A 1,153,433-nucleotide genomic window follows, 5' to 3' on the forward strand; every position below is an offset into this window, starting at 1 on the left:
CAACTCTACTAAGTGTATAATGCTCACATAGGCATTCTGATAGCAGGGATAAGTAATATATCTCCCACCCTTTACTATGGAAACAAAAATATCCTTCTCAATACTATCATCTTATATTAAATTGGCAGTAGATATAGCTATTCATTTCTTCATCAAAAAAGTTAAAGCAGAATCTATCTCATATCTAAACAAAAATCACATGACACTATTTTGAGGACAGATTTTGATGGTGGCAATGAAGAAGAAAGTATTTGAAGGACACCAGGGGAATAAAAAGTGATATAGAGTTTAAAAATTAAAAAGTAGAGGAGGGGTTGGGATTATTATATTTAAAAAATAAAAAATAGCAACAAAAATATATTTCTCCACCTCAAAGTGTGCTGCATCATTAAATAGAGATTGTTTTCATTATTAGTATAGGATTGCAAGGTGGGTTTCCCCCCAATGGTCTTAATTTTTGTTAACCATATTTTTTAGGTGTTTTAATAGTTTACTGTCTCTTTATTATGTATTTTAAAGTGGAAAGGATATGTGTCTTTGCATGATAAGTTTATTTCTCACTAATATCACAGTGAAAGTAGGTAGGTCAGCTCTCCCAGGCATTTTCTCAGGGAGGTGAGTTCCTCCTGTTACGTGTCTCTGTCACAGGAGTCCTTTGCTCCAGTTCAAAGATTGTAGGAGACAGAACATACGGTAGGCACGCAGGCTCTAACTGCCTAGGCCTATTAGTGAACCAAGTCCCTCTGTTCACATTCTTTTACGCAGTCTCATTATATGGATCCTCTAAAGTACAAGAGAGACTGCAGAATAATTATTTCTGTTAGCTTGAAGAGAAAAATGAGAGTTTAACACTTAACCATGTCTCTTTCACTCAGTGTTTAACAATGGCCTATGTATAAGCCTTTACCCATATAGTACCATAAATTTGCATATTATTGAAATACAAGTGGAGTTAACATTGTGAAGGACTCCAGCATAAAACAATCTGATACTTTCATCTTTACAACCTGTCTGAGATATCTTCTGCTATATTCCCTGTCTGGGCCTTCAGTGTGTGAGGATATTCAGAACCTACTTAACACTCCATACCTCTAAATTCACCAGATCTCGAATTTTTGCATTACATCTAGCATGGAGAGTATAGAAGATACATCTTGAGAAAGTAGTAGATGCTATGTATCAGGTGGAGAAGGAACATAAAAATAAAAAGCATTCAAATGCAGTGAAATCAGAGGTTATTCTCAAGTTACTAAGTGTAAAAAGACAGAAAAGCAAAGCAAGATGACCAGAATTGCCATGTATGGAAAAAGTGCTTAGCTTTAGAGCAACTTTACTTTAGACTCGTTATAACTAAGTAAGGTGTCTAACACATCTTTCCACATGAGAGATCTCTAGAACATTAGAAATGTGTTTTGGCCCTTAATTTTTAAAGTGATTGTTATAATACTTCTGCCTGTATTTGTACATGCAGACTTTCCCTTTTTTGATTGTTATCACTTTCATGGCAGCATTCTGTCTGAACTGTTATTAAATTTCAAGAGGATAAGGGCACTCATTCTGAAATGTGTAACTGAGAACAAATCTATGAGGATTGCATTTTATGATTTGTAAAATAATAGACACTGAGATTAGTCCCACCTTCTGATTTAGGTCAAAGCTTAGAAGAATAAGTCTCATCATGGTTAAACAAATTATCCAAGGTCATGGAAAATAAATAATATCCAGGATAGTCCTAGAACATATTTCTTCACAATCCAAGTCCAGTGATTTCCCTTCCATATCCTGTTGTTCTATAGATATATTTTATGTGAAATCTTTTAAAACTGCATTTAATTTTACTAATGAACACACATATGTATGTGTGTGCATTCAATATAACTATTAACTTCTAAAAAGATTTCAAAGTTTATGAAATAAACAGGAGGCTCATGACAACTGAAACAGTGTCATTTCCAGAGCAACATAAATTTCTATGATCCATTACTATTACTTAGTGTAACTGAGAATCCCTCTCTTCAGTATTTTGTAAGCACACATAAATGTAAATGATCTGGAAATTAGCAATAATATCAAAATATTAGGTATAAACAAAGGTGAAGTTACTAGTCAGCCTATTCGTAAATTTTTACAGTAAATCCATGAGGTGAATATGTATAAGCATAAAAGAATAAGAGAGGAAAAACAAAAGACTAAAAGAAGAATGTTTAATTGAAAATATAGTGAAAATAAATGAGTAAATAGCATATATGTATGGTTTTCACTATTTATGACTTCAACTTTACTATTTATGACTCCTATTTATTTGCAATATTTTGTTTACTAGTTATTTCTCAAGGATTTTCATTTTTGTATTTAGAATTGACATGGAACTTCTGATACTTAAATTTTAATAATTTCAGAATATTTCAAAATACAAGAGCTTTGTTTTCATTTCCGAATTTTCCTGAGACCTGTGTTTGGAGGGATTTTGAAGAGGAAAAATAGCAATGGGATCATGTTTTCCTTCAAATATGCCAGTAAGACCTAAAATTAAATCTGTGCTTTTTCTCATTATGAATCAACATTCTGTATTTGGATATTTCCTTTTCACATCACAGGGAAATCCCTTAAAAAGAAATATCTAGAATTTAGTGATTCTGTCACCTAATCTGATATAACCTGTACATGAGCATTCCAAGTTAAAGTCTTCTGTCTTATTGCAGCTTTTTAAATGTTTCCCTGATCAAGACATAATTTGGGAGCAAAAATAGATTAAAAATATGCATCTGTCCCCAATTCCTTTCCTTTCTATACTTTATGCAAACTTCTGTATATTTTCTTTTCAGGTTAATTTTTTTCACCTTTTGTTTCTTCCTTGCTTTTCCCTATGTTCTCAATTATAGTAAGGCTATACTATTATGGAATTATCGAAATGTTGTAGAAAGAATTTTGTAAGTAGGTTTGTTCTGAATTTAATTTAAAACAGAGTTTATAATCTGACTTGACCCTTAATAATTAGATAGCCTAATCCAATTAGTTAGCTAATCTGAGGTTATATACTTTAACTGAATATTGTCAACATGGAATGTAATACTATATTTATTATTCAGTTGGCACTAATAGACAGTGATGTACAAACAGCCAAGGCCCTTATTATCCATGTGATTATAGTCTAATATTAAGCATATAATAACCTTAGCAAACATAATCATCACAAGCATAGATTGTGTTGATTGATCTAAGGAGATTTGCAGAATTATGAAAAAATGAAATGAAAAGAATAAGAAAGTTAATTGAGTAGAGGCCCAATTAGAGAAGTAAAACTATGAGATCAAGAAGTCCTGAAAGCCAAAAAGAGAGGTTTTCATGAAGGATAAGTAATAATTGTTACAAATAGTAGTGAACTGTCAAACTTCATGAGAATTAAAAAATGGCCTTTGGAGTGAAAAATTGGAGGTCCCTGGTGACAAGAGAGAGGGAATATTTTACTGGAATAGTAGACCACAGTTGAAGACTGAAGAGAGATGGGAAGAGAATTCCAGTTTCCCATATGTGTGGATTTAAAGAAATGAAAATAGTAGATAAATTATAAATCAGTTACAAAAATAAATCATCTTAAAAACGCTGATGAACAGAAATGAGGGTCAAAAAGATAATTTTTAATGAGATTCTATAAATAGAAAGTTACTCACTGTATCAGATTGAAGCACTAATTTAGAGAACTGAAAACAGATGGAAAAAAATGTAATGTACCATGAAACTAACCAAAAGCAAGCTGGTAGCGGCTATAGTAAAGTAATATGGTTACCAGACAGGTTTGCCTGACATGCAGCAAGCCGAAGGCTGAGGCACTGAGGTTTGTAACAGAGAAAAGGTTTGTCCATAAGGTAGCTGAGAAAGGAAACCAGGGAACAGATCTTCAGATCCTGAAGGCGAGGGGCTTGGGATATTTATGGGTGAAGAGTATAGGGTGGTCAGAGGTGCAGGCGAAGGTGACTGAAGGCAGGAAAAGAGTGAGGTCATTGCTGCTCTGCGTGGGCGTTTCTGAGTTACAGGCTTCTTCATGGGACACTTGTTCAGAAAATAGTAGCATTAGCATGATCTGAGGGTGGAATTTTGGCCCTCTGATGTCAAAACATCACCTATCTAATAAGCGAGTCTATTCTATGCAGGCTCTGGTCAGCCACATTGGTTCTAGCAGGTTTCAGCCAGTTTTGTTGTGTTACAGACAGAGAGGTTTTTAACAAGCTGTTTCCTTTTCTGCTGTTCTGTAAGGCAAGCTCAATAATTTCTCTTAGTCACAAGTTTCTATTAACCCCATGGCTACGTTTTCAGCATGGGTTTTTTTCACCTTATGGGGCACAGTTTCAATATCTAAAATAATGTATACCTTAAAGCAACAAGCTGTAAGAGATGAAATGGACATTTTGTACTAATCAAAAATGCAATCCAACAAAAAGACATAATTCTAAAAATGTATGCACTTGTTAACATACCTAACTATAGAAAGAAAAACTAAGAGAACTAGAAGAAAAACAAATGCACACAAACCACTATGAAACTGTAATACATCACACTCAATAAGTATGCTACATGGAAACCGATAAAAAACATATAGATTTGGCAAACACAATTAACACAATCGAACTCAAGGGTGTATGTTAAACATTACATCCAAAGAGCATGACACATATTCACTGAAGTTCATATGGAACAGTCCACAAATTGATCATATTCTCTGGCCCATAAAATAAGCCTTAACAAATACCAAAGGACAGGCTGAAATAATTAAAATATGTTCTCTCACCAGACTGGATTTAAGTGAGAAATCAAGACTAAATAGATAATTATTATCCCCATTTAAACTCCCAGATGAGTATTTCCTGAACAACTTTATGACAATAAGCTCCCGTAGCAATATTTCATGAACAACATATGATAATAAATTGGAATTTTAGATAAAATGGAAAAGTCACTGAAAAAAAACTAGTAAAAATAGAAAATACAGCCCCATATTTATTAAAGAAACTAAAATTTTAAATGAAATTATTTCCACACAGGAAACCCCAGTCCCTGTTGAATTTACCAGTGAACTATCACATGCATTTAAGAAAGAAATAGCAACATGATTACACAAAATTTACCAGGACATAAAAAATTAACAGCAACTTTGTTTTACAAGGCCAACATGTTCATAATAGTAATATTTAATAAGGTCATTTCAAGAAAAAGCAATTTTAGGTCAAGTCACATCATTTTCGGGTCCCTGCTATTTATTTCTAGAAACACAGTGCTATCAGTACAGTTTTCTTGTTAGCTATAACTTTTTAACTGTTCATAATGCCAGCATATGCATAGTAGTTAATGGCCCAATTACAATGATTTTTGCCATCATATACCTTTCAGTGAAATATGGACAAACAAGAAACTATCTGGACAAAATATGATTGTTTTTCTGTTATTTGCTAAAAGTGAATCATGTTGAACATGGGGTTACAAAAAATATTCTGGTAACTTATCAATATTGACAATTTTATGAAATTCAATTATCCCTGAAATTTAGTTGCAATTATATTATAAATGAAGAAAGTTTTTTTTTTTTTTTTTTTTTCCTGACAGGACTCTTTAAGTACAAATTAGTTACAGCAGGGATTCTGTTTTACAGCTCATTACAATCTGCTCAACTCACTTCCTGGAGAAGTGCCTAAGCTGTTGCTTAAGAATTACCCACTTGGAAAATTCTTGTTTGCTATAATAGATACACAAAAGTGTCATAAACCAACAGTGCTGAAAATTATTACTGTGTATGATCTGGTGCTTTAGTCATCTATAATAAAATTGATGCCTATCATTTGTTTAATTACTGCATTTAAAACATATTTGTAGTGGGCTCTGATCTCCATATCATTCCATCCTTTCACTTTTCTGATTTCATGTAATAATAATGCTACCAGTAATAAGCTGTCTATTCAGTGTGGGTATTTTTAGAAAGAAAAATTGAAATATAGGTAGATTTATATATTCATTAGAGTTGATCTTAAAGCAATGACTAAGCATAAATATAAAAGTCTCATATATAGATTTTAAATAATTATATCAAATATCTGTTTAGGTTAATTTCAAGAATATGTCAAACTCTTGTCTGCACATTTACCAAATAAATGAATAAATAAAATAACAAACAAAATTACACTAATTTAAAAGACTAGGATATTTTTTAAAATAAGCAAAATGAATTAACCAGTTTGATGTTATGAATCCATTTTTATACTGCTCTCATAACTGCATTTGGAGTTGCAAGCAGTAATAGTAGTAGCATATGATTTTATGCAACTTTATATTTTCTAAGAGAATAATTTCATATACCCTATCATTCCCTTATCATTAAAAAAAGACAAGAAATAAACCTCATAATCTATAGAGCTAAAGTTTTCTAATTTACATTCCTTTTGAGTACCCCACTATAGTATATTAGAGTAATATAAATCATACTATATATATCAGTAAAGTAATAAATATGGATTTTTAACTTATGCAATAATTATCATTCCTAAAAGGGGATAAATCAAAACTGAAGGTCATATACAGCACATGTTTTAAAACTCAAGTCTGAGATAAAAGTAGAAGAAAAATATGTAACCATGTGTGTACACACACACACAGGGTACGGCATTTAATTTCAGTTTTGTTGTGAGAATCCTTCACTGCTCAGAAGGTATGGGGAGGACTTAACTTTATATTAATCATGGGACAGAGTAGTATGAGCAACAGAGCTAGAGTCGCAGTTTAGCAAACTTTGTTTAGAAAATTAGGATGTAGTAAGAGGGTGGGGAAAATGATTTGGGGATAAGATCTGGAAAGATCACCATGCAGAATACTTAGTACTTAATGGTCTTTTATGAAAGAGTATGCCCTGACTTTTGTCTATGTGTGATGAGGTTGTGCTTTAAGAAATTTTAATTAGATAAAGCCTCATCTTTTCTCTTCCTGTCTTTAAGTTCTATTATATAAAAATATATTATCATGTTTATATTATATATCTATGTAGGTATTCATATCTATATTCCAATAAATTTCCTACTCCTCTGTTAAACTGAATGAACAAAATTTCTCTACCCAATAGAGTTTCCTAATGAGTGACTAAGACTTTGCAGCCCCTGATAAAGCACTGTCTATTTGTTTTCTTAAGTCTCAAACCCAGATACTTCTGGAAAAATATCTATGGAAACAAAGATATATTGGCATCTGTGTCTCCCCTCTTTGACTTCAATATGCAGATAATATTAGACTTATTCATTCAAGCTGGCAGCACAGCTTGGTCAGTCTGAATAAAGCCAAGCTTCTTTAAAAAATACCCAAATATATTTCAGGTGTGATAGCGTAAGAAAACGTTACTAGAAAAGATATCTATAAATAATTTTTAAATTGCTGAACTAATCTTGTTTGCCAAGAATTAACCAAAACTGTAATTGGTTATGATTTTAATATTCTACTGGATTTCATTTTCTAATATTTAAGATTTTAGGATCTATGTTCTTAAGTGAGATTTTTAACTTCCGTGATATTCTTGCCCAAATGTAGTTTTAGGTTATGCTAGCATTGTAGAATGTTACAAAATTTTACATTGCATTCTTTGAAATATAATATTTTATATAATTAATTAGCTGTTGCTTGTTGGTTTATTAGAATTCACCCATAGAACCCTTGTGACCTAATTATAGCTTGGGTGTAGAATTTTTTCCAATTAACTGTAATTTTTCTCTTTAATTCCTGGTTGACTCATTTTTCTCAATATCTAGTAGAAACATTTGCTAATCTCTATTATATTAGACCAGAGGTCAGCAATTATTTTCTATAAAGGTTCAGACAATAAATATTTTAGGTTTTCTGGGCCATAATGTCTCTGTTGTAACTACTCAACTCTGTGCTTATAGCACAAAAAGTAGCCGTAGGTGAATAATCACAGCTGTGTTGCAATATAACTTGATTGACAAAAATATGCAGTAAGACAGATTTTGCCTGAGTGCCATAATATACCTACTCCTGTGCTAGATATGTATGCATTCATAGTTTTTCATTTGTGCTGCTCTAATGTTCAAATTAATTCAGTTTTAAATATCCTTCATTTTCTCTTTCTACCACTGCTAGTGCTTTATATTTCAGACTCCACACATTTTTAAAAGATTATACCTACTAGAAATGTGTCTACGTTATACATATGTATATCTGGAAGTGATTCTCATGAAATCACTTGGATGGATGCCAAATTAATGTTGTTGAAGGAGGGATACATGAAAGGGATGTCTTATTTAGCCATTTTGCTGAAGTCACTCTCAAAAGGTTTTTCTCTTATAGAGAAAAGACTATAAGGTTAGAGAGCACCAAGTGTGAAGAAGTGGGATGAAAGGATTGTGTGAACACATAGTATATCTGAGATGTTTTACCCTGAGGCCCCCTTACTTTTCAGGAAGACTCCTTAAGGAAGAACTGCCTACTGGCTTAGGCTGAGTGCACCAAAGTTCAGGGCTGAGGAGAAAGACAGAATCCAAATTGAAGTTTGGTTACCAAGGATTTTGTCCCAACTGATCAGTGGTAACAAGCGGTTGAGCTAATTATTTATGAGGCAAAAAATGAAAATAGGGAAAGCCTGTGTTTGGCATTGTAAAAAACTAATAGAAACCTCAATTAAATAGAGCTGGAGGGCTTCCCTGGTAGGGCAGTGGTTGAGAGTCCACCTGCCGATGCAGGGGACACGGGTTCGTGCCCGGTCTGGGAAGATCCCACATGCCGCGGAGCGGCTGCGCCCGTGAGGCATGGCCGCTGAGTCTGCGCGTCCGGAGCCTGTGCTTCGCAACGGGAGAGGCCACAACAGTGAGAGGCCCGCATACCAAAAAAAAAAAAAAAAAAAAAAAAAGTCAGTTATACACATGGAATGTGCTAGGTATTTAAGAGTTACATGACTGAACGAGATTATGTCTCTGTGTATTGGCAGTTCATGAGCTAGCAAGAGAAACTGAAGAGTATAAGGCAATTTTAGTACAGGAAGATATTTATTATAAAGCTGACATAAACAAAATGTATGGAACAGTCTGTATCCATTATGTTAGTTGAGCCAGAGTAGAAAAAGTGGGCATAAACTTTTACTATTTTAAATTTATATGTTAAGACACCACTTCTCAGAATCTTAAAATTAACTGCCTGAGTTTATACAGTTAACAGAGTGTGTAGGGATCACTCAAATCCATCTTGCCTGTTGCAAAATTCCAGTGCTCTCTAAATGTTGAATTGTCACCTTGCACAGATTCTTAGGATCTGACAATCATTTCTCCATCATCATGCTCACCTAGGGATGTGGGTTACTCATCTTACATAGAGCTAGTAACTGAAATTATACATTTGATATTCATCATTTAGAACTTTAGAACTATAGGAAATTGTTACCATTGTTTTAAAATGTTTCCATACTAGAAACTTGATTTAATTTCTTAAAGTTAGCAGTGTATTTTTGTTTGAATATTTAAACAATGTTTTTTAAACCTCATTAGGCTACTGTTTTAATATTTTTTAAAATAACTTTAATTAACACTACTATATTTATCACTTAGCAAAAAGTCTTATTTTCAGTAACTCAGTTCTAGGCCAAACTCTTGGGAGCTCTTTTGTATGAATATATTTGACATTACTGCTCTGTTTATTCTAGTGTAAAAACAATAAATGCCACAACTCTATGCACTAAAGAGACTCTTCTATATGGGTTCAATTGAAGGAAAGCTTTCATTTAAAAGCCATTCAGTAATTTCAGGTATTTGACTTAATACAGTTAGTTCCTAACCTATTCCCAATAAATGATATGATGCCTCACAGTCCAAACACTTTTGACTTTCTGTATTTTCCCTCAAACACTTACTATATACATACTTACACAGCCATTACGTCCATTATCCTCATAATTAACACTAAAAAATCCTTGTAAATGAATCATCTTTTTTGATTACCTTAGGTGATTTATTTTAAAGAATTGTTAAGACTTTTTTTGGATTATAAAAAAACCTTCAAACTAAATAATAATTTTCTCTATTGTGATGGCATAGTCAGGTTTGTTTCTTGGCCAGGGACATGGATATATACCAGAAATACTTTGAAAAGATAGGCTATATGAGATTTTATCTTACTTTGAAGTTAACAAGTGATCCTGTCACAATTTCATAGATGCTGATGGAAGACAGAAGACTCCTGGTTCAGAGACAAAGGATTTTATCACTCACAGCACAAGAAATCTGAGGTACCTGTGTACAACAATTGTCCCTGCCCTCCTTAAAATCCCTTGGGTTGTGATATAGAGGTAGACCCAGTTGGATATTGTGAATATAGTGAGTTTCTTTTGTCACAATGAGGAAGCCTGATATTAGGAAACATCAGTCTTACAAAGGGCTGCTAGCAATCTTAACCTTTGTTTAGGAAGAAGACATTACCTTTATTATACTGGTCAGGAAAAAAATCTATAGTCCCGTTCATACATGGCCCTAAAAGATTTTGTTTTGCTTTGAGCACCATATATGGTCATACATTTTGTGTTTAAAGAATCTTCAAAGTAAAGATATACATGGAGTAGGGTGTATCCAAGTGGTTTGGCTTATGGCCAATAATCAGGAATGAGAGAAATTGGGAAATAAATCGTTTTTTCAGAGGCCCAGGAAAGAGTTATATGGGGTCAGGGTAATGCAGGGTTTTGAATCACATATCAATGCCCCAAAAGCACTTACTGCAGATGAAAACTAGTGAACTACCTGGCCAAGATGACTTTACCACTTACCATCCTTGACACTGAAGATCTTATGGATTAGACCTATGAATGTAATAGTCATGGTGGCAGAGGTGGTGGCTATGTTGGTGGGCCTAATATTAAAGACTGTTATTCTTTAAGTCAAATATCCTAGCAAATAATGATTACTTATCTTTTTGGTCATCCTATAATTCATTCTGGCATAGCAAAAATCCTGCTTGCATAATTCCCAGTAAGCTTTCCTATTAGTGCTTTCTTAAATATGAATCAATCACCAACATTGAAGACATACTTGAAGAAACATGAAAATAATAATTAAGAAAAGGTTTAGAGGGACATATAAATGGTATTTCTATATTTTAAAATAACATATAGACTAAAATATTTTAATAAACTCTAATTTGCATCTCAGAAATATTTTGTAATAATACAAATCTATAAATGAGGAAAGTGAGCTAAAAGGAAAAAAAAAACTCAACAGTATCAGAAAGTAAACCATGATTGTTTAAAAAAACTCCATGTAAGTTTGAAAGACACAATGCTATTTCGTAAATGGAGGTGAATCCCCCAAAAGAGAAAGAAGCAAACAGAGAAACATGTAAGAGAAAGGGGAAATTCCAAAAGGGTTGGGTTGTCTATCTTCTAACTAATAGGAGATGCAAGTAGATAGAAAAGAGAAATTAGGTGAGAAGAAATTAGTAAAGCAATTAAAAGGGAAGATAATAAAATTTCTTTAAAATACACACCCACATACACATAAACTATTAAGTGTAAGCCATTGGCTCCACATGAGGAAAGGTTTGTTTTACATTCAATAAAGTGATTAATTGTATAAAACAACCAGCCAAACTACTAAGAAAATTGTCCAAAGAAGGCAAAATACTCAAAATAGTGAAGTCAGTGAACTATAGATCAGGTACTGTGAGTGAATTCTTAATTCATACTAACTACAAGTAGATTTAAGCAAAGGTTTGTGTATTACAATACATGGAAAGGGCAAAAATGCTTCAAAAAGCCAAAGCTGTCCTGTTACTTAAGAATCATTAAATCTGGTGAATGTGAATTTGCCAAATAGGTACTTAGAAATAGTCTTCATTAAGTGATTCATCTTTGATGTCAGCTTTAGAGGATATTGATTTTAAATTATATTTTCTTCCAATCATCCCATTTATATATGAACTGATCGTGTTATTGACTTTACTGCTGCCACTCAAAGCAGAAAGAAAACAGCTGAATAAACCACATTTTAATTAAGAATGAACAATGAATATATTACATGATTACTGGGACAACTCTGGACATAATGATAACAATACTTAATTATTTTTTACATTGACTATTTGTTAAGAATATTGTGGTATATTATTTCTAAATACTTCCGTGATATTTCCGCCTTCACTCATATATTTAAACAGGTAAAAATATTATTGCCAGAGTTGAATAGTCACTGGTGTTTCTTCTCTCTACCTTGGAGTCATCTGCAAAGTAAATACTGCTAATGAAAATTTGAAGGACATATACTTTTATGGCCCATTTAAAACAATATGAAACAAGAACTCTTTAACTTAATCTAACCTTTCTATGCACAAAACATCGAATTTATTGATTTTTTTAAGGGTGCAGCATTTTATTTTGAAAATTGCTATTGAGAAATATAGTTGGCTATATTCTTACCCAAAATTATTTTAGAGAGCCTGATAATGCATGCTCCCTAAGTGATTTTTATATGTATAAAGGAAAAATAAATTTTAATGACTAACAAACAGTATGAAATGCTGACACAAATGGGAAAGAAACCTGCTTTGGAAGCTAGCACAGTTTATCAAGTAGGAGTAACAATAAATATAGAATTGTTGTAGGAGGAAGGCTGGGAACAGTTAAAGAAAAATCAGTTAGGATTTAGGATTTTCAACATAAAAAAGAATAACATGTATTTGAAATATTTAAATTACCAAATATGGATAAACCTATTTAGTTTTACTTTTTTTTTTTTTTTTGGAATGAGGACAAAATGTTGCTAACATCTGTTCTTATTTAGCCCACTAAGATTCTGACATTAGCAGGTTTTTAAATTTTCTTCTCTAATATGCAAAGAAACTTATTTGGTGTCGTGAGTCAGTGATATTAAAGAAATGCTTGAAATTGTATCTGCTTCCTTCTCTGTTGCTCCTTTTATTCCTGTCTCTCTCCTCTCTCTCCCTCATTCTCCCTCTCTATCATCTCTATGGTATAAAATACTTTGCTTTTGTATACTAAGCATTATTCTGAAATTTGGAGGTTATTAAATATTTCTTAGGAATTTATATATTAACTATTAACTATATATTAACTATATTTCTTAGGAATTTATATATTAACTATTCTGATTATCGTTAGATTACTGAAATACTATAATAAAACTAAGAAGGACAATTTGGGTTTTCAGTGTGTATTTTGACTAAAAGATAAACTGATGAATTAGTCTTGTAAAAAACACATTGAAAATCAAAAGAGACCTGTTTCTTTAATTGTGCAAATTTATAGGCTTTATTTTTTTCATTTTTACTTGAATATTTACAGAATTATAACTTGTGATTTTTACTAGTAGTTTTACAAACACTAATTTAATAAATTATACCTTGAATAATAAATATACCTTGACCCATTATACCTAATAATATACCTTGAATAAATTGTACCTTGAATCATTTTCAAACAACAGAATGTATGGCAACCGTGCCAATTAACCAAACACATTGGTTAAACCTTTATTGTTTTCTTCTTAATGTCTTTGATTTTTAAATTCAATAATGAGGCTCTCTAGGGAGAGCAGGAAAGGCACCTACATAGGTCCAAATATGACTTCAGACAGCAGAAGTAGCAACTAGGATGGCACTTTATGGTGGATAAGGGTGGACCTGGGATGAGGGTTCCATGGGTTATATAGTTGAAACTAGACCATGGGTTTGATCTCAGGTGACCTTGGCCTCCAGTGGCTTAAAGCAGGATTTCTGTTCACAGCCAGAGATTGAGTGCTGAATCCTAGCCACTAGACCACCAGGAACCTGTGGCCAGTGACAAGGCCCCTGGCCCTTCGGCTTTGTAGAAATGAATTCCCACAAAGAAAGTAGTGAAACAAGTATAGTGTTTATTAGGAGGAAAAAGAGTACATGTGGATAGAGACATGGGCTGACTCACAGAGAGAGTCGCACCCTTGTGGTAGTTTGAATCTCTTATATGGGGCATTTCTTCTGGGTTTCCTTTGGCCAATCATCTTGCTTTGCCTGGTTCTGAGTCCGTATTTGGTTTATTTCAGGGTCCTTCCCTGTGTGCATGCACATCTCTTAGCCAAGATGGATTCTAGTGAAGAGGCCTATGGGTAGGTTGACATCACTCCCTTTTTGACCTCCAAGGAGCCTCTATGTGCATGTATAGTTGGGAAGGGCTCCTAGACCTCGAGAATGAGAAATACGTGGTCTCTGTCTTTTATCTGGGAAGGGCTCAGCTCCTCTCTCCCTCCTGCTATTTTGGAGTATCTGTCCATAGGCGACTAACTCCAGCTGCTCAGCCTGGGGCCCATCTATCTCCTGCCTCAGGGTGTGACTTGCGTGGCTTCAACTTTCCACCAGTGCCAAAAAACGGAACACCTGGTTTCTTAATAGATTACCTAGATGTGGGGCAGAAGGGGAAGAAAGTGGGGTTTGAACACTGTCAGAAATGAAATATTTTTTAAAAAATGGAGTCAGACTCTATTATGCCTAAAAAAAATACATTTAGCACACATTTAATTATTCATGTTCCTCATATAGAAATAGATGTTTTGTCTTGTTTTTAAATAACATTTTGAAAATATTTATAAAGACATTGATTTTATATCATTATTTTAAAATATGTATTTTTTCCCGCCTTTAATAGAATGACCTTTTTTGTTGTTTAAGGTAAATAACATTTTTAATACTAGTAATGATAAAACAAAAATAACACCAGGTCCCAGGCCTCTTATTAAAGTTCTTGGAATTCTTAGAATTTTAGCTTAACTTTTCTTACTATTCCACTATTTTTCATATTATAACTAGGTTTTTTCCCCCCCATAAATGTATAACCTCACTATCTTAAGCACATATCAATAGCTCTTTAAAATTTGGGGAAAAATGTAGTTTTCATTAAAAATGTTATCTTAAAAATCAATACAAGATTAATATACAGAAATCTGTTGCTTTCTATACACTAAAAATGTATTAATATACAGAAATCTGTTGCTTTCTATACACCAAAAATGTAAAAAAAAAAAAAAAAAACCATTTAAAACTGCATCAAAAACAAATTTCAAAATACTTCTATCATAGAATATATGTTCTCTAACCATAGTGAGACTGAGCTAGAAATCAATACCAAAAAATAAAATGGGTAAATAAATTCTCTGGAGAATAATCAATACACCTAAAATAGTCCTAGATAAAAAATAATTCTCACTTGAATTCAAAAATATTTTAACTGAATAATAATTAAGAAATGCCATATAAAACTTGTAGGAAACACCTAAACCGTACCCTGAGAGGAATTTTAATATTAAAATGCAAAATTTTTTTTAAAAGCCTGAAAATCAGTGATCTAAAAATCTAGTCTGGAAGTTAAAAAAAATATTAAATCCAAAGAAAAAAATAGTAAATTAATAAATAGTAATTTATTTAAGAAATTAATGTGTATAACACACATATATAGAGAAAAAGCCTAAAAGTTGTTTTTCTGAAAAGACAAATGTGATTAATAAGCCAGGGTGAAATCAAGGACAAAAGATAGAAGGTACAAAAATCAATATCAGGAATAAAAAGTTGATATCCCTACATATTAATAAAAGTAAATTTGAAAATTAATGAAACATACAAATTATTATAAATTATCAGAAAATACAACCAGTGAAACAGTCATAAGAAATATATAAACAGTCCTGGAATTATTAAAGAAGAAATCTACTATAACAAGTGGAAACTCCATGTCTACATGCTTTACTAGTTCGTTCTTCCATCTAATTATGGAAAAAAATTTATCAATATTTATAAATACTTCATTACTTGTTTCATGAGGTCACATGACTTACATATCAAAACCTGACAGGACCATTACAGGAAAAGGGAATTGCAGGTGAATATCATTTTGAATATTAATGCAAATAACCTAAAGAAAATATGTGCAATATATCTAGTAATTCACTTTTAAAAAGGGATATCAATATACCCATGTGTATATATTTCAGGACTAAAATTTCAGTTCAAATTTATATCAGTGTTATCTATGAAGCTGATTAATATAGAACTTATAATGTTGTTTATCTTTTTATAATTATTGGTTTATCAGAGGTTTCAATATACTCATGATACATGTTCTTTTTTTTTGGCTGCACTTGGGCTCAGTAGTTGTGGCACGTGGGCTCAGTAGTTGCGCTCTAGAGTGCAGGCTTCAGTAGTTGTGGTGCACGGGCTTAGTTGCTCCACGGCATGTGGGATCTTCCCGGACCAGGGATCAAACCCGTGTCACCTGCATTTTCAGGCAGATTCTTAACCACTGCACCACCGGGGAAGTCCCAATATAGAACTTATGTGTATTAGGTACAAGAGGTGCTAAGAACCCTTAGTGAGCTGGGAAAAGGTAATTACTTTACATGATAAAGGTATTAACAAATGATCTCTAGCAAACCTCATGCTGAAGGGTGAAATATTGAAAGCTTGAGGTTCAGAATAAGAAGTCAGTGCCTACTATCACAACTTGTATTCAGCACTGTACTAGACAACTGGACCAGTGCAATAATATATGAAAAACAAAGGAAAGTTATAAGAATTTAAATACGATTAAGTAAAATTCACTTTATTCATAGATAAAATAAGACTGTGCATTAACACAAAGATCTGGATTTAGCAAAGCCACAGGAATATCAGGTTAACATGAAAAAATAATTTATATTACTATATTCCAGCCCCAAAGAAATAGGAATTAAAGAATATCATTTATTATAGCATTATCAAAGACATTGAATGCATAGGAATTATTTTATGATAGCAGTACAAATTAGTTAACACTAAACCACAAAGCATCACTGAGAAAAATGAAGGAAAATCTAATTTAATGGAACAATATACATGCTCATGGATCAGAAGACATTAACATTTAAAGATGTCAATTAAGTTGATCTGGAGATTCAATACATTCCTAATAAAAATGCTAGCTGTTTGGAGAGTTGGGGGAGGGTGTCAAAATGTATTCCTAGAAATTATAAGAAAATGCAGATGGTCAGAAATAACCAAGACACACTTATAGAAGGAAAACAAACTGGGAAGTCTTGACTAATGCATATTAAGTCTTACTAAGCCGTTAATCGAAGATAATGTTTAGCAAGAAATCTGATGCAAAATTTTACATATTCTGTGATACCTTAATATATAAAGTTCAAGGTTGGGAAAAATTAATCTAGTGTGTCACAGCCATGATAATGACTGCATTTTGGGAATTAGGGGTTAGTGGCTTGTTAGAGGTCTAAGGTAGCTACTAGCAATATTACTAGGTGCTAATATTCTATTTCTCCATCTGAATCATGGTTGTATGAATGAGTTCACATTGCGAATATGTGATAAGCCAAACACTTATGATTTAAACATTTTTCTATAGGTATATTATACTTCAATAAACATTTATTTAAAAATGTATATTAGGTACATACGACTGCACTCACTTTACGCGTGAAATAAAACTTAGTCAAACAATTTTGCAAGTTTACAGTTAATCACTGTCAAGATCAGTATTCATTGACTTTGATTTCATTCAAGGTCCCTGTTCGTACACAATAATTATACTATCTCTGATGAAAACCTGAAGTGTTATCAATGGGAAAACAAAATTGTATTACTCATTTAGTTGGAGTAGAGTAGAAGAGTTAGCGTGATTAGAATCACTGATTAATATAAGCACTAAACTAAATTTAAGAAAGAAAAAGTGACATAGATTGAGGGTGTGTCCTTCATTGATCCTACATGTTATGTCTTTCACTGTAAAGGCTGAGGAAATACACATATAGAAAAGTTTTCAAGGTTAATGATTGATGGATTTAACATTGCCCTGATCTCAGAGCAGGTTGTTACAGAAGCTGAAATTCTTTTGATTTTTCATATAAGGATATCATCATTTTCCCAGGCTTCTCAGTTTAACTCTTTTTGTGAAGATAGTTTATCAACCACTGAATATAGCTGTCAGTTTTACATTTGCTTATGATTATCTGTATTCTTGATGACTACCTGTCTAGATTGATAGGAATATTTTATGCAACAGTTCATTAGAAATAGTCTAAGTCCTTTGCTTTGGTCAATAATTTTATTAGAATAAAGTTTCATTACAATGTTTTCTTCAAGGAAAATATAAGGACCTTGTTTTTATACCATGTAAATATAAAGAGAAACACATCCTAAGAGTATATATGTTTATAATTGACTGAATTTCAAAAACTTAAGTACATAAGATCATGTTGAAAAACTGATGTAGTGACCCAATTTGCTCTGTTTAACTACTAGTAGAAAAACTTTCTCAGAGGGTGGATATTAAGATCAGGAGGCACTTTATACAAATTGCTACTTCTGATTCCTCCTACGCCAGTGTGACTAAGTGGAGTTACCTTCCATGGTTCTAAAAGAGTATAATGAACTAGTATACTCAGTTAGTGAGATGGTGTCCCCATTCCTCTCCCCTTAAAGTTTTCCTCAGAAACTTAAGAAAAGAGAAATAAATCTAATGATACCATGTATGTGAATCTGTGTATTTAAATTTCAGTCATGAGACAGAAAAAAAAAGATTTTGAGGACATTTAAACCTAAATATTGACCAATATTTTCATAATAGAAAGAACACTGTAATGAATATTAGAGAGTCTCAGTTCAAGAGCAGTCGATAATTATTTGTTTGATTTTGGACAGAATATATTAATAATGATAATGACATAAATGGCATATGAGTTGATATGCTTTTTAATGTAGTGATTATTTGTTTTAAAATGTAATGTAGCATCTATTGGAAATTTAGTTTTATCTTACTGCCTTCTCCAGATATGGATTAATTGAGAAGGAATAAAAGATATTACTCTCCCTTCTAAGGAGATAAGCCTAGGAAGCCTTTGTTAAGGTCTAGTCTCTCTTTTTTCTCATGATATCAGGGCTTCAAAAGAAAAGATGGCACCTGATGAAGGCTGAAATTTAGACAATTTCTGAACAGGGTTTTCTATTTCAAAAATCTAGGCCAATGCAGACAATTTAGCATATTGCCCCAGTGGGTTTAGGATGGTGTAAATGGATGATTAGGTAATGAAACTGATCTATAGATAAGAATTAGAAAGATAATCAGGGACTTCTGGATGGAATTTGCAGTAGTGCTTTGGAGCCACAAGGGAAGCACCATACCCAGCCTACCGATTTCGTCAGAAAATTAAACCCTTACCTCAAATAACTCAGAAATGCCAGATGTGTTTTTTCTTGCTAAATGACACTTCAATAATTGGATGTGATTCTAGCCTATAAATTACCAATATATTGTCCGTTTATTTAATATTTGTTGAGTACTTACATTTCCTTTTCATTCCATGGTATAGGTAGATAAATAGATAGATAGATAGATAGATAGGTAGACAGAGTTAATTGACATCTTTATACATACTGTGTGAGTAGAATTATTTGATTCGATAATCCAATAATGTAGTAAGTTCTTTAACATTTTAAAATCTCTAATTTCTACTAAAGATATATAACGCATTAGGGAAATCATAAATGTTTTGAGAAATGTCAGAAGTAGAATTTGAATCTAAATACAGTAATTAGAGTAGCAGATGAGAATAGTTTAGATTGGCTTGAAAACAAACTCAATATCAGTAAGTGATAGTTTTCACAATTGTAGAATAAGTAATTTTACTGAAAACAAATATGCAAAGATTGTCGATCATTATTTTATCCTTCATAGCACTTATTGCAGGTCCTGTGGTAATTTGCCTAAAAAAAATGTCGCCAACAATTTTTCACATTTCTGAATATTCTTTCCTAAAAATTAATATCAAATATTCCAAAATGTATTAACATAACAATTTTACTAACCTTTCTCAGGCAAGTAAAATTCAGAATGTCTCCCAAATACTAAAAAGCTGAGATAATGTATTTTTCTCATTTAAAGTAAACATGATCCATAGTCTTACTTTTTCATAATGTTGCCAATGCTATTTGTTTAATAATCAGACATTGAAAATGTGCTTAAAGTTTTAGGATAACATACAATCCAGTTGTAGAAAAGAAATGAAAATTGGTTATAACAAAAGGGTGAAGTATAAATATGTCCGTTAACATAACTTGATGTTGTTGAACTCCTTTCTATGTTATCTAATGGCTAAGTTTGAATAAAATGTGCACTATGGAGACAAGTCTTTACCTAAAAACAAATCTATGAATCTTTAGCATTTTAAGTTTTAAAATGAGCAGAATTGTTATCTTTAAACATTTGTTGTATCATTCAGTTCTAGAATTCTACATTTCTGAAGTTCTTTAATTTAGAAGTGTGTCCAAAGAATGACTGATCCAGTTGAAATTCATTTGCATAGACATTTCCTTTCCCTTATGCCTCCATGACAATTATGTCTCATTTGTTCTGCTAACTCCCTTTTCTCTTTCTATTGAATTTATAGCGGCTACCACCTTCTCATCACAATATCTAGGTTTTGTCATCTCTAATTCTGTTGATCTACTCTGCTATGGTTTCTGTTTGTTTGTTTTTTTTTTTTTTTTTGCGTTATGCGGTCCTCTCACTGTTGTGGCCTCTCACGTTGTGGAGCACAGTCTCCGGATGCACAGGCTCAGCGGCCATGGCTCACGGGCCCAGCCGCTCCGCGGCATGTGGGATCTTCCCGGACCGGGGCACGAACCCGTGTCCCCTGCATCGGCAGGCGGACTCTCAACCACTGCGCCACCAGGGAAGCCCTGCTATGGTTTCTTTTACCCTATTCCTGGCTGGTGAAGTCAAAACTATTAATCTGAGCTGGCTGGATATTTGCATTCATCACCTTTAACAAGGATTGTCATTACCCTGTGATTAAATTTAATTCTCACCTCCTATTAGGAATGAGAGCATATGTAGCCTAAAGTTATTATCACCTACCCTGTGTCAGGCTTTGGTTTAAATCTCAGCTAAATCGTTTGCCGGTCTTGTGATTTGGGGCATTTTATTTAACCTCTAAAATTTTTCTATTTCCTTATCTCTTAAAGGGCAATCTTCTATATTCCAAACACTAGACTCATTATCATTAATTTAATCAAGGTTAAAATTTCTAACAACCATGTATTCCTTGTCCTCTTCTTATCTTGACATTCTCCTCCACCCTTTTAAAATGATAAAATAAATAACCAAGTTAGTGCATCTTTTGTTTATAAAACACATTGTTAGGTTTATCAATTAGAATTGATAAGATCTGCTGTGAGTTATTGAAAGCCAAAAATAGCAGTGAATTAAGTAAGAGAGGGGTTCTTTCCCTAAAATTTCAAACATAAGCAATCAGGGCTGATATGGCACCTCTAAGGTCGTCAGAAATCCTGGCAGCCATCATTACTAATCCAACCCGGAAAACAAAATCCTCGTTATAGCCATCAGGAAGGACTGAGTGAAGAAGGAAAGAGGCAAGGAATAAATAAGAGCCATCTTTTTCTAATAGCTCCTAGAAGCTAGTAGCTGGCACTTTTACATGCATCTAATTGATTAGAAGTGTAGTCACATGGCCATACCTCGTTGCAAGAAATTTTTTTTTTTTTCCCAAATGAGAATACACCAACTAAAAACCTGGGATTTTATTACCATGTAAGAATGAAGGGAAGAATATTGGAGCCCCATAAGCATTTCTATAATCTCAACCTTTCGCCATTAAATGATCTATGCACACCATTCCTCTTGAACAAAGAACATATGCAACCTACCTGAAGAAAGACAACCCCACTACATCCACTTCAACTTCCAAGACCTCTTGCTTACATATGAGCCTCTCCATCTGGTTCAGAAAAAAAGAAAGTAAATAAATAGTTATATACATAAGCACATATATACATAAATACATACGTTCACACATTCATATATTCACACATACATGCATAAAGGGCTTTTACAGGGCAATATAGATAATATGCCATGAACTGAATTGTATAATTAAAGCAAACCTCAGCATATGAGATCCATTGAAAAGAAATCTAGGCAAGTTGATTGCCTACAAAATACCTGTTATACAATAGAATAATAGGCATAGAATAACCACAAAACTATACATTTTTTCAAAAAAGGAAAATGTGAAACATATAATGGAAGTTATTAAATTCTATTGGCTTGGAAGCGTAAAGAATTTCTTTTCCAGCCGTAAAATAAATTCCGTGGTCATCCTGTATTCCCTCTGTCAGCATCCAGTTCTTTTTATGAATTCCTCCTCCCATCCCCACATTTTCCTTTGAGACCCCCGGCTCTTTGGGCATTCTTTCTTAGGTATTATCAGAAAATAATTACATTACAAAATGCAAAATATTTTGGAGTGAGTATAAGAAAGGTTGTATTTTGTCTAATTTGCCTATGGAAAAAAAAGTTTTTATCATTTGAAAAATTACTTAATCATTTAATATTGGTTTGCTCACCTGTGGAAATGAAGAATTTGATTTGGAATTGTTTTTAAAATCCCTTAGAGAATTTTTTTAATCAAAAATACTTTGTAAATTCAACAATTGTGCATTTGTCATATTATTTTTCACATACTCTAAATATTCAATAAATATCTCTCCCTATAAACATCTGAGCAGAGACTGTGCCAGCAAAAATATTAAGAATGGGCTATTATCTAGATTGCATAGACCATCTTTTAAAAACTATGTTAAAGTGTTAGATAGAATACATAAACTTATGTATAAAATGTCCTCAACATATAGGAGGGATAAAAACAGAAGAGAACTCAACCCCATTGTCACTTTCCAAAAATAACATGCGGTATATACACAATTTAGGAAAGGATGTATGTGTATTATGGTGATGATTTCACAGGTATATGCATATATCAAAACACATTAGGGGCTTCCCTGGTGGCGCAGTGGTTGAGAGTCTGCCTGCCGATGCAGGGGACACAGGTTGGTGCCCCGGTCCGTGAAGATCCCACATGCCATGGAGCAGCTGGGCCCGTGAGCCACGGCCGCTGGGCCTTCGTGTCTGGAGCCTGTGCTGCGCAACGGGAGAGGCCACAACAGTGAGAGGCCCGTATACCGCAAAAAAAAATAAAAAAATAAAAAATATGTATTATTAGTTACTTCAAAAATTATGTCTGTTATAGAATTATACTTCAAAAAAAGTGATGCAGAAGAAATTTAGTAACACTTGGGAAAAAGTTTACACAAGGAAAATGATTAATCTGGAAAAATGTGTAGAGTCATATTTTTACAATGTGTCTTTTTTGATTAAACACACAAAACAATTACTCTAATTTTGACTCAATAATACACATGTGATTTTTTAATATAAACTTTTGAAAATAAATCCCACACTGCTTTTCTCACTAGTGATCATGCCTCTTTTTTTTCTTTTAATAATTAAACAAGTGAGAGCTGATTAACTTATTGGAAATCACAGCAAAATATAATCAAGACAATAGATATGCTGCAAAAATATGTATTGGGATTTAAAATAAAAATGTACATCGTTTAGAATACACTCACCCATAGTTTTCCCATCAACAGTACAGATGACTGAGTTGACTGTTCATGTAGGTGAATGAATGAATATTTTTTTCATATTATGAAAATCACTATGATTTATATTCATTCAGCTTTGATTTATATTCATCTTACTTTTTCCAGATAAATGTTAAGTATGATAGTTATTATTTATATGGAAATGTCTATAGTAAACATTCATTTTTTAATTTATAAAATATTTTTCAATGTGAAATTATATTTATAAAAATATCAGCGAAAAACATAAAATGACTCAGTCATGGGAAATTTTGCTTTTGGTGTATAGAAAATGGACCCAGATTTTGGGATCCTTCCAGGGAGTAACAAATAAGCAAAAATCTGGTCAAATAAGTAAGAAAAATAAACTTTACTTTCAGGTACATGTTTAGACATATTAATTTCGATGGGAAGATATTCAAGGACTATTTCACAGAAACTGTATCATATAGAGAAGATATATAGGATATTTTAAATGACAATGACCTGTATGAAAAATATGTAATGTAATGAAACAATTTACTTTTTCCATCCATATACTGAAGATTACTTTTATTTGTCCTATATGTCATTTTGGTTGGATGTGATGTAGCAGACGTTCAGTTAATATCATGAAATTAGGTGTGTTAATGGATCAATAGTTACTTTCAGACAAATATGTGTACATATAGGTTATTTCCATAGCTTAGACCTGAGTAAAATATTTGAGAAGAATTTAAGAATACATTCTCAGTTATTTTTAACAAAGGTCCAAACTGTGAAGGAAAAGTGTAGTATTGTAATGTTTGAGATACACCAATGTGATTATATCATAGTTGTCAACAAGGAGTTTGGAAATTAGCTTGGTAGGATTGCAAAGACATGTTTAAAATGATATAAAGGTATATGATATATACAAAAGATTAGTTAACCTATGCATGATATTGAAGACACTCAGTGAATTAAAAGAAGAAAGATAATGTGAAATTTTTATTCAGTTAGATATTGCAAAAATTACCGCACTTTAATTCCACTTCCCAAATGACTCATTTTCAACAATTAAAGAGATCATGAAAGGAGAGAGATCAGATTAACAACAATCTGTCTTCAATAACACAGTACTTTTTTTTTTAATGAGAAAAAGATCATCCAGGGAGATGATAACTATGCTTCAGGCTGTTTGGGCAATACAAATGAGAGGTTAGTGATCATTAGAAAGTTAGAAAGTTCTCCAAAAACAAATTGTCCCCCAGTTAAAAATTTAGTTACTTGTTACATTTGGTTTTGACTAGGGGAAACTGGCCTTGACATCTGCTATCTTACTGAGCTTATTATTACTCCAGATGGCAACTTCAAACTGTTCTCCAATGTTTCACTTCTTTTTTTTTTTTTGCTGTACGAGGGCCTCTCACTGTTGTGGCCTCTCACGTTGCGCAGCACAGGCTCCGGACGCGCAGGCTCAGCGGCCATGGCTCACGGGCCGAGCCGCTCCACGGCATGTGGGATCTTCCCGGACCCAGGCACGAACCCGTGTCCCCTGCATCGGCAGGTGGACTCTCAACCACTGCACCACCAGGGAAGCCCACCAATGTTTCACTTTTGAAGAATAATAATTTTGTGTTCTCAGAACATGAGACCCTTATCTTCATGCCATTGTTACCATTTCATTTTGTTTATTAAAATATTTTATCAATAAGATTTAAAGACACAAATAAAACGGGTATTGATACAGCTTTTGTTGAGCTATACAAATAATCTCAGAAAACAGCTATTGTTTAAGTACTAAGAAAAAATGTTTGGCTGAAAATGTAATAAGATCACTTCTTACCTCTTCTAATTAGATAAATAACTCTACCATCTCAGACCAAAGGAAAGGAAATAAAACATAGATTTCAGGAAATGTCTAAGACACAAGCCATAAGTATGAAGAACAGTCCTAAATTCAGCAGAAGTCACAGAATATCAGAAAGATAATCCCTGTCCAAGATAAAAGCAAGCCCATACCTAATAGATCATTTAATCTGTTAATCACAATTTTCTAATTTGTTTCATTAACTAATTCTCTTGATTCTTCCAACAAAATTATGGGGTGCAGCTCTTGCATATGGGCTTTGTTTGGGAAGGAAGGCAATGACGGAATGAGGATTAAATGAAAGATATTACAGATAAGGCACATAACCTGAAGTAGCCTGTTGGGGAGTTGGGATAAGGAACCAGAGACTGCAAAATGAGTTGGCTGGTGTTAAGTAAATTTAAGTGAGTAAAGTTCAAAGAAGGAGGAGGGGAGGAGAGGAAAAAGAAGGAAATCTCTGACATTTGCACCTAAGTGCACTGATATGGTAATCATTGAATAAAAAAATATGTGTATATGCAAGGGGAAAACCCACAAGGCTAGGAAAATTGCTACTGGAGCAATGTAAGGTGAACAGTCCCGCAGCTCACAGAGGGGCTTGAGACATTCAAGGTTCAAACAGCCAAGTGGAGAGACTTAATTGAATATCTGTGATATTCAGTAAAGACCTTAGAAAGGTCATACATAAATCGTAAGTCTAAGCTAGCTCTAGAATTAAAACAACTCTGAATAGACCATAATATACCTGAAAATGAAGATGTAAAAGGATAACACTAATCCATAGCTTAACGGCATGCAAACAAGTATCAACAATCTTTTATCTAAAGAAAGAGAACAAGGGCTTCCCTGGTGGCACAGTGGTTGAGAGTCCGCCTGCTGATGCAGGGGACACGGGAGACAGACACACAGACAGAAAGAGACAGAGATAACACTAAAAGAGGAGTTTCAAATGGCAGAAAATGTTTCAAAAGACACTATACATTCTGAGAAAAGATATGCAAATACGCTTTCAAAATTATCATTTGTCTTTATAATCCAAGATGCGAAGAAAGCATAATATATAGTCTTAAGGAATTTATCTTCAGATATGAAAGAAAATAGGCTTATTATGTAATCTCTGATGAACAGTAAGGCATCCATTCTCTTAATTTACATCATGGGTTTTGTAAGAATCCTTTCAAGTTAATTAAACAAAAAATATGGATATTTTCATAGGGCCTAGTTTGCATTTAACAAGCAAACAAATGGGACATGAAATGGGAGAGTTCAGTATCATGCTGCCACCTCAAAAAAAAAAATCCAAAAACTTACTGTCTCAAACTCACAATATTTCATGCAAAAAATTCAATGGGTGAACAATTCAGTCTGTTCCCAACTTGATGCTTCTTTGGTTGGCCCTCAGAGTGCCTTTGTCTGCTGGCTTAACCGAGGCTGGATGGTCTAAGCTAGCCTCACTCTCATGTCTGTGGGTTGCATGTGGCTGCCACATGTATCTCCAGCACTCTTCACTGATTTGTATCCACCATTAGTAGACTGTCTGTGAACCAAAGATCTCTTTATTCCAATCTTGATAAGAAGATGAATTAAATAATGAGACATTGTTCGAAAATATTGCTTTCTCAAATATTTAATTTAATTTAGCTATCTCACATGGCCATTAAGAAACCTGTCCCATGAGATAGCTTCCATTTCTATTTCCCTAAATCTTAAGGGAAATACAACCTTCCTCATGCAAAGCAAGATTCAGAGATCAGACATCTGAAATAAATTTCCTGAACTATGTGTAATCCCCAGCGCATTCACGCATGTAACCCGAAGGATGCTCTCTGCTGCTTTTCCTCGAGTGATGGCAACTTAGATCTGGAGAACGGCTGTCTGGTCCCAAAACAAGATTTTAATTTCACTCTAACTTTAATCATGCTAATATTAAAAATGAGAAAAATATATAAGCAGGATGTTTCTGAACATGTATAAAACCATCATTTTCCTTATTTTTCATTGTCCTCTTTGAGCATTTTTTTAAAACTCTACAAATTCTTAATACACCTTCCCCATACTTACTCCAGAGTTGAAATACATAGGTCAGTGGTCTCCAAATGTTTCATCATAAAATCCCTGTATAGCCTTAACGTTATTAATAACCCCAGAGTATTATTATAGTTATTAAAACTTACCATATTAGAAATTAAAACTGAGAAAAATTGTAAAATAATTATTTTTCATTTAGAAATAATAAACATTACTTATTAACATAACGGTATTTTTATGAAAAAGAATGATTATGAATAAAAATAACTATTTTTCCTATTTTTCTTGCAAGTCTTTTCAATGTCTAAGTACCAAATAAGTTGGTTCTTATGTCTGCTTTTATATTAAATCTGTTGCAATATGCTGTTTGGGTTTAATATGTGAAGAAAGCCATGCCTCACATACATGCATAGTTGGGACTAAGAAGAATATTTAATAATATTTAATAGTGTTTTTAAGTATGTGTGTACATTCTTCTCTAATACTAACTGAGAATGTGACAAGTTGAAGTTTAATAAAGAGTAACTGCAATGTAGAACCTGAAACAATATCAAACATTTTTTCGTACTCTGTTGCATTAAGCCTCACTGGCTATCTTCCAACTTGAATGTATTTTCAACACATACGTGATTGGATAACATTATGTTTTCATCACCTGGTAAATAATTTTGAATTTAAAATCCATAATGTCCCAAATTCTATTATTTGTGAAAGTGTACCTCATATGTAAAATCAAGGAAACTAAAAAGGAAGATAGTCTTTAATAGAAGTTACACACACAGACACACACACACATACACAGAGTCCTGAAATATTTTGATGGATAAGGAAAAATCATTTCAATTCCACATCCTCCTCCTAATTTTCTCAGTTCCTAATTTCATATGCAGACCTGGCCTTAAACTATATAATCCAAACTCATTACATAAATACACAACTGAAGAGAACAAGGGCTCGGCTTTATTTTCCCAATTTTTTTCCTTACCCTCATTTTTTCTGTTACTGTTCATTAAGTAATTGATTAATATCCATTATGCTACTTGACTATAAGGTATGTGAATCATACTTTCATAACAGTGAAAGGTTCTCCCATGTAGTGACAGGGGGTAGGGACAGGGGAATGGAGGCTGTAACAGCAAACAAATTATCATTTTTTAGTTGAAATATAGTTGACATACAATATTATGTTAGTTTCAGGTGTACTACATTGTGATTTGACATTTACATACATTATGAAGTGATTACCACGGTAAGTGTAATAACCATCTGTCCTCATATAAGGTTATTTATAATATTAGTAACTATATTCCTTAGCTGTATACCATGGCTTATTTATTTTATAACTGAAAGTTTGTACCTCTTAATCCCCTTCACATATTTCATCCAATCCCTCACTCTCCTTCTCTCAGGCAACCACCCATTTGGTCTCTGTATTTATGAGTCTGTTTTCGTTTTCTTTTGTTTGTTTTGTCCTTTAGATTCCACATATATGTGAGATTAAATAGTATTTGTCTTTCTTTGTCTGACATATTTCACTTAGCATCATACCCTCTAGGTCCATCCACGGTTTTTTTTTAAATCATGGTGCACAGGTGCTCCCGAGAATCTTTTGTCAGAGATGTATTGGTAAGCACTGCTAAGTCAGGGTAACATGGCTCTAATCACAAGATTTCTAGCCAGTACTCCCAAGGAGCAAAACGTTAAGAACTCAGTTGAAACTTGTGAAAACTCAATATTCACTAAAGGAGAAAGAACTTGAGGAATGAATTGACCAAAGCTTTCAGAACATTCTTTTCTGATTTTATTTTCCCATTTTGATGGCAGCTGATGCCAGGAATTATCATGGTTAGTCCTTTTCTATTTTATCTCTCTAGATTTTCTTATATTAATTTAGGTTGAAATTATCTCAATATGGTTCATAACTATAACATGTAACTTTAAAGTTTATTTTCCCTATTTTTTTCCCTTTTACGAGTGTCGACTGGTAGCAGGGAAGAGAAACTTTTATGAAGAAGGGTGGGAGACAGGCATGGCTGCAATCTTCCTTTCAAATTCCAATCGTTATCAATGGAATATAGGCCTAAACCTTGAAACTGAACAGATAAACAGAACTGTTTGTGGTTTATAAGATGTTATCTGATACAAGTTTGCCTTTCTCCAGCACTTCATATATAATAAGACTTTCCCTCTATCTTGAAAGAAAACCAGTAAGGCCTGCTGGGCCCTTAATAGCTTAGGAGCTCAAGCACATGCCACAGTTGTTCTTTTGACAATCCTCATTTAACTAAAGCCAAAGCATTCAAAATACTTGTGGCATAAATGCAGTCACAGTTCTTTTTTTTTTTTTTAACATTGAAAATGTATGATCAACTTTTATTATTTTGTTAAACATCCAGCAAGCACACTTGTTTACAACATACCAGATACTGGAGTTACACAGATGAAAACACATTTCATACCCTTGAAATGTTCAAAGTCTGACAGGGACACACATACAAAAACAGAAGAGTTCAATAAAACGAGGGACGCAAAGGTGAGGCTGTGAAGCTTGAAGAGGGTAGATTAAAGGAGGTGGCACTGAGCTGAGAAGGAAGGAAGATAGCCCAGCAAAGAGGGAGGGGAAAAGTCATGATCAGAAGTTGGAATCGGAAAAGAGCATGGTGTCTGCCAGTAGCTTATTCACAGCTCCCTGCACCTCTACAGAGGGGGATTGTCTCAAACTCCTTTACTGCAGTGGTTCTCAACTAGGGGAAATTTCAACTCCTGGGGAACATTTGGCAATGTCTGGAAACATTTTTTGGTTATCCCAACAGTGAAGGTGCTACTGGCATCTAGTGGGTAGAGGCCAGGGATGCTGCTACACATTCCGCAACGCATAGTACAGCCCCCTGCAACAAAGAACAAAGAAATGTCAACACTTGCTGAGCTTGAAAAACCTTATTTGACTGACAACAGACACAAAGATTAGTAAACTGAGTCACAGTGGTTTCCATAAGGACATTTATTTTTTTTTTATTTACATGATTTAGACAAATTACTTTTTTTTATGCTTTTTTTTTTTTTGGATTATAATTGCTTTACAATGGTGTGTTAGTTTCTGCTTTACAACAAAATGAATCAGTTATATATATACATATGTTCCCATATCTCTTCCCTCTTGCATCTCCCTCCCTCCAACCCTCCCTATCCCACCCCTTCAGGTGATCACAAAGCACCGAGCTGATCTCCCTGTGCTATGTGGCTGATTCCCACTAGCTATCTACCTTACGTTTGGTAGTGTATATATGTCCATGCCTCTCTCTCGTTTTGTCACAGCTTACCCTTCCCACTCCCCATATCCTCAAGTCCATTCTCTAGTAGGTCTGTGTCTTTATTCCTGTCTTACCCCTAGGTTCTTCATGACATTTTTTTTCTTAAATTCCATATATATGTGTTAGCATACGGTATTTGTCTTTCTCTTTCTGCCTTACTCCACTCTGTATGACAGACTCTAGGTCTATCCACCTCATTACAAATAGCTCAATTTTGTTTCTTTTTATGGCTGAGTAATATTCCATTGTATATATGTGCCACATCTTCTTTATCCATTCATCCGATGATGTGCACTTAGGTTGTTTCCATCTCCGGGCTATTGTAAATAGAGCTGCAATGAATATTTTGGTACATGACTCTTTTTGAACTATGGTTTTCTCAGGGTATATGGCCAGTAGTGGGATTGCTGGGTCATATGGTAGTTCTATTTGTAGTTTTTTAAGGAACCTCCATATTGTTCTCCACAGTGGTTGTATCAATTTACATTCCCACCAACAGTGCAAGAGGGTTCCCTTTTCTCCACACCCTCTCCAGCATTTATTGTTTCTAGATTTTTTGATGATGGCCATTCTGACTGGTGTGAGATGATATCTCATTGTAGTTTTCATTTGCATTTCTCTAATGATTAAAAATGTTGAGCATTCTTTCATGTGTTTGTTGGCAGTCTGTATATCTTCTTTGGAGAAATGTCTATGTATGTCTTCTGCCCATTTTTGGATTGGGTTGTTTGTTTTTTTTGTTATTGAGCTACATGAGCTGCTTGTAAATTTTGGAAATTAATCCTTTGTCAGTTGCTTCATTTGCAAATATTTTCTCCCATTCTAAGGGTTGTCTTTTTGTCTTGTTTATGGTTTCGTTTGCTGTGCAAAAGCTTTGAAGTTTCATTAGGTCCCATTTGTTTATTTTTGTTTTTATTTCCATTTCTCTAGGAGGTGGGTCAAAAAGGATCTTGCTGTGATTTATGTCATAGAGTGTCTTGCCTATGTTTTCCTCTAAGAGTTTGATAGTTTCTGGCCTTACATTTAGGTCTTTAATCCATTTTGAGCTTATTTTTATGTATGGTGTTAGGGAGTGATCTAATCTCATACTTTTACATGTACCTGTTCAGTTTTCCCAGCACAACTTATTGAAGAGGCTGTTCTTTCTCCACTGTACATTCCTGCCTCCTTTATCAAAGATAAGGTGACCAAATGTGCATGAGTTTATCTCTGGGCTTTCTATCCTGTTCCATTGATCTATCTGTTTTTGTGCCAGTACCGTACTGTCTTGCTTACTGTAGCTTTGTAGTATAGTCTGAAGTCAGGGACCCTGATTCCTCCAGCTCCGTTTTTCGTTCTCAAGATTGCTTTGGCTATTTGGGGTCTTTTGTGTTTCCATACAAATTGTGGATTTTTTTGTTCTAGTTCTGTGAAAAATGCCAGTGGTAGTTTGATAGGGATTGCATTGAATCTGTAGATTGCTTTGGGTAGTAGAGTCATTTTCACAATGTTGAGTCTTCCAATCCAAGAACATGGTATATCTCTCCATATATTGGTATCATCTTTAATTTCTTTCATCATTGTATTATAATTTTCTGCATACAGGTGTTTTGTCTTCTTAGGTAGGTTTATTCCTAGATATTTTATTCTTCTTGTTGAAATGGTAAATGGGAGTGTTTTCTTGATTTCAGTGACAGCTTTACTTCTTCTTTTCCGATTTGGATTCCTTTTATTTCCTTTTCTTCTCTGATTGCTGTGGCTAAAACTTCCAAAACTATGTTGAATAAGAGTGGTGAGAGTGGGCAACCTTGTCTTGTTCCTGATCTTAGTGGAAATGCTTTCAGTTTTTCACCATTGAGGATGATGTTGGCTGTGGGCTTGTCATATATGGCCTTTATTATGTTGAGGAAAGTTCCCTCTATGCCTACTTTCTGCCGGGTTTTTATCATAAATTGGTGTTGAATTTTGTCGAAAGCTTTGTCTGCATCTATTGAGACGATCATATGGTTTCTCTCCTTCAGTTTGTTAATATGGTGTATCACGTTGATTGATTTGCGTATACTGAAGAATCCTTGCATTCCTGGAATAAACCCCACTTGATCGTGGTGTGTGATCCTTTTAATGTGCTGTTGGATTCTGCTTGCTAGTATTTTGTTGAGGATTTTTGCATCTATGTTCATCAGTGATATTGGCCTGTAGTTTTCTTTCTTTGTGACATCCTTGTCTGGTTTTGGTATCAGGGTGATGGTGGCCTCGTAGAACGAGTTTGGGAGTGTTCCTCCCTCTGCTATATTTTGGAAGAGTTTGAGAAGGATAGGTGTTAGCTGTTCTCTAAATGCTTGATAGAATTCACCTGTGAAGCCATCTGGTACTTGGCTTTTCTTGGAAGATTTTTAATCACAGTTTCAATGTCAGTGTTTGTGATTGGTCTGTTCATATTTTCCATTTCTTCCTGATTCAGTCTCGGCAGGTTGTGCATTTCTAAGAATTTGTCCATTTCTTCCAGGTTGTCCATTTTATTGGCATAGAGTTGCTTGTAGTAATCTCTCATGATCTTTTGTATTTCTGCAGTGTCAGTTGTTATTTCTCCTTTATCATTTCTAATTCTATGGATTTGAGTCTTCTCCCTTTTTTTCTTGATGAGTCTGACTAATGGTTTATCAATTTTGTTTACCTTCTCAAAGAACCAGCTTTTAGTTTTATTGATCTTTGCTATTGTTTCCTTCATTTGTTTTTCATTTATTTCTGATCTGATTTTTATGATTTCGTTCCTTCTGCTAACTTTGGGGGTTTTTTGTTCTTTCTCTAATTGTTTGAGGTGCAAGGTTAGGTTGTTTATTCAAGATGTTTTCTGTTTCATAAGGTAGGATTGTATTGCTATAAACTTCCCTCTTACAACTGCTTTTGCTGCATCCCATAGATTTTGGGTCATCGTATCTCCATTGTCATTTGTTTCTAGGTATTTTTTAATTTCCTGTTTGATTTCTTCAGTGATCACTTCGTTATTAAGTAGTGTATTGTTTAGCCTCCATGTGTTTGTATTTTTTACAGATCTTTTCCTGTAATTGATATCTAGTCTCATAGTATTGTGGTCAGAAAAGATACTTGATACAATTTCGATTTTCTTAAATTTACCAAGGCTTGATTTGTGACCCAAGATATGATCTATCCTGGAGAACGTTCCATGAGCACTTGAGAAAAATGTGTATTCTGTTGTTTTTGGATGCAATGTCCTATAAATATCAATTAAGTCCATCTTGTTTAATGTATCATTTAAAGCTGGTGTTTCCTTATTTATTTTCATTTTGGATGATCTCTCCATAGGTGAAAGTGGGGTGTTAAAGTCCCCTACTATGAATATGTTACTGTCGATTTCCCCTTTTATGGCTGTTAGTATTTGCCTTATGTATTGAGGTGCTCCTATGTTGGGTGCATAAATATTTACAATTGTTATATCTTCTTCTTGGATCGATCCCTTGATCATTATGTAGTGTCCTTCTTTGACTCTTCTAATAGTCTTTATTTTAAAGTGTATTTTGTCTGATATGAGAATTGCTACTCCAGCTTTCTTTTGATTTCCATTTGCATGAAATATCTTTTTCCATCCCTTTACTTTCAGTCTGTATGTGTCTCTAGGTCTGAAGTGGGTCTCTTGTAGACAGCACATATATGGGTCTTGTTTTTCTGTCCATTCAGCCAATCTGTGTCTTTTGGTGGGAGCATTTAGTTCATTTACATTTAGGTAATTATCGATATGTACATTCCTATTACCATTTTCTTAATTGTTTTGGGTTTGTTATTTTAGGTCTTTTCCTTCTCTTGTGTTTCTTGCCTAGAAAAGTTCCTTTACCAGTTGTTGTAGAGCTGGTTTGGTAGTGCTGAACTCTCTCAGCTTTTGCTTGTCTGTAAAGGTTTTAATTTCTCCATTAAATCTGAATGAGATCCTTGCTGGGTAGAGTAATCTTTGTTGCAGGTTTTTCTCCTTCATCACTTTCAGTATGTCCTGCCACTCCCTTCTGGTTTGCAGAGTTTCTGCAGAAAGATCAGCTGTTAACCTTATGGGGATTCCCTTGTGTGTTATTTGTTGTTTTTCCCTTTCTGCTTTTAATATGTTTTCTTTGTATTTAATTTTTGACAGTTTGATTAATATGTGTCTTGCGTATTTCTCCTTGGATGTATCCTGTATGGGACTCTCTGTGCTTCCTGGACTTGATTAACTATTTCCTTTCCCATATTAGGGAAGTTTTCAACTATAATCTCTTCAAATATTTTCTCAATCCCTTTCTTTTTCTCTTCTTCTTCTGGAACCCCTATAATTCGAATTTTGGTGCATTTAATGTTGTCCCAGAGGTCTCTGAGACTGTCCTCAGGTCTTTTCATTATTTTTTCTTTATCCTGCTCTGCAGTAGTTATTTCCACTATTTTATTTCCCAGGTCACTTATCCGTTCTTCTGCCTCAGTTATTCTGCTATTGATCCCATCTAGAGTATTTTTCATTTCATTTATTGTGTTGTTCATCATTGTTTGTTTCATCTTTAGTTCTTCTAGGTCCTTGAAAAATGTTTCCTGCATCTTGTCTATTCTATTTCCAAGATTTTGGATCATCTTTACTATCATTATTCTGAATTCTTTTTCAGGTAGACTTCCTATTTCCTCTTCATTTGTTAGGTCTGGTTGGTTTTTATCTTGTTCCTTCATCTGCTGTGTGTTTTTCTGTGCTCTCATTTTGCTTATCTTACTGTGTTTGGGGTCTCCTTTTTGCAGGCTGCAGGTTCGTAGTTCCTGTTGTTTTTGGTGTCTGTCCCCAGTGGCTAAGTTTGGTTCAGTGGGCTGTGTAGGCTTCCTGGTGGAGAAAACTAGTGCCCATGTTCTGATGGATGAAGCTGGATCTTGTCTTTCTGGTGGGCAGGTCCACGTCTGGTGGTGTGTTTTGGGGTGTCTGTGGACTTATTATGGTTTTAGGCAGCCTCTCTGCTAATGGCTGGGGGTGTGTTCTTGCCTTGCTAGTTGTTTGGCATAGGATGTCGTGCACTGTAGGTTGCTGATCGTTGAGTGAAGCTGGGTACTGGTGTTGAGATGGAGATCTCTGGGAGATTTTCGCCATTTGGTATTATGTGGAGCTGGGAAGTCTCTTGTGGACCAGTGTCCTGAAGTTGGCTCTCCCACCTCAGAGGCACAGCACTGACACCTGGCTGCAGCAGCAAGAGCCTTTCATCCACACGGCTGAGAATAAAAGGGAGAAAAAGTAGAAAGAATTAGTAGCTGGGAGGGGAAGATGGCGGAAGCGTAAGATGTGGAGATCACCTTCCTCCCCACAGATACACCAGAAATACATCTACACATGGAACAACTCCTACAGAACACCTACTGAATGGTGGCAGAAGGCCTCAGACCTCCCAAAAGGCAAGAAACCCCCCACGTACCTGTGTAGGGCAAAAGAAAAAGCAGAGACAAAAGAATAGGGATGGCACCTGCACCAATGGGAGGGAACTGTGAAGGAGGAAAGGTTTCCACACACTAGGAAGCCCCTTCACGGGCGGAGACTGCGGGAGGCAGACGGGGAAGCTTCGGAGCCAAGGAGGAGAGCACAGCAACAGGGGTGCAGAGGGCAAAGCAGGGAGATTCCCGCACAGAGGATCGGTGCCGACCGGCACTCACCAGCCCAAGAGGCTTGTCTTCTCACCCGCCAGGGAGGGTGGGGCTGCGAGCTGAGACTCGGGCTTTGGTCGGAGCTAGGGAGAGGACTGGTATTGGCTGCATGAACACAGCCTGAAGGGCTTAGTGCACCACGGCTAGCCGGGAGGGAGTCCGGGAAAAGGTCTGGACCTGCCGAAGAGGCAGGAGACTTTTTCTTCCCTCTTTGTTTCCTGGGTTTAAGAGTGCTGCTTAAAGGAACTCCAGAGACGGGCGCGAGCCGCAGCTAAAAACGCGGATACCAGAGATGGGCGTGAGCCGCGGCTAAAAGCGCGAACCCCAGAGACGGGCGCGAGCCGCAGCTAAAAGCGCGGACCCCAGAGACGGGCAGGAGATGCTAAGGCTGCTTCTGCCACCACCAAGAGGCCTGTGTGCGAGCACAGGTCACTATCCACACCGCTCTTCTGGTGAGCCTGTGCAGCCCGCCACTGCCAGGTTCCCGGGATCCAGGGACAACTTCCCCGGGAGAACGTATGGCGGGCCACAGGCTGCTGCAACGTCATGCTGGCCTCTGCCGCCACAGGCCCGCCCCGCACGCCGTGCCCCTCCCTCTCCCCGGCCTGAGTGCGCCAGAGCCCCCGAATCAGCGGCTCCTTTAACCCCGTCCTGTCTGAGCAAAAAACAGACGCCCTCCAGCGACCTACACGAAGAGGTGGGGCCAAATCCCAAGCTGAACCCCTGTGAGCTGTGAGAACAAAGAAGACAAAGGGAAATCTCTCCCAGCAGCCTCAGAAGCAGCAGATTAAAGCTCCACAATCAACTTGATGTGCCCTGCATCTGTGGAATACATGAATAGACAACGAATCATCCCAAATTGAGGAGGTGGACTTTGAGAGCAAGATTTATGATTTTTTCCCCTTTTCCTCTTTTTGTGAGTGTGTATGTGTATGCTTCTGTGTGAGATTTTGTCTGTATAGCTTTGCTTCCACCATTTGTCCTAGGGTTCTAGCCGTCCGTTTTTTTTTTAATTTTTTTCTTAATAATTTTAATAACTTTATTATACTTTACCTTCTTTCTTTCTTTCTCCTTCCTTCTTTCCTCCCTTCCTCCCTCCCTTCCTTCCTTCCCTCCTTTAGACAACGAATCATCCCAAATTGAGGAGGTGGACTTTGAGAGCAAGATTTATGATTTTTTTCCCCTTTACCTCTTTTTGTGAGGGTGTATGTGTATGCTTCTGCGTAAAATTTTGTCTGTATAGCTTTGCTTCCACCATTTGTCCTAAGGTTCTATCCGTCCCTTTTTTTTCTAAATAATTACTTTTTAATTTAATAACTTTATTACACTTTATTTTATTTTACTGTATCTTCTTTCTTTCTTTCTTTTTTGCTTCCTTCCTTGCTTCTTCCCTCCCTCCCTCCGTCCCTCCTTTCTTTCCTTTCCTTCTTTTCTTCTTTCTTTCTTCCTTCCTTCCATCCTTCCTTCCTTCCCTCCTTCCTTCCCTCCTTTCTTTCTTTCTTTCTTCCTACTTCTACTAATACTTTCTCTCTACCTTTTCTCCCTTTTATTCTGAGCCGTGTGGATGAAAGGCTCTTGCTGCTGCAGCCAGGAGTCAGTGCTGTGCCTCTGAGGTGGGAGAGCCAACTTCAGTACCCTGGTCAACAAGAGACCTCCCAGCTCCACATAATATCAAATGGCGAAAATCTCCCAGAGATCTCCATCTCAACACCAGCACCCAGCTTCACTCAACGACCAGCAAGCTACAGTGCTGGACAACCTATGCCAAACAACTAGCAAAACAGGAACACAACCCCAGCCATTAGCAGAGAGGCTGCCTAAAACCATAATAAGTCCACAGACACCCCAAAACACACCACCAGACGTGAACCTGCCCACTAGTGAGACAAGATCCAGCCTCATCCACCAGAACACAGGCAATAGTCCCCTCCACCAGGAAGCCTACACAACCCACTGAACCAAACTTAGCCACTGGGGACAGACACCAAAGACAATGGGAACTACGAACCTGCAGCCTGCGAAAAGTAGACTCCAAACACAGTAAGATAAGCAAAATGAGAAGACAGAAAAACACACAGCAGATGAAGGAACAAGATAAAAACCAACCAGACCTAACAAATGAAGAGGAAATAGGAAGTCTACCTGAAAAAGAATTCAGAATAATGATAGTAAAGATGATCCAAAATCTTGGAAATAGAATGGACAAGATGCAAGAAACATTTAACAAGGACCTAGAAGAACTAAAGATGAAAAAAACAATGATGAACAACACAATAAATGAAATGAAAAAGACTCTAGGTAGGATCAATAGCAGAATAACTGAGGCAGAAGAACGGATAAGTGACCTGGAAGATAAAATAGTGGAAATAACTACTGCAGAGCAGGATAAAGAAAAAAGAATGAAAAGACCTGAGGACAGTCTCAGAGACCTCTGGGACAACATTAAACGCACCAACATTCGAATTATAGGGGTTCCAGAAGAAGAAGAGAAAAAGAAAGGGACTGAGAAAATATTTGAAGAGATTATAGTTGAAAACTTCCCTGAAAAAGCTTTTGACAAAATCCAAAACAATTTATGATAAAATCCCTCCAGAAAGTAGGCATAGAGGGAACTTACCTCAACATAATAAAGGCCATATATGACAAACCCACAGCCAACATCAGTCTCAATGGTGAAAAACTGAAACCATTTCCACTAACATTAGGAATAAGACAAGGTGGCCCATTCTCACCACTATTATTCAACATAGTTCTGGAAGTTTTAGCCACAACAATCAGAGAAGAAAAAGAAATAAAAGGAATCCAAATTGGAAAAGAGAAAGTAAAGCTGTCACTGTTTGCAGGTGACATGATACTTTACATAGAGAATCCTAAAGATGCTACCAGAAAACTGCTAGAGCTAATCAATGAATTTGGTAAAGTAGCAGGATAGAAAATTAATGCACAGAAATCTCTGGCATTCTTATACACTAATGATGAAAAATCTGAAAGTGAAATCAAGAAAACACTCCCATTTACCATTTCAACAAGAAGAATAAAATATCTAGGAATAAACCTACTGAAAAGGACAAAAGACCTCTATGCAGAAAATTATAAGACACTGATGAAAGAAATTAAAGATGATACCAATATATGGAGAGATATAGCATGTTCTTGGATTGGAAGACTCAACATTGTGAAAATGACTCTACTACCCAAAGCAATCTATAGATTCAATGTAATCCCTATCAAACTACCACTGGCATTTTTCACAGAACTAGAACAAAAAATTTCACATTTTGTATGGAAACACAAAAGACCCTGAATAGCCAAAGCAATCTTGAGAACAAAAAACGGAGCTGGAGGAATCAGGGTCCCTGACTTCAGACTATACTACAAAGCTACAGTAAGCAAGACAGTATGGTACTGGCACAAAAACAGAAAGATAGATCAATCAAACAGGATAGAAAGCCCAGAGATAAACCCATGCACATATGGTCACCTTATCTTTGATAAAGGAGGCAGGAATGTACAGTGGAGAAAGAACAGCCTCTTCAATAAGTTGTGCTGGGAAAACTGAACAGGTACATGTAAAAGTATGAGATTAGATCACTCCCTAACACCATACATAAAAATAAGCTCAAAATGGATTAAAGACCTAAATGTAAGGCCAGAAACTATCAAACTCTTAGAGGAAAACATAGGCAAGACACTCTATGACATAAATCACAGCAAGATCCTTTTTGACCCACCTCCTAGAGAAATGGAAATAAAAATAAAAATAAACAAATGGGACCTAATGAAACTTCAAAGCTTTTGCACAGCAAAGGAAACCATAAACAAGACAAAAAGACAACCCTTAGAATGGGAGAAAATATTTGCAAATGAAGCAACTGACAAAGGATTAATTTCCAAAATTTACAAGCTCATGTACTCAATAACAAAAAAACAAACAACCCAATCCAAAATGGGCAGAAGACCTAAATAGACATTTCTCCAAAGAAAATATACAGACTGCCAACAAACACATGAAAGAATGCTCAACATTTTTAATCATTAGAGAAATGCAAATGAAAACTACAATGAGATATCATCTCACACCAGTCAGAATGGCCATCATCAAAAAAATCTAGAAACAATAAATGCTGGAGAGGGTGTGGAGAAAAGGGAACCCTCTTGCACTGCTGGTGGGAATGTGAATTGGTTCAGCCACTATGGAGAACAATATGGAGGTTCCTTAAAAAACTACAAATAGAACTACCATATGACCCAGCAATCCCACTATTGGGCATATACCCTGAGAAAACCGTAGTTCAAAAAGAGTCATGTACCAAAATGTTCATTGTAGCTCTATTTACAATAGCCTGGAGATGGAAACAACCTAAGTGCCCATCATCGGATGAATGGATAAAGAAGATGTGGCACATATATACAATGGAATATTACTCAGCCATAAAAAGAAACGAAATTGAGCTATTTGTAGTGAGGTGGACAGACCTGGAGTCTGTCATACAGAGTGGAGTAAGGCAGAAAGAGAAAGACAAATACCGTATGCTAACACATATATATGGAATTTAAGAAAAAAAATGTCATGAAGAACCTAGGGGTAAGACAGGAATAAAGACACAGACCTACTGGAGAACGGACTTGAGGATATGGGGAGGGGGAAGGGTGAGCTGTGACAGGGCGAGAGAGAGGCATGGACATATATGCACTACCAAATGTAAGGTAGATAGCTAGTGGGAAGCTGCCCCGTGGCACAGGGATATCGGCTCGGTGCTTTGTAACCGCCTGGAGGGGTGGGATAGGGAGGGTGGGAGGGAGGGAGACGCAAGAGGGAAGAGATATGTGAACATATGTATATGTATAACTGATTCACTTTGTTATAAAGCAGAAACTAACACACCATTGTAAAGAAATTATACCCCAATAAAGATGTTAAAAAAAGAAGAATTAGTAGAAGTATAAAGAAAGAAAGAAAGGAAGGAAGAAAGAAAGAAAGAATGGAGGGAGAGGAGGAGGGAGGGAGGGAGGAAGGAAGGAAGGAGGGAAGGAAGAGAAAAAGAAAGAAAGAGGATAAAGTAAAATAAAATAAAGTAAGATAAAATATAAAGTTATTAAAATAAAAAAATAATTATTAAGAGAAAAAAAAAAACACGGACTGATAGAGCCCTAGGACAAATGGTGGAAGCAAAGCTATACAGACAAAATCTCACATAGAAGCATACACATACACACTCACAAAAAGAGGAAAAGGGGAAAAAATGATAAATCTTGCTCTCAAAGTCCACCTCCTCAATTTGGGATGATTCGTTGTCTAAAGGAGGGAAGGAAGGAAAGAAAGAATGAAGATAAAATAAAAGTTATTAAAATAAAAAGTAATTATTAAGAAAAAAATTTTAAACAAAAAAACAAAAACAAAAAACGGACGGCTAGAACCCTAGGACAAATGGTGGAAGCAAAGCTATACAGACAAAATCTCACACAGAAGCATACACATATACACTCACAAAAAAAGGAAAAGGGGAAAAAATCATAAATCTTGCTCTCAAGGTACCCTCCTTAATTTGGGATGATTCGTTGTCTATTCATGTATTCCACAGATGCTGGGTACATCAAATTGATTGTGGAGGTTTAATCCGCTGCTCCTGAGGCTGCTGGGAGAGATTTCCCTTTCTCTTCTCACAGCTCACAGGGGCTCAGCTTTGGATTTGGCCCCGCCTCTGCGTGTAGGTCACTGGAGGGCGTCTGTTCTTCTCTCACACAGGACGGGGTTAAAGGAGCAGCTGATTCGGGGGCTCTGGCGCACTCAGGCCGGCGGGGAGGGAGGGGCACGGAGTGTGGGGCGGGCCTGCGGCGGCAGAGGCCGGCGTGACGTTGCACCAGTCTGAGGCGCCGTGCGTTCTTCCGGGGAAGTTGTCCGTGGATCCCGAGAACCTGGCAGTGGCGGGCCGCACAGGCTCTCCGGGAGGGGAGTGTGGATAGTGACCTGTGTTTGCACACAGGCTTCTTGGTGGCGGCAGCAGCAGCCTTAGCGTCCCATGCTCGTCTCTGGGGTCCACGCTTTGAGCCGCGGCTCGCGCCCGTCTCTTGGGCTCCTTTAAGCAGCGCTCTTAATCCGCTCTCCTCGCGCATCAGGAAACAAAGAGGGAAGAAAAAGTCTGTTGCCTCTTCAGCAGGTCCAGACTTTTCCCCGGAGTCCCTCCCGGCCAGCCGTGGCGCACTATTCCCCTTCAGGCTGTGTGCACGCCGCCAGCCCCAGTCCTCTCCCGGCGCTCCGACCGAAGCCCGAGCCTCAGCTCCCAGCCCCGCCCGCCCCGGCGAGTGAGCAGACAAGCCTCTCGGCAGGTGAGTGCCGGTCGGCCCTGATCCTCTGTGCGGGAATCTCGCCGCTTTACCCGCCGCACCCCTGTGCTGTGCTCTCCTCCGCGGCTCTGAAGCTTTCCCCCTCCGCCACCCACAGTCTCCGCCCGCAAAGGGGCTTCCTAGTGTGTGGAAACTTTTCCTCCTTGACGGCTCTCTCCCACTGGTGCAGGTCCCGGCCCTATCCTTTTGTCTCTGTTCATTCTTTTTTTTTTGCCCTACCCAGGTACGTGTGTGTGTGTGTGGGGGGCGTTTCTTGCCTTTTGGGAGGTCTGAGGTCTTCTGCCAGTGTTCAGTAGGTGTTCTATAGGAGTTGTTACACGTGTAGATGTATTTCTGGTGTATCTGTGGGGAGGAAGGTGATCTCCACGTCTTATTCTTCCGCCATCTTCCCGGAACTCGCAGTCATAGTTCTTAACATGACCGTTAGTCATACTCATGGATACAAACTTATCTACAGAACTAGCACACTGAATAAAGCATTGTTTTGTACTTTTCAGAAATTTACCATCTGTGTCATCAACAGTACACTTTTTAGAGGATTCTTCAGATGACACATTGAAGGAATGACTTGCATGCAGTTTTCATACAGTCAGGATACTGCTATATTTGTGTATGAAATTATGGACTCAGACTCCAAGAAAAGGAAAATAATTAACATTTTTCAGCATCTGTTTAGTCCACTGTGCTATGCTAATTGCTACATCAATTAAACTACTGATGTAAGTAATAATGTATAGAAATTAAGTTACTTTTGCAACTTATATAGGTAAGATAACATTTAAGACCTACTAAATGACAGTTAACTTCATAACTAACACGTTTAGGTATCGTGCATACTTTTCTCCAATTCCAGGTGAAAAGTACAGATTCAGGGAGTAAACACCTCATTAGAGTTCAAGCTATTAACAAATGTGACACACCTGTTTGGGAGATTGAAGACGTGTGATATCCATTACAAAACACTTGCTTTGAGTAGGTGTGAGAGGTCATTAAAGAAATATCAAAGCCAAATTGTACAAGTCCAGTCACTCTTGTTAGATAATAAAACTTTTCATGATAGTTAGAAAAAAAAGAATATTATTGCAGAACTCAGGAAATAAGAAGAAACCACATATTCATATGTTCTACAAAGAGTAATAAATGCTGTATCATTTGAAAAAATATATATATTTCTTGTGTCCAATTTTTATTAATTTATATTTGTATGGAAAATGATGACAAAATCGGGTAATATATACTTTATGCAGAACTATTCAGGATATTCCACTTTACATGCTTCAGAATTTTATAGATGGCCACATTTATACAGATTGTTGATGACAAGAAGTCTATTTTGACATGTCCAATAGGCATTACTGAATCATGTGATATACTTTGGTGTTTTTGTATACAATATCATAATTAATCATTTCATCGTGACACTAACATCATGAAGAAATATTACAACTTCTTAATAGCTATGAAACCAAGTAAATTAGAAGAAAATTTTCAGACTTTTAAAATTATCATACAGCTATTACGTGTTGATAGCAAAACTAGATTTCTATACCCAATTTGCTTTTTCCATAATCAGTGCATATGCCACTGCACGTGAATTATTTTCTACTACAGTATCATTCAGGCAAAAATCACTTGTTTACTGTCCACTTCATACCAGATACAGGACGAGGTTATGAATGGGTTGCAAAAAAGAATGAATTTCTTTGCCCTGAAAATACTTGAGAGAAGAGAAAAAGTAGATTGTTTAAAAAGAATTGTGTTGAACTATAGTTTTAGTTGTGAAATAAAATGTATCCTTGTATATAGTATTTCCTAAATAATGTATAAAGGTTGAGCTCAGATTTTAGCAGTTGATAATGCTATATAATTGTAGTTTGTTCATAAATTATCAATGTAGTATCAGAGCCTGTTCTCCTTTTGCTTCCCGACAGAACTCTGATTCTTTTCACTACTAGTTAAGAAAGAGAACTTATCCTCTGACCTTGCCCATTTTTCTTCCCAAATAAGCTTGAACTTATTTGAACCATGGCCAAGCGTTAAGTTTAAGATCGGTATTGTCCAGAGGGGGCATGTTCTTTTCCTAGGGATGGTTTGTATAAATATTTCCCCATCAGTCCATTCAGCAAGCATTCAGTGCCAGGTCTTGTGCTAAGTGTAAAGGAGACAGAACATAGTAGTCCCAGTCCCAGTTGTAAATGTTCTCAAATCATTTAAAATATAGAAAATGAGTCAGATAATGAAGTGATTTGAAAATTATTGTAAATGATTCTGTAGATTAGTATAGGACACAAAAGAGAAATTAATCAATTGCAACAATAGTTTAGAAAGGCTTTATGACGGAGTTAATTTTGAGTTGTCCCTTGAAGAGCAGGTATTGGGGGAAGGACATTTCAGACAATAGAAGCGTTGTGAACACAGAGACGAGCACACGCTTTAGCCAGACACTTGAGAACTGAGTATGGTTCTATGCGCTGAAGAATAGGAGAGAAGGAAGTTGTTGCATAATGTAAAATCACAAGACTAAAAAACTGAAAGATGTCTATTATTCACTGTTGCCTGTGTTTAGGCAAGCAATACCAGATATTGTTTGTAGGTGAGTAAATCAATATATGTTGTAGAAGAATTTATCAGTCACTATTAAAATTAGTAATATATATGACTTTGGCTAGGGAAATTCTGCTTTAAGTAATCTATCTGAAAGAAATACATAAAATTTTCACTGTGGCATTATTTGTATGTTAAAATGGAAAACAATTATTATAAGTGAGTATTATTATGGAAATCCATAAATATATATGGAATATAAATGCAACCCAACACTAAGGATTTAAAAAGCTAAGCTATATTATTGCATGTATCGTAACATGTTTGCCATAACATGTATTTAATTGTAGAATGATATGTGCATGAATCTTATTGCTATCAAAGTGGCTCTCACCATAGTTTATTCCTATGCAATTAAAGACAGTGAGGGATTTATTTTCTAGAATATTATTATTTCTTTGGGTTTCTAGGAACCCTGTCTCTGTTTGAGAAGGGCAGTGACAAAGGTGCAGTACGTAATGGATATTCATGGATATGTCCATCCGAAGCGTAAGGATTGGCTCATTCAGGTTTTGGGGCATCGAATGAGTGAGCATAAGTTCTGCTAGGTCACACAGTCACAACATTTAGGCTGCTGTCACAGGAAAGAGTTCAGCAGATACGGGGTATCTGCTCTGCACTGGTGATGTACACTTTTAGCTTAAAGATAAGAATCGCCTTGGATTAGCTCCCACGTGGTTTCTAGAAGGCAGCAAAGGACAGGAGCAAACGAGCTGCATCAGCAACTCTCTAAGGTCTCCCTACATGGCTGCTCCTTTTTCCCAAACATCTATGATCTCCCCAAAGTCATAAACTCCTTTAGACTTTAAAGATAATTTTTTTCTTACCTGGTTTTCCCCCTCAGGACAACACAGGCTCCGTTTTCTCTTTGCAATCTTGTAAATCTTACCACAAAGATTTATTTCCTGCTCTGACTATATGTCCACTGTGCATCAGCTGAGGTTTTGCTCTGTATCGTCTTTACTCTGCAACAAAAGAAGATGGAATAGCCTTCATCTGGGTCATGCCCAATTGTCCTGGCAGATTAAAGAGAAAAAAGGAAAAGGAAATAAAAAGAACCATGGTGGCTCTCACTCTGGCATTAATTATTTAAAGATGCTAGCCTCCAAGTGATATATATTATTAGCACTTTCAGTTCATTGCCCAAAATTTGCCAGAAGGTCCCACGAACCTACAAGGGAAATAAGAAGTGCACACTTGCCATTTGCTTCAAAGAGAACAAGATAGAATATTTTGTTAAATAGCATATTAAATACCATAAATCTATCATTATTATGAGATGGCTTTAATCCCATGCCTTACTTCTTGCCTGATTCTCAGCAGGGTCCTCCTCTCCCCACCGGCCAACTGCCAAAAAATAAAAAAATCTGCCTCTTTTAAGTTAAAAGATTGGATTTCCTGCTATAATTGATATGGCTGGAAGAGTATATATATAAGGAAGTATGGAAAATAAATGACTACAATTAATATTTTCAGTATTAATTTCAAGATATTGTCTCACTGCATATGCAAAGGCAATATTCTCAAAGAAGATATAACAAATTCACAGTATTGAGCTCCTAGGGCAAGCAGCAGTGAGGGTACGAAAGGAAAGAAGGTGTCAGAAAGCTGCTTTTCAGCATTGTCTTTGTTTACATCCTTTACATAAGTTCAGATATATTTAAGTTCAAAAGAATTAGGAAAAGAAAAATTAGAGAAAAAAAGAAAGGAAGGAACAGGTAAGGGAAAGAATGAGTAAATACAAGACAGAAATAAGACTAAATAAAATTGTATGGGCCAAAGAACAAAGGATGGCACTTAAATTCAAGCACTTGGATTTTATTCCATAGGCGACAGAAAACTTTTTAGGCTTCTCAGAAGGTTAGCAACATGATCAGATGTATATGCCTCAAGAGGAATATAATAAATATTATATATATATATTATTTATTATATGTCATAGCATGTATAGTATAATTTTGATATAATTACATTATATCATATTAATTCTATATAAAATTCTGATATAATTATATCATGTATCAATTATATATTACCATGTGCTTACAATAAAATATTATATATTGTCACATATTAATATAAGTATATTGTTATATTATGTATTATTTATTTTAATAAATAACAATAATAAAATAGTAGTTTTCATTCACCTACTCTATGAACAAAGAATTATTCATCTGTCTATGAATCTCTGGATCAATAATTCTAATTATTTTTCAATATATTGAAATTAGGCAATAAGAAAAGTCTCAAAACCTGTTATCTACCATTACCTAAGTGCCTGTCATGTTCCAGGTATTAAACTATGCATATAGTAACAATGGAATATCACTCATGTTAAGTAGCATTTATTTCTTTTTGCCAAGAAAGTCCTTTACCTACTTAACATATTTAACCTTCACAACAGTTCTAAGATGAAGATATTATTAGTAGCCATATTTAGTGGATGAGAAAACTAAAATTCAAAGAGGTTAAATAACTTGCTCAAGGTGGAGGCAGTAATCAAACTCAAGTCCAAATACATGATTTTCCCACTATGTGTCTGTTTTTTCACTTTTTATGTTATAATAAGAGCAAGTGTCTTTTCTCACATAAACTAATACAATGGGAAAAATGTAATCACAAAAGACTAATCATAATGAACAAGATGCACATAGAAGGCACACAAGGCCATTAGAATGTGTATACTTTCTTTATACTCAGTTTGATTCCAGCACCTGAATGAATAAACCAATAACTTCTACTTTATTTTCATTTTGAATATAGAGCAGAAAACTCTTATTTTCTGATGCTAATATTTTTGTTTTCTTTTCAAAGATTTCTAATAGTACAGATAATACTGGGTTTTTTTTTAAACAAACTCACTTTTGTTTGCAGAACCTGAATCTGAGATGTAAGGACTGAAGCTGCTGCAACACCTTGCCAGTAAAAGGGGAGAGCCTAATGTTGCTGGGAGCCATGACCAGACACCAAATCTGCCAGTGCCTTGATCTTGGACTTTCCAGCCTCCAGAACTGTGAGAAATAAACGATATATCCATCCATGTTGTTGTAAATGGTAAGGTTTCAATTTTCTTTTATTGGTTAAATAATATTCCGTGTGTATAAACGTATATCACAGTTTCTTTATCCACTCATCCATCGATGAACGTTTAGATTGTTTCCATATCTTGGCTTTTGTAGATAGTGCTGCAGTGAACAGGGGGGGTGCATGTATACTTTTGAGTTAATGTTTTCAATTTCCTTGGATAAATATCCAGAAATGGAATTGCTGGATTATATGGTAGTTCTATTTTTAAATTTTTGAAGAGCCTCTACGCTGTTTTCCATAGTGGCTTCACCAATTTACATTCCCACCAACAGGGCACAAGGGTTCCCTTTTCTCCACATCCTTGTCAACACTTGTTGTTTCTTGTCTTTTTGATAATTAGCCATTGTAACAGGTATGAGGTGATATCTCACGGTAGTTTTGACTTGCATTTCCCTGATGATTAACAATGTTGAACATCTTTTCATGTATCTGTTGGCCATCTGTGTGTCATCTTTGAAAAAATGTCTCTTGGCGCTTCTGTCCATTTTTTAATCAGATTGGGGTTTTTTTGCTATTAAGTGGTGTGTTATTTATATATTTGTATATTAACCCTTTATCAGATATATTTAATTAACTTTAAACCCTAAAATGAACAATAAGCCGGTATGTCATGTGTAAAGAAAAAAAAATATCTAGGAAATTCCAATACCCACTAGGTATATGACAAAGTCTTCTAACATGTTTAGTGTTCACCATATGCCAGTTACCATGATAAATATTTTTACATGCATTGTCTCACAACATTTCTGTGATAAGTAGAATTTGGGGGCCAATTTTATAAATGAGAAAACTGAAGCTCAAGAGGTAGTAACTTGCCAAAAGTCACACAACAGCAAAAGAGTGGCAGGGCCAGATTTGGGACCCACTTGTTTGACTCCAGCGTCTGACTACTTTCTACTGCATTAGATGGATTTCAAATGTGAAAGGGCTAGAAAAATGGAGGCAGGAGGATGGGATGTAGGGACTAGGTAAGTTAGCCTGTTACTAGATCATCACTTGTTCATTTGTTCACTCAGTAATTACTTACTTTCTTCCTAATATGTGCTGCCTCTAATACAATGATGATTGAGAGAGAAAAACTCACTGCACTAAAGTAGGTGTTCCTTAATCTGTTGTTACCTTTTTAATTAAGCCTCTAAACTCATGACTATTTCATTAGCAACAATAAACATTTTTAAGTGAAGTCTAGCACACCTGTTAAGCGTAGATAAATAAAAGGAGCTGTGGAATGACTAGTACAAGGAGGTATACAATTTTAACAAATATTAAAGGGGAACAAAATAGAAACACAAAAGATTTAACATAGACCAGGACCAGAATTTCAACTTCTGAAAGAAAGCTACTTTGAAGGAATCTTTAAGGGGACAAAATTGAACCAGATTTCTTGAACAATGGATGCATTTTGTAGAACTGAAACCCAACAAATTCCCAGCTCTCAGTAAGAAGACAACACAAATCTGGAGGCATATACCAGGACAATAAATGAATAGGCTAGGTAACAAATAGGAAGGCATTAGAAGCAGGATGTCTGGTACAGTAAAGAGATCCACGTTATAAAGCAGGTTATAAATATTGGCAATGTAGAAAGCCCAAGTTCACGGGATTTGATTAATGTTGCCTGAATTAACTATAGGGTAAACTGCTCACAGGAGAAAAGAATGGTAGTCACATGCAGAACCCACAGTCATTTCAGTTTTTTTTTTTTCTTTTGTACCAGAAATGCAGAAGTCAAAGGTAAAATATAGATTACAGTAGGTAAATATATTAGATGCACAGTAACAGTCAAAGAAGAACTAAGGACCTAAGAAATCATTACTACAAATTTCCAAATTTTACGAGGATACACTTTTGTTATAAGTGTGGATTCCCAATATTCGTCTATCTCATCCTCTGTATTCTTCCCACTGGTAAAGGTAGCAATGCCAGAATTAAACATGAGGATATAATCATTCCCCCAAATGATGGCAATCTCTTTCAGTTGTTGTCCCAGAATAACCTTAGTGAATTGATTGTGTGAATAATGTTGAAAATGAAATTTTGAAGTGTTTTTCTTAACCTTTTCTTCTTTCTTATTAATCTCATACATCAATAACAATGTAAAGACATGTTTTTACTTAAGATAAGTTAAAAGGGATGGTAGAGTGGTCCTATTAAATCCTGTTGAATCTTTGGGCTTTTGGAAAAGTGGGATACATAAAAGTCTTGGATTATTCAGATAATCTGTATTTAGAAGTGGTAAAAGAGCTATATCTGTTTAATTGGCAAATGGTGCAGGCTATAGTGCTAAAGAGGGAAGCCTAGCTATGATTAGTCAAAATAGTAATACCCGCTGACAAAAAATAATTTTAAATTCCTGTACTGCATTGCTTTATGTTCTACAGCAATAACAGCAATGATATTATTTAACTGGAACAATGCATAGTAGTTTCCCTATCAAGCTGCATAGGAAAATCACCTGGGTCATCTAAAAATAATATTGTATCTGCCCAGACATACCAAATCAGACAGGGAAAGGGTACATAGGTAGAAACATGTGTTTTCAGAAGCACCTTAGGTGATTTTTATGTAGTCAGCCTACTATATTTATTCAGATTAGCTCTTGAGGAAAATTTCTTTGTGGCTAACAAGAAGGAATTTCCCTTTAAATATCATAATTATATGTTCTAATAGGAATTTAATAATAAATTTGAGCTCGTAGTTGTCTAATACACAGCATTGCGTAACATTTGCAGTGGGTTATTTGAGCAGTGTTACTGTGTCATATCAGCACATTATCTTTATTGGTGAGTTTGATTGGAAGATTTAGCTAGACATAATTCAATACAGAGACAGACTAGGGGATAAAGTTTTGGCCTAGCTTATAATATGCCTTTGGTCTTATTATTATCTTGACCTATTTCAGAAATACCTTTGTACACATGAAAAAATAATTATTCTGTTGTCTCATCTACACAAATTCCTGGTCTAAGGAATATATATTTGACCTTGGGAAGCAAGAATAGGTCATTTAGCAGTGGAATTTCCAATACTCCCTTGATTTTCTCTCCCTGAGTGTGCGATTAGCACTTACACAGTGGACCACAAGCTAGGTAATTAAGTGGAAATTTTTATTAACAGAAAGAACAAAAAGCATGTGAGTACAGACCTCAAGTTCTCTAACTCACTGGGGGTTGAGTGTCTAATCTGTTTATATTTTATAACACTTATTGGGGGATATTTATTAGAGAAACCACAGTGTGGTTTCACTGTACTATCAAGAAGGGCATATTTTTTTAAAAATTAGAATAAAATTAATCAAAGATATACAAGTTCTCTATATAAGAAACTACAAAATATTACTACCAAAGAAATCATATATATCTAAAGAAATGGGTAGATACTTATTTCATGTTTGTATATTGACCATGGCATTATAAACATGGCATTTCTCCTCAAATTATTCTTTACCTTTAATGAAATATAAATCAAATTCCAGCTGGATTTTTGAAGAAATTGACAAGTAAATTAATTCTAAAATTCATATAGAAATGGAACTAACCAGGATCTTTAGGGCAGCTTAAAGAAAAAGAAAAACGGGGGGCGGGGGGATTTATATCACCAGAGACCAAGATCTATAAAGAAGCTATAGCAATTGAGACAGTATGATAATTAAAAAGCTCACTAAGGGAACAGTTTGCACAGTCCAGAAACGTACACAGTGGAATTTTTCTAATGGACACCTTGCGCTTGGACTGGACAAAACGTTTGGAGACTTGTAGTACTGTAATTGAGGGCACTGACTACCATTTCTTTCTTTCCTCTTCTTTTAGAGTTCAGAGATGAATTATGGTTTGAAGCCTTCTTCTTTGTCTTTACCTGCACCCTTTACCTTTATCCTTTTTATATTTATCCCTTTATCTTTATCAGATTTTTCCTCAATAATCTCTTGTACTTCTTATCATGGCTTTCGAGTCTCAAATGACCTGAATTGACGCTGGGAGCTAAAAAAATATATTGTGTGTGTGTGTTCACATAAAAAATTATCATTGAAGCATACTACTTGTAATATAATATGTTCCAAGTCTGTATATTAAGTTGCACTATATTGAGGCAGATCAGGCATTCTTTTTTGTCTCAATCATTAACATTAAATTTCATTAAAGATCATTAAAGTTCATCAACAGGTGTGTAATATCAGAATGATAATTATTATGTTTGAAATGGATGTAATTAATGAAATTTTAACTTGTGTTTAAAAAGCTCTAAAGGGATTCCCTGGCGGTCCAGTGGTTAGGACTCGGTGCTTTCACTGCCCATTGCCATAGCTCGGGTTCAATCCCTGGTCAGGGAACTAAGATCCCACAAGCCATGCGGTGTGGCCAAAAATAGAAAGACAAAAGCACTATAAAACAGCCTTTCATAGAAATATATTATTCTATCCTTTAATTTTCAATATTATCATAATCTCATTTCCAGTATCTTTCACATCATTACCTGACATTAAGAGAATTACCCTGCTCCATGCTATGGTAGAGGGGACAGAAAACAAAGGTATACATCTCGTCAATGGCATTCTGTAAGTCCCATTGATAGGAATGGAATGTTTTGGTAATTCAGTGGTGATAATGGATTTGCATTTGCTTGTTAATATTCTCAAGTACTTCATGCTTTTAATAAGAAAGATAAAATAAACTGGAAAACTTCTCAAAGTATTTAGGAATACTATATTTGGTTATGGAACAAAGCTTATTTACCTGCAGAGAGTTCAAAGAGAGAATCTAATGCATTCTGTGTTCCAATTATAATGCCTACGATTTATAAAACATTTTATAGGTTACAAGATATTCTCTCATGGTGTGTTAGTCTTCTATGTGTACTGTAATAATTTTACCACAAATTTAGTGGCTTAAGACAATACCAATTTATTATCTCATAGTTCTATAAATCAGAAGTCTGGCATGGCTCACCAGATTACCTGTTCAGGGTCTCATCAGACCAAGATCAAGGTGTCAGTGCACTGAGGAGCTTCTGGGAAGAATTTGCTTCCAGGGACATTCAGGCTGTTGACAAAATTCAGTTGCTTGCAGAAGTAGGACCTACTCCCCATTTCCTTGGTGGCTGTCAGTAGAGTGTCTTCCTCAGCACCGCAAGGCCACCTGCATCCCTTCTCAAATGACCACCTCCTTTTTCAAAGCAGCAAGAGCTCATAGAATCGTTCTCTTTCTTTGACTCTATCTGACTTATTTTGCTGGTGCCAGGAGAAAGAAAATCTTGGCTTTTAAACTCTCACATGATTAGGTCAGGTCTATCAGATAATCTCCCTATCTTAAGGTCAACTATGCTATATAACAAAACATAATCATAGGAGTGACTTACCATACTCATAGGTTCCAGAGATCAGAACATGTTTTCCTGGGGGTTGGGGGGAGGTTAGGATTCTGCCTACCATGCATAGATTATCTGTGAAGTCGTTATTATAATTATGACTTTATACTTATTACAAATCAGTTTTTCTGAGACTCAGAGACTGAAGTAACTTATATAAATTCTAGTCATTTGTATTGGAATTAACTAGTTCTTGAATCAAAGACCTTTGAATAAATTTATTTCCCAAATAAAATTTATCCTTCCAACAGCTTAGCTAACAAAACATTAAAGTGTAAACAAACACTGCCAATTGTTGATTCCATGCTTTTGTGTTTTGTTTTTGTTAACAAAAACAAAACAGTAGGAAATAAAGATGCTGTCATATAACCCAGCTGGTAGATGCTCAATATTATTTTGGTCAGGGGGATTTCATGGCATAGCAGTCAATGAATATATACTAAATCAGTGGTCCCCAACCTTTTTGGCACCAGGGACTGGTTTAATGGAAGAAAATTTTTCCATGGATCAGGGGTGGGGGATGGTTTTGACATGATTCTAGCACATTACATTTACTGCGCACTTTATTTCTATTATTATTACACTGTAATATATGATGAAATAATTATACAACTCACCATAATGCTGACAGAAGGCGGAGCTCAGGTGGTAATGCGACCGATGGGCAGCGGCTGTAAATACAAAGGAAGCTTCACTCGCTCACCCGCCGCTCACCTGCTGCTTTGCAGCCCGGAGGTTGGGGACCCCTGTACTAAATGATTGAACATATGAATGATTATCCAAAGAATATCCAAAAGATTATCTTTTGTCATCATTGGAATGATCTATTTTTCTAGAGCTGCACTATCCAATACAATAGCCCCTTACTGCTTATGACTATTGAGCACTTGAAGTATGACTAGTCCAAATTGAAATGTGCCATCAATAAAACATGTATCCAATTTAAAAGGTTTAGCATGAAAAGATGTAATATTTCCCATTAATAATTTTATAATAATTACCTTTAAAATAATATTTTGGATATTTTGGGTTAAATTATAGTAATAAAACTAACTTCACCTGCTTCTTTTAAGTTTTTTTTAATGATGTTTTATTTATTTATTTATTTAGGCTGCGTTGGGTCTTCCTTGCTGCACACGAGCTTTCTCTAGTGGCGGCGAGCTATTACATACATGTCTCACATTATGTATCTACTGAACTGTGCTGCTTTAAAACAATGTAGCAAGAAATATTTTCTTTAGGATCAACATTCACATATGAGGAAAGGTTTCTTTTATTATTATCTGCAGATCACTTAAGAAGTTATGAATAGATAAATATTTTATCCTTCACATATGTTCAGTCAGATTAAATTGTTAAAAACAAATGAAAATGAACAAAAAATCAAGATTTACAACTAGAAAAGCTATTTATTTGACTATTAGAATCAAAAGAGCAAATGGGGCACTGCGTCTGGTGTAAATCTGATTTTGCTGTTGTCCTTGTTTGTACTCCAGATTGCTCCTCTGCTTGTTGAGCTCATTTCTTCTCTCCTTCCAGGTCTTATAAAGTGACCCAGGTGTTGATCTTCTATTAATTCAAAAGAAGCTTAGTGCTTGGATCAGCTCTGCCTGGCACAGGGAAAATGAGAGATGGGGCCATTGATATGCAAAGAAGGGAAATGTGCCTAGACAAAAGGGGAAGGCTCTTGGCCAGCTCTTTCCAACAGGGCTCATTTAAAATTCCCACTTGTTTAACTAAAACAAAATATTAATAAGCCTGCTTAAGAGAGCTTATAAATGCTGGAGAATTAAAAAGGATGAAGTCTGAAGGGCATAAGAATAATTCTCTCTGACTACTGATGCTCAGGTGTGATATGTAACTTCTTATTTTTTTGAATCCTTCTATTGTAAATGGACTCAGTATGACCCTTCCCATAAGGAAAGAATAAAGTGATTTTGATAAAATATCTTGGAAAGTTGCCTGTGCTTTTAAAAAGTAATAAAAAGTGACCAAATGACTAAGCAAGTTTGAGTAACGTAGAGATTGGAGGAAAGACTACATTGGTAGACAAACTGTTTGGTTTGAAAGTAAATTAACTCTAAACTGAATGTAGGTAGCTAAGTCTAAAAAGGCTAATACTTTTTTTATTTTTAATATCAAAATTTATATTGCATAGGTAAGAACATAGTTGGTTGTCTTAATTTGCAAAATAATTAGTTTAGTGTCTTGGTAGTTATATGTACCACCAGCATAACTGAATAGGATTTTATTTGCTATCTATGCTTCTCAAGTGTACATTTTTTTCATATGAATATTATTTGGGATATGTTTGCATGTGTAAAAAAGGAGTAAAAATGTAAATTAATAATAATTATATATCTTACATACAGATAGTATGTAAGTAAGTAACTTACTATCTTACATACAGATAGTAAGTAAGATATACTGTTTACAGACAGTAAACCTGTATTTGCACTAACTATGCATGGTTTCCTTGAAAACAAGATAATTTACAATACAATGTTCATGCCTCAAAAGTTATATGCAGTAAGCCCCTCAGAAGATTTGTAATGCAACAGATTTATGAAGAAAGAAAAATGCATCATTTTAAATACTTGCGTTAATAAGCAAGTAACATTTAAAATGAATAATAAAACATTCAACTAAAATTTCTGCAAATAACATGGTACATAATAATAAAGATAATAAATACAAAACCGGAGACATTATTTTAAAAAGAAAAAAGTAGTACATTTGATACAAATCCAGATTTGGTTCTTGAAAGAATAACAAGCTTGATATAGTACTTGTTAGTCAAATTATAAAAAAGGAAACACATACTACAATCAGAATTTACAGAAGGAATAAATTCACAGATATAAAATTAAAATTGTAGGGGCTTCCCTGGTGGCGCAGTGGTTGGGAGTCCGCCTGCCGATGCGGGGGACGCGGGTTCGTGCCCCGGTCTGGGAGGATCCCACGTGCCGCAGAGCGGCTGGGCCCGTGAGCCATGGCTGCTGAGCCTTCACGTCCAGAGCCTGTGCTCCGCAACGGGACAGGCCACAATGGTGAGAGGCCCGCGTACAGCAGGAAAAAAAAAAAAAAAAAAAAAATTGTAGACAAGCTCTGTGTTAATAAATGTGAATATTTCATTACTATGTTGGATTTTCTAGAAAAATCGAATAATTCAAATTGAGTTAAAGTAAAGCATTTAAATAAACAATTTGTGAAAAAAGAAATTTAGTAACTGTTCAAAAACCAAACTTTAGAAAATGGCTCACCTCATAAATGCTTTAAAATCTTAAGGATATATGATTATTTTGAAATTTGCAACCTTCAATAACATAAAAGAAGCAGTAAACTTTTTCAATTACTTTAAAAGAAAATGTAAACTTTATGCAAAAACAAAAAAAACTCACAAAATAAAAACAAATAGAAATCACATGTATGCCTATAGTAGCCAAAATTACATTATTATTAAGTAGAATCCAGTGAAATATTTAAAACATAAATACACTGTATCTTACTCCAACCTCCTTCATATCTTGGCCAAATGACTATGTATCAGTGAAGGAGATGTCAGTCAGTTGCACATACATGGAAATTATATATGTGTGTGTGTGTGTGTATGTGTGTGTGTGTGTGTGTGTGTGTGTGTGTGTGTGTGTGTGTGTTTAAGGAGAGAGAAGTCTTTAGCCTTCCTCCCTTCTTCCTTCCTGCTGTCTGGCAAGCACATGTAATGGCTGGTGCTCCAGCAGCCACCTTGGACCATGAAATGACTTGAAATATGGAAAATCACATGGCTGGGACTGATAGCAAAAACTTGGGCCAACACTCCCTCAGTAGAGCTGAAACACTAATCTATTCTCTGCAACTTTGTGCCTGCTTAGTTGAGAAAATTAATTTCTGTTTAAGCCATTATTACTTAATATTGAAACTAATTCTACAGATAAGTTATTCTGACTTCTCAAACTTACTTTCTCCTTTGAGCATGATATGAAGATATAATAAGGGTAATGGAGGGGGTTAAGAAATTTAAAATAGGTCTCAATACAAAAGACATAAAATGTAAAGAGACTGAGTAATTTAAGACCAGATTATGTAGATATTCGATTTATTTTCTATAAACATAAAAATATTTGGAAATATGACTTTAAATGTAGTAAAAATGTAGTAGAGAAAAGCATGAGGTCCTGAACTATGATTTTTTAAAAAATGAAACTTTAAAAATACAGCTATTGAGTGACCCAACTTGGGTAGAGCTATTGGGCACAAAAGCAAGGGCTTCAGTTGACAGAGTTGAGCACAATCAATGGTATGAGTGCTTCCAAAATCTCATACAAATTTAGCCAATAAAGGTAAAATTATTCAAACACTGTTAAATATTATTTAATAGTATTATTAAAATACTACAATTATAACCCTGCTTTATTACTTTATTGCCTTATCCTAAATTTATAAAGCACGTAAAAATATTGGGTATAATCTATACTACCACAATTCTCAATTCTTTATGTACTATATATTGAATTAGTGGATATACAACGATAACATATGCATTAAGTTATCACATAGTGCTAGTCATTCACTAGCACGATAATGCTAGTGTTCTGTAGATGTAGCATTAGTTCATAACCAATTTTTACAATATATTAATATTATGAAACATTCAAGAACAACTTTCATACAATTAAAAAAAAGTCTTAGCAATATATGAAAATCTTAAGAGAAAAAACTGAAATTTCTGCATAAACTGCAGTCTTTGTGTAAGTAATGGGCTTCAAGATTATAATTTCCCCAAACGTTTGTGTAAATGTCATTGACAGCGCAGAGGATGAAGTTATGAAGCCATTTATCTTCCATGTTAAAATACTGATTGGTGATAAAGACTACACAAAATATCAGATTCTAAATTTTGATGGAACTGGTTTTTATTGAAAGAAAATGCCTCTGAACGGCCTACAAATCCAAAGAAGCTGTAGCTCCCTAGCTGAAAATTCAGGAGATTGAATGACAGTGATGCCAGACACAATTGTCAATGGAGATTTAACTGGGCTATATAAAATTAAGATTATTTACTGCTTTTATAAGTGCTTTAGCTAAAATTCACATCAGTTTACTTGTTTGTTCGTTGAGTAATTGATTGATTGGTTGAATTTAGTTGTATAAGCTTCGTGTCATATGATCCTAATCCTATTATTTCCATAAGTGTTTGTTGTATTTATTTGGTGATTTTTTCATAACAGGACTTTTTTAGATACTTGTAATATATTTTCTTCTAAGCACCAAATATGGATATTTAGGGGCACAGCAATCTTTAAACACATATATAAAATAAATAATAAAATTGTGAGAGAAATAAAATGATTCATTTATTTCAAAGGAATAACTAAAGCAATTTACAGCAAGAAGTGTCAACTGTAGGTCCAGAGAGAGAGATGCACTAGTTTTCTTCAAATAAGAAGCCTTGTCAAATGGAGGAAGTAGTCTCCCTTGTTCACAAAATGTCAAATTAAGACCTATGTTTAATCCTAATGCAGGAAAATTTGGGGCTCAACATAATAAAGGAATTTTCTGACAGGTCTTTCTGGATTACTAACTGCATTTCTTCACAAAGTTATATTTCATTCAAGTCTTTGTTATATTAGGGCAGACATATTTTGGAGGGCACTCAAAACAACCAACATCAGCAGGACTGGGGCACATTCAATTCACCTGATTCTTTAAGATTAAACAAGAATCTTGGATGTCCCTGGTGCCGCAGTGGTTAAGAATCTGCCTGCCAATGCAGGGAACACGGGTTCGAGCCCTGGTCCGGAAAGATCCCACATGACACGGAGCAACTAAGCCCGTGTGCCACAACTACTGAGCCTGCGCTCTGGAGCCCGTGAACCATAACTATCGAAGCCCATGTGCCTAGAGCCCGTGCTCTGCAACAAGAAGAGCCACCGCAATGAGAAGACCGTGCACCACAACGAAGAGTAGCCCCCGCTCACCGCAACTAGAGAAAGCCTGCACCCAGCAACGAAGACCCAACACAGCCAAAAAAAAACACCAACAAACAAAAAAAACATGGTGTGTTCTGAGAGAAAAGTAGTTGTGTGTGTGTACACTTAGACAAAGATGCTGATTGGCAATTTCAGTAATAGGCAGAAATTTTATCTCTATATCACATGTGTATTATTGAAACAATTCCAATGCCTAAAAAATAGACAAAAGTTATTTAACATTAATCACTCCAGTAATGCACAAAAAAGTAACCACTATTTACTATACTGCTTTTTCATGTCTAATCATTTTATCAATATTTTTTTTACTTCTATGAAATTTTTTTGGTTAAAAAATTAAAGTAACTTTTTTATTTTTGTTTGAAAACACAAAACATTATTCATCTCAACACCTTTTACAGATTAAACTAGAATACAAAATTTTGATGCTCTTCTAAAACTACGACAGGGAATGGAAGTTATACACAGACTCAAACTAATCTTTGATATTTAATTTCTCAAGTACTGGTAGTGAATTATACATGATTTTCCATTTACAAATGTGATTCTTGGCAATCAAATCAAATATGGTATTAAAATAGTTTTTATTAAGCTATTTGTCTTACATTAATAAAAAATTCAGATACTGTTTATTTATGTAATATATTTCCTAGCTCATTTCTCACAGTATCTAATATCATCCATGTTTTGTATGTTTTACTAACAGAAACATGAAAACCAGAATGCAGTATTTATCAAAGCTTAATATAATAGTGACCACATTCTCCAGGGCATATGTCTATTTTATCAGTTCTCATATCATTATAACTTAAGCAATGGATTTATACTAACAATTTGTTTTCCAATTTAATCTTAGAAATTTCTGAAGACAGGGACCTTCATTTTTGTAAGTTGTTAAAGCCTTTAGGCTTTTTTTCCTATCAGGGATTAGAGTTCACATTACATCAAGTAAGGGAGTGTTTATAAAAACCCTGAGGATTAAAGCAATGAGTATCTATGTCAGGACTGCAGAACTATCTCACTGGAGAATGGATTATAATCATATTTTAGTGAAATAGAAAATATAAATATATATATTTAAATGTAATAAGCTTTATCTTTGACAACAGTTTTCATCTACATAAAAAATATAAAGATTTTACAAAGAGCTTCCTATGCCCCACATCCAGTTTCCTTTAGTATTAATTTCTTACAGTAGTATTGTACACTTCTTATAATTAATTAATCAATATTAGCACATTATTATTAACTAAAGTTCATATAATATTCAGATTTGCTTATTTTTTTCTCTAGGGCCTTTTTTTCTATACCAAAATCTTTTCCAGGATACTACATTATACTTAATCTTCTGTTTTCTTAAGCTCCTCTTGGCTATGATAGGTTTTTTTCGCATGATTAAACTGGAGTTCTGGGGTGTAAGGATTAAGATCACAGAGGTTAAGTGTCATTTTCATGAAATTATATTAAAGATACATTATATCAGTATGATTCACCTCTGTTGAACTTGACTTTGACTACTTGGCTGACTACTTTGACTACTTGACTACTTTGACTACTTGGCTACTTTGTCATGTTTCTCCAATTTAAAGTTACTCCCTCTCTCCCCACCTACTTCTGTCCTTTTCATACTGTACTCTTTGGGAGGAGGTTGCTATGTGCAGCTCATGCTTAAGAAATGAGAGCTTACACTCAACCTGGAGAGCAAAATATCTACAAAAATTAATTGGGATTCTACACTGGAGATTTATCTCTTCTCCCATTAATTTGTTTGTTTTTATAATTTATTAAAGTAAATATGGATTAACAGATGTTTATTTTATAATTTGGGTTATTATCAAGTACTACTGTATTTTGTTACTTAAACTCTTCCAGCCTTGGTCATTTGGCTTTTTCAATTGGCCTCTGTGTCTCTTTGATATTCTTCACTGTTTTGTTTGTTTTTTGAGCATTTTTTTTCTGGTCACTACAGATACTCCAGGCTCAACTTCCATATTTTTTTTCCTCAGTCCTAGACCAGTCATTTGTCCAAGGAGTCTTTTCACAGCCATTTCTCCTGGATCCTTTTGTTAATGAATACTGTTAGAAATTAAAGTCTGATGCTAGGTGTGTTCTTTGTTACTGGGGTATTATTGCTTCCAGGTCCTCTCAGAGACAATGCAATTACATATATTTGTATATACTAACCTATGTATATATAGATATCTGCAAATATCTCCATAAGTTAACCATCTGTATCTCTCTTAAGTTATAGGAATTTATGCTGATGTATCCACCTTTAATATATTACCACATGAATATTACCAGAGAGTTTACCCTCTTGCTAATTTATATCCCCTCACTCTGACAGTGAAGAACTTGGTCCCCACCATCTGCCATCCATTTATTTGTTTAATTTCAGAAGCTTGCAAAGCAATATCAGAATTCTTATACCATACCCAGATAGGATATTTTAAAACTAGAGTGCAGTGCTTGTGTACAGTTCCTTTTCCCTTAGTCTTACAGACCATCCTCCTTTCTAAAGTTACTTAGGTTACCATATTATTCTTCCACAGCTTCAGTGAGGTTTTATCATGTATTTGCAATACAGTTCATTTGTTCTGTTATATTCTGCCTTCCATCCTCGGATCCCTCCTACTCCTAAGGATTTCAAGAAATGTTAAGTATATTATTAGAAAATGTCTTGTTTCCGTAGAAAACACTTGTTGAAACATGTCTTCAAGGATGCCTACACAGAGGCATAGTATTTGTGAATCTACCTGTGATGGTCAATTTTATGTGTCAACTTGGCTTGGCTATAGTCCCCAGTTATTCAATCAAAAACTAGTTGTGTGGATTTATCTCTGGGCTTTCTATCCTGTTCCATTGATCTATATTTCTGTTTTTGTGCCAATACCGTACTGTCTTGATTACTATAGCTTTGTAGTATAGTTTGAAGTCTGGGAGCCTGATTCCTCCAGCTCCGTTTTTCTTTCTCAAGATTGCTTTGGCTATTCAGACTCTTTTGTGTTTCCATACAAATTGTGAAATTTTTTGTTCTAGTTCTGTGAAAAATGCCATGGAAGCAACCTAAGTGTCCATCGACTGATGAATGGATAAAGAAGATGTGGCATATATATACAGTGGAATATTGCTCAGCTATAAAAAGAAACAAAATTGAGTTATTTGTAGTGAGGTGGTTAGTCCTAGAGTCTGTCATACAGAGTAAGTCAGAAAGAGAAAAACAAATACCGTATGCTAACACATATATATGGAATCTAAAAAAAAAAAAAAAAAATGTTCTGAAGAACCTAGGGGCAGGACAGGAATAAATATGCAGATGTAGAGAATGGACTTGAGGACACGGGCAGGGAAAGGGTAAGCTGGGACGAAGTGAGAGAGTGGCAAGGACTTATATATATTACCAAATGTAAAATAGATAGCTAGTGGGAAGCAGCTGAATCACACAGGGAGATCAGCTCCATGCTATGTGACCACGTAGAGGGTTGGGATAGGGAAGGTGGGAGGGAGATGCAAGAGGGAGGGGATATGGGGATGTATGTATATGTATGGCTGATTCACTTTGTTATAAAGCAGAAACTAACACACCATTGTAGAGCAATTATACTCCAATACAGATGTTAAAAAGAAAAAAAACAACTAGTTGTGCTTAAAGTCAATAATCATTTAAGAAAGGGCCTGATTCAGGGTGGACCTGATTAAATCATTTGAAAGACTCTAAGAGCAGAATAAATTCCGAGGAGAAGAAATGTCCACTGTGGCTTGTGCCTGAGACTTCCAGCCTTCCTTTCCTGATGGTGGGCCCTATAGATTTGATACTTGTCTAGCCACTCTCAAAATTGTCTGACCCAATTCCTTGCAATTAATATTCTACAGGTTCTACTTCTCTGGTCAAATAGGCTAATATAAATTTTGGTTAGAGAAGAAGATCTAGAGAGAAAGAGAATCTTTAGAATGTGTTCTCTCAATTGGTTCTGGGTTTTCTGGAATTGTTCCTCAAATGTGAGTAGGAAGTAAACATTCTATTTTGAGTGGTAAAGAAAGCACTAGCAGTCTTTGGCATGATTTGACAATAGAAACATGTAAAATGCTGCCATTGGATACCACAAACTAAATACTTTCAGAAAGTGAAGCTCAAGGTGACAATGTCAAACACTAATTTTGACAAATCTTTTTGCCAGTAGAAACAGCCCTTCATTCCCTGCTTGAGGATGTTAGCTCTCTACTCTCTGGAGAATATGTAATTACCTCCACTGAGACAGTTACATAGCAAGTCACTGGTGATTCTCCTCAAGACCTGTGGCAACACCCCTTTTTGTTCTAGATTTATAAATAGACTCAGATCCCAAGTACAAATTGTGACCCAAAAGGTAGTGAGTGCACTGTACACCAAAAGAACTGCACAGTTTTTCTAATTTATATCGACAGAGATATGGGGATATTTGTGGAAATGGATCTTAAGGGTGTGCGATCATGGTGAAACAAACTAAAGTTAGAGTAGGCCAAATGTATTGCTATGTGCCCTCTAAGCAGAGCTTCTAGATTCCACGTTGTAGCTCAAGGTGTCGAAAGGGCCCTAACACTTGGTTTGGTTTGTTGGATTATACACAGATCCAAAGGTGATCTGCCCCAAATGAAGTTGAAATGCCATAACTGCCTTGGTATACTATAGAGGAAGGTATCCCAAGACTTAGGGAGATTGGAATAATAGAGTGGATTAGGTGTGTAAGACCTGCTTATCTAGCATGGGTTAAGAGGACACACATTTCATTAAGACTGTGAAAAATAAATTTTGAGGAGAGTCCCAGTATCCTTGAAGAGCCTTGTGTTCACACTTTCAATAGGTCAGAAGTTACAGTGCAAACCCTTCTCACTGAACTGGGAGATAATGGAGATAATGGACCTCAGGGTGGCAGGGGCCAAGGGCAACATGTAATTATCAGAGACAAGGTGGATGTGGTTACAGTAATGGATAGTAGAGTCAAAGTAGTAATATGAATAGTCTGATTTGCAGAGACCTATGCATTGATCATGGTATCCCTAGAAAGAAAAAAGTAGATTGGTAGTGTATTGGTTTCCTAGGGCTGCCATAAAAAACTGCAATGAACAAGTTGGCTGAAACAGCAGAAATATCTTTAACAGTTCTGGAGGCTAGAAAACTGGAATCAAAGTGTTTGCAAGGCCAGGCGCTCTCCAAGTGAGAATACTTCTTGGCCTTTTCTAGTATCTAATGATTGCTGGAAATTCTTAGTGTTCTTTGACCTGTAGACACATCTCAGCAATCCTCACCTCCATTATCACATGACATTTTCCCTGTATGTCTGTGTTCTGTGTCCAAATTTCTTCTTTTTCTATTGACATGAAGTCAGTTGATGAGGGCCTCTGGCCATTTACCATTGTGACTGCATTGAGGAAAGAGAAACAGTCATATTTTTCAGGGATTACTGTACACTGATTCTGAACTGACTCTAATTCCTGGACATCCAAGGCATCACTGTGGTCCACTAGTCAGAGCAGGGGCTTATGGAAGTCAAGCAATCACTGGAGTTTTATCTCAGGTCTATCTCATGGTGGGCCCAGGGAGTCCCTGTCCCCAACCTGTAGTTATTTCACCAATTCCAGAATATGTACTTTGAAGAAATAATCTTCGCAACTGGCAAAATCCTTACATTGGTTTCCTGATAGGTGGTGTGAGGGCTGTTATGGCAGGAAAGGCCAAGTGATTTCCGCCACATCCCATTCAACTTGTCATTTTGGCCTATGCAGAAAACAATCCTGAAGAATGGCAGTGGATTACAGGAAGTTTAATCACTTATTGATTTGTATCACAATTACTGTTCCAGATGTGGTTATGCTGCGTGGGAAAATTAACACATCCTCTGGTGCTTGCTACACAGCTATTGATCTGGCAAATGCTTTTTTCTCTGGACACGTGTTGGTAATGATCATCAGAAGCCATACGTCTATAGCTAGCTAGGCCAGCAATACACATTCACTGTCCTACCTCAGAGGTATAACTACTCTCTAGCCCTATGCCATAATTTAGTTCGTAGGAAGCTTGGTCACCTTTCCTTTCCACAAGACATCACACTGGTCCGTGACATTGATAACATTAAGCTGACTGAACCTGGTGAGCATGAAATATCAACTACTCGGTATATATCAGTAAGACATTTCCATGCCAGAGGGTAGGAAATAAATCCAACAAAAAATCAGAGACCTTCCACTTCAATGATATTTCTAAGTGTCTGGTGGTGTGGAGCATGTCGAGATATCCCCTCTATGCTGAAGGGTAAATTGTTGCAGCTGGACCTCCTATCAAGAAACAGGAGACATGGTGCCCAGTGTGCCTCCTTGGAATTTGGATGCAAAGTATCATTCATTTGGGTGTGCTATTTCAGCCCATTACTGAGTGATCCGAAAAGCTGCTACTTTCGAGTGAGCACCAGAACAAGGGAGTCTCTGCAACAAGTCTAGCTGGTTGTGCAAAATGCTCTGCCATTTGGGCCGTATGATCCAAAAGATCTAGTTGTGCTTGAAGTGTCAGTAGCAGATAGAGGAGATGCTATTTAGAACTTCTGGCAGTTCCTTATAGATGAATCATAGCTCAAACCTTTAGGAAAACTCTGCTCCTTTTAAAAACAAAAAAAGCACAAAACAGCTCTTGGCTTGCTATTGGTCTTTATTAGAGACTGAACACTTAACAATGAACTCCTAAGTTACCACGTGACCTGAGCTGCCCATCATGGGTGGGGTGTTTTCTGGCTCACTACACCGTGAAGCTGAGCGTGCACAGCAGTACAGCATTATCAAGCACAAGTAGTCAGTGTGATCAGAATACGATAGGCACAAGTAAGTTGCATGAAGTGGTCTGATTCTCCATGATTCCTACTTTATTATCTCTTTCCCAGCTCACACTTATGGCTACATGAGGCTGCCTATGACTAACTGACTAAGGAAGAGAAAACTCAGGACTGATGTATAGACAGTTCTCTATGATATACAGATACCATCCTAGAAGTGCGCAGCCACAGCACTACAGCTTCTGTGACATCTCTGACAGAAAGTGGTGAAGGGAAATCCTATCAATAGGCAAAAGTTTGGGCAGTGCACTTGGTTGTTTGGGAGGAGAAAGGGACAGAGGAGAGGTACAAGTCCACAATGACTCATGAGCTTTGACTTCCAGTTTGTCTAGATGGTCAGGACTTGGAAGGAATTCAATTGGCAAATTGATGACAAGGTCTGAGAATGGGGTATGTGGATAGACCTGTCTGAATGGCAAAGAATAAAAAGCATTTTGTTCCATCTGAATACTCACCTAAAAATCCTCTGTGCTCTGTCTGTTCCTCCCTCTCTGCCCTCTAGCTTCTGGCAAACACTGATCCTCTTATTGTGTCCGTAGTTTTGTCTTTTCCAGAAGGCCATATATATATATATATATATAATATATATATTTATTTATTTATTTATTAATATTTACATATATAAGCTGAATACATATTTTGATATTTTCTAATTTTACTTTGAGTAAAACTTTGTTTTCAAACTTCATGTAAGTGAATTGCAGTATGGTAACATTAATATAGACTTACCAATCTAACCTTTTGAAATTCCACATGAACTTTTAAAATCTGAAACAATAAAAAAAAATTTAGGCAACACAGGAATAAAATTGAATGTGAGATCTAAAATAAATCTTATATGATTCAATTACTTACACCCAGTAAGATCTTATTTTCATATTTTATCTTCCACTGTTTTAATCTCATTTGCCAAGAATGAGTTTTATTCACTTAATAACAGTGGCTATAGTAAGTGGCTATTATATTTAACTCATTTTACCTGTATTCAGATCTCTTTGTTTCTTTGTGTAAATCCAAGCTTCTGATATCATAAATCTTCCTAAAGAATTACCTTTATCATTTTTGTGGCACAATTATTCAGGCAATGAGTTTACTCAACACTTATTTGTCAAAAAATGCTTTGCTTTAGTTTTTTGAAAAATAAATTCCTTGGGTATAGATTCCTCACTTGATGTTTTTCACCTTTCAGTGCTTTCAAAATATTGCTCTATTGCCTAGTTTGCATAGTTTGTGCTATAATTTCTGTCTTTTTCTCTGTATATAATGTATCATTTCCCCCCCACTATTACCTTCAAGATTTTTCTCTTTATCCTCAGTTTTCACTAGTTTAGTGTGATGGTTTGAACATGATGTGTTGATGTGTGTGTTTACATGTATGTTTTGCTTTGTTTTTGCATTTCTTTTAGATGCATTTGGGATTCTTTAAATTTTAGGGATCTGTGGCTAATATCTTTCTATATTTTCAGAAAATTGTTGATTACCCAACGTCTTTTTAAATATATATTTTTCCTTATTCAGTTTATTTTTATTCTGAGGCTTCAATTACATGTATATTAAATCTTTTAATTTTGTCCCACAATCCTAAGATGTTCTGTTTTTGTTTCACTTGTTTTTTTCTTTATGAGTTTTCATTTTGGTAATTTTTTACTAACCTATCATTCACTAATTTTCTCCTTAGATGCGTGTTTCTTCAATTGATGAGTCCATTGAAAGAATTCTTCATATCTGATATGTGTATTTTTAAATTTATAGTCTTTTGTTTTGGCTCTCTTACAGTTTCCATCTCTGTGCTGAAATCCTCCATCTATTTATGCATGTTGTCTCTGTTTTCCATTACATTGTGCTTATTTGACAGCTCTTTTTTGCTTCAGTGCTCTACCACATTTTGTCTCACCTTGGAGACATCTGTCCCCTCTTGAATATCAGGCCTCCTAATTGCCCTGAAACCTCAGGTCTCTGATTACTTGCAAAAAAAAAAAACAAAAAAAACAGTTTGTGAAAGTTACATTTTTTGCTCATTGTTGTAGTAGGGCAGCATTTCTCAGATTTCAACATCCTGGGTGGAAATAGAATCCCACTTGACTGTTATATTAAATAGCAGGTATTTTCTTGCCCTTAATAAATTATTTATAACTATGAATATTATACATATGAAATTTGAATTTATTTTAGTATATAATGAAATTAAATATACTCATTTAACCATTTTAAAATTGTAACTATTTATAGTCATGACCTTCAATGTATCTGTCCTTGATTTACTTTTATGTTGTCCTATAAATGAAGTATATTTTAAGAAAGGCTGCAGTTCATTCTGATTATTCTTCTGCCAGAGCATAGATATACTGATGAAAAGCTGAGACAAAAACTATTTGTCTTTCAGACAAACATTTCAAGTAATGAATAGTAGGAAATCAGACTCAAAAGAGACTTATTGCGTAAAAATCTTGGAAAATTTTACAGAATCTACAATACTAAGCTGTGGCAAAATTATCTGACTCAGCATTCAATACCCGTTATTTTCCAAATCTCAAATAATGACTGCTTGAAAAATTTCACTACACTTTGATTTCCTTTTCTTTTCTTTTTTTAAAACATCTTTATTGGAGTATAATTGCTTTACAATGGTGTGTTAGTTTCTGCTTTATAACAAAGTGAATAAGCTATACATAGACATATATCCCCATATCTCCTCCCTCTTACGTCTGCCTCCCACCCTCCATATCCCACCCCTCTAGGTGGACACAAAGCACGGAGCTGATCTCCCTGTGCTATGCGGCTGCTTCCCACTAGCTATCTATTTTACATTTGATAGTGTATATAAGTCCATGCCACTCTCTCACTTCATCCCACCTTACCCTCACACCTCCCTGTGTCCTCAGGTCCATTCTCTACATCTGCATCTTTTTTCCTGTCCTGCCCTTAGGTTCTTCAGAACCATTTTTTAAATTAGATTCCATATATATGTGTTAGCATATGGTATTTATTTTTCTCTTTCAGATTTAATTCACTCTGTATGACAGACTCTACGTCCATCCACTTCACTATAAATAATTCAATTTCGTTTCTTTTTTATGGCTGAGTAATATTCCATTGTATATATGTGCCACATCTTCTTTCTCCACTCATCTGTCAATGGACACTTAGGTTTGCTTCCATGTCCTGGCTATTGTAAATAGAGATTCAGTGAACATTGTGGTACATGACTCTTTTTGAATTATGGGTTTCTCAGGGTATATGCTCAGTAGTGGGATTGCTGGGTCATATGGTAGTTCTATTTTTAGTTTTTTAAGGAGCCTCCATACAGTTCTCCATAGTGGCTTATCAATTTACGTTCCCACCAACAGTGCAAGAGGGTTGCCTTTTCTCCACACCCTCTCCAGCATTTATTGTTTGTAGATTTCAGATGATGGCCATTCTGACTGGTGTGAGGTGATACCTCATTGTAGTTTTGATTTGCATTTCTCTAATAATTAGTGATGTTGAGCATTCTTTCATGTGTTTGTGGGCAATCTGTATGTCTTCTTTGGCGAAATGTCTATTTAGGTCTTCTGCCCATTTTTGGATTGGGTTTTTTTTTTTGATATTGAGCTCCATGAGCTGCTTGTAAATTTTGGAGATTAATGCTTTGTCATTTGCTTCATTTGCAAATATTTTCTCCCATTCTGAGGGTTGTCTTTTCATCTTGTTTATGGTTTCCTTTGCTGTGCAAAAGCTTTTAAATTTCATTAGGTCCCATTTTTAAATTTTTATTTCTATTTCTCTAGGAGCTGAGTCAAAAAGGATCTTGCTGTGATTGATGTCATAGAGTGTTCTGTCTATGTTTTCCTCTAAGAGTTTTATAGTGTCTGGCCTTACATTGAGGTCTTTAATCCATTTTTAGTTTATTTTTGTGTATGGTGTTAGGGAGTGTTCTAATTTCATTCTTTTACATGTAGCGGTCCAGTTTTCCCAGCACCACTTATTAAAGAGGCTATCTTTTCTCCATTGTATATTCTTGCCTCCTTTATCAAAGATAAGGTGACCATATGTGCATGGGTTTACGTCTGGGCCTTCTATCCTGTTCCATTGATCTGTATTTCTTTTTTTGTGCCACTACCATACTGTCTTGATTACTGTAGCTTTGTAGTATAGTATGAAGTCAGGGAGCCTGATTCCTCCAGCTCCATTTTTCTTTCTCAAGTTTGCCTTGGCTATTCAAGGTCTTTTGTCTCTCCCTACAAATTGTAAAATTTTTTGTTCTAGTTCTGTGAAAAATGCCACTGGTAGTTTGATAAGAATTGCATTGAATGTGTAGATTGCTTTGGGTAGTATAGTCATTTTCACAATATTGATTCTTCCAATCCAAAAACATGGTATACCTCTCCATCTGTTTGTATAATCTTTAATTTCTTTCATCAGTGTCTTATAGTGTCTGCATACAGGTCTTTTGTCTCCTTAGGTAGGTTTATTCCTAGGCATTTTATTCTTTTTGTTGCAATGGTAAATGGGAGTGTTTCCTTAATTTCTCTTTCAGCTTTTTCATCATTAGTGTATAGGAAGGCAAGAGATTTCTGTGCATTAATTTTGTATCCTTCTACTTTACCAAATACATTGATTAGCTCTAATAGTTTTCTGGTACCATCTTTAGGATTCTGTGTATATAGTATCATGTCTTCTGCAAACAGTGACAGCTTTACTTCTTTTCGGATTTGGATTCCTTTTATTTCCTTTTCTTCTCTGATTGCTGTGGGTAAAACTTCCAAAACTGTGTTGAATAATAGTGGTGAGAGGGGGCAGCCTTGTCTTGTTCCTGATCTTAGTGGAAATGGTTTCAGTTTTTCATCATTGAGAACTATGTTGGTTGTGCGTTTGTCATATATGGCCTTTATTATGCTGAGGTCAGCTCCCTCTGTGCCTACTTTCTGGAGGGTTTTTATCATAAATCGGTGCTGAATTTTGTCAAAAGCTTTTTCTGGATCTATTGAGAAGATCATATGGTTTTTCTACTTCAGTTTGTTAATATGGTGTATCACATTGATTGATTTGCATATATTGAAGAATCCTTGCATCCCTGGGATAAACTCCACTTGATCATGGTGTATGATCGTTTTAATGTGCTGTGGATTCTGTTTTCTAGTATTTTGTTGAGGATTTTTGCATCTATGTTCATCAGTGATATGGTTTTCTTTCTGTAATTTTCTTTCTTTGTGTCATCTTTGTCTGGTTTTGGTATCAGGGTGATGGTGGCCGTGTAGAATGAGTTTGGGAGTGTTCCTCCCTCTGCCATGTTTTGGAAGAGTTTGAGAAGGATAGGTGTTAGCTGTTCTCTAAATGTTTGATAGAATTCACCTGTGAAGCCATCTGGTCCTGGACTTTTGTTTGTTGGAAGATTTTTAATCACAGTCTCAATTTCAGTGCTTGTGATTGGTCTGTTTATATTTTCTATTTCTTCCTGGTTCAGTCTCAGAAGGTTGTGCTTTCCTAAGAATTGTCCATTTCTTCCAGGTTGTCCATTTATTGGCATATAGTTGCTTGTAGTAATCTCTCATGATCTTTTGTATTTCTGCAGTGCCAGTTGTTACTTCTTTTTCATTTGTAAATCTATTGATTTCAGAGTTCTCCCTTTTTTTCTTGATGAGTCTAGCTAATGGTTTATCAATTTTGCTTATCTTCGCAAAGAACAAGCTTTTAGTTTTATTGATCTTTACTATTCTTTCCTTCATTTCTTTTCCATTTATTTCTGATCAGATCTTTATGATTTCTTTCCTTCTACTAACTTTGGGATTTTTTTGTTCTTCTTTCTCTAATTGCTTTAGGTGTAAGGTTAAGTTGTTTATTTGAGATATTTGTTGTTTCTTGAAGTAGGATTGTATTGCTATAAACTTTCCTCTTAGAACTGCTTTTGCTGCATCCCATAGGTTTTGGGTCATCATGTTTTCATTGTCATTTGTTTCTATTTTTTTTTTTGATTTCCTCTTTGATTTCTTCAGTGATCTCTTAGTTATTGAGTAGTGTATTGTTTAGCCTCCATGTGTTTGTAATTTTTATAGATTTTTTTCCTGTAATTGATATCTAGTCTCATAGTGTTGTGGTCTGAAGAGATACAAGTACAATTTCAATTTTGTTAAGTTTACCAAGGCTTGATTTGTGACCCAAGATAGGATCTATCCTGGAGAATGTGCCATGGGCACTTGAGAATAAACTGTATTCTGTTGGTTTTGGATGGAATGTCCTATAAATATCAATTAAGTCCATTTTGTTTAATGTATCATTTAAAGCTTATGTTTCCTTGTTTATTTTCATTTTGGATGATCTGTCCATTGGTGAGAGTGGGGTGTTAAAATCCCCAACTATGATTGTGTTACTGTCGATTTCCACTTTTATAGCTGTTAGCAATTGCCTTATGTATTGTGGTGCTCCTATATTGGGTGCATAAATATTTACCAGTTATATCTTCTTCTTGGATTGCTCCCTTGATCATTCTGTCATGTCCTTGTCTCTTGTAATAGTCTTTATTTTAAACTCTATGTTGTCTGATATGAGAATTGCTCCTCCAGTTTACTTTTGATTTCCATTTGCATGGAATATCTTTTTCCATCCCCTCACTTTCAGTCTGTATGTGTCTCTTGGTCTGAAGTAGGTCTTGTAGACAGCATATATACGGGTCTTGTTTTTGTATCCATTCAGCCAGTCTGTTTCTTTGGTTGGAGCATTTAATCCATTCACATTTAAGGTAATTATCAATATGTATGTTCCTATTACCATTTTCTTAATTGTTTTGGGTTTGTTATTGTAGGTCTTTTCCTTCTCTTGTGTTTCCTGCCTAGAGAAGTTCCTTTAGCATTGTTTGTAGTTTGTTTGGTGGTGATGAATTCTCTTAGGTTTTGCTTGTCTGTAAAGGTTTTGATTTCTATGTCGAATCTGAATGAGATCCTTGCTAGGTAGAGTAATCTTGGTTGTAAATTTTTCCCTTTCCTCACTTTAAATATGTCCTGCCATCCCTTATAGCTTGCAGAGTTTCTGCTGAAAGTTAAGCTGTTAATCTATGGGGATTCCCTTGTATGTTATTTGTTGTTTTTCCCTTGCTGCTTTTAATATTTTTTCATAGTATTTAATTTTTGATAGTTTGATTAATATGTGTCTTGGCTTGTTTCTCCTTGGATTTAACCTGTATGGGACTCTCTGCACTTCCTGGACTTGATAAACTATATCCTTTCTCATATTAGGGAAGTGTTCAACTATAATCTCTTCAAATATTTTCTCAATCCCTTTCTTTTTCTCTTCTTCTTCTGGGACCCCTGTCATTCGAATGTTGGTGCATTTAACGTTGTCCTAGAGGTCTCTGTGACTGTCCTTAATTCGTTTCATTCTTTTTTCTTTATTCTGCTCTTTGGTTATTATTTCCACTATTTTATCTTCCAGGTCACTATCCATCCTTCTGCCTCAGTTATTCTGCTATTGATTCCTTCTAAAGAATTTTGAGTTTCATTTATTGTTTTGTTCATCATTGTTTATTTGCTCTTTAGTTCTTCCAGGTCCTTTTGAAACGTTTCTTCTGTTTTCTCCATTCTATTTCCAAGATTTTGGATCATCGTTACTCATTACTCTGAATTCTTTTTCAGGTAGACTGCCTATTTCCTCTTCATTTGTTTGGTCTGGTGGGTTTTTACTTTGCTCCTTCATCTGCTGTGTGTTTCTCTGTTTTGTCGTTTTGCTTAACTTAACATGTTTGGAGTCTCCTTTTTGCAGGCTTCAGATTCGTAGTTCCCATTGTTTTTGGTGTCTATCCCCAGTGGCTAAGGTTGTTTCAGTGGGTTGTGTAGGCTTCCTGGTGGAGGGGACTAGTGCCTGTGTTTTGGTGGATGAGGCTGGATTTTGTCCTTCTGGTGGGCTGGACCGTGTCTGGTGATGTCTTTTGGGGTGTCAGTGACTTTATTATGATTTTAGGCAGCCTCTCTGCTAATGGGTGGGGTTGTGTCCCTGTCTTGCTAGTTTTTTGGCGTAGGGTGTCCAGCACTATAACTTGCTGGTCATTGAGTGGAGCTGGGTCTTTGTATTGAGATGAAGCTCTCTGGGAGAGCTCTAGCTGATTGATACTATGTGGGGCCTGGAGGTCGCTGGTGGACCAATGTCCTGAATTTGGCTCTCCCACTGCAGAGGCTCAGGCCTGACAGCTGGCCAGAACACCAAGACCCTGTCAACCACATGGCTTAGAAGTAAAGGGAGAAAAAAAGAAAGAAAGAAAGAATTAAATAAATAGTAAAAAAATAATTATTAAATATAAAAATATTAAAAAGTAATAAGAAGGAGAAAAAAAAAGAAAGAAGAGAGCATCCAAACCAAAAAACAAATCCACGAATGATAACAAGCGCTAAAAACTATACTAAAAACGAAAAGCGACAGACAGAACCCTAGGACAAATGGTAAAATCAAAGCAATACAGACAAAATCACACAAAGAAGCATACAGATACACGCTCACAAAAAGACAAAAAGGAAACATATATACATATCATTGCTCCCAAAGTCCACCACCTCAATTTTGAAATGATTCTTTTCCTATTCGGGTATTCCACAGATGCAGGGTACATCGAGTTGATGGTGGAGAGTTAATCTGCTGCTCCTGAGGCTGCTGGGAGAGATTTCTCTTTCTCTTCTTTGTTCGCACAGCTCCTAGGGTGCAGCTTTGGATTTGGCCCCACCTCTGTGTGTAGGTCACCTGAGGTCGTCTGTTCTTCGCTCAGACAGGACAGGGTTAAAGGAGCAGCTGCTTTGGGCCCACTCAGGCCGGGGGGAGGGAGGGGCACGGAGTGTGGGGCGACCCTACGGTGGCAGAGGCCGGCGTGACGTTGCAGCAGCCTGAGGAGCGCCGTGCGTTCTCCTGGGGAAGTTGTCCCTGGATCACGGGACACTGGTAGTGGTGGGCTGCACAGGCTCCCAGGAGGGCAGGTGTGGAGAGTGACCTGTGCTTGCACACAGGCTTCTTGGTGGCTGCAGCAGCAGCCTTAGCGTTTCATGCCCGTCTGTGGTGTCCTCTCTGACAGCCGCGCCTCGCACCCATCTCTGGAGCTCGTTTAGGCAGTGCTCTGAATCTCCTCTCTTCGGGTACCCCAAAACAATGGTCTCTCGCCTCTTCGGCAGCTCCAGACCTTTCCCCAGACTCCCTCCCGGCTAGCTGTGGCGCACTAGCCCCTTCAGGCTGTGTTCATGCAGCCAACCCCAGTTCTCTCCCTGGGATCCGACCTCCGAAGCCCGAGCCTCAGCTCCCAGACCCGCCTGCCCCGGCAGGTGAGCAGACAAGTCTCTCAGTCTGGTGAGTGCCGGTTGGCCCGATCCTCTGTGCGGGAATCTCTCCACTTTGCCCCCCGCACCCCTGTTGATGTGCTCTCCTCCGCGGCTCTGAAGCTTCCCCCTCCGCCACCCGCAGTCTCCACCTGCGAAGGGGCTTCTAGTGTGTGGAAACCTTTCCTCCTTCACAGCTCCCTCCCACTGCTGCAGGTCCAGTCCCTATTCTTTTGTCTGTGTTTATTCTTTTTTCTTTTGCCCTACCCAGGTACGTGGGGGCGGGGGGTTTCTTGCCTTTTGGGAGGTCTGAGGTCTTCTGCCAGCGTTAAGTAGGTGTTCTGTAGGAGTTGTTCCACGTGTAGATGTATTTCTGATGTATTTGTGGGGAGCAAGGTGATCTCCACATCTTACTCTTCTGCCATCTTGAAGGTCTCCCACTGTGTTTTTCAATTTGCAAAATTGATAACATCCGAAACCCCTATAGATTAACAAGTAAATCACTTCGAAATAGACAAACATCTCTGAGAAGAACTTAATAGCTAATAGTAGCTCATATTTAATCCTCCCCACCCCATAGTAACATGACATTAACTGCACTGGGGAATTGGTAGTGAAGATGGGAAGTCAGGTAGATAAATAGTACTATGAAATAACAAAACTATAGGGCAGATCTTTAAAGATTTAGAATTACTTATCACAGCATAATAGTACTGGAGATCTAATCCATTTGAAGCAAAAGGGAAAATGGAACAGAAATATTAAATATAAAACATGCCCATAGCAAAAGTTAGCTTAGAGTAGATTTTAATCCCAGGAAACAAGAAGGAAAGTTAAAAATACTTAGGAATAGAATTAATTTTTTTAAGTTCCCTTCTCTTCTAAACATATATTTTATTGAACTTTGATTTAAATAAATACCAACCTGGTAAAACAATCAATCTTTCTGGTGTTGTTATTACATCTGGAATATTTGTAAAGCAGCAGGCAAGTAAACAATACAGAGTAAAATTGATGTCTGTCATTTAATCAGTGTTACATACAAGTTTTGTAAATAGTTGGCTAGGTCATTCAGTCATTTTTCAGTATAAATTAATTTGATTAGGTGTTCCTACATTACTGTAATTAATCGGATGATTTTAAGATGAACATATTTACTTTGATTGTGAACCTAACCAAAATACTAAATCATTTCTCTTCTCCAAAGTGAGTTACAGAAAGAATATTGATTAGAAAAGTACTCAACTTTTAGTTCTCTTTCAAAAACTGTGAATAAAGAAAATTTTCCTCCTGAATAAAGAGCTACTCTGTTTCCAATGCAGAAATAATGCCCCTAGAGATAAAAGTATTATAAATTTGCTTTACTGGATAGTTATCGAATCAAACGGAAAAACTTAAACAAAATGAGAGTCTTCTGACAGTAGGTTTGTTTGAAGCCATAGACTGTAAAAATTGTCTGCAGTCAGGTCATCGCATTTCAGATTTAAACTTTTTCTCATTATAGGCTACTCTACTTCTGTAGAATGTAATTATATTAAACAGAATTATTCTAGCCACAGAATTATTAATATCCACATCTTAGGCTAGACAAAATTGTATTTTTAGGAAAATAATAGAAAATCATTGAGCACTAACTCAAAAGTTTTAGCTGTATACCTACCTGTGTGAAATATTGACGTTACACGCAATAAAGGAATTCTTCTATTCAAATAAAACGATTATTGCTTATTATTTTAATATAAACTTGATATATCATGTCTGTAAGACTTAGCAAAAGGTTTAGATTATACAATATTTTAATAGTCTAAGATGTTTAATAATCTATAATTAGAAAATATTTTAGTGAAACTTATATACATATTGCTGAGTGAAAACCAGTATAAAAATGCTACATAATGTATGATTTCAACTATATGACATGCTGGAAAAGGCAAAACTTTAGAGATAGTGAAAAGATACGTGGTTCCCAGGATTTGTAGGGAAGAGGTTGAGCACCGATCATTTTTAGAGCACTGAATTTATTCTGTATGACATTGATGTATTTTATATATGATATTAGGTATTTGGCAAAATCCATAGAATTTTACAGGACAGAGTGTACTCTAATGTAAATGGTATACTTAATAATAATACATCAGTATTGATTCATTAATTGTGATAGATGCATCACACTAGGAGAGGAATCTGTGTGTGGGTAGAGAGGGGTATACGAAAACTTCTGTACCTCCTATGCAATACTTTATTAACCTAAAACTGCTTTCAAAAATGAAGAGTATTAAAGTTTTTTAAAATGATCTTCCAAAAGATATCCATCTTAAAATCTTAGAGCCTGTGAATATTATCTTATTTGGAAAAAGGGTGTTTATGTAGATGTGAAACAGTTAAGGATCTTGAGATAAGGAGACAGTCCTAGCATATTTATGTGAGTCCCAAATTAAATGATACTTCCTTATAAGAGAAGGGCAAAGGGAGGTCTGGGACAGACGGAAGAGGAGGACACAGAAAAGAAGTGTAGAAAATGTGACCCTGGAAGCTTGAGGTTGAGTGATGCATCCACAAGTCAAGGAATGCTGGCAGCCATCAAAAACTGAAAGAGGCAAGGAATGGATTCTCCCCTAAAAGCATCCAGAGGAAGAACAGCCCTGATGACACCTTGATTTTGGACTTCTGGCCTCTGGAACTATGATAAAATAAATTTCTCTTGTTTTATTTTACCAAGTTTGTGGTAATTTGACAGACAGAGACTAATATAGGTATTTAGTCAACTAGGTTTGCTATGTCTTTTTAGAGAATAGATAACTTTATCATGAAGTAATGCCTCTCCTTACTCCTGACAATCTTCCTTATTCTGAAGTCACCTTTGTTAGAAATTAATTCTCTTACTTTCTTTGGGTTAGTGTTTACATGGTATACCTTTATCCATCCTTTATTTTCAACCTATTTTATTTAAATTTGATTTCCTGTAAACAACATATAGTTGGGTCTTGATATTTACTCAGTCTGACAATGTCTATCTTTTAATTGGTGTATTTAGACGATTACAGTGAAAGTGATTATTGATATATTTGGATTAATGTCAACCATATTTGTAGCTGTTTTCTACATATGCAGTGTTTTTTCTGTTTTATCTGGCTTTAATTGAGAATTTTATATTAATTTCATCGCCTCTTTTAGCATATCAACCTTAGTTCCTTTAGTACATTTTAGTAGTTAACATAGAGTATATCGTATATATTTCTCACAACTCTAAGTCCATTTTCTAATAATTGTTTTCTGCCTCAAATGTAGTGCAGATACCTTATAGCAGAGTATTCACAATTACTTCCCCTCATCTCCTATGAAATTTTCTGTCATTTATTTCACCATTTGCTGTAAGAATCCAAAGCAGTATTGCTATTAGTATTACTTTAAACAGTTATATTTTACATTATTTGTGAATAAGAAAAAATGAATTTATTTTACCTTAATTTATTTATTCTCTGATGTCTTTGCTTTCTTATATAGATACAAATTCCTAACCTATATTATAACCCTTCTACCTGAATATAATATTTTACTGTTTCTGGCAAGGCAGACCTCCTAGCAATGAATTAACTCAGTTTTTGTTTGTCTGATAAAGTCTTCATTTCTCTTTCACTTTGAAGAAAGAGGAATAAAGTTGTGGCATGCTAGATTAGTGTTTTTCTTTTTGTCAACACTTTAAATATTTCATTCCATTTTCTTGTTGCTTTCATGGCTTCTAATGAGAAGTAGGCTATTGGTCTTACCATGTTCATCTATAGTTAAGATTTTTTTTCCCTCTAATTTTTTTTTTTAAAGATTTCCTTTGTATTTGATTTTCTGTAGCTTGAAACCTATGTCTAGGTGTAGTCTTACAGTTATTGTTGTTTTTTGGTATTTATTCTTTATGTTTACTGAGCATCCTGGATCTGTGGCTTGGTACCTGTCATTAATGTTGGAAAGCACCTGGTCGATATTATGGCAATGTTGCTGTTGTACCTTTCTCTTTTTTTCCTTTCTTGTATTCCAGTTATGCATTTGTTACATGTTTTGAAGCTGTCTCCAAGTTATTTGCTGTTCTGTTCTTTTTGAAAAACTATTCTTTTTCTCTTTGCATTTCAGTTTGGGAAGTTTCTACTGACTTTGACTTCAAGTGTACTGATACTTTCCTCAGCCTTGTGAAGTCTGCTAATGAGCCCTTCAAAGACATTTTTCATTTCAATTACAGTATTTTTGAATTTGAACGCATTCTTTTGAATCTTTATTAGAATGTCGTTTCTCAGCTTACAATACTTATTTGCATATTATCTACTTTATAGAGGTTTATAGAGGTTTCTATAAGGTTTATAGAGGTTTCTATAAGGTTTATAGAAACCTTAGCATATTTATTGTAATTATTTTAAATTCCCTGTCTGATAATTACAACATCTGTGTCACATCTGAGGCTGGTTCTGATGCTTGCTTTGCATCTAAAGACTGTGTTTGTGTTTCATATTGCCTTTTAGTATGCATTGTAACTTTTTTTTCTTAAAAGCCAGACATGCTGTGTCAGGGAATAGGAACTGTGGTAAATAGAACTCTAGTGTTGGGATTTATGTTAATCTGGCTAGGAGTTGAGTTTTGTTCTTTTTGTACTTGCTGTAGTGATAAGTGTCAGAGACTTCAAATTTCTCTAGTGTCCTCATTTTTGTCTCCACTCTTGACTTTGGCCTATCCTAAGTACTCCTTCTCACTTTGAGTCTGCCTCCTGGAACTCTTCCAGCTATAATTCACTATGATTATCCTGGAGTCCTGTTGGTATATTGGTAAGTGTTTGGAAGAAGAGGATTATTTTAGTATCTTCCAATTAAATCAGTCTTTGGTGGGCATGTGTCTCTGGGCTTCACACATTTTTCTTATTGGATAGCTTTCCCCCTTTCCCACCTCTTGGTGATATATGAAGACTAGACTAACTGGGATTGCAGTGGGAGAAATACCCTTATACATCTGTTGGAAAAGTCTCTGGTAAAGAGCTTCCCTCCTGAAGAGTAGGCTTTTGTTATTTAGAAGGACGTGGACATGCATGACAAGGATCACTCTTTTACTCCCCTGCCAGACAGAACCATGAGTGGCTCGTTCTCAGTTCTTCACTATGAATTGCAAGAGGCAAAGCCCAAGGAAGTGTGAGCTCCTTCCCCACCAAGACCGAGTCCTCATACCTTTCTCGTTTTCATACTAGTCCACACTCAGCCTCCAGCAGTTCATCAACATTACCATTTCAGTGTTTCTACCAGTTTATGGCTCCAGTGGCTTCTGTTCTACCTGAGCATAACTCATCTGTGACTCTCTGTATTCATCTGTCTCTCCAAATTTCAGAGTGGACAGTTTGCTCTGTGACCTATGTGGGAATAATGACTTCCAAGCTCTTTACATACTGGAACTGAAAATGGAAGCAATTTTATAATTTGTATAACCTTGCATAGGCAAAAGAAAACATATTTGGAGGTGTTCTCTTTGAAGCCAGTGTGTCAACTCTGCTATTAATCTTTATATATTATAAGCACTGTTGTTTACAAAGTTAACTTGATGCTCACTTTAGTGATAAAAACTGATATGTGCATTAATTTTCACTAGATGAAATTAAAGTAAGTTCCAGCAGGTAAAATGACTTTCTTATAACCATACTGCTAGTGAATGACAGGAGTACGTCCTTAAGTCTTCATATTAAAAATTAAATGAATATATTTTCTTATTTTTACATTACCTACCTCCAAAGAAGAAAACAAATAAAATTTTGGAGGCTTATGTATAATCCTGTAACCTCAAAAAAAGAAAAAATAAACTTTATATGACAGAGCTTCTTTGCACATTCTAACAAGTAACTCAAATGTGAAAATATCTTGAGAAACAGTACTGGCTCCCTCCTAGACTTTTTTGAATCTTGGGTTAATGGAACAGCTACTAAAGTCACATTCATTTTGGGGTCCGTTTCTTATACACTCCCAACAATTGTTACATATAAATCATCACTAAAATAGGTCTGTATCTTTCTACTGTTGATCTACTACTCATAGATTCCTCTTTCCATGGAAAGAGAAAAGCTCACTAGTTGCTTTTTAATTGGCTTCTCTGAAAATGTTAAGCTGGGGCTTGGCAAGGATCCCTGACAGTAAAGGATATAAAGGAAGGAGGGACACCGGAGATCCAGCTGAATATGTCTATTGTGATCATGAAAATAAGCCCAGTGTTTCAGCAATCTTTATTTTTCCTCCCTCCCACGTAGGTGACAAATTAAAAATGAAAATTTCCAAGTCATACAAAATAAGAGAGAAAACCAAAAACATAATTTAAAGCATTGTTGTATCCAGTTGAGACTCACTAGGTTATGTCAATGATTTCATTTCCTTTGTAAGGCTCTGACAGGGAAGTCATATATCTTTACTAAACAAGAGAGAGAAGGTGGAATATACTTTATCCCATTAGACCATTTTGAAGTAAAGGCACAGTGGGACAACTTAGAAGATTGGACCCTGCTGCTGATTTCATCTTTTACGTCACTGAACTGACAACAAAGTAGTCAAGTGATCTTTAACTCAGTGTGCATAAAAAAAGTAGCAAAACAAACTCACTGTGGAACGTATAAACTGTGTTGAAACCCTGTACCCATCTCTCATACTAGAAATCATAAATGGTGAAAATGAAGATGTATGTTTAATCACAAATTAACACTTTTATGTTAAAAGCCTATAAAATTGTCTCTGATACATCATAAGGTGTTTGATATCTTCAGTATTTTTTGGTTCAAGACATTCATCCTGTATTACCCTATGTGTATATACCAGTTTTTTGTTTTCCTCATTAACTCAAAGGCACACACATAATACAATGAGAGTGCTATTCATTTGAAATAGGGGCTTCCTCCCATTTCAAAGTTTCGTCCAAATATTTTGAGATGTCCTCAGGGTGTGTTTCATATAAGCCCCAAAATATATATTACCAGCTACTGTATCATGTCCACTAGCTACTACTGCTGTGTTTTCCCTCTCTTCCCAAGTCCTTCACCCTCACACATGCCAGTGTCACTGTTTTCCATCATCACCCATGGCTACCACCGTCCGTGAACTGGAATCTTGAAGTCCACAAAGAATGACTTTGTTCTGACTCTTTTTGCCTAATATTCTTTAATTATAGAAATACTGAAACAAGTTCTCATCTAACCAGTGTATTTGAGAGCTTTAGGAAAATGGCTGTTCCTGATTTAATTAATGGTCCTTTCTCTAGGATCTGTTCCCTTGTTTTGGAGCTAGGCTGGTTGTATTTCTGTGGGACAGATAACACTTCATAAGACTCTTGTGTCCTCTGTGAGGTCTGAAGCATTGTTACTGGATCAAATTGTATGTGTTCAGGCTTTCCTCTAGCATAATTTCTTTCCTACGAAGCTTGTCAGTAAATCCCATACACATGTTGTGAGGTAAGCCCTGCAGTGTTACCAGACAGGCACAGGTGGGAATGTGCCACAGTAATGACTCGGTTAAGCTTAATCATTAGTTCCCAAGATACGTAAATATCCTATATCCCTCAGCAAATGGGAGGTTCAGAAGTAATATAAAATAGCTGCATGTGAAGTTCTGGTGATGTAAATTTTATAAACTACTGAATTACAGCAGTTTAATAAACTACTGAATTACTCCATTTACTTAAATATATGGAAATAATGGTAACATTAATTTTAGACCCAATTGCTCTATGGTAATGGATACTACAACAGTGTGTATTCTTGGAATTATTAAGAAGCTGTTGTGTGACAGTGTGAAAATCTGTGAAACAAAATAAGAAATTTCAGGAATTATTCTTATAGAAAATTTTATTGCAGATGGGTCATAGTTTAAAGGAGCAGGTTATTACTACCAATGATATTTTAATGGGGAATGCTATATTTCCTAGAGTAGCAAAATTACTTTTTTCATTAAATTCATTTTAAATTTAAAGATTCTTCTGATTTACACAGATTTAGATGTATAGTAAATAAATCTATAAACTTCTGCAGTGTTTTTTTCCCACACTTCTTTGTTTTTATTCCTGTCTTAACGGTGAAAATAGATTTTCCTCCCAAGAATAGATATTCAGAAGAAATGGGAGCTCTGGGTTTCAATTACACTAGAAATATGATATCCAGACTGTATGTATTAAAGACGCCTCTGGCCATTTGTGTTTATGTTATGTATGGTTCAAGATTTTACTTCAAGATGATATAGGAAATGTGTTTCTATAATAAACATGGTGAACACTATTGTAGTCAAGGTAAAAATGTTTTACAGAATCTGCTGGATGAAGATTTGCAGTTCTGTGCCAATGAGCAAAATCCCAGAGGGTTCATAACCTTTGGAAAAGTACAATATTTACCAGATTCCTGAGAGACCAATGGAAAGATAATTAAATGGATTTGGGGATCATTCCTTCATAATATTTGCTGTACATCAAATAACTTTTTTAAAACTCTTGGGACAGTAATTACAAGACCAGACGCTTCAAACTTTTAAATAAGACTATTAAATGTGAATATCTGAAATGTGGAGAGAGCAACAGAAGACACCAGGCATATGTCTTCTGGTATTTTCACCCCTAGATCTAGAACTTCAAACCTTAGTGTGGAGGCTGGGTTAGTGAAAAGAGGGAAGAAATAAGCTGAAAAATGGCTCAGAAGAAGACTGCCCAAAAGACTTTGTACAACTGTGCAATGAAGGCTGTGTTCTCTATCTGTGCCGTCCAATAAAATACATGTGGATACTGAGCATGTAAATTACAGTTATTATGACTGAGGAACTGAAATATTAATTGCATTTTAATTTAAAATAAACTTTTAATTTCAGAATAATTTTAGATTTTCAGAAAAAAATGCAAAGATGGTCCAGAGTTTCCATATACCTCACCCATTTTCCTTAGTATTAACATCTTATATCAGTAAGGTACATTTGTTATAATTAATGAACTAATATTGATGCATTAAGTGAAGTTTGCAATTTATCCAGATTTCCTTAGTCTTTACCTAATGTCCTTTTCCAGGTCCAGGATTCCACACAGGGTACCACACTGTATCATCATGTCCCCTTAGGTTTCAGTTGGCTGTGACAGTTTCTCAGACTTTTCTTGTTTTTGGTAACCTGGACAGTTTGCAGAGTACTAGTCAGGTATTTTGTAGGACAACCTCTAATTAGGATTTGTCTGATGTTTCACTCATGATTCGACTGGGGCTGGAAGTATGGGGGAAAAAACCACTGAGGTAAAGCACCATTCCGATCACATCATACCAGGGGTACATACATCAACATAACTTTATCACTCTTCATGTTAAACTTGATCACCTGGCTGAGATAGTGCTTGTCAAAGAGTAACTGTAAAGTTACTCTTTTCCTCCCTGTGTCAGTACCATCCTCTTTGGAAGGACATCACGATGTGCAACCTTCGTTTAGAGTGTGGATTTATACTCGATGTCTGTGAAGGTGAAGTATCTACATAAATTATTTGGAATTTTTCTGCATAGTCAATTTGTCTATTACTCTCCATTAATACATTTATTCAATCATTTATTTACATCAGTATGGACCGATGGACATGTATTTTATACTCTGGGTTATAATCCAGTAATACTTTACTTATTTGTTGCTAATTTTTTTTCTGACTTTGGACATTGGAATCTCTTTCAGTTAACTTCTGTGTCCCTTTGACATAATCCCATCATTTGTTTAACACTTCCCTTGTTTCCAGCACCAGATAATGTTCATGGCTCGTCTTTAATATTTCTTGCCCAGTTCTAGATTCACCTCTTTCTCAAAGGAGCCTGGTTCCTTTTATTGGATAATAGTATTCACATTTGTTAGCTAAACATTTAAAATAGTTTAGCCTAGGGGATGGGGGGATTATTGAAGGAATCTCAGATTCCCTATAAAAGTAAAAAGAATTCATTCTTTTTGCATTTGCTGATTGAACTTTATTTGCTATTTCAGTTTTTAAAAAGGATGAAAAATATAAAACTTTGGTGCATTGTAGGAGGATATCTTTTCTTCCTTGATCAGAGATAGACCATGGATCAGCCTTAAATGCTTTTATATTTGGTTCTCAAATCCAGCCTCAAATAACTTTTTTTTTTTTTGGCAGGTTCTACTATATATTAGAATGAATTATTAATGTTGTTACAAAACTCATTAAACATTTATACTCTCACATGATTTCAGGAAGAAAGAAATATATATTCTTTTGTTTTTTTCATAAGCAACCTGCCTTTCTAAATGTGATTTATGAGAATTTGTAATTCAGAAGAAAGTGTAAAATAGAAAATACATATTTCAGTAACATACTGTGCCTGCTCTGGAATGAAGTAGGGTTAATACATCAATCCAGGAACACAGCACAAATCTCAACGTCAGCAACATTCCCCACGTGAAATGAATGCGGGAGGGCCAGAGCTATGGTTTTTACCTAGCTTCCCGGGAACAGGAACAGCTCTGTAATGTCTAGTTAACCTCCTTTTCTTTCTTCCCCGTCCCTTTTCTTTAACACCTCTTCAGCATTCTATCACTTCCCACCTTTGCCATACGTGATAAACTGCTTTATCCTATGCTATGCCTGAGGTCAGGGGCAGAAGCAAGAGTGACGGGAGGCTGAAAGACAGACACTGATGCCAGCTCAGTGTTTAACCTACCTGCTTCTACAGCCTAAGTCAGTGTTTAACCTACCTGCTTCTAAAGCCTAAGTCTTTTAAACTAAACAGAACCTTTTATTTTATAACTACAAATAAGGTTAAAAACCGTTATACTTAGAGAACTAACACAGTGATTTCCAATTGTGCACATTTGTAAACAGAGCATTTCAAAGCTTTTCTACCAAGAGGAATTTGATAGGTGGCTAGGTGAGAACTGCTAAAACAGACTTTTAATGTGCATTTCTGCCTGGAGCCATCCTAAAGACCACAAGGAATGTGAATCAGACAGTTATTTACTTACCCATTAGTGAAAATCTTAGATTTTCTGAATTGCCAAAATCATCTCTGTCATGCTAAAGCTTAATGTTGGCTCGTAACATTGGTCCAATTAAGTGAAGTACTCCACAGCCACCTGTATTCTGTCAGTGTATGTGTCTCCAGGGTGCAGTCGGGAGCATATAATAATTCAGGAATGATTGCCTCAGAGGTTTTATTGGACTCACTCAGTTAACTCAGATAAAATACAGAGAAAAAGAAAATCTTGCTGGCGTTCTGACTTTCAGCTCTTGTGTTTGTTTTCTGCCTAGATATGTGTTACGCAGTTAATAGAGAGAAATATATATTAAGTCGCATAGCACAGGGAGATCAGCTCGGTGCTTTGTGACCAGCTAGAAGGGTGGGATAGGGAAGAGATATGGGGATATATGCATATGTATAACTGATTCACTTTGTTATAAAGCAGAAACTAACACACCATTGTAAAGCAAGTATACTCCAATAAAAACGTTTAAAAAATAGCCTTATAATTTGTCTAATTATCAAAGTTCCATAGTTTATTATTTTTTTTCAGGGGAGAGAAATCTGGCCCTCTAGATAAGGGCTCTTTTAAATACTTAACTGTAGCTGGTTGCTCTGTGTAAGAAACAAGTAACCTGCGTATTCATTTGGGGTGTAGGAGAGCTCATTCAAACTCATATTTTGCACTACTTAGAAAAAACAGGGAAGGAAAGTTTTATTTTATGTATTTACATTATATTGTAAAAATTAATAAACGGAAACTTCAATTAAAATAGAGTGGGGAAGCCAAAGGGGAAGATTTCACACTTTACCACTAATAGTCGAGCCAAACAGGAAGAAGACTTTCTCTCCTTGCCTGGCAAAAGCTCAGCCAACGAGAGCCTGTCACAACTTGGCCAGTGAAAAAGCTGCTATTCTTCAAACTCTCAGTTCCTCCAATGGATTCTGTTTACCATAACCCTCCCAATGTCTTTTTCTTCTCTTTAAAAGAGTTCCCCTTTCGCTGTGTAGGGATCTGCATATGGTTTGCCGTGGTTGAAAATCCGCAAATTGCAATTCTTTGTTCATCTCAAATAAACCCATCTTTTGCTAGAGAAGTAACTGGCAGTTTATTTGTTTTAGGTCAACAATATGTTACTTGCATGGTTTAGAAACTGTCTGGAAGGATATCAGTGAAGACAATTACATATATTGTTAACTTTCTGAATTTATCCCTGCTTTTGAGGAAGTGAAACAGAATATAAATATGGCCTCTTTGAATCCAGAAACCATGTTGGAATACGAGGAATAAATTACATGATATATTGTTGAATAAGGAAGAGTTGCTGTGCCCCCAGTATTTCTCTTTATCATATCCCCTTGTTTGTTGTTCCTTCTGCCTAAACTGTCCTTTCTTAATTCTACAATTAGCAACCTGTACCCATTGTTATCATCTCTTGCCTAGTCTACAGCAATAGGACTTTTCATTCAGTCTCCAGCCTCTGTCTGTCTGGTTATACTCCATACTATCAAAAAAAAAAAACAAAACCAAAAAAACCCTTTTCTTCAAACCAATAAACTCATGAACAAACATATATAATCTGATACCGGCATCCCCCATTTTGACAAACAGCACATGAAAAATGGCAACCATGTAATAATCTTGTTAGCTCATTTTTCCTTCTGGGTTAAGTTGAAATGTCTCAGTTCATTATACAAGGCCTTGAGTAGTCTGACACCAGCCTTTCTCTCCAACCTCTTCTTTATCCTACATCACCTATCACTTGCTTTATTAGCCATGATTCTCCGGAGAGGGAGAGAGATTTTAAAAGTTTATTACAAGGAATTGGCTCGCATGATTGTGTGATTATGACTGGAGACCCAGGCGAGCCTGTGTACATAGTACCAGTCTGAATCTGAATGTCTGAGAACCAAGAGAGCTGATGATATAAATTCCAACCCACAAGCCAGCAAGCTTAAGATACAAGAAAAGCCAATGTTTCAGTAGGAGTTTGAAGGCCAGAAAAGAGCAATATCCTATCTCAAGCAATCAGGTAGAAGTTTCCTATGACTCAGCCTTTTTGTTCTATTCAGGTCTTCAGTTGATTGGTTGAGGCCCACCCCCATTAGGGAGTGGGACTTTACTCAGTCTGCCGATTCAAATGTTAATCTTATCCAGAAATATCCTCAGCGACACACCAAGAATAATATTTGGCCAAATGTCTGAGTACCCTGTGGTCCAGTCAACTTGACACATGAAATTAACCATCACACCTGCTCTCACCCCATTGAGGAGCCACATGAACATGTCCTCACTTCCTGCACTTGCTACATACATTTTTCCATCCTCTGCTATGACTTTGTACAGTCTTCTCCCATTGAATCAAATGACTTCTCTTTTTCTCTATGACTGGTGTTTTTTTTTTATCCTTAAAACCCCCTTCATAGTCACATCATAGTGAAGACTCTGTGAATTGACCTAGGCAACATTAATTTCCTGCTGCCCTCTCTCCCTCTGTTTTAGCTATATGAACTATCATGACTATCTGGAAAGGCTATTTCTGTCTTCCTCACTTGACTGTGAGCTAATTACTCCAGGGCATGGCTGTCAAGCAGGGGTGTTAGCTGCTCATCCATCAGGGGATATTTGTTCATGTCTGCAGACATTTTTATTGTCATAACTGGAGGAGGGAATGTCAGTGCATTCTACTGTATAAAGGCCTGGGTGTGGCTAACCAAATTACATACAAGACAGCCTTCTGCAACAAAGAATTACCTAGCTAAAATCTCCTTGGCACTCTTGATATTTTGGGCAGGATAATTTTTCGTTGTAGGGAGCCATCCTGGACAGTGTACGATGATCGGCAGCATCTCTGGCCTCTACCCACCAGAAGCCAGTAATGGCATCGCCTCCAGTCATCGCAGATGTCCCCTCACTTGCAAAATTTGTCTACTAATGTTGAGAAATATTTTTTAAAATACTGAAAAAGACGAACTCACAGAAACAGAGACTAAAGTGGTGATTACCAGGGACTGATGCGGGGGAAATGGGAAGATGTTGGTGAAAGGGTACAGAAGTCCAGTTGTAAGTTCTGGGGACCTAATGCACAGCATTGGGAGCTTAGATAGCAATACTGTACTGTATAATTGAAAGTTGCTGAGAGTAGGTCTTAAATGTTCTCAATACAGAAAACAAACGATAATTATGTGACTTGATGGATGTGTTAGCTAACACTAATCATACTGCAATATATGTGTATCAAATCATCACGTTGTACACCTTAAAGTTACACAATGTTGAATATCAATTATATCTCAATAAAGCTGGGGAAAAATACTGTGCATACTAGGACCTAATTAGGCAGGATGGTGAAAGGCTTAAGAAAATGAACTCCAGAATCATAGAATCCTGCAGTTGAATCCTGTCTGCACTTCGTGAAGGGAATAATGAGACATATTTAACCTCCCCCAAATCTGTATTTTCGTCTGTGACCTGATGGTCTAAAATACAAAATGGCTCACACAGTAGTTAGGACAATTACATTAGTTAATGTTAGCAATGGTAGATGGTAAGTGCTTAATAATTGTAGCTATTGTGATTGGCTAAGAGAATGCCACCATAAGGGCGGGGGAATTTACCTTATAAATATCCTTAGTTACATCATTTTAGAACATATATAAAAGTTAAAGTTTGCACCAAACATCTTAGCACAGAATTACTGTCTGAATTATATTTAAATGTTTCATGTGTAATTTTTGTCTCCTTGAATACAGGGATTACATTTTTGCTTTTGCCCACAATGCAGGCTGTGATAAATATTTATCAAATTGAAACTAACCAGAAAAAATATTGCCACTTATAACACTGAGTGTGGCAGCTGTACTTCCAAATAATTCTTATTTGCCTGTCCTATCCATTACTGTTATGAATATTTTTCTTTTTATCAGTATTAAATGCATACAGAGGCAGCATGTAAAATATCAATTTACAGTGCTATGCTATACTGCTACAATACTAAGATGTAATGCAATGAAAGATGAAATTTGGGACATAGATGCCTGTAGGAGGTCCAAAAGTTATGGGAAAATGATTCAAATTGTACAGAACACAATCACAGGATTAAGGAAACCAATTGTCACTTGCACTGTGTGGTGATAACAAGAGTCGGAATGTGCCAGGGGCAGTTTGTTTGCAGCTGTTGTCATTTGAATCTTTTGTACAACATCCATTTTCTTTCTCAACTGTGTGGGATTTATAAGTGCAGAGAGTTGATCAGAATTACTTTTGTGTAGAGACTACTTGTATGATAGCTCTTAGATTTAAACCATGCATAAGAAAATATAACCCAGAAATAATTCCACAAATACTGCCTAAGCTAGCACAAATGCCTATGTTGATGGATTTAGCTGGATATTACTTTAAAGTGCTAATTAGGTCAGGTTATGGACATCACCAACTAGAGCAGGAAACTTATCAGTTGCTCAAATGCCATCTTTAGGATAAACAGCTTGAGAGAATTTTTATAAACAGGAACTTGTAATTTGACCAGCCTTGATAGACTCTTTGTCTAACTAAAGCCAACTCCATATCTTTGTCCAGATTAGTTTACTTTTGTTTTCACATTCTGTGCAGCTTTTATTTTAATCGGGAACTAATCAAATCTACATACAGTCTAAAAACAGTAGAAAACATGAGTAAAATGGCCAGCAGTCCATTTGGGGTAGAGATAGAGAGTGGACTGGGCACCCAGAGAGAGAGAACTCGCATTGTTCTGGCAGCAACCAGGATGGGGCCAAGCATTTCCTGGCTGACTGAGTTGTTTGCCTGTGCTCACAGGGTAGGCAGAGACCCTGAGACCACCTGAGTGGCCAGCCAGGAGAGAAAGCCAAGACCCAGCCTGGATTCTCTGTTAGCAAATCCAGACCTTCACAGTACTACCCACAGCCCCTAAAAGTTGGTCCCGGGACACAACCAGTACAGTCACCCTGCCCTGTTGATACAGCAGGATCTGCATGTAGATGATGTTGTCCCTATTCCAAACCTTGAGGGACTGGTAGTAGCATGTGCTGAAGACTTTGATCTGGTCTGACATCAAGATAACCACCAGGGCATACACGGTGCCCATGTGGCCTGCCAGTCAAGGTCCATACATGCTTCTTGGACTCAATATCCCACACATGCATGAGATTCTCATAGGTGCCACACACGATGAAGTGATTCATCATGTTAATAGAGTAGATACTGCCACCAGATGTCTGTAGGACATGGATGCAGTTGAACTTCCAAATGTCCCAGATCTTGCTTGTCTGGTAGAAGCTGCTTGAACAGCCACCACTGCTCACACCCACTTGTTGAGGCCTGTGAGATCCTTCTTCAACTGCAGTTTGGTACCCATAATGTCCCAGGTCTTTATGGCCTTCAGGAAACCACTCAAGAGCATGTTATGCAAACAGACCAGCATGTACATTGGGCTGTTGTGGGCCTGGATTATGTTGGTCTTCTGCAGGTTCCGGACACCCTACCTGGTGATGGTGCAGTCTTCTGAGCACTGTAGAGATTGTACCCCTGAATGCAAGGTGGTACATGTGTCCCATGTATTGGTGGTCTGGTCAGAGGAGCCCCTAAGGGCAGGTCATCCATGGAATAGAACAGAGACAGCAGATGGGGCACTGATGGACCAGAAAGTTTCCTTTGAAGTTGAAAATCTGCTGAGGGTCTTAGGATCCTAGGATGCCCGTGTTCAGCCATGCACTGACGTGGGACAGCTTGTCTTTCAACATTAGATACCTCCCTCTGGAACTCCATGAGGTCATAGCTGAGCTGGCTCTATTTTTTGTCCATGACATCAAACTTGAGCTCAAGGCTCTTCATCAGCTTGTCAGTATTCTCTGAGACTTTGCCCAGCATGGAAGAAAGAGAGTGATTTTCCTGGGCCTTCCAGGCCAGCACTACGTGTATCTCATGGAAGCATTTGTCCCTTGACTGCAGGAATCCATGTAAGCTCTTGAAGTGGCATGTCCCCAGGTGTGTCTCATACATGTCCTGGTTCCCATTGAACATGTGTCAGTACTTGGAATGAGGATACTTGATGTGTTCACACTCTTTGAGATGAGCCTCCAGGTTCATCTTGAGGAAGAGCAGGTAGCTGGGGTTGTTGGGGGCACATTGGGGCTGTAGTCACAGATCCCCTTTTGGTTCTTCTAAGCACTAAGCTTGATGGTGAAAGGCACCATGGAGGTCCACATCCAAGAAGATGGCTTCTGATCCCTGCCATGGTGCAGACAGGCTTTCAGTGAATGAAGAGCTCCCAGATCTGCTCAGCCACCGCACTGGTGTTCTCTACCACCGTCAGCTTGGCATTGTCCACAGGACCCTTCTGTGGCTTCAAGGAGCATCTTTGACAGAATGTGTGTATACACATGGTGATCTCAAGGTCCTTGAACAAACGGCAGCAAAGCTGGAAGCAGAGCTTTCTGAGGGCTGCTAGGCAAACCCCGGTGTCTTTGGCTCCTTCTCCCCATAGGACAGGGAGAATGTGGGGAACAGGGACACACTGGGCTCAGAGTGGAGGAAGCAGATGGAGATGGAGGAGTCAAGCAGCATCTGAGTGGCAGGGAGGGTGCTGATGGGGGTGGGGACATGCTGTGTCCTCTTCATCCCTGGAACAGTTAGACGAGGGTACTGTTTGTACTTGCTGGTACCCCCCGCCCCAAAGAAAAGCAGTTGCAGCTGGTGCTCATGCCCAAGCTCATGCTCTAGAAAGGCATCTAGGGTCCCCGGGTGGCCCCACCCTCCCACTTCATCGCCCCCACCTTCCCCCACTGCTGGAAAGGGCTTAAGTGTACTTCTAAAACTTTAGAGTCTTCTAACTGGTATCTTCCTCCATATTCTTATATGCTGTTAGGTTCCCAGTTTCCTTTGATAATTACCTGTCATAGATATAGTCCAAAAAAACTGTCTGTTGCTATTTGATTCTTGTTGATAGAATTGCTCGATTTATGAGCATGAACTTTCTTCTCTGTTCCAGTAGACTTACAACTAAAGTCACGTTGTGTTCTCAGATTCATAGAGCAACTCCAGTAATACAATCAGATATCTATAATGAAAAGCTGTAAATTCATTTTATCCAGGTAGTCCCTTCTTTCTTGGCTGAGATAGCATACGAGGGTGAGGATGTTGGTAGGAGAGTACAGAGAAGGAAATCTTGAGGGTAATAATGGTTTAATGAACAGTCATTGTTTTCTGATGCATAAGAGCTTGTAATTTGAAATGTGATGGACTATATAAAAGTGTACATCTTCAATTCCATTTATTTTTCTAAGTGACTTAAGTGAGTTAACTTTTAAAGATGACTGTCCCAGTGTACACTGGTCTGAAGAAAAGCTAGTAATTTTCTGAATTCCAAACAATATTCTATGAAAAAGAAAGTATTTGAAACATTCAAAATAGATTTTAATCTACAAAATGTAAAAACACTCTCTCTATCATGTATCTCATCATATGTTTTTTGCGTCACATGCTCAGCTGAAAGGACCCCTAGGTAACTTTGAGGTTTTTGTCTTTACTGTGTAAGATACCAGTCGAACTCAGGTTTGCTTGCCCAACATGCAGCAAAGCCAGTCTGCTGATACCTGGTTATGGTGAAGGAAATTATGGCATTTGCAGGGCACCAAGCAAGGAAACTATGCATCTAATGCTCAAAAGACCTGAACTGCTTGATGGCTTTTAGGGAAGGGTTTTTAAAGCCAACATTAGGTTTTTAAAGCCAACATCCATGTACCCAACAGGGTACATGGATGACAGCACATCTGTTTACAACATGGTTTCTTAAATCTTTTAATCATCTGACCTACTGCTCAGAATAAAGATGCCTTTCAAAATATTACTGCTCATTGACAGTGGCAACCGGTCACCCAAGGGCTGTAATGGAGATGAACAATGAGGATAATGTTGGTTTTTGTGCCTGCAAACACGACATCCATTCTTCAGCCCATGGATCAAGTGAAAATTTTGACTTTCAAGTCATATTATTGAAGTAATACATTTCCTAAGGGTATAACTGCCAGGAATAGTGATTCCTCTGATGGATTTGGGCAAAGTCAATCAAAAACCTCCTGGAAAGTATTCACCATCTTAGATGCCATTAAGAACATTTGTAACTCATGGGCAGAGGTCAAAATATCAACATTAACAGAAGTTTGGGAGAAGCTGTTTCTAACCCTCAGGGATGACTTGGAGGAGTTCAAGACTTCAGTATAGGAAGTAACTGCAGATGTACAGATGTAGTGGAAATAGCAGGAGAACTTGAATTAGAAGTGAAACCTGAAGTTGTTACTGAATTGCTGCAGCAAGTTCTGAGAGGACTGACTTCAATTTTTAAAGAATTTCTACTGTAGGTAAAATGTGACCAAGCCATACAGCGTGCTACAGAGAAATTGTTCTCGAACAGAAGAGTCAATCAGTGTAGCAGACTTAATTGTTGTCTTATTTTAAGAAACTGCCACAGCCACCCCAGCCTTCAGCAGCCACCACCCTGATCAGTCAGCTGCCATCAACATCAAGGCGAGACCCTCCACCAGCAAAGAGATTATGCCTTGCCGAAGGTTCAGATGATGATTACCATTTCTTTTAGCAATAAAGTATTTTTTAATTGAAGTATGTACATTGTTTTTTAAACATAATGCTATTGCACACTTAATAGACTACAGTATAGTGTAAACATAATTTCTATATGCACTGGGAACCCCCAAATTCGTGCAACTTGCTATATTGCAATATTTGCCTTATGGCAATGGTTTAGTACTGAACCTTCAATATCTCCAAGGTGTGCCTGTGTATTATTTTCATTGTCAGCACATTGGAATATATTTGACTGATAAATGTAAGGATTTTTATGATCAAAGAGATTAACAGTATGAAATTTGACAGCTCTGTTGTGGAGCTTGAACACTGATTATGTTGATAGTTGGTGGCAGTAACTAATGTTAGAGTAGGACCTGAGCCCAGAGACAAGAGATTGGTGGTCTCAGGAATAAAAAAGAGAAGTAGTCAATTGTTTTCTGTGTATCCTTCCAATCAGAGTGATTCCAAGAAGAGTGAATCTGTTGATCATATTTCTAAACTACTGCACTTTTCAATGAAAATAACTCCTTTTAAAATAACGTCCCATTATATACATATATTTAAATAAAGTATTCCTCCCTGGAAGATGATCAGATTTCAAAGTTACCACCATTACATTCCAGGCACATCTCTATCTATCTATCTATTGGTAGCCAGATAGATATACCAGAGAATGCGAACTGTGAAACTCTGGTTTGAGGATCAGGCTCCAAAATTACTTACCTCATATTTATAACAATTTCAAATTTTTTACAGTTTCTTGGTACAAACTCATATTGTGAAGAAGAAAGCATACAACTCACTCAGTCACTCTTGCAAACAGCTACAATACACTGTGAATAAGAGGTAAAATATTATGATAATATAAAATTGTGAACAAAAGTTTTACTTTTTATTTAAATAGCCACATATCCCTTTAAAAAGACATTAAATTGCTTAGTAATTATAGTTAAAAATAATGTGATCTTAATTTTCAGTGCTTATTAAAAATCCTTATAATCCAATAATCATGGGCTAAATTATAAAAAAGTAAGAATTTGTTATTTAATAATTATTCTCATTTTGAATGTGTGAAATCTCAATAGTCCTTTAGATATAGAGTAATGTTTTATAAAACAGTTGTCTAAATTAGATGTATTCTGGGATCAATATTTAATTATATATTAGAGAAATGTATTTTATAAGAAAATTATACTACCTGTATATATATATATTTTTCTAATTTATTTATTTTATTTATTTATTTTCGGCTGTGTTGAGTCTTCATTGCTGCGCGCGGGCTTTCTCTAGTTGGAGCGAGCGGGGGCTACTCTTCGTTGAGGTGTGCAGGCTTCTCATTGTGGTGGCTTCTCTTGTTGTGGAGCACAGGGTCTAGGCACACGGGCTTCAATAGTTGTGGCATGCGGGTCCAGTAGTTGTGGCTTGTGGGCTTAGTTGTTGTGCCGCATGTGGGATCTTCCCGGACCAGGGTTCGAACCCGTGTCCCCTGCATTGTCAGGCAGATTCTTAACCACTGCACCACCAGGGAAGCCCCTGTGTATATATTTTAATAAAATAAAATTACTTAGATTTTCTAAATATAAAATATAATTTAAAATACTAATGAAAATTTACATTTCAATATACAGGCCTTATAAGTATTTCAGTACATTTGTTTAAAGATATATTTTGGTGCCAGAGTGTTTTCATACATAGAATCGTAATATATTCATCCAAAAAAGAATTTACAGATAATTTGATCCAGCCTCTTTATTTAACAGGTGAAGAAACTGATATTCAGAAAGGTCATGAGATATTTACAAATAGAAGCCAGATGTTTTGACTTTCTGTCAAATACCCTTCTGTTATACATGTTGCAACTTCATGAATCATCAGTTTTCATCAAAATGAAATGTCATAAAGGCCCAATATTAAACATATTTAACCACTGTATTATATTAGATTGATGAAAAATTAAACGTTTTTCAGTATCCCTAGATCATTACTTAAATATTAATGTGTGTGTTTTTGTAATTCTATAGATAAACAGCTATTGGCTTTCTACTTTGAAATGCCAGTAGATCAATAATTTATTTCATCAAGACAATTGTAACATTTTTTCCTTCTCGTTTCTGTAGTTTTTTCATACTTTACAGTATACAGTATTTGAAACAGAATCTATGTTTCTTTTTATACCTTTATCGTACTTCTGCATGGTTTTTAGATCTCTTGCAATTGCTTTCAAAGAGGTGAAAGAGATGACTTATCCTTACTTACCTAGCTTGAAAGATTCATCTTCATATCAGCCCATAGTGCCCATGCTCTCATACAAATCATAGGACAAGAATAGTAATTTTTCTATTTTGTAATGTATGTTTCTCTTAAAGGACGCCCTTGTTTTAAATAACAGAGATAAAAATAACCTTTCTCCAGGGATTATTATGAGGATTGCACAAAATCACACTTGTAAAGTATTACTTGTCTTGAAAAAGTAACAATATTTGACATCTCTCTTTGTCACTGGGTGTAGTGAAAACAAACCAGAGTAGCACGAGGAAATGTGTAAGATTCTGTTACCCCGAATGTTAAACAGCAATGAATTTCTCACACATATCTCATTTAGGTCACAACAAATAGAGTTTTCTCATTTAGTAATTCAAACTCACATCCCAAATTAAAATCTCCACACACTAAGACAAAATCTTTGAATGAAAAGGAAGTCTGACAACTTCAGCATAAGTGAAGGGCATCTTCAGTGACCTTCACCACTGTTTAAGGAATTTGTCTGCTGGACATCCATTAATTTTTTGCCCATAGAATGTTTTGCATCTTATAATCTTCAGCACCCTGAAAAACACTAAAGGACTGTTCCCTATGACAAACATAATTAAAGCAGTGTATTGGCATTTTGAATTTATGTGCCAACAGGTGTCCTAGTATAAGAAAATATAAAAGAATATTTAATTTGGACAAAAGATTGCCTAAGTTCTTAAAAAAGGAAATAACTTTTAATGAAACAGAATTATTGTACCTTAAAGAGGGAGTCAGTTATTATTCCTTAATTTCTGTTTCTGTTTCTTTATAAAGACTCACCAACACCTGCTAGGGTGCCAAACTTTTAAAGAAAGCTTGAAAAGCAGAATTCTCTTATGGTTACTATTGTTGGTTATTTTGTTTTTAAAGTGGAAGAAAAGTCAAAGAAGGCTATATTAAGCACCAATTTAAAGAGAGTGCTAAAAGCCACAAAACTGAAGTACTTAGTATGAAATTTAAATATTTATATACTACAAGATTCTTTTGAATAATAATTATCACAACCTTGGGTGCAATGCTAATGTATCTGAAATGTTTTCATTGCTAGAACTTACTGCAGGGAATGTGTGAGGAAAAAATATAATCAGGCATTATCTAGAATCTCTAGGCAAATAATAAAGATGAATCAGTCACCTTTCTAATTAGAAATGCTTTACAAATTATAAAGTATAAAAATTTATGTCAATTAAATATGTATGTTTCATATTCCATATCTGTTACAGTGGAACTATATATACATGTTTGTGTGTACATGAGTACATGTGTGTGCTTATGGGTGAATTTGACACATGTGTGTTTGTTAAGGCTACTTATATAATAAATTTCTAAGGCAACTTAAGATTACTTTATTTGAAGCCTAATTATGTTATATAAAGCCATTATACTATGTAGTAAACGCGGTTTGGTACCCTGCCCATATCACCTTTATTGGGCTGGAGTGCCCATGTTTCAGCTACTATGGCTGTTGTCTGACAATAGTTGAACTCTGTTCCCTTATCCTGAAAAATGGTCTTGGCAAAATTGAGTTTTCTGAAACAACCAGAAGTAGCTCACAGTTTTGCACTCACCCTAGGCATGGGTAAAGCCAAAGACTAACAGATACGGGAGTACAGAAAACTAGCAACCTTCCCTCAAGGTTGACAACTTTGTACTGCCATTTATGCTCTCTGTTGGTTCAGGCTGAAGCTAGAGATCAGCTGAAATCAAATCTTTATCTAGCTTTTTTTTTTTCATGCTTAATCTTGCTTCCTCACACTTTCATAGGTTTTAATGACAGAATTTCATTACTATATCATTTGCACAATAATCCTTCTTTTAGTCTCTGCTCCTAGGGAACCCGAACCTGAAAACAAGAATCCAGCTACCACTGGATTCTTGTGTACAATGAGGTTACAGCCAAAATTGGATGTTTTGAGAAGTCATTTGCACAGTTCTATTTAGTTATTACCTAATGGTTTGAAGAGGTCCTAATGAACCTCAAGATTCTAGAAAACTTGGGAGACCATTTCCCATAGATCTCTCATGTTTCTGCACATCTTGAATCCACTTTTGTTCTGGAATGTTTTTGTTATTATTATTGACTTATTTTTAGAACAGTTTTAGGTTCACAGCAGAATTGAGAGGAAGATACAGAGATTTCCCATATACTTCCTATACCCAAACAGCCTCCCCCATTATCAGTATCCCCCACTGGAATCATACAATATGGAGGCTTTTCAGACTGGCTTCTTTCATTTAGTAAGATGCATTTAAGGTCCCTCTGTATCTTTTCATAACTTGATAGTTCATTGTTTTTGGTGTTGAATAATATTCTATTGTCTGGGTGTACCACAGTTTATCCATTTACCTACTGAAAGATATCTTGGTTGCTTCCATGCTGAGGCAGTTATGAATAAAACTGCCATGAACATCTGTTTGCAGGATTTCTATGGATATAAATGTTTGAATCCTTTGGTTATATAAAATAATAATAATAATAAATAGAAATCTCAGTTAAATAGAGTAGGAAGACCAAAGTGGGGAGCTCTCACACCCTGTGATGATAACAGAGCCCAACAGGACGAAGAAAGACTCCATTTCTTTCCTGGCAAGGACTCAGCCAATGAAAAGCCATGGAATTTTTGTTTACTAGAGCCTACCCAACCTCCTTTTCATCTCTATAAAAGCATTCTCCTTCCTTTGCTATGCAGGATTTGCATATGGCTTGCCATGGTTGCAGACCCTGAATTGCAATTCCCTGCTGACCCCAAATAAAACTATCTTTGCTGGAGAAATATCTGATAGTCTCTTTGTTTCAAGTCAACAGGTAGATACCAAGGAGCATGAGTGTTGGATCATATAGAAAGAATGTGTCTAGTTTTGTAAGAAATTGCCAAACTATCTTCCGAAGTGGCTGTACCATTTTGCACTCACTCCAGAAATGACTGAGAGTTCCTGTTGCTCCACATTTTCTTCAGAAGTTGGTGTTGTCAGTGTTTTGGATTTTGCCCATTCTACTAGGTGTGTAGTAGTGTCTCATCTTCATATGCATGTCTCTGATGATTTATGATGTGGAACACCTTTTCTAATGCTTACCATTTGTATATCTTCTTTGGTGAGGTGTCAGTAAGGGTCCTTGGCCTAGTTTTTTTGTTGGTTTGTTTGGTTGTTTTTTTTTGCGGTACACGGGCCTCTCACTGTTGTGGCCTCTCCCGTTGCAGGGCACAGGCTCCGGACGTGCAGGCTCAGCGGCCATGGCCTAGCCGCTCCGCAGCATGTGGGATCTTCCCGGACCGGGGCACGAACCTGTGTCCCCTGCATCGGCAGGCGGACTCTCAACCACTGCGCCACCAGGGAAGCCCTTGCCTAGTTTTTAATTGGGTTGTTTTCTTATTGTAGAGTTTTAAGAGTTCTTTTGTTAATATTTTGGGTAACAGTCTTTATCTGATGTGTCTTTTCAAATATTTCTTTCCCAGTTTCTGGTTTGTCTTCTCATTCTCTGAACATTGACTTTCATAAAGCAGTTTTTAATTTTAATTAAGTCCAGCTTATCAATTTATTTCATGGATCTTGCTTTTTGTGTTGTACCTAAAAAGTCATCACCATACCCAAGGTCATGTAGGTTTTCGCCTATGTTATTTTTTAGGAATTTTATAGTTCTGCATTTTACATTTAAGTCTGTGTTACATTTTGGTAATTTTTGTAAAGGATATAAGTCTGTACCTAGATTGTTTTTTGTGTTTTTTTTTTTTTGCATATCGGTATCCAGTTGTTCTAGCGCCATTTCTTGAAGAGACTGTCTTTGTACCATTGCATTGCCTTTGCTCCTTTGTCAAAGGTTGGTTGACTATATTTATGTAGTTCTGTTTTGGGGCTTCCGTTCTGTTCATCTGATCTATTTATTTGTTCTTTTGCCAACACTCTACTTTCTTAATTAGTGTAGCCTTATAGTGAGTCTTGAAATTGGGTAATATTTGTTTTTCAACTTTGTTCTTTACCTTCAGTATCATTTTGGCTATTGTCAGGCTTTTGCCTCTCTATTTAAACTTTAGAAGCAGTTTGTTGCTATCTATAAATAACTTTCTAGGATTTTGATTGTGACTGAATCTATATATCAAGTTGGGAAGAACTGACATCTTGACAGTATTGTGTATTCCTATCCATGACATGGACTATCTCTTCATTTCTTTAGTTGATTTCATTTATCAGAATTTTGTAGCTTTCCTCATATAGATCTTTTACACATTTTATTAGATGTATACTTAAGTAATTTATCAGAGGCTAATATATAAATGGGATTGTGTTTTTTATTTCAAATTCCACGTGTTCATTACTGGTATATAGAAAAATGATTGACATATATTAACCTTGTATTCTTTAACCTTGCTATAATTGTTTATTACTTCCAGGAGTTTATTTGTTGATACTTTTGGATTTTCTACAGATAATCATGTCACCTGTGAATAAAACGAGTTTTATGTGTTCCTTTCCTACATGTATAAATTTATTCCCTTTTCTTATCTTGTCCCATTAACTAGAACTTCAAGTAGGATGTTGAGAGGGAGTGGTGAGAGTAAACTTTCTTGCCTTGTACCTGATCTGAGTAGGAAAACTTCAAGTTTCTCAGCATTAAGTATGTTAGCTGTAGACTTCTTGTAGATATTCATTATCAAGCTGAGGAAGTTCTCCTCTATTCCTATTTACTAAGAATTTCTATCATTAATAGATGTTGGATTTTGCCAAATGCTTTTTCTGTAACTATTGATATGATCATGTGAGTTTTCTTTTTTTAGCTTATTGATGTCATGGATTACATTAATTGATTTTCAAATGTTGAACCACCTTTTTATGTTTGCAATAAACCCCACTTGGTTGTGGTATATAATTATTTTTATACACTGTTGGATTCTATTTGATAATATATTGGTAAGGATTTTTACGTATATTTTCATGAGAGATATTGATCTGTAGTTTTCTTTTCTTGTAATGTATTTTTCTGATGTGATTTTAGGGTAATGCTGGTCTCATAGAATGAGTTAAGAAGTGTTCTCTCCACTTCTATCCTCTGAAAGAGGTTATAGAGAATTGGTAGAATACCTTCGTTAAGTGGTACAATTTACCAGTGAACCCATCTGGGGCTGGTGCTCTCTGTTTTTAGAAAGTATTCATTCTGGAGTAATCTTTCCAAGGAGGTTTGTATAGGGGACAACTTTAATGATAACACTAATGGCTCTCTCCATGCCAGAGTGCTGATTTGTTTACTGTCCAAGATAATAAATATAGTATCTCCATCTGGGACAAAGATGGGTAGGTTCGCTAGCAGCTTCCTTATGTAATTGGGATTCCCTAAACTTTTGGTTTCCTTACCTGTGATGCAAACCCTCTGCATGTGCAGCATCCATCAGGGCTGCTCTGTATCACTCTATGGGACATGGGAGGGGGTGCTGAGGGAAAGCAGTGCAACCATGTAGCCTGTGGTGCCGTTGTGCTACAAGTAATAAAATCTTGTATCTCTGACCAGGGAGTTTCTTGTATTCTGCCAGCATCTATAAAATAAAGATACTTATGGGAATATTCCCCTATGTTTTCTATAATATTAAGCTTCTTTAGAACCTCTTTACACCATGAGGTAATAACTAAAAAATGAAACAAGGTAAAATATCATATCCATCACAGTTCTTCACAAGAAACCTCCCTAGAAATATACATATATCTTATCTAGCAAAGATAAGTGAACAGAGATGCAGAAATTATTCTAACACCACATCTACAGAAACAGATTTAATTAAAGACAATATAGAGTAAACATAATGTCCTGAGATACTTTAGAACTTCGATGATCAGATTCTGTTGTTTACTGAGATCTTCCAAATAGATGTGATCCATCACAGACTTTATTAACAAATGATGTGAAAAGGAATTTGAAATGTATTAATAAATACCCAGCTTGGAGTGAATGGTTCTTGTTTGACATTTTGAATTCCAGAGACTTCTCCTCCTTATTCCTGGCAGGGTATGAAATAATCAGTATATTCTCAGCCGCATGAATTTAGACATTGCTTTTTGTATATTTTTACAAGTCTGTTGACCAAGCTGATAATTATTCAGTGCATACAATTGTGACATTAGGTTCTACCTACATTTCTCACTGACTTTCATGCTCCATTTGAATTTGAGGCTTTTTTTGTTTTTGGAAATTTGGGACAACCAGGAATTTTTTAAGTAGATACAAACAAGTCTTACCTTAGAACAGGACTTCTTTTTTTTAACATTTAATAGATTTTCATTAAAGTCAGATAAAACATAAATAAGAGCAGAATATTTTAACTTTTATCTATTTTATGTCAGGAGGTTAAGGTGAGGCTTCTCACAGATGACTTCAAATTAAGATTTAATCATTCTATTTTCCTAACATTTGGAAACAGCAGTGATCTTAGAAGAAAAATGAATCAAGACATTTAAACATCTGGGAGAGTTCAGCTCTGAGATTCACTCCCAAACGACCTCATGCAGTGTATTCATACTCATGCAGTGTATTCATGCTCACTGTGTTTAACAGAAAGAAGCTATGTTAAAATGAATCTAAGGACATGTTTAGCTGTAGCATTCTATGATGAATCTAAGATCTTAATTACCAATTATAAAATTGTTTTAATGAAGAATCATGATGCATTTATAGCTATTTGGGGAACAAATACAAGGAAATACTGATACTATTATGTACTAAATTAAATTTAATATAGTTGGTGATTTATGTATGAGCTGTTCATGATAGAAGATTTAGAAATTAAAATAGAGGTGAGACTTGAATGATAGCCAAACATATGCTTGAAGACCAACAAGGTAAAAGCATCCCAGGCAGTATTTATGTAGACATAAGGGTATGAGAGTCTGGTATGTTTGAGAACTACAAGTGTATAGTTTAGAGTTCCTAGAACATAAAGTTTGAGTCAGGAAAGAGCTGAGAAGGGTTTTAACGTGAGCAGAGGGCAGCCCATGAGCATTCAGTGAAAAGGAGTTTAATTTGTATTATATCAGCTGTATATAGCTATTGAAGTTTTTGAGGAGGTTTGGGATATAATTAGATTTCTCATTTTCAATTTTTGCTAGCAGAAGGCTGTGTAGGAAGTAAGAGAAGTAGGAAGGAGGAACGGATCTCTAGTGCAGACAATGACCGCAGCCAGCCGAGTGTAATTTGAAGATTAGCACAAGGCTACAATCTTTCTTCAAAGTCAATCTTAGACTCTTGCTATTTGGGAACTTGGATACCATCTCTTAGCATGTGGTCAGTCCAGGGTGCTGTTTTCTATTAACTCTCCATATCTAGGGTATATGGACAACCTATGACCTATTTTTGCTCTATTTCTTACACTTGATAGAAACTACATTTTCAGATCAAAAGTGGAAGAACTTATATGAATGAATGGTTTTGCATGCTTTTTAGGATTCTCTAAAGACAAAGACACTAAACATGAATATTCTACCCAGAATTGAGTATACTTTGTTAGTAACTTTGAAACAGCCTTTAAATCATTTGCCAGAAAACTCTGTGATAGATAACACCTAGGACTGAGGCTCTCACTTTATATCAGAATGTAACTAATGCCAACCCTTTGAAGCTATATTAAGAGTTTGTTTTGTTTTGTTTTTTTAATGTGTAACTTTGATGATAATGTAGTGCTCTTATGTAAATATTCCTTGAAAGTTCTGTTTTACTCATCATATCTCAGATGCAGATCATTTTTAAATAGAATTTTAACTACTTTAGTGAAAGGAATCAGTAAAGCATCAAATGCTAATCCTATATCCCATCTCTATTTGCTTGTTGATTTGAAAACTTGAAGGGCATGTTTGATTATATTTAAATAAGTGTTTGCCAAACATACCTAGTTTAGGATACTAGTGGAAAGTATGGAATCCCAGGTTCCAATTCAAACTCAATGAATCGGTAACTCCTGGAAAGGAGTCTTGAAAGCTGAATTGTAAATATAACCCATGTAAGTCTTCAGAACAGAGATTTTTGGAAATCAATTGCATTATCTCATTCATGACCTGCAAACTGAAAAATATGACATTGTAGCACTTCAAATAAATTAATGAATAACAGTATTTCCTTATGTTCTTCACTTATGATTTAAAAGGGGGTAAATAATGGAGTTAAGAATGGCTGTAAAAGGAAAGAGAATGATATATGTGCAGGTTGAATGAGGTATGGACAGCGAAGATGAAATGGTGAATGGCAGATTGGATAATACCTGTCCCCAGATTCCCAAGTAACAAGGACATTTTTTTTCTGAAAGTATCAATCTAGGTTATGGATGGTGGTAATAAATATCACTGAGTCAAGAAGCAATCACTAAAGGCATCTTTAATCCCCCCAACTCAGTCGACAGAATCCACTAAAAACCAACAACCAGTTGTTCAGCTTCGTCAATAATTTTGTAGTCAAGGTCATATTTTCCCAGAGTGTTTAATGTTATGGTTTGCAGGACAGAATCAGGAGCCTTTCTAAAGTTGAGATAGATTATGTGTACTGCACTTCTTGATCACTCATATCTGTCACCCTGTCCTAGGGAAAAGAGACTATTTGACAGGATTTCTTCTTTTAAATTCTGCCTGAATGGGCCCAGGAACATGTTTCATGCAATTTTAGGTGAACAGTTTACTGTGTGTTTCTAAATAGAAAGATGCTCTTAATCTTCTAGATTCATGCTCTTCAGGTGATCTTTTGTTAGGCTGTACTTTTACTTTTTGGTGTTATAAATTATGACTATGAGTCCCTAACTCTAGTGACTTGAAATAATCATTTTCAGGGTTGTAGGCTATTTGTAAATAATTTTTTTAACTCTTGAAGTCCACATTTTATTTTGTTCATATTGTGCAAATATGACTTTGTTATTCTTTCTGGTTTTAGGTTAAGAGTTGTCACAGCAAACATTGTAAAAACACAAAATCATGAGAAATCTCTCATTTAAATTTCATTTTGGCATGGGAAAAGGGAAAGAAGACCAGAATATGTATTTGGAAGATAAATTTATATAGGGAATGATTCCTCATTGTTTGATAGAATTGAAATTTTACTAATTCAATAATTAGTAAAAGTGTAGTGGTAAGGTGTTTTGCATCTATCAACTCTCCAACAGATAGATGGAGAGCCAGGATCTGTGAAAAATGCCTGGAGTAGTTTGCAGGTGATAAGTAATAAAAATAATGTTTAGAGAAAGAGAAATCAAGGCTTTAAACTGATAGTGATATTCATTATGAGCCATAAGTTTCTTTCTTTGAAAATTCGCTCTATAGATTATGGATTTTAGTTTTTTTAAAAAGAGCAAGTAAAATTACTCTTTTAGGTTTTGACTGTAAGTTAATTCATTTGGTAAAAAACTTTAGTACTGCAACCCTTCTTGAATACAGCCACCTTTATCACCAACCAGGAGGCAGTCCCCAGAGGTGGAGCAAATCATTTGAGAATTTTAAAGCCTTCCTAGTGCTATCTCAGAAACACAGACTTTACAAGACATGGAAATATTATGCCTTTCTACTCATCCTCAAGGTTATTTGTATTTCCGTGCTAATGTGTTGCCCACTAAAGTTATAATTATCATCTTTTGGCTTAATAAAAATGCAACCTTGTTTTCAGCTAAATCCTATAATTTCTCTCCCTTTCTTCAAAACCAAGCAAACGGTTTTAGTTTGATCAGGTAGGGTGTTACAAAGAACTAAGTTTAACAAAATGAAATTAAATCTCAGAAATACCTCTGAAGCTAAGTGTGCTGGGTCAGTCCTCATCTCATCATAGATAGGCAAAATTACGAGAAAAGTAAGTAAAAGAAAAGTGTTTAAGTGAGTGCTTCTCTTTTCTTTTTTCTTTCTTTTTTTTGGGGGGGGTGGATGAGAGATTTATTTCTGTAAAGTGGCAGAAGTGGGGGGAAAATGTTGGCTTTACTGGGGAATATGCAAGTAACTGTCTTATTCTTCTAATCTGTGTGAGAAATAGATCAAGTGCCTGCCTTTTTTTTTTTTCAGTTAGAGGAGGGAAGTGGGTAGTTCTGTTCACCATATTCTACCACCAGCCGTTGTCCCTCTTATGTGATGATTTGAAATCTGTTGTCTCTGCTAGATGCATGTATGCAACTGTGTATTTTGTCTTTATTATTTTTATTGTGCTTTTCAAAGTTATTCATCTACATAATCAATGCAAAAGTAAGAAAATAATAGGTGTAGCACAAGTCATGGTCAAAAGGAAGTACTAAACTAGAGGATCAGTTGATCAGTGAACTTCCTTTGCAATTGATACAGGTTAGCTCAACAGATACTTCACCTGGCCCTCAAAGACCTTAAGGCAATGCCGCTAATTTGCAGGTAGAAGTATTATAGAAGTTACTGTCACTTTCAGGAATTTATGGCCCTGCCTAGCATGGATAGCCTCTTAGTGGGCCCACTGCTTTGACACAGGGTTGTTTCTTGTCTCAGAGCTGAGGGTGTTCACTGTTTCTTTTCTTGGCAATTGACACAACCTTGAGGAAGCACAGTAGCTTGATTGTCCTTCATTATGACCAAATTCTGCAACACTTGAGCTAGTCTTTCCACCTATTCACTCTGTGTAATTCTGATTCTCTGTCCCAAGCATGCCTCCCCTTCCTGATCTTTGGATTCCCATCCTCATATTTCATCACCTGATTCTGTCACTATAGTCTCCTCCCTTTGGGGCCCTTATTCCTTGAAAGTTTAGAAAGCCAAAAAACAATACAAAACAGAAGGACAACAACAACAAAAAAAACCCGGCAGTAACCTCTATCTCATCTTAGCAGCTGTATTTTTTTAGACTAATTATTTCTAAATACATTATAAATGCAGTAGAATATATGCAATTATATTTTTCTTCAGTTTAGCCACAGATTCAAATTCCTTCAGTCTTTTTAATAGTTTAATACTTGCATATATTATCCCTTTATTATTGGTTGTTTCCATACTTCAGTGTTTCCACACACAATGTTGAACATTGTGCATACTCTGCAATAAAAATTTTCATGCATATAGCTTTTTTATTATGCTGGATACTTTCCTTAAGGCAAATTCTCAGTTGTGCATCCAAGTTTGTAGAAATCTTTATAATTTTGCTGGTGTTAAAATCCTTTCCCTTGTATTTAATAATGCTTAAACATTGTAAAAAATAAAATAGTACAAATAGTTTATTACAGAAAAACAGTATTGCCATCTTCAGTTTCATTTTCAAGAAGTAATAATTCTTAACATTGTGTTTTAAGATATGTCCGTTTCCTCTATTTAACTAAATGATATATTTATACAGTGAACTTTTAATTTGCTATTTACTATTTTATATAATCAGTGAATTGCTTGCTATCAAAAGTGAGGATTTTTTTAATTGATACAATCCTCATCTGTCCTTTCAACATTGTCATTTCTCTAATTTCGTTAGTTGTTTTAAATAAAAATTATATAAACATCAATTTCTATTTCATCCACTTTAAACTATGCTTCATGGATTCCCACTACATAGAATAAATGTATTAAGCACCCATCCCCATCACCACCTTTTTTCCTTCTTTGTTACCGCTCTCAAATTACGTCAAATTTAACTATAATTTTACATTACCAAGCTGGCAATATTTTAATTTTAGCTTAGTAACATTAATTAAAATATCAGTTATATCCAAGCTTTGTCCACAAGTTTATTCCAATCATTGAAAAATAATTAGCAAATATTCAGTAAAATGTATATGAGTATATTTTCACTTTAAAATCACATAATACTAGGATTACACTTTCTCTACAGATCAATGTGACTTATTGTTTTACATGCATTCTCTTGTTGAAAAGCATGATGTAGTACATTCGGATCCATCCAAATGTACTACATATCTGTATATATCTATTCTATATATATCTAGAATATATAGATATATATATTAAGGCAAATTCTCAATTGTGCATCAAAGTTTTTTCTAAATAGTTAATAGTTTCTAAACTATTAGTTTCTAAATAGTTTTAGTTCTAGTTTAGTAATAGTTCTATATAGTTTCTAAATAGTTAATAGTTTCTAAAGTTATTTCTAAATACATTATAAATGCATTATTTCTAAATACATTATAAATACATTATAAATATATATAGATATATAGATATATATAGAATATATAGGTATATATCTATAGAATAGATATATATCCATCTGTGTATTCTATATATATCTATCTATTCTTTGTAGGTTGTCTGGTTAGTTCATATATCCTGGAGTTCATCTTTGCATACGCATTTGTTGCTGAGAGCAAAATAATATTCTTATGGTCCTAATGATTTACACTTTTACTTCTTCTTCTGTGTAATGGTGTAGTTCATCCCACTTAAAGTACATCTCCTATTTCTTTTCTGAAGATGATGCAGAAACATCATTTGAAATTTAAGGATAATCATGAAGCAAGATAGTCTTTTGGGAACATATAAAGAACTTCTAATTCCCTATTGCTGGAGGATAGTAAAAGATAAGAATTAGGACCAGATATAATTGTAAAGGTGACATAGAATGTCATTAAGATGTATCTACTTTTTATCTGCAAAAAGAAAGGAGAGGTAGGTGAATAGGAGACATGTCAAAATTGTATGTTTTTCTTAAAAACTAACAGATAAAAATGTTTTCCCCAATCATTGCTCAATTCTTAACTGGGTTCATTAATCCTGTAACTCTATACTATTTAATATATCTTATTATTTTAAACAGAAAAAAATCATGAAAAACTTAGGTTTGTAAAATAACTTAATTATTTGGGCTGTATTGCTCAGTTATATGGACCAAGCAGTCAATCACAGCCTTTCCCCTGCCAAACTGAAGTTTCTTGAATAGATCAGCTTAACTGCTTTCTAGCATTCTATTACCTTCAGTGTAGGTGTTCTACTCTGATGATTTCCTCCTGAATGACTTTCTAAAATATTAATGACAGCTGTTGTATATTAATTAATTAATTCCACGATTGTATTTTGAGTAAATACACTGTACCAGATACTATGGTAAGTGTTTTATGTGTGTGACCTCATTAAGTCCATAAATCAGTATGAATTGGACCTGAACCTGGGAGATCAGAACTTAACGGAGCCTCTATTTAAATCAAAATTGTCTGACTCCTCGTCTTTTGTGCTTAAACACAATTCATATTGTTTCTGAATCACAGCTATTTTAGAGTATCTGGCAAGACCACCAGGAGATTTTAACAAACAGAGCTATTAAGATAGTTGTCTAAATGGGTTGAATTAATCAATCAGCTCACATATTTAAAGGCTGCTTATTTGGCTCTTTATTCTCTCTTTTTCTCTGGCTTCCTGTCTATGGCCATTTCATTGCTCTTTAGCACTTCCATTAGAGACTTGGCATGAAAAGAGAAAAAAGATGAAAACTAAATGAGGCTATTTGAATTTCCCAATAGGCTTAGCAATTTTTAAATATTCCTTCAGGGGAGTATGATGTAGTGTAGGTAAGCTCACCTACTCATCCGGAAGGTCATATACCATATTTAAGCATTATCCTTTTTGTCCATTGGAAAGTAGGCATGTGTAAATCCACGTGAACTTATTTGAAAATACTGCAAAATCTGCCTTTTCGAAATGTTTGCAAATTTCAGTGATACAGTAGGTTTATTGATTTTCCAATTAATTTTGATTAGTGTATTTTATTTCATTATGTTTTTATTTCATTTTTTCATTAAATCGTTTTATTGAGAAGTCGTTCACACATCATAAAATCTGCCAATTTACATTGAGTCATTTCATATGATTTTTAGTAGCTATCCTGAGTGGGGCAACTATTAACATAAATCAATTTTAAAACAATCTTATCCCTACAATAAGATCTCATATGCCCATTTACTGTAAATATCCAATCTTATCCCCGCCCTAGGCACCCACTAATCTGCATTCTGTCTCTATAAATTTGCCTTTCCTGATTGTGTAATATAAATGGAATCATGCAATACATTGTCTCTTGGGTCTGGTTTCTTTAAATTAACAATATAGATTGACATTCATCCAGGATGTAGCCCGTGTCAGTAGCTTGTTCCTTTTCAATGCTAAATAGTATGCCATTTTATTAATATACCACATTGTGTATATCTGTTTACCAGTTGATAGATACTTGGATTGTTTAATTTGGGCTATTATGAATAATGATGCTGTGAATATTCACATATGTTTCTTTGTATGGGCCTATGTTTTCATTTCTCTTGGATACTTACCTATAAGTGGAATTTCTAGGTCATATACTAGTTTTATTTTTATCTTTTTGAGAAACTACCAAATTGTTTTCTAAAGTGACCTGTAATATATATTTACACACTAACATAATTTATCAACTTGAGTTAAAATAATTATGTTAATATTATCTTGAAGTATGAATTTTTCTGCAGTGGTTTCTGATAAAATTAAATATAATATATTGCTAATTATTTGAGAGAATATCAAATCTAATTTTATAGAACTAAGAGATGCATTTTACAAATAATGTATTATGTTTCTGTAGAAAACTTGATAAAATTTTAATAATTAACTTTATTTGAAAGGAATATAAAACTAAAGGAGAAAGTTTACATATGTACTCAACCTACACCTGGGATATCTTTAAGGGAGTCTCTGTATTGCATATGTGTGATGTTAAAAGACAACAGGCCCAAAAGAATTCATCTGTGCTAAACCCTCATCACCAAACGGAGATGCAACACCTAATCTAGTTGCAGTTTCAGCCTCTCCCAGTAATGTAACCAGTCAGTCTGGAATTACCAGGTCAGCACTAGTGAGGTAATCCACCTGATAGACTCCTGCCATCCCCCAAAGGAAGGCGACTTTGCCTGAACAATCTACTCTTTGCTAATAACTTCCCTGTCCCACCTCCTCTGCCCTATAAAAGTCTTCCCTTTTGTACAGCTCCTCAGAGCTCTTTTTTTCTGCTAGATGGGATGCTGCCTAATTCATGAATGGTTGAATAAAGTCAATAAGATCTTTAAATTTTACTCTGTTCAATTTTGTTATTTAATGATGACATTAGAAACAGTAATAAGTAATATTCCAAGTGGAGTACTTCACTACTAAAAGACAGAAATTTAGAAAGTTTTTGATCTGCTAATGGCAAAGTAACTTGTGTAAGACTTAACATTTTACATAAAAAGATTACAAACTTTGCTGAGGGAAATCTTGTTTGAAGACACTGGAGAGAAAACCAAAACATCTAGAAACTGGAGGATGTATAGCATTTAAAGATGCACTGGATAAGACTCATGTTTATATGAAGGCACTCTCTAGTCTCCTCTAGAGGGAAACAGCTATATTCTTTTTATAATAGACGCACTATAAATATAAAGACAGGTTGAAAGTTAAAGAGTAGAAAATGGCCTAACCTGCTAACTCTAAGCACAAGAAAGCCAATGTGGCAATACCAAAAACAAATAATGTAAATCTTAGGATACAGAGTATTAACATAGAAAAAATAATTATTCATAATAAAAGCGTAATTTCATCAGGAGAACATAGTAAACAAAACTTTATGTACAGATTTTAAAAATCCACAGTCATAGGTAGGGAAATGAATACCCATCTCTCAGTTAATGATAAGCAGCAATAAATTTTTAAAAATTAGTATAGCAAGACCCTTTTTGATCCACCTCCTAAACTAATGAAAATAAAAACAAAAATAAACAAATGGGACCTAATTAAACTTAAAAAGCTTTTGCATAGCAAAGGAAACTATAAACAAGACAAAAAGACAACCCTCAGAATGGGAAAAAATATTTGCAAATGAAGCAAGGGACATGCAGCTCAATATCAAAAGAACAAACAACCCAGTCAAAAAATGGGCAGAAGACCTGAATAGACATCTCTCCAAAGAAGACATACAGATGCCCAAGAGGCACATGAAAAGATGCTCAACATCACTAATTATTAGAGAAATGCAAATCAAAACTACACTGCCAAACGTAAGGTAGATAGCTAGTGGGAAGCAGCCGCATAGCACAGGGAGATCAGCTCGGTGCTTTGTGACCACCTAGGGGGGTGGGATAGAGGGGGTGGGAGGGAGGGAGATGCAAGAGGGAAGAGATATGGGAACATATGTATATGTATAACTGATTCACTTTGTTATAAAGCAGAAACTAACACACCATTGTAAAGCAATTATACTCCAATAAAGATGTAAATAAAAATAAATAAAAAGCAAACAAACAAAAACACATGCACACAAAAAAAACTACAGTGAGGTATCACCTCACACCAGTCAGAATGGCCATCATCAAAAAATCTACAAACAATAAATGTTGGAGAGGATGTGAAGAAAAGGGACCCCTCTTGCACTGTTGGTGGGAATGTAAATTGATACAGCCACTGTGGAGAACAGTATGGAGGTTCCTTAAAAAACTAAAAAATAGAACTACCAAATGACCCAGCAGTCCCACTCCTGGGCATATACCCTGAGAAAACCATAATTCAAAAAGAGTCATGTACCACAATGTTCATTGCAGCTCTATTTACAATAGCCAGGACATGGAAGCAACCTAAGTGCCCATAGACAGATGAATGGATAAAGAAGATGTGGTATATATATACAATGGAATATTACTCAGTCATAAAAAGGAACAAAATTGGGTCATTTGTAGAAATGTGGATGCACCTATAGTCTGTCATATAGAGTGAAGTAAGTCAGAAAGAGAAAAATATCGTATATTAATGCATATATGTGGAATCTAGAAAAATGGTACAGATGAACTTATGTCCAGGGCAGGAATAGAGACACAGATGTAGAGAACAGACATGTGGACATGGCAGGGGGAAGGGGAGGGTGGGATGAATTGAGAGATTAGGATCAACATATATGCACTACCATGTGTGAAATAGATAGCTAGTGGGAACCTGCTATAAAGCACAGGAAGCTCAGCTTGGTGCTCTGTGATGACCTAGATGGGTGGGATGTGGGGGTGGGAGGGAGGTCCAAGAGGGAGGGGGTATATGTACACATATAGCTGATTCATTTCATTGTACAGCAGAAACTAACACAACATTTTAAAGCAATTATACTCCAATTAAAAAAAATTAGTATGGATATAGATGACTTGAATAATTCTATCAACGAACTTGAGCTCATTGATGTTTCTAGGATACTCTATCAAACATCTGTGGAATACACGTTATTTTCAAGCGCACGTAGCTAGACCATTAACTAAATCTTAAAAACTAAAAAAAAGCAAACTAGGGTCATGCTGAATATATTATTTGGACAAAAGTTAATTAAATTGAAGATAATCAAAAAAGTTTACCCCAAACTATTACTAAATAATGAAAATTAATACAATACACCTTTAAATAAATCATGCATTTAAACAAAAATTAAAAGGGAAATTAGAAAATATGTCAAACAGAATAATAATAAAACACCATGAAAATTTCCACACTCCAATGAACTGAAGTGGACTGTTGCATGCCATCTTTGCATCTCACTCCTACACTCCCTCATTAATCTTTATTTATGTGTAATTGAGAACAGTATCACTCACACAACTGGAACTGACACTTTCAGACAGTCTCTTATGGGGAAAATCATAAAATGCTAGAAATAGATATTGGTCACCAGATCATTACCAGAAGTGGCTCGTAAAATAAAAGTCAAAAAGAATCAAATAACTGGAGAGATATCCATGTTCATGGATAGGAAAACTCAATATTGTTGAACGTCAGTTCTTCCCAAATTTATCGATAGATTCAATGCAATCCCAATCAAGATTCCATCAAGTTATTTTTTGGATATCAGCAAATTGATTCTAAAGCTTAAAGACTTGCTGGACACAGGGTTGCCACAAATATTCAATTATAAAATTGCGAAGCACAATAAAGCAAAGTGCAATAAAAATAGGTATGCCTGTACTTGGCTTCACAACTTACTCTGAAGCTACAGTAATCAAGACAATGTAGTATTGGTATTGGCTAGGAATACATCAATGGAACAGAATAGAGAGCCCAGAAATTGACTGAAATAAATATAATCAACTGATCTTTGACCGAGGAAGAAATGCAATGCAGTGGAGCAAAAATATCTTCAAGACATGGTGCTGGAACAAATAGACATCCACATTCAAAAAAAATGTATTTAAGCACAGGCCTTACAACCTTCACAAAAATTAACTCAAAATGGATCACTGACCTAAACATAAAACAGAAAACTATAAAACTCCTAGAAGATAACATTGGAGAAGACCTTGGTGACTTTGGGTATGGTGAAGCCTTTTTAGATATGGCACCAAAAGTAAAAATCATGAAATAAATAAGCTAGACTTTATTAAAATTAAAAACTTCTGCTCATAAGATACAGTGTCAAGAGAATAGGAAGACAAACCACAGACTGGGAAAAAAGATTTCCAAAGGACAAATCTGATAAAGGACTGTTACCCAAAATACACAAAGAACTCAAAATACTCAACAATAAGAAAACAAACAACCCAATTAAAAAGTGGGCCAAAAACCTTAACAGATACCTCACCAAAGAAGATACACAGATGGCATATGAGAAGATGTTCTTCATTATATGTCATCAGAGAATGCAAATTAAAACAATAATGAGATACCACTATGCACCTGATAGAATGGCCAAAATCTGGAGCACTGACAACACTAAATGCTGGTAAGGATATGATGCAATCAGAACTCTCATTCACTGCTGCTGGGAATGCAAAATGCTACAGATACTTTGGAAAAGTTTGGTGTATTTTTTTTTTATACAAAACTAAACATACTCTTTATCATACAATCCAGCAATTGCACTACTTAATATTTACCCAAAGGAGTTGAAAACTTAAGTCCACAATGCACCTGCACACAGATGTTTATAGCAGGTTATTTATAACTGTCAAAACTTTGGAGCAACCAACATATGCTTTAGTAGGTAAACAAATAAACTATGGTCTATCTAGACAATGGAATATTATTTAGTGCTGAAAAGAAATGAGCTATCAAGCCACGAAGACATGGAGAAACCTTAAATGCACATTACAAAGTGAAAAGTCTACATTATATATAATTTCAACTATATGACATTCTGGAGAAGGTATGGAGACAATAAAAGATCATTGGTTTCCAGTGGTGAGGGCAGAGAGAGATGACTAGGCAGAGCACAGAGGGGTTTTTTTAAAATATTTTTTTATACAGCATGTTCTTATTAGTTATCCATTTTATACATATTAGTGTATATATGTCAATCCCAGTCTCCCAGTTCATCCCACCAACACCCTCCCCCTCCCCCCACTTTCTCCCCTTGGTGTCCATACATTTGTTCTCTACATCTCTGTCTCTATTTCTGCCTTGCAAACCAGTTCATCTGTACCATTTTTTCTAGATTCCACATATATGTGTTAATATATGATATTTGTTTTCCTCTTTCTGACTTACTCCACTCTGTATGACAGTCTCTAGGTCCATCCACATCTCTACAAATGACCCAATTTTGTTCCTTTTTATGACTGAGTAATATTCCATTGTATATATGTGCCACATCTTCTTTATGCATTCATCCGTTGATGGGCATTTAGGTTGCTTCCATGACCTGGCTATTGTAAATAGTGCTGCAATGAACATTGGGGTGCATGTGTCTTTTTGAATTATGGTTTTCTCACGGTATATGCCCAGGAGTGGGACTGCTGGGTCATATGGTAATTCTGTTTTTAGTCTTCTAAGGAACCTCCATACTGTTCTCCAGAGTGGCTGTATCAATTTACATTCCCACCAACAGTGCAAGAGGGTTCCCTTTCTCCTTACCCTCTCCAGCATTTGCTGTTTGTAGATTTTCTGATGTTGCCCATTCAAACTGGTGTGAGGTGATACCTCACTGTAGTTTTGACTTGCATTTCTCTAATAATTAGTGATGTTGAACATCTTTTCATGTGCCTCTTGGCCATCTGTATGTCTTCTTTGGAGAAAGGTCTATTTAGGTCTTCTGCCCATTTTTGGATTGGGTTGTTTGTTTCTTTAATATTGAGCTGCATGAGCTGTTTATATATTTTGGAGATTAATCCCTTGTCCGTTGATTCGTTTGCAAATATTTTCTGCCATTCTGAGGGTTGTCTTTTTGTCTTCTTTATAGTTTCCTTTGCTGTGCAAAAGCTTTTAAGTTTCATTAGGTCCCAGCACAGAGGGTTTTAAAGGCAGTGAAAATACTCTGTATGAAATTGCAATAATGTATATATATATTATACTTTTGTCGAAACCCATAGAATGTACACCACCAGGAATGAGCCCTTAGGTAAACTATGGACTTTGTCTGATTATGATGTGTCAATGAAGGTTCATCCTTGGAAAAAAATGTACCATTCTGGTGAGTGATGTTGATAATGTGAGAGGCTATTCATGTGTGAGGACAGGTGTACCTGGGAAATCTCTCCACCCCCTTAATTTTAATGTGACTCTAAAACTGCTCTAAAAATAAAGTCTCTATAGAAAAAATGTGAAGTGGTGCTTTTCACATATTGGAAAATAAAGGTTGCCTTTTTGCTTCCTTTTTTGGAAAATGTGGTTTAAATATTTTTATTTTAAGAAGGTAAAAAACTTTCTCTTTTTTTGACCCATGAAATATTTATAGTCATGTTCCTTCTTTTGACTTGTGAGGTCACATGTCAGCTTTCTCTCATTCGTGGTCACCCCACCTTTTCATCCTTAAGCACTTGCTTCGTAAGGCATGGAGTATTTCTATCAGCTGCTTCCCTATTGATATCTACTGTTTATAAAGTCAACATCCTAGAAACACTAATTTAAAGCAGCTGTATAAAATATGTATAGGGCTTCCCTGATGACACAGTGGTTAGGAGTCCACCTGCCAATGCAGGGGACATGGGTTCGATCCCTGGTCCGGGAGGATCCTACATGCCGCAGGGCAACTAAGCCCGTGCGCCACAACTGCTGAGCCTGCACTCTGGAGCCCAAGAGCCATGACTACAGAGCTCACACGCCTGGAGCCCTTGCTCCTCAGTGGGAGAGGCCACCGCAGTGAGAGGCCTACATGCTGCAACGAGGAGTGGCCCCTGCTCACCACAGCTGGAGAGAGCCTGCTCGCAGCAGCAAAGACCCAATGCAGCCAAAAGTTAATTAATTAATTAATTTAAGTTTTTTTTAAAAAAGAAAAAATTCCTTTAAAAAATGTTTTAAAATATATAAATAAAATACATATAAACTATGCTTAATTGAAGTACTTTTCTTTCTGAACAAATGATGCCTGTTTCCCCCTCCCCCCCAAAAAAGTTTTATAACAATATGCATTTCACTTAAAAATGCGGATAGCTATTTCTACAATGTCTGCACAATATTGGTTTCCGTGGGCCAATTATTTAGTTTTTGCCTGTAATTTCCAAAGATATGGCTGTTTCAGCTGGTGATAATCACATAAATGTGTCACTTTTTTTCAGATACTCATCAGTATCAAGAGAATTTATCTAGCCTATATCTAGCTGTTATTTCTCATTTTTCTAACACTTTTATATACACTGACTTGCATGTATTACAGTGAATCATATAACTTTGAGCTACTCTTACAGCTCATAAAGGCACTAATCAATAATTTGCTGCTGAATGGAAGTTGCTAAGATGAGACATTAAGGGGAAGGGAAATTCTTGCCAGACTGACCAAACAGTATTCTTGCTGAGGGCAGGCCAGGGTGATTAGAACTAACCACTGAATAAGGCGGCGGGGGCGGGGGGGGGCGGTTTGCGGGTGGAGCAAATAAGACATAAGATTAAAGACTTGAAATTAAATAAGCAGTCTTTTGTAATTCACAAAAGACATAATTCCCTAAATAGGAAAAAAAATTAACTACAAATTATCTAATAAGATTGTTTAGCAAGATCCCAAATAAGGATTAATGTATCACAAGCATGAAAGTAATGTTGTTTGCCTTCTTAACATTACTGTTTAAGATAACCCAAATAATCTGCATGACAGCTGATGCACTTTAAAAATAATTGTTTAAATATAAAGATGAAATTTAAAAGAAATTGAAAAATTCTGTCTTTACTCAATTTCCCCTCAAATAACTCAAAATAAATGTTCATGAGAGCTACTCTCTTTTAATGTTTGAAAAATAATTTTGTTTTTGGGCTTCCCTGGTGGCGCAGTGGTTGAGAGTCTGCCTGCCGATGCAGGGTACACGGGTTTGTGCCCCGGTCTGGGAAGATCCCACATGCCACGGAGCGGCTGGGCCCGTGAGCCATGGCCGCTGAGCCTGCGCGTCCGGAGCCTGTGCTCCGCAATGGGAGAGGCCACAACAGTGAGAGGCCTGCGTACCGCAAAAAAAAAAAAAAAAAATTTTGTTTTGTAAAATATCTATTAGTGAACTTACAAATAATCAGAAAAAATGTTCCCATATAAATTGAAATGCATATGAGTGTTGATTAAAATTAAACTCTGTACCAATATACTATTGACATCATCTTTAAAAAAATACTTAAACATGATCAGAACCATCATTCCCTTAAACATTCCAAACACAAGTCCCCAAATTTAAATACATGGAGCTCAGTTTGCCTAATGCGCCCTAAGTGTGATGTAAGTCATTAACAGATTGAGATCAAACATCAAATTAATGTGCTTGACAGAAAATCTCTGCTGGCAGTTACAAAATTTAGAAGCTTAAACATGTGTGGTATTGAAAAGATAAGAGTTTTTCCCTGCAGATGCGTCTTTCAGGATGAATAAAAATATTTGAATAATCTGTTAGAAATATATTGCTATAGCTTTAAGCAAGTAGTCCCAAGCTTTGGTATTTCGATATACCAAAAGGGTGCCAGGTAAAATAAATTATTATTTAAAAATGATAAATATAGAAAGCATGAACCCTTGCCAGTTATGGGTGTGTATATGAATGCCCATTCACATACATGTACATTTATGTAAATATATGTTTATATATGAGTGTGTGTATATCTTTGTGTGTCTGTGTACATGTATAAATGTATAAACAAAATTTATGTTGAAGAACTTAATGTATGTATACATTGACTATTTCTATATCTCCTTCCCCTTCCCCAAGGTTAGTTTCTAAGGAAAACTTCAGGGAAATGATATGTACATCCTTAAAATCAACAGTCTTTTACCAATTACAGTGATGCTACTCTGTTCTTAAAATAGCTGAGTTTGGTATTTGACCCCTGCCAAGACATACATGCCCCATCTTGGCAAATGATGTAATCAGCAATAAATGTTCCAAAAAAAAAAAGAAAGAAAAATAATTCAAGACTAGCTTGAGGGAAAAGAAATACATCACATGGGATGACTGACAGATCAAAGACAAAAAGTGAACACAGAATAGCCATAGGCAATGCTTTGATTTTTTAATAGTCCCTTCGCGAATGTCTAACTTCCCTGTAGACAGGAAACCAAATTCCTATGAGACTCAGATTTCTAAGAATTGAGCACCTGAGGAGATTCTACATCACTTTAGAAGATGAAGAGGATTTTGTTGAGTGGTAAACCAAATCAATCTGCACCAATGGGTACTTAATAGCCATGCATTTATAAATATATATAAGAACCTATAATGATCAGGCACTGAGCTTGGCAGTAGAGATACAAGGGTAAGAAATCAAAATGAGGTCCAGAATCTCATGAAGCTTACGTAAAGAAAAAGGAAGTCATTATTAATGGGTAAAGGCCCTGAACATATTTGAGGACTAGAGAGAAAGCTCAAGAGTGTGATTAGAGTATGGTCAACTGACACTTCAACTAATTTGTGTGACTTCAGCATTAATGTGTTCACATTTCATCAAATAAATTTTCCTTTCTGTAGTAAGGAAGATGGGCAGCTGTGTAAATAGCATCAGATACAAATTATAAGAAAAGTAAAAATTGTTGCACAGACATGATCATGTAATATAAACAGAAATAGCAAGAATGAGTGGCTTACATTATTTGACTATTTTCTCCACTGTTTTATGTATTTCAACTCAGTATAGAACATGCCATCATATAGTAATACTATGTGTAAGGATGAAAACTACATATTAATTTATCTTATATAAGATTTTGTTTGTAAGAACACTGAGAATTGTATGAAAAGATGCACAGCAAATTGATGAGTTAAAATAGCAAATATAATTGGGAGAGTAGAAGAGGGAATTATTTTCCTTTATATAATTTCTTTATTTTTGTTAAGTAAATAGTAATTTGAGATTGACAGTATTTTAATAAATCTATGTGTTTCAACTCATAATTACTTCTAGTTTTATGAACTGAATGATTGTATACCCCCCTCCATTCATATGTTGAAGCCCTAATCCCCAGTGTGGTGGTGTTTGGAGGTGGGACCTTTAGGAGGAAACTGAGTTTGGATGAGGTCATGTTGGGTGGATTTCCCATGATATCACTGGTACCCATATAAGGAAATGAAGAGACCAGGGTTCTCTCTAGGCCATGTGATGATACAGTGAAACTGTCCTGTCTACAAACCAGGAAGCAGGCCCTCACCAGAACTCAACCATGCTGGTACTCTGATCTCAGACTTCCTGCTAGTCCACAGTATTTTGATACAGTAGCCAAGCCAACTAAGACATGTACCAAAAATAGAATTTAAAATATATCCTTCAGGTTTTGCAATACAGATAGAGGAAAATCAGGTATAAAATGGAAGAGATTTCATGTATAATTTAAATTATCTAGATTCCTACTTTTAATTGAAGTCAAAGTATTAGAAGAGGGCTTTCCTGGTGGCGCAGTGGTTGAGAGTCCACCTGCCGGTGCAGGGGACACGGGTTCGTGCCCCGGTCGGGGAAGATCCCACATGCTGCAGAGAAGCTGGGCCTGTGAGCCATGGCCGCTGAGCCTGCATGTCCGGAGCCTGTGCTCCGCAGCAGGAGAGGCCACAACAGTGAGAGGCCCGCGTACTGCAAAAAAAAAAAAAAAAAAGTATTAGAAGAATACTTTTAAAGAATAGTAAACAAATTTTTTTTTATTTTATTGGAAACTAATTTACTGCAAATGTCATTGCTGCAAAGTTTATTGGAAAGTGCATTGTTATTGAATTTATATGGCATTTTAGTTCAATATCTAAGAAGTGCCTATTGAGTGTGAATTTTAAATAACAAATTCATGTGAGTAAGTCAGTTTATTATACCAGCTTAATATACCTGCCACTCTGTTACTCTGTTATAGTAAAATTAAAACAGGTTTTCAGAACATCATCATCTAATCCTTTCTCACTTAGACTCCCATAATAACATCCATCTTCTTGCTTCCCTTTCTTAAGCTGTCCTTCTCTAAGCCAGTTTCCACACTGTGGTAAATGATCGTTTTTAAATAGTCATCTGATCAAAATGCCTCCCTGCACAGAACTCTCAAATAGATTACCATTTTACACGGCAAAATCCATTCTTCTTTGAGCAGGCAATTAAGTCAGTGACAAAGGTTGCCTATTTATCTTTCATCTCTTCTGTTTAACTCCCAGAAAAATATAAATATAAGTAATATATACCCACATATATTTATGTACATACACATATTATGCATGTACATACATGTGTAGACCATCCCTCCATTACAGCCATGTAAAATAATTCAATAGCCCTCCTACTATCTCTTATGAATTTTTTAAATCCTTTTTCTTTTCACGGGTTTTCCTGGATTTTTTCAATCTTCCTATCCACTCTAATTTGACTGATTGCTTAAATATTGCTCCCAGATAAAATTTATTTCACTTTCCCTTTTGGACAAATGTAAAAGGTCACTTTTAAGTTGCTACTATAATTATTGATTTGATTTTAGTTCTAACATACTATGAAATTCTGAAAGAAAACATTCTTAGTCATGTTTGAAATATTGATTTTAACAGTGAGCTTAGTAACTATAGATGGATTTCAGGTTCTAAGTACTAACTAAAGACATGCTATTTAAAGGACCTAAACAAGGAAAATATTCCATTTTACTTAAATCAAGTAAAAATAAAATATCTAAAATGAGTCATTTTTAAAATGTAAATCTATAGTACAGGACTCTTCTTTTTCAATTGTAATCGTTGGTACCAAGTATTTCCTAAACACTGAATGAAGAAATACACAAGTTTAATAGAAGACAATTTGGCCATACATCAAATGTTTTTCAAATTGCTATCAAAATTAAATCAACCTGCATGTAAAGTGGCTTGACTGCTAATGCATTTTCTCCCTTTGTATTGAAAAAAAATTATGATGTTCTTTCCTAAAACACTGAATTACTATGTGTTTGATTAAATTTTCTATTCAGTTAAATGAAAGCTAAATAGTTATCAAGGGTTTCTTAATGGTGCCATGCCAGTAATATCACCCTACATTTCTGGCAGAATATGAATGATTTCTAGTAAACTGGATTTTTTTACCAAATTCATATGTAAGGGAGTCAGTTATTCTGTAGAATGGAATATTATTATGCTTTGAGAGGTTTGGGTAAAAGTTAGTAATATTTTAGAATGCAAAACTAGGCTTAAATACAACAATATAAATGTAATAAGATTATAAGAAAGCCGTATTCATAGTATTTATATACAAACATATAAACTATCAAAGGACAAAGGCCATTTGATGTAATATAATAGCAATTTTTAAAATTTTACAGAGTGAACCTTAAGTAAAACAAGTGGTTGCAACTTAATGGTTGACTTGAGGTAGACTTCAAGGCTGGATGTGAGTTAAATTAATAACACAATCACCAGGTGATTAATAAAGTAACTAAACTAGAATGATTGCCACTAAGTCAGTGACCTGAATCTTAGTTTCTTGCCTAGTAATAACTGGTTAGCAACTAAAGATTACTTAAAAATAAAAATAAATATTTTACTTCACAAGATCTGCTGAGATTTGAAAATATGATTCTGATAGCATTCAGACTAATGTGATTAGTTGAATGACTCACTCAGGTACTCCAAGGAAGCAGCACTGTGTTTAAGAGGATGATTTTTTTTTTTTAACCCCCCACCTGCACATCAGAGAGTTGACATTGAAGGTAAGAAAAAAGAAAGCAACTTTATAAGGTAGGGCTTTTGGGAAATGAAGCAGAGTCTTCCAAGCAACACTGATTAAAAAATAGTCCTTTTACCTCTTAATCGATGTAGCCTGCGAAATACTTTACAGGTACATCTTGGTCTTCGTAAGCAAAGGGCATTTGCTTTTTCTCCTTCTAAGAAAACCAATAGAGGCTTGATTCTAAGAAGTTCTGCTTTGCACAGATTTTTTAAAATGCCTGGGTTAGGGAGAGTGGAGGATGATTTGCTTTGTACTTCAAGGATTGGACTTAATAATTTCCATTAGAGAAGAAATCAGCTGACTCTAGTCAACATATACATTTTATTATTCCAAAGCATTATCAAACTGGCTTAAAGTAAACAAAGCCTAAATCCAGACAACAAAGCAGAAAATATTGCACAAACAAAATAGCAAAGGAAGATGAGAATTGTTGTCCAGGTATAAACATAAAACAAGTTCCAGTGATTTGGGAATTAAAAGCTTATTAATGCTGATCTTTTTATGAGTCAGTCTGTCCTGGGGAAGGCAACCAGAAATATTTTACAGGATGAAAAAGCACTTGAATTAGTCTTTGAATTAAGTCTAGGGTTTCAAATGTTAGAAATGAGGGAGGAGCAAATAAAAATCAGAATCGAACACAGGGAAGTACAGATATTTCTATAAAAAGAGCTTAGATCCAGAAGCGTCTTGCATTCTATACCCACACTTGATCTAAATTCAATAAGTGAACAGGAGTTAGTGACAGTACAGTGCAACTGACTTGTATGATCAGATCTCAAGTAAAGAAAACATATTTGAGCAACAACTTCAAAAATCCATGACAAGTGGACAAAAGATGGTGCAGAGTCATTTAGGTGAGACCTGTTTAAGAGTTGAACTAGGGCAGTGGAAGAGGAAATGAAGAAAAGACAGATGTACGAAAAGAAGAGCAGGCCAGAATTCATAGTATTTGGCTACCTAATGAATATGTGCAAAAGAAGGGGACTTGGATATAAAGAGTGATAAAGATGATTTTGAATTTTGAGTCCAGTTGCTTGGGCACTAGGATAGAGAAGCAAGTTGGTTTGGGGTGCAGGTTGATGAATTTTATGGTTAAGAAATACTGGTTCTTATTTGTAACTGTATGCTCAGTATATACTAGAATATACCTATAAATAAGTATAGCATAAAGTAATATCTAGTTACAAAATAGTATAGCATTGAAAGTGTTAATAACATTATAGTTATTTTTTATTTAGTTGTTTTCATTGTTTTGCTTTATTTTAGTTACAAACTCTCATTATACATAATAAATAATGTATAATATTTGGAATTGACATTAATATCTCCACCCCTCTTCCTGCATGCCATCCCTAGGAGTAAAATGAAAATTAACTTGGAAGTGCTGATATAGCAGCTCTACTAAGTAAATGAATAGAATAACATTATTCTCTGGAGTGCATTTGATAAGTAAGCAAAGCTGGATACTTTGGTTTCAAGATTCTACCAGATTAATATCTGGCACCTGGAAAGCACACAATAATTGTTCAGCTCTTATCTGGTCTATAAGGCAAATGTGGTTTGGCAGATAATCAAATCTATCTTAATTTGTATAAAATTTGCTTTCTGGAATATTTGAATCAACTTTCTATTCAATGCCTGTAAATATGTAAGTATTTAAAATATCATTTCAGTTTTGCTAAATAGCATGGCTTCAATTAATAACCAACAGTAGTTGAATATAGCAAATATCAATAATATTTATCTTTTATAATAAGCTGTTTTTGCAGAGCAACAGTTTTGTTGATTTAGGTGTTTTGTTAATATTCAGAATTATGTAACTACTACCAGACTTAATGTTCTCATGCCATAAATATAAGTAATATGAAAAAGGAAATTCATTTCATAATGGTATTAGATTTTTTTTTGTTCCCTATCATTTGAAACCCTATAATTCTTGGATCATCTACAGAAATAGACTAGGAAATTATCGAGATCATCTACCTCAAACACTCAAATGCAAATTGATACCACTCGTTAGTTGGTAAATTATATAATGAATCACTGAAACAATAAAAGCATTGTGATTATTCCAAAGAACCGTATTAGTAGACAAATCTGAAACACATTCCTGAGTCTTATTATATATTTGTTGTACACTGTATATGAGGTACAAAGTGGAAAACCATATCAATGCAAACGGATTTTTTATATGTTGGTTAATGTGTTTTAAACTAATATTAAGTGTAAAATAAATGTAAGAAGTTATAATGAAAAAAATCCAAAAGACATAGATCTGCTTTCCTCTCTGACAATGAGATAAAATGGATACTACCATGTAGATGATTATGTAAAAGTATACGTATCTATAAATTATGTCTATTACTTGACAAACTAATAAGCTCTAAGATATAATTATAAACAATATATAATGGAAATATGGAAAAGCTAAAGACTGATTTTAGGTGACAGCTTTATTTTAAAAGCATTTTGAATAAGTTAAGATTTGACCTGTTTTGAAAAATATGTATATTTATATAAGAAAGGCATTGTGTGTGCAGGAACCAGGAGAGTTCAGAAGGATTTCAGCAACTGATCTTGTCTAAAACAGCCAATTCCAAAACTCAGATTATGAAAATCACTTGGCACTAAGTCAGCTCTACTGAGTAATATCCCCAGTGTTGGGTAGAAGGGGATCGATAGTGGATAAATGGGTTAGTTGACTTTGAATAATGACTGGGAACATTTTTTTTTTTTTAATTTCATGAGTAAACTAGAAAATGGGTAAGAAAATTATAATATGCAAGTTTTATTTTATAAGCACAATTCTAATTAAAATGTGTACAATTTCGGAGACATGAAAGGGATATAATTGACCAATTATAAGACTATTATAATTGTACAATTGAATGGTAGTGAATAATTTACTTTTCACAATACACTTAGTTACTGAAATAAGGAAATGGCAAATATTTTGATGTTAAAATAGCAGAGCAGGGACTTCCCTGGTGGTACGGTGGCTAAGAATCCACCTGCCAATGCAGGGGACACGGTTTCGAGCCCTGGTCCAGGAAGATCCCACATGCCACGGAGCAACTAACCCCACGTGCCACAACTACTGAAGCCCATGCGCCTAGAGCCCGTGCTCTGCAGCAAAGAGTAGCCCCTGCTCACTGCAACTAGAGAAAGCCTGTGTGCGGCAAAAAAGACCCAACACAGCCAAAAATAAATAAATAAATAAATAGCAGAGCATGGTTTCCAGTTAGTTCAAAAGGAAGAGAAAAATTTTAAATATGACTTCCAGGTAAAATGTTAATTCCATTCTATTGGAAAAAGCAGTCCACGACTGTAGTCTTTCAGCCTCCACTTTGCCATGTAGGAATGGGCCTTGAGCCTGGAACACATCCTAACCAAGAGATGAAGAACCCAAACAGACTGTGTCAGGCTTATTGCCTTATTGCCTTATATAGGAATATCTTTTCCTTTTCCAGGGGTAATGAGTGTTCTTTTGTCTCTGCAGCATGCACATCACATGACACCTGACGAACCCCACTGCTGGTTTCTTCCATTACTGCACGAGAAGGTGCACTAGGCAAATTTCCCTACTGTTGTCATCCAGGAGAGACCTGCTGTCCATGGAGGATTGACACTCACAACTGAAGCGGATCTTGCTGTGTCTCTTGTCCATGTAAGTAAAATATTGCTCCATCCAGAGCTTGACTGCTCTGTGTTTTTTGTTTTTGTTTTGTTTTTGGCAACTTCAATAGCAAGATGCAATGGACAAAAATGTTTCCTCCCTTGTGATTGATAACCAGTGCACAGTACTTTACTCCATTGGCATTGATAATTGGTGCATGGTACTCTGCTTGACACATTCTGTGACAACAGCAATGGACAGAAATTATATTTGAAGTTTGCAGTAATATAATGAGTAATGATCTGAATATGCTTATTGCAGAATACCTGCCCAAATACTTATGAAAATTTGGTTTGGTCTTCAAAGAGTTATCAGAAGCTCAGGGAGAGGTCAGGGCCAATGACAAAGAGTTTGGAACAGCTTAGCTAAAAGACGCAGAAGGTAAAGGGGTATGTAAAATAAGAATGATAGTTTCATAAAGAAAATGAAATGATTTTAGGATTATCTCCTTTTTACTTTATAAAGCTGTCTCATAAGAAATGTTCCCATTAAACATATGTTATAAGGATGGAAATAAGTAATAAACAATTTTAAAAATGAATAATCTAAGTAAACATATAAATAAATGCTATATAGAAAGTGAATAGGATGAAAAATAATAACTATAATTAGAATTATCAGTAGAGGATTTTCTTTAGAGCAGATATTTTACCTGAAATATGTAGGTTGTGAAGTTCTTGGGGAAAAGCTTGCATCTAAAAGCAAATAACAGGTGCAAGTGCCTAAAATGAAGCCTTCCTATAACAAACAATGGAAGAGCATGACTATACTCACAGGAGAATAAAAGAAATTACCAGCAGCCAAAAAGAGATGAAGCTAAGAACCTGACTATTAAGCAGACCTTAAAATTAATGGCTCTCTAGGCATCTGACATTTAATGTCCTGCCACTGTTGTCTTCAGATAATAGAATCATCAGACTTCAGAATATAAAATAATACTTATTCTCAAAACCTTGTGACATACAATTGTAGATGTCCAGTAGAGAGTGAATTAGGTTAATTTGGATATCAGGGAAGGGGTGTGTGTGTGTGTGTGTGTGTGTGTGTGTGTGTGTGTGTGTGTACCCAGTTGTTTCTTAAAGTTCTGGGTTCACATGTTGCCTTGTTATCACTCAAAGAGAAAGTAAAGACAGAGCAAGGAACAGAACAGAACTTAGAGTTATTACAAAATTATGGAAACCAGTAAGATAAGGAGACAAGCAATAGGGCAGATTAAGAGCCAGTTGAGACGTAAGTTAAATTAGAAAAGTATGTTTTAAGAAAGGAACCTTCAAATAGCTTACCAAAAAGTCCATTCTCATTAAGAATTTGAAAAGATCTGTTTTATTTGAGGATGACAGAAGATTGATGAGATAATCGGGGGATGAGAGGGTGGACGATAAAACTATGGAAATGTTTTTTGATCATATTTTCCATTAAAAGAAACAGAAAATTTAGGTGGTGGCTGTAGTGGTTGAATGGGACCAGGAGAAGGTATTTTCAAAGATGGGAGGTGGGAAGATTTGTGTACATGGGTATGAATTATATAATAGTTTAGATGAGTTGTTTAATATAAGGTATAGACATAATATTTAAGGAATTAATCCTTGAGAAGATGACATGGGAGCCGATTCCCAGAGCATAAAGAGAACAGACTGTACTTTGATAAAGACAGGAACTATTTATGTCACCAAACCAAACCAAACTTGGGTCCACTTGTCCATGCACAGTAAAACCAACCTACTGACACTGGGTTGTGGAGAAGGAAAGTGCAGAGTTTATTGCAGGGCACGAAGCAAGGAGTCCAAGTAGCTAATGCTTACAAGGCCCCCCAACTCCTGAAGGCTTTCAGGGAAAGGTTTTTAAAGATAGAGTGAGGGAGGGGGTTTGTAGGGTATATGATCAGCTCATGGACATTCTTCTGATTGGTTGGTTGTACAGTAATTGGGAGTCAACATCATCAACCTTCTGGTTCCAACCTGTCTGAGGTCTACGTGCTTGTGGGCAGCATAGAGTTAACCTCATCCACCTCGTGGAGATTTCAGTATCTGCAAAACAGTACAAAGGATATGGCTCAGATATTATCTATGGCCCTTGAGGAGGAACTAAAGGTCCTTGACTTTGTTTAATGGCTAACTTATTATTTTGTCTTGCTTGACTGTTCTCCTTTCTTTCTGTATTCTCACTTCACTGATTAAATTTACTCTTTGGAACTCGGGGAAAGCCTCGTAGGCTAAAGTTTTTCTATGGACAAGAGGCAGGCAGAGTACAGGACATCTATTCTGGGAAGGCCCCATAGGGTCCTGCTCAGTTGCATTTATCTATTTAGAGAACTGAGAGAAAAGGAAGACACATTCAAATCTTATAAATTAAAAGTTGTAAATTGAATGTAAATTTTAAATTAAATTGGAAATTGGAAAACTGAGGGCAGTTTCCTCTATTATCTACTATATTTTCCAAATATTTAAAAGCTGAAGAGTGGTATCATACAGGCAATATTAAGGTCAATGTGGAGCTATACAATAGTAAATTTTGGTATGATGCCCTGATTTGCAAGGGAAGTAATATAGAATTTTTGCTGGGAAGCTTTAAATGCACATATGAGGCTTGAGGTCATAATTTTTTGGTAAAGTAAATTAATTTGGGGTGATTTTTCTCCAGCAATATTGAGCTATTCAGGTGAGCTATTTATTTAGTTTTGTTTTGTTATGTTAGTAGACAGTAGTCATCTTTTCTAGTGAGATGCTGTTTCCCCTCCCCCCTCAGGTGTATATAATAAAAATGAGAAAGATGTGTATTTTTTACAGTGACTATAGGGTATTGTTATTGCCAAATTATGTGATCTAATTTGGAGAAAAGAGAGACTTTCTGTAAAGTAGAAAAAATTTCAGTGAACTGGAAATTCCATATGGTTAAAAATAGTTTTTTAGAGCAAGTGAGGAAGAAAGATAGGAAGTGGTAGGAAAAGGTTTTTTTGACTGGGGTAAAAAATTAACAGATGTATCTGTTAAATGAGTCATCTGAAATGGTGGTAACAGACACCGTGATAAAATACATCACAAGAAAACATGATAAAAGACATTAATCCAGGTGGTGAAGACTTCAGTAAGTTAAGGAATATGATTGAAAAGTCAGTAATGAAAGCAGGGAGGAATGGTAGAAGTTAGTGTAGCCAAATGGTATCCTTTAATGGAACTCAAGTTTGTGAACTAAGAAGGAGGTCTAGTGTTCTGCTTGCAGCAAAGGAGAGCGAGAGAGTCCCACTTCTTGGACTTCAGGTATCGGGAGTGGGAAAGAAAAATATACTCTGCTTTATAAGTTATAGGTGATACAGTGTTTTCATGGACAACATGGTTAAAGATAAGGCAGAAATTGAAGGGACATTAGGGAAATAGTTTAAGACATAAGGAATACTGTTAATAATAACTATGGTGTTATTACAGAGCTGAGAGGGATGGGGGAATTCGGTTGGATTAGGAATTACACACTACTATTAGCATGAATATCTTAGTCATAAGAGGTGGTAGGGGAAGATTGGATTTTTTGTTTTTAAGTGTACAAAACAGTGTTGTTAATTCTAGGCACAATATTGTACATCAGAAATCTAGAACTTATTTATTTTGCATAACTGAAACTTTAAGTTGAATATCATCTCCCATTTCTCCCTCCCCCATCCACTATTCTACTCTCTTTCTATGAGTTTGACTATTTTAGACACCTCATATAAATGAAGTCACACAGTTTTGTCCTTCTGTGACTGGCTTATTTCCCTTAGTATAAAGTCCTCCATGTTAATCTATCAATATGTTGTCATATGTGGCAGGATTTTCTTCTTTTTTAAGGCTAAATAATATTCAATTGTATGTACTTATCATATTTTCTTTATCCATTCATCTGATGGATGTTTAGTCAGTTTCCACATTCTAGCTATTGTGAACAATGTTGCAGTGAACATGGAACATTATTCTTTGAGATCCTGACTTCATTTTTTTTTTTTTTTTACTACATATCCAGAAGTATGATTGCTGAATCATATTGAAGCTTTTTCTTTTTTTTTTAAGATCTTTAAGGAACCTCCATACTGTTTTCCATAGGAACTGCACCATTTTGCATTCCCACCAACAGTTTCCCAAAGTTCCAATTTCTCTACATCCTTGCCAGCACTTGTCATCTTTTGCTTTTTTGATAAGAACCATCCTAACAGGTGTGAGTTAATATATCATTATGGTGTTGACTTTCATTTCCCTAATGATTAATGATGTTGAGCATCCTTTTGTATACCTGTTGGCCATTTGTATGTCTTCTTTGGAGAAATGTATTTTTGAGTCCTTTTCACATTTTAAAAGTTGGGTTATTTGTGTCTTTGCTATTAAGTTGAAGATGTTCTTTATATATTTTGAATATTAGCTCTTATCGGATATATGATTTGCAAATATTTTCTCTCATTCCATAAATTGCCTTTTCCTGTGTTGTTTCCTTTGCTGTGTGGAACCTTTGCTTTGATAGTCCCCCTTACCTATTTTTGCTTTTGTTGCCTGTGCTTTTGGTGTCATCTTTGAGCGAATTGGGTTTTTAAGGTGCCTGAAATAAACAGAGATGTCATACCTGATGGGAATAATGTAGTTATCCTCTAAGAAGAAGCACCATAATGCATTCAAATTATGAAATTGGGAACATGGCCTGGGGTGAAGGGTTGTCTGCAACTATTTGTGGGAAAATGGTGAAAAGAGCATATATGTGTGTGTTTGTGTGTAAGGTGTGTGATTCTCTGCATGTTTGGACAAATTATTAACCTCTCTGGCTCTAACAAGTAATGTGATAGAACCAGAAAAATGTGAAGATCAAAGTTCTACCAATTTAATTTTCTAAATTAAATTTTAAAAGGAATATTAACTAGTAGCCCATCTCTTTCCTTACATAAACTGAGCAAGGAAAGATTACAAAAAATCCTATCTGAAAATTAATCATTAAGACCTGTAATTGCAAAAAGGCTTAAATGTTAATGAATTTGATAAAATATTTATGAATCAGATTCAAAAGGCATACAGATTAAGATTAGAGGTCACACAAGTCAATTAACTGATTAAGAAATATCACTGTAGAATAAATTTTATAATGTGCCAAATGTTTTTAATATCAAAATGATCCAACACAGGAAGTATGTGATGTGGGTTATAAATATTAACTATTATCTTTATATATCTTTTATAATAAAAAAGTAGGAGGAAAACTGGTTTACCTTTTTAATAGTAACAATATTCAACTTGAAGCAAATTCAGAGATTTTTTTAAAAGAAACAAGAGTTAGGGCTTATTGAGGAAAGGGTAGATGCAGTTCCTTAGTCAAATATGTCCAGAAACATAACTTAAAAATTAAGTTCATTGAGGCAGAAATATATCTTCCTTTCTTATCCTTTCTCCATGTTCCTTTTTAGAATATAAATTTGGGGCTTTTATTTATATATTCAGCTTTATTTTCTGAGTTTTTTTGCCCCATGTCCATAGCACATTCAAGAATTGCCAGGCCCTTCCAATTTTAATCCTCAAAATGTGTACAAAATCAAGTTTGTGTTCTAATTGTGTTATTTTTTATGCCCCTGGAAAAATTAAAGATGAATTAGACATTGGGCATACAACACATATATATTTAATGGATAATACAATAGTGAACAAATTTGAATTTGGTTTAGAAAATATGATTGCTCCATATCTACAACTATTAATTTAACAGTAACCTTTTTTCTTCAGTAAGTCACATGATTCTTGCAAATTAAAGTCTTTCTAAATAAGGGGCCTCAAATCATTGTTTCCCCAATTCTACTTCATAGGTTTAGTAATTCCTCAAGAAATTAACTTATGATTTTTTATCTAGTAGTCTATAACATTTTATGGATAATTTATCATTGAGAAGTTTCAAAGATGTTTATTTAAATTTTCTATTTCTTTAGTTTTTATACATTGTATGTTTTGTATGCTGATTCAGTTATACATTGCTCATTTATAGTTATTTGCCTTTTTTATTTCTCAGTATAAGCCATGCATGCCTGGATACAGATTAGATACTTAAACACCACCACAGCAGTAGGCTCATTCAGCCACACATGGTTATATCAGATACAATTGTAAAGAGTAAAAACTACTTAAAACCAACTAAAAAAGTAGCTTACCCAATAAAACGGTCATTATCTCAAATAACAAGTTGTATGGAAATAGGGTCAGTTCAAGGTGGGATAATTTAGAGGCATATCAACATATTTGGAACTCATTTCTTCATCATTTTGCTGTGCAGTCCTCAGCATGTTGATAGATTCTGGTTTTAGGATTGTAGCATGTCTATTATGGGCATAAACAGTAAAAATATGAAAATATCCAAGAGCGAGAAGAGGGATATTCCTGTTTAACACTTTTTATTAGCAAGGAAATAAATAATTTTCTAGAAACTTCCCCAAAGACTTTCAGTTCTCATTAACTAGAATTGGGTCACTTCTGCAGGAATAAACAAATAATAGCAAGGGAATAAGATAATCACTGTTGTCCTGAACAAATTATTTTGTACCCTTGAAGCTAGAGAGGGTCTCATTCCCTGAACACATTGCCACTGATGATGAACTTTCAGACAAAATTGGAGCTATGTCATCAAAGAGAGAATGGAGGGATAGAATAGGAAAGCAACTGCACTGGGTCATTAAAAAATAAATTTTATATATATATATTTTTAAGGGAACTATTTTGGTTTGTGTGATCTCAGTTTGGCAGTATAGCAGTTAACTTATTTTACAGTGCAGGAGACTTTTTCCAATTACTGTTCATGGAGGTTCAGTGTGACATTTGTTGCCCAATTTTTCACATCTTTATGCCTATTGAGTTCTAAATTGGAATAAATGGCATATCTTCCAACGTTTTTATCAAACCTAGGAAGAGTAAGGCAAGGTAAGGTGAAGTAAGGTAAGGAAAGGTAAGGTAAGAATCTGATCATAATCACATTCACCTCCCAGCTGTTCATGTTTGAAAAGTTCAAAAAGTGAAGGGTCTTCTGCAAAGGTGAGAGCCTTGTTGAAGTTATCTCGCTACTTGGGGCAGAAAATGAATAGAAAAATCCTTTACTTTCATCATCATCAAGTACCATTAGTGATTATATCATGCAGGTAAGAGAAGCTATTGGTGTTAAGAAGAAGAGCAACGCATAAGAAATATTCTTTGTCTTAAAAAAAAATAACAGCTTGTTTTAGAAATATGGACAAATTGATATCCATCAGATCTATCACTTCCCTTTTGTGAAGACTCTGTGAGTGAACAAATTGGTGAGTGGTACCAAAAAACATTACGAGGGTATTATTCCATCCTAGGTAGTAAAGTGGAAGGTCTTATGTGAACATGAGAACAAGGTAGTATGATTCATCATTATAAATCATCTTAGTTTTGAATTGCCATTGTCAACCAGCTACTTGAAATTAATTTCATCTTGCTTCTGATACCTCCCCAATCTTGCCACTTGTTCTTCTACTTTCCTCTTTGACTTATGATTACTTTTTATAAAGTGTTAATGAACTATAAAGTATACAGTTTTATATGGTTTGACATACGTGTACAACTGCAAAATTATCTCCACAATCAAGGTAATGTACATGTCCATTATTCCCCCAAACTAGGATTTATGTTTGATTTTTTTCAATTTTCTTATCTCAACAATGTCATTTGTTCTCTACCCTAAATATAGCAACTGAATCCATTAATGGTAAATGTTTCTTCAAGCTTTATGGAATCTCAGACCTCTTCTACAAGGGATAACGTATGCAGCAGTCATACATTCACTACTCATGTATCAAACAAAGACAGGTGATTCTTGTTATTTGCAGCAATTATGTTCTATAAAATTATCATGGACACTGATCTATTGCTACTGGGAAATATGTATATGTATGTAATCTGCATATCTCACATAGCTTATAATCTTAAATCATAAAAACAACTCATCCTTGTAGAGTCTATTTTCTTTATTTTAAACAGGGAAATAAGGTTCAGAAGTAAGTGACTTGCTTGAGACCATCCCACTAACAGGCACCAGAGCTGTTTTTCACACCCTGTCCAACTGCCCGAGAGCCAGAGCTTCTTGCACTAACTACACTGCACTGCCCCATACCGTCTCCATTTTTTTGGTCATCTGTATATGAAAGCTGAAACAAGAAGGCAGAGTTTAATCCTGTTTGACCTCAGCTAGGAACATATGAATCAAGTGATTCAAATTTTTCATGCTCTGTGCATGTCTGCAATGATTACCAAAGTATAACGAATATTGATTTTGGGGTCACAGATATATATTATAGTGAGGAGGTAAATACGTAAAAGTGGAATTTATAAACAATGAGGATAGATTATATTTAGTGAGAGGTCTGTTGCATGGCCACCAAGAAAGCCATGTTTCAAAAGAAACAACCACAATCCATGACATCAGCACTCTTTAGATACATCTGTTCTTTTTTCTTTATCTCCAGGATGATTACATAGAATCCCTTAGTATATTATAGTTATCCATACTGAATATGAATTTGTCACACCCCCTTACATATTGTGATTGACTTCACTGAGAACAAACCCATGGCTAAGCATGGTCTCTAGCCTAGACTCCTAGACAGGAGTCTCTGCCCACTGTCATAACTACAGATTAAATCCATGGATTATGCAAGATGATGCTCAAGATGATGATGATGTTGAGGATGATGATGATGATGATGACATTGTTTTTAAAGTTAAGCAAATAAATATTCATTGCTTCCTAGAATAGAAGCAAATGTCTCAGAGGTGACTTTTAAATTAAGAAATGATTTGACATTAAACTAATTATATATGGCCACAAGCAAATTAACACAGGTACTTTTTTAGTCAACACCTTTTATTCAATGTACACAAGCAAAAATAAACAGAACTAATGTGTCCATGTCACCAAATTGACGGAAATTTTGCTATAGATTTCAGATGTAATTTATAGCTATGAGATAGAATATTTACTGATACGAAGCCATGTTTTTCACATAAATTGTTCTAATCACTGATATGTAATCTCATTTTTATATAAATTGACCTAATTGCTTATATGAAATCTGGTTTTGATATAAATTCATCATAAGATTTTTTTTTTACTTCATTAAAAAGTCTTGGGATAACTTTATTTCAAAATAGAGAATAGGAGAAAACAACCGTATTTAACACAGTATATTTCAATGTGAACATTTTTGTCAAATGGCAACCCTAGTTATTAGGCCAAGAAAAACAACAGCAAAGGAATAAATGCCTTCTTATATATTCAAGTGCTCCCTGGGGACTGTAGCCTTCAGTTGAGAAATACTGATCCAGATAAATGTATGCTTTACTTCTCTATTCTTATAGTTCTTGATCTCTCATCAGTATTTTTTAATCTTTTAGGAAATTATGTTTATTCTTTCTTTTATTATCTAACTCTGAATAAGGTAAAAACCAAGGGCCCTGTTGTGATCCTTCTATTTTTCTCCATCTAAACACTGTCTTTATTTAACTTCACTCTAGCACATTTTGAGTTACAATTACATACTGATGAATCTTTATGAACCTTGAATTATTTAGTGTATAGCATAAGACACCTTAACAAAGAGACCCCAAAATAAAATAGTTTCAATGAGGTAAAATTTTATTTTTCACTCATATTACAGTAGAAGAGAGTTGAAACTGGTAAGAGAACTCTAGTGCATAAGATATTTTATGTGCCAAGCAGGCAGAAGAGAACACTTCCTAACTAATTCTATGTGGCCAGCATTACCCTATCAAAGCCAGACAAAGACACCAGTGAAAAAGAAAACTACAGATTAATAGCTTATGAATATAGATACAAAACTCCTGAACAAAATATTAGCAAACCCAATCCAACAGCGTATTAAAAATATTATACACTATGAACAGGTTAGATTCATTTCAGGAATGTAAGGATGGTTAAAAATCAATCAATCAATATAATATACCACATTACTGAAATGATGGGAAAAAGAAAAACACATAATTATCTCAATTAACACAGAAAAGAAGCATTTGACAAAATCCAACACCCTATCATGATTAAAAACAATCAGAAAACTAGGAATAGAGGTAACTTCTTCAACATGATAAAGGGTATTTGAAAAACCCAAAGCTAACAGCATATTCAGGCAAATGACTGTAAACTTTCCCACAAAGGTTAAGAAAAAGACACGAATAATATTTCACCACTGCTATTCAAATTGTACTGGAAGTACTAAAATTCAAAAATTCTTAGAGAAAACGTAGGAGTAAATCTTCATGACTTTGCATTTGCCAATGTAATTTTACATATAATACAAAAAACAAAGGAAACAAGAGAAAAAGAAAATTTTGGCTGGATCACAATGAAAAGCTTTTGTGCATCAAGGACATTATCAAGAAATTAAAAAAAAAACACTACAGAATGGGAGAAAATATTACAAACTATATATCTGATAAGACTTTAGTATCCAGAATATATAACAAACTTTCACAAGTCAACGATGAAAGAGCTAAACAACTCAAGTGAAAAATGAGGGAAGAGTTGAAAAAACACTTCTCCAAAGAAGATATACAAATGTTGAACTAGAAATGGGAAGAAGCTCAATCTCATGAATAATTAAGCAAATGTAAATTGAGATACCACTTCACACCCACTAGGATGGTATAATAAAAAAAAAGAAAACAACAGGAAAGCAATATGTTAGTGAGGACATGGAGAAATTGGAACCCTCCTGCATTGCTAGTAGGAATGTAAAATGTTTCAGTCACTGTAGAAACATTTTGGCATTTCCTCAAAAAGTTAAACATAGAATCATCATATGACTCAATGATGCTACTCTTAGGAATATACCCAAATGAATACAGTTACATACAAGTGCTATTAAAAATAGCCATGCAGTATTACAGGTGATAATCGCCTAGTCTCACACACACTTCTCAGTTGAGGAAACTGAGTCCCAGAGACTTGAAGTGACTTAAGTGACTTCCTAAAACGCTCACAATCAGTGAAAATGAAAAAAAAAAAAAAAAAAGCCAATTTAGTCTCTATATTACTGCTGAACACACAGTAAGTGAATTGCAGTTAAGGTCCAATATTTACAAAAAGATACCAAACACTCCTCATGTTCTTATGATAACCAGCAGTCCACCAAGATACCTTTAGTAGGGCTTTTGAAAATAGAGCGGAACAGGTCTTTATAATAAAGCCACTAAGTCCCTACCAACTTCAGAAGGGGAAGGGGGAAGAGGCATTGTCAACAGTATTTTAGGGACACTATATTTGCTGAAAGGTTACTCTCTCCCTCTTTGTAATTATGTTCCTGTAAACATAGATCCTGGGATCCTCCAGGAAAAAAATATTTGGGAAAATTAAGCATGCCTATAAGAACCATAAACAGGCATTTCCTTCCCCATTTTATATCAGTGTGGGTACAAGATTTAAAAATCTACTCTTGTTCATTTTAGAGCAGGGTGATAGGAAATTGCAGAGAGAGGGAAGATCAGAAAGAACGGTTGACCCAGGAGTTGCCACCACTCCTATCATATTGTGAGAGAGTACATGATTTTTTGATGGATCAAATGGACACTGTGGAAAGAAGCTGTAGTTGATTAGCGCTGTAGTATCTTAACAAAGGATCTTCTCAACAGGTGAGAGTTTGTAGCAAGAAAAAAAGGCTAGGACTGAGAACCACTGGTGGTGGGAGCTGAGGTTGGAAAGGAGGAGAGGGAGAAGATGCTGGGTCAACACCAAGTCTTCCACATCAGCTAATTGGGTGGTTGGGTAGCTTTGCAGGTACCCATCATGAACCTATACATGCACCCTACAAGAAGGACAAAAATGGGATGTTTATCATTCAGAAAATATTGACAGCCAGTCAACATAAGTCAGAAAAGCAGTAACCACCAACAAGAGGGAAACTGCATATTCACAAGCCTGATAATTAAAAAGATGTGTGTCCAGAGGAACTAGTGTCAAGAAGATCAGAGAAGGAGGAATCCCAAATTCCTTGAGCCTGAATTTAATCTGCGTTGGAAAAAAGCAAAACTTTAAATGTGCTATATAGTTGGAGATTTATACTGTCTTAGAATTACTTTTAACAGCCATAAGTAGCTGGAGAAAAACATAATATGCCCCAAACATATCATAGCTTAAGTAGAGTATATTAGTTACCTATTGTTGCATAACAAACTGTCTCTCAGAACAAAGATTTATCATCTCAGTTTCTGTGGATTAGGAATTAAGGAGCTGTTTGTGTAACTCTGGCTATGTCCTTATGAAGACTCAGTGAAGAAGCTGGTTGGAGCTTCTCTCATCTGAAATCTTGGCAGGGGCTACAAGATATGCTAAGATTATGGATAGGGTACTTAAACAATTTTGAGTAGAATAGAGAAAACTCTTAGGCATATGGAGAAATGAGATTGATTGAATATTTATATTGTGTTATAAAATTACGTTAATTTTGAAAAATAGAGGAGGAATAAGAAAGAAAATTCTTTCAGTTCTCTGACTCAGCATTATCTTTTGCAGTTTCTATTTCTTGAATTACCTTTTCAGCTACCAAAGCTATTCAAATTACCATGGTAATATATGGTAATTATTTTATTTTATTTTATAAATTATTAGAAAAATACACATTAAATGGTCAGAGAAATGTTCCAGGGGATCCTTTCAAAAGAATTCTGAATAGAATATGCAAAATATAAGGTGGACTATTTTGATTAGTATGCATCCCATTATTCTTAAGCTATAAAAATAACAGCTATAACTCTACTGACAGTGCTTAGCTTAATGTCCCATAAAACTTTCCTTTCATATTTTGACAAATATTCTAGATATGTATCCTTTGCATAAATTCTTACCAATTAGGTTCTCTTTTTCAAACCTCTAAACACTAAATGGATAAAAATTATGCATTACCTTAGCTTTGGCTTAGTCAAGTGAAGTGTTTTGCTTCTTTAGTGCTGCCAAAAACATACTGCTAAATACTTAGACTACTCATCTTTATTCAATTTTCCACAAAAAAGCTAGCATTTTACCAAAAATTCAAAAAAATGTTAACTTACATCTGGTAATATATCTTAGAAATATGGTTATGACCCAACAGGATAACATGGAAAAGTATAAATCTTAAAATATATTATATCTTTTTTTTAAAATTGCAGTAAGAACACTTAGCATGAGATTACCCTCTTAAATTTTTCAGTGCAAAATATGGTGTTAACTAGAGGCACAGTGTCATACAGCAGATCTCTAGAATTTATTCATCTTGCATAATTGGAACTTTAAGTTGAATAGCATCTCCCCATTTTCCCCTCCTCCCAGCCTCTGGCAACCACCATTCAACTCTCTGTTTCTATGAATTTGACTACTCATATAAGTGAAATCACACAGTGTTTGTGCTTCTGTGATTGGCTTGATTTACTTAGTATAATGTCCTCTGTGTTAATCCATATTATTGCATATGGCAGAATTTTCTTCTTTTTTAAGCCTGAGCAATATTCCATCACATTTTCTTTATAGTTTTGTTGAGATATAATTGACATATAACATTGTATTAGTTCAAGGTGTACAACGTAATGATTTAATATAGGTATAAACTGCGAAATGATTACCAGAGTAAGTTTGGTTTACATCCCAGCAGCTCATATAGTTAATTTTTTTTCTTGTGATGACAACTTTCAAGATTTACTCTCTAAGCAGCGTTCAAATGTACAGTATAGTATTTTAAGTTATAGTCACTGTGCTGTACATTACATCTCAGAACTTATGATTGGAAATTAGTACCTTTGACAACCTTGATTCCCTTTCCCGACCCTCATCTCTGGCAATGCCAGTCTATTCTGTTTCTATGAGTTCAGCTTATTTAGATACCACATGTAAGTGAAATCATACAGTGTTTGTCTTTCTCTGACTTAACGTCAGTCAGCATAATGCCTTCGAGGTCCATCCACGTTATCAAAAATGGCAAGATTTCCTTCCACTTTATTGCTAAATAATATTCCTCTGTGTGTGTGTGTGTGTGTGTGTGTGTGTGTGTGTGTGTGTGTGTGAGAGAGAGAGAGAGAGAGAGAGAGAGAGATGTTTTTATCCAGTCATTTATTGATGGAAATTTAGGTTTTTTCCATGTCTTGGTGCAATGAACATGAGAGTACAGATAGCTTTCTGAGAACCTGATTTCAATTCCTTTGGATATATACCCGATATGGAATTACTGGATTATATGGTAGTTTCTTTTGAAAATTTTTGGTGAAACGTCGTACTATTTTCCACCGATTCACATTCCCACCAACAGTGCACAAGGGTTCCCTTTTCTCCATACACTTGTTGTTTTTTGTTTTTTTATAATAGCCATCCTAACAGGTGTGAGGTGATATCTCATGGTGGTTTGACTTACATTGCCCTGAGGTTTATTGATGTTGAGCATCTTTTCATGTGCCTGTTGGCCATTTGTCTGTCTTCTTTGGAGAAATGTCTATTCAAGTTATCATTTAATGGGCACATATACCATGTTCTTAGTTTACAGAGAATAATAATTAAATAAAAATCTTGCTTGGTTAGAAGACTAACTGCTGGGGAAAATTTTTTCTAAAATATTGTCATGAGAAATATTAACTTAAAAATGATTTTAACATGAAGAAGTCTTGAATAAGAGATTTTTATATTATTATTTTGTCCTGAATCATATGACAGACCAAATAAATTATAAGACACATTTTATGGAATAAACTCCTTTAAGATCCATTAGCATTTAAATTGCCAGAAAGGGAGGTGAAAATGAGGCAGAATGTCTGAAGACATAATAGCTAATAATACTCCTGAACTGATGAAGATATAACTTCACAAATTAAAAGAAAAAGTCATAAACATTGAGCAAAAAAATTCAAAATGAAAGCACAGCTACTCAGATTCATCATTTTAAAATTGCTAGAAAGCATAGATGAGAAAATCTTAAGGAATCTAGAGAAATACTACAGGTTACTTACTTTGATCTCATATTTCTCCAAAAAATTGTTGCTAGAAATCAATGAAATAGTATATTTGTAATCCTACATGGAAATAATTCCAACCTTACATTCTCTATCAAGTGAAAATATTCATCAAAGATAAGATAAGATCGGGCTTCCCTGGTGGCGCAGTGGTTGAGAATCTGCCTGCTAATGCAGGGGACACGGGTTCAAGCCCTGGTCTGGGAAGAGCCCACATTCCGTGGAGCAACTAGGCCCGTGAGCCACAACTACTGAGCCTGCGCGTCTGGAGCCTGTGCTCTGCAACAAGAGAGGCCGCGATAGTGAGAGGCCCGTGCACTGCGATGAAGAATGGCCCCCGCTTGCCACAACTAGAGAAAGCCCTCGCACAGAAACGAAGACCCAACACAGCAAAAAAAAAATTAATTAATTAATTAATAAACTCCTACCCCCAACATCTTCTTTAAAAAAAAAAAAAGATAAAGACATTGTCAAATAAATAAAATATGAGAGAACTTGTTTCTAGTAGGCCTGGTTTTTAAAACTAATAAGATGATTTTTCAAACAGAAGAATTAGACAATATGGAAATTTGGAGATACTGAGAAGAAGGAGACTATTGAAAAGAGTAAATCTAATAGAAAATTGCCTGTGTAAAATCACAATATAACAGAATTAAAATATAGGTCAAAGTCACATAAATCAGGAGGAATGAATAAAGTTAATATTTTCTAATCTCTTTGATTTTTTATGAAGGATATGGAAGTATTGGGTGATATTAACCTTGGATAAGTCAGAGCACATGCTGTTATCAGTAGAATAACAAACAAGAAAATAGTAAAAGATAGAAGGATACGTATTAATAGTGGGTGTTCCAGGAAGAAAGAAAGAAAGAGAGAGACAGAGAGAGAAACAGAGACAAAGACAGAAAGAAGGTAGAAAACACAAAATCTCTATTCAGAGACTTGATGTTATCCTAATTTAACTCAAACATCAAGGTCTTTGATTATTCATGTAGAATTCATTTTGGATTTGTGAGAGCCTCAGGTCACAAATTTTAGCATGCAACTATTATAGTTTATTTTTTTGGTAATACTTTTTGGAATATCATTGTTTTACTAAACAGTTCTCTCCTCTTGTAGGTACTCAATGTAATATTCTAGGAAAAATTTTAAGTTTAGATATTAATAACTAATAATAAGTATATATCAAAGCCCCCAAATTTCAGTTTTATATTAGAATTGATTCTATATTGAACATTTATTTGTGGAATAAATGTATGTGTTCATTGGACACTTTTTTCTTAGTAGTCCCAATGGATTAAAAAAAAAAGACACCCCTATCAGTGTTGTAATGATACATGCAAATCCTTCCCTTGTTTATAATACATGTATCTTGTAGTAAATCTTGTCGGAGAGCATAGTTTCTATAATGTATTAGCTATGGTGATAACAGACAATTTAAACAACTTCTCTGTTTTCATAAAAGGATTATAAAATAGTGCCTAGTTCATAGAATTTTAAAGATTTATTAGATTATGCATGTGCAGTGCCTAAGTACCCAGCAAAGTGCCTGTCATATGGTAAATCCTCAAGAATTGCTAATTTATTTTATTTTAATTCTTAAAAACACCAGCCTCTCCTCACATCAGGCAGTCATTGGGTTATTAACTTACCATCTCAATATGGTTTTTTTTCCCGTTTTGATTTCTACTTATTATTGTATTAATCTTAGGAATGGTGAGACAATTCTTCACTGCTTATATGCCTCTATCTCATTTACCAATAAATTGAGAGAATGTATTAAGAAATAAGAAAGGTAGAATGAGATTAAAACATGAATTTACATTGAGCAGTCACAGAAGAATTCTGACTAGTTTTCCTGAAAACTCTTCTTTCATTGAGGTATCAATTTTGAGATATCAAAATTGACAGTCTTATTTTTATGTGGCATATAGTCCTATTATCTCATCCAAGATCTTTGGTCTACTTGAATGCTAAAACTGGATATGATTCTACCAAAGCCTCAAACAAATTTCACACAGAAAATAAGTTTCAGAGCCATAATTACAGATATAAAGTCTTTGGTCCTGTTTTCCACTCCAGGGGACTTAACTGCACTTTTTAACGATGGCCATTCTGACTGGTGTGAGGTGGTACCTTGTTGCAGTTTTGATTTGCATTTCTGTAATAATTTAGAGATGTTGAGCACCTTTTCATGTGCCTTTTGGCCATCTGTATTTCTTCTTTGCAGAAATGTCTATTTAGGTCTTCTGTCCATTTTTTGATTGGGTTGTTTGTTTTTTTGTTGTTGAGTTGTGTGAACTGTTTGTATACTTTAGAAATTAAGCCCTTGTTGGTCACATCATTTGCAAATATTTTCTCCCAGTCTGTAGGTTGTCTTCTCATTTTGTTTATCGTTTCCTTTGCTGTACAAAAGCTTGTAAGTTTGATTGGATCCCATTTGTTTATTTTAGTTTTTATTTCTGTTGCTTTGGGAGACTGACCTAAGAAAACATTGGTACAATTTATGTCAGAGAATGTTTTGCCTATGTTCTCTTCTAGGAGTTTTATGGTGTCATGTCTTATACTTGAGTCTTTAAGTCATGTTGAGTTAATTTTTGTGTATGATGTGAGGGTGTGTTCTAAGTTCATTGATTTATGTGTGGCTGTCCAGCTTTCCCAGCACTGCTTGCTGAAGAGACTGTCTTTTCTCCATTGTATATTCTTGCCTCCTTTGTTGAAGATTAATTGGCCATCGGTGTGTGGGTTTATTTCTGGGGTTTCTATTCTGTTCCATTGGTCCGTATGTCTGTTTTTGTGCCATTTCCACTCTGTTTTGATTACTGTAACTTTGTAGTATTATCTGAAGCCTGGTGGGGTGGAGTGGTTATGCCTCATGCTTTGTTCTTTTTCCTCAGAATTGCTTTGGCAATTCTGAGTCTTTTAGGGTTCCATATAAAATTTAGGGTTGTTTGTTCTAGTTCTGTGAAAAATGTCATGGGTAATTTGATAGGGATCACATTAAATCCGCAAATTGCTTTGGATAGTGTGGCCATTTTAACAATATTAATTATTCCAGTAAAAGAGCATGGTATATCTTTCCGTTTCTTTCAAGAATATTCATTTTTAATTGCTGAGACTTGGAGGTAAACATCAGGTTTTAATAATAATTTTTTCTTAGAAAACTTAAAAACAGTGCACTACATATTGATGAAGGCATTACAATGAATATGAATACAAATACGTCAAATTTTGGTTTACCATATGATCTTCACATATAAAGGCTCAACAGGAGTAAGTCTTTGAAACAAAGTCACTCTCATTTTTTCCTTTAATGGACTACTTATTCAACTTTATTTTATCCTTAGTTAGTCATGTTTACATTTCCAGTAGTATTCAAAGTCTCAGATATTGGGTACATGTACATATTAAGTCATTGCAAGGACCACCAAAGCTTTTATTCCAACCGCTCTACTGAAACTGTTCTCAGCAATAGTTTTCACATTCTTAAATCAAATAGGTAGTTTAAAATCTTTATTAAAATTACATAGCTACTAAGAGACTCAGAATGTCTGCAATATCGCTAAACCTCTAAATAATTATGCTGTAGATTTGCTCTAATAAAGATTTTTCTATGTTGTGGAAGTGTGATTAGATATCATTCTTAGAGTGATAAAGGAAAAATCAAAGTTTAAAAGCTGTGATGATGTGTGGCTAGGGTCAGTTAGACTTGTAAAGACTATATTTAAATAATGTGGATCTTTGCTGTTAGAATTGTGTATGTAATGTAAAGATCAAAGGACATGGGTTTTTTTGGAAATTAATTAGTATTGATTCAAAATGTTAAGGAAAATAGAAGCCTTTGAGATTCAAGCATCTGACTGTAAATATGAGGGCCGTGGTGTCACATATCCTCTAAGGGGATTTTGAAGAGAGGACAGGTTTGCAGAAAGTGAAGGACAAAGTAGATTATGAGGATGATTTAATGTTATCTACTCAGAGATAGAATGACAGCATTGTTTATTATACAAGGCTGGGCACTTAGAAAGTGACAAGAAATTCTAAAATAATTAGAATTACATTAGACTAAAACAGTTTTTTTTTTTTTACTTGATGAACATAGAAATCATCCTTTTTGCATAAAGAAAATTTTTTCAAAAACATATACATTTTATTAAAGAGCAACATCAACAACAAATCTTTTTATATTGTGTACCTAGACAGGTAAACAAAATAATTATTCTTGGAACACATCACCTACCTTAATCAATTTCTTACCCATATCTGTCTCTAATAATGTGTTGCTATTTTTTGAAGAGTGTTTTTTTTTGTAATTTGTTCTTTTACATATATATATATATATATATTTTTTCTTTTTCATAAAAATGCCAACCGGTTTCTTTCAAGTTACATTTTGTGGTTAGTGAACAAATTGTTGACACTTTACATTGACTTTTCTCCTTAGACGATAATATTTTAGTCACTTTTTTTTTTTTTTTTTTTGCGGTACGCGGGCCTCTCACTCTTGTGGCCTCTCCCGTTGTGGAGCACAGGCTCCGGACGCGCAAGCTCAGCGGCCATGGCTCACGGGCCCAGCCGCTCCGCGGCATGTGGGATCTTCCCAGACCGGGGCATGAACCCGTGTACCCTGCATCGGCAGGCGGACTCTCAACCACTGCACCACCAGGGAAGCCCTTTAGTCATATTTTTGAGCTATAAGTTCTGTATGATAAAATACAAATGCTTTAGTATATAGTTCATTGAGTTTTGACAAAATATGCCATATATAAAAAATAAGCCAGTTTATGGCTATTATGAATAAATTATAATTTGAAATTAAACATTTAATATTTATATACAGCATAATCTTCCACTTTTAGCCAAATGATTGTAGAATGTAGTATGTTCAGTTTTCCAAATAGTCACTATAATATTACAATGGAACTTTCAAAGAAAACCTAACTCTAGTATAAGCTAAACAAAGCAATGCACATATGACAGGTAGTCTATTATTTATCATAATGTAGATTTTATTCAGCAGCACAATTCTGAACATAGCATACCTTCCAGATACATAACACATTGAATATGTATCAGCCTGTAATGGGAGTTTCTAACAAAAAAACAAATGTTTGACCTACATGTCATATCAACTAAATATCCAAGTCAAATATACAAAATTTTGCCTGTGACAACTTTTGTTTCTTCACTGAATGGTAACTTCAACAGCATCTGCATTATAAAAATCCATGAAAATTGATTTGTCACATTAAAGAAAACTGAAGCAAATTATGGAAATTATTCTAAGCCTACTACTGCTTGATATCTTAATTAAGACAGTATTGTATAATTAATGTCACAGATATATTTTCAAGTTTATGAATTTGTGACTAAGTGAATCTATTCCTAAAACAGAAATTATGACCTTTATGTGGCTTATTCCCAAATTTGACCTCTAGCATGCCACTTTTGCACATACTACATGGACCTTCTGCACCAAGTGTTTTTCTTATTCACTCATGCATTCTGCTCCTTCTGCCAGAAACACCTTTCTTCCTCCCTCACCTCTCCCATGCTCCTGGGCCACTCCCAAACCACTGTTCATATCTGACCACTCTCACTAGATGAGTTCCTCTGGCTTTTAAATGCATATTTAATAGTTTAATTATATCAGAAAGCCTTTCCTGCTTTCTTAAACTGAAATGCCTTCACGGATGCTATAGTCCTTGTCTGTATCATTCACCATTATTTGTTAATTAATTGCTGACATATTGGAGATAATCAATCATTATTGTAAAGGAATTGATCCACAATTTACACTAAAATAATATTTAATGTAGTTTTCCTTGAAAGAATTATCAGGGAAGGTAGTGTTCTTTTTGTACACTGATTCATTCCTTTAACATTTCATTTTATCACTTTTATTAAATCATCATCAATAAGAGCACAGTGGTAAAGAAATACATGTGCATTATGGTCCAGATAGGAAAATACACATTCCAAGACCCCCAGTGAACACCTGAAACTGAGGATAGTACCAAACTTTATATATACTATGTCTTTTTTTTTTCCTGTACTAATGGGTAGGTAGAGTATGCAGCATGGATATACCAAACAAAGGACTGATTCATGTCCAAGGCAGGATGGAGCAGGGCAGCACAAATTTGATCATGCTACTCATAAGGGTGCTCAATTTAAAGCTTACTCATTGTTTATTTCTGGAATTTTTCATTCAATATTTTCTGACCATGGATGACCACGGGTAACTGAAACTATGTAAAGTGAAACCATGGATAAAGAGGAACTACTGTAGACATAAAAATATTATTAAAATTGTTGTTTCAAAATGCATTGTGATAAAATTTACCACAATGACATTTAAACTATAAACTTGTATTAGTTGTATGAAATTATAACTGAACTAATAATTTTAGTTTCTTGAAGGATGAGAATATATCTTATCATCAATAGCGATGGCCCCAAGATTGGGATTTTAATAGCCAGAAATATTTTTTAAAAGACTACATGTAGGGCTTCCCTGGTGGCGTAGTGGTTGAGAGTCCGCCTGCCGATGCAGGGGACACGGGTTCGTGCCCCGGTCCGGGAAGATCCCACATGCCGCGAAGCGGCTGGGCCCGTGAGCCATGGCCGCTGAGCCTGCGCGTCCGGAGCCTGTGCTCCGCAATGGGAGAGGACACAACAGTGAGAGGCCCGCGTACTGCAAAAAAAAAAAAAAAGAAAGAAAAAAAAAGACTACATGTAAAAGGATGGCAATTTTGTTTTACTAAGGAATGAAAGACATAAACAAAATCCTTATTTTATCTCGTTATAAATGGTAGTGTGTGTGTGTAAAATTTATCTCAGAAAGTAATATATAATATATGAATATATATGTATACAGATTCATATGTATATTTATCTATATTCATAATTTGTCAGTGATACATGATGTTTACTCTCAACATAAGCAAATCAGAAAGAAATACCATTTTTCTTGAACTCTAATGCTTTTTGTTGATCGATCTGTCTCAGTAAGACAAATGTATCATTTGAATTATAATTTTACGTGAATGTATGTGTGAAAAAGAGATACATAGAGAGAGAGATGCAGAGAGAGAGAGTGCACACTTCAGCTCCTCCCAGTGGACTCCTGATGTAACTTTCTTCACTCCAGATTAACTGTTAAAATATTCCTATAGAAAAAAGTGTTTTTTATTCTATCTCAAAAAAATAAATAATAAGGCAAATTATTCAGTCTTTCTGTCTTTCCATCTAAATTCATATGGTCACTAGGGATAGTAGAGGACATGTGAAACACACACACACACACACACACACACACACACACACACACTGGTACATGCCACCCACCAGCACACTTAGTAAAGTTTCAAAGTCATTTTCCTTTCTCTTTGTTGGCAGGGGCATTATCCATGGTGGTTCACAGTTGAATTTCCAGTGCTAAATCCTGACACCATTCTACCTATTAATATGGTTGATATTACAATTATATTAGGTTTATCTGACCAATCCTGTTTATCTGAGCAATACTGGTCTTGTTGAGAGTAAAATATGAGACCATAGTATTTTACTAGCTAATGATGGAATTATGTCTTATGAACAAAACAGATAAACCCTTTCTGTCTTTATTCTGTACAGTTCAAAGAATTTCTACTATTATTTTGTTCTGTTGCCACATATAAGGAATTTAATTCAACATCTATGTCTAATTTTGTAAATAAATATAAAATGTATAAAAATAATATACTCTAAGGGCCAAACAAGTATCTATTATCTCTTTTTTAATGAAAACAACTTCTTTTGACATAATTTTTGAAGAGTTTTTGTTCTTAAAATATTGGCTGCTAAATAATCAGCTAGGTTAATAATTCTCTTATGAAATTAAACTCTTTTTGATCCACAAGTTTGAGACAAAAATATTCTGCCAGATAAGGAACAGTCTGTCACCTCATTAATTCCTCACATCCTTTAGTGAACCAAGCCACACATCCTTGATGTCTAATATTTCTCAGGGAGATGTGCTGAATTTAACCTAGACCATGTACTGTATTCCGCTTTAATCTCACTCATCCTTCTTTATTATTAGCACAAACCATAGTAAAGAGTACTCTTTTATTTGCTATCATTAACACTTTCACTAAATACGTCTGAACTTTGCCTTACAAGCAAATAGTAAGTTTGCACTTCTTCGTCCCCTGACAGAAGTTATGTTGTGACATTCCCAGTGCATTATATCAGATGATACATGATGTTAGTTTGTTCCATTATTAATGACGTAATCTTTGATCCCTTGGTTATTATGGCCTCAGCCAGATTTCTCTTCTGTAAATTTATTATTATAATAAGTAATTTTTAAGAGATATTTTGAACTATAAAACTGTCTTGTTCAGCATAAAGCTTTTACCCCCATCTTTAGCATTCACTGATGATTCTTCGCTCAGTCAACCTCGATGGCAGCAAAGTGATGATTTTGTAATTCCATCATTGCTTCTACGTGATTGCTTATTACACTTATGGTATTCATCTGTAAGGAAGGCATTTTCCCCCACACTCCCCATCCATTTTACATAGTGATATTGGAAAAAGTTGCACTGATTCTATACCAAAATTTGGATAGAATTGGCATCATTTTTTTTTTTTTGGCCGCACTGTACTGCTTGTGGGATCTTAGTTCCCCAACCAGGGATTGAACCCATGTCCCCTGCAGTGGAAGCATGGAGTCTTAACCACTGGACTGCCTGGAAGTCCCGAATTGGTGTCATGAATACACTAACTACGTCATACATAAAATTTTATTTTTCCATTTATTTTGCTTTGCTGTGGCTACTCTAAGCAAAATTAGAAATAATCTTGCATTTAAAAATTTTTATTTGCTACATAGTACATTTTTATGTTGCTATGATATATTTTGACCAATAATTACTGAGCGTAATAAAATGTGTTTTTAAAACTCCAGTGGGTTCTTTTTTTTTTTTTTTTTTCCCCCAGTACGCAGGCCTCTCACTGTTGTGGCCTCTCCCGTTACGGAGCACAGGCTCCGACGCGCAGGCTCAGTGGCCATGGCTCACGGGCCCAGCCGCTCCGTGGCATGTGGGATCTTCCCGGACCGGGGCACGAACCCGTGTCCCCTGCATCGGCAGGCGGACTCTCAACCACTGCACCACCAGGGAAGCCCTCCAGTGGGTTCTTTATTTAATCTTATATAGTTTAGAAGTTATTTGTAAAACACTTTTTACTGGTATGTATGGGTAAAAGCTCTTAAGTTTATCTTGGATAAATAGCATTTTATGTTTCATGAAAAATATTTTTTCTCACTTTTCTGTATGCTTTGAGAGTTATTACATTGTGTTTCACTGATAAAATTTTCAGCAACAAGATTATCACCACAATTTCACTATGTCTTTATCTTAATTTTTTACAAAATATTTTAGTAATGGCCCTCCAAAGATGTCTACAAACACTGGAACTTGTGAATATGTTACCTTACAGGGAAAACAAGGATGTTGAAGATGTGACTAAGGTTAAGGACCTTGAGATAGGGAGATTATCAATGTGTGCCTTCACTAAACACATAAGTCTGTAAAAGCAGAGAACCTCTCCCTGCTGAGGTGAGACTAAGAGGAAGATATGATTACAGAAGAAGCAGAGAGAGTCAACTTTGCTGTCATTAGAGATAGAGGAAGGGGCTGTGAGCCAGGGAATGCAGATATCCTTTAGAAGAATGAAATTCTTCAGGCAGAGGAAAGATTTAGGTCAGAAACATGATCTACATAAACAAAGGAAAAGTGTCAGAGAAGGAAAAAATGAAAGCAAAATAAAATCCTTCATTATTCTTACTCTAAATTGGTCTAAAATATAACTGTTTAAATTAAAAAATAGTAACTGCTGTTTTCTGAATGCTTATGTTCTCCTCAAATTAATACGCTGAAGCTGTAGTCCCCATTTCAAGGTGGGGCTTTTTCAAGGTAATCAGGCTTAGATTAGGTCACGCGAGTAGGGCCTTCTTGATGGGATTATTGCCCTTATAAAAAGAGGAGACAAGAGATCTCTCAGCCATGTGAAGCTATGGCAAGAAGATGGTTACAAACCAGGAAGAGGGCTCTCACCAGACATCTAATCTGCTGGCGCTTTGATCTTGAACTTCCCACCCTCCAGAAATGTGAGCAATAAATGTTTGTTGCTAAAGCTAATCAATCTATAGTATTCTACTGTAGCAGCCTGAACTGACAAAGCTAGTAACAATGCCTTAGATGATTATACTATATATATAGTTGAAATGAATGACCAAAATTCTAGAAGGGATGGAAGGGAGGTATTTGAATACTCTATTATAATGTATGTGCACAATATATGAAGCAATATAGTGTTATTTTAATGTAGTTTTAGAATAGTTAAAATTATGTATTAGAAACTCTAAGGCAATCACTAAATTTTTTTATAGAAACACAGTCGACATGCTAATGGAGGAGATAGAATTGAATCATAAAAAATAATCCATTAAAACCAGACAAGGCAAGAAAATGTTGGTGGTGGAGGAGAAGAAATGGAATCTATAGAAAACAGTTACAAACATGGCAGATACTAATCCAACTACATAAATAACCTCTTTAAATGAGAATGGAGTAAATGAACCAACTAAAAAACAGCTTGTCGAAAAGGATAAAACATATTCAACTATATTTTCTACAAGAAATAAGCATTAAATATACAGAGAAAGGAAAATTAAAAGTAAATGAATAAAGAAATATATACCATTCTCACATTAATCAAAAGAAAGCTAGAGTAGTTATATTACTTCAGACAAAGCCAAATTCAGAGCAAGGAAAATTATCAGATATAATTATCAGGGACAGAGATATTATAGAAGATAAATACATCAATTCTCAAAAAAAAATCCTCCTAAATGTGTATGCACCTAACAAGAGACTGTCAAAAAGCTTTAGTCAAAGACTAATAGAACTGGAAAGAGAAATAAACAATTCTACTATCATAGTTAAGGACTTTAATACTCCTTTTTCAGTAATTAACAAATCAAGCAGGGAGAAAATCAGTAAAGATATAGTTGACCCAAATAGCACTGTCAGTGAAATTGATCTACTTGACATGTAAGGAATATTACAATCACCAACCAGCAGATTACAGATACTTCTCAAGGTCAAATGGAACATTTACCAAGTTAAACCATATTCTAAGATATAAAACACAACTTAACTTAAAAGGAATAGAGATTATATAAAGTATATCCTCAGATCACAATGGAATTTAACTAGAAATCAATACCAGAAAGATAGCTGGAAAAGTGTCAAATATTCAAAAATTACACAACAAATTTCTAAATAACACATTGGTAATTTAGCACCAATTAGCCCAAGAGGAATTTAAACTATTTATAACTAAAAAAAAAATAATATAAACCTAGTCAAATTTGCTAGGTCCTGCGACAGCAATGGTAAGACTAAAATTTATGGCATTAAGTGCATATGTTATAAAATAAGAAATTTCTAAAATCAATAACCTAAGCCTTTACCTTAGGAAACTAGATAAAGAATAACAATTCAGGTCTAAAACAAGCAGAAGAAAATTAGAGCAAAAATAAATTAGAGCAAAACTCAATGAAATTGGAAACAGAAGACAATATGGAAAACAATGAACTCAAATGCTTGTGTTTTGAAAAGATCGATAAAACTGATAAAACTCTATATAATTAATCAAGAAAAGTAGGGAAGAAGCAAATTGCCGGTATAAAAAATGAAAGCAGGTTCATTAGTAATGATCTCATGGACATTAAATGGATAATGAATACTACAAATGACTCTGTCTACAGATTTGGTAACTTAGATGAATTGAACCAATTAGACCAAGTGTGGGCTAATTAATTTAAGCAAAATGGGGTAGATAGAGATGAACAAAATGATAATCTGGTAAATGTCTGATTCTTCAAAGCTAAATCAAATTGACTGGGCCAGAATGCTAGTCAACTTGCTGCTTCTAGGAGCTTGTATTTTGAAAGTCTTGAATAGATTTGTGATTGCTTGCCTCAGTTAGCCAAAAGAAGCAGGCAAGTTAGAGGCAATAAGATTCAAATTCTGGAAAGATGGTTGAAAAATTCCAAGTTGATAAAATTATATTCAAGGATTTTAGAGCAGTGGTCCCCAACCTTTCTGGCACCAGGGACCGGTTTCGTGGAAGACAATTTTTCTGTGGACTGGGAAGTGGAGGTGAGTGGTTCAGGCAGTAATGTGGCAGATGGGGGGTGGGGGGGAGGGTTCAGGTGGTAAGCTTCGCTCACCTGCCTGCCTCTCACCTCCTGCTGTGCGGCCTGGTTCCTAGCAGGCCGCAGACCCGGGGTTAGGGACCCCTGTTTTAGAGCATCAGAGAAAGAGGTATGTGTCAAACTAGAAACAAAAATTTGAGTCGGAAGAAATACCAAGAACCAGTGAGCTGTGAGCGTTTAAGCAGCTGGAGAGTTATTATATGTAGTCAGATATAGTTGTCTTACAGAATCTGGCTGATGGTAGATCAAAACAGACCCAGATTCACATGCCACAAGGAAGTTCATTTTGCAGAAAGCGTGGTAATCTAATAGAGCAACTGCTGCAATGTATTTTGAATGGGATAATAGATTCTGAAGTGATTCAAATGGAATAGCAGATGAGGAAATACTCACAATCAGGCTATTGCACCTTCAAGTTTGAGAGGAGGTGACATGCTAGAAAGGAGATTAACAGAAGCAAAGCAGAGCCATTACCTCAGTTCAATTAATACAACAGGCAAATTACCAAGACAAACTCCCAGCCTCATGGGGATAATCAGAATATCAGTTATCCAAACTAGTACACAAAATCCAAACCAGGGTACTAACAGAATTGTATAGTAGTGAATAACAGAGTGATAAGTTAAATTTCCTTAAATTTCCCAGTAACCAATGCAAAAATGTGTTCTAAAGACAAAGATGGAATTAAACCTGCAGATTGCACTCAATGAATTACAGCTGTGTGAATCAGTATACTGTAGAGACTAGAAAATACCTAGAATAAGAAAATAATACTGCTGTTGTTTCACATTCTTTTACCTGGCCCTGCTATTCTAATGTTTTTTTTAAGTGTGATATTATACACTCTACACTGAATCCTTTGTGGCAGAATTTGGAAATAACTGAATAAAGGTGCTGTCATTATATTGTACTTATCTTTACTGGCAAATAAGTTAATACGTGTGATGAAGTAGTATAAATTATATTCTACTTATTCTACTTATATTCTACTGACTTATTCTACTTATACTCTACTTATGTAGAATGTTTCAGATTCCCATTTTATCTGTTCCCATAATCTTAACTCTACATATCCAGACACAGTAGGCCATGATCATTAATAAATAGACCATAGACAGCATAGCAATAAATTAAAAATGGAATGAAACTTTATCAAGTGAGGTTACTATTGGATGAATTCCAAAAAGCCCATTAGTTAGCCACAACTTTTCTAATACGCCAAGAAACAAGGAAAAAATTTCGCTTTTTCAGTGTTTAATTACAGTTATAAAACACTCTTTTTCACTTGTGCACAAATCTTGGTAAAATGTTGCTGCTAGTCAGGAGGAACAGATATCTTAGTTAATTTTAGTGATTTTAGTGCTTTTAGTGCTCTTCTAAGTATGGGACAATGCAAGAATCCAAGTTCATAAAAAATTTCTCCTGAACATATCTCACTATCTGAAGGCTTGTTCTGCCAGTTTTCCCAGAGCACAGAGTGCCTCATTGCCGATCTCTGCCATGAACTCTTTCGGGATGGTTTTAAAAGTCAGCAACTATAGTGGCTAATGACTCAGTCCTCGTAGAGCCTGATGGCTAGTGACATTCTTTAGTTGGCAGACTGCAGGAAGATTATCTTTACAATAGTACAGAAACCAGAATTATGTGGGTCGAATTAACATGACACCTTTTGGAACAACGTGAAGCAGCCAGAATTGAGACATGATTAACCATCTGTATATTCTGACAGATAGATAATGAAGGGAAAGAAAGGGAGATTAAATCAAGATTAGATACATGTTTTGCACTTGGGCAACAGGGTTTTCATGGCACTCTGGTGCCATTGATCGAGAAATGGTTTTGAGTTGAAACGGGTTTGTAGGGAAGGAAAACAACAATTATCTTTAGAAACGCTAAATTTGAGGTTTTTGTAGTGATTACTTTTAGTAGACTATAGGGGAAAAGTACATGTATATATTCTCTAGTTTATGTCTCTCTCTATCTACATCTATATCCAAATCTACATCTCTACTTTTATTTGTTTGAAATTGTACTTCTGTTCAGGTTTTATTTACACGACATTTTGTGTAAATAGAACATATGTAATTCCAATGGTGCAAGAGATAATTACCTTCTCTCCTTATGTCAGATAGATCACCCAATGTTTTGCTGATAACTTTGAAATCCATGATTACATATAAGATTCAAATTAAGTGCTCCTAGATGAATGAAAATGACTGAAAACTGAGTAATTAAATGATTTAATATGGGTAGAGAATGGGCATAGGTGAAAGTCGGAAATTTGCCTAAGATCAGTCCTCCAGAAAAATTTGGGGAAGAGAAAACATCTCAAGGACTATTTGAAGCCATAGTTGACTGATACATTTTTCAGTGCATCTTCCCTGATAAAATATAAGGACCAGACATTTTATTCAGCAAATCTATCCTCATAAAACCGTTTAGAAGTAGAAATAAAAGTTACCCAAGTTCTACTGATTTCTAGACTGGTTAAATTTTTTTTTTCAATTTTTTGACTCTGATTTAAACATTGTTCTTTTTGTAGATTTATAGCCAGCTATATTTAACATACAGTGTCTTATCTAGAAAACAACATGAATGGTGATGGCTACACTTTTCCTTGGTTTTTAAGGCTTGAATCTTATTATTTTTGATAAGAATTTTGTAAGTCTACCAACAACAACAACATACAAGATACCAAGAAATATTTTAGAGAAATTAAACCAAGCTTAACGAAGCTTCCAGCATGTGATTCTGATCTCAATCAATATATATTATGTAGCTCTTTTTTGCATGTTATCACGTCACATAAACAAACAAAACAAATACACCACAAAGCAAAAATTCTGCTTAAATGGCCAAACATGCTGGGAGCTTTATTTGCAGGAAAATGTAAGTAGGAACTATATTGCATATTGTACACAACAAATACTAACACCAACCTCAAAACATTTCCATTTATACTTAGAGTAGGTCCCTAATATCTCTACTCTCTCTAGCATTTAATTTTCACAAAACCACAGGTCTAATTACAGGCATATGCATCAAGATTCTTATGTAAAACAACCGCACCCATTTTCTATTTTCACAATTTTTAACTCTACGTATTATCCCAATTTAACAAATTCTAAGAGACCAACTTCACTTGAAGGCTTGGGCTGGAAAATTCATAAATATTTTTAACTTCAAGGTTTCTTTTCCAAGTCAGTTTATAAATCCATTGAATTGGGGAAGTCATAGATTTAATTAAGCTATTTAAGTTTAATAATTTTTTTCATTTTTTGCCTTATGTTACTTATATATTCAGACGAAAGGTACTGATTCAGCACATAACACAAGTTTGCATAATGCACTATGCACATGAGGGGATAATGATGGACAAAACAGATATTGTACCCTCACTGATCTTAAATTCCAATGAAGGCTGACAATTATTCATATTAAGTTTGAAGAGCGCTTTGATAAAGGAAGAATGGAGTATATAGGAGTAAGCAATAGTAAGAAACACTATAGTCTGAAGGATGAAAAAAGACCAGAGGAAGTAATATTTCAATTGTAATTGACAACTTGAATAGGTGTTGATAAGAAAAGCTGATGTTGTTGTGTCTGATTTGAGATGTTAGGAAATTGAAAATGTTCCAGGAGAAGGAAGTTAATCCCTAGAGAAAAGATATAACATGACACATATTCCTGATAATATGGCTGCATGACAAATTACTGGAAAATTTAGTGGCATAAACAAGCATTTATTACGCTCAGATTTTGTGGGTCAGGAAAATTTGACTTACATGTATGACCTTTGATGCTGGCTGTTGGCTTTGGACTCCAGTTTCTCTCTATGTGGGACATTCCATGTGGTTTCTCTATATGGACACTTTTGGGTCTTCTTACAGCATGGTGGCTAGATCCTTAAGGTGAGTAGCCTAAGAGAGACAGACTCAGAGAGAGAGAGAGAGAGAGAGTGAGAACTAGAGGGAGATATATAGAGAGAAAGGTGAAAGCCGTATTCTTTTCAAGGCTAAGCCTTGGAAGACATCTAGGATTGTTTCCACTATACTCTACTGGCTAAAGGAGTTGCAGGCTCCCACTTAGATGCAAATGGAGATAACATAAATGCTGTGTCTTAATGGGAGGATTGCCAGTCATGTGTATAACAGTCATCTCAGACAATGCATTCTTCCATAGTCCACTTGAGCAATTTAACATGTTTAGAATTGCTGAAGCACCGTGTGTAAGAGGAAGGGAATGCTTTATGAGATACGTGGAAACATATTGACTTTATTCTAAGGGTTATGGAAAGATACTAATGACTTTCATGTAGGAGAAATTTTTCATCAGATTAATATGTTGCAAAGATCTCTTTGGATGATTACTTTGTAAGAATGGAACAAGTTTAACTATTCAGAATATTGTAGGAGTGTATTTGAAAAACTTGTAGAGGTTAAGACAAAATCAGAGTGCTGAGGAAAAAATAGATAAAACATATTTTTAACATTTAAAATGGGAAGGATATGTGGTTAATTGGCTGTGAGGAGTTAGGAAAAAAATGGAGTCAAAATAACAAGCAGATTTCTGGCGTAACCAACTTGATGAATCTTGGTACCATATAAACAGGCAGAAGAGTAGGAGTATATTTAAAGGAAAAATTATGGGTCAGTGACTTAAATGCTGTGTTTTAGGTAAAGATTTTGAGTAAGAAACAATGTTTTGGGCTGGAACACAGATTAGTTGGAAATGAAAATAAATGTAGATTTAAGGAGTTCTCAGCATACAGAGAATAATTGAAACCATGGGGGCATAAGAGATGGTTTTGGAGGAGTACATAGAAATGGAAAGAAAAAGGAGTCTACGGAAGAGTCTTATAACACACCAACGTTTAAGGGCTGATGAAAGCTAAAATGTATTGGCATTAGCATTATTATGTTCCAGCATTCTAACTACTTAACACATATTGTCTTGTTTAATCTTACAGCTATCACATGAAGTAGGTGTCATTCTTATTCCCATTTAATAAATAAGAGCAGAATCAAGAAAGGCTAAGATATGGTGCATGGATTCTGACTCGGACATTTAAGTCCTCAGTCTGTGCTGTTCTTGGCCATTGCTATTCCCTGCTAAGAGAAGGAATTGAGATGAGGTGAGAGAATGAATAAGACAGATGTCAGAGAGACAGAAAGAGTACCTGTACCAAATGGTGTCATCAACAACACGGAGAAAGAGCATTTCAAAACAGAATAATGTGTTAGTAGTTTTGTATAACTTTAAAACTCTCACGATAATTTGGTGAATGGAGAGCTAGTGGAGTTGTGGGGCAGATATAGCATATGTGAGAAAAATAAAATCTCATTTTGTCAAAAAATCTTAAAATTAATTTCATTATTAATATTTAAATGTTAAATATTAATATTATTCTTGAGACATAGATAAATTTATTTGAAGTTACCCAACCACAAATTTAACTCTCAAAATTTGAAGGAGTTAGTTATATCACAATAGAAATTGATAACTTTCAAAAATATAATTTCTTTGAAATTATAGATGGGTTCTACCCATCTGTAATCAGATTTCTGAAACTAGGACTGGAATTCCACAAAGTATGTGTTATAGATTCTTCTTGTCAGCTTGCTTCTTTTTAGATTTTATCCATAGCAGATACTAGAGAAATATTGGAAGTCAGAAGGGAATACTTCTTTCTTGTCATTCCTGTGAGCTTCTCCCCAGCATCAGCACTTCATACTAGCAGTGGTTCCGGCCTCCAACTCTTTCCGTTACTCCTAAAACCAACCCTTTTACACCTGCTTTGAGGTTCCTAAAGCAAATGGGCCACACATGCTTCTCAAAGCCTGTCTCAGTCCATTTAGGGCTGCTGTGACAGAGTGACTGTGATCATAGACTGTGTGAATCATAAACAACAGAAATTTATTTCTCACAGTTCTGAAGGTGGGAAAGGCCAAGAGCAAAATGCAGGCAGATTCTGTGTCTGGTGAGGGCCCACTCTTTGGTTCATAGACAGGATTTTCTTGTGGTGTTCTCATGTGTTGGAAGGAGCAAGGGAGCTCTCTTGTGTTTCTTTTATAAGGGCACTAATCCCACTTATGAGGGCTCTGCTCTCATGACCTAATCACCTCCCAAAGGCACCACCTCCAAATACCATCATATTGGGGGTTAGGTTTCAACATGAATTTTGAGGGGACACAAACATTAAGGCTACAGCAAAGCCCAAATCCTAGCTCCATAGTTTTTTTTTTTCCCTGGCATTCCTGATACTTTTAATTCCCATTTCTTCTTTTTCATTCTTTCTACCAACCATAAGGGTAGTAGTTTCTTCCCATAGTAGTTTCTTAGTCCCTCATATTTCCGTTTTTGCTTGTTTCAACTCTTGTGTAACCAATTATACCACATATTCTCTTTTCTAATACCTAATGTGTCTGTGTTACTTACTGGACCCTAGTAGTAAGTATTAATAATGATTGCCGATAAGAGTTTCTGTTGTCTCTTCAAGTATTCCTGAAAATACAACAATAAAGACAATGTTTCCCCAAATTGTGCAGTTATTAGCTTTAGGATAAACAAAAAAGTAAAGGAAACATAATTTCACTAGATTGAAATGCTCAGGTATGGAATAGGCATATAACCTAAATACAGATCTTTGATTTAACAAAAATTGTAATATTGAGTGTATGGGGAAGGAAGAGCAGAGGGGATGGTAAGGTTTGAGAACTAAATCCTCATCTTCCATTAAAGGAAGTCAATAAACAAAGTCTACAATTAAAAAAAAAAAGTTAATGATTCCTAAGTATTCTAAAAGTAATGTCTATATATAATAATTTTTCAGTCAGGATTTAGATAAATAAATGTTATAATATCTAAAGATATTATTAGCATTCATTATCAGAAATGGAGAATTAAGTTTTAATTTAAGATTAACTTATTTATTCCCTGGATATACCTTACTGGTTTATAGTTGCAACCTAGTTCTTTCCTGATTACTGACTTAAATAAGTCAGCCTAATTGAATGTATACATGACAAATGACAGTAAATCCTATGATGGTCTTACTATTTAAAGAAACAAAATATTCTGCATCATCTTATTGAAACTTCTAAGTCACTGTTTTGTTGAAGATTATTTGAAGGGCTTTTTGCACTTTACTAACTGACATTATACCAAGTTCAAAACACTATATAGAAGATATATAAGAGTATATGCTAAACTGTAAATTGCTTATATACACTTATAATTTGCTCATTTAACTACATTGTGATAACCAAATTCTGTATCATTTTATAGTAAAGTTTAATCTCTCAGTTAGGTCAATAAAGATTCACATTGCTTCTTTGTGACCACCAATGTATCATTTAGTAATATTCATGGCAATGGTGGAGCCTTTGGGAGAGAGAACTAATTAAAGAACACTTCTTGAAGACAAGGTACTTCTGATATAATGTATTGCAGAATTACTGAAGGAATCCTTAGAACTGAGAAGTTATATTGAGATACTATTCTGATACGATATTATATAAAATATATTAAATTCACTTTGACATTTTAAAGAAGAATGAAACAAAAGAGCTTCCTATTATGTGTACTGAAAATCTTTTATGACATAATACTCTTATTTCTAAAATTATGATTAAAACTGCACGTCAAAAGTCAAATCTTTTCAAAGAAACTAAATTACTGAGTAAAGAATTTGGAAATCTTATCTGATATTCTTATGGAAAATTCTTCTGACCTTTGGTTTGACATTGAAGAGCTTTCTCATTTTCTAAAAGCCTCTTTTGCTATATTCTTTTCATGAAAATGGAATGATAGGGAAAACATCCAACAGAAAATATATGTTCAATGTGCTATGAGAGTAAAGTTTCATATGTTTGTGTGTGTATAGTTTTATTTTATGTGTGTCTATATATATTCACATAATACAATTCAGAATAAACTTATAAAATTAGAATCTAAAATACTTAAAATATTATCCTAGTTTTCTTTGCTCTGTACAATGCATCACATGGAAATTTTCCAGGTCATAGTTTTCTTTAAATGAGTAAATTAGATATACTTGCAGCTGCAAATAGAAGAATTAGTCTTATTACTTTTAGGTTAAAAGGATAATATTACAGAAAACAAAATATGAGCTCTGTAACTATCTTAAGAGAAAGAACTTTAAAAATTGGTAAAACCTCTGCAAAAGAGGTTTAATGTACTGGCTGTGCATTAGAATCTCAATGTCTCTGATCTGGTGGCAAAGAATTAAGGCTTGGAAGTACGTATTTCTATTTAGGTATGCAGGCTTGTCCATGCTAATTTATCTTCTTCTTTCCCACCCTTACTGAAATGAAGTAAAATAATCAAAACAAAGACAAAAGACAACATGGGGGAGACATCACCAGAGGAGAGCTTTAAAAAGACATTTTGGATGCAGAAAATTGAAGAGGGAGAGTTATTTTATGTAACACAAAATATTAATGAGAATAGCAATCACTGCTTCATATAGTCCTTGGGATTCTCAGAATTTAGATAAATTTAGAATGATGCACGTAGCCAAAAACTGGTGAACTGCTGAAAATAGGAATTGCCCTTTGTCCTCTGCCAGATGGGAAGCAGCTTATTTATTTCATGAAAAATGTTATAAAAGGTGCTCTGGGTTCTAGAACCCAAGCACAGTAAAAGAAGCCTTTACTTGTACTTCAAGTACAAGTACTCCAAGCTTTACTTGTACTTTCTCTTCCAACTCATTGTCATGCACAGGTTCGGTAAAAGAGGAAAGATTGCCATGTAACCACAGAGTGTATGTCAAGTCTTCTCAAAACAAGGAAGGATTGCAAGAAACCACTGTACAGGGGGAATTGCACAAAAGAATTCTCTAGAGATAGGATATTAAAAGCAGCAGGAAAGACTTATGTCTGCCACTTTCTATTACTGAAAATTGTGATTTACACCATAGCTTGCTGTTTTATACTTTTAATCATGAAAACAGCCAGTCCAATTCAGTTTTAGGAAGATTGGTTTAGATGAGAATATAGCCGTAATTAGTTTTGGTAAGGAGTAGGTAGGGCATTAACAATTAATAATGGTCACAGACAGCCTTTTAGTGCGTCACTCCCTGAGAACTAAGTGATCAAAACTAAGGGAGACAGTTCTTTAAAAGAATATATATCATCAGGGGAAATACAGAGAGTATAACGCTAGATCAATCTCCATCAACTCTGTCCCCTGTACTTCCTTAAAAACATCTGCAGATTATACTCCAATAAAGATGTTTAAAAAAAAAATCTGCAGAAGTACTATCTTGTGTGCTTGCATTATCCTTGTTCCATGGTTGTACCTGCTGATGAATTTTGCCCGGGGATCCAGAATGCGCAGAGAAAATTAAATGCATATTATTTCAATCAATGAAAAGGAAAAATAATAAAATGAAAAACATGCTGACTACTCTCTACCAATCCCCCATATCTTCTCTGCTACTTTCTGCTCTGTCCTCTAAAAAATGGAGACCCTAGCCTGCATCACCTCCATCTCCTCCCTTTGTTTAGAGTTAGGTTCTGCTGTGAGAGACAGATTTGCTTACTCTGCAGTAGAATAAAAACAGTCTCCTCTGGGGCAAAAGTCAGGCGGGTTTACTTCCCACTGTAAGTGTTTCTGGCTCCCTAAAGCCAAGACCCTTCTTCTTCAATACAACCTACTTTGTGGGGTGCTGGGTGCTGTCTAGCAGATCCTTTGTGATGACCTGATTTTGTATAGGTGAGTACAATTGATCACTTGTTACTGACTAGGCTAAAAGTCTGCAGGGAGAGAAAGTTATTGATGATTTACGATACTTTAGCTAACCCTCCTTGCATCATCCTGTGGGATTGGGTCTGAGGGAACCAGAATAAAAGTGATAACGTTCCAGCTACTGCTATTGCCATGAGTGATATCAGTAGCTGGAACACCCACCCAGGGTCTTTGTGTTTTCTGCAAACATCTGAAGTTTTTAGTTTGGCAGGCAATATTTTAGTTTTTAAGTATAAATAAAATCTCATACCTGTTATAGTTCCTGACAAAAAGATCAAAAACATATCTATACAACAGTAGGGCATTATTTGCCCTTTTATCTTGGGTTGTTATTTACACAAATGGTGTAAATTTCTTTTTGAAGTAAAATTCTTGCATCTTGGCACAAACCACAGTGGTGGATCAAAGCGCTGAATGATCATTGTATTCTTCACCATGTGCTTACAATTAAAACAGATAAATAAAACAATATCAATTCTGCCAAAACTCCCCTTAACGATACTATTACTAAACCATTTATGCACATATATGTACATGGCTATCGTTGTGTGTTTTTGTCTATAGATTATTTCTTGCTCGAGATGGATAGTCAAATTACTGTGTGTTAAAATCACTTGGGGGACTTCCCTGGTGGCGCAGTGGTTAAGAATCTGCCTGCCAGTGCCGGGGATACGGGTTTGAGCCCTGGTCCGGGAAAATCCCACATGCCGCAGAGCAACTAAGCCCATGCGCCACAACTACTGAGCCTGTGATCTAGAGCCCGCGAGCCACAACTACTGAAGCCCGCACACCTAGAGCCCTTGCTCCACAATAAGAGAAGCTACCGAAATGAGAAGCCCGAGCCCCGCAACTAAGAGTAGCCCTTCTTGCCGCAGCTAGAGAAAGCCTGCGCACAGCAATGAAGACCCAACGCAGCCAAAAATAAATAAATAAATAAATGAATTAATTATTTTAAAAATCACTTGGAATAGTTCATATATAATGTACTATTTTATATTATTAAGGATCGTTTTAATTTTATGTTAATCTGACAAATTATTTTTATGGATTTAGAATCAAAACAAGAAAAGAAGACTAGATTGAATCCATGGCTTTTTTACCCTGTTCTCTCTTCAGAGATAACCTTTTAAACACTACACACATACATAAATACATATAGATGTATATGTATAGTAGGTATGTGTGTACCCCCATTTTCTTAGGTTAAACTAAAACTACTATACGCGTTTTCTAGAGATTACTCATTAGTAATATACAAAATTTTACTTCCTCTTTTTTTTTTTTTTTTTGCGGTACGCGGGCCTCTCACTGCTGTGGCCTCTCCCGTCGCGGATCCTCCCAGACCGGGGCACAAACCCGCGTCCCCTGCATCGGCAGGCGGCCTCTCAACCACTGCGCCACTAGGGAAGCCCTTCCTTCCTCTTTACAGCAGTTTATTTTTCCATTTTGTTGAGAACTGGCTGTTGTCTGTTTTGTTGATTTATCATAGTTTATTTAATCAGTATGCCCTTGATGGCATTTCATGTGTCCAGTTATTTGTTATTATGTTTTGTTTTTGCTATTACAAGTAATAGTTCAATTAAAGTTCTTATGCATTTAGTTTTATATATTTTTCAATGAGTTTTGGGAATAGATTCTTAAAATTGGGATTGCTACATGAATTTTATAGATTTTGCCATATCCCCTTCCATGAAGGTTACATTTCCATCAATAATAACTAAATTATCTGCTTCCCCTCAGCCATGTAACAGAATATGTTATTAAACCATTAGATTTTTACCAATCTGAAAAATGATATTTCAGTGTAATTTTAATGTGGGTTTCTCTAATTATGAGAATTCACTTCACTTAAAACATTGTTATATTAAACCCCACTCAATATAATTATTTCAGCTTTTGAGAAATGTTCCTACCTTTTCCTTCACATTTTAAACTTTTCTTTTTATTCTCTGATTTCAGTTGCAGCCATAGATCAGTTTGGACATGCTAAGGTTATTTAATTTGTTTTTCTTTTTTAATCACAGACAATTCTTCCATGTAGTTTTCATGTGAAGGTTGAAAATTTTGTAAAACAATAAAGATGATTTAAATAATTATGGATTTATAAATTTCACTGCCAAACCAAGCTGTGACAGGCTTACACTTATTTCTTACAAATGCATTGGAGCCATTGTTTCTAAATTCACATGTTTACCTTTTTGTTTAATTAATACCTTGTTTTATCTGAATAAGTTCTCAAGAAATCTCAGCTCTTATATGTCTGAATGGTATGTTGTAAAACACAATTGAAAGTTAGATTGGCTAAAAATAATATTTTTAGTTCAAAAATAATTTTTTAATACTTAGAAAATGTTCTATTTCTTTTCATCATTCAGTAGCACTGATAAAATTTATTATATTAGTTATGTATATACAGTTTTTGTGTGTATATATGTAACATTTTATGCCTTTATGCATTTCATAAAATTCAATAGGAAACAAATTTAAACTGTGAATCTATAGTATCCAAAAATGAAAATTATACAGAAAAATTGTCCAAGGTTTGGAAATTGGTGTAAAAAAAAAGAGATTACTGGGTATTCTTTCAGTGGAGGTCTGGGTATTGTCTAGCAGACTCCTCACAATTATCTAGTTTTGTATAGAAGTGTACAACTGATTGCCTTTGTTATTAACTAGGCTATTTTCAATTCTGTAGAGGGAGAAATAAAATTATGGAAAATGGAAGGTATACAAATGTTTTCTGACCATTACAATGCAAAGAATCATTCTTCATAACAATGCACATGATTTTTTCCTATAGAAAATAAATATATGGTCAATTTCTCTTAAACCAGTTTTAATGTATTATTGGGATCCTCATTAACTCATGAATTTAATGAAGTCTTTGACACATGTCCTGTCTGTATTTGCATGAAAGCCAAAGTTTTTACTTTTGAAAAATTATATTTTAATAATAACCATATATGTAAATTAGAAACTATTTCTTAGAATATTGCCTATATGATATGGCAGAGAATTTCGCCATGATTGCATTACTCATTGTGATTAAAATATGGTTTATGATGTATTGAATACAACTTGAATTCAAACAAATAAGAAACACTTTTCCCAACTGTTACTAGTTCCTCATGAACAAATACTAAGTAAAAAAGTTGCTCTAAACACGTGCACTTTAGGCGCTATATTTTCTCTTGGTAATATTACATGAAATAAAAACAATTTTTTAAAAAATAGCAGCAGTAACCAACACTTTTTATTACTCAGAGAGTGTATTTTTTTATGTCTTGATAAGTAAAGTTTAGAGTGAGTCAGGAATTGTGTTCTAGGATAAAAATGGCTCAGTAGCTACATATCCAATATCTGTTATTGTTGTTTAGGGAATTGTCATAAATAAGCTGAGAAGTGGTAAGGGGCTTACCTATATGATTTACATTTTTATGCTGACTGTATAATATACTTAATATCATCTCATTTACTTAAAAGTCCTGATTTACAAAATTTTTTTCAAGAAGGATGTCAATAACTAGGCTTTCAAGAATTTATTTTAAGGCCCTTAAATTATGAAATTTACATATAATCTCTGGTAGTTTTTTTTCTTTCCATTATACATTTAAATACAATGCCCATGTGAACAGTAGCAATAAATAGAGTCCTATGTTTCTGGCAGATTCTCGTATTTGCCCTGGATCAAGTTAATTCACTGTAGCAGAAAATTTCACCTAGAGGATGGTAACCACAAAATGCTTCTGTGGCTTAGATCAAGAAAATTTAGAACTAGTATATGATATTTCAGCTAGTAGTGAATTCTCTCTGTATGTGACTTTCTCAATTTATAATATTTAATGGTGTAATTATGTAATGGTGTAATGGGTTTAGTATCCTATTTTATAATAAGGTACTGTATAATATAATCATACAATTGTCTACAATTAAAATATATTAGAGTGATGTAATCATATATGTAAAAATGTATGTCAGTTATCTATGTTTAATGATTGCATGGTTATATATGAAATGATGCCAGAGATGAAATAGTTGAAGAACACTGGCCTATTTTAATGGAATCTGTATAGAATACTGTTTTTATTGTCTTCTCTGGAGGCAGGTTGTAGAAACTGACAAGGAACAGTAATTTGGAAAGGCTTAATAAAGAAAATGACAAAATTGTTAATGAAAAGTAGATCATACTAGAGGTTGATTAAGATCCAAAAATAAATGTGTTTGGCCTAATTAGAATAAATCACACAGATTAAGAAAACTCTAAATGTTAAAGTTAATATAATATAATACTGAGATTTCTTTCAGATTCCTTGCATGAAATGAAAATTAGAGTAAGAAGTGGTTAAAATGTTAATAGGAAAAAATAAAAAAAATATTAATATTTGGGAGAATCATTACTATTTTGTACACTTATTTATCACAAGCATGTTATAAGATCCTAATCAGGAGGATAAGGCCTGTAGTAAGAAATTCACTTTACCATGTAGCTACCTGCCCTTTGGTGCACAAGTCTGATTAATGGGCTCTAGACTTTCTCTTCCATCTTCTTTACTATCTTACTACAACTCAGAAAAGGTAAATAGATATCATTTTTTGTTTTGAAGATGAGAATTAAGAAGTTCAAAAGATTATATAACTTGTGTAGAACCAATCAGGTAATAAATGACCAATTTAATGGCAAAATCCAGAGTGTTTTGTTTTGTTCTTAGTATCAAGTCATTTTCCCATGTGCCCTTTGTCTATTAAAGTAACCTGCATTTAGTGGGCACTCAACACAATTTGAATGATCACATTTTAACAAAGTATAACAAATATTTCTTTCTTTTTCAATAAGTTTACCTAATGAATATATAATTCAATCATGTAGTAATATTTGAGAATTGTTATGCAGCTACTTTTAATAGCAAAATATAAAATAAGTATAATAAAAATGTTAGTAATAATTGGAACTGATATTGAGATTAGAGTGAAAAAAATTCAAAATTCTTTGAACTCAATCAAAAAGAAACATCAAGAGGCAGATATAAATGAAAATATTTTCCTTTTTTCTTGGGTATGATGTTATATATTGATTTTGGAGGGTTAGATATGTAGACTTTTCTCTCTCTCCCCGTCTTTCTCTTTCTTCTGCTTCTCTCTCTCTTTTTAGTAATAATAATCAGTAATAATAAGCAATATATGCTTGATGTTTCTTATGTAACAGAGCATTTTTTAAAAATAGAGAATTTTTTATTTCAGTGAGAATGAAACAATCTCATAAAAAATTGATAGCTGATTTTTCAAAGGCTTTACAACTGCCTGCTCAGATTTTAGTAATTCGTTGTAGAGCTCACATAGAGCAGAAGGATGAAGTTTCTAAATGCAATAATTTTACTGATAGAATTGCAAAAGCTGCTGTCAGAGCCTGACAGACTACAAATATAGAGGCTTCACTTTTAATACAATAAAAAACATTTATTCATTTTCAAAAATATGCTTAATGAAAGAAAGTGGGCACATGGATTATAAAAGAGACATAAAAATTTGACTGGATGATGGGAATTAGCTAACAAAATATTTCCTATACCACCTATTTTCTTGGTTAGTGTTGTGTCATCAACAAAATCATCTGAATAAAAGATAAATTTTAAAGACGCCAGACTCTTACTATGCCTACCAAGAAGATAAAAGCATTCAAAACATATTAAAGATGCGCTATTTGTCAGCATAGGTTTTTGCAAGCCACTCTCAAGGTAAGCACAGGAGGTTTTTCCTGACCAATGTTACTAGGAACTTGCTAGCAGTTGGATTTCATAGAACTAATGCTTGTAAAAGTAAAAGATTTTTGTCTCTAGACATACATACATATGGTATATATGATGTCTTGATGGCCTGAAGTCTTTCCTTCTTCAAAAAGCGATATTCAGTCAGTGTTGAAGTCTCTCTTAATACACATAGTTCCTACTTTGGGGATACCAGAGCACCCTGCATAGGACTGAGAAAGTCACTTTATTTCTACTGCTGTCAAGGATTACACAAATGTTTGCAGATTGCTAGACAACCTCAGTGCTCTGGAAAAGTTTAGTATAGCAAATGAATCCAATTCTAAAAACACATCAGCTAAGATTCTGCAACTACTATACTAAGATGTCTTAGAGCTTTACCACTGGCCTTGTTAAAATTTAGAGTGGTACCTGCAAGCAAGCATGGAGTTTCTCCCTTGAAATTTATGTTAGGCAGACCTATAAATTTGGGTCTGAGACCATGTCCTAATCCTCTTATATTATATACTTTAAAAAAGCTTCTCTCATTCCTAGGAACCCTTTCAAGTGTTGCTGATTATCTATCTGGCAAGCAAAGTGAAAAAAATCAAAACTGGATTCATATTTACTATGTGAAGCTAGCACTTCAGGAGGACTGTTCTGTGCTTCCTACAAAGGACTTCAAATGTAAGTTTTCTACATTAACTGATAGTGGTAGGGAACTAAACTGAAAGGAGGAATTCTAGCAAACTGATCGCTATTGTCATAGACTACCTTGGTGTCCTATTCACAGTAGGTTGTTTTCAGTTACTTTACTGAACAATCAGTTTATTAGAAAATAAACATCATTTGTCACATTACTGTTTTCTTCCTGTACTTCCAATAACAGTTCCCACAGTCTCATTTCTGATCAGCTCTAACTTGTCCACCCAGTTAAGCAGCACCTGGACTTATAAGTCCAACAGTCTAATTACTGAGACAATAAAAGTGAGACTGTATTCATCAGTAATTTTTCATAATAACAAAGTAAAAGTGATTAATATGCATCTAGGTATCAGATCCTAAATTTGACACAGAAATGTTTTGGTAACTGGTTTGATTGGAAGGACAGTGTAGAAAAGAAATACTTATAATAATAATAATAATAAAGCAGAAATCTGGCAATTATAGATGGAGTCTGCAAAAGACAGTTCTAATCACTTTATGAATTTGGGGATGCAAGTTCACTCCAGTTGCAATATAGATAGATAAACAAAGGTGAAAGTCTGTTATTCATGGAGATATTTTTAACTGTTGTAATAGTATAATTATTGATTTATATTCAATGCAAAAAATAAATAAAATCCAAACATGAGGTTGTCACCTAGACTTAAAACCATTAGTCCTATACATTGAACATGGGAAGTTCAAGCTGTACTTTTCTGTTGTTACCTCATTATAAGACTGTGATACTAGGTGATGGCCATGAATGTCTTCACATTTCATATCTAGGAAAAAATATTTGGAAAGATAGAATAATGGCTAGAGGACCTAAATAAAAGTCATATGGGCCTAGATAAAAGCTATATAAATGTGATGGCATGTGACTGACTGAAACTCAGGAGATATTTATTGGACCTTGCAAAGACTTAATTATAAAAATTAGATCATCAGGCTTCAAAGTTAAGCTACTCTTGAGGCTTGTATTAGATAAGACTTCATAAGGAACTATCAAATAATAGATTGTTAATCATTTGAACATGAAAGCAATGAAAACATTACAACAATGTGAAAAGTTAATGTATGACAAAGAAATATTTTTGTACATTTTGAACCAAAAATCTGATTTACCTGTTCATCAGTGGTGTGGTATATTCAAAGGTTATTCCCAAAGGCAAATAATGTGCTGACTTTTTAAAAAATTCAGTAGTTCAGTTATTCTGTCACTACTCTGATAATTGGTTTGATTTCTATTTTACTATGAGCTTGCTGGATATTTAGATGGTGCACATTGCCCAAAAAAGGGCAATATAATATAAATTATCTGGGATTTCTATTACTATAAACTGCATAATTTTATTAAAATAATTTAGGAGAAATTATAAAGATTCCTCAAGGTCTTAACCTGTATAGGAAATACAGAGCATATGTTAAATTTGAGAAATGACAATTCTGCTATGTTAAAGCTGTTGTCCACATCTTCTGGCATATAGGGTTGTGAAAATCAGTATATGATATGACTCAGAAGTATTACTTCTGAGTTGAATCATGTATAAATCCAGGACCAGAAGACATAGTACTTAAGTACTGATATATTCATTTAAAAACTGTTGTATTCCTTCTATGTATGTGGCATTCTGCTGTTTACTGGGGACTCAGGGTTGAGTGAGATATGTTTTGTTTCTATTCTCAGATGCTAATGGTCCACTAGTAGCTGCTGACAGGTATTGCAATTCCTCATTCAGTGGTAGTAGAAAACTTTATTTTTCCCTACGTTTATTAAGATATTTAACTGTAACATAGGAAAATTAAAGAATTTAAAACAAAAAACAACACATTAGAAAGATGGTAAATTTTCTGTTTTTAACCACAATTAAAAAAAAAAAGAATAGTCAATCTTTTTTGGAGAAAAGCTTTCTAAGAGCTAAACACACACACACACACACACACACACACACACACACACACACACACATATATTAGAATTTATAGGGCTTGTTTGCTTTTTTCCCATAGTGATAGTGGTAGTTTTGTTTTGTTTTGGTTGTTGTTGTGTTGTTTTTATTTTTGCCTAAAATGGCTGTTTGTCCTTTCTCTGGAACAAAAAATATTATGAAGACATAGACTTCCCTGTTATTTTGTTAAAACATCATTTCTGGGTCAAGAATTTATATTGGCCTCTATGTTACATAATACCAAGAATGAACAATAATTTAATTATATGTAACAAAAATACTTGCTTCTGGAAAATAGGTCTGTGAGTTAATTAAGTTGCTTTTGTATCACGATCACAGGTTACTCATCAAGGCTTGCAAAACTCACTCTGCTCTCCAATCCCAAGCTATTATTTAATAAACATCCTGAGCCATAAAACCCTATAAATATCTTCCTTCAGTTTCCACATTTTGAGATACTATAAGAATATGTTAAGATTTGTTTTCCCTTATTGCAGTAGACCCAATAAACTTAGCTTTCCTTGATTAGTAGGTTTTCTTGGTGGTCTTCTAAGAGATTTATGGTCCCTTGCTTTCCATAAACTATTATTCTTAGAACCAGAAATCAGATACTGTAATAATCAATTAAGTAAGGCATTATAATCAGACATATCCTATTGTGGCAGGCATGCACACATACACACACACACACAATCACAGTTGCCTGAGTTTTATCAACCATGAGTTTATTGCTTCAATTTGCTCAAATGAGGGGAAACATTCTGAGACTTCGTAATCAGAGGAATTATTGCAGTTAACTTTTATTTCTGAGTATGTGATTATTTCCCACCAAATGGAACCATAACTTTATAGATTCTACCAAATATTAAATGTTCGGCTTGGGAGATTAAGATCCACTTTAACAAAAAGAAAGCCAGGACAAGTTTTTTTGGTATAGGCCTTATAATTACACCAGGAAAAATACAGTTGGTTTACTCTATGTTGAAAGCGCCAGCTACTTTTTTTTTTTTTTTTTTCCTCCTAAAGGGTATTAAAGCGTGAAACTGATAGGGCTACTAGATTTATGTTTTTTTTTTTTAACATCTTTATTGGAGTATAATTGCTTTACAATGGTGTGTTAGTTTCTGCTTTATAACAAAGTGAATCAGTTATACATATACATATGTTCCCAAATCTCTTCCCTCTTGTGTCTCCTTCCCTCCCACCCTCCCTATCCCACCCCTCTAGGTGGTCACAGAGCACCCAGCTGATCTCCCTGTGCTATGTGGCTCTTCCCACTAGCTACCTATTTTACGTTTGGTAGTGTATATATGTCCATGCCACTCTCTTTGTCACGGCTTACCCTTCCCCCTCCCCATATCCTCAAGTCCATTCTCTAGTAGGTCTGTGTCTTTATTCCCATCTTGCCCCTAGGTTCTTTGCCCCTAGGTTCTTCATGACCTTTTTTTTTTTTCTTTTCCTTAGATTCCATATATATGTGTTAGCATACAGTATTTGTTTTTCTCTTTCTGACTTACTTCACTCTGTATGACAGACTCTAGGTCCATCCATCTCATTACACATAACTCAATTTCGTTTTACGCCAGCTACTTTTAATCTTCCTTTTGTACTTAATGACATTTAAAGGGTTTGAGGAGATCCCTATTAATATATAGTTGAGCTAGAGAGATGGAAGAAATGATAGCTGTTAATTAACCACTGGGACAATTCATAATAACATGAACATGCTAGCCTACTTTTAACACAGCTGAATGTCTTCCAACTTCTTTCCCACTTCCCCCTCCTCAAGAATAAATGAAGAAAGAAAAGAAAAGAGAACAAAACAAAATATGTTTATTTTGTTTATTTGTTTGTTTGCGGTACGCGGGCCTCTCACTGCTGCGGCCTCTCCCATTGCAGAGCACAGGCTCCGGACGCGCAGGCTCAGCGGCCGTGGCTCACGGGCCCAGCCGCTCCGCGGCATGTGGGATCCTCCCGGACCGGGGCACGAACCTGTGTCCCCTGAATAGGCAGGCGGACTCTCAACCATTGCGCCACCAGTGAAGCCCCAAAATATGTTTTTAGGACAAAATCTTTGTTATAATTTCTCCCCCCAGATTGCTGGCCCTAAAAAACAAAAACAGTTTCCTACTAGTGTCTGAAAGAGAGGAGCACTAGTGGCCAAAACCTGGAGAAAATGGCAACGAAAATCTTATAGGTAGAAGAAATAGACATTTACTGTAATTAAAGGAATAAAGAGATTGTAAGAGCAGTGGGCACAAGGAGAGAGAGCCTGCACTGCTACAGGCAGTGGCTCTGTTTATACCTGAGTATCAAGGAATGTTCTAAAGAGAATAATTGGAAATAAGTAAAAATGTCCTAAGGATATGTCAATGTTTTATTCTCTTTTTGATTAATGTAATAACTCTCATTTCTAATTCATGATATAACTAGAGGTCTGATTCTGTTCCACAGTGTTTCAGTGGCACTAATTATTTCTGGAATTTCCCGGTGAGAAATCACAAATGAAACATCATGTGGTGCTCATTAAACCTGTGCTTAAAGAGATTCTTTAGCATCTTCAATGAATCAAGATGCATAGCATACTGGTTAGAAAACTGTAACGCATAATAGGTGAGCCTCATAAAACTACATAATTTCATCGCCTGATCTTTTTATTGTGGGAAAATGAAAATAAAATAAGTAAACCAATATACAACATATAAAACATACAAAATAATAACTCCTCTCAAAAACAAACTTTAAAGATCTTTTCATATTCTAGTAATAAAACCTTTTTTGCTTGATATCCTGTTTTGCTGAACAGATAGGGAATTTTGATATTGAAAGGCTTCTGTGAATTCTGTTCAGAAAGATCTGAACAAAGATCACATTTGTATTCATCCTACAAATGTGTGGTATAGTTATTTATTTGAATAGATGTTTGTTAATAAATAATATCACCAAACATCAACCTATACTTGAAATGTAATTAAGGGAATTCTTTTTGACTTCTAGCTTCTAAATAATGCTAAGTATTTTCATAAATAATTTCAATTCTATCTCTCTTATTGCAGGTTTAAATGCATATATTTTAAGATATAATGATCTTTAACCATCTTAAGTGACTAAGATACAGTATAAGCATAGTTTACATTATTAAAAATACTTGATTTGGGGATTTTCCATATTGTTTCATGCAATTCCTGATTTGAGCAGATATATTTATACTTAACTAGATCATTCTCCTCATTGTTATTATAGAAATGCAAGATAAGTTGAAGAAAATTCTAAAGGACACAATTATCACTTCAGTGGTGATATAGCCCTCTTGGATGAGTGACTTGAACACTTTAACGCCTTTAGTGTGATTAACAATGCCCATATGTGATACCATTTTTATAAGTATTATTTCTTTCTTTAAAAACTGACGACCTCATCTTTAAATACAGTAGTCTTGTGTTCTTGGTCTTTCAATGCATTTTAAAATGTTCTACACTGATAATTCACCTAATTGCTTACACTCAAATTTAAAATTTCAGATATGTCATATGATAGAAACCAATATTATTACTGATTTCAGAAGGAATCAGGAAAGTATCAGATACTTTGTTTTTCTTCTGCCCTTAATATAATATTTATAAAGGTAAATTGAGAAGTAGGATATAAGAATGTAAAATTTCTTTTCTTTCTTCCTTTCTTTCTTTATTTCTTCCTTCCTTCCTTTCTTTCTTTCTCTTTCATCTAGCTATCATCTATCCACAGAGAATTCATTGGACATTTTTTAATTTTAGTAATATAATTTGAGATCTCTTTATTGAAAAGGCACGGTGTAACTGAAAAAGAATTTCCATATAAGAATATTTTTGGATGCATACTGAGACTATTATGCTATTAGAGTCTATAATAGGTAAGAACATATAATAATATGATGGAATAGTAAAAATATATACTGTATAGTATTTAATATGATATATCCAATGTGAATTTTGACATGAGGCATTGCAACAGAGTCTAGTATACATACACTACAAAAATATTTGATGTTAAAATAAATCCTAACTTTCCAATTTTACACTCTCCTGTCACAATAGATCATTATAAAGATTCTTTTAAGTAGAGTCCTTCTAAGCTGTTTTGAAAACACTATCAGATTTTTGAAATAATTTTCTGCTTGTCACATGTATCTGTGATGATAAGCCATTTCTAGTTCATATATGGTATATTAAATAATAGTATTAACCATGAAGTAATAATAGCTAACATTTATTGAAGGTTTACTGATGGTGGTGGTTAAGCACTGTTCAAAGTGAATTAGGAACATTAATTCATTCATGTCTCACAAAACTCTGTGGAGTACGTACTGTTTTTACCACTCGAGTGTACAGGCAAGGAAACAACAGAAAGTAGTGAAACCACATAGTTCTACTGCAGAGGCTTTGTTCTTAACCAAAATATTCTCACGACTTTTCAAGTTTAAATTCAAAAACTTAGTACAGTTTCAAATGTGAGAGCTATGGACAAATTGCATCAAAATAACCTCAGCAACAGATTAAAATACCATTTTGTGGCCCGAAACACAGTTGTAATGAATCAAAGTCTTTGAGGTTGGCACCTGGTGATCTTTGTTTTAAACTAAGCTCCCATGTATTGAGGTACCTTAAAATTTGAAAACATTACTTTCTTCTATCATTTGAGAATCCTCTCATTGTGGTACCCAAATCTACCTTCAACTAAGTCACTCCCATGAACCCTTGACTCCAGTTCATATTTCCTGTATGTATTTTTGTTTTGGCATTTTTTGGTCACATCTGAAATTTCCCCTTTATCACTGTGTAAATTTCCTCTTTATAACTATTTAAATTTAAATTTTAAAATATTCTAAATGTATTTATAATTTAAATAGGATTACATAGAACAATGTTATCAAATATATCTGATTCAATAAGAAAATGTCAGAAATGATATTTTTTTCTGCTGCCACTGAAATAGCATGATTCAATGACTGAGAAAAGTTGAGGGTTTAGAGGCTAGTATGAAAAGTGATAAATTTACTCTCAAAGTGTCCATAGTGGCCAGGTTTGGAAACATCATCAATTAATTCAGTACAAGAATCTTGAGGGGAATTTTCCAAGTAATGCAAATGTTAGGGCATGAGAAAAGACAGTTACTAGAGTCAGAGTATTAAATGCTAAAGAATACCAGAGCAAGGGACTACAGTGAATGGCGAGGATAATAAACTGTTATTGCTTGGAGCTTTGCTGGGGATAGAGAAACCAAATGGAAACACAGATTAGGATTTCAGAAAAGGTGTCCCATGAATTTTACCCCAAATATTTACTCTGAAATTTGGAGCTCAGTTTTCTTTTAACTAAGTAGAGCCCTCACTATATTCAATATGTAAGGGACTCAAAATGGAAATACAATTAAAGTTATGAAAATGTGTATTGAAGACAGTTGAAGAAAGAACTCTCAAAGAAAACCTGGAAGCTAGGATTGCCAATATTGAAATTTTCTGCAGTTTTCAAGATGTCAGGCTCATTTCACACAAAGATTACTAGCATCCATAGGCATATTTTCCCTTCAAAATATGTAATTATGTTGCCACAATTCCTCACTTGCTACGGTTGAATGTTTGTGTCCTTCCAAAATTCATGTATTGAAATCCTTTCAGAGGTGATTAGGTCATGAGAGCAGCGCCCTCATGAATAAGAATAATGTTCTTACAAAAGAGGAGAGAGCTCTCTTACACCTCCCACCATGTGAGGTCACAGTAAGAAGTCAGCAGTGTGCAACCCAGAAGAAGGCCTTCTCCAGAACCGGCCCATGCTGGCACTTTGATCTTGGACTTCCAGTCTCCAGAATATGAGAAATAAATTTCTGTTGTTTATAAGCTACCCAGTCTGTAGTATTTTGTTATAGCAGCTTAAATAGATTAAGATACCCCTTGATGAGATATTGCTCTTTCTTGAGCTTATGTTACAAAACATAAACCTCAGCAAAATCCAGATGTTCCCTATGTATGTAAAATTAACAAAATCCAGATGTTCCCTATGTATATAAAATTAAGACAAATTTTCTTTTCCATGTCCTTTTTTGAAATTTATTCCATTTCCACCCCTTACTCAACACCAAATGCTGCCATCTCTGCCATGTTTTTTTTTTTTTTTTTTTTGGTTTTTTTTTTGTCTGCTTTTAGCAGCAATATGGGTCTATATTGTACCATCTCTTTGCTTCTGAGAACATTTTACTTGGGATCACTACTATAGAGGCTGTGAATCTGCTTGTGATACATATGTAGGTAGGATGCTGGTTCTGTGATTTTATTTTTTCTGGCCTTTCTGGTAAGATGTGCTTCTGTGAAGTGTTATTTTTTAAAAATAAGACACATATGTGGTTGTATTCCAGGTAAAATTATTTTAAAAATCCAATTAAATTTGAATATCAGATAAACAACAAATAATTTTTAGTATAATTATGTCTCACACAATTGCAATTTTTAGACTAAAAGTAATTTTGTTGTTTATCTGAAATTTAAGGTTAACTGGGCTTTCGTACCTCTGTTTGCTAAATCTGGCAACTCTAGTCACATTTGAAAAATGACTTGGTTTCAGTTCAACTGTGGTGATTATACTGCAGCAATACTGTTTCCAGCAGGAGAGGTCTAAGTTGAAGGTTAGTAATTAATGTGTATTTTTAAATTTCCCATTGAAAAGTCAACTGGCATATATTTTTTTCTCTGGAAATTTAATAGCTGGAGGTACACATGCTATTGCCTTTTTTTTTTTTTTTCAATTTGGATCTTTCTGTTTTAAGAAGACTATATAATTTGGGCAATTTTTATTCTAGTATATGAGGCTCATTGCACAACTAGATTGTACTCTGTTGCAAAGAAGGTCAGTCAGAGACTTCATCTATTAATATGGTAAGAAGCTCTACCAACTTGTCCATTCAAACTGTGCAAATACTAACAATAGTATATTACCTAATTATCTTCTAGTTTCTGTGTATGGTCTCAGTATTTCAAGTATTTGAAAGAGAAAAAGAAGGAACAACACCCTCTCCACTATGTGAAGAAAGTAAACGGAAAATGAAACAGAAATAGGATAGGGTATAGGAAAGGTCTTAAAAGGAATAGGAAATACTATATTTTATTTAAGTGATATAATAAACAAAAATGTAGTTAGATGTGAAGAAAGAAGAATCCCTCTGATATCTTCTATTTCTTCTGTAGAGTGGGAAATGAGATGGTTTAAGGAAGTTTTGAGGAACACGAAGGTTTAGAAAAGAAACTGTAGAGAGATGAAGAGCTGCCAATTTGGAAAAACATTTTGATTTTCAGTTAAACATTAAAGTGCAAATGAAGTAAGGACCATGAATTTATTGTAATCTCATTCTATAAATTTATGAAATTATTTTCAGCAATTAGTAGAGGTAGAGAGAAGATTAATTGAAATAATTTGAGACGAACCTAAATGTCAGTGAGCAAGCATGAGGATTAATATCATTGCCATGGAAAACATCAACTGACTGAGCATGGATATAAACTAGGTAGACATATGTAAAGCCTGCAGGAAGTTGAAGGATAAATATCAAGTAAAACAATAATTGTATCTGAGGCATCTTTATGAAGACTAATAAGCATAATCATAATAAATTGATGTAAATGAAATGTTGAAGATATGTAAATAAAGAGTGAAATACCTGAATATGAAATAGTTTGTGTGATTACAATTGCTAGACTATTACTAGGAGTAGGTGACCTTGGTGGAGAAGTATTACAAAATAATTAGACACCTGCTTAGGATTTATAGAATTATTTTATCCCAACATTTTCCCCAGAAATGAATGAAAAGTTTAGAGTTATCTGGGCTTTTTTTTTTTTTTTAACATCTTTATTGGAGTATAATTGCTTTACAATGGTGTGTTAGTTTCTGCTTTATAACAAAGTGAATCAGTTAGACATATACATATGTACCCATATCTCTTCCGTCTTGCATCTCCCTCCCTCCTACCCTCTCTATCCCACCCCTCTAGGTGGTCACAAAGCACCCAGCTGATCTCCCTGTGCTTTGTGGCTGCTTCCCACTAGCTATCTATTTTACATTTGGTGGTGTTTTATGTCCATGCCACTGTCTCACTTTGTCCCAGCTTCCCTTTCCCCTTCCCCATATCCTCAAGTCCATTCTCTAGTAGGTCTGCATCTTTATTCCCGTCTTGCCCCAGGTTCTTCTGACCATTTTTTTCTTTTTTTTTTTTTTAGATTCCATACATATGTGTTAGCATACGTTATTTGTTTTTCTCTTTCTGACTTACTTCACTCTGTATAACAGTCTCTAGGTCCATCCACCTCACTACAAATAACTCAGTTTCGTTCCTTTTTATGGCTGAGTAATATTCCATTGTATATATACAATGGAATATCTGGGCTTTTAAAGCCTCAATTTTTATAGTATTTTTATTTCATTTTTTTACTTCAATTTTTGTAGGCAAAACTTTTACTATGATGTATACGTTTTGTACTTTGGTTGCTGTTTGAACTGTCTTCCATGTAGGTAGATGCAATTGACGATTCCAGATATATTTTCCGCCAATTGGCAAGTACCTGTTTTCTTGTTGGCCTTTAGTCTTGTATAACCATATGTTGAGTCGAATAGTTTTCTATAACATGGTTTGCATAGATGCCTTTAATTGCCACTCTTTGCCCTGTAATTAAGAGAATTAAGGGTAATTCTGCCAGAGTCATCTCCACTTAGTTTAATTGTCAATATATATTTTATGAGAATGACTTTGGGTCATTCCTCAGTGATTTATTAAATCTGGTCTCATTTTTATAGGTGGAAGATTCCACATCCTAGTGTGGAATTATTATTAATAGTAATAATAATAATTGAACTCAGATATAGAGAGTAGAATGGTCATTGCCAGGGGCAGGGAATGGGGGAAGTAGGCAGGTGATGGTCAAAGGATACAGAATATCATTTATAAAATGATAAATTCTGGGATCTATATGTATATCAAGGACTTCCCTGGTTGCTCAGTAGTTAAGAATCCACCTGCCAATGCAGGGGACATGGGTTCAATGCCTGGTCTGGGAAGATCCCACATACCATGGAGCAACTAAGCCCGTGCACCACAACTACTGAGCCTGCGCTCTAGAGCCCACGAGCCACAACTACTGAGCCTGTGTGCCACAACTACTGAAGCCCATGCACCTAGAGCCCGTGCTCTGCAACAAGAGAAGCCACCACAATGAGAAGCCTGTGCACCGCAATGAAGAGTAGCCTCTGCTCGCTGCAACTAGAGAAAGCCCATGCGCAGTAGCAAAGACCCAACACAGACAAAATTAATTAATTAATTACAAAAATAATAATAAAGTAAATGTAAAAATATATGTATATCAAAATGCTGTGTATCTTAAATAGTTACAATTTTGTCAGTTATACCTCAATAAACCTGGGAAAAATACAAATAAAGTATCTGCCCAAGAAATTCTCATTTTGAAAGAACAAGGAAATTATAATTGATCTCATTGTCAGATGTAGCCTCCTTATCAATTTTAAATATCATTCTCTCATCTGTTTTATATGTATTAACTGATTTCCTCAGACTTGTGCTTTATGTTTTCTCGGATGTACAAGACTTATCTACTTGATTTCTGATACTAAAACTATAGGATGATGTGTTTCTTTTCTTTTCATGTTTTTCTTTTTATTTCTTTCCTGAGGCCAATAAGGGTCATGGTGTGTGATGTTCCTCCTTTACTTATTGCATAACTACTCAGTATCAGACAAGTTTTTAAAGTAGTTTAAAATCTGCCTATATTCCATAATATAATTATCTTAAATCATGAAATATCTCTTCAGGCTCAAAATTCACAATAAAATTCATGATAAGATTTTATATACAAGAGTTTCATTTCCCATTTTACTTTTTACCTATAAGAGGTAATTAATCAGAATTGTAGTTTCCCCTTCTTCTTTATTCCTGGGGGTGGGAATAAGGAAGAGGTGATGAAATTTGTTCTAAAAAGATTAATGATTGACTAACATTCTCTTTCTGACACAATATGTGTGTGTGAATGTGTGTATTTCTTGAGAGCTCTTTATTAATCTCAGTTCTTTTAAAAAAACATTTATATATTGATTCTCCTAAGTGTTACATCACTTTCCCCAAAAGGATAGAAAATTGACCAAAATACTTGAAGCACCTTTGTCATCTTAAAAGTGTGTGCTGCACCCAGATAATCTTATCACCTCCAACTATTTTATTTTCTCCTACTTCCTCTTGCTTATCTGTTTCCTTTTCTAACAGTAGATTCACTAGTCACAAAAGAAGTGCCATTTTCATCAAGGTGGATTTTAAAGCAGCTGAATCAGTTCTTATTTGTCAAACTTTTTATTTTTTAAGTAGGTTTTTCTGCCCCAAGTCTCTTTTGAGCAAAAACTACATTTCTTGTAAACTATATTTACATGTGCTCAGAAGGTAATATATACACCTTGCAAAGTAAAGAAATGCATTATTTACTTACCAAGCATCAGGAGAATGAGACATACACATGCCTAACTTTTATCCAGATTAATAAAGCCTTTTCTCTATTAAGAGCAAGCCATTCTTTGTCAAGCAAGTATACATAGTATGCTTTGCTAGCTTTTGAGTACAAAGGTTTCATTTTATAATACTTTCTGCAAATTTTTATACTATTAATAATGTCTTCATATATAGTAGATGAAATATTTTATGATATTCATGGGGAAAATGCTTTTCTATGCTCCGTATTGTGAGTGTATTATAATAAAATCCATAATTCAGAATTATATGTGATTGTGTGGATTTACTTCAAACTCTTGTTGATATAGGGAAATTCTAATGATGCTTCTATAACTAGGCCAGAAACTGAATGATTTGTTGTTAAACTTAGTTTAATCAAAAGTTTTCTAAATATAAATAAAATAGAAAATATTCCCAAATAACATTTTGTAATTTTATAAAAGTTCTGCAAAACCCTTTGAGAAACTAAATGGAATTACACGTTTTATCTTTATGTCTACAAGTATTAAATAAAGAATCTTTTTTATTTAAAAAAAGGCAAAGGGCTTCCCTGGTGGCACAGTGGTTAAGAATCCACCTGCCAATGCAGGGGACATGGCTTAGAGCCCTGGTCCGGGAGAATCCCACATGCCATGGAGCAACTAAGCCCGTGCACCACAACTGCTGAGCCTGCGCTCTAGAATCCATGAGCCACAACTACTGAGCCCGAGCACCACAACTACTGAAGCCCACACTCCTAGAGCCCGTGCTCCGCAACAAAAGAAGCCACCGCAATGAGAAGCCTGCGCACTGCAACAAAGAGTAGCCCCCACTCGCCGCAACTAGAGAAAGCCCACGAGCAGCAACGAAGACCCAATGCAGCCAAAATAAAAAATAAATAAATTTATAAAAAAAAAATTTTAAAGGCAAAAATGAGAAAAGGGAAAAGTGAAGAAGGTCTATACCAGATATATTTGTAAGTGATACTTGTACATACAAATACATATGTGCATATTCACATATATACATTTATATAAATGTTTAAATATCTATCTAAAGCTAAAAATCTTAAGGTAATTAGAATAATATGTACAGATTATTAAAACTGTGTTTGTGCAAAAGTTTGATTATGATGTTGGTTGTATAGACATAAGCTTTAACCAGGTAGCAAACACTGTGAATTTCTAATTATTTTTTATTCATTTTTAAATGAATTTATTTTTTAAAACGTCAATTTTATTAAAAAAATTCCTCAACCATCTCTTTATATTTACAGTCATTTTAGTAATATAAATGTATCTACCCAATGAAGTCTAGATAAAATAGCACAAAATGCATTACGTTTTACTTTTTCCCTTTAAAACTATTTATCAAATGTACTAGAAGGTGTTTTCATTGTAGGTTTCAGTGGTTTGACTACTCAATTAAATAGATGACTTCTGTAGTCCACTTTATTACTTTAGGATTGTTTTTATCTTTATAGCAAGGTCCTTTTTCAATTATTTTCTAATAGAGCTATATTCTGTGTAAGAAGAGCCTCATAGAGATATTGGTATACAAAACCCGTTCTAAGTTCTAGTATGCATAACTCATTACCAAAAAAAAGTTTATTTAGGAAAATAAATGATAAATGGTATAAGATGGGAGGAATTAGAAGTTAGAAATAAAAGGCTATGACCTAATTAATTTTATTTTGAAAGTTACTACTCCTTAAAGAAAAGAACGATTTTTGGAGAACATGTATAATATTGAAACATTTTATGATTACATTGATATCATAAAATTATAAAATAAATTAGGGTCACAAAGGAGCTTCTAAGGTTAATCTTATTTTTAAAGTTTAATTTACTAATATAGAAGATATTTCTTCATTTTGAGTCATAGACTTAAAACTCAGAAAACTTTTTATTCTTCATTATATAAACTGTTCTTGGTAATATAAACTACTGTATACAGAGACTAATAACAATGATTATACTTTTAAATACTATTTTTTAAAATACCTGATTGGGTTAATAATTTTGGATTTGGTTGTTTCATTAAACATTTGTTAATGGTAAGGGCTGGTGTGTGTGTGTGTGTGTGTGCATGTGTGTGTATGTATTTTTTGAAAACAAGTAATATATGTAGGGAACAATTATGTGGGTGTCACAGCAATTTAAATTGAAATAAATACTTGTTGGTACAAGTGAACTTATGCTTTGAATAAAGTAAAGACAAAATAGTGAAAATGGAGTTATTAGGAAAAATAAGGGATCATGATAAATCTATGTCGTTACCAATATTCTTCAATAATGCTGGTCACCATTATTAATAAATGCTGTTTGAAGCAATGACTTTTAAAAAATACCACCTATAATTATTACTGAAGGATATAGATCAACAATTAAGCGAAAAACTTTTTGGCTAAAATTGTACACAAAAAAATAGAGTAAGCAAACAATACTAATTTACTTATATGTTGGCCAGCATTCCAACATAATGCTTCAAAAGTTGTTACATTCTTAATAAAAGTGTATTGAAGTCATGAAGTTAAAAGATTGCTATTATTAAACGAGTAGAATCTATACTTAATTCTAGCTCCAAATATAATTCAAGGACTTCCATCTTCTGGTCTGCATGGGAGAAGCTTAGAAGTTGCCACTCTGTCCTAACAAGTGAAAGGCTTTTATCCATGTTTTAGATCTTTCAGTGTACAGATCTTTCACCTTATTGGCTAAATTTATTCCTAAGTATTTTAGTGTTTTTGATACTATAGCACATGGAATTGTTTTCTTTATTTCTCTTTCTGTTAAGTTTGTTGTTGTTTGTGTATAGAAAAGCAATTGATTTTTTTTTTTTTTACTGATTTTGTATCCTGCATCTTTACTGTTTCCATTTATTAGTTCTAAATGGTTTTAGGTGGAATATTAGGATTTTCTGTATGTAAGAGCATGTCATCTGCACACATAAATTTTACTTCTTCCTTTCTGATCTGTATGACATTTATTTATTTAGTTAGTTTTCCTGGTTGTTTTGGCTAGGATATCCAGTATTATGTTGAATAAGAGTGGTGAGAGTGGGCATCTTTGTCTTTTTCCCGATCTTACAGGAAAAGCTTTCAAACTTTCACCATTGCGTATAATCTCTTTCGATGAATGTTCCTAGGAAAATTGGATATTCACATGCATAAGAATGAAACTGTAACCCTATTTTACACCACTAACAAAAATTAACTCAAAATGGATTAAACAAACCATAAAACTCCTAGAAGAAAACATAGGGAAAAAGCTTCTTGACATTGGTCTTAATAAGTTTATGGTTATGACACCCAAAGTACAAGCAACATAAGCCAATAAAAACAAGCAGGACTACATCAAACTAAAAAGCTTTTACACAGACAGTAAAATAATCAACAAATCAAAAAGGCAACCTACAGAATGAGAGAAAATATTTGCAAACCACATATATGATAAGGGGTTAATATCCAAAATATATAAGGCACTTATACAAGTCAATAAGAACAACAACAAAAACAATCCAATTAAAAATGGATTTAAAGGCTCGGTTTTTAAAGGCTGCTTTCCTTGGAGTGTTTTCTTGGCTAGCAGCTGAGGTTTTGTAGAAAGAAAACTGAGCCAGAAGGGCTGGATTCAATCTAAACTCTGCTGATTTCTAGATGTGTGATCTGTGAAAAAGTCACAAACTTTCCATGTCTTAGTCGTCACATTTTCAAAACAGAGTTAGTAATATCTCACAGAGTTTTCATGAAGAAAAACGGCATAATTTATATTAAATTCAAAGATTACTATTACTATTTTGCTATTGTTATTATTACTAAAACAACACCTTGGATGACTGATGACTGGTACTTACCCAAATATAATTCATCATACCAGTTCTCTGGATTACATTTTTAATTTAAAAAGCAAAAAATATCAAGCCACAGTGGAGTATTTGGAACACATTAGAGAAATCAAAAAGGAAATGGCACTTTAACTATTAATTAGATCATTACAGATAATAATATGGCATATGATGGGAAAGGGTTTGCTAAGGCTAAGAAGAGCTTTTAGAGCTGGAGCAAAAAAGAGCCAACATTAATTCATGCCAAAAAAGCAAAAGGAACAAAAGGAATTAAACTAAACTAAACTAAAAGCTACCATTTAAAGAAGCATGTGCAATTGTGGGGCTAGGAAGCACTTGCCCCATGAACAATTATGATTTTTGAGACAATGGTTATTTCCCAGCTAATATTCTTTAATGCCACACTCCAGGGAGTTTAAGGCATTATAATTCTAACACTGATTCACATTTAAATTCTGGTTTTTGATATTCGGGAATGTCTATAAATATACAGTGAACATTTAAGTACCCCAATTCTTCACTTAATCTTCAGACTTAAGGAATAGTATCTTTTAATAACACACTCAAAGATTCAGTGGATCCCCAGAATTAATCTAAATCTTTCTCCATAATCCTTATAATGTCAGAACATCATAGAAAATATATTAATCCTAAGACTTTTTACTAAAAAGGAAAATGAACTTTAAAAAATTGACAGAATAGGGCTTCCCTGGTGGCGCAGTGGTTGAGAGTCTGCCTGCTGATGCGAGGCACACGGGTTCGTGCCCCAGTCCAGGAAGATCCCACATGCCTCAGAGTAGCTGGGCCCGTGAGCCATGGCCGCTGAGCCTGCGCGTCTGGAGCCTGTGCTGCGCAAGGGGAGAGGCCACAACAGTGAGAGGCCCGAGTACCGCAAAAAAAAAAAAAAAAAAAAAAATTCACAGAATAGCAAATAAATGTGTATTTTAACATAGATATGGATTTTAGAGTAACTATGCAAAGCCTATTTAGATATTTAAACATTAATGTTCGTGAAAAACAAAAGTTAGAAACAAAAAAGTAACTTTTTGATTTTTTTTTTTTAAGATTTAATTTTATTTATTTTTGGCTGTGTTGAGTCTTTGTTGCTGCACGCGGGCTTTCTCTAGTTGCAGCGAGCGGGGGCTACTCTTTGTTGAAGTGCACGGGTTTCTCCTTGCAGTGGCTTCTCTTGTTGCGGAACACGGGATCTAGGTGCGCGGGCTCAGTAGTTGTGGCTCACGTGTTTAGTTGCTCCGCAGCATGTGGGATCTTCCCGGGCCAGGGATCGAACCCGTGTCCCCTGCATTGGCAGGTGGATTCTTATCCACTGAGCCACCAGGGAAGTCCCTTGATTGTTAATAAGCAAAGATTTCAGTGTTTTATGCACTTGTGTTCAATTTTATGAAATTAAATTAGAAGTTAATGCTCTGGCACAAGGGTAAATTATAGTAACATATGATGAGGTATTTGATCCTGGTATTCCAAGATGTCTTCTTCCTTTATTCTTTCCTGGTGTTTTCTTTTTCATCTCTGATTTTTAAAAAAATATTTTAGTGTCCCAAATAGGGGATATCAATAATTTCAAGATTTATTTCTGACTATAAATGAATGCTTTGTTGGATTTCTAATGGCTTGCAAACCCAGATCCCTAATGTAGACAATACTTGCTATTAGAATGAAATAGTAAGCATGAGAAACAGTAATGGAAGTGCTTTGGGCTTTGCCAGTTTGAAAATCATTAAAGCATCATTTCAAGCTATAATCCCCAAGTGAAAAATCTTAAAAAAATTAAAAGTTATAAATAATTCATATTCCTCGGGAATTTGTAACATTGACTAGACTTTATAATGCTTTGGATAGTAAACAGTAATAAAGATAAATTCATTTCCCATTATTTATTATAGTATATCCCACTATACATTATAGGTCTTAAAAATCTGGAGACAAATCCAAAGGTGAAGAGATAACAAATGATGCTACATACATGCTTTTATCATTATGATTTGATAACATAAGTTGCTGAACTGTGGAGTGGTTTGTTAATTGCTTCTCATGTTAATAATATAACAGGGTCCTGGAGAACAAAATCCTTTCATCATTTTAGAAAAATAAATCCAGTAATTGACTTTTTACAGAATGATTCTCCAACAAAGACAGACAAGATCAGTTTAGAGGCAGTGATCCGCACCAGGATTGTAACAGCCAGAGCTCTTGTAGCTAAGCTACCATTTGTCCCCCTCAAAAACTGTTGAAGTTGTCTTCTATTTTTTAAATGCGTTTATTTAACACTATACTGTGAGCCTCATAAGCACAGGAGTAGAGGGGAAAAATACACACAAGAAAAGCAAAGAAAAATGCCTTTTGTTCATTAACCTTCTCCGTGTTTTCCTTGACAACTTTATTTTCCCCTTTGAGTCTTGTTGCAGATTAATACATTTAGCTGCTACTTTCCAACATTAATACTTCCGTCTATGAGAAGAACACAGTCCCATTAATTCTCTGGATTTTGCTTCTACTAACCTTCCTTCCTTCCTTCCTTCCTTCCTTCCTTCCTTCCTTCCTTCCTCCCTTCCTTCCTTCCTTCCTTTCTTCCTTCCTTTCTTCCTTCCTCTGTCTCTCTTATAGTAATGTACTCTCTTACCATTTTATCTTATGCGCTGTGTCCTCATTTATGACTTTTTCATTTCTCTTTTCTCGCATAATTCTGAATTAAATACAGTAGTTTTTATGGGTGGAAAGAATTTTTTTTCATTTTTTATTGAAATATAGTTGATGTACAGTATTACATAAGTTACAGGTGTACAACATAGTGATTCACAATTTTTAAAGGTTGTATTCCATTTACAGTTACCACAAAATACTGACTATAGTCTCCATGTTGTACAATACATCCTTGTAGCTTATATATTTTATACATAATAGTTTGTGCCTCTTAATCTTCTACCCCTCTCTTGCCTCTCCCACCAGGGGCAAAGTAGTTGTTAATTCTCCATTTTTCAAGGCTCTAAAGTATTGAATCGTTTAATATTTTAGACTTTAAACCATATAGCATGTGTCCTCAATTTGTACTTAAACTCTAGATTTAAGTTATCTCTTCAATGAATTTGAGCAGTCTAAATTCAATCATTCTTTTCCTTATGAATTCTTGAAAATCTTAGGTAGCTTGTATATTCATTCCCAGATTTTATATATTTTTATAAAGTCAAATTGAACTCATCTTTAATCATAATTTTACTATTCTATTTTTAAAGATTCCTTCTTGGACTTCAGACCTTCCTTCTGAGATTTTCTTCTTCCTAAATACTATATTTAGTATTTGGTTTAGAAATTCCTCTCTATTTTCTATTTGTGTCCCATTCTAGATTGATAGCTAACTAAGAGTACAATTCAAGGCCAGTATGATTTTTTAAACCTTTTTAAACACAATATTTCATTGTCTTACCAATTCTGTTAACATATGAAGACCCTATGATTGAACTCATCATCATGTAGGTCTTCAACTTTTCCTTTCATTTATTTTAAATCTCTCCTCCTTCATCCCTGTGGCATCTGTTTTACACATAGACAGACAGATAGATAGATAGATAGATAGATAGATAGATAGATAGATAGATAGATAGATAGATAGATAGATGTAGGTATAGATATAGATATATATTATTCTTGAGTAAATTGTGTTTCCTGAATCTAAGGATGCCTTTCTTAAACATTCCTATCGTGCTCCTAGTCATTATCTCTTTCAACATTGCCTCTCACGTTAGATGTATTTAGATGTTCTCATTCCATTTTTCAGTCTCTTACTGTCCTTTACATTTTTTTGCCTTTATTTCCCTGAGATATATTTCATAGGATTAGTTCATGTATATCTTTCAATTCACTTTTGTGTCCTGCAGCACTGGAATAACACAGCCGAAGTTTCACTTTGTAAATTAGATACTACAAAGGACAATATTTCTTTGTACACCCTGAGACTGCCAGATTTAGCAAATAAAAATACAGGACAAGTTAATTTAGAATTTCAGATTCACCAGGAATATTTCTTTTAGTATGAGTATGTCCTGTGCAATAGTTGGCATATATACTAAAACGTACATTTTTTATCTGAAATTCAAATTTAATTGGGCGTGCCTTACGTTATCTGGCAACCCTGAGGATGTTGGCAGGCTTCTGTGCTTCAGCACAATTGGTCCCAAGCAACTTCCTTTCAGTCAACAGAATTCCTTTACTTCAGTAGGTATATTAAAAGAGCATTCAAATGAACTGAAATTTCCCATAAAGATATTTGAAAAACAAGGATACCCATAAATATAAAGCACCAACGAGGTTTAAAGCATTGGAATGAGACAGAATGGGCAGCTGTGCCCACCTCACTGGTGTGTATAGGTGTGTTAGTTCCTGTGGGGAATGAGGATGGGAAGGCCTCAAGGACTAACATGCTGGGAACATTTGGGAACAAATTCATCGCATTATACTAGTTATACTTTAGCAACACAAAACGACAAGGCATATAAACAAAAACTGAAAAAAATTAAGCCCATTCAAATAAAGAACTCAACCTTTAAAAAAATAAATGGAGGAATTTATAAAGTTGGAAGAGGAAACAGAGTTAGTTTGAAAAAATAGATATCAAAAAGGGAGAGCATGCCAAGACCTAAAGGGTGTTCAACAGCTTCACTGCAAATATGGAAGTGAAAATTAACCTCAGAAAGGTCTTCTTCACTATAGGTTGTAGAACAAGAAGCAACTGCTGTCCCAAGTTAAAAATATATAGAAGAGGGGCTTCCCTGGTGGCGCAGTGGTTGAGAGTCTGCCTGCTAATGCAGGGGACACGGGTTCGAGCCCTGGTCTGGGAAGATCCCACATGCCGTGGAGTAACTAGGCCCGTGAGCCACAACTACTGAGCCTGCACGGCTGGAGCCTGTGCTCCGCAACAAGAGAGGCCACGATAGTGAGAGGCCCGCGCACCGCGATCAAGAGTGGCCCTCGCTTGCCACAACTAGAGAAAGCCCTCACACAGAAACGAAGACTCATAATAAATAAATAAATAAGCCAAAAATAAATAAATTAATTAATAAAACTCCTACCCCCAACATCAAAAAAATAAAATAAAATATATAGAAGAGTCAAATGCTGTAGTTAAGGAAGATATAGTTTCCATCTTAGCACTCCTAGTTATTATAAACCACTACTGATAACAAAATTAAATGCATGTAATTCCAATTTTATAACATGAAGTGACACAGATATTTTATTTCTAAAGTACTTAACAAATACAAAACCTCCCAAAAGATAAAAATCTAACTGTTTCTGTAGTCTACTCAAATAATAACTTATTTTAGCTGTCCTAATATGACTCATTGTTTACACCACTGCCTACAGACCTAAAAACACTAAAAATAGATTATAGGGGAAGTCACCATGTGAATCTTTGAATTAAAAGCATATGTATATACATTACATATATGTATGATTAATGCTTTCATATTATGTTACTGTTGTTGTTACAGTCCTTTTACTAGGATTATTTCAGCATTGGAAAAGTGTATATCTAAAATTATAATGTGTGTGAGTATGTGTAGGTGTGAGTGGCATGTATGTAGGATGTTAATGAGGGGGTATGTTAACAATATATAGAGAAAAATAATATGGAAAATAGGTCTCAGCTACTTGCTGAATCATTGTGAAAAAATAGTAACAGAAAACTTTTAATTATTTATGCAGTGAATTCCAAACATCTTATTCTATAATAGCACATATATTCTAAAATTTACCAGATATTTAATTGATAGGGAATTCTCTAATAATTTCTTCAATTTTGTTTGCTACTGAAAAGAGATGTCTAAATACAATAGATTTTATTTGGAGAGGAGGGTATCTGGAATTAATGTGTCATCTCATTATTAAGAGTATTTTGTCATTTCTCATTATAGAAAGGCTCAAAATTGATTATGAAATTCAAATTTGCATAGAGGTTGTAAAATTATCCATTTATATTGAGTAAAATCCATGATTGTGAGTTATATTTGCAAATTATAACGTAACCTTTTAAGACATTTTCTGTCAATGTTTACTGAGTACCTATGCAATTTTTTAATGTGACCATAATTCATATATATCCCAGATAATTTGCTCCTCAGGAGGGTATATCATAGGAAAATAGACCCAATTTAATGAACTGTTTTGGAGATGGGATAGCATAATGATTGAAAACCCAGACTGTCTTGTCAAGCTGCATGGATTCAAATCCTGCTTTCATCAGTAACTATTTGACAGTAGGGGATTTTCTTAATCTTCTTTTTGCTTCCCTTTCATTGTCTAAAATATGGAAGAAAGAGGAGGATTTATTTCCATGGTTTTGAGTCTAAAATCTCAGAAGGCCAACATGGTATCATAGTTAAGAGTACAGAGTTTGGAGCCAGATAATTTGGATTCAAGTCTCAATTCTCCAATTTACTAGTTGTTTAGCTTTGGCGAAAAAGTAATTAACTTTCTCTGCATCAGTTTTCACCTTTGTAAAAGTAGAATAATAGTATTAATTAGCTCATACACTTATTTCGAAGATTATGTGAGTTTATTCATGTGAAATGCTTAGAACAATACCCGCTTTAGATAAATCATGTAGACTATTCCTTAATCTTATAAAGATTAAGACTAAAGGAAAGTAAAGAAAGCTCTTATCTATACCTACAAAAAAAAATCAATGCTTAATTGTTATTACCTATTGTATTAGTTCCTATTAGCTGTGGTAAAAAAAAAAAAAAATGACCACAAATTTGTGGCTTATAATACCAGAAATTTATTATCTCACAGTTCTAGAGTCCCAAAGTCTGAAAACAAGTTTTAGCAGGGCCACTCTCTCTGTGGAGATTTAGGGGATAATCTGTTCCTTGCTTCTTTTAGCTTCTGGTGGCTGTTAGCATGCCTTGGCACCTGGCCACATCTCTTTCTGCTGGTCTCCATATTGCTTCTCCTCTGGATGTATGGGTGTTTATCTCCCTCTGCCTCTTTCTTGTAAGGATATTGTGATAGACATTTAGAGTTCACCCAAATAATCCAGGATGATATACTCATTTCAAGGTCCTTATCTTAATCACATCTGCACAGACCATTTTTTCAAATAAGGTAATATTTACATATTCTAGGGATTAAAACATAAATACAACTTTGGGAGCTGATATCAGCCTACCATGGTTAAGAAATTTACTTGCCCTTAGTTAATATTTTTCAATATATTGTATATCAAATTTTGTATAACACTACCTTTAAAAGCATTTTTGGAGAATTAGCACAAGGTGATATAACATATGCATGAGTTTAGGATATGAACTTTGAAAATAACTAAAAATGTTGAGACACTGCATCATATATACGTTTCATCATTGTATTTAAAACATAGATATTCCAGTAATGGGAAATGTATAGTATGCTAAAGCATTGGTGGTTTTTTCAGTCCTTGAATCTTTATAAATTAAAATAATACATATGGAATAATAGTGAAAATGAGTCATTTGCTTACCATTGGGTCTTAATATGCCAGTTTTACTCAGCTATAACATTTGCTTAATATTTAATTTTTCCAGTCACTTACCTTCTACTGAATTATAAAGTAACTCATGAGACTTAATGCAGTTTTAAATGTAAAAGATATAGTGAATGCTCAATGTTATATAGAAATTAATTTGTAGGTTGACTTGAACTTCAATTTAAATCTTTTCTAACGAGCGATTATTAAACTGGAGCCCGTGAACCTCTGTAGTTGTATGACTAATTTTATTCAGAAGTATGTATTTTCTGAGGAAAAACTCCAAAATATTTACCAGTCCTTCAATGGTGTCAGTGGTCCAAAAATTTTAAAACCATAGCTCTAAGGCCATCAAATGAATGAACACTTCAAATTTTATGGTGGCATCATCTAAACATAATTATTTCATTCATTCAACAAATTCTATTCCTTGTTAGATAAAGACCTATGCCAGCTGTCTGGATTATAGGAAATCAATAAATAATAACCCTCTTTCCACCCCTGAATTGAACAGGTGAGAGAGAGGGGCAAGAGTCAAGAAGATGCATCTGAACGCATCATTCATATTTTTCATAAAGCTATTTGGAGAAGGTGGCCTTACTCTGTGCCCAAGTGAGTTTGCTGGTAACCCCCCTGAATATAACTATTCACCCCAAAACCTCATGTCTCTCCTATGGCCACAGAGTCAAGCATACATAACCTCAAGCCAAGAGGACCACTGCCAAAGGCTAACATCTTCAGCTCCCTCTCCCCTTCTCACCAATTGGATAACTCACGCCTCCAGGGTGTAGATTATATCAGAAGAGCCTCTTCAGGTGGGATAGGAAGGGTGGGAGGGAGATGCAAGAGGGAGGAGATATGGGGATATATGTATATGTATAGCTAATTCACTTTGTCATACAGCAGAAACTAACACACCATTGTAAAGCAATTATACTCCAATAAAGATGTTAAAAAAAAAAAAGAAGAGCCTCTTCAAGGATGTTCTTACACATAGCAGCCTGAGGAGAGGAATTTAAGTGCTCTTTTTCACCATTCTCCACCTTTTTTTCTCCTATTGTGTTTGACTTTAAACCTTAAATCTATGAGAAGATTATCAATGCATGGGAACATTTCCACTTTTACTTTCTTAAGTCTCCTCTCATAGCCTTCAATTCTCAAAGCTTCCTGGATGCTTTTATAGGACCACCAATGGATCATTTTCCTTCTGCCCCAACAATACTACAAAGTGGGCCATAACAATTAATTAATTAAACTAACTTAGCCATTCTGTATCTAAGACAGAAAATTAACTTGCTATTTTACATTATAAAGAAAATTTTTCTAATCATTTTATCCCATAAAACCCATCAGAGGTGTTTCAACAAATTTAAATAACATTGTAAACGAACGCCAATAATAAAACTGTGATAACGTACAGAAGCCATAAATGTGAATATAATGTTTTTCATATATTAAAATTCTTACTAGATATTGAAGTTTAAATATTAAATTTGTTTTCAATTCCTAAGAATTAAAACCCTAGAAATTACAATCAAAATCAATTTTTACTGCATTAATAAATAAAAATTCAAAGAAATGAAAACCTAAAATTCAGATATCCTGATTTTTTTTTTCTGATCATTGTAAGGCAAATGTTTTTTCCAGTGCCTTGATAAAGGTGGGAATTCTTTTGACTGCTAGGGGGTGCTACTTCACACTATGATGGAAGCAGTGTCCTCAGGATCTCAACAAGAGAATTTGTTTTTTCTGTGTATCACATTTAAAGAGTCCAAATAAAGAAAAGACACACAAAAGATTTTTACAACACACCTTCATACTCCAACACACAGACATACACATTCACATACATGCGTACACTCACAAAAATTAGAAAATACAGAAATGCCTTGCCCGTAGGACAGTTATACCAAGAAAAATTATGTCCACAGAACATAAGGTTGTAGAAGACTCAGTTACATTTGAGAAGATCCATGAATACCGAGTTCAGCTTTACCAGTCATTCTAAGAGAGCATAGTATACAATCTGAGACTTTAAATGATATTGAAAGAAATCTTCCAGTGTGCAGTTAATTAAGATATTCTGTTTATTATGCAGGGGGAAATTTCAACTGTGAATACTGTCTGTTTTCCCAAGGAGTGGCACTTGTACTAAAATTAGAATTTGTTTTTCATATTCAGCATATTTAATTCCTTTCAACTTAGGTTTAGCCTTGAGTGACTTGTCCCTAGTGTTGGAGTTCTGAATTAGTACTATTTAGTGACATCCAAACCATCAACTCTTGTAAGCAGGCCTTCAATACTTGGCCATTTGTCTTTTTCCGCTGCCCTTTGCTGTGAAAACTCATAAACGTATACACACTACTATATATAAAGAAATGTATCTCTTAAAGAAGCTTTCTCCTTCCTCCCAATTTTATTTACTATTTATTTATTTATCAGAAGACTCATCCTCAGGACATTTCTGAACCAAGACTTATGCTAATATTTCTGAGTCTTAGATTTCTAGTGAGATATGCTTAGTGTTTCATTTTCACTTGCTGTTACTCCTTTCAAGAGCCTCAATTTGTGTTAGTTCAACCTGTAGCTTAAGTAGAAACTTTTCATTATCTATATCATGAAGTCTACCACTGTTTGCTGGATTTGAGTTAATATATTCCTTCCCTTTCTCATTCACTTTCTGGCCCATACATACATGTGTTCATTCAATAATTTCTAATGTCCTTTTTTCCTGTTAGGTTTCTTTGTGCCTCAGTCACACTTTTAGATCTAATAACAAATAAAATACCTAGTTGTTTTCTAATGTCCTCTGTAAGAACAGTTAAGACATGATTTTTTAAAATTTTTAAAAATTTTTATTGGAGAACAGTTGATTTACAATGTTGTGTTAGTTTTTGCTGTACAGCAAAGTGAACCAGTTATACGTATATCGACTCTTTTTTAGATTCTTTTCCCATATAGGTCATAACAAAGTATTGAGTAGAGTTCCTTGTGCTATACAGTAGGTCCTTATTATATATTATCTATTTTATATATAGCTATCTATTTTATGTATAGTAGTGTATATATGTCAATCCCAATCTCCCAATTTTTCCGTCCACCCTTTTCCCCCTGGTAACCATAAGTTAGTTTTCGACATCTGTGACTCTATTCCTGTTTTGTAAATAAGTTCCTTTGTATAATTTTTTAAGATTCCACATATAAGCGATATCATATGGTATTTGTCTTTCTCTGACTTTACTTCACTTAGTATGATAATCTCTAGGTCCATCCATGTTGGTGCAAATGACATTATTTCAAAAACCGTGATTTTTTAAAATGCATATCCTATCCCTCAAAATCCCACTTTCCTTTTCACGTCACTTTAGTCTATTATCTAATATCCTGCCTTTCTCCTGAAGAAATCACCCTCTTCTTTTGGGCTAAACAGGTATGCCACAGTTTCTGTTCTGAGAGACTACAGCATGATATGTTGAGTGCCTCTGTTATTGCTGCTTTTCATTCTTGTTGTTGTAGTGTCATTTTTGCTGCTATTTGTTTGCTTAATGAATTTTCAGGACTAATTCCTTTCTTTTAAAGACTTTTATTTAAAAGAGCAGTTTTCGGTTTACAGTAAAACTGAGTAGAAGGTACAGAGATTTCCTGTGTACCCCCTGCCCTACAATATACATAGCCTTCCCCGTTATCAACATCACTCATCAGAATGGTACAGGTTTTTACCAGGGATGAACGTACATTGACAAGTCATAATCACCCAACATCCAAAATTTATCTCAGGTTTTGCTACTGATATTGTACATTGACTCTTGGTACTTTACATTGGGTGTGGACAAAACATAATGATGTGTTCATCACTGTAATATCATACAGAGTATTTTCACTACCCTAAAAATCCTCTGTGCTCTGCCTATCCATCTCTCCCCACCTCCGCACCTTTGGCAACCACTGATCTTTTTATTTATTGTCTCTATAGTTTTGCCTTTTGGGACTAATTCTTTAAATTCTGCATTCGTTGTCACATATGGCCACTGATGTCTCTGCTCAGTTAGCTTGCAGGGCTACTAATGATCAGTTTTTAATGTCTTGAACCATAAATCTTCTGCTTATTGCCAGAGGGCCTGTGTCTATGTTTGGGCATGACTTTAATGCTCATGCAGTTTATAATTCTGCTTCCTGCTCACATAGGACCTCAAGGTCAACCACAAGTGAGAATTTGGGCTATCTCCCATCTGTAGGGGTCTGGATACATCTTTACCCTTACACTGTCTTTAGGTGTCCTGTGATATTTCAGAGTTTTTCAAAGCTCCTTATGGATATCTCATTCCCTAGATATTCCTTTAAAAGTTTTGACCAGCCTCTTATTTGCCCCAACATGTATCACAGCTTTAGGGAGCTGTGCTTTTAAAATGTTTTTCAATCATTATTTTCAACAAAGACCCTGGAGATAGGGCTACTCCCTTGATGTAAACTCCTAAATAGGTCAAATCATGACATCATTCTGCAACTGAGACTTTTCTAGGGAGCTGCCAGACAAGTCAGATAGTGGATTTGCTCCAGGTAAGGAACTTTTTGAGGAACCCCAAATCTGATCTGCCCCTACCTGTGGTTACAAGGCTGCTTATTTTCTCAGTTACTATGGTTATGCTCCTTGAAAGTTTTCAAGGCTGCTGCAGAGCTGGAGAAATGGCAATGGGATTAGGCCAAGCTATATTGCCACAAATCCTATTGTTCTTAATAAAGTTCAGCAGATGTTCTCAAAGAAACATGCCTGTTTGTTTCAATACTTTTGTTAATTTCCAGAGTTCTGAAAGTCTTGACTTTGACAATTTGTTGCCAATGCCTTTGTTGTTTTTATGAGGAAGCACATGTTTATAGTCCTTCACTCTGCCATTCTGGAAATCCCACCCCTCCCTTTCTTTATTTCTCTCCAGTGAAGTTCAATATATTCTTTATAACAAAGAAGACAACTTTTCCTAACTCGTCAGTTAGTTGTATCTTCTTATGTGTAGTTGAATATTTTCCCACTAAAATCCTATATTAGATCTATCAGGAATCCTAAATAAAAGGAAATAATTATCCAGATATTTATGTGTATTTTATACACATTTTATCAACTAATCTTCATTAATATTGTTTGTGTAAGGCATTTCCATCCCCATTTTACAGATTAACATGGGAATAAACCTTGATTCTATCTATTGTTACACACTTTGAGCAGGTTATGTAAACTTCCTGATCCTCAACTAACCTGAAATATAAACATAAATACTGACTACCTAGAGTTCTGAAGAGGATTCCATGAGATATTGAAAGTATACAACTTAACTGAGTGATTGGCAAATGACAAGCACTTAAGAAAAAGCCTATATATTTCTGTGTGTATGTGATGTGTGATGTGAATTTATATTTTATCTTTGTGTGGTGTGTGTGTTTAATATGTTATATTTTAGCTCCCTTTTAGTGGCTGTGGAAATTTGTGATGGGATAAACCCAGAGTAAATTTCTGCTTATATTAAATGCCTTTGATATAGGCTGCCGTAAGTCTTTCTTATGTACTTATTCACTGATACAGCACAAATTCTAATGCATCTCACAGATAGCCATGGTTGACAATTCAGGGTATTTTTATAATCAGAATACATAATAACACAGCTTAATGCTGTTATTTCTTTGATTTTGGACTTGGCCCGCTGTGTTCCTTCTCTGTTTCCCTAACCTCTATCTAATCTTCAAAGCCCAGATTGAGTCACGTACTTAATGCCTTGCTTGGTATTCTTCTGCCAAAATTAATTGTTTTAAAAGTTTTTGTACTCTCACAAGTACCATTTAAATATTAATTATTTAAATTATATATTCTTATAATAATGGAATGGTTCATATATCTGTTTTAATTGGAGTAAATGATCCTTATGGCAAGAAAAGGGTCCTACTGATTTTCTACCACTATCAGCCCCAAATCCTTAATATCATGATCATTTACATTAAGTAAATACTTGATCGATATCTGTCTGTTAAAATATAGATTGAAGCCAAATTGCAAAGGACTTGCAATTGTCTGTTAAAATACAGGTTGAAACCAGATTGCAAGAAGTTGAAGCATATAATTTTTATACGCAGTATCCCTTTAAGAAAATTACTTCTTTTGTTTTTTGATATCTTGTATGTCGGAAAATGACAGAATACTGGAGGGGAAAATCATATTGCACAAAGACTGCTTTAAGCATTTCTAATACCTAACTTATTGCCCTGCATAGAGTTATGCATGTGCATATTTGTGAGGAGATGTTTATAAATCTTTGTGCTGACAGTAAAATAGAAAGTTTTAAGTACATTTTGGTGCACACCTGGTATTTTCTTTCTGAACTCAATAAGAAGGTAAATGAAATTGCACAGCCTGTGTGTGAATATCCTATATACATAGACTTGGAATACCTATATTGAAGTTGTCAAAAAGAAAGAGAAGGAAATAAAGAAAGAAAGAAGCAAAGAAAGAAAGAAACAAGGAAAGAAACCTAGTAAATAAATTTACTTTTGACTCTTAGACCTGTGGAAATGTTTTGCAGTGCAAAATGTCATCTTTAATGTGGTCTTATTCCGACTCTGTTTTATCCACAGTTGAATGTAAAGTCGTGGGCGAATGGAAGTGGCACTGAAAAGAAGGATAATAGCTTTACTCAAACATACTTATATTCCAGTTATGACTGAAAATGGAACTCTGCTGAAAAGATTGAAAAAAATAACATAGTGTGAATATAATACAACTTTTGTCTTCTTATTACTATGAAATGCCAAGTTCCTACTGTTACTTTTACATACAATTTCCACATATTTATAAAAAATAACATAGGAACAGAAATGGTATCAAAGTGAAAGAGAAACAAAAGAGCATTTTTTTCAAGTCCAGCCTAATTTAACTGTGCGCAACTTTTCGATCTCAGAGTGGATTACTCTTTATGCTTCACCAGATATTCCAGGAAGAGCTTCTGTAAAATTTAGCTACATCTAACTTCTCAAAATCCACAGAGTCCACATCTATTTTAAGTAAATATTTTATTCAACTATTTGAATTGTATTTCTTTTCAAAGTGTTGTAATGTGGGATAATGTTATAAGTTGAATAGCTGTTTGATATAACAAGGACAGAAATGTTGGCCTTAAACTCTTAAAGATTTATAAAAATTAAAGAGAAGGGCCTCTATGCCATCTTCCTGTCATTCGAGCTAGAACATCACACCAGCACAGTCACTCATTTGGAATAAATTATGCCTTTTCTTTTTTAAAATTTATTTTATTTATTTATTTTGGCTGTATTGGGTCTTCATCGCTGGATGCAGGCTTTCTCTAGTTGCGGCGAGCTGGGTCTACTCTTGGTCCGGTGAGCATGCTTCTCTTGCAGTGGCTTCTCTTGTTGCGGACCACAGGCTCTAGGCACCCGGGCTTCAGTAGTTGTGGCACATGGGCTTCAGTAGTTGTGGCGCACAGGCTTTAGAGTGCAGGCTCAGTATTTGTGGCGCACGGGCTTAGTTGCTCCAAGGCATGTGGGATCTTCACGGACCAGGGATCGAACCTGTGTCCCCTGCATTGGCAGGAAGATTCTTAACCACTGTGCCACCAGGGAAGTCCCTAAATTATGCCTTTTCAAGTCTAACAGAAAAAAATAGAGACTAGACTAAAGACTTGTTCTTTTTAATTAATCTCAAATTTATCCACTCTTTAAAATTTGATTTAAACCACATTCAACATAAATGTTTTTCTCTCTGACTTTCCTACACTTTACCAAGTTATTTGCCTCAAAATCTTAGAAGAAACTAAAAAAATGTTTTCTTCTTCATTTAGAGAATCAGCTGATGTTTCACATTATGAAAATATCAGTACAGAGACTATGTTCCTATAATTGTCTACAGGGTACATAAAAAAATCATAATTATGTTTCATTGTTTAATTTTAATACATTGTAAGGCCTTGAAACAAATTAATATATCTAAGTAGTTAGTAATTTTGTCAGTTGCTTTCATATATTGTTAAGCGTTCAAAGGAAGATTTAGTATTTTGAATGGATTGGGGTGAGGGGTCAATTGAGGTAGGATAAATCATCACTTTATCTGTATTCCTAATAGTCATTAGCCATTTTCCTATGTTGTTATTTTCATTACTGACTCAATGTTCTCTCCAATTTTTTTTTTCCTATAAAAGAGTCCAAACATTTCATACTCATCTAGCAGTGCTGTATTTGGAGGGTCAGTGGTAAAAAATTAAAATTTATACCAGTGAAAATGAGGTTTTCTTTTTCAGAAAATAAAAATGCTTCTTCTCCATGCTGGGAGAAAGGAAGCTTTATAAACTATAATATGCTTAGGGACCTGATCATCATATCATCATAGTCTTAAATATTCAGAGTTAAGAAGGCAAATAAATGTAGATATGTGTATATATACGTATCTTATTTTGGAAGGTACAACTATTTACTCTTGTTTGTAAAAGACTGCTGTTTTAAAGTCAGCAATGCTGCAATCTGAACAGATTATATGTGGTTTGAGAACACGATGTAGAGAAACTGGATTCAGCATTATTTCCAAAATGGAAGTCAGATCTTCATCTATTCATTTGCTATCGAATAAAGTTGAAGACAGTGAGTCCAAGTACACAAGGAGTAAGTGTATTTATATTTTTTACATATCTATGGGAGGTTTATGTTCATAGGAATTTAGGAATTTGTGATATAGTAGAAAGGGGAAAGAAATTAGTAAGATTTGTGACTAGGTCATCACAAAATCCTTAGACATCCTATACCTCAACTTGACTTGATAAATATTAATACTTCTCACCCATGGAAACAGAGAATATTTAATTAAATATTTATTGTGTTTTATTTATTTTCATTTTTCTCTAAATTTAAAAAAAAATCTCTCAGGTTTCAGCTATGACATATAAAGGAAAGTTGTCACTCATGCCCCTACTACAGCAAGAAAAAAGGTTTTGAACAAACTGAAAATGAATGATTTTCCTTGGATCCATCAGGGAAGTAAGGTCAGAGTGTCAACCACTACCATGAAATCTGGAGATACAGGTGAATCCAGAGAGTCACAGCTAAGATACGCTTATATGAAACAAAGCTCCTAGAGTCATAAACTTGCAGCCACACTAAACAGTAATTTTGATGAATTGCTGGAAGATGAGTGTGGACTACCACAAGAGTGAGGAGGACCTGGGCGCTGCAGTGTTACGGGAGCATAGTCTCATGGGATGTGTATCCAAGAGCATCACCAGGTTCCACAGGTGAAGAGCCAAGAAAGATTCTCCCATGGTTCTAACAGGGTGCATAAAGAGTAATCATTGACAAATATTCCCAAATCATTCTCTGTTACACTTTTCTGTTTTACTTAAGGAGGGGGAAAAAGCTTAGAAGCACTATGAATGTCACAGCCCAGGGAGACAGGCCCAATAAAAAACTGAGATTTAATCATAAGATTACAGACTGCTTCCCCTTCCCACACCTTACCACCACAGCAACACTGCTCCAATAGAGTAACAGTGCATTGAAGGTGAGAGAATTTCAAGACAGACACTATCTGAAGAGGAGTTTTTTGTTTGTTTGTTTGCTTGCTTTTTAATTATATTGGAGTATAATATTTGAAGAGTTTTTACAGAAGAACAAAGGAAAAGAAGAGACAAAAACAATGACATTAGAGGAATTTGACACTCATTGTTTGGCACTTTGGCACTCATTGTTGCAGCAGACCTTAAACACAACCCAGCTCCTAGCTAGATTAACAGGAAACCTATTGTTAAAGACCTATTTACCATTGTTTCTATTATCAGATACTTCATGTTTGGCTTCAATTAAAAATTGCAAAGCATGCTAAAATACAAGTAAAATGCTGTCTGAAGAGACAAAGCAAGTATTAGAACCAGACTCATATTTGACCCATATGCAATTATCAGACAGGGAATTTAAAATTACTATAAATAATATGCTAAGGGCTCTAGTGGATGAAGTGGACAACATGCAAGAATAGATGGGTAAAGTAAGCAAAAAAAAAAAAAATTAAGAATCAAAAGGTTATGATAAAAATGGAATACTCAGTAATATAAATGAAGAATGCTATCAGTGGACTCATTAATGGGTTAGACACAGCCAGGAAAAAAAATCAATGAAGTTGAAAATAGGCCAATAAAAATTTCCAAACTAAATTGCAAAGAGAAAAAAAATATGATAAGAAAATATCAGAATATCCAAAACTGTTATCCCATTTCAAATGGTGCAACATGGGCATGATTGGAATATCAGAAGGAAAAGAAAGATGGAATGGACTGGAAGGAATGTTTGAAGTAACAGTGGCCAAGAACTTTTCCAAATTAAGGACAAACACCAACCAGAGATTTAGAAAAAATGAAAGAACATTTTTGAGGATAAATACTAAAAACTACATCTAAGAATATTATAGTCAAACTGCATAAAAACAATGACAAAGAGAAAATCTTGAAAGAAACTAGAGAAAAAACACGAAGGCAAAACACCTTGACAATAGAAGAACAAGGATATGAATCACAGGAAACATTTAATCACAAACCATGTACGTAAAAAGAAGTGTAGTGGGATATGTAGTGGAGTATTTAAAGAGTTGAAAGAAAAAAGAACACCAAACTAGAATTCTATATCCAGCAGAAGTTCCATTCATGAACAAAGGAGAGGGGCCTTCCCTGGTGGCACAGTGGTTAAGAATCTGCCTGCCAATGCAGGGGACACGGGTTCAAGCCCTGGTCCGGGAAGATCCCACACGCCGTGGAACAGCTAAGCCTGTGTGCCACAGCTACTGAGCCTGCACTCTAGAGCCCATGAAGCCTGTGCACCACAACTACTGAGCCTGCGCTCTAGAGCCAGCAAGCCACAACTACTGAGCCTGCGAGCCACAACTACTAAGACTGCATGCCACAACTACTGAAGCCCACACGCCTAGAGCCCAAGCTCCACAAGAGAAGACACCGCAATGAGAAGCCCGTGCACCGCAACGAAGAGTAGCCCCCGCTCACCACAAGTAGAGAAAGCCTGCATGCAGCAAAGAAGACCAAATGCAGCCAAAAATAAAAATTTTTTTTAAATTAAAAAAAAAAAAGAGAAAGAAACACATTCAAGACACTGCCGGCAGACCTGTGCTGGAAGAAATATTAAAATAAATCCATCCTATAGCAGACCAATGATATAAGTCAGACACCTGGTTCTAACATACAAAAAGAAAGAGGATAAAAAAAAGAATAAAAGAAATTAAGATAAATCTTTTATCTTTCTTATTCTTAATTGATTTAAAGGTTAAATCTTTTTTAGAATAAGAAGAGTAACAATGCATTGAGTGATTATAGCTTATGAATAATTGAAATGAATTAGAGCAACATCAAAGGGGCTGGAGGAAGGAATTGAGAATACTATGTTATTAGGTTATAATCCTAGGGCAACCACACACACACGTGCACAACTAAAAAGAAAATTGTAATGCGTATGTCAAGAGAGAATACAAAATTGAAGCATATAAAACAATTAAAACCAGAGAAGGCAGGAAAAGTGGAAGATAATCAAATGTAACAAATAAAAAACAGTTGCAATTGTGGTGATACTAATGCAACTATGTAAGTAATCACCTTAAATGTGAATGGTCTAAATATACTAATTAAACATAGAAATTGTAAGAGTGGATACAAAACCAAGACCCACTGTGTGTTGTGTATGAGAAACTAACTTTTAATATAAATAGATAGCTAAGAAGCAAGGACTTCTTGAAGATATGACTTATTCTAGAACAGTGGTGGGAAATATACAAGATGAACCTGAAAAATCTTTCAGTGCCAGAAAGTAAGGAAAGCTTCCAAAAAACTACAATGCTCTGCAGGTTTCCATGTATAAACAGCCAACTGCCTACAGTAGATATTAGCATAAGTTCTGGAGCTAACCTGACTATCCTTCAGTCTTAGTCTCTTTCTCTACCTAAATTGTGAGGTTGGGAAGTTTACTCAGCTGCTCCGTGCTTCATTTTATTTGCATAATTTAAATAATATTTTTTACCTCATAGGATTAATATTGATAATTTTTATTCTTAGTGCAATGTCTTTCTCAAAATTATGTCTTAATTAAATTGTCTAAGTACAATCTATAATATGTACTATAGTACTATATGTACTATATGTACTATAATATGTACTATAGTACTATATGTACTATAATATGTGTTTTATAATTTTGGATCATACTATCTAGTGTTCTGTAATCTGATTTTCAATTTAATATTATGATATGAACAGTAGGTTATTTGTAATATATTAAATGTCAAGGGGAGTCTACAAGAACTTTTGTCTTTCAATAATTCTTATATAGTACCTTCAGTATATAAGATGAAAGCATTGTTTTCCAAATTTTTCAACCAACAAATCCAGTACTGTAAAATATAAGAACAGGAGAATAAAATCTCATTTTATGTCAGTCCTAATAGCTACATTTAATAAACATGGAATACTAAGTTTATTATTTCAAAGTATCTTGGTCCAAAGCCTATTTAATCTCTGTAGAATTATGTTACTATCCTTGTGCTGAGACTAACAGAATAGCTTGGAGGAAACTGCCAAGAGGTTAATTATCAACTTCTCTTGAAAGCCAATAGAGTTTTTCAGCAGCCTTTTCCCATTAAGGAAGTCCCAAGGGTATTTATTGCCTGAAGAACATTCCTATTAGCAAGTTTTTTACTTTCTCTTGAAAAGCTCCACATTCCAAATGAAATTTACTACTTAAAAGAGAAAGTCAAACATATTTGTAAATCATAGTGAAGAACTTCTAAAATAATGCTATCAATTCAGGTACACTTATATACCTAAAAATGTGATTTAGCACTAAAGTTATCATTCTTTGTTTCAAATACAACATTGCATGCTTTAAATATAATCTCTATGTTTTCATCTTGGTGTAATAACCAGTTTTGAAATATAGTATGTAGATCAATTTAGAGTCAACAAGAAAGTTTAATTACTTTTGCAGTAACTCCTGACAGCTTTTCAAGTCTGTGTTCAGGTATATTGCTCTTATTTAAATAGTGATATATTCAATGAGCAATAATATTACAAATAACTTGTAATAACTCATTCCCGTGATGAATCAGCATTTTGAATATTTTTAAGTTGTATAGAGAGATTACTTACTATTAAGATTAAGTTGTATAAGAGATTACTTACTATAATTATAGAATTTGAATTAGATCTAAAGGCCATTTAAATGTGCTGTCACTCACTACTTTTTTCTTTCCCAAGAAGATTATTGGCTACGGGTCATAGCATTCCTGCTGTGAACGTCATGGTCTTGGCTTCCCAGTGTGCAGCACTCTCAACGAATCGTGCTTAGAAGTTAAGATGAACTCTATTTTTCATTCTATATTTCATCCAGTTCTTTCTCTGTCCCATATACCTCTGAGGACATCATCCTGATTCTGCTTGAACACTTCCAGGAATGAAGATCTTATTACATGATAAGACAACACCATTCAGTTTGGGAAAGTTACAGATATTGAAGTGTCACTTGTTAGTTTAAACCAAAGTGGACTGAACCACTATTTCCAGACATTGACTCAAATTCACTCTCTTCACACCATTTTAAAAAAAAGTTGAATTTCTTTCTGACTAGAAGAATCTTGAAATAAATTGGTGGCAAAAGAAACTTGGAGATTTTGCAGCAGTGTATACATAGGAAGTAAATGGAAATTGCTCAATAAGCTTACCAATACTGGCAAATATGGCTTTCTCTTGACAGATAATGGTGGACTATATAATCAAGTAATTCATCCCACAAAGTTACACAACCAACAACATTGAAATAGGAATAGGATTATTGCAATGACAATGCCATTCAGAAGGGTTTAGAAGAACAGAAAGAACATGAAAATCAGCGGTCCATGGTAATTCTGAATCTCAGGCAAACAAATTGTTGTCAGTTCTTCCTCCTCTTAGGAGAGAAAATATTCCTTGATGAGCACTTAGTTTTGTTTCATGAAAGTGGCTCCCAAGTTCATCATTATATATTGTACTTTAAGTTTTCCTTGATCCAAGTTCTTTCCACTGAGATACAATTCCTTTTTTTAATAAGAACTTGCCCATATTTGATTTCTCAGTCTGCTTCTGAACAATAGAAAGTTAGAAATGCAAAGTTCTTTTTTCTTGTTTTTCCTTTTTTTTTTTTTAATGTTTAATTGTCTTCTTTTAGCTCGAAGCCAGTAGTACTTTTGTCAGTACAACTTTATTAAAAGTTTATGGGTTTCTTGTACATCTGATGTGAGTCCACTCCATGTGTCAAAAGCCACATCCATAATATATCTCTCTACTTTGGTCTTTATGTCAGGCTACTGAGAGACAACAACCTTAAAATTCTTAGAAGCCCTTTTTATCAAGCTGAGAATGACTACTAGGGACTTCTTTAAATCCTTCAGAGGTCTTAATAGGGATTCTTAGAGCTAAAGCACTGATTTGATTTTTGATACCAGATCTCATTTCACTTTATGAATCTTCATCAACAGAGGAGACTAAAGATGAGAACAGTATTTAGCAAGAGCTGGATCTTAAAGGCTACTTACAAACTAAATTTTTTTTTTTTTCATTTTTCATTACATCATCTCTCTTATCACAGACTCTAGGTCCAACCAACTGACATTTATAACATCTTGCCTGATTACATTAGTCAGATGCTCAAGTACTTTAAATGTATTTTCTATTTTCGACATTACTGCAGACCACCATTTTGCTAATTGTTCTGCCACTACTCCAGTAGTTCTAGTTTCTCCAACCTGGCCAAAAAAATCACTGTTTATCCAGGACTATTAAAAATTAGAGCATCATGTTTCCACCCTTTTCTGTTTTCTTTCCATATTTCCAGCCTCGACACAGTTCTAGCCAATGCCAAATAGTTTATATTTTTGTTAAGGCAGAACCTCTCTCTTCACATCAAATTTTGTGCCAGTTTTTTCTTGCTGAATGGCAAATCATCTCAAAATATACTGGCTTAAGACAAGAATTTGGTATTAATTCTTACAGTGCTATGGGTTGACAAGACAGATTTTCTGATTTGGGCAGTCTCATCTGGGTCTGGCCAGTCTCAAGTGGTCTCACTCCACTCTCTGGGGGATAGCAGGCTGGTGGTGTAGGTGGAAAACATTATTGCAGTATCCTCTGAATAGCTGTGTCAATTGGAGCAATGTCTAAATGTGTCCCATCACCCAGCAGGCTATCGTGGACTTTCTCACTGGCTGGAAGGAAACATTGCCAGCAGCACAACAAAAGCAGCTCTCTCAATAACACAAAGCTGCTGCTTTCCAGCCTCTGATGTCAGCTTCCTCTCCAAATGCTAAACAACTACTAAGTGAACAGTATATATTTTGGGGTATTTTGGTTTTTGTTTGGTAACACCCAGTTTTATGTATTATATTTGTTAAGGTAAATGCTGTAACAATCAAATTCAAAATCTTAGGGGCTTTTACAGAATAATGATTATTTTTCCCTCAAATCGCCTTCCAGGTGGGGCAAATGGAAAAGGAACTAAGGATCTTTGCTCCAAACTGTGTTTCAGAGGGAAAATTTTCTATCAATTCTAGTGCTTAAATATTGGAGACTTGGGAGCTGTATCTGACAGCAAGAGAGAACCTGTGAAGAAGGCACACACACTGTTAACCATTTCAGTCAGTGGGGGGAACATGCATCATTTGTACTCGTTTTCCCGTGGTGAAAACCAGGTACATGACTCCAAATAGATGCAATAGGGTGAGAAAATACAGTCTAATAGTGTTCTAGGGAAGATGTGGTTCTTATTATTGATGAATAATCACCTAGTATTTTCCATAGCACTCTATTAATGACCCGTACTTGTTTTTACTAAATGCATTTATTACTATATCTATTAAAAAGTATCTCATGTAAAGTTTGTGTATAAGTATTTTATATATATTTTAGAAGTATTCATCCTCCTATTTATATACATAACTATTTTGAAAGGAAGATGCCAGATACAACATAAAAATTCAAGCTTAGTCATAGTGAAGCACTGAACACTCTGCTTTATTCAAGCAATTACATTTTTGCTCTTTATCTGAAGACTCCAGAAGTTGTCAGGATATTGACAGGAAGAGAGAGAGAGCATTTCCTGATGTGTGCATTATGTAATCATAGTGCCCATGTGAGCTGACTATAGGGAAAGGAAGTAGTCTGATAATCCAGGGGTTATTCTGAAAGCTAGTGACACAAGGGATCGCAGAGGACCATGGCAGAGCCATTTAAGTATACAGGACCTTCAGTTCATCTCCTCAGAGAGGGTGGTTTAATCTGTGGGCTTTTTTCTTCTCCAGCCAATGTGAATGATAAAGCTCTACCCTACCCCATGGATATGTCAGATTCCTAATCTTGCTGAAACAGACTTGATTCTGTTTTCTCCTATTCCTGATTCCCCTTCGTGTGATTGTGATGGCACTTTTAAAGGACCTGTATATTTCTTGTTTGCAACCATTATTAATTTTCAGACCCACAATTATGGTTGCTTTCTTTATCAGACAATTAGTCTTGGCATTCTTGCACTATTGAAACTGCATTTTAAGCTTGACTTTTTCTGCTAAACTGTTTCAGTAGAAAGGAGTTTTAGCTTTACTGTAAAGAAACATATGATAGATGAGACTAATAGAGAAATTTGGCTCCAGAAATTCATAAGAATTGTTGATGTAACTAAACATTTTCTTTAACTGCAGGTGAAGATGTTGTTTTACAATTCTGAATTAACATCTTCACTTCAAATGGATATCTCTATTTGAGATGAGATGAAAAGTTTAGTACTGTGATCAAATTCTTCATGCTCTGGAGAGCGTTGAAACTAATGATTATGATGTTGAAAAGGCACAGTTATCACATATCAGAAAATAGGGTTTGTTTGTTCAAGTTTAAATGCTGCATGTACTCACAGAGAGCTGAGTTTTTGCAAATTTTAAAATAAAGGAATATTGAGCTCAGGGGTTCTATGTTTACAAGTATTGCAAATTATACAATTTTATAAATAAGATTTCAAGATCAATCAGAAAATAATTAGGACAGACTCTATTTTTCAAAAATTAAAGTATGAGACATTCAGTAATGTTACCTGATCAATAATTTTGGATCATTGATATTCTGCAAGCACATGTCTAGATTTCAGTTTGCTTGAACTTAATTTAAAAGGCATTTATTTGAGAAAATATCAATTCTTCTATTGTATTAAACTTGTTGCTAGATTTTGGGAAATACTTACTGCAATAAAACACAATGTAATTATTATGGAGCTTAAAAAAAAAGTCTCATGTATTAAGAAAGTATACCTAAAAAGCAAAAATTAAATGTTCTAGCTTTTAATATGTAGCTAAATGTGGTAATATACAATTGTGCATAGAAATAGGAACAGGGGCTGATCTTAGGGGTTTGAAACTGTCTCACTTGTATCAATAAACAGACATATGTTCCACTAAATTATACCCCGCCCATTGTTTATTTCTTACTCACTAATAACATCGCAGGAGAAGAACGGAGCTATTAAAAGATGAACAGTGAATGTGATATAAGGGACTGTAAAACTTTGGTACAATTCATACACATTACTCATCCATAGGCTTTTCTACATCCAAATCACATATATTTTTATATCTCCCACATTTGTAAATTCTTATTTTTGAAAGTGCATTCACACTGAATATGTCTACCTGAAAGAAAACCACTAGGTATATAAAGGATTTGATTTTAAAATGCTATGTCTCAAACACAACATGACAAATATATTTTTTTTCTTTTTTTTAACAAATTTATTTATTTATTTTTGGCTGAGTTGTGTCTTAGTTGTGGTGTGCAGGCTTCTCACTGCAGTGGCTTCTCTTGTTGCAGAGCACGGGCTCTAGGCACGCGGACTTCAGTAGTTGTAGCACACGGGCTTAGTTGCTCTGCGGCATGTGGGATCTTCCCGGACCAGGGCTCGAACCCGTGTCCCCTGCATTGGCAGGCGGATTCTCAACCACTGCGCCACCAGGTAAGCCCATGACAAATATTTTTATACCCCTTTAACTTTAGTAATAAAAGAGGGTAGTAAAACAGAATGCAAAGGAGTTAATTTTCTCATCTGATCTTTAATATTTATGAATGATGTAAAATAAAATCTGGTGATTTTTTAAATATATACATTTTTCCCTAATAGTTAACACAAAATTATGAATAATTTGGTTTTATGAATTGAACCATTATAACAAATTGGTGTAAGAATTACACTCATACACACACACATACACACACACACACACACACACACACACACACACACACAAGGACAAACTGACCACTTTTCAGTCTGGCTTATAATAAAACTTGTGGTTACTCTGTTTTTGACCTGGGTAAGGTTTGCCTAGTTTCCCTTACCAGACGTTAGCTTGCTGTGGTAAATATTTTGTGTCTGAAACTACTGAAGTGAGTCCATGTCTAACTAATCAAGCATTTCCAACTGTACAATTGTTTTTGTTCCAAAATGTTGATTCAAATATCTAATTGCTAATGTAGATGCAATTCATCTGAGTCATTAGATGATTAATTTTTATAACAGTTATGTGCAGTCTACGTGGTGGTGTACTAACAATCTGTTTCATTCATTTCGTAATTACCATCTGTTAGTATTAATGTGGTAGAATCTGCCACTGTCATATAAAATTACAACTAGGAGATGCTTATAGTAAGCAATACTCTAAGTAGTAGATCATTATTACTGACATACTAAACACATATGCAGGATGGCTCTTAAATTTTGGAAATTTCACTATTGAACATTATAAATATTTCAGTTGAAAATTATGTTTAATATTAGCATCTTTTCTCTTTAAATCTTGTATAATTTTGTTCTTTCACGGATTCCATTTATAAGAAACTAATGCACTTTCAGTACAAACATATCATGTCTTAAAAATTGTATCATTTTCTAAATGAATTTTTGTGGATTAAGTAGGTATTTGGTCCTATGTTATGCACTGTGGATAAAAAAATGAAAATATTAAGCACCTACTATCAAGGAGTTGGTATTTTTGTAGAGTGCAGATTATAAGGACATAAATTTAATTATAATACAACTATAAGGTACAAAATACAGGAAAATTTGTTCTGCATAGGATTGTATTCAGGTACATATTCTTAAAGAGGTTGATAAGTAATAATCTTGATTCTTGTCAATGGTTAATGTTATGTTTCAGCTTGGCTAGGTTATGGTACCCAGTTATTTGGTCAAACAGTAGTCTAGATGTTGCTGTGAAGGTATTTTGTAGGTGTGATTAATATTTATAATCTATAGATGTTATATATATATTATATATAGTATATTAGAGAGATTTCTAATATATATATTAGCAAGAGATTTATGTTGAGGAATTGACTCACATGATTGTCTGAACTCTTGTAGGTCAAAGCAGCAGTATGGAAATTCAGGCAGGATTTTTATAGTCTTGAGGCAGAATTTCTTTCTTCTAAAGGAAAATGCAGTTTTTGCTCTTAAAGACTTCAACTGATTGGATGAATCCTACCCATATTATGGAGGGTCATCTCTGTTTTTAAACATTTATATATGTGTGCATGTGTATTTATAGAGAGAGAGAACAGAGGAACAGAACCAATAGGTTCCATGACAAATACATATATAGGAGATATAGATATCAGTTATGTATTGTATTTATATATTATATATAAATCATATATATATATATCATATATATGAGGTATATATGTTATATATGTATAAATCACTTGGTGATGACCCTGCAGGGTGATTACAGATTCTAAATTTACACCATCACTAACCATAGAAGCAGTTTATAAAGAGAGATTATGAAGAATGAAATATTTTGGCTGTTAGAGGTAGAACATCTGGTTTAGCAACTGAGGAGAGAGCAGGAAAGAATAAGGGAATAATTCAATGAAATAGCATTAATTATTAGGGTGTACATAATAAGGTATAAAAAAGGTGCTCTATGTCTTAGTTTTAATACGTTTTGAACAGTAAGCATGGAAAATGGTATATTTCATGTAATTTGATCTGAAAGACCTAAGTCCATTTCTAATTATTTGGACTTTAAAACATTCACTACTATTATTCTAATTCCTATGACATTGCAATACAGATGACTTGTAACTTCTTACAAAGCCAGAAAATCTATAAGAAGCAATTTTTAGGTTCATAAAGTGTTTTTTTTTTTTTTTACTTTTAAACTTGAACACAACTACTATGACCTTTCTTGATACTTCGTCTTTAGCTCTTTGGATTCTATCTTATTCTATTTACTCCTCTTTTCCAAAGGCCTAAAATTTAAGTCATATTGCCACTAAGGAATATCACATTGACCATGTTTTCTGAATAATTAGGTTAAGCTTTAGGCAATTTACACCCAAAAACCTCTGATAAGTTGTCATACAATTAAACTGGATATAACCATTCATTTCATACTTCAGAGGAAGTATTCTCGTGTGGAGAAAATGAAGGGATAGAATATTGATTCGGAGGCTTTAGTTTGCTGACCTCTGTCTCAAAGCTTCAAATTCTTCAAGTGTGAATTGAAGTTATAAGGATTAAATTGTATTCATTCAAAAAAGATTTCTTGAGAGCCTAAAAGATGATTGGTACTTTACCTCCTTAAGATATTTAACAGATATCCAGTTATATATTGTTGCATAGTGAACTTCTCCCAAATTTAGTGACTTAAAACAACACGCATTTGATAATATCTCACAATTTTGTGGATCAGTAGATAGGGCAAGGCTGGATTCCAGGCAAAGCTCAGCTGGACAGTTGTAAATTGGTGATATTCAGCTGAAAGCTGAGCTGGCTTGAAGTGTTCTTAATGGCTTCACTCACATGCATGGACTGTGCCAAGAAGGTTGAAAGGCTGGAAATGGCTGGTCCTTTCTCTCCCTCCATGTAGTCCGAGTTTCTCATTGTGGCTTCTCCAGGTGGGTGGGTGGGATTCTTACACAGCAACTAAAAGCTCCAAAAACGACTAATGCGGAAGTCGGCATCTTTCCTAGAGACACAGCCAGAAACTGTCATAATATCACTTTTCCATACTAACGGTAGAACAACTCACAGGCCAGCAGAGATGGAAGGGGAGGGGTGGATTAGACAACAGTTCAATAAGAGAATGTTGAAGAATTTGTGGTCATTTTAAATCTAACAATAGCCTGCTGGCAGGTCACAAATGCTTTACATGTTTCACCCCCCTTTCATGACCTACGAAGTCTCCTCTTAGTATTATTATATTCTCCTGTTTCAGGACATTACATCTAAATCAAATCCAAGTGTGGATGAGGTTCCTTCAGTGTAGTTCCACATGTATAGTTTCTCTCAATCTAAAAACTTGTGAATTCAATCAAGAAACAAGTTATTTATCTTTTGCATACCCAACATACAATGGTGAGTCAGTCAGGATAATTGTAATAGACACTTCTATTAGCAAGTCATTGGGGCTGAGGGAGTTTAGGCAAATAGTACTCGTTGGTGGATTGCAATGCTGAAATCCAGCTGGGCATGTGTTGTCAATTCCTTGTTTAAGGCTTCTCTTCCCAGAAAAAGATTCTCTGCAGATCTTGGCTCCACCCTCTGAACCTTGTTTCTGCCTCATGAGTCATCCTTTATTTTTCCATGAGAAATAGCTTATGTTTACAGGTGAGTATATTTGGATCTGCTTCTGCTTGCAGTACATGATAGGGCCAAAGGCTTCTTTTTATATTGTGCTGCCTTTCTGTCTTTTGGTTCAAGATGTTATAATACCTTTAAAAATGTCATAGCTTCCTCTTCCTTAAATTATACTTTATTTCAGTAGTCAAAAGCCACACCTGCAATCCTTTCTGAGACAGTTATTCTGTTCATTGAGGTGACAGACGAGGTGTTCTGTGAAAATACTAAGATCTTAAATTTTTTTGTCTTGTTTTTATAATGTTAGAGGTCCTTTTGTACAGAAGAGAGGTTCTAAGAGTTATGCCTTAAGACTCTCAAGGCAAGAATCATGAAAATGCCTCTGTACCTCCGACTTCTGGGGACACAAGACAAGAATACTTTCATTTGGTTAGGGGGGAGTATGAGGTTTCCCATAGAAAATGGAGGACATTAATGCAGTATTCTCAATACCACAATTTTCCCTAAAAATATTTTTTCATATAAATCTCTAGGCGGTTTATATGCAACTGGTGAATGTAATGAGTATTTACTGTCAAATAGCTGTGTGACCAGTCCTATACTAAGGAGTCTAAGGGTGCTACTTGCATCAATATTGAGACTATGATGGTGTTTTTTAATTTATTTTGCTTGGCTTTGAGACTTTATCTTACGTGACTTTCTAGGATAACTAAAAATTCTTCCTTCTGCACCCTGGTACATACTTTAATATATCCTTTTATTTCATCAAATATTATATTATCATAAATGTGATTATTCCAATAACAAAATATAGATTGTGATATATTTATCTTCTTCCAATTGCAGAGGGAAGCTATCATTTATTGAACTAATGTACTATGATATGAAATTATATCATGAACTGTTCCAGGGTCATGCATATACACAATTATAAAAACATACTTTCAAAAGTCTTATTAGATATGTACTTGTATTTCCACTTTATAGACAAAAAAACTGAATATTTGAAGATGTTAATTAATTACTCAAGGTCATATAACTCCTAATTATCAGAGCTAAGTTTTTCTCTGTTTATTAGCTAGCTCACATGATGTTAAATGAGAAAAAATAGGTTTAAAATACGTAGATTTTATGTGATTAAATGTGGCTTGGAAACTTAGGTCTTTTATTTCCAAAGCAAAAATCCTCTGCATTACACCATATGCATGTGTTTTTGCATTTTCAGATGTGTGAATAGCTATGCAACTGGAAATTAGTTTCAGGGCATAGCAATGTCAGAGATAGTAGCCAATTGTGCAAGAAATTAAAGATAATGGCACAAAAGTGATGGCAGTTGCAGGACACTGGTTAAAGGATATTGGTTCTCTCCTGTTGCTGAATGTGAGCTCAATCCTTGGGACATACACAAAGAGAGAACAAATGTTTGCTAAGAATTCACAAAGACACAGTTTGCTAAAGGATTCACTGTACTGAAAATAGGAATTTCTTCATTCCTCTCTTAGAGAATATGTAATTATTAAACATGAAGGAATATATGTTTTTTAAGCATGACTCAAATTATTTCTATGAAGATTCCATGTGCTAGTTGAAAGGCCATGTTACGAAACATATCTTGCTGACTTCACATTAAAATAGCAGAAAACACATGTTGAGAATTAGAATTATTATTCATTGAACATTTCAATAAGAGTCCAATACAAGAAGATACAGAATTCAATGGTTTCGTTTTTGTATATTTCATATCAATATTTTGATATGATATATTCTAGTGTGTCACTGACATGTGGGAAGCAAAGCATAGAAAATAATGTTAGAGGTATTCAGTTCGAAAAATGTGAATCAAGATATAGTTGAAAATTTTTTTTAAAATATATGTTTAATTGCGGGGAAGGGATAAATTAGGAACTTGGGATTAACAGAGACGTACCACTATATATAAAATAGATAAACAACAAGGACCTACTGTATAGCACAGGGAACTATATTCAATACCTTATAATAACTTATAATGGAAAAGAATATGAAGAAGTATATATATATATATACACATACATATAGGTATAACTGAATCACTTTGTCGTATGTCTGAAACATTATAAATTAACTAAAGCCAATGGCACATTTATTTATATATATTTATGTTTAATTAAAATATATAAGAGCAGCTAGCAGGAAGAAAACAAAATGAAAGCCTAAATGTATTCCATTAAGTAAGAAAAAGAAAAAAAAATGTTGCTGAAAGCTCATTCATAGAGAGCTTTAGAAGCTAAGAGTGTCACTTTAGCAATAAGTCTGCCACTACACCAGGCACCTCAAGCACTGTGTATGGAAAGGGAATATCAGTCCATAGAAACTCTATCTGACTGGGCAGGTGAACGCTATACTTGTAGATAGCAGCAGAGCCCTGCTGGAGGTGTTTCTAAGAAGTACTTATAGTGAATTATTCTATTCAAAAGATAAACAGAATGTCCTACACTGTCTTGCAAATCAAAATAAAGTGAGATCTCTTCTCTTTAATGCTGTAGAGGACTCTCTCTCTAGATATTTGAGCTTGCAACCTATGCTGTAAAAATTTGACAAAAATAAGCTCTTAATTTTGCTTCGGACTGAGATGAAGCACTGTCTGTCAGGAAATAAAGAATATTTTGCAAAAGTGTTATCATTCAAGCAATGGAAAAATGCCAGTTCAGCTTAAAAATGGGAATGATGGTAGGCAATTTAGGTGGTAGTAGATAGTAACACTAGACTTTGCCAGTGGCCAAATAGTATAATAAATGATGCAGGAGTATCTATTTAATAGTGATGGTGAAACGAGAAGGACATATTTAAGGATTCTGATTGCAATATTTCTGAAACAGACTGGACTTAGGAATTAAAAATTGATAAAAAAAAAGTAAATTACCAACATTTGTAATTATTTCCTTAAACCTTGATTTAAAACTTGTAGAGTGATACAGATCTTTAATGGTCATGTATTGTAGGATCAATACTTTTTGGTAAAAGGAAAGCATATGTTGGAAAATCTAGGATTATATTCTGGCAGATAAGTAAATTGGGGAAGTATTCCTTATTTGGCCTTACCTTTATTACAAAATCATTTACTAATTGCTTGCTCTGTTCCAAGCATTTCATTGTGAAGGATAATAATCATGCTGTCCAGTGTAGGTTTAAAAAAAGCCATTTATAGCACTTTTCAATTAAGGAGTTTCTTGAAGAATGTTTTTATTATGTTTTGATTTCAGTTTATAAATTAACCAAATATTGATCTTTTTAAGTGATGTAAGACACAAAGTAAAATAAGTCATTTTAATCAAAGGATTACGTGCATTAAATATCTAGAAAAAGTATTTCAACTATTATTTGTATGTATGTATGTCTCAAGAAAATATTACTAAATTAGCACAAACGTGTTTCATGTATTTAACAGATTATGCCTCAACTATTTTCAGTCCCTTGTAGATGCCATTTGCCGCTGAATAGAATCTGAAGAAAAGCTAATTAAACTGTTCCATTTTAAGCAATTTATGAATTCTATGAATTCTTAAATTCATAGAATTCTTAAATTCTTAAATTCATAGAATTCTTAAATTCATTCTATGAATTTATGAATTCTAAGAATTTATGAATTCTATCATTTCAAACATGACTTTTAGGTACATTTATTTTTATGGAAACACTTTCCCTTCCCTTCTTCCTCCTCCTTCTCTCTCTCTCTCTCTCTCTCTCTCTCTCTCTCTGGCATAATAATCCCTCACAACACAAGATACCCATATTCTAATGTTCATGAACCCGTGACTATGTTACCTGACCAACATAAGGTAAAAAGTATGTGCAGAGATGATTACACATCTTGAGGTGGGGAGATTATTCTCCTTTACTCAAGTAAACCCAGTCAAATCATATGAGACATTAAAGCTGAGATGCTTTGCTCGCTGAGGTCAGAGAGAGAGAGATGTGATGAAGGAAGAGAGTCAGAAAGATGCAACATTGTTGACTTTGAAAATTGAGTAAGAGGGACAAGAGCCAAGGAATGCATGAGGGTCTCCAGAAGCTCCTGCTGTGCCTCCAGAAAGGAACACAGATCTGGCAACACCTTGATGTTAGCCCAGTGAGAGCCATGTCAGACCTTCTGACCTCCAGAACTATAAGACAATACATTTGTGTTGTTTAAGTCACTAAATTTGAGGTAATTTGTTACAGGAACAATAGAAAACTAATGGATTATTCCTCTCTTCATTTCATTAAAAAGTGGTAAGGCACAATATGTAGCTCTTGTTTAGGAGAGAGGGCATATGTCTGTAGATATTATATTTAATAATCGTTGTAAAAGAAAAAAATAGTTGTTTGTTTTCAGATAATTTTAGTGTTTGTTTCATAGCACATTGGATCTATAAGAAACTAAAAATTTTACTTTGACTCCGTAAAGATGAGCATTCAAGTAACTTGCTCCCATCTTGTGTTGCACATCTGATCTAGAACATGCGTAAGTATTCTATTAGGGAATGTTTACACTGTTTATATCACATTGTTGCTCATTTAAAAGAGACTATGGTGCCAGACATGACTTTGTCAAAGTACTCTTTTAATGAAATAAGAGCTAATATTACAAATAAATCCTATGGAGAAAAAAAAGGAGCATTGATTTAATCAATTATCATACAAGGCAGGACAATAACTTAGTATTAGATAATTAGTCACAGTTGTGAAATTCATTAAATGTTACAGAGAAATGCATGCAATTAAATGGAATTTTTTGGCATATCCTGACTCCCAGTTTAATTTCCCCACGTTTCTCCTCTCATGAATTATTCATATTTTCTTTGTAATGAACGTAATATTCTATAATGTATATTTTGAAATATATAATGTATATTTTGAAATATATAGGTTTATTAATTTAAAATGTCTAATACAGTATTTAGGTGCAGAAATTTCAGGTTTTTTGAGGTTATATACATATCTACCTGTACAAATTCTTAACAGATGTCCCTTGAAGGTCTTTTATATGTCAATCTAATTAATTTTGCAAAAATGTATCATAAATTTTAACTGAAATGCAAACAAGGATTTATAATTTTAGATGATTAATTATGACTGTTCACAGCATTTTAGAGAAGTTAGAATTCTCTTTCATCTAAGTTCCCCCTTCCATCACTTTGCTTCTTGTGATCAAGGGTAATAATTTATCTCTCCCACCACCACCATGTGTTTTTTCCCGTCCTAACACCAAATACGTGGCTGTATCTTTTCCAACACCAATTCTCCAATTCCCTGACACCAACTGGATGTCCAGTAATTAAATTCAGTTCTGACACTAACTACCTAGCATTAACATCATCTCCACAGGTAAGGGTTCAGACCCACAAGACTGCCCCTGCTTCAGATGCCAGCGGCAATGGGGTGCCCAGGCTACCTGCACTTCTGTCTGACTTGGCTACAAATTCAGGGTTCCCACAACCCACTTCTCAGGTTCAATAATTGACTAGAAAGACTCACAGAATTTGGGAAAGTGCTTTACTTACTATTCCTGGTTTATTATAAAGGATGCAACCCAGAACAGCTAAGTGGAAGAGATACATAGCACAAGTTCTGGAGGGAGAGGCACAGAGCTGCCATGCTCTCTCCAGGGCACAATACCCTCCAAGCACTCCCTTGTATTCACCAACCTGGAAGCTCTCCGAACTTCATTGTTTAGAGGTTTTTATGGAAGTTTCTTTACTTATGCTTGCTTCATTAAATCCTTGTCCATTGGTGATTGAACTCTTTTCCCAGCCTCTCTCCTTTCCTTGGAGTTGGGAGAATGTGTATGGGAGTGAAGTTCCACGCCTTTAATCATGGCTTAGTCTTTCTGGTGACCCGACCCATCCTGATGCTATCTAGGGGCCCAGAGCCACCAGTCATTCATTAGCATACAAAAGGCATTCTTATGACTTGAGATTCTAAGGGTTTCTGGATCTCATGTCAGGACCCTGGGACAGAGACCAAATATATAGCTGTTGTTACATCACATCTTCACTGTGATTTTATAGCCCTTTTACAACTTTCAATATGGACCCAAACATTTCTGGTTCCAGAATAGGAGGAAGCTGATTATACTTTAATCCATGGGGGGGTTGAAGTTCATTCCTTGCCATAGGTTTATGAACACATTTTTTTGGTTAGTTGTTATTAGAGTCATACATATCCAGTAAGGAAAAACCTACCAATCTCTGAGGGTTGGTCTAGCTTGATAGCTTCAATAAGCTCATTACAAAATAATCCAGTATTTGTTGGAAAAACCAGTTTGGTTAGTGTATGTGGTGGTATGAAATGTTATAAACAATGCAGACAAACAGATGAATGAAATGTGATCCCTGATCCTAAAGCATCTATAATGTAATAAAATAGTTATTCTGTTTATTGAAGAACTAAATCTTAAGAAGATGTCGGTTTTTCTTCTGAAAATTTACCATGGCACCTGGAAGTCAGGCTGATTTCTTTCTCCATCAATATCCTCTCTATCAACCCTCTGACACATTGCAGTGCCTCTCCTTTTTATTTTTGACTTGTGCTTTGGTAGTAAGAAAAGTCTTACTTGTTCTAAATATTTTCTTTGTTTTATTGTTATATCTCTTGTATAGTCAACACTGTAAGAGCTGCAGTTAGATAACAATCTTTTTTATGTAATTGATCATTACTTTCAACTGACCAAATTTCCATTTAATGGACTCCCACATAGTAAACCTTAAAGTGGAAGATATGTGTGCCACATTAGAAATAAAATTTAGAGTTTTTCAGTTGCTCAAAATTTAAAAGGTCAACTTCTGTACAGTCCAGAAAATCTGATGAATGTGAATTCAGTAAAACCCCTTATTAGTAGAATAGAAGAAGCACGAAAAGAAACAAGTGTATATAACTGAAGATTGTAAATTTATATTTAAGTACAGTTTAAGTAAATGGCATCCTTGTTCAATGACTGCTTTTCTCAATCCATTAAGACTCTCTTCTTGCTACAAAAATAGATCAGCCATTAAATGTCTGAAATGCTGGCTTACTGTCTATTAACATAAGGACAAGAGAAAAAATTAAAGACAATTGTTGACAAATATTGTTAAAGAGAAAACTTTCTACTGACTGGGTGGAAAATATTTAGAAAAAGATAACTGAAAATAATGTTTATACAGTAGCTAATATACAGTTAGGGTATAGAATGGGTCAATTATTTTGTTTCAAAAATTCTGAGGTTCAAACTTTCTTATATCAAATTAGTTATTTTATTAAATTTTAGTAGATTATGATTTTTCAGCCTTACTATGAAAAATAAGAACAAATTAAGCAATAAATTGTAAATATGTTCTTAAAACTAGTTATAGTCATTTTGACTAAATTTCCTTTTAAGATTGAGAATGTCTTCCAGTGTATGAGGATTTAATTGTTTATGTAGAATTTTTCATTGGTGAGTGAACAGCAGTTTTGGCATGAAGATTATTTTAAGCTGAGACATTTGAGATTCAAAAGATGTAGAAAGAAGTCTTTTGCAAGCTTCCCTTACTTGATTAAAGGCAGAACCTTCTGAGGGGAGGCAACTATAATCTCCCCTTCAAGGCAGCTTCACTCCTAGAGAGTGTAATTGCTGTAAATCCCCTTTCTGGGAGAGTTTCACCACTAGAAAGAAGAAAGATCTGAGGAGATATTGCATGAGCAAACATTATCACAAACTTCGTAACTTACATTTGTTTACCCAAAAGCTCATTGGCTTCTCCTGCACCACACAATAAGCCCATTTGTTCTTCCCATGTAAGTCTTTTCTCCCCTCTCCCTTTCTCCTAGCTAAGTGGGGATATAAACCCATTTCTCTAGTTACTCAGAGAGCCAGTTCTTTTGTGCACCTTCAAATACACCTGCATATGCATACACTTAACTCCTTTAATCACCTTTAATCAGACTTTTGTTTGTTAACTCCCAGGCCCCTAATCAGTCAAATCTAATGGGGTAGAGGCAAAGTTTTCCTCCCAGCATGGATCAAACTTCTCTCTTATTTTTTAAACTGAACTTCCTCAATTTATAATATAATATTGTCTTAATGTGTTGAAGGTCAATACACAATTTTCAGATGCATATTTTCTTTTCAATCAAGAATAAAGTTTGCAATTTTTAGCACAAATTGATCTAGGAAAAGCATCTTCATAATTATCAAAGCAATAGTGGAATAATATATAGCCCTGATGAAGTGGTTCTCAAAGTATGGTTAGTTAGCAACACGCCATCAACTAAGAACTGTTAGCAACATTGCCGTCAACTAAGAACTGTTTAGTAATGTCTCACCCCAGACCTATGGAATCAGAAACTCTAAGTTGGGTCAAGCAATCTGTATTTTAATAGGCTTTCCAAGTGATTCGGATGCATGTCTTCCTCTCTGTCAAGATCTCTTCCCTTTCTCTGTCTCATTAGTTTACAAATCAGGATATGTCAACATTCTTTTAGTTTCTTTAGCTTGGTCAGCAATACGCTAATGTCTTTTTCTTGTTTTAAATGGAATTATATTTTTCCATAAAAAACATAAAGTGAAAAAGATTTGCCAAAGATTGCCTTTCTTGTTCACAAGCCCAAATTCCTAAGAGAGAAAGGCAGTTGTCCAAATATCAATATTTTTTTAAATTATAAATTTAAAAAATGTATATGGGGAATCCCTGGTGGCACAGTGGTTGAGAGTCCGCCTGCCGATGCAGGGGACACGGGTTCGTGCCCCGGTCCGGGAAGATCCCACATGCCGCGGAGCGGCTGGGCCCGTGAGCCATGGCCGCTGAGCGGGCGCGTCCGGAGCCTGTGCTCCACAACGGGAGAGGCCACAACAGTGAGAGGTCCACGTACCGCAAAAAAAAAAAATAAATAAATAAAATAAAAATTAAAAATGTATATGCTTTAATCAAACAAGTTTTAAAACCTGCTGCTGACTAAATGGCAGAATTTTGGCAATTTCTGAATTAATGATGTTACAAAAATGTTAGTATCATGGCAGAATTATTGGCAAGTCAGTCTCATCTTGTGCTTTCCTATATTGATCTATAAAATCTGATGTCTTAAAGTTTAAAACTAAATTATAATAAATCATTTTGTACACATTCATTTCAGCCTGTATTCTGAAAATTAATTACATAAGCAGATTTTCCTTTACAGGTGAAATAATCCCCCAATTAAAAATTGCTCAGTTGTGAGCTTAAATTTATAAAGGTATGATTTGTAGTATCTTAGCAAATAAAATTGTAAAGAAGCTAAACTTTGTTTAAAATATTTCTTATACAACAGGAAAAAATAAAACACTTTGAGCAAATATTTTCTGCCTATAACCAACTTTTCCATAGGAAAATATTTTTAAGGACTAAAAAGAGATAATAAAAGTTCTTATTTGCCTTTTCTAAATCACTAAATGATGTTTCAAGAAATTTATGAATACTAAAATTCATCTCACTTTTCTTTAGACTTCTAGTTGCCAATAAATCATTACAGTATATCAGTGTATCTCTTGTCCCTGTTTTACTCATTGTCTTTTCTGTGTAATGTTCTATTTACCATAGAAAGAAAAAATATTACATCAAAAGAGAAACTGGGGCTTCCCTGATGGTCCAGTGGCTAAGACTCTGCACTCCCAATGCAGGGGGCCCGGGTTCGATCCCTGGTCAGGGAACTAGATCCCATATGCCACAACTAAAGATCCCGCATGCCAAAACTAAGACCTGGCGCAGCCAAATAAATAAATAAATATTAAAAGAGAAACTGTATTTAATTAGAAAATACTGCTGAGGTGTGACCTTAACTTAGTTTCTTTTTTAAGAAACAAAGGTTCAGTGTTTTATATGTGACTTGTTTAATTTTCATTCATACCCATGGTAATATTCAAATTAAATATAATTATTTCCCTGTCTTCTGAATTTACTGTAGACTTCTAACACCAAGACTGTTGCCCTTCAGGGACCTAAAGTGAATTGTCACTGCTGATCTTCAGCTTTGCTACAGACATTGCGATTCATATGTCAAGTGATAAATATGCCTATGACCAATAGACATAGTGTTCTGATACAGTTATGCACTCAAATCTGACAGAGATGAGAAATGTTTGCCATTAGAGCAAAATAAAGATGTAGGATTGTTCCCTTTGTGAAGACCACATGTAGCTTGTGAAGTTTTGACGTTTATGAGAAATAAAAGTAGGAACTTTTGAAGGTTTTTAATCACTCTTACAAGGTTTCTTGCTGTTTTCAAACCCTTCAGAATTCGAAATGATCAGATCATACAGGGAATTGATGCTGTAAATCAATGAAAGAAAACAGAAGTTAAAAACCCAGAAGACATGAAATACTTCTGCCTAATACCACCCACACAATTCCTCAATTCCAAACTAGTTCATTACACTATATTTTATTGTAGGAATACTATGACCTGGTGTGATAAAACTAGAAGATTGAGCCACAGTGACACACCAGTTTTGGGAAAAGTAAGAAAATACTCTAAGTGTGCATTCAACATATTATCTCTGCCTCTAATATTCCTTGCCTTCTTTAATCCATATTTTTCATGGTCCACCTCTACTTTTTGTGTGTGTACAAACATTCTTTCTCTCAGAAACTTAATATAATGTATAAAATAACTAGGTTTAATCGTTCCTGTCTGTGGTTACTAAACTACTAGTAGTAAATAAAATTCAATATGACACTACCAAATAAAGTTTTTAAACATGTGGAAAAAAAGAATCCTTAATGTCTATTAGGTCACTCATACATATTTTCTTAAAAACTAGAAGTTTATGTTTTGCCTCAAAATATGTAATTTCCCCTCCTTCCCAAAAGTAATGTCAATACCAGATAATATTTGACAATTATGACCAAAATATTGTCTTTCAACCAATAGTAAGAATTTAGTTTTCAAGATTGTCATCTGTAGAGCAATATGATAATATTTCCTCATGTATTCAAAATTTAATTTAAAAATGAAATTCCAGCTTAGAAATAATATACAACCCAAATATACAGAACATAAAGTTATACAAAATTGGATTAAGTTACTTTCATAATGTATCCAGAACATTATTAGATCATTGTTGTATAGTTTGTTACAGAGCAAAATTGATGAAATAAATTTAAATATACCACATATTTGTTTAATAAAAATACAAATCAAGACATTTTCTACTTGTATAATATTACTTTTAAAATCTATATTATTCAAAGAAAACTGCTTTCTTCAACTGTATGAATTTTTCATTATTTTTACGTCTCTATAATGCAACCATTTGACTTAAAGCCTCTTACTAAAGTAGATGAAAAATTAAACAAAAATATCCCAAAGCTGTAAATTATATTAAGATTTATTTTGTTCACCTACTTCTTCCTGAAAAAAAAAAAAGAGAAAAACTACATATGCATGCATAATGATTAAATCAAAATATGACTGATAGGGAAGATGACCCATGTGTTTTCCTTTCTGTAAGAGAGTACTGTTAAAGAATAAGCCAAGTGTGATCAGATATCTATATAAAATAAGTATTATTACCATCATTATTATCAACATAGTTATATTTATATGGGAGTTATCTGGTGGGATGGACACACAACTAATGAGGTGGTTATATCCCTTTGGGATTGTAGTGTGGTAATAATGTAAAGGAATTATATTTTCTAAAACATTTACTGTTTTGTTTGTAAGAAACTGCATTAAATTTACAATAGGAAAAAACACATTAAATTTACAATAGGAAAAAACACATAAAACAAATAAAAGATGAATTGTCTTATGTGTAGCTATAGTTAATTAATCTAATTAATTTCTGAAGAGCATTCTCTTTTATCATTTTGCAAATATCAAATTTCCACATACAAGTACTAAAACAAATTCTACTGCTATAAAATGGTTAGAAATTACTTCAGATAATATTTAGATAAAATATTTTATTTTATTTTTTGTTATTTCTTGAACACTCTTCCAAATACAATGTGATTATTATTTTTCAAGTTTTACATGATGTTCACTTTAAGTATGTGTATATGTATAAGTGCATGCATGTAATATTTTCATTTCTTTCTTTTTTTTCTTTTATTCCATGATCCACATAACTGTAGCATAATGTTTCATTACATTGCAGTGAAAAGAAATAGTCAAATGAATATGTTATCAAAATGTACTATACTAACATTTTATATCATGTATAGTATTTAAGAATTTAGAAAATTCTTTTAAATATTTTCTGTCTCCTCTCAAATCAATGGTTTATATTTTACCTATCTCTGCAACTTTTTTGTAAATCCATGCTTATATCTTTAAATCTTCTCTACCTGACTGCCATTGCATTCATTATCTGCAATATAATAAAAAATACATAGCTTATGTAGTAAAGTTTTTAATCTAATAGACCTTGCAGTGGAGGAAAGGACTCCAGTGAATGCCTAGCATATATACTAATATAATTACAAATGTGATTTTTTTAAAAATTAAATTCAAGACTAGGAGAACTCCAAAACTTTAAGCTGAATGTTCTTTCAAAGATGGAACAGAGGTCTGAAAAATGAATGAATGTAACTTAGGGTTGAAAACACAGATTATTTTAAATCTGAGTAAAGTTATGGACATCAGCGCTATCTATTTACTTGCAAATGTGTCAATTATTTATATACCTTTTTTTTTTTTTTTTACTTTTTTTTCATCTTATCCAGTACATGAATGTGTTGTATATTTTCAGTTCGTACTTCTGTGACTGGAAAAATATGCAAGTGCCAAAGTTGGTATACCATATAAAATTTACATTTCCCATTGAGCAAAATTATCAGAAGTTCATAATTTTTTAAGAACATAGATTATTAGGGGAAAACTTTAAAAAAGAAAGTTTTTTCTTCCAAATTTTATGGTTGCACAGTGCATTTATTTTTAATTTGTTGAAACAATCTTGTGAGGCAAGAGTATGTCCAGTATCTTCATTACATGTTATTTCTCAAACTTTATGTGAGTATATGGTGTGGGGTTTTCTTTTTATGTGCCTCTATTTTGTTTGCTTTTGTGGTTAAAAACACGTAACATAAGATCTGCCTTCTTAATTTTTAAGTGTATCAAACAGTATTGTTATCTGTAGTCACAATGTACCTATAATCCTGTATTCATTGTACAGCAGATCTCTAGAAGTTATTCACCTGCACAACTGAAACTTATTGAGCAGCAATTTCTTGTTTCCACCTTCCCCCAATGACAGGCAACCACCATCTTACTCTCTGTTTCTATTAGTGTGACTATTTTAGATACCTCATATAATTGAAACCATGCAATATTTGTCCTCCTGTGACTAGTTTATTTCACTTAGCATAATGTCCTACAAGTTCATCGATGCTGTTGCATATGGCAGGATTTCTTTCCATTTTAAGGCTGAATAATATTTTATTTTTTTCTATATACTATAGTTTCTTTATCCATTTATCCATCTACAGACCTGTTTCCATATCTTGAATCATGTGAAAATGCTGCAGTAAACATAGGAGTGCATATATCTCTTCAAGTCCCTGATTTCAGTTCTTTTAAATGTATACCCAGAAATGGGATTGCTGGATTATATGGCAATTGTATTTTTAATTATTTTAGGAACTCCCATACTGTTTTCCATAGTAGCCACAACATTTTACATTCCTACCAACAATGCACAGGATTCTCATTTCTCCACATCCTCAGCAACACTTATCTCTTGTTTTTTTGATAATAGCTATCCTAACAAGTGTGAAATGATATCTCACTGTGGCTTTGATTTGTGTTTCTGTGATGATTAGTAATGTTAAATATCTTTTCATATACCTGTTGGCCATTTGTATATCTTTTTTTGCAGAAATGTTTATTCAAGTCCTTTGCTCATGTTTTAATTGGATTATTTCTTATTTTGCAATTGAGTTGTAGGAGTTCCTTACATATTTTGCATATTAGCCCCTTATCAGATATATATTTTGCAAATGTTTTCTTCCATTCCTTTGGTTGCCTTTTCAGTCTGTTGATTGTTTCCTTTGCTCTGCAGAATCTTTTCAGTTTTGGTATAGTCTTACTTGTCTAATTTTTGTTGTCGCTGTTGTTGCCTTTGATTTTGGTGTCATATCCAAGAAATCATTGCCACAACCAACATCATGAAGATTTTCCCTACTTGTCTTCTAGGGGTTTTAGAGTTTCAGGTTCTATGTTTAAATCTTTAAAACATTTGGAGTTGATTTTTGTGTATGGTGTAAGATCAGGTTCCAATTTCATTTTTTGCCTGTAGGTATCCAGTTTTCCCAGCATCATTTATTGAAGAGACTGTACTTTCTCCATTGTGTATTTTTGGCACCCTTGTTGAAGATCATTTGACTGTGTATGCATGCGATTATATCTGAGGTCTTTATTATGTTACATTGGTCTATACGTCTATCTTTATGCCAGTATCATACTTTTCAGTTACTGTATCTTTGTAATATAATTTGAAATCAGGAATGGTGATCCCTCTCAGTTTTGTTCGTCTTTCTCAAGGTTGCTTTGGCTAAGAGAAGTCTTTTGGGGTTCCGTATGAATTTTAGGATTATTTTCTTTTACTTCTGTAAAAAGTACCATTGGGATTTTAATAAGTATTGCATTAAATCTGTAGATCATTTGGGTAGTATGGACATTTTAACAATATTAAGTCTTCTAACCCATGAACATGAGATGTTTTTCCAATTATTTGCTTCTTCTTTAATTTCTTTCATCTATGATTTGTAAATAGGATTGTCTTCTCAATTTCCTTTTTGGATCATTTGTTTTCAGTGTATAGAAGTGCAACTGATTTTTGTATGTTGATGTTGTGTACTGCAACTTTACTGAATTCACTCATTAATTCTAATAGTGTTTGTGTGTGTGTGTGTGTGTGTGTAATCTTTAGGATTTTCTACAAGTATGATGATTTATATGTCCCAAAACAATTTAATATCAGATAATCATTTGAATAGGATAAACATTATTTTATACATATTTCTTCTTTGTGAATTGTCCAATCATAATCATGTCATTTGCACAATTTAATGTATATTTCATAGCATTTATTTGTTATAGTGTATTACTTAGGTTGAATATTATTTCTTTATCTTACACTAAAAAAAAACCTTTCTCTAATTTTTATCTGCCTCATGTTTTGCTTTATGGTGTTATTAAATATATCAGATCATTAAAATGCTAGTCTTCTTAAAATTACTTATATATTATATTATGGTTTCTTTCTTTGAAAACATTCTCATAAAAACTGTTTCTATTCCCATGTGATAGTCTTTAAGTAAGGTTTCCAATAATTCATTTTTTCTCTATATGCATGCCACTGTTCACACCAAAAGGTAGTCTTTCTCCTCCTCTTAAACCTTGGTTGGCCTTGTGACTTCCTTTGAAGTGCAGTGCTGAAGGGATAATCTGGACCTCTCAAGACTAGGCCTATTATGTACCATTAGTTGTGTTACCTTTGCTGGTGGCCAGAACTACAGGCAGGAGACTTTCAGTCAAAACTAGTTAGGCAGAGAGGAAATTATTTTGGACGTTGAAGAAAGAGGAAAATATTATGAATTGGTGGAGCAGTTAGAGGAGATATAGAATGTGTCAATACTTGACAAACTTGTAAATTTGGTATAGATGATTTCTGGTAAGAAATTTAAAACTGCAGATTAACTTTTTGTACCTACCTGTGTGAAGGTGATAGTGGTATAGGTATTCCTGTGGACTAGACTTCCCAGCTGGCCTTCCTCTTGATAATGCAGTCAGTAACTCTATCCTATGACACATGGAAGGCAGGTAGACAGCCAGCTCCATGGGATCCATGTCATGTGCAATCAGTACCTTCTGAGTCTTCTTGTTCTCCACCAAATTGGTAGCACTGTTAACCTCTGCTCGAAAAACAGGTGGCCACTGAGAGGGGAAATTCCCTTTGCTTGCAGTTTTCTTCTCAGCCTTGGCAAACAGTCTCTGCTCCTTCTCTTGCTTTATCTCTGATATGTATTTATCGGCCAGCCCAAGCAGTTGAGAAGCTATTTGGTGGCACAAGGCCTGGGTGAACTGGTTAATCATGGGAGGCACTTTTAGCTGCTTATGGTGGATAGCCCTTTGCCACCACAACTGGATGGAGCAGGGGCATTTTACAAAGCAGGTGAGGGCCCTTTGGGGCTAGATGTCCTGTCAAATGCCAAATTATCGGGTCTTTTCTCAAACAGGGGATTTACCACCTTCTTGGCCTCCTGCTTCTTCACGACAGCAGGCACCAGGGCCACTTTCTTCCCCGTGGCCTTCTATCCCTTTGGTATCTTGGGCAGCTGGAAGAAAAGTTGTATTCTAATATATAGATGATTTATTTGGAAATTTGAAAAATAACTCTGAATTTTTAAACTTCCCTGTTTGTATAATTTAACATCAATATTTTGATTCATTTTGGATTTATTGATCTTATTTTTCCTAATATTTTGTTTCTTATATTTAAAAAATTCTACATATTTTTTTCCAAATTCTATATATTAAATTTTCCAAAGGTAATAAATTATAAGTTAGTGATCTGGCTCAACATTGCAATCCTCTTTCTCTCTCTCTTTACACACACTGTATATGTATATTATAATTAATAAATAACATTTTAATTTTTATTTAAATATTGCTCGTAGAATTATTTATGGCCTTGATGCCTGCTGTTGCATTGAACCAGTCTTGCATAATTTTTTTTTTGTTACATACTTGAAATGACTTAAGGTAGATTGTTCATATTTACATATGTTCAGTAAAATTAAAAACACAACTCTATGCAACATTTTACTAAAGTAAATCACAATCTTTTGTCAATGCCTGCATATTTTCTACACAATGCCTGCAAGTTTTCAACAAGGGAAACTTTCTGATGTATTTGAATTTTCTCCTTTAGGTAATGGTCAGTATGTTACAGTGTCAATTTCAAACCAAAATCAGTACGTCTGTGGTCCATAGATAATTTATATATCAATTTATCAGTCACTTGGAGTGAAAAGAGAATATCTTCTTGGAATGAAAGATAAATACTGATGATAATTGATATATACTATAGACATAGAATTTTAAACCATGCTATCTTGAACAATGCTATTGCATTACAATATAGATTTACTATGGTTCTGGGGAGACCATTAATGACACAAGACTGATGGATAATTTTTGAGAACTAACTGAAAACACTGGATCAGGGATATTTTGACTGTCTAAAAATGCTAAAGGAAAGAGTAATTTGGGGAATTGGTTGAAGATGGGACTTAGGAAGACACAGGTCTCACCTATTCCCAGGGACACACCAAAGTTACAGCTACCTGTGGAATAATTCTCTGTGAAGATAATCAGAGGACCAGCAGAACAGCTCTTCCACAACAAACAATAAAAAGGCCACATTGAGTAAGGTAGGAGAGGCAGAGAGGCAGTCTCCACAGGGCCCCTACCAGTAGAGTAGCGACCCACAAGCAGGAGGGATATCACAAAATATCACAAAAAAGGAGCTTCTTCCTGAAGAATGAGGTGTTTGAGTCTCACATCAAGTACCCCAACCCTTGGGAACTGTGCTGGAAAGATGAACCCCAAAATAATTGGCTTTGAAAAACAATGGGGCTTATGTCCAGGAACTCAAAAGGCTATAGGAAACTGAGACTCCACTTTTAAAGGGCTCTTCACAGACTCACCCTGGGACCCAGCTCAAAAGCAGCAATTTGGAAATCACCTAGACCATACATCACCTAGACCATACATGAAGAAGATTCATTAACTAAACTAAAGTGTCTGTCAGAGGGACAGATGTCTCTTGAAATGCTTTCTGGGGATGTAATTGCTTGCAGGTGCCATTTTTTTTCAATCTCCTACTCTGCTAGCTTGAGGCTGGCAGGTGCCATTTATTGATAGTCTCTCTCTACCTTGCTAAGGCTGCTTGCCCTGCCCCAGTGTTACACTATTCCAAAAAATTAAACTGGAGAGAACATTTCCAAACTCATTTAATGGAGGCCTGCATTACCCTGATACCAAACCAGACAAGGATATCACAAAAAATGAAAATTACAGGCCAATATCTCTGATGAACAAAGATGGAAAAATCCTCAAGAAAATATTAGCAAACTGAATTCAAAAATATATTAAAAAGAACATACACCATGATCAAGTGGGATTTATTCCAGAGATGCACGGATGGCTCAACATCTGCAAATCAATCAATATGATACACCATGTTAACAAAGTGAAGGATAAAAATTGTATGATCATTCCAGTAGATTCAGGAAAAAAATTGACAAAATTCAACATCCTTTCATGATATAAACTCTCAAACAACTGGTTACAGAAGGAATGTACTTCAACATAATAAAGGCCATATATGACAAACCCACAGCTAACATTATACTCAACAAGGAAAAACAAAGTTTTTCTTCTATGGTCAGTAACGAGACAAGGATACCACTCTCACCACTTTTATTCAACAGAGTATTGGAAGTCCTAGCCAGAGCAATTAGGCAAGAAAAAGTAATTAAAGTTATCCAAATAAGAAAGAAAGAAGTACAACTGTCACCATTTGTGGATAGAAAACCCTAAAGACTCCACCAAAAATCTGTTAGAACTAATAAGTGAACTCAATACATTTGCAGGATACAAAATCAATATACAGAAATCTATGGCATTTTTATACACTAGTAATGAATTATCAGAAAGAGAAATTAAGAAAACTATTTCATTTACAACTACGTAAAAAAGAAGAAAATACCTAGGAATAAATTTAATCAAGGTTAAAAATTGCACTGAAAACTATAAGACATTGATGAAAGAAACTAAAGAAGTAACAAATAAGTGGAAAGATGTTCCATGGATTGGAAGAATTATTAAAATGTTCAAACTACCCAAAACAATCTACAGATTCAGTGTACTCCCTATCAAAATTCCAATGGCATATTTCACAGAACTAGAACAAATAATTCTAAAATTTGTGTGGTTTATAAAAGATCCCAAATAGCCAAAACAATCTTGAGAAAGAAGAACAAAGATGAGGTATCAAGTTCCTGATTTCAAACTATACTACAAAGTTATAGTAATCAAAAGTATGGTATTGGCATGACAACAGAAACACAGATCAGTGGAACAGAACAAAGACCCCAGACATATATGGACAGTTAATTTCCAACAAAGGATCCAGGCATGGACAATGGGGAAAGGACAGTCTCTTCAATAAATGGTGTTGGGAAAACTTTACATGCAAAAGAATGAATCTAGACTACTTTCTTACACCCTACAGAAAAATTAACTTAAAAAGGATTGAATACTTGAATATAAGACCTGAAACCATAAATTCTTAGAAGAAAACTTATGTGGTAAACTCCTTGACATTGGTCTTAGTGATTATTTTGGGAGGTATGAATCTAAAGGCAAGGGAAACAAAAATAAACATAAGCTGCTACATCAAACTAAAGGGCTTCTGTACATTGAAGGAAATCATCAACAAAATGAAAAGGCAACCCACTGAATGGAAGAAAATAATTACAAATCATAACCTTGATAAGGGGTTAATATCCAAAATATATTTAAGAAAACAAAACAGTCAGGCATCTCAACAACAAAAAAAGAAACAGCCCATTGAACATATGGGCAGAGGATCTAAATAGAAATTTTTTCAAAGAATACATACAAATGGCCAACAGGCACATGAAAAGATGTTCAACATCACTAAATACCAGGGAAATACAAATCGAAACCACAATGAGATAACATCTCACACCTGTTAGAGTGGCTGTTATCAAAAAGATAAGAAATAACAAATGTTGAAGAGGATGTGGAAAATAGAGAAATCTCATATACTATTTGTTGGAATGTAAACTTGTATAGCCACCATTGAAAATGATTCGGAAATTTCTCAAAATTTAAAAATAGAACTACCATATGATCAAACTTTTCCATTTCTGGAAAATGTGAAAACACTAATTTGAAAAAATATATACATCCATGTTCATTGCAGCATTATTTACAATAACCAAGATAAGGAAACAAGCTAAATGTTCATAAATGGATGCATAGATAAAAAAGATGTGAGCCATATATATATATATATATACATACACACACATATACATGTAATGGAATACTACATAACCATAAAAAGAAGGAAGTCTTGTCATTTGCAACAAAATGGAAGGACTTTGAGGGTATTATACAATGTGAAATAACTCAGACGGAGAAAGACAAATACCATATGTTTTCACTTATATGTGGAATCTGAAAACAAACAGACGAAACAAATCAAAAACAAACTCATTCATAGAGAGACTGGTGGTTACCAAAGGAGAAGGAGGTTGAGGGGTAGCAAAAGCATAGGGAGTCAGTTGTATGGTGATGGATGATAACTAGTAGACTTTTGGTGGTGATCAATTTGAGGTGTATCCAAATATCAAACTATAATATTATACACCTGAAACTAATATAAGGTTATATACCAATTTTAACTCAATTTTTTTTAAAAAGTAATTTGGCAAAGGATTATCAAAATAGAAAGACAACCTAAAGGATTTAAGGTAAATCCCAAAGTGACAAACATATAGCTACAGTTTTATTTCTGCCTATATGCCAAACTGAAAATGGAAATGTATACTGATTAAACTACTGAAGAGCTTACACACTAAAATTTCTTCAGGCTGTTGTTATACTACAATGAATGCCCACAGTTCAAAACACATTATAATGTACTTGGAAAATTCTTCCTATCACAGAATATATTGAGAGTGATATATATATATATATATATATATATTTGTATTTTATTTATTTCTATGCCAAAGATTTGGATATAGCTAAAAATGACAAAATTAGTATTAGGATTCAAATATATAAAAAATAAAATGAACAGAAGTTACCTTTCTTGCCCTTTCAAATGATATCTTATTGTAAGAGGATGTGAATACATTCAGAGGTAATCTAATATGCATTTCATTATTCACAAAATTCCAATAAATTATGTATCTTTCCTCTAGTGTGACATTAGCTTCTTAATGAAATGAAGCACATCTTTCTGTGCAAATATGTAGAACAAATATCTGATACTTGTTAGGTTTTATATTTTTTATTAACTAATTTAAATGAGTAATTTTTATGGTTAAATAGTGACTTTTATACATACATAATCAAGAAATTCCAACATTCACAGGACTGGATTTCAGAATTTTAGGATCAATGACTACTTCTCTCCATTTCCCCCTGTTTAATGTAGATGTTCCCACGTGACTGTTCAACTGCTGCATGTTGATTTGTTGGGGAGGGGCTGGAAAACTTGTCTCTATATTTTACAGTTAACTGGTTTCTTTCATTACAGAGAACTACACACAAAGAGCCTCATCCATATCTAGATCCAATCTTGTTAGGTGATAAGATTATAGACTTAGAGCAAAATCTTGAATGGGATCAGTGTCTCGTGAATGTCTCATTAGAAGGAGAATCAATGTATTTTGCATGTGGGAAGGATATAAACAACTAGAGTCCAGAGGGTGATCTGTGGGGAACAGATGCTAGGGTTGCACACATGATCTCTAGCTCTTGGTGTTCACATCCTTGTGTGATCCTCTTCTGAGTATGGACAGGGCCTATGACTTGCTGGTAACGAGTAGAATAAGGCAAGATGATGGGTGCATGTTTTTACATGTTCACGATTAGGTTATGTAAGGCTGTAAACTGTGTTGCTACAATAATTTCTCTTCCTTGCTGGTTTTGCAGAAGGAAGCTGCCATGTTGTGTGTGAGTTGCATGGCAAGTTGCTAGAAGTGGCTTCCAAGGAACACCCAGCAAGAAAATGGGGTTTTTAGTTCCACAGCCTTCTAAGTAACTGAATCCTGCCCACATGAAAGCTTAGAAGTGGATCATTTCAGAGTAAAGTGTCAGATGAGACCACAGCGTCAGCCAACACAGTAATTGCATCCTTATGAGAATTTGAATTAACTAAGTCATGCCCAAACTCTTAAAGCTTTAGACACTATGATATAATAACAATAATGTGTTGTCATAAACACTAAGTCTGTGTTAATATTGTTATGTCACAATAGATAACTAATACAGAGGAATTTTATAATGATTCAGAAATCATTCTTAATCTCCAGATTGCCATCATGGAGAAAAAACACAATTATTTCAATCAAACCTCTTCTTTCTCTTCTTAGAAAATTATACTGAAAGGCAAATGATCCTCATTAAAATACTATATTTCATGTCTCAAAACAATTACTCCAGCCATTTTTGATATGGGTACTTCTTGATTGGAAAAACAAAAATAATCAGTTATACTGGGGAAGATATTTGACTGACATGTAAAAATTGAATAGGCGGAAGGGAAATGGTATATAATGTTCCATTATATGCAAGCAGGAATATTCTTATGGAGAAGTGATTGAAAGGGATGAGCGTCGTGGTGAAGATGCTGTACTAATAGGCTGTTTACACCCTCTGTTTTGATATATAGTCATACTAATGTTTACAAAATATAGGCTATAACTTCTCTTTCCTCAATAACCCAAAGATCTTCCCAAGTTGTATTTTCAATGGTCATGTGACACAAGTTATAGAGGTATGTGATCAATGGAGGCTGATTCTTTAAAGATTTAAGACCAATTCCCATAATTCAATCCAAGTTCAAAAGGGAGGGAGAGGATCATAAATAATCAATTAAGTGACTACTAGAAATAGCCCTTAAAGATACATCAACACAAAAATACCTTTCACAATGTGGCATGGGGAAATAAATACACTACATTAGGTGGAAGTAGTTTGAAGTAATTTATGGTTTTTGAAGTCTAGACCAGTTAGATACCAAATTGCAGGATCCTCCACTTTGCTGTGTGAAACTTGGGCAACTTTTTCAACACATTGTGAGAATTTTATCTTTATGTATAAAATGAGGATATAATCCATCATATAGGGTGATTGTGGTTCCTTGAGTAAATGAATGAGAATGCACTGTGTGCCATAAAATAACATCACTAATTAAAACCATTATTGTTATCATTAGTTCTGCTTCTGCCACTAATCAGTGGTGAGAAACTAAGAGTGTGATTTTCTGAAATTCATTTATGTGTAGGAGAAATGATGATGTTGTAATTAATACTGCTAATAATCTGTACCAACTATTGATTATTTTAACGAATGATGTCTTTCTGGTCGTGGAAAATAAATGACCAACATTCAGTTTTTCCCTTAAAGTTATACTAAAAGTTTCTTCTATAAGGAAATATAACATGTTAAAAGTCTAATTTACAAAGGCATTAACTTACAAAATGCTTTTTTATTTGATATTATTTTAACTATTACATGGCTTTATGCCATTTCATGGTTTTGATTAAATCCTGAATCAACAATTTTTAATAGCCTTTGATAAGACTACAAGTTTCCTTAATCCTTGTGAACATTGGAAGATGGGAAAATGTATCCAGCTGGACCTTGCCTCAATGAATTATCTTCTATATAATCAAGCATTAAGTAATCATAATAAAAATATTTAAAGACTTATATATGTTTGGGGAAAAATGTTTTTTTATACCCATCTTGTAAAGTGAAACTGGAGGGACATTTTCCCCTATCTTGCAGTAGCAAAATAAATAAAATTATGCACAATAATACAAAAACAATGTGGGCAATTTGTGTGTGTATATAACAATTATATTTTTACATTTAAAATTTTTTTGAAACAATCTCAAAGTTAATAAGTGTGGCAAGTACATCACAAATAACTTTTTTCTGAATCATCTAAGAGTAAGCTGCTGACATGATGCCCAATCACTCACAAAAAATTTTTGTGTATATTTCTTCCAATCATGCTCTAGAAAACCACAATGTAAACATGAAGATAATTGATATTAATATATTACTACCATCTACTCCTGAGACCATTCAAATTTCTCCAGTTATTCTAGTAATATCCATTAAAATAAAGGGGTGAAGTCCAGAATTACACACATGCATTTATTTTCTACGTCATTTTGATTTTATTCATTTGGAACAGTTCTCAGTTTTTCCTTGACTTTCATGACCTTGACACATGGGCATATTAAAAACCAGTTGTTTTTGATAATGCCCTTCTATTTGGGATTCTCAAATATCTCATCATAATTCAATTCAGATTAAGTATTTTGGGCAGGTTTAACAAAGAAGTGATGCCGTGTCCTTCCCATCCAATCCTGTAATGGCACACCATTTTAATTTGTTTCATTACTTGTTTACTTATTTTGACTTTGAGCACTTGATTAAGATGACACATACTAGTGTTATCCATTCTAAAGTTTCTCTTTTTTTTTCTCTCTTTTATTTTTTTTCCCTTTCTTTATATATATATATATATAAGTACTGGGATGGAGATAGTCTGAGACTTCATGAAACATCTATTCACTAATTTATATTAGTGTAGACTCATGAGTTCTTATTTTAGTTAATCAGGTGTAATCCATTAATATCATCATTTTGACATTTAAGTTTTTTACAGTGAGCGTCTCTTTAAATGGACTTACATATCCTTTGGCATGCACTCATCATTCTTTGAACTCTTCTTTATTTTCTGGCCTAGAAAATACCCCATTGGGATCTCATTTTGTATTTTCCTCACCCCACTACTAAAATGAGTCATTTCTCAATGGAATTGTAGGTTATTTTAATGGAGAATAGAGTACAGAAAAGATTTTAGTGCTAGGTGTGTTCATTGTTATTGGTATGTCACTTCTCATAGGACCATTGTAGTAGATAGAGCCAGAAACACACACACACACACACACACACACACATAAACACACACACACATTTATTTCTATATCCATCTCAATAGGTTAAAATCTCTGAGTTTACAATATCTCTAATTTAAATCCAATAACATAGGGTTGATTTTCATTTTCTCCATTTCTACGCAGTCTCCTCTTGCATGCCCTTCTCATACTTAGGTATTATATACTAAGCCAGGCTTCAGCCTCCCCAAGAAGATACCCTTCTTACACTGCTCTAAATCCAATACTCTAGCCTGGGCAGCTGCTGTCACCTCTGCCCCCCTGCCCAAGATTGAGTTCTAATCCTGTTCTGGTACCAATAGCCCTTGCTGGGCTGTCTGTTTCCTTTGAACACCATCCTCACTCTACTTACTTAGCCTCTGACTCTGGATTGTGGAGCACCTTGATCCCTTATCAACACAACAGACACACACATAAGCACCTGTCTTGCTCATCCCCCCTACTGTTTGTGACTGGAGTAATCAGGAAGGGAAATAGGTGTGGAAAAGGAAGAATAACTACAGTTTATTTCAATATGTTGCATCACATGTTAGAATAACAAAATCCCAGAATGAGCCAAATTTCAAACCTCACAAAAACAAACTCTTGTACATAGCACAAACTCTGTGACATACTGTCTATGACTATTGAACATTTTGAAGAATGGTATCCTAAAAAAGTATCTATTTTAAACTCATTACATGTTCATATTATTGGGTTAAATGTGTATTGTTATCTTAAATAAGTTTCTTGTGTCATAAGATTAAAAACTCAAATTGTTGTTTGATATAAGAAATTTAAAGAGTGTTACAGTAGTGCTCGCTTCAGCAGCACATATACTAAAATTGGAACGATACAGAGAAGATTGGCACTAGCACGGCCCCTGCGTGAGGATGACATGCAAATTCGTGAAGCGTTCCATATTTTTTCCCAATAGCATTTTTCACAGAACTAGAACAAAAAATTTCAAAATTTGTATGGAAACACAAAAGACCCCGAATAACCAAAGCAATCTTGAGAAAGAAAAACGGAGCTGGAGGAGTCAGGCTCCCAGACTTCAGACTATACTACAAAGCTACATTAATCAAGACAGTATGGTAGTGGCACAAAAACAGAAATATAGATCAATGGAACAGGATAGAAAGCCCAGAGATAAACCCATGCACCTATGGTCAACTAATCTATGACAAAGGAGGCAAGGATATACAATGGAGAAAAGACAGCCTTGTCAATAAGTGGTGCTGGGAAAACTGGACAGCTACATGTAAAAGAATGAAATTAGAACACCGTCTAGGACCATACACAAAAATAAACTCAAAATGGATAAAAGACCTAAATGTAAGGTCAGACACTATAAAACTCTGAGAGGAAAACATAGGCAGAACACTCTGTGACATAAATCACAGCAAGATCCTTTTTGACTCAGCTCCTAGAGGAATGGAAATAAAAACAAAAATTAAAAAATGGGACCTAATGAAACTTAAAAGCTTTTGCACAGCAAAGGAAACCATAAACAAGATGAGAAGACAACCCTCAGAATGGGAGAAAATATTTGCAAATGAAGCAAATGACAAAGCATTAATCTCCAAAATTTACAAGCAGCTCATGGAGCTCAATATCAAAAAACCAAACAACCCAATACAAAAATGGGCAGAAAACCTAAACAGACATTTCTCCAAAGAAGATATACAGATTGCCCACAAACACATGAAAGAATGCTCAACATCACTAATTATTAGAGAAATGCAAATCAAAACTACAATGAGGTATCACCTCACACCAGTCAGAATGGCCATCATCTGAAATCTACAAACAATAAATGCTGGAGAGGGTGTGGAGAAAAGGGAACCCTCTTGCACTGTTGGTGGGAATGTAAATTGATAAGCCACTATGGAGAACTGTATGGAGGTTCCTTAAAAAACTAAAAATAGAATTACCATACAACCCAGCAATCCCACTACTGGGCATATACCCTGAGAAAACTGTAATTCAAAAAGAGTTATGTACCACAATGTTCACTGCAGCTCTATTTACAATAGCGAGGACGTGGAAGCAAACCTAAGTGTCCATTGACAGGTGAATGGATAAAAAAGATGTGGCACATATATACAGTCGAATATTACTCAGCCATAGAAAAAAAACGAAATTGAGTTATTTGTAGTGAAGTGGATGGATGTAGAGTCTGTCATACAGAGTGAAGTAAGTCAGAAAGAGAAAAACAATTACCATATGCTAACACATATGTATGGAATCTAAAAAAAAAAAAAAAAAGGTTCTGAAGAACCTAGGGGCAGGACAGGAATAAATACACAGACATAGAGAATGGACTTGAGGACACAGGAAGGGGGAAGGGTAAGCTGGGACAAAGTGAGAGAGTGGCATGGACATATGTATACACTACCAAATGTAAAATTGAAAGCTATTGGGATGCAGCCACATAGCACAGGGAGATCAGCTCGGTGCTTTGTGTCCACCTAGAGGGGTGGGATAGGGAGGATGGGAGGGAGATACAAGAGGGAGGAGATATGGGGATATATGTATATGTATGCCTGATTCACTTTGTTATAAAGCAGAAACTAACACACCATTGTAAAGCAATTATACTCCAATAGAGATGTTAAAAAAAAGAGTGTTACAGTAAATCATAAGTTATGTACTAAAGTTATATTTTAATTAATTCACATAAGTTTAATGCTAAAATATTAGTATGAGATATAATCATATGTAAACATATTCTGCTATAAAATATCAAATTAAGAAATAGAGTAAAAAAATCAGTATTATATATATACTGTCAGTGCAGATTGAGTCAAAGTCTTTCATGACCGTGTAACAATATTAGTGAATTTATTTCTGAGCTTTATATTCTCTTATACTGGTGTATATGTCTATATCAGAACTAGTCTATATGATGTTAAATCGGGTAGACTTGTAAAATAGCTGTTTATACCACAAAACCATTACAATATGCTAAGAATTTTTAAATGGGTAAAGATAATGTGTGGATTACTAATCGTGGTAGAATAACAATAATGTTGACCAGTGATAAAGATAATTTAAGAAATTGTAATTGACAACAAAATGTTTAGGTTAAATCAAACCACATCCAACCACACTCAGAATAAGCAGTTTTATACTAGGCTTGTATCTACTATAAGATGAGAAAATACAGAAGGCAAAATTGAAAATTTTAAATAGCAACAGTATATAATAGAAAGATACAACACTCAATACAGACATCTTCTGGGGAAACAATTAAGATTCCAAAACTGAAGTACATAAGAAGGGGACCTGTCCACCTGGATGGTGGATATAAAAATTGCCAAGGAGGGGAAGGGAAGCTGAGACGAAGTGAGAGAGTAGCATTTGATAAATTTTACATTTACCAAATGTAAAATTGATGGCTAGTGGGAAGCTGCTGCATAGCACAGGGAGATCAGCTCGATGCTTTGTGATGACCTAGAGGGATCGAATAGGGAGTTTGGGAGGGAGGCTCAAGAGGGAGGGGATATGGGGATATATGTATACATATAGCTGATTCACTTTGTTCTACAGCAGAAACTAACACAACATTGTAAATTAATTATACTCCAATAAAGATGTAAAAAAAATAAAATTGCCAAGAAAGACGTGAAAGTTTTGGCTTTGGTGCTATGGTTCATTAAACATATCTGAAGTCTCAGCTGATTTAATATGAAAACCCTAGCTCTCTATGTCTTATGGTAAAATCATACCTGCAGTGGGGGAAACTAAGAATTATGAACTTCAAGTTATGAATAAAATTATACAAAATATTGCACACCCATTAATTAATATAAATAATAAAATATGACAGAATTAAGTGTTAGAATCTGACTCCAGATGCTACATAACTGGTAGGATTTTAAGTGGCTTCTATTTCTGAAGGTTGAAAATGCCACATACCCTACAACCCAGAAATTCTGTTTGCCAGTATATACCAAGGGGAAACTTTGCCATATGTACTCTGGGATACATTTCCAAGAATGCTCAGAGCACTGCTTTTCATAACAAATTTCAGAAAACAAACTTGATTTCACTGGTGGGAAAATGGATGTATGAGCAAGACAGAATATTATGTGGCTGAAAATGATTGAATTAGGGTAAACACAATAATATAGATAAATCATAGAAATGTAATAGTAACTGGAAAAACAAATGACCCAGGAATGTGCATAAAGAGTGACATCCACTTTCTAAGTTAAAAAAAATAATAATGTGTGAGTGTGGGTGTGTATCTGTGTGTGTGTGTGCATATGTCGTTTTTAATAACACAATAGACGCTTTAAAACTGTATAACAATGATTGTGAGATTCAGGATGGTTTCTCAGATGAAATGCTGGGGGATAATGGTGCCCATGGAGCAAACAGGTCAAATTTCCCAGTAGATTTACTGGCATTTATTAACTAATGAAAACAAGATAACCAATGTGAGAAAATAAATATAAAAAGACCATGCAAGAATTTAAAATATTGCAATAATTCTAATTCTATGTAACTATGTTTAAAAAAAAAGTATACCCATTTGTGTTAGAACATTTGTAACAAATGCAGTCTCAGAGTACTAATCAGGTTTTTAATAGTAGCTTTGTTTTTATCTTCAGTGTTTAAAAATTAAAAGTTTTTAAGAAAATCTGAAGTATCTTAATGTGAAGAATGTTTAACTAAGTCATCAATCAATTTTAAATTTTGGAGGAAATGTAATTTCTGAAACTAAAGCACATGCTTTAATAATTATTTAAGCAGAATGGGTGTTGGGTTTGAGTGGAGTTAGTAGGGCATCCATGCAGAGATAAGTGGCAGTGACTGCAGTGTGAAGTGTGAGGGGGAGAGAAGTGAATCAGTGCAGGGGTGCAAACTGGCCTGAGGTTATTGCTGAATTGGTGATTCCACATAGGAAGTTAGGGGTACAAGTTCAGCAATGGGGTGTTAGTGTCCAGTTAGTTTGAAGAAGGAGGCTTCCATGCATTTTCCAAGCTGGAGTTGATGAGGAGAGAATTTGCATGGTAGAAGACGTGACTTCTTGTGGGATGTCACAGTTCAAGGAGAGTCAGGTGTTTAGATAGTGGTGGTGGAGTGGCAGAATCCCAACAAGAACCCAAATACATTGAGCAGGGTGTCCACACACAGTGCCAGCGCTTGCTTACATACTGAGAAACTAATCAAATAAGTAAACACACTGAGAAAAGCAGGAGACTGGTTACTCCTTGTCTGAAAAGGGAGATACTTACAAACATGGAATTTGAGAAATCAGTGTGCTCCTTGATTTTGATAGATGATAGAGGTAGAGAGATAGACAGATGATAGGTGATAGGTAGATAGATAGCTCTGTGGGTGTGTGCACGCGCATGTGCGCACATGCACTTATACATGTGTGGGAAGCTTGCTCTGTCCACTGTCAGGGCATGAGTGCAGCAACATTCAAATAACAATGAAAACATCAAGGTCTAGATCTTTGTTTCCAAATATAATCCTCCACAGTTGTCTAGAAACGAGGATTCCTTGAGGAAATTACAGGTTTCTGTGCTAGGGGAGGGAAAGTACAAGGTGAGACTGGAATATGTTTTGTACCAGACAGTAAGAACTCAAAGAATGATTGGGACATGATAAAAATCACAAAAGCCAGCTTAAAGAATTTTCATGGACAAATATGGGGCACTTTGAGCATCAAAATAATAATGCGAATGGATTAAAACTCACTAAATACAAAAGGAATCTATGAGTCCATCGCAATATGAATAAGTGAACTCTGCTTCAGTAATATGGCTGATTGTCTGAGTACCTGGAGTACAAGAAATTACATAGGGTGAGTTAGCTGCTTCCTCAGACCTGAAAACATAACATTGGGTCAAAATATAAGTGCACTACAGATATGAATTAAGATATTTCTGTTTTAATAATGCTGTAATGGAGACAGAATTAGGAGTTATCTACAGTCTTGTGAAGTTCTCAGGGCTATTTTAATTTACAGAACCATTAAGTTTTGTTACACACCAGAAATATCTTGAAGGGAAAGAAATGTTACTATGTGTCACTGTTACCTTTCAAAGTGACCAGCCTTATGTGAAAATTGTTACATTAATGTGGTTGACTTGCTTTGGTGACCATGAAACAGGCCTCCTAATATTAGCACTCTTATGTGGTCCCTTCTCAAATTAATTCTAGACTGGCCTGTGAGTACTTTAAATATAAGTATAAAATATACTGAAGTATTTATAAATAGATTGTGGTATATAATACCTGCAAATTTCTATTACATGATTAAAAACCAAAAAAATGTGTGTGTGTTTGGGGAGGGTGATATAGATAAACAAATGACCAAAATGTGAGTGTGGGTAACAGGAGTTCTGTGTTCTATTCTGCAATTTGTCTATAATTATGAAAACATACTAAGATAAAAAATAATGAAATCAATGTTTATTTAATAATTTTTATTGAGTGGAAGATTTTTCAGAGACAGTTTACACAAATTAAAGGCATTAAGTAATGGACAGGTGTATACAATTAAGCTCTTTTGGCAGAAAGCATCACTTCTAGATTGTAGCTGAGCTGAAAATAAACCTCTGCTGAGCATTTCCTGAATTATGGGTCTAAAACATTCTCCTTAGCTCTGGCAACTTGGTGTTTTACTCATGCTGTCTTATAACTTGTGCAGACTGAAAAATGATATTTCATATCATTACTCCCCTGCTTCATCCAGCCACTGAGAAGAGAATGTTGAGTTTGATAGGTGTTCAAATAAATGCAAATTGGCCCTCAAACAATCACTCGCCTACCTGATTTTTAAAAACTCATACATATTTGAAAGATCCAAAATGATGCAACTGAGCTTCTTGGTATTATATAAAGTAAAACTCATGTGAAAACTGAACACAAGCTCTCAGAATTATAAATGATGTACTTTATCCATCCAAGCTAATATGTGGATAACCATTCATTGTCAGATAATCCCTTTTCCTCAATATTGAGTTTTCTATTGCTTGTTGAACTTTTCACCTCCATTACTCACTTAAGGGTTTCATTAATATTAGTTCATCTCATTTTGTTTTTATTCCCGTATTAAACACAGAGATGGAAAAATAAAGCCTTATATTAAGCACTGACAAAAAAAAGGTATTTAATTGCCTCCGGTTCTTTCTCAGCCTCAACAAGGCCATTTTCAAATACAGAAATATTGTTTATCATTTTTAATGCTGACTTGAGATTTGCAAATAGAAAAGAATTTATGCATCTGCTATCCTTGCAGTGGAAAAAATGAGAACAGTACACATTTACACAGATAGGCAATTGGAAAATATAATAATAAAAGTTTGTGTGTATTTTTAGAATCAGAAGTCAAACTTTAAAGTTTTAAGGAGTCATTGCCTAAAAAGTGATAAGCCAAATATTTTACAGGATATGTTTAATAGAGCTATGAAACCTATTGTTATACTGTGCCATGTTTGTGTACCTGAAAGGAGTTTCAATGAAACATGCCAAATGTTACTTTTAGTCAGCATGATCAGAATAGTCTGTTTAATAATGGTACTGGTGAGTCATATACTTCCAGGTTTCTATTAAATTGAGCCATCATAGACTTTGCTATTATAACAATAGCCAGTACCTCGGGATTTAGACAATTTAAAACAGGAAGAGTTATACAACAAGAAATACCAAACCTTGAAATTGAAAGTCAGCATCTTGTAGCGATAAGTTTTACTTGGAGAGTGCATACTAGAACAAAACTATTTTAAAACATAGTAATTATCTATGTGAGGATTTTATTTTATATTACTTTTTTGTGTTAAGATATTAACATGATTCCAGAATTTTAAAATTATATATTAAAAATATTTTTAAGGATGTACCTCACCCTCAATCTTTTCAACTCTCTTCCCACTTACCCTGGAGGTAACCAATTTAATAAGTTTCTGGTTTATCCTTCCTGTATTTCTTTTTGCAAAAACATGAAGATAAATGAATGTTTTCTTATTTCACTTTTCTTTTAACATAAAATGCAGGACACTATGCTCTTTTCTTGCACTCTTTTACAAATAATGTTGCAAAAAATAACCTTGTGCAGATGTATTTTTCAATTGTTGGAGATTATTGGATTGAATGTTGAAGCATGTACAATTTTGTTAGATGTAGTCAAATTCATATTCATGAGGTTAAAACATTTTGCATTTCCAAAGCAATGAATGAGAGTGCTTGGTTCCAAACTTAACATATTATCAAGCTTTTATTTTTGGTCATTATAACTGATGAGAAATAGTTGCTCAGGATTCTTTTAATTTTTATTTTACTTATGATGTGTGAGGTTGAATATCTTTTCAAAGTTTACAGGCAATTTTCACACCTTTTAAAATAATTATTTGTTTATGTCTTTCCATTTTTTCTGTAAAGTTTTGTGTTGTTCTATTTATACATATTTATACAAGTATGCTATTATTGACATTGACTCTTTATTTGTATTAAAGTTGCAAGTGTGTATTTACTGTTTGTCATTTTTCTTTTGACTTTTCTTCTTACATTTTTTTCATACCAAAATTTCAAAAATCTAATTCCACTGTAGAAAAAAGTGTATTCTCTATTACCATGTGGCAAAGTTTTACCTGTTTCCATATGATCTAAAAATTGATTACACTCTAGCATTTTTTCTATATTCTACTTTTTAAAAAAATATTTATTTATTTATTTGGCTGTGCTGGGTCTTAGTTGTGGCACAAGGGATCTTCGTTTCTGTGTGCAGGGTCTTTTTTAGTTGCAGCATGTGAGATCTTCAGTTGTGGCATACGGGATCCAGTTCCCTGACCAGGGATTGAACCCAGGCCCCCTGCATTGGGAGCTTCGAGTCTTAACTTCTGGACCACCAGGGAAGTCCCTATTTCTAAGTTTTTTGGTCCATTTTTTTTACCTTACTTTTACTGAGAGTAGTGTGTTGACCCTTCTGATATTTTTATGCTTCTGTCTCTTTTGTCCCCTCTTTCTGCTCTAGTAAGTTTATTGCAGTATTATTTGGTGCATATGTATTCATATGTTTGGTACTATATTGTGGATTGTGGCTTTTAGCATTCAAAAACACACATCTTAGAATAGTTAATCCTATTTATTATATTTTGCCTGATATTCTAATAGCAATGCCTATTTTTCTCCTTGTTTTTACTTGTGTTTTTTTATTTATTCAGTTTTAAAAACACTTTGTTTTAAGTGAGTCCCTGGGAAACAGCATTTAGTATGTTCTTTCTCTGTAAGGCAATTTGAATTTTTTAAATAGGTGATTTGACCCTCATGTTTATTCACAAAACTGATATATTTGATCTCATATCTGTCAAATTACTCCTCAATATAATACTATGTTTCCAAATGCTATATTTCCTGTGTTTTCTTCTTCACAAGATATTTTTTTCCTTTGTTAAAATTTCCTTTAAGTTTATGAATGCTTGTATGTTAAGTATATCAGTTGACTTTGAATGTATGCCATTTTAACATCTGTAAGTCACCTGTTTCTTATTAATCTTTTTATTAGCTTGTTTCTCAGGTTTTTATTTACATACTTTGCCTTATATTTTGTCTATATTAGAATCAATAAACTAGTGTTCTTTCCTCTTTCATCACTTATCTTCTCATATTTGAGTTACATTATTTCTACTTTGTTAGTAAATATAACTTGTAAATGGTTATTATTCTATCCTCATTCCCACCTTCAATTACAACTTGGATTTACAATTAAATATTTTAAATTCTATTCATTGTTCATTTTCCTAAAATTTTATCATTCTTTAATAAAGCTCACCATTTCTAGAATCTTCAAAAAGTACAGTATTGGCTGCTATCTTGCATGTTAAAAAACTTTTTCTCTGGCCTTGATACTGGAAGAGCAGCTTATATAGGCAAAAAATTCTTTGTTCATAATTTAATTCCTTGATTTTCTTGAAGCTGCCCATACACTTTTGTTTCACTATGTATGTGGCTCTAGAGATGTTTGATGCAAGTCCAATTTTCAGGTATTTGCAAGTAACTTGTTTTTTCTTTACATGAGGCCCTATGGACTTTGTTTTTCTAAATGTTATTCTATATGCAGATATATCTTGAAATTGCTTTCTAAACCAATTTTCTTAGATATCCTAAAAATCCTTCAATATTAAGATTCAGGTTGTTTTTACATTTGGACTTTTTTTCTTGTAATTTTAAATACTAGTTTAGTTCAGTTTTTGTTTTTCCTTCAGAGCCTCCAATTATATATATATATATATATATATATATATATATATATATATATATATATATATATACTAGATGTCCTTTGCCTTACTGACACCTCAACCATTTTCTCTAGCACCTTTTTTACTTCTTCTTTTATAGTCTATTTTTTATTCTATTGTTGGTTTGACTAACTTTCTTCAGTAATCATTGTTAAATTTCCATTTGATATTAATGCACTTGTGTATCTTGCAATTAAATGTTAATTTCTGTGATGGTTTTTACTTCCTCCATTTCTTTCCTCAATTCAATAATCTTCTTTTTTCTCCTCTTTTATTTTGAACATTTGTGTTTTCTGGTTTTGGATTTGTGATTCAAGATGGTTTTACATAATTCTAAATGTTTTGTAGAAAATAATCAGGAACGTTTTTATTAATTTTCTTCTTTGTACTTTCTGGTGCATTTTATTTGGGTGGGGGGAAGAGCATTTCATTAAGCCATGTTTTTATTCTCATTTTCTGTTTGTTTGTTTGGTTTCCCTTTCTAATAGAAAATTTTAAAATATTTAGACTGGGATTTCCCTTGCGGTCCAGTGGTTAAGTCTCCATGCTTCCACTGCAGGGGGCATGGTTTATCTCTGGTCGGGGAACTAAGATCCCACATGCCGCATGGTGTGGCCAAAAAAAAAAAATTAGGCTGCTTTTTTCTATTTATTTCATATGTATTTATTTCACAAATTTGGAGTGAATTCCTAGTTCAAGAATGATTTTTCTGCCAGTGTAGTAAAGAATAATTTCTTTAATGGATGCCTTTATTCTTCTGGGGGTTTAGGAGAAGGATTATGTGGCTTCAGTGTCTTTTGCTGTTGTCCTTTTTTGTTTTGCACAACATAAATTTGCAACGCTTGCTTTATTTTGTTATATCACCCTATATCTAAAGAGTACCTGTCCCTTCCTTTTCACATTCTTTTTCCCCAGAGCAATGTCTTGAAAAGCTGCCACCTCAGGTCACACATTTTAACTTCTCTCCCTGTAGTCTCTGCTCTGATATGCCCAAATTCTTTTTAAATGTTTTCAAACTTAGTATTGACATTTCTCTCTAAAAGTGATTTTAGAACAATCTTAGGCTCCCTGCTAATTCCTATTTTCTTTATTTCACATTTTTTTTCTAGATTTCTCATAGTCTCCTTAAAAGTGTAATGACAGGTGACTCTGCTGTACTTGGTTTTCTGGAATATTTAAATATAAGTATTTTGAAATTTGCAACCATCTCTGTCATCTGTCTTTATTGTGGGCATTTGTGTGTGTGTGTGCATCTTTATTTATCTTTCTTTTAAAGTTTTTTTTCTTTTTTTGAAGAAACCTTCAGATTACCATTGGTTATCAAAACTCCCCTCATTCCATTAATGATTTTGAGAAAAATTATGATGGACTTCATTCCAATTCAAGATACACAATTTTCAAAGATAGAAAATTATGTATAAGTTTTAAAATTCTGAAATAATTGTATGTAGGGATAAACAATAACTGGTGCTGTGTGATTTAATTTTTTACATAATGTAACGTTGTGGAGGTTTTCATAATTATTATTTTTTTTTCATTTTTCCTGTACCAATTTGTCAGTGTTTCATACATTTTTGCTTTTTATGGTTATCTCGCATTAAAACTGCATGAAAATACAAAATTTAAGCACAAAATCTGTTTTAGGGTCAAATAAAACCTAAATACAAGCTCCAAGAGTTTAAAATGTTAAGCATATTTGCCCAACATATTGAATTGTTCTAAAGATGCCAAATCTTCACCCTTTCTGCATGAAATACATACATGAATTAAATGTTCTCTGTTTACCAATAGATGTTGAATATGGCTTTGATACGCTTTTTTCTTTTAGTGTTTTGATGTAATGATAAGTCATTATATCAAAACACACAAAGCTACAAAACCCTGTTGTCTAAAAAAGGTGGATGATAATTCAAGAGCTATTTTGAAAATTTTTTACGAAATTAGACACATCAAATAATTATTGAAATACAACTATGTTCCTGTATTAAACAGGAAGAAATAGAACTGAAAGAAACCAGGAAACTCATCTGTCAGGTAACAGTAAAGAAAGAGAGCCTAGAAAAATATGGAAAGAACAAGACAAAAAAGCAGGAGGAGTGGGAAGAGGAGAGGAGGAACAACAACGATAACAACAAGAAACAACCACATATAAATAGAGAAACCATACTGCAGAGACTGAAATCAGGCTAGGAAAGCTTGGGACAAAATGTAACATTATCTGGAAAACCTACCATACTAGATGAGATACTGTTGCATTACTTTTACATGGTTAATCATTTTTACCAAATCTTCAGTTAGGAGTGATTGAAATTAATATTAATATTAGGTAACGATAGTTACACATAAGCCAAGAAATGAGCTCCCAATGGCCAAATCTGAAACAACTAAATAAATAAAGTAGTATTGGATTATAAGGTAAAGTGGAACTAGATATTTATATGTCCATATAGGTGTAACATATTATTGAATAAATAAATAAGGGATGCTATGGATTGAATTGTGTCCCTCCCTAAAGTCATATATTTAAAGCCCTAACCTCCATTGTGATTGTAGTTGGAGATTGGACTTTTGGGAGGTAAAGATTAAGTGGGATAAAAAAAAATGGCCTCTAATCCAATAGGATTGGTGGTCTTAAAGGAACAGGAAGAAAGAGAGATCCCCCCACTCTTCCAGCACGCAAAAAGGAAATGCTGGGGCTTCCCTGGTGGCGCAGTGGTTGAGAGTCCGCCTGCCGATTCAGGGGACACGGGTTCGTGCCCCGGTCCGGGAAGATCCCACATGCCGCGGAGCGGCTGGGCCTGTGAGCCATGGCCGATGAGCCTGCACGTCCGGAGCCTGTGCTCCGCAACGGGAGAAGCCACAACAGTGAGAGGCCTACGTACCGCAAAAAAAAAAAAAGAGGAAATGCCACATTAATAGAATAATAAGAAGGTGGTCACTATAAGCCAGGAAAAGAGTCTTCCTTCACTAGGAATTGAATCCTAGAACTGTGAGAAATAAATGTCTGCTGTTTAAGCCACCCAGTCTATGGCATTTTGTTATGGCAACCCAAACAGACTAAAACACGCACTGAATAAAATCCCTGTCCTTACGTCAAGTGGGGGAAACTAATGTTTTAAAAAATTTCAATCTTTCTGTCACTCTCCCTCTCTCAAGATACATAATCTCACTCACAATACATAATTCCAGTCTAATAATGAGAATAATATCAAATTCCACTAGAGAGCATCCTACAAAATACTTGACAAAAACTCCTCAAAATTCTCCACGTTATGGAACAAGGAATGTCTGAAAAGCTGTCATAACCAAGCGGAATGTAAGGAGATATTAGAACAAATGTAATGTGGTATCCTGGTTAATATCCTGGGCAGAAAAAGGACATCAGATAAAACTGAAGGAAATCTGAATAAAGTATGAAATGTTTTAATAATAATGTATCAATATGGTTTACTAATTGTAACAAATGTCCCATACTATATTAAGATATTTATTATAGGGGAAATGATATGTATGGGAACTCCCTGTAAAATCTTCACAATATTTCTAAAGTCTAAAGCTGTTTTCATAAATAAAGCTTATTTTTTTTAAGTAAACTACTGTTCAGTAATATTTGGTATTCAGTTAAGTTCCTAAACACAGTTACTTTGTTTTCCAGTGGGCACACACCAAAGAAAAAAAATGCTCACCATAGGAGTATAAAATACTTTTTCAGGTATCTGTCTTGCCTTGGTCTTGCAAGATGTTTCTGCTTTTCAGTGTATAGTGTCATTTTGATGTCGACATTAAACAATCATCATATCTGGAGTAGCTGTGAAAAAGGAATTTAACAAAGAGTGAATAAGTATGTGGTATGTGTGTGTTTGTGTGTGTGTTTGTGTGTGTGTATGTGTAAGTGTAAGGGGGGATATTAGTAGTATGAGGCATAGATGAGAAATCCATGGATCCATGACATAGATCTTATGGGGTACATCTCTCAAAAGAAGGTGCTCATAGTATAAATGTAATTAACTTTCAGATCCTTGAATTAAAAAGAGATAGGTCAAGATGAGAGAAAAGAGTAATATTGTAGGGCAGAAAACTTTAAAAGATGTATTTCAGAAAGCTGTAACAGGAAAAAAAAATCTTAAGAACCAATGGAAAGTGCTGCCATTGTCATATGGTTTCACAATTTCTATTTGTGGAAAGTTGGGATGAAAAATCAGTTGAAACTAAAGAAGAAATATGAACCTTAAATGGTTCTGAACCTGCTTGTCTCCACAGTGTCAGCCCTCCAACATCTATGTGTTTCTGGATAGTAATACTTTCTAGATAATGACTATTGTAAAATCATTAGTTATCTTCCCTGAGCCGTCTTTATGGCATAGATGTAATGGTCTACAGACCATGAAGTCAAAGTGTCTATGGGATCATCCAGGAATACTTGGAATAAAACATGCACTAGATAAGGATTCTCATTAAGAATACAGATGGAATTGGTGAAGTACACATTGAACATAAACCAGTTTTTCACTCAAAATAAAATTATCGAAGTTTCCAAAAAATTTGTTCCAAGTAATATTATCTACAGGTTTTAAAACATTTAAAGATACTTAAAACACACACACAATGAACTTTTACCTGGAAAAATTAAAGGAGGTAAAACCCATAGCAACACCATAAATATTCAGTTATACTGTTTAAGTTATACAATGCTTACACACATTTCAATCCAAAAAATATTCTAAAACAAGAATCCAATTTTTACTGCCCTGGTGTATACCATTATAAAAAATGGGTCTTTTAATAATGAAAACATAAAATCATCACACTAGATACTAAAATTCTATGGCTAGAATGGCCCTAGACATAACATTTCCTGAGTATAAGTTTGAAAAAATGAAGTGATTGAAAGTCATTAACTGTTAAAAATATATATAAACAATTTGTGGATGTGATAATTTGGCCAGTCCTTGTCTCCTTTCTGAAACTTAAGGTGTATTTTAAAACATTATCCAAATTTAATTTTCTTGTACTTACTTTACTTATAAACATGTTTCCAGGACCCCAAAAATACTTTAATTATATTTAAAGAAGTCAGAATCTGATATTAATACTATATTAACTTGAATTTTTGCAACAGAAGAGCCAAGTAAGACGAGGGGTAGAAAGCACTATCCATACAATCTGTGCACTGTAGGTGGTGATCACGGGCTAAGTAGAGTGGAGGAGAAATGTCCTGCTTATAAGAATGCAAAGCTGGACTCAACTGGCTGTAGACAATGCCACGCCACAGTGCTGCTATCCAAGATGTACAACGCCATAGCCTTCCGTATGGAAACTGGTCTTTGGGTGGGTTTAATCATGGAAGTGGGAACAATTGCCTTTTGTTTTATTGTATAGGATGAACACTATTCTAAGAGGAAAAGAAATCTAAAGTTTGACAAAGAAATGATGTACCCTTCTTATAAAAGAAGGCACCTCATGAGGAGAAGCTACATATAAAGCTACGACTTTAGCACTAGTTTTAAAAACACTCCAGCTTTTATTAGCCTCAAGCTTAAGTGTTATCCAGGCAGCAGTCAACTGCAGCCTCCACTTTCCCTTGTGGGTTTTTTTTTTTTCCTCAAATGCTTTCCTTCTCTTGTCATCCTGGTAGGCTAGAGAATAAGATAAATGGATAAAAAACAAAGAATGCTAATTTGGTGTGAATGCAGAGTCTGCACTTTAGAGATCAGGGCATCACAACTTTGAACACTAAGTGTGCCATGCTGAACCTGATTTTCTTTCAGGATACGTCCTTATAAGTTAACTGATTTTTTTAAATGAGATAGCTTTGCAAAGCCCATTATGTGTATCAGCTTAGGAGGTATTTTGAATTTCAAATAAGTGGTTTTTTGTTAGTCCACATTTGCAAGGAGTCTTTGGAAACAAAATCCATATTTGAGTTGGGAACTGCTTATAATACTATTTCCTTAGTAAAGACAAGGGCTTTGATAAAGATATGTGGAGTGAATAAATGTATATACATTGAATTGGTAAACGTGCATTTGTAACTTTGATTTCACTCTATAAAATGCAATTCAAATAAAGCTGGAGGAGGTTCGACCATTTTGTTGCCCTCTATGAAATTGATAACAATTTAGATTAGACAATTTGCTTTTGTTTGTAGACCAGCAAATGCACACTTACCATTACAATAAAAATTTTAAAATAATGAATCTGGAAAACAAAGAAAATAGCACTTCCTAAGAGCTAGGAGATTATTCTGTTGTTTTCATCATTTAATTTGCATAGTAGCTAGCAAAATGAAAACTATTGCTTCAATGAAATTTACAGTAAGTAAATTAGAATGCAAAATAAGGGAAATAGAATCTTTTAAGAAAACTTCAGAAATACATTGTCAAAATCAAGGAGTTATGCACAATAACGCTGAGGTTTGTGATGCAATATCTTACCTCGCAGTAGGTCTCAATTTCAATTTAACAATTCTCATTCTTCTCATCCTTTTTCTATTAAAACAGGAAACTGCAAAAAGATGGGCTATGTTTTCTTTTGAATATTTCTTATTCCTAAATAGATGCAATGTTTACCTGAATTCAAACTTAGAAATACCTAGTGTTCACACTTGGTCCTGATGCTAATCCCTTTTTGTGACTATTTAAAGTTTATTTTTAGGGACTTCCTGGGAGGTCCAGTGGTTAAGACTCCACACTTCCACTGCAGGGGGCATGGGTTTGATTCCTCGTTGGGGACTAGATCCCACATGCCACACGGTGCAGCCAAATAAATAAATAAATAAATAAATAATTTATTTCTATACATGTAAGTCCACATAATATAATAAGACAGAAATATTTGTACTTAGGCATGAAAAAAGGGCTGAAAATTGAATGAGTCCAAATACATAAAGCTAGTTAACTGTTGGATTTGTGATGATGTTGGTGATCCTGCAGTTCTTTCTGCCCATCACAGACTTCTCTCTGATTTCTAATACCTCAGTTTCTCTTGAGCAGGCTCACTGGATAAACACTTCTGGGGAAGTAGAGACACAGGTACATGAAATACATAGACAGGCCTACTGGCTGAAAGAGGAACATTTCTTGACTTATTTGATTCTAACTGGTTTGGGTCACGGGGTCTCTTGGCTCAGGAGTGCTCCCCAAACCATGAGTGTTTTTTTTGTTTTGTTTTGTTTTTTTGCGGTACGCGGGCCTCTCACTGTTGTGGCCTCTCCTGTTGCGGAGCACAGGCTCCGGACGCGCAGGCTCGGTGGCCATGGCTCACGGGCCTAGGCGCCCTGCGGCATGTGGGATCTTCCTGGACCAGGGCACGAACCCGTGTCCCCTGCATCGGCAGGCAGACTCTCAACCACTGCGCCACCAGGGAAGCCCATGAGTGTTGTTTTGTTGTTAATAATTGTCTCCCTAATACACTGTATTCTCTTAAAAGTTATAAATGCATGTGGGCAGTCATTGACCAGCTGACAAATGGTCTATCTCCAACTGGGACGACAAAAGAAAACAGAAAAATGTAACCTGCTCCAAGAATATGAGCCTGACATTGTCTCTTGTGGATACAATGCTGAGACCCAAAGAGGCAATGGTAACTAAGACCAGGTATCTTTGATCAAGCATCTTGAATGGTCAAGAGGATGATCAAAGGGGGGACATTTGAAATAGATTTCTAGATCCCCAAAAGAGCCACTCCTGCCCAGGATGCCACATCACCAAACTGAAAGTTGGATATCTTTCCTATCCCTATAAATGCTCTGCTTGTCCAGAAACACTGTATATCCAGTCAGCGAATCCCTAAACTCCAAGCCAGCTCTGGGCCTTCTCATCCCAAACAAGGCTGGCTATGTAGTCCCAGCCAATCAGCTATTTTCTATTTGTCTCTTTCTTGCTTTTTATTCTTTATCCTATAGAAGCTTCCTGCTTTGTGCCATTTACTGTTCTCTGAAAAGACACTCTCCACTTCATAAAGTAATTAAAGTTTGTTTGTATAACCTAAATTGTCTTCTTTAATCATTTTTAACATTAGGCATGATAATCAGAAGAAAATGCAAATTCAAGAAGGGGAAAATCTCTTCTATGTATTAAAGAGCTAAACCTGGGAGGGAGGGAAAGGGCTATAATCATAGAAGAAAAATATTTGAATGCGTAGGTGGTTTCATTTTGGTATAAATAACTTGAAGGCAGCATACTAGGTTCGGAGTTTTAATTTACAGTTTTGACCTTTCTGACTAGCTAAGCTCCTCTTGTTATATATCTCAAGTTCTTCATGATGCACTGAGGAAAATGTTATCACTTCACTGTTTTCATAATTTTTTTTTTGTTCGGTGTCTGTCTCCAGCATAAAAATTTAACTTCCAGGAGGGCAGTGAACGTGTCTTTATAGTTCATTACTATAATCCTAGTACTAGAGGAAGTGTCTAGAACATAAGAGAAAAAAAAAAAAAAAAGCTCAACAAATAGTCATTGAATACTAAATGAATTAATTTCTGAATGAATACAATAGTAGTTATAGCACATCACTGGGCAGTGGAATTGCAGGTATTAGCTCAAAATACTGCTCAGCCCAAACCAACCAATACAAATTAGGGATCAATAATATCAGAAAATGCAAATATCAAAGAGATACCACTACATACCTATAAGAATGGCTAAAATCCAGAACACTGACAACACCAAATGCTGAGGAGGATTGAAGCAACAGGAACTCTCATTTATTGCTGGTGGGAACACAAAATGGTACATCCCCTTTGAAAGACAGTTTGGTAGTTTCTTATAAAGCTAAACATACTCTTATCATACGAATCAGCAATCATGCACCTTGGTATTTATCCAACAGTGTTAAAAACTTCTGTCTAAACAAAAACCTGCACATAGATGTTTATTGCAGCTTTATTCATAATTGCCAAAACTTGGAAGCAACCAAGATGTCCTTCAGTCAGTAAATGGATAAATAGTGGCACATCTAGACAATGGAATATTATTTAGCACTTAAATGAATTGAGCTACCAAACCACGAAAGGACATGGGGAAACTTAAAAGCATTTACCAAGTGAAAGAGGCCAATATGAAAAGGCTGCAAGTGTATGATTCCATATATATATATATATCTTTGAGCTATAAGAAATACCTTAAAATTTGAAGTAGATTATCCTTTGGCCTAGATTCATTTATTATTCTTAATCATTAATATACGGAGTTCCAAAGCTCCATATTTTAGGATTTTCTTTCAATAAAATTATAGTATGCAAAATTTTATTTGAGATAAGAACAATCCATTATTTTGTTGGTAGGGAAGGAAATGTGTTTTGTCCCCTGATGTACTAGAGCATTATATATTCAATAAATATGACACAGCTTTTAAAAGCTTTGGGAAACACTATAGTATTCTTTAATTGTTTCATTTTTTTACATTGCACATTGTAATAGTACCTAAAACAATAGATTTGTTCTAGTACTGAGAAAAATATGTATTTTCATAAACTGTTCAAATTCACATAATTATATAAGTATCATACGATGTTTTTTAAGTGACTACATTTGAAATTGTTTGACAGTTCACAACTCTATCAACTACAATTAAAATAACTTCTGTTTTTATTTGAGCAAGTGTTGACTGACCTCTCCAGTATCTCTCCCTGTTATTTCCACCCACAAAGAAATTTCAAAGCTCCATCTTCTCTTCTCTTTTCTCAACTGGTATCTACCTCCAAAGTTCTGGTTTAGAGCATTCTATTCAACAATTCTTCATTAAATCCTTAAATCCAAACATTCTTTCCTGTTTCAAAATTCTGAGGTTCTAATTTCAGGCAGGTAGGAGAATACTTTCACGAATGACAACTACAAAATCCAAGAGTAAAACAATTTCAGGAATTCCTTGGACCTGCCTATCTTAGTAACATCAACAACAAAACAAATGGGAAGGATGATAACAGAGTGTAGAGATGGCTGAGCAAATTCTAGCTGTCAGCTCAGTGTTGGGAGCTAGTCTCCACTGATTTTTAGTGTGTCTGCACTTTGCTTACCCTGAAGCTGATTAAGAGAAAGCAGTGGTCTTTTTTAGTTTTTGTATTAAGACACCAGAATTTGATTCATTAAGATATATCCCAAGATATATGAAACAGAAGGGGAAAAAGTCCAGACATGAGAAAATGTTGATATTTCTGGGCATTCAGGCCAACTATTACGTGATATGTAATGTATGTATACATAAAGACTAGTAGAATTTCATGAAACATATAAAACTGTGAGAATTATAGAGATATTTTACAATTTAAATCAGGCATTAATTTAATTTTGAAGACTATACAAGTCAGGATAGACTCTCCTATTTGCCCAAATACTGTATGTGAAAAGATACTTTAAATGATCTATTTTATAGCTTCTTATTGTACATTGACATTTAAAATATTTTAACATTATCAAATAAAAATATTTTAAAGAATATCAATTATTTGTTTTCATTTTTGATACAATATTCTTGCATTTAGGATTTTCAGGGTTTAATTTTTTTCTCTCAATATGATGCAAGATGTTATGAGATAAATTAAATTTTACAATTCATATTTCTTTTGTTCTACTTGTTTTCTCATTTGTTAAGTGTTACAGATGTGTTTTTCTGTGGCACTAAATTAATTTGCATAAAGTTGCTATATCAAATTACATCTACATGCTACAATAAAAATTTTGCATCTACATGCTACAATAAAAATTGCAGTTAATTTGTTCTTTGTTGATACACTTAAAGAAAACATTAGTTATGAACAAAGCAAAAATGTGTTTACCTCATTAACACACAAAGAAAAAAAGGTTTGACCATTTGAAGTTATCTTGTCATTGTAAAAAGTGTGTTTAGTAAAGATATGTCCATTTCTTTCTCTTTTAAAAAAATGTTCCATGCCTGTTTTCCTCAAATTGCTTAATTTAAGATTTCAGTTTGCTCTATCCTAAAAATATAAACTCTGGGTACCATCTTAGGCCTATTGAATATAATTTCCACAGGAATAGTCTGAAAATCTGACCATACAAACTTACATTAAGCAAATTTGATACAAACGCTAACTTATAACATTTTAAGTGTTGCCCCCCCTGCAACATGCACACACTCACATAGAAACATATATATGATGTATGAAAATAATATCTGAAGGAGAAAATTAAACTAATTGCACAACAAAAGAAATCAGGACTATTTCATCTTTATGTATCATTGTACCTGAAAATATTTATTTACTACTATTTTAGTCTTATCTTTGTGAAGACCATTAAAGCCAAGAATAGAAGAAATAAAAAAGGAAAGAAAGAAAGAATGAGAGAGAGAGAGAGAAAGAGAAATAAAGGGAAAGGAAGGAAGGAGTAGAGAGGGAGAGAGAGAAAGAAGAAAAGTAGGTAAAGCTGAGGAAGCCAATACTGAGAGACAATTCTTTATGGGTACCTGAGGTTTCCTGACATTTTGCAGAGACTTTGACTGCCTTTGTTCCAGACTGTTTTCAAAGGTATTTGTTTAGCAATCAGCCTAAGAAGACAGAAACAATGTCTCCCTTTGTAGCAGGCATGCTTACCTCCCTTATAAAAGATTTCAGTTTCCTAAAGTCAGGATGCCTTTCATAAAATGCAAACTATTGCATTCTCAGGCATCTATTTGGACCTATTTGGGTTATTCCCATGAGCCTTAGTTGCAAAGTGGACTGAGGAAATACTCTGATGTTCATGCTGCTTATATTGCCATTAGCCATAAAGTTCTATGACTCATGTCTCTTGTATTCTGCCAGCATTTCTAAAATTGTGGCAAATTATGTGCCAGCTTTTAAGTAGAGCAAAGTCACAGATCTCTCATAGTTCTTGACAATTTTAGAATGAGGATAGCATGTTGACATAGATTTACTTCTGGAAAAGGAAGAATATAGGCTTTCTGTATATTGATTAATGGGATGTGAAGAAATTTCATGGGAACGGATAGTGAACATGTTGTCCAAAATGTTATGATCTACTGGGTAATAAATGATCTTCTGCTCTATCTGGTTAATGGGGAAGAATTTGGGATAGTACTGCATGCTGTATACCTGATAATAGGTTCAAAGACAGGTGACCAAATGGTGTCCTAATTGTTGGTAACACTTCTCTGAGATTAGTTCTTGCTAATCTGGCCTCAGGTCTGCCCTATTGTAGGAAGTTGTATTTATTTCCATTCTGAGTAGCCAGAAGGTTCTAACCCATTTCAGACAGCAATTATCCATTCATCCATGTCATGGAATTGCTGAGTGATAACTATGGGGGTGGTTGTGGGAGGATATCTAGAAGCTTTCACACGTGTTTTCCATGAGAGGCACAGGGGCTAGGGAGGGCCATCTCCTATTGTTTTTAATAGAGTTATCATTAAGGTTATATAAAAGGAAAATCACATCATGGTCTAAACTGACTCATGGTAGATGACAAACCGTATATTTAAATGTAAGGTTCTTGCAAAACTTTTGGAGAACTGTGACACATAATTTTGTTTTGAGAGAAAAGATATAGGAGTGTTTCTCTAAGATAGAGTGTCATGAGTGCCTTCCTTCTCTAGTACCTAATGGGCTCTTGTATAATTGTAACTTTATACCCATTGCATACTTCATATAATACACTACTTCATATAATACTTATAATACTACACTATACTATACTTACTATACTTACTACTATACTATACTTATACATATAATACTTATAATACTACACTATACTTATAATACTACACTATACTATACTTACTTACTATACTTACTACTATACTATACTTATAATACTACACTACTTCATATAATACACTCAACCTCTCATATTTTAGTAGAGAGCTTAAAGAGAAACTTAAGGTAGAATTCTATCATGTTACTACTTTAATTATATTAACAAATGTTAGATTAAGAGGAAAAGTGAAGGAGAAAGAGAGAGAATGATCACTGTCATACAACTCTGTCCATTGTAGTCAAGGACAGATTTTCTTGAAAATAAGTTATGTGAGAGATGTGAACTTAAAGTTTTTTGCTTGTTTGTTTTGTCAAAAGCCACTCTCTTTTAACTTTCGTACAGAACCAATTATTACTTCAGTGTATAAAGACATATATTTACAATGTAGTCCATCAAAAAGGCAGCAGTAATCAGGCCAAAAAGGTGATCTATTTCATAAATTAATTAAAAATTGCTTGCCTTAAAATACTTTAGAGATGTTCTGAATGCAGTGTATTTTTTCCTAAGAATTCTAAAGGAAAATTTAAATGATTTTCACTGTTAGTGCTGATTTTACATTTCAACACATAATAGGCAACTCAATTGTATATACAACAGATGAGGAATAAACTTAACTAAGAAAGCAAAAGACTTGTATACCAAAAGCTATAAAATATTGATAAAAGAAATTAAAGACACATAAAAATGGAAAAATATTTATATTCATGGACTAGAAGACTTACTATTGTTAAAATATCAATACTGCCCAAAGACAACTACAGTTTTAATGCTGGAGGCATCATGCTACCTGATTTCAAAGTATAGTCTACAGTAATCAAAACAGTATTAGCACTGGCATGAAAACAGGTACATAAAACAATGGGACTGGACCATTATCTTACACCACACTCACACACACACACAAACACACACATACACACACACACACAAAACAATACAAAATGGATTAAAGACTTAAATGTAGACCCGAAACTGTATAACTACAAGAAGAAAACAAATCCAACAGTGTATAAAAATAATTATACACCAAGACATTGTGGGATTTATACCAGGTATGCAAGACTGGCTCAATATTCAAAATACAACTAATGTAATGTTTCACATCAACACACTGAAAAGAAAAATCATATGATCATATCAATAGATGCAGAAACAGCATTTGACAAAATCCGCCACTAAATGTGACAAAAACTTCTGGTAAAATAGCAATAGAGAGAAATTTCCTCAACTTAATGAAAAATATCAACAAAAACACTTATTACCTAGCATCATACTTAATTATGAGAAACTTGAAGCTTTCCTATTAAGAGCAGGTAAAAGAAAAGAAAGTCTCCTCTCACCACCCCCTTTCAACATCATATAGGAAGTTCAAGCTAATCCAATAAGACAAGAAAAAGAAATAAAATGTATAGCGATTGGGAAGGAAGACATAAAAGTGTCTTCTTTGTCTATGCAAAAAATTCAAAAGAATTGACAAAAACATCCTAGAACTAATAAGAAATTATAGTAGTTGCAGTATACACGGTTAATATACAAAGTTTGTCACTTTCCTATGTACCAATAATGAACAAGTGAAATTTAAAATTAAAAATGCAATACCATTTATAGTAGCACCTGCAAAAATGAAATACTTAGGTAAAAATCTAGCAAAATATATACAAGATGTATATGAGGAAAACTATAAAACTGGGATGAAAGGAGTCGAAGAACTAAATAAGTGGAGAGAAATTCCATGCTCATGAATAGTTAAGATTCATGTCAATATTGTCAAAATATCAGTTCTTCCTAACTTGATCTATAGATTTAATACAATTAAAATCAAAATCCCAATAAGTTATTTGTGGATAGAAACAAATTGTTTCTTACATTGAAGTGGAGAGGCAAAAAACCCCAGAATAGCTAACATAATATTGAAGGAGAAGAACAAAGTTGGAGGACTGACACTAGCTGACTTCTTCATGACTTACTATAAAGCTACAGTAATCAGAACAGTGTAGTTTGGTAAGAGAATAGATCAGTGGAACATAATAGAGAACTCAGAAATAGACTCATGTAAATATAGTCAACTGATCTTTGACAGAGGGGCAATGACAAATACAATGGAGCAAAGACAGTCTTTTTACCCAAAGTGCTGGAACAACCAGTACATGCACCATTGGTGTGACTGCAAAATGGTAGAGCTTCTACAGAAAACATTTTTAAAAATTTCTCAAAAAATTAGAAACATAGGGCTTCCCTGGTGGCGCAGTGGTTGAGAGTCCGCCTGCCGATGCAGGGGACGCGGGTTCGTGCCCCGGCCAGGGAGGCTCCCACATGCCGCGGAGCGGCTGGGCCCGTGAGCCATGGCCACTGAGCCTGCGCGTCCGGAGCCTGTGTTCCGCAATGGGAGAGGCCACAACAGTGAGAGGCCCGCGTAACGCAAAAAAAAAAAAAAAAAAAAAAAAAATTAGAAACAGAACTACTATATGATCCAGTAATCACACCTCTGGGTAATTTAAATCAGGTTCTCAAGGAGATACTAGTACTCCCATGTTCACTGCAGCACTATTCATAATTGCCAAGGTAAGAAAGGAACGTGAATGTCCATTAGTAGATGAATGGATAAAGAAAATATAATGTGTATGTATGTGTGTATATATATATATATACACACACACATACACACACAAACACAATGGAATATTATTCAGCTTTAAAAACAAAGGAACTTCTGAGATACATGACAACATGGATGAAACTTGAAGACATTATGCTAAGTGAAATAAATTAGACACAGAAAGACAAAAAACTGCATGATTCCACATATATGAGGTATCTTAAATAGTCAAATTCATAGAATCAAAGAATGTTAGAGCGGTTGCCAGGGGTTAGAGGAAGGAGGAAATGAGGAGTTACTAGTCAATGAGTAGAAAGTTTCAGTTAAATAAGATGAATAAATTCTAGAGATCTGCTGTACAACATTATACCTGTCATCAACAATACTGTATTGTACACTTAAACATTTGTTAAGGCAGTAGATTTCATGTTAAGTGTTTTCACTAAAATTAAAAAAAAAAACAAACAGATGAGAGTGTAACTGTCCTTCTCTAGGACACTTCTTTCTCTCACAGTAGTCAGAGAAGCAGTACTTCACACTTACAGGATTTGGTGGAACACAATTTATAAAACACTGTTCTAAGGCCAGTTGTGATTATCGATGATGATTTTTGTAATCATTAGTTCAGATGAGTGCTTCTCACCATTTAATATGCATTCAAATCACTTGGGGATCCTGATAAAATGTACATTTAGATTAAGTAAGTCTGGGTGGGTACTGAGATTCTACATATAATGAGCTCTCAGGGTACTAATGTTGACCACACTGAGAGAAACAAGGGTCTTTATCATTTAAATCAAAATTCCTTTGTTTTACATAAACATTATAACATTTTTTGGGCCAACCCCCATATATATCACTAAATTACAATAGATTGTATTTTTACTTAAGTTACTTTTATACTTATCATTCCTTAAGCACATTAAGAACTGAATATTGGGGTAAGGCAGTCTGGTGTGTATGTGCTGGCAATCATTAGAGAACACTGTCTATAATACAAAGAAAGCTCTAGATAATATCTATAAAGAAGATTCATGATGGCCTACAAAGAATATGCTGTAATTATCACACATTAGTTGATTTATATGAGAATACACTTAAATACTGACTTGTATTACTAATTTTCAAAAAAAGGGAAAAAATGATAACATTAAGTCAATATAAATATTTCTCATCGCTTGAAGGTTGAAAATATGGTACTGCCACCTCTTGGTAAGAGGTATAGTAGCAAGATAAGGGCTGTTTAAATGATTAAAAATTTTTAAAGTAATACATTTTCATTGTTTTATGTACTCATAGTTGATGACATCAGATTTAAGTCAGTTCTCTAGAGATAAATCAAGAATTTAGACTCACTTGTGAATATCTTTCCTTGCGTTGACGTATTTTGGTAAACACTTATTTATTCAGTAAAAAGTAGTATCAGTACTCATTTTCATTATGAGCAAATTGAGACTATTTTCTTCTTTTCCCTTCATATAAAATTGAGTCATTTGGGGTCAATCTGGATAGCAAATGAAAGAAGAAAGCAATAACCAGTCACATTATTCTTAAAAGAGATGAGACTTTACTATTTGGTAACATCCCAGGACTTAATAAACTTTTAATAAACTTAATAAACTTTTAATATGATATTCATATGACTTCATGGACTAATTCATCAATTTCATTAGGCAAAACAAAACAAAAATCAGTTAAGTTTTTTTTGTCTTTTTCAGAACATGAATTGCAATTAAAACTGTTTACCAAAGGTGGAAAAGCCAAAGCACTGGCTAAGGTAGGAATGTTGAGTCTCTGATACTCAAAACATATTTGTTTAAATAGTGGATGAGAAATAAAATGGAAAGATTATACCCTTGGTACAAACTGATACCATATGCAAATTTAGGGGAGAGTTGCCAGATCTTATTTTTTTAGAGAAGTACAGCCATTTAATTTTTATGTAAAATTTTCTGTTTTGTAAATGATATGTTCCTGTTTTCTTTTTTTTAAACCTATAGGCTACTGGTTTGCGACCTACCATATAAAATACAGAATCTTAAAACAGGATGTTTTGTTAGAGATCATGTCTTTCTTCTAACAATTTTACAAATGAATATCTTAAAATCAAACTGATTTGACCATGGTGTTGGTCAAAGTTCCTGGATTAGAAGGTAAATCTAATGAATGATCTTTAGTATGATATCCATTGATAAAGTATACTGAAAAACACTTCAAGGCTACCCTGACAGTACAAACTTTAAAATAAAATCTAATTAGATTATATCAGTTTTCTTCCTTTATCATATCCCATAATACTGTACCTAGTATACATTATAGAACACAAGTTATATACACATCTATTCATGAATTCCTCAAAAGATTTTACAAACTTTCTTCTTTTCCTTAGATGTTTTTCATTATTCATGTCATATAGTGAATGATGGTCTTTGCTGAATATATTAAAATACTATAACATATTGATAAGATTAACATGTCAATTCTTTATTTCTTATGAGGAACTCAATGTATATTATGAAACTAGCACATTAATCTTGCATTATCTCTTTGAAGTAATGGAAAACCAGTATTATTTGACACATAATTTGACTTACAGATTCAAGAGAGAAGCTGACGTATATTTTCCAAGTAACAAATAGAAAGCTAGTGATAAAGTTATTACACTTGGTGATAGTTAATTTAATGCAGCAACTTCACTGGACCATGCGGTGCCCAGATGTTTGGTCAAATATTATTCAGGGGTTTGTTATTCTGTGTTTTGGGATGTGATTAATGTTTAAATAGGTAGACTGAGTAAAACAGATTGCTCTCTTTAATGTGGATGGGCCTCATTCAATCAGGTGAAGGCCAGAATAGGATAGTCCCCTGACCCTCCGCCCCAGTAACAGTGAATTCTGCCCCAATGGCCTTATACTTTTGGTTCTGTTTCTCTGGAGAACACTGAACAAGATCTACTTCTTAAAAACTGTGCCTTCTAACGGAATGAATGATGTCTCATGTAATTTTAATTGTATTTTTTATAAGGTTGTTGTTAATACCACCTCAACCATTTATTCTTCCAATAAAAATATGGTGAGTGGTTATAATCACTGAAATATACTGTTACCTGATTAATATTCTTCAACTTTCCAAGTAAATATTAATGAACAGTCAAAAGGGGTGTAAAATTCAAATAATTGTAGGGAATTTGGAATATGATCAGAAACACTGAGAAATTTCTACCTTTCTTACATTACAGCAAATTCTCTGGTAAAACATTGGACCACAGTGGGAAAGACAGTAGATTAACATCTAGTCACTCCTTTGAATTTTGCTCAATTTAAACAATTGTTTCCTCAATTTAAACAATTGTTTAAACAATTGTTTAAATTCCTTAAGAAGTTTTCAAGTATCCTTTAAACTTCTTAAGGAATTTAAACAATTGTTTCTCAATATACTCCCTTGTCTCTCTACCTGTAACCTATTGCTCTTACTGAATTGAGCACTCATAACGAGGTACTTTAAATATAATGCTTTTTCTTTAAAAAGAGATGTATTCATCAGATGTCATGAACTTAGAAGGCAAAAGAGGAAGTGCTTGCATCATCAGCTGGCCACCTACTCTATATTACAATGCATTTACAACCAGAGATTTTCCCTCTGGACAGGTTTGGCTAGTGACAGATAAGATGGCAGTGACCGATTTAGTCAATAATCCTTGCTTGATATCTGTTTTCAGTTTTTTATTCTTAGGTGGGCAGTTATTGTAATAGAATTGGACAACAAAAGACCATACATGCAGGAAATATGCATTTTCCCAACATTTTCATATCCTTGCTAGAGCTTAGTCATGTCCATATCAACTGATACAAAATATATTATTGAATAATCTCTTTTATATGTTAAACCAAAACATACTTAGTACTTGTACTATAGTTGACTTTATTTTCTGAGAAGTATTAATCATAATTATATTAATAATATTGTGTAGGAAATTTTCCATTATGTGATTGCTTTCCCTTTATTTCTAAGGTGATTATAATCAGAATTCACACACGATAGACCATATTTATGAATTGAATATCTTCTGAGAAGGGTCAGGGGAGGTTGCTACCTTGCTATCACTCTACCTTCATGCTTTTAGTCCTGAGTTTCTTTCTAAAATAGCTAGAATCACTTTACCTCCATCTTTATTCCATAGCTGTTTCCTACTGTACATTCACTATAGATTATTACTACCTATGACATGATATGGTGGGAGACAGAAGTGGAAAGCAGTGGGTCTACATAAATGAATAGGTGCACATATTACAAGAAAGTTAATAAACTCAGTATACTCTGAAGGTTATTATATTTTGTTCATTCTCAGGAGAGAGAAAACCACAAATACCATTAGAATATTTAAAATAAACTACATGCTTCCATGTAAGAAGACCATGCATCAGGATCAAAGATCCTTACAGAGACTTGCACAGCTACAGATGTATATTAGTAAATATTCAAATTTAAGAAAAAGTTTGTGTACATCAATGTCCTACAGCTTACGGTTTAAAAGGAGGAATTAATATTAAACAGTTAGAAAATGTGGGGAAGCAAAAGCAATCTGTAGATGTTCACAAGATAAAACATATCTCTAATCATTCAAAAATATATCAACAGATAATCAAAAACAACAGTCTATGAAAAATGTATTCGACTTCAAAAAATGCCAGTTGAACATGTAAGACATAGAAGATAAACGTTCTTCAAAAAGCCCCACTACAGACTGTGATCCAAATAGCAAACTGAACTTAGATAACACTTGCCTCATTCCAAAAGCCAATTTTAAATATTCAATGCAACAATAAAAATAGTAAAAAAATCTAACAAGATCCACATTGCAGAGCCTTTTGCCATTTGCATACTCAGTCATTTGTGGAAAATTTTTGATATAAGCAAGAAAAGACAAGATGAGAATAAAAACACACTAATAAAACAGGGAAAGAGAAGCCCACATGGAAGAAAAATGCTCAAAGGGCAACACATGGAAAGCACTAGGATCCCCCCACCCCCGAAGATAAATAAACATGAGCAAGAAGAAAAGGTGGGTTGTTGGTATTGATAACATATCTCAATCCTATGTTAGTGCAATAGAGTAACTGGCCATAGTAGTCCGCCCCAGGGTATGCCATAGTAACAATCTTAAAATCTCATGGCTTAGCACTGCAAAAGTTTATTTCTCACTCAGACTAGGAGTAGTATCATGTTGGCAGCATGTTTAGCTCATTATGGTGATTCTGGGATCCCAGCTGATATAGCTTCATCTTAATATTTGCTTTCAAGATCACCTTGGCAGAAGAAAAAGAATATAATTTATTTTCAGGCTTTGAAAAATTCCAGTGGAAATGACACATGTCACTTCTGTTAACATTTCATTGAACAAAGTAATCATACTATTGTGCTCTATTTTATATCCTAAGCTATTCTGTTTTTCTGTATTCCACCTTAGTTTGGAGTTAAGTTTCCAAATACACTTGTAGAACAGACATTATAGCAGTGGTCAGAGTGTTTGTTTTACATAAGAATTGTCTCAGAGTATTTTAAGGCATATTTTAGAACCTGTTTTAGTAAGTCTGAGTGTTGCCTGCAGACTGCACGTTTAAAAAGCACCACAGGTGGTATTTATGTAGGTGGTCTGGGTATCAAACTTTGAGTGAATGAAAAAAACAAGTGACTAACCTTTAATGATATCTCAGAGATCCCATCCTCTTTGTCTCTCCTCACTTGCTCTACTTGCAGGGAGAAAGCCAGATAGGAATCAAGACAGAAAATTTCTGCATGGTAATGTTAATTGCAGCTTTTAAACAAAAGGGCTAAGGAGAGAAAACTTTTTGTTAATGGGACTCCTAAAACCCCTGTGAGTATTGCTAGATGACTTTCTCCCTTTCTAAAAATTCTTTTCTCTCTTTGCTCTGAAAAGCTTTCAAGAAAATGGAATCTTATCCATCAAAAGTAGTTTCCTCGGGCTTCCCTGGTGGCGCAGTGGTTGAGAGTCCGCCTGCTGATGCAGGGGACATGGGTTCGTGCCCCAGTCCGGGAAGATCCCACATGCCGCGGAGTGGCTGGGCCCGTGAGCCATGGCCGCTGAGCCTGCGCGTCCGGAGCCTGTGCTCCGCAACGGGAGAGGCCACAACAGTGAGAGGCCTGTGTAACGCAAAAGAAAAAAAAAAAAAGTAGTTTCCTCTCCTACTTGTGAAGACTCAATGTTAGCAGGATGGAACAGGAGATGAAGGAACTACTAGGAAGGTCAGTTAGCATGATTCTATAATAGGCAAAATATGTTTTTCAAACTTCTTGACATTCTACATTATCTCAAAAGACACTGGTAAGGGATTAGGATCAAACTGCAAGCTCAGTATAAATAGTATCCATTCACTGATTTTTTTTTTTTTTCTCATAACAAATAATGCAAATAACCTCAGAAGCTTAAACTGGTATGTTTGTCTGTTCAGGATGGTATGATAAAACTCTATAGACTTGGTGGCTTATAAATAACAGAAATTTATTTCTCACAGTTCTAGAGCCTGGAAGTCCAAGATCAAGGCACTGGCAGATCTACTGTTTGGTGGGAGCCCACTTCCTGGTTCACAGACTGCTCTCTTTTCACTATATCTTCACACTGAGGAAGGGACAAGGGAGCTCTCTGTGATCTCTTTTATAAGGGCACTAATTTCACTCTTAAGAGTTCTACCCTCATGACCTATCACTTCCCAAAGTCCCCACCTTCTAATACCATCACACTGGGTTTAGGAATTAACATGGATTTGGGGGGAACAGAAACATTCCATCCATAGCAACTGGTAGAAGTCTGACCATGCCAGATTTGTGAATGAGAATTCTCGGCTTTGAGATTCTAGTCATATTCATCTTAACTAAAATGCCTTCTTATTGATTTATAATTTAAGGGGCTCCACTATATTTTTATTCTTGTTTTCCTTCTCTCCTTAAAAAAAAAAATCACCTATTTTAATTTCTCTGCAAGAGGGTGATCTTTCTGTCCATTCTCCAGCTAGTTATCTAGCTTTCCACCACATTATTAAATCGACTGTCTTTACATATTTTCTTTCCACTTCTTTCTATAGCAATCTATAGTCCTACCTCTCCTGGGCTTTTATCAAGCTCTTTGTGCTTAGTTGGTTAATTTTTTCCTACTGAACTGTTTATTTTCTCATATTTTTAGGTGTTTAAAGCATTCTCATTGTGCTACTATCTTAATGAGTACTTTTGGATATTTACATAGGCATATTTTACACTAAACTTATATAAAATTATATTTACATCAGTATCATGTTCCATACTGAATACATCTTTGATGCATATTTTACTCTACAATACTGTAAGAAATTAGTCATCTCCAAATATCAAGTATGAGTTTTTTCACACAACTGAATGACAAGAAACTGTTGGTCTATTTGCTCCTTCATCCATGCTTCTCTAACCCACTTTATTCATATATTTACTTGTTTGTCTAACAGTCATTCATTGACCACTCACAATGCTAGGTGCTGAGTAGATAGAGTAAAATAATATGAGTTATGCAAGCAGTTCAGAACTACTGAAGTTTAACTTTCTTTTTTAAAATTTTTTATTGAAGTATAGTTGATTTAAAACATCATGTTAGTTTCAGGTGTACAACATAGCTACTCAACATTTTTATAGCTTATCCTCCATTTAAAATCACCACAAAATAATGGCTATATTTCACTGTACTCCTCCCCCTGTAGCCTGTCCATTTTATGCACAGTAGTTTGTACCTCTCAATTAAATTTAAACACTATTTGGAGAATAGTTCTGCTTAAGTATGAAGAGCACATAGGGTTTAGGAGATGAAATGATAAGTGACTGAAAAGTAGTTACAGCCTAGAATAGAAATGTTCTTAATTTCTCAGTAATGAGCTTGATTATTATCCCCGAAGTATTTTAACATTGAACTACTTCAAAGGGACACCATAATCATATCTGAATTTTAATAAAAATCACCCTAGTAACTCTATGAAAAATAGGTTCAAAAGGATCAAATCAAGATAGAAAATAAATTGAGAAAAATATTAATTAACCATGACAGAAATTATGAGGTCCTGAACAAAGAAGTAGAAATGATTCACGTAAGTTTATAAATACAAAGGGAGCAAGAAATGACCCAGATTGGTAACAAATTGGATGAGGAATGAAGAAAGAATAAGGACTTTTAGTGGCATGCCTCCCAATTCTCTAGTTCCTCAGACTGCATAACTTAAGTCATAAGTGTGAAATGAAGAAAGAGAACTGAATACACACATTTCAGGCTGTGTGAGATAATGTACTAAGAATTCTGTGTGTACGTGTATGTAGGTATATACATGTTATCATATCTGTTACTCATAGAGCTGCAACAGCTACCTAAAGAGCCTCTCTTCCCCCCCTTACCAAAGGTGGCATGGGGCGGAGGGACGGGAAGGCACGTTTATGGATCACTGTATGGTGAAAAATGGTACTAAGATGTTTCTGAAAATATATTCTCTGTGGTGTTGGGGGAAGCCATCCACAGAGAGGACTGTCACCTCGGAATGCACAACAGTCACCTGAGAGCCAGGTGAGGAGCCTCACTTGTGGCAATCTTTTGTGAAGCCATTAAAGAAGGTGTTGGGGGGACTGCAGAAAATCAACTGCTTTTGGAACTAGGAGCTGGCAAATCTATCTGCTGTCAACAGCTGGGACTGGAAGAAGTCACACCGTACCTTAGCCCATAACTGAAGAAACATCCACAAGCAGGAGCTTAGCACAGAATGAACTGTACTATGGTGGATTCTAGCATTGGAGGAAGCTTTGCCCTTGAGGAGACTGGCAACTGAGACAAAATGGAGAGCAGACAAGAAAAGCCTTTTTCCCCTCCAGTGTCCTTCCAGTACCCTCTACCGACAATATTAACATTGTGCCAGCGTCCATATGAAAAATACTGACAAAGGGTGACCCTGACTGAGGATGCAGTGCTGGAGCTGTACACATTTAGGCAGTACCAACAGGTCAGGCAAACATATATGTAAACCAGGCTTGAGGGTCTTTTTAATCCTTAGTCAATTAGTCATAAGAAACACTCCAGGAAGCCACAGACATGGATTGTGGGAGAGGAGACTATACAACAGCAATTGGTATTGAAAATGTCTGAGTTATGTGCTCGTGCAACTTGTAACTTCTGGACCTGCTCGAGCTTTGTCATAATTTGTTTTACTTTATTTGTTTATTACAATAATAAACAAATAATAAATTACAAATTTATTATAAATGTGTAATAAATTACAATTTTTAATAAATAATAAATTACAAATAATAAAAAATAAATATTTATTATTTAGTCTAACCACCTTTTAGCAGCTTGTTGCATAGGAAGCTTTCAAGTCGGTTTTTCAAGAGCTCCAGAAGGAGGCTTTCCAGCAAGTTTCCACAGCACCCCCATGCTGGTTTCCCAGTGAGTTCCAACTCTCACCTCAGCCAGCTTTTCAGTAAGTGTTTTTGACATTATGTGCTTATTTACTACTTGCCAGCTCCTGGCCTACAACATTATAGATAACTTCTTTGCCATCCAGTAAAAGATGTTCTCCTATTCTCTTATGAGATCCAAATTTCGGACTTGGGGGTAGAGGTCTTCCAAATTTGTTCCTTCCTTTGTACTCATCCTCAGTCATGGAGACAGTGTTTTTTCTCAATGACTACTACTCTTGTATATTTAAGAGCTTCTTTATTTCTTAATATTAAACCTGTTTTAAAGTAGATAATACATATTTAGATTAAACTTTCAGTGCTCAAATTATTATGTGGTTTTTATTTCATGATTGTACCCTAAATGATACATCATCTTCTCCCTTGAGGTCCTTTATCCTCTCTAGAATTTCCTGTAACATACCAGATTGTTACTGAATACCAAATATATAGCAGGAACTGTGTCCAGTGTTGTTGAGAGATCAGTAATAAACCAAAATTACATAGTTTTCCTCCTCTTTTTGTGTTAAGTATAGTGATAGTGGTGGTGGTGGTAAAGGAGGAGGAGAAGGAGGAAAAGAAAATAACATTGTGTGACAAGAGGAACTACTATACACTTTATAGTGAGGAGATAAACTCCTAAGGTGTTAATATTAACTAGACTTGGAAACTCTATTATCATATAGATATCTGGAAGGAAAGCTACTACGAATCACTCCTTAACCAAAAAAACAAAAACCTTCTGAGTTTACTGCTTTTTTAAATCTGAAATCAGAAAGACTTCTGTCTAAACCAATGAGCTATGTAAGATTCAAGAGTATTGTTTAATCTTATTTAGAATTGTGTCCCAGCAGCTGCACATCTAGGTGTAGACCATTCTTATCCAACAAGACATTGCTTTTGGTTTGCCATAATTTGGAGAAATTTTGATCCATTAGAAACCCTTCTGTGCTCCCTGTAGATAATATATATTTTTACCTCTACACCTTTCCCAGACATCAGAGTATATTTCCCCCCATCTGATTGTCTGGAGAAGTTCAATAATAACTAGCAAATATGCTCTTTCATATTATTGAATAAGATAAAGTATACACTAACTGGGGCTAATTGATGGGAGGAGATACATGAGGGAAAGTCATTATTTGGTCATGGAACCAAAACATCAGTTTTTTCAGATCGCAGTGGTTAAAGAGCAGATGGTCAACCAGTGCCTGAGATGATCACGGACAATGGATAGCAACTGAAGGTATTAGCAGGGGCTTCTGTCTGATACTCTGCTCTGGCCCACCTTCACTGACATAGTCTACTGAAACTGGTTTACCCACCATAAACCAGCTTAATGAGAGATGCTACACATTCCATTAATTTAGGTGAATTCTCCATATATATTTACATTCATTAAGCTAAACTAGAATCCTAGAGAGTTTGGAGTTCACTAATTTAACCCACCTAAAAGTATTACTGTAGCTATCATTTAGAATTTGGGCTACAACCCAGGTTTCATTGATTCCAAGGTCTATACCCTTTCTACTGCATTTCATTTGTAAACTAAGATTTGCAAGTATAATAATGGGGATGGAATTAACAAATGCATGAATACCTTCATCCAAGAAGGGGCAGAAAGGAGGAAGGAGAGTATACAGATGACTTGGAAGTAGAGAGACTCTATCATGTGTACTTGTAAAGTACTTGAAAGCTCAAGATTAATCAGACAGATTTAGAGCGCACAAGATTCTCTAGCCATGGGATCTAGAGAATGTTACTTAACTTCTTTAAATAGAATTACTAAACTTCTTTCAGCTTAAATTTATGTAAAGTGAGGATAATAACAGTAACTATTTAATAAGGCCATTGTAAGAATTATGTCATTGCTTCCTAACCTTTACTTTACTGCACACAGAGAAGATGATAATATGTTTATGTCCCAATGGGTAAAACACAGAAGCCTGCTCAGGCTCCTTCAGGTTCCTACCTGTTAACTCAAAGGCTGAAAATAACATTAACATAGGATACCTAGAACTTTCTATGACACCTTAATTGAGAAGGCATTATTTAGATAATGAATGCATAGGCATATTACTGTGTTTTAACACAGTAGGTTATCAGTGAATAATAGCTACTATTTTAGAAGATTTTTCGCTGTGATTAAGTGGGTCAAAATTTTCTGCTTCATGTTAATATTCAGGATACTATAAAGTGTATTCAGTAAAGTGAGGAATTCCTCTCTCTTTGGAAGATCACATCAAACACCATATTTACTGAGTTTAACTTAGGACAAACACATCCCTCAGGTACATTCAATTTTCAGTGACAATCTAAGTCCCAGTAATTTAGGTATTGGCATGATACCTGAATTCATCTTTGGGATATGTGGTCCTAGAAAAAAAATTTTTCCGTAATCATTTTCTTATCTTATTTCTTCATTTTGACTCCTATAATGATTTTTGATGATGAAACAACTAGAGCAGCATTGTCTTCCCTCCTTTTTTTTTTAACCTTTTTAATATATTTTCTATATATTTCTTTTCTTTTTTCCTGCAGGAGTTCAGGATTTCTCCATGTTTTTAAAGAATTCTGACACTCTCAATGCATCTAATGAAAGCTGTGTGTGTGTATTCTCTTCAGTTTTTTTTCTTTATAAAATGTTGAATGCATTAAGCAGACACCATGGTAACATAGTTGTCTAAAACTTCTTGTTCTGACAATTTAACAAGCTTTAATACTTCTCTTAGTAAATCTTCTCATCTTGATGTTTATCATTTATTTTAAAATGATGTTAAATATGATTCTATGATTCTCACATATTACACATTGGGATGATTATAGTAGATAAAATTGGTAAGGCAGATAAGGAAACAGGGTCATATAAGTATTGAGTAATATGCTTTTCGTTAGATCAATAAATGTTTATTATAACATACAGGGTTAATCCTTGGATGGATAACCTTTCAATTCACACACAGCCCCCCCAAATTAAATGTTCTACTTAATTCAAGTTCATCTCAATACTGTATTGAGATGAATACTGTAATCTCATGTAATTCTCACAACTACTTTGTATGGCTTGAATTTATCTCATATGTTACTTGTCTACTTGTTTGCAACATAAATTTAATATTCTATTTCCTCCACAAACGACACTTAAATAATGCCAGTCTAAAACAGCATCACTCAATTTATTATACCACTTATAAAAACTCACATTTCATTTATCTTCAACTATAATGACTAATGAATCCATGAATCTCTTTTCCTTCCTCAATAAAAATAAGAAATTTTTAATTTTTAAGATTGCTATTTATTCATTTTCCCAGTAGTGGCAGGCTCCCTCCTGGGCATTTGATAACACACTTTTGTGAAATACAAAAACCTTCATGTCATGAAAAAAATCTATAGAGACTTCATATTATCAGCATTTTAAAAGCAATTCCATAATAACCAGCAGCTATTTCTGTTTAAAAAAGAAGGAAGATAGAAATACAGTAAATTAAAAGATTGATTGAAAGGTAAATCCCTGTTTTGGAGAAATTAGTAGAGCAAATGCTTAAACTTGCTTTCAAAAGAAGATAAGGAAATGGAATGTTGGCACATGAATATAGACTTCTGCAACAAAAAGCTAATTGGTGTATCTTGAAAGCATCAGAAAACAGAAAACTCTACAAGTTAGGACTACTGACTAAATAATGCTTCTAGTTCTCTTTCCTAGAAAATAACAGACTTTTTCTTCCATGTGATGCTCTGATATCTGAATAATTTCTATAAGGAAATCTCTCTACAAAATGATTATCTGAGTGTTAATTTTTTTTTCTTAACTTGAATGTTTCCATATTTTCTTCAAAAAGGTATATGTACTTGCCTTAGTAAAATCAAATAGTTTGAAGCTTGTAAAAATCCAGAAGCACTGAATTTCTCTTTATGATTGTAATTCAGTCCTAAATATAAATATCAAATCCTTTTTTATTAATCAGACTTTGTAGGCATTGGCTGTTTTGAAATCTGGAGAGAATGGGCCTTATCTAGGGAATGTCTGAAAAAAGCTCCCTTTGCAGTTGATGTGCACATTTGGTTTAGCAAATGTTCTTTGTTGAGTCACAAATGACTTAAATCCTAGCACTGCCTAACATTCTTCTTTCTTTCAGTCACTCTTTTCACAGCCTCGGTTAATACTAATAGATGCTTCAGAAGAAGTAAATAGATGGAGAGAAACTGATTAATATTTAAAAATAAGACTGCTTGGGACCTCATAATTTTATGTACAAACTAAAAATATTAGCAAATGTACTTAAAATAAAGTATAAATCCAAACAGTTTAAGATTAAAGATTTAAAAACAATTAATTCAAATCATTTTTTGTTATTTAGATATGAGACTTTAGTTATATAATTTTTTGACACAAATTGATAAGAAGGTATTAAGTCATTTCCAAATGACACAGTTATAAAAATTTCAAATATTCAAAACAAAGAATGAAAAAACAGTAACAATAAATGTAAACTCCATATAGAGTAAACACACAGTAAGGGCCAATATATTATTATTTAGGTAGTAACTACTCAATAATAACTACTATGAACTGAATTGTATCTCCTCATATTCATATGTTGAAGTCCTACCTCTCCACCCATGTGACTATATCTAGAGGTATGACTTTTAGGAGGTAATTACATAAGGTAAAATGAGGTAATAAGAGGGAACCCTAATCTGATAGGAGTGTGTCCTCTTATAAGAAGAGAACAAGAGCCATCTCTCCCTCCCTGTGCCATGGGAGGCCACAGTGAAAAGTTAGCCTTCTGCAAACCAGGAAAAGAGCCCGAACCAGAACCCAACCATGCTGACCCTAGATCTCAGACTTAACAGCCTCTGTAACTGAGAAAAAATAAATTTCTATTGATTAAGCCATCTAATCTGTGGTATTTTTTATGGCAATCAGAGCTGACTAACATAATGACAAATAAATTATTTAAATACTCATCAAGTACAGTACATAGTTATTAAAATCTTGTATAAAATAAATATTACCATATTCAGATTGATATTTTTAATATACCATGTCATGTGAAAAAGAAAAGAAATATCACTTTTAAAAATAATTCCTGCATATTATCTTCAAAGTTTTATTTAAATGATGGCTTTTCTGAAACATATATAAACATTGTTATTTATCTATAGGTATCAAGAAAAAGTTGCTAATGCAATATCAATGATTTGTCATGAAATATGGGAAAGGAATAAAGGAAGGTGAATTTCTCTACAGAATGAAAGAATAAAATCTGAAACCCCAAGAGGGAAATTAAACAAGGATTCACAATGGAACTAACCTGAGAAGCCAAGAGAGACCAAGGTACTGGCAAGATAAATGGCAGATATGTGTTCTCTATATAGTGGTCAAGGAATTAGCTAAGCTTCTTGTTTGATTTTAAAGAAAGTGAGGATTATGATAGTAGGTCAAGAAGAAATAGTCACATAACTCACCAATGACAGTACTATTGGGGAACATGAGAAATTAAGTTCCTGTGAATATTTAAGAAAAAAATCATTGAAGACAGTCTTGACTTTCATAATCCCCAGAATTTTGGGTGTAATACAAAGTTATATTCATCTCCAAAAAATTGGAAAGCCCAAATGCTATCTAAGATACATGTTAAGTTATCCATTAAACATTCAAAATATATTTATTTTTTGAATCCAATAAAAAATTCTGTCTTTGCTGCTGAGTATATAAAGCATATACACATACAGGCATTGAATCGTATGGTCTTGACTATCAACAGAACCTATATCTTCTCAACAGTGTGCCTTGAATAATTTATATAACCTAAGAAGATCAGAGAAATCACGTAAATAAATAAATTATATGGTTCTCTTTTATACTGGTGAAGGGATTGGAAGAAGATTAATATAGTGGCTGTAGTAGCTCATGTCAGTCAGTAAGCAGAAAATTCTCATCAGAATACCACCTCAATTTCCTCCACATTACTAAAGCCCCAGAAGTGAACACTAGTAAAAAATCACAGTAATATGTGCTGGGGGGCTAGGATTCAATTGGGAAGCATTAAATAGAACAATGATGTCATGAATATGTTCTATAAGTCATAAATGAACAACTCAAAATTGATAGTTCTAGTGCCTTAAACATAACATTATAATAAATTAACACATTTTTCACCCAGAGTACTCATTTCAAGATCTAATCTATATTAAAATATATGACTTTATGTATACATATATAATGAGAATCCCATTTTCAAACGTATTGAATCGAGGAAACATTTATCAAGCACTAACTATAACAACTGCCTTTGATCCAAACCTTAACACTTATTAAACCAATTTAATTTAACATCATACACATAACGGCAAGAAAGCAATGAAGTTGTACAAACCTTCCCTTCCTACAGACAGCAATTATAAAAACTGAATACAATATGAAAAATAATTAAATACACCATACAATATCTAAATAAGACAGAAATTGGAGCTTCTAACAAAATTGCCAAATCTACATAGAATTCAATATTTAATATATACCTCATATTTAAAAAAAATTATTTTATATTGGAGTATAGTTGATTTACAATGTTGTGTTAGTTTCAGGTGTACAGCAAAGTGATTCAGTTATACATATACATGTATCTATTCTTTTCCAGGTTCTCTTATACCTCATATTAATTTATAGGGTGACTAGACCAAAAAAAATGATATGCAAGATATGAATGACAATGTCAGCATCATAACCTAATTGATATATGTGAGACATTATACTTAACAACTACAGGTTAAACATTATTTCCAGCACATATGGAGTGTTCCCAAAAACAGACCACATATTGATTCATAAAACAAATCTCAATAGATATTAAAAAAGGGTTTCTTTCAAACTATGTTCCCTGATCAGAACACAAACTAGAAATAAAAAAATACACATAGAAGAGCCCCAAATATATACATATTAGATAGCTCATTTCTAAACAACACATGTATCAACATATAACACAAAACGGAATTACACACTATTTTGAGTCAAATGATATTATAAGGCTAGCATATCAAACTATATGTGAAACTGCTAAAGAAATGTTTAAAGGGAAATTTTTATGTTAAATGTAAATATCAGAAAAGCAGAAATGTCTGAAATCAATGCTGTAAACCTACAACCATAGGAGAGTAGTAAAAGAACAGCAAACAAAAAATATCCTAAGTAGAAGAAAGGGTATTATAAAGATAAAGAGCAGAAACCAACAAAATAGAAAACAGGCAAAAATACAGAATATAGAGCTGCCCCATATAATTCAGAACACTCAGTTAAATTTGGATTTCAGATAAAGTACATTTTTAAGTATGTCGCAAATATTACATGGAACATAATTATGCATGCAAAATATTCATTATCTGATTTCAAATTTAATTGGGTTCTTGTATTTTTATTTGTTAAATCTGATAACCTTAACATAAAAATCAATAACACTAAAAGTGTTTTTTGAAAAACAATCAATAAAATTGATAAACCTCATAATCTATTGATCAAGAAAAAAGGAGACAGGGGCTTCCCTGGTGGCGCAGTGGTTGAGAGTCTGCCTGCTGATTCAGGGGACACGGGTTCGTGCCCCAGTCCGGGAGGATCCCACATGCCGCTGAGCGGCTGGGCCCGTGAGCCATGGCCGCTGAGCCTGTGCGTCTGGAGCCGGTGCTCCGTCACGCGAGAGGCCGCGGCAGTGACAGGCCCGCATACCACAAAAAAAAAAAAAAAGAAAGAAAAAAGGAGACAGGTGACAAATCGCCATTACTAGCAATTATAGAGGGTATACTACTCAAGATCTTTCAGATATTAAGATAATAAAAAGGGGTCATTATAAATAACACCAATTACATGAAATGAAAAAGTTACTTGGAAGTTGCATATTACTGAAAGTGACAAAATAAAATATAGATACTCTTATAAGAAGAGGCCAGAAAGCGTGCTAACTCTCTGCCGTATGAGGACACAGAGAGAAGGCTGCCATCTATAAACCAGGAAGAGGGCCCTCACCAAGAACCTGACCACAGTGGCCAGATCTTGGATTTCTAGCCTCTTAAGACTGTGAGAAATAAAGATTTCTTGTTTAAGCTGCCCAGTCTGTGGTAATTTGTTACAGCTGCCTGAACTGACTAAGATACTTACCATTTCCATCATGATTGTCTAAACTTGTGGCTTCAGGGACTTGGAGTGTGGAGAGCAAAATAATCAATTCCTTTTTATCCCTGTAGCCCCTTCCTGTTAAAATTAAACTCTGTCCAGGCACTGCTGACTTATGTGGTTCTAGGTGTGAGTCCTTCACGGTCTCTCCTGTGGCTCTTTTGCTGCAAGGCTCCAGGAAGTGAGATTTCCCTTCTGGCTCAAATTCTTCCATAGCTGCTAAGGTTTCCTCCAAATTAGAAGCCCTTTTTGGTAGGGTAACTACAAAACAGTTCAGGTCTTGCTAGCATTTTCTCTTTGACCCAAAATAAACTCACAGAAAATATGCACTGGACTTGAAAACAGAAATTCAGGCTGCCACATTTGTACCTCTCTCTAAATCTATCCATCTATCTGCCTATCCATCTCTCTTATCTGTCTACTGCTGGCGTAGCAGGAGGAACAGCCTAGTCATTCACTATTTCAGCCATCATTCCTATCAGGGTCTGAATGGTCTTTTCCCATCTTAAAGGCATCTTCGACCTCACTCAGATCTCTGGAGACCATTTCATTTAATTTAGGCAAGGAAAAGGGTTTGGGCGTAGCATGCTGGATATACCATTCCTTTGCTTATGGCATGGGAAGAAATGACTTCATACCATGGCTACTAAACTTCCGCCAGGTAGAAAACTCTAATGCTTCTGTGTCTCACTTCCTGGGTGGAGAATAAGCTTAAGGGGTAATAATTCATGCTCTTGTACCAGTTCAATATTATTCTCCAATTTATACATATATAGACATACTTGTGCATCTTCATCTGATTATAGTAAACAACACAAAATATGCGTCAAGTTGCAGAGTCTTAAATGTTTAACTGCATGAGTAGTGCATTATAATGTTTTTGTTTTGTATTTTTTCATATTTTCTTTTCATTTTCAGAATTTTACAAATTCTCTACAATTATCACATAATAGTTTAGAATCAGAAAAACAGTAAATAAAATGCAAGCACAATTTATTTACCCATTGTTAAATAAATTATTTAGCATATTGCCTCCCAATTATGATTTTAAGATATATTGGATTATATAATTAAATTTATATTATAATTGTATGTAATTAATTATAATAATATCATATTTACTTTTTACTCTCCAAATGGATACAAATAATATATGGTGGTCTTAAATCATGTAATTAGAAAGAATATGTCCACTAGTTTTATCAGAAAGACTTTCACAGTCTAAGTGGCTTTTAGAGTAATTTACAGATGAAATTTTTACTTAAAAAAAATACATTTCACAATTTAATCACAGATTAATACTTAGCAAAATGTCTTGTATACACATCATGTTAAACTAATTTTTATTCCATGACTAAAAAAGTTAAAGTGTTTTGTTAATAAACATAGTAATAATGAGTAATGCTAGTTGTTCAGTGGTTCAAAGTATTCCCGAAAATTTACAATCAAAAATGAAAGAACATCAAGAAAATGATGGCAAACTTAGTTTCGGTGGCACAATAAAATAATATTCTCTTTGTCTAATTAACGATCACATGTCAAAATTATATATAACTCTACTCATTTTCTTACTCATAATAAAATTTGCGGCATTGATGAATACAGAATTCAACCATTAAGATCTGACAGTTCCCAGGACAGATTATTCAGACTGCTTTTGTAACACATTAACTTTGATCTTTTGTTATTATTCTTTTTTTATGCATTTTTTTCAAGGATTTTTCTTCCTGCAAATTTCTTCTGCTGCATTTCTCTCAGCTGAATATCTAAGTTTTTCCTCCCTTTAACCTAGTACAACCCATTGTTTTCAAAATGTCATGTACAATTAAAATTACCAAGAAGCATAATCCAGGCAGTAAAAGGAATTGAATGCTCAGGAACATTGAAAAGATGGACAAAAGTCCAAAAATCTGGTAGCATATATCCTGCTTAGTTTAATGGTCTTTGGTTTTCCTTTGTTTTTCCTTAACGATACAGGCTTTATGCCAAACATATATATTGTTAACTTCATGAAAATAATTTCAACTTTATTCTACTGGTAACATCAATATCAATAAATGCTTTAAATAAAATGGTAACTCCTTTAGAGGTATATTATAAAGTTTCTATTAATTTATAATTGTGATTATGTTTCCTATTGGACAAAACAATGTCCAAAGAAATCCAAAAGAAAATTAACAATACATGTTAATAAATAATAAAATATATGGGTATTGATTCATAAGAATATTTTAAGGAAAATAATAATGTAAAATATAAAAATAGTGTCAAGATGCTCTTCTATACAAAAATCTAAATGCCATTGGTTTTTTTCCTTTTTCCAAAGTAGTGTAATTGTATCCAAGTATATAATCTAATTATTGAGGAAAATATATTTTGATGCCCCTTTCTGATAAAGCCAAGATGGTTGATAAGTCTCACTGCCATGAGTAACTAAATGGAGGTGAATTTTTCCACATAATGATAATGAAGTTTGACTTACTGAGGCACCTATGAATTCAGAAAGAAAATGAAGTACCTACAAATATATGGTGAAAAAAAAAGCAGTATTTAGTGGTAATCTGAGACCAAAGAGGTATGACCATCAACAAAGTCTTAACTTTATTTTGCTGAAAGTCTTATCATACTATGTATTTCTCCTCCATACTCAACATCTTGAGACAAATATGACATAGAAGATTTTTGCTGATGTGATTTGAGAAGATTTTTGCTGATGTGATTTGTTTAGGGAAATGGAGAAACTGAGTATCTTCGTGGCTCTGGAAGATGAAAGCAGCTGTAAAAGACTTCAACTAGAGATTGGTAATTTAATGAAAAGAGCAAATTAGAGCTAGATGTGACAGATTAAATGTAAACATTCTCAGAGATTTTGATATGCAGGAGATATATATTTTCCAACAAGAGTGGAATTTAGGCTGAAGTCAAGATATTCGAGAAACACTGAGGTTATCTGTGTTGCAGGCTCAAACATTCAGTGACCATAAAATAAGTAACAAAGAATAGAGGCAATACAATGAAATGATAATAATGAAACTAGAATTTAAATGCATACTTTCAGAGTGAACAATTCCAGTATATGTGAAAAGGAAAATTAAAAGCACCCTATGTATATATACATATACACAGACACACACACACACACACACACACACACATACACCTCTTTCACTTTCTTAGTACAGTACAATATGCCAAAAACAGTAGCTTGATAATGGTCTATTTCTTCCATAAAATTTTAATTTGGCTGTTACCCAGATTGATCTTCTCAAGGACAACTGGTCTATGTATACTAAATTTGAAAGAGTACCATTTAGATTCATAACCAAAACATCCCTTTCTGAGAGACCATTAAGTATATTTTTAATATTTCTAATCCATACTAGCCAAGAGAGATCTGGACAACATCCACCATTTAGTAAATGCAAAAGAACAGTCTGGATTGACCCTTAAATATCTGTTGTCCAGGTTACATGGCCAACAATGTTACCAAAATGAGAAATAATGCTTCTTTCAGTTCAGAATTGGTTATATTTCAAGTTTACTTCAATATTAAATTGAGGGAGGTTATGTTAAAAGTCTGTCCTATTTGGGGCATTTGTTCCATTGTTATTTTCCATAAATCTTGAAGTCATATTGACCTTATTCAGTGTCTAAGAAGGAACTCTCCAAGAGTCATCTTTGAATAGCTTTCTCTCTTTTTTTGAGTATTTAGTGTTACATATTAGGTTTTAGAAAACTCTTCTTGTTTGCAAATATCCTTTCCTTTCTTTTGTGGATAATACTTTAACTTCTTTTTATTCTCCTCTATCTGATATTAAGTATTAGTGTGAAGCCAAAAAAATTGAGTGATTAACTTTCATCAGAAATTAAAGTAGGCTTCAACATTAAGTTCCACATGTGAACTGAAAAATATCTCCAGTGAGTTCTAACAAATAACTAAGCCTTGTGCCCACAATGTGCCTTGAATGATTTGTTTTCCAAAGTAGCTGTGAAAATTTTATTTCTGAGTCTAAGCTTTTCTGGCTCTATTTTAAATTGTATTTTCTATTTTATTATTTATATTGGAAATACTTTTGATTTAGTTCATAATCTTCCTGCAAAAGATACATTGTACATTTGTACTTCTTCATACATTATACATAACAATAAGCAAAATTTACAGCAGTGTAAGCAAAAGAATAGTTAGCTTTACTACAATATACAAAATTCAGGCAATTCAGCAAAAGCCTTGAAACTCTAGTGGAAACATTTTTACAGGATGCATATGTGTTAAAATGAGATCTTCAAATATTTGTGCATATACATTTTTTTCCTTCAGAGAAAATTGAATGGTTTAATAAATTGAAAGTGGCAAGTAGAAACACAGTGCTTCTGTTTTGCAGTAATGGTATGTAGTATGGCAGCTCCAAGTCTAAGCTTCCACAGCATTTGCTAAAGGAAACCACTACTAATTTCATGGTTCCATATAAGGACTGGAGCTATTTCAGTTGAGTGTATAGTTGTCATATAAGGAAATTACTGAACCACAGACGAGTCTAAGAAAGCCTTATGTGTCCCTCAGCTTGTCTAAACTTTAGATAGGCTTCTTCCTGACTATAGTCCCCCGACCTTCCTTTCTTAAAGCATATATTTTAGAAAACTTGCAATTGTAAATTATTTGTCCACTCTTTATAGGTGTAAATCTTCTCATATCCTCTTGCCAGATTTATAAACCCAGGCATATCTTTCTCAAGGATTTGGGAACCATCTCTTTGAAATCTAATCATCAAGAAAGCCCGTCCATCACCCAGTTTCTAAGGGAGGGTAGGAGTCAAATTTAGATAAGTACCAGTTAGTGAACACAGACGGCATAAGCACAGTGACCAACCTCCCTCTCCCCTAACATCCTCCTGTACTTTTCCATGAGCTCATCCCAGTGTAAAAATCCTCCTGCCTTTGTGTTAGAGTTGAGTTCAATCCCTCTGCCCTACTGCCACAGTATCAAATAAATTCTTCACTGCCTGTTTAACTCCATGCAGTGAAATTTTTCTTTAACAAGTCTTTGTCTAAAATCTCCTTGTATAATAATCTGTGAGGAGTCTATTTCTATAAAACCTTAACTTCAGGAATGGTCTAGTTAGACTATATTTGAGTGTGATAATTTGGGACTTTCCTAATTGCCTAGGCAATTAGTAATGATTAGGAACATTTTTTTCATTTAAATATTTTATTTTCATCAGCCCTTGCCAGTCATTCCTTGGTTTGATTCTCTGACCAGAACAACAACAAAAGACATCTACAGTATAGTCAGCACTTGTATTCTGAAATATCGTTCCACATGTAACAACTGTCTTGGGCTCCCTCCTTGGCAAATTTATGATAAGGGCTAGACTTCTGTCAGTTCTCAGCACAAAAGCCCCATTCAGATGTCCTTGGTCCTCTTTGCTCTTAAAGGGAGAGAGAGTCTCTAAAAAAGCGTAATTTAGTTTCAACAGGTCTTATACTTATTTGGGGTCATATATGTTGATGAGAATTTTATGTAAGCTCTAAAAATTATTCTCCGAAAAATGAACCTATACATAGACAACTGAAATTCTGTTTGAATTTCAGGAAGCCCCTGGGCTGGGAAATACATGTTAGCTAACACAATTCCACTTCCAATAGCAACTCCTCTCCATCCCGAATTAATGGAATAGTGTAGCTGCTCTCTGCCCCAACATTGGCTCCTATTCTCTCTGCTGTTACTGCTTCATATTCCTCAACTTCTTATGTAACCAAAGATGTTACTTCTATACTAATCTGCTTAAAACCTCTCCTATAAATTCAGAGATAGTTTATCTGTAATCTTATATTCCCAAGTCAATGACAGTTTCAACCCAAAGTGAGTTAAATTATACTAGCAATTACTAGAACTGTTGCTTTAAAAAATCTTCACCAGGTTTTTATCTCTACTTTAACTGAGTTCATTCTTAAATGGTCATTAAGTATTTTCTAATATGTCTTCTATGATTATCTTCTCTATTGCACCGTTTTTCCTCATATTCACTACCTCTTAAAGAATCTGCCAAGAGTTGCTTTATTCACATAGCTAGAATACTATAATTCCATAAAAAACCCTGCTATTTTGTCTTTACCTTCTGCATTTAGTAAATCACTATCAACATTACCAAAAGATCCTCACCAAATTCCCACAAATTGTGTGGCCCGACAGTTTCTTTCCTCTTATCATGAAACCTGTCAGAGAGTTTGCTAAGTTCCTGCCTAAGTATTATATTTCAACCTCGTTAATCTTCAGCCAAGTGGTCACCTTTTATCCACAGATTCATTCTAGGGATTTAAGACAGAGTGCTAGAGAAATGACTGACGAAACTGATTATGAGCATTGTGATAATGGTCATCTTATCCCTGGACTCAGGAAGAGAAAATATGTTCAGTGAATCCATTGGTTCAGAACTGACATCTATCTTTGCTTCCTTGCTCTTGTTTTATGTTAGTACGTATCTTTGCAATTTAAAAATGTCTCTAGTCATTTTTCCTGAAAAGTATTTTTAAAACTCCACAGTCCCAACTGATCTAAATGGGAAAATTTCTCTCCTTACTTGCATCATACTGGAAAATCAACTTATATTTTTCCAAAATAGAGAGATTGACATCAAGTTCTGTTTTCTTTTATATTCCAGAAATTTAATAGAAAGTGTAAACAGGTATTAAAATGCCATTTATATATTTTATATTGGTAGCCTTAAATAATCATAAATCATGCTGCATTTTCTACTGCATTCTTTGTTTTTTGTTTTTTGTTTTTCTACTGCATTCTTGACAGAGACACACTAAAGATTCACAAATCCCGAACAACTTTTGCTTTCTCTACTATGGAGGACAAACTTCAAGGTGATCCACATGGTCCCTGTCTCCTGGTCTTCACACTACTGTATAAATCTTCCCCTTGAGTGTGGGAAGACATATGACTTGCTTTAACCAATGGCAAAGGTGATAAGATGCATATGATTACATTTACACGATTACAGATGATTGCTAGGATTGTGGTACCCATCTGGTTAGCATCTCTCTCTCTCTTTCTCTCTCTCCCTTTCACTCTTTCACTTGCTTCCTATCTCCCTTTTTCTCTTTCTTTCTCTTACTGGTTTTGAACTAGGAAGCTGCCATGTGTCTTATAGCTATATCCTGGTTTATCACAGGATATTAAATATAGTTCCCTGTGCTATACTAGCCAAATACATTCATTCATGGTCCAACCACACATTCTATACATGATTTCAATATTTGGTTTTATTATGTCTTTGATTGATTTATTTTCTTTCCATATGATTGCCTAATTCCTCATCTTCCTGTCAAATGCAAATGAATGATCAAATAGCAAGTCCATGTCTCTTGGGAATTCTTCCTTTGTTGACCAAATAAAAATAAATAACTCCATCAAATCCTTAAAGCAGTAATTTTTAAAGTATCATACCAAGATCCACAGCATAAGCATAACTTGAGACCATGTTAGAAATTCAAATTGAGAACTCTGAGGGTGGGGCCAATCAATCTAATTTAAACAGTTCCTCCAGATAATTCCAATGCTCGTTAAAGTTTGACAGCCTTTTTCCTTTTTTTATAAAATTACTACCTGATATTTTGTATGGAAGTTTATGAATCTGTTTTATTCAATAGACAATGAGCTTATTAAAAGTAGGGACTACAATTATTCATTTTTGTACCTCTCATAACACCAAGGACGAAGCTTTGTACAGCATAGAAAATCAATGATTGCCTGCTGAATTAAATCATACTGAAAGGTGAAACAAATTATTTTTTTTCTCTTTATCGAGTACTGAATAAATGAAGTTTGTTTTAAAATCGATGTCCCTTGCTTCAACTTTATTCTTAGTTAGTCCCTCAAAATAAATGTAATCAGGAATATCAAAAGACATATGTTTACTTTTGATATTTAACTGAGACATTTTAAAATGAGAAATTTCCTCTCTTTTTTATCTTTACTAAGTCTGACTCTTTCGGAAGGGGAGGTATCTATATTCAGAGACAGTAAATATTAAAAAAAAAAAGAATTTTACTTTCTAAAAAGCAATTTTATGTCCTTTTCTTTTGAAGGCAATTGATGTCCCCTCCTTGGAATAATTCTTTTAGTTAATCAGGGTTGTGGTGTTATTATATTCATCCTCTTCATTGTTGATTAGCTGGTTGGTTTTCAGAAGGAATGCAATTTATCTGATTATTTACATAGGAGGAATAATTGGTATACCCTGACCCCACTGAAAGCTCAAGTGTATACTCTTTAACAATTTTCTTAGCCATAAAAAAGAATGAAATAATGCCATTTGCAGCAATATGGATGGACTTAGAGATTATCATACTAAGTGAAGTACGTCAGACAGAGAAAGACAAATACCACATGGTATCACTTATAGGTGGAATCTAAAATATGACACAAATGAACCTATCTATGAAACAGAAACAGACTCACAGACATAGAGAACAGACTTATGGTTGCCAAAAGGGGGAGGTATGGGGGAGGGATGGATTGGGAGTCTGGGGTTAGCAGATGCAAACTATTATATATAGGATGAATAAACAACAAGGTCCTACTGTATAGCACAGGGGACTATATATAATATCCTGTGATAAACCATAGTGGAAAAGAATATGAAAAAGAATGTATATATATGTATGACTGAGTCACTTTGCTGTACAACAGAAATTAACACACCATTGTAAATCAATGATGCTTCAATAAAAAAAAAAAAACCTCCTTCTTTCCCATTACTATTTGAAGACCACTTTTAAAGGTGCGTCATCTTGCCAGAGTTCTGAATTATTACAGTTATGATTCTACTGACATCTCCCATCACAGGAAACTGTCACACTCAAAATAACAAGGTCTTCTATTTTTTATGTACATGCTGTAGACAAGCAGTAATCAAAACACCTTTTAAGTTAATTTAATTTTTTTCTCATCACACCCCATTTTAGTTCAGATGTTATAGCACTATGTTAGTAAGCATATTGTTCCTATTAGATTTAAGTATTTCTGCACAGAAACTCATATAATGTAAATTTGTTGACTCTTTCAGTGGATTCTTCCAGATGAGGCTAATTTTTTAAAGTGAAAATTAGAAAAAATGTTTAGTTTAGTAACAGACTGCATGTATGCACTGCTGTGATGAATCTCATTTACTTCTGAGGAATTTTTTTTTATCATTAAAAAATCTACGTAAGTGATTCATTTTATTCAAGTTCTTATTCTGGCCAAGAAGAAAAAAATGAGGCTAAATTTGGCATCTCACTAAAGGTTGAAGTAAACCAACCATGGTTAATGATGCCACAATTGGCACTAAAATTCGGTATGCATCAGAAGCCCAGGGCTACAAGATGACCCGACTTACTGAGTCAATACCTAAGTAGATAATACTGCTACAAACAAGATAACTGATAATGAAATCAATATGTTCTGTAACAAAAAATACTGATCCAAATCAATATATCAACAAAGCATTTGTTTGTGCTGCATTTGGCACTGTTGCAATTAGAGTACTTATGATATATTAGAACTACTGTATTACTGTGATGGACTAATTTTTTTTAAAGTTTCACATTATCTACGTTTTACATGTATATAAAAATATTATATATAGACACACACACACACACACACACACACACATATATATATATATATATATATATATATATATATATATTTGTTGATACACTCTTTACCTTAATCCTAATGTTAATAAGCCACTGGTTAAATAAATCTGAAATAAGTTTCTTTGTAACCAGTACCCACCAAACATGATAGGCAGTATTTCAACAGTAAGTTCACAAGTCAATCATTCAATAGTTTGCAAATCAATCAAAAACGTTTGGTCATTTGATTATTTTATTTTTAAAGTACTACTCCATAACTACCTCTTATGGGTGCTCTAGATGGCACTAGGGAAGCATTATTTGTTGTCCTAGACCTCAAGTATGTACACCTTGTCTTGGAAGTCCTAATGAACAGAAACAAAGTAATAAAAGTGAATATATTTTCAATTCCTAAGGCAACTGATTCAGAATTGAAAATGTGATGACAATAGATAAGTTAGACTTAGTTTCTAATCTTCAATAAAACCTTAAACATGTCTTATACTTTAATAAATATGTATCTTATTTTGGAAGTTTTTCTCTTCATCAATCAGTGTAATGTTAAACACAGGAGTGTCAATGTTTCAGAAAAAACCTGGAAATTTTAATTTTTAAAAAAGTACTTTTTAAGCTTCTGTCTGTCTCAAGCTATCCTTCAACAGTGAAGCACGAAACAAGGTGAGTGAGCTTTTTGCATGTCCCCAGTTCATATTTTCTAGCATGTGTTTAGAACATACACAGTGATAATTATAGCCAGTTACCTGGTTTCCTACCTACACTGACTTGATTGAAGTAAGAGAAGCAACAGCTCTCAAACTTGTAGGCTTCACGTAATGTGGTTACCAAATAAATGAACTCATACAGATATAAAACTTCTTTCCTTTGTTCACATCCTTGGCCCAACCCAGCTTAGTACCCAGTGACCCCTCAAGCCCTGTGCTTTGGCTCTCGCCATCATCAGACCATTCAAATGTGGTGAACTGCATGGGCTTTTTTATTATAGCTTAGTGAAGAAAGTTGCTGTCTGGCATTAGTTTCTGGCTTTACTATCCATGAACCCTTGGTTGGTTCTGTTGTTTCTATTTTTTGTTGTTGTTTGTTTTTAACAGGCACCCTTTTAAAAATAAATATAATTATTTCTAAAACTCCCTTAGTCCAATTTTTATATTATACTTTATTCTGTCAAATATATAATTATCAAGGCTTTAAGGAGCTGTCAGGGTCTTGGGGAAGACAGACACCTGATTCTGTGCTACGAGGTGGTTAAAATTATATGGAAGATCAAAAAAGGGACTATTAAATCCACTTACTGACATAGAAAAGTCAATATTTTCTTCTAAGGAAAGTATTTTTAAACAGCTGAGCTTTGCAAGTTTGTGTGTATGTGTTATAGTTGCCAATGTTGGGTTTGTGAAACAGTTACCAATGTTGTGACTTGAAGAAATAATTTTAATCCCATTCAAATATATATTACCCTCTACATCACAAGGAATTTGTATGTATTGATTACATAACATAGATATGCCCTTTGTGAATGTGAACATTTTCATAGTATTTTGTTTAGAATATTGTAACTATCTAGAGTTTTAAAACATTTAAATGTATAGAATTTTTAGAAACTATTATAAAATATTTGTAGAGTATATTAGTGTTATTCTTACATGTGTAATTTATATTCATTCTTTAAACATATATTTATTGAGCAGGTACTTGTGTGAAGCACTATTTTATTTGTCTTGTGGACATTAGATTTGGATATTGGGGTTTTGTGGGAGAAATACAGATAATGAATTTATGAATGCATTTCCATTTACGATCATCATAACTATTTAAAAGAAAATAAATCAGTAAGAAGTAATAAAGAGTGGAGGGAATGTGTATTTATTCTAAATGTGATGCTGAGACAAGGACAACGGAAAGTAGTTATACAGAAACTTTGATATTATGCAAATTTAAAGCCTTGAGTCAGGGGAAAGCTTGATATGTACAAGAAACTGAACATGGACCATATGAGTAAGGAACACACAGACCAGGTGGCAGTAAAAAACAAGGCTGAACAAAGTCATCTAAGCAATGAAAAAATGGTCAAATTTTCTTCTAACTGCAACAGGAACCTTTCTGAGGGCTTAAGGAAGTGGGTGATATTACTCAATTTGTATTATAAAAAGACAACTTACTGGGCCATATGAATAAACTCAGCCTGATAAACCTTTATGTCCTTCTGCCATTATCTCTCTCTTAATATCCATTCTCACACATATTCCACAGCTAAATGTCTGCATAAATTAGAAAACTCATGCAGTTGTTTTGGATTGTGGGCACCTCTTCATGAGTCAATGTTTGTAGTTCACTTTTCGAGACCTGCTTGGGCTTGAGTCTCCTTACAGGTAGAAGCACAGAAGGGTGGTGAGAGTTGGTCCTGAAGAAAATCTGCAGTGTCTTGTTAGGCAGCTACCTCAGGGAAGGTCATTACAGAGTTTTCAGGCAAAAGTGAGTTAACAGGGTTGAAAGAGCTGTTTCTACTGGCAAAGGAGACGCAGCAGAATTTAGGGGTCCGATGGCCCCAGCTTCATCAGAATCTGCCCATGTCTCTATTCTGACTTTCAGGATCCCATTTCTTACCAATCAATGCCCTCAACTTAACAGAAGATACCCTGTATGGTTGGGAGATTCAAATTAGATTGTAATTCAGTCACTTGTATGATGAGACTCTAGATTTGGTTTTGAGAAACTTCAGCTCTGTGGCTACGGGAGATAAAGGTGTCTTTCGGGACAGATATAAAACCTTTCAGGTCATATATGTTGAGCTTGAACTGGGAATTTTAAACCTTGAGTTCATTCTTTTCTTTCCCAACTTATCCCCGTACAATTATGAGCAACCAGCCAATCTCATTATACTAGGTAGTTTGACAAAATTGTTCTAAGATATCAGATATACGGTCAACCAGAACCTCACTTTCGTAAGTATTGATATTTAATTAAGAGTATTCAATGATGATACAACACAAAACAGAAAACACACACACATACACACACACACACACCACAAAAACTCTCTTTTAAATACATAATGCTGGGTCAATTGAATATCCACACTGGACAGAAAAAAAAAAGAGAAAAAATCTGAGATGAGTGTTTGATCACTGCCTTAAATCATATGTATAAACGAATTCCAGTAAGACTGTAGACCTAGATGTGAAAGGCAAAACAATAAAGCTATTAGAAGACAGCATAGCTAAATAGCTTCAGGACTGTGGTGCAGTCTCCCAATGACACAAAGGAACTACCCATAAGAGGAAAGACTGATAAACCAGACTACATTAATTTTAAGAACTGTTCATTTATAGACACTGTTAAAATGCTGGGAACAGAAACCACAGAAATAGGAAGAATCTATTTTTCAGTACATTAGTATTCAAATATATAGAGAACTACAAAGCAGTAAGAAAAATAGGGACAATAAGAAATATCTAAATGACTAACAAATCTGTAAAGTGGTGCTCAACCCAAATAGTCATAGGGGTATTGTAAATTAAAACCACAGTGAGAGAGTTCTGCACAGCCAGAATGCCTAAAATTGAGAGAAGCAGTAAAAAGCTTAAACGAAAGAAAACTGACAATACGAAATATTGTAAAGGATGGAATTTTCATACACTGCTCTTGAGAGTGTAAATTAGTACAATCTCCATAAAAAGTCTTTTACATATTCTGCTAAAGATAAATATGCATTTACTTTATGAGCCAGCATATTCACCCTGAGAATGTGTCCATCAGAAAAGCCGTCACTCTCTACAAAAGACATGCACGTGAATGTTTTTGAAATATTATTCAGAATAGTCCCAAAAGACATCTCTCATGTCCATTTGTAGAATGGATAAACAAATTGGGATATATTTATATAAAGAAATGTTGTAAAGCAATGAAAATAAATCAATTATACCTATACATAACAACGTGAATAACTTTCACAAGCATAATGTTAACCCAAGAAGCCAGGTGTAAAAAGTACATCCTGCATGATTCCTTTTGTATATAATTCAAAACATGCATTAGCAGTGATGACAATGATTACTTTGGGGGATGGGGGAGGTAGTAGTTATCAGGACGGGCACAGAAGGAGGTGTCTGACATACTCTAACATGCTTGGCCTAGGTAATACTTACATAAGTGTGCTCACTTTTTGATAATTCAATGAGCTATATACATACGTGCCTTTTATCTTTTTCTGGATGTGTCTTGTACTTCAACTTAAAAAGTTAAATGAAAATAATCATGCTAACGATGGAAAATAGGTCCTTAACGCTTTAAAAGATAGTTCAGTGAAAACAATCAAGATTACATTTGCATGTATTTAACCAATAGAAAAAAGGGAAGACTTTGAAGAATACCTCATTCAAATCGTATTTTTGGAAAAAAAAAAAAAAGAGACAAGTCAGTGATGATATTTTGCCTGCCTCTGTTGCTGCTTCACATTATGGACTCTCAGTGCCTTCTTTACCACTGGAAATAGAATCATGAATGCCTTTAAAACTCATCAGAGTAGAGAACCAATTCCGGAAATCTTAGAACCAATTTAGAACACTCATCCTTAAGATTCTGTTCTCCAGCACCACTCTCAGTATCAAAATATGTGTCACCAGGGTTCTAGAGCGAGAAACAGAAGGGTATGTCTCTGTGTGTGCACGTGTTTGATACCTATTTATACATTCAATTATGCAACTTTAAATGTTTACCTTTTATATATTCAAGCAGTATATACATGTTACATATATTAAATGTTATAAAGTATATAAAATATATATTATAAACATATATATAACAGTTAAGAGCCGCATCTTTACAGACGACTTGCACGGGGTGCTAGACCGTGAGGCGCGCGCGACGGCAGCCGACGCTTCACGAGCGGCGGAGACGCAGACGCTACGCCACGCGGGCGACGGCAGCCGACGCTTCACGAGCGGCGGAGACGCAGACGCTACGCCACGCGGGCGACGTCACGCGGTCGGCCCGGACCCGGGCTCCGGGCACACGAGGAGACTGCTGTGAACGCGCCTCAGCAGCAGGCGGGACAGCGCGTCTGGACCCGGCACCAGCCCTCTGCCTGCCGTGGCCACTCCCGGGGCAGGAGCTGAGGGCCCCAGCCGAGCCCTGCCAGATCCAGAGAGTGCAAAGACCTCGGAGCCCAGGTAGGCCGAGCCGACCCGGCGCCAGGCCGGTCTTAACTGGGAGAGGGGGTCGATGGGAAGTGACGGGCCTGGGGGCCACGCGCGCCTCGTGTCACTTCACGCTGTGTTGTAACAACTCTCTAAGCATTCTTTTCCTCACAGTTGGAAACACAAATGTAATGCAAGAATAAAAAAAAAAAATGGGGAGAAAAACATATATATATATACATGCACATACATATGTATGTGTTTATGTATGAATGTCTCCTTATACTTTAATTTTTGATAAAATATATATTGAGCCTTTTTGTCATGGGCACCGTGTACCAAGTGAAAACGTCAGGCAAGGACTCCGTCTTTTGAATGCTTGCGTGAGAGTTGAAAAACAGTCAGCAAGCAGGTGATTACATAAAGTGTATCCGTTTGTAGGCTGGGGAAATAGTATGCTCTGAAAGCTCAGTGGACAGCCGTATATAAAACAGACCAAAGATGTCAGGATATAACACATTGATCTCTGCTTTTCCTGGATCCCTACAACCTACTTTTACCTAAGGGCATCCTTACTCTGGTTGTTCTATCACCTTGGAAACTGCTTCCCCTAAATAATTGCATAATTCACTCCTTTAGTTCATGCAGGCCTCTGCTGAGATATTCATCTCATCAGAGTGCTTTTGCCGGCCACCCTTATCTCTTCATGATTCTTTACTCACCTTACCCTAATTTATTTTTCTTCATTACACATGATGTCACTTACTCCTTTGTATGCTTTTGTGTGAGACCCAATAGAGCATGAACTCTATCTGTATTATTTGTTGATGTATTTATTCTTAGTTTCTGCGATAAATCTTGATACAGGGTTGGCCCTCAAAACAAGTTTGTTGAACAGATGAATCAATATATATAATTTAAAATTTGGAAAATGAGTATAAATTAACCTGAGGTGGAAAAAAGGGTGGAGTGAATTTCAGGCAGACAAAAAACTTGAGCCCATAGCCAGACATTCTAGAAAATGTACTTTGAATCAACTGAACAATATTGAGTAACTGGAGTACTGAATGTAAAGCTAAGGATGGAGGCAACAGGCAAGAGGCAAGGCTGAAGTAATCATCGGTATTAATTTGGGCAGAAGGGATTGGAAGGGAAAAGACTGAGGCAGATAGGCCAGTTGGGAGATGTGACAGTAATCTGCATGACAGATGATGGGAGTTGACACTCAGGGAGGTATGGTAAGGTGGAAATTGCACATATAACAATGTTCAGGAAATAGAATTACATACTTTTAAATTAATTTGATTTGGAGGTAAGGAAGAGAGCAAGATCAAGAATAAAGCTTAAATTTCTTGTTTGCAAAATGATGTTATAAAGAGGAGAAGAAACAGGGCAAGAGGTGTGGATTGCGAGTAGTGATTGGAATAGTGGACATTATGAGTTTGAGGTGCCTGTGGAACATCTAACTGGACTCGTCCAGTAAGAAATTTGCTATATGAAGTGGAAGATTGTGTGAGACCTTGGAGCTGGAGATAGACATTTGAAAGCCCGGAAGTGAGCATCGATGCTATAGAAATGAATGAGATACATCAGAGAGAATGAATGGAATAAAGTGGACGTGGAGACTCTGGAGAGGGGAAGGGAAATAGGCTCCACAGTATGAGTAAAGATTGATTTTATCATAGAGTGAGGAATGTCTCATTATTCATGGGAACTGAAGGTAGTTTTATCTTATGGCTTCTATTTTTTTTTAATATTGGCACTATTCTATATAGTTATGTGATATGCACTAGTCTCACTTAAACTTTTCCTTTTGTCATAACACATTCCTATAAAGCACATTCATATAAACCCAGGTGTTTAATGTAGACTTCTTATTATTGAAAATTATGTGACTAAGGACAGGCATCCTTGTATTATTTGTGTCTTGATTTGGCTTTTCCTAGAACCAGATCCAGAGAAAAGAAAATGTGTGAAAGTAGTTTATTTGGGGGGGGGGGTGCAGGTGACATCAGTATGGGAGTGAAGAAGTTAGTAAGGAGAGGAGCTACAGTTAGTGATAGGTGCACTATCCATCCTGTTACCATTATGCCTGTCTGAAACTTAATTTCAAGGGGGAAATTCTGGAAAATGGTGTAAAACACATTCCTCAAAATTATACCATCTTAAGAGAGATGTTGTATGTACATAAAAACTCCTATCAGACATTAGTTGAGAGATGATCTTGGAGGTGTTAATTTCTTAACTACCACCAGTCTGCAGTGCACATGGGCAGATGACCTAAGATTGGAGAATGCCTCTAGGCAAAGAGATGCTGATGTCAGCACAACACAAGCAAGTGGCAAGACATAAACTGTCTGGACTGGTCACTGAAGAGCTACAGATAGTTTAAGTCTTTCAGTATTTTTTATTATTTTTTTTGGCCGTACGCGGGCCTCTCACTGTTGTGGCCTCTCCCGTTGCGGAGCACAGGATCCGGATGCGCAGGCCCAGAGGCCATGGCTCACGGGCCCAGCCGCTCCGCGGCACGCGGGACCCTCCCGGACCGGGGCACGAACCCGCGTCCCCTGCATCGGCAGGCGGACTCTCAACCACTGCACCACCAGGGAACCCCAGTATTTTTTAATTCATAAGTAGAACCATCCTACTAGCCTGTCACAAATATTTTGTATATAATTGGTTGAATATTTTCAAAATTAATTTTAGATTCAGTAATTATTGAGGCCAATTTTATGCTTTTCTTATGTCTTCAAGCATGCAAGAGTGACTGTGTATTATATAACCAAAACACTCTCCAGAATGCATATTACCCTTTAAAATTTAGTTGAAATATTAGTGAAATAATACCACATCTTAGGTTAATTATTCTAAAGAAACACATTTTACACATCTTAGGTTAATTATTCTAAAGAAACACATTTTACAGCAATAACCAACATATAAATTCCCTTATACTTGAATTGTTTTGAGTACTTTAGAATTACTAAAATGAAGTAAACTTTAGAATAAATTTTCTGTTTCCATAGTTGTTTTATTCCGAGTGTGCCTATTAGCCTAAGTTTCTACCCTTCTCAAATCTTCTATGAATTTGACTAATCACAGATATAGTTGTTGAATGTATTTGTTTAATTCTTTAATTCATTTATTTCATTTAATTGTTTTTGGCTGCATGGGGTCTTCATTGCTGTGCGTGGGCTTTCTCTAGTTGTGGTGAGTGGGTGCTACTCTTTGCTGCGGTGCACAGTGTATTTTCAGTTAATTATATAAAAGGGATCTCAGATGGTGCCTGTATATTTTATATTTGCTTTGTGCTGCTGTGTTGATTTATCGGTTCTATTTTTAGCATAAATTTCTATTATATTTATTACATTTAGTTTGTTTTCTAAAAGCATTTTGCCACATGGTTTTTGTTTATGTTGTTATATCTTATTTGATCAACCTCATTTTATACAGGAAATATAAAAATTATTGGAAAAGTATGGGAACAAATCTTTAACGGCAATTTCCTAAAAACCAGTTTTTCATCTACAGTCAATATGGAACTAATCATTTTATGTTTTATACCTTTTAAGGTATGTTTATATTTAAAAAGTATGCATTTGAACATAGCCTTGAAAAAGCTCCACCTCCTAAAATATAGAGTAATTTTTATGTTTATTATTTTACCTAATATACAATAGATTTTGTAAAACATTTATTAAGATGATAATCAAAAATTTTATATTTATCTAGGTACCAAGTGTTAATGATGATTGTCTTTAAATTATTTGTATTTGGAATCTTTAGAACTATATTATACAGAAAAAGTATTATTTTAGGTTTATAAATTTTCCTGTGTACCACCAAAATTTTGGTAAGGGATCATTACTGTAAAAAGAATTTTTTTATTGAGGTCTAATTGATATACCAAAAAATGTACATATTTAATGCATGCAATTTGATGAGTTTGGACACATGCATACACCCTTGTGACAATCATTACAATCAAGGTAATAAGCATATCCAACACCTCCAACTGTTTCCTCTTGCCCTGTGTGTGTGTGTGTATTAAGAATACCTACTATGAGATCTACCCTACTGACAAATTTTTCAGGCCCACAATAGATTACCATTAACTGTAGGCACTACATTGTACAGTAGATCTCCAGAATCATTCATTTACATAATTGAAACTTTATACCCATTTAACAGCAACTTCTTGTTCTCCCTACCCCAGCCCCTGGCAACCAGCATTCTACTCTATGCTTCTATGAGTTTGGTTACTTTAGATTCCTCATATACATGGAATCATGCAGCGTTTGTGCTTCCTTGTATTACTGGCTTATTTCATTTAACATAATGCCAAGTTCATCCATGTTGTCTCAAATGGCAGGGTTTCCTTCTCTTTTAAGGATGAATAACACTCCATTATACATATATGCCACGTGTGCTTTATCCGTTCATCCATCAATGAACATTTAGGTTGTTTCCTAAATTTGGCTCTTGTGACTAATGCTCCAGTGAACATGGAGTGCAGATATCTCCTCAAATCCTAATTTCAATTATTTTGGATATGTAGTCAGAAATGTGATTTGTGGATCGAATGGTGATTCTATTTTTATTATTTTTTTTGAGGGACCTCTATGCACCATAGCAACTGCACCAATTTACCTTCCCTCCAAGAGTTCCAGTTTCTCCATATCCTTGTCAATACTTCTTATCTTTTGTCTTTTTGATAATAGCCATCCTGATAGGTGTGAGGTGATAGCTCATTTTGGTTTTAATTTGCATTTCCCTGATGATTACTGATGTTGAATACCTTTTCATATACCTGTTGGCCATTTGTGTGTCTTCTTTGGTGAAATATCTGTTAAGGTCCTTTACCCATTTTTCAATCAGTTTATTTGTTTTTTTTTGTTTGTTTGCTATTGAGTTGTCTAAGTTTTATACATTTTTTGATATAAATCGCTTATGAGATAATATGGTTAGCAAATACTATCTTCCATTCCATAGGTTGCTTTTTCATTCTGTTGATTGTTTCCTTGATGCTGCAGAAGCTTTTTAGTTGATGCAGTCCCACTTATTAATTTTTGCTTTTGTTGCCTGTGCTGTTGGTGTCATATCCAAGAAATTATTGCCAAGACCAGTGTCCAAAAGCTTTTCCCCTGTTTCCTTCTAGGAGTTTTACAGTTTCAGATCTTACATGCAAGTCTGTAATGCAAATTGAACTGATTTTTGTGTGTGGTGTAAAATAAGGTTCTAATTTTTTTTTTTTTTTTTTGCATGTCTATACCCAGTTTTCCCAACACTATTTGTTGAAAGACTGTCCTTTTCCCATTGTGTATTCCTGGCACCCTTTTTGAGGATCAGTTGACTGTGTATATGGGTTTATTTCTGGGGTCTTTATTCTATTCTGTTGGCCTCTATGTCTGTCTTTATGCCAGTACCATACTTTTAAAATTACTGTAGCACTGTAATATATTTTGAAATCAGGAAATGTGATGCCTCTGGCTTTGTTCTTCTTTCTCAAGATTTCTTTGGCTATTTGAGGTCTTTTGTGGTTCTGTATGAATTTTAGAATTGTTTTTCTATTTCTATAAAAAATGTCATTGGGATTTTGATGGCTATAGCATTGAACCTATAGATTCAATATGATAACCACATTAACGGACTGAAGGATAAAAATTACACAGTCATCTCAATAGATGCAGAAAAAGCATTTGACAAAATTCAGTATCAATTCATGATAAAAACTCTCAATAAATTAGGTGTAGAAGGAATTTATCTCAACATAATTGAGTCATGTATAACAGGTCCACAGCTAACAGAATATTCAGCCGTGAAATATCTTTGAAAATTTGAAATCTTTTCCTCTAAGATCTGGAGCAACTCATGGATGCACACTCTACAGCTTCTAATCAACATAGTACTGGATGTCCTAGGTAGAGTAAGTAAAAAAGGTGTGCAAATTGGAAAGGAAAAGTAGAATTTTGTCTGTTTGCATATAGCATGATCTTATATATAGAAACCCTGAAGACTACACACACGCACACACATACACACACACAAACTGCTAGAACTAACAAATGAATTCAGTAGTTTCAGGAAAAACAATCAACATAGAAAAATGCTTTGCGTTTCAAATACTGTAACAGTGAACTATCTGTAAAGAAATTTAAGAGATCATTTCAAAATATCATAATAATACTGAGAAGTCAGTAAGCTGTTAAACTGTAAACTGAATTTTTAAAAATATACTTAAGAATATATTTGTTAATTAATGTTATGCTGGGCAATTTTTGCTATGATTATATTATAGCAAAATGCTGTTGCCTTCAGAAAGTCATAATCAAGGAATGAACCATAAAACTGAGTGAATCACACAAATAATCTTACGTAATTAGACATGCTTCTTGTGGTTAAGTGTCAGTTTTTCAGTTCAGTCTGTGTTCTTAGCCTATGGTTCCATCGTAGACTTTTTAAACATAGTTCTGATCATTCGGAAATTCCTTGTGATTTATATTTCATTGAATTTGACTCATGAGTATTAGCTGTAGATGTTCAGATTGGAAATGCAACATAACAAAATACAGAGAACTTTCATAATATAGCAATTACGATTCTATATATTAATAATTAAAATATCAAATATAGTTAAAATATCAAATTATATTCAAACCATTGAACTAGAGGAGATATAAGAAAGGAGTGTATTTATAGTAATCATCAGAATATGATATGTTTTTATTATTAATTGTAGAGTGGTATTTTCCATCTTGGACATCAATTGAATGGATATAAATTGTAGCATTGTTTATAATTGGTTAATAAACCAAGACCTCTATTGAACATTGAGCACTTAAATAAGGCATGAATAGAAGACATGGAATCTTCAATTTAGGTTATAGTTAGAAATGTTAACAATTTCCATATATGTGGATAGTTTAAATAGAATATGAAGTTAAACAATGCCTGAGATGTTCCTCAAATATTTTTTTTAGCTCTGTACCAGCTAATTTTAAAATTATAACATTAAAGATGTTTCTCAAGTTTGCCATGAGTCTACTCCTCTTGCTACTTCTCACTCCTTGGGGCTGTGGCTGGTAGCTTTTGACATCACTTCCAATGACCCCACCTCTTCGATCTCATGTTCTTCTTTAAGCTTAGTCCATTATTTGTGAGCTGGGCTTAGTGATTTGGTTCTAATTAATAGAGTATGGAAATTAATGGGTTATCATTTCTGGTATGAGCTTAACTGTGACTTTCAACTTGCCTGCACTCATTTTCTCTTGCTGTTATTCTGTCTTGCTCTCTTGTTTGATCACTCTGATGAAGCAAGCCATGTTGTAAGGTAGTGTATGTAGATGAAAATGAGTCAAGAAACTGAGAGACAGTTATAGCCAAACCTCATGAAGAACTGAGGTCTCAGTTTAACAGCCTGTGAGTGACTGAAGGCTGCCAACAACCACATGAGTGAGTTAGGAAGTGAATCCTTCCCAGTGGAGACTGGAAGTGAATGTACATTTGTGAGAGACCTAGAGCCAAATGCATTGACTATACCACTTCAGATTCCTAACTTACAAACATTGTGAAATAATAAATGTTGTAAGCCACTAAGCTTTGGGATAATTTGTTATTGTAGCAATCAACAACTAATATATAGGCATGGGCTAATTTATCTATTCCCAAGGATTAATTTCTCATCAGTTTATTTATAAACTAAAATTCAAGTTACACGACTCTGATGTCTGTTGAAATTCACACCCGTATTTCAAAATTCTCATTTTATGTCTACATTTTTACCTCTTAGGAGCCACAATACCAATCTAAACAAAATTGAACTCATCTTTTTTTTCACAAAATTCATTTTCTCTCTTAAACCTTAGTTCATGAAATGATACCTTAATCAAACCAGTTTCCCATTATAGTGTTTCAGATTTAGAAGTCATTCTTAGACCTCTCCCACCCTCTCATGAATCTACCATATGATCTTGAAAAAATATTAAGTTTATTTTATTCTACTTTTAAATGCTTCTGGAGTCCTTCTTATAACTCCTGTTTGTACCTGAGTTTAAAATATTGTCAATTTGAAAATGAATTGCTATACAAGCTGCATGAGGAGTATCCATTTTTGGTATGGCAGTGAAAATTATATTTTAAAAATAAACATCTCACAATTGGTTTCCTAACACTTAAAAAACCTCTCATTTCTTTCAGGTAAAAGTCAGACCTTTAATTTGGATTTAAAGGATCTGATAAAAATGTCCTTTTTAACTCTAATGTATCAATTTTTTGTTTGTTTTAGACATAAGCTCTTTGAAACTGTCACAATTTTCTATATTATTTATTTCTTTATCCTCAGGCATAATTCTATTTCTTTTCAATAAATTCATGAAAGAATGAACAAACAAATGATTAAACATAGTATTGCACATTATAGCCTTCTTAATATTAGGATTATGTTAAGAAACACTCTATTAAACACATTGACTTGTAAAGACAGAAATGTGTGAATTTTAGTCCCAACTTTGCTATTAATTTCATGTCTTTGACATTCAGAAAAATATTCTATAGATAATCACACTGGTTCACTACACTGATATTTCACTGTAATTGAACCTGGTGAGCTAGAAGAATAAGCATTCCAGATGCATTAGTAAGACACATGAATGCAAGAGGGTGGAGAGACACATAAATGAAAAAACAACAAGAAGGGAGTTAAAACAAGAGAGTACATACTAAGAACGTTTAACATACGTTAACATTGAGGATGAGTCAATATCTGACCATGTGCTTCAGGCAACTGGCCCCAGGTCAAACTGTGTATTCTAGTATATGACAGTCTCTCCAGGTAACTGTGTGTATCAGCTTACTTCATGAGTTGAACATCATGTGGCCACCACTGCTAAGAGAAAATCCTGAGATCTCAGTACTCCACTGATGTTTGCAAATGCTATTGCTTGGCAGAGGGGAAAAAAAATCAATAACTCACTCACTGGATTAGCTTTCCTGCACCATTATGCCAAAGTCTGGAGTGGAGTGAGGTTCTGCCACATTCTCCGTCTACCTTTATGATACATTGCACAGTCAAAAAGAGCCATGGAGATAGATCTTTATGCTTCCCTTCAGTATCTTTTTGTATAAATCCAGTGAGAAGAAATTTTGAGGGCTTTTGGGATGTAAGAGCAAACTATTTTTACCACCAAATTATCTTCTATTTTAATGGAAATAGGGTGAATGATATATAGGTGGATATTAATTTGTCACCTCTACTCTGCTTAGATTTACATTTTGTCTACTATACCTTTACATATCACCAAGGTACCTACCCTGACAAATATAGAAGATCATTTTAAAATCATTAATATAGATTATACTAATTTATTTGAAAAATGTTTGCGTTCAAAATACGAAAAGAAATACACAAATTGTACAATATCAACTTCTAAGTTTAAATTTGACAATGTTGTCTTTAAATTTATGGATTATCAACTGCCATTAATTTTCCACCATTGCTAATTAAATTCCTTTTAAAATGTAACAATCAGGAAGAAAATAGCCAACTTTTCATGCTGGTTGGAGTTTTACATATTCGGAAAGCTAAAGTAGAGGAAACACACAGGTGGAAGCTGCAGGTGTATCCATCTTCCTAGATTTATTTTGTGATAATCATGTGGTTGATTGCTAAACTGGATGGTGTCAAGTGTGGTAAAGGGCCTGAGATTTACCTGATTTGCAAACTAGCAAATAAGCCTGCCATGGTTTTATGTTTGCTGACAGAAAACATGAGACACCCATAACAGAGAAAAAGGACTTTGTTTCTCAGATACAGCAAGAAGCATAAACGTCATAATTATATCAGTTTCTCTCCCCGTCCCCTATCCACTTCCCGAGCACATAATGCTGGTGGGTAGAGCTGGGTGCAGCAGTGGGCTTGTGTCGCAGATGGAAACCCCAAGATTATAAAACCTCAGTCTTTTATAATGAACTGCAAGCAAAGCTATCCAATCTATTACCCAGAGGGAGAGCTTATATTTATTAAACTGAATAGCAAACAGTTCTGCCCTCATCATTTCTATCTTCCAAAGCTGTTCACTATGTAACACCCTTAAAAGTAATCCAGGAAGAAAAAATAAATGTTGTCAGTGTCTCTACTTTGCAGTGTCTCTACTTGCAGGTTTGATGAAGTATGAGAGACACCATGAACAGGAAGGCAAACCAAAAATGCAGTTGACTGTATCGTGTGAATGCATGGTGAGAGATGGGGATAGAGGTAGGGCTTGGCCAGAAATATATCTGTATTTTCAACTGCCAATCTTTGAATTTCTGTCATAAACGAATCAGTTATTAAACATTTACTGACCACACACTATATAACATTGCCTTAAATTATAATTTCTTACTTTAAAGAAAGCATATTTTGTTAAAAATTAACAAAATTCAGCGAACTGGTGCCTGCCGTTAACACACGTGTTTTAGTCATCATTTTATCGTCTAATGTGGTTCTAAGCTGAGAACAAGTTATAAAAATGGGGATAGGGGCTTCCCTGGTGGCGCAGTGGTTGAGAGTCTGCCTGCCGATGCAGGGGATGCGGGTTCGTGCCCAATCCGGGAGGATCCCACATGTCGTGGAGCGGCTGGGCCCGTGAGCCCTGGCCGCTGAGCCTGCGCGTCCGGAGCCTGTGCCCCGCAACGGGAGAGGCCACAACAGTGGGAGGCCCGCGTACCGCAAAAAAAAAAAAAAAAAAAAAATGGGGATACTGAAAGGAGAGATTCTGACAGAGGTGACTTCTGAGAGTCCAAGTGTCTCCAAGGAGTAGTGAGCAGTCAAAAAAGTATTACGAGAGAATGTGTTGTATGAACTCAGGAGAACATTGGAATGAAGGTGGGAAAATGTTCCAATCAAGCCTCTTAATTTGAATTGTCCTGTGATTTGCCCTCATCACTTAAGCTGGTTGCTTTCTTAAGAAAATCATTTCGTAGGCTAACAAATCACTTTAATTGCATTTTGGTTGAAATTACATTACTGTAACTTCAAACATGTAACTGAGTACATCATCTAAGAAGACTATTCTCACTAAAAATCAAAAGGACAATTTCTCCAAGCAACAGTGATAATGTATTTATGGCATAATAATTCAGACCTCAGTCTCTGGAATTAGATATTCTTGGCTTTAACTCATTACCACTTACTAGCTCTATGAACTTAGACAAGTAGCCTAATTTTTCTGAGTCTGATTTTTTTCCTTTGTAAAACAGGAATTTGTACTTAATGCAAAAATTCGTTTTGAATATTTAACAAGTTTATGCATGCAAAGAACACGGTGTTATACTGGAATGATTCTATAATTCTATTCTCTTAATAAATAAGCAGTATTTCCATAATTAGCATTATTATTATTTTAAAGAGCAGAGGAGTAACGCTGGGTTAACTACCTCTGAGAAAAATAGAACAAACAAACATTATAAAGTAAAAATAATACTTATAGAAACTAGAGAGAAACCTGGAAGGATGAAATATATACTGTATAGATAATTCCATAAATTTGGAGGTAAGGTAGTAAAATTTCTGAGAATAAAAAAGATAAGATCTTGTTTCTGTTACCTAATTGAAATCAGTTGCATCAAAAGGCATCCACAAGAAAATATATATAACAGGGAACTGGAAATACATTATTCAGGATGACAAAGTTTTTGAAACATGTCTGGCTTAGGAGCCTAAAGAAATGAAATATGAAAAGTAAGAAGATGAGGGTTATGTCTCCCAAAATAAAAATACAGTCTCCTTTACTGTTATTTATGAGGCCATATCTGATGTTCACACAGTTCCAGTGTCCACACCATTTCAAGTTTGTTGCAAACCCATAGGATCTGGATTAGAAAAGCCCACTGCAAAGTACTCTGCTTTCCTTCCCTCAGCTGTCTAAATTTTAGGCACAATTTTAGGAACAATATTGTCAAAGGATTAAATAGTTAGAGATCTTATGTGGCTTAATACTCACTATCAACATCAGAAAAGCTTTGGATATGTCAATGTGTGATCTTAAAGATAAGTAATATTAACTCTTCACTTTACACATTGAGAAAATTCAATTCAGAAATCGCAAACATTGCCTGTGTGAACCCTAGATCTAAAAAGACTCTGTGTCCATGCTGCAGTCCTTCTATTATTCCATAATCACCCCTCATCAGAATACTTAAAATGACATGGTCAAGTATACCAGTGATGGAGGAAGTTCTGAGAGAATCAATGTATAGCCAAAAAGAGCCATAATGAGAAGTGTTGATGGACTCAGAGGACCCTGCTGTAGCCACCTAGACAATCAGCAGTATGTGTGCTTTATTCACCTTTGTGCCTCCACACATACTATCACAGGGCTTTGCCTATCCAGGTGTTCAATAAAATGCTCACTGAATTGATTTGCTCTGTTTGAAATTCCAATTAAGTTGTCAACACCACTTAATATTTCTTTATCTCAGACCCTCCAGAGGTTCCTCAGAATCAGATAGCAATGAAACTGATTCTGGTTGGAAAGGTAGTTATATGCCTTGCTTTAAGATGTTTGTTCTAATATCTGTTCATCTGTGTCTCATGAAATCAAACAAAAGAGCTTTGTATTCCCTGTTGCCAGTATTCAGCATTAGTGCTCTCAGAAAAATAGTACAGAGTGAAGATCCAGTTTTAAATAATGGTAATTATAATGGAGGTTCCTGGAAGAACTCTGTATATGTTCCCATTTTGTAAAATTTTTATTTCATTTATAATCTCACTTGTGCTCCCCACTAATCTACTGTTGATTGGTTGATTGACTCATTTATTCCACAAACACTATTGAGTATTTACTCATTACTAGCTAGTCAGCCTGGGTGCTGGGAATTAAGTGATTAACAGTCTTTGGCTTCAAGAAGCTGGGGATCTCATAAAAGAGATATACTTTAAAATTCGGAAATAAGGATTTATATTAAAATTTGTGCCATTAGATTATAGCTATAACAAGGAGACTTACCTAGTGTGAGGTTTATGGAAGATTTCCTAGGAAAGCAAATTTAAGGAGCTAAGATGAGGAGAAATTAACCCATGAAAAGAAGAAGAGAAAGCATGCCTGACAGAGGAGGACTTGAAATTCTGAGAATGTGAATAAACCTATATCATATTTGTTAGGAAAAGATAGTAGCTGACTGAAAAGAGTGAAGTAAATTTAGAGATGAAGTCATAGCTAGTTGCTGCAAGGTTTTGTAGTCTAGAGGAGAAGGCATTGTAGTTTTAAGCAGGAAATCTCCCTTATCCAAATCATATTTTAAAATACTTCTCTGATACTTAGTGATGAACCAAATGAAGGGCTGCAAGAGAGGACAGAGCAGATGAGTTAACAGGGTACTGCAGGGATTTTTTTGTTGTCTTTTATTGAAATATATTTGATATATAACATTGTGTAAGTTTAAGTTGTACAACATGTTGATTTGATACATTTATATACTGCAGTATGATTGCCATTGTAGTGTGTTAAATAGCACCTCTATCAGGTCACATAATTGTCATTTCTTTTTTGTGGGGGAATGATTAAGATCTAGTTTCTTATCAAGTTTAATTTTTATAATATTATCTATAATCACTATACTGTGCATTAGATCGCCAGGACTTATGTATCTACTAGTTGCAAGTTTGTACCCTTAAACAACATCTCTCTTATTTCCCCACCTGGTAACCACCATTTTATTCTGTTTTTAGAGTTCAGTTTTTTTTTTTTTTAATTCACACATAAGTCATATCATACAGTATTTGTCTATCTCTGGCTTATCTCACTTAGCATAGTATCTGTCCTCAAGTTCCATCCATGCTGTCACAAATGGCAAGATGTCCTTTTTTCTGATGAATACTATTTCACTGTATGTGTATATACAACATCTTTTTTATCCATTTATCCATTGATGGACACTTAGGTTTTCCCATATTGTGAGTAATAATAATACTGCAGTAAACATGGGAATGCATATATTTCTTCAATACCCTGTTTTTATTTCCTTTGGGTATATACCTAGAAGTAAAATTGCTGGATCATATGGTAGCTCTATTTTTAATTTTTTGAGGACTCTTCATATTGTTTTCCATAGTGGCCGAGGTTTAAGCTGAAGAGAATGGTGACTGTCACTAATGTCACGGTGCTGTAGTTGAATAACAGAGAGATTTGATCAATATTTCAGGAGTGGAATCAAACAGTTGGTGATTGATTCTGAGGAGGGAGAGAGACAGATACACACACACAGAAAGTCACTCTCAGATTGTAGGTACAAATATCTAAGTGGAGAGTACTCTTGGCTGAGATTTGGATGGTTTTTCAGGTATGTGTGTGGGGGGGGGGTGGGGAAGGAATGGGCAGGAGAAAATCAGCAGGGTCCCATGAATTGATTTAAGGACTCTGCCTTTGTATTTCTATTGGGAACAAAGAAGCTCATAGTAAGTGAATAATTGAATATATGATAGAGGAATTTAGAAGAGCAGGCAGGATAGGAGATTTAAAATTGAGCAATGTCAAAAAATAAGTCAATGCATGTTCCAGATAATTTGAAAATTTAAAGTACTTTTCTTTTTTCTTCAATTATTAATTTTTGATCCTAATATTAAGCATGTTAACTTGCTCAAATTTCCAAATTCCTTTGACAAATTAATCAGTTAATACTTATTTAAGCTACCTAATAAATATTATGTATAACAGGAACAAAAGAGGAGTAAGATTCAAAGATAAAGAAGTTATTCTGTCTGGCCTCCTAAATTTATATATGTGTGTGTGTGTGTGTGTGTGTGTGTGTGTGAGTGTGTGTGTGTGTGTGTTGGTGTGTTGGTGTGTGATATCTATATCTATGCGTATATCTATATATCTATATCTGTATATCTAAGTATGCAATCTATATATTTCTATCTATAAATATATTGGTGAATCCCAGTGTATGGAAAATATGATAAATTCAAGCTTTTCACATTTAATGTATAGAATTCAGATGAAGGAACTTGAGTGGGCTGACTTCAACTGCAAAGCCTTTATGTTTTCTGTGATTTATCGGTGTGGAATTGGTTTTGAAAAAAAAAAGTGCTCAAGTTGTTTTGAAAAAGCTGTTTTTACCCTGTATGCTCTTTTGACAAAAAAAGAGAAATAAAGCGATTTAAAACCTTTTAAATGATGCATCTATTGCAATATAATAAGAGGCATCACACTGTTAAGAATAGCATCAAATCCCATATCAGGTCAGCTATTACCTTTTCATTCAGTTCAAAATGACCTTATGGAATGGGCTCCATACTGTGCGGAGTCACATACAGTAATCTAGCTTTTAAAATGCTGTTTATATATTGTATTTCACTCTTCTTGAAGTAAATGTCAATTGTATGCCATTGAGTTGATAAAAAATGATTGCCAACAGAAATATTCATATTAATGAGAAATTAATATGTTAATGAGAAAAGGATATGTTATAATTTGTGTCTGGGATAAACTTTTCATTACCATGCAATGTATTTCTCATGTCGTTATCACTTATTTATACACAATGTATTTGTAAATATCATGCCATTTTTGGTTTCTAAAAATGACTCTTTTAAGGAAACATTTTAAAGTTCTTTAAATCCTGCAACCTTTTGGGGGCACTATATAGTTCAATCTTTATATCTTCTAAGGGAAGAAAAATAATACAATGTCAGGTGGGAAATTATTATATATAAGTATGTTTCACTGTAGTGATTTTTCTTTTATTTCAAGTATATTTTCTTAGAGTTTCAGGTTTGATTCTCTTGTATGTGCTTTAATATCAGTAACTATGGCAACAAGATTTTAAATGCTGTCTGTAGTATAAGTAAAGGGAAAAATGGAGAGAATAAAACCTTAGAAGAACATATCAGTCCTTTTACTGCCATTGTGAATCACAAAAATAATTTTCAGAATTGTGCTGTCACTTATGCAGGTGATGTATCTTGTATGTCACAAAGAAGTTTTGTTTTAGTTTTAACTTTAGTTTTTATTTTTTACTATGTAAGTTTCCAGTTTTCAGGATTATAATTCAGCATCTGTATACACTACAAAGTAATCACCACCACCAAGTCTAGTTTCCATGTATTACCATACAGTTGACTCCTTTCACCTATTTTGCCCACTCCCAACCCCTCCAATTTCTTTTTTTTTCTTTTTTGCGGTACGCGGGCCTCTCACTGCCGTGGCCTCTTCCGCCGCGGAGCACAGGCTCCGGACGCGCAGGCCCAGCGGCCATGGCTCACGGGCCCAGCCGCTCCGCGGCACGTGGGACCCTCCTGGACCGGGGCACGAACCCGCGTCCCCTGCATCGGCAGGCGGACTCTCAACCACTGCGCCACCAGCGAAGCCCCCGTCCAATTTCTTTATAATTACCTGTACTTCTTTACAGGCCTTTATGTTTCATGTTACAGTTTTGTGTGATGACTGACATTAAATACATACATACACAGAGTCCATTTCCTGAATAGTGATAGGAGGAGATCTGTGAAACCAATTCCCAGTAGAACAAATATAACTGAGGAAAGTTATATTAAAGAAATTAAAATCACTGGGAATTATCCTAAAGATATAAAGCAAATGAATAAATATTTATTCAAGAAAATATACTAGGGAATTCCCTGGTGGTCCCGTGGAGAGGACTCAATGCTTTCACTGCCATGGGCACGGGTTCAGTCCCTGGTCAGGGAACTAAGATCCCGCAAGCTGCTTGAGGCGGCAATAAGTAAGTAAGTAAATAAATAATTTTGATTTAAAAAAAAAAAAGGAAATCTACTAAATATCAGGAAGAGAAAAAGAGAGACTGTATAACTTGAGTCATGGTCTGTTCCCAGCCTCCATGCTGAACCCCTGTTCCATTCTGGGCAGCTGTCACCAAAATGGGAGGTCTCTCTTTCCATCCAGATCTTAGTTAAGAGCTATGGAATCTCTCCAGAAGTGTGGTATCACCAGCATTTTCTCACAACCCTAGGTTCTTGTTGCTTAAGCAAACCCCAGGAAAACCTTGCCCCAGTGCAAAAACCTGCCACTGTACCTCATTCAGGGGAGGAAGACTCAAAGTACTTCAACTACCCTCACTTGGGCTTACAGGTTGGAGGTACCACACAGGGAGAGTCAAGCTGAGAAGACCAGAGGCTATTTCTAGCATCCATTTATATCCTAGGCATGTCATTATAAGAGAAGCAAGCAAGTGTTCCCAACCCCATCTTCAGAGCTCAGATTTTTTTTCCCAGTGAAAGGTTTAGGCCATAAGAACAGAGGTCACCAGAGTTCTCCCCAAAAGAACTGACTTTATTTTGAAGAGCACGTAGGCAAGATTTAGCCTAGGGCCCCTTCAAAAACAAGAGAGGTTTTAATGGTAAGGAACCAAGGTAAAGGTTAATATCTTCATGAGAATGAGCTAAACTTTAGATCAGTTAGTTTACCACAGACAACAAGGTAAAAAGACAGCCTCCTGGAACCAGGAGAAACAAAAAAACTTTCAAACTTTCAAGATAGCCTCAGAAACTACCTCTGCAAAGGAACCCAAGTGAAGTTGGATCACTGTGTATTAACTTATGCTCCAGGGCATTGATAGAAACTATAACAATCAGCTATCAGTTTCGCTCTCTCACCCACCGCTTACCTCCTGCTGTGTGGCTGGGTTCCTAACAGGCCATGGGCTGGTACTGGTCCACGGCCCAGGAGTCGGGGACCCCTGATTTACAAGGCAGAGGAAACAGGTGCCACAAAAAGAGATCAGCCAGTTCATTAAACAAATGAACAGGTAAACAACAGCAAAATTGGCAAGTCCTAGAGGCACCTTAAAAATATTAAAGGAAACTTTTCAGGCTGAAAGCAATAAACCCAGAGAGGGAAATTCAAATCCACAGCAAACAGTGAACACCAGTGAAGGTAATTATGTAACACAAAAGACAAACAAATGTATAATGTTTCTCCTTTCTTCTCTTAGCTGATTTTTAAAAAGAATCGTGTGCAACAATTTGTATATAATTATATGGATCCGTAGTACATAGAAATGTAATATATTTTACAATAAGAACATAAAGGAGGTAAGTAGAAGCAAAGCTGTATTGGAGTAAGGAAATGATACCATATGATAAGTCAGATCCATAGATACAAATGAAAAGAACCAAAATGATATATTAGCAGGTTAATACAACAACCTCTATAAATATGTACTTACTCTCGATTTTCTATATAAACTTTTGTCAGTGATACACAATTATATAAAATAATAACTGCCATAATGTATGGCAGACAAATCCAGCTATATCAGTTAATATCATTAAATTCTGAATGGATTAAACAATCTAATTAAGGCAGAGTTTCAGGCTGAATAGAAAACAAACAGGATCCATATATAGGCTGTCTATAGGAGACACACTTTAAATCCAAATATACAATTAGGTTGAAAGTAAAAGGATATAAAAAGATGTCATTGCAAGCAGAAACCTAAGAAAGCTGGAATGGCTATACTAATATCAGATAATATAGACTCTAAAATAAATATTTCATCTTTGTGCAAAGCTTTTATTATAAAATTAAGTTTGAAAGAGTATATTACATCAGAAAGAATACTGTAGCAAACGTCTTATTGTAGGGATAATTTAAACCCCAAACATTAGATACATGGAGTGTTTTTTCTCTGGTTTGCTGTTAAGTCATCATTTAGTTTTCTTTCTTCCTTCCTTTACTTTTTTCTTTCTTCCTTCCTTTACTTTTTTTTCTTTCTCTCTCTCTCTCCCCCCTCCCCTCCCCTCCCCCTGTCCTTCCCTTCCCCTCCCTCCCTCCTTCCCTCCCTCCCTCCCTCCCTTCCTTCTTTCTCTCTTTTTTCTTTTTCTTCTGCCTTACATTTTCATACTTAAACCTATATATCTAAAATTCAAAATTCTGAATCTCAGCTTTGAAAATACATATTTTATCATTTTATATATAGACTTTTAATACATTATTTTTCATATCTTCTTGAACTTTATATATTTGAATATCAAATATATAAACATTTTTCATATAAATGTCTAATCTAGTATTGTTCACATATAAGTAGAGCATTGATTAATCAATAAAAATGATTATTTTGTTCAGTATATCATTTAAAAATAGTTTATGCATATATGTTATTTTGAAAAAAATTAAAAACAAGTTAGCAATTAATATGTTTCAAGTATTGTCACAATAGTTTAACATTAATGCATTTAATTTTTACAGCAATCTTGTATGTTAGTTTACTTTTATTTTACAAATGAGGAGCCTGTAGTATGGTGAAGTTAAATTACACACCCGTGGTCACAAAATTAGCAGCTGGTTGAACTAGAATTTTAACTCAGAAGGTCTGGTTTCGGGACTTCCCTGGTGGCGCAATGGTTGAGAGTCCACCTGCCAATGCGGGGGACACGGGTTTGAGCCCTGGTCCGGGAGGATCCCACATGCTGCGGAGCAACTAAGCCCGTGTGCCACAACTACTGAGCCTGTGCTCTAGAGCCTGGGAGGCACAACTGCTGAACCCATGTGCCACAACTGTTGAAGCTTGAGCGCCTAGAGCCCATGCTCTGCAACGGGGGAAGCCATCACAATGAGAAGCCCGCTCACTGTAACAAAGAGTGGGCCCCGCTCGCCGCAGCTAGAGAAAGCCCACGTGCAGCAACGAAGACCCAACACAGCCAAAAATAAATAAATAAATAAATTTATAAAAAAAAAAAAGAAGGTCTGGTTTCAAAATCTGAGGTCTAATTTAAAATTGCTAATTTTCTCAATAAGTAGTCACATTATTTTAAGATGTCATTACATTGCTCTAGAAATATAACCTTTTTGGCCTATTAGAGGAAAGGTTGTGTTACATGATCTAAATAGTTTTTAATATAGATGGCTTCTTTTTCACCACGTGAAACTATAATCAGTATAAGTGGTTTATCATTTATAAACATTAAACTGAGTCTTTTTTTAACATCTATATAAGCTGTGTCTTTTCATTTAATTCTGCAATATAATTTTGACTTTGACCCGACATACTGTCACAGAGGATTAATAAATAACAGTAGTAAATGTATGTTGAATACCTACTATCCTCAAGACACAAATATAGTTTGAACCAAAAGATACCAAATTTTATGATGAAATTTAAATCATTTCATTGCATTAAAGCCAACTGTTCATTTAGAAATATAAAATTTGAAGAGTATTGCATGTCTGTATCAAGGAGGTTATTTTAAAATTAGTTATCAAAGAAATATTAATTTAAATTGTCAATTCTTTTTACTACATAGTTAGAAATAAATACCCAATTCCATAAAATCAATGTTCCATGCCCCCCAAAAAAAGACTAGGTAGAAAAAAAAAATGCATTGTCATTTTTGGATGGCACTGAGGTATACATTGACTGTTACACAAAAGCACTCATGAAATAGAATTGTATCTTCTTATTCTAGCATTAAATAACTTCTTTTGATGAATGCCAAAATCAAGTTAGAAGAAACTATTAGACTTCTTTTAGAAGATGAGGTAGAATTAAACAAAATCCACTTAAGGATTTTACAGTATCTAATTTCTTCTTAATGTTCTTCTCCTATAATTATATACATGTAAAAATATTATATAGTATATAAGATAAGGTGTTGAATTTCAGATTAGTAAAAAATAATCTGTAAATTTGCTAACTTCATATTTGAAATTTAAATGAAATTTTCTAAGACTATGGGTTTGACTAATTCATCAGAGGACTTATTTTAAAAATAATGCTTTAATTTTTTGATTACACAGTTCAAGTGTTATATAGTATAAATTTTACTTTACCGGGGAACCCAATTTTACCAAAACATAGCCTGGTTAATTTTCTTTCCTAATTAGAATTTTCTAAGTATTCATTGTCAAGGACTCAAAAATTAATTATACCGTTGTTACAATATTTGTTTTTCATATAGCTCTGTTATTTAGTGTTTTCACAATGATATCAACTACTAATTTATCTAATTTATGTTTGTTCAATTTATTATAACATTTTATTAACATAATCACTCTATAAGTACACTAAATGACCAAGACTTTTATAATCTTAATTGGTGTATAATATGTTTCATGTAGAACCTTTAATTTGCATTATTGGGCAAATGATATATTTTGTATTTCATAAATAATTTTACTTTTTATTTTAAATTAATAGCAACACTGGCATATCACTTCTATTCAGTTGTGATATTTTACTGTTTTTGTTTAAATAAATGTTTAGTAACTTAGCACTATCATAAAAATATCTTAGAAAAAATGTTCATCTATAATACAGTAAATACATCTAAAATAAATTTGTGTACTCTGAGATGCATATTATATGCCAATTTAAAGCATATTGGAATGTTGAACAAACCAATGTCCACAAGCAGATTGAGTCAAAAGCCTTGAGGGTAAGAAAATTATTTTTATCTAGGCATGACTGATGAAATAAGTTAATGAATAGATTTTAAAAAGTTCATGACTACTTGTCAACATTATTCAAATTTATTAATTAATTTACCATTTATTATTAAAGGTAAGGACCTGGAGAAGAGAACTCAAATACACTTCTGTTATATGGTACATGTTCATTACCTTCTAAAAATTTAAGGGGAAAGTAATGCTATATAAGGTCCAAAAATCAGGAGAAATAAAAAAGACAAATGTGTGTGTGTGTGTGTGTGTGTGTGTGTGTGTGTATATATACACATATATATTTGACTTCTTTAATGACTTTTACTTGATGCTTTTGACTTCTTTTTTAGTTGATGTAAATTAATTTTTGAATAGCTGCATTTACCAGTTCCTAACAAAGACTGATAAATTTACTGATAAATTTACATTTGAACTGTGAAAAAAATGTCCAACTTTTACTAACAACAACAGCAGCAAAAAGCAAACAATACAAAATAGGACAAAACTATGGTTTTCAATGGTTGGGAAAATATAATCAATATGTTAAACCCCTGTAAAACATTTATCTATATTGATTATCTATATTGATATATCACAGTTGTTGAAAGGGGAGAAATGCTTGTGTGCAATGACATGAGTTTTATATTTAATATTAGAAGGTATAATATTATTCAAAGACAGACTATGTTAAGGTAAAGATGCATATTGTAAATCTTAAGCAATCACTCACACACACATGCACACCTGCCCATGCATACACACAGACCCACATGCACACACACAAGCAGGCTTAGCCGGTAAACATATTTAACCCAATACAAAGCAGAGAAAAAATACAAAAAGTACAAAGAACAAATTGATAAATAGAAAACAATTACCAAGATGGCATGTTTAAACCCAAATACATAGATAATTCAATTATAAGCACATTGTCCAAATGCACCAATTAAAAGGCATATATTGTCAACAATATGCTGCATACAAGAAGTACATCTTAAGTACAAAGATATATATATATATATATATATATATATATATATATATATATATACACACACACACAACTTAAAAGAAAAGGATGGAAAAATAATTCATGCAAACACTTATCAGATAAATTCCCAATTGGCAGTATTACAAAAATAAAACTAAACTTTAGGAAAAGAACTGTTACCAGAGGGCTTCCCTGGTGGTGCAGTGGTTAAGAATTTGCCTGTCAATGCAGGAGACATGGGTTCGATCCCTGGTCTGGGAACATCCCATATGCCATGGAGCAACTAAGCCCGTGTGCCACAACTACTGAGCCTGTGCTCTAGAGCCCACAGGACACAACTACTGAGCTTGCATGCTGCAACTACTGAGCCCACATGCCTAGAGCCCGTGCTCCACAACAAGGGAAGCCACTGCAATGAGAAGCCCACGCACTGCAATGAAGAGTAGCCCCCACTCGCCACAACTACAGAAAGCCCACGCACAGCAATGAAGACCCAACAAAGCCAGAAAAAAAACTGTTACCAGAGACAAAGGGATATCTCATAATTATAAAAGGGTCAGTTCTTGAAGAAGATTTTAAAAGTCGTAAATGTATATGCATCTATTAATACAGCTTCAAAATATGTGAAGCAAGAACCGACAGAAAATGAAGTGGAAATGAATTTCAACAGGAATCTCTCAGTAATTGTTAGTATAAGAAGACAAAACATCTTTGAAACTATAAAAGACTTGAAGTAAGGTAATTGAAATAATGTAACCACTCCAAAACAGTAGAAAATCAGTTTTCTCAAGTTCATTTGAAACATTCAAATATGTCTGAATAGATTTGAGGGATGAAATCCTATAAATCATGTTCTTTGACCACAGTAGAATTGGGTTTAAAAAATACACTGTTAAATACCCCTCAGATTTAAAAAAGATAGTAAAATGTGAAATTTTAAAAATTAAAAATATATCTTACCAAAATTTGGAAGATAGAGCTAAAACAATGCTTGGAGTGAAATGTATAGTTTTAAAGGCTTATATTGGAAAATAGTAAGGTCTAAAATGTATGATCTAAGTTTCTATCCAAAGATGCTAGTAAAGAAGTGCAAATTAAATCCAAAACATGTAGGAGAAGGATATAATAAGATAAAAAGAGCAAGCGGTAAAGTAGAAAATAAGCAAAAGATGAAATCAATGAATCATAAATCTGTTTTATTAAAAATCCTATAAAATTGATGAACATCTACCTAGACTGATTATGCAATAAAAGAGTGAATAAGCAAATATCCAGTGTCAAGAATAAAGATGGATACATTATTAGGGATCCACAGATATTTTAGGAGAAAAAGAAAATATGAACAATCTTATGCCATACATTCAACTCAGAGATGAAATATAGTTTCTTTGAAATATGCTAAAACTTACTTAAAAAATAAGATATCTCAGTAGACTATATGTACTAAGGAAAATAAATTTATATTTGAAACCCTTCCCAACAAGAAAACTCCTGACTCAAATGGCTTCTCTGATAAGCCCTTTCAAAAATTTAGGGAAAAGTAATATCAATCCTACACAAACTCTTCTAGAAATAAAAGAGAGAAGAAGGCATTACCACTTATTTTATAAGGTCAGCATTATCCTGATAACCAAATCAGATAAGAGCATTGTGGAAAAAACAGAACTATATACCACTCTATGCCATGTGAACCTAGACTCAAAAATGAAAAAAAATATATATATATATGTACATATATATACGTACCCACACATTAACAAAGGGAATCCAAATGCATGTGCATATTTAAAAGATAATTTAAATGAAACATATTAAAGTATATTTTAAGACATCATCATCATGTGGGATTTATTCCAATAATGGATCACTGTTTTAGCATTCAAAACTCTCAATGTAATTCACTACTAAACAGATTACCAGAGAAGCATTTAAATAAATTTATCTTATTCATGATGAAAATGCTCAAACAGTGAGCAATAAAGGAAGCTTCCTCAATCCAACAATGAATATCACAAAAAAAAGAGAGGAAGAGAAAGAGAGAAAGGGGGAGAGGGTTAGAGAGAGAAAAGAAGGGAGGATACATACATAAAGGGAGGATGAAAGAAAAAAAGAAAGGAGGTGGGGGAAACGAAGGGAGGAGAGAGGGAGGGAAAATCGAAAAAACTGTATATAAGGCAAGGATGCACTCTCACCTTTTTTATTTAACATAGTATTAGAGATTCTCCCTAGACCAACAAGGCAATCAAAGATGTAAAACATACACCGAACAAAAAACTAAGAAGTAAACATCTCTTTGTTTGCATGTGGCATTATTGTAGATGAAGAAAATCCTGAATAATATACAAAAAATAATAAAAATAATAACTGAGATTAGAGTAGTCATTTATAAATTATTTGTATTACTATATACTAGAAAATAACAGTTGGAAACAATTGGGAAATTGAATCAAAATAAAATATACCATTCAAATTATCACCTCAAAGTATGAAATATTTAGGGATAAGTTTTAACAAAATACGTGCATGACCTCTGCACTGGTAACTGCAAAACATGTCTTTGAGACATTTAAAAGTCCTAAATTAATATATGGAAAGATGTTATTCATGAGTTGGCTGATTTGATACTATTAAGATGTTAATTCACACCACATTGCTGAATGAATTCAACATAATTCTAGTTAAAACCCCATCAGGCTTTTATTTTGTAGAATTATACAAGCTGATTCTAAAATAAATATGCAGTTGCAAAGGACTTGGAATAGCTAAAACAATTTGGAAAACGAAGAACACATTTGGAGGATGTACACACTATGTGATTAAAACATAAATCTGCAGTAGTTAAGATGCTGTGATATGGTTTGAGGATATACATGTAGATCAGTAGGATAAATTAGAGTCCACAGATGGACTCATCATGTATCAGTGATATTCAACCCTTTTGCCATGGTAATTCAGTGGAAGGAGTGGCTAGTTTTTTCAATCTTGCTGATGAAGCAACTTGATATCCACATGGGAGAAAAAAAAACTTGGCTACCTCACAATATGAATGAAAATCAAATTTAAATGATTTATGGAACCTAAAACGTGAAAGCTAAATCTATGATACTAATGGATTGAAAGATAGAAGAAAATCTTTGTGATCCTGAGACAGGCAAAACACATGGGCAACTGGAAAAAAAAATGATAAATTGGACTTCAAATAACTAAAAATTTCTGATTTTCATAAATGCCATTAAAAAGGAAAAGGAAAGCGCAGACTGGAAGAGAATATTTGTAATACTGATATCTGATAAATGACTTGGATCTGAAATATATAAGGACTCATAACTCTATAATAAGAAGGCAAACTACCCAATTAAAAATGGGCAAAGAATTTGTACATCAAAGAACATGTGTTAATGGCAAGTAAGCACTGGAATGCTGCCTACCATAATTAGTCATTAGGGAAATGCAAATTAAAATCACAATTATCAATAGATACCACCACACACTGCTAGAATAGAGAAGTTTAAAAAGGCAGAAAACCAAGTGTTGGTAAGCATATAAATTAAACTCATACATTGCTGATGGAAATCTAAAACAGTGTGACCACTTTGAAAAGTATTTTGGCAATTCCTTATACAATTAAACATATACTGACCATAAGCCGAGTAATTGGAGTCTTGAATATTTACCTAAGATAAATGAAAGTATATATTCTGACAAATATCTGTACAAACATTTTATTGTCGTTTTTCTCATAATAGCTGAAAATTATAAGCAATGAAAATATCAACAGGTGAATGATAAACTTTCGATCTATCCATATAATGTAATAATACCAATACAAAGAATGATCTGTTGATGCATGAAATTACAAGAAAGATTCTCAAAATCATTGTTCTAAGTGACAAAACACAAATACAAAAGAGTATTTACTGTATCTTTCCATTTATATGGAACACTTAAAGAGGCAAATCTCATTTATAAGGACACAAAGCTCATTGTGCCATGGATGGAGAGAGAACCACCAACAGTAATAGATGGCTGTATTCTGTATCTTGATTGTGGTGATAGTTACTTGAGTTTATATATGTGTGTTAAAATTCATTGATGTGTATTCTTAAAATGGATGCATTTAATTGTGTTGCAATTCATAGTAATATTTATTTCAATAAAAGGCAGTTATAAAAATGAGAAGGAAAACTCAAGAAGTATTTGTCTACTTTTTTTCCGAGCTCCACCAGCAGCGGTTTCTCCAAATAATCTCTAGGGTCTTCTTAAAGTATGTAAAGGATAGACTTTACCAGATTTGAAAGTTTCCATTTTAAGGTTGCACCCAGAGAGGCAAAATGTACTGCATGCTGACTGACTTTTCTTCCTTATCTCTCTTTTTAATTTAATATAATTTTTATTTTATATTGGAGTATAGTTGATTTACAATGTTGTGTTTGTTTCAGGTGTACAACAAAGTGATTCAGTTATATATATACATATATCCATTCTTTTTCAGATTCTTTTCCCATATAGTTTATTACAGAATATAGAGTTCCCTGTGCTATACAAAAGATTCTTGTTGATTATCTATTTTATATATGTAGTGTGTGTATGTTAATCTCAAACCCTTAATTTATCCTGCCCCCCCAACCTTTCACCTTTAGTAAACATAAGTTTGTTTTCGAAGTCTGTGAGTCTGTTTCTGTTTTGTAAATAAGTTCATTTGTATCATTTTCTTTTTTTAGATTTCACATATAAGTGATATTCTTATGTCTCTTTAGTTCAGCTTCCTTATTCTGTGCAGGAGCCAGAAGACAAACAAACGAAAAATCAAATAAAGCAAAATAAAAACATGGAAGAAAAAAAGAAAATTTACAGCACCATGGCCTAGTATAATACATTTGTTAAAGGGACTCTCAAGTTGATACATAATATAATTTTATTCTAAAGTTACTCCCTGAACCAGTTTTTTCTTGCCACTAGATGGAGTTCCATAATCTCCACTTCCAGGCATTTGAGCTCCAATCACATGCTCATTTAAGCAATTACAATAACTACTCCATTGTCATAATCATAACCAATCAAAAGTTTTCCTTGAGGTTCAAACTGCAAAGACTGCACTGGAGAGTGACGTAGGAGGAAAGAAACTGGGCTTGGATAGAGGGTTTCAGTCTGTTTTCTCTAACTTTATGTATTTCTCCCCTCCCTTCATGAGGCTGCTTCTGTCCTATACAGATATAGAACAAGAAGGAGAACAGAGATGTAAGTGTAGCAAATGTCTTTGTGCAAGGACATATGTGATGATTCCTTCTGAATTGCATTTCAGTTATTCTTAATCCCTTAGAACACTTGTGTGGTTTTCTCAAATGTTTCTCTTTAAGCTCTCCCAACTCTAATTTGATAGGGGCAGTACCTCTCATCCAGCTGGGAGCTAATGATTTCCCATTCAACTCTGGACATCCAGTGGTCCACTTTCTGCTAGGGTTACAAACGCTCTCTTGTCTGGTATTTTAATAAGGTCTAAGGAAACTTCAGTTATATTCTTTTATGGATACCTCGTTTTGCCCAGACAGAGGTGAGGGTACATTTCCAGTCTTAACCTTCTAAGCTTTCATAGGTCACTTAAGTCAGCCTCTTGCCTGTAGAATTTCATGGCAATACCCACTAAAATTGCAGGGCTCACATAAGTTTTCCAATGATCCCCTGAAATTCCTCTCATTTGGTTGACAGTAAAAAGAAAGCACCTGTATTAGGGTTGTCCAGAGAAGCAGAACCAATAAAATAAAAATGGATCTATAGAAGGAGATTTATTATGAGGTTTCACAATTATGGAGGCTGAGAAGTCCCATGTTATGCTATCTGGAAGCTGGATGGCCAGGAAAACTGGTAGTATAAATCCAGCCAAATCTCAAAGGCTTGAGAACCAGCAAAGCCAATGATGTAAGTCCGATCCTGTGTTCAAAGGCCCAGGAGCACTGAAGTCTGAAGGCAGCAGAAAATGGATGTCCCAGCTCAAGCAGAGAGCAAATTTTCCCTTCTTTTGCCTTTTTGTTCTGTTAAGGCCCTCAGAGAATTGGCTGAGGCACACCTGCACTGGTGAGGGCAGGCTTCTTCATTCTATCTGTCCAAATGCTAATCCTATCCAGAAACACCCTCACAGACACTCTAGCAATAATTTTTTATCTGTTGTCTGGATATCCCTTACTCCAGTCAAGTTGATACATAAAATTAACAATCAGAACATCCCTACACCTTCCCCATCTAAGTGGGGTAAGGAGATCTAGAGGACAGTGACAATGTTACTTAAAAAGAATGAACCCCAAAATAAATGCACACATACATAGGCAATTAATTTATGACACGGGAGCTAAGAGTATACCATGGGGAAGGATAGTCTTTTCAATAAATGATGCTGATAAAACTGGACAACCACATGCAAATGAACGAAACTGCATCCCTATCTTAGGCCATACACAAAATCAAAATGGATTAAACCCACAGCCAACATCGTTCTCAATGGTAAAAAACTGAAACCATTTCCACTAAGATCAGGAGCAAGCAAGGTTGCCCACTCTCACCACTGTTATTCAACATAGTTTTGGAAATTTTAGCCACAGCAGTCAGAGAAGAAAAAAATAAAAGGAATCCAAATCCGAAAAGAAGTAAAACTGTCACTGTTTGCAGATGACATGATACTATACATAGAGAATCCTAAAGATGCTACCAGAAAACTACTAGAGCTAATCAATGAATTTGGTAAAGTAGCAGGATACAAAATTAATGCACAGAAATCTCTTGCATTCCTATACACTAATGATGAAAAATCTGAAAGAGAAATTAAGGAATCATTCCCATTTACCATTGCAACAAAAAGAATAAAATACCTAGGAATAAACCTACCTAAGGAGACAAAAGACCTGTATGCAGAAAATTATAAGACACTATGAAAGAAATTAAAGATGATGCAAACAGATGGAGAGATATACCATGTTCTTGGATTGGAAGAATCAACATTGTGAAAGTGACTATACTACCCAAAGCAATCTGCAGATTCAGTGCAATCCCTATCAAACTACCACTGGCATTTTTCACAGAACTAGAACAAAAAGTTTCACAACTACTAGGGAAACACAAAAGACCCTGAATAGCCAAAACAATCTTGAGAAAGAAAAACGGAGCTGGAGGAATCAGACTCCTGGACTTCAGACTATACTACAAAGCTACAGTAATCAAGACAGTATGGTACTGCCACAAAAACAGAAATATAGATCAATGAAACAGGATAGAAAGCCCAGAGATAAATCCACACACATATGGTCACCTTATTTTTGATAAAGGAGGCAAGAATATACAATGGAGGAAAGACAGCCTTCTCAGTAAGTGGTGCTGGGACAACTGGAAAGCCACATGTAAAAGAATTAAATTAGAACACTTCCTAACACCATACAAAAATAAACTCAAAGTGGATTAAAGACCTAAATGTAAGACCAGACACTATAAAACTCTTAGAGGGAAACATAGGCAGAACACTCTATGACATAAGTCACAGCAAGATCCTTTTTGACCCACCTTCTAGAGAAATGGAAATAAAAACAAAAATAAATGGGACCTAATGAAAGTTAAAAGCTTTTGCACAGCAAAGGAAACCATAAGATGAAAAGACAACCCTCAGAATGGGAGAAAATATTTGCAAAAGAAGCAACTAACAAAGGATTAATCTCCAAAATTTACAAGCAGCTCATGCAGCTCAATATCAAAAAAACAAACAACCCAATCCAAGGCAGAAGACCTAAATAGACATTTCTCCAAAGAAGTATACAGATTGCCAACAAACACATGAAAGGATGCTCAACATCACTAATCATTAGAGAAATGCAAATCAAAACTACAACGAGGTATCTCCTCACACCAGTCAGAATGGCCATCATCACAAAATCTACAAACAATTGGAGAGGGTGTGGAGAAAAGGGAACCCTCTTGAACTCTTGGTGGGAATGTAAATTGATACAGCCACTATGGAGAACAGTATGGAGGTTCCTTAAAAAACTAAAAATAGAACTACCATACGACCCAGCAATCCCACTACTGGGCATATACCCTGAGAAAACCATAATTCAAAAAGAGTCATGCGCCACAATGTTTATTGCAGCTCTATTTTCACTAGCCAGGACATGGAAGCAACCTAAGTGTCCATTGACAGATGAATGGATAAAGAAGATGCGGCACATATATACAATGGAATATTACTCAGTCATAAAAAGAAACGAAATTGAGTTATGTGTTGTGAGGTGGATGGACCTAGAGTCTGTCATACAGAGTGAAGTAAGTCAGAAAGAGAAAAACAAATACCATATGCTAACACATATATATGTAATCTAAAAAGAAAAAAAATGGTTCTGAAGAACCTAGGGGCAGGACAGGAATAAAGATGCAGATGTACAGAATGGACTTGAGGACATGGGGAGGGGGAAGGGTAATCTGGGACGAAGTGAGAGAGTGGCATGGACTTATATATACTACCAAATGTAAAGTAGATAGCTAATGGGAAGCAGCTGCTTCACACAGGGAGATCAGCTCGGTGCTTTTTGACCACCTAGAGGTGTGGGATAGGGAGGGTGGGAGGGTGACGTAAGAGGGAGGATATATGGGGATATATGTATATGTATAGCTGATTCACTTTGTTATAAAGCAGAAACTAACACACCAATGTAAAGCAATTATACTCCAATAAAGATGTTAAAAAAAAAAAAGGATTAAAGACTTGAAAGTAATATTTAAAAACATAAACCCCCTAGAAGAAAACATAGTGAGTAAGCTCCTTGACATTGGTCTTGGCAGTGTTTTGTTTGTTTTTTCTTTTTAGATTTGAAACCAAAAGTAAAGGCAACAAAAGCAAAAATAAACAAGTGGGACCACATCAAACTAAAAAGTTTTTGCACAGGAAAGAAAACTATAAACAGAATGAAAAGGCAACCTCTGGAATGGGAGAAAATATTTGCAATTCTTGTATCTAAGATATTAATATCCAAAATGTATAAAGAACTCATACAATTCAATAACAGCAAAAAAATTTGATTAAAAAATTGGCAGAGGAAGTGAGTAGAAACTTTTACAAAGAATACATACAAATGGCCAACAGGTACACGAAAAGGTGATCCATATTACTAATCATCAAGAATATGCAAATCAAAACCACAATGACGTATCTTCTCACAACTGTTAGAATGACTGTCTTCAAAAAGACAAGAGATAATAAGTGTTGGTGAGGATGTGGTGTGCACTGTTGGTAGGAATGTAAATTGGTGCAACCACAATGGAAAACAGTATGGAGGTTCCTCAAAAAGTTAAATACAGAACTTCCATATGATCCAGCAATTCCACTTCAGTGTGGATATCCAAAGGAAATGAAATCACTGTATCAAAGAGACTTCTGCACTTCCATGTTCATTGCAGCATTATTTGCAGTAAAATACACGGAAACAACCTAAATGTCCATCAGTGGATGAATGGATAAAGAATATGTGGCACATACACACACACACACACACACACACACACACACACACACACACACGCATACACTCTGGAATGTTATTCATCTATAAAAAAGAAGGAAATCCTACCATTTGTGACAACATGAATGAACACTGAGGGCATTATACTCAGTGAAATCAGTCAGACAGAGAAAGACAAATACTGTATAATCTCATTTATATGTGGAATCTAAAAAAAAAAATGTGATGGGTGTTAACTGGACTTATTGTGATCATTTCACAATATATACATATATTAAATCATTGCGTTATACACCTCAAACTAATAAGTCTATTATATCTCAATAAAACTCGGTTGGGGGAGCCTCAGGATTTTTAACAAAATGCTATGGAAAGAAAAAAATGATCTTGTTCAATTTACTCAGTTTTCACACTTCTATACCTTCAGTAAGGGTCACGGAACCAGTTTTCCACATTTCTCTTTGTAAGTCAATCAATTGGTCATCTAGCAGGTCAGTTTGGGTCTAAAGGTGTGTTGTTTTTTGTTTTTTTTTTTTTCCTTTGCAACTTTTAATATCTCACATGAAATAGAATAAGAAGCTCACTTTTTGGAGAAAGAGCCTCATGAAGAGTTTGTGCTACTATCACTCAAGTTATAATAAAGGACCTGCTGGTACAGGACTAGCCATAGTGCACATGATGACATGCTGTTATCATTTTTAAATGGTGACTGTTCTGAACAGCTAAATTGTTTTAATTTGGGGTACATTAGGCAAAGAAAGAATTTCTTTTCCTGGAACATATAATGGCAATATAATAAGTGATGCAAAAATCAATATCAAATCAATAGAATCATAATATGCTTATTGTAGCTACTTTTATTTTAAATAATCCAAAATATTTTAATCACTCTAAAATGATTTCTGTTTGGATAATAGAGTTTACCGACCCCTGTCTAGTATATCTAATGCAATCAAGTATCCTTTGGGGGATAGTTTACAGATGAATACTGGTAATTTACAGATGAATAAATGATCTCAAAGATGTTAAATGACTTGTACGAAGCTACAAAGCTAGTAAGTGTAAGTGGTGGGCCTCGATATCAACTCTAATGACTCTTAGTCCAATATCCTATTCACAAGATTGCAGATGACAATGTTTATTAGCACAATTTCTTTAAACATGAAAATTTGAAATAGAAAAAAAAATCCTGCAAATAACAAAATCATATTTTAAGAGGCCATCAATATTTTCAGATACTCAGAAAATAGAACTGAAACTTATAATACAAAATTAAAATGAACATTATATGGCCTGCAAGTAACTGTCAAGGAAGAAAAAAGGTATATGATCACTTAAGGGGATATGAATTTTATTAAGATATGCATTAGTTAGAACTGTGAGAGCCCTTTGAGATTTGAGTTTAAAAATTGTAGTTAAAACTGCTAATGTGTTTTTTCCTTGCTAATATTTTGAGATCTTATCTTCTCAAATTTAAAATGGTACATGCTTCAGTTTTTATTTAAAAGTTCCCTTATTTTGTAATTTCTTAAAACCTAAATTCAAATGAGTTTATTTCTCCATTTAGCAATTTCATAAAAAAAAGTTATATTAATTTCTCCATAACACAACATAATATTGAGTAATAAGAGATTTTTCATTAATTAGGAAAGCACTGTAGTAGTTCTAATATGGAATTAGAAAATGTTTGTCATATTTTAAAATGACATGAAGTGATAGTAATTAGATAACACACTTTGTTATATTTTTTCATTAAAAAAATAATAATTATTCATGTTAACAGAAGCCAAATTGCATAGAAGATATTGTGTTTTGACAGTTGTATGTGTTTGCTAGCGTTCCCATAATGAAATACCACAGACTGGATGACTTAAACAAGAGAAATTTATTTTCTCACAATTGTGGAATCTGAAAGTCTAAGATTAAAGTGTTGGCAGGTTTGGTTTCTCCTGAGGCCTCTTTTCTTGGCTAGCAGATGGCGGTTTTCTTGCTGTGTTCATATACAGCCTTTTCTCTCTGCATATGTGTCCCTATTGTCTCTTCCACTTATAAGAAAACCAGTCTTATTGGTTAGGGCCCCATCCTTAAGATTTCATTTAACCTAATTTCCTCTTTAAAGGCCTCATCTCCAAATACATTGACATTTGAGGTACTAAGGATTAGAACTTTAGCATTTGAATTTGAGGGGGGGCACAATTCAGTCCATAACAGTAAACTTTATATTTTACTGTCTTCACTTTAGGCTGTGATACACTCCAATTAATAGGTTATTTTATTTTTTATTATAATCCTAACATGATTCTTAAAAGGGTTCTCTTTGTCAAAACAATTGATTTACTTTAAAAAAAAATTCATTCAGCCATTTATTAAGCATTAATTTGGTGCCTAACTCAATGTTATTAATTATTATGACAATATAAATCATAGATCACCTCCATTGGAAGAAATTCCTAAATGATGAGAAAAAAATATACAAGTTTTTAAGAATTGTTTCAGGCAAGATATGATGTGTAGAAAATTGTAGAAAATTGATGTGTAGAAAATTGATGATATTGTTTTACTGTCTGTAAAATTCAGCAAAGATGAGGATGAACAGAGTCAAGGGCCATCCTGAAGAATAAGTCATGGCAGATGTGATCATTAAATTGTATTTCAAATCTAATAAACTGTTTGGCTTGATGAAGCCTGGAATCTGATGATAAATGTGAGGCTTTTCACCTTCTGCTGTCTAATGCTGCTAGAAAGCTCATGTAAGAATATATGGTGTTTATCTTACTGAAGAACTGTAGAATTCAGTTTTGGGGAAATTACTGGGAAGCAAAAGATTAAGGAAGATTGAATTACATATATTTAATTATTTGAAATGCATTGAGGTTCAAATTTAAGACTCGCCATTCTGAAAAGAAAAACTAAGATGGAGGTTTCTGTACTAATTCTTGATGATAGCTTTGGGATTGGCTAAAATGAATATTGAAATTTGTAGGAGAGAGGACCAGAATAGAATATCATCTTATGCAGACATATATGGTTGTATTTTTTTCTTTTATCAAGCCTTTACTATCAGTATTATTCCAAGAGATTTAAATTCATATATTCAAAAATTTGTAAGGAAATTTTGTCTTACATTGGTAATAGATTATTTTCACATGCAGGTGAGATCTGCAGTGCTGGTAGGTATATAGATATTTAAGATGAAAAATTTTAAATTAAACTGATCATTTTTCTTTCAGAATATTGAAAATGTGGATGCAACCTTAAAGAAAAATCAGGATATTATTCTTAAAATATTTGCATATAAGCAAATAATTGTTAAATGCCTGTAGTATCACGTGCACTTAAATGTATGTAATAAATATCTGCTAGCTGAGTAAAGAGATGATGAATGCAAAGAGAAATTAAGATTAATTCAACAGATTTTGTCAGTAATCACAGTGAATTCACTTTCATCAGTACAGATCCTTAAAGGCACTTTTTAAACACTTGTTTATCACAGTATTAATTCAATAATAACTTCTAAAATAAAAAAATAGGTAGTATTACGCTAATCCCTTTGTCAGGTTTCTGTCAGTCTTGGCAGAGTAGAGTATGAAAAATAGACCTCACAACTATATTATTTAATCTAGAGGAAAGATATGATAAAAACTATTACAAAATTCTGTTGACTTAGAATTACTTATAAACTGCCTGCACTGAGTTAATGAAATTTTAATATCTGTTTCTTTTGGTAACAAAGAATGCCCCCCGCCCCCCCCACGCAGTTACATTTCTGTTGAGGGTTATGTTTGGGAAGAGGCAGTATAACTGAAAGACACTTTAAATCCTTGCAGTACTGTATGGAAGCATAGTTCCATCACATATGTTATGAGTGCTTCTAATGATTAATCTTAATCTTGTGACAATTCTTTTGGAACCTTTATTGGACCTCTTTCTATATTTTAAAAATATTTATATATGACAGTGGAAAGTGCAAAAAGAGATAGCAAAAACAGAAGTAGCCAACTGTCTTTTTTTAGCATTTACAGGCATACTATATGTTATCTTAAATATTAATATTTAGGTATGTCCAATGTTGGTATTAGTATGCTGTAAAAAAAGATATTTTACTAAATATATCAGAAGATTATTATCAGATTATTATCCATAATTTCTTTATAGTATTAAAATGGTTTAATAAATTGCATTTTTGTAATTTTTATTTGACACTATTATTATAGATATATACAGAAGTGCATCATAAAAATCCAGTGAAAAGTAAACTATGTTGAAAAACAAGATCCAGGATTCTTCAACTTCATGTGTCTTCAAATAAGTTGATGATAACATAAATGATTTTCTATTAAAAGTAATAAAATCTAAAAACTTTAAAAAGAAATCTATGATATTATTTGCACAATGAAGAGTTAAATCTGTAGTGGTTTAAAGAAGACAATATGAATAAATTAAATTATAGGCAATTGTGTTACAGCAGTAAGGAAATAAAAAACAAATAAACACAGCAGAATGCTATAGAAAAAATGCTGATCTTACATAAACGTTAGCACCAGCAGACATAGGGCACCATGCCATGGCAAAAAAAAAAAAAAAAAAAAAAAAAAATCAATAAAAGAATTCCAAGTGAATGTTAGTAGACAGTGACTCATATCCAAAGCTTTGAAAATTTCATGTCATAGCTGTGTTGAGTGGAATGAGAAAGTACATCTTAATTCATTGTATGAAGCTTGTGATTTTTGGATTTGTTTTTCTCAATGTACTCTCAAATAGTTTCAATAATAGTATGCCGTTGAAAAATTGCTTTATTCTCCTTTTAAAAGCTGTGGTGATTATTTTTTAAATTATATTGTGCTAAACAAATCACTTTTCTAAATTGATCTTTCTATAGCAGAATATTCTTATAACTAAATTAATCTTTCTATAGCAGAATATTCCCAAGGTCTGTAGGACTTAATGGTTTAATAGGCGTGCATATAAAAATTGTGTTTTACTGGCTTTGTTATGCGTATTTTAGAGTCAAAATACACCATAGACTTGGTGTTAAACTTTTGTAGGTCAAGTAGATCTTTGCAAGTACTAATATCAATGAGTGAACTTATATATAATAATGTAATAAATACCATTTTAAATAGGATTAGGTACTACAAAATGCTCAAAACAATCTCAAATAGGATTTTATTAGTTTTTCTAACAAATGGAGAAAAGGAGACATAGACATTTTACAACTTGCCGACTTTGTTGTGTAACCAAGTTTAAGACCCAGATTTTTATCCTCTGAATTCTATACTGATCCCTAGATTGTAATGACTCGTGGCAGCATGTGGTAACTGATGACAAAACTATTGGTATTGCCATTTTAGAAAATTGTAGATCAAAAGAAAAAAATTTGGCATCCTAAAGCCTTCTTGCTGGAGTTAAGATTATTCTCAACTAGTGGAGGAAGGAAAACATAGGCTCAGTAAACTGAAGTATAGGTTTTAAGTGTAGACATTTCTTGATGGAAGACTTGAAAATAATGTCTATCAAAAAAAAAAATAGAATTTAGTTCCCTAGGCCAACTAGAGGCCTCACAAAGAAAATATACCATAGAAACATATTTGAGGTAGACAGAAATAGTTCTAATCTATCAAATTTTGAGCAACCTTGCACTACCCCCATATGAGCCATGATGGTGAAGTTCAGGGGACCTGAATAACTGAGGCTTGAAACCAAGTTAAAGCAAATGAAGAATTTCAAAACCATTAGTTAGCTGGTTATTTCCAAAAATTGGTTAAATTAAACTAAGACAAAGTCATCCTTAAACTCAAAAACCTTATCTTCATTATAGGTCAAAACTTGGGGACTTTTTTGTGACTATGTTGGAAAAAATACACATTTTAATGTTGGTGGAAATGGAGCTGTGATGGATAAACATTGTTTCTGAGATAGATTTTTGATTGCCAAGTAAGAATGACAAGTGAATCAGATTTTGCTCAGAATGATTGATGAAGTGCTAGTGATGCAATAAATAATAAGTACTAGTACAATATCTTTAGTCCATAATTTTTTTTTTTTCTTTGCGGTACGCGGGCCTCTCACTGCTATGGCCTCTCCCATTGCGGAGCACAGGCTCCGGACGTGCAGGCTCATGGGCCATGGCTCACGGGCCCAGCCGCTCCGCGGCATGTGGGATCCTCCCGGACTGGGGCACTAACCCATGTCCCCTGCATCGGCAGGCGGACCCTCAACCCCTGCGCCACCAGGGAAGCCCTTCTTTAGTCCATATTTTAAGTTTTGTTGGGTTCATCCTGGAAGCATTATATATATGCACAGATATATATTCACATATATATCACATATATGATATATGTCTGTGCTTAAATAAATATATTTGAATCTATATATACTTTATATATTCTATATATAATGTATGTTCAAACATAGCTATATCTTTCCTAGAAATTTTACAGTCAGATATGAAAACTAATGGTTTAAATGTCTATATGAAAATAAAAGCAATATGGAAATCATAAAAATGTCTAAATATGCTCATATTACAGTATAACAAATTCACTTCTCACATATGTATTACTTATTTTAAATTAATATTTATTTTCTCTTATTCTGGAAATTTATTTTGAAGTTAAGTTGAATTTTCTCCTTTTTATTATTCCTTAGCAATATAGAAAATAGCTTGTCTTGGATTTAAGAACAAAATAATCTGGACAGCATTCTGATTAGTGGATGAAATAGTTTGAGACAAAAAAATTGTTCTAGTATATACTAACTTATGTGGTGAAGACTCTGGTAATACATTAGTGTTTGTTTCTCTTAAGGGGAGAACTTAGTGAGGAGAATATCCATACAAAGTGATTTGAGATATAAAAGAACTCTATACAGTAAACTGGACACTGAAGTATATTTGATTTATAAAATGGAAAAATTACAAGGAAAATTATTATTTAGATTTGAACCTAGTGGAAAACCTAGTTTCAAACAGAGTGCTTACCAAGTCTCATTTGTCTGGTGTTTGCTTTATGTTTGCATTTTAAGGATTTGACAGAGTTTTCCTGGACTGGGTAGAAGAGAGAGAGAGGGAGAGAGAGAGAGATTTCATTGTAATAGCTAAATTATTGAAATAAGACAAGGGTCAGTGTTTTTCAGATTACTGTAAATTTTGTTAGCTAAACAAATTCCAAGATATTTTGCTGCTGAGTAAAATTTACAGTGTATTCAGTCATGCTATATGAGAAATTTTAGCTCAGGAATTTTTTAGCTCAGGAATTTTTCCAAAATAAATTTTTAAATGAAACAATATAATTTTGATTAAACAATAAAAATCTATTTCAGAAGTAATATATATATATTTGATAAACCATTTAAAATTTTAGGATTTACCCCATTTTTTAATTTCTTTCATTATCTTTTTTATTATTATTTCATATTTTGAAAGGTGAATTCTATTAATATTTTGGAATTAAATCTTTTGGGAGTTTAGCTTTTGGAGTTAGAGACTGAGATCGTAGTTTTCAAACTTATTTCTGAAAAAATGACTTCCAAGTTAAATATTTCTCTCTAGCTATTTCCTATGTTTTATTACAGTAATTTAGTTCTCAGTTATCCATAATCTCTTTTAAGCTTTTTTTTTCTTTTGTCTGTGGAATATTTATAACTGTTTTTAGAAGTAAGATATTTTTTGATATCTCCACTTATTTGTGACTTGCAGTTTATTCTAGACAGGTAATATAGATAAGTGATGTTCATTGTTTAATAATTTGAGGATTTTTATGGCCCAGCTTGTGTTCATTTTATTGTGAGTATTCCATCTCAAAAATAATAAGTTTTTAACTTCAAAACATGATAAATATTAATCCATTGATTTCATGTATCCAGTGTTACTCTGAAGAAGGCCATTTCTTAATTTTTAATAATTGCATTTCATTTCTATAAGTCTTCAGAACTGTTTCTTGATGGTTTAGAAACTGACTCTACCAAGTTTCTATTTGGACTTTTTTCTTCTTTATTCTGTTTGACACTATAGGTGCCCTTTCAAGCTGATGTTTTGTATATTTTTAAAATTAAATTTGGGCAACTCTGAGTTTTCATTTCTTCAAATATTTCTGCCAGAATATCAAGTATGAGGATGACATAAATATCTGTAGATTTGAAGAGATTTACATGAGTATGATACTCTGATGCCTCTTGGAGGATTCTTTAAGGCTTCAGGTTTGGTTTTTTTTGTTGTTTTCTTTTAAAATTAAAGTAGTGGAAAATCTGGCTTCCAGAAAACAGATGCCAAATCCAGGAGAACAAGGAAATGAAGTCTGAGAGTAAAAGCTAAGGAGTAGGCCTGGAGGGGCTTCCCTGGTGGCGCAGTGGTTGAGAGTCCGCCTGCTGATGCAGGGGACGCGGGTTTGTGCCCTGGTCCGGGAGGATCCCACATGCCGCGGAGCGGCTGGGCCCGTGAGCCATGGCCACTGAGCCTGCGCGTCCGGAGCCTGTGCTCCGCAACGGGAGAGGCCACAACAGTGAGCGGCCCGCGTACCGCAAAAAAAAAAAAATAATTAAGAAAAAAAACAAAGAAGAAGTAGGCCTGGAAAGCAAAAGAACGAATCAGAACAGGAATCCAGAGAATTAGAATAGTGTGTTCAAAAAGCAACTGCATTCTGTATAACTACTAGTATGATAAAGAACTTAGGTTAGATTATTTCAGACATTAATTTTGTTACTGTTCTTACTCTACATTTTTCCCCATGCAGTAACGTTTCCCTTCCCAGCTTTCACTTCCTCCTGGTAGGTTTAAAAAAAAAACAAGAACATGAAACCTACCAAGTTGAGTCCTGCCTCTCCCTTTGAGCCAACAAAATTCCTTCTCTTTCACATGTGAGTAAAAATTATTTCAAAATTATTAGTGTCTAATACACATGAATTAATAAATATCTTAATGGTTCATTTAGGAAATGATATATGTCTGTGATCACCAGAAACTTCAATGTAGATCATTGACACTCTATACTATGTATTTTTTATGTAATATATGTACATATCCATATGCATAATTATTGAAGTTTTTGCAGGCCACAGACTTCAAGGTACAATTTTGCCTCAAAAAAATTTTTGTAATGAATTAACGGATGAGAATATGTGAATAAACATTGCATGCTCATACTTGGGGCATACTCAACAACATCTAGGATAAGTATTGGGGCTTTATTTCTCAGAATTACAAACTCAGTAGCCTCAACGTTTTATAGGTCAAGAAAAAAGTTATGATTGTACAATATTGATTTTTAGAAGATAATGCTTTCTCTAATAGGTACAATTGAAAGCAAGTCTGTCGGAAATTGTTCTTTTTACTTCTAGTTTTGTGCTGTTTAAATTTTTTGTGCTATATTCTTATGGCCATAATTGAGGTGAAAATTTACTGAGAAAATTTCTGGTGGTGTCCTTTTCATTTCTGACATTTTGTAGTTAACTGAAATAAATGATGTAAAATTCAGGGGAGGATGTCTTTGTCATGTTTCCAAGGCTGTGGAACTCTCTGTTCCTGCAGTTCTAAGGCTTAATATAAGAGCATTTAGGAAGAAATTCAAAAGATAGCTCTTCATCAGTATTCTGCATCTACTAAGCCAAGCTAATTCTTATTTTGGCTTAGACTTTGTCTATATAAAGACATGGGATCTAAAAACCGAATTTATGCGGAAGTAAAACATATATCCATTTACAATGATATATATATATACACATACACACACATAAATATGTACATATCATATGTATATATTTATATATAATAAAGAAGATATGTTTAAATATTTATACATTTCTAGTATAACACATTCAAATTTACAAAACATGATGCTCATTTAACTGGGATTGATAGATTCTAGACTTTTAAATTGAAAGCATATATTCTTCTCTTAGATGTTCTTTTTAGTGTCAGCTGATTCATATGGACCATGCTGATAATAAGCAAACCAAACAGCTGAGATGATCATTAAAATCGTTTTCACTTCTCTCCTGAATTTGGATAAACCTGTATTATTTTTCACATTTATTTTGGGCAAAGGACAGTAGAAAAAATGTAATCTAATATTAAAAATTCAAAGAGTACTCATTTATTTTTGCTTAAACTAGTAATGATCTCAATACACAAACAAATACAAACAACAAAGAAAGCATACCTCTTATCCTGCTTTAAGAGGCAATAAAAGGCAATGGAATGGGTGTGGGTTTCAGAGGCAGATGTTCAAGTACAAATCCCAGCTTCCCTATTTACGAGATATGACTTTGAGCCATATAACTAACTCTTATGCCTCAGTATCCTGCACAGTAAAGCAAAGAATAACATCTACCTCAGGGGATGGGGTGAGGAGTAAATAAATTCATTTCTGCAAAGCATGTTGCAAAGAGCTACACCCAAAATAAGCACTTGATGAATGTTAACATTTGTTATGTTGTTCGTCTTTAAGGATGAAACGTATTCATTTATACAGTCTGCAAATATAAATTGAGCTTCTATGATGTAAGCATATATTTGGTATTGAGAGTATAAGGGCAGTTCAGTCAAGGATCTTTTTTTTTCCTAGTAAAATTTAGCTAAACTAAAAATATACATGAATGTATATAAAGTAGATGTGTAAGTATTTGAAGGTGCATGATATAGCAGATATTCTAGGAGGTAACTGAAAAAACTTTAGGTTTGGGGAGTGTGGATGAAATGTATTGCACCTGAGGTTATCACTGTGACCAGCTGCTGAGGCTAGTGCTCTATAAGCCCGTGCTGCTGCAGTGTCAGTACTACCATCTCTGGGGGACTTGTAACAACAAAAGCCCTGAGTAATTTAACTATCCATTTTTTTCTTTTACTTCATCAAACTTCACAGTTTCAGAATGGAACATCTGATTGGCTGAGGTAATGAGCCTAAGATTTAACAACCAGGGTATTGGGAAAGATACTATTATTTTCTGCTTAATTGGAGGAGATAGAAATAAAACTAGTATTTGTGAGGAAATGCTAGAGGTATAAATATAGAAGTGTGGATTCTTTTGAGGCATCAAGAATAAGTGAGATAATTCTAACTGGGACAAAGAACATTTCATAAGAAGTAAGTCGAGCCAATTTTATATATATATATAATTTTATATATATATATATATATTTGTGTGTGTGTATGTGTGTGTGGTACGCGGGCCTCTCACTGTTGTGGCCTCTCCCATTGTGGAGCACAGGCTCCGGTCGCGCAGGCTCAGCGGCCATGGCTCACAGGCCCAGCCGCTCCGGATCCTCCCAGACCGGGGCACGAACCTGTGTCCCCTGCATCAGCAGGCAGACTCTCAACCACTGCGCCACCAGGGAAGCCCGAGCCAATTATATTTATAGTTGTTTAGAAGAAGTGGGTTTGGGACTTCCCTTGCAGTCCAGTGGTTAAGACTCCATGCTCCTAATGCAGGGGGGCATGGGTTCCATCCCTGGTCCAGGAACTAAGATCCCACATGCCACACTGCGCGGCCAAAAAAAAAAAAAAAAGGAAAAGAAGAAGTGGGTTCAGAGGGTATTCTATGCAAGAGAGAGAGGGTGATCAAAGCAAGGGTTAGATGCAGACTATGCTGTGTATGCCTAGAATTGAATATAACTATTTCCACTGGATCCCAGTGTGGCCTGTGTATGTGTGTGTACACTAAGGATGGGGATTTGTGTATGATGACGGTTGAGCATGAAGTGTTAACAGAACCAAAAAATAATGAGTTATATGTGTAAATAAAAGACAGTTAGATTTTATCCCAGACTATTGAGAAGCAATTGAAGATTTTATAGATGACATACATCAAAGTAGTTAAATTTTAGTAGGGCCATTCAGTTAATAATTTGGAGAACAAATTTATGCACAGAAGGCTAGGGGAACAGTCCAAAGGAAGAGATGATGTGTCTGTGAAAGACAGTAAAGGAGAAAAATTAAAGAAAATTTTAGTAAAAATATTTTTGGATTTTATTAATATGATTTTAATAACTAATATATGCTGGTAGTTAGAAAATCAGATGTATTCATAGGTTTGAGATTCAGGAATTTACAGAATTGTAGTGTGATTCAAGAGATAAACAAGAAGGCAAGCATGTTTCCAGAGAATGTTCAGTATGGAACATTTTGAGTTTAGATATTTATTGGATAGGTACATTTCATATATAGACACAAAAAGGAGAATAACTTTTTTCCCTAGAAAAATATATTTATAAATCAATAGCATTTAGGAGATCATTTAAATCCTCCTCCAACTGACTGAACCCAGTGAGAATTCTACTGGCAAGTGAGCCCAAAGGAGGCTGTCCTCAAATGTCAGGTTCCCTCCTGGGTCAGCCCCCCTTGGCTCAGTACACAGAAAAGAAGCATTGAGAATGGTTCGTGACCAAGGACAAAAGCAAATGGGCTTGCCCAAATATCCATTTGGCATCCAGATGACTTACTACCCATACAATCACCAATTACATACTCTCTAAGGATACAATTTCAGAGTAATCCAAGGTTCTCTCTTCCTCATTATCTCCCTTATCTGTATACCAGTTATCTATGATCACATCATATCCAGAAGCCAGACACTTCTTGTTATCGCCACAACAAACACTGGTTTCAAGGAATCGTAATCCTTCATCTGTGTTACTAATGTAACATCCTAACTGGTCAGCCTGCAAACACTATTGCCAGTCAGGCCGTGTGTTTGTTCCTAACCCTTCCCCCAGGGCAGTTCAAAGCAGTATCTTCCATTTAAAAAATCCCTCAGTAGCTTTAAATCACATCTACAGAAAAAGCCAAAGTCCTATGTTTGTTTATTTATCAACCTATTTATTTTTGGCGGTCTACCTGCTATCTACTTCTACAGTATCATTCAGTACCATTCTCCTCCTTGTCAACTACAGTTCAGCCACATTCTTCTTTCTTTCCTCCAGCTATTCTGATCCCTTCCTGCCTCAGTATCTCTAAGCTTGCAGGTTGTTTTCTTCCTGGAATTCCCTCCTTGTATCTTCATAGGGGGCACTGCTCATTCAGCTGGTCTCTGTTCAGAGGTCTCTTTCTTGAGAAGTTTCTCTAAATCCCCTTCCAAAACAATCCCATCCCATTCCATTTACTCCTATTTTTTTGACCCTGATGATTTTCTTCATAGCACAGCAGTATATGAAATATTATGTGTGATATGTTTACTGGTTTAATGTGTGTGATATTCTGCATCGCTCCCTGCTGAATCACAAAATTTACAACAATGTTTGGAACGTAATAGGGACTTATTTAATAATTATTATGATAAATGAATGTATGATAATCATCACAGTTAATTTACTGGCAGGCAGGTGGAAGCTAAACCAGTGACTGTGTGCTAGGTGCTGCTAATATATCAAATGTATTTGATATTAAACATAAATAGATCACCATTTGGGTATTTTTTTAAATGAAATAGTAGAGAGAAGTAACTCTCTACTATTGAAATACTAATGAAATAACTAGAGGGTAAAAAGAACAGAGTATAACACTTGTCTGATCTTGCTATCTTCCAGACCTGATTACTCACTCTTTCTCCTGATTTACTCAGTATTTTGTGCGATCTTCTCACAGTGTTAAGTTCCTTGAGCCAGGGGCCCTATCTATCTACCTATCTATCTAGAATTACCTGAATAACAAGTTATAGCCAATAAATAAACTCACATTTGATTATATCATATAAACATAATCTACATTTATATCTAAGTTTCCTTTGAGTGGCTAAAATGACATTTAAAAATGAAGAGCTAAGAAAAATATACTTAATCACTTTTACACTATGATTAGACCAACTGCTTTGAGGATCTATTAATTTATAGTTTAAAAGGGAGCATGGAATTAGGACGTAAGATGGAATAAGGTTTAGGAATATAAAATAATGGAAGATGCAGAGGTCACCAGAATCTGTGATTTATTCTCTATTTACTGCTCCTAAAATGGATTTCCTACATGTGTTCAGCACTTATGTTCAGAAATGTTCTTGTGTCAGTTATCACCATGTAGCCACTGGAATGCTCCCAGGAGAGAGATGATAATTTCTAACTTTCATGTGTGGACCTTCATGAGGAAGCAAATGTGTCTGTTTGATGTGTAATTTTTAGGAGTAGAGTCAATTCAAATGACTGATAAGTCTAATTTCAAAAGACAGTAGTATACATTTTTGTTGCAGAAAATGTGTTCTTGTGGAAGGAAGAAAATAAAAACTACTAAGCATGAAACAAGGTATTTTTGAATGCACATTTCAGAGCATTGTAGATAATGAGTTCCGATTGGGAAAACTCTGTAAGACTGTGAAGGTTCAGTGCAAACAGCTAAGAGAAATTATCTGAAAATTTACAGCATTTTAAGCAGAGCTATCAATACTTTGGCCTTCTCCTATGAAGCAGAATATTCTCACCCCAAATTCTATTTTCATATCTGATTTTGGTCTTGGAATAGAAGTTACCTTATAATTGATTGGGCATTGAACAGTCTGTTACTTCACAGGTAACTATTTTTGACCTGAAACAAATAGACTGCCAGATATTTTTCCAGCAAAGATGGATTTATTCAGGATCGGCAGAGAATGACAGTTTTGGGCCAACAACCATGGTGAGCCATGTGCAAGGCCCCAGAAGGCAACAAAAAGAGAACACTTTTATTGGGAGGGAGAGAAAGTTGGGAGAGCTCTAGTAAACAAAGAGTTCATGGCTTTTCATTGGCTGAGTCTCTGCCAGGAAAGAGAAGTCTTTCTTTTCCCTTTTGGGCTCTGCTGTCATCGTAGGGCATGAGAGCTCCCCCTTCTGGTCTCCCAACTCTAATTAATTGAGGTCTCTTAATTTTTTTTTTTTTTTTTTTTTTTTTTTTTTGCGGTACGCGGGCCTCTCGCTGTTGCGGTGCACAGGCTCCGGACGCGCAGGCTCAGCGGCCATGGCTCACAGGCCCAGCTGCTCCGCGGCATGTGAGATCTTCCCGGACCTGGGCACGAACCCGTGTCCCGTGCATCGGCAGGCGGACTCTCAACCACTGTGCCACCAGGGAAGCCCCAAGGTCTCTTAATTTTTTACATTTTCTTCTTTTGATCAAGTTCTTTCTTGGAAACCTCGCTGACTAGGTGTCAGGTTTCAGCTGCTTTCTGTCCCTCAAAAGGGAAGGATCTTCCCTGGGTTAGTGTCTCACATCAGAGAGAAAGTTCACAGATTGGAAACCTATTAAGGTCACATTCAGGTAACAATGAGGGGCAGGAGAGAGAACTCTCAGGCACTTTTTATCTGAAGTTCATATGTTCTCAAGATCAAAGGCTTTTGAAATCAACTGAATTCTGTCATCATCAAAGATTTGGTGACAAACATCCAGCTAGTCTTGGGAAAGCTGTCTCATCAGATGTCATTTGCTTCAGTTTGGGAAATCTTTACTTTTAGGTTACCAGTTGACGTGCAGGTCTAGTCAAGGTTTGGTGCTTTCTTTAGGTGTGTCACGTGAATCCAAGAGTCTGTTTCCTAAAATTGCGTGGCACAAGGGTTTGTTAGCAGTACTTCAACCAGCAAGGTTGAAGGGGTTTTTCCAATAGATAAAATCTCAAGGTTGCAAGGTATGAAGCTTAAGGCCTTCATCTCCTGAGGACACACTGTGAAAAGACTGCTGTACCAAAACATGGTTGTTTTTAATAGAAGCAATTACGTCCTTGCAGTATTGGAGTCTCTCTCCTTTTATTCGTGTGGGTCAAAAGAAGTGGGTGCCAAGTGCAGTGGGTATCCTCTATCTCAAAGGGTGAGAGTTTATGAGTTCCAAAAGGGTGGATGTGAGATTTAGAAGGACCAACAGCAATGATTTTGGCCAAAGTATTTGGAGGGCCTCTACAAAGTATGCCAAATGAGTCTTAGAAATGCCATTATTGCATTAGGCTAAAGCAAAGGATTGAGAATGGTTGGCACAATGAAAGTGCTGTAAAACTAGCCAAACAGTGCAGACTTGTCAGAGCACCTGGCCAGTAAAATGGGTTCCTTGATCTATGGAGTTTGAGAGGAGTTACCCAGCTAGGAATAATCTTTACCAATAGGACCTTAGCCATGGAAGAGGCAGTAGACTATCTGCAAGGGAAGGCTTCAGTCCAGTGTGGAAACATACAGACCATGACCAAAGCATATTTATATCCATGAAACAGAGGAAGTTGTGTGAATACATTTGCCAGACATTCAGTGGTCCATTAGGCAGTTTAAAATGACTGGAAGCAGTTTTCCCTGGGTTGTACTTCGGACAAGTGGGACAAGCGAGGCAGGCACTTTTTGCAGCTTTGTTAATGTTTCCCCACCATATTGACTCATGAAGGCTACCATTTTGTCAGTAGACTAATTGTTTAATGCATGGACAGTAGTGAAGAGTGGGAATTTTAGTCTCTGGTAAGACTCGGTTGTTATTTGGTCCAAACCAGAGCTTCCTCTTTCTATCAGACCAACAATTGTTGAATTCCCAATCTTGTTTTTCCTTTTCTGAGGCCAATTATCGGGCTTCTTTAGCCAGTTTTTCTAAATTATTATTTGGGGAAATAACCCATTGGACCATGACAGAGGTTTGGCTGCTGTTGAGTCCTTAAAGGGTAGCATTCCTTGCAGAAATATCAGCAAGGTGCGATTACCCTTAGCTTCTACAGAATCAAGTTTAGAATGCCCTGGAATCTTAATGATAGCTAAAGCAGTGATTTAAAGTATTGCATCCAATAATTCCTGAACATAGGGACCATTTTTAATTGTATTGCCACTGGAAGTAAGGAGGACACGTTGCTTCCACACTATCCCCAAATCATGAACTACTCCAAAAGCATATATACTATTAGTATAAATATTGGCAGTTTTGTTCTTGACTAGAATATAAGCTCATAAAAGACTGTATAACTCAGCCTGTTGTGCTGAAGTAGCAATATGTAGAGATGATTCCTCAACAACATCCAAAGGAGTTGTAGTAGCATTTCCAGGACAATATTTACCGTTGTCACTTTTAAATAAGAACCATCAGTGGACCATGAGAAGTCAGCATTACCCAGGGGAGTTTCCTGTAACTCATCACAAGAAGTCAGGAGGTAGTTTTTTAGCATTACAGTCGTAAGGGACTTCATCAGTGATGTGGAGGGAAGTAGCCAGATTAAGGTTATTACAAAGTAAAAGAGTTATGTGAGGAACAGTTAATAAAAGACCTTCGTAAGAGATGAGGCAGCTGGCTGAGAAATGCTGACTGTGATGAGAAGTCAGGAGAGCTTCTACTGCATGAGGTACAAAAATGGTTAGAAGAGATCCCATGATTTTCTCTGTGGCTTTAACCAAAAGGGCAGTGGCTGTAATGGCTCTAAGGCAAGGGTATATCCCCATGCCATAGGGTCCAGTTGCTGCCTATAATACCCTATCAGTTGATAGTGGTCCCTGTGTTTTTGGTTGGGTCCCCCAAGGGCATTCCCTTCCTTTTCATATACAAGAAGGAAAAAGGGAATCTGATCATTGGGATGCCAGAGGGCAGGTGAGTTCATCAGACTCTCCTTTAAGGTCTTGAAGGCTGTGTTATCTGGTTCTTCCCATAAAATTGGATTGGGATTGTTATTGTTGAGTAAAACATACAGAGGTTTGCCCATAAGAGAGAAATTTGGAATCCACTTTCAGCAATAACCAACTGGCCTGAGAAAACCCCACAGTTGGCACTTAGTTTTGGGCTTTAAGACACCATGAAATCTATTGGGATGTAGATGTAGCACTTGTTCTGATATCCAGTGCCCTAAATATTGAACCTGAGTTTGGGCACACTGCAGTTTTCTTGGCGTCCTTATGTCCCTTTAAGGCTAAAAGCTTTAGCGACTGGACACTGTCCTCCTGTGAGGAAGCTTGAGAAGGAGAGCAAAGAAGCAAATCATCCACATTGCAACAAAGCATCCAGATCAGCCTTCAGGACTTTCAGGAAATAGGGACTCACAGTATAACACTCAGGAATTACTGTTCAGGTGAATTGTTTTTCTTCCCAAGTGAAGGCAAAAAAGGTATTGGCTATCTTCATCAACTGGAATACTTAAGGATATACTGCATAAATCATTTATAGTAGAGAATTCGCTTTCAGTGGAAATGGATGTTAGTAACCTGTGAAGGTTAGGAACAACAGGGTATCAAGGGATAACAGTGTTGTTTATTGCTGTGAGATACTGGACAAACCTCCACCCTGGGCCCTTAGATTTTTTTCACTGGTTTAATGGAGGTGTTACAGGGCTAGTACAGGGGATAATGAAACCTTGGGATGTCTATTATGGGCGTTATGCCTCACAGGGCTTCTTGACCTCACAGGGCTTCTTGACCTTGACCTCACAGGGCTTCTTGACCTACAGGATATTGATTAATTTTGGGAAGAGGTTTTGAGGGGTCTATTTAAATTTTGCTGGGAGGTGGCTGTGAATTTTGCCAACATCAGTTGGAGATTTTGCCCATAAGGAAAGTGGTAGCTGATTCAAAAGGGACAAATGATCAGTGTTGGCAGAATCTGCTCTAGTTCCATCAGAAATGGAACAAATGAAAAATGTCAAAGGGTCATTTAATTCACCTAGTTGGTTACTGTGATGACTACTATCAATTTCTAGAATTAGAAGCATGATGCTTCTCTAAGAAGTCTCAGCCTAATAAACGTATAGGGGCGGAGGAACTAAGGAGAAAAGGGTGAGTATCTCTCAAAGGGCCCAAACAAAAAGGAATAGGTTCGGGGACAGGAACCTCTTGAGGTTCATTAGAGATGCCCACTAGTTGAACTGTTTTAGTACTCCGAAGCAGGAGCTGTTTCATAGTAGCAGGGCTGAGCACTAAGAGTGTGGCTCCAGTGTCAGTTAGGACTGGAAGAGATTGATCCCTAATATGGAGACAAGTTCCTCCAAGCCAGTCAAGAGGGAGGATTGGGAGGAAGCCCAGTAGTTCCTTGTAGTCCCATCATTAGGGAGGACTTTGGAAACGCTGACTAGTGAGCTGAAGGTATCTAAAGTGCTTGAATTTGTAAAGATCTCCTTTCCAATGTTTTGCCTCTTTTCAATAGTAGCAGAAACTAGGTGGGGTTTGGTTTCATTTAGGAGCCTTCATTTGCTGGAGTTTAACATTAAGAAGTTTGGTGGTCTTCCTTAGCGGTGACTCATCTGGAGTGCAAGAGAGCTGGTTGCCAGAAATTATTAAATGTGGAGTGGACATAGTTTCCCATTCCATCCTGGTCCTTTTTACTGGAAGGGAAAGGTCCTGGTTCAGCCCCATTAATAAGCATAGAGTTAAAAGCTACTCAGGTGGAATCAACATCTGAAGGAAGACTAGAATTTTCTTTTAAAACATTCTGAAGTTGACTGTAAAAATTATTAATAGGTTCTTTAGATGTTTGTGTGCACACTTGAGTTTTGTTCTAATCAACAGGCTTTCAAATAGCGCTAAGAATTGCTCAATGAAATTGCCTAGCAGTTGCCTGAATGTGATCGTAAGTTAGCAGGCCGGTCTCCCAGTTCTAATTCTAGAGACTTTTCAAGACTTACCCAATTAGCAGTTTTCATCCAGTGCTGGCCCTGGCCTTTACCAACAAGCATAAGAACTAGGTGATGTAAGTCAGAGAAACCAGGTTGATAAGTGTGGATGGCTATATTAAATTCCTCAGCAAATCTATGAGGATCTTTGATTACTTTAGGAAAATCTTTGACTATGTCTCACAGTTCAGCTTTAATCCAGAAAGTATGAAAAATTAAAAATTTAGCCTCTGGATCCTCAGAAGGCTTAATTTTAAAGGGACAGGTTCTGACAAGTCAGAGAAAAAGGGAGTGGGGAGAGTTTCAGAGAAAATGGGAAGTTTGGCAAGAGAATTAGTATGGGAAATTTGGGAGTATGGTGGAGGTGGAGGTGGTGTAGAAGGGAAGAAGGAAGATAGCTCTGGAGGCTGAGTCTGGCCAGGAGGTGCTGAGAGAGACAAGATAGTGCCAGTGACAGAGCCTGAGGGGAAGCCAAGGAAGAAGGTTCTGAGGCTGTGGGAGCCATTTTATCTTTCTTTAGTCATTTGTTTGCCTCAGTTAATCTTTAAAACTTTATTTTACAGAGGCAATTTTAGATTCCTAATAATGCTAGGAAGCTTCAAAATATTAATTGAAATAAGCATTCCACTCAGTTCTGGAAACTTTCAAGCTATTGTAGTCCAGTACAGTTTTAAGTAAATTAAGTTTGGGTATTTCAAAAGTTCCCCATAATGGCAATTGATATTCTAAATTGCCTTTGGTCAGGTTGGTCCATTCAGTTAGAAATGCACCTGAGGAAGGACCATGTTTTTAAACGTAAAATTGGCCAGATTCCCTGGGGGGAGGGAGTGAGGCTCCCTCAAGACACTTAGATACTGGGATGCCATTTCCTAGAGGTTTTTCTTCTAGAGTAAAGAACAATTTTCAAACAGCTTAAATAAGTTTACAGCACAAATGGCTTAATTTGAACAGTTTACAAGCCATCTTAGCCAGTCTTAAGACAGCTTGGTCCCAGAGGAGCCAGGCCAAATGCTCTTTTTTTAGGCACTCTCCAGAAGATAGCCCTTCCAAAGGAATTGGCCAAAGGCAGAAAAAATTGGCATTGTTTCAGAGAAACAACCCCTGTTCCGGAAGGAATGGTTTGAAGACTAGCCAGCTTCTGTGAAACAGTCTGCTCTCCAGTCAGACCAAAGTGCCAAAGGAGTATTCATATACAAAACAAGGCCTTAACCAGAAAGATGAAACCTTTAAAAAGATCCTAAGTAAAGACGGGAGAGCTTCAAACACAAAGAGCATGTAAGCTCAGATCCAAGAAAAAGAAATACCTTCAACCTCCAGGGTTTTGTGAGATAAGCATTGAGCACAATGGGCTCAATCATGGGTACCTCACCTGTTTTCTCACCAACCCTGGAGCTGCCGCGTTCTCCAGCATAATGGGTTTATTCGGGATAAGCAGAAAATTGCAGTTTGGGGTCTGCAGCCATGGCGAGCCATGTGCAAGCCACCACATGGTAAGGAAAGAAGAACATTTTATTTATTTATTTTTAAATATTTTATTTATTTATTTATTTTATTTATTTTTTTGGCTGAGTCGGGTCTTGGTTGCAGCATGCAAGATCTTTCGTTACAGCGCACGAGCTTGTCTCCACTTACGGCACTCGGGCTTCTCTCTAGTTGTGGCGGGCGGGTTTTCTCTAGTTGTGGCGCACAGGCTTCAGAGTGCGTGGGCTCTGTATTTGTGGTGCTCGGGCTTAGTTGGCCCAAGGTGTGTGGAATCTTAGTTCCCCAACGAGGGATTGAACCTGCCTCCCCTGCATTGGAAGGCAGATTCTTTACCACTGGACCACCAGGGAAGTCCCAAGAAGAACACTTTCATAAAAGGGAAAAGGAAGTTAGAGGGAATCGGAAACAAACAGACCATGACTTTTTGTTGGCTGAGTCCTTGACAGGAAAGAAGAGGAATCTCTTCTTCCTGTTGGGCTCTGCTGTCTTTGCAGGGTGTGAGAGCTCTAACTTCTGGTATCCCACATCTACTTGACCAAGGTTTCTGTTTATTAATTTTTAAAAAATCAATAATAACACTATCTTAAAAATCAACTTGACATTCCTTGTTATTATTTTTCCACTTTCTGGTAGATATTTACATTATAGTCAGCCATCTCCACCCCCCGACCCACATCTCTCTCTTGTGCAAATGGCACCCTGTCTAGTGACAGGCCTGGGACACATAGAAGCTATGTAGCCTTGGCCACCTTAGTGCTAAACTCAGAAGCTATCATGCTGCTTCTTGCCATTCATCTGATTCTATTTGTCTGCCATTTTCTCCTTATTCCAGCTACTTGTTCTTGCAATAATTTATGTAAATATTCTCTGAGATTCAAGGAAAAAGAGATAAGAAACAAAAAGATTTGGGTTTCCTGGTCTGAGACATTTGTCATTAATAGTGTAAGTAGAGTTGATATGTTTTCATAGAATTTTTTCCTTCCTGTCAACCTCTGTAGATATATTTTTGACAATATCTAGATTCAGAATGCAGAGTTGCTAAAATCTAGCTTTGGCCCAGGAACCTTGCACTGATATCACAGATAAAACTTCGACCAATAAAAATGACTAATATTAATTTAGTGTTGTCTTCACTCAGCAGAGGACTTCAAAATGAAAAGGAATTTGTGGTGCTGCAATCCTCTGATATATACTTCTCAAATTAAGTGACAGTTCAATTTTTATTGGACTTATTTTACCAGTGAAGACTGGCAGAATATACCACCCCCAAATTCGCTGCTCTGGCACGTTGACTATTTTGAGTTAAAGGCACTTGCAAAACAGAAAATGCAAGAAAAACACTGTGACCTTCCTTCTTTTTCTTAAGAGCAGAAGATGAATTGCCCATGCAAAAGATGTCCTTCCTATGTGAGCAGGACCTGATGGGGCCATCCGGGAACAGACCCCCACCCCCCACCATGTCCTCCACCTGCTTCTTATCTGTAGAAAACCTTTAGCCTCCTAGGTTTTCCCCGAGTTCCAAAGAATAAATTTAATCAGAGAAGTGAGAAAATGCAGAAAGAAAGGAAAACAGCCAGGCAAGACAGAATAGTAATAGTTTTGCCATTAAACAAAGTCAAGAACCTTTAGTTCCTTCTCAAGGGCTACAGATAATATTCTGAGCCATATCCTTGAGCTGTTTTTCAGATACTAAAACCCCTGCCAGGTGGAAGAAGTTAACTGTATGCTGCCCACAAGCATGTAGACCCCAGACTTGTTGGAACCAGAAGGTTGATGATGTTGACTCCCAATTACCTCACCACCAGCCAATCAGAAGAGTATCCATGAGCTGATCATATACCCCACAACCCTTCTCCCTCACCCTGGCTTTAAAAACCTTTCCCTGAAAGCCACTGGGGAGTTTGGGTCTTTTGAGCACTAGCTGCCTGGACTCCTTGCTTGGTGCCCTGCAATAAAGGCTATACTTTCCTTCACCACAACCTGGTGTCAGTAGATTGGCTTTACTGTGCACAGGTGAGAAGACCCAAGTTTGGTTTGGTAACACCTGTATCAGAAGGAAAGTAACATTCTTATCATCAAGGACAAGAAGCTGAGACCAAAAGAATTCTGTACAAACAGATCTTGTTAAAATAATTCTTATTTTCTTTTAGCTTTAACACATAATTCAGTTATTTTTCCACTATTGCCTCTCTTCGTTCATCCTAATAGACTTAATCACTTATTTGGGTGTTCATTCTTTATGAAGGTTTCCATGTCACATAAAACTTATATATCTGAATGCTTTTCTCCTGTTAATCTGTTTTACGTCAGTTTAATTCTCAGGGCCAGAGGAAAACCTTAAGAGTATAGAGGTGAAAGTTTTGCCCCCTGTACAGTGACAAGGCACTGTTCTTCTCAATGGAGAATTAAAAGAGGTATACGACTTGGCACATTCTATTAAGATTTTTATATGATATTTGGGGGAGACAAGGCAAAATGAGATATGATACACTGTGTAATTCATATCAGTGTATTGTTAAATATAAAGGGCTATTAAAATATAAGACATATCAGTTATGGTAAGAAAGAATGATTTGTTTTTACACTTGAAAGTTCTTTCAAAATACAAGATTATAGAATATAGGAACAAATGAGTTCAGAAGAGAGGAACAGTGTAAGAAAATGCCATAACCAAAGTTGAAAACTCTTGTGAAGGAAATCGTCACTTACCAATAAACAGCAGCACTTGACTGATTGAACAGCAGAATAAAGATATGCTATATTCAGGAGAAGGGGATTGTTTTTAAGACAGTGTAATAGTTCTAGGAGTGGCTTAAGGAAATGTGTTTGGTAAAAGTGGGAAAGTTTGAGAGCCTTTAGGAAGGGTTCATATAGGGAGATCTTATCAAGTATCTTCTGTAAGTATCATTTATTATGTGTACCAGGTATTGTGCTAAACAAGATTTAGTCCCAGTTTATCATTACACAAACCACGTGGGTTTCGTATTACTATTTAAATAATAATGATAGAACACCGAGGCTCTAGGACATTAAATTACCAATTCAAATAGTTAAATAACAGACTTGGGATTCAATTTCACTTTTTTCTGAATCAAAAGCTAGTAACTATTTCTAGTAAGGTATGTTAGTAATGAACTATTCTATCTCCTTAAAGTGTTATTGTTTAGTACTTTATTCTTAATGGTTTATATAATATCCTTAGTAAGGATATATTATAAGAATATCAAAACAAATATTTTAACACACTGATCATTCAGTTAGTCTGACCTTAGCAAAGCAGTATCTAAATCTCTAAAATGATTAGGTCACAGGAACCTTGGGAGCAAGTGCACATCTAATGCATCTCATTTGTCTTAAACTGTGGTTAGTCAGCATTCTGACCTTCTATTCACAGGGTGGGTAATTGACTGAGTTGAGAAAATCATTTGTTTGACCTCTGTGGGAGGGAGTTCCATCAGACTTCTGGCACCAGAAGGAACAAAGTTATGATTAAATAACCACAACCTCCAACAGCTCTGAACGTATTCCTCTCACTTCATATGCTGCAGCTTTGTTCCAGTATCTCTGCTCCTGGCCAGGCACATCCTGTTCTCCCTTCCAGCCATAACTCAATCCTGTAAGGGACACCAGCACCCTCACAGCCCGATCTGGCTCAGAACCCAATATCTTTTCTCCTTCTGGCACCAAAAGCACCTTCTCATTCCAACCTCATTCCTTTCTATGCCTTGTCTTTACTTTTATCTTGGTACCCTTCCAACTGCCCATTCTAATTCTTTTTCCTACTCTGTCTTAAATTTTCCTCATTTTTCTTCTGATTCCAAGGCCATAATCTTTTCTTCCTCCTTCCTTTTTTTCTCTCAGTTTCTTCTCTTTCCTCTAATTATTATTGTCTGCTTTGTTTTTATTCATATAATTTGCCTAAACCCAAATATTTAATATTCCTGCAGACTAAAACCCAGTGCAATATTTGTTGATAAAATATTTGCAGACCATATAAAGGTAGCACTTTGGGGGGTTATTTCTATAAACTATATATTAGCAGATTACAGCACCTCAGTATAGAACCTAAAGAAAACAAAGGAAATGTACTAGATATATGAATATTGCCATATGAATTTAGCATCTGAAGGGCATATTATAATGTAATCATATATATCTTGAATTAAGAGTTTTCAAAACACATAAAAATTTACTGTAACCTAAAGAGTTTCACATGTAGCTTCAATTAGTATAGATTAATTAGATGCATACATTAATATAATGAAAATACTTTATGAAGGACAGGATTCATGCTGGAATTTCTGATCTGTACTTCACATTATAATTATATACTCTGACACTAAACTCTAATTGCATTATTACACACACACACAAACTAAAAGCTGTGTATTCAGATTTTCTTTTTCTCTCTATAACTCTTAAGCGCGTGTCCGCATGGGACGTAGTCCTACTGACTTAATAAACCTCGATTATCTCTTCTACACTTCTGCAGCATTCCTTGGAAATTACATGTTTTAATTATTCTATCCCTAAAGCCCAAAAGGCTCTGAGCATAATTTTTCCTCTTTTCGTTATATTCTTTCCTTCAGAAGTATAGGTTATTTTCTTGGTATTTTATTTTTTGATATGTGTATGGGTAAGGGATTTAAAACTGTATTATTTTTCATATATAATATTCTGTAACTTCTAAATGCTAAACATATAAATGTGTGAATATAGGTAGGTTGACATACTCATGTAGTGGAGGAAACTACACTGAGAAAACTAATGTTGAGTACTAAATTCTTTGTTGAAAATCAGGTAAAAAAGTGGGGAAAATCACATGGATAGTGTTTATTTATTCATTAGCTCTTTAATTCCATAAATATTTATTGTGTTTTTTCATATTATTCAAATCTCTGAGACAAATAACATTTGAATCTCAAACAGGTATTGTGTTTTACAATCTTCGTTTGAGATTATAAAATTAATGACTGCAAAATAAAATAGTAATAACTGTTGTGAGACATTCTTAAATAAAATACTACAGGAATTCAAAGGAAGGAGGTATTATTTCTACTTGCGTGAAGAAGATCAGGAAGATCAAGTAAAGTCTCATATTTGTATGTGATTTTTTTATTTGAACAATAAAGTGCAGATATAATTAAAAGTTAGGAAAACAAAGGGTTAATACTCTGGTTATCTTTTTCTGGTTGTTTTTGTTTGCTTATTTGTTTTTTTTAATTGAAGTACAGTTGATATACAGTGTTTTGTTAGTTTCACGTGTGTACAGCATAGTGATTTGAGGGATTTTTTTGCAGATTATATTCCATTGCAGGTTATTACAAAATATTGGGTGTTAATTCCCTGTGCTATAAAGTAAATCCTTGTTGCTTTTCTATTTTATGTATAGTAATTTGTATCTGTTAATACCATACTCCTAATCTGTCGCTTCCCCACTTCCCTCTCCCCTTTATTAACCATAAATTCTTTTTCTATGTCTGTGAGTCTGTTTCTGTTTTGTATGTAGATCCATTTGCATGATGAAGTGATATCACATAATATTTGTCTTTCTCTGCCTAGCTTAATTCACTGGGTATGATATTCTCTAGGTCCATCATGTTGCTGCAAATTTATGGGTAATATTCCATTGTGTGTGTGTGTATATGGATATATGCCCAGGAGTGAGATTGCTGGATCATGTGGTAATTCTATTTTTAGTTTTTTAAGGAACCTCAATACTGTTCTCCATAGTAGCTGTACCAATTTACATTCCCATCAACAGTGCAAGAGGGTTCCCTTTTCTCCACACCCTCTCCAGCATTTATTGTTTGTAGATTTTTTGATGATGGCCATTCTGACCAGTGTGAGGTGATACCTCATTGTAGTTTTGATTTGCATTTCTCTAATAATTAGTGATGTTGAGCATCTTTTCATGTGCTTTTAAAGCATCTATATATCTTTTTTGGAACAATGTTTATTTAGATCTTCCACCCATTTTTTGACTGGGTTGTTTGTTTTTTTTTGATATTGAGCTGCATGAGCTGTTTGTATATTTTGGATATTAATCCCTCATTGATTGCTTCATTTGCAAATATTTTCTCCCATTTTGAGGGTTGTCTTTTCATTTTGTTTATGGCTTCCTTTGCTGTGCGAAAGCTTTTAAGTTTAATTAGGTCCCATTTGTTTGTTTTTGTTTTTATTTTCATTACTCTAGGAAGTGGATCAAAAATAATCTTGCTATATGATTTATGTCAGAGAGTGTTCTGCCCATGTTTTCCTCTAAGAGTTTTATACTATCTGGTCTTACATTTAGGTCTTTAATCCATTTTGAGTTTATTTTTGTGTATGGTGTTAGGGTGTGTTCTAATTTCATTCTTTTATATGTAGCTGTCCAGTTTTCCCAGCACTATTTATTGAAGAGACTGTCTTTTCTCCATTTTATATTCTTGCCTCCTTTTTAAGGCATTACATATTTTAAAGTATGAAATTTTATTTGAGGAAAAAGTAAAAATAAGTTTTCATAATTTTATTAAGCATGTTGTTTGGCTTTCCAAACATTTGCTAATGAAGGAATGCCCTTAAAATGATCTGAACATATTTGTATGTTCTCCAAATACTTATGCTTAATAAAAAATGAATAAATAATATTGATATAATTTCTACCAGAAAAGGAACTAAAATGTACTGTTGAATAAAAAAGATCTTCAGTCCCAACATGTTGAAAAATAAAATAGTATTTATATCTTTATACAATATACAAGCTGAAGTTATTGGAGTATAAAAATATGAATTCCTGTGATTTTTCTGAACTGAACTTCTAATATTTTTAATAATGGAGCACCTTTCTAGGATTAAAGGTATACGCGCACACACACACACTACAATGTTAGACATATGGTTAAAATAAATATATAAATATAAAATAAAATAAATATAAATGAAAATAAATAAATATAAGGTTAAAATATATGGAATCATTCCCAAATACAGGAATCCTGTTATTTGGCTATGAGTGAAAAGTTGCTTGATATTTCAGATACTGTTTCTTTATTCATAAAACCAAGAATATTAATATCTTAAAGTACACAATACTTAAATATACACTTTACATATTTTCTGCTTTCTTTTCACCTATTCACTCCAAATGACAGTGACATAGCTTCTGTCAAAGCACTCCATTGAAATTACTTTTGTTAATTACATTGAAACCCTCCACATTTTGAAAGCTGATTTTTTCCCCAACACTTCTCTTAATTGAACTTTTTGGCAAAATTTACCATTATTGTTCCCAAAGTTTTTTCCTCAGAATTTTATATTCTTTTGTTTCAAGAAGAGTGGTATCTCTGTATTTCTACTCTAGCATGTTGTGCTACCTGTTCTTCTTGAGTTTCATTTCTGGTTTCTTTTCCTTACTCACTCATAAATGGTGGTGTTACCAAAATTTTATCTTCATGTATTGTCTCTTCTTTTACCACACTATGTTTTTCAGGGCCATTTCATTGACTCCCAGAGTTTTATCCAAGATTTATGTAGTGTTGAGTTCCAAATTTTTTTTTCTACCCCATAGTTTCTTAATCACTAATTCCATGACATTGTTTTCTATTTCTCTGTATCTGAAACTCAACATTTTGAAAATGACCAATCTTTCTTCAAACCTGTATCTTCTCAAAATTTCAATCTCAATGTATGGCGTCATTTTCTACAGACAATTATTTTTGGAGAAGTTGCTAATTTTTGTTTTCTTTCATTAATTTTATATTTTAAAAAGTATGTTTTATTTCATTATATTTCACAGTTTTATTTTAAATTATTGCTCTAGTTCCTAAAAATGGGTGGGAATGTATGGCTTTTGTCAGGAGATGTCTATGTGCATGTCTTTCATGATTAGTCTGCTAGAAATCAATGCATTCAAGAAAGTAGACTTGGGTTTCTCTTTGGCCAGGAATGAGTGTCTATTATTTGTTGTCATTATTTTTTTAATTTTTACTATCAATTCTTTTTTACCTGGGTTTTTAATATTTAGTTATTAATTCTCAATATCTGAACTCCAGGGTTTTTGTCTCTTTCCTCATAATTTTCATATTTTTAATCTCTTTCCTTTTATTCCATTTATGTTTTAGGATATTTCCTTTACTTTGTCCATAATTTAGGACTCAGGGGCCGCTGCTCTTTCCTTTAATTGACTTATTGATTTTTTAACTAGAAAGCAAACCTTTTAGTTCAAGAAACTTTGGTGTTCCACTGAGTTATCTCATTTTAAAAAATACATTTTACTTCTAGACACTTTTTTATTTTGCATTGAAAACACCTGTGCTATTCTTAATCATGTATAAGTAATTGTTTTTTTTTAGAATTTTAGTAAACTTTCTTCTGTAGCTGATAAATCATGTTGGACCTTTTCCTTCTGATTACCTTCCTCCTGAGCTCATAGCACAGCTTAGATGCATTGTTACTTATTTTTGTCAGGCCTTTTCTGTCTATATCTGATTCTCATGGTGACCTAAATCAGGGGTTGGCAAACTATTGCCAGCCAGCCAAATCTAGCCTGCCTCTTAGTTTTTTGGTTCACAAAAAAATAGTTTTTATATTTCTAAACATTTCTTAATCAATGGGATAAAATGCAAAAATTAAATGTTTAAAGTCCATCAATAAAATTTTATTAGAATGGAATCACATTCATCTATATATATTTTATGCCTGTCTTTATGCTACAACTGTAGGTTTGAATTGTTGTGAAAGAGATCATATGGCCCACAAAGCCTAAAATATTTACTGTCTGGCCTTTCACAGAAAGTTTGTTGATCATCAAACATCAGATAGAATGTATTGTCCGCCCATTGGCAGAAGGAGTCTTGAAGCCACAAGACCAAGTGTAACATTGTCAACGGGGCCATCTTTCAGCTCTTGCAAGCTTTCAAGCTTAGGTCTAGTGTTGCAGGTTTTTTTTTAATGAATCCGTAGTGAATTTGTGGTCTGGGAAGATAGGAGCCTTCATGTGGCTTCTTCTATCTCTGGATAGAAGAAAGGGAAGACGTTGGCTTAGGGCCAAATTCTCAGTATTCTCCGTTTTTTCCAGTATGTGAAAAGTACTAGCCAATCTCCATTATCTTTAGCAATACTGTAGTTACTGTGCACACAGTGTGATTCAGAGTACAACTGTGGCTCTACTGGCTTTAAACCTTGAATTGTATATCATGAAGATCGTTTGCTATTGATCACTGAATTTATTCTCAACTTTTGTATGATAAACTTCATTTTCCTGTGTGTCATGGGCATGATACTGACTAATGAATATGAGATTACAAACTATGAATGCCATAATATTATTATGCTACTTATGGTCACACTCCCAAACATTTGCTTTCAAAAATATTTAAATATTTTCTAAATTATAACATATACATGTAATTATATTCAGTGATTATTAAAAGTCCAAGGTAATAATTCTGATGACCTTTAAAAGCTATCAAAGTATTTGTTACTTTAGACAAATATTTTCTTAATAATTCTGGTATGTTCCTAAATATTTGGGACTTTTTGGTGATATAATTGTTTTTTGGGTTTTTTTCCTTTACTTTCTCTATGAATATACTTTGTCCAAATTATTAAGTCAGTTTTCTTCATTTTTTCTAAATGTATGTTAGGAATGTCTTGGCAAAAATTCTAACTGGATTCACTTGCACTCTTGCAATTTTTTTTAAAGTGTTATGATTTGACAAATAACCATTTCTTTTGGGGTATTCAAAAGTATTTATTCTACCTTTATGAGTCATATCAAAAAATTTCCCTGCTCCTTTTTCTGTTATAATGATTCATACATAGTCAACTTATTAAATTATTTACTAGAAAATAAATCTTATATAATCCTTTATAGCAAGCTTAGGGATTTTATTGCCAAAAAAGAATTCTTAAACAAATATGACACACACAAAAAATGTTTCTAAACTCATACAAACAACCAAATGAAACTGGAATCTGATTTAGAAACAAGTGAATAAAGAGAAAATTAGCATGGAGAATCTGAGAAAAGCTAGGAGAATATACAGACAATTTAATCACACACAGACACACACACACACACACACAGAGGAATATAAGTTTAAATTGTTTGTATACAAAGCATGATTTTTCCCAACCTTAATAATATTTAGGTATATTGATATTTTTCTCAAAAATTAGAACTTTCCAGAAAAAAGGAAAAATGATGTCAAAGTGAGTCTTGTGATAAAAATCAGCTATGAAATTATAAAATAATTGTTGGAAAACTTATTGTAGTAGCCATCATTTAATGAGGACTTACTTTGTGTCAGATACAGTGCTACAGACTTAACATACAACTTTTATATATTTTTCCAAAATGAGATAAATATTGTACATGTTTTATACCTCTTTTGAGGAAGCCAAGTATCAGATCTAATTACACTTGTTTATAAGCTAAACATTTGTCGGGACTGGAAAACTTAGGTCTATTTGACACCAAACTTTTGGAACTTTCCTACTATAGGCAATATTTCTTACCTAGGTCTTTTGTTAAAAGTGATATTTTTATATATGCAGGAGAAAAACTCACTAACTAGCAATTCAGTACTGTGAAAACTGTTGACTTTGCCGTTTTCTGACACTTAAAAGAGCTCCTTTTATCTTTGTTAAGCAAACTGTATAAGATTGCATAATCTTCATATTCTATAAAAAAATTAAATATAGAAAAAACATTAGGTTAATCAAATGAAAAGCAATCCATATTTCTTACCAAGTGGGGAAATAGAAAATATTCTAGTCGTCAAAAGTGCATTGCATAGCTTCTACATAGCAAGTAAAACAGATTCAATTTCTACATTTAAATTATGTGAGAATAATTAGCATAGATTCAGGGGATTTATTTCATCTATAATTATGGTACAATTTTCATACATTAGAAGATTCAGCACTTGTTTTCCCTAACACTGAACATCTGAGAGTGCTAGTTCCTTAGATACTACATATGGTACATCTTAGCATTATAAATGCTTCATTAAGTGTTCATCAAAATAGTATAGCTATATTAAAATATTTTTATTTACCCTCATAATATAGAAAGTTAGTTGTATGATTTGGAAGTTAAACATTCTGTTTCTGTCATTGTATCACATACCCTTTAGCATACACAGTTATCATTGTCTCTTTCCTCCTTCCAAGTATGCCAAGATTCTGTGAAAGCCTTAATTCTGGTCACATCTTTGTGTCTTTCCATTACTGTTATCCAGTATTTCAGTTCTATTTTTATTTACAGTTTCATTATTGCTACTTTCATTGTTTTAAGCATTCAGAATTTTTACATAATTGCCATTATCTTTTTTAACTATTCCTATTTGCAACTCAGTCTTCTAGGTTCAAATTCTTTCTTCTGTATGTACAGACTTTATAGTCTCTTATATTGAGGACATGTTTGTTATAAGTTATCTATCTATTTATTTTTACTTAAAAATGTATTTCTTTTTTCAGTGTGGAGTCATAGATTAGGTGAATAAAACAGTTTCTGCTGCAAATTTTTCTCCCCGCATTTTGAAGCTATTACTCTGCATTTATTGTTAGAGTTGAAGCATCATCTTTCAGTCTACTATATATTACTTTTCTTTCCAACTTCTTTTTTTAAAATAAATTTATTTACTTATTTATTTTATTTTATTTTTGGCTGTGTTGGGTCTTTGTTGCTGTGCGCAGGCTTTCTCTAGTTGCGTTGAGCGGGGGCTACTCTTCATTGCGGTGCGTGGGCTTCTTATTGCGGTGCCTTCTCTTGTGTTGCAGAGCACTAGCTCTAGGTGCATGGGCTTCAGTAGTTGTGGCATGTGTGCTCAGTAGTTGTGGCTCATGGGCTCTAGAGCACAGGCTCAGCAGTTTTGGCGTGTGGACTTAGTTGCTCCGCAGCATGTGGGATCTTCCTGGACCAGGGCTTGAACCCATGTCCCCTGCATTGGCAGGTGAATTCTTAACCACTGCGCCACCAGGGAAGCCCCTCCAACTTCTTTTAAGATACTCTATTTGTCATTAGGTTTATGTTTCCACACTTCTCTTGGGTTTTGTTGGAATTCCTAAATCTGAATTCATGTTTTCATCAGTTCTGAAAAAATCTTGGTCATTATTACTTCATTATTTTCCTCATTCTTTTCTGTTTGCATCTTCCATAACTCATGCTCAGTTGTTTTAATATATTCCCCATGTCTCTTTCTCTCCTTCATATTTTCCATATCTTTCTTTCTCTGACCTGTTCTCTTATCTATATCTATAAATCCATACAAATATATATGCACATGTATGTAGCTTAAAATATATACTCGGGTACACAAATTCTCTAAGTGGCTGTGCTAACTTGTTTTATATCCATCACTGAGCTTATATTTTAGTTGTATTGTTATTCTTCTAATTGCAAGAATTTCTAGTTAGATCTTTCTCAAATATGTCTAGACTACTTTGAAAGTATATTGTTCATTTAATCATAGTAAGCATGCTTATATTATTTGATACTGTAATATTCATAATTAAGTTTCCTGTAAATCTACCCTTGTCACTTACTGTTTTAGCTTATTCTCATGATAAATTATTTCCTTTTGTGCATTATAATTTAGAATTAGCAATTCATTTTTGGTGGGGCTTTACCTATGGACATCATTGTTGCCTGAGACTGAGGGTGTGTTCCTTGAAAGATATTTTACTCTCAGATTCGGTTGGCACTATCTAGTGTTATCAACAATGATTGACATTAATGTGTATTTTGTTGCTTGTGGCTACTTGAATCATACATGTTTTAAAATTCAAATCTCAATAGCACCTAAAGTCAGAACAGGGCATATTAATTCTCATGTAAAATTGTGTGTTTTGGTTTTTTTTTTCAAACCAAAATAAGCTTTCCTGTTTCCCTGATTGAAAGTAAATGTATTTTTGTAATTCTCACTTTCATGGATGATATAATTTTGCATTTTTCTACATATGCTTGTTAAGTAACAGGTTTTGGTTTACAAGTATTGGCAAACATAAGGCATATATGTGCATTTCTGGTTTTCAGTTATGTTTTCAATATTGAATTATGGGTATTTTTCTAAAATTCTTCTGATTTTATTTTCTTTTGAATATATTTATTTATCATCACATTGTATTTTTCTGAGAGATTTTCATAAACCATAGTCTACAAAATTCTTGAAAAGGGAATAGCTTAACTTCACCAATCTTAATAACCATTCAGTCATTCACAAACATGTGTTCATCTCTTAGATGGATAACACTATAAAAATATTCTGGAAATATGAAGTGTGATGAAAAGACGGGTAACTAAATGAGTGTATCATATAAAACTCAAAACATCTGACACAGTAGATGATATAATTATTCTTTCCCTTTACATATGTGTAGATACTTAGTTTCATATGAATGTATTTTGAATAAATATGGTTATTTATTTACACATTTGAATTTTATTTCATACACACACACAAACCCACGCAAAAGAGAGGAGATATTAATAGATGGATAGCATTGTCTATGACTGAGATTTCATTGTGATGGGGCTCACTGTACATTATCAGTTGTTTTATTTATTTTTGCTTTCCAAAAATATAAAATAAAATTGTTGTCTAAAAACAATTTTGTTTTACATTTTCAAAAACTTGTTATATTTACTTTAAAGAAAACATTAACTTGAGACTAATCCATAGTTTAAGTTTTATTTGAGAGTAGAAAATGTATATATTGAGTAATAGTACCAAAAGATGACACAAACGGATGGAAAGATATACCATGTTCTTGGATTGAAAGAATCAGTATTGTTAGAATGATCATATACCCAAGGCAATCTACAGATTCAATGCCATCTCTATCAAATTACCAATGACATTTTTTACAGAGCTAGGACAGAAAAGTGCCCTGGTCCAGGAAGTTCCCACATGCCACAGAGCAACCTAGTCCGTGCGCCACAACTGCTGAGCCTGCGCTCTAGAGCCCGTGCTCAACAGCAAGAGAAGCCACCTCAATGAGAAGCCCTCACACCGCACTGAAGAGTAGCCCCTGCTCTCCACAACTAGAGAAAGCCCGCATGCAGCAACGAAGACCCAACGCAGCCAAAAATAAATAAATAAATTTATATTTTAAAAAAAAATACCAAGAATCAATTACATGAAATTAATCTAAATATTAAATGGCATGGACGATGCCTATTATTGCTGTTGGTATAAGAACTTTTGGAGGTCTAATAATAATTTGCATAATATTCAATTCTCCTATTGCACACAAATGCAAACTGAATTGCAGAGACTTAAAATCGTATAGTTCACTGAAAAATAAACAGAAACAAAGCACAGAATGTTTCATCATTTTTGCTATGTATTCTTACTTACTGAGTGACTTGTGGGAACTTCATCTGTGTTTACTTGTGAGATCAGAATGTTTGTATTAATCTTTATGGTTCCTATGTGTTCATTAGCCGTTGGAAGAGCTTGATCTGAGACGATTTAAAAGATAAGACATAAATCCTTTATTTCAGCTCATTCCAAATGTTAATAATTTACAAGCTTTATTTCAGAAATCATAAATATATATTAATAATATCACAATTTGAAAAAAACAAAATAGACCTTTAGCTAGATTCATCAAGAAAATAAGAGAAAAGACTCAAATAAATAAATTTATAAATGAAAAATGAGACATTACAACTGCTACCACACACACAAATACAAAGGAACATAAGATATGAGGATGAACAACTATATGCCAACAAACTGGACAACCTAGAAGCAATAGATAAATTGCTAGAAACATGTAACCTACCAACACCGAATCATAAAGAAACAGAAAATCCGAACAGACTGATTACTAGTAAGGAGATTAAATCAGTGATCAATAAGCTCCCAACAAACAAAATTCCAGGACATTTTAAATATCTTAAAATTTTGTCATTTATACCTTAATAAAGCTGAAAAAATATTACAAGTCAACAGTTATTAATTTCTGAAATCCAGTTGACAATCCAAACTCCTAGACATCTTAAAGTGAGTATTAAGCAGGTGGTATGTGCAATAAAGTCTACAAACTAAAGGGAGGCAGAACAATCATGTCTATGCCATGAATGAGTTTTAATTCATTAACTGAGCTAAAATTCCTTCCAATTAAATGATAAAGAAACATTTTTAATGTATGTTTAAACTGAGTATTAGAGTACTGCTGAGTGGACCATAAGGTAATCCAGGGAATAAACTATTGGTGACTCCTCTATGACATAAATTTCCAGTGCATATTAAAGAAGGGAGGGATTTAATTAGTCAGGATAAAGAAGAAAATTCTTTCAATTAGTGGGACTGCCATATCTTTTAAGGCCTGAAATGAAATATACAGCAATTTCATAAAATGATTAAAAAGAAAGTACTCCCCTAATCTGAAGGGGAGAATAGCACAGTTTTTGACCTTTTAAAATAAGGCTTATGAGTTTTTGTTCAGACTTGCATGCCATAAATCTGTTATTCTATACAAATACACATATAAACTTTAAATATTAACATGCATTTATACTTATCTGGCTTTGAGCTTTCTAGGCACTAGAATCTTGATTTTAATACTCATATCTATTCAATTACATCTTGGTATTTTGTAATTTTTTTTAATTGCGAAGTCTATGAAAATGAAAACGATTTCGTTCAGAATTGCGTCACCAACATCGCGGGCCTCTCACTGTTGTGGCCTCTCCCTTTGCGGAGCACAGGCTCCGGACACGCAGGCTCAGCGGCCATGGCACACGGGCCCAGCCACTCCGCGGCATGTGGAATCTTCCCGGACTGGGGCACGAACCTGTGTCCCCTGCATTGGCAGGCGGACTCTCAACCACTGCGCCACCAGGGAAGCCCTCACCCACATTTTTGTATTAACTTATCAATAGTCAATTTTAACTGTCCCTTCCCTACATTGTGTTCATTCATTTCACATAAAATATTTATTTAGCAGTTGCCCACCTAGATAATCCAGGCTACTGGCCCTATTTTAAGGTCAGTTTATTAGCAACCATAATTCCATCTGTAACCTTAATCTCCTCTAGCTAGAATCTCTTTTCTTGCCTTCTTCAGCATCTTGAGACTGCCTGCATTCTTTGGTTTGGGGCCTCTTTCCTCTATGTTCAAAGCCAGAAATGGTTGGTCAAGTTCTTCTCATAACCCTTCACTCTTACTCAACTTCCTTTCATCTTTACATCTCTTTCTCTGATTCTCTTCTTCTGCCTCCAGCTTGTATTCAATATTTTTAAGGACCTTTGTGCTTGTATTGGGCTCACCTGGAATATCCAGGATCATTTCTCCATGTTAAGGTCAGCTGATTAGCAGCGTTAATTTCATCTGCAACTGTAATTCTTCTTATTTTACCCAGCATATTCACTTTGAGGAATAAGACTGTTAATTTTTTATTTTATTGGTGGTGGGGCATTGTTCTGCCTACCACATTGTTGTTACCAAAACATGAAACCTATAAGTAGTTGTAAAGCACAGTAGTTTTCTGAATTTTAAGGAAAATAATGATCTAATGATCTTTTAACTTTTTCTGTATGATTTTTTCCTGATCCATGAATCTTTCTGCATGGTTCATATTATGGTTCAGAATATGGTTTTCCTGAGGGAAACCTTTTGCAAATGTGCTTGTGCATCACGGTAATACTATTTAGATTCATATAATAAATTTTACAAAATATCTTTTCTGCCTCTACTGTGAGTTTGTATGTATTATCCCTGCTTTATTCCCTCTGGCATCATTTCTTGTTCTTGTCAAATTATTTCCATAGCAATATTTATTTAAGTAGATCTGTATCGTCATGAATCCATGAAAAGTTGCAATGCAATTTTACTAAAAATTTTACTAAAATTTTACATAAAATTGTAAAATATGTATTGTCTGACCTACTTTTCTACTAGTGGGAATGGCAGTCTTCAATATGCAAAGATAGCTTCTCAGCAAGCAGTCAAAGGTGGTCCTGCTCAGATAGATCTCTAGCTTAATTACATATGATTCTGCTAACTTGATCCAAGTTGATTGAATTAGAGATGATACCCTTCCAATGTTGAATTAGAGATGGAATCCTTCCAATGTCATCCATCCTTAGCCTGCTTAGTGTCACTTATGAGAAAGAACACTTAGCTTGAAGAGTTTGCCTATATATGTGATTATGTATGCCTATATATAGTGATTATCCAGCCAGAAAAACCCTGCTTCCTGGGATGTCTGTAATTGAGAAACAAGGATAGGGACAGAGTCTAGGTTGATAAAAGAGGTGGAGTAGACAAGAAGTGATGACAAAGAAAACCTGTATCAGAAGGGGAGTGGCATCTATAGGATAAATCTAAGTAAATATTCTACAGTAACAACTTGCCTATATGCCCTTAAAATAACCCCCCCAATCTATGGTAATCTGTATGTTTCTTCTTACAAATGGAAGGATTTGAGTTCACTTACAGAATGAAAACTTAAGAATTTAAAGAATAGGGACAAGAATTCTACAATCAGAAATTTGGGGTAATAGTTTTAAAATTATTTGCAACTAAAGATCTGTAATTACTAAATTTTAATGAGTATTTACAGTGTACAAGTCCATCTTCTAGAAGTGTTCATATATATCAAACTTTATTCCTACAACTGTGTGAAATAGGCTATAAATATTTATTTAACTTTTCCTCACTTTTAAGTAATCTGGTAACATATACTTTAGAGCTGTATAGAGCAAGAATTTGAACATAATCTGTTGATATCTAGTTCAATGGTCATCTTATATTTAAAAAATATTATACATATTTCTTCATCAAAAGGGAAAAGAAAAATTAGAACAACAAAATCCTAGGAAAGAAGTGAGGGAAGAACCTTCCTAACTTTGTAATATAATTCCCAAAATAACCATATGCAGAAATTAGTTATTCAGGATCAGGAAATAAATGAATCAGAAAGTTAATTTGTTTTACAAGGAATAGCTTAGAAATATCCCAGTATCCAGGAAAGCGAAGGAAATATCCACAAACTTATAGATACTTTTTTCTATAACCTTCTCCTTTCTTGTGCATATGGTTATTGGGGAATTGTATTGCAAGGTTAGGAAGCTTCTTCCTTCACTTCTTTCCTAGGATTTTATTGTTCTTTTTTCAATTAAAAGGATTTTAATTCCAACACCACTAGAAAGAAACTAATGTGGATGTTATTCCTTATCCAAGGAATAAAGTGGAAATCATCTCATTTGTCTATGGCTAGAAAAGATCTCTGTCTCACTGGTTGAACTTCAAAAACCAGTCACCTACCTAGTGGCAGCTGATTGTAGGTCTAATCAGACTACATTGGAGAAAGTAAACAAGCTTACAGAATATAGTTACTTAACTAGTGTCTCAAATGCAACACTTCCAACATGTAGTTCATTATATTGTTCTTTGAATCTGTTCTTTTTGTCTGGCATGTCTTATTTAGGTAGCCTTATCACCCAATGACCCAAGCTAGAAATCTCAATAGAAGTCACTTTAATGACCCCATTAATGAAACTCCCCAAATCAGTCTCATTCATATTTGTAAATATGTCCCCTTAACTCCATCTGTAGATTGGGTCATTATCATTTATTTCCTAACTTAATACAATAATACCCTCAATAGTTTTGCCTTCTGTTCCCACCTTGTACAAATTTATCACCTATAATATCATCACAGTGATGAAAACAAAAATCTAAATCTATACATTTGATTCCTAAGCTTAAAAACTTTCAATGAATGACTTAATTTATAGAATAAAATTCAGTGTAATTTCATGACATTCATAGTCCTCTATGCTTTTTCTTTCCATTCTCATCTGCAGACAATTTCTGCCTCATAGTTCATTCTTTAATGAATTTTCTTTGTTATTGACTCTTTTTTCTCCATATTTTGAACTCTGTTGTCTCTGTATTTAAATATACTATTTATTTCAATGATTTTTTTATAAATATTTCCCATTACAAAATTTTCAAGTCATCTCAAAGTATAACTTATGTCTTATTTATCTTTTTTTTTTCATCCACACCTGACATAGTACCTGGCATGTAGTACATGAAGTTGACTAGAATGACAAATGTTTCACCCCCAAAGTATTTTCTAAATAAATGCACAAAGCTTAGTTGGTGTTTTAGTCAGGATTTCCCAGAGAAACAGAACCAATAGGGACTGTGTGTGTGGGGGGGGTGCAGATTATTTTAAGAAATTGGTTTATAAGATAATGGAAACTGGCAAGTCCTAAATCTGCAAGGTAAGTTGGCAGGCTAGAGACCTAAGGAAGAGGTGATCTTGCAGTTTAAGTCTAAATGCAAACTTCTGGAAGATTTCCTTCCTCCTTGGAGAAGGTCAGTCTTTTTCTTAATGCCTTCAACAGTTTGGATGAGGTCCACCCACATTATGAAGTTTAATCTGCTTTACTCCAAGTCTACTGATTCAGGTGTTAATTTCATCTAAGTAAATACCTACACAGCAACATCCAGACATTTTTGACCAAATATCTATGTACTGTGGCCTAGTTAAGTTGATGTAAAGTTAATCATGTCAGTTGGTTAGCACAGTGTACAATTAAGAACAGAAAGTATAGACCAGGTCAGACATATCACAGGCAAATTCTTTGTTCCACTTCCACAGGGTAACTCCCTACCACAGCCCATAGAGGCAAGAAAATGTAATTCAAATCAATGAATAGATGACTCTGGGGCCTGCACATGATTATACAAGTAATTTGGAGCAGATACAGTACCACTAGAGAATTACAGAGAAATCTGTTCAGTTCACTCAGGATGAATCTGCAAGTTACCTAAATATAAAAACAGAAAGTAGTTTTATAGCATCTTATACAGTCTCAAGCATTTATTATAGTGTCATTAAAAAATACAGAGTGCCCGTATTTGTGAAAACCTTATAAGGATGGATTAAATATCATCAGATAATAGATAAAGCAACAAACAGAGTCTCACAAAGGATAATTTTCTTAAGTTTTTATGACTCCAAAATCCATAATAACACTCAGTTGTGAAATTAATGGACTCTGCAATTGTTCCCCTTCCAATTAGAGTTAAGTCAGTTTCTAGACATGTTGAGTAAACTATCACTAAATTTCTGTTGAAAAATGGTCAGAATTTACTTAACATGTTACTAAATATTTAATAAGTATTTGACATATTTTGAATAGTTTTAGAGAATTTAGAGATATTTGTCACTTTGAGAAAAAAATTTCACATCAGTCTCACTTGATAAATCACAAATAGAGTAAGCATTTGTTATCACAAAGTAGTATCTCTTCTTTTCCTGAGAGAGCCTCTAAGCTTTTGGTTGCCACGCCATTATATATATATAGCTGTCATATAATTTTGTCACAGAATAACAAACAGGAAAACTGAAAAAAGAACAAACAAAAAATATTTTGGCAGACAATGAATATGATGTTTTATATAACACAGATGTCATTCCATTATAACAAAATGATTTAACTACTTGGACTCTTTATGTACATTTACCATGTGCTGAATTATATATAAATACCATTACAATTGCTTATATCCATGTGCAGTTTTCTTTTTATAGTAAATAGTCTTGCAGAAACACTCTCCTAAACTAAATGCGCATGGCTACTTATGTATACATCGTTTCTGTGAATTCAGATCTTTAATGAATGCTGGTTAATTACAGGTTATAGGTATTAAGGTTTTATAGTAATAGTTATTTTTCTGCTGCAGATGTTGTTGTTGCCTCAATTCATTTCAAGGTTCTGTGATTTAGGAGTTTCTGTACAAATGTGTTTGCCAGTAATTAAAAAAAATCATAGCATTATTTATTTTTACATGATTATATTTTAGCTGGATTTAAAATGACATACAAAAATACATGTTATGGTAAAAAAAAATTTCTTAGGTCAGTAAATGAGGGTAAAAGGAAAATAAAGGTGTAAAATTAGCTAAACTCAGCAAAGAACTTAACACTCAAAATGCTTTCTCTGGTTTTTCTATAGGTGGTGGATAACTTTGGCTTTTACAGAAATATCACATAGGAGAAGCATGATTCACATAGTGCTCGACATGTGGCAGATGTTTCGTAAGTGAAATCAACACTAAGTAATTATTTTTAATGTTTCCATGTTGATTTATGCACATACTAACATAGGCTGAATTTTATACAGAAGAGGAAGGACAATGACGAGAATAAAATAAACTATTTTAAGATAGGGTAAATTATTATCATATAGTTAAAGGGTAAATTATTATCATATAGTTAAATGGCTTCCCTCAAACAGAATTAGCCACACTGCATGGCTGTTCCTGTTCCATGATGGAACCAAAAAATATTCCCTACAAAACAATTAGCCATATAGAGGTGATGCAAACTTAACCTAGTCCAGCCTGTTAGCGATAAAAGTGAATGGTTTAAATTCTTCTTTTCTCAGTTTATATTTATCACAAATTATATATCCTTCATAGAGTCATTGAAAAAGTGGGTAGTGATCATTTGACTCTGCAGAGCTTAAATTCATGTGTTTTACTCATTACCCTTGAGGAGTTTCCTTTTGGAAAATAAAAGAGCAAAGGAAGTAAATTATGAAAAGAGACTGCAAGGACAAGGGACCATTTTTCTAAACAAAAATGCCTCGTGGTTAATATTTTGTTCCAACTGAGCCATGACACCCAGGGGAGGGTAAATTTCTAATTTACCATCCCAGACCTGCCGCCTTTCTCTAATTTGCTCAAAGACAAAGGCTAGCCTTGACCCAGGCTTAAATGTAGGTAGCTTCTTACATCTGTTCTCTTCCACATTCTTTTCAAGACTTCCATCTTGCCCTTCAATTGATATGGAAAGACTAATGAGAAACTAACAAACTAGCACATCAACTAGTAACAGAGAACTTGACCCAATCAGAAAAGAGCAGGTCTAGTACCATTTCTTCTAAATGAAAGCAGTCTACAGACTCAACGTGGATGAGATGGGGTAAGAGACAAATGAAACAAAGAGAAGAAGGCATAGCCACGCCTTCTCTCTAGCAAGGGCAGTTTTGCAAGGATTTGCTCATTCAGTTTTCTGAGCAAGTTATGGGTTCCAGCATTCAAAAAGTCTCACTGCCCAGAGCTAGGTACATTTATGCCACATGGCTGAGTCTTCAGTCTCAGCTGCAATAGTGCTTTGAATTTTACTCACCGGGAACAGTCTTCTTTAGCCTTGGAGTAGAAAAAACATGTGATAGAAACATTTACCAGCATGGAGGTTGCTTTCTCTAGAACTCATTGCAGTGAGGGACTGAGGGAGAATATTACCTTGATAGAGACTTAGCAGTGTCTCAAAAAGGGGAAGTCAGAAGAGCCTTTTATAATAGGATTTTGGAATCTAGGTTTAAAAAGTCCAATTTAGATCTTCCAATTTGTAATTAGCCATAGATATGACATGTGGTGATGGTCTTGAAGCAGGTATCGATATTGTGTGATAAGTGAATGCTTTGTCTAGCTGAGCAGGCTACTGTTTCAGATAAATTTCTCTGCAAGAGATTCCTGAAGCAAAAAATAAAGTTCAGTATAGATTTACAGTTTTATCTTCCTGAGCAAAGAGCATAGGGAACAAACTGACTCATGTTAACACATGTAGTCTGAGTCCAGAAAAATATTCCAGGTATGTCAAAGAGTCATATTTTCTTTTATTTTCAGATCTTTGTAAAAGTCCCAATATATAAATATTTTCTAAAATATAATGTGGTAACTCACATTTTCTTGATATTTTCATAAACAAAATGAGCCGCACTTGACAGTTCTATATTTCACATTTTTAACCTGCTTGAAAAGGCAAATAACTTGAATTACGTAGAAAATAGTTTACTCAACACCTACAAAATTCAGTTAAAAAAATAACTTATTTCACAGGTAAAAGTGCAGTGGTATCTAAGATTGTGCTTTATAGTCACATTTTTCTGTGTCAAACTTTAACAAAAATATGCGAAAAAAGTTTTTGTGAAAAAACGATTTTTTGCTAAACAATAGATATTAAAAAAGTAAGAAATCTATTTTTCTACACCTTCAGATTAAATTTACTAATGGATATATGCCAATGTACTTATATGGATTTAACTGTGAAAATTAATTTTCTGCTCCTTTGTTTTCAAGAGTTTAAATGAATTTACTAAAATAAAAAGCAAGCATAATAGCACATTTCTTTTTAGTGCTGAATAATATTCCGTTGTCTGGATGTACCACAGTTTATCCATTCACCTTCTGAAAGACATCTTGGTTATTACCTACATATTTTGGCAATTATGGGTAAAGCTGCCAAAAACATTTGTGTGCAGGTTTTTGTGTGGACATAAGATTTCAGCTCATTTGAGTAAATACCAAGGAACACAACTGTGTCTTATGGTAAGAGTATGTTATGTTTTGTGAGAAACTGTCAAAGCGTCTTCCAGAATGTGTGTAGTATTTTGCATTCCCCCTAACAATGAATGAAAGTTCCTATTGCTCAGTATCTTCGTCAGCATTTGGTGTGGTCAGTGTTCTGTATTTTGGCCGTTTTAATAGATGTGTAGTGATATCTCATTGTTGTTTTAATTTCCATTTCCCTGGTGGCATGTATAGTGGAGCATCTTTTCATATGTTCATTTGCCCTCTGTATATCTTTTTCAGTGAGGTGTCTAAGGTCTTTGGCCCATTTTTAAATTGGGGTGTTTGTTTTCTTATTGTTAAGTTTTAAATGTTCTTTTATATCTTGGATAACAGTCTTTTATCAGATATATCTTTTGCAAAAGTGGGCTATCTAGCCATGAAAAGACATGGAGGAAACTTAAATGCATATTAAGTGAAAGATACCAATCTGAAAAAGGCTACATACTGCATGATTCTAACTATGTGATGTTCTGGAATAGGCAAAACTATGGAGCAGTTAAAAAAAAAAAATCAGTGATTGCCATGAGTTTGACAGGAGGGAGGAATGGATAAATGGAACACATAGGATTTTTAGGGTAGTGAAAATACTTTCTGATACTATAATTGTGGATACATGTCATTATACATTTGATCAGACCCATAAAATGTACAGCACCAAGAGTGAACTGTAATATACACTATGGGCTTTGGCTGATGACCATGTGTCAATGTAGATTACAGTATAGTTGTAACAAATGTATCACTCTGATGGATGTTGATAATGGTGTGGGAGGGGTATGGATGTGTGTGTGGGGTATATGAAAGTTTTCTGTACCCTTCTTTTAGTTTTGCTGTGAACTTAAAACTTCTCTAAAGAAATGAAATCTTAATAAAAAACGTAGCTAGAGACTGCTTGCTACCAAACAGGAAATACAAACTATGGCAATTTATTTTGTTCTTAAGATATAATAGTAAATATTGTAAAGGATACAGAAAAAAGCAAGTATAAAATGTTATTATTTCTGCCTACTTGTATTGATGAATCAGTTTTTTTTCTTCAGTGTTACCAATAACAGGGTTAAGACCTATGACTGATATAAAATGATGACCCAGTTTCAAATATTGGATTAGTTGAAGTAGCCTCAACTTCTCTTTCATCAACTTTTTAAAGAAATGTTTATTCCAAATTTGCATGTAAAATGAATATGTCCCAATCAAATGTTTTTAGATATTTTAGGTATTACTATATTACATATCTAAACTCAAACGTAGATGTTTTCTGTTTTAGAAAAACAAAAATCAAAAATTACAACAAAAATAAACTAAAATGAATAACAATGTGCAAAGGATAAGAAAGAAATAAAGAGGCAGGCAGGAAGGAAATGATAAAGCAGTTCATTAGGCAATTTCTTTAAAATAAAATAAAAGTGCAAGATACAGACAACAAAAAAATATGACTAAGAAAAAACTTAAAATACTCTACAAGTTGGAATTCTGTACGCTGTTGAATCCTTTGAGAATTCTTTTTATCCAGGAATTTTATCTTTCACCTGCATTTGTGATTTGATTTTCTGTTCATTTCCTCTAAGATCTGAAAATAACACTTATTATATCCTGTTTTATTTCTAAGTGCATAAACATGCCTTCTGTTAAAGCAGTATTTTCCCCTTATATATATTCCATAATTAAAATTTAGGTTCAGTCAAGGGCAAATAAATTATTTTGTTTTTCTGAAGTGAATTTTTGGAAGGTTACATATAGGAGAAGGCCTACCTTCTCATAAAGGTTAAACCTTTTTGTAATTTATGAGTTTTCAAACACAAAGTCATTAATATTTTTTTTAATGTTGAAGTGAGTTAGGATGGTACTGGATAATTATTTCAAGGTTTTGATAAATGTATTGATACATTGTATCTAATATTAATACAAGGCAAAGACTAACTATTCTCCTGGTTGAGCTAAACTATAAAATTAACTCATTTTCTGATTTTATTTAAACCTCAGTCTCTTTTATAGTGGTCATTAAGTAAGAATAGTATACCATTGACAGTAAAGGACAAACACAACATATATTTTCATTCAAATTTGTTAATACTCTACAGTTTTTGGACAATGAAGTGTTCTTATTAAAAGAAAAAAGCATTTACTGTTAAACCATTATGGTCAAGGTATAGAAAATGTGCTCTTCTCTTCTCAAGAATTACATCAGAATGGATTCCCAAATATTTTAGACAAGAGGCCTGTATTTTTTTTTGAATGACACAGTTTGAAAACCATTTAATCAAGTGTACAAAGAGCTAATAAAATCTAGGATAAAAAAATCTGTGTTCTTTTAATTTTGTGCTCCCATCTTCTAAAGTGTAATGGGAAAAGTAGAGGTCGGGAAAATTTAATATAATTTTAGCTTTGTTTTTAAAACTGCTAATGTACTATTCACTAAATCGCTTCCACAGTCTGTCTTAGTTAATGTATTTGTAAAATATAGGTGAAAATTAGATGCTTAGTATGTTCTTGGCAGTAAATATTATAATTTTAATGTAATGAGTGCCTGGACGCTTATCTTGACCAAAGAATAGAGTCAGGATTTCTTGTGAACTTGGAAAGAAATCTGTTATAATGCATTTTATCCCTCACTTCTTAGTGTCATAGGAATTCACTCCATTGTCTCGCATATTTTTTTGATTGAGTAAGCAGGGACTAGGAGACAAAAATAAGGTAGATAACAATTCCTTGTACTATACCAGAGGTTCCAATGATTCATCATTAGCATCATTTTATTAATTATTTTTCATAAGAAAATTTACTTTTTTCAGGCTTTATATTTTAAAGGATAGATATACAACACATTTTATTCTGCTGAAGAAATGCCATTGCTCTGAGGGAAAGTTTGCATAGCACACTGTCTGGGATGCCATGGTAATTGAGAAATTAAGATATTAAGCAACTTGGGAAATGGCTTGGAAAAATGGAGCATTCTCCAAAAGGAGACAGATACAGACATGGAACACTGTATAATAAAGGGGGAAAAAAGTGAAAGTTAACATCATTTGATGTATTCAGTTGAAGACTATTATTGAGGTACTTCAGTCTTCTAGAATTATACTTTTCCTGGTAATATTAAAATACATGTGGAAAGTCCATGCAAAAAAATCATAACCTACTAGGTAGTTTATAGTCTAGTGTCATAGGATTAAAAAAATAAAAACAGAGATATAAAAAGTCATATTGTAAAGTCAAGGCAAAATAAAATAACTGTGGTTATTTATGGACTAATGAACTACTCTGTGAACTAGATCTTATGCGTTTCTAAATAACAGTTCATCCCCATAAGTTAGTGAAATATAATTAAAACCAGACATATGCTGCTAAAACAATTTGCCAGTAAATATATCAAGCCATGAATGGAAAGCACAGCCACTACTCAAAATAATTAACAACTGATTGCATTATTGCATCTTGTTAATGTAAATGCTAAAATAAAATGCTACTATTTGGTATAAAATGGACATTTACAGCTCAATTTTAAACAGAATAAAGATATATAGCTGTCTTATTTTCCTTATCTTGAGTGAATATCCTGTATGTGCATTTACATAGATGATTTGTAATTTTTTTCCCTTCTGAAAATCATTTCTTGGCCTAGGTTAAAACCTCAATGAGATCAGAAGTTATTTTGTAGATTGCATTAATTAATTAATTTGAGGCTTAACAAAGGAATTTCTAAGATGCAAAAATAGACACTGTTGACATTACCTTTCCATGTTTCTTACATACTTTAGAAAATAGCAATGTTAATAGTCGGTTAACAAGGTTTCTATTAATTGATTATCAACTAAAAATAAAAATGTACATACATTTTACTGTATTCTGATGTTAGATTTTTACAGCAGTTACCATGTTTATTCCAGACATCTTTTTAAAATCACTATCTCTGCAGTGAAGCTAAATGATGTTTATTGGAATATCTCATTTTTATATATTCAGAGTTGAAAATACTCGCTTTTTAATCAATGTGAACTGTCATGGAACATTATATTCTGTATTAGTATATTATATGTATACTAAATTCATAAATTTCGAATATATCAAAATATCTCTTAATGCATAGGAGAGGCCATTACTATCATGGTATGATCTATGGACCACTGGCATTATGAAGGAGCTAAAAATTCAGAATCTCAAGTCCTATCTCAGAACTACTGAATCAGAATCTGTATTTTTTGATAATATCTTTTTATTAGTTTTTGGGTACATTAAAGTTTGAGAAGCAGTGGTTTTGGCTGTTATAAGTAAAAGAATCAACATATTTTATGTAATATAAATATTACTATATGTAATAATATATGAAGAAATGTTTTTGATTCCCAATTATTATGATTATTGTCAATAAAGTAATTAATTTACATCTCTGAATTAAAAACACTGTACTATTTCAGTATTGACAGACTAATTTAAGATACATCATTTAATCAAGGTTCCAAGAAATATTAGAAATAGAAAGGAAGGAAAACAAAGGAAAGGAAAGAAGAGAATAAAAATCAGCCTAAACGAATCTTTCTTTTAATTATATATTATTGGGGATTTTAGATGTTAACAGATTCCAAATTACCTAATAAGCGAAAAAAAAAGCTTTCAGACAATGTCCTGATTTATGTCTCAAAAGATGTCCAATATCTATAAGACTTCCCTACCAACATTAGGTAAATGAGAAGCAAAACTCGCTTGTAAGCAATTTTGTTTACTGATCTAAATTAAATGATTAATGGCTATTCTTTAGGAAAACCATTTTGATTATATTTAATATGAAATATGTTAGATGTAGTTGTCATACCTGCGCTGCCATAAAGATATTTTTCTAGGGACTTCCCTGGTGGCGCAGTGGTTAAGAATCCACCTGTCAGTACAGGGGACACAGGTTCAATCCCTGGTGTGGGAAGATTCCACATGCTGCGGAGCAGCTAAGCCCATGCGCCACAACTACTGAGCCTGTGCTCTAGAGCCCGTGAGCCACAGCTACTGAAGCCCGTGCACCTAGAGCGCATGCTCCACAACAAGAGAAGCCACCGCAATGAGAAGCCTGAGCACCGCAACTAGAGAAAGCCCGCGTGCAGCAATGAAGACCCAATGCAGCCAAAAAATAAATGGATAAATGAATAAAATTTTTTAAGATATGTTTTTCCACAAATTGAACTGCACTTGAAAAAGTCTGCAACAGTCCCTTAACATACCAGGCAAATTTTAGCAATTTTGCATTAATTTTATCCTTTTTAGAATATTTTTGTCTCTCTGACATCCCCATGACAAAATTCCTCACTTTTTTCCAGTAATCTCAAATATCATCTGCCTTTGAGGCCTGTCCTAACAAGATTATTGAAAATTGAAAATGCCACCAGCCCCTGTTTTCCCCTTCTGACACTCCGTGTCTTCCTTAACCTGTGCTAAGCTATACACATTAACCTAGTAGAATTGCACATTAACCTTCTACAGTACTGTGTGATTGACTTATTTCTGTTATTGTTAATTATATGTCTCCTGCAGAACTCTGATCTCACATGCACCTTAATCCATCCCATGTACCTCAAAGACTCTGGCACATAGTAAGCCCTCAATAAATAGGTGTTGAAGGAATGAAACAGTAAAGAGCCTTCTATTTATTAAAAACTTAATGGATACTAGGTCCTATGCTATGTCGCTAGACACGTTATTCCTCTCATGACCTGTGTCAATTGTATGTGTTAGAATTAAAACAATGATATTAAAATATGTTAATAATTTTTACTGACAAACACGGTGTTAAGGGCTTTGCATATATTTTCTTTTAATCCTCACTAGAACCCTTAAGGTTACTAGTATTTGAGCCCTGTATTACATGTGAAGAAACTAATTTACATAGGTTTCTTACCTCTAAGCAACTGAAACTGACTTTATGTCACTTTAATGTGTGTGTGTGTGTGTGTGTGTGTGTGTGTGTGTGTATTTATTTATTTATATATTTATTGGATATCTCATAGAATCAGTTGAATAATTTGGAATTAACTGTAAAGTTACCTGGAGAATCTTTCTGAGAAAATAGTAAGGAATCACAGGAATTCAGATTGTGGGAAACTGTGCCAGAATGATGCCACAGAGTCTGCTGAACGCATTCTTCTGCTGATCACTGCTCATGGCATTGCCCTATCATGGTTATTGGACTGAAAGCCACTTTTCATTCTTGGCTACTACTACTGGTGAACATCAGATGCAGGTGCTACAGGACAGATTCTCGCAGCACTACAACAATGCTATAAACTGCTATTTTGAGTTACTTTGACTTTCAGAATCTTAGAAATTCTTATTTAAATGCATTTAAATATGTAAATTTCCCTTCCTCACTAGTTAATAGAGAAAAGTGAATTAAAACAATGAAATATTTTTCAGTAATTAAATTGAGAAAAAAATAAAATTTTATTAAGTGTGTAGCAAAGGCATGTTAAGGTAGAGGTGGAAATGTATACTGCCATAGTCATTTGGGAGAACTATTTGTCTGGATCCAGTGATAACATTAGCTTAATTTTTCATCAGTTGGTTGCACTTAAAGTAGAATTCTATAGACTATGTCTCAGAAAAATATATATACATGTTTGACTAAGGAAAGATGTATAGGGATATTTATTGTACCCTTGATTGCAAAAAGAAAAAAAAAACTGGAAAATATAAAATCTTATCAATACAGAAATGATTAAATAAATTTTGTTTCACTTTTAATATTGAAAATATGATGGAAGCTCTGTTTATTAACATGGAAAATTCATAGTATGATGTTAATTGGACAAACATGAAAGATAAAGTATAATAGACATTCAGAGGAGAATATTTTAATAGACCTCTATTTAGCAGATTTTGCAGATCAATAACACTCTCCTTTCCCTCTTTAAAACTTTTCTACTGATGCTTAAAACATGGTTACCACTGGACACTTGCAGGTTACTCTCTACTGAGCAATACCTGGGTGTAATTTTGTTCCTAAGAAATGAAATTTATGGTCAGTATGGTAGACAGAATAATGCCTCCAAAGATGTCCATATTCTATTCCCCAGAACCTTTGAATATATTGTATTACGTGGCAAAAGGACTTCACAGATTTAAGGATTTCGAGATAAGAGGATTTATCCTGGGTTATCCAAATGGGTGCAGTCTAATCACCAGGACCTTTATAAAATGGAATTCAGAGGGCCAAAGTGAGAGAGATAAAGGATAAGAAAAAAAAAGTCAGAGATGAGAGAAGATGCTGCTCTGCTGACCTTGTAATTTGAAACAGCAGCAATAGGAAAATAATTCAGTCCGTTTTCTTGGTTTTTAAGCTTTTTAATGTCAGTTTATTTTATAGCTTTAATTATATTATTTTGTTAAGCACTGCATAAACCAATACAATGTGTATGCAAAGAGAGTTGCAGTTTTTATGCTTTTGATGGCCTTGATAAGTGTAAGGGAAGGAAAATCTATTGTCTTAGGAATTAGCAGGGCAACTATAAAACTAGGCAAAACTCATAATAACCTAGAAGAGTCCTGGTTTCAGATGTTTTAAAAAAAGACCTTAGTTTAAAACTGTTGAAAAAAATTGTGTAACTAAAAGAATGGAATAGGCAGTTGGAGAATGTGGCTCAGAAAATATTGAAAAAACATGATTTCATAGGTGGCAGAAAACACTGCCAATGATGCAACTGAACTAGGTCTAACTCTTCTTTAAGGAACCTGAAAGAGAAACTCATAGATAACGCATCTTAGACATAGTTAGGAAGTTCATATAGGACTCCAATTAATGAAATCATATTAAAAATAGTCTTGGCTCTACATCAAATGATTTATGAATAATTTAAATAAATGATGAATAAAGACCATCAATACCAATTATTAACCAGTAATTACTTGTCATAACTAGCTATTGACAATCATAAATAATACTTTCAATGAATAATATATAAATAATAACATATGTTGATGAGTATTTAAGTTTACATTTCCAGCAGGTGGATGATTAATAACAGGGCTTCAGAATGAGAACATAAGCAAGGTCTTAAAGTGCAGATATAGAAGTTATTTATATGGATAAGTACTTCAACAAATATTTATTGAGGGTCAGTATGAGCTAGGCACTATTCTAGGCACTGGGAGATAGAGCAAATGGGGACAAACTATAAACAACACAAATAAGTAAATTATTCATTATGATAGAAAGTGATGAAAATGCTATGAAAAGTACCATGAATGAGGATGATACAATTTAATAAAAATGAATATTGGTGACCTTGGGAGACCTGGGTGGTGGTTTGAGATTTTGAAAATTCTCTTTTGATTGATTTTTCCCAGTGAGGTAGAGATCAATATCGTAAGGTGAGAGTGAAGTTTGGGGACAAAGCATAGGGTGTTTTAGGACAGCACAAGTGTGTGGACTGGGGAGGAGTTTCGTGATCAGTCCATTCCTCTGGAAGCTTGTGATCATTAATTTAAAGTGAGAATAGTTTAAATAATTCTGTGTGTTTTCCCAGCCTTGTTGATCAGCCTGGGTGTAGGTAGGGTCAGAATTGGATTAAAATACCACATTTGTATGTGTGTAGTTGATTAAGATGAGGTTTCATAAAGCCCCTAGGAATAGAGAGAGAAAAAATGAAGAGAAGATGGAAGAAAACAGATACCTGAAATCATCCATAGTGATGGGTAACCAAGATTAAAAGAGCAGGAATAAGAAACGGAGAAACAGCAGTCAGTGCAGTGAATAAGGGTAGTATGTGCTCAAGAATAGCAAGAAATCTCTGGTCATTGGAAAAAGAAACATTAAATTTTTAAAGTAATTTCAACTGATGGGTAACCTTTGAATAGATTTTATTGTTGTAATTGCTGTTTAAGTACTAGGTTGGTTTGTTTGGAAAGCATAAAGAACCTGCATCATTTATTTTTTGTATTCACTACAAAATCAATCATCATAAGGCTTACAAGAATGTTAGGAAGCAAGGCTAAAAATTGTCAATTCTAAGACAGAGGGTCATGTCAGCATTTTAAAAATATTAGTTAGATTAACGTAAATGATTAATAGAAAAAAATGATATTTCAGTACTATTTTACTCTTTTTATATGTGAGTGGATTAATTTTTTAAATAGCTAAAGTTGCTAAAATACTAATATGTTCATTACTTTCTGAGTCGCCTATGAAGCACTGTACTTATTAAAGTTTTAAGAACTTGTATTAATATAGATATTTCAAATTTATTCAGACTCTTTGTAAGTTTAGAATATTTCAAATATATATTTATTAATTTTAAGTTTTTAAAACAATTAGTGATAAATCCAAACATAACTGGTTTAATTAATAGAAGATTCGAGTTCTCCATCTGTATTCAGAGCTTAAAAGTATAATAAATAAAAACAAATTAATTTTTTCTCCATACATTTTATTTTCCTAAGAACACATTTGTGTGACATTTTTCCGTGAAAGAGTTTTACCAAGAGGCAATGCTTCCAGCTTGTGTCAAGTTTTAAACTCTATTATGTCTGAGGCCAATTTTACTTGATATAATTTGATAAGCACTTAAATTAAATTTCTAATGTATCCAGAAGTTTTAATAAAACTTTAAACAGAAAACATTCTTTCAAATAAAGGGTGAATTCAAGTATTTAGCTGTAATGGAGCATTTGGGAAATACTCATTTCAACACTGACCATGTTTCAAAGATTAACTCGTTTAGCTTTGGGCTGTGGAGATAACATTTTTTCTTTTGTAATTTAATTACATTTGAAGCCACTGTTTTCAGTGATATGAAGTGGCAAAATGGAAAATAACAACTGTTTGAAATGGATGCAAAAGCCCCAAAACTTCTAAATACAGAGATAAAAACATCTCTCTCCCTAGGAATTCATTTTGCTGAATTTTAAACACTTTTTCCTATGGAGGTAAATGGACTTCCTACAAATTGGGAGCATTTAATAACCTAGTTGGTTATTCTTGCCGTCATTATGAGGCAGCTGCTGTACTTATCGCTGCTTCTTTCAGGGATGTGTGTGTTTCAGAAACTTTTGTTCTTCTCCTGAGACAAGGCTCTCTCTATTATATTACCTTTATTCTCATGGCCCTTAGGTCTTAACCCTGTCCACTCATCCCTGATTGACAGATCTCAGAGGCTCTGTCAAGGCTGCTAGTCTCCAAGGCCATCAAACTATCATTCAACCTCCCAGTGCCATGACTGAATCCAAAAAATGTTCTTCATTGCTATTAGCTCAGCTGGGGAGCATGTTCTCCTTCTTTAGTACTTTCTTTTTTTTAACTTTTTTATTCTGAAAGTGGCTTTATCTTTAATATAGTCAAAGTATGTTTTAACAAAAAATACCTTCCATATAAATTTTGTTCTAATATTTTTTACCAAAATTTATATGTTGTTCAAAGCTAAACTATAACAAATAGCAAGTCTATTAGAGAAATAAGTACCATTATAAGAATAGTTGGTTTATACTACAGTTCTTTATTATGTTGATCTTTGACGTTTTCCAAGATTATAGAGTGTGCCTAGGGATAAAAAAGAACATATAAAGGGTAATGATTTTTTCAGATAAAGTGTTATATATAAATATTCAGAAGTTGATGAATAAGGATGACTAGTTGCAATATTTTCCAAAGATTGTTCTACAAAAATAAATATATTTTGGGGTGATCAGCAAAATACAAAATGCATTAATGGATCTCAGTTGGATATTGATTATCCCTGTAGTGTCTTCAATAGGTGGATCCAAACTAATACTCAGTGTTAGAGGTTAGGTAAGCTTTGTTATCTAAACCATATCACTTCCTTTTTTTTTTTTTTTTTTTTTGCGGTATGCAGGCCTCTCACTGTTGTGGCCTCTTCCGTTGCGCAGCACAGTCTTCGGACACGCAGGCTCATCGGCCATGGCTCACGGGCCTAGCCGCTCCATGGCATGTGGGATCTTCCCGGACCGGGGCACAAATCCGTGTCCCCTGCATGGGCAGGCGGACTGTCAACCACTGCGCCACCAGGGAAGCCCCATATCACTTCCTTTTGCTATAAATGCAAGGAAAGTAGGTTGTTTATCTTTTGGAAATTAACCTATAGTTTAGTTACCCATGCTAAAATACCCTGTGACTGCTAATATAAGACTTTTCTGATAACTGTTCCTGTAGCATGAGGTTTAGTTCTGGAAGTCTGAAGTATTTAACTCAAAGAATATTAATCAGTTGCCTGACTCTGTACAAGGCAGTCTTCCAGTGCTGAGGATATATCCAGAAATAGAACAAAGGGGAGGTATTTTTTTTACTCTAAATGAATAAAAATATATTCCATCTTCAGCACAAACTTTTGACTTGTACCCATAGCCCCAAGGACAAGGAATTAAAACAGAGCAAGTTAGATGGAGGATAGTCAGAATAAAGTATTAGCAAAAGAACTTGAGCTTCTTATCATAAATGAAGCAGAAGATTGAAATCATAAAATTATATTTCCTGTGCTTTACCATAATTAATTCTTTAAACAAATATTCAACCCTTCCTAAGTACTAAAGTAGTAGGGAAAATTTTTTTAACTTATATTTTAATTGTTGTAAATATCATCAGAATTAATCCTATGATATTTTCAGTATATTTATAATATGAACTCATATACAGACATTAAAAATGGACACACTTTTTCATAAGTAGGTTGACTTGTGTATATATATTAAGTTAAACATAAAACTGACACATTTGATATTGTTTTAATTAGAGTTTAATTTTGAAATTTTAAGTCATTTAATGTAAAACCTCATATGGCTTAAATCAGAGGAACGTTTTCAATTGGAATGTTACAGATTATTTAAGAAGTAGAAAAACATCTTGACTCTTGACTAACAACCAAAATATGAGAGAAAAAGAAAATATATCCTGGAATAGTTTATGTTTTATCTTCCTAATGTCTAACTTCTGAATTCCTCTTCTCTCTTCAATTGAGACCATTGATAACCCCATCCCAATTCCATCTCTCATCGTTAGGACCAGTCTTGACAATAGACATGTGTATTTAGAACAGTTTAATGAGTCACACTACAGAACTTGCTCTGGTACTGTAGTCTACTGGATTGAAAACCTTCTGACCACAAGTACCGGTTTTGATTATCACTATAACTCCAACAGATATCGCAGCCTGGCACATGGTAGGCACTTGACAATGATTTGATGGATGTATAATTTATTCCTGTTCTGTGTCATTTCCTGCCATTCTCAAGCCATGAAGCAAAATTAGAAATACTTACTGTGCTGCGGTATTAGAAACTGGAATTCTGAGGTTAAAGCATGCCAGTGTCTGTTTCTATCATGATCTGTAACTATCTGCATTTGTTGTTTGGAGCCAATCTAAAGATACAGATTGTCAAAACAGAACAAAACATCATGACTAAACTGTATGTTGCTTACAAGAATTTCTATTCAAGTTCAATAGCATAGATAGGTTGAAATAAAATAATGGAAACAGATATACCGTGCAAACATTAATAAAAAATAAGAAAGCAAGAGTGGCTGTATTAATATCTAATAAAATATACTTTCGAGCAAAGAAAATTCTCAACACAATGTGATGGTTTCAACTCTGTATTTCTCCTGAGAAAAACATACCTTTTGTCCCTTTGTCCACCTTTAGAATGTTTACTTTTTTCAGTGTCACATCTTCTGTCCCCAAAATTTTATTTTTGAAGATAATTATGACATTCCCATGAAGACAAACAAGATGTCCCCTCTGATTTTCCATCTGTATACCGTCATTACAGATTTGCCTTGTTTCTGTGAACTTACAACCATATATCTACTTTCTATGCTATATTGACAGTAGTTCAGAATGGTATCTGTAGCTTTGTGCCACCAACACTCATTACAGTGTCACAATTGATAAATAATTGATCACTTAATAGCTACATATATGATTAAAGCAAGTCTTTCAGTGTTCTAAATAAACATTTATTGTTTTGGTAAAAGAGCATGTATTCCTAGAAATCATATCCATCCTTATACAATATTGTTTTCTACTCTGAGACCATCTGTTACCTATAGCTATCCAATATGTTTTGCACTCCATCTCTGTATCTTGATAATTTTTGACACCATGAGTCCTACCTTCTCAGAATTAGAAAGCCTGCATCCACAGGATCCCTTTCAAGTAGAGAACAGTTATTTAATCCAGTTACTCCAATGAATGCAACCAAGCAAGATTTAGATATAGGGTTTCCCTGGTGGCGCAGTGGTTAAGAGTCTGCCTGCCGATGCAGGGGACTTGGGTTCATGCCCTGGTCCGGGAAGGTCCCACATGCCGTGGAGCGGCTGGGCCCGTGGGCCATGGCCGCTGAGCCTGCGCGTCCGGAGCCTGTGCTCTGCAGCGGGAGAGGCCACAACAGTGAGAGGCCTGCGTACCAAAAAAAAAAAAAAAAAAAAATTTAGATATAGAAGTGGTCAGCACCTAGAAGGAAATCAGTCTTTTGGCAACCTATGAGACAGGGTGTCCAGCTCCTCAAGGATGGCAATAGTAGAGTTTCTGATACCAGTCCTTGAATGTGATAGGAGCCACTGATAGTGGCAGTGATGTTTAGGTAGAGAAATCACTGTAGTGTGTGGAACGTTGTTGCTACCTTTTTCTTGCTTGTTTTGGCCTTACCAGAGATTCTGTAAACTGGCAAACATCCATTAATGAATTCTGTTTCTGCTTAAGTGACTCATGATTGCATTGTTTGCAGCCAGAAATCCTGAACAATGACCACTCTGATGTTACAGTATGTTTGTTCTTAGAACAGTTATTTTTGATGGTAATGATAATAAACTACAAACTTTTAAAAAATCTTCAATTTTTAGCCCATATGCTGCAATAGGAAAATGAGCTTACCTGGGATGATTTGCTCTTTTGGGGGTTTACTGTATGGTTCTCTAATGACTCATAGATTTGCTTTGGGTACATAATTTACATTAAACAAATTACTAGCAGCTCAGGCAAAGAGAGTTGACTATATGTAGTTGACTTTCTCAGACAAATTCATTTGTCTTAGACTTAGGCTAAACGTAAAGACAGATTCCTGCTAAGAGTATGAAGAAGTAATGTTAATGCTCTGAGTCAATCTGGGGTTTTAAATAGTGTGAGTGCTCAGGTGAGGTTTGCATCTGTTCCTAATATCTATGACAAACGCTGTGAAAATTACATTTCTTGCCAGCTGGGACAACATAAGCAGCTGTAGATTTATAAGTGAGTATGCAAATGAAGTAGAAAAATAGTTATACTTGTATAAAACAAACAGAACAAATATTCATCTTTATTTAATGAATAAAAATTAAAATTCCATAAATATGCATTTTAGTAATGTGATTATTGGCTACATATTTTATTTCTATATTAATAATTTTTTAACTCTCTGCCATCCCCATTTTACAATCAATCACTTTAGCAAATATTGTTTGGAGAGCTACTATATATATTATAATGTATATAGTGAGCTGTATATGCTATGAATGTAGAAATGAAAAAGACAAGTCTATACCCTGATAAAATTACACTTGAGAAGCAAAAGGAAAGAATGAAAGAAGTAACATCTTATCATGTACTTGATGCTATGGACTCTGAAGAAATTTTTACCAGTGTTGACAAACTTTGCTCATAACAGCCTTGTAAGTGAGGTTTCATATAAATAGTGGATTCTGTTGTGTTAATGAGGGAACAGACGTTCAGTCCATGTTTAGCTGATTTTTAAAACTAGGTCTTTTCTCCTCATATATAGTTCTTACCCTTTTTATAACAATGAAGTGTAATATGTAGTCTTACATGATTTTAATTGTATTTTAACATTTATGTAATACTAAATTACTATATATTAAATAGCATGTTTAAGTATATTATTAGTATATACTAATAATAGGAGTATATTATTAGTAATAAAGGCGGATATATATATTTGAAAATTAGTTCATATATTCCAGCTATTATCTGTTCCATCACACAGACAATATTTGATTCTCATCTGTATTTGTGGATACTTGTAGTAACTCCATTGCCCCCAAATCACATGAATATCTTAGAATTCCTTGCCTTACACTGTGAGAAAAAATTATTAATTCAAGATAGAACAATTGTAGTGTTTTTATAACATGCTCCTCAGAACAGTAGTTAATAATAGTAATATGATTTCTTAGTTGGAGCAAAGTTGCTGAAATAAACTTGTCAAATTATGAGTTAAACAAAATTTAACTGCAGTAATCCCCAGGAGCTGTATTTTGCTAAAATTCCTATGGAGATCCAAAAAGACCATGTAAAACAATGGGCTTTCTGAACATAAACCACATATTACTTTTCTCACATGATACACCAAAAAAGACCAAGGTTTAATGGAATATGTTTTGGAAAATATTCTTTTACACAGTAATCTGACATCACTGGACAACTGATTGATCAGACACCAGGCAATAATTGGGAGATTACTGCAGTGATCCAGGGATATTTTTTGAGGGTTATTCTCATTTTATGAGAAATAAGCAGGAGGCCTGGCACAGTGACAGGCTGTAAAATATAGGTTAGACAGGCAACCAACTGTACTTAAAGACAGACAAAAGGATGTACAAATATAAAAATAATACCTATTATTTATTGAGAATTTATTGATACATGCTCTCTGCTCCTCTTAGTATTTTCATGGGTTGGTTTATTTAATCATTATCCTACAGCCCCATCTACAGATGGAGTCTCTAAGCAGAGAGGTTCAATCAGTACTTTACCCAAGGTAGCTCATTTATTTATCTTTTTTTAAAATTTAATTTTATTTATTTATTTTTATACAGCAGGTTCTTATTAGTTATCTATTTTATACATATTAGTGTATATATGTCAATCCCAATCTCCCAATTCATCCTACCACCACCCCTACCACCCCCGCTTCCCCCTTTGTTGTCCATATGTTTGTTCTCTACATTTGTGCCTCTATTTCTGCCTTGCAAACCAGTTCATCTGTACCATTTTTCTACAAATGACCCAATTTCGTTCCTTTTCATGGCTGAGTAATATTCCATTGTATATATGTACCACATCTTTATTATCCAGTCATCTGTCAATGGGCATTTAGGTTGCTTCCATGGCCTGCCTATTGTAAATAGTGCTGCAATGAACATTGGGGTGCATGTGTCTTTTTGAATTATGGTTTTCTCTGGGTACCAAGGTAACTCATTTAGTAAGGACCAGGACAGACTTACAATCCCAGACTCTAGGTTCAGGCCTATGTTCTTAAACGCTATAGTACCCAGAAACTTATCTGATGTATCCTAAAAATAACATTTGGTTAGACAGTTCTCCCAAAACAACAGTAGAAAAGAATGTACATAAGGAGGACACTGAGAAATCATGTAAAAAGAAATAACAAGATAAATTTAACCTCAGATATAAGGAAATAACTTAGTTAAATATAGCATTTAAAAAGTCTCAGAATTTCCATATAACTAAATGTAAAAAAAATGAAGAGAAATTTTGAATGAAGCAAAACATAAATTGGTCTCTATGCAACATAGATTTTTTTAACTTAGAAATAAGGATTTGGACATTATGGTCGGAACTTCACCGGATTTGTCCTTTGAAGAAAATCCAGGGCTAAGTTAGGAGAACACATAATTTTGGACATCTATTCTTGCCCTACCTCTGTATTCTAATCAAATAGATCTCTTTGCCCAAAAGATATTACCACCTTAACCTGAACTCCTACTGGCTGGAAAGATTTTTGGCAGTTTCGTCTGTTAATTTATTTATAATTTTAGAATGTTGAACCAAAGTCAAGTAATTCCTTAATTGCATAGCTTTTAGCAAAATATGACTTTTACCAGATATCCGGTGAGCTAAATTTTGCTAATAATATTTCTGAAAGGAATTTCTGATGTTCATCACAAATGCAAGATTAGCTTTTCCATCTGTTGAGATGTTCTTTACTATAGTGAAATATTTTTTTTCAAATCTTTCCTTAACATTTTATACAGATGAAATCCATGCTGCTTGCTCCTTCTATTCTAAATAATAGAATTTATCAACAGGCAGTATAGATGATGGAACTACTTCCACTGAAATGGCTTTCAGAAACTCCTTCAGCACATTTTATTAAGGGATAAATAGTCCATATATACTGAATGCTGCAAAGAAATAAGAGTTATGGGTATCAGGAGGAAGGGCCTTATATTAAAACACTGTAATGTGTTATATACAAATAAAACAGTATTTAAAGCCCTTATATGTTAGCTTAAAAAACTTCCTTTCCAGTATAAAGTAACTATAATTCTATCTGTAATAGAAGGCTGTTTAAATACCTTACAGGTAAATTACTTCAGTTATTGAATTGAAGCACTTGTGAAAATTTGAATTTAAGATGACTGTTTTTTCATAATTCAGTTTTTTTGTTTTAACATAATTTTATTATGATTGTACAACACTCACCAGAATTTGATGTCTCTGATATTTTTAATCCATTATTTGGTATGGGTTAAATGTTTTAATATGCATGTTGATAATGGCTAATGATCCTACCCAGTGTTTCAAATCTTGTTGGTTATTTAGATATTACTCTTGTGAAGTGTTTGTTCATGTGCTCTAATTTTCTATTGGTTTTCTGCTTTTAATAATGGGTTTTAAAACGTCATATTAATAAATTACTCTGCAAAACAGATATAATTATAACAAAGTTGTAGATATCTGTGGAATTTTTAGCAATGTCATATTGCAAAATTATGTTTTCAAGGTACTAATGAGTGGGATTTATCCTTTTTAGAATGGAGTTTGGATTGAAAGTATGATAATAACTAAAAAGAAAGCCAGATAGTGATTATTACCAAGACTCTCTGGTTGTCTGAGATGAAATGGATCTGTTGATGATTTACACAATATCCCACTATTATTGAAAATAAAATAAATTGTGGTTGATTTTAAAAAAAACTAATTCAATTTGCAACTTACTGTTACTTGCAACATTTACTTTGAATTTCCACAAAACATGATAAATAAGCATTGGATTTAAATCAGGTGTGACTTAATCATCGTTTTATTTTAATTTTTTAAAACTTTATTTTCTAGAGCAGCTTTTGATTTGCAGAAGAATTGAGAGGAAGGTGCAGTGATTCCTCATATACTTCCTGACAAACACATGCACATCCTCCCCCATTATGAACCATGCCCCCCGCTTCCCAGAGTGGTGCAGTTGTTACAGTTGAGTAGCCTATATTGCCACATTAGAATCACACAAAGTTCATGGTTTACATAGTGTTCACTCGTAGTGTTGTACATTTTATGAGTTTGGAAAGATGTACAATGACATGTATACATCATTACAGTATCATACAGCGTATTTTCACAGCCCTAAAAATCCTTTTTGTCCTTTGTTAACTAAGGTAGTACTATTCCATTTAGAATTTTTCAAGATAAATCTTTAGCAAGATATCTAATCTGATCCAATCTTTAGTTTAAATATAACACTTACATCTATTTAATCTTCTTTTACATAACAGAGTCTATGTGGAGTTCAGCTGCTACATACTTTATAAAGAAATCATTTAAAAGTGTGTCTGGGGGTGGGTGGGTGTGTTAATAAAACAAATGTTCTGCAGGTGTATTGTGGTATATACAGTATTTGATACTGTTTTAAAATGATCACCCCCCATAATATCACCCCAAATCCTTTGCCTTTGAAATATAATAAATTGATAGCCATATTATAGTTGAGTAGACATTATTCACTTATAATAATTTCAAAACACAGTTAAGTTTTGATAGAATTTTAAAAATTATAAATGATACTTGTCAAACGTAAACTTGTTTTTAAAATATTTTATCATTTTTCCTGCCTTATATGTGTGTTGGATTAAAATTATAAATGGAGCATTTATCTAGTTAAGAGATTATATACATATATACACACGCACACCCACATACACACACTTTAACTGTATCACATGTTGACTTTCTTCTGCTAACATTGACATTTTATCAAGGTCTCTGTAACATTTATCTTAACTTAACAAATGACTTCTGTGACTCTCGCTTGCTTATAAAAATGTTAAAATTAAACATAAAAGTGAAAGAACTTTCCGTCTTCTCATATTTTGCCTGGTAAAATGACACTAGAAGAATATTATACCTTAGAGGCATTAATATATATATTTAATAATTTCAAAAATATAATTTTAACACAACTTTGCAGAATATTTCAGGTTATCACACATTTAGGTAAGTTTGTTATCTTCTGTATTTGAACAAAAACTTTTTTTCTTTAAAGTAATTGTGGAACATTTTTAATATATTTTAGTTTTCTCTGTAATTTATGTAAGTTGTTCTTCAGGTTTAAATAAGAACATATATAAAAATATAACGAGTACAAAAATTAATTTCCCCATCTTCTGTTGAGGTTGAAATGTGAGCTTTATTTGTAAATAGCTATATTTAGCAATATAACTGCTTTGTAGTAATAGCAAAAAACAAAGCACGTATTAGCTCCAGAAACCATAAATGCACTATAAGGGACATGAGTGAGAAAATAAACATAAGTGGAAGTAATGTTTATACCATTTTTCACAATGCAGGGGCTGATATCTTTGAAACTACTTTGTGAGTAATGCTTTTCAATTCCCTATACATAGTTCAAAACCTCTAAAAATACAATTTTAGAGGAGGCCCTGAACCAAGACAGTGGAGTAGAAGGATGTGCTCTCACTCCCTCTTGTGAGAACACCAGAATCACAACTAGCTGCTGGACAGTCATCGACAGGAAGACACTGGAACTCACCAAAAAAGATACCCCACATCCAAAGGCAAAGGAGAAGCCACAGTGAGACGGTAGGAGGGGCGCAATCACAGTGAAATCAAATCCCATAACTTGTGGGTGGGTGACTCACAGACTGGAGAAAACTTACACCACAGAAGTCCACCCACTGGAGTGAAGGTTCTGAGCCCTACGTCAGGCTTCCCAACCTGGGGGTCCAGCAACGGGAGGAGGAATTCCTAGAGAATAAGACTTTGAAGCATAGTGGGAATTGATTGCAGGGCTTCGACAGGACTGGGGGAAACAGAGACTCCACTCTTGGAGGGCACACACAAAGTAGTGTGTGCATCGGGACCCAGGGGAAGGAGCAGTGACCCCACGGGAGACTGAATCAGACCTACCTGCTACTGTTGGAGGGTCTCCTGCAGAGGCAGGGGGAGTGGCTGTGGCTCACCGTGGGGACAAGGACACTGGCAGCAGAAGTTCTGGGAAGTACTCCTTGGCGTGAGACCTCCCAGAGTCTGCCATTAGCCCCACCAAAGAGCCCAAGTAGTCTCCAGTGTTGGGTTGCCTCAGGCCACACAACCAACAGAGAGGGAACACAGCCCCACCCATTAACAGTCAAGAGGATTAAGGTTTTACTGAGCTCTGCCCACCAGAGCAACAGCTTTCCCCACCACTAGTCCCTCCCATCAGAAAACTTGCTCATACCTCTAAGATAACCTCATCCACCAGAGGGCAGACAGCAGAAGCGAGAAGAACTACAATCCTGCAGCCTGTGGGATGCAAACTACATTCACAGAAAGATAGACAAGATGAAAAGGCAGAGGGCTATGTACCAGATGAAGGAACAAGATAAAAGCCCAGAAAAATAACTAAGTGGAGATAGGCAAGCTTCCAGAAAAAGAATTCAGAATAATGATAGTGAAGATGATCCAGGACCTACGAAAAATATTTGAGGCAAAGATTGAGAAGATGGCAAGAAATGTTTTAACAAAGACCTAGAAGAATTAAAGAACAAACAAACAGAGATGAACAATACAATAACTGAAATGAAAACGACACTAGAAGGAATCAATAGGAGAATAACTGAGGCAGAAGAACGGATAAGTGACCTGGAAGACAGAATGGTGGAATTCACTGCTGCAGAACAGACTAAAGAAAAAAGAAAGAAAAGAAATGAAGACAGCCTAAGAGACCTCTGGGACAACATTAAATGCTACAACATTTGCATTATATGGATCCCAGAAGAAGAAGAGAGAAAGGACTCGAGAAAATATTTGAAGAGATTATAGTCAAAAACTTCCCTAACATAGGAAAGGAAATAGCCACCCAAGTCCAGGAATCACAGAGAGTCCCATACACGATAAACTCAAGGAGAAACAGCAGAGACACATAGTAAACAAATTGGCAAAAATTATTGAAAGCAGCAAGGGAAAAATGACAAATAACATACAAGGGAACTCCCATAAGGTTAACAGCTGATTTCAAAGCAGAAACTCTACAAGCCAGAAGGTAGTGGCATGATATACTTAAAGTGATGAAAGAGAAGAACCTACAACCAAGATTACTCTACCTGGGAAGGATCTCATTCAGATTTGATGGAGAACTCAAAAGGTTTACAGACAGGCAAAAGCTAAGAGAATTCAGCACCACTAAACCAGCTCTACAACAAATGCTAAAGGAACTTCTCTAAGTGGGAAACACAAGAGAAGAAAAGGACCTAAAAAAACAAACCCCAAATAATTAAGAAAATGGTCATAGGAACATATATATGGATAATTACCTTAAACATGAATGGACTAAATGCTCCATCCAAAAGACACAGGCTTGCTGAATGGATACAAAAACAAGACCCATCTATATGCTGTCTACAAGAGACCCACTTCAGACCTAGGGACACATACAGACTGAAAGTGAGGGGATGGCAAAAGATATTCCAGGCAAATGAAAACCAAAAGAAAGCTGGAGTAGCAATACTCATACCAGATAAAAAAGGCTTTAAAATAAAGAATGTTACAAGAGACAAGGAAGGACACTACATAATGATGAAGGGATCAATCCAAGAAGAAGATATAACAATTATAAATATATATGCACCCAACATAGAAGCACCTCAATACATAAGGCAACTACTAACAGCTATAAAAGAGGAAATCGACAGTAACACAATAATAGTGGGGGACTTTAACACCTCACTTACACCAATGGACAGATCATCCAAAATGAAAATAAATAAGGAAACAGAAGTTTTAAATGACACAATAGACCAGATAGATTTAATTGATATTTATAGGACATTCCATCCAAAAACAGCAGATTACACTTTCTTCTCAAGTGTGCGCAGATCACTCTCCAGGATAGATCACATCTTAGGTCACAAATCAAGCCTCAGTAAATTTAAGAAAATTGAAATCATATCAAGTATCTTTTCTGACCACAACGCTATGAGATTAGAAATGAATTACAAGGGAAAAAACATAAAAAACACAAACAAATCGAGGCTAAACAATACGTTACTAATTAACCAAGAAGTCACTGAAGAAATCAAAGAGGAAATCAAAAAACACCTAGAGACAAATGACAATGAAAACATGATGATCCAAAACCTATGGGATGCAGCAAAAGCAGTTTTAAGAGGGAAGTTTATAGCTATACAAGCCTACCTCAAGAAACAAGAAAAATCTCAAGTAAACAGTCTAACCTTACACCTAAAGGAACTAGAGGAAAAAGAACAAACAAAACGCAAAGTTAGCAGAAGGAAAGAAATCATAAATATCAGAGCAGAAATAAATGAAATAGAAACAGAGAAAACAATAGCACAGATCAATAAAGCTAAAAGCTGGTTCTTTGAGAAGATAAACAAAATTGATAAACCATTAGCCAGACTCATCAAGAAAAAGAGGGAGAGGACTCAAATCAGTAAAAATTAAAAATAAAAAAGGAGAAGTTACAACAGACACCGCAGAAATGCAAAGCATCCTAAGAGACTACAACAAGCAACTCTATGCCAATAAAATGGACAACCTGGAAGAAATGGACAAATTCTTAGAAAGGTATGACCTTCCAAGACTGAAGCAGGAAGAAATAGAAAATATAAACAGACCAATCACAAGTAATAAAATTGAAACTGTGATTAAAAATCTTCCAACAAACAAAAATCCAGGACCAGATGGCTTCAAAGGCAAATTCTGTCAAACATTTAGAGAAGAGCTAACACCCATCCTTCGCAAACTCATCCAAAAACTTGCAGAGGAAGGAACACTCCCAAACTCATTCTATGAGGCCAACATCACCCTGTTACCAAAACCAGACAAAGATACTACAAAAAAAGAAAATTACAGACCAATATCACTGATGAATATATATGCAAAAATCCTCAACAAAATTCTAGTAAACAGAATCCAACAACACATTAAAAGCACCATACATGATGATCAAGTGGGATTTATCCCAGGGATGCAAGTATTCTTCAATATATGCAAATCAGTCAATGTGATGCACCATATTAACAAACTGAAGAGTAAAAACCATATGATCATCCCAAGAGATACAGAAAAAGCTTTTGACAAAATTCAACACCCATTTTTGATAAAACCTCTCAAGAAAGTGGGCATAGACAGTACTAACCTCAACATAATAAAGGTCATATACTACAAATCCACAGCAAACATCATTCTTAATGGTGAAAAATTGAAAGCGTTTCCTCTAAGATGAGGAGCAAGATAAAGGATGTCCACTCTCACCACTATTATTCAACATAGTTTTGGAAGTCCTAGCCATGGCAACCAGAGAAGAAAAAAAATAAAAGGAATACAAATTGGAAAAGAAGAAGTAAAACTGTCACTCTTTGCAGATGACGTGATACTATACATAGAGAATCCTAAAGATGCCACCAGAAAACCACTAGAGCTAATCAGTGAATTTGGTAAAGTAGCAGGATAGAAAGTTAATGCACAGAAATCTCTTGCATTCCTATACACTAATGATGAAAAATCTGAAAGAGAAATTAAGGAAACACTCCCATTTACCACTGCAACAAAAAGAATAAAATACCTAGGAATAAACCTACCTAGGGAGACAAAAGACCTGTATGCAGAACACTATAAGACACTGATGAAAGAAATGAAACCAACAGATGGAGAGATAGACCATGTTCTTGGATTGGAAGAATTAATATTGTGAAAGTGACTATACTACCCAAAGCAATCTACCGATTCAGTTCAATCCCTATCAAATTACCAATGGCATTTTTTACGGAACTAGAACAAAAAATTTTTAAATTTGTATGGAGACACAAAGGACCCCGAATAGCCAAAGCAGTCTTGAGGGAAAAAAACGGAGCTGGAGGAATCAGACTCCCTGAATTCAGACTATTCTGCAAAGGTACAGTAATCAAGACAATATGGTACTGGCACAAAAACAGAAACATAGATCAATGGAACAAGACAGAAAGCCCAGAGATAAACCCACACACCTATGGGCAACTAATATATGACAAAGGAGGCAAGGATATACAATGGAGAAAGGACAGTCTCTTCAGTAATTGGTGCTGGGAAATCTGGACAGCTATGTGTAAAAGAATGAAATTAGAATACTCCCTAACATCATATACAAAAATAAAAATAAACTCAAAATGGATTAGAGATGTAAATGTAAGACTGGACACTGTAAAACTGTCAGAGGAAAACATTGGAAGAACGCTCTTTGACATAAATCACAGCAAGATCTTTTTTTTTTTTTTTTTTTTTTTGCAGTACGCGGGCCTCTCATCATTGTGGCTTCTCCCGCTGCAGAGCACAGGCTCCGGACGCACAGGCTTAGCGGCCATGGCTCATGGGCCCAGCTGCTCCGCGGCATGTGGGATCTTCCCGTACCGGGGCACGAACCCGCATCCCCTGCATCGGCAGGTGGACTGTCAACCACTGTGCCACCAGGGAAGCCCAGCAAGATCTTTTTTGATCCACCTCCTAGAGTAATGGAAGTAAAAACAAAAATAAACAAATGGGACCTAATGAAACTTCAAAGCTTTTGCACAGCAAGGGAAACCATAAACAAGATGAAGAGACAACTCTCAGAATAGGAGAAAATATTTGCAAATGAATCAATGGACAAAGGATTCATCTCCAAAATATATAAACAGCTCATGCAGCTCAATATTAAAAAAACAAACAACCCAATACAAAAATGGGCAGAAGACCTAAATAGACATTTCTCCAAAGAAGACATACAGATGGCCAAGCAGCACATGAAAAACTGCTCAACATCACTAATTATTAGAGAAATGCAAATCAAAACTACAGTGAGGTATCACCTCACACCAGTTTGAATGGGCAGCATCAGAACATCTACAAACAACAAATGCTGGAGAGGGTGTGGAGAAAAGGGAACCCTCTTGCACTGTTGGTGGGAATGTAAATTTATACAGCCACTATGGAGAACAGTATGGAGGTTCCTTATAGAACTAAAAATAGAGTTACCATGTGATCCAGGAATCCCATTACTGGGCATGTACCCAGAGAAAACCATAATTCAAAAAGACACATGCACACCAATATTCATTGCAGCACTATTTACAATAACCAGGTAATGGAAGCAACCTAAATGCCCATCAACAGACGAATGGATAAAGAAGTTGTGGTACTTATATACAATGGAATATTACTCAGCCGTAAAAAAGAATGAAATTCGGTCATTTGTAGAGACATGGATGGATGTAGAGACTGTCATACAGAGTGAAGTAAGTCAGAAAGAGAAAAACAAATATCGTATATTAACGCATATATGTGGAACCTAGAAAAATGGTATAGGTGAACTAGTTTGCAGGGCAGAAATTGAGACACAGATGTATAGAACAAATGTATGGACACCAAGGGGGGAAAGTGGCAGAGGGTGGGGGTGGGAGTGTGATGAATTGGGCGATTGGAATTGACATGTATTCACTGATGTGTATAAAATTGATGACTAATAAGAACCTGCTGTATAAAGAAAATTAAATAAAATTCAAAAATAAAGACAAAACAAAAATACAATTTTATTCCATTATCTTTAAATCTTATAAATAGTGCAATGCTGTGGAATTGGAAATTTTATTTCATACTACAATGCTGATGTGCCTAGAAAGCATAATAGTTAATCTCTAATTAATTTGGTCTGACTCAATAGCATGTATGCATGGATGAGGGAGAAAAGTAACTTTCTGTTATATAAAGTTTGAAAATTGTATGATACCTTATTTTTTTGTAGTCCTTTTAAATAATGTTTGGTGTCTATTAGATAAAATTTTCTAGTTACTCAGCATCCCTTTCTTCTTTCTACTTCTATAATTTCAATGGCAAAGCCCTTGGAGAATATACACTATCTGTAGTGACCATGTGACTTATTGTTCAGAATGGAATACTTTGACAGTAAAGAGTTGCTATTAATAATAATCACATCCAGACAGTCAGCATAGGCTGGGACACTCTTTGATATACATAGCTCAGCTTCTCTTCTTGGTGAAAACAAACCTTAAATCCCACAAAATTTTCCATCTGACTCACTACAATAATCCCACTTGTGTTTTTTGCTCAGCATTTTTATTCACAGCTATATTTTAGTTCTTAATTCTAAGCCTACAGGTTCTGAAAGGCTCATGACTCATACCTAAGCACACTGCCAAGGTTCTGTGGTGATATCTGTGTACTAGATTATTATATAGAAGCCTTCTAGATATCCACTTTCCTCAATCTAATTTAGAGAGCCAGGTGAGTCACTATCTCTCCTATCTCTGCCCTTGTAGAATCTTGCCTGATATAACATATATCCCCCTCTTTATGTTAAAGACTATATAGGTGGAAAATGGGACTCTTTCAAAGCTGATTCTCTCTCTCTCTCTCTTTACTTTTTTCCTTCTCACCCCTCAAATATCACTAGGTCAGAAAAGGACTCAATCTCATTCTACCATAATCAGAGATGATGAAACCTGTGGATGATGCTTACCCTCCACCACACAGGACAATGTACTTATGTGTTTCCTTTAGGTGCATTATTGACATTCTAATGGGAATGTTGGTAGAAAATTAGAAAATCCTCTCTCATAATAACATCTTGATTAACACAGTTGTCCTCCCCACAATGTATAATGCTTTTTATATTAGAACATGAATATTATCTCTCTATTCAATGTATATCCCTCGATAATACATCTCAGTCTCCATATTCCTTTTAGAATTTATCTTACTCTTCTCTGAGATGAAAATTTTAGGTAAGGTAGGCAAAAAGAAAAGCAAATTTATAATAAATAATCTTGTATTAATAAGATACATAACTTTTTAACTTTTGCAGAGAGTAAACAAGAAAACTAATTTAAGCTGCAGAGGAAGTGTATTTGTCATATAGTACATGTTTAAAGAAAGGAAGATAATTCCCATATTTTTTCACAATAATTCCATATTTTCCATAATAATTTCACAAATCATTTACATAATTTGAGTATTTTCATAAAATGTAAAATGAATGTAATTTCATAATATACAAAATATTTCCTGACATTTGATAATGTACAAAAGGAATATACTTTCCAGAATTTTGTTCCTCATTGCATTATTTTAAGACGAAATCCACATTCCAGTTAAATCCATTTTTTAAAAAACAACAGTCAGTACAGTACTAGCAACTCTAGTTTTCACTCTTGCCAAGAAATTTTGTCATTGGTTTCAAGAGAAGCTTAAAAATGATATTGAATGAACTTTTAAATCTGCTGCTTTCCAAATTAATCTTTCTTGGAAATTATGTTCTGGAAATTATGTTTTGGTGGATCTGTTTTCCACAGAAACAAATGAACAGTCAATGTTAGTAGCAGTAGAAAGTATCATCAGTAGTAGAAGATCAAGAGATTTGAAATATTTATGCACTTTCAAAATTTTAATTCTTCCTGAGTAGATTGTTTTTTTGATTAATGCTAATGTTGATAATGCTGAAAATTTTCAGCTTAAAAAATAGTGTCCGTATAAAGATAGCACAAAAGTGATTAAGTATCAAAGAGAAGTGGATAATCTTTGTTGATAAAACAGCCAAATTTTAACTTATATTCTGGACATTTATTTTGTTTAAGGTGTCATTTAATTTTCAGAATAAGTATTTTTGGAAAATAAATTGTGTGTTGTTTTGCAATATGACACTTGCCAACTCTCTGCATTACTACTCTGATATATACCTTGCCATGTGATTAATGGGGAAAATATCATATAACCAGGTTTGGAAGAATATAAATGCTGTTAAATTTCTAATATATGCCACAGATGCTCCTACTTCACAAACATAATACTTGCCTTTAATTCACTGTATATTTTCATCAAGAGTAGTCCTTTCAAGAAGGAGGAGAGAATCAAGATGGTGGAGTAGGAAGAACCTCAGCTCACCTCCTCCCGTAGACACACAAAAACTATGCTATGTATAGAAGTTTTTCTAAGAACAACCTGAAGACTAGCAGAATGCCTCTTTTACAGCTAAAGATATAAAGAAAAATCCAAATTGAGATGGCTAGGAGGGGCAGAGATGCAGTCTAGTCAGGACCCACATGCCTGGCACAGTGACCCACAGTGGGAGGGGATATCACAAATGCAGAGGTCCTCCCTAAGGAGCAAAGGGTTTGAGCTCTACATCAGGCAGCCCAGCCCTGGGGACCTGCACCTGGAAGATGATCCCATATAATGTCTGGCTTTGAAAACCACCGAGGCTTATGGCTGGGAGAGCTGGAGGGCTATAGCAAACAGACTCTGCTCTTAAATGGATTGTGCACAAACTCACTCACTCTGAGTTCCGGCAAAGAGACCTATGTTTGAAAAGTGCCTGGGCTATATGTGAAGGAGATTCATTGACAAACTTTAGGGTGAGTCCCAAAGGAGCAGGGATCTATTGGAACTTTATCAAGGTACCAAACCAGTGGTAGATGCCATTTTTCTAATTCTCCTTTTACCTAGCTGGCCAGGCGCTGGTGGGCATTATTTCTGACATTTGCTAACTACCCTGCTAGTATTTCCTTCCCTGTCCTAGCATTCCCCTGAGGACCCACCCTGTCCAATCCATCCACCCTGGTCAGTGCCTTTCCAAAGCAAGCCCTACCCCACCACACCTGGCAGGCAGCCTCAGGTGGGTCTGGCATGCCTCCCCCACAAAATGGCTCCTGTGCCAGGGGACCAACCCCATAAAACCACCATACCCACAGCTGTTGCAGTCAGGCCCTGAATCCAGCCTCACTGGGGCAGCAGTTAGGACCAGGCCTTGCAAACAGCTGGGCCAGGGAACAGCCCCACCAATCAGTACACCAGTAGCAAACATGACCCCACCACAACAGGAGGACTCAAACAGCCCACAGAAGGAATACTCATGAAGTGCCTGGCTCTGGTGACCATAGGGGATTGCTCTTCTGGGCCTCACAGGAAACCTTCTACAATGGACCACTCCTTCAAGACCAGGAGATATATCTGATCTACCTAATACATAGAGATAAACACAGAGAATTAGCAAAATGAGGAGACAAAGGAATATGTTCCAAAAGAAGGAAAAAGACAAAACCTCAGAAAAAGAACTAAACTAAATGGAGATAAGAAATCTACCTTGTAAAGAGTTCAGGTAATAATAATAAAGTTGCTTACCAAACTCAGGAGAATTGAAGAAGTCACTGAGAACTTGATAAAACTGTGTGTGTGTGTATATATATATATATAAAACAAGAATATTACAATAACTAAAATTAAAAATACACTATAGGGCTTCCCTGGTGGCGCAGTGGTTGAGAGTCCGCCTGCCGATGCAGGAGACACGGGTTCGTGCCCAGGTCCGGGAAGATCCCACGTGCCGCGGAGCGGCTGCGCCCGTGAGCCATGGCTGCTGAGCCTGCGCATCCGGAGCCTGTGCTCCGCGGCGGGAGAGGCCACAGCGGTGAGAGGCCCGCGTACCACACAAAAAAATTCAACTACAAGCACAGGAAAGAAAAGGAGCTGGAGCGGGAAAGGGCGAAAGAATGAAAAGGGAGAGATTGGAGGGGGAGAGGTTAGAAAGGGGAGGGCTGGAGAGGGAGTGACTAGAACAGGAGCAGCTGGAGAGAGAGAGACAAGAAAGAGAAGTTCAGGATTGCCTGGAGTGGGAGAGACAAGAGCGGAGAGGCTGGAGAGACTGGACCGAGAAAGGCAAGAACGAGAGCGGCAAGAGCAACTAGAAAGGGAGCAGCTGGAATGCGAGCAAGAGCGAAGAATGTCAAACGCTGCTGCCCCTGCCTCTGTGGAGACTCCTCTAAGCTCTGTGCTGGGAGTCTCCTCTGCTGCTGAGCCAGGCTTGCATTGTCTTGGGACCACCGGCACCTCCACCCCCTCCTCCACTCCCACCAGGTCCTGCCCAGGCATCAGCTACACTCCCTCCTCCCCCAGGACTCCCTCCATCCCATCCACTTCCATCCTCAGGGCCTCCGCCTCCTCTACCACCTTCTTCCTAATCAGGTACCCCCTCCTCCTCCACCACCTCCTGCTTCTCCCCTCCCTGCATCTCGATCTTTTGGGGATCCATGTCTGAAGACAGTCACCCTTTAACTGGACTTGCAGCTGCAATTTCTGGATCAAAACTTAGGGAAGTGTCACGGATGGAGGATTCCTGTTTCCCAAGCGGAGAGATCACTGGTGTGAATTTGGCCTCATCTAAAAAATACAGGTAGTGGAAAAGGACCCCTTCCATTAGGGGTGGTGGGTTAATGGAAGAAATGAGCACCCTGCTGGCCAGGAGGAAGAGAATTGCTGAAAAGTGATCAACAATAGGAACAGAACGAAAAGAAGACGAAAATGAAGATTCAGAGCCTGTAACTTCTAAGGCCTCTTCAACAAGTACACCTGAACCAACAAGAAAACCTTGGGAAAGAACAAATACAATGAATGGCAGCAAGTCACCTGTTATTTACAGACCAAAATCTGCACCCTCCAGTGCCAGCGGAGTCCAGACAGAAGGACTGGACTATGACAGGCTGAAGCCAAACACTTTAGAAGAAATGAGAAAAGAAGTAACTAAGCTACAAGAAGAGCTCATCGATGCAATCAGGCAGGAACTGAGCAAGTGAAATACCACATAGAGAAACAAACTAAGAAGAGATAGGACTTTAATCTGGAGAAAGAAAAAAAAAAAAACCTGCAAAGAACAACTGTTAACAACAACAAAAACCCCTACATTCTGTGAGCTGTAAAAAGAAAATGGAGACAAACAGAACGAGGGAAAAGACAACATACTTTGAAAGCCTTGAGACATTACTACTCTGGCAATAAGCTAGTACCCTCCCAGTTTGATGCTTTTTTCTGACCTTTACAACAGGGTGGAAGAGAGTTGTATAGGAGTTCCTGTATCAGTTATGCAGAAAATACTAAACCAGTCAGGCAAGGACACCGTGCCTTGAAATATTTTCATGTCAAGAGAAAATCACACATTTTCCACAATCCATTGCTAAAATAAAGAGGAGAAAGACTTTGAGAAGTTTTTTTCAGAGAATGCTGATGAAGGATTTAGCAAGTTATGCTATTGTATTGTAAATGTTTCTCTCAGGTTTGTCTTCCTATCACATTTGATGTCCCATGAATAATTGAGATCAGCCCTATGTAGGTTAAGATCATAAAATGTGGAACAGTTGGAATTGTATGTGCTTTCAAATGGGTGATATTTATAAGAAAGTGTCCTAAAAATGATTTGCCCAGAGTGAGGAATTCTAGAATGATAGGAAGTCTCTCGACTTCCTTAAAGCAATTTTGTAGATTCGAACATAAATTCATCCAGAATTTAAAGGTTTAGATGCCTTCCTAAATTATTAGTGATTTACCAAATCTATGATTCGTACATAACACAAACCAGTGGTCAAATGTAAAACACTATATTGTAGATTCACTGTAGGTTTTCAACCTTTTTAAATTGATGAATGTGGACATTTTTATAATATAATTACAACCATCACAAAATTAGCTTTTTTAATTGCAGACAGTAATGCATGCCAAACTAATATGTAGTGGCCTTTTCAAGGCCTAGTCCCAGGGAAAACATTTTGTAGAGTATAGGGAAGTGGGAGGAAGGGAAGGAATAATGTTTAATTTAAACTTAATTTCTGCACTATCTTTTTCTCAATTATCTGCATGAATAATAATGAGGAATATTTTGTGACTTTAATTGGTAAATATGTTAACAGAACCAAGTACTTAATCTTTTACATCATGTCTTCAGCTATTTGTATTTTAACTTCAGTAAGTTCAATGGTCTGAAACATGATTCAGACCATTTATAATTCACATGAATTATATCTTACTGTGGAACTCAAAAGTTCGATCCCTGAATTTGTCAGTTATTATTACCTAGGTGCCCTGCAGTTATACAGGTGTTCAGGTACACGTTCCTGACTACAAAGCTGCTTTTGAATCTTATGTTGAAATACTAGAAAAGTAACCATGATGGCAGCAATTAAGGTCATAGAAATCATTAGACGAAAGGAAAACGAGGGGTCCTGCATAATTTTCTTTTAATAAATAAAGTGAGACTTAGGTGGTGGGAAGAAGGAGCTAGATACTCTACTTACCACCAAGTGTGTGTGTGTGAGCGTGCGTGTGTGCGGGCACTCACGTGTGAGTATGTAATCCATTCCCTTTCCTTTGAAACTTCTAAGATTAAAATAGGGGAGAAATCCTGTATGTTGCAATGATAGAATTTTTTGAAAATTTAGGAAATCAAAAATTCTCCAGGCTCTCCATCTTGATTTATGCTTTGTGCCATATTTGCTTTGAAATCTTTGATTATCAGTAATTTTACTAAAATTGTGAAGGAATAATCCACCATCTGCTTTCTAGATTTCTTAATCTAAGTTCATAAGACAGAGCTTGTTGATAACATACTTTTCTAAATGCTGCAGGTTTGCAGCCATTACCACTTCAAAGAGGTTTGAATGAGGGAATTTTTTTTCCTTGTTAAAATAGTTCCTGTTTCTGTAGAAACTTCATTTTTAGATTAATCTGTGATGGATGAGCTATCATAATTAAGTATAGTATTTTTTCTATCAATTATTCATTGTCGTCCAATAGTAAAGACATTAAAGATGCAGCAAGCTTATAAAGTACTATTTTCTAAAAGAAATAGGAGGCATTTTCATCTTTATTATTGTACTTTTGGTCATGGAAACACTTTGATGATATAAATGTATATGCCCCCCATAAATCTGGTCAGAAATCGGTTTTGATTTTGTTGATTAAGTTGAGCAGTAGGATAGAGTACTGGGTACAGGTGGTCCAAAGTAAGATAAAAGACCAAGATAAAAATGATAGATCTTAAAAAAGAAACTGGTTTATGCACTAAATGTTTTGTGCCTTGGTCTAATATTAACATGATGTCTGTGTAAAATGACTAAAAGAACCAGTGTTGAATCACGTTATATTTCCTGTCATTCTGCATTATCCCAGATTGCTAAATGTGTTCTTTCCAAGAAGTTTGATTGAATTTCTGTATATGTTTACTGTCCTATGTGACAGTTTTGTCATTGTTAGAGATTTCAGTAATTAAAATGGGAAACAGAAGCTTAAGTTATTTTCCTTATCAAAACTATGTTCCTTGGAGACACATTATTGTCATGGTTTTTGTGCTCTTGTACGTTGGATGTCTTAAGGTGAGTGCAGTTTAGGGGATCCTTTCTAATTACAGGAAGGTACTTCTTTCCTTCAACACTGTGATCTGACCAGTGACAAATCTGTACTATACGCTATGCAAATGGCTAACAAGTCAATCGCAAAACAACTGAATGTACAAATCTTAGTTCTGGTGCTGAAATCTCTTCAGAATAGTCATCGTGATCTCAAAGTTTGTTTCAAAATTTGCAAGTATCAAGTGTCAGTATGAAAAAACTGAAGATGAAATACCAATGAATGTTGAATTCTCATGCTTTAATTGTACTTCCCTCATTTATTTATTTACATATTTAGCTTTTTTTTAAACATCTTTATTGGAGTATAATTGCTTTACATTGTTATGTTAGTTGCTGCTGTATAACAAAGTGAATCAGCTATACGTTTACATATATCCCCATATCTCCCTCTTGTGTCTCCCTCCCACCCTCCCTATCCCACCCCTCTAGGTGGTCACAAAGCACAGAGCTGACCTCCCTGTGCTATATGCAGCTGCTTCCCACTAGCTGTCTGTTTTACATTTGGTACTGTATATATGTCCATGCCACTCTCTTACTTCGTCCCAGCTTACCCTTCCCCCTCCCCGTGTCCTCAAGTCCATTCTCTACACCTGTGTCTTTATTCCTATCCTTTTTCGATTTTTTTAGTTCTTTGCTATTTTTTACCATAGTTTCATTTAAATTTACTACACGCTAACTTTGTGCGACTGAAATACAATTGCAGTATATTAAAAACATTATGAATTGTAAAAAAATTCAAAAATAAAAATAACAGTCCTTTCACACCATACCCTGCCTCTTGTTTATATTCTCTGATAGCCTTGAGGAGTCTCAGTAGTACCTCAAAAAATTATTGGCTTCTCAAAAGACCTTCACAACACTCTTCATCTTGGAAAATGTGTACACTTAATCAGCAAAGAACCCAGGTGCAAATCTTGCCTTCATCATTTGCTAATTGTGAGTTATTGGACAAGTTAAATAACATTTCTGAGCCTCAGTTTCCTGTTCTCAAAACAGATCAAATACTGTTTTTCATATTGTGAAATTTCAAAAGTTAGCACTTACAACCTGGCTTGCAACATAAAGTATTATGTGGCCTATTAGTCAATAAGTTCACATTTATTTTAATGTGTAACTTGGTGACTTTCATGTTTCATATCAGGAATAGTTTCCTCATATGCAACAATTTAGATTGATATTTGTATCATTATACATATTATTTTCATAAATGGGTATAGTTGGACATACTATTTTTTCTGTATTTATATGTATTATTATAGTATATTTCCACTAAGGCTTATCTTCTTTTTATATGCCAAGCATGTGGTCAAATTTTGGAAAAAAATTTATTCTCATTATGGCAGCAAAAATAACTGTTCTCTTGATACCCATAAAATGAAAAAGAAAAAAGAGAATAAAGCCATATGCCTTTAAAAATAATTTAAGGGGTAAAATATAACTAAAGTCACCCAACAAAATGAAGGTTATGGATACTTTTAATTTATTTTCTCCAAATATATTACAGAAATTAAGACACTACCAATGTTTGAAGATCACCAATTCAATAATTACACTCTGGAGAAGCATATTATGTCTTCAGATACATTTTAATGTATTTGATTAATTAGTATTCATTTACACTGGAGAATAATTACAATTGTAATATTACACATGTTAGAAAATTTTTTTAAAAGGTAGATATGCAAATTTTATTACAAAAATGAAATATCTAAGTGTGATTATTCTACCAAGGAAAGCTGTACAGCTGTCTTGAAAGAAATTGGTACATTTCATATGATAAGCATTATTCATTTAGTTATTTAGTATTTATACTAGGATTATGCTAATGTTTAGGAAACTTGAATGAGCATACTTATATCTGTATTTACAATTGACCTTTGAACAGCACAGGTTTGACCTGCACAGGTCCACTTATAGGTGGATTTTTTTCACTAAATAAGCTACAGTACTACATGTTGAACTTGCAGATGCTGAACCATAGATACAGAGGGCCAAGTGTGAAGTTAAGCCCGCATTTTTGACTGCTGGGAGGGTCAGCACCCCTGACCATGGAGTTATTCAAAGGTCAACTAGACTTCTATATCTCTGTGCCTACATCAACACACACAAATGCACATACGTAAACACACATGTATATATGTATTTTGCTGTTTATATGCACACAAACATAACATGCATATATATATATATATATATACACATATACATCTTGCTTTTGCAATTGCCTTTCTTTTAAATTGACTGAATCAAAAAGTTATCGAGACAACACATCATACTTTCCAAATGGACACATATTACTAGAAACACAAGACATTTGATTGTTCAGAAACTAGTCTGTTGTATACCTGAAACTAACATGATACAGTAAATCAACTATATTTTAAAAAGGCAGAGACTGTAATTTTGTCAACTTGTTAAACCTGTGAAAATGTACAGACTGTAGTTGCTGTACATTTTCACAGGTTTAGCAAATTGATCAAGTATTTCAATTATATATATATTTGTTCAGATTGTTTTCTGTCATAGGTTATTACAAGATATTGAATATAGCTCCCTGTGTTATACAGTAAATCCTCAATGCTTATCTATTTTATGTATAGTAGTTTATCTCTGTTAGTCCCATACTCCTAATTTGTCCCTCCCCCCTCCCTTTCCTCTTTGGTAACCGTAAGTTTGTTTTCTATGTCTGTGGATCTGTTTCTGTTTTGTATATAGATTCATTAAGATTCTACATACAAGAGGTATCATATAGTATTTGTCTTTCTCTGACTTAGTATGACATTTTCTAGATCCAACCATGCTGCTGCAAATGGCAATATTTCATTCTTTTTTATGGCTGAGTATATTTCATTGTGTGTGTGTGTGTGTGTATATATATATATATATATATATATATATACACACACACACACACCACATCTTCTTAGACCAATCATCTATTGATGGACACTTGGGTTGTTTCCATGTCTTGTCTATTATAAATAGTGCTGCTATGACATAGACAATAGACTTGTGGTTGCCAAGGGGGAAGAGGGTGGGGGAGGGATGGATTGGGAGTTTGGGATTAGCAGATGCAAACTATTATATATAGAATGGGTAAACAACAAGGTTTGCTGTTCAGTGTCCTGTAATAAACCATAATGGAAAAGGATATGAAAAAGAATGTATATATATGTATAACTGAATCACTTTACTGTACAGCAGTAGTTAACACAATATTGTAAATCAACTATACCTGAATAAAGTAAATTAAAAAAAAAATTAGTGCTGCTACGAACATTGGGGTACATGTATCGTTTCAAATTAGAGTTTTCATCTTTTCTGAATATATGTTCAGGAGTGGGATTGCTGGATCATATCATAGCTCTATTTTTAGTTTTTAAAGGAACCTCCATACTCAAAAGAAGACAGTCTCTTCCTTTGAGTTCAGTAATTTACCTTCTCATATCAGTATACTGTAAATAAAGAGAACATTTTTGTGTTATCATCTATTAGTAACTATTTTCTTCTAGTTTTATTGAGATGTAATTAATTGGTATACATCACTGTATAAGTTTAACGTGTACAACGTAATATTTTTACTTACATACATCATGAAATGATTAGCACAATAAGTTTAATGAATATCTGTCATCTCATATAGATACAAACATTTTTCCTTCTGATGAGAACTCCTAGGATTTACTCTCAACAGCTTTCATATATTACATACAGCAGTGTTAATTATGTTTATCATGTTGTACATTACATTGCTAGTACTTATTTATCTTATAACTGGAAGTTTGTACTTTCTGACTGCATTCATTGAATTTCCCCTCCCCCCACTCCCTGCTTCTGGCAATCACCAATCTGATTTCTTTTTCTATGAGTTTGCTGTTTTTTTGTGTGTGTGTGTGGTACGCGGGCCTCTCACTGTTGTGGCCTCTCCCATTGCGGAGCACAGGCTCCAGACGCACAGGCCCAGCGGCCATGGCTCACGGGCCCAGCCGCTCCGCGGCATGTGGGATCTTCCCAGACCAGGGCACGAACCCGCGTCCCCTGCATCGGCAGGTGGACTCTCAACCACTGCGCCACCAGGGAAGCCCCAGTTTGTTTGTTTTTGAAGTATAATTGACCTGTCACCATACAAAGATGTTACATAATTATTGACTATATTCCCCACAATGTACATATCCCTGACTCATTTATTTTGCAACTAGAAATTTGTACCTCTTAATTTCCCTTACTTATTTCTCTCCTTCCTCTAACTCCTCCCCTCTGGCAGCCACCTGTTTCTTCTCTGTATAAATGACTCTGTTTCTGTTTTGTTATGTTTGTTCATTTGTTTTGGTTTTTAGATTCCACATGTAAGTGAAATCATACAGTTTTTGTCTTTCTCTGTCTGATTTATTTCACTTAGCATAATACCCTGTAGGTCCATCCATGTTGTTGCAAATGAGAATATTTCATTCTTTTTTATGGCTGAGTAATATTCCATTATATATTTTATACATATATATATATATATATATATATATATATCTCACATCTCTTTTATCCATTTACCCGTTGATGTGCCTGTTTTTGTGCCAGTAACATACTGTTTTGATTACTGTAGCTTTGTAGTATAGTTTGAAATCAGGGCATGTGATACATTCAGCTTTGTTCTTCTTTCTCAAGATTGTTTTACTTATTCAGGGTATTTTGTGTTTTCACATAAAATTTAGAATTATTTGTTTTAGTTCTGTGAAAAATGCCTTTGGTGTTTTGATAGGGATTGTGTTGAATCTGTAGATTATCTTGGGTAGCATGGATCTTTTAACAATATTAATTCTTTCAATCTGAAGCAGGGTATATCTTTCCATCTATTTGTGTGGTTACCAGTTTCTTTCATCAGTGTCTTACAGTTTTCTGAGTACAGGTTTTTGACCTCTTTTGTTAGATTTATTCCGAGGTATTTTATTCTTTTTGAATGTGATTGTAAATGGGATTGTTTTCTTAATTTCTCTTTCTGGTAGTACTAGTAGAAGTACCAGTAACTTCTTAATTACAAAAAAAGTTACATTTTTCAGTAACATTTCAGAATATTCACATTTAAAATTGAAGAGTAAAATCAGTTTATAATTTTCTATCAGTATAATGAAGATATTATCCTTTATTACATCTTTCTTCTAGAAAATCTTCATAGTGATTATTAATCAGTTTTTATCTATCTAACTACATATGATGTGGAACATAAATAATTCTATATTTTATCTTGTTTAATAAATTTTTTTATACAAAATTGCATTGGTGATAAGTTAGTCTACACTTACTAAAACTCAGTCATCACTTGTGATCAGTGACAATATCTTTTAAAATAAGTATGACCTATTTACTTCAGTCATTTCATCAAATTAAACACAAATTAACATTTTATGTATGAATAAATACCCAAATGTTGTTTCTTTTGATAGGTGATTGATACAAATAGAACTATCTAGAATCAAATATTTCATATTTTTAAACTGAATACATTGTAATTGCGATAGAAAAAATATTTTTCTCTGTGTGCTTTTACAATAACCTGTGAAACCTATAAATAAAAGGTCCTATAAATTTAGACCTTGAGATTATCTCATTGCATTTTTTTTTAAATTAGGCTTTATGTGTTTTGAAGTGAGGAAACATTTCCATGTCTCTGGATAAATAACTCCTGTATTTGAAATTTGAATTGTAACTTGTCTCCACTGTGCTATTTTGAAACAACAGAGGAGGAACTATGAGAGATAAATGCTTCTGTGATTTTGTAGACAATTTAAAAAAAAAATATGTATTGACAGTTTGCTCCACTCAAATATTTGAGGAATTTTGTGAAAAAATGAATGTCTGCTTGTTCACATACACTCTAAAAGGAGGAATTAAACTAGTACGTAGAGATAAAAGGAAAAAAATTTTTCTTGCAAGTGATGGGGAATTTCCAATAATTAGAAGTAGGCACAGACCTTATGCCCATTATTCCTGAGGGTCTAGTTATCTCTGCCTTGTGTCAGAGCTTGTACCAAAGAGCTTTGAAGAAAACTCCTGCTCATATGATTCTGTTAATAGCATCAGAAACACTAAGGTTAAGGATGTTTTGGGGTGAGAGGGGACTAGCATAAATAGGGAACTCTAGGTACATAGGCAGTGCCCTTTGAACTGCATGCAGCTTAATTCTGGCACTTTGATGGCAGCAATAAGTTTGCCAAATTTAATGTTCAATACAGACAGAGACACATTTCCTCACATTTGCTTTGAAGGCTAATGGATATATCTGTAATTATGCTAAAGTGGAAAAGCACATAATAGTATTTGAGGACAGAAATACTAATGCAGGCATTTAAAAATAACATTATTATTATTATTATCATCATCATTATGCTTGAAATATATAAGCTTCTTTGGCACCTGACTACACAAAGAAGAGTAAAATGAAATGAGTGCCAATTATGTATTATTAAATGGCTGTCTCTGAAAATTCCATTTCAAATTTGATTTGAGGAATGTCCTAAAAGTCACAGTAAAGATTCTCTGAGGTCAGAAAGGGTACTTTTTGTTTGGAGATTCTAACTGAAGAAATAGGTCCTCTGCTAGCTGAAGTGATCATGCCAAATTCAATACTTCATTTTATGAAAGAAGCAAATAGAGTTATGACTGCAAAAGAGGCACTCAGCCAGCCAGATCATTTGAAGCTGTGTAATAGATGTCACAGCCAACTTGTCCTCAGATCACATATGTCAAAGGGTATCTCCATAATTTTAGCTGTTGGGCTCACTACTACCTCTGGCAAATTAAATCAAATGCTCTCACTCTCATTGTATTCATATTGAACCGATATAAAAATTGGCAGAGTTAACAGGGTTAGATTCCACAGAGTCCCGTTATAGAAGTATCATTAAATGAAAATAATTAAATACTTTCAGTGTCATGCTACTTACTCTCTCACTTGACTCTGATGATATATTAGGAACTAAGTGCTAGGGTAATTGTGATCATATTTCAAATATAATGGTTTATTTGGAACCATGAACTAGTTCAATTAAAAAGTTTATTTTAAATATTTGTTTTCTTTGCATGGGGCCTATTTGTCATCTTGGACTGTGATTTTGTAAGGGAGTGGTAATAAATATCTAGAGCCTGCCTCAAGGGCCATTATGCTTGGTTTATTTCTTCCTGCCTAAAGTGCTTATCTTACAATGTGAGTTGTAATAATGCCAATATAATTTAAATTTTCTACAGTACCAATATTGAAAAGAAACCAATGTTTTTCAAAATATTATAGCAAGTGGGAAAATAGAGGAAAGGCTATTATTAGAAAACAAGTGAGTATATGACTAAATATTCATAATGTTGTATACATATATGCACACTATGTATGTTATTTATTTACACGTAGTATTTACTTGTTTTAATGGGAGCTTGCTCAAATGTGAGTGTTCAATAAATGATATTGATGTCAATGATTATTACCATTACTGTTACTTCATTGCAGTTTCAGGTAAGAAATGGGATTTAATATGCTTCTAGTGAACAGGCAAGTGAGAAAATTGAAGAAGAAAAATTTAAGTAGGCTTAAGAAGAAACAGCTAATTATTTGTAAGGCTTAGACCAGAACATAGTTTTTCTGATTCTGATCTCTATGATTTTGTTTTACCATTTTGTATTATGTAAATTCTAAATGCATTCTAATGATTAACTATAGATTATCTCACTAAGCATCACAAGTTTCCTCTAGCTGTATTTAACGTATTATGAGACCTTGAATTTCCCCTAATCATGGACTAGAGAGTCAGATATGAATATGTGCCAGATTCACGTCTGTGATAGGCACTACTATTTGTTTGTTCCATGTTCGTGATCTCTTTCTTTACAAAGAGAACACTGATGTTATTCAGCATGGCATTCAGCCCAACCTAGAAAAGCCTAACATTTATCTCAGGGCTGTTTTTTTGTGGGTATCAGAGTGTACGTCAGAAAGAGAAGAACAAAAGAGGATGAGTGGCAGGAGAAGGAAAGGCACAAGGAGGAGGACAGGAGCGGTACCCTCTTATTCCCCAGTTGGACATCTTCTTAGGCAAGATTTATCTGTGCCTGCATTAACATCATAAACAACCACCACCATCACCTACAAAAATATAGGGAGAAACGACAAGACTGAAACAGGAGTCAAAAATAAGCAGTCCATATCCCCATGTTTTGTTATGTCTAAGAAGATGCCATCAGTATTTTCTGGACTTGAGTTACCCTACCCAGATTCACTCGAAAGAGCTGCCTGCTATTCGAAGGGATCAAAAGAAGAAGTGTGTTTGGGTCAGAGCCTCAGATAAAGGAGGTGAGTAAGGGGGTAAAAGGACAAGCAGAAAGTATAGGAAACTAGAGAGAGTAACTCCAATGAGCTGTCTACAAAACACATGGTTTCCCCATGAAGGATCAAGATTTCAGCATCAATCTCACCAAGTGCCTTAAGGACCAGTCACTCTTCACCTGAGAATCAACAACACGCAAAAGAAAGAACACCGTTAAATGGCCAATTAGTGAAGACCCACATATTATTTTGCTCTTTACATTCAGACATCTAAGTTTTAGAGAAGGAGTAAAAAGGAGGTAACTTGGAACCAGACAATACCGCTGTGGGTCCCAACTCCAAAATTCAGAATCCCAGGTCAAGTCTTCATAGTGGAATGAAAGTAGGATATGAGCTTCAAATGAAGGTGGGAATTGAACTTTATTTAGGCTGGACTTAGCTTGAAAAAGATAAAGTGGCTGGCAAGATACAAAATCTGATTAAGGTACTAGTAGGGGGTTGGACAGGGAGATTCGGCATAACGTATAGAAACAGTGATAAAAGATAAATAAAAACTTTACTATGCATAATTTATTTAGTTGAAACTGCTAAAACAGAGGCAAAAACATGTAATATGAAGTTAATTAAACATAAGAAAAATGGTTTCATCATGTCATACTTCCTCATAGTGAGAGATTCAGGTAAAACACCATGTATAAGGAACCTACCTACTTATTTATTGGATCCAAAGAACTTGGGAAATAACATTAAGTAAAAAACAAGAGAAAAACTAAGAAACTGTAATAGACCAGAGAAGGCTAAGGAGGTATGATGACTAAATGCAATGTGGTATTCTAGTGTGGATCTTTGAAGCAAAACAGAACATTAATGGAAAATCCAGTGGAATCTGAATAAAGTCCAGAGTTAGGTAATAGGAATATTCTAATGCTCATTCCTTACTTTTGATTAATGTACCCTGTTACATTGTCAGCAGCATGGGAAAGTGATTTAGAGAATACCAAAAATCTCTGTATTATTTTTGCAAGTTTTCAATAAACCTTCTTAAATTATTCTAAAATTCTTTTAAGTTTATTTTTAAAAAGAAAATTTAAAAATGATAAAGAATATATACAGAAAATTGACAGGAAAAAACCAACAATATAAAGAAAATGAGATGAAGATCATGAACAGAAAATATCATGGCAGAATTCGAGTTAAAAAAAGTATAGGGCTTCCCTGGTGGCGCAGTGGTTGAGAGTCCACCTGCTGATGCAGGGGACACGGGTTCGTGCCCCGGTCTGGGAGGATCCCACATGCCGCGGAGCGGTTAGGCCCGTGAGCCGTGGCCACTGAGCCTGCGCGTCCGGAGCCTGGGCTCCGCAACGGGAGAGGCCCGCGTACCGCAAAAAAAAAAAAAAAAAAAAAAAGTATAAATTATTTATAATTAAAATAACAAAAATAAAATAAAAATTATTTCAAAAATACCATCCCTTTATGCTTGCCATCAAACTCACATTTGGGAACAGTTTACAAAACACCTGACTAGTACTTTTGAAAAGGATCAAGCTATTAAAAATGAGGAAGGTCTGAGATGAAGAGCCTATAGAGACATGAGTAACTGTAGTGTAGTATTCCTAGATGGGATACTGGAACAGTAAACAATACAGTAAGTAAAAAATTAGGTAATATTAATAATAGTAGGCCAGTTAATAATAGTGTATCAATATTGGTTCAGTAATTCTGATAAATTACCATAGTAATATATGATATTAACAATAGCAGGAACTAGGTGCAGGGAATATGGAAATTCTATACTATCTTTGCAACTTTTCTGTCAATCTAGACTATTGTAAAATAAAAATTTTATTTCTATTTATACATACAGATTTGTGGTGGAAGAGGCCATACTCACGCACACACACACGCATGCATACATAAACAGAAACACATTAAACGTAGTCATTGAAAAAGAATTAGAAGGAAATATGCTAAATTCTTAAATTATCTCTGTGGGATAAAATTATGAATTCTTATTATTTTTAATGTTTTCTAAGTGATCTGTAATGATCACACATTATTATTAAGCTATTATTAATATAATACAGATAGTACTAGGGAGTAAATTAAAATACAACTTAAAAAAGCAAACATCTGTTAGATCTTTATATAGCCAAGTGGTGGGCATTATCAAATAGATTATTCTAAACTAGTGCCCTGAGTGAGAAAAATAAGGGGAAACAACACATTTTGCACAATAATCTATAACAGGCAAAGCCATGCAGATTATATTGCTGCTTAGGAAAAGCTTTATCTTTAGTAATGCAGATTTAGAATGCACTCACTAAGAGTCTTTAGTTGTGCCAGAGAGAGCAACTTAATATGTTCCCAATCTTAGAGTATGTAACTAGAACACAAACATTTAACATCTAAGAAAGCCCTCACATGAGTTACACGGTTTGGGCGTTAAAAGTCATAGTAGGAGGAAGAGCCACATGAAATTCCCTGAAGTTCCAGGCCCCAGCCAAGAGAGTGAATCACAAGTAGAAGTTGCAAAGATTGATGCCATCTTCAAAATTTTAAAAAGGCAGGAGGTGATACCTCATTGTAGTTTTCATTTGCATTTATCTAATAATTAGTGATGTGGAGCATCTTTTCATGTGCCTGTGTATTGAGTGTATGTGTGTGTGTGTGTGTGTGTGTGTATCGATATATATAGAAAGATAGATATATATATCTGAATCACTTTGCTGTACACCTGAAACTAATGCAACATTGTAATCAATATGTTTCAATAGAATTTTTTTTAAAGCTTAAAAAATAATGGGATTCCAGAAAATAAATAAATTAAAAGGAAGGCAGTAGATCCTATTATTCTCTAACTCAGTTACCTGCTTGATCCTTAGGGGGGGAAATGAATCATGGCATTTGTCTGTGGACTATCTTAAATTTAGTTAAGTGGTAGCCAGGACACAAGATGCTGTGATGTTTGAGGTATCTTGATTGTCAGAACTCAACAGAGCCTCTGGCACTTGGCATTTCAGTCCATTATCTGCCAAATTAGGTGTTCCTTGTTTTGGTTTGGCTTGGTTTGGTTTGGTTTTTGTTTCAGTCTCCAACAATAAGTATGACCAAAAACAATTGACTTTTATGTGGTAAGGAGAGCTGTCCACATTGACTGTCTTATGGTTGTATAAGCCGTCAACCATAATAACGTGGCCCAAGTAAACTTGATCATCTTGCCATTCATAAAAAAGCACACATAAGTTCACATAATCAATGATGCTAATTGGATCTGGTGAGCAGGGAGTTGCAGGTATTCTAGATGAAAAAGTAAAACAGAAGTATGCCTCATGGTAAGAGATAAAAGGCATGAAGAATGAGGGACCTATCACATTTATGAATTTTTAAAGTATATAATCATATGAGGCAGAACAAGATATTTTCTTAATACATTTCAGCATGTTGTAGCCCATACCACAAAGAAAAAAACAGTTTTCTGAGACTTTTTTGAAATGATGGAAGAAACACCAAGGACACTGGATGGAATATATTGCTCAAAATAGTTGAGTGACTCAAAAGTCTGCAAATTTTGAGTGGGTCCTAAAGCAAGAGGACTCTTCAAAATCTCCAGACTGTGGTTAAAGCTACCATCCACTGGAGCCATCTCATACAGCCGATGAAATGACAGTACAACACTAGCATGCCGGGTAAAGCGCCTGACAAGGTCCAATAAGATTATCAGAGCATAGAGGTCATGCCTCCACAACAGTGGCATGATAAAGTGAGGAAAGGGAAGAACCTACAACCAACATTACCCGGCAAGGATCTCATTCAGGTTCGATGGAGAAATCAAAAGCTTTACAGACAAGCAAGAGCTAAGAGAATTCAGCACCACCAAACCAGCTCTACAACAAATGCTAAAGGAACTTCTCTAAGTGGGAAACACAAGAGAAGAAAAGGATCTACAAAAACAAACCAAAACAATTTAGAAAATGGTCATAGGAACATACATATCGATAATTACCTTAAACGTGAATGGATTAAATGCTCCAACCAAAAGACACAGTCTTGCTGAATGGATAAAAAAACAGGACCCATATATGTGCTGTCTACAAGAGACCCACTTCAGACCTAGGGACACATACAGACTGAAAATGAGGAGATGGAAAAAGATATTCCATGGAAATCAAAAGAAAGCTGGAGTAGCTATACTCATATCAGATAAAATAGACTTTAAAACAAAGAATGTTAAAAGAGACAAGGAAGGACACTACATAATGATGAAGGAATCAATCCAAGAAGAAGGTATAACAATTATAAATATATATGCACACAACATAGGACCACCTCAATACATAAGTCAACTGCTAACAGCTATAAAAGAGGAAATCGACAGTAACACAATAATAGTGGGGGACTTTAACACCTCACTTACACCAATGGACAGATCATCCAAAATGAAAATAAATAAACAGAAGCTTTAAATGACACAATAGACCAGAAAGATTTAATTGATATTTATAGGACATTCCATCCAAAGACATCAGAGTACAATTTCTTCTCAAGTGTGCACGGAACATTCTCCAGGATAGATCACATCTTGGGTCACAAATCAAGCCTCAGTAAATTTAAGAAAATTGAAATCATATCAAGCATCTTTTCTGACCACAGCACTATGAGTTTAGAAATGAATTACAGGGAAAAAAAGTAAAAAACACAAACACATAGAGGCTAAACAATACTAAAGCAGTTCTAAGAGCGAAGTTTATAGCTATAAGCTATATAGTTTAGAAATGAATTACAGGGAAAAAAAGTAAAAAACACAAACACATAGAGGCTAAACAATACTAAAGCAGTTCTAAGAGTGAAGTTATAGCTATAAGCCTACCTCAAGAAACAAGAAAAACCTCAATTAAACAATCTAACCTTACAGCTAAAAGAACTAGAGAAAGAAGAACAAACAAAATGCAAAGTTAGCAGAAGGAAAGAAATCATAAAGATCAGAGCAGAAATACTTGAAATAGAAAAAAAGAAAACAATAGCAAAGATCAATAAAACTAAAAGCTGGTTCTTTGAGAACATAAACAAAATTGAAAAGCTATTAGCCAGACTCATCAAGAAAAAGAGGGAGAAGACTCAAATCAGTAAAATTAGAAATGAAAAAGGAGAAGTTACAACAGACACAGCAGAAATACAAAACATCCTAAGAGACTACTAGAAGCAACTCTATGCCAATAAAATGGACAACCTGGAAGAAATGGACAAATTCTTAGAAAGGTATAACCTTCCAAAACTGAACCTGGAAGAAACAGAAAATATGAACAAACCAATCAGAAGTAAAAAATTGAAACTGTGATTAAAAATCTTCCAACAAACAAAAGTCTAGGACCAGATGGCTTCACAGGTGAATTCTGTCAAACATTTAGAGAAGAGCTAACACCCATCCTTCTCAAACTCTTCCAAAAAATTGCAGAGGAAGGAACACTCCCAAACTCATTCTATGAGGCCACCATCACCCTGATACCAAAACCAGACAAAGATACTACGAAAAAAAATTACAGACTAATATCATTGATGAATATAGATGCAAAAATCCTCAACAAAATACTAGCAAACAGAATCCAACAACACATTAAAAGGATCATACCCCATGATAAAGTGGGAATTATCCCAGGGATGCAAGGATTCTTCAGTATACACAAATCAATCAGTGTGATACACCATATTAACAAATTGAAGAATAAAAACCATATGATCATCTCAATAAATGCAAAAAAAGCTTTTGACAAAATTCACCACCCATTTATGACAAAAAACACTCCAGAAAGTGGGCATAGAGAGAACCTACCTCAAAATAATAAAGGCCATGTATGATAAACTCATAGCAAACATCATTCTCAATGGTGAAAAACTGAAAGCATTTCGTCTAAGATCAGGAACAAGACAAGGATGTCCACTCTCACCACTCTTACTCAACATAGTTTTGCAAGTACTAGCCATGACAATCAGAGAAGGTGGAGGAGGTGGGTCAAAAAGGATCTTGCTGTGATTTATGTCATAGAGTGTTGTGCCTATGTTTTCCTCTAAGAGTTTCAGAGTGTCTGGCCTTACATTTAGGTCTTTAATCCATTTTCAGTTTATTTTTGTTTATGGTGTTAGGGAGTTTTCTAATTTCATTCTTTCACATGTAGCTGTCCAGGTTTCCCAGCACCACTTATTGAAGAGGCTGTCTTTTCTCCATTGTATATTCTTGCCTCCTTTATCAAAGATAAGGTGACCATATGTGTGTGGGTTTATCTCTGGGCTTTCTATCCTGTTCCATTAATCTATATTTCTGTTTTTGTGCCAGTACCAATACTGTCTTGATTACTGTAGCTTTGTAGTATAGTCTGAAACCTGGGAGCCTGATTCCTCCAGCTCCGTTTTCCATTCTCAATATTGCTTTGGCCATTCGGGGTCTTTTGTGTTTCCATAAAAATTGTGAAATTTTTTGTTCTAATTATGTGAAAATGCCATTGGTAGTTTGATAGGGATTGCACTGAATCTGTAGATTGCTTTGGGTAGTATAGTCATTTTCACAATGTTGATTCTTCCAATCCAAGAACATGGTATATCTCTCCATCTATTCCTATCATCTTTAATTTCTTTCATCCGTGTCTTATAATTTTCTGCATATGGGTTTTTTGTCTCCTTAGGTAGGTTTATTCCTAGGTATTTTATTCTTTTTGTTGCAGTGGTAAATGGAAGTGTTTTCTTAATTTCACTTTCCAATTTTTCATCATTAGGAATGCAAGAGATTTCTGTGCATTAATTTTGTATCCTGCTACTTTACCAAATTCAGTGATTAGCTCTAGTAGTTTTCTGGTAGCATCTTTAGGATTCTCTATGTATAGTATCATTTCATCTGCAAGCAGTGACAGTTTTACTTCTTCTTTTCCAATTTGGATTCCTTTTATTTCTTTTTATTCTCTGATTCCTGTGGCTAAAACTTCCAAATCTATGTTTAATAATAGTGGTGAGAGTGGGCCACCTTGTCTTGTTCCTGATGATACTGGAAATAGTTTCAGGTTTTCACCATTGAGAACGATGTTGGCTGTGTGTTTGTCATATATGGCCTTTATTATGTTGAGGTAAGTTCCCTCAAGCCTACCTTCTGGAGGGTTTTTATCATAAATGGGTGTTGAATTTTGTCAAAAGCTTTTTCTGCATGTATTGAGATGATCATATGGTTTTTATCCTTCAACTTGTTAATACGGTGTATCACATTGATTGATTTGCGTATATTGAAGAATCCTTGCATCCCTGGGATAAACCCCACTTGATCATGTTGTATGATCCTTTTAATGTGCTGCTGGATTCTGTTTGCTGATATTTTATTGAGGATTTTTGCATCTATGTTCATCAATGATATTGTCCTGTAATTTTTTTTTTGTATTCAAACAGAAAGTCACAAAAATTATAATCATCCTCATCAGTTCACTCAGTCCCATGTAATTATTTTTTTTTCATCTTGATCTTTTGTTAGCAATTTTATGAATTCATCAGTTTTCCATTAGAGTTCAAAAATGCTTATTCATTCAGTTCAGCAGTATAGTCAGTTATCATAAACCTGTACTTGTCAGAGTCTTTTCCATGCATTCCTTGAAGATGAAACCCTTTTATAGGAATATTTTTGTGAAAGCATCAGAGTACACCCAGAACTATCTGTAAATGACAAAAGACTTAAAAATGACCACGGTTAAAGATTTGATGAAAGTTCATAATAATGCAATTGATAAGGAAATTTAGTTATTTCTGAGATATACATTTTAAAGTAATAACTAGAATTATGACTTATGACATACCAGAATATATAAGATTTTTTAAAATTTCATGTAATGTCTGAAACATTTATATTAACATATTTCCATACAAATAACCAAAAACAAAGTTTGTTTGTTTGTTTGTTTATACTGCAAGTTCTTATTAGTCATCAATTTTATACATATCAGTGTATACATGTCAATCCCAATCGCCCAATTCTTCACACCACCACCCCCACCCTCTGCCACTTTCCCCCCTTGGTGTCCATACATTTGTTCTCTACATCTGTGTCTCAACTTCTGTCCTGCAAACCGGTTCATCTGTACCATTTTTCTGGGTTCCACAAAAACAAAAATAAGCAAATGAGACCTAATGAAACTTAAAAACTTTTGCACAGCAAAGGAAACCATAAACAAGATGAAAAGACAACCCTCAGAATGTGAGAAAATATTTGCAAATGAAAGAACTGAGAAAGGATTAATCTCCAAAATGTACAAGGAGCTCATGCAGCTCAATATCAAAAAAACAAACAACCCAATCCAAAAATGGGCAGAAGACCTACATAGACATTTCTCCAAAGAAGATATACAGACTGCCAACAAACACATGAAAGAATGCTCAACATCATTAATCATTAGAGAAATGCAAGTCAAAACTACAATGCGATACCATCTCACCCCTGTCAGAATGGCCATCATCAAAAAATCTACAAACAATAAATGCTGGAGAGGGTGTGGAGAAAAGGGAACCCTCATACACTGTTGGTGGGAACATAAATTGATACAGCCACTATGGAGAACAGTATGGAGGTTCCTTAAAAATCTAAAAGTAGAACTACCATATGACCCAGCAATCCCACTACTGGGCATATACCCTGAGACAACCATAATTCAAAAAGAGTCATGTTCCACAATGTTCATTGCAGCTCTATTTACAATAGCCAGAACCTGGAAGCAACCTAAGTGTCCATCATCGGATGAATGGATAAAGAAGATGTGGCACATATATACAATGGAATATTACCCAGCCATAAAAAGAAATGAAATTGAGTTATTTGTAGTGAGTTGGATGGACCTAGAATCTGTCATACAGAGTGAAGTAAGTCAGAAAGAGAAAAACAAATACCGTATGCTAACATGTATATATGGAATGTCAAAAAAAAATAGTCATGCAGAACCTACGGTCAAGACGGGAATAAAGACGGAGACCTGCTAGAGAATGGACTTGAGGACATGGGGAGGGGGAAGGGTAAGCTGGGACAAAGTGAGAGTGGTAGTGTATATATGGACATATGTACACTACCAAATGTAAAATAGATAGCTAGTGGGAAGCAGTCGCATAGCACAGGGAGATCAGCTTGATGCATTGTGACCAGCTAGAAGGGTAGGAATAGGGAGGGTGGGAGGGAGGGAGACGCAAGAGGGAAGAGATATGGGGATATATGTATTTGTATAACTGATTCACTTTGTTATAAAGAAGAAACTAACACACCACTATAAAGCCATTATGCTCCAATAAAAATGTTAAAAAGAAAAAAAAAGAGTGAACTTAGACATTTGTTTTGTATGGAAGGAGCAGTGGCCAAAGCTTTATATATATCTTGATTCTAGGACATAGAAGATGGTTGAGTTTGTTGGTCATTGGTCCAAAAGAAACTAAATCATAATTTCTTGTTCAAATGTTTGGGGACAAAGCATGTAGATGAACATATGGGAGTAGACACAAAGGGTGCAGATCTGTAGATCTCATGGTAAGGTACAGCAAAAAAATGTGTGCTGTGGGGACACTAAACAATCAAATGGAAGAATATTTCTTTTATGTCTGCCAGTTAGTGTCTTAGTTCGACCACTCTGGGCCGCTGCAATAAATTCATCCATACAACGGTTATGGTGACGGTGATAGAGGCTGTACATTTGTTTGAAAGAAGAGAACTACATTTTCCAAGACTGCTCCATCTACTACTGCTGCTGAAGGACTTACATTCCAGCAGCAGAGACTGACATTTAACAGAAACTGATATTTAGCCCTCAGTATTGTAAGCCTTAAGGAGACTAGCCAGTTACTTGGTAGCAGATTGACTGCATCTAACACCTTCCACCAGTGAGAGGACAGCAATTTATCATTACTGGAATTCACACCTTCTCTGAATATGGATAGGCCTTCCTTGTTCACTGTACTTCCGACAAAATCATCAGCTGAATGTTCATAGGTTACATTATTTTGTGGAATATGGTCCTTCACATCATCAAATTAGACCTATTAAAGAGCAGAGGAGAAGTGACAGAGAAAGCAGAATGATAGGATCAATACAGAAATATTTCTACCATAAACTGTATCAGTCAGATATCAACATGTGAATAATGTCTTGTATGGTGGTCAGGGCTCTTTCTTCCAGCAGCAGTATATATATTGAATGAATCATTGATGTAAGGTGTTATGGTCCTATTAAGGATGCACCATATATGGTCTAAGACCCAAGTGATGGAAGGAAATTGTCTCCTTTTTCTCACAGAATTTATATTTCTAGTCCTTAAACTTTGCTGGGTAGAGGTACTGATTTCCAAGAGGAGGGCTGCTTACACTGAATACAGGGAAGAGGTACACTGAATTTGAAACTGAATATCATTTGGCATTTGGTCTAGAAGAAAAATAAAGTTAATATATTGGCAGGGTTGGATGACCCAGATAACTACAAAGTCTTCCTCTCTCTTTCTCTGTTTTTTTTCTTTCTCTCTCTCTATATATATTAAATTAGTCAATGTAAACAAAGAAGCAAATAAATATATTTAAAAAATTGGAAACTATCTAAATTCTCTTCAATAGTTCAATCTCTGCGTTATGGCACATCTGAGATGAGAAATTCTAAATAGTTAGAAAGAAAGTTTTAGAAAATTGATCTACGTTCGGTAATATGTTATATTACAAATAAAAAGCAAGAAGCATTTCAATCTCTGTAGAAAGTGTAGGTTAAAAAGAATATATGCATTTATATATGTAGTTACATTTTAAAAAGTTGAAACAAGAAACTATACACAGTGGTTTTCCATTGTCCTGGAGTAGAGAAGCCCTATGCCCTGGAACCTGGGATCTGAGATGGATTGGAGACATACTTCTTGTTGTATAGTTACAATTTTTTTGAAATGCATGAGCTATATTTTTCACTGAAACACATGACTCTTATTCTATATAAGAATAATCATTAAAAAAATGAATTTGTCAAGCTAGGGGAAATATATTCAAGGAAAGATTTGTAATCCTGAGAAAAAATTTTAATTGAAAGAATTATCAAAAAGTTGAAGTGATAAGAGTTAGTATATTTTTCATGATATTTTTCAATCAGTTAGAAAATGTGTAACAAGGTAGATGCTAAAACAAGGGAGAGGGAGAGATTAAATTTGGGAATGGAGAGGGAGTAGATGGTGTACACAGGAAGTGATGGACTATAACAGCAATTCATGAAAATACCCCTGAAATGAATTCATATCATTTCTGCTTTGGAACACAGATATGTGAGTGACCAGCAAGAGTTTAGTGAAGAATGTATAACTAAAATCTGGTGACCTTTTTCATGAAAAAAAATAGGAGCAAAGAATTGCCAAATTCTACTGATTGTAGAGTGATCATGATGACATTTCACCAAGAACAGTGAAATCAAAACTGAACTTCTTTATGTATTATGTAAACCTGATATTCACTCTGTGTGACAATGTTTTTGTTTTGTTTTGCTGCTGCTGTTGTTGTTTTTTGCAATGCTGTCTTCACTCAGTTTTGAGGCCCTGGCTAAAGGCTAGTCAGCTTCTTGAGTAGCTAGCTGATTTAAGATCACACCCTGGCCTGTCCACATATTGATTTCCCATACATGGGGCCATTATGCACCAGTTTTATTCCCCCTGGGCCAAAACAAGGGATAAGCCCTATGTCCTGGAGCCCATTAGATTATTGAAGTTAGCCAGTCCATAGGAGACCCACAAGACCTAGTTAACCCCACCTACTACTACACATAAGCTACTCTATACAGCTCCAGCTTGCTACTACCTTCTCCCCTGGGTGCAAGCCCCAGCAACCTTTACTTGTTCAGAGCTGTAAGTAACTAAGAGAACCCTTTCATCTCTGTGAGTGTAATAGTCTTGTCTCCCACCATCAAAAGAATCTTTAGATATTATAAAACACTTTCACAAACCAGTCCTATTCAAAAATTAATAGGACTTTAGGCTGCTTTACCTTACTGGGTACCTCTTTAGAAGATCCCATATCATAAATATTTCTTCATGTCTTTACATATCTGAATTTAGGGATTTTCTAAAAGCTAAATTACCCCTACAAGAAAATCTTTTTATATTAAACATCAGAATTTTGATTTTCTCCTTAATGATACTTGTGAAATTTAATAACATATAATAAAATATACAAATGAGATTTACAGAAATATGTATCTGTATTACACACAGATTATAATTTAATTGTACATACCATATGGTTGTGTTTGTTAATATATAAAATGTAATTATGTAATAATGCTAAATGTTTAATATAAATTCATGTATTGCATGGGACCTCCCTGGCTGTCCAGTGGTTAAGACTCTGCATTCCCAATACATGGGACATGGGTTCAATACCTGGTCAGGGAACTAAGATTCCACATGCCACACGGTGTGGCTAAAAAAAAAAAAAAAAAAAAAAATTCATGTATTGTAATTTAATATAATTTAATTTAATTGCTTGTTAAAAAGGAAAAACACCATTACATTAGAGTAAAATTTTTTCCTTAAAAAAATCTTTTAATTTTCATTTCTAATGTGTTGTTTTTTAACTACTTATAAAAGTGAGTTGTTTTCATCCCTTCTGAGTGAAGATTCAGAAAAGAATATTTTTTTATTATGAGAGACATGTTTGAAAGAAAATGCTGACATTTTACGTTTCATATTAAGCTTTCTCCGTACCACTTTTTTCATAGAAGTGAACCATTATTTGGTAAAACTATCATAACCTTGTAGTGTGAAATCCAGATATTTGCAGTAGGTGACAATATTGAGACATTCTAAACAAAAGAATAAAAATATATGGGTTATCTATTATAATCATGAAAATCACTGAAGTTTTGCAATACTTTGCCAGGTACAGTATTTATATTTACACCATAGCTGTGCATATCTTTAAATTATTTTTTAAGTAACAACAATAATAATGCTACCGTGTAGCTACTATGCATAAAAATGTGTTATTTTCTTTATAATACACTATGTTGTCTTCAAAACAAGTTCATAAGGCAAATATTAGTTTCCCTATCGCTGTACTTGATAAATATTTAGAAAAAGGAGTAGACCTTTAGACATCTAGAAAGGTTCACTAAATTTACAGGGCTATTCATAAAAGTGATAACGAAAATAAAGGAGCAACCAAAAGTTATTTAAAAAGATCCTGTGCTCATGTGTATTTCCCAGCCTCCCTTAAAATTAGATTTGCCATGGCAGAAGAATGTAAGCATCTTTCCTTCCTGGCCCTTCAATCACCTTATGTCTTCCCTCCCCAGACACAGTGGCTTTGAAATCTACAAGTTCCCAACAGCTGGTAGCTCAAAAAAGGAGGACAACCAACCTTATATGGGTGAGAAAATACATTTATTTTATTAAATCACAGAAAATGCAACGTTTTATTTATTACACGGCATGGCATTTTCTATCCTGACTAAACCATAACAATAATAATAGTTGTTGAACAGGGACTGTTTAATATATGTGAGGCCTTGTGCTAGGAGCTACCGTCTCCATCCTCTTGCTGTTCTTACCTCAAACCACCCAATGGGAACTTTCTTTAAATATCACCTTCCAGAAGTGCCCTGAAAAAAGTTCCTATCATGTTCTGCCTCTCTTTATTTTCTTCTCTTCACAATGAGAGTGACTTAACTAATGGTAGATAATTCCTTTTGAGTTAATTTTGTGTATAGTGTATGAGAAGGATGGGTGAAGTTTTGCCCTATGAATATCTAGCTTTGTTTCCAGTACTGATTATTGAAAAAAAGTTTCCTTTCATCTATGAATTGCCTTAGAACATTTGTGGAAAATCATTTGACTATACATTCCGGTTCTATTTCTGGAATAGCTATTCAGTTCTATTAATCAATAATGTCTGTAATTATGCCAATATCACATTGTGTGTATTAAAGTAATTACACTAATTGTAGAATGAAATAGTGTAAATCTTCTTAGTTCTTTTAAAAAAGGATTCAGCTATTCAACCTCATTTATATTTTCATTAAAATATTATCTGTAGCCTGGGTATTTCTCCAAAATGCCACTGGTATTCTTTTTTTGAATTGTACTTAATCTGTAGATCAATTTGGGGAGAGTTGATATCTTCACAATTTTGAGTCTTCCAACTCAAGAATATGGTCTGTTTCTCTATTTATTTAGAAGATTTTTTTATCTCAGTGATGTATTATGATTTTCACTGTACAGGTTTTCAGTGTATTTTTAAATTTTTTTCATATGTGTGTGATGCTTTTGATGCTGTTGTAAATTGATTTTTCAATTTTATTTTCCAATTTTTGTTGCTTTATGAAACATCTATTGATTTTTGTATATTTACTTTGTATTCTAATATCTTGATAAAATTTTTATTAGTTTCCCCAATTTCTGTATGTCCTGTGAGCAGTGCAACTGACTGTACTTTTTTGCAGGACTATCTTTTCAAGGTTGGTTGCATAGAGAAGAGCCTGGGAGGATAGAGATAGTGTCTGCCTCCAGAACAGAGCTGAATCATGCTTACTGCTCACTATAAAAGATTTGAGTTTCTTAACTCCGGATTCCTCTCCTTGACCTCAGTTTGCTGCATATGCAAACATCCGTCAGTAATAGCTGGATAGCCCAGCTATATCCTCCCTCTATTCTCACATCTGCTGCTTTCTTAGGGGTAGAGTTAAACTCTTCCTATCCTAAGGGAGATTAAAAGTCATATGTATCTCGTCCAGTGATCTGAGAAACTTCAGGTATGCGAGAGATCCAGATTATTATTAGTCTGTTGATACAGGTACCCAAGTTACCATTTTATGCAGACCCACGGAAGACGGGTCCACCCAAAGTCTGCTGATGAAATCTGAGTAAAGTTCACAAAGAGGAAATAAGTTAAAGTGACCTTGTGTTTGGAGTCCGTTGGGCAAATCAATGACTTTTTGTGGCTTCCATGTTTAAATGTATATTAGTAATTGATTTATTAAATAATTGTACTTCCACATGCCATGAGGGTCAGAGGTAATTCTATCAGGCAGAGTCCCATGTAGAGAAGTGCTAAGGGAAGTCTTCCACAGCAGTATCTTAACTCCTAAACTCCTCTGCTGTTTATCACTAGGAGGTGGGCAGGATTTAAAACAAGTGTTTTTACCCTCTGATGTTCAAAGCTTTGGTGGTGGTTTTGTTTCAAAACAAAATCCTCAGTTTCAAAGTCCCCGACTGAGACATTACCACATTTCTTCCAGGAGGGTGGATGATAAATTCTAACAAAATTCAGGGTTGTATTTATGAAATAAAATTTCTTGAGCCTATTCACAAGATTCAATCCCACTGGCATGCATAGGAAAACTGTTTTCAGCCTCATAAAATCAAAATTAGATCTAACAGTGTTTTGGACTTTTGAGGTATTGAGGACAGTATGTATTCTTCTCCTGTTGGTTTTGTGTCTCTGGAGAACACTGACTAATGCACACCCAATACATTGTTCCAGAATTCCATTCTTGCAAAGAAAGTAGGTCTTAGTTATGGAGAAGGATCTGGGCATGTTTTACAATAGTTACTTCTCCCCTTCCTCTGCCAGATTCATGAGGAAATGTTTCACAGATTCTCATAATAAGAATGTGGTAAAATTCTTAGAAAGAATACCCATAAAAGAGCGAGACCTCCAACAGAAGCAGCCTTCAGGAGTTTCCACTTTCATACCAGTTCATACTCAGTCTCCAGGAATATCAGAAATTTATCAACCATTTCAGTGTTCATGCTAGTTTATGGCACCAGGAGCTTCTATTCCAGGTAAACAGGTGTTGCCTGCTTTAACGCTGTGGGTGCTCCTTTCTCTTCAGATTTCAGCATAGCAGTTTGTCCTGTGACTTCATTTCTCTAATGGGTCCGAGAAAGATTGTTGATTTTTAATTTGTCCAGCTTCTTGTGAGGACAGGAGGGATGACTTCCAAGCCCTTTTGGTGTTGTAGCTGAAACCAGCAGCCCTCAGCGAAGGTTTTATTATAGACATCATATTTTACAATTAGAAATTCTATATTTACCTCTTTTTAAAAATAGGTTCTTTTTCTCTGCTAATATTCTTATCTTTTCATTCATTCTAAGGGTATTTTTCTTTACTTCATTGTGCATAGATATAATAGCGGCTTTCAAGTCCTTGCCTAATGTTGCCAACACCTGGATTATCTCTGTTGTGTTTTCCCTGGTTCTGCATGGGTCAAATCGTTTTACATTGTGTGCTGGACTTTGTGATGTTAGATATTGTAGGCTGTGGATTTTGTTGTATTCTCCCAGAGAGTGGTAATAATTTTGTTGTGTGGGAAATTAAATTGGAAAGGTAAAAATTGCAAACTCTTTCTCATTTGTGGTGGATGGCAGTTTAGATCTCAGTTCAATTCTTTGAGCTTTAGCTTGGCAGCATGAATGCTATAAATAAGAGGTTCAGAGTTTAGCCAGTGAATTGGCAAAATTTAAACAGAAAAATTAGAGCTCTCTCTGGGATTCCTTTCTCAGATTTCTGCTGCAGGGGTTAACCCTTGCTCTGTCATCTGAGTTTTATACTTCTTTTTTTCTTTCTTTTTTTTTTTTTTTTTTTTTGCTGTACGCGGGCCTCTCACTGTTGTGGCCTCTCCCATTGCGGAGCACAGGCTCCGGACGCGCAGGCTCAGTGGCCATGGCTCACGGGCCCAGCCGCTCCGCGGCATGTGGGATCTTCCCGGACTGGGGCACGAACCCACGTCCCCTGCATCGGCAGGCGGACTCTCAACCACTGCGCCACCAGGCCCTGTCATCTGAGTTTTCAAGCCAGAATGATGGTGGGGTCTTTATTGTATCTTCGGCCTCCAAGCACCTCTCTCTGCCTTACACCACTCCCTCAGGCCAAAGCCCCCAAATTCAGAAATTAATCTTTGCCTTCTTCCAAGTTTCAACTCCTGTTTAATGTGGCCTTGCCTTTATGCAGTTCATTTTTTATTTTATTTTGTATTAAGTATTTTGTCAAGAGTGTACCATTGTTATTCTAAAAGAGGTTTGTCCATCATATTGAATATGATACTCCGTCATATTGAATATGATAATCTTTGACAGTGAAAGATTTATTACTTCATTTTTTTGATGAGTTGTCATTGTTTTTTGCCCTGAAATCTGACAGATTCTTGTCTTAGCACCTCAGTTGAAAGAAGTGAAACCCCTTTTACTGAAAATCTGGTATTTACAAAAAAATGTCCATGCCTACTTGGAAATAGTTTTATAATTAAAATTCATTGTCTTTACATTTATTGATAAATGTCAGTTACATTTGTACACTGTTGTCATCGCCATACCATATACTGTCTTCTTCATTGAGATACTATTGTACAATAGTAAAAATTGATGTATTTCTTTTTGCATTGTCCTGTGACAAACAGTATGCAAAAAAAAAAAAGCCAGCAAAGTGCTTATAATACAAAAGAGTAAATTAGCTTGGTGTCACCTAATCAGGAGGAAAAAATAAGTCTGCATCTGAAAAGTGGTGGCTTAAATTACTTCAATAAGAGCTATAGGAAATCTATATAGCCTACTTTTGAAAGAAAAAGTTCATACTATTCTTAAGGTATTATAAGAAATATCTCTCCTGCAATAAAAATAAAACAGAGAGTTAGAAGATAGTCAATATAAAATTAAATTTCTTTCAGATTTTGAATTATGATCAGTCTGAGTTCATTAAGTTAATTCTGTACCTACTTAATTTTTTGTGACTTTATGCTTAAATCTAACAATTCACAGGGGTCAACTCTTCTTTGCACCAAAATATAGGAATATGAAGCTCTTCATACTTTGACTAATAAACAATATAAATTAGTTAAAGTCACAATTACTGAACATTTTATAACTGCTTATACAGCAGTTATCTGCAGTGAATCAGTGTCATGTCCTCCAGGAAATAATACTTACTGACATTTCATTTCTATATAATTAGAGAAATAAATTGTTGGCTACATGAAAAAAAAATCATTTAACTAAATTAAATTTTGTTAATATAAATATAATATTACATTTATGTATGATCAATATTGGTTCTTCCTTTCTTTAGATTCATTTTTACAGCACAAAGATTTATATCTATATATTTTATTTTCCTGATTTTAAAATAAATAATTATTGTCCTCATGAGTAGAAACAAGTAAAGAGTATTCTCATCAGTGGGGGATTCATATGCACTATACAACTTTAATTCATATCCCAAGGCTATATAAATAGCAAAAGCTGTTCAAGAATATACCAGCAAATATCTGTTAATATACAATATTTGTTTTTCTCTTTCTGGCTTACTTCACTCTGTATAACAGACTCTAGGTCCATCCACATCTCTACTAATAACGCATATATGTGGAATCTAGAAAAATGGTACAGATGAACCTATTTGCAGAGCAGGAATAGAGATGCAGACGTAGAGAACGGACGTGTGGACACAAGGGAGGAAGGGGAGGGTGGGATGAATTGGGAGATTAGGTTTGACATAAATACACTATCACGTGTAAAATAGATAGCTAGTGGGAACCTGCTGTATAGCACAGGGAGCTCAGCTCAGTGCTCTGTGATGACCTACACGTGTGGGATGGGTGGGGGAGGGAGGTCAAAGAGGGAGGGGATATGCATATACATATAGCTGATTCACTTTATTGTGCAGCAGAAACTAACACAACATTGTAAAGCAATTACACTCCAATTAAAAATATATATATATACCAACAAACTCTCAAATTGGGTGATGTACCAAAAAAAGGCACATTAGTCATGGTTGACAATTTTAAAAGGGAAAAAGAACACTTACACTTATTATTTCAGAAATCACTGCTGTTCTTTATACTGTAACTGGTTTGTAACTCATGGTTTGATTATGCACCCATTGTTATGTTATACAGCTACTCTTCAAGTTGATAGTTGGAATCATATTAACTCTATACAAAAACAAAACTGCAACTTCTCCTTTTTGATATAATAATGTATCTAATGAAAAACATTGTGTATGTTATATGAAAAGTTTTTTACTCTGGAAAAAAGTATGTTTTTAAGTCCCTAACATTTTAAGTTGACAGTTGAATTACTTCTACATGGTTTGTTATAAAATACCACCACACTGATCTTCTTACATTAGCTTATATTAATTTAATTCAAGATATTTGTAAGATAGATTTTAAAACCCATTTATAGATATTTATATGAATAAATATCATTTTTTTAAAATCCCACAAGATGGTAGACAGAAATTTATATTTTTTTCAGATTTTTATTGCAGGTAAAATTAATGTTGAGATGAGATGATTGCATATTCGTTGGATTTTCTTTCTTATCAACTAGTTATTTAGTAATATACAGAGCATAATTATGTCATTTTGTTGATTAAACCATTTGTAAATATTATTTGATTCGAATACAGGCAAAATACCATCTTTCTTTGGTCAGTAACAAACATTTCAAAGGTTAATGGGCATTGAATATATCCAGTTTTCTTAAGTTCCTTATAGCGTCTCAGCCAAAAAAAAGTAATAATAAAATTTTAATTTACCATAAAGAATTGAATTTTTATCCAAATTTGTAATATTGTGTCAGGAAATTCTTAGGAATCCCTACATTTTTAACAGTTTCTGCTGAAGACCATTTTCATCAAGTAAAGGACATCAGATTGTTTCTGTTGCCATCTATGGCAAGTAGTGGGCTGAATCTGATAAAAGTTAGTAGTCCTATTTCTGTGAGCTCCTTGCAGCTTGTTCTCAGTATCAGATACTTATAGTGCTGACATTTCAAAAGCACAGATGGTGCAGAGGAAGTCCTCAGACGTCACCAGAGGGCGGTTTTCAAGTCTTTGTTGCAGGTTTAGAGCTACAACTTTAAAGAGACAAAACTTTTTCACTAAGCTTCTGTTTGTAACTCAAAATAAGTTACCTTCCAAAACACTTAAATCACAAAGTGTTTAATCACTAATTCCACCTAAATTAGTATAGTAACTATGCCTTATATTTTCTGTGATTAGGGGAAAATATTGTATCTTTAAATCGTAGCACCAATATTTAGATATTTTCTGTAGGAAGATTTATATTTCCTACCATGGCAAGATATTTTTGAAACTCCCTATCATGAGCTTTACACTGTAATAATACTTGGTACTCACGGTATTAATATATCTATTAGATTTTATTATAACTATTGGATTATGGTTTTGTCTCAGAGTTAAGAATTTTTAGTTCTTTTATGTTTTTTTTAATAGGCCACTGTGCCTAGTTTAGTGTTGGGCATATGGATGGTACAAAATACATGTTCACTGAATGTTTGAATGAATGAATATTTGATCAATTAAGAGACCAAGATTATTATATATTAAAGCAAAGGAGAAAGTCATTTTTATAGAGCACAGATTTAACTAAAACAAAGAAACCAGAGGAGTAATTGAAGCCTTCTGTTTCTGTTATCAATATGATTAGTCCCTCATTAAAATAAAAACTACAAACTTAGTTTATAATTACAGGAAAGAACATGTACAGAAATAATAGAAAAATATGTTACGTCATCTTACTACAGAATTTCATATTAAACAGGTATTTCTATTTTTTCAAGAATTAAACATGTCTAATAATGCTCACTTCCAAATCAAGACTTTTTGTTAAAGGTAAAGAAAATAGAGTTATATAGACAAATAACAGATGATATCATTTATATGTGGAATGTAAAATATGATACAAATGAAATTACTTGTAAAACAGAAATAGAGTCAGACATAGAAAACAAACTTACGGTTACCAAAAGGGAAAGAGGTAGGGGAGGGACAAATTAGGAGTTTGGGGTCAGCAGATACAAACTACTATACGTAAAATAGATAAAACAAACTCCTACTGTATAGCACAGGGAACTATATTCAATATTCTGTAATAAACTATAATGGAGAAGAATATGAAAAAGGATATATCTATATATATATATTCACACACACACATAAATGAATCACTTTGCTGTAGAGCAGAAACTGGTGTGCAATATTTAACACAATATTGTAAATCAACTATAATTTAAAAATAGAGTTAACATCCAACTCTTTCAGGCATTTTTCACAATAGTGTTTATTTTTTCCATATATTTGGAGATAGTTCCCCATACAGCTATATCATTTATGTGTATCTTTTAAAGTATACATTCTATAAAATAGTAATGAATCACTAAATAGCATCTAATGCAATGTAATTTCAGGAGAGAAACTTTTAAAGTTAATAATAACTTTAATTATTAGTGTTAAAACCATATAGCACTATATTGTTCTGATAATTATTTCTGTACTGAAAAATAATAGTTATATAAACAAAAATGCTTTCTTAGCTCTACTTTAATTTTCACCTTCTAATTAAGAAATGATATTTTTTAGAATGATAGATGCATAGTATCCACTATTTAAATCATACAGTAAAAGACATGGAAGAACATACTCATTCTGTAAAGTTCAACCTTCAGAAATAATCACATTTTATATTTGATGACCTTTATTCCAGATGTCACTAAATGCATATATTTACATAATACACTTTTACAGATATTTTCACTAAGATAATATGAATGTTTTCTGTATATATGTGTATATTTGTAGTATATATGCATAAATAATCATTTTAAAGATTATCTAATGTTATTTATTAACTGAGGCAATGGTTTGTATATATTTACATAACTAGTCCTCTCTTTTTGGCTATATAAATTTTTACTATTATAATAAAAGATTTGGAGAAATTATCTTCACATAAATATTTTTTCACATTGCAGCTATATGTATACAACAAATCCTTAGAAGTAGAATTGCTTGATCAAAGATAAGAAATATTTTATATTTGATAATATATGAAACTAACATCCAAAAAATTGCATAAAACTATGCTCTAACAACAGTAATGAGATTCTGCTGGCTATGGATTTCATTTCCAAAAGCAAAACATCTCATTTTACATAAAGCTTTAATTTTGTCCTTTAGTAAATTTTTTATTCTATCATAGATTTTGGATATCTGTTTTATTTGCTCTAATATAATTTATATTTTGTCAGTTTTTAAAGTATATTTCCTATTTGTGTTATTTTTGTTGTAGAAAACCTGTTTTGTATTAATTACATCATTTGCCTTTGTATGGCATTTTCATAATTTAAAAAATATTTTAATTTTTGACCATGGCCTTCAGCTATAAAATTTTATTTTCAGGCAATCCTAATTTTATCTTTTCTTCCTTCTTTTTCAGTATGTGTATGCATTTGATTCAGTTTATTTGCACTGCCTAGATCTCTGAGAATAAGGTGTTAAACACCAAACTTCTATTTATTATCTCTATAGTCTTTCATGTAAAATAAACTCTTAACACTTTAATTAATCTTACAAGAAAAGGCTTACTTTTTGCATTTGTTTCTTTTCTTATATATTAGGACATAAGTTATTCATGTTTTTGGCCTCAAAGCAATCAAATTCTCATCTGAGTTTCAGAACTCTTTAGTCAGAAGTCATTAAAGAAAAATTGGATACTAGTATATAGTATGGTCAACAGGCTAGCATTTTAAGATAACACTGGATTGGTGTACTACAAACAGTATAAACAGGAATCTTGCAAAGAAAGAAGGGAGAGAATATCCTTGTTGTCAGAATAACTTCTCATCACATTTACTATTATTAGAGAGTGTTGAGCATGATGGACTAATTTGTACTCTGCTTCCAGACTATACTTATAGAGCTATTCCATCTTTCTTTAACAAAACTTTTATGTTTATAGATTAAGTATGTTAAAATGTATTTAATTTGCTAAGTTTCAGATAAAATAGTAATGCATGCTAAAAATATGTATAATGAGATAGTTGATAAGATATAAAAGTCTTACTAAAGTCATTTAGACTAATAGTTATTAATAAATCTCTAGATATCTTGTAAATTCTCTCTTGGCTTAAGAAAGATTAATAAACTCAGACTTTAAAGGACTAGAAGGACAACCTAAGTAATTATCTTGTGAGACTTACTTCAATCCCAGGTAATGGTCTAGAAAATATAATAAGGTAATTGATCTTTTGAAAGAAAGAACTGATGAATTGAATGAAAAGTTGTCAGCACACGTTTCCAAGATACAGTTGCAAACTAATGTAATAAATCAATTCAAATAGAGTAATTGGTAAGGTTGACAAGGACAGTGTGCCATGTTTAATGTAACAAGGTTAAAATCAAAGTGTCCATGTTGTTCTGTTGCCTGCTTCTTTCAACAAACAGTGCATCATAAGTGTCATTCAAAATGGATTACTATGAATGAAATTATGAGAAAATTATCTTAATTACAGGAAATGCACTGTTTCCATCATAAGTTTCCTGTAACATATCTTTATTCTCTGGATATTTCTAATTATATGTCTTTCCTATTTTATCAGCTTTTTGGTAGTCTAAACTCCTGGCCTATGTATTTCATAATACTTTTAATAAAACTTCCTTTTACCATGTATTTTACAAAACACAAAGTATTATGCATTATCCCATTACAAGGCAGGCAGTTCTACTTTATTTCTTTCTGTCTATATACAGGACCAACAGCAAATCAGAATTTGCTAATACCAGAAAAATAGTTTTGGTAAACTGATGGGATGGGTAGGTTTTGGTGCACTCCACCTTTTACATTACATTAAAACATTTCTTTGTAAAACAACAAAAAACTAATTATAAATATTAAGCACTATGATTGTCCTAAAGTTGCCTACTGAGAGAAAAATATGAAGATGGTAGCACAATTAAAAGTACACTTTTTTCTTTCCAAATTTTAAACGTTACAATTATTATTTATTTCAGCTCAAACTTTCTTTTCAATCATTAGTATGCCAATATCCCCTAGTTCCCTAAATAGTTAGCTGTAAGCTTTTGGATAACACTGATCATAAACCCTCCAGAGAAGAATACACTTAACTCTGCATTCACTCATTCATTCATTTAACAAAATTAAAAAAAAAAAATCTTCTGGGTCCCAAGCACAGTTTTTTGGGAATATAGCAGATAGGAACGTTGATAAAAACCTTTGCTGAAGTGGAGCTAACATTCTAGTTGGCAGAGATAGTCAATAAACTAACAACAACAACAAAAAAACCCCATAATATTTCAAACAGTAATATGACAGGAAACAAAGATAAAGTATGATAGATGATGTGGCTATTTTTATAAGAGTAATCCAGGGAGACAATGGCATTTGAGCAGACAGTGAATTAAGTGGGAAACAAGTTAGGCAGCAGCTTATTTCTGGCATAGAGAACAGCAATAACAAATTTACTGCTATGATAATTAATTTGTTATTAATAACAAAGAGCAAAGATATAAGTCTTGCTAAAGTATAGTGAGCTGAGAGTAAAAAATATGGTTGCAAATGACTTAGCAGAATAGCCTTCAGCAAGTTAATATATATAGACTTATAGTTAATTCTTTGTTTTGTTTTTTAAAATGAGAGCAAGAATTTGGATTTTGTTTTGATGTGATCAAAAAGTTTGCATGGTAATGATGGGTTTTGATTTATGGTCACAGAAGTTTGACTCTAATGCTACCAAAAATATGTGGAAAACAGACAGTAATAGAGAATGCTGATAACCATTTTGGATACTACTATCATAGTCCAGGTGAGATCATTTCGGATACATTAAGAAGAAAAGAAGTTTTGCTTATGTACCAGATGTGGTGTGTAAAAGACGGATAAATATCAAAGTCAAAAATCACAACACAATTTTATTGGCATAATGTGGATTTAAGTGGCATTTACTGAGGAGGGTACCATTTGGACAAGAGATGGGGGGGAAGTAATCAACAAATGTTTATTTACATGAAGTTTGAAATTTTTTTAGTCCATCAATAGATAGTTTTGAGTAGACTTCTAAAGATAAATTTATATATAGATGCAGATATATAAATATAGATGTATATGGACATGAGGGAAGTAGTAAGCCCTGAAGATGAACAATTAAAGCCATATACATATAAAAGGCGTGAATGCACACTTTTTTATAGAATGCACCACTAAATCCTAGATAATTATGTGTACATTTTATGGGATATGATATTTTTAACATTCCTAACTAGAAAATAATTACATGTGCTATAATATGATATCTGTGTTCTATGAGCAATTCTGTGATATTCTCATGTAAATAGGCTAATATTTGTCAATATTTTATGACATGTCTGACTGTTTTACTAATAGCAGATTTTCAGGTAGTAGAAATCATGCTCTCCTGTCTCCTTGTGAACACAAAATCTAACTATATAAAGAACTCTTCCATTTATTACTGGTGCTGAAAGAATTCTTACTCCCTTGTCAATTTCCAGTGTTCCTGGAGATAATTTAAACCACTAAAAGCTTCTGTAAACATTGGGCAGTGTTTCCACTGCACTTTCTCCACACTTGGCTCATCAACTTATTCCTCTTCTGTAGTTTCCATTACAAGTGCATGATTCCTTGGAAATGCACTATAGACCTGTTAGATAGGGTATCAAATGCCTTACTTGTTTATTCAGATCTCCATCATAATAGTCATAGTTTATATTGTGTCTCTTATTTTTTTCCTTTTCATTTATTTTATTTTATTTTTTAACATCTTTATTGGAGTAGAACTGCTTTACACTGATGTGTTAATTTCTGCTTTATAACAAAGTGAATCAGCTGTACATATACATTGATCCCCATATCTCCTCCCTCCAACTCTCCTGATCTCACCCCTCGAGGAGGTCACAAAGCACCGAGCTGATCTCCCTGTGCTAGGCAGCTGCTTCCCACTAGCTATCTATTTTACGTTTGGTAGTGTATATATATCAATGCCACTCTCTCACTTCATCCCAGCTTACCCTTCCCCATCCCTGTGTCCTCAAGTCCATTCTCTATGTCTGCATCTTTTTTCCTGTCCTGCCCTTAGGTTCTTCAGAACTTTTTTTTTTTTAAGTTTCCATATATATGTATTAGAATACAGTATTTATTTTTCTCTTTCTGACTTACTTCACACTGTATAACACTCTCTAGGTCCATCCAGCTCACTACAAATAACTTAATTTCGTTTCTTTTTATGGCTGAGTAATATTCCATTGTATATATGTGCCACATCTTTTTTATCCATTCATCTGTCAATGGACACTTAGGTTGCTTCCATGCCCTGGCTATTGTAAATAGAGCTGCAATGAACATTGTGGTACATGACTCTTTTTGAATTATGGTTTTCTAGGGGTATATGCCAGTTGGTGGGATTGCTGGGTCATATGGTAGTTCTGTTTTTAGTTTTTTAAGGAACCTCCATACTGTTCTCCATTGTGTCTGTATCAATTTACATTCCCACCAACAGTGCAAGAGGGTTCCCTTTTCTCCACACGCTCTCCAGCATTTATTGTTCGTAGGTATTTTGACGATGGCCATTCTGACTGTCTGTGAGGGGATACCTCACTGTAGTTTTGATTTGCATTTCTCTAATGATTAGTGACATTGAGCATCCTTTCATGTGTTTGTTGGCAATCTGTATATCTCCTTTGGAGAAATGTCTATTTAGGTCTTCTGCCCATTTTTGGATTGGATTCTTTGTTTTTTTTATATTGAGTCACATGAGCTGCTTGTAAATTTTGGAGATTAATCCTTTGTCAGTTGCTTCATCTGCAAATATTTTCTCCCATTCTGAGGGTTGTCTTTTCATCTTGTTTATGGTTTCCTTTGCTGTGCAAAAGCTTTTAAGTTTCATTAGGTCCCATTTGTTTATTTTTGGTTTTATTTCCATTTCTCTAGGAGGTGGGCCAAAAAGGATCTGCTGTGATTTATGACATAGAGTGTTCTGCCTATGTTTTCTACTAAGAGTTTTATAGTGTCTGGCCTTACATTTATGTCTTTAATGCATTTTGAGTTTATTTTTGTATATGGTGTTAGAGAGTGTTCTAATTTCATTCTTTTACATGTACCTGTCCAGTTTTCCCAGCACCACTTATTTAACAGGCTATCGTTTCTCCATTATAGATTCTTGCCTCCTTTGTTAAAAATAAGGTGACCATATGTGCGTGGATATATCTCTGGGTTTGCTGTCTTGTTCCATTGATCTATATCTCTTTTTTAATGCCACTACAATACTGTCTTGATTACTGTAGCTTTGTAGTATAGTCTGAAGTCCAGGAGCCTGATACCTCCAGCTCCATTTTTCTTTCTCAAAATTCCTTTGGCTATTCGGGATCTTTTGTGTTTCCATACAAATTGTGAAATTTTTTGTTCTACTTCTGTGAAAAATGCCAGTGGTAGTTTGATGGGGATTGCATTGAATCTGTAGATTGCTTTGAATAGTATACTCATTTTTCACAATGTTGATTCTTCTAGTCCAAGAACATGGTATATCTCTCCATCTCTTTGCATCATCTTTAATTTCTTTCATAGTGTCTTATAGTTTTCTGCATACAGGTCTTTTGTCTCCTTAGGTAGGTTAATTCCTAGGTATTTTATTCTTTTTGTTGCAATGGTAAATGGGAGTGTTTCCTTAATTTCTCTTTCAGATTTTTCATCATGAGTGTATAGGAATGCTAGAGATTTCTGTGCATTAATTTTTTTTCCTGCAACTTTACCAACTTTGATTAGCTCTAGTGGTTTTCTGGTGGCATCTTTAGGATTCTCTTATGTATAGTATCACATCATCTGAAACAGTGATGGCTTTACTTCTTCTTTTCAATTTTGGATTCCTTTTATTTCTTTTTCTTCTGTGATTGCTGTGGCTAAAACTTCCAAAGCTATGTTGAGTAATAGTGGTGAGAGTGGGCAACCTTGTCTTGTTCCTGATGTTAGTGGAAATGGTTTCAGTTTTTCACCATTGAGGATGATGTTGGCTGTGGGTTTGTCTTAAATGGCCTATATTATGTTGAGGCAAGTTCCCTCTATGCCTACTTTCTGCAAGGTTTTTATCATAAATGGGTGTTTAATTTTGTTGAAAACTTTTTCGGCATCTATTGAGATGATCATATGTGTTTTATCCTTCAATTTGTTAATATGGTTTATCACATTGATTGATTTGTGTATATTGAAGAATCCTTGCATTCCTGGGATAAACCCCACTTGATCATTGTGTATGATCCTTTTAATGTGCTGTTGGATTCTGTTTGCTAGTATTTTGTTGAGGATTTTTGCATCTATGTTCATCAGTGATATTGGCCTGTAGTTTTCTTTCTTTGTGACATCCTTGTCTGGTTTTGGTATCAGGGTGATGGTGTCCTCGTAGAATGAGTTTGGGAGTGTTCCTCCCTCTGCTATATTTTGGAAGAGTTTGAGAAGGATAGGTGTTAGTTCTCTGAATGTTTGATAGAATTTGCCTTTGAAGCCATCTGGTCCTGGGCTTCTGTTGGAAGATTTTTTATCACAGTCTCAATTTCAGTGCTTGTGATTGGTCTGTTTATGTTTTCTATTTCTTCCTGATTCAGTCTTGGAAGGTTGTGCTTTTCTAAGAATTGTCCATTTCTTCCAGGTTGTCCATTTTATTGGCATAAAGTTGCTTGTAGTAATCTCTCCTGATCCTTTGTATTTCTGCAGTGTCAGTTGTTACTTTTCCTTTTTCATTTCTACTTCTATTGATTTGAGTCTTCTCCCTTTTTTTCTTAATGAGTCTGGCTACTGGTTTATCAATTTTGTTTTTCTTCTCAAAGAACCAGCTTTTAATTTTATTGATCTTTGCTATCCTTTCCTTCATTTCTTTTTCATTTATTTCTGATCTGATCTTTATGATATCTTTCCTTCTGCTAACTTTGGCGTGTTATTTTTCTTCTTTCTCTAATTGCTTTAGGTGTAAGATTAGTTTGTTTTTTTGAGATGTTTCTTGCTTCTTGAGGTAGGATTGTATTGCTGTAAACTTCCCTCTTAGAACTGCTTTGCTGCATCCCATAGGTTTTGGGTCATCATGTTTTCATTGTCATTTGTTTCTAGGTATTTTTTGATTTCCTCTTCGATTTTTTCAATGATCTCTTGGTTATTCCGTAGTGTATTGTTTAGCCTCAATGTGTTTGTATTTTTTACATATTTTTTTTTCCTGAAATTCACATCTAGTCTCATAGCATTGTGGTCGGAAAAGATACTTGATACAACTTCAATTTTCTTAAATTTACCAAGGCTTGATTTGTGACCCAAGATATGATCTATCCTGAGAATGCTCCATGAGCCCTTGAGAGGAAAGTGCATTCTGTTGTTTTGGATGGAATATCCTAAAAATATCAATTAAGTCCATTTTGTTTAATGTTTCATTTATAGCTTGTGGTTCCTTATTTATTTTCATTTTGGATGATCTGTCCATTGGTGAAAGTGGGTTGTTAAAGTCCCCTACTATGATTGTGTTACTGTTGATTTCCCCTTTTATGGCTGTTAGCATTTGCCTTATGTATTGAGGTACTTCTATGTTGGTGCATATATATTTATTATTATTATATCTTCTTGGTGGATTGATCCCTTGATCATTCTGTACTGTCCTTCTTTGTCCCTTGTAATAGTCTTTATTTTAAAGTCTGTTTTGTCTGATATGAGAATTGCTACTCCAGGTTTATTTTGATTTCCATGTGCATGGAATATCTTTTTCCATCCCCTCACTTTCAGTCTGTATGTGTCCTTAGGTCTGAAGTGGGTCGCTTGTAGACAACATATATACGGGTCTTGTTTTTGTATCCATTCAGCCAGTCTATTTCTTTTTGTGGGAGCATTTAATCCATTTACATTCAAGGTAATTATTGATATGTATGTTCCTATTACCATTTTCTTAATTGTTTTGGTTTTGTTATTGTACATCTTTTCCTTCTCTTGTGTTTCCTGCCTGGAGAAGTTCGTTTAGCGTTTGTTGTAAAGCTGGTTTGGTGGTGCTGAATTTTCTCAGCTTTTGTTTGTCTGTAAAGGTTTTAATTTCTCCGTCAAATCTGAATCCCTTTCATCACTTTAAATATGTCATGCCACTCCTTTCTGGCTTGCAGAGTTTCTGCTGAAAGATCAGCTGTTAACCTTCTGGGGATTTCCTTGTGTTATTTGTTATTTTTCTCTTGCTGCTTTTTTTTTTTTTAAATAATTAATTATTTATTTATTTATGGTTGTGTTGGGTCTTCGTTTCTGTGCGAGGGCTTTCTCCAGTTGTGGCAAGCAGGATCCACTCTTCATCACGGTGTGTGGGCCTCTCACTATCGCGGCCTCTCTTGTTGCGGAGCACAGGCTCCAGGTGCACAGGCTCAGTAGTTGTGGCTCACGGGCCTAGTTGCTCCATGGCATGTGGGCTCTTCCCAGACCAGGGCTCAAACCTGTGTCCCCTGCACTGGCAGGCAGATTCTCAACCACTGCGCCACCAGGGAAGCCCTCTCTTGCTGCTTTTAATATTCTTTCTTTGTGTTTAATTTTTGATAGTTTGATTAATATGAGTCTTCGTGTGTTTCTCTTTGGATTTATCCTGTATGGGACTCTCTGCACTTCCTGGACTTGATTGACTATTTCCTTTCCCATATTAGGGAAGTTTTCAACTATAATCTCTTCAAATATTTTCTCATTCCCTTTCTTTTTCTCTTCTTCCTCTAGGACCCGTATAATTCGAATGTTGGTGCATTTAATGTCCCAGAGGTCTCTAAGACTGTCCTCAGTTCTTTTCATTCTTTTTTCTTTATTCTGTTCTGCAGTAGTTATTTCCACTATTTTATCTTTCAGGTCACTTATCTGCTCTTCTGCCTCAGTTATTCTGCTATTGATTCCTTCTAGATTATTTTAAATTTTATTTATTGTGTTGTTCATCATTATTTGTTTGCTCTTTAGTTCTTCTAGGCCCTTGTTAAATGTTTCTTCTATTTTCTCCATTCTATTTCCAAGATTTTGGATCATTGTTACTGTCATTACTCTGAATTCTTTTGCATGTAGCCTGCCTATTTTCTCTTCTTTTGTTTGGTTTTGTGGGTTTTTACCTTGCTCCTTCAACTGCTGTGTGTTTCTCTGTCTTCTTATTTTGCTTAACTTACTGTGTTTGGTGTCTCCTTTACACTGGCTGCAGGTTCGTAGTTCCCGTTGCTTTTGGTGTCTGCCCCCATTGGCTAAGGTTGGTTCATTGGGTTGTGTAAGCTTCCTGGTGGAGGGGACTAGTGCCTGTGTTCTGGTAGATGAGGCTGGATCTTGTCTTTCTGGTGGGCAGGACCGCATCCATTGGTGTGTACTGGGGTGTTGTGACCTTTTTATGATTTTAGGCAGCCTCTCTGCTAATGGATGGGGTTGTGTTCCTGTCTTGCTAGTTGTGTGACATAAGGTGTCCAGCACCGTAGCTTGCTGGTTGTTGAGTGGAGCTGGGTCTTAACATTGAGATGGAGATCTCTGGGAGAGCGTTCACCATTTGATATTATGTGGAGCTGTGAGGCCAATGTTCTGACCTTAGCCCTCCCACCTCAGAGGCACAGGACTGACACCCGGCCAGAGCACCAAGATGCTGTCAGCCACAGGGAGCAAACCCCAAGTCTACAGCTGCTCCCAAAGTCCACCACCTCAATTTTGGCATGATTCATTGTCTATTCAAGTATTCCCCAGATGAAGCATACATCAAGTTGACCATGAAAGTTTAATCTGCTGCTCCTGAGGCTGCTGGGAGAAATTCCCTTTCTCTTCTTTGTTCGCACAGCTCCTGGGGTTCAGCTTTGGGTTGGCCCTGCCTCTTCACTTAGGTCACCTGAGGGCATCTGTTCCCACCCAGAGAGGATGGGGTGAAAGCAGCAGCTGATTAGGGGGCTCTGGCTCAGGCCAGTGGGAGGGAGGGGTACAGAATGTCAGATGAGCATGTGGTGGCTGAGGTCGGCATGATGTTGTGCAGCTTGAAGCACACCGTGTGTTCTCCCGGGGAAGTTGTCCCTGGATCATGGGGCCCTAGTAGTGGCGGGCTGCACAGGCTCCCGGGAGGGGAGGTGTGCATAGTGACTTGTGCTTGCACACAGGCTTCTTGGTGGCTACAGCAGTAGCCTTAGCATTTCATGCCCTTCTCTGTCGTCCGTGCTGATAGCCCCGTCTCATGCCTATCTCTGGAGCTCATTTAGACGGTGCTCTGAATCCCCTCTCCTTGCACACCCCAAAACAACGGTCTCTTGCCTCTTAGTTCCAGAATTTTTCCCAGCCTCCCTCCTGGCTAGCTCTGGCTCACTAGCCCCCTTCAGGCTGTGTTCACACAGCCAACCCCAGTCCTTTCCCTGGAATCCGAACTCCAAAGCCAGAGCCTCAGCTCCCAGGCCCCACCCGCCCCGGCGGGTGAGCAGACAAGCCTCTCGGGCTGGTGAGTGCTGGTCGGCACCGATCCTCTGCAGGAATCTCTCTGCTTTGCCCTCTAAACCCCTGTTGCTCCAAAGCTTCTCCCCTGCCAACCCCCATCTCTGCCGGTGAAGGGGCTTCTTAGTGTGTGGAAACTTTTCCTCCACAGCTCCCTTCCAGAGGTGCAGGTTCTGTCCCTATTCTTTTGTCTCCGTTTTTTCATTTGCTCTACTCAGGTACATGGGGAGTTTCTTGCCTTTTGGGAAGTCTGAGGTCTTCTGCCAGTGTTCAGTAGGTGTTCTGTAGGAGTTGTTGCACATGTAGATGTATTTCTGATGTATTTGTGGGAAAGAAGGTGATCTCCATGTCTTAATTCTCCGCCATCTTGAAGGTCACTCCTGTGTCTCGTATTAAGGAAGACATTTCCCTCAATGGGATGGAAAGAGCAGGTATGAAATTCTATTCAAAACTTCACTCTCAGGATGGTGTGTATTTGAATAGGGGAAATAAATAATGCACAAGCTAATAAAAAATAATATATTTTTATATTAATATTTGAGCATCAGTTTCCCATTCATATATAATATGTGCCTGTTTGTCTTTTTATCTATATTGTATCTGCATAAAGTGGGTTTTGCTTATAATATAAGTTGTCTAGTAACCTTCAGAATGATGAGTTAAGAATGTGTGCAATTTATTACAGTTCCTCACTGCTATACCCTGAACTTGATTTGACTAAGCCCTACATTCTCAAAACTCCCCTTCAGTAGTTCTATGGTTATGAAATAAGTGTTAGTATTCTAACCAATCCCCTCAATAAATGACAAACATATCCCAATGGTAGAATTAATAAAATTTGTTACAAAGTTTTGACTAGAGCCTTAGTTAGAATTTGGTTTGAATAATTCACCAGATAAATACATTGTCAGATTATCTAAATAAAGAAACTGAATTTTATTGTATTTTGAGATTTTCAGGATACAATTAGGCAGAGGTTGAAAGTCCCATAACTGAATAATATTTAAGTTGGCCCATTGAAATAAAGAATTTTAGATTTAATAAACCAATCATATTTTGTGACAACCAAACATTAGTTTAAATTATTTTCTGGCATTTCACCTATGTATAAAATAATTGATTTAAATATCACTACATAGGAGATAATTTTAGAATACGTTTATTAAATTAAATACATTTATCATTTGTTTAGGCTTTCTTGTTTTTAGAAAAGAAAATCTAGTTATTTTATCAGAGCACATTTACATTTCCCTATTAATTTTGTGATAGAAGTTAATAATTTAATCTTCCTTTTATATCTGGATTTGGATATTTAGGCAACTTAAATTTTAGTGTGACTTGCCTCCTTGTTTTATGTGTTGTTAATCTGGTGTTGTAAATCTAAAAACGGTTTATTTTTCTAACATAGTTTTTAGGATATGCTATTTCTACATACTATAATTCTAACCATGTGGATTTACCATGACAAATCCTTTTAACATTCCTAACAATATCGTAAGTCACGGAGCCTGACAAAAATTTCCCTCTAGGGAAATGCTAACTTTCTGGCATAAGTATATAATAAGGATCTTCTTTTTTGTGACTTCCTCCAGCATTTGTAAGTGTGGTTATAATGGTTCAATTCATTTGAATGATGACAGTCTTAAAATCCAGTAAAACCTTTTTCTTCTAAAAGAACTCAAGTAAGTTCTTTCCAGTTCCTTTTGTCTATGGAATCCTGGTATTTTACAACTTTTTTCACCAAAAGCAGTGCCTCATGTAATATCAAACATAACATTTGTTCAGTTCATGTTGATAGTGGATAAAACTCAGTATTACTATACTTAGAAGTAATTATAAGGATTTGACTTATAGAGGAATTAGAAAAGTACAAGAAGCACCTTAGGCTCAAAATAAATATTTCTAATAGGAATATTTTCTAATGGAATATGGATTGTGTGACTATCCTATAATTCACATTTTGCCCTATAGAGTAGACATCTGTGTTGGCAAAGCAGATGCTTGAAATCATTAATAAAATGAAAAAGACAGTGGGAAACTCCCATGTCCATTTTTACATAAAGCAGGAAGGAAGAGAAGAGAAGGAAGGGGAAAATACTTATTAATGATACTTTTGCCCTCATGGCATTTACCCATACTCCAGTCAGCTCTATTGGTTCCCTCGTTGATGCAGACCAAAACGACACAGATCATAGCCTAGAGTCCTGCTATTTTCCCCTTTCTTGAGCTAAAGAACTAATCTTCAAAGTAAAAGCAAACAAGTGCTAAGAAATGTAGGGAGGACTTCCTTAGCACAAAGTGGAAAAGAAGAGAAAAGTGAAATTTAAAAAAATAATATTGAAGAGTTTATGGTCACAGACTTAACCTTCTATTGTATATTCATAGTATGCTCAGCCTGGGTGAATCAGGGGAATTTACATCTTTAATTTGGTTTGAGACGTTCTCAAACCTATGATAGCAAAAAGGAAGGAAAAGATATCTGGAGGAAAGGGACAACTTTCTTTGACTTCAGAGAACACTGTAATTATTGTTCAGGACAATGGCCAGTAAGCTGTGAAATTTTACAAAGCATACAAGAGAATAAGAAATGCTGAACCTGGGTGAAAATCAACTGAAAATACATTTACCAGGCATTCATGGTCTACACACAATAGATTTATATGACATGGTGTTTATAATAATCTATGCTCAATCTGTTTAAAGAAAAAATTTTTTAAATACTGGAAACTGTAAAAAGTGCAATAGCAGATTTTCAAAAACAACGGAACAGGCAAGTATAAACTTGCACTTCTAGTCTTGTTGGAGTAGTTTGGTGCCAGACTTTTCATTTCACATTTAAGTAGGAAGGAAATGAAATATACAAGGAAAAATATTTTAGATACTAGGAAACAGGCAGCACGAGATTGTAATGCCTGAGTGAAAGAAACAAACAAGGTGAGCCCTAATACAACCTCAAGTGTGTCCATGAAGAGGTTTTCCAGGCATGGTATAAAGATGAATAACCCAAGCAAAACACAATGACTGTGGTGAGTTGAGGATCAAGAAATCAGAATTCTTGACAGCAGCAGCAGCTGTGATTTGTAGGGGAAAATACTACAAAAGAGGAGAGATGCCAAGAACAAATTACAAATATGTTCATAGCCTACGCTTTAGCCTGTTACTGGAAACCAGTATTTCACAATTATATGTGAAAACACAAAAAGTTGATGAACAATTTCAGAGATTACACAGGGCAGAGAGGTATATGACTACCCACCACCCAAGTATTGAGATATAGTTCAACAAGCTGTGCATTCAGTAGAGCCATTTAAAGGATCAGGATATATAGTAGATCTTAAAGTACCTTTGAGAAAAGGCTACTGTATATACACCAAACAAAACTTGAAAAGAAGCCTAAAAAGATTCAAGTTTTACTTATGAACAACTTAACTTTCCCAAACAGTAATAATCTTGGAATGAAGAAAACTAAACATAGGTATTTAACCCTATAAATTACAAATGGTTGAATTTCCAATTTAAAAAACTAGGCATTCAAAGAAACAGATGAAGTAATAGGAAAAATAAATAAATTCAGGTCCAAAAATGAAAAACATGTTAGATTAACAGACAATTGCTATAAAACAGCCACTATAAATAAGAGCAACCTTTAAGGAAAAGCATGATTATAATGAGTGGAAGCTGAACAATAGACTCTCTGAAATGAAAAATTCACTGATAGACATAGGAGAAATTTGAATAATGTCAGAAAGTATCAGTGAACTTAAGGCATAGTAACAGGCAATTATGTGGCAAGATTAAAAAATACAGAAAAGAAACATATAACACACATGATTAATAAAAATGGGACAGGATTGTAGATGCTTTAGGCAACAAATAATAAGATTATATTATGATAAATAGTATATCTGATAAATTTGGAAGCTTAAATGAGGTAGAAAAAATTCTAGAAAAATAAAATTCACCAAACTACCTCAAGAAGAAATAAAAAATCTGAAATATGTTACTTTTAAAAATTAAATTATAAATCATTTTATATTTATATATAATGTAGATTTATTATAACTATTTTATAACTTTATTAATATTTTTATTCTAATAATGTACATATTTGAACCTATAAATTATAAGCATTTAAAAATTATAAATAATTCATAAGTTATTAAATTAAATAATTAAATATATTTTTAATGTATATATTTTTAAACTTTATTTTCAGATGTGGTTGTTACCTAGAAAATTCATAAATATCAACATATAAGTGATTACAATTAATAAAAGTATGACAGTCATATGAAATTATTATACAAAATTTACTTGTATTTTGATATTCTAGAAATAGAAATAAACAATATCTTAGATTGATTCAATTTCGAATAACATAAAATATAAAATATCTATATATAAATTTAAACAGTGATGTACAGCAGTTCTATGGAAAATATAAAATTCTATTAGATGTATCAAAGAAGATATAATTAATGTATTTGTTATAGCATATTCATGGCTTTAACACTAAATATTGTAAAGATATCAATTGCTATCAATTCTTTAATAGAGGCATTAAATCTAAGCCAAGAACTAAAAGTTTTTGTGGAAATCAGCAAGCGTCCTCCAACATCTATGTTGATATGTAAGGACCATGTATAGAAGACTAATAATATAAGATTGGATTCTCTTTTGAAATATCCAGATAAGTTATAAAGCTATAAAGCTTTAGCTATATGAGTATTCTAGTATAGGGATAGAAAAAAATATGTATATAATTTCTTTTGAAACTATTGGATTACTTGAGTTACATAAATTTCAAACCTTTGATTCTTTTTTAGTTTTTTTTTTTTTTTTTTTTTTCTGTAACTCTGGGGATGGTTGGGCATCTATAGCAGGCTATATGGGCCAATTCAGATTGAAGCCTGATTCTCTAATAGTTGCTAAAGCCAAATTCAGGTTAAAGACATGAGTCCAAATTAAAGAAATATCTTTTAGTTGTGTACATGCAAACTAACATAAAAGTACAAAGGCATTCTCATAGAGTTGTTCCCTGACTTCCATAGACTTTTATTTGAAAGAATGCTCATCCTTATAAAATAAATATATGGTGTGGCAATCCCATGTTAGTAGAACAGGGCTGTTTCAAACTTAACATTTAAAAAGATATAGGTGCAGACCACTTTATTACCCCCTCTCTTTTACCTAGTTTTTCAAGATTAACGTCGTCTAAGACATGATAGGCTTAGAATTTATAATTCTTTCTTAGATCATTCACAATCAATAGTTTTGGAATATAGTCCTCTAATTAAATGTAAATCATTGTATCTGGTTTTATATAAGAATGAAATAATGCCATTTGTCGTAGCATGGAGGGACCTAGAGATTATCATACTAGGTGAAGTAAGCCAGAGAAAGACAAATATCATATGATACTGCTTATATATGGAATCTAAAAAAAAAAAAGGTACAAATGAACTTATATACGAAACAGAAATAGACCCACAGACATAGAAAACAAACTTATGGTTACCAAAGGGGAAAAGTGGGGAGGGATAAATTAGGAGCTTGGGATTAACATACACACACTACTATATATAAAATAGATAACCAACAAGGACCTACTGTGTAACACAGAGAACTATACTCAGTATTTTGTAATAACCTATATGGGAAAAGAATCTGAAAAAGAAAATATATATTCAGTTATATACACATATATATGTATATATAACTGAATCACTTTGCTGTACACCTGAAACTAACACAACATTGTAAATCAACTATACTTCAATATATTTTTTTTTAATTTAGAAAAGTAAATCATTGGACAATTCTATGTAAAAATCTAATTTGAAAATAATAGAAGATGCAAATACTGGCTTGAATGCACACAATATTGAATTACATAAAGTCACTTGATTAAATTTCCTTATTTTTCCCCTATTTGAATAATAGCAAAAATGGAAGTAGATACATTGTTTTAAGATAAGCTAGCAGAAATTAGGATATCAATAAGAGAGAAACATGCCGGTTTACAAGAAAGAAATTTTTCATAAAGAAAAAGATTTTATTTACAATTCTACTAAGAGTTAAGTGGAGGACACCTCTTGATTTGCGGTATTTGGGTGGGGGGAGAGGTGGACGCATCATCGATAATTTTTATGGTTCATTAAAATTAAGTCAGCCATGTTATTTACTCTCTTGGCAGCATTTAGAGAAAGAATGAGGTACAGGAAAGAGCTCATATTTACAGATTATTCCTGCCTGTTTCTATATTTATTCCATTTGATCTGTAAACTAATTTCTTCAGATAGTTTACAGCAGCACATGTTTGGAAAAAACTTTCTGATGATTCGTTGAGCAGGTCAAGAATAAGGGTTTTCAAAAGAGTACACCAAGATTGCATGCTATATCTAGCTTCTGCAACATCCTTTTATATAACAAAAAAATGCTTTTCCTTGTAATTTTCTATTTTATTTAAATATCTACACAATCAATTCAATAGCAAAGTTATTATCAATTGCATAGATGACAAAATCAGCTTTTTATTATCTGATAATACTCAGTCTTAGTTAAGTAAATATGGCTGGGACCTAAGGTATTATCTTACTAACATTTCATACCAAAAATATTTTTTTTGACACTGTGAAGTAGCTTTTTTAATGGACTGAGTAAAGTAAAAAGCATTTTTATTATGTACCATCTTCAAGAAAGTATTGTAATTTTTCATTTTTATATACTTCTAGTCTTGTACAGAAGGATATGTTATGACATAAACTTCTTTGACTGAAGTCTAATTCAAGTTTACATTTAGTACATATCTCAGATACACAGCACCATAGAGTATGTGACAAGTTTTCTTATTTAAACAAGATTCTGTCAAATGCTGACATCCAAAATACAGATGTGAATTTAGCTAAAGGTAATAGATACCATCTTCTACTTCAGTGTACAGTCTTTGTTTTTCTTTTTTGTTCCTTTCTTTAGATAGCTTCATAGTTTTGTGATGATTAATCGTGCAATTGATTAAACCTTTGTACTGACATCTAACAAGCATACAGTAAATTCTACAACAATCAGTGTTCAGTTCACTAAATTGACACAAACTGAACACCCGAGTGTAACCAGCACCCAGATCAATAAACAGATCTCTACTAGCAACACGTTGTAGTCCTGCTGCTCCACCTCAGCCACTGAACACTCCTTCAAGAGTATCGTTACTACCTTGTAACGTCACAAAATAGTCTTACCTGTTATTACATTTTACATAAAGAAAATCATATATTAGTAATCATTTACGTTTGGCTTCTTTCACTCAACAGTATTTTTGGGAGATTTATCCATATTGTTGCATGTAGATTAAGCCATTCATTCTCACTGCTATATAGTATTTTGTGTGAATATATCAGTTTATTTATCCATTTTAATGTTGATAGGTATTTGGATATTTTCTGATTTTTGATTATTTTATTAGAATTGCTGTGTGCATTCTTGTACACACTTTCATTAAATATTTAAATGCTCTTCTCTAGGTTGTCTGCTTAGGACAACAATTATTGGGTGGGTTATAGAGAACTCATATATTCAGTGTTAGTATTTACCCCTAAATAATTTCCCAAGGTGATGGTACCAATTTTACATGCCCACTGGCCGTGTATGAGAGTTCTGGTAGGTCCACATTACTGGCAAACCCTTGACATTTTCATTTTTAGCTTTCTTTCCTGGCCCTTAAATGGTTTTCTCAAGCCTTTCTTCTGTGGTTTATTTTCCTTCTCACGCTGCATGTGTTTGAATTAATACAGGTTCAACTGTAATATAAATTCTAAGGTATAAATATGTATTTCTGACCTAGATCACTTTTGAAAACCCAAGATTGATATCCAAATGCCTCCTGAATCATTCAACTTATGTGAAATTTCTCAAAATTATAAGAAATCATCTCTCTAGGTTTTCTCTTGTTTTTTTATATTATTTGTTGAATAACCTAAACATCTGATTATTATCTTTAGTTTTATTCTTTTACATCTTCAAAATACAAGTAGAAAAGGGTTTTTTCCCTCTTAATTATCTAAAACTATATTTTTCTTGCCAACATTGCTGCCTTTGCCATTATTCAAGGTTTGTTGTCTCTTATCTCGTTTCTTTCAGTACATGTCTATTTTTTCACTTTGAATTCAACTCCCAACTTGTCTTCTAGACTTCCCTTTTTTTGACTTTTAATTTTTTTGTTAGTTTCTGCTTTATAACAAAGTGAGTCAGCTATACATATACATATATCCCCATATCTCCTCCCTCTTGTGTCTCCCTCCCATCCTCCCTATCCCACCCCTCTAGTCAGAAAGAGAAAAACAAATACCGTATGCTAACACATATATATGGAATCTAAAAAAAAATGGTTCTGAAAAACCTAGTGGTAGGACAGGAATATAGACTTCCCTTTTAAAATGCAATTTGTTCATAGCACTATCATAGTGTTGTCATTTTTATTGTTTTCCTTCTTACAGTAAAAGAAAAAGTTAGTTCCTTAGCCTGGCAAGCAAGATATTTTATGTTCAGCCCTAGGATTTGCGGGCCCATCTCCTTGGAGGCAGCATTGAATTATAGAAATAATGAGTGTTCTTTTGAGACGTACGGAATATTTGAGAAATTATCAGGTCATCAATGTCTGTGATTTTGTTCTACTTTGTGTAAGATTTTTATGTCTACCTATCTCAGAATAAAATTTTATAAGGCTTAAATTAAATGACTTATCATGTGAAAGGCCTAAATATTCTAATTCATAATAGCTCTTAAAATATGCAATTAGCTTCTGACATTTCTTCAAGGTTGTTCATATTTCTTGCCATATCAGGATGCATTCAGAACACTGAGTAGATAATGTTTTTAATTTCTCTGTGTCATTGCTCATGTTGTCCCATCTTCCCTGTATATACTTCTTAATTTGGGGAGAATGCGGGGGCTGGAAAGTTCATATTCTTTGATCAGAGAATGTTTCAATGTCATTTCTTTTGTGATTATTTTCTTTATAGCCATGGTCTTTGTTCCATGCATTATTGCTCGTATTCCATGTTCTACATAACTAGCAGCTTCTGGTTCAAAACTATGTCCAAAGTAAACACAAAAATACTTAACACTTGCCTATTAATTCATACAAAAGTGCCGACCAGTCATCTTATGTGTTCAGTATATTATTCATCTAATGATTCACAGCATTTCACTGATAGATCTAATGAAAAAATGAATGGGTGGCTCGTGGAGAGAGCCACTCAATTATATTAATTGAGAATTTAGAAACAGTGATTTGAAAACTGTGTATGTCACCATATTTGATGTTAAAATGTTATCATTTACCTCTAGAATCTAATGTTTTCTTCTTAAACCCATAATAATTTTCATTGGTTATATGCTCAGTTAGAATAATAATTCCATTCTTAAATACTTGAATCGTGACTGAAAGTTAATTTAATTTGGTGGATTGATCATGGGATAAGAATTTATTGAGCATTCATTTATTCAGTGTAGAATCAAACAATAAAAGGCATATTATTTAGTTTTGGTCGCAGCATCTCATATACCTTTTTGATTAGTGTGATAATAAATTTGCTTCTTGAATGTTTAAATTTTGGAGTATTTTGTTCACTGGATTATACCTCTGATTTAATATTGAAAGTGATATGAAAATCATAAATACTCTATTGAATTTTATAGTATCTAAATTTTTCATATCAAGTATGGGATGTATGTATCTAAAAATATTTTAAGGTCATCTCCTTAACTGTCATTTTTATTTTTACTTAAAACCTGACCAGAAGCAAGTTTAATTACATTCAAATATTGCCAGATTTGATTTTAAAAAATTACATACCCTATATCCCAAAATAAACAGAGAGTTAAGCAAAAAATAATACTCATTTCTAAAATATTCATGAGGCAATGGGACATTTCTTGTGAACTTATGGATATAGGAGTTTTTAAAGACAATACATGCCAGCAGAATTGTAATATACTTTTCAAATATCTCATTTCTTATGACAGCAGCTACCTTCTGATTGAGCCAAAGGGATTTCCAAATCAGAGATCTGAGTCTGACACTTACGTTAAAGGTACTATTCAAAATGCCTTTTTATATCACGTTTGGGGTTTGATAATCCTCAGGAATATCAGATTTCTATGTGCTTTGTGTTCATCTGAATTCAGTTTAAAAACTACAAATTTTAATAGAAAATATCTGGTGAGAAAAATTACAGAAATTCACTTTGATTCTCTTGGAGAGTATAAGTATTCTATTCTAGTTAATTTTCAGCAAGCATCGGTTTGAGCATATATAATTTTGCTATTATTGCAAATACTTAAAATGATCATCTTATATCATTCTCCTGATTTATCTTCTTTTTCTTTTCAGTAACTTATATTCAATATGAAGTAAACATTTTTTTCTAGAGATTATAAATGAAATTCCATCCTTTGATATTGTGTTCAGAATCACCAACAAAATCCACTCTGCATGTTTGGCCATTATTTTAATATCCAGTTTGGCCTCTAAACTGCAAAAATATTTTAAAATTCTTTGTTTTATGCAATAAAAATGTTCTAAAATGACAGTTCTAAAATATTTGGACCAATGCTGTTATCATTGCAAGGAATAGGTACTGTCTTCAGAGTGATTCAAGGAAATTTTGAGAGTTGTTTTATAAAGTTAGTTGTTTGTGCTATATATTTTGTAGGTTTGGCAAAGATACCAACTTCCAAAGCAAAAATAATCTGTATATCAGGAAACCCAAATGTGTAACCAAAGCAGAAACTGTATACAAATTAACATTTGGTTTTATTAGAGACACAGCTTGGGGGTGGGGTAAAGGATACACTGCAGCATTAGTAGGAATTTCTATATTCATTGAACCTGGTCTTAAGATAAGACATACAATGAGATGTACAAATATATGACAATTAGTGTTAATGCAGCTATGGAAGAATAGAAATACTTTTGAAGCAGGGGTTTGCTATAAAAAGCATATTTGAGAAAAATGGAAGAACCTGAGTGTCACTCCTCCAGAGGCAGAGAGAGGAAAATTGCCATTAAGGAAAGAGGTATCTAAGAAATTAAATGTGCTCTTCAGAACAAGGGGAAAGGATGGGCTTCTTCTAATACCTGTTGTTCTCAAAATTAAAGGACCAATGTAATTAAGTAATAACTGACCTTACATGTATCTCCCATTCAAGTAGTACGTTTCTTTTTAATAACAAAAGACTATTTTCTGAAAGGTTTTCCTGTGGTAAAATAGGAGGATTTGCTGGAATTAACTTCCCACATTTCCCCAAAGATAATATTTATTATTCTGCCATTCTATTAAAAATCATCTTGAAATGCAAAAGTAGTAGTTTATTGCTTTCATTTATTATTTATTCATTTTTATTTTTAATAGATTTATAAGAATGAGACAAATTATTTGTGTTCTTTTCTTATAATCTAGGCTTAAATATTCTAAAATTATTACTTCCACTATTATAAAGGTTGCATTATATGATAAATTTACAATCATTATTGCTTACTTTTATCAATTATTAATACATATCATCAATATTTTATAGCATGTACTAGAAAACATTTTCAGCTGTTTCTGAGAGTAACAAATGGTCTTCAGCCCAGAATATAGTTTTCTACCTTAATTTTTTTCTTTTCTCAACAGTCCCTTCCTTTGCAAGAATAAATGTCCTCTACCTAATTTAGAAAATTCTAGATCATCGATTGTTTTGGTTATTTATTGCTGTATTGAAAACTACACCAAAACTCTGTGGCTTAAAGCAACAATTTTATTTTGCTTATCACTTTATGGGTCAGAAACTTAAAAAGGACTTCATTTGACACTTTATTTCTGTCCTATGTGGCATCAGCTAGGGTGGTTGACTAAAGCTGCAGGATTGACTTTGGAGATGGCTTACTCACATGGTTAGCAAATTTGAATTGGCTGTCAGCTCAGAGCTCAGCTGAGAAATTCAAGGACCTCATCACTGAAATGCATAAACTTTCTCAGAGAATGGAGGCTGGTTTTCAACACACAGGAAGTATAAGTTGCCATTCTCTTAAGTCCTGGCCCTGAAAATGGGCAATAGAATAACTTCTTTCATGTTTTACTGGTCAGAGTAGTCTTAGAACCCACTCAGATTCAAAGGAGGAGGTACACAGACCCTACAATGAATGGAAAGAATGTTAGTAATCTGCCCACTGTCATACAGATTGTACATGCATGAGAACCAAATTAATTGTCGCATCAGTCTGACTTCAAACAAAAAAGCTGTGCTGCCAGGTATAAGAATATTAGAATGATCAGCAGAAAAAATATTGAACATGCCTACCTTGCAACACTCTAAATTGGTTCATTGACATCAGTGACTGGCAATGCCCTTGATAAAACTTTTCTTTTTTTCCCCTTTGGTGAGCCTTAGAGCACTTTTAAGATACATTAAAGCAGGGAGATCGAGACATAAGAGACATAAGAGAAAAATCAATGCCTGTGAAGAAAAACTGGATATTAGAGAAGAAATATCTTTCTTTCTTTTTTATTACCTATAATGTTAGCAATAGAATTCTGAGAATAAACCAGACTTTTGACCCAAGCCCTGTGCAGAGCACTTAGCGAAACCATGCCTGGACTTCTGACCAATAGAAAAAATAAATATGCATTGTTTTAAGCCACTAGGTTCGTGGTAAGGATGTCTATATATTTTTTTATTGTTCATGTTCTATGTCCTATTTAAGAAATTACTGGCTGTTCCAAGATCCTAGATATTTTTTCCTATGCTATTTTCTAGAAGATGTGATCTTTTACCTTCTGCAATCTATTTAGAGTGGGCTTGGTGTATGGTAGATGGTAGCATTCATGGTTTACTGTTCTTCATGTAACTATTTAATTGATCCAATGCCATGATTTTAAAAGACTGTACATTTTTCACTGCTTTGCAGGGCTACCTTTCCAATGTATGAAGATACATTTATATCTGTGTCTCTTTAGCATCCTGAATCTATTCCATGGGTTTAGTTATCTATCCTTCTGCCTATAACCCCCTGAATAATTGCAGTAGCTTTATAGTAATTATAAATTAATGTACAGTGAACTCTGTTCTCTAAAATTGGTTATTTTTTTAGTTTTTATGCCTATATAAATTTTAATATCATTTTGTCAATTTCCATGCTCATATAGACACAACTATATATATATATATATGTATGTATGTATACACACACACACACACACACACACACGTACACATTGATTGCAGTTGGGCTACCACAGTTTGAAGAATTTGCGCCCAAGCTCATTCTGGTTGTTGTCAAAATATTTTTCTTGGCAGCTGCATGACTGGGGTTCTGACTCTTTGCCGGCTGCATCCTAAAGGCTTTCATCTAGTCCTAAAAGCCTTCTGAAGTTTCTTGCAATGTGGGCTTCTTCAATATGCCTACTTACTTCATGAAGCCAGGAAGAATGACTTATCCACACTACTAAGATGGTGTCTTATGTAATGCAACGTAATCGTGGGAGTAACATCTCAACTCCATTGCTGTGTGATGCAAACTAATCACAGGAGTAATATCCCTTCTGCTTTGCTATATTTGTTAGTGAAAAGCAAGTTACAGCCCCCATATACAAATGGGCAGGATCATACAAAGCCATGGACACCAGGAAGTAGCATAATCATTGACAGTCACCTTAGAATCAGTTCATTGCAAAGCTTAGGAAATGAAAGTGCAGACTCTAGAGAATAAGTGAAATATGCATTTATTATCATTGACAAGGCATTTATATCTAGGAATCATAAAGAATACCTATAAATACGTGACAAAAAGACAGAGTCCTAAGAATTTAACAGAGCCATCACAAAAGGGAAAATGAAATATACATATATGCAAAGTACTCAACGTATCACTTATTAAGGAAGTGAAAATAAAATCGCATTAAAAATTCACTATATAAAACCTAGAATGGCTAAAAATATAATTGCAAGGATATGAAATAATTAGAATACACAAACTCTGATGATGGGAATAAAAATGTGTATAACTACTTTTAATCCACATAATTAATCACAAGAGCCTCCACTGATAGGTATATACCTAACAGTAATTTGTATATAAATATATTAAAAGTCATATGTAGATATGCATTAGTCATATTATGGTCCCATATGACTGCAAACTACATAGTCAAATATACTTCAAGAGTAATTTGGATAAATGCACTGCATTATATTTGTAAAATATAATTTTAAATAACATTGGAAATAAGTAGAATATTGCTACATACAACAGTATAACATTGACTAAAACATGCTAGAAGTAAGAAAAAGGAACACTAGATTAATCCATGCACATAAAGTTCAAAAGGATGAAAATGAATCCATGGAAGCACAATTAAACATTAATTAATTTGGAGAAGATAGGCTTCTGTAGTCTTGGAATTAATATTTTTATTAATTTTTGTGTTGGTACATAGTTTTATTAACTTTTTGGTAATTCATTGAGCTTTTCACATAAGATTTGTACATCCTTCTATATGTTTGTCATACTAAAAAAGATTTTTAAAAGTAACTCTAATTCAGGGTTATGCTCTTCAAGTTATTAAATATTGTTTATACTTTTATCCCTAAAGTGTACTTTTAAAAAAATTCCAGGGATCTAATGATTTAGTTGTTGACATTTTAAATGCGTTAATGAAGGGAACATTTGTTTAATTTATAGAAATAAAATTTATATTATTTTGGGTAAATAGACCCAGAGTTAATTTACAAAGTACATTGGTGTCTTTTCAAAAGCAGTTTTAACTATACCACTACGTAAAAGCTACCCATATTCATTTTTTTTCTAAGAAGCAAATGCTACTACCTTAAACATGCCATTTTAGGTAAACAATTTATACTTAAAGGACGTACCTGATGACAAAAGTACAATTAAAATAATTTTTGTAGCAAAAGAAAGTTAGAAAGAAGTGAAAGTTCCTGGAACTGACATAAAACAAATAAATATGTGTAATTTAATTTGCTTCAGAAATTAAACTTAATAGTTATTTAAAAAATTAATAGCCATAAAGTTGACAATTCCTATATATATATATGTATTTTTTTAACATTTTTATTGGAGTATAATTGCTTTACAATGGTGTGTTAGTTTCTGCTTTATAACAAAGTGAATCAGTCTGCTTTATAACAAAGTGAATCAGTCATACATATACATATGTTCCCATCTCTCTTCCCTCTTGTGTCCTCCTCCTTCCCACCCTCCCTATCCCACCCCTCTAGGTTGTCACAAAGCACTGAGCTGATCTCCCTGTGCTATGTGGCTGCTTCCCACTACCTATCTATTTTACATTTGGTAGTGTATATATGTCCATGCCACTCTCTCACTTTGTCACAGCTTACCTTTCCCCTCCCCATATCCTCAAGTCCATTCTCTAGTAGGTCTGTGTCTTTATTCCCATCTTGCCCCTAGGTTCTTCTGACCTTTTTTTTTTTTTTTTAGATTCCATATATATGTGTTAGCATGCAGTATTTGTTTTTCTCTTTCTGACTTACTTCACTCTGTATGACAGTTTCTAAGATCTCCACCTCACTACAAATAACTCAATTTCATTTCTTTTTATGGCTGAGTAATATTCCATTGTATATATGTGCCACATCTTCTTTATCCATTTATCTGTCAATGGACACTTAGGTTGCTTCCATGTCCTGGCTATTGTAAATAATGCTGTAGTGAACATTGCGGTACATGACTCTTTTTGAATTATGGTTTTCTCAGGGTATTTGCCCAGTAGTGTGATTACTGGGTTGTATGGTACTTCTATTTTTAGTTTTTTAAGGAACGTCCATACTGTTCTCCATAGTGGCTGTATCAATTTACATTCCCACCAACAGTGCAAGAGGGTTCCCTTTTCTCCACACCCTTTCCAGCATTTTTTGCTTCTAGATTTTCTGATGATGGCCATTCTGACCGGTGTGAGATGATATCTCATTGTAGTTTTGATTTGCATTTCTCTAATGATTAAGGATGTTGAGCATTCTTTCATGTGTTTGTTGGCAGTCTGTATATCTTCTTTGGAGAAATGTCTATTTAGGTCTTCTGCCCATTTTTGGATTGGGTTGTTTGTTTTTTTGTTATTGAGCTCCATGAGCTGCTTGTAAATTTTGGAGATTAATCCTTTGTCAGTTGCTTCATTTGAAATATTTTCTCCTATTCTGAGTGTTATCTTTTCGTCTAGTTTATGGTTTCCTTTGCTGTGCAAAAGCTTTTAAATTTCATTAGGTGCCATTTGTTTATTTTTGTTTTTATTTCCATTTCTCAAGCAGGTGGGTCAAAAAGGATCTTTCTGTGATTTATGTCATGGAGTGTTCTGCCTATGTTTTCCTCTAACAGTTTGATAGTGTCTGGCCTTATATTTAGCTCTTTAATCCATTTTGATTTTATTTTTGTGTATGGTATTAGGGAGTGTTCTAATTGCATACTTTTACATGTACCTGTCCAGTTTTCCCAGCACCACTTATTGAAGAGGCTGTCTTTTCTCCACTGTATATTCTTGCCTCCTTTATCAAAGGTAAGGTGACCGTATGTGCGTGGGTTTATCTCTGGGCTTTCTATCCTGTTCCATTGATCTATATTTTTCTTGTGTGCCAGTACCATACTGTCTTGATTACTGTAGCTTTCTAGTATAGTCTAAGTCTGGGAGCCTGATTCCTCCAGCTCCATTTTTCTTTCTCAAGATTGCTTTGGCTATTCGGGGTCTTTTGTGTTTCCATACAAATTGCAAAATTTTTTGTTCTACTTCTGTGAAAAATGCCAGTGGTAGTTTGATAAGGACTGCATTGAATCTGTAGATTGCTTTGGGTAGTAGAGTCATTTTCACAATGTTGATTCTTCCAATCCAAGAGCATGGTGTATCTCTCCATCTATTTGTATCCTCTTTAATTTCTTTCATCAGTGTCTTATAATTTTCTGCATAGAGGTCTTTTGTCTCCTTAGGTAGGTTTATTCCTAGGTATTTTATTCTTTTTGTTGCAGTGGTAAATGGGAGTGTTTCCTTAATTTCACTTTCAGGTTTTTCATCATGAGTGTATAGGAATGCTAGAGATTTCTGTGCATTAATTTTGTATTCTGCTTCTTTACCAAATTCATTGATTAGCTCTAGTAGTTTTCTGGTAGCACCTTTAGGATTCTCTATGTATAGTACCATGTCATCTGTAAACAGTGACAGCTTTACTTCTTTTCCAATTAGGATTCCTTTTATTTCTTTGTCTTCTCGGGTTGCTGTGGCTAAAACTTCCAAAACTATATTGAATAATAGTGGTGAGAGTGGGCAACCTTGTCTTCATCCTGATCTTAGAGGAAATGCTTTCAGTTTTTCACCATTGAGGACGATGTTGGGTGTGGGTTTGTCATATATGGCCTTTATTATGTTGAGGAAATTTCCCTCTATGCCTACTTTCTGGAGGGTTTCTATCATAAATGGGTGTTGAATTTTGTCAAAAGCTTTCTCTCCATCTATTGAGATGGTAATATGGTTTTTCTCCTTCATTTTGTTAATATGGTGTATCACATTGATTGATTTGTGTATATTGAAGAATCCTTGCATTCCTGGGATAAACCCCACTTGATCATGGTGTATGATCCTTTTAATGTGCTACTGGATTCTGTTTGCTAGTATTTTGTTGAGGATTTTTGCATCTATGTTCATCAGTGATATTGGCCTGTAGTTTTCTTTCTTTGTGACATCTTTGTCTTATTTTGGTATCAGGGTGATGGTGGCCCTGTAGAATGATTTTGGGAGTGTTCCTTCCTCTGCTATATTTTTGAAGAGTTTGAGAAGGATAGGTGTTAGCTCTTCTGTAAATGTTTGATAGAATTCGCCTGTGAAGCCATCTGGTCCTGGGCTTTTGTTTGTTGGAAGATTTTTTTTTTTTTTTTTTTTTTTTTTGCGGTATGCGGGCCTCTCACTGTTGTGGCCTCTCCCACTGCGGAGCACTGGCTCCAGACACGCAGGCTCAGTGGCCATGGCTCACGGGCCTAGCCGCTCCGCCGCATGTGGGATCCTCCCAGACCGGGGCACAAACCTGTGTCCCCTGCATCGGCAGGCGGACTCCCAACCACTGCGCCACCAGCAAAGCCCTTGTTGGAAGATTTTTAATCACAGTTTCAGTGTGAGTGCTTGTAATTGGCCTGTTCATATTTTCTGTTTCTGTTCATATTTTCTGTTTCTTCCAATCTCAGAAGGTTGTGCATTTCTCAGAATTTGTCCATTTCTTCCAGATTGTCCATTTTATTGGCAGAGAGTTGCTTGTAGTAATCTCTCATGATCCTTTGTATTTCTGCAGTGTCAGTTGTTACTTCTCCTTTTTCATTTCTGATTCTATCGATTTGAGTCTTCTCCCTTTTTTTCTTGATGAGTCTGGCTAATGGTTTATCAATTTTGTTTTTCTTCTCAAAGAACCAGCTTTTAGTTTTATTGATATTTGCTATTGTTTCCTTCATTTCTTTTTCATTTATTTCTGATCTGATCTTTATGATTTCTTTCCTTCTGCTAACTTTGGGGGTTTTTTGTTCTTCTTTCTCTCATTGCTTTAGGTGTAAGGTTTGGTTGTTTATTTGAGTTGTTTCTTAAGGTAAGATTGTCTTGCTATAAACTTCCCTCTTACAACTGCTTTTGCTGCATTCCATAGGTTTTGGGTCGTTGTGTTTTCATTGTCATTTCTTTCTAGGTATTTTTTGATTTCCTCTTCGATTTCTTCAGTGATCTCTTGGTTATTAAATAGTGTATTGTTTAGCCTCAATGTGTTTGTATGTTTTACAGACTTTTTCCTGTAATTGATACCTAGTCTCATAGTGTTGTTGTTGGAAAAGATACTTGATACGATTTCAATTTCCTTAAATTTACCAAGGCTTGATTTGTGACCCAGGATATGATCTATCCTGGAGAATGTTCCATGTGCACTTGAGAAGAATGTGTATTCTATTGTTTTTGGATGGAATGTTCTATAAATATCAATTAAGTCCATCATGTTTAATGTATCATTTAAAGCTTGTGCTTCCTTATTTATTTTCATTTTGGATCATCTGTCCATTGGTGAAAGTGGGCTGTTAAAGTCCCCTACTATGATTGTGTTACTGTTGATTTCCTCTTTTATGGCTGTTAGTATTTGCCTTATATATTGAGGTGCTCCTATGTTGAGTGCATAAATATTTACAATTGTTCTATCTTCATCTTGGATTGATCCCTTGATTATTCTGTACTGTCCTTCTTTGTCTCTTGTAATAGTCTTTATTTTAAAGTCTATTTTGTCTGATATGAGAATTGCTACTCCAGCTTTCTTTTAATTTCCATTTGCATGGAATATCTTTTTCCATCCCCTCACTTTCAGTCTGTATGTGTCCCTAGGTCTGATGTGGGTCTCTTGTAGACAGCATATATACGGGTCCTGTTTTTGTATCCATTCAGCCAGTCTATGTCTTTTGGTTGGAGCATTTAATCCATTTACATTCAAGGTAATTATTGATATATATGTTCCTATTACCATTTTCTTAATTGGTTTTGGGTTTTGTTATTGTAGGTCTTTTCCTTCTCTTGTGTTTCCTGCCTAGAGAAGTTCCTTTAGTATTTGTTGTATGGCTTGTTTGGTGGTGCTGAACTCTCTTAGCTTTTGCTTCTCTGTAAGGTTTTAGTTTCTCCATCAAATCTGAATGAGATCCTTGCTGGGTAGAGTAATCTTGGTTGTAGGTTTTTCTCCTTCATCACTTTTAATATGTCTTGCCACTCCCTCTGGCTTGCAGAGTTTCTGGTTAAAGATCAGCTGTTAACCTTATGGGGATTCTCTTGTGTGTTATTTGTTGTTTTTCCCTTGCTGCTTTTAATATTTTTTCTTTGTATTTAATTTTTGATAGTTTAATTAATATGTGTCTTGGCATGTTTCTCCTTGGATTTATCCTGTATGGGACTCTCTGTGCTTCCTGGACTTAACTATTTCCTTTCCCATATTAGGGAAATTTTCAACTATAATCTCTTCAAATATTTTCTCAGTCCCTTTCTTTTTCTCTTCTTCTTCTAGGACCCCTATAATTTGAATGTTGGTGCATTTAATGTTGTCCCAGAGGTCTCTGAGACTGTCCTCAATTCTTTTCATTCTCTTTTCTTTATTCTGCTCTGCAGTAGTTATTTCCACTATTTTATCTTCCAGGTAGGTCACTTATCCTTTCTTCTGCCTCAGTTATTCTACTATTGACCCTTTCTAGAGAATGTTTAATTTCGTTTATTGTGTTCTTCATCACTGTTTGTTTGCTCTTTAGCTCTTCTAGGTCCTTGTTAAACGTTTCTTGTATTTTCTCTATTCTATTTCCAAGACTTTGGATCATCTTTACTGTCATTATTCTGAATTCTTTTTCAGGTAGACTGCCTATTTCCTCTTCATTTGTTAGGTCTGGTGGAGTTTTGCCTTGCTACTTCATCTGCTGTGTGTTTCTCTGTCTTCTCATTTTGCTTAACTTACTGTGTTTGGGGTCTCCTTTTCCCAGGCTCCAGGTTCATAGTTCTCATTGTTTTTGGTGTCTGTCTCCAGTGGCTAAGGTTGTTTCAGTGGGTTGTGTAGGCTTCCTGGTGCAGAGGACTCATCCCTGTGTTGTGGTGGATGAGGCTGGATCTTGTTTTTCTGGTGGGCAGGTCCACGTCTGGTGGTGTGTTTTGGGGTGTCTGGCCTTATTATGATTTTAGAGCCTCTCTACTAATGGATGGGGTTGTGTTCCTGTCTTGCTGGTTGTTTGGCATAGGGTGTCCAGCACTGTAGCTTTCTGGTCATTGAATGAAGCTGGGTCTTGGCGTTGAGATGGAGATCTCTGGGAGATTTTTGCTGTTTCATATTTCGTGGAGCTGGGAGGTCTCTTGTGGACCAGTGTCCTGAACTTGGCTCTCCTACCTCAGAGGCACAGCCCTGATGCCTGGCTGGAGCACCAAGATCCTTTCATCCACATGGCTCAGAATAAAAGGGAGAGAAGAAAGAAAGAAGATAAAGTAAAATAAAATGAAATAAGTAAAATAAAAATAAAGTTATTAAAAAATATAATTATTAAGAAAAATTTTTTTAAAAAGTAAAAAAACAAAAAAAAAAGATCAGGCAGAACCCTAGGAGAAATGGTAAAAGCAAAGCTATACAGACAAAACCACACACAGAAGCATACACATACACACTCACACAAAGAGAAAAAGGGAAAGAAAAATATATATCTTTGCTGCCAAAGTCCACCTCCTCAATTTGGGATTATTGGTTGTCTATTCATGTATTCCACAGATGCAGGGTACATCAAGTTGACTGTGGAGATTTAATCTGCTGCTCCTGGGGATGTTGGGAGAGATTTCCCTTTCTCTTCTTTGTTCGCACAGCTCCCGGGGTTTGTCTTTGGATTTGGACCCGCATCTGCGTGTAGGTCTTCTGAGGGCATCTGTTCTTTGCTCAGACAGGACGGGGTTAAAGGAGCAGCTGCTTCGAGGGCTCTGGCTCACTCAGGCCAGGGGGAGGGAGGGGTACGGATGCGGGGCTCTGTGGAGGCAAAGGCCGGCGTGTCGTTGCACCAGCCTGAGGCACGCCGTGTGTTCTCCCGGGGAAGTTGTTCCTGGATCCCAGCACCCTGGCAGTGGTGGGCTGCACAGGCTCCCGGAAGGGAGGTGTGGATAGTGACCTGTGCTTGCACACAGGCTTCTTGGTGGCGGCAGCAGCAGCCTTAGCATCTCATGCCCGTCTCTGGGGTCCGCGCTGATAGCCGCGGCTCGCACCCGTCTCTGGAACTCCTTTAAGTGGTGCTGTTAATGTCCTCTCCTCGCGCACCAGCAAACAAACAGGCAAGAAAAAGTCTCTTGCCTCTTCGGCAGCTCCAGACTTTTTCCCGGACTCCCTCCCGGATAGCCGTGGCGCACTAGCCCCTTCAGGCTGTGTTCACGCCGCCAACCCCAGTCCTCTCCCGGCGCTCTGACCGAAGCCCAAGCCTCAGCTCCCAGCCCCGCCCGCCCCGGCGAGTGAGCAGACAAGCCTCTCGGGCTGGTGAGTGCCAGTCGGCCCTGATCCTCTGTGCGGGAATCTCTCCGCTTTGCCCGCCGCACGCCTGTTGCTGTTCTCTCCTCCGCGGCTTCGAAGCTTTCCCCCTCACCACCCGCAGTCTCCGCCCGCAAAGGAGCTCCTAGTGTGTGGAAACCTTTCCTCCTTCACAGCTCCCTCCCACTGGTGCAGGTCCCGTCCCTGTTCTTTTGTCTCTGTTTATTCTTGTTTCTTTTGCCCTACCCAGGTACGTGGGAGATTTCTTGCCTTTTGGGAGGTCTGACGTTTTCTGCCAGCGTCAGTAGGTGTTCTGTAGGAGTTGTTCCACATGTAGATGTATTTCTGATGTATTTGTGGAGAGGAAGGTGATCTCCGTGTCTTACTCTTCCGCCATCTTGAAGCTCCTCCAGTTCCAATATTTTAAAAGTTTTTCCCATGGGATTTTTAACAGAAAATTTTCAGTGGGAATTTGAAAATGTCTTTTTATAACTAGAGCCACAACTTCAAAGAGGTGGTAATAATATGCATTACTTTTAATGTCAGTTTTAAATTAAAATTTATATGAATTTATAATTATTTGCTTGTTCATAAATTCAGAAAAACAAATGGAAAACTTGGTTAATGTATTTTGCCATTTAGTTTCAAAACTAACACGCATTGAATTTTTTACCACATATTTTATATACACTGAGTTAATTAATCCTCATAGCAACACTATGAATTAGATGTTACTATTAATATCTACATTAGATATAGAAACTAAGGCTTAGAGGAATTAAATAACTTGCCCCAAGTTACGCAGTTGGGAATAGAACTGTTCTTTGAACTCAGGCTCTCTGATGCTAAACCAGTGATCTTAATCATTCTGCAACTTCCTTAGCTGGTAAACATTACTGATTATATATTCTTCATATCCTGTTTTTCTAGATATGTGGAAGATGCTGAGATGCACAACACTATTCTTAAAAGAATAATTTTCAAATAATATTTTCTGCTCTTAAATATTTTATTGAAAGGAATAACTAATGCAAGACAAAGTAGTATACATAAAATCAGTCATACACATGGTAATATGAAGACAGCCTAATTTCATTTGAATGGCTTATGTAAATCCAAATTTTAAACCAAATTCCAAGCCCTCTAGTTGCTTTTGCCAGCATTAGATAAGGTAAAGGGGATGGGAAGTGTTTAAAGATTTGTTTGGAAAGTTAGATACCTATAATAGATAAACATTTTCCATTATTTTTGACAGAATAATAAAAACAACATGGCAAAATCATTAGTCAATTCATAAGAGGGCATGCATGGTAGGTAGAATAATGCATCCTCCTCTCACCCCCATAGCCACCAAAGAAGTTCATGTGCTAATAATCTGGAACCAGTGAATATGTTACTTTACATGGCCAAAGGACTCTGAAAGTGTAATCAAGTTTATGGACTTCGAGATGAGGAGATTAGCATGGATTGTATGGGGGAAGGGGTCCAATATAATCATATGAGTACTTAAAAGTAGAGAATCTTTCCCTAGTTCTCGTCCACAGAGATATAACAATGGGAAAGGGGTCAGAGATGTGGCAGTATGAAAAGAATTTGATACTTTGTTGTCGATTCTGAAATATAGGTGTTTTGTAAAAGGAATGCAGAGAGGTCTATAGGGGATAAGGGTGGTCGCCAACTGACAGCCAGCAAGCAAACAGAGACCTCAGTCCTATACCACATATAAAGGAATTTTGCCAACACATGAATGAGCCTGGAATTTGTCTTTCTTCTAGAGCCTCCAGAAAATAACACAACACTGCTGATCCCTTGATTTTAGCCTGTTGGGATCCGTGTGAGACTTCTGAACTCCAGAACTGTAAAGATAATAAATTTGTGTTACTTTTGGTGCCATGTTTGGGGCAATTTGTTGTTGCAGCAGTAGGAAACGAATGCGTTGGGCAGTATAATATTCTAAGCAGTAAAGCCAATGTAGGCCAATAGAGGACATTCTTAGGGACATATAAAAGATTGTGAGGTGGAAAATGTTGGACTTGGGTATATGAAGGTGATGGCAGGGTGGTTGAAAATTCGTCCAAAGGAAAAGAAAAAAAAAATGAAAAGAATTCCACCCTTCACTCAAATCTCACTTCCAATTATACTCCTTGAATGATAACAGCACTAGACTAAAAGCCAAAATTGTAGCAGCAATGCACAATCAGATGAGCTGCAACCCCACCGTATTATTACTTTCTATATCATTTGCACCATGTTTTAAATAATAATAGTTAAAAATTACTGAAAACTTATTAGGAGAATGTTACTTCTAATTCATTTATTACTCTTGAAATAATCTTATCAAATAGATATTCTCCATCTAAAGATAGAGTTTTGTAAAACCGTACAACTTTTCATGGACTGTGGTGAAGTATGCATGGAATATATTTATTAAAATACATTAAAATAACAAATACTACTTTTAATTCTCTATTTTCACCTTGTAACAAAAACTTTTCCTCATTTGTGCATTATCTGTACACCTACTTTTTGTTTGTTGCATCTTCTTCCTTCTTTATCCAAACAATAACCTAATTTTGACCAAGTATTTTTTATTAAAATGTTAGAATGTAGGGCTTATTCCAAATCCCAAATGACTAGACACAACTATAAGGCAAAATATTCAAATGAAATAATTAGAGTTATAGGTTTAAATAGAAAATAATCATACTCAACTAAGTGTATAACATTTTTAAAACTAGTTGGCACTCACTATTAAAAAGAATCAAAAAATAGAATTACCATATGAGCCAGCAATCCCACTACTGGGCATATACCCTGAGAAAACCATAATTCAAAAAGAGTTATATACCACAATGTTCATTGCAGCACTATTTACAATAGCCAGGACCTGGAAGCAACCTAAGTGTCCATCAACAGATGAATGGATAAAGAAGATGTGGCACATATATACAATGGAATATTACTCCACCATAAAAAGAAATGAAATTGAGTTATTTGTAGTGAGGTGGATGGACCTAGAGTCTGTCATACAGAGTGAAGTAAGTCAGAAAGAGAAAAACAAATACCGTATGCTAACACATATATATAGAATCTAAAAAACAAAAAAAGGTTCTGAAGAACATAGGGACAGGATAGGAATAAAGATGCAGATGTAGAGAACGGACTTGAGGACACGGGGAAGGGGAAGGTAAGCTGGGACGAAGTGAGAAAGTAGCTTTGACATATATACACTACCAAATGTAAAATAGCTAGTGGGAAGCAGCTGCATAGCACAGGGAGATCAGCTCTTGGTGCTTTGTGGCCACCTAGAGGGGTGGGATAGGGAGGGTGAGGATATAGGGATATGTGTATACATAGAGCTGATTCATTATGTTATACAGCAGCAACTAACACAACAATGTAAGGCAATTATACCTCAATAAAGATGTTTAAAAAAAAGAATCAGTTTGTTTGATAATAAGTGATAGTATAACACTAAGTAAACCGACATAGGCAAGAAAGATCACGTAGTTTGAAAACTGTTGGAAATAGTTCACAAAATATAAGTATGTTAACCAAGAGTAATTTCTTGGTATATGCATATGGCCATTCAGGTGACTGAAGTATATTTCTCAGATATATTTGGTCTTCATACTGTTCTGGCTCACAGTTCCCAAAACCCTTTCAATTTTCTGATGCATAAGATGTTAATAAAGTTGTCTTTTTGATCCCACCCTGGAGTGGGGGCTGGTTGCCAGGGGAACCAACCTTGTGATTAGAGGGTTGGAACTTACAGCCCCACCCCCTGATTTCCCAAAGGAGAAGAAAGCTCTTTGGTCCCTTTTTCAGAGATCTTCCACATTGAGCAAACAGCATACTTTCTCATGCCACCTTGCTGGACCCCCACGCTCAAAGAGGACAGAAACTTCTTTGTTCAGGACCTCGCCCGATGAATCTCTTCATCTGGCTGTTGATTCATATCCTTTAATACCCTTTTATAATAAATCGGTAATCTAGTGAGTAAATGAGTTCTCCTGAGTTCTGTGAGCAGTTCTAGCAAATTAATGGAACCTGAAGAGGGGGTTGTGGAAACCTCTGATTTATAGCTAGTCAATCAGGAAGGAGTACAGGTACTTGGGCTTACGTCTGGCATCTGGAGTGGAGAGCAATCTTGTGGAATTGAGGCTTTACCTGTGGAATCTGGTTCTGTCTCCAGGTAGACAGTATAAGAATTGAGTTGAATTTTCAGACAGTTTGCTGGCGTCTGAGAATTGCTTGTTTGTGTGGGGAAGCTTCCATACAAGTATTGGAATTGGGTCCAGGAACCCTTTGCAGTATATAAAATTATAATAATAGAAGCTTATAGTTTTAGAGCTGGAAACTTCTTTGTGATCTTTTAATCCAAATTACTGCCCAGAAGCTACTCTCTAGTAGAATACCATAACACAAAACTTGCTGCTTCACAGACAATAATTTTGCATCTATAATTGTTGGAAAGTTTTTCCTCATAAATTGTGCCTAATTGTTTTTCTAATTTGATTGATTGGTTATTTATTTTTAAGTTCTTATTTTACCAGGCTGTATTACTGAGCCCTTATTTTGCACCGTGCTATAGCTGTCTTATGTCTGAAATATAATGGTGAGCATGATAGGTATAAATTTTGCCTAATAGGGAATAAAGAAGAATATATGTCAAACAATTTAATATACACGATAAGAGAAATATATGGTGACACAGGGACACTCAGTTACATAAGCTCACCAAGAAATCTTCAAAGTGGGCTTCAGGGAAGCAGATCTGTGAGTAATGAATATGAGCTATCCAGGTGAGGATTGTGTAAAGGAACAACATCCACAAAGGGCCAGAGGTCACACAACTCATGAAACTAAATGAGAAGTAAAAGATATTCAGAACAGCCAGAGTGTTTACCTTTTAGAGATCACCATTAAACATTTGTGTTTCAGAGTGGTCTTGTGGGCAGTGTTAAAGAATTTGGCTTTTACTCTAGGTGAACTATTAAACCTTTAAGGGGCACTGAGCAACACAGTGACATAATGAAAATTACTGTTTAGAACATCATTTTAACTGCAGTGTGGAAAATCAACAAGAGAGAGGAAAGATTGGAATCTGGTAAAATGGTTAAGAAGGGAGACTGTAGTGTCTGGAATGAGTGTATTGGAAGAAAGAATAAGTAATTGCACAGTTTCTTGAGAAATGTTTAGGAGACTTGCCCAAGGACCTGATTATTTGGATGTGAGAGAGACAGGATCATCAGAATCATAGAAAACACTCAAGTTTTTGTTTGTTTACCTCAGCAACACCTACTTGGTCTTAGGTACTATTTTGTAAATATGCTGACTACACCTTATTTCTCTTTCATATTTCTCTTCACTTCTCTTCGTCTCTCTCTCTCTATGGTACAGTCCAGTTTAGTAGTGAATATTAATATTCATCAGATTATTTCATGATGTGTTTTCAATACTGTTTATATCTGGATGCACTTTAGTGTATTAATGGCCTTTTGAAATTACAGAAGCCTCAATTAAAAATACTACTCTAATAACTCCACTGATGCAAAATGTAGTGCAACTAATATTTTTAGTGTTTAGAAGGAAAAATATTTGAAACAAAATTTAAGGTGGTTTTAATATTTTAAAGGACTATGTCATACCCTTCTCTCAAATATGCCTCCCAGTAGGTTGGTACCATCGATTGTTTTCATTCTCTATATAATTTTGTAAGTCCTTAACCACCGATTGTTTTCATTCTGTATATAATTTTAATTAATAATTTAGTTAATTGTTACATCCATACATTAATAATTAACAAATACATTTTTCTTTTTAGAATATCAAAACATTACAATTAAGATTTTAATCTCCTTTTAACTACTAGTCTTCATCTCTTTTATGTGTATAAAATAAAGGTGTGTGTGTACTTCTCTCTCTCTCTCTCTCTCTCTCTCTCTCTCTCTCTCTCTATATATATATATATATATATACACACATATATATTTACTCTCTCTCTATATATTTACCCATACTTATTTATATGTATTTATATGTATGTATCTATATGTTTGCCTGTTTTTATTGATCTTCCAAGAGAAAAGGAAACATCATTTTACGGAGTGGTATCATAACTTGGTAAATTGATTTATTTCCAAAATATGCCTAATAATCTATACATATGACTGCATGTACTTTTCAATTATTGAAAAGATATCTAATATTTTGTACTGTAAATATATTATAGTGTTGTACATTATAAAGATTTATCTTGAAGTTTACAATTACAAGATCTAATATAGATCTTGGATTATGTTAATTGGCCATGTTAATGATAAATGTAGAGAAAAAGGCACTTGAAGTGTAGAGAAAATATTGTTGATATTATTGTCTTCTGCATTTTATTCAGCACTATTTAGGAATAAACTTATTTCCCCAAAACATTATAATTCATTCAAAGGAATTATTATTCATCCTTTGTGCCAAATGTTAACAAGAGACTAGAGTGATATAGGTTGAAAAAATTGTCAGGAGTCTCCCAGTTCATGTGAAAAGAAGCTATAAGAGCAATACTTCTAAGAATTTAGATAATTAGATTGTGTTCTTCAGTAATCAGTCTTTCTCAGTGCTGTGAGAAAACCTATGTCAGAGGAAATTGATATTGCCAAGATCTTTCCCCCCTCTTCAACCGTTTATTTACCCCAGCTCCACATTTCCGTAGTCTAAACCCTTCAGGAATTAATTTTTCCCTCCACTCCATAAGTCTGAATTAAAGAAATACTCCCTCAGGGGCAAAGACGTGTTAGAAATCCCAGCAGCAATGGATTTTGATGTTCATGTATTAGCAATGTGACTTTTAATAACTGGTTTGAGAGGAGAACTTATGATTGATTCAGTAAGAATTACATTGTTGTAATTGATTTATTGATGCAATAAGTACTCTATGTAATTTCCATAAACATCACTTATTACCATTAATTTGAGATAATTCTTGGGTTCATGTAAATTATTGAAAAGAGATCTGTGGTGTAGGGTTGAGAACACATAAAGCGCTGCATTTCAGATTTCATTTCTAATGTGATTTATGAAAAGTAACATTGAACTTTGTCCATAAAGTAAAAATCCAAATGTTAATTAATCTAAAGATAATCTATCCCAGAAGATTTCCCTATTAAAAATAGTTTGGACTCTCAAATCAGAATAAGACAAATAAATGCACTGTCTCCACAAACTCTGTACCATGGAAGAGCCTTTTTAGGCTCATATATTCAATGGTGGTGTCACTGGCTATGAAATTAACGGATTCTGAAGATAATTATGTATGTTTACAATTTGTTCACCAGCTTATATAGAGAGATTTTTGCAGAAAGGATTTTAGTATGCAAATAAGATGTATGTTTATACAAGAAAAACTTGTAAGTATGTACAAAGGGATGAAGAGGTACCAGATTCAAAAGTATTAACCACTCAATTTGAATACATAAGGTAACAAAAATTACTGAGTCAAAAATTACTTCAAATTTCCTCAGTTGGAACATCAGAGAAAGTATATCATTGCCTATTCAGGTGAAAAAGTTGTATTCGAATAGAATATTGTGGGCATTAAGACTTCTATGTCAAGAACCAAGTCAATAAAGTTTCACTGAGACACAAGTATAGATTTTGGGGAAACATTTTTTTCCAACAAATATGCTATAATATATTGAGACTATTCATTTCATTTGCTATACTTTGATTTCTTATTTGATTAAAAATAATTATGGTTTAGGAATTAATTTAACCCTACTTCTTCAGAACTTCTTCATAGGCAATAAGTCCGTTCCCCTATTTAATCACTTTAGATTAAATTTTGGTCTATTATTTTGAAACTAAGGGAAAATAACCAATTATATTTTTCTTACAAATTCCTGCAGTGAGTAAATTAGAGGTTACATTTTATGTTTCCTTTTTAGTGTGGCATTAGTACTTCAATGAAGGATCCTTTCATTTGGATATAATTCACCATTGTAAGGAGCTAAGCTTCCTTAGTATGAAGAGAGCACTTTAATTTATGAAACTTATTTTTCAATCTACCTTGCTGAAGACTGGACAGAGAAATGAATAAAACATACACTCAAAATAAATAATTCCGTCAGCTATATAAATGTGCCAAGATAACCATGGTGATTTTTATAAAATAATTGCTGCTAAGGGTGTTGAGATGATTCTTCCACCTTCTTTTCATCCTACTCATGTAGTTCTTTTCAATTTATTCTGTCAGCAAGTTAACAAAAATCAAATGAACAAGAACCTGATGTTCTGAAGAAAGCATTTAAAAAGAGACTGGGAAAACTGGACAGCTACATGTAAAAGAATGAAATTAAAACACTTCCTGACACCATACACAAAAGTAAACTCAAAATGAATTAAAGACCTAAATGTAAGGCCAGACACTTTAAAACTCTTAGAGGAAAACATAGGCAGAACACTCTATGACATAAATCACAGAAAGATACTTTTTGACCCACTTCCTAGAGAAATGGAAATAAAATCAAAAATTAAAAATGGGACCTAGTGAAACTTAAAAGGTTTTGCACAGCAAAGGAAACCATAAACAAGATGAAAAGACAACCCTCAGAATGGGAGAAAATATTTCAAATGAAGCAACTGACAAAGGATTGATCTCCAAAATATACAAGCAGCTCATGCAGCTCAATATCAGAAAAACAACCAACCTAATACAAACATGGGCAGAAGACCTAAACAGACATTTCTCCAAAGAAGACATACAGATTGCCAACAAACACATGAAAGGATGCTCAACATCACTAATCATTAGAGAAATGCAAATCAAAACTGCAATGAGGTATCACCTCACACCGGTCAGAATGGCCATCATCAAAAAATCTACAAACAAATGCTGGAGAGGGTGTGGAGAAAAGGGAACCTTCTTGCACTGCTGGTGGGAATGTAAATTGATACAGCCACTATGGAGAACAGTATGGAGGTTCCTTAAAAACTAAAAATAGAAGTACCATATGACCCAGCAATCCCACTACTGGGCATATATCCTGAGAAAACCATGATTCAAAAAGAGACATGTACCACAATGTTCATTGCAGCACTCTTTACAGTAGCCAGGAAATGGAAGCAACCTAAGTGTCCATTGACAGACGAATGGATAAAAAAGATGTGGCACATATATACAATGGAATATTACTCAGCCATAAAAAGAAACGAAATTGAGTTATTTGTAGTGAGGTGGATGGACCTAGAGTCTGTCATACAGAGTGAAGTAAGTCAGAAAGAGAAAAACAAATACCGTATGCTAACACATATATATGGAATCTAAAAAAAAAAAAAAAAAGGTTCTGAAGAACCTAGGGGCAGGACAGGAATAAAGACGTAGACGTAGAGAATAGACTTGAGTACACAGGGAGGGGGAAGGGTAAGCTGGGATGAAGTGAGAGAGTGGCATTGACATACATACACTACCAAATGTAAAATTGATAGCTAGTGGGAAGCAGCTGCATAGCATAGGGAGATCAGCTGGGTGCTTTGTGACCACCTAGAGTGGTGGGGTAAGGAGGGTGGGGATATGGAGATATATGTATACAGAGAGCTGATTCACTTTGTTTCATATGAGAGACTAACACAACATTGTAAAGCGATTATACTCCAATAAGATGGTTAAAAAAAAAAAGAATCTAAATATATATATATATATATATATATATACACACACAAGTGATTCACGTTGCTGTACATCTGAAACTAACATAAGATTGTAAATCAACTATACTTCAGTTAAAAATAAAAGAAAAAGAAAAACTGCTGTAATAAAAAAAAAAAGAGAGACTAGAAGTTTTGCTGCCTCAGCTGGGAGGTGTGGCATTTACCCTTTTCCAGTGGTCTCTGACTGCATTTGGACTGTTGACATAGTGGTAGAAGCCAGGAACATCTTTACCATCTGTGCTTGGCATGTGTGTTATAGAGTGAATGCCAAAGGAGAAATAGCTTCTTTTAGCACACACCTCAGTGCCATTTTTCCTACCTTTTAACTCTCCGTGAGATTGCATTACAGGTGACTTGGCAGGAGAGTAGTGGGCCAATTGAAAATATGAGGATGGTACAAAATTCAGTAAATCTCCATTTTAGAAGAAATGTTTGCTATCTGGATACTTCTAGGTATAATCCATTTGCTAAACTTTATACATCTACCTAAATCCTATACTGTGGTTTGACAAAAACGTTATCTTCTGAATTGCCATGAATAAAATTCATGCATGAGAAAGAATAGGTTTAAAGCCTAAATCAGAAAAAAAAAATTTTAAATATTCTGAATTCAACAATTTTAATGAATATGAGTACTGAATGGGAGGGACTAATTATACAACTTTGCTTTATTGGATAATTTTCTAGTGTTCTATAATATCGATATTGTATATGGAAAAAGTGAACAAAAGAGGGAAAAAGCCAGATAAACACGGAGATAAGGAAGAATATAAAAGTATGTACATGGGCTTCCCTGGTGGCGCAGTGGTTGAGAGTCCGCCTGCCGATGCAGGGGACACTGGTTCGTGCCCCGGTCCTGGAAGATCCCACATGCCGCGGAGTGGCTGGGCCCGTGAGCCATGGCCACTGGGCCTGCGTGTCCGGAGCCTGTGCTCCACGGCGGGAGAGGCCACAACAGTGAGAGGCCTGCGTACCGCAAAAAAAAAAAAAAAAAAAAAAGTATGTACATGAAAAAGCCTGCAATCCAAAATTTTTTTAGTTAAGATGTATATATTCAAGCCAAAAATATTCATATATCTATCAGACATACTGTGCTCGTGACATTGTGTCTGATGCTACAACTGATTCAAACACTTATTGTATGCCCTTGAACCAGTCCATACACGCTGTGATGGGAGGAGCTTTTTGTGTGAAATTATTACTGAAACATGACATAGTTTTTTGAATCCATTGAATTCTAAATAAATATTTTTGAATGAATGCACATCAGTGAATAACTGCTCTCAAATAGCTTACAACTGATTCAAGGAAATACATACATAAAATTGACACAGCACCTTTTGAAAGTTATTAACAAAATCAGAAAAGCTTTCTATTACATGTTCAAAAGATATGAAATAAAATATACTTGCGGTAATAAGGAAGTAGTGTTTTCAATAGAATTAAAGAATGCATAAGAAAAATAATGCATAGAAAATATTGGGAGTCTCTTGTATGCTGAAGAAATTAGAAACCTAACTGGTGCATTGCATATAGGTAAGGGAATAGTAGGAAATAATATGCAAAGAACCTGAGGTCATATTATACATTGTTCTTAGCATGTGGCTTAGGATTTGTATATAATCAGATAAGAAAAGAATGGAGGTAATGAATCAATAGTTTAAACAAGGATATAAAATATATTAGTAGCACTTCAAGAAGATTGTGTGTGTGTGTGTGTGTGTAAGATAAATTGGGGAAAAAAGGTACTGGGTGCAGGGAGCCTCACTGCAAGAGATTAAGGCAGTGATAATGAGGACTTGAACTAAGGTTGAGTCTCTGGGAGCAATAGACAGGCCACAGAAGTTCAGTTTTGTACCTGGAATAATACTGGGCCCCTTGGGGTGTGTATTCCTCTACCAACAACTCTAAACATTCATGCAACATCAAAAATCTTGAATAGTTTTTGAGTTAACAAAAGAGAAGAAATCAAAATCAAAAGAAAATAGTTTAAAATCCTCTTTAAGCATCCTATCTTCTCTCCTGTGTTTGATAGCACATATTTTTCTGATCGCTCTTCCTTCTTTCTTCACTGTTACCAGATCACTTTTATCCAAAAACAACAACAACAACAGAAAAAAACCTTTTAAAGCTATGTAACTTTTGGAAAGTATAGTGCTTTTATAATTCTCACCTTTTTGTCTGATGAGAAGAAACTTCCACCTCCATCTCTGGCCCTGGAATTTTGGTGAATTAATTTCTGTATTAAAATTACATAGGGGCAACTCAAGATTGATAGATATATAAAAGAAAATCTGTGACAGGTAAAATCATTTGATTGTTTATGTTACTCCACTTCAATATCTAATGTATGAGCTACAAAGATTATTAAATTTGATGTTAGGGTTTCTAATGAGTTACATTTTATGATTCATATAAAGTTACTGACAGAGTTCAGAGCACATACTAAGTACTTAATAATTATTGGCCAATGTAACTGAATTCTATCTGCTGTGTTAGAGTCAATCCTCTTGACTAGGTTTTTCCAAATATGAAAGTAGTTAACTCTATGCTCTTCTTCAATTTATTGGGTCTAATAATCCTGGAGCTATTTTGCTAAGAATTTTAAACAGTATTCTTAAAATATTCATATTGAAATGTCCATAGATCAATTATATAAGAGAAAACTCAGGAGAGTTGCATTAGGAAAACTCAAAAGCGGTATTGGCTATGAAAGCATTTTCACAGACAGTGGCAGAAGTGGACGAGATTGCCAGGGAAAGTACAGCTATAGGCAGGCCTGCACAAGCACACACACATGCGTGTGCGCACTCACACATGCACAAAGGAGAGAGAGAGAGAATGAAAAATGAGAAGTGGAGAGAAGAGTGAATCTTTGAAAATATCTGGTTTTGAGGAGAAAATTTTAAAAGGATGCAAATGAGAAGGAGTATTATGATCAAAGGAAAGACAGAAAAGCATGATGATTGAAGCACCTGGAGTAAAAAGTGGTTATGACATATGACATAAAGAATGCTTAGGGGGCTTCCCTGGTGACGCAGTGGTTGAGAATCTGCCTGCCAGTGCAGGGGACACAGGTTGAGCCCTGGTCTGGGAAGATCCCACATGCCGTGGAGCAACTGTTGTGGCCCGTGAGCCACAACTACTGAGCCTGTGCGTCTGGAGCCTGTGCTCTGCAACAAGAGAGGCTGTGATAGTGAGAGGCCCACACACCGTGATGAAGAGTGGCCCCCGCTCGCCGCAACTAGAGAAAGCCCTCGCATAGAAACAAAGACCCAACACAGCCAAAAATAAATAAATAAAAAATAATATAAAATAAAAAGAATGCTTAGGAAAATGTGTATATTGAGGGAGATGTCACTGGATTTTTTCCACTATTATGGGGCAGTGTGAAACCAGATTCCTGTAAGTTAAGATAATTAAGAAGTGAACAGTAGATTGTCACTATTATTTAAAGAAGTTTGGTGGAGATAAAGGCAACAGTTCCACAGAGGTGTGAGTTCCAAGTCACATGATTTAACCACACTGACCCTGCATGACCACTCATGAGGAAGTAATAGAGGTAATAGAGATCCAAACATAGGTGGGCTTTTAAACTACATGGCCTTCAAGACATTTTTACCTTAATACTGTATAATTCTATGCAATAGGAAATAAGGTAGAAGTGTGACTATGAAGCAAGTTCAAAGGCAGTAACATTATCCTGAGATGTGTTCATTCCAGAAATACTTACTATAGAACTACTTTGAGTCAGACCCTATTCAAGAAACTGGATACAGTGGCAAACAATATGAAGAGTACACGCGACTTAATGGAATTTATATCACAGTTAGGAGGGAGTGCCAGAAAATAAAGTACTAAAATTACAAATTAAGAACATAGTTTGGGTATTAATATGTAATATGAAGCATATGAAAAGAACAATATGACAAAAAGAGACTCGGATGAATAGAATCCTACTTTTATATAGGTGTTTAAAAAATATTCCTCTGGAATTGTGACACTGCCTGGAGACTTCAGCTGGGAAAGGAACTAGCTGTGCAGAAGTGTAGGAGGAGAATCTGCACATACAATGACCCTGAGCTTGTTTTTTTTGAGAAAGAGAATGAAAGCCAGTGCACCGGATCGTATTAAGTACAAGAGAATTTGGTAGAAGATTGGTGTAGCACTGATTGAACTATTAAAGAGGAGATGTCTGCAAAGGTGGAAATAATTGATGAGAAAAAATACTGGGCAAGTCACGTGGAGATTGGATCAGACTAACCCATTACCTAAAATATATGAGGGACATTTAATTATCTGATGCAGCAGTGTTTCTGAGGTAGAGATCAGGGATTTAAAGGTCAGAACTTAATATAGTAAGCTCTTATTCCCAGTCATATAGGAAACAGTCTTCTGAGGCAGAGGGAAATAAAGAGATCAGTTATGGAGAAAGGAAGAGTAAAGCAAATTTGGATCCGTTTTTCAGATAATGCACTGGGACATAAAAAGTTGTATATTGTCCAATCACTAATTAGGATTAATTCACACATTAAACAAGCATTTATTAAGCTCTTACCACCTATGAGAATAAGAACAAGGCACTAGGAATATGAAGAGTAAACTCGTGTGATCCCTGCCACAGGTAGTTCATGCTTGAGTGAGAGCACAACCAGGACTACTATGAGTTTCAGTAGATCCCATCAACATAAATTTATAAATTTATCCAATAAATCGTAATCACATAAACAATAATAAATATCTTTATTTTGTTCTCTTCCATTAATAACAAAATCTTTAGTGTGTGCACTCTGGAATTTTGCATTAATAACAGCTTGGAGAGTAATGCATAACCATGAATTGGCCTCAGGCCAGTAATTTGCTCTGTTGACAAGCATAGACACTGATAATGTAGAGCAAATCATAAACATTATCTTGAATTAATGCAGCTGCTTGCTGTTATACACAATTATTTATATTCAGTTCCTTCACTCAGACCTATTAAAATATGTATAAACATGTTGCGTTTTCTTTAATCCTCAATGTCTGTATGTGTCATGCTAATAAAGATTAAATTAACATATAGATAAATGTATAGGATTGATTCTGAAATACTCCTTACAAAATTCAGCAGTACTCTTTGTCAACTAAGGTAAAGGGATAATAAATGTCAAATGCTTGGGGCAACGATGTGTGACTGTTTATCCTCGGCTGGATCAATAATAAATTGTTAGCCAGCACCTCCTAAGGCCTCCTAATTAAACTGTTGAATTAATTAGTGTGCAGTAAAGATGGTGATACTTGTATTTCAATCCATCATTACAGGTTTGGCTTCCACTATGCATTTTATTAAATTATTTAAATAGTCAAAAATCTTGGAAATGGACCTACACAGTATACACATTCCCAACTAATTATGCCCCACATAATCTTTTCCCAACATTATTTTTCCTGTTGCCAGATTTCTGCTCACCGTCTGTTTATCTGAAACTATGAAGGTATAAGAAATAAAAACATATTTTAAACTCACTAAAAGGCAATCAGTCTTTTGCCAAAGTCCAAAATCTTTAACACCAGAATTTTCTTCTCTGGTTTAGTACTTACAGTTTTCACTTGGACACCAAAATGTTTATATCAAGAGGCACTTCAAATTTGTCATTTATGCAGTCTGATTAAATTACCCCTTTACCCCCAAAATACAAAATATATTTTAAAATCCTGATTTCTCTTCTGTATATCCTTTTTCTGCCAAAGCTCTCATTAGCTAAATGGGGTGCATGTGTCTTTTTGAATTATGGTTTTCTCTGGGTATATGCCCAATAGTGGGATTGCTGGATCATATGGTAATTCTATTTTTAGTTTTTTAAGGAACTTCCATACTGTTCTCCATAGTGGCTGTATCAATTTACATTCCCACCAGCAGTGCAAGAGGGTTCCCTTTTCTCCACACCCTCTCCAGCATTTGTTGTTCGTAGATATTCTGATGATGCCCATTCTAACCAGTGTGAAGTGACACCTCATTGTAGTTTTGATTTGAATTTCTCTAATAATTAGTCATGTTGAGCAGCTTTTCATGTGCTGCCTGTCATCTGTATATCTTCTTTAGACAAGTGTCTATTTAGGTCTTCTGCCCATTTTTGGATTGGGTTGTTTGTTTTTCTTAATATTGAGCTGCATGAGCTGTTTATATATATTGGAGATTAATCCTTTGCCCATTGATTCATTTGCAAATATTTTCTCCCATTCTGAGGGTTGTCTTTTCATCTTGTTTATGGTTTCCTTTGTTGTGCAAAAGCTTTGAAGTTTCATTAGGTCCCATTTGTTTAGTTTTGTTTTTATTTCCATTACTCTAGGAGGTGGATCAAAAAAGATCTTGCTGTGATTTATGTCAAAGAGTGTTCTGCCTATGTTTTCCTCTAACAGTTTTATATTGTCTTATCTTACATTTACATCTCTAATCCATTTTGAGTTTATTTTTTGTGTATGGTGTTAGGGAGTGTTCTAATTTCATTCTTTTACATGTAGCTGTCCAGTTTCCCCAGCACCACTTATTGAAGAGGCTGTCTTTTCTCCATTGTATATCCTTGCCTCCTTTGTCAAAGGTTAGTTGACCATAGGTGCGTGGGTTTATCTCTGGGCTTTCTATTTTGTTCCATTAATCTATGTTTCTGTTTTTGTGCCAGTACCATATTGTCTTGATTACTGTAGCTTTGTAGTATAGTCTGAAGTCAGGGAGTCTGATTCCTCCAGCTCCGTTTGTTTCCCTGAAGACTGCTTTGTCTATTCGGGGTCTTTTGTGTCTCCGTACAAATTTTAAGATTTTTGGTTCTAACTTCGTGAAAAATGCCATTGGTAATTTGATAGGGATTGCATTGAATGTGTAGATTGCTTTGGGTAGTATAGTCATTTTCACAATATTGATTCTTCCAATCCAAGAACATGGTATATCTCTCCAACTGTTGGTATCATCTTTAATTTCTTTCATCAGTGTCTTATAGTGTTCTGCATACAGGTATTTTTTCTCCCTAGGTAGGTTTATTCCTAGGTATTTCATTCTTTTTGTTGCAATGGTAAATGAGAGTGTTTCCATAATTTCTCTTTCAGATTTTTCATCATGAGTGTATAGGAATGCAAGAGATTTCTGTGCATTAATTTTGTATTCTGCAACTTTACCAAATTCATTGATTAGCTCTAATAGTTTTCTGGAGGCATCTTTAGGATTCTCTATGTATAGTATCATGTCATGAGGTAGGTTCCTCTATGCCCACTTTCTGGAGAGGTTTTATCATAAATAGGTGTTGAATTTTGTGAAAAGCTTTTACTGCATCTATTGAGATGATCCTATGGTTTCCATTCTTCAGTATGTTACTATGGTGTATCACATTGATTGATTTGCGTATATTGAACAATCCTTGCATCCCTGGGATAAATCACACTTGATCATGGTGTATGATCCTTCTAATGTGTTGGATTCTGTTTGCTAGTATTTTGTTGAGGATTTTTGCATCTATATTCATCAGTGATATTGATCTGTAATTTTCTTTTTTTGTAGTATCTTTGTCTGGTTTTGGTATCAGGGTGATGGTGGCCTCATAGAATGAGTTTGGGAGTGTTCTTTCCTGTGCAATTTTGGAAGAGTTTGAGAAGGATTGGTGTTAGCTCTTCTCTAAATGTTTGATAGAATTCACCTGTGAAGCCATCAGCTCCTGGACTTCTGTTTGTTGGAAGATTTTAAATCACAGTTTCCATTTCATTACTTGTGATTGGTCTGTTCATATTTTCTATTTCTTCCTGGTTCAGTCTTGGAAGGTTATAACTTTCTAAGAATTTGTCCATTTATTCCAGGTTGTCCATTTTACTGGCATAGACTTGCTTGTAGTAGTCTTTTATGATGCTTTGTATTTCTGTGGTGTCTGTTGTAACTTCTCCTTTTTCATTTCTAATTTTATTGATTTGGGTCCTCTCCCTCTTTTTCTTGATGAGTCTGGCTAATGATTTACTAATTTTGTTTATGTTCTCAAAGAACCACCTTTTAGTTTTATTGATCTTTGCTATTGTTTTCTTTGTTTCTATTTCATTTATTTCTGCTCTGATCTTTATGATTTCTTTCCTTCTGCTAACTTTGGGTTTTTTTTGTTCTTCTTTCTCTAGTTCCTTTAGGTGTAATGTTAGGTTGTTTATTGACATTTTTCTTGTTTCTTGAGGTTGGCTTGTATAGCTATAAAATTCCCTCTTAAAACTGCTTTTGCTGCATCCCATAGGTTTTGGATCGTCGTGTTTTCATTGTCATTTGTTTCTAGGTATTTTTTGATTTCGTCTTTGATTTCTTCAGTGATCTCTTGCTTATTTAGTAATGTATTGTTTAGCCTCCACGTGTTTGTGTTTTTTATGTCTTTTTACCTGTAATTCATTTCTAATCCCATAGTGTTGTGGTCAGAAAAGATACTTGATATGATTTCAATTTTCTTAAATTTACTGACGCTTCAGTTGTGATCCAAGATGTGATCTATCCTGGAGAATGTTCCATGCACACTTGAGAAGAAAGTGTAATCTGCTGTTTTTGGATGGAGTGTCCTATAGATATCAATTACATCTATCTGGTTTGTTGTGTCATTTAAAGCTTCTGTTTCTTTATTTTCATTTTGGATGATCTGTCCATTGGTGTAAGTGAGGTGTTAAAGTCCCCCACTATTATTGTGTTACTGTCGATTTCCTCTTTTATAGCTGTTAGCAGTTGCCTTATGTATTGAGGTGCTTCTATGTTGGGTGCATATTTATTTATAATTGTTATATCTTCTTCTTGGATTGACGCTTTGATCATTATGTAGTGTCCTTCCTTGTCTCTTGTAACATTCTTTAGTTTAAAGTCTATTTTATCTGTTATGAGTATTACTACTGCAGCTTTCTTTTGATTTCCATTTGCATGGAATATTTTTTTCCATCCCCTCACTTTCAGTCTGTAAGTGTCCCTAGGTCTGAAGTGGGTCTGTTGTAGACAGCACATATATGGGTCTTGTTTTTGTATCCATTCAGCAAGCCTGTGTCTTTTGGTTGGAGCATTTAATCCATTCACGTTTAAGGTAATTATCGATATGTATGTTCCTCTAATCATTTTCTTAATTGTTTTGGGTTTGTTTTTGTAGGTACTTTTATTCTCTTGTGTTTCTCACTTAGAGAAGTTCCTTTAGCATTTGTTGTAGAGCTGGTCTGGTGGTGCTGAATTCTCTTAGCTTTTGCTTGTCTGTAAGGCTTTTGATTTCTCCATTGAATCTGAATGAGATCCTTGCCGGGTAGAGTAATCTTGGTTGTAGGCTCTTCCGTTTCATCACTTTAAGTATATCATGCCAGTCCCTTCTGGCTTGTAGAATTTCTGCTGAGGAATCAGCCTTTAACCTTATGGGAGTTCCCCTGTATGTTACTTGTCATTTTTCCTTGCTGCTTTTAATAATTTTTCTTTGTCTTTAATCTTTGCCAATTTGATTACCATATGTCTCGGTGTGTTTCTCCTTGGGTTTATCCTGTTTGGGACTCTCTGCACTTCCTGGACTTGGGTGGCTATTTCCTTTTCCATGCTAGGCAAGTTTTCGACTATAAGCTCTTCAAATATTTTCTCTGGTCCTTTCTCTCTCTCTTTTCCTTCTGGGACCCCTATAATGTGAATGTTGTTGCGTTTAATGTTGTCCCAGAGGTCTCTTAGACTGTCTTCATTTCTTTCCATTCTTTTTTGTTTATTGTGTTCTGCAGTAGTGAATTCCAACATTCTGTTTTCCAGGTCACTTATCCGTTCTTCTGCCTCAGTTATTCTGCTATTGATTCCTTCTAGTGTAGATTTCTTCTCAGTTATTGTATTGTTCATCTCTGGTTGTTTGTTCTTTAATTCTTCTAGGTCTTTGTTAAACATTTCTTGCATCTTCTCGATCTTTGCCTCCAGTCTTTTCCCGAGGTCCTGGATCATCTTCACTATCATTATTCTGAATTCATTTTCTGGAAGGTTGCCTATCTCCACTTCATTTAGTTGTTTTTCTGGGCTTTTATCTTGTTCCGTCATCTGGTACATAGCCGTCTGCCTTTTCATCTTGTCTGTCTTTCTGTGAATGTAGTCTTTGTTCCCCAGGCTGCAGGATTATAGTTCTTCTTGCTTCTCTGATTTCCTTTCTTATGAGAATTTTTGTTTGTTCTGGTGATTTTTAGTATTTTCTGTAGACCACATGCATGAGAATCACTTGGGGGTTGGTTTGTTAAAAATAGTAATTGCATTAATTTCTTTTTGTTGCTGTAATAAATTACATAAACTTAGTGGATTAAAACAGCACAAATCTATTTTCTTAGTTCTGTCTTATCTTCTGGAAGTAAGATTCCTAAAATCAAGGCATTGGCAGGACTGCATTCCTTCTGGAGTTTCTAGACAATCTGTGCACTTGCCTTTTTCATATTCTGGGGGCCATCTACGTTCTTTGTCTCCTCTTTTTCCATCTCAAGCCAGTAGTCTAAAAACCCCAAGTCTTCCCCTCCTCTCACCTCTCTGTCTCTGTTTCTCCTTTCATCATCAAGTCACTTTTTTCTAACTCTGCTCATCTTTTATAAGGACCTTGTGATTACATTGAGTCCATCCAGATTATCTAGCACAATCTTCCATCTTAAGATTCTTAATTCAGTCACATCTGCAAAGTAGATGTGACTGTCTCACCTCTCTGTCTCTGTTTCTCCTTTCATCATCAAGTCACTTTTTTCTAACTCTGCTCATCTTTTATAAGGACCTTGTGATTACATTGAGTCCATCCAGATTATCTAGCACAATCTTCCATCTTAAGATTCTTAATTCAGTCACATCTGCAAAGTAGTTTTGACATTTAAGGTAACACAATCACTGTTTTCAGCCATTTGAATAAAGGCATCTTTGGGGAGCCATTGTTTTGACTTTAAAACATATTACAATACCCCACTAATCAAAACAGTATGGTACTGGCATAGAAACAGACATATGGACCAATGGAACAGAGTAGAGATCACAGAAATAAACTTACAAATATACAGTCAACTGATCTTTGACAAGGGTGCCAGGAATTCACATTGTGGAAAAGACAGCCTCTTTGATAAATGATGTTGAGGAAACTGGATATCTATATGCAAAAGAATGAAATCAGACACTTATCATACAACATTCACAAAAATCAACTCAAAGTGGATAAAAGACATAAAAGTAAAGCCAACAATAAAATGCTTAGAAGAAAACGTTGGGAAATAGCTTCTAGACACTGGACTTGGCAGTGATTTCTTGGTTACGACACCAAACCACAGACAACAGATGCAAAAATAGACAACTGAGACTATGTCAAACTAAAAACCTTTTGCACAGAAAAAGAAACAATAAAAAAAAAACATTAAAAACAACCTATAGAATGGAAGAAAATATTTGCAAACCGAGTATCTGATAAGGAACTCACACAACTCAGTAGCAATAAACAAATAAATAAATAAATAGTGTGACTAAAAAATGGCCAGAGGACCTGAACAGAATTTTCACAAAAGAAGATATAGAAACTGTTAACTGTATGTTAAAAGGTGCTTAACATCACTAATCATCAGGGAAATGCAAATCAAAACCATAGTGAGATATTACTTCACACCTATTAGGATGGCTATTATCAAGAAAAAGAAAGCAAGTGTAAATTGGTACAGTCATTATGGAAAATAGTATGGCGGTTTCTCAAAAAAATTTTAAATACAATTAGCATTTGATCAGTAAGTCCACTCTGTCTAACAAAATGATCCTGAGGATTTAAAACTTCAGACTTTCTGAATATGAAACTCCAAGTCAACACATTAACTCTCCTATGATTCTTAAATACTTTACCTGAAATATTTGAAAACAGTGATGAAAACTTGGAATATAGAGAAAAGGAGGAAAAGAAGAAAATGAATCCTGATGCCATTCCCGCACTCAATCTCAATTTATTTTAATGCATTTCTGGCATCTGGATATCTTGTTCAGCTAGATTTTTTAAAGAAGACCCAAACTAATGAAAGACAGTACATAATGTATCTTCAAACTAAATTTTCTACCATACTTTACTTTCTTCCATCTTATTCAATCCATATTTAATCCATTTTGGATGTCTTGCCATTCTCCAAAAATACCAATCAGTTTCACACATCTTGTGCTCTTGCTAGAATGTTCTTTCAATCTGAAAATTTCTGTTCATGCCTCAATGCCCATTTCAATGCGGCATTAAGTATTTCAGATACTTCTGAAAGTATCTCCCAAATTCTCAAGAAAAAAATCAATTGACCCATCTTGTATTCTTCTATACTTTGCCTTTGGCATTATGACCGTGATTCTTCTCAGGGTTCTAATAGGTATTTTTACTTGGAAAACTTTTAATTGTCTAGAATATTATCTAGCATCCCTCACCCACTGACAAGATATACCAGAAGCACTCCTAGTCATTTCACACACCATGTACGTAGCTTGAAAACCACTGATCTTTAAGAACAAGAGCCATACTTTCTTCATTTTTGTCTCCATTATCTGGGATTGTTACCTTTCCAGCATTAGCAATGAAGAAATATTTGTTGAATCAATAAATAAAACAAGACGTGTGTGACAAAATTAAGCAAAGTGCACGTTCAATTTGTTCAACAAATCCTTACTGAGTACCTACTATGTACGAGGCATGGACAATATACTGTATATATGTTCAAGAAAATGACAGGGACCCTGTCTTTCAGATTTTTAGTGTGGTGGAAGAGGCATACAGCATATATATATATATATATATATATATATATTCTAATGCAGTAAATTTAAAATACTGTTAAATGGTACAGGCAAGAACCTTAATAAAATCTTATGTGAAAAAGAATTAGGAACTTGAAATCCAATACCCTGCAAAGATGTCAGAGAAGAAATATTCAGAAAGAGATAAGTCCTATTGTGAAGGATATGAGGAAGCAAAATATAGCTCTTATTGGGGAAATGCAAGTATCTCATTGGAATTGGAGCAAAGATTGCAAAGATGACTATCATAGGTTGGTACTTGAGGGGTAGTAGCAAAAAAATTACTAGTGCAATTAAAGGATCGTTGTATTCTAGGTTCTGTGAAATGCCCTTTGTTTATCTTTGATCATTTAATTCTCACAGTAACCATGTGAGATACAAGAACTTGAGGCATAATTCCTCTCCAGCTGTGAACCTGTGAAACGAGACAGGTATGTCATTCTAAAATACAATGTTGAGACAGACATAAGATAGACATTCCCATTTCAAAAGGGAGAAATAGGGAAGAAAGGAGTAAATCTTTTCATCTAAATATACAATTGCTTTGCTTAGAAGTTGTGCATTCCACAATACAGTAGAATGTGAATTCAATTTAGCCAAGTTCTCTGCCATTTTATAAAAAGGATCACGTTTTCTTTAGTTTCCAATAGTATTTCTCATTTCCACCTGAGACCTCACCAGAATGGCCTTTAATGTCCATATTTTAACCAACATTCTATTCCTGATTATTAATGGGTTCTCTTAGAAGATAGGTTTCTCTCCAGCTCTTTTCATTTTTTGTGAGCCTTCACTAGAACTCCCCTTATTATCCATATTTCTAGCATGCCCCTCAAAACTCCTCCAGCCTGTACCCTATCCTAAAACCACTTCCACATTTTTAGGCATTTGTTACTGCAGCACCTAGCCATTGGTAAAGTAAAATACATACACACACACACACACACACATACACATATATATGGACTCTTAAAAAAAGTGATACAAATGAACTTATTTACAGACTTAGAAAAGGAATTTATGGTTACCAGGGGTGAACGGGGGTGGAGATTGGGAGTTTGGGACTGACATGCACACACTGTATTTGACATGCACACACTATATTTGGGACTGACATGCACACACTATATTTGAAATAGATAACCAACAAGGACCTACTGTATAGCACAGGGAACTCTGCTCAATATTCTGTAATAACCTAAATGGGGAAAGAATTTGAAAAAGAATAGATGCTTATATATGTATAACTGAAAATAAATGAATACATTACATATATGTACATTTGTATACATATATATACCATCTGCTAGGACTGCCATAAAAATATAGACAAAAATAGAGACTGGATTAAACCATCAAAATGTATTTTCTTGCACTTCTGGAGACTGAACATCCAAGTTTAAGGTACCAGCACAGTCAGTGTTTGGTGAGGATTCTCTTCCTGGCTTGCAGTCAGCCACCTTCTTGCTTTGTTCTCACATGGCCTTTCCTCTAATTGTGTGGCGAGAGAGAGAGAGAGAGATAAAGGGAGGAGTATCTCTTCTTCTTCTTATAAGGACACCAATTCTCTTGGATTAGGACCCCACCCTTGTTACCTTATTTAACTTTTTAAAAATAATTTTTAATTGAATTAAAGATTCTTTAAATTATACAGTGCTTTAAAGTTCTCAAAAGTTTCACACACATTATTTCATATAATCCCATAATAACACTTTTTTAACCCCACCCCTATATTGCTCCTCTGCCCTTCCCTCTCCCCACTGGTAACCACTAATTTGTTCTCTGTATCTGTGAGTCTGCCTTTTTATTTTTCTGCTTTATTCACTAGTTTGTTGTATTTTTTAGATTCCACACTTAAGTGATAACATACAGTATTTGTCTTTCTCTATCAGACTTACTTCACTTAGAATTACACCTTTCAAGTCCATCCATGTAGCTTCAAATGGCAAAATTTCATTCTCTTTTATGGCTGAGTAGTATTCCATTGTGTATATATACCACTCTTTATCCATTCATCTGTTGATGGACATTTAGGTTGCTTTCATACCTTGACAATTGTAAATAATGCTACCATGAACGTTGGGGTGCACGTGTCTTGTCGAATTAGTGTTTTTGGGTTTTTTTCCAGTATATAACCAGGAGTGGAATTGTTGGGTCATATGGTAGTTCCTCTTTTAGTGTTTTGAAAAACCTCCATACTGGTTTCCACAGTGGCTGTACCAATTTACATCCCCACCAGCTGTGTACGAGGATTCCCTTTTCTCCACATCCTCCCCAAATTTGTTATTTGTGTTATTTTTCATGATAGCCATTCTGACCAGTGTGAGGTAAGATCTCGTTGTTTTGGTTTGCATTTCCCTGGTGATTAGCTATGTTGAGGGTCTTTTCATGTTTCTGTTGGCCATCTGCATTTCCTCTTTGGAAGAAAGTTTATTCAGTTCTTCTGCCCATTTTTTAATTGGGTTGGTTGTTTGTTTTGATGTTGAGTTGTATCAGTTGTTTATATATGTTGGATATTAACCCCTTATTGGTCATATTATTTGCAAAACACCTCCCAAGAGACCTGTCTTCAAGTACAACCACATTTGAGGTTCAGGGAGACACAGGTTACTCCATAGCATAATGTATAGGTCTGTCGTATCATATTTATCTACATATTTAATTAACCTTTCTGGATTATGTGCTAGAATTTTATTTATTTCAATTGATCCTCATAAATTGTCTCATTTGTGACAGTCCTTATTTGAGGTTCACTTACCATTTGATTCTATGAGTCATGTATTATTACCTCTATTTTTGGTAGCTTTAGATATTGAGACTTAGAAAGAGTAAATAATTTCCCCATATTCTCAGAGAAGGTATGTAACAAAGCAACAGATTAATCTATATACTTCTGACACCAAAGTTCATCCCTGAAAGCCCATATCATACTTGAAAACAGAATAAGTAATAAAGTCACATGACTCACATGAATGTGCTTTATCTTTGACCACTTTCAAATCCATCAGTCAAATCTGAAAAAGATATTAAAAAGATAAACTGGATGATTGAAATAGTGTTAAAAACCTTTAACTGCATACAGTAAACTAAAGAATATAACATTGCAAATCAGAAGATGCAACAAAGGGGGCTTCCCTGGTGGCGCACTGGTTAAGAATCCACCTACCAAGGCAGGGGACATGGGTTCAAGCCCTGGTCTGGGAAGATCCCACATGCCGTGGAGCAACTAAGCCCATGCACCACAACTACTAAGCCTGCACTCTAGAGCCCACGAGCCACAACTACTGAAGCCCACGTGTGGAGCCCGTGCTCCGCAACAAGAGAAGTCACCGCAATGAGAAGCCCGCGCACCACAACGAAGAGTAGCCCCAGCTCACTGCAACTAGAGAAAGCTAACGCATAGCAACCAAGACCCAGTGCAGTCAAAAATAAATAAATAAATAAAACAATAGATCATTAGGTAAAAAAATCAACTCATCTTAAAAAAAAAAAAAAGAAGAGGCAACAAAGATGAAGATATCATTGCAAAGTATCAGGGCTAACTATTTATATATCCACCAAATATTCTTTTTTTTTCTTTTTTCTTTGGCCATGCAACAGGGCTTGTGAAATCTTATTTCCCCAACCAGGGATTGAATCCAGACCCTTGGCAGTGAAAGCACAGAGTTCTAACCACTTGACGACCAGGGAATTCCTATCCACCATATATTCTATAAAATAATTCTTAGGTATGGTTATATGGAAAAAGAAAAGATAACATTGGTTTATTTCACTGCCAAAAACACAATTTTATGGTATCATCTGTCAATACATATTCTCATTAATCTTCTCAAATTTAACCAACATTGAATGAAATATTAGCATGACAAAATTTTTTGCTCAATAAATGATCACCGTATTAATGAAGTTTTCAGACAACTACCAAGGGATATTTTATCTCATTATTTAGAACTAATTAACTAGGAAATGCAGTGCCTCTGTTGGTTAGAGTTACATAATAAAAGACAAAGTCATAAAGAGGAGTTTTGGTAACAAATTAAGGTTTCATACCTGATAATATAATGCCAGGGACATTTTTTGATTCATTAAGCATGCGATTTGAAGAAGGAAAACTTCTTTCTCAAAGGTTCATGAAATATTTTGTGTTTGGGTGTACATGCTTGAGTTTAGTTTACTTAAGTTTAATTTGTAGGATGAAGAAAAGCAATGCTAAAAAACAATCTTGATTAAAAAAAAAAAAAAGGATGAGGATGATCTCAGATCTGAGAATGTGTTAAAAGGAAAGCAATGTCTAAGTAAGGAAATAGTTGAAAGGCAAGATCAACCATTACAGATTGGGAAAGCTTTATTATAAGTCTAAATTTCCACTTCTGTAAGATATTGGGATTTTCATATCTTCTGTAACTATCTCAAAGGATTATCTTGAAACATTAATTAAAATAAATAATGAGAAACTTGTAAAGTACAGGTACCAGGATCACTGCTCAAGCAAAATAATGTGGTTAAGATCATGGACCCCTAATCAAGCTAACTGTGTATGAAGTTTGACTCTGCCTCTTCCTAGCCATGTGAACTTGTCCTTGTTGCTTGATACATCTATGCCTCTGTCTCATCTGTTAAATGAGGTCATGAGTGAACCTATCTCAAAGGCAACTGGTAAAGATTAAATATTCTAAACAGATGTAAAACACTTACAGCAATGCCTAGCAAATACTAAGAACTTAAAGTATCTTTAAAAATCATTATTTGTGATCATGATCCTGTTCTTTTTTTAATTTCTGGATCAAATTGAGTATTAGAAATAAAATTTTATTTTATATAATATTTTATAAGTAAAATGAAATATTATTTAACTCTAAACCACAGTTAATACAGCATGCTAAAATTTTGATTTTTTTAATATTATTTAGTAATGGTTAGGTGATTATTTTACTTTAAGGTACTCTTTCTGTGAGGAACTAAATTTCTCTCAGAGTACAAAGGGTTATTTCAACTTAATAAATAACTACTCTACAAAGCCTCAATATACAGATTAATAAGTTTAAACAATAAAAAATAATAAGCTAACTAAATTACCCATTTGAGAAAATTTGTTCAAAATTTAGAAACATATCATCTTTAAAACACAATGTTATGTTTAGAATACTAAGGTCAAAAAAAAAAAAATACTAAGGTCCCACCATTATGCTCAATGAGTTACAATCAAGAAACTATTAAAATCTCCTCATCACTTGATACCACATTGTTGAGTAAATGAATCATGGATAATTCCTTGCAAACTAATGAAAGAATATTCCAGTTTCCACACAGGGAAACATTTGGAAGAAGATGTAACTTTTTATGCTGCCATGATTAATTGCCTGAAGAATTTATATTTAATGAAATTTCAAATTTACCTTATAAATTTAGCAATATTAATTTATTTGGGGGAACTGAAGAGATCTTAAAAGATATCTTAAGTTAGATATTATCCCACTTACCTATTGCTGCATAAACAAACAACCCCAAATTTAAAGGATAGACGTTTGTTTTACTCATGAATATGCAAGTTGGGAAACACTCTGCAGGGATGGCTCATTAAATGTCTCCTGGACTTCCTCACAATATGTTGACCGGGTTTCAAGGGCAACCATCCCAATAAATAAAGATAAGTAAATATAAAGGACCCAGAAATTGCTAGGATAGAAAAGTAAACTCTTACTCATTTCCAGCCTCTCTAAAAGGCAAATAAATGATGGTAAAATTAAGAGATGACTTCTAGACAAAACTAAATCCAGATATTGTCCCCTCCCCTTGATTTGGATAGTATAACTATAAAGACTAGGTTATCACCCTAAAACCTTTAGCCAAGAACTCAGACAGCTTTAAGGCAGTGCTTCACAGACTGTTTGAAGTAGATGAAAGGCCCCTTAAGAATCTTAAAACTGTGCATTGCAGGTTCCTCTCAGTACAATAATAGAACTCATTTGAGTTGTAAGGACGTCTTACAGCAGATTTACAGAGAGTTAAGTAAGAGGTAGCTCATTTCAGAGAAACTGGTGGAAATGTTTGTTGTCTAATTTTATAGAATTGAGGTGGGGGTAGGAAACTCAGTCAGAAAACTGTGTCTTAAAGGCCAAATCAAGCCCAGTGAATATTTTTGTGGGTAAAGGTTTATAAACACTTTGCTACAGTCATTCATTTACATACTTTCTGTCTATGGCTGTTTTTGTGCTGCAGCCACAGAGTTAAATAGTCATGACACAGAACTGTGTGACTGAAAAAAGAAAAATATTTATTTTTTGGCCCTTTACAGAAAAAAGCTTGCTAACCCGTTGTATCGATTATTCATTAATTCATAAGCAACCCAAATAGCTTTCAAAGGAATTGGATCATCTTGAATTTGAAGGATCAGGGATAGCACAAAATGAAGAGAGGATTTTGAACCCTCATACTTCTGTGGACAAGAGAAGACTGAAGAAACATACCCAACTATAAACAAGGGATATGTTTTATATAAAGGAAATGGTTATTCAGAAGATGAATGAAAAGCCCAGAGGACTGAGCCAAAAGCTATGGAAAATCTTTCCCTAGTATATTCCCAGTAGGGCTGTGATATAATTATTAATAAAGGGCAAAATGTGTCTGACTGGATTTCATACTTGGTATGGGCCACTAATTGTTGTGTTCTCCCTTTTTTGTTTGTGAGTGTCTGGAGCAGTTATCTTTTATCTATTCCATCAGTGTATGGTTTTGTGTGTGTAAAAATACTAGAGCTTGAAATCACAGATCTGGGTGAGAAGGATGGTAGTCAATGAGCTGTGCTGAAAATCACAATACTGTGCTGAGAAAACATTCACACCTGGATCTGACTTAAATAACAAGGTGCTTAAACCTCTAAGCTAAGCCTTATAATGTCACAAGATAAGACTTTAAGGGGTTAGGGGAGAGTGTATTTTGCATGTGGGTAGAATGTGAATTTTTTGTGACCAGGGAGAGAGCTATGGCAAATTCAGTTTTTATAAATGAATGCAAGAGTGTTTCCAATTGACTGTGGTCTTCTAGGCCCTGACACTTTCCTGTGAAAAGGTGAAATCTATGTCTTCTGCTTTTGAGTTTGGTTGGGCCTTTGTAACTTCTTTAATGAATAGAATGTGGTGGAAGTAATGTTATGTGATTTTCTATGCAAAGTCATACTGGGGATACAGGCCTCCACCACTTCCCCTGATTATGGGCCTTGAGAACTTTGACCAAATGGGAGGCTGGAAAGAGCCAGCAGATTATGTGATATCCTCTTCTCTCATGATGTATTATTCTGGCAAAAAAATGTTCTCATGCCTCTTCTTTGGAGACATCTCAAATGATTGGACTCAGAGCTTTGAGTTCTTGCAAAGCTATGTCCACTTTAGTAACATTACTTATATTCATTTGTTCTACCTTGTTTCTTGCTTTACTTACCTGTTTCTCACTCTTATTTTCTGTGTTTGCAACACCCCAAGAAATTGTTAGCATATAAAATTTGGGTTCAGGATCTATTTCCTAGGGAATCCAGGCTAAGGGAATATTTTTTTCTTTAAAAGGCTAAAATTCGATTGTGTGCATGTGTATATGTTTGTGTGTGTGCTTGTGTGTGTAAACATACATATATGAAGTGGTAGTTAAATCAGGAAACATTGACCTGAAATCAAACTACTTTGGTCCAGATTGCTACACTGTCTTTTAGAATCTGTGTGACATCCTGACCCAGTTTTTCTTTTCTGAAATGATGATAATTTCAATTTTTGATCATATACCTTAAAGTATCTTTAGGTGAGAAAATCCATTTGAGACACATAGAAAACTGACTGTGATATAAGATCTTAGCAATTTTTGTATTACATTTTTACTGTTATTATATCATTATTATTATGAAAGGATCGTATTCTACAGTCTCCCAATACAGCAATAAAACCAATGAGGTTATTTTTAGAATACTTTTCAAAAGTAATGATATCTTGGTAATGTGCACTTTTACTATTATATTAAATTAATCATGAGCTAAACACATTCATATATATGTTAACCTACTTGAAATCACACAACTTATATTTTTAATACTTTACTTCTGTGTATTATAGTATTTGTGGGTTTATTAAACTTCGTGAATCATAATTGATAATAATCATATATTTAGTTATACATTTAGTCAATGCTACTGATTTTAACTTCAAAATCATACTTTCTTTCTAATAATCTAACTCAATTTTTTCTAAATGTGCAAACCCCAAACTAAATTATTTTCAATTTACTAATTATATTCTTTATTGTGGTACTTTTCCTCTTTGGCCTTGTTTTAAAAATCACTTATCAGTTTTTGTATTGTTTTCATATATTTGGTACATCTTAGTACTCATTTTACATCCCTGTTTCATTCAGCTTAAATTATGCTGCAGTAAATGGCCCTACAATATTAGTGTCTTATGAAACAAAGGTTTATTTCTTACTCAGGTTGCATGTTTCTTGTGGGTCCAGACTGACTCTGCTCCGTGTGTGTTCATTCTGAGAATTAGTTTAACAGATTAGTCTCAATTTGGTCTAAACTGGTCTTGTGACAGAGAGAAAATAACTTGGCAATACCACAAACTGACACATTTAGTTGACCAAAGCAAGTTACATGACCATTTCTCAGTTCAATAGGAAAGGAATGCATGCTCCTCATGTGTCACCAGAATTCACACAATATACCTCATTTCAGTGAGGCATATATAGAGGGTGGGGCAATAAAAATTTTCACAATTATACGATATACCACTTCTCTCACTTCTACATGCAAAATACGTGCACTTCCTTCTTAAGGGACACAACACAAAAGTCCCATCAAAGTTCAGCACAAAAGTCCCATCAAAGTTCAGCATGGGTGCAAAGTCTAGGATCTTCTTGGATAGATACAGATGCGTCTCCTCTTAATATGTAGCCTATTAAAGAACAAACTAACCATATATTAGGAGAAAGAGTATATCAAACAGGAATCATGGAATTAAGGACTACTTGCAACTCTCTTTATCTCACTATTCAGTTTCAAACGCTTATTGTGAAGTTTTTCTTGCTATTTATGTGGATATGGCAGTGGTAAGAAGATGAGGATGTAGTTGCATCGCTTTATGATCTAGCTATGCTGAGTAATATTCAGTGGCTTATTTTAGGAAAGATTTCTAAATAGAATCTTACATGGATAGACTCCATTGTACTCCTCACCAGCTCTTGCCATCCCATCAACTCGAGTTTTCAGTTTGCTGCTTTGGATGTCATAGATGGTGTCAGAGACAAATTGTCGATTATAAGACCCCTGTTTGCATCATACCTAGGAATAGGAATGACTTACATTTTATTTCCTAAATATTTTATATTTATTTTTACATTACAACAGCCACTTTCTGGTCTTTCCCTTTGTATAGCATTTCCACTTTTGTTCACCACAAAAAGGAGACAGCAATACCTTAATCAAAGAACAATTATTTCAGAATCCATCCTTCGCCTCAAGCTAGCCTTATAGACTTAAGGCATTATGTAATAATATATATGTAATAATATCTGCTACTTTATATTTGTTGAAATTCTAGGTTTCAGGCAGGAGAATATATTAGGATGACATTTCAGGATAATGAGGCATTGGGGTTTCACAGAAAGAACATAAAATTTAGAGCCAGAGCCCCAAGTTTAAATCTTGATTCTCTTATTTCTGAACCGTGTGACTGTCTCACTGAACTTCCCTGCTGTACTGCTCTCCTTTTAAGCATAGTTATTGCCCTGTCTTAGACCATGTGGGTTTGGATAAACAAAAGTATCAATAACAATTCCAACCATCTGAAACATAGGAATTTAGCAGAATGAGATATAATTAAACAAGAAACACTATGTCTTAGTTGTCAAAACACTCCAGCTGTCTGACTGTCTGTAACAATACTACCTTCCTCATAATATTCATATTTTTAGGAGGTATGCCATTTCTCTGAGCCCAGATATATCTATCTTTCTAATATAGATGAAGTTTCAGAAGTTGGATCTCTCTTACTAAGGAATTCACTCACCTCAGCCTCCTAATCAGGTAAATCCAATAAAATCTTCTGCATCTGTAGTTCCCGAGGAAGTTGTCACCACTTCTCAAGACTGTAAGCTCCTCCTTCATCGGGTAGAAACCAGGTCTTGCAGCTACTCCTCAGTTGCTAACAAGTGGGGAAGACATGGGGATGCCATCTACTGTATGGATGTTAGGCCTTAACAGTGATGTAGAGTGTGGAATTTGTGCTGCTAGAGTCTTGGCAGGAACAAATTTGAGGAAATTAACATCCACAGGCTGCACCTAGTGACGAGGTTCAAGTACTACTATCTGAATTCATCCAAGATGCACAGCTAATCAAAGGAACACAGCTCCTTACCCCAGCCACAGAAAGTTTCAGGGAAAACTGTTCACTTCATTTCTTTCTGTATTTTGCTTAAGAAAATCACTAAACCATGTCTGATGCATCTTGCCCAAGGCCATTTTGCCTTGCTAACGGGCTCTCCTCCTAGGGCAATAGGACAGAAAATGTGCCCTGGTTATCATTCAGTGGTTAAAACAATAAGTTGTGTCTTGGGTGAGAGGGAGAATCAAAAATGAAAAGTATCTGTGATAAGGGGATCGATGAAGCATCAACAAATAAACCCATGTACACCATCATTTATTTAATTTCTTCACTTGTACTTTGAGACCCTTTTCTAACCACTCTTCCAATGTTATAAGGATATAAAGCTGCCTTTGCCAGGGAAAATAATCACAGAAGGATGAAACAACCAGCTATTCATCATTTTGGCAAAACTTTCAAAACAGCCAAAAATAAGTCTTAATTCAGGTACCAGAATACAGATGTCTGTATTGAATGACTAAGTAGATTTACCATTGGCAAACTCGTCCAGGGTTCTCCTATGCAGCTAAGTGATGAACTCGGAAGGCAAATGGTTCCCTGACTTACTAAACACTGGAATGCGACCCTAGAGATGTGTCAAATTTGTGACAAAAGAAGATTAGATCATAAAAACAGAAGAACAAAACAGGAAGTTTTTCCATTTATGCTAATATAGAGGATAGCCACACAAAAGAATATACTTCACTGGACATCTTGGCAGATGTCAGCTTTGTACAGAATACAAAGCTAGACTACTCCCACTCCCACCATCACGTAACGTGATGTAAACTGGCATAGAAAAACGCATAAGTAAGGTTTAAAAAATAAATAAAAAGCAGAAGCACATTATGGGTTCAAAGACTATATGGTCAAGGAAAAAAGATACCAGTAAGAGAATGTACAGCCCACATTCATTTTTTTTAAAATAAATTATTTATTTATTTTATTTTATTTTTGCCTGCATTGGGTCTTTGTTGCTGAGCGCGGGCTTTCTCTAGTTGCACCGAGTGGGGGCTACTCTTCCTTGCGGTGCGCAGACTTCTCATTGCGGTGGCTTCTTTTGTTGCAGAGCATGGGCTTTAGGTGTGCCGGCTTCAGTAGTTGTGGTACATGGGCTCAGTAGTTGTGGCTCGTGGGCTCTAGTGCACAGGCTCAATAGCTGTGGCGCACGGGCTTTGTTGCTCCGTGGCATGTGAGATCTTCCCGGACCAGGGCTCGAACCCGTGTCCCCTGCATTGGCAGGCAGATTCTTAACCACTGCACCACCAGGGAACTCCCACATTCATTTATATTGTTTAGAATTGACACAATGTTATTATATTAACTACCTGATTGCTAAAGCAAAGAAGGAAATAATGATCAAGTGTTAAATTTGTAATATTCATATTAAAACTAACAGAAAATAACTCTATGAAGAATCAAATTTCCCAGTAGGCAAAAAATACTATTTTTATTCTCTCCCCATATACACACACAAAAAAAGTATGTTCTGTGTAACTCAAATGATTCTATACTAGACACAAAATTCATGTAGTCTATTAGATAGAATGAAAATTACACAATCCCGGCAATTTTGACATAGTGTTTAAAATTGATTTAAAACACCAAGTTTGTAGAAGTGGGTTTAAAAAGGTCAGTTTATTAGGTTCTCATCTTTTCAAAATGGGAAGGCTCATAAAAAGCCCTACAGCAAAATGGCTCTATGAGAACATTATTACTTAGCAATAATCCATAACCAAGCATTAATTTATTCTTTCATTCATTCAGCATTAATTGTCGGTGTGAAATATGTAGAAATTTATGCTGCAAATGAAAATATATATAACCATAAGTTAGAAATGTGCCATCTTTTAAAGATGGCCCTTTGAATGCAGACGTCTAGTAGAAAAAATTACAATACTTTGTGACATGTGTTAGGCTGAAAATATGAAAAGATTGTTGTAGAGCCTGAGACTAGGTACTCAATCTAGGAATGAGGGAAAGCTGTCAGAAAGAGTGATCAATAATACATCACTGTGTTCTGTGTGTTTAATTTGGGATTTTTGCAGTTCAGATCATTCAGTTTCATTATTTGATATATCTGTCCTATATGTTCTTTTATTAGGTATTTGTGTTTTTCTCATTTTCAATAATTTTTACCAGCTCATATGTTAACAAAACTGCTTTGTAAATTTTATTCTTTATTAAAGATTTCATATATGATAAAATATTTTTAAATGAAACAAATGTGATCTCATTCACATTTTTTTTATTTACCAGTCTTCATTTATTTTCTTTTCTTTTATTTCTTTTTTTACATCTTTATTGGAGTATAATTACTTTACAATGGTGTGTTAGTTTCTGCTTTATAACAAAGTGAATCAGTTATACATATACATATATTCCCATATCTCTTCCCTCTTGCATCTCCCTCCCTCCCACCCTCCCTATCCCACCACTCTAGGTGGTCACAAAGCACTGAGCTGATCTCCCTGTGCTATGCGGCTGCTTCCCACTAGCTATCTGTTTTACATTTGGTAGTATATATATGTCCATGCCACTCTCTCACTTTGTCACAGCTTACCCTTCTCCCTCCCCATATCCTCAAGTCCATTCTCTAGTAGGTCTGTGTCTTTACTCCCGTCTTACCCCTAGGTTCTTCATGACATTTTTTTTTTCTTAGATTCCATATATATGTGTTAGCATACAGTATTTGTTTTCCTCTTTCTGACTTACTTCACTCTGTATGACAGATTCTAAGTCCATCCACCTCACTACAAATAACTCAATTTCGTTTCTTTTTGTGGCTGAGTAATATTCCATTGTGTATATGTGCCACATCTTCTTTATCCATTTGCCCGTTGATGGACACTTAGGTTGCTTCCATGTCCTGGCTATTGTAAATAGAGCTGCAATGAACATATTGGTACATGACTCTTTTTGAAATATGCTTTTCTCAGGGTATATGCCCAGTAGTGGGATTGCTGTGTCATATGGTAGTTCTATTTGTAGTTTTTTAAGGAACCTCCATACTATTCTCCATAGTGGCTGTACCAATTCACATTCCCACCAGCAGTGCAAGAGGGTTCCCTTTTCTCCACAGCCTCTCCAGCATTTATTTTTTGTAGATTTTTTGATGATGGCCATTCTGACCGGTGTGAGGTGATATCTCATTGTAGTTTTTTTTTTTTTTTTTTTGCGGTACGCGGGCCTCTAACTGTTGTGGCCTCTCCCGTTGCGGAGCACAGGCTCCGGACGCTCAGGCCCAGCGGCCATGGCTCACGGGCCCAGCCGCTCCACGGCATGCGGGATCCTCCCAGACTGGGGCACGAACCCACGTCCCCTGCATCGGCAGGCGGACTCTCAACCACTGCGCCACCAGGGAAGCCCTCTCATTGTAGTTTTGATTTGTATTTCTCTAATGATTAATGATGTTGAGCATTCTTTCATGTGTTTGTTGGCAATCTGTATATCTTCTTTGGAGAAATGTCTATTTAGGTCTTCTGCCCATTTTTGGATTGGGTTGTTTGTTTTTTTGTTATTGAGCTCCATGAGCTGCTTATAAATTTTGGAGATTAATCCTTTGTCAGTTGTTTCATTTGCAAATATTTTCTCCCATTCTGAGGGTTGTCTTTTGGTCTTGTTTATGGTTTCCTTAGCTGTGCAAAAGCTTTTAAGTTTCATTAGGTCCCATTTGTTTATTTTTGTTTTTATTTCCATTTCTCTAGGAGGTGGGTCAAAAAGGATCTTGCTGTGATTTATGTCATAGAGTGTTCTGCCTATGTTTTCCTCTAACAGTTTGATAGTGTCAGGCCTTACATTTAGGTCTTTATTCCATTTTGAGCTTATTTTTGTGTATGGTGTTAGGGAGTGTTCTAATCTCATACTTTTACATGTACCTGTCCAGTTTTCCCAGCACCACTTATTGAAGAGGCTTTCCTTTCTCCACTGTACATTCCTGCCTCCTTTATCAAAGATAAGGTGACCATATGTGCGTGGGTTTACCTCTGGGCTTTCTAACCTGTTCCATTGATCTATATTTCTGTTTTACCATTACAACTAAAAGAATAAAATATCTAGGAATAAACCTACCTAAGGAGACAAAAGACCTGTATGCAGAAAATTATAAGACACTGATGAAAGCAATTAAAGATGATACAGATAGATAGAGAGATATACCATGTTCTTGGATTGGAACAATCAACATTGTGAAAATGACTCTACTACCCAAAGCAATCTACGGATTCAATGCAATCCCTATCAAACTACCACTGGCATTTTTCACAGAACTAGAACAAAAAATTTCACAATTTGTATGGAAACACAAAAGACCCCGAATAGCCAAAGCAATCTTGAGAACGAAAGACGGAGCTGGAGGAATCAGGCTCCCTGATTTCAGACTATATTACAAAGCTACAGTAATCAAGACAGTATGGTACTGGCACAAAAACAGAAATATAGATTATTCACCTTTTTCATTAATGCATGATTATTTTCATTCAGTAAATGTTTACCTTGAGATACAAAGGTGAATGGGACAGGTCTTAAGTTGGATGACAAAGGAAGAATGGAAAGAGCTACTTGGTATAATCAAAAAAATTTACAATGTTAGTAATGTATGAGTTGAGTCTTAAAGATGAGTAAAACTTTTCCAGATGACAAATGTAGAGAGAGTGTTCCAGGAAAGTAAAGCTGTACAGTAACATGAAAAATCATGTTTTCACCATAATCCCATTTTTCTTATTTATGACAGTGTTTTGACAAAGATTTTTATTCAATACCTGTGAGGTTTTGGGACACAGACATACCCTATTAGCAAAGCTATCACTCACATCTGTCTATACTGAGGTAATGCTAACACTATTCTACCTTTTCAAGTTTAATTGAGTTCATCCATCTCAAAAAGAAAGAATTTTTTAATGGTAATCATTCAAAATAATATATCCATTTTATTGCTACAAGGTGGACTGGTGGCTTCCTGTAATGATAACAAAATAAAGCAAATCTAGGCTGTTGAGTACATGACATTAAAGGAGTTTGTTGACATTAAAGGAGTTTGTATTTAAACACTCATGGGCTGGCTTCACTTGTAGGAGTATTCTAGATATCAGCAAAATAACACTCCTGGGTTCTATTATTTTACATATATCACAGAATAGAAAATCATACATAATGAAAACTAATAGAATCCCATGTTAAAAATATATATATAATAAAATGAAACCCAAAGATAAATATGAAGAGGGCACTGAAATCCATACTCATTAGCTAGGTATGGAGATAACATATAGAAATGCTTCTTACCTGTCCTGTTGATTCATTTGGACAAAAATATTTCAAGACCAATTATTAGAAATAGTAGAGAATATTTTCTACATATATTGTGTAGATTCAGCATCAACTAAATATTACTGAAAAATTGGGTGACATGTTTTCAAACTTAGAAGAAAATGCTGCACATCCTTAATTAAAAATAGCTTAGTATTATTAATATATCTTTCAATACTCTCCATTATGGAAATAACTTTCACCTACTTTACTATTAAAAACCAATACCTTATCATTCAATAACACATTTTTCTTTTAAGTGATTTTATATGACTTAAATAAAGAAAAACAACTTTCAATTTTGTGGAAGAAGAAAAATGTTTTTGGTCATGTTTATAGATCCGTTTTGTCACGGAGTAAACACCTTTAAGTTACTCTCCTTCCTCTTTTACTTGCCAGTCTGCACATTCAAGTATACTTGGAAAAATAACTTATTGAAAGAGTTTGCAAGAAACTTTTTCTTAAATTGATTATTAAAATTAAGAGATAGAGTGTCTTTATTGTTTGTTAAATATTCCAGTCGATTCAACATGTCAGTCCCATTACTTCCTAACATACTACAGCTCTTTCACTTTTGTATCCTCTGCTTTTAAGTTATCTATTATTTTATACATCATCCAATTGATTCTCCAGAGCAGTAAGGAAAATATCCATTCTACTAAAGCAGCAACAACCATATTTGCCTCTTTTTCTGAGCATAGATTTAACTTACTTGCATAAAATGAGTCTAGGGATGCTATATTTTGTTTGGTTTATAATTTGAGCAGCCCACACTTTCAGGGTACTTAAATTTTTCAGGGATTGAGACTGATGATGGCAGATTCCTCGCCTCTCTTTTTCTGGTTCATTTATCTTCCTCAATGCATGTAGGTTCTCTGTGCTGCACTCAGCAGACAATCCACGCAGGTTGGCCTTCTCTAAGTAGAATATATTTGCTGAATATTTTTATCCTTTCTCCATATTGTAAATGGTGGCTTTCCTGTGTGTAATAGTGATGCATTTTACTATGTAACTATTTATTCCTTTTTGATAAATCAGTTATTGTTTACATACTAAAAATGGCCAATAAGATTTTTTTAATATCCACCTCTTTCTCTTTTCCCTTATATGTTTGAATTATCCTACAAGTCATATGAAAGCTTTAATGTCTTACTTCAGATAAATGTTTTGGTAATTAAGTAAATCTTCTAAATGTCTGTCTTGCTCTCAGAGCCGGGCATGTAGTAGGACTAAACAATCTGTAATTTTAAATGAATGAATAAATGTTAAGATCTTTTTATAAATTTGTTTATAACACACACCTTGAAAATCCCAGATTTAATATTCATGACTCTCGGCATTTGGAAGCAAATCTTAAAATATGTTGCAATTTGTATTTTTGCCAGAATACAAATATGTTACCTCTGCATTAGCATTTAGCTGTTAGCCAACAAATCTAATGGTATCTCTATGAAATCCTACTTTTTTCTCTTTTATTTTCATATTCATTAAGTATCACAATACTTTTTTAAAAAGTCCTAAAAATTCATTTGTAAATGGCTTTATTAATATTTAAATTATATCTAATAAAAGATATCTAATACAGTCATTTTCTTATGTGTAATAATTATAGTGAGTTCTGTCAAGAATATCTTTACTTTTTAGCTGTGGCATGTTGATATGCTTAGTGTTAATGTTTGACACTTTCAAACAGTTCAGGAATACATGTGTATTCCCATAATACATGTATACATTTACATATATATGCATACATGAAAATATATCTATATATTTATAAATATGTGAATACATTAAGCAAATATGACAAGACATCTGCAAGTGAATTTATGTTGTGGTTGTGTTGGTGTTCCTATTGGCACTCTTTCAAACTTTCCATATATTTAAAATTTTTCATACCTATTAGCCCTCTTTCAAACTTTCCATATATTTAAAATTTTTCATAACAACAAAATCCAATGTTCTCTTACTTCTTTTGATCCATCACCACTGCCCATTATATTTTTATGTATCTCTCATCACTTTTCCTTTTGATTCTCTTTAGTGACTGCTTCAAAATTTATCCAGGTTACCCAAGAAACCTATCCTACTGTGATCTATCCTGTTTTAGAGGTACCTTCAATTTCATGGAGAATATTGAGGTTTCAGACATAATCTCCCACAACTTCCAGGAAAGAGCATGGCCTGCCTGTATTTCTAGGGTCTCCTGTAACCATACCTTCCCTCATAAAGTTACGGTCCAAAACAAAAACAAAAACACAAAACAAAAAACCAAACTATTTTTATTTATTTTCCTCTGCCCTCTTTCTACTTACAATGCTTATTTCTATTTTCACTTTATTAAATATCATACTAAGAAGTTTATGTTTGGTTACCTCTTCCAGAGTAGCTTCCCAGAGCTCAAAGTTTCAGATGTAAACAAATAACATATTATGAATTATTTCTATTATATTAAATGTGCTGAGGTTTGTTTTATGACTGACGATATGCTCTATCATGATAAATGTTCCATGGGTATAGACTTGTTTTTCAGTTCATGCTTTCAAGGTATTTTTACTTAAGGATCTTCAATCTGACATGCCAGCCTATCTGGGTTTATCTGAGTAGCATTTCACTGTATAGACATGCCAAAATTTATTTTCTTCATTAGTGGGCATTATAATTGTTTCCCACTGTTGTCTATTATGAATAAAGCTGCTATGAACAGTCATACACAAGTTTTTACATGTACGCATTTTTATATTTCTTGGGTAAACTATCTTTATAGGAAACTCCCAAAATGTTTTCCACAGTGATTGCACCATTTTACACTCCCACTTGAAATGTGTAAAGTTTTGTTCATAGTCTCATCAACACTTAGTACTTCAGTCTTTTAAAACTTTGCCAGTTTAGTGAGTGTCTTGTGGTAACTCACTTTGGTTTTATTTGCATTATCCTGATGACTAGTAATGCTAACATATTTTTGTTTGCTTTTCATAGTTGATGTATGTTCCAAAATTGCTTTATCAATAGTTTAAAGTATTTTATCTAAAATGTTAACTTTTCTATACTACAAGGGCTCTTTATGGACTTTAATCCTTCATATAATTAGAAATGGAATTTTATCATAGATGTATAGCCCTCTGATTTTCTGCAGTGCAGTTTCATTATCCATGGAGATCATTTGTATTGAGAGAAACTTTCCCCTAGATTCTTCAGTGTCCCTGTATGGTTCATATATTCTGAATAAAGGAAACTGATAAGTTCCCATAAAGAAAGAGAACATCTGTATCTTTACATCTGCAGGATTGTAAACACTTAGAAGATTTGTTTACATTATAGAAGTAAAGATAAAGTCTTTGTGTGTTCTTCTCTAGACAATAGGATGGGCAGATGTGTCAGCAACCAGTATAATCTTTGTCTCACAATTCAAAATTTCCTCTTCTGTATTCCAGACTGAGTGCACATGTATGTGAAAGTCTGGCCCTCAGATGCCCTATGGGAAACTGGGGTGTGGTGAACCAATGCAAGACACTACTCTGGCTGGTTTTGTTCTTTGGGTTTTTTTTTTTTTTATCTTTTCCTGTGATTAATAAATGGTTTGTGCTGTGATCCAGCGATGTTCCTCTCAGTGTATATTATAAAACTGGCAGGCTAACTTGTTAGCTTGTAAATAGGGTCAAATTTCAGACTCTTCACAGTTTCACACAAAACTTAAGGCAACAAAGATGGAATACTGTGAGAGACATCTGTAAAAGGAAAATCAAGGGCCACATGAGTCATTTAATAAGTGTTTCATAAGACAAGCTGAACAGATGTGGTACCACCCAGTGTGGATTATCTTAATCAGAGTAATAGACAGAATGGCATACACTTGGGACGAGTTGGCAAGGGCCAGTCTATGTAAGACCAAGAAGTGCATATTTGGGAAGAAAATTCTCCTTGGGTTTCTCTGTGTTCCTGTATGTTCCACACATTCTGGGCAAAGGAAATTGACAAACTATAATAAAGATAGAGGACATCTCTCCACTCACCCCCAGAACTATCTACTTGCCCTTCAAGTTTGTGAAAAACTCCCAACCCTCCCCAAAGAGAACTTGTTTATATTATAGAAGTAAAGGTAAGGTTCTACATGTGCAGGTAAACCTCTGGTCCTTACTCTGTTACTCTGTGGGAACTTGGAGTGTGGGGAAATAATGCAAAATTCTATGCTGTCTGCTGCTTTTGCTTTAAGGAACAAATGTCTGCTTTTTTGGCAGGAACATCAGACCTCTTTATGGAAAAAGAGACCATATATTACTCATAGCCAAAGAGTAGCTATATATGTGTTTATGTGGGTGCATGTATAAATATGTGTTTGTATACATGTAATTATGAATGTTAATAGAATTCAGGCCAATCTCAAGGTAACTATCAGTATGTACCATTATATTTGGGTTTCTTGAAATTATATTCTAAAACTAGGCATTAAAGCATGTCCAGGTAAATATGTTTCTACTCCTTGCAAATATCGTTTTTTAAAATTTTCACAGGAATGATATCACTATGTATCACTATAACATTTATCTAAAATTCATTTAGTCATTATTCCCCATTTGAAATTCAAATAAATTTGGCTACATTGATTATTATCATAGACTGGAAAAAGATACAGTAAAAATTGGAAATAATATTAAGAAATCTACAAAAAAACACAAATTGATAATTATGTCAGATTAAGCATAATTCTTTGATTACATTTTATTTAATAACTATACTATTTTCCTACTTAAAACTTGTACTTTTAGATTCTTCTTGATGTGCCATTAGCTGTACAGAATCTCTAAAATTCCTGTAAAAGTCGAGTGCACCGTTATTTATTTTCTTGAACCAATCCTAATTATAATTAAGGCTTTAATATATTATTTGACATACAATTACTTTTTGCATCTTTCTCAATTATATTTCCTCTATTCACTGCTCAAGGTTAACCTGATTATTGCAGAGACATTTTTTGGTTTCCTTTTATTTGAAGTCATTAAAAATAAGGAAAATAATGATAAAGGTTATTGAGCTTGAAGAAACCATTTTGCTTAATGTACTAAAACCATATTATTTAAGATTTCTTAGCAAAATGTTTTATACAATAAAATGATGTAATGACAAAACTATTTACTAAGTTCAGAGATCTTCAAGAATTCTCATTACATTTATCTACAAATACAATTATTGTCATATTAAAAAAATCAGCTGCCACAGCCAATTTTTCAAAAATAATTTAAATCCACTTGTAGAAAACAGCTTAGCAGTTTCTTAAAAAGATGAACATGCAACTAACACATGACACAGCCATTTCATTCTTGGGTGTTTATCCCAGAAAAATAAAAACTTAAGTTCACACAAATACCTGTACATGAATATTCAGAGCAGTCTTATTCATTAAATCCAAAAAATGGGATCTGTCTTGTTGTCTTTGAACAAGTAAGTGGCTAAGCAAACTGTAGTACATCTAGACCATGGAGTACTACTCAGCATTGAAGAGGTAACTAGTTATTGATATGTGCACCAACAAGGATGACTCTACAGAGATTTACACTAAATGAAAAAATGTCCATTTTAAAAGGTTACACACTGTATAACTTCATTCCCATAAAACATTTGAAATTATAGAATAAATAGGGGCCTAGGAAATTAATTTGAGAATTTTGGAGAAGAATAATAATTTTTTTTAAGAATTTTCCAAAGCTCTTAATGTTCATGTAAATCTGAAATAGTATAGGTATAAAAGTGACACAGTAAATAGTTCTGAGAGTAGTCGCAGCCAAAAAGGCCTCCATATTAATACCACAGTCATGATAATCACACCTATATTAAACAGCTTTATGTCTTAGTATACCTTTATTAATTAATAATCATGCATATTTCCTAAAGTTAATTGTCATTTATTAAAAGAAATATAAATGTTTATCAATTCAATATTAGTATCAGCAAATATTCTCAATTATGATTTTGAATACAATAATTACATTTCTTTTCCACTTCTGTCCTTCTGATGATGAGGATTTTATGAGACCTTTCCTGAATGTTTCCAAAGGACAGATGGGAAATATGTTGGTTCTTCTTGCTTACACAATTTCCTATTGAGTGTGAAATTAGCAGGAACATCCTAAACTATTATGCCTGATTATCAGTGGAACTTCATCACAAACAACCTTTAATGCTGATAGGAAATTACCAGTTTTAGTAAGTCCCAGAATAACTATAGCTCTTCTAATTTAATTTTAACAGGGCCAGCTTTTTGGTCTCAAAAGTGTAATCCTAATTTTAATTAAATTATTTCTGATTGGGTAATATGTTTGAAGATTAAACAGACATGTTTTATTACTCATAAATCTTGATACAAACACACTGAATTAAAAAGTTAGAACATCTCAAAAAAAGATTTGAGCAAAAAATGTATTGCTCAGTGTTGACTATCAGATTAGATTTGTGGATGGTCCACAGTGATACAATAGTCTTTGGAATTAGGATTTATTAAGAGGGATTTGAGAATTAAAGATATAAACAAATTATTTGCTATTTCTCCCATCAAGAGGTAGAGTATATTTCACTCCCCTTGAATCTGGGCTGGGCCTGTGATTCGCTTTGACTAGCAGAATTTGGCAAAAGAGATATTGCTTAAGCTTTGAGGCTAGGCCTTAAGAAATCATCAGCTTCCACTTTTGAAAGCTTGGAGTCCCGCTTCCAAGCTAAGAGAAACTCAGACTACATTGGGAAATCACAGGGAGAACAAGGGTTTCTGGTCAACTTCCCTAGCTCATTTCCAAGCCAATAGCTAGCATCTTCTGCCAGCTGTGTGCAGAAGTCATCTTGAACATTCCAGCACACCTGAGCCTTAGGATGCATGCAGCCTCATTAGACATCACATGTAGCAGAAGAATTGCCCAACTGGGCCCAATTAACCTACAAAATTATTCATAAATGATAAATGGTTCTTGTTTTAGCCCTCTAAATTTTGGGGTAGATTGTTACACAGGAACATAACAGATAACTCAGATAACTGAAACAGGAGAAAATAGATTTTCTTAATTCCAATAGCTCCTTTTGCATAATTAGAGACACACTTGATCAATTTGGATCATATAATTTCATAGTAGGCAAAAGGTAGGAAAAACCTAGAATATGAAATAAGCAATGTATCCCCTCATAAAAAGCCAACATACCACCCCTTCTGGTGAGATGAGAGCAAAGGAAAAATGAAGTTAGGGAAAAATAAAGAAAATAGCACATTTTGAAACACCCAGATAGGTTTAACAGCTAGTGCTTCTTTTACCCTGACATCCTGCATAAGGGCAACAGAATGACACTAAAGGAGAGAGATTTCTACCGAATATAGAAACTATGCTGTTGTGCAAGAGACCAACATGTGACCCCAGGGGGTATTAGAGGAGCTAAGAGGGGAGATAAATAAGCTTGGAATCATAATGGAGGCCACAGAAAGTGGAACCTCATCATTAAGAACTCTGGCTGAAAGAACAGCAGGTACCAGTGCATATCCAAAAGTTGGATGGAACCTGTAATTATCACCAGCAGATTCAATTAAGACATAGCGTAAAGTTCATAGAAGCAAGGATGACAAGGTATGTTATGAACAGACGGGCCCTGGAGAAAACAATGTGCATAGGAATATTTCTTCCTCTCAAAATTATTATGAAGGTATATAAATATCTTTTATACACAAACTATATCAAGGGGAAAATTCTCTTAAAGACTCTACATTAGATTCTCTATTAGACTGAACTTACCTTAAAGAGATCCTATTGATTTGATAGAGATAGGGATGCTTATGATAAGTCTTGTCCACATCTGCTGTATATTTGATAATGCATAAGAAATTGAACCCAGAAAAATATAGCTGTCCTACAGTATTGGATCTGCATAACCACAGGTAGATCCTTTATGATTTATGTGCCCCTACCCCAGCTTAATGTCAGAAAAGGCAGTGAGTTTCTAGAATCATCCTTTCTCATCTTGGGTTTGTTTGCTCCCAATGAACTGCACTGATGATTAAAAAAGAAAAAAAAAAAAACCTAGGAAGACAACCACAAAGTCTGTACATTCTATTGTTTATTTAGTTTTTTATACATCTTTGAACTGCTTGTCACCCAATTTGTAATAAGTCAGAGCAAAACCAACTTAATCCAAGTATGAATCATCATTCTCTCTAACCTTTGAAGGCAGATTTTTTTTTTTAAGTTTTGGCTGAACTGTACTTTTATTTGTCAGGATTAAATACTCCTTACAGCTGAATGAATTGGGAACTCTTTTAAAAATTAAAGAAGATGAAGAATGCTACATTTTTTGCACGTCTGACTTGTTCTATGTGATCTTACATCCTTATAGTATAAGCATGAAAATAACTTACATTTTTACAAAATACTCTTAAGTTTTGAAAACTGCATGATATTTACATTATAATATAGATGGTACAGGAGTATAAAGCATACACGTTTAAAGATCACGAAGCTAAAGTTCACACGTCGGAGTTCAATTTCAGCCTACTACATTCTAGAGTTGTGATCATGTTTTTTTTTTTTCTTTTCTGTAAATCGAGGTCAAAAATGCCTACACTGTCTCTCAGTGGGTAATGGTGGCATTTGAATGAAATTAGTGATGAAAGCAGCTTTGGGAGAATTTTAGTGAAAGTAGAGAGCAAGAGATCCAGGCATCTGAATGTTGATGCAGCTGGGAGACGTGAAGAGGGATGGATGACAGTGAGAGATTGTAGAGAGATTCCTTAGCAATCAGACATTGCAAGGTAAAATTGAGATTAAAGAAGGCATTAGTAGTTGAATCATGGAGGAGACAAGCAGAACCATGAGTAAACAAATTCTCAATTATGGCAGATTATTGACGAGATATTGTAAAGAGAAATCTAGTTATCCAGGATGCCTTAAGTTTGCGTTGGAGAGACAGTTTTCTTCATCTCATTATCCCCCTGAAAAGCCTCAAAATAAATATCACTCAAGTAACAGAGCCTAAGTGTGTCTCTTACACACAACCTGAAAGAATCAAATTACAAAAATTTGGTATCTTCAGGGCACAAAATGTATAAATTATAAACAATTTGTCAAGTTACATTGCCTCTGATTCAAAACCTAATTTTAAATTTAAAAGTTTTGTTCTATACTTTGAATTATGGATTTAACTTCAAAAATGAATACTTATAACTATAAAACCATTTATTAACAGAATTTCTGATTTGAATATGACCTTTCAGTCACCATATTTTACCTTCACAAAAGCAACAAGAGGAATGACAAAAGAAAATAAAAAGTTCAGATTTCATTTGCAGTAGAACTAGAAGACAGAATCAAAGACTCCAATTTTTAGCAAAAGTTACTGAAAAGAGCTAAGATCGGGTAGAATCTAAGAGGAAGAAGTAGAGAAAATGTGATAGAGTGTCAAAAGAGTCCAAAGGTAGGCAATTTTAGAAAGGACTAGCAATATGTACTTTATGAAGGTAAAAGATTGTCATGAAATGATTAAAGAAGACCTTCCTTTTGAAATAAGTTAAAAAGTGACATGAGCTTGAACTCTGTCAGAACTTCCCTAGGACATACTTGGTCAGAACAGAGGGTACAAGTTTATACAAGAATGACCCAGATAGGGCACTCGAAAAACCAATCTGGTTAAGTCTGTAATGTGGAAAAAAATGTACCTATCAGTTATTGACTCTGAAAGGCTGCTCTGGCTCTTTCTTTTTATAATTGTCTCAAACTGCCTTCAAATAGATACTCTGGAAAAATCTATTTTATTCACTAATTAATAACAAATAAATATAATAAAATAAATTAGGACATATAGATACAATAGTACTATAAGGAAATATAGAAAAGAATCATACCAAGAAAGCAGAAAGATACAGAAGAAAATTGTTGAAATATTGCCACAAAATATTTGAATTTTATTGAAATAGAAATACTATTTATTCAAAAAAGTTAATTATGTAATTTTCTCTATGAAGGAAGATCACAAAGTAGAACTACATAAATACAGAGAAGAATTAGTGAGACAAAAGGAGAATTGAAGTGAGAAAACTGATTTAAGTGGAAGTTGAAGGAAAAAGAAAATCTTCCAAGACCATCTCAAGAAGGGCAAGGAAGAATACAACTATGGGAAGACCTTGAGAGACATGAAGATGTAAAAGAGAAGAGCAATCAAAACTAAGTGGAGAAAATGAAATTGTTAAATATGATTAGAGAGAAGTTTCACTTCAATCATCAGGGAACTAGTTTTGTTAAGGAGTAATTGAGCTGTTAAAAAAAAGTGGGGGGGGGGGAGCCAGACAGGAAGTAGCAGAAGACACAGATGAAGAAGAAACTGAAGAAGGAGAAGAAGAAAAATAAAGAAAATAAAGATAAGAAGGAGGGCTTTGCTGGTGGCGCAGTGGTTGAGAGTCCGCTTGCCAATGCAGGGCGGGTTCGTGCCCCAGTCTGGGAAGATCCCACATGCCTCGGAGTGGCTGGGCCCATGAGTCATGGCCACTGAGCCTGCGCGTCCAGAGCCTGTGCTCCACAACGGGAGAGGCTGCAACAGTGAGAGGCCCACATACCGCAAAAAAAAAAAAAAAAAAAAAGGAAAAAAGGTAAGAAGGAAGAGGAGGCAGAGGAACAGCAGGAGAAGCAGAAGCAGAAGAATCACAAGAACCAGAAGAAGAACCAAAAGAAGGAGCCAGACAACAACAACAACAACAACAGAGAGCACACTAGCATTAAAATTATCACTACAAATTTTCATACCAAATGTCTGGCACTCAGAGAAAAACAAGTAAATATGAAAAAAGAAATGACCAAAAAAACTACAAAGTAGCATAAAACTAAAAAGCACAGAAGGTGCAAATATTGGGGTTACCAGACATGAGCATTAAATAACCATGATTCAAAGATTTGAAAAAAAAATGATAGCGAATACAAAGAAAGAACAGGAGATTATTTAAAGAGTAAAATGGATCTTTTCAAACAGAAATTTGAAATTATATGAATGGATTAACAAAAGTTAGAAAATAATTATAAGGAAATTCCTGATGTAGAATGTAGATTAGGAAAAAAAAATCCAAACTTAAGCGTAAGGTGGCATTGAAATAGAAATAAAGATTATTAAATATTTATGAAACATGGTGAAAAATAAAAGAGTTTAGGGGAGAAATAGGGAGAATAGAGAGAAGAAATTAGGGGAGAAACAAATAACTAAGCATATCATGAGTGAAAATTTCCAATACTGGTAAAAACCATCTATCTGAAGACCCAAGAAAGTCTGTGAATTCCCCTGCCCCTAGTAAGGATAAATATAAAGGAAATAATTCCTAGACACATGACAGGAAGTGGGTGACATAAAAAGACAATGAAAAAGTCTTATAGCAGTCAGAAAATCTGAAAGGAGAAAAGTTCAATAAAAGAAGATAAAAAAGATAGTTGACAGTTTAACAGAAACAATGTGTGTTAGTCAGTCTTTCCTTCAATTCTGGTATGTAAGCATTTAAAAATTTCCGTGGCTTACTGCAACCTTTCTATATTTTTCTATTTCATGGACTTTGTAGGTCAGCTGTGGTTCAGCTGACCTCGGCAGACCTTACCAGCTGGGCAAGTCTGAACTTCAGACTTCCATTCAGGTGACCTTGACTCCATGTCTCCATTCCAAATAACTGTCAGAAACAGCTACCTGGAGCATGCTCTTGTTATGGTAGGTCATAGGAGCACAAAAGACCAACCCATATCATGCAAGCACATTTAAAGGTTTACTTTTAGTCTTATAAACTAACACTCGATTAGCCAAAACACACCCAGCATTAAGTAGATGGGAAAGTATATTCTGCCTACTCGGGGAGAATTATAAAGTCACATGCCAAAGGTCATGGGAGTATAGTTCTCTGTATGGAGCAAATAATGTACAGAGAATAATTTTCCAAGCTACTTCATAATGGAAACTATTGAAGAATGAAATTATATCCGAAATATATTAAAAGAACATAGCTTCCAATTTACATTTGTATGTCTATAAAGAAAAAACTTTAAGAATATGGTACCATGTACTTTTCTTGAAGAAATTACTCCAGACATAGATCAGGCAACTAGGTAATAACTAGGATACCATCCCCTCCCCCCCAAAATACTGATTTTGAATACTGTATATATTTAACTGACTATATTTAGGTATAACATAATGTGGGAATTAAAGTGACTAAGCAGATGTGAATATTTAAACCCTAAAAATGGGAAAAAAAATGGATGAAGAAAGAGGGAATAATTGTGGAACTATAAATTTTGTAGTGGTCTGCTTGGTAATAACTGCATGTCAAAAATATTAAAGATGACAAAGCAGTAGCATATACCATATAGAACAGTGAAAGCAGAAGCAAGAAAAAATAGTATTGACAAAACAGGTGATGGAGAAAAATGTAAGGATCCTCAGTGATAATTATAAATTTTGCTTAAATAAACAAAATGTTAAAGGTACCATATAACTTTGTAATCTAAAGATAGCTACAAGAACAAAACATTACTAAGTAGCAGGGAACATAAAAACTATTCTGCAAAACAAAAGAAAAAGAAAAATTCACAGAGAGAAGGATTTAAAGAAAAAATAATAAAGGAGAAAAAATAGCATAATATGCAGATTTCCCTTGACTTATAATGGGGTTTCATCTGGATAGACCCATCAAAAGTTGACAATATCATAAATGGAAAATGCATTTAATACACCTAACCACCAAACATCATAGCTTAGGCTAGCCTACCTTAAAGGAAATCAGAACACTTATATTAGCCTACAGTTGGGCAAAGTAATCTAACAGAAATCCTATTTTATAATAAAGTGTTGCATATCTCATGTTGTTTATTGAATATTGTACTGAAAGTGAAAAACAGAATGGTTGGATGGGTACAGAATGCTTCTAAGTGTGTCAGTTGTTTACCCTCATGATTGCAAGGCTGCCTGGGAATTGTGGTGGCTGCCGCTGCCCAACATCACAGAAGAATAGTACTGCATATCACCAACCTGGGAAAGATCAAAATTCAAAATTTGAAGCAGTTTCTACTGAATGTGAATTGCTTTTACAGAGTCATAAAATCAGAAAATTTTAAGTCAAACCATTGTTAAGTTTGTGACCATCTGTGACATAATACACCCCAGTACAATCATATATGTGATATTGATAAACAAAAATGAGTTAATCTCATCTGAAAAAAAAGCAGTTTCAGTCATGTAGCAGAGTCAGCTAGCTCTTCTCCAAACAATGGAGACCTACAAACTTCGCAGGTGCGGCTGACACCTCACAGAGTAACCTCATAAGCCATATTCTTCAGACAATAAATGAATACAGATAATATATCCTCTTTATAAATGATGCTGAAACAATCATGAAAATTGTCCCATTATTCCTATTTGTGAATAGCTTTATTTACTACATCATGGAAACTATATTTGGTGTCCAAAATAAAAAAGACAGTATCGTCTAACACAGCTTACTGAAAATAGTTTACTTAGAGGTCCATGAATTATATTGCAGCTGCTTCAGTAAATAGATGCAAATGCTTAAACCTTTCACAAATGTAAAGTCACAAAACAGGCATTTTAATTTCTTGAAAACAGGATAAAATGTTTTTATGTGCAAAATATAAAAGCTTCTTACTTGATCAGTGACTGAAGTGTAGAGTGAAAGCAGGATTTCCAAATCTAAAAATTAATATACTTAGTATTCTATGGTCATATGCAAAGATTGAAATAATGCTATAATACTATATTACTAAGAAACCTAGAGAGTAAAGTAGATTCAATGCTACTAACACCTTGACTGCTTTCACACTATTAAGTCCCAAAGACAGATATACACGGGTTTCAGAGAAATTACCATAAGGAATTGAAAGTTCTTGTCTCTGAAGGGAATGCAGATGAGGAAAGGTAGAGCTGAGAGGTTCTCTTTTCTCTTGTAAGTCTTTTAGAACTAAGGAATATGTACAAATATGTACAGTGATAAAAATAAAAACTAACCTTGAATAATGACAAAAGTTTAAAATATTTTATTCTTAATAGTGCAGTCTTTGACACATACTTTGAATTAGCATACCAGCTTCTCACCTCTTAGTTATGTGAACATAGGCACATAATTTATTGTCTCTGTGGCTCAGTTATCTTAATTACACAATCACAATAATAACAGTGCCTATCTCAAAGGACCTCATGCTTGAGTTAATATATGTAAGTGATTTAGGCTTTGCTCTGCATGTAATTAAGTTCTCAATAATTGTTAAAAATGTAATTGTTGATGTTGATAGGTTATATATTAATGTTTTCCTCTTGCAGTTTCTAGGAAAAAGAAAAATAAAACACCTTGAACACTGCATTCAAATATCACAGGCTTCTATAGGAACTTCCCTGACCTTCATATAAAAGTGATATTTCTAAAGGCAATTCATGTGTATCTGTATAACAATAGGCACAGTTAGACCAGTATTGTTAAGAGGTATGTAGCAAGAGGAAACTGCAGGATCATCAGGTCTTGTTCCTAGAGTAGGAATAACCAAGAGTGAGGTACATGTGCAGTTTGAAAAGAAATACTTTCATTTTACTTATTGTTTTGGTCCAACAAACTACAGAATGTAAAGTTTGAAAATATATTTTAGAAGATAGAATGAAAAATTGTGAAAGCAAATTGACACATTTTCCAAAATTGTGTTAAATTGAGTTAGAGTTGTTTTAGTGCTACCCCCATGCTCCTTGAAAGTTGATACATCAGTTCTCTAAAGTTAATGTAAAAAGAAAGAGCTAAATTAGTACTGTATTTGTAAAAATTCCAGATTAAATTAATATAGGGCTAATTAAGCTACTGTGCTATAAATGTTGTGGTTATATAGTAATCAGAATTGAAGTCATACAAAAAACTGCACTTTTTTTTTTATTGGGGTATAGTTGTTTTACAATGTTGTGTTAGTTTCTACTGTACAGTGAAGTGGCGTTCACTGTGCTATACAGCAGGTTCTTATGCGCTCATTATTTGATTAGTAATATTTAGATAGTTTTTGCACAATCTTCGAAAGCAATAAAAATCCTTTTTACTTGGAAAGGAAATTTTAACTAAAGGTAGCAATATGAAAGTGAGCTAAAAGCAAGCGATGGGACATGACTTTAGAAAAGAAGATTCACTTTAATCGCTATAGTGCCAAAAGGCTAATTATGTGCCATGAAATAATTAGCATAGCAAAAGTAGAATAAAGTATTCATATATATTGTAATATTCTCTTAGAAATGACACAGCATATTGTCCTATGTTGGATGTTAGGGGACATGCAATTAACATTGGTTTAAGCTCAGTTGAAACTGTTTTATGAGAAAATTCCTGCTTTAGTCAACATTTTTCTTTTTTTCTCACTGAAGTTAGTAAAGTAATAAGGTCTATTATTTTAGATTTCAGTATTTCTCTATATCTAGGTTATCTGTACTACATATTTATAGTAAGATTAAGAATTACTATAGTACAGCTCTAATTTCTAATAATGTTTTTATTTGTAAATGTTTTATTTTTGTTACTTCCTGTGGTGATAATGGACCAAACTGATTGATTAAATCCTAATTAACTTCCAGAATAATCTACAAAAAGTCAGAACTATACCATATGTGATGAATGAAAGCTTACTTTTTTTGTAAAAAATCTGAATAAAAATTTGACTCATATATAGTTAGAAAAGGATAAACTTAAAAAAAATTAAAAACAATGGATAACCTTAGAAATACCTTATAACTTAAGGTGACTGAACTCTTCCAATATATACCAAAAGATAAACAGAAATTTCTAAAACTTTCATCTTCGTATGTAGACAAATTAGCCTTTAATAAAATATTTGTAGAAAATGGGACTAAGTCTTTTTATCAACAAATTTGAAAAAGAATGTAATTACAATTTAGTGAATATACTACAAAGACTGTAATAGCCATTGTAATGGTAATAATTAAATAATTATATAAAAAGAAATGTCAGTTTAGAGACCTCTAGGGAAAAGAGGCCATGAGCTCTATTATCAGGATCTTCAATTCATCTATCTTTGTTCCTTCAACAACTGAAAATGGGAAGTGTTTCATTCTTACAATCTTAATCTTCCAGGCACTGCTTAGGAAACTTTCCTCATGTTTAATATTTTAAAATTAAATACATACGTAGTTAGCTATCGAGTTCAGTATTGTAAAAGTTCAAATACTATCACTTCTTTTATATTAACTCTGAATACTTAAACATTAAATCAGTTTATATATGAAAAGACTTTATATATAGATGTATATAAGTATATTTTTCTCTGAAGAAAGAACTCAATCTTGAGGTTAAATTCATCTTTAAATGTCTGTATGGATTTAGTGTGATGATGTCTTCCAAAAACTTCCTAGAAGAGAAGAATCACAGGAATTATGAGTACATTATTCTGAAAATGAGCTAGGCCATCTAGAATAAAGCTAATTTCCTTATTTTTTGGAATATGATCAATGTATTAGAATACGTGGATGGATGTAACAGAATCGTAAAGTAGAGTATTTAACAGGCTATATTTTCAAAAGATCTAACAGTGAAGGAAAAGATCTGATCATTGATAGTGTGTTACTACTATGAAAATTTAAATGACCTGGTCTAGGGTTTTTAATTGCTACACTTTTTATATGTGCTTATAAGCTCCAAGAGGCCTGTGGCTCCTTTCCTCACGAATACAGCCACTACTATTGTGTTACAGACAGCTTGTTTTGAATAAATTAGCAATTTCCAAGATTGGTCATCTTTGCCAAATCATTAGCCCAAGTGCAAAACTTACTTCAGTAAAAGTGTTGTTAAAAGACTGATTAGCATTTCAAATTGGTATTACTTTTTTTTTAATAAAGAGAAGATAAAATGGATGTTTCAAGTAGAAATGCCTGAGTAATAAGAAAAGAAATCCAATTAAATATTTAGTCTGCATATCTGATTACATTTTCAAACTGCCCAAGGGATTATTCAGTAACTTTGCTGTTCCTGGAAACTTTAAGTAATTTCTTGAAGTATAGAAACCCCTATGGACTTTAATCAACTATGACCTGGACCTTAAGGTAGTGGTATTATTCTTAATCCGTTTATCCATTTGTTTCGAGCAAGGTCAGTGACCATACCACGACTTTGATTGTAGTTCAAGTAGAGTTCCATGAATTGAAAAAACAATGTGTTATAAAATGTTGATTTAATATTAATTACTCTTTCAAATGAAAATGGTAAAAATCAAAATTCAAAATAAATTAAGCAAATTTTAAATTGGCTAACATAAGTAAGAAAACCATAAGTAGAACCAGTTTTCATATCTTGCCTCTAAAATTTTCTTTGTCTTGTCTGTATTTTCCCTTATTGCAAACCCACTTTCTCCACATGGCAATTTAGATGCTCTTGGACTGCTTCCCTTATGCACAACTTTGTTACTTCAGGGATGAGAAACCTCCACTAGCAACAAATAAAATAATCCAGGGAGAGGCAAATACTTGGATCAATTACTCTGACCATCATATTGGTTTAATATGTTCAGTTGTATGTTAATTACAGAAATGAATCTGGATCAAAGAACAGGGAGGGATATTATCATTGTCACACCCACACCAAAATAGCATAAATGGAGATGTGCTGGAAAAAGTAAATAACCAATTACTGAGTGAGTTAATCAATTATCATAAGAGGAGATCCATTACTATTACTTTCTACTACACTTAAAGAATACTAGAGAAGGAAATACAATTTTATAGATTTCAATAAAGTTGGAACAGCACTTAGAGACAAAGATGCTATTCTTTATCCACTCATACAACTGTTTCAGTCTAAACTGATGTGAGATGAAAAGACCTTTTTTTTTGACATAATAATACTAGAGCTATATAATAGAATTTTTGATTATTTTGTGATGTTGATGTATGTGATTTCTTAGTAATATTAAACAACAAGTAATAAAACTGAAAAACATGACAGCTATAGTAATAACAATAGTAAACTACAATACCTCATTAGGAGATTTAAAAGAAGATTTGAATATGTAAATGAGCTGGAAGTTCAAATCATCATTATTTTCCTTTCTTAAATGTATAAAGAGATCAAATATTATAAATATGTCATTTCTGCATCAAGAATAAAATACTCAAAGGAGTATATTTTGAAACTAAGATAATGGCTAAATAATACATCAGAAAAATTATAGAGAAGAATATTAGAAATTATTTTGAGAAATAAGGTGAAAAAATTACCTCTAGCAAAAACATTCTTAGTACTGACTCTCATGGAAAAATATATAGGTTATTAAACAAAATAGAAACTAAAAATAAAAATAGCCACTACTGAATTTAATGGGGAAAATCAAAAAGTCTTCCTTCTTTCCTGTTACTGTAGACAAATTGACCTTGCTTTTAGCAGATGCCACCCCCCACCTCTTTTAAGTAGATCTCATTCTCTCTTATCTTTTTAAGGAATCACTTCAACAGTGTGTCCTGCAGCATCAACTTTTTCAGTCAAGCCACTGACCAAGCATTCACAGTTGCCCATTTCTTACCCACTGCTTTGTCTTGACCAAATATTAGGTTACTCTCTGTCCTGCAGGCTTCTGAACTTTTCTTGCCTCCAGGCCTAAGCAAACATTAGGTTCTCCAAAGATTCATCTGATCACAGTGAGACACTTTTTCTGTCAGATGCCACTGGTCATTTCCCTATGTTTGTCCACTTCCCCTCCAAACATTCTGCTTACCTTGGCTGGCTGCCTCCTTTACCTCAGAAATCACTTTTCTGTTTGCATCAAATGCAAACAAAGGAAGAAAGGAATTTGAACAACCATCATAATAAATACCGTTGAAAATTTTGTAACTTCTTTGTAAAGCAATTTATAAATATACTCAAAGAAATGTAAATACTTTTTTCACATTTGAATACAATTCTTCCACTAGGAATTTACTCTATGCATAATAGAGTAAATGCACATGACTTATACCTTCCATTAGTCATAAAATGTGATTAGATATTTTACATGCAGTACCTACCACTAGGAGAGTTCTTCAAGTTTTGAATTTGTGTGATTTTTCAAGTAGGAAAAATTTCCCAAGGTCATGCAAGTAGTTAAGAACTGAGCCAGAATTTAAGCTTAGATTTGTCTAATTTCATTGCTTATTCTTTTCCTTCCTTCCTAAAGCACTATGCTTTATTTAAAGGATTGATTCAATAAATCAAATGGTATATTTTATTACAATGTTTTCTATAATATGAAAAATCAGAAAAGCTAAACATCTAATATTATGCAAATGACTTGATACATTTTAAAATTAAAACTACAGCTAAAATTATTCCCTGCACATAATATAGAAACATTAAAACTGTTTATGCTAAGTAAAAGTAAAGGTGAAGATACTATTAGCTTTATCCTACACACTATACAAAGCATAAAATAGTTTAACAAATTTACAAGTGAGAAACTGCAGATAGTTGGTGCTATAGAAAAATTTTAAACCAGTATTGTAAGGGAAGGGATTTATTTTTCAAGACTGGTAATCTGGAAGTTGGCCTTTTGCAAAGCTCCGTGGAAACCAGCTAGAGCTGACTAATTAAAGTAATGAAACCTGGTAGAGGTTTGAGCTAGAGGATCAGCTCACCCCACCCACCATGTCATAGAAGATATAATCACAAACTTAGATTCTTTTTCTGGGATTATATTACAAGAGAGGCTAGGCCTTCCCCAGCCATGAATGCTGATCATCAGTTCCTGCCACTGATATGACACATCACAGCAAGAATGACAAGATTTGGACCATTGCCCTCCAAAGTGCCATGGCAAGAGCTAGTTCTACCAACCCATGAAGGAAGTGATGGAACAAAACAATCACCATCTATTGATCTTCCTGCTGCTTTTAGAATCTAGCCTTTGATGAAGCTAGAGGAGGCTCTGGTGGTCCCCTAGTCATGCATCTTAAAAGTCACTTAGTCCAAAAGTCAGAGTACCTGTCCAGGAATCTGATAGCTACTTCTGCTAGATTTCTCTGCACTCCTTAATAGGTAGTGGGGAATGGGAAACACATACCCCTGCTAGTGATATATATATAAAAAACACATATGTTATTATTTTTACTTTAAATAAAAGTTTCTTTTGAAAACATTAGTGTTTGAATAACTATAACAGAGAGATGATAAACTGAGGATACTCATAATTGCCTTGCAAATATAACTAAAATTCTATTTCACTGTTTATATATATAAGTGCACAAAATAAGATTTGGATTATATATTACAGTTAAATTATGTTTTAGTCTCAATTTTTAAAGTGTAATTATTTTAGACAGAACTATTTTGGAACTGATTGTTTATTAATATATTACAATTTGTGTGTTAAATTTTTAAAATTAGTTTAAATTTCATAAATTTCTCATGCTAAGCCCTGCTATTATTCAAATTCAGTAATAAAAAAATTCTTGTAAAATATGCAGCCTGGTAGAAAGAAATGGAGATGGCTGTGTTTGAAAAATCTATGTCATTTAATAAATGTCCCAGATTGACAGTAAAATGTGTTGCTAGAGTCATAACGAGAGTCAACTAACTTCAATGAGCAAACAGGAAAATGATGATAGTTATGCCGAGGACTGAGAAGAAATTTCACTATTTATTAACTTTTTTTTTTTTTTTGCATAGGGTATCAATGAGAGAGAGTATTGTGTGTGTATGAATGTGCATGTACACACATAAAAGCATGTATAGTTTGCCACAGTTGAAAGAAGAAACATTTATGACTCTTCACCTAATCATGAATGCTTGAACTTGTTCTTGCTTTTGCCCATGGGCATTTTCCTTAATTGTAAAAAAAGGTATTGCTTTTCATATATTTCATTTTAACCCATTCAAAATATAAGAATAACTCTTGGTGTACTGAGGATTAAATATTGTATGACAGTTATATGTCAGGAACTATGCAAGCCCCAAACATACGATGACTTCAAGGATCGATTATGGCATCAGTTGTTCCTCTAATATTTTTGATATTTGTCACTATTTTGAGTGAAGGATATTTGGACATAAAACTTAGAGGGTGAGTCCTTTTTCTATATAAACATGATGAGAATTTATGTTTGGGCAAAGATATAAAAACACCCTTGGGCAACAAAATTTGGGTATGAAAAATTCTTTTGCTTCTAGCCATTATAGAGTTATCAAGACTACACTCTGTCTCACTATCATATACAACAACAACAATAGCAAAAACTGGACAAAATTGATGAAATAACTCTTTTCACACATTGGTAAAAGGCCATTTATGTTCTGAGATCAATGAAGGGAGTAATCAAACAAGATATATTCTACAATCACCCTCTTTCTTGCTGGAAGACCTCTCCAAATTGCAGTACACAAATGGAGAACTGAGCGGAACTGAGAAGTTTTGCTCAGTAGATAACAAAAATCAGAATTCAAAGAAGCTAAGGTGGCTGGAATATGCAGGCAGAGTACTGGACAGGAGAGAGCTACTTAGAGAAAGAGAGGATCACTTGAGTCTTTGGCTGAATATTAAACTGCATATATGCAAGGTGAGATTCTTGAAAGGCAGTAAAAAAATCTACAATAGAAAAACAACTGCCAGGGAGTTGTAAGCTGAAGAATCAATTCCCAGATGCCACACAGGGCAGGACAAATTAAATTCTGATCAGTCAGAATGGAGAGATTTTGTTAATACCTGAAAAGTTCAGTAGAGACCTGAGAAAACTCACATTGAAACAGTGATATTAATTAGCCTTAATATTAAGGCTATTCTATAGTGTCTGTAGAGTTTTCTACATATAAGAATCATGTCATCTGCAAACAGAACTAGTTTCTCTTCTTTCTTTTTTGTATCCCTTTTATTTAATTACTAGAAATAATAAACAGATACAATAAAGTTGAAGAATACAAAGTCAACATACAAAAATCAGTTGTGTTTGTATATACTAACACTGGAAATTAAGAGATAATCCCATTAACAATAGAATCAAAAAAGAATATAATATTTAGAAATAAATTTACCCAAGAAGGTGAAAGACTTGTACAATGAAAACTACAAAACACTGATGAAAGAAAACACAAATACGTGGAAAGCTATCTCATGTTTATGTATTGAAAGACTTAGTATTGCTAAAATGTCCATACTATGCAAAGCAGTACAGTTCGATGCAATCCCTATCAAAATCACAATGACATTTTTTCACAGAAATAGAGAAAAACAATCCTAAAATTCATAGGGGACCACAAAGGACCCTGGATAGCTGAAACAATCTAAAGAAAAAAGAACAAGCTGGAGGCATCACACTCCATGGTCTCAAAATATATTACAAAACTATAGTAATTGAAACAGTACTGGCATAAAGACAGACATATAGACCAATAAAACATAATACCCCAAAAATAAACCCACGCATATACACTCAACTGATCTTCAACAGGGGTTTCAAGGACACACAATGAGGAAAGGATAGTGTCTTCAACAAACAGTGTCAGGAAAACTGGACATCCACATACAAAGAATGAAAGTAGACTCTTATCTTGCATCATACACAAAAATCAACTCAAAATTCATTAAATACTTAAACATAAGTGTTGAAACTACGTATCCTAGAAGAAACAATAGGGGTGAAACTGCATAACATTGATCATAGCGATGGTTTTTTGTATGTGACACCAAAAACACAGGTACAACAAATTTGAAAAGTGGGACTATGTTTAAAAAAAAAAAAAGATTGTTCACAACAAAGGAAATAATCCTCAGAGTGAAAAGGCATCTGACAAAATGGGAGAAACCATGTATCTGATAGGGGGTTAGTAGCCAATGTATATAAGGAACTCCTACGACTCAATATAATGACAGAAGATCCAATTAAAAGTAGGCAAAGCATCTGAATAGACATTTCTCCCAAGAAGACATACAAATGACCCAAAGGTATATGAAAAGGTGTTCAGCATCACTAATTACTAATCAAAAACAATGAGATATCATATTACACCTGTTAGAATGGCTATTAAATTAAGCATTGACAAGGATGTGGAGAAATTGGAACCCCTATATTCTATTGGTGGGAATTCAAAATGTTATTGATTCACTGTTAATATTGATTGTGATGGATTTACTTCTGCCATTTTAATTTTTGGTTTTTACATGTCATGTCTCTTTTGTTCCTCTATTCTTCCTTTACTTCTTTATTTTTTTCCTTAAGAGAATAATTACCAGTGTAACATTTTAATTCCTTGAATTATATTTTCACTATATTTGTGTGAATCTTTTTCTTGGTGGTTGATCTTTGGCTTAAAATATACTTCCTAATTTATCAGATTCTATTTCAGACATATATGCATATATATATATGCATATATATATATATATATTTATACATACATATATCCAGTAAAACATAGAAATGTTATTCCTATATAGCTCCATCACTTCTACCCCCTTTTATTATAGTAATATTATTATGAATGTTACTTCTAAATTTGTTGCAAGCAAAAAAACCATATTGTTATAATTATTACTTTATATAATTTTATGCCATTAAAGCTGCTCAAATTAGAAAAGAAAATTTGTTATATTGACTTTCTTATTTACTCTCCCTGTTTTTCTTAATTGCTTCCTGTGTGGTTGAGTCACCATCTGTTGTCATTGCCATACTCCAACATCTTTGTTCAAATCCACCTTCTCTGTGCTTTGTTATTGTTTGACAACAGCAACTGACAACAGTAGACAGCACGTATATGTTAGAGGCCCAACAATATAATTATTTACATATTGTTTTATACGGTTGCTTTTTAACACACTAAGAAAGAAATACACATTTATACTGTCTTATAATTACATAATTGCCTTTACCAGTGCTTTGCTGCTTTTTTTTTCTTTCATATGGAACTGGTTTAAAATCTTATATTACTTTATCCTGAAGAATGTTATTTAGTATTTTTTCTAAGTCAGAACAGCTGGCAACAAATTCTGATGATGTCTTTATTTTGCCTTTATTTTTGAAATATAGATTTTCTGGATATAAGATTTTTGGTTGACTGTTTTTGACACTTTATATGTGTCAACTCACAACCTTCTAGGCTCCATTCTTTCTAATGAAAGGCAATTGTTAATTTTATTGGGTTCCCTAGTATGTGATCAGTCATATTTTTACAAGATTTTCTCTTTACCTTTCTCTTTCAATATATATATATATTTTTTCTGTGATACATCTGGATATGGATCTCTTTGCCTTACTAGGGGAATCATTGACCTGGGTGTTAAATTAATATTTTTCATTGGATTTACAAAGTTTTCAGCCATTATGTTTTTGAATATTTTTTAGTTCCTTTCACTTTCTTCTTTCTTCCTGGAGCTCTAATTACACTTATGTTAGTGTTCTTAATGAAGTCTCACATTTCTGTAAGGCTCTGTTCATTTTTCTTGATTTTTTTTTTCTCTTTGTTCTTAGGTTCATAATTTCTACTGATCTGTTTTCAAGTTTGCTGATTCTTCTGCTAGCTCAGTTCTACTGTTTGGCATCTTTAATATACTTTTATTTTTTAAATTTTTGTATTTTTCCATTCCAGAGGTTCAGGATGATTTCTTTTTATAATTTCTATGTCTTTATTAATATGCTTTATTTGATTACACATTGTCATTTTACTTCTTTAAATATGGCTCATTTTATTTTTTTAAACTTAATTATATATTTGAGGTATTTATTCATCTGCTAAGTTTGACATGTAGGCTCTCTCAGTGGCAGTTATTATTGCCTGCTTTTTTCTCACATTTTACACTTTTGCTTCATTTGTCATAAAATTTTGTTGATAATCAGCCTTTCTAGATACTATTTTGTAACAACTCTGGACTGTTGTTGTTGCTGATTATTTGTGTGTGTGTGTGTGGTGTTTCTGTTTTTGTTTTGTTTTTCAGATTCTAGGCTGGACTATTCCAGTGAATCCTCCAGAATATCCAGCCTTGATGTCTTTCCTTAGAGGGTAAAGCCTTGGGCATGCACACAGTTGTCCTGGGATGACAGTGGTTTTAGCACAATTCTTTTTGACTGTCTCTCAGTCTCTCTGTTAGGATGTCTGTTCTGTTGTTGCTGTTACTCCCAGCCTTAACTAATTTCTAGCTGATTGCTCTATTGTTTTCAACAGTGCCCTGAGTCATAAATAGCTGCACACTCTGGTCCAATTAAATTCAGGCCTCTTTGCAGGGGTAAACTTTAGGTCTATTCTTTTTCTGACCGCAGGAGGGCTCTTCTTAGATGTCTCCTTCTGGTTCTTATACGTGTGTCTCTCCCTGGACAAAACTTCTCATTGCAAGTAGAGAATGAGAACAGTTGGCTCATTTCTCTTAGATTAATGCTCCTGCTTTATTAGAAGAGGACTGGAAGGTAACAGTAGCCTCTGATCTTTCTGACTTTTCCATACTGGCATGAGACTTCCACGTTACAACTGAGATGGTGATAGGGCAACTGTCACTCCTTTATTATTGGCCTACAGTGTCTGGGGTAGAGCTTCCACTTGAAAAGTGGAGGCTGGGTGGAGGAAGTGAGCCATAGAACTCTTGGCTAGTCTTGCCTGGAATAGAGGTTCTGAAATTCAAAGCTAGAGGGAGATGAGAAATGTTAGTGCCTGTCTCTCTCAGGGAGATAATGTAGCCCTAGACTGAGAGCGTGAGGCCTTTGTTCTTGCCTGCATTAACCCAGAGCAGAGGTTTGTCATGCTGAGCTGTGGAGGAAGGGAACAGATCTTGGCTCAAAGGATATAGACAGTGGCTGAGCTCATCCAGATTTAGTGTATTTTCCTGAATAAGTATTTCTTCATTTGCCATATGACCATAGGACAATTTTCAGAGACTTTAATTTGTTTTTATTATATTCACATGTTTTTATGGTTTTTTCTCTGGGGAGAGATTCCATGCAGCCTTTCATGTCAGCATTCCAGCAGTCATTCTCCAAGATAAAATATTTTTAAGGTGTCAGTACTATCCACCCCAAAGCAGAATTTTTTTGTGGAGACTGACAAACTGATTCTAAAATTTATATGTAAAATCTTAATAGAAACAACTAGTGTAGGAAAAATTTTAGAAAAAAAAGGAATAATTACATGACTGAATTTAAAGACTTGCAATGAAGTTCCAGTACTCAAGACAGTGTGTTTTTGGCATAGGCATAGATATACATCAATGGGAGTAGATAAAGGATCCAGAAATAGACCCACAATATATGGTCAACTGATAATTCACAGACATGCCAATATAAGTGTTTTGAACAAAATCACCAAATCAAATTAATATCCATATGGAAAAAATGTGTCAGTTGTTATCTCATGTAATATACAAAAATTAATTTGAAATTGTTCATAGCTCTAAATGTAAAGGCTAAAATTCTATACCTTCTAGAATACTACATAGGAGAAAATTTTAGGTTCCTTGATATAGGCAAACATCCATGACAGGTCACACACACATGCGTGCACTTGCACGCGCTCACACACACACACATACATAAAAGATAATATAAATGCACGTTAGGTATTTGGTTTATTGGCTCCTTATAATTGAGTTGTAAGGATTCTTTATATATTCTGGAATCAAGCATCTTTTTCAGATATATGTATTATCAAGATTTTCTCATTCTCTGTGTGGTAAATTATTCAAAATATTACATGTATTTTCTCAAAATTAAAAACCTGTTCTTCAAAAAATGCTCTTAAAAGTACTTGTATCCAGAATATATTGAGAATCCTTAAACTCAGGACAAAAGAAGATACCAAAACAGACACTCTACATCTTGAATTAGATGTTTATAATTAACAGTAACCCCAAACTGGGAAAAGTAAAATCAAATGTCCATCAATTAATGAAGAAACACATTTTCATATATTTATAATGTGATGTAGTATAAGCAAAAAAAAAATACTATAGATACATTCAATAATATGGATGAATCTCAACATTATGCTGAATCAAAGAATCCTAATATAAAATAGCACATACTGCTTTATTCAATTTATATGAAGTTTTAGAATAGTCAAAATTATTCTACAGTGACAGAGAATGGATCTGTGGTTGCCTGGGACTGAAGCTGTGAGAAATTGCAAAAAATAACTTTGTGGTGATTAAAATATTCTCTATCTTCATTGTTCTCATGATTAAATGTTTATCAAATGCATTTGTCAAAACACATGGAACTCTACAATTAAAATGAGTGCATTTTGTGTTATGTAAATTATATCTCAATGATGATGAATTTCCAAGGTAAAATAAACAAAAAAGTGAAAATAAAAAATGGTGCTTACAGAATCCGTCAGTGAGAAAACAGTAGTTATTGAATAACTAACCATGTTAACATCTGATCATTATGATTAGAAATCATAGTGATTTATTTTAGTAAAAGTAAAGGATCATATAATTCAGTTTGAGGGATTGGATATGCAAAAAGAAATGGAAATGTTTAAGAAAACTTACAAACACACTAAAAAAATTAAATACTAAACTTATATCAAGTAAAGAATCATGTCATTGATGTGTTAAGACTCTTTAGATTTTTCCTCTCCCTTTCTTCAAATATATAACCTCAGAATGAATAATTACAATGAACTCTGTAATTTCAATGTCTTTAAAAATGCTAAAAACTGAAATAAAAAGTCAGTCTAGACAACTTTCAAGAGATAAAGTTATTCACATTTTTATATAATTCAAAAGCTTAAAATATATGTTAATTCCAGTAAGCAAACTGACTTAAATCATTATTTCAATATATATATGTCAAGGTATATCAAACTATTATGATGAAACATGTACCTCTTCTGAAAGGTAAATCAAAATGATTAGCTTATATTTCAAGCAGTATTGTTCCAGTAATTTCATTTATAAGTTCTAAGAATGTAGTTTTTTGTTTTTAGTTTGGATGATTCCTAGAATCTGAAGACCAAAGGAGGAGTTTGCACTGTATTTTGAAAATCAAATTAAATGTTTTAAGAATGAAAAGTTATTTTGCACTGAAGGGGCTAAGAAAGAAAATACATTATCCCAATCAAGTGAGATGAATTTTGAAATTGAATCACAATTACTATTGTTTATGATAACAGTGTTCTTTCTATTTTTGAAACTCATTATTTTAAAGCTTCTGGTAGTTTATCCAACCAAATATCCCAGTTTTTTAAAGAAAGATATGATAAAACATATAATGATTTCTTAAAAAAAAAGTAAAAAGCATAAGGTACCTTGGCTTTTGCATTCAAAATAACAAATGCTTTCTTAAAAAGTATATTTTAAAGATAGTTAGGCCTTGGGCATAATTAAAAGGAAACACTAACTTCAAGAGGATTCTTTCAGCAATCTTCACAGCTGTCTTCCCAACACTGAATGCATAAATATCATTCTGGCACTATGGCATACATATAACAGCATTAACATACTGCTTTCTGACTAGCAATATTATTCATGATCTTCTACAATTAGTTGTGCTTAAAATGAAGACAGCTGTTAAAGTGGAATCTTTTATTATACACATATATTATTAAATTTGCTTCAAAATGGCAATAAAACTGTGAGTGATTTCCAAAGTAGAAGAGCTTCTTAAGAAAACAAACAAATACAAAAAAACAAGTATTTACTGAGCACTTTCTCTTAGCCAGGCATTTTGCTAAGTATATTATTATAAATTACCTCTAAGCCTCATAACAATACTTAATGTTGTTATTTTCTGCATTTTTAGAGAGGAGAATACTGAAGCGTTAAAATGACTTTTATCATTCTCTTAGAAAAGAAAGAAAAAAATAGGTTTAAAATTTTAAGTTGAATATTGATAAATAAGAAATTAATGTGTCTACTGGGTAAGTGAAGAGAAAATTAATCATTTTTGTCAAGTGTCTATTAAGTCAGGATTAGAAGAATATAATAAACTGAGAAGTGAAGACAGCAAACATGACCGAGAAAATTAAGAGTGACACACTGGAAGACAGAGCTAGATAATAAATGGTGGTGTAAGCAAATAGCCTTGAAGAGTAAAATGCTGCCCTTTATGTTAAAAGTATATGAGACAAATAGAAAATAGGAGTGAAATTATTTATGTTTAAATCATTAAGAATTGGATTACAAGAAAATAGAATTTCAAATATGGCGATGAATACCAAAATTAGATACTGGATTTAATATTGGTGTATTTTAGAGATCAGAATTTTGATATAGCTTGAAAACTTTGGCCGCTATGTCCGTTACGTATAACCTACTTAATACAATGGACAAATATTTGGGAAATAGTCCATATTACTATCAGTAAAATAAAATATGTTTTAAAACTGTTTTAGAAATAACTAAAACACATTTCTAATGTTGACTTCTGAACACTTCGTAAGGCTTAAATTGTGATACAAATGTGGTTACTGCAAATTCAGGTACATTCAATTACACATTCAAAGTCATTTGATTCTGCTAATAGTCATTGTATTACTATCATTCCTCCTGTTCCTTAACTCAGCAGGGAGTAGTATGGGTTTTCAATGTGAATTATGAGAATTCCTAGAATATCATGATCCACATTACTGTCCTGGAGTAGGGTATGCCAGTTATTATGTCATTTGCTCTTTCAGATTCAAGCAGCATTACATTTAAACTATCATTAAAATGTGAAATTTGAAGGAGACTATTCAAATGTAAGGGCCAAATTTGTATTTTATTTATACAAATTTTTATTTATATAAATTACTTATATAAATATTAAATTTATCATTTCTTCTGGCTTGGCACAGCATAGATAGTAATAATTTTTTCCTAGATTTTAATGACTTCATGTAGATCCATGGGAAATAATAGTATTGAAGCCAAATCCAGCCTCTATACCCAGACACCAGATTAAACCTCGGAGACAGAGTTTTGGGTGAAGTAGAAAAGAATTGCTTTGTTAGGCAGAGGGGGGCCACGGCAGGCTAGTGCCCTCAAAACTGTGCCTCACGACCTGGAGCGGGTAGTGAGTTTTATAGCAATGGTTCAAAAAGGGCGTGATCAGCTCATGGACATTCTTCTGAGGGCTGTTTGTGAGGTAAGTGGGAGTCAGCGTCATAAACCTTCTGGTTCCAACTGGTCTGGGGTCTAGTGCTTCTGGGCAGCATACCATTAAATTCTCCCACCTGGTGGGGGTTTTAGTATCTGAAAAACAGCTCAAAGATATAGTTATATATATCCCTTGAGGGGAAACCAGGGCCCTGCCCCAAGGCTGCACTATTGTTTCTTTTGACCTTTCCTCCCTTATCTCCACATTCCCTAATTAACATCTGTTTGATCCTGACCCTTGGAACTCAGGGAACGTCATGGAGGCTGAATGAAGCCTATTTCCTGTATCAAGAAGTGGGGGACACAGAAAGAGTTTTGTGCCCAGGAGCCCCACGGTTTCTGCTTGGTATCAGTATCATATGTTGAACAATGTTTAAAGTTGGCAAGCTCTTTGTCATCAAAGTATTAGCCTTGACATACCCTTCATCTATATTTGTGCTGCAGCCCATAGAATTCTAGGTGCAAGGATGATTATTTTCATTATTCTTTCCAACTGCTTTTTTTCTTTTTGGCCAATAGTAATGTTTAATAGCTGTTTGGTGAAAACTACAGTCACATTAAATTCACTTCAGTGAACACTGAGTAATTACCAAGAGTAAGACACTCTAGGCTTAAAGAAAAATTAACAGACAAAGAAGTAAATATGTCACAGTAGAACACAAATCTTTAATTAGTTGATTGATACAAAGATGAGTAAGGGAGAATACTTAGTTAAGGGAAAAGACAATGATATATTAGCTTCTAAAGAACTGAGTTAGCATAGTGAGAAGTGCTTCTTCACCGGTATCCCTGCCACCTACACAACCCCTGCCACCTGAGCTCCAAGATGACCTTTCTAACCCAACCATTCCTAGACATCACCAAAACTACCCTCCCCCAGTTCCAAGCTATTGTCAATTCTCATTTACACATCTCAAATAATGCCCTATATTATCTACCTCACCATTAGTTTTCCCCTCTCCAATACAGTCTCTAGATTGCCAGGAGAGTTATCTTTCTCTTCATCTAGATTAGAACACACACACATCCACACTATCTGATATGCAACCTCAGCTTTTCAGGCAAGTCTTTCCTGGGTCAATTTCCCCTAAAATAAATTTCATTGCATTATGAGTTTCTCTGACATAGAACTTGCTTACATTTGTCTTTGATTAGTATTAGTCTCCTCCACTAGACTATAATCTCAGTAATCACAAGGGCTATTTTTAGGTTCAACTCTGTGCAACAAGTAGTCCTCAACCTGATTTCCACTCTCGTTGAAGTTATTGGCAAGAGATGGAGTAATTAGACCAAGGCTTTATACTTGGTTACCTCTCACTAAATACATACAAAAATAAATGAAAAAAATGAATATCCATTAAATATCCCAAGACTAAAACATGGTCTCATTTATACAGGAATCTAGGCTGAACATTTTAACTCCCAAAAAAGGAAATCCATGGGGAAAAATAGGAGTTAAAAGCCATCAACTTTCATAAATGGTCTGAGATATGGGGGCAAGTCCTACTAAAATTCCAGTAGCCACAATATGAGGAAGCAAACAAATTACCAGTTGACAAATAGCAGTAAATGCCCAATTCGTTGAAAACACTACTTATTACAGAGTAGTATAGAGAAAAAGGTGCTTTTTGGTGACCAAGAAATGATACGGCTGTGGAAGAACTAGAAGCAAAAATATCACGGGAAGATAGTGCTGATATACTTCAACAACATTGCCTATGTCAAGATAAAACCATGCAACTCAGATTGGGACTTGAACCCACGTTCTTTTAACTGAGATCACACAGCTGGTCTCAGGACTTAATGAAGCTCAGGTTCTTGATATCTCATCATAGAAAGAACTCAGTGAGAGACAAAGTGATGGGTAAGAAGTGGATTTATTTAGAGAGAAACACACTCCACAGACAGAGTGTGGGCCATCTCAGAAGGCAAGAGAGGCACCAGGGTTTGGGGTTGTCAGTTTTTATAGGGGTGGTTAATTTCATAGGCTTATGAGTGGGAGGAGTATTCTAGCTGTTTTGGGGAAGAGGTGGGGATTTCCAAGAATTGGGCCACCGCCAATTTGTTGACATTTTATGGTCAGCATTGGAACTGTCATGGCACCTGTGAGTGTGTCATCTAGCATGCTGATGTGTTACAGTGAGGGTATACTGAGGCTCAATGTCTAGTCGAAGTCTCATCTGCCATCTTGCACTTAGTAGGTTCTAACCATTTATGTCATGTCCTATGGCTATGTCATTCTTTTAAAGGTTGTGCCCTGCCCACTGCCCTCCTGTTTCAAAACCATTACTTAATTTTATGACAATAAGAGTGCTTGGCTGCAATGAAGTACTCTTTGTAAATCCCATTCTTAAATCTATAAATGACCAGCAGTAACCGGCATTTATCAGGATGACAGCATTGAGCAATTCCTCTAGAAAGAGCTAAGGGAGGAAAAGTTGAACTTGCATCAAGTAGCATATGTGTATGGAGGTAATAGTGGAAGAATGGGTTATTCACATCTTCTCAGCTGCATTTCTTCCAGTCAGTGGTTTCAAACAGGAGGGCAGGGGGCAGGGCATAACCTTTAAAAGAAAGTATTTTATCTCCTTATGGAGATAAAATTTAGGAGATATTCTAAGGATGATGATGGAAGTTAGGAAGTGAGATGCACTGAGGTAAAAGTCAACTGTGTGGGAAAGTGAGATGTTGACATAAGATATAGTAATAAAATAGTCATAGGACTCAACCATACACAGAATTCAAATAATTAGGTTGAAAGAAGAAAACAGGCAGGTAGGGTCTGAGAGGTTCATTAGCCAAATAACAGAGAGATACTGAGAGGGAAAAAGAGAGAAAGGGAAAGAGGAAAATTATTTGCTGGAAGTAGAATGATTTCTGGAAGGAATACTAGACAGAGATCAAAAAGATTAGAACAGAAGAAAGCTCATTGGATTTCTCAACTAAAAAAATGGAAAGCAAATTTCTACCATGTATTTAAATAGAAGTTTTCTGGATCAATTTTATTTTCCATCTCACGACAATGGCTGTCATAGTAAATACACTAGACATTTGGGGGATAATGGAAAGTAACACAGATGTGGAAGATGAGCACAAAGTGGCTTATTCTTCATGTATGTATTAGACAGACCCTTGATGGCTTTTGATTTTATGTTCTCATCACAGAAATGTGTTTAATCACAGAAGAGTTATCCTATCCAGTATCAACAAGCATATGATGGAAGCAAATGTGGAATTGGACTAATAGAAACATACTTTGAATGCTTTGCTGAACTAGCAACAGCTGTCTTAGAGTAATGGTTCAAGGAGTTGCAGGCCTCGGTCATCAGCATTTATAGTGTTGTTCCCTGAAGCAATAATATTTTCAAGCATTATTTTGGCAACGACACCCTTACAATTTTATTGTAAATCTTTTTTTTTTAAATTAATTTATTTCTGGCTGTGTTGGGTTATTGTTGCTGCACGCGGGGTTTCTCTAGTTGCAGTGAGCAGGGCTACTCCTTGTTGTGGTACGTGGGCTTCTCATTGCGATGGCTTCTCTTGTTGTGGAGCACAGGCTCTAAGCGTGCAGCCTTCAGTAGTTGTGGTATGTGTGCTCAGTAGTTGTGGCTTGCAGGCTCTAGAGCACGGGTTCAGTAGTTGTGGTGCACGGGCTTAGTTGCTCTGCGGCATGTGGGATCTTCCCGGACCAGGAATTGAACCCGTGTCTCCTGCATCGGCAGACGGATTCTTAACCACTGTGCCACCAGAGAAACCCACCCTTACAATTGTAAAAAACTCACTGGTTTTAAAATACACCAATTAACTAATAATTTCATCCTGTATGCCTCAGCTTTTTGAATTCCTAATGTAAACTGCTTTAAAGGAGAATTGCTTCATTTTGGGCATATGATGTTCACCTTACTTTAACAAAGATTTGTACTGTTGAACCATATTCAATGTGACCAAGAATTGTAAGGAAAAATGTATGACTATTTTATGCTGAGGCTCATCAGCTTTCCCTTTAATCCAGAAAACTAGATAAAAGTTCTTAATTTACTAACTGGAGAGGATTATAAGTTTGTTCAAGGGGGACACTTGGAATGAAGAAGGAAAAGGCAAAAGGCGAAGGTTTAAACAGATGTGAAAATGTTAAAAGTTCAGTGTTCTACAGTGCAAAGTAATAAAAATATTGAAAGTGGACAGAAAAAATTAGAGTATAATGCCCTGGAAAAGAATGGCATAATGCTTCCTGTTCTCTAGGGACCTAATTATGTGCTCTTCTGTATGGTACGCCTTAAGTATTGACAGGCAGGCTGTTTGTATTTGGTTCTTAATTAAAGACTCTCCTCTCACACCCCTAAAAATATTTATCAAAGATATCTTTCTACTCTAACAAGCATACTGTGAAGCCACATGTTGGGAGGCAAAAAAAATTGAAAAAATAAAGAAAGTAGAGTTTAAATATCTTCACAGACTAGAAAAGAGAAACTTTCTGTAATTTTCAAGGCAAAAAATCTTCGCATTTATCTCTCTAGGTTTCCAGTCATTTTTTTTATATATTTCCCATATTGCACATAAAGATCAATCATGTATTTCTAAACTCCCCAAATTGCATCTATGGTGGTAACTTTTATCAAAAATTGTAATCTTGGGATAAGCTTTATGAAAACAAATTTCACTCTTCAGTTTCTTTGATGAATGCTTTTAATTCAATTTTCATGTAGAAATTCCTAAATATTTTAAATTTATGTGGCACATGGAAATAAACAGGAAATGGACAATTTTCTAATTGTTATCTAGTTCATTCTAGTAATAGTATCATGTCTTGGGAGTGTTTTATCAAAGAAAAGGAGCACCACTAATAACCCATGGAATGTTATGCAATATCTTGAATCCATGAGGGATTAAATAGTGAGGAGTAGGAATATCAGCAATAGAAATAATTTCAGGAGTATATTTGAGCCTCAGACAAGTTGTTACTTTATGTCAATAACTTCGCTATAGACATTTTAAGGCACATTACTTAACTCTCATGTAAGCAACAATTAATATATTTATACCCTCATTTTATATAGGCCAGAATTTGAACAGTCTATCAGACTGTAAAGTAGCATTCTTAAAAATTTCACTTCTTGGGCTTCCCTGGTGGCGCAGTGGTTGAGAGTCCGCCTGTCGATGCAGGGGACACGGGTTCATGCCCTGGTCTGGGAAGATCCCACATGCCGCGGAGCGGCTGGGCCCGTGAGCCATGGCCGCTGAGCCTGCGCGTCCGGAGCCTGTGCCCCGCGGCAGGAGAGGCCACAGCAGTGAGAGGCCCTTGTATCGAAAAAAAAAAAAAAAAAAATTTTCACTTCTTAAGTGTTTAGAGCTAGCCGTTAGTGGAGAAAGCTCTGTCACAAAAACATCGTTAAGCAGAACAATCCTTCTTCTTGGCTCCTTCTAAATATATTAAGCATTATTTGATTGGTTTGGAAGAGATCTGATTGTTTTTATTGCTGCTATTGATTCAACCATACCAGTCTAACTAGGATATGATTTTTAGCAAAATTTTTTTTTAGCTTTGTGTATTTTTTGTATTCTACTTTCCTTTGTATCTCTCTTGTTTTTTAGTATTTAATTACTTAATTGCTCATAAGAATTTGCATCACTCCAAATCATCTGTTTACCTATTTGAGCACATTTGTGCAGGATTATTTTGTTTTTTGAAATCACAAAATATTTTAAATTATAAAATATAATGATATTTAAGAGCTGTAAAACATTAATGGTTTCCCCAGAGATGGGCTAAAATATTGATAAGGATTCTCAAAATATAGATCTTTCTGAACTAGACAATAGAAGAATATATTTATAGATTTTCTTGGGTGGAGAAAGGCATGTTACAGCCATATATCCCCCACTGTCAAAGCCTACATTTCAGGTGATTGAAGAATTTTCACTAAATTATTCCGTGTTCTAAAGAAAAGACAAAACAGATCTATGCATCTGTGGAAGACTTAAATCATTTCAACTAGCAAAGCTCTCTGCTCTTCACTGCAAATGTCTTTCCAGTGTACTTTTACTATGGTGACATTTGGCTGAAATGGGACCATTGGGATCCATACACACTATCAAATGTGAGTAAAATTTTTCCTCTTAATGTTAACATGTTTTCCAGCCCTTTCTTATAATTTCATACTGAAAAGAAAAAGCCAAATTTTCCTGATTTCTCTCCCAGGTGGACGTAATTTTAAGTATTTAATTCTGTGAATGTAAGTTACTCTTCGAATGTAAATATAGAATTAGAATCACAGAAACAAAATGGTGAAAAGCCTTTGAGAGGTCACCAAATTTATCTGCCTATTTCCAATAAGTTGGCCTCTTCAGCAATCTGAGCATATATTTATCTACATTCTTTTAAGTAAGATATCTCCAGAGAAGAATATTATATAAGCAAACAAAAACCCTGAAGAACAATCCCTGAGAAATTTCTGTAGTTACTTTTTCAGCCACTTTAAACCATTGGATTTCAAAATGTTTTCACCAAGACTCCCAACATTAGAAAGCAAAGCAAAACAAAAACAAAAACAAAACAGTTTCATTCTTTCTGTCTCTCTCTCTCTCTCTCTCACACACACACACACACACACACACACACACACACACACACACTCACAAGCTAACCTCTTTTCTAAGATGTATTCTATTTCCCCTTTATTTCCTTTCTCTTCCACTTTCCTTTCTTCTGTTCTCTCATTAGTTAGATATAATAACAGTAGTTTGAAAATTACCTCTTTAACCCAGGGATAGTAATTAGGTAACTTCTTGAGACAGATATTTATTTATTTATTTATTTCATTTATTTATTTACATCTCAAATTGGGAACTGAGCTGTCCTACGCCAATGTTAGTCTTTATAGCTAACATTATTATGAAACCATGCAACTCAGGTGGGACTTGAACCCATGTTCTTTTAACTGAGATCACACAGCTGGTCTCAGGACTTAATGAAGCTCAGTGTCTTGATGTCTCATCACAGAAAGAACTCAGTGAGAGACAAAGTGATGGGTAAGAAGTGGATTTATTTAGAGAGAAACACACTCCACAGACAGAGTGTGGGCCATCTCAGAAGGCAAGAGAGGCACCAGGGTTTGGGGTTGTCAGTTTTTATAGGGGTGGGTAATTTAATAGGCTAATGAGTGGGAGGAATATTCCAGCTATTCTGGGGGAAGAGGTGGCGATTTCCAGGAATTGGGCCACTGCCCACTTGTTGACCTTTTATGGTCAGCCTTGGAACTGTCATGACGCCTGTGGGTGTGTCATCTAGCATGCTGATGTGTTACAGTGAGGGTATACTGAGGCTCAATGTCTAGTGGAAGTCTCGTCGGCCATCTTGGACCTAGTTGTGTCTAACCATTTATGTCGTGTCCTATGGCTATGTCATTCTTTTAAAGGTTGTGTCCTGCCCCCTGCCCTCCTGTTTCAATTATGTTTAATGCAAAATGCTCATGCATAAGGTGCCACACATCAAGAAACAAAAAGGACTTCTTTATATGTTCCTTTCGTACATGTTAGTACTTGGCATTTGTTTCAGGTTGGCTTTGAAGAGTAGTACTGCAGAAGGTTGATACTGAGTATGTCTTTAACCTCAAAATACATGTATGGTATATTGTTTTCTCTTTTAGTAAATCTTTGTCATCATTCTAGGCTAATTCAGAATTTGACTATTACTTTAAAATCAAGAAAATAATTAAAGGGTGACATATTTTAAGTGGTGTGTCTGTGCATATTTGCTTTAACTAACAAATTTTGTTAGAATTGCCAGTTAAAAGAGATATAAACAAGACAAACCCAGGATGTTTTGATCGAAGATTTATCATTTGATAGCACACAATTAAAATAAATTATGTCCTTAAAAGTGTTATGTTCATTTGGAAATGATACTGTAGTGGAATAACGATTCAAGCACTTGAAGAATGTTTATACGTCAAGCACTAAAATTATTTATTTTTCATGCTTTTTCTTCTCCTTGCCTTATGTTCAGTATGTAAGAATGATTTGTATTTTTGGCAATATTACAATATTACCTTCTTTTTGAGAGGAGAGAGTAAATTAACTGATTAGAAATCCCCATTCTATATTTCCTAGAAGAATGACAACCTTATTAGAAGAATATAATGCATTTGAATTGACTTGAATATGATTAAATTTAACTGCAGCCCATGTTTTCCTTTGAACAAAAGCTTACAAAAGGAAAAATACGTAACAGAAAAAAGTTTGAGTATGGTTGTTTCTGTGACATGTTCTCTGAAATGTGAGTTGCAGGTCCATAGTGCAATGTATTCAATCTAAGCAAAAATTATCAGCAATGGGGCTTCCCTGGTGGCGCAGTGGTTGGGAGTCCGCCTGCCGATGCAGGGGACACGGGTTTGTGCCCTGGTCCGGGAGGATCCCGCATGCCGCGGAGCGGCTGGGCCCGTGAGCCAGGGCCGGTGAGCCATGGCCGCTGAGCCTGCGCGTCCGGAGACTGTGCTCCGCAATGGGAGAGGCCCGCGTACCGCAAAAAAAAAAAAAAAAAAAAAAAAATTACCAGCAATGGTTTAGAAGATGGACTATTTATTTATGCCATTTCTCAGAAATTATCTAACTTATAAATTCATCAAAACTATCTTTGAGAGTGTTCACTGTCTTTTGTATAAGTTCATTTCCTAAAATAATGCAAATGCACAAACAAAAATATTTCCAAATTCTTGCAAAATAAGCATTCATTCATTACTTTAAAGAATTAAATTTGAGGTTTCCTATTAAGGTGTTTAACTTAATAATCATTTTCTCATGGATGATGACTCCAAAAAGAACATGAAAAAATTTGAACTTTTAATGCTTCTAAGCATATGATCTTTTAACATTTAAATGCATTTTTCTTCAGATTTAATATTCTACTTTCCATGAAACACAGAAATTATACTTGCTATATATATATATCAAATAGATCATCCTTTTCTCATATTAATTACATCATCTGTCAGATAAAATTAATTGAAATATATTTTAAAAAAACAAATTGAACTAATTAACAATAGAATTAAATTTTACTTTTACAAACAGTTGCATAGCGCAGACAGCAGTGACAGATCTGCCCCATTGCTCTGGGCTGGAGGAGCTAAGGATGGCGCCACTTTTTTTTAGTATTGACCTTTCGGTTTTCATTACACACATGTTGATGGGCTGGAGGAGGGAGGGCATGAGAAAGACTGAGCAGCCAGTAGTCTGAATCCTCTCACTAAAGAAATGTGCCCGCTTGCCCACCCACCACTCTGCTTCTCGCTCACTCTGCCCACTTTCCAGTTCTACCTCCAGTTGCTGTTGACGGTGGAGCTGCCCTTACCTCAGCTAACCCAGCTTGGCTCTGTGCTTGTCCTGGTAGCAGCTTTACCCAATGAGACTTGTTCAGCTTCTCACACACATCCTCTCGGATAGAAAGGTGACTGTGTCATTCCCAGAGGAAGTTGTTTGGGGCACTCTCCCTAGCTTCTTTGCTGATCCAAGGTCAATACTCTTTGCCAAGAGTTGGGTGAAAAGAGTCCTGCTACTGCCCTTCACAAAACAAGCTAGTGGAGCTGGGGCTTCTTTTCTTCCAGTGTCACCCTGTGCCCCACAGGCAGCTGGGCCTGTGTCCTGGCAGTTTCCTAGGGCTGCCTGATCTTTTTGCACCTGTCAAACTCTAGGGGCTCTGTCTGTGGTCCCTTTTCTCTGAATCTCTCTTCATCCTTTTATTCTACCAGATGTCTTATTTAATATTGCTTATGGACTATTTACATGAGGAGAGGAAGTGAAAATAAATCTATAAATATATTTTTAGTAGGGCTTCCCTGGTGGCACAGTGGTTGAGAGTCCGCCTGCCAATGTGGGGGACACGGGTTCGTGCTCCGGTCCGGTAAGATCCCACATGCCACGGAGCGGCTGGGCCCGTGAGCCATGGCCGCTGAGCCTGCGCGTCTGGAGCCTGTGCTCCGCAACAGGAGAGGCCACAATAGTGAGAGGCCCGTGTACCGGAAAAAAAAAAATATATATATATATATATATATATATTTTAGTAGATACAACTTTAATAAAATGTTATTTTCTTGTTTTGTGAAGATGAAAGATCAGTTATAAAAATTATAAAGTTTTCTTTATGTAATTAATTCTTATAATTGTTGCTAAATTTTTGTAATTGTTGAAAATCATCTGCTATGATTTTCTTCCATTTGCCATTTTCATTCAAAGTCTTTATGTATTTTTGCCTTTTGAAAAATCTTTTAACGTCTAGTTTGAGCCCTATTTCCATGCTGCTTGTTTCAGCCTCTGTTGATCCCCCTTTTTCTAGTCTCCTATAGCCCTTGCTCATTAATTTTGTGTTACTGTCTTTCAATATATGTTGTAATTAGCTAAGGTAAGAATCATTAAAAAAATGACAGTCTGAAATATGATGAAATTTTATTTTACATTTTCTTTTACTTTACATGGTTTTCCCTCTCAGAGTTTTCACTGTTATTATTGCTAAATGTTGAGGCTCACTGTCATGAGCCTTTAACTAGGAAACTTCCCCAAAGCTAATATTAGTCAACATTGGAACACATGGTGCTTCTTGAACTTTAGCATCAAAAGAAATTAATAATTTACCCTGAATGATATCGCTAGTCATCACCGGGCAGGAAATTTCTGGTTTTATTGCTCTCAATGTGAACTGTGGCAGTGAACTACTAAATCATGGCCACCTCGGGTTATATGTCTTTTTTCCTTTCCTTCTTTAGAACAGCACATTAAGCAACTCAATTCAAATTACGTGTCATTCTAATTGGAACTGGATAGCAGTTAGCTTTTATGTGGCAAAATGTCAAGTACATTTTTTTTACTCATCAAAAGGAATTTGTCAAGAGAAGTCTATGGCTTCCTATAAATTACAGTTGTTGCTATTAATTTGGTCTCTGTTTCAATTAGCTTATGAACTACTTTAACTATGGGAAGAATAACACCGAGGAAATTCAAGAACTAACAACTTTTTTTGTCTCTTGACAGAACATCACTTCTTAAGAGTCAAGTTCAGTGCAAGTTCCAATTCAAATAAATAGATGTTCCCTGTTGTATAAAAACAGAAAAATCTTAAATACTAAAGTTGTATATCTTTCTCACTTTAGCACCAGTTTCCCCATTTATATTAATGAAAACTATTATGTTTATAAACTCTTTCATAAAATAGCACAATAAGTCTAATACCAAAGAACTAAATAACAGACAAAAAATTGCATAAGCACAATTCATATTATCTTCCTCCACATGCATAAGTGAATAACTCTAGCTCCGTGTAAATTATACTTAAAAGTAATTTTTTTAGAAAACTATAGATCTCCTTTTCTTTCCCTTCCTCTCTCTTTCTTTCTTCTCTGTCCATTTCCTTTCTAATGTAATAGTAAAAACTTTTGAATTATTGAATTTTAGTGACAGTTTGGAGAAATGTGGAACAAAACATGTTTACTAATAAACCCAAATAAGTTTGGTATCTCTTTAAAAAGAAGCCAAAAGTGGATAAACCTATGATGTTCAGTAATTAATGTTCAGTATTTCATCTTTTGGAATTGATCTAGATATTCAATGAATATCCATCATTTAATTTATCTCAGTGTAACTTTAAGATTTTAAGTTACCAAAATGATTTTGGAAACTATTTTTAAGTAGACGTAACAGAAAGCATAACTACTGTTGAAAATTCATTTATAAACTTTTATATATATTTAATTTACTTGTTAACAATTTTGTTTAGATTATTCATGACAATTTCATGACATATTAAATAGCTAGTCATCATCTTAAGTTATTTTTATTGCTCACAGATTCTATAACAGATAACTTGAGCTTGTTTGACTTTTAATAAATCTAGGTAGAATTAAAGTTGTATGCCTGCATTATTTTTAGTACTAGTAACTCTAAAGACATCCCTGTTTTAAATAAACCAACAAACTTAAGTAAACTTTGATTTACTGAAGATTATCCTAGATCATATGAACTTGAAAAACATGTGGGTTAGTCTCTGTATTTCTGAGAATACACTTAATTTATTTAAAAATTTTTCTTTAAGCCAATTAAATATAGATTTCTGTAAATTAATTTTGGCAATACTATCTGTTGGCAGAAAAATACTATACATCAATGCATATATGCATAGACATACCTAAACATACAGACAGATACAGAGATCGTTTGCTTTCATTTTTCACTAGTAATGAAAGAATAGTTGGATCCAAATTGTGCTTCTGGCAGACAGAATAAGTTAAGATTAACTACTCAGATGTCTTAAACTTTTTACTAATAACTGTGGAGAAGACTTTTAAGATTTCTGTTTTGTTTGTTTTCCTCATTTCCAAATGGCCTTCCCCCCACCGGCTCCCCTTTTTTTTCTTTTGATAAGAATTACCAGGGTTTCTAGAGAAGACCAGGTAGAACATTTACATCTCAAAGGCACAGAGAAAGAATGCGACTTCTGCCAATAAGTACTTCTGTTTCCTAAGGCCAGAATTTTTACAATACCTATAAGCCTTTTGAGGTGAATAGGGGAGGTTTTGCGATTGGGAAAAAGAATAGTTGGGCTTTTTCTGTTCTTGTAAAGACTCAGTTTATGAGTTAAGTTTTGTCGACTGAAAAAAAACAGCACAATGTGAGAGTTAAGTTTTATCTGGGACAAAATGAGGACTATGGCCCAGGAGGCAGCATTTCAGATAGCGCTGAGAAACTGCTCCTAAGAGGTAGAGGGGAAGGACAGTATATATGTGATTTTGGTGAAGGAGGGGTACATTCAATCAAGAACACGTTTTTTGCAGAAGCTGTGTCTCCTCAGACAATACATTTCCTAGTGTTAGACAAGAGCCCAATCTTGGGCCCTGGAAGGGATCCCCCTTCCTGTAACAGTTGCTGTTAGTCTCATGAAGGTTTCTGCTAGTCACAAGGAGCAGACAGCACCATTAATGATTCTAGTGTTTTTCTAGATATAAAAAGATGCAAGAATTGGACTCATAAAATCTCCTGAAAATATCTATCTGAAGGCCTGTTCTGCCAGTTTTTCTCAAGCACACAGTACTGAATTCCTGATCTCTACTCTGAACTCCCTTCAGGGTGTGTTGAAGGTCAGAGGTTTCATTAGCTTGTGATTTAATCCTCATAGAGGCAGACGGCAAGCGCCAATTTTTAGGTGGCAGTTGTACAGGTCATCCTCAATTTGTAGGAAAGTGTTTTTAATTCCTCAGAAAATTGGGTTGCAACCTGAATGATATCAAGGGGTGACCAAACATCCTACCACACTATTATTATGGAACCAAGTTCATTTGCCTGACAACGCGCAGCAAGTCAAACATTGAAACACCTAGGTTTGCAGCAGAGAAAAGTTTTATTCACAAGGCAGCCAAGGGAGAAGGTGGAGAACAAATCTCCCTGAAGGTGAAGGGATGAGGGGTATTTATAACAAAGCTGAGGCATGGGGATCATGGAGAAAGGTGATTGGAGATGAGAAAAAGGTGAGATAATCATCATTATGCCCAGGTGCAACTAACTTGCATGCTTCTTCGTGGGGCACAGGTTCAGAAATAGTGAGTTACCGCACTCTGAGGGTGGAATTTTTGGCCCTCTGCCTTCAAAAGGTCATGGATCGGACACTCCCACTTGCCCAGTTGGAGGATCATTGGTCCCAAACCAGTCTTAATGAGTTCGAGCTGGAACTGGACACAGCTGACTCCAAGTTCCTGAAAAAAACAACTCAGCCACACATCTTATTGTTGAGGCTACGTGTTGCTCGGAGGACATGCAAGTTTTTGTAAAAACAAAGCTAGCTTTATCCGTGAAGGCATGTTATGATCTATTATTTACTAATGGCTAACTGTTGACTACCCTCCGTTTCATTATCTTTAGTTTCCTTCTTTCTGTCAGGGAGAAGATCTTCAGAGTCTGGATTTGGAAAGAAAAGGACGACGTAAAATTTTACCTTCCTTTCTCAACCGGGCAATGCAGAGATCTTGGAGAGCCGACCCGGGTAAGTGCTGGCTTCTGCTTGTTTTCCCCAGGATCCCACCTGCAGGGTCCTGAGCAAGTGGGTTTAAAGTAAAACATGTAGCTCTGGTATCAACTAGAATTTGGCAAGATTTTCCATTAATTTTTAGTTTCTCCTTGGTTATTTAAGAGAACAACTGGAAACAGTTTATTGGAGAATCTCTTTGAGTTTGTCAACCCTGGGAGGGGCCCAAATGGGGGTCATCCTTTGAGGGTAGATACCGGCTGATCAAATTGGTATGGAAGGATTTGACAAAACTTCCTAGGACAATATGTTTTCCCAATGTTCTGGTTGATTGCAAATGAGACACAAATTTCTGGGCCAGTGTTTTGATGATGGACCCCTAGGGGCATGCAGTGGGGGAGGCCCAAGGTGTTGCTTCAGGTTACTGGCTTTGGAGTTGTTCTAGTTGTAAAACCACTAACTTGGTGGACGGTTTTGTGGTTTCTTCAGAGTGGAAAGGCAATTATTATAGAGGATTAGTGACTGAGTATTCAGATAAAGGAGGAGAGAGGAGAGTAGTTGGAGTCACATCAGTCTTAACAGTGTTTTGTTTCAGGTACCTCTTGTGTCTTTAATTTTTTATTAGCCTTTTGTAATGAATCTTTTAATGAAGCTATTTTGGAGTCTTGAAGCCTTTGGGAAGCGTCTGCGTGCCAGTTAAAATAGATATTCCATTCTGTTTGTTTGATTTGGGAAAGCTTGCTTTCAAGTGTGCTTTTTACATGAATGATTGTGTCTAATTGGAATGTTCTCCATAATGGCTATTGTAATTCTAGGTTGTCTCACTAAGATTTGCCATTTTTGTAGATGCTTCAACTTCTGGAGTTCTTAGACATAAAATAAGCAGTTGTGCTGGAAGGCGGTATGCTCAGTCTTTGAAACTTGAAGATCCCATTTCTTTAGCTAAAGCCTTGGAGCCAAATTATTACCAAAGAGCAATCTGCTCCTAGGTAGGAGATTTTGTGGTGTTTTACAGTGTACCTCATTGCATGGAAATTTTCTTGAGGTTGGCAGGTGACCTAGGGTCAATCTAACCCCGTCTGTGACCGGCTTATCTAGCATGGGAGTCTTAGAGTTAGGTAGCAAGTGCTCTAACAGTTTTCTTTGCATAGCCACCAGTATTTCAGCTTTGCCTTCCAAGATTCCCATTAGCAATAGATCCATTATTCCTTTCATAAAATGATTTCTTTATTTTGACATATGCTCTTATGGCTTTTAATACTGTGACTTGTGCCTACTAGGATTTTGATTTTGATAATCAAACAGTCTGAATCTCTTGTCTTAGTTTATTTCCAAAGTCCCCAAGTGGCTTATGCTGTGAGTTGACCTCGAGGCTTTGTGAGTTTCGTAACAACTGCCATTGTGGACTCCCAGTACAACTATACCAGAAACTTCCCAGGACCCCAGAACCTTTCTGGGGAAATATATATATAATGTATATCTATTTTTAAATAAAGTTTGTTTGAATCGGAGAGTTGGATGCAAGGGAGTGGAGCTCAGATTTGAGAGTGACTTGCCCAGTGCCCTCCGTAATGAGGAGAGGAAGAGTAAACTCAGGGTGCCTGGCCTGTGTGTCTCCTTGTCTTACAGGTGGTTAGCACACAGATCCCATTCCAAGCCTTGTCGCCAAAAACTGTTAAAAATAATGAGAGAAAACAATTCTGGTGGTACAAACAAGGTTTATTTAACACTTTATGAAGTGGACAGTTTCCTTTCAGAGAACTTCCAAATAGGCAGAGAGCAGGACACTACTGTAGGGCAAAGAATAAAGAACAAGGAAGAAAAAAATAGAAATATCTGATTGACTTGGACCACATATTCAACATTGTTTGGGGTGAGAAGGCCCAGAGTTGGCTTGATGTTTGGGGATTGGCCGACTGAATATATAGTGTTTCTGGACATGCGGAGCATTTACAGGGAAATGAAAGTCATGTAATTTTCAGTTTGCTAAAATGTGGCACCCTGGGCAGCATTAGCTCCATTCTGGGCTTAGAAAGTTATTTCAACATAGTTGATAATCTGAAGAGATGTTTCAGTTTAAAATTGAATATATACATATGAAAAACAGAATATGCATCTTTGTTACACCAGTATACAAAATAGGCATAGCTTTGGATGATTTATATAGTATTATAGAGTAATACTGTATGTTCATTAGAGAGAGACCAAAGTCAGAAAATGCTTCAATTCTGTGTTAAGTATTCTTTCATATTCCTAATAAAACCTTTTGTATCATAATTTTAATAAGTTATTATGTTAGAAAATATTTGTTTTACAGCTATTAGTCTGATTTAATTTACATTTAATTATAATTATACTTGCAGTGGTCCAATAAATAAACATTTTGTGACATAATTTTATCCATTTACTTCAAAAAATATATGGAAAATCTTCATTTATTCAGTGAACATACATCGATCACCATCTTCGGGGACATTATCTAGAAGGGAGAGCAGTTAACCAAAAGTCGAGGTCCCTTACTACAGCAGAATGGATAGATATTTAACAATATCTTGAATAGTTTATATATTGATTACAGCTGTGGTGTGGTATTTAATAAACAAGTTCAGGTTTATAAAACAGTGTATAATAGGGATCTGAATGTTAGTAAAGAATTCTCTGAAGAAGAGTTGTTTTGAGAGCTCAAGAATGCGTTAAGTATTAACTTTAAAATAATAGTGGTGAATGGGGCAGGAATGATGATGCATGTAAAACAACCCAGGAAGAAGAAATGTGAGGACAAATCCCTAAGTAAGGAAAATACTCCATTCATTACAGGAATTGAAAAAAAGCCAATATGGTGGCTTAATGCCTGTAAATTACTAGTAGATTGATGCTGCAATAGACTAGGGAGACAGAAGCCAATTATTTAGAGTATTGTAAGCCAGGTTAATAATTTGTCTTTTTAGTTTAAGAAAAATGGGCAGAAAACATCTAAAGTCTTCATGCTTGTCAGAATTTTTCTTAAGGCAACTGACTTATCCATACCTCAAACTAGATTAGGCATAAAGAGCAATTTATTGATTCACATTGCTGAAAATCTATGATTCATGACTCATGATTCATTTCACATGACTGTGAAAGACTGAATATACACATGGACAATAATGAGGCCATATATAAAAATAAAACTCTGACCATAACCTGCAGCCACCTACCCAGGAAACCAACCCATTATCTACAGTAACCAGCTCAGGAAGCCAGCTACTATAAATCAGCCTTTCAGGGGAAACCAGACTGTAATCTCTACTGACAGTCCAGGAAGCAAAACAGTAACTCCTATAAAAATCAGCCCCAAAAGCCAGGACTTGTTGAATAACTGGCAGCTTCTCTATTTTTTTGTCCCTGCTTCCAATTTAGGAACAATCAGAGAAAGGCAAATGTGCACCTCTAACCAGTCACAAATGATACATTGCTTCTAGTTAGCTTAGTTCCAGCTTCCCCTTCCCAACATCTTCCAATCAGGGAAAACCTGAAGCTTCCTCTTTTTCTCATAAAAGTTTTCCCACTCTTCTGCCTGCCTCCTCTGCCTGCCTTTGAGTCTCTACCAAAATGCAGGTGATGTTGGCTGACTTCCTTGCTCTCCCCAGTCTGAAAAATAGCCTTTGCTTGTTCTCATTTTGTTGGTCTTTATTTCCACAACTGGATTCAGGGACTGAGAGAAGCCATCAGTAATCTCTCTCTTTTTCTTGTTCTCTCCCTATTTCCATCTCTCTGGTCAACTTTTTCTGTTTTACTTTCTGTCACAAGACAAAGATATCCACAAGTAAGTCAAAGCTAATATCATCTACCAGATAGAAATCACAGAGAAAAACTAAATACTTCTTCATAGACAGACCCAGGGAAATCTCCAGAGTGGTCAAAGTCCTATCTTAGGGCACAGGTACAGTCCTGAACTAATTATTGTTTCCAAAGTGGGTGATTTGTTACTGGGGTTCATAAGATTACAGTACTTGTATGTAGAATTGCCATATTTAGTGGGAAAAATATGCCTAGTTTCATGTGAAATTTAGGTAAACAGCAAATATACTTTCATAAAAATTACAAGCATGGGCTTTCCTGGTGGTGCAGTGGTTGAGAGTCCACCTGCCGATGCAGAGGACACGGGTTCGTGCTCTGGTCTGGGAAGATCCCATATGCCGCGGAGCGGCTGGGCCCGTGAGCCATGGCTGCTGAGCCTGCACATCCAGAGCCTGTGCTCTGCAACGGGAGAGCCCACAACAGTGAGAGGCCCACGTACTGCAAAAAAAAAAAAAAAAAAAAAAATTACAAGCATGGCCCATGAAAATAATATAGGAAAACTATTTTGTGTTTAACTCAAATTCAGATATAACTGGGCATCTTATATATATTATGACAGCCTTACTCACATGACATGAAAGGCAAAGACATCATAATACATGTAATAGGCTGAGAGGTGTGTGGGGAAAAATCCAGAAAGAAAATATGCTAAGCTTAAAAAAAGTAGTATATACCACTAAAATGTCTAAATGAGAATGAGATATTCAGATTTTAAATTTGAAAGAATAACACTTGTTACTATGTTACAGAATAACTAGAGGGAATAGGACAGAATGTAGGATATGTATGGAGAGGCTATTGAAGCAGATGAGTTGAAATGTAGGTAGTTTTAACTGGAATGATGGCACAGGGATAAAAACAAATGCATTAGACCACTGGGGCAGTAGAAGCAATAGTGATTGGAGATTGTTACTTGCTAATTAGAAACAGTAAATTTAGTAAGATTACAATTAAACTGTTAGAATTTAAGGGAATTTAGTCAGTCTACGGATGCAAGGCCATTGTGAAAATTCAATTTTTCTTTGTGTGAAGCAACTATAAACCATTCAAAAGTGAAGTGTAAAAATATAGCATTTAGAGTAACATTAGAATCACCACATGATTAAAAACAAATCAAATAAAAGCTGGGTGATACTTCTTCACAGTAAGATATAAAGCTTTTGAGAGTAAATAAAGAATACCTAACTAAATGCAGATGTACACCCTCTGTTGATTTGTAGCATGATTATAAAGTTGATATTTCTCCCCCATATTTATATATAAATAAGATGTAATCCCAATCCTAATCCCAGCAGGTGTTTTTTGAAGATATACAAGTTGGTTCTAAAAAGAATATGGAAATATGAGAGACAAATATAATCAAGTCAGTATTGAAAAAGTACACAGTTGTTGAATGTACTCTGTTGGATTTTAAGACATATATTAAAGTTAAAGTAGTTCAGAGAACTGGTATTGACACAAGGATAAACAAATAGGTAAATGAAACAGAATAGAGTCCTGAAGCAGAGCCAAGTACATACAACTACATTATTTAAAACAAGCTAGCCTTGCAGAAAATAGTTAGATTCATTCTTTTCAATAAAGAGTTCTGGTTCAAGAAAGGGTTGGATATCCATAGGAAAAGCATGAACAAATTGACCTTTTGCTTTTCCGCAAAAACAAAACCACTAAGCTGGTCTTTAGATTTATATGTGAAACAAAAAAGAAATAGAATGTGTGGACAGTAATATGTGAAGATATAGTAATTATATTCATGTTAAGAAAGATACTTAAAGAGGTTGAAAAAAATACTAAACATGAGACAACTGAAAATGTTTGACAGATGGTTACCAAAAAAAAGTTCCTGTGCTGGACTCACAGTGAGACCAAACAAACAGAAATGGAGTTTGGAGCACAGAAAGGTTTATTGCAAGGCCAAGCAAAGAGAATGGGTGGCTTGTGCTCAAAAAACCCAAACTCCCCCATGTTTTGGGGCAAAATTTTTACAGTTTTATAGGCAAAAGTTTTATAGGCAAAATTTGGGGTGAGGGCTGCAGGATGTGTGACTTTCTTCTCATTGGTTGGTGGTGATGTAATAGGACAGTGTTCCAGGAATCTTGTGCTCAGACTGAAGTTACCATCCTCCACCTGGGAGGGGGCGTTAGTTCCTGCAGAATAACTCAAAGATATTGTTATGTGTATCCCTTGAGGAAGAACCAGTATCCTGCTTTAATCGCTGCACTATAGGTTTTTGATTGTTCCCCCTTTCTTTCTGCATTTCCTAACTTCCCTGATTAGCAACTACTTGAATCTGCTCTTTGGTATTCAGAAAGGCTTTTGTGCCCAGGAGGACCCCACAGGGTCCTCCTCTGTTACAATATTAAAGAAAAATTTTAAGTCAAAAAATATCATTAACAGAGTGAAAAGATAAGTTATAGAATGAGAAGATATTTGAAACACATATTACCAACATCAGGCTTATGTCTAATACATTTTAAAAATAATTCCTTTATAAAAGAATTCCTACATAAAAGACAGAGAACAAATAGAAAAAGGACAAGTGGCTGTAGCAATCACTCTGCAAAAGATAATATCTGAGTGGCCAACGAAAATATAAAAGGGTAAACATTCTAGGTCCAAGAGGGAGGGGAAATATGTATACGTATAGCTGATTCACTTCACTGTATAGCAGAAGCTAACATAACATTGTAAAGCAATTATACTCAAATTAAAAAAAAAGTAAACATTCTCTTTTGTTGTCAGTGGAAAACAATTTGGTTACAGTGTGATACCCACTGGAATAGATACAATTTCAAAAAGTTAATAATCTTCAATTTTGGCAAAGATGTTGAGTAACCAGCATTCTTAAACACTGCTGGTGGGAATATACATTGGTACAGTGTCTATAGAAATGTTTATTGTTGCTTACTGGAATTGAAAATGTAAATTTCTATGACCTAGCAATTTCACTGTTATTTATAACCAACAGAAATCCATATAAGTTGTAATAAAGGACATTTGTAAACAAATTTATGAAACTAAGCTGGACCCTGTGGGACTCCTAGTCACAAAAGCCTTTCTGTGTCCCCTTCTCTGAGTTCCAAAGGGTCATGCTCCCACCTCTTTTATTGAAGTGTTATTCATAATCCAAAATGTGGAATAACTGAAATGTTCACTACAGGAAAATTCATGCTACATTTTATATATTCATACAATGTGTATGTGTATTCATATGTTTCATTGTATACAATGAAAAAGAAGAAAAGCTCCTACACACACACACACACACACACACACACACACACACACATATCATAGCTTAACTGAGTGAAATAAACCATACCCACAAACATATTTGTATAGTTCAATTATATAAAGGTCAAAAACAGACCAGATTAAGCTATGATGCTAGAATTCAGGATAGTGAGAAATAAGGACCAGTAGTGTTTCAGTTATCTGTTATCTATTCCAGTTATCTGTTGCTATATAGTAAATAGGGTAACACTAAGGGTCTTCTTATTTTTCTCACAACTTTTTGGGTCAGGAGTTCAGGAGTGACTTGAGTTCAACTCTGATCTCAGCAGGGTTGGCTATGGTTGGAAGATCTACTTTCCAGATGATTCCTTCACTCAGTTTTCCTTGACCCATCCTCACTCCCATTTTGTCACATTCCCCAGGGGCTTTTTACATGGCTTTTATTTCTCATAGTATTCTTGCCTCGGGATATTCAAACTTTTGACATGGTAGCAGGCTTGCAAGAATAAGTGTTCGTAAAGATAGGAAGTACAAGCTACAACTCTCTTATAACCTGGGCCCAGAAGCTGACACCAGCTTTATTTCTACCATATTACATTTGGTCAAGGTAATGATAGATACCTCCCAAATGAAAAGAAAGGAGACATTTAATGGAAGAAGAAAAAAACTGTATTTCTTATTAATTTACCACAAGCAGCAGCAATTGTGAAGTGGCATAAAAGATGTTTTTAGAATAGAGTTAATATTTTATTTCTTCATTAAAGTAATAGTTACATATGCTTGTTCAATTTGCAATAAATCACCAAGCTATAGACTTAAAATATGTGGTGCATATGTGTGTGTGTGTGTATATATATATGCTGTATTTTAAGTTTAAATAGTTTCAAATTAGATCAGGTGCTAGATGAAGTTATTTTTAATGACAAAATATTGGACAAAAACTTGATCAGGTACAAAACTAAGGATGAAAATTAAGGGAGTAAAAGTAAAAGAGATTAAACTCTTTGATGAATATATGATGCCTCCAATATAGCAAGCAATTTTCAAACATCTAAAGGTAGAGGAGAAATTTAGAAAGAGAGAGAGGGAGAGAGAGGTGGGGGAAAACTAACATAATATAAAAATTCCAACACAGAATAACATGGAATCCAGGATTAAAAAGGAGATAAAAGTTGATCTTGGTTTCAGGTGTAGTGGCAAAAAGTTGAACAAATTATGACATGTATTTCTCTTATGAATTAGGAAAGGAGTTTTGAAATAATGGCTAAAATTCAAAATTTGGTGACATATATAACTGAACAGAATTCAGAAGCTAATTGACCACCAGAGAGGACAAATTTAATGAGAATTAAAGCTAGGCACATAATAGAGAAACTCTTGAAAACAGTTATAAAGAGAAAATCTTGAAAGCAAGCAGAAAAAAGAAGATGACATTATCTCAGAAAAATAATCTTGCAATGACTGCAAGTACTAATTGAAAACCAAGCAGCCTAGAAGACAATGCAAAAAAGTCTTTAAAGTACTGAAAGGAAAAAAACCCAAAAAAACTAATCTCAGAATTCTACATCTAGTAAAATATCCTTCAATAATAAAAATGAAATAAATATATTTTCTGATAAAATAATCTAAAATATTTTTTGTCACCATACCCACATTTGTCCTGAAGGGAGTTTTACAATCTGAAGAAAAATGATATTAAGAGTTATATTCTCTAGGTATAGAGAACAAACTAGTGGTTACCAGTGGGGAGAGGGAAGGGACGAGGCAAAATGCAGGGGTAGGGAATTAAGCGGTACAGACTATTAGAGGTGCTGGGAGAGTGTGCCTGTAGAGGGCATGGGAGCTCCTCAACCTTTCCCCATGCCTTGCTCTATGCATCTCTTCTATCTGGCTGTTCCTGACTTATATTCTTTTATAATAAACCAATGATCTGGCTCCAGTGTTGGAGACCTCATGCCAAACAACCAGCAAGATAGGAACACAGCCCTGCTCATCAGCAGACAGGCTGCCTAAAGTTGTACTAAGCTCACAGACACCCCAAAAAACACCACCTGTTGCAGCCCTGCCCTTCAGAGGGAAAAGACTTAGCTCTACCCACCAGAGCACAGGCACTAGTCCCTCCCACCAGGAAGCCTACACAAGCCCCTGGACCAACCTCACCCACGAGGGGGCAGACACAAGAAGCAAGAGGAACTACGACCCTGCAGCCTGCAGAAAGGAAACCACAAACACAGTAAGTTAGATAAAATGAGATGACAGAGAAATATATTGCAGATGAAGGAGCAAGGTAAACCCCACCACCAAATAAATGAAGAGGAAATAGGCAATCTACCTGAAAAATAAGGAAAAAGGCAATCTATCTACTATCAGAGTAATGATAGTAAAGATGATCCAAGATCTCAGAAATACAATGGAGGCACAGATCGAGAAGATACAAGAAATGTTTAACAAGAACCTAGAAGAACAAACAAACAGTGATGAACAGCACAATAACTGCAATGAAAAATACACTAGAAGGAATCAATAGCAGAATAACTGAGGCAGAAGAATGGATAAGTGAGCTGGAAGATAGAATGGTGGAAATAACTGCTGCAGAGCAGAATAAAGAAAAAACAATGAAAAGAAATGAGGACAGTCTCAGAGACCTCTGGGACAACATTAAACACACCAACATTCGAATTATAGGGGTCCCAGAAGAAGAGGAGAAAGGCTCTCAGAAAATATTTGGAGATTGTAGTTGAAAACTTCCCTAACATGGGGAAGGAAATAGTCACCCAAGACCAGGAAGCACAGCGAGTCCCATACAGGACAAACCCAAGGAGAAGCATGCTGAGATAAATATTAATCAAACGAAAAAAATTAAATACAAAGAAAAAATATTAAAAGCAGCAAGAGAAAAGCAACAAATAACATACAAGGGAATCTCCATAAGGTTATCAGCGGATTTTTCAGCAGAAACTCTGCAGGCCAGAAGGGAGTAGCAGGATATATTTAGAGTGATGAAAGGGAAAAACCAACAACCAACATTACTCTACACAGCAAGGATATCATTCAGATCTGACAGTGAAATCAAAAGCTTTACAGACAAGCAATAGATAAGAGAATTCAGCACCACCAAACCAGCTTTACAACAAATGCTAAAGGAACTTCCTTAGGTGGGAAAAACAAAAGAAGAAAAAGACCTACAAAAACAAACCCAAACAATTAAGAAAATGGGAGTAGGAACATACATATCAATAATTACCTTAAGTGTAAGCGAATTAAATGCTCCAACCAAAAGACACAGACTGGCTGAATGGATACAAAAACAAGACCCATATATGTGCTGTCTACAAGAGAGCCAGTTCAGATCTAGGGACAGGTACTGACTGAAAGTGAGGGGATGGAAAAAGATAGTCCATGCAAATGGGAATCAGAAGAAATCTGGAGTAGCAATACTCATAACAGACAAGATAGACTTTAAAATAAAGACTATTATAAGAGACAAGGAAGGGTACTAAATAATGATCAAGGGATCAATCCAAGAAGAAGATATATCAATTGTAAGTATTTATGCACACAACATAGGAGCACCTCAGTACATAAGGCAAATGCTAACAGCCATAAAAAGGAAAATGACAGTAAGACAATAACAGTGGGGACTTTAACACTCCACTTATACCAATGGACAGATCATCCAGACAGAAAATTAATAAGGAAACAGAAGCCTTAAATGATACATTGGACCAGATAGACTTAATTGATATTTATAAGACATTCCATGCAAAAGCAGCAGAATACATTTTCTCCCCAAGTGCACATGGAACATTCTCCAGGATACATCACATCTTGGGTCACAAATCAAGCCTCGGTAAATTTAAGAAAATTGAAATTGTATCAGGTATATTTTCCAACCACAACCACTATGATTAGAAATCAGTAACAGGAAAACAACCTGTAAAAAACACAAACACATGGAAGCTAAACAATATGCTACTAATAACCAGTGGGTCACTAAAGAAATCAAAGAGGAAACAAAAAAATACCCAGAAACAAATGGCAATGAAAACACGACAACCCAAAATGTATGGGATGCAGCAAAAGCAGTTCTACCAGGAAGTTAATAGCAATACAATCCTACCTCAAGAAACAAGAAAAATCTCAAATAAACAACCTAACTATACCTAAAGCAACTAGAGAAAGAAGAACAAACAAAACCTAAAGTTAGTAGACGGAAAGAAGTCCTAAAGACCTGAGCAGAAATAAATGAAATAAAAATGAAGAAAACAACACCAAAGATCAGTGAAACTAGAAGCTGGTTCTTTGGGAAGATAAACAAAATTGATAAACCTTTAGCCAGACTCATTAAGAAAAAAAGGGTGAGGACTCAAATCAATAAAATTAGAAATGAAAAAGGGGAAGTTACAACGGACACTGCAGAAATACAAAGGATCATATAAGAGACTACTACAAGCAACTCTATGCTAATAAAATGGACAACCTGGAGGAAATGGACAAATTCTCAGAAATGTACAACCTTCCAAGATTGAACCAGGAAGAAATAGAAAATATGAGCAGATCAATCACAAGTAATGAAATTGAAACAGTGATTAAAAATCTTCCAAGAAACAAAAGTCCAGGACCAGAAGGCTTCAGAGGCAAATTCTCTCAAACATTTTGAGAAGAGCTAACACCCATCCTTCTCAAACTCTTCCAAAATATTGTGGAGGAAGGAGCACACCCAAACTCATTCTATGAGGCCACCATTACACTGATACCAAAACCAGACAAAGATACTACAAAAAAAGGAAATTACAGACCAGTATCACTCATGAATATAGATGCAAAAATCCTCAACAAAATACTAGCAAACAGAATCCAACAACACATTAAAAGGATCATACACCATGATCAAGTGGGATTTATCCCAGGGATGCAAGGATTCTTCAATATATGCAAATCAATCAATGTGATACAACATATTAACAAACTGAAGAATAAAAACCATGTGATCATCTCAATAGATGCAGAAAAAGCTTTTGACAAAATTCAACACCCATTTATAATAACAACCCTCCAGAAAGTGGGCATAGAGGGAACTTACCTCAAAATAATAAATAATATACAACAAACCCTCAGCAAACATCCTTCTCAATGGTGAAAAACTGAAAGTGTTTCCTCTAAGATCAGGAACAAGACAAGGATGTCCACTCTTGTCACTGTTATTTAGCATAAGTTTGGAAGTCCTAGCCATGACAATCAGAGAAGAAAAAGAAATAAAAGGAATCCAAATTGGAAAATAAGAAGTAAAACTGTCACTTGTTTGCAGATGACATAATACTATACATAGAAAATCCTAAGGATGCCACCAGAAAACTAGTAGAGCTAATCAATGAATTTGGTAGTGTTGCAGGATACAGAATTAATGCAGAGAAATCTCTTGCATTCCTATACTAACAACAAAAGATCAGAAAGAGAAATTAAGGGAACAATCCCAAGTACCATCACAACAAAAAGAATAAAATACCTAGGAATAAATCTATCTACCTAAGGAGGCAAAATACCTGTACTAACAAAACTATAAGATACTGATGAAAAAAATCAAAGACAACACAAACAGATGGAGAGATATACCATGTTGTTGGATTGGGAGAATCAATATTGTGAAAATGACTGTACTACCCAAAGCAATCTATAGATTCAATGCAATCCCTATTAAATTACCAATGACATTTTTCACAGAATTAGAACAAAAAATTTTACAATTTGTATGGAAACACAAAAGACCCGCCAAAGCAATCTTGAGAAAGAAAAATGGAGTTGGAGGAATCAGGCTCCCTGACTTCAGACCATACTACAGAGCTACAGTAATCAAGACAGTATGGTACTGGCACAAAAACAGAAATATACATCAATGGAACAGGATAAAAAACCCCGAGGTAAACTCACACACCTATGGTCACCTAATCTATGACAAAGGAGACAAGAATATACAATGGAGACAAGACTATACAATGGAGAAAAGACAGTCTCTTCAATAAGTGGTGCTGGGAAAACTGGACAGCTACATGTTAAAGAATGAAATTAGAGCACTCCCTAACACCATACACAAAAATAATCTCAAAATGGATTGAAGACCTAAATGTAAGGCCCGACACTATAAAGCTCTTAGAGGAAAACACAGGCAGAACACTCTTTGACATAAATTGCAGCAAGATCTTTTTTTGACTTACCTCCTAGTGTAATGAAAATAAAAACAAAAATAAAAAAATGGGACTTAATGAAACTTCAAAGCTTTTGCACAGCAAAGGAAACCATAAATAAGATGAAAAGACAACCCTCAGAATGGGAGAAAATATTTGCCAACAAAGCAACTGACAAGGGATTAATCTCCAAAATATACATACAACTCATGCAGCTCAATATCAATAAAGCAAACAACCCAATCCAATCCTAAAATGGATGGAAGACCTAAATAGACATTTCTCCGAAGAAGGCATACAGATAGCCAACAAACACATGAAAAAATGCTCAACGTCACTAATTATTAGAGAAATGCAAATCAAAACTTCAATGAGGTATCACCTCATACCAGTCAGAATGGCCATCATCAAAAAATCTACAAACAACAAATGCTGCAGATGGTGTGGATAAAAAGGAACCCTCTTAACATTGTTTGTGGGAATGTAAATTGATACAGCCACTGTGAAGAACAGTATGGAGGTTCCTTAGAAAACTAAAAATAGAACTACCATATGACCCAGCAATCCCACTCCTGGGCATATACCCAGAGAAAACCATAATTCAAAAAAATACATGCACCCAAATGTTCATTGCAGCAGTACTTACAATATCCAGGACATGGAAGCAACCTAAATATCCATCAACAGAGGAATGGATAAAGAAGATGTGGTACGTATATACAGTGAAATATTACTCTGCCATAAAAAGGAATGAAATTGTGCCCTTTACAGAGACATGGATGGACCCAGAGACTGTCATATAGAGTGCAACATGGGGCATATAGGAAATATTTTATAATACCATAAATAGAATATAATATTTAAAAATTGTGAATCACTATATTGTATACCTGTAACTTATATAATACTGTATATGAACTATACTTCAATTAAAAAAATATTACTAAGGGTAAACTCAGATTTTTAAAAAATCGATAGGGAATGGTAAATAGCAAAGGTATTTACCTTATTGCAAAGGTAAATAGCCAGGTACACATGAAAGACAAAGTTTTCTCTTATTTTTATTAAAATCTACATAGCCACTAAAAGCTAAAATTATAACACTGTCTTGTGAGTTTATAACATTTGTAGATTGAAGTATGATAACTGTAACAAAAGGAACATGGAGGATGGAAAAAGATCTATATGATTGAAATCTTTCTATATTTTGTGTGAAGTGCTACAATATTACCTCTCAGTAGACCGTGAAAATTTAGAGATGCATATCATGATATCTAGAACACCACAAAAATATGTAAGGATATATAGCTAAATACAATAGATATAGTCAGATTAAATTCTGAGACATTCAAAGAATTTTGTAAAAGATAGGTAAGGAGAAAGAGAAGAATAAAAATTAAAGTGGATAAGCAGAAAACAAATGATACATAGACAGACCCATATCAATAATAGAGCTAAATGTTAAGGGACTATATTTAATTCAGTTAGGTATCACTGCAGTCAAGTAGCCTCAATAGACTTTTTTTTTCATTTTTTCTATTATTTTTCCTCCCTTCAATAAATAAAATATTTTTAATGAAAATATTTATTTTATTCATAAGAATGAAGCAATTTAATACAAGTAATTTACTTTTGCTGTTTTATTTCCTAAACAAAAAGTGTTTACAGAGATTTATGTGGGAGGCACTAAGGCAAAAAACAAACAAAAATCTTCTTTAAAACTAATCAGCATTTGTGTCAAACAGGCAACATATTTTCCCCCAAATTCAAAGTCAGTTGCTGGAAGCTTGGCACTTATGCAAACAACTGGGGTGATTTATATTTTTGTTCACCAAAATATAGTAAATAAATAATGTACGTTCTTTAAGAAAATAGCCATGTGGATGGTAAAAGAGTTTTGTATAGAATCACAGGAATCTGAAACTTTCATATAGTTATCATGAGATAGTTTAAAGATAAACCTGTTGCCAGACATAGTGCAACCACATTCATTCCTCTGATTTGAAGAAAATCTTGTATTTGAATTTCTTCTCAATTTTTATTCTTTTATGTAGCAGTTTTGCCTTCTATATTGTTAGTGCCAACACTTAACTTTCATTTGCACTGATTTTCCTATAATTTGCTCTTCCTCTCTCTGACTGCTTAGTCAACATTATCATTGTTAGAAATAAACTAGCTCTTAGAATTCTTATTCAAATTTTGAGTGATTAATTATCATCTGTAGGTAAAATACATGGTCTTTTAGATTCATCAGTTTGATGCTTTTAGAGATCCTTTATGGTATAAAATATAAGTGTAAATAAAAAGAACTCTTTTAGTTTGAATTTTTTAGTGTTACCTTCTTGAACTAAAAAATGCAAAAAAAAAGTGGGAAAATAGTTATTGAGATTTTACTTTGTATGCTAAAGTTACATGTATTGCCTCGAACATTACACAAAGAAACTTATAAAGAGGGTATATTCACCTTAGCATAAAATTTAGGAACACAAATTATGTTTGTGGATCCTCTCATCTTCCTACTTACAAGAAAGTAGGATTTTCTATACTTTATTTTGAGTATAGCCATCTAAAGGGCCATGTTAATGACATTGGAGATGTTAAGCACTAAAGTGATTATGGCGATCCCTTATATTTTTAAAAAATAAACCCAATAAACCATAATTGTGACTGCTTCCATATATGTTGTTGTTGTTTTTGTTATGTTGAATAGAGTAGGAGCATCAATTATCAAATCCTTTATTAAGAAATAAAATGTTTATTTATTTTCATTCTGATAGTGTATGAAATGAGAGCTTATGATCTGCCAATTGTACTCCACAGCAAGTTTTAGATTATTCTGCTGATAGCCTTCTCATCTTATCCTCATGATATTGTCTCTGATCACTCATGGGTTCAGATGTTCTCCAAGATTCTTTCAAGGATGATCTCAGTTCATAGGCCTATTCTTCCTACTCAGTATACAAAAGTCAACACGCAGACTATACTTCACCCTGACCCCTGGGGCACTTTTTTTTTAAAGCTTTTTTTATTGGATGTGGACCATTTTTCAAGTCTTTATTGAATTTGTTACAATATTCCGTCTGTTTTTTTTGTTTTGTTTTGTTTTTTTGGTTTTTTTTTGCGGTATGCGGACCTCTCAATGTTGTGGCCTCTCTCGTTGAGGAGCACAGCCTCCAGACGCACAGGCTCAGCGGCCATGGCTCACGGGCCCAGCTGCTCCGCGGCATGTGGGATCTTCCCGGACCGGGGCACGAACCCGTGTCCCCTGCATTGGCAGGCGGACTCTCAACCACTGCGCCACCAGGGAAGCCCTTCTGTTTTATGCTTTGGTTTTATGGCTGTGAGGCATGTGGGATCTTAGTTCTCCAACCAGGGATTGAACCTGCACCCCCTGCATTGGAAGGCAAAGTCTTAACCACAGGACTGCTGGGGAAGTCCCCCCCACTGCACTTTTAAACAAAATTAACAGAGTATCACTGACACTTAGGTATAATAACAACAAATCATTTATTAGAAGAGATTGTACATTGAGACAGTGAACTCAAACTGAACTTCATATAATTTTTGGCAACCTTCCATGTGGTTTTGTTCAGCTAAACTTTTCAAATAAGAATTTCCAAGTGTATCCATTCCTTAGAGCCAAACACAATTTCTTCACTGTTTTTCAAATACCTGTTAAGACTGTGTTCACATCCAACCCCTTGAAAATGATGGACTTCATTTCTTCTTATAATCCATAGTTCGTGTTATTATTTAAAATTGTAGACTTTTTAGGATGTTTGAGACTAAGACCTAACTTTCCCTTCAATGAAATCCCTCAATGTGACCAAAAGGTACCTGCTGGCCTATAGCATATACAAATGTCATGAGTTCACACTGGTTTCCTGAAAGTCTAGCCAATATACTCTTAAATGGAATACTGTGTATAACTCACCTGTCCAAAACAGTTTTGATAAACAAAGACTGGCCTACATTTTTGACATTTTTCTTTGGTGGAAGGTGAAAAAAATAATCATTTCTTACTTGCTGTTGTCCTATCCCTGCCAGTAACCAATTAAAAGAGAAATTCTTGGACAGGAATAGTTATATCTTTGATAATATAAAAATGTTCAGGCATAGTAAAAACTAAATATAGTGCTTCGGATTTTTTGTTTATATGTTTTAATATAATGGCAATGTGTGAGGATCTAATTCCCAGTGAAACAGGTCAAAGTTGTTTTTAAAAACAATTTGTGGATGGCTTTTCATTTATTTGTGTTTGTTTTCATTTCTTTCATCAGTATTCTATAGTTTTCAGTGTGCAAATCTTTCGTCTCATTGATTAAATTTATTCCTGAATATTTTATTCTTTTTGATGCATGATTCCACTTATATGAGGAATTTAAATAGTCAAATTCATAGAAGCGGAGAATAGAACAGTGGTTGTCAGGGGCTGAAGGAAGAGGGAAATGGGGATTTGTTGCTCAATAGGTATAAATTTTCAGTTATGCAAGATGACTAAGTTCTAGAAATCTACTGTACAGTATAGTGCCTATAGTTGTATGGTATTATATGCTTTAAAGTATGTTAACAGGATAGATCTCATGTTAACTCTTCTTACCACAAATGCATACATACACACACACACACACACACACAGAAACACAAAGAAATTTTTGGAGGTGATAGATATGTTCAGTACACTGTGGTGATGGTATCACAGGATGTATGCATATGTCCCAATTCATCAAGATATATATATTAAATGTGTGCAATTTTTGTATATCACTTATACCAAGAAAAAGCAAAAAAAAAATTTTTTTAGGTCTCTGGAAATGGTACTAAGGGCTTAAAGCAAATTTAGAAACATTTAATCAAGAGAACCTACTAAAACATGGTAATAAGTCAGAATCAGTAGCATTTGAACCATAGTCCACTTCTTGCCCGCCCCCCCACTGTCAGCACTGTATGATGGAAAACCTATTCCAGACAGATGCAGCCAAGAACACAGGGCTTCCTCTCCCTGCCATATCCTAGTTGAGGGATACAGTAGTTTTCTAGGAGAGGCAGAGTGTCTACCTTTCTCATCTTGCCCCTGAACTATCTGTAGCAGGGGCTAAGTTCTCAGTGAGTGCATCCCTTCTTTTGCCTAGTCCCCATTTATGGGATGGAGGCTCAATCTCAGGCATGGCACACACAATAACGCTAGGGCTTTCATCCCACTAACACTGGCTCATTAATAAGTGGAGATTCCGTGGCAAGAGAAGCAAATTGAGAACAGAAGTTACCTTCCCAGCCCCTTCACTGAGGCCCAGCTTGTAAAGCACGGGACTGCCAGAAATAGAGGCATGTGAGAATAGTGACTCTATATCTCAATGAAATTAAGTCAATATAAACCTGAAGTAGATTTTGATAAGTTAATAAATACATGAAAGTCCTAGAGCAACTACTAAGGAAATAAGTGAAAATATCCCTAGTAAACACAGATTTTTTTGAAAGTGAATGGGTTCTATTTTACAGAGTACATTGCTGCTATTTTGTTTTTGAAATTACATTTCAGGATGAAGCATTTATCAAACAATTCATTCTGAAGCACTGAAATTTTCTAATTTCTCCATGTTTAGGACTTCCATGAGAACTTCTAATAATTAATGGCCCCAGAAATGGAATGTTCCCAGCAACAACAAAATCTGCCTTGAAGACAAATCTCAATTTCCATTCTAGAATACAGGGACTCCTTTTGTTCCTCAGATATCTTTTTTCCCCAAGCTTCAAATTTTATTATCAAAAAACCCCCCACTAGAATGGCTAAAATTTAAACAAAACAAAACTCTGAGTAATATGTGTTGTGTTGGAAAATGTTAACCAAATAGATTAGTAGTGTAATGGTACTAGGAGTATAAATTTTATGAGCACTTTAGAAACCCATTTGGCAGTAACTATTGAAAACCAACATTTGTATAACCTATGGCTCAAAAAATTCATGCCCAGACATATCTAAGAGAAATACATAAATATGTTCACCAAAAGATGTGTACAAGAATGTTCAAAGCAATATTTATAAAGCTTCAAAGTGGAAACATTCAAATCCCTATCGTCAAAAATCCAGAAATAGAAAAATTAAAATGACTAGATCTCTAAAATAGTATTTAGTAAGAGTTTATTGTGCATGTAAGAACAGTTTGTGAACTGGGAGCTTTCACATCCAAATCTGATACGAAGCTCAGGGGCATGACATTATAGGATGGCTTATAAAATTAAAATGAGAAAGTTGTTTAACCTTTACAATGATTGGTTATTACAATCGAGGTTTCCAGACAATATGGGATTGGTTAAAAATAATTATCTTATACCACTTGTAGGAAAATAATACGTTTCTTTTACAATTATCAGAGACATTTACACTGAATAACCTAAGTTGAGTTTTGCTTATGTTTAAGAAATAACCTAGATTTAGTTTTGCTTATGTGGCTAAAATGGTTTTGTTCGGGAATTCTCAGACCTGACCTCCATTTTGTATTTAATTTTAACACTATCGGGAGTAGAATGGATTAAAACAATAACTGAGGTTTATTCCTACAATTAAACATGATTCTGAAATATAAAAGAATATCATAGATGAATCTTCCAAAATAAGTTTGCCTGAATAAAGTCAGACACAAAAGAGAACATATTGAGATTACTACATTTACAAAATATTCAAAATATGAGATTACTACATTTATAAAATGTTCAAAATATTTATCAAACGTACTGGAGGGAGGTAATGACAGAAAATGGACAAGTCAACACATAAAGGTTGAGTAGAAATAGGTACACAGGTATTTTAATTTTGTAACAATTATTTGAACTGTATACTTTTCCATATGTGTACTTTACAATCTTTATGTCATATGTAAATAAAAAGAGCTTTTGAACATATGATATAATCTCTACTAGACATACAAGTCTCTTGTAATAGAGTTTCTTATTATTCTTAATATAGCTGTGAGACAAATATTAACAGGAAAGTGTCAGTGAGACAATCTATTGTTTAGAAGGAGGAAAAAGGCATTAACTTTCGTTAAGAGTAAAAAAATATTGTTAAAGAATAAAATCAGGGCTTCCCTGGTGGCGCAGTGGTTGAGAGTCCGCCTGCCAATGCAGGGGACATGGGTTCGTGCCTGGGTCCGGGAAGATCCCACATGCCGCGGAGCGGCTGGGCCCGTGAGCCATGGCCGCTGAGCCTGTGCTCCGCAATGGGAGAGGCCACAACAATGAGAGGCCCGCGTACCGCAAAAAAATACTAATAATAAAAAAATAAAATAAATAAAATAAAATCAGCAGAAAGTGGTCAGTTCAGCTGATTTATTGTATTTGTGTTATAATGAGGAAAATTATGCAAATAAAACACATAGCCAGTAAAGAGATTCCATACATAATTTAGTAAATTACACATTTATGGAAGGATAGGGGGGAATATAAGTTTTTGGGGTTTTTTTCCCCATCATTTCAGATAAAAGTACTTGTTAAGAGCCTCCTATTTTTTTGCACCTATCCTAGATGCTAGAGATATGACAGTTTTGAAAAGTGGCTTTATCCTATATCTCAATCCCTGGATATGCCATAGTCATATCTTATAGATGTCACCTATATCCTAGTGCCCTGTTTTCTGTTTTTGACTTTCTGGACTTCATGATGGTTGTATCTTGGATACGGAAACACTTTTTTTAAATAATACCCATGCTTTTAAGACTTGTTTTTCTCCACTGATGAAAATCCTTTCTCCTCCACTAACCGGGCACCTCTTCTTTATATTTCCTTGAGGGAAAAAAATCTCTCCGATTGCTAAATCATCCCTTCAGTGAACTAAGATTACATGGATCTAGGTTCAGAATCTCTAATGAAAACACATCCAAGGTAAGCATGCTGGGCTCTGACAGAGTCCCTCTATATCCCCATCAGCATAGGATGGTTTTCTAAGTCCATAGACTCTGGATCATCGCTGTTTGTGCACTGTTCCAAGCTATTAACTCCTATCTAATCCTCCTCTGTAAGGAGGCCCAGTCCTTCAAAGTAAAGATGAGAGCAGGGAGGACATTCTGAGTTAAAGGCTACCTAGATTGCTCTGCACCCCATTTGCAGTATTGGGAGGGGGAACATCCATGTTTTCCCAACTTTGCATTTCTAATACCTGAGCTTTCACTTACGAAAAGTAGTACATGAGAGGCCTAAGTGAGAAAATCTGGTCACACAAATATGTGACAGATTAGTAAACATTACACTGACTTAAGCCTTCCCAATGCAGGAGAAGCAAGAGGACAAGACTTGAAAGATCTCCCTTGGCTTACAGGTTCCAGTTAACACATAAGTCATATTCCTTCTCTATATGATGGCATCTTTTTATGTGGAAAACCGCACCCAACCTCTTCTTCATTCCTTCTCCAAGGGGCAACTAACTAGGCAATACAAAGCCATTGTTCACATTACACTTTTATTTTCATGAAGTTTTTCTCATTATAATTTCATTATCACCAAGTGGGGTTTCTATTACCAAGACATTGAAGAGTGGAATATAGGAGCCTTAGCCCAGTCTCTATTTCTATCAGGTAGTTTAATTCTATCAAATAAACTAGGATCTTGACAACCCACACTTGTATAGTTAAAATAATTCAAACTACTCCACACCTCTGCCTATTTTCTCCCTTCACAGTCTCATTCATTGTCTCATACTCTCTTTCTAAGTCTCTATCTCTCTCAGCTCTCCACCCTCCCCTTTACCCCATCCCTTGTCTCTTTCTGTCTTATTGATCTGCAACAGGTTTCCCAAAAAGTGTTACTTTAAATCTTTCTATTTCTACTAGGTTAACATGATGGCTTTCCATCTTCCTACTGCTTGTATTCGTCTTTTACAAATAGTTCACTTTTAGCAACAGGAATTTTATATCATATTCTATTCCTAAATTATACTTACTTTCATTTATTTTTTATTTATTTATTTTTTTGCGGTACACGGGCCTCTCACTCTTGCGGCCTCTCCCGTTGCGGAGCACAGGCTCCGGACGCGCAGGCTCAGTGGCCATGGCTCACGGACCCAGCTGCTCCGCGGCATGTGGGATCTTCCCGGACCGGGGCACGAACCCGTGTCCCCTGCATCGGCAGGCGGACTCTCAACCACTGCGCCACCAGGGAAGCCCCTATACTTACTTTTAATATGAAATTTATATCTTGAAACAGACCATGTAAAAAGTAAATGTGTACTTTAAAATCAAATATGTTTTTTTTTTACTGAAGTATAGTTGATTTAAAATATTATATTAGTTTCAGGTATATAGCATAGTAATTCAGTATTTTTACAGATTGTACTTCATTAAAAGTTATTATAAGCTAATGGCTATAATTCCCTGTGCCATATAATATATCCTTGTTGCTTATAATCCCATATCCCTAATTTGCCCCTCCCCCTTCCCTCTCCCTTTTGGTAACCAAATACGTTTTATAAAGTGTAATTATACTCAATCATGGAGTGGTTTAAAAGAACATATTCAAATTGAATAAAACAAATTTAAAGTTAAAAAAACAAATTCAGTGAAACTAGATGCAGAGTTCTGGCTCACATTAGCTTTGGGTTTATGTCCATCTATAATTGTGACTCATTGCATGCAAATGAATGTTATCCAGTTGGGGATGCCCAACTGTACTGGCATTCTCAGGCAATGATATTCTTTTCCATGAAAGTAATTTTCCATATCTCTACTAGAATTAAGCACAACATTCTATGTGAATTTAGAGGAAATGTTCATTTAATTCAAGCTAAGGTTGAGTTGGAGACTACCATTATAGAAATTGCAGAATTAACTGGGTCTTTCCTCACTATAATGGTGAAATGGTGAATGTGTTTTCTGGGAAATCCTACCACTAAATGTACTGATGGGACTGTTTCACCATAACCAAGCAAGTATGACCATAGCTAGTTTCAACACATGAAAGAAGATTCAAAAATGTATGAACAATCCGGTTTTTCTCCTCTGCTTATGGATTTCATAAGAATATTATTATTAACTCTTCCAAAAAATAATGATTTCATAAAAAGAGATTTCAATCACTACACCTTATTATAACACCATGTATCTTCATCACTCTTGTAAGCTAGCCCCAAAACACACACCAGTGTATAACAGTCCCTATAATGAAGAATAGTGAAAGTAAAGGTATTATATTTTTTTTTAAGTTTTAAATTTCTTTTTATCTTAGAGTAAACTTTAGTATGACTTTCAGATTAAATGCTAAGACAAAATAGAGAATAGAATCAAAATAGAGTAATAGAAACTGTCAATTGACAGTTTTTGTTTATTAAAGTTTTAATGTTCCTTGAAAATGTTCTCTTTATGTTCCTTAAAATGTAGTCTAAGGTTTGAAATCTATTAACAACTAAATTAGTATGTCCAGAAAATGTGTTTATTTCTAATATAATACACTGTATTTTTTCCTGCTAGTGAAAATTAAAAATCCAATGGACATTTTTCTCTGGTATTCATAGCAAAATTTTTTCTTTAAATTTAGATGTATTTAGGGATTTTCATTATCATAACTCTTAAGGAATATTAAATAATGAAATCATAGCCAGATGAAGAAATTATAATTATCCAATTATATAATTTCTAAAAGTGCTACAGAACTATTTAGTAATATGTTTAAGGACCCAGAAAAGAGGAAAAGTAAAATGCAGGGATGATATTTATATTACAAGAATTAACAACATTGCCTTTCAACTTTATTTTCTATAACCAACACAATTTAGGATTATTTTAAAAATGTTTTTAATCTCCTTGATTTGGTAGTAAGATCTTGCAGTTAATTCTGAATGATTTTCATACTTGAATCCTACTCCACCCCATGCCACAATTGCAAGTTTTCTATCTTAGAGGATGTGTACATAAAGGTTAATTGCTAAATAAAAAAATGAAACTTACTTGCACTTAGGAAAGCAACTGTGTCCCATTTGACAGCAGATGCTTTGGTAATTTCCTTTGAACAAGTGTTTTAGACCAGAGAGTGAAAGTGAGCCTATCTGTCACTCCCCTTGTTACAGGCATATAAACAGGAAGAATGAAAATATTGGATTCCAACTACCTTCAAACCTACCTATTTTTAGATATCCTCTTGCTACAGTTTTCTAATTCAATTCTAGTCAGAGAATAGACTTATGACTGATTTCAGTACTTTAGAATGTATTGATACTGGTTTTATGGTACAGCCAGTGGTGTTATTTTGTTTATGTTCAAAGTGCACTTGAAAAAAATGTGTATATTACAGTTGGTGGGAGTTGTGTTAAAGTGTCAATTAGGTCACATTATTTAAGGGTGTTCAAATCCTTTATATTCTTAATTGTATAATATACATATGTATGTATCATATATATACATACACATACACATGCACATTTGTGTATGTGTGTGAATCTGTGTGCTCTATCAATTAATGAGAATGTTAAAGTTACCAACTATAATTCTAGATCTGTATCTGTAGATGTTTAGATCTCAAAATTAGCTTTAAGTATTTTGAAGCTTTGTTATTAGATACATACTTCCTAAGGATTGTTTTATTGATGAGTTAAACTTTTTGTCATGATGGAACATTCCACTTTATCTCATAATTTACCTCACCTTTAATTAAGCTTTTCTAATATTAATGTAACTACCTAGCTTTCTTATGATACCATTTACATGGTATATACATTTTTTCTCATCATTTCACTTTTAAGTCATCTTTGCTTTTATATTTGCATTTCATCTGTTGGAAACATATATTTAGGACTTTGTGTTATTAAAAATATCTAATCAAGATAAAATTAGTGTTTAATAGTTTACCTCAATTACATTTAATGTGATTTTGGATATGGCTGGGGTTTAGGGTATTATCTTCCTATTTACCTTTGTATGGCTCATCTCTTGTTTCTTCTTTCCTGCCTTCATTTGGATTAACTGAATAATTTTAGTATTTCCTTCTATGTCTTCTATTGGCTTTTTAGCTACATCTCTTTTATTGATATCACCATATTTATTATTTCAATGCTAGTTGTTGCTCTAGCAACTATAATGAGAAACCTTATCTTATTACCATCTGTGGTAAATAAATTTACCTACTTTGGAGGATTAATTCATCAATTCCCAAATATTTTATGGCCAGTATTTTTCCAATGTTGTTTTCAGTATCAGTGTGTAACTACTAGTCCATATCAGGTGAATGCATTCAATAATTTGCACATGTAAACTCAATTGAAAGGAATTGTCTCTGAAGTTAATTGTGCTGTTGTCAGCATTTTTATATTCTGGAAAAACACAAGGTGAAGCTATTGGCTTTTCCCAAGCCTGTGTCTTCTGCAACATAATGAGAAGCAATGACCCATGTCCGCAAAATTTTTGCAAAGAAAATATTCTCTTAGATTTTAATTTACTGTACTCTGGTTGTTACAACACCGTTCAGGTAGTAGCACATGTCTTTGTATTCAACAGCTGATTTAATTTTCTGCTACAGAGAGGGGGAAAAAAGAATAAAGAGATTTTGTTAAATATTGTTCAGTATTTACTGTTGCCATTAAATCTTCCTGACTCATAGGTACATTTCAGAAGAACCCTGTTTTGAGCTGAGTCTTCTATTGCCCCAAAGGACATTTATTTCCCTTTCAGAGTCCAAAGAACAAGACCTGTCTTTACTTTCTTTACTCCATGAGGACCTCCTAACTGAAGGAAAGGAATTTCTTGTTCTACTCATTTTATGTTCTCTGTGAAACATATTGTAACGCTGACATGTGATCCTTTTCTTACTATAAATGCTTTTGTTTCAATGAAGCTAAAATAGCCACCACTGTGCAAAAGTTTTGTAGTTCTTTTGTCCCCAAAAGCAGTTCTTGTTTACTTACTCACTTGCTCTTAAAACAAATTCCGATATGGTAGAGATTTCTTGCAGGCCCTTAATTATTTCTCTCTAAAAACAAGAATTTTCAGGGCTTACCACTGCATTGAGAATAAAAGTTTATCGAAGACAAACTTACCAGTGTCAGAGAAAAAGGAACCAATCAATTACCAAGAATGAGCAAATTGTCCCTGCTCCTTTCTTCTAGTTAGCTATAGCTGTGTAGACTTTATCCATGGCTGTAACAAGGATCATGCCATTATATAGAAAAAGACAGAGTACAGAAATTATGGCTGACCTATCTTCTAAATAAAAATCACAAGAATTTTTTTTAAGCACTCTCTTTGCACTTGCCAGCAGCATGAATAGAAAAAGAAAATGGAGGGAATACATAAGTTATTCTAATGGGTCAGATTTTGTAGAGGTCTGCTTATTACAATTAATTTGGATATATTCTCTCTCTCTCAAATATATCACTAAATATGGAGCCAAGGTGAGTTAATTACCTGGTTTTCTTATATGTTTATAAATTAGAAAAGGCAGGTGATATTGATGGAAGGAAAGATAACTAATAAAAGAACGTTATGCCTTTTCTAAGCTCGCTACCATTTTCTCCCTTTTTTTTTCAAAATACATTAGTCTGAAAATAATTGCTGATCCATATATTTATACAAGCACATTAACCCCATTTTTTTTTGCAGAATCACAGAAATATAAAATTAGTTCATAGTGGAAATAAAAGCTCCCAACAATACAAATACTTGAGTATTTGGAAAAGATAACCTAGGCAGTAATAACAATAGAAGAACACAGTGAAAATGTCTTGGCCATGTCCTTTATTGTTTTTTTTAAATTTACTTCCTTTTTATGGCTGAGTAATATTCCATTGTATATATGTACCACATCTTCTTTATCCATTCATCTGTCAATGGACATTTAGGTTGCTTCCGTGTCCTTGGGCCATGTCCTTTACACTATGATGTTCATGCTGTGGGATATATGATCACCTATAGCATTAATAATTATGGGAGAAAATCAAGTCCATGTCTCTATTTTTTTTTTAATGTCTCTATTTGAGATTGTGGTGGTGGTTGGGTGAGAGAGAACTATACAGTTTTCTTCAAAGACATACCAATGCCCTCAAAACAATTCTCACTACCCTTAACTGGCATCCCACTCCTAAACTCTATGTTTCAGGCTTTTCTTCATAAAAGCTACTAATTTTTAGAACAGAATATTTTTACTACATTACTAATTTACTACATTACTACATTTCTTTTATCTTGAATGATCATGAGTCATTATTGGAAATATACCCAGACACCAAGAATTGGCTGGTTATTTGTGCCATTAGTACTCCCTTGGCAAAAATCCCAGCTTCTTTCTGCTAATAGTACTGCAAAGCAATATAACCTAATGCCAAGTGGAATGGGAGGGTGGCACCACTGATCACAAAGGATCTTACTGTAATATGCACAAACACACACATACACATTCAGAGAAATGTGCAAAGTTGTCTTTGAATTCAGGATTTTAATGAAGCTTTCAAATTTTGCAAGTTCCACAGAAGAATGAGGTTTAAGGAAGTAGTTATGCCACCCTGTTTATCCTGTTCAGTGCATCACCCCAGCTCCTCAAAAGCTGTGAAATCTTTAGCCTTCAGTGGGATGCCATTAGCATGGGTGCTCCTTTTCCAAGGGGTCTTCAGAAAGGCAAATTTCCCGTTTTTTGGACCCTTCCGGTCCCATTTTAATACTTTGTTCTTCCTCTCCTATGAGTGAATCTCTTCTAACTTATCAAATATGATGTATTATTCATTTGATTCAATCTTCAAGTCTTTCAATTCTATTATAGTTTTAAGGTGCCATGATTGAACTCCTTAATTTTTTCCTAGTCCCAGGCTAAGGGAGCCTCAGAGGTTGCCTCCATCCTTCCTCAGGTTATGAAATGTCCCTTTTCTGTATCCTAGTTTTGATATGTTAAGACCCCAGGAAGTATAGAAGGATGAGAAAACCACCATGCTTGTGCAAGAATCTGTACAACCATATTCTTTGTGATGAACCTAGTGGAATGGAGGCGTGAATATCAAAATTACTGTCAGACAATTGTCCACCTTGGGGAAGTGGCAAAAAAGTATTTTCATAGAGAAGTACTATTTTAATATTGATGGAAACACACTACCAGAGTAAATATAGAAATGTGACTCAGAAGCAAGAAAATACCAAGTTTTTCTAGGTGACTAGTTGACTCAAGCAGACTTTTTCATTTTTTTGGAACAAAATTAAATGTATTCTTTGTACCAACTAGGTAACAATTGCTTCATAAAATAAACTGGAGATTTAAAGGTTAAAAGACATGAGTCATCTACTGAAGGAGTGAAAAGTCTGACTATTCTTGTTAGGGTTCAATTCATCTAGGAGAGAAAGAGAGAGAGAGAGGGAGAGAGGTGTGTTGCCAATTACAATATTCTTATTTGCCATTCTTTTTATGTTTATTCCATGCAAAGAATCATTGGTTTGTTTACCTTTGAGATAGCCAGAAAATTTGAGGTCGCCACTTTAATTTACTGTTGCAGTAAATAAATGATGGCATTTATTACCTTATATCTAAATAGAGATGATAGTCATCATGTTTTAAGATCTTGGACTTGGAGCCTGTCACAGTGAATTCAAATCCTGACTCTGACACCTGTGTCACCTTGGGTAGATCACTAACTGCACAATGAATTTTATTCTCCTGCACAATGGTGATTATAATAGTACCTACCTACAGAGCTGTTACAGAGGTTAAAGCTGCTTAGACCAATTCCTCATCCATGGACAATAGTATACCAAAGTCTGCAATCTGGTTGTGAGACACTAAGGAGGTCCAGCATCTTGATTTCTTTATGTTTAATGTGAGTGGTGGAAGAGAAGTTGCCAAGACTTCTTTCAGTTTTACATTTCAGAATTTTGTTTTTACCAGTTTCTAAGTATTACTTCTCTAAAATTGTCACTTAATATTGTACCCCCAATTATGACAATGAAAGGTGAACGTTTATAAAATAGAATAATTCATTATCAGTTGTCATAAGTTATGGTCTAAGAAAACAAAACAGTGTTAACAAGTGAAAAGAATTTCACTTCTCAGTTTTATTTACTAGTAATCGTTACTTTTTAGAAATAGTTTGGAAATTGAGGAATGTAAGCGGGGAATGGAGTAAATTGTGTCATACCATATGAAAAACATATCCTTCATGAAGGGTATTCCTAGGAGAACCTCAGAAGTGACCTCGTTACCCTGTAGTCTTCCAGATAAAGTATGATGAGAGATCAGAGCAGATTTATCAGCTTCTTCAAAAAGTCACTTTTTATTTTCACGTCCATCATCATCCTAATGCCATATAAGCACCTGGTTTTGCCTCTTACACAAATTTCTAGTGCTCTGTATTTAAGTATTCTGGTTTTTCTCCTCCAGTCATTTCAAGATGTGGGTATATGAGAATGCCATCCATGGAGTGCTCGATGATTTCATAAATGAAGTATTTTCTGCTGATAGAATTTATCTTAAAATTAGTATGTGCACAAGAGGATTTATTCTTTGGATACCTTACCTATGGTTTCTAGCTAAGAGATTTTAAGATTATATATATATATTATATATATAAATTATATATTTATATATATAATATATATATATAAATTTTCTGGACAGATACCAGAGAAAGGATAGTATCATAGAACCTAAAGTATGTAATAAAGCCTATAATAGTGTAATGCCATTGTTTTGTTTTGCTCAGTAACAAATAAATTAATCATTTACATATTTAAGTACGTATACTGTGTAGTGGGTTTTTTAAAAAATTATTTCACATGAAGGAGACTTCTAGAATGGGAAAAATGATATAGATTGAAATGACTCAACATGTGAGAAATGTGCATAAGTTAGTTAGTGTGCTGTAGTAGGAAAGATTTTATCTCTGTATGTCTCAGATTTGGGAGAGAGATGATCAGAAACTTATATGAAGCCTTAATAATGTATTTTAGATAAGAGTAGAGAAAAAATGAATGGAAGCTTTCATTTAAATAGTGAATTACCTTGTTATAGACATATTATCACCAATGAGAAGTAGTTTTCTGTTTTCAGAATTTTCTGTAAAGTACATAAATGAATATGTGCAAGGTTTTCTCTTTTGGAAAGTGAGAAAAAAGTTGCATTTAAGATTGTCAAGTTCCTTTTTAGTGACCTTTCTTATATTCTCTTTTCCATTTAGCTTTTGTGTTTTTTTGGAAAAGAGAAAAAGCTAGAATGTTGCAGGTGGGCAGAGAATTTAAATTCTCATCCTGGCTCTTACAAGCAGTGTGACATTGGGAAAGTTATTTCAACTCTCTGAGCCATGGACTCCTCATCTGCTCAAATAATGATAAATAGAATATATTAACATGCGTTGACTGTGATAAATGGACACACACACACACACACACACACACACACACAGTACTGTGTCAGTGATAGATACTCATTTAATTTAAGTAAGCATAATCTCTAAGCCCAACACAAATATGTTTGTATTTACGAATTTTGATACTCAGATGCTTATAAACATTAAAAAATGGTTTCAACATACATGACCTATAAAACCATTTATATTTAATGGAAAAATAGATCTGTGTATTAAAAGTTAAACATGAGTATAAATTTTTAATTGTCATTACCAGGAGTCTGTTTGAGTATCTCAGTTCAGTTTTGCATTAGAGAATTTACCTGAGGGATAACATTTGAAACACAGTGTGTTGATCTAATTAAATTCTGATTGCATAAGATTAAACTTGACTGGAACTAGCATTAGCTGTTTTCACCTTTCTTTTCACTGTCCTTTTGACAGAACTGTTCCCAAAGTGACACTGATGTCCTCTACTTTGTTTCTGGTCCAGAGATCTGAGAGAAATATTCTACTGGTTTTGAAATATTCTATTGTGTATTTTTAAAATAGAAAGCTCTGGTTTTGTGAAAACATAGGATGAAATTTTAAATTATACCTATTCTTGATATAATAACTTCTTGATAAATTAGCTAATTAAGAAGCAGGTTAAATTTCTGTTTTTATAGCTATGAAGTAATTTGAAGAGAATTGGACACAATATTTACATTGTACATTTTCTTTGAAAATTAATATGCCCTGAAGCTTTATAAGACAATTATCAGTCATTATTTCAAATTTCCTCAAATAAGGACTTATTTTAAATTTTAGGTGTTGAGGTATCTGAATGTATTTCTGTTATTTTTGATTTTTAACAAGAACAATTCTTAAATAAGAAGCCGTTAAATAATTCAGTAATTTCCATTTATTCATATGAATTAATGTTCATGACTAATCTGTTAGATTAAAAAGAAAATTCATATACTTTATTAGAAAAATGCCATATATGCTCATGCCTAAAAGTAATTCTTGGATGACTTTTTGTGTTTTATTAATATTAGCACATTAATGACACTCAGTGAATGATTAGTTTAAAAACACTCTGATTTATATTTATTTTTTTATTTCTTAAAGAACTACATTTAAGCAATATATTTAAATAACATATCATTATATGTAATAGCTAATATATATATTATATATTAGATGTGTACATATAATTTGTAGTATATATAATTATATCTATCTAATATATTTAAGCTATAGTATATATATCTTATATACATGTATCTTACATATATATATTAGATGGGTACATATAACATATTTGTATGTATTTTGTGCATATACATTAGGGAATTCAGCCATTCTTACTTCCTACCCACAATATTGCTTTTATCTTGAATATGGCGAATAATATATCATATTATATTTAAATATATTTTCTTTATAGCTTAATGTTCTATATTTATCATTTTCCTGGATTTTAATGTTTCCAAATTTAATGTAATTAACATTTTATAATGCCTCATTTATCTTGGGACACTCTATATGACAAGATAAATTTTTCATGCACAATTCTGTCTAAAATATGGCATCACACTCTTGGGGGAGTGTGTTGATAAATTATATATTTTTATACTGTGCATGTGTTTCTTTATTGAAACACAACCCTGTACTGTTAGGTATGTTTAGCTAAATAATAACTGCCATGATTTATGGAAACCAACTGCAAAAATTTGAATTTTATTATGCAAATATAGAAAAAATATCTAAATGCTATTAACATAGTCCTTTCTGTGAGAAATGATAATTATATATGTTTTAGCATATTTATGTTTACAGAGACTGAGAAAAAGTAATTTAAACATACTTTCAAAAATTTTATGTTAATTGATATTCTTTGAATACATTTGTATCATCTTTGAGATCACCCAACTGACCTTTTGAAAATGAAGAAGCAGATTGATTAAGGAGACCAGAATTTCATGTGCTAATATGAGACACTTAGAACCATTTCCTAGATTGAGGACAGAGTAATATCAGATGGATAAGACATTTTTGTGATTGATGGAAAGCACAGTAATCAAAGGCACATGTAAAAACTTATTTTTCTTATCTCTGATGCAGAAAATGGCCTAATCTATCTAATGACAAGCTCAATTAGAGTCAACATCTGTTTGACCTTCAGATGTATTCCTAGAGTGAACAAATAGTCAGCCTTGCAGGATATGTGGCAAGTTTTATACCTTGGTGTGAAATGACCTTGGAAAAGGAGATGTGTTCTCTATTTTCAAACTATGTAAAAAGAGTGGGAGAAAGGGTGAGTCATTAGATTGGTTAATTAGGATGTTAGCTATAAATAAATAATACATGTAATTTAAAATTCAGTGTATACATAAGAAGTAAAGAGATAAATGTTAAAACTTTGTTGCAATAGAGATGACAAAGTTTTGGCATTTATACTATACAAAGAACACTTAAATAGTGACAAGAAGGAAAGAACTAAATCTAATAGGGAATTGGACAAGATATATTAAGAGAACTTTTACTGTAAAACAAAACCAAATAGTCAACACAAACTTGGAACCATAGTCAACCTTACTGATAATAGGGATACAAATTAGAGCAACCATGACCTATTAATATTAAGCAAACTAACATATCATAATATACCTCTATATAATATCTATTTTTTGGCAGGAGCGAGGGGGGAAAGTGTTCTTATACCTTACTGGGTGAAGGGTGAAGAGTTAGTAGCTGTTTTAGAAAGCAACGTGGAAAATATACTAAAACTAAAAATACAACAACTCATCAATCTCATTCTGGAGAATGTACAGCATTTTTTTTTTACCAGAATACATACATTGGAGAATTTATTGAAACATTTTTTTTCGTAAAGGCAAAAACCATAATCAATATGGGAAAATCTGTGATAAAGTATCACTTATTTTCCAAGGACTCTTATGTAGTCATTAAGCAGACTGGTTTATTACTAGTCATTATTATTAATAGGGCACTTGGGAGTATTTTCATAATGTACTGAATATTTCTGGATGAGAAAAGCAGGCTTTAGATAAGTATGTCTACATCCTAGTTTTTGAAAACTTAAGGGAATGTCTAAGAAACGGGCCTTTATTTTCACCTCTGAGCACAGCAACTCTTGGTGTATGAACACTGAATGGTATTGAGAACACAGCTAAGCTTGCAGTATTTTTCCATTCTGGATGATATGAAAGGTAGAGGCAGAAAGAGGAAGTTGGTTTGGATCTATTCTAGTCTATGTTGTGTGCTCTCCTGTTAAAAAAAACCCAAAAATTTATACCATACATTCTTCTATAAGGTATTACTAGTTTTCAGAAATAACGTTGGCTCTTTTGTAAACTTGACCCTTAATATACTCCTGGAGTGCCTAAGAGAGGAAACTCTCGTGGTCACAAAGTCTACTTAAATCAGAATATTCATGTAATGAGAACTGAAATTACCCTGGAAGCTCCTTATGTAGATTTTCAGACTATGCATTATTTCAGTTTAGATCATTTGTGTATTCTAACTTAGTCTCTGGAAAAATACTATGTCAACACAAAAACTAATTATATTATTTTTAAGTGACCAGTCAGAAAATAGTTGCCAACTAATTGTTAGATTGATCTTATTAAGCTTACTTGTCAATTGACTTTGGCAACTGGTCAATACATGTTCAATTGAGGGAAATAATATAATTGGTTTAGACTGAAAATAGTAGAGGGAAAAAGGTAGTATTAAATGACACCAAAGCTAAAGTAAAGTGTGTAGACAGAGTGGGATTTCCTGGACCTGGTATACAGTGTTAAAAGTATTTTAATACAGGATATATTGAAAACAAGCATTGATTGTGACAAATTAATGGATAATATTATATATTAATGTTCCTATGATTAGGCTTTCCCAAATAATTGATCACATTTATGTCTCTTAGTCAGCTATGTAATGGAACTAATAGGTTTTTTGTTTGTTTTTTAAAGTTTTTTCTTTTTTTAGTATTTATTTATCTGGTTGCACTGGGTCTTAGTTGCAGCAGGCAGGCTCCTTATTTGCGGCAGTCAGGCTCCTTAGTTGTGGCAGGTGGTCTCCTTAGTTGAGGTTCCAGGGCTTCTTAGTTGCGGCTCACGAGCTCCTTAGTTGTGGCACGCGGGCTCCCTAGTTGCCGCATGTGAACTCTTAGGTGCGGCATGCATGTAGGATCTAGTTCCCTGACCAGGGATCGAACCCTGGCCCACTGCATTGGGAGCATGGAGCCTTATCCACTGTGCCACCAGGGAAGTCCCTTAAAGATTTTTATTTTTTTTGATGCAGACCATTTTTAAAGTCTTCAATAAGAATGTGTTACAATATTGCTTCTGTTTTATGTTTTGGTTTTTTGGCCATGAGGCATGTGGGATCTTAGCTCCCCGACAAGGGATTGAACCTGCACCCCCTGCACTGGAAGGCAAAGTCTTGACCACTGGACCGTCAGGGAAGTCCCTGGAAGTAATAGTTTTGACCTCCACTTATTTATTTGATACTTAATAAGTATTCCTATAATTATAAATTTATAATCCCTCTAGTGCCTTATATGAATACATTCTAAAATATAGAATACTTTACATAATATAATGTGAGGCCTTTATTTCTATTGTGAATAGAAACATAACTATAAACATCTTTTGGCAAAAGATAGGCCTAAGTAGATGATATGTATGTTACAGAAAATACATTATTTTACTTGAAATTAGTATTTATTTTCTCATTTCATAAAATGATAAGAATACAAAACATCATGAATATGCAATTGCGGCAAGCATTCATTTTATTATTAAAATAATATTTTAAACTGTTATTATCTAATAAAATGGATATTTATCTGTAAAATATCAGCCTGTGAAAAGGAATGGAATATTTTTCTGTTGTCATTTATTTTTAACCACAATCTTATTCAGACTTTAATTACTAATCTCAAATCTGCATCAGCTATGATCAGACTTTATTAATTCATAGATTAAATCAAAACAAAGTTGCTGGCAGAGAAATCAACATGCAAGTGACATGGCTTTAGGCTTTGTGTCCATCAAGTATGTATGATCTTGAATCACTAAATCTCTATATGACAAATCAGCACCATTCCTTGAACCACACAATTGAGAAAAATCACATTTCCACCTGTGCTAGATGATACGACTTTGCTTTTAGAAATCTTATTTCTTACAAAGTGTTGAAGATTTGATTATTGTCAATAAGAATCTTATTAATAGTCTTTAAACTAATTAGTCTACATATATCCATTGTTGCCTGTTGAATTTAATACTAAGATACTATTTAATTTAATAGTAAGATACTAGAATGTTATTAGAATGTTATATTAAATGTTATTAGAATATAACTTCAGAAGTTATGTTCTAGCATATTTGTAGCTTCTCATGGTACTAGCCACAGTGAGGAAGCTCAATGAATATCTATTATTTATTTGCATGATACGATATCAATTCTAATGTGAAAATTGTTATGTGACATAATATGAGGTCTTAGTCCTCTATACATTTTTTTTTGAACTGGGATATTTTTGAGCCTCTATGCCTTTAATTTCACCTGTTTCTCTAGAAATCATCTGATTACCCAGTAGTAAAAATGTATTTGAAAAAATTAGTATAAAAATACATCCTTTTAGAATTACTTTTGAGTATATACTGAGTTTCATTTTCACTCTTATCTTGTTTTTCTTTCCTCAAGTGTTAAATCAAGCAATATTTCCAATTTAGTAGTTTTGTGTAATATTCTTAAAAAGAAACTCGAAGAAAGAAATAACCATAGGACTGAAAGAGAAAAAGTGTCAATTTCATTTTTATTTTCCATTGAAGTACCACATTTTCTGTGACTGAAAAAAAATAATTGGAGAAACTATCCTGTCTTATAAAGATTTTGTGTTTAAAATATATAGATAGAATCATTGAAAATGCTCATTTTACTCTTACCTATTGATATTACCCAGACATTTAAGTCTTATCCAGTTTCTCTCTCTTAAAATATTAAACAGGTATTAAGGTATTTATTCTAGCTTGAAGGTTCACTTTGGTGAAATAAAAGCCATTTTTTATAAATGTTGTTTTGTAAAACTGATATAGTATCTACATTTGGAAATATGCTTATGAATTTTTTGGATAGAGATAATTATTGGAGTTAATCTTTTTCATGTATATAAAGAAAAAATGGCTTTTAGTGCATGTAGACAGGTAAAATAAGATGCATGTCAGCAGATAAGAAAGGCAGCATGTGTGAGAGAGCTCATAGATGCTAATAGGAGAGATTGAAGAGACAGATCACAAAAAAATGACAGGGAAGGGAACACCAATATAAAGTAGTTAGATTTTGAACACATACAAGATGACAAATTTATAAATATAACCTATTAAAAGCATGGATATAATCTTATAATTTTGTTATAATGGAAATTTACATATGTCCGTTATAAAATCATGTTTTATTATATTTCAATATCATATGTCACAATGCCAGCAATGTAACATAAGTTTGTAAGACTTAATTTTAGATATTTATTCTCCTTTCAAATCTGGTCTTCGATAGATCAGGCAAGGAAAAATAGTTCTTAGCATTTATTTTACTTCTGTCTGATCATGGGTGTGCAGGTACATTTAAAATCAAGAGACTTTATAACTCTTAAAATTAGTGATAGAAACTTGAAGAACTCAGGCATGAAGAAAGGAAGAGATTGAGAAAGTAACCTTCAATTCTTCATAAGTTATCTTGAGAACACCATACTATGGAGGTATTAAGAGTTTGTGATTTATTTGCTTTGTCTAGTTTGAATGTTTAACATTTCAATGTTATCTTTGAAAGTAAGCTATATTATACCCATTATACATAAGTTTCCACCATTTAACTCTCTATGGAAAAAGCATCTGTCAAATGGTTCCATATAAGTCACCTATATTACAATATCTCATTTTTTCTTTATAATAAACATAAATAATTCTCTGAAATATTTTCATAATAATACAGGGTACAAAAAGGGAATGCCAGTGTTTAGAAGACTTGAGTAGGGGAATTATGAATGTTTCCTCCCTCCCCCACTCCCTTTTCCTCCTTCCTTCCCACATCTATCCTTTCCTACAGATAAAAACAAAAAAGATTAAGAAAAAAATGAGGCAGGCAAATTTTATTATACCTGTTATTGAGTTTTCTGTTTTCTGTTTAATAATGATGTGATAGAGATAAATGGAATATTTCAAGCATCTTTTGAACATTCTCGAAAGGAGAATTTAAATAGAAAGCAAATGTATAATTCAACCTTTCACACTATGAAGGCAAAGATGTTTAAAATTGCCAGATAATTCCTTACTGACTAGAGAGATGGAAGTATTGTGTGAATTCAGATAGAACCAAAAGATTTATATATTGTGAGGAATTTATTCTTTAAAATTTCTGTAATGCTGGTATATTATCTAAGTACACATGTATACACAATCACCAATTACAAATGAAAGAAAAGGTTACTGTAGGAACCCCACTATTACAGTGATGATACATGTATACATCACACACATGCACACACACACAAACATACTCAATAAATACGTACATTTAGTTGTAATATCTTCTTAGACTCTCTTGGCTGTAACAGTTTCTTAGACTTTCTTGTTTTTGATGATCTTGACAGTTTTGATGAGTGCTGTGAATGTCAGCTGATTGTGATGTGGGTGATGTTCTTCTGATTATGCTGTGTTTATCTTTTTGGAAGACAGGAAGACTACAGAGAAGAAGTGTCATTCTCATCATATAATATCAACATGTCAACATGATATCATCATATAATATTAACATGACATAAATGTACATATTAAACTTGATTACTTGATTGAGATAGAGTTTGTCAGGAATCTCCACTGTAAAGCTACTCTTTCATTTCCCTTTCCATACTGTACGCTTTGGAAGTAAGTCATTATGGTTACAGCCCACACTTAAGAAGGTGGGGGTTAAGTTCAATCTCTTTGAGGGAGGAGACTCTACATAAATTATTTGGAGCTCTTTTGCACAGGAGATCTGTCTGTTTTCCTCCAGTTATTTATTTATTCAGTCATTTCTTTATATCTGTATAGATTCATGAACATTTATTTTTTACTTTGGGTTATAATCCAGTGCTAAACTATTTTGTTGATCAAATGGTTCCAGCTATGGGCATTCTGCAATCAACTGTTTCAGTTGATTCCTGTGTCCTCTTGACATACCCTCAATGTTATGTGTGTGAGTGTGTGTATTTTGATCAGTTCATTAAGTTCTACTACTACAAGATACTCCAAGCTCATCCTGTAGATTCCCTTCCTCTATTTTAGATTCAACCATTTCTCCAAAGAGAATGGTATTCAAATCCAAGATCTGGGTGCTAGGTGTGCTCATTGCTAATAGGTGCCATTTTTTTCTAGCTCTTTCAATTAACAGAAAGGAAATATACGTGTGTATACTAACCTGTATAAATACTCTATAAATATATGTGTGTATAACGTGTGTAATCATCTATATCTACATTTATGTGAACATGAATTTATACTGATGTCTCCAGCTCTAATCCATTGCAAGGTGGATTATTCCCCCTCCACTTGCTGATCTGTAACCTCTTTACACCAAAAGTGAGAAATTGGCTTTCATCATCCATAATCCATTTAGTTACTTTTATGCATGTAGAACTGTATCATAATTGTTAACCATACCCCTGTGGAAAACAACATCATCAATTAAAATATAGTATTTGTAAAGTTTTTTGCCTTTAGCCTTATAGACTCCACTCATTTCTAAAGTTACTTGGGTCGGCATCTTTCCCCCCCTCCTCTGTCAGTGAGGTTATTTCATTCATTTATAATAACACTTAGATTCTTTTGTTACAGTCTGTATTCCATCCCAAGATGCCCTTGTCTCCTGAATGATTTTTAAAATTGGCATACATTTAGCTTCACTCTTTGTGCTATAAAGTCCAATGGGTTTTTACAAATGCATAGTGTAACATATCCACCATTGCAGTATCGTATGGAATAGTTTAACCACCTTAAAAATTCACTGTTTTTTACCTACTACTCAGTGCCACCACCCAACACACTGCCACCCCTGGGCACCACTACTCAGTTTACCATGCTTATAGTTTCACCTTTTCCAGAATTCTATATAATTGGAATCAAACAGTATGTAGACTTTTCAAATAGCTCCTGTGTGTGTGTGTGTTTTTAAAGAAAAGTACAAAAGAAATAAGCTATGACTTCCCGTATTTTGGCCATTCAGTATAATGATGTATTTTACTGAGGGAAAGCCAACATTAAGAATTTTACTGAAAAAGTTGACTCTATTTATTTGAAATATAAATTTTAAAGATTAAATAGAATGTCATTTTGTGTTATAGCTTGATGATTTATTAAGTCCTAAAGACATAGATGATGGTGTTGATGATGGGGATGATGAAGATTTATTGAGTTGGTACTATTATGTCAAGACCTCTGTTGAGTTCTTGACTTTTATTATGCCATTTAATATTCTTATCTCCATTTCATATATGGCTAGTATGAGTAGTAGTTAATAGCTTTTCCAAGATCTCACAAAAGGTAGAAGCGGCATGTGAAACTTCAACCCAGAACTCTGACTGTATGTTTCAATCACTGCACCATCCTGCCTTCCTGGAGATGATGTGACCCTCAGGGTTATTACAGCCTCATGGGCATTATACAGCAACAGAATAGAAAAAGAAAAAGGAAATATGGTTTTATAACATCATTAAAATGTGTTTCATGGTTTAAGCAGTAATAAAATATGATCAAAAACATGTCCTTATTCATTAACCATTTTATAGATCAACTTAATTTACATTTTTCACGTTTGTCTGAAAAAAAGATTTTAAAATATGACATCAAAAGCATAAGCAACAAAATAAAAAATAGATGAATAGAACTTCATGAAAATTAAAAATTTGTGTGTTTCAAAGAACACCATCAAGACAGGTAAAAGACAATACAAGAATGGGAGAAAGTGTTTGCAGGGCTTCCCTGGTGGCGCAGTGGTTGAGAGTCCACCTGCCGATGCTGGGGACACGGGTTCGTGCCCCGGTCTGGGAGGATCCCACATGCCGCGGAGCGGCTGGGCCCGTGAGCCATGGCCGCTGAGCCTGCGCGTCCGGAGCCTGTGCTCCGCAACGGGAGAGGCCACAACAGTGAGAGGCCCGTGTACCGCAAAAAAAAAAAAAATACAGGATGAGATGGTGAGGAAGTGCTCCTCCATTAATTAATGCAACATTTTTATATTGCTCTAGCACCAGAATTTATCACTGTATGAAACATTCTTTAAATAAAAACTTTGAGTAAACTTGAGGTTTTCTCACTTTAAAATAGTTTCATAACTATTTCCTTTAAGTTTATGAAAGTTTTATTGTTTTGTTTTAAAAATTATAATTTAATTTTCCATATAAATGATATTTTAGAGTTAAGTTCCTAGAATAGTACAAAAATACTTTTAAACATGTTAAATGCTATCTCTTAATTTATTATTGACTTTGAACTTAATTGAATTATGGTTAGATAATGTGGTCTGTATAATACATTTTTGTAAATAATTTGAAGCTCTTTTATGACTCAATATAAGGTAAATATTGCTTGTGCTCCATGTGTATTTTAAAAATTGTTTACTTTCTAATTGATAAGTATAAGTTTGAAAATTTCACTTTAGAACACAATGGCTTAAATTTGTCATCAGATTTTCCTATAAAATTATTATTATTTTTTTTAATAACCTGTTAATCAGGGATGTCGTTGGCAAGAGGAGGCAACATCAGAGTGCAGGATATTGTAGATTAATGAATGGTTTAAAAAATCTTGCTAATTACAAGTAGCAGAGACAAATTCTTGGTTTTAGTGATAAGGAAGTACATTTTTACTTGCTGTTTTTATGTCAGGTTTATTGTGCTATAATTTTTATACAATAAAATATGTACAGTTTACTGTAGATCAATTTTACCTCCATAAAGATGTTTAAAAGAAAAAAAATAAAAACTTTTGTCCAGTGAGAAGATTTTTACTATCCACTCTCTCAGGTAAAGCATAGTACTTCAAATATCTCATTGGCTTTCTAAGCTCCATCTCCCAAGCTTTCATAAAACCAAAACATTTTCCCTATTCCTGAAAAGGTAATACAAATCAATCATCTGGGTTACCTCATTCGATAAATTCCAGTTTCGGCCTAAGTCTGACACTCTGGTTTTCAGCCACCTCTTCACTTTGCAGTGAAAGGTTTTCCCTTCCTTTGTTGTGGTCTAAGCCATGCATACATATGGAGTTTTTAAAGATATTCTATTAACCTATTAAGTTTTTGGGATTTTTTTGGTATGTAAAGTTTTTTCAAGATAACTAGTTTTCCATATTGCCAAAACTCAGAAATATTGTTAATAAAATTAAAGAAAAAAGAGTATTACTGGAAAAGATCTATCCTTCAGTTTTCTTGAAAACCAGATGTAGTTTATGAGCTTGATTTTATTAGAAAAAAATGTATATGGACAAGCTTGGAATCTGAGTTCCTGGGGAAAAACTATACATATATAATATACATATATATATTTATTTGTTTATTCACTTAATAGTCAATGATTATGTACTAATAGTTACAGGTACAGTTCTAAACATCAGATATACAACAGAGTAATAAAGACAAGTAACCCTCTCCTATAAAGAGCTTAATTAGTGTGGAGTTTAATAACACTGTATATTATATATGTAATATAATTTTAGATGGATATGGTGCCTTTATTTAAAAATTCAGGGGCTTCCCTGGTGGTGCAGGAGTTGAGAGTCCGCCTGCCGATGCAGGGGACACGGGTTCGTGCCCCGGTCCGGGAAGATCCCACATGCTGCAGAGTGGCTGGGCCCGTGAGCCATGGCCACTGAGCCTGTGCGTCCAGAGCCTGTGCTCCGCAACGGGAGAGGCCACAGCAGTGAGAGGCCCGTGTACCGCAAAACAAACAAACAAACAAACAAACAAACAAAATTCAGCTGAATAGGATAAAAGATGATGGCTGTGAGGGCATTGAAGTTACATAGTATTATCAAGAAACACTTGCCTGAGGAGGTGATATTAGAAAACAAAATAAAACAAGAGGAAGGGCCAGGTAAAATGTTAACATTTGATGTACTTGGTTTCTCAGACTCTCCTGCCGGCTTGGACTAACTCCTGCCCCTCTATTCCAATGCCTCAAGAAAACTTCAGGTCCAACTTTCCTAGTGGAGCTTTATTCCCACAGCTTCTCCCGTTATTATGCAAGGTTTAATCTCTATAATAATTCCTTTATCACATATATTGACTCAGCTTCCCTGACTGAGCTCTGACTGATACATTGATGATAAATTAGAAAAAAAAGTGAATCTTATGTGGAGGTCTGAATACACTGTAATGGGGTTATTCTTTGCAAGTTGAACTAAAAACCCTATTGCAACTCTAGTGACAAGTGTCCTAATTTCTCCCCACCCTCTTTTTACCTACAGTTGTTAAGATTAAAGTTAACCACGATGGCAGCTGTCAGAAGGAAATTCCCAAATTCAGTGATAAAATAAAATTTTAAGGTTAGATGTTCATAACTTGACTGCTGCATGCATATAAACTGTCTGAAATGAGAAATTATTTCTCTCTATAATTACAATACCCGGCACACAAGCTGAGAGTAAACTTTTCAAAAAATGAAGACTGCTCAGATCTTAAAAAAAAAAATTCTATTACTGACTTAGCCAATGTCACAAAATAGGGAGGAAATGAATACTAGATTAGTTTGCTGGATGTTGTAAGTGTTACAGAAATGGAGAGGAAGAAATTTGAACATTGAGTAACTATTTTGTCTCTTGCTTCTTCTAAATGTTCAAACAAATGTGAGGATGTAAATGACACTAGACTAAATTATACGCCTAATGTGCTTTCAGTGCATTTTAGTTTCTCACATAATATTTTATTTAACCTGTAGAACTCCCCCATCAAGAAAAATGGTATGATTATCCTTAGGTATAGGTGAAGAAACCATATAAAAGATATTCAAACTGAAATATTAGGGTTTAATCTTAAGAAAGGTCCTATCCAGACAAGCCCAGCAGGGAGGCCATGTAAATTAATCTCCATATTAAATAAGCAATTCTCCACAAGGTAAATGGAGGAACTCAATTACTGGTGTGTTTCCTCAAGTTTCTATCTAACAGTATTTTTAGGCTTACGTTTAATAATCTTTTTTTTTTTTTTTGATGTGGACCATTTTTAAAGTCTTTATTGAGTTTGTTACAATATTGCTTCTGTTTTATGTTTTGTTTTTTTTTGGCCACGAGGCATGTGAGATCTTAGCTCCCCGACCAGGAATCAAACCCACACCCCCTGCACTGGAAGGCGAAGTCTTAACCACTGGACCTCCAGGGAAGTCCCAATAATCTGTTTTTAAAATCAAGTGTGGATTAATTTTTGCTCTGGTTGTTTTATAAGTAAGGTTTACTTAAACATCAAGTTTTTCAGAGTATGTTTTGACAAAAATGTATTATTAGAAAATTATTTTGAAAATTTGAAAGAGCCTTATGAAAAAAAATTTATTTTGGTTCACATTTGAGACCCAGATGGCTTAAAGATAAACTGTACTCCTGTGCAGCTATTAAATATTTAGATGTTCAGGATATACAAAAACAAAATTACAATTTTTGTGCCAACAAGAATAATGCATGAATCCATAATAGCCTTATTTACACAGTGGTTTCTTTGTGACAGTAATTTTAGAAGTTTACGATTCATTGATTTCATTAAAGGTTAATAGGATAAAGCTTAGGACTCACAGTAGAATAGACACATTCCGGGATTTTCAAAGAGTGTTGCCGCCAGTTAAAATAAAGGCAGAGTGTGTGGAGGTCAATCTCAAATTCTCTGGCACAAAATCAACAACATGACAAGCTCTTTCTTTGCAAGTGTCTTTTCATGCTAGAAAAGTGAAATGCTGAAGGTTAATGGTCCTCTTGTTCAGAGCCTTCATATGGAATCACCAACCAAATCGAATATATCTTCTTTAATATTGTAATGTTCTCTAGTCTTCCAATAAAAGTAAAAACCAAAGTTTATATTATTCCATTGCATTTTCTGTACTGGGGTAGGTCTCTGTCAGTCAAGTGGCTCAACTGGGCCTTATGGGGATGATACCCACTGTTGGGAGAATGGACAGAGTTCGGCACCTGGTTGTTGGTTCCGCTCAACTCCTCTCTCACTCATTCTGTTTTTTTCCTGTTCTTATGTTCCATACAGGTCAGGTAGTCATGTCCAACATGGCTCTGTCTATGGGCAGAGGAAAGAGTAAAGAGAAGTTATTTGGTTCTTTCCAAAATCTTACTTAACCTAATATAAGGAAATAGTCATGCACAGGATCATCATTAGCAAAAGACAGCAGTTTTTCATATGGAGGTGCTACTCTCATTCATAAACAGACACATTCTTCTGTAAGCTAATAAATAGGATGCAGGCTACAGAGTTGCTAATTACTAACCATGATTTATCAATATTTTCTCACACTAAAAACTTAATGAAGCTTTGTAAAGCTGTAAGCATTCCTTCATTGTATGTGAAAAAGAAAAACATTATTACAAAATTGATTTTATGAAAAAGCTTAAAGTTGGTGTTAAATGAACTAAGGAATATGGGTAAAAGAAGTCTTACCACTAGATGTGTCACTTTAATGTGAGGCCACAGTCAGTTTGTATTACTAATTTGAAATTTAGTTTTCTCAAATGTAAAATAGAGACAGGTAATACCAAACCTAAGCTTCTTTGAGGGTCAAATAAAAAATGTATAGTGTTCAAGAGTTTAAATAAATAAATTCTTTATGATCACACAGTTAGCAAATGGCGGGGCCAGGATATGAAACCAATGACTTCAGAACCATTAGGTCGTACACCTACCTAGGAAGTCACAGCAAAATCTGCTCATGGCATGAAAGAGTGCTGCATGGGTGAGTGTGTGTGTGTTTGTGTATGTGGTGGTGTTGGTGATGGTGTGCTCTTTCCAACCAGTGTTGAGGCAGAGTTTCGGAGAATTTAGACTTGTTTTTTTCTGTTATTTACTTCTCTGTTCATATGCTCTGCACTCCTAGCACATCCCCACAGAGCTGTTCTGAGTGTAGAACTGAGCCATAGGAATCTTTGATTATATAAACGAAACACCTCATCTAAGCAGCTCCACGGAGAGAGAAAACAGCAAAGGAGTAAACCCAGACATGAATTCAGCTAATAAAGCCTATAGGGAGTTCTGTTTATATATTATTCTCATATGGAGCTGAAAAATCTTTCATCTGATGTAGAGTACCATGGTTTTGCTGTAAATGAGTTTCACTCAGTTTCACACTTAACTAGCGTGAGTATGCATGTGTGTGTGCACATACGTATGTATGTTTGTGTGTGTGTGGCATATGGGCGTTGGAGCTTAAAAAGCTATTTTTTTTCCTTTCTTCTATAATCATATTGTAAGAAAGCAAAGAGGAGAATTTAGAGAGTGAGTCTCATTATACATATCTTTTTGTGTGGGTGTGTGTTTTTTTTTTTACGTATCTTTTTTAAATTAATTTTTTTATTGGAGCATAGTTGATTTACAATGCTGTGTTAGTTTCCGCTGTACAGCAAAGTGAATCAGTTATACCTATACCCACTCTTTTTTAGATTCTATTCCCATATAGGTCATTACAGAGTACTGAATAGAGTTCCCTGTGCTAATCAGTAGTTTCTTATTAGTTACCTGTTCTATATATAGTAGTGTGTATATGTCAGTCCATATCTCCCAATTTATGACTCCCCCATTTTCACCCCTGATAATCACAAGTTTGGTTTTTACATCTGTGACTCAACTTCTGTTTTGTAAATAGGTTCACATGTACCGTTTCTTTAGATTCCACATTTAAGTGATATCATATGATATTTGTGTTTCTCTGACTTACTTCACTCAGTATGACAATCTCATGTCACTGCAAATGGCATTATTTCGTTCTTTTTTATGGCTGAGTATACATATCTATTTTATGATATACTTGTAGCTGTTTGTTATTGTCTGAAAACCCTATCAATTATTGCCTATTTTACAATTTTTTTTTTTTTTTTTTTTTTTTGCGGTTCGCGGGCCTCTCACTGTTGTGGCCTCTCCCGTTGCGGAGCACAGGCTCCGCACGTGCAGGCTCAGCGGCCATGGCTCACAGGCCCAGCCGCTGCGCGGCGTGTGGGATCTTCCCAGACCGGGGCATGAACCCATGTCCCCTGCATCGGCAGGCGGACTCTCAACCATTGCGCCAAAGCCCTACAATACTTTTTAACAGTTCTTACTAATATGATACTATCTCTAAAGTATCCATATATTTTTCTCCAGGACATATAGAGTAAAATGCCTTATATTCTGTGTGCTAATACAAACATAGGACTTGTTGCCTGCATTGATTTTTCACATCGAAAATCTAATCATTGGATTATAAGAAAAGCTAAAGTCAATGCAGAATATTACTAATATAGCTTAAAAGTTTCAGATGCATCATCATTTATGATAATTATTCCAAAATGGTAGCAAAAAAAATATCACAAATGTATGTCATGTAATTATCTTTTTGCCGGGGGAATCATAATAAATAAATCAAAATATTCAAAAAGTTAGTCAATTTTACTTTGATATTCAGTATTACCATATAAAAATGCTGGCTAGTGATACATTAAAAATAGAATCACGCAATGGATGTGACTTGTATTCTGTTTTTATTTCACTTTGTTCCCACCAGCCATTTTATATTGCCCTGGTGTTTTCAGTCTCATTCTCTTTTCTAGTCCCTTTAAAACTAAAATGTTAATGTGTTAGGTTTTAGACTTGCTGTTGACTCTTCCATGTTTGTTTCTCCAGATAGTTGTCTTACAAAGTATTTTGAAACATAATGCATCTTACAGAGCAGAAAAATCCCACATCTGTCTACCATATTCTATTACACTTAACCTCTTTTAATCTACCATGAACATAAACATTTCTTCTAGAAATTCTGGGGCCAAACAGCTGTTCTTTTCATGCTTCTTTTCCCACATAAAATGATATGAAATAACATGAAACCAAATGATTTTCTGGGCTTTGATTTTCATTTAAATCATAATGCTTTAATTGCAGGACTTACGTAACATTTTGGCACTATTTTAATAGCCACCATGTTCTTCTACCTCAAAAAATAAACAAAATGAGTAAGACAAATAAAAGTAAAACAAAAGAAAGTGTTTGCATGAAAGTAGACATATCTTGATAATTTTTTTTCCCTTGAAGTGCTTTATACACAGAACAGGAAGCTCAGTAAAATTGTTTATGCTTAAGGCTCTTCTCCAGTTGGGCCTAAGAATATGTCCTTTGAATATAAAAATGAGATAGCATGTATTTTTGTATAGAAACCTCATGGGTATACATTACTGTATTATCTAAAGTGAGTTATACAAGTATGACCGTTTTCCTGAGAAATCAGAATAAATAAGGAATAAATACATAAAACTCTGAGAAAAATTCCTAAATAATAATATATGATTAAATTCTGATATGAACATGAAGACGAGTGCTAAGAGCTCATAGAACAGAAAAAAACAAAAACAATACAAAATGGAGCGTGTAGGAGAGGAATGGCTTAAGTTTTTCTCCTCTGTCCCTAAAGTAGAAGACATGCTTTTTCAGGGCAGGCTGATAACATTGATAGTAAGCACGTGCAGTTACATCTGTTTGGGAATCAGATATCCTGGCAAATTTTCACAATGTAAAGAGTCATAATGGTTCTCCATAATATAATTGTTTACACAACAAGTCTTTTTCCTTAAAGATACGAATTTCTAAAATGTGTTTACATTTGATGGTGGACACATATTTCTCTGTGGCAAAATTTGTCCCAACATCTAGCTCCATCCCATATCATTCTCATGGGCTGTACTTTCTAAGCAACTTCTATAATTAAATGGCTCCAGAATTCATTACCATTAGAGTAATTTGCTTATCTTTATATATTTTTCTAGCTTGATTAATTAAGTTGCTTTTGAGATATAAGATGTGATAACGGCACTTACCTTTATATTTGCAATATACTTCTCTACAATATAATGCACTTTATTCTTAGTCTCTGATAGAATATGATTAATCAGTACATATATATCAAGTTTTTTATGCATTGTTATTATGTGCCATCTTGCTTAAATTTTAAATAAAGTATCCTGTTTTATTTTGGCTTTCTTATTTTCCCCAAACATTAGTATTGACTTCATTTTTTTAAAGTTACGTTACATACTGACATAGATAGTGTTAGAATCATAATGCTAGATATTGTTTTAAAAGGATTCTACATATTCATTTGGGTATGATTATGCTAATTAAGATTGGATTAAACATTGAACAGAGTTTCATGAATAAAAAGTAAATGAATTATCTGATATTTACAGAATATGTTGTACAAGAAATAAAATTTTACTTCATTTTAACATCATACTAGTAGTATGATGTTACTTCATTTTAACATCATACTACTTCTCCATAAAATTAAAAGGAGAAATCTTACTTATAGGCCCCCAGAGTACAATTCTTTAAAATTTCATACTCATTAACCAGCATAAAGCAACTGTCGTAACACAATATTATATTTTGTGGAACTGTGAACCAAAGAAGCTATTTTCTTTTAAATGTAGCACTCTAAAGAATCAATACAAAAAGTCTAATTCATTCACTTTATATAATATTATGATTCCTTAGATGTATAGGGATTACAACAGTGAAACAGTTGTTCTTGTCAACATTATGAAACTGTATGGTATTTAAGTGCTCACTAAGGTGGTCCATGCTAAAACCTCAACAAAGCAAAAATCAACAGCAACCTGCATCCAAGAGATTAGCACCTTGGTAAATTTGTCAGAATTACAGAGGCAGTAGGTTATTTCTTCTATTCACTTTCTCAATATCCCACGAAATATATCCATTATTGAATTCATTGAGGGTTAGATTAGCATCAGCTTGTGCACTTCAAGGCTGAAGATGTATTAATATTATGTGACATAAAATTCTTTAGTTTACCCTAAACTATAAAATAAAGTGTTGCCCATATTTTTACTTACTTTAGCAATATATGTAAACATTTTTCTCAAGTTTTATTCTAATCTGCTTTTGATAAAAAAACTTAGCATAATTATTAGATATTTCCCCTCCCTCTGCCTATAAATGAATTTAAGCTCCATCCATTTTTAAACAAACAGAAATCCATTCCCTTTATACTCATACAGACACACACCATATCATCCTTTATCTACAAAGATGTCTTTTAATTTTCCTTCAGAGGCATTCTCTTAAATGTTCTGTACTTGCTATGTCTCCTCTTCAATGCAACATTCACTCCTGGAACCATACCAATATTCCATCTATCCCAGAACCCAAGACAATTTCTCTGTTAAAGATCTCTAAGAATGGCCTTGATCAACTGAATGAATACATTACTATTATTTTATTTGAATTTGCTATAATATTTTAAACTACTGACTTTTACTTCCTTATAACTTTTTCCATTCCTTACTCAAAAAACATCTTTGGCTGTTTCTCCTGTATTAATGACAAATCCCATGCAAACTTTGCCAAGAGCTATGTTTCTCTTTTTTTGTTTGCTACCTTTCAACCAAACATCATCAGTAGCAGAAAGCCATTGATGATCTAAATGGTTAAAATTGTGGGTGTTATTCCAACTACTTCTTGATTCGTCTCCTTTCTTTATGTTTGTTTTTATTGAAGTATACAAACAGGAAAGATTTCTAATTTAGTCTTATCCATTATAATAAAAATTGTTCATGAAAAGTGTTACATATTTTTTATCAAACTATACATTTTAACATAAATATATACATATATGGATACAATTTTAGTAATAGGAAGAGATCAGTTACTTTAGATATCAACACTGAAATAACATGAGGATTAAGAAAAAAAACTCTAGCAACTTACATTTATGTTTGTCTATTGAAGTCTCTTATCACCTTTATATCAAGATCATTCTTCTTAATTTAATACTGAAAATTATGTATAATTTCATATATTCTTATCATAGCTTTTTTCTTTTCATTTCTTAATCTTTCCACTGAATTTATTGGCACAGTTTTCTCAAAAACCTAATGAGAATGAATAAATAGTTAATTTAAATATGTGCAATAAATCTGAATACAGTTTTTATGCTCATTTTACTCTGACTTACCTTTGATTTTGAGATTATATTTATGATTAAAACTATAGGCTTTCATATCCAACTACTGTATCGAAAATTCCAATAAATAATTTTGGTAAGGAATTTTTCATGTTTATCTTAATCAGTAAGACTGAAATAATTATAGCCAAGTGTGTTAAATAAATGTTATGTAATGCTTAATGATAATTATTAGAAATAACAAAGAGTGGTTGAGAGTCCACCTGCCGATGCAGGGGACACGGGTTCGTGCCCTGATCTGGGAAGATCCCACATGCAGCGGAGCGGCTCGGCCCGTGAGCCATGGCCGCTTGAGCCTGCGTGTCCGGAGCCTGTGCTCCGCAACGGGAGAGGCCACAACAGTGAGAGGCCCGCGTACCGCAAAAAAAAAAAAAAAAATTAATTAATTAATTAATTAATTAAGGTAGAGTACTTTGTGATTTTATCTACAACTAATATTCTTAGAGCATAAGTGCATGTGCCTTCAGTGATGTTTTGGCTATTAGCTAAACCGAGGTAAGAAAGACTAGATCCATTTAATAGGAGATAAAATGAGTCAAAATATTAATGAGCATTTTTTTTACATCAAGGACACAGCTTTCCCAATGATAGTCTCTCAACTGCTCTTGAAAGTATGAGAATTAATTATAATTTTTACTTATTATAAAGTCTGCACTTAGGTAGAGATAGCCATACCAAAAAAAAAAGAAAGAAAAAATCACAAGATAACAATATCCTAGGATCATAAATAATTATACCATTGATTTTTTAATTAATTGGGTCAGGTTGCTTTACTAAGTTTGGCCACATTCCTAGGCTAATAACCAATTTGATTTCCCAAATACATTTCACTAAGTGTCTATTCCTTTTAAGATACTAACATTATCTAGTCTTACCTTATACGATTAAATTTTGATGTCATCTCAATACATAACACTACTAAGAGGGTTTGTTACTAGACAACATTTCATGTGTTGAGAAAAAAAGTTAACAAACTACAGCTAGGAATGTTTCATACAGAGAACATAGATCATAAAAGTCCCAGTGCCTGAAAAGAGATCTCATATTCATATCATTCATGTCTTCTATCAGCAAGGGATAAAGGGGAAATTTCAATAATACCCAGTGTACTATGCTCAATTGAAAATGACTATAGTATTGTGTACCAGTTTAAACCTTCTGTTTGTAGATGCCAAGGCAAACAATATGTGTTTGCAAAATGTTCTGTGTTTAAGAGAATTCTGTTTGCTCTGATAGCAATTCCATGTAGAAAATGAAAACACCAAATGTATAGACTTTTTCGTCAAGATTTATATCAAAAATTATCAAAAAGTGCACAGGAATTTTAGATATAGAAGACATACAGATTCCTTGTCCTTTGTATTTTATAGAGGACATTAAATCATGATTTAAAAGCATTTTTGTTGTCGTTTTTGTTACTTTTTATTTATTATTTGAAAACCAAGGTATACCATAGAGAGGAAACTATTGAGTGGAGTCAATACTTCCTTTTTAACTCAGTGTGATACTAGTGAGATAGCAAATCTTCTTGGGATGATTGCACAGCTCTGTGTGACCAACATCCAAGAAGCAGAGCCAGTTTTCCTGGGTTTAGTATTCTAGGCAGAACTCCAAAAACACAGAGAAAAGCTGTGGAGATCAAGGTTAGTGGGCAATTGTTATCTACTAATTAAAAATTTTTAAGGAAAGGAGATGGATCTTGACAAATTAATCATACATTGGGGTTAAATATTGCCAGTGGAATTTCCCTTGGCATATAAGTCTTAAAAAAAAACCCTTTTATCATCAAGCTACTTTATGAAAATAATAAAATATCTGAGTAATTTTCCTTGACATCACTGCAATAACAACTTGTAAGTGTTCAGAAACGTAATACTGCAGTACTGTCAGAATTGATTTGTACACTCAAACCAGCATAGAACTTGATTCTTCCAAGGAGAGTCATCCACGGTAATAATTGAAAACCTGTGTTTGCTGCTTATTTGACTCACGGTTGTGAAAGATTTTTGAGAGAACATTCCTATAAATTCACATTTGAGGGCAGATCCTCCTGTAATTCTCTTTCAACATGATGAGCGTAAAAAGTCTGTCCTACTTTCCTCATCCAAAGCACTGTGAACAAAGTAAAGACAATACTCATGATAGAACTTTGTCTCTGAAACCTTCATGCACACATAACTCTAGAAGTGGGACCACATTGATGGGAAATTCAAATTGATTTCAAGAACTATCAAGAATGGCACTCATGGAAAAATTCAATTCTCACTTTAGAGTCTAGGGGATATATATACTTTTTTGATTCCAAAAATGTGTCACTGATAATTCAAATTTCAAAACCCAGCTATAATTTGAATCATTAATAGCAGCATAAAGAAAAGTTGTTTTTTTAATCTGAAAAATTGGAATCTTTAAGTTCATATTTTAGAGAAGTTTTTATAATTCTTATTTTGTAATTCTTAACTGGAAACAATTAAAATAAATAAAATAATTTCACATGACAAATGTAACTGTGCTATTTCTATCCATGTTAAAATTTGATGTAGAAATAGCTATCAAAAGAGAAAATCTAAGCAGTGATTTCTTGAGTCAGATTTCTGAGGGTTTCACAAGGTCCCACTAGGTTCCCAATGGGACAGATGTCTTTCATTAGCATCTTTTAATGCATTGCTTAAAATAGGCACACAGTTCATAGAAATGTAGAGAAAGATGTATTGTGTTTGTGGAATCATGTAACAAAGGTACTGTGACTTGAATTAACATAATGGATGTTTGGTGCTTTCAAAAACAGAGTGGGCATTAAACAATGGCATCTGAATAGTGAACAAATGAATGAGGAGTAAAAAGAAAAGTGAAGAGTATATTTTTATGAGACAAATATCTTTGTTATTGTAGTAAAAATTTTAGTTTTATGTCATTCTACTACAAAAATGACTCCAACTATAAATGTATACTTGGTATTCTTGATAGTTTCAATCAAAAGCTGAGAATTCACTTCTCTCATACTTTTTCAAGCCATCTTTGAGAATTCATTTCTCTCATAGTTTTTTAACTGGTTCTCTGACCCAGAACCAGCATTGAAATCAAAGCTGCCCTTATGAAAATGTTGTATCACTGCCTTCAATTTTAGAATCTATGCCCACTCTCATTATTTTTTTATTTTATTTCATTCTTATAATGACACTTACATTTTTGATCTAGTTTGAAGGATAAAAATCAGCTAAAAACCATTTTTTACAGCACTGAATATTCTCCTTATTACAAAATCACATGCAAAAGATACAATAAAAACACTTTTAGGTATTTTTAGCTGAGGTATGGTGGTAAAATTAAGCACTGTAAGTATATACTTCTGTTACTTTTACAAAAGGTTCTTGTAAAATCACTAAAAGAGGGATGAATTTGAATTTTCCTAATAATCAGTTAATATGTTTAGGATATTTCATTAAGAAGGAGAAACAGTAAATTAAAATTACTGTTAAAATTTTTGCTTAGAGTTGGGTAGGACCATTTTCCAGAAGATGGTCCTTTCCACAGATAACAACTGTAAACTCTTGACCAAATAATGAAGAAGTTATCTAACTACCTGAAAGCTCAGGAAGTGAACAAAGACAGATTTTGAAGGGAAGCCAAAATTTGGAAGAATGGACAAGCATGGAGTAAATTTCCTGTATTCGAAACATTGACATAAACGGTGTGACCAAAACATCAATAGAGGACATGTTCTGTGTTTCTGGCCTGAGACTGACAGAGCCTGTGGTGGCAACAGCTCCTGGGAAATGAAGGGGGTATCCCAGAAGGAAGAGTCCCCAAGAAGGGGAACCTTGGTACTGTTTATAAACTCTGCAAGTTGCTGGCTGATGTCTGAACAATGTATGTGTGGGGCAGTGTGCAAACAGCATAACTCAGGAAAGAGAGAGGAAAATAAAAAGAACTGAACTGGTATCTGAGATTCTGCCAAAGAGACACATTTGTTCTCTGGTATATCTGGATATACTGACTGCTAAATGTGTACTGAGTGCTAACACCACTCATTGGAGGAAAGGAAGAGAAATCAGAGACTCCATTTCATCATATACACAATGTACAGGATAAAATACAAAATTACAAGAATAAAAAGATCTGGGCATAAATGTTTGAATTAAAACAATAGTATCTGAAAAAAATTTTCTTGGAGATAAAAATAGAAATCATGAGAGAACATAAAAATAGATCCATAAATAGCATCTGAACTAAAAAATAAATATATAGAGAAAATTTTTTTTAAAAAGATAGGAGAGATCCAGTGATCAGTTGGAAACTTATAATATGGTTAAAAATACCTATATTTTATATGGATATATTACTAAATTACTACAGTACTATGGTTATATTTACTATAAGACTGAGAATCTGTAAGGATACATATTCTAATCCCTAGATCAACCACTAAAAACTAATATAATGCAATCTAGCAAAAAAGTCAATATAGAATTAAAAACAAATTCTAAAATATATAAATCAGTGACTCTAAAAACCAGAAAAAGAACAGCAAATGAACCACAAAATAAATAGAAGAAAGGAAATAATAAATATAGTAAATATTAGATAATAGTAAAAGAAAGTTATAGTAAAAATCAATTTCAAAAAAATAGACAATCAAGAGAAAAATATAAATTTCCCAAAGTGAGTATTTGAAACATCATCAGTATTGATAAGCCCTAGCTGGAATAGTTGAGCCCAGAAAGAAGGGTAAAACTGTATTTCTTTGTTGATAACATAATTTTTTATGTAGAAAATCCCAAGGAATCTACTAAATAAGCACTAAAACTGGGAAATAAATTTAGTAAGATGAAAGTGATCTCTGAGAGGCAGCAGTGAGCGGTGGCTTAATGCGAGATCTTAGTTCTCTGCCCAGGAATTGGACCTGGTAGCCTGGATGAAATCCAGGAATCCTAGCCGCTAGTCCATCAGGGGCTGGAGGCTAGAAACAAGGTTCCCCTGGCTCTTGGCTCTTGCCTCCATTGAAAAATGCATTTCTCAAGGAGGCAAAAACCATAAAAACAGGTACAAAGTTTACTAGTAGCACAGTAGACACAGCACAAGTGGGAGAGCACACAGAGAAACAGTTTGTCTCTTTAAGACAGAAGCAAGGCAGAAATACACACCTGGAGAAGAAAGGATGTGGGCATCCCCCCCTAATGAGGAGGAGTGCAGTAAAGAGGCGGTTAAATCATTTATAGAGGACAGTTCTTCCAGGTCTTTGTTTACCTCTGGCCAATTATCTGGTTTCTTTTTCCTGCCTTAGGATCCTCCCCAACATGTGTGTGCAACTTTTTTCCAAGATGAATTCCAGCCCAGAGGCCTGGGGCCGGGGGGGCGTGGCATCACCTGTTATGGGGTGGCATCCCCTCCTTTCTGACCCCCAAGGAGCCTTTCTGGGCGTGTGCAATGTCTCCCTTGCTCCAAGGATGGGAAATATGTGACCTCTTGATCTTTTACTCAAATAGGGTTTAGACCCTTTCTGTCCCTGCCATAACTGTTACCTTAAAATGTCCATAGGAGACAAAGTCAAGCTATTTACCCTGTTCCTGTTGTTATTTCCATCTTGAAGTACAAACAGGAGACTGGTTGTAAATATCTAGCCTAGAGCCCACCTGCCACCTTCCTCAGGAAATGTAAACAGGAGGCTAGTTGTACATGCCTAGCCCGCAACCCATCTATCTGCCTCAAATGAACAAGGTTAATATAGAAAAATCAATTTTTACACACTAACAATAGACAATTGAAAAATAAAAATAAAATATTTAGGGGCTTCTCTGGTGGTGCAGTGGTTGAGAGTCCACCTGCCGATGCAGGGAACATGGGTTCCTGCCCCGGTCCGGGAAGATCCCACATGCCGCAGAGCGGCTGGTCCCGTGAGCCATGGCCGCTGAGCCTGCACGTCCGGAGCCTGTGCTCCGCAACGGGAGAGGCCACAACAGTGAGAGGCCCACGTACCACAAAATAAATAAATAAATAAATAAATAAATAATAAAATAAAATATTTGTTTTTGCAACAGCACAAAAAATTTTAAAAATAAATCTAACCTAAATATTTGAGACTTCTACATTGCAAATTTATAAAACATTTTTGAAGAGGTACTAAAGTTTCTATAGTGAATGACTCACATATTGTTTAGATGTTAAATCTTGCCAAATTTACCCACAAATTTAACTTAAACCCAATACAAGCATACCTCAGAGACTTTGCGTGTTCGGTTCCAGACCATCACAATAAATCAAGTATCACAATAAGAAAGTCACATGAATTATTTGGTTTCCCAGTAATATAAAAGTTACTTTTATACTATACTGTAGTCTGTTAAGTATGCAATAGCATTATGTCTAAAAAACCAATACATACATTAAAAATTCCTAAAAAATTCTGTCATCTGAGCATTCAGTAAGTCGTGGTAGTAACAATAAAGATCAATGACCACAGATCACATAACATAAATAAAAATAATGAAAATTTTTGAAATATTGTGAGAATTATCAAAATGTGACATAGAGACATGAAGTGAGCAAATGTTGTTGGGGAAGTGTTGCCAATAGACTTGGTGGATGCAGGGTTGCCAGAAACCTTCAATTTGTAAAAAACACAGTATTAGCAAAGGGCAATAAAGGGAAGCTTAATAAAACGAGGTATGCCTGTAATTCTCCATGGTCCTGTACTCTACATTCTGGGCTCTTCTGCCTTTGGAATAATCCTTCCTTTGTTATGAAAGATAGTTCCTGTTTGAAACTAAGTAATTTTCTCAGGCTTCTTTCTACCAATAAATTCCAGAACTCAGTGGCCTTTTTAAATTTTGTACTGCCTCTATCACTTTTGCTCCAAGTAATCAATCTATTTACTGATAGAAGTCTTTCAAAACCTTTATAGTCCACCTGTGAATCTCACTGAAGTTGACTTCATAGAAGGCAAGAAACATACCCACAAATATCTTTGAGAGAGGCCCTCCTCTACCTTGGGCTGCTGCTGAGATGGCTGAAGGACAAACCATTAAGCATATTAGAGGCATATTATTTGATTAAGAGGATCTTTGAGGCACACGCTTAATCTTTTTAAGTGCCTCTTTTTGTAACTGAATGTTACACAGAAGTAAAATCTTTGATGTTTCTGAGAAATGAACAAAAAGTTGTATGGAAACATTCTTGATTATATTTAAACTTCTTTCTCCTGAGAGTGCCCTGGCTTTGAACTTTAATCAGAAGCAATTTGTTAATGTTAGCATCTTTTGCCTATTGGAAAATCTGAAAAATTTCAAACCCACAAAGGCCAAGTTCCCTTTTTAAAGTCTTTTCCTCAATTTATCTTTCTCTTCCCACATTTTGCTGTAAGCAACAGGAAGAAATCAAATGACACCTTCAACACTTAGAATTCTCCTTAGGTAGGTAAATCAGTTCATTTAGCACATACATTTCTTTCCATTTTATTAAAAGCCATAGTATTGCTAAACTCTCTGTCACTCCATAAAACGATCTCTTCCTTCATTTTTCAATAACATTCCTTATCAACTCTCACGGTCAGATTTTAACTAGCAGTGTTGAAGGCAATTTAGGATTTACCCTCATTGCCTGGTTCCAAAGCCACTCACAACTTTTAGGTATTTGTTATTTGAATTTGCAAAGGCAATGAAAAGAAAGGGAGAAACATTTGCAATATATGTTTCAAGACTCATATCCAGAGTGAATAAAAACTCTTTCAAATCAATAATAAAACAAATGCCTGCTTAAAAATCAGCTAAAAGCTTGACTAGATACTTCACCAAAACAATACACTGGCCTACCAGCACACGATTATTATTCTAGAGCATTAGAAATACCACTATCTTCACATTAAATGACTACATAAATTCACTAATAATACCAAAGGTTTGAGAAAAGATAGAGAAATTGAATGTTCATAAACTGATGGTAATAATGTAACAAGTCAAACTACTTTGTGTAACATTTTGACAGTTTCGTAAACAGTCCGCCTCTATTATGAGATCTAGCTAAATCACCCAGGTATTGACCCAAGAGAAATTAAAACATATATTTACACAATGAGATTTAAAATAACGTTCATAGTAGTTTTGTTCACAATAGATAAAACTGGAAAGCTCGATAGGTGAATGGTTAAAAAGAATTTCGTATACCCATACATTGGAATACTACTCAGAATTTTAAAATAAATAAAAAATAAACCACTGATAGAAGTAAAAAAAAATTGAATGTCCTCAAAAATATTATTCTCATACAAAGAAGTGGACATTAAACAATCTGTACCTAGGGTATAAGAGCATTTTTTTTTAACATCTTTATTGGAATATAATTGCTTTACAGTGGTGTGTTAGTTTCTGCTGTAAAACAAGGTGAATCAGCTATACGTGTACATATATCCCCATATCTCCTCCCTCTTGCGTCTCCCTCCCATCTTCACTATCCCACCCCTCTAGGCAGACACAAAGCACCAAGCTGATCTCCTTGTGCCACGTGGCTGCTTCCCACTAGCTATCTATTTTAAATTTGGTAGTGTATATATGTCCATGCGACTCTCTCACTTAGTCCCAGTTTACCCTTCCCCCCTCCATGTCCTCAAGTCCATCCTCTATGTCTGCGTCATTATTCCTGTCCTGCCCCTAGGTTCTTCAGAACAAATTTCTTTTTTTTTTTAGATTCCTATATATGAGTTAGCATACAATATTTGTTTTTCTCTTTCTGACTTACTTCACTCTGTATGATAGTCTCTAGGTACATCCACCTCACTACAAATAACTCAATTTCATTTCTTTCTATGGCTGAGTAATATTCCATTATATATATGTGCCACATCTTTATCCATTCATCTGTCGATGGACACTTAGGTTGCTTCCATGTCCTGGCTATTGTAAATAGTGCTGCAATGAACATTGTGATACATGACTCTTTTAGAATTATGGTTTTCTCAGGGTACATGCCCAGTAGTGGGATTTCTGGGCCATATGGTAGTTCTACTTTTAGTTTTTTAAGGAACCTGCATACTGTTCTCCATAGTGGCTGTATCAATTTACACTCCCACCAACAGTGCAAGAGGGGTCCCCCCTCTGCACACCCTCCGCAGAACCCACTGGTTGCAGACGCTCTGATGATGGCCATTTTGACTGGTGTGAGGTGATACCTCATTGTAGTTTTGATTTGCACTTCTCTAATGATTAGTGATGTTGAGCATCCTTTCATGTGTTTGTTGGCAATCTGTATATCTTCTTTTGAGAAATGTCTATTTAGATCTTCTGCCCATTTTTGGATTGGGTTGTTTGTTGTTTTGATATTGAGCTGCATTAGTTGCTTGTAAATTTTAGAGATTAAACTTTTATCAGTTGCTTCATTTGCAAATATTTTCTCCCATTCTGAGGGTTGTCTTTTCATCAGTTTATGGTTTCCTTTGCTATGCAAAAGCTTTTAAGTTTCATTAGGTCCCATATGTTTATTTTTGTTTTTATTTCCATTTCTCTAGGAGCTGGGTCAAAAAGCATCTTGCTGTGATTTATGTCATAGAGTACTCTCCCTAAATATATTCCATAAGATGTTATGGAAAAACCCGAATGAACTTTTTGGCCAACCCTATATTTTAGCTAAACAGCTTATATTTGTAATTTGTAAGTGACCTAAATTTTAAAATTAAAAATTTTAGGGCTTCCCTGGTGGCGCAGTGGTTGAGAGTCCGCCTGCCGATGCAGGGGACATGGGTTTGTGCCCTGGTCCGGGAAGATCCCACATGCCACAGAGGGGCTGGGCCTGTGAGCCATGGCCGCTGAGCCTGCGCTTCCGGAGCCTGTGCTCCGCAACGGGAGAGGCCACAACAGTGAGAGGTCTGTGTACCGCAAAAAAAAAAAAAAAAAAAAAAAAATTTATATTGTGATTTCAAAATTCTGAAGATTTAGAGATCACTAGGATGAAAATTTGATGAATATCCAAATGTATAACTATACTAATTTTTTGTAGCCTACGTTAGATCAGATTGGTCAATTATGGTGCTCATCCAATCCTAATTTATCATTTTTATCACCCTGGAGACTACATCTATAGTGACTATTACAGATGACCATAGCAGCATCTCTACCTTCCCCCAAATTATTTATTCTCTTATCTGAGAATAGGATTAAAACTTATTATTATTATAACACTATTACATTCCAAGAATTATTTATTACTCTCGCACTAAGTTCAGACTGTTGTAACAAATACCATAGACTGAGGGGCTTAAGTAACAGAAATTTAATTCTCACAGTTTTGGAGGCTGGAAGTCTGAGTCCAGGATGCCCACATGATTAGGTTCTGATGAGGACCCTCTTACTGATTTGCAGACAGACTTCTTCTCTCTGTATCCTCACATAGCAGCGAGGAGAGAGGGAAGCACGTTCTTTCCTGTCTCTTCTAAGGTCACTAATCTCATTTCTAAGGGCTCCACCCTCATGTTGTAATTATCTCCCAATAGCTTCACCTCCAAATACTATTTTATTGGGAATTAGGCTTCAACGTATGAAACTTAGGGGACAGAAACATTCAGTCCAAAACACGTCTAGTCCATAACACGTCTGAAAGAAATATTAAAGACAGTATTGAATTCATTCATACAAACCTCTATATGTTAAGTACCTCAGTTGTGCTAAGCATTTGAGTAGGCACTGAGGATTCACAAGTGCCCAACCTGCCATTATGGCGGTTTCTTGTGGAAATGTAAATCTTTATAATACTCTTTTTATTTTTTATGACCTCGATTCCAGAACAATACAATAGGAAAAATATTTCATTTAATATATTCAGAGGGATTTCTGTGTGCTTATCTTCACAGTACATACATGTATATAAATATTGCTTAATTCAGTCATGAATGTGGGTTTCTAAAAGAGTCATATTAGTAATAAATAATTAAGATGCCCAGGAAAAGTTACATATACACTACAGAAGCTATTACTGTGTGACAATATAGCATTTAAGAAATGTTGGGAGTAATTTTTACTCATGATTCTTATACTGACAGGTAAAAATATGCCTTAAAATGCTAGAAAAAGTGATGTAGTTTGTCTCAAAATTGACATCGTTTCTAAGCCCTGTTTTACTTTCTTCCAGGAATCTGGCAGTCAGAGTAACTTTAATATGTATAATTTGAAGGAGTTTAAATGTTTAAAAGCTAAAAGTCAATAATTTATGTTAGTTTTGAAGTAAATATTCAAATAATTTTTTGTTATGCTTACATTTTCCTAAGAAGTTCACAAAGAAAATATAGAGAGATTTTTATACCTGTAAATTTAAGAAATAAAACAGGCCTGGCCATCTTCCCCATGAATGTATATCTCTCTTTATTTTTTCACTTCTTCTCTTTACTTGTAGGTAAAATATCTGTAACTATATTCCTAATTTCTAGCTTCAGTTTATAAAATAGTTATCAAGGATAACCATCTTCATTTTTAAAACTATGTAAGAAAAACACATTTTCTAAATTTCACAGACATTTTCACATAATTAAAAATAAATAAGCACTTAGAGACAATGAAAAACTGCATTCTCAATCTGGGTCAATATTAAATCAGGATTTAACACCTGCCTGACATTATACAGGTTTGCAAATCTGGTGTTATCTGACTTTATAGATCAAACCAGGACTTGTAACTGACAAGGCTTTAATTAAGTTTAGTTTCATGGCCATGTGCCTGTTACTCAAAAGTGTTGCCTTTTAAAAATTATACCAGTAAGATCCTGGCACAACTTCATTTCCCTGTAGTCATTGGAGAGACATAACCCAGAAACAACCAGAGTGCAATCTAAAATAAAAGTGCATAATAGTGTAGGATGAATAGCCACATGAAACTAATAATTTAAGTCTTATTTTATATGGTAAATCAGGAAAATTGCACATTCAGCAAATGTCAAAAGAGCTTTGACTTCAGCAAATATTAAAAGAGACAATAAAAATCTATGAAGCTACTAAATGTTACAAGTACCAGTAAGGAAATATCTAGTTATCTGAATGCAAACTAATATATTAGCATTTATTTCTCAACATGATAATCATAATTATTATTGTCATGCTATAATATTTAAAAATTGGTAAAAGAAAGAACCTGCATATCTAGAAATATATGATTGAAGCAAATATACATTTGATCTTCATAGATCAAAGCACCAAAGTATTGTAGTTTTGTCTGAGGCAACACTCCAAAGAAAAAAAGGCAGTTGGTTAAAAACAGATCTACAAGAAGTAAGTTACATGGTCTTTTGTTTTGTTTTATTACATCTTGGTGTCAGCAGAAATTTTAGAGGCAAACTGGTGTTACCTCACTTTTGAGATAAAACCACGCCCTGCAGCATCTCTGAAAGGTATCTTTCCGAACTGGTTGAACTCTCCTTCCCTCTTTCACCATCACACCCCTCATTACTCCTTTGGGGAATGTTTAATTTTATGTATGTCGTCAGTCTCATGCTACTCTCTGACATTCCAACACCATGGAGACATTTCCCTACAGAGATTTATGAGAAACAATGACTAACATTTATTTACTGGCTGTGTACTAATAAACACCTTACCTTGATGGCTTTATATATCATTACTTTAATTCTTATAACAATTGCTTGGGTATGTGTTATTATAATTCCCATTTTCACAGAAAAGGAAATCTAGGCACAGAGATGAGACTTGGCCAAGGCGCAGAACTAGTAAATTGCCAGCCTGAGATGTAAGGCCAGGCAGACTGTCTCCAATATGTGTTCTCATAATTTAAATAGAATGTATTTTTATTTAGGTATAACTTTCTATGACCTTGATAAATATTGAATTTTAAGAATATTGACCTCTAATAAATATTGGATCTGATATGGAAATGCAAAGTAAAGGGCTCGTTATTAATTTGACTATTACCATGATATTTCTTAAACACAACTGTAAAAAGATGATTAATTCTGTAGAAATCAGTAATTTCTCTTTTTTCCTGATATTTAGGCACCATTAGATCATGCAAACTCAAATATCAGTAAGTTATGTAGCTCGCAGCTTTAAAAAAAACACATGAAATCCACAATTTAAAAAACACGTTTGCATATAGATAGTTTCTATGTTCTAGAGAGTCTCTCAACTTCTACTATGTAAGGGTCAATGGGATATATATATGTATATGTATGAATATACATATTCTTAAAATTTTTAATGAATCATTTTTCTTTTCAAACGAGCTAAATGCAGAATAAATATAAGCAGATTTGTGTGAGGAAGTCTCAGTAAATATCCTCATCAATATAAAAATTGGACAAACCACATGCTGAAAAAAGAAAATTGAGGAATAAATTCATAGGAGGATTGTAATATGCACAGATGGCAGGGATGGACCTGATTGCTTTCCAGCCAGTACCTGTTCTGGAACGTATGAAGCTACATCTCCAGAATATCTTTACTATATTAAGTGTATGTTGGTGGCTGCCGAAATCTATGGATTTCCCTCTTAAAAGAAAATAATATCAGGTACCACCAGGTTAGAGGATATAGTTGAACAATACAATGAAAAGTACAGAGACTTAATTTTCTTAAACTAAACTATATTAATATCTGTAAAAAGCTGGAAGTTCTGAATTTAGAATAAGCGGAAGAGGAAGCCAGTGCTTTAGGTTGACGGCCAATAGCCCAGAATAGGGAGCAACACAGGAACACGAGCTTCTCTTCCCACTGTTAATTGTAATCTATGAGCAGGTCCCCTTTGGTTCAAGGTACAGAAACTCAGTCAGGATTGTGTTGGGCCCAGATGGTCGAATGATTGACTGGCTACCATTTTTGTGCCAGATTGGCACATCCATCTACTTTTTCATCCAGGTCTATCTGAACTGGAAGATTGTATATGAGGAAAAAGATTGTATCACAACATGAAAAATAAAATATTTTTAATATCCAGAAAGGGTCACACTGAAAAATTTAGGAAGAATTCTTAATCTAAATGATTAATGTAATATATTTTCTTTCTTACATTTTTCATAATTTCAATCATTAGAGATTATGAGAAAAGACTAAAATGTTTATATTCTGAGCTAAGTTTTAATGATTAATCTGTATAATGACAAACTGCATATATTTCTGTAATTTTCTTTAGTAAAGTTCTATATTTAAACAAATTCAGGGACATGTAATGCTAATTTTAATATATAGAGTATTCCTTTCTGGAAGCAGCAGAGATTATGTTTTAAAAAATTAAATATTATTAGAAATGGCTAAATATATTTATTTTTGAATTGATTAAATTTATTCTAGTGTATTCCTCGATGATGGCTTTTCCACATAACTTCATAAACCTGAACACAACATTCTAAGAATATTAGCATAGCTTTATTATTATTCTATATTAATATATTTAGAGTAGAATATTATAAATACTTTTTTTATAGCAAATTAACTTCTGTTTATTCAGATAACCAATAAAATTTGAAAATCACTGGTATAAACTGAATCATAGAATAAATAGAACACTTAAATGAAAGTCAAAATCTTGGTTTTGTCTGATTTACTTCATCCATGTGGTTGACGGAAAATTATTGTTAAAAAAGATAATGATTGTAAAAGCATATTCAGTTTCATAAACAGACAGTGGAAAATAATTACCATCATTTTCTAATAATGATACTGTAGCAGTCATTTGGTATCCAAAGGTATTTCTGTTTTGGACTCTGTAATTTATTAGAAGCATGACTGCTGTGAAGTTATTTCACATATGTGAGCCTTGGCTTACTTTAAATATTTAAATGCAGATAATAGATTGATATATATCTATATGTTATTTTATAGGGTATCATATATTATGCATTATCTATATGAAATTGCATCCCCTTTTTATTCATAGGCACTTAGCAGGTTGGGGGTTGGCCTTTTAACTCATTCGTCAGCGTAGCCAGCCTTTATTTATTGCACGTGGTCTTCTCTCAAATGCACTTGAATTAAGGCTTACGTGACTATCGTATATTTTATAAAATTTGTATTAAAGTAATCCTTTTGCTGTTTTGGTGATGTTCCTTAGTTTGGCAGTACTGCATATTTTTGTCATTAGGATTTTAAAAGTATATGTCAAAAAATTTGATGTCCTTTTAGCTTGCATTTTTTTGGAGGTTGCTAGTTTATTCTCTGCTGTGAGGATATTTACCGTGCTGCTTAGAGCAGCTGAAACATAGGTTGGAAGTCCTCTTGGTCTGGAAAGCACAGTCTCATTTTCTCATTTATTTTTAAGACTGCATGGTGAAACAAAAACAAAAACAAAAAATAGCCTTCAGTATCTTTAGTAAGAATTTGTCCATTATGTGGTAAAAATAACTTTTAACACATTAAAAAAGTTAGTGGATCAATAAAAGGACCCACTAACATTATGCCTAAAACAATTTCTTTAACTCCAAATTATATTAGATTGAAGTTCTAATCGATTTCTCAACCGCAGTTAGTTTTTTCCCACAACTTTTAACTTGCGTAGAACATTTAAAATATAGTATTTTGGCTTCTATATCAGTTACTAAGTTTTAATTGATTGACACCACATCTCTTTAAGAAAAGCAAAGTGTATAAGAAAGGTGCAGTGGCCTGAGATTCCAGTACTTGAGTTTCATCCATAATCTTGATGACCTAGTTCTTTCTTTCATTAACCTTTCAGAATGTCGTTTTAATGCATAAATTAAGAAGATTACATTCAGTAATGAATAAAGTCTCACTGAGCTAAAAAAAATTCAATTAAGCACTCTAACCCTTGATGTTTAAAATGATCACTGGCATTAAAGTTGTAATACGCTTCTCAGAAATATCATGTCATGTCCCATTTCAAGCATGCAGTGTTCTTTATAAATTCCAAACTTAGAATAGATATGCACTATAATAAATATGCACTATAAATGAAAATGCACTGTAAAGACCCAGCAACATTATTAAAGTATTGTATATTATTTGTGAGTAGAAAAAGTAATTTTTGAAATAGTCATTGTCTTCATATTAAATAAAAATAATTATTCTAAAAACAATCAGCCTTTCCCAAATGCAATACAGGTTATTTTACATGTTTCTATTCTATTCAGGTAAACAACTATTATTAATTTAAAATATCCAACTCAATTTCAATATTTTGCCAATCATTAATAGAAATCAAACAATATTATTCTATTTTTCCTTGATATAGGCTAAATTTATTTTCTTAAAACACAAATTGAATTATTTGACAAATGTTGACTACCAGTATTTCTTTGAATGTTTGCAGTTTTCCTTTAAAGATGTCCAACTAGTATTGTGAAAGATAAAAATGGTAATGGCATTAAAAACACAAAATAGTCCATGTTTAAAATAAATTACACAACATATTTAAATTCATATAGATATTCAGAGTAAGTATGCAGTTTATATATTTCAGAAATGTAGAACCTATATTCTACAGAAATAACTAAAGTATTTAATGAACTTTTTTTTTTTAAAGGAATTCCTTTATTTTTTATTTATTTATTTATTTTTGCTGTGTTGCGTCTTCGTTTCTGTGTGAGGGCTTTCTCTAGTTGTGGCAAGCGGGGGCCACTCTTCATCGCGGTGTGCGGGCCTCTCACTATCGCGGCCTCTCTTGTTGCGGAGCACAGGCTCCAGACACGCAGGCTCAGTAGTTGTGGCTCACGGGCCTAGTCGCTCCGCAGCAGGTGGGATCTTCCCAGACCAGGGCTCAAACCCGTGTCCCCTGCATTGGCAGGCATACTCTCAACCACTGTGCCACCAGGGAAGCCCTGAACTTGTTTTAATAGAAATTCTTTATTGGTCAGATGATCGGGCAAATTATCATGATAGACTTTTTTCTAAGTCAAGGGAAACTTTGTAATTATTTGTTTGTTCTTTGTAATTATTTGTTTGTCCTCAGGGGAGGACAGTTAATTGTATTATTATAAATGTATCCACTCTTAAATAAGGGTGTATCAAGAAACTCAAAATGCCCTCTATTTTTAAAAAAATTCTCAAAATTTTGTGTGCTGAAACACTTGCATCAAAGTAACCAGATAGATATTAAATTCTTATTAGTAGACCTCACTGAAGACCAACTGTAATAGATCTATTTTGATTTGAAGAACCACTACCCTAAGTTACTTTTCTAGCCATTGAGATATCAGTTGTTTGGCTTTATCATATAGAAAAAGTATCATGAATCAAGTCAATCTTGGTTTTAGGATAGTTGGATGATTACATACATTTAGAAACTGAGCTTAAAGATGTTTGTTGAAAAGCTGATCTGAATTGGCAGTCATTACCCTTATTAAAATTTTGATTTAAAAATCTCAGTAACATATCTCAACTATATGTATCAAAGTAGATACATTATGCTGATACGACCTATCTATTGTCAAACAGTTAAAGTTGCTTGGCTTTCTCCTCATCTGTCTCCCTTTGCTTCTTTCTAAAACAAAAATTTAAATAATTAAAATATTTCCCAATAATAGCAATTATTTTTTCAGGAACCACTTAGTTTGATCTTTAGAAATTAAAAAGTACCCTTGAAATCTGATCCAATAAAAGTGTTTCATGCAACATTTGATGTAATCTCTTGAACCACAATTCATTTCATGAACATTATATCAGTTCCATTTAAGAGCTACATGTTGCAAAAAATGATTTGATTCTCTGCAGCTCTGACTTCCATTAGATATTCAGTTATTAAAATGGGTTGAAGCTTCATTAAATAATTTAATTAAAATTAGATTAACCCTTTTCACAAAACATCATCCAAGTTATATTAAATGAAGGGCAAAAGAAACTTTAACATCATCCTAAGCAAGGGTATGCTTGAATGCTGAGTTTAAGGAGATTGCATTATTAAAATTTAAAAGCATATGGTTACAGTGAAAAAGTAATCAAGTTCTTAATGTATCTCTCTTCAGAAATTCAGCGCTTCATGTGGCATTATTATAGATAATGCCAAAATGTTTAATTTATTTCTCAGTTAAGCCACTGCCAACAGTTTCAGTGGTGACCTTTGAATTCACTGTTGGACAGACTTTCATATTCTTTAATACAATATGTAATTGCATAATTGTACAGTAAGGAAGTATTTATTTCAGACTTTTGATCACCTTTAGAAGGAATCAGTTCTGGCTTTTAAGATTATTGTGTCAAAAGGTTTATTTTTATTTTCAAAGCAAATAATTTTGTTGTTACTGTATTATTCAGATAATGTGGTATTGCCTAAATACAATGAACTGAAAAGGCATTTTCCATCTCATTGTATAGTTATATCCACAATCATACACAACTTGGGGGAAAAGGTAAAAAATATAGTTTATAGAAAAACTTGTTAAATAGAAAATAGCTATTAGAAAAAAATAGGTCAAACCCAATAATCTGTATCTACACACATATCAATCAACAGTCTCAATCTATTATGTGTAAGCTCTGAGTATTACAAATTTTTATTTTATAAAATTCAGGCAAAAATACTAAATATTAGACTTTGAATTGGCTATTTTAGGGTAATTTTCCATATTAAGAAATAAATGCCAATCTTCTTTCAAATAGGCTAAAATAACTTAAAAAATCAGATTATTTTCTATATATAGTTTATATTATAATCTTTCCCCAGGGTGTATTAGATAATCACATCTTTTTCTAACAGTTATTACATAGACATACTTAGGCCTCCATGAATAATTTCTCTAAGGAAACCAAGGTAAACATGAGGATAACAAGAATGACACAGAACATTTTTATTTTATGGTTATTTACTTTGAAGTAATGCATACTCCTAGTTAAATAGTTCAAGCAATAAATGCAAATTAGGATAATTGAAAAGTAAATACACCTGCCTCCTATTTATGGACATCACTCAGAGGCAAAAACTGTACCATATATGTATACCTGTGAGGAAAATAATCAAAAGCTATAAAGTCTTAGGGTCTGTCATTTATTGTAAATGTGTAAAAAGGTCAGTTCCAAGGCAATACGTGTTTTGGGGGACTGTAGGGAACTAGAAACTGCATGCCTATCCTAGAGGCATAGTGACCCTGATGGCCAGATTGCATGGCTCACACAGCTAATGATGACTAACCTTCTTCTGGTTTTGCAGCTTTCTCTTTCCATCTCGCGGTATATCACATAATTTCCCTTTGAAAGAACTCAATAGATTTTTACTCAATATTCATCTCTTTGCAAGCTTTACTTTGAGAGTTGAGGGTATAGCAGTAAGAGAATCTGACCAAGTCTCTTTCTCTCTGGATCTTGAATGTAGTGAGAGAAACATGCAATGAATAAAGGAACAATATTGATGACATAATATAATTTGACACATACCTATCTAAAAAATCAGTAGGAATATAAAGACTGTATAAAAAGAGAATGGTAAGCTTATTTTAGTTAAGGTGGCTTATCATTTAAGAATACATTGGACACTCAGTAATAAAATATTAGTTTCAAATTGGATTTGGTAAAAAGGATATTATTTTTCTCACAAAAGGAGAAATGCAGAATTAAACATTCTGGGTCTGGTGCAGGAATGTGTTGCCAACCAATGCCATTCTCCTTTCATCTCACTTCTTTCCTGCTTAAGTTTCTTGATTTAGTCAGATGGTAAGTTAAGTTCCCCGAGGCTGAAGCCATGAGTGACATTAAGCAATCATAGGAAGCTTTATTTCTCCTGGACAATGATTCATGTAAAGTTGGGCATATGACTTTTCTTCAGGGGGGTTATTCCAGTGGAAAAAGGAGTTGCTCCCAGATGAAACCGCAGCAAAATCCATCTATTGACAGATCCACATACTTAAAGCTTTTTTTCCTCATGAATGAATATAAACCAAAAGCCAAAGTTGACCAGATATTTAGGAAAAGCAGTCAGTATGAAAGACAAAAACAAAAACATTTTTAAAGGAACAAACTGGAAACAGAGACAATCACTGAAAGCAAAAGAAAATTTCCTATGAAGTGTAATTAATGCAATCAGTCACAGATCATACTGCATGAGTAAAACAAGAAGAAAATGTTACAGGGGCTTCCCTGGTGGCACAGTGGTTGAGAGTCCGCCTGCCGATGCAGGGGACAAGGGTTCGTAGCCCCGGTCCGGGAAGATCCCACGTGCCGCAGAGCGGCTGGGACCGTGAGCCATGGCCGCTGAGCCTGCGCGTCCGGAGCCACAACACTGAGAGGCCCGCGTACAGAAGAAAAAAAAAAAAAAGTTACAGATAGTATCAACCAGAGAACATAAAAGAGCTTTTGGAAACTGTCAAGCAAAGATAAAGATAATGAGCCAATAACAGGAAAAGATATGAATAACCAAGTCTTACTGCAGGATGTATAATAGCCAAATAATAAGGTATAAGAAGGGATAGCATGGGAAACAGAGGCAACAAAATTGTCCAAGTAGCAGGGCAAGATACTTTCCTATAAAGGATGTCTCCCTTATTGAATGACAAGTACAAAGAAATGAAGAGAAAAAATGTATTTGCAGAAAGGTATAATATCAGGGCATTTTAAAACAACAGAGGCAAAATAGGTATCCTTAAATTTTCCAAAGGAAAAAGTTGATATAAGATTCATCAATAATCATATTACATTGGACTCTTAAATAACAGTACTGGAATTTAGAAGACCGTAGATCAATACCTTCAAAATCTGAGAAAAAATCATTTCCACCTTTGAATTCTAGACACAGTCAGATGATCAAATACAAGGATAAAGTTATTTTCAGATGTGCATAAAGTTTTCAAAATTGATTTCTTCTGACCATTACTCAGGAAACTACAAGAAAATATGCTCCAAGAAATAATGATGTACTTGAAGAAGAGGGGATATTTTTCTGAGTTTTTACTGCTTTGGTAGGGTTGATTTTTGTTTTGTGATTCATGTTTTTTATCAGGTTGGTTTAAATTAAAATTCACTTAATTTCGTCTGATGCATATTTAGATCCAAGAAAAGGCAATTTGGGAATTTTGGGAAATAGTTTATAATTTGCACTCAATAAAGTAAAGGTTCAGTTTATTTCAGATCAGCACTTAATAAACAAATCATAAATACAATACCCTTTTTTGGTGATTAGAAATGAGAAGATAAAAGGTAGCATTTCCTACGTACATGGAGCATATGATTTGGGGGGATATAATGTATATACATAAAAATGTACAAATCCAAGAAGTAATTTTGTAAGCCTTATGTTTTCTACTCTTTAGTAAGAATGAGAATATTTTGGGTGGTTTGCTTAAGCAGCAATTTCCAAGCCCTACAATCAAAGATTCTGATTGAGCAAGTTTGGGGAAGAGCTCAGAGATCTATTCAAGTTATTCTAATGCATGTGATTTGTAGAGGAAGGTTGAGGAAAACTGTTTTAAACCTTCTAATGAAATAATATATTCATTAGAAAGGGATATTGTAATTTAGGAAAACAAAGAAGGAAAGCCACAGAAAGGAACAGGAACAGGCCCATCCAAGCATTGAGGCTGTTGGGTATTCAATCCATCGGACACATGTTTCTCTAGTTATAATAAATGTGGCAGCTTTTTAAGAAACTGCTGCTACTGTATTATTCAAATAATACGACTTAGTTTACTTTGATTACATGCTGACTAGGCATCCTTCAGATCATTTGCCTTCACTTGCCATGGCCTGCAGGGAGAGAGTATACACAAACCCACACAAGTATTCAGTCTACTTTACAACTGTATTGCACACAGTAAATTAAACTATAACACCGATTTTTATATCCATTTAAAAAAATTTTAACATGATTTTATATCCATTATTTTAAATCCATACTTTGCTAATATGAGATGATGTGCTTGAATCTAATTAACTCTGAGATGCTTCAATATTGTATTTCTGAACGTGTGAGGTCAAAGCTTAGACTTTGGTGAATTCAATGAATTAAATGCTATCTTTTGAGGCTTCTTGTCATTAAACCAGTTGGGCTGAGCTAATGACATCCTTATTGTCCCTTTGACCTTTTCTTTCCTACATATCTTAGAGCAGGAGAAAATATACTCACAAGGAAAAATTAAAGGTCAGGGAGGGGTGGACTATGAGTATGCTTTTGAAAACTGTACAGAATTTGTTAAGAATCTATGGAAATGTGGCAAATAAGCATATAATTATAAAGAAAAAATATAAGCGAAGTTGAGCAGGGGAGAAAAGGAAGAATATGGTGGTGAACTATAAAGGAAGTAAATTTGTTCAGAACATTGGGTTCATTGAAGGAGGAAGAAGAAAAGGGAAAATTGGATTTTTTTATTGTGGTTAGTTTTTGTAGTTGCTCTAGCACAACAGTAAGAAAATTTTATTCTTTATTGGTATCCTTAATAATGTCAAACATAATAGTGTCGAGATGACCAAAGTAGCCAGCTAGCTCTACCAAATATGTGCTTTGATTAAAAAAAATGACCATTAAAATTGTTTGTAAATACGTAGGGAGGGATTTCAAAATAAGGAAATGATTTGGTATTATGAATATTTAAAATGTTATTTGAAGTTGTACTTATTTATGTCATCTCTTTGGCATCATAGAAATGGAGTCTCAGTGAATAACAATGATTATTTGGAAGTTATTCTATCTTATTAGATAGGCTGTATGTAAATTAATGACACACTTCAGCTCATACTTTATGCCATGAGCATTTGTTTCACCTAAACCTATGTGGTCTACACCTTCTGTCCCAAGTTCTCATCATCAAGGATATGTTAAAATGATGATTAAATTATGTGTTTATATTTGTTGGCATGAATATCCCCAACCCAAACTTTTCCTCTATTTGTCTGAATACCTGGCCAAAATAATTGTTAACTTGTAATTGCAGAAAGACTTTTTCCCATAGATATATCCCACATTTTAATAACTGAAAATTGTGTTTGCCCTTGATTAGAACATCTTTATCATGGAACACTGAATTAATCAGTGGGCCTCTAGTAATCACATACCTTCCTTTAGAGATTTCAGCGAAGCAGGCTTTTGCCTTATATTTAAATAATAGTGGAATTTATATCCTAGGACTATGGTATCTTGAGTCCAAAGGAGGTAGGAATAATCTTTCATTAGCCATTTCCTATTAACAAATGAGTGGAAAGATATTTTTCTTTTTCTTTTTCCTCCCAGATGACTTTGAAAATTAAAGCTATAAATAAAGTGAGGGAGAGAAAAAAGATCATATTTTCTACAAAATCCCAAAACAACTTATGTAGAATTTGTGATTGAACTTTGTGCTTACTGTAATGGAGAGATTAATAAAATCATTTCTCATTACTAAGACATTTCAATCCTTTAATACTTTTAACTTTTCCATAATGTGCTTCTCTTTGACTCAACTGACATTGTAGCAAATGTCCTCTGCATGCCTTTTCCTGCATACCAATTACGGATTGGTAATGTTACTGAAATCTTTGTTCACTGCTTGAACGATAAAATGAAAACTATTCCTTTACAATAGTACATAGATTCTGAGACAAATATCATTCATAAACTTATCTGTAAATGTTTAGATATAATTATATTTTCCTAACAGGTCTGTGAATTGTTTCCCAATTGAAATTAAATTCTTAATAATGCTGCCCTTATAAAGCATGTAATGCCACCAAAGATGCCTGTAATCAGAACAGGGTTATGCTCCATTTAGAGAGTCAAGAAAATAACTGAAATCAATATAATTGGATTTATGAGGGTTTTTTTTATTTGACTAATGACTACTTTCTAATATTTCAGCAGACTACTATCTCAATTATCTGCTTGAATCTTCATATTTGACTTTTATTTTACCATTGATTTTTGTTATTTTTAAATAGAACAAGGTTAGGAAAAAGAAAACAAAGTATGGCCTAATTTATTGGTAGTCAAAAACTATGTAAATATTTGTATATTTGCATAGAGTGAGAGGGCTATATGCATTCATATATGTATTATAGATTCTTCACATTATGCATTTACTCTGCATCATTTTGCTGTAAGTAGCAATAAATTACAGTTGCTCCTCAGTATCCGCAGGGGATTGGTTCCAGGACCCCCACAGACTAAAATCTGTGGATGCTCAAGTCCATAAAATGGCTAAATCCACAGATGCAAAGGACCAGTTATACTTTTCCAAATTTAATTTCTTTCCAGTGGGACTTAATCTCTCAACGCTTCAGTTACAAAGACTTTGAGTATGTTTTGATCTCTCAGTGCTTCAGTTACAAAGACTTTGAATATGTTTTGATTCAGCATCTTGAACCCCTAATCCTCTTACTTAGTGAATCAGGTTTTTTTTTCATATTCATTCCTTCTTCTGTATATGCCATTTGCCACCAAAATATTGATGGCTTTCTGTACTCCATCCTTAGGTAATTGCCACATAGCTTATATGGGCTCAGAATAAAATCTCTTCACTGAAAGATACCCTGTGTAATTTCCACCACATAGAAGGATTAAAAAAAAAAAAAAAGCAATTCTTTGAGTTTACAAGTTACACGCTAAATTACTTTAAAACATCTTAATTTGAACATGTTGACAAAGTTGACTTAAAGGAATGCGACTTTAAAACATATATATGTGGAATTTTTACTTTTATGGGGCATTATAGATCCAGTTTCTATTTAAACATTTCCATGTTCTTCTAAGGATGTGGTTCAAAGGTATCTTTCAGTTTTTATCTCTCCTATCAAACTCTGTCTTTTCTTACAAAAGAGAAAATAAAGTCCTGAAAGGGGTATTAAGAAGTCATCTGATTCCTGCCTGTTTGCCTTGGGAAAATGAAATCCTCTCAGATAAATGTCTGCCTTATTCTTAAACCTCTCCAGGGAAGAAGTCTTCTGTCAGCAGCCTATTTCTGACAAAAAATCCCCCATGTCAAAATGATGTCTTCTATTTCAATTTAGATGCTCTAAGGGTCTAGCTATTAAAAAATTACTCTGGAATAGTTCATAGGATCATGATAGCAATGGTAATTTCTAATAACACTTCTGCTAGCGATTTCTTATTCTTTTTTATTTTTTGAAATTTGGAGGATTACAATCAACTCTGCTTCTTTTGTGTACAAATTACCTGACTGTTTTGAAACACAAAGAGTATAATATATATATAAATTAGATGGTGAGTGAATTTGGTCAACTTAAAAGGTAACAGGTTATACATCCTTTTCATTCATATAGTGCTTAGGTTATCTTCTCTGGTCATTATACTTTCTCAGATAGGCTATTATAAACATTTTGGTGGCATTCTTTATACTTATGTTGATTACATATCATTGATAATGTGTTCCTTAAACCACACTGATTCCATGAACCAATAAAGCTAGTAACGTATGTGTTTTGCCTAAGAAAGGAGAATCCTAGACTACATATACAAATTCTGTGAAGTTATTTATTGAATAAGCCAGAAATTGATATAAAGAAAACAGGCAATAATCATCTCATGAGACAGGATTTTGCATAAGACATAGGATTTTGAGTGTGTGTACACTCACATACCTAAGTGTACACACACACACATGCACATTCACACACAAACACACAGTAAAAAACAGCCAATGATAAAATATTTCAACAACTGTAGCCACAGCTATCAGCCTCAAAATAGTCCTGAGTGACAGCATATCAAGGTGGACACACTGGGCTCAAATGAATACTTTGGAATATATAGCTGCCATCCGTTTTTGAAAGATATATTCTATTTTCTAGAACTCCATAAGATAACCTGATTTTTATGTGCTTAATGCAGTTCATCAACGATGTAAATATTAAACATTGTAATGCTTAATGGTCCTCATTACATTTCTTAACATCCTGTCTATAGGTAGCTCAAGACTTTACCTCATTACTAATATGAATATAGAGTCTAAGAAAAATAAAATTTAAGCTCTCTCTTCAAATTTGATTTCATAAACTTGATCATAAGATGAGATAAATTTAAGGTAAGTTAGAGTGTTCTGTTGCTCAGAGGCGGCTTGAACAAAATTAACGTATTTTTAATCTAATTTTGTGGCCATATTTAGATACAGCCTCGGCCATAGATTCAGCAAAAATGCCTGAAAGAAATGATCTATTATTCCTGTTTATTTACTTATTTACTTACTGATTTAAATAAACTATTTGTTATATATCCTTGTGGTAAAAATAAAATGGTACCTATGAATGATTATAAAAGTTTGTACATATTTACATTATAAATATATGTCATATAACAGTAGGTATGTATAATATTTCATAACTAAATGAATAGTTTTAAAATTTTCCTTTACTCTTCCAAATGAACTCCTCTTACTCTTTTATTTTTTAATCAAGGTATAATTGATTTAAAATGTTGTGTTAGTTTCTGATATACAGCAAAGTGATTCAGTTATACATATATATTCTTTTTCATATTCTTTTCAGTTATGTTTTATTACAGGATATTGAATATAGTTCTCTGTGCTGTACAATAGGACCTCACTGTTTATCCAGTCTATATATAATAGTTTTCATCTTCTAGTCCTAAACTCCCAATTCAACCTGCCCCCGCCTCCCCTCCCAGTTGGTAACAAGTGTGTTCTCTATGCCTATAACTCTGATTCTGTCTCATAGATAGGTTCATTTATGTCATATTTTAGATTCCACATATAAGTGATATCTTATGGTATTTGTCTTTCTCTTTCTGACTTACTTTGCTTAGTATGATAACCTCTAGATCCATCCATGTAGCTGCAAATAGCATTATTTCATTCTTTCTTTATGGCTGAATAATATTCCATTGTGTGTGTGTGTGTGTGTGTGTGTGTGTGTGTGTGTGTGTGTGTGTGTGTATATATCTCACATCTTCTCTATCCATTCATCTGTTAATAGGCATTTAGGTTGTTTCCATGTCTTGGCTATTGTAAATAGTGCTGCTATTTACATAGGGGTGCATGTATCTTTTTGAAATATAGTTTTGTCCACATATATGCCCAGGAGTGGGTTGTTGGATCATATGGCAACTCTATTTTTATGAACTATTCTTTTTAAACATATTCAACAAATATTTGTTAAATGTCTATTATGCAACATTTCATGATATGTCCTCTTGTGTGATAGAAAAATAGAAATAGGATACTTGGGCAATAAGGACAATATGAAGATTTTTAAACTATAAAATAAAAGCAGAATATTATTTATTATTAAAAATCTCTAAGAACATAAAAGGTTTTGATTATTTTTAAAAACTAGGACTTTATAAAAATTGTATTTAAGCATTAAATAGCCTTTTTATATTAGGCAAATACAGCAACAAAGGTATAAGAAAGGGAATGTGCATAGGATTGTCCCACAAAAAAAGAGTGGGTGGGTTATTCTTGAAGGTAGATTTTTTCTGGTAGTGAAGCCATAAAAATTCTGGAAAATAGATTGAAGTTTTAAATGATAAATTAATGATTTTGAGCTTTTATATTGATTTGCTAAATAACTGTCAAATGTTTTTTCACATGATCAGCTTTTGAAGATTTTAGTGGTAACAAAGTTCAGACTGCTTACGAAAGGAGAGCCTCAATTTCTTCAATGATAAAAATTCATTGACGCATCTGATTTTCACTCACAGAAAGGGTCATATATCATTTATAATTTCTCATTTTATGATATGTGGCTTTCATTTTCAAACCAGGGTTTTAAGCATTTACAGAAATGCAATTATAAGACTGTCAAAAACTCCAATTACACTGATGTTTTCTATAGCTGATGGGGCTTTCATGGTGCCTTAAACTTGCAAAGGATATCAATTGAAAAGGCACTGGATTTTCATAAAAATATAACTTACATTTTCCCAGTACTAAAAGCCAAATAAAGTACCAATTTATTAGTTTTATTCACTAAGAGAGAAGAAATCTTTAAGGTATTAATCACAACAAATATTCGGAATTGGGGGAAAATGGAGAGATGGTGGTTCCTTACTTACTAGGAAGTAATAAGACTAAGACATGGAACTTACATTTTGATATTTTATTTTCCCTCCAACTAGGTAAAATCAGAAAATGAATGAGGAACTGATATATTCTTAGCTAAGCCCTTTTCCTATTCCTCATATATCTGATTACAAAGTAAATAATACTTTCCAATTGTTGACCTCTTTTGTTCACCCACTTGCCTCCTTCCTGAAAAAAATTTTTTTCATGTATATTAAATTTTTCTCTCTCTATTTGACTCATTATTCTGAACCCACAGCAAGCTCAAGTCAGCCTTATACTCAACTTTAAAAAGAAATAATATAAAATAAAGAAGGTTTTCCATAGTTCAATTTTCCAACCACAGCTACAGTAGTTTTTGTAAATACAAGCAAATATTAATTAAACTATAAAATCTACAGAATTTTAATAGCACTAAACAAGGAGCAGCAAAATGTCACTTATTTGTACACAATGAAGAAAGCATATTAATAAGGACTAATTCCCAAATATTGATCACTTGTAAAAATTATTTTTAAAATTTGTGTTTACCCTTTCTAATATTACAGTAAAGCAAAACACCTCCGTTCAGTTACAGAAATAATCCAATTGTTTCAAATGGAATAGTAATATATTAGGTTTATTATGAAAAGAGGAAACATTAAATGCATCTATTGTATAAATCTAAGCAGCAATATAGAAGGTTTTTAAAAAATTATGAGGTATAACTGATTATGTGCCTGTATTTCAACTCAGAACTTTGAAGAGCTATTTGCATACAGTAAGGCCGAGAATTCTCTGCAATTATTTTAAGAGCTAGGTACAAAGAATCTCTCATCATAGAGCATTCCTGCTAAAGTGTTTACCTTAATGTACAGATACAATTTGTAGAACTTTGCTTAAGGCTTATGAATGTGGGCAAAACCCATTAAGTAAGTGACATAGCCTCAATTTTTTAATCAAATTTTATTCTACATTATGCAATTAATTCTTATCATTTAATCCTTTTTATTTATTTCATATCTTGTCTTTTTTTGATTCCACAATATATTTGACTTTGACTTGATGAATTTGATTTCACAGCTTTTAATTTTGTGTATATATTACTGATTACCAAATATATATCTTCCCATTACTAATCTCCTCACTTGTATTTTTAAACCCATTGGTTATCTCCAACTGGTAACCCATCAGACAAGGAATGAAACTTAGCATCTCCATTATTTACCTACTTATTTTTGCCTTTTTCCCTTCTCTAGTTAGTAGGGAGAGTGTATAAACTAGATTCCAATATCTCTGAATTCTGGGTGCTTATCAAGAAAAACAAAATGTCTGTTTCAAAACATTCCAAAATATCTTCTCAGTCTTCAGACATGGAATCAGTAATTCACATTTCTCCTACCTTTATTTGTTCTAAATATTAAGTTCAGTGAAGGCTCTTACTTTTTCATATCTGGAAATCAAGTTATATCTCAATAACTTTGCCTTGTGGTAGTCTGGATTTGGTGAAATGCAAATATTTCAGACGGGGATGTGAAAGGCTATCTTTATAATATCTGCTTCAATTTTATAAAATGCATCTTCAAGAGGATTTAATCTTAGAGAAATATTTTACTTCCCTGAAAATACACAGGGACATAGTTTGGAAGGCCTAGGATGGGAAAGATAAGAAATGGGAAGTGGAATATTGTTTTCAGTGGGAAATGTTCATAATGGCAGATTCACTGTAACTGCATATGGCTGATGGATTTGGGGAGTACTTGAGGATGTTCTAAATAATATATGATTATGAAATATAAATATTTTAGTTGTTTGTTAGAAAGCTCAGATTAGTGTCTGCTTTGGTTTAACTTGATAAATAATAGTAAGAGGCAGAATGAGTCCAAATTTCAGCAAAACAGAGCAAAGAGAGCTGAATGAGCATAGAGGGGTAGTAATGATGTGGCCAATGGTGACTAAAGGGAAACCCAGAGTTCATAGCCACAAGAGAGGTAAAAATAGACACACAATACATGAAAACAATTCCTCAGAATGCTCAGAATTTTTCAAAAGAGTATTAGACTTACTGAACACAAATAGGATGAGAGAATTGAGTTATTTTATTTAGGTGTCAATGAAAATGTCACATGAAGTTCCACCAGTTAAATGTACTATCTTCCATCAAGACATCGCCACAACTTGTTCTCCTACCACCTTTCCCCATTTTATTGTTCATGTCCTATAAATTTAATCTTTTCTTTACATGTCACTATCTAGTTTTAGTAACATTATTTCTAACTAGGGCTAATGTATTGTTATCTAGTTATTTACCCTGCTTTCCTTCTGTTTTCTCTTCAGTATATTCTTCACATTGCCAGCAAACAATCTTTTTGGTCTTTTTGGCCATATGATTAAATGTTTTCAAATCTGAATGCCATTGCATGAGATGTGAGTTTTTTCACAAGTTTATCCTAACAGACCTATTTAGATTGTTTCCCATAAACTCAACCCCCAACACACACACACACACACACACACACACACACACACACACACACACACACACACTCATATACAAATACATAACCCTCACTTCATCCATTTTGGCCTGCTCATCATTCATGAATACATTATACCTCAGTATTATCTCTTTGGCTTTACATATACTAATTTCTCCATTAGGAATATACTGTATTCTGATTTCCTCCTCTTTCCTTCTCTATCAAGTAAGGTTAATACCTAATATCATCTTTGCTTTAAAGACTTTTCTAATCTCTGAAGCAGGTTTCATTATACTTTCTTCTATGACCATTGAGTACTTTACAGTATCATTTATTTCATTTTTTTTTCATTATACCTGCCTTTTTCTCTAAAGGTAGACTTATTGGAAGGCAGAGACCATGTCTTACTTATGGCTATACCATCATAATCAAGAAAATGGTGGATTTTCAATAAATATTAGTTTCAAAAATAAAAGAATTAATGAGTGAATAAGTTTATGGGAAAATAATACATTTTATTTAGTTTTGTAGGCAGAAAGATCTCCATTGTCTACCTTTGTAAAGGGAAACATTAATATGTTTCCTCTTTTAGAAACTATAGAGAATTTCCCTACATGAGACTATACTTGTGTGAATTCCCACATGTGAATGAAAGAATAAGCTTCTTGAATTTAAAACACCAAGCTAATTAGCATTTCATTTGCCCAGAGAGGAAATAAAGGTCCTAGTTCATTCACTGCAACATTGATTTGGCACTCTCCTTGTCTCAGGAGTTAATAACAGAAGGGTGCAGATTATTAAACAAAGTGATCTCTACCCTGTTTCTCCAATTCTTTCACATTTATTTCCACATTAATCCTAAAATATGGTTTATTTCTCAGAAATTCAATGAAGCTTCTACCTTGATAAATTGTGTATGTCAGAAATCTTAATTGGAAAAACAAAAAGCATACTAGCTAGTTCAAAAAAATAATTTTTAAAGGATATTAAGTCAGGAAATCTCTAAGGGAGATAGCAAGTTAGGATTTGGGGCTTTAGGGGCTCCACAGTCTGAATCAAAGCCCAAACTTCACCAGAAGACTGTTCCATGAAGATCACGATGACCTGCAGTTGGGCATAGACTCTCTGCCTTACAATACTGGGGCTGGACTCAGCACCATGGCCTTCACCACTTCTACTTCTGTAGGGCAAAGCCTTCTCTTCTAACCTCACCAGAAAATGAATTCTGAATACTACTCATCTGTTCTTCCCACTCACCTTCAAACTGAAGTATTGAGGAAGCTAGTCTACATGCTGGAACCTACATCATGTACCTGACACCTGACTGCAAGGGCAGGCTGTGTGTACTAATTTCCTATGGCTGCTATAAAAAAAAAATTATCACAAATTTAATGGCTTAAAATAACACAAATTTATTATATTACGGTTCTGGAGGTAAAGATGTCCAAAATGGGTCATACTTAGCTAAAATCAATATGTTTGTAGAGCTCCATTCCTTTTGTATGCTCTAAGGGAGAATCCATTTTCTTGCCTTTTCTGGCTTCCAGAGAACACCCTAATATCTTGTTTTTTTGGCCCTCTTCCTCCATCTTCAAAACCAGGAGTTTGGGCCTGAGTCCTCCTTATACTTCCATCTCTCTGGTCCTTTTTCCAATCCCTCTTCCGCTTCAAAAGACCCTTCTGACTATAGTGGGTCTACCTGGATATTTCTGGCTAATAGCTCTATTTTGAGGTCAGCTGATTAGCAACTTGAATTCCATCACAACCTTAATTACATTTTGTCATGTAATCAAACATATTCACAAGTTCTGGGGATTAGGATTTTAAGGTCTTTGGGAAGTCATTATTCTGCTTTCCATAGTCCACCTTTGGCCACCAAATATTCACATCCTTCCTACATATGAAATACATTCATCTCATCCCAAGGTCCCCTAAAGTCGCAACCCATTACAGTATCAGCTCAACATTCAAAATGTCATTAGTTTAAATCTCATCACCTACATCATCTTAATTGGGGATAGATGAGGCTCTGGGTATAAACCGTAGTGAAGACAACTTCTTTCCATCTGTTTACCCATGAAACACAAGAAATGTTACTGGCAGCAAAATGACATGGTGGGTGGGATAGGAATACTATAACAGTTACAGATTTTCCTGTTCAAAATGGGAGAAAATGAAAGGCAAATGGAATCACCAGTCCAGAATAATTTCAAAATCCAGTTGGGCAAATTTTATTTGGTTTCAAGCCTGGAAATAATCCTCTTTGATTCTTAGCTATGTTCTCTGAATCATTCTTCCTTTTTGATCAATGCTATCATGTGCTTGCAGCCAAGTTTTATTCAGCCTGCTTCTTGCATGTCGAATTTGAGGGCCAGGGTCCAACAGCTTTCTTTTATTGTGTCCTCTTTTAGTTTCCTTTAAGGCAATCTGGCAGTGTTTCTGCCGGTACAATATTCTCAAGGACTTTGTGTCTCTCCAGTATGTTATGTTTCATTTGTTACAGAATGCTTTGTATGTATATGTGTATATATGTATGCATGTATGCATGAATGTATGCATTTGTTAGGAGGCTCCTGCAGAGGTCATTCCTAGATAATTCCAGCTGTAATTTTGATTCTGCTGTGATGACTGATGAGCTCTATAAGTCACATACTCAATCTTTTCTAAGATTCAGCCACACACTCATTTTTTTTCTCTTCCTGAAAGTAAGTCTCTTAATTTAGCCATTTTTATAATCAAGATAGGCTGAGAACTTCTAAATCACATTCCTAGCTCCACTCTGTTACAAAATTCTTCCTTCAATGTATTCATTTATCTCAAATTTTATTATAAAAATCAAAAGAACCAACCTATATCCTCAACACATTGTTTGGAGATTTCCTCAACTAAATATTCAATTTCAACCCTTACAAGTTCTGCTTTACTTGAAATGAAAGACATAATTCTGCCAAGCTTTCTTCTCCTGTATCACCAGGATCCCCTTTCCTTCAGTTTCCAATACCATGTTCCTCATTTCCTTCTCTCAAGAATAACACCTTTAGCCATCATATTTCTACTGATAATTTGTTCACAATTGTTTAGATACCTGGCAAGGTGATTTAGACTAGCTTTACCATGCTTCTAACTTCCTCAGAGTACTCACTAGCAGAATCATTAAGATTGATATCTCTGCCAACAGTCTCTTAAAGATAATCTAGGCTTTTTCTATTATGCTCTTCAAAATTCTTCCAGCTTTTGATCATCTCTAAATATATGCAGAAAAAGCATTTGACTAAATTCAACATTGTTTCATTATAAAAACTATCAACAAACTGGTTATAGAGAGAAGTAACTTCAACATAATAAAGGCCATTTATGACAAGCCCACCCCTAACATCACACTCAGTGATGAAAAACTGAAAGCTTTTCCTCTAAGATCAGGAAGAAGACAAGGGTTCCCACTCTCACCACAACATAGTACCCACTCTCAACATAGTACTGGAAGTCCTAAGTCCTAGCCAGAGCAATTAGGCCAAGGAAAAAAAAGTACAAATCAGAAAGGAAGAAGTAAAATCATCTCTATTTGCAGATGACATGATATTATGTATAGAAGACTCTAAAGAATCCATAAAAAAAAAAACTGTTAGAACAAATACATGAATTCAGTAAAGCTGCAAGATACAAAATGAGTATACAAAAATCAGTTGCATTTCTATGCATTAACAGTGAAAAATCTGAAAGGAATTTAAAAAATCCTATCTACAATAGCAATAAAAACAATAACATACTTAGGACTATATTTAACCAAGGAGATGAATGATATATATATATTGAAAACTATAAGATTTTGATGAAAGAAATTGAAGAAAATACAAATAAATGGAAATATATTCTGTGCTCATAGATTGGAAGAATTAGTATTGTTAAAATGTCCATACTACCCAAAACAATCTGTAGTTTCAATGCAATCCCTATCAAAAGTTCAATGGCATTTTTCACAGAAATAGAAAAAAACAATCCTAAAATTTGTATGGAACCATAAAAGATCCTGAATAACCAAAACCATATTGAGAAAGAACAAAGCTGGAGACAGCACACTTCCTGATTTCAAGCAGTATTACAAACTATAGTAAATCAGTATGTTATTGGCATAAAACAGATGCATAGATCAATAGAACAAGATAGAAAATCCAGAAATAAACCCACGCATATTTGGTCAATTAATTTTCAACAAAGGAGCCAAGAATATAAAATGAATAAGTTACAGTCTCTTCAATAAATGCTTTTTGTGGGAATTGGATGGCCATGTATAAAAGAATGAAACTGAACTCCTGTCTTACACCATACACAAAAATCAATTCAAAATAGATCAATGACTTGAATGTAAAATCTGAAACCATAAAACTCCTGCAAGAAAACTGGGGGGTCTAAATATAAACTTCTTGATATTGGTCTTGGCAATGAGTTTTTGTATTTGAAACCAAAAGCAAAGGCAACAAAAGCAAAAATAAACAAGTGAGACTACATCAAACTAAAAAACTTCTGCACAGCAAAGGAAACCAGCAACAAAATGAAAAGGCAACCTACCAATTGGGAGAAAATATTTGCAAATTGTATATCTGTAATGAGTTAATATCCAAAATATATAGAGAACTCATACAACTCAACAACAACCACAATGTGATTAAAACATAGGTAAAGATCTGAATAGACGTTTTCACAAAGAAAACATATAGACGGCCAACAAGCATACGAAAAGGGGTTCAACATCACTAATCATTAGGGAAATGCAAATCAAAACTACAGTGAAATACGACCTCACACCTGTAAGAATAGTTATCATTGAAAAGACAAGAGATAAGAAGTGTTGGTGGGGATGTGAAGAAAAGAAAACCCTTATTCTGTTGGTGAGAATATTAATTGGTATAGCCACAATGGAAAACAGTATGAAGGTTCCCCCAAAATTAAAAAAATAGAACTCCGTATGATCCAGCAATCTCACTTAAGGATATATATCCAAAGGAAATGAAAAGAAGGTCTTGAAGAGACATGTTCACCTTCATCTTCTTCACAGCATTATTTTTGAGTCAAGATATGAAAACAACCTAAGTGTCCATCAATGGACGAATGGCTAAAGAAAGTGGATGTTACATACTTATGTGAATATTATTTGGTCATGACAAAGAAAAACCTCCTGCTGTTTGTGACAACATGGATGGAACTTGAGGGCATTATACACAGTGAAAAAGTCCAAAGGACAGATGAAGACAAATACTGTATGATGTCACTAATACACGGAATCTGACAAAACCAAACTCATTGAAGCAGAGACTAGAAATGGTTGTCATATGGAGTTGGAGTTTGGGGAAGATGGGAAGATATTAGCCAAATAATACAAACTTCCAGTTATAAGATGAATAAGTTCTGGGGATCTAATTTACAGCATGGTGATTCTATTTAATCATACTGTATTATATACTTGAAAGTTGCTAGATCTTGTAGATCTTAAATGTTCTCATTAACAAAAAAGAAATGGTAATCATGTGAACTGATGATGATGTTAAATAAGGCTACGGTGGTAATAATCTTTGCAATACATAAGTATATCAAATCAACAGGTTGTATGTCTTAAACTTATATATCAATTATATCTCAGTAAAGCTGGAAAAACTAATAAACAATCTCCTTTGGTGAGTACCAATATAAGTTAACATTATTTATTAACACCAATAATTTATAAATTAAATAAACACAGATATGTGTTATGGCATGTTATTATTGATAAGTTGTACAAGGACTGGGTAACTCTCTACTCCTATTTGAGGGTTTGGATTCTCAGCTTCCTTGGAACAGAACAGAGAACACTTACTGAAACAAACTTCATTTACAAAGCAGTAGTTAACATATGCAGTGAAGTATTAAGTTTGTAGTAAACCATATAGTTCAAAATCTTCTGAATTATAAAATTCCAGAAAACCATGAGTTACTTGGACCATAACTCCTAGAATTACTCAAATTTCTCTAGGTACAACTGACAGGTAGGAAGCATTTTCCAAAAGAAGCAGGGAATTTGTAAACTCACAGTAGCAATTTGTATTTATCAGGACAATGATTCTACATTCTCAAAGGTTTCTTTGACCAAAATTAGATTAAAAATGACTGTACACAGGAGCCCCCCAAAGGCTAACTGACTTGGGTTTACAACACCCAGTGTGGCAGATCTAGAAACCCAAAGCTGTATATCTTTACAAATCAACTCTCTCTAGGAACCCTAGGCTTCTCTGAAACTCCTTATTAAATGAATTTAACTTCATCTGGTGTTCATGTTTGTATGGAAGATAACTATTTCTGACTTTTCAAAAGTAGTAGTAGGTGGGCCATTATACTAAGTTGGATACATGTTTTATTTAATTTTTTTCCCCACAGGATAGCCCAATATCTCTCTTTTTTACAACTGTACTCTGTGATAAATTTCCAGACCCATTGTGCTTACTAAGAGAATAATTATCGATTGTTTTTTATATATGGGTGCCCTAAGATAGTCAATCTATGAGGAAGCTTAGGACAAAGCTCCCATTAAATGGGGTCAGTATTGCTGTATAACTAAGCACCCCAAAACTTAAGTAAAAAGAGAGACATATTGCAAGGAATCAGCTTACCAGGTGAGGGTGGCTGGCTAGGCATGTTCAAAATCTGAAGAACAGGCAGAACTTCAGAGCACAGGCTGAAGCTGCTGTCCACAGGTAGAATTTCTTCTTCTTCAGGTAAGCCTCAGATCTGCTTTTAGACCTTACAGCTGATTGAGTCAGACCACACAGATTATCTAGAATAATCTCCCTTACTTAACGTTAACTGATTATGGAATTTAACGACATCTACAAAATATCTTCACAGGGACACCTAGATTAGTGTTTGGATAACCAGGGACTATAGCCTTCCTAAGTTGACACAACAAAAAGACAGTCACACTGAGCAGGTATGTTTTCTGTTTTCTATCTTGGGTATCCGGAACTCATAAGGGAAGAAAATTCTCAAGCACATGAAGGATATGCAAAAGTTGCTGGGTAGTCAGGAGATATGATATATGACCACTATGCAAATTCATAATTCATGTGATTTTCCCCAGATTTCCTTTGAAGCTGTCAATGGCACATTCTTCCCTTACTGGTGGTAATTTTTTTACACCAATATTAACTTTATAATCCCTTTTACTTTTCAATTTTACTTTCTTTTCACTTTGTTACTTTTTAGTCTTAATCAGTTCCTTTCTCCTCTCCCTAACAGTATGTATTCAAAATGCTATTTCCCTATCAAAATTTATTTCCTAGGATGACACATTTCTTCTTTTTTCTTTCTTTTTTTTTAACTGCCCTCTGACACACATCAGGAGTCCCAAATTCCATTTTTATCGTGGACTGTAAAGAGTCCATGTGGTGTTGAGTTTTATAACTTTAAAATCAATAGAGTCAAATATCATACAGATGACCTCTGCATATCATGATGGAAATGGTCACAGTAGATGACACACTAATAGCTAGGATCCTGCCAACTAGAATTAGGTTTAATTTGAGAAGAAACAAGCATGAGTCAAAGCGGAACAAAAAATATTTGATCTTGTCTTATTCTTCAATCCAAGTATATTCATCATTGAAAGAGTGCTTGGGATCAATGTAACACTTTATAAAATGATTACATTTTTCTTCAAAGACAAAATACTATTATTTGTGAACATTGTCAAATTTCACATATCTATATTAGATACCCTCGTAAGTTTCTTTATAGAGTGTAAATGAAACGACATTGAATATTTTGAGTTAAGTGGCTTATATGTGTTCAGATTTGTTATTCACAAAGTCAAAGGTGATATAGTTTCCTTTGTGCTTTCTTGAAGCTAGTGTATATGTAATTTTTTATATCTATTCTGGTGGTGAACTTTGGAGAAATAGATTAAAAATTACTATTCTCTAGAAAGGAAGAATGTAAAATGAATAAAAATTATTTAGGTGAAATTGCTTCTACTATTGAATCTTATGAGAATCTACTAGTGAATCTTAAATAGTATTTTATGAAGCTTGAGCTTCCTAATTTCAGAGGTAAGAAATTATATTCAAGGGTCTAAAAATATCTTTCCACATCCCTGAACAGAATTCCTGTTCTAGTGGGTACATGCAGGTATTCATATAGAGTGTTAAGGAGAACAATAACCACAGTAACAACGAATTCACAACTTACATTTTCAAGAAAACTAGGATCAGAAAAAAACAGTATATAGGCAACAAATCTGTACAAATGTTGCCCAAAGCAGAGATCTTCAACAAACCATGAGGTACATACATGGGAATGTGCCATGAAGTGAACAGGAATCTATACAAGAGGACTAGATATTGTAAGCCCAGAAATTGCTGGAGATTCATAAATACCCAACCTAATGGATGCAAAATATTAAATCGCATACAATGTTGGGTTCCATTACTGTGAGATTAATCAGATAACTGAGTTGAGACTACACAGTGGCTGTTCGGGCTTTCCAGTGTCTGGGCCATGCAATTCAAATCCAACCTGGTGCAGCTGATTTTTGAGTCTTGTGATGGCAATTCTCTACCTTCATTTAAATATCAATGGAAAAATTTCCAGAGTACTTATTATTCCAGGAATATTTCCAGTTAGTTGATACCTATTCTGTATACTCAAAACAGATAAAAACTAAGGAAGGGGAATACTGGGATTATGGCTACACAACCTCAAAGTCCCACCTTGAGATGGGAATGACTGCCATTGCCCCATGAATTCTCAGTCTGTCCACCATTCTATCTTCCCTCTCACCTAAGAGGGTCTCAAATGTTAGTTACATCCAATTTAGAATAAGTATGCACAGAGAGCAGGAGCTAATCTCCCATCATATTATAGTATAATTTGCATTATCAGGCCATATGATTGCAAGATTTTACTGCATTGACTTTCAGGAAGAGAGGGGCCCACCAGAAGATGGTCATTGGAATTAGAATAAATATTGAATAGGGCATGATTTCTAGGAAAGCAGAGAGAGAAGATTTAGAAATTGGGGTGAGGGTTATTTCCCAGAGATAGTAGATTTGAAGAATTTCAGCAAATAGAACTTCTATAAATGAAGGCATATATTGTAAGGCAAAGGCTGTGACATGTAGGAAAACCAGAACTGTTAGTGCAAGATTTCTTTTGGTAGATCTTTGAGAGCCAAATGTGCTATATTTTTAAGTCCTTTGCAGAAACAGAGAGGAAGTTGTTAACTAAGAAGACTTGGAAAGCCACTCCAGATCAATCCTATGGCTGCTGCCTAGGAATCTACCAATAACAGTTCATGAAAATTCATTGCCTGAAAATTCACTGGCTGCAGTGACTAACAAATAAAAGAACAAATTCTAATTCTAAACAAAAATGCAGTAAGAAAACAGATGAAAATGGTAACTATTATGTCACATAGTTGATGAAAACTGTAATCTAATATTCCAACATGAACTAAAAACATGTTTAATAAAGTATTTCCTGTTTTAAAGAAAGAAGATAGGAATAAAAAATGCAGAAATATAGGAACACAGAGAAGAGAGGCCTAAAAGATTAGACTGTGAAATTGGAGCTGTCAAAACCTGAGAAAGATATGAAAGAAAAAGACTTAACTATATCATAAATGAAGAAAAAAGTACATCAAAAATCATTGATACAAACTATAACTGGATCAAAAATTTTATGTCAAAATTCTATTCTCTGTGTATTAGGAGAAAACGTGGATGAATACTTTTATAACCTTGGAGTAGCAAGGCCTTTCCAGCTGAGATATACAAGTCAGAAGCCATAAAGGACAGATTAATTAAGCAAAAACATCTGCAGAAATACCCTAAACAAAAGCAAAATGCAACGAACGGTAGTGGCACAGGTGCAATGAGAGAGGATGGCCCCTTCTGCAGATGCATGTGGAAAGGGAATGGCTGTGTACTTCACAGCTGCTGCTGCCATTCTCAGAGACAGAGGACTAGCACAGGCCTGAGTGGTGCTCTGGGGAGAGGGTTCAAAGATGGAGTGCGACCTGAGAATTGCTGACAGGAAAGCGGGAAGCTGGAAGATCTAGAAATTCACCATGGGCTTGGAGGAGGCTCATGATGACAGAGGCAGCAACTAGATATAGTTAATCATTTCGCACAGTCCCAGAGGCAAAATGTTTTAAGTTCAGAACTGCATCTACATGAAAAGACTAAACCAACTTTCAGTCCTGCAATCTATGTCTCAGGTACAACACAGATTCAAATTCTATAACGAAGGATGTCCAAAATCATATCTTACAAAAGATATTGATATGTAAAGGGCTTCTAAACAATGGAGTAGAAAAAGTCCAGCCACCCTGTAAAAAGAGTCTAAAGATGTACATAAAAACTTAAGAGAAAAGACATGGAAGTGACTTTTAACCATATGAAAAGATGCTCAAACTGGCTTCTAATCAGAAAATGAAAAAAATTGGAGCACTTTTTTTTACTTATTATATTTATAAAGATCTAAACATGTGACAGCATGTCCTGGAGAGGGGCTTGAGGCAATAATTTCTTTTTTTTTTTTTTTGGTACACGGGCCTCTCACTGTTGTGGCCTCTCCGATTGCGGAGCACAGGCTCCGGACTCGCAGGCTCAGCAGCCATGGCTCACGGGCCTAGTCGCTCCGCGGCATGTGGGATCTTCCCAGGCCAGGGCACGAACCCGTGTTCCCTGCATCGGCAGGCGGACTCTCAACCACTGCGCCACCAGGGAAGCCCGAGGCAATAATTTCTTTAATTCACTGTTAATAAGGTTGCAAAATACATAATGGAGGGACAGTTCGTCAATATCTTGCAAATTTACCATCTGACCTAGAAACTGCATTTCTAAAAATCTTTGCCAAACACATTGTGCAAATTGAGGGCACATGGCTATTTACTGCAGCAATACCTATAATAGCAATGGATGTGAAAGGATTCAAATTTCCATCAATGGAGGTCTGTTGGGTTAAATCATAGTATTGATACGTTCACAAAATGGAGTGACTTTTTTTGTCTCAGAAGTGAAATTCACAAAAATCAACTTGGTAAGACAGGAAGAGGAGCTGTGACCTCCATGATGATTATTTATGAATGAAAAAGAAAATTTCCTATCTAAGCATCCAAATATTTTTCTTTTCCTTACATATATATTTGTGGTTATACAAATATCTTAACTGATATCTTAAACTTCCCTGAACTAAAATTGATGTTAAAACAGAGATTGATTTTGTAAATGATTTTTGGAGGTTGCTTTTGTATTTCAGTACAAAGATGTATCCATAAGTTAATAATATTCACATAGTTTAAGAATTATACGACATAGCACTGAGGACACTGTGAGTTGAGTATTCACATTTTAACAGAAAGGTAAAGAGAGGTCAGGACTGGGCTTCTCTGGTGGCAGAGTGGTTGAGAGTCCGCCTGCCTATGCAGGGAACACGGGTTCGTGCCCCTGTGCTCCACAATGGGAGAGGCCACAACAGTGAGAGGCCCGCGTACCGCAAAAAAAAAAAAGAGGTCAGGACCTTTCTTCACTCCTCCCAATATGTGGAAGATGTCTGACTCAATCCTACATTTTTGACTCCTAGGCAACTGCCTTTCTACTGACATAAAAAAAAGAAAAAAAAGGACTGCCTGGTTTTTAACAAAATATTAGCCATAAATAAACCAAAATTACTTTTCTAAACATTTTATCCAAAATAACTGCGTGCAACTTCTGTTCATACAAAACTGGGAACAGTAACAGAAAATCACTAACAAAGATACACATTATTAATAAACCTCCATAAATCTTGTCATGGATATAAATTCAGTCACTTGCTATGTTTTCAGTTTTAAATGTTTAATGTATGTATCATAATATATCTGTGGTAGCTTATTATTAATGATTCATACTCTCTTCCCTGTAAGAGACCTGAGAGGACAAACCCCATCTGAGGCAGGCGACTTGCAATGCCTTCCAGGATGTAGTGTATGTAATTCCCTATTACAAGGACTTTACATTGACCATGTGACTAGTTTTGGGCAATGTGAGCAAACATAGTTATGCAATGGCCACACCAAAACTGTAGGTATTATATATTTATACCAGATCTTACACTTCCACTTTCCTGCAGAATATTCATGTACTGTGTAAGTGCTGCTCCTTTACCTATGTTCTGAAATAAAGAGCCACATCAGTCATACCCGAAACGGAGCAGAGCTGCAGCCTGAAACAATCTTAGCCTGAAGCTCAGGAACTGCCTGGAGCAAAGCTGCAGCCAAAACAGCTACATACTGTGCATGTGATAATTAAGTACTCACTTCAAGCTACTGTGATTGTAGGATCCTTTCCCATTATAGCAAAGTTTAGTAACACTACATTGTATTCCATTAAAAACAATTAAATACTCCTATTTAAAAAATTATTTTCTTTGAGTTTTATTTTGTCATAATAATTAGTAAAAATAATTTGCATATTTTAATGTTAATTTTGTCCATTTCTCTTAAATTTGAATATGTACTCAGTGAGTATTTATTAATTTCTGATATGATCACTGCATTTTTTTTGAAGTTTTTCATTCTTTTCAATTCTGTTATTTAGAAAATAAAATAATAATCATGATAATAGTTTGTATACTGGGGAAAATAAGGGGGTTGTATTAAATAATGAATACAAATTTAACTACTTGACAAATTCAATTAAATACACTTTACCACCATGCAAGGCTTGAACTGAGAAAATTTATTAACATTTCTAAAAAAACATTGACTCAGTTAGAAAAGAGTGTTGGTCTGATGTGGATTTATACAAGAACAGAATCATGAAAGGGAATACACTTTAAAGTGCTGCCCAAAGAGAAAGAACACTGTAGTTGATGGATGTTCATTATTTAATTCAATCATTTATTTAGTCCATGTATTTTGTGGAATCGGGCACATTATGCCATTTTGGCTCAAAACCATTAAATAATTAATTGATATTACTTATCTGCCCATGGTTCTGATTACCATACATACAAAGTCACCTTTACAAAAAAACTGAGATCCTGTGTAGGGCTATCTAGAGGGAGAGAATTCACTGGATCTGCAGATGTGTTTTCTGGACCCTGTGTCACTCATTTTTTTTTTTTTTAAACCAAATAAAATTGAACTTAGTTAATATGATTTTTTTTTTCTCTCAGTGATAGAACTACTTTCAGTCGTTAATTCTGAATCTAGTAATTTCAGTAATGCAGTTATTCCAGGTGCTATTTAAGGAGCATGGAATAGGTTCATGAGAAAAGCACAAAAATCTCTGCACATGTGAATTTGTAAATTCACCACAGTAGTGCCATACTCTGGATTTACTTGGATATAGCCTATTGGCCTTCTCTTTTTGGCATATCTCTACATTTTCCATCAGCTATAATTCCCATCGGTTTTGTTAGTGGAAACATGGTTTTAATCATCCAACTCATCTCATGCAGGGAAGGCTGCTGGAAAGTATCAATGGTTATGCATTTTCCTGTAATCCTAAATTTTGACTAGTACTAGTCAAACACTTCAAATTCGAAATCAGATGGTACCAAATCAGTCAGGGATTATCTTTAAAATATGTTCTGTACATAGACAAGTCTGTTCAGTTGTTTTCTATAGTATTTACTCCCAGATTTAGGAGTTCTTCTACTTGAGCTCATCATAGGAAAAGGGTAGTGTAAGTGTCCGCATACACCTGATAATCTGCAGTTTGGATGTTAATTGGGTTTCTTTTTAATTGCCTCCAGGATCCTTGGAAAAACCCAATATGTAAACAGTCATCACTCTGCAAGTATTTATTGAGATTCCCTTATAAGCACGTATTATGTATAGCCTAACAAGTATCAAAATTGTGCAGAAGCCATTAAAGGCACTGATGATAAAAAATTAAATTGAGAAACAAAATGGACCAGACAACAATGAAATTTAAAAGAAATGTGTTTTGGGGCTTCCCTGGTGGCGCAGTGGTTGAGAGTCCGCCTGCTGATGCAGGGGACACGGGTTCGTGCCCCGGTCCGGGAAGATCCCACATGCCGCGGAGCGGCTGGACCCGTGGGCCATGGCTGCTGGGCCTGCGCATCCGGAGCCTGTGCTCCGCAACGGGAGAGGCCACAGCAGTGAGAGGCCCGCGTACCGCAAAAAAAAAAAAAAAAAGAAATGTGTTTTGGAATTAGATGGATCTATCTGGAATCCTGGTTCTGACATTTAAATATCTTTGCAAATTTGCAAGGCACATCGGCTTTCCAAGTTTTGATATCCTTAGTCAAAGAATGAAATGCAATTACCTATAATCCTGAGAATTAGGATTTTAAAATGCATCCAAAATTTTGATACACAATAGTAGTTTGATAGCTTTAGAAAGCATTTACTATTGGAATAAAAATATCCCCTGCTTCTTTACTATAGATTCACAAAAACACTGTGTAAGTGTGTGTGTGTTTTATATGTGTATACAAAAGACATTTAAATAGCAAAACAAGAAAACAAAAGAGACTTAAGTACCATAAAAGTTCAGGACAGAAGTCTAAAATGAAATAGAATGAGGCAGTTAATGGAAACTTCCCGAAAGAAGTATAGATTTAGAACATGGGAAGACATGTCTTTCAGATGAAATTGTATGTATGGATAGGTGTCAGTTCCAGTTTTAATAATATGGCCATATTATAGTGCTATGCATTAGGAGATAATGTGGAAAGTACGACAGGGATTCCATTTTTAATGGTCTTAAATAATAAGTTTAAAGATGCTCTGTTCTTCCCCCCACCACGGTTATATGACACACAGCACTGTATCAGGTTAAGGTGTACAACATTATGATTTGACTTACATACATCATGAAATGATGACCACAGTAGGTTTAATGAACATCCATCATTTCATACAGATGCAACATTAAAGAATAGAAAAAATATATATTGTTTTCTTGTAATGAGAACAGATTCCCAGCTGTTCCTGTATCCCTGATCTGATTTTTAAGTTTGGAAGGACATGATAGAATGATGACTTCAGAACAAAATACACAACTATGTTTTCGCCCAGAAGATTTTCTACAAGTGGAATGATTTACCTTGCTGCTTTTGGATGTCTCTCAGCTTTGTCAGAGGTCATGCCTGCAGGTCCTTACAATTCATCTGATAAACATTTGAAGGAAAAATATGAGGTAGGGAGTGATAAAATACATCTGTAACACTTAAATTCCTCACTAATATCTTGTATTTTAGAGTGTTTAAAGGCCTCTGTCAAATCAAATATGCTTCTTTTCTCCCTTAAACAGCCTTTTGACTCTAGTAGATAAGTGTTCCTTTGCATTTTTATGGTTTAGGGCAACCAAGACACATGATTAAGTAGATGGCCCAACTTTACACATTTTATACTGGGAAGAATAGGGGTGAGAATTTAGATCTCCTGCTGTAGAAGGTGAAAGGCCTCTCTCTGAAGGTAGAAATTAATTGTATTGCTCCTAAAGAAGAGGCTTCTCAGAGAGTGCCTGAAATTCTGGCAACAAAGCCCAATTCCCACATCCCATTTTCACTTTACAGGGAGGAGATTCCCGTGGGCCAAGGACAGAGTATTGTACACATTTTAAACTTCTCTCTCTGCTATTATAATCTCAAAGCATCTTGTGACTGAGCTATCCACACTAATAGAACACTGTTTTGAACCCAAAATAAAAAATGTTATTTTCCATAGTTTCCATAGTTGTTAACTTGCTTGTTTTATTTTTTTTAAGGAAATCCATGGATTCTATTGCAATCATAGAAGCATAGTCAAGGAAATAAATACTCTGGTACTTCTGGTACTTTTTTTTTTTTTTTTTTTTTTTTTACATCACTGCCACTCTCAAACAAGGTGTAGGGAAAAAAAGCAAAACAAAACAAAACCTTTTAAATTACAGGTTTTTCATGTTATCTCTAATTTGTATGAAGCAAGAAATATTTTTAGATATTATTTATGTATTCTTTCCAAATTGTGAATTCACTAAACATATAATTATTGTAGTCCTATCATTTCAATATGTTGGTGGGAGAATTTCAACACTTGATAAGTTTTCTTTTGATCACTTGCTAGCATTCCTCCCTTTGTAATTAATTCAGAATGTAAAAAATGGATTTGGGAAGATTATCTTCGATTAGCGTGTAGAAGGATGTAAAATATTTTTATTCTCTCTATTATAATAAAAGTCATTGGATTAATTTTAAAAATCATACTTTCCTTTAAAACTAGTGAAGAACAGCAGACACAAGAAAATTTAAGAGAAATAAACTCTAGTTGATTAGCACTTCCCAGATTAAGCAAGGGATGGGATGCTTTCATTCTTGAATCTAGAGGCTAATCTAGCCTATCACACAAAAGGATTCCGTATGCTAAGATTACATGGACCAGCCAAACTTTTGATAACTGAGTGGGCTGACACTTTGTATTTAATTCTGGAGGAGCCCCAGTGAATACATTGTGTTCTCAGTATAGAGTAGTTCTCTCTAATAATTTTGTTGAGTACACAGAGCCAGGTGGTTAAACTGGGAAGCAAAAAAAAATTAAATGCCATGTATATATTATACACACACACACACACACACATACACACACAAGATTTTTTCAGGTCTTTGTTTCAAGGTAGTTCTGTTCTGTTGTATTGCAATGCGGGAAGTTGTCCTACATTTTTAACTCTCTAGAGTGATTTGCATTAAATTGAAGGTTTTTTTTTTTTTTTAAATGTTGCAATGGATTCACTAGAGAGGACATCTGTATCTCTTTTTGGATTAATTATAATTGAAGATTCCAATTGCTTTAGATTTGGGATTATTAATATTTTCCTTTACATTGTGGTAGTCTTGGTTTAGTCTTTTTAAAAATAATTTGTACATTTCATCTAAATTTTAAAATAAATTGACGTAATTTTCTTCATAATATCTTTTAATTTACTGTTAATGCCTATACAATCTTTAGTGCTGTCCTTTTTATTTATTTCTGGTATTAGTTAATTGTCCCTTCTCAGTCAGTATTTACAGTAATTTATCACTTTTACTAACCTTTTCAAAAAACAATATCTGCCTTTGTTAATCCTCTTTAAAACACATGTTTTCTACTTCATCAGTTTATCTTCCTAGATTTATTATGTCACTTCCTTCTGTGTAGTATATTTGAGTTTAATTTAATTTTTTGGATTACTTCTTAAAATGGACACTTGGAATATTTTAAACTGTCTTTTTTTTATTATATGTATTTAGTGCTATAAATTTAACAGTAAGCATCAATTTAGCTGCATTTCAAGTTTAAATGTCATAATTTTATTTTAATAGATTTTAAGTTTTCATTTTCATTGAACCAGGGCTTATTTAGAAATGTTTTAATTAATTTCAAAACATAGTGGAATATCCAGTAACATTTTTCTTATTTATTTATAGTTTAACCTCACTCTGGGAAAAGAAAACACTATTATTTCAAACTTGTGTAGTTATTTTGACTTGATTTTGCTCTAGTTTATGCTTGACTGTGGTAAATGTTTATTTTGTGTGCTTTTATACATATCATTTAGATTGTTTTCTAATTGTATTGTTCAAATCTTCTATGTTCTTAATCAGTTTTTAAGTCTGATTATAGATGTTTATTTCTCCTTTTATATCTTTCAACTTTTGCTTTATATATTTTGTGAACCTACTGTTTAGTGTACACCTATCTAGAATTTCTATATCTTCCTGGTAGAATTACCTTTGATTATTGAATTTTCCCTCTATCACTAATAACAGTTCTTGAGGAAAAGTCTACTTTGTCTTGTATTTTTATAAGTGGTACACCAGCTTTCCATTGTTTAATCTGCCTATCATTCCTTTCTTCAATTTTTATTTTCACCTATTATTTCCCATCTGTATAAAGTGTGTCTTTTCTTTTTGCTTATATGTTTTTCCTTTTTTAAAAGGACTTTTTTTTTTAGAGCAGTTTTAGGTTCATAGCAAAATTACGAGGAAGGTACTAACATTACCCATATGTCACGTACCCCCATTCATGTATAACTCTCCACCATTATTAACATCACTTACAAAAGTGGTACATTTTTTTAAATTGATGACCCTACATTAATATATTATAATAACTCAAGTTCATAGTTTACATTAAGGTTCACTTTTGGTGTTGTACATTCTATGGATTTAGACAAATGTGTAATGACATGTATCCATCATTATAGTATCATACAGAGTAGTTTCACTGCCCTCCAAATCCTCTGTGCTTCATCTATTCATCCTTGCTCTGCCCCTACCCAGCACTTTGTATTTTTTCCATACTTTTTTGCCTTTTCCAGAATGTTATATAGTTAGAATTGTATAGTATGTAGCCTTTTCAGTCTGGCTTCTTATACTTAATAATATGCAGTTAAGCCTCCTCATGTCCTTTTCATGGCATGGTAGCTCATTTCTTTATGAGCTGAATATTATTTCATTGTATGGATGTACCACAGTTTATTTACCCATTCACCTACTGAAGCACATCTTTGTTGCCTCCAAGTTTTGACAATTATGAATAAAGCTGCTGTAAGCAACCATGTGAAGGATTTTGTATATACATAAGTTTTCAATTCCTTTGGTTAAATATCAAGGAGCAAGCTTACTGGATCTATGGTAAGAGTATATTTGTTTTGTAAGAAACTACTGAATTGTCTTCCAAGGTGTCTGTACTATTTTGCATTCCCGTCAGCAATGAATGAGAGTTCTAGTTATTCCACATCCTCACCAGCATTTGGTGTTGTCAGTGTTGCAGATTTACGTTTCCCTGATGACATGTGATATGGAGAATCTTTTCATATGTTTATACATATGAAACTTTTACCACTCAAAAACCAAGACACAAATTACCTAATTAAAAAATGGGCAAAGGACAAAATTGACATTTCTTCAAAGAAGATATACAAATAGGCAAGATGCCTATGAAGAAATGTCCAACAATACTAATCATTGCAGAAATGCAAATGTGGCAAAACCACAGTATGATATCACCTCACAACCACTAGGATGGCCACTGTAAAAAAAGAAAAGAAAACAGAAAATAACAAGTGTTGGCAGGGATATAGAGAAATTGGAGCTTTGTGCACTATTCATGAAAATGTAAAATGGTGCAGCTGCTATGGAAAACAATACTGAGATGCCTTAAGAAATTAAAAATAGAATTACTGTATGATCCAGCAAGTCTACTTCTGGGTATACAACCAAAAGAACTGAAAATAGGATTTTGAAGAAATAATTGCACCATGTGTTTATTGCAGCATTATTCACCATAGCCAAGAGATGGAAGCAACCTAAATATCCATCAATGGATGATTGGGTAAAGAAAATATGTAATGTATGTATTATATATTTTTTATATATATATATATATATATATATATATACCATATATATATATATATATATAACAGAATATTATGATTCAGCCTTAAAAAAAGAAGGAAATTCTGTCATATGCTACAACATAGGTGAACATTGAAAACATTATGCTAAGTGAAATAAACCAGTAACAAAGACAAATGCCACCTGATTTCATACATATGAGGTATATGAAGTAGTCAGACTCTTAGAAAGAGAAAGCATAATAGTAGTTGCCAGGGTTGGGGGGAGGGGGAAAGGTGAGTTTTGTTCAATAGGTAGAGAGTTTCAGTTTTGCACGATAAACAAGTTCTAGAAATCTGTTACACAACAATGTGCATATAGTTATCACGCTGTACTGTACACTTAAAAATTAAGATAGTAAACTATATGCTAAATATTTTTATCTCAATATAAGGAAAGTATGTCTGTTAAAAATATTGAGTCTTTTCATTGATGAGCACTTTATTTAGGGCTTTTTTTTTTCCAGTAGCATTTTGTAGGCTTTAGTGCACAGGTCATACTTGTATTTTGTTAAACATTCCACTAATAACTTGATTTTTTAAATAATAACTTTCTAATATTTTTCTTATTGTTTGTTGGATATTTGTATATCTGGGTCATATCCTGCAACTGTGTATTAGTTCTATAAGGTTTTTTAGATGCCTTAAGGTTTTCTATTTGTGTAAACATGTCATATGCAAATAAAGACAATTTTGCTTCCTCCTTTTCAATGTATGTGTATTTCATTTATTTTTCTTGCATTATCACACTGTTTGGAACCTTCTATATAAAAGGTTTATATTTAATATATGATTTATATATCATAAATGGTGTTTTTCTTCATTTTTTAAATAATTTTTCTTCATTTATTGAGATAATCAATAGAATTTTTCTTCATTTATTGAGACGATCCTGTTTTCTCTCCTTCATTTTCTTGACATGGTGAATTACATTGCTTAATTTTCTAATATTTATTTAGTCCTATATTTGAGAGATAAATTCTACTTGGTCATACTGTATCATCCTTTTTATATATTGTTGGCAATTTCCTAATATTAAGAAATTTTATATCTGTGTTTATGAAAATATTCCCTGACATTTATTTTCTTATATTTATGTGGTTTAATTGATCAGAATAATAATTTCTTGAAAAAGAAGCAGAGATTTATTAACTTTTCCTACATTTTCTAAAAGACTCTGTGTAAGACCAATTTTATTTCGTATTTAATTTGATAGAATTTATCATTGAAGCTATCTGTAGTTGGAATCTCCATTACAGGAAAGTTTTAATTAAAAATTCAATGTCTTTAAAATATAATTGAAATCCAAGTTGCTATTTATTTTGTGTAAGTTATCATAATGTATTTCTTATAAGGAATTTCTCTATTTCATTTCAGTTTTCAAATTAATTACCACAAGATGGTTCATAATATTTGTTCATTTTCCATCCCTCCCACCAGCTTTAAGTGCAATTTATTCACCCATTTAAGTGTACAGTTTAATAAGTTTTGGAATTTTATACAATGAATACCCCATAATCGAGACATAGGACACTCCTAACATCTCAAAAGTTTATATTCAATTTATATTCATTACACCTCCCTGACCCTGGCTCCAAGCTACAATTAAAATTTTCTTTCACTAAATGTTTGCCTTTTCTGGAAATCTGTATAAGTGGAATAATACAGAATATAGTATTTTGGGTCTGACTACTTTCACCTAACTTATGGCTTTTGAGAATTATTGATGTTATGTTGATAGCCATTGGATTCTTTCATTGCTAAATATTATTCCATGATATGGACATATCACACATTTGTATTCATTTATAAATTGATGGACATTTGTGATATTTCTAATTTTCACTATTATCATTATTACTGGCATGGAAATTTGCATGTGTGTGTATAAACATGTTTTCAATTCTTTAGGGAAAATATGTGTAGATTTCAGATTATGTAACAAATATATGTTTACCATATGTTTATGTAATATGTTATTGTAATAAACTTCAAAACTGTTTTCCAAAGTGTCAGAGATGGACCATTTTGCATTTCCCCCTACTTCCACCATGAGAATTGAAATTCCTCCACATTGTCACAAACACTTGATATTATTAGTCTTGTTATTAAATTTTAACCATTCTAATATCTGTTTAATTGTATCTCTTTGTTGTTTTAATTTGCAATTTCCTAAGGAACAGTGATCTTTCTCACCTTTGCATGTATTCAATGGGTATTTCTATAACTTCTTTTGTGAAATATCCATTTGAAGTTGTTGCTAATTTCTACTGGATTAAAAATTGCATTACTATTGAAATATCACAGTATTTTAAAAATATATTCTATAGTTATATATACACTTTGAAAATATTTTCTTACTGGCTTGGGCTTACCTTTTTGTTTTCTTAATGGTATATTTCAAAACTGAATTTTTGCAAAATTTTTCTTTTGAATTATTCTTTACAGTTAATTTTTGTGTGTGTATGTGTATTTCAGAAAGTGGAGCCTAACTAAATGCCCCAAAGCTTTTTGTTTCTTCTAGAACTTTTGTAGTTTCAGCTCTTTCATTTATGTTCTATTTTGAGTTCATTGTTGTGTGTTATATGAAGTAGAAAGTATATATGAATATTCAGTTGTTCCAGCATCATTTACTCAAAAGAATATTATTTTTCTCCATTTGTTTGCCTTGGCACTTGTATTAAAACCAGTTGGCCAGGGACTTCCCTGGTGGTCCAGTGGCTGGGACTTCGCCTTCCAATGCAGGGGGTGTGGGTTCGATCCCTGATCGGGGAGCTAAGATCCCACATGCCTCATGGCCAAAAAACCAAAACATAAAACAGAAGCAATACAGTAACAAATTCAATAAAGACTTTAAAAAGTGGTCCACATCAAAAAAAAAAAATCTTTAAAACCAATGGACCATATAAGTGTGGATCTATGTTGGGGAAGGTCATGGAGAGAATATGACCAACAGTTGACCCAGAAGTTAGACCTGGGCAATTAGAAGCACATCACCCCCTACCCTGTCCTTAGAATGTACCTTCTGCCCACTGTTCCCACAGTGGGAACCGTTTTCAAGGAAGCAGCCTTGGGAGAGTAATGTGTTGTTGAGAGTCTCTGGTATACATGACTGAACCCAATTAAGGCCTCTGTGTAAACTCTTATTTACTATTCTGGAAGGTGAGTGGAGAGATTGACTCATTTTCTAGCCTCCCAAGACAAACCTTGTATGCAAGTTCACTTGCTTATTAAAACTGCCACCTACCAATCTAAGTAGTCTGCCTCTGGTTTCTCCCTGTCCCTTGTATACAGGGATCAATTTCATATTTCACCTGGGAAGCTTCCCAGATTTTGAACCAACAGTCTACTTAATGTATATTACTGTGTTCTATTGATTTTAATGTCTACTCTTTTGTCAGGCTCTTCTTATTTAACATTGCTTTATAGTAGGTATTAAAATTAGGTAATGCAAATCCTTCAACCTGTATTCCTCCATTTATTGAGATCTTCTTTAAATTCCCTTGGCAATGTTTTGCAGATTTTAGCGTTCAAGTTCTGCACATTTTTCATTAAATTTATTCTGAACTTCTTTTTAAAGTTATTGCAAATGGAGGCTTTTGTTTTGTTCTGGCTTCAATCTTATTATACATTTCTTATCAAATGTGCAGTTGGATCTTGTCTTTCATTCTTGCTATTTTTAATGCTTATTTTCTCTGTTTTTTGTAAAAATAATCCTTCTCCCTACCTTTCCAAGCAGCAGATTTGCCTTATTTGATTAATGTCTGCATTTTATTTTCTTATCTCTACTATCTACTTTGTGATTGATTTATTCTTCATGTTCTTTCTAGCTTCGTGTTCTGGTGGGAAAAAATCATTGATTTTTAAACTTTTCTTTAAGTTTAAAAGAATATAAATATCTAACATGAACATTGAAATTTCATCCAAGCATTGATTTAATAGCCCTCAGTAATTTGATATGTGTTATTTTTATTACCATTGTTCAAAATATTTTTGATGTTTTTCTTTGACACATAATTTGTTTAGAAATCAGAATGTAGGTCTTTCTCTAAATGTTTTATTTTGTTGATTTCTAAATTTTTTTATGATTAGAGCTCTTTCTCTGCAGTATATTCTTTAATATACTGAGACTTACTTCATGACTGGCATATATTCTGTCCTAGTGCTAGTGCCATGTGTACTTGAAAAGAATGTAAATTTGTAAAGTCTGCAGTTTGGGGGTTTGGTGTTCCATAAATGTCAATTAGGTAAGGTGATTGATAGTATCATTCAGATTTTCTATGTGCATACTGAAACTGTGTCAAGTTTCTGTATCAGTTACTAAGAGAGGGAAGTTAACATCACTCACTATGATTTAGACTTGTCTGTATCTCTATTTGCACTGTCATTGTTCACTCAGTATATTTTAAAACTCTGATATTAAACACAAATACATTTATAATTGTTATAACTTCCTAATAAGTTAATCAGTTATCATTAGTGAGTGCCATCTTTGCATTAAATGTTTCGTTTAGTTTGTTTTGTCTTTTGGTCTTTTAGCATTACAGCCAAACTTTCATGCTTATGTTTCCCGGGCATGATATACATTTTACAACTTATTATTTTTATCTGTTTGTGTCAATATATTTTAAGTACATTTCTTATATGCAGCATATAGTTGCGTCTTCTTTTCTTATTCATTCTAACAATTTCTGCTTTTTTATTAGGGAGTTTAATCCATTTAAATAAAGTATTTATTGATATGGTTGTTTTAGGGTCTGTTGTCTTGGGTGTTTTTTTTTTCTTTGGGTCCCCATCTGATTTTGGTTTCTCACTTTCTCTTTTACTACCTACATGTATGAATGTATGATAATAAGTATTGTTAATATCCAATTTTAATTTATTAGATTTCTAGCTACGTCTCTTTATAATGTCTTTCAGTAGTTTCTCTGGAGATTAAAATATTCATTGTTAACTTATCACAACTTACAATTAATATTAAATTATAGTAGGTAATATATAGAAAATTCACAATCATGTATTTCCTTTTTCCTCTCTGAAGTGCTGCTGAGCATATACATTATTTTTTCCATAATTGTAAACCCATAGGCCTCAATTTTAAAAAGAAATTAATAAAAGAAAATTATACATAGTCCTTTATATTTGTCTACATGTGCACAACAGCCTTTGTTCTTCATTTGTTCCTATATATCCAAGTTGTGACCTGATGTAATTTCACTTCAACCTCAAGAATTTACTTTAGAATATATTTGTACTGCAGGTATGCTGGTGATAATTTCTTCAATATTTATTTATTTACTTATTTACATATTATAATTTCTTCAAGATGATAGAGCAACTAAACTGTGAATTATTTGTATTCCATTTCCCTTGATTAATTTTAGTTCTATATTTTCTTTTATTTCAGTGATTACTCTGGATTATATATTACTCTGCAGTATATAATCTTGAATAAGTCTAATACAAATTAACATAATTAACCACTACCAGGTAATACTAGGAACTTAGAAAAATTGTCAGCTAGCAAACACTATTTTTACTTAATATAAACCTCTGCTTTTAACTATGTAGCATCCTGAGGAATAAAATAGAAGAGTCAGACTTTCTGTAAAAATATTTGGAAAAAAACTCTAATCTAGTTGACTGTTTAATATGAATATATGGCATGAGAGGAAAGAGAAGAATAAATACGGAGAGAAGGAGAATTCTCAACCTCCATTAAAAAAAAATTGGCTAAAGAGAGTAGGAATAGAGTAATTATGATACAGGGAAAAAGTAACATGAGGAATGATAAGAAGAAATAATATACCTTATATCTCTAATAAAAGTATTTTATACTCTATATTCAGATATTTGCTTGGAAAATGACACATATTATGCTTACATCTAAACAGAAATACATTCCCATTATATGCCTAAAGGCCTATATTTGTCATTTTTCTGTGGTGACATTTATAATAGCTTTCCTGACAATGCAAACAACTTGACCAAAATAAAAATTATGTAAGATAAGTTAAATTGAAATATTATCCCTTAAATTTTAGAAGACATAATCCTAGAATTAAGAAATGGATACAACAGATGAAATAGAAATAACTCAGAGTTCCACAGGCTAAGACATCACAAAAATCAATTCAGACCTCAAGGTAAATTTAAGAACCTAAGCTGAAATATATTTGTAATAATGAAAAAAAATCATACCATATTTTACTTTTCTAATAGTTTGAGTTTTTTTCTTAGTTGAAACTTTATTCACTTTGCTATTTTTCCATGTAGTAAAGATTGGGATTTTTCTCATCCTTTTGATAAAATTTCTAAAAATACAAATTTCAACTTAGTACAAAAAGTGTTAGAGTTTCTATTATTACTGCTATGTGGGTTAATAGTCAAGGGAACCAGTGACTATACTATTGTCTTCTTTAGGTATTTTCTTTTATATCATGAAGTTTATAAGTCTTGAATATACATTTCACAGAATCTTTTCAGGTAGAATTTCTGTTTAGAATCTGATAACAAAGGCTACTTACCTGATTTGGAAGAGGGAATTGAAAAGAAAACCATTGTTGCTCCTGAGGCATTTGGGGCAGATGTGGTTTTTGGGTATCAGGCTAAAGCTAGGTTTTGCCGGCAACTTTGTATGGGGGTCCTCCTGTCCATCAGGTTGAAGCTAGTGGAGACTTTCCCTAACCCTTGCTTACAAAGTCCTATTGGTGATTTTGTAAAGCCTCTCCTTCTTTAGAGGGAACAACAAACAACTGGAAAACAAACAAAAAACTTTTCTGTATGCCAAGTAACCCAACAAACAAAATTCCCAGTTCTTTCCTACTCTTTACTGCAAAACTCCTTAAATAGTTTTTTTTTTTTCATTCTCCCAGCTGCTTTCCAATTTTCTATTACACCAAGCTCTATCTATCTTTGTCCCTGACTATCAAGGTGCCTTACTCTCATCAAGGTCAGCAATGACTTCTCTTTCAGGTTGTTCTCAATTTCAGGTTGTTTCTCAATTTCCATCTTTCTTACTTTGGCCTAGGTCAATTTATTATTTAACTGATTATCTAAGAAGCGTTTCTGAGTTATCCAGTTCCCCTGAAATGCATTTAAACTTCTGTTGATGGTATTAGCAGTGATCTCCCTAGAAGATAGGGACCATTTTTTAAAAATCATAATCCTCAGTATTACTTAGAGTTATACTAAGAAATTAAATGACCTATAAATAGTATGTCTTGCTGTCACTTTCCCCATAAGCAGCATGGTGATAATAATGTTTAGCCTGTCTGCCTTACAGCATTGATATATATAAATAAGATACACTTTCTCAATGGTAAGCATGATAAAAATGTCAGTACTATTCCCTGAGATGTCCCTTTCTTGAAAGAAACTTTATCGATATTAGAAAGCTATAGCAGAATCATGAAGGAGAGTTTTCTCTTGAATTTGTATAAAGGTATGTAACATCCTCTGGTTTGAACATAGACCAAAAAGAATATGTTAGTGCATTTTTGATTGACAAAGGCCACAATTAGCTATCGTGTTGCTATCTAGAGTGTTGCTATCTAGAGTTGCTATCTAGAGTGTTATCATTTTTCATGAGATATTATGGCAAAAATGACATAAACTGAACAGTTGAAAGAAGGCAGTATATCCCAGATTTGATCACTCTAACTACCTTCAATGGAAGCATTCCAGGCTAAGCCACTCTCACCTTTTGACATGAGCAATTATACTATTTTTTTTTAATATTCTGAGTGCTAATCCATGTTGTGAATATTTTTCATGTGTTATTTTTCTTTATTTATTGTATGCTCTGTCTAATAAAGTTTAAACTTTGACATATTCAAATCTATTAACATTTACTTAAAATTTTTTATTAAGATATGGTTGACATGCAACATTATATTAGTTTCAGGTGTACAATATAATGACTCAATATTTGTATATATTGCAAAATGATCACCAAATATGGTGCTGACATCCAACACCATATGTAGTTAGAAATTTTTTTTCTTGTGATGAGAACTTTTAAGATCTACTCTCTTAGTAACTTTTAACTATATAATACAGTACTATTAACTATAGTCACTATGCTGTACATTCCATCCCTATGGCATTTATTTTATAACTGAAACTTTACCTTTGATCACCTTCAGCCCCTTTGCCCACTGCCACTCCCAGCCTGTGGTAACCACCAATCTGTTCTTTGTATTAGTGAGTTTATTTGTTTGTTGCTTTTATATTTCAAATATAAGTGAGATCATGTGGTATTTGTTTCATCTGACTGACTTATTTCACTTAGCATAATGCCCTCAAGATTCATCCAAGTTGTCACAAATGGCAAGATTTCTTTTTTCATGGCTCAGTAATATTCCACTGTATATATATACAACACATTTTCTTTGTCTATTTGTCCATCAGTGAACACTGATGGACAAATCAGTGTTTGTCTGATTTAGGTTGCTTAGGTTGCTTCCACATCTTGACTGTTGTAAATAATGCTGCAGTGAACATGGGCGTGGAAATATCTTTTTGAGTAAGTAATTTTGTTTCCTTCAGATAAATAACCAAAAATAATAGAATTGGTGGATCATACGGTAATTCTATTTTAAATATTTTGAAGAACCTTCATACTGTTTTGTGTAATGGCTGCTCCAGTTAACATTCCCATCAACAGTGAACAATGGTTCCCTTATCTCACCTTTGCCAACACTTGTTATTTCTTCACTTATTGATAATAGCCATTCTAACAGGTGTGAGGTGATAACATTATGGTTTTGATTTGCATTTCCCTATTGTTCGTGATGTTGAGCATGTTTTCATGGACCTGTTGATCATCTGTATATCTTCTTTGGAAAAATGTCCATTCAGATCCTCTGTCCATTTTTTAATTGGATTGTTTGGTTTTTTGCCATTGAGTTGTTTGAGTTCTTTATATATTTTGAATATTAATGCCTTACTGTATACATGATTTGAAAATATTTTCTCCTATTTTGTAGGCTTTTTCATGTTGTCAGTGGTTTCCATTGCTGTGCAGAAACTTTTTACTTTGATGTATTCCCACTTATTTATGCTTTCATTGCCTTTGCTTTTTGTGTCAAATCCAAAACATCATCACCAAGACTGAAGGGAAGGAACTTACTGTCTTTTTTCTTCTAGCAGTTTTATGGTTTTGGGTCTCATGTTCCGGTCTCTAATCCATTTTGAGTTAATTTTTGTGTATGGTATGTTATAGTGGTCCATTTTCATTTTTTCTCTGTTCAGTTTTCCCAACACCACTTGTAGAAGAGACTGCCCTTTTCCCAACTTATATTCTTGGATCCTCTGTTGTAAATTAATTGAGCACATATGTGTGGGTTTATTTCTGGAGTTTCTCTTCTGTTCTATTGATCTATATGTCTGTTTTTATACTAATACCATACTGTTTTGATTACTGTAGCTTCAAAATATAGTTTGAAATCAGGAAGTGTGTAACCCCCAGCTTTGTTCTTCTTTCTCAACACTACTTTGGCTATATGGTGTTTTTGTGGTTCCATACAAATTTTAGAATTGTTTGTTTTATTTATGTGAAAAATGCCATTGAAATTCTGACAGAAATTACATTGAATCTGTAGATTGCTTTGGGTAGTATGGAAAACAACATTAATTCTTCCAATCCATGAGCATGAATATATTTTCATTTTTGTGTGTTTTTTTCAATTTATTTCATCAATGTCTTAAAGTTTTCAGTGTACATGTCCTTTGCTTACATTTTGAAAACATAATTTATACATATCTTTTAAACATTCTATTATTTAAAGGAAATATTATCTATTTATGTAAAAAGAATGTCCACTGAAAATCCCAGTGATGATTACTGCAATGAAGCCTTATTCCTGGAATTGACCAAGAATTCCTAAGCTTTGTCAAGATCTGATGGTTTCTTTGACCCTTGGTTTGAGAATCTTTTGTTATCTGGTAGGATATTGTCATTTCTATGTGGTGATAGATTAATATCCTCAGGTTACATGAAATGATATGTAGAGGAATTCACTTGAGAGATGAGAAAGGGAGAAAATGTCAACACTATGCTCATTATTTTTAAGAAAGAGAATACTACAGCAACAGCTAACTGTAAAGCAATATTGATAAGTGTTAGTCCTATTATTGTTTTTGTGTACTGAAAAATAAAACATAAAAAGCAATAAATTTAAATTTTGTATCTTCTTGGCAACCACTGAGGATATGGGCCAATGAAAAGAAAGACTATACTTCTTTTAAAGAACTTTGGGAACCTATAAAATAATTATTTTATATTATTTTGTCTCACTAAATATAAATTTTAAGATTCTTAGATTACATTTTAAACTATTACTAAAACCGACTTGGAAAATTCCATGAGAAAAATTATACTTTGTTACATTATTTTACTGAGTAATATGTTATTTTGCTATAGAATTTAGGTAAAGAATAAATATTTTGTTTGACAGTATGTCACATAGTGTCTGAAAACTTAGAAAATGTAGATTTCAAGTTGAAATAACGTCAAAAATGATTTTTAAGGCTTTGTGTATATATATTATTTTCCTTTCTTAAAAGCAGTTAAAACCAAAATAAAATGCTTTTCTGCTTATCCTTTTCATGACACATATGGAAAATATTTTGAAACTTCCTTCTTTCAATTTGAAATAGTAATAATGGAGAGAGGAATATTGCTCAACCATAAATTAGTGCCAGCAATTTTCGATTGAATATCAAACCATAGGTCAAGTGCTGAAAGTGTGAATATTGGTGAAAGATTTAGAGTTCAATAAAGGAGTTCCATTTTTATTAGAATCAAATATGCTAAACTGTACAATGTGTTTGGCAAATACAATGAGTTCAGATAGACAGTCAGTGATTCAGGGGGTGTCATGCATCTGCTGTTATAGCAACATTTTAATCCTTACAATGTTCATTTAAAATTCTAATGTAACTATAACGTTGAATTATGTACTAACGCTTTACAAGCCATATATATATATATATATATATATATATATATATATTAGGATATGGAATCAAACCTGGTTCATAGGAAAAAGACTTTCATATCATAGCTATTTCTGTGAAACAGTGGCTGTTTTTCAACTAAATGTCAGAAAGGAAGTAAAATAAACTTTTAGTACCATGCATTTCCATGACAAAACTTGTGTCAAAAGTGTGTTTTATAAGAGCTTATTTAATGGAGTGTTATATTGGCTATCCATCATGCATGTGTTGAAAGTTCAAAATAATATAAAAAAATGACATAGACCATGAATTGTCCAAAGTGTTACCAGTATATAAAAATATTGTTATTATATGATGGTTATTAAAATATTCATGATTAGTTTCCAAATAGAAAATATATTGAGTTTACAGTAAGAAAAATAATTTATTTCTTTAAAATATGAAGATGGTTTCCTGGAGCATGTTAAATATAAATGATGCTGAAATGGAGGCATACAGTAATTTGAGAAAGGTAGTTGAAGAAGTATTTTGTTAATAAAGAGCCAGACCCAGATACATTTATTGACATGCTTAAGTGAGGAGCTGACAGACAATAGACTTCTTCTCATACGCATGTGATATAGAGATTACACTCGGGAAAAAATCTGGCTTTAACATTTTCTAGCTGTGTAAGCTTGCACAGAGAAACTATTTGTTCTTTACCTGGAAAATAGGGGAAGAAAATAGGGGGAGTATGTATAAAATATACTCACAAGGAAAAAGTGAATTTAAAAATCTGGGCTTCCCTGGTGGCAAAGTGGTTGAGAGTCCGCCTGCCGATGCAGGAGACACGGGTTCGTGCCCCGGTCCGAGAAGATCCCACATGCCACAGAGTGGCTAGGCCCATGAGCCATGGCCACTGAGCCTGCGTGTCCGGAGCCTGTGCTCCACAATGGGAGAGGCCACAACAGAGGCCCGCGTACCGCAAAAAAAAATCCAACTTAGAAGACTATGTATATTTAAATTTTCTTTCCCCTTAATTATTTTTGAAATAATTTAGAATTGAGATACCCTTTAAAATTTATTCTTTGAAAACGTACATTTAGTTGCGTTTTTTTAGGATTTTCACAAGTTGTGCAAGCATCACTGCTAATTCCAAAATATTTCATCACCCTAAAAAGAGACTCTACCAATTAAAAGTTACCCAGTTCACCCTTTCCCTGACCCTGGCAACTCCCAAACTACTCCCTGTCTCTATTAATTTGCCTATTTTGTACATTTTATACAAAAGGAATCATACAATATGTGGTCATTTGTTTCTGGCTTCTTACACTTAACGTAAAACTTTTAAGGTTAATCTATGTTGTAGAATGTATCAGTACTTTACTTCTTTTTATGACAGAATAATGTTCCTTTGCATGGATATACTACATTTTGCTTATCCATTTATCAGTAGATAGACATTTAGATTGTTTCAACTTTTTTGCTATAATGAATAGTGTTATGAACATTCTTATAGAAATTTTAGAGCAGTCATATATTTTCAGTTCTCTTAGGTACACAACTTGGAGTGAAATTGCTGAGTCATAAGATGAATCTGTTAAACTTTTTGAGGAACTACTAGTTTATCAAAGTGGCTGCTTCTTTGTACATTCTCATCAATATATGAGGATTCTAATTGCTCCACATTGTGCCCACATTTGTTATTATCTGATAATAGGATTATAGCTATGCTAGTGAACATGAAGTGGTATCTCATTTTTTTGTTTGTGTGTGTGTTTTACATATATTTATCCATTTTAACCATTTTTACAATTGTAAAAGTTTACAGTTCATTGGTTTTATTTACAATCACAATGTTGTGCAACCATCACCATTACCTATTTCCAAAATTTTTTCATCACTGCAAAAAGGATCTCAATACCATTTAAGCTATAATCGTCAATTTTCCTCTTCTCCCTATTTCTATGAATTTGCCTATTTTCTAGATGTTTCATATCACATATTTCAGATTGAACTTTCAGAACTTTCTTTTTTAGCTGAAAAATATTCTATTATATGTATATACCATATTTTTTTATACATTCATCTGTTCATAGACACTTGGGCTATTCTCATTGTGGGTTTGATTTGAATTTACCTAATGACTAATGATATTGGGCATATTTTCCATGTTTATTGGCCATTTGCATAACATCTCTGGAGAAACATTTATTCAACCCCTCTCCCAATTTTTAATTGGGTTATATGTCTTTTTATTAAGTGTTTTTTGTATATTCTTTATATGGATTTGATCTTTTAGATATATAATTTGGAAATACTTGCTCTTATTCTGTGTGTTGTCCTTACTTTCTTGAAAGCATCCTTCGAAGCACAAATAATTGTAATTTTAAAGTTCAATTTATTTTTCATTATGGTACTTGTGCTTTTGAAATCATTGCCAAATCCAAGTTCACAAAGAGTTGTACCTATGTTTTCTTCTAAGGTATTTATAAAGTTTGCTTTTACATTTAAGCCTTTGTTCAATTTTGAGTTAAATTTTGTGTATGATGTGAGGCATGCAACATCATTCTTTTTCATGTAGATATCCAATAGTTTCAGTACCACTTGTTACAAAGGCTATTCTTTTTTTTTTTAATTTTTTAACATCGTTATTGGAGTATAATTGCTTTACAATGGTGTGTTAGTTTCTGCTTTTTAACAAAGTGAATCAGTTATACATATACATATATTCCCATAACTCTTCCCTCTTGCATCTCCCTCCCTCCCACCCTCCCTATCCCACCCCTCTAGGTGGTCACAAAGCACCGAGCTGATCTCCCTGTGCTCTGCGGCTGCTTCCCACTAGCTATTTTAGGTTTGGTAGTGTATATATGTCCATGCCACTCTCTCACTTTGTCACAGCTTACCCTTCCCCCTCCCCATATCCTCAAGACCATTCTCTAGTAGGTCTATGTCTTTATTCCCGTCTTGCCCCTAGTCTCTTCATGACCTTTTTTTTTTTCTTAGATTCCATATATATGTGTTAGTATATGGTATTTGTTTTTCTTTTTCTGACTTACTTCACTCTGTATGGCAGACTTTAGATCCATCCACCTCACTACAAATAACTCAGTTTCATTTCTTTTTATGGCTGAGTAATATTCCATTGTATATATGTGCCACATCTTCTTTATCCATTCATCTGTTGATGGACACTTAGGTTGTTCCATGTCCTGGCTATTGTGAATAGTGCTGCAATGAACATTGTGGTACATGACTCTTTTTGAATTATGGTTTTCTCAGGGTATATGCCCAGTAGTGGGATTGCTGGGTCATATGGTAGTTCTATTTTTAGTTTTTTAAGGAACCTCCATACTGTTCTCCATAGTGGCTGTATCAATTTACATTCCCACCAACAGTGTAAGAGTGTTCCCTTTTCTCCACACCCTCTCCAGCATTTATTGTTTCTAAATTTTTTGATGATGGCCATTCTGACTGGTGTGAGATGATATCTCATTGTAGTTTTGATTTGCATTTCTCTAATGATTAATGATGTTGAGCATTCTTTCATGTGTTTGTTGGCAATCTGTATATCTTCTTTGGAGCAATGTCTGTTTAGGTCTTCTGTCCATTTTTGGATTGGGTTGTTTGTTTTTTTTGATATTGAGCTGTATGAGCTGCTTGTAAATTTTGGAGATTAATCCTTTCTCAGTTGCTTTGTTTGCAAATATTTTCTCCCATTCTGAGGGTTGTCTTTTGGTCTTGTTTATGGTTTCCTTTGCTGTGCAAAAGCTTTTAAGTTTCATTAGGTCCCATTTGTTTATTTTTGTTTTTATTTCCATTTCTCTAGGAGCTGGATGTAAAAGGATCTTGCTGTGATTTATGTCATAGAGTGTTCTGCCTGTGTTTTCCTCTAAGAGTTTGATAGTGTCTGGCCTTACATTTAGGTCTTTAATCCATTTTGAGTTTATTTTTGTGTATGGTGTTAAGGAGTGTTCTAATTTCATACTTTTACATGTAGCTGTCCAGTTTTCCCAGCACCACTTATTGAAGAGGCTGTCTTTTCTCCACTGTATATTCTTGCCTCCTTTATCAAAGATAAGGTCACCATATGTGCATGGGTTTATCTCTGGGCTTTCTATCCTGTTCCATTGATCTATATTTCTGTTTTTGTGCCAGTACCATAGTGTCTTGATAACTGTAGCTTTGTAGTATAGTCTGAAGTCAGGGAGCCTGATTCCTCCAGCTGCATTTTTCTTTCTCAAGATTGCTTTGGCTATTTGGGGTCTTTTGTGTTTCCATACAAATTGTGAAATTTTTTGCTCTAGTTCTGTGAAAAATGCCAGTGGTAGTTTGTTAGGGATTGCATTAAATCTGTAGATTGCTTTGGGTAGTAGAGTCATTTTCACAATGTTGATTCTTCCAATCTAAGAACATGGTATATCTCTCCATCTGTTTGTATCATCTTTAATTTCTTTCATCAGTGTCTTATATTTTTCTGCATACAGGTCTTTTTTCTCCTTAGGTAGGTTTATTCCTAGATATTTTATTCTTTTTGTTGCAATGGTAAATGGGAGTGTTTTCTTAATTTCACTTTCAGATTTTTCATCATTAGTGTATAGGAATGTCAGAGATTTTTCTGCATTTATTTTGTATCCTGCTACTTTACCAAATTCATTGATTAGCTGTAGTAGTTTTCTGGTAAAAGGCTATTCTTATCTCATTGAATTCTCTTGGAGCACTTGTAAAACATCAGTTAACCACAGATATTAGAGTTTATTTTCACTCTCGATTCCAATTGATTTATTGTTAGGTCTATCCTTATGACAGTACCCTACTGACTTGATTATTGTAGCTTTGTAGTAAGTTTTGAAATTAAGAAGTGTGAGTCCTGTAACTTCTTGTTATTTTTCAAGACTGTTCTGGATATTCTGGAGTCTCTTGCATTTCCGTATTAATTTTAAGATAAATGTTAATTTCTGCTAAGAAGGCAGTTGGAATTTTCATAAGGATTGCTTTGAATCTGTAGGTTAATTTGCAAAGTAATGCCATCCTATCATTGTTAAGTCTCTGTACCATGAACATGGAATGTCATTCTATTTATGTAAATATTTTAAAATTTTTTAATGATTTTTTTTAGTTTTCAGTGTGCATAACTTGAAATTATATTGTCAAATTTATTCCCAAGTATTTTATTCATTGTTACGCTCTTGTAAATGGAATTGCTTTCTTAATTTTATTTTCAGATTGTTCATTGCTACTATGTAGAATTACAATTCAGTTTGTGTATTGATCTTCTGTCCTATAAACTTCCTGTATTCATGTATTGGCTGTAATAGTGTATGTGTCTTTGTTTTGATTCCTTAGGACTTTTGATATACAGAATTATGTCAACTTCAAATAAAGATATCTTTATTCTTCCTTTTCAATCTTAATGCCATTTATTTCTAGTTCTTACCCAAGTGCCTTGACTAGCACCTCTCATACAATGTTGAATAGAAGTAGTAAGAGTGGACATCCTTGTCTTATTTCTTATCTTAGGGAAAAAACTCTCATTTTTCTTCTTTTTGTTGTTGTTGTTAATTTTGTAGACTGAAATGTGAAATTTGTGAATGGGCTGGGTGGGGGAATGAAGGAAAAGCTCTCATATTCGTATTGCAAGAATATCATCAGTTTCATGAGGTCAGCATGGCTAAGAGGATTACTGATGCTAGCTTGCAACTGGTTTTAAAAAAATAAATAGAAAGAACTATTCTAAATTTTTAGTATTTTCAACAAATCATCTCCAAAATTTAAAACAAAGTTGCCCTATCCTAAAGTATATACTTTATGTTGCTGCTTGGTTTCATGAATCTCCACAGGGGTTTCTTTCATAATTTTGTTCCTGCCTTCTAGCATTTGATATAACTTTACATGTCTATTTTCTTATTCCCTCATAAAACTTTTCAGAAACTTTTCCATACCCACCCACCTAAAACATTGTTTTACAGTTAACTCCTTTGACTATTTCAATGAATACAGGTATAATAGCATTGTTATCTAACTTGTTTTCATTCTTAGTACTTGCAAAAGTTAGCATACTACCTTGAAATGCAATTTAGATCATAATTGCAGAGAAAACTCATTCATTAAACTGAATTTTATTGAGCACCTGTTAGATGCCTATCAGTCTCCTAATACTCTTTCCAATTAATTGGGCTCAAGTTTATGTAGTTCCAGGAAAAATCATCTGTATCTATTTTAGGGAGACACAATCAATTTTAGCTATTTTTTATTGGTAATTATTTAAACAAAATTTTTTTACTGAGATGTAACTGACATATATAATATTATACTGGTTTCAGGTGTACAATATATGATTTGATATATGTGATAGATTGTGAAGTGATTATCACAAGTTGAGATAACATCCATCACCACATCTAGTGACATTTTTTTGTTATAATAACTTTTAAGATCTGCTCTCTTAGCAACTTCCAAATACACAATACAGTATTATTAACTGTAGTCACCATGCTGTACATTATATTCCCAGGAGTTACCAATCTTATAACTGGAAGTATGTACCTTTTGGCTCTTTTCACCCATTTCTCAATGCCCCCGTCCCTTCCCCAAGCTGCCTCTGGCAATCATGAGTTTGTTCTCTATGAGTTCTTTTTCCTTTCTTTCTTTTTTTTTTTAATGCTTCAGTCTTTTACTGAATGACCCCATCCCTTCCCCAAGCTGCCTCTGACAATCACCAATTTGTCCTCTATGAGTTATTTTTTCTTTCTTTTCTTTTTTTTTTAATGCTTCAGTCTTTCAACATCGGTCATGCTAGCTGGGGGTTTTTCATAGATGCCATTTATCAGGCTGAAGAAGTTCCCTTCTATTCTTTGTTTGGTTACATAGAAAAAGAAATAATCATGATTATGTGGATAAAAAAGACTTACACTTGTCCACATGTCCAGGGACTGCATGCGTATGGAAAAAATAAACCCAGATAATAAAATTACTGATTTCTATAAGATCTAAATAATTTTATTACCCACTCCAATGTTTCTCATAATGTGGCACCCAGTCCCTCACAAAATCAATGTTGAGAAAGGTATTATTTTAAAATTCATGTATGTGTGTACTTAACTTGTGTCTCCAGTAGTCTCCATCAACCAGTGTGATTGTACCAGAGGTTCAATACTATGTAAAACTGAGACAGCTTGGTGTAGCCAGATATCTGCATATACCATGTACCTGCTATGTTTCAGCTATATTGTTTATTCATAACTAAGCTCTTCATTTCAAAAGTGTTAGCAGTATGGAAAATAAATGAGTCTACTGTACCAGTCAGGGTCCAATTAGTAGAAAGGAACCATACAGTAATTAAAGATATAAACCATCCATGTGGAGTGAAGGATAGTACCTTGGAACCTGCTACACAGATGCCCAAAGGGTTGCTGAAAGAAGTCTTCCATGGGGAGGGGGACCTGCTGACAGCACTTAATTGGGAACAACCTCTTTGAGTGCCAGGGGAATCTAATCACAGAGAGTTACTTTGTCACTATAGGAAATGGCAGGAGGTCTCTTTGAAGAAGACTTAAATATTAATGAAAATGATTAATAATTTTCACATGCCCCACATGCATAGTCCTTCATGGGCACTACTTAAATAAAAATCAAGTTGTTCTAAATTAGTGAATTGCCTTAGGTCTAAAAACTGGACTAGAGTTCATGACCCTTCCTTTTGGCAAATATTGTCAAGTTTTTGGCTACCAGACATAGGGCTTTTTCATTATACTTATCAAGTAATTCTCTTATAATATGTCCATCTGATTTGGACACTTTAATCAATTTACCATTACATAAGATATACACTGGACAAGGCATTCTGAGATGGGTACATTCCTGCTACCTTTATTGCTGATGTGCCCAGAGCCTCCTTGGCAGTTAATATCAGTACTCAGTCTCTCAGGAACCCATAATCCCCACTGAAATCAGGGAGCCCAGTTCAATGGCAGTATCCCCTATAATCACATCTGGCTTGCTGTGGAGAAAACCACAGAACTTATCCAAGATGTGAGTGATCCCTTCATTTTTGTATTTATCAACATGTTACAGAAAATAGTGTCTTCTGGGACTTCTGCAGTTTTTAACAATTCCATCCAGGACATTAATCCATTTATATTCAAGAATTAAATTTTTGTGGGCTCCAGTGACTTTCTGTGAAATTTGAATTTATGTGTTCCTATGTCTGCTGAAAAACTGTCAACCTATGATTTTTTTTATTAGACTCTATAGTTAATTGTCTTGGGTTGTCTTTTATTGGTGGGAGGAGTTTACCATGACTTTTTGAGTGATTTTTAGTTTCATTCTGTCTCTTAATAAACTTTACAAGAAAGTGAATAAAGAAGAATATCTGATTCTTTGCATGTCTGTAAGTGTATCTTATAGTACTCTTAATTTTAATTGATAATATGTCCTTCTATTAAATTCTATTAAATTAATATAATAAGTTATTAAATTAATATTTCCTCATAATCCCTGTTGTTTTCTGCAACTTGGTGTTGTTGGGAAAATATCTGCTACCCTTATTCTTGTTTCTTTATAGATTGGCTGTTTTTATTCTCTAGAAACCACTAGAAATAGATAAATATTTTTTAAATGTAATTTTTCAAGAATTGAAATAGGGCACCCATTCTTAGGCCAAAAGGGCTCAATAAGCACCTGACATAATTAGTGAAAAAAGAAAGATATCAGAGTATAATCAACATATATTTCACATACAATGTGATACATGTGAGAGAATAGATACATATTATACATATGTATATATATGAGAGAATATATTTTGAATATATATATAGAGAGAGACAAAGACAAACAGAGACGGAGAGGGAGACAGAAGATTGACAGATATATGGGAAAAAAGTGTATAAAAATACAGACTGGATTGGCAACCTAAATTCTAAGTTGTCTGATGAGCGGGATGTCGTGTGACTTGACCTGGGGAGAAAAAGGAGAGATGGAAAACAAATTCAAAATAATGTATATTTGACATAAGAAATAAGATTGGAGACATGATCAGGAGCCTGATCATAAACATATTCTTAGGCCATGATGAGAATTTTAAGCACCATGGAAATTCACTGAAGGGTGTCATCATGGGAGTGACATATTCAGACATGTACTTAAAGTAGATCACACTGGGTGTGCAGACAAGTTGATAGCAAATGCAAGGAGAGAAGAAGGGAGTGTATTACGATAATACATGTGAGAGATCATGGATTGGATTTTAGTTTTGGGGAGCAAAACAAATGGAGAGATTGGATATATTTCAGATAGAAGAGGAGGGATAGAATGGATGTGAGATATATAGACTCTAGAGAATAAATGTAGGTGATAGTAATGACTTTAAGTTATTAGCATGAAACATGGGAATAAACAGGGAGGATGCAAAAATAATGGCTTACAAGTTTGAAGCATGAGAAATAGGGTGGGTGATTTGAACAAAAAGCAAATGAAGGGCTTCCCTGGTGGCGCAGTGGTTGAGAGTCTGCCTGCCGATGCAGGGGATGCGGGTTCATGCCCCTGTCTGAGAAGATCCCACGTGCCGTGGAGCAGCTGGGCCCGTGAGCCATGGCCAATGAACCTGCGTGTCCGGAGCCTGGCTTCACAACAGGAGAGGCCACGGCGGTGGGATGTCCGCGTACCACAAAAAAGAAAAAAAAAAGCAAATGAAATCTTGAGTTACCTTAATTTTGAGATAGCTGTTAGAAATCCAAGTTTTAGAAATCATATCTGAGGACTAGGTGTAATCGATTTATTATTTACTGAAAATAGCAACATCTAAATTGAGATAGAAAAGATATATAGGAATTAGTCAAACACAATTACTCTTTAGCCTAACATACTAGACTCTTTGTAAACAGCTTTCTTTGTCCTTTTCAGGGATATTTCTAAGCAGTCATCTTTCTGATCCCTCTGTTCTATCAATATTGATTTATTCAGTCTTCTTTCAGAATGAATTGTTGTGTGCAACCTTCACCCACATTTAATTTGCCATTCTAATGGGAATATTAATAAATCATTCACTGAGATGGGTTGATATCAGTTATGTATTTAATACATTTATTATTAATCTCCTAGTTAATATAAAATAGAGTGGAATGATTGTATTCCCTCTCTAAGACATTTTCTAATATTTATATATAGTATATAAATATGTGATTTGTCAATATTTTAAGTTGTAAATGAGATTACAAAACATGCATTTGTGATATAGAATATCATATTTTCAAATAATTTTAATTGTTGCATTGCAGAATTCAAAGTAAAACATGCCTAAGTCTGCAAGTAGCTTATGTCTTGAAGCCTATGCACGTCACTCTTGCTTTGTTAATGTTAATCCTAGATACTTACCATATGAGTTTACAAATAAGCTAAAAGTTTGTCAGATTAAGGATGAACTAAATAATATTGGAATGTAATTATTTAATGATGTGGTAGCAAGCATCAACTCTATCTTGTTGACAAATTTCTAGCATTCTACTTTAACCAAAGGATGATGCAGTGTATTTCCATAAACTAAAGGCTGGTCTGCTTACAGTGGAGTGTAAACTGTGTAGACTGTCTTCATTTTTTCATATGTCGCCAGTCATATCTTGTTTCCTTCATAACCCTTCCTTCAGCACCCATTATTCAATGGTGAAGGTGGCTGTCTGATTGATAGTCCCATCAATTGGATTTTTAATCTTTTTCACTTCTATAAATTCTACCCTATTATTTCATAGTTATCAGTTCCCTTTCACAATTCTCTACATTGTAATTTAATTTGTTGAACATATTAAATACAGTTATTTCAAAGGCCTTGTTCAATAACTCTAATATCTGGATCAAAATATCTGAATATTTTGCATCTGTTTCTGTTGTTTACTCTCTGTTTTTAATCAATTCTTGTGCATTTGCCCCCTTTTTTTTTCTCCTGATTCAACACCAGATACATGTATAATTATACAGAAAAATTTGAGGCATAGGATAGTATTTCTATATCCAGGGAGAATTCATTTCGCCTCTACTAAACAACTAAGGAGGGGCAGAACACCTTCAACCAATCAGGATGGAAATGAATTATCTAGGTTTTAGTCTTCGGACTGGCTATTAATTTTTCTGTTCACCCTTATTCCTAACTTATCCCAACTGCAAAACCTAGGGTGCTTTCCCTGCACTATCTTTTTTTGGTATCCACTGAAGTGAAGGTTTTCTCCTTGGCCATAAGAGCTTATAAAAATCTCTGCTTTTTAGTCTCTCAGCTACCACTTTCCAGTTTGCAAATGCCTTGAGGTAAGAGCAGTACAAAATAAAAGGCCCACATCTTTGAATTTTCTCCTTTCTAGCCCCTTGCCACACAAGTTCTTTTGTCTCCAGTGTTTTCTAGAAACTTATATTTACTATGTTTTATGTTTTCCCTTTTAGCTTTTCTAGTTTTTCAGTGTGAGTTATTCTGAAAAAAAAATCATTTCTCAAATTAGAAAATTGTACCTATGAATCTTTACACCTCAACATTTCAGATAATTCTAGCTACACTGAAATCATTACATTTCACAGATTTAATCCAGTATGGGAGATTGGGAACTCTCAGAGTTCTTAGCCTTGCTCTATGTGATTTTGGCTTTTATGAAAAATAATTAACTACAATCAGACATAAATAGTCATTTGACATAGGGGAGAATAAGAGGCACAATACGGTCACTGTGGATCCATAGGTATTCTGAACTACATCTGGGCATATATTGCCAAGTTAATCAATCCCATGGATAAGAAGTGTTGCATGAATAGACCTAGTTTCTGCTTCCTGGTTGTGTCCCCCTAGTCCACTGATTCAAGGACTCTTGATTTCTCCCTCTGGGACATTCCTTTTTCTTTTTTCCCCCAAATAATCTTTAGATAACCTCTTCCATGTCTATAATTCTCTAATTCTTGGGTACCAAGACTAATTGAACAATTTAGTATTAAAATAACTTGAAATTTAATATCTACAGAAATCTGTAACCAGAGCGGCCTGTTTCTGGACTATGTATAAAAAATGTTTAATCTTCACCTTAACATTGGCATATAAAATTTATGTGAGTTCAACATTTTAAGAAGATGGCTTTACATTCCCTGACCAGATGGGTTATAGACAAAACGTTATGACCTTGAGATGAACGACTCTATTTTGACAAACATTTTGAAACCATATCCTGGGATATCTGGAGCACCATATACTTAGAAGCACAGTGATGATTTTCATCTATAGTTCCATCATTTCAAGTTTTGAATAGAAGCATATCAGAGAAGAAGAATGCATGTTGACTTACTATTGTTGGCAGATCCTCTGGGAAGTTTTTGTTCATTGCCCTCATTGGTTACTTTTGAAAAAATTGCCTACACAAAAAGATACATAGCTTTCTCAGGTTGATTTCTATTCGTAAAAATTTAGGAACCATGAGACCTTTTTGCAGTCTGAATAATTTCCTGTGCCTTTTATCCCTGATGAAGCCTTGGGTTCTTCAACAACAAAACTCATTTAACAAATTTGTGGGCTCCCTATATGGATCTATTGTGGCAATCCTGTCTCTTTTTCATCACTGTATCTTAGGTATTTTAGGTGACAGATCAATTGTTGTTGTAAACATAGGTCCTCAGGTCAAAAAATGAAACATCTAAACAATTACATCTGTAATTATGTAGATTATAAGATTCTGGATTTTGAACCTGATGCCATGATTGCATATGTCTTTAGAGCCTCTTTAGGTAAACTGACCATAATTTGAATGCATGAGAGGCATGAATTTGGGGGGCCATGGGGCAGAACATGATAAACTTCGTTTTGAAATTGTCCCCCTCCATGTATCCCATGCCCCATGCAATGTGACTTTATAGTTCTGTGAAGTGGTATCTATTTCCTGCTGGAAATGAATCTGGGCTGGCCTTATATTGCTTTGACCAATATGATGAGTCAGAGGTGGTAGAGTATCAATGAGTCTTGTAAGTCTAGGCCTTAAAGACCTTGCATTTTATACTGTTCTCTAGAATATACACCATGCCATGAGAACAAGACCAGCTGGCCAACAGGCAGACAACTTCCACACATGGATGATGCCATTGTAGATCAGCCAGCCTGCACTATTCTTAACCCTAATGCTTGGGTGAGCACAGCTGATTCCAGAGCACTACAACCATCAGCTGAGCTTATTGGGCTTCTAGGCTTATTAGAAATAATAAATGCTTCTTTTTAGAGCCACCAATTTCGGGGGTGGTTTGTTATGCAGCAGTAAGTAATTAATACACCTTCATCCTATTATTATTGTCTCAGAACTTGAAAATATATATAGTTATTTTAAATGTTTGAAGAGTATATATCATCCTGGTTTTGTCTAATGAGAAAATTTCACTGTCCTGTGCTCAAACTTGTTGGGGATTTATGTTAAGTTGAAAAATCAACTTCAGTTGCAACATCTGACTTATATTCTTTGCTTTATTTTCCCCAGATCGTCTCATCTGTAAGTTCTTAAATTTTAGGACATGATCTCAGCATGATTTTACATGTGCAACATTATAGTCACCATTTCTCTTTTTTTGCCATATAAAAAATTTTCTTTATATACCTCACAAACTCTAGAAAATCTTCTATTTGTCAGCCATTATTTGTGCATCTTATATGCAAGTTTAGATTAAAATTCTCCACTTAGTCAATATCAGACCTGACTCTTTAAATCCCATCTTTTGTTGTTGGCCATCTGTTGCTTTTCACTCTTTTTTGGCAGTTAATTTTATACATAATATAATCTTCATTTGGAGATTTTATTACATATTCTTGATGAGTCACTTTAGTTCATCCCATTGACTTTTTCCTAAAACACAAGCCACATACAATTCCTCATAATGAAGCAAAGCTTGTCTCATGAAAAGTAAATAGTAAATAAAATAATTATTTTTTTAAAGTGCAAATGGATATACAACTACTTGTATATAGTTCACTTATTTTGTGTCACATATAATTTTTAACATGATTTTTGTGTCAGATATAATAGTCCAAATTGATTTCCAAAAGATGTAGTTTAATTTCACATCAAAGTTTTATATAATATAATAAATTAGTTGTCTTATTGTTCTATTTGCAACCTATAAGATCACTGACATAGTGATTCCTACAGACATATTGAGAGATTAGTTTGTAACCTCTGTAACTTCAACAAAAGCAGTTTAGAAGTTAGAAGTTTAGAAGTTAGAACTCTTAGAAGTATAAAATCAATGTCTCCCTCTCTCTCACACACACACACACACACACACATACACCATATTAAAAGATACAATGTGGGGGCTTCCCTGGTGGTGCAGTGGTTGAGAGTCCGCCTGCCGATGCAGGGGACACGGGTTCATGCCCCGGTCCGGGAAGATCCCACGTGCGCAGAGCGGCTGTGCCCGTGAGCCATGGCCACTGAGCCTGCGAGTCCGGAGCCTGTGCTCCACAACGGGAGAGGCCACAAGAGTGAGAGGCCTGCGAACCACAAAAAAAAAAAAAAAAAAAAAAGAATCCAATATACCTGACTTGATACAGAAATGAATTCCTGGGAATAGGATGGTGTCATAACAAAACATGAGAAAAGGTATGGTGGCACTGGGTTAAATACAGCATGCAGGCTTTAAGAAATTGTTTTCAGAGGATGGATTCATGGTGATCCATGGTAGGCAGTATTGCAACACTGTTAAAACTATTGACTAAGATAAATCAGAATGCAGATTACACACCTAATGAACTCCTAAAGGAGAAAAGTGGTATCATACGGCTGGTTTCTGGCAGCTGCATTTAGTAAGATAATTCAAATAAGACATAATATAAGAAAATAAATTGGCTGATTTTCAAGCAGGAATAAATAATAGGATTCAGAAATTTTTAGGTATTGGTGGTTTTGGAAACTGAAATGCTAAATATAAACTTTAAAAAGTATGAAATGAAAAAAGGTAATTAAATATTTGCCTCAGTAGCAAGAATTAATGAGTTTTGCCTTTGCACCGATTTTAAAACCCCTCAATATATTTTGACAGTGTGAAGTAAATCCTTTCAGTTGGAAAAAGTGCTCAGGGAAAATCAATGGTATCCTGGATAACATAGAAGGCTACACTTAATGCCACTACTTCCTGTATTCCAATCAGTCTTCAACCCACTGTAATCTGACCTTTTTGCTCACTGCTCCTCCAAACAAAACATCTTCAGGACATTGATATGTTCTCTGTCGTTTTCTCCAATACACATCTTTCAGGCTTATTCTATTTGACCTGTTGTCACCACTGGCAATCTTGCTTAAGTACTTCTTAATGTCTTTTTTTTGATCTCTTAACTCAGTATTCTTCTGGTTTCACTCTTAGCCATGGCCTTTTTCTGCCAATTTTCTTTGCCATTACACACATGTTACACCTTTTGTAGTTGTCTCACAGTCCTTGAATATTCTGTTTTGTTGTATTTTTAGTCTTGATTCTTTTTCTTTCAGTTTTCAAGGGTTCTGTTGATATGCCCCTAACTCAGAGATTCTTTCATCAAGTGTGTCCAGTCTACTAGTGACTACATCATTGACATTCTTCATTTCTGAAGAATGGTGTTTTTGTTTTTTTGTTTTGTTTTGTGTTGATCTCTAGTGTTTCCTTTTAGTTTTTTCTTAGGATTTTCATCTTTCTGCTTACATTGCCCATCTGTTCTTGCATGCTGTCTACTTTTTCATTAGAGCCCTTAGCATGTTAATCATAGTTGTTTTAAACTCCCAGTCTGATAATCCCAACATCTCTGCCATGTCTGGTTCTGATGCTTACTCTGTCTCTTCAAATTGTGTTGTTTGTCTTGTGGTATGCCTCATAATGTTTTCTTGAAAGCTGGACATGATGTACTGGGTAAAAGAAGCTTCTGTAAATAGGTCTTTAGTAATGTGGTGATGAGTTATGGGGCGAGGGGAAGTGTTCCATAGTGCCATGATTAGGTCTCAGTCTTTTAGTGAACTTCACAACTCTCTCAGTTTTTCTTTTCCCCTTTGGTGTGACTGGATGGGTAGAATGGGCTGGAGTTGGATATTTTCCATCTCCCACAAGGAAGGCAAGAGCAGGCCAGAATTGCGTATTTCCCTTCTGCCAGGGCAGTTAGGCTCTGATAATACCCCAGCAGTTTACAATATGGTTAACAAGTTTCCCCTGAGGGCAGGCCTTGTTAAGAAAAGAGTGCTCTGGTGTATTTCAAGATGGTTCCTTTTCCCCTCTCCCTGCGGGAAGCACAAAGAGATTTCTCTCCAGTGTTTATTACAGGAATCTGATCAAGCTCCTGGAGGTAAGTCTCACAATATTGTGGCGGCCTCTCTTTGATTGTGTCCCCCTGGAGCCTTTAAACTCTTTATGTCGTCCTCACTGAGCCTCCAACAATTTGTCAATAACGGTCCAGTTTTCCTCCTAGCGCTGGTTCCCACAGTGGCTTTTGCTTCTGAGTCTCTGCTCGGGTAAGACTTTGCCTGCCTATCTTTCCAGTCTTGAGGGGAGCAGTTTGCCCTGTGTCCTCCTCTCTCTTACAAGTCCAAGAAGGATTGTTACTTTTTCAGTCTGTTCAACTTTTTACTTGTGGCGTCGATTGAAAAAAAAAAAAAAGGCACAATCTAAAAGTTGAGAATTATGTTTTATTCGGCAGACAAAACTGAGGATGTAAGCCCAGAAGACAGCCTCTCAGACAGCTCTGAGGGGACTGCTCCGAAGAGTAAGGGAGGAGCCAGGATGTATAGGAGTTTTTGCAACAAAAACCAGGTAGTCAGAACATCAAAACATTACTGTTAAGGTAACCAGACATCACAGTTTAATGAATTTAGCATTTTTCTATGTATGGGAAGATGCAAGAGTCTGGCTTATTGAACTCATTCGTTTGATATGCAAGTTAAAATACCTAAGGGCAGTAGCCTGTTCTTCATCCTAATCCCCTCAGGGTGCATAGTTGGGGGACAGCTGCTGCGGGCCAGTGGCTTGATGGCCACAACATCCTTTGTTTACTATGGGTGAAGAATGCAAGCGACATTCTTTGCTCACAGTAGTTAGCACACAGTGGCGACTTCCAAGTGCCTTACACGCTGAACTGGAATTCTGCCGATTCAGTGTGCATACTCTCTTCTCATGTAGCTCTCTCACAAGTGTTGAGTGTCATTGTTCTGTTCTAGGTTTTCTTCTCTTTTCTACACTCCACTCTGCATTGTCCCATATTTGTGTATACTGAATGCACTCCCAGATCTATGTTTCTGATTCATATTTTTTTATATATAAATTTATTTTATTTATTTTTAGTTTTGGCTGTGTTGTATCTTTGTTGCTGCACATGGGCTTTCTCTAGTTGTGGCGAGCAGCGGCTACTCTTTGTTGCAGTGCACGGGCTTCTCATTGTGGTGCTCCTCTTGCTGCGGAGCACAGGCTCTAGGAGTGTGGGCTTCAGTAGTTGTGGCACGTGGGCCTAGCAGTTGTGGCATGCAGGCTCTAGAGCACAGGCTCAGTAGTTGTGGTGCATGGGCTTAGTTGCTCCGCGGCACGTGGGATCTTCCCGGACCAGGGCTCGAACCCCGTGTCCCCTGCATTGGCAGGCAGATTCTTAACCACTGTGCCACCAAGGAAGTCCCTGGTTCATATTTTTACTTAAACTTTATAACTACTAATCTTACTGTCTTTTGTACATTATTTCTGAATTACCAAAAATTAATAAAAGTGCATGGTGAAGAATAGGTGTTCAGGGACTTCCCTGGTGGTCCAGTGGTTAAGACTTCACCTTCCAATGCAGGGGGTGCAGGTTTGATCCTGGTTGGGGAGCTAAGATCCCACATGTCTCGCTGCCAAAAAGCCAGAACATAAAACAGAAGCAATATTGTAACAAATTCAATAAAGACTTTAAAAATGGTCCACATAAAAAAGAAAAATAAAAAAGGTGTTCAGTGGTGGTAAACTATGATATTTACAAATGTACCCTATATACAGCAAAAAATATTTATATAGAATTAAATTAAATTGTTATAAGAAACAAATAAAATATATACCAAAAATATATCTTGAGAATTAGAATGTGGTACAACCACAAAACTTAACCAATTTATATAAGATACAAAATGTATAAGCATTGAACCATGGCAATGACTGTATGTTAAAATATTGGGGTTGAATTGTGAAAAAATTGCAAATAATGGTAAATATCTAAGCAACATATTGAATGCATATACATTCATTTATTAAGAGAATGCACACAAATATGTGGGTACTTCCAATCAGTTAAATTTATTAGTATATAAGAATGTGGAGGGGTAATGAAGAACATTATTTCTATTCAGTGGCCATAGTAAGGAGTACCTTTCTGCTCCTTGTGATAGACAGCGCCCAGGAGGAAGACAGAGCTTCACATTTTGAACTTGCACTATGCAGAGTCCTCAGCCACTGTCATTAGCACTGCCACTAAAAACTGCAGTAAGTTGATTATATGGATGTATTAACTGTTTAGTGTAGATCTTAAAATTTAACCAAGCATACAATTCAAGAAACATGTAGAGGGTGGTTGTCTCTCACTGCAATGATGAGGAGATGTATTTTCTGTGTCAGATTAAAGAATTAAATATGGTACTTACCTGAGATTATGACAAAATGAAATGTTCTGCAAAAGTAATTTTTATAGATGACTGATTTATTTCTCTTGATGTGCCAAAAGTTTGAAAAAATACCAAGTAAAATGTTTGTATCATCTTTTTCAAATTAGAGGCAGTTTTCCCTTTCTCAGTAGAATAAATTAAATATGATATGCTTTCTCATGATGGCTCAAGGTCATATCAACAAATATTAACGAGTTGTAGTCATACAGTGATATTCATTGGTGCTAATGAGGTACACAGAGGTTTTTTTCTTTCTCTTTTCTTTTAAAACTTTGCAAACTATAGATTCAAACTATTTTCTGTTTTGAAAATAGTGGAGATAACATTTCTCTGATCTTTTGGACTTGCCCATGCCTTTTGAAAGCACCCAGTACTCTCTCCCTGCTTTTATATAATACCTGCTCTCTTACTCAACTTCTAATATAAAGGTAAAAGTATACTGTGTTCAAAGAAGACAAATAACTATGCTACTAAAATTCTAACTAATATTAGAATAACTATATTATATATATGATAGAAATCTTATGTGTATAAACATATATTGTTTATTTATTTTTCTGGGATTTTAAAAACTTACCTGTAGGCTCTGTGATCTCCATCTGAGTTGTTTATACTTGTGAATTGGAGGAAAACGAGGATGTGAGCTCTTATTACATTACTGTTAATACTGGACACATGTAGTAGTGTTTGGGTAACAGCAGTGTTAAACCCAAAGGCACAAATGAAAATATTTTGTATGATTCCTCCATGACACTTTAGGTCTAAATTTTGCATAAGAATCATATGAAATTTATTGTAAAATAATAAGAATTTATAAGTGTGAACTAGACTGAGTCTACAAAGCAATACCACTTACAAGAGCTTCCAAATAACTTAAGATTCAAAACTGTAAAAACCAGGCTGCACCTCACCTAAAAATCCTGTTGTCATGTGGCTAGTATATAATTTTATTTTAATATTTTTAATCAAGAATGCTATAAAATGTACTACAGAGAAGACTGTTCAGATTAATGTTCTGCTTTTTTATTTTTATAAATGCTAATATTTATATATGTGGCACTTGCATGATAATAACTAAATACTAGCAAATCAAATTTTAATATTATATAAAGTTGGTGATATATATTAGAATGTAGTACAGATTTCAAAATGAGAAATGATCGTTAAAGCCAGAATTCTGTAGAGGTATGAAGCAGAAGTGGGAAAATAGTTTGCACATTATTTCCATCCCAAATATTTTGAAGTTATATGACTCTGTAAAACTCTGTGAAGCTCTTTTTTTTATGTAATTCATTGCAGAATTTGTGAAATTCAGTAAGAACATCAATATGGCAGGTGATTTTAAACTTGCAGGTCACTGCACAGCTGAGTTTCTGAAGAGTAAAGTTTATGTCTCCTCATATTTAACTTGAAGTCATCAGAGGGCCTGGCATATATTATACAATCACAAATTTTTGAAGAAATTAATGTATGCTAAATTTAAAGATGATCCAAGTGTTTTCAAAACAGAAAACTGGAAATTAAATTTTATTTTACAAAGTAAGATAATATTACTTTCTTTTTTCTCCTGTGTATTTTTTAGTCTCTGTAATCAAAAGAGTACAGAAACATGATCTTTCTTATCTTGAATTATATGAACTGTTCACATTTTTGGATATATACATTTACTGCCCTTTGGCGTAATTTTTTCATGCCTAACTTTGTCCAGTGTGCAACTGTCTAGCAGGTCAACACTTACGTAACAGTTGCTCAGTGAGAAATATAAACCCTAACCTTGTGTAACTGGCCATCAAGGTAAAAAAAAGGATAAACATACATGGCACAGGAAATAATAACTAGAAGCTTTATAAAAGAAAGGTATAAAAAGCAAGTTACTCATTGTGAAATATGTACTTAAATATGAAAATGTGAATGGAGTTAATTAGGGAAATTTTGCTTAAGAACCACTGTAATCAGCTATTTGAAACATTGTATTTGGCAAGTATCACTTTAGTTTCACAAACTTTTGATTTATTGTTTTCAAGCTTATGGGACTGCTTTGGATTTCTTGTAATCCTTGGGAAAACTGTAAATTTTAATTATTAGTTTCATTAGATACTATCTGCTAGTGTTAACTCATCCAATACTGACTGAGCACCAATCTTGCAATAAGCACTGGGTGAAGCTGTGGGAAGACATTACTGTATCATAAACAATTTCACACACAGATGATCACACTGCAGAAGGAATAAGATATGGTCTGAAGAGTGCCTTCAAGAGTTGTAGGTTGTGACTGAATAGGTGTGAGTTCAAGTTCATGGAGAAGGTTTAGCTGAATTTTTGCTGAGATGGCATTCAGGGAAAGCTCTTGAGAGGTGAGCATTTTATGAGCTGAGTCTTTATGACTGTGACTATAGTTTGGCCAAGAATTGCTTGCAATTCACTACTTGTGGGCACTATGTGCCATGAGAGTTCAGTAACAATTAGGATATGTCTGCTGTAACAAATTTTGGTTACGTATTAGAAAATTCTTCTTTTTTAAAAAACTTTAAACCTGGTTTGCTTTTTATTGGTATTTTTTCACCGCACCACACGGCATGTGGGATCTTAGTTCCTCAACCAGGGATTGAACCTGTACCCCTTGCAGTGGAAGCATGGATTCTTAACCACTGCACCACTGGGAAGTCCTAGAAAATTCTTGGATAATATTCATAGAAACGAAAACCAGAAATCATTTGAAATTTTGGTGATAATTTTTTTTCCAAAAGAAGCTATTTTTCATGCATTAGAATATAGAACACTTTAGAATTAGAGACTGTGGTGACAAAGAATTTTATCTCTATACATGGCTTTACTTAAAACTATCACTTAAAAGTGGTATGGAATAAAACTAATAAAAGATGGTGGTTTGGTTTTTCATATAAAAGTTAAAAGAAAATAAAAATGAATGCATGTGATTGGGGCAAAAACATTTTTATAACTAAGCATATATTATAATGAATGTAAATTGGATTTCTAACTTATGGCACAATAGTAAATATAATGTCTACAGGTGGAAAATCATACATATTCAAGGTTTGCCTAATTATTTTGACTAACTTTGGCAAGGCTGGGTTGTGAAATTTTATTACTCTTTTTCTTTTTTTTTTTCTTCTTCCAAATTGGCTTGCTTAGAAATTCAAGGATGAACTTAGAATGGAAGGATTTTTAAGTTTAGTTTTAAAGTTTTCATTGGAGAATGTTGCTTTATACAAATGTAATGGGCTCCAATTTTTTTAATATACATATTTTAAAAATATAAAATTGTCATTCATTTTATTTCATATAAAATGAATTTGTTAAAAATGCACAATAAAGTTGTCACATTCTTAAATTATCATACCCTATAATGGAAAAAGACAATACATGTTGGAGAATTATTTTAAAAACTACAGGAAGCCTAATAAGTTTGATATCTTTGATGATTAAAAAATATATCTAATCTATATATTTATTAAATTATAAATTAAACTATAAGTTAGGTATATAGGTTAGCTGCACATGTTCTTGGAATAAAAATAGTTTTGTTTTTTTTTAAAAGATCTCTCACTTGATTTAGCTATATTTTCTCCAAAAATAAGAGCGTACTGTATGTATGTTCTATTTCTAGTATCCATCCACTTTATTAATGTCAAAATGTCAAAGTAAGAAAATGAGATTAACAAACAGGATCAATTAGGTAAATTTAATTATATAGAGAAATGTATTTCTCAGTGTAAAGTTCATTCTACATTTGACTATAACATTTCACATTCAAAACAGAGATTGCTATAATCTTTCAAATTACAAATTGAGTTGAAATACACATTAAGGGGATATAATTTTAAATACTGTAACCTTTATAGATCACCTATGACAATGGTTTTTCTTTCTTTGTTATTTTCCCATCTGAATAACAATTAAGAGGTTTGTTTTATACTAGTGTGGAATATCTGTTTCTGAGAATAGTCCAAAATTGATGTCCTTTGGATATGATACACTGTTAGTAAGATAAAAAACTCTGGTAACATCCTGATAAAACTCAAGAGATAAAATCCCCTTTCATAACACAGCGCCAATTTGAGTTTTTTTTTAAAAAGTGATTCTAACGAAATTAACTTTTAAGTACTCTCAGTTGTCCACTGAAAACAAAAGTCAGTGCTTCAGTTTGTCTCTTTCTCTCTCTCTTGTAAAGATGTGGAGTAATTGAGGAAACAACCTGAATTTGTTCTATGCCCAGATTTTAACTACCTGGCTAATATTCTATGCAAAGCTGCCAAGAATGTAGCTAAAGAAGAAGCACAAAATATATTGAAAAGTAAATAAAGGTTGCTATTTTTAAGCATTTCATGATAATTAAAAATCATTTGTGCATGATATCATTAGTTGCAGTTAAAGAAAACGATAGGATAAGTATAATATTCAATGTGTATCATTTACATTATATAAAATTATATGTATTATATGTAATATATATACACATGACTATGCATTTAATTATGATTTATAAACTCATGTATTTGGGTTTCCTAGCTAGAACTGAATGTGCTCCCATAGACTATCTGGATTGAATGTAGAGAGACACTGAAAATGAAAAGTTTTATGCTATAGTAGTAAATGCTAAAATTCACACCAGAACATGGAAGACCTCTTTATATTTACAGTGTTAAAGTGCATAAAAACACTAAATAGCTCTACCCGCCAATTTTAAGAAGGGAGTCTGAGAACCATGAAGGTTACTGATTCATGATCACCCACTAAACATTGTCAGATTAGGACTATAATTTGTATCTTTTTATTCCAAAAGTGTGCCTCATTTTATCATACAACATTGTCATTATATTGGAAACAGATCTTTGTAGAAGAGAGTGGACATCTTTAATTGAGAGTAGGATGGGTACTTTGACAATAAGCTGCACATGTTGAAAGTATATAATTTGACAGGATCTGGCATATGTATACATCTATGAAAACATCACCACAATCAACCCCAAAGTTTCCTTTCGTCTTTTTACATTTGCGTCTTCCCACCTCTCTTTGCCCCCTTTCTATCCCGAGTTAACTACTTATCTGCTTTCTGTTACTGTAGATAACTCATATTTTCTAATTTTATGTAAATGCAATGATATAATATGTATGAGTTTGGGGTAGGAGGGCTGGCTTCTGTCACTCAACAAAACTATGTAGAGATTCACCTATGTTTTGTCATTTGTACATTCCTTTTTTGTGTGCATGCTGAATGGTGTTCCATTGTAAGGATATACAATATTCATATTTGCAAAGTGATAATACTTGTGGTGTTTCTCATTTTTGACTATTACATTTAAAACATTTGAGTAAAAGTACATACTTTGTCATATACTTTTGTTTATCCTGGGAATAGGAGTAGAACAACAGGTGTATGCTTAACCTTAAGAAATATTTCCCAAAGTGGTTGCTCCATTTTACCAGAATATGGTTGGTCCATATTTGGACTAGCAGTGTGTGATGATTGCAGCTGCTGATACTAACCAACACTTTTTTTTATGTTCAGTCTTTTTAATTTTAGCCATTCTGAGAGGTCTTTTGTATTTCCATATAAATTTTAGAATTTTTTGTTCTAGTTCAGTGAAAAATACTATTGGTAATTTGTTAGGGATTGCACTGAATCTGTAGATTGCCTTAGGTAGTATAGTCATTTTGACACTATTGATTCTTCCAGTCCAAGAACATGGTATATCTTTCCATCGGTTTCCGTCATCTTTGATTTTTTTCATCAGCGTCTTATAGTTTCAGAGCTTATAGTTTCAGAGCTTACAGTTTTCAGATTTCTTTCATCAGCATCTTATAGTTTACAGATCTTTTGTCTCCTTAGGTAGGTTTACTCCTAGGTATTTTATTCTTTTTGATGCTATGATAAGTAGGATTGTTTCCTTAATTTCTCTTTCTGATCTGTTCTTGTTAGTTTATAGCCATGCAAGAGATTTCTGTGTATTAATTTTGTATCCTTCAACTTTACTGAAATCATTGATGAGTTCTAGTAGTTTTCTGGTAGCATCTTTAGGATTTTCTATATATAGTATCATGTCATCTGCAAAGTGACAGTTTTACTTCTTCTTTTCCAATTTGGATTCCTTTTATTTCTTTTTATTCTCTGATTGCCATGGCTAGGACTTCCAAAACTATGTTGAATAAAATTGGCTATAATGGACATCCTTGTTTTGTTCCTGATCTTGGAGGGAATGCTTTCGGCTTTTCACCATTGAGAATGCTGTTAGCTGTGGGTTTGTCATATATGGCCTTTATTATGTAGAGGTAGGTTCCCTCTATCCCAACTTTCTGGAGAGTTTTTATCATAAATTGGTGTTGAACTTTGTCAAAAGCTTTTTCTGCATCTATTGAGATGATCATATGGCTTTTATTCTTCAGTTTGTTAATATGGTGTATCACACTGATTGATTTGCAGATATTGAAGAATCCTTGCATCCCTGGGATAAATGCCACTTGATCACGGTGTATGATCCTTTCAATGTATTGTTGGATTCAGTTTACTAGCATTTTGTTGAGGATTTTTGCATCCATGTTCATCAGTGATATTAGCCTGTAATTTTCTTTTTTGTGTGGTATCTTTGTCTGATTCTGGTGTCCAGGTGATGGTGGCCTCACAGAGTGAGTTTGGGAGTGTTTCTTCCTCCCTGCAATTTTTTGAAAGAGTTTCAGAAAGATAGGTGTTAATTCTTCTCTAAATATTTGATAGAATTCATCTGTGAAGCCATTTGGTCCTGGACTTTTGTTTGTTGGAAATTTTTTAATCACTGTTTCAATTTCAGTACTTGTGATTGGTCTGTTAATATTTTCTATTTCTTCCTGGTTCAGTCTTGGAAGGTTGTATCTTTCTAAGAATTTGTCTGTTTCTTCTAGGTTGTCCATTTTATTGGCCTATGGTTGTTTGTAGTAGTCTCTTATGATCCTTTGTATTTCTGTGGTGTCAGTTGTAATTTCTCCTTTTTCTTTTCTAATTTTATTGATTTGAGTCCTCTCACTTTATTTCTTGATGAGTCTGGCTAAAGGTTTATCTATTGTGTTTTTATCTTCTTAAAGAACCAGCTTTTAGTTTCATTGATCTTTGCTATTGTTTTCTTTGTCTCTATTTCATTTATTTCTTCTCTGATCTTTATGATTTCGTTCCTTCTATTAACTTTGGGTTTTGTTTGTTCTTCTTTCTCTAGTTGGTATAGGTGTAAGGTTAGGTTGTTTATTTTATATTTTTCTTGTTTCCTGAGGTAAGATTGTATTGCTATAAACTTCCCTCTTAGAACTGCTTTTGTTGCATCCCATAGGTTTTGGACCATCATGTTTTTGTTGTCATTTGTCTCTAGGTATTTTTTGATTTCCTTTTTGATTTCTTCAATGATCCACTGGTTGCTGAATAGCATATTGTTTAGCCTCCATGTGGTTGTGTTTCTTACCATTTTTTTTTCCTCTAATAGATTTCTAACCTCATAGTGTTGTGGTCGGAAAAGATGCTTGATATGATTTCAATTTTCTTAAATTTACTGAAAAACACTCAGCTGGCACAGTCTCTGGCTCTGGCTCTGAAATGACAGAGTGTGCTGGGTTAGATACTGAGTGAGGGCAGTAGGCTCAGAAATCATTCCCAGTGCTAAAGCAAGAAGGTGGGAAGAACCAGATGTGGATTTGAAGAAATTTTAGTGTGCATGGCAGAAGATACTGAGTAATTATCTAGCAACACAGAATAAAATATCAGTCCACATTAATGTAAATACTGTGGGCTTTATGAAGTGTAATAAAAATAAAAATCTGAGATTTTCTGAAAAGATTAGAACAAGTTAATATCATTTCCCCTTCTTGTTTCTGTAACTAAATTTTAAACTGTAGTATCAATGTCATAAATTTAATTTTTAAACATTTTATTATTCTTTAAATATCACTAAAACTGTATAACACATATAAAGGATATATCATATTTAATTATGTTTATAATTTGAAAAGAACGTAGAACTATAGACTGAGACAATTGTATTCTTTCAAGGAGAGAAAATAGATATCTGGGTAGATTGGGATTTCTCTCCTAAGTAAAGGTGAAGACCATACATTCACTCCATCCATTCATTTTCCTAAGTACCTTTAAAAAAGCTGGTCAGCTAATGTTGGCATCTGAGTTGGTTTCATAAGGGATAGAGGCTAGGTTCTAGGGATAGCTGCTTTCACTGCTTAGTTATCTAACAATGACTGGTGCTATATTGGATAGACCAGCACTGTTACAGGAGATGAATTATGGGCCACACATATTGTCAATTCTTGAAGACACTTCTTAGGATTGCTTTTCTCGTACCCCGAGACAGCAGATGTGAAGAGAAGAGATTTTTTTCCCATAAAAATCATTATGCAAAACTGTTAAAGGGGATAGATATCAAGTTGCTAACACTTTGTATTTAATACCATCTATTAATTTAGTATTTTTTTAGAATCCCAGAAATTTGAAAATACCAATTGAGAACTGAAATGTGATTACTTAGAGAGGAAGTGAGATGCTCTCTTGCATCACTTTCCTCTCCGATTCACCTAACTATCCAGAACATGGGCAGTGAAAGAGTAGGCATTACCAGATGCTAACTATTTTAAAAGTAATGGAAAAATCATAACTGAAAGAACAAAGCTCAGAGAAAAAGGCAAACCTTTGCCTGTGGTAGCCTTAGCATTGCACCTTGTTGATAACATTGGGTCAGCTTCAGTGAGGGAAAGGACCATAGAAACACGTAGGTGAGATGAAACAACCAACACAATGATGAGTGGGCTTTTAGGTTTCTTTCTCTCTTGTAAATAATGAGATCCTCCTATCCCTCTCCATCTATACCCTGGGAGTTCAGTTCATTGACAAAAAAAGTTTCTATAATAAGAGTATTTTTAAGAGTCATTCTCAAGAAGTTAATAAATACATACTTTCATTTGCTTTTGCAGTGAACTCATTGCAAAGCTATACTAAAACATAATGCCTTTGACATAGCACATACTGCATTAAGGCTGAACCATTCTTCCCTCAGATTTGCATGTAAAGTCATTTTGTCATATTTTCTAGACTTCGAAATATATCATAATTGTTTATCTCCCAGGAACCCTGGACTCATAGTGTAGTAAGATAAAATATTTAATTAGCCAATAATTACTCAGCTCTTTTTGTTCTTCTATATGTATTTTTGGACACAGTAATATATTCTCAGGCCACATAAAAATAAAGGTTAATTTGTGCTCAACTTCCAACAAATCTCCATGGTGTCTGAACAGAATTTATAGCAGACAAGGAAATGTGAATTTAAATAGCTTTTCTCTAAGAGAAGATAAAGGAAAAAAGAGGGCCAAAAAGATGAATAGACAAAATGCATTGAGGTATATTTGCTTCTTTGTATGTCAAGTGCACAAACCAAGTTGGTTTCCATTTTAGGGCATTCTGATACTGTGTGCCGGTAAAGTATACTGCACCATGTGGTTTCCCATGGATATAATCCGTGCCTAAGGGTTTACAGCTTGAACATTCAGAACTATCCAAGCAGCTCATTTCAGACATATGCAGCCTAGCAAGCTGACTGGTAGAAAAGCTGGCACTGAACTCTCAGTTAAGTTCCTGTGTCAGCATCATAAGCACAGGCATAAAAACAAGGATGATCTATTCTATGTCTGTGACATAACCAATGAACTTCTAATGAAATACAAATAGATTTCCAGAGTTCTCTAGTATTAAAAACTATTAAACTGAATAAATAAAGAATACTGAAATATTAGCATCCCTATACTTAACATGGTTGATTTTTGCATAAAAATCAAAAAGTTCATTTTTATAATGAAATTGTGATTCTGTGATTATGAAAAAATGCTGGTGACATTATGTTAAGTTTTCTTTTGCACATTTTTTTTTTTCCTGGCAAAATTCTTAGTGGGCAACTTGAAACATCAAAATGAGCATTGGTCAATTAGAGGTATTTTAAACAAGAGTAGATGAAATATTTTTAAGTATGTTTTATTTAATCATTTAATTTAAATCTAATTTACTTAATCATTTAATAATTTGTTTAACAAGTTTGAAAAGCTTTGACTGTATAGAGACATTTAAAAAAGTCTTACTCCATATGTAATATGAGTTCATCTAAAATACATCATATTTTAATAATTGTCATTAATTTGAGTAATAAAAAAGCCCTAAGTATTAGAATACTGGGTATAAGAAACATATTTACATACAGAAAGACTCTATTCTGGAGCCCCTGTCCCAATATCTCAAGATATTATATGCATAGGCCCATTCTAATATGATGATATTATATAAAAATGGAAGTGGCTGAATAAATTTGCATCATTTGTATATATATATGTGATGTTTTATATGGATATAGCATGAGTACTGAGTCCCTTCATGCTGATAGCAGGAATAAACATGCTTATTTAGAATTTAGGATATATTTTTATATGGAAACCCTGTAATACATATAATAGTTACATTTGCTTAAAATTTATATGGTAGATGTCGCACAATTTTGTTTCTGATTTTATGAATAAAATCTGTAGTCTGAAGATCTAAACTTCTTTTTAAGCTTTTTGGATTTTCTTTTATTTTTCTTAAACTTCATCAGCAAATATAGTCCATTTTCCAAATAATAAACCTATCCAAATTAGACATCTTTGTTCTCTTTATTTTTTCTACTAAGGAAGGTTTTTAAAAAATGGTACTGTAAAGAATATAACCAAACTATCATAAAATGCTTATTTATTAAAAATATGATGTCAAGTGCAACATAGATGAGGTTGAGACAAGACAGTAATGATCATTTATTCTCTACTATAAAGTAATAAGTTGTTTTATAAAACTTAAAATTATAACAGAAATATATAATCAATCACATTCAGATAAGCAATAGCTATTAACAGTTCAAGAGATACCAAATTATATATATATCCCAGACACAAGGTGTTCAAAAATCTAATTCTTGAAGGAATAACTATAATTCTACTTAAATTTCAAATAGCAATAACATGTTTCTGAGAAGTAATGCGGCTGTCCTCTGTTCAAAAAAATTCATGCTTTACTAGAGCTGTTCCAGGCTCCTTTTAAAATTTCCAGGCTAGGTTTTGCCTATGTTCTGCTCACATAAAGTTGTCTATGCAGCTGAACTACTAGGGTGACCAACAGAGACCCTTCGAAAGAGTAACTGGTTTAACACACAGCCACACACACAGACACACTACAACCTAGGACTGAACTCTGGACCACCTGGAGTATAAATCAGTGACTAAATCCAAAATGATGTCCCAAGTAGGTTTGTGGAACAGAAAAAGAACATTATGTAAAAACCAAGGAAATCTGAATAGCGTATGGACTTTAGTTAATATTACTATTATTAATGGTAATATGTAACATTAATGTAAGATGCTAAGAATGACTAAAAATAGTACAGGGTATATGGGAATTCTTTGTGCTGTCTTTGCAGTTTTCTGTAAATCTAAACTGTACTAAAAAATCAAGTTCATTAAAAAAGTAGTGGTATAAGAAGCTAAGAAAATATACATGCTTACTCCATCTACAGAGATAACATTTCAAAGTCTGCTTAGCTACTCTGTCCAGAGTCAAGTCCAGGTCTCCACATACCTCTTCTTCTGTCATGTCCACGTACTGCTTATTCAGTCTCTAATATATGGATAAAACTGTTAAATTACTAATCACCAGCAGACCTGTGTGACAAAGAAGGGAAATGGGAAAACTCTTAAATAGATGCGTTATAACGTTTAACAAAGAAAGAAAGAAATATGGTTAGATATATAATCCTTGTTTCAGCAAATATTATGAGCATTCTTTCTCCATTATACGCTCTGTACTTCATTTTTTTACCTTCAAACGGTGTGTTTTAGTATGTGTTTTATAGCTGGTAGTGTGGTCTAGTCATTCATTCTTTAGGAACATGAGCCTTTAGTAGCCCTACTTCTAAGCGGCTGTCATGGTCTTCTATATATATTTTGAATATATCTCTATCTCTATATCTGTATATAGAGATAGAGACAGAGAGACAATAATAGAGACAGAGAGAGAGAGAGACAGAGAGAGACAGAGAAAGGGTTCAGAACAGGCCTCCCCAAGATGTGCCACTTTGGCATTTGGATTATTTCAAGCTAAAAGCAGTTGAGACGCAAGATAAACTATTGCCCTTCCCTTAACTACATGGGAAAACTTAAATTGGGGATTTTCCCCAGAAAAATAATTATTACCAGAGATAAATTTTATCTAAGTGACCCCATCCATATGGCAAAACAAACATCTAATTATCTTATCATCCTGTGAATGACCCTCCTGTTCTTGGAAGCCCCAAGCCCCCATCCTATTCCTTAGCTCAGTATGGAATATACACTTCATTTTACCTCTGAACCTCTCATGTATGTGGGGTTTCTATAAATACGAAATTAAATTTGATTTTGTTCTGTTAATATGTCTCTTGTGATTCTAATTCTTCAACTAGCCAAAAAGAACCAAAGAAGGGAAGGGGGAAGGGAAATTTTCCCCTTCCCAACAATGTTGGGAATTGTAGGTTTGAACTGCATGGTCCACTTATACACAGATGTTTTTAAATAAATACTACAGTATGACATGATCTGTGGTTGGTTGAAAATGGGGATGTGGAACCATGGATACGAAGGATGGGCTGTGGGACTTGAGCATCCTCAGGTTTTGGTATCTGTGGTGAGTCCTGAAACCAATCCCCCACAGATACCAAGGGATGACTGTGTTTGTGTATCTATACATCTATCTATCTATCTATCTATCTATCTATCTATATTTGCCTATTTATCCAATTATATGAGAAGTATGAATTTCTGAATTAACTAAGTTGCAGTTCCATAATCTAGTTAAATGAGCCCTGGGGTAATATTACTTCCTTGAATTTAGAAAACCTACAGAGAGTAGAGCCCATATTGCTATAATAAATAACAAAAATTCTATGAATGGATCAGAAGTTGTAACAGAGAGATGTATAATTTATGCTTCTCCACCTTCCTTTCCAAATCTACATATTTTGACTCTTGAAAAAATGTCACTATAGACTTTTCATTTGTTTATTTATTTATTTATTTTTGGCTGCCTTGGGTCTTCGTTGCTGCATGCAGACTTTCTCTAGTTGCAGTGAGTGGGGGCTACTCTTTGTTGCGGTGTGCTGGCTTCTCATTGCAGTGGCTTCTCTTGTTGCAGAGCAAGGGCTCTAAGCACACAGACTTCAGTAGTTGTGGCTTGTGAGCTCAGTAGTTGTGGCTTGCGGGCTCTAGAGCGGAGGTTCAGTAGTTGGGGTGCACAGGCTTAGTTGCTCGGCGGCATGTGGGATCTTCCCAGACCAGGGCTCGAACCCGCATCCCCTGCATTAGTAGGCAGATTCTTAACCACTGCGCCACCAGGGAAGTCTCACTATAGACTTTTTATTCATGAAAATCATTAACTCCAAGCCCTTCAGTTTGTCTCCCAGAGGGTACCAAAATTTGGGCATTTGGGAAATATAGTAAGACTAGTAGTAAATACATAAACAAGAGTTGATTGCCCCAAATATTTTGCTACAAAATGAGTTTCTAAATTGTATTAGGTTCTTCTCCATATTTTTCTCTTCACACCAAAGTCTTTTATGCATACGTGTACTTAACAGAGCCTATGAGACATGCCTTTTCCTAGCACCGAAAGAGTCTGGAGTGAGTTTATGGAATCCTCTTTGGACAGGCTCACCTGTTAATGTGAGAAGGGTGTTCTCTAAAGATGGCTGCAGAGAGAGAGGGAAAGAGAGAGAGAATGAGCGGGAGAGAGGCAAGAAGAGAGAGAGAGAGATCTATAACCTCTCATTTTACAGATGACAAAATGAAGACAAGGACTCTTGTTGAAATACATGTTTTCAGACAGCTATGTTAGTGTTCTAGAATCATTGATATTATGATTACTCTTTCTGTTAGTTGTGTTTTGGAGACGTCTCATAATATTTCTGTCTGAATATGAAAGCAAATGGGTCTGGACTTCATAAAATGCACTGATGTTGACTGTTTTCATTTTAACCTGTTTACCTTGAGAAAATGTATCCTCTACATGTGGAGAGAAGACAGAATGAAGAGGTCAGAAATGCAATCTCTTGGGACAACATCAGTGCACAAAATGCATCACAGGAAACAATGATTCTGATGATGCATTCTGAAACTGATTCTGATGAGGAAGGAGGTCAAAGGGGAAATACTAAATATACTTTCATAATTAAGAACATATAGAGATTACTTCAATTTTTTAAAGAATAGTCCATTAATTAAGAAAGTCTTTTTCCCATTTCTATCAGAAAAAAAAAATTGGAGTTCAAGAAAAGTTTAAATTGTTAAAATGAGATATATAAGATTGATATGTTAATAACAATTTTTTGAATACACCACAACTAACTTTATACCAAATAGAAGATAATATTGTATATCATATAAATTGTATATATGATATTGTATATCATATATCATTCATGCCTGCTATTTCTCTATAGTTTATTGTTTGCCATTAATATATATTGTTGTTTTCATGATAGAGATAATGTAAAAAAATTTTAAGTTATTTTTTTATAAAAGGGGGCAAAGTTGTTTTAAAAGAAGTTCATTTACGACTTGACATTAATTGTCCAGGGAAATGCAAGGTGTGATATATTGATGCAAAGAGGTTTATTAATCTATTTTTGCCAACAAACTAGTCTGCATTTATGTGTTATAAACCTTAATAAATATAGTGACAAGTACTTCAGTATTATATGTGTCTAAATTTACTGTCACATTGTTTTTTTCCTAATATTTTAAAGTAGAATTGTCTCTTTTTGGTTATTGATGGTTGTTATAACTATCTTGATGATGGTAAAAGTCATAAAATAAAATATATTTAATATCACTTCATAAGTAGAAGTATGATTGAGGAGAAGTTACTTTATTGTCTTTAGAATGACCATGTTTCTCTGATTCTTTAGTGTCCATCTCGGTCATTATTAATGATCACATTTCATCTTTTTTCTGAAATGTTCAAACTTGTGTTTCTGATGCCCAAATTACTGTTGTATTAGAAACATAGGTGTTACCATAGTTATTTGGTAATTTGCATTGTGTCAAGAACTTTGAGAACAACTACAAGTTAATACGACATTCTGAATGACACATTTTCCTTGTCCTTATTATTAGGGCTTTAGAGAACCTGTGAATAGCTCTCCTCCAGAGTCCTTAAACATGAGAGAAAGACACAAAAAAGTAGGCATTTCTGATAACATATCAGTAGGATATGGTTTGAGAATGTGGCAACAATGGGCTTTTTTTGAGCACACTAAGAATTATACAAGTTTACCTCCTCCCTTCCAGGATTTTCCACGTTTTCATCCCCACCACAGGCACAGCTGAACCATCACAAGCCTGGGCCTATTAGCACAAATATTCCTTACTACATGGAAGGAGATAAAGCAGGATTCCTTCCTGCAGGCAGGCTGGCTGCCTAAAGAATTGAGTGAAAAAGTAGCTGAGTCACAAGAAAGTGTATTTCCTCTCACATTTGATGTGATTCTGAATATTTTGTATGAAGTTCCTGTTTATCTCTCAACCAAAGAAACTCACTTGAAGAGTTGATAACTTTACATTTGATTTCTCAAATTCTTTTTTTCTTCTCTCCAAAAACTTTAAGAAAAACTAAGGCTTTCCAATCTCAGTTGTGTGACGGAATGAGGACAGACACCATACAGTCTCAGCTTCCATAAATCACACTCACGAGAGCCTTTGTTCACCGGACTTTGATCACAGACTTCAGCATTCTCTCTGTTATCTTGCCTGAAACAGGATCAGATTCACAGAAGCCGGCCATTTGATTCCCAGTACTTTGGGTGAGTCCCTCCTTCCACTGGCAGGAAGAGAGCAGTATTCTGGCTTAGAGCTCTTGAAATTGATACTACTACTGGGATAGGTGTTTCTGTAACAAAAGCAAGGCACAAAGCCACTGTGAATTCTTCATGTTGGGATTAGAAAGGAAGTGCTTTCCATCTATATTCATTTTGTTATTCAAATGGTGTTTTAGACATATCTTTCTCCTGTGCTGCAGTTCATACCTCTCCAGGTGACGGAAAGAACAAACTATAAAGCCTTGCCTTGGCACCTGAGGTGTTCAGTTGTGGTAAGACAGGCTCTTTAGAATTGTGAAAAAAATTCTAACTACTGAGCCTGCACTCTAGAGCCCTGTTTCTAAAATAAATACCTGTGTGTCCTTCTGTTTCATTTCTTTAGTATGGATTTTGCTTTTTCCAGCTCATAACATGCCAATTTACATATATTATAAATTAGACCAAATGTTTTTTAAAAATAGTGCTGCTCATTAAAAGGATCATACACCATGATCAAGTGGGGTTTATGCAAGGAATGCAAGCATTCTTCAAAATACGCAAATCAATCAATGTGATAAACCATATTAACAAAATGGAGGAGAAAAACCGTATGATCATCTCAATAGATGCAGAAAAAGCTTTCGACAAAATTCAATACCCACTTATGGTAAAAACCCTCCAGAAAGTAGGCCTGGAAGGAACTAACCTAAACATAATAAAGGCCATATATGACAAACCCACAGCCAACATCATTCTCAATGGTGAAAAATTGAAACCATTTCCACTAAGATCAGGAAAAAGAAAAGGTGGCCCACTCTCACCACTATTATTCAACATAGTTTCTGGAAGTTTTAGCCACAGCAGAGAAGAGAAAGAAATAAAAGGAATCCAAATTGGAGAAGAAGAAGTAAAACTGTCACTGCTTGCAGATGACATAATACTATATATAGAGAATCTTAAAGATGCTACCAGAAACTACTAGAGCTAATCAATGAATTTGGTATAGCAGGATACAAAATTAATGCCCAGAAATCCCTTGCATTCCTTTACACTAATGATGAAAAATCTGAAAGTGAAATTAAGGAAATACTCCCATTTACCATTGCCAGAAAAAGAATGAAATACCTAGGAATAACCTACCTAAGGAGACAAAAGACCTGTTTGCATAAAATTATAAGACACTGATGAAAGAAATTAAAGATGAGGCAAACAGATGGAGAGATATACCATGTTCTTGGATTGGAAGAATCAACATTGTGAAAATGACTATACTACACAAAGCAATATACAGATTCAGTGCAATCCCTATCAAACTACCAATGGCATTTTTCACAGAACTAGAACAAAAAATTTCACAATTTGTTTGGAAACACAAAAGAACCCGAATAGCCAAAGCAATCTTGAGAAAGAAAAACGGAGCTTGAGGAATCAGGCTCCCTGACTTCAGACTATACTACAAAGCTACAGTTATCAAGACACTATGGTACTGGCACAAAAAGAGAAATATAGATCAATGGAACAGGATAGAAAGCCCAGAGATAAACCCATGCACATATGGTGACCTTATCTTTGATAAAGGAGGCAAGAATATACAATGGAGAAAAGACAGCCTCTTCAATAAGTGGTGCTGGGAAAACTGGACAGGTACATGTAAAAGTATGAAATTAGAACACTCCCTAACACCATACATAAAAATAAACTCAAAATGGATTAAAGACCTAAATGTAAGTCCAGACACTCTGAAACTCTTAGAGGAAAACATAGGCAGAACAGTCTTATGACATAAATCACAGCAAGATCCTTTTTGACCCACCTCCTAGAGAAATGGAAATAAAAACAAAAATAAACAAATGGGACCTAATGAAACTTAAAAGCTTTTGCACAGCAAAGGAAACCATAAACAAGTCAAAAAGACAACCCTCAGAATGGGAGAAAATATTTGCAAACAAAGCAATTGACATAGGACTAATCTGCAAAATATACAAGCAGCCCATGCAGTTCAATATCAAAAAAACAAACAACCGAATCCAAAAATGGACAGAAGACCTAAATAGACATTTCTCCAAAGAAGATATACAGATTGCCAACAAACACATGAAAGGATGCTCAACATCACTAATCATTAGAGAAATGTAAATCAAAACTACAATGAGGTATCACCTCACACCAGTCAGAATGGCCATCATCAAAAAATCTACAAACAATAAATGCTGGAGAGGGTGTGGAGAAAAGGAGACCCTCTTGCACTGTTGGTGGGAATGTAATATGATACAGCCACTATGGAGAACAGTTTGGAGGTTTCTCAAAAACTAAAAATAGAACTACCATACGACTCTGCAGTCCCACTACTGGGCATATACCCTGAGAAAACCATAATTCAAAAAGAATCATGTGCCACAATGTTCATCACAGGTCTATTTATAATAGCCAGGACATGGAGGTAACCTAAGTGTCCATCGACAGATGAATGGATAAAGAAGATGTGGCACATATATACAATAGAATATTACTCAGCCATAAAAAGAAATGAAATTGAGTTATTTGTAGTGAGGTGGATGGACCTAGAGACTGTCATACAGAGTGAAGTAAGTCAGAAAGAGAAAAACAAATACCGTATGCTAACACATATATATGGAATCTAAAAAAAAAAAAAGGTTCTGAAGAACCTAGGGGCAGGACAGGGATAAAGACGCAGACATAGAGAATGGACTTGAGGACATGGGAAGGGGGAAGGGTCAGATGGGACAAAGTTGGAGAGTGGCGTTGACATGTATACACTACCAAATGTAAAATAGATAGCTAGTGAAAAGCAGCCGCATAGCACAAGGAGATCAGCTCAGTGCTTCTTGTCCACCTAGAGGGGTGGGATAGGGATGGTGGAGACACAAGAGGGAGGAGATATGGGGATATATGTATATGTACAGCTGATTCACTTTGTTATACAGCAGAAACTAACAGACCATTGTAAAGCAATTATACTGCAATAAAGAGGTTAAAAAAATAGTGCTGTTTCTAGCAAATGATTGATTGTTATTCCTATTTTCTTCTGCTTTTGAGAGATATTTCTCTCAGGTGTTTTAAAAGGAAATGCAGATTCCTATGGGGAGCATCCCCTAACTCTGTTCTCAAGCACAGAAGCATCACCAGTGACCAGCAACCCTCAGGTTTCCCATACTTTGGTAGAGGTTTAGAGGAGACCATGAATGTTACTACCCTGTAAAACTTGTATAACCCAGCAACCACCCCAAATGATATTCTATGAAGAGACTTTGATTTATCTCTTTGATATAATTACTGTAAGTTAGCTTTGTAATAACAACTTACAAAGTTGAAAGTTGTACAACTTTCCTACAACTCCCCTGAAAATGACACTTTTATTTGTTTATAGCCAGTGGAGATGTGACTATCACCCTCACCATCCCTCGAGTTATCAGAGTTTAATGAAAGCCTACAATGTACCAAGTAAAATGCAACATATTGGGGTTAAAAAGGAAAAAAATTAAAATATCTTCTCTCTGTTTATAGAGTTTGTGTCTAATAAGAGATACAGAAAAGCAAATAAGCTATTATTAGTCAAGAAAATAAATGCTATCAGGATGGAAATAGAGAAAAAAAATTTTGTCTCTTACAAAGAACTGATCTTAGTACACAAGAATGTTTACCATAAGCTTTAGCTTTACTTATATTGGCGCTTGATTTGAATGGATTCATCCAGTTTCTTACAGGTAGCTTTCTACATCATTAGTTCTATGGTACATTCAGTCAATTCAAACCACAATTCTATTTCAACAAAAAAGTAAAATTGATCACTTGTTATTCCATGCCCATTCAAATAGGATTTAGACCACCTGACTGACCTTTGCCACATCTTCTCTGACAACACTTTTCAAGGGATTGATTGTTTTGTTTACATATGGACAAAGATGGTATAGGCAATGAATGGGAAGATTTTCATTAATTTGCATCTTTCTAGGAAAAGTGGTGAATAATAGAATTTATCAATAACAGCAAAAAGTAGAGAAGAAAAATGAGGAAGGAATTTTAATTAATACAAAAACAAAGACACATGAAGGAGAAATAAAATTAAAGTTTAAACTAGAGCAGAAATAATTTAAATTTGAAAAATTGAATTCAAATGTCTTTTTATAGCAAGCTTCCTCTATTCCTCCAAGAACATAAATGTAACTAAAACTAACCCTCCTGAAAGCTGATGAGAATCAAGAAAGCAATTAAAAAACAAAGCCAAACATTTAAAAGAGAGCAATTTGGATACAACTAAATAGAAGAGGCAAGCAATTAATAGTTTTGATAACAAAAGGAAGACTAACAAAGGGGAAAGTCAATTAGAAGTCAAATAAATTAAATTTTAAATAACTTAAAAAACAAAAGCCAAGTTCTAATTCTGTTGCAGGCAAATCATTGGCTTTTACAAGATGTCCTTGAAAAATTTAGCCATTATGCTACTTATTATTTCTGAAAAACAGTGTGGGGAAGTTGTTTCTGCTTTTGGTCAGCTTCTAAAAGAGTAAAGTTATCTTTCTCACTGAAATGTAAGCTGTAAGAGGACAGAGATTCTTCTGCTTCATTCATTGTCGCAGCCAAGATTTTTCAATAGTTTTTACCATAGGCACTGAGATATATTTTTAGAATTAATGTTGATGAACTTGTGGCAAAATAATTCATTGAAATATCCATGTATGTTTTATTCTCACTACTTCAAATAAATAGAAGGAAAGTGGTAAGGAAATGAGAAGTGAAATTTGCTTTAGTCTCTCAATCAACTCCTGCCTCCATCCCAAAGGAAAAGAGTGGTTTATGCATAGTAAGTAATTAACTGGTTTTGTTGAATAAAACCTAAACATTTAATGGGAAAATAATACATTTTTCATAATAAGGTAGAGGCTCTAGGTCTTGAAGACTAAAGAATCATGAGAATTTGTAACAGTTTCTTTCAAGACAGGGACATTTTGATCAAGACAGGGAAGGACACAGGATTTAGAATATGACTAGAAGTGTAGATCCTTGCCTGAATCCCAGTAAGTGCCTCTAAAAAGTAACAGAATTTCATAAAGGAATGGATCTGGGGTTTCCATTAGCTGAAGGGTAAATCCAAGGAGCCAGAGTTCTCAGCCCTAGCAATCTGAAATTCCCACCAATCTGACCATACGATTGGAGCAACATTAAATTTGATTTAGAGAATAATCAATTTTTTCAACCAAGTCACCAGTAAAAAAGAGGCTTCATTGACTTCATTAATTAGGTTAATTAATGCTCATTATTATATGATCGCATAGCATTCCACCTTTATATCTATTATAGCAGTTAATATTTTACTTTTATTTGTGTGACTTGATTAATAACTGTTTATGGTTAGAGTGCAAGCTTTATGAAGTCAGATGTCACGCTTGTTTTTTCACCCTCTCTAGACCGTAGAAATCTCATAATGAAAGTAGAATGGATGAATGTGCCCAGTAATGTATATGCAAGGCTGCCAAGAATCATATATAAAAAATTTCTCTAAGAAATATTTTGTAAAGAAACCCATACTAGGTATATGAATTAGACATTATGATCGGATTATCAAATTCAGATAAAATATTCCAGAGAAATTCAAGAAATATTTTCACAGGGAAGACAGATGTTCGCAAAGTCCATACTGCTCATAATCTTCAGAAATTCCTTAGGCCCTTCCAGCTGGGCAGTTAGATATGAGCTTTCCATGTTCTCTTCCTTGGTGGTGTAGCATTGTTTTTGAAAGTCCAAGATTCAAAGAACTAAAAGATTTTTTTTTTTCTGTTTTAATTAGTGAGAGTAGTAAATCGTTTACACTGAGTTAAATAGTAAAAAATAAAATTTAAAATTAATCTCTTAAAACTACAGGATAACTCAGTACATTCTAGCACATTAAGAAATCTCAGTACACAGACTCAAATAAAGGAGGTCAAGAGAATTACTCAGACAATATGAGTTCCCCTCTTGGCCCTTTGTTGTTTCCTCAGCCACATATACCAGGCGGCTGGTCACAGAAGCAAAAGTATGAACAAAGTTTCTGGTGTGTTCTGCTGGCACCACATTATGTGACCGTACTTTTCAATGCCACCTAATCTGCAGTGGGAATCTTTTAAAAAAGAACGTGTTGGCAATTTAATAGGTGTATAATGCCCTCAGATAGTAATGTATTTTGAGTTTCTGAAGCAATTAGTGAGAAGGAACATGTTTCCACTTATTGGTTAACTGTTTATATCTATTATATCTTGTTTATATAGTGTGAATTGTATTTGTCCAGCAAGAACTGGTTTTAAATTCCAATACTACGTAAAAATAAGAACATCAGCATTTCACTTAACCTCTCAGTTCTTCAGTTTCCTCCCTGCTAGAAGGGACATAATAATGGTATTTTGAGTAAAACATAGTTCTGAGGACTAAACTAAATTTTATCACAGGATGTGGCACATAGGAAGTGATCAAGCAATGGTAACCAGAAATAATAGTAGTAAGTGATTAATCATCTATTATATTCCAGGAGTTTTTCTTATATATTTAAAATAATTATATGGATTTGAATCCATTATCAATGTTAATGCAATCAGTAGTTTTCTCTTTAATTTTAGTTTGACTATTTCATTTGAACAAGTTTGGTATTATTGCATTAGTTATTCTTGTCCTGTTTTCTTTGATTGCTTGAGAAAGTTGTTCTTCCACAGGTCTGAGAAATCCTCTAATTTTATATACTGCATTTTGAAGGAAAAATGGATATTGAATTGAGAAACAGGTGGATAGGGTTAGACAATGCAGGGGTATTCAAAAGCAGGTTTTTTATTCTGTGCAAGAAGGGCCTTTGAAAGTATTTTTTCCTGTAGTGCTATGAACAGTCTTGGGATACTTGAGAAAATGTGTTGAGGTCACCAAATTCCATAAAATGTCTGAAAAAAAAAGACGAAGAAATGCTCTCTAGTCAATGATTAACGATTCATTAACCATGTATTTATTGACTACCTAGTCTATTAGTCAATGTCCCAAACTTGTTATGGACACAGAGACTATTTTGATATAGATTAGAAATCTTGAATTTCACAGGAGAGAGATGTGCGTTGACTATTCTCCATCTGCGTCTCCAGGTTCATGCTCCACCATTTGCCATACAGCTCGAAGCTTCAGGAGGCTGATTTTAAGACAATGTCGGTGGGATCCCTTGTCTTCCTTTTCTTTGTTGGGGTCAGTCAGTTGTATGCTCTGGAAGATCGGCGCCGGATCAAAGAGAGGTCAGTGTATCTCCTCCCACCGTTCCTCCCTGACAGGTGCCGTGAGGTAGCGCTCACGTTCTTTATCCAAGACCTTCTTCATCCACGTGCCTTCTTCTGATCTAGTCACCGGGTCCCTTCACCTCAGGTTAGTAAGTCTTCCAACTGTTGATGTTGCCAAAGTGTTTCACTACTCTTTATTGCTTTCCCTTAACCGAACCCTGCAACTTAAATCCCTTTACTAAACAAACTTCAGTGTAAAAAAAAAAACTGTGGGAAGCAGGAGGAAAGAATGTGCTTCCCAACTTAATCAAACAATAAACTTATTACTTAGACTGAGATGCACTAGTCAAATGCTCCTTCAGAGAAACATTTTTTGGCACAATTGCTGGGAATGCTGCCAGCAGAGAGTCTGTACCTCTTGGCCCTTCTAGGATCAGCCTCACTTGCAGTGTGCTTCTTTGCCTAAGAACATGCCTCTTCTTGTTTGGGGGTGAAGAGCCCGGGACGTGTCGACCCAACGCAGGACAAATCTGAGAGGCCGTTCTGGTTCCAGTGTCCCTGTGGGCTTAGAAGAGGGCTGTTAATTGTAGCTGCATTGCATCTCAGCCTCTCCCTCTGCCTGCCTCTGCTTCTTTCTGTTCGCTTCCATGGTGCTGATCACACAGGTCCTCCCAAGAAACACCCGGCATGCCAAACTCTGTCACAGATGTCTATTAGAATTTCACTCTCCACTGCACTTTTTCTTTCCTGTACGTGGTATTTTTTAATGAAGGGGATCATAAATTGATTTCAAAACATTTTTTTCAGTAACTAAGGAAACTTTAGGAAAGGCAGTAGTAATAATTCAGGCAAAACAATCATTTAAAATATAAAGTAGCCTATGGTTTGTGTACTTTTCATACCACTTTTATTCTAACATGTTGCTTATATTTTACCACTGGAAAAAGCATTGCAGATTTTATAGGGAAGTGTTATGGGTGCCACATGGTGATGCAGCTTTATGTTCAGAAACATATGTACATATGGAAACTCAGAAGTGCGTCTATCAACTAACTACATGCACTGAAACGTGACCCAGATGTAAGAAACAAGCCAGTTGCGCAGATGATCAACTTGATGTCCTCTGACATTTTTATTTTTGTTCCCTCTCTTTGAAAAGGTGTCCTATTTTTCAGTTTTTATGACATTGAGCAATTTCTTTGATCACTTCTCACACTTAAGGGAAAAAAAAGGAATGAATCAAATATATATGCGATTAGATAATTTTTTATATTTTCATATAGTCTTTTAAGTTTTTACAGTCTGTATTTTTATACATTCATATTGTAATAAAATCACATGCATAAATTTCTCTCTAATATACCTAGATTTTCCATAGATTCTTACCATATTCCTCAAACAAACATATATTGAACAAAATAACTTGGAAAATAGTTTCTTTGCAAGACTCCAGGCCATGACATTTTACCATTGTTGAATGGGGTATTTTAGCTCAACAGTAACTAAAGCCCTTTGGAAGAGTTTTATAGAGTGCTCCTTAGGACCTTTTCTACACTCTCAGGCTTCCTATAAGATGAGGAAATAAACTTAAACTCCTACTTTTAAAGTCGCAGTTGGTCAGGAATTTGAGTTCTTATAGAAAAATATATTTCTAATCGATACAAATGACAATTCCATCTTTCTGTCTAGACTATATATGAGAAAGCTAGACATTGATGATAATTCATAAGAGTTCGGGAGCATTTCTCTGTCCCTTTTTGTGGTGGAGGTGATGCTCTCCCATTCTCCAAGAATCAAATGAAGAAGGTGCAAGTGAGCCCATTTAGAAAGACAGAGGATTGTTGCAAGAATGTAGATTTGTCGGCCTTCGCTGGTGGTGCAGTGGTTGAGAGTCCGCCTGACGATGCATGGGACATGGGTTTGTGCCCCGGTCCGGGAAGATCCCACATGCCGCGGGGCGGCTGCGCCCGTGAGCCATGGCCGCTGAGCCTGCGCGTCCGGAGCCTGTGCTCCGCAACGGGAGAGGCCACAACAGTGAGAGGCCCGCGTACCGCAAAAAAACAAAACAAAACAAAAGAATGTAGATTTGTATCATACTCCCCAGATGCAAGGACTCAAAGGCCCCCTCTGTACCCTGGTAGGTGTGGCGCACCAGAACATTACAAAGAAGCATGCCCTGTGTCCTCCTACAGTTTGGGAGACAGAGAAGAGACTCTGCTTTTCACTTAGAGATGTGAAGAGGTTCTAGGTAGGCAATGACATGACTGGAAGAGAGCAGTAAGCAGTTTCAAATTTCATTTCTCTGTATACAGGGCAAGAATTATATTGCCACATTGTGGAGGGTATCTGAGAATGCAGCATTTTCAAAGACCTTTACCAAGAGACCTGGAGCAGAAAATGACTGGTAGCGTACCATCAAGGGAAGGAGCAAAGTAGTTGTCACAAGAATTCAGCTTGGATTTGTCAGCACTCATCAGGATATGATTCTGTGAAGAAGGCTTGAGTGGGACCAAGAGTACCTCAGAAAACTAGAAACGCCAACCCCAAGGGCAGGCATGTGGTGGCTAGAAATGGCAAAGCTTACTCAGCAGCCAAAGGATAACTACAAAGAGCATCAAGTGAAGAGACCTTTGCCCTCTTTTCTCTCATTCTGTCTTATTTACCATCATCAACCTTGTGGATCCTGTGAAGCCAAAAGAGAAGATGACAAGTGAGTGGAAATTAAGTAACAAAAAAGACATTATCCTCTTTCATAGATGCTCAGGCTGCTAGGCTGTGATTCAGCCTGAGCTGGGGCTGAGGAAGAAATTTTAGGCTATATTTGAACATGAAGTTTTAATTAGTCTAGAAATTTAAATATCTGAAAATATCAAAAATGTAGGTCACTACCTGAAATGCTCTCCAGCTTTGTATAAAGAACATCTGCGGGAACTCATCTGATAACAGTAGCAAAGAGAGAGAGGGAGAGAGAGAGAGAAAGGAGGAGAGGACAGAGAAACAATTTCCAATTTGCAGTATAAGAGAATCAGCGTTTTCAACAGACAGTTACCTTGAGAAAGTGAATATGATTATGTGTGCATCTTTGTGAGTTATAGCCCATTAAAGGCATATGCAACCCTTGTTGCCTTTCCAATGGCAGCTTTATTATTTCTGTGTAAATAGATGGAATTAATAAAGGAAAAATACTTACCTTTGTAAATTACCAACATTTTTGTACCTTAAATGATATTTGTCTCTTGATAAATGTTGTTTTTTCTTCCGTCACTTGGGAGTGAGTGGAGTAGTGAGTGGACGAGTAAAGTTTTTTTCTAAATATTAGGAAATCATGGGACTTCCCTGGTGGTCCAGTGGTTAAGACTCTGTGCTTCCACTGCACGGGGCGCAGGTTTGATCCCTGGTCAGGGAACTAAGATCCCACATGCTTGCCGCCCGGCGTGGCCAAAAAAAAAAAAACAAAAATTAGGAAATCATCATGTGGAAAGTAGACCAAGAGATCAGTCAGTTTACTTCATAAGTAAATTTTGTGAAATTATTTTTATTTGTTGCTTATATTTTTGAGTATTATGTTCTAATCTAGAATCTCAGTTTTAAGTCACAACCAAATGATTGAAAAGGAAAAGAATTTTATTACCTCATATAATTGAAAAGTTCATGGAATCATCCTTGCCTCACACATGTCTGAATCCAGCGGCTCAAATAATGGCCACAGAAATCTGTTCTCTCCCACTCTATCTGAGGAAGAGAGATGGCATCATTATTATTCATGATCAAATTTATTCATGACAAAACTGCAGTTCATCAATATGGAAAATGTCACAAGCTAGCAATTTGGAGAACTTTGACATACACTCAAGTTTTCCCAGTCTTTATATTCTTCTTTGTTGCTCTTCACTGAAAATACTTTATCTATCTACCTACCTACCTACCTACCTATCTATCTATTCATATGCATATCCATATATACATATATTTAATCTAACAAATGATGAATGGAAAAGCATTTAAAAATCAAATATATAGTTTTTAAATTTCTTTCTGTAAACATTAGACACAATCTGGCTCTTCATAAGAAAAAAAAAGAAATGTGAGTCCTTCTGTCAGTTACTACTGTAAAAATGTAAAACAGTTTTTAATATCTGTAGGACTCAACTTTTTTATTCTACCATTTCATAAGCATCCGTTAGTGAGAGTATTCAAAAAGGAGCCGGTACATCCAGGGAATATACTAGGCAATCTTTCAGGATAATTAGAAAGAAATATTAAACATAACTACTTATATTTATTTTGGTCTATAATAGCAACATTATTATAGATGAAATACTTTTATTATAGGTGATTATAGATCATTTATTACTTATATGTAATAAATAAATTTAATTTAATGTAATTTTGATTTACATAATTTAATTAAATTTAATTAAGTACTTAAATTTAGTACTTAATTTTATAAGTACTTAAATTGCATACAGTATTTGTCACTGGCTCTCTAATTCAGTTTTTATGTCAGACTGTCTTGTGTCACAGGTCACGTGAAATATTCAAGCTATTCCCATGGAGATGTGGGGATTCCATGGAGAAGGGGTTTCATTTCAGTTTATTACAATATGCTGCAGTTTACATGTGCTTAGAAATGTAACCTTAGAAATTTTACTATCAAGCAAATCACGTGCATAATTCTGTCAACCAGTCAGTTCCTCACAGAGTTATTCTGATCACCCAAGGCTCCTTTCTGGTTTGGTGTTGTGTTTGTTTTGTTTTTATTGCCCTTTACCCTGATCCCCATTCCTACCCCTATCCCCTTTTCAACCCCTACACCAGCCTGTTCAATGTAAATCCTTAAATGTGCATATCGTCCTGTTCTTGGGATGTAGTTTTGTCTATATGTCCCATGCAATCTTGTGTAGCATTTTTTTAATTCAACACAGTACTTTTAAGTACTATCAATATTACCATACATAATTTTTCATTGCTTCCAAGTATGTAAAAATTATTCCAAAGTTTGCATCTACTATAGTTTACATATCAATTCCTTCCTTGGTTGCCATCTCAGTGTTGTTCAAATCCATGATAACAATCAATCATAAATAAATAACTAAATAAAATAAATCGTAAATAAATAAAAAATTAAATGGCTCAGATAATTATTTCATGCACTTCCTTTATGATTATACTTAATAATTTCTAAAAAGATATGCCTCAATGCCAGGAGTGGTGTGGTTAGGTCATGGGGCATGTGCATAGTTTTACTAAGTACTCCCAAAATGTTTCCCGTAAATGTTGCACCTGGTTACACTTCCATTAGAAGTACATGAGACTTTTTAGATCACCTTACATTCAACAATCCTTGGGAATTGCATTTTTGGGGGCCAGTTTTAGGTATGTAAATATATTTTACTTGTTATGTGAATTTCAGACTACCAGTGACTTTGAGAATGTCTTTATTCTGCTTCAGTGAAATTGTTTATGTGTGCCTCTGCTCATCTTCCACTTGATTTTTTATTCTTGTCCTGTTGATTGTTAGGAATTCATTGTCTGTTCTAGGTAGTAATCCCTGGTCTGTTTTAGGAAGTGAAAAGTTATTAATATCTGTTTTCTTTGTTTTTGGTATTCTTCATTGAATAAAAATTACTAATTGATGGTAGAATATCTGCCAACATTTTTTGCCTTAATGTGTGTTCAACTGGGGCATTTTTAGGAAGTCAAATCCTTTTCTGCAACTATTGAGATAATCACATGAATTTTATGGTTATTCTTTTAATCTAGTAAATTGAATGACAGTAAAAATTAAAACAACTTTGCACTCCTGAAATAATCTTTGAGATGTACTAGTCTTTTTATGTTACTGGATTAGATCATCTAATATTTTGTGATTTGGATGTTTGTTTGCATCTATGTTCACAGGATAGACACTGATTGATTAATTGATAGATAGATAAGTAAATAGAAATATGTTTGTATTGCCTCTGTCTGATTTCAGGTAGTACTGGCCTCTGAAAATGAGTTGGTAAAAATTCCCTCCTTCTCTGGATGGTCTTTAAATGTTTGATAGAATTTACCAGTGAATTCATCACGACCTGAAGTACTCTTTGTGAGAATGTTTTTCATTAGGAATTCAATTTTTAGGTAGATAAAGTGATAAGGATTAAGGATTAAAATAATTTAATAGATACAGTATTTTTTTTGGTTTTTCTGTGTGTCCATTTATGTTGAAGCTCTGTTATCAGACACATCACCACCTAAGATAGTTATCTCTTCTTTATGAATTGATTTTCTTATCATTATATAATATTCCTTTTTATCTCTGGTAATGCTACTTGTCTTAGAATCTATATTGGTTAATAATATTGTCCTATCTGCTGTTTTATGTATAGTGTTTGCTTGGTATAGCTGTTTCCATTCATCTACTTTCAATCTGTTTGTTACTTTATATATAAAGTATGTCCCTTGTAAATAATACACAGCTTTTTATTTAGGCTGAAATCCATCTTTTTTTTGGAATGTTTAGTACAGTCTACATTTATGTGAGAAAACTATTGATATGGTACTGTTCAAGTTTATGCTCTTGCTCTTAGTTGTGTACTTGTCCCCTCCAATCTTTGTTACTTTATTCTTCTTCTTCTGACTCATTTTGCTTGACTCAAGAATTTTATTTATTTATTTATTTATTTAAAATTGAAATATAGTTGACATACAGTATATATAATACAGTTTCAGGTGTATTACACAATGATTTGACATTTGCATACATTGTGAAATGATCACCAGGATAAGTCTAGTAACCGTGTGTCCCCATAGAAATTTACTACAATATTATTGACCATATTCTTTATGCTGTATTACAACCCTGTGGCTTATTTTTTTTAAATAACTGTAGGTTTGCACCTCTTAATCCCCTTCACTTATTTTACCTCCCCTCTCGCACTACCCACCCCTCTGGTCCTTTGGTTTTCTGTATCTGTGAATCTGCCTTCATTTTGTTTGTTTTGTTTTTTAGATTCCACATATAAGTGAGATCATACAATATTTGTCTTTGTCTGACTTATTTCACTTAGCATAATATCCTCTAGCTCCATCTGTGTTGTTACAAACTGGCAAGATTTCATCATCTTAATGGCTGAGTAATATTCATTGTATATACTTATCACATGTTCTTCCTCCATTCATTGTTGATGGACACTTAGGTTGCTTTCATATCTTGGCTATTGTAGATAATACTGCAGTGGACATTGGTGTGCATATAACTGCGAATTAGCGTTTTGTTTTCTTTGGGTAAATACTCAGAAGTGAAATTTCTGGATCAAATGGCCATTCTATTTTTAGCTTTTTGAGGAATCTCCCCACTGTTTTCCACATTGGCTGCGCCAATTTACAATCTTACCAACAGTGCACCAGGGTTCCCTTTTCTCCATATCCGCACCAATGCTTGTTATCTGTTTTAAGTACTTAGTTTAGAATTCCATTTTATTTACTTTCTTATATTGTAGTTTTGCCTTTTTTATATTTTAGTGACTGATCTAGGCATTATGTATCCATCATTCATTATCACAATCTACCTCCAACTGACGGTATAACAGCTCCTGAATAAATAACTCATTGCATACTGTCATGTACACAACTCTTTCTTTTGTTCTTTAGTTATCATACTCAGTTGACTACATAATTTATTGACTCCATAGCACAAAATATATAACTGTATGTATATTTTTATTTTAAATAGTTGACCATTAAAGATTTTAATACATGTCTAAAAGGAAGTATAATTGTGTTTACCCACATGTTATTTTTAATGGCGATCATTCCATTCTAGACCTAGTTTTCATCCAGTGCCATTTTTGTTCAAATGATATATTAATAAAGTAAAAGAAAAAACCCCACCTGATCATCACAATAGATACATAAAAATTTTTTAAGTAGGCATATATTCATGAAAAAATACTGAACAAACTAAAACTAAAAGGTAACCTCCTCAATTTAATAAAGGGTATTTACAAAAATTTAGAGATACTGGCAATCTTAATGCAAAAAGGTCTATGGTTTTTTCTTAAGATTAGAAAGAAGGCAAGTATGTTGGTTCTCACCACTTCTATTCAGCATCATCCTTGAAGTTATAGCCAGTGTTATCAGAGAAAAGAAAATGTAAAGCCCAGTCAGATAGGAAAGAAAGAATTTAAAAGTGGGGTTTTTGTATGTGTGTGTGTTTTTTCCCTGTCACATGATCTTGTAAGTAATCTATTAAAAAATATACTAAAACTAATGAGTTTAACAAGTTCATGGAATACAAGATCAATATATAGGTCAGTTGTATTTTGATATATTATTAATAAAAAATCCAAAAAAAAGATTAGAAAATTATTTTACTTGTTTTTGCAATTTCTTCTGTTTATTTTACATTTAAAACATTCTTCTTAATTCTAAAATCAAGTAAATATTCTCCCAAATTTTGTTTTAGTTTTTGTACGATTTTATTTTATTACATTTAGTTATTTAATCTACCTGCTATTTAATGATAAATGGTACTAACTAATAAAGAAAATCTACATTACTTATCATATTATAAATATTACTAAAATAACCTTAAACTTTATTGTATTTTATTAAGGGCAAATGTATAAACAGGGAAAATAAAAAATATATTAAATTTCTCAATTCGTAATCAGTCCCAGTGGACTGTCATATCTAATTTTCTTCCTTGTTTTTTGAGGATGTGTTACCCTTGCCTGTTATTTTTTCTGAATATTTTCAAAATACATTGTCTATGATTCAAAAATGATGTCGTTTAGTTTTGATTGGAGATGCATTAAGTATATAAAAAAGGAAATACACAACAACTTGGCAATATTTTGCTTTCCTACCTGAGAATATAATGGTCTCTATACATGCTCAATATCTCATAGTAAAAATGTGTAGAATTACTTAATCTAATTTTAAGGAAGAACAGTAAAGCAAATGAACAACTCAAAGATTTATTCGTAGCTATATACATTTACTCTAGAAGAAAATATTTATTTGGCTCTAGACTTTTTGTGAAGATGGGGCCACTGATTTAAGGCCACATCAAAGTGTACTTACTATAAGTTATAACGAGGTGCCTTCCTTGATCTTAGCAGAAACCTGCAGAGCTTATGTACACCCTTGCCACTTAGAATGTGATCTTCAGACCAGTGGCATCAGTATCACCTAGAAGCTTGTTAGAAACATAGAATCCTGGGCCCATACCTGACCTACTGAAACAGAACCCAGTTTAACAAGATCCCTAGGTGATTCTTATTTACTTTAAAGTTTGAGAGGCACAGATGAAGTCCATCTATAACTTGTAGCTAGAAAACAACTTCAAAGGAGAAACAAATCATAATGTAGTGGAAATAGTTCTGTTTAATATTTGCCAATATTAGTAAATATCCATAAAGCATAAATGCAATTTTTTTCCATTATTAATGGCAACATTTGTTGAAATTTGTCTTTATGCCCAGGTTACTTTACCAAGTGTCTGCTTAGTTGCAGTGCAAGCTTTTAGAATGCCAGGGAATGTGTAATATAAAGCATCTTTTATAAAGATATGTCCCAAATTCTAAATACAATGCAGGTGCTCCGTAATTATTTTTGAACACAAGACTGAATGAGTGAGTGGTTTAATAAACAGTTATGAAAATGAATTAAAATGAAAATACAAATCTCAACACTTCTTTGTTAAAGAAATAGATATCTATGTTATGGTAATACTATGTTGTATTCACTTTATTTCCATAGGATGTGTGAAAAGAAATGTGTTTATTTTTGTTTCCTATTGTCGCATAACAATTTATTACACCTTTAGCATCTTAAAAAAATATAAATTCCTTATCTCACAGGGTCCTTAGGTCATGTCTGGGTGCATGCTACATGGGATCTCAAGGGGTCAGGCTGCAGTCCATACCACCCAGGGCTGCAGTCTCATCTAAGGCTCAGAGTCCTGTTTCCAGCTTACTTGGAAGATTTCAATTCCTGGTTGTGGGACTAAGATCCCTGTTTTCTTGCTGAGTGTCAGCTGGGGGCTCTTCTCAGCTAGTAGAGACCACTAGCCCTTCTCTATCATTGGTTTGGCCCTTTCCACAACATAGCAGTTGGCTTCTTCAAGACCAACAGTAGAGCCTTTCTCCAGTTTGCTAAGATGGAGTCCTATATAATATGATAATCTCACTAATGTGACTCTCCCATCACTTTGATCATATAACAGAATTCCATCAAGGGAGCAGGCATCCAATCAGTTGAGTCCCATTCACAGTCAAGGGGAGGGGATCACACGGTGCATGTACATCAGGAGAATCTTAGGGAACATCTTTGGATTCTGCTCACCACAGTGCTCATATATAAAGGGATATATAAAGGAAAACCAGAAATTCCCTTCGCCTCTATAAAATCTGGCTCAGACACCTGAAGAAGACATATCCAAATCTATTTTGCTGCTTTCAGAAATGATACATTTTCAATCACAAAAATAAAGTTTACTACATCAAAGGGTCTCGTTTTCGCTACGAATATTTATTTCCCCCAGTAAATGTCCATTATTTTAGATAAACATTCCAGGGTTTGTAATTGAAGATTTTTACTAAAGCATTTCTATCCATCACATATTTGAAATCTAATGTCATTACTTCTCTTAACTTTACTTCCTTTGAGCTGAATAAAATACAAAGTGCTGGTTCTATGATGCTTGCTGCTGCATGTAATAATGTACTAGTGCATGTATTAGATGTATAAAGAGTCAAACTCTAAAATACAGTAAACAACAAAAAGTCTAATAATTAGGAAAGAGCAATATTATTTTGTGAAAATGCAAATTTAACTGGGAAAGCCACACATTTACTATAGGGCTGTATTATTTTAAAAGGTAACCCTTTTGTTAGAAATTTGTGGTATAGATTATATAAGAATGATACTTCAAAATAATTTAAGAGGATTTTTTTTTTCTGCCTTTCTCTGTACTTTTAAACTCAGAGGAGGGAAGAACATGAAAATGTTATACTTTTGCCTTGATTATTACCTTTCAATCAAATACTCATATGATGCCAAAGCTGTTATGAGCTGGTGCAGATCATGGAAATAAAAGGACAGAATTATAGATAACTACTAAAAATACATTTTACAAGCATTAGCCTTGAGACAAGTATAATAAGTATAAAATAGTTCTCTGTAAAGATAATGCATTGGGCTTTTTTCTGTCTTTGTTCTTACAAACTGATTTTCCTAGGGAGTACTAATACCAAATAAATTATTGTCATTAAAACTACATAGACCTGGGCTGAAAATGTGTCTCTGAGGTAACCTTAGATGCTGACTTTAATAACTTCATTTTTCTTCATTATCTTAAAGCCTAAAAAAGCAAAGAATAACCATAATTTCTGTGAATATATTTGCAAAGTCAAACTGTTTGATGACAGTTTAATTCTATTTTTTAAAAGAAACTATCATTTTGATGCCTGATTATAATGTATGCTATACCTTGATTTGGCACTTTTCACTTACACTATGGTTTTTTCAGGGCTTCCCACAAATGCAAGGTGATATAACTTACTGTCTTGGATATCCCATTGCAGTGTCTAAAATCTCAAAATATACCATGTGGTTCAATAGACCTCTCCTCTATTCTTGATTTAGAGCACAGTTCTGAGGCAAAGTGAGACTGAAATTGTAGGAACAGGGCTTCCAGGTGAATATACAGTCTTTCAGCCCCTCTACAATGTAGTTACAAAATGATGCGACTTGCATCTCAATAGCATATGTAAGAACTTGAAATTTAAATGATTTTTCCTACTTTAGGAATAATATTGATTTTAATATCTGCAACCCACAAACTCTCACGTTATGTGTTAACACTCCCAAAGCATATTTCCTGTGCTAAATATAATGTTTCATACTATCACATGACTAATGCTTATTCTGAGCTATCTGTCAGTGAGGCCCCACCATCAACTGTTCCTGGTAGAAATGCCCATGCCTCAGTAGACCAGGCGGAAAGAGCTGAAGACACAGAGAGAGGTATTCAAGGTAGTATTACCCTGTGATGTACATATATTCTCCCTCTCTCTTGGGAAATGGCCCCCCAGGGAAATTTTGTGAACATTAGTACCATGGTGCTTGCTCTTTTACCAAACAGTCTTCCTACCTTGTCAGTGTCTTCACAGAATTTGCTAGTAGGATGAATGGAGTCAGGTTGGGAAAGAATAGGATGACATGAGCAGGGTGGGTCATGAGCAATGGGCGGTGCTTTTTGTGGGCAGAAAACCTTGCTGGGAGCACAGTCTGGTAATTACAGCACCTCTAGGCCAGCCATGACCCACATACAATGAAGGTTAGAGAGTCCACCTATGTAAAACTGAACATCCAAATTTAGTGGAAAAAGAGTCTCTAAGAAACATGTTGAATATACAGATTCAAAGTGTAACTCATACAGATTTGGTCTCTGCCAGAGGGGGTGAAGGCATTAAACTGTGCATTTTTAACAACCAACCCAGTGTCTTTCAGGACCAGATATTACAAATCATCAGACCATGTGACTCAGTATAGAAATTTAAAGGTAACTGGCTTCCCTAATGCTCAGGGGTTCTGAGACAAAGGAGAATATCTTTAGAAAGCTGTGTATATGGTTTATTTTATTTTTCCTGGGAAAAATGTGGAAAGAATAGCTGGAACTCTTAGTGAAGCTGACTCACTACTAGAAACCTGAAAAATTTAACTGTCCCAAGTGCGCCTGTTGTGAAGAAAAGAACGTCTAGTTTTGTAGTAACCAAAATAAAGAAGTTTAAATGCTTTTACTTTCTGGAACTAGACTCCCCAACCTCTTAAAACACTTTCAAACATATATTTTGGAAATATAGTATCTATGGAATTAAGGGACTTAATACTTGAGGTGGGCGAAAGATTTCTGGCAGTATACTCTTTGAAAGACCTTTGCTCAGAACCTCTGAACCATTATATTAATCCATCTCGGTGGTGAAAAGTAATCATAGCATCCTAATATAGATTTTATTTTGTGCCAGACACTGTGCTATATGCTTATATCACTGCATTTCATTTTTTCTAGAATAAAACATATTTTGGAAGATGAGATAGGATAGCCCCAGATGTGCTAAGGAAGTTAGCCACAAGTGACCACAACATTAGCAAAACGTCCAATATGAAAAATCCATGACAATTCTATATTATATATAATCATATATTTATATACAGTTTAAAACACCATTTCAATTATTTAAGACCTAAACCTTCGGATAAGTTAATGTTCCATCAAGAACAATGACATATTGTGGCTTCCTAATACAAGTTCTTCATTATCACAGCCTTCCAGAATCACCATTCTATGTCCCTGAGGTTAATATTCCCCAAATTCCTCTAGTCTTCAGAGCAATCCTGAAGTGTCAGTATGATTATCCTACTTAATGCATGGAAAAAAAAAAAGCCTTAAGAAAGCAAGTAATTTCCCAAAGTCACATCCAACTAGTGCTTATGAAGTCCATGATTTGAACCAAGATCTGATTAACCTTAAACCCGTAGTCTTCCCACTATCCTCCTTCTCCTATGAGAAGAAAGCTTAATTTTAGAAATAATAAAAGATTGCACAGAAAGAAATATGTAAGTAGAGCTGAAAATACTATTTAATATGAAAGAACTATAAAAGAGCAGGACTGCATGTACTGCTCAATAAACAGTAAATATCCTAAGTAAATATTATATCTTTAGTGTCTTCATTGTGTGTAACACTCTACTAGGAGCCTAGGAGAGTTAAGACAATTTTTAATTTTATCATAAATATCCAGTATAGAGAATCTATACCCTATGTTTTGAAACTAAACAAATTAAAGGCATAGTCAAGACCCATCTTTATGAGTGAATGAATTTCCTGTACTTCCTGTGTTTGGTTATCTAGCTGTGTCTTAACTTGTCCCCAAAAGTTGTGAGCTATTGTGATGAATTATTAAGGCATTTTCCTTTCCCTATTTCTATAATCTTGAAAGGAAATGTGACTTTGTAGCTTCTCCTATCAACAGATGGCATCTTTGTTACCCCTTGAATATAGGTAGCTTTAAAACTTGCTTTGGCCAAAGTGACAGTAGCAAACATGAGGCAAAAGCAGACTTGACAGTTGTCTGTGCCTTAAGCTTGCTCTCTGGCTGCTTGTGGGACTCTGATGCCATGTGAGCAAGCCCAGACAAGCCAGCTGGGGAACACACATGAGAGAGACCTAATCTATCCCAGCCTTCCCAGACAAGGCGTCAGAAATCAGCTAACCCCAGCTACCATCCTCTAGCTGACAGCAGATGTATGAGTAATGGGGCCTAGATATGAACAACTGCCCACCTGAGACCAGCCCAAATTGCTGACCTGCAAAATCATGAGTGAAACAAATAGTTATTGTTTTAAGCCTTAAACTTTGGGGTAGTTGGTTACATAGGACTAGATAACCTGAAACAGTTGACAAATAGAGATGCAGCCCCCTCAGCACACAGGTATTGAGCAAGACGGAGAAGGAGAAATAGTAACTGGAAGAAAAATGAAAGATGATTTTTATGTGTGATGATTAACAGTAGATGGAAACAGTAAGTTCAGATAGATCTTACCTGATAAATTCTATTCTCCACTTGAAATGGGAGGTTGGGTCTTCTGAGAATCCAGTGGTGAGATAGTAGGCTAGACGATAGTGATCAAAGTTTGAAATAGACTTTGTGAAAAGGGAAAGATGACAAGGGACTCATGAAAATGCTCAATGTCCTACTGAATTTGGAGAACCTAAAACTGTTGGGGGATTTGTTGTTCAACATGTGCCATTCCCTAGAAGTTATTACACTTTTGAAATCCCAGACAAACTTAAAAGAAGACACATAGTATATAGCTGGCAGAATCTGGAGATTTTATTTCAGCAAATATTATACCCTCAAGCATCTGAATTCAATCAAACATTGAGCCCAAATTTGTTTCAGAGAAAGAAGCTTTTAAAATGACTTCATAAACCAAAAACTGAGCTCCTTTCAATTCTTCCCTGAGAATAGCCATCAAATTACTCACATACCAACAGGGAGGAATTTTGAAGGAGTGTTATTAGTTTACACTCTTCTGGAGTTGTTTCTGAATTCTTATGGTCCAATAGCTTTAATCTGCAATATTACAAATAGGGCGGAACTGGACACTTACACCCAAATACTACAACTATTCCCATATAATGTTCTAGCAGACATTTTAAATATGCATTACTGGCCTTCAAACACACTTACATGGATCTGCAACTGATAATAAGAATCTCCTATCTTTAATATGAATATTATAACTCAACTTCCTGGGAAATAAAAGGAAAATAATTTTATAAATCTCTGGCTACTCTGCCTTAAGGACCAGCTAACCACTCTTCTCCCACAACACATGATCAAAAAAGGTTTTTAAACCTCCCTTTAATTATGATACAGGGTATGTAAAATTCTTTAACATTCTATCCATCATGTTTCCTTCCTCCCCACTCTTTCTTCCTGTCTCCTTCCCTTCCTCCTTGCCTTCTCCAAATTTCATTTAATGCTTCCATGTGACTACATGTGATCTTTTGCTAACAGTTCAAGCGTGATTAGGTAATGTTGTCCCATATCTTGAGTCCATCTGGGTCATTCTTTGCCACATTATTCTGTTTTACTTCTTCCATGAAAATTAGTTCGTATTTTTGACAATTAGAACAGCATTTGCACAGCGAAAACACTATATGGGTTTGCTGCTCTTGGAATTAGAACATATCACTGCCTGATCATTTTAATTAGTTTCTTTAGTATTTATGAATAACCTTGCAAACTAGAATAAGAACTGATAAGATAGGGAACTTCTCCTATTCATTTTGTCCCTTCCATGTAGAGCAATGCCTAGCATATGTTAGATGCTCAGTAACTATTTGTTGAAGGAACAAATGCCACAAAAGTCCTCCTAGACTTATGGAAAAATAAATATAGAAAGGTAGTGCATTCTAAAATGGAAGTATATTTGAAAGACAGAAGAAAAGATAATGGGGTTTCTCATTTGGGGAAGGGAGATAAGTAAAATATTCTCCAGGAGACTCTTAAATAGAGAGGAAAGATTTGTATACCAGATACACATTTGTACTTCATAAACTAACTTTGAATGAAATTCCAAAAGCGATTTCAAGAGTATTTTGAGTAATAACAACCTTCTTGCAATAAAGACTCTAAATATTCACAATATAAAGAAAACCCACATTCTACTGTATATGCTGTAGTTTTTTTCATCGCGGTAGAACATCTATGTGAATTCATAAAATAATAATGTAGTACTTACCATTTACTGAATGTTTACTATGTGTTGCATATTTGTGAAGAGCTTTGCATATGTTATGGAATTTAACATTTACCACAGCCCTCAATATTATAACAGCAATTTTTTTTTATTATTATTAAACATTTGGTTGCTGTTTCTCAAGCGTAGCATTTTGTCAAGTCAAGGCCATTTTATTTATTGTTTCCTCTGCCAAGAATGCTTTTCTTCCAGATAATCTCATGGTTGGCTCCCTCACTTTTTTTTTTTTTTTTTTTTTTTTTTTTTTTTTTTTTTGCGGTACGTGGCCCTCTCACTGTTGTGGCCTCTCCCGTTGCGGAGCATAAGCTCCGGACGCGCAGGCTCAGCGGCCATGGCTCACGGGCCCAGCCGCTCCGCGGCATGTGGGATCCTCCCAGACCGGGGCACGAACCCGTGTCCCCTGCATCGGCAGGCGGACTCTCAACTACTGCACCACCAGGGAAGCCCCGGCTCCCTCACTTTATTCAAGCCTTGGCTCATATATGAGGCCCTTAGCTTTTTCTGTTACCCCATCCATAACAACATGCCCATTGCTATTTCTTGCCGTAACTCCTCATTGCATGATGATATAATATAAATTACATACACGCTGAAGCTTTCTCTGTCCTGCTCAACTGTTTCCTCAGCAGCTAGAGCAGTGATCACCAAATAGTAGATACTTAATAAATACTGATAAGTTAGTAAAACAGGTAGGATTTGGACTCATGAAGTTTGGATTTTGGTACTTTCTCTTAACTACCTATTATTGAAAATGTTTAGTCGTCATCAATCATCTATCAACCTACCTGTATATGTACTTGTATTCTCTACATTTCTCTATTGCAGTGGACTTGGTATTTCTCCTGCCATTAATTATGCTCTGAATATCAGATCTGTCTCATATCATGGACTTGCTTATGTAGTTATCCATTATCCCTGGCATCATCAAATAGAATTTTTCTCTCTCTATTGATCATTACCATCAGCCGGTGGACATGCTTTAGCATCCAAGTTATAAAAGCCTTCAGTGGTTCATCTTATTCCAGTTATCTAGCCATTTGTTTGATTTCCTTCAAAGGAAAAATTTTCTTTATAGCTCATCCCAGTCTGTAATATAATCCTATCAATTCCACTTAAATGCCAAGATAGAGGTCCCCAACAATCTTCCTGTAGCCAAATAAATCACTTTTCTGTCCTCATCTTTCAGGCGTTTTTATCTTAGGAATTTTTCACTGGTAACTATGATTTCTTTCTTAAAACACGTTAGTGGTTTAGCTACGATGACACCTCACTTTTCTGAATTCTTTTTCTCTTATCTAAATGACCACATTGTGTCAATGTCCATCATTGCTCTACTGCATGGCTCAGTCATGGGCTTCTGTTTCTCTATTCCATGTGTACTGTCTCTAAAACATGTCATCCATTCCTAAAGTTTTACATTCTGTGTGATTTCTCCCACATTAATATTTCTGGTACTAACCTCTCTGGGCATATGCATTTGCCAGTCTTTCTGCCTGAGATATTGGAGATCTACCAAGCATGTAAAACTAAATACATTAAAAAAAATTGTCATTCATCACCATAATCTGATTTTTTTTCTCATCTAATATATTGCTGTAAATGGCACCACCAACCATTTCAGATTCTCAAGCTAAAAGTTAGTAAAACTTCTTAATTTCTTTTATGTGCTCAACTCCCAAAATTAACCCATCAGAAATAACTGAGCTTTCTTCCAAAACGTACTCCAAAATCTTCCCATTTCTTCTCTTTTCCATTGTTATTACTTCTAGTGCAAATTAGACCCTCCATAATACTTACTTTACCTAATTATTTCTGTTCAGTTATCTAAATTCTCTAATTCAGGTTGTTCGTACTTGTTTTTGACAAGGATTAGTTAAGTTTATCTACAAAGCCCACATATTCTAAAGATAAAGATTACCTCACAGATTTCCCAATGGCAGGAAGAAATTTCAGCACTGCGCCCATCCCCAAGGCCTGTAACCAGGAACTAGAAAGTTCAAAATCAAGGCTTCTTGTTGCTATTCCTTTTTCAGTGACAGCTTCCTTCTTTTACCCCTGTGCTGACCAAGGTGCATTTATACTCTGGGCTCACAGGCCAAGCTTGATTTATTCAAACACAGTCCTCATCCACCAAGTTTATATCAACCTTAAAAGTATAGTGCCTGGGCTTCCCTGGTGGCGCAGTGGTTGAGAGTCCGCCTGCCGATGCAGGGGATGCGGGTTCGTGCCCCGGTCCGGGAAGATCCCACATGCCGCGGAGCGGCTGGGCCCGTGAGCCCTGGCCTCTGAGCCTGCGCGTCCAGAGCCTGTGCTCCACAAAGGGAGAGGCCACAGCAGTGAGAGGCCCGCATACAGCAAAAAAAAAAAAAAAAAAAAAGTATAGTGCTCTCAGCAAACTATTTGAAGTATCTACAACCACTTCCTCAAATGTTTGGAAAAAATAATCTAATTGGCTCCTCTTAAGTCAGCTATCCACCAAGTCTCTTTGGCTGTAGCCAAAGGATAGGATGATTTTAATGCTCAGTAGGGAGTAAGGGAGTGTGCTCTCTGAAAATGAAATGTTGACAATCTCTCAAAATGTATGAAGGTAACAAAGAAATTAAAAACCATTATGTATCTTAAACACTGAAACAACCAATATAATATAAGGGGAAAAATTACAAGAATATAAACGGAAGAAGAGAATCATCCAGAGGCCAGAAACCTCAAGGATAATCTTAAAGATGTAGTTTGGATTAAACCAAATTGAAGACAGGCTCAGAAGATGGACTTAAGCTTCATTTATGGGGAAAAAAGGAATTTTCCTATAGGTTAAAAGGAGATCACTTTGGATGGTTAAAAAGCCTAATAACTAAATCATGTTGGGAAGGCCAAATAATGAAGTCAACGCCCAATGATGAGGCTTATGTGGGGCTGATCACTTATCTACTCAATACATGCCACAGGTTAGTAGCATTAAAAGCAGAGACAGTGAGCCTGTGCCTTATTCATTTAGGAAATACAGCTCAAAGAAAAAGAACTAGAATATAGTGCAATTCTCCCTGACAGAGCTGGCAGCAACTCACAGCCACAACACGTACTTTTAACAGAAGCCAGATTCATATGTAAACTAGATAGGGGGGAAAAGCCAACACAGCACCTTAACATCACCATAAGAAAAAAAAAAATATTAAAGAATCATTTCTGTTCAAGATTACCTACTTCATCTATAATTGCCCACTAATTGATAGATGATGAAAATTGTAACACATTTACCCTTACCAGTGGTCAGCTATAAATTTTGATACAGGATCTGTATCAAAACAAGGCCTAAACAGATTTCTCCTTTTCAAATGGTGAGAACAATTTTTTTTTTAAAGATAGAACTTTGAAAACATTCTTCAATATGAGGAAAACATTAAACTTGTGGTGAAACTGGGACTTTTATTTGAGAAACATAATCAGAAGTAGAGGCAAACATTTAAAAAGATTTTAAAAATAGGATCTGTTTTGGATCCAGGTGACAAGGGAGCAGTCTAAAACAAGCTTAGATAAATAGAATAAGACAAGGAGGAGGGTAAAGAGGCTACCATTTCACTGAGGAAGTTTAATATTATAAAAATTATTAAAAAACACAATATTTTGTGGAGGAGTGTCAAGAAAGTGCCTCAAGATGTACAAGAAAGGAACAAAGGGATCATTGTTCAAATACTTTAAAATAAAGATATTAGAAGCCAAAAATATAAATTTACTTACAGTTAATTATTTTTTCATGTGAGGGAGCCACAAAAAAATCTTTTATAAATGCAGTAACTAAGATATAATAGAAACCAAAAATATCAGCCAAACAAAATTCTGCCTCTCTGAGTGAAGAGTCAGAACATAAAATTAAAGAAAGGGAATATTTTGTAATGAAATGTTTAATTTAAAACTAAAAAAAAAAAAAAATCAGCTACAAAAAAAGTTGAAAACAAAGTTACTACAATCAGACTGGTCTTAGATTATTGCCACACAATTAAATGTTAATAGAAAATATAGCAACAAGAAGAGAGATGTGTTGAAACAGTTTAAGAAGTAACGAACAGAGACTTCCCTAGTGGCACAGTGGTTAAGAATCCGCCTGCCAATGCAGGAGACAAGGGTTTGAGCCCTGGCCCAGGAAGATCCCGCATGCCGCAGAGCAACTAAGCCCGTGCGCCACAACTACTGAGCCTGCACTCTAGAGCCCGTGCACCACAACTACTGAGCCTGCGGACCACAACTACTGAAGCTCACGTGCCTAGAACCCATGCTCCACAACAAGAAGCCACCACAATGAGAAGCCTGTGCACTGCAAAGAAGAGGAGTCCCCGCTCGCTGCAACTATAGAAAGCCCGCATACATCAGTGAAGACCCAAAGCAGCCAATAAATAAAAAATAAATTTAGAAAAAGAAGTAACAAACTGATTTATTTTAATGCATTTAAAGAAAAATAAACAATGTAAATAAATATATATTTAATCAACACAGAAGCCCAGTCAGTTGAAAGTTAATTTTAAGATAATTAGTTTAATATAATCTCCATTACAATTATTGCATTACATTGGAATTCCAAAGTGCAGTTACATATTATTTAGATAAAGAAAAATAAAAATAATTTTCACATTTTAAAAATTTTGGCTAAAGTGATAATAAGAAAAAATAATTTGTAGTAACAGATGCTTTACTATAAAATTCAACAAAGTAGTATTATTAATGAACTAAACGTTATGCTCAAGGGGTAACAAATAGAACACAAGGCAAATCAAAAGATATCAGAAGCAAGCAATGAGAGTGATAAAATAGGAATTGATATACTAAAAGAGAAAAATCAATGTAAATTAGTGAAAACTTATTATTAAAGAAACATATCCAAATGTGGTCTTTTATGAGCTTAATATTTCTTAATTTATTCCTCGGGGTTTTGTACAATTGGTAACTTTTTCCTTGTTTGCCCCATAATCATGGTTATGATTAAGGAGTTCTGTATCATATAGAAATGAGCTATTGAGCCTGAAAAGACATGGAAGAAACTCAAATGCATATTGCTAAGTGAAAGAAGCCTGTCTGAAAAGGTTACATACCGTATGATTCCAATTATATGACATTCTGGAAAAGGTAAAACTGTGGAGAAAGTTAAAAAGATCAGCAGTTGCTAGGGGTTATAGGAGGGAGGCAGGGATGAAGAGGCGGGCACAGAGCACTTTTAGGGCAGTGAGAGCACTGTGTGTGATACTATAGTGGTTGAAACCTGTCATTATACATTTGTCCAATTGGTCCTATAGAACATTCAACACCAAACGTCAACCTTAAAATAAAGCGTGTGACAATACTGTGTCAGTGTAGGTTCACCAGTTATAACAAATATACCACTTCAGTGGGGATGTTGAGAATGGAGGTGGTTACGCATGTGTGGGGATATGGCATATATAGGAGACCTCTGTACCTTCTGCTCAGTGTTGATGTGAACCTAAAACAGCTCTAGGAAATAATTCTACTTAAAAAAGGGAGAGAACGGTTAACACTGTATTATTTATGTTTGTGTTATGGTCTTAATGCATTTTTGAAAAACTTGATAGCTCTTTATTTTTCAGATAGTTATTGTATTTCTGATTAATTCATGGAAATAATACTACTGTAAGTAAAGCGTGAAGTAGGCACTCAATGTTAGCAAACATCATCATCATCATCATTATTCTTTATTAGCGAGCGATCCGATTTGGTCCCAAGGAATTCCATATGAAAGGAGAAGCTGTCTGTTAAAATGGTTATAACACAGATTTTCTAGATGGACCAACCTATATTCATATGTTTTTGAGAGTCTATTGTGAAAGACTACAGAAGAGATGGAAATCTGTTCTATAACAATCATAGTGGGGACATAACCCAGGCATTGGCTCTAGGGTTAATATGACAGCATAGTCTAAGTTTCCCAAATTGAATGTAGCAGAAGTGGAAGGATGAGTAGTAGGTAATATTTTGAACTGGGGATTTTATAACATTGCATTGCTATGAATTTAAATTTAAAAGTCAGAAGGTGGAGCTTATTTAGCAGGAGGTAAGAAAATGGTAGATTAAATTTAGAATTGGGGAATTTAAATTTTTCTTAACAGTTAACATAGGCAAATATGACTTCATACTACTAAACCTGTTAGCTTTGGAATTGGTAAAAAGGTTGTCAGTATAATTATAAACACAGAGACATAATAAAGAGTTCCTTGGGGGAAAAAAGACAAATGTATAAATTATACAAGACTATAAACTTTAAAGTACTGTGTTCATATGAGATATTTCTCTCCCAAGAAATGAACTGTTCAAACAATGACTTCAGAGTCCAACAATCTGGCATATTCTTAACTATTTGGGAATTAAATCCAAGTATAAAATTTTGGCATGCCTAAAGGTGTTTGGAAATGGCATGACAGCCTGAAAATCTGGCTAGTCATAGGTTATTGGAAACCATATCATAGCTAGGAAATATGGCTTCCTCCTGTATATTTAGAAGTTAGATCAGAACATAACAACTTGGCATACCCAAAATGATCTGCGAAAGTTAACGTGGTATAGTGATCTGGAACAACTTTAAGTATCTGGAATGCCATCACTATCCAAAACTTGATACAGCACCAGAATCACAAGTTTCAAAATACGTTCTGTGCTAACTTTTATAAATGCCCTTGCCATTTTAAGATTCTAAAATTCTAGATAATTTCATATTTTATATTGTCTATGAAAATCATCATTGTTTAATTTGGCCTTCCAACTAGGGTATTTTTCAGAGAGAAAGGGGCACTATTATTCTGGGAAAGCAGACAAAAATTGGAATTGTTATAAGCAAGTTTTTTATTATGCTAAACTGAGCTGAATATATAGCCATGATATTAGGACAAAGCAACAAAGGACAGAAATCTTAATATTAGAGTAACTAGCTTAAAAAGAAAGGAAGAAAAAGGAGGAATTATAATAGGCTTATAATACCAGGCACCCTCTTCACCCCATCCTCTTTCCAAGAAAAGAGTAGGGAGTAGAGGTAATGGTGGTATCTAGTATTAATTTGCATCCTCGGTTGCAGTCTCTGTTTCTGTTTGCCTCACAATACAAATACTCATTCCAGCTCTACAAGGTCATTTAGAGTCACATCCTTAGAGCACCAAAGTTGAGAGGATACAGGAGGAAAGAGATCCAATTATTTCACTAAAAGATTCTTTTTGGTCCAGTTATTGCTAGGAAGATGGGAAGGTATTTTGATCCTGCGTTGGCCACATGCCCATCCCTATAATAAGGGTGCAGAATACATTATAGAAAGGTACATGATAAGGGGAGCAGACAAAAAACAGCTACTAAAGACATTTATTTCTTTAAAAATGAAATGACACTGTTTAGGTAAACAATTTCTTCCGATTAAAGAATAATTTTGCATTCTTTTCCTAATATACTATTGAGAAGTAGTTGTTTTATTGATTATCAAAAATTAAAGGGCTTCCCTAGTGGCGCAGTGGTTGAGAGTCCGCCTGCTGATGCAGGGGATGCAGGTTCGTGCCCCGGTCCGGGAGGATCCCACATGCCGCGGAGCGGCTGGGCCCCTGAGCCATGGCCGCTGAGCCTGCACTTCCGGAGCCTGTGCTCCGCAACGGGAGAGGCCACAACAGTGAGAGGCCCGCGTCCCGAAAAAAAAAAAAAATTAAAAATTAACTATTACAGTTTTTTCCCCTCCTTTTTATTACTGAAAATGACTTTTAAAAATACAGTGAGTCCCCTGCATACGAAGCTTCAAGTTGCAAACTTTCAAAGATGCGAATGTGCCCTGTATGCCAGCTGTTGTATTACTGTGCTTTTCAAGGTACTGTACTGTAAGATTAAAAATGTTTTCTTTGTTTTTTGTGTTTGTTTTTTATGTATGATTTGTGTGGAAAGTATTATAAACCTATTATAGTACAGTACTATATAGCCAATTGTGTTAGTTGTGTACCTAGGCTTTATTGGACTTACGAACATGCTTCTTGGAATGGAACTCATTTGTATGTAGGGGACTTACTGTATTTGTTTAAAAACTAAAACATTTAAGTTGTTTAAAGACTATTTGCATGCAATTCTTATATTTATTCTCATTTCACTTTTTATTTTGAGATAATTTAATATGAAAGCATATTGCAAAAATGCTAGAGTTCCATGAACCCTTCACCCAGATTCCCCATTGAGTTGCCATATTTTCTTAGTCTCCCCCAATCTGTGACAGTTCCTCAGTATGTTGTTTGCTTGTTTATTTTTCATACTATTGCCATATTTGGAAAGTATTGGTCAGTTATTTTGTAGAAGGTGGATTTTGCCAAAAGCAATTGTTTCTGATGTGGCATTTCAAACATTAACTTTCTATTTCCCTCATTCATTCTGCATTTATTAACTGAAATCCTTTCTATAAGGAACAGTTGTCTCTTATCCTTATTTATTTATTCTGTTATTTCTTTATATCAGCATGGACTCACGAATATGTGTTTCACTGGGTCATAACCTCAAACTATGCTATTTATTTTGTTGTTCGGATTGTTCCTTCTTTGCTTCCTCTAGCACTGGAATCAACCAACTATCCAAAGAGCTTTGGTTCTTTTCATTGGAAAATGGTATTTAGAAACCAAGATACGGGTGTTAGTTGTGACTCTTGCTACTGCAGTTTCACTGCTTCTAAGCACAGCTTAGTAGATGAGCTAGGAAATATATACATATACATAAACTGTGCAAACCCACATATCTGTATGTTTGTATCTGCCTATCTGTGTATAGGTATGTATAAAACAAAATTCAGCAAGTCTTATGTTGTGATAGAAGTGTAGTGGCATACATATATATATGTATGCATAGATATATATGTATTCTATCTATATTTATGTGCATATATACTGAGTATATATGTGTATATATGTAATTTGTGTGTATATCCATAAAGATAGGTAGGAGATTTGTATGTGTGTGTTTATATGTGTGTTGTTCTTTCGTATGTCACTCCACAACAAGACTTCCACATAGAAATAAATCTGATAGCTAATCAATTATCAGAATTAAATAAAGACCCTATATCTAAAGAACTTTCAGCTACTACATTTCCATCACATCCCAAGACTTGTTGAGTTTTTATGTTAATCTATTCTAATTATCAATATAGTTGTAAAAATTTATTGTTCAAAAACTTTCTTACTCATAAAACAAATGAAATTTTCACTCAATACTTGTTCATTTTGGATCTATACATAGTAAAATGTGTATTTGAAACATTTAAAATGATATATATCTATCATTGCCTTTGATTTTAGCAGTTGCTAAAGATTGTTATGATTTTGTGTCAATGACTAGCATCAACTGTGAAGAATGGAATTGGATATTTTAAACTGTAAAATTACATTCACATAATACCTCACTTGAAGTTTTACAAAAATATTTGCTACCACAGAAAGAGGACAGATATGGGAACTGGAAATAATCTCCATCTATTAAATCTCGTAGATAATGGTATGATTTTTTATAGCAGACATTTTCAGAAATAATAAAAAATGCATCTAGCATGGAAAACATGATAATCATTGCTAGGCTACAATATACAGGAATGACCTTTTCTTCAATCTCAAATGTTACTTGAATTTAAAATTTTGCTTTGAAGAAGCTTAATATGGATATCAAATAAGTGATTCTAAATGTGTTTGAGACTCCAGTCTATCTTTGTTTAGAAAAGCTGGCTATTTTCAACCTATATTTTATAGTTGTCACTAATGTCAATTACACAACCAGCATAAGAACCAGACAAATGCACAAATCTGCAATTTAATTTAGCTCTACAATATTATTATATTACTAGAAAAGAATGAAACCAATGTTCTTTTGGAAACTTAACACACACAAACACAGACACACACAAACATACACTATACACACTCCATTAAAATTTTATTACAGAAACACCATGTATTTTTAGCAAAACCAGGAATCCAAACACTATTTACTTCTTTTAAGATGGATTTTTACCTCACTCTATTGAACTTCTCCATCAAACTATTTGTTTATAAAGGAAGCAGGTACTTTACAGCTGGCCTTTGGATCAGGCTAGTATCAACCCTATTAATAAAATGATAAAGAACTTATAAGATAGAAATGCCAGAACAATATATCTGAAAAACATACACTCAAATACTTAGCAGCATATTAGAAAATTGGATCCAGTCATTAATAAAGACGGATAATACTTTGTAAAAATATTAATGAACAGATTAAATAAAGTAGTACTCAGTTAAATAGAGTAGGGAAACCAGAAGGGGGAGCTCTCATGCCGGGTGAAGATAGTGGAATCCAACAGGGAGATGAAAGACTCCTGTTTTTTTCCTGGCCATGATTGCAGACCCCATATTGCAATTTCCTGCTGATCCCAAATAAACTTGTCTGTGCTGAAGAAATATCTGGCAATCTATTTGTTTTAGGTCAACAGCTTCAAAATCAATTATGTTTTGATCCTCTCTATCAACTGTTGGTTTTCTGTTTGTGTGTGTGCTCTTGTTTTTATGAGTTCATTCATTCTGTCTGCCTTGGGTATAATTTTCTCTCCTCTTTTTAGTTCTTTTAGGTGAAATAAAGTCATTAATTTTTACTCCCTTCTCCTTCTCTTCTCCTTCTCTTTTTCCTCTTCTTCTTCTTCCCCTTCTTCTCACTCCTCTTCCTACTCTTCCTTCTCTTTCTCCTTCGCCTTCTTTTTCTTCATCTTCTTGATTTTCAATAACCATTTACCACTATGAAATTTCATCTAAGAACTGTTTAGCTGCAACTCTAGAATTTTGATATGTTTTGTTATATTGTAATGACAATCAAAATATATTTAATGTCCATTAGATTTCTACTTTGATCAATTGGTTATTGAGTAGAGTATTGCTTAATTTAAATAATTTGTGATTTTCAAGATTTATTGATATTATTGATTGCTAATTTATTTTCATTTCTGTCCTTTTGTACAAATTCCAAAATTTGAATAATCTTTGATTCTTTTGTAATTTTTAAATAGTTCACAAATTCCATGCCTGACAATTTTTAATTGTGTGCCAGACATGATAGATGATATGTTGTAGGATTATAGGGAGTCTGAACTGTGTTGTTTTCACTTAAAAGGTGGTGAATTTTGTTCTAATGGTCAAATAAGTAACTTGCAGTTCTTTTTGAGCTTTCATACATGTTTCATTTATTTATATGAAGTTTTTTTGAGGAATGATACATTTGATTTTTGGACTTATTTCTAGAAACTGTTTCTCCATTTAGGCTGTGTTACTAACTCTTAAGTTGTGGCCTATCTGGTTTCTCAAATGAATGACTAAAGAGCCCATTGAGGCCTCTCTCCTCTGACTCTGCTAGAATTCCAACACCCTGAATCCCTCGCCCTGAATAACAAATTCCATTCAGGTCTCAGCCATGTTGCAATTAGAAACTGCTAGGTCTCACAGACTCTGCCTTGTGCATGTGCAGCTTAGCCTTCATCTGAGGAACCATAATGAATCTTCACGAGAAGTGTCTGTCACCTGCTCTGCTCAGCTCTCTTTTCTTCAGGACTTTGGCCCACAAATCCAGCTAGAGTAGCAATGAACTTTGAAACGTGCTTCCTCAGCCCACTGAGAGTTATGTGTTCTGCATTGACTCTACCTCCCTGTGTGGTGGGAAGGAGACTTCCCTCAGACAGAAGCCTGGGAAATGGGTGGACTTCCTCATGAATTTCCCTTTTTCAAGGATTACCTTCTTGCAGTGTTTGCTGTGTAGTGCATAAAAACAGTTGCTTCATGTTTGTCAGATTTTATATTTGTTCACAGTAGGAAAGTCATTCTGGTACTAATTACTTGATTATGTTTGGAAGCATAAGTTAGCAATTACTTTCCGATAACATTTATTGCAAATATATTAAACTTGTAATATCATTGATGTGCTTTAGAGTAAACTAAATTTCTAAAAGTGATTCAATTAAGAAAACTGCTAATTAAATGAGAGCGTAAGTGGACATGGCAAAAAAATGAATTACTAGTAACCATAGAAACCCTAGTAACTTGACTAAGAACATTGACATTATTTTGAGTCAGAGATCCATGAATTTGATCGCCATCTCCATAGCACACAAGGCATAGTTTTCCTTTTTTTTTTTTTTATAAATTACTCAACATCTCCAAGCATCAGTTACCAATGTCTAAATATGACTAATATGATTGATACCTAATATCTAACTCATGTTTTACTTAGGACTAAGAGAGATACAACAGAGGAATATTATATGCCCCTATGTATTAACATGAATTCAACTATGCATTCTGGGCTGAGAGAGAAGGAGAGAGAGAGAGGAAGAGAGAGTGTGTGGGGGAGGGAAGGAAAGAGAGAGAGAGAGATTACTTTTAAATAATTTTACATTCAACCAGGTATTTTACTCAAAAAACGTAAGTACCAATAAGAGGATGGGTGATTCTTACAGTGTAGAAATGGCATTTACCACACTGGGATTAGATCTAATTCATTCTAGTTATCTACAGTGCATAACAAATTACTCCAATGTAGAAGCTTAAAACAACCGTAATGATTTCTTTTCTGATTTTTATTGGTCAGGATTTTGGGAAGGACTTGGCAAGATGGTTTTGGCTCAGGATTTATCAAGCAACTGTAAGCAAAGAGTGGCTCAGCTAGACTGCTGATATCTTGGTCTCCAATATAACACGTTCTTAGTACATACACAAAGACAATATTAATTATATGTAATTATCTGATGTCCTGACTTGACTGCACAAAAAAAAAGTTCTTTAATGTATGTAATTTGTTTCAGTCAGTCTGTGACATATGTCAAGTATGTATTTGTAACTATCACTACCAGTGGACTTAAAAATTTTTTTGATTGAGATGGTAAAATTTTCAATTGTCTTTAAAGATTTTTCCACGAAAATGAAAATCAACACTTTGGATCAAAAGAGAGGTGATATCCTGTAGTACCGACACATATTCTTTAGATAATCCCTGGATTTATTTAGTATGGATAACCCAGCATAGATGTACCTATTATCATGCAAGCTTCCAAGAAGTATATGCATTCTTAATTGAACTTATCCTTAAATATCTATTCTAAATCATTAATAGTGAATTCAAAAGATTAAAAATTCATTAATAAAGCACATTCAGAAATTTTATCTTAAATAATGAGCCTCCAAAGCCAGCTATGAAGTACCTACTTCCATTATAAACAAATAGTTTGGGTGATAGAGAAGTTATTATAGATATTATAGGTGATAGAGATATTATAGTAAAATATGTCTTAAATGAAGTAGGTAATGTTTGCATTTCTGAGTTTGCTGAAAACATGATGTCCCTCTATAATAAAATCTTAACAGAATGTGTGTGTGTGTCTGTGTGTGCAAGTAAATTTGTATATGATATGTATGTATAAATATATATATACATGTGTAAGTGGTATATGTGTATATATATATGTGTGTAGAAGATGAAAAATGAACTGCTGCATCTCAGAAGATGGTATGCATTTCCAATAGTTCCAATGAATTCTCCTAGAAACTTTTTAGAGAACATGATAATGGAAGATTACATATCTATATTTTTGAGCTTTATTTTAATAGATATAGTAGGCTTTATTGAAATCCTATTTTTGCTTATGGGTGCTTATAGGCTTTATACGATATACTTTATCATCTAGTTTTAAATGACTTTGACAAGGATATATAGTTCTTCAATTTAAATATGAAAATCCTTTATTGAATATCAAAATTCTGTGTGAAAATGCAGCGTTGCCAAGAGTCAGTGATTAGAGAAGATGACTACTAACATCCTTCAAGATTCTCTGACTTGCTGAGAGAAAGAGACATAGAGACAGAAAGGAAGAGTTTTGTTGTCTAAGTAGTCCCTGCTCTTATTTTATGATCATAAAATGGCCTTTCATAATTATCATTTGCCTTCCATGTAGATAATGTGTCCCCCAGATCATCAAGTCCCAACAGTAGCTATAATTATCACACCAATTGCACCAGGACAAGTTGGTTAAGATTAGTTTATGTAAAGGAACAGTCCTCCTTGCTGGCAAATCAGATTTTAGAGATTGCAAGGCTAAGCAAGATAGTAAATTTACCAAAATAGTGCCATGTTTTATGGGCATTGAGCCTTTATCTGAAAAAGATTAAATTTAAAAGAAAATAAAAATCATAGTTACCTGTGAATGCAGCCTCCTTTGGAAATAGGATCTCTGGAGATGCAATTAATTAAGATGAGGTCACACTGAATTCAGTATGACTGGTGTCTTTTTAAGAAGACGGAGACACAACCACACACAGAGGAGACATCTTTGTGAGGACTGAGGCAGAAATTGGCGCTGCAGCTGCAAGCCAAGGAATGCCAAGGATGCTGGCAACCACCAGAAGCCAGGAAGAGACAAGGAAGGTTGCTGCCCCAGAGCCTTCAGAGGAAGGACAGCCCGGCTGACCTTTTGATTTTGGCCTCTAGAACTATAAAAGAATACATTTCTGTTATTTTAAGTCTCCCACTTTGTAGAATTTTTCATGGCAGCTCTAGAAAACTAATACATATGGTAAAGGTTTTTTATATTTATCCAGAAACAGTTTCTTGTTTTAATCATCCTGTATTGAAACCAATCAGAACCTTACCCTGAAAACCACTTTGCAGTCAACTCAGTCACATCCTTTAGCATTTACTCTAGTTAGGATCAGTTGGTGGGAAACAGTTTAAATTTGTTTAAAAATGTCTACCTGTATTTCTGGGGAAAAAATCAACAAATATTTGTTTAAGTAGTTGAGTGGGTTAAATAACCATATTTTTTACTAATTCATACTGATCTTTTTAAAGATTAGTCAGTTTTGCATTTTCCTAGCAAATGAGCTTAAAAATTCTATTAGCCTAATAACAGGCATACTTTTTATTTCCTTATCCTACTTTTTATTTATTTTTCTTTCCTTTTTTTTTTACTGTAAGCCATATTGCAAGATTTTAGAAAGAGAAAATGTGTGTGAAGCACAAATGACTGTATCAAATATTAGTTAGTCCATAATTATTTTTATTTATAAGTGGTTGCTCTCAGTGATTTTATATCTATTCAGACATGCAAACACATATGTTGTGCTGAACCCAATGATATGATTGCTTTTTAATAATGTTAAGAAAGAATAACTGACTTGGCCAGGTTTCTATCTTTTTTTGGCTACATTTCTTACTCAGTAAGTATTGATCAGCAGAGAAGACTTCTCCACCAAGACAGAACTTAACCTTTTGAAATTTGGAGACTCCCTCTTTTAGAAGTATAATCTAGAAATCCTGTCCATGTAAGCTCCAATTAATTTACTGTGTGGAGAGAAGAGTCTGGAGGTTGTGAACCCCGAGCCATCAGTGCAGGTGTTCTGCTCCTGTACACATTATTTCTGTTAGAATGTCTGCTACAGGGAGACTCCCATGGCATTACTACATCTGTCCGTCATTTCACTCCACCAGCCAATAATGTGAAAACCCGCATCTTGTAATTAAGACTTACAATCAATCGTGAAGTTTTGACACCTTTTTGAATGCCTGGGAAAAGATGAAGAATTTGATCAGCTGTGGCTGAAAAATGGCATATATGGTATATTTTAGTTTGAATAGTCTTAGCAATAGTAATTCAAGAGTTATCAATTTTAAAAAATATAAAAGAAATTCTTATCACTGTAATAAGGTTATCAAAAACAAGCATTTTTAAAACCTTGCCAAATTATTTGGATTTAATGTACATTGCTATTACTAAATCTTTCAAAAGTATATTAAGCTCAAGGAAACTCTAGCTAGATGTAATCATGTGTAATGAAAATTCTTCAACCAAAAAAAAATTCAACCAGAAATTTAGGGATCTGAATTTTAATAATAAAAATCAAATTAATAAAGAGCAAACAAACTCTGCTGCCATTAAATTCAAGAAGGCAAACATTGCATTCTGTATAATTAGCTATAATTTATACAGTGTTTAGAGGTAAATAGGGAACTATCATATCATAACTGGCAGCATTAATTTTGGGCAAAAGTTTAATATAGGGTACCTCAAAATCCAGTTTTTTCATGACCAAAATTATGTCAAAGTTTGAATAGATACAATTAAAAAAATCACAACTCCTTATCAAATTCGTATTAAATAAGATAATTATCCAACTTTATTAAAATTATCACATATAAATGTCTGTATTTTAACAATATTTATGAGACCCTACTGTTCCTATAGAATATAAGTTAAAAAATCTTTCTTTATAAGAGACTGTAATATTGTTTCATAAAACTGAAATTGCTTATACCTTAAGTTAACATTTTTTCTCAAAAATTTTACATATTTTACTCCAAGCATTTGTATGACCAAATTATTAGATATTTGGAGTCAATCCTTAAATACACATTCAGTTGTTCAGTAAACATGAACTATAAGCTGACTACATGGCATTGACCAAAAATGATAACAATTTAACTGTATATGCTAATAAATGATAAATTATGGTGTATCATTAAAATATGTATGTTCAAATTTCTTTAGAAGCATAGAAGATATAAAGTTCATTTCCTTAAATACATAGTGAAGGGCATGGTGAAGAGAAGAAATCATAGTTGAAAAATTGATAGTGACTCTTGAAGGAGTTTGATTAAGTAACTCCATGGAGAATGATCAACATTTATTTCAGTTGTGAGACAACAGTGTAATGTGAACATGAATTTAGGCAATTTTTATGGTAGAGTAATATCCTGAAAAATTGAACTAATAACTCTAATCTGATGACTTGACTACATCTGAAAAATAATATTTTCTTCTGGATACTGTATTTGAAGAGAGAATATACAACCTGAAACTCATTCAGTGACAATCAGCCATAATTATGAGTGATTTGTAATCAAGATAAATGTGGTAGTTCCTGTTATTTTAGATTTTCATCATTATTCTGAATGACAAGTAACTAATACAGAGTTCTGTTTATTCTCATGACATGCGCGCATGCACACACACACCTCTCTTCCTGTATCTTCCACTCATAACTATCACAGTTTTTTTGTCTACTTTTTAATACTAGAAGTTCAAAGGCAAAGTCTTAATATTCTTAGTAGTTCTATTCATAGTATTTCTTGAGATACAAAGAAAATCTAAATCCCGATGCTTTATGTTAATATACTGTGTTATAAATTCACTTACATTTTACTTAAAATTGCAAAAACTATATTGCAATTCAAGGCAATAATGAACACTTCATTTTATTATTACTATTATCATTATCAACATCTTGAGCATTCTTATATTCATAACCATCATCCTCACTGTTATCAATACCAATATTAAGAGGTCTGGGACAACAATATACAAATCTTATGTCAAAATTCTTACAGTTCTTTGATTATTCTATTGGTTTATCTATTTCTTCCATCTTTTGATGAGTTGATTTAAGTGCTATCTCTCTAGCCTTTATTACCAGATAGACATTCTGACTCCAGTCATTTTTAAATTTGTGTCTTTTGATTTACTGTCATTTAGATGCCTGATGGGACAACATTTGAAACAAATTTTATTAAACATTTATCAATATAGCATCTGACACATACAGGCACTCAATGAAAAAGTATTAAAATTGTTGCATGAGGGCTTCCCTGGTGGCGTAGTGGTTGGGAGTCCGCCTGCCGATGCAGGGGACATGGGTTCGTGCCCCGGTCCGGGAGGATCCCACATGCCGCTTAGTGGCTGGGCCTGTGAGCCATGGCCGCTGGGCCTGCACGTCTGGAGCCTGTGCTCCGCAGCGGGAGAGGCCACAACAGTGAGAAGCCCGCGTATCGAAAAAAAAAAAACAATTGTTGCATGTGCTACCTCATTGAATTCTCATAAAACCCTACAAATATAGTCCTACAATCGAATATTATTATATACATTTTTAAATGAAGAATATGAGGCATAAAAAGGTTATGTAACTTCCCCATAGTTACCTATCCGGTGGTGGAAACAAGATTATAACTTTACATTGATCTAATACATATCCAGAATTCTTACCCATCTGACTCCACCATCTTCATTCATGGTGCATGATGTCTGTGTGTTTCTGTATGTCCCTCAAATCTTCTTCCACGACAGGATATGAAAGGTAGATTCTCAGAATGATCTCCAAGGGAAATAGAAGGCATCCCATTTGATGATATAAATTGTGTTTACGTATTATATTACTCAAAGAAAGGATATTATAGAAAATAATTACCAAAGGTGAGGAAAAGGACAAAGAGAAAGAGAAAACAAGAAAAGTAAATGATAAAGAGAAGATAGAGCAAAAAGCGAATGTGAGTGCATTTGTCTGTTGCTCCCACAGTTAGAGGTTCTTCATTAGCAAGACAACAGGTTTCAGTCCAAGCTGCCCTTCAATTGTTATCTCCATGAATGAGCCTAAAACAGATGCCCTGCCAGATTTAAGAGCTTAATTATTTGGAACATATGCTAGTCATGTGCCTTCTTATAGGTAGATGTGCGATGTATTTCTTCAGAGAAAAATGCCATTTATAAAAATGTTCTCTAGTCTTTAGTAAAAAATGTCCTGTATAGAGTTTTTTGCCTATTTTACCTTTTAAAAAAAAAATCACTCAATATTTAACTTTCATTAACTCTCACCTTAAGTTTTCTTTCTAAATTTTTGTTTGCTTTAAATTATTTTTGTATTGAATCTTCACTGCAGTTCTTTTTATTAGTGTTTAGGATCTGCAAAAATTTCAATATAGAGTCAAAGTGAGTATTCTACAATGTTAATTAGTTTCTACTCAAAATTAGTGTTCAAAAAAGAGCATGTTAGTGAATATATCTCAGCGTTCAAAATATAATTCATCTATGATTTATATATAATATAATCAGTGTTCAAACATACAATTTCACCTGTAGATTTTAATACCAGTGGTAGGCATAATTTATTTACTCAATTTATTTTATTTGCTGATCAGTCATTTATATTAACATGACTAGGTAATTCAGTTAATGAAGAAATGTGATTTTCATTGAATTCATCAGTTGTACCATTAATTTGATTTTAGTTTATTGCATAAAGAATCACAAAATGTTCTTACATATATATTGTTATATCAGAGGAGTCTAATATTTAGAATTTACATTTAAACTTTTCTCTTCCTCTTTCTTCTTAGTATTATCTTTGTCAATTTTATTTGCTCATGATGCTGAGATATCCCAGATGTGGTAATAGATTTTGAAAGGCAAGTTTATGGAAATTAGAATTTTACATTTTCTTCACTGAGAATGAAGTGAAATATATATTTATATAGGTATATGAGGGTTGTTTTTCAAATAAATAGTTCTTACCTGAACACGTTGGTAGGTGGTGGCTAAACAAAAAGCTCTAATTGTTTTATAATACCACTAATGCATGTTAGATACTTAGTTTTGGATTTCACATGAATAAAATAGATGTCTTTTTTGTTTCAATTTTAAATTACACTAAATAATAATTTCTTTTTAAAAACATTGTTAAACTTGTCATATGAATACACTCTAAAGCAGAAAAATACAGAAATTAGCCAAGTAGCTGGAGGTTTCAAAAAGATATATCAATTATGATAAACATATTTAGAATTAGGATAATTGGGGGGGAATTAAATTAGAGAAAACAGTTATTCAAAGGTGTGGGTCATGATTTTAAAATTGTTGAGTGTGATGCATGAGAATAACTTTTGCTTTAAAAGGCAACAAAATTGAAGATTTCTGGGTAAGAGCAGACAAAGAATCAAAGCTGTGGTAGTTTACAGACTTTATTAAAAACAACAGACATTATCTACTTCAATAGAAACTAAAAATATTTTAAAGTCTAGTGATCACCAGGCTCTAGAAATTTCACTGTAACTGATTTTGCTCATCAGGATTCTGTTCAGGAGCTCTTGTTTTTACTCTGCTGTTGAGGTTCCATAACAAATAGTGTATGCGAATCATCCAGCATTCCTCCTAAGACTGTGCATTCTACTTTATTGACTCCAGTGCTATTGTGCAAGACATTTTCCCAGTAATTGAAATTCCCATAATCAATGTACAATGTATTTTATGGATGCTGTTCTTTTCTATTTTCCTGTGTACCCTTCGTTACCTTATTTTTCTTCACATTCTCTGAGAGATCAAAATGACTCAGTCCCACGTTATGTAAATGATAATGCCCTCTTGGGCCTGGAGAACTGTAGAGCTTTTATCATATTTGCTAGCTCAGGGTTTTTTTCCATTTGCTTTAGCGTTTTTGGAACTCACATTAATTTGACATATATGACATAAAATACCTTTATACATGTGATAAAAATGCCCTTAGTTTTTATGCTTCATTGCTTGAGCCTTGTTAGTTTTCTTCACTTTTTAATATTTCTCATAGTTTGATGATTATGCAAAATCATTTACCTGACAAATGTTTCTATTTCAATATATTTTGAAAATAATTCATCTGTTTCATTTGTGAAATGAGTCAAAAGGAATGTTCTATAATAAAGTTGGAGAAGTTATGCAATTAAATTAATCTTCTATTATTAGATTTATGTTATGTCATTCTTTACATTTGACTAAGAATTTATAATATTATGTGGCTTTTGATGTCTAATAAGAAAGCATAAAAAATATTGACTAACTTAACACTTTTGAAATTACAAAAATTGAAGATTTAGTATTACTTGCTTTGCTTTAATAAAACATATTATCTTGACATCACAAATTTAAGTGTTCTTTAGGTTAATTTTTCTGCTGAAATTCACTTTTTTCCAGACTAATAATTTCATCAAAACTGTTTTGGTTTAATTGTTAGTTTAAAACTAAAATCCAAAATTGGAGAGCAAAGGGCTATCATTATTAACCATAAAACAAGATTGTAGTCTATTCCTCAGTAAAAGCTAATGAAATCCCCAACTTATAATCAAACTTTTATAAAAAGTGAATTACATTAATTTTAGATGTAAATGATATACATTTTTTGAAAGAGAAAGTAGACCTTAACTGATGTTTGTTGTCTTGGAGATACAAAAATAGTGCCTTTACTCTAAGTTCCATTTTCCATTCCTTTAACTATTGCTATTTCTCTTCTCTGAGTCATTTTCAATTTCTTTAGTTTTCTCTTAAAATATAAAACTGGACTTTATATTGAAGAAAAGACTAGCATTTTGATATATTTAATTTGCAGCAACAGTCTACCATACAAATCAATGAGGCAAAGAAAAACTTTATTAGAAGCAGCTCCCAAAACTTTGCTTATTGAGCAAACAGTCATAGAATTTATCTAGGTGCTGTAGTAATTAAATGGGGCCCCAGAGACTGAAGCAACTTATTTTTATTTGACAAATCAAGCACCAAATGGATGAACTATGGTAAAGAAGAGCGATGGGCGTTTCTGTGTTTACAAATCTGAGTTATTATTCTCTTTGAATAGTAAATATGTTCCTGTTATTAATAGATTCATTAAGCTGTAAACATGTATCTACTGTTTGGTCTGGGTCTCTTCCTGGATTCTCCTAGAAACTCAAAGCCTGAGTGGAAGCCTTGACACAAATTGTTTCTTTGGAAAGTCTAGAGACCAGGAGTGGGGGACCAGGGAAAATTAGACAGAAAATAGTCAGTATAAGAGTGTGTTATCAAGCTGGTCCATCAGTGTGGGCAGCTGAGGCTCAGTGCATCTGGGATCTTTCAAGAAGCAATATAGAATGAAATTTAAAATAGTCCACCTAAAGTTCAAAAGAGCAGAGCAGTTTTGAAAGAACCCTTTATCCAATGACTCCTTCTGACATTGACCAGGAGTTGCCTAATGGGGTATTAAGTCTCTATAATTCTTAATTTGTGTGAGCTCAAATCCCCAGTGTTTCCTGTAGGTGACCAACTCTGGTGCCAGAGAAGCTCTAAGACAGATAACTGGTCCATCTAGATGAGGTGCCTGTATTTCAGTTGTTGGAAGCTGATGGCCAGAACAATGTTTGAGGTAAGAGTTGTTAAGAAGATTATAGAAACATTTCTTTCAGTCTTAAAGTTTCGAAGGAATCTGGAGATTCATGGTTCCCAGGTGCATCCACTCAAACGTTCTTACCTTTGTCCCAGGGTCCCACTAGTTTTTACTCACAGTCCTGAGTTAGGCATAGGCGATATGTTAGCATTGTTCATTCAGCACCTTTGTAGTCATTTGGTCTCATAATAAATCCCAGTCTTGATTTTCAGAGTCTGTTCTGCAGCTGCAGTCAATAAGGGTCTTTTTCATCCTGTCATAGGGGTATTGATTTTTACAGAATTCTTTTGACAGTAGCCTAGTCTGAACTTATTTTTTATGGCATCTGAAGTCATTCCCCCATACAGGTGTTCAGGTGCCACTGCTGCTATATAAATCAGTGCTTCACTTTCCACCTAAAACTCTTTCTGATTCTCAGCCAGTGAAAGTCTTAATAACTGTGATGCTACTGCATATGCTCACTTTCTTTTTGCAACTCATCCCAACCTGCCACCAGGGAATATGGTAGTAATTGTGATGTTCCTGTGTATCAGAGGTGACCACCACCCTATTTACCATCAGCAATAGATAGTATTGCTAATTCACTATTGAGTGATCCAGTTCCAGAATTTCATACTGAAGGTGTGCTTTCAGTAGTCCCTTCTGGTACCAACTGTTTTACCCAGGGGTCTCTCAGAAAGCAGCAAATGATAAAAAGTTTGAATGTAAGTCGTTTATGTAGTATTGTGTAGTTTATTTACGTAATATTTATGTCAGGGATGAAGATTGGATGACTGAATGGAAAAACAGATGATACTCAAATGAATTGAAACCTTATGTGCACAAAGAAACCTGCACATAGATGTTTATAGAAGCTTTATTCATATTGACAAAATTTGGAAGTGACCAAGTTGTTCTTCAGTAGGTGAGTGAATAAATAAATTGTAGTACATCCATGCAACAGAGTATTATTCAGCACTAAAACAAAATCAGCTATCAAGCCATGGAGAGACATGGAGGAACTTAGATGCATATTACTAACTGAAAGAAGCTTATCTTTAAAAGTTTATTTTATTTATTTATTTTTTATACAGCAGGTTCTTATTAGTTATCTATTTTATACATATTAGTGTATACATGTCAATCCCAATCTCCCAATTCATGCCACCGCCACCACACACCACCCCCGCCACTTTCCCCCCTTGGTGTCCATACGTTTGTTCTCTACATCTGTGTTTCTATTTCTGCCTTGCAAACAGGTCATCTGTACCATTTTTCTAGATTCCATATCTATGCGTTAATATACGATATTTGTTTTTCTCTTTCTTACTTACTTCACTCTGTATGACAGTCTCTAGGTCCATCCACGTCTCTAGATCCATCCACTTCTCTACAAATGACCCAATTTCATTCCTATTTATGGCTGAGTAATATTCCACTATATATATGTACCACATCTTCTTTATCCATTCGTCTGTTGATGGACATTTAGGTTGCTTCCATGACCTGGCTATTGTAAATAGTGCTGCAGTGAACACGGGTGCATGTTTCTTTTTGAATTATGGTTTTCTCTAGGTATATGCCCAGTAGTGGGATTGCTGGGTCAAGGAAGCTTATCTTTAAAGGATACATAGTGTATGGTTTCAATTACATGACATTCTGGAAAAGACAAAACTATGGAGTCAGTAAAAAGATCAGTGGTTGCTAGGGGTTAGTGGAGAGGGGAGAATAGAAGTGGAGCACAGAGAATTTTAGGGCAGTAAAACTATTCCCTATGTTTTCTATTGTCATTGTACATTTGTCAAAACCCATAGAATGTATGACACCAAGAGTGAACCCTAATATAAACTATTGACTTTGGGTGATGATGATATGTCAATCAATGTAGGTTCAGCAATTGTAACAAATGTGCTCTACAGTGAGAGATGTTGGTAGTCGGGACGGCTGCACCTGTGTAGGTTCAGGTAGTACTTTCTACTCAATTACTTATTTATTTATTTATTTTATTAATTTTGGCAGCGTTGCGTCTTCGTTGCTGCATGCGGGCTTTCTCTAGTTGTGGCGAGCGGGGGCTACTCTTCATTGCGGTGCATGGGCTTCTCATTGCAATGGCTTCTCTTGCCGCGGAGCACTGGCTCTAGGTGCATGTGTTCTAGAGCGCAGGCTCAGTAGTTGTGGCGCACGGGCTCAGTAGTTGTGGCTCGTGTGCTCTAGAGCACAGGCTCAGTTGTGGCACACGGGCTTATTTGCTCCATGGCATGTGGGATCTTCCTGGACCAGGGCTTGAACCTGTGTCCCCTGCATTGGCAGGCCGATTCTTAACCACTGCACCACCAGGGAAGTCCCTTTCCATTCAATTTTGATGTGAATCTAAAAGTGCTATAAAAAATAAAGCATATATTAAAAAAGACAATAATGGAAATTTAATACAAGTGTTCATGATCACTTTGGTCAGCAATGTGTAGGCAACTGGGGCTTAATTCCACACTGAAGTGTTAGCAGAGATCTGGGTCTGAAACTGAGAAATACATGGCACAACTTGGTGGAAGAATAGTCAGGTTACACCTGAGAAAAGCTGATTGTCATTGCAATGGCTTGAGTAAATGCTGAACTCAAAAGGAATAAGGGAAAAATAAGAAGTGCCCAATATACATCCCCCTCTCCCTTGCTTTCTTCATGTAAGATGAAATTAACTTAAATATCATATATTTTTAGGATTATTTTTGGTAATTTTAAAATATTTATTCAAGAGGGCAATTTGCTCAATTCATTGAATGGCCAAACTCACTAGCCTTTGACACTTTCCATATTTTTAACTTTCTGAAGTTATTTTATGATCCCTAACCTATTTTTTTTTTTTTTTTTTTTTTAATGGTACGTGGGCCTCTCACTGTTTTGGCCTCTCCCGTTACGGAGCACAGGCTGCAGATGCACAGGCTCAGCGGCCATGGCTCACGGGCCCAGCCGCTCTGTGGCACGTGGGATCTTCCCGGACCGGGGAACGAACCCGTGTCCCTTGCATCGGCAGGCGGACTCTCAACCACTGCGCCATCAGGGAAGCCCCGATCCCTAACCTATTAATATAGGACAGTTGGAAGATATACATGTCTAGTGTTTCAAGTATTTAAGTATATTATTAATGGAGTATAAATGAATCATAAACTATTCAGTCTTGTGCACCAAGAATATTCCCCACATGATCCATGTGAAGTTCTGAGTAACTTCAACTTATAGTTAAAACAAATGAAGTTTGTTTTAGTAAAAGAAAGAGAGGACTATAATATTTTAAGCAGATAAAATTTATCAGGAAATCTCCTGAAAACATCTTCTTTATTCCTCATGAAAGACCTATTTGTATGAAATCATTATCCCTTTTATACATATAGCCAGAGATCTGTGATGGGTGTGAAGGAGATTTAGCTTCCCTGTGATATCAATCACCTCATCCAAGCCACTTTTCCTTCAAAATGTAGTAAGGCTATATTAGTTCCAGTTATTTCATTTTTCATTAAAACATTCAGCAGAAAAATAAATCTGATAACTCCCTTTTTCCTTTAATAAAACTGAAAAAAAAAAAAAAAGCTTTTTCTTTGTATCCAACTGGCAGGTCTTCCGTTCATTGGCATAAATTGGTTTCCATACTTAAACCTAAAATTAATCATAGGAAAGGGTATGTTTTTACAAAAGAATATGACATTGGCTTTTGAACTGAGAGTTAGGACAAAGCTGAAAGGCCTTTGAGGGGATGGTTAATTGAAGCAGGTATGGCACTGATCAGAGTAAATACTGAAGTTTAAATGACCTAGAGGCATTATCAATAAGGCATTAAAGAGTCAGGAACTTATTGAAAGCTGTTAGAAAGGAGACCCATGTTATAGTGCCAGGAAGTGCAGCTAAACTGTGACCTGTGCTAACATGGAAAATAGAAAATAGACCTAATAACTTGATGATCTTGCTCAGGACACTTCTAGGCAGAATGTTGAGGCTACCACCTAGAGGAAGTTTACAACAAAAGGAATAAGGAGAGAGGTATACTAAAGAATGAGTTATTCTGCATTGGAATGACATTTGGAGAAAATGTAAAGTGCTCTGAATAATCTTTTCAGCCAGCAAGAGTTCAAAAGTAAGAACCTTAGTATAAAAATCAAAATCAGAGTGCGATTGTAAAATCTTTTGTTAAGGTTTCAGAAAGGTTTATACAAATGACTCACATTTTCAAATAGACCAAAATCCTTCAGTGGATCTTAAAGGCATGCCTTCAAGATCCTTTCACTTAAACAATGGAGATTACAAGAAACCTAAAAACATTGTTCTGTAGCAACCTCACCCAGAGCCTAAAATAGGAAAGGATTTGTCTCAAAGAGATTGTTGGTTGTTCCTTTTTTCAAATTAAATGTACTCTAATACAATGCAATAAAAAAGCCCACACATTTTTAAGATTTTTTTTTTCCTGGTGGAGATTACCTATGGCTAGAACTATAAAGTTACAGAAAATATACAAAATGAAAAGGGGCCTTTGGATCCACAAACTTTTATTGGCAGGGAGCATGGTGAGAAGTCGACTCAGTTGCAAAGTCAGTTTTCTTAGGAAGAAGAAAGGATTACTTACAAGGTGCAATCAAACGTATAGATGACAGAGCCAATATTCACAGACAGAAATTATCAAATAGGACTGAGCCCTAATCAAGAAATTAGCAACGTGTGACCTGCTGGATTTCATAAGTGCTATGGACATTGCTGTGTTCTTTTCCCTTTCTACTTTTTGAATGGGTGTTATCTATAGTGGTCATCCTGTCCTGTCATACCACTGAGTGTGTGTGTATGTGTGTGTGTGTGTGTGTGTGTGTGTGGTGGACTGGGGGAGATAACTTGTCTCTTTAGCTCCCAGATCTTCTAAATAAGAAGACTGATGTAGAAAGAACTGTACCAGAGGAGCTCACGATCCCCTGGACCTGATTTAGAAGTTGACTTCTGGACTTCAAGCTGATTCCTTAATAGAACGAGACTTGAACGGACTTGGAGTGGGGGGAGGAAAGAGTGTGTATTGCATGTGGGAAGGATATGAATTGTTTTGGCTAGAGGGTGAATGATAGAAAATCATATTTTCAAAAGATGAGTGCAACCATTATACATGGACCCACATGGTCTTCTACAAAGTGACTCTACCACTACCCTATAATAGGGAGTCTAAATCCCTTCAACGAGTATCTATGGTGGCCTATGACTCACTTGTAACCAACAGAAGAGAACAGAAGTGAAGGTAAATATTTTTGAGGCTATATCATAAAACGTAATTCAACTTCTGCCTGGTTTACTAGGACACTTGGTTTGGAAACCTAAGCTGGCAAAATACAAGGTCCTATGTCATTAAAGCCACTATGCTGTGAGAAAGTCTAAATTAGCTCACACAGAGGCACCACATGCAGAGGTCCTGAGGATGTACAAAGAAAGATTACCAACCAACTCTCATAACTGCAGAGTGCTAATTTCAAAGATAAATCCTTTATTCAGTATTACTCATAGTAATTCTACTTCTTTGACCAAACCCTAAATAATACAAACCATAATCCAACTTCTCATAGACCTCAAAAAATTCAGAAAAATAAATTAAAATGTTCTTTACAGGTTAAGGCAGTTTCCTATTAATTTATCAGGGGTATTGAACATGTACCATGTGCTCACTTTAACTGTGCTGGAGATAAAGTCTATACCTTTGTGGACTTTACAATCTATTTCAAGATACTGGTAATAAACAATAAACAAATAAATCCATATGGAATATAAGCCCAGACAGTGATAAGAGCAATGAAGAAGACAAATAAAGTAAGGTAATTTAAGAGAATGGAGAGGTTAAGGGGTGATATTTTAGATAGAGCAACTTGAAAGACTTCTTTATGGTATTATTTGAAGAAAGGATAAGATTATTTAAATAAAAGGGAGAGATCTTTCCAGAGAAAATAAAAGTGTAAGTTGAGTTGTGAGCATGCTTAGAAAGTAAAAAAATTAATAAGGCGATAAGTATAACTTGAACATTATAAAATGAGCATAAAGATCAGAGATATAATAGCAGGACGTGTGAATCATGACAGAGGATTTACATTTTCTTTGAGAAAGCCTACTGCGGTGTTTTGTTCAGGCTGTTGATATAAACTGGTAACGTTTCAAGCAGGAACTATTGAAAAGGAGAAGGGGCATGACAACAAATTGATTTTGTAGGAGTCTTCCAAGTAAGTTTTTTTTTTTTTTTTTTTTTTTTTTTTTTTTTGCGGTACGCGGGTCTCTCACTGTTGTGGCTTCTCTCGTTGCGGAGCATAGGCTCCGGACGCGCAGGCTCAGCGGCCGTGGCTCACGGGCCTCGTTGCTCCGCGGCATGTGGGATCTTCCGGGACCGGGGCACGAACCCGTGTCCCCTGCATCAGCAGGCGGACTCTCAACCACTGCGCCACCAGGGAAGCCCCCGAGTAAGTTTTGAGGGCTGGCTTTGACCAGAATATTAGTCACAGAATTTGTGAGAAACAGTTCAAAATCTGAATATATTATAATATTTCTTTACAGCTTGGATATGGAAGGTTAGCCAAAATGAGTAGTCTAGGTTAAGGCCAAGGTTTTTGCCTCATAAGTGACATAGAAAGCACAGGTTTGGGTGGGGAGAGGAATCACTGAATGATGAGAACTGGGATTAGAATGCTGAGAATGGAAAGGTTTTAGGGGCAAGAAATCAAGAGTTCAGTTTTGAATACGTTATGCGTGAGATGTCTGCTATACCTAACATGTAAAGATATTGGGAAAACATTTGGATATTCATTCTCAGATTTCTGGCATTTCTGGAAGAAGTTTGGGTTGAAAGATTTTTAAAAAATAGATTGTTCAGATTATAAGTGGAATTTCAGCACACTGTCATGATCTGGTTTACTTAGGTAATGACCATAGACATAGTGAAAGGATGAGAAGAATTTGCAGGTCTGAGCTCTATAGTACTCAGCAACTTGGAGCAGGAAAAAGGAAGAATATCCATCAAAGAAGCCCAAAAACAGCAAGCTAGGTAGAAAAATAAGTACTGAGAAATTGTGGTTTCCCAGAATCTAGATGAAAAAAGTGATTCAGGGAGGATGGTGAGATCAATCGAATCAAAAATGGCTCAGAAATCAACAAAGAAAAAGGTAAAGACCATCTGGCATGACAATATAGATATCAGTAAACTCAATGGGAGTATTTTCAGTAAAGACATGGGGTCACTGCTATATAACATAGGGAACTCTACTTTGCTGTACAGTGGAAACTAACACAACATTGTAAAACAACTATAACCCAATTAAAAATAAATAAATAAAAATTTTTTTAAAAGACATGGGTTCATAAGACTTTTTGAAGTAGACTAAAGAAATAACAGATAAGGTGGGACCAGTAGTGTAGGTTTGACATTTCTGGGTGTTTTCCTATACAATAATTGAAGAAATTGACAGCAGATTTTTTTTTTTTAATTTTATTTTTTTTCCCAGAAGCCCCCAGATTTTTTTTTAGTAAGGAAGAGCTTTTGCAGCAGCTTTTTATTTTGATGAACATGCTCCAGTAGAGATGAACATTAATGCCATAGTAGAGGATGGGAATAATTTCCAGAGCAGTGTCTTTGAGTAGAAATCGATTGTGCCAGAGAAGAGATTGCCTAATATAGAAACTGTTGAACCAAGAGGGAAGACAGAGTATGTGGTAGTAGGTGGAGAGAGTTTTAGAGGGAAATTAAAATACTCTTCTGATTGATTATATTCTCTTAGTGAACTAAAAGGTAATCAAGAGAGGGTGAAGGTGGAGAAAGGCTCAAGGAGGAAGAGCGGGTGTGAAATACATACTTGCAAGTGAGATAATGAATTCACAAGGGAAGTATAGCAGGTGGGGCAGCAGAGATACTTCCCATTTAAGATTTGTGGTTAAAACCTAAGAGTAAATCCAGTCAGCATCGCTACGTGAATTCCTTCAGCTTTGAGAAACCTCTCTGGTGCGGAAATAAAGTAGGCTTAGTTGAATTTAAATACAGTTTAAGTAGGGTTTTGCTGGTAATCTGGGGAGAAAGGAAGGCAAGAGAGTTGATGATATATACAATCAATTAATTCTGTTGCTGGATCATGGATTCAGTTGTACTAGGAAGTAATGAGAAATACAAGGTCGTGAGTTACAGAGATTAAAAAGGTATCAGCCCCACAGGATTGGAAATCTTGGTGGGGTTGGATAATTTTACTAAGAAGAATACTTAAAGAAATGAATACAATGGAACAGAATACTTGATATTGGGATTTGGTATTGAGGTAATTATTAGTTAGGAAAAGATTGTGACATACAACCATAGTAGTGGATGGCTGAGGCAAAGTATAGGACACAGTTTTTGGAGGTTAATAACCTGAGACATCTACCTGAAGCCCAAGCCATCCTAATTTTTACATTTTTGAATTTGTCAATTCATATTTATCAGCTGGTCCAGGTTTAATCAACAGCAGAGGAAATAAACATTATTAGAGCATCTATATTTTCTTATGTAGTAAGGCAGTTACTAGAGATAAAAAGAAGTGTAAAACTCTTTTTATGCAAGGAATTTTATCTCTTTGAGATAAAAATAAAGATGTAAGAGTAATGGTGAAGAAGCAAGACAAACAGGAAATTGATGATTTAGTATTTTTATTATCTGTTTGTAATGACCATCTTTGCTGGTTGCCTAATAAATTTTATTTTGATTTCTGTTTGTAAGTTATCTCTTCTAGTAAGTTACACACAGTCACAGAGTATCTATTCTTTAAATAGCATTGCAGGTAAAAAGCAAGATACACATATTGGAAATAATAGCCATTGACAAAAAGCTGATCATATAGTGTGCATTGTTAACACATTTTTCTAGACGTTTCAACAGAACTGCTAAAAAATGTCAGCGTTAATATAGTTTGTTATTTTTATGTAGTTCAGTGTCTTGATCCATTAATCTCTGATTTTAAATTTTTATTATTGTGTTAATAATATTTATTATTGACAGTGGAAGAACATCAATGTATATAAACTTTTGATTATAGACCCAGAATATTATCTTAGAGAGAAGGACTTCTGTTGTATCTTCAGAATATTGATGTTTAAATGTTGCACAATAGAAGGTAATAATATGCAATGTGTGTATGTATAATACAGATTAACACATACTACATTAATTCAAAATCAAGGGTATATTGTGAGCAAATGTGAGAAAATTTAAATTGTATTTAACCAAAGAAAAATCATACTATGCTTTATGCATAACATGGTTCTATTTCCGGTACCAATGAACAGAAAATGACTGTTCCCATATGGAAAATAATTGGAAAAATTTAAACACTGGAATTTTTTTTTAGCAAATAATTATATGACAAAGACATGGTAAATTAATTAAAGAAAAATAATTACTCAGATACTACTATAAAAAAGAAAGTTGCCTCAATTACCTGTTTTTTTAAAAATTATTTTCCACCTGAGTTATTTCACTGATATTCAGGCCTTCTTTTACTTTGCAGATGATAACATTTCTAAAAATTTATAACCTTTATTTTATTCCCCAAGCCTGTGTTTCCACATTTATTTCTATATTCAAGAGCTACTCATTGAGCAGTTTCTAAGGTGTATGGCATAAATTTGAAATAACCTCAAATTTAAAAGGCATTGCTCTTTCATAGTGAATATTTTACAAAAAATATATGTATGTAAATTCTATAATACTGTACTGTGAGTTCCAAACCTGCCCCCACCCCCATCAAAGAAAATCCTGGTCATCACAAATAAGGCTGTGATGCTCTTTGCTTCCGGTGTGGTAGGTACTGGTTTCAGGAAGGACTTCAGAGAGGAGGTCGTGCTAGAGCTCATTCGGCAGACAACATTAGAGTGCAGACAGCGTTAGAACTGGAGGATAAGGTTATTAAATTTTTCCTCTCACGCTCTTGTTTGTTGGTTTTTTTTTGCCGTACGCGGGCCTCTCACTGTTGTGGCCTCTCCCGTTGCGCTCACGGGCCCAGCCGCTCCGCGGCATGTGGGATCTTCCCGGACCGGGGCACGAACCTGTGTCCCCTGTATCGGCAGCCGGACTCTCAACCACTGCGCCACCAGGGAAGCCCCCTCTCACTCTCTTAATCCCATTACTATTTGGCTTTGCCTCTCACCATTGTGCCAAATTGTTTTATCGACATTTTAATTAAGCTCCACGCCAAGGTGGATTTACTGTGAACCGTATTACACTTAAGGTCGGGGACCACTCACTTTCATGGGCCACTTCTATTTCTGTAATTTGGAGGGTCCTAATTAAAATATGTTTAAATAAAATTTGGAAAAGTAAAATATTTTACCTCAAATTGCTAAGACCAGTCCCTCTTCCCCTTCCATATTTCTTCTTCATACTTCTCCTTGAGTTGGAGAACAGTTGTCCTGGGCATTTTAGGAATCCAACCAAGGGCAAGTTACTTTGGAGACATTGAATTTTGGCTTATTAGGACATAATCATATTATCTATAGTCACTTCTGTATGTATTTGGTTATTACTGGCCAAAGTGCGATAGGAATACCTTCTAGGAATACTTTCTTACTTAGTTTGCAAATTCACCTGCAATTGTGACATAAAGGTGCAGGTGAATATAGTCTGTGCCTCTGAAATTTGGAAGTATGTAGGCAGTATAGGAGATATAAATCTTGAAATATTCAGTGCTAGATGCTAGACTGTGGAAAATATATCCAGTCATCAGATGTGTAGAATTGCAAGCAATGTTTTAGTTCTTATAGATGCCTAGTCAAAATGAATGTTCTCACCTGTCAGGAATATACTTCACAATGCAGAGCAAATAAGTATATAATCACTGTACTTTTTCCTATGTGAATTGTGAAAAACAGAATTTATCAGAAATCATATGTTTGCAGGGCCATAATATAAGCAGTAAATACATCTATGTGTGAAGTAAAATTTTAATGAGTCTTCACCTATTGGATTGAATCTGAGCATATATGATACATCATATCTTGAAGTGTATGGTGATTCTACTCTTATAGTAAATATGCTTAAAGAAATAAAAATTCTGTGGATAAAACGTCAAATATTTACCAATAATCCAATGTGTATTACATAAAAATAAGTCGTTTGAACATTAGGTTACTTAATAGACTATAGTTACAATTCATTTTATTAGAATTGTTATTTTTTGCCTTAATTTCAAATTAATATTCAGAATTATTGGTCCTGTACAAATTCACATGTGACTAATAGAAAAAATGTAAAGTAATAGAAAGAAGGCTGGTAGAAACTTTAATGCCCAAACTCATTATATCTCCACAGAAACCTATGAATTTTATTGTCAAAATTCATGAAAGAAACATTTCTAAATGATAATGAAAATTTAAAAAAAACAATTAGAGAAAAGACTAATGTTTTTACTTCTCTTCAGAAACAATACTGCAAAATCCTTGTCATACATATAAGATGTTAACAACGAATATGCAGACAAAAATGTACAGAAAAAAATATAGATTTATGTCAGGTAGTTACTTAATAAAAACACTGTATTAGTTTTCTCTAGATTTTATAATATTTGTGGTATGTGCCACTTCCCTAAAAAAATCTGTAATATGATGTGAACTCTTTTGTCACTCTAAATTAACATATAATATTGTACCTAATTTTAAACGCAATGATTCATATTATAAAACATGAACTTCAAGGCCCATCCCTGGAAGTGACTCTGGCTCCAGGCAGCTGCAGCCACTGATGATTCTCAGTCCTCACAACAGCATTTGTTCTGTTGATAACGACTTTCTCCTGAATATGCTTTCTTCATTTGGTTCAGGGCACAACACTCTCATGGTTTTCTTCCTAGCATACTCTTGATACTTTTACTTCTCTATTTAAACACACTCCCTTTTGAAATTTGATATTTCATCTCAGAGCTGGATTGATGCCAACAAAATGCAACACAGTTGGTATTTCAACCCCCAAAGTTTCACTGCCAACCGGACCTCTCCAAGAACTCCAGACTTTTCTACTCAACTCTTCTCTACTCCTACTTTGCCTTTCTATGTGGGTATCTACTAAGCATCACAAACATACCCCAAACTGAATTTCTGATCTTTTCTCCAAAGCCTACTCCTTCTACAGACATCTAATCTCACTTAACAGCAACTCCTCACTAGCCATATTTTGCCTTGTATTGATATCTTTGCATCACCCTTGATTTTTTTGTTGTAGTATCTCAAACACATCAGGCATTCTTCTCCCTCAGAATACCAGTGTTTTCACTCTCTTTTTTGGGGATATGCTTCCCCCAAATTTACAGATTACTCAATACCTCGCAAAATTCAGGTCTTTATTAAAAATGCTACCTTCTCAATGAAGCTTACCCTGGCTATTTAAAATTGAAGATCCTATCCTAACAGTACTTAATCCCTTTTTGTGATTTATTTTCCTCATCTAATATATTATGTGTTATATTTATTGATTTTGTTTATATGGTATGTCTTGTTTATATATTTGGTTTTTTACATTTATCTCCTCCCATTAGAATGAAGGTAGGAGTGTTTTTTTCTTTGTCTGACTGTTTTGTCAGCTACTGACATTGCAATGTGTAAAGTTGTGCCTTGCACATAGAACTCCTTAAATAATTTTTGACTAGATATTAGATAAGTTAAAAATATTGTTTACTTACATATTCCCCAAAAGTTATTTTTTCATTGTGTACCCTTATTTTAAAGATGTATCTCAAATTTCAAAAGGTAGAAAGTCATTTAAAACCTCTATAATGCATGAATCACTGTAAATAATAAATATTCTATTTACTTAAATGATGTGATGTTGATAAATTTTCTAAGATTATGCCTGCATAAGTACTCATTATAAAATCTAAATGGCAACAGTAGAAAAATTAAACATCAGAGAACCATATGCACCTGATCAATTTATTGATATAAACATACATAAACAAAATATACATGTGTTATGATCCTAGAATCCACACAGAGATCATCATGAACCCTGGATGTCTCAGGATATAATTAAGATGAGTTTCACTTTCATTATCCCTGAAAAAAATAACTGAAAGTTTGTGTGAGTGAGGCTAACACAGGATTTGAGATCCAATCCAGGCTTAGATCCAATCCACTTCCCCTAGATCTGAAGTGGGTCTCTTGTAGACAGCATATATAAGGGTCTTGTTTTTGTATCCATTCAGCAAGCCTGTGTCTTTTGTTTGGAGCATTTATTCCATTCATGTTTAAGGTAATTATCGATATGTATGTTCCTATGACCATTTTCTTAATTGTTTTGGGTTTGTATTTGTAGGTCTTTTTCTTTTATTGTGTTTCCCACTTAGAGAAGTTCCTTTAGCACTTGTTGTAGAGCTGGTTTGGTGTTGCTGAATTCTCTTAGCTTTTGCTTGTCTGTAAAGCTTTTGAGTTCTCCATCGAATCTGAATGATATCCTTGCTGGCTAGAGTAATCTTGGTTGTAGATTCTTCCCTTTCATCACTTTAAGTATATCTTGCCACTCCCTTCTAGCCTGTAGAGTTTCTGCTGAGAGATCAGCTGTTAACCTTATGGGAGTTCACTTGTATGTTATTTGTCTTTTTTCCCTTGATGCTTTCAATAATTTTTCTTTGTCTTTAATTTTTGCCAATTTGATTACTATGTGTCTCGGCATGTTTCTCCTTGGGTTTATCCTATATAGGACTCTCTGTGCTTCCTGGACTTGGTGGCTATTTCCTTTCCCATGTTAGGAAAGTTTTCAACTATAATCTCTTCAAATATTTTCTCTAGTCCTTTCTCTCTCTCTTCTCCTTCTGGGACCCCTATAAGGTGAATGTTGTTGTGCTTAATGCGTCCCAGAGGTCTGTTAGACTCTCTTCATTTCTTTTCTTTCTTTTTTGTTTATTCTGTTCCACAGTAGTGAATTCTACCATCTGTCTTCCAGGTCACTTATCTGTTCTTCTGCCTCAGTTATTCTGCTATTGATTCTTTCTAGTGTAGTTTGCATTTCAGTTATTGTATTGTTCATCTCTGTTTGTTTGTTCTTTAATTCTTCTAGGTCCTTGTTAAACATTTCTTTTATTTTCTCCATTCTATTTACAAGATTTTGGATCATCTTTACTATCATTATTTGAATTCTTTTTCAGGTAGACTGCCTATTTCCTCTTCATTTATTTGGTCTGGTGGGTTTTTGCCTTGCTCCTTCATCTTCTGTGTGTTTCTCTGTCTTCTCATTTTTCTTAACTTACTGTGTTTGGGGTCTCCTTTTCACAGGCTGCAGGTTCATAGTTCTCATTTTTTTTTTGATGTCTTCCCCCAGTGGCTAAGGTTGGTTCAGTGAGTTGTGTAGGCTTCCTGGTGGAGGGGACTGGTGCCTGTGTTCTGGTGGATGAGGCTGGATCTTGTCTTTCTGGTGGGCAGGACCCCATCCAGTGGTGTGTTTTGGGGTGTCTGTGACCTTATTATGATTTTAGGCAGCCTCTCTTTTAATGGGTGGGGTTGTGTTCCTGTCTTGCTAGTTGTTTGGCGTAGGGTTTCCCGCACTGTAGCTTACTGGTCGTTGAGTGGAGCTGGGTCTTAGCATTGAGATGGAGATCTCTGGGGGAGCTTTCGGCCATTTGATAATACATGGAGCTGGGAGGTCTCTGGTGGACCAATGTCCTGAACTTGACTCTCCCACCTCACAGGCACAGACCTGACACCCAGCCAGAGCACCAAGACCCTGTCAGCCACATGGCTCAGAAGAAAAGGGAGACAAAAAAGAAAGAAAGAAAAAAATAATAAAATAAAATAAAGTTATTATTACAATAAAAAATAATTATTAAAATTAAAAAAATAAAAAGTAATAAAGAAAAGAAAGAAAGAAGGAAAGAAGAGAGCAACCAAACCAAAAAACAAATGCACACATTGTAATGAGTGCTAAAAAGTATCCAAAAAAAAAAAAAAAAAGGACAGACAGAACCCTAGGACAAATGGTAAAAGCAAAGCTATACAGACAAAATCACACAAAGAATCATACACATACACACTCACAAAAGGAGAAAAACAAAAAAATATATATATATCTTTGCTCTCAAAGTCTACTGCCTCAATTTTGGGATGATTCGTTGTCTATTCAGGTCTTCCACAGATGCAGGTTGAAGCTGATTGTGGAGCTTTAATCCTCTGCTCCTGAGGCTGCTGGGAGAGATTTCCCTTTCTCTTCCTTGTTTGCACAGCTCCTGGTGTTCAGGGGATTGAGGCGGGATTGGCCCCGCCTCTGCGTGTAAGCCAGTGGAGGGCGTCTGTTCTTCGCTCAGACAGGACGGGGTTAAAGGAGCAGCTGATTCGGGGGCTCTGGCTCACTCAGGCCAGGGGGACGGAGGGGTACGGATGCAGGGCGAGCCCGTGGCAGCAGAGGCCGGGGTGACGTTGCACCAGCCTGAGCCACGCCGTGTGTTCTTCCAGGAAGTTGTCCCTGGATCACGGGACCCTGGCAGTGGCAGGCTGCACAGGCTCCTGGGAGGTGAGGTGTGGATTGTGACCTGTCCTTGCACACAGGCTTCCTGGTGGCTGAAGCAGCAACGTTAGTGTCTCATGCCCGTCTCTGGAGCTCGTTTAGGAGGTGCTCTTAATCCCCACTCCTCGCACCTTGAAACAATGGTCTCTTGCCTCTCCGGCAGGTCCTAGCTTTTTCCCGGACTCCCTCCCGGCTAGCCGTGGCACACTAGCTCCCTTCAGGCTGTATTTACGCCGCCAACCCCAGTCCTCTCCCTGGGATCCGACCTCCGAAGCCCGAGCCTCAGCTCCCAGCCCCGCCCGCCCCGGCGGGTGAGCAGACAAGCCTCTCGGGCTGGTGAGTGCTGGTTGGCACCGATCCTCTGTGCAGGAATCTCTCCGCTTTGCCCTCCGCAGCCCTGTTGCTGCGCTCTCCTCCGTGGCTCTGAAGCTTACCCCCCCCGCCCCGCCATCCCCCATCTCCACCAGTGAAGGGCATTCCTAGTGTGTGGAAACCTTTCCTCCTTCACAGCTCCCTCCTAGAGGTGCAGGTCCTGTCCCTATTCTTTTGTCTCTGTTTCTTCTTTTTTCTTTTGCCCTACCCAGGCATGTGGGGAGTTTCTTGCCTTTTGGGAAGTCTGAGGTCTTCTGCCAGCGTTCAGTAGGTGTTCTGTAAGAGTTGTTCCACATGTAGATGTATTTCTGATGTATTGGTGGGGAGGAAGTTGATCTCCATGTCTTACTCTTCTGCCATCTTGAAGGTCTCCCCCCAATCAAAAACTTCCTTTTAAAGATATTATTTATATGAATTTTTTTAAAATAATAGGTATTTGCATGTATGTGTGTGCAGCTCCAGCATTTTTATGACTTTACACAAAGCTTTAAGATTTGCCTAGATTCTTTGTTAGAAAAAGAAATAAAATGTATATTCATTTGTTATAATAGGAGTCCATGTTTTGTATCTAGATATACTCATCAAAAAAAAAAAAAAGTAGTTCTTTGAAAACAACTAACAAGAATTGTGGAGGGTATGAGATGTTACCTTAATGCAACCCAACAATTTATTTCGCCACAGTTTCATAGATGTTAGTAGAAGACTGGTGACTCCTGCATCAAAAGCAACAGCCTGACAGTGTGAATTTCATGTTTGCATCTGTTTTTGTTGTCCACCAATTCCCATAGTGGAAGATGCTGAGGAAGACCCGGGTAGATACTGCACACACAGTGAGTTTGTGTCACAGGTGAGGAACCCTGAGCATAGGAAACCCCAATCTTAAAAGGGGGTAAACTCTCCAACCTTTGCTCTGAAGGGAGCTGTTATCTTTATAATCCTGGATAGGAAGCATCTGCTTTTCATCCCAGAAGAAACACTGTCACTAACTTCTAAGGCCCTTATATTGATATATACAAATATCCTAGAAAAAGCAGTCCAGAGTATAGCTATCAGTGCTTCTTCACAAAACATATAGATACACAAGAATCTCATCAAAAATTATCTGCAGTAATCTTATACAATTATAATTGCATATAATCCAGGCATATTAGTTGCTTTCAAGACTCACAAAACCTTCAAAATTTGAATGTTAATAATTTACTATCAGTAGATAAACCAAAGGCCACAATTTCACAAGCTAGGCCAAATGAAAGAGTCAGAATAGAACAATCTTTACTAATTAAGGTTTTAAGTGTTTTCTTCCATAATAAATTAGATTTTGAAACCTTTAGGTAAAAATTGGGCTTTAATCACTTTTGTAATTCTTTAAGGTAAAACAGTATACCTGGTACTTATTAGCTGCTAGTAGTAAATGTCTCTTATTTTCAATTTCTCACCATCAATTACTTTGGATAAATGCCCACCTCTACACCGAGTGACTCTGGTAGACTGCCAACCACCAGACCCACAAGAGACCAAAAGGCTTAGAACAGTAACTGGCACAGAGCAAGCAGCATGTAAGTATTTGTTACATTAATAAAATTAAATCAAAGAACTCTACATGATGTCATGCTTAATAAAATTTTGTTGAATTTTATCAAATCTTTATTTTCTCTATATTTGTAATAGACAATTTGCAATTAATATTCAAAATATACAAAATGACAAAGCAATTCTTTTACATATCCTGGTCCCTCAACCACCCAGGTTTCCTCATTATAAGCCAATGATATTATTAATGATTTTATCTTCTGGAGAAATTTTGTGCATATATAATAAAAAAATGCATATTCACAACTGTACAAACTGCTGTTTTTCATTTTAAAAGAAATGGTAGCAAGCCATACCCAGTATTCTGGTCTTGCTTTTTTCTCTTACATATGCATCTAGGAGATCATTTTACATTCAACACATATGGAAATTTCTTATTTTGTTTTACAGACCTGTGTTATACCATTTTATGGATTTATAGTGGCTTGTTAAACCATTTTTTATTGATAGACATTAAAATAATTTCCAATATTTTGCTATTATAAACAAAATCATAATGATAAATTTACAAGCAACTCAATTTGGATCTGTGCAAGAAGAGCTGTAATTTCAGAAATTAAAGCACAATTTACAATAAAAAAAGTAGAATAAATTTTTGGAAGTGGAATTTCTTGATCAAATTACTTGGATTTTTTTGGGGGGAGACACAAATTGCCATTGATGATATATGTAGATTTGTATTATTTAAACTTTCTTGAAGAATCCATGAGAATACCTGTTTCCCTATACCCTTGCCAACAAAACATGCTATAATATGTTGAGTTCTTTCAGTTCAGAAAGTAAAAAATGGGATGGTAATGCAATTCCATTTTGCATTTTTCTTACTGTGAATGAAATGGATCATATTAATCTATATAATTAAGAGATATTTGTACTTCTTCTTTGGATAATTATTTATGTACTACTTTTGAACATATTTCTACTTTCTTTTCAATGTGGAAAAGCTCTTTGCATATTGGAGAAATTATAACTGAGTTATACGTGTTTAACTTAGTTATACATGTTTCTTTTTATTTTTGCCATTTACTTTCTGTGTTAGTTTTCTAGGGCTATTATAACAGTACTATAAACGGGGTGACTCAAAACAACAGAATTTTTTTTTTTTTTTTTTTTTTTTGCTATTCTGGAAGCTAGAAGCCCAAAATTAAAGTTTATTCCTTATACTTGCTTTGGATAATTTTCCACAAGTTAAGGGTGGAATTCTTACAATATGCCACCATGTTTATTCTGTTTATATTACATTTTAGCAAATAAATTTAAATCAATTTTTAAAATTTACTGCATATTATATATACTCCAGTATATCTGATAGAGTTAATTGGATACCATCATGCTTGACATTACTATGCCAGTTTCCATTTTCCTTCCTATTATTTTTTTAAGATTCTTTCAAAGCTTTCACTGACTTCTAAGCCTACCTATTGAGATTTTCTATTGAAAGCACCTTTATGTTTCAGCTGTAATGAAGGTATATTAACAAAGCAAAATAATATATATGTGAGCATCATGCCACTTGTGATAGGCTGAAAAAATGGGCTCCCAAAGCTATCCACACACTAATTTCCGTGTGACTGTCTTACCTTACATAATGAAAAGGACTTTACAGATGAAATTAAGTTAAAAATCTTGAGATGGGATGATTATTCCAGATTATCCAGGTGGGCTCAAAATAATCACAATGGTCATTACAAGAGGGAGGCAAAATTATCAAAAGTAGAAGGAGATGAGACAATAGAAGCAGAGGCTCGAGTGATGCCCTTAGAAGATAGAGGAAGTAGCCAGGAACCAAAATATGCAGGTGGCATCTAGAATCTGGAATAGAGAAAGAAATTCTCCCCCAAAGCCTCTAGAAGGAACATAACACTGCCAACACCATGAGTAAACTTCTGACCTCCAGAACTGTAAGAGAATAAATTTGTGTTTTTTTAAGTCACTGTGTTTGTTGTAATTACAGCAGTGACAGAAAACTAATGCATCACTTAAGATATAAAATTGGAAATATAAATACACTTAAAATAACATGTGTATCCATCTCCACTCTTACTTCTCTCCATATGTTCTGTATATATATGTAAAACAACTTTCCTAATTTTGAAATATATTATTTCCATAATTTCTATAAATTTATGATATACATGTGTCACAGAGTGATACTTATTCCCTTCGTTCACAGTAAGAGTAGTAAGTCCATGTATAATTGTCCAGCTAGACTGTAGTTTCCTAGTTCTTTTGCTCTAAGTTGTTGCATGTGACTGAGTTCTCACAAACGGCATATGTACAGAACCAGTGGGCTCCATTTCTGTGTCTGAACATTAAGATGTTAGGCAGATGATTCTTCATGGTCTATTTTTTCCTCTTGCAGCTAGAAAATTCACATGTGGAATTATTCTGAGGGTTCCATATATTCAGTGCAAACTAAATTCTCACCCTTCCCTGGTTTTCCATGGTAAGGAGGTATGCTGGTGGAGAAGAAGTGGGACCTGATGTATGGGATAGAGATATCTAAGTAGATACTGAGAAGCAGAAAAATTGTGACCACAAATCTACATGAAATTCTACAAACTAAGGGGAGAAGCTCCTCCAAATTTATCTGAGGGAAACTACAGTTGTCTGCCTAAAGTCTTTTAAGCATTACACTCAGGGCATTGGTGATACTGATTCTCTTCAGGATACATCATACCAACACATTTCCTCTGTGTCCATGACTTAAGTTGGATACCCAGTATTTTAGTCCTTTAGAGGACTGTAACAAAGAACCATAGGCTGTGTGTCTTACAAACAACAGAAATTTATTTCTCAGAGTTCTAGAGGCTGGAAATCTGAGATCAGGGTGCCAGCATGGTCAGGGGTCTCTGCTAAGGAGTCTCTTCTGGGTGGCAGACTACCTTTTTCTCACTGGGTCTTCACATGGTGGAAGGAGCAAGAGAGCTCTCTGGGGTCTCTTCTATAATGGTATCCATCTCATTCATGAGATTCTTGAGGGCTCTGCCCTCATGACTTCATCATCACCCAAAGATTCCACTTCCTAATACCATCACATTAGTGGTTAGGGTTTTAACACATAAATCTGGGGGGACACAAATACTGAGTCTATGACATCCAACATAGTCTGTTGGGAATTATAAGGAAAGCTCATGGACCTGATAACTATACATGGAAAGAATGGCGTACTTTCACAGGCTGTGTCAGCAGAGTACACATGGGATTAGATACTAAAGGTGTTATACCAAGGAAGAGTGATACAAGGCTCAATAAGATTATTGTATTAATGTGGAAGAAGTTACTGTGGATTAGAATTTTAGTACCTTGTCTGAATCCCAGGGGGGAACAGTTTTAATAATCTGATGAAGAGAAATTGAACTTGGAGTCAATGATGGCCTATAGTAAATAAGCTTCAAATGTCAGCTTCTCCCTGGCACACAATAGATGGTGGCCCAGAGAAATGAGAATGTTAGAATGGATATATTTTATAAAACCTGCTTAGCCATCTCCTAAAAATACTGTCAAAAGAACTCACCAATTTTTAAACAAGTTAATTGGTGCAGAGAATGCAGCATTCTTGTACTGTTAATTCTCTGTAGCTCAGAGATGATGTTAGGAATCCTGAAATGGAAATAGATTCTTTGCTATCAATAGAAAAAGGAGGGTCACAGAAGAAGTAGAGGCCAAGTTGTAATGAAGTATGAGGGGTTTATATTCTACATTATATTTGAAGTGGGAGAATATTCATTGTAGATCAGATGAATACAGCATGCATGTTTTAATCCCCTGACAACATAATAAAATATTAATAAATAAAACAAAAACATGTATCTAAAATACAAATAGAAGAGATAAAGTAGACTATGAAATATAATTGATCTAATAGCAAGATGGACAGAAGGATAAAAGGAATAAAAGACAGATGGAACAAATAAAAAACAAATAGGATGGAATGATTGATCCTAATAATATTGATAATATGTTAAATTTAAATAAACTAAATATTAAATTAAAATGAGAGACAAAATTTTGCACTTGCACCTCCCATCCTGTAGAAAGAGAAACAGTACTTTGTAGATCGCCTTTGATTTTGGTGACAACACTTTCTATATGGCATCCTGGTCTAACCCCTTTACTGGACTACTTAATGACTGTCACTCTTGAATGTGACCTGAAACAAAAAAGGGAGTCTGCAGAAAATTCTGGTTGTGACAGAAGATATTCTCCCACTTCTTTGTTACAGTGTAGCACACTCCATGGAATAGGAGTATCTTTGTTAAAAAAAGATGTTGTAAAGAACAGGGAAGGTGGGAGGGAGGGAGACGCAAGAGGGAAGAGATAAAAAAAAAAAAAGAAAAGGAAAAAAAAAAAAGAACAATGGCAGGCCCCAGGAATAATTATAATGAAGGTCTAGGTTTTAGAGTAAGGTCAGAACCTCTTCTGCTGATAATTAGTATCCACTAAAAAGTAGTTCCTGGCTTTTTCCTTCCAGTCAGAACATAAAAACTGGTACTTGACTCACCCTGCTGCCTTTCACATTGATGAAACTGGACAAAATATATGGTTCAGTTGTTTTCAAGCATTGTGTAAAGAGCAGTAAAAATCTTTGGTCCTTGAGAAAAGAAAAACAAACAATGTAAGCCACACAAACATCCTAGCCTTTCATGTGAGGAAGGTGAAGTGTAATCTGAAAAGATTGGTGCTGTGAGCTGCTGAAGATTTCAGCTGAAATTTGCTGATCAGGTAGATGAGAAGTGGCAGCTGTGCAGGTGGAGAGGAGGGAGTGGACAGAGTCTGAATGGAGATATACATAGTTTTATGGTCCAAGGTTAGAATGTCTTTGGACAAAGGTTGGGATAGAAAAATAGAAAAATCTAAATAGAATGCTATGGAAGCAACCTAAGTGTCCATCAACAGATGAATGGATAAAGAAGTTGTGACACATATATACAATGGAATATTACTCAGCCATAAACAGAAATGAAATTGAGTTATTTGTAGTGAGGTGGGTGGACCTAGAGACTGTCATACAGAGTGAAGTAAGTCAGAAAGAGAAAAACAAATAACGTATGCTAACACATATACGTGGAATCTAAAAGAAAAAAAAGGTTCTGAAGAACCTAGGGGCAGGACAGGAATAAAGATGCAGATATAGAGAATGGACTTGAGGACACAGGGAGGGGGAAGGGTAAGCTGGGATGAAGTTAGAGAGTGGCATGGATATATATACACTACCAAATGTAAAATAGATAGCAAGTGGGAAGCAGCTGCATAGCACAGGGAGATCAGCTCGGTGCTTTGTGATCACCTAGAGAGGTGGGATAGGGAGGGTGGGAGGGAGACATAAAAGGGAGGAGATATGGGGATATATGTATATGTATAGCTGATAAACTTAGTTATAAAGCAGAAACTAACACACCATTGTAAAGCAATTATACTCCAATAAAGATGTTAAAAGATACATAAATAGAATGCTAAAGATATTTCAATAATTTAAAAGAAATAATTACAAAGAAGAAAGATGGATTTAAAAACAAATAGAACAAAAAGAAAATAAAAAGCCATTATATGGAAATTACATTAAATATAAATGTACTAAGCACTCTAAAAAAAGGTAAAAGTTGTCAAACTGAATAAAAGAGCGAGATCCAATTTTATTCTGTTTCAGAGGCAAAAAGATAGGAGAAAAGTAAAAGTATAAGGAAAACATAGTACATGGAAAGAGTCAACAGAAGAAAGGTGATGTAGCTATAAACAGTAGTATCAGAGACAGAGAAGGATATGATGACAATGCCTCAGTGCATCCGGAAAATATAACAGTCCTAAATATATGTACATAATATCAGAGCTGTAAAAATAGACAAAAATTGACAAATCTAAATTGAGAAATAGAGAAATTCACAATCATAGCTGGATACTTTAACATCACTAACTTAGTAATTCATGGAACATATAGACCAAGTATAAACAACCCAGCTGAGCCCAGCCCCAAGCCTGTAGACTGATAGAATGTAGTTACATGAGTAAGTCCAAAAGTACTTCCACCTCCTTGTTCTTCCTCATTTGTAGGTTAACTGAGTTACTTAAGTGGAACAACCCTTTAAATTAAAACATTCTTTTTTTTTAAATTATTTTATTTAATTTACTTAATTTTTAATTTAATTTTATTTATTTTTTTATACAGCAGGTTCTTATTAGTTATCCATTTTATACATATTAGTGTATATATGTCAATCCCAATCTCCCAATTCATCACAACACCCCCACCCCCCACCCCACCACTTTCCCTCCTTGGTGTCCATATGTTTGTTCTCTACATCTGTGTCTCAACTTCTGCCCTTCAAACCGGTTCATTTGTACCATTTTTCTGGGTTCCACATATATGCATTAATATACAATATTTGTTTTTCTCTTTCTGACTTACTCCACTCTGTATGACAGTCTCTAGATTCATCCACGTCTCTACAAATGACCCAGTTTTGTTCTTTTTTATGGCTGAGTAATATTCCATTGTATATATGTACCACATCTTCTTTATCCATTTGTCTGTCGATGGGCATTTAGGTTGCTTCCATGACCTGGATATTGTAAATAGTGCTGCAATGAATATTGTAGTGCATGTGCCTTTTGAATTATGGTTTTCTCTGGGTATATGCCCAAGACACTGATGAAAGAAATTAATGATACAAACAGATAGAGAGATATACCATGTTCTTGGATTGGAAGAATCAATATTGTGAAAATGACTATACTACCCAAAGCAATCTACAGACTCAATGCAATCCCTATCAAATTACCAATGGCATTTTTTACAGAACTAGAACAAAAATTCTGAAAATTTGTATGGAGACACAAAAGACCCTGAATAGCCAAAGCAGTCTTGAAGGAAAAAAACAGAGCTGGAGGAATCAGGTTCCCTGACTTCAGATTATACTACAAAGCTACAGTAATCAAGCCAATATGGTACTGGCACAAAAACGGAAATATAGATCAATGGAACAGGATGGAAAGCCCAGAGATAAACCCACGTGTCTATGGTCAACTACTCTATGACAAAGGAGGCAAGGATATACAATGGAGAAAAGACAGTCTCTTCAATAAGTGGTGCTGAGAAAACTGGACAGCTACATGTAAAAGAATGAAATTAGAACACTCCCTAACACCATACACAAAAATAAACTCAAAATGGATTTGAGACCTAAATGTAAGACCAGACACTATAAAACTCTTAGAGGAAAACATAGGAAGAACACTCTTCGACATAAATCACAGCAGGATCTTTTTTGATCCACCTCCTAGAGTAATGGAAATAAAAACAAAAATAAACAAATGGGACCTAATGAAACTTCAAAGCTTGTGCACAGCAAAGGAAACCATAAACAAGATGAAAAGACAACCCTCAGGAAGGGAGAAAATATTTGCAAATGAATCAATGGACAAAGGATTAATCTCCAAAATATATAAACAGCTTAAGCAGCTCAATATTAAAAAAACAGACAACCCAATCCAAAAATAGGCAGAAGACCTAAATAGACATTTCTCCAAAGGAGACATACAGATGGCCAAGAAGCACATGAAAAGTTGCTTGACATCACTTATTATTAGCGAAATGCAAGTCAAAATTACAATGAGGTATCACCTCACACAAGTTAGAATGGGCATCATCAGAAAATCTACAAACAACAAATGCTGGAGAGAGTGTGGATAAAAGGGAACCCTCTTGCACTGTTGGTGGGAATGTAAATTGATACAGCCACTATGGAGAACAGTATGGAGGTTCCTTAAAAAACTAAAAATAGAATTACCATAAAACATTCTTAATAAACTGCAAAACATTGCTGGATCCCATATTCTAAAATATAAACATAATAGTATATATTAAAATTTTGAATGACAAACAAACAAAAGCATATGTTTGAACACTACTAATTTGATCTAAATAATTAATTTTTTTTTGCAAAATAATTAATTTTTATAGCACAACAGGCACAACCACTACAGAATACACATTATTTTCAAGTGTATATTGATGACTCACCAAGACAGACTGCCTTATGGGAAAGATAACAAATCTTAAAAATGTTCTTAAACTTTCAATCTTACCAAGTATGTTTTCTGTTGACAATCATATTAATTTAGACTTATCCTTCAAGAGTAAAGGTTACCTGTGGTGATTAGACCCACTAAAAATCTGTTTTATCCAGATGGTTTTGGTAGATGGTAAGGTCAACATAGACTGGATTTCAAATCAAAGGAGCTATAATTTAAAACTTAAGCTTCATGACTATTTGCAGAATACGAGTATTTAAAAATATTGTGGTTTTAATTTGCATTTCTATGAGTTTTAGTAAGTTTTGGCAACATTTGTATAATTTTTAATAGTTTATTTCTTTCTCATATTCATTGTCAATTGCATCCTGGGTGTTTATTTTACTTTTAAATACGTAGGAAAGTTTACATATTTTAGCTTATTTTGAAGTTCTTTATATTGAAAATATCTTCTATTCATATTGTAGGCTGACTTTTAATGCCTCTCCCGTGGCTGAGCACAGGCTCCAGACGCGCAGGCTCAGTGGCCATGGCTCACGGGCCCAGCCGCTCTGCGGCATGTGGGATCTTCCCAGACCAGGGCACAAACCCGTGTCCCCTGCATCAGCAGGCGGACTCTCAACCACTGCGCCACTAGGGAAGCCCCAAAAATATTCAGTTTTAATGTAGTTGCATATGTAATATTCTTTATGTTTGTCTATTTTGTGTCTCTTTTAAGAAATTCTAAGCTACTTAAATACAATAAGCATATTATCCTATATTATGTGCTAAAAGTTTTGCTTTTTAATTGTAAATAATTGTTATCATGTGGTATATGTGTTTGTGTCTGTGTGCACGTGTGTGTGTGGGTGTGTGTGCGTGTGTGCGTGCATGCTTGAGTATGATATAAGGTAGCCCATTCTTTCCTCTACCAAATTGCAATGTCAGTGCTGCCAAATATGAAGCAACTGTACATGTTTGGCACAGTACTATTTTTGAACAATTATTGGGAATGTTATTTAAAATATTATTTTTCTAGTTACCTAATAATGAATAATTGCCTAAAATAAGGCTTTTATGATTTTTGTAATGATTCACATTCATATTCTGAATAGTCCCTGTGCCTTTCATTTGAATTGAATTTGCTGGTTCTTCCACATTTCAAGTTTTCCTCTCAGATGTGCTTATAGCTGAAAAATTCTGTGATTATAGGTTCAAATGTAAGAGATCTTGGCCAAGGGAATGGGAGAAGAGAAGATGAGAGAGGAGAGTCAGTTCCTTGTGGACAGAAAGATGCATGGTTTTTACTGTCCCTATATGTGTGTGGCATTCACAAGACCATTTGAAAGTATATTTAGAGTAGAATGTCTCTGTATGAGTTGAATATAAGTGTATCTCCAGAAAAGATCAAATTGTATAGATATTATGTTTTTTTAAAAAAACTAAGACAAAATTAGACTATCCAGGTCATTTCAGGTAGATTTCAGTTAGTAACTTGGAATGGTGTGTATTTATATCACTTTTTGGAAACTTTTTGTGACAGATTTTAAAATAGAAAGACTTTTCTAAGAATACTGCATTGTAATAGTGTCTATAACCAGATAATGGAGAAGGAATACTAAATTCTATTATTCATGAACATTCTCTACAAGAGTAAAATTTAGAAATAACGAATTTCAACCCTTCAATGCAGTCCTAAAATTAGACCACTACATTTTAGAGGTAGAGTAAAACCCAAGATAAATACAGTGTTGGTATCAAATGAAATCTTTAACAATGCCTGTTAATGGTGCCAGTAATGAAAGAGAAAATTACACTTCGGGTGTGGGGGGCTGAGACACTTGGATTGAAAGAGCTAAGTTTAGATGAAAACGAAATAGCCAGATCGTTGACCCAGAAATGAACACTAAATATATTCTTTCATTCACAATAGAAAAACATGTGGTTAAAAGAATTGCAGCTCAATTGTCCTCCTCCATAAAAACTATTTCCAAAAGTAGAAAATGAAACTGCTTGGTTATTTATAATAAAAGATGTGAAGACAAAAAGATTAGCAAAGAAAAATGATTAGCCTTTTGGTGAAAGTGGCTAATGTCAATGGAATCCAGAAGGGGAGACCTTTTAACTAATTCTCAGTGTCAGTATCATACTTTCACATTATTTTTAGTGACGATTATTATTGTTGCTAACATGGATTGAGTATTTATTCAGTGCCATGTGTTAAGTATTTAGATAGACCCTTTCAATTAATTGAAAAAATTCTGTTGATCAGGTGGTATTCATATACGCATTATATCAATTAAGTCACTGAAGCTTAAACAGGGTTCTTTGGCAGTATCATATTGAGAGAGAGTGATGGTCTATTTAAATAGACCCTTTCAATTAATTGAAAAAATTCTGTTGATCAGGTGGTATTCATATACGCATTATATCAATAAAGTCACTGAAGCTTAAACAGGGTTCTTTGGCAGTATCATATTGAGAGAGAGTGATGGTCTATTTAAAGACCCTTTCAATTAATTGAAAAAATTCTGTTGATCAGGTGGTATTCATATACGCATTATATAAATAAAGTCACTGAAGCTTAAACAGGGTTCTTTGGCAGTATCATATTGAGAGAGAGTGATGGATTCAGAATTCAGATCCTGGCCGAATGACTCAAGTGCCTGACTCAAGTGAGTGACTTTTAATCATGACACATTTTTGAACCTTCTTTTTCCTAACGAATCATAATGGCAAATTTAATGTGTACGACTGAACAATGGAGGAAAAGTAACCAAACTTTTCAAAGATGATTAAATACTGACTCTGAGCTAACAATAGCCCCTATGAACCCTGAATTACCACTTTGAACTGCCAATATGAGTGAGAGTTTGTGGGTGCCAGATTATAAAAGATACTCTAACAGAATTCACCTAGCAGTAGAGATTTTAAAAACACTGTGATTATTTCTCCAGCTCTTGGTATTACTTTGGAATTCAAGTGGCCAAATTCCATGTTAGCTTCCACCCTATGGCATAAGGACTATGCTAGTTGAATGTTCCAAATGGAAAGTTTCAGAGCTTCAACTTACTACACAAGTAATAAATCAAAATTAAATGTTACATCCCTGGAGATATTATGAGAAATTGTAATTCCATAAAGATTTCAAAGATGTGCATGAGATTATTCTGGTCACATATTCACATAATTTTTCAGTGTTTCAGTGAAAAAGACTAAGGTATCTTGTAGAATATGGTAGGTTAATAAATATGGTATTGATGACTCATATTTCATTTGCTGCCCCAAATCAAATCAACGGTTGCCACTGGGCTTGAGTCTATTGATGTCGTTAATAAATGTCTATACTTTTGGAGAATAGGGACCTCCAGTAGTTTTTGTGTGACAAGACCATCACTGCAAGTCTTCATACTGTTTTATTATTATGTAAGTTTCCCTGCTCTGTAATTCGCTAGATTTGTTGCAAAATTATTAACATTTTCCCCTGTCTACTGAACATTTATGTTCTCCAGGATATATATAGTAATATGTATTTAGAAAAGTGTAGGTAGCTTGGATTTCTTGATAAGACGTGTGTGAGAGGAGCAAGAGTTATATCCTATTTAAAAAACAGGAAATTTCCTGGGGATCCTGTGGCCTGAGTCATATAGAGGTAGACTCTAAAATGAAAAAGCTGCCATAATAAATACCCCTTATCTTTATTAAGCGAATGTACTCCTTTCCAGTTCTATTTTTGATTGTATGAAGTACCATTTAACACATTTAGATTTGCATTAGTAACTGTTCATCAAGTGAGTCGAAAAGTTAACAACTTTGACTGGGATTCCTGAATAACTGAAGGCTAGAAATAAGTAGGTGTGACAAGGCACTATTCTGGGGATGGTCTTCACTGAGGCAGGGGATTCAGGAAATGGACAAAATTTAAGATGAAAGATGAGTTGAGTTGAGAAATATATATTTTCAGTAAAATTGAGTAATTCAAGAAAATATATTATAGATTTAGTGTCATAAACATCAAAAAGGACAATGAAGCCATGTTTAAAAACTAGGTCTCTGGGCTTCCCTGGTGGCGCAGTGGTTGAGAGCCCGCCTGCCAATGCAGGGGACACGGGTCCGTGCCCCGGTCCGGGAAGATCCCACATGCTGCGAAGCGGCTGGGCCCGTGAGCCATGACTGCTGAGCCTGCACGTCGGAGCCTGTGCTCAGCAACAGGAGGGGCCACAGCGATGAGAGGTCTGCGTACCGCAAAAAAAAAAATAAAAAAAACAAACTAAACTAGGTCTCTAAGGATAAAGCATGTGAAAAAAGAATTAGTGGGGGTGAGGAAAGAGACTTCTATTGAATAGTGTAGGGGAGGAAAAATAATTTCCCTTCTACCCTTCTGAGTTCTTAGCCAAGACCTCTGCAATAAAAGACAGGTTAACAAGAGAAAAACAAAGTTTATTAACATTTATACATTGTGTGTACATGGGAGATACCCATGGGAAAATGAGGCAGCTTAGAATTTAGATTTAAATATACTATCTTAAGAGGGACAGGGAAGGAGGGATATAGGCCTCTTAGAGGAGAGTAAATGATTTTTAGGAAAGATGAACGGGCCCTTAGAAAAATAGATGGGAGTTAGGGTAATTTATGACAAAGTCTGGTTGGATGTGATGTCCATTTCTGGTCTCCTCTCCCATGAGTCAGTCTTCCCCGGTTGATGAAATTCCCCAAGAGGGGATTTATGACAGTTGACTTCTTTTTGGAAGATCTGTCTTTAGACAGATAAGGGGAGTTCAGAGAAATCCTCTCCCTGCATATGCTGTTTCCAAGTGCCTACAGCTCAAATAATCAATATACCAAAGCAGCATATTTTTGGGAAGCGTATTCTCAACTCCTGCAGCCATATTTTGGGGTGGCTATAGACTGCTATACTTCAGTAAGTAAAAGTAGACAACTAGTCATAAGGGTGAAAAAAAGGACCTTGAAGAAATAGAGGCATCACTGGAACAAGGCAGGTTTCCAGGTGGAAACATAGTATCAAATACTATAGAGAGAAAGATCAATGAAATTCCACTGGGTTGTTCTAGTTAACACATCAGTAAATTTTTGCTCCTGAGTAGAGGTAGTAGGTTACGACAGACTGACATTTCCACTAAAGACAGCTGAAAAAGATAGATAAAACACTAAGATCATGTAATGAAAGTCATCAGGTAACTATGTATTCAAAGAGAATCAGCTTGACTAAAATTCCAGAGAGAGAATGCTTCTCAGAAGTGAGCTGAGGACTGCAGATACTTTTCTCCAGGAGCTTTCTGATTATGGTTGCAGGCTAGAACTGAGGTTTGGCACAGGCAGGACTCCCTCCTGGCAGAAAGAGTTCCCAGAAAATCTTGTATTGGCTGTGCAGGGCTGGAGTGACAGAATTGGAGATTTGACAATCTTCAAACACATGGTGGGTTTCCCCCTACAAGATATTTTCTTAAGTGGCTGAGAGGAGGTTAGAAGCTGAGTTGAAAAGCTTCTCTAAATTATCATGTAATAGTCCACATCTCAAGGGATTTAGGAAACAATGAGCCAAGGACAAGGACAAGAATTGCCAAGGACAAGGATCTGAAAATAAAAGACATGAGTTGAAAATCAGAGAAGGAAGGTCGAATTCACAATGAGGATCTATAGTCACTTGCCACTTTCCCACCCAGAATCCCTTACAGCTAGAGGCTTAGACTTCAGAGCTGGACCTGCAGGACACAAGAACTCAACACAGACTTCAGCGTTTGCACAGGACTGGAATGAGGAACCTTGACCCCTGGGGCCAGCTTCTCCCTCATGGCCTGTGTAAGTTTTGAAGCTGAATGGGGCAAAAATGCTAGATGATTAATCCTAAAATCTCTGAAGAGCAGAAATGAGTCTCCTTCAGTCATTTAGGTCTAAGTGGATAAGACGTGCCAGGCTCTCAGTTAAAAGCCTTGCATAAACATACTGCAGTAAGGACAACAAACTAGAGCAGAAACTAAACCTTATTAAAATTGCAGCCCAGCTCCCACCCAGGTCAGTTCCTGATTAGACTTAGAAATAAATTCTCTCTCTCTTTCTCCTGAAGATAGCAGAACAAAGTCTCTTTTAAAATACATAGTCACCTCTTTTCAGTTACTTAATGAGTATATGTTTTTTCCTGGTATTTTTGCTTTGTACCTTGGAATTTTATAGTTGGACAAATAATGTCTTAGTGGTCTGGGCATAATATAGAAGATTTGGTTTAAAAGTCTAAGGGGAAAAATCAATTGGGAGGCTACAACAATGGTGATCCCCATGATTTTGAAGGAGCACCTAATCTCCTGCTTAAGTTTGTTGATGAAATTTTGATCTATACCCCCTCTATCAAGCCTTACTAAAACTTATTGTAAATTTGCTACATGATATTTGGTATCTATTGAAGTTCATGGGGTGGACAATATCCAGAACAAACAGGACAGGTAGACAGAAGGGACCTATAGAAGGGTTGAAGTAGGCCATTGTTTTTAGGACAGCCGGGATTACCAAAAGAGGGTGGAGGAACCGTTGAAAGATGAAATTTTGTATTCTACATTTTGTTTCCAGAGATATTATAGATTTAGGGGAGGATGGAAAAGAGTCTCTTAGTTCTTCAAGGCTGCTCTTTGGTTTGAGAGCAGTTTCATGAGAAGTGGCTTATCAGAGATGTCACATCTGATAGGAAGGAACCAAGATGCTCTGTGGACTTTAATGGTTTAAATGGACCGTGATGGCCAGTCAGGTTTATATTATTTTACTGGAAACCTCTGGAATTGTATATTAAATTAACTTCTGGGTAGAATATAACCTCTTGCCCAAGACTTCTTATGAGACACCACTGACTTAACTTTGAAGTATAGCCAGGACTTTGCAGAAAATAAACTGCAGTATATAATGTTATAAGTGACCATGGTACTTCTTCGAAGCCAGATTCCGTTTACCAACTTCCTAATTCAAGGGATATATTTATAGTGACCGGGAGTAACCCAGAAATTTGGGATAAATTAGTGTTGGTGTGTGTCAATGAGAGTTCTAGACATGGCAATATATGGATTTTTCAGACTTCTCTGTTATGGTGATTAAGATGGAAGGAACAGCTCTGATGGAAGGTACCGGCAAGTAGCAAGGCATGCTTCTGTCTCAACGTTTGGAAAGGCTTCTCTCCATCAATTTGAAAAAGCTGCAAGCGTAGGAACTTGGCCAGTTTGTCAGTCAAGGTTCCCTGAGGTCTTCCCAGAGCTACAACCAGAAGACTAGGGCATTTCACTCCATCTCCAAGTCAGAGAAACTGAAGAGGGTGGTGCTAATCATCACAGAGAGTTGATGCCCAAGTGATCCTTGCTGCAGGGAGACTCTAAGAATAGGTTTTCTTAGAGTTGGAGGAGGACAACTTGCATTTTCTCCTCCTCTTCTCAAAGCAAAAATGGAAAATACATCACGCACTTGCTGTGAGCCCAGAGCTGAGAGGTTCCTATGCTGCTGTTGCTGTTGCTGTGAGGAAAAAAGAGGGCAGAGTGTTTGGGGCTGAAAATCCCATCTCCCCAGAACCACATCCATCAGCACTTCTAATCCAGCCTCATCTCCCTACCTCCTTCACAGATGTCACAGGGCTAGACTGGCTCTTTTCAATTCCCAAATTGGGCTTCTATATATGCTTAATTGTAATAAAAATGAATGAGGTTGCAAAAAGTTACAGAAATAAAACCGTAAACATTACACTTTCTGTCTAAAGGTAACATCTGGGTAAGGAGAAAACTTATTACGATAGTAATATTTAAGCTTTGGTATGTTAAAATATGAAAAACTACATTGTCCAGTTTTACTGAAGAGAAGAGAAAGAATTATTCTTAGGACAAATTTGGATGAACTGAAATTGGGATAACTAGTGATTGGTGATGAAATCTGTTCCAAAGTTTATCACACTTCTGTACTTTTTTTTTTTTTTTTTTTTTTTCCCGCGGGCCTCTCACTGTCGCAGCCTCTCCCGTTGTGGAGCACAGGCTCCGGACGCGCAGGCTCAGCGGCCATGGCTCACGGGCCCAGCCGCTCCGCAGCATGTGGGATCTTCCCGGACCGGGGCACGAATCCGTGTCCCCTGCATCGGCAGGCGGACTCTCAACCACTGAGCCACCAGGGAAGCCCTGTGCTTCTTTATGTCTACATTTTATCTTGACATTGATTTGTTAAAGAACTATGATCTCATTAATTAATTAACCACAATTAATTAGTAACTGTACATAAATTCACAATTAATTGCCATAAATATGGATATACCCTTACTTTAATAAAGATGAGAGTGGCATTAAATTGTAAACCATATTTTTGTTTAGTAAATATAATTGCATGGGATTGTATTAGTTATCCATACTTGAGTTGTTTCCTGGGTTGGTTTCATTATTTGTATTAATAATAAATAAAAGCTGGACATCAATGTGCACATGATTCAAATACATCAAGAACCTGATTCCTGGAAGGAAATATAATTATCTTTTTATAAATTCAAGTATTTGGTGACAAATGTCACACAAAGGCTTTAAAGTCATTTTATTCTTTGCCAACTTAAAATTGATGATGTTTTACTTAACATATTTGAAGAGACATGTTTATGTTGTTATTTTTCTTAAAACAGCTAATGTGTCTATATCAAAGAATAACTTATATTTATATATAAAGTACCACCTCTTTATTTGTCTCTAAATATAAAAATAATAATATTATAGTGCTTCTATATAAATTCTTGTTTATTATTCATAATAATGTTGAGAAAGAGGTGATGTACCCATTTCACACCTGTCAAAAAAATAGAGAGGTTAATTAACTTGCCTGTGGTTAAGCAGATGGTAAACAGCTGGGATTTAACCCTAGTTCCCAATAGTCCTGATCATGTTAAGGATAGGAGGTTGCCTCTCTGGCTTAGATAATTATTATTCAAAGGATGAGAATTGTTTGTTTTTAATGCCTTCAGAATATTTTTAAAACTGTAGGACATGCATATTTTGGAATCAAATAAATAATGAACTCTCAAGCCTAACTTTAAATAAAATGGTTATATAAACAATGTAGACATTTCAAAAATTCTAACCTCATGAAAAAGATCATCTCAGATCCATTCTGTTTGTTGTCCCGAATATTAATTATTATGGAACTAGCTCAAAGGAGGAGCTGAACCATTTCTATCAGCAATCTGTAATGGATGTTTTTCACACTGCGCATAGGGCAGTTAGGGTGCTGGTTTGGATAACGACTTTGCTTCCTATCAAGGTGTAAGGGAAATTGTCAAGAAACTAGTCCTCGAAGTTCAAAGTGAGAACCAGATAGTGAGAAGAGGGGAAGGATCAAGGGAGCAGAGGGAATTATCGTGGTTAGTGGTGCACTAGGATATTGGTGGGAGATGAAGAAAAGAGGGAAGAATGAAGGAGGACAAAATTTTAAGTCTCTGGTGTCTTAATGCTGGAAGCAATTAATCTGAAGACCACATAAAAATGCCTGTCACTTTCTATCACACTTACTGGGATTTTCAAATCCAAAGTAACTCGAAGCACCTTTACTCTAGAACAGTGTTCCAAACCTGGATGCCCCACAGTGTTATCTGGGAAGTGAAAGCTAAAAAAAAATACTAATGCCATTCCTCCCTGTTATGATTCAGTCCAATTTGGGAGGGGGCAGAGGACCCAGTTCCTGATTGTAATTAGAAGCCAATTCCACAAGGTATGTACATATGTATGTATATTTATTTATTTATTTTCTGCTGGCCTGTGAAGTTTCATCTGTGTGTTTGGGGGATTGAGAATGCAATCATTTTATTATCCCAAGATACTCTCTTTAATAGTCTATCATCACAGGATTCTGTCCAGTCTTTATTATGGAAGTAGGGCAGATTTGAGGCACTGTTTGTGGGTCAAAATTATATCTTAATGCTTTCATATTTAATACCTAAACACTTTAGATTTAAATTAATGACATTTGCCAAATGTGGCAAAATAATATTGATCAGCAACAGCCATTTTCCCCTCTTCTGCTTTGCTAACAGGAACTCTGTTTTGTTTCGTGGTGATAATGTTCTCTGGGAAATTAGGGGCAGCCATTGACTCCTGAATAAACCAATTATGTAATCAATTATGGTAATCCTTTTACCCTTTTACCAGTGATTGGTTTACAGTGTGCACCTAATTTCTGACCAATAGGATATAAGGGGGTGGGACTCATCTGGCGTTTCTGAAAAAGGTTTTCCTCCATGTTACGAAGTTGGGATCTCTGATGGTCTCTTTTTACCGATTTTGGTTGCTGTTTTCTGAGTTTTATGATGCTTGGAGTTTGTGATATTTGGAAGTACCGTCACCATCTTAAAATTATAGAAGAGGACGTGGCCAAGACAATGAAGGCACAAAGGAGAAATACGCCAAGAGCCATGGTCCTGTGGCTCACAGGAGGAACCAGTCCTGCCTCTGCCCATCTCTGAAGGTATCATAAGGGATCACACATCTTTTCCCTGTTCAAGTCACTTTTGGCCATGCATGATTTTGTTGCCTCTGGTACATTGATTTACATTTTCCCCTTCCTAGAAAGATATATTTTACTTAATCCTGTTCAGAATTTTGAAGCTATAGGATACTGCTCGGCTCACCCCAGTACCCCATGAGTCCCTTTGTCTTTATTTTAGCTGCAGCAGCATCACGCTGACCTCACAGACATTTCCCCCAGGGCTTTCAGACACCTCCAACTGATGACTTCAGCACAGGTTACTTGCATTTTGTTCAAGATGACTAGATTTTAAAAAATAAGAATCCTGGTGTTTTCCATATGTGCTGATTAAAATGAGCAGCAGACCAAAGTGAGTTTATTAAAAACAGCAAGGATTGTAGCATGGAAGAGAAAAGCCAGCAGTAGGGAAGACCACAAAATTAAAATTACAACGTGACCAAGCTGTGCTGTGAAAATCCAGTGAGTTCTGTCTCTTAACTCCAGTGTGGAAATGTGAGGAGGCTGCGGTGAAAAATATTTCTGGGTCTGGAGACCAAAAGGCAAAGTAATTCCTAGCTAGAGGAAATTAGTTGAGTTCAGTGGGGCCTGCATGCAAGACGCTGGAGGTGGCAAGAGAGGAGAGAGCTGATTAAGAAGATCCATCATTCCGTGCTGTCCGAGCTGGGTCTTGGGGAGGAAGGCTCAGGTGCAATCAGTAAAACTCAAAGCAGAAGTGTAGCCAACCCTTAAATAGTTCTGGCGTTGAGAAACTGGGATACCTCAGAGATGATTCATTTCAGGGGGTTAGCTGCATACCCTACGAGAGGAAATATGATCTAACAAATAGGAATATGGAGAAGCTTAAATGTAACATGTAAACTGCTTAGCACACTTCCTAACCCATAATAAGTATGCAATAAATGTTATGTATTTTAAGTTAAAAAAAACCCATAAAAATGTGCATCTTTCTCTAGAGTTATATCTGAAGGAGGATAGCTATTTGGGTATCAAAAGTGGCAGAATAATTAATACTTAGGTATTTTAAAAAGTGATGAAACACTCTATGATTTGGTCATGCTTAGTTCGGTAAAACAGAAAATACATAACCGGAAGTAAAAAGGACAGTAAGGTTGTTCACAGAAAATATTTTAAAAATTTTGTGTAATTATAATACAAGGATAATGCTTAAAGTATTTTTTATCTGCGTCAGAATGTGACTAATTTTTCTTCTTAGAGCAAAGGATTTTATAGAGCAGAATATTTTACAGACACTACTCTTAAATCAGGGATTGATCTTCCTCCCCAGGTGACATTTGGCAATATCTAAAGACATTTCTGGGGAATTCCCCTGTGGTCCAGTGGTTAAGACTCCGTGCTTCCACTGCAGGGGCAACGGGTTGGATCCCTAGTCAGGGAACTAAGATCCCGCATGCCACGGGGTACACCCAAAAAAAGGAGAGACATTTTTGGTTGTCACAACTGGCCAGGGATTGGCACTTGTATCTGGTGGGCAGAGGTCAGAGATGTTGCTCAACATCCTACATAGCACAGGACGGCCTCCCCACTGCCCCCAGCAGAGAATTATCCAGCCTCAAATATCAATAGTGATAAGTTTAAGAAATTAACCTTAAAGTGATTGAGTTTGGTTTTATTTATTTATTTTTTAAAATTGAAGTATTGTTGATTTACAATATTAGTTTCAGGTGTACAACATAGTGATTCAATTTTTATAGATTACAATCCATTTAAAGTTATTACAAAGTAATGACTATATTTCCCTGTGCTGTACAATATATCCTTGTTGCTTATCTATTTTATACATAGTTTTTATCTCTTAATCCCCTAACCCTATCTCCCCCTCCCTCCTCTCTCTCCCAATTGGTAACGACTAGTTCTCTATATCTCTGTGTCTGTTTGTTTTGTTGTGTACATTCCTTTGTTTTATTTTTTAGATCCCACATACAAGTGATAACAATATTTGTCTTTCTCTGACTTACTTCACTAAGCATAATATGTGCTTAGTGAAATAGCTAGGTCCATCCATGTTGTTGCAAATGGCAGAATTTCACTTTTTTTTATGGCTGAGTAATTTCCCATTTTTTATATATTTATACATGTGCACACACACACACACACACACCCCACAGCTTCTTTATCCATTCATCTGTTGATGGGCATTTGGGTTGCTTCCATATTTTGGCTATTGTAAATAGTGCTGCTATGAACATTGTGTGCATGTATCTTTTCAAATTAGTGTTTTCATTTTCTTCGGATATATACCCAGGAGTGGAATTGGTGGATCATATGGTAGTTCTATTTTTAGTTTTTTGAGAAACCTCCACACTGTTTTCCATAGTGGCTGCACCAATTTACAATCCCACAGTGACTAGGGTTCCCTTTTCTCAGCATCCTAGCCAACTTTTGTTATTTGTAGACTTTCTGATGATAGCCATTTTGACAGGTGTGAGGTGACATCTCTGTTTTGATATGCATTTCTCTGATTAGTGATGTAGAACATTTTCTCAAGTGCCTGTTAGCCATCTGTATATCTTCTTTGGAAAAATGTCTATTCATTTTTTCTGCCCATTTTTAATTGGGCTGTTTGGGGTTTTTTTGATATTGAGTTATATGAACTGTTTATATATATTGGATGGTACACATAAAGAAGCACATAAAGGAGCAAGTTTGTGTAACATATCTCTCTTGCCCTTTTCAATCATCCTCATTTTGATATGGTCTTCCGAGTAGGCCATTTACATTTTTGATTTCTTTCCCTGAAAGCTGTGTACAGGTAATTCCATGTACCATTATTGAAAAAAAAAGAACAAAACGAAAACGACTTTTTAGATTGGTGCTGGTATTAGTAGCCACTTTTCTCTCTTGGCTATGTATTTTAAAACTTTTTTTGTTTTTTTTAAAACTAATGCCCAAAAGAAAAAGCATTATAATTTTAGACTCAATTATATGATATGTCTTGCGTCTTATTAGCTTAGCAGTTGGAAACATTTAGTCTTTAGGTGCAAGACTGTTATAGTACCAAGAAAAACATGTTGAATGTGTTATGAGACTTGTTTTTTCAAATAGAAATATGCAATAAAAAGATGAATTCATTTAAAAATATGACCCTTATTGGTCATATCATTTGCAAATTTTAACATTTTAACAATAATTCTTCCAATCCAAGACATGGGGTACGTGTTACTGTGGGGGGTGTGTGTGTGTGTGTGTGTGTGTTCATGGGCAAGAATAAAGACATGCAACAAATAGATAGGTATTCCATAGGCAAGCAGTGGGAAAAAGGAGAAAAAGAGGAGCCTTGATAATCACCAAGTAGTCTGTGTCACAAAGCCTATTACTTGCATTCTGGAACTCACTGGATTTAAATGGCATAATCAGGACTAAAATATAGAGCTTACTGCTCCTAAATAAAGGCATATTCCCTGGGATCATATTTCAGATATTGGTATCAGAATTGGCTATTTTTGTTTCATTAAGGCTATGGTAAACTCATTCAACTTTTAATGATGTTTTCTAAAATGGTGATGATGATATTTCTTTATGTTGTAGCACATCAAAAGCAGTTGTTTCTGTTTCATTGTACATGTTTTTATAGACTTTGGGATTCCTGATGAGATAGAAATACATTCATGAATATTCTAGAATCTAGCTGCTGTTGGATTTATAAGATAAATGACAGCAATATATCACAAACATAACAAAACCTCTTCTTCATGTCCTTTCTACTAGTATAATATAATGAAAGATTGTGTGATAACTCTTTAGACCTTACATGTTGACTGTTTGCAATTATGATCACTCTGAAAGAATATTTCCTTTGTTAACTGTAATTTCTGACTCAGAAGCAAAATTAGTCACTACAATAAATACAACCTTCACCTTTTTTTAAAATCTGTATTTGTAAGGTATGTTGTTTCCCATGGTATAATAGGGTTAGAGAGTGCCTACACTTCACAGTGAGACATAGCCTTAGTAATTCAAGCTGCTTGTACTTCAGGGAAAGAACGCCCACTCCTGAACTGCTCTGCAGTCTCCTCTTGAACCAGAGCAAAGATTTACAGGACTAGAGCTGGTGATCCCACGGCCTCTTAGTGACCCCATGTTTCTCACTGGCTCCTGGGGGCTGCAGTCTGCTGGGTCTGTGGGAAATTGAATACAAGCATAGAAAGTAGAAGTTCCTTTCTCCATTTGTCAGCAAAGATTGCAAACCATGAAAGCCACAGAAGCTGAGCCATGAGGGCGTTCTTGGATGCCCACAGGTTTGGATATCAATTAAACTCACTGATGATGAGATCTCCATCAGTGGAAGTTTTCAAATTTATAATAATATGGATGTATGTCTTGGAAGGGACTGAAGCATTGCACAAGTGACAAGAAAATCTCTGGCATTTTTTCTATGCCTGACATTTTTAATCAACATTTTATGCTACATACTTTCAATATTATATAAGGAAAACAAATATCACTAGCAAAAAATGCATAGGAATACAGAAAAAAAGTACCTAAGGCTTTTATTTATAAAATTAGCAGGTAATGTGAATTTGCATAATTACTTTTATAAGAATTCATTATAATTTTTTATGATTTTCATAAATATTAATAGTAAGGAAAGCTAAATTTATATAAATCATGTTTTATATTACTTTCTATTGTTTTGAAGTTATTACTTTCTATTGTTTTGAAGTTACCTGCTTGTGGTAAGCAGGATAATGATCTCCAGAAAATTTCAATGTCCTAATTCCTGGAACCTGTGACTATCTTATAGTGCATGCAAAGAGGAATTAAGGTAGCTGATGAAATTAAGGTTGATAATCAGGTAACCTCCTTGAGATGGAGAAATTATCCTGGATTGTCTGGGCCACACCATGTAATCACAAGGGTCCTTAAGTGTGGAAGAGGAAGGCAAAAGAGTCAGAGTGATGCAACGTGAGAGACTCAGTCAGCCACTGGTGGCTTTGACGATGAAAGAGGGCAACAAACCAAAGAATGTGAGCAGCTTCTAGAAGCTGGAAGGGCAAGAAAACAAACTTTCCATAGAGCATTCAGAAAGGAATGCAGCATTGCCAACACTGTTTTTAGCCCCTGTGAGACCAGATTGACTTTTGACTTGTAGAACTGAGAGAACTGATTTGTGTTAAGCCACTTCTTTCGTGTTACTTTGTAATGGCAGAATAGGAACCTAATGCAATGCTAAATAAGAACAACCTGTTGTATGTTTCTGGTTGTCATTTTGGTTGCAGGTAAAATACAACTCAAACTAACACAGGTGGAACCTCAGAAAGAACAAGGGCTCTTGGGCCTGAGAAATCATGGATTCAAGCACCACCATGGTGATTTTGTCTCCATCTCTACTCTTACTGCTCTGTGTTGTCTTCATTTTCTCAAGTAGCTGCCTTCTCCACACCTAGAAATGTGACCACAGGCAGATGCCAGGCATAAATAGCTTCAACTCCAAATAGAATTTCCAACTGAAAAAAAAAAATTCCCAGATAAGAGCCCACCTAGCCCATATGTTCCCTTGTCCAACTCACTAGTAAGGTAATGTGAGTCATCATTTTTTAAGGCCTTCAGTAGAAGAACAAAGATAGAGTGGGGTAGTTCCCTGAATGTTTATAATAGAGAATGGACTTGAGGTCACGGGGAGGGGGAAGGGTAAGCTGGGACGAAGTGAGAGTGGCATGGACATACATACACTACCAAATGTAAAATAGATAGCTAGTGGGAAGCAGCTGCATAGCACAGGGAGATCAGCTCGGTGCTTTGTGACCACCTAGAGGAGTGGGATAGGGAGGGTGGGAGGGAGAGGCAAGAGGGACGGGATATGGGGATATATGTATACGTATAGCTGATTCACTTTGTTATATAGCAGAAACTAACACACCATTGTAAAGCAATTATACTCCAATAAAGATGTTAAAAAAAAATAAGGGGAAATGGTGCATGCAGGTAAAAGTAGAATGTACAACACAAGGTTTCATGAATCCTCTGTATACTGAATGAAAACCAGATCAATACTATCCAAATTGTAGCAGTGGTAGAAAGAAACAAGTGATTACATAAAACTGCTAGAAATAAGAGAAGAAATATATATGTTGGTTCCAGACACTCTAATTGTCTTCAAAAATTGATTTAAGTGTTGGAGGAACTAGAGGTAATTGGAAAGTCAAGTTGTAACATTTTGAGCTTTAGGCTATTATGGGGTTTGTGTTTTAAAGTGTCTCCTGTAATGAGTAGCTAGTTTTTTGGAAACATTAGGTTACCTAGTTTTAGTGCCATTTGATACAGGACTGATTGCAAAACAGCAAATGTAATTTAGAGAGGCTAATGTGCTCCATTCCATTTATTTACCAAAATGAATTTCATTAGATTTGTATTTGTAACCTTCAGTTTTATATTTTTTATTCTGTGAACAGGTCCTATGATTGGGGTCTTCCGAGAAGAGACGTGTACATTTGAAAGCTTTGTTTTTCAAGACCTTATTCTGAAGTGATAATCCCCCCACTTGGCAGTTGTTCTACTTTATCTGTCAAATAGCCCCTAGGGTGTTATGCCATTTCAGCGTTTGAAGGTTTATCTTGAAGACAGGTACAGAAAGACAGTCTTTCTTAGTAGATTTCTAAGGTTTCTTTTTAGGATTCTTAGCAGTTCATTCTTAACTTATGTAACCTTGAACCACAAAGAGAATTATAGGAACCCCATGTACTGACAATGAGTATTTATGTAAAACTTTCTATAGAATAATTAGTTTAACACCATTGTAAAAACATGATAAACTGCAGTGTCTTCTGCAAAATTTCTGAAAATGCTTACTACTCCAGATATTAAAAAGCTCTTTAGTAATTTCAAATGTGTTTTACACAGGATTATCCTTTAGAAGCAAATATTACGTTGGCCAAAAAGTTCGTTTGGGTCTTTGTAGGCTGTGGGAACACCGAACGAACTTTTTGGCCAACCCACTATCACATCTCAGCACAGTTTTTATGACCAATAAGTATATATTCGTTCTGTTTATTTTCAGAAATAAATATCTCTGCTATTTATAATACTACATTTAAAGTTTGATTTATAAGTTGATATTAACCCTCCTAAATCTATGGAACATAAGTTTTTACATAATGCTTGACTTTTATGTTGTAAAATTAGTAATGAAATTCATAATTTTTAAAAATGAAAGCAATATCAGCTTGAAAAAACAGTGTATTCTCTAATAATACGAACTTAATAACATAATCACACTATGGACAGCCTTAATATACCTTGGAGTTTTTTTTTAAAGACACTATGTTTTAATCTCAGTGTACTGAATTTAAATCCCAGAGCTTTTCAATGAATTTAAGAGCTAAATTGATACCTCTATAGTAAGAAAAAGTGAAGAAAGTGTGAGAACTTTCTCTCACAAGAACGCAAATTCTTTGGGGCCTGTTACAGACTACTAGATCGAAAACTCATGTTTGGGGCTCAGAAATCTGTCCTTTAAAAAGCCCTCCAGATAATCCTGTTTCATGCTACAGTTTGAGAACCACTGTTCTTAAGGAAAAAATTGTACAACTCTTGCATGATTTACCCAATCTGCCTTGAAGAGAACTGTGCCCATTTATGGAGGTGACGGTGTACCAGAAAACAAATATACTCACATATTTTGGAGATTTTTAGATATTCTTTTTAAACGCTCCCCACTACTTGGGCAGCCAAAATATCAAGTTTGGGTCCAAGTTTATCTCATAGAAGCCCCAGTAAGTCTGCAGACCTTTCCTGAAGTTACCTCTTGGGTCATTAAAGGAAAAGTTAAATTAGACATGCTCATCAAATGGCATAATCTATACTTGGCTCTCTGATCCATGAAGTGAGGCCTGCTATTGCAGAAAAAAAGTAGAAACCCCTGGGACTGTCATTTGCAATAGCCTCAAGGACTTGAGAGATAAAGAGCTGATATTCTTATTACACAGCCTTTTATATCATCGGTCTGATGATCTGAGGCCAAAGAGATTGCAGTCAGGTAGTGACTATAATAACAGTTGAGGCCAGTGTTATGGCATTTTTGCTGAAGTAAAATCAACAGTCTCTGGCACCTGGTAGCTACTGGATCTGGCAAAGTCATTCTTTTCATGACAGTCAAAAAAAAAAAAAAGATATCACAAGCAGTAACAGGGGACAGAACTCCAATTTAATTCTCACTCCCCAGTACTAGCTCGACTTTGCTGCTGCGTGTCTTACATAGCCTTCAAGGACCTTGGTTATTTAGACATCCCATATTAAATCACATTAGCCTACTATATTAATGACGTCATGACATTCACATAGTGGGATCTGGTGAGCAGGAGGTATCAGGTACCTTAGAAGCCTAAGAAAAGTGCATGTGCTAGAGCTGAATGCAGAGAAAAATCATGACAAATACCCAGCAATGTCTTCACTACAGTGAATTTTTTAGGATTTTAATGTGGAGACTGTTGAACTAGGAAAGAGGTGCTTTTTTAGATTTTGGAGGCAACATATTTAGGTATGCTGTTCTAACCCATTTGCTATGTGACCTATATTAGGAATCTTAGTACGTTGTAAGGCAAACCAAGTTTTCCTTGTATAAGCGAATGTTCTACAGTAGTTACATTACAAGAAAATGTGCCATTTTTGTCTTAATGACATTGCAGATATAGCACTGCTCGAAGTATCACTGATAAGAATCCTGTATGGGGTCTTTGGACAGCCCCAAAGGAGATTCACAGACCAGATGCCTGCGAAAAGCCAGGCCTTTTCCTGCTGACAGCCATTCTTCTTTTGAGAAAGAAATGGTCTGAAAGAATGGTGGAATGGCCAACAAAATCCTCAGTTATGGTGCTGTTAGGGAGAAAACACACCATGACTGAGTTGTTCACTGGTTCATTCATATATTATAAGATGCTGTTATTAGAAGAGCAGAATATGTAAGTCAAGGGACCAAGGGGTAGAAATGTTAGTGGCCCCTCTTTCTACCTCAGTGTTGTATCTAGTAACACATTCAACTTTGGACTATACTGTACAAGATTTATTAGTTCCCGAGGAAGAGATCTTTCTTACATTGGTCCTATTAAACTTGAAGTTGAAGTCTTTCTATCTATTTGGGGCACCTCTGTGTCACTCAAAAAATACAGAGAAGAGGGTTTCTTTGCTGGCTAGGGTGATTGGTCTCTATTACGAGCATAACTAGTATTTAAGAGAGCTTCATGACCCGTTAGAAAAATAAGACTGTGGCTTCTATGCATAACTTTGTAGTGTAGCTATACATACATACCTATATTAATCAATTTTGATTATGACTTTTCCTCCTTTTACTTTCTCCTATTACTTTGGATGAGGTGTGTTGGAAGTGATTAACTTACAAGTGGTGAATTTATAAATTCAGAGATTATGAAAATAAATGGAACCACATCTGGACTTCATGGGGAAGATTGCCTGTTACATGAGATCTTGAAGTTGAGTTTGTTGTAAAGACTAGTGGAGTTTCGTGGCTCTCACTGAAAGAGAGAAAAAGGGAAGGGAAAAGGAGTGAGAGAAGGACATCTTTCATGTGATAGAGAATTGACTCACGTCAGGTGAAAGCATGTTGTTAAGTATGGGTAAAACGTGAAAATGGATGCCAAGGAGTGAAAGAGGAGTATTCTATTGTTAGATTTTCCCTCCCCCTCCCCTGATCTGCTTTGTATCTTGGCAGGAACTTGGAAGAATAGGGGGAGTAACTATTGCTTTATTTTATTTTCCAGACTCCAGTATCAACCAGATTCTTATTGGGAAGTACCAGCAAGATATTGGAAGCCAAGGTATCTCCATGCTTCTTCTCTACATCAGGTAACTTCCCTGGGCAACAGTTTTCATTTATGTCCCCACTCCCACCAAGCAGACAAACGTACGGGGGTTTTTGCTGTTTTCTATTGACCAAGACTCATGAATATAGGAAAACCATTACCTCTGTTTACCTTTCGTGGAGGGACAAAGGTAGTAGCCTCTTGCTGTTTTTTAGTTCTGGATGATGTCATAAGCCTTTTGTAGCTTTCAGATTTTCCACTATTTAAAGCAATAATTCCTTCCCTCTATTCAAAATTTTTAGAGGCTTCTCTTTTCCTCGCTAAATCATAACTGGTAGAGATCTTGAAAATTGCCATCCTATTGCAAAGCAACAGCTTCAGGTGGGGTCAATACAGGATTTTCAGACCAGCAGAGGCTACCTTACGCAGAAGGAGACAAACAGTAAGAGGGGCTTGGGGATCATTAAGTCTTCATGGCATAGGCTTCTTTGAGCTACTACATATGATTACTGCTTTCATTCTGGTGATGGTTATTTGAGGAGTTCATGTAATCTTTCTGGCCAGGATATGATTTTAATGTATCATGCTTTGCCATTCAAAATTGAATTTTTATAAAATTGGAATGTCTGAACAATATATATATGTGTGTATATTTTGAAATATGTATATTTGATGTATTTGAAAACTTTCCTTCTTTCCTTTAGAATAGGGATGTAACTGTTCTCATTGTAATCAATACATATACTTATTCTGATTATTGTCATGCCTCCTGTATGCAGTGGTGTACTAGTTTGCCAGAGTTGCCATAGCAAAGTACTACAGACTGGGTGGCGAACAACAAATTTATTTTCTCACGGTTCTGCTGACTAGAAGTCTGAGATCAAGGTGTCAGCAGGGTTGGTTCCTTCTCTCCTTGGCTTGAGGTAGATGGCTGTCTTCACATCATCTTCCATGTGTGTCTATGTCTGTATCCAAATTTCCTCCTCTTATAAGAACACCAGTCATACTGGATTAAGGATTGCCCTAATGACCTCATTTTACCTCAACTCTCTCTTTAAAGATCCTGTCTCCAAATATGGTCACATTATGAGGTACTGGGAATTAAGAGTCAATATATGAATTTGGGGGGGACAAAATTCAGTTCATAACAAATGGAGACAGTATTTGTTCCCCAGAATCATATCCTTTTCTATAGCAAAGACCCAGTCAGGGACTTTGTTATCTCACCCAACACCTCCTTACCCCATGTATGGCGTTATTACTAGTTTCTGGCAAAGGAATACAACTCGAAGTGATGAGTTACTCATTGCATTAAGAAAAATTAGTGGATCTATAACCAGTTACACATGCATTGAAATTTTCTGTATCTATGAGATAGTTTTGTAGGCTGTTATGCTTCTCTACTGTTGGTATTTAATTTCAGATAACTTTAACCTAGTTAATGCATAAATAGGTAGTAGAAGTTGAGTGCTGCCGTTGGCATAGCAGTCACGATGCAGATGATTAGATAATAGTAACTACTGGTTAAAAAATTGAAGCTCTCTATTGTGCAGTGGCCAAATATTTGAGAAAATGGTTACTATCTGCAGTAGTTCAGAAGGCAAACCATACCTTGAGGAAGTGGTTGGAAAAGGTGAGAAGGTTCATGTTTGTTAGCTTTTATTTGATGTTTCCGGAAGGGGTTAAAGAAGAAGAAAAGGCAGAAATTGACTAACTTCCGAGTAGAGGTGGGAAGAAATAATGGTGAGAAATGTGGCGCCACACCTATTTGAAAAGCGCAAAGGCTTCTGTATCTTAAATAGTAAGAGATGATACTCTAAAAAGGATTTGCATGACAAGGAGCCACTCAGATTTCTTAGTTAAAGAGAGAGTTTCAATCTTCCTACCAAAATTATAGTAGGGGAGTTTTCTTACCATCTAAGCTAATTATTTCAGAGGTATGATGAAAGGAAAAAAAAAATCCAGGCTTAAAAATTATGACTAGGGGGGCTTCCCTGGTGGCGCAGTGGTTTGGAGTCCGCCTGCCGATGCAGGGGACGCGGGTTCGTGCCCCGGTCCGGGAGGATCCCACGTGCCGTGGAGCGGCTGGGCCTGTGAGCCATGGCTGCTGGGCCTGCGCGTCCGGAGCCTGTGCTCCGCAGCGGGAGAGGCCACAGCGGTGGGGGGCCTGCGTATCGCAAAAAAAAAAAAAAAAAAAAAAATTATGACTAGGAAAGAGCTTTGGTGTGTTTAGTGACTAGTAGCAAATAAATTAGAAGACTACTAAGCTTTTTAAGAATAATATTACCAAGGTTAAGAAAAAAAGCCTCATTTAATTATCTTGAAGTTCTAAAACAACCCTTCGGCTTTATAACTTTGCAACAGAAGGAATCGCCCATCTCCCAAGGAGGACATACCCTTCCTAGACCTGAGTAATGTGTTCCAAGAGAGCTGGTGAACTTTGAGATAGAAACAGTACCTTATATGGACATTGGGTTTTCTCCTTTGAGTTAGGGGGAGAATATAGTACGTTGAGTTGGAATAAGGCTGCAAATGAATTCTTATTGACCAGGAGGACAGACTGTGGAAGATGTGACTAACTGTTCTTCCTAAAACCCATCTCCTCTCTCTTGAGTGCATAGCGAGATTACATCTCCCAGAATCCCTTGCAGTTAGGGAGTTCATATCATGGGTTTCTAGCCAATGAAATTTTGGTAGAAGTGTTATGTGTAACTTCCAGGTTTTGATCAAAAAACTGCTCACACAAGATGATCCAATATCTCTCTCATTCCATAACTTGGATGTTGATTCCTAATGCTTCTTTCAGCTGGGTCCCTGAATTTTTTGTAGCAGTGTCTCCCTTCCCAACTTCCCGCTGACTGGAAATAGCCACATTGGACTTTGATATGAGTGAGAATAACTTCTATTTTGTTAAGACATTAAAATGCAGAGATTCACTAGAATGGCTAGCGTATTGTCCTCATTATCTTCCGTTCATTTTGTGCAACACCCTGTATTACCCGTAGAAAAGTAGGGTTCCAGGAGCAAATTTGTTGATTTCTTCAATATTTGTTATTTTTATAATTTTTATTTTAAAAATCTTTCATTGATAAAAATCCAGTCTTTAATGTGAATTTGATGATTAACAATGGCTTTTGGTGATGAAAATATAAAGAGGGCAGAAAACTTGGGAAAAAATAGGATTAGTAGTCTAGAAAATGAATTCTGTGTTCTTTAGGGTTTGTCTGATCACTAGCTACACACCTGCACACCAAAAGAGAATTCGCTCTAGTTACCTCGTTTCAATTTTATGTTTACCGTAGTGTGTCTGACTGATAACATGACTAGATCGGAAGCAGCAGCCATCTACACTTTTCTTGTGTGGCCACCATAAAAGGCTATGTGGGATATGTGTGGTTCTCTGTGTAAATAGAGAAACAGATTCCAGTTGGGAATAGAACTGTTTTTCTTTTGTGTCTCTGGCTTTCACACTTCTGGAAGGTAAATAGTCACAGTTATACTAAAAGAAAAGAGTTCAGTGGTTACGATGTATAAGAAACGCAGTCTCCCTCTTTTTTTCAGTTAGTTTTATTCTTCAGTTAATCATGATGTAGATTATCTTTAATATTCCCTTTCCCAATGTTTCCTTATATTGCTTTTGCACCTGAAGTCTCCACTGTTGGGGAATAATTTAAGTCATAGGTCTAAGAAATAATAATAACAACAACTGCATGAGTTTTAAATGTGAAATTTTTGCTTCTACCTGTAATGCAGGAATCTAGCCTTGTTTAATTCCCTTTGGGTATGTATGGGATGCCTCATTGTGTGTCTGAACTGTTATCGTGAAAAAGTGAGCTCTTCTTACATTTCTTTCTTCTATCATTACCTGAGCAACATACAAGTTTTCCTGGGTGCTTTTGCTCTGTAAGGCATCGGCAATTATGCTGCAGCTGATGAATTGTAATCTTTGCAGTAACACAGTAGTGCTGTGTGGTCTGGACAGAGTCTGTATACAGACACATGTTGGGATCCACAGAGAATTAGGGGAATATCACAATAATCAAGGCAAGTGTTACATTTTCCAAAGGAGAACACAGTATATATGCATGTTTTCCTAACACAGACTTTAAAGGAACATTTCTGTAAATGTTTATTTATTTTCATCTTTGTTTTTCCAATCAGCTGACTCCTAGCTAAAGGAAAAAGAATACCTCTACTTTTTTTACCTTGTTAATATTGCAAAATATTGATCCACTCGTGTTAAAGTGTTTATGAAGTATTGCTGTTTTGTCGTAGACCCATGTGTAGTAAACTATACTTTGTATTTCAAAGATTAAAACATTAAGGCCAGAGAATTTGTATGGCTTACCTACAACAACTGTATGAGTTAGTGGCAGAAAGAAAATTAGAACCCAAGGCATCTGCATCCATGCTTACAGGCCTGCAGACAGAAAGCTTATAAAGTGAGCTATTTAGGCAATGGCTATAAAAAACAAATTTCAAATGTGACTTCTTTCAGTGATCTTTTCTCTTCTCAGTGTTAATGCAATTAAATGTAGTTTAATAATGGTTGCCTTTTCTCTGTAAGTAGCAGAATGCTGTTAGAATGAGTCTAGCATAAATCTCTGTTCAAGAGCATGTGCCAACACAAAGCCTTTCACACAAGGGAAAAACTCTCTGGAGCTTAGGCTGACACATCAAAGAATAGATCGAAACAGAAATTGCTTAAATGAAAGAGCTTCAGGCTTTTATAAGATTAAATGTTTTTGACTATCTTTACATTGTATATGGATGTAAATGTTTATTTTAATGTAATATTTTAGGTATTTTTATTCACTACTAGTAAATGGGGCCAAATTATAATCAGAATGTTGAAATTCATTCTTTATACTTCATTTGAGGGTTTGAATTTATACTCTTGTTTATGCTGTGGAAATTTGGCTATCCAATGTTTTATTGTGAACAAACTAAATGTAAGCAATATACTTCTGAGTAGAAAGAACTAAGTCCCTGTAGCATTCTGCTTTTCCACATATAAACTTAGCACCAATGATAAACTCATTTAACTTTAGAGAATCTTATAATAACACCAATAAATTCTTAGCTTCTCATAGGCACAATCAATTCACCTTGTTAACTTTTCCTAATGCCAACAGTAAAATTCAATAAAGTTCTATTTTCTTTCCTGTAAACTAAAGGTAGATAGGTCTTCAAATTTTATTTATAGATATTGAGAGAACAATAATAAAAAAATTGTAGATTAGGTGTAGAAAATACAAAGCAGTTAATGAAATTTAAAAATAAGACTAAGCCACAGTTCTTGGGGTATTTAGACTTCATGTATTCAGTGTTTCAGAGAGTAAAATAGTGAAAAACAGAAATGTTACCATGGAGATAAGATACTTATATAGTATGTGTATGAGGTGAGGTGTGTGTGTGCATGTACGTGCACATAGGTAGATGTGCAGTATGGGTAAGCATTCTGCTCAGAAGTTATTTCGGATATATTTAAAAAATAACTTCCACTTTCAATGAGGGGCCCACAAAAATTACTGTGAAATATGGTACTTTAATTTTCAGTGAAAAAATATTGTAAAGGACGTCTTATGTTTACAATAATGTTAAGCTTTATTTGGTATAGTGTACATAATACAAAGGGAATTGCAATGCAAAGTTCATTTCTAACCTCTCATAGTACTTTGAATAGCTTTTCAACAGTCATCTAAGCTTTTTAATGCAGTCTCCATCTCAACGCCTTCCGTCAAGTCTCGCTCAATATAAAAGTTTAGTAAGTACCTGAGGAATTCATAAAGTTGCTATCCCTAAATAAGTCTCTTTTGTATGTAATTAACGGCATAAGGAAAGGATTATGGAGTGCATATAGGAGTTTTGGCTTGGAAGGTGTATCAGATATTATGACGTGTAATACAGGGAAGTGAAATGAATGATGAATACATACCTAGATAATGCTGCCATTTTCCTCATCTCTAGCTGTGTCTAAGAAAATTCCCTTTCTAAACCTTACATTGCTTGCTTAAAATGGTTTTCTTTCAATGTTTTCTTCAAGGGATCATAAGCCAATTCATGTCTTCTTTGCATATAAGATGTATTTACGATCTATTTGTCTGGCAAGACCTGCCACCATTTAAACTTGTGCAATATAAGAATTATTACATTTGGATGGGGAGATGGGAACATGAACTAGCTGAAAAAGAGATGACTGTTCACATTTTAATCTTTGTTCTTGTTAATGAGAAATACTCTTAAAACATAACATGGTACGTAAGGCAAATCTTCTTAATGAACTTCTATGTAATTGGTTAAGTATGAAATAAAGTAAACAACAAGTTCAGGCACTGGAGCAGAGAGGAGTATTAAGTACATGGACGCTGAAGCCAGAACTCCTGGGTTTAAATCTTGCATTTGCCACTTACCAGCTCTATGCCCTTGGATAAATTGCATAACCCCCTGCTGTCTCATTTTCCTCCTATGCAGAATAGAAATAATATATCTGAAGTGCAAATAGTGTATGGTAAATCATAAGCACAGTTTAGTTGTAAGCTATAAATCTGGAAAGAATGACCTGTATAATATTTAAAGGTACATTATATAAGCCTTATTAAGTTGTATTTATTAAACCCAAGGTATATTTTAATCATAATTAAGACCTGCGTCTATGTAGATCTGTGTGGTATAGAATGTACCGGGTGTTCTAGGACAAAGAGGAAAGGTAACTAAATGTGTATTGTCTGCTGTCCAACATTTAAAAATTATATTTTTATATTATATAAGAATATTATATTTTTTAAAGTTGGGTAAATATCCTCTTAATTCAGGAAAAGCAGTTCATATTTCTATATGGTATTCACAGGAAGTACAGACTTCTCTTGTATAGCACAATGTTTTGCTACTGTTTTTCTTTTCTTAGTCAGGGGTGCTTCTCCCCTGTCTTTTCATCACTCCCTACCTTCCTTTACACCTCAGTTTAAAAATCTCTTCAAAAGGATCTTCCTTATGACCTCATCTAAAACAACTACGACCCCTCGGTTTTCTTTAAAGTGCGTGTAAATACATGAAGTCATCATATGCGTTTGACTGCTAACTTGTTTTCTGCCTTTTCCACTAAGAAGATAATAATTTCTGTTTTGTATCTTTATATTCCCTAGTGCCAAGTTTAATGCCAGGCACATAGTACGTACTCAACACATATTTATTAAATGAATGAGTGAATGATGTCAGCTAGTCATGCTTGTTCTTCTTCTATTGCAGTGTTTGGTTTTGGCTGTTTGCTTCTCTTAGATTTCACCCAGGAAAACCTTCATCTATATTCAGCATTTTCATATATGCCTGAACTATTTCTCTCTCCCCTCTTTTTTTGCCCCCAGCACTGTTTCAATGCTGCTGACCTGAGTTAATTGACTTCCCAACTTCCAAGTGACCTAGAACCAAAATGCTTTGTATGTAGTAGAGAAGAGGGTCAGGTATTTTTATCTGGAAGAATGAAAGTTATATACAAAAACAACATGCTTATTTGATGGAGAATGTAGATAATAGACTTATTATAACCCTATCTGAATTCTTTTGACAGCTTTCATTACTTTCACAAAAACTCGGCCGATGGCAGCCACTTTCCATTGAACTGTTGACTACCATAACTCAGTGTTTAATTATATACATTTTGCCAAATGATGGTTAAATAATGAATATATAATTGAACATGAGTTCTGTGCCCCCCCCCCCGCAAAGTAACATGCTCTATTTGTTGTCGTGGTGTTCTCTAAGTCTTTCCCTAGGGAGGAATATTGTCTTTCATTGTGCTTCTGTGGCTTTCTTTCTCTTACCTATTTCTGCTCAGCAAGATGAAATGTGCACATCTAATTATCACCAAGTGCATGGTCGTCCCAAGGTTGCCTCAACTATCTTCATATATATTTGTAAATATGCCACCTTTTCAGACATCCATGCTAATGTAAGTGAGCATTGATGTAGATATACCATATTTGTTTGCTAGGGCTGCTGTAAAAAGGCATCAAAAACTCAGCAGTCTAAAAAGCACACATTTATTGTTTCACAGTTCCAGAGGCTATGAGTCCAAGATCAAGGTGTCACAGTTGATTCCTTCTGAGGGAAGTAAAGGAAAATCAGTTCCACGTCTCTCTCTTAGCTTCTGGTAGTTTGCTGGATATATTTGACATTACTTGTCTTATGGATGCATCAGCCCCATCCCTGCCTAATGTTCATGTGGCATTCTCCTTCTGTACATGTCTATCTCTTCACATTTCCTATTTTTGTAAGGATACCAGTCATCTTGGATTAAGGCCCCACCCTGCTCTAGTATGACCTCAACTTACATCTGCAACAACCCTGTTTTCAGATAAGTTCCCATTGTGAGGTACTGAGGAATAGAACTGTATCATAAGAATTTTTAGGGGACAGAATTTAACCCATAATAGCTATATGACTCCTTCATGATATTTAAACATAAGACACCCAGATTTTCTTTATCTGACAACTGGATGTTCACGGAAGAGGGAAAGAATGTTATTCATTTTAGGATTTGGCTTATTTGTTGCAAATAAATAAAAACCTGAAATTATTCAACATTGTTTACTTACTTTGTGGACACAGTTTCTCTAATTTGTAATTTGTTTATGTGCTTGCATATATCTGCGTCATATATACTTCTATTTCCCACCTACTTTTCTTACTCCATAGATGTGAAGAAGGGAAGTGTCAGAAGTTTTATTACAGTGTTGGTATATTTTTATTATAAGAGTATCCTTTAAGTTTCCGTAATTAACATTTCTTCTACACTCCTTTAACACTACCAATTTTGCTTTAGGTTTTAACTTCTACTTCTCCAGTTTTTAACTTTGTTCTCATTTACTCTCTCCAAAGATATGTATTGATAAGTAAACACAATTAGCAAATATACTATGAAGCTACATAATTCAAGAGGTGAGGAACTCTCAAAACCCAACCACTAGAGATTACCCTTAGGTAAATGTAGGCGGTAGGCTACTTTTTCAGAAAATAAACTCATAAACAGTACCTTGATATACTTTACCTTAGGTGTACTCAGAACAACCAAGAGTAGATTGGCCTTGATATGTGAAAGTCATTGATTTGGGTATGTCAGAGAAATTCTCCTTAAAATTATAGATTCCTTTTCCAAATAAAGAACTCCAGTTATCTGATTTTAATACCAAAGCAAATATATGCCTACATTGTTAAAAATGAAAGAAAAAAAAAGCACTTGAGTGCACTTAGAAACCAGCTAGTGAATAAAATTTTGAGATGTACAATATACTATCCTTTAATAGAAATAGGCTTTCATCCCTCACATGTATTTTGAACACCATATAATATGCAACTATGGTATTTTTTTTCTATCTGTACTGCATATGATCTGTTTAAAGTTAATACACTGACAATGCTTTGGTGAGGCTAATTAAAATTAGAGTCTGTGCTTGTATCAACATTTCACCAATTCATTTTTTTTTTTTCCTTTCTGAATATCTTCAGGAAAGTTACTGCATCAAAATCAACTTTCTTAAGGCTGGAATAATGGCAGGTTATACAGTAGTTTACTTTCAAGTCTCCAACCCTTCTTTGATTTTAAGCCTTGTTTTTATAAGTGCACCTAATGAGATCAACAATCATCAAATAGAGAACAGAAATGTCAGCATGGGCTAAATCTGACAATTTGCTCATTACTTACTGTCAAGAATAGCTTATGAACTTTTAATGGTAATTCCTAGTGAGAAAACCCCCCAAACTGAGAACAAAATAATTAGAATAAATGATGCTGGTCTATGTGACAGACTCATATATTACACCCCTATGACTTTACCATTTTATGAAATAATATATATAAATTTTTTAATAGCTCATTTATAATAATATCTATGGCCTTTGGAATTACTATCTCATAATCTATGCTTGTTTATGTTGCTAACTTCTAGGTCAAGATTAGTCATTTTTTTCCTTTCAGAACTAAAGACAGAAAGTTAAGTTTAAATAGTAGAAACCCATATTGAAAACAGCTGCTATTTATTAAATTTGCTTATTTTTCAAAATTACTGCTGCTTTTCAACTCTGTATAACATTTCACTTACCCCTGCTGATTCTGTGTTCCAGGGGTCACACCTGTTCTTAAGGAGATGGGTGGAGAGGATTGGAATTTGAGAGAAACACCTGGGTGACCTTTGCTATAAAGGATTTTGGTATATTGCTGAGTCTTTTCACTTGCTGCCCCAATGCCCTTTCCGTGGACTGCAGCAACATGCCTCCTGCTGCCCCGTGGGTCAGGATTCTTCCTTACAGGCAAAATAACAGTGAACAGCTCTACTCTAAAGAGAATATTGAGCGGTTTTTGCTTTCAGTGAAAAACTCAACAGTGGGAGGACAAACATAAGGAAGGGGTTTTGTTATAAAATGACAAACAAACATTGAAACATAAAGTATGTGTGTTACTAGTGTCTGAAGCATTGTAACCTTCAGCTAGTTATTTATACTATGCGGACTTATCTTTATACATAAAATAATAAGACAGACTAGGTGATGTATAATGTTCTATCCAATTCCATTCGTCTGTGTTTTTCAATGTATGACATTGCAATATGTATGGGCAGTTATTAGCTTGCAGGTGATTCTTCTGGGCTGCTCTACCCTCACTTACCCAAAATACAGCTCTATTGCTTTTTCTTGAAAAATTTTTTCTTTGCTATTAAAGGCATTGGAAGAAGCATGGAATGATATGGTTACAGAATCAGGGGGTAGAGGTTGACAAAATTAGGAAGTAGTGATAAATTGATTAAACTTAAGTAAATGGATCCTAAGAAGCCAGAACACTGTATCACCTGCATGATGGTGATATTTACCCAATACCTACTTTACTCTGTCTGAGATTTTTAATTCTTCTCTGGTCATCTGTCTAATTGGCATTATATCAATTAGACATGCATTTGAGTCACCGAAACTTCACTTAAAATCCCGAAAATTATTAAAATCCCGAAAATTAGTATAACACTAAAGTGGGGAGAATGTTTGATATAATGGTTTGCTTGACCTTAGGAATGGGTGATATAATGGGTAAGAATAGTGTTTTCACCACTAGCTAACATTTGCCAAGGGTGTATAACATGCCATGCACTGGACCATCTTACTGAAAACCCACAAAAATCATATGGGGTAGAAATAATGGTCTCCATTTCACAGATGGTTAAGCCAGGGATCAGCATGTTTATAGTTTGCAATGGTCACATGGTGCTAATAAGTAATAGAGAGAGGATTCAAATAAAAGTCTAATGTAAATACCATGCTCTTAACTGCTATGAAATCATAGTAGTTAGTTTTAGATAGCGAGAGTTTACTATACTGAAGTCAGTTTGAACAGTATCATTTTTTCCTTAAGCTGTGAATAATTGTATGCAATTTTAGCTTAATATAAAACGAATATTTTCCACATCATTAAAAATCTTAAGTACACTTTAATTGATGCCTATTTTAGGTTTATATTGCTGTTGTTACAAATTGCCACGTTTTGTGGCTTAAAACAACACAGCTTTATTATCTTCTAGTTCTGAGAGTCAGAAGTTCAACACTGGTGTTATGGGGATAAAACGAAAGTGTTGGCAGGGCTACACTTTTTTTTCTGAGGCTCCAGGAGATATTTTTTCTCTTGTCTTTTCCATCTTGCAGGGGCTGCCTGTGGTCCTTGCCTCATGGCTGTACATACTTCATTTTCAAATCCAACAGCAGGGGGTTAAGTCCTTCTCACATTGCATCACCCTGATCTACATTTCTGCTTCCCTCTTTTACTTTTCAGGACATTTGTATATACAATGATAATTCAGAATAGCGTTGCTGTTTTAGGGTCAGCTGATTAGCACCCTTATTTCCATCTGCAAACTTAATTCTCTTTTGCCATATCACCTAACATAATTACAGGTTCTAGTTACTGGGATATAGACATCTTGGCGGTGGGGGGAAACTATGCTGCCTACCACAGTGTCTAATATTATATTTTAGAACAATATCCTAATGCTTTATGCTGCCAGGATCCTATCTCTCAATAGGTTATCAACACTGCTATTATTAACACTGATATTGAGGAAATAGCACGCTTATGAATGCTGAGATTATATGTATCTAACTAGTAGGAAATCACACGTGTTATATATTACTTACCTAATACAGATTTCCCAATTCTTGAGTTCATAATTTTGTCTCATGGGTTAATCATTGGAATATGTTTTGTTAGTTTTACTTTTAAGATATTTTTTCAGGATGTGCGCACATCTGTGAATATATTTATGTTGATTTTACACATAAAAGATTAATTCTTGATGTGTAATTCATGGTTATAATTATTTCCCATTGAAGATCTAGAAGAATACCATTTTTTCTGTCATGCCTTTTCATAGGAGAAATATGAGGCTAGAACAATAGAAATCTTGTAGGATTGAGTCCTTAATCTGTGAGATCTGATGCTATCTTCAGGTAGACGGTGTCAGAATTGAGTTGAATTGTGGGGCACCCAGCTGGTACTGAAATATTGTTAGGTGGTGTGTGGAACCCATCTCCCCGACCTGGACACACACATTGGAATGGGGTGCAGAATGCTTTACCATGAAACAGTCTCCAGGGTGCATTTTTGAGTAAATGCATCAAGGTGCTGAAGAGTGCTATGTTATGGTCACATTTGTATAAGGGCATGTATAATATACTCTAGTGCATAGAATTTTTCTAAATCCATGTGTAAAAACTGGTCATGTTGAATATTTCTGGGAAGGGTGTCATGGTAATGGGAAGTCTAGGCTGAGAAGGAGACTGACTTTTTACTGTAATTATTTTATATTATTTGAGTTTTAACATGTACCTATATCCCTTTTCAAAGTAGTTCTTTCCAAAGGTTTTTTTTCCCTTGTTTATAATCAAACTGTCCTCCAGAAATTTTGCAACAATTTACATTCCCATGAGAAGTTTAATTTTTCTTTTCCTGGAATAATCTTCTAGAATGTGGATATCAGATCCCACTCACCTCTGTCCCCTACACCATGTGTACAAACGTACCCAAGTACTTATAACACATCTGAATACATACGTGGACATTTATGTACTCCAAACTTATATTTCTACAAAAATTCAAAGAGTGTCTAGTATCTGGGCAATAAAGACCTAAGATCTGGGAGGGACACAAATAGTACCTTTCGTATTGTACTTACAATTTTAATGTATAAAGCACTAGGATGGGGGCATTAACCGAATGTATTGAAAAGTAAAGTGGTGATGGGAGGCTTTCATGATAGGACATTACATTCTTTCTAATATGATTTTAATTAGAGTGGAATTAAATCAAATTCAAGTAAAATGATGCTATGAAATATTAGACTAAGTGGGCTGTGTTACAGTTCCTAGTGGTAGAATATGGGGAAAATTTAGTTTCCTTTTGATGTTTATCTCTATTTTCTATAATCAACGTGAAATTCATTGTCATCAGAGAAAAATATTTTAAACAACATACACATAATCAGGGAATGGCAGTCCCATACTCTGTATTCACCATTGTTAACCTGAGTAGAGATAATAGGTGTGAGCAAGGGCTTTCCATCTTTTAGCGATGACCATTGATGGTGTTTTCCATTCTGGTTTCATAGTCCTACTTTTCTGGCGTTGCATTCATTTTTCATGTGTTTTTATAGCATGCTAGTTGGAAGTTGCTGGATACTCATGAGTTTTTGCTAACCACCCCCTGCTCTGAGTCCTTCTAATTCAAAACAGGAATATTGATTTGTGTTTTGGATTATGTGCAACATGCAGCCTATTCAAAGTAGGGTGTGTTCTGTTATAAAGAATAATCATGGGATAATGCTCACCTTACCTGAACTGCCCACTTTGGGCTCCAGAATCAAGACAGCTGTAGTAGTCAGGTGGAGTCCATCCAGCTTATTATACTTCTCTCCTGTAATAATAACTCAGATTTATTTAACTCCATATTTTGTGATGTAAAAATATTAGTTTTAAGTGCATAGACCCTAATCAGGGAACAAGAACTAAACATGTATTTATGTAAGATTTGATGGAGTTTGCCATGAACATTCAATTATACTTTACCAACACTTATGAAAAGCATTTTAGCTAAGGGATGTCTTTTACATTTCCTTTTTCTCTTGTTGGTCCAGTTAAGTTTCTTTTCTTGCTTTGTTTCAGTTTTGTTGATCTTGTATACTTGTAGAATGATAATGATACCTGAGATGTCCCTTCTCTGTATGAGTATTCTTAGTATTCTTTTATTACAATTCTAGATATGTGTATCTATGATTAATTAAAATTCACTTTGAGTTTTGTATCTTCAGGAAGTATTCTGTTAGAAGGATAAGCTTCCCTCCAATGTGTGCTGTAAAATCCCTGCCTCTAGTTATGCATTAGTGAAACAAGATTCCTTCTTTACATAGTCCTGAAGCTTCCTGAGTATCTCTTAATTTTCTCTGCTGCTAGCTCCATGTCCTACATGTATTTTGGTGCTAAGGATGGCCTTAAACTCTTCTCCTTTTATAAGGAATAACAACTGTGTTGAAAATAAATCCCACCCTTTTGCTGAAACGTGTTCACCATGACCCTTTGGGGAAACTATCAAACTTACTGACTGTTTGCTGCAGCTTAAAATTAAAAGCTTATGTGCAATATCAGGGCTGCTATGTACAGTTGGGCCAGTTGTGCCCTATGTAATGACAGAGGAAGCTATTCATAACATAGACTTCATTGATTTGGATATTTTGGGGGACAGTTTTTGAGAGATGATGGGAAAGTGTTTTAATGCAACAAAATTAATACATTCTGACAATATTCTGATATATGAAATTGTCTTAAGGAAGAGACACCTTTTTAAAATGTGAACAAAGGGTCATGAAGGATCATACTTCATCTGGAAGTATGAGCATGGATAATAAAACTTTCATGAGTTAAAACATTAAATTGCTCTTGAAAAATTAGCATACATTGATAAAAATGGACAAAAAGTAGACAGATACTGGGCCAGCCAACTGGGGGACTGAGGGACAGTTTTCACATAATGAATACAAATTCATAGAAATTCAAAACATTGGCCCAAATGGCCAGAACTGCTGGAAGATCAGAGGGATAGGAGTCAATAATGGCAAAGCTATGGGTGGGAGTCTTAGTACCAGAAGCTTTGGGTGCATCATATAGAGTAAGCTGTTATAAATATGGGCAGAGTCCTCTGCTTCCTTTAGGCAGAAAATGCAGATGCTCAAGTTTTCCCCAGAGGAGTCCCTAGCAAATGATAAACTCTATGAAATCCAGGAGAAGATGCAGACTTAAGAAAAATCTAAGAAACTGCCATATGAGAAGAAAGTTTGCTAAAATAAGAAGCCCTTTGGGCTTTGTTCTCCTCTCAACCCAAGGCAGAAAATGAGTTATAAAATTCACCTCCAGTGAATTTCCCTGAAGTGAATTTTATGTCTTCTTGTGTGTGAAATAAGAGGGCATTGAAAAGATATGACCAAGGAGTGATAGAAAGGTACAGGGATTTACCTCAGGTGGAATCATTTAAGTGGTGATGTTACATGAGGAACTGGGATCTTTTGGTGCCCATGAGAAAATTTAGAAATATATCTAGCAAACAACATTTTAATCCCCAAATACCCACAGAAGTTCTTGAGACAGAATAGCTGATTGAGAGCAGATGTGGAAATTTGGAAAGAGAAACTGGATGAGGCATAACTTGAATGTGACTATTGTATATAAAACCGCATCTTTCAAGAAGCTTGTTTTAATTTTTTAGTGTTTGTAATACTGTGTACTTTTCTATCCCAGCTTCTCAAAACCATTTCTTTTCGTGGACCATCAGAGAAGGGATGGAAGCCAGAGAGAAATATTCAGTCACAGCCCAATGTGATTCTAGGGAAACCTTTAGAATTAGACATGTGGGAATATTTGTGTTATGGCTTGGATTTCTAGAAGCAGATACTCAGATGGATTTGGGTATAAAATCTTTATTAAGGAACAGCACCTGTGAAGGAAAGGAGGCAGGAGAAGGATTGCGCAGAGGGAGAAATTGAATAGTGATGGAGCTCTGACCGAGCCTTAACCGGCCCGATTGGGAGCCCTGCAGTGAAACCTGCCCAACGGAGTTGTGTCAAGTTGGCCTGAAGTGTCCGGGCCTTTTATAGCCCACTTTGTTCAGTCACTGGGTGGAATCTGCCTTTCTCTGCCTTGCCCTACACTCAAGGGCAAGGCCTCAGGCAAAGCAGTTTTCCGCAGCTGAGCTAGACCAGAAGCACCTGAAAACAGGAGGCTGTTTATTGACTGCACTTCTCCAGCTGGGTATTGTCTTCCCTTGATGGGCAATCTGAGTGGCACAGGTCCAGGTTCATCCCTCTTAGATAAGCATTCTAAAATGGCATTGATAGACAAAAACTCAGCCGACTTCTATATATCTTGACTCTATCAATTCTCCATTCCCACGGAAACCTTGTTTATTTTCTTCCGTGAGATCAACAAAGATCCTATAGTATGTATCTGAATTATGCCGGCTTCTAAATGTCCACCAGGTATATATGATCCATGTTTCCCACCCAATATTTAGACAGACATGGCAGCATGTTTATTTATTTCTCTAATATCACCCTATTCATTATCTTTACAGTTTCTCATTTATTTCCTTTTATTATGTAGAGATATACATCTTGGACTCATACTTTTTCAAGTGCAACTAGGAAAGGTAATGCTCTCTGTGGCCTTCTTTTTTTCAAATATTTTTGAAAGATTAACAATTTACTATATAGAATTATGATAGATGATACTGGTCCAGAAAATTCTAAGAAGTGTTATAGACTTGAAATCTAAACCTAAAGTAAACTTCAAACAATTCTATGTGTTATGCTTCATATTTTAATAAATTATTTCTCTAAATAATATCTGAAGGGCTAATTGCCCAAAATGAAGGCCTATTTCCCTGGGAAAAATAAAAGTTCTTTTTTTAAGAAATCTCTTAATAAACCAAAGTTCACACCTAATGTCCCTAATTTAATATCTCTAATTTAGCATAGTTTATTTTTTAAAAATAAAGAAATAAAGAGATCGCTGACTGCCATGATGTTGACAGCTTTTTTCTTGCCTTCAATCACAGTTCTGTTACTCCTTGACCATTCTAAACCTCGAGGAGACCCTTCAGGCAGGAGTTTTACAGGAGTAGGCAAGCATGAAATTAATTTTCTAAAGTGAGGTAGCTTACAGACGCCAGAAGCTCATAACTCAGTAATACTGGTAAATCCCTAAATTAGTTCTTTAGCTTCTAGGTTGTTTTTGTTGTTGCCGTTATTGCTCTTATGATTTAACTGGGTGAATTCCTTCAGTTTTTGTTTTCTTGTGTAGAAAGGGCGGATTACACATTTTCAGGCAAGGAAGTTATTTTCCATTATTTTGTGTGTGTGTGTGTGTGTGTGTGTGTGTGTGTGTGTGAATGAATATTCTGGCTATATTCTTTTGCTGTAAGGCCTAGTTATCCGGGCGTGCACCATTTTTTTTTAATGTTAATAGGAGATGTTTCCTTTCACATTGCATTTTTCCTCTTATTCTGATTCTGTAAGAGAGAGTACTATGTACAGTTGGTGGCTCCATAGCTGTACTCTCTAAGGAATATAGATTCTGATCTCCGTGTAAAATCATGGAGGACTTCAACTTGAGGGATTGTAATAATTTTATATACACTGCTTATTTACAGATAAACATATTTAGATGACTATATTAAAATGTGTAATTTTTAGTAATGTAACCATTCAGAATATAACTTCTACTTCGTGTGTATTGACCTGAATATACTATTACTTATACTACTAGTAAATATACTACTATGTTAACTCTTAAAATGTAATCGTTATTATTATAAATGAGTCACAGCCAATCATCTGGAATAGTGGTTGTAGTTTGTGTGTGTGTGTGTGTGTGTGTGTGTATGTGTATGTATACATACAGAAAATTCCCCAATGATTTTTGGCTATAATAGCTAATTTAGAGGTTATTAGTCAAGTGTCTTGCTGTGAATTCCATCTCCTATCTTGACTTACATACAATCAGCTGTGAAGCACTGATAGATGTTTTATATAATGTACTATATTTTCATGACCACAAATCAGACACAAACCAAGTTGGGAGTATGAATCTCTGCGCTAATAATTTTCAATGAATCCCCTTCCACTCTCTTTAAAGCACTATCATCTCCTTTTGTACTGTAGAAGTATATGGAGCCTAGGAGATAAATGGCTATCTGGTCCAAGTCCATCTCTCAAAGAGACCAGTGGGCCATGAATGCTATGTTCATTTCTGTGGTACCTTAGTATGTAATTGGGACGGATAGACTTAGAGTTGTAAGAATATTCACATTCATCCCAAGACATGTTAAATAAGAACAAAACAGAAGATCCAAGTGGAAGCCCTAATACTATATTCTTCCACCTAGGTCAAGGTAAAAAACCAGAAGCAATATTATGTCTAGGCAGATGGCAGAGATTAGCGCCATCTTTGTAGATTTACAGGATTCAGTGTTAATGGTCTCCATCATATCTCAGTTTCCAAAATAAAAACCAAGTCATTGCACCTTGCATCTGCTACAGAGAGGTACAGCACTTGTAGACTTCTTTGTGTTCTGAGGACTGCACATACCACATTTTGGAAAATGGCTTTAAACTATGTATCAGTGCTTTGAAAAGTTGTGTGTTTTGAATGGGCACAGGGGGATAAAGGGTTCTGCGACACATCTAATCTATGATATTTGTAGCCCTATCAATTAGACCATATTACCCAGGAGATCTCAAGTTGCTAGAGGTGATTATGGTAGATAGGAATGCTTTGTTGTGTGTCTTGAAACCTAGATTCCTCAAAAGAACTGGACCATAGTTAATATAAATTTGCCCATGTTCCTGAAGGAAGTCCATGCCAACAGCAGCAGAAACTATTGCTCATGTAAAAAGTAGATCCTGGCATGTTACTGGACTCTAGTAGAGACTGAATGCCTAAGGGGCAAAAATTAACTCTGCAGTTGAAGCCTCCCATCATGAGCTGGGCAGGGCAGACCTGTCAAGTCATAAGGCTTGATTGACAGAGCATCAACTCATTACACAAGTGAAACAGTGCGTACATATTTGGTCCTGAGAAGGTCCAGTGGACACAGATTAGTTTAAAAAAAATGTGGCTTTATACCCATGTCACTAGCCTCTGTCACATACACTTTTTAGATCATACTATGGCCCAGTAGTGTTTTATGTATGGTCAGATGATTGAAAAAAGTAGGGGAAAAATGTCCTGGTTCATTGATGGCATTGTTCAGTCCTATAGTACAAGAAGAAAATGGTGCATGGCTGCTCAGAGTATCACTTAGAGGGGACCCTGCAAATCTGTGTTGAGGAGAAAACTTCCCAGTAGACAGAGCTATGAGCCATGCACCCAGACATCAACTTAGTCTGGAGGGAGAGTAGCCTGAGAGAGCTCCTAAGGGGTTCTGATCATCTTGGCTTACTATTCAGGGGCCAGGAAGACTACTGTAAATTAGAGACCACATAACCTGGCTGGGAAGCATGTGGACGATCCTGTGGGATTGAGCACAGAGATGTGTCATCTCACATCATGGAGGATCTCTCACTGAGGAGACTCTAAAAGCTATCCATTAGAGCTCATGCAGCCAGTGTGTTCAGCTATCCAGGTACCTTAAAATGGGTCAATAATGTTACAGCCATTGTGATCAGGAATGGAGATTTTGGACACCTCAGTGGAAAGGGCTTTCTCAGCAAAGCTCGTCTAGCTTCTACTTCTGTTTGCTCTTTCATGTACTTGGTGACAAGTTAATTGTGTTAAACCCATTCCTTGCTGGAATTGGGAATTCATTTTGACTTATATTAATACATTTTCTGGGTTTGGTTTTGCCTTTTATGACTACAGTCCTTAAGTATAGCACCAATACCCAAGGGTTCATAGAGTGCCTAATTTATCATCATACGATCCCATATACCATTATTGCCTTTCCTCCACACAGCCACACACACACACAGAAAAAGAAAAAAAGAACCTTCACTGACAAGGAGGTACAACCATTGGCAAGTGAGCGTGGTCGTCACCATCATAGAATGTACCAGGTTGGGGAAGACACCCTGCAGTTTGGGCTGATGTATTTCAAGTTCATCATTTTATGGTGCTGTATCCCATATAAGTATAACAAATGTCCAGGACCCAAAGCATGGATGTATGGCCCCCTACCACCCTAACACCTAGTGACCCAACTGGTCAATTTGTAGTTCCCACCTGCAATATTTGCTGGGCTACAATCCTTATTCCCAAGGCGGAGACTTCCACCAGGAGATACAAGAAGATTTCAACTAGGCATAATATTATAATTGCTGCCTGAATCAATCTTCCCCTCCCTTCCCTTCCCCTCTTTTTCCTTTTCCTTCCTTCCTTTTTAAATGGGAGAATTGTGAGTAAGGATCAATGCCAGGATGGACTAAATTTAAAATGAGGCACTTGTGGATCTGTGCAGTGTAACAGGTGAAATCAATGCCCTTTTCTTATCCTCTCACCCTTGCCTCGTCAGTATATGCAGGTCTAACTTCCAACTCCCATCACGTGGATTTTATTGCTGAGGGTTTTTTCATGTCGCCAGAGATTGCTTTGACACTCTGAGTCCACTTTGCCACCATTATGGCACATTGGGAATGCTGAGAACTTGAAGACACCTAGGAACAGCTCTGCATCAATGACTTTCCAATGACAATGAAAGTTGGTGGATGTAGAATGCCCCACTTCTTTGCCATTCAGGAGGGATAATTTGGAATCAGGTGTCATAGACCCAGCTCCTAGTTTCACCAGTTAAATTAAGCTCAAATGGCTGATTGACAATGCTCACTTTGCAGGATCCTTTTCTGGTTTCACTTCCTCGCTCCTGTACTGGTATTCCCTTTACCTTCAGAGTAAACTGCTAAGATCCAGGTGTTTGTCTCTAGTTGTTATTCTTAAATAATTCCATTTAGATATTGCCCTCTCTGGCATCCAGCTTGGATGAAGCTTTCTATTTCTCCCAGGTTTTGTCATTGTTTATGGTAGGCTCTGCTGACGTCTGCATTTGTTTCTAGCTGCTGTTGCACAATCCAATATATCCCCCAAAGGCTCTTCCTTTCCCAGCCAGAAGGCCCGCCCAGTTATACTGACTCTCGTGCCCATCCACATCACTCTCAACCATATGGGAAAACATCTTAACAAGCTGGGGCTCACAGGTGATGCCGTTCTTGTTATTTATGCATCATTCTCTGTCTCTATTGTCTGTGGAACTAGCTGCTTATCAAAAAATTTGTAGCCTGAAAATATGCACAGCTTGCCCCCTAATTCCGTATCCTCAGACTGAATCTCTATCCTCATCCTCCTTTTCACACAGAACTTGACTCTAAATGTTTCCAATAATTTTCCTTTTACTCTGGTCTAGAGGGAGTGTTTATTTTCTAACCTCTGTAGTAGAAATAATAGTTTGGCAAGTATATATCAAACTTAAGCATTTTAGCTTTAATCATTCAAAGAGACTAATACAGTCACCTCTGGGTATCTGCAGGGGTTTGGTTCCAGGACGCCCCCCTCGAATATCAAAATCTGCAGATACTCGTCTGTTATATAAAATGGCATAGCATTTACATTAAACCTACACACCCTCTTGTATACCTTAAATCATCTCTAGATTACTTATAATACCTAATACAATGTAAATGCTATGTAAATAGTTGCTAGCGCACAGAAAATTTGTTTTGCTTTTGGAACTTTCTGGAATTTTTTCTAATATTTTTAATGTGTGGTTGAATTCATGGATGTGGAACCTGTGAATACAGAGGGCCTGCTGTAATTCAGTTCTTTAATTTCTTGTTGTAATTATGCTGTGGCTTCTTTAACAAGGATATCACGGTCCAGCCTCAGAAGAGTGAAGTAAATAGAGTGAACACACCCGTGCATGCACACACACGCAGTAGTTAACACTTCTGTTACCTACAGTCACCGCATGTGCAACTAAAGTAGTCTTAACAAGACAGTGGTCATAATGATGTGGTGCTGTGGGTAGGAAATCATGAGAGAGCAAATGTTTACTTTCAGGTTAGCAAGGATACAGTATTTTTTAAAACTATAGAGCAAATAAAATATCCGATAAATCATTGTCATATGACATGAAAGGGGCATGTATCTGTATGTATGTGGTGGGAGAAGTGTCACTGAGCTGTGGAGTGATGCATAAAAAAATCTTCCATACAGTTACAGAAGTTTAATCGGATGCTAATGGTTAACTGTGTTTCCAAATGACTTTATGCTAAGATTTCTTTAAAATATACTTTTTATATGATGACCTTTGAGAAATAGATCCATAATAATTTATATCCATTGCCTCTTCACATGTTAGTTTCATCATTTCCTTCAGGATATTTACCCTCCAGTATTTCTATATATGAATATGGTATTATATCATTATTATATATTCTTATATGCGATAATATGCTTATAGGATATACAATAATGGATAATTATTACATGTATAAACTATAAATAGGTATGTAACATAAGTAATTATATACACAGGTATTTATCATTATGCCTAATATATAATGTTTAATCAATTGTATCTAATATCTGACTATATTATGGATTCCTAATTTATTAAGGGAGAACAAATTATATATATATGTTGCTAATTTAATTATTTTGAATATTTTTATATGTCCTTAATTTTTTGAGAACTGAAGAATTCTTGAGATTTCTTAAGAATGTCTTTTAATATATTCCTAAGTATGTAAAACCCCTATTCCTATGATGTATTTCCCCAATATCATTATTTAATAAGGGAGAACAAGAATTTTTTTGTTGTCTGTAGTTTTCTGAACAACATCCCAACTGGCTTACTGCACATGACAGTTAATAAACCTTAGTTAACTAACTGAAGTCTAATCTCCAAATGTGCTAGTGTCTTCATCCCTGTCAGTCTCCTGAATTTATTGCAGCAGGTGTCCAAACAGACAGGTTAATCACTGTTGCTGAAATAAACCAGATTCTGTCACAACTGAATGCTTCAGCTAGTTTAGGTGAAGAGGAATATAGGATGTCAGATTATGATACAGGCAAAGGAGTTAAGAACCTATTGTATTGCATAAACCTTGCTTTCCAACATTTATGTGTCTTTGTTTTCTTCTCATATAAGATAGACCTGAAATATCAAATGTGATTTCTCTAGAAATAGGTTTCCTAGTGTTGCAGGTGGAAAGTGTGTGTCAATGCCCTTTTAAATTTTAGACAGTGACTTAATTTAGTGCTAATCAGTAATTTAAGCATAAAATGATTTTCAACCGATGCTTTTCTTCCATAATTCTTGATTTGAAAATTAATTTACCAATTTTCTTGGTAAAGTAAAACATTGGAAAAAAAGAATAGCTGCCTCTCTTTTTTAAAGAAAGGGAATTGCTGTTAAAAAAAAATGAAAAAGGCAATAGGAAAAAGAACTCTATGTAAAGTTACATAGACTAGTAAAAGTCATGAATGCAAATGGTCTAGACTCTTCCAAAGAATATGTAAGTGCATATAGGGAGACATTACTAGCTAACAACTATTGAGAGGTTTTCCCATGTCAGGTCTGTTGTGGAGCAGAACGATTGGGTAATTTTTGGTTTCCTTAAAAATGAACAAGATAACAGCAACAACAAAACAAAGGAGTTACATACTGCTCCCATTTTACGGACTGGATCGTGCAAGATCACATAGAAAGGGAGTGGGACCATTGTTATTTAAACCCAGGTATTTCTAATGCAGAATATGGACTCTAAATCACCAATCACCGTGTTTATTATGTCACTGTGAAGAGATACATGAAAATACAGATCTTCTGATGTGTTGTACTCCTTTATGCAAAGTGCAGTAGAATGTACCTGTCTGTGATAGAAGAAAATATACATTCAGTAGCCTTGTAGACTTGGGTACCACCAAAATTAGGCTGTAGATCCTGCCTAAAGCCAGCCATAATGCATTCACAGAGCTTGTCTGCCAGACTCTGCTTCCTGATACATTTGCAGATGTGTCTGAGCTCCAGAAAGCTCTGTTTCCCCTGGATGCAATGTTAAATGGAAGACAGGGTGTTTGTACCATAGAGAGTACGTAAAACTCTGTAATGGCTCCTTGTAGCCCGTCTGGTGAATGCATCTCTCTTTGAAGTCCACTGCTATTAAATTCAACGTGCATAGTGTTCCTGAAACTGTGAAGCTAATTAATGTCAACCAATGCCATGTATGTAGGCTGCCCTGAGGAATCTCCTTCACTTACAAAAAAGAACTAAAATAGGGTTTTTTGATCATCATCCATTCATTATTTAACAAATACAAATTAACAACTTCTACATACATTCTGCCAGGCATTGTTTTGGGAACTGGGGATGAAGCAATGAAATAATGTCCTTTCCCTGATGGAGTTTATATTTGAGTGGAAAAAGAGAAGACTGGTAGGGAATGAGACTGAAGAAATAGCAAAGAGCCATGGTACAAATTTGGATTTTACCGAAACTGTGATGGAAAGCTATTGGAAGTTTTTGAGCAGGGATGTGGTCAAATGTGGCATGTACTTTAAAGGGATCCTTCTGGCTGTAATGTGGTAATTAGATACCTACCCCTCCATGTTCCTGTGGCTGAGTTGACTCTGTTGGCCCTAAATAAACAGCCCCTTAATTGCTCTCAAGAACCCTCTTTACTGCCATTCTATTGCTGCGTGCTATGTGAACAAAGCGTCAACATTATTACCCTTATACTGCAGTCCCTAAGAACCCTGGCATATACCAGCATCAAACAGGCACTGATATTTGGGGACTCTAAAGAAAGATAGGTGTAATTTAGTCCAGAGCCTATCTGCCATTCTAATGAGATAAGTTATCTATTTTGTGATATTGCAGAAGATTTCAAGCAGTAATTTTGCAGGGATGTGTCATTGAAGCATGCATGATAAATCTGAATTGAAAGATAAGGAATTTTTGGTTTTAAATTTTTACATAACTTAAAGGGCTTCTTCACTCCCTGTATTATATGCCACCGTATTTCCTGTTCTTAGAATAATGACTGGTACAATATAGATGTTCAATAAATATTTTTAAAACATCTTTATTGGAGTATAATTGCTTTACCATGGTTTGTTAGTTTCTGCTATATAACAAAGTGAAGCAGCTATACGTACACATATATCCCCATATCTCTTCCCTCTTGCATCTCCCTCCCTCCCTCCCTATCCCACCCCTCTAAGTGGTCACAAAGCACTGAGCTGATCTCCCTGTGCTATGTGGCTGCTTCCTACTAGCTATTCTACATTTGGTAGTGTATATATGTCCATGCCACTCTCTCACTTCGTCCCAGCTTACCCTTCCCCCTCCCCATGTCCTCACGTCCATTCTCTACGTCTGCGTCTTTATTCCTGTACTGCCCCTAGGTTCTTCAGAACCATTTTTTAAAATTTTTTAGATTCCATATATCTGTGTTAGCATACGGTATTTGTTTTGCTCTGACTTACTTCACTCTGTATGACAGACTCTAGGTCCATCCACCTCACTACAAATAACTCAATTTCATTTCTTTTTATGACTGAGTAATATTCCATTGTATATATGTGCCACATCTTATCCATTCAACTGTCAATGGACACTTAGGTTGCTTCCATGTCCTGGCTATTGTAAATAGAGCTCAATGAACATTGTGGTACATGACTGTTTTTGAATTATGGTTTTCTCAGGGTATATGCCCAGTAGTGGGATTGCTCGGTCGTATTGTAGTTCTATTTGTAGTTTTTTAAGGAACCTCCATACTGTTCTCCATAGTGGCTGTATCAATTTCCATTCCCACCAACAGTGCAAGAGGGTTCCCTTTTGTCCACACCCTTTCCAGCATATTTTTAAAAAAATAATGTTGACCATGTATGATTCTACAATTATATACTGAATGCTGTCTATATGTTAGACAGTATACTAAGTCTTAAAGGTGATATATATTGAGAGAAGACATACTCCTGTCTTCAAGGAGTTTGTGGTCTAATTTAGTTTAAGAGATTAAGCACATGCCTATTAACATAACTTAAATAAAAATTGGCATTTACTACATGTTGCTCTGTACCAGGCACTGTGCTGTACATTGTTCATGTAGTTTTCTCTTTTAATTCTTGCTACAGACATAAGAAGATAGTAATGTTATCTCCATGGTGCAAAAAAAAAAAAAAAAAAAGATAAAGAAACTGAATCTTAGAGTTTATATAATTTGACTAAGATCCCCAGACTGAGAAATAAACCCAGACAGTCTGACTTATCTTCTTTTTTTTGACTTGTCTTCTTAACCATTAGGTGCTAATTGTCTCTGAGGAGTCAGTGGTGTCAGGCACTAACTGTGATTAGCCTTTAGCAAAGGGAAAGACATCTTATTATTGGATCCTAAGGAGAAATTTCATGGAGGAGATGGACCGATGAAGCAATATATAAAAGAGAGAGAAAGCCATCCCAGAGGGACAGTAGCAGTGCCAAACTCAAAACGGTCAAAAAATGCAGAGCATGTGGAAAAGAATGTAAAAAGGCAATTACAGCTTTAAAATTTCTGTGAAGTTTTTGGTATATGTGGTGCGTGTCCTTTCATGTATATAATTAGCCTTTTATTCTTTAATTTTAATTAATTCTTTAATTTTGACTTTCAGAAGCAGAGAAGTGGTTTATCTGACTTTAAAAATTTATGTAAGTTTTTTAAGCTGATAAAATTTTATGGATTCATTTCTTTTCAAGATGTCAATTTTTGTAAAGGGACATTGAATGCCAGGAAACTGGAGAATTTTCAAAATTATGCTAACCCACCAGGAGGCGTGGGGAGGGATAGTGGGGAAGGGAGGAAGGGGAGAAGAAGAACGGACAGGAGAGGGAAGAGGGAGAAGGAGATGAAGCAGCAGGAGATGGAGAGTAGAGAGGGGAGAAGTAGTTCTCACATTTCAACGTCAGAAAATAGTTCTCAAAGGAAAGGCTTCACATTATCTGCTTAACGGGAAGCGAGTTCTGTCTCAATTTGAGTTCTACAGCATAGTGTATTGACATACATATATATCTACCCCTTTTAAAAAGTGTGTACACCTGTGCCCCGTGACTCTTCCTGTTGTACGCCACCAGAGAGGGCTTGTCTCCCTGCTGCCTCTCTCTCTTTTTCCTCCTCTCTCTCTAGGCCTTTCACCATCTTCCAATCTCCTATAGAGCAAGAAGAATAAACCCAATATATTGCATGCTGTAAAGATTTTAAATGACAAGATAAATGCCAAGGAATTTTACCAGTACTGGCAGGCTATTTCCAGATCTTAGGGTTTAAATGCTTTAACCTTTAGATGCAAGTAGTTCTTTATCTCTTGATTGACGTGTGTTCTTTAGTCTTGTTGGCTTCTAACAGTATTTTAGTAAGCATGTTATATTTGTCCCTGAAAGTGTATATGATATTATCTTACTGCATGTCCCCTTTTTAATGCAAATTCCTTTTTCAAGTTGGAGCTAGACTTACATAGAGGAAAACACTGAGGAGAGAAGGCATACCAATAGCTATTTGTAACTGAAATTGGTCCTTATTCCTTTCTGATTTTTGACATCTTTATTTATACTAACCTTAATTTGTTATTTCCTAAAAATTACTTTGTCAGTTATAAATTACATTTTGCTGCTATAATAGACACCACACTACAAAGATTAGACACAACATAGTTTCTTCTTTCACATAAAAGTACCCCAAAGGTAAGCAGCTGATCGTTGGCTTGGTAGCTCTGAGCAATCAACTAAGTCCAAGGCTCCTTCTGTCTTTCTGCACCGTCATCCATAATGAGTCATTTCCACCCGCAGGTTTATAAGATAGCTGCTGCACCTTCATCTATAGTTTAGAATTTCCAAAAAGGAGAGGAGAGGAAGGGGAGAAAAGCTAAAGAAGGTGCATTACAGAATTCCTGTCCCACATTTTATTGAGGGATATTCTCAATGGAACCACTCAACACTTTTACATAGATTTCTTTGGCCAGAATTAGATATATGGCCATACCAACCTGCCAGGGGAACTTGAAAAGTGTAATCGTTTTCATGGGCATATTGCCACCCTGAATAAAACTAGGAATCTTTGATAAGAAGGAAAAGGAGAATGAAAATAGTGTTGGCAGCGCCGAGACCCTGACATAATCATGTAACCTTTTATCCTTAACTTAGAGTCATGATTGTCCTAGCTGAAAATGACTTTACAGATAACTTCAACTAATTCCCTAATATTAGAAATGAGGTCATTTACTTGTTAACATTTAATAAGTACTAACTTATGTGACAGGCAATGTGCTAAGGGCTTTATATGCAGTATCTTACTTTGTGTTCTTACTATGTCTACAAAGACAGCATAACTACTTAATAGCTGTGATTTTGGTTAAGGCACTTAACACCAGTCTTAGTCTCCATGTAAGATTCCGGGGATAGTAAATACAAAATATTCATCAGCCTTTAAGCTCCATGTGAGTAAGGATCATGTACTCCTAATACATACCATGTCAAGGATGGTGTTTGATGCATGGGAGGTAGGTACTCAGTTAAATGTTTAGATTAATGAATGAAAGGTCACACTGCTGTTAGGGTTTGAAGCAGTCATATCTGACTTCAGAGGCTGGGCTTTGAATTGTACTGCATTGCCTCATTTGTTTTTCTTCTTTTGGTCAAAATGTTTTGCTTTGCTTTTAATTTATTCATTACATAACAGTTTTCCATGGTACCTTTTTTCTCGCAAATAAAAGTTTGTTCTAAAACCTCATGAAATTAGAATATATTTTTTATTGCAAGTGACAGAAACCCAATGCAAGTGAGCTTAAACAAAGGAGAAATGTATCACAGGGATAGTGGAAGTTGTCAAGGAATCCAAGGATGTGAATGTGCTTGGTCCTCAGGACCAACCAGAAACTGCTCCAGCAGAGTCAGCGCTTTCTGCTTATCTATACGTCTGTTCCTCTCTTTGCATCTTTATTTTCCTCTATCACTCTCAATGATTCTTTTGTCACTTTATGCTTTGCTGTTCCCAAAGCAGGGACTATCACATTTGCAGCACGCAGACTGCATGTTGTATCTTCAGTGATGAGAAAGAAACAGAGTCTCACAGTTATGTTTACAAAGTTCTCACGGGGGAGCATTCTGAGTGGCTGAGATTGGGTGAGGTGCCTACCTCTGGTGAATACACAGAGAGGAAGGGAATGACGATGACCAGGTTTATGCGTGTCAACTTGGCGAGACTATAATTCCCAGTTACCCACTCAAACACTGATTTAGGTCTGCTATGAAGTGATTTTGTAGATATGATTAAAGTTTGTAATCAATTGACTTTAAGTAAGGGAGATTATGCTAGTGAGCCTGAGTTGTCCGAAGCTAGGTGACTTGCAAACCACTGACGAGTCGCCTTGAGACCAACACCCACAACCCATCTTTGCTTCTAGACCTACAACTAGACTCAAGTCTTAGGGGGCCCTGAAGGGTGAGGTACAGACTATAATCCATAAGGCTGTGCGCTACACGCCAAAAGGATTGGACAATTTTTCCAATGTATACTGACAGAAATCTGGAATATTTGTGTGGGAATGGATCATAAGAATTTGAGATCATGGTGGAAGGAATATACGTTGGATCAGGTTAAATTTTTTGATATGGGCTCACTATGCAGGCATTCTGGACTCAGTGCTTTAGCTTGAGGGATTAGAAATAGCTCTAACAGTTGGCTAGTTTTAGCACTGGAATTCTACGGTATTCTACACCAGAATGGCCGTGTCATACTATAAAGGGAGGTGTCGGCAGGCTTAGGGAGCTTGAAATGTTAGAGTGAATTTATCATGTGAGATCTGCTCATGCACCCTGGATGGTCCAGAGGAGACACATTTCACCAAAACTGAGAAAAAAAATTGTAAGGAAAGCCTCAAAATGGTTGAAAAGCTTGAGGCTGCTGTTCTCTGTAGATCATAACTTACAGTGAGAACTGCTACCATCTAACCGGGTTTCCTGCATGCAGTGGGGATAATGTGATCCTAGAATAGCACAGGCCATATGGTGGCATTTAAGTGGCAATGACAAGGTAGATATGTTTAACTTAACAGACAGTGGAGTCAAAGCAGATAGAATAATCTGACTCACAGAGAGGTATGGTGATGTTTAGTTGAATATGGTGACCTTAAACAAGAAATAAAAGGGAAGGCTACTAAATTCTTATTTGATCTGTATGAGGAGAAGAGCTCTAGGTCAACTGCATAGAAGTCTAAGTTAAACACTGAAACCCTGAGTCATGGCCCCTCAATCAACTCCCAGACTTGAGCCAGTTTATAGACATAGAACTCCTCTTGAGGAAGGACCCTGCTATGCTGCCCAAAGTAGGTACTATTCACCTTTCTCCCAGCTGTCCGCAAAGGACTTATGGCCACTTTTTTGGGAAGAGAGAAATATTACTTTTGGGGGATTACTGGACACTGTTTTTGATCTGAAATTAATTCCTGGAGACAAAAAACATCATTGTGTCCACCATTCAGAGCAGGAGGCTGTGGAGGTCAGATGATCAATGGAGTTTTAGCTCAGATAAATCTTACAGTTGGTCCAGTTTTTTAATAAACATACTCTGTGGTGATTTCCCCAGTTCCAGAAGGCATAATTGCAATAGACCTACTCAGCAACTGACAGAATTTCCACATTGATCCCCCAAATTATAGAGTGAGGTCTATTAGGGTGGGAAAGACCACGTGGAAACCACTAGAACTGTCTTTACCTAGGAAAAAAGTAAACCAGAAGCAATATGCCTCCCTGGAGGGACTGCAGGGTTGGCCGTCATCAAGGACTTGGATGCACTGCAGTGATTCCCACCATACCCTTTCAACTTACCTATTTGGTCTGTGCAGAAAGCAGATCTTGGAGAATGATAGCAGATTATCATAAGCTTACCCAGGTGGTAGATTCCAGTTGTAGCTGTTCTTCTGCATGTGGTTTCATTGCTTGAACAAATCAGCATATCCCCTAAAAGTGGTATGCAGCTATTGATGTGGCAAGTGTTCTTTTCTGAATACATATTAGTAAATACCGCTTCTAGCTGGCAAGACCGGCAATACTAATACCTTTACTGGTCTATCTGAGAGGTATGTCAACTCTCCAGCCCTGAATCATAATTTCCTCCACGAGTACCTTGATTGCCTTTTCCTTCCACGAGATATCAAGCTGGTTTCTTATATTGATATTATGCTGATTGGAACCTGGTGAGCAGGAAGTAGCAATTATACTTGATTTATTAGTGAGACATCTGTGTGTCAGACAGTGGGAAATATATACAAAAAAACTCAGGAGCCTGTTATCTTAGTAATATTTCTAGGGGTCCATTGGTGTGGGGCATATTAAAATATCCCTCCCAAGGTGAACTTGCAAGTAGCTGCATCTGGCCTCTCCTACAACAAAAGAAGGACAATACAGAATGGGCCTCCATAAAATATGGAGACAGTATAATTCTAATTTTTTTTATGCTACTGTGACTCATTTACCAAGTGACCAAAAAAGCTGTTTTGAATGGGACACAAGAATAAGAGAAGACTCTGTTACAGGTCTGGCCTGCCATGCAAGCTGCTCTAACTCTTGGACCATATGATCCAGTAAATCCAATAATGCTGAAAGTTTGATGCCTTTGGCAGGCTTCTTTAAGTTAATCACAGCATGATATTAGGTGTTTGGAACAAAGTCCTGATACCCTGTACACGTGACTACTCTCAATTTGAGAACAGCTTTTGGTTTACTAATGGACTTTTTTAGACACACTGGATGCTTACCCATGGCTCACCAAGTTACCAGGCATTCTGAGGTACCCACTGTGAATGCTCACAACATGGTGACTTCAGCAGAAGATTTTACTAATCAGATATATCGGATTACTCATTCTGTGGCTACCAGTCAGCCTTTTTCTACTCTTCTCCATGCCCCATGGGCTCGTGAACAGAGTGATCAGGGTGCTAGGTATGGAGATTTTGCATGGATGTAGCATTCATGAATCGAGTGTTGTCTGACTCTTCAAGCCATAGGTTTGGGCATGCCAAGTAGTAGTCTGTCATCCAGTGGAAGTAGAAGTCCATCATCCAATGGAAGTAGTATATACAAGATTAGGCTTGAGCAGGGCCTGGAGGCACAAGTTAGTCGCATGAAGAAGTAGCCCAAATGCCTTTGGTCCCCACTCCTGCTACATTACCTTTACTTTTGAAGCCCACACCAACGATCTTATAGAGACGTTTCTATGAACAGTTGACTGAAGAAGAGAAATGTTTCTCTTTTGGATGGTTCTGTAAGATATCCAGGCACCACCTGAAAGTGGACTGTTGTGGTACTGCAGCCCCTTTCTGGGACATCCCGAAGGACAATAGTGAAGGGAAATCCTTCCTGATGGCAGAACTTTAGGGGGTGCATCTGGTTGTTCATTTTGCCTGAAGGAGAAATGATCAGAGGAGCAAGTCTATAGCAACTCATTGGCTGTGGTTAATAATTTGGCTGGATGGTCAGGGTTTGGAGGGAACATGACTGATAAAACTGGTGACAAGAAGGTCTGAGGAAGAGGCATGTGGATATACCACTATTCATGGGCAAAGAATGTGAAGACTTTTGTGTCCTACATGACTGCCATGAAAAATGGTGACCTCAATAGAGGAAGATTTAAAAAATCAAGTGGATAAGAGTACCCATCCTTTGAATACAAGTCAGTCTCTTCCCCTAGCCACTCCTGTCATTGCCCGGTGGGCTCATGACCAGATTGACCATGGTGGCCAGGAATGGAGATTATACATAAGCTTAGCAATATAGACATTTACTCATCAAGGACAACCTGACTACAGCCTCTGGTGATTCTCTGCCAGATGCAGAGAATAAAACTAAGTCCCCTAGAATAAAACTGGATCCCCAAGTTGATCAGCTACATTAGATAGCTTCCATTGTAGAAAAAGCAGAACTTTACTCCTGCTTGAATGGACACTTACTCTGGATAGTGAGTACAGGAAACGTAACTCCATCTCTCTGCCAAAGCTACCACCCGTGGACCTACAGAACGCCTTGTCCTCTGTCAAGGTGTTCCACATAGCACTGCTTCTGATCAAGGAATTTACCTGACAGCAAATAAAATATGACAATGGACCCATGCTCATTAAATGCACCCATCTTACCAGGTTTGCATCATCCTGAAATGAATGGTAAAAGAGCCTTCTTAAGACACAGTTATAGTGCCAGATAGATGGCAGTACCTTATAGGACCTAGGCAGCATCCTCCAGGAGGCTGTATAAGATCTAAATTAGCATTTATTCGAGGAGGCAGTTTCTTCCACAGCTAGCATTCATCGATCCAGGAATCAAGGATTGTAAACGGGAGTAGTCTCATTCACTGTTACACCAACTAATCTACTAGCAACATTTTTAGGTCCCATCCCCACGACCTTAGGCTTCGTTGGCTTTAGAGGCCTTAGTTCCAAAGGGAAGAATGTGTCCACAAGGAGATGTAACAATAATTCCACTGCAGAGGAAGCTGAGAGTGCCACTTGGCCACATTAGGCTCTACATGCCTCTGAATTACCAGGCAAAGATGAGAGTTATGCTGTCTGGGTTGCTGATCGTGATTACCAAGGGGGAATTGTGTCATTACTACACAGTGGGAGTGAGGAAGAGTATGCCTGGAATACAGGATATTCCCTAGGGTGCCTCTTAATATAATCATGTCCTAGACTAAAGTCAATGGAAAATTATAATCACTCAATTCAGACAGGACTGCCATTGGCCCAGACCCTTGAGGAATGAAATTTTGGGTAATTCCACTAGGGAAATAACCACAACCTGCTGAAGTGTTTCTTGAAGGTAAAGGGCATTTGGAATTGGTAGGAAAGAAAGTAGTTTTAAATACATCTGTAACCATGAGACCAGTTGTAGAAATGAGGATTATAATAGTTATGTGTATTACTTATTTTATTATTTTTTTTAAATGTGGGTTTATTGCATGGAAATAGACAAAGCTTCATGCCACCAAATGCTGTTTTCAGAGCGAATTTTTTTTTTATAGCTGAGATTTCTTTTTTTTCTTTAATTATTTTTTAAAATTTATTTATTTTTGTCTACACTGGGTCTTCGTTCCTGCGCACGGGCCCTCTCTAGTTGCGGGCCTCTCACTGCGGTGGTTTCTCTTGCTGCAGAGCACGGGCTCTAGGCGCGCGGGCTCAGTAGTTGTGGCTCGCAGGCTCTAGAGCGCAGGCTCAGTAGTTGTGGCGCACGGGCTTAGTTGCTCCTTGGCATGTGGGATCTTCCCTGACCAGGGCTCGAACCCGTGTCCCCTGCACTGGCAGGCGGATTCCTAACCACTGCACCACCAGGGAAGCCCTACTTATTTTATTATAAATGTATATATATGTGTGTGTATATATATACACACACATATATATATTATACACGCACACTAGGTGTTTGTTTTCTTCCATATTTTATCCCCTTGCTATCTAAGGTAAGAGTTACTAATAATAGTTAAGTATCACAGTATTTAATTTAATTTAATTTAAAAGCATATTAAAGGAGAAGTGTGAGAATCACCTCAAGGCTTTGCATCCTCCTCTCGGGAAAGGATTAGTCTATTTTTGGACTAATGCAGGATAGTTTCATCATGTTTTGTGGAAGTATGACTTTGTCATTGTCTTTTATTTAAGAAAGAAATTCAGTTTAAAGAGATGTGTATGCGTGCCCAAGCTGACAAGGGGTAGACTGTGACTGTTTTATGTTTTAACTTGTTAGGCTGTTGCCCTCAGTTAATCAATCAAACATTAATCTTAAGTGTTGCAGTGAAGGCATTTGATAGGTGTGATTAAATTCCACAGTCAGTTGACTTTAAGTAAGTGAGATTATCCGAATTAATCTGGGTGAGCCTGGTTGGAAGGCCGTAAGAGCAGAACCGAGGTTTTCTTGAAGAAGAAGAAACTGGCTATAGACAACAGCTTTGGTTATGCCTGAGAGGGCCATCCTCTGTTTCTTGTTGCCTGTGGATTTGGGGACTTTCCTTGCCGGTCGCCACAAGCATATAAGAAAATTTCTTGCAATAAATCTCTTAAGATATATTTCCTATTGCTCTGTTTCATTGGTTGTACTTTGAACAGAGTTACATTTCACGTAATAGACACTGCAATGCGAACAAGGGATAGAAAGGAGCAGGGAGCAATTTAAGGTGAGTGAGTCCAGGTGGAGGGTGGTGGGGGTGGGGTTAGCATGGAGGGAGGTTGGAAAGATAAACCAGTGAATGGTCTATAGGTTTTATTATGACCTCTGTGCTAAGCCTGGGATCAATATTTTTGCTGCTTTATGCTGTGTAGAAAATTCTGCATAGATCTGATCCTTTCACTATGTTTGCATGTATGTATCCATGTTTTTCTATAAGATTTCCAAATTGTCCACATAGCTGTTTAATTTAACAGAGTGCGAATAATGCTCAAATTTTAAAATTATTTTTTGGTTTACCCTTTCACTGATGTTCATAAACCGAGAATTTTAGTTTTCCAACTGATCATTGAAAATGTAACTGTAGTTTCTATAGACATCTAGGGACATATCTAGAGAATTATGTTATTTAATATATAAACATTTAAATTGGGACTATATGTTCTTTAAATCTTTACCATCTATGTTTTTGAGTCAGGGCATTCCAATACATATTATAACCATTCACCCTTTATTTCCTAAGCTTTTTACTCTTCATGTATTCCTTTTTTCTTTACTTTTGCTATAGCAAAATTGCTGCTGAATTATCCATTAACTTTCTTCAGCAATTGCACTTCCTTAAAAAAAATCCCATGCTAGCTCAAGGCGAAATGAGCAGAGATTGCCAGTGTTTTCAGAAGCTCCATTACAAAATGAACAGGGAAACAAAATTAGGCTTAAAGAAAATTAAAGCACTAGCAAAACAAGGTCTTTGGCAGGAATATTTCTGCTGAAAGCTAATGTGTTCTGAAATGCAAAGTGAGTTTGCTATACTGATGAGGCTCTTCCTTATAATTAAACATCAACCAAACAATTAGAATATATTATTTTTGTTTTAAGTACGTATTTTTAGAAAGGTGGCTGAGGAAAAAAGAGAATGAGGTAAGAGAAGAAAGAAAACTGGTAGGAAGGAAGGGGTGAAATAAGAAAGAGGAAACCTTAAATTCTTTCTGTATATCAGCGCCTATTTTCAAAAGTACTGGAGGAAAAAAAAACGTTCTTGAAATAGTTTTATTTAATCCTTGGCAACTCAATGCATAATTCAGTCTGTCTCACAGTAGACTATCTGATTCACAGAAATCATTTTGGATGTTATCTTCTCAAACAGCAATTTTGCCTTTTGGAAAGCTAATTTCAAATAGATTAGGATGCCTTTGCAGTCTGTCAACAACAATAGCAGATAACAAAAGAAAGAAAGAGGGAGTGAGAAATGGGGGTAGGGAGGAGGGAAGATGAAGGAATTTACAGAGCCTAGGTATTTAGGCCAAATACTCAATTCTACTTGAATTATTTTCTCTCCTTGTATATGTGTCATCAAGTTTGACACACTTTTGTGCCATCTATCTTCTATGTTTATTCCTAATTTAAATGGCTTTTGAAAGATTCATATAAAGCATTTTGAAGTTTAGGTTTAGATTCATGATAATGTTCATACCTTCAGATTCCTTAATATCTCTCTTGGAAGATGAACTTAAAGGAATATTAAAGACTTTGAAAACTATATACCCATTAAACCAGCTATTACTGTAGAATTATTTTTAATAGGGAAAACTTGGAAGAAAAATGGCTAGGAATCAGGGAACAGTAAATTGTACAGCATTGATTCAAGGGGATAGTATGCCCTTACTAAAATGGTTGTTATAATCACAAGGTAGGAAAACATTTATGCTAAGTTGAGTGAAAAAGTCAGAAGACAAATAAACCTCTACCTCACTTATAATTATTTAAAAAGCCATATACATTTAGGAATGAACATAGGGGCAATGAAGACTTTAAAGCAACTGTTGTGTTTGAGTAGTGGAATAGTGAGTAATATTTCAAAATGTATCTTTTAGGCAGTATCGACGAAAAAAAAAAAAAAAAGACAACATGAGAGTTGTGAGTTAAGTTTTATTTGGGGCCAAATAAGGACTGTAGCGCAGGAGACAGCGTCTCAGATAGCTCTGAGGAACTGCTCCAAAGAGGTAGCGGGGAGGTCGGTATATATGTGATTTTGATGAAGGGGGATACATTCAATCCAGTGCACACTTTGATAGAAGGTTGCTGCAAGTCCCTAGCAGCAGATGTCTCTGTTAATGATTTTTAGTACTTTTCTAGATATGAGAAGATGCAAGAAATTGAGCTCATAAAATCTTCTCCTGAAAATATCTATCTGAAGCCCTGTTCTGCCAGCTCTTCCCAGAGCGCAGAGCGCCTCATTCCTGGTCTCCACCCTGCACTCCTTTCAGGGTGTTCGGAAGGTCAGCAGCTGCAGCAGCTTGTGGCTTCATCCTTGTAGAGGCAGATGGCGATTTTTACTTGGCAATAATAAATGAAAATGAAAAGAAAGTTTTAACCCATGTGGATTTTTCAAAATTTTAATTTCTGAAAAGATTATTGATACTTTTTTTGATAGTTTACCAGATCTCTCTCTCCTCTGCTTCCACTTCTCTTACACTTTAGTCACGTATTTTCATCTTTTGGCTCACTTGTCAGTTGTTACCCTTTTGAGTTTTGATGATATTTATTCTCAAACTCTCTGATTCCTTATGTTCCTCAACTGTCGTTTTATAACATGTATTTCTTTAGGTCCAAATAATATATTAAGGAGGAAAGAAAAATGACTGGAAGAAAGGAAAGAAAAAGAGAAAAGACTGCTATGATGCAGGCTCTTGATGGTACAAAATTAAATTAAGATGGACGCAGTCCCTTTCCAAAATAAAATTGTGATCAAGCAGTATAAGATAGACAAAAAATAATTACACACATACTTACTTATAGTAGATAAGCACCATGAAAAATTAGGATACAGGGAGTACACAAACACACCCACATACACACACATACACACACACACAGACACTAGGGAAACATAATTTGAGTTTGGGTTCAGAGAAGGCACCCACAAATATCTGATATTTAAGGTCATTTTTAAAAGATATATAGAAATGATCCAAGGTGAAAGAAAGGAAGTGATTGTTAAAGGCTAAAAGAAACTTCTTGTGTGGCAGAGGTATAAAAAAAAAAAAGTGATGAAATGATTCCCTAGTAACTTAGGAAGTATGAGAAACTCAAAAACTGAGACTGATTAAGGCAAAGGAGTAAGGGAGAGAGAGTAATGTTCTTAGATGATCGTATATGCCATAGTAAGAATTTAAGATATTTAACAAGGAAAAGCACTGGAATATTTTATGCAAGAAAACAAGAAGAGAGAAAACTGATGTAGTCAAAGGCTGTCTGGAAGGTTTGTGGAGAACCACCTGGAAGGAGGCAAGAGTGAGTGGACAGATCCACTAGAAAGATATTGCATGACACCAAGGAGTCATAGCGGCTTAGACCAGGTGCTGGCACTGAGGTAGAGAAATTTTGTACTGAAGAAATATATATATATATATATATATATATATATATATATATATATTTATTTATTTATTTATTTATTTATTTATTTATTTATTTATTTATTTATTTATTTTCTGTACGCGGGCGTCTCACTGTTGTGGCCTCTCCCGTTGCGGAGCACAGGCTCCGGCCGTGCAGGCTCAGCGGCCATGGTTCACGGGCCCAGCCGCTCCGCGGCATGTGGGATCTTCCCGGACCGGGGCACGAACCTGTGTCCACTGCATCGGCAGGCGGACTCCCAACCACTGTGCCACCAGGGAAGTCCTGAAGAAATATTTCTGAGACAGAATTCATCAGACTCGTTGATTGACTAATGTGAAAGCAAAGGAATTTGAACCTAAACTGAGAAACTTTAACATTTAAAAGTTTTGGCTAATAAATACAAATCAAGGGAGAATGGGGAGAAGTGGCTGAGGTGTAGAAATCATTCTTTAAAGGCATCCATGAAGAAGGAAGTTATCAGTTAGGTGTAACCCAGGAACTTCTGTCTACTTTCTTCTGAGAGGATATCCCTAAGTAACTTAGAGTGCTATCAAATTTGGTTTTACTTTCTGTCCTGTGATTGTAGAGACCAATTTTTCCAGAACAGCAGGTGTCTTTGCTGCCTCCTCCTGCCTCAGGGACTCCTCACGAAAGTCCCCTCAGGAGGATCTATGGTCCTTACTTCTGTGGAGGCAGAAAGAGAGGGGGATGCATCAGACTTCCATTCCCTTTGTCATTCTGTCCCAGTTAGCCTTCATGAGAAGAGCTCCCCAGAATGCAAAGTTCTGCCTGGAAGGCCCGGGGAAATCTCTAAGTGGAATTAAAACAAAAAAGTACTAAGATTAAAGTTCTACGTAACTTGACTCTGACTGCACAGCACTGTAGAAAACCCCTTAGACTTCAGCTTTAGGATGGTGTGTGACGATGGGGGTGCTTCTCCACAGCAAAACCGACTCTCCTGGCTGCACGTCAGTCCTCACTTAGCCCCCCTCCCCTCCCCCTCTTTCAATTCTGCGGCCTCGCTCCTTTCCTGAAAGCCCAAGATCTCTTTTGTACATTAATCTCCCCTTTCCTTCACGCTTCAAACAGGGGACGGGCTCCAATCCGTAAGCGAAATCAAGCAAAACTCCCTTTCTAGCTTGTTCTCCTTACTGTCAAGAAGTCTTGGCCTGTCATTTCTCTTACTACCACTCCTACTCAGAAGCAGGACCCTAACAATCAGGAATTCCCCCTTAGAGGAAATGTATGCTGCATCCATTCTAAAGAAAGAATGGTTTCCTAATCAACACTCCCTGGCCTCTCCCCTTTTAAATTCATTTGCTCTTGTTTAGAGCTGAAGAGAATTGTTATCTCCACAAACAAATAATTGAAAACATGTAATGACTGCTTTTTGCTGCATTGGTATCCCATTACTTTCTGTAGAAATATTTTGTTTAATGTAAAGATGTCCTTTAACAGAAATAGAGAAGACTAACAAATATTTACTCAGCTAAATTCTTGACAATCTTGGATAGTTTATCCAATACTGTGAAGAATAAAGTATTTTCACTGGATGGAAATTCCTGCTAAACCGACCAGGAGTTCTCTGGCTGTGTGGTGGGGTAGATGGTAGATGGGAGTGAATTGGGAGTTAAGGAGAGACGGGAAGGTAGAAATAGAGATTGTAGTCAGCACAGATCACATATGGCCATGACAAGGAGGAAAGCGAACTGTTGTCAGATGGTGAAATCTCAATTCTGGGAGGATTTTAAAATTTTAATAGAAGTCACTAGATTAAATATAAATGAATAGAAGAATAAAATTCATAGGGACAGATGATGACATACAAAGAGGGCATAATAAGTAGACCAGAGAAACTGGAAATCAAGAGGATAAGGAAAGAGACTAGGATTCAGGGCAAAAGTGAAAGATTTCCTGGATAGGAAGAGGGACACAATCTTGATGAAAGTGTGTGTAAAATTAAAGGTGGCAGGTGCTGCAGAGGTAGGTTTGGATGATGTGTGCCAGGAGTTGGAAGGTTTTTTTGTTTTATGTATTTTATTTACTTTAGTGAAATATGATGAAATGGCAAGTGCTCAGAATGGATAAAATTAGAAAATGTTGTTGTAGATGTTATTCAAGAAAGCCAATTAGAAAACTGATAAAATACTATAATGGACTGAGTGTTCATGCTTGCACACCTCGCTCCCCTCCCCCCCCGCCCCATTCATGTGTTGAAACCTAATGCCCAGTGTGATGGTGTTAGGAGGTGACTAGGTCATGAAGGCAGAGTTCTCATGTATGGAATTAGTGTTCTTATAAAAGAGACCCCAGAGAGAAACCTTGTCCCTTCTGACATGTGAGGTTTGAGTGAAAAGGTAGCCATCAACGTGCAAACGGGCCCTTGCTGGACTCTGAACCTGCTGCTGCCATGATCTTGAACTTCAAATCCAGCTTCTGGAACTTTGAGAAATAAATGTTTATAGTTTATAAGCCATTCAGTTTATGGTAATTTTGGTATAGCATCCTGAACAGACTAAGATAGATACTAAAGGGTTACTAAAGGCCAAATTGAGATTGGTGACCATGAAGTTTCAGGTTTTAACAGAATATCTGTCTGTTTGTGTGAGATTCTACAGCAGCCTGCAGCTACCCTATGCAATGCAGAGGGGAGAAAAATGTACTAACTGTTAATGCTAGTGCAGGAGTGAATTTGCCTTGTGCCAACGACTAAATATACTCCCTACCTTAACACATTTTTCTGTAATCTAACATATTTATATTATACAATGTAATACATGACCTTTTTAAAAAATTTTTATTATTTTAACATCTTTATTGGAGTATAATTGCTTTACTACATTGTTGTGTTAGTTTCTGCTGTATAACAAAGTGAATCACCTGTATGTATACATATATCCCCATATCTCCTCCCTCTTGCGTCTCCCTCCCACCCTCCCTATCCCACCCCACTAGGTGGTCACAAAGCACCGAGCTGATCTCCCTGTGCTCTGTGGCTGCTTCCCACTAGCTATCTATTTTATATTTGGTAGTGTATATATGTCCATGCTACTGTCTCACTTCATCCCAGCTTACCTTTCCCTGTCCCCGTGTCCTCAAGTCCATTCTTTACGTCTGTGTCTTTATTCCTGTCCTGCCCCTAGGTTCTTCAGAACCATTTTTTTTTCTTAGATTCCATATATATGTGTTAGCATACTGTATTTGTTTTTCTCTTTCTGACTTACTTCACTCTGTATGACAGTCTCTAGGTCCATCTACCCACTACAAATAACTCAATTTCGTTTCTCTTTATGGCTGAGTGATAGTCCATTGTATATATGTGCCGCATCTTCTTTATCCATTCATCTGTCGATGGACACTTAGGTTGCTTCCATGTCCTGGCTATTGTAAATAGTGTTGCAATGAACATTGTGGTACATGACTCTTTTTGAATTATGGTTTTCTCAGGGTATATGCCCAGTAATGGGATTGCTGGGTCGTATGGTAGTTCTATTTGTAGTTTTTTAAGGAACGTCCATACTGTTCTCCATAGTGGCTGTATCAATTTACATTCCCACCAACAGTGCAAGAGGGTTCCCTTTTCTCCACACCCTCTCCAGTATTTATTGTTTGTAGATTTTTTGATGATGGCCATTCTGACTGGTATGAGGTGATACCTCACTGTAGTTTTGATTTGCATTTCTCTAATGATTAGTGATGTTGAGCATCCTTTTATGTGTTTGTTGGCAATCTGTATATCTTCTTTGGAGAAATGTCTGTTTAGGTCTTCTGCCCATTTTTGGATTGGGTTGTTTGTGTTTTTGATATTGAGCTGCATGTATATTTTAAAGATTAATCTTTTGTCAGCTGCTTACTTTACAAATATTTTCTCCCATTCTGAGGGTTGTCTTGACCTTTTAAAAAATGGTAAAATAAGTTTGCTTTATCACACATCTCTGAGACTTAACACTGACAGCGTTCTCTTTGCCACCTCTTTATGACTAAGTGCCTACCTTTGTGGTTTCTGAGCATATACTTTGCATACTTTTATTATAGGACTCATCATTACACATTAAAATTATCTCTTTTATTTGCTTCACTTTCTATTAGTTCATTTCTTAGTCAGGAACCTCTTCTCCCAATTTTGTATTCTTAGTACCAAGCACTGGGCCTAAGCTTTTAAGAAATGCTTGTTCAACAGAAGTGAATGAGTCTGTGCTCTGTAATTGAAATACCTAAATCAGAAACTCTTAAAAGATTTTATCCAAGCTTCTATATTTAAAACTTACCTATTGCCAATTATTTGACTAAAAATAGTTTTAAGTAGTGTTTTTATTGTGATATTGCAATGCATATGGGCATATATTCTGGCAAATAAAACATTTATTCTCTGCTATCATAATTTTTATCTCTGAACATAAGTATAAACTATTATAAATAATGTAGCAATTGCTACCATAATATCAGCCCCATTGACAATGTAAAACTATTGTAAGTCTGAAGTAGTGTTTGCAGATATATATGAATTTATTTTAACCTAGTTGTGAAAATGCAAACTATCTTGTCCTAATTCTGACAAGAAGTCTATGTTTCTATTTAGGGTGGAAATTGTATATATTGCCAGCAAAGCAAGTAAGATACTGTCTGCTGAATGCAACTACATGCAAATAATACTGATTGACTCACATTCTCTAAAATTAGTACAGAAACTCTCTGTATTTTTTTCATAATATTTTACTGTTCTTTTTTTAAAAAATATATGCATGGCAGCAATGACTGGGGGATACTGATAAACAGATTCATTTGTTGAAAGGCAGAGGAAATAATGAAGTGAAACAGTTCTTATATTCAGGTAAATTTTCATAAAAGTTATATATACCTCTGGCACTGAGCCCCAATGTGGTTTTTTCTCTTCCTGCTTCTGTTTTTCATAGGTTCCTATCTAAAAATATTGCTTTAAAGGCAGCATATTTATTTTATATTTTGAGGAGAATAATTATTTTTATATATTCCACCTCCTGTGGGATCTTCTTAAACAGAGAAATTTTGACTGTGGATGACCTATTAGGATCATTTCTCAGGAAAAGAATAATTTTAGGTAGTCAGAAAATGGAAGTTATGCATCCCTTCCCTGGAGCAGACTTCATAGCTTCTACATTAACAGGAGGAAGGAAACTGCAGCTGCACCCTCAGGCTAAATGTCACTGTTTTTTAATGTCATGATCTGGAAGTTCAGAAGGGTCATCTGAGAATGGTTCTTGGGCTAATCCTAAGAAATGGCTAGACGATGTATAAAAATTGATGCTGTGGCTGATATGTTATAGCCTCTCTGTCACAGGATTTTGGAGCTGCTTGGAGAAGTTAGAAGAGAATGTTTCTGAATGTTCGCTACAAGCAATTTCAGTATTTAAGAATGGAAAGGTGTTTGTGTTAGGCCCTTTCATTATCTGCTCTGGGTGTAAACACATGGTAATCCAAAGAGGAGTAGGATTATACATTTAGATGTTTTAAAAAATATATTATGGTCTGAATATTTTTATTTGTACATTTTCCTAATGAGATTGATTTGTACTGTTATATCTTGTGGCTTCTTATTTTTTCCTTAATTCATACGACTTTACTATTACCTATAATATTATAGGATAAACTATTTGAGGGAAAACTCATTTCAATTTATTTTCAGGTAAGGCAAGTTTTTAAAATTAAAAAAAATTTTTCAGAATATTTGAGAGTACCCCAAACTCTTGAGTATATTAAAAACTCCATTGTCAGAAAGCTTGATAAATTCAATTTTTTACACTTGAAACTACAAGATGCCATCGTTGATTTGTTATAAAATGGTAGAGTAAGAACAGTGACACTTAGCAAAATTTTAAATATAATGTGTACATGTTTTTTCAAAATGCTCACTATTACTTGACAATAGGATAGGAGATTGGGGGGGAAAGTATGATTTGGGCTTGTTACTGTTTTCTTTGGTGATTTCGCTCAGAGATTTTAACCTGGTTTGGAAATAAAAGTTCTTAAAGAAAAAAAAAGTTCTATAATTATTTTCTAAAAGATTTCTTCTCAAGGAGTTAGATCCTAAAACATTCACTGTGAAACATATTTTAACAAACCAGAAGACTTCTTATAAAAGAATGGAAGAATGTTTTTCCAATATCTTTGTTTAAAGTTGGGTATTTGTAGGAAAAAATAGTTGCTTGTATTGAGAAGTTTATTAAGCGACAAAAGCATAATTTAAAATAAATGTCAAGCGTAACTCTTATAAAAGAATAAGAGTAAGGAAAATGAGTTATTTGAAGCACTTAAGTATTAGAATTTTACATAAGTTATTTGTAATTCTCATTAGAATGCTTTAAGTATAATTTATTGTTTTCCAAAAGAATAAGCAAAGAAATATTGTTCAATTATTTGCCCATTTTCACATAGGTGAAGGATGTATGAGAGCTGAGATTTCAACCCCCAAATGTTGAGCTTCCAGGTCAATTCCACTGCACATATATTTTTTCTTGACTCCAAAGGGAAACTTTTCTGACTGAGTCATTTATAAACAGCAGATTCCAAACAAATAATTTGTTATGTAATTTTTGTAGAAAACCTAAAAATATAGTAAGATAATTATGTCACCTGTAATCATAAAATCCCTGTTTTAGTGTCTTATCTGCATTTTGTGCAGCATGGTTTGTTTATGTTGCATGTGTGAGTGTGTTTCTGGGCATATGTGACTGGGTAACATCATCTTTGTATATAGTTGAAATGTGTTATCTGTTCCTTCCCTTGTGATACCATTGAATTGTGTTCAATTGTAATAGAAGAAATTTTCATTTATAGAAGTTCATTCTTAATTCTTCCATAAAGAAAGCAATTATTCTTCAGTTTGGATTTTTATCAGTTGAGTTTTGTGAGAATGAAGGACAAGAGCACATCCATTATCAAAACTAGGAAATCAATTCTTGCAATTATTTTTTCTTCTTGTTATTCAGTAGACTGGTTAATTTTTAATGATTCTATTTTACTCATTTCACCTGTTATATAATAAATCATTTATCAGGTTTTCATAAAAAGAATGTTTCTCAAACTTTACTAATCCTTTTTTTTTTTTTAAATAACAACATGGACTCCTCTTCTGGGCAAAGTTGGTCATTGCCTTAATCAGGATTCTACCTTATATAATAGCTGCTCAATTGGTCAAAAAATAAGTTAATATTTATCTCATTTTCCTTCACATGCCAAAACTGAGTATAGAAATATTGCAAGAAAAAAGTATCATTGTTTAGAAAGAACAGTAATATGAAAGAAAAATATTCTATATTAAGTACTTATGCTTTAAAGTAAAATTTAAACATTGCTTGTGAATTTATTCTGTGTGCTCTGTGCCTTTAAAAATTATTTTGTATATACATATCAAGATCATGTAAATTATACCTTACAACCAAACTCTGTAATCTCCATACAGTAAAACTGGAAAGGTCAGAATATTATTTAATGTTTTACAGTTTATGTAAAAATAAACTGAATTTTCCCATTTGGCCTTGACAGGTAATATGGTGATGACAAAAGCTTCTACACTCTTCCTTAACTCACACTGTAATCTGACACTACCTTCAGTTCCTAATTTGCCTTTTAGTTTGCTAACACTTTCAGAACTACTGGTACATAAAGCTCTTATTCACACTGGGCTTCTATCATTACCAAAACCGTTCTGCCTCTCTACTCACTTACCAAAGAAAATCTGTCCTACATATAATAGCAATGCAGTTAATGAAATAATTGGTTTAAAATGTTGTACTGTGATGGTGTACATTATAAAGACTTTTGCAGGCACTATAGCTTTTAGGAATATCATTTTGGATGTCATTTGTGAAGTGCACTGTTATTTAGAATGAATTGCATGACAAATTTAATGCATTTGGTATTTCTCCTTGACACCAGCACTATACATACCTTTTCCCTCATAATTTTTGGTATTGAAAAATCTTCCTTCTTTTTTTTTTAACCTGTAGAACCTAAATTATTATTTTTTTTCACACACACACACACACTGTATTTTATTGTTACAAGAGATAAATAAACTGACACCAAGCATTGTAAATGGATGACCACAACAAAAGCAACAATGATTGCAATTAGCAAACATGAAACACACTCATACTATGTCATAATATTGACATCACTCCAGGAATCCTCCACTGTAACAGCTCCTTTACTTTGCAGTGAAAAATGATTTGTATATTTTTTGCCTCTGAGTCCTTGTAGGATTTTTTTTTTTATTCAAACAGAGAGTCACAAAAATTATAATCATCCTCATCAGTTCACTCAGTCCCATGTAATTAATTTTTTTATCTTGATCTTTTGTTAGCACTTTTATGAATTCATCAGTTTTCCATTAGAGTTTTGAAAATGCTTATTCACTCAGTTCAGCAGTATAGTCAGTTACCAGAAACCTGTACTTGTCAGAGTCTTTTCCATGAATTCCTTGAAGATGAAACTTTTTATAGGAACATTTTTGCGAAAGCATCAGAGTACACCCAGAACTGTCTGTAAATGACAAAAGACTTAAAAAATGACCACAGTTAAAGATTTGATGAAAATTCATAATGATGCAATTGACAAGGAAATTTAGTTATTTCTGAGATATACATTTTAAAGTAATAACTAGAATTATAACTTATAACATTATACCAGAAACATATAAGATTTTTAGAAATTTCATGTAATGTCTGAAACATTTATATAAACATATTTCCATACAAATAACCCAAAGAAAGTTTAGTATTGTTTTTTGTTTGCTTTTTTATACTGCAGATTCTTATTCATTGTCAATTTTATACACATCAGTGTATATGTGTCAATCCCAATTGCCCAATTCAGCACACCACCATCCCCACCCCACCGCAGTTTTCCCCCCTTGGTGTCCGTATGTTTGGTCTCCACATATGTGTCTCAACATCTGCCCTGCAAACCGGTTCATCTGTACCATTTTTCTAGGTTACACGTACATGAGTTAATATAGGATATTTATTTTTCTCTTTCTGACTTACTTCACTCTGTATGACAGTCTCTAGATCCATCCACGTCTCAACAAATGACTCAATTTCGTTCCTTTCTGTGACTGAGTAATATTCCATTGTATATATGTACCACAACTTCTTTATCCATTCGTCTGTCGATGGGCATTTAGGTTGCTTCCATGACCTGGCTATTGTAAATAGTGCTGCAGTGAACATTGGGGTGCATGTGTCTTTTCGAATTATGGTTTTCTCTGGGTGTATGCCCAGTAGTGGGATTGCTGGGTCATATGGTAATTCTATCTTTAGTTTTTTAAGGAACCTCCATACTGTTCTCCATAGTGGCTGTATCAATTTACATTCCTACCAACAGTGCAAGAGGGTTCCCTTTTCTCCACACCCTCTCCAGCATTTGTTGTTTGTAGATTGTCTGATGATGCCCATTCTAACTGGTGTGAGGTGATACCTCATTGTAGTTTTGATTTGCATTTCTCTAATAATTAGTGATGTTGAGCAGATTTTCATGTGCTTCTTGGCCATCTGTATGTCTTCTGTGGAGAAATGTCTATTTAGGTCTTCTGCCCATTTTCGGATTAGGTTGTTTGTTTCTTTAATATTGAGCTGAATGAGCTGTTTATATATTTTGGAGATTAATCCTTTGTCCGTTGATTCATTTGCGAATATTTTCTCCCATTCTGAGGGTTGTCTTTTGGTCTTGTTTATGCTTTCCTTTGCTGTGCAAAAGCTTTGAAGTTTCATTAGGTCCCATTTGTTTATTTTTGTTTTTATTTCCATTACTCTAGGAGGTGGATCAAAAAAGATATTGCTGTGATTTATGTCAAAGAGTGTCCTTCCTATGTTTTCCTCTAAGAGTTTTATAGTGTCCGGTCTTACATTTAGGTCTCAAATCCATTTTGAGTTTATTTTTGTATATGGTGTTAGGGAGGGTTCTAATTTCATTCTTTTACATGTAGCTGTCCAGTTTTCCCAGCACCACTTATTGAAGAGACTGTCTTTTCTCCATTGTATATTCTTGCCTCCTTTGTCATAGATTAGTTGACCATATGTGCATGGGTCTATCCCTGGGCTTTCTATCTTGTTCCATTCTTCTTCCTTTCTTCTTATGTAGAACAGACATATGACACTGTGAAAAGAGCCTAAGCATTGGATGGAGAGCAAGTGGCTTGGTAAGAGGAAGCCCTTGTTTTACAGTCTCAGTTCTTTCACTTCCGGGCAGAGTTTGTAACACCAGCTACCAGCAGTGCTCACTGGAGCATCAGATGCATTCATGGAAATTTGTTCCATGCAGCATGATTTGTTTAATTTGATCTTACTCTATGTAATATTCTATTTCTTTTCATATTTGTTCTATAAGGAGGAAAAAGGCAATTTACATTATGCTTATGCATCGAGTTGGCAGCTTGAACATTTTTGCAATTAGGAAATCTTTGGTATAAAATTTTAAGAATTACTACAGGAGAAATTAAACAGACTTTGGAGTCCAGTCTTAATTCTACCAGTTAGTGGTTGTTTGTCCTCTGACAGGTCACTTAACCTTCTGAATTTCAGTTTAATCCATGCATAAAATAGGCATTATTATAATATTAATTCATTTAGGTGAAGTAAAGTTTGTATAGTTGAAATATGTAAAGTTTCCAGGGCGTTAACCAGGCACAGGGTACAATAAAAGAATTACTATGTCCCCTTCCTCTTAATTATCAGGACACCTGAAGTGGGTCAATGTCATAATTAATGTCATCTTAGTATATATGTGTATGACTGCATGCAGCTAGAGCAATGCCAGAAACATAGTGGATGCTTAAAAATGTCTTTCATTTATTGGTTAGCAGCTGATAATTAGTTGATACATACCTGGACAGTGGCTAAATGTGGGATCTGAACAGTCCATTAAGAAAGGAAAGAGTATTTAATCATAGATGTTATTTAGAATTGTTGGCACCTGGTATACCCACTTTTATTCTATATCATCATGGTTTATGAATTCTGTACAGAGGATATAATTACCACCACCCCCTTATTGAATTCCCTTCTTGATACATTGTGGGTTTTTTTGTTTGTTTTTGTTTTTTTTTGTGGTATGCGGGCGTCTCACTGTTGTGGCCTCTCCCATTGAGGAGCACAGGCTCCGGACGCGCAGGCTTAGCAGCCATGGCTCACGGGCCCAGCTGCTCCGCAGCATGTGGGATCTTCCTGGACCGGGGCATGAACCTGTGTCCCCTGCATCAGCAGGCGGACTCTCAACCACTGCGCCACCAGGGAAGACCCTTGATACACTGTTGACTGAACTGGTTGGTTGTTTTTTGCTGTTGTCCAATCAGACTTGGTTACTTCCCATGTCTTCCTGGTTAGTGCCTATTACTGATGGTTGATGCCAATTTGCTGCCCTGGGGTCAAATATTGTTAATATAATTCCTGGGTATTAAGAAACTAGATACTAAGTGAATTATAAGGGTATTGAGGAATCTAATTAATTCCTACACATCTTCCAAAATCTTTTAAGATGCTATATTTCTGATTCAGTTGAATATATATTTAATATAAGTAGATTTATAACTGTAAGCAAGAATCACAGGATTAAGAGTCTTATCAAAGACCTTGATTTTTCAAAAACAGGCTAATCCTTACCATGTTTCAACTTTTACCAACATCCAGACTATTAAAAATACTTTAAGGTGAATCTTTAGACAGAAGATAAAAATGACTTTGATATGCTAGCACAGACATTTCTTTCTTTCAGCTACTTCAAAGCTGCTGTTTTCCATTTCTTCAAGATTTTCAAAGAAAAAGCCTTGACTCTCTTTGTCCACTTCTGAACCTCCTATTCACTATTCAACCCACTGCAGTCTGGCTTCAGTCTGGCTTCCGTTCTCAGCACTCAGTTAAGAGTGCTATTATGATGAAGGTCACCAAGGAGTTCCCAATTCCCAAACCTAATGAATATTACTTCGTTTGACACTATTGAATCACTATTCCATTCATTTCTATGTTTCCTTATTCTTATTCTCACCTTCTTTTTATGAGCATATTTCTCTCTTCTCACATTCTTTATATTTGTTGTTTTACAGAATTCCCTAGACCCACTGCTCTTCTCACTTCAAAAATTCACTTATTCTTATGGTATCAATGAACTTGTACATGTTGATTCTTAAACTTGTTATTTTAAGATCAGACCTTGAGGACAACACTTGAGGTTGAGATTTGTGTATATAACCATGAGTTAGCTTTTCTTCACCTTTCCACCTAGATATCCTACAGGTATCTCAAATTGAACAAACTCCAAAACTGAATCAGTTGCGTCTATGCTTAAACAATTCTGTATTTTCTGAGTTTGTACTACTACTATCCATCTATTTTCAAATCCTAAGAAAGTGGTTGATGTTTTAAATCATCTTTCACTTACATGCAATGAATAATCTATTCCTAAATCCCCTTAATTTTCATTTCTATTTTAGCTGTTCAAGGTCAAGTCTTCCCTCTCTATAATTAGATATAACTATTATGGAAATATTCTAGGTGGTTCTCCTGTTTTTGGTCTTATCCCATTACATCCATTCTCCAGAGTCAACATAAAGTACTATAAGCCAAATATGAATGTGTGATTTCATGTAAATGTTCAGGCACATTTTTATAGCCTGCCTAAAAATACAGTCACAGTAGTATATTTCTGATCTCCCATTTTGCCTACCTATAGAGAATATTCTTCTTGTATGGTGTCTACTCCATTGACAAATTAAAAAACAAATGCAAAAACAAAATCCTAGTACTTACTGAGTCCAAGGAGTCAGTGGTTTTATTAGGTCCAGTTGATAAAACTTGAAGATATGACCATTCAGCAATCAGGCTTCATTCTCTGCTTCCATTGTTGCTTTTACTACCACACAACATTGCTATTGCAAACAGGCAATTTCTCTTTGATGTTCTTCCTTATATGTTGATATGACCAATGGACATTGCTGCTAAAGTTTCAACTTTGGTTTCTTGGAACGAAAAAGATTTCTCTCTCCCCAGTGGTAATCTAAACCATACTTGATACAATGTCTGTGTATACCCATATATAAATATGACATCCTTATTAACAAATTTTCTTATATGGGGTATTTATTGTAAAATGTTTTTGTGTTTAAAACTTTCGTAAATACCTTTGGGAATATAATATCTTTGTTCTGTGAATATTCCCTTGGAATAAATTTTCTCCACTGAAGCTGCAAGAGTATTTCCAAGATTTTTATAAAAATAGTCAATTTTGTATATGATTATAAAAGCTTATATTCATTTCAACAGTTCACGGGAGTGCCAATTTCTCATATGTTTAACAAGATCGCATTAGCAGTTTTAATGGCAAAATAATATCTCACATTTTAATTTTATGATTCCTTATCATCAGTACCTCATGCTTCTTTCCCCACATGTGATATTTAGAAGGTCTCATTGGATGTCCCAAATTAACTGACAAAGCATTTTTTCCACTGTTTACCAAATTCCATCTTCCCTAATCTGGTCCCTCTGGTAGTTTATTATTGAGATTTCTGATGTTCAAATGACACCACAGCTATTGTTATATGCCAAAGGAGTGATTTCTGTTTGCTCATCTTAAAGATGCTGATATCCACTAAGAATTCTTTTGTTTGTTTTCTGCCACATTTAAAGCTTCATGTTGTGTTATGCACAAATAAGGAAATCAATTCTATTTCTTTCTAAACTTAATTTTATTATTATATACTATTGTAATTCTGTCCACCTCTGAGATATTTTCCCTTGTGTTCTGACTCTCCTGTCTCTGAGCAACAGCGCTTTACTTGTTCAAAATGACCCGCAAGCAACCTCCCTCTAAGGCCACTTAGAAACGTTCAAACCATCTAAATTCTAGACCACGTCAGCCTGTAACCACTCTATTAAGCAGTGGACTTTCCCACCCCCACTGGACAATTGTGGCTGTTATAACATATTATGAGGCTAGTTATCTAAATATACCAGAAATCAGGTGCACTGTGGAATCCTTCAAACTGATACATTGATGTCATCAACTCTGTATATTTAAGCCAGAGTATAAGAGAACCAAAAGTAAAGAAAAAGAATCCTTTCATTCCATGGTAAACTCTTTTGATTCAGGGGTTTTTACATAGGTCAGTGATGTCCACAGTCCACCTGAATTTATATGGAACATTTTTTGAATTGCATATTTTTCCCTAGCTTTTACAAAAGCCATGAGAATTCTGTGACTCAGAATTATGTTTAATAATAAAACCACACAGAGGCAGCCTTCAGTAGCACTTCTACCTTTCTGGTTACAAGACGACAGAAGCCATGTGAGGAGAGAGAGATTACCTATGCCAAAGAGTTTATAGCAAAATCTTAGCTCTGTATTTGTTTGTTTTGTTTTGTGGCTACTTTTTGTCCTTGTATGCAGTGATGAATTAAGATAAAATGATTTGGGTTTTTTCAGTTAAAAAAAACATGCTGAGAGTAAAGTCTTCTCTCTTTAATACTACCAAGCAATTTTTAATTGAAAAGTTTTACCTTTTTCGAAAACAGTAGGGAATCAACTTTGACCTTTCTGATGAGGACATTATTGAAAATTCCTATCATCTGATCTTTTTTTCCCTATCTACTTCTCACTGACCTTTATTGAGTAATTCTGAATTAGATTTCAATTTCCTTTGGTCTTTGTGATATTTACTATTGAAATACCGTTTGCTTTGTGGATCGTTGTTAAGAGGTTCCTTTATGCAAATAGCATTACTATAAATGAAGCACAGATACATGAAGTCTTCTCTGCTTCTCTTCTCTTTGTATCCTGTTAGCCAACATTTCTTTTCCACATATATACTCTAACTCTGAAATACACTGACTTTTATTATTAACAATGAATATCTTAATGTATTTACTATAACAAGTAATGATCTATTTTAATAGATGACTTTAAGATAAGCTAATGCTGACAAGATAAAAAATCAATTTAATAAACAAAAGCTTACATTTTTTTTTTCCAGGGAGAATTATTTTTCAGTGTAATGCAACTTAACAAAGATATTTTGAACACCTAGTGTCTACAAGGCCCTGTGCTAGGTACAGGAGAGATAGAGAAAAAGGCAGCCAATAGACAATTTCTACACTCAAGTTTTAGAGAAAATTACATTAGTGTATTAGTTAGGACATAGAGTCTAGGTTGCTGTAGAATCATTTTTGTGTTTCTCAGTCATAACAATGAGATAGACTGGTGGTCCAGGATAGGCAGGCCAATTCGTTCCACAAGATCATCCAGGGTTCAGGGCTCTTGTCTCTTGCCTCTCTTCTCCCTCAACTATTGACTTTATCTGAATAGTCAAAGCTGGTTGGCCAGCACCAAGTCCAAGTCCTAGACCACAGGAAGGAGAACCAAAGGCTAACTTTATATAAGGGAAAAGCCTATCCTTAAAACAATTGGCAAGGACTTTATTACACACCCAAATCTAGATACAAAAGGGATAGACAGTGATCCTGTCTGTGTAGGCATGTGCTAGAGTAAAACTTAGGGAGTACTAATGATTAAAGGAGGTAAGATTGGACACTGTAGGATTATTATATTACATATATGCTTTTATACAAATAAAACATACAACACATGAACGTGCTATAAGAGAGAAATGCAAATATAAGAGCGTGAGCCATTACTTTTGGACGTGGGTAGATGGGAATATTTCATGCATGCTTTTTAAACTGGGTCTTAATATTTGATTTGAACTTCAGTATGTATAGATAAATGGAAGGGGCTTTCAAACAGGGATCGATATGGTCAAAGGTTTGAGGCTGTGTGGGAAATACTAGGTAAGAGAGCGTAATCTAGTTTGTTAAGTAGAATGAAATTTTGAGATTTGAACAGAGAATGTTTGAATAGAATATAGGGATTTACTCTCTAGAGAATAAAAAGCTAGGTTCTATGCATAAATATATTTATTTACTTTAGAGGTATATTTCTGGAGTAATATGTCTAGAAAAGGAAGATAATAGCAAAATCACTTAGAATGCCAAAACACTACTGACAGATAATCAGTACTTGAAACAGTGATGTTAGAAAGCAGATTTAATATTTTGATTTGTGATTTTATTTTTTTTTTTACTAGTACCAGATTTTTAAATAATTTAATGTAATCTTGAAAATGCCTACAATTATTAACACTCTAAGTTGTTAACAATATGATTCTCTCTTGATTCTTTTGCTTTATACAATTCCAAAAGAAATTATATTTTTAGATATACTAATAAGGAAGATATTCTACATTGCCTTATGGTTAATTTTTTATGCTACTATAATTTACTTAGAGTTATTCATATATTCAGCTTCTTGCCAATGCTTCCAATATTATTCTTCTTGGTATTTGCAGTAGTCAGCATATAACAAACAAAATAGATATCAGTGTTAAACACATAACAATGACCAATGACTTGACTTCCAAATATTATGCTTATTACACAGAATAAGCATACAATCAGAAAAGGAAGCCAATTATTATATACTCCTAAAACATCAACTCAGAATGCCAACAATGATTTCACAATAGTGACTTTGAAAGAATCTGTCAAATACTATTGGAAAAACAATAGTTAAATCACTAGTTTTTGCTAGTTTTCCTCTACATTCTTCAGGATATGATATATATTTCCTTCAGTTTTCACTACTATCATGGGGGAATTAAAGTAAGGAGTAGCATGATATTTGGCTACTTTCAAGTTGTGTTTTTGTAATTGCAGTTATCTATTGTTTTATTTTGAGCCACCCCAAAATATAGTGGCTTAAAATCAAAACACTTGTCTTTCTCACAGATCTGCAATTTGGGCTGGGCTTATGGGAGCAGCTCATCTCTGTTCTTTGTGTTGTCAGCTAAGGATGGATTGACTACAGCTGAAGGATCCAGCTTAAGGTAGCTGGCAAGTTAATGCAAGCTATCAAGTGGTAGCCTCAGTTCTTGTTCATGTGGCCCTCTTCACTAACTGCTTGGGCATTTTCCAAGACCAAATGTTCTAAGAGGCAGAAAGTGGAGGCCAATCTCTGAAGAACTAGTTCAGGAAACTGGCATAGCATCACTTATGCCAAAATCTATCAGTAAAAGCAGTCTCAGAGCCCACACTGATTCAAAAGAGGGCACCCCCAGTGGTCTGCTCGTAAACTGACTATCAAAAAAAGTGTCCTGATTTGTAGTGTTTACCAATTTCTATGGTGTAAATATCCTCACTCCAGCAGAATTAGAGCTGCCAAATTGCACCACTGAGCCCAGAGTTAGAAAGAGATGAGCAAAAGCTATTCTTATGAGCTAGTGCAAGCACATCCAGCACCCCACTTTATACACCCAACGTTGTAATGGCAGTTAATGTGGGGCCACATTCAACCGGCCACACGCTGGGAATATCAATAACTTGTGAATTCCTTCATTTGCAAGATAGGAATGATGGCTGCACTTGCCTCACAGATTTGTGTTAGGCACAAGATAAGTTGTAAATGAAGCACTTTGAAATTTAATGGGTAACAACTTCATTCTTAGAAGCTATCCTGAAATTATGTCCTTAATAATGATGATGATGTTTCTCTAGAAGATACTATGATGTGTTACTTCACTATCTGATTTTTCATACTAAAATGATATAATGAACATTGTACAACTGTTTTATTTGCTATATAGCTCACATACTGGTGAAAATAGTGTATTTTATTTACAGACAGTTCTAAAAACCATATATTGTTTCGAATATAGGAACTCTATTTGTATCTGAATAAACCTCCAGATTTTAGTCCCCTCTTTTAAATATTGGGAAGAGGCGCAGAATCTAGGTCTTCTAATTTGTATAGCAGTTTTTTCCACTTAAATACACTGATAAAACTGGCCTTTTGATTTAAAAGAATAGGGGCAACGAGAAAACATTTTATTTCAGTGTGGTATAAAAAAAGGAAAATCTTTTTTCTATAGACTGATAATAGTACAATTCACATTTCATGTGTTGAAAATTCAGGTTGGCTATTAATATTAACCCTGCTGCACACACAGCACTTTGTTCTAAAGTTAAGCAAGTATTTAAAAAGCAGCGTATTTCAGTATATTTTATGTTGTGTTAAACCCACCATCACATAGGAACTTTTGAAATGGGTTTCTCATAAAATGTTTATTAAAATATAGCATCCTCATTTAGCTCTGAGCTTTCAAGAAAAATCCATTTTGTAAATTACATTTCATAAATATATTTCTAACATTGCTTACAGAGTCATTTCAGTAGAGATTTTTGTTATTAATTTCATTTGCATTTCTTCATCTCAAAGAGTATTTTATCGACTCTTTCAAAATTAAAAACTAACCTAGAATGCTGGTACTTGAAATTAGACTACCTTGCCTAGATTTTAAAGAATGAATTATTATGCTATGATTTTTTTTGTCAGTCACCTGTCTATGTGGCAAGTGTTCTGCGATTTAATCATTCTGTTTAAAGTGTAAAACTTTGTTATTTATAGGATATGACCTAATGTGTCATTCATAGAAAAAAACGTCAGAATTTAATTTAGAGGTAAAGGTCTAAAAGTTAAAAAAACTATAGAAATGCTTAGTGACTGAGATATTTTCTCTCATTGAATTGAATTATATATTAATATTTTTGCTGCTAGGTCATTGATTTAACCATACAGACTTTCTGTTCTGTAAGTTAAAAATTTAGGAAATTGTAGCATCTTTAAACATTGACTAGAAATATATTTTTCTCCACTACATTTTAAAGCTACTCTGAATGACAATATGCCATAAAACAATTACATATGAATGAAACTTATGTGTATATATCACCATGGATTGATCTCAAAAACACAATGTGAATGACAAAAACATGCTTCACAATGATATACAGAGTATGATATAATTTCTGTACAAGTCTATCAACACAAACATTTACATATTATTATTGAATGCCTATTTATTCAATTCATCCAGGAACTAGTTGTCTTACCATATTAGCGGGCCAGGGACTGTTCAAAGATCTAAAAATTCAGAGAAAATTCCTGACTGCAGTGATAGGAGACAGTAAATAAGCAAGTGTTATCCATAAAATATGTTGTACTTTTTAGGTTGATAACTACAGTGGAGAAAACAAAGATGGGAAGAGAGAGAGACTGTGTGTGTTGGGGGTGGGGAATATTATTGCATTTTAAGATGGGGCCTCCCTGGGAGCTATAATTTGGGAAAAGACATAATAGGAGTGAAACACTGAGACATACAGATATCTGAAGGAAGTGTATTCCAGGCAAGGGGCCTAAGGAGGCAACATGTCTACTATGATGGAAGAAAAGCAAAAGGGTAAAGAATCTGGAGCTGAGAAAATGAGGGGTAATGTAGCAGGAGATGTGACCAAAGAGGTAACTGGAATATATCCAAGAGGGTTGTCTTGGGCTTGGGTCAAACTCTGAGACTAGACATACCCATGTGTTATTTATTATGGAAATGCTCCCAGAAGAACCTGATAAAAGAATGGTATGATCAAGAAAGGAAGGGGAAGGAGCAAAGCAAGACTATGATTTCAGTCTGAGTCCTAGACTCAGTCTGATTCCTCAGGGGAGATCTAGAGTACAAATTACCCTCAGATCCAATCCCAACTGCAGGCAACGTAGCTGGTGTTCAGATCCCAGCTCAAGTTAGCCCTTAAGCCAAAGGCTGCTTGAGAGAATGTAAATTCCCAGGGACTCTGAGCTCTCTGCGGGCAAAGTGGCTGCAGCTGTTCAGGAAGTCCTCAGAAGAGACTTGAAATCCTGTTCTATTAGAAGTAGAGAGTGGAAGGCAAACAAAACATCCAGAATGTACCTACAGGGTTGAAGGTTGTGTAGAACTTTGTCAACCTTGTAAAGGATTCAAGACTTACTCTAAGCAAGATGAGAAGCCACTGGAGGATTTTGAGCTGAGGTGACGTGATCTGTCCATTGTTCTAAAAAGAATGGACTATAATAGAAAGTCAAGGGCAGGAGCAGAGATAACAGCTGGGAAGTTATAGCTGTATTTCCTTTGATTTATTTTGGCGTCTTGGACCAGAGTGGTAACAGCAGAAGTATTGAGAAATGTTTGGATTCCCGTTAATTGTAGTTATCTTTACATTCAAAAAGAGTTATGGGGGCTTCCCTGGTGGCGCAGTGGTTGAGAGTCCGCCTGCCGATGCAGGGGACACGGGTTCGTGCCCCGGTCCGCGAAGATCCCACATGCCGTGGAGCGGCTGGGTCCGTGAGCCATGGCCGCTGAGCCTGCGCGTCTGGAGCCTGTGCTCCGCAAAGGGAGAGGCCACAACAGTGAGAGGCCCGCGTACCGCAAAAAAAAAAAAAAAAAAAAAGTTATGGAATGTGAGAGAAAAAGAAAAAAGTCAAGGAGAGAACTCTTAAGAGGTTTGGCCTAACCTACTAGAAAGAAGGAATTTGTAAACTAGTATGGTGTAAAAAAAATATATATATATATTTTCTTTTTATGGTGGGAGAACATATCAAATGCTCAGTTTCTGATGAATAGCTATTTCTAAATTAAATGAAGTGGAGATAATCAAATAGGCCTTTAGAGAAGCAAGACAAATTTGGAGGAGAGACTCTGGCTGCAGATGTAAATTTGTAACTCTTCAGGGTATGGAAATAAGAACATGAAATTCCTGAGAATGTGGTTTTATATAGTAAGTATAGATCTAATAGCAAGCAAGAAAAAAAAAAGATACTGGAAACAAAGGGAGAAATGCTGGAGCAATGACTTGAGGCAGCACTGAGGACATGGAATTGAATGCATACGTGAAAATGGTGGATCTAGATAGGCGTCTGGCAATTCATCAATGGTGATATGAGAGAACATAAGGTATAGTGCGTGGACACGTTTGGGGGTAGGTACAATTATGGGAATTTGCGGATATTCTCTTCTCTATTCTTCTAGTCTGTCAGCAAAATATAAAGCCAGGGGCAGTAGTTGAGTGTAAATATAGGCAGGAAATGTTGAACATTTGAAGTCAGAAAAACATTTAAATGTCATATTTCACACTGGGAGAATGGACGGATTAGAGAAATAGAACATGATTGTGGAATAACAGTGAGCATTCAATTGAAATCTTTGATCATGAATTTAAATTGGAAGACACAAAAAGATTAGTTATCCTTTAACTAAGCAACATATTCAGCATGTTGGTAGGTTTGTTCTGGCCAGGGTTGTAGTTTAGCCAATTGAGTATGAAAAAATAAGAGAGTTGAAAGGGAATGAGGGTGTTTTCGAGCGACTACAGTGATTAAATATGGAATTTAATCAGGTTATGGGGGAAAAAGAAGACTTAAGGGTATTTTGAGACAGGAAAAAGATGAAAGTATTGATTGTAGATTATGGTGGGTTAGGAAGAGTGATGTAATTGGAGTACCACACACACACTTAGTGAGCTAGAAAACAGAAGGTATTAATCAGATAGTGACATACTTGAAAATTAGGTTAATTTAAGGAGGAGGTAGCTGTTACTGATTATGAAAAGATCTCGAGAATAGACATATGATGGAGTGTCTGAAGTAGAGTGGTATATAAGATTGACTCTTGAACAGATCAAGGAAATTAGAGGCAATAAACATGTAAGTGCCAAGACAGCAAAAACTGTTTTATGCTGCTGGATGTGCATACGTGTCTAAATCATTGTCAGGCACATATTAGACACTAGAAAAATATTTATTGGGTAAATTAATATAATGAATGATAAAAATGTTAACATACCAACTTTAAGTACATTCAATTGCTTCAGATTTGATTCTATAATGGTGTCTTAGTTCATGTGGGCAGACTGGGTGGCTTATAAACAACAGAAATTTCTCACAGTCCTGGAGGCTGGAAGGCTGAGATCAGGGTGCCAGCAGCATCGTTGGGTGGGGGACTTCTGCAAGGTCTTCGTACAAGGTGCAAAGGAACTCTCTGGAGCCTCTTTTTAGGCCATTAATCTCATACATGAGGGCTCCACCCTCTAGACTTAATCACCTCCCAAAGGCCCCACCTCCTAATACTACCACATTGGGCATAGATTTCAACATACACATTTTGGGGGGATACAAACACTAAGACCCTAGCAAATGGGAAGCAAAGGAATAAAAAGCTGGCATGTTAACTTTATCAGTGATGCTTCCTTACTCATATCTTAGAAAAAAGCAAATATACTATTTTGTCGTAATTCTTGTGTGAGATACATATATGTTATTATTTTCTGAACATTTTTATACAAAAAAATGAATGCAATTTAAAAAACACAAAGGAAATGGAATGCAACACATAAAACAGTGATCATTTAATTCTGCACATACAAGTGGTAGAGAACTATATTTCTATAACAAGACAAAGTTTGGTTTTTATAAAATAAAGCATAATGATTAATGTTGAAATGTAGCAATGAAAATTTAGAACCTAAAGACTGAAAGAATTCACATCCCAAATGAGGACTTTTCCCAGAGTAACTGCAGAATAATATCAAAAACTGAGGGAACAGGCACTGTAAGAAGAACTGAATTAATTAGCCAGTCAGTCAAGTATTTAAAGTAGTTTCATTCTCAAAATGTAGCAGAAAAATCTGAAGAGATTTTTTAAAAAGATAAATTGAAAAATAATGATCAACTAAAGGGACTAAAGTCAAATATATTCTGGAAAGAACTCTGCTAAACCGCCAAACAATAAGTAATTTACAGATTATCTTAAAACTGTCAAGGTGGGTTGGAGGGAAGGGTTAATGAAAAACTTTCATTCATTCTATAGCACTACAATGAGAATTATACTCAATCCAGACAAGTATAACAAAAAGGAAAAGGACGAACTTTAAACAAATGTTGCTTTTGTACATGAAAGCATGCATTTTTATATCACAAATTCAATATCATTAAATAAAAACGAGCTTTCACCAGGGGAAACAGCAGTGGTTTCAAATAATTGAAAATTGAGTCTACCACATGACCCCTCTGAGCTACTCATGACAACAAATAAGCAAGAAAGGGGTCCATGTATCAGCTGAGGTGACTGGTTCTAAGTATAAAAGAGAAAATGTGATGCTACTAGAAAAGAAGGTATAAGGAGGAGAATGGCTTTCTGGGGCTCCTGTGGATACTCCAATGTCCTGTGCTTAATGTCCATAGGAAATCACATCAACCCGATATAGTCAGGATGTCTAAGGACCCAAACACTTTCGAAATAAAGGTTTTTCTCATTCAACCAGGCAAGAAACTACAACCAGCTGAGGCAATTGCTGAGGGCAAAGGGAATACAGAATGGTAGTGGGAAAAGGGAGTAAAAAATACCAATGGTGACCTCATGACTAATTGCTGAATTGAGGTCTTAATAGTTATGATTGTTTGATCCTTATTTCAATAAGGGATGCATTGTGTATAGTTTAAGCATTTTCCTCCCCCTTTCCCGTTCTCTTATCAACAAATATAAAATATGTCAATAATACCTAACCTTATATTTCAATATTTAGGTTATAGAACATTAAAGAGAAAGCGGTTCATCCCAAATAGGAATGAGTATCAAACAAAGACAAATGTAAGGACTTTGTAAATTTTCTTAGGAAGGTGGTTAGTGTGTTTTCAGTTGTACAAGGGACAGTTGAATCACGTTAGGAAGAAGCATGATTTTAGAACTTATCTGTGGTTAATAGGGATGCATGTGGATTCCAAGTTATCAAGAGATGAGCCTTGATAACCTTCTACTGTGTCAAATTAGTAGCTCAGAATTTCTTTCCCTCTATGTTCTGGGCTAAGGTTGGCCATAAGAGAAAATTATGTGTAAAATTTAGAAAGTGGGAGTGAACAACAGCTAGATGGAGGCTCAGGGGGTCAGCGTAGGATAAGACAAATTAGTGCTCATACATGGTGTCTTGAATCTGCTGATTCACTTTGTTGATGTGAAGCAGTAACTGGGCTTCCACATCCTCCACTTTTTGCTAGATCTCCTTCTCCTGCTCCTTTGGGCCAGGTATGTATTCATACCCTCGACAAATAACACTAGCCTCTTCTGCAAGTCATCCATGTCATTGAAGTTGGATAACTGGAGATGTTGAAAGGTTAACATGGTTTCCAGCTCATCCTCATAGGTTCCAGTTCATTCTTACAAGTTCTAGTGTGCCCTTGCTCTCCCTCACGCTATGTCCATATTTCTTATGTACACTTGCCCTCTTCACTTCCAATCCAGCACCAGACACAGAAGCAGCAGCTGTAGTTGAACTGTTTAACCACTCCGACAATTGCACAAACAAATCTTTATAATAATTTGTTATAAATCATTATTAGTGGCCAATCTCTAATTCATCTCTGACTGGTACAAATACCTACAAAATTGAGCACACGTCCTCAAACTTCTCTTTTCTAGGGAATCTATTTGGTTTAAATATGTAATTTAAAGAATCTCTCTAAGAATGTTCCATATTGTTTAGTCATTTTGACATATTATATAATAAGAAAATATTTTTAGCAAAGCATTTTATTTTAAATATTTTGCCTGTTTAACCAAAGGTTACGATATTTAATCTACATTATATTAGAAAAAAATTGATCCGCGAATTTAAAAATGTATCTTGGTAGGTTTAGAGACAAAATATACCCTGCTTGGTATTTACCAAGAGTTTAAGATAACTAAAACTTGATAAACTTTGATTATGAAAACAATTACCACAACTTTATTCTAAATGATTAATTCTTAAAGCCTTCACTTATACTCTTTTAAATCAAACCTTTATTAATAACAAATGTTGCTTGAAAGGGTATGCATTTTCAAGCCCTTTGTATTTTGTGGTGGTTTGAGTTGTATCACTTCAAAACTGCAAACTCTGTGTTTTTAAATTAGCAGATAGATACCTGAAGTACTATTTTTGCAGGCTTTGCACAGGCCCCTGTCTACTACTTTGATATAGTCTATACATAGTCTGTATACATCCTGTATTCTGAGCTGGTAAAATACATTGGAACTAACATATTAAATATTTTATGTGCTTTTACAAGTGCAAAGTGCAAAAACACATACATTAGGCTCATTGATGACTCTAAAGTGGATTGACATTTTGTGATAATGCCTAAACCTTTTGACTCTTGTATAAAGAACATAGCCTCCCTTCACTTTTGCCTTAACTTGGAGGTGGCATGTTTAAATTTTCACATATACTTAAAGAGTTCATCTGATCTTGTTTCCTACTGTGTAGTTTTATTTAAATCTTAGTAATTTTTATGCTGTAGCCTTTAATGATGTTTGTGACTAAGAGTAAAGCCAAATTAAAATTGAAAACCCTTCAAAATACTTACAAATGAAATGGGTTGATGTCTAGGATTTGCTTCAAAATAATGTGAGGTAGGAGAAAGGAGCATAGATGAAGAAAGGAGTGTAGATGAAGAAGAAAGGAGTGTAGATGAAACAATATCAGTCAACTTTTGATAAAGGTAGAAACCTCTTCATGAGGTCACTTGTGGTAGGCCCTTATATAGCTTCAGGATGGGGGCTGGTTATCAGAAAGAGCAACCACATGATTAGTGGGTTGGAACTTTGAGCTAGCATAAATTCCAGGGAGAGGAGGGTGGCTAGAGTTTAAGTTCAAATACATGGCCAGTGATTTAATCAGTCATGCCTACATGATGAAATCCCAAATAATTCTCTGTACACCTGAACCAATAGAACTTCCTAACTGGTAAACAACATTGATGTGCCAGGAGGGTAACACTTCCTGATTCCTGAGGAGAAGGCACAGAAGCTCTGTGTTCCCTCCCTGAATCCATCCTACGTGTATCCTGTGTAATAAAACTATAATTTAAGTATAGCACTTTCCTGTATGCTGTGAATCATCCTAAGAAGATTCACAAATAATCAAACCTGAGGAGATCTATCATGGGAACCCCCATCTTTGTAGCTAAGTTTTCAGAAGAGGGATAGCCTAAGGATACCCCCAGGACTTGCAGCTGACATCTGAAGCGAGAGCAGTCTTACGGAGAACTTTTCCCTTGACCTGTGAGTTCTAACTCAGGTGGTTAGTGTCAGAATTTAACTGTAGTGTACCCAGTTGGTCAGACCAGTTGGAGTAAACATAATTGTCTTTTGAATAAAGTTTACATTTATTTTGACATAAATTTTCCTTTTATATAGCTTTTTATTTTCCCATCTGTCCCTATTCTCTAATTCAAATTGGTGTCATAGAAACACCAAAATGAGTATATTTCCTAACATACATAGCACTTATCTTCATGTGAATGCTCATGGCACTCCCTTTGTCTAGAATGTCTTTCTTATAGCACATAAATATCATCCAGCATGATCGAGTGATTCTTTTATACTCAGTTTAGTAATCATTTCTGCAGGGTGTTTTCCCAACTACTATCCAGCAACCTCTTCCCACTCCAATACCCATAACCACTGCTAAAAAAACTTGAAGTACTTCTTTTTAGTATTTTTATCAAACCTTGTGTTTATCTCTATTATTGTACTTGTACCTCATTTCATAATGCTCATGTATCTGTTTTCCACAGGATGCTGTTAGCACCTCAAGAATATGACTCTATTTTGCTGTTTTGTTTTTATCCCCAGGACCTAGCTCAATGGTTGCAACAAAGTATGGGCAATAAATATTTGTTGTGGGAATTATTTGAATGAAGTGAATACATTTGTGTATGTCTTTCATAATGTGCTTTTGTTGTTCTCTAGATCTAGGCTTATTATGGGATTTATTCTATGGAAGTTATTTTGTAATTAACTTTAAATAAGCTTTTCTGTTGGGGAGCACTGTTAACCTTGTAACTTTTTCTATAAATTTCCTTCATGTTCAAATTAATCTATTCCATTTGCTTTGCGCACTTTTTCCTCTCTCAATTTGAAATGTCCTTGTACGTTTTCATAGAAATATTTTGTAATTACATTGTGATTTGGACATCTGAAATCTAAATAATAACTATATTAATTTTGAAAACATGTCATACTGACCTAACGTTAGATCTTAAGCTTGAGGATTATACAAATATTTATCACTCAAGGTTATCAACTGTTGAGTAGTGAAATCCTTGATTATTCTATTAGACTGCGTCTTCATTACGCTGATTTGATTATTTTTTCCTATCGTGTATGTAGAGCAGACTTCCTTTGGTCCAACAAACATTAAGACTGTGCCTCTATAACATCGCTTATTTAGATGATGAGTGAAATTTCAATTACTCTAGATGCATGATCTGTGTGTAATTAAAAGACTGAAACAAGAAATTTGCTTTTTTTCCCTTAAAATTGCAGCTGAAACTATGTAGGCGCCTGGACTCCCACTGTAAGATAGTTGAGAATGATTATCGGAATCTTCCAGGAGAAAAATTTCCGTAAGTACTCTTGTCATCAAAAAATTTTCAAATCTTATATACAGAGAATGGAAAATAATACATTTATATCTATATATACCATTTTATTTTCTCCTAAGCTATTTCTTTGTAATTATGTAGAGGTGGATTAAATTTGTTTATGTTTGAGATTCTCCCTTCCATCCAGGTTGCTATGTCCATTTGTAGGCATTATTACGGTTGAAAAGTTAAAATAATATCTATAATTTCTATCTTAAGAGTTTGACATTACCATTAGAAAAGGAAGTAAAAGTCAAATCTTTCAGCAGCTGCAAAAAACATGCCCTGCTCAGGACCCTGAACAAATGCTATCACTCAACAATATTTCTGAATGAATAAACATATACATGGGGTGAGAATCACTCCATATTACTGAAAACTGCCTGGAAATTAACACCAGATCCATTCCATTTATCTATTTCCATATACGTCATCCTAGATTAAAACATTTTCATATAATTTTCTACTATATTCCAGAAAACGTCATCCCGTTTCTCTGATTTTAAAGTCCCAACCACCTTAAATATTGAGCTCAAGTCGCATCTCCTTATTGATGCCTCTGGCTTAAAATTAATTTCCCTTTTCTTTCGTACTAGTGCACAGTGTATCACAAATTAGTACTTTCTTGCCCTCTAACTTTAATCTGTGTAAACTGTGCCCATCTAGTTAGATAAAAAGCTCTTTCAGATCACCAAGAAGGTCTTAGTTTTCTGTGCTATTTCCCTCTTTCAACAAACAACCCAGAAAATATAGTGCCAAACACTGAGTGGATGTACTATACGTAATGACTGATTGATTAGAAGAATGACTATACTTTCTACTCAATGTGACCTTTTCTAAGAAGCCTTCCAAAATGAAAAGAAAGCCTTAGGCTAATATATTTAAACAATTTGCATAATAATGTATTTTCCCTTGTGGGTTTGGCTTTATTCATTTATATGTAAATGATCGCATATATGTGACCATATCAATTTAATAAGGAAGGAGACAAAAGGCACAGACAGAGAGACAAACAATATGAATATCACTGCTGTAGTGTTAGCTCTGGAATACTGTAGTCTTAGCTCTGGAATAAATACGTCTGGATTCTTAGCTCTGTCAGATGTCAGCTCTTTTATCTTGAGCAAATTACCTAACTCGGGTGTCTTATGATTTCATCCAAAAAATGGTGATAATTTGTAACCACTTCACACTTTTTTTTGGAAAATAAATGGAGGATATATGAGAAATAGACAAAACTTAAGTGTGTGTGTATATATACATATATATCATAACATAGGTTATGAACTGTAGTATAAGCATATACATATATGCACATACAGTTCAGAACTTACTCTATACTGTGATCACCATAATATTATATCATTCTGAGACAGTCTTTCAAGACTAGTTGTTTTGGGGATATAGTTAAAGAAAATACCGAGTCAACCTCTGGGAAAGAACTCACTCGAAATAGAAATGTAGCTGTAGTACTTAGTATGACCTAGTAAAAATCCTCAAGGTCAGGAAAAGGATAATTTGAGTACCAAAGAGCATGTGTCATTTAGATCACCTTCTGACTCAGCCTGCAGGGACCGATGCCTGAATCCTAGGAGAAAATGTCTCTAAAATATATGTCTGACGTTTAGAGGAAAAGCCACATGGTCCTGTAGCCTAAGTCAGAGAGCATAATGAGGATTATTGTTGGCAAATGATGACACAGATACAACCACTTAAGAGACATCCACAATGAAGAGCAGCTGGTAAGGCTTATTCGTTTTTGAGGCACTAGTTAAATAGGCAAATGAGAAATACAGTTTTGCTGTGGTTTAGAGCTCTTTGTGGTTTTGGGGTGTTTTTCTAGCATTTTGGTAGTATTAGCAGCATCCTGCCATCAGCTGCAAGAGCTATGCATGCTGGGAAACAAATCATTAAATGCTATGACTTCCCTAAAAATTTTAAATAGCAGAATAGAAATAAAACAGACTTTCCTTCTGATTCAGCGCTCTTTGTCCTACTTGGCTGCCATCTTTACCTAGAGTTTCATAAAGTCACTTGGCAGATATTTTTAAAATCCATAATATTGAGTCATTGAAAATTTGATTCAACATGTTGATGGCAGGTCCAGGAAGCATAGTTCTTCAGGTGTCCTTTCTTAATCTGAGACAGTCGGCTTTGGAAGCCACTGACCTAGACTATGAATAATCCTTTTTTTTGTTTAAAGTTGTATTATTCATTCAGCTTTGGAATCAGCTAGCCTCAGTAAGTATTCTATTTCAACCATGTAATTAGTGGTCTGGGACAACTTTTCAGAACCTCATACTACTCTTCCTTGATTAGACCTATTTAACAACAGTGTTGTGAAGATTACAAATGATGTGATATGGCATATTATAGGTACTCAACAAATGACATCTCTTATAAGGTGAATAATGATGATCTAAATAATATTGCCCAGCGTGTTATAAATGTTAATTTATACACCTTTTAAAATCATTACATTAATGATTTGTAAATGTACCATATACAATGACTTATTTTCTAATAACATTTTTTATATAATTAGGTAAATATCATTGCAACCCACAACAAATTATAACAAGTTCTAAAAACTTAACATTGAAATTGATGAAATTTTACAGAACTGAAATTCTTTCTATTCTATCTGAGTAATAAAAATAAATTATTAAACATATAAAATACTTTTCATAGCAAACTACTTAGTTTGTTGAATTACATACCAAGGAAGTATTACTATTTTAATTCTAAGAACAGCCTAGTTAGCGATTTTTTATAATAACTTGTTTTGGGTGGTTGTGAGTTAGTTGTGCTTGTTTTTATTGCTACTTAGAAAATTAAATCCAAATATTTTCAGGAATAGATAAGTTTGAGTTATCCAATTGATTTTCCAATTGATTTTCCCAGTCTTTAGGATTTTGAGAAGTAATAAAATCTAAGTGACTTAGCTTCTCAGCAAAAAAAAAAACTATTTACTGGTTTTATTTTTTTCTATGTTGTATAAAATTCACAATTTTACCACTCACCTTTTAAAATATTCTAATAAGAGAAATATAGTATGTTTATGAAGTTCAGTGATTAATTATATGAAAAAGTTTATAATATATACTTAGTCCAGTTTTATATCTTCCTGTAAATCAATATAAAGATGAAAGTAGTAGATATTGGAGTTTTATTGGATACTTCTGATATCTTTTTAAACCTGTGCAATACTTTGAATTCTTTTTACCATACACATGTGACAAAATATTCTTTACTGATGGTATAAATAGATTCAACTGCTTTGTCATTGCAATCAAGTTGACCAATTCATAGAGAATATTACAAAGTGGCATTTTTATTTTATAAATATATATCATAAGCATATATATTTTAATATAGAAACTACTATAGAAATAATGACATATGTTTTAGTGCTGTTTTTGAAGACACAAATGAACATTTTTATGTCTTCTAAAATTTAGATAAGAGTTTAAAGAAAAAATTCTTTACTAAAGAGAATTTAAATACTTTCAATTCTTCATGGTCCTAATTTATAATGTTCCTGGTCAAGATTTAAAATGTAACCGGTGTTAGGATTCTGACAATCAGCAGATATTTTCCTAATATATCAAATTTTAGAAATCCATTCTTTCTAATACAAAGACTCCAAAATACAATAATGTATTAGAGAGCTGTCATTAAATTTCTATTGTATAAAATAACAATAAAAAGTAATTACAACACATATACTGAATTTGCTTGACATTCAAATTATGTATGGATAATGTTTCTGAATGTTTCCATTCTGACTGGAAACATGGAAGGAGAAAGAAGACAAGACATAATCCTTGTAGTCAAGATGCCTTCAGTCAGATACAGAAGCTAGTTCCTAATTTAATAGAAAGCAGACTAACTTATCACTGTACTACATGTACAAATAATTCAAATTGATTATAGGCAATGGAAGTATTCATTCCGGTAAGGAACTAGAAGCAGCCATTCCGGTAAGGAACTAGAAGCAATGATAAAAAGATTTGAATTCAAACTTAGAAGATAACAGGTTTTTAATAGGTAGTGAAGGAGGGAAAAAAAGGGAAGAGTTTTAGAAAAGGCACAGTTTTGGAAAGTACCATATGCACATCTCTTCAGAGAATGGCAAATTGGTCTCTGGCTGAAGTATAAGACATTTCTGGGGATAAAAATAAGAAAGAGGGAAAGATACACTGACATATTCTAGAAGGTCCTGTATATCAATTTAAGGAACTTGGTTTTTAATGCTCACTAAACAATTATGGAAAAGAACAATGGTTTAAACTGTGTATTAGGATAACAACTAAACAGTATGAAGAATATATAAAGTAAAAGGTTGGATTTTGAGTGAACAGTTAGACCACTGCTAGGCAAGGGCTTATGAAATCTTGAACGGGCTATGGAGTAGGGTGGGAATAAGGAAATGTTACAAAATAATTTAGTGCATTCTTTAAGATGAGGGTTAAAGGAAAGAGAGGTGACTATGAGATTCAGTCTTAGTGGTTGAGAGCATATTACAACTCAAAATACTAATTTACGGCAATGAAAATTTAAGAATTGTACTAAAATATGTGATTTTCTAAAAATCTACCAACAATCACTAAAGTATTTGATTTTACATGAGTTTTCTTTAGAAAATCAAAACCTGTATAAGTTTTAACATACTAGAGGTCTAAGCACAATCAGAATGATTGTAATTAATGAAGGAAGGAGCTTTACATGTAACAATGCACAAAATACCACCTTCGCTGTTAAATCTTTTAAATATGATTGTGATATTTCCCCATGATAAAAGTTATTAATTCTCAGGGGTAATATTAGATGACATGATTCACTTTGTTATGATCAGAAATGTTCTCACCCTAATATTTATTTTTCCCTAACAGAAAATAATGGAGTTATGTATAATATGTGTTATATGTATAAATATTTCAAAATTAGGAAATTATCCATTCTATATTTGCAGACAAGTAGAATAGCGCTTCTTATGTCTGGACAATGATATATGAGAATAAGAGCAATTCACAGAAAATCCCCAATGTCGACTGTACTTAATGTCTTCAATCTCCCCATACTAAAATTTAATCAAGTAACAATATAAGCTAAATTTTCTCTGCTTCAATATGGTATCTGACATGGATACCGTGAAGATATCAAATGGACAAACCCTTGCAAAATTAAAAAAAAGATGTAGGAGCTGCTCTGTCAAAACTAATTTATAAACTCAAGGATGATAAGTTTATGGCTTCATTGAGCTATTTACCAATTCCTAACATAATAGTCATTTCAGTCATATGAAGTGCATGCATGCATAATACTGGTTTTTATGGTTCTATTAATTTTTATGACTTTGTGTAGGTTATTGACCTCTTTCTCTATATGCCTACAGGCTTTATGTCATAAAGATATGAACTTGAAAGCAATGAGTAAAACGTGAGTTTACATGCCTATGTTGGCCTTGAAAATTATTAATGAGAATGATTGGAAAGGAGTAACAAAAATGGTGAATCCTAGTTTCCTAAAAATTGCTATTATCCTTAATTAACTTAAAAGCCTTCTGCAAACATTTTTTTAAGCTTTCATCATTGTATAGTTGATTTACAGTATTGTGCTAGTTTCAGATATACAGCAGTGATTGTTTTATTATACACAAACCTACATATATATACATATATATAATTTTTTCAGGTTATTTTCTATATGAGGTATTGAATATTGTTCCTTGTGTTATACAGTAAATTCTTGTTGCTTATCTGTTCTATACATAGCAGTGTGTATCTGTTAATCCCATACCCTTCCTCCCCACTCCCTCTCCCCTTTGGTAATCGTAAGTTTGTTTTCTATGGAAGACATGAACTTTTGAAACATACTCTAAAAGTTTCTATTGATAGAGTAAGAATTCAGTGCATATGCAGTTTTCTGATTTTAGGTAATCTGTTCCCCATTTTACTAGGCTTAGCTTTAAAAGCTAGAGTATAAAAAAAATTAATAGGCTAAATTAATTGGACTACAAAAACATCAGGTGGGAAAAATTCACAAAATTATGGTATTATAATAATAGTTACTGTTTGCTAAGAGCCAATCATATGCCCAGTGATGGACCAGGCCCTTAACTCATTATTTACAATATTTTCTAATAAATGCTATTAACTGTTTCTTTTTATAGATGCAGAATTTGAGACCCAGCAAGTATCATTAGTTAATATAAAAAGTTACCTAGTTAGGACATGGAAAGTCAGGGTTCTAATGTAGAAATGTCTGACTTGTAGAATATTTTTATGTGCATGTAAGTCAGTTTTGATCTGTAACTTCAAGATTCGTTTTCTAACAGGTGGGATGTCTGTTGACTGCCCAGCATTTCCTCCTATTTTTGAATCTCAGCTAATTAATTATTCAGCAAGTATAATATCACGTTCACATGACAAATTAAATTTAGAATCAGTGCCCGCACATTCAAATTAATCAGTTGTCAAAGTAACATCTTTCTCTGTTGCCTTTCTATTTAATCCTGATAAAGGATCAAAGTGAATAGCTCAATTCCTACACTATTAACAATAACTTGAACTTTCAAGATTTTACATTTCACAGTCTTCATCGTTTTATCTTCTCAGCCATTAGCAACACATTTTTAAAAGGTGGATATGAACTAGGTCACAACTGTACAAATTATATTTCAGTATGTGTTCTTTTCTGGGTCTCTATTCTTGCCTGTCATCATTATTGGTTTGCATGATTTAAAAACGGCCTGTGCATGCTCAAATATGATACTTGTAACTTCTTCAAGTACCTACTTGAAGAGATTTTCAAGTTCCTACTCTGCTCTTATCTGGCTCTTTGATTTATCTTTGTGCTCTTATCTGGCTCTTTGATTTATCTTTGATGCATTCCACTATTTATATAAAATTTGGAGATTGATTTATCTATCAAAATTCTAAAATTCTGAAGGAGGTTAATGTAGCTCATCATTTTTCTTCTGCTCAAAGTGTTAGATCTACATTAAGATCATTTTCCATTGCTCTTGGGCCTTTTAAAATTGTGTTCTAAGGTGAGAACAATGAATTACCTGACAGAAGAAGGTTTTACCTGCCCTGCCAACCTTCCAGCTCATGATGAAATCACTTTAGGTAGTTTTTACGCAGCCTGTAATGGCTGCTGGCATGCAACTGTGACAGACAAGGGCCAGACATCACCTGTATTTCACAGATCACACAAAACCAGTGTATCAGGGGAGGAAGGAAGTGAAGGATGAGAACTTGAACTCACTTCATTTTGAAGAGACATGGCTTACGTATGTCTGTCTTCTACCTTTGGGGAAAACAAAAATGGCAAGGTTGCAATAAACCAAACTTTCCAAAAGGTGAAATGGTTCAAAAGATTACTCGAACCAGTAAGAACTGCATTGCAAAATATTACCGTATAAAATGGGTCTAGGATGAACCTTGAAAACATGAAACTAAGAAGCCCAATAAAAGTCCAATTATATAATTCCATATATATAGAATGTCCAGAATAGGCAACTCCATAAAGACAGAAAGTAGATAAATGGTTGCCAGAAAGGCATGGGGTTGGGGGCACAGTAGGGAGGGGCTGCCAATGAGTATAGGTTTCTTTTGGGGTGATGAAATTTTTCTAGAAATAAATAGTGGTGGAGATTGCACAACTGTAGTAAAAGCAGAATAACTGGATATTTTGAAAGACCGATTATTATAATATGATGGACCAGCTCAGTTTATACCCATGTTGTTCAAGGGTCAACTATATTTCAGAAAATGGGAAAGGCAAGAAGTCCTAAAGTTTTCAAAAATATTTTTATAGAGAGCATGATATTTGAAATTATTTGAAATCCAGGAGTCCCTAAACTCTTAGCCTAGAAGTACTGAAGAATTTGTCTTCACAAGATGGGTGTATAAATTAGCCAGATAGTAAAAAATAGAAAAGCAAAGTGAACCCAGGTCAATGTTAGTATTTCTATTATTTATTCAAATTTTACTTTCTAGTATGGATATATGCTTCTATGTCTTAATGCTGATTCTGAAGGAGAAAGTTCTATGATAAAAAGAATCTAGCTTGCTGTCTTCTCTATGCCTCTTTTAGAGATGTGTAGTCTGAGAAGCTTTGTTTTAATAAAAATGGCACATTAAAATTGATTTTTTCCAAATAAAACCATTAACTTTATATGCTAATATTATAGAAACTTAGATGTGCTGTAGTTAAGTTTTGAGTAAGCCATAAACACAATTGCTTTTCAATAAGCATTACACTTAATTTTTTTCCTCAAACACATTCAAAGCATCTGAAAGCACAGCACAATTTTGGCAATGTAGAACTCCGGCCCAAAATATATATTTACACAAATCCCTGCTTTATATAATTCTCAGTAGAAAAGCTAAATTCAAACAAAGCATCTTATTTTCTGTACCTGCATAGTACACAAGTTGAATTGCATATGAAAACAAATGTTTCATGTTTTGATTTGCAGTTATTTTTATTTGCTAAACTATCTCTTTAACTTACAGTGGAAATGGGATTCAGTATGACACAGTTAACATTTTAAAACTCATACTGAAATAACTAAAAGGAGAAACATTAAAGTAGAGTAGCAGAAAGAATAAGACTTTTTACCTTGAAAATATGGAAATGGTTTTAGGTACCATTTACTGAGCATGTTTTAAAAAGCCTCACACCATACACAAAAGTAAACTCAAAATGGCTTAAAGACTTAAATCTAAGACATGACACTAAGACTCCTAGAAGAGAACAGAGGCAAAACATTCTCTGACATAAATTGTACCTACGTTTTCTTAGGTCAGTCTCCCAAGGCAATAGAAATGAAAGCAAAAATAAACAAATGGGACCTAATCAAACTTACAAGCTTTCACACAGCAAAGGAAACCAAAACAAACTGAAAAGACTACTTACAGAATGGAAGAAAATCTTTACAAACAAGTGACCAAGGGCATAACTTCCAAAATATACAAACAGCTCATACAACTTAATAACAACAAAAAAACAACCCAATCAAAAAATGGGCAGAAGACCTAAGTAGACATCTCTCCAAAGCAGACATACTGATGGCCAAGAAGCATGTGAAAAGATGCTCAACATCACTAATCAGTAGAGAAATGCAAACTACAATGAGGTACCACTTCACACCAGTCAGAATGGCCATCATTTAAAAACCTACAAATAGTAAATGCTGGAGAGGGTGTGGAGAAAAGGGAGCCCTCCCACACCATTGGTGGGAATGTAAATTTGTGCAGCCACTATGGAAAACAGTATGCAGGTTCCTTAAAAAACTACAAATAGAGTTACCATACGATCTAGCAATCCCACTTCTGGGCATATATCTGAAAAAAACTCCAGTTCAAAAAGATACACGTACGTACCCCAATGTTCATAGCAGTACTATTTGCAATAGCCAAGACATAGAAGCAATCTAAATGTCCATCAACAGAGGAATGGATAAAGAAGATATAGTACATATATACAATGGAATAGTATTCAGCCATTAAAAAGAATGAAGTAATGCCATTTGAAGCAACATGGATGGACCTAGAGATTATCATATTAAGTGAACACAGAGAAAGACAAATATTACATGATATCACTTATATGTGGAATCTAAAAAAATGCTACAAATGAACTTATTTACAAAACAGAAACAGGCTCACAGTTACAGAAAACAAACTTATGGTTGCCAAAAGGGAAAGGGAGGAGGGTTAAATTAGGAGTTTTGGATTAGCAGCTATAAACCACTATATATAAAATAGATAAGTAACAAGGTCCTATTGTATAGCACAGTATATATGTGTGTGTGTGTGTGTGTGTGTATATATATAGATAGATAGATATAAAGCTGAATCACCTTGTTGTATACCAGAAACTAACACAACATTGTAAATCAACTCTACTTCAATAAAAAATTTTTTTAAGTTCTGCTTATTTACGATGTGAAGTAATCTTCTTATCATACTTACAACTCATCATCATAAAAAAAAGCCTGAACAGTAAAGCAGTGAAACTTTCCCAAAGTCACAAAATTTAACAAGACAACATTTAATGTCATTGCACGTTAATAAGTTAACATGTAATGAGATTAAAACTTCTGTTTCAATAAATTCCACCATACCATACAACTGATTATAACACATACACATGAAAAAATAAACATATAAACTACAAAAAATCCTTCTCTCCATCTAAATGGGGCAAATATTTGTAAAGCATACTTTGTAAAATTTGGTTTTCAAACAAAATATCTGCAGAGCTATTTTGTAATCACTTACTGACACATATTTAAAGTAACCAGTTGTTAAACTATTATGTTCAAGTCCTCTATTACCTGCAAAGTTGTTTGAATGCACAAGAACTTCCTCTTCTAGCATAGTGACACAAAGCAGCACCATGAGTGGAATATATTTACACAACAGGGTGACATTAAAGCTATTTACTTCAGTTGAGGTAGTGTTATAGGCCATGTTACCATAATTTCTTGTGAAAGGAACAATACTACTGCTTAATAAGCCATCCATTAATGAGAATGATGATAGTTTATGTAGAATGTATTCATCAAATTTAAAGGTAAAATGGCATCTTTTCCAAAAGGAAATGTATTATATTGCAAATATACTCCTGTATTGGAAGCAGACTTCTAATACATGTAGATTCTAGATATCAGTATGTATCCTCTCTTAATATCACTTAAATATGGTGAAATATAGTGCTTAATGTTTTATAAATAAAATGTTTCCTAGGGTTTAAAAGCCTCACATACATCTTCCTTGTAATCTGTATAAAGTGTTTTTAGTGATTAACAAGTTTAATGCTTGTTTTTAACATACTCTTTCATTATTTTTCTTAGGACATTAACAGTATGTTCTGTCATGGTGTGGTTTCTTTAAACAACCATTAAGATACACTCTCTGCATACGAAGAAATTTTTCTTTTTCTGTGTACCCTACCATTAGAAAAACTCACATTTTTAATATGTTGGTTATACAGAAGCCATTCCAGATTAAAGAATGCTAACAAGATTTTGATACTAAGATAAAGGTACATGTATCAGATTTTGCATTACAAGAACAAAAACAAAATTTTTATGGCCAGAATTTAAACAACCCCAAACTAAGCCATCTCATAAATATTTAAGAAAATATATGTTTTTAAGTTGTACATACAAAAAAACATTGAAAAAGCATCTCTGGAAATGAAATGGTAATTGCCATTTCTTTCACAGCTAGTCTATTGCTGTGATTTGATATAATAATTGAGACACTGATTTACTCTAGGGTTGTGCTAGGGTTATACATTTATGGATAAAATGGAGACCAGAGCATGTATTTTAGATGTTAATGATATTCAGTCTATGTCTAAATTGACTGACTACTTTTTAGTCAAAAGAATCAGTCTTTTTACACTACCACAAGAAAGAGAGGCATAAAAAGAGAGAAGGAGAAAAAGAGAGGAGGATTAGAATTTTATTGAACTTCACAGAGCCAGGCTAAACCTAGAGAGCATATTATTACAGACTATTTCTCTTCCAATTTAACTCAAAGCAACTTGTCAAGATTTGCTTCTTTATTGAAGGAAACCTTGAAAATTAGAACAGCAATGTTCATATTTATAGCAAGTGTAAATGATAAGCCCAAAGGTACTACATCAAATGTAGTCAAGAAATATTCTAACACTTTTTATTGTTTTGTTATTTTTATTTGTCTCCAATATCTTCAAGCCTGTATCTACAAGATGAAACCTTTGTCCAAAGAAAGCAACTGAAATATGGAGTGGAAAAGCATTTCCCAGTTTGTTTCCTTTTCTAATTCCAACCCCTTGTTTCTCATCCTTTAGTTATCTTAGTCACTAGGAAGGAACTACATGTGAAAGGGTTGTCATTGATGGTGAAGCAGTCATCGGTACCGAGATGGACCATGACATCAATGCCTTTAATCATGGACTGCAAAGGGCACTTCTCCTTAAATTAATGTGAAATAAGTCCTGGGATTCCTTATCAAATTTCAGTACACTATAGTCAAATTATATTTGTATAATTCAGTCATTCACTTAACATAATTTTGTAAAAATACAGTATATGTATAGGCATACATTTTAATATTTAAACAGTAGTGGAATTTCAAATTCAGTTATATATATTTTTGTTAGGTATTTATACTTTTTAATTTCCATTTTGAAGCAAGATGGACATATTTTAAATATACCTAGACATACTATCATTTTATAGTTTCAATTAAAATATTCTTTTTATTTTTGTACCTTCTGTTCAGTTGAACAGAATTGTCTATTATTGTCAAACCACGAATTTATCTAAAATGAGAAGGTTATTTTTAGTTTGTTACTAGCACTATTTTTGTTTCCTTTCTGTATTTGGTCATTTCTTTTCCATCTTACTTTATCTTAGAAATTCTCATTTAACACAGTGTGGCCTTGATCTTCAAACAAACACTGAACATGATGCTCCTCACATACTCACACCCTTTACAGGCTGGCCTCAAGAAAATTCCACATCGTTTAGAGCTGGTTCAGTTGCTAATGGAATCTCAGAGCGTGATATGAATTCTCTAGATAACATGATGTCAGGAATACTGACTTTTATACTTTAAGAATACCTATCTTTGAAATCACACACACACATTTTATTATAATCATGTGCACAGTGTATTTATTATTTGTAATATTTGAGTAATTTCATTGCTTCCCTTGAGATGCGTGACTCTATGGGCGATCAGAATATTTTTCACAAGAGGAAGAGAGGTGGCATGGAAGCTGGATAGACAACAGTCACCACTATAGGCACCTTCCTAACCAGAGCTATTGAGGAAGCAGCTATTGATTGATCTTTATGTATTTGCATAACTGTCATTACATCTCGGCTTTACCATAATTAAAGCAAATAAAAACATTAATATTGTACTTTATAAATTGTTAACTTGTCCACTAACTCAGTTAATTGTCATCAGCTACCTATGTTTGATTAACTTTATAAACGCTTATTTTATTACATTCAGAATCACTTACTATTTAAGACAATTCCTAATAGTAAGTGATTTTTTCCCCCTAACTAGACAAGTATTTGAAATGACAGATCTTGATGAGATCATTTAACATTTTCCACCATCGTTATTGAGGTTGGAAAGTGGGGGCTCATGACATTAAAGGTAAAACTGATACTTCTTTCAATTTGTTTTTTAAAATATATAATTTTAGTAATATAAAAGATTCTAAAGTTTTTGGGTGCTTATTGAAAAATTAATGGTTTGTGTAGAAAATATGAGCGTAATAAATATTCATACAGTTAGTTTTTCATTCAGTATTCATTTCAGGTAGTTAAAACTTTACTGTTTCTAGTTGTTTGACAATTTAGTCACATATTTTTATACATGTACTTCTTATGGGCCATTAGTTATTGGCAGAAAATATTCAAAACCAATTTTGGTATAGATATTTACAGGTGTAGCAAACAGCAATGGAAATGAACCAACTACTGCTTTCTGTAAAAAGATGTATGAGTTTCACATGAATGATGTGTTATATGAAAATATGTCATGATTCCATTTAGATCAAGCTCAAAAACAAGTGAAACTAATCTATGGTACTGGAAGTTATGTTAATGGCTGATGCCTAGAACTCGACATGAAGGTGCTTCTGGAGAGCTGGTGATGTTCTATTTCTTGAACAGGTGTGAAAAGTCAATGCTATACACTTATGGACGTTAAACTTAATTTTAAAATATTTAATAAAATTATTAGAAGCAGAGTGCTCTAGCTTTTTAAAAAATCTTACCCAAAGTGAGGTATAATGAATTTTTGAACTTCTTTGTAAAAGATATAAAAACACATTGTCTTCTTATGTTGTGAAAACCACTTGATCAAAATTAAAAACAATGGACTTTACCACATGGGATATTAGGCATAATAAAAACATATAAATGCCACCTCCAATTACTATTATTAAAGTGATATTTATGAAGAATTAAGAATTTTTGTTTAAAATTTTAAGTAAAATAAAGGGATACTTAACATTACACAATAAAATAAAAAATAAATACAGTAAATCATTAAGTTACTGCATTAAGATGGCTGATTTTTTTCTACCTTATGCTTTTTTATATCTTTAAATTTTCCAAAATTAACATGAGTTATAACCTAAAGCTATATCATAAAAATGCTCATTTCCATTTACCCAGTGATTCTAAAACTGGACTTTATTCTGTGCAAAAAAATCTAACAGGAAAAATATACAATTATTTTTTACTGTTGTATTTATAATAGAGGAATTTATATGACTAACGAATATATGATATGCATCTAAAATATACTATTACGCTCTTCAGCAAGTGGTGCTGGGAAAGTTGGACAGCCACATGTAAGTCAATGAAGTTAGAACACACCCTTACGCCATGTACAAAAATAAACTCAAAATGGCTTAAAGACTTAAACATAAGACATGACACCATAAAACTCCTAGAAGAGATCATAGGCAAAACATTCTCTGACATAAATTGTACCAATGTTTTCTTAGGTCAGTGTCCCAAAGCAATAGAAATAAAAACAAATAAACAAATGGGATCTAATCAAACTTAGCATAGCAAAGGAAACCATAAACAAAATGAAAAGACAACCCACAGAATGGGAGAAAATATTTGCAAGTGATGTGACCAGCAAGGGCATAATTTCCAAAATACACAAACAGCTCATGCAACTCAATAACAACAAAAAAACAACCCATTCAAAAAATGGACAGAAGACCTAAGTAGACATTTCTCCAAAGCAGACATATACATGACCAAGAGGCACATGAAAAGATGCTCAACATCACTAGTTATTAGAGAAACGCAAATAAAAACTACAATAAGGTATCACCTCACACCAATCAGAATGGCCATCATTACGAAGTCTACAAACAACATGCTGGAAAGGGTGTGGAGAAAATGGAACCCTCTTACACTGCCAGTGGGAATGTAAGTTGGTACAGCCACTATGCAAAACAGTATGGCAGTTCCTCAGAAAACTAAAAATAGAGTTACCATATGATCCAGCAATCCCGCTCCTGGGCACATATCTGGACAAAACTCTAATTCAAAAAGATACATGCACCCCAATGTTCATAGCAGCACTATTCACAATAGCCAGGACATGGAAGCAAGCTAAATCTCCATCGACAGAGGAATGGATAAAGAAGATGTGGTATATATATATATATATATATATATATACAATGGAATATTACTCAGCCATATAAAAGAACAAAATAATGCCATTTGCAGCAATGTGGATGCAATTAGAGCTTATCATACTAAGTGACGTAAATCAGAAAGAGAAAAATACCATGATATCATTTATATGTGGAATCTAAAATATGACACAAATGAACTTACAGAAATAGAGTCATAGACATAGAGAATAAGCTTGTGGTTGTCAAGGGGGAGCAGGGCTGGGAGAGAGAGGGAGTGGGAGTTTGGTGTTAGTAGATGCAAAGTATAACACGGAATGGATGGACAGCAAGTTCCTACTGTATAGCACAGAGAACTATATTCAATATCCTGAGATAAACCATAATGGAAAAGAATATAGAAAACTATAGATATGTATATATATATGTATGTGTATATATAACCGAGTCTCTGCTATACAGCAGAAATTAACATTGTAAATCAACTGTACTTCAATTAAAAGAATAAAATGAAACAAAATATACTATTATGGTGATTATCATCTATTTTTAAAGTATTTTATGATACTTTAAAACAGTATCATAAGCTAAAATTATCTTAGAAATTGTAATTCTTCTTTCAGCATACTTTTTACTGCTGTGTACCCTGAAATAATGTCTTTTATTAAATGAACATTTAAATGCATAATATGTACTTTTTTAAATTAAGAAGCATTCATGAAATATCAACTAGCTCTCAAATGCTGATGGTCTGTAATAGCCAGTGTCAGAAATAATGTACTCATAGTTCCATAATGAAGGCCTATAATTAAAGCTTTGTTTTTAGGGTAAGTATGTGTAGGAAAGGTAAAGACATTTCAAAGTCTCAAGCTGGAAAAAAGTGGGGATTAAAGGATCTTGTGTTACTTAATGCAGATGCCTCCAAACCACTTGTAATTATTCTTTTTCTGGTAGGTAACAAATTCCTGAATTTTATCTCTATCACAAAGAAATGGAGCCTGAGAGAGTTACTTCTTGTGCTTAGTTAGCTAACAGTGCCCTTGAACTGGGTTTCTCTTGACTCTCTAATAGACTTGAGATCAGTCCTAATTGTGTTTCCCAACTCTTCTTTGCCATAAGTAGTCATGCAATTGCCAGGTGGATAGCATTGGTCTGGAGTCCTGGTATACGAGCTGCTGTTTCTGCAACAAAACAATCACCATGTGGGAGACTTTTTTAATAAGCAAACTCTCATGCTTGAATACAGGGAAGGAGAAAAATCTATACCTCTTTGATCTCTGTACTCCAAGACTTCTGTTTGTAACAGCTCACAGAAATATTGGGATGGTCCTGATAAGCAGCACTTGTTAGTTATGCAAATAGTTTTTTTTCGGTTGAACGATGAAAGTGTCTGAGTTGGATATTTGGTTGGATGACAGAGCACAGAGGCCACAGGTGAAAATATGTAATCCCTGTCCTCTTGCCTTTCAAATCTGATTCAGTCGACTTTGGTTTTGGCAAGGGGATTTGGTAAACACTAATCCTAAAACAGTGAATCTCAACTCTTACTTTTTAAAATAAGGATACCAAGGCATACCTTGGAGCAATGAAACAATTGTCAAAGGATAAAGCCAGGAGATTACTATGAATGTTAAAATCCAAGAAGCCCTGCTAGAATAGTGGTTTTCAATGTGTGGCCACTGGAATAGCAACACAGACATCACCTAGTAACTTGTAAGAAATACAGAAAAAGGGGGAGGGGTACTTATTCCATCAGAAACTCTGGAGGTGGGACCCAGTAATCTGTGTGACAGCAAGCTCTGGAGCTGAGTTTGATCTGTGGCAAAGTTTGAGAACTACAGGTATAGACTAGAATGTAAAGAAGTGACTCAATGTAGTTGATGTATATATTGGATTTAAATTTACCGCAGCAGTAAATAACAGTGAGCAATTGACTAGGGAATTGTTAAGTTCCCTGTAAAAATTTGCCTAGGAAAATTGTCTAAATATAAGTAACTAGGAACAGGTCCTTACAGGATTCTCCCCAATTTATCACAGTCTACAACACTGCTATGAGTAGGCGAATGTAGAAAAAAAAGAGAAACAAATAAGTTAAATTATTTTAAATTTATGTAATGTTTTTCATATTACTTAAGCTTTTCTGCAATCACTAATTTTATCCTCAAGTTCACCAAGAAACTGATACAGAAATTTCATATACACTTTTTATGGACTAGGAAGGATACTGAGTCTTAAGGTAAGATTACTTGCTTAAAATACCCTGGCTAAGAATAAGCAGAACCAGAACTTTTGGCTTTGGACCCTGTGTTCTAATCTATGTATTTTAAGAAAAAGATGGAAGGAGAAAGCAATCTTTGTTTGACAGGCATAACCACTCATGAAATTTATCCTGTGTATGTATGTGTGTGTGCCCTTGGATTCCCTTACCCCACCTCCATTACAGAAAAGGCAACTGAGCTTTTGCACAAAGCTCAGAGTTATAATTAAAACAATCAAATCCAAGATCTCTAAAAAGATTCTGAATAGATTGCAGATTGCTAAAATGCAGAATACAATCAAGCAAATCCAGAGAGGATTTAACAGAAACTTCTACTGTGTTAATTACATGTACCGGGTTAATAGAGAGCCTGTAATAAAGAGGGATCATTTTGTTTTGTTTTTAGCAGAGACCCATTATCATGCCATTTGTCATAACAAATACTTATCTGAAAATCAGTATGTGAACAACCTTATAACTTTTCTCTCTGTGAACTATTTGCATCTGAACTTCCCTTCAACAATAAAAAAAGGTTATTCAAAGCCCTTTGAGCTTCCTCATTATACACATTGAGGTCTGTACACAAGAGCAAATGATATAGACTGCTTCCTCAATTACCACCACCCCGCCCCCATCAAAAATAAATCCAATTTGTTTCAGCTCTAAAGAAATAGAAATATGTGAGCCAGGTTATAAAGTAAATTGACAGCATACATCATACATTATTCATCCTTCTCTTCGCCTGTTACCTTGCATATACTAAGTTCAATTTTTTATATTTGGCTTCAGTGCCCACATCAATGTATATTGTTGTCATGACAGAAAAATAAATTCAATTGAACTGGGTATCTATTACATACCAGACATCAGGCTAGGTCCTAGGAAGTTAGTGGTGAATAACAAAATTATTGCCCTGCTTGGGAAAGACAGTAAACAAATAATTTTGAGTGCAATAGGTGTTATGAATGTGGAAATAAAAGGACTGTAGATCTAGCCTGTATGAGAAGAAGCAGTAAGTCTTCCCAGGGCAAGATGCATTGCAGCTGAGACCTAAAAGTGATTTTGTTAGATAAGCAAATGGGGTTGTTATAGAGTAGAATTTTTATTCAAAAAGAGCATGTTCAAAAGCATGGAGCACAAGGCTCATTCTCAGAACAGATAGAAGAAAAGCAGGGGTGGGAGTGGAGGGAAAGTAGTGTTAAGAGAATAGAAAGAAGTTGAGAGGTTCTGTGAGTTAGGAATAAAAACAAGAAATATCAAAGCTTGAGGAGGAAGATTATTAGACAGCCCTGGGGAAAGAGGGGTATGTAGAGACATGTGGGAGAACTAGCTCTTAGGAATCTAGAAGCTATGACAATAATGTGATGCATGTAACCTAATGACCACCTAATATGCAAGGAAGAACTGTACATGTACTTCCCTTTTTACATTAAATATTATAAAATTATCTGCAAATGCACCTTCAAACTTTATACCTGATCTTGGAGGAACACCTTCGTTTTTTCCCTTTGCTTCTACTCTTTTCTCTCCTCTCAGCTCACATAAGATATTGTCTCTCTCTACCCTTTGTAAAAATAGGATTGGTCTTGATGGACAGGTGTTTTCAATTTGCTGGGGTTTTTTTCTACTTGTGAATGCTTGACACAAATCATAATTTTGATAGAATTGAAAATGGCTTTCTTGATGAAGTCAATTAATACCATACATGTTGGAATTGTTTCCAATGCATTTAGAAACCTTTTTTTTTTAAATTGGAGTATATTTGATTTACAATGTATTACTTTCTGCTGTACAGCATGGTGAATCAGTTATACATATACGTATCCACTCTTTTTTAGATTCTTTTCCCATACAGGTCATTACATAGTGTTGAGTAGAGTTCCCCGTGCTATAAAAGTAGGTCCTTATTATCTATTTTATATATAGTAGTGTGTATATGTCAATCCCAATCTCCCAATTTATTCCCACCCCTCCATTTCACCACTGGTAACCATAAGATTGTTTTCTACATCTGTGACTCTCTTTTGATCTGAATCACACAAATAAGATTTAAAGGGATATATGGGGCATTCTAACTTATTATCCTGCACCTGTACAACTACAGACTGCAGTGTTGCATGGTATATAGGACTTTGAAGTCAAAGAAACCTAAGCCTAAATTCCAGCCCTATAAAACCTGGGCAAGTTATTTAAAATTCTAAAGCCTCAGTGACTCTCTGAAAAATAAAGAAAACAATACTTGCTTTTAAAATAACACATATAAAGTATTTATCTCACAATGCTCAACAAATGTTAAATTTTTCTATACAAGGTATTTTTGAACCAGAATTTTGTCATTGTTGTCCTTTGTTCAATACCGTTGAGAAAATATTAAATTTAGAAGACCACATCACGAAATCATTAATGTTAATTATTTATTATTATTCATTAATAAAGAAGGATCACCAGATTCAAGGTCAGAATACAGTAGCAAACATCTGGGTTATTCTGTAGCCACGGTTGTCTGTGGTTAAATTTAATGACCTGCAATATATGCACACTGTGCTACATACACAATCTGTGTTCACTATCTTCCCTAAATCTGGAACCACCGATACCAGAGCAAGCCACTGAGAAGTAACTGAGGCCTCTAGGGGTTTGAGGCACTATTCCAAGCTCACTCATCAAATACTTACTGGAAAAGAGTTTTATACCAAGGCCAATTTGGTACCATCCATCTCTTTACATTTCACAACATCACAAATCAAGAAAAGAACTCCCACAAACTATTTCAATTCAAGAGAAGATTCAGCAATAAGAACTTCCTACCAGGAACTTGAGAGATAGCCTCTCATTTCTCCTGGAAGGGTAAGTTATTTGGCCTACAGTCAAGTAAACCAGACTCTGTTGTCCAAATCCTCAAGGTCCTTGTGATTAACTTCTATCTCATCAGTAGAAAATGAATTTATTTACATGCCTAAGTCCAATCTCTTTTTTTTCCTGGAGAATTATACATATATGTTATTTATATATATGTAAAGAAGCTGTGTGTTGTGGTGATTTTCCCCACTGCCTTCTGTGGGAATTGGACTCAGATGCCTAGGCTGCGGGGTGCATATTTCATAGAATACTCAAGAATATCAAAATATTAATTTACCACCTCCCGAGTTAACACTCTGCAGTGGTAGGGGACTGCCTACACATGACACGTTGGCTCTGACTAGATTACCTGTAATACTCAAAACCCAGTATTCAAGGTGTTAAATATTCCAGATGGTTCTCGGACATCACTAGCAAGTTACAAAATCCCTTTATATGTTGAGCCAATCTAAAATATTCCCGACACACTGAACATAGATGAAAGGAGTTTCCATCCCATGGTTATCTCTCTGGAAACTGTCAAAATAATAAAATGTAACTGCCATCTAAATTATTCTGTGACCTATTTGCTTTAGGCAATGAAAAAGTATAAAAATCATTACGTATATTTTATATTCTTTCTAATTTTTAGACACAGTTGCAACAACATCAAAATAGCAGGCTGAAGTACATTGGAAAATCTAGAGAAACTTCCACATTTTCCCTCTCATTTGGGACTATGTCTACATAATGCATGGTAGAAGCAGGTGTTTGCAAGATACAAGTTCACATACACACAAATTTATATTGGTGCTAAATAATTAAATGGTTTCATTTGCTATGCAGTACATAGAACAGTAGCACAGATGAGTTTGCAACATTCAAGTCTTTGGGGCTGTGGAATTGTATCCTAGTTTTCAGATTGTTGATGGATTTTTTTTAGTTCGGGAACAGGAAAAAGTTGACTCTACTGATGATTTTGAGATTGCACACCCCCGCTATTTCTCATCTGCTCGAGTGAAAATCATAATATTGCACTGAAGTATTAAATCCATCAGTTCATTTGCATTCACTTCTCCCTTGGTAGCTACTGTCCTCTCTCTCTTTTTATGTTAGAGCACATGATTAATTTATTCACTCACAATTACACTTGAAACAAAGCTTAAATTTGAGGTAACAGTTGTTTTAAAAAGAGGTGAAGAGACCGACTCTAGATGATGTTTTCAGCCTGAGATTTAGTTAACAGTAAAACCTTACAGCATTAGAGTCATTGCATATTATAAAATACATGCAAGACCATTTGGTGACTATGTTTGTCCGTGTATTTTTATAAAGATATGATACAATCATATTTGTAAATTTAAAGCAAATAAAATATGTATATGCACAGGGATAACTTGATTTTTTCAAAGCTTTAGTACTTTACCCATATTTCCCATAAAGTATTTGCTATTAATTTGAAGATTCTGTCTCCTATATTATTACTTAATTGTTGAAATCTCATTCAAGATATATAGTTTACAAGTGAAAATAAATTAACATATAAAAGTTAAATCATTTTATCATTATATAATTTTTAGAAAATAAATCTGAAATACATGAACTTTTGCCATAGCAAAATAATTCAAAAATCATATTTGAATTTGATGATGAATGACAAAATTAGCCTAAGATTAGTGTCTTCATATAGTCCTGAGTGTTTTATGAACTTCAGGTGGGACTCAAAGTTAACAGATTGTTATTGATGATATTTATCATTCTTCATTCCTTATATATGTATATGAACATAGACATACTTATACATACATATATATTATGTATATATGCATAGTCTAACATATACATATATTATGTTTATTTTATATATATATATTATTTCTTAATGCCTCCCACAAAATGCATAGTCCTATAGCAATCACACGTGAAACACAGCCAAATAAAACCAAAATGAGTACCTTGATCATCACTTTTATCTACTTAGTTATTCCTTGCTATGTTTTCTGTTCTCTTTCAGATCATATAGATCCTGGGAATATCGAGTTATTCCAAGAGGTATTTCTTAGTGGAGTTTTATGCTCTATTGACATTCATCTCTAATAAAGTCTACCATTTTTTGCTTTCTGGGTAATTTTTTAAGCTATAGTGACTCACCATTCCTCTACCATTTCAAATAGCACCCAAAGTTGCCAGGTCTATTGGCATCTTTCTGTTAGTGTGGTCTACATTCTGAATTCCATGGTTTTACTGGCAAATCTTGAAATATCAATGTTGTGTTGTGTTGTGTGGTAAAGCATTTTGATTTCCATCATAACACAGCATTTTTCTCCTACTGTCACTCCTCTGGACCACTACTTACTGTTACTCATCTCTGCTTGCAGTCATTACACACAGATATGAATATTAAATATATTTGTTACTGAATAATTGTCACTCTCCTCAAATCAATTCATTTGTAAAAAAAAAAAAAAAAAACCACGTGGTTTCTAAATAACCACTATGTTAGTAAGTGAGTGGAGCAAACATCTTTTGAGTGCCTTTAAATGTCAGTAAGAACCTGTGCAGATGTTAGGGTGGTTCAGGGCAAGGCAGAGAATTTTCCTTTAAATCAGGCCTATTTGTCCCTTTGAATGGTCTTCCTTTTGTGTTCACTCCTTTTTGGGTTTTGTTTCTAAAAATGTGTTAGATATTTGTTTTCCCCCTGAAGTCCTACAGAATTAAAGGGGATTCTCATAATTTAGAACTACAAAAGCAAAAATAGATAATTTGTGTTTTAGAGAATTCTGAAATCCTAGAAAAATCATTGAAGGTAGTAAATTTCCCCCAAATGGGACTTTTTTCCCTTTTGCTTTCCCAGTTGAAGCAACACTTGACCATGCTATAATTTTCCAGATTTTCTGCAAGACTACTTTTTTTTTTGCCTGTTTTAGTTTATTTCCACTGTTGTTTTGAGCATGGTGCTGCTTGTTTGATGTATGTAAGAGCTGCAGCTGATTACAGATTTAAATTGGAACACAAAACAACATCACAAAAAAATTAGATACTTTTAAGCAGGAAAGACCAATGTGTGGTCTTATTCTAATGTTACTTTTTGACAACGGTGTACTGATTTTGTAGCTGAGAGAATTTGTCTTATTTGAAGTGTCTCTCTATTGATAGGCATTTTAGTAGAGAAGGCACATACCTCCTAACTTATTCATTTATATGCAAATAGAATTATATAACATAGATTCAATATGTCCACAAAATACATAAGTTTTTTTGATGGAGTAAACGAAGAATTTCTGTGCATGACAAAGCCCCTATGTTTCTTTTCCTCATTTATGGTATCACTGGGTTCAGTCTTAGTGCCAAGGACGACTTGGATCAGATTAGTCTCATGAACACATTTGACCTTTACCTACCGATTCCCTTCTTTAGAGAAGACAAGATTTCATGACATTTTATCCATTCATGTAATCAGTATGTGTATTGCTTCTATTCTGTTCCAGGTACACTGCTAGCTACTAGTTATCCAGAGATAAGCTCCTCTCCTCATGGTATTTGGTGAATGTTCCCTATGGACTCCAGAGGGTGTTCTCTGCCAGGACAGTGAACTCCCTGTGATTCTAGCAGAACTTTCTTTATCCTCTTGCTCCAAACCTCTTGCATTTTAGTGATATTTTTCACTATATTTTTTCTATAATAAATAATTTCAAAAGTAATAGAAAGTGTGAGATTGAAAAATGTGCCTTCTTATTATCTATTCTCACCACATTATATTTAACCTAGAAAATTGAGCCGAAGACTGAAAGGATATGTATCAAAGTAAGAGAAATGGACAATTCACCTTGTAACCATTGATAACCACTTACATAATTTTCCCAGGTTGATTTATAATATAACAATAAACTATAAAGAAAACTTATCTAGGCATTTTTAAGTTTCATTTTCTCTTTTGACAGCAAATACTACTGGCATTTGCAATTTAGCTTAACGACTAGCAAATATCAGTCCAAATGGAAGTCTTATTCCAATTCCACTGAAATCCATACATCTCCTAATAGTAAAGTTATTCCATCTTTATTTAAAAATCTTAAATTGCACCATTTTCATCAGCAACTTATTGCTCAGAAGCAATTTTCACAGCAGTCTCTTTTTACCACCTATCAATCAACATGATTAGACCTGCCAAATACTCAAAGGTAAGAAATAAAAGGGCAAAAATAAGACAGACCTGCCAGGTATAACTTTGCAGATCAAATAATTGGAAATCTCTGTATGTGTGATCATTGTAACCCTAGGAATATTTAGAGAGATGTAGCCTTAAAGCTAAATTTATTTTTTTTAATTTTAAAATAAAAATCTACTTTCATTTTTTGAATACTCTTTTTTTTTAAACAATTAGTAAATAGTCTAAGACTCTAACGTGTATCTCATCCTCTTTGCCACTTATTGCTTCAAAACCCCAGGTTAAGGCAATCAGCATATAGGATTCTGATGGTGAGAGGAATGAGTACAATTCAAGCCAGTGAGAGTTTACCACTGACTTCCCAGAAAAGTTTTTCACTTTTAAAATCTAGGCAATGGTCATCCCTTTCCTGCTGAGTAAAATTGCTATTGCTTCAGCAATCATTCTAAATCTACCATGACTGCCAAAGGACGACCGAGTAAAACCATAGGAAATATATGAATAAATGGTGATATCACTGTGCCATTAAATCATCAGACCCTGAATCCTATGCTAACTGTAGCTTTTCTGTTACATAATTAAATACATATTAATATTGTTCAAAGCAGTTTGAGTTGGATTTTCTGCACCTTGCTGCTGAAAGCATTTTAAATAAAACATGGTCTCTAGGTTTGATTGAATGGTAGCTTGATCTTCAGTCAATATTTGATTCACCCTTTGGACATTTATTAAATATCTACTATCTCAGTAAAGACTATATTTGGCTACAAATAAAGGTGTCTTAAATAGGATATATGTTTATTTCTCTATTGTATAAACACTCCAGAGGTAAGTGGTTCAGAACTGGTTACTGGCTCTGCTCTATGAACTCCCCAGGGAACCAAGGACTTTCCCGTTCAGAACTCTGCCACGCTCCAAAAGGGTCTGTCCCTCGCCACCTGCCAACTTCATGTTCCAAAATGAAGCACACACATCCCAAGGAGTGACGAGGAGGAAAGGATGAAAATAAAGTCAAAATGTATCTGCCAGCTCTCTCTTAAGGAAGGTCTCTGGAAACCTCCAGATGACATTTCTGTCCATATCCCATCTGACCTGAACTTATCCACAGAGCCACACTTGCCTCTTTAAAAAGCCATGTGTATTCTGAATTAGCATGCATAATTCTGGAAAAACAGGAGTATAGATGTTGAGGACAACAAACAATCTCTGCCACTACTATTTGTCAGAAATTATGTTAACTACTGGATGCAAACAAAATGCATAATTTACAATAATATTATTATTACAATATATTATGACAAAGATATTACCAATGGATAGGATAACCCTGAAATTTCTGATATAAACCAGAACAATTTTAAGTGTAAAAGATAGCACCATTAAAAATTATACTGGGTAATCAATATAAATTGAAACTGACCATGGACATGACATATATAGGGAATCTCATATAGGTATCAGAGACCTTTCTGTACTTTTCCTACTTAATTAAAACAATTAATATCTGTTATGTAATTTTTCCTGCACAACTGTTTACTCCTGGTGTTTTAAAAGCTGAAATAAAGTATTATATATTAATGACTAAACGTCACAGAAAAATGGAGACTTTTACACATTTGGAGACATTTTGAAAGCTGTAAATAAATGTGTCTCTATACATTTTATTCTGTATGATTATACTTTAAGAGTTCTCATGTTTCTCTTTTTTGAGTATTTCTCTTTCCTGTATTGTTAATCTGACAATTAATAACCTTGGTTTTCATCACTGTGCTTCTAAGAGTAATTGTAACACCCCCATATAAAATTGTTGTTCCAAGGTAGTTTACATCGGGCTGAACAAAGAGATAAAATGGCTTGTTAGAATAGTGTGTAAAGTAAAATGCCAAGATGTACCCAAGAGAGTAACGTGCATGGATTTTAGGGCGTGAAACTTTAGACAGCTATCTCAGGTTATCTAGATGTTTGTGTGATTATTTCAATTTTCATGTTGGTTCAGGAGATCTCAGATTACTAAAGGAATCTGTGCATATAAAATATACGATGTATATAATCGTATATAAAATATACGATTTGCTATGCATTATATGACATTCACTCATTTGTATTGCAAAAAGAGTTTTAGACAAATTGCTAATTCCCTCATCTTTGCCTTCCTGTAATATGTCAAATATATTTTCACTGTGTCTTCCACAGTCCCGTCAGGAGAACAGAAATCAATCTATGTTGTTCAAACAGGCTGAGTGGTTACACAGGTGGCAGAGAGCTGAATGGTCAAAACAAAGGTGGCAGGGACTGAAGGAATAAAAAAAGAAGAGGGGATAATATCAAGAAACCTAAGTTGCTAGTGCCTCTGGGCAGGAGGCTACCAGGATGCATCAGGTACCGCACCCAAGAAGAGGATATAGTAGTAGTTCTGGGGACACTGATAGGTGATCATCATTGAAACATCAAACAAATGCTCAAGTCCAATAGCACCTCACTGCTACCACTCCTCCAAGTAATTCTAGTAGCTGCCAGTAACTGCTCTACCAGAATCAGAAAGCTCCTCTTTTCCTCCCGCCTTCTGATCTAGCAACAATTCTTCCTATTGGCAGAACCTATTAGAAAGCCAACCAACTATACATGGAAAAAATGTAGTTTGTAAATTTCCAGTGTCCTAAAGTACATAGCAAAGCAGAGAAAGACATATGTGGACGCCAACATTAAACAGGCAAAAGATAAGAATAAAGACTAAAATTTGAGCTTGAGAAGTTTAACCATATAAATAAAAAGTGACAATTGATCTTATTGGTTCTTGGGTATGTCTATAATGTTTGCTCCTTACCCTCATAACTGCATTGTAGGTTCTTATGCCTGGAAATTTTAGAGTAACTCAGGCAGAACCTCTTATTACTAGATTCAATTTGGTTTTTACTTTAGTTAATTAGCGACTACTAAGTACAATGGGTCACATAGACATATGAAGAAATGCATACAGTTAGACTGAAATCTTCCCTAATTCTCTGGAAGGTTGACATGACTCAATAAATTCACTTGTGTTTTGTAATGAAATTATTTTGCTACATTTAGGATTATTCTCAATGGACTAAATATATTTTCTTCATTTTGCTTTACCCATTTATCTAAAATATGTATAAACAATATTAATTTGTACATGCTGTATTGATCAGCAATGTTTTACTGTGCTAACAGATGACACCAAAATTTCATAGACACAAAATTTTATTTGTTATCCCTATGGCTGCTGTAGGCACAGGCATCTGTCTAGACAATACTGTCAGCCTTCCATATGGCAAATCAGTCATCTAGGTTGCTCAGATCTCAACATCCCTCCTCTACCTTCAAACAAGGTCTTCTTACATTTTGCGTTAGGCTATAATGTGAGTGGAACGGCTCACAACAGGTTTCCTGTTCCCATGCCTGGAATTCATACATTAATTCTGGTAGCAAATCACAGGGCCAACTAAAATGTGAAGGGGCAGGACAAATGGGAGATTTGTTTCTTTTACACTTATTTGTCCACAGAAGTTATAAGGTCTAGGAATATAAAGAAGGACAAAAATCTATCATCTGATAAAATGTCCTTTGGGAGGAAACTAAAGGTAGGTAGCATAGTTGAGAAAGACCTCCCTGAAGATGTAACATTTGAGCTCAGACCTGTATAGGATGTGCTTTTGACATACTATCTATTTTGATTCTGACCCAGACTCTTGTAGTTGCATGTTAAATTATGGATATATATATATTTTTTGCGATACGCAGGCGTCTCACTGCTGTGGCCTCTCCCGTAGTGGAGCACAGGCTCCGGACGTGCAGGCTCAGCGGCCACAGCCCACGGGCCCAGCCGCTCCGTGCCATGCGGGATCCTCCCAGACTGGGGCATGAACCTGTGTCCCCTGCACTGGCAGGCAGACTCTCAACCACTGCGCCACCAGGGAAGCCCACATTATGGATATTTTTAATCAAATATAGATGCAAATAATTTCTTTCCAGAATAACCCAGTGTTATGATTGTATTGCCTTCTACAACATAAATTATTTTTGTATATAGGCTGGCAATTATATTCCTATTTGTTTGTTAGATTTCTATAATCAATTCTTAAAATATTTTCTTTCTGCATAAATATAATCAACTGACCCTTGACAGAGGAGCAAAGGCAATTCAATAGCAAAAGAATAGTACTAGAACTAGATATCCACACGGTTAAAAAGATTAATCTAGAAACAGACCTTTTACTTTGCACAAAAATTAACTCAAATGATCATAGACCTAAATGTAAAACACAATACTGTAAATCTCTGAGAGGATAATATAGGAGAAAGTTAAGGTGACCTTTGGTTTGGCAATGACTTCTTGGGCACAGTAATACCAAAGGCACAACCCATGAAAAAAAAAATTGGTCTTTGTTAAAGCTAAGAACTTTTAATTTGTAAAATACTTTAATAAGAGTATGAATAGATGAGACACATACTGGGAGAAAACATTTTCAAAGCACCTATGGGATAGAAGACTGATATCTAGAATATACAAAGAAACCTTAAAACTATATAAGAAAATAAATGATCCAATATACATGGGCAAAAGATCTGAACAGAAAACTCCTCAAAGAAGATACATAGAGAGCAAATAAACATATGAAAAGATGCTCAACATCATATCTCATTAGGGAGCAGCAAATTAAAACAACAATGAGATGTCACTACATATCTACTGGGAAGTCTAAGATTCAAAACACCAACAATACCAAATGCTGGAAAGGATATGAGGCAGCAGAAACTCTCATTCATTGCTGGTGAGTGTAAAATGGTACAGCTACGTGGGAAAACAATTTTGACAGATTCTTCCAAGTCTAACATCGTCTTTCCATACGATCCAGCAGTTGTACTCCTTAGCATTTACCCAAATGAGTTGAAATATGGCCACACAAAAACCTGCACATGGATGTTTATAACAGCTTTATTCATATTGCCAAAACCTGAAAGCAACTAAAATGTCCTTCAATAGGTGAATAAGCTGTGGTACATCCATACAAAGGAGTATTACTCAGCATAAAAAAAAAAAATAGCTATCAAGCCACAAAAAGACATGGAGGAGTCTTAGGAAAAGACTAAGGAAAAACTGCCAAATGTGAAAAGTCCATATACTGTATGATTCCAACTATATGACATTCTGGAAAAGGCAAGACCATGAAAACAGTAAAAAGATCAGTGGTTGCCAAGGGTTAGGAGTGAAACGGAAGGGTAAATAGTTGGAGCACAGTGGAGTTTGGAGCAGTGAAACTATTCTGTGGATAAATGTGATTATACATTTGTCAAAACCAATAGAATAATGTGAAGAATAAACCCCAATATAAAATATAGATTTTAGGTGATAATAATGTATCAATATTGGCTCAATCTTAACAGATATAGCACACTAATATAAGACGTGAATAATAGTGGAAACTGGAGGGAAGGTAGGGTGGTATATGGTAAATCTCTACCTTCTGCTCAATTCTTCTGTAAACCTAAAACTGCTCCCAAAAAATGTCTGTTTAAAAATATTCTTTGTATCAATTCACAGCACTGCTGTGCTGTCATAAGTGAATGTTTAAAATCTTTGACACATTTGTATTTGAGTGATATCAAGCTTGTATAAATTTTGAGAGTTTGTTTTGACAAGTTGGTCATAAAGAATATACAGAATAAAATATTTAGGAGAAGTTGAAAAATAATTCTAATGCATAAGAGCTTGTTTTATTAAACACTTGGTGTTGAATTCAGCTATAGTAATTCAAACAATATGGTGCTGATTGGATTCAAGAAGATTAAGGCTTTGAATATACTGGCTCTAAAAAAAGTTCCTATGTATTTCGGTGTTTTATTTAATATACAGAAGAAGTTATATTTTATGTAATTAAGGAAGTTATTATTAAACTATGATATAGGAAAACGAACTATTCAAACAAGTTAGATGTTCACTCCCACCATTATCCAAAAAATAAATACTAAAAAATAACTAACACACACAAAAAAACAAAAAATAAGAGACTAAACCAGGATGTCACGTGATCACATATGCCTGTCCCCTCTCCTGCCCCAAATTGCTAGATATAGCAGCAGGGAACAAAAGAACATATAACCTCACAAGTACAGTTGTATTGGGACAGGAGTCTCTTAAAATAAATCTGGAATACTAAAAGAAAATTTACCAGACCTGAAGAAATACAGAATTCTGTATATTTAAATGGCCCACCAAGTTCCAAATAGTAAGAATGAGAAATAACCCACAAGACAAATATCATGGTGAACGTTTTGAACTCTAAGGGAAAAGAGAAACTATGAAAAGCTTTTAGAAGTAAAATATGTTGCCTACAAAGGAATAAAATAGGAGTGTTGTCAACGTTCTCATTACCAAAACTAGATTATGTAGACTGTGTTTCAAGAGAAGTTGATAAATAATCTTAATGCATAGGGCTCATTTTATCAGACAGTTGGCATGTAATACACCCATAGTAATTCAAACAATATGCTGCTAATGGGAAAACTGATTTAGAATTTAGAATTCTATACCCAAACCAAACTTTAAAAGTGGGATAACAAAAATAAACTTTGTAAAAACACAAGGACTCAGGTTTACCTCTCATACATGCTCTCTGTAGAAAATTACTATAGAATGAAATAAATGTGTCAAAAATCTTAAAACTGTCAGATTCATCAGTATAGTAATATTATAATAGGTATGGATATTAATGAAATAATTTAAAATTTGCACAAAAATATGTAAACAGATATTCACCATACAACTTATAATAATCACACCAATGTCTAACAATAACAGTTAATATTAATTGACTGCTTACTCTACCTATGTTGTGCTTTTACATGTATTACTTTATTCACTCCCATAATTCTATGATAGGTAATATTTTAACCTATTTTATAGATGAGTAAACTGAGATTCATTGTGTATAAGTTGGAGAACTAGAATTCAAACATGAGTAGTCTGATGCCAGTGTCCTCTTAGTCAATGTGTTAGAATGAGATTGCTTAAAAAAAGAAAGTATTGAAGATCCATAACATCACATAACATGGATGACTTCACATCAGTAACAATCATAAAAATCACAGGGGGAGGTCCTATAAATGACATTAGGAATAACTTTAGATTTTAAAAAATAATTAAAGATACTAAAAAGCAATAGGTTATACAAAATAGTATATATTAATGCATAATATATTTAATAAATGTGTGTGTATATATATGTATATAGAAGCAGAAGAGAGGAAGATCTAAAAGAATTTGAGCTTTTATGTGAAAATAATAGCTATATGAGTAAACTAGAATATCTATTTAAAATAGATAACATTTTTGATTGTTGTATATATCCCAAATGCTTCTACTCAGAGAAAGTAATAGAAAATCCTGTCACATCGACATCTTTCTCTCTCTGATGATTCTTTTTTTTTCCTCCAGAAATTGTCTCTCCACAAATTCTCCAAACTCAAAGTTTACATAATAGTTCTTTGTTCTCCTCATATGCATCAGTGAGAAGTTCTCAAATTTTACAAATTTGAAATTTGTAAAATTTTAGAATCATGAAAGATGTCCATCAAAAAATAAACTGCAATCATCTAGGCCCTTTTGTGCCATTTGATTCAGAAGCTCTAGCTCAAGTATGAGCATGTTTAACAATCTCCTCAAGGGATTCCAAGGTGGAGAGTCTTCTGGTCATATTTTGCTCCATAGTCTCACTAGAAGTTTACAGCTATCCTTTATTAAAATAGTATTTTTGATTCAAAGCTTTTAATGATGTTTCATTTCTTAACAGTTAAAATGTTAAATACCTTAGCTAAGTATTCAATGGCATGTGTATTTAATACTGCAAAATTTAACCTTTAAATCATTTATTCATCCATTCATCAACCCTTCCATTCCTTAAACAAAGAAGGATTACAATCTCATGTTCTAGGCATTATTGTTGGCTCTGGAAATGTAGTCATGGGTAAGGCAAGGCTCTTGACCACGAAGAACTCTGTGGTAGATGGTATTATTTTTCCCAAATATCCACTGCCTCCATCTATGAGGTATCTCTTTAGCGCTTCTCCCTAGGGGATGAATATATCTGCTTTCTCCAACTGACATCAAAGTGGCCATAGGATTTTCTCTGATATGTGTATGAATGACACATCCCATTCAACCGAAAGTCTTCAGAGCCATTTCATGGTTTTGACACTGCCTGACCTATCCTCTGCCTAAAAAATCAGCACACCCCAGATACAGGCTGCTTCTTCAGCCTGGGTGCTAAAATAATAAGACACAGAACAGAGCCAAAGTGGAAGACATAAAATGGGAGTGAGAAATAAACCTCTGTCATATGAAGCCAGTGGGACTTTGGTGATAACATTTGAAAAAATTAGCTTATAAACAATAGAAATTTATTTTTCACAAATCTGGAGTCTAGAAGTCTCAGATCAAGACACCAGCATTGTCACATTATCTGGTGAGGGCCCTCTTCCTGGGGTATAGTTGGCGCCTTCTAGCTGTGTCCTCACATGGTGGAAGGGCAATATCATAATTTTTATTTTTAACAACAGAAGTCCTGCCTCTTCCCTGTTTGCACTGCCTTGTCCTCCCCATGCGGCCCCTTGAGGCATGCTGTGTACTTCCTCCAGGACTTGTAATAAAACTCTCTATTTCAATTTTCATGCAGTCTGTTGTTGAACCACAGCTCACTGTCTGGCACTATGCACTCCACTTAACAAATAATTTAATAAAGTCATAACACCCTCATTCTTTGGAGCCTTTGGGGAATTTTCTCTTCAGAGATTATTATTTCTCTTTAATGGCTGGTACATAAATCTAGAGGGTGTTGTTCCACTCTTGCTTGGTGGTGGAAATGCACTGTTTAGTTTTGAGTGATAAGCTTTACACTTTTAAGTTACCTGAGAAAATCTGTTCCACTTAGACACACTTAATCCACTATAGGACTCTATGGGGGTTTGCAGAAATAGCCATTTGGTAATTAAGTGTGATCATTTCCACGTATGATTACTTCATAGTTCATTAAGACACTCACTGAAATTAGTGAAGACTGCGTGGAGATTTAGGAGTTTCGGATAATAGATTCTGATCAAATAGCCACATTTATATTAACATAACTTACTATATTTTTAGTTGAAAAACCTATATAATCTCTACGGTACCAGGGTATTCAGACATTTTATATTTTCAGTCCATCAAGGCATTTGAAAAAGTTTGTTATATTTTATGGAGGGATTTGTGTGAATTATAACAGTGTTACTTTGTTTTATAACCATTTGAAAAAATTATGTCACAGGAACGTTGAGTAACAGATTGTTTCAAACTGGGGGTAAGACATATTGGGAGCTGTCTTAATTGGTATGTTACAAAGTCCTATCTTTGGCCCTATTATCATCAGCATTTTTACTAATGTCTTTGATAAAGTTATTTTGGTTGTTGATGACACACATCCAGAGCAAGGAGAAATAATTAACACTTGATGAGTGTTGCTTTCCAGATAAGCTAATTAAGAAGGAAAGGGATACCGATCTATCCAAACAAAATTTAAAAACCACAAGCATACAATTACACATGTGCATATATTTGTGCATGGATAAACCCTCATACTGTACACAGATTCCATCCCCAAATTAATTATCCAAGGATATAAAATCATAATGGAAATGAGTTTTCCCTTGTGCCAAAATAGATGTAGCCAGAGTCCTTCACTGGGGAGGCAGTTGCCTGTTACACACTATCTGAACAAGGAAGGGTCTGGTTAGGCTCCAGAAAGTCAATTTGTGTATGATTCTGAACTTTTACACATGGGACTTTAAAATCTTCAATTGTCAACCAATATGCTCTTTTTAAGGAAATGTATTGAGGTCATGAACCAAACTCTGTATCAGCAAGATCACACATTCTTCTGGAGGGGGGCATTATAATTAGTGCCCAAATGACCGAAAAATACCTCTGCTCCCAACTTTCTCAAGAAATCCATTTTTTTTTTTTGCCTACATTACCACAACTAGGTTTCAAAATTCCCTGATGAAAATTATGAAATAAGGTAAACAGCCTAAAATTTAGCCATGATAAAAGGAACATTCATGTTGAAACTTAAAACCCACCAATATATATGGAATCTAAAAAAAAAAAAAAAGGCTCTGAAGAACCTAGGGGCAGGACAGGAATAAAGACACAGACGTAGAGAATGGACCTGAGGACAGAGGGAGGGGAAAGGGTAAGCTGGGACGAAGTGAGAGAGTGGCATGGACATATATACACTACCAAATCTAAAACAGATAGCTAGTGGGAAGCAGCTGCATAGCACAGGGAGACCAGCTCGGTGCTTTGTGAACACCTAGATGGGTGGGATAGGGAGGGTGGGAGGGAGATACAAGAGAGAAGAGTTATGGGGATATATGTATATGTATAGCTGATTCACTTTGTTATAAAGCAGAAAATAACACACCACTGTAAAGCAATTATACTCCAATAAAGATGTTAAAAAAATAATAAAGTAAAAGGAAAGCCCCCCCAAAAATATATATAGATAGATAGGGAGGCAGGAGTAACTTTGTTTCACCAAGGTAAAATGTTCATCTCAAATACATATTATTTTAGTTTGCTAGTTCATTATGCATTTACAACAGTAAATAGTTGTATAGCTCTACACTTTAATTAGAATTGTTACAGAGTAATACAAAAGCCAAGTAGCATATTATAAGAGGAATGTGGAAATATAGTTTGGAAAAGTAAATATAATAACTATCTTCAAATACTTGATGGGTTTACTGATGGTAAAAAGAAGATTTATTTAATATGTGAAGGACCAGGGCAAATTACAGAGAAGTTGATTTTTAATCAATTCAAGTAAGGAAATTGACTAGAATTAGAACAATCCATTAATAGGTATCGACTGTATCACAGGAGAAACACAGAGTGATAAAGCTTAAATAAAGTTTAGATAAATATCTGCAAAAGATTTTGTAGAAGGAATTAAAATGACACAGGTAAGTCACAAATCCATGTCTAAATTTGGTTGTGAAAAATAGGTTATAAAATACTGGTCTGAACTCCATGAAAATTTTTATAACATTATTGTGAAATGGAAAAGTGTCCAGGAAATAGATCCATATTAACCACATTATGGGCTAACTCCAACACCCAGCTCACTGATGCCTTGGCCTAATTCGTAAATACATGTGATATCAAACCTTATAGGTAGATAGAAGTTCATCTATGGCTGTGGTTCTCAACCATTAGAATCACCTAGGGGATTTTAAAACTTATGAATGCACAGTCCTCTCTACACCCAGTACCCACTACACCCAGGTATTTTGATATAAGTGTTTACAGTGGGTCTTTCCATAATTATTTCTTTCAAAACATCTTGGTAATTATACATGTGTCCACACCTGTGAGCCATTGAAGTTGTCTAAATTTATTATAGTAAGAGTGAATGACAGCATCAATTCCATTGGGTAGATTATATACAGTTTTCCATATTCCTCAGAAAACATTTTCTCATTTATTCATATACTAAATAAACAGCCCTTTTGCTAGGGCTAAGAATAAAAGGAAAGCTAAAGTAGCTCTCTACCAGATGAGATAAAGACATAAACAACTGCAAGATAGTGTGAATATAAATAGCAAAGAGATGAACTTGGAAAGATGAAGGTGCAAGGTACCGATTGTAATATGAAAGGACACACATCTTGAGATGGCAGTTTGGATTAGAATATTGGTAAAATACTAGGATAGAGGGGTGACTGAGATCAGCTTGGAAAGAAACTCCTACACCCTGAAAACTTGAGTCTTATCCTAGAACAAAGTGCAGAAATATTTGAGGCCTTTTTCCACTCACTCCTCTTTTTCTCAACACATAGACATATAGGAGCAGTTTTTAATTACTCTTTGGCATGAACTAGGTATTCTTCAAACACTTCAGAATATCCAAATTTGAAATTCCCTTCTTACTCCATGTTTCAAGGGAGAATACAATCCTTGTCATCAACAACTGAAAAGACCTAGAACTAGAGGCTGAGATTACGTGCAGATATGCAATGGGTAATTACAAATAGGAAATATGGCACTTTGGACAATCAGAGACTAAGAACAGATTGTTTGAACTGCTAAATTTCACAAAGGAAAAAGATTTAATGAATGATTTATTAATAGAGTTTAGTTATTTTAAGAACTTAAGACACCAACTTAGAGGCCTTGTCTAAGAATCTATTTATACATGTTTTAATAATAATATTAAATATTAAATATAGTATTATTATACTATAGCTAGTGCTTATCTGGTGCTCCCTGCATGTTATTACTTTTACAACTGTGTAATATAATTAACTGATGAACAAAGCAAGTTGTACATAGTAAATAAAATTTTAAAATAAGTTATGTACTTATTAGATTATTTCAATTACTGGAGTATCAGGATACATTAAAATGACAGTGGGTACAGGAAGTACTAAGTAAAATACCAAACGTAATTTTGTTAATGCTGGAATGCTGACTTAAAAATAACCCTAGAAATAGGCCAGATGTGTTCAAATGAGGTCATGGTCTCAATTCAAGCTTCTGTAAAACACATATATTTTTACTCTTTCGTCTCCTCTTGTTTGTGTGTGTGCTGAGAATGTGCCCGTGATTAGCAGTGATTTGGTAAGATTATAGAGGCATATGGCAAGAAGTTGAGCTTCTTGGCATGTTTTGGCAGAATGACTTTAGTGATTTTTGAGTTATAAGTGAGCAAAAAAAGAATACTTTTTAACTTTGTAAAACATTTGGATTTTCATGACTATATAATCCAAAATAACAGCAGTTATAAACTTTATACTTGGCAACCTTAACATTCTTATTTCAAACTCGAAGCAGCTCATGTTGTGAAGTCTATGGAAATGTAAGCATGTGCAATTTATTTCCAACACAGGCAGAAGAGGAGTTTAGTTTAAGACCATATTTAACTAAATAATTAAAATCCTTGCAGATACTGATTTGTTTAGCAGTATAGCTAAAATGAGATATGAGCTAATGATTTCTAAATTAATATACTCATTAATTTACTCATGCTAATTTGATGATATCACTTCAGAAAATACTCATTTGAATGATGTTGCCTAGTGTTTTGCAATTTTTAATTCGGTTTTTGGTAGCCATAATAAGAAAATGATTGGTGATATGCTCGTTACTCTGATGTTGATAAAAGCATGCTATATTGTTTAAACCTTTAATATAAGGACTATAGTGGATAATATTTCAAAAAGCCACATTCTTAATGGTTTCTGAAAAGGAAAAAAAAAACAAAGAAAAAAATGTGAAAAAGTTTTTTAATCATTAGGATCCATTCTAAAGCACAGAGATCATATACTTAATCTGTAGTTCCTTTAGAATATAAAAGGCATTACACTCTTAGACTGTTGCTGGGAAGATAAAATTGGTACAGTCACTATGGGGAACAGTATGGAGGTTCTTTGAAAAATTTAAAAATAGAACTCCCATATGATCCAGTAATCCCACATCTGGGCATTTACCTGAAGAAAATGAAAACACTAACTCAAACAGACATATGCACCCCCATATTCATCACAGCATTATTAACAGTAGCCAAGACATGGAAGCAACCTAAGTTCCATTGATGGATAAATGCATAAAGAAAATGTGGAATATATATACAGTTGACCCTTGAACAGTGTGGCAGTTAGAAGCACCAACCCTTCCCTCAGTGGAAAACCCAAGTATAATTTATAGCAGGCCCTTAATATTTGAAGTTCCTACCTATCCATGGGTGGTTCCATATCTGTGGATTCAACAAAGCAAGGATCATGTAGTACTATAGTATTTACTACTGAGAAAAAAATCATGTATAAGTGGACTTGAACAGTTCAAACCCATGTTCAAGATTCTACTGTCTGTGTATATATATGTATATGCATCTACATACACACTCATACAATTGCACACCATGATACATTGCTCATCCATAAAAAAGAAGGAAGCCTTGCCATTGTGACAATATGGATGGACCTTGAGAGCGTTATGCTAAGTGCAATAAATCAGACAGAAAAAGATAAATACCATATGGTCTCATTTGTACATGGAATCTAGCAAACAAACAAAACCAAAACCAAAAAAAACCCCTCATAGATACAGAGAACTGATTGGTGGTTGCAGGGAGTGGGTGTGGGAAAAATGGGTGAACGGGATCAAAAGGTACAAACTTCTAGTTATAAAATAAATAAGTCCTGAAGATGTCATCTACAGCATGCTGACTATATTTAATAATGTTGTACTCTATTTAAAATTTGCTAAGAGAGTAGATCTTAAAAGTTCTCATCACAAGAAAAAACTTTGTAACTAAGTGCAGTGATGGATATTAACTAGACTTATTGTGGTGATCATGTTGCAATGTATACAACTACATAAAAGGCATTACAGGTCAAACCTTATTATCACGGGCTCAAAAGTAACTCCTCAAAAACTATTGTTAGGAGATATTCAAGATGGCGGAGAAGACGTGGAGATCACCTTCCTCCCCACAGATACATCTACACGTGGAACAACTCCTACAGAACACCTACTGAACGCTGGCAGAAGACCTCAGACTGCCCAAAAGGCAAGAAACTCCCCACGTACCTGGGTAGGGCAAAAGAGAAAAAGAAAAAACAGAGACAAAAGAATAGGGACAGGACCTGCACCAGTGGGAGGGAGCTGTGAAGGAGGAAATGTTTCCACACACTAGGAAGCCCCTTGGCGGGCGGAGACTGCAGGTGGCGGAGGGAGGGAGCTTCGGAGCCACTGAGGAGAGAACAGCAACAGGGGTACGGAGGGCAAAGCGGGGAGATTCCCGCACAGAGGATTGGTGCCAACCAGCACTCACCAGCCCGAGAGGCTTGTCTGCTCACCAGCCGGGGAGGGCGGGGCTGGGAGCTGAGGCTCAGGCTTCGGTCGGAGCGCAGGGAGAGGACTGGGGTTGGCGGCATGAACACAGCCTGCAGGGGGTTGGTGCACCACGGCTAGCCGGGAGGGAGTCCGGGAGGGAGTCCGGGAAAAGTCTGGACTGGCCGAAGAGGCAAGAGACTTTTTCTTCCCTCTGTTTCCTGGTGCGCGAGGAGAGGGGATTAACAGTGCTGCTTAAAGGAGCTCCAGAGACGGGCGCGAGCCGCGGCTAAAAGCGCGGACCCCAGAGACAGGCATAAGACGCTAAGGCTGCTGCCGCCGCCACCAAGAAGCCTGTGTGCGTGCACAGGTCACTATCCACACCTCCCTTCCGGGGAGCCTGTGCAGCCCGCCACTGCCAGGGTTCCGGAACCCGGGGACAACTTCCCTGGGAGAACGCACGACACGCCTCAGGCTGGTGCAACGTCACACCGGCCTCTGTCGCGGCAGGCTTGCCCCACATCCTTACCCCTCCCTCTTCCCGGCCTGAGTGAATCAGAGACCCCGAAGCAGCTGATCCTTTAACCCCGTCCTGTCTGAATGAAGAACCGACACCCTCAGGTGACGCAGAGGTGGGGCCAAATCCACAGCTGAACCCCGGGAGCTGTGCGAACAAAGAAGAGAAAGGGAAATCTCTCCCAGCGGCCTCAGGGGCAGCGGATTAAATCTCCACAATCAACTTGATGTACCTGCATCTGTGGAATACCTGAATAGACAATGAATCATCCCAAAATTGAGGCGGTGCACTTTGGGAGCAACTGTAGACTTGGGAGCCATATGGCTGACAGGGTTGTGCTCCGGCCGGGTGTCAGGCTTGTGCCACTGAGATGGGAGAGCTGAAGTCAGGACATTGGTCCAGCAGAGAACTTCCAGCCCACGTAATATCAAATGGCGAAAGCTCTCCAGAAATCTCCATCTCAACACTAAGACCCACCTCCACTCAACGACCAGCAAGCTACAGTACTGGACATCTTATGCCAAACAACTACCAAGACAGGAACACAACCCCACCCACTAGCAGAGAGGCTGCCTAAAATCATAAGGTCACAGACACCCCAAAACACAACACCAGACGCAGAGCTGCCCACCAGAAAAACAAGATCCAGCCTCATCTACCAGAACCCAGGCACCAGTCCCCTCCACAACCCACTGAACCAACCTTAGCCACTGGGGGCAGACGCCGAAAAAACGGGAACTACAAACCTGCAGTCTGCGAATAGGAGACTCCAAACACAATAAGTTAAGCAAAATGAGAAGACAAACAAACACACAGCATATGAGGAGCAAGGTAAAAACCCACCAGACCAAACAAATGAAGAAAAATACACAGTCTACCTGAAAAAGGATTCAGAGTAATGATGGTAAAGATCATCCAAAATCTTGGAAGTACAATGGAGAAAATACAAGAAACGTTTAACAAAGACCTAGAAAAACTAAAGAGCAAACAAACAATGATGAACAACACAATAAATGAAATTAAAAATTATCTAGAAGGAATTGATAGCAGAATAACTGAGGGAGAAGAACGGATAAGTGACCTGAAGGATAAAATAGTGGAAATAAATACCACAGAGCAGAAAAAAGAAAAAAAAATGAAAAGAATTGAGGACAGTCTCAGAGACCTCTGGGACAACATTAAACACACAATCTAACTATATCGGTCCCAAAGGAAGAAGAGAAAAAGAAAGGGACTGAGAAAATATTTGAGGAGATTATAGTTGAAAACTTCCCTAATATGGAAAAGAAAATACTCAACCAAGTACAGGAAGCACAGAGAGTCCCATACAGGATAAATCCAAAGAGAAACACACCAAGACACATATTAATCAAGCTATCAAAAATTAAATACAAAGAAAAAATGTTAAAAGCAGCAAGGGATAAACCACAAATAATATACAAGGGAATCCCCATAAGGTTAACAGCTGATCTTTCAGCAGAAACTCTGCAAGCCAGAAGGGAGTGGCAGGACATATTTAAAGTGATGAAAGGGAAAAACCTAAAACCAAGATTACTCTACCCAGCAAGGATCACATTCACATTTGATGGAGACATTAAAATATTTACAGACAAGCAAAAGCTAAGAGAATTCAGCACAACCAAGCCAGCTTTACGACAAATGCTAAAGGAACTTCACTAGGCAAGAAACACAAGAGAAGGAATAGGCTTACAATAACAAACCCAAAACAATTAAGAAAATGGTAATAGGAACATACATATCGATAATAACCTTGAATGTAAATGGATTAAATGCTCCAACCAAAGACATAGACTGGCAGAATGGATACAAAAACAAGACCCATATATATGCTGTCTACAAGAGACCAACTTCAGACCTAGGGACACATAAAGACTGAAAGTGAGGGGATGGGAAAAGATATTCCATGCAAATGGAAATCAAAAGAAAGCTGGAGTAGCAATTCTCATATCAGACAAAATAGACTTTAAAATAAAAACTATTACAAGAGACTAAGAAGGACACTACATAATGATCAAGGGATCAATCCAGGAAGAAGATATAACAATTGTAAATATTTATGTACCCAACATAGGAGTACCTCAATACATAAGGAAATTGCTAACAGCCATAAAAGGGCAAATCGACAGTAACACAGTCATAGTAGGGGACTTTAAGACCCCACTTTCAACAATGGAAAGGTCATCCAAAATGAAAAAAAAATAAGGAAGTGCAAGCTCTAAATGATACATTAAACAAGATGGACTTAACTGATATTTATAGGACATTCCATCCAAAAACAACAGAATATACTTTCTTCTCAAGTGCTCATGGAACATTCTCCAGGATAGATCATATCTTGGGTCCCAAATCTAGCCTTTGTAAATTTAAGAATATTGAAATTGTATCAAGTATCTTTTCTGACCACAGCACTATGAGATTAGTTATCAATTACAGGAAAAAATCTTTAAAAAATACAAACACATGGAGGCTAAGCAGTACACTACTAAATAACACAGAGATCACTGAAGAAATCAAAGAGGAAATCAAAAAATACCTAGAAAAAAATGACAATGAAAGCATGATGACCCAAAAGCTATGGGATGCAGCAAAAGCAGTTCTAAGAGGGAAGTTTACAGCAATACAATCCTACTTCAAGAAACCAGAAACATCTCAAATAAAATAGCTAACCTTACACACAAAGCAATTTGAGAAAGAACAAAAACATCTCAAAGTTAGCAGAAGGAAAGAAATCATAAAAATCAGATCAGAAATAAATGGAAAAGAAAGGAAGGAAACAATAGCAAAGATCAATAAAACTAAAGCTGGTTCCTTGTGAAGATAAACAGAATTGATAAACCATTAGCCAGACTCATCAAAAAAAAAGGGGGGGGGGAGAATACTCCAATAGAATTAGAAATGAAAAAGAAGAAGTAACAACTGACACTGCAGAAATACAAAGGATCATGAGAGATTATTACAAGCAACTATATGCCAATAAAATGGACAACCTGGAAGAAATGGACAAATTATTAGAAAACCACAACCTTCTGAGACTGAACCAGGAAGAAACAGAAAATACAAACAGACCCATCACAAGCACTGAAATTGAAACTGTGATTAAAAATCTTCCAACAAACAAAAGCCCATGACCAGATGGCTTCACAGGAGAATTTTATGAAACATTTAGAGAAGAGCTAACACCTGTCCTTCTCAAACTCCTCCAAAATATAGCAGAGGGAGGAACACTCCCAAAATCATTCTACGAGGCCACCATAACCCTGATACCAAAACCAGACAAAGATATCACATAGTAAGAAAACTACAGGCCAATATCACTGATGAACATAGATGCAAAAATCCTCAACAAAATACTGGCAAACAGAATCCAACAGCACATTAAAAGGATTATACACCATGATCAAGTGCGCTTTATCCCAGGAATGCAAGGATTCTTCAATATACACAAATCAATCAATGTGATAAACCATATTAAAAAAATTGAAGGATAAAACCCATATGATCATCTCAATAGATGCAGAAAAAGCTTTTGACAAAATCCAAACCCATTTATGATAAAAACCCTCCAGAAAGTAGGCATAGAGGGAACTTACCTCAACATAATAAAGGCCATATATGACAAACCCACAGCCAACATCGTTCTCAATGGTGAAAAATTGAAACCATTTCCACTAACATTAGGAACAAGACAAGGTGGCCCATTCTCACCACTCTTATTCAACATAGTTTTGGAAGTTTCAGCCACAACAATCAGAGAAGAAAAAGAAATAAAAGGAATCCAAATTGGAAAAGAGAAAGTAAAGCTGTCACTGTTTGCAGATGACATGATACTATACATAGAGAATCCTAAAGATGCTACCAGAAAACTACTAGAGCTAATCAATGAATTTGGTAAAGTAGCAGGATACAAAATTAATGCACAGTAATCTCCTGCATTCCTATACACTAATGATGAAAAATCTGAAAGAGAAATTAAGGAAACACTCCCATTTACCACTGCAACAAAAAGCATAAAATACCTAGGAATAAACCTACCTAAGGAGACAAAAGACTTGTATGCGGAAAACTATAAGACACTGATGAAAGAAATTAAAGACGATACAAACAGATGGAGAGATATACCATGTTCTTGGATTGGAAAAATCAACATTGTGAAAATGACTCTACTACCCAAAGCAATCTACAGATTCAATGCAATCCCTATCAAACTACCAATGGCATTTTTCACTGAAGTAGAGCAAAAAATTTCACAATTTGTATGGAAACACAAAAGACCCCGAATAGCCAAAGCAATCTTGAGAAAGAAAAATGGAGCTGGAGGAATCAGGCTCCCAGACTTCAGAGTATACTACAAAGCTACAGTAATCTAGACAGTATGGTGCTGGCACAAAAAGAGAAATATAGATCAATGGAACAGGATAGAAAGCCCAGGCACAAACCCACACACATACAGTCACCTTATTTTTGATAAAGAAGGCAAGAATATACAATGGAGAAAAGACAGCCTCTTCAATAAGTGGTGCTGGGAAAACTGGACAGCTGCATGTAGAAGAATGAAATTAGAACACTCCCTAACACCATACACAAAAATAAACTCAGTGTATTAAAGACCTAAATGTAAGGCCAGAAACTATCAAACTCTTAGAGGAAAACATAGGCAGAACAGTCTTATGACATAAATCACAGCAAGATTCTTTTTGACCCACCTCCTAGAAAAATGGGAATAAAAACAAAAAATAAACAAATGAGACCTATCGCAACTTAAATGCTTTTGCACAGCAAAGGAAAACATAAACAAGACAAAAAGACAACCCTCAGAATGGGAGAAATATTTGCAAATGAAACAATTGACAAAGGATTTTGCTTTGTCAACTCCAAAATTTACAAGCAGCTCATGCAACTCAGTATCAAAAAACAAACAACCCAATCCAAAATGGGCAGAAAACCTAAATAGACATTTCTCCAAAGAAGATATACAGATTGCCAACAAACACATGAAAGAATGCTCAACATCACTAATCATTAGGGAAATGCAAATCAAAACTACAATGAGGTATCACCTCACGTAAGTCAGAATGGCCATCATCAAAAAATCTACAAACAATAAATGCTGGAGAGCTTGTGGAGAAAAGGGAACACTCTTGCACTGCTGGTGGGAATGTAAATTGATACAGCCACTACGGAAAACAGTATGGAGGTTCCTCAAAAGACTAAAAATAGAATTACCATACGACCCAGCAATCCCACTACTGGGCATACACCCTGAGAAAACCATAATTCAAAAATAGTCATGTAGCACAATGATCACTGCAGTACTATTTACAATAGCCAGGACATGGAAGCAACCTAAGTGTCCATAAACAGATGAATGGATAAAGATGTGGCACATATATACAGTGGAATATTACTCAGCCATAAAAAGAAATGAAATTGAGTTATTTGTAGTGGGTAGGTGGACCTAGAGTCTGTCATACAGAGTGAAGTAAGTCAGAAAAAGAAAAACAAATACCATATGTTAACACATATATATGGAATCTAAAAAAAAAAAAAAGTTCTGAAGAACCTAGGGGCAGGACAGAAATAAAGACCCAGATGTAGAGAATGGACTTGACGACACAGGGAGTGGGAAGGATAAGCTGGGACAAAGTGAGAGAGTGGTATGGACATATATACACTACCAAATATAAAATAGATAGCTAGTGGGAAGCAGCGCATAGCGCAAGATCAGCTCGGTGCTTTGTTACCACCTAGAGGGATGTAATAGGGAGACGGAGGGAGGACATATGGGGATATATGCATATGTATAGTGGATTCACTTTGTTATAAGGCAGAAACTAAGACACCATTGTAAAACAATTATACTCCAATAAAGATGTTAAAAAAAAACCAAACTATTGTTAACATTGGTTCTCAATTATAAAGGTGCTTTGAAAGCTTTACCACACAGAAAATTTGATCTTGTAACACAGACCGACTCATGTATGGATGGCAGTAATCACTTGATTATCATTTCCACAAAAGGGAAACACGGGAGATTTCTCTCAGTTATAGTACGTGAGTACAGATAGAGAATCTTAAACACGATCACATAGATGTTTTTCTTCTTTTCCCTTAACCAATTTCTAGAAAATGTTGCATGTGTCTATTTTCTCAAGATGGGGGATGTACTTAGCTCCTGTGACAGATATTGTAGTTCATTATTTTATGGGAAAAATTCAAGAAGTAATTTTTAAAAATGTTTCCTTTGGGATTGAAAAGGCAAAAGAGAAAATTTTTCTTGTGTTTGTACATATATAAGTATGTATAAATATATATATACATATGCATTATATATATTTATGTAAGCAGTGTTTCTACAATTATGTCAGTTATTTCAATCCTATATCTGTTTAAAGAATCATCAATATTAAATATTTACATAAAAACTTTCAAATTCTTATTCTATTGGAGTATTATATATGGTTATTCCCTCTCATGCTTAAGAAATAATTATTATTTATCAGAGGTCTATCAGTTTCTAAGAATTGTGGCAGGTCTAAATCCAGTGAAATTTGCCCAAAGCATGACCACCTATGAGATCAGATCCTGGAAATAAAGGCTCTGGATTTTATTCCCACCACTATTACTCTAACCATGTCATATTACTTTATAATATCTTTCAATAAATGACTCCATTTTATTTATAACAGAACTTAAAGTCTATATAGCAGTCATATTAGTTGGAGCTCAAATGGTTTTCCAAATATTATTTCACAGTTTAGCATAGAAATTAAAACTTTTAAACATAGGTAGCTGTTTAGGTTCAGTTTGTGTTAGGAAAAAAAATCCCTTCTTTGAATTGCCAGTTTTGAGGTTGGGGTTTTTGTGAGAGAGAATTGCCCTTTATGGCAATCCTGTGTTTAACCCATTGGGAGTACGCTAATTAGCCTCCTGTCCTGGCTGTTGATGGAGAGAATACAAAATGCATGCTAGTATTCAAGATGGTGCAATCCAAAGCTGATGAAGTCAATGCAAATGTCATGTATGAGATTTTTCAGGGAGAGAGGAGGGGATAGGGATAGTGAGAGTGTGTTCTTCTATGAAAGAAGTGTTTGTGCAGGCTGCTCAAATGAACTGCTTGTTACTTTGCTCAGCTGGCACAAATCCACAACTTTTAGACCTCACATGTTCTTAGCATCCCTTTGTTTGGGATACTATACTGTATTTTTAGCGGTTGTGAAGATTCCTTATGTCCTTCAAGCATCTAGAAACACAGTGATGTTGTTATTTTTGTTACTAACCCACTCTAGCAGAGTTAAGTCAAATTCCATTACACTTAAGGGCATGTGGGTATATTGTTGACACTAGTGTGAAATCAAAAGATATCTTTTGCACTGATTATTTTTTTTTGGTAGAAATTAAAATTTTGTGATAATATCATGGATGTTTATCATTAGCCTCTTTTCTCTATAATATCTTTTCAAAATATAATGTGCCAGTGCTTTACATTTCATGAATGGTAAAATTTGAGGAAGTAGTTTTTAAAATCAGAATTAACAAAAATAAAGTTTGTTTGTTTTACTCAAAAACAGATATCAAGCAAACTCTTATGCAACCTTAATTTAGCTCCAGAGCAACAGAGGCAATGGTTAAATTAAAAGAGTGTGTGTGTGTGTACTTTTAGAAAAAATATGATGGTGTGGTTTAAAGGAAGAAAACAACCTTATTCATTGTTTTACTGTTATGTAAGTAAGATGATTTTAAAGTGAATATGAGTTTAGCAGATTTTAACTTTAAGTGGTGATATTCCTGGATAGTGAAAACACAAGAAATGTAAAAAAAAAAAAAAAAAAAAAAAAATCAGATACCAATCAAGGCCAAGAATAATACATTTTAGAGATTAAACCAGACATAAAGCATTTTTATGAAGCTAATTTTAAGCTTGCTATGATAAAATTTTGAAAGTAATAGAAATTTTTTATCAGCTAAATATGGGTCAATTATGAACTGTTAAGAAGTTACTGAGCCAGATATAAGTTTTGGAAATGTATTAATTATTTTTCTTTATCACTTTGAATTAAGCACTAAATTCAAATCCTAAAACTATAGAAATGCTCATATTTTTTTAAAGGCCATAGATATAATACCCTAAAGAAATTTTAATAGATCATTAATAGCTTATATCAAATAATCAGTAACTATTATAACAAAAAAGCAATATATGAAATGAGATATTTACATTTGGAAAAATAATGCAAAAATTATAAACTATTTAAATTATTGAATAACTTTGTACTGTAAGATATATTGGTATAATTGTGTAATGAAATATCCATATGTTTTTAAGTTTAACCAAGTACTAGGGAAAGGATTAGCTGACACATACACAAAACTACAAACTGTTTATTAAAATATTAAAGTTAAATCTGTATAACTCTTTCACTAAAGACATTCAAAATGGAAAAAACAAACTACATTGTGATTCTTAAACTTCAGTATGTACTAGAATCATCTGGAAGGCTTGTTAAAACACAGACCATTGGGCTTCACCTCCACATTTCTGATTCAGTGGGTCTGGAGTAGGGTCTCAGAATTTCTTACAAGCTCTTGTAAGTGAGGCCAGTGCTGCTGGTGTGAACCACTGGACTAATAGAGAAATAAGGAGATACTGGCATACATAATGGGTAAAATTGCAAAGCCAAATTAAATTTCTATTACTTTTAGGAAAATGATTGCATTTTAGTTTTTTACTTGTTTGCTAAAACAGCGTGAACCAAATGAGATATCATTTAGTGACTATTTATTCTTTCCTCTAATCATGGGCAGATTCTATAGCTTTATGGTCCTTGTCAGATTTGAAAAAGTCATACAAGTGTAATCAAGTTTAATCTCTAATCTCATATCTAATTCAGTGCATGTCTTCTATACTTTTCTGGCTAAGTCACGCTTGACTCTTGGCCCTAGAAACCCACAGACTAGAGGTAAAGGTAGTATGGTCTGCTTTCTCACTGCTTATTTTCTCTCCTTTGGATTCCACTATCCTTCACTGGATTAGGACAGGAACATGTGTCTCTTTTGCTGCATTTTTCTTTCTCCCATATCTAGGTGAGTGTTGATGTCACAAAATTCTGAAGGCTAACTACTATCTCACTGCACACATGGGTAAACCTACTGACAGGAGATTCCCAAAGATGGTGATTGCTCTGGCTTGCTTTCTTTCAACTCTCTTCAGCTATCATCCCAGGCTTTTGTTGACTTGGCAGCCAGCCAGCCTTCCCAACCAAGTTCCTGCAACATGCCTCACATCTGACTTTTATGTGCTAAAATTACAGTGGAATTGTGTCCTCATTCACCCTCACCACATCAGGTGATGGTTCTGCTTGCTGCTCAACCTTGCACCTTTTTCTTGCCCAGGACTGTGTCTTCAATTCTCTTCCCACCCTTGCTGAAATAAGCACATGTAGCTGACAGTTTGAAGAAAGAGCAGATTTTCGGTAAAGGAATGGGGGCAACCCTTAAATTTCTGAGTAATTTTGTAGGAAACATCCTTACTTGGCTAGAAATGGAGGCTTCAGAAACTGGATTAGAATTGGAGAATCAGAGCCAGTTCTAACTCTCTTTTAAGTGCTGAGGTGGGTGTCGGGCCTCCAACTGCTTGTTGCATTGTGTTTATCAGTCCCCAATTGTGGATCCCACTAGCCAATATAAGGCAGCAATAAAAGCGCAGCTGAGTATCCCGTTACGTTAAGAGGACATGACAAAAATTCAACCTCAGAGCCACACTGAGAAGAAAATCACAAAAATCTAACCTAATTTCCCAGAAGCTTTTGGTACGAGAGATGGAAGACTTTACAATGGTTTAGAATTAGTGGTTTGATGAGAATGTTAAAATTCAGGTGGAATCAAAAAGAAACTGCAACGGTGGGAGTAGTTTGTTTACATAATGGCAACTGAGTAAATTTTCTCAGTAAAGCTATCTGTGGGAAAGAAAGAAGCAAATTATTTTAAATAGACATTATGGAGGCAGGCTGTTGGTGATTGGTGTCATCTTATTTATAGACAAAAATGCCTAGCTCTAGGTAGAATTAACATACCGCTACTTGGGTTATTGAGCTATTTCTGGTATTCTCAAGTCCCAGTTTTTCTAGTTACAAGCAACAAGTGAGTCATCATGTTATTTAACTGCTCATTTAATTTTTTAACATGTGAAATGGAAATTAACCTTTCCATAGAGCTACGGTGATGATTAGGAGGGATAATACATATGAAAGTGCTTGTTGCAAATGTCAATGTGAGCACTGTTAGTACAGTCCAGCAGGATCTAATGAAGTCAATTAAGAACATGGTTAAAATATTAGGCCCAAATTTTAAATTAATGAGGAAATTTCACAGAGACATAAAGATCAAGGCTACCAAGTAGGATTCAAAATGAGGATGCCTAAGAATCACCTGGGAGGGTTGTTAAGCTGCAGATATCTTCACGGCTAGGGTGAGGCCAAAAAAGTAGATTAAATGAAAATTTATTGTGGATTATTTTTTAAATCACACATTGAAAAATATGGGAGAGGGGTTGATGCTTGTTAGTAGAATATACTGAGAGAATAGAATAAAAAGATAAGATGGGACCAGAGGTGAGTGTCACTGAAAATTTTAGCATTAGCTGTAGACCTGTTAAAACTAGAAATTGAAGCGTACCATCCCATGTGCTTATTATCCTGTACATTTGTTTTGAAATATTTTGACCTGTGCTCTCTTCTTCCACTGCCTGCTCTATTGTGCTCAATAGTTAATGGACAGGTATTTCAGCTGTTAGTATTATATAATCTGAATCTGCTATAGATACTGAATCTTGTTTTTTGTTATAGACTCTATTGAGATTATGCTTTTAAGACAGTGAATCAAGACATGTTTTAGTAATGAGAAAAAAAAAACAGGGGAAAATATTTTTTGTTCCAATCCCCATCTTTTAAGAAAACAAATCCATTAATTGGAGCTAACCTATGGCATTCTGTTAAAGAGATTTAACAAAAGTCACTTCTGCCAACTATGTAAAAGGATGATTATCATTGTTGGTTATTCTGAGTTATCAGAGTTAGAACAGTATTCTAATTATTAACACAATCAAAAAATTCAGGCAGAGTATTTGCTCCTCATTTATTTTAGGAAGAGTATTTCCTCCTAATGTATTTCTGCCTTAAATCATAAATGGAACAAGTGAATTGAGTAAAGGTTTAATTCCTACATTTACCATATGTAGGAATTAAATTGTACTCTGAGAGAATATGAGAGATTCCAAGAAATTCCAAGTTTCCCTATTGATCATATGCTATCCAGTGTAAGGTCACAAAAACACCTGACAACAAATTATTGTTAGAACGGACAGTTATGTAGTAGATATCGATGTTTAGTCAGATATTGTGAAGGGTCTGAAATTTTACTCTACTTGCAAGCAGCCAGTTAGCCTGGTAGAGTTTTATATCCATATACTGACGGAAGAACACCAGACCTCTGGGTCAGAGACAGACAGTTTATTATTATTCACAGCACAAAAAGAGAAGCCATAGCAATACCATGCACTGGTTCACCATGTCTCATTTCCCTCAGGGAGACATCATGAGGACCTGTCACCACAGGAGAGGAACTCTGAATTTTAGAGGATTCTGACCTTTATCAGAGCTGTTTGTGACCTTCCCATCCTCACTTCTAGAGAGATTGAGATTACTCACTATCTTGGAATAAAGCAAATTTCCTCCTTGGGAGGGTAGGATGCCATCTTTAGGTTATTACCTCATAATGTAAGCAAATGTTTGAAGCGAGGGGAAGTAGAAGACTATCTTCATTATCCTAGATGATTCCAAATATCTCCAGAGGGATATACTCTTTCTAACTTCCAATTCCAGGTGCTATTCAAACATGCCCTTTGCTCAGAAGTGAAGAGACCACACAGAAACATAAGGAATCCATGGAGAATTATATTCTAAGATCGTGTAGCATAATTTTTATACGTTTTCTAATTTTAACTACTATGATGGTAGCTTTTTTCTTATAGTAAAGAAGAAAAGAACAAATAAAATTTAAGTAGCTGTCACAAGATAGAAGGGTCCTCATTTCATCTTTATTTTCTGTGTTTTTCAGCAGCATCAGCACCTGTTATGGGCTGAATTTATCCCCCCAAATTATATGGAGTCCCAAACCCCAGTACCTCAGAATGCAACCAAATTTGGAGATACCATTTTTAAAGAGGTAATTAAGCTAAAATGAGGCCTTTAGGATTGGTCTTAATCCAATCTGACTGGTGTCCTTGAACAAAGAGGAGATTAGGACACACAGACACAGGGATGCATGTACAGAGAGAGAAGACTGGGTGAGGACACATGAAGAAGGGGGCATTCTGCAAGACCAGGAGAGAGGTTTCAAGAGAAATTAACCCTACTGACACCCTGATCAGACTTCCAGACTACTACTATCAGTCCAGACTTGATCTGGACTTTCAGCTTCCAGAAGTGTGAGAAAATAATTTCTGTTGTGTGAGCCATCCAATCTGTGGTATTTCGTTACAGCACATCTAGAAAAATAATATACTACCCTAGCCTCAGATAGCTTGTTCTTCAGACACAAATAGGAATTCAGAGATGGTACTGCTGGACATGTCATATAGGGAAAAGTGGTTACATTGTGAAGAACTTCAACAGGTAAAACTCAAGCAGGTCACTACATTCAAGATTAGGTTTTCTGCTTTGTTGTTCCAGAACATTAATATTATTAGAGCCCAGAGGTATATTAGCCTGGGGACCATGCCCTTAATAAAGAATACAGTCATAATTATGAACTAGGAATAAGAAGTAGAGAGATGAAGACTACCAAAGGAAGTAGAGAGATGAGACTTTCTAACCACCAGTGCCTTAAACACTTTGACTATATTCCAGGCATTTTTCTATGACCTTCATTATCTCATAGAGTGCCTACCTAGAGTGTGTGCAGTAAATCCATAAAATCAAAGAAACTTTTGCTAGCTGCTCCCAGAAAGGCTCAAGAAAGCAGTGGCTACATCATAGAATTAAATGACGTTCATTCCTCAGAACAATTAAATAATAATTTCTAGGTGGATCATAAACATTGTTACATTCTAAGGCCTCCCCAGCTGATTCTAATGTGAAGCAAGCATTAAGACCACTAGGCTACAGTACCCCTATCCACATATGTATATTTCTTAAACCAAGTAATTCCCAAATATCAGAAGCTGCTGTTCTTCCAGTACCTGGGGATTATTTCCAGTACACTGTGATATTCACATTACCAGTTTGTACCTCCAAGTCAAGGACTTGCCTGGAAATATGATCAGTTGTCTTTTATTCATCAGGGATGCAGGGAATTATTCTATTTTGAAAAGCCCTGTTTTCAAATATAGCAGGAAGATATATACCAACTGAGGTGCTTTTCTCCCTTCTGTCTGATGACCCACTTGAATCAGGCCTTGAGACATGAGAATGACATTGCCCGGAGAAGAGATTGCAAAACAGAAAAACTAATAAATAATGAACTTTTAAATTAAAAAATCTGATCTAGAGTTATAGAGCAGAAAGATACAGGAAGTTGCATTTCTGCTCCCAGACCATTCACTTCTCTGAACTGTGAGGAGAGAGGACAGGATAGTGTGTGGGAATGTGGAGCCACAACAAAGTATATATGATATTAAGATCATAATTTCTACCTCTGCTTTTTGTTTTTGTTTTTGTTTAGGTCTAGTCTTTTGGAGTGGGGTGTTGTAGATGGTGCAACTTTCCTGATGTTTTGGGAAATGATTTTTTTGTTTGTTTGTTTGGTTGGTTTTTTGCGGTACGCAGGCCTCTCACTGCTGTGGCCTCTCTCTTTGCGGAGCACAGGCTCCGGACGCGCAGGCTCAGCGGCCATGGCTCACGGGCCCAGCCACTCCGCGGCATGTGGGATCTTCCCGGACCGGAGCACGAACCCGTATCCCCTGCATCGGCAGGTGGATGCTCAACCACTGCGCCACCAGGGAAGCCCCGGGAAATGATTTTAAAGAAGACCAATACTGCAACTTTGAGTTAAAGCCTTTTCCTGGGTCACCACAGTGGCACTGTATGTCCAGCCTGAGAGGACAAAAATACAATTCCTAAAATTCCTGCCGTTCCTCAGTCCTGTTGGTTTAGGACGGAAACATACAATCGCATTTGCCCACACCCAAAGGAGGCACTGAAATTAACCACAGAAGAGAGAACACAAACAGGAAACTTGATAGGGACTCTCACTGTCAGATAGAGGGGACATAGCAGCTGAAGTTATGGAGTAAACCATCCAAACAGGGATTTGATGGAGGGCAGAGACAGCAACTTAGTGGATATTTTGCTAGAGGATGCTAAAGCACCACAAAGGGAGAAGTGGACAGGATAGGATGAATCTTTAATTTCAACAATAAATATCTGAGAAAAATTACAACAGTTAGTAACTTAAGAGTTTAAATTAAGGTTTTTGTATCAGAACGAATAGGGAGAACTTATGGCTATGGAGGAGTTAAAGAGATTAAAAATTGTCTCCCCCTAAGGAAATAAAATCTGAACAAAGTTGTCAGAAATATCTATTTCAACATTTTGGAAACTGGTCAAACACAAACAAACAAACACAAAAAGAAACATTTTTTAAGACATGCCAATGAATTTCAGGTAACGACACTTGGAATCTGTGCCATTATTGCTAGGGCTACTCGCACACTCCCTTCCCACCTTCTCAATCAGCATGGTAGTCCTACCAGGGCGGTGCTGACTGTGAAAACTGGAAGCTTCCATGGCAGAGGAAGCTGACTTTGTTTCAGTGTGGAAAGTCCAACCACAATGATATTACTAAAAATGTAGCAAACATGATTGGAAACAAATACAGAAAGCCTGCAGCCCCGTTGGCTTAAGGCAGCAATTGGGACTGGAGTTAGTCCACTGGCCAATCAAAATTTTTAGCAAAGCGATCTAAGAAAAAAGAGCCATAGGAGAATTAGATGGGCTCTCCCATATTCCTGACTTACTGGGGAGCTATTTGTACTTGGAGAGGAGACCCAAAAGGGCCCAAGATCTCCAAGCAACTCTGGCTGAATGGGATACTCTGCACATGCACATGGGTGACTGAAGGGGCTCTGGTGGAAAGACGTGTAAACTGCCTAGATTTTGCAAGTACTCTCCAATCTGGTACAAATATCCACTGTTAGAGTGTGGAAGATTTACTGGCTTTAGGTTTGAGCAAACTCTCACCAATCACCGGCTGTCTAGTAAGCTATGCAGACAGAAGTATAACTATTAGGAACTGAGGCCAAAATGAAAAAAAAAATGAGGATAAAAACAACTGAGTGAGACATCAGTGATCACACACTGTAGAGGAGAGGAGTCTACAGATTAAGTCCTGGAAAGTTACAGCATAAAGCAAATGAAAGCAAAGCAACAAAAATTAGTGATGGTAACAATACTTCCCAATTAAGAAAACAGAACCCAGAAATGCTACAACACACTTTTGTATTGTATAAAAGGTACAAAAAGAAAAAAAAAAAGACACATACAGAAATAAAAGAGTGTGAACTTGCTCAGTAAAACTAATGGTTAATAGAAACTGTCTCCAATGGACCCAGATATTAGGTTTTGCAGACAATGATGTCAAAACAGCCATTACACCTACGTTCAAAGAATCAAAGGAAACAATGCTTAAAGAATTATATAAGGTATGAAAATCTTTCACCAAAAAGGTAACATTAATAAGAAATAGAAATTCTACAAATATACTAAATGTAAAGTCTAGTGTGAAAATTTAAAATAATCTAAAATAAAGTATTTTCTAGATAGGCTGAACAGCAGGTTTGAGATAGCAGAAAAAAACCAAATCAGTGAACATGAATACAGACCAATAGAAAGTACATAATCTGAAGAACAGAAAGGAAGAAAAACCAGAACCTCAGAGACCTTTAGGACAACATCAGGGCACACTGACATAGATGTATTAGGAGGCCCTGGGGCAGAGGAAAGAGAGAAGAGGCAGTAAAAGAAATGAAGGATAATGGCACACAACTCCCTCAAATTTGATTTTTAAAAAGTGATACCAAAGAAATTTAGAAACAAAGAGACCCACACCCAGATATAAAATAGACAAAATCTTGAAAGCCAAAACAAAGGAAAGATCTTGAAAGGAGCAACAGAAAAACAATTCACCATGTATAGGAAAAAAATAAGATTAATATCTTAGGTATCATAAAAACCACTGGAAGATAAAAGGTTACAGAATGTTATGTTCAAAATGCTGAAATATATCTGTATATACTGAATTTTATTTATATATGTGCTATTCTTTAAAAAAGGTGAAATGAAGGCATTCCCGGGTAAACAGAAACTGTGACAAATCATTGCGAGTATACCTGTCATTCAAGATATGGTAAAGGAAATTGTCAAGCTGAAAGGAAATTACACCAGATGTTAACACAAAAAGGAAAAAATCAAGAGCACTGGAATTGATAATTATGTGGGTAAATGTAAATTATTTTAAAAATGTGCCTCTCTTTTCTTAATTTCTTTAAAGAATGCATGCTTCTAGATGGCAATAATTTTCATATATATTAAATATATATGATGATATGTTTTTCATATTTAATATATATGAAATTTATAGCACAAAAGAGAGTGAAGGATGGAATTATATTAGAGCAAAGTTGCTGTTATTTAACTGGAATTAAACAAGGATTAATTGTTGGGATACAATTCCTCATGGGTCTCTGTCTCATTTTCATACACCTTGTGAGCAATTTTGCCTTTGTACTAGACTGTCTTTTCAAGAATATTTGTATAGTGGACAGCCATGGGAGACAGAGATATTATCTTCCCACTAGAGTAAAACATAGGCAAGCTTGCTGTCCTTATATGAGATCCAAGTCAGCTAACCTCAGGGTTACTTTCCTGTAATGAAACTCATTTTGTGGGCAAGGGCCACTTGACCCTTTCCAGTTTGCCTTTGTAGGAATTAGGTCTCAGGGAACCAGGGCATAAACATACCAATCCTTTGGCTTCCAATATTGTGTGAACAATAAAGTCCTTTGCTTGTTCCCCATGAGTCATGTCTTCTGTCAGTATCCCTGAAACTGTTGTAGGCAATCTGTTATTTAAAGTAAGGTAAAATTGGGACTTCCAAGAATCCGCCTGCCAATGCAGGAGACAAGGGTTCGAACCCTGGTCCTGGAAGATCCCACATGCTGTGGAGCAACTAAGCCCGTGTGCCACAACTACTGAGCCTGCGCTCTAGAGCCCATGAGTCACAACCACTGAGCCCGAGTGCCACAACTACTGAAGCCCATGCGCCTAGAGCCCGTGCTCCACAACAAGAGAAGCCACCGCAATGAGAAGGCCACGCACTGCAACAAAGACCCAACACAGCCAAAAAAATAAATAATTAATTTTTAAAAATAAAGTAGGGTAACATCTCAAAACTTCAACAGTTCTTGAAATTAATTGAAAGTAGATTGTGATAAATTAAAATACATATTGTAATTCTTAGAGTAACCACTAAGGAAAAAATAAAAATACACTGTTAAAAAAAATCACCAGAGGAATTAAAATGGATGCTAAAAAATAGTTTACACAAAATTCAGGAGTAAGAAGCAACAGAGAAAGAAATACATGGGCAAAATATTTTTTAAAATGTGTAGACAGAAATTCAAACATGTTGATAATCATATTAAGTGAGTTTTGGCTAATCATCCAATTTTTTTAAATCATTAAAATGCAAGATTCAATGTATGCTGTCTACAAGAAGTACATTTAGATCAAAGACACCAATAGGTTGAAAGTAAAAGGGTGGATAAAGATATACATGCAATACAGTGACCGTAAAAGAATGAAAGCAGTTATACTGATGTTAAACATAATAGAATTTAAGACAAGATAGAAACATTTAGTAATGATAAAAGTGTCCATACATACGTAAGAAATAATAATTACAAACATATGTATCCTAGCATAAATGTCTCAAAATACGTGAGGCAAAAACTGACAGGGTTGAAAGGATAGACAATTTAGTAATTACGGTTTGATATTTCAATGCCAAATTCTAATTACTAAAACAACGCTATAAAAAAAACCAGCATGGGTACAGAAGACTTGAACAATACTATTAACCAACTTGACCTATCATCTATAGAATACAACACACAACAAAAGGATAATGTATATCTTCTCAAGTGCACATGAAATATTCTTTAGGATATGACATGTAAAGTACTATGTTAAGAAACAAGGCTCAAACTCAAAAGGGTTGAAATAACTGAAAATATGTTCCCCAAACATAAAAGGATTAAATTAGAAATAAAAGAAACAAAGTTGGGAAATCTTCAAATATTTGGAAATGAAGCAGCACAGTTTTAAACAAACCTACAGTTGAAAGAATAATATCAAGGGAAATTAGAAAATATTTTGGATTGAAAACAAAAGCGAAACTTATAAAAATTTACTGGATTCTGCTAAATAGTTCATAGATATGTATAATTTTCTGTCCCTATTATTAAAAAAAGAAAAATTTTTATTCACAAATATGACATCAACATTTGAAAATAGCACAGAGAGGAAAAAAAAAAACCAAACTGAATTCAAGCAGAAGCAATGAAAAAATAAACATCTGAGAATTCAGAATATCAATAAATCAATAAAACCAAAAGATGATTTTGAAAAAAAGCATAAAAATTGACAATTTTTTAGACTGACCAAGATAAAAGAGAACACAAAAACATCAAAATCAGAAAATTTAAGAAGCCATTACTAATGGCCCTACAGAAATTAAAAGTACCGTAAGAGAATATTATGAACAATTTTATGCCAATAAATCAGAAAATGTACATGAATTGACAAATTAATACAAAGACAATTATCAAAACTGACTCAAGAAGAAACAGAAAATCTGAATTGACCCATTACTGATAAAGAGATTTAATTAAGAATTAAAAAAATATATCTCATGAAGTTTCAGGCTCTTATAAATTCATTAGTGAGTTTTATCAGATATTTAAGAAATAATGACAAACTTAAACTCTCTTAGAAACAGAGAAAGTGGAAACATTTTCCAACCCTTTCTGTGAAGACTATCTTGCCCAGATATCAAAACTACTCACAGATAGTACAAGAAAATAAAATTATAGAAACTACATGAACATAGATGCAGATTACTGACAGAACGTCAGTAAATTAATCCCACAACATATAAAAAAGATCACATACAAGGACAATTTGGCATTTTCCAGGAATTCAAGGTTTGTTCAACAACTGAAAATTAGTTAAAGTAATACACCAAATTAATAGATTAAAGGGATAAGAAAAAATAATGTCACAGTTACAGAAAAGGCATTTGGCAAGCCCCAATACATATTAATGATAAAAATTTACAACAAACTACAAGAAAAGAGGAATGTACTCGTTTAATGAAAGCATTTATGAGAAACCAATGGCCAATATTATACTTAATGGTGAAAGACTGAATATTTTTCCCCTAAGATCAGGAACAAGGCAAAAATATTTGCTCTAGTTACTCCTATTCAAATATTGTATTAGAGGGTCTAGCCAGAGAATTAAAACAATAAAAATAAATAAAAGGCGTTCAGACAGGCAAAGAAGTAAAACTGCCTTTACTTGCAGATAACATAATCAATCCTGTATGTTGAAAATTCTAAGGATCCTATAAAAAGACTACTAGAATTAAGAACCATAACAAAGTAGCAGGATACAAGGTCAATAAAATAAATCAATTTATATACTGGTAGCAAACAATCCAAAATAAAAGAAAATAACTATTTATACTAGCATGAAAAAGAATAAAATACTATGGAACAAATTTAAGAAAGAAACCAAATTTGTATACTAAAAACTATGAAACATTGCTGAGAGAAATGGGAGAAGTTTAAAATAAATGGGGAGATATTTCATTATGCTGCTTTGTAATACTGAATTGGGTCTTCTCCCCAAATTCATCTGTTTTGATGCAATCCCTATAAAAATTCCAGCATTTTTCTTTTGTAAAATTGACAAACAAATCCTAAAATTTACATGGAAATGTAAATAATCTAGTATATTAATAAAATATATTTGAAATATAAGATCAGTTTTACTATAAATCTAATAAGTAAGATAGGGTGGTATTGGCATAAGGATAGATGCAGAGATCAGTCAAAATGAATTGCAGGTTTAAAAATAAACCATTATATTTATGGCCAGTTGTACTTCAACAAAGATGTCAAGACGAAATGCTAGGCAGATGATAGTCTTTTCAACTAATTGTGCTGGGAAAACTGGGTAACCATTTGCAAAGAAATATATTTAGACACCTCACATCATAACAACAACAATAAAAAATCAAAATGAGTCAGCTGCTTAAATATAAGTGCTAAATATATAAAAATTTTAGAAGAAAACAGGAGAAAATCTGTTTGACCTTGGACTGGGCAAAGAGAGTTGTTAGATATCAAACCAAAATCATAATCCATAAGAAGTAATAAGCTGAACTGCATCAAAACTAAAAACCTTTGTTCTTCAACAGGCATTATCAATTAAAATTAACAAGAACAAAAAAGACCAGCTGAAGATTGGGAGAAAATATTTGCAAATCATTTATCCAATTAAAAAGGCAAGACATGAAAGAGGCCAGATTCCATTTATAAGGAAATTCCAGAAAGGCAAAGCAACCAAGACAGAAGGTAAATCAGGGGTTTTTTGGTATTAGGTGTAAGAACAGGGATTGACTACAAATGTGCACAAGGGAAGTTTTGGGGTGGTGAAAACTATCAAAACTGGACTGTGCTGATGTTTGCATAGCTCTGAATATTTACTAAATATCATTGAATAGGACACTTAACACTTGGTGAATTTTATAATTCATAATTTTTTATGATTAATTTTTTATTCAAATAATTATTTTATTCAAATTATACCTTAATAAAGTGATTTTGAAAGAAAAGAATAGGCACTCATGCTATATCTTAAGTTTAGTCACAAGAAAATGTAAAGAAAATCATATTTTAGATTCACATGACTAAAAACTGTATCAGTCACACCACTAAAACTATCCTCACACCATGCCTAATATCCTTTGGTACTACTCAAGATGCAAATCTCATTGTTATATAGATCATCTCTCATTAATCTCTCCAACCCATACTTATTACTTCCCCTTCCCTAACACAAATTCCACAGCCCCACTTGCACCCAAATCTTTTCACATTCCCTGTGAAGCCACTATTCTTTAAACAGATTTCTCTATATCCAGAATCTCTTCACTGAGGCATCCTGAATCTCCTTGCTTTTCCTGAAGATGCATTATTCCCCTGAGAGTCCTGCCTCCTGTGTACCCCCTGTGAAGTAAAGGAAATTCTTACCCCACACCCCAGGTATTCCTTGCCCCCTGCAACTTCAACACTATTTCCTTAATGCTCTTTTATACAAACCTCGGTTCTTTGAGGCTTATCTATGCTGTGGTAATTCACCTTTATTTTTTTGAAAAAAAAAAGATCTTTGCACACTATTCCTACTTTGTCATTAATCCTATGAACTACGGCATCTACTTGGAGCTTCCACATCACTGATTCTTTGAACTCATCAAAACTCTATTCCTGGGCTTCCCTGGTGGCGCAGTGGTTGAGAGTCCACCTGCCGATGCAGGGGACACGGGTTCGTGCCCCGGTCTGGGAAGATCCCACATGGCGCGGAGCGGCTGGGCCCGTGAGCCATGGCCGCTGAGCCTGTGCGTCCGGAGCCTGTGCTCTGCAACGGGAGAGGCCACAACAGTGAGAGGCCCACGTACCGCAAAAACAAAAACAAAAAAACCTCTATTCCTTTGATCTCGGTATTCTCCCTACTATTAGTCCCCTTCTTCCACAGTCAGTTTAGGCCCCATCTCCATTATCTCAACCACTGGCTTGTTATTAAGCTATAGTCTATCCGTGTACTGTAATCATACTACTCACTCCTGCCCTAGCAAACCCCAAACCTGAATTAGAACAAATGAGTGGCTTCACATTTATTGCCAGAGAAAGATACCCACTGTACAGATCTGTGCTGGTATATAATCTTTGTTTTCTCCTTCCAAGTCATTGCCTATTCCCGTTCTCCGAATTATTTCAAGCATCATCTGCCTTTGTCCTCATTCTCAACAGGAAATCTTTCCTTCAAATTCGTAGAGCAAACAAACGCTCAACTTTCTGCCACCAGGATTCGAAGTTATCTTCTTTCCTATTTCTTAAAAGGAGTTACCTTTTATAACAATCATAATCTTTTTTCTCCTCCTTCTTCAGGTATATTTCTCTGCTGATTAACCATTTTTTTTGGTCCTATCTTCAGCTCTACCCCTTTTCTTGGATCTTTTCATTGACTACTTGCATATACTCTCTTTTTCCTTCTCAGTAACATACATCCCTCATGTCCTCCTGAGACAACCCCAAGTATTTTTTTTCCCTCCACAAACATCTTGAATTTAACTGAGCTGTTACCATGTCCCATCTATGACAAAACCCTTTTAAATCTTGCTTCTCTTCAAAACCTCCTTTCCAACAGCTCTGAAACTGCTGTTAGTTTTGCTAAAACAAATATTAAATATTCAAAAACAAAACAAATATTAAAAGACATTTAATTCTACTGATTATTTATCTTCATGAAAACTCTATTCCCCTGATTCTTTTCTTTCTCTTTGGCCACTAATATTTTTTCCCCCCGCCTCCACCACCTCTTCAATGGCACCATTCTTTCAGATTTTTTTCTTTGTCCTCTTCCCTTTCCTCCCTCTGCTCTCTCTTATTTAGTATGTCAAATATTTACCATTCGAAATAAGCCAACTTATACACATCTAATTCTCTTTCCGAGCAGCAAAAAACCCCACTTCTGACTTACAAGTAAAAAATAAGGAATTAGGATATATTTATCTTGGCATATTATTTTCTAACTGGTGTGTGTGTATAAATACACACACACATATATATAAAATAATTTCTTATATTTTAATGTTGCAGAAAAGATGTCTTCATCCAATCCAAAGCTAATTCCTCTCTGTCTGCAGTGTGTACGATCTCCTCCTATTTCCCAGGAACTCTAAGACCATGGATCATATCCACTTTCCATTTTATTTTACAATTATCTTCCTTCATTGATACCATCACGTTAGGCTGTATTTTTCTCATCTCATTTCAGAAAGCCTCCCCCCACCTTGAAACTCCCTTTATCAAACATTTAGCATATCTCCTTTATAGATATGTCTTTCAAGACATTCAACTAGCCATGTCCATTCTTCAACTTTCGTTTACATCTTAGAATCACAGAAGTCTTGTTTTCACTCCCATCTCTTCACTAAACCTGCATCCACTACGATTGATTTCACTTGGGAATTCAATAGCATCTGGGAGGCTGGGTCTTGAGTGTTTCTTTTCCTTATATTTGGTAAACAGCACTTTCTGAATTTCTCCTTTTGTTCAGAACAGTCATTCTTAGTCTCCTATACACACTTCTCATCCTTTATTGACTCTTCAAGTATTAGTGATCTCATGTTTATGCTTTCAATATTCTTTTGTCACCTCCATATCCAGCCTCTGCAGTATATATCTTCCATGTTGATGGCTTTAAACGCATCATTTATGCTGATTCCTCTCAAACTCATGATGTTCAGACATTTGTTTTACATTTATGCTCTATACTTATAACTATCTATTAAATATAATTACTGAATATCCTATAGTAGAGGCATTTCAAATTCAGTAGGTCTCAAGTTACTGTTTGTCTCTAAAACATGCTCTTATTATTGCCCCAATCTTGTTTAAAGCACCATAATAAATCTTCAGAATCATTCTTAATTTTCAGTACTACATTATTAGATTTTTAATATATATACAGCATGCACTGTACAACAGTTGCTAGGCAATGTTATAGCACTATGATGAGATATATACATATATCACATATACATTATATACAACATATATAATATAAATTATGATACAGTATGCACAATACATATATTTATATATACATATAAGTATATATACATACATATATTATACATGCACAGTGTGGCTGTACTTTACTGTTTATTTAGTTTATAAAACTCAGTCTATCTCACTCCAATGCTTATATTCTTTTCTCTTTGATACTCTGCCTCTCTATGTTATTACAAAGTTTTGAGGAATGGTAACATATGTTGTAACAAAAACTTCTAATTTTAGGACATGATGTTGGAATCAGTAATTTCCATAGGATAACTTATCTTTAATAAGATTGAGACAATTTCTTTTTAGAGTTTTAAATAATCTAATAAATGATGATATATAATATTCATCTCCCTATCACCTCATTTTACAACTCAGTTCAGCTTACTAAAATTCAGGTAGTAATGCCATCGCATATGTGAAATGTGGGAATTGTAGCTCACTTAGTTTTTTGATGTAGGAAAGGCTTTTTATAATTATTTTTATTTAGGACTCAGTGATATCACAAGATATTAATTTAGTAGAAGACCATATCAAGGTAACCAATGTTAAAGTATTTTGTGATTATAATAATAATGGGACAATTAGTAGATGATAGAAATCATCTTATGGCTTAAATTCCTATCGATTTTGGGGAGGGAGGAACTCAGACTTCAGACAGCATTTTCTACCTATAATCCATAGTAAGAATTTGTATTTTCTAAGGCTGCTGAGACTCTTCAGAAATATATAGAAATGATGTTCTTTAAATCGGTGGGTTACAATTTGGGCTTTAACTGTATGCTCTTTTAAAATTCTATTCACATATTATTATTGTTGAATATCGCCTTCTATGTATGCTGGAAATCAAAGGCTCCTACTTTGGGTCTTAAGCAATGCATTGCAAATGGTTCCCCAAAATGCTGTTTAGCTATATCTGTCTACTTTATGCTAACAAATGGCAGTAGCTTTGCAGAATTTAGTGTGGTTTTACATTGTACTCAGTTTCCTATTGCAAACAAAGGACTATATTATACAGTGCTAGAAAATCGTCCAACTTAGGTTAGATATAATACTTAATCTGAAGTTAATACCCAAAATTAGAAAACCCATCAGGAATATATGCCTATAATCATACGCGCAAACAAGGAACTGGGAATCTTTTCAGCTACGTAAAACTTGAGATTCTTCTCGTGGTATTTAAATCTACTTCTCACTTTAAAAAGTGAAAATGACTAACATGTCTGCCGCTATAGGATATTTTAGACTCAATAATGTCCTGTGCTCACATGACATTCACATACCACCCACCAAACCTTATACCCAAGACCTTCCCTCTTGCCAGCTTAGTTTTAGTCGTGCTAAACTGGCTTGAAAAGAAGAGACCAAAACCAAAATATTCAAAGTATCCAAAATAAATAACCTTAGATAAATCGAGGTATGCAATAAATGAAATATATCTCCAAATTTCCAATGTGGTATCAATTAAATTTGGTATTAATTTTGGAGTATTTAATACAAATACTAATATTCCTAATATTGGTACACACAACTGTTGTGAATTGTCAAATTATTTAAACCACCATCATTTATGCAAGATTAATATGAGAGAACATGTGTATAGTTGAAAGTAAAATCTAAACTTCCCATTTCCACAAGGCAGACATTTGAGAAAGTTAAAGACTTGAATCGAATAGTATCTTTACAGGGAAACTGTAACCAATTTAGCTAATTTAGTAACAAACTGAATGTATTTCTTTGAAAAACAGGAACATTAGTCTATTAGTTATTGCTGTCTCCCTTTAAGGTGTATTGTATTACTATTCCTTAAGTAGATCAACTTCAAAAGCACTTTTCATATTTTAATTATTGGTTGTACACTGTCATGTCTCCAACTATCCTTATGATTTCCCTTTCCTTCCTGAATTAACCTATATTCCCTCCTTGTTTTGAGCAATAATCAAGCTGCTATTCTGCTTTGGCAGAACCTGGAGATCAGATGAGGCAATGCTTTAAACCTTCCTCCTTCCTTCACTGGTATAATACATATATTAAAGCCAACTCTACATTTCTTCCAGCCTTCAAGCTCAAAATTCCACCTACTTGTTTATACACACATTCTCGCAGACTATCCTTTAAACTTTTGTCCAGCTCTTGAAATTTTCTTCCAACCAACGTAGACTGGACTTTCTAACAAAAAATATGTACCTAGATTAACATAATCTTTGATTCATATCCAGGCAACTAACCTGGTCCAGATGTGCAGACCAAGTTAGCAATGTTTTAAAACCACCTGAAGTGTTATCAGATTTTGAAAGAAGGCTAGTAACACCAGAGTCGGGTAATCATTGCTTATTTTAGCTTGATCCGGTAGTAAACGCAATCGAGGCATAAAATTGAATTGAAGGCTGTAGCAAGACAAATCTGGAGACATGCTTTTCAATAACTATCAAATGTATCATTTGGCTGATGACCTCAAATAAAACAAACAGGTTCAGTAATTTAAAAGGAAAAGTTAAGCAAATTTTTTCCTCTATTTTAATGAGGTTGTTTTCTCTGTTTTCCTGCTACATAAATACTTTACTTACAAAGGGATACATTTTCACACAAAGCGCATGAAGCACTTGATGACAAGTAAGCACAGAACAACTTGCAAATTCATCAACTATAGACCTAGTCTTGCTTATAAGCCTTTGATTCACTATTAGTTTGACATAACATATACTGTCATTAATATTTATGAATTGTGCATGTATGCTAATCTATTTAATTTATCTCAATGTCACATGCCTTTCATTAAATATCAGGAATTCACTGCATGACAAAAGTTTTGTTTGTAATTAAGGGTAATTATAGGTAATGTGGTAATGATGTTTTTATATGATTTGAACAAAAATTCTTTTTATGACTCAGTGAATTGTCCTTCAATGCTTTTAGCTAGAATATTGTATGATGATGTCTGGGTCATCTCCGGCACAAAACTACTGAATGAGCTTTATTCTTTTTTAAATTTACAATTATTCCAATCACTTATCTATTCTAAACTAAATCATGTTATATTTCTGAAGAGTGACTAATCTGACACAATACTGTGTGCTCTCAAAACATCTCATACTTGACAAACTAAAATTCTCAAGCCTTATGACTTATTTATCATTGTTGTTAATGATCATTCTTAAGTCATCTCTTTCCTCAATGGAGTATATACTCCTTGGAGGCAGAGGCAGAAATCTATTGGTGTTGGTCATCATTTCACCATTAGTATCTGGCATACTTAATCAACTAAAGTCAGTAAAAATAATAACCCCAATACTAAGCATGGGAAAACACAGCCTCCTGAAAAAAAGTTTTATATACACTAAAACAAACTCTCCATGAACTGATCCTTGAAGATAAACATACAAGATTTTGCCATGTTCTTTCTGTATTTATTAGGCATTAAAAATAATAATATTAAAATCAGCCATATTAAAAATAATTATAAATTATCTTCTCAGTAATTCTTTATTATTTTCATAACTTAGTAATTCTCAAGATTTCAACATGGAGAAAGTCTGCATCACACAGATGAAGACACAGTAAGTAGATAGCTTTTTTCTTTTCATTTTTTCTTATCTGTCTTTTTAGTATTGTAAGTGGCACTCCTGTAAATGTTTCAAAAGATCTGGTAGACAACAGCACTAGTGGTACAATTCTTTAAAGGCAAAATATCTTATTGAAGCGTAGTATCAGTTTAACCTGTTTTTCCTCCTCCCTTTAGTGAAATGAAGAAAATCACCTGTTAAAGTAATTATACAAGGGGGCTAGATACAGATGGCTCTTATGCCTTGGTAGCTAATGTAAGCAAACCAAAACCTAAGCCGGAGTCAATTCATTTGAATCCAAGAAATGAAACTTAGAACAACCCATCACAAACAGCAAGTAGGCTTTCCCAAATAAGTCACTGCCTAAGTGACAGCTAATCAAATAATGTCTTTGCTTGGTTTCCATGCTGCCCCTAACCATCTTTGGTTTGGTGCTGCCCAAATCCAATCAGTCAAATGAACTCTCGAAAAATTATAATGTACCTCAGTTACCTTTAACCCATTTATTCAGTATTCTCCCATCTTCAATGTCTCTCATTAATTATAATTGAATAATTATATTTTCCTTAAATTTGAGAAATTACACATTTATAGTGTTATAAATGCATAAATTCAAAATCCATAAGGCCTTATACTCAAGCTTTTTACAAGTTAATCTCTGAAATCTAGACATCAGTCAGTGTGATTCATATATCTACTAAGGCCTAATAATTATTATTTAAAGTTACTGTACCAAATTAGGCCCCCAAAAATCTTCGATTAGACTAATTATTTTATTTATTATTTTAGCTTGCAGAAAGAGCTAAATTTTTATTCATCACACAAGTTCTCAATATTCCCAAACCACCCTAGAACAGGCTTCACATTTACCAAAAAAATCTTAGTTTGGTAGAACAGACAGATGTAGTATCAGCTTTGAAGGTTGAGAAGATCCACACAGTGTGATTACAATGATTTTAATGGAAGAAAAATAATAAATAAACTGAATCTTCATCCTTCAAATTACTAATGTGATCATAAAGAGTATTTTGATGAAGTTATCCTCCAGCACTAGTGCCTTTTGTAAAAATCATGCTCTTATTTTTGGTGAATTATGTTACTCAGATTTGCATATATATGTGTAAATATATAATTCACTTATATTACTCAACTATATTTATTGTATAACTCATAGATAATTCATCATTCATATATACAATTCACTTAACACTTGCAAAATACTTCCTATATGCCAGGTACTGTGCAAACTTCTGGAGATGTAAATTGAAGAAGGTAGTCATAGGCTCTTTACTTTAATTCTGCTTAAAATCTTACAGAAAAGACTGGCCTTTGGCTCTAGTCCAGAAACCTCTGATATAACGTCTTGATGCAATGATGAGAATAAGTAAATGTAAAGCCAAATTTTGCAACTTTCATTTTACTCTACTGGCCCTTCAAACAGATTTGGAAGGAAATATGCAAAATTGATGAGAAAAATGCTCAATTTCAAAGACATTAGTATGGTGTTCTCTGCATTAAAAGAAAAAAAATGAAGAATTGACAAATTTGTTGTATTGTTTGGTTAAACTAAAACTAATTTTAAAATTTCATTTGAATTGTTTGAATAATTTCTTATTTTATATTTTTTTCACATATAAACAGCAATGTGCTCTCCAGTGTCTAATTCACTACCTGACAAAAAACTGAAAACATAAACTGTTACATTAAATTTTTCAGCTTTTTTAACATATTTGATTAAAAGTAACAGAATCAAGTGCTTGTTACTTTGCCTTTTAAATAGGTCTTGGGGGGAAAAAAAAAAGTCTCCTTAGAAGTCTCACTGGAAATAAACTGCTGAAATCTGTTACTGACTTCTGCCACACATGCAATTGCTTACATGACATGTCAATGAAAACAAATGAGGGAATAAAATATAAAATCTGACAGTCTTGTAAGAAATTGGGAGCTGAAAGTGGCATACGTATGTCACAGTAAATTTTCACAGTTTGCATAATAACAGTTTACAATGTAGTTTCCCCAGTTTGTTTCTCATAATCCAAACAAATTTAAAATATTATTTTCCTAAAAATATTAATCTCACTTTTTTTTTTTTTTGTGGTACGTGGGCCTCTCACTGTTGTGGCCTCTCCTGTTGCGGAGCATAGGCTCCGGACGCGCAGGCTCAGTGGCCATGGCTCACGGGCCCAGCTGCTCCGCAGCATGTGGGATCTTCCCGGACCGGGGCACGAACCCGTGTCCCCTGCATCAGCAGGCAGACTCTCAACCACTGAGCCACCAGGGAAGCCCTTGGGTTTTTGTTTTTAAAGGAATTTTTGTAGACAATAAATAATCAAACCACTATAAAGCAGTCACAGTAGTCATACTGGAGTGGCAATATGACACATAAATGTTGTTACCTGTTTTACCTGTCAAATCAAAAGTTCACATTCTGTGATATAGCTTGAAGTTATGGGAGCAGGGAGGTTTTTTTTTTGGGGGGGGGGGGGCGAGTGTTGTTTGTTTAAATCTGAAAGCAACCAAACAGAAAAGGGTGCAGTAGCCCACATAATGAGCAAGATAGTAAGTAAAATAGCATCAAATCACTAGAAAATGCTTAAATAATATGGCCTCTTGAAAACAAATCCTAAAAATGAAGGAATATTGAATAAGAAAGAATGGAAGATATATGTTTCAAATGCAAAACTAAAAGGAGGGCATGGGGCTTCCCTGGTGGCGCAGTGGTTGAGAGTCCGCCTGCCGATGCAGGGGACACAGGTTCGTGCCCCGGTCTGGGAAGATCCCACATGCCGCAGAGCGGCTGGCCCGTGAGCCATGGCCGCTGAGCCTGCGCGTCTGGAGCCTGTGCTCTGCAACAGGAGAGGCCACAACAGTGAGAGGCCCGCGTACCGAAAAAAAAAAAAAAAAGGAGGGCATATGGTCTCTGGAAGCCAAATGATTTATAAAGAATTGATTCTTAATATAAATATAATTCTTAATATAAACAATTAGAATAATTAAAGCAATGTTGTATTAGTGTAAGTACAGCCAAATATTTTAATGCACTGAGATAGAGAGCCCAGACAGACCCATTTATAATATATATCCTCATATTTACATGGGAATTGATGAAATATGAAATGTTTACTATCATAAAACAAAATCCCTGTTTATCTGAAAATCTACTTCCAATACTGCTAAAAATTAATATAAACTGTATTCAATTTAAAATGTCCTTGAGAGACGTGGAGATTTGGTTCAAATATGGAACTGATTTTCTTATTATAAATTCCTCAATTTTACACGTTGGAATGAATACACAAGGATAATACTGATTCACTCTACTTATTTTGAGAATATAAGAAAACGTATGTGGTATAGAATTTTTAATATATATATATTTGTAGAATGCTTTCATATTTCTTAAGTCTAACAAGGTATGATAAATATGTTTGTTTTACATCAAATATAGGGTGAGGGGAGAGACATAGCCATGATAGAGAGCAGAATTAGTCACTTTTAACAATGTGAAATCCAGAATCACAAAGGCAAGCAGAAGTCTTTGTGGAAAATAAGAACATCTGGGTTCGCCTCTGGCTTTAGAAGTCTCCATGGGACCCCTGTCTTGGATAGACTGGGTTTCAGGAAGCCCAGTGTGCTTGTGAATGTCATCAAACCACATCATTCCTGTCCCTTTAGATGTAACTTGTCCTTGAACATTTGCCTATGGTACTAGTACCAAAGACAATTAAGCAGAATCCTTCTGGGTTTTCTAAGGAAAGGCTAGAAATGTCAAATAGCTTGCTTCTGAAGTACAAATTCTGATAAATTGATAGTGACTGCTTGAGACAGTATGTCAAGAAAAATTCTTCAGTTAATTCTCTACACAACTGGGAAAATGCAATTATCAATTGGGCAGCATCCATGCTGTTTACTTGCCAACTCTGAACTACATTATTCCGAAGGCTAGAATTCCTTAGGGGCCTTAATAGTTGGATGTGCAATATCACAAAAGCATTGCCATGGACAACACTAAGGAAACCAATATTTCCCTCTTCTCTGAATTTCAATCATACAGTACTTCCACCATTTATAGTTTCAAGAAAGAAAGAATATACGGCTTCCACTATTATGCAAATAATATTTGGGATGGTTAACATAGGAAGACATCGGAGTTACTTTTATACCAAGTTTGCTTTGCATACGATCTAGGTAACCTCTTAGCAGAATCCAGCAGTAACAGGGCCGTGGATTGCTTTGCTCTATGCAATCTATGCCCTGTGCACAGATAAGACTGGTGTGAGGTATTCAGTATGATTGAGAGCCAGAGAGCCCCGGTGAGAAGACACAAGTGAAAATAATCTGCAGGTCTAAACCACAGGAAATTTCCCCTCAGGTTGATCTCAAATATTCAGACCGACATCAATGGAGCTCAACATTCTTTGGAACTCTTTTATCTCTAAAATAATCAGTTAGGTTTCTTTACTATTTGATCGCAAACTTCTAACATTGGGACTCTATATGTCTTTAACATGTTTTGTCTTTTATTTCATTTTGACTTTGTTCTTTTGATCCCTCTTCTACCTCATTTTCTGTATTTCTTTTTGTTCTCCCTTCTTTTCTATGCATGGATTAATACTTAAATCATCTGTTAACCAATATTCTCAATTTATTTGGCCTTTTGCTCTTCACTTCATTTATCCAGCAAAACCACCACTCTGCGCTGACATAATTGTTATTAATGATGCTGGTGCAGGCTGGAGCAAGGGAAGTTCACCAGTAATGTAGACTGGTGAGTTAATGTCTCTGTGTTTCTAATCACATTCAGGATCCCAGTCCTGCCCTGCAATAGCTCCTCCAATTTCTTAACCATTAATTTGAGCATCTCTTTCCTTCAGTCTTTGCCACCTGTTTCTTCACTGGAACATGGAAAGGACCTCAGATGAGAACTCAACTTTCTGCTACCCAACCCACAAACCTACCCTCCCTTAGGGACCTGACTAGGGTTTCCCGTGGACCTGGGTGCTGACTAACGCAGGAGATATCTTGTGGAGGGAGGGTGGTCTTGTGTCCTAGAACACAGCCCGTCTTGGCCATATTATCACAGCGTGGCTGTGTCCTAGTCAGGGGGTTGATGCCGGCAGCATTTAACCATTGTTTATAAACTGCTTCAGATCCCAAACTATCCTAACAACCTCAACACCTCACCTCTGCATCGTGAGTGCAAGGGAAAGGGAGAGTGCAGGAACCCAACCCGTGGCTTCTCTGACCTGTGCTATAGCCTCCATTATCTCTCACCTCCAATACCCACAATTACTAAACTAGTTCCTCTAGTATATTAAACAGTCATCCACTGTGTTTGAATTGAACACGAATTGAAAACCAATTCATTAATCTGACCACAAACTAATGGAGGTAATCATAATTATAGGTCCTCCTCTAAATATTTCAGGCACTAATGTAAGTGAGAAATAAGTACATGTAACATTTAACAATTCTGAGATTAGAAATATGAAATTATTTTAATCACCATTATGAACATTTGCTCTGAAACAAACTGCTCATAAAGTACGTTAGTTTTTCCGTAAATGTTAAATCTAAGCACTTCTGATGGAACTGAAATTTTTAGTTATAAAAAGTATATTTTATATAAAGTCCATATTTTTTCACATGTTTCAGAAACATCATCATAGGGAAGATGAGTTGTACTTTTTACTTCATTACTCTGAATTATTTTTAATCTCTTAAGTACATAGATTTGAGCAGCTTGGTGGATAGTAGAGTAAAATTACAAAAATTTCTTTCGAAAATAAAGTATCTTACTCTACTTTTTTTACTCAGTATTGGATGGTCACTCAATATTCATTGTTCACTATTTCATTTCTACATGTATATTAAGATAATGAATATATATTAATATCAATCTTAGAGGAATAACATAATTCCATTTTCTTTTTAATGCAAGGTTTATCAGAAACAAGTTTTAACCTTTATATTTTAAACTATTGATTTCTTATTTATATATAAATAACACAATTTAATTTGCATTTGCTAATACAAGGTACTTATGAGGGTCATTTCTTACTGCACAGAATAGATGGTAAATATGTACAAAACATCTGCCAGTATGTAGAAGTTATCCCTAAAAAAATTTAAATATATATTTAAAAATTTAAATACATATAGCTTTTACCTGTAATTTTTACTTCTAGAAAGAAAAAATATCCTCTTAATTGATGAATTCATTACTTATGCTTTAAGTATTCAAAATATTACTGCATTCTCATTTTGGCAAACTGTACTTCTAAAATCTGTTTCATATATAAACTACCAAAATGTATGTTAGCTACTGACCAACTGATTTTATGGCCTCATGCCTGACATATTGACTACTCATTTGGATATCTAAACTAACTAAATTACGCTTTACCAAATTAATTCCTGGAGATTATACTTTGACTTGAAAATAAGTTTATGTGTTTACAGAAAAGAACAAAGTATACTGCATAAATTGTAATGTTGACTTGTAGTACTACACATATTTTGACCTAATTCCTTCTTTTTTTCAAAACGTCTTTGAAATGCTATTTTCTTGACATTGACAATCCTGCCTTAGCTGCTATTCACATAGGTTCCTAATCATGTGGCATATAGACTCACATGAATCACAAAGCATCAAAGGAATGTTTTATTAGTATAGCCTCATGTATCAACTGACTTAATTCTTTGTATTTAACTATTTAATTCATTTCAAATCTGACAATAATGCACTTGTCTCATGTTCCATTGACCTGAGGTCACAGAGAAGAATTAGAGAATTAAAGAGTTTGTCAATTTAAAAGTACGTATTAAAAGAGCAAAAAAAAAAAAAAAAACCTTTGCATTTCATGATTTCAAATTAGAGTAAAGTGACAACTTTCAATCATTGGGTATTACATATGATGTATCTCTGTTAGTATGGGATATTTGGTTATCAGTACTTACACTGAAAAATTTTTATCAAAATAACCACAGATTAAACATAGGTCCAGATACTTTTATAGGCTAGGTATTAATCACAAACAAGAATCCACTTAGAAATACAGAAAACAAACAAGCTCACAGACAAAGGTAGTCAGAAAAGCCCAGGGAAATGTGGGTACTAGACAAAAATGGAATTTAAAACTTCTGCTCTACTTCTAATGCTTTTCCTATTTAATTTCTTTTCATGGACACTGCTGGCTTATAAGAAAGCCCTCAGTGAGGATTATGTGTGTTTTATCAGAGTCTGGTGGTATTACAGCAATGGAATACATATAGAAATCTGAACTTAGGAAGAGTTTTTGTAAATTCTATTTCTAGGTGTCAAAAATAACTTTTATTGCAGTAATTATTGAATCCCTTTCATTTTTACATTTTATTTTACATGTGGTTCTATATCAATCAGGTTTTTCCAGAAAAACAGAAACAGTAGACTCTATAATTATCAATCCACTATCACTTATATGTCCATATGTAAAGAAATTTATTATAAAAAACTGGGTCACTTGATTCTGGGGACCAGCAGGTCTAAAATGTATAGGTCAGTCCACCAGGCTGGCAACTCCAGCAGGAGTGGATGCAGCAGACTTGAGGCAGAATTTCTTTTTCCTCTTGGTAACACCTCAGGTTTTGCTAGTAAGGTCTTTCAAATGACTGAGTGAGGTCCACCCATATTATTGACAGTTACCCCTTGCTCTTAATGTTAACTGATTGTGTAGCTGTTAACCACATCTACCTTCATAGTAGCACCTAGATTAGTGTTTAATTAAAAGAACTGGGCACTGTAGCCTAGGCAACTTCACAGATAAAACTAAACATCACAGAGGTTATGTATGTATGAACCACAGCAGCATATATCATACTAATAGACAGATTTTTCTATGTTCTATTGCTTATGACTTTTAGTAGGAAGTATTTTTTAAGGGATTTAGATTTTTTTTCTATGGCATCACTGCTACATAAGCAGAATCCTATTAAAAAATATGGGATGAGCTTCAAACGCAATTGAAATGTAATATTTCTGAATATTTGTGTTAACTTTAATTCTGAATTAAATTTAATCACTCAGCATACCTATTTTTTGTCTTATTAACTACTCTATATAAAATGTAATGATTTTGATAAATACAAAGCATATCATCACTTATGTTTAAATGACTTAATATCTAGTGATGCACTTATTTCCTATAAATTGTTCCAGATTATTTTTCTTTCATTGCGTATTTAATGGATTTTTAAAAATTGGAGATTCAGAACCTTGCTATATTTAGATAATAACTTCATATTATTTGCAAGTATTTCAAGTCCATATTATAACAATTAAATCACATCAGACTGATATATGTTCATTTTCCCAGCCTGCTTTTGCCTTTAAAATGCTTCCATACATGCTATTTGTTCTTAATACTGGAACTACAGCCAAAAACTCTATTTTGATTTATTTTTTCGAAAATGAACTTCTGCATTAGATAAAACATGTTGTTATTATTATTAAATATTATTTCAATTACAAATCCAATGAGCAAGAGTCTATTCAAGACCAAAGTATTATTTTGGATGATAAAATAGGAGATTCATTACCTTTTTTCAGGTTATGGGCATGCTATAGCTATAATAGGAGGGTTAATATAACTACATAATTATAATCATCTGGAAAGTTTAACATTCTCTGAAATTTGCAAGCTTATTTCATCATTTTAGCTACTAAGAATTAGCTGTAACTCCCAATATTTAAAACAACATTTTAAATCTTTTATTATTTTGTTTGGTCAACTGTGTCTTTACCTTCCATTAATTTCAGGTCAAGATGCCTTCATATTTTAAATTGCCAGTTCAAAATATTATGTAAGTTATTTGTTGGCTTTGTCACAGAAGAAATTTAGATTCTTGTATGTATCTCTTTTTCAATTTACCTTTTCATCAGTGCCTACAGGGAGAACTAAGAGATGACCTTGGAATCTAGGCAACTAGATAGGGAACATGAAAAGAAAATCAGTTTGAAATTGCAATGGCAACGTTATTTGCTCTTAGCAATACTCTGAATACAAAAAAGCAAGACAGTTGTGATAAGCAATGAGGCAGATGCAGAAAGATTTCTGCTGTTATATATTCAGAAATTGTAGCAGTTTATTGATTCTCACTTGGGAATTTAAATGGGTAAAGAGGACTTTGAAACGCTATTTTTTTCTATTTGAAAAATGGCTTCTTTAATATATTAAAAAAATAAATTCATATGTAATCTAACAAAGGAGTATTTCTTTTAAATCTTACATACAGATGGCAGGGTACTATAAATTACCTTCTACTATACTTTAGGCACTCCATAAAGACTTATCTAATAGTTGATGGACTATCTGGATGATTGATGAGGAGTAGAAAAGCCTCCATTCTCGTCCACAATAATAACAAAATTAATCCTAAATTGAAACATATTTTACTTTGGTTATTTGCCCTTGGTATTTGGCCATCTTCCAATCTACCAATTTTAACTTCTGTATTATATCTTATAAAATGATATTACCACAATCTGTCATCAATATCTATTACATTTCTACCAACACACTCATTAAAAATCTGCATGGAAATGCTATCAGAGTTTTACAAATAGGACTTACCCACTGTTTGGGCAGACAAAATACCTAGGCGCACATAAACAATAAAGGGTGAATAGTCAGGTGGTTTGCATGAAATAAGACCAGCAATATTAATGATTATTTGTATTTTCTGTTTTCACTGCCATTGCCCCCAAAGGATTTGAGCTGTCCCACGTCAAAATGTGGACCTGTATAAGTAGATGGCTTTGTAATCCTAGCTGGGGTCAAACATCCATTACAAAGCTTCCTTGTAAGTCTTTTGTTCTTAGGACTGCGCAAATTTCCAGCTGGAGTGAGTTAATAAAATATTAACAAATGTCAGGTCAATTAAGCAGCTCAACCGCTAACACCACCAACCTATTCTCAGATAGGTTTAGGTATGGGTCTTGGAGTGGAGGTTTTCTGAGAAGATTTGACCCTGCTTTCCGGGTTTTCTACATCACTCTCTTTCAACGGGTTATCACAACAAGTTGGACACTAGGCGGCTTCACTGTTTTCTACTGCCACACGGTTGTGGATATTATTGTCTTCCCTAACTTCCCATTTGGAAGAATATTGAAACATACTGTATCCATGCTTATATTAAAAATTGTTTTAATAACGTGTGGGAATACGATTTTCTTTCTTCATATTGATAAAATTAGAACTTATACACAATCTTAATAATGTCCTTGAGTACATTTAATACTTTTAACCATTTATCACTGATTCGTGAGTGGAAACAATTCTGTATACTGCTGTATTACTGTTCTATTACTTTAACAAATTGCCACAATTTATCAGCTTAAAACAACACACATTTATGAACTAACCTTTGTAGGTCAGCCAGGTCAAAAATCCAGGTGGGCTCAGGTGGTCTTCTGCTTAGGGTCTCAGAGGGCCAAAACTGGTGTCAGCCAAGCTGTGTCCCTTTCAGGAGGTTCTGGGAAAGAAGGAATATGTTTCCCAACTCCTGGTTGTGAAGGCATTCAGTTCCTGGGACTGAGGTCCTTGCTGGTTGTCAGCTGGTGAACAGTCTTTAGTTCCTAGAGGTTGCCTGCATATATTCTCATACCTTCCAGGCGTCTCCAACACCTCTGTGCCACTGTTCCTTCCACCAAACAGTAGGTAGACTCCTTCTCAGACTTTGAACCTCTGCAACGTCCCTTCCACTGCGTCTCACTGGCGTCCTCCCCTTCTTCCAGCTGGAAACATTTCCCTGCTTTTAAGCACTCAGTGTGATTAGATTGGGCCCACCTGGATAATTCAGGATACCCGCACCAGGTTAAGGTCCAAGCCTTTACATCAGCCACGCTCTTTTTATGTTAGGTAATATTCATAGGTTTTGGGGATAAGGTCATTGCACAATTTGTGGAGGGCATTATTCTACCACAGCTGCAGATCCACAGAATTGATTTACCTTAGCATTTGTTTGTATATTTGTCATATTTCCCAAAATATGGATACGAATATGTTGTTTACCATTATTTAATATAGCTTTCCTAAAGTGAAGAAATATTTTGATGTTGTATCTGTCTGAACTATAGACGAAGTAACATGAGCAATGTTTTAATTGTAAGACAACTCAAACCAGCTAAAAAAATTAGTACCTGTGTTTTACACAAACAGTAGCATTTTAGATGTTAAGGTAAGAAAATTAATAAACTGAATATTAAAATATAAGACATGGTTTCTCATTCATTTTTCCATTCCACTTCCCAAGAAAAAAAATTCTAGGATCTGAAATTTTCTTGATGTCTTTTCCTTTTTAAGTTCTCATCAGTAGACCTTGCATTGATGCTGACTGAAATCAATGAGTGTGTGATGGAATATTCTTTCCATACTTAATTACTATTCTTAATGGGCGTGCATTTAAATAGTAAGTCCCTATTTCCCATTTATTCCCTCAGAGAACTTAACATTCTTAGACCAGAAACAGACACTGTACTTTGTACCTTTCAATATGTTCCTTCCCCTCTGCAACTTGAACAGTATTTGTAGTTCTATATTATACAGTATAAGTATTGCAGTGAAAAAATGGCTTCAGTGTACCTCACTCCAAGCATCTTCTTTAAAAATAACATATTTATCAGTCTTGAAAGTGCTTTATACACAACTCTTTGAGTTTATTTTATTAAAGTTTATTACTTCCTAAAACATATGAAGTAAAAAAATACCTTTCGTTCGTGTTTCAGATTTTTTTCTATTAATTTTACTCCACTCCATTCTTATCGTATTTTTAATCACTATAAATTAAGTAAATGTACATAAACATTCCATAGTTTTTAAAGCATGAGATTCTGATGATTACTGGGTTCGTGGATGAGGTAGAAACTCACCCGATACCATAGTACCTTGTACCTGGTAGTAAAAGTAAAAGCTCTCTGCCTCTAGGTTGGGATTTAATTTCTTTGCTGTCTGTCCCTTCAGTAGTCAGGACATTTCTGTAATGACGGATGTTCTAGGAGGAAGGCAATGTCAAATCTGCAGACTTGCTTGAACACGCTGTGGTAATTTACGGCCTGCTTTCTTGGTGCTAATGCAATGAGCTACATCATATTTGAGGTTCAAGAAGATAAAGAATTTGTTATTTCAACAGCTTGACATGTATTCCTGTTAGAAAAGTAAGCCATTTTCCAAAAGATAAAAGCCATGCACAAATTTTTCTGTTATATTTACACATAAATATAAGTGGAATTAAACTAATTATGTAATAAATTCTTTTCTAGCATGTTATTGTTTAAAACTGATAATAAAATACTTCAGAAAATACTTGATATTTTCTTTCTTTCTTATAACAATTGTATGTGGAATATGTTTAAAAGTATCCAATATACAGTAAAGTATTAATAATATCCAAAAGTTACACATATATATATATATATATATATGTATATATAATATACATATATTCACAGACAAAATGAAGAGGTCATCTTTGGAATTATTTTTCTATAAAAGAATAGAAGTATAAGCCAGGAAATTTAGGGAATTCGATTTCAGAAGAATATATATCTCCTCTGATGGAATTATACATATTCCTTTGTAAATTTTAGTTGAATATTATATCTTTATAATGTTTTCTACAGTTAAACATGTGGTGAGGAATAAATGCTTTCTTTTATCTGCCAAGTATAAAGTCTTTATGTATGTTTCCAGCCAAATATCATTTTCCTAGTGCCTAGTTAAAATTTTAATTACCAGTAAGAAGCATGGACATAACACATTTTTCACAGTTGCTTGAATATTTAAATACATCTTCTTATTTTCTGCCCAGGCTAAATAATCTCAATTGATACATCACTGTCTTAAGTTTTTAGTAGAAGATGGGTTTCTTTTAAAACAACTCTAGTTATACCACTAAAAAGAAGTTTGAGATAAATAGAAATTTTATTTCATTAATTTTTCAAAAGAGTACAAACATAATTCAAATACTACTGCTACCTAAAAGTCTACTCATTTCAGAGTTCAAGAGGCCACAAGTACAGAAAACAGTAGGTATTTGTTTAATGTATAGCGAAGACTTGTTATATATAATAGTATACATTTGTATAGTGGGCCATGTGAAAAGATTAATGAAAAAAATTCATTTTAACATTAGATTTTGAGTTTACTTATTAATGCATATTTTCTGATAGCTTTTGATATCTAAATATATTCCATCACTTTTCCACCCTCTAGAATCTTCTCCATGAGATACATGTGAACCATTTCAACTAAAATCTAATTTAGTTACCCTCTCCTTTCAAAAGCCACCTAAAACTGTAAATACTACAATTTCCTGTGTTACTAAGATAAATTACTATGTGGATGAATACAATTACATTCAGCTAACATTCTGAGTTTGTGATATATCTAATCTCCTCTGCACTTCAGGTTTTAAAAATTAATGGGTAGTTCTCAATGATAGGGTTAAACAATTCACTTTACAGATTAACTAAATCTGGTTTAATCTCATTGACTGCACTCCCTCCCTGCTGTTCACTGTTTTGTTTTGTTTTGCCTTTTTGCCCCTATTCTTCACTGCTTCCCAGGCTAAATAGATTAAAGAAAATGTCTTTTGGATTACATCATAGAGTTAACTCTCCTCTGGTAACATAATATCCATATATCAGGAAAAAAGGAAACATGGAAGTGAAAATATTAAAAGATGTTGGCTGTTCATCACTCTAGTTGAAAATACTTCTTTCCAATAAGAAATTGAAAGCTTAGTCTCTAAGCAAATTATTTTCAAAAATGGGACTGGTGCCTAGACCATATAATTTTTCAATGAACTTATCAAAATATTTTACAATAAACCTTTCTACATGAAGCAAATACACACACACACACATATACACATGTATATATAAATCTCCTAGACAAATTTATGAAGCAGGCAAAAGTCAGTCACTGTTAGTGTCTCAGATTCCTTTATTCTGCATTCAGATTCACCAAATATTTTCTGAACCTCTACTATTATGCTGTCATTGTTCTAGGATGCCACCTCACTTAATATTCACAGGAAGCCTATCATATCTGTGGTATTACAGAAATAACAGTGAGGAAATTATTAACCTCTCTAACAGTCTTAGGGATTATTGTGTTTTGCTTAAGACATACAGACAATAACAGGCATATTTAGTAACCAAATCTTCTGAACCCAAATCAATCAAAACCCTAGTTTTATCTATACCAATTGTACTTCTAAAATGCTAAATATACAATAATATTGGGTCATCTAATATTTATTAGAGACATACAAAATTTCTAGATGCAATGTATTTGTATACAGTATTTTAAAGCACATTTAATTACAACATTAAAACCTATTTCCCGCTGAATTATTTTAGGTTATGGGAATCCTATAGGTATTGTTCAAGAACATCACATACATGAAATACAATGAACATTCTATCATGTGTACTGAATATTGGTGCCAGAGTATTATATTTCTGATAGAAAGCCTTACTTAAGGGTCACAATATTAAGGAGATAAATGATAAGCTTAAAACTTATCAAGCTATTAGTCTCCTAGTGAAAAACATGGATGATTATCAGAATAGTTTAGGTCATAAATTCCACTTTATCTAAAATATAGACATAATAGAGACATTAGTGGAATTGTATTTGCTTAGATTACTGTGATCTTCCTCTCTTTATCTCATTCAAGTGAAACATTCACATTTTAGTGTAAAATATCTGCATTATTACTTTAAAAATTGAACAATGCTTAGCTACCATTAAAATCGAGGGCTTATTTTGGCTATATTTACTGAAATTGTAGTAAAATACTGTGATTCCGAACATAATTTCTCTCCAAGTTTGACAGGAACTTTAAAACTGAGATGAACAGAAGGGACTTTAATGGGGAAAGTGCTCCAGTTTTCCCAGTAACAAAGATATTTCAGTAAACGAATCCATGAAAGCTTGGTGTCGTTACACTCTCCCTTTAAACATTGTGCAGACTCTGAAGCCAGATTCTACTTGTATTCAAGGCCCAGCTCCATCACATGCTTTTGTAGGACCTTGGGGAAGTTGCTTAGCATTTCTGTGCCTTAGCTTTCTCGTCAGTAAAACACTGATGATAATAGTAGTACCTATCCCATAAGATGCTTACAGGGATTAAATGACTCAATAATGCCAGTGTCTAGCAGGTAGTAAAGGTTCCCTAAGTGTTACTGCTAAATCTTACTACCCATCATTTCTTAGACATGGATATAACCCCTTTTAAGTTAATTTCTTTTTACTTTCAGCAAACAGGACTAGTAATACCCATTCAGTCATCTTCACTGAAATTTCATAATGGTTCTTACCATTATTTCCAAAGGATCCTGCTAAGAACAATGAGATTCTTAAGCTAAGGTACTAGGACTGCACAGGAAGAAGAAATCTACTGTTACATATACATAGGATCCTTTAGACAACCAAAATTAACTTAATGATATCATTAACTTTAAAAAATAAAGATAACTTTTCAACTTTGCATATACTGCTACTATAACTAATGATAAAAATAATCAAATGTTACATTTACTACACTGAAGAATCCAGTGTTAAAGTAACTTGTATCAACATATGTATTTATACATTTTTAACTTCTTTTCGTATTTTATGTTATGTTTTTTATTGTTTGGATCCTGAATTAAAGTCTATATCTTAATTACATCAAAGAAAGTAAAATCAACAAAAAGTTAATGCTCTATCAAAATGGATATTACTCATACAGTTGCTAAATTGAAATACCTGTGTAATAATAATATTTTGCAATTATATTGCCTTTTTGTTGTCTCAGATATTTTACAGTTTCTCAAGTGTGTACACAGGGCTCATGTTATCCCTTATTGCAGTGGAGTTTTCCCTTAGGTAAACCAACATTTCTGCAATAGAAAAGTGACCTCATATACAGTTAATGCAGCAAATTAAAATTATCCTTTTTTTTTCTTTTGAAAATGCCTGGGGAACTTAAATTCACAGGATACAACTATGACAGTGATAGTAGACTAAGAAACCAGCACTTAACAGTCAAGCTACCGAACCCAATAAGAGAAAAACAGAAGCAGATACAATGTAACTTGCTTTATTACAAAGGTATACACCATCTCAAAGCTGCCTGATTTAAGAAGCTGATAAACTTAAGGGGCTGTCCTTTTCAAAATCTATTAAATGAGACCACCAACCATTGATATTTTGCTGTTCCCGGTTACATCTGTACAGCCTACTTAGTTCGGAGGAGCATCCTCTGGTAATTACTGCTGGCCTGCCCTGACAATTTCTGTGAATTTTTCAAATCCTGCAGGGACTTCAGTCACTAGCGATTCTCTTCTCTCCTTAGTGCGTGCTGTCAAGAGCCGCTGTCAGATTACACAGGTGGCTGTAATTAAGTTGTCAATGACTATCTGTAACTGCCATTTTGCTAGCCTCTCAACATATACGTGAGATCCTAATCAGGTTTCAAATTCGTTGCTTTTATATGAAATTAGGAGTGTACTTCTATGTCTCCTGAAGTTGAATCATGTTCTTTAGTTTTATATTTACTTCAGTTCATGATAATAACAATCATTGTGCTTCTATCATGCTTCTGGCATTATACTAGTGTCAGCAATGAGATACAAAATCCCTGACTAAGAATTTACCTTTTATTTGGGGAAAAATTTTTTTTCCTTGATCTCTCTTCAACTTATATTTCTAGCCTTGTCAGGCAACCAATTCTACTCATATAGACACTTTTATTTTAATGTACTCATCATCATCATCATTATTATTAAAACCTTCCAAACAAGAGTATGGTTAAACCAGCACTCTCATACAATGCTGTTGCAATATAGATATAATAAGTATTCTATGGGCAACTTTTGGAAATCTTTATTAAAATGATAAATGCCATTCTCTCGAATCCAGCAATTTTACTTATAGAACTTTTTCTATATAAATATACTTCCTCATGTGAGAAATATATGATTATTTACTGTAGTATTTTCTTATGGCAGAAAATCTGGAAATAATATGAATTTCCCTAACTGACACATCAAATAAATTACAGCGTGTGTGTGCCTGTGTCTATATTTATACACACATATGTACAAAGTATAATATCTCATTAAAGGCATGAGGATCCTTTTTTATGTGTTATTGGGGAACAATCTCCATAACATACGGCCAAGTGAAAAAAGCAAGATGTGGAAGAATGTCTGTAGTGTGCAGCCATCTATGTTTAGAAGGGGGTCAGGTGCAAGAATACATATACATATTTGCTTAAACATCTAGTTAAATATGCAAGGGATATACAGGAGCCTGTTACATTCTTGCCCCCTAGGAAATGAACTGGGTGTCTAATGGATGACCAGGGAAAAAGGAGTTCTTACTTTTTATTTTCTAAGCCTTTTGAAAGTTGAATTACAGAACTGTTTGGCTTAGTAACCAAAAACAAACAAAACAATGACAATTTGAAAAATGTTAATCTAACTTCTATCTGAGCCTCTCCTGAGTTTCAAATTTGATTAAACCTGTTTACCCCAAAAGATTCTGGGGCAAATGGAATGCTAACTTCATTAACTCAAAGTGTAATCTTTATCATTAGCTCAAACTGATAGGCGTTACATCTTCAGTATTTAAGATTCAATGATTTTAAAACTGAAGACATTAATTATATTTCAGTGTAGCTGCTCCTTGGGAATTTCGTATTTTACCATCATTTGGAGATTAAAAATGATAAATTTTTACAATTAAATAAAATTTAAATAACACCTGACTCTAAAAACATGAAAGAAAATCAGACCAGTTTTATTTTGTTGGAGACACCAAAGAGAATACTTAAAAGAAAAGGCGAATTGGGAGATTGGGATTGACATATACACACTAATATATATAAAATGGATAACTAATAAGAAACTGCTGTATAAAAAAATAAATTAAATAAAATTCAAAAAATAAAAAAAAGGTGAGCCTTATTTAGGATATGTGTGGGACATTGCTTTAGTTATTTTCTCCAAACAATTATTTTAAGAAATATTTTAGATTTTTTTTTATGGATCATTCATTTATTTATTCACCAAATATTAGTAAACACATACTACTATGAATCAGAGGTATGGAAATAAATAAAACAAGCAAATAAATCCACGTCCTCATGCAGCTTATAATCTGGTAGTAAAATAATGGCACTAAAATGCCATCAAGAAATGGCATGGCTAAATGGAATCAAGAAATCAATGAACCATGTATATTCTATTTTAGGAGGTGACTACATCTGTGAAAAATACAGTCGGATAAGGAGACTGATAAGAATTGGTCTGTGAGTCAATTTTTGATAAGGTGGTCAGGGTGGACCTCATTGGAAGGAACATTAAAAGTAGCAAAGGGGGCTTCCCTGGTGGCGCAGTGGTTGAGAGTCTGCCTGCCGATGCAGGGGACACGGGTTCGTGCCCCGGTCCGGGAGGATCCCACATGCCGCGGAGCGGCTGGGCTCGTGAGCCATGGCCGCTGAGCCTGCGCGTCCAGAGCCTGTGCTCCGCAACGGGAGAGGCCACAGCAGCGAGAGGCCTGCATACCACAAAAAGAAAAGAAAACAAAACAAAACAAAAACAGTAGCAAGGGAGAAAGTATGGTATCCTTAGTGGAAGAGAAAACTAGATATATTTTGAAAGTATAGTCACTGATATTGTCTGAGAGATTAAATGTGGAATGTAAGAAAAAGAGTGCAGTAAAGAATGACTCCAAGGTTTTTAAGCTGTGTAACTGTAAAGGAAGGAATATCTAGTAATTGATATGAGAAACGTGAAAGTAGTGTAGGTAAGGGGGAGAAAGTTAAGAGTTCAATTTTATGCATGGGGATATCTAGAAAATAACCAAGTGGAAACCTGTTGAAAGCTGGTCAATGATTTGCTGTAGAAGTCTATACTGGATGTGTAATTTGGGAATCATTAACATACACATGATATTTAACATCACAGGACCAGGTGAGATAAACAAGGAAGTGAATATAAATAAAGGAGAGAGCGTAGATTAAAGCCCAGGCAATCCAAAGTTAAAAGGTCAGGACAGAGATGAACAAAGGGGTAAAAATTTGAAAATTAAGAAGCAATGAGGTGGGGAGAAACCAGCATAATATTATGACTAAGCAGTTAACTGCAGAAAATGGTTCAAAGAGGAGGAGTGATTAACAGGGGAAATGCTTGTGAAATGCTAATAAGAATTGGACAGAGAATTGACCATAAGACTACACAATGTGGATGCCTTTCATGACCTGGAACAGTTCATTTGTAAAAATGGAAGTAAAAAACTGATTCGAGTGGGTTAAAGAGAGATGGGAAATGGCTAATGGTAAATTCTTTCAAGGAGTTGCTCTAACAGGGAAGAAACAATACCATAGCAAATGGGGTAAGTGGAAACAGGAGGTTTTTTTTTAAGGTGGAAGAAATTATAGGCTATATTAATGCTAATAGAATGATCTGGAGAAAAAACTTCAATAGTGCTGTATAGAGATAATTATTGCTGTAGATAGGTCCTTGAGTAGGCTAGAGGCAATGGGATCTAAACTAGAAGCACTTGTGTATGTGTTGATGCCAGGTAGGGATTAGCCTCAGTAATGAAGGCCAGCTGTCTACAGCAGGAGGAAAGAAAGCAAAGTACATATTTTTAAAGATACTGTGAAAGGTTGATATGGGGCATTTATTTACATTCTCAATGAAATTCTTAAAGTCATCCACTGAGACTGAGAATGAGAGAGGAGATAATAATTAATGACTTAGGAGGATGAGAGGGTATGTGAAATAAAGAAATAAATAAAACTGCTGGTGAGTGTTAAGGGACAATATGAGGTTCAATTATAGGAATTTAGTCAGCAGTCTTGTGATATATCTTCTCCAGCTATAGTCAGCAGGTGCAGCCTGGGTGGAGAATAGGATTTAATTGAAATCATGGCTTTGCCAAAAAATCAGCTAAAGAGCATTGAGGCGTTTAAAAAAAGATTGATGACAAACACTGACCAGGGAATTTAACATAAGAAAGGAAAAGAGTATACAAATTGGGATGAGGGAGTATAAAATGGTGGTAAAATCAGTGGGAATTCACCTTAGTTTGTTCAAAGGATTACTGGGATATTTAAATACTGCAAACCTTTTTCTCTCAATATAGCAAAGACTAAGGAGAGACTAATTCAATGAAATACGGACTGGAAAAAATGCAAGCTTGATTTAAAATACACTATCTTGAGTTTTCCAATCTTAATTCACCATCTCTGGGGTTTCACTAGTATCTCACTACCTCCTTAGATATTATTCAAATCTTATCATTTTCTCTTCCTTGTCACCTACAAGTAAAACATTCACAAATTATATCTTCAAGAAAATAATTTTGTTGCTCATATTCTTCCTGTCCTTTACCCTTTAAAGATCAGTGGGAAGTCAGTGGTTCCGGCTTCTTCACCTCAACCCTTCACTTGCATTTCAAAAATGCCATTAAAAAGACAGTGTTAAAAGTTGTTGAGGGACTTTCTCATCCTTCCCAATAGAACAGGAACATCGCCATGGATTCCCCCAGTTCAAAATCATAAAGCCTGTCACTTATTTAAATGGTTCAGTTGCATATTCTCATAAAATCAACATTGTATATTTACCCAAATAGAAAGTGATGTCCCCAAAGATTATTAAACAAGTAAATGGCTGATTTGGGATTTAAAATCAGGTCAGAAAGTTGTTTCCACGAGACTCTAGTGAAACTAAATAACAACAGTATTTAATGATAGTTTGTGTTTTATTTTTTTAAATCACATTTATTTAAAATTGTTTTCAGTTGTGACTTAAAATTGAAATGGGTAAATTGTGAATTATTTCTATATATGTATTTAGGATATATATATATATATATATATATTTTCAATTTTGGTAAACTTTAAGTGTTTTCCAAGAGTTTTCAAAATGAACCCGATGACCTGACAATGATTAATTGCAGGACTGGAAAACTCTAGTTACTAGCCAGCTCACTGTCACCTAGGTATTTCAGTAAGGCCTGGGAAAAAGTAGGTCAGTTTTTCTTTTCTGTGTCTCAGGCTTTCTTCATTTCTCTTTTTTCTCCCTCTGCGTGTTTGTGTGTGTGTTCATGAATGTGTGTGCATGCTCACACATTCATGTGTATTTGAGTGTTTAAAGCAGAAAACAACAAAGAAAAGGGGAGAATATTTGGAAAATACAGCCTGCGTGAAGGCCAAGCAGAATTGAAGCAACATGTCTAAAGGATGTCAATTGTACCCACATTTCAGTGATAGTTATGTCCTTTTTGGCCCTTACGATTAATTCTATACTTTTGTCATACATACTTAACACTTTAGAGAAGCAAAATGTCATTTTTCCTCTGAGAATAAAAGGTAATCCAAAGTATGTTGTTTATTAATGAGTTAAATTATAAATTTAATATCTTGCAAAGAATTACAATAGAATTATGGCAATTTAAAAATTTTAAAGACACATGCAAATAAAAGGAAATATTTGAAATATACTAAAATGGTTGCTTGTGATGGAAGAGGTAAGAGAGTAAGGAATGGGATGTTAAGAAATGATTATAGGGCTTCCTTGGTGGCGCAGTGGTTGAGAGTCCATCTGCCAATGCAGGGGACACAGGTTCGTGCCCCGGTCCGGGAAGATCCCACATGCCGCAGAGCGGCTGGGTCCGTGAGCCATGGCCACTGAGCCTGCGCGTCCGGAGCCTGTGCTCCACAAAGGGAGAGGCCACAGCAGTGAGAGGCCCGCGTACCACAAAAAAAAAAAAAGAAATGATTTTATATATATATATATATATACTATAAATGAAGGTAAAGATGATGGCTTAGATAGGATTAAGAAAAATAATGAACCCTGAAAAGAAGCATACAATTAAATTGATCCTCTGCAGTTAAGATAAAAATAAAAATTTAAAATACAATTCATTTGTAGTTTAATAGTATCCATGATAATATTAAGTCAAAACATATGGAACTGCTGTATTCACAGGTAAAAAGTCAGATATTGGCAATTACGTATTATTTCAACTTATCCTAATAATGGTAACTCAAGTTTACCTAGGATGTCATACATAGAACATCTCATGTCATTCTCACAAAACACCATGCTATAATTGGGAATTACCCATGCTAGAGATGATTGAATTGATGCTCAGAAGAGTCAAGTATTAACAGCTGAAAGTTAGAGAGCTATTAAACATCAAACCAGATTTTCTGAGTCCTAATCTAATTTGCTTTCTACTGTAAACCTTATGAAGGTGGTCGTGAGCCTATGTTCTAGCCCTCATTCTGCCAGTAATTTTGAGAATTCTTAAATTTTAATATCTTTATCTATAAAATGAAAAGGTTGAATTATATGACTTGGTTTATAACTCATAAAAATCTGTCAAAGCTCTTCAAGTCTATTTTTATCCTTATAATAAAGGTCTCATTATTATTTTTGCATTTACTCTGGGAGCATGAATATACTTTCTCACACGTTACATTGCTAATTAGCAGACTGGGTCACTGAGACATTGGCTAAACCACTCTCATTTGGTTCAATATAACTGTAAAGATCTGTTTAGGCTAAAAAGTAAGGAGGTCAATGAACAGTAAATTCTGACATTGTTACTATTTTCTTCATTAAGTGATCTTGTTCAATAACCTATAACAGTAGCATTCACACATTTTTTCATGGTAAAGTCTTTGAGATTTCAAATGAAATATTATACAGAATCTAATATCAAACAGACTTTTGTAAGGGTGTGTTCTTGTTAAGGTAGCAGAGATGAACGTGAGCTCCTGTATAACTGTATATAAACATCCCCGAAATCCCGGGGCTCCAGGAAATCCAATTTGACGACCACTGTCCAATATTTGTACATTCTGTTGCTTTGCATGTATAAGAAGACTAACTAAATCACCCATTTTGTTTCCCTTAAACTTCAGGATTCAATATATCATTTCCAAACTGGCTCTGTGTTTCATCATCTATAAACAATGCTTTAATAAAAAGCATAAGATTCTTCCACATGAATATTCTATGATGTTCTGAATTGAATATGATTAGGCAAATGCCAAACAAATATTTAGTGCATATGACAGTACTTTAATGTATTTAATTCTCTGAAAATGCATTGTGAAAAATCTGTTTGAGATGAAATAGCTGTTGATTATCACTGACATTTCACATATAGACATCAGAGTTTGAAATTCCTACATGATATTTGTTACTATCCCACTTGGTGGGCCCTTCTCCTAGTGAATGCTGACACCAGCATGAAACATAAGGAAGAAATCCTCTACTTACTATCCATTACTGCAGAAGTGCCCTGAGGGATGCAAAAAACTTTCAGCACTGAATATAAAAAAAGAGTGTTTTCACAAGGCACCAACTGTCATATTCTCAAAGAATATAGTGATTCAAGGTTAATTATGTTTTCAATAAACTGTTTTATTTTGTTAGGAAATGTGCCTTCTTATTCTGAGAGAGTTTTTCCTAGCATCTTTCAACATGTTGGATCATGTAAGTCATTTTGCCTCTTCTGATTCATCTAAAGAACCAATGCAAAAATAAAATTAAATTATAAAGATAAAAACTACAAAAAGAATATTTTTTTCACCCAATGGAAAACGCTCTGGGCCTCCTAAAGACCAGCCTCTTTCTCTCATTTTGAAACTTACTTTATTTAGTAGGTGAACAATCGTATGCACCTAGCACTATTTTATCACATCCAAATCCACAAACGTTTCTGTGTTCCAATGAAACTTTATTTAAAAAGACATACAGCAGGTCAAATTTTGTTCATGAAATGTAGCCTACTAATTCCTACTTGGAGATAATTTTTAAAAATCTATTTTATATTATTAGTTTATGCATTCATTCAGAGGCACAAAGGGGAAAAGGAAAGTAATGTGTAGTCTAAATAATGTTGTATAAATTGCATGTTATAGTAAGTAACACTTCATCAGGGATCTGTGAACAGTAAGAGACTGAAGGAAATAAATGTATAGAAATAAAATTTACCTATTTCAATCACACAGAGATAGAAATGAGTTAAAAATGCATAACTCATCAGTCTTCTCCTCACAATTCTCCCCATATGGCATTGCATGAAGGAGATGGCTCATCTCTCAACCAATGAAAACCTATGGGGAAAACAAAGACACCAGCTCCTGGTAGTGCCAAGCTGCCTGCCACAATAGCATGCTATATTTACTCTCTGTTCTCTATTGGCACTTGTTCTAGAATCTGGGAATCTCTTCATTTCCCTGGGCTGCAATTACCTCACCTATGAAAGGAACAGACCATTTTAGATGATATCTACAATCCCTTCAACTTTTAAAGTTCTACAGTATTAAATAGCAACCCATTTCTCACCTAATATCATCAGAGATCACAGTGGAAATTCTGTGTCCCTTTTTGTCTTTGTAATAGCAAATCTCATATTGTATTTTGCCTCATGTGTAACGTTGCCAACTCACCAATCCTAGGCTGGCTATTCATCTCCATTCTTATAATGTTTCTATTTTTTAAGTGTCTCTTATTTTTCTGTTGCCAATGAAAGAACAAAAAGAGTTAACCTTCGCTTATCAATGAAGAAAAATAAGTTTTTAAATAATGCAACCTGAAAACTTTTCCTCTCAAAAAATACTCTATGAATGAAAATTTCATATTTTTTTTAGTTTTCCTCTTTGTTGAACTACTTTTTGAATCTGTGGAAGAACATCAACAAAGGAGGCAGTCCTTGAAGCAAAACAATTGACAAATAGCTCCTCTTAGCAGCTGACAAAGACGCTGTTGTGCCATTGCACAGCAGTTGGAAAGTTTACTGAAGAAGAGGGGTAAAGGGCCAAATAATTGACTTCTGAAGAAACAACTCCCTTGAAAGTTCTAATAGATGAACATTATTAACCTATAAATGACTAAAACCAACTTCCTAATAAGCAGAAAAATTTTCAGGATTTCAAGTACAGGTAAGACACTTGCCCAACTTCACAAGGGTAAATCTTTGAAAAAAGGGGGAGATAAAAATAATAAAGAAGGTAGATTAAAGAATTAAGTGTACACTCATAAAAGCATGTTTCTTTCACATGTCTTCAATTGTAGAATTTCTAGTTGTGAAAAATAAACATCAGAGATGTCTACAAACTAAAATTTTCATATATTATTTTCTTTATGAGCTAATTAAAATAAATTTTTTTTCATCTAGGTCTTTATAACTAAAATTTAAGTTTATTCATATATTTCAAGTAGAAGGAAAGGGCCTATGTATAGAATGAATTCAAACAAGAACATAACTAGAATGAACACTCAGTCTTCTGTCCTTTCAAATCCTGGGATGATAGATGTGAGCTGAGGGCTATGTGAGTAAACTGAAGATTGTTTTTATGTGATTGATGGTGTGGAAAGAGCACCAGAATTGTCTGCAGAAAACCTTGGTTCAAATTCTGGCTCTGTCGGTTGCCAAACACTCAACTTTGTCAAAGTTATTGAACCTTGTATTAGCTCTAAAGTTGGACTAAGCATCTGCCCTTTGAACTTGACAATTGCTGTGAAGTTCAAAATAGATCTTGTATACATAAGAGTTTGCAAAATGGTAAAATGCTATAAAATTGGAAGTCAAGCTCATCTGGAAGCACACAGCAAGAAACACAAGAACTGAGAATCTGCAGAATTGCATGGCTTGCTTATCCTGGTTCTGCCTCTAATTAACTGAGTGACTTTTGGTGAGTCATTCCCTCTGGATCTTCAATTTCTTTGCTGGAAAACAAGAAAGTTGTTGCTTTAGATGGTGTCTATGTCCACTTTGGCTCAAACTTCTATTATTTATACCAGAAAACCTTTCCTCAGGGTCTGGTTTCTCTTGTTAACATGTCTTCTCCCTGAGTGAACACATTGACTCCTGAACTGGCATAACTTTATATTATAATTTGTTTTCAAACTATAATCTTTGACTACTACTATGCTGTACATTATTGAGCCCTAGTCTATATCTCCAGTTCCAAATTCCTTCCAAAGGTCAGAAGTCTTCCCCTGCATATGCTAGTAATACATCGAACACTTGATGTAAAAATAAATAAATCAATCACTATCTCCCCCTACTCCAGAAATCAAACGAACAAAAAATATTCTTCCTTTGCAATTCCCCACTCAACTGGTGGTACTTAAAACCATCTTAATAACCTGGTTTTAAAAAAGATAGATAATTTATCTTGACGCTTCCTTGTCTACCATTCCCTAAACCAATTATTCACAAGTCCTACAAAACTTTGTCCTTTAAATGTCTGTTTTACACAGCATACATTTTCTAAAAGATAATATCAAAGCAAGCCACTTGGAAAAAACACACAATATAGAAATAAATAACTTAAGAAGAGAAATACACCTATAGTCCCATCTCTCAAGGCTAAACATTAAGATTATAGCATATCCTCATTTTCATTTGCTACATATTTATAAATATATAACTGTTATTATCCTAAGAAACTCAAATAATATTTATAATGCCTGGAAAATTTCATTTACATTTAAAATGCAAATCTTTATGAGACATATTTATATATATATATGTTTCCTAACTCATTCTCTTAAATATCCACATAGTAATTCATCTTATGAATGGGCATTTAGGTTGTTTGCCATTTTTATAACATTCAAAATTATTAGAGTGACTATATACTTTTACATATTGAGAAAGCAAATATGTATTCAGATATATGAATATAGGTATTCATAATATAGGTATTCATTATACACATTAGTTCTTTGTTTTTTAGAAGGTAAAACTTTTTTAAATATCAGTCTTTTCCTTTCATTCACTATTGTCCTAATTCAGAGACTTACAGTGTCTTTTCTCTAGCGCCTTGACAATTTCTTAACTGTACCTAATGCCTAAAAGCTATTGGTCTTTAAATCTGTTTCCCATGTCACCAAACATTTTATTTTAAATGGAAGTGAAAGCACGATGGTGCTCTGCTTAAATGCCTTGTCTTCCAGACCCACAAAGGATAAAGCCAAGCTTCGCCAATGCCTATAAACCCTTCGTGATCTTGTCATGATTTTGTCCTCTCCAGTACTACCAGTCTCATTTCTCTTGCTATCCCGTGACTCCAAATCCAATTATAACATTACTCATTTACATTAATTTGGGGCAGAGGGGATACATTACATATGCCTACAATTCCTTATCTACATTTTTTGACTGCCTTACTTTCATTTATCCTCTAAGGCTTAGTTCAGATATTCCATTCACCAGGAGGCTTTTAGTAACCCTAAGACTGGGTTACATATTCACCTTCTGCATCTCACTTCCAAAGTCCTATCACCACTTGACCCTCTCATTTTTATGTTCTCAAAGGGCAGGGAATATATGCCATGCCTAATCCCAAGCATTCTGTAAAATACCAGTAATAGCTGATTGAACTTAATGGTGTTTAAGATTAGTAAAGACTTAACTCAAGATTAATAAAACCTTAGGTTAATCTAGAGCTTCTCAGTTGTCTGAAGAAAATTCTAAACACTGACTTGGCCTAGGTTCAGAATTAATATCAATGATTGGCACCTGGTGGCTTTCATGTTCCTTTTCCTGAGGATGAGATGCCCATATGGGAATGAGGGAGATAAGAATGAAATGACCTCAGGACGTTAAACTTGTAGGATCTTTATAAAGTAAGCCAGTGCAAAGGCTCATCTGACAGTAGGAAATCTGTTAAATGTATTTAATAGAGAAATACATCATTAGTCAATAGAGGAAATTTTAAAAACTCAAAAGTAAAGCCTTAGCAGCAAAATTTGGCATTTGCCCTTCAACTGTCTGGGAAGAAGAATCCTTAGCCGTGGGCTTCCACATTCATGCATAATTAAATTTCTCAACCATTTTTGTTATTCTGATCCCCTATTCACAAAATGAAGGAATTCTCAAAGTAATTAATAACCAGCGTAGCTTGGGCACCAACCAGTGAGTGCTACATTTAATTTGAATAATACCAGCTACAGACAACAGCCATGGTCACACTGGCGAATGCTGGCTGGACGTCAGCTTTGTTACTGTATTAGTTTCCTGAGGGCTGCTGTGACAAAGCACCATACACAGGTGGCTTAAAAAAAATTTTTTTTTCTCACAGTCTAGAGACTAGAAATTTGAAATCAAGGTGTTAGCGGGCTTGGTCCCTCTGAGACTGGGTAGAATCTTTCTTCGCCTCTCCCTAGCTTCTGGTCGTTCCTTGTCTTGAAGCTGCATTACTACAATCTCTGAATCTGTCACTACATGATGTTCTCCTTGTACATGTCTCTTACCTGTTTATATAAAGACAACTGTCATATTGGATTAAGGGCCCACCCTACTTCTGTATGACTTCGTCTTAAATTAATTACATCTGCAAAGACCCTATTTCCAAATAAGGTCACATTCACAGATATAAGGAGCAAAGACCACAATATATCTTTTGGGGAACACAATTCAACCCACAACAGTTACCAAGCAATGCCTTCTTTCAGTGTCATCTCTGGTATAACTTACTCTTGGGATGTATTATCACATGGAATTCCAGAACTATTACTGAGGACATATCTGTGAGTTACTTTAAAAAATGGAAGTTTTTCTGAGAAAATCTCCAATACAGATAGGCCATTCTAACATTTGTAGCCAACAGTAAATGCCTTAGACTACAAGGTTCAAAGACAGACCTTAGATCTTAGAATGCTCACCTCTTCACCCAGGTAATAAATATCCTATTGAGAGGCCTTTCAGAAGATAGGAAAAGCTTGTTAAATCTTTATGCTGTATTCATAGTAGAAATGCAAGTATTTATTACATATTTGTTGAATATAACAAATAGGAGAAAAAAGTTTGCAATTAAAAAAACTTCTTGCCATAAGAAGTACTAGTTTGATAATAAGTCAGAAATACGTGTTCCATTAAGTACAGCTTTGAAGTTTCATGCATGCACAGCCAAAAATATGCCTTTACCTTTCTCACTAATTATGCCCCTGAGTTGCCACAGAAACAGGATGAAGATCTACCCTTCTTATCCACAACATATAAGTTCTGTATTTTTATTCCATATACTGTATCAAAGATGCTCAGTTAACAGGGACCAGGACAGGAATAAGAAAGGAGAGGATCAGAGCTGCCTTTTCAAACTACACTTTGATTCAGATTCTGAAAACACCAATCATTCTACCTCGGCTCCCATGAAAATCACAGTTTGGGGAGCTAAAATCACTATTTCTGATGATAGTTGGTGGTATTCTCAGTCATGTTTGAGTAGAAAAAGAAAAAGGATGACCAATCTCAAGAATGATGACTGTGTATTAGAGTGAAAGAAGGAAATTCATCTGGGGCCATCTGTCAGGTTAGTATATTTGGTTTCTTCTCTGCAGTTGACAGTGATTTTTCAGAGATGCATAGAGAAATATTAAGGTTAAAAATAAACATATGCAAATTTATGATTAATGAAACAAAACAAACAAATAAGAAACCAAAGACCTACTAAGCATTCTATGGAACTCCACACATGATGGAGTAAAAAACTCTGGGTTTAATATGATTTGGCTCCAGGCAGGCCTTTTTTATTTTGTTTCAGCTTTGCTTTTGCAGAATCATTCTTAATTCAGTCATTAAAGAGAGGTAACACATTGTGGTAAACTTTTGAATATTTATGTGCTTTTACATTTGGAAGAAGCTTCCAACACTAATAAACACTTAAAAGATCTACAAGAAGTCTTTTTGTTCAGCAGAAACAGAAAATCTAGGCCCTTGCTATATTATTGAAGGAAAGAACTGCTTTCTAAGCTGAGCTACCTGCAGCTTTAGAAAGCGAAGGTACTACACATTAGGTGAAACAGTAGAAATCTTTTTTTCTGAAAATATTAGGGAAACAGATTCTGGCATCTAACGTTGCTTTGTAACAAGGAATAAAATCATTGCAGTCATTATTTATAAAACAAACTTCGTAGAGAAAATAATCTTTCCAGGACTTAACAGAATTAAGTAGTACAAAATAATTATTAAAATCTATGTTAAGAATTCCAACAATAACAGTGAAAAAACCATTGCAATAAGTAAAACATCTTGATTCCCAAATAGTTGTAATGTTAAAAGTGTTTTACATTCCAAATGTAAGAAGCCATACCTTGTATTAATTAACCTAAATATTTCTCGTCAGGCTTGGTATCATAGCATTGAGGGCTGCCAGAACCTTAATTGTGTGTGAGGCCTGAATTTCTGCCAGTTCTGGATGCAGTCTCATTAACATATTCATAAGTCACAGCCTTGTGCAGGTGCCAGCATGCTGCAAAATGTTTTGTGACTATTTGTTGCTGCAATAGAGGCAAAGAGTAAATTACCCTTAAAAAGTCCCATTATGTACCATAAAACACAACATGTAATGCTGTAAACTAACTGCAAAGGCTTTTTAGCAATTAGTCCACACCAAATGAAGTGACACTTTGTTTTGTGAGCAATGTAAATACTAGCGATCCAGAGCAGAGAAAATAAAATATAGATTTTCTTACATTAGATGAATTAGAAATAGGTGTTAGTTTTATTAAGTGATCAATTAACATTTTCTGGATAATATTCCATGTGCACAGGAAAAATTAGAATTAAGAAATTACATTCTCCACAAAAATTGAATTCTTAAATTCTTTATGTCTTAAAGAACTTTTTTCTACGAAATAAATGCTAAAATATAATTATTAAAAAATAGGAATACCATCTAACATTCAATTCTTGTTCAAGTGCAAATGTACACACATAGGCTTTGTTAATGGAGACGATTGATTAGGAAATAGTTTTTTTCCCTTTATCCATTCACTTCAGAAAGTATCTGGTCATATTAAAAGAAAATTATGGTGCCATAAGTGGCCTGTGTTTTTAGAACCATGTGTTTCTGGATTCTAAAAGAAAAGTCTTCCCCATATGTGCGCACACACATACACATACACACACATACATTTTCTGTTCTTTGCAACTACGGTGTCAGTGTCTTAGCGACTTTGACTTAAATAAGGTTTTTGATTTTTTTAAAGGAATAATCCTATATGAAATATCAATCAGCTCTAACTCTGACATTTTAGTCCTCAGATATGGCATTACTCTAATATTTCTATAATGAAGATATATAATTAACATTTGCATGTTGAACATTTCTGTATGTCTGTGTGTAGCTGGATTGAGATAAATATCTATAATTTTAAATCTATATATAGATATATATCTGTACAGCATGTCCCCTACTTACAATGGTTTGACTTAACAATTTTTTGACTTTATGATGGTGTGAAAGTGATAAGCATTCAGTAGAAACCATGTTTCAAGGTTTGAATTTTGGTCTGTTCTCAGACTGGCCATAGGTAGTTCCATACATACTCTCTTGTGATTTTGGGAAGTGGCAGCGAGCCGCAGCCCCCAGTCAGCCACGTGATCACAAAGGTGAACAACCCATACGCTTAAAACCATTCTGTACCCAGAAAACCATTCTGTTTTTCACTTTCAGAACAGTAGTCAATAAATTACATGAGACAGTCAATGTTTTATTATAAAATAGGCTCTGTGTTAGATGATTTTGCCCAACTGTAGGCTAATGTAAGTGTTCTGAGCACATTTTAACCTAGGCTAGGCTAAGCTATGATGTTCAGTAGGGTGGGTATATTAAATGCATATTCGACTTAAAATATTTTCAATTTATGATGGGTTTGTCAGGATGTAACCCAGTTGTAAGTCGAGGAAGATCTGTAATCTTAAATTTATATACATACTTATAACGTATAATCTATATAGAGAGATATATCTCAAACACATGGACATACTACTGTACATATATACACACATATTTATGCACACACACATATATATATACACAAACGTAGGTGACATAATTTAGATTTTTATATTTTAAGGAATCAGTTTCCCAGCTGAGGGTAATTATTAAGAAGTATTATACTTATATAAAATAATGGAATGGAATAAAATATGTAATACAATTATAATTGAAATCATTTATTTTTTCAATGTCTTAAACTTCAATTAAGTTTACTATACATTTTAATTTCTAGTTGGAGTTTATATAATATGCAAAGATTTTAGAAATTCAAAGTAAAAATATCAAAATTGAGATCAACATTTTTTCTATAATATATAGGTATATTGTGGCCTATATTTTTGTGATCTCTTCAGAAAAAATACATTAAGTGCCTTCCTATGTGCGAGACATGATTAAATGCTCTGGGAATAAAAGATGAACAAAATGCAGTCTCTTAAGCAGCTCTTAGTTTGGTGAGGGAGACAAATAATTAGCAAATTTTAAAATAATAAAACACATGCTATGATAGAGTTATGCCTAGGGAGCTACTCTTTTTAATTCTCACCTTTCCTAGTTATAAAAATGATTTTTTACATTTGAAATGTTATGTTAGGAGATCAAAACTTCAGGCAGACAAAAACGAGTGGTGTAATTTGATCTTTCCATCTTCCTCAAGTTTGAGTCATAGGACTGCAGCAGAGTACAAGCAGACAAGGGAACATCTTAAAATAAATGTCAGTAACAGCTGCGGATTTTCTCCTGGCAATAAGCCAACTAGGTGTGAAAGGAGAACTTGGGAACCTCTAGGTGCATGATCTGTGGAATCGGAAATTGTTATGCTCAAATAACGGAAACACTACCATTTTGGTAGCATTACTCTGAAAATTTTCAAATTGACACCATAGTTTCCTCATTCATCTAAGTACATTTTGCTGCCCATCGTTTGCTGCATTCTTGGAATGAAGGCAAAAAGGGAACATGTTAGCTATATTCTCTGATTCTAGTAATAGTCTCTTTGCCTACCCTTCTGATCTCAGAGATAGTCATAATATAATTGGTACTGCATACTCATGTCCTCTTCAGATTTGTTTTCCAAGGAGAAAAGTAAGTAATATTCTCACCTTGTAACTGACTCATCTTTTAATTGGACAGATTGGGAGGTGATTATAGCCTCTCTCTCTCTCTCTCTCTCTCACACACACACACACACACATAGGCACACACAAGCACGTGCACACACCTGCACAGCTTTGACACAAAAGAATGAAAAACAAAAGGTCACCAATTGTATGATCGACATGGTTTCTTCGGGCAGCCAATAGGTACTACATATAACTTAAAAACTCAATCCAGTATACACATTTTGCTTATGTTCATGATCAAGTTACTTACTTTCTAGATTTCATATATGCCTGGTGTCAGAACTTTAGAAATGAGACTCAAACAAAAGCTATAAAATAGGGATCTAAACATTTCATCTATTTAAATAGGCATCTTTCTTTGAAAAAAATTCTGATGAACAGTATAACAGTTTTGTGGTCAGAATTTAAATGAAAAGGTAAATGCTCCATTTTAATACTAAGCTTATCTCCTCGTATGGATATAATTTTATTCCTTGCCTCAGTGAGCATTCTAACAAACAAGATAAGTCTACCAAATGGGTTATCATGTGATTTAGAATACAGTTTGGAGCTGAAATGCAGAAGTTTATCTTTGGTTTAAAAGCTGCCTAAAGCACACAGGTAAATTTTTCCTCAATTAGTTATCTCTTGTCTTGACTTTTTAAACAGACTCAAAATTATACAAACATTTAAAAATTATTTGTCTATATCCTCTTCTTACTTATGTAAATTCAATTTCAAATTAGTAATTTAACGTTATCCATTCTCTCTGTGTTTTGGAGAAAATAACCCTTTAATTTTTTCCCTTAGAAAACAGAACATTAATTCAAGATCCTCCCTATTAGGTATATTATCATAGTCTACAATATTTCTTTACTAGTAATATAAATGCAAAACATGATTCTGCCACATCTCATTGATTCTCTCTTTCTTACATCTCCTGACCTCTGTGTGCTGCCATATCTGCTGCCACAAATCAAAAATTCCTAGAGCAAAACTTTTCTGCAAGAGTAAAATAAAATGAACCAAAGTAATAGGAGTTTCTGTTTTACCTACAGAGAATACACACACACATACATACACACACACAGAGGTATATTTATCCGATTAGCCGTCTGTACTAAATAAGATTATCAAACACAGCCCTGGGCTTCCCTGGTGGCGCACTGGTTGAGAGTCCGCCTGCCGATGCAGGGGACACGAGTTCGTGCCCCGGTCCAGGAGGATCCCACAGGCCGCAGAGCGGCTGGGCCCGTGTGCCACGGAGCCTGTGCTCCGCAACGGGAGAGGCCACAACAGTGAGAGGCCCGTGTACCGCAAAAAAAGAAAAAAACCAAAAAAAACCCAAAAAACAAATAGCACTAAAAATTAGAAATAAATGACTGTAGACAACATTTAAATCTTTTCCTGAAATGGGTGCTAACCTTTCCTGTGGTGATGTGGTCATCTTGCAGGGTCTGGATTGACAGGCTTTGGGGACACTGGAGCTTTCTTCTTAGGATTTGGAGTGAAGATAGCAACTGATTGACGATATTATTTGCCCAGCTGAGATTTGCCCCTAAAATATCTTTCAGTTAAAGTAGTCCTTATGATGAAGGTAAATCCTATAATAGACAGTCATTTTAGCGTTTTTTTAAAGACTTTTTCATTAAAATGTCTATACAAATGTCCATGTAATACATGTTGAAAAACATCGGAAATTAGATTCTAATTTAAAGCAAAAGGAAAGTGGGTGTTTATGAGGGGCAAATGGCTCCTTTCCACTGCTATCTCTTGGAATCTATTAATTCATACTCATCAAACATATATAGGACATCTGTTTTGTTTCCATCCTAGTACTATATCCAGGAATTAAAAGATAATAGAACATAGTATTAAGAGGGCGGTAGATATGTAATAATACAATTATAATTAAATTATAAAAAGTAATAATAAAATATTGAAAAACATTATAAGTGAGGGCAAAAAATATTTACTATTATCTACATTCTATGTACCAAGAACTACACAGATCACTTTGTAATCTGTACATCTTTTATTTAATCAGTAATACAACTCAATACCATTGATATTATTGCTTTTATGCTTGAGGACAAGTAATTGAGACTCAGAGAACTTTAAAAATTGAAATATGATTCTTGACTATCAATGGCTGAATCCAAATTGAGTCACTCCAAAGCTCATGTTTTTTTCATTATTCATGAAAGTGAAGTAGGCCTAGACTGTTTACAAAAGATTTGTCACAAAAGATGATGTGTGAGATCATGTGTGATCCAGCCCTTGAGGATAACTAGGATTTCGCCAGATGGTTAAGACGTTGAAGGACATTCCAGGACATGGGAACAGCTTATGCAAATGAAGTAAGTGATATATTTGTGGATCAGTGAATTCTGTGTAGTTTGAGCTGTGGTCTGAAGTGAACTTGTGAAGAGCTCTGTAAGGACTTGGCAGGGCACGCCAAATGTGGTTGAGGTTGTTTTGTTTTGTTATAAGAATGAGAGTGAAAGGAATTTTTTTTTTTTTTGGCGGTACGCGGGCCTCTCACTGTTGTGGCCTCTCCCGTTGTGGAGCACAGGCTCCGGACGCGCAGGCTCAGCGGCCATGGCTCACGGGCCCAGCCGCTCCGCGGCATATGGGATCTTCCCGGACCGGGGCACGAACCCGTGTCCCCTGCATCGGCAGGCGGACTCTCAACCACTGCGCCACCAGGGAAGCCCAGCGAAAGAAATTTTTTAAAGAACTTCAGAAGGAATAAAGACCAAGCTTACGGAAAGTCAAGAAGCAATATCATCCATTAAGTAACTATTAAAATAGACTGGAATTAGGTCAGAAAAGGAAAAGATAGAGTGATATAGATTCATTAAAACATGTTTCTTTCACCAGAGGTAGTTTGAGAATTACTTATCTGGAGGATTTAGTTCCTGATTGGATGTGGGTATTGAAGGAAGAGATTTCAGATGCTGAGGTTCCTACCCGTGGTGCTGCATGAATCTTATCATTATAACAATATGAATTTAAGAAGGATGTGAAGGGAAGATAGACTTATTAAATCAGTTTGAGCCATGCTTTGTGACCACCATGCAGCATGTATAAAGGAAAAAGAGAAGTAGAAAAAGAGTAGACCCTGAAGAACATAAATGTTTAAGCTATAGGCAAAGGAGGAGAAATTATCAAGAGAGACTAAGAAAAGCAGGAAGAAAGAAGGAGAGATTTCCTTAAAGTAAAGGATAGTTTCTCTTCCTTTGCTCACAGCTTAAACCTTTATGTTCTCCAGTGTTTACTCTTCTTCCACTTAATGGGTATAAAGTTTCAGTTATGTTTGATGAATAAGTTCTGTAGCTCTGCTGTACAATATTGTACCTACAATTAACAACATGATACTGTGCACGTCAAGATTTAAGAGGGTAGGTCTTATGTTAAGTATTCTTATAACAAAACAAACAAGCAAAGGAACACAGGAAATTTGTGAGGTACGCCATATGTCTATTGCCTTGGTTGTGGTGATGGTTTCATGGGTGTTTGCCTATATCCAAACACATCAAACTGGACACGTTAAATATGTGCAGTTCTTTGTATATCAGTTTTTCTTCACTAAAGCTGCTAAAAAATATTTTCCAATAGAGATGGTCAACAATATCACATACTATAGGCCGTCAAAAGAATGAGAATCAAATGGGATCACTGGGTTTAGCAAAATGTAGTAAAGATTCCCATATGAATACGGAAAAGAGAGAAATTTAGTGAACATGTTTAAGAAATGGAGTGCAGGTAGAACCTTCATATTATATGATGAAAGGTGAATCAGATTTGTGGAAATAAAGGCAGATAACTGACTCATATCAAAAGATTTGCATGGTAAAAGCAAAGAGCAAATAGAATAGTAGGTTTAGAAAGAAGGGCAATACATTAGAAAGATTTTTACTATTTGTTTATTTTATTTCATGCTGGGAAAGATTTAAACAAGTTTGACATCTTCAAAGAAGAAACCAAAGGTAAATGAGAAAGAGGGAAAGCGGAGGGGAGGAAGAATTGCGGGAGGGAAAAAAAAGAGAGGGAGGGTTGGAGATCAATCAAATGTGAGAAAAATTAAGCTAAGAATTAAACTCTCAGCTAAGGCATTGTGGGATGGGAGTCAGAATCAGATGAAAAGATTGTTCAGGAAAAAAGGTAAAGGAAGGAAATTTCTTGCTCTAAGCCCAGAGGGAAGAACATAAATATTGAATTGATTCTGAGGGCAGAGAGAAAAGTGAGTTGAAGGAACTCTGATGATCTATATTTTCCTCAACTCTTTGAAAGATGGTCATCTGCAAAGCTGGAGATAGATTAGGAGTTTGAGGAGAATGTAACTGAAACAGTCATGATGAAGAATGAGAGAGGGAGAGGTTCAGGGACAAATATGGTCCAGCCTTATGAACAGTCCAGGTGAAGAGAGACAGTACTAGTTCCTTGGGTGTTCACCCTTAGACACAGGCCAGATAGTTTTTATTTGCTAGCTCAGGAACAGTGATCTTTATCACGAAATACTGAGTTAAACATTCACCAGAAGAAAAAGGTCATGTCTTCCTGTTACTTCTCACTTGATTAATAATCAAAATAAATCCACAAGTTACCAGTAGCCCATCTCCGTATGGTTTTCGTTACATGCTTTGATGCACTCATGAAGAATTTAGTATATGCCAATGTCATTTTACATAGAAAATATCTCTTACTTTTAACTCATCTTGTACAACTGGTCACCACATCCTGCAGGCTCCTGCCTCTTTCCCACCTCCTCTGTTTGCACACACACCTTCCTGATCAACCACATTGGGCTTTTTGGTTTTTCACTTTCATTTCTTACAATCCTGCCTAAAATCCTCTTCACACACTTTGCCACACTGCCTCCTTCTCTTCACCTTTCAGATCTCTGCTCAAATGTCACTTTCACCAAGAGAGTTCTCTGAGCATTCCAGCTGAAATAGCACCATCCTTGAATACACTCACACCTCACCTGTATTACATTTCACCCTCCTATTTCATTTTAGCATCTTTTTATAACACTCTGAAATCACATTATATTAAACCACACTTATTATTATGTTTAAATTTTTTTTTTTTGCTTGAAGTTAATTTCCTGAAGACAGGGAGTTTGAACATTCTCTTTACTATAATATTAGTGAGTCCCTAGAATAATGCTTCACAAATAATATAGTTCAAAAAAACATCTTTCAATTGCCCGAGAATGTGTCTCTGACCTGACTGTGGGGTCAGCTCAATCCCAAAAGTAATAATGAAAGAAGAAAGAGGAAGAGGAAGAAGAGATAGAGGAATAACACTTAGTGACAGACTGCTGTTTCAGGCATGGTTTTTTGTAAGATTTCTACACATATACTGGGAATAATCATCTACAGCACCAATCTCCAAAAGCTTTAGGAAGGAGACAAGCAGGTTAAAAATGGGTATACTTTGTATATTACAGGGAAAAAGTTTAATAAAAACAAGTAAGTTATAAAATGTTTAAAGAAAAGCCATCTGCAAATGTGCATTTTGAATTTTTTTTATCCTCCAAGGAAGTCAAAATGAATTAATTACACCTGCCATTTAAATTTCACTAAATTCCACCATCAACTCTTTGGAGGAAGTGGTAGAGAAGTTCCAAATTATCTTCATCAAATAAAGTGTTATCTATTTATTAGGACACATCATTTCTTAAGTATTAGTAATTTATTACCTTCAAACTAAGCTATTTATGATAAGAATAGACAAAGTTTGACTTAGTAGGGTAAAACAATAAGTATCATATGATATCACTCAGATGTGGAATCTAATTTTTAAAAAATGATACAAATGAACTTATTCACAAACCAGAAACAGACTTACAGATATCAAAAACAAACTTATGGTTACCAAAGGGGAAACATGGGGTGGGGAGGGATAAATCAGGAGCTTGGAATGAACATACACACACTACTATATATAAGCTAGGTAATCATCAAGGACCTACTGCATAGCACAGGGAACTCTACTCAATATTCTGTGATAACCTATATGAAAAAGAATCTAAAAAAGAATGAATATATGTATATGTATAACTGAATCACTTTGCTGTACACCTGAAACTAACACAACATTGTAAATCAACTATACTCCAATAAAATTTTTAAAAATCTTCCTAATTCGTCATGATAGTAAGATTTAGTGGAATTTAGTTTCTTGTCCCTTTTATTGCCCCCATAAAGCAACTTTTCTACATTAAAAATTAAATGCAACTTTTTTCCTTTAGCAAACTTGAGTCTTCTTGTATGGTATAGCAGAAGTATAGCATATAAATTCTGATAAGCTCTTGAAGTTTGGAAAAAAGTATCCAACTGTGCATTTTGCCTAATGTCATGACTGGGATACTTCAGCCAAACTAAGATCTCATTGACCTTGGCAGTATTACAGAAGAAAATAGCCTTTGAAAGCAGCCTGCAATGCATTTTCCATAAACAGGTATTTAGTTCAATATCCATTTTGCATATACTGCATATTGCATATCATTCTCTGTGTTCAAAGAAGAAGAGTAGAATCTATTTTTTCTAATATTTTAAACTCCATTTACCTGGGACCTACTGATAACACAATGTAAAATATCCTGTATTTTCTGATATCCTTGTGCCTTTCATTTTGTTCTGTTTCAGTTCCTATCAATCTCACTGTTTTTCCTAAAACAAAATGCTTCTTATTATAAATGTCATACAATGAATATATACATGGACAATAAATATAAAAATTAAAATAAGTCATAGTACTGATATTCTTGACCCAGGACAATAGATGCTGCATTTAACCTCCAATTTTCCTTATCCAAATCATGGGAACAATCATTGCTATTACCTAGTTGAAATCTATGAGGAAGGAGGCAGGTAGATTAAACAGATGGGTTCACAATTTAACTAATGGATCAATTTGAATTTTAAAAACTTAACATATTTTATACTATAGAAATATGGAGTAAATAGTTCTAAGTAAAAACTATTTTAAATGTTTAAAAGTAAAACCACTGATAAGCACATATAACAATATAGAAAGTTTTAAATTACAAAATGTATATGCATATATTCCCTTCAAAGAAGATATTCTGAACATCACTGATAATGTTGGCATTTGACCTAAAATTGTGGATTCAAAATAATCTCAAAGAGCCCTTAGTGCATTTTCAATATAACCTAAAATGTATATAAAGTTTTACAAAGACTTCTGCATACCTCATTTCATTTCATCCTTGCAAGGACACTGTTAGTTGGGACATATTTTTAGACAGTGTTCTAGAAGTCACTTGTTCAAATAGTCAAAGGAATTAGAATTAGGTTCTAAGACAGCTGACTTTTTAATTCATTATTTTATTTGTATGATCATTCATGTATTGAAAAATTACAAATGAATACCTATTATGTACCAGATATATACATTGTGTTGAACATGACATATTCTACATCCAATTCTTGCTCTTACACAAATTAATATACTTCATATTTTAGAATGAACATTATGATGATATGCTATAAAGAAAAAGAGAAAGCTGAATATTTATTGAAAAAAAATCCAGCATAGTCTAGGTCAGCAAAGGCCACTCTGATAAAATAACTGTGTTTATTCTATGCCTGATATATTGGATTCTAACAGCTTTCCCAATCTCAGGTATTGTATTTTATTGTGTGCCAAGATTTTCAAGCCATCAGTCTTATTTTGGCTTCAGAAACTGATGAGGTTCTTGTTACCTTACTGTAAAAACAAATCTCTTTGTAAAAATATCTCAGAACACAACATCTCATTTGTGCATAGGCTCCCCTTTGACTAAACAAATTCCCCTTCCAATAAGAGGACTATTTGAAACATGAAAATTTGAACGTAGGGTTAAATTACAAGTAATTTTCTGAGATTGTAGCGAGATAAACATATTTCTGGCAGAGGACAGCTCAAGCTGCTTCACTATTACTAAAATTAAGATGTGTATGAGAGTAAAATAGAAGTTTGGAATGGGACAGTAGGAATGGACCCAAATTGTATGTGTAATATTTAAAAAATAGGTACAAGTTCAAAATGTACTGGAGAGTCGTCTGATTTTCCATATACATTGTTGGGGAGGAAGAAAATTTTCTCTACCCTTCTAGGTTCTTCTGGCTGGCATAAGAATTAAATTGGCATGAGACCTATTAACAGGAGAAAATCAAAAAAGCTTAATTACATGTATGCATGGAAGACACCCAAGAGAATTGAGTAACTCATGAAAATGGCCCAAGTCTTTACCTTAAATACCATCTTCAGAGGAAAGCAAAAGAAGATGTTGGGAGTAGGAGTTTGGGACTTCAGAGGAGAGGAAAACAATTGACATGGAGAAGGAAAAGCGAATATTTGGTAAACAAACGTTTGTTGGGCCATGCAGAGACAATTGGACGCAGAGTGAACTCTGACCTCTACGAGTTCCCCACCACCACAAAAGCCCATATTCACTGCAGATTTCTCTCGTGATAACTCTGCTTCTATAACAGGCCCTCCATCTAAATTCTTCAAGCAGTTGGTAGGGGTGAGGGGAGATCAAAGTTTCTTCCAGAGCCTTTTGCGCAATGATTGTTTTCAGCTCAAAATAATCTGCGCGCTAAAGAGACACTTTTTTTTTTTTTTTTTTGCGTGGGCCTCTCACTGTTGTGGCCTCTCCCATTGCGGAGCACAGGCTCCGGACGCGCAGGCTCAGTGGCCATGGCTCACGGGCCCAGCCGCTCCGCGGCATGCGGGATCCTCCCGGACCGGGGCACGAACCCGTGTGCCCTGCATCGGCAGGCGGACTCTCAACCACTGCGCCACCAGGGAAGCCCTAAGGAGACATTTTGTGGTGACAAGTTTTGCTCCCCTACAATGCGAACTAATCAAGGTACATCTAATCAGATCAAAATGATACTTGCAGTACTAAAAGGACAAGACACCAAGGTATGGCAAGTTTGGGTTCTAATCCCAGCCCTCCCATTTAATAATTGAGTCATATCACTAAGGCTCAGCTTCCTCATCTATAGAATGGAGATGATAGCTTATAAGGTTAAGAAATTTTCATGGCATAATGTGATTTTTGTGGCACTTTGTTTAAAATAATATATGAAGCATTAATAGAAATATTACTGACAACAATAGCTTGGAGATAGGTTATAATAAACTTTTTTTGAAGACTCAAAATTACAAATAGCAGAGGTTTTAAAATTTAAATTTCTCCAATGTATATATTCTTTTCGTCTGTGGGACCTTAATAATAGTTTAGTCTTCATTAAAGTACTGGAAAAATTTCTATCAACTTGAGTATTGCATCCTAGGAACATCTCATTTAAAGTATTACAAACTGTCATTCATTTTTTTCTAATCTCTTATATGTTGGTTGATGTGGACCATTGCCAAGTCATCTTATATTCCAAAATTCTTAAAATATCTCAATCCCCATGTAATTTCTCAAACTACATTAGTCTGATTATCCTAATGTGCAACTCTATAAGTATCAGAACTATGAACTATTCATTATGAGAATCCCGCTCGTGGCAACTATATAAACGCACTTTAAAACTATCAGAATTGCAGACTGGTGCATTGGCAGAGGACACTTTCCCACTTCCAATGTGTAAGAAAAATTCCCCTAGCAGTCTCTTTTTGCTGTTGACGATGACTGATTTTGAAGGAATAGAGTATTACAAAAATCAAATGTTTTAGTGTGACGAGCATATAACTTCTGAAAATGAAAAAAAGAGGAAAAAATAAAATATATTGGTCTCTAGTCTATTACATCATATGTCCTATCTCAAAAATCAGGCAAAATATAATAATATGTGCATGTAAAAAAAGCACTTCCATATATTTATATTTCATTTGGAGGCGGAGAAAGCATATAAAGAGAGCACATAGACTATCAAATTAAGATGGCATAGAGTTGAAATAGAAAATGGAAATTTTCTCTTCAGATTCTTGCTTATTTCCTCCAAAGTATTCTTCTGGTTTGTTCAGATTTTAAGTGATTTTAGTAATGCACCTTACTCACTTCCTTTAGGTGATGATTCAGTGGGCTAGTACATTTTATTGTCTGGAAAGTAACATTGGAACTTAATTTGTTCCCTCTGTAATTTGAATTACTTGTTTATAGTTTATTAGTTCACCCTGTGTGATGCATCTGAGCAAAGACTGTGTCTTATGCCTGGGTTTAGTGAGTATTCAGTAAAGTATTATTTGTTATTATTTCTTTAAGTTGAAGGAGGTATATTTGATATCAGTTAATGAAATTTTAAATCAAAAATAACATGCAAACAGACGAAGAGGCTTCTGTGGATTCCAACAGCAACTACTCTTGCAGGATCTGTTGCTGTAGCCTTTTCAATTATACAAAAAACACCCTGTCTCCATTCTCTGTCAGATTCTGGAGTCTGCTCTAGGAATTTTCAGGCATTGTAAAACTCTGCTGAATCACTTAACATTCTGCTTCAGTTTCTCCTTAAAGCACTTATTTTGTTTACTTTGCAGTCTTTGGATGCTTCAGCAGCTTTGATGCCCTTATGTCACTATCCATCTATCTCCAAGCTAGGCCCTGCCCAAGGCAGAGCCATTGCAGTAAGTATCATTTCTATGCAGATGAAATAGCTGCTTTCCAGGCTCCTTTGTTCACGACTCAACTCACTTTGTCAGCGAGTGTTGAATATTGCTTCTAGGAACTGATGATGAACTGTTTAAGAAACCTGATTGAATATCTACCTTGAATATCTATGTTGAGACTACATTTTATAACCATACGATTTATTGCATGCTAACATTTCTCCAAAAAACATGAATTGGATTCTGTACCTGATTGGAAACACAATTATGTGATCAAATGTCTACATAATTGAATCTTAAAATAAATGTGAAATTTCTACTTCATTTCCACAATCCTTACTAAGCTCCTTACATTTTTGGATATAATGAAATTCTAGACCTTTTTTTTTTTTTCAGAGAACTGAGAAGTTCATATTCTATTTCTTAGAAATAAAATGATGGTCTTATGTTTTCTTTTCTTATGAAAAGGCAGTGTTGATGGTGACTAAGCTTAGAACTGGGTCTAGGATGTGTTATGCTGTCTGAGGCATGTGGTTCTGAATAAAAAACGATGATGGACAGGCCAGTCTAGTTTGTGATCATCCAGATGTCTATTTGTGAGTTGGTCCCAACCAGGAAGGATCCCAGGTATCTGTGCTGAAATTGTCCAGTTTACTGAACTAATTGGGCTCCCTAGACCATGGTGGTGCAATTAATAAGCCATTCCCCTGGTAGAATAAGGACTGGCACTTAATACAGAGCAGGGCTGTAAAATTACCTCTTTCCAGATAAAGTACCTCTATTTCCTTTATTCAGCCTCTCAGAAAACCAGATCTTAGAAAGCCTTAGTCACGGCTAGCTTCCAAATCTTGACCACTTTTTACAGACCCTTTCCCCTCCTAAAAGTTTCTCTTTTTTTCATCTATTTTGGAATACGTGAACACTTCATTAAAACAATTTTTGCTTTTTGAGTGCATTTGGAGGTAGAATCTTTTAATTCTTTTGTCAGTATTATCTTTGAATCTTTTCATGATTATACTATGTGTAAATCATAGTTATCCCAGATGCTTTATTACTCTGCACAAACAAACCATGTATCTACTTAGGAATATGTGACAAATTCAAATCTCTCTCTACTGGCTTGAGATTTATAGAGCTCCTTTCTTTTCCAATCTATTTCTTAATGATCTCTTCTTTATATGTATAAGCCTTTCCTATTTCTGTAAAGTTCTCCCACATTCAGTATTTATATTTACCACCAGCTCCTTAATAATTAGTAATCTAATGATTTTCTATACCATAGGACTTTCTAAAGTCATAACATAACATGTTACAAATATAGTGGGATTTTGAAACACCTTTTTTTCTCTTACTCTTCAATATACCAATTTGGTAATTGCCATAGATTCCACTACCATATATATATTTTTTCAGTCATTGCATCAAATATCTCAGAAAGGCAAGTGTTCTCTCTCAAGACTTGTGTTTGTTAGTTTTGCAATCAAAATGAAAGATTATTTGTGAAAAACGATTTTCCAAAATGTATCAGTAGTTGGAAACATCCCATTATTTTCAACAAGTATATTTCAGTTACTTTATTTTCCTAAGCAAATAATGAGAAATACAGTTAAATATGTATCCACAATGAAGCAGAGTTAGAAAGAGCCTGAATTCTCAGTAACAGTAATGTGTAATTATACTATGAATCCATAAGATAGGGTATTATGTAACTGATAAAAATACTTTCAAATAATGTTATTTTAAAAGGATCAGAATTGTAAATACAGTGTGTCTCAACTACAAAAATGTATCAGAAACCTTCAGAAAGAAGAGTACTGGAGTGTTAACAGTGAGTAGATCTAAGTGGTAAGATCTAGAGGTTTCTAATATCATTTTTATCTGTTTATATGTTTCCAAACTTTCTATAGGAATATATTATGCTAATAAGTACAGAACAAATCTATCTCCAGAGACAGAAAAAACTCGACCTGTTTTGTAAAGAATAAAAATCTATCAGTCAGGTCTTCTCAATATCTGTTCTCATGTGGGAGATAGTATCTTTTAAAATACACCTATTTGTACAAGTAACTATACCAGAGGCATTAACTCTAGTATTCCCTATTCCAAAGTCACTCCCTGGGGATGAATTAAACAGAAGGAAAGACTCCTGAACGGTTACAAAGTGTCAGGTGCCATTTAGTGCACCATCACTAAAACACTGAATGAATCCCAGAGGCCCTTGATCAAGGCAGCACAGAAGCCATCAACTCCACAGGCATCTACTAAAATGCATCCCCGTGCACACTTAAACATGCTCAGGAAACTTCTCTGACAGCAACTGATTAGGCTACATATGTGACCGAGGAGCAATTCTCCTAACCAATAGCAAAAATTAAGGAGGGACAAAAGAAGTTACTTCCCCTTTGTATTCAGTTGGTAAAACAAACCTCAAAGAATATAGTCTGGACCACTTTACCCCTAACATATTGCCTCAGTGTAAGCTTCATTTTTTTTTTTTTTCACATATTGATTCTAACATTATAAAACCTCAGATTTTCATACGATTTTACAATTAGACATCTGGGTCTCACATATTAAGTCCATAAGAACCACATGGAGATATCGTTAAAGTGAATTTTCTTGACTCCACTCTGAGAAACTTTGATTTGATGGTAGGAATTTATATTGTAAATAACTGGTGTAAGCTGTAAATACCAGGTGTAACTATATTGTAAATCCCAGGTGTAACTGAGATTCAAGTGGTCCATGAAGCATATTTTGTGGGCTTGAAAAATGATCCTCATACCTGTAACATCCTTTGACAATATAGTTAACAACTATAAGTTGCAAAGAAGGCAGAAAAGAATAATCATTGCCAAGTTTAAGTTTACATATACATCTTTATACCAATTTTGTAACTCTGGGTGACTTCCACACCCTATTTCTTGTCCACATCAGTCCACTTGCAGAAAATAAAATTAAAAAACAAACAGCAAACAAAAAACAGAATCACCATGGTAGATCAGGCAAATGCAGCCAACATTAACAGCTTCAGTAGACCTCACAACTTTAACATCAGAAGTATTAAATGATTTTGAAGAGGGAGGAAGAAGCTGAATTGGTTCCTAACATGTTCTAAAGCAGATGAAATGGACCCATTAGGCACAGTGCCGAGGGCCCACACTAATTTTAACAGCCCACAAGCTGTTTTCATTTATTTTGAACTCAGAAGAAAACTTAAACTTTTAAGTAGAAGAAACTGTTTTAATATATATCATTAAATATCTGTCTTTATACCAACACAAACATAACATATACTTTTTAGATATTTTTTAATGGAGAAGGGGGACTGCAAAGGCAAAAGTGCTGAGGGCTCACGAAAGTCATAAAGCAGCTCTGGTCCAAAGTTGTCTGTTATAATTGTCCTGATTTTTAAACTAATATATGTTCGCCACCGATCATTTTTTCTCTCCTTTCTCTACCTTATACAGTGGAAAATGAGTGTGAAGCTAGTTATGACTTTGCATTTCTCACTAAAGTATCTGTCAAATTTATCAGGAGAAAATATATGGGTTTCTAGCAAAGCATCACATCCCAAAGATGTCTTCAGGAAATGCTTACTGACTGACTGACATCAATAAAACCTGCTCAGGAATTCACAGCCTTATGGATTCTGCTTGAGAAGCGTGCTCAGCTTGTGACATGCAAGTAAGAAAGTTTTGATTGATCCCGTGTTTGGTGAATTGTTTATGTTCTTAATGTTTTTAGATCTTTCTTAGTATTGGTTCTGCTTGATGAATTCCATTAAAGTCAAATCTGAATAAAATACCAACATTTTCTGAATATCCATTTTGTTTGTTCAACTTCTTTGTCCAGAAAATGAAAGAGGCATTTGAGAAAACCTTACTTGGTTTTCTCCCAAGAGTCCTGAATTCAGGTCTGTCTCATGCTGAACCGGTCATATCATTTGAAAATTTTAAATACTTCTGGCCAATGAATTCTACTTCTTAGACTCTAGGTCGAAATACTCATTGAAAACAACTAAAACTGAATTACAAGAAAAGATATCCACAAATAGTCATAAGCAACCAGAAATACAATAAAAACAATATTCCTATATTAATAATGATGGCAGTAATTACATAAGTCATGCATTTGCATGTTCATATTTTTTCCACTCCACATATTTGCAGTGTTGCCTGGAAGGAATTTGGGATGATGACAGAATAGAAGTTTGTTGTCCTGGGATTCTAAGTAAATTGGCTGCGGTCTGAAGCAACTGGAGTAGCCTGCTGCTAAGCTATCTCTCCTGGTGACGTTTCAACTTCTATAAGAATTAAAACAGTCCCAAAGTTAGCAATGAAAGTGAAAAAAGAAGTCAACATATTCACTAGATTGTTTATTATGTAATAATAATAAATTGCAATTTTTAAAATTGCATAATTATAAACAATATATAAGCTGAAAATGGGCAAATAAAAATATAGTCTTCTATATGTAGTATGATTACAACCAGATTTTAACAATGCAAATTAGCTATTCAAAGATTTTTGGAAAATATAGAAAGTACCCTTAGGTAAATATTTAGGAATTTTTTATTCCTTTTTATTTTCATGTTTTCCAAGTGTATATATAGTGGAATTTTAATGTAGGAAATAGAACCAAGATCAAAATAAATAATGGTGTGAGCATTAATTGAGAAAGGTAAATATAAATGTACAATAAAATAGAAGATTCTAATATTAATAAGGAATAAAGAAAAATGTAAACTATTTTAGTTACCTTAAAATTTGTCAATGGGATATCTAAAAGCCATGGTTAATTAAGAATTAGTGTATGATGAATTAAAATTGGTCATTTCCAATGGTACAACACTGCCTCTATACTTATTTTAAATTCTCTATCTTTTGTTTGTTTTAGGCAAACTTTTACACTGTCGTGTTGTTTGTTGAGAAGCCATCATTTGATATATCTATCTACCCTCAAGAAACTCTCAATCATTCATAAGAATTATTAATGATACCAATTCCTCTTGCTTCCCTTTAAATTAAAAGGGTACCTGCCTTCCTCTGAGGAGAAGTACTTGCCATTACAGAAGTCTGGGAAGTAAATAGAATAGACAATTCCATGGCCACTTGTATGTTGAGAAAAAGTTGTGATTTCAGTGCATTGAACGATGGTCTCTTTTAGTCCTCAGGTTCTTCTCCCTGCTTCAGATAACCTAGGCTTTCTCTTCCTCAATAACCTCACTACCCTGACTGACATTTAATTCACTCCTTGCCAATTCTCTGTTCCCAAAAGCCTACAAACCAAACATCTTTGTTTGTGCTTCCAAACAGTCAAGCTCAGCTGACTGACACCACTATACATGTGTGTTAAATAATTTATCTGGGGCTTCAAAGGGCCTGCCCCAAACTCTCAATACCCTTGTCAATCACTCCTCTAGTAGTAATCCATAATCTTACCCACTTTTTCAAGCTCCCAATCTTTCCCTGGCCCCCTATTCCCTGAAGACAATTTTCCATCATCAAGGTAGTCAAAGATTCCAAGATTTTTCCCTTTTTATGTGGGTCCTTTCTTATGCATAGTATTTATAGCTTTACCTTTATTTTGCCTTCCTAGCTTCCTTCCTTAATTCCTTCATACCTCTGAGAAAATCCTGCTTGGAAAAATCTCTTGATTTTAAAATTTTTTTCCTGCTGAATTACTAACTACCCCTGTTGTCCTCTGCCTATATCCTTGATAAGTCTATAAATATGTTTATCCTTGGCAATTCTTACTCATTATTTTAACTCTTTTCCTTTTTATCTTCTGGTGCACCTCCAAAGACCTATGTGTGGCCTCTAACTTTCTCTCCCTGCATGAAAGAACAGTCTACTGTGTATGTCAAATTCATTATATCTACAATTATACTCAAATTATATTCACCCTGTCACTTCACCATTCACCCCAACGCCTGCTAATATTTTTAATCTTGTCTTTGTTGATGTCTCTGCTCAAGATAAAGATTCCCAGGGTCATTTATGAGTTTTTCTCCTACCCCATTAACATATCTAATAGTTTTCCAAGTCCAGTAGATTCTGTACACCCAATATCTTTTCCATATGTTCATGAGCTTTTTTGTTTGTTTGTTTTAACCTCTTAAAATCCATATTAATATTCTTGTAGAGTATTAGCATAACCTAACGGATATCCCTTCTTTCCTCATTTCTGATCTATTATATAGACTATTAGAAAAAAATGTAATTTTAATTAATTAAAAAGATGTCAATGACTCTCATTACCTATCAGATTTTAGCTTGTCTATAATATTACCTCAACTTTGAAATTTCATACTTACATGTAACTATTATTTTATCATTTGATACCTGAATGCTGGGAAGTTATGTATACCATCACAAGGTAGTACCTAATAAAGCAGATTGAATAGATTAATTTTAAGTGTATGTCTACCTTATGCCAAACCAGAGCTAGCTGATCCATATTCACTTCCAGACTTGTTCCTCACACAATAGCACATGAAAGTTTTATCCATATTTTATAGAGGAGGACCTAGGATAGAGAGATATTTAGGAACTTACATAAGTACACAGAGATTTCATGTCCATTCCTACTTTCATGCCATCTTAGTCATGGCTTTTCCCTGCTTTACAACTGCATTACAGTGACCTTGATGGTTTATTAATATGATCGAATACCAGTCAGAAGGGAGCTCTGAAAGCAAGGATCCTGCATTTTATTTTCTTTAACCAACATGCCTGACAAAAGGCTTGGCACATAAAGGTATGTAAAAAATATGTTTTTTTTAAATGAACTGGTTATATGCAGATTTTTCAAACTGACAACTTAAATCTTAAAGACAATCTTAAATCTTTTAAGAGTTAGTGAAATTATAAAGAAATAAAAAATAAATACATTCAATAATTATTTAAGTGCCTACTGCCCGCTTAGCACTAGTGGAGATACACTAACAAAGGAGAAAAAAATCCTTCATAAAACTTAGGCTATAACTGGGAGAGATACAAAAATAAGAAGAAAATACAAAGAAAATATGATTATTTACATTAATTATTCAGCCATAAAAAAGGAAGGAAATCCTGCCATTTGTGACAACATGGATGGAACTTAAGGGCATTATGTTAAGTGAAATAAGTCAAACAGAGAAAGATAAATACTGCATAATATTGCCTATAAGTGGAATCTTAAAACAAATTTAAAAAACAAAAACCCCAAATTCATAGATACAAAGAACAGATTGGAATTTTCCAGAGGCAGAGAGTGGGGAGGGTGAGCAAAGTGAAGGTGATCTAAAGGTACAAACGTTCATTTATAAGATGAATAAGTCCTGGGGAAGTAATGTATGGCATGATGATCAAATATACTAATATTGCATAGTATATTTGAAAGTTGCGAAGGGAGTAGATCTTAAAGTTTTCATTGCAAGAAAAAAATATTAACTGTGTTTGGTGATGGATGTTAAATTAACTAAACTTATTGTGGTAACTATTTCTCAAAATATACATGTATTAAATCATTATATTGTACACCTAAAACTAACAAAATACAATGTTATATGTCAATTATGACTCAATAAAAAAGAAAACTTTAAAATGCAATATATATATATATAAAGTATTAATATGCTGATAAATGCTATGACATAAAGTTAATTAGAAAAGGGGAAACAATAGGGTATGTGGCCTACATATTTTTAAGTAGAGCCGACAAAATTTGCTAACATACTGGAACTGGGATGTGTGAGAAAGAAAGGAATTAGGAATTATATCAAAGTTTTTTGCCTGAGTAACTTGAGTTGTCCATTTCTATGATGCAGAAGGCTGTAATAAAACTGAGTTTGAGAAGTGCCATGAGGTCAGTTGTGTACATGGTACCGTGGTCTGCCTACTAAACATCCATATGGAAATGCAACTCTGCAGATAAATGTATAAGCCTAGTGTTCAGGGAAGAGGTCCAGGCTGGAGATATAAATTTAGCAGTCATCACTGCACAGATGGCGTTTAATTTTACAAGACCAGATGAGAATACCAAAGCAGTGAGGAAAGAGGAGGGCAGAAAAGACAAGGGCAAGAAGACCTGGGGATGCTCAAAGGTGAAGAGGTTGGGCAGATGAGGAAAAATGAACAAAGAGACTGAAAGAAAGTAGCCAGTGAGGGACGAAGTAAACTAGAAGAGGATGGAATTTTGGAAGATAAGGGAAAAAAAGCATTTGAAGAAGAGAAGAAATGATGATCTGCTTCAAATGTTGATAATTCAAGTAATATGGGACTGAAAAATGGCAACTGAAATTTACAATGTAATGGTCATCAGTAACCTTGGAGAGAGCAATTTCAGAAAGTGGTAAAGACAAAAGCCTGAAGGAGGGGTTTAAAGCAAAAATGAAGGAAAAGAAATTGAAGATAGCAAATAGTAAAACCCACAAGATGCTCTGTTTCCAAGGGGAACAGAGAAATGAAGTAGTATAATGGTAGAGATATAGGTCAAGAGAGAAAGAGAAGGAGTTGTACTGTTTTTAAAAGGATATGGTTTTTTTTAAAAGGATATGTTTTTTTTTTTAAAAACCAATTATCTCCTCATTCTCAGATATTCCATACATGTTACATTTAAGTTCTTAAATAGCAATAACCAGGTTAACATATACATTAAAAAATAACAGAGAATTATTCTGAGTAATGATAATTTTCTCTGGATCAAACGAGTTGCCATATTAAAAATGTAGAGAACTAGTAGGACTATTATGTGTTTAACTTAGGTTTTTTTAAAAAAATATTGACCAAAAAATATCCATTGATCAAAAAACAAATCATAGTTTAGATATCTATGTGGTCAAAAACTATACAATAAAAAATATATAAGAATATGTGGTGATAATTCAAAATTAAGTAACCAGGATGTAGGAATGTGTTATAGTAACATACAGCTCAAGTGTTACCATCTCTCATATTTTGATAAATTAATAATTGGGTTTTAAAGAGAAGCAGTGAAAAACCATAGATAATATTTTCTAATCTGATGACAATTTTCAGTATTTTGGTTGTATCTGATCAATTAAAATAACAACAATATATGGCACATTTAAAAGAAGTAATAAATCTTCAAAATAAAACTTTAGTGGAGAAAACAAAACATAGAGCTTTGTCCTGTTGCTCCTAATACCCAGTTATCACTCCAGTAGTGGAAGTGAGATTTGGGGGGAGATATTTATTTTTCTAAACACTGGTTTCTAGAATACAACATTGGGGGACTTTAAGAGATAGTGAACCTCATTCCATATATTTAACTTATTAGTATCCAGTTACTCTGTCACTGGTAGGAAAACTCTGTCACAGGGTAGGAAAACAAAAATCTTTTTTTCATATCTATAAATTGATGTACGTCAAACACTTAAAGATGACTAAATAAAAATGAAATCTTACAAACACTTTGGTATGACTCCCTTCAACCTCTGTGCTCCATCCTTCCCTTAGTGTGGGCAGAAGTGCTATCATGAAGACATTTGAAAAGGGACTAATATTTTCTCAGATGATCTCTTCAAGTGGGGCCCCAAGGAAAGATCCAAGCTAAAATACTCCATTAGATACTTCCTTGGAGAATAATATGGTTATTCTTGAAATGCTGCAAAGGAAATAACTATAGTAAATCTGATTTAAAGAGGACAATTAAGTTAGAATTATTCAGTTCCAAGAAGTAGCTAAGGAAATGTAGTCTATAAATGTAAAAGCTTGTTACTAACAAATCACTCCTTTATATCGCAAGTGCATGACCTCGAAAGCTATAGCTTCAGTAAACTCATGAACTAGTGTATTTATTGCTATTTCTTAACCCTGTGACTGAGATTTAGTAAAAAAAAAAAAAAAAATCTGTCTGTAAAAGGATGTATGTCAAATTACTATATAGATTAAACTAGTCAATTTATGGGAAGCATGGGATAAGGATGATGCAATTCTATTGACAATGAATATAGGAAACTCGGGAAATATTTTAAGTAATTTTGTCACATCGTATTTACTCTGGGTGTTAGAAGAAATATCCACTGAACATTTACTGGCCTAAAAGTACTGCATGCAGTAAAACAGCGTACTGCGTATATTCTTTATGAAATCAACTCATTCTACTTGAATTTCTGTTTGATAACTTCAAATCTTAAAGTTGCAGTTTTTTTGCACAGCCATATATCCAGATTTATTTGAGACATTTCTGATGTCAGGTATTACACGAAAGTGTACTAATTAGAGTTAAACCATGTGTTTTGGTTTTGGTTTTGGAAAACATGGCCACCATATTACTAGATCCCTTTAGAACAGAGATGGGAATTAAAGTGGTTATTTTAGGATGAAGGTTCTTAACCTAAGAGAGAGAGAGAAAGGGGGTGGGGTGGGTATTCAGATGGGTAGATGGGTCTGGGTAGAGAGGTCACCTCAAAGATTGAAGAAAAAAGCATCCATTAACATTTTGGTAAATTAAACAAAAAGATAGTATACTTCTTGATTATCTGTATTCTCTACAATGTCAAGCAAATGTAGAGAAAACATTCACCTTCCAAAGTCAATTCTAGTATCAGTGGTCTTTAAGGCATGTGTACGTGCTTTGGAGAGAAATTCATTCCAGTCTGTCCCACATCCCTGGAAATCCTCAGTCCAGGACAAACTGGGAAGTTGGCATGTGTTGCTGATCTCAAAAGAAAACTTCATTTATTAATTAGTGATTCTAAAATAGAGTACATAGTAAATTGAGAATCACTTCGTTGAAACACTAAAAAAGGGTGTACCTTGGCTATTGATATGATAAATAGACGGTCCAAAACATATACTGAACCACAATGGTAAAATACAGAAATGCCACTTTTAGGGAGGAGGTCTATGAATTTAATATTCTTACCTGGACATATTCATTTTTTACTATATTCCAGTAGAACTATAGTTGAAAGCTAAGTCAGTTTTAGCTTAAGCCTCTTTAACAGCATCCTTACTTTCTTCCTCTTCTCCATTTATTTCATTAGTTAAGAACAAATTTTCAAACTTTGATTTCATCATGCACTCTACTTATAAAAACAATAGAGTGATCATATCTTAAAACCCAGTCAAGGCGTATGATGCCTTTTAATACTTGACTTCCTTTTGTCTGGCTTGCTTTAACTCCAGGTATATGCAAAAAGCATTGTGACAAGAGATACCATCTACTGCCAGGGAAACCTACCTCTTGACCCCCAACTTACTCTTTATTTCCTTCCACTATTACTCTAGTAATTATATTTCTATGGTCTGCAATCAGTACCTTCCCTAAATGATATTATCTGCCTCAGAACAGTCTTTAAAGATCAACTCTTGTGGGGGAATGATAAATTGGGAGATTGGGATTGACATATACACACTACCATATATAAAATAGATAACTAATGAGGACCTACTGTATAGCACAGTGAACTCTACTCAATACTCTGTAATGACCTATATGGGAAAAGAATCTAAAAAAGAGTGGATATATGTATATGTATAATTCGCTTTGCTGTACAGCAGGAATTAACACAACATGGTAAATCAACTCTACTCCAATAAAAATTTTAAAAAAAAGTAAAGATCAACTCTTATATTAGGAACACCTAGACCATCTATAACCACTCCTCCAATAAATGCCACTCCATTCTTCATTCATCATGGACAGATAACAAACTGTTTTCTAAGGAAAAGTTTTTTAATTTATGAAACTTTGTGATAATTTGGAAGGAGTATGTAAAGAATAAAACAGCGATGTTAAGTAAAAATAATGGGAAAATTTAAGTCAACAAGAAGGTAGGATTTAGGGGTACCCTGACAATGATCTTAAGACCCTCCAAGATGGAGTTCTTTCTGATGTATATTCAAGATATGATTTACCTGACTGCATACTCATTTGAATATCTCTATTAGTCCATAATAAATTACAAAGACCCTGAATTCTATACAATTGCATTTTTAGTGTACATTTTATTTTACCTGATACATGTGTATTTTCCTCCTTAGCAATGGTACTGAAACAAATGTTAATACCTCACTGAAACATGAAAATTCATTCCTTATTTTTCCTTTGATTTGAAACATGTATAAATATCTTTATTTCTCTACATTTGTTTTATTTTTAATGTAAGGTAATTAAATACTTAGAGCTACAATATTATAAAGTGCTAATCAGTTCACAAAATCATAAAATCTAAATTCACTTTATATAGGGTTCTTTTTCAAAATCACACAAAATCTAAATTCACTTTATATAGGGTTCTTTTTCAAAATCACACACAAAAAATTCAATCTCATCCAAGCTAAACTTAAAAATATATCTAAATATATTTTCACAAATACCAATACACACTAATAAAAATAATGTCTGCTCTCTTTCAAAACATTTTGGTAACTAGGCCACAGGAAAAAGTGCTTAAATATTAAAAAAATTAAAATAAATACATAGAAATATGTGGCAGTCAATACCCAACAAAAAGATCAATTATCTATAACAGTAAGATTTCTGGAATATATATATATATATATATTTTTTCTTATTTCTTAAAAATCAAGTAAAATCTACAAGAAATGCTTTAAAATAGCATTGACAGTATTCTACATATAATACCTTATGTTGAAAAATGTATTATCATTACAGAAATCTATATGTCTAAAGCTTATATTTTTAAAATTGGCTTCACTTGCCATAATAGTTGTCATTATAAGAGGTTGCTGGATACAGTATGCTTTTTCTAGTTGGGTGCAGCAAACGATGTTTAGGCTATGACAATTGGAAGATGCCTGTGAGAACAGAACCACCTATTATGATATATGTGCACGTTTGTGATAGTATATTATAAGGCATAATGATATTTAGAATAACCATTTTGGTTTCCAGTTTTTCTTTAGCAATCTCATATTTCCCTTTGGCATACAATCATTTGGAGTGTTCACATGTTAATCTATTTAGAAAATGATTAATGTTGTATTTGGCATTTAAAACATTTGTTCCTGTGTGTCTGAGATAAAGGGGCAAAATTTCATAAAATACAGAATCAGGAATGTATTTTTTTCCCAGACAGGGCTGAGTCTAATGTTTTCTAACACTAGTGGTAAATTCTCTGGATAGCAGAATGCTTCTGTCTCTTGTCTACCTAACATATTCTAAGAAAAGTGAAAGTAGGTCAGGCTATTTTGCAAAATATGAACCCTGTTATATCTTCTCTGCAGTAACCTTACCTAGGCATTCAGTCTTTGTGACTATGACAAACTCTTACTACGTATGTCATTTTAGTTTTAAATCTGAATTTATGATTAGTTGACTCCTATGAAAACATGTGCTAATTTAACCTTATTAGCAAATAAATTAAAATGAAGTGTCTGAATTTTCTGCTTGACAGATTTAGGGAAAATAGAAATGTGTATTGTAAAAGTAAAAATAAGTTGTATTATATTGACATTTACTAGCCAAAACATTTTATCATTACATGATATATGTCATTGGGAAGTGTCAAAAACGTCATTATCCTTAAAATCAGTCATAGCACCGCTGAAAATTCATTCAATTCTATTTTGTTACCGTAGGAGCAATAATAAATTTAATGAGATAACTTGCAAAGGCCAAATACAAATTAATCCTGGAACACTGGAAAATAACCTGGAATGCTATGATGAAAACCACCATGGGTAAAGCTAATCACTGTTGATTGTGTGAAGCAATTAGACTGTTGCATGAAAGAATATGGAGAAACAGGAAGAGACAAACATTGGTGTTTAAAGAAGGAAACCTTGTTAACATTCATTCAAGAAGAACGCCCTTAAGGAATAGAGCTGTACCTTCCCACCGGCAACATAAATTGCTAACTTGGAACAAATATTTAACTTTGGGCTCATTTTGTTTGGGAAAACATATAAAGAAAGCTATCTATCTGGCTGTCTTCAGAGTAAAATTTGGAGTCATAAACGTTATCTCAAGATAGTCACACATCTGCCATTTTTTGCAAATGATATAATTATCCCTGAAAAATATAAATATTTGCATTATTTTAAAAGGTATATTTCCTGGGAAACATCAAAGGAGCTTGAAATGTGCTACTTTCCGTCAAATAGAGGAAAATGTAGCATGTTGGACCCAGAGTAATTCTTAAAGACAACTGGAAACTGACTGCTGCTTATCTGTGTTTCCCCAGGTACAGAATGACTATTGGAGCCTCCTCTTACCTACTGTCAAACACGCCATTCATCTTTTCCCATTCTGTTAGCTTTGAATCAGAAACTATGCTGATGATTTTATATTTCCAAGGAGATAATTCCATTTACAATGCACTCGCAAACATGTTCCATACTAGTCACATCTTAGACTTTCAGTAATATTTGATGAATAAATGAAACTCCAAAAACATTCAATTAATATCACCATTAAACAAAAGTCACAATACCACCATCCCCACGTTCTCCAATAAGAAGAAAACCCCACCCCATTACAGATAAGAAAATTAATAGATTGACACTAGAAAAACACATTTATAAATTATACATATAATTTTTGTTGCAGGATTCAATCTACAAAGTTTACTTTATGATATAAATTATATGTTATAACTAATAGAGAAAATAAGAACAATTTTATTTTCTGGTCCATAAGGTCCTTTAACATAGGACTATGGTATAATATTATCTCTAGTTCCCAAAACAGTTTCTGTTAAATAAATGAGTGAATAAAACCCCATCTCTTGCATATGAACACTGTTTCAAGAAACAATTTGTAAATTCATACTGTTTAGTGCACAGGGTATATTTTTGCAAAGAATCAATAAAGTTTAAAAATGGTAAGAATTTAGGTCCAACTCACAAAACTCCACAAAATATCTTATAATAACTTATGTCCAAGTCTGTAATAGTAATTCTACAGTCACTGATCAATATTTAGAATTCTATGTATATTTGTATCTTATTATTATTACATCTTGCCTGCTGCCAAAAAAATAATATCTTAAGATAGTTGACCCACTTGAAATATGTCAGTTAAGCAATCATTACTATGGAGAAATTAAATCAGAATTGTAATATTTCAGAAGCACATTTCTGTCACTTCAGTAAGAGTGGGGTTTTCTCTACTCCTGACCTTTTCACCTGCCACATAATGAGAACACATTTTCTCCAGTTATAACCCACCAATACTGACTACTGTGTTTAGCAGAATGTGAAACAGAGGGTGAGAATACTGTCTGTAAACTACAGGAGCAAAAGCAGTATAAACCATAGCCATCTGCCAATGCAACGCTCTTCTCCCAAGAATTCAAACCCCAAATCCAGTCACCCACCCTTTTTTCCATCCACCAACGTGAGGAGTAATTGTGTCAACTACACCTTCCATTTTCATCACCTACTAAACATGACTGAAGTCTTCTCTCTGTTCTTCTGAGTATCAGAATGTCCCATCACAACCTGATTAGCCACATATGAAATGCATACAAAGTATTTTTAATTAAACCAATGAATTGTCTTAACTGTAAATAACAATTTGGAGAAACAAAAAGTGAACATTCTCCCTCATTGATTCTCCCACACTTCCTATTATTTTTTCACCTATATTTCAGAGAAAGAGCCTCTGGCTATAATAAGAATTTCAGACTAGAAGCTAGGAATGAATCAAATGTTTTGGATGGTTTACAAACAATTTCCCTATTTAAAATCTAAAGATGGGAAAGATGGATTAGACTGATGTCTAAGGTATCTTCTAAATCTATAATTATAATTGAATCCTGTAAAACAATAGAGTGATTATTAGGCAAAATTCCACTTGGTATAACTTCTAGTCCACAAGGAAACACAACCCATAGCACAAAATGCTGAACAACTCAAAGAAAAATCTGTTAATTAAAAAAAAAAATTTTATTTAAGATTTTGTTTTATGTGGACCATTTTTAAAGTCTTTACTGAATTTGTTACAATATTGCTTCTGTTTTATGTTTTGGATTTTTGGCCATGAGGCATGTGGGATCTTAGCTCCCTGACCAGGGATCAAACCCACACCGCCTGCACTAGAAAGTGAAGTCTTAACCACTGGACCACAAGGGAAGTCCCAGAAAATTCTAAGTTAATTTAGACAAATAATTGTTATTGAGGAGGAAAATGAAAACAAGTTTATCTTGTTATATTTTTTAAAGTTGAAAATATTTTCTTAGAAAAATCTAAAAACCTTTAAAAGGTATAATTGCACATAGTCGTTGCTTATTTAAACATTTATTTTTATAAAAAATTTGGCTATAAAATTATGGCTGTGTTTTCTATATATGATTGGATCCAAAATATCTTCTAACCATGGCCTACTTGGTGGTGTTTTTGTTTGTTTTTCTGTTTAACTCACCTCATGACCTAAAATTCCTAACATTAATCATATTTTTAGTTTTTCAGGCCTTCATCAAAAGTAACTCATGATAGAAATAAATCCCTACTGCTGGCTGATAAACAAGAAATTTTTATTATTCCTTTAGGATAAGAAGTTTACTTCTATTCACATGAGTTGAGGAGATCCCTGAATTCTTCTTTTAGGATATTAATTTATCTTGGACGTGGAAAATATTAGGCTGTCTTCATCTTGAAATGGATACAGGTGTTTCTTTAGATGTGCAAGCAACATACTAAGTCTCTTGAGAACTATTCTGAGAAACACTGTCAATTTACTTATTACCTTTTAGTGTTGAAACAACTTCTTCCTTAAAAATAATAAAGGAATCTTGTGTTTCCTTCTTTGTTCAACTGATTTTTCAGTTGTGGTTGTGGGACTATGTTGATGTCCTACTTGTAATCAAATTCTCTGCAGATTTCAGTGCATAAGGAACTTCAGAAAGATCACTGTAACCTCTAAGCGAAATCAGTGGGAACATCTACAGCTACTCCTGGGTGTCTGCAATACTAAGCCACAGAAGAGAGTGGCTGCACAAGACTATTTATTCAGTGAGCTGTAATGAGACATTTTATCTTTCTGGTTATAATGTTCTCTATGAAAGACCACAGCTGATTCCTGTTTAAAAGAACAATTTTTTTCATTACTCACTATAGAAGGTAAATTATCTTTATTATTTCTATCTTACCATTATAGTATTTAAAATTGAGGAAAGTTAGATGATGCTTCAGTAGTTAGAAATCAAATAATTGACAGAAATAGAAGATTCATTTTTAACTCCTAGGCCTATGTGTCAAAATCTTAACCTGATCTTTGTAATATGCATAACAAGTTTCTATAAAGTAATGATACATACCCAAACAACTAATAGTCTTTGAAATGCTTGGAGAATATAATACCCAAAACTTTTGCCCTTATTTCAATTCAGCCAGCCACTTCTATTACCAGGGAGTATTCTAGCTCAGAAATCTTATCTTAGCATCCTTCATTTTGACCACAGACTCCATTTCTTCAGTTCTTCCAAAAACCCATTTCTGCTGAATCTGCTCTTCAAATTCTTAGAGACCACATTTGTCCTAATTCTTTCAGCTTGCTCCTGTCTATTAGAAATATTCTTCATTTTCTTTCTAGTTTGGATCCAGTTATTTATCCATTGACTAATTCTCTATTCAGGTCATCTAAAGTATTTGCATCATTATGCTTCCACAAAATAGGTCCAGCAAATGCCTATCTGGGTCAGCATCATGTGTGTCTTTTCATCCAATTACCTAAGTATGCATTAAGACACATGCACACACTCATACACTCAGACATTCCTCTGCTGAATGGCAATATTACAAATTCATTTTTTCCTAATTCGGCTGGAGCTTCTGGTCTCTCTGTGAATTCTTTCCATCTCTACTTTCCACTTTTATTCACATAAGTTAATTAATAACATTGTTTTGGTGAGGAATGGTCTTCCATAAATTCTTGTCCTCAAAACTAAAGCTTACATGCAGCCACATCGTCCATATTTTCTCATCCTTTAAAGAGTAATCTATGTTCCGATGCCTTAAATCCCTTCCTCCTCGGACCCTGGTCAATTAATCATATCATCCAACTTAGACACCTTCAAAAGTTGTCCTCCTTACTGTCTCTTTTTCTAATCCAATTAATATGCTCATATGTATCCCATTCTAAACAAGTGATTTTCCCTTGATCTTATTTTAACCCCTAGCTGCATCTAGTACCTTCTTACCAAATTTTCACAAAAATTTTATATATACAGTAATCACTTATATCCACCCCCACACCTACCATTCACTCATCAACACACTGGCATTTGTCTTCCTCCCTAAGAAACCCCCCCTTTCACTGAATTTGGCATCCTGCTAATTAACAAATGCTGTGGACATTTACCTAGAGCACATCTGCTGAGCTAACATTCAAACTTTCTTCAATTCTCAGCCATTTACCTTCATGATGCATCTGGTCTTACATCTCTTTGATCAGCTCTTGAATAACCATTTTTGCCAGTATTCAGTCCTATTATCACTGCTCTTTTCAATCTATACCTGCTTCCATGTTATCTTGATTATTTCTTCTATAATGATGGTTTCATTTACCATATGCTGTAAGTCCTAAATCTATTATTTAAGCTCCTCCCCTACCTTTAGTTTTAATATCAAAATGCATGCAGTATGCCAATGCAGAGTTAGCATGTGCAAAAACGGACTCATCTTTTCCCAAAAATCAATGAACTTTTTCTTATTCTTTTGTCCAAATTAGTGGCATCTTAATCCACCAAATAAATCAAACTGGAACCCTGGGAGTAATTCCTGAATTCTATCTTTTATCCAACAATGTAGTCATCAAGTCCAGACAATCTGACCACTTAAATAGCTTATGAATACACCCCCTCTCTACATATTGAACAGCTCACTATGCTACTTAATAATATCCAAAGAATCCCATAAACCAAAGACTCCCATAAATAAACTGGTAGCTTAGAGGCCTTGTATCACTCAGACATTTTTGTTCTCCAGTACTATTAGTATTGATCATACACAGTAATAGATAGGTAGATAGATAGATAAATAGACAGATTTTTGTCCATAATAATAAACTGTTATAATGGTTACTCAGAATAAAAAATCCATTTCACAGTCCTCCTTGCATCTAGGCATGTAGACAAAGAAGAGAATCCTATGGAAGTTTCCAGTAACTTTCTAAATGAGTTTGCTCTTCTCCCCATTACCTTGGTCATTTCCTCTGCTGCCTGGACATGCTGAACTAGAACAACGTGAGTTCAGCCCAGGGATGGTGGGGGAGTGACGGAGACAGAATCTGGTTCCCTATAGTTTTGGTAGAACAGAACTGACATTCTAACCCAGGACTGCATTTTTCCAGACCAATCTGTGAGCAATAAATAATTTCATTCTTATTTTAGGATATCCTGTTATTTGCAGCTGAACCTAATTCTAATGAATACACCAGATTTTTGGCTATTTTTGAAAGACTGGGCAATCTGGCAATTCTATACCACGGTTCCCCATGGCAACGACTGACTGGAGAGAACAGCCTTAGTGTTAAAAATTCTTCTGTGTCTCCCTCTCTAGATTTGATTCTTTAATAATTCATTTTATTTGCCTTTGAATATCAAAACCAAGACAAGATACAATCAAAGTTCCTTAACCTAACATTCAAAGTTCCTGATGATTTGGAACTTTGGAATATCATAGCTCTTTTTTGTGTCCTTTACTCTCCCCCTAGACAAAGTCCTTGCATTTCCTTATCAATACCAGTCTATTTCTAACCTCACTTCCTTGGTTTATGAAGTACCTGCTACCTAGAAAGGCCCTATAATGCTCCTTATTCCAATAGGCACATGTGCCTCCTGGGACGGTCAGCCTTAAATGTTCCTTCTTACAGGAGGCCTTCCCATCCCTTTAGGTTGGGCTGCAAGTTCCTCCTCCTGCTTGCAATTTCCTAAGCATATCTATTACTACATTATTCTAAACATAAATTTCTGCTGAAGAATCTACTACTCAACAATATTAAAAAAAAAAAACGCTTTAAAAATATGCAGGATGTTATTTTTTTAAATGAGGGTTACCAGAACTTCAAAGATTATGAATCAGTAAGTTGAAGACAGTACCCAGGAATCTGCACTTGAAAGAAGTACATCTGGTGGTTTTCACACAGGTAATCCAACACCCACATTTTGACAGGAAATGTCTTTAAAATGTGAGCTCCTTCAGAGTGTGAGCTTTCTTATTTATCATATTGTACCTGACACCTAACACGTTGCCTTTTGCTCAATAAATGCTTGTTAACACAAGTGTCTTTCTGCACTTGGGAGAAGCAGGAATTCTTGCAGGTCATGAGGTCAGTTTAATAAACCACAGCTAAGATATATAAAATTGTAAGCCATCATCTCTGGACCTTGGCTTAGTCTGGCAAACTATCAGTACAGAAGTTGGTCAGCATCATTTATACTAAGCAGAAATATGAGTGTTTAGTGCTTTATCTGTGTTTCTAACTTTTGTACACCAAGCTCTATCTAGAGCAGTAGTACAAATGTGCTTATTTACTCAACGGTAGTATTTATTCACTCATAATTGGAACTAAACATCTCTGAATATCTGTGAATGTTGATACAGCACTCTCTACGTACTGGCCACTCAATAATTCTATTGGCTGCCCACATATGCTATTTTTTACAATAACATGTGTGTTTTATTTTGTTTACATTTGGGATACCAAATGTAAAACTATTAAGTTTTCAGCTTAGTAATGAAACATGTTCTGACTTGACAGAGATTTTAATTGACTAATAAAACGTAAATGGCTATTTTTCACATTCCTGATTTCAGATGCTTCATCACCCTAGACATTCTTCTCATTAATCCAATTTACTAAAATCACATAGAAAATTGTTTGCCTCAGTTTATAACCCAAATGTTTGGGAGAATTATAAAATATTTAAAAAATTAAATCTAAATAAGTATATATAATTGTTTACTATAGAAATGCCTTTAATGAAGTAAATTTTTAGAATAGATATCTATTATTAGAAATGTTTTCTGCTCAGGTGGAAGATGCTTAGTTTTTCTATTCTTGATATGTAGCTAACTTTTAAAAAATCTACCAAACATTAATACTTGTTCCTCAATGATCAGCTTGAGTTCAGACATACCTACAGCTATATGCTGCCATCCTGAGAAAAAATCATTCTTCAACCACAGATCAAGCTGCTATCTGGATCTTCCCTGGCTATTTCCTTTTCTTCTTACAGCACTTGACTTTCATAAAGCCTCTTTGTAACTTTTTCTATTATTTTTGTTCAATGCTTTTTGTTCATGTCCTTGCTAGATCCTACTATACACTCAAAACCACATATGCACTTGGGTTTTCATTTTCTTTCTTAATAGACCTTGAAATTTCCTTCTTAATGCCAACAATTAGTCAAACTGAGAGTTCCCATTAACTGTGCAGGTTTCCTGACTAATGTCTCAGGGTGATATATTTTAACCCTGGGCACATTTTTAGAGCGCCATAATAAGTATATTCATTTTGGCACTATCTCTCCTTAAACAATAATTTTCTCATTCTCTGGGTTGATTTTCAATATGAGCTGAAGAACAGATATATTGAACTTGTTTACCTGTTCACACAAATTTAAAGAGTACAATTTTAGGGATGGCTTAAAAGAAGAAGTGTGATTAATTATAAAATTACTCTTAATGGAATATGTAGACCCATATTCTGAAAAAATCTTCTAGGGCTCAGGTTAATTAAAAATAATAGATAAACATGAGACTGCGTAAGAGATATTCCTCAAGCAATTTCATAACTCAAAAATATAATACAAAACTAAATCATCCTTAATATAAGTGAAACACAGCTCAGACATACATTTTACTACCTCAACTAAATCAAGAGAATAACATTTGTAAATGGGTTGCACTTTCATTAGTACAGAAAAACTCTAATGTAAAGTACTTAAGCTATAATATTAGGGCTGCTGAAATAATGTGATTCAAAATCATCTGCAGTCCCACAGAATCAAACAGTCCAATTTACAAAATGTCTTCTTGCATCTAAATAACAGAGATTCATTTCTGTTCTTCATCATCAGTACAATAAGAGTCTCAAGACTTTCTTAGTTCAGAAGGCCAAAATGACTATGTTCTTCTGTCATTTTTGCCCTGCCCCAGAACATACATATGGAAAGTGAGAAATTATCTCTGCATCAACACTCATGCTACACAGCTAGAGTCAAAATTACATTTAATTTTATCTCAAAGTGGTGTCGACCATATTGCATTAAAGGAGTGGAAAGATACAAACTGTGTTTACAATACAAAGACAATGGAGGGCCAATATTTGGTCCCTATCAACTCCTTGTATCCCTATAGCACACTTTGGATTGTTTCTCCACCTCTTGTGCAGAGGACTCATGAGCAACTAGCGTGATATATTTCTCCCTTAAACTTGAATTCTTTTTTATTTTCTCCCCAAACATTCATGGATTAGGTGGGAGCTCTCTTTCAGTAAATCAAATTTTTGAGGTCTCTAAACATGGATTTAAAAATTTAGCAAAAAATAGTAAACATGTTTATTATGCATCTGCTTGAATTTTTAAGAAAATTGTGTATCACAGAACTTTCTTCTGTCCAAAAAAAAAAAAACAAAAAAGTCCTCTGTACAGTGATTATAAAAAATACAACCCCAAACTAATTTTAGTTGCTGAGGTGAATCCGTCAAATGCTGTAAAACCACTAATAAAGTACTTGTAGAATCCACAGGAATTTAAAATTTCAGTATAGTATTATTAAAGTTTATAATACAGTTGTTTCTGCTCTAAGCTTTAGAGACACAAGTATTTGCTTTTTAACCCCAAAATTAGGAACTGAATTTCAAAGATACCAAGCTAATTAATTCACAAAGACAGTGAATGTCCTTAAAATTTCCTAAATGAAATGAAATGAAAGCTTTTTTAAACAATAAACTTTGTAACTTCTTAAAAAGATGAAAATTAATCATTGCTTATAAATAAGACTATTGTTTTTATAAGACAAAAAAGATGACAAGAATTATAAAATATTATCAAGAAAAAAATCAATGTCAAGTAACTAATTCTCTTTGGCCTAAAGCAATTTTGGACAAGACATGCTTGAGCTTAGTAGAAACTAACAATCCCTAATAAGTAATTTTAATGAATGCTTAAATTTCAAAATCATCTAGGAAACTCAAGTCTTATTAAGTATTGATACTTATTTCACCACCGTGTGATATGCATTTGTCATATTTCACACGGGTTAAACATTTAAACTATTGATAAATTAATAAGTGGTTTTAGTAAATCTAAAATAAAGCTTTGCTTTATTTATTCAACAAACTATGCAAATGCACCATTTTCCTTCTAGTAATTCTATTAACCTTGCAAATAAGAAAAAATATGGTAGGATTTTTTTGTTTTTCAACATAAACATTTTCGGTGTTGCTCTGTTCCTTTTCATCCTTCTTGAGTTAGTGACTCAGAGGATGTGGTCTACTATTGCCCTCATTCTTAAACCATGGGTGAGTGTGTGTGTGTGTGTGTGTGTGTGTGTGTGTGTGTGTGTGCAAGGCAGGAAAATTTTTTCCTGAAAGACTCCAGTACATTCTTTTTTCCTATGGTTTTTATTTTTTTATTTTTTAACATCTTTATTGGAGTATAATTGCTTTACAATGGTGTGTTAGTTTCTGCTTTATAACAAAGTGAATCAGCTATACATATACATAAATCCCCATATCTCCACCCTCTTGCGTCTCCCTCCCACCCTCCCTATCCCACCCCTCTAAGTGGTTACAGAGCACGCCGAGCTGATCTCCCTGTGCTATGCAGCTGCTTCCCACTGGCTATCTATTTTACATTTCGTAGTGTATATATGTCCATGCCACTCTCTCACTTTGTCCCAGCTTACCCTTTCCACTTGCCGTGTCCTCAAGTCCATTCCTATGCCTGTGCTTTTATTCCTGTCCTGCCCCTATGTTCTTCAGAACCATTTTTTTCTCTTACATTCCATATATATGTGTTAGCATATGGTATTTTTTTTTCTCTTTCTGACTTACTTTACCCTGCATGACAGACTCTAAGTCCATCCACCTCACTACAGATAACTCAATTTCATTGCTTTTTATGGCTGAATAATATTCCACAGTGTATATGTGCCACATCTTCTTTATCCATTCATCTGTCGATGGACAATTAGGTTGCTTCCATGTCCTGGCTATTGTAAACAGAGCTGCAATGAACATTGTGGCACATGACTCTTTTTGAATTACGGTTTTCCCAGGGTATATGCCCAGTAGTGGGACTGCTGGGTTGTATGGTAGTTCTAATTTTACTTTTTTTTTTTTGCGGTACGCGGGCCTCTCACTGTTGTGGCCTCTCCCATTGCAGAGCACAGGCTCCGGACGTGCAGGCTCAGTGGCCATGGCTCACGGGCCTAGCCGCTCCGCGGCATGTGGGAACTTCCCGGACCGGGGCATGAACCCACGTGCCCTGCATCGGCAGGCGGACTCTTAACCACTGCACCACCAGGGAAGCCCCTATTTTTAATTTTTTGAAGAACCTCCATACTGTTCTCCATAATGGCTGTATCAATTTACATTCCTACCAACAGTGCAAGAGGGTTCCCTTTTCTCCACACCCTCTCCAGCATTTACTCTTTGTAGATTTTGTTATGATGGCCATTCTGACTGGTGTGAGGTGATACCTCATTGTAGTTTTGATTTGCATTTCTCTAATGATTACTGATGTTGAGCATCCTTTCATATGTTTGTTGGCAATCTGTATATCTTCTTTGGAGAAATGTCTATTTATGTCTTCTGCCCAATTTTGGATTGGGTTGTGTGTTTTTTTGATATTAGGCTGCATGAGCTGCTTGTAAATTTTGGAGATTAATCCTTTGTCACTTGCTTCATCTGCAAATATATTCTCCCATTTTGAGGGTTGTCTTTTCATCTTGTTTGTGGTTTCCTTTGCTGTGCAAAAGCTTTTAAGTATTATTAGGTCCCATTTGTTTATTTTTGTTTTTATTTCCATTTCTCTAGGAGGTGGGTCAAAAAGGATCATGCTGTGATTTATGTCGTGGAGTGTTCTGTCTAGGTTTTCCTCAAAGAGTTTTATAGTGTCTGGCCTTATATTTAGGTCTTTAATCCATTTTGAGTTTATTTTCATGTATGGTGTTAGGGAGTGTTCTAATTTCATTCTTTTACATGTAGCTGTCCAGTTTTCCTACCACCACTTATTGAAGAGGCTGTCTTCTCTCCATTGTATATTCTTGCCTCCTTTATCAAAAATAAGGTGACCATATGTGTGTGGGTTGATCACTGTGCTTTGTATCCTGTTCCATTGATTTATGTTTCTGTTTTTGTGCCAGTACCATACTGTCTTGATTACTGTAGCTTTGTAGTATAGTCTGAAGCCTGGGAGCCTGATTCCTCCAGCTCCATTTTTCATTCTCAAGGGTGCTTTGGCTCTTCGGGGTCTTTTGTGTTTCCATACAAATTGTGAAACTTTTGTTCTAGTTCTGTGAAAAATACCATCGGTAGTTTGATAGGGATTACATTGAATCTGTAGATTGCTTTGGGTAATATAGTCATTTTCACAATGTTGATTCTTCTAATCCAGAAACATGGTATATCCCTTCATCTATTTGTATCATCTTTAATTTCTTTCATCAGTGTCTTATAGTTTTCTGCATACAGCTCTTTTATTTCCTTAAGTAGGTTTATTCGTAGGTATTTTATTCTTTCTGTTGCAGTGGAAAATGGGAGTGTTTCTTTAATTTCTCTTTCAGATTTTTCATCATTAGTGTATAGGAATGCAAGAGATTTCTGTGCCTTAAATTTGTATCCTGCTACTTTACCAAATTCATTGATTAGCTCTAGTAGTTTTCTGGTAGCATCTTTAGGATTCTCTATGTATAGTACCATGTCATCGGCAAACAGTGACAGCTTTACTTCTTATTTCTGATTTGGATTCCTTTTATTTCTTTTTCTTCTCTGATTGCTGTGGCTAAAACTTCCAAAACTATGTTGAATAATAGCAGTGAGAATGGGCAACCTTGTCTTGTTCCTGATCTCAGAGGAAATGGTTTCAGTTTTTCACCATTGAGGACGATGTTAGCTGTGGGTTTTTCATATATGGCCTTTATTATGTTGAGGTAAGCTCTCTCTAAGCCTACTTTCTGTAAGGTTTTTATCATAAATGGGTGTTGAATTTTGTCAAAAGATTTTTCTGCATCTATTGAGATGATCACATGGTTTTTCTGCTTCAATTTTTTAATATGGTTTTTCACATTGATTGATTTGCATATATTGAAGAATACTTGCATTCCTGGGATAAACCCCACTTTTTCATTGTGTATGATCCTTTTAATGTGCTGTTGGATTCTGTTTGCCAATATTTTGTTGAGGATTTTTGCATCTATGTTCATCAGTGATATTGGCCTGTAGTTTTCTTTCTTTGTGACATCTTTGTCTGGTTTTGGTATCAGGGTGATGGTGGCCTCATAGAATGAGTTTTGGCATGTTCCTCCCTCTGCTATATTTTGGAAGAGTTTGAGGAGGATAGGTGTTAGCTCTTCTCTAAATGTTTCATAGAATTCGCCTGTGAAGCCATCTGGTCCTGGACTTTTGTTTGTTGGAAGATTTTTAATCAGAGTTTCAATTTCAGTGCTTGTGATTGGTCTGTTTATATTTTGTATTTCTTCCTGTTTCAGTCTCTGAAGGCTGTGCTTTTCTAAGAATTTGTCCATTTCTTCCAGGTTGTCCATTTTATTGGCATATAGCTGCTTGTAGTAATCTCTCATGATCCTCTGTATTTCTGCAGTGTCAGTTGTTACTTCTCCATTTTCATTTCTAATTCTATTGTTTTGAGTCTTCTCCCTTTTTTTCTTGATGAGTCTGGTTAATGGTTTATCAATTTTGTTTATATTGTCAAAGAACAAGATTTTAGGTTTTTTTTTTTTTAACATCTTTATTGGAGTATAATTGCCTTACAATGGTGTGTTAGTTTCTGCTTTATAACAAAGTGAATAAGCTATACATATACATATATCTCCATATGCCTTCCCTCTTCCATCTCCCTCCCTATTCCACCCCTTTAGGTGGTCACAAAACACCGAGCTGATCTCCTAGTTTTATTGATTTTTCCTATTGTTTCCTTCATTTCTTTTTAATTTATTTCTGATCTGATCTTTATGATTTATTTCCTTCTGCTAATTTTGGGGTATTTTTGTTCTTCTTTCTTGAATTGCTTTAGGTGTAAGATTAGGTTGCTTATTTCAGATGTTTCTTTTTTCTTGAGGTAGGGTTGTATTGCTATAAACTTCCCTCTTACAACTACTTTTTCTGCATCCCATAGGTTTTGGGTCATCATGTTTTCATTGTCATTTGTTTCTAGGTATTTTTTGATTTCCTCTTTGATTTCTTCAGTGATCTCTTGGTTATTTAGTAATGTACTGTTTAGCCTCCATGTGTTTATATTTTTTAGAGATTTTCCCCTGTAATTGATATCTAGGCTCCTTGCGTTGTGGTTGGAAAAGGTACTTGATACGATATCAATTTTCTTAAATTTACCAAGGCTTGATTTGAGACCTAAGATATAATCTATCCTGGAGAATGTTCCATGAGCACTTAAGAAGAAAGTGTATTCTGTTGCTTTTCGATGGAATGTCCTGTAAATATCAGTTAAGTCCATCTTGTTTAATGTATCATTTAAAGCTTGTGTTTTCTTATTTATTTTCATTTTGGATGATCTGTCCATTGGTGAAAGTGGGTTGTTAAAGTCCCCTACTATGATTGTGTTACTGTTGATTTCCCCTTTAATGGCTGCTAGCATTCACCTTATGTATTGAGGTGCTCTTTTGTTCTGATGCCTGTATTCTCGTGTATAAGGCTGGATTTTTTCTTTCTGATGGGCAGGACCAGGTCCGGTGGTGAGGACCAGGTCCGGTGGTGTGTTTTGGGGTGTCTGTACCTTATTATGATTTTAGGCAGCCTCTCTGCTAATGAGTGGGGTTGTGTTCCTGTCTTGCTAGTTGTTTGGCATAGGGTGTCCAGCACTGTAGCTTTCTGGTCATTGAATGAAGCTGGGTCTTGGCGTTGAGATGGAGATCTCTGGGAGATTTTTGCTGTTTCATATTTCGTGGAGCTGGGAGGTCTCTTGTGGACCAGTGTCCTGAACTTGGCTCTCCCACCTCAGAGGCACAGGTCTGACACCTGGCCGGCCGGAGCACCAACACCCTGTCAGCCACACAGCCAGGTGCATGGGGAGTTTCTTGCCTTTTGGGAAATCTGAGGTCTTCTCCCAGCATTCAGTAGGTGTTCTGTAGGAGTTGTTCCACATGTAGATGTAGTTCTGATGTATTTGTGGGGAGGAAGCTGATCTCCACTCCTTACTCCTCCGCTATCTTGAAGGTCTCTCCAGTAGATTTTTTAAAGAATCTCTTTATAGGCATATTTTTTTCTGAATTACAGCACTATGACTTTGCTTTTTATGTAAATATAATTTTATATAAATCTATTTCTAGCTCCATATATCAAATATATTATGATTACCTTATCAAAAAGATTAAGCCCTATGCCCTCTTTGGAAGGTAACCAACTTTATCTCTATAATGGACTTAGGAATGGAATTATTTATTTACCAATATCATGCTTTGTCATTTGGATAATACTTGATTTGAGAAGAGTATGGGTCCTGAAAATAATAATTTTGTTTTGCCATTTTGCAACTATACTTAAAGCATAAAGATATGTGTTTTTGTAAATATTCATTCAATCAACTAACATTAATCGTTTATCATTCTTCAAATAATCAAGGAGGATAAAAGATCCAGAACATATGAACCTTGCTCAGGAAGAACTTACAATGTCAGTAAAATCTAAAGGGTGAAAATTTTCTAATGTTCAATAATATCTATTTATCACAGTGAGCATAGGTATAAATTATTTTAGAAGAAGGTGGGAGGTGAATTTTTCGTCAAGTAGATTTGCTTACTGAATTAAAAAAACAGTTCAAATTAAAACAAATCGACCTTTTGTTTCATTAAGTATGGTCCTAGCTGATAATTTCAGATGGAAGATCAATTAGCATTTTAACACACCAAATGAGAGGAAATACACTTGCTTACAATGGTCAGTAAGAAAGTCACCCAGTTACATATTTAAGGAACTGCATACTAATCAGCATAGACCATCAGTTTATTATTAGTTACATTTTGTTAGGCTTATGAAGTCCCTATATGAAAAGGACAACTCATTAAAGACAAGTGGGATTTGGGTAACTTTTGAAGGGTACACTGTTTTCAAATAAACTCTAGTGTGAGCAATGAATCTTATTCCCCTTAAAAATGGGCTGAATGGAAGGATCTTCCAGAGCCATAGTAATAGAGAAAATTTGTTCTATGCCATGTTCTATATTTATTGAGACACAAGTTATTTTGAACCACTAGGTCATAAAGTAGTGATCTATCCTGTGTTTCAACAGATGGCATAATTGAAGAAAGGCCAAGTTCTTCATGGTAAATGGCACACAGTTAGACTCAGAGATGCCTGAAAGCCATAGGAAAAAGTACAATGGCTTCTCTTTTTCTTTTATTATTATTATTTCTCTGAATTGCTAGTTTCTTCCAAAAGGAATGGCTCTAAGCCTATTATTTTAGACCACTAAACTATGAATTTGGTTTTCTAAGATCCGAGCTTATTTTGTTTTGTTTTTTCCCTCCAAAATTAGGTGTATCAGGCAATTATCTCTTCTGCCCTGCAAGTCTGTAAATAAGTGTTCTGGAAAAAACAAACAAATAAACAAAGGGTGTTGTGAATGACAAGAGGGTAGTGGCTTCTAAGGTCAATAAGTGTGGGAAATATTGCATATCACACATTTCTCATGGGGACTCAGAATATTTCTTGAAATCAGTGAAGTCCTATAGTAAGGACTAGTACTTAAGTTATTTAATGCAGTATTTCTCCAAATTTTAAAATCAAAAAATCATTTCTGGAGGCCATAGTTTTTTATATCTCTTGGACCTTGGGAATAGTGAAACAGTTCTATAAATAGGAGAGTCACCACAGATTATATTGGAAGTAGTCCCTGGGAGGAAAGCGTGTTTCCCATCCTAAGCAAATGTATTCTGACATCTTAGCCTGCTTCACTTTTGGCATTGCAAAGCAAAATGAATTGCCTTCCCAGAAGATAGCATGGATTATTAGCATGCTCACAATAGCAATAATACTATATTATAGATGCATTCATAGATAGGTGTTATGCCAAACAAAAAGAACTGTAGTTCTTGGTTACAACTAATACAGAGTCTTTAAAACCAGATACAATCGTTGTTCAATTCTATAACTGATTTTGGTGGAGAATTTGTCTTAAACAAGCACCAGTCTGAATTCCCTCCCCAGTTCTATTGGACACCTTGGAAGCAGCAAAAAGGCAAAATTTTCCATTCTCATTATCTTAGATGATGGAGAAGAATCTCTCAGATTTCTTTATTTTAAAAAAAAGTGAGTTGGCTCCATATCATATATATATGAAATTTGAAGAACTAAGAAACATTCTTCCTGCCAAATATCCCTATTAAAATACTAGCATTAAAAATGCATTTATTTGTTACCAGGCTGCTATTAAATTTTTTAAAATACTCCACCTCTTGCAAAAAAATTGTTGTTTTAAGCCATCTTCTCACCTTAGTACTATTTAGCTTGAGGTTTTCTTTTCTTCCTGTGGATTAGCTAAAAATAGCTACAAGGTAGAGATTTAAATGGAGTTTAGGAAGTGGAAGCACAAAAGGAAGAGAAATTAAATTTTAGAGTGTCAGTTACTGTCCAGTAATAGAACAAGCTGTGGGATGAGGATAAATTTATATCAAAAATTTAAAAACAATTATGTGTTTACTTCAATGTGGCTGTGGAATGGGGAAACATAACAAGATAGCATTATATACCTGTAATCCTTGGAAAAACAACAACATGGATGTCAGAAAAAAATGTCACAGAAGGTTGGGTTGGGTAGATATGATAATCTCCCATCAAATACCCAGTTGTGAGTTAAAATGCATTTGTTTTAAAGTCCCTCTGATCTGGCTTTGCATTTTGGCTCTGCCACTGAGCAGCGTACTCCCAGGTAAATTGCTTTCTAATCTTCAGATTCTTTATTTGTAAAATAATGATTTAAAAAAATGACCTAGCAGATACAATTATTTTGAGAATTATGTAAAGATATTTATGCAATAGAGAGCCACTCTTAATGGCTAAAGCTTTCTGAAAGTTCATCATGTATTAACCTCTTACAAGCATTTTAAGTGTACTAATGCATTTAATATTCATAACATTACTATGAAGTAGACGCTATCATTGTCATTTACATTTTACAAGCGAGAAAATCAAGGAGCAAGAAGGTTAATTACTTGGTCAAGTTCACACAGCTAGCCAGAGCTAGGATTAGAATTGATACAGTCTGGTTCTAGACATGGGATTCTTAACCACTTCAATAATTCTTGATAAACATGGCTAGTTTATTGTCAGTCCTCTTCAATCATTATTTTATCCCTGGCCTATTTTGTCCACATTTAAAATTATATTCTAATAAAATTCCCTGGTATGATTTAAAATATCCATACACTGAATGGAAAAAACTTAGAGAAATATCCTATATAATTTTGAAAATTTTATGTAATATGTATAATGCAAAATATGTTGAGATATTTTAATGAAACTATAATAAAGATTCTATTTGTGTTTTATTAGAGGAATTTAGAGTTAATCTAGTCCAGGTATGGCAAACTACCCCCCACAGGCCAGATCAGTCCTGCTGCCTGTTTTTATGCCACCTGTGAGCTAAGACTTGTTGTTGCATTTTAGAATGGTTAAAAAATTCAAAGAATAATATTTTTTAACATGTAAAAATTATATAAGATTCAAATTTCAGTGTCAGTAAATAAAGTTTTAAATTTTTTCAACAAAAATTTCTGGAAATTTGTTTTCTCTCTTGTTCAATACATATCTACATATGGACTTAATATCTACATAATGTCCTAGATTTTTCATCTTAGTCCACAGAGCCCAAAATACTTATTATCAGGCCCATTAGAGAAAAAGTTTTCTGACCACTTGATTCTAGTCCAACAGCCTCATTTTAGGTATGAAAGTTGAGACTTCCAGGAATTAAGAGCCTTGCCTAGTATCACAGAGTTAGAGGAGAACATAATCCAGAATCAAGACCTTCTGACTCTAGGTTCCTTGTTACGGACCCAATAAGATCCCAAAGACTTTAAACTCTGTAGCACCATGAGGCTGTCTTGTGAGAAACCAAGCAGAGCTCTCATCCAGCTTCTAACTTTCCTTTTAAAAATAAGCTGAGTGTTTACATCATGGCATCCCAACTGTACAGAAAGAACTGAAGCCACTTAGGGCCTTATGAAGAGGGAAAAGTATCCTTGTACAATATCTAAAATGAATATTTGAATTTCAGCAGGACTAAAAAATAAAATGAAAAGTAATTGCAATTTACTCAGAAGATTAAGTTCAATTACACTTAAATTGTTAGAGATTAGAGACAGTGATGGTGTGCTGATTGATGCAGATAAACCGTTCTATGAAGAAAACACGAAATGTGTTTTATTGTGCTGTCTACTCGAAGTATGGACTAAATACCAAATGTGGCATAGCATTTTTAAGCGCTAACCAGACCAGACTACAGAGTTGCAAGCAAAAGTAAAATAAAGCTTCCCAAAACAGAGTCCAACCTTTGACTATCTACCAAATAAGAACAGCCTGATCCTCATTCTTGTCTTACTATTGATTACTAATCTTCCTTTGCCAGAAATCTTTCCTCTTGGGGAAAAAAAGAAGTTAAGCCTTTTGTCACTGGTAATGGATAAAATTGTTTACTTCCTTCTCACTCAGAAATACGCTTATTAAAGCAAAGCGCTTAAGCATTTCAATTTAAAGTTTACACTGTACCTTTATGTTACAAGCTGTTTTGCCTTTTCCAGGTCATTTTCTTTCATTTTCAATTGATTTTCATAAATGAATATTTTGCTAGGTTTTATGCATAGTCTTCTGGTTTGAGGGAAAATGTACAGATTTTAGAGATATCATACATGCTTTATACCTTTCCTACACCAGTTATGTCTAAAAACAAGTTTACATTCAATTTTCAATAAATCTGCCCTGAAGGTAGAATATACCAGTTGAATGCAACCGTAGGCTTAGTTTTTAATTTTATAAAATAGAGCCATGAATAAAAGATGAATGATGAATTCCAAGTCTAGATTTTCCTCCCTAAACTCTCCCTGAGCTCCATATTTCTATGTCCAAAAGTCTACCCAGAATCTGTAAATAGGCATCTCACTGTTACCATGTTCAAACCTAACACTAAAACATACACCTGCTTCCTCCAGCCTTCCCTTCTCAATAAAAGACACCATCACCAAGTTAGTTGATAAAGAAAACACACACGCATACCCTTATTTTTCCTTTCCTTGGCACTCCCACATCTGCTCCAGTACAGAGATCTGCTGGACACCAAAAATTTACCACCAAGCTCACCACTTCTGTCCACCTCCACTACTACCACGACTGTCCAAGAGGCCATCATGCCTTTCCCAAGCTCTGCAACAGCAGCTCCATGCCTTCTACTTCCCGCCTATAATTCATCACTAAATAAGCCAAAATGGCTATTTAAACTACTTGTATCATATCACTTGCCTGCTTAAATCTCTCTGTTATACTTGAAATAAAATCTAAACTCCTTGCTATGGCTTATAAGGCATTCTCTGCTTTCTCTCTGCCTCTTCCACTTCATATCTGCCTATGGTCAGATAAATAGCCATTCTGGCCTTCTTTCTGGTACCTAAACATTTCATGCACGTTTATAAATCAGGATGTTTTGTACTTGATGATTTATTTGCCAGGATCTCTCTTTATCTAACCTTCAAATGACTGTCTCAACATTTTCACTTAGTTCATGCATCATCTCTTCAGAGGGACCTTCCATGACCACCCTAAAAAAAAGAGATCACCAGTACCTCCTGCATTTTATTTCATTCATAGCTCTTCGTCAGTGGTTTACCATTCTCTTTGTTTGGTTTTGCATAATCCCCTACAGAATGTAAATTCAGATGAGCAGAAATCTAGTCTTTTCTGTGTTGTTTTAGAACCTCTGCTTAAGCTCCTGGCATGCAGTAGGGGATCAATAAATATCAAAGTAAAATTTCCATCATCTTCAGTTGTTTTTCTTCTTTTGCTTTAATTTTCTGAATTAGGCATAATTAAGATGTATCTCCCTGACACCAATGCTATTTTGCCTCCTTGATATGTCTTGAGCTACATGGTACATACACCACTGACAATTGTATTAGTCTTGAGGAATATACTATTATAAGGCTGTAGTCAAAATATTCCTCAATCATAGTTTAAAAGCCTACATAAATATGGACTGAAATTTCTCTTCTTAAATATTTCATACTAGTTTAAGATATTATGAACTAAAAACCATGCCTTTATAAAAGAAAGTAATTCTGTTTCCAATTATGAATTTGATTACTCATCGAGTGTGCTGACTGGGCTTTCAGGCATGGAAATTTAATAGGCACTATATTAGCTATCCATGTGAAGATGTTGAGAAAAGAGTTCTATGTTATAAAAAGCTTGTCGCATGAATAGTTTTGGGCTGGCAATAAGTGATGTCATGCTTATGCAAATAATGTTCAAAAGGGCTGATCTGACTTTCTTCTCAATTTGGTGTTATAAATTTAAAGTTATAATAGTAACATGACATTCCATGTAATTCATTTCTCCAGGATTATTACTGTTTCCAGCTTTTAGTTTCTTGGCTTCAAGTCTTATTCCTCATAATATTATAACATAAGATGGAATACTCTCCTGGAATACTCTGCTTGTTATGTCTTAATGTCTAATTATACCAAATACCATCTGTAACATGAAACCTGATTGTTAGAATGCTGATCATTCTGGTGAAAAATACAAATGCCATGCAAAGTTTTGCTGAAAAATTTAAAATGTAACGTTTTCTGATTCCCACAAATAATAATAAATAATAAAATTAAGCTCCCTCATTAAAGCATGTATTGAGTCATCAGAACACATTTAGTCATTCAGGAAACAGAGGGATTAACGGTATTAAACTATTTGCTTTAGTCATTTCATTCCCTTTAGATTCATCTGATAATGAGTTAAACCAATTTAGATCCATTATTGAGGAACCTTGGAAAATTCACTAACATAAATTTTCAACTCAGTGATGCCAAAGCCATACTCAAACATATGCTGTACAGCCACCAAAACCCAAACTGGTGCAAAATATATCCAATTAAGTAAAGTTAACTGGACTTGCCTCTTTACCAGATTAGCTACAAAAAATTATCTAACTGAGCAGAAATTAGCAAATAATTATTATTCGATATGATTGCATATATTATACAACAGTTTAGTCATGTAGGATTACCTAAATTATATAAAATAATTATTTTAATAAATAAAAATGCCTGGACTAAGCATGTGGATTTTACAGTAATGTATAGGCAATGTCATTATTTCAAATTCATTTGCTATTTTATAATCCTGTTGTTTTATAGAAGTGGCAAAACTTTCTACATATTATTCAAATCATATTACTATAGTAATAATAAGCATAACTTTCTTGTATCATATACATTTTGGAAATTTTAAAAAGATACTGATTTTAAAAATAAAATTACACAATAAATATCACTGAATCTGGTAAGAACCATTATTGTTTATGGTAATAGTGGCCCTTTCCACTCATCTTCCTTTCCTAGGAGGCAGAGAGAGCGCTTCTCTGCACTGTAGATCGACCATCTACATTTGAGGCCCTTCTCATTTTTTCACTATATATTGACTCTTTCTATTGATATGCTGCAGCTGAATATGTTTCCTTCCTGTATTCTTCTGCCAAGAAAAGAAATGGAGTTAGAGGCAAAGGGAAAAATGCATAGAAGTTAGTAAATGCATGACTTTGCTTACTGCTTTCTGCTTGTTAAACCTTTGGACTTGTACACCTGGAACGCATTACTAGGTAACTGAAGATTAGGTTTTACTAAATAAGAAATGGCTAGGGGATTATTAGTTTTACCATAATAATTTTCAAGTATATATAATATATTAAAGCTTCTGTTATCTATTTTATGTATGTTATAAATAACACAAATCAAAACTAAGTACCCAGAGATAGCTACTCCAAAATTCTTATGATACCATAAAATATTTTATTCAGCTTTCTAATTTTATATTTGATTTCTCAAATAACTGACATTGAAAATTATCAGTCATTCATTTGTTAAGATAAAAACTGGTTTGATGGTTTCTTTTTGGAAGGCTTAGTTAGGAAACTCAGTGAATTTACAAGAGCAGACATTATTCCCATTTTATAGAAGAAGAGATAAACCTAGAAAAGTAATGAAAGTACCTCTTTCATTTTAAAACATTGTTTTAAGATTTTCAACTCTTTGAACAAGAGGTAATAAAACTTATGTGACAACTGCAGTTATCCAAATGGCCAAGACCTTAAATTACTTAAAAGAAACAAAATTTTCTAGTGGCATCACATCATTAAAAAATGATCAATGATGGGCTTCCCTGGTGGCGCAGTGGTTGAGAGTCCGCCTGCCGATGCAGGGGACACGGGTTCGTGCCCCGGTCCGGGAAGATCCCACATGCCGTGGAGCGGCTGGGCCCGTGAGCCATGGCCACTGAGCCTGCGCGTCCGGAGCCTGTGCTCCACAACGGGAGAGGCCACAACAGTGAGAGGCCCGCGTACAGCAAAAAAAAAAAAAAAAAAAAAAAAAAAAAGATCAATGATGAACTGTTCTACAATTACAGTGATGTATGTATCTCATTTTGTAGGCTGTAAACGCCTTGAGGTTAGAACTACCCTTTTTTATTCTCTAAGAGAGAGTCTACAATATTTTTCATGTAACAAGTACCCAATATTGTTGCCAATTGCCAATTGAATATGTAGGTTCTAACTCATTCGAAATTCTTTCAACAAGTAGATAATTCTCCTGTCAGCTTTGTGCGAAGTTCAATTAGGAAATATAATTATTTTTCAAGTATGCAATATAGTATATATTTAGCAAGTAAATGGAAGGAGAAGAGTGATTAATTAGATATTAGGGATCTAAGCCAATTAACTAAAACTGCCAGTCAATTGATGCCAAAGGGTGATACTGGGCTTTAATAATCTAAGATGATTACTTCAGTGATCCATTTCATTATAAAATTATAGTTCTTAAACATTTAATCTGTTATTATCTTAACTATTTAATTTTTTCTGAAACCCAGTCAAATTTTGATAGGCCAGAACAGAGTGGATATTGATACAGGTCAGGATTGTTCTGTTTGTGACACGTACTTTCATGAAACCATTTAGTGACCTTTCTTTCACTTTCAACACAAAGAAGAAAGTCCTCCATGTCCTGTATGTTACTTTTTATAATCATATTTTTGGTGACTTTATAGATGAAAGGAAATGCCAGGGGATTAAGTTAAATTTATTTAATTTAGCCTTTGTTTTTTATGGCTCTGGACCACATTGAAGCAAATCATATAACTTAATAATTTTGAGTATGCATTGCATTTACTATATCTGTTGATATCATAGTTCATCTTTTAAAAATTAAATAATATGTTACATTTGGAATAGATTGAAATAAGAAAGGAAATGAAACAAAAGTGAATACATGCTAAAATTAAAATTTTAGCACATTCTATATTTCCATTTTTCCTCAAATAAGCATACAAATAAAACAACTAGTATTTATAAATTAGCTCGCAGAAGAGGTAAATTAGAAACCACACTACATAATATTCTACCAACATGTTAAAATGCACACTTCCCTGTTCACCCTTGCAAATTCATCCATCTCTCTGTACATACCAAACACATTTATTAGCATTTCTGGAAAAAGCTAAATTAACAAACTGTCCTTAAAATCACCAGTATAATTTTGACACGTATTAAAATGCCTGACAATTCTAATTACATCTGATATAAACACTGTTAAGAAAAAGAATTCTGTTATAGTAATGTTAGATCAGCTATTCCAGCTTCCTCCTGGATAAACATGTAAAAATGGTTAAACAATAAATTTCTATGGCAACAACTTAAATTCTAGGATCTTCTTAGTTACACCAGCTGCCACAGAAGGTACTACTTTCTTTAAAGCAGTGGGAACTAACCAAGATATCTCCTTTCCTCCTTTTCCAACTGGCACAACTAAAATCTCTTACTTTGATGAATTAAAGGATGATTTAACTGGAAACAAGATATCTCAACTAAAGCACATGGTAACTACCGTTATATGAGCATTGAATGTTAAGAAAAAACAAAGACAAGAAGCTAAGTACTTCTAAGTGAAAGTTATATGGTGAGACCATATATATTATGTATCCTGCAAATTAAGCTTATATATATACATATATAAACTATATGTTAGTTTATATATGTAATTGTGCCAGAGATACTTTATCAAAATAAATAAAACATTGTCTAAATAATAAATGCTCTTATGAAATCATTGAATATCTTTTCTACATGGATTTTTAACATATATTATTATGTATTAAAATATTTGATAGTCCTAATATTTTAGAACATATAGATAATTTAGATTTAATGATTTGAACTTATATAATTCATAAATTCATACAGCACATTCATTTTTTTCTTATATGTTAAATCTTCTTATACAGTCTTGGAGAACACACTAAAGTTATCTCCTTCAAATATAGGACAGTTTTTTCTGTTGCGAGACATACTGGAAATATAAAGGGCCACCAATACATACTGAATTAAGAAGCTAAAACCCTTAATTTTTATATTGTATTTTTACAGCTATATACATACATATATATATATATATTATATATATATATAAAAAAGATAGAATTCTTTAAGAAGTTACCAGGTAAATATATCTGACTACTCCATTCAAAGAGTGAGGTTTTGCGGGCTTCCCTGGTGGCACAGTGGTTGGGAGTCCGCCTGCCGATGCAGGGGACATGGGTTCATGCCCGGGTCCGGGAGGACCCCACATGCCTCGGAGCGGCTGGGCTGGTGAGCCATGGCCGCTGGGCCTGCGCGTCCGGAGCCTGTGCTCCGCAACGGGAGAGGCCGCAGTAGTGAGAGGCCCACGTACCGCAAAAAAAAAAAAAAAAAAGAGTGAGGTTTTGGAATATGAGGAAAATTGGACTTAAATACTGCTCCATTATTTACCAGATTTGAGTTATTGCTTACTTTTTCTAAGCCTCAATTTTCTCATTCGTATAATAGAAATAACAATATCTTATTAAATTTTTATGTGCTTGTGAGGGCTAAATTAAGTAATTCTGTAAATCACTTAGCACATGCCTGGACACAATGACCACTCAAAAACCACTGAAGATAATCTTTTAAAAATACCTTTAACATTGCCTTCTATATTTTAATTTCTTTTTAATTACTATGAAGGAAAATTCATGCCCCAGTGTACACCTTCTACCAGACGTTTTATTTTCCTGACTTAAACTAATCATGTATCAGTTTTTAAAATTACCATCATGCCTCACTAGGTATCTTTCAAGTGTCACTTTCCACCAGAAACATAGAACACCTGCCATCTTTTCTTTTCCTTCTTAAGGTCATAATATCCTTGAATATATAACTCTTCCCCTCCCCCAACTTTTCAATCAAGAATAAGTCTGTTGATTGCCTACAAGGAACCCAATTGTCTTTCCATAAAAGAATTAAGGCCTTTACATGAAAAATCAATAAATAAATAACAACCCATAATATTTGTCAGAGGGTAGTGGGTTACAAACTTACTACTATGAAATGCAGTCCACAAACAAAAGAATCAAGAGAGAAAATGATGAATGGCCTTAGGAATAGTGATGGTTTATAATAAGGATTTTATTTAAAAAACATTAAAATAAATAATACATACTCCAGAACATCACTGTTCTAGGAAATCGCTTTTCTTTAGAATATGAGTTCTAGAAGGCAAATCTTCTTACAACTGCTCTGGGGGCTTTCATTAGCTGATTTACAATCCTACAGTCATTTTTTTTTTTTTTTCAAATCTGTGGTCTGCAGTCTTTTAACATACTTCTCAAGGGTGGATATGTGGTGGAATGCAGACCCCCATCAATGTGTAGTTTTATCTGCTGCTTTGTCCCCTAACTGCTGATAAAATAAGACTGCTTAGAAATCCCAGAGGACTATGACTGAGGCCAGAGTTACACTGGCTCATAAAATTCAAACAGTTCAATGCTTTTCTTGTTAATTACTGGGCCACAACCAAAAATCCCAATGATGGGAGAGAAACACTTCTTTAGGATAATGATTGATTTCCATAAAGATGAGTGCTTTAACAAATTTCAATATGCATTTGCTGGGGCGGGTAGGGTGGGTGGGCACTAATTAGTTTTACCACTTTCAGCAGATGTTGAATTCAAAACGCCAGCAGCATCTCAAATGCCAGTCATTAGGGCTGTCTTTCATCGAAGAGTGCTGACCAATGAAACCTCCACTGTTTAATGAGACCGATGTAGACAGAGTCAATTAAATCAAATCTCTACTAACATCCTTAACATATCTGCAGTGTATGCAGCAGCAGCAGAAGCAGCAGTGAGGGATTTCCAGTATTAATAAAGGAATTCACTGCAGCAGAAGGAGAGGGGGAAAAAAGGGAGGGGGGAGGGGGCGTGTCGGGGGAAAGACCTTCCTTAACCACAGGGGAAAGCTGGAAAAGTCCGGGGGCGGGGGTGGAGAGGGAGGGGAGCTACGTAAAGGGTAACAAGCTAAGTGAGATGATTAAAGAGAGAGCCTTAATGTAGCTCTTGAAGTGATCCACCCCCAACCTTCCCCCTCCCGCGTCCCTTCCACCGCAAATCCAATTTACCAGTTGCAAATATGAAGCTGGAAAAATGTAAGGACCCAGAGTTGAAAACATTTTCACTTTAATACTGAAAAAATATGCCATTATAAAATCCTCGAATAGAATTAGTAAGTTCCACGTGCTTCCTCGGTTCTTTTTTCCTACTTTATAAGTAAGATTTACACCAGCACAGAATTGCTACCATTGGATCGCAGCCTAAGCACTAGAGTGACATCAATTGGTCATGCTTAACTGCCTCAAAATCTTTTTTTCTTAATAATTACACTGATACTATAATAGAAATCATGGGTACTTATTTTACATTCAGATGGAAGGCATTATTGGATATGTATAGAAAAATATTCCCCCTCAAAAAAAAAATCACCATCAAAATAAAAGAGCCCAAAACAACCCATAAAACTTTGCTCAGCAAAATACATTTTTAACTCATAAAATGGACTGATGACTAGCCATGCAAATGTCCTAAATAAAACCTTTACATTTTTTTTTCACAGTAAACGTACGCTCTGAACTGCCTACCGATCACAAATAATGGCGAAATGGCACTTTCTGATTATACTGTATTTTGTTTATAGAAAGTTTGATACGATGGGATTTATCAGGTAAGAGGGTGGGTGCTGTGAACGTGACGGCGTCCCCAGTCGCGGGAGGGCAGCGTCCCCGGAGCGCGTGGATTCCATGCGAGCCATGCAGCACTTTTTGTTTTCTGCCAGAAGTCAGAGTTAACTTATTTACAATACATTCATGCCTTCGTGCAACTGCCCATCCCTGCGTAGCCAACAGGGAGCCATCGCGCCCCCCCTCCTCACGGGCTAATCCACAGGGGAAAAATAGATACCTATCTCTCTATATAGATGTGGGTATATGTATATATGTGTAGGACCACGGTACCAGCCCCTCTCCCGAGGGGAAGGGCACTGTCTGGTCTCCGAGCAGGGCCCCTGCCGGGGCTTTGTCAAAAGGGGCTGCAGCAAAGAGCGATTTGGCAGGCTCTCCCAGCTCGCCACAGTCTGCTCTTTGTTTCCAGAGGGAGCTAAGGGGTCAGACCCTCTCAGTTGAGCGAGTTCATAGTTATTTATTTATTATGTCCATCAAGGCTTGGGGCGCGCTGGACCTGGGTCTGGGCTCCCCTGACCCCCGGGGATGCCGGCGGAGTGGGGGGAGGGTGGAGGCATCTCCATCCCCCCTCCTCTGCTTTAGCCGGGTTGGGGGTCTTAGTCTGAGAGCGAGTGAGAGCCACAGTCATACACCCTGTGGGCCCCATCTGCGTTGTAAGGCCCATTGTGCCAGTAGGAAGAGTCACAGACTGTCTGTAGGGAATTAATTTCGGACGCCGAGGAGTTGGCGTCCCTTCTCTTAGACCGCTTTCGATTCCTCAGGATAAACACGAGCATGCCCACCACAGTGAAGGCGGAGGTGACAAACACCAGCAGCAGTCCCGGGACCAACACGGAGATGGACACCCTGCTGGTGTCTAAGTAGGAGTTGGAGTGTGTCCCGGTCTCCGCCAACCCAGTGCTGTTTTTACTGTGCGAAGTTAACGTGGGCGAGATCCTCGCGTACAGCTGGGGGCAGATCTCGTCATTGGAGAGGAGCATGAAATCCTTCCTAAAGAAGTTCACTGGCGTCTCGCACTTGAGGTCGCTCATCAGCACTTCGGAACCCAGGCGTTCTGCCCATTGCTTGAAAGGCACAATGGTGCAGGAACACTCCCAAGGGTTTCCGTGCAGGTCTATCTGGATGATGGCGGTTAACTGGTCCAGCACCCCTGCCACCGGAAGGTACATGAAGTAATTGTTGTGCAGGCTGAGTTTAGAGAGCGAGACCCCAGCAAACACGTCCACGGGCAGGGACCTCAGCAAGTTGTTGTTGAGAATGAGGATCCTCAGTTTGGGCATGGCATTGAAGGTGCCAGGAAGGATGAGCTGGATGGCGTTGTACTCCACGTTCAGGTACTCAAGGTTTTGCAGCCCGGCGAATTTCTCCCGGGACAGCGTGTCAAGGTAGTTACTATCCATATACAACCACCTGAGGTCCAAAAGATTCTTAAAAGTGTTGTTCTCTACGGTGGCGATGTTATTGTTGCCCAGATCCAACAGAATGAGATTCTTGTAATCCACAAAGTGCGATTTTCGGATGCTATGGATCTTGTTATCTCGCAGGAAAAGCTCCTGCACGTTGGAAAGCTTGGGCTTCAAATCAGCCAAGCTGCTCACGTTCCGGTTGTTGCAGTTCATCTTTAAACCCGACCCTGGGATGTGGTCGCAGCTGCAGCCCCCAGGGCAGGGCAAGCCGTTGGCTGGGGGTTTGTTTCTGGCGCTGCCGGTAGCTATCGCTGCCGTGGGTCTGATTTTGATCTGCCAGTTGCCTGGGATCTTTGTACCTCCGTTTGGAGCCGACCCTGGGGTGGCATGATCTTCTTGCCCATTTGTCTTGAAAGGAGTTGGCAGGGGGCCAGGAGCGAAGGTCTCTTCTTGGGCAGGGGGAGCCGGGAGACTAGAATCCACTCTGTTTTTCAAAGGACACAAGTCCTGTTCAGTGGTTTCATTGAGGTCTTTGCCCTGCAGCCTGGTGGGGGCTTCGCAGACTACTCGGCCGATCAGGGCATTTTTGGGAATGTTTTCGAGCCATTCTTTCAGGGAGAGCAGATCACAAGTGCAGTCCCATGGGTTATCCTCTAGCAGGATCTCGGCAATGCCAGGGATTTGCTCCAAGACCTCCTCGTAGGGCAGCGTTTTCAGCCTGTTTCCCCGGAGGTCGAGGTGAGTGATGGGCACATATTGGAACACATTGGCAGGTAGGGTGCTGATGAGATTGTCGTTTAAAATGAGTACCTCCAGCTTGTTCAAGTCCTGGAAGGCCCCCGGGTCTATATCCCGTAATAAATTAAAATCAGCCTGGAGGTATTCCAGATCGTCCAGCCCCAGGAAAGTCTGCTTTCGAAAAGATTTGATCTTGTTGTTATTGATGTGCAACCTTTTCACCAGCTGCAGCCCCAGAAAAGCCCCAGGAACGATTTCATGCAAGCCATTATTTTCCATGTGCAAACTAACCGCATTGTAAAAGTTAGCGAACTCATTAGGGAAAAGTCGAGTGAGGGAATTGCCATGCAGAAATAGATGGTAAAACTGGGAAGTCGGGGCGGTGAAACGCTGAAGACTCGTAAAGCCCTTTTTTTCACAGTCTACGTGTAGGTCCCCTTCTATCTCATTGCAGGAACAGATCTTCTCTTTGCAAACGTCCCCTGTAACGTTTCCAGCGGCAAAACAAAGAGACGTCTCCAGCAACAGAATCCAAAGCAGCATTTTTAAAGCGAGCAATTCATCCCCGATCTCATCACAAAGTAACAGCGACCATCCTGCTCTCCACAGACACAATTCAAGTTCATTTAGTGCTCCAATGTCCGAGCCCAGGGAAGGAGAAGAAAAGGGTTTGGGGGGGTGGGGGTGGATTCCTTCCTCCCTAACCCCCCCGCACTGCAACAACCCAGGCGCCAGTCAATAATTATATCTACAAACTATCCAGGCACGTAGTGCAAGGCAAGCAAAAAAAAAAAAAAAAAAAAAAGTAGAAAAAATAACCCCACTCCCCCTCAACCCTTTAAAAATAACGAAAAAGAAGTTAAATATATACATATAAATTAAAAATACACCCTTACAGAATCTCGTCTAGTGTTCCTCACTAACCAGAAAGGGAACAATGCTAGTAATTAGAAGCAAGTGCATGTTAGAGAAACAAGCAGAGGGTTTGCAGCGTAGTACAGGCACACTGCCTGTGCATGGCTGTGCATCGGACTGACCTTGCCTCTGATACAAAGCAGGGTTTTCGGCGGCTTCTGTTGTTGAGGCTGCTGATGGAGTTCTTGCTGTGGCTGCGGGTTGCCCAGGAGTCCCCCCGAGGAGCTGTCCAGCCCCCTCCCGGTGCTGAAATCACGCCCGACCGGACGACTCACGCTGCCGAACCAATGGCGCTGGAAAATTTCCGCAATCGCTGCGTTTTGTGGCTGTCCATCGTTTCTCTTTCCTCCCCTTCGCTTCTCTTCAGCTTTTTTTTCTGGTCTCCGACTCTCGGTTACTAGCTCTTCTTTTCTTGTTCTCCTTCTCTTTCTTCTGCTCTTTCGGAATTACGTGGAGGGGGCGGAGGGGGGGGGGCGAGTTGTCTGAGGGAGGGAGAGAGCGTGAGAATGGGGAGGGAGGAAGAAGAGAGTTGCTAAGAAGCTCTGCTCGTTCCAGCCTGGTGCACTCTGAAAGATCTGACACCCTCTGCTGATCTGCAGTAGCAAAAATCCATCTGGTGAGGGAATGCTGAAGGAAAAAAAAGTCAATCCACGTACAGGGCAAGCGTTAAAAATGTGGGCATTAAAGGCTGTCGATCCACATAGACGTTTTTTTAAAAGGATTGTTTAATTCTTTTTGCGTGCTGAAAACTTTACCCTTTCCTTTCCTTAACGACCTCACAGCACCCACTAGCTCCAGCGTTTGGAAAGAGTGCTTTTAAAACATTTATTTCCCGATGGCTTGAATAAAATTAGTGTCAGGGTGTCAAGCGAACAGCAATTTGAGGTAATTATACTGCACGCCATTTTCATCGGTGCTTTAAATGCATTTCTTCGGTCTCTGCAGTACAATGTTTTATGCTATTTGATGTCTTTGAAACCTTTTTTGTTTGTTTGTTTCCTTTTTAACATGTTTGAAAGTAGCTATTTGGAACATATATGCATATCATATATATTTTATACAATACAATTGGGTATGAATTTTTTTGCTGCTAGGTATGTAATTTAGGCAAATACTTTTTAAAACTTGGTATAGAATTTTAGTCAACTTGGTCATTGAGAGTTAGGTTTCTCTGATGATATTTCTTGAATGTTACTTAAGTCTGCATGATGAAAACACAGTGCACGCTTTCGTCTTTGATTCCAGACCCAAAATCCTTCACTGGGAACCGGAAAAGGAGGGAGGGGGCAGGGAAAAATCCCAGTATGATTCGTGAGCGCTCTTAAAAACCCACTGGCAGACTCCTGTGTGCACACCACACACACACACACACGCACGCACACAGGCTCACCCTCACACTCTCATACACACGAAGTTTCTGCATCCATTTGGACGAATTTAAAATGCATACAAGTAAATAACCGGTTGCATTTTGCTAGGGGGAGATAGAAATCTCTAGTCCCTAAGGCTCTGTGCGAACCTTATCTACAGGTAGTGGCCAGTTTCTCTTTGCCGGCTCAATGGTGCTGCCAGAGCACAGTGCTCAGGCTTTTCCCAGGGAAGTAATTGCTGGGTTCTTCAAACTTGGATGGAGCTTATAAAAACCAAGTTCTACTAACATCTGGGATGGGAGAGAATGTGACAATGCAGCTTCTCTGGAAGGCCGTTTTGCTGACTTAGAGTCAACACCTTTTCCATCAATACTTCTAAAAATTGTGTGCATTATTTTAGTGTTTGGAATTTACAGGACTTAAAAAAAATGTTGTTTGGTCCTTTCTTCAGTCTAAGCAGAGATCATATGTTCACATCAGTTTCCCTTTTAATTAGGTCTTACACAAGTTGGACAGTTGTTACAAGCCTGATAATAAGCTGCGTAAAAGATCAAATATTCAAGGATTGTGTATTTGGAAAAGGTTAAAGAGTGAAAGATTTATGGGGAGGAATGGGGTTGGGAAAATTCAGGGAAATGTAGAGGAGATTTCTTATTCCAGGTCCAGAAGCTTATTACTGGGGAGGGGCAGATTTCTTATCTATATATAATATTTTCATATAATCAAATGTTGTGTTGTCATCTTCTGGTGAAATTCAGTGGAGGGTCGTGGATGAGGGTTCAGCTCAGAATGGTGTGTGTGTGTACGCGTGCATGTGTGTGTGTGTGTGTGTGTGTGTGTGTGTGTGTGTGTGTGAGAGAGAGAGAGACAGAGACAGAGACAGAGAGACAGAGAGACAGATTGAAAGGTCTTTTTCAGACAACCTATTATACTTTTAAAATCAATCCTGTTCTTATTTAATTTAACCTATTACCACATGCAGGAAGAGGGAAGAGAGCTTAATCCATTTGAAACCGTTTCACGAAAATAATGCTATGTAGTTGAGAACTGCCCATGTGGAGGAAGAGTTAAACTGGGGGGAAGGATATTTCTGTTCCTTTGTAATAGGACTCAGATCTGAAACTTCTTGGCCCCAGAAACCACACTGAGAGAGGAGGGCAGACTCATGCAGTGTCTGTGGCAAGACTGGAGGAGAGACAGAAAAATGCTGGCTGTTTAGGAAGAAAAATATTGATGGTAATCATCTAAAATCACACCTTTAAGCTTAATTGGTTATTTATTTATTCAACTTGCTGAATAAATACTTTATGTGAAGAGACCCAAAGAATGTATTGAAGCTGACTTTAAATTAACAGAATTGGGGTAACAAGCAATTGATATTAAGATTTCATTCCCCCACTCCCACCCATTAAATGCTGTATCTTTCTCTCCTGATTGCTTCTTTCCTCTCAAAGCCAATCACATTAGAAAATTTATGGACAGGATTTTCCTATTTCAATATGTTACAAAAATTTTTTCTACCATCCTCAAATAGTTTATTATCTCTGCACTGTAAAAAAAGGATGTGGTATTGCCTAGATGAACAGCCAAACCTCAGAAGAAAACATTAAGGTTGTATCACCTCTATGAAGATATCCACTACCAATTTGTAAGCAAAAAATTGTCACACACGTATAGTTCTATGGAAGATGCACCCTTGTTAACAAAACTCTTCTTAAAGTAATTATTTTGATAATAAGTACATTTCAGAGGAACAAAGCAGCTTAGAAAAGTATACCCACCCCTCCAAAGGCTAACTCTTCAAGTACAGCAGTACATTTCTTGGTGGGAAGTAAAAACAATATGGGAATGTGTATGTGACCTAAACTTTTCTAACACCTTAGGGGAACATTTCTTAGGCATGAACTTTTCTTAAAAGGGTTCTACTATATCTATTTGAGGTCAAGTGAACTACTTCAATTGCTTTGCCTCTTATAACAGATGATCTCAGGAGCTAGAGATAAAGGACACTCCAGAGGATGATGAGAATTGGTAATATTTGCTCGGGGCTGTAGCTTCATTTTTATGCTATGGCCAGAAGTATTTCAATTGCATCGTTAAATGTTCATTTTTTCTTATTCTTCCTCAAACAGGTTCATCTCTCAAGTGACACAAGTAACATGTAAATATCATAAAGTCATTCAGATTAAGAAAGAGGTCATCAGTTGATAATCTATTTTTTGCAAATGACATAAAATTTCCAGATATTTCCATATGTTCCCTGCATATTTAAGATGAAAAAGTAGAATTTATAGCAAACATTAATTTTTATATCTTTTTATTCTTCAGTATTTAATACTCACAATAATTTTTAAAGTATTCAATTTTGATTTTTAATTATGAAAGTAATATATTTTTAAGAAATACAAAATTATATATAAGAAGTTCATCTTCAGTCTTTCCTCATCCACACTACTTTTTATTCCAGAGAGAAATACTGATAACTTGTTGGTGTATAGTGATACAATTATCCTAGTTTATAAATATGGAAACAGAAATTGAGGAATATTGAGTTATACACCAAGATTAAATAATATCTGTTGACTTTTCGAAAGATAGCAGAGCTATAATCTCATGAGCCAAACTTTTACTCTCAGTCCTAAATCCCTATTTATTCTAAATATGCAAGGCTGTTACCTTGATTAAGCTCTCCCTGGATCAGTTTCCTTACTAGTAAATTAAATCATTGGAGTTTGTGGATTTTTTATTCTCTTCAAATTCTTTTTTTCCGAATCTAACACTTTTAAAAAATAATTTCACAAAAGCTCTAGTGTCTTGACTCCTTACACTTTTCACATTTGGATTTAGGATATTTTGTTCATGTGTCTGCATATTCACTAGGGCTTGAAGCCAAGAGTAAATGTAACAGCTACTGTAGAATAGAATTCACTAGTTCTGAGTTTAATCTACTACTATGCTTTCCTATGTTTCATAAGATAAAGGAGTTGTTGGAATTCTTCCTTCTGATAACAACTGTAAACTAAGAGACAAGAACATGAATCAATTATACCTGTAAACTAATATGTTTTGAATATACCATTTCCCCCATTTTCTTTTTGTAGATTGCAAATAACATTCTAGGAATAGAATGCCAAGATAATTATCACATTAGATGACTTCTAAAAGGCAAAACAATAAAATTTTAAAAGAATATTTCTTATTTTTAATCTTCCAACTTCCTTTTTTAAAAATTTTTATTGGAGTATAGTTGATTTACAATGTTGTGTTAGGTTCAGGTGTACAGCAAAGTGCATCAGTTATACATATACATATATCCACTCTTTTTTTTTTTTAGATTATTTTCCTCTATAGGCCATTACAGAGTATTGAGTAGCATTCCCTGTGCTATACAGCAGGTTCTTATTAGTTATCTATTTTACATATAGTAGTGTGTATATGTCAATCCCAATCTCCCAATTTATCCCTGCCCTGACTTTTCCCCTGGTAACCATAAGTTTGTCTTCTACATCTGTGACTCTACTTCTGTTTTGTAAATAAGTTCATTTGTACCCTCTTTTTTATATTCCACATATAAGCAATATCATATGATCTGTGTCTTTCTGTGTCTGACTTACTTCACTCAGTATTACAATCTCTAGGTCCATCCATATCACTACAAATGGCATTATTTTGTAAAAATACTTCTTTTATAGTAAGTTGATTTTCATAATGTACCTACTTTTATTTATCATCAAATAAACAGCAAACTCAGTAGAACATATCAAAATACCTTTCCCGTTTTTACTTTGTGTCCTGAAGTATCATTTTCTCATGTTCATATCGCTTTAAATTTATACTGCTTTGTGTCTTAAGTTCAACCATCTTGGAGTGGAACCTATTTTCTCATTAAGCCCATTTGTCTAATAAAACTCATATGAGTCACTGTTTTGGACTTATTGAGAAGAATATTGATCAAAACTATAAATTTATATGTAAGAAAATCTTAGTTTATTCCTTTTACTATACTACACTATACCATACTGAAATAAGGATATATATTTGTACAGTTGTTTATTATATTAATTGGCGCTTAAGTATATGCTGTTAAGAACTTATTCTACTCTTTAAAAAATATCCTACAAGACCATGCAGATAATCACATACAGCAAAAGAGCTCTGTTTTTGTTTCCTACAAAGTATGTATTATAATTTTTAAGATAAAGAAATACATATTACTTGTTTAGGTTTTGGAAAATATTGAGAGTAACAAGAACAAAATTAAAATCACAGAGTTTCAGCACTCAGAAATTAATCTGTGAACATACAACCATATATTTTGTAATACACTTTTTGCACTTAACACTTATTTGTGAAAATGCTCAATGTTAATAAACACCCATTACTATATTATGTTAGGGGCTGAATTCCTTTGCATGACATAAAATAATCATTGAACTAATTCCACATTGTTGGAGATTTAGTTCTTTCTAAAAATTTTGCTCTCACAATGCTGCAAAGAACAAGCTTGTACATAAGTCACTGTAAACATCATTATCTATCTTCTTATTACAGATCCCTAGCAGTTGAATTCCCAGGTCAAAGTGTAGGAAAAATGGGATACAAATTGACAAATTGCCTACACAAAATTTTTGCCAATTTATACTCCATGAGCAGTAGATGAAATTTGCCATTCCCCTAAATCCCTACCAACAGTATTTATTATCATTTAAAATATTTCCCACTAGTTCAGTACTTTTAAAGTGAAGCCAATGTTGACCTTATTACTTGAGCAAATTCATTTCAATTTCTAATTATTTATTGAGTACATCGTTTGCCTTCTTCATTCCTATTCAACTTTTAAGATATAATTTTTACTTAACATCACTTCGGTGAGTCCTTTCCATACCAAGCCACCTATGCATCTCAATCCCTTTCACCTTAATACCATCAATAGAATAACTGCTAAATTATGTTTTTAAAAAATTATTTGTTTGAAGCTTTGATTTCTCACTAGAGTGTGACATTCTTGAGGGCAGAGATCAAATCCTTTTATCTTTTTATATCTGTCACCTAGCAGAGTCCTGGGCCCATTATGTGGTGTGATGTACATAGACTAACAGTGAAATAAGGTGATATGTGAGTTAGTGATAAATTGAGTGGGGGCAGATCACAGGAGTTAGAAAGCTCAGAGACAGGATTAATTCACAAACTAGGAACTTGGGAAAGAGACACAATCTATGTAGACTTTTAAGTTCCACGTTTTCTATGCATTATGTGCACTTGATATATTTTCTCCTGTGTTATCATGCATATATTTATAAAATTATTTTTCTTCTCCAAAAAATGAGTTTCTAACCTACATTTTGTATATCCCTTAGGAGTTAGTACAGTACCATGCACCTGGTTGACAACCAATAAATATGTGATGATGCTAATGATAGGGATGAACTGTTACTTTTGCAAGAGGAAGTAGATTGTGAAATTAACTGTTGTGAATATAAAAGATTTGAAAATCAGAAAATCTAAAGACCCGGTGAGTTTACCTCTTCACCTTATTGACTGGACTGTTTTAAAATGCATAAAAAAATATTATTTGTTATTGCATTTGTCTTTTGGGGGATGAGGCAAGTTTTTAAAGAGGCTAAATTGTCTTCCTTACTTCTTTTATTAATAAAAATATCTCATATTAAAAAATCTCTCTGTGCACTAGCTGTATTATTATCTTTGTCATGTACATTACTATGTCTTCCTTGGGTCTTATTTCAGGCCAAAATTTGACTCTCTTTTTTGAGAGTGTTCATGTGACGTGAAGATAACGCAACAATTTTAAAATGTATGACACCCATACTCTGTTTCAACAGTTTTCAAGAAAGGTAGATTTTAATATCATTTATTTATTTATCTTTACGTGTCCACAGAAGCCACACACAAACATTCATACACCGCAAGCATCGTTTAATATGTCATATAATACCTACCCTGTGTAAGATACCAGAATACAAAAATGTAAGATGGCCAATGTCACCATTTGCATTTTCATTCTTGTCTGCAGTATCTTGAAGAGGAGGAATAAATCTCCAAATCACATGCACTCTTGGAGGCCAGGTAGAGTGATGTATTTAACAGAGGTAGATGGCTTTTTGTGATGGCCATTAAATCACATCTTGTGGATGGCTAATACCTAACCAGCTGGGGATAAAGTTCCACACCATCTCTTTTAGATTTCTGCACAAGCACTATGTACTAGCAACTAATTTTTATTTCAACACTATGAAAAATGGAAATCCTATCGGGCACTTTGAATTACCCAAGGAAAAAGATTAAATACTATCTGTTATAGTAGAAAACATGTCATTTTCTAATCAGTTGGAATTGTCAGCTCTTACATTTATGGTAACTATTGGGTTGTGAAAAAGCGTTATCTCACATGAGCAGTAACCTGGAGCTTTGAACATATCGAGGACTTTGGCATCAAACTCAGAAAATCATAGTTTTCTGTACACTGTGTTTATGGGGGACTCTTAATTCGTAACACTGGTCAGTTTCTTTTAAGTCTTGTTGGGAGATAACCTACACTTACCAGCATCAACGATAAAAACTTTAGCCCTCCATTTTCCCAGATCTCATGGTGGCTCTAGCAGACTGTTTGACTTGGCCTGCCTATTAGACTCACATGTCTGGATTTTGAAATTAGACCTAGTGACATGTGGAAAGAGAAACAGAAGGATTTCCACTAGCAGTGGTAGTGCTGGCAGCAAGGAGGATATGCAGCACAGCTCTGATAGGGAACCTGTGTTCAGGATCCCCTGCTGAGGGTGGGGTTGATGCAAACTGTTGTGCTGCTGGTCAGAACACTGGCAACACCACCCTCAGCACAGGATGCTGCGTGGTGGCAAGACTTCAACGGATTCTGACAGTGGGGCCACTTTTGTTTCTGTCCATCTACCCAACGTGGTTGGCTTTTCCAGAGACTTTGGGAGCTACTCAGTTTTCTCTCTCTAAATGTCTTTTTCTGTGTGAATAAATCAGGAAATCTGACGGATCTGAAATGTGAGTAAAGTGAACGTAACATTCTGGTTTTCCTAGAAAAGTCCTGGTTTATGCTGCTTTTTCCAGTAGTAAATATACACAGCACACAACTTCACTTTCCCAAGTGTCCTGATCCATACAATAAATATGGTCAACCCAACAAAGAAGCCATTTCTCCCCTTGGAAATCTGTAAATTAAATGACATAAATAGGGTACTAGCCAGTATACTCTAGATAGATTTAAAAGTGGGATAAAAACCCCACAAATTTTCAATTCACAGATTCTAGTTAGCCTGTTCCTATAGCTAGTATTTGGACATAAATCATTCGTGCCTGGAGCTGTACAAGTAACAGATCTCCTGCTCCACAGTAGGTGTAACTTGGGCAGCATTCATATCTGTGATAAGAATAAAAGGGCACAGCATACTTAAGCTCTTGGTGGTTATTGTTGTTGTTGAAGTAAGTGTACATAAGCTTGAACAGTTGAATGTTAGAAAATTAACTAAATAATTAGTATTTTAAGGAAAAATTCTAGAAACCAAGGAAGGAGAGAGAATTGAAAAAAATTTTGGTTATACTCGGTTAAGTACCAATTTTTACAGAGTTGTAAGGGATGTAAGGGACTCTGAAGGCCTGATATGATGTAAATCCTTAGTACAATCGTCAATGGCTTTTTGAAAAACAGTGTACGTCTCCTATTGTTAAACTCTGCACATGTCTGAGAATTTATTTTTCTATATTCCTTGTCAAAATGTAAGGGGATCCATATCAACTTTTATACTTAGAACTTTTAAAATTAATTGTTGTCTTAGACTGGCTTTTAGGTTTGGGAATTATGATGCTCAGGGCACATAGCAATTGAACATCTTCCCCACCACAGGGTTTATTTTGAAACTTGACCTCACAATGATGTTATTGAAGAGGTAATTCTGCATGGAACATTCTGAAAAAATAGCTTATTTTTGAGAACATAAGATTCTCCATACATATTAATGAACAATTCATATTTTTGTCTGTCTTTATAATATTATCTGCCTTTTTTTTTTTTTTTTTTTTACATATTCTACCTTTTTCTAACATGGCACAGCTTGAAATTGTCAACCTAAAAAAACCATTGACTGGACTAGAAAATATATGGAATATATGCATGGGATATTTCAAATATAATGAAAGCTTTTGAATAACATCTGATACTAATAAAGAAAATTCACTAGTTTAATAGCTATGTTAAAAACAATTGTGGGGGCTTCCCTGGTGGCGCAGTGGTTGAGAGTTCGTCTGCCGAGGCAGGGGACACAGGTTCGTGCCCCAGTCCAGGAGGATCCCACATGCCGCGGAGCGGCTGGGCCCGTGAGCCATGGCCGCTGGGCCTGCGCGTCCAGAGCCTGTGCTCCGCAACGGGAGAGGCCACAACAGTGAGAGGCCCGCGTACCGTAAAAAAAACAAAAAAACAAAAAAGAACAATTGTGTTAAATGGGTACCAGATTTTCATTCTAAACCTCATACAGTTACTTGTTGTTTTTCTTAAATGAAGTTTTTTTGTATAATAGGTTTTAATTAAGGGGGGGGAAATTTAGCAAAAGTTTATTTTACAGTAACTTTCTAAAATGCCTCTAAACAAGGCCATTTTCACATGTCGTTTTAATTGACCTCATAGTACTTGAATCTAGTTGAATTTAGTTTATCGAGTAGCTTATTTGTAATGCTTATGAAATTCACTTCTTTGAATTTTTATTTGTTAGCATACAACCTTCATAAAAATACTTGTCATTGAAAAACATGGCTACCACAAATTGCAAATATTGTTACTTTGATTTAAAAATTAAGTAGACACAATAATAAAAACAAATACACAATACAAATTTCCTTATACTCTAATGCTTTTCATCTTTAATACTGTGTTTGAGATGTACTATTTTAATATACTCTTCCACAATTTTTTTTTACTAATTTGAATTTGAAAATATTTCTTAATTATTCTCAAATATTCCACCCTTTCTGAAATTGGAAATAATAAATTAAAACATAAAACATCAAAACCCAGTAATTTTGCTCTTACTTTTAATCTTTTTATCTACTTCTTCTAAACTAATCTAAAAATAAGTAGTGATAATAGCATATTTAAAATTTTCATAACTGTAATTGTTTTAAGCTCTCTTATAATAAAAGAACACCATGAGGAAACTCTCTAGAAGATGATTATTTACTGCAGCATTACTACTATTTCATTCGCAATTTTACCAGTTTAGCCAAGTTTTGCCTTTTGCTTGATCAATTAACTCTATGTAAACCATTTTTATGTCTTCAAATGATAAATAACTGGGTTCATACCATTGTTTCTCAAACCTTTTATGTTTTCTACTTATCACTTCCCATGCCAAGAGACTTTTAGAGACTTTTTTTCCCCCTAATCTTCCACCCATAAAATTTCATACAAGAAATATACTGTATATCATATATGCGCTATGGCCCTTTGGAGGTTTACAAACCATTGTAATATCTAATATTCTGCTGCTCCAAGCCAGCTTTTTCCCTTTGTGGGTGATATCGCCCTCACTGAAAACGTGTGATCTATTCCCACAGAGTTTACTACTAGTTTAATAACATATTTACAATTCATGATACTGCTGAAGGAAGACTTGCTGAAATAGTCACCACCAGCACATAAAATGTCAATAGCATTAGAAGATAACATAAAACAGTTTGTCTCTGAGGTGGTCTTGAAAAATCAAAATCAAATGTCCTATTTCAATAGGATGTTTCTAAGGTAAATCAACCGGACGCAAAATCTTATTTCCATAAATTATAGTTCTGCTCACAGCACTTAAACATCTGCAAACATGTCAGTCAACAGACATGTTGAAATGCTCTCCCAATCTATGTTAAGAGAAGACATTTTTTTTTTTTATCTGAGGCTCATTCATCTGAGGCTTATTACAACTAGTATCAGCACACATGCCTCTGGCAAATGGTTTGCTGCACTGTGCTTGTCCTGCTGTCAATCTCAATTGCCCAGTGTCAGGAGTTGTACGCTTGGCCGACCCCAGTACGTTTGAGCTGGACTCTCTCCCTCACCAATGGGGTGAAGAGGAAGGGGGCGAAACAATGGGAGAATAAACAGCCTTGTCTGAAAATCTAATTTCAAATTACAACCAACTAAAACACAAAGCCGTGTATATCAATAGGATGTGTAAATAGTCGTAGCTTATTGCTTATTTTGCATAATAAAATAAAAAATGATTATGACTATATATCACTATTATTTAGTAAATGGTTATTAAATTACTTTGCTTTACATGTTTAAAATGTCTAAGCACAGAAATATAAACAAATTAGAGGCTTTTGTTAATATGGTATCAAGTTTTACTCTAATCTTTGCCTCTAGATTCTTGGCATTCTGTTCTATTTGAGGTCATGTCACTGCCTTTTCTGAGGCTATGCAGAAGTAGTATACAATTGGTGTTATTTATATAAATATGAGATTTTCAGATTTTGATCATGATGAAAGCATTTTGTTTCATGAAGATCAAAATCCAATGACACAACACAGAATCAAAGGCAGCTTCACCAAAATTTTAGTTATTTTCCTAGGATAACACATCTATTCAGATTTGAACTTTCACACATTAGCTACATCTTCCCAGTGGATCTATTATTGAACAAAATAATTGTTGCAGTTCAGTGCCCAGGAAGAGTAAACATACTTCTAGTGCACTTTTAAAATTTCCCATGTGTGTATATCAAATATGGTAATGTGGAAGAACTCGCTATATTCCAAAAATGGGAGCTGCTTTGGCTACATTTTCCACTTCTTGAAAAAAGGGACTGGGTCATGTTTTTCTTTGTATTTCTAGCATCTGGCAGAGGGCCTGGCACAGTGCAGCTGCACAGAATTAAGGAATTAATTAATAGCATGTTTGGTTTCACAAAGGATTTAAGGTAGTTTATACAGGAAATATACACAATAACAAAATTTAGATATAGACGTATTTTTAGGGAGAATTCAATTTGGAAAAGGCCATCAGGACTGTAAGGTTTTCAGTCATTTTAATTTGGTTACACATTTGCTCCTGAGCGTTATGGTATCTGAAACAAAATGGGTAATAACACTTTTCCTAGTTTATAAAGGCATGACTATAGGTAAGGTGTATTCCACATTTGCGAAATTACTCACGGTACGTCAAACTCATAGAATTCCTGTGATGTTTTCTCTTTCTACACTCTTCTAGTAAGAAAAGCATAATTCAAAAAAATGTACTTTCATGTTATTAATCACCACGTCTTATGCTCTGTCCTGTTAATCAAACATAACTTACCATTCAATAGTGTACTTCCACTTATAAGTAGGTCCACTGGGTGCAGGATATATATGTATATATTTTTTGCGGTACGTGGTCCTCTCACTGTTGTGGCCTCTCCCGTTGTGGAGCACAGGCTCCGGACGCGCAGGCTCAGCGGCCATGGCTCACGCGCCCAGCCGCTCTGCAGCATGTGGGATCTTCCCGGACCGGGGCACGAACCCGCGTGCCCTGCATTGGCAGGCAGACTCTCAACCACTGCGCCACCAGGGAAGCCCAGTGCAGATATTTTTAAACATCCATGAGTGCGTGGCCAAATTCTGAAAGTAAGTTACTATATTGGGAGTTACTTTATAATATGGGGAGGTAACTATAGTTTCCTTAAGAAAACCAATTTTTTTTCAGAAGTACTGAATATAAGTGCATATTTTCAATGTAGGTTTTCATATAGAAGAAACTGAGAAATGTCAATATTTTGGATAACAGAATAACTCCTTAGAGCAAATAAAGGAATGAGTTTTAAAGGCTGTTCCTATAATAATCTTTTGGTGAAATAGCAACACTGCATTCAAATAATTTGGTAGGGTGCTGAGACTGAATAATCTACATACAAACTCCTTGATTGTATGGCTTAATCCATGTTTAAATCCTTAATTGTCTGCAAATATAAAAGGATTCCATATGCTTCATAAACTCTTTCAAAGTAACATTATGGTATATGTTAGTCTGCTTCCTGTCAAAGGTTAAGAAGCTTAAAAATGCTTATGACTGGGCTTCCCTGGTAGCGCAGTGGTTGAGAGTCCGCCTGCCGATGCTAGGGGACACGGGTTCGTGCCTCGGTCCGGGAAGATCCCACGGAGCGGCTGGGCCCATGAGCCATGGCCGCTGAGCCTGCGCGTCCGGAGCCTGTGCTCCGCAGCGGGAGAGGCCACAGCGGTGAGGGGCCCACGTACCACAAAAAAAATAAATAAAAAATAAAAATCTGATTTTGTGTGCTGCCATCATAATGGCCTCTCATTAGAGCAATGATAGAGTTTTTGCCTCATTCTCCTCACTCTTAAGAGGGAAGATATTGTCATTTTGAATTGATCCAGAGGCAAAAGGAGTTACCAAGAGCACAATCTGGAAAGTAAGCTCCATGAGAAGAGGGATCTTGTTGTTCTCAATATTGGTTGCCTCCCATACCCAGCCCGGTGTCAAGCACAGAAGTGAAATAAATTTTATGCAATAAATATTTGTTGATTCGATGAATGACTATAATAATTTTATCTCTACAACTGGATTAATTTATGCTTAACAGGTATTTTAAAAAATATGACTGCTACCTTCTACTAAAATAATAGTCAAATTTTAAATTTCTTTCTTTGCTTAAGCCCGAATATGTATTGTAATAAATTTGATAAAGAACATTTGTTACAAAATTTTTTTCCAGTATTTATTTGTACCATGAACTGATTTAGCTACACATTTTTTGATTGATCAAATAATTGTGCAGGCATCATTTATCATGACCCAGGAATCAATTTTTAAAAAAGAAGCCTTCCTTTTAAGTCAAAATCAAACAATTTCCCAACACGGCAATACTTTTTGCTTTGTTTGGTAACAAATTAGAAGACACAGCCATTATTATTTTTATTGAATACAAGTAAAAAGAAATAAAATCGCTCAAGAGAATTTAAGTGTTAAAATGATTTATCACCTCAAGGTCACCTGTAAATATGCTTTCTAATATCAAATACTCAATTTTCTACCTTTCTGTATATCCAAAACATATGGTATAATATTGTTATTATACTATAATATAGTATAACGTTTTCATCGTTGTTTGCAAGAAAACTATGAGCACAAAAAACTGTCACATTGTCAGATGTGGTAGATACAGTCCATATTTTCTTCCAATTTTATTGTAATAGTAAACTGTTTAAAGCTTTATTTTCAATTCAATTTACTTATAATAATTATGCCATTTCAACTTATTAGAAACATTTTGAAGCTATTAATGCAATGTGCACATCTTGCAGAGCAGAATTGTTTCTTGAGGCATCATAATTCTACTCTTGCACAAAAAAGCTCTGGGCCACCCCTTGATTCATGATTCTGTTTTGCATTTAGGCTTAATTTTTAAGTCACATAAATCATATGTAAAGGGACCTTGGTAGATCTTGATGCCACCAGAGCTTTTATAGAGTTTAACTTTGGTTTGGTGATTATTTGAGTTGATGAAAATTGACTACGACAGAATCTAAAAGGCATGTTGGATTTTTTGACACAGGTTTCTAAATCTCTATCATTAGCTCCTTGTGCTACAGGCACCAACCTAATATCACAAAGGTAGTGACTATGTTTATATTTGAGACTTGCTATCTCAGGTAAAAATTAGAATCATCATACACTTTGAAAATCAACATTACTTATTGAATGACCTCAAAATTTATTTCTACATATTTTTTTTCTTACAGATGTATTCCTACTAAATATAATTTCTCTCTATACGTTATTGAGAATACTCTTTCTCTGATTCTTGAACTACAAAATGCTACCAGCAAATAATATCATTCCTTACATCATTATCCCATAACAAATTGGTTAATTCTGATGTAATATTTATATTAAAATGCATTTTGATACTAAAAAGCTATTCTGTATTAATGGGATCCATATATATGCTTTATGATATATATGTTTTAAGAAAAACTATAAAATTTATAAGGAACTATATTTATATATTCTTAACTCTAACGAAAATATGTTGAAGACTACAGATGGATTTTTGTGCTAAACAAACAAAGGTAAATATTTTTAATGTCACAAAAATTAATGACCCCCAAAAAACAGAAATCTAAATATTTTTCCAAATATTATTTCTAATTTACCTTTATGGCTCTTCATTTTTATCTTATTTAATACTTTGAACACTCTGGTTTTAACTCATTTCTTTGTAATAAATTAAATTTCAAATGGCAAAGTTGACATGATAGATGAATCCTATTTTGTGATAAGCTTATGCTGTTTGTAGACAACAAAGTTTTTACTAAGATACTGAAAATTGCAGCATACAATCCAGATTGTTTTTTGACTGTCTCTAAAAATTGTTACAATACACAAAAGTAAAAACGAAAGGCAAAACAATAACTTTGAAATCTCTATGGTGATAAAATGTTTATAAAATATTTAAATATAAATCTAGCACTATAATCATTTATATAACCTTCTTGGAAAATTTGACTTGGGTAGTTCCTTAGTAATTTTTTAACTTCTGCATTAAGTCATCCATGAACAAGCTCTTTAATTTCTATGTACTCTGTGTTTTTACAATATATAGAAAAGAAGCATAAGCATAAAATATTATTCTCTATTTATTAATCATCCCCTTCACTTCAAATTCATGTTAAATTGAGTCATCCGTTTATATGACATACATACACCTTTTGCCATTTTATCTTTATAAGAAATTGTGAGGTTTATAAAACTTTTCTCATGTTACAGATAAGTAAGTTGGGGAATAGTGAAAAAAAGTAACATTGTGAAATTTACAAAGGTGGTAATTCCCAGATACATGTGCTTTCACTTTTAATTTATATTTCTGTAAGAGCTAGACAGAAGGGTATCTGAAATAAATTATTACTTAATAGCCAAAATAAATTCTTGAAAAATGTTACCACTGGTTTTGCAAGTTGTGGATGGAATGAAATGACGTCTTGGGTATGATTAAAAATATCTTATGGTGGAGGGAAGTGGATGGTGTACAGAAGAAAACAATAATGGCCAAAGGTTGATAACCATTGAAGTTGAGCATGCTTAAATAGGGCGTTATTATATCTTACTTCCTACTTTTCTATATGCTTGATTTTTTTCAAAAAAAAATCTAAAAAATGTAAATACTTCATCTAACAACAGCAGAATACACATTCTTATCAAGCTCACTTTGCCAAGACAGACCACATTCAAAACCACACAACATGCTTTAGCAAATTTAAAAGAATAGAAATCATACAATATCTACTCTTAAACCATAATGGATTTAAACTAGAAATCAATATCCAGAAAGATAACCAGAAAATCCCCAAATACATAGAAATTAAATGACATGCCTCTAAATAACACATGGGTGAAAGAAGAAATTTAAAAATATTTGGAACAAAAGAAAAATGAAAACACAACTTATCAAAATTTGTGGGATGCAGTGAAAGCATTGCTTAGAGGGACATTTATAGCATTGAATACATATACTATAAAGAAGAAAAGGTCTGAAATAATAATCTCAGTTTTCACATAATGAAACTTGAAAAAAAAGAGAAAATCAAATCCAACGTAACCACAAGAAAAGAAATAATAAAATTTAGAGCAGAAATTAAAGAAAGAAAAAATAGAAAATCAATAGAGAAAATCAACAAAACCAAAAGCTGATTCTTTCAAAAGATCAATAGACTCAATATTGTCAACATGTCAGCATTTCCCAGATTGATCTATAGATTGAGTTAAATCTCAACCAAAATGCCAGAAAATTATTTTGTGGATATTGACAAACTGATTCTAAAGTTTGTGTAAGAGGCAAGATCCAGAATAGCCAATACAATGTTGAAGGAGAAAATGTTGGAGGACTGACACTACCCAATATCAAGACTTACTCTAAAGACACAGTAATCTAGACAGTGTGGTATTGGTGAAAATATCAACTAATAGATCAATGGAACAGAACAGAAATCCCAGAAATAGGCCCACATAAATATAGTTAGCTGATCTTTGACAAAGTAGTAAAGATCGTATTTTCAATAAATGGTGCTGGACCAACTATTACATCCATGTGAATATAGACAGAGACCCTACATCCTTCATAAAATTTAACTCAAAATGGATCATAGACCTAAATGTAAACCACAAAACTATAAAACTCTGAGAAGATGCCATAGGAGAAAACCTAGATGGTCTTGGGTATGGTGATAAATGTTTAGATATAACACCAAAGGCATGATCCATGAAAGAAAGAATGGATAAGCCAGACTTCATTAAAGTTAAAAGCTTCTGGTCTGTGAAAGACAATGTCAAGGAATGAGAAGACAAGCCACAGACTACGAGAAAATATTCGCAAAAGATACATGTAATAAAGGAGTATTATCCAAAACATGCAAAGAATTCTTAAAACTCAAAATAAGAAAACATATAACCTGATTCAAAAAATGAACCAAAGACCTTAACAGATCTTACCAAAGAAAATGTACAGATGGCAAATAAGCATATGTACAGATGCTCCACATTAAACGTTATCAGGAAATGCAAATAAAAACAACAGTGAGATCCCACTACACATTTATGGCCAACATCTAAAACACTGGCAACACCAAACACGGACAAGGATGTGGGGCAACAGGAACTCTCATTCATTGCTGACGGGAATGCAAAATTGTACAGCCACTTTGTAATACAGTTTAGTGGTTTCTTACAAAACCAAACATACTCTTACAATAGCAATAATAATGCTCCTTGGTATTTTCCCAAACCAGTCTCAAACTTACGTCCCCACCAAAACCTGCACACAGATGTTTAAAGCAGCTTTGTTTATAATTGTCAAAACTTTTTAGCAATGAAGGAGTCCTTCAGTAGATAAATAGATAAACTGCAGTACATTCAAACAAAGGAATTATTCAGTGCTTAAAGGAAATGAGCTACTGAGCCATGAAAGCACATGGAGGAATCTTAACTGCATATTACAAAGTGAAAGAAGGTAATCTGAAAAGGCTACATACTGTATAATTCCAACTGTATGACTTTCTAGAAAAGGTAAAAGTGTGGAGACAGTAAAAAGATCAGCAGTTGTTTGGGGTTCAGAGGGGATGGGTGAAAAGGTGGAGCACAGATGATTTGGGGGCAGTGAAAATATTTCGCATGATACTATAATGATGGATGCATGCCATTATGCATTTATCCAAACCCACAGAATGTACAATACCAAGAGTTAATCCTAAGTAAACTATGGACTTTGGGTGATTATGATGTGTCAAGGTTGCTTCATCCATTGATAATAAATGTACCTTCTGGTGTGGGATGTTAGTAATGGGTAAGGCCATGTTTGTTGGGGGAGAGGTAGCGAGTAAATGAGAAATCTTTATACCTTCCTCTCAATTTTCCTCTGAACCTGAGGCTGCTCTAAAAATAAAGTTTTTAAAATATTTTTTTAAATGTGTTGCCAAATTTAAATAAATTTAGAGCGAAATACTGAAATAAAAGGCCCCAACTGTGTGTGTGTGTGTCCTAGTAAAAGACTTTTGGGTGGAAAACTAGAAATGACAGCAATATACTATGCTATTGATTAAGTTAAATGAAGAATGAAAAAAGAGTGACAAAATGGAAAAATATGGCATCACTGAAGTTAAATTCAAATGATTAGTTATAAAAGGAGGAAATACACAAAATAGAATACAAAACGGTGGCATTATTTTGCAAACAACTTACTTTGTTATATTTATAATGTATATTTTAAGAAATAACCATTAAATTTAACACTAGCCATGTTAATAAATATGTAAAAATATGTTGTAAATTTAGAAGTTTCTGAATTTACTCTTGCTCATTTATGAGATATACTAAATCTGGGTCTTTTCCAGCAATTAAACAGCTGCTTGTATTGAAAATTCAACTCCACCATTTATTAGATGTGCGATATTGAACATGCTACTTAACTTCTTTATGCCTCATGATCTTTATCAAAACGAGGATAAGGATTATATTTATTTTATAAGGTTATTACAAAGAGTCATGGAGTTAATACATATTAAGTTGTTAAGTATATAAAAAAGGACCTGACACATACATGAAAGAAACGCTGACTATGATGATGAGAAAGATATAGGAAACAATCATGGTTTGAGTTTTGATTTTTTTTAAATATTCACAATAGAAGAAACCCCATCTAACCAGCACTGAGCACAGGTATTTATATGAGGGGTTTAATGTCACCTAGCCTTGTAAGAATCTGACAGCATTTTTCTTCATCCTGCAAAGTCATGTTCTTAGAGGTCTCTCTAGCATATAGGGAATTCTGCACACATTCTTTTTATATATATATAAATTTATTTAGTTTTGGCTGCGTTGGGTCTTTGTTGCTGCGTGCAGGCTTTCTCTAGTTGCGGCGAGTGGGGGCTACTTTCCTTCCCGTGCACCGACTTCTCATTGCAGTGGCCTCTCCTGCTGCGGAGCATGGGCTCTAGGCGTGTGGGCTTCAATAGTTGTGGCACACGGGCTCAGTAGTTGTGGCTTGTGGGCTCTAGAGCACAGACCCAGTAGTTGTGGTGCACGGACTTAGTTGCTCCGTGGCATGTGGGATCTTCCCGGACCAGGGCTCGAACCCATGTCCCCTGCATTGGCAGGCGGATTCTTAACCACTGTGCCATCAGTGAAGTCCCTGAACACATTCTTAATTCAGCATTATTTTGATGAGGATTCCATAGGGTTTCCATTATTTTAATGTCACACTGATTGATAGGTAGAAACAATTGGAAGCTGTCATCTCTATTTTCTAAGGTTCATCATCTTCTTTATAGAAAAAAACACTTGGTCCTACTAGTTTCTTAATAGTCAAGCTTTAGTATGAAAATACCAGCAAGGAATAGCATTTAATTTTTGTATCTTGGATATGACTTATGTCATAACCTCTAAGTAGGAGAGCCTATCTCCAATGATGAATTATGCCCCAGTATGGGTATACTCTGAAAAAAATGATATTTTCTCAGACTTTCGGTTATTGTCTCTTCAGATGAGCTGAAGATAAATTTCATTTCATCTTACCATAAATTACTCTGAAGAGTGAGTGATATATAAATGAAGTACCTCTATAATAGCTCAATGGATTGATATCATATGGCTACTGCAGAGACCTAATTTTTACTCATGGATTATAATTGTCACTGCATCATTTAGTACCAAACGTTATACATGAAACTGCCCCACTACTTAGTCTTACAATCTAAAACTGTACCTCTGTCTCAGAATCCAATATAATGAAATGTTTCTTTGGCTCAATCCACTAGCTATAATCTTGGTTTCCCTATTATAAAGCAATCTAAATGAGTTGCAGTAAATTAGACTAATTAAGTTAACAAGTCAAGCAATGCATACACAGTACTGTTAATCTCTGTTCAATTAATAGTATGTTATCATATGTCTTTACTTCTATAGCTATTGAAGGCGTTTCTAAATACCTGTATCACCTATATTTAGAGATTTTCTTTTGAATGTTGGAGTTATGTAAACATGATGGATCACCATTATTATTATAAGTTGGAATAATAAAATGTTGCTTACACTAAACCATGCAACAAATTATGGTTCTCATTTGGCGTTAACTCTTTTTTTTTTTTTTTTTTTTTTTTTTTTTTTTGCGGTACACGGGGCTCTCACTGCTGTGGCCTCTCCCGCTGCGGAGCACAGGCTCCGGGCGCGCAGGCTCAGCGGCCATGGCTCACGGGCCCAGCCGCTCCGCGGCATGTGGGATCTTCCCGAACCGGGGCACGAACCCGTGTCCCCTGCATCGGCAGGCAGACTCTCAACCACTGCGCCACCTGGGAAGCCCGGCGTTGTTAACTCTTTATTAGAGTTCCAGTGAAAAGAAGATGACTAATCTAATTTTGATATTTAATACTGTTATGTAGGCGTGAGGTGAAAATGTTCATCATGAAAAGAGCCATTTCCAAATGTCTTAAAATTCAGTTTTCACCTTTCTAAACAGGATTGATTCTGATACTTCAGGATAAGATATACATTTTCCATTATGTTTTATTTTTGTTGTTGTTATTTTCTCAATTCCATTGTTTAAATCATTGGGAATCTGCTAAATGCTTTGGATTGCACTTCAGGTTTATTCTTCAATGGTTCAACAAGCTTATTTTTTAAAAAAGGAAATGGAAACAATTTTACTCGAAAACTAAATCACCAACACATGAGTCTCTTTTTCTTGCTACCCTTTATATTGAGAGTTTTCATCAGTGCCACTTATATGCCATAGAAAATAATACCTCACTTACGTTGAGATAACTATTCCAGTAATGTCAAATATTTAGAACAGTTAAAAACATGAAAGCAATAAACTTATGCCATTCAATCATGTGCAGATTATACAATTTCCTTAAAGGAAGCCCTTCAGGCTGCTATTCAGAACCTATGCATGCTAATTTTAGACATCATTTCCATGTGGATTCTTTAGCTGCTATTTGAGTTTGTAGCACATTAGAAGCAGTAAATTAGAAGTCTTTCTGTTTATGTGTGTGTGTGTGTGTGTGTGTGTGTGTGTGTGTGTGTGTGTGTAGTTTTGAGTGGCAAAATTTAGGAAATGTATTAAAGTATCATTCAGAGCAGAAGAAATTGTAAGTAGGTACAGCATTTGTGTGGGCCAGAGTGGTACTGGTAAGGGTGATATGAAGAGGTAGATACTGACAATTTTGAAGTTAGAGTCAACAGATGCTGTTAACAAAGGTCCTGAGTCATTCCATGAAAGTTAAAATTATATTCAGTACATGTTATTTAAAAGGCAAGAACATGTATAATCTATTTTGGAAAGATTTCCACTAAAATGGTAAAACCAAGGTCACATTAAATGTTTAATTTTAAAGGGTAAGTCTCTATTCTGGGAAAAGGATTAGTACATTATCTGACAATCATGAGAAAATAGGATTTCCATATAATAAAACAATATCCCTAATAATGTGCTCCTGGAACACAGTCACTACGGTGGTTAATTTTATGTCAACTTGACTGGATCCCAGGTGCCCAGATATTTGGCTAAACATTATTTCTGACTATGTCTGTAAGGGTGTTTCTGGATGAAATTAGCATTTGAATGAGTGGACTCAGTAAAGCAGTTTACCCTCCACAATGTGGGCGGACACCATGCAATCTGTTGAAGGCCTCAATAGAAGAAAAAGGTGGAGAAAGGAAGAATTTGGTCCTCCTGATTGCTTGACCTGGGACTTTGATCCCCTGTCCTTGTTTGTTTCCAGTTATCAGGCCTTTGGACTCAGTTTGAATTACACCACTGACTTTCCTGGGTATCCAGCTTGCAGATGGCAATCATGGGACTTGTCAGCCTCCATAATTGTGTGAGCCAGTTTCTTATAATAAATCTCTTCATATATATATATATATATATATATATATATATATATATATATACACATATATATCTGTACATCTATCTATCTATATTTTATTGTTCTATTTCTCTAGAGAACCCTAACTAATATAACCCTAACTAATTTCTCCCTGAATTAAGGTCATGATTTTTGTTTTGCAACTGATTCAGTAAATCCTAATAAGTAGGATTCCACAGAAAGTGCACTGATATGGAATGATTACAAGAAGAATGTCTGGAGAAAATTCTTAAAAGCTACCCTGAAGCAGGAGTCCAAATTATAAACAGAGAGATTATTGGCTACAGAGTGAAAAGGAAATGTAGAATCAGACTGAAGAAAGAGAGACAGAGCTGGAGGCTAATGCAATAATCTATGTGGAGAATAATGAAGGCAAAAATTAACCAGTATCCCTAGTATTGATAGTAACCAGATTTTATTTGACTATAGGATCTAATTAATTTTTTCAAAGCTATTGTTGAAACATATTTGCCATTATAAAAATAAATTATATAATGTAGGTTGTTCTGTTATATATTTGAGGAGCTGAGTGATACATTTGATAGTATTAATATTTGAAAGTTGTAAAATTCAGAATGAATATAGAAGCATGAGCCTGCCAGATACCCAAAAGGTCAAATCACCAAAAAATTAGTAGTCAATGACCACTCTGGGATCAGCACCTTGTAGGGTCATGTGGAAGAATATACAAATAAATATGAAATATTGCTTTCATATGGAGAGTTCAGAAACATACATATAAAGTTGGCTAAGACAAAATTATATCAACACAATAAGAGACAATGGTAAGAGTCAATCTGACAGGTAGATTCTGGGAAATCATTTATATGGTTTCAAAGATGACATTTGGCCAAAACTACCAAATTCACATCTTCATCCAAACCTGCCTTCTAAACTCCAGCTCTTCATTGCTAGTTCAAACTGGCATTATACCAACCTCCCTTATACTAGACTCCAGTGGTCTAAGATGAATTCATTAGCTTCTCTTTAAAGGTGTTCTTTTCTATTTATTGTTTCTGCTCATGAAATTCTTTACTTGCTTTTTTCACCAATTAGAAATACTAAAGTTAACTTCAAGCATTTCATTCCCATTTCCCGTATCTAATCACCTGCTAAATTCTGTTAATTCTCTTACTACTACATTTTAAAAAATTCTCTGCCTTTCTCTTTTAAAGTTTCTTCTTGTAAATATCTGGTTCAGATATTCATCATCTGATTTATCTGTTGCAATATCTATCCAATTAATCTCCAGGTCACTGGATTCTAATCTTTTTAATCGGTTTTTCACACTGTCATCTGAGTTATCTTCATAAAAACAGGTAACATTCTGTCATTTTCCTTTTCAGAAAGCTTCTGTGTGCCTCATTATCTACAAAATACAGCCAGATTCTTTAGCATAGCATTCAAAGATCTCAATTACTTGAATCTAAATTACCTTTCCATTTTCATCACTTGAAACCAAATTATGTTTCCTTTTTTATTACTTCATCACTTGCATCATTTCTTTCTGGAACACCTGAGTTAATCATACCAGTCTACTCACTACCCTTCAAATATATCCTAAATTATCTGTCCTCTGGAATACCTCCTTTTCATATGATTAATCTTGGACAGATATGACCTCAAACTCATTTATTTTAATTAAAATGGCAAGCAAAATTTGTCTTTGAGAGATTTAAATTTTAAAAGAAAAAGAAAAAAGAAATCATGGATTACAGAACTTGTAAAACAAGAGTTTCTATCAGCAATCCTGAGCGCTTATGTCCGTGGCCGTGGCTTTTTAAAATTTTTATTCAAGTAAAATACACATATAGAATAAGTACACACATCATAACTATGGAGTTTGATGAATTTGCCCTGTAAATACATCCATGTAAACAGAAATCAGATAAAAAAAATAGAACACAGACCAAACCAGAAGCCCCCTGTCTCCATCCAAGCCTACAGTCCACCAAAGATAGCCACTAACTTAACTGCTGCCACCCTACATATGTTTTGTTCTCTCTCTCACTCTGCTACTTTAGATAAATGGAATTATGCAGCATGCTCTTTTGTGACTGTTTTAGTTTGCTCAACATTTTATTTGTGAAACTCATCCATGTCATTGCATGTAATTGTAATTTTTTCACTCTCACTGCTGTATAGTTTACTCATTCATTGAATGAATATGCTATAGCATAACTATGCAATCCAATATTGAGGAATATTTTTGTCATTTCCAATATTTGGCTATTTCTAATAGTTCTGTAAAAGTCATATCTATATTTGGTGAACTTTGGGACACATTTCTATTTCATATATACTATGGAGCACAATTGCTGGGTCGAGGGTTTAGTAAATTTAGTTTTAGTAGATTCAGCTAAACTGTTTGCCAAAGCGCTTATACAAAATTACTCCCCAACAAAGAATATATGAGTTTGATTTGCTCCCCATACCTGCCAGTACTTGACATTTTAGTCTTTCCTATCTTTAGTCTTTCCTATTCAGTATTCTACTGAATATGAGGTGGTGTCAGTTTTAATTTTAGGTGTTTCTTTTCTCAGGCAACTAATGAAGTTGTGCACATTTTCTAATGTTTATTGGCCATTTAGCTATCTTTGTGAAGTGCTTGTTTGAATTTTTTCCTCATTTTTTTTCTTATCTAGGGTGACCTTTTTCTTATTTATTTAGAAGAAGTTTCCACATATTTATTTAGAATAGTTCTTTAAATATTGTGAAATCTTCATCAGATTCATGTGTTAGAAATATCTTCTCCCACAATATGGGTTGCCTTTTCACTTTTGTACTGGTAATTTTTGATGAAAAGATGTTCTTACCATTAATGTAGTAAAATTTATTATTTTTCCTTTAATTACTGACTGCATCACTTTAACAATATCTACCTACTCCATAATTATAGATATTCTTATCTGCTACATTCTGGAAACTTTATTATTTTACTTTTCATATGTAAATCTACAATCCATCTGAACTTGTTTTTTATCTATGGAGTGAGAGATAAAAATTCATACCTTTAAAAAAGTGGATAGCCAGTTGATAAAGCCTCATTGATTGAAAATGTATCCTTTGCCTGCTGTACTGCAATATCGACTTTGTCACAAATTATTTTACTGTACATTTGTGAATGTTTTTGAGCTTTATATTCTGTTCCAATTATGTTGAAGAATTAAGAGTCAATTTGATTTTAAAAATCATATTACATGTATTATATGTACTATAAAGTGCTAGGCAAATAATTAGAATTAAGTGTTCGATATTTCTTTCTAGTTCTTCATCTATTACGTTTAATATCTGAACGGTCATCTTGTTCCTTACATAGTAAATTCACCCCAACTAAATTACCTCTCTTTATTCACTAATATATACATATATATTTTTTTTGCGGTATGTGGGCCTCTCACTCTTGTGGGCTCTCCCGTTGCGGAGCACAGGCTCCGGACGCGCAGGCTGAGCGGCCATGGCTCACGGTCCCAGCTGCTCCGCGGCATGTGGGATCTTCCCGGACCAGGGTACGAACCCGTGTCCCCTGCATCAGCAGGCGGACTCTCAACCACTGCGCCACCAGGGAAGCCCTTTATTCACTAATGTTATGTCCTACCCTAGTTTGATCAGTAGTCTTGTCCAACATGATTGCTCAACCCTAATTATCTGTGCCTGTTCTCAAGTAATTCCCCTCAACTCAAAGTTTGGTCTCACTAATTCTGTGTATCTAACTCTACCAATTCAAGTTTATTGCTATCTGCAAATCTGACTTAAAATGTTTTTCTCTCAGGAAGACTGTTGCAGACACCTGTAAACTTCTTAATTGTTAAGTGATAGAGTGTCTCTTGTTTATATGTCACACTAAAGAGCAAAAAACATATGTGCTCAATCTGCTATCTAATTTTCACCTAGAATGCTTCTTTAATATCTAACCATTTTTCTCTTCCTTTCTGTGATATAAATCCTACATAACTAAACTACCCCTTTAAAAAACAAATTGCAAACTTATTGGGATGTAACTGACGTATTGTGTAAGTTTAAGGTGTGATTTTACATAGGTATATATTGCAAAATGGTTACCAAAATAAAGTTAGTTGACATGTCTATCACCTCACATAGTTACATTTGTGTGTGTGTGTGTGTAATAAGAACTTTTAAGATGTATTTAGCAACTTTCAAGTACACAGTACTGCATTGTTATGCCATATATCACATCCCTAAAATTTATTCATCTTATCACTGGAAATTTGTACCCTTTGAGTACCTTCAATCATTTCCCTCACCCACATCCCCTGTCCCTGGCAGTCACTGATCTGTTCTCTGTTCCTGTGTTTGTTTTTTTGTTCCACATACAACTGAGATCATATAGTATTTGTTTTTCTCTGTCTGACACATTTCACTCAATGTAATACCCTCAAAGTTTCATCTTTGTTTTTGTAAATGGATTTCTTTCTTTTTATGGCTCAATAATATTCCATTTTATATATACCACATTTTCTTTATCCATTCATCCATTGATGGGCACTTAGGTTGCTTTCATGTCTTGGCTATTGTAAATAATGCTGCAGTGAACATGGGGGTGCAGATTTCCTTTTAAGACAGTGCTTTTATTTCCTTTGGATACATACCCAGAAGTGGAATTGCTGGAACATATCTATTTTTAATTTTTTGAGGACCCCCTATTGGTGGCTGTACCAATTTACATGCCCACCAGCAGTGTACAAGTGGTCCCTCTTCTCCACATCCTTGCCAGCACTTGTCACCTCTTGTCTTTTTGATAATAGCTATTCTAACAGGCATGAGGTGATATCTCACTGTGGTTTTCTCTGATAATTAGTGATGTTGAGCATCTTTTCATGTATCTATTCCCAGTTGAATATATTCTTTGGAAAATATCCATTTAGGTTCTTTGCCTATTATTATTATTGTTATTACTGAGTTTTCTGTGTTACTTATATATTTTGGATATTAACCCCTTATCAGATATGTGGCTTATAAATATTTTCTCTCATTCCATAGGTTGCCTTTTCATTTTTTTTATTGTTTCTTTTGCTTGCAGAACCTTTTTAGTTTTATTTCTGCTTTTGTTGCTTATGCTTTTGCTGTCATAGCCATAAAATTATTGCCAATATCAACGTCAAGGAGCTTTTTCCCTGTGTTTTCTTCTAAGAGTTTATGGTTTTAGTTCTCACATTTGTCTTAATCAATTTTGAGTTCCACTCACAAAAAGTAAATCATCTCTTTTACCAACACCAGGACATTACATCTTGAGCTTTGAAAAAGGGAAGACCTCTAAAAATATTCTCTATTTACTTTGGTTCCGTCATTTTTACCATTAATGAAAGGTCTATGTTATTATATAATGGACTTGTAAAGAGCATGTCATTAAAATCATTTCACTGAAAATCTTAAAAGAGATACCAGTATATAATAAATAGTCAAAGACATTTAAACTATTTGGCCTCCAGTTTCTAAATTAAAAATTGTCCTTGATTTTTCTTCCTCCATTTTCCATTTTTAATTTGTAATTAATAGTAATATACTTTTCAGGGAATAAATTAGATAGATTATAATATGGAAAATACAACTGAACCAAAAAGTTCTAATAGCAAAAATTAATCAATATGAAGTCTGCCAAACTACAGATTCCCAAAGAGGACTCTGGACCTCCAAGTGAGACAAGGAAAAGTCTTACAGTACACAAATAAATTTTCTTTATGTATTATCCAGCTTAACATTTAAAAATGAGAAATTGGAGTTCTTTGCCTTCTTAGATTTATGCCAAAGAACATCACCCATATTATGATTCTATTTTATAGACTGCAGATACTACTTCTTGATACCTACTGGCTACCACTAAACCTAGAATAAATGACAATTTAAGATACTTGTAGGTATTCTATTGGCAGATGCTGCCATTGACGGTAAGCCATATGAGGCTCTTTTGAACCACTTTGTTTCATATCAAATTCTTCTGAAAAGCTCAGTATTCACAGGCCTATCCCAATGCTACTCAAATCCTTTATATTTCTAGATACTCTTTTATGGGCAGCCAAATTTCAAATGGTAGGCTTTAAGCATCTCTTTTAATCTAGTTTAAAGCAGTTGCTATCAGTATAATTAGTTTTAAAAATAGTTTTTTTACTGATGAAATTTACTCCTATAATCTTAGAATATGTAGTGATTGATTTAAATGAATTTTATCTGCATAGAGTGTAGAAGTAAAATTATGCAAATATAAAGTTAGTACATGAAAGTAAGATGTTTATTCTAATGAGAAAAATATATCAAAAGGTATTATTCAAATTAAGAACATGAGACTTCCTGTTTTATTTCCAAGAAGAGCTCAGGAGTTATTATTTTCATCCTTACAGCAAGAAAACATCTGAACAAACTGAAAATTAATGTATGTCTCTTCTTAAACCCAAGAGAGAATTTAAGTTGCAGGACTAACCACCCAAAATCTGGAGAGGCAGGTGAATATATACATTCAAAATTGAGATCTGCTTACTTAAAGCAGAAATTACGGGAATTGATACTGTTAGAAACCCTTAAGTGATAATTTTGACAAATTGCTGGAGGTTGAGCGTGGACTAATGGGAGAGTCAGAAACCCCTGGAGGCCTTAGCCTTACGGTGAGAGCCCAACACTTTTGTACATGTTACCTCAGGGAAACCCACCAGGTACTCATGGTGAAAAGCCAAGAAAAATCCTCTCTTGGATCTGACGGAAGGAAGTGAAAGGACCCATTCTGAAATATGCTGAGATCGTTCTCCAGAAGAAAAAAAGACTTTAACAGAATCTCATTCTACCTAGGGGGAAGGGTATTTAGCTAACTCCAGCCACTAAAATACTAAGAATTAATCATAACATTATAGATTGCATCCTCTTACCTCACCCACCTCATCACATCAGCAGGACTCCAGTCTAATGTCAGTAGATAATAGCTGAATAATCTGTAAGGCATAGGATCTAATGTCTCCCATAAAACACTAGAGGAATTTGAAGCATCTGGCATCCTACAGTTGCAGCAAACATTACAAAAAGCTCAATTTCTAGCCAGATTAACATAAAGACTTATACTGAAGATCTTTTACCTCAGTTTCTGTTACCTGAGACATCATGCCTGCCTTTCATGAAAAATTAAGGCATGTTAAAAGCCAAGAGGAGCACAGTCTGAGAAGACAAAGTAAGCATCAGAACCAGATTCAGCTATGACATGGATTTTGGAATCATCAGGCCAGGAATTTAAAATAACTGCATCAAGGCTTTAATGGGAAAATAGGCAACATACAAGAAGAGATGGGAAATGTGGGAGGAGAGATGGAAACTAAAAAAAATAATCAAAAGGAAATGGTAGAAATCCAAAGCTCTGACAAAAATGAATAATGTCTTTGATTGGCTCATCAATAGACTGGACATGGGCAATGACAGAATCAGTGAGCTTCAACATATTTCAATAGAAAATTACAAAACTGGGTGGGGGAAGATGGCGGAAGAGTAAGACGCGGAGATCACCTTCCTCCCCACAGATACACCAGAAATACATCTACACGTGGAACAACTCCTACAGAACACCTACTGAACGCTGGCAGAAGACCTCAGACTTCCCAAAAGGCAAGAAACCCCCCACGTACCTGGGTAGGGCAAAAGAAAAAAGAATAAACAGAGACAAAAGAATAGGGATGGGACCTGCACCAGTGGGAGGGAGCTGTGAAGGAGGAAACGTTTCCACACACCCTAGGAAGCCCCACTGTGGGCGGAGACTGCGGGTGGCGAAGAGAGAAAGCTTCAGGGCCTCAGAGGAGAGCACAGCAACAGGGGTGCGGAGGGCAAAGGGGAGAGATTCCCGCACGGAGGATCCGTGCTGACCAGCACTCACCAGCCCGAGAGGCTTGTCTGCTCACCTGCCGGGGCGGGCGGGGCTGGGAGCTGAGGCTCAGGCTTCGGTTGGAGCGCAGGGAGAGGAACGGTTGGAGCGCAGGGAGAGGAACGGGGCTGGCGGCGTGAACACAGCCTGAAGGGGCTAGTGCGCCACGGCTAACCAGGAGGGAGTCCGGGAAAAAGTCTGGACCTGCCGAAGAGGCAAGAGACTTTTTCTTCCCTCTTTGTTTCCTGGTGCGCGAGGAGAGGGGATTAAGAGCGCTGCTTAAAGGAGCTCCAGAGACGGGCGCAAGCCTCGGCTAACAGCACGGACACCAGAGATGGGCATGAGATGCTAAGGCTGCTGCTGCCGCCACCAAGAAGCCTGTCTGCGAGCACAGGTCACTATCCCCACCCCCATTCCGGGGAGTCTGTGCAGCCCGCCACTGCCAGGGTCCCGGGATCCAGGGACAACTCCCCCGGGAGAACGCACGGCGTGCCTCAGGCTGGTGCAACGTCACGCCGGCCTCTGCCGCCGCCCCACCCCGGCCTGAGTGAGCCAGAGCCCCCAAATCAGCGGCTCCTTTAACCCCATCCTGTCTGAGCAAAGAACATACGCCCTCAGGCGACCTACACGCAGAGGTGGGGCCAAATCCAAAGCTGAGCCCCTGGGAGCTGTGAGAACAAAGAAGAGAAAGGTAAATCTCTCCCAGCAGCCTCAGGAGCAGCGGATTAAATCTCCACAATCAAGTTGATGTACCCTGCATCTGTGGAATACATGAATAGACAACGAATCATCCCAAATTGAGGAAGTGGACTTTGAGAGCAAGATTTATTATCTTTTCCCCTTTTCCTCTTTTTGTGAGTGTGTATGTTTCTGTGTGATATTTCCTCTGTATAGCTTTGCTTTCACCATTTGTCCTAGGGTTCTATCTGCCCGTTTTCTGTTTTTTTACTTTTTAAAAAAATGTTTTTCTTAATAATTATTTTTTATTTTAATAACTTTATTTTATTTTATATTACTTTATTTTATTTTCTCCTTCCTTCCTTCCTTCCTCCCTCCCTCCCTCCCTTTCTTTCTTTCTTTCTTTCTTTCGTTCTTTCTTTCTTTTCTTTTCTACTTTTTCTCCCTTTCATTCTGACCGTGTGGATGAAAGGCTCTTGGTGCTCCAGCCAGGAGTCAGTGCTGTGCCTCTGAGGTGGGAGAGCCAACTTCAGGACACTGGTCCACAAGAGACCTCCCAGATCCACATAATATCAAATGGCGAAAATCTCCCAGAGATCTACATCTCAACACCAACACCCAGCTTCACTCAACGACCAGCAAGCTACAGTGCTGGACACCCTATGCCAAACTACTAGCAAGACAGGAACACAACCCCACCCATGAGCAGAGAGGCTGCTTAAAATCATAATAAGTCCACAGACACCCCAAAACACACCACCAGAGGTGGACCTGCCCACCAGAAAGACAACATCCAGCCTCATCCACCAGAACACAGGCACTAGTCCCCTCCCCTTGTATAGGAAGTCTATACAACCCACTGAACCAACTTTAGCCACTGGCGACAGACACCAAAAACAACTGCAACCACGAACATGCAGCCTGCAAAAAGGAGACCCCAAACAGTAAGATAAGCAAAATGAGAAGACAGAAAAACACACAGCAGATGAAGGAGCAAGATAAAAACCCACCAGACCTAACAAATGAAGAGGAAATAGGCAGTATACCTGAAAAAGAACTCAGAATAATGATAGTAAAGATGATCCAAAATCTTGGAAACAGAATAGAGAAAATGCAAGAAACATTTAACAAGAGCCTAGAAGAACTAAAGATGAAACAAGCAATGATGAACAACACAATAAATGAAATTAAAAATACTCTAGAAAGGATCAATAGCAGAATAACTGAGGCAGAAGAACAGATAAATGACCTAGAAGATAAAAGAGTGGAAACAAGTACTGCAGAGCAGACTAAAGAAAAAAGAATGAAAAGAACTGAGGACAGTCTCAGAGACCTCTGGGACAACGTTAAATGCACCAACATTCGAATTATAGGGGTCCCAGAAGAAGAGAAAAAGAAAGGGACTGAGAAAATATATGAAGAGATTATAATTGAAAACTACCCTAATATGGGAAAGGAAATTGTCAGTCAAGTCCAGGAAGCACAGAGAGTCAAGAAAGGGACTGAGAAAATATTTGAAGAGATTATAGTTGAAAACTTCCCTAATATGGGAAAGGAAATAGACAATCAAGTCCAGGAAGCACAGAGAGTCCCATACAAGATAAATGCAAGGAGAAACATGCCAGGACACATATTAATCAAATGGTCAAAAATTAAATGCAAAGAAAACATATTAAAAGCAGCAAGAGAAAAACAACAAATAACACACAAGGGAATCCCCATAAGGTTAACAGCTGATCTTTCAGCAGAAACTCTGCAAGCCAGAAGGGACTGGCAGGACATATTTAAAGTAATGAAGGAGAAAAACGTACAACCAAGATTACTCTACCCAGCAAGGATCTCATTCAGATTTAATGGAGAAATTAAAACCTTTACAGACAAGCAAAAGCTGAGAGAGTTCAGCACCACCAAACCAGCTTTACAACAAGTGCTAAAGGATCTTCTCTAGGCAGGAAACACAAGAGAAGGAAAAGACCTTCAATAACAAACCCAAAACAATTAAGAAAATGGGAATAGGAACACACATATCGATAATTACCTTAAATGTAAATGGATTTAATGCTCCCACCAAAAGACACAGACTGGCTGAATGGATACAAAAACAAGACCCATATATATGCTGTCTACAAGAGACCCACCTCAGACCTAGAGACACATACAGACTGAAAGTGAGGGGATGGAAAAAGATATTCCATGCAAAAGGAAACCAAAAGAAAGCTGGAGTAGCAATTCTCATATCAGACAAAATAGACTTTAAAATAAAGACTATTAGAAGAGAAAAAGAAGGACACTACATAATGATCAAGGGATTGATCCAAGAAGAAGATATAAGAATTGTAAATATTTATGCACCCAACATAGGAGCACCTCAATACATAAGGCAAATACTAACAGCCATAAAAGGGGAAATCGATAGTAACACATTCATAGTAGGGGACTTTAATACCCCACTTTGACCAATGGACAGATCATCCAAAATGAAAATAAATAAGGAAACACAAGCATTAAATGATACATTAAACAAGATGGACTTAATTGATATTTATAGGACATTCCATCCAAAAACAACAGAATACACATTTTTCTCAAGTGCTCATGGAACATTCTTCAGGATAGATCATATCTTGGGTCACAAATCAAGCCTTGGTAAATTTAAGAAAATTGAAATTTTATCAAGTATCTTTTCCGACCCCAATGCTATGAGACTAGATATCAATTACAGGAAAAGATCTGTAAAAAAGACAAATACATGGAGGTTAAACTACTTAATAATAACGAAGTGATCACTGAAGAAATCAAAAAGGAAATCAAAAAATACCTAGAAACAAATGACAATGGAGACACGACAACCCAAAACCTATGGGATGCAGCCAAAGCAGTTCCAAGAGGGAAGTTTATAGCAATACAATCCTACCTTAAGAAACAGGAAACATCTCGAATAAACAACATAACCTTGCACCTAAAGCAATTAGAGAAAGAAGAACAAAAAACCCCAAAGTTAGCAGAAGGAAAGAAATCATAAAGATCAGATCAGAAATAAATGAAAAAGAAATGAAGGAAACAATAGCAAAGATCAATAAAACTAAAAGCCGGTTCTTTGAGAATATAAAAAATATTAATAAACCATTAGCCAGACTCATCAAGAAAAAAAGGGAGAAGACTCAAATCAATAGATTTAGAAATGAAAAAGGAGAAGTAACAATTGACACTGAAGAAATACAAAAGATCATGAGAGATTACTACAAGCAACTCTATGCCAATTAAATGGACAACCTGTAAGAAATGGACAAATTCTTAGAAATGCACAACTGCCAAGACTGAATCAGAAAGAAATAGAAAATATGAACAGACCAATCACAAGCACTGAAATTGAAAATGTGATTTAAAATCTTCCAACAAACAAAAGTCCAGGACCAGATGGCTTCACAGGTGAATCCTATCAAACATTTAGAGAAGAGCTAACACCCATCCTTCTCAAACTCTTCCAAAATATAGCAGAGGGAGGAACACTCCCAAACTCATTCTAGGAGGCCACCTTCACTCTGATACCAAAACCAGACAAAGATGTCACAAAGAAAGAAAACTACAGGCCAATATCACTGATGAACATAGATGCAAAAATCCTCAACAAAATACTAGCAAACAGAATCCAACAGCATATTAAGAGGATCATACACCATGATCAAGTGGGGTTTATTCCAGGAATGCAAGGATTCTTCAATATATGCAAATCAATCAATGTGATACACCATATTAACAAATTGGAGGAGAAAAACCATATGGTCATCTAAATAGATGCAGAGAAAGCTTTTGACAAAATTCAACACCCATTGATGATAAAAAACCTCCAGAAAGAAGGCATAGAGGGAACTTTCCTCAACATAATAAAGGCCATATATGACAAACCCACAGCCAACATCGTCCTCAATGGTGAAAAAATGAAAGCATTTCCACTAAGATCAGGAACAAGACAAGGTTGCCCACTCTCACAACTATTATTCAACATAGTTTTGGAAGTGTTACCCACAGCAATCAGAGAAGAAAAGGAAATAAAAGGAGTCCAAATCGGAAAAGAGGAAGTAAAGCTGTCACTGTTTGCAGATGACATGATACTATACATAGAGAATCCTAAAGATTTTAGCAGAAAACTACTAGAGCTAATCAATGAATTTGGTAAAGTAGCAGGATACAAAATTAATGCACAGAAATCTCTTGCATTTCTATACAGTAATGATGAAAAATCTGAAAGTGAAATCAAGAAAACACTCCCATTTACCATTGCAACAAAAAGAATAAAATATCTAGGAATAAACCTACCTAGGGGGACAAAAGACCTGTATGCAGAAAATTATAAGACACTGATGATAGAAATTAAAGATGATACAAATAGATGGAGAGATATACCATGTTCTTGGATTGGAAGAATCAACATTGTGAAAATGACTCTACTACCCAAAGCAATCTACAGATTCAATGCAATCCCTATCAAACTATCACTGGCATTTTTCAGAGAACTAAAACAAAAAATTTCACAATTTGTATGGAAACACAAAAGACCCCGAATAGCCAAAGCAATCTTGAGAACGAAAAATGGAGCTGGAAGAATCAGGTTCCCTGTCTTCAGACTATATGACAAAGCTACAGTAATCAAGACAGTATGGTACTGGCACAAAAACAGAAATATAGATCAATGGAACAGGATAGAAAGCCCAGAGATAAACCCACGCACATATGGTCCCCTTATTTTTGATAAAGGAGTCAAGAATATACAATGGAGAGAAGACAGCCTCTTCAATAAGTGGTGCTGGTAAAACTGGACAGCTGCATGTAAAAGAATGAAATTAGAACACTGCCTAACACCATACACTAAAATAAACTCAAGATGGATTAAAGACCTAAATGTAAGGCTAGAAACTATCAAACTCTTAGAGGAAAACATAGGCAGCACACTCTATGACATAAATCACAGCAAGATCCTTTTTGACCCACCTCCTAGAGAAATGGAAATAAAAACAAAAATAAACAAATGGGACCTAATGAAACTTCAGAGCTTTTGCACAGCAAAGGAAACCATAAACAAGACCAAAAGACAACCCTCAGAATTGAGAAAATATTTGCAAATGAAGCAACTGACAAAGGATTAATCTCAAAAATTTACAAGCAGCTCATGCAGCTCAATAACAAAAAACAAACAACCCAATCCAAAAATGGGCAGCAGACCTAAACATTTCTCCAAAGAAGATATACAGACTGCCAGCAAACACATGAAAGAATGCTCAACATCATTAATCATTAGAGAAATGCAAATCAAAACTACAATGAGATATCATCTCACACCAGTCAGAATGGCCATCATCAAAAAATCTAGAAACAATAAATGCTGGAGAGGGTGTGGAGAAAAGGAACACTCTTGCACTGCTGGTGGGAATGTGAATTGGTACCACCACTATGGAGAATAGTATGGAGGTTCCTTAAAAAACTACAAATAGAACTACCATATAACCCATCAATCCCACTACTGGGCCTATTCCCTGAGAAAACCAAAATTCAAAAAGAGTAATGTACCAAAATGTTCATTGCAGCTCTATTTACAATAGCCTGGAGATGGAAACAACCTAAGTGTCCATCATCGGATGAATGGATAAAGAAGATGTGGCACATATATATACAATGGAATATTACTCAGCCACAAAAAGAAACAAAATTGAGTTATTTGTAATGAGTTGGCAGGACCTAGAGTCTGTCATACAGAGTGAAGTAAGTCAGAAAGAGAAAGACAAATACCGTATGCTAACACATATATATGGAATATAAGAAAAAAAAATGTCATGAAGAACCTAGGGGTAAGACAGGAATAAAGACACACACCTACCAAAGAATGGACTTGAGGATATGGGGAGGGAGAAGGGTAAGCTGTGACAAAGTGAGAGAGTGGCATGGACATATATACACTACCAAACGTAAAATAGAAAGCTAGTGGGAAGCAGCCTCATAGCACAGGGAGATCAACTCGGTGGTTTGTGACCACCTAGAGGGGTGGGATAGGGAGGGTGGGAGGGAGGGAGATGCAAGAGGGAAGAGATATGGGAACATATGTATATGTATAACTGATTCACTTTGTTATAAAGCAGAAACTAACATACCATTGTAAAGCAATTATACTCCATTAAACATGTTAAAAAAAAAGAAAATTACAAAACTGAAACACAAAGAGAAAACTAGTGAAAAATAAAGTAAAAAGTATTATCAAAACAAGAAGTAATCCCCATTCTGTCACTAGCCATGTGGTCACACATAATTCACATAAATTTGGGTTTTAGAGAAATTGAGATAACAGAGAAATTGGGATAAAAGAGCTGTATGTGGCCAAAGGAGGCTGAAACAGTTTAACTTCTGAGATGCCTGTCTACTTGTTCTAAGATCTGAGATTCTAAATTTTGTTGTTTATACTAACAAAATTTTTAAAGAGGATTGGGAGTGTTATTGGGGAAAAATTATATGTTGTTTCTACTATTAAGTTACTAAACCATGAAGTAAATTAATATAAAATGAAAGAAAATATTAAAATGCTAAATGTGTCCCTAGGACATTACCTTCAAGTGATTTTAAAGATTACAAAGTCCTTTGTGGGCACAATAGTAAGAGAAGACACATACATGGGAGGTTTGTATGAGTTATGACTGGCAGGATGGATGAATGGAAGTTATGAGGAGTAGAAGGAGAAACCACATTCATGAAGAAATGCAGTGAGCCCAGCACGTTTAGATTTCAGGAGCCACTGTTTTCTAAAAATTTCTGTTCATTGCTTTCCTACATAGGATGAGCGCTAAACTACAAAGATAATTTTAGTTCTTTCAATTTTAACAGATGAAAATCCAAAATAGGTTTTGAAAATTATATGATTTTAGCTCTATATTTTGTATATTATATTGCAAAGCTAAACAATCCTTTATTTCAGGCATTGGCAGACCATGTGCTCAAATGCAGCCCACCACCTGTTTTTGTATAGCCTCCAAGCTGAGGATGATTTTTACATTTTCAAATCATTGAAAAAAAAAAGAATAAGAATTCATGACACATGAAACTCGTCTGAAAATCAAATGTCAATATCCAAAAATGAAATTGTATTGAAAACAACCACACTCATTTGTTTATGTATTTTTTTGTGGCTGCTTTCATGATACAACAAAATGGAGTAGTTGCTATAGAAATGGTACAGCCTGCAGTGCCAAAATGATTTACTTTCTGGCCTTTTCCAGGGCAAGTTAGTCAATTCTTTTTCTTCCTATAACACTTACTTGGTTAACTTGTAAAATAAGGTAGATGACATGAAAAGTTATCTTCAATGATATGCATAGGTAACTGCAAATTTTAAGAAATCAGTGTTTTCCTCTTTTTGTGTCATCTCTTAGAACTTTGTCTCTGAAGTTAGACAGACATCAATTTGAATCTGGGATCCTTCATCTGCTACCACCTTGAACTTATACAAGGTACTTAACTTGTGTGAGTTCTTTTTCCCTCTATTAAAATGTGGGCAATTCTTCAGTTGTAAGGATTAAATGTTATGACATATGTATGGGGCTTTCATATATATATATATAATATCCATATATCCATATATATATATATAGTCACTGTTAATATTTTTATCATTTGGCAGAAGAAATACATATGTATTTTAATCTGAAATTCAAAACATCATTTTTGGTTTTGTTTAATCCACTACTTTTAATGTTCAGAGGTTTATGTAATTAAAGCTTTTTTTTCTTCCTATGGATTAAAATCAGAATATGCGGGGACTTCCCTAGTGGACCAGTGGCTAAGACTCTGCACTCCCAGTGCAGGGGGCCTGGGTTTGATCCCTGGTCAGGGAACTAGATCCCGCATGCTGCAACAAATATCCCACATGCCACAACTAAGACCCGACGCAGCCAAATAAATAAATATTAAAAGAAAAGATCCATTGCTATTTAAAAAAAAATCAGAATATTGTACATAATTTTCTTAAGGACAGAGTACTGTAATACGTATCTAATATGGTTGCTGGAAAAGGTGTTCTGTTCCTAGGTTATTTTAGAGGCATGTATAAGATTTCTCTGGTTTATATCAGGCAGAACTGACTTTAGGAAATCAAGCTAAAGATCTATTCTTGCATTATTACTTGTCTTTTAGCATTCTATCACACTGGTAAGATTTACTTTGCACATTCTGTGGGTTAGTTTAGTATGAATTTTTGATGTTTTTATTTAAGATTTTCACAATAAATTAATCACATTTTAGTTGTATGAATTTTTTACCTATGCATATTATTTTATAGAAAATATATTGAACAGTTTATATATAGTTATGCATATATAACTATATATAATCATTTGCATATTAAGACAGTGTATACTTAGTCAATGGATACTCCAACTTGAATTACAATTTTAAATCATCATAAACTACTAAAACCAAGAATAGAGCAAAAGGTGTTTCTGTTTCTACTGTACTACTCCTAGCATCCATCCTAAATTCAGTCAATTTACTTACCTACTTTAAGCATTTACTTATAATTAGTCCATACCAGGAAAAAAGTTAGGGCTTCAGTTTACAGTGGCTGATAGTACTAATTAAATTTCTATTCATATCTTTTGCTTGTTATTCATCTTACAATATTCATTAAGGGCCTACTAGTAATAATTAGAAATATTTAAAGCAGATACTGGTCAAGGAAGATAGAAGCCTAAAATAAGCAGTTTAATTGAGGTTACAGAGGACATGTTGGAACAGAGAGATATTTAAAAGATAATATTTAAAAGATATTTAAAAGATAAAAGATAATAGATATTTAAAAGATAATATTATCTTTTAATAATTTAAGATAATAGATATTTAAAAGATATTAAAAAAGATATTTAAAAGATAATATCTCTTTTAAATAGAGATATTTAAAAGATAATAGTGATAATAATAATCACTTAATTTAGTTAAGTGATTAAATATGGGTGTTAAATAAAATAGCAAAGTATGATCTCTAAGATTTGACTTGAGTGTGACCTAGTAAGTAGTTTGTCACCAATAAACGTGGAAGGTCAAGAAAGTCAAGAAATTGTCAGAAGTCACAGAGACACACAGGGAGATGTCTCAATGCAGCATCCTATTGGAGATATTCTGAAGGAAATGAGATAAATAAGTTTGGAATTCTGTGTAGAGTTTAAGATTGGAGATTCAGATTTCTGACATCAGCATATGGGACAAATTTCTAAGAGAGTTTACACTTAAATGGCACTTAAGAGACTTTAATGGAAAGGTCTAAGAAGTAGATTAGGGACCAAAAGAAACTTTTGTCATATATAAAAATGGTAAAATCATTTCATATTCAAAATTATTCTATGGATTCAGACAGCCTACAGGATTAATATTATAGCTTCTTTGCATGGCATTGAATTACTTCATACTCTTGCTCTTCGTATAGTAAGCACGTATCCAGCCACAGACGTTTTTAAACTATATTGACTAGTAATATGGGATATTTGTGATTTCTTCATCAGGCCATTCACTCTTACATAATTTTGATTTATATATATTATTCCTTCTATGTAGAAACCTCTTCCTCTAATTGTGGAGCTGGCAAACATCTGCTCATCCCTAAAATTTTAATCCAAAATCTTTGTAATGGAGCTTTCCCTGACCTTAAAGGAAGATTTAATTCTTCTTTCATCAATGTCGCCACTGAGTTTTATACCATTTCTATTAGGGTATTTTCTTATTACATTTTAATTGTCATTTATATAGCTATTCCATCCTCTTGAGGGCAATGTTCTTGAGAAATATCAAAGTGACAATAATCAGTGGGGATGGTGAGATTATTCCTTGAGGAGAAGCAAGTGTCATAAAGGGTTGGTCAGTGAGAAGCTCCTCTGATTTCTATTCCTGGGCTGTCAGGGTCTATTATGGTCATAGAAGTGGTCCCTGAAGAAGGGAATGGATGAAGGTCTCCAAAGACTTTAGGTGAAGAGTTGTCAGGCTATGTTAGTATCTGAGTCACTCATGAGGATATTGAAATTAGCCAGGATGGTAGAATTATTTAAGGGTGGAGAGGAAGACCGGGATTGAGTGCCTGTAGCCTGCCTCAGTGCTTGGGAAAGCATGATGTGGAAGCTAGCAGAGGTTTAAAAAGGGCGGGGCTAACGAGGATTCCCTATCCATATCATTGTTCCCATCCATTACACTCCACAAACTCCCTTCTATCTTCCTACTGCCTTTTCTGGAAATGGTGCAATTGAGCCAGCAATGTCCGTCAAAGGATATAAAGTGTGAGCTAAGAAGCAACTTTTGCGTGAAGGCAGAAAAGCAGGAATTTCACTACTGCTCCCAGAGGTCTCTTCCTACTTAAGCAAATCTGGTAATGTTGCTTCCATTTTTAAAACCTCTACTGGCTTTTCAACACCTAAAGATAAAGCTCATGCTCACAGCACTTCCAAGTCTGATTCTGCCCTGGTCTAGTTTTACCTTTCTCTGCCCGTCCCCTCCTCCTCCAAGCACAATGTGCTCTCCTTAATGAAATCTCCTCGTCCATTACTCCTCACCTTATTTTTCATGTTTCCCTCAGTCTATGCTGCTTTGTCTCTCTGGAAATTGCTCTCTTCCCTGACCCACATGATAAACTCCTACTCAAACCCAAAAGTCAGCTCAGATGCTTATTCCTTGCTGAATCTTTCTGTGAACATCCTCTCTTAGTGTTTTCATAGTACCTGGTTTATACCTCTACTCACCATATTTTATTTACAATAATTTCATAAGTTCATACTTGCCTCTCGTTTTATTGTAGGCTCTCTGAGGGAGAGTGTCATATTTTATTCAGCTTTGTCTCTTCAACATCAAGCATAAAACCTGGCACATGGATCACATCAGTAAATATTGCCTGATTATACAAAAAGGAAATTGTAGTGTTTGGGGAAAAATTATAAAGTTTTAATGTAAGCACTCTGCTTAACCAAATAGGCATTTATAAAAGTGGAGCTGTTATACTTGTATATTATCTTGTTTTATTTTGAATTTTCTAACATAGCCTTTTTTCTCTTGTTATTTGTTTTCAGTTTTTTTTATTATTTTTTGGTCATATGTTAGCAATAGCTTTGAAGGAAAAGACTGTAGAATATAAACTTACATACAGAGATACACATACATATGTTAGTATTCATCTAGTACTTTTGCCCTGCTTTTTTCTGAATTTCTCTATGTGTAAAACTTAATCATTTGGACAACAAAGCTTAACATCCTCTAAGAAACTGCTAGGGAGAGATAAACAATCATCCCCTTCGTAACTTCATAAAGAAATCTTTTTCATTCATAAAATAACTAGCGTGGTTTATTCTATTTTTGTATGAATGTGTTATTATCACATTTTTTATTATTTTATATTACCTTGCATCTAATGTAAACATCTGGTCAAATTGTTATGTATGTAATTATTAACATTCATTGCACTATAAAGAAAATTATTGCATATCAAAAGGGTGTACTGAATAAGGAAATCTACATTTAAAAATGCTTTCAGGGGCTTCCCTCGTGGCGCAGTGGTTGAGAGTCCGCCTGCCAATGCAGGGGACACGGGTTCATGCCCCGGTCCGGGAGGATCCCACATGCTGCGGAGCGGCTGGGCCCGTGAGCCATGGCCGCTGAGCCTGCGCGTCCGGAGCCTGTGCTCCGCAACGGGAGAGGCCACAACAGTGAGAGTCCCGCGTACCGCAAAAAAAAAAAAAAAAAAAAAAAAATGCTTTCAGTGGGCTTGTCTTGTAGCACAAAAACATATTTTTCATGAATAAAATATTCTAGGGAATTGAAATTTTAAATGACCATACTTTTCTCATTTTGTTTTCACTGAAAACAATTTTTTCTTGTACTTTTAGTGGAAACTATATAATGACAAAAACACATTTTTCAGTTTGTATTTTAAAGCCAGCAAAATTTATCAAAACAGTCATCTAAAATGTTATTAAAATTGGGGCAATAGTGAAAAGTGGTTAGAAATGACTTCTAAATTCTAACCTTAAGTCTTCACTTACAAAGTGTGTGATTTTGAACAGTTTATTTTCTTCTGAAAGTATCCCATATTTGCTTATATTTATTTATAAAACTGGGCTTACTCATATTACCTTCATTATAGGATTCTTGCTTAGTAGGGTTATGCTGAAGAGCATAAGCCAGTAGAGGTCAGGAAAGCAATGAAATGAATAAAATGGCACTCTTGAAAGACAATAGGGAAGGGTGAGGACTGTGGCAAGTCATTCAAAAGATGTAAAGTTCAAATTTTTATTTAAAAGTTAATTTATCATTATTATTGTTATAATTATTATTATGGTTTTCATTATTCTATCACTAGCTCTGTAGTAATGAAATATTGTATAGTAATGAATTTTATTATACTGATTGTGTTGTGCTATATTGTATTTTGGCTTGTTCTGATTATCAGTTAAGTTAGATAAGAGCATATTGGATTAAAAATTTAAAGAAAGTTAATATTATCCATATATTTATCATAATTCAAAAAAACACACACAAAGAAATAAAATAATTTCAAAGACCATTTTAATACAAATACTCAAAGAAGTAAAATAAAAGATACACACAGCATTAAAAATTCAAAATAAAATTTAAATTTCAGCTTATGCAAAGGTAAAATAAGTAAGAACCTAAGTGTTTTTGGTTCGTTACCTAAACAAATCATCAATTTTTACTTGTTATTATTACCTTTTACTGTTCAAAAATGTATATTTAAATGAGATGCAATGTGAATCTGCAAAGTGGAAAATATGAATAAGAGTTATGGGACATCTCATAGTCACTGACAACACATCAATTATATGTGCAACCATATATATCTCACAGAACTGCCAACTGTCCTTCAACCAGATGGAATGAGAGTCAGTGAAGAAACTATTTAGAGCTGATTGAGATCTGCCTCAGGTACATGTTGATAACATTTTTATCACTGAAAGAGGCATTTCCCCTTCAAAAACATTGTCAGGGGCTCATAAACGTGGACATTCCTTAGGGAGCTATCATTGTCTTAAAAGAACATTGAGTCTGAAGAAAACAGTGCAGATTTTAGGACTCTAATTTATAATGCTGTCATTTTGTTCATGAAATAGTCTTTTTTTTTCCCCTCTAGTTTTATAAAGAAATAGCCTTCGATATAAACTGTGAAACTAATAAAATTGGATAGGAGGTGCTATTCTTAATTTATAACCACCTATGGTTTCTAATCTTTTAAGGAGTAATGTGGAAACATGTTGTTCAAAAAATAAGTGGAAGAGATAAAAGTTGTGGAGTTATTTGGGGTAAGTGAAACTAGGATTTGCCAGATGAAAGTAAAATAACTGTGCTGGCAGCATTTCAGTGAGCTAAAACATAATACAAAATGTAAGTTGGAGAAAACCATTCCTTTCATTAAGAGATTTCTTTTAATTTTTTCACTTAATCGGGATAATGTTAGCATATATATATTTTTTTTCTCTGAGATTAGGAAGAGAATGAAACTAAGTCAACACATACAAGAGTACGAAAGCATTATATACTAACGATAGAAAAATACCTCTGCCTGTGTTTGAATTCACGCATAGCATAGAAAATTCCAGTGTTAAAGATATCACACTTATAAGTACAGAGACATAAGCCATTTTTATGTAAATATTTTTAAAATATATATATTTCAGAACAGAGGTTCTATAAAAATAACTTATGCATGTTTCCACAATTTTACATATTCCATGGCACTATCCCTACAAAAAATGAGCAAAGAATTAGTTATAAGGATAAATTTCCCTGTATGAAAAATTATTTTTAAAAAATATTTAAATGATTACAATGCCTCATTTTAAGAAGTAGTTAGAAGATATGAAATTAACTTATTTTAGGTATTATTATAAGCCATTAATTAAATGACTGATATGCTTAATAACAATTTGTTGAGCACAACATGTTTCATAATAATGCGCATATAAAATCCTCTGAAGACATAGTGGAAAGTTTGGCTTCTTTTTATGAAAAGACTACAAAATGTTTTAAAACAGAAGAGACATTTAGGAAGCTGAATTATAATTAGTGGTTTGCCAACTGAGTAAGGTCCAAGGAAGGTATTCACCTCAAGGAAACAAGATAAGCCAAGGTAAGAAAGTGGAAAAGAACACAGGATGGGAGGGAAATGCTAAGTCCTTCCCTATTATTCTAAGAAGAGATAAGCAGGGATCAGATTATGAGAATATGTTATACAATGCTAATAAACTGAGATTTCTGATTGGCAATAGGAACTAGAAATGATTCAACATTTTTGAATACAGAATGCATGTAGAAAAAATATGAAAGACACAAGAAAGTCAGGAGCAGAAAGCTCTGTAGGCAAAATGATACCTCAGTAATATCTATCTACTCCTTCCTGAATGTCCATAAAACTGAAGTATGAAATATATACTGGGAGAAAAAAAGTCCTGATAACAGGAGGGTAAGGATGTGTGTTCCTTTAATATCACATATTTCAGGAAACTTAATTAACTAAACAGGCCAATACTTATACAGTAGCTATTGTGTCCTAGATACTAAAACAAATGAAATATATGGATGCAGCAAACAACTAATGAAGATATTAATATACTAAGGAATGCAGATGAATAAATAAGATCTGAGAAACAGAGAGCACTATGGAACCGATGACATGCACAATGTCCCCAAATAATACCTGTCCAAAGTTTATTCATCAGTTTCAGGCTTTCTGCTCTCAAAACCAAATAAACACAATAAAAATTAGCACCATAATGTTTTCTTCTTGCTCATTTCACATTAAAGTTTGGTAGGAGTGAGGGGGAATGTGTAGATTTTGTTTCTATATATATATATATATATATATATATATATATATATACATATCAGACAAGAATCTTGCATCCAGAATATAAAGAATTCCTACAGGTCAACAAGAAAAAGGCATACAACTCAATTTTGTAAAAATGGACAAAAACATGAACAGGACTTTCACAAAACAAGGATATTCAAATGGCTAATAATCAAAATGCAAAAGGAAAGGTACTTAATGCCATTACTCATCAGGCAAATGCAGATTAAAACCACACAGGTATACCACCATACAACCATTGAAAGGCCAAAAATGAAAACACGGAGTAAATCAACAGTTGGTGAGGATATGGAGAAGTGGGAACCCTATCACATTGTGGGTGAGGATGTAAAGTATACAACACTTTAAAGAACTCTTTGGCAATATGTACTAAAACTGAACATACCATAGTCAACAGAAATGGATGGACATAATGTCCACATTGTTACTAATTTGAGTTAAAAACTTACTATAAGTATAAAACAACTTACTATAAATATCATAAGTAACAACCTACTACAAGTACATCTCATTTAGTCCTTTCAATGCCTTCCTTTTTTAGTTGAGGAAACAGATATTTAGAGAAGTTAAACACAGTATAGCCATTAAGACATATGTTTGAAGTCAGATGTATATAGGTTTGAAATCAGACTCTATCACGTGATAACAGTTTATCTTTGTGTGAGTTACTGTGCTTCTCTTCTCTCTGCCTCAGGTATATTATATGTAAACTGGAGATAATAAGGGTACATAGGGATATTTTGGCAATTAAATAACATAATGCAGGCAAAACACTTTGCAATATCTTAAAAATAAGTAATACAATAATGATTATCATAAAAAATTTTAAATGTCTAGGAGTAAATTTAAGAAAAACCTCAGACTATATGAAGACTTTACTTCATAACTTAAAGGAAGGCTTGAGTAAATGAAGAGGCACACTGATAACGATTATGATTAGGAATCAAATTGTCTTCACAGCCTATCTTCTTAAATACGTGGCATATTTACTTCTATGTACAACATAAAACATTTATAACAGTGAGTTGTCTATCATAAACTTCAACATATTACCCCAAAAATGTAGAGATAAAAACCTCTTTTCACTCATAACCTAGAAGGAATAAGGAGTATAAATTGATTTTACTGCATCTCATCGTCAGAATTTGCCTTGGGTGGCTGGGGATTAACCATGGTGGCAGGTTTTCGTCCTCTGTGATTATTTCAGCTATATTAATGCCATTAATTTCTCCTTTACATTTTGAACTTCCATATAAGATTTTGTTTGAAGAAATCATTTCACTATTAATGAAGTTTGCAAAACCTTTTTTTCCAGTGTATTAACTATTAATGACAAATAATTTCTCTCAAGACAAAAACACAAGAAATGTTAGATCAAGTGTTTTGTCAATGACATAAGAATCAAAATATTCTCCTTATATTGCCATTATTATTTAACATTAAATTTTTCTAAAACAGTTTATTTAAAATAAATCTAATGAAAAGTATTGAAATATTATGATACATATTGAAATATTTGATACAAATATTTTAAAATCATTATTTTTATATTATTATATATTTATATACTTAGCAGTAAGAAATAATAAAAAGGTCTTAGATTGCTTCCTCAGTGTTTGGGAACATAATGTCTGATGGGTTCTATTCTGACATTTTGAAGTATGTGTGTGTTTAAATTTTAGCACACTTCTTTTTAATATTTTTCATAGTATATTCCAAACATATACAAAATGAAAAAGAATAGCATCATGATCCTTCATGGATCCATCAAACAACTTCAGCAATTATCTAATCCTGACAAAACACTTCCCCTATCCTGGGTTATGTTTAAATTAGAAAAAAGAAAACCAAAACCAAACAATATAAGATTAATATACAGAAATCTGTTGCATTTCTCTACACTAACAAGGAAATATCAGAAAGAGAAAGTAAAAAAAAAAATCCCATTTAAAATTGTATCAAAAAAGTATATCTAGGGCTTCCCTAGTGGTGCAGTGGTTGAGAGTCCGCCTGCCGATGCAGGGGACACGGGTTCGTGCCCCAGTATGGGAAGATCCCACATGCCGCGGAGTGGCTAGGCCCGTGAGCCATGGCCGCTGGGCCTGCGCGTCCGGAGCCTGTGCTCAGCAACGGGAGAGGCCACAACAGTGAGAGGCCTGCGTACCGGAAAAAAAAAAAAAAAATGTATCTAGGCATAAACTTAACCAAGGAAGTGAAAGAACTATATGCTGCAAACTATGAAACATTGATAAAGGAAATTAAAGATGATTCAGAGAAACAGAAAGATATCTATTGCTCTTAGATTGGAAGGATTAATATTAGGAACTTCCATACTACTCAAAGCAATCCACAGATTTAATGTTATCACTATCAAAATATCCATGAGATTTTTCACAGAACTAGAACAAATAATTCTAAAATTTATATGGAACCATGAAAGACCCAGAGTTGCCAAAGAAATCATGAGGGAAAAGAATAAAGCTAAAGGCTTAACCCTCCAAGATTTCAGACAATACTACAAAGCTACAGTAATAAAATCAGCACGGTGTTTGCACAAAAGCAGACATATAGATCAATAGCTCAGAAATAAACTCACATACCTATGGTAAATTAATCTATGACAAAGGAGATAAGACTATACACTGGAGAAAAGACAGTCTCTTCAACAAATGGTGTTGGAAAAGCTGGACAGCCACATATAAATCAATGAAATTAGAACACTTCCTCACACCATATACAAAAATAAATTCAAAATGGTTTAATGACCTAAATATAAGACATGACACAATAAAACTCCTAGAAAAGAATGTAGGCAAAATATCCTTGGACATAAATTGTAGCAATATTTTCTCCAATCAGTCTCCCAAGGCAAAAGAAATAAAAGCAAAAATAAACAAAGAACCTAATCAAACTTAAAAGCTTTTGCATAGCAAAAGAAATCATCAACAAAACAAAAAGATAACCTACAGAATAGAACAAAATATTTGCAAATGATGCGACATACAAGGGGTTAGTATCCAAAATACAAAAGCAGCACATATAATTCAACATCAAAAAAACAACACCCCAATCAAAAAATGGGCAGAAGATCTAAATAGGCATGTTTCCAAAGAAGACATACAGATAGCCAACAGACACATGAAAAGATACTTAACAGCGCTAATTATTAGAGAAATGCAAATCAAAACCACAATGAGGGGGCTTCCCTGGTGGCACAGTGGTTGAGAGTCCGCCTGCCGATGCAGGGGACACGGGTTTGTGCCCCGGTCCGGGAAGATCCCACATGCCGCGGAGCGGCTAGGCCCGTGAGCCATGGCCACTGAGCCTGCGCGTCGGGAGCCTGTGCTCCGCAACGGGAGAGGTCACAACAGTGAGAGGCCCGTGTACCGCAAAAAAAAAAAAAAAAAAAAGCCTGAAAATGTCATTTGAACATAGATTCAAATAACCTTTACTGAGCACCTGCTATGCACACTGGATACGGAAGAAGAAGACTGTCTTTAAAAATTTTATGCTCTATTGGAATATACATGTAAGTTAATAGATGATCTTTTTATGATGGTGATTTACAATGAGAGCTTTGGGGACATATAAGAGAGAGAAATACAAGTGAAGTTGGAGATAAAATACAGCTTCCTGAAGCAGATAGGTAGGCCAATATAGAGGATGGAGGGAGAGAACGACAGTGCTGTTTTAGGAGTTTAACGTGCAAGGTATGAAGCAAGAAAAAGCCTAGGGAGCTTGGGAAATTCGAATATTTCAATATAGGAGGAATGCAAAGAATAGAGAACTAATTCTGTACTTCACATGGTGTATTAATTATTTCAAAATCATAATATTGGTAAAGTGGGATATTTGTGATCAACTGATTTAATAGATTTGTCACACTTGTTCCATTTTTATATTGGTTTTCTTCACAAAGAATTAAGGTGGATTTGCTCAGTGATGTGTAGCATCTACTCACATTACCTACTCTGAAAGCATAAAGCTAAAAACGTTTTCACTTGAGCCTTGGAAGGCAGAAATGAAACAGAGGCAATCCTCTTGCTATGTGAGCTCTTTTCTCCTAGAAAACCAGGATGTGGAGTTGGTTTTGCCTGAAGAAGTTTTCCAATGGACCAATTTAGACTGTGCCCGTCAGTGGGTCAGGATCAGCATCTCGTGTCCATGACCAGCTTGTGTGTTTCAAAATACACTTGTGCCTGTGGTGGCCGTGGCTCTCTGATCCCAGCTTTCCAAAGAGTAGAGAGAGGATATGCTTGGTAATGCAGTCAAGCCAATGGCAACTTCCTAATAACGCGTAACTAATAGCTCTGATTAGACAGAGGTTGTAGCTCCCCTGGAAAGTGGAGTCTGTTATAAGTGTCCTTCTGAGAATCCTATTCTTTGATCATTTCTTCCAGCCCTTCCAACGGTTTCATAAGCAAGTCATCCTTCTATTAAAATATTCTTAAAATATCTTACAGTGGTTTCTGCTTCCTACATGAACTCAACCAGTTTCATTGCCATAACCCAAGACCTAGGAAGCAATATTCTTGGACCAAACTATTAGCACACACCAGTTCAAATGAAGATAAGTAACAGCGATAAACAAAACACATTTAAAGTGGTTCTACTTGTAGGTGAAATTGGTTTAAGCTATGAATCTGGAACTCTGTTTATAGGAGGGAATCATTTAAAATTGTATTTTCTTTATTCCTTAGAGAGGGATTATGCCAGTCTCTGCATGCCTTACCAAACAGAAGGTACTTTCATTTTTATATTAATATAGGGCATGATACCTAAAACCTTAAACCTCTAGAATATGAAATTAGAGATTTAATTAAATCAATTCATCTTTATCTGTGTCTGATTCTACATGGTATATTTAATAGTGATAGCAAAGATATAGAAAAGGGAGATCTTACTTAAACAAATAGAAAGCTGTCAACATTTTGCTCAAAAATAGTAGGTAAACTAGGCCAGTATTTCAACTGTTGATACATGAAATGATAGTAATTAACTGTGCTTCAGGTAATAGCTATAACCAGACATGCTCTCCATATTGAATTTTTTTCAGGCATATTGTGATACAGATACGTAGAGAATTTAAATATAGTATTCAAGTGGGAGAATGTATGCTGATCAATTCCCTGAAGAAATATGTAGCTGAGATATAGGATAATGTTGGGAACTTATGCAGATCTGTAAGAGGAAATTAACCTGCACCATGAAGCACGTAGCATCACTAATAAGGTAGAAAGTAGCCTGATCAAAATGAATGATGTCAGATGCCCTGCAGGCACCAAAGTGAAAGCAGGTTGTCCCTTGGAGCAGAGCCTCCCACTTCTAGCTGGAAGCAGGTAAAGACCTCTTTAGCTTTAGCATTTGCACAATATTTCAAATAGAGAAGAAAAAGCTGCCAGTTATAGCTCTCAAGTAGGAACAAGAATGTGGTAAGAGGATATGATTATTTTCAATAAGTGAACAGAGCAGCTGAAAGCCTATTGTTTCTAAAAAATTATGAAAACACAGAGAAGATAAACCATTGACCTCTCCTCTATGCATTAATCCATGGGAATACAAATATTACTGTTTTAATAAGTTCACAGTAGTACTGTCTATTCATTCATTCATTTAGCAAACAAATATATCTTCTATGTGTAATGTCCTGTGTAACATAATAAAAGTAGAAAGAGACCAAAATATATAAGAACATGAGAACCACCTTAAGTACATGCAACACTAGTGTGTGACATGGGGACAGACATTAAACAAGTAAAAATTACACAAGGGCAAACTATGTACTATGAAGAAAATGAAAAGTCTGCAGAGTTATGGGACAGAATCCTAGGGAATTTCAATGTATAGAGTTTATAAAAAGAGAGGGAAAATGTCAGAGAAGAATAACAATGAGAGCCTGGTGCTACAGAATTCTAGAGAGAAGAAATGTTTTTAGGAACAAGAGGTCAGGAGTATTGAATGTTGCATTCGTGTAAGATGTAGGTAGAAAAGGAGAACACTGGATTTAGCAACTTGGAGGTCACTGTGGCCTTGCTTGGGTTGTTATTTGTAGGTTAGAGAAAAGATTTAGCATCTAATAATTTCCTTTTTCTCAATAATGTGTGAGGCAAGCTCATGAGCTGAGACGGCAGAAGGTGGGTAGGATAACACATATTTGGAGAAAGAAGAAGATGTTATATAATCTTCTCAAGAATTAGAAAGTGAGTTGGCTACTTTATATATAGTAGAATGATCAGACAGTGCTGCAGCCTGTTTGAATCTTAGGATACTGAACGTTAAGTAAAACTAGTGTGTTGGCTTGAGTGTGTGATTCAGCTGCTTGGTCAGAGGTTCAGGGAAGGCTTGTTTTTGAGTTTGTAGGGGAGGAAAAATTCTCCTCTAACCTCTGAAAATCTCCAGCTGGGCCTAAGAGTTAAACTGACATAAAACAGATTAACAGGAGGAGAGCACATACATTTTATTTATATGTACATGTCCATGGAGGCTTTCACAAGAGAATGAAGACCTGAAGAAGTAACCACAGCAGGAAGCTTTTATATATTTTAGAAAAAGAGACAATACATTTGTGAAGAATTGAAAAGAAAAAGTGGTTTGGGCTAGGCATAGTAAATGGTGAAGGAGTAACTAGGACGATAGCGGTTAGTTTACCGAGGTTTTTGTACAAATGTCTTGGCCCCTAACTCCCCATCTCTGGTGATAACAGTGTCTTCTCTTCTTTTGGTACAGGGAGGGTGATTTTCACATGGGCATTTACTCTTCTGCTTTCAGGAAGAAAAAGGAGGTTCAGAGTATCCTTCTTGCATCTGATGTTTCTTAAGTGTCTTTAGTTCAAAATAATTCAAAGTGGCATATTTTGGAGCGACATATTTTTGTTTCCTTCAGGTCCATTCAGAGTTGGGATTTTGGAAAGCTAATATGATGATGAGAGGGCAGGACATGGATTCAAGAACACATTGAGGAGTAATTCATTGAGGATTCATAGAATCTAAGCTGCTCAGTAAAGAAGGTAAGGTGAGGAAATGATAATGGATGGATTATGAGCAAATGGTAGGATTAACGGATGGGGGATAGAATGTGACAGACATGGTAGAAGAGCTGAACTGAGAGTGCTTGAAAAAGCAAACTAAAAGGAAAGAGATTGCTTTTTTTAAAGGCTGGGTTTTTGCCTTTAAAATTTTGAAGATGAGGTCAAGTTTTTGATGATTATGATTGTTCTAAGTATCATTATAAGAGAAGATAGATGAAGAAAATTGGGGGGACATTTCATTAGACATAAGTAAGCAAAGAAACTGAAATATTAAGTGTTGTCTAAAATAACTATGTGGAAAAAATAAAAAAAATATAAAAATAAAATAACTATATGGGTATTGATGTTGCCAAGAATTATAACAGCAACTGTGGAAAAGTAAAACTTTGAGCCAAGAGCTAAGTTTTGACTGAGTAAATGGGAGTCAGCAAGAGATTTGTATATCATGGAAACAAGGAAGATGAGTAAATGGTTCATCTAAATGGTATAAGTCTCAAAGAAATGGGACTATTATTTAGCTCTGGAAGATAGGAGAGACTTAATCCTCTGATAGTTACAATAAGGTAAAAGATGACAGCTATTCATTTCCCATGGAAATGTGGTATAAAATAAAATAAATAGCACCAGATTTGGAGGGCCACAAAGGGAGTGGGAGAATTCAGGGCACACTCAGGTTTCTTTAAGGGCAAAGAGATAAAGCAAAAGTTCCGAGAAGAGTTTCAGGATGCAAGGAAATTTACTTAACACTCACATTAAGTTCCAAAGACAAAGAACCATAGTTTAGGAGGAAGGGATTAGGAGCTGCATCAGATTAGCAGAGAGCAGTTGTGAGGTGAGAACTCAGGTCGTGATGGATGTCTTGAGACATAGGAAAGCAGGAATATGCAACTCTGTCGGGATTGGTCCTGTTCTACATTGAAGCTGGGTGGTCAGTTCTAGTTCCATGGATGCTAACAATTTACTTTGTATAATACTGACATGCAGGAGTGTTATACACCCAAACGTTACTCAGAGGTGGCTGCCTCTTCAGGCAACATGGAGTTGGGTGACAGAGGAGGAGCTGTTCTTACTCTCTTGTCGATTATTACATCCCATCTGTCACTATACTTGTCTTACACATTGTCTCATCTTCTCCCCAGACTGCCTTAGGACAGTAACCTGACTTATTTATCTTTCTGTGTTGCATTTTGCCTGCTCTTCCAGAAGCATGCAATGAACAATTTGGGTACTGAATTAAGTCTGAGACATAGAGATTATATGATACAATGCTCCCTATTTAAACTTCTCTTTCCACTTAAAGGGTGACTTTAAGTTTTAAATCCAAGTTATTCATGCACATACTTTAAAGAGGCACCTACTTCTATGAAGCTTGTTAAAACAATGATCTCCAGAATACCTCCCCTTCTTCAATGACCCACACTTCATTTAATGGATTCTTTTGCATTTACCTTCATGTCTCAAGTTATTTAGTTACATTTTGAGGTTATTTACTTTTAAAAATCATTTATTAGATTTGAGATGATTTGGAGCTAACTCAGTCAAAAATTGAAAACTAAAAATGCCTACTCCATAGTTAAAAAATATACTTGCAGTTTTATTTTTTTTCTTCTTAAAATATAAATATACACACACACTTACATGTAGTCACACCTACTCCTCAGAATAACATTAAACCCAAACACTATACTGACATTTGGACTTTCAAACACAGTTTTTCAATAGTCTTGATCTAAGATGCATGGAAGTGAGATAATAGTCTGAAGCTACATGTCCATTTCAAAACTGAATTTTCACTAAATGTCACAGTGCAGCTCTCTGCTATTTTTCTAGAATGAGTATATTGGTTCCCAGAAGGAAAATATATTTACAGAAACCATACCCAGTAACTCAAGGGTAATGTTGTACCGGCTTTGAACCTGGAAGATCTGTATCCTGCTACACATTCCCCTTTGTAATTTAAATGCAATCAGGTGCATATAACAGTCAAAGAAGTAGATTCATGTGCAAAAGTGGTCTAAATTTACTCGATTTGAAGTTTATGCATGAGTAGTTACAGCATTTTGCATGCGAGTAATAAAAATACTCTGGGGTTCTAAACAGTCACATTTCTGGTAGAAAAATGTAACATTATGCTTTCAAAGCAAGAAGTACAGGTGTGTGTGTGTGTGTGTGTGTGTGTGTGTGTGTGTGTGAGAGAGAGAGAGAGAGAGAGAGAGAGAGAGAATACATACTAACAGTTGTTTCTGGGTGGTAGTATTATAAGTGACTCATGCTTTCAATTTTGTGTTATTTATAGAAATATATGTATTTCTACAATAAATATGTGGTACTTTAAAATTCAGAAATAGTACATGGATATTTTTAGACTCACTGACTGAGAAAAATCTGTGGATACTTCATAAGAAAATATTCAATAGGTTTTGGATATTTGGATCTGAATCGAAGAGGTGAGATCAGTTTTGCAAATATAGACTCTGGAATCACCATTGCATAAATGTTAAAACTGTAAGTTATGTGAGACCACTCAGTGGTGTCAGTGCAAATTAGGAAGAGGAGGGAGCCACGAAGATGAAGCTAGCCCGGAGAAATACTCCCATTTCCTAAGTGGAGCTAGAAAGAAAACAAATCTGAGACACTGAGAAAGAGCAGTTCGAGGGAAAGTCTAGAATATGGGGAAATCTCAAATGTCACATAGAAGTTGATTAAATCTGGGAAAAAACATATTGATATATTGGTTTATCATTTAAGTAAGACATTTAAAAAATTAAGTGGCATAGTGGAGTCAGAGTTGGGTTTTGGGAGTGTTGATGAGAGACTAGGCATAGGACAAAGACGATGCATGTAGGTTCCCATTTATTAGGAAGCCTCAGTGTAAAGGAAATAGGAGAATAATGTCAACCGGATTATATTGTGAGGAGCAAAAAAGCAATTGAAAGAGACATTGAGAAAACAGAAATTAGTTACCTGGCATTTTCTTCCAAATTAGTTAAGGACAGACTAATTTGAAGAATGTTAATTAAATCAGCCATGGGATAGTAGCATGTTTGAAACTCCAAAGTGTGAATGTTAAAAATTAATTTTAATATATTTCAGCAAAGCAGGTACACATGGCAGTTACTGGAGGAGACCCTAATTGTGGAAACTTTGAAGACAATGTATAGAAATCAAATTTAACTTTTCCTCGGGGAACATTTCTCCAACTTGAGAGACTTATATGGATGATCATGTTAAACACAGATATCTGGCTTCCACCCTACGAGTTTCTGTTTCAGTAGTATAGAGGGCAGCCTGATATTCTGCATTTTCAACAAGCTCCTAGGTGATGCTGATACTGTTAGTCCAGAAGCCACACTTTGAAAACCATTGTGCTAAGGGATTCAATAAAAGCCATCAAAATTTAAGTGCCTTAGCTTTACAAGTAGCTGAGCTATGGAAATAGCAAAAAATAACAACCAAACAAATAGCAGAGTGTGAAGAATAAAAATGTATGTGTAATGGAATAACACATTTAGAAATTTCTATACGTGTAAAACCTTCCTTTATTCTCTCTAAAATTGATATAAGTAGCCTCATGAGCCACCTTCCTCCAGACAGTGGGGAGAAAACTGAATTTTACTCTTATATGATATAATAGTTTAGTGTTTTCAAGTTAATTTTAAATCTCTTTAGGTAAAAATACTAGGTCTCTTAAATTGATGCCTCCCTCCAGGGATCCTTTCTAAACAATATCTCCCTGTCCAAAGAATAGGTGTAGATTTAAATAAACTATGACAATTATGATACTCATCATCACTTGACCTATGTGATGTAGTCAAAGATCCTTTTGATCTCTGATGTGGAATGTTTATTTAGTGAAAGGTCTAATGTGCAACTAGTTCCATCCTTGGGCATTTGCCTTGCACCTTCTGCTAAAATATGTGACTGACATAACATGTGTTCACATGTTTTGATGACTCTCAATTTTGTTTGTATGGTTTGTCTGGTGCTCCCTGTCTGGATGGCCTTATCATACATTGCTATGGTTCTGAGATGTCTTTGAGTTTTGCTTTGTTGTCCATTGGACCATGGCTTCAGTTCACTGAACTGTCACCATGTTCTCAGTTTAGATATTTTCTGCCTTACCCCCCAGGCCATATAGATCTTCCAAACCCTTCCATGACACAAGAAAGGAAAGAATAACTTGAGCTAAATTTATGTGACAGTCCACCAAGTTTGAGCTCAGGCAGAAGAAACAGAGAGTAGAGAGACTGGGGCCTGTCTCTAAGGCCCAGCCTCCCCAGCCACTCTCTGCTTCCTTTCTGGCAAAAAGTTCTAATCCAGAAATGGGTGGATTGGGGCCTTTATATCTTATCTCCATAATATCACCCTTTTCTCTTCTGGAAAATTCATTTGTGATATTTTTCAATGGGGTAAAAAATAAGAACAATAATCTTATTTAAAATATTCTATCTTAAAGCCTATTTTATTGCTGTATAATTGAGCTGTCTGTTTTGAATGTCAGAAATTGCAACTCTTTCTCTTTGTAAGCTTGCTGGAATAATCCTTATCCCTTTCCAATGCTCTCTCTCCATCCCATGGCTGATGGCTACATTAGATTGACTAGATAGAAATCATTTACACAAAAATAAAAAGACAAAAGACAACTTGATATATTTAACCTATTATCCCATCATGTAAATGAGAGATGTAACATCATAACTGGAAGGCATGAATATATTAACATTCTTTCCCCATATCAATACATTAAGAAATGTGAAGTCTCTAGTTAAAACTATAGAAATATATTTTCAACTCTAGTAGTTTAATATAAAAGAGATGCAAAAGACAAGGGAAATATATTAGAAAGAGTATTGGACAAACACTTATTTTTCTACCAAAGACACTGAGCTTGTCTCCAGTGGCTTATCTGTTATATATTTTTAATGCTTCTGGCTTCTAGCAGAATCAGATGTACTGTTAAGCTATGAAACTTGAACTCATAAGGGATCTTGAATGTCCATGTCAATGTATTCCTCTGGTTTTATGTTAATGTAAATTTTGCAAAGGTAAGATATTTTTGTAGTATTTTTCTTAAACCTAGCATGCTAGATTAAAAGTGTCTTCAGATTTTATGCTAATCCTCCCATGGAGAAATGGAGCTTAATTTTCCTCCTATTACATCTGAACTAATCTTACTAACTTGCCAGACCAAAACAATGTGGAACCAGTCCCATTCTGGGACCTCTGGAGCTAGTTAATAAGAAGCTCCACAGCTTTCTCCTAAGTCTTTTTGGATGCTCGCTCTGTGGGAATTCAGCCACCATATACCATGTCCAACTTCCCTGAAACCACCAAGCTGTGTGGAAGCTCAATCTAGCTACTTGGAGAGGCCACAAGGAAAGCAATGGTAGCTATTAATCATACCAGCTGATCCATCACACCAGCCCTGGCACCTGATACGTGAGTGAAGAAGCCATCTTGGACATTCTAGCCCCAGCACACATCACATAAAGAAACAGGTCCCAAGATGTATGGCCAAGCCAGCTGTTCCAGCCACCCCAGTCATCCAAGACACCTTAGCTGTTGTCTCAAACGTCAGGGAGCAGAGATGGGCCATTGCTTCCTTTTCTAGAGGAAAATAATCTAAAGACAAAGCAAAACAAAAACAAAACCCAAGAAGGCTCATTTTTCCTTTTCTGGTTTCTGTAGAATTGTTGGTGACTAGTTGCCTCTTTTGAATTAATAAAATGCCAATTAACCACTTTTAAGAGAATGATTCCATAAAAGTATTCAATTCCTTGTAAACTAAATTTATATTCCTTTAACAAACAAAAACAGTGGTTGTAGAATTCCAGCCTAGCATTACATATTACCAATCATATTAAAATCAAATATCAGTCATGTTAAAACCAAAAACAGACGTGCAGTGTATAAAAGATATTTCTGGGATGATGTTGATAGTATTTCTTAGTCTGGTTGCTGTTTAAACATGTATACTCATAGTCATTGGGTTTGTTATGTTGTGCCCTTATGAGTTTTGCACTTTTCTCTATATTTTTTAAATAAAATGTTCAATGAGTAACTCATACGATTTACTCTATGGTTAATTTTTTTTAATATAAAAAGACAAAATGAAGACTGAAAGCCTCCTCTTCCTGCCTTATGTCCCTGTCCCACCCCAATATTTCTCTAGAGATATGATTTATTTTTTTAAATTTTGCGATTCCTTCCACAAAGAGAACATTTTTCATCACTCTCTTATCTATCTATATATCTACTTATACAGCCATCAATCGAATATCTATATAACAACCTATCTATCCATCAATTTGATATATGCATAATGGATGATTATATATATATATATATATTTGTATTTTGCTTTTAATTTATTTTTTGCTTGTTTAAATATCTCGCTAATCTTTCTGCAAATCTTCGTAATAACTTTTCCTCACATGAATGTACCATGATTTATTTTATCAGTTCTTTGTTGACAGTCACTTTGGTTGATTCCAGGTTTTGTCCACTACAATCAGTAACACCACAATTAACCTGAATTCAGCAATTAAACTGATGGAGACATATATACTCAACAACTCTTGGTTAGTAAGATTAACAGTTTTAATAATAGAATAAATGAAAAAAATTTTTTTATGTCTGTTGTATACTGAATGTTTGAGTCTCCTCAAAATTAATATGTTGAAACCCTAATGCTGATGTGATGGTATTTGGAGATGGGGCCTTTGGGACATAATTAGGTCATGAGAATGGAACCTTCATGAATGGGATTAGTACCCTAATAAGCAGAGGCAAGAGAACCAGCTAACACTCTTTCAGCCAGGTGTGGACACCAGCAAGAAGATAATTGTCCAGCTGTAAACCAGCAGGAGGGCCCTCACCAAGAGCCTGGCTACTCTGGCACCCTGGTCTGGGGCTTTTAGGCTCCAAAACTGTGTGAAATAAATGTTTGTTTTTTAAGCTATCCAGTCTATGGTAATTTGTTATAGCATCCCAAACTAAGACAATTTTCATTCTTAAAATCGGATATCCAAAATCTCTTGCTATTTCTAACTTCTTTTAGCCTTTGTCTTTGAACTATTTTTATCTACTGTCCTTTTTCCAGATGAGTTGTTTGTAGTTTATTCCCTGAATTATATCAGCTCTGTAATAGATTAAAAAATTAGAATTCTCACTGGCATACTTTGTCAATTGGAATAGATTAAAAAATTAGAATTCTCACTGGCATACTTTGTCAATTGGAATAGATTAAAAAATTAGAATTCTCACTGGCATACTTTGTCAATTGGTTGTATTCTGATGAATTATTTTTCTGTAGCATTTAAAATTTTTATACAGTCAGATATATCTATATTTCACTTATGACTTCTGGGGTGTGATGGGTATCCTTCTTAGAAAAGTCCCACAAACCAAGTGAACCAGGAGAACATTGCAGACTCCTGTCCTGAGGCTCAGATTCATTTCCCGGATTGTAACTCTTTCTACTTAAAGAAAACAAACAAGATACAAAGTGAAATGAAGTTAATAAGCTATAACTTTTTCCCTATAGCTGGGTATTCTAAGCCTTGATATTTAAATCCTAAGAGGTATTTATGCATGATGCAATTTAAAAAAACATGTAATACTATGCAGAATTTTACTTTTTCTCTCTTCAGAAATATTATAGAAGCTTAACCTAGTAGAGATTAGAAAAAGCAACCCTTTTGAATCATACTTAAAAAGAAAAATAGTACGTCTGGATGTCATCACTGTTTCATAATCAGATTGTTAAAAAGGGGACAAACTTTCAGTTGGGGGCATGGGAGTGGACAACATTTCAGATACTTTATAGAGAAAAACAAAGCCTCACTTTCCAAGACTGTGAAAACAACAGAATAATATCTACTATATCAAATATTACTCTGATCAAAAATAACAGTGCCTTTGTTGAAAAATCCTTTTGACTTATATTTGTTTTTGTATGTTTTAAGTATCGCTGCACTCTAAAATTAAGCCAAGATTTAATCAGGAGCTGAAAAAAAAGAAGGGACTCTTCTTTCTTTGGAAAAGGTTTCCTAACAAAAACTGTTCTAACAAGCACATTCTACAAGATGGAAATTTTTTTTGTAATAAAGGGTAAATACAGCTTACACAGACACAGACACACACACACACACACACAGAGATACACACATAAACACAGACACACACTGATACAACAAGTCCCAAATGCGACTGACTTTCATTTCCTCACTGAGTAGAAATGCCACCTTTATTGTAAACTAAATTCCATGCATATTTTGGAGTTATATCTGAACTCCTGTCTGTACCTTTGATCTATATGTTTTGATGACAGTAACAAATTGTGTTAATTATTCTAACTTCTGTCTTTTAACATGTGTTAAGACTATTTTACTTCATTACACTTTTGAAAAAACTTTTCCTAATTAATCTATCATGTTTATATTATCAGATAAAGTTGAGTTTCATTTTATTAAGTGAACCCCTCCACTTTGTCCTGCTGCTATTTTAATTGGATTTCAATTAAATTTATAGATTAACAAGAGAATTTTATACCCTTATAAGTTGAGTTTTCTTATCCAGAAACACTTTGTTTTTCCATTTATCTTAATCTTTTTATAATGTCTTTTAGAGGTATTGTTATGTTTCTTTTCTCTCCTTCTCTTTCTCTCTCTCATACTTCTGTAGAATAAATAAGGACACACACAGATATATAGATGCTACACAATTCTTACAAATTTTATGTGTACTTTGTTGAGAATTATAAACAGACTTTTATCTGTCGTATATTTGCAGGTAATTTTGTTTACAAAAAAGAGAAAATGATTTATTTTGTGTATTAATTTTATAACATTAAATCTTTTATTTTTTATGAGATTTAAAAAATGATACTCATGTATTTTGCTGGCACGTAATCAAACTGTCTTCAGTTTTTTTCTTTCTAGCCTATTATTTAAACTGATAGTTTAATTTTGTTTAATCAGATGGGCTAGCACTGGTAAAATAAGGAAAATAAAATTGTTTATGGCGGGTAAGTTTGATATGTCTAGTTTATGACATTAGTCATAAGGTTTCCTGTATTTTTCTTTAGCATGACTACATTTACATATAATACAGTGATTAGTTCATTATGTTAGTCAAATTAATTGACTAATTTATATATATAATATATATTACATAGTAATATATGTATTAGTCAAATATATATACACACACATGACATACTAAAGATCTATGTATCAATATTCCTTATTCAACTTTTAAAAATTAAGTATGTGTTGACTTAGTCAATTGCTCTTTTTTTTATATTATTTTTTAGAGTAGTTTTAGGTTCACTGCAAAATTGAGAGGAACGTACAGAGATTTCCCATATACCCCTGCTCCCACACATGTATAGGCTCTCCCATGACCAACATCCCATTACCATACATCTGTTACAATTGATGAATCTACATGGACACATCAAAATCACCCAAAGTACATAGTTTACTCTATGGTTCACTTGCTGTAGTACATTCTATGAGTTTGGACAAATGTATAATGAAATGCATCCATCATTACAGTATTACTTGCATAGCCCTAAAAACTTCTATACTTTGCCGATATATTCCTTCCTGACCCGCAACCCTGTGCAACCACTGATCTTTTTACTGTCTCCATGGTTTGCCTTTTCCAGACTGCCATATAGTTGGAATCATACAGTACGTAGCCTTGTCGGATTGGCTATGTCAGTTAATAATATGCAGTTAAGTTTACTCCATGTCTTTTCATGGCTTGATAGTTTATTTCTTTTTAGTGCTGGATAATACTGTCTGGTCTGGATGCACTATAGATTATTTGACTATTCACCTAAAGGACATTTTGGTTGTTTTAGCAATTATCAATAAAACTGCTATAAACATATTTGTGCAGGATTTTTGAGGGCATAATTTTTCAACTCCTTTGGGTAAATAACAAGAAGTACAGTTGCTGAATCATGTGGTAAGAGTATGTTTAGAACTGTAAGAAACTGCCAAACTGTCTTCCAAAGTGGCTGAACCAATTTGCATTCCAGCCAGCAATGAATGAGAGTTCCTGTAGCTCCACATCTTCGTTAATATTTCGTGTTGTCAGTGTTGTGGATTCTGGCCATTTAATAGGTGTGTAGTGGTATTTTTAAAATTTTTTTATTTCTCTGATGACACAATGTGGAGCACCTTTTCATATGCTTATACTGCATTGCTTTGATAATTGTAGCTTTATCCTAATATACAAGCATACTTTATACTTGACATTGTGTAGTGTCAATCCTCCAGTTTTGTTCTTCTTCAATTTTGTGTTGCCTATTCTGGGTCTTCTGCCTCCCCATATAAACTTTCGAATCAGTTTGTCAAATATACAAAATAACCTTTGGGGATTTTGATTGGGATTGCATTGAATGTATAAATCCATTTAGGAAGAACTGATATCTTGATAATATTGAGCCTTCCTATCCATGAACATGAAATATCTCTCCATTTATTTAGTTCTTTAGTTACTCTCATCAGAGTTTTGTAGTTTTTCTCATATAGATCTTATACATATTTTATTAAATGTATACTTAAGTATTTCATTTTTTAGATGCTATTATAAATAGTATTCTGTTTTTCATTTTAAATTCCACTTGTTGGTTGCTGGTTAACAAGAAATCGATTGAGTTTTATATGTTAACTTTGAATCCTGCAACCTTGCTATGATCACTTATTAGTGCCAGGAATTTTTTGTTGTTGGTACTTTCATATTTTCTAAATAGATGACCATGCCACCCATAACCAAATATTTTTTAAAAAATTTTTCTTCCCAGTGTGTTTATCTTTATTCCTTTTCTTGTCTTAATGCATTAGCAAGGACTTGTAGTATGATATTGAAAAGGAGTGGTGAAAGATCTTTGCCTTGTACTTGATCTTATTGAGAAAGCTTCATATTTCTCACCATTAAGTATGATGTTAGCTGTAGGTTTTTATAGATATTCTTTGTCAAGTTGAGAAAGATTCTCTCTATTCCTAGTTGACTGAGAATTTCTTTTTCTTTTATTAAATCATAAATTGGTGGTAAATTTGGTCAAAGTTTTTTCCAAACCAGGCTTGCATACCCTAGGATAAATCCCATTTGGTCATGGTATATAATTTTTATACATTGTTGGTTTTGATTCACTAATATTTTATTCAGGATTTTTGCCACTATATTCATGAGAGATACTGTTTGTAGTTTTCCCTTCTTGTAATATCTTTGTCTGGTTTGTTATTAGGGTAGAGCTTGTTTCACAGACTGAATTAGGGAGTATTGCTTCTGCTTCTACCTCCTGAAAGAGATTTTAGAGAATTGGTATAATTTCTTCTTTAGATATTTGGTGGAATTCAGCAGTGAACCCGCATGGGCTTTTCAGTTTTGGAAGGCTCTTAATTATTGATTAAATATCTTTAATAGATACAGGCATATTGTCTATTTCTTCTTTGTCAGCCTTGATGCCTTTTGTCTTTTAAAGAATTTGTCCATTTCATCTAGGTTATATAATTAGTATCTATCTAGTTGTTTATGGCATGCCTTTATTATCCTTCTAATACCCATAAAAGCTATGGAAGTCCCTCCTTTTGTTTCATTTTACATGTACTTTTCCTTTTCAATGTTGAATGCTTGGAATTGTCTTCATTTTATTTCTTGGAGAGACTAACACTTCTCTTGTTTGTTTATCCTTTTTTACTTTAAAATTTCCTTGGTTGCTTTGGTTAATATGCACCACTTATCAGAACTTATAGTTTGTTTTTTGGCTGCATTATGTTCTATTTCGAAGGAAATATGCATCTTTGCCAATTTTTATTTAAAATAGATTTTAGGTGCTGTTTATATATTCTATGTATTGACTCCTTTTTAGAAATGTGCTTTTATAAATATCTTCTTCTAGTTTGTGTCTCAGTTTTTTAATTTTGTTTTTAGAGAAGCACTAGTTCTTAAGTATAGCATAATTTATATATCAATCTTTTCCTTTTGTTTTGTGCTCTGCGTTATTTAAGACATCTTTTCCTACTCCAAGTTTATAAAGGTATTTTCCTCCAGTCTTCTAAAAAGTTTATATATTTTCTTCACTTTTAACTATTTACTATTAAAATATTCATATAAGATAGTATTCAAAAGGGTTTATGAACAGTATTTGTACATTAAAAATCAGTAAAAGAAAAGTAACTACACAAAGACACATACATGCATGTGTGTATATGTGGGTGTGCATACAGACATACCACCTAATTAAAAAATAGGATTATCTTATCCCAGTAGCCCTGTTTTTTCCTCTCACTGACCACATCCTCTAGCTTGTATACAATCACTAACCACTAATCTGTTAAATTTGAAGAAAACAATTTTCATTTCTTGACAACTTACTCTTTCACTCAACATTATGTTTACAGGGGTTATCAATATTGATAACAAAAGCTGCAGTTCATTTACTTTCATTGTTTTGTGCTACTGTACAAATATATTAAAACATTTATATTCTACTGTGATGAATATTTGAACTATTTCTAGCTTTTTGATTTTAGGAACAATGCTACTGTTCACATTTCTGTACAAGATTCCTTGTGCATAAATTCAAGCATTACTTAGGGAACATATCTAATAATTAAATCAGTGGGAGAGGACATGACAATTTTCAACATACTAGAGAATACCAAATTGTTTTCCAAAGTGGTACCACAAATGAACAATCCAAGCAGCAAGGGATGAGTCATCCTCATAAAACTTGGTGTTGACTTTTTAATGTTTGTTTAGTAATGTGTGTGAATTTATACTGAATATCTCACTAAACATCATCTTTTAATTTTTATTTTCCTCATTACTATGGAGAAAACATATATTTTTATTTATATGGGTCATTTTTCTCTCCCCTCCTTGTGAAATTTTTGTACCTTACTTTTACCTAGTTTTCTATTGAGTATTTTTCTAATCTTATTGAATTATAGGGATTCTTTGTATGTTCTGGATACTAATATTTTACTTATAACCTATGTAGCAAATCTGTTTTGATAAACAGATATACTTCATTTCAAATGTTGTAGAATTTGTAAATTTCACTTTTTTCTTGGGTTTGATAACTTACTTAAATACAAGGTGCCACAATTAAATTGTAAATGTATTCACCAAATTGTCTTCTAAAAGTTTCATAGTTTATCTTCTACATTTAGGCCATTAATGCATATAGAACTGCTTTTGTTTATGGTATGAATTCAAGATCTGTTTTTTTCATTTCCTTCCTATCTTTCTCCCCTCCTCCCTTTTTCCCCTTCCTCTCTTTTTTTTCTTTTTCTCTTTTGACATGGATAATTAATTATCCCAGCATTATTTATTTAAATATTTCTCTTTCAGGCACTGATCTGAAAATCTATTAAAGTCCTTCTATAGGTGTGCATTTAAAAGTGTGTCTGTTTACTGGCCCATCTATTCTACTTATGGGACTATTTCTAAATAGTATTTTAAGAGAATTCTCCATATGTTCACAAAGTTTTTTTTTTCCTTCTGCGGTACACGGGCCTCTCACTGTTGTGGCCTCTCCCTCTGCGGAGCACAGGCTCCGGATACGCAGGCCCAGCGGCCACGGCTCATGGGCCCAGCCGCTCCACAGCATGCGGGATCCTCCCGGACTGGGGCATGAACCCGTGTCCCCTGCATCGGCAGGCGGACTCTCAACTACTGCGCCACCAGGGAAGCCCCACAAAGCTTTTTCTTATCTAATAGTATCTTTGCTGTTCTTTGAACATTCAATACTAACAGAAATTTTATTTTCTTTTAATTTTTTAATTTTATTATTTTTTTACATCTTTATTGGAGTCTAATTGCTTTACAATGGTGCATTAGTATCTGCTTTATAACAAAGTGAATCAGCTATACATATACATATATCCCCATATCCCCTTAACAGAAATTTTAGAGACTACTAGTAGTGTTTTACACACACTGACAGTTTTTGTATTATGATTGAGATTTCATCAACATTACAGATTCACTCAGAGAGACTGAATATCATTACGACATTGTATTCCAATCCATGACCATCGTATATTCATAGAATAGTCCATAAAAGTTTTCTATATTTTTTCTTATAATTACTGTTAGGTATTATATTTTTATGACGTATTTTTGAAAATTATAGTTTTAACTGTTGTGGGTGTGCCAAAATTTAACTGAAGTTTGTATTCTGAATTTCAACTATCTTGAAAAATTGTCTTATTCACTGTAATAAATCATCAGAGAAGTTTTTGCTTTTTTAAAGTAGGCAATAATGTCACTTGGAAAAATGACAAAATACTTTTCTTTCTCAATCCATTTACCTTTTTCTTTTTATTGAAATTTTTTTATTATTATTTTATACTGTTTATCTAGCTAGGACTTACATGCTGTATTGAATAGCATTGGCTATAGTGGGCACCAATCTCTTGCTCTTTTGAAAGGGCAATGTTTTCAGTGTTTCATAATTAACCTTGATATTTGCAATAGATTTTTGAGGGTTCTCTTTAGTGCGTTAAAGAAATCTCCTATTTCTGGTTAGTTAAGAATTCTTGTTGATAGATGTGAACATTTTTCAATTACTTTTTTGTGTTGAGGTCATTATATGATTTTAATCCTTTAAACTTTTTATGTGCTATTTTATTTATTTTCAAGTTATTCTCTCCTCTTGGCTTACTGTCTCAAGTTTGAAGTTAAATACCTACTCCTCTTGCTTACTGGAACTTTTCTGGGGCTGAAACAGAAGTTTCCAAGAGTGTCATAAGCTATAGATTAAAGTTTTTTTCCATTCTTGTATGTCATTAATGTTGGTATCTTGCATATATATGTTTCTGTATATATAATATACACATTATGCATATATAATTATATATAATATGTGTGATATATGGGAAAATAAAGAGGTTAGGTTAAAACTATATTATATATGTATATAATTATATATTATTGTATATAATATATGTATTATTATTATTTTAACCTAATCCCATTAATTAAGGCTTAGAGTAAAAAGATTTTGAGCGTTGACTTGCAACTGTTATCTCCAACCAGAATTTTACACTAGAGTTTAGAATTTATTTAATTGTTTAATTTTGTCTTAAATTACCATCCTACCTGTAAGCTACCTCAGGGTGGGAATTATTTTATATATGTCAATTGTATCCTTTGAATCACCTAGCAGAATGCAAGACCCAAGAGAAATTTTTGATTGATCTGTTTCCTTTCACCAAGAACATGAAAAATAAGGTTTAGAAAATGCTTATACAAAAAAATATCATTTGTAAATGAAACATTCAAATTATTGTCCAGAGTGTGTCCTACTCTGATTTTTTTCTATCAGACTGCAAAAGAAACATGCACTCCAAGGAATATGGGGCAGTTTTTAAAATGCTGTTGATTAAGGTCTCTCTGAACTGTTAATTTTGGAAATATTTTATTTTGAAAAAAGAAAAAAATGATCATGATATGCCTGTCAGACAATATTTTTAAGCAGTCTTTCTCAGCACTAAACATCATCTTGTACTTCAGGTGTGGGTGATTGATTTGTTTCCATTCCAGATACATCAGGAGTCAAAGTAATGTTTTATTTTACTTTTATATTCAAGGTGTCATTTCTACAAATCTTAAACATGCTTTGGAAAGTTTCAAACCAGTTTTGAACAGCTATTTAATGAACTGTGAACAAATCTCTGTCGTAAATTGCCTTTATATATAGTAGAGTCACTGTGTAAATATGTGCTTTAAAGCTCAGTTATTAAACATTACTAGTAATGGAACTATCATTATGTAGGCCAATTTTTAACATGTTACCATCATAAAGGAAAGCCACTGAAGTTTAATTTTCTTTATCTGCTTGAAAACATAGTAAAATCAAGTCTAGTGTGGTTTAGTAGAATTAACATTAGACTGGGGAGCAGTATTATTCTGGTAGGTTATATTATTGTTCACACATATATGTTCTTTCTCTCTGCAGAAGATTATTTTCATCCTGTCCCACTGAGAGCCAGCTTGCTCATATGACTTTTGTACCCTTCCTTATTGGAGGATTATTCATGCCTGTCCACTTGAATCAGGATTGATTTTATGACTTATTTTGTCAATTAAATGTGAGTCAAAATGACATGTTACATTTCTAAGAGTAGCTTTAAAAGTCCTATGTGGTTAGCAATGTCTTTCCCTCCTTCATACAAAGTAGCAAGGTTGAAGATCAAAGCTCCTTTGTCAGCTTGAGTTCTAACATGAAGATGATATGGATTAGAACAACAAATGAACATTGATAGACATTTGGTAGGAGTGAGAAAAGCCTTTATTGTTGTATTCCCACTACAATTCTGGGTTTGTTAGTAACTGCTACAAGATCTAGCCTATGCTGACTATTATCTTTAAATTACCATTCTGACTTTGTATATTTTTGTTGAATTGATTCCAAGTTTTTAACTCCTGATGTGTCCTAGTGATTCAAATAGAGCATACTTACATTCTTTTAAGTGAAGCTCAAATTCATTTATTCACCTATTCCCTTATTAATTCAAAAATACTTACTACAGTCCTATTATGTGAATGACACTGTACTTATACTGATTATACATCAACAAGCAAGAAAAGCAATGTCTTCATCTAGTTTATAACCATGGAGCATACAGATATTAAGCCCTAACCTCACAATTAATTACAAATATTAAGAGCACAATAATTTCTATGCACTTTTAAATAATATGTTTTGAGGAATTCTTTTAGAGCTAAGAGTTAGTAATGAATTTCTTAATAAAGCAATATTAACTCATCTAAACAGTTAAAAAAGAGAGAAGAAAAAAGACAGTGAAAATGGCAGAGTAACCACTTCTAAAAACTATCTTCTCTATAAAAGTAATGAGAACACTGGCAACAATTGTGAAAATTCAGTTTTTCACTAATCTGGAAATTAACCAAAGTCTTGCAAAACTCTGGAGTCCTTTTTTTTTTTTTTCAAGAAAATCAACTGAAACTTGGTAAGAATAGTGAGCTTATGACATGTTTACTTGTCTTACTCCCATCCCTCTGCCTCTACAGTGGTCTTTAAAACCAACAGCCTGCAGTCATGATAGAATTAGAAAGTTGGCAGACATTGGAGAAGGCAGAATGCTGCAGGAGCTCCTTTAAGCCCCACTCCCACAATTTGTCATTATTTGATTTATCTGTTGTTTCCAAGAAGTCACAACTTGTTAGGCTGTATACATGTGACCTAACACAGAGCGTCCCCAATGTGAGCAGTCTTTGCCCCTGCAGGAGAATATATATATACTGTAACCAATCTCCTGCAGATACCGAGGAATGACTGTATTACATTAATTGGTTAAAGGACCCCACAGTGTCATCCCAGTTGAACCATCTGTGCAATTAACACTTCTTGCCCTCCCCTCACCAAAAACTCACTCTCTCATTCCATAAGAATCTCAATTTTTCCTAAGTGTTAAACAATCTAATTATCAGACAAAAGTGTGAATGTCTAAGAAACTTAAACTCAGGTTGTTAATCCTTGAGAGGAGGGACTTATTTGTATTTTTGGATGAAATCTGTTACCAAGTTAATCTCGGGTTGTGGAATATTTGTGAGACTTTCTGTCTTATGAACACCCACAAAACACTCCTCTACCCCAGTCCCACATTAGCCATTGTTTCTTATATTAACCACACTAATTTTCATTTTTACCCTTTTGTGCAATTAAAATATTAAACTGAATTTCCTCAGTAACTCTTCCATGGCTGACACTGTGAGTGTTGCTGGGGTAAACATATAAATACAGTGTAGTAGTCAATAACTCAAGCTTTATGAAGGAATCCTAGAGGTGGAGTCTCAGCCTGTCCTATTACTAGCTGTGAAATCAGGCTACTTAACCTCCCTAAGTCTTAATGTTTTCATGTGAATTAAGGTAATAACAGGAATGTTATGAAATTAAGTATGAGAATTCACGTAAAACATGAAAAACAGTACTAGGCACACAGTAAACACTAGGTAAAGCTGATCTATGGTGATGATGATAAGGAGAAACATTTTTTATTTCCTTGCATCAAAGAATTTGTACCCTCTTAAATTATGAAAGCATAAATTTTCAAATTTTTTTCTAAACTAGAAAGAGTTTCAGTTATTAAAAGGAGAATCTTCATTTTTGAACCTTGCCGTCAATTTCGCTAATGTAATTTTTTTCAACTCTAGGCTTTTTGATCATCTCTTCTGAGATTTTCTGCAAAATTTAGTATGTATGGTGACTTTAGAAATATATAACCACTTGTTAAAGTTTATTCCAGGCAGATGTCACCTACTAGCAGGAGTATATAAAATTTAGGATTCTACATAATGAAAATATCATTAATATTCTTGTCCCATCAAACGAGTCAAGCTGTTTTTCCAGTCACATAATGTAGAAGTGTTTTCTGTCAAATTGTATCTTTCAGTCACACCATTCTATTCATTACAAAGCATTGCTAATATTATTACAAAATATAAGGACAGCTAGCAATGTAAATGTAGTCACTGATTATTATGAATATCATAAACTCCATATTCAGAAGACATAGGCTTTTTGGCACTGTAAGTTCTATATTTAATCTATCTGCATATATATATGTATAATAACTACTATGGAAATACTCAGGATCTTTGACAATATTGCCAATAAAATGTGAAAGAATGCCCTTATTATCTTAAACTGCACAGTGCTCTGAAGCCAAAATGAAGGGATTAGTGTCACTGTTCAAAGGCCAGTGCCAAAAGAGGCCCTTTCATCTCTTACTGAATTCCCAGATGGCAGGGCAAAGGCACAGAGGGAATTCAAGGGGCAGAGAATTGTATAACCTTGGATGTGCAGTGTGTTTCTTAGGTGATTATAAAGAAGGCAGTAATTTGCTGAGTTCTAAAAGAACATTCCATATTGCCAAGGCAAGCATTTTGTTTCTCAATGGATCTGTTATTCAGAGTCTATTTGGATGCTTTAAAAATAGATAATAACAGAAAGTAGAATAAATTTTTGAACTGGGCAAAGGACTAGAATTATCCTGTGGAACAATTCTATATCTTCAGTATATTATATTAATAGCCTTTAAAATTTTTACCTAGGTGTTTTGTTTTATATAATATACACATTCCTTTTTGGAAGACTTTATATGCAGGAAAATAGTTACACATGTATGCTTATGAGTAGCCTGTAATATTCAAAGGTGTGTCTCATGCTGAAGACTGTCTCTCTCCCATGGCTTTGAGTCACTCATTGTTTTCCCCAGAATCTCTGAATCTCTGTGGTGGCTGTCTGTATTTTTGGTGAATCACTTTAATTATATTTGGATCAATTTTACATAATTTAATCAAGGGTTATATTTTTGAAGTACGGGGATGAGAAGGGAGAGAGAGGGAGAAGGAGAGGGAAATTAGAGGGAGAAAGGAAAGGATAAGGGGGAGGAGAGGGAGAGAGGAAAAGAATGTATACATCTGGGCTTCCCTGGTGGTGCAGTGGTTGAGAGTCTGCCTGCCAATGCAGGGGACACAGGTTCGTGCCCTGGTCGCGCTGGTCCCGTGAGCCATGGTTGCTGAGCCTGCGCGTCCGGAGCCTGTGCTCCGCAACGGGAGAGGCCACAGCAGTGAGAGGCCCGCATACCGCAAAAAAAAAAAAAAAAAAAAAAGAATGTATACTTCTAAGCTTAGATAGAATCAGTTCAGGTTTTAAATCAGAAAGACATAGATAAAGTCATATTGATTAAAACGAAGGTTCATATACTTCATGAAATAAAGAAACATCAACAAAATTAATACAGCCTAAGAGTAAACTTAAGATGTTGTCAAATGTGCAGTTATCTCACACAGTTAAAATAAGCTAAGAAAATGACTTCACATTCAATATAGCTTGATGCCTGAAACATCTGAACTCCCATGTGAAGTTCACTATCGTCTACTTTTCAAAAATCACATTAGCTGCCTGGTGTCAGTAAGCATTGATAAATTACAAAATATAACCAGTGTGGGGAAACATGACCTTTAAGATTTTAAAAAGTCAATCATTCCCCAAAAGCATATTAGATGTTGCCGGTCTTCATTCATATTTAAAATGAATTTATTCCACAAATATTAAGTATTTGACGAATGAAAGGTATGGTGCTGGATTCTATAGGGAATACAAAGATTTATAAGATGTGGTGCCCAATCTCAAGAAGTTTGCCACTGAGTTTGAAAGGAAAAAATTACCCAAATAAACATCACACAAAGCAATACATCATTATAATATAAATGGCACATAAGAAGTTCTCTTGACTTTCTAAGAAAGTAGAAATGATCTTTGAGAGAAGCTATTAGGATCTTGAGATTATATTAAGCCAATGATAGTTACAGAAGGTGTTGTTTAAGCAGTGATATTGCAGGATCAATGTGCTTAGAATGTCTGTTAGGTATGTAAAGGATGACCTGAAGTTGTCAAACATGTGAAAATGATTAGCCAGCTTTTTCCACTGTGAGTTTTGCTTTATTCCATTTTAATAAATACTTATGACAGTCCTAATATTTTTCCTCCATGGGAAAAGAGACAAGAGTGCTTCTCAAAGATGTTCATGTTGCAGGGTTTGTCCAGTTGCTCCAGATACAACCAAAGAGTGTTTAAAAAAAAAAATGTAATTATCCTTGGATTCAGATAAGTTTAAGTATTTCTTGTGAAAACTTAAGAAATTTGAAGAGTTCTTATTGCAATAGAAAATACAAATAATGTAATCCAAACTAGAAAAGCTTTGACCTGAAAGGAGGAGAAAATTTTGAGCATAGCACAGTATTTACCACCAGGAAATATCTCACAACCTATCTGCTTGTGAATCCATGTCCAAGTAGACTAGAAAATCGGGAAGTATTAATAAAACTTGACAGAGATTTCTGTGATTGTCAACCATCTTTGATAACATGATAAACTACTCTACCACTACAGCAGACAACCCTACTATGGCCCAGCTTTGCAATTTCCTCTTATAAAGATTAGTAAATTTTAATATGGCTTAAACCAGTTTGGAATGAGTTTCTGTTACTTTCAATCAAAAGCCTTCTACTTGACACAAACAATAAAAGTTAATTTCAAGCCACATGGCCATGTGGAATAACGCTCCCGTTTTCAAAACTTCGAAGATCTGGCAGAGATACCTGTTTACGAATGTGATCATTTCAATATTATTGGTATTAAATTGAAGATGGGGATATCTCTCTGGCTACAGCAACATAAAGGTGATGACTATTCAGTTACGCACTTAATATGTAATATTAAGCAATTAAAAGTAAAGCAAAAATTAAGTCAATGAAGAACATAATATTAAAAACAAATTAAAAAAAGGAGACAACTGCATGATTCAGAAGTAAGGAGTATTTATAGTCCTAATAAGATAATCAAAGAATGATGATTTAACCAAAAATAATAGTACAGTATTGGAAACAAGAAGGTATAATGGGGCTTCCCTGGTGGCACAGTGCTTGAGAGTCCGCCTGCCAATGCAGGGGACGCGTGTTCTTGCCCTGGTCTGGGAAGATCCCACATGCCGCGGAGTGCCTGGGCCCGTGAGCCGTGGCCGCTGAGCCTGCGCGTCCGGAGCCTGTGCTCCGCAACGGGAGAGGCCACAACAGTGAGAGGCCCGCGTACCACAAAAAAAAGAAAAAAAAAAATAGAAGAGGTATGATGATGAGATATATTCCATAACTATAATTTAATGTCTAAAATTAACTGAGAAAAGGCAGTATAAATATATTATTTTAAAATGCAAAAATAAAATAAGTAACGGATTTCGGAGAGACTTGTTTTGGTGTAGAGTTGGGTAAGGAAGGCAGCTGAAGTTTTTCTCTATAAAGGTTTGAGTTTTTGTATGATGTTCAAATATTGAAAGGAAATATTCAGTTTTAAGGCATAAGTAGTGTTCTATTGTGAATGCAGGGTTTTTCTCACTCTCAATAATAAGGTACTTATGAATATTTCTGAATATTTTCTTATTTTAGATGTGTCTTACACTCCTTTATAAAAAGAATCTATTAATGGCTATTTTTTATTAACATATTATTAATCATTTACTGTATCCAGACTCTATAGTAGATCCTAAAGCTTTAGATATAATGGAATATTCATTGCAATTGACAGTTCATATTCTTTTGGATTAAATATACATATATATATATGTATATATAGTTAAAATTACATTTAAGTGTCTTAAGAGATGTAACAATAATGACAAAGAAGGATTATATGAAAGATCTAGGTTCCAGGAGACAGAAGATGAATCTTGATTCATAAGAAAAATAATCTAGAACTTTTAGAGACTACAGTTCCCTAAAACAGCTTGGTGATTGCAACTGTATTTATTAATGCCATTTTAGGTACTCCTTTTTACCTTTTCAGATTTTTTCAGGAACATTGCACCTAATTTGCCTTTTAAGTACATGTTAAACTGTCCTTGTTTTAAAATGCTTTTAATTTGCATATTTACTTGAAAGTGTTTTATACATCCCTTACTGAGGGTTCATGCAGATACACACACACACACTTGCAACTTTATTATAATTACAGAGGATGCCAATTTTTAAAAGATATGATGTGTCTATTTATAAAATAAGAAAACAAAGTGCAATCTCTGTTGATTACATCTGAGCATTCCACAGTGTTGAATCTCAATAAGCCATATTAATGGTCTGAATAAGTATTACATATTATTCTAACTGATAGACTATCCATAGGCAGACTAAGAGAAAGTAACATTACTTAACCTCCAATATATAAACAGCCTCTTATCAAAACGTGAAAGGTGTTTGCATTCTCCTTGCTTTCCAAATTGGTCATCTGCCCTTTCTATCATTGGGAGTTATGTTAGATTTCCCCTTCAGTTTATTTTTTTTTAAAGCATACTTGTTGATATTTATTATTCAGTACATAAAATTGCATCTTTCCTACCCAAGTAAATTGAAATTAAAAAAAAAAATTCTCAACTCTGTTCTAGTTTTTGAGTTTCATCTTTGAATACCTCAATCAACTCCAAATTTCATCATCTATATCAATATAATCAAAATGCCAGGAAGTTGTCCTGATAATTATTTTGGCTAAACTGATTAAGATGGGCAAAGACAATAAAAGAACTACAAAAAGAAGGGAAATACAGATAATGAATAAGTTTCACAGGAATTTTAAGATGTTTATTCCCAGCTCTTAATGTAACATTTTAGAATTTACACCTAAGACAATGAGTTACATTATATTCTACTGGAAAGTACAGTTATGTTGCTATGAAAAAATACTAAAAATAATTATGACAAAATATTTAAATATGGACTCCATATAGATTCTACCTCAATATTTCTGAACGTTTTGTCTATTGCCATAAAAAGAGGCACATAATAAAACCATTCTATGAGATGGAACTAGCAATATTTTCCCTCCCTAGCACATCATTATATGTTGCTATTTTAAAAATAATTATTAATATCCATAGATGGTGAAAATTGTCCTCCAAGAGCAAATAACTGAACAGTTGCTCATAAGCCTGACATATAAATGAATGGATAAATGAATGAGGGGTAGAGAGAGTACTGCCAACCACACTTCCATGCATTTTGAAATATTTCTGGTAGTTACTGAAATTAGTGTCAAAGACTAGTTTGTAATTTTGTTTACTTTGAAGTAAACAAAATTTACTTTGAAGAACATTTGACGGGAATAACTAGAAAAACTAAAGGGAGGTGCCCTGGTAAATCCCATTTGTTAGAATGCCTCCAAGTTCTTACTACCGTAATGGCTCTTTCATATAAGTGCATACATTAGGAGGAATAGTTAAGTATACAACTCCTCGCAGGGCAAAAACGAGATCAACTGCTCTTAAATAGTAGGGCCAGAGCCCTGTTAATAATAATAATGTTTATTCAATTTTGAATTCTACCTTGTTATCTATGATAATGAAATAATCAATACTTTCTTGAAATATAATTTACATCCAGTGAAATGCACAAATATAAAGACAGAGCTTTGCGAACTTTAACACATGTGTACCTTCCTATAACTACCACCTAGATCAAGATATTGGATATTGCTCTATCCCCAGATAGTTCCCTCTGCTCCCTTCAATCAACCATATTCTCCTGCTCTGGGTAACCACTATTCTGATTTCTAAGAATAATAGCTTTGCCTGTTCTAGAACTTCCTATAAATAGAAACATTCTGTGTATAGCTTTTTGTGACTGACTTCTTTTGCTCATTATGGTTTTATCTTTTCTTCATGTTTCGGAAAGTGTTCCTTTTTATTGTTGAATAGCATTCCCTTTTATGTGATGCATCACAATTAATTTATTCTTGTGCTGATGTATATTGTACTTGAGCTGTTTCCACTTTGGGGCTATTTCAATAATGTTACTTCAATGTTCTGGAATTAACCTTGGTTTACACATAAACCTATATTTTTGAAAATATTGCACAATTAAGGCAAAGTTCTCATTGGTGGAAATCTATTGGAAGTGGATAACTATTTTCAATTTTCCTCCATGGGTTGGGTAATCTTTTAAGTCTAAATCTTAAAGCAGAGACTGGTATCAATATTTTTTTAAAGGTGTCTTTATTTTTATTGTTTTACTGGCTTCATTGAGATACAACAGACAAATTAAATTTGTGTAAATTTAAGGTGGGCAAGGTGATGATTTGGAATACGTATATATTATGAAGTGATTACCACCACAATGCTAGTTAACACTTGCATCACCTCAGATAGTAACCATTCTCTGTGTGTGTGTGTGTTTGTGTATGTGTGTGTGTGTGTGTGTGTGTTTGTGTATGTGTGTGTGTGGGTGTGTGGGGTGAGAACATTTATGATCTACTTTCTAAGCAAATATTCAGTATGTAGTAAAGTGTTAACTATAGTCACCATGCTATACATTAGATCTACAGAGTTTATTCTTCTTATAATTGAAAGTTTGTACCTGTTGACCTACATCTCTTCATTGCCCCCAACTTCCAGCTTCTGGCAACCACCAATCTACTGTTTCTATGAGTTCAAGTTTTTTTAGATTCCACATTTAAGTGAGATCATGCAATATTTCCTGTCTGACATATTTCACTTATTGGCATCAATATTTATAAAAATAAACCCAGGGTACTATTAACAGTTACAAGGCATAGGTCACAGAGAACGGAACCTCTACCTGTTAAAGTGTTGACCTCTCCTAAAAAGGGCAGAAAGCTAAGAACTACACAACCATATTATCTTAGGATGATTAGCAAGTACTTTTTATAACAAATCATTTTTTAAAAGCAATTAATCCTAGTATCAATTGAGGCACAGAGAGCTTAAGAAAATTGCCCAAAGCCAGTAAGTGGAGAGGTTTGGATTGAACTCCGGTCTTTTGCCTCAGATGTCTATTTTGTCTCTACTTATCCAAATAATTGAGTAGATGAACCATTGGCACCCCTGATGTGGAAAAGAATTTTCTCAAGGGAGAGAAATCTTGGCTCATGAATGTCTCCAGCTGCTTAATGGGAACCTAGATGAATTTCATCAAATATATTGTTTCCAGAGTTAGAGGTAGTTTTCCAGAGAGTTTAGGGATTATCCCACAGATTTATCTAGAGGCACTGAATGTAGGATATCATGGTAACCTTAAAGATGGATTAACTACACATTTTCTAGTTTTTCAGAGACAGTGCTTCAATTGTGGGGGGTCTAAGCCCATAAAAAGCAGTGGACTTTTATTTCTAAAATTGTAATGTAAATGCTAGCTAGATAATATAATTTACATTTTGGGAAGACTATATTAATGAGCTATAGAAAGAACACAAACAGATGTAAACACAAACAGATATAAGCACAATGAATAACACGTAAAATACATTTTTTTCATAGTCTCTGCTGAAACAGCTTAAATATCATTAACTTTATGAGTTCATTCTCCTCTGAGAAGAGGGATCAGAGGTACACAGATCTACGTGTACATTCTTTCACTTTAGGGACTCATCAGGTTAAATTCCTAGGCTTAATATTTACGAAGGTGCAAAAGTTCATGAACTCATAATCTTCTTTTTGTGGCTAAGAAAAAAATCATCTTATTCTAACATAAAACTAGGCTTACTCGAGTATTTATAAGATGTGAATGAAAGGACAGATTCAACTATACTTCAATTAAAAAAAAAAAGAAACGTGAATAACTCATCAAGTTGGGGAAGCAAGTTGTGGCTCCTTTTGTAATTTTCCTCCTAGGGCTTCACGTGTAATCTCTCTCCAGGAAGCACGGACACACATGAGGCTGATGTGTACTCTAGAACAGCGGTCCCAACCTTTCTGGCACCGGGGACCCGTTTCGTGGAAGACAATTTTTCCACGGACAGTGGGGTGGGGGGATGGGTCAGGTGCTAGTGAGTGGTGGGGAGCGATGGCGAGCGATAGGGAGCGGCAGATGAGGCTTCGCTCACTTGCCCACAGCTCACCTCCTGCTGTGCGCCCGGCACCTAGCAGGCTGTGGACCGGGACCAGTCTGTGGCCCAGGGGTTGGGGACCCCTACTCTAGAAACTTGTCCTCACAGCATTTCATAACAGATAATGCTTAAAGTGTAGAGGAGTTTCTCAAGTGAAAAGGCTTTCTTAAGCTTTATCTTTTAAAAATATTTTCCCATTTAAAGCAAAGGTATGCTACATTAACTCACAAGAGTGTTTTTTTTTATTTCCTTCTAACTATATAGAGACACCTTATTTTTCAATTAGAATGGTGTGTTTATCTTCTTTTTAAGTTCTATTTACTCTTATCTAAAACATTACCTTGCTTAAACTACATTGCTCCTGCTTGAAATGCCCTGATGTAGTAGACAACTGGAAGCAGAAACTTGCTGCAAAATACATAATTAATTAGGCCACTGAAAGCATACTTTATTTCTCAGAGGCCACCTTATACCAGGCACTGTACCTAAAACCATGAAAATATTGGTCATTTGCTAAAAGAGAAAATTTACAGAGGAGATAAGTGGAGAAGGGTTGTAATCCATGTTTATGAAAGCTATTTAATTCCATTAAGAGCTTCAAAAATGACTTGCATCTGATATGTTCAAAAATTCATTTAAAAATTACTAAAAGGAATTAGAAGTGCAGGACTATAAACTTGAAATAGACAAATGAGTATGCTAACTAATTCTTGGTGGTAAAAGAAGAGGTCATATAGACAATTCAGTAAAATAAGATTCTGGATTACTCACTTCAACTGTTGAATACCTGAGGATACATGAATGACTTTTATCTAGAGACAACTTTATAGAGTGTCTAGTTCAGAGGGCAATACATTATCATATAAATAATAATAACATAAGTTTGATATTAGTGCTGTTGCTAAAATGGCTAAGAGGTAGACATTAATATTGTCTGTTAGGGTAGCAGAAGGCTTAAAGAGCTGATGAAATTGGAGAAGAAATGTGAATTATAAGTAAGATTTTACAAAACTACAGTGAGGTACCACCTCACACCAGTCAGAATGATTAAAAAGTCTACTAATAACAAATGCTGGAGAGGATGTGGAGAAAAGGGAACCCTCCTACACTTCTGGTGGGAAAGTAAGTTGGTGCAACCGCTGTGGAAAACAGCATGGAGGTTCCTCAGAAAACTAAAAATAGAACTACCATATGAGTAGTTCTAGTAGCATATATCTGGAGAAAACCATAATTCAAAAAAAATAATGCACCCCTCTGTCAATAGCAGCACTATTCACAACAGCCAAGACATGGAAACAACCTAAATGTCCATTGACAGAGGAATGGATAAAGAAGATGTGGTACATATATACAGTGGAATACTTCTCAGCCATAAAAAGAATGAAATAATGCCATTTGCAGCAATATGGATGCAACTAGAGATTATCATACTAAGTGAAGTAAGTCAGAAAGAGAAAGACAAATACCATATAATATCATTTATAGGTTGAATCTAAAATATGACACAAATGAACCTATCTATGAAACAGAAACAGAATCATGGACATAGAGAACAGACTGGTGGTTGTCAAGAGGGTGAGGGTTGAGGGAGGGATGGCGAGGGAGGCTGAGGTTAGCAGATGTGACCTTTTACATATAGAATGGACAAACAACAAGGTCCTACAGAGAACCATATTCAATATCCTATGATAAACCATAGTGGAAAAGAATATATAAAAAAAGAATGTATATATATATGTATAACTGAATCACTTTGCCGTACAGCAGTAATCAACACGACATTGTAAATCAGCTTATGGTTACCAAGGGGGAAAGCGAGGGGAAGGGATAAATTGGGAGATTGGGATTGACATATACACACTACTATATATAAAATAAATAACTAATAAGGACCTACTGTATAGCACAGGGAACTCTACTCAATACTCTGTGATGACCTATATGGGAAAAGAATCTAAAAAAGAGTGGATATATGTATATGTATAACTGATTCACTTTGCTGTACACCTGAAACAAACACAACATTGTAAATCAACTGTACTACAATAAAAATTAAAATAAAATAAAATAATAAATAAGTAAAGTAACAGTTTAAAAGGTAAAGAATAAGGAAGGCAATCACGGCAAGAGCATCATCATGAATAATGACCCACAGGCATAGGAATGCAAAGGGATATATGTTTTTGATAAACATTGAGAAGTCTATAGCTGTTAAAATTTTTTTTTATTTGGTAAAGGGGACGAATATCAAGACCAAATTGTGAAGGGTCTTATAGACAACATTATGCTATTTGTATAGTTAAGCTAGTAAATCTTTCTGTATACAAAAAATTATTGTGCTAAATGCAGAATGGAATACTAGACTCCAAAGTTAGCAGTCCTTTACTTCCTTGTAATAGCAGTGTCAGTTCCATCTCATGTCCAGATTTAAACCTCAGAGATGTTTATTTTTTGAGGTTTTTATTTATACTCCACCGTCTCAGAGACCTGTGTTAAAGGCGCTTTTCCTCAGAAATGGCTCAACTGAGGGACATTTTGAGCCCGAATACATAAATATATACTTTTTCTTTTTTTGTTGTCTTAACAGCAGCAGGATTTTTTTAAACCCAAACTCATATTTTCTTAAATCTGCCAGAAACAGATGTTTTAAAATAAACTGTAAGGAAAAGTTATCGTTGATGGGGAGGGGGAAATTGCTTACTCACATACATTTTGTCATTACCAGCTTTACAAAGTGTGCTTGTGGATGACTGTTATACATATGGTCTGGTTCCAGAAAATAACTGACACACACATTTTCATCTTGATTGTAACTGAAAATAGGTTGGCTGTGACTGTTCAGGGTCGTTAATTACCTCTTTCCATGCAGTGATCTAAGATATTGGAGTATTTTGCCTAGTCTTTTACTTTTTTATTTCTTATCTTTTGTCTTTGGGACAGGCCAACATTGCCGCACAGCTGCTAAGCACACCAGCTTCAGAAGCAAATTGAGTTGTGAGATTAAACACCAGGAGACAATTGGGGTTTTTCAAATTTGCCTGGCTAATGTAAACAGCCCCAGGAGCTCATTAGTGAAAGCTGGAGGGGACCTGGTGGGTGGGCCTTCTTCTCCCTGCTGGGAAAAGCAATGGTTAGCCCTTGAAGAAAGAAAACAAAACAAAACAATACAAAAAGTTGAATCATAAAAACGTAGCATGAGCAAAAATAACATCTTTAAGACTTAGTTTATTCTTCAATGCATGAGTAACAAAAAGCATAAACTACCTGTATAATAATCACCTTATTATTTTAAGTCACAATCCCTGTGATTAAAATAAGCATTTTTTCAATTTCCAGAAATGGAAAACTATTACTTTCTTACCTAAATTACAGTTTATATTTATATCTAATTTATATATTTATATTTACATTGTGTTGATACAACTTTCTATCTTTTTCAAGAAATATACTTTTATGGTAGAAACAAGAGAAGTGTCTAGCTCTAGTCCCTCAAATTAAAGAGATACTGAGTTTTCTTTTACAATAGAATTTACATTCACTCCTTTTCCATTTTTGCATTTACAACCCACAATACAATATGTATGATCTTTTTTTCTTGATTCATATTGCTTTATGTTTAATTCTTTTTTTACAGTAGGTCCTTTTTGGTTATCTATTTTAAATATAGCAGGGTGTACATGTCCATCCCAAACTCCCAGTCTATCACCCCCACCCTTCCCCCCAGTAACCATAAATTCATTCTCTAAGTTTGTGAGTCTGTTTCTGTTTTGTAAATAAGTTCATCTAGATCTTTTTTTTTTTTATAGATTCAGCATATAAGCAAATGATATGTATGATCTTACATCTGTGTTTTTGCACTAGCAATAAAAATGATCTCCCTGCCTGGGGATCACTCTATTCTAATTCTTTCTCATGCTCTTACAATATTAATCTTCTTACTCAATGAAAGCAAAGGCCTTGAAGACATTTATAGGGCCATGCTCCTGTTCCCAAGATACTGTCTAGCACAAAGGATGCGTTTGTCATTTCATTATTTTTGAATTAATGATTAGATGTTGCAATCCCAATGAAAGTCATAAAATTTAAAATGGAACCCATTGTTCTCACATTCTCATTTCAATCTAGTGGAAAGAATCTCAGAGGTAATTTAAACTGATGCTTTTGTTTGAATATGACCAAAGAAAAGCCCAGAGACATTATGTACATTTATGTTTGATTATTAATCTTACACAGTATTCCAGATATTGTTCAATGCCCTGCTAATACAGAGAAGAATATAACTCCACCTTCATGATGCTGAGTTCTTAATAACGTGAGAGAAAACGTCATAAATATATAGGCTGGGGGAAATGTTCTCAAAGCATGGGCCCTGGAGCAGCAGCATCTACCAGGACCTTGTTAGAATCCACATCCTGGGACCCTTCTTGAACTACTGAATCCGAAACTCCTGAAGGGAAGAAGGCCAGCGATCTGGATTTTAATGAGGCCTTGTAGGTGATTCTGATGCACACTAAAGTTTGGGAAATTCTGGACTAATGGAGATATATTTTAAAATATTGCTTTAGGGACTTCCCTGGAGGTCCAGTGGTTAAGACTTCACCTTCCAATGCAGGGGGTGTGGGTTCGATCCCTGGTCGGGGAGCTAAGATCCCACATGCCTCGTGGCCAAAAAAAACCAAAGCATAAAACAGAAGCAATATTGTAACAAATTCAATAAAGACTTTAAAAATGGTCCACATGAAACAAATCTTAAAAAAAAAATGCTGCTTTAGTTCATTTGTTAAAACAAGTATCATGGTTAACAGTAACAATGTTGAGCTGTTGCTACCAGGAAGGATATTTTTAAAAAGTCACCTGGTCTCAGACCCAATCTGGAAATGTTCATAAGCCAATGATAAGATCAAATGCTACAAGTTACTTTACAAATAAAAGTAAAGAGAATAGTACTGCCGCCACTCAACATCTAGAATTTTTCAAGGAAAAATGTGTTACATCTATACCCCCTCATCTCTCCCTGCACTATCCACTGGAGTATTTTGAAGCAAATCATGGAGAGAGTTGAAAGGTATATCATTATTTTAAGATTGATAGCTAGAACAAAATATCTATAAACATTAAGTTTCTAATATTAATATATATTTTTTTCCTAAGTAGCTGGGGAAAGCATGTGGACTCTGTTCTGGTTTTATCCATGCTTCTTCTGTCTTACTTTTTTTCATTCAGCTGATCTACTTCTGTGTTTTTCAGTGAGACCATGTCCCAGACAATCTAAACAGAGATGGTTCTATCCTGGCTTCTGCTTTTGTTTGAACCAGCGTTCATTTTAGGTGGATAGAATATGTTGATTGTATTTCTAGGGACACTTTTATTTTCTCCAAGATTTTCATCACAATCTTTATAGATATTTACTTATTTTTCTTATCTTCAATGTCATTGTACAGTACTCAGTATGTGCGGGGCACTGTTTTTACTTTTCACAATATATTAACCTATTTATTTCTCACAATAACTCTTTGAGGTCGGGATTATTGTTGTCTTCCTTTTTTTCCAGAAAGAATATGTTAAAGCATGTTGAAGTTATGTGGTTTACCCATGGACACAAGTAATAGAACTGGGATTCTGACCCAATCAGTTTAGCTCCAGAGATGGAGACTGTGGTTACTATTGTACACTGTTCTCATCATCATTTTTTTTTAAATTCCATTTGTGAGGCCTTCTAATTTCTGGCTGTATGATTTGAGATTCATTGTTCTTTACTGTACGTTTAATTATTCTCAACTAACATTTTCTGTTGCCTGCATATTGTCTTGTGTTAAAGAGTACGTTAAGTTGGGGTGCTAAAGTCTGGGTACAGTGAACTCTGCCAGGGAAACTGTGATCCATGAATGGGCTTTTGAACTGGGTCTTAGAGGATTTGTATGAGCTCTCAAGGCAAAGTAGTGAAGACAAAGTGTGTTAGTAATTGGACAGAGCACAAGCAAAATCATAAGCTCATACAATATCCTGGCATGTACAGGGAGTTGTGGAGATTTTGGCATAGGAAACTTGTAGTGACTGTCCACAGCATTGGAAAGAGTCCCAGAGTAAATTACTTCAAGACAGGGTTAGATTAAGCGATACTTAAATTTTACTCAGCCTCTACTTCCCTTGTTTTTAGTTTCTCTACAGACAGGAACATCTCCCCCACTATTTGGTCTAGAGAAATATTAAAGGAGATGCTAAGAGTACTAGGCTCAAAAATAAGATATAGATCTGAGTATGTAATTCCTAATTTTTTCAGTTAGAATCTCTGTGACTTTGGGTCATTCTTAACATTCCTTTGCATCATGGGGAAATTAATATTACCTAATATTAATAAAAACCAGTGCTTTTGGTTCTAGGTGACTGAAACACAAAATTCACAAGGCAGGTGAAGAGAACAAATCCAAGTAAGTAAATAGGGCAATTTATTTGATGAACTTTTGTCACTTGTTTTTAACCTAACATCCCTTGATGTTATTTTTTAGCCTGTTGTTGGTAAAAGGACTCATGCAAAATTATGAAAACATTTTCAGACAAAATGCAACTAGGCTCAGATCATAAAATAAATGACAAAAACACTATAGTAAAAGGATTCATATTACTTTGTAAGCTCTCTAAAGCAGTTCTATTCTGCCTCTATTTTCTATGCACACTTCACATACATTTAACATATATTTCCCATTTTTCCTACTAACCTCCTCAACTGGCAGCTTGCCTCGCAAAGTCTTTAGCACAAGCCATGCCACAACTGGCTGGTGCACTAAGTGGCCAGCAAGCAATAGTGTCTCTAGAATTTAATAACATTGCTTCAGAAGGACTAGAAGAAACAGATTTTAGCAGGTGTTAAAATGCATCAAATACGTATTGTGCACTATGAGAGGACACCATAGCAGGAACTAGAGATACTCAGCCCATCTCTGCTAATTATAAAGAACGTTTTAATATAATACTTCACACTTCTTGGGCACAATCTTATATTTTGTACCTGTATTGAATTTTTTATTTTGTTACCTTTTATTTTTTTCTTAACCAGGTGAAATCTTCTTTTATATGGTATATTTCCTTTTTTCATCTTATATGACATATATAATTAATGAAACAATCAGTTAACTGAAGAGTTATTGATTTAAAGGCTTGTTTATGCTGTGATAAATAGAATAGCTGAATTTATCTAAGAGCATGTATGGTTAGCCTAAGTTATTATATGTATTTATAATAAATTCCAGGTTTTGGCATAGTAATTAAACTAAAAATTGTGATACAGCATCATCATTAATATTTTAATGCTGTTTATAATGCTAATTATGTCATATTCAATTTAAAATTAAATCAAATATTTCTTACTTATATAACTGTCTTGAGTTTTCTTGGTATATAATTTTGTAACTGCATGTCATAGCAATTCATGATGTATTATGTAGAAAGTTGTGAAATATGTCATCAAGCAGTAGCTTATGTTGGAAAAAGTTAAACTATATACGTAAAGTCTGTGCAAAGAAGGCAACTGAAAGTAGTTTTCTGAGAGTGCAGTCTTCAAGTGGTAATATTTTAAAAATAATTATGTAAGCATAATTGTTTCTTCAAAATATTAATTTATTTGATGCTTTTAATTTGCTGCTATTCCCTTTTTAAAATTCACTTTTGAGTACAACACTATTTATGTTTATTGCTACATTTAAGTAGAAAAAATGAGATTAATGAGCCATATGCTTTTATCTAAGAGCATAATTAGACAAGTTCATTGTCATGCATATTTACAAGGTAAAAAAATTCTTAAAGAGAACAATATGCTAAAATATAATTTAAGCATTATAACACATACACTTTTATATGTGCATATTACTGTGAAATAAATATTTAAGAAAGTGTGACTTGAACTATAATTTTTGCAGAACAATTTGCTGAATTGGTTCTTATATCCTTAATATATAAAAAAAGATATTGCACTTTTTTTGTTGATAATTGTACTTTCAGTTATGAAACCAGCATTTACAAAATTTGGAGAATTTGTTATATTTATTTCTCATTAAGGGATAGATTTGTGATTATTATCCTAAAAATTAAATATCACTTCTACCTGATGATTCTAGAAAGCTTCAGAAGTATGAATCAATAAATATTTCCAGGAAGGCATTGAAGAATGCAATCTAAATCATAAAGCATATTTTTTTTTACCTCTCTAGCATTCATAAGTATATGTCAATTTAAGCTAATCTCTGCTGAGACTCCAAAATACACTTTGATTTTTACCCTTTAAATAATTGTGGGGTTGTTGTTTGAGTTGGTTTTGATTTTTCTGTAAAGGAATATTAACAAAATTCAAGGACCTGAGGAAGTTTGAAGCAGAAATCTAAATACTTAAAATATAGATGTAACAAAATATCTTTTTCCTTAGCTGAAATAATATTTAGAAACTCCAAATACAAAAAAAAGCAAAAAAAAAGTCTTGCTTCTATTAAATACCCAATTATTCACAAAAAGGTCAACCTCTTTATTTTACAGTGAGGAATTCATCAGATTCCCCCCAATCTGCCTTTCCTTGGTGACAGTGTTGGAGTCATGTCTCCTATACACTGTCTAGTTTGGTTTACGTAGTACCACCTACTGCATCATAATAGTGTTAAATCAAGCATACTTCAATTTAAAAATCACTTTAATAAAAACATTGACATCAAATTTGTTTTCGAAAAATTTTATGATCTGAGTTTGAGGTGCTACTTGTGCATATTTATCATTTTGGAAATCACCTGAGTGTTTCATTCAAAATCTACTTCATCAGATCAAAATGAAAGTAGCAAGAATGCATAGGTATATTTGTTTTATGTATTTTGCAATAAGAAATCTTAAAGAACTGAGCCAAAAAGAGTTTTTATTAGAATGGGTCTTTTAGTTAGAATTGGAAAATTATTTCTGTCTACCTAGTAAGAAAAGTATTGTTTTGAGATTATGTAGTTGTGTACAGTTTTTTTCTGACACGGCACATTAACAGACCAAACATCAAATGAATAATCATTATTAGGATACAGTAAACCCAGAAGCAGGAATTTATATAAAGAAAGTGGACACCAGGGTAATAGGGAAAGGGTTAGAGCTCTGTAGCCAAGAATAATTAATATAGCGAATACAGAAAAATTTAGGAATGTATTAAATAGGCAGAATGTCAGTGTTTCTGATTTTTCCCATGAGCTTGAAATATGGGACTACATAGACTCCCATTTCCTTCCTACTGAAGTCCGTTTGTTTTCAATACTAATGAAGTTCAGTTATCAAAAAGAACACTTCTTTTTCCTGATTATCACATCAGAGCAACTAGGAGCTGACATAGTAGGGCTGGTTACCCATTTGAAGAGTCTGCCTCCTGCTGGGTTCTTCACAATTTAATCGGAAAGGTAGGAAAGCAATTAGAAAATAGTTGCTCCAACACCAGAGATATATCCTGGAGCCAGCTGTGCTGTTGGAAAACATTTCCCATGCATAGCAATTAAAAAACAATTGGGAGCCTATTTCCAGTTAAGTCATAGAAGAGACATTTTAAAGGAGGTGGGCAGGATGTGGCTTAACTGTGTCACAGGGAAGCTACAGCTGGGGGAAGTGGAAACAAAAGGGAAAAAAATCAAGACCAGAATAAAACTCAGAGTCTCAGAAAATGTTTTAACAAATATCAAAGAGCAATTGATCTGTATTATTGACAAAAACCATATCTACGTTACCTCCAAGTAACAATACTCACAGATTACCAGTTTACATTATTTTTTTACTGTTGTATTCATGTTGAGAAAATAGTCTTATGTTATTTTATTTATTTGTCATTCAAGCACACCTCCCACTCTACACTTCTCCATCCACTTGATAATATTTAGACTCTTTCTGAAGAGAGTGGGTTAGAGTGATTTATGTGGAGATAAAAGTGAATCCTGGTGCTTCAAATGTTATTAGAAAGCTTGTAAATCTCTATGCTACATATGCTACATATAGATGAGGTACATATATTAGTGATATTAAATCAGACGAATTCTGAGGTGGCTCTCTGAATTAGCAGAAATCCACAATATAGAAAAATATTAAAAGAGGCTAATTTTATTAACTTCAAATATTGAATCATTGGTAGAAACATCAAAGAGATGCTTCAAAATTTAAGTGGTGTAAGACAATAGGCATTTATTTTTCACTCTCATAGCAGTCCGATATGGTGTTCCTATTTGTGAGGTAGCTTTGTTCAATGGGTTGTATAGGGAAGCAACATTTGCCACCCAAAACGTATCTCTTTGGCATGAAGTTTATTTTAAGCTGAATATTTTTAAGAAATAGAAGACTCAAGGAGTCTTTCTTTTTACCTCCTCCTTAACTGCCTAAATGAATTTAGATAAAGGGCCTGGTCCGGGAAGATCACTATCATCAGAAATATCTATGAAGAATACAGGCTGGGTGCGGGGGGCGAAACTCAGAAGGGCATGGAGACCAAAGTTCTCTCTGTGTCCCACTGTCTCTGCTTGATATAACAAATATTTACTTACCAAACATTTGCTTTTCCATCACCATAAGAATTACCTTCCTCCGCTTCGAAGTCTCAAACCCCTATCCCCTTCTTCTCTTAGCTGGCATATAAGCCTCAATTGCTTAACATGTCCTTGGGTCTCATTTTTCTAACGGGGCCCTTGTACAGGCACATAATTAAATTTATGTACATAATTAAGTTTTTCTCCTGTAAACCTGTCTTATGTTAATTTAATTATCAGATTAGTCAAAAGGTCTTAGAAGGGTAGGGGAAAATTTCCCCTCCCTTACAGCTGATTTAGGCCTATAGCTTCTTTTTGCTAAGGTTTTGCTATCTGCTAGGATTTGGGAGTCCTGTAACTGGAGAAAGGAGAGAGAATGAACGTACACAAACTTTATGACAACAGAAGTACCACCATTGTTGTTACTCAAATGCCTGTGAAACTAGTTACATGGCCACAGCTGGAGACCAGGCGAAGTGGTGTTGCTGGGAAATATCCCTGGCTGGGCACCCAACTCCCAGCCAGAGTTCCACAATATGAAAAGTAGAGCACAATTTTGGTGGATCACTAGTTACGAAAACCTCACTCTTGACAGTTCTTCCTGACACAGATACATGTAACCAAAGGACTGATTAGATAATATGTGATCAGAAATGCCTGGGGGTGCGGGAGTGTAAGAAATGTGGGTACTATAAGAAATAATCACTGTCTCAAGATCATTTTATGATAAATTATATGACAAAGGGAACCAAAAGTTAATGCTTATTTTTATTTGCAAAATTTCTTTGACACAATTCCATAAACTAAAGGAACAGCAAATTAAAACTGCAAGTAACATGATGAGTTAGAAAGTATTGACTCACAAGATTCATATCCTAGTACCAATTTTGCAAGTCAAACTAAGTGTGTCATCTTAAGTCACTGCATATGTCTTATTCTGCCATCTAAATCTAACACATGTCACAGAGTCAAATTAGTTCATATCTAAATCTCCATAAAGTTTTAAACTTTTGAGAGTTTCTTTTTTATAATTTAGGAGAATGATTTATCGTGGATATAAGAGTTCAATTCAACAGTTATTGTCTTTCACTGTAAAAGACCCTGGGAGAGTCATACATAATAATCAAAGCTGAGATTAGTATGCAATTATGTGCCAGCCATTGTTCCAAAATGCTTTACTTTTACTTACATTTCTCAATAGCGCTATCATGCTAGTGTTATTATCACCATTTTACACATGCACCCATTTATGTATAATGTATATGTATATTTCAATATATGTATATATGTATCGGATCTATAATGAGAGTTTAAAGACACTGTATCCTATTCTCTAAAGGCAGAATCTTAAATTGCAATCGTGTTCGTTCTAATATATCAAGAAAATCTTGGCCATCATGCAAAGATCTTTGGAAGCAAAATCACACACCATTTTGCCATATATAAAATCACAGTGGCAGTGAACTGATAATGTTTAGTTTAGCGTGCAGCGTTATATCAAATTATTTTATATAGAGTAGGTAGTTAGAAAAAACCTGACAAAGAGCATACTAAATGATTTAAAATGAAGCAGCGGCATAAGTATGCATAAAGTGTATTTTAAAAATCAGCACTCAGATCTAGAAAGATGAAAGCATTGTGGTAGGACTAGAATCTCTAAAACTATGAAGACATTAATTGAATCAACAAGTGTATCCTCATCCAATCTTAATTCCTAGACATAGAATTTAACATAGGTCAAATTTGTTTTTCTATAAGTTTCAAAAAACTAAAAATATGTATAGACTAAAAAGGATTTAAAATATGTATGAATAAAAATATATAATTGATTTGTTAGGAATATTACCAGTATTTTTTTCTTTCACATAACATACAATTCATTCATTTACCACTCATTCAAAATATATTCAGAAAAGATTGCCAATATAAAGTCTCTGAGTTGTGTACCAGTATAATAAAACAAGCCCCTAACCTCAATCATGAGACAAATACACAAATACATCTACTGGATTTAAAAAAAAAGAAAAATGTCATGAGCAAATGCCAGGTACATTTCTATCAGATGAGGAAGAGTTTTTTGTTTTTTGTTGTTTTTCCAATTACAGGTAACAGAGAAGTCTACAGGGAAAATATGCCTTCTGTGCTAGGTCTTGATAACTGCTCTCAGGTAACTGTGAGAATCATTTTCTACCAAGATAAATTTAGAAGAGTAAAGTCACATATCTCCTGGGAAAGATGATGTTCTGTGTTTATTGAGTTTGAAGTACCAGTGGGAAAAAACAATGGATGATGCTGATCAAATAACTGGAAGTATGAATCTAAAGCTCATCAGGTAGGTTTCAGCTAGATATTTGGAAGCCATTTGCATAGTTCTGGGATTGAGGGGACATTTCAAAAGAGAAATATATAGAGGTGTCTAAGGATAGTTGGATATTAAATGGTAATATACAATGTAAAAAAAAAAACTAAATCAAATAAGCCTCTTTGGATCATCATTCAAGGAGGCAGCTGTCTTACTTAGAGATGACCACTCAGTGTCGTCAGATACCATCCACTTAAAAAAACAAAATTCTTTATCTTGGGCTTTATGTAGACAAGAAAGACTTTTCATTAGAATCACTGATTCTACATTGTAGAATGAAAGAAACAAATGTATATGCAATGTCAGTCTAATTTAATACCATATATACATACACAAATAGCAAACCACAAATTATATATAAATGGAGATTCTTGTATTAATAATCAATATTTTACTCATAAACATTGTAGTGAAAAATTTTAGGAAGTTATAATAAAGACTATTTATTCTGAGTTCTCCTTGACAAAATTCTACTGATACTTTTTGGTATCTTTGTTCTGATGTAGTCTATTTGGGGAAAAATAGAAAATTCTCAGCCACTGTGTTTTATATATGCTAAACATTAAATAGCAGCAGGGACTTTTTCTTACTAATAGCATCCCTAAGATGTATTTTGTAGGTGATATTGGAGGTATTTTCATTACCTCCAATATCACCTACAAAATGTCAGCTGCTAGTTACTTAATACCTATGAATAGCTTCTGCTTCTTTTCCTGTCCCCTGAAGCATTTTGCTGTATATCCTGTTCAACTTGTTTGCTTTTTCTGTATTACACATGAGCTGGGTTTTACTTCACATTTTTTCTGTGGTGTGGAAATGCAGTGTTTGAATTTGCCTCTTTAAAACAAGAAATAGCAATTTTCCAATTGACATGTAAGTTGAAGACACAAATACAGTTAAGATGTTATAACATCTTCTGTTATTCTTTCTTCCTCAGCACAGAGTTTCATTCATTTAACCATTTAAAATCAAGAGTAATGCAGACTGCCCATATTGTTAAGAACCAGAATCATGAAAAATATTCAAAAATAAATAATCAGAGAAGGCAGCGGTGCATTGATATACAAGGCAAGGAAGATAAATTCAAATAATCTAAAAATAGAATGAGAAATAATAGTAGGAGCTGGTGATTAGATGCATTTAATGACTTTCATAAGAGGAATTTGAGGAAAATGATGAATGGGAAAAGATGAAAGCAATAGGGCAACACATGAGAAGTCATGGTAGGGATGCATTTAAATCCACATATGGTTTCTTAGGGAAGCAAAAATAATTTTTCCTTTATCTTCTGAGTTCTAGGTTAAGACCTCTGTAATAAAATACAGATTAACAAAAGAAAAACAAACAGTTATGCACACATGGGAGATACACAGGGAAGAATGAGTAACTCTCTGAGGTGGCTTGGAACTCTGGCTTAAAAACTGTATTTTGCTAAAGATAATAGAAGAAAGGGATTAGAGGGAGGTCAGTTATGAGGAGGTTATCAGGGAAAGCATGGTAAAGAGGGTAAGGCTTGTTATACAGATTTATCTTAGTGCCTTTTCCTTTGATAAAACTTGTCTCTTCCTGGTACAGAGAAGGAAAAATCCTTTACAAATGGAGATTTCCTTTATAAATTTCCCTCACAAAAGGACGACTTCTGTTCTGTTTTCAGAGCTTCCCCTGTTTCTGTTGCTTCTCAAAATAATCAGCATAAAATAATCCTTTTGTCAAAGAGGCATTTTGTGGTAGCACATTCTTCTACACTTCAGATTCTAAATACATAATATTAGTTACTTCATCACATTTTGACTCATTGCAAAAGTACACTATTTTTTAGCATCTGTTTTACCTTTTAACTACTTTCACATTCAGTTTAATCATATTAATGCGATGCAAATTGCATGGAAATACATACCACCTAAGTGTCTGAAAAGTTTGTTTTCCAAAGTAATTAAAATTTAATCTTCATTCACTCTTTTTACCATTATTGGACATTTTCACTTAGTCCTTTTCTGCATATTAAAAATTGATTAAGTATAAACTACCAGGGGTTTTTTTGCACTTATTCAAAAATATCTGTGTTGTAGAGTAACTCTTGTAAGTATATTGAATGTGTCAGCATCACTCTAAATCTATTCTTTCCCTAAAGAATTCTGGGTATTGGAAAATTAATTCCTCAAAGGAAGAAGTAAGTTCAAGAGTATCCACAGAGAGGCTTCCAAGTCTTTCACACATCTGGTTCTTCCAGGTCTCAGGTGTTTTCCATAAAACTAATTGTACTTTGATGTGTTTTCATGTCTGAGAGCCTCTGTCACCATATAGAGAAGAAGAAATTGATGAAGGTCTACAGTTCCATTGTTTATGCATGCAATGGACTGAATGTCTGTGCTTCTCTCCCCTAAATTCTTATGCTAAAATTCTAGTTCCTAATATGATGGTATTATGTGGCAGAGATTTGGGGAGGTAATTAGGTCATGAGAGTGGAGAATGGGATTGGTGTTCTGATAAAAGGGATTCCAGAGCATTCCCTGCTTGTTTTCTGCCAAGTGAAGATAAGAACAGAAGTTGCCAGTCTGAAAACCAGAAAATGTCTCTCACCAGAATAAGATCATGCAAGCACCCTGATCTTGGACATCTCAGACTGCAAACTGTGAGAAATAAATTTCTGTTGTTTATAAGCCAATCAGTCTATGGACTGATTAATAAATCTATTATTAAGGAGAAAGAGAAAATTGGAACTGTTTCAGTACCAAAAAGACATTAAAAATTAAGTGAATTATTTATTTTTTAGATGAGGTAACAGGCTCAAATGATGTTAGAACATGCTTGAAGACATGCAATAAAGAGAACCAGGATAGTGTCGACTGAAAAAAATGCATAACCTAAAAGTTGAAAATTATGTTTTATTTGGTGGACATGCTGAGGACTTAAGCCCAGGAGACAGCCTCTCAGATACCTCTGAGGGACTGTTCCAAAGAGGTAAGAGAGGAGCCAGGGTATATAGGAGTTTTTGTAAAAAAACAAAACAAAACAAAAACGAAAACAAACCCCAGGTAGTTGGAATATCAAAAGATGACTGTTAATTAAGGAAAACCAAACATCTAAAGTTAATGAATTTAGTGCTTTTCTATATATGGGAAGATACAAGAGACTGGGCTCATTGAAATCACTCCCTTGATAAGCACCCTAACTATCTAGGGCCAGTATCCCACTTTTCTCCATACTGAATTCCCTCAGGGTGCACAGGTTGGGTGACTGCATTGGCTGATGGCTTGAGGGCAGCAACATCCTTTGTTTACTGATGTGGCCGGAGACATTCCTCATCCAGAGTAGAACCCAGGTCACTCTGCCCAGTGTTCTTTCCACTCACTGTCTGATGTATAACACATTTATCTTTATGTTTTCTAATACAAAGCAGGAAGATTTATTATCAATAAATGTGCTACTTAGCAATAACCAAAATGCCACACATTCAAATGCAGAAATATAGCTTTTTAGAAATAATGTTTCCCTTATATATTCCTATTCAGTCTGGGTCAGAAAGAAGACACTTACGTCTTTTCATGAGCCTTCTCAGTGAATTGCACACAGAGAGCATCGAAAAAAGTTTGATTTCTGAACTGGAAAGCAATTTTGAAGCCCAATATACCAAAGGAATGCTGAGTAAAAGAAGACAGGTTTAGCTGTGAATCTCACAACTGTACACTTACTAAAATTTTTGCAATTCAGTTTTCTTATTTTTTATTAAGAGGGAAAACATAGACTATCCTTCCGGAATCTGGCATTATTATTATTGTCCATTTTGTCAATTTCCCCTCTGCATTCCCTAGACTATTACTAGATAAAACTTGGATCATTATTTTGATAATTGCTTTTATTATAGTAGTGTTTTTCCTTGCAAAATGTTTATATATACAAAAAAATTTATGTTAATCTGTTGGGGTATTCATTTTTATAAATGTCTATTTATCATACATTCTATTTTGTAACCTACATTTCTTCCACCATTTCATGAATTCTCTTTCCACTGTTTTAAATATTAATTTATATCATACTTTTAATGGCTATGAGATTTAATGGTAGGGATATACTGTATTTTATTTAACCAATCCCCAACAAAGAAAAATATTATTTCCTATTATATAATTACAATCATTAATACAATGAATATTCTCGAATATTTACAATGGAATGATTTCATGCATATTTACATATATATACTTTATCATTTGTAAGTTACTCTCCTGTGGCAGAATGTATTTTCCAGATATTCTTTTTGCCATGTGACTCACACTCCTCCCATTAAGAGATGGGTCCCATATTTCCCACCCTTGAATCTGGGGTGGGGCTTCTGCCTTCTCTGACCAACAAAATTTGGTAGGAATAATGTGATTTTCAAAGCTAAGTCATAAAGTTGACAGAGTTGGGTTGCTGGATTGCTCTCTGGGCTCATCTGCTTTTGGAACCCTGAGCCTGCTTATAAGAAGCTTTGCTACTGTGATGCTACTAAGCTGGAGAGACTGTTTAGCTAGAGATAGAGTGATGTCTGCAGAAGCACAGCAATTCTAGCTCCTGCACTTCTGATTTCTACAGTCTAGTCCACTAGACATGTGAATGAAGAAGACTTTTGATGACCCTAGCCACAAACAACCATCTGATGACAATCTCATGAGAGACCTTAAGCTAGCACTACTTGAATAAACCACACCTGAATTCCCAACTCATTCCTGATTATTCCTGTTTTAAGCTACTATTTCTTGGGGTGTTTTATTATACAGCAATAGATAACTAATACATCTGTGTTTTTTGCCTTTCAATGATTTTCCCAAAATATCCACGGCCAATATTTTCCCAGTTTGTCTTTTTTTTTTTAACTTAGTAGTGTCCATTTACATGAAGTAGTTATTATCCTTTAACAATTTTAGTACCATATCATATTTAAATAAATCTTATTACCACATGATATCCTAAAAAGCTCTCCTAGACTTTCTTCTTGTAATAGTTTATAGTTTTCTTTTAGGTTACACAATAGCACAGTTGAACTGAGTATGAGAGAGAGAGAGAGAGAGAGAGAGTGTGTGTGTGAGTGTGAGTGTGTGTGTGTGTGTGTGTGTGTGTGTGTGTACGGTAACGATCTAAGTTTACTTTTCCTACAAATTTTTAGCTTATAATAATCAACTTCTTAGCTTATAATAATCCCCCTCTACTAATTTGAAATTCCAATATTACTATGTAGTTCATTGGCTTGTTTTGCTCCCTGCTCAGTAATCTTGAAAATGACAGACACATAGTAGATAATAAATAAATATTAGTTCAAATATTATTCCATTTTATTTCTTTCTTTATCTATGGTTGCACAGCAGCATTTGTTTTGTAAATTATTAGGGTTTATGGGATATTTACACATATGGCAAGGCAACCATGTTTCTCCTCACTGCTTTTCTTGTACAAATCATACTTTATTACCTATTACACATCTCTTCTAGATGAAACTCAGAATCAATTTATTCTAACATAGAAAAAAAATCACAGTGAGATGTTCATTGAATTTGCATTAAATATATAGGTTAATCTCTAGTGGAAATGACAGTTTTAAAATAGTGAGTCCTCCCATCTAAGATCAAAGGAAGTTAGTGAAATAAGAGTCAGCAACTTATTAACGATCTTGTCATCATTACTCCATGTTATTGTCCATCAATGTTAAATGAATTGATACTAAAATAAGTCAAAGAAGATGAGAATGCCTTTAGTATGATTACATTGATGGCTATTCAGAATTTATTTGGCTTGTGCTTGTGTCTGGTTCCTGTAATAAAATAACTTTATTTGCCTTATCAGTGCTATTAATCAAAATGTTCTGATCTATAATAACAATTCTTTCTAAAAATGCAATAAATGCAGAAGGTTATTTTGAACAGGAATGATAAACATTATTACAATATCATAAAATCAAATAAATAATCTACTATTTATTAATCACCACTAAGGTAAAATGCAATGTGCAAGGCTCACTATAGCCAATAAATTTCATATGATACAGCACACTTATTTCATAACCAATGACCTATAAAATTTTTCCTAGGTAAGTAGGTTAATACATATTTTCACATTGGAAATTTACCATAAAAATAATGAGGTTTAATTCTCTGATCATGTAGAGTCATCTGTTTTGAATGTGTTACCCTTACTTGTTCATTGAGCGAATGACTATGTGCTATACATTCTTTAAGCACAAGTTAAATGTCATATCACTGGAGAGCCTTCCTGGTACCTTTTATTTCAAGCAAAGTATATCACTCCAATTAAGTGTTCCCAAAGCACCTTTAGATTGCCTAGGTATACAGTGGGTTTACTATGGTGCTCAAGAGTTCAAACATCGAAAACAGTTAGCTCTGGGCTTAACCCATGATTCATCAATCTATAGCTCTTTAACTGTGAGCTAATTACTCGGAGCTCAAAATTTTGAGCTCCAAAAATATGTCACATTAGCTGCTGCAGAGGTTTTGGTTGAGATAATATATGCAATATATTTAGCTGAATACTTAACACATATGTAGTGCTCAATAAATAGTAGATATTAGATGGCACCTAACAAAATGTTAATGATGATAATGAGTGAAACATTTGTTGCTAGTTCAATAACGTGAATTTCTTGGAGGCTGGAATCACATTTTAATTATATTGCACCGTGTCAGCTATATTACAAATGCACAATTAAAGCTTGCTTAATGATTAAAAAATATGTGGCGTTAAGAAAAATAAGTAAATAAATAGGAGAGAGATGGTTATCGTGATCATTCTGCACAATGGTTTTCTAGGAAACGGAAATATATTAAGCTCTGAAACGTGGAGTACTTGGTGCAAATCTCAGAATTCTCTACATGTTTTAGAAGAATGCCAAATATTCTATTGTGCAAGAAAAAACTTCCCCAAAGATCTGGTCCATTAAAATCATTTCCAGGGCTTCCCTGGTGGCGCAGTGGTTGAGAGTCCGCCTGCCAATGCAGGGGACGCGGGTTCATGCCCCGGTACGGGAGGATCCCACATAACGCGGAGCGGCTGGGCCCGTAAGCCATGGCCGCTGAGCCTGTGCGTCCGGAGCCTGTGCGTCCGGAGCCTGTGCTCCGCAACAGTGAGAGGCCCGCGTACCGCAAAAAAAAAAAAAAAAAAAAATCATTTCAGACGCCAATAGGTATCGTTGATAAGTGAGAATATATCATCCTTGGAGTGGTTTCTCTTTTTGCACCTTTTTATTTTGCTATAATGATGAACAATTTGCTGTTTGGGTGACTGAAAACGCATGAAACTGATGTTTATGTTTCATTTCATACTCTGGATTCTTACATTCCTACACTTTTCTCAGAAACACTTTCATGTTTCCTGGGCCTTTAAAATCTATTATATCCATGTTAGATAATATATATTTACATCTCTTTTGTTTTTCTCACTTCAAAACCTGGCCAATATAGATAAGCTTGTTTTGGGTAAATTTCACCAAATTTTCTGTTTTCCTTTCTCATAGGAATGTCTCATTTCATGATGTTGCATTTAATGTTTTCAAATTCCTGATTCACACACAAAAATTGGAATTCCTGAAATCAAAAGTTATTCTTTTTTTTTTTTTTCTGTACGCGGCCCTCTCACTGTTGTGGCCTCTCTCATTGCGGAGCACAGGCTCCGGACGCACAGGCTCAGCGGCCATGGCTCACGGGCCCAGCCGCTCTGCGGCATGTGGGATCTTCCCGGACCGGGGCACGAACCCGTGTCCCCTGCATCGGCAGGTGGACTCTCAACCACTGCACCACCAGGGAAGCCCCAAAAGTTATTCTTAAATGCTTTAAGCAATCTTTATATTTTTAAAATTATTAAATAAATTTATTAAATTAAAATTGTGAATATCTTTAAAATTATTCATAAAGTATTGCTTAATAATATTTTTACAAAGAACTAAAGCCTATAATTAATACTCTTACAGTGGAAAATGCCAGCAAACATTATTGGAGAGAAGTTAATCATGAAAACATTCCATATCTCCTAGAAAGATTAACAGTACTTATAGAAATATGGGTCGGATTTGCCAAATTAAGAACTTATTTGGGTACTAAGTGTTGATACTTCATGGGACACTACTCACAGGATCTGCATAAAGTATATAATATATAATGACTTAGTAATATTTATTTCATTTTCAAGAAAATGCACATCTAGCCACAACCACCCCTGAACCCAGCTGCCATCAATGCAGGACCACTTCTCTTCCACATTCTCCTGTACTGGGTCCTGGAAATGTCAACCTTGACCTTTCAGCATTGCACATGAACATGTCCTGATCTTACTCTCCACTTGAAATTAGTGAATTTCTTGGAATCACAAATGCCTCTGTTATCACAGAAGAATTACAATTATTTTACTGTTCTCCTAATTTCTCAACTAATTTGTTTCCAGTATTTGGTAATCAAAAAAACAAAAAAATAAATTTCCCAAGAAATGCCAGAAAATAATTCCCTCATGAATCACTATCCCATGTACAACCCACTATAATTTTATTTCAAAATATAGATTCTTCACATTGAATAATTTTGCTCTCAATATTTCCTTGTTCTCTATTCCCAATCTTCCTATCTCCTTTTCCTTTTGTTTTTCTCACTGAACACCCCATCCCTTACTTTTTCTTTATCCTTTTCTTCCTCTTCTCACATTAAGTGCTTTCTTAAGATTCTTTCTATAGAGAAGCAAACGTGAAGAAGATAATGAAATATTAGAACTTTAAACTTGCAAGCAGACTTGTTTATATTGCTAGGCCACAAAAAAGTTGATAGTGGATGGCTTCAAAAGCTGGACTGGAACCGTCAGCCAGGCTGAGGAAGGGGATGGGTGAAAATAACATGTGCTGTTACTCACGGTCTTCAAATTCAGGTGAAGCTCACACCCCCTCACACAGTGTCATAACTAATTCTATGGCGATAAAGATTAAACTGAAGCCTTAAACACTTGCAGATTTCCATGCCAAGAGACAAAAAGACAAGAATAGTGGCAAAAGCAAATGATTCTAACTAGAACATAGATACAGGCATTTCCTCTAACTTTGGTGGTGCTCTATCTTTTCTATTATTTACCTTCTAGATCTCTCTTGAATCTCCCATTTATAAAGATAACATAATGGTTTTTTAAAAATGCAGTCTAACATGTTTTGTCCATTAATGGCACCATTTAGTTCATTTACATTGAATGGAAGTACTGATATATTGGAGATTAAATCTACCCTTATAACATTTGTTTCCTATTTTTCCTGCCTGGCACGTTCCTTTTTCTCTGCATTTCTGCCTTACTTTTATTTTTATTTTTTAAAAGCTAGTCCCTTCTATTAGCCTAAGAGTTATATAATCCTTTACTTTTCTTTCAAGGATTAAACAGTTACAATAAGCAACCAAGATTTTACATCTTCCTGTGCAGTGCAAAAATCTTGGGACACTCTTTACTTCTTTAATTATATGCTAGTCTTATAGTGCAATATATGTATGTATATATAGGCATGTATATATAGACGTAGATATATAAATATATATTAGATATGTATTAAACACAGTAATACCAAATTGTTTTATACAACATTATTTATATGTACCTTTGTGTTTACCATTTCATTGGGGTTTTTTTAGTATATCTTCTGTTTCCTTTAGGATAATTTTCTTTTTTGCCTGAAGACCACCTTAAATATAGCATTTAATATAAATATGTTAGTAATAAATTTCCTCAGATTTGATTGTCTGGAAGTATCTAGGATTTCCCCTTCTTTCTTGAAGGATATTTTTGCTGGGGAGAGAACTTTAAGCTGAGTTATTATGTTTCAGTATTTTAAAGTCATCAGTCTTATTGCTTTTTTGGCTTTCATTTGGGTTGAGAAAATAGTACAAGTCTCTATGTTACTGCTTTGAAGGAAAACAGTAACTTTGAGTCATTTTTTTTCTTTCTACTTATAAAAATTTCTATTTTGCTTCTTTCCGTCTTCAATAGTTGAATCATGTAACTAGATGTGGCTTTCTTATCAATCATCTGCAAAACTTCTCTATTGATTTCTTAATTTAGGCTACTTTATTTTTTCAGTTCTAAAATGATCATGTGATTCTTTCTTATGACTTTCATTTCCCTGATAAAAATTTGAACATTTTCTTACATCTCTGTACACATGCTATTCAAACTTATTTTAAAATCTTTGTCTGATAACATGTCCAGGATTACTTTGGTTTACCTTTACCATCTATTTTCTCTTGCTTTTCATTTGTGGGTTTTAACTTCTTTATGTGTCTAGTGTCCAGTTATTTTTTATTAAGTGCCAAGAGGTGTAAGTGACATTTGATAGTGTAAATGAAATTTAAAGTCTAAAATACAGTTATTTTCTTCTAAAGAGATTTTACTTTGGCTTCTGGAATTCAAAATGGATACCAGCAATCTGGTATCTCACTCACCTTTGGGATGAGAGTCTTGAAAATTTGGCTTCACACTCTGTGAGGGCAAGTCTACTTCTCATTCACCCTAACTCTTAGAAAAGAGGTTTTTGGGATATTAACTCAAAATGTGGGGAATTACTAGTTGCTTCTCAATGGCAGAACTTAGCCATTTTTTTCAGTCCTGAAAGGCTGTCAAAAACGCTGCTCATGTTCTTTGCCTTTCAGCACCTCTTCCTGAATTGGTGGATAGCCCTAAAAAAATATTTTCAAATACTAAGCTTACCTTTCTAGGTTTCTGCCTATTTCTGAGATACTTGTCTGGCAACATTTTACTATTAATACACCATTACCTTTTAGAAATTTTAAGTAGAGTTTTTAGTAATTTGACCAGCTTTTCCAGTTGTCCTCACCAATAGAGTTTACCCAGATTAACTAGATCTTTCTTATTCTAAGCAGAAGTCCTTTCTCTTCTCTAGTTACATTCACTGCTTTGAAGGTCTTATACAGTCTCTCTTAATATAATTTGTAAACTGAATTTACAGATATAATTTGTAAACTGAAACATCCTAAATTTTTACATCTCTTGTGAAATATAGATACTTATATCCAGCTATCTATTAGACATTGCCACCTAAATGTCTAATAAATATGTTAAATATAGTCAAAACCAAATTTCAAATGATCTCCCTAAAAATTGCTCCTTTAGAGTCTTATCCATGTCAGTTCATTGGAACTTCAAAATTTCAGTTGTGGAGGACAAAAACTTGGCGTCCTTATTGACTTTTCTCTTTCTCTCATACACCATATTTACCCATCAGCAAAACTTGTCAGCTCCACCTTTAGAAAATATCCAGGATCCCCCTTCTTGTGCTATCCACTGCTACCACTTGAGTCTAAACCACCATCATCTATCTCCTGAATAGCCAGATTCAAATATTTATGAGGATGTGGAGAGATTGTCAAAAATACTGATAAACATGGATACAGGAGTCAGAGAGCCTGAGTAATTTACTTATCTCTTTAGCTTATTCATTTATAAAAATGAAGAATAATTTCTCATATATCATAAAGTGCTCATGAGAAATAGTTAATATTTATTAAAATATAACATTGTCTACCATAGAAAAAATGTTATATATTAGCAACTATCATTATATCAATACTACTTTCCCTTATGTAGTTGTCATTACTGAAGGTGATAATAAGACCTAGAAATATTTGCTTAGTTCCTCTATTTTGAGCAATTAAATCATTCTTATATCCAAATATACATTTAAATTTTTCATAACAAAGTACAAAAATGAGAAAATATACTAGAGTAAATTTTCCCTATTTGGAAGGAATTAAAGAATAAAAATTCTGAGTGTTGATTCTTTTTTTTTTTTTTTAGCTTATATATAAAACGTGATGTCCTTTGACTTCCTTGCTTTGTTCAGTACATAGCATCATGCAGACTTCCAAAAGAATCTTGGCTTTAACTCTGCTCAACATAAAATGGTGTGTGTCCTATTTTAATGCTGGTTGTTAAGATTGAAATTTTTAAATATTTTCTTCATCATTTTATTCAGGCTTAGTTCAGTCACTATTCATCATGTTGCACTATCCTTCAAACTCTCCAAAACAAATTAAAGAAAAAGATCAGTAAGGGAATTACTTTATGTTCACTCTTTGAGAAGCCAATTTATTAATATATTATAATTTAAGAGAAGCACCTTCATCCCAAATAAATCTATCTATGATAATAGACACTGCAACATATTCTATATATTATTATTAAAATATAGGTTACCTAACACTTGGATTCAAAATCAGGGAACACTATAAGAATAATGACATTTGAATACTCAATGCAATAATAAATTTTATAAAAGAAATTTCTATTTAAAACTAAAGCAGCCTTCTAAGTAAGCAGGATGTTTTTAAAGGAATAGACACGTATTTTGTTTAACTGAGCACCTTAATGGTTTTAGTTCACACAAAAATGGACCCAGAGCTGAAACTGGGAGGTGGAGTAACAGAGTGCTAATTCCTCTTCACTCTAGAGTGAGAAGAACTACAGTTACTGGGAGGTAAAGAGAAAACATTAAAATGGCAAGTTTCTGGAACACTCACTTTGTGCACTGGGGAGTAGTACAAAAGACTTTTAGAAATGAATTTGTAAATTATTGAAATTTAAGTTGTTTGCTGAGTGATTCAGCCATGAAAGAGTTGTCTCCCTCTCCTCCCCCCACCTCATCTCCCAGTCTCCCCACGACTTCAGGAATGCTGGAAATATGGTCAAAGTTTCGGTAAGAGGAATGTTGGCATGTGTGGATGGAATCAGGAAAAGCTGTGGAGATTTGCAACTGGAAACTCCAAGCTTCATGCATGGAATCACTAGATGATTCAAACCCTGAGTTAATTCAGGGTGATACAAAGACATAGATATATTAACCAAGACAATAAATGTAGCCCCACCACTCCAAAAACTATGAGACATCTTGTGTAGGTGTTGAAATGTACATCATTCAATGTGAGAGTTAAGTCAATCACATTTGACCCACAAATGGATGGTTTGATTTCAGCGAATGTTTGAGTTATAAATAATTTACCAGAAGGAAGTAGGATGATCATGTTTTGCACACTTTTTACCCGCAGCAGGCAAAATGGCTCATCAGTTTCAGATATGGTGGAGAATCTTATAATAGTAGGCAAAAGAGCTTTTTTTACTCCAGATGATAAATTTTTATGAACTGAAAATATAGTATGTGTACATTCACACTGGCCTTCAAATCTAAAACAAAATACACAGCAGTACTTGTGTTCCTTTGTGGGGGGAGGTGGGGGAAAGGGGGGCTGGTGGTAGAGGGTGTGTGGAGGGGTGGGAGGATGGGGGTGGGAGGGGCAAAAAGAAAAGGTCTTACACTGGTTGCTAACTTAATAATAATAATGCTGTTATCTAGTTTATATTTGTCAGATACTCATTTTGTGGTGTTACTTTCCAGATTGTACAGAAAGCAAACTACATCTCAGAGAGGTTATTCACAGAGAGAAAATAAAAAATTCAGCATTGAGGGGACTCCTTGAAAACTACATTTTACTAGATTATGAAAGGTTTTAGGAGAGACGCAATCTCCTTATGGGAAAAACTGGTTCTAGAATACAACCATCTTCAAGCAGGAGGGGGGAGAAGTTATTTGTTTTTTAACTTGTACCATGTGCGAAGTACTTCCGGGCACTTTATATCAGTCATTTCCTTTGACAGTCCCAGCAACCCTATGAGGTAGGTATCAATACCCTCATTTATAGAACAGAGAATCCAGTTTTTACAAAAGTCTAAACATTCATTGAAAGCGAAGCTCAGTCCAGGTGTGCTAAATTTTAAACTTCAAACTACTCTGCAATTAACACTCTGTTACCAAGGTAAGAATTAAGGTATATGAGTTAGATTTTGAGAGGAGATAGATTTACTGGCATGTAAAACATCTCTTTGATGATGAACAATCACAGTGAAATTCTTTTAGTATGATTTTGAGAAATATAACCTGCTAAAGTCACTGTCAAATGATGGTTATATTTAAAGCAAGTTGATGCCATTCCCAGCAATCTAGTAATTATGTAGTCTTTGAAGCCAGTTCTAAGACAAGGTTAATTCTGCACTTCTCACTCTTTCACCAGAGGTAGGCTAATGCCAATATCCTTACATATTCTCTATAGGTAACAATGCTCACGTATATGAAATAATCAGATATAGAATCACAGTGCTACACTTTCATTTTGCATGCTTTACCAAAGAACACTTGTCTAAAAGAAGGACTATTTTTTTTGTCAGTAATATAAGAAACAATTTCAATTTAGGTTTTTTATAACATCTGTATTAGAGTATAATTGCTTTACAATGTTGTGTTAGTTTCTGCTATATAAAAAAGAGAATCAGCTATACATACACATATATCCCCATATCCCCTTCCTCCTGTGTCTCCCTCCCACCCTCCCTATCCCACCCCTCTAGGTGGTCACAAAGCACTGAGCTGATCTCCCTGTGCTATGCAGCTGCTTCTCACTAACTATCTATTTTACATTTGGTAGTGTATATATGTCCATGCCACTCTCTCACTTCGGCCCAGCTTACCCTTCCCCCTCCACCTGTCCTCAAGTCCATTCTCTATGTCTGCATTGTTACTCCTGTCCTGCCCCTAGGTTCATCAGAACTTTTTTTTTTTTAGATTCCATATATATGTGTTAGCATACGGTATTATTTTTTCTCTTTCTGACTTATTTCACTCTGTATGGCAAACTCTAGGTCCATACACCTCATTACAAATAACTCAATTTCGTTTCTATTTATGGCTGAGTAATAGTCCATTGTATGTATGTGCCACATCTTCTTTATCCATTCATCTGTCGATGGACACTTAGGTTGCTTCCATGTCCTGGCTATTGCAAACAGAGCTGCAATGAACACTGTGGCACATGACTTTTTGAATTATGGTTTTCTCAGGGTATATGCCCAGTAATGGGATTGCTGGGTCATGGTAGTTCTAATTTTACTTTTTTAAGGAACCTCCATACGGTTCTCCATAGTGGCTGTAACAATTTACATTCCCACCAGCAGTGCAAGAGGGTTCCCTTTTCTCCACACCCTCTCCAGCATTTACTCTTTGTAGATTTTGTGATGATGGCCATTCTGACTGGTGTGAGGTGGTACCTCATTGTAGTTTTGATTTGCATTTCTCTGATGATTAGTGATGTTGAGCATCCTTTCATGTGTTTGTTGGCAATCTGTATATCTTCTTTGGAGAAATGTCTATTTAGGTCCTCTGCCCATTTTTGGAATGGGTTGTTGGTTTTTTTGATATTGAGCTCCATGAGCTGCTTGTAAATTTTGGAGGTTAATCCTGTGTCAGTTTCTTAATTTGCAAATATTTACTCCCATTCTGAGGGTTGGCTTTTCATCTTGTTTATGGTTTCCTTTGCTGTACAAAAGCTTTTAAGTTTCATTAGGTCTCATTTGTTTATTCTTGTTTTTATTTCCATTTCTGTAGGAGGTGGGTCAAAAAGGATCTTGCTGAGATATATGTCATAGAGTGTTCTGCCTATGTTTTCCTCTAAGAGTTTTATACTGTCTGGCCTTACATTTAGGTCTTTCATCCATTTTGAGTTTGAAATGGCAAAAATTATTTTGTTAAAGACTAACAGAAGATAATTTTGGATATAACAATCATTTCTAAATATACATTAACCAGAGGAGCTTCAAGATGGTGGAAGAGTAAGACGGGGAGATCACCTTCCTCCCCACAAATACATCAGAAATACATCTACACGTGGAACAACTCCTACAGAACACCTACTGAACGCTGGCAGAAGACCTCAGACCTCCCAAAAGGCAAGAAACTCCCCACGTACCTGGGTAGGGCAAAAGAAAAAAGAAAGAACAGAGACAAAAGAATAGGGAAGGGACCTGCACCTCAGGGAGGGAGCTGTGAAGGAGGAAAGGATTCCACACACTAGGAAGCCCCTTCCGGGCAGAGACTGTGGATGGCGGAGGGGGGAAGCTTTGGAGCTGCAGAGGAGAATGCAGCAATAGGGGTGTGGAGGCCAAAGCGGAGAGATTCCCGCACAGAGGATCGGTGCCGACCGGCACTCACCAGCCCGAGAGGCTTGTCAGCGGGCGGGGCCGCGAGCGGAGGCTGAGGCTTTGGTCGGAGCGCAGGGAGAGGACTGGGGTTGGCTGCGTGATCACAGCCTGAAGGGGCTAGTGCACCACGGCTAGCCGGGAGGGAGTCTGGTAAAAGGTCTGGAGTGGCCGAAGAGGCAAGAGACTTTTTCATCCCTCTTTGTTTCCTGGTGCGCGAGGAGAGGGGATTAAGAGCGCTGCTTAAAGGAGCTCCAGAGATGGGTGCGAGCCGCGGCTAAAAGCGCGGACCCCAGAGATGGGCATAAGACGCTAAGGCTGCTGGTGCCGCCACCAAGAAGCCTGTGTGCGAGCACAAGTCACTGCCCACACCTCCCTTCCGGGGAGCCTGTGCAGCCCGCCACTGCCAGGGTCCCAGGATCCAGGGACAACTTTCCTGGGAGAACGCACGGCACGCCTCAGGCTGCTGCAAGTAACGCTGGCCTCTGCTGTCGCAGGCTCGCCCCACATCCGTACCCCTCCCTCCCCTCCGGCCTGAGTGCCCCAGAGCCCCCGAATCAGCGGCTCCTTTAACCCCGTCCTGTCTGAGCGAAGAACAGACGCCCTCAGGCGACCTACACGCGGAGCCAAATCCAAAGCTGAAGCCCGGGAGCTGTGCGAACAAAGAAGAGAAAGGGAAATCTCTCCCAGCGGCCCCAGGAGCAGCGGATTAAAGCTCCACAGTCAACTTGATGTACCCTGCATCTGTGGAAGACCTGAAGAGACAATGAATCATCCCAAATTGAGGAGATGGACTTTGGGAGCAACGATACATATGTTTTCTCCCCCTTTTTCTCTTTTTGTGAATGTGTATGCATATGCTTCTGTGTGTGATTTTGTCTGTATAGCTTTGCTTTTACCATTTGCCCTAGCGTTCTGTCTGTCCGTTTTTTTTGTTTGTTTGTTTTTCTGTTTTTTGTTTTTTTTTTTAGTATAGCTCTCAGCGCTTGTTATCATTGGTGGATTTGTTTTTTGGTTTGGTTGTTCTTTCTTTCTTTTAAAATTATTTTCAAAATGTTTTTTAATAATTATTTTTTGCTTTTTATTTTAATAACTTTATTTTATTTTATCTTTTTCTTTCTTTCTTTACTTTTTTCTCCCTTTTATACTGAACCGTGTGGAAGACAGGTTCTTGGTGCTCCAGCCAGGCATCAGCGTTGTGCCTCTGAGCTGGGAGAGCCAAGTTCAGGACACTGGTCCACAAGAGACCTCCCAGCTCCACGTAATATCAAACGGCAAAAATCTCGCAGAGATTTCCATCTCAACGCCAAGACCCAGCTCCACTCAATGACCAACAAGAGACAGTGCTGGACACCCTATACCAAACAGCTAGCAAGGCAGGAACACAACCCCACCCATTAGCAGAGAGGCTGCCTAAAATCATAAAAAGGTCACAGACACCCCAAAACACACCACCAGATGTGGACCTGCCCACTAGAAAGACAAGATCCAGCCTCATGCACCAGAACACAGGCACTAGTCCCCTCCACCAGGAAGCCTACACAACCCACTGAACCAACCTTAGCCACTGGGGACAGACACCAAAAACAACAGGAACTATGAACCTGCAGCCTGTGAAAAGGAGAACCAAACACAGTAAGTTAGGTAAAAGGAGAAGACAGAGAAACACACAGCACATGAAAGAGTAAGGTAAAAACCCACCAAACCTAACAAACGAAGAGAAAGTAAGCAGTCTACCTGAAAAAGAATTCATAAAAATGATAGTAAAGTTGATCCAAAATCTTGGAAATACAATGCAGAAAATACAAGAAACATTTAACAATGACCTAGAAGAATTAAAGAGCAAACAAACAATCATGAACAACACAATAAATGAAATTAAAAATTCTCTAGAAGGGATCAATAGCAGAATAACTGAGGCAGAAGAACGGATAAGTGACCTGGAAGATAAAATACTGGAAATAACTACTGCAGAGCAGAATAAAGAAAAAGAATGAAAAGAATTGAGGACAGTCTCAGAGACCACTGGGACAATATTAAATGCACCAACATTCGAATTATAAGGGTCCCAGAAGAAGAAGAGAAAAAGAAAGGGACTGAGAAAAAATTTGAAGAGATTATAGTTGAAAACTTCCCTAATATGGGAAAGGAAATAGTTAATCAAGTCCAGGAAGCACAGAGAGTCCCATACAAGATAAATGCAAGGAGAAACACTCCAAGACATATATTAATCAAACTATCAAAAATTAAATACAAGAAAACATATTAAAAGCAGCAAGGGAAAAACAACAAATAATATACAAGGGAATCCCCATAAGGTTAACAGCTGAACTTTCAGCAGAAACTCTGCAAGCCAGAAGGGAATGGCGGGACATATTTAAAGTGATGAAAGGGAAAAACCTACAAGCAAGATTACTCTACCCAGCAAGGATCTCATTCAGATTTGATGGAGAAATTAAAACCTTTACAGACAAGCAAAAGCTAAGAGAATTCAGCACCAACAAACCAGCTTTACAACAAATGCTAAAGGAACTTCTCTAGGCAGGAAACACAAGAGGAAGAAAAGGCCTACAATAACAAACCCAAAACATTAAGAAAATGGTAATAGGAACATACATATTGATAATTACCTTAAATGTAAATGGATTAACTGCTCCAACCAAAAGACATAGACTGGTGGAATGGATACAAAAACAAGAGCCATATATATGCTGTCTACAAGAGACCCACTTCAGACCTAGGGACACATACACACTGAAAGTGAGGGCATGGAAAAAGATATTCCATGCAGATGGAAATCAAAAGAAAGCTGGAGTAGCAATTCTCATATCAGACAAAATAGACTTTAAAACAAAGAATGTTACAAGAGACAAAGAAGGACACTGCAGAATGATCAAGGGATCAATCCAAGTAGAAGATATAACAACTTAAATATTTATGCACCCAACATAGGAGCACCTCAATACATAAGGTAAACACTAACAGCTATAAAAGGGGAAATCGACAGTAACACATAGTAGGGCACTTTAACACCCCACTTTCACCAATAGACAGATCATCCAAAATGAAAATAAATAAGGAAACACAAGCGTTAAATGATACATTAAATAAGATGGACTTAATTGATATATATAGGACACTCCATCCAAAAACAACAGGATACACTTTCTTCTCAAGTATGCATGGAACATTCTCCAGGATAGATCATATCTTGGGTCACAAATCAAGCCTTGGTAAATTTAAGAAAATTGAAATCATATCAAGTATCTTTTGTGACGACAACGCTATGAGACTAGATATCAATTACAAGAAAAAATCTGTAAAAAATACAAACACATGGAGGCTAAACAATACACTACTTAATAACAAAGAGATCACTGAAGAAATCAAAGAGAAAATCAAAAAATACCTAGAAACAAATGACAATGAAAACACGATGACCCAAAACCTATGGGATGCAGCAAAAGCAGTTCTAAGAGGGAAGTTTATAGGAATAAAATCTTACCTTAAGAAACAAGAAACAAGAAACATCTCAAATAAACAAGCTAACCTTACACTTAAAGCAATTAGAGAAAGAAGAACAAAAAACCCCCAAAGTTAGCAGAAGGAAAGAAATCATTAAGATCAGGTCAGAAATAAATGAAAAAGAAATGAAGTAAATGATAGCAAAGATCAATAAAACTAAAAGCTGGTTCTTTGAGAAGATAAACAAAATTCATAAACCATTAGCCAGACTCATCAAGAAAGAAAGGGAGAACACTCAATACAATTAGAAATGAAATAGAAGTAAAAACTGACACTGCAGAAATTCAAAGGATCATGAGAGATTACTACAAGCTACTATATGCCAATAAAATGGACAACCTGGAAGAAATGGACAAATTCTTAGAAATGCACAACTGCCGAGCCTGAACCAGGAAGAAATAGAAAATATGAACAGACCAGTCACAAGCACTGAAATTGAAACTGTGATTAAAAATCTTCCAACAAACAAAAGCCCAGGACCAGATGGCTTCATAGGCAAATTCTATCAAACATTTATAGAAAAGCTAACACCTATCCTTCTCAAACTCTTCCAAAATATAGCAGAGGGAGGAACACTTCCAAATTCATTCTATGAGGCCACCATCACCCTGATACAAAAACCAGACAAAGATGTCACAAAAAAAGAAAACTACAGACCAATATCACTGATGAACATGCAAAAATCCTCAACAAAATACTAGCAAACGGAATCCAACAACACATTAAAAGGATCATACACCATGATCAAGTGGGGTTTATCCCAGGAATGCAAGGATTCTTCAATATACGCAAATCAATCAACGTGATACACCATATTAACAAATTGAAGGAGAAAAACCATATGATCATCTCAATAGATGAAGAGAAAGCTTTTGACAAAATTCAACACCCATTGATGATAAAAACCCTACCTAAAGTAGGCATAGAGGGAACTTACCTCAACATATAAAGGCCATATATGACAAACCCACAGCCAACATCATCGTCAATGGTGAAAAACTGAAACCATTTCCACTAAGATCAGGAACAAGACAAGGTTGCCCACTCTCACAACTATTATTCAACAGTTTTAGAAGTTTTAGCCACAGCAATCAGAGATGAAAAAGAAACTAAAGGAATCCAAATCAGAAAAGAAGAAGTAAAGCTGTCACTGTTTGCAGATGACATGATACTATACATAGAGAATCCTAAAGATGCTAGCAGAAAACTGCTAGAGCTAATCAATGAATTTGGTAAAGTAGCAGGATACAAAATTACTGCACAGAAATCTCTTGCATTCCTATACACTAATGTGGAAAATCTGAAAGTGAAATTAAGAAAACACTCCCATTTACCATTGCAACCAAAAGAATAAAATACCTAGGAATAAACCTACCTAAGGAGTCAAAAGACCTGTATGCAGAAAATTATAAGACACTGATGAAAGATATTAAAGATGATAGAAATAGTTGGAGAGATATACCATGTTCTTGGATTGGAAGAATCATCATTGTAAAAATGAATCTACCACCCAAAGCAATCTACAGATTCAATGCAATCCTTTTCAAACTACCAATGGCATTTTTCAGAGAACTAGAACAAAAAATTTCATAATTTGTATGGAAACACAAAAGACCCTGAAGAGCCAAAGCAATCTTGAGAAAGAATAACGGAGCTGGAGGAATCAGGCTCCCTGACTTCAGACTATATGACAAAGCTACAGTAATCAAGACAGTATGGTACTGGCACAACAACAGAAATATAGATCAATGGAACAGGATAGAAAGCCCAGAGATAAACCCACACACATATGGTCACCTTATCTTTGATAAAGGAGGCAAGAATATACAGTGGAGAAAAGACAGCCTCTTCAATAAGTGGTGCTGGGAAAACTGGACAGCTACATGTAAAAGAATGAAATTAGAATACTCCCTAACACCATACACTAAAATAAACTCAAGATGGATTAAAGACCTCAGTGTAAGGCCAGACACTATAAAATTCTTAGAGGAAAACATAGCAGAACACTCTATGACATAAATCACAGCAAGATCCTTTTTGACCCACCTCCTAGAGAAATGGAAATAAAAACAAGAATAAACAAATGGGACCTAATGAAACGTCAAAACTTTTGCACAGCAAAGGAAACCATAAACAAGACCAAAAGACAACCCTCAGAATGGGAGAAAATATTTGCAAATGAAGCAACTGACAAAGGATTAATCTCCAAAATATACAAGCAGCTCATGAAGCTCAGTATCAATAAAACAAACAACCCAATCCAAAAATGGGCAGAAGACCTACATAGAAATTTCTCCAAAGAAGATATACAGATTGCCAACAAACACATGAAAGAATGCTCAACATCACTAATCATTAGAGAAATGCAAATCAAAACTACAAGGTGATATCATCTCACCCTGGTCAGAAAGGCCATCATCAAAAAGTCTACAAACAATAAATGTTGGAGAGGGTGTGGAGAAAAGGGGACCCTCATACACTCTTGGTGGGAATGTAAATTGATACAGCCACTGTGGAGAACAGTATGGAGGTTCGTTAAAAAACTAAAAATAGAACTATCATGCGACCCAGCAGTCCCACTACTGGGCATATACCCTGAGAAAACCATAATTCTGAAAGAGTCATGTACCACAATGTTCACTGCAACTCTATTTACAATAGCCAGGACATGGAAGCACCCTAAATGTCCATCGACAGATGAATGGATAAAGAAGACGTGGCACATATATACAGTGGAATATTACTCAGCCATAAAATGAAACAAAATTGAGTTATTTGTAGTGAGGTGGATGGATCTAGATTCTGTCATACAGAGTGAAGTAAGTCAGAAAGAGAAAAAAAAATACCATATACTAACACATATATATGGAATCTAAAAAAAAAAAAAAATGGTGATGAAGAACCTAGGGGCAAGACGGGAATAAAGATGCAGACCTACTAGAGAATGGACTTGAGGATACAGGGAGGGGGAAGTGTAAGCTGGGACAAAGTGAGAGAATGGTAGTGTATATGTGGACATATATACACTACCAAATGTAAAATAGATAGCTAGTGGGAAGCAGTGGCATAGCACAGGGAGATCAGCTCGTTGCCTTGTGTCCAGGTAGAAGGGTGGGCTAAGGAGGGTGGGAGGAAGGGAGATGCAAGAGGCAAGATATATGGGGATATATGTATAACTGATTCACTTTGTTATAAAGCAGAAACTAACACACCTTTGGAAAGCAATTATACTCCAATAAAAATGTTAAGAAGGAATATATACATTAACCATATTTGTCAACGTATTACATAATTTTGAGGCCACACCTTTTCCTGAGTATGGGAACATAAGAATTACTCAACTGGGTTATACCACCATCCATAACCTCAGTATTCTGTCACAGGCAGTACAGCAAAAGATTGTCTATGGGATGCTAATTCTTCAGTTCTCAGATTTACTGAGCTTGTCCACGTTTTTAATATTAGATTTTAAATGATCTCTGACGTTTCACCTTACAATCATACTTAGCATCAAAATCATTTGTACCTGCACAGCTTACTATCTATGTTAACATGACTATTATTTGATTCATTCCTAACATAGCTTTCTTGTTTCAGCACTGTTATCATCAACATAATTTCACTATTCTCAAAAACTCAGACTCAATAAAAGTTACAAATTACTTTGCTTATTCCAGAAATTTCCTGAAAAAGTACTTAAATGACCATCAGACTGTTCCACTTGAATAGAAAAATCAAATGACTATTTTTCTAATGAAGACTTTAATTTCACTGCAATCCTCACCTTGCTATGTTCATATGCTACTATATTATGACCCTTTCCGAATTCTAATCAAGGCCCCAGTTTGAAAAACTCACCTTAAATAGACTCCCAAATGACAAATTTATCCCAGATTTGTTCTACTGTCTCCGAGACCCTACTTAGACTCTATCAAGATAGTGATTTTCCTTATCACAGTGAGAAGGAAACTCAGTATTCTCTAGTCAAGAGGTAGTTTGGGGAATATTTTCAAGGAGTCAGTGTATGATAATACACTGAAGAATCCTATTTTGTTTTAATAGGGTTCTGCGGCTTCCCTCGTGGCACAGTGGTTGAGAGTCCGCCTGCCCATGTAGGGGACACGGGTTCATGCCCCGGTCCGGGAGGATCCCACATGCCGCGGAGCGGCTGGGCCCGTGAGCCATGGCCGCTGACCCTGCGCGTCTGGAGCCTGTGGTCTACAACGGGAGAGGCCGCAACAGTGAGAGGCCAGCGTACCACAAAAAAAAAAAAAAAAAAAAAAAAAAAAATAGGGTTCTGATGAAAATCCCATTTTGTAGCTCTTGTCTTTCTTTTATAATGATCATTTTGGGGGAAGAAATTATTTTGTTTTCTATCATTATTTTCTCAGTTATACAGCATTTGTTTAAATATTTCCTTTTGTTTTACAAAAGGAATGAAATGACTGCTATAACTAAGAATTTTAATCATTTAAGTACATAAATCTGAAAAAAATCCCCCAAAGTTCTAAAGATTTTTAGGGGAGAGACTGTGAAGGTGTTCTCAGTAGTAGATTTTAGTGAATAAAACCTAGTCTAATTTAAGTCCAAATAACCCACCTAGATCTAAAAAACTTTGCCTAAACCTTGATTTTAAGTTTGTGAGAAGTTTGATACTTACTCACCTTAAGATATGTGTAATTTCTTAGGAGTGAAGGAAAGAAACAGTCATTCTTGGCTCTGACATCTGGCTACCCTTGCATTAATTCACTTTATAGAATGTGCCCCAGATCTGCCTCTTTTCCACTTAATACAGATTCAAAAGTAGAACCCATTATTTTATTGATGAAAACATAATATATGCATGTGCGCACACACGCACACACACACATATTCAACAAAGTTCTTTTGGTATAAAGTTTACTAGAGGCTTTCAGAAATACAGGGGGTTTAAACTGCAATGATCCAAACAATTTAATATTCTGTTTAGTATCCTTTTTAAGTAGTGTTTTAGCCATTTCAATAACTTCAACTTCAGTCTCCCATGATGGTACAAGGCTTTTTCCTCACTCCTCTGACCTCCTTTCTCTACCAGGGCTTTCTTCTCCACATACCACAGTCAACTTGATAGTTATTTCTTCATTGATATAAAGATTCCAGATTGTTAGACCAGAACTAAGCAGGGATCACTCATTTTCTTTCCATCCTTTATTTTAAAATTTTTATCTTGACTTTTTTTTTTCTGGAATGAGTGAGAAATTAAGAAAAAAGACAACTCTTGGTAAGGCTATACCTGACTGTATCAACTTCAGCATCAGCTGTCGTTCAGAGAACCAAATGTGTAGAACTCATCCTAGCATAAAAATGATGACTGACATTAACAAAGCCAGTGATTACGGATAATTGGTCACTGAGATGTTTCAAGACAATTACTCTCCTGGTTACTTTTCACATAATCCTGGAAGATTTCCTGATGACAAGATAACTTCCAGTGTAAGATATCATAAGCTGAATTTAAACTAAGGGAGAAAGAGAATAGATAGAAATTTAAAGGGACATACTAAGCAGTAATCAGGCTGTTTTCCCCATGATTCTTTCTTGTTCTATGTTTTCTAGATTTTGTTTTTGTTCATTTTTCTCATGGAATTCAGTTGATTAGACTTAAACTACTTAGTGATTTTAAATAAAAAAGTTATTTAAAATGTATTTCTGGTCACTGCCTTTCTGATTGTATATTCTACTCAATCTTTTCTTTGAAAAGACTACTTGAATTTCAAATTTCAGGATAGCCTTATCTTTAAAAAATAAAAATTAAAAAAAAAACCTAGCCAACAAAATACCTTCTACCTAATATTATTTAGATAATCTTATATGCTAAAGTCACATTCTTGTTTTCTCATTCCATATGCATATATTATCAGAGATAAAATTGCTACCTCTCAGCTATGTGGACTCAATTTTTACAATATTAAATTATTTTTGGAACTGACAAAGTTCATAAAGAGTAAAGGATAATGTTGCCATTAGCATTTTGCTGTGAGAATCATGAAATATTTTCTTATTTTTAAGGTAAAACTCTACTTCAGGCCCAGTCAAACTACAGTAAGCGCTGAATACAGAAATTTTGGGCTAATGCTTTATCTGGTGACATAATTCAATTTTATTTTTATTTAGTAGGCATCTTAAAAATTGTAGTCTTTGCTTCAAGAGAGATTCATTATGTCTAAAACCCTGCATCTGCCCTGGAGACACATAGTTTTTCTGGAGAGCCAAGTGTTATTCATATGAAGTGGTTAGAGACTGACACAACAGCATATAAGAAAGTCCTTAATTAAGTACACTCAGTGTCAATGTGCACAGTCTACATAAAATACACTATAGCCAAATGGAAGAGATTAATAGGAGTAGGGGCAGAGGTGAATCGTATGAGACAAAAACAATAAAGCATCATCAAAGAAGAAGCAGTGTTTCTCCTTCAAATGGACAACAAAAATATAGTAAAATACTCAATAATTTTTTTTAATTCATAAGAATTTTCAGAATCACACAAAAAAAGCATTCCTGGCACTCAACAGCCATGCTATTTTGAGTAGATTATTTAACAGTCTGAGTTTGTTTTCTTACCTGTAAAATTGCAATAATTATACCTACTACCTAAGATCGTTAGGAGAATTGAATTTCAAGGGTCCAACATAGGCCACAGTACATGGTGAGTGCTCAGTAAACACATCTCCCATTCCCTCTTAGTGTGTTGCCTACAGACAGCATTTAATAGTGATTTATCTGGCTTGATAGATACACTGAGCTGGAAGATTGAAGAGAGCCTGCACATTTTAAAATGAAGCTACAGAAGAGCTGCTTTATCAAATGAAAATAAAATAGATACATGAGTTTATACTTGTAAATGCTGTATCTTATTCCATAAAACAGGTTTTTGAGTTTCAAATTTTTCAATATTTGAGTTTCAAATATTTCACACTGTTACATAGACCTGTGTTCACCTCTGGGAGGTAATGGGCCATGAAGTAAATGTGTAGGTTTTTACATGATTTCTCATCTTGATTGAATTAATTTAGTGCAAATTTATGCCCAGCTGTAAGTTGCTCCTGGTAAAAGTCATGTTATAAGTGTCTTTGTTCCATTCAATTATGAAGGCATTTTTTATTTTACTCCTAGGGGGTAATGCATTTCTGACAGTTATTAAAAAGTATTCCAGTGAATTTTTACATAAAGTATTACAGGAAAGTTAATATCTTCTAATACAAAACAAAATGATCATTATTTTTGTTCTTATTTTTCTGGTATCCTAAGGTAAATTTTATGTGTTAAGACTTCTATGTGCATTTATTTTAATGAAAAGTACAGAGGAAGGAAGGTATCTTTAAACTAGATACAAATCTTGACAAATCCCATGATTAAGAGTATCTATTATCAACTGCCAGTTTTCAGATGCTGCTATTTGTATTAGGGTCTCCTTTTTTTTTTAATGCAGCCAGTACTGATAATTCTTTGTAAATAAATAATATCTTCAGATTTTCTTTCTCATTTACATTTCTTTAAATGGCTTGTAAGGCAGGTTTCACTGACTTAAAATAAAGAGGGTTACATTGAAGCAAAAATTTCTAAAAACAGTTAACTCCAAAGAAATCCATGGTAAATGTTGAAATCTACCTGCAGTAGTCATTTTAGAGTGTTCACTAATGTTTTGTTTGTCTCCCCTTCCAGTAGATGGTAGGATTGTAGTTCCCTGCCCTTAATTAAACTCAAGTGTGAGCAGGAGTGATGAGTAGGGCAGATGTTCTATAGGTGAATATGCTTTTTTCATGTTTTGTTTTGGTTTTATTCCCTCCATCAGAATACCTGACCACATTCCTGATCATAGCTGCTCCAGCAGTCTCTGCCTGGTGTAACTAATGAAGAAGACTCAGAGCAGTCCCTGGATCTCAGCAATTCAAGGATTAGAATATAAAGAAGAACTAAATATTTGATTTTGAAACCACTGAGGTGTTAGGGTTATTTGTTATAGCAGAATAACCTGCCTATCTGTACTGATATTCTAGGCTTTTTCTAAACACAAATTATGTCCTAACTTGCATAATATAAAATATAGAATATAGCACAACTGTGGGGTATGCTATTTCGACAACTCATATATTTGGGTTGAGTTTGTATTTTCAAGCTTACTAGGAGACACTAGAGAAGACCAAAGAAAGTAATGGTGCATAACTTGCAATCTTAGAACATCTGTAACATAAATGTTCTGGAAACTCATTCCTGAATGTGGGTAGGTACAGCTTAAGAATATGTGAAGACAATATAAAAGTGCTATTGAATGGTATTTGCCAATTGTCATTCTTCATACAGATTTGATTATCTACACTGTAGTTTTGATGGTCTTGGAGAATGTAAAATTTTAAGAATAATACAATATTTACCTATTTTCAAAAACTGACATCTTGAAATCTGTGTAATATTCAATCTATTTTAAGCATTATTTGAAATGTTAAGCAACCAAAGTATACCATGTATTGAGGAAAATATTGAAACAAATTTTATAATGTATATAATTGCTTATTCATCTGAGCTGCCAGTGTTTCCTGTGCTTTGTGCTCAATAACTTGAGAATCTGATGCAGTGTTTATAGTTGGAGCATCATTAAAGCGCTCCCCAGATTATTTTTATGCAAAGCCAGGTTTGGTAATGACCATTTCTCATTTTTAATATCCACAACTACAAATAAAATATGGAACGTATTTAGGTGATACTTTTAATTTCATACCACAGATAACTTTTTCCTTTGTATGAATTTGAAGAACCTTTTTGAAATCTATGTTTTAAAAGAATCATTTATTCTGGGGTTATAGTGGAACATCTAATTATTTAATTAAATCCTTACTGAGCTTTTGCTAGGTACTATGCAAAGTGCTCATCATCAGGACAAATAGAAGAAAAGATTAACTCTTCAGTTTACTAGAGTTTACATTTTTAGGACATTCAACAGCACCTTCTAAAATTTGCCCTCATTTTGTGTTTCTATTATATTTTATATTTTGTAGGTTATTTCTGGTGAATATTCTTAAACACATTTTGATTGAATGGATGAGTGAGTGTCTGAGTGACTGACTGAATAAATGAACATATGAAGGAAATAGGACATGCTCTTGCCCTGGAGAGCATATAGTCTCATGTGGGGTGGACACTAAACAAAAATATCACAGTGCAATATGATATCTGGCATGGCAGACACAAGTTCTAAGTTCCGAGGCAGAAGGAGATGGAAACTAATCCTGCTGAGCGAATCAGAGCAGGACACAATGACTTGGATAAAAGTTGAATTTATTTTCTCACAGCCTGCAATTATTACCACTGTTAATCAAAATATGATCTTAAATTTTAAAAGCAACATCACAAGACTACATTTTTTGACCTAATTATAATATTCCAGGAAAAATATACTTATGAAACCAAACTTTTAAATTATATTACAAAGTAGAAATAATTGGTTCATAATGCCAGGGGTCCATGTGATCTCACTGAATGATTTAAGGTGTCACTAAGCGATCTCAGAAAACACTAAGGGGAGATAAATGCTCTTTCCATAATAGAAGAGAATCAACTTTAATTACTAAACCATATCCTTGTACTTAAAGTCAAACATCCTTGACAGAAATGCTAGAATATGGGTCCACGACAACAACCTAGATTCATTTTGGAGAGTTGGAATAAACTGGCAAAACTGGGTTAGAAACGAGAATAGATTTGGTAAGATAATATTATATACTAAGTATATGGAGATTCTTAAACATCATTGCATAAACATTCAAATAAATGCAAAATTCTATGAAATAGGAACTAATTTCCATTGTATTTGACATTATTTTCTATGTAGATGTAAATTGCCAGTGTGATAAATTGTGTTATGTTTGACCTGATCCCCTCTACCTCATTTCCTTGGAATAAGAATTCAATTTGAGTTCAAAATACATGTATTCAATTTGAGTTCAAAATACATGTATTCTTTCTCATAATGTCCTTCATAGAATATGAGCATCATAATAACCTAGAGAACTTGTCAAAAATGAGAATTCCCTGGTATATCTAAGATCTTAAAATAAAACAAAGCAAAATTCAAGAGCTCAGGATCTGTAATTTTTAATAATTCCAGGTGACTTTAGCACACTAAAGTATAAACACCACTCTACTGCATCAGTGGATTTATCTTTATTGATTCATGTACTATATTCTTTTTTTTTTTGGCGGTACATGGGCCTCTCACTGTTGTGGCCTCTCCCGTTGCGGAGCACAGGCTCCGGACGCGCAGGCTCAGTGGCCATGGCTCACAGGCCCAGTTGCTCGGCGGCATGTGGGATCTTCCTGGACCGGGGCACGAACCCGTGTCCCCTGCATCGGCAAGCAGACTCCCAACCACTGCACCACCAGGGAAGCCCCCATGTACTATATTCTTAAATCCATTCCTACTTATGTTTTCAAATAAAGAATTACCTCTTCATTAAATCCTGCCTTGTCATCCCAGTCACTACATATCCTACACACCTATTTACAATCAAATTCTAAAGTGGTTGTTACTGAACTAATATCACATATGCTTAAGAACACAGACTCTGGAACCAGATGTTTACATTTTGATTTCTGCAATATCTGGCATGTGTCCTGTGGAAATAACAAGCTCTCTTGTGCAGCTTCTTCACTGCAAATGTTTATAAAAATCAAACTTACTTCATTATGCTATTATTGAGATTACTTGAGTTAATGCAATGTAAATGTTTTAGAATGGTACCTGGCAAAAAGTTTTAGAATCAACTTCTAACAGTTTACTATTATTATTTTATCCCCATTCATTTTGATTCTTAGTATTAGTACTACAACTTGACCAGACAAGTTGTTTTTATGTGCATGTTATTATTTTTCAACTGTACTAAATATTTTTAAAGAAAACAATTCTTGTTTATATCTTAAGAAAATGTATTTTATGGGACAATTCTTTTTGCAACATCTCCTTAGAGGCAAAATGACAATTTCATTGTTCATGTTTTAATGAACAATTGATTTATTCTTACTGTCTGGCTACTATATAGCAGAATATTGCAGAATTTCTCAAATGTATGGGGGTGAGATGGCTATTTTTTACCAGATGTTTGCAGCTTACTTTTATAAGGCCACAGAAAATTGTACCAGTATATTATAAAATCACAACCTCTAGTCTACTTTCTTTGCCTAAGATTTTGACCATGTCCTGCGAGCTTATTGTAAATTGTGGTCTAAAGTGAACCAGAGGGACTCTAATGAAGGTGCAGGACTTTTACATGAGAGTATTTTTCCACTATGATACAGCATCAGATGTAGATCCTCATAAAGGAAAATAAAGTTGCACCTAACACATGAAATTTATGTAAAATTTTATTCTGCATCTGCACATAAGAAATCTAAAATGAGAGTGTCCTATGTTTTCATATTACTTTCTTAAAATCTATGTAATGATAAATGTCATGTCTGTTTTTTGTGAAAAAATGTGTGGCATAAGCCTGTTCTCTATAACATAGGTCTCACTGTGTGGTTTCCACATCAGTGTTAACCCTAAATGACAATCACTGTGTCAAGTTCAACTGTGATATGCACTCAAGAGAAATTACATATTTGTAATTACATTTAACTTGGCCCACTATACAGGACTTCACATTAAAATAGTGTATAAATAATATGGCATGCAGCTGTAATATTAATTTCAATTTTGATCTTACTTGAATTCAGCTTTACTTAAAAGAATTTAGTGAGTAGAGAATGCTGCCAACTTCTTAACTTAAAACTCAAAAAATTTTTTTAAAATCAAGAAATAAAAATAATCAGAAGAATAAAATATAACTTATAAACTAAGCATGGCATATTGTGTGAAGATACCCATTTTTGCTACTTCTGGCAGTATCATTAAATTGGTCATAAAAGAATAAGAATGTCAGGGAAAAAGGGAGAGAATAAGACTGAGTGATATAAACAAATTTTTGGAGGATGGAAAGTGGATGGGTAGGTGTTTAGATATTATCTTCAAATTGAAAGGTGAAATTTGTCTTTCTACTGCATAAAGAGGCAACGTATTTTTCAGCACCTTGGACAGATCCCGAATTGGCTAGAGAAAATTCTGAAGAGAGTAAGGTATGGGACTAAAATCATAAGAATACTAACCATCAAATAAGAGGAGGCTCGAGGCCAATACACCCTCGTCATATCAGAGAAAACACTTAACCAGGTAGTTACATCTCCCTAAGAAATAAGTAGGAAATTTATTCTATAGGACAAAATTAAGGACCTCAGGCACAGTAACAGCAGGCAGAGGTCTTATACTGAAAACAAGGGCAATTAGAGAAAAGTATACTATTAACAATAAGACCCTCAAGCTCATTATGTAGGTTAGCTCTGAGACAAAAAGCACACAGGCATAATTCTTCTATCTTTTCCCTCAGGAGAATAGGCTATTCTTCTCTGAATATAACACATAAGCCCACAGAAAATACCTGTTGTGATGTGTGGGGGTTATTCTCATAAAATGGGTGTGTTCTTATCTGATTTTTCACTTAAAATAGAGATGCCAAGCTATCTTTAAAGCCTCATTCTCAATTATGTAGAGAAAACTGTGATCACTCACATAGCTTTGAGGAAAGAATTTTGCAAGAATGAGAGAAAACGAAACCAAGAAACTTGAAAAAGCAACTTAGCAAAAACAGGCAATAAAGAGAGACTGGAAGAAAACAAATCAATATGGTTAATATCCTCAGAAATATCAGAAAGTTTACTAAATCCATAAAATAAACACAAGATGCTTTAAAAAAAGGGGCATTCCATAAAGAAAAAATATACTTGTAAGTAAAAATATAATAACCATAGTAGAACATTCATTTGGAGATAAACTTGAGGATTTCTTCAATGAGTATAGTGAAAACACAAAGACGAGAAAAAGTAAGAAGAAACATAGGACAAATTTAGGCCATCAATCTAGGATCAACACCCAAACTTCCAGAAACAGAAAACTGGGAGAGGGTGCTCGCTTCGGCAGCACATATACTAAAATTAGAAAACTGGGAGGGGGGGACAGGAGTTATCAGAAGGATGGTGCAAGATGATTTCCTAAACTAAAGGGCAAGACATTTTCAAATTCAAATAATGAATCTAGTTTTCATGACATTTAGTGAAAATTAAGCCACATGAAGCACATCAATTAATAATTCCAGATCACTGAGATTAACTAGATAATTCTACTTAAAATGTTCTTTCTTGCTTTCAACATGGCCCATAGCAGAACTGAAGGGCCCCCAACACTTCCTATCATCATCTCCTCAACAGTATAGGCTGCCTGAAACAGCAGTCCCAGTAAGGAGACTTATTGGGAGGGTGTGACTGACTAACTCTTTTTTAAGAAAGTGTCGAACACTTCCTAACCCTAGCAACACAAACACTTTTTTGACATTCGCTTGAACTAAAAATCTGTCATTACCAAAGTCCATTAAACACTCATCTTCTTCTCAGAACTAGCTTAAGTTTTGTGCAAAAATTATGGCCTGGATGTTGGATGAAGGTGCTATTTTGTCCCTCTTAACATACGTGTACTAAAGAGGTGAACTAGGCTCTTGATTAACTTTTCATTATCACTTGCGCATTATTGTTTCATCCTTCTCCCTGAAATATCCGGCAACTTGGAGGTGCACATTATTGCTCCAGATGCTTCTCCTTGAACTTCCACTTTCCTGGTCATTATTCTTAATCAATTAAATATTATAATGGCTGGCTCACAGTTCTTTTGGCCTGTAATATTCTTGTTTTCATTCTTGATTTAAATATCTCTGTCTTCTACATGTTCAATTGTATTGCCTTCCACTCCATTTCAGTCATCTACTCCCATATCCCTGGTCTTACCATTGCTAATGACTGTTCCACTTCTAAAGCCTTGATTTCAACACATAATGCCTGGGCTAAGAGAAGAACATCTGGATGCTAACTTTAAACCTGCCTACAATTATGTGAAGAGCTCTTTCCCAGAATACAATGCTTAAGCTTTCAAAATTGCCAATGAGATTGCTTAGGAACAATTTTTGAAAAATACTTAGAAGCTGAGTGATTTGTAGCAACAAAGAAAATGTGAATTTTTAAACTCTGGATATTTTTAGCATAGATTTTATTTAGTTAAATGCACAAAAACATTTCCATTTAACAACTGCTTGTTTTCTAAGAAAACATCAAGTAAATATTCTGTGGTTAGGTGCAAGATAAGATCATCATTGCTGTTGCAAGTTGAGACAAAAAATAAATGGTAAAAAGATAAAGTATCCTATACTTGAACAAATTATATGCCTCCATTAAGTTTAAAAATCCATGAGAAAGAGAAATAAGATGCTTTAGTTTGTTACAATGGGATTTATTCATCATTTCTACAAACCTTAATAGAGCTGTAGTTAAAATATAGAAATCTTGATGGAATTGTTTTAAAAGAAGAAAACCTGTTATACTGAGACCCCAAATGTATTCAGAAAATTGTTTCCATTTAGACTATCAAAATTTTGCAGCCTTCTTTGCATTATTGTTTGCATGCTTAAGTCTTGACTTTCATGTTAATTTAATGTTAAATGTTACCCTGAAAATAAGTACTTAAAGCTTTATTCTGAACACTGTTCAGGCTCATATTATAAGTTTATGAAAACAGGGGCTGTAAACTGAAACACAATTTTCTTATAACTATGGCAACCTACATACTGTTTTAATGAAAAATGTCAGTATAAAGCTTTACCAAGCATCAAAAATGCTCTAAACAAAAACATATCTTTGTATTATATATTTGGATTGATAGCCTGCAGAACTAAGATAACAGGTTTCTGTCATTTAAGAAGTTGATATAAATGGCTCTGTAAGCTCCATATTATTTCTTTATTACTTGCTATGGTATTGTGTGGGGACATCACTTATCAAATTGTAAGTTTCGATGTGCTATCTCAGGTTAAAATGAAAGCATTAGTGAAAAGCTTATGTGGATTTTATTGCCATCAATGAGTTTTGGCTTTACCTCTATGGACAATAGAACAAAATATCCTTATTTTATGAAATCAACATGCTAAAGATAAGAAATGAAGATATAGGTTTTTCCTTCCATTAAACAAACACCTTTTAATGTAAAAAATAAAGGGCATAAAGTTATGAAAATTATAGTAAATATTAAAATTTAACATTACAGAGTTTAAATTAAGTGATAACTTTGCACTATGGTGTATTGTGTACTATTAAATGTTGTAGAAAAGAGTGACTCAATTTCTATTCTTATTTCTTTTAAATAAGTATTACTTACTGTTTGATAGCTAATTTTGTAGCCTTACTTTTCATCAATATTGGAAGACAATTATAGGTATCTTTTGAAAATTATGGCAAAATTTACTCAAGTCATTTAAATATGCTTTTAGAAAATACCTCCTTTGTTGTATAACTGCAAATAGACATTACTGAATATAAGTTTTGGCATAATTTTTCTTAAGAATCATTGGGTTAATATTTGGAAATTGGTGTTCATGTTGGCTCAAAGAGCAATCATGTCTCTGAATAGATTTTACACTCATGATAAAGCCAACAGCATATTTATCCATCTTCATAATCAAGTGTAAGTTAAGAGTTGATGGGTGTGCCATAAGCATGCATAAATGATGCTTTCATCCCTTGCATCTGTTCATATTAATAATGATAATTCTTAAACAGTGATTTTCATCTCTTTGAGTGTTACAAATGCCAACTAATAATTAATCCCTTAAGTGCTTAATTGCATATGGATAATTAAACTCACTCTTTGCTGGCAATGTTTATAGAGAAAAAATGAAAAGGCAAATTATATCAAGCCTGATTTTCTAACCAATGGTTTGAAGATGTGACTTTCATATATGTGGGTAGAAGCATCCTTTATAGTCCCATTTCTGAAAATACCTTTTGAAGAAAAGCACTTCCACAATACTGAGAAATATTATGTAATTATTTCTATTTTTGAGAATTACAAAGAACATTAGTATATTAAAGCTGTTGAGATATAAACTGTTTATTTCTGTGAAACACAGAACATCAGAAACTTACTTGGTCTTTGAATATCTTTTTCATAAGACCCAACTCATTTGGAATGAGTTTCATTTGGAAAGAGTTTTGGAAATGATGTAGTTTGTTGTATGATACCTCTCAAGGAGGTGGAAAATTATTAGAGTTATATTCTTTTTTCTAACTTGGCTGCATGGTCTTCTGCATTCAAAAGCCCTCTCAAGTGTTCATTCTTCAAAATGGTTCTGAATATTATTTCAGACAATATCAGGAAACTTTTATAAAATCAAAACACAATAGATATTGACTTCCTATTGTCACTGACCTAACAATAATTATTCAGCACTAAACACTAAATGCTCACAACAGCGCTTCTCAATGAAGGCACTCTTGGCGAGTTAGTTGCAGTATTTCTTCATTGTGAGGGATTTTAACACACACTGTAGAAAGTTTAATATTCTTTTCCCCATTCCCAAAGTCTTCCTTGCTTTCACACTTGATTATGTACTGCTGATTATTATTTTATAATTGTCAATATGCCTTGTGTCCTCAATGTGTCTGTGCTTCAAGAACTCATGTCTCATAATCTTATGGCACTTTGTATAGTTTGGTGTACACAATATTTGTTCACCAAAGATTATTAACTTACTGCTACATAGTATTTGGATATTTTCTGGAGAACTGAGGGTATAGCTACCATTTTCTCAAGACCAGTATCCAAAAGTGTATGTAGGTATGTATTGGGACAAGAGAACCTACGGCAAATTCAGGACTTATATTAGAAACTCTGTTTTCCCTAAGCTAATCAACATTGTAGGATATGTATTTATTTTTTACTTGTCTGTGCTTGTAAATTAATCTTTACACAAAATAAAATGGAAAACAAAAGCTGCAATTTGATAAATGTACTTAGTAATAAACATCTCAGCCTGTTTTACTCATTTTACAGATATTAGCAATATCCATGTTACCATGAAGGTAAAGAGAGAGTCAATTATTGGAGATAAAATATAGTAGCACAACACAGGAACACAAGGAATATTTTTAAATTAATTAGTGAAAGGATGGTCAAGGGAAAACTTATGTGTCTTCAAGCAGGGGTGTCTACTTAAAGTGGGGTTTGTACTACCTTCTATCAAATACAATTTTTCTTACCTTTTTCACACGCTGACTTGTTCTCTCCTACCAATTTTTATTAAGTTTGACATTAAAGACAGTAAGGTATGGGTTTGCTGTTTATCTATGTATCTATATCTCTCAGTGGTAAAATCTTAAAACTTTTAGCTTCGTATGTAAATAACTTCAGTGCAAAGGTAAGTTTATGATGGATAATTACCTATATTATCAATGATCTTTTTGAAAATCATCTTTTTGCTTGAATAAAACAAAAAAGAAATGACTATCACTCCATGAAAATATATTGTATCATTGTTCTCTCTGTAAGAACAGTTTATGTAAATTAATTTTGTTAAATATTCAAATTCACTAATAACCCAGAGGTACTGTGAGAAGAAATTTTGATTAAAACGATTGGGGTCATGGCAACAGATCAACTGGATTGTTATTTTGAGAGCCAAGCCATACTACAAAAATTTTGAGTAAAGCATGTGAAATAGTTTTTATTCTCATGATATGTAATTTTTGGAAAAGAGTTAAAAACACAAAAGGCCAGAGTTTCAAGGGCACTGTTTATCTGTACTCCTTGAAATATATCACCTAATTGTTATGCTATTAGATCAATATGCTATGGTATGGCAACTCCAATATTTTGGGAGATGATAAGTACCTGGGGTTTCTTATACGGATCAAGAGTATATGGAATTTATTCTAGACCCTGTGGAAATGTGATCTGGATATTTGAATATTGTTCAAATAAAAATTTTTTAGCCGCATAAGGCAATTAGGACAAATTCATATTTTCTGAAGCAGAATATCATGATATAACAATGCAGTAAATAATAATGGGAAAGCAGAGGAGTTACCGCTATTAGGCCCAGGAAGTGCCAGAAACTATAGCCTTTTCTGTCTGGTGTTTTAGCTCTTTGGCTAGAGAGCTAGAACACAACTCTTCAGTGTTCTATTTTCTCATCAATAAGTGGAGACTAATAATAAAATCTATTACATTGAATTTTTGTGAAGATTAATTGAGATAATATGTGTAAATGCTTATAAAGAATAAAAATTATGCTGTGTCTAATTGAAATAAGTTATTGTTAATATTATTATGTGCAATTATAAGCTGCAACTTGAGGGGAGGTTTTGCTGTCCAATACGTTTCTTCTTTTCCACAAATCTGCAGATGATAGAAATCCTGACATTGTAACTAATTCTTTTGTGTTAAAGAAGTCACTCATTAAAAACAACCATGTGGAAATACAAGATATTAATTTATTCACTAAATCTTTGGTGGGAAACGTGTACTTAAAAATTTTCCCAGTTAGCGTGTATTTTGTTGTTGGAGTACAGTGTGAAACACTTATAAAGGAAAGCAGTGCAAATTTCAGTCTAATATTTCAGAAAATATTGGCATCATACTGTCACTGGGTAGGTAGAAGGAGACTGGAAAGACAGAAATCATTAAAAGATAAGTCTAAAATGTTTTAAATTTTCCAAAGGAAAAAAAATGGCTATTTTTAAGACCCATACAGTATATTGTACATTGGCAATTAGAGTCCCAATGATCAAAGATTAAACACAATTTTGTTTCTCCCTATACATTTTTCTCTTAATTATGAGTCCTTAAACTGGAAGGAAAAAATAAAAGACAAATTTAGGAGGAGGAACTTGCATTTTTTGGTGCAAATGAATTTGATCAAGATAATATCCTCCCAAATATGAAAAGAATCCTTAGCATGAGAAAAAGGTTCATTTAAATAGCACATGCACTTACTATTTTGGATATATATTTTATAATTAGACATGCTTACAATACTTACATACAAAGCAATCTTACTTACAGAACTTTAAAATCAATAAACATTTTATTTGGGTTGGCCAAAAAGTTCATTCGGGTTTTTCCGTGAGATGCTATGAGAAACCCGAACGAACTTTGTGGCCAAACTATATAACAGAATGTATACATTCCAGGTTCTGCTGGCCTTGCTTCTGAGTAAATAAATGCAATGTACTAGAGATTTAGCACAATAAAAGTCATAATATCGATTGCAAATATATTGTCACTTCACTAGAGTACATGTTATGAAATAAAATTAAACCTATAAAATTAAACCTGTAAAAGAAGATTTTTTTTAACAAAAAAAGATTAGAGACTTCATATAATTATAATACCCAGAGCAAATGAACTGGAAATGGTATCACATTTCATTTTAACATGAAGTATAGCTAAAATCATCATTATTTAATAAAACACAAATTGTTAGTTGTCAGGAATGTTTAAATTAGGTGATATGTAAATCACATTGTCCATAGGAGTTTTCTTTTCTGCTTGTCCTCTAGGAAATTACAACTTTAGGAAAAACCAAAGCTTTCTCAATTTGGATTGCTTGCAGATCCCCACCATTTTGCTAATTACTGTACCTGTCCCTCTCTCTGACATTTTGTCGGTTTCACTGAGGTAATGGTTGCATACATTAAGGAAAATTTAGTTCTGAAAGTCTAATCTGATAAAAAATTTTACATAACTGTTGATTGCAAATCAAGTCTCTGAGGAGGAGGTAGAATGACAAACTAAGCAGCTAAAAGCTTTTCTCAGGTCTTCCTTCTTGAAATATTTCCTTAACACAGGAAACAGTAAATAGCATTTGCCCCCTTGAACATATCTAATAGTATGTAATTCATTAGGTTCATTATTAAACTGTGGATTTATGACTTTTCCCTGGGATCAGCTACTTCATATTTTATTCTAGAAAAAGCCACATCCAAAATGACAAGTAAAGCTGTTGGCACAGATTTCGATTAGATTTTTGCCAAAATAACTAGATTCCTTAGATACACGTTTTTAAATAGTACAGTTAATTTTTAGAACAGATTTTATATTGTTAAACTCTTTAATATTGCTTATGCAAAATAATGCTGAACAAAGAACTACATTGTGATTTATCTAGCTTAATATGCATGTAATTATTTAGCATAGTGAAAGAAAGCAGAAACATGGGTAATTAAAAATTCCCACATTTTTTGTGTTTGATGCTTTATTTCTTTCTTAATTTGCATGGATTAGTCATCAAAGTAGATTGACTGGGAGTCTATTAGAGGGATAGGGTTTTATATAATGCTCATTCCATAACTTTGCAGAATTCCCTGCTAAAATGAATTTGAGAGTGAGACAGGGACTGCAGACTAACATGACATCCAAATCTTTCTTCCTTGAATTGCCGAAAAATAGGGACTAGCCTTACCTCTCCATCAGTTCCAACCTCAAAAGGAAAAGTACTGATAAGAACAGAGCACAAGGAGAATTGAACAGGCCCTGAGAAGGCAAGTATTTCCTAAGGTTCATCTACCATGTCTGAGGCAAAGAAGACCAACAGAGCCAGACAGCACGAGTGAAGACTGCTTACTGCTTCCAGACTCAGCATTTTTGACCCCAAATGAAGTGGCAGTATCTCCCAATACATGATGGATCTAAAGAACAGGCCAATAACTTTGCATCTCACAGGAAACATGGTGTAAGGAAGCAGATAGAGGCAATGCCCTCTTTAGAACTAGGAACAGCAAGACACGATTCTTTATAGTTTTCTATTTTATCTAAAAATAAAGACAAAAATATGAGAATGCCAATGGTTTCTGAGAGATTTTTTGACAACTGAAACAAAAATATTAGTCAATAATGTTTTCAACGGCTTCAGAAGAAAAGGCCATATTCCAGCTTAAATTACAGAGCGTGTGATAACCAAGGTCATTGTATTTAGAGCAGAGTTTAAATGCTGTCAAAACGAAATTGCTATAATTAAACTGTATTCTTTCACAACTTCCCATTCATAGCTAACATCCAAAAACACAGCATGTTAATTCAGGTAAGCATGACAAAGGTAAGATTAATAAATGTAAAAACACTGAGAAAGATAAACAACTGCAAGTCTATTCATTAAAATGCTTCAGAGGGATTCTCCAACAGCATCAGAAGAAAGCATTGCAATAAGCACTGGCAAACAAGAACAACATAGCAGAATGTGCTGGTCTATAAATACTAGCAATGGAGTGGTTTAGCAGAAATTAACACATCATTCTCCCAAATGATGAAAGGTTTAACCTTATATGTTACACATTCCTTTAAGGATAAACAGGTAATTAGGTCACCATTTCTATGCAGGGAGGGAGAAGGAGGTTTTCTTTGAAGATTCACAAAATATACAGTTAAGAGAGACTTTAGAATTAGAAAGTACTCAATTTGAATCTTACCTCTATCATTTACAAGCTGTGTTGCTTTGGACAAGTTATCTAATTACACTTAAAATAAATAAAGCAACCTGGAACACATGGTTTAGTTATACCTCTTTTCAAATACAGTCCTTATTTTTCACTAGCTGAGTGATAATGGATAAATTATTTCTGGGTCTCAGTTTCCTCATCTGAAAATTGGGATAATGAATATTCACCATTTGACAATAATGTTTGATAAAACCTCCCAGAGATTTTGTGAACATAAAATGTGATAATATATGTGAAGCATTCATTATTCTGTTTTAACAGATATTTATCTCTATCTCTACTAATTATATTCTTTAAGAAAAAGGTTTGGGAAGATATTAAATTGCTCCCTTTGTGACAATGACACTATAAAACAAAATGAAAACAAGTATTCTCACATATTGCTGATGGGGGTGTGAATTTTTACAACTGAGAAAACAACATGAAAATTCCACTTATTTGTATATACCCAAGAGAATTTAAAACATGTTCACAGGAAATCTGACATGAATATTCATAGGAGCACTATGCATAATAGCTAAATGTGTAAACAATTCAAATGCCTATTAAGTTATAAACAGATAAACAAAAGTAGTTTATCTAACTGTGGAATATTATTCAACCATGAAAAGGAATGGAGTACTGATATGTGCTACACCATGGGTGAACCTTGAAAACTATGTCAAGTTAAAGAAGCCAGACACAAAAGGCCATGTACTGGATGATTCCATTTCTATGAAATGTCTAATAAAGGCAAATCTGAGTCTATAGAGACAGAAAGTAGATTAGCTGTTGCCAGACCCTGTGAGAGGAGGAATGGGGAGTGATTGCTAATGGATATGGGGTTTCTTTGGGGGGTGATGAAAATATTCTAGAATTAGATAGTGGTGACAACTGTACAATCTTGTGAATATCCTAAAAAATCATTAAATTGAACACCTCAAAATGGTAAATTGCCCTTGTCTGTGAACCTACTCTACAGAAAGAAAACTACCAACAAATACATAAAAATTGTTAGTTCAGGATATTTGTCATGGCAAGCAGTTGATAACAACAAAAATGACCATCAAAAAGGAATGTCTGACTATACTCTAATAAAATCATAGCAAAATTGTTAGGGTACTTACTGTACCTAAGGTTTCGGTTTGCAATGTGCATGTATTGTCTTTTGGTTAATCATACCAATGTTCTTTCGGTAGCCATTATTTTTAATTTCCTCATTCTATACAAGATGAAATTAAATCATGGGAGAAAATGATGTCTAAAGTGGCATTGTTTGTATTCCATACCTCAATCGACTTCCATAGTTTGGAACATGAAGTCTTATTAAGTAGAGTGAGTCAGTTCTGCATGTATTGTTATGCAAGAGTGTCCAGGCTAATATATGTGGAAGCAGTAGCACGTTGTAATTAAAATCACGGATTCTGGAGCCACAGAGTCTTAGTTTGTGTCCCAGCTCTAAAAAGTACTTGCTCAATCATTGGGCAAAGTATTAGTTTCTCTGTGCCTCAGTTTCCTTCTTAGTCAATGAAATGAGGATAATAATGCCTAAGTCATAGGGTTGTTTTGATTATTAAATGAAATATTTCACACAAAGTGCTTAGCACAAATTGGAGTATAGTAGAAACTATGTGATAGTTAATTTTATGGGTCAGCTTGGCTAGGCCACGGTACGCACACATTTGGTCAAATATTATTCTCGATGTTTCTCTGAGGGTATATTCTAGATGAGATTAACATTTAAATCCGTAGACTTTGAGGAAAGCAGACTACCAGACTGTTCTCCACAGGGTGAGCCCCATCTCATCAGTTGAAGACCTTAATAGAAGGAAGATTGACTTCCCTGGAGAAAGAGGGAATTTTACCAGCTGACTGCCTTCAGACTCAACGGCACCTCTTCCCTGGATCTCCAGCTGGCTGGCCAACCTTGCTAATTTTGTACTTGCTGGCCTCCACAGTCATGGGAGCCAACTCCTTAAAATAAACCTCTGTTCTCTCTCTCTCCATACACACACACACACACACACACACACACGTATACACACATACCATATTGGTCTGTTTCTCTGGAGAATACAGAATAATACACCCTAGCAAATTTCACTCTTAATTTAGTAAAAAGAAAAATGCCAAAAAATATATCTTATAATCCCATGTTTGTGAAAAATAATGTCTTTGTTTATACACATACCTGCTTCTTATACATAGAGAAAAAGGTAGAGGGAGGCATGTGAGAGTGAATAATGAAGAAATAGCTTCAGACTTTCTATCGATATTTTGTGCATATCTGTGTGCCCCTACTTCGATTCATTAAGCGTGTGGCTTTTGCAGTGTGAAGAAAATGCCATAAAATATTTAAACTTTTTGAAAAAGATTTAAAAACCAACAACCCAAACAACGACCATCACAAACAAGGAATCTGGGAAGGATCTTTGCTTATGTGAATATAGAGGCAGAGTTACTCCCACTGTCAACTGGGCCACAATTGACAGTGAAATGTTAACAAGAAGAAGGACAAAGCTGTGTCATGGTCTGAACTGGGACATGAAAGTAGAGAATCTGTGAAAAAATCAGTCTAATATGAAATTATCAGTTTTTATCCAAGACCTCTCTTTGATTTTATCATATCATTCAATTTTCTGAATGATTTATGAAAGTTCTTTGGAGATTCTTACTGTACACAATAATGTCTAAACTGAAACTGACAGTCAGCCTGTCTATTTGAATTGTCTGTATGAGAGAATCCAACATACTACGTCAAATTTCTTCAGCTAATGTCTTGATTATCAGATGAACTTACATAAAACATTGATTTTGCTGAAATTTGCCCAAACTCTCCAAAAGGTCCCACTAATAAATTGAGTCATATTTCTAAGAAATAAAACAACAACTTCTCTTAGCTTTTGAAGGTCTATGATTTTTTGCTTTAGCCCATATCTGAAAACTAATTCCTGGTGAAAAATCTTGCTAAAAGTCATACAGCAAATTGATAGCAAAGCTAAAAATAGAATCTAGTAATTCTTATTTTCAGGTCCAGACTTTAATCATTGAACGAGACGAGTTGCCACTTTCTTTGACTGATCACCCTTAGCATTTAATCCTTCTTCCAAGATTTCCATTTACAGAGGTGACATAATTCAAGATTTCTGCATGGTTCACATGACAGACAAAGGCATGTGTGGGATTAATTTGCTGAGGATGACAAAAATTACAAAACTGAAATGGTTTTGGAGAATAAGTGCAAAATATGCTTGGTATTTTATAATGGAAAACTGCCAAGAAAATGACAAGGATGTGCAGTGTGTCACTGCAATAATCCCGTGGCTTCACTTACTCTATCAAATGCATACAGTGGTTGGAAAATAGATGGCAAGAAATTATTTACTGGAGATGCTGATGCAGAAAGACATACTCAAACTCAAGGACACATTACTATCAGCTGGAGGGCTACCAGCCTCAAGTCTGCAAGGGCTAAACATTCTATATCCTGAAATTAGTACCCTAAGCCTCATGAAACAGCAGAGACAGTATAATAGCCAGAGAAACACAATGCCCGGCTGCCACCATGGATTCCAGGGTGCTGTGTACACTCTAAAGAGAGGATACAGCTGCTTCTTCCCAAATTGAAGTTAGGAGTAGCTGTTGCTTCTTATCCACAAGCCCAGGCCTTGAGGGGGAGCAGCATAAAATGCTAATAAGGAGCAATATTTTCAAACTGAGTGATGATTTCTTATTTGTAATAGAGGTGAGTAAAGATACAAGCAGCTTCCTTTACCTTTCTTTTTTTTTCTTATTTTTTTTCTGCATTCACCCATCCCATTTAATAGCTCAGAAAATTAAAATGCTCTTCTGAATACTCACAGTAAAGCAACTATATCTGATTAAGTCTCTGATGAATTGAAATTGGAAGAGATCCAATAGCAAGTCTAGATTAAACTGCATCTTACTTTTTAGATAGAGTTTCATAATGCTGTATGTATGTATAGTTATGTATGTGTGTTTTCCATTTTATTCTACTATGATCTTGTCCAGAAGATGAAAGGTATGTAAGGAGATACAGTGGCAGACCCTTAGCTGCAGAGATCTATCGTATGAATTTGAAGTAGCCCACCTGAATATATATCTTGTGAGGGAAGATTGTTGTGTAACCAGCTCACTGTTGTGTTAGTTATGTAAAAGGACACTTAGGAATAAGTCTTTGCAAAGTCTGCCTTGTGTAAGAGATGCTGCTTACCTGGTGTGCTTAAAGTGGTAGCACAATTGTACCTGCAGTTGAGTCCATACTGTTCATAGTTTTCGCTAATAATATCTGAAAGGTTTCTATTACAAAGACCTTATGAACTTTAAAATATGGCTTAAATTCCATGGAGTTATATACATATATACTGATATATAATTTAAATAGTTTTAAAAAACATGCTGTAAGTTTCTACACAAGGAATTCCTGAAACTCTTAGCCAAGTATATCTTATCTTTGGAAAAAGTCTCTGAGACAATTAACAATCATTTCCTTCTTTTGAATCCTGCTTCCATATCATACAATGCTACCTATGGAGATGTCACATTATTTCAAATCCCACCTGTTACTGCATTTAAATTGTCATGTCTCTGTCATTTGTCATTGGTTTTTATTTGCTTTCATGTTTATTCTTTGAATACCATATTCCAGGTTCCATTGTCAGTTCTTTATACATGACATTTAATAAGATCTTGTTTTCTGATAGCCTACCTTTTAGAGCTTGGAGGGAGAGATCAAAACCTTTATTTTGGACAAAATCCATTTTTGACACTGCTACATATTAAAGATATGAAGAGAAGCAGACAGTTTGATAAATGAGTTTTGAGTTCAGGGAAATGGTTAGGTCGGCAGAATAAACATTAGGGAAGAAAAGGAACTAGCAAAGGGTATGGCATTGGGAGGAAGGACTATAATGGTGTCCCATAGGCCAAGTAAAGTAAATATTATAGGAAGAAAGAAGTGATGAACAGTGCCAAATACAGCTGAAAATCCAGTAAGTTGAGGGCTTAGAATTAGCCACCAGATCTGGCTTAGTGAAGTTGCTATGAACCTGGTAAGAACAGTTTCCATGGAGGAGTGGGGATGAGAGCCTTATTATTGTGAATGGAACAATGAAAAATGCAAGGAAGTGGAGAAAAATAAAGATAATTCTTTGACTCAGTTTTGCAATAAAGGGAAGAGAGAAATGGAAAGATAATTGCTTAAGATCTACTTAAGGTCAAGAATTTTGCTATTTTTTAAAATAGCTGGATGCTAATAAAGAACTATTAGCAAACATAAAGATGCAAATAATAAATATCCTCCTCTCAGGGAACTTTGTATGTATGCATATTAATATCACATAAAAAGAGATGATTATTTTTTGTATGGAAACACAAAAGACCCCGAATAGCCAAAACAATCTTGAGAAAGAAAAACGAAGCTGGAGGAATCAGGCTATCTGACTTAAGAATACACTACAAAGCTACAGTATTAAAAACAGTATGGTACTTGCACCAAAACAGACATATAGATCAATGGAACAGGATAGAAAGCTCAGAGATAAACCCATGCACCTATGGTCACCTTATATTTGATAAAGGAGGCAAGAATATACAATGGAGAAAAGACAGCCTCTTCAATAAGTGGTGCTGGGAAAACTGGAAAGCTACGTGTAAAAGAATGAAATTAGAAAACTCCCTAACACCATACACAAAAATAAGCTCCAAATGGATTAAAGACCTCAATGTAAGGCCAGACACTATAAAACTCTTAGAGGAAAACATAGGCAGAACAATCTATGACATATATCACAGCAAGATCCTTTTTGACCCACCCCTAGAGAAATGGAAATAAAAACAAGAATAAACAAATGAGACCTAATGAAACTTTAAAGCTTTTGTACAGCAAAGGAAACCATAAACAAGATGAAAAGCCAACACTCAGAATGGGAGTAAATATTTGCAAATTAAGCAACTAACAAAGGATTAACCTCCAAAATTTATAAGACACTCATGGAGCTCAATATCAAAAAAACAAAAAACCCAATCCCAAAACGGGCAGAAGACCTAAATAGACATCTCTCCAAAGAAGATATACAGATTGCCAACAAACACATGAAAGGATGCTCAACATCAGTAATCATTAGAGAAATGCAAATCAAAATTACAATGAGGTATCACCTCACACCAGTCAGAGTGGCCATCATCACAAAATCTACAAACAGTAAATGCTGGAGAGGGTGTGGAGAAAAGGGAACCCTCTTGCACAGCTGGTGGGAATGTAAATTGTTACAGCCACTATGGAGAGCAGTATGGAGTTTCCTTAAAAAACTAAAAGTAGAACTACCGTATGACCCAGCAATCCCACTACTGGGCATATACCTGTGAAAACCATAATTCAAAAAGAATCATGTACCACAATGTTCATTACAGCTCTGTTTACAATAGCCAGGAAATGGAAGCAACCCAAGTGTCCATCGACAGATGAATGGATAAAAAAGATGTGGCACATGTATGCAATGGAATATTACTCAGCCATAAAAAGAAACAAAATTGAGTTATTTGTAG

The 1,153,433-nt window shown here is 34.8% G+C and overlaps 2 protein-coding genes, 1 long non-coding RNA gene and 2 pseudogenes across 6 annotated transcripts; 3 read left to right on the plus strand and 2 right to left on the minus strand.

Annotated features, from left to right (window-relative positions):
* Positions 1–42,284: 42,284 nt before the first annotated feature.
* On the plus strand, positions 42,285–213,880 carry LOC307176704. The gene is made up of 5 exons (XR_013824869.1): positions 42,285–42,624; positions 48,124–48,303; positions 128,173–128,340; positions 171,681–171,812; positions 213,566–213,880. It is a non-coding gene; the product is annotated as an uncharacterized lncRNA (long non-coding RNA).
* Positions 213,881–229,627: 15,747 nt separating this feature from the next.
* On the minus strand, positions 229,628–235,057 carry LOC307176611 (large ribosomal subunit protein eL8-like; annotated as a pseudogene). The gene is made up of 3 exons: positions 235,007–235,057; positions 233,009–233,608; positions 229,628–229,665 (listed from the first exon to the last, which is right to left on the minus strand). The product of its transcript is annotated as a large ribosomal subunit protein eL8-like (transcript).
* A 64,727-nt stretch (positions 235,058–299,784) lies between these two features.
* On the plus strand, positions 299,785–880,350 carry LOC307176748 (uncharacterized protein). 2 transcript variants are annotated; one of them, XR_013824880.1, is made up of 8 exons: positions 299,785–300,117; positions 373,912–373,994; positions 431,360–431,433; positions 554,491–554,593; positions 707,680–707,823; positions 791,802–791,886; positions 857,741–857,820; positions 880,143–880,350. XR_013824880.1 is itself a non-coding variant. In XM_079903151.1 (7 exons), exons 2-7 carry the CDS (start codon positions 373,958–373,960, stop codon positions 857,742–857,744), a joined length of 447 nt encoding a protein of 148 aa, XP_079759277.1. In that variant the 5' UTR covers positions 299,785–300,117; positions 373,912–373,957; the 3' UTR covers positions 857,745–858,141. The 2 variants fall into 2 exon arrangements, 1 of the variants encoding a protein (XP_079759277.1); XM_079903151.1 differs by lacking the exon at positions 880,143–880,350 and having other exon boundaries at positions 857,741–858,141.
* LOC307176835 (protein enabled homolog) lies at positions 375,341–407,319 on the plus strand (annotated as a pseudogene). Its single transcript has 2 exons — positions 375,341–375,355; positions 406,021–407,319. The product of its transcript is annotated as a protein enabled homolog (transcript).
* Positions 880,351–1,010,833: 130,483 nt separating the features above from the next.
* On the minus strand, positions 1,010,834–1,012,924 carry SLITRK1 (SLIT and NTRK like family member 1; the record flags this gene model as incomplete). The annotated part of the gene is made up of 1 exon (XM_079903266.1): positions 1,010,834–1,012,924. The coding sequence occupies one exon, from the start codon at positions 1,012,922–1,012,924 to the stop codon at positions 1,010,834–1,010,836; it is 2,091 nt and encodes a 696-aa protein (XP_079759392.1).
* Positions 1,012,925–1,153,433: the final 140,509 nt, after the last annotated feature.

The sequence above is a fragment of the Stenella coeruleoalba genome (genome assembly GCF_951394435.1).
Source record: "Stenella coeruleoalba genome assembly, chromosome: 18".
Lineage (NCBI taxonomy): Eukaryota > Metazoa > Chordata > Mammalia > Artiodactyla > Delphinidae > Stenella > Stenella coeruleoalba.

What these genes read in the sequence shown, in the direction of transcription:
- LOC307176748 (XM_079903151.1), top strand. Translation starts at nt 373,958, where the DNA reads ATGATTCACATAGTGCTCGACATGTGGCAGATGTTTC. An exon ending in CGACATGTGGCAGATGTTTC is followed by an intron (nt 373,995 to 431,359) that starts GTAAGTGAAATC and finishes TTCCCTCCCCAG; the next exon opens with ACACAGTGGCTTTGAAATCT. An exon ending in ATCTTGGAGAGCCGACCCGG is followed by an intron (nt 554,594 to 707,679) that starts GTAAGTGCTGGC and finishes CTGCGTCTCCAG; the next exon opens with GTTCATGCTCCACCATTTGC.